Below are 1,153,433 nucleotides of genomic sequence, written 5' to 3'. Positions count from 1 at the left end.
GAACGGCACTTGATGGGTATCTGGCAATTGATTCATTCGGTACATTCACTACAGTACTATAATCTATTAACAAAACATCAGTTGCAGCTGAACAGACATCAACAACAGTTCCTCAACAAAACCAATTTGGTAAATCTATATTTGAATGGCTCACTGATAAAACTACATGCTAAAATGAAAATTGAATGATGTCAATGATTATTAATATACTATATCTCAGTAAAAGGTTCTATATAATTATTTATTTATATGGTTAATCTTAGGTAAGTACGTCAAGGTTATCTTTTTTTAGGAAAAAGATTTTTATATCTTCTCTAATAAATGATTTAATATATTTTTTTTCTAAGCATCTTCTACTGCATCAAGAACTCATAAAATATGGACTCAAGATGTAAATCCAACTCTGGGTGATCTTTGAAATGTAAACACATAATCTAATCCTCCATCATAGGCAATTAATATATATTTACTAATTACTCCTTGCAGACTGAGTTTTCCATGAAGCAAATGAAGCTTTACTATTGTTCATCCCTGCAATTATCAGATTATGAGTGCCTTCATAATTGTTGTATTCATCCTTGATGAACATCTCTTACAGAACACCTTCTATCATGAAAGATTTATTCAATATATCGATCTATCTTGATAATGAACTAATGTCTTACCTGATTAATTGGAATACATTCCTTCAAATATATACTAATTTTAGAAAACAGTAGGAATCAGTTTTCATCATTTTTATTTCAGTCTACCTGTAAAGGAAAATTCTAAACAAATAATCTGATCAACCAACTAATGTGATTAAATAAACTTGAATAAAAAAGTATACATATTTGATTGTAAAAAAGAGGTTGTATTTACTAAAACAACTACGGTTTTCCCATTTTCCAATGATTTAATAAATAATCTTCTTAATTTCGACTTGTTGCCGGCCAGCTCTTCAGAGACCGATTGCAGCTCGTTGCTGCCAACAGATCACCGATCACCACTTACGGCCGCCGCATGCTCACGGTCTCCCTGGGCCTCCAGCGCGAATTTCGATGGACCTTCGTCATCGCTGATGTTCCCACGCTGATTTTAGGTGCCGACTTTGTGGATAGCACGGGCCTCCTGGTGGACGTGCGCCGTCGACGTTTTGTCGACCCTTCCACCTCCAAGGAATTGGTTACGCAGCTGCTTAAGGCCCTTATCCACGGCGTTGCCGCCGTAACTGACTCCGCCAACTTGCGGTACCGCGTGGCCTACGACCAGCTGCTCGCAGAGTTCGCGGATCTAGGTGAACCTTCAAAGAAGGGAGCCTCCCTTCAAGGTAAATCATCGCAACAGGCGCACCGGTGTTCGAGCAACCGCGTCGCCTGTCGGGTGAATGTCTTGCAGCAGCGAAGGACACCATCGATCGATTACTAAGGCAGCGAGTTATACACCCTTCTTCGAGTCCCTGGACAAGTCCCCTACACCTAGTGACGAAAGCTTCAGGAGGGTTTAGGGCTACAGGCGACTTCCGTCGGCTCAACTCCATCACGCTGCTAGATCGCTACCCGCTGTCCGTCATCGAGGATCTTCTTGAGAATTGCAGCGGCTGCACGGTATTTTCCGTAATTGATCTCCGGGAAGCTTACTTTCAGCTTCCCATGGCTGACGAGGACATACCAAAGACGGCGGTGACTACCTCCTTCGGCCTTTTCGAATTCCTCCGCATGCCTCTTGGACTTCGCAACGCCTCGCAAACATTCCAGCACTTCATGGACTGTCTAATGCGAGATCTGCCTTTTGTGCGCGTATATCTAGACGACCTTTTTATTCGCTCGTCTTCGCATGAGGAAAACCTTCGTCATCTACGCATCCTCTTCACTTGGCTGCGAGAGGCCGGCCTATCATACAGATTGGCAAAGTGCCAGCTAGGCCAACTCAGTGTTATAATTCTGGGCTACGAAGTCTCCTCGCATGGCATCAAACCTCCAGAGCGCAAGGTGACAGCTATTCGAGAATTCGCGAGGCCAATCTTGGCGAAGGGAGTGCGACGGTTCTTGGGCGTTTGAAACTTCTATCGACGCAGTCTACTGCACGCTGAGCACGTTCAGGCTCTGCTTAACGAGCTTCTTCGCGGACTACCTAAGAACAGCCACCGCCCGTTAATCTGGAACGACAGGACCGAACAAGCTTTCGAGGAAGCCCGACGTAGTCTTGCCAACGCAGTGGAGACAACCTGTTTGTCACCGACTGCGCCTATACAACTGGCCACGGATGCATCCAGCTCGGCGCTCGGGGCCGTGCTACAGCAATTCGTCGAGGGACGGTGTCAGCCTATCGGCTTGTTCTCCCAGACATTATCGCCGACAGAGTCTCGGTACAGTACCTACGATCGAGAGCTGCTGGCAATTTTTAGGGCGGTTCAACACTTCCGGCGAGTCCGGGAGGGGCGTCTCTTCACCGTGCTAACAGATCACCGGCCGCTGATTTCTGCAGCGAATCAGCCTTCGGAGAAGGACTCTCCATGGCAGCAGAGACAACTGGACTATCTGTTGCAATTTGACATCAAATTTCTGCACGTTACCGGTACCGATAACATTGTCGCCGACGCCTTATCCAGAACACACGAAGATAATTCTACGCCCGAGGTGACTGCCGACACGCCCCCATTGTCGGTGCCTTCTTTTGAGTGCCAACGAGGCCTGCGCCACCATCAACATGCCCACCCAGTTAAACCCGCAAACCATCGTTAAGGCTCAAACTGATGACGATGAATTACCGCTTCTCGACGAGCACAGCTCTCTTAAGTTGCAGCGCCTCAACATCGAGGGCGCCGATCTGGCGTGCAATATCCATGCCGACAGAGTCCGTCCTTTCCTGCCAAAGTCATATCGCATAGCGGCCTTCGATGCTATACATGATCTCGCTCACCCCGGAGTACGTGCGACAGTGCGTGTAGTCTCGGAGCGATTCATCTGGCCTGGTATTCGCAGAGACGTGACTCACTGGGCACGAGAATGTCAACGTTGTCAGCGCGCCAAAGTCTCAAGGCACAACCGTGCCAAACTCACTTCGTTCCAGGATCGGGATGACAGTTTTAGCCATGTGCATGTGGATCTAATAATGCTACCGCAGGTGGGAAAATTTCGATATTGTTTAACGATAGTTGATCGTTTCACTAGATGGCCCGAGGCTGTTCCCCCTGAGGACATAAAAACAGAGACCATAGCCAAGGCCTTTGTCGCAAATTGGATTGCGAGTAAAGGCTGCCCCACTACCATTACTTCGGACCAGGGAATACAATTTAAGTCCGCACTGTTCTCGGCACTCACGCAAATCTCAGGCTCGTCACGAATTCGCACCACACCCTTTCATCCGCAGGCCAATGGGATGGTCGAAAGATTTCACCGAACCCCCAAAGCGGCGTTGATATGCTCCTGTGCACCTTGACCCGACGCATTGCCTTTAGTGCTTCTTGACCTATGCAATGCCTTCAAAAAGGACCTGCAGGCCTAACCAGCGGAGATGGTCTTTGATCGAACCCTCCGTCTACCAGAAGACTTCTTTATTTCGAGCAGCCCACCGGCGGACCCAACGATCTTCATCGGACAGCTGCGCGCAACAATGAGGGACCTAGCTCCCGTACCAGCAGCGGATCACTCTGTGCACCGGCCTTTCACCTTCAAGGACCTGTGTACCTGCTCTCACGTATTCCAGCGCAACGATGCCGTCAGGAAACCGCTGCAGCCTCCGTATACAAGTCCGCACAGTGTCGTTTGCCGTATTTGTGATAAGGTATACGTCATCGACGTAAACGGTACCGAAAGATCCGTCTCTACTGACGCGCTTAAGCCGGTGTACTTGAGTGACACTGACATCGCTCCACCTAAGCCAGCTGCAGCAACGCTCGTTCCTGCGCCCGTTCAGACGCCCCCTCAGCCACCTGCACCTACGCCTCCACCAGCACCGCACTCTTCGCTACCAGGGCAAGATGAGGAAACACTGCCACCGCCCTTAGTTACGCCGCAAGACACCTGACCCCTGCCGATACCAGAAGCCTCAAGGACCAGACATCGGCCCAACATCCTCTGTAAAATCGTTAGATTCCGCTCGCCTCCCGCGTTCGGTCCAGAGGAGGGAGTGGCTGTGGCATCTCGCACGAGGTCGATGCTGACACCACTCGGGTGACAACGACGGCAAGAGGCGAGCCAACTTCCCGCTTGAGCGCTGATGCTCGCTAACGACCGTTGAAGTCACCTTCTGCGGCAAAAGGGGGTAGCTCCGAATCTTTCGACGAATAGTGGAACCATCTCTCTTGCCCGCTCTCTCACCTGCCGGGCGCCATCGACTCCGGAACGTTCTCCGACTATCGTGCTCGGGAAGTTTTACCACGTGGCGTTACGTAATTTTGTACACGCGCTCACTTCTTTTCCTTTCGCCACCGAGTTATATTTTTCTGTTACGGATAATAAAGTTTGTCAAGTTCATTTGGAACTGCATTTTATTTATCTCCTGCATTTTCGTATTGGAGCATTTGACCGTCCCGCGCAAAGGGCCGCCTCGGTCTGACGTGTTCAAAAACCAAATCAAACGATGGTCACAGGTACAAACAAAATCTAGAAACGCCACAACTATATTGCCTTTGGGAGAGAAAGATCGGATTTTCAGCACCAGCAATGAGCATTCGGTCACCCATCCGAAACTTCTTTTTTTCCTATTCGTAACGCATCTAGGTCTGTTGTACACTTGTTGACGCGGTATAATTCGAATCTTTTCTCTCTCTCTTTCTCACCGAATATAACTAATTGTAAAATCCTATTCGCGCGCGTTAGATCGAGCCGATCCTGGCAGGAAAATAAATGATTTTCCAATTAAACTACACATGGTTGACTTTATTTTAATTTGTACCACCCGCAAATAAGATTTTAATAATTTGTACCCCTCTAGAAAACAAAGAAAATACGAAAATAATAGGATGTTGGAAAATCTATGCTCCTAGCAGGAAAAAAATTGATTTTCTTAAATAAAAAAATATAGGCAGTTTTCTTTTAATTTGTACCATTCGAAAATATCAATTTGGCCATTTGTACCCGTCGCAAAATTAGGTAATAATTAAATTTTCACAGACCAACTCAGTCGTTTATACTTTCGTACCTTCTGCGCATGTGTGATGGAAAATCTTGATTCTGGCACGAAAATGTTAGATTTTCACGGAAAAAATCAAGTGAATGGCTTCTATTTAATTTGTACCATTCGAAAATTACAAATTTTTCATTTGTACCCCCTGTCGAAACCGAAAAATAGCAGTTTTCTTTATCAGCTATATTGCTATTTTCAAATCTGGCGAGCGAAAGTTGGCAGCCATTCAGAGAGAGAGAGAGAGAGAGAGAGAGAGAGCCCGACAGTGGGTTGAGCTGGTCCAGTTCAGATTGTCAGAGAGAGAACGGCAATTGATTATTGATCATAATAATCAAAATAAAAAACTGAATGTTCTCGAAAAAATAATTCTATTCAATTAAGTAGATACGTAGTAGTTCCAGCGTGAATGTGAAAACTTTGAAATGGCAAGAGACGTGGGAGTGAGCAAAAAATCTAACCAACAAATCAGATAAGTTTTTTTCATGTTTCTTTGGAAAATTATTACTGGTACTGATTTGATGCATTAAAGTTCAGATACTTTGTTTAAGATTTCTGCTCATTTCAGATTGATGAAAATTTTCTTGAAACGTTTGAGAAGCTAATCAATTTGAAACGGTATTGTTTGATTTCACTGAACTCTATGCTTTATGAGTTACAATGGGTACAAGTACAAGACAGTAGGAGCAACAAGAAAAGGAATCAAAGATGTATATACTACCAGATCTGAATATTCAAGAGATGTCGAATCATGGCCATCTTCCAGAAAATCAAATTCAATAAGTTGTGGTATCAATCGACAGATTTTGATAGCTTTTTCAGAATTTACCCAACATTAGTGAAGTTAATTTGGCAGTTTGGACAAATAGAGCAAAAGAAAAGGTTTGCTATTTCTATTCTAGTAGGTGGGTATTATAAAATAGTTGATAAAGTTCACTAGTTTCTTTATTATTTTTTCTAAACAAGTACAAAGCATTGCAATAATCTGGCTCAATAGTTTGTTTGGATAAATCAGTGTAAATCCATTTCCCATCTTACATATGACCGGATCCATTTCAGATCGGGCAGGCCTACGGCAATGATATCTCCGATTGACTCGGCTGTGGAGTATGTTATTCTACTTCAAAAATAAGCCGACACGTATTTTTTTTTTTTTTTTTCGATTAGACCTCTACATCATTTTTTACGAGTATTTTAAAAAAGTGGTTAAAAAATAAATTTTCTAAAAATCAAATATTAAAATTAAAAAAAATGCTCTATATTTTCTAATTTTTTTACTTAATATGTTATTTATAGCTTATTTTACTGTATTTCTTATACTCTTTCGAATGCGCCATGCAGAATAAAAAAATATTGAAAATTGGCGGGAAAAACTCAATTTTTCGAAAAAATTTCAAACTCAATTTTCTCCAAAAAGCCATCGTTTTTTTTTCAAATTTTTATGATAGATTAAGCATTACAAGACCTTTAAATTGGTATAGGAATGATCGCGTACTTTTACGTTTTAGTGATAAAATATCGATTTTTCGTTTTTTTTTGCTCAAAACATTGATAATTATAGTTTTGACATGTAAAACTTATTTTCATATATGTTTTATGTGTATTATATAGATATGAAATACATTGTGAATGTTCAAAAAAATCATTACAACAAAATTGAAAAAATAAACACTTTATTTTTATGAAAAGTTTCAAAATAAACTCATTTATTTAAGTAATAAAAATTATATTTTTTATTTTCTAGACTTTTTAGTCTTTCTGTTTTTAGTTTTTTTTATTTTTTTGCTTACTAAAACTGAAGCCTTCTTCTTCTTTTGTTTCTTCACACACATTATCAAACGGTTCAAATTTTTTTCTGCCAAACTTCAATTTCAATTTATTAGCTAAGTCACCAAGGCTTTTAAATCGCTTGTTTTTAGTTTTATATACACATGATTTATGCCTTTTTAAAAAGTCACAACACTTAACTCTCTTATCTGAATATGTACTATGTGGAGTCATAATTATAAACACAGAAATAAAACACTCAGTTATGATCTAAAGTGATTTTTGTTATAACGTACACTTGCTTTAATATATAATATCCACCTAGAAAGCATGCATGCTTCTCTGTGTGTACACAATTTACGACTGATAGAAACTGAACTATGTGCTATCAGCAATGCGAGCACGTGTATATTTATAAGCTATTTATAGAAGAAGGAATGTAATTCTATCAAAATCGCAAGACTACTATCAAACGTACAATTCTTGTATATGTATATATGGATGTATATATATATATATATATACACGTTTCACATGTTAAAACTATAATTATCAATGTTTTGGGCGAAAAAAAAAACGAAAAATCGATATTTTATCACTAAAACGTAAAAGTACGCGATCACTCCGATACCAATTTAAAGGTCTTGTAATGCTTAATCTATCATAAAAATTTGAAAAAAAACGATGGCTTTTTGGAGAAAATTGAGTTTGAAATTTTTTCGAAAAATTGAGTTTTTCCCGCCAATTTTCAATATTTTTTTATTCTGCATGGCGCATTCGAAAGAGTATAAGAAATACAGTAAAGTAAGCTATAAATAACATATTAAGTAAAAAAATTAGAAAATATAGAGCATTTTTTTAAATTTTAATATTTGATTTTTAGAAAATTTATTTTTTAACCACTTTTTTAAAATGCTCGTAAAAAATGATGTAGAGGTCTAATCGAAAAAAAAAAAAAAAAAAATACGTGTCGGCTTATTTTTGAAGTAGAATAACATACTCCACAGCCGAGTCAATCGGAGATATCATTGCCGTAGGCCTGCCCGATCAGAAATGGATCCGCTCATATAGTATACTGCTGATCATTATTCTTTGTAAATTTTTATAATGCCTTATCGAACAATCTTGCAAATCATTTTTTCTTGCCAATATTTAAATTGGGTATTGTAGCAATGCGCCACATAATGACCTGGCCTCCCCTCTACTACGCCACCCAAAACAAACTTTTGATTTAAAATTTGTAAATAAATTGGTAAATCAGCTAAATTGCTTTTAATAATGCAATCATTTCCTCCTATATTTTTGTATGCATCCTCGACATCCAGCCATAAGTACAATCCCATATTGTAAGTACATACTAGTTCCAGGTTCTTGCATACTGAACAATGAAACCGGTGTTCGGCAAAATAATTGTTTAGCTCTTCCTCCAAATTCTAATAATTATTCAGCCTAACAATTGATGTGTTTGGAAGTGGCGTTATTGGTCTTTTTATTTTTTGATGACGACAACATACTTGACAACTTTGAACTTCTTCTGTACAGTCATATTAAATCTTTAAATTTTTCATCAAATCATTAACATTACACGAACAATCAACCATATTCGATCCATCTATTTGTTCGAGTTGTTCAGCAATAATTAGCATTTGATATGCTCGACTTGTATAAATGCAATTGCTATTTGTCAGGCGCGTATTAATATAGTTAAATATTGTACTGAGGTCGCATTTGTATTTTACAGCTAAATCAATATTTCTGCTATTAATGATGAAATTTCTGAATAAAGTTGAATTGTTACTTGCATAATTAATTAGTTCTGTGATAGAATCCCATGGGCACGTATTGATGAATCTAAATAAGATTCTACGGATGGATTTTTTTCCACCTTTTCTCAAGCCGTTTTGGATGACATGAACCTCCTTTCTACTTCTTTTTGGAATTTGAAGGTCTAAATCAATATCCGGATTAGGACTAACGAAAAATCCACGTTTTTTTGTTCTATTTTAAGGTATGGTCATATCAGTTTTAATATAATCTGCTTTTTTTGTATGTTCTATTAATTTAGCTTTCTTTTTTTCAGGAGGAAGTATAGCTTGTTGTTGAAGGAAAGGAATTTCGTTGAACAATGGCTCAACAAATTTGCAATGATCATGATCTTGATCAACAAGTTTACAATAATCATGATCAACTTTTTCTTGACTATTATTGTCAACAACTTCACTACTATTATCAATCACAGAAACATTTGAATTTACAGGTGGAGGTGTATCGTGCAGTGGTGTCAAAAAAGCATCATTATTAAGCAGTTCGTTCGTTATAGTCAACTGGCCAATAGATTCAGGGAAACTATTATCGCTGAAAAAAAAATCGCCAACAGTGGGTGAAATTTTACTTGAATTTTCTTCGGTAGTGAACTGTTCAATATGAGACTGTGGTTCAGTTTGATTAGGTCCATGTTTTTTCGACCTATCATTTTCTAAAAGATATGTAGTAGATCTGTTCTGAAAATCAATTGTCATTCGTTTGTTCTTTTTTTTCATAATTAAGTTGTTCAATTCGCTTCTCCTTAACTTTAAATCTAATTGTAAGTTGCTGCAGTACTGCACAACCAATTTGTCTTGCCTCATTGGAATACGATTATTTAAAACATTGTCCTTAACATCTTTGAATGTATTTTCACTTCTAGATGATGTAGCGACCTTTTCCTCTATGCCAAATATTTTCCGCGCAACATTTGTACAACATGGAAACTCATAACAAAGTTTTATGAATTTTTCACTAAACTCAGGGTAATAATAATCATTGTCAACAAGAAATTCATTATCAGTTAAGTTTGGCAAATCTATGCTATCAACTAGTCCATTTATATATTGTTTCACTCTGCTTCCAGCATTCTCTTCACAATAGTTTTCTTCTACATTTACTTCCTCGATTGAATCTAGATTTTCTTCACTCTCTTCTATTTTTTTATCCATTTTTGACGCCAGATCTTCATCGAACTCAAATGTCTTAATCAATTTTATAAGAAATCGAGAAGCTTCAGTGCATTTACTGTTGCATTTTTCACTTGATGCCAGTGAGACAACAGATTTGAAAAAAATCTCAAAATTAGGCAAATCCTCTATAGTAGAAAGTAAACCTACGCAAAGTCTGTAGAGTAATTGTACTTTTGGAGACATTTTATTAAACTTTGGCCAACGTACTAGCAAATTAACTAAATGAGAAATGTCTGTTGCCATTTGAGTTTGTAAATCATGAAGTTTTATCTCATTTTGTAGAATTAACAAGCACAAGTCGTTATAATGCCCAAAAGTAATATTATTCAGTGCTAAGCACAAGCCGTTTCTCAATGCTTGGCGATGATCTGTTACCATTCGACGAGGTTTTTCAGCTCCTGATCTGAGAAATTCTCGAAACCAATAAGCAATAATATTGGCATCATTCCGCTCAGAGAGCATTTGGCACGTTGATATGATTTTATTTTCCACGTGAGTCGTTACGACTGTTAAAAAATTATGTCTAACTTTTTGCCCTGGTCTTATAATTGACTTGCAAACTGATCCTGTGGAATCCGCTGAACTAGAATTCTTCAAGTGTTTCAAAATGTCATTGTGAATATCTACTTGGTCTTGAGACCAAAAAAACACAAAAAAAGAGTCATATCCAATTTCTCGTATATAATACCCATATTTATTATTAGCTTTTAAGTGGGCAAAAGACTCAAATAAATTGAGGTCTTTTAGGATCCTAAGTGCGTTATCTTTAGCTTGGGATCTAGCTTTTTGCAGTGTTCCTAAATTGTACAAATTTGGGCAATGAGGATCGTTAATGTCCATTATTTTTTCAGCCTCTTGCCTCTGCCACTTTCTGGGTTTTACATTTAATAATTCTTCTTTCACTTTTTCTTGTTTTGGACCAGCTAAACGTCTACAGCTGCTGTGTGGTACTTTAAATTTAACTTTTTTCACTGTAATTTCAAAATAAACAGGTGCAATGTCAGGTTCATTTATCAACTTAACTGATAAAGTAGATTTGCATTCACTACAAAATCCTTCCGCAGAGAAAAAGCATAATTTTCCAATCTGGTGATTACTGAAATTGAAAGCGCATGAGATTTTTGTTAATAACCAAACTTTGTCCATAACAATATCATCCCAGCCTTCTTGCATCGATTTCTTTTCAATGTCATCTTTGGCTATTGGTTTGACAGATTTCCACTTGTGGCGGTCACGCCAAGCTTACAACAGCTGCCACAAGAGGTCAGCACTCCGCAGTCGTCGGCAACAAGGCGGCGCAAGCAAGCGCTCGTCCCCCGCAGCGAATACACGTAGCGGCAGTCCGTCTCTCACCGGCGCTCGAGGCAGTTGGCGACGCCTTTGCCAACTTCTCGTGGCAACTACTTGGTTGCTGTAGCGCTAAAAGAGTAGCTCAGTTAATTCACATTTGAATTCCTCTAGCTCAGGGAATCAAACAAATAAGTAAACAGTGTAAATAGAGATTACATCAGTCTACTGTAATCAAAATCGAAATAAAGTTCAATCTTAAATTAAATCAATCAAAGTGTCAAATTATTTCTCAGCGTGCGAAGCAACCTTCTACACACTCCTCTGCGTCTAGGGTTATCTGAAATTCTATTTTTCCATCCTGGATCAGCACTCTATTTAACATTTCTTCATTATTTTCATGAAACTTTGATGAATTGGCTTGATCTGATAATGGTTCTGGATCATTCTTTTCGAATTCTTTTTCTTTTTTTTGTTCGTCAAATTCTTCAATATCTACAGTCACTTTTGCACAAAAATTTCCTATGTAATCACTATTTTTACATTTAAAAACTATATTTTTTGTTTTTTCATAATAACTTTTTATGTCATATCTGTTTTGATGGACAATCAAGTAAACGCTTGTAGGCTTAATTTTATTATTCAAAGCGTTACTAATGTCTTTCCACACTTGTTGATTTTTGCCTTTCAACTTACGAAAATCATCATAAATAATATAATTAATTATTTCTTTTTTCAAGATGTCTGGTGAAATTAGCGCTTTTCTTCCACCCATTTTCTTTAAGATCAAATGATTAAAGTAAACGTTTTAACTAATGAACGATTGGAATCTCATGTATTAAATTGTGTAAAGAAAACATCGCGTTTTATTGTTTTTCGTGTTCATTTGTTTTGCATCGTTTGAAATGTAGGCGCCAATTATGAAAAGTTGCTCTGTATTGATCATTTTGAGTTATTTATAAATATTTGAGTCATCTAACACTTTAATTCAATTAAAATTTAGGCAATAATTCTGATATTTATAAGAAATTGAACATTCAATAAAAATAACTCAATGTATAAAAATGTCGGTAACTAAGTTTTCTACGTGAACTTTTCGCTTCCTGCATTGTTTAAAAAAAAATTATTTTTTTGTTAAATTTTTTAATGATATCCACACTGTTGAACACTGTGCAAATGAAAGCAGGAAAGAAAGCAGAGAAAAAAGTAAAGAAGGAAAAGAGAAAGGAGAACTTGAAACGAACAGAAGAGAACCAGAAAAAGAGTGAAATTGTACAAGTTGTAAGTATAGTTCCTTGTAATCGAACAAATATTTTTCATGTCACTAGAACTCCTGGATTATACATTTCTATTTTTTATTTTCAAATAAAAAATATAACAAAAATCAAGCGAATGAAGAAACAATTACAAATGATTGAAAAGAGGGACATTGTGAAAAAGCATGAGTTTTTCTTTTTCAACAAAGATATTGGAGTTTATTCAAATGAGGGTAATGTTTACATCATAAAAATAGCTACATAAAAATTGTACAATAAAGTTTCAATACTTTTACGGAATACATATACAGTCAAGGTATAAATCGTTATGCAATAAATTAACTCATCACGTTTTTAACACAGCAAAAAATTTATCCCATTATGATACCTATAGGTGTCCAAAAAACGGAACAGAACATCAAACAAACATTAAGCTAGACTACATCTGCGGGCCTTGTCATAAAATTCTTCCCCCATTCAGTTTTCCAGTATGCTGTGCGCACGAAACTCTAAGCGCAAATTTTCTTTTTCAAAACAAATTTCCAGTTTAAAAGTTAAAAAAACGAAAAATATTATCATTATTTTGTATAGATCTTATCATTTGAAAGAATAAATTGATTAATAGATGCCGATTATTTTTCGTAAAATTAAGCAAGTTATAATAAATTGCAGATGTTTTTCATTAAAATTTTTTAACGTTTCAAATGTATTTTTGCGATTATAGATTAACAATGATATTTTTTAGGTGTAAGGTTATACATGACACTGATGATCTAAAGCATGCTAAATAACACTTCGTTTCATTTTTAATTAAATTTGAAATTTTTTTATTCATTCAAAAAAGACCTTACCATATAACATATATCATGAAAAAATATTGAAAAAATTATTCGAGTACATAAATGTTTATAAAATAATGTGTACACTTATTCATAAGTTTTTGACTATATCTGTAGCTAAATGTGCGCGATTGATAACCAAACAAAAAAATTACGTTAAAAATGGCAATACTGTACATATCGATTAAAAAAATTAATCCTTGCGTATAACGTTTCGAGTATAAATTACTCTTTAATACAAAAAACTCAGTACATGAAACAAATATGATTTTATATGTGGAAAAAAAAACTCATAACGTTGTCTAAAAGATACTATGCATGCGAAAATAAAAGAATCCATGTGAACTCCTCGTCCTATCATAACAATATTTCTGAAATATTCTACAAATTGCATCGTGTCCTTTCATAACAGCAAGATAACGTGAGGTGAATTGATGACAAGTACTCGCGCAACAATCAGCACCATACTGCAGTAAGTTTCAAACAACCTCATAATTGGATCCAAATTCAGCGGCAAAATGTAATGGAGTGTAACCCGAATAACTACCAAGTTTGTTCATTTGGGTCGATATAATAGATCTTGAGGTGAAGTTGATGTTCCAGAACAAGTTTTCTCGATGTAGTCGATGACAGCGTCGAGATTGCTGCTGACACACGATACCATGAAGTGAAATAAGCGAAATCTGAAAAAAATATATATTATATAAAAATTAGAAAAATATATTAAATTTATCGATTTCAAGACTCTTTAGGAATAAATAAATTTGATACGTACTTGTTGACAGCATTCTCTCTACGTTGATCGTAGGCCAAAATCAAGTCAATCATCTGTACATCGCACTACCACAAAGCCCAGTATAATGGCGTTGATCCTTTAGCATCCCATTTGTCAGTATCAGCACCATAATCCAGAAGAACTTTAACTACATAATGTTGTCGTCGATTATTTACAGCATAATGCAGAGGTGTAAGCATCGAACCAACCATCTGAAATAAAAAAAAAAACAATTCAATTAGTAAGTAAAAATACAAAATATTTTGATGCAAATAAAATTTAATTACAGCCTGATCGATAAGACTATCATCAGCTTCAATCAACTTCTCGACAATATCGGCATTCGGTCTTGTACACGCAATATAAAGAGTGCTAAATCCATCCTTACTAACGATATTAGCAAAACTCTTTTTCAGATAATTCTGCAACAAAAAATCAATTTCCGCACCTATGGCATTAACTTTGAAAGACACATGAACAACAATCTTATCCGAATCATTTGCACCGCTAACGCGACATCATTTATCTAATAATCGTTCAATCACGTCGGTCCAATCGTCATGACGAACTGCATAATGCAATTAATTCCCGAGCCAAGGAATACACTACAATCCTCCACAAGAAAATTAAAGCCTCGTAGTCGGAACATGATGTTGGTCAGCCTAGGAATTGTGAGGATTGAATTGGTGACATTAAGGTTGTCTGATTGAATGGCTTCTAAGAAAATTCTCCATTGTAAGCTTACTGCCACTGCTTGGATGTGAAGTGATTTGTACCTGTAAATAAGTATAAGGTACGTTAGATGTGGATATTAATCGCAATATTAAAAATAATCTGTTTCGAATTTGGAAAAAATATCGTTAGTGTGGAAGACAAACTGAATGCTGTGTGATTAAAAAATCATATATTGTTTATTCATAAATTATGCTACATAGAAATCATAACACAGAGTAAAATAAAAATTTATCTATCGTATTTAATAAAAATATGATAAAAATCGTATAAAGAATTTGTACACTTTGAACTCATAGTGTAAAAAAATATCATGTAAAATGTAATTTTCATAGGCAAAAGAGGTGTAGTTAAGTCTGCAGCTCTTTTTATGACAAAGTTTTGTTGTTTGGTTAAAAAGCTTTCAATTCTTCTTTCAAGTTGTACCTATCTCCATCTCGCTTATAGAATTGAGTGTCAAACGGCAATTATAAAATTATACCGTGCAAAATTCATTTAAACACTAAACATTTCTCTTATCCATTTAGGCAGGTAATCGACAGAATAAGGCTACATCTTTCTAAAAAAATAACATTAAACTATTCATAATGAAGTTCAAAGCGAAAAATAATTAGTGAATAATCGGAGCTTTCGTCTACAAGTAAAACTGCTCCCCAATCGTTCCATGCCTGATGCATCGCCCAAGTGCTTGATTGAGTACTTTTTACGCCTGCACAGAATACCATTCGCTACCAAGTAGTAAGCCTGTGAATCGATTCCGGACATTACACTCGCGCTTCAGTCTTATTTGCGCCTTATTTTAGTCTTTGGACTGCTTATGGAATGCCAATCTGCAAATAATTAAAATTGTAGGATGCATTGACTTAGACTAAAAAAATATCGTTCATTTGAAACAAACAACAAAAATAGGAATTGTCGCTGAAATCAATACCCTCAGCGACTTTGCCACGAAAAACAGCAAATAATAATGCTCCAGTAATTCCACAAGCAGCTGGTTTCTCGGCAGTGTCTTGAATGATCGAACGGAAATCATACATGATTCCATCGAAGTCAACGTTCTTTGTGGCTCGGTGACAATATGCTCATTCCAGGTGCTCACCTCCTTCCAGCGTTGTATTTGGCTATCCATCATTGTGAAAGACAAGAAGAAACAGAATACACCATGTGGTACAGCTTGACTTCATACTTCCAGTACCAGTTGTCCTAGATCATCCTGTTAAAATTCGTTCAAAAATATGATAACGTATTCAACTAAACTATCTAGTTTAGCTCTGCTTATTAAATTACCTTGAAGAGCAATGACTGCACGTTGTTGTAAGTAGCTTTGAGTATGGTGTTTGTAGATCCACGAAGTAGTATACCTCTCCCATATAATTGTTCCGTGGGTACTACGTGATTGCCCCAGAGCTTGTGAATGAAGTTGGCGCCAAGTTCATTGTCGAAAGTAGACGTTGGCAAGAGAGTACCGGAAGCGAGGATAACACAACGTGTAATTTTTGTTTTTTGCTTGAAAATGATAGCCGGATTCAAACACATAAATTTAAGAGGATGTATTCTCCTGCCACCTTGGGTATTTATCCAGACGATATTCTCCACCTGATAGTTTTATTCAAATTTAAGTGAGAAATACATAAAAGAGCAAGAATATATTCCTTTAAAAGGAAAAAATCGAAAGATACCTTTTGTTTTGGCATCCGAATGGAAGTTTTGTGAAATGGTGCAAAGATAATCCAATAATCCAATAATCCGTACAATATTCCAAAGTTTGAATACATTCCAGAGTCATTAGCAGTTTTTACAATAGTTTTTTAGTTACGAAAGTGATATCAGTCTTCTTTTTCTCCTCATTTTCACCGGACATTTCATTTTATCCCTCAAATCGTCTTCATTAACTGAATCAACTCCAGTTTGCTGTGTATTATTATTAATTACACTGAGTGATTTATACAAAAATTATAAAAATTTGTACAAAATTAATTCACTCAGTAGAATTTTTATCACCATTGTTTTGATCTTCCTTTTCCAAGTACTGTTTGTTCATTTTATGAATCTTTTCTGTACATTGTTGTGGAACATTAACTTATTTTAAATTGTCTAATCTCATTTCATCTTCAGTTCTGAAATAACTGATGTACGATAAGTTAGTAACTTTATTTTTTTCAAATTAATTGTAATTAGTTATTCTTACTTTATCGGAATATCTACAACGTTTTCAAACGCTAAAAACACACCCTTTCCTTTTTCCCATTTGTATAGTTCTCTATGAATAATAAAAGCATTATTATCTCTAAGATATTCTCGTCCTTATTTTTTAGCGCATTACTGACCTAAAGCTTCCAGCAGCATTATTCTGCAAAAGAAAAGAAAATTTCAAATTATTTTCAATACGCATCTGCTATTACAAATATTCAATTTTGTAATATTTGTTAATCACAAACCTTGTAATGGGATCCCTTTTTTTTGTTTCAGTTTCAGGTAAGTATTGCTAGTCTAAAGGTAATTTATTATTTTCTTCATCATTAAATTCTGCTGGTCCAGACAGAAGTAAAAGCTAATATGGTAAAATATGTAAATCTGAGCTCATAAACCAATCATGATTTTCAATATCAAAACAACAATTCCTCAATGTTCCTACAATTCCTCCTCTTTGGCACATTACTATTTTCATATTGAACAAAAGGTAGTAGCCGTTGAAACACAAACTGATCTTTGTCAAGTAAATAACTGAAAACATTACAAATCTGTAATAGTCAGTTATATTGATACACATATAGTTCTAGTTTGAATCTCACCTGCGCTTTTTTTTTTGGCTGACTAAAATAACTAAAAACTGGTCCCAAATAATGAGGTCTTGCTCTAAAAGTATTGTAGTTATTTGTCGTAAATGGATTCAATGATTTGCTCACACAAAGTATTCAGCCAGATTATTGCGATGCTTTGGTGTACTTGGATAGAACAAATAATAAAGAAACTAGTGAACTTTATCAACTATTTTATAATACCCACCTACTAGAATAGAAATAGCAAACCTTTTCTTTTGCTCTATTTGTCCAAACTGCCAAATTAACTTCACTAATGTTGGGTAAATTCTGAAAAAGCTATCAAAATCTGTCGATTGATACCACAACTTATTGAATTTGATTTTCTGGAAGATGGCCATGATTCGACATCTCTTGAATATTCAGATCTGGTAGTATATACATCTTTGATTCCTTTTCTTGTTGCTCCTACTGTCTTGTACTTGTACCCATTGTAACTCATAAAGCATAGAGTTCAGTGAAATCAAACAATACCGTTTCAAATTGATTAGCTTCTCAAACGTTTCAAGAAAATTTTCATCAATCTGAAATGAGCAGAAATCTTAAACAAAGTATCTGAACTTTAATGCATCAAATCAGTACCAGTAATAATTTTCCAAAGAAACATGAAAAAAACTTATCTGATTTGTTGGTTAGATTTTTTGCTCACTCCCACGTCTCTTGCCATTTCAAAGTTTTCACATTCACGCTGGAACTACTACGTATCTACTTAATTGAATAGAATTATTTTTTCGAGAACATTCAGTTTTTTATTTTAATTATTATGATCAATAATCAATTGCCGTTCTCTCTCTGACAATCTGAACTGGACCAGCTCAACCTACTGTCGGGCTCTCTCTCTCTCTCTCTCTCTCTGGTACGTATTACACCTACTTTTTTCGCTCTGCTGATTATCTGCTTTACTCACCTCATTTTCCTCCTTGGAGTGAAAACTAAACTTTGCAGGGTAATCGTCATCTGCGGCTCTCATGCGTGGGCAATAAATCGCAATTTTTATTGCCTTTTTCGAGCCGCAGATGCGATTTAATACCTGGCTACACAACAACATAACCTAAAAACGCTACACCGTCTTACACACCAACGCAAGCAACGCCTCACACACCTACGCCTCAGCACACCTGCGCTTCTACACGCCACGACTTCTGCTCTACCTACTACATCGGCTGCACCTTGATGCTGCCACATCACCACAACGCATTCTACTAGGCTCCTAGCCATCGTAGACGTCGTCACCTGCACCTTGCCTACATGTTGGTGAGAGAGAGAGAGAGTGAAATTTCAAATTATAACCTGTGCATGTGTATCAGGACTCCCTATGTGTCGCCTTCATTAATTCGCTCGACCATACTCAGAGCATCGTGCATATTTAATAAAAAAAAACACCCTATTGCATATAATATTATTGCTGAGTCATGCACATATAAGGTTATGTTCGCGTTCTGTTTACCTGTCTGTCCGTCTATTCAGTCGGAAAATGCTACTCCCGCCAGAGGCCGCTAGGCACAAAAATCCACGCGCGACTTTCAAAACTTGAAATCCGACTGTAGCGTCTCCGCTCTTCCTTGACTTCGTCAAGCTCTCTACAGTCGAAAATTTCCTGTCGTTCGCTTACGCGCAGTTATCTATGTCCGCCGCGTGTGCTAGGTGTCATCACCTGCTTCGTCGTGCCGATAACACGCTACTCTGCACCGATTGTAACGCGCTTTATCACGTTGATTGCGTCTCGCCGTCTCTTCGCCCAAAGAAGTCCGAGTCATTCATCTGTCGCCGACACGTGCTGGTCAGCAGCACTGACTCTTCCCCGGACTCTGTCGTAGCGGCCCCTCCCCTGTCGTTGACCGCGCCCCTGTTGGCCACGCCCACCATCAGTAAACCCACGCCCATATCGCTATTGCTCGCCTCCAAAAAACGCTTAGCATCACCAAACTTCGCTGCCTCGCGCGCTGCTAAACTCAGTTACAACTCGTCACCTGTGCCTCTCTCTGCACACACCTTTACCTCTCACACTGGGCACTATTCAGAGCTGTCAGCATTGTCGCACCATGTCCGATCAACCCCCTACTTGGTTCAGTGACTATATCAAAGATGGTAAAAAAGAGAGGGACCATGAACGTGCCACTGCACATGAGCACTACGTCTCGCTCGCGGGCTACATGCAGCGCCACACACAGCGCTCAGAGACTATTGAAAGGCTCGCTGCGCACACCGATAACCCCGAGATCATGGTCCGCGGCCTACCTCATCAATTCAACGGCTCACTTTACGACGCTGCTCGTTTTCTGCTCAGCGCCCTCGGCTTCGGCCATGGCCATGACATGCCCACCATCGAAGCTACGCGTCAATGGAACTTAGCTGCCCACCCCCGAAACTCCGAACCTCTAGCTGATGCCGCAAATGGCCCCCCTCCTTCAGCCTACGGCTCCTCCATCACTTTCTCCTTCTACCTCTCCTCCACGGCTCCCCGTGACAACGTCATCGCTGCCTCTGGTCGCCTCCGTGAGCTCTCTGCTCAGTCTATCTTTGGGTGCGGTGGAGATGCGCCTGTCTACGTACGCCCTATCTATCCGAAACCTATCTTCGAGCTGTTTACCAAAGCTCGTCTCACTTGTACTGCACTTGGCTATCTTCGCCCAGTCGTTCGGAACCTCCGCGTCTTCGTCCGCCAAAAATTGGACTCGGAGCTCATCCCCATCATCACCGAAGAAGACTTGCAGTACCTTCAGCCAAACCCTAACCACCACGGAACTGGTACCCTAAATGCTGTCACCCCCACACGTGGCTCTAGGCCGCGAATACCCCGCCAACCCCCGCGCGCTCATAATCAATCCAAATCTCAGCAATCTCGCGGGCAACTACCTCTCTCACAGCTGCACCCCCAACCATTGCAAACTCAACAACCCTACCCCCAGCAACAGTACTCGCTTCCACCATCCTACCCCCAACAACAGCAGCAACAACAACAGCAACACCAAAGCCAACAGCAACAACAACAGACAAATCAACAACAGTATCGGCACCAACAACAACAATTTCAACAGCAACAGCAGCAAATTCAACAACAACCACACCTACAACTTCAACAATTTCAGTATCAACAGCCGCAACCCCTCCAACAATCGCTCTTAAATCCGCCATACCTCCAGTAAGCTCGCGCCAACCCACCCACTCAAAAACAACACAAAAATCCTCCCTTTCAAAATCCAGTCAAGCAACGGCGCCCACCACTGCAACAACCGAATCTTGCCCCTCAACAAACTAACGAGCAACAACAGAAAGCACGCGGCCGCCAACAAACCCCCTTTGCACCACCCATAGCCCCCCTGCTCCAACCAGCCCTTTTCCCACCACCACCCCCGTTCTTACAATCATCAACGAGCTCACACCAGTCACAATTACCCCTCGTTGGGAAATCGCCAACACAAACCACCTCGCTACACTCCTCGTCTATACTGAGCGTTAATGCTGCTGGGCAAAATCAGCCCTCTGCTATGGACACCGTTGATCCCTCAGCATCTCGTCTTGATGTCGTCATCGGCCACTCACCAGCACTTATCACTTCGCGGCTACAACCTTTATCGTCACGATAGAACGCTGAAAGAAGGCGGAGGCGTCACTCTGTATGTACGTGATGTATTCAATGTTAAAATCCTTACGAAATCGCAAGCGTGTGATTACAATCTTTGTGAATTCGTTGCGGCCGAAATAAATCAAAATAACTACTCACTCCTCGTTGTAGTCGCTTACCGTCGCCCATCTGCCCTTGCCCCCCATAACCTTTTCCAGATTATCCCCCCTTTGCTCATGAACTACCATGATGTGATAATCACTGGAGATCTAAATGCGAATCTGCTGTCTGACACGCTACACTACGCTGCAGTACTCCAGGATCACATTGACCTTCTCGGCCTCAAGGTAGTGTCGCGCCTGCCTACCTGCCACCGTTTTCAGGAAGACCGCTCGTCGCACACACTCCTCGACCTCTTCCTAGTAAAGTACACCACGGACATTCACTCGTTCTCAAAAACTGAGGCCCCCTTCATCGACTGTCATGATCTCATCGAGCTCGTGATCTACGCCACTGTTCCCCCTGACGGTGACAAACTCATCCTCTCTAGGAACCTTCGAGCCGTTGACCTTGCACGCCTGAACTCGCTTGTTGCAGGCTGCCTAGCCTCCACCTGCCTCAGCGCTGCCCCCTCAAACTTAGTGAGCTCGGAGATTTCTCAAGTCTCCATCGATGCTTTCGAACGCTCTCTATCTTCTTCTGTCCTTTATGCGTTCGACACCCTGGCACCTCTACGCACACTGAAGCTATCTGAAAAAGCTAAACCCTGGGTTTCTGCGGATATCCGCATCCTTATGCGTGCCAGAAACGCTGCCTTTAAGCGCGCAAAAATCTCGCCATGCCTTGGGAACATCCAGAGATATCGTGGTCTCCGAAACCGAGTCTCCAATAATTTGGATACGGCCAAGAACACGTATCTCTCAGCTAGGCTCGCCACTGCTACTGACCCCAAGGCAAAATGGCGTGAGCTTTGCTCTATTGGTATCGCTCAAAAGCAAACGCCCTCACCGCTACTGTTCTTCTCCTCTCAGAGCTTAAACAAACATTTTGCCCGCGTAGTAAACCTGTTACCGCCTATTGATGCCAGCACCCTTGAGACCATCCTCTCAACCCCACGTACTCGGCAGTTCGATTTCCCCCAGTTTGCTCTCTATCCTGTCACTGCAAAAGACGTTCATGACGCACTCAGTGCAGCAAACTCAAAATCCAAAGGAGAGGATGTGATCTCGCTTCGTATGTTCTCTATGGTTGCTGACTCGGTCGCTCAATACTACGCTGCGCTCTTTAATCAGTCCATCACCAGTTCGCTCTACCCGTCACTGTGGAAGCAGACTCAAATTGTCCCGGTCTCAAAGGTCAAATCGCCCTCTTCTCTCTCTGACACACGACCCATTGCGAAGCTCTGTGAATCGTCAAAAATTTTTGAGCGCTTGGTTCACCGGCAGCTCCCAGGCTATGTCGAGTCTCACAGGCTACTCGACGCGCGTCAGGCTGGCTTTCGGAAGGGTCACTCAACGGAGACTGCGCTTCTTAGCCTCCTGGATGACGTGCGCCACCGAAAAGAGGCAAGTCTCCATCCTTATCCTCTTTGACTTCTCCAAGGCTTTCGATCGCATCTCCCACTCTCGCCTAATTCGGAAGCTCCGTGACCTGAACGTCTCTGATAAAGCTCTGAGGTGGTTCTTCAACTACTTGGCTGATCGCATACAAGCGGTAGTTGACGGGGGAGGAGCCGTTTCGGAGTGGCTTCGTGCGGCTACTGGCGTCCCGCAAGGCAGTGTTCTAGGTCCCCTGTTGTTCGCCGTGTATATTAATGACCTTCCATCCGTGCTGATTTTCGCCAATTATATGATATACGCGGACGATACACAGATGTACCTCCACTGCTCACCGCACGAAATTGAGCGTGGCCTTGCCCAGATCCAGCGGGATGCTCAGGCTGTCGCCGACTGGGCTGCTGAAAACGACCTCGATCTGAACCTGGCCAAGACGAAGGCTATGATTCTAGGGAGCGAGTTTTTTATCTCCTCCCTAGATTTCACCATCTTGCCTCATATCAACATCAATTCTACCTTCATCCCCTTCGTGGCAGCAGCAAAGAGTCTCGGTGTCACCCTCTCCCCGACCTTCCAATGGAAAGGCCACACTACCGAGATAGTGAAGAAGGTCTACGGCTCACTCAGCTCGCTGAAATTCTACCGCAAGTCCATGTCGCTCTCCCTCCGCAAGTCGCTAGTTAAAGCTCTCGTCTTCTCACTTCTGAATTTTTCCTCCACGGTCTTTATGGACCTCGACAAAACGCGGACTCATGACCTGCAAGTAGCACAAAATGCCTGCGTGCGTTTTGTCACGGGTTTCATACCCTTCATCTCAACCAGCGATGTGACCACCCACGTCACTTATCACAGACTCCGCCTTCACTGGCTTACTTTGTCTTCTTCGCGTCATCTTGCGTTAGCCAGACTCCTCTACAAAGTTGTCTGTAATAACGGTCCTGCCTACCTGACCCCCCATATCGCTAAACTAAATCACGTTACCTGCGCCCGGTGCTCTCTCTGCAACATTCCAGCAGCCTTTCAATTCCGAACTCCACGCACTGAAGCCTGGAAACGGTTGTTCGCAATTCGTGGTATGGACCTTTTGAACCAACTTGCGGTCACCGACTTTGACCTTGACCGACTCGCTGAATTCAAACGCTGGCTGTCTGAGCTTCTCTTTCTCCTGGAGCTTGACGAGTTCACCCAACGTGCTACTCATGAGAACATGTGTAACATGAATGCCCTCACTCTTCTCCCACAAGTCCAGCGACCCTACAATGTATCGGCTTTCGCCCCAAACCCCTCCTACCTACTTGTACCAGCTCGCTACCTTCAGTACAACCTCTTACCTCATCAACCCCAACCCACCCTCGCATCTAAACTCTAACCTCCGCGTACCTTCAAGCTCTTACCCATGCGTACTCAGCGTCGTCTAACAAAGCTCTAGCCTAAGTTTCCATCCCCCAACCGCCGCGCCTCCCGCTGCGTACCCTCGTCGTATTGCGCCTACTCTAAACTTAGTAATTTTAAGATAGTCTTAAGTATTAAATGTATTTTCAATGAGGTGCCTCTCATTGCTATCTGCGCGCTCGCCTCAACTAGAAATGTAACGCTCTATACACACAAATTGCATTGCTTATCCACCACATACTCACCTGCCTACATTATGTAACGATATTATATTACCTGCGTGCACTGTATCCTTTCTTAAGCCAACGGGGTCATACCCCATGGCTCAATAAATGTTTAATCAATCAATCAATCTCTCTCTCTGAATGGCTGCCAACTTTCGCTCGCCAGATTTGAAAATATCAATATAGCTGATAAGAAAACTGCTATTTTCCGGTTTCGACAGGGGGTACAAATGAAAAATTTGTAATTTTCGAATGGTACAAATTAAATAGAAGCTATTCACTTGATTTTTTCCGTGAAAATCTAACATTTTTTTGCCAGAATCAAGATTTTCCATCACACATGCGCAGAAGGTACGAAAGTATGAACGACTGAGTTGGTCTGTGAAAATTTAATTATTACCTAATTTTGCGACGGGTACAAATGGCCAAATTGATATTTTCGAATGGTACATATTAAAAGAAAACTGCCTATATTTTTTTATTTAAGAAAATCAATTTTTTTCCTGCTAGGAGCATAGATTTTCCAACATCCTATTATTTTCGCATTTTCTTTGTTTTCTAGAGGGGTACAAATTATTAAAATCTTATTTGCGGGTGGTACAAATTAAAATAAAGTCAACCATATGTAGTTTAATTGGAAAATCATTAATTTTCCTACCAGGATCGGCTCGATGTTCAGGCTGTTCTCCAAGCTCAGTCACTTACATTCGCGGTCACTGACGGTACCAAGTTCAGTTCAAATCGAACAAATAGCATCACAGTCAAATTTCAATTTCTTGATAGAAAATTTCAGACATCGTAATACATAGCATAATGAAATATTCTTGACGAATTTGAGCACTCATCTTACGAATACTGTGATCGAAAAATGTAAAAAAAAAATAATGTACTCTAAAGGCTAGAGCGCTGTTACTTCAAAAACTGCAAAATTTGATTTTTTTAATAAAATGTTTTTTCATTTATCTATCGATTTATTGGCATAAAAATTTTTTTTACGGATTAGGGTTTAATTTTTCTCGTTCTAAAATGCACATAGAATACATTTATATTTAAAAAAAAAATTGAATTTTCCCTCCAAAATCACTAGAAACCCACCTTAACAAAAATGCCAATGTTACATACTTGTATATTACAGGGTTATTATATAGTAGTTTTCAGTACTCTAGTATGCTTTTAACCGTATAAAGTAAATTTTAGGCAATTACATGCGATAAAATTTGAATTTTTGCATCCACATATTACTCATTACAATAAATTATTATGATTCATGTGTACATTTATATGTTAGGCTGCTTATAGATTTGCAAGTGATTTTACTTATCGATAACTATTTCAATTAATTGAAATAACCAAACAAATATTTTTTTTACGTTCACTCATTATCACAATCACATTCTACTCATTATTAAAATTAATCTAATATTGTCTAAAAATATTCTGTATATACGTTTGTCAAATAGCCAAAAACGGCGTCATCATATACCGAAGTATTTGATGCGAGGAAAACTGAAAAAGCTTCAAGTACCTTGAAGAGAACAAAGGTCAGTATCAGTGAACATTTTATCAGTTTTCAGCTCTTTTTTCGAAACACGACTCTGTGCAAGTCTCACAATTCAGTCATTGATAATTTCCAAAAGGTTTAGAGAATTCAATTATGTTTTTAATAAAAAATCTAAAATGATAACTAAATTAAGATGTCATTTGTTTTTTTACTTTATCAAGCATGTAAAATTTCATGGTGAATTACATTAGTTATAAGTGACTATTCGAAATTATTAAATAAATGATTAAGAATGATGAAAAATGATTGGAGTTTGATTAAAAATTATTCAAAGTTATTTCTTTCAATAATTTTTACGCGTGCGGTGTTATCAGTTAGAAAACGGCTACAATAACTCACATAATATATTTATATGTAAAAATTTATGTAAACGTGTATTTATAAAAATTTTAGAGTGACTCAGAAAATGAAAGCGATAATGATGTTTTGAGAAAACCTAAATCGCGTTGTTGTACTACTGATGATAAAAACGATGGAAAGAGCAAAATTTCTGAGATTGATAACATGACTGAAGTGGATGATGGAAATGATTTATCATTTGCTAATCGGGCTTCTCCTACCCATACAGTAACCAATAATTCTAAATTTGCAATGTCAAATGTTCAAGAAAGATCTCAAGATAACGAGAACTCTGTCGAGGTAATCAATACATTGTATTCAATTCATATTATTATTTTTTCAATGATTAAAATTTTTAATTCTGCAATGGTTTGTTAGACTGACGAAAAGAAAATTGAAAGAAAATCGCAACCAAGAATTAAAGTAAGTTCCAGTAGAGAACAATTATTCTAATTTTTTCGAATATTATCGCTGTTCTGTGTTATCCAATGTGCAATATAATTTTTTTTTATGCGATTCTTGGATGGTTGATGAAAATATTTTTTGACGCACAGGAGAGTCAGGATTTCACACCCACTGATGTTTTAAAGTTAAAAGATAGGCAAATCTCTTCCTTGAAAAAAGATAACAAGACATTACAAAAGAAATATAAAACTTTGAAAGAGGATTATGCTCAATTGAATTCTAAGTATGAAGATTTGCATACTAGCCACCTCAAATTTGTGGTGCCCCACGCGAGGTCGCTACTGATACCACTCGGACGCCTGTGCCTTCAGCAGTGCTGACATCCACGCAGCGGGGAAATGGCTGTGGTGGCGCTCAGGTGCTGGAGGAGAAGACAGCAGCTCATGAGGCTGATCGGAGCAAACCTTCTCTTCTCCTTCCGGGCGCTGACCAGCGAACTCTCGCTATCGCGCACGCAGTCGGGTTGATTATTACAATTGCCTCTTGGCAGTTCAGTTTTGTAATTCCGCTCGTTTTCGACTTTGATTTTGTGCTCCGTCCTGTTGGAAATCTCTAATAATAAATATTGTAATTCTACCCAGTTCACGCCTATCTTCATTTCTGTTCCAACCGCTTGAAGAATTACTAAAAATTAGTAAACAATGTTGCACAAGACATTAAAGATATAAAAGGTCCGTATATCCAAAACACCCCTTAAAAATGTTTCCTCCAAAATTTTTGCATATATAAAATATTGCTATTATTTCCGTTAGAAATTTTTTTTAATATTGCGTTAGTATTTTTTCAAATTAGTGGCTACATTTTAACGTTAAATATACGTTGTGACGGTAAACGTCAAATTAGCGCTGATATTCTAACTTAATTGCTGCCTGTGAGGGCAGCACCTGCCGGGGGGACGAAATACGTAACGAAGGAATTCGGTACGCAGGCAGACGGAATGCGCGCGATTGAAACCGAACTAGTGAAGCATTGACTATCATTGAGTTCGCCCGCTTTCGTTCCGCTATCGACGATCTACGTGTCGTTAACGCCAGCGTATCAAAAGAAGGACGTGCAGATAAGTACCGGTTAGCTGTGATCGCTGTCGTCAAGGTGCCCTTCAGCAGCCCAGAGGAGAGACCTGAGCCAGCGAGGAAGCGCAGACCTCCAGGAGACCGGCAGAGTATGGGTGGTTTCGCCATCGAGGGCGAAACCGTGTGTGCGCGCATTCGCGACCGGCAAAGACAAATAAAAACAATTCCGCGCAGTGTGTGACTGTCGTTTTCTCCGTACGCCTGCAATAATAAGGTAAGCTGGCCAGCTTAATCTCGCGATCACGGTTGCATGGTTAACAAATAAATTATCGTTTCCGAAGCGTGCATGTAATAGCGCTGTCAACAAAGCACAGCGAGCGTCCCGACACTGTGCGTTGTCGATGAGCGAGCGTCGATGTAAACAAATGCGCGGGCCGACCTTATGTAGTATTCGAATAATAATAAAAGATTCAGTTCGTGTTACTAACAAGTGTTTTTCGACTCGCTTACTCCTTATAGCTTCCACTCATTTTATTATAGGTTAATTGGAATTACTGGTTGACTGACGCCTGTCTTCACATGCTCTGCGGACTGTATTTTGAGCACAGATAATTACTTTCGCCCTTTGGTTTAATTGCGCGAGTAAAATATAATTAAACGGTATTACCCCGTTACATGGCACCCAACGTTAAAGAACCTACGGTGATTTTGATTGTTCAAAACACCGGTTCTCAATATTGACCTCGCGCCCAGTCAACCAGCAACTTAGATGGCAATCAAGTGTTGTTGTGCACACTTGATACCGAAGGCCACGATAGTAAACAGAGCCTGTTAGCTAGCTTGCGAAGGCCCGCCGCGGCGAAAAATTGTAAATAATAGCTGTGAACGCGTGCGAGTGCGACCGAAAGATTCTTAAGCGTAAACACCAACGAATTTTGAAAGTTGCCGCAAATAATATTATTATACCCGCTGGCCCGGGGAAAACTAACACCGGCAATTTCCAAACGAAATTAATTCAATTTAGTAATTTTAATTGATGTCGTGTTACCTTAAAGTAAACATCTTTTTTAAATACTATTAGCTGCGGTTATTGGTGATCACTCGCAACGCTCGTCAGAATATCTTAGATACTAACCAACACAGCCGCGCTAACAAACAGTTAGTGCGCCTGATAGGCAGGATCATTATATTGCGGATTAACGAGCGAAGAACCTTTCGGCAAATAAATCGTAAAACGCCCTTGATCAAGCCCAGTGTTGGCTAATAAAATTTTTTATTTTTTTTTCCTTTTCATTTAGCGTACGAATTTTAATACAACACTCGCACTCGCGTAACATACCTGTAAATTTTACAAAGAAATTAGACGCAAGTAAACTAACAAAGAATTATGGACCGCACTCAGACAGAGATAGAAAATTGGGCATGGACGCTCCAGGAGGAGGAAATCGAAGAATACCTCGTGCAACTGGAGCTCAAAACAAGCGGGACCAAGCTCTCGAGAGCTGCGCGACTACACAACTGGTTACTCGGCGACTATTCCGCAGCAGATTTCGCGGAAGTCAACAACCAGCACAGCAGTCCAGCCAAAAGAGCCGCCCTACGCTCGGAGCTAATTGTATCCCTATGCCAGGAACACACAGCATCCGAGCAGGAGGGAGAACATCCGCTAGCCCAACTAATGCAAAGTGCGGACGTAATATCGCGAGTACAGAAAACCGCGATAAACATCGCGAATGCCCTGGACAGCGGAGAGAACACAAATAGTAATAAGGAAATTACCATAACGGCTGACGATGGCAGCCAGTTCAAACTCCCGCCGGCATTCGCGGTGATGATTCAAGACCTCAGTTTTCGGTCCAGAGAAAATGAGAAGAAATTGGAATTACAAGAATTACGAAGTTCGAATATATCCGGTCTAGCAAAAATGGTAGACCAGATCCTCAGGAACAGCATCGACTTGATGGAACAACTGAACGACCAATCCGCCAGGATCAGCGCATTAGAAAACTCCGTACACAGAGATATGCGGCAAGACGAGGCGAGCAGTTCCAACGAAGCGCAGCAAACGGAAAACACGCGTAGGAGCGTTGCATTCCAGAACACGTTCACATGCCACTACGACGCCAGGCTACCCCAGAGCACTCCAGCTGGACCCGGACTAAGGCCCACGGGGGCCGCCGGCAGGACCCCCCGCAGGACGCCCCCTTTCGAAGAGGGTGGACAGCATCAACTCGGTGGAGTTAATGCTGAAGTGGACAACCACCCGCCGAGCATGTGGTCATCCCAACAGACGTCAAACCCGTGGTCGACAACAAGAGACGTCGGCCGCATCGTCCGGGGATGGAAACTCAGGTTCTCCGGAGAAGGCAACGCGAGCATTGACACCTTCTTATCAAGGCTGGACAACTCGAGGAGCAGCGCCGGACTCACAGAAGACGAGATGCTCATAGCTGTATCCGAGCTACTCGTCGGTCCTGCCCTCGACTGGTACGAGGCAATGAGAAACGAATGGTTCTCCTACGTGGACTTCGAAGCAGACGCAAGAGCATGGTTTGGAACCAGCAGGCAATAACAGCAGCGTCTAACGAAAGAGGTTCAAGGCCGATATCAGGGCCCAGACGAACCCGCGAACGTCTACATCGCAAACATGACGGGCCTGATGAATCGACTGAACCCCAAAATGTCGCACGAGAGTCAGCTGGACCTGCTGCACGCCAACCTTCTCCCGGACATCCAGGGTCAAATACGGAGGTCGGAAATAGATTCCATACGGACCCTGAACGATCTGGCCACGGCGGCCCAGAATAGCCTGCATCAGCGAAGGATGGAGCGGATGGTACCGGACCCTCAGTCGACTATATATCCTGAATTAGCGTACCACCCCCGCACCGACGCGAGCAAGGGTCGTAAGGGCAAGGTGGCAGCCCCGTCCGGCGACAAACCGGAGGTCAACGACAGGCTGGAACGCATGGAGAAGGTACTCGAGAAGGTGACGCACCAGGTCGTCTACACGCCGACGCCCTCGGGGGCGACACCTAATCCGAGCCTGGAATCGGTCGATGGCGAGAAGAAGGTTCTACCCACCGACGTATTCAACCAAATGCTGTTGTCCCTTAAGGAAATATCGGCGGATATAAAGGGTAATCGCGCCGACAAAAGTCTGACTTCCGAGGACCGAGCCAGGAGGCCGGAGACTCCCCGCAGACGAGGAAGAGAGTTCTCAGGGCCGATCAAATGTGCCGATCGTCCGAACCAAGGGGGCTCGGACGACAAGTGACGTCACTCGACCACGCGACAGCACAATGGCTAGCGCTATGATGTATAAGGAGCAAAGCTGTGGAGCCGCCGCAACTGTTTCCCGATATTCCCCGGAACAGGAGACGCGTTGATGGCTACCGGTGAAAATAGGGGACTTCCAAATACGGGCCCTCTATGATCCGAGAGCTTCCACCACAGCCATGGGTAGTAATGCTCTACAAATAGCGTCTGTGCTGGGCGTCAGATTGGACACCACCCACGCGGGTACAGCAGGATTACCGGACGGTCGTAAGTTAACGACCATCCGGTCGTTGGTCACGCCCTGCTACCATTCACCGTGGGAGGATTGACGATGCCGACGAGAGTAGCCATCATCCCTACCCTCGTCGAAGAATGTATTTTAGGAGTGAACTTCATCAGGTTGTTCAGAGCGGTACTTGACCCCGACGATAACACGTTGCTGTTCAAGGGATCACAAACCAAAATGGAGCTAGAAGTAGCTAGCTTGGAGGCTGGTCCGAGATTAGCTACAATCGGACTAGCCGAGGTAACGGCAACCCAACAGGCGATACTGCAGAAGACCATCGATGAGGTCCTATCGCAAGCCCCTGCGGGCTTGGGATGTGCGGCAGGCATTGAGCACGAGATTCGGGTCGGCGATACGAAGCCAATCAAACAGCGTTACTACCCGGTATCGCACAAGGTCGAGCAGGAGATGCATAGACTGGTAAGGGAAATGTTAACCCAAGGGGTAAACGAACCAGCGGACAGTGGCTGATCGAGCCCAGTGGTTATGATACGCAAGAAGGACGGTTCGTACAGATTTTGTATTGACTTCAGAAAGGTCAACAAAGTCACCGAGCCGAATGCGTATCCCTTACCGTTTATGCAAGATATATTAAGGCGTTCGCGAAACGCACGCTATATATCGACGCTCGACCTCAGCAGCGCGTATCATCAGATTCCACTCAAGACCGAATCTCGGCCAATTACGGCCTTTACCGTACCCGGACTGGGACATTACCAGTTCGTACGAATGCCGTTCGGCCTCTCGTACGCCGGCGCCACCTTCCAACGGTTAATCGATAGCGTAATCGGTCCCGAACTAGGCGAATTCGCTTTCGCCTATTTGGACGATATCATAATGGTATCGTCCAATTTCGAGGATCACCTACGACATTTAAAAACCGTACTGGACAGGTTGTGCAAAGCTGACCTCTCGATTAATCGAGAGAAGAGTATCTTCTGCAAGTCTGAAGCCAAGTACCTGGGCCTGTTGATCAACCGTGAGGGAATCAGGCCAGACCCTGAAAAGGTGCGCTCTATCGTGGAGTACCCACGACCAGGAAACGTGCGACAGCTGCGCACCTTCCTGGGGGTTGCTTCATGGTACCGCAGATTCTTAACCGACTTCGCCACGCACGCTCAACCGTTAACGAGGTTAACAGGAAAAAAGAGCGAATATGTGTGGGGAGAGGAACAAGAACAAGCCTTTGCCAAACTTAAGGCACTCATGCTGTCCGCACCATGCCTGGGATTACCGGAACCCAATGGGCAGTACGTGCTGGAGACAGATGCTAGCGCTACGGGAATCGGTGCAGTCCTGATACAAAATGTAGGAGACGGAGACCGAATCATAGAGTACGCTAGCAGAGTCCTTAATCCGGCTGAGCAAAACTACTCAGCTACGGAGCGCGAGTGCTTGGCGGTCGTGTGGGCCATCCAAAAATTCCGCCCATACATAGAGGCATACCCGTTCAAGGTGGTAACTGACCACAATAGCCTGAAATGGCTATACAACCTGAAGAACCCAATTGGACGTCTCGCCCGATGGGCCTTACAACTTCAAGGCCATACTTTCGAGATCGAATACCGAAAGGGGGCAGACAATGTGTTGCCCGACGCCTTATCACGCGCTTTTGAGCCCACGTAGGCAGAGGTTGGCGCAATGGACCAGCCGAAGTCAAGGGACAGCGCCTGGTACACGGATCAATTCCGGCATGTCGAGAGCCACCCAGAGAGATACCCGAATTGGAAGGTTGTTGGCCGGGTGATGTTTCACCGAAAGCCGAACTACGACCACCAAGAAGAAGACGGATACGGCGACGAATGGAAACTCGTCGTGCCCCCGGAGGAACGCAAAGCGGTGTTGTTCGAGAATCATGACATAGAGACGGCAGGACACTTGGGACGCGAGAAGACCCTCGCCCGCGTCGCCTAATCCTATTACTGCGCGGGAATGTACACGGATGTTAAGGGATACGTCCAAAAGTGCCAGGTCTGCCAACAGTGCAAGGTCGAGCAGCGACCGCCGCGCGGGCTCATGCAGGACCGAACGTGGTCTATGCCTTGGCAAGTGGTCGCGGGCGACATCGCTGGTCCCTTTCCGAAGAGCCCTCGAGGGCACGAATACGTCCTAGTATTCATCGACGTATTCACACGATCGGTCGAATGTATACCCATATTTTTACCCATGTTAACGGCAAGACGATAGTGAAGGAACTCCGGGAATGGGTAATCCTACGCCAAAGATCTTCTTGTCCGACAATGGCACCGAGTTCCGCAACCAGTTGGTAGACGGGTACCTAAGAGATCAGGGGGTAAAGCGGACCTTCACCCCAACCTATACCCCGCAGGCTAACCCTACGGAAAGGGTTAACCGTACCTTGAAAACGATGATAACATCGTATCTGCAAGGGAACCACAGGGAATGGGACCGAGCGCTACCCGAACTCATGTTCGCATTGAACACGGCCGTCCATAGTTCCACCGGAGTCAGCCCTGCCATGCTCAACTACGGCAGACAACCGGGAGCTCCGAATACTCTCCGGAAACGGATGGACGAGCTCGCCGCACAAGAGGAAAGTTTGCTTCGAATCGGGCAATGGAACGAGCACATGCAGAATAGCCGTTCCGCCGTCCAGCAAGCTCACGAGAGCGCCTCGGATGAGTCCCTGAGGCAATCAAAGTATTACAACGCCAAGCACAGGGACCACAGATTTAAAGAAGAGGATTGGGTGTGGAAAAGGAATCGCGTACTGTCCTGCGCGGCGCAGGGCATTCTCGCGAAACTAGCACCCAAGTCCATAGGCCCCTTTATCGTCACGAAGGTACTCGGCGCCAACTCATATCGCCTCGCCAACCAACAGGAGGAGGTCACGGAGCTAATACACGCTAAGGACATCAAACCCTATTATGGGCGAGATGACGATATACCGGAAGATGGAACCCGACCGCGAGATGACGACGAGACCTCTACCACCGAGGGAACCGAGGCGATAAGCGTCCCGCCCAATGCGAGCGATACAATAATACACGGAAACGGGAGCGCCGACACTGCGGACAGTACACTCCGAAATGACGACGCGACAACTCCGAGGTCACCTCGCCGTACTCGTCGTGGTCCCCCAGCCGGGTCCCACTAAATACCTCTCCTACTAACACGATGAAGCGCCCACGAGGAAGACCTCGTAAGTGCGCACGAACCACACACACTACACAACACCGACAGATTACTCGAGCCCCTCCTCCCATCATCGGAAAGAGGAAGAGGGGCAGACCACCGAAAACGACAACCGTGAATGCATGAGACACGGCGAACGAAGGACCTGGGAGACCGACGCCAAGGACCCCACCTTCGACTCCGGCGACGAAGGCCCTGGGCAGCCGAACAGGCGCCCACCTTCGATATCCAAAACTTTTCAGGATACTAACTTGCTGGATTATTACAGGATGCAGATCACTCTCGAAAAATTCGAGCAAGCGGCAGCCGCTCACATCGGCTTGGACTTAGGTCCCGCCGTTGAAGGGGTGGTGCATGCCGCCCTGCACCTTATCGGTGCCAAGAAGGAGGAGGAGGAGCAAGCACGGGTGCGAGCTCACGAGAGCTCGTCATCCGTGCTCATCGAGGAGCTCCCAACGGAAGACCCTACCGCGATGCCGTCGACGACTCCCGGCATCGCACGCAGTGATGCCACACCGCTGCCCGGACCCCCAGCGGGATCAATCCCGCTGAAGGCCCCAACATCATCCATCGGCACCCAGACGGAGGAGGGTGCCACCGACGCGACCTGGCGCCCCAGGTTCACTAGCCAGACACCCTCGTCTGGCGAACGGACCTGGGAGGAAATAGTTGAGGGGTTGAGGGAAGTCGAGCAATGCTGGGCGACCCTCAACGCCCTCCAACGGGCTGTGTACGCCGAGTACGACGCATACACGGCTGCGGGGCACCACCCAGACGATCTGGACCACTGGGATAAGATGGTGTCCCGCCGTCGCCAGTTCGCGTCGGCAATTAGGGAGGTGCAGCAGCGTCACCGCCAGGCCCTCGAGGGCCCGGCGAGTGGCAATTCCACGATCCTCCCCCAGCCTCCGATCATCGGAGCCAGAACAGCGGCTCCGGAGGTCAGGTCGGAGGTCGCACCGTGCCAGGGCCCGCAAACGTGCGGGGTAAACCTGGTGGTGAATGTGGACGGCAGCCAGGTTGGTCATGCAACGGGGCCCATCCACATCAACGTGGTATTAGGGCCCGCGGGTGAGGACCCCACGGTTGAAAGGCCGTTGTGGTCCGCCCCGAACCGTAGGGAGGGGTTGCCACTGACCCCCCGGGAACGAAGCCTACCACGGGGCACCCAATCCCGCGCACAATGGGAAGGGGTGGAATGGGTAATGTGCCATTACCCCGGAGTGACCCGCACGGACCGCTGCCCCCGCGTGCGACGGCACGCCGACCTGGTCCAAGAGAGGCTGGGGTGGGAGGCGTGCGGCCGCCCTCCATTGGATGACCAGGGCGAAGAACTACCCGGGAGACCAGCCAGGTGATCTTCCCCTGCCCCCGTGGGCAGGGCCACCGTTATACCACCCGGCGAATAAAAGTTGACTTAGACACCACATGGACTATAATCCTTTATTAGCCTTTCTCTTCTCCTCCTCGGAAGGGGCAGCGCTAATAGAATTATCGTCGAGGACTCCGTAGGTCCAGACTGGAAACGGGCTGTGACGGTAAACGTCAAATTAGCGCTTATATTCTAACTTAATTGCTGCCTGTAAGGGCAGCACCTGCCGGGGGGACGAAATACGTAACGAAGGAATTCGGTACGCAGGCAGACGGAATGCGCGCGATTGAAACCGAACTAGTGAAGCATTGACTATTGTTATAACCACTACTAATTAATGAAATAAAAATACAACGATATGTAAAAGAAACTAAAACTTGTATTAGAATCGTTGAAAATAGCGTGTGTATAAAATATCAGCTCATGAACACAACTAACTAACTAATAATAATACAGATTACTTAGCAACCAAACAATCACTTAGTAACCAACAAATTGGAACGTATCGAATATACTACATTGCTCCTCCTTCATTCAAATTGTCGCCCCGACAATCTAAATAAAACAAAATACTCAGAAATCTTGACTCTTGAACCTTGAACCTTGAATCGTAAACCTTGAACCAAGATGTCAACTTTGTCAAGCGAGTTTATTCTTCCGTTAAAGAACAGAAGCCCGTGTCTTGAAAAGCTTCAATCTTAAACCTTGAATCTTCAATCTTAAACCTTGAGTCTGTTGTGTAATGTTGTAGTGTATAACGTGTTGGATTTTTACAAGGGTGGGGAATTATCATGCTGTGGACCTCACCTTGTATATTACCTTGACATTCGTCTTATATCTCACGGGAAAAACCACAGCTCAAAATAACCGTAAGAAAGGTAAGTGTGTTACCTATCGTGGTATGTAGCTAACCTATCAATATGTATAATCTTCTTTTTGTGTTTTGGTGATTGCTGGATGCAGAAAACCACGTCGTTAATCTTGTTGACGATTCTGTAAGGTCCTACCCAAGTACTCTGAAGTTTTGGTGTTTTTCCTTTGACTTTGCGAGGGTTAAAGAACCATACTTTTTGGTTTACTGGAAAATGAACATGTCTAGCTGTCTTATCATAAGTTTTCTTTGTTCTTTGAGAAGCAATAGCGATGTTTTGTCGTGCCGAATTGTGTATAGTGTTAAGTGTTGATTTTAACTGTTGTACGTAATCAGTAATTAACAATTCTTCTCGGTTGGGAGGTGATCCTCGTAATAAATCCAACGGAAGTCGTAGATCGGCACCAGTGTACATTTCAGCTGGTGTAACGCCGGTGGTAGCATGAGTCGAGGATCTGTAAGCCAAAAGATATAAGGCAACCCACCAATCCCAATCTTTTTGATTGTCTGCGATGTATTTAGATAAATAGTCTAAAATTGTTTTGTTCTGTCTTTCTACTTGTCCATTTGATTGCGGGTGTAGGGGTGTTGTTCGTGTTTTCTTAATACCTAACAGATCAGATAACTCTTTTATTAAAATAGCATCAAAATTAGTGCCTTGATCAGTATGGATTTCTAAAGGAACTCCATATCGACATACAATTTCTCGAACAAGAACTTCAGCAATAGTTTTTGTTCGCATATTAGGAAGAGGAAAAGCTTCTACCCATTTCGTAAAACAATCAGTTATAACTAACAGATACTTATTTTCTAAAGAAGAAATTGGAAAACGGCTTAAAATATCCATTTGAAGTCTTTCAAATGGTAATCCTACATTATAAATCTTCATCTGATTATGACCTTTATCAGATGGACCTTTTCTAGCAACACAAGTGGAACAAGACTTACACCAATTTTCAACATCTCTTTTATAAGAAACCCAATAAAATCTTTTACGAATCTTATCTAAGGTTTTATTTACACCAAAATGACCTCCTGACGGAGAATCGTGAACTTCTTTCAAAACGATATTGGTAAAGTCTTTCGGTACAATCAATTGAAGAATTTTGAACTTCAAATTTGGGCTAATCCATTCTTTATATAAGATATCATCTACAACTAACAACGAATCCCATTGAGACAAGTATAATTTTATAGATTCATCCTCCGAAGAAACATCTTGCCATAAAAGTTTGATGTTATTCTTTTTACAATTTAAAATGGTCTTAGTGACATTGTCCTGATGTTGACGTTTTCGCCAATCAGTTAATGAAGACTCTTCAAAACAAATACGACCTACAGTACAACTGTTATTTAAGAATTTAAATTCTAATTTCGAACAATAAGTACAAGATGAACTGTTACAGGGTCTTCTCGAGAGTCCATCTGCATTACCATGCGAAATACCTTTACGATGTAAAACTTGAAAGTCATATTGATCAAGTTTTCCTATCCATCTTGCTAATTGACCACCTAAGTCCTTAAACGAAAGTAGCCATGTTAAAGCAGAATGATTAGTTCTTATGAAGAAAGGTCGACCGCATAAATAATGATGAAAGTTTTTTACAGAATCTATAACTGCTAGTAATTCGCGACAAGTTACACAATAATTTCTTTCTGCCTTAGACAAGACGCGACTATAATAACCTATAACGACTTCTCTATTATCCTGATTTTGAGAAAGGACAGAACCTAAACCATGATTAGAAGCATCAGTATCCAACAGAAAAGGTGAATTTAACCGAGGAAAAGCTAAGATAGGTGGCGAAGACAGAGCCTTTTTCAGATTTAAAAATGCAGTTTGACATTCATCCGTCCAAACAAAAATATCTTTTCGATCTGCCAAATTGTACAAAGGTTTAGCTATAGAAGAGAAACCTTTAATGAAACGCCTATAATAAGAACACAATCCAGTAAAACTTTTAATTTGATCTTTATTTACCGGAATCGGCCATTGAGTTATCGTTTCAATTTTCTTAGGATCTGTTTTCTTGCCGAATTTGGACACTATATGACCAAGATATTCTACTTCACGTTGGAAAAAATTACATTTCTTTTTATTTAATCTCAAATTTGCTTGCCGAATTCTTGAAAAAACAGTCCTAAGGTTGTCTATCATGTCATCAAATGATTTAGCCATAACCATGACATCATCTAGATAGATTAAGCAAATATCATCAAGAATATCTCGAAGAATTTTCTCCATTAGTCGCTCGAAAGTAGCGGGAGCATTGCACAACCCGAAAGCCATAACAATAAATTGCCATAAACCGTTACCAATTGAAAAAGCAGTTTTTTCTCTATCTTCTTCACGGATTTTTACCTGCCAATAACCGCTTTTTAAGTCTAAAGTGGAAAACCAAGAATTTCCAGCCAGTTTGTCTAGAGTGTGATCTATTCTAGGTAAAGGATAAGAATCTTTAACTGTTTTTGAATTTAATTTACGAAAATCAACGCAAAATCTTCACGCACCATCTTTTTTCTTTTTTAACACTATCGGAGAACACCAAGAACTGGAAGATTCTTCAATAACACCTTGGTCTCGCATGTCTGAAATCATTTTATTGACTTCAGCTTTCAGATGAAATGGTATAGGACGAACCGATTGTTTAATAGGAACTGAATCTGTTAATTGAATTGTATGCTCAATAAGGTTACATTTACCTGTTACATCGTTATCTTCAAAAATATCTTGAAAATCAGTAAGAAGTTGTGAAAATTTATTCTTTTGAGAAAAATTCAACTCTTTTGAATTTTTCTCAAGTAGATCTTGTAGTTGAACAGGAAATTCAGTACTTAATTGTATAATTCTAGAACAAATTTTTTGGTTAACGTTAGTCCTAACAGAGTTTGAAACATCAGAAAAAATGTCATTAATAGAATCTGCAATTCCGGAGTTACTCAAAAAATCGCAGCCAAGTATACAATCATCGATTATATCGGCAAAAAAAACTATCATACGAACAGAATATTTACCTAAACAAATCTGAACAATAGTCTTAAATTTAATAGGAACACTTTCACCTGTAGGGTATTTCAAAGAATCCTGAATGAGAGGAATGCAAAGGCAATTTTCGTCAACAAATTTTGAATTCAAAATAGAAACATCTGAACCTGAATCAATTTTGAGTATGCAAGTCTTATTATCTACCGTGCCTTCGAATTCAAAAGTTTTAAAATTTCTAAGAACTCTACATACCCGAGGAAAAGGAGTAAATTGAGGAGCTCTTACATCAGTAGTTAAACTCGCTCCCGAAAGTCTAACAATATTCAGTTTTCCTGTTGAGAGTTCGGGCAGTGTGTACGAACGTGGCCTTTTTGTTTACAAGCAAAACATTCAACGTTTTTAAGCCAATCCTTAACGTTGAAATCCTTAGCTTTTCCATTCGGAGCTTTGAAGTCAGTTTGTTTGTCTGATATATTTTGCGGTGAAGTTTGAGATGTTTTAATCTCATTCTTTTGTGAAAATGAAGTCCTATTCTGTTCCCTGATAGTTTTAATTTCTTGTGCTCGAGATAAGGCAATCTTTAATGACGTAATTTTTTCTAACTGAAGTATTTCTTTAATCCCTTTATTAAAAATACCAGTGATGAATTGAGAACAAGCTATTTTATCCTGAACTTCACTAGAACATTCCGAATAAGCTAAAGTAGCTAATCTTTCAATATCAGCAGCCAAAGTCGGAAAATCTTCTCCTAGTTTTTGACATCTGGTGTGAAAGAGTGAATAACTAATAGATTCTAAATGTTTGTCCCCGAATCTTTCTTCTAATTTCTGTATCAGTGAATGAAAAGTTATTGTTTCAGATGTCGGATAATTTCTAAGAATAGATCGAGCATCGCCACGTAAGCACGAACCTAAAACTACCATCTTTTTATCATCTGTCCAACGATTAGCTTTTGAAATAAGCTCAAACTGACACAAAAATTCGCAAAGTGGTGCTGAACCATCGTATGTATCGACTTTTAGAGTGTAACCTATCCCTAGATCTGTGAGTGGAATCGATGTATTCGTTGCTGGATATGCTTGCGCGAGGTTGGGTTGAGCATGTGACAAAATACGTGTGTTTGTGAGGTTAGAAGGATAGCGACTTAGCTGGTTGACTTCCTGTCGAAGTCGGTTGAATTCTCGACGAAGCTCAGAGAAGTCTGTATTACGCGCGCGCAGCTCTGTTACGAGACTCTGCTCTTGGCTGGCCTGTAGCTGTAGCGCCTTTTCAAGTTCACAGCGTTGAGCTTTTTCAGCATCCAGCTGAGCGCGCAATGTTGTCACTTCTTGAAGATGATCATCGGACATTGCTCGCGACTCGCTCAACGACAGCAATGCCTCTTGCAGAGCCGAATTAGCGGTCGATGCAACAGCAGGAAGTACAGGGTGCAGTGCAGGAGTATCTGAAGGGCCACTTAAATTCGGAAAAAATAAATTAGTACCTGTATGTTGGGTTATGTCTGTGACATCCGATTGTTGTTCGAAATGTCCTTGTGTATTAGTGGCGATATCAGAGGCAGCAGCTATTGCAGCAGCAACCGAAGCGGCATCAGCAATATTCGTCGTAATTGTATTAGTGCTTGCCGCTGCCTGCGCTCTTGTCCTCGGTGGTGTCCGGTGTGTAGACATAGTTGAGATTCAAACTTAATAGAAGAAACAAATGTCGGATCCCGGCTGAGCCCCCAAAATGTTATAACCACTACTAATTAATGAAATAAAAATACAACGATATGTAAAAGAAACTAAAACTTGTATTAGAATCGTTGAAAATAGCGTGTGTATAAAATATCAGCTCATGAACACAACTAACTAACTAATAATAATACAGATTACTTAGCAACCAAACAATCACTTAGTAACCAACAAATTGGAACGTATCGAATATACTACACTATCATTGAGTTCGCCCGCTTTCGTTCCGCTATCGACGATCTACGTGTCGTTAATGCCAGCGTATCAAAAGAAGGACGTGCAGATAAGTACCGGTTAGCTGTGACCGCTGTCGTCAAGGTGCCCTTCAGCAGCCCAGGGGAGAGACCTGAGCCAGCGAGGAAGCGCAGACCTCTAGGAGACCGGCAGAGTGTGGGTGGTTTCGCCATCGAGGGCGAAACCGTGTGTGCGCGCATTCGCGACCGGCAAAGACAAATAAAAACAATTCCGCGCAGTGTGTGACTGTCGTTTTCTCCGTACGCCTGCAATAATAAGGTAAGCTGGCCAGCTTAATCTCGCGATCGCGGTTGCATGGTTAACAAATAAATTATCGTTTCCGAAGCGTGCATGTAATAGCGCTGTCAACAAAGCGCAGCGAGCGTCCCGACACTGTGCGTTGTCGATGAGCGAGCGTCGATGTAAACAAACGCGCGGGCCGACCTTATGTAGTATTCGAATAATAATAAAAGATTCAGTTCGTGTTACTAACAAGTGTTTTTCGACTCGCTTACTCCTTATAGCTTCCACTCATTTTATTATAGGTTAATTGGAATTACTGGTTGACTGACGCCTGTCTTCACATGCTCTCCGGACTGTATTTTGAGCACAGATAATTACTTTCGCCCTTTGGTTTAATTGCGCGAGTAAAATATAATTAAACGGTATTACCCCGTTACAACGTTTATGGACTATTTCCTGCATATAATGATGTACAAATTTCAGTGTCAGGTTTTTCGTGAATTGGATGTCCCCTTGCTGTTTTATTTGACGCAGTTCAGTAAGATTGAACCCTTTGTTAAGTAGGTGACGACTATTATGTTTTTTTGTTGGGTTTTGGTAATTATACATTTGCATGGGTTTGTGAACCTTGATTCTTTTTTCAATCGTGTTCATTTTATTTTCATATAGTAACTCTATTGCACATGTATGACTTAGTCGGCCGAGCGCTCGGCTCTCACACCACGATTTGAACCCCGCTTTCCTCAATTTGCTCGCGACAGTCTGTATCGTGTTCCTGTGGCTTGATTCGCTAATAGTTACGGTAATACAGGAAGGTGTAGAACTTACCACCCTTCCCTGAAGATCTACTGGTAAAGAAACACAACTTGGGCAAATAGTTAATATGCTTAGCGTAGTTGATTGCGATGCTCTTAGCAAATTTTTTTTCATAGTCACTCTTTTAACTTTTAAGAGGATGACGGAGCCCGGCGAAACCCATATGAAATACACAGGAACAAATCGTTACCGACATTTTCGTAGATTTCGTTGTTCTTATTCAATTCCAATTTTTTTGTAAATATCTGACCCAGCCCCTTCTTGAAGTTATTCTGAAGGGGGGCTGGGTCAGATATTTAGAAAAAAATTCAAAAAGTTGATGAAAATAACGAAACCTACGAGGTAGAGTTCTGTAATGTGCTAATCCATTCTCTGAAATACTGCCATGAAACAACTTCTACAATTGTCAAATATAATGTATTGTATTATAATTTCTCATTTTATTTCTTTATTTGTATTTTTCATTTCTTTTTTCTCTCCAAGACTATCTTTGCATGTTGCTAATTTCCATTTTATTATTGTGGAGTTTTTTTCTTAATTTGGAACATTAGAAAGTATATTCTATTTGGATTACTTGGTGAGCGAATAAACTAAGTCATAATTATTTGATGAACTATACGACTGATCAGTGAAATAAAATTTTAATTTCTGAGACGATTATTTTCTTTTAACTAGTATTTTTGCAAATAAGTAGATCAGATTTATTTGATAGTAAAATCTGCGAATATGTATCGTATATAAATTAAGATGAAGCATTCCAAATTATTGAAAAGTATAAAACGTTATTAAAACTTATTAAAAAAGAACAAAAATGATTAAAATAATTATTTTTTATACATGTCAGTTAAGTGGTTTATCATTGCACAGTTGAATATTAGTGCCCGAGTGCAATGCTGAACCACTTGATCAGAAATATCAAACATTATTTTATAGCATTGACGATTTAAAATCAGCATTTTCGGTTCGTTTATCAGTGACGCAAATCCAGTTACAGTTGAAAAGTCGTATTTACAGCGCCTAAATACCATTGGGGATGTTACACGGTGCAATAATAAGCTGCGCAAGTCACAGATAGACGATACTTTCATGATAATACAAATCATCCTGTGCTATAAACTGTTTCAAGGACCTGGATGAATTATGTTAAAGGAGGTTCAGGACAGTCAGCTGCGGAAACTTCTCGCGCATTTTCTCGCATAACTAATAACCTCGAGTTTTCGTTTACATTTTAATTGACTACTTATAACTCCCCATTGCGACCTTAGCTTAAACTTCGAAATAATAACGTTCCTCAATATTTTTTCTACGTGGTACTTGATTTTTTTATAATGTTCTGTGGATTTTTCCTGAGTTAGGATTCCAATTGTATTACCTCTTTGACGCCGTCTCTCCCATAAGAGCTAGTGTATGAAAATGAAGTTGGTGATTCATTTTCTTTATGATTTTAGGGATGATAAATATTGAACAAAAAAATTCAGCAGCCCTCCGAACACTCTAACAGTTTTAAATTGTATCACGATCTATGACATTTTGCTGTGACTACTAAACCTCCTTAAGTATAAAATATATTATTCACAACAAATTGCATGATAACTGTGTGTCATAAAAATAGTGTGCATTAACAGTATAATAGTTATTTATGGCCCTGTAATGGAGAGGCCCTTTTGGCGAAAGGAGGCTCGGCCTGAAAACCGCTTGCCTTGCCAAAAAGTCTCTCCGCTGGGCCTTAAAAATTTTCTTTAGGTGCATATTTTCGGTCAGGAAGGCGTAAATTAATGTAGTATGCAATTAAACAAGTGACTCTTTTTCCGATCGGGTGTGCAGTAAGAGTCTATTTGTTATAGTACTGTAATTATCTGCGCCGAAAAGATATACTTTATTTGTAGTATTAGTTATTCATTTTCGATATTAGAAACCATATATTTTTAACGCAATAACATAAAATTTCTAATTGAACAACTTGATATTTTTTCTTATTTTCACATATTCGATATTTTATTTTCCAGTTCTTTTTGATCAGAAAAATAAAATTGAAAACTCAACGGGTAAAGGTATAAACCCTCAATTGAACGATTATCCGATAGGGTATTTCGTTGAAGGCAAAGGCGTATGTATATTCACCTGCAATTGATTGAATTAAATTTTAATATGAGATTTCTAAGATGAACATTATATATTTGCTATAGATACATTTAGGCCTAGGTGAATACATGGACGAGGTAACCCATGCTAATTTAATAGCTGACTCTACAAATCCAAGTATGTTTGTTGGGAATATTCTTCTAGCCGTTTTCAAGAAAAGTGTTTTTTATTAGTCAGTACACTAACTGGCCGTACGACCAACCGTAAAGGAAGCAAAGATAAGAAACAGCTACTTGCTAAAAATCGTGATCTCCATGGCGATGCCCAAGAGCTTGATGACGATGAGGATCTTGAAGAAATGAATAACAAGGAAAATGAAAATAATAAATTGGATGCAGGTAAGTGAAACCAATGACGAAATTAGTATCAATCTAATTTTTATAAATAAATCTAATGACATTATATCAAATTAATATTGGAAAATTGAATTCAATTGGTGAATACTATTACGCTTGTTTTCTTTATCTATTGTCGATAAAAAATTCCAAAATTGGATCATTGAAAATTATTGAAATGGAACTGTAATTCATATTGATCATTATTCGATTAAATAAGATTAAATAGTGTGCTATATTAGAAAATATTGAATGGCATAAACACGATTAAATGAAGAGTTATTAAGTTCGTTTTTATTGAAAATCTAAATTTATCAAAAAGCATAAGACTAGTACTAAATTTCCGTATTAATAGTTTTTAGGATTTAATTGTATTAAAAAAAGATCCAACTTTGATTAACGTCTTGATTAAGGATCAACAATTTTATTAGAAACGATTCAACATTGGTTCATTGTATTTTCCAATAAGTGATTAGAACTTATTGAAATAGATTATCAGGATCGAATATAATCCTAAATTGTCGTACTAATTGTGATTAGGATTCAATTATATTAAAAGAGATTGAACCTCAATTAACGTCTTGATTAGAGAACAATCATTACATTAAAAATGATTCAAGATTATTAAAATTCATCCTATTTTTCAATAAATGATTAGAAATTATTGAAATGGAATATCAGGATCGAATATATTAAAACTTATTGAATGGAATACATTCAATGCGAATATTTTTCATTGAAAAGTATTCGATATTATTGGATTCAATCCATTTGAATCCTAATTAATACAATCAATTTTGATCATTTTCAATCATTGTGCTTTAAAGTATAAGATCTCAATACATTTCAATCGACTTTTTAAGGATTCAGATATAGGATTAAAAATGATTAGTCTATTTTTAATCATTTTTAATCCTTTATTTTAGGATTACATTAAAATTTATTAAATGTGATACTTTTATTGCGTTCCATACGAGGAGGGGAACGGAGAAGAGAAAACACCGGACGTGGATTAACAAATATTTATTTAATATGTACAGGCAAAGCTAATTATACGCGAACAAACGGGAGCACAGACTCAGCCGCGTGCGTACTGTCGCTATCTTCGCCCCTCGGTCGGTCGTCGCGCAGATGCGCGACTCGAGTGCCTGTTTCCGCCGGCGAGGCTGGTGCTGCCGGCTAGCGGCCGATGGAGCAGTCGGTCGAGTCCCCACAGGTACTCCCCCCTTAGAGACTTCCGTGGGGCACGGAAGGACGCAAAAGGCACACCCTTTTGCGCAGGATGTTCGGCGTGGCTCGAGGCGGTGAAGAAACCTGTGGCTGCGTGCTGGAAGGTTCTCGTGGCCGAGCCGGAAACGGCGTCGGAAGCGCAAGTTCCTGCGCCTGGAGCTCTTCCCGCTGAGGCGCGGCGGCTGCTGGCGAAGGCGACGTCGAGAGCGCAGGTCCCTGCGGGCGAAGTTCGTCGTGCAGAGGCGGCGTCGAGGACGAAGGTGAATGGGACAGCGGCGATTGATGATGCGGTAGCGAATGGGACGGCGGCGTAAGTTGCTGCGATGGCGCAGGTGCTGGCGGGACGTCCCTCGGAGCCGGTTTCTGGGACTCTTGACTGTCGTCATCGAGGTAGGCGGGCTTCAGCGCGTCCGTGGATACCGCCTTTTCCTGTCCGTTTACCCTGATGATGTAGACTTTGTCGTCTACGCGGCGGCAGACCTCGTGAGGGCCCGAGTACGGTGGCTGCAGTGGCTTGCGCACCGCATCGATGCGCTGGAAAACGTGAGTGGAGCTATTCAGGTCCTTGTTGATGAAAGGACGGTACGTTGAGTGCCTGGATGCTGGCACTGCTCGCAGCTGACGCATCGTGTCCCTCAGCCGGGCGACGAAACCCGGTTGGCTCGCCGGAACGCTCTGCTTCACGAAGAATTCCCCCGGGAGGCGCAGGGTGGTCCCGAACAGAAGCTCTGCTGGTGATGCCTCGAGGTCCTCCTTGTAAGCTGAGCGGAGGCCCAGCAGGACTACGGGCAGACGATCGGGCCACGGTGTGGCCGTGTCGCACATCAAGGCGGCCTTCAAGGTGCGGTGGAAACGCTCGACCAGGCCGTTGCTTTGTGGATGGTACGGCGTTGTATGGATCCTTTTGAATTCGGTGAGCTGAGCCAGGGCCTTGAAGAGAGCAGACTCGAACTGCGTTCCCTGGTCCGAGGTGATCGTCAACGGGCATCCGAAATTCGCGATCCACTCTTTCAGAAAGGCGGCGGCGACGGTCTCGGCGGCGATATCCGGAAGCGGAACTGCGACAGGCCACCTGGTGAAGCGGTCGATGATCGTTAGGCAGTAGCGCAGCTCGCCGATGTGTGGCAGCGTGATGAGGTCGACGTGGACGTGCTCAAATCGATTGTCTGGAACGTCAAACGACTTGAGCGCAGCCCGGTTGTGCCGACCGACCTTGGCACGCTGGCAGACAAGGCAAGCGCGGGCCCAACGGGCGACGTTTCTTCGGGCGTGAGGCCAAATGAATTTAGCCGTCAGAAGCCGTGCGGTTGCTCTCAGACTCGGATGAGCTGGCGAGTGCAGGACGTCGAATGCCTTGCGGCGCAGCGTGTGCGGGAGATAAGGCCTGACCACACCGTCGTGGACGTTGCAGGCGATGCTGACGCCATCGATCTCCAGCTGCTGCAAGGTAAGAAGGCCCTTGTCGCGAAGATGTCACAACTCTTCGTCTGTCTCCTGGGCCGCTGCGATGTCGCGCGCCAGAAGTGCAGATGGCATGCCGATGGTGCACGCTCGGGAGAATGTGTCCGCGACGACGTTGTCCGTGCCCTTGATGTGACGAAGGATCACGTTCTGCTGTAACAGGTAGTCCAGGTGCCTCTGCTGTCGAGGGGTAGCCTTGGCTGCCGGCTGATTGGCGGCGTAGATGAGTGGCTTATGGTCCGTGCGTAGCTCGAAGGTACGTCCCTCCAGGAAGCGCTGGAAGAATTTTACAGCCGCGTACGCTGCAAGGAGCTCCCTGTCGTAGGTGCTGTAGCGTCTCTCGGTGTCCGTGAGCTTCCTGGAAAAGAATCCCACTGGATACTGTTTACATCGATGGACTGTTCCAGGACGGCACCGAGAGCCGTGTCGGAGGCATCCGTATAGAGTATGAGCTGTGAGTCGGGGGCAAGGAACGAGTTCGTCGTTGCCTTGCGTAAAGCTTCCTTGCAGGCGAGGAAAGCTTGCTCGTGTTCCTCGGTCCAGGGTGGAAGCTTGGCCTTCTTGCGCTTCGGAGCTCCGCGAAGAAGGTTCAAAGGCACTTGGATGTGCGCGGCCTTTGGAATACAGCGTCGATAGTAGTCGACCGTTCCCAGGAAGCTGCGCAGCTCTTGGTTGTTCGTCGGCCTCGGAATTCTCTCGATGGCGTCGATCTTCCGAAGTGGTGGCCTGTAGCCGTGTCGCGAGAACTGGTAGCCCAAGAAATCCACCGAATCCTGGCCGATCTGGCACTTCTTAAGGTTGACGGTGAGGCCAGCGTCACGCAGTGCCTGGAACACGATACGCAGGTGCTGCAGGTGTTCCCGATGGTCCTTGGAGCGGATGATGGCATCGTCCAAATACCAACGGACAAACGGCATGTCACGGAAGAGCGAGTTCAAGAAACGCTGCAGCGTTTTCGGGGCGTTTCGGAGACCCAGTGGCATCATCATGAACTCTACGAGGCCGAATGGTGTTGTAACGGCTGTCTTGGCGATGTCCTCCTGCGCCATTGGGATCTGGTAAAATGCTTTTTCCAGATCGATCACCGAGAACACGACGCCGCCGTGGCAATCGTGGAGTAGGTCTTCGATGATCGGGAGCGGGTAGCGGTCTACCTCGGTGACAGCGTTGAGGCCTCGGTAGTCGCCGGTGACGCGGTAGACACCGGGGCTCTTCAGCACCAGGTTGAGCGGGCTGGCCCACTGGCTCAAGGAAGGCCTGACGATGCCTCGGTCGGTCAGCTCCTTGATGGCGTCCTTGGCGCCCTTGAGGCGCTCGCTATGCAACGGGCGTGGGCAGTCGAAGACAGGAGGTCCGCTGGTGACGATGCGGTGTCGAACAACCGCTCCGTCGATGTTGGCACGCCGGGAGTTCGGCTTCATGAGGTGGGCGAACTCAACCAGCAGCTCGTCGTACTGGCGGCGAGCATCCAGGTCGCCTCCAGGGTCGTGTAGGATGGCCACCGAGTGCTCCACCGCTGCGAGCTGCAGTCCCTGCGAGCGGAGGCCGGTCGTCGAGTCGACAAGGCGCATGTTCTGCAGGTCCGGGAGTAGCCCAGCGTGGCCCAGAAAGTCGGCACCGATGATGGCGCTGTGGATGTCAGCGATAACGAAGGGCCAGGTGTACTCCCTGCGCAGCCCGAGGTTGAGCGCGAGCACGACGCGACCGTAGGTAGCGATGGGTGACATGTTCGCCGCGGTAAGGCTAAGCTCCTGCTTAGCCAGGCGTCCGGCTGTCGGTCCCGGCACTGCCGAACGGGGCAGCAGGGAGACGACGGAGCCGGAATCGACGAGGAAGGTCAGGCCTGAATTCCTGTCCTTTACATGCAGGCGATTTTCCGTGGCTGTGGCGCTGCCGTGAAACGCCTGAACGGACGGCAGCGTCATTAGTTTTTTGGCGCCGAGCTGGCGACGAAAGTGCAGGGCTGACGGCAGTGCTCTGCTGAAGCACCGAAACGATAGTGGTAGTAGCAGTGGCCGTTGGGTGCTGGTGAGGCCGAGCGGCTTCCTGAGCCACGGCTTCGGCTGCGGTCACGTCCGGACTGCTGCGAACCAGGACGCGAGAACTGCGTCAAGGCGGTGACAGCCTCGAGGATCAGCTTCGTGGCTGACAGCAGCTGTGCCATCCCGGCACGCAGATCAGCGATGTCCCCACTGATGGAAGAGCCGGTGGAGGCAGTGCGAGCCGGCGATGTGCCACGTGAGCCCTGCCTCACTGCTGACACGGAGGCGCCTGGCAGCTTGTAAAGCTCGTCTGCGGCTTCAGCTAGCTCCTGAAGCGAGGCGTTGCGCATGACGCAGAGAACCTGCTGCGACATGGGCGGCAGCACGTCGAGCCAGCGAACCTTCAGCCCAGCGTCGTCGATACTGGTGCCTGCGAGACGCCTCATCTCGTGGAGGATGCTCGACGGCTTGCGTCTGGATGCCGCTGTACAGTGTGCGAAGCCGCTGCTCGGCGGACAGGCCAAAACGCGCTAAAACTTGCGCCTTCAGGCGCTCGTACTTGCCTTCGGCCGGTGGGTCCTGCAGCACGTCCAGAAGGTCCCTCGTCATAGCAGCGTCCAGAGCGGTCACGATGAGGTTGTAGCGCATCTCATCAGCGGTGACGCCATGGCATGCCATCATGGACTCGGCGTGCGCGAACCAGCCCTCCAGCGATTCCTTCCAGACGGGGGGAAGCTTGCAGGAGCGTGCAGGTCCTACATTTTGCATGGCCAATTGCTGCTGTAGCCGAGTGAGCTCCTGCCCTTGAGTTTCCAGGGCGGCAGCGAGGTCGGCGACAGGAACTTGGTTCTGATTGTCGCCGTTATCCCCCATCACGATACTGGCCTTTTTCGTCTCTTGAGACACACACTCGCGAACCCTACGTTTTCTCGTTGATTCGGGTTCCGGTGGCAGCGGAGGCCCGAAGTCCCGTGCGAAAGAGCGCGTGTAGGGTCGCGCCGTGAGCACTGGCTTTCGCGATGGCCCTGAAGTCGACTGGGCCCTGTTCGTTACCTTCCGCGGCGGCACCGAAAGAGATCGCGAAGAGCTGGTCGCGAGTCTGTGTGGCGGCAGGGAAAACTGCGAGTCATTCGCGGATTTTCTCGACGGCGCCAAAGGTGCAACAGGTGCCGGTATGCGCGAAGGCAAGTCCTGCAATGGCGGCGGCGTGGGTTTCGAGCCGGCCACGATGTCACTTACGAATCCGTCCGGATCACGTCGGGGTCACCACTATTGCGTTCCATACGAGGAGGGGAACGGAGAAGAGAAAACACCGGACGTGGAGTAACAAATATTTATTTAATATGTACAGGCAAAGCTAATTACACGCGAACAAACGGGAGCACAGACTCAGCCGCGTGCGTACTGTCGCTATCTTCGCCCCTCGGTCGGTCGTCGCGCAGATGCGCGACTCGAGCGCCTGTTTCCGCCGGCGAGGCTGGTGCTGCCGGCTAGCGGCCGATGGAGCAGTCGGTCGAGTCCCCACACTTTCAATGCAAATATTTGTCATTAAAAAGTATTCGATATTATTCAATTTAATACATTTGAATCCTAATTAATCCAATCAATATTAATCAGTTTCAATCCTTTGGTTTTGTAATGTAAGATCTCGATGCAATTCAATCGACTTTTTAAGGATTCAGATATAGGATTAAAAATGATTGGTCAATTTTTAATCATTTTTAATCCTACATTTTTAGCAGGGTTTTTTCATGCTGAGTTTTTCTCTGAGGTCCGTACTCGATCTCTGCGAAAATTCTATGGGTACGTTCGACTATAGACTATAGTCCGACCATTCATCCGCCATCCGTTTGACACGTATGATGACCGTTGAGTGACCGCAGCACTCGCAGCAGCAAAAGCTACCTCCGCACGGAAAGCCTGTGCCATTATAAATAGTAGGGACGAAATCAGCGCGCCACCTATGATCGCATATGCACCACTCTCACGAGAACATACCGTCACCTACTTTTTACGTGACAGTCAGTCACTTCCGGATAAGGTGGCAAGCCATGTGTTTTTTTCAGTCATGGCGCTAAGAGGTTAGGTACTGCCCGCCAATTCGCTAGATTTACCGCGTATATTTCTCTGCATGTGATAAAATATTTTTGCATCTCTTGTGAGCGAAAGTCAGATTTTGGCAGCGTTCAGAGTTCTATTTAGCATTTGGGTTATATGGATTGTTGTTGATAAATGTGTCATAATGTGTGAAGTGCTGATATAAATAAGAATTGGCGACATATAAAGATGGGTGATAAATACGTCGAAGATCTTCTAAAACTGTGGGGATATCCTCAATTAGCCAGATCATTTGCTTGTAAGTAAACGTAGTAGAATTTATTTTTTTTATCTTGACTTTTTGTGTGAAAGTAGTAAAAGACATTCCCATAATATTATTTCAGATTATGGTTACAATCAAGAAAAATTCTTAAATTTGACAGAAGAAAATATTGATAAAATAATAGATAGTAAATCAGAATTGAATCAAGCATTCAAAAAAAAATTTTATCTTGCATTTATTGCTCCAGTAGTAAATGAAGTTAGTTTAGATATTAATTCAAAATCTCAATTGCTTGACGAAAAACAAAGAACTGTGGCAGATAGTAGTTATAACAATCAGTCTATTGCTGCAGATGCCAAATTTATATCTAACCTTATAACGAATCGTTTGTATCTTCGTTATGTCTCTCTCTCTCCAAGAAGCCAGTAACTAATATATTTAATAATCATTATAAATTACCTTATTGTTTGAATAGTTACAGCATTACGGACGTCAGCGAACTGGTAAGCGACGCGACTTGCGTACGATAATCGATATCGACTCGCGGCGCGGACCTCGCGGAGAGACGCTTCCTTGCGAGGAGGGAGAGAGAGTTTCGAATATTGATATAGTCCGTTTTCGGCGATCGACGGGTTAACGTCCCTCGCGCGAGTCGTCAGGAGTATCCTTCAATTTCCTTCTGGCGAGCCGAGGCCTACCGCGGACATTCAGCCTACGTACGCTGCCTACACGATAAGAGAGGCGTTGTTGAGAGTCAGCCGACCAGCGGAAGCGAGTGCGCGGCAGAAGCGAGCCCGCTATTGTGTGCCCTCGGTTTGCGGATTAGAGTAGGCGTACAAGCGACCATACTGTAAGTACCAGATCTAGTACCTGGCTTCTCTCTCTATACCGCTCTCTCCCTTTTTGCGTTGACTAAGCCGCGCGTTTACGCTCGCCTTTTCTTTTGTCGCTTCCACGTTCGAACGGTGCGCGCCGGTTCGCTGTCGCCATTGTGCACAGCTCACAACAGAGCGAGTGCTTGCGCGACCTTAACCGCGTAGCGCGTGCGCAGTTCCGTTCGCTTCACTGTTAAACTATTGCGAGTTCGTTGCGTTGCGATTAATATTGTTTATATCGACGCGTTTCGATACTATGTATTCCTTTGTTGCTAATTAAAATTTATACGCCTTTACTTTTAATTATATTTGAGTGCTTATTGTCCGCCGACTCCCTGTTCCTTGAATTGCAATTGTGTATGCGACTGTACACGCGCGAATCTCTCTCTTTGGACGTCGCGCATCTTCACGCGTAGCCTACGACACTCTCCGCGGGCCAAGCTTTCTGACCGAAAAGGAGGCAACTGAGCTGCTGGACCCAGGACATCCGGTGCAGGAGCACCGTGCTGCTCTGGAGAGCAACCTAATTTATTTCCCGATTTTCGACTTATAAATTATATAACTGTTCCTGTCCAGGCGAAGCTGAGCAGAAACCCCGTTATAACCTTGAAAGTGATTTTGATAATATCAATTTAGATAATCCCTTTGATTCGAATAATTCATTTCAAAACGATAGTAACTATTGTATTTCATCAAAAGAATGTGATAAGAAAGAATCATCCAAGATGACAATCAAAGACTAGTTTGATATGTATTGTGGATCTTATTCTGATTGTAATTATCAATCTATTTCATTATTTTATTTTAATTATTCAAAAATAATTACAAGTTTAAAGACAATGAATGTATATTGTGATTGTAATGGCATCTTGTTTTTAGTGATAAAACAGAAACCACTGTATAAATTACTTATGTCCACTTTAAATGGACGAATGATTTTATATTATTATGCCAAGTACAAAGAAATTGATGAATTGATGGAAGATTTATCATGCATTATAATTCAAGATGAAATGATGAAATTATTAGATGCTAATGATACTACACCTTATACGTAAGAAAAAAATTCTGAACAATTTACATATAGGCCAGTTAGTTATAGTATGGAAAACAATTTTCAAAACATAAATAATTTTTTTTTTGCTGTTAAAACATAAATAATCATTTGTGAAAAATTTAAATTACTACTGTTTGCACAAAAAGTCGAAAAAAAATACAACAACTGCATTTTTACAATTATTTTGTATAGTAATAATGTGAATTCTTACATTATTTTTACATGTGTTACAGTCTCTCTAGTAGTGGATACATTGATATAACAGAGCAAATCTTGGAAATTTTCCCAGATGAAAAGCATAATATTGAATTGTACTATCGCCCTTATGAAAAATTTGAAATCTCTGGTAAAGTAAAAAAAAAGAATACTTCTGGAACTCTTCACAAGGCTCGTGATTATTATAAAAATAAATTTAACACACTGGGAATTGCTACTATAAAGCTGTCAGCAGCTGAAACTGAAAAAGTAACACCAGGTATGAATATTATTTTATATACTTATATACACCTTATATCTATTAGATTATGGATTATACTGATATCTACAAATAATTTTCAGCTCAGTCATCAGCAATAAGGGTAGATACGAGTTTATTAAACTCAAAAGAATATTTGAATAAAGAGGAAATATTGCAAACATGGTCTAATTCATATCACCTGCGATTCCAAGATTATGCCAATCAAAGTATAGCACAAATTCTTTCTCATTATCAAATACTGTTGAGCGATCTCGGTCCTGAACTGGTAATAATTTATTTCATAAATATATAAGAAAAAACACAATAACAAATATTAAAGGACTAAAACTAATTGCTATTTATAATTTACAGATTTTATCAGATTTCGAACAAAAATTTGATAAGGATCGTTCAAATAGTTTGATAAACGAATGGCCATCTTTTGCTTTAAAAACTATAAACGTTTTGAAAAAGTTATTGAGTGAGCCTAGTGATGAACCTGAAGCTAAAAAATTAAAACTGTCACTAAAAAAAACGAAGACTAAACTGTTTATCACAAAAAAAAATTTTGATCAAAATAATAAATTAGTATTGCCTTTCGTTGAGAATAGTACTAGTTATTCGCAATCTCAACAAGCCAAACAATTTGAACACTCACAGCCAGGAGAAGATAATGAATTAGAGCACTCACTATTAAGAGAAGATGAAGAATTAAAGCGAATTGACACTGACTACTTGAATACGGAAGAAGTATTAATGAAAAATAACGAAGCACTTTCCAATCAAAGTAAGAGCAATGAATTTAGTACATACATCAAAATATCTATGTTCATTTGATAAAACTATCAGTTTATTTTTCATTGTAGATTACATCAGTGCATTAGCTTTTCTCTTATTGCCATCTGCAATACCTCATAAATATGTAAAAAAAGAAGGCGATTGGAAAATATCTGCATTGGATAGCGTTCACTCATTCGTAGAACACGTTGAGGTATATATAATCGATTTTATAATTCGGTACAAGTTGGACTTGTGAATATTTATGATTATACGTTGTAATTATTGACAGGTTCCAAAAAATTACGCACAATTGGAAGATTTTATTAACAAGAAATATGAGTATTATTCTGAGCGCACTGACAAGCCACAGCCTTACATTATTTTTTGCGGGGCTCTAGATGATATAAAATCTTTTTATGTTGTAATTGGTCGACATAGTTACAGTTGTGACGGGCCAACTCAAGCAGTAGACTTATGCTTTAAATTGTTTTATGCATTAAATTTAGAATATCCGAAAGCTAGTTGTCACTTATGGAGCTTTTTTCATAAGTACTTTTACAAAATTCACGGACACAAATCAACAAGCAGTACAAAGAGCATCACAACTTTTTACAGTAGAATACAAAAACAGATAGCGTAAATTTTTGAAGGCGTAAAGTCAATTTCAGTTGAATATAAAATTGCATTTGTAGTTCTTAGTTTATAGTTGAATTTTGTCAAATAGCGGTAGTAAATTTTTTAATATAGGTAGAAACATCACAATTCACTGAAAAAATCTTTATAATTTTTTTTATAAATAATAACAATGGAGACTGACTTGAATAAGCAAATTGAATATAGTATATCGCCGCTGTGCTATATAAAAAGTATAAATTCGCTGACAAAGATATTGAATTCATCGTTAATCTTATAAGAAATTTTATAACAAAAACGTACAATCCTGTGTTATTAGACGCACTGAAATCAGGAGTTCTGAAAATTATTGATGATGATATTTCAAATGACATCAAGCGCACTTTTACTAAATATTTGGATCCGTTCAAGGATGTTTCAACGAATAAAAAACGTCTAGCGTTATTTAAAAAAAAAGGACTTTACGTTGAACCAACTGTTCATGCTATCAAATGCCAAAAAACTTTTAAGATAAGAGGTAGTTTAGTTACCGTTAAAAACGATCCGATTCAAGTTGTTCATTTACCACTCCGTCACTCGTTAACTAAAATATTAGAGATCCCAGGATTATTTAAAGCTATGCTTAATTATATGAAAGACGTGAGATCTCAAACAAAATTGTTGATTAATTTTGTCCAAGGCCGATTATGGCAAAAAATATTATTTAACTTTAAAGAAGACGGTATAGCTATACCTATAAGCGCTTCGTTTGACGATCTCGAGACTGGCAATGGCATGGGAGCACATGCTGGTGTAAACGCAGTTGGTTGCGTTTACGTCACATCACTTGCATTTCCTCCTAGTTTTACCTCGAAACTTGAAAGTATTGTACTTAGCGATATTTTTTATACAAAGGACCGATCAAAATATCGCGCGAGTAATAGCGAAATTTTTTGTAAGTTGAAAGAAAATCTATTAGAATTAAGAAATACTGGTTTAACAATTACTGTTGAAAATGAAGTATATAAAGTATATTCCATTGCGTGTATTTTCACAGGTGATCATAAAGGTCTCAATTCAATGTTAGGGTTTGTTAGCTCGTTTACAAATACTCGTTGTTGTCGTATGTGCTATGCTAGTCCTGCCGAAATCAAATTAATGATAGAAGAGTGCACAGCTTTATTACGTAGTAAAGAAAAGTATGAAAACGATATTAAAAGACTTCAAACTGATAATGAAAAGATAAAAAAAATTGTTTGTCAAGAGACTGGTGTGAAAGAAGAGTGTTGTTTCGACCAGTTACCGGATTTTCATGTTATTGAAAATCAGTCAACTGATCCAATGCATGACTTGCCTGAAGGCGTCGGAAACTACGATACGACTGAAATTTTATCTGCTTTAATTGATAATGGTTACTTTACAATTGATTATGTTAATTATGTTTTGAAAAACATTGATTTTGGCTATGAAAATAGTAATGTACCTTGTGACATAAGTGTTGAATATGAGAGACAATGGAAAATTAAAAATGTCAGCTGCAGAAATGATGTTTTTCATCAGATATTTTGGATTGATGGTTGGCCAACATGTTGATAAAAAGGATAATGTTTGGAAATTATATATTATTCTTAGAGAAATAATTGATATAGCGACTGCGCCTCAACACACTAGATCCGATTTACTTTGTTTGCTAAAACTAATAAAAAGTCATAATCGATTGTATATACTATTATTTGGCAAATTGAAATTTAAATTTCATGCGTTAATTCATTATATTCGTTTAATGTTACAAAATGGGCCCGTCATTAAATTATCCACAATGAGATTCGAATCTAAGCACGTTGAAATTAAAGAAATAATCCAAGCAACCACTTCTCGAAGAAATATATTAATAACAGTTGGCAAACGCCATCAGTTAACTTTAATGTCTTTAAAAAACGACAAATATGATGAGTTATACTTAACTTTTGGGGCTGTACTGAAAGATGAATCTTATAATTTATATTTTCCGAAAAGTAGTCATATGTGCACTGTATCACAAGTAACTTCTAATGACATTAGTTATTCTAAAAATACAGTTTTTCTGGTAGATATTAACGAAGATAATCCAAAATTTGGTATTATCGATAATATTTATGTAATCGAAAATGTTGTTTATTTTTGTTACATACCATTGTATGTTATTGCTTTTGATTGTCATTATTATGCGTATAATGTAAAGAAACATAGCGAGCTTAGAGGAATGATTAAACTCGAATCATTAATATCGAGATTGCCGTGTGTTATTAGGCAAATAAAAAAAAATTTGTATGTTGCTACCAGGCATAAATTGTAATTAAAAACCATACGAATAAAGTATTACTTTATTTAATGCAAATCTCTCTCTCTCCTTCTATATATATATATATATATATATATATATATATATATATTATTTTCTCTTATTTTACAATTTCTTACTAATAAAATAAGTCATTCGCCAAATGAATAATTGATTTTAATTTGTGATTTAAAATCTAGTTATATATCTAAATATAAAATTAACTGTTTATTTATATTTCTAAAACGCTTTCAAGACTCAACTGTAAGAATAAATTTACAGTAGATATAAAGTGATAAATAATGAGCGTCTCAACCAATCACAGTGACAAGCACTCAGAAATCACATGTCCCCCCTGTCACCAAGAATTCAGGTGACAAGCCAGCAGTTTAGCAAGTGCTTGTCGCATAATATGTACGAGGTGTGATCAAAAAGTAAGGTGAATTTTTATTTTTCTCAAAAAATATTTATTTATTCATCAATTTTTATTTTATCTCCTTCAAAGTAATCCCCCTCGGATATAATGCACTTGTGCCAACGCTTTTTCCAATCCTCAAAGCATTTCAAAAAATCATTTTTTGTGATCTTGTATAGTTCATCCTTCGATGCCGTCTTTATCTCCTCAATCGTGGCAAAACGCCGTCCTTTCATGGGCCTCTTCAGTTTTGGGAACAAGAAGAAGTCACAGGGGGCCAGATCTGGGGAATACGGTGCCTGTGGCATCGTTACTGTGTTGGTTTTAGCCAAAAATTCGCGCACAAGCAACGATGTGTGAGCAGGGGCGTTATCATGGTGCAAAAGCCAATTTTTATTTTTCCACAAATTCGGACGTTTCTGGCAGATTGCTTCGCGCAAATTGCGCATAACTTGCAGGTAATATTCCTTATTTACTGTTCTACCCTGTGGCAAGAACTCAGGATGCACCACGCCCCTGCAGTCAAAGAAAACTGTAAGCAAAACCTTTACATTTGATCGAACTTGGCGTGCTTTTTTTGGTCTTGGTGATCCAGAATGCCTCCACTGGGACGATTAAGTCTTAGTCTCGACGTCATAACCGTATACCCATGTTTCTTCACCTGTTATAACCCTGTTGAGTAAATCTGGATCATCGTTGACGTCATTCAGTAGCTCTTGGGCGATGCTCATACGACGTTTCTTTTGGTCGAAATTGAGCAATTTCGGAACAAACTTCGCTGACACACGTCTCATGTCTAAAACACTCGTCAAAATTGATTGGCACGAACCAAGTGAGATGCCAATATCATCAGCAATTTCTCTAATGGTAATTCGACGATTTCCCAACACTATTTTCTTCACTTCTTCAACATTCTCATCAGTTGTTGATGTGCTGGGGCGTCCAGAACGAGGTTCGTCGTCGGTGTCTTCTCGGCCTTCTTGGAAGAGTTTATACCACTTGTAAACATTTTTTTGGCTTAAAGTAGACTCACCGTATGCCACTTTCAGCATTTCAAATGTTTTGGAACATTTGATTCCATTTTTCACACAAAATTTAATGCAAACTCTTTGATTCATGTTTTTAGACAGCAGCAAATCGTGGAGCACACAAAACACTTCTAACCTTGATGCCTCTCACAAACAAACCAAACATACTACAAAGCTGAAATTTGGAACGTATGTTCTAGACGAGTGTACCGACATAACCAAATAAAAAAGTCGAAGATCAAACGGACGTAGCCCGCTAAATTTCAAAATTCACCTTACTTTTTGATCACACCTCGTATGTGGCATTTTCGCTAGTTTCATAGGTGGCGCTTTGTCACCAACATAGGTTATGGCTCAGGCTTTCCGTGCGCAACAGATTATTCTCGTATTAACACCTATAAGTACTTGGTGGTAACGATTGCATTTCAAATAGAAAACGAAGTATATACATACAGTAACAGTATATACATACCGACCTTAATGGATAAAAATTTTTGTTTTGTATTATTATAATCAGTATTATTAGTAACGTTACAATTGTTATAGAGCATTATATTAATTTAGAAAACGGAGTCATTTTGCAGTATATAAGTAAGTATTTGAATCTATTGAAATTTTTGTAAATTAAAAGTATCTTAAAAACTGAAAATTCATCGTATGATTCAAGGTTAATTTTTTTCAAATACCTCCATTATTTTTAAATGTCGTGTACTAAAATTGCAGGAAAATGCATTTTCTATTCATTTTACACTAATTTGTTTTGAAAGAAAAAAAGGGATATTCCAAGATCTTTTTCAACATTTTCATAATATTTTTACAATCTTTGGGTATCAAGAAGGGCAAACGTCATTTTTTATGAAGTTTATTGAAGGAAATATAATATTACATTTGTGGTTATCATTTATAACTGGCCCATTCTCGCTTACGGCGAATGCCTCCAGACCTATATGTCATCGATTTTCATGAAACTTGGTAGGATGATTGTTTATATGAAGAACAATATCCGTACAAATTTTTAGGTCAATATATTAATTATTTAAAAAGTTATTAACAATTAAAAAATTTCAACGAATTTTTTTTTTCTATTCATATCTCGCTAACCGCAAAAGCTATCGACACGAATGTTTTTTTAAAATACGCACAAAACTACATACTTTTAAGATAATAATATAGAAAACCCTTTTTTTTATTTTTTCAAATGTTATTAACTTTTGAATATAAAAAGTAAATTTTTTTCGATGACGGTAGTCTTGGATTTCAAAAACTCTTTTTCCATTGTATTCCTTGGCCCTTTTTCTATGAAAAACTGTTTTAACATTTTTGTAATCGGCACTTCCAGCCTCGTAATAAACAATAAACTAGTGACGGCGCCGACGCGCCGTTCGGACGGCCGCAGACGCTCGAGGGGCACACTAACCGATTGTAGCTTTCTTGTTGTATTTGTATTTTTTTTTACTACAATTTGGTCTTTATTACCTCTATTTTATTATACTATTGTTAACCTAATATCAAATTCAGCTTTTATATTAATAATGAAAATGGGGAAAGCTCTAAATAACATATTCACTTTAATTTTTGTTTTATTTTGAATAAATACATTTGTACGTTTATTATAGATATAACAATGGAATTATAATTAAATAACTACAACACGTTCTGTACAATGAATTCATTAGAATATGATACTTTCTTAATTTTTATCTGTTTTTTATTAAGCGGAATAGCATGAGACATTTGTGTTCCACTAATAGTCTTAGCTTTTGCGAAATCTAGTTTTAGTTCTTCTGTTATTTTTGCGTGCTCTTCGTTTGTGCAATACGCAAAAGTCATATTCGGTAATGGTGACACTACCCACTCATACAATTCTACAGCATAGTTTATATATTTTCCTCTTAAACTAGCTCGGCTGGCTAATCTTTTCACAGTTCCGCCTACTCCATCACACGGACTTTTTCCGTGGTAACTTGCAAAAAAGTGCCACTCTGCATGGATACAATACTTTTGATGATGATGGGCTAAATTAAAAAAATTGTATCGATTTTTGTACTGACTCGCAGCTCTATCAGATACATAAAAAATTTTGTGTACATTGTAGTTCTTACTTTTGATATAATTAATAAGTTTTTCTTGAAACAACGACACTGCTTGTACGTTGTGTTGAAGGTTTTCGGAAATTATCACAAATGATTCCTTCTCTACCTTACCATTTACTTTTCTATAAATAAAAAATGGATGTACCGTTACTTGAGTGTAACGCCAGTGAGCAGCTTGGACTTCATCTTGATGGGTGCAAACATAATTTTCTGCAAAGTCTGACATCACAACTATTTCATCTTCACTCAAATTTTCTATTGTTTTTCTTACAAAGTCACCCTGACTTTTAGCGATATAATTATGCAGTCTAAACTCTTTCATAAATTTTTGTCTGAAATGTTAAATGAATTCATTTTTTGTATACTGCACATCAATTAATTGACATCTATTGTCAGTAGTAGCCCATTGCTTAAATTCAAGTGTCTCTATTGAATGTGATTGAAGTACATCGAGGATCTTACTTAGTATATTATTTACACCAGGACAGTCAAAACATTCATCATAGTGACATGCTTCCGTTGTCTCTGAACATAATGCTTCATCTAAAATTTATGGATAATTGAAAGGAATGTGGTCTTGCAATTTGAATTTTCTACATATTTTAAGTATAGGTTCTAGTAGCAGTTTAATATTTTGATGACTGATACAAACACAAACATTATGAAAACGTTTTGATTCGTCTACTAAAATACATTGCGGAGGGCGATATCGACAAAATGTAGAAAACCCAAGGAACTTACCGTGTTCCTCAGTAAAAAGAGCAAAAATTTCTTTCATACTGTGTAGCAGTAAACGTTTTTGGAGCTTTTCTGATGACTGTCCTAGTTTTACAGTTTTGGTATCCCTCATACCAGGACATTCTCTACTTATTTCAAAATTGAAGAAAAAATCTATTACCATCTTGATTTGAACATCTGTTAGAGCTGATGACCTATTGCGTTGCACGGGCTGATAAAATATAGTTTCAGTTTCACGAATTTTTTTTGACTCACGAGCAGCATACATTGTACAACCTATTTTTTTCTGCATTTCAGATAGATTCCAAGTAGAAGGTGCAAATAACAAAATGTTAATTTTTTCTGAATAATTTTCAGCTTTATGGTACTTTAATTTTAAATCCTGCGTAAATTTTGTTTCAAAATCACTTTGATTATCTGTAATGGCATTTTTGGAGTCTTTGAGGAATAACTTACTGAGACTTAATGTGACTGTATGTAGCTTTTTCTGTATAACTTCAGAATTTTTCTTATCGGCTGTGCTTATAATATCTATGTTCAATTGTTTGCACAATTTATTCACTGTTTTAAGCACTTCATTTTGTTGCTGACACAAACTTAAACTAAAATCTTCGTCTCTAGTGTCATCAGAATCAATGAATGGATTTTGAAATGATTCCGAATCGCACGAGTCTATTTCCATCGGCTCACCTTCCTGGCCTACTGAAGAAAGAGATCTATTAATTTCTGATTCAATTTTGCTCTGCTTTTCTTGCTGTATATTTCTCACATAATCTTCTATCGAACGTGGAGTCTGATTATTATTGATCAGATTTTTTCGTTCTTTCATGATCCGATAACATACTACTCGGCAACTTTCACACAAAAATTCACCACTTTGCAAAAATGAAGAAAAGGCAGCATAGATCCCATCTGACAATTTTTTGAAATTCCCTCTACGGGCTTTTTCATGTTTATTAAAAATATTTTTGCAATATTTAATACTTATGGGGCTCTTTCTTACCATTTTGAAAGCACAAAACTTCACTGGAATGGCAGACACAACCTTCTACGTGAACGTTCACGAGAAAACTAAATTTGGAGGACGAACCTCAGAGACTTATATTTCGGCCAGCCTACCTCACACCTACAAATTTTCTTAATAATAAATATTGTCACTCTCACCTACACTATCTATGAGGCCATAAATTAGAACTGTCATTAGTGCGGCATCAGCTAATTGCCAGGTGCTTAAGCCTGACGCCAATAAGCTGTCCAAGCGGCGCGTCTTAGGGCTCTTAATTATTATAGATTTGTATTGCTAATACAAAAGCTGAATTTATTTGATATTAGGTTAACAATAGTATAATAAAATAGAGGTAATAAAGACCAAATTGTAGTAAAAAAAAATACAAATACAACAAGAAAGCTACAATCGGTTAGTGTGCCGCTCGAGCGTCTGCGGCCGTCCGAACGGCGCGTCGGCGCCGTCACTAGTTTATTGTTTATTACGAGGCTGGAAGTGCCGATTACAAAAATGTTAAAACAGTTTTTTATAGAAAAAGGGCCAAGGAATACAATGGAAAAAGAATTTTTGAAATCCAAGACTACCGTCATCGAAAAAAATTTACTTTTTATATTCAAAAGTTAATAACATTTGAAAAAATAAAAAAAATGGTTTTTTATATTATTATCTTAAAAGTATGTAGTTTTGTGCATATTTAAAAAAAACATTCGTGTCGATAGCTTTTGCGGTTAGCGAGATATGAATAGAAAAAAAAGATTCGTTGAAATTTTTTAATTGTTAATAACTTTTAAAATAATTAATATATTGACCTAAAAATTTGTACGGATATTGTTCTTCATATAAACAATCATCCTACCAAGTTTCATAAAAATCGATGACATATAGGTCTGGAGGCATTCGCCGTAAGCGAGAATGGGCCAACTATATAATGATATGATAATTTACTTTTTTCGATGGAAGCATGTAGTTTACCATAATATTGATATATTTATCATTATTCATTGTACCTTCTATAAAATGCAGGTCATCTGTTTATTTTCCCGACACACAACCCCAAATTATTACTGATCCACCACCTTTCTATACTTTTACGGACTGACAATTACTCTTGAATTTTTCACCAAACGTCTCACTCGTTTGAGTCATAAAAATGTAAAAGAAATCTTGGAATATCCCAAATATTTTTGTTTTTAAAACAAATTAGTTTAAAACTGATAGAAAACGTATTTTTCTGCAATGTATGTATTTAAAAATAATAGAGGTATTTGAAAAAATTGACCTTAAATGCAGTAAATGAAAGATTTTCGAATAATAAAAATTAAACGGTATTTGTGTGCGGTTTGAACAATTTTATAGCTATTTGAAATTTTTGTCAATTGAACTTGAAAGTTGAAAAAATATAAGGAAGAAAGAATTATGCCATGATATATTGATACAACATTTGTAGAGTGTTTCTAGTATAACGAAATCAACGATATTACGTGGTTACAAAAAATATTACTTTTTAAATTCAAATCAGCAAAAAAATTCTGTAGTGAATCAAACCTACATCGGATTGAGGTTTTTTTGTTTATAAAGACATTAATTTTGAATAAAAAAAATATTGGGAACGACTACTAAAAAATTCGAAACTCCAAGGCTCTGTAAAGCTTAAAAATCGTAAATAAAATGAAGCGGAATTGGAGGTGCCTCATAATTTTGAGTAGCTTGTCTGACTACATTAAAATTTTTTTCTTTTTATGTGGTAAATCCACTCGTCCATTTTTTTACAATAACATCTATGTCAATTTTGTGATTTTTTTTGTAGACATAGATCTTATATAAATGCTTAAAATATTTACCAAGGATGACTCTTTAATAGATTTTTTCACCTATTTCTTTAAAAATTAGCAATGAATTTTTTAATAATATGCATAATCCCATAATAAATTTTACAATTTTTTCATTTCAGTTTTTTCATAAAATATGGATAATTTTGACGCAACTGACCAATGTTGCAATTGCTCCAAAAAAAATCTAAGTAAGACAGCCACACAATTAAAGATTATTAATTTAGAAAGTGAAGTTGAAGCTGTTCTTCAACAATTAAATATAGATAATGTCAGTGTTGGATCTAAACTTTGTGATAAATGTAGAAGACTTGTTTTTTTTGGTACAAAAAAATCTAAAGTTGATGAGCAACCATCAAGTAGTGATCAAAGTCAGCCAACGAGTTCTCAGAAAGTACCTAGCTCACAGAGTTCGGGAAGTGTCTTCGAGGTAAAATTAAATAATCCTAAAGAAATAAAACCTACTGTTGAGCTACCCCTTAAAAGAACTTTTGCCTCTCATAGCATGTGTTGTGTCTGTAAAGATACAAATAAATTGATTCTTGTGTCATTGAATGCAAGATTAGAATGTTTCAATGAATTGAAAATTTTTATTCCAGATGCCAATCGCGTTTGTTCTAAACATTTAATCAAAAAACGATTTTTCCAAGATGAATTAAAATTAATACAAGTATACTGTAACACAAGTTTTTTAACTGCAGATGAAATATGTTTATTTCTGTATGAAATATCAGACTTAACGTCGCAAATATTCTTAGATAAAATTAAATCATCAGAGCTTAGCGAGAAACAATTATTTTCTTTTACAAGTCTCTCTGATAATCAATTACAAGAGTTAAGTAAATTGTTAGTTTCCATAAGATCATCACATTCTAGGGACGTTACACAAGCTTTGGTCATATTTTTATTCAAACTATGGACTGGATCATCGAATAATTTTATTTCGTCTATTTTTGGAATAGATAATGAAATAAAAGTCTCAGGGTTTTGCGAATCGGTAATTAATTTATTTGAAAAAGATATCTTGCCCATATTCTTTGGAATAAAAAGTATCTCAAGGGAAGAATTAATTCGTGATCATACTTCTATTTTTCTGAAAAAACTTTTTAGTTTAACGAACGTGCTTGCTTTGGTATTTGACGGTACTTATTTACGTCATCAAAAAAGTAAAAATAATGACTATCAACGGAAATCATATTCAGGTCATAAGAAATATCCTTTGATTAAGCCATTTACTATTTGCACTACAAACGGGTTCGTCGTAGATGTTCCTGGTCCGTTCTTAGCTACGGAAAACGATGCAAGTATTATAGAACATCCGAATGGTGTAAGAACTATCATGAGAGAAGGTGGTGTTTGTATTGTGGATAGAGGTTTTAGGGATGTGGTACCTTATTTAGAAAGTCTTGGATATAGGGTTCTTATGCCTGTCTTGAAAGGGAAAAGGCCCAACTTGACAACATCTGAATCAAATGAATCTCGTTATGTTCCAAAATTGAGATGGGTAGTAGAGGCCGTTCACGGTATTTTCGGGAAAAAATATAAACTTCTCCACCAGCAGTCGGATAACAAGCTTCTAACAAAAGCTGGCGCATATTGTAGAATCGCTTGTTTTCTCAACAACCGTTTTGGAAAGCGTTTGAACAGCGATAAAGATGAAGATGGATTGCAAGACATAATTATTGAAAGAATGCTGAAATGTAATCAAGATGAAAATACTTTGGCATCAGAAGTTGCGACAGCCAGATGGTCTAGACGATCTACTACTATGACTAAACTAACGTCAAATGAAATAACTGACTTTCCGGAGATGACTGAACGGGATCTTAAGATTTTTTTTTCAGGTACCTATCAAATAGGTCAAGCCGTCTGTTATCTGGCTGAATTAATGGATGATAATCAAAATATCAATTTGGAGTATGTTAAATTGAAACCAAATATTATTAAAGTATTAGTAAGATCCAGGCATATAAATAGTAAGACCTATAAGTGCTACGTTGAATACAAGCCTAATTCAATCGGCTATAGCGGTATTCTACGACACGCATGCGACTGTGCGAACGGATTACGAACTGTAGGCTCTTTCTCACATATCGCAGCAGTTATATACTATCTCAGTAATGCTAGATATCAATCGAAAATTATTAGACCAGCAAAAATTCTTTCTGATTTGTTTTCCTCCATAGATATTGATCTAATTATAAATGAAGATAGTGATGAAGATTAAGAATAATATTGTAATTAAAATTGATAATGTTAAAGTTCTTGTAAATTTTAATTGATATCGATTTATCACATTTACATTGACAATACATTTCATGAACAAATTGAATGCACATATTTATATTTTTTATAAACATTATTCCAATTTCTACTATAATTATATAATTACTTACTCAAGGATATTATTTCATTATAATAATTAATAATTTCAAAATGATACGAAGTTTTTCTGTACTTGAAGTTGGCTGAATAGGCCCTTTGTAGTTCCAGGGAAGTAATATTTGACTTTATGAATTTTTAGGAGTTGGAAAATTTTTCTAAACTACTTTTTGGTATTCTTGCATTTTTAGGTGTTTTAGTACCTAGTGTAGTATCTAATTTTGAGGTTATGTGCTAAAACCATGGGAAAAAAACGGAAAATAACGGTTTTTTCAGTTTTTGAGCATGTTCCGATCAAAATATGATAATTTGAATAAATGTATTCGGAAGTACGGGAAAAAATACATAAAAAATGATTATGTAGATGTTAGCCAAATATAACCTTCATAACCTAAAAAATCATTGAAATTTCAATAATTTTTTCTGACTCCGATTTTTATCCAAAAAATCTGAAAAAAATTAGGCTATTTTGTAGTAAAAAATTTAATATCCATGAATTTTTTCAGAATTTTTTGAGCAAACGGTAAAGCAGGAGAAATTATTTTCACAAAAACACGTTTTTTACGATTGTGGCACTCTATTGCCACCTAGGGGTCTGAAAATTTAGGTGAGAGAGCCTCCAAATATGCTCGTTCGAATGACTGATCCCCGATAACGATTCATTCTTAGGCAATTTTAACATTGTTAACCCGCTATAGCCTTTATTGCAGTTCTATCAAGTGATGATTCACTAGTCTTACTAAATTCGTCTTCATCAGCAGCATCAGCAATAAACATAGTGGATTCAAATGTAGAATCAAGCGGATGTAATGTAGAATTTAAGTCATTAACAGTACTATTGGAATATCGAGATTTATAGGGAGTGTCAGCTGTTGTTTTTGACTTGAAAACTTTATCGAACGTAATTTTCTTCTCCTTGTTCGTTTCCTGTTCAGTATTATCGTTAGCTTTACCAATAGCTACTTCCACAAGTTTCTTCAATGGATCAACCATAGGTTTAAAAGTTCCATTCAATGTATTTTCTAAATCAGCTTTGTCACGTTTTATGAGTTGATACTTACGTCTGATAGTATCACGAGCCTCAGATAATTGCTCGAGCATCTTCTTTTTTTTTTTAAATTAGCCATGTTGACGCTTGTAATTTCTAAAGTTAAATAGTCTTCATTCGTTCACTCCGCTATATTTATAGCAAAAGAATCGAATCCTTTTCTATACCGTCTATGATTGATTGGTCTATCTCTATCAATAACTATAAATCCATGATTATTGTCTCTCCAACATTTTAAACAAAGTGCTTTAAACTTCTCAAAAGTCATATCTGAGTTAACATGATCGTTGTAAATATGTTTAATATTCACGTCATCTTGTCGAAACAAAACTAATAAATTCACATTATCTCGAACGAGATGCTTCGGTAAGCGAGCGTATGACTGACAGAGATAGAAACTATCTACTTTTTTATAACTTCCCATACAGAAGAATGGTTTCACGTTGTTCTGCTTTTCAGTGGATATATTGTCAAAAATCATGATGGAATTTGGATTAGCTTTATCCGGTAAAACAACTGCTTCATGCTCGCTGAATGCATAATACTGTATAGCATCAATCGGTTCCAATAAATCTTTTAAAATCTTATACTTTGGTTGATTGAGGGACTTTGAATAAACATAAACGTTTTCGAATCTAAGTCCATTAGGATGTGTGATTATTGTTAGTAAACAGTTAGTTTTCCCACAGTTACTAGGACCACAGAAAACTGCTCGTATACTGTCAGGTACTAGTTCACCATGTCTTTTTTCTCGTTTTTCCGTCTCAACCACATTATCAAAATTTATGACTTGCAACTTAAGTGGTTGCTCTTTGAAGTCCATATTATTTTCTAGTCACCGATCGAACGAAGAATGGGACTACTATATATAAAAAGACTGTTTATATATTTTTTAGTTCCATTAAGACTTTGCCTTCTGATAAGGTATGATGATTTGTCACAAAAGAAAGACTGGTGGTGCTGGCTTAGTGATTAAGATCATTAATAACTTACCATTCGAAGCTCATTAACCTGGTTATCAGTATTGCGGGCCGGGAACTAAATTGAAAAAACGACTTGCTCGTGGTGATCCAGGAAAAAATCCGCTAGAAGCTGCTTGTAAAGATCACGATATTGCTTATTCTCAGAATCAAGAGAACATTGAGGCGAGAAACGAAGTCGACAAAATTCTAGCTAAACAGGCCTGGGATAGAGTGCAAACGAAAGATAGTAGTTTTGGTGAGAAAGTTGCTGCGTTTGCTGTAGCCAACATAATGAAAGTTAAAAGTAAACTTGGTATGGGTGTTAAAATTTTAAAACGAGGAAAGAAACGAGGTAAAGGATTAAAAAATCGTCAACAACAACGACAGCAACGAAAGACACATGTAAAAAGTAAAAATCTATCAATTACATTGAAAAAAATTATAAACGCTGCCTCAAGAAGTGTTATACCTAGTAATAAATCACTCTTTGTCTTTCGTTCGGCTATAAAAGGCGCTAGAAGCTGTGAAGAAGATTGGAGGAAGAAGAAAAATAAATATGCCTCGTATTCTACCAATTCCTAATAAAGTGGGTGCAGCTCTTCCTTTATTAATTCCATTATTTGCCGCTTTGAGCGCCACTGGAGCTTTAGCTGGAGGAGCTGCTTCAATAGCAAAAGCCGTTAACAGTGCTAAGGCCGCTCAAAATTAATTGAAAGAAGCTCATAGATTATGGAAGCTATTGCTATTGGTAAAGGACTTTATTTGTAACCACATCGTAAAGGTTATGGTCTTCATCTGAAACTATTTTCAAGTGGAGAAGGTTTAAAAAAAATCTCGAAGTAACTTTACCTAATCGAGCACTGACAGATCACGATATAAGAAAATATGCTAAAATACTAAAAATTGCAAATTTTCGAGGTGTTTTCATGCGTGATGCTCTACCGACCGATGGACCTCGATATCAAGAGACAGCTATTGTAAATTTAGATAATAAACGTGGACCAGGTACTCATTGGGTAGCATATAAAAAGAAAGGTGATGAGGTTATGTATTTTGATAGTTTTGGTAATCTACAGCCGCCTATAGATCTATTGCTTTATCTCAAAGTTAATAGAATCATGTGTAATTATATTAGATATCAAGATTTTAATACATACAATTGCGGCCATCTTTGTTTCAAATTTCTTTTAAACAAGCTATAGAGAAGAAAACTAGTATACAAAATACTCATTCAACGAATTTTATTTGATATGAATCTGTCATGGAGAATACACTGACATTGAGTCTCTCGGGAACATCATCCGTACTCGAATCATATTATTTTCCACCGATCGAATTGATACCAAACAAAAAATACGTTTTTGGTCTAGTTGAGCTATTAACATTTAATTCAATACCAAACATTGATGTTGGTTATAATAAATTTTACAATAAAGGTCAAGAAGCTATCACTTTACCGACTGCTAGCTACGAAATAGAAGATATTGAAAGCTTTCCCAAAGAAGCATTAGCACCTAAAGGTATATCGTTTAGCTTGAAGCCAAATAATAATACTTTACGTAGTGTCATTCAGTGCAGTCAAAAAATATATTTTGAACCAGAAGATTCTATTGGATCAATTTTAGGCTTCACTAAACGCACGCTCGTTGAAAACAAAACACATAGTTCTGACTTACCCGTCACTATACTCAAAGTCAACGCTTTACGTGTAGAGTGTAATATTACTACAGGCTCTTACATAAACGATCGCAAAGTACATACTATATATGAATTTTTTCCAGCAGTCCCACTTGGATATAAGATTATAGAAGTTCCCTCTCACATCATTTACCTTCCAGTCACCGTGAAAAGCATGGATCATTTTCAAATTCGTATAGTTGATCAAGACGGAAACCTAGTTAACTTTCGAGGAGAAGTCATCACAGTGCGAGTACATATAAAGACCATATCTTAGTAATGAGTCTCATTTATAATATAAAGAGCGGTTGAGGCTATATTAAAAGACAAAAATGTCAAACAGCAGCCAGTCAGCAGCGAGCTATCAGATCGCTCACACCTCAGAACATTCAATTCCTGAAAAGCTTGAAACTAAAAGTCGTCGAAAATCGTGGAAGAAAATATTGTGCATATTAGTGTGTTGTATAAAACAACAACAAAAACAACAATATGGAGGGAATTCTAGACATTCATTCAACTGTCGCTTTCGATGAGTTTATAGCTCATTATGAAGTTCATGCGCATCAGCCTTATTCATTATCATATTTCAATAATAGCGATGAAATCCATATAGCAATTCAACATCAAGATTTCTCTGCTTCCATCACGCAGTATGATTCATATTTGTGGTAGGTTGACCAAGCCGGACGGTACTACGCCAGTGGAGAACACTTTATTAAATGCCCTCTGTCATTTGTTCGAGGAAATACGATATAAAATAAATGCTATTGAAATTGATAAAGTCAAAAATGTAGGCTTAACGAGCCTCATGAAAAAATGGCTTTCACTCAATCCATGTCAGAGCTCTATCGCTGAAAATGCCGGATGGAATGATGATAACAATGAAGTTTTAATATGTAATGCTCTAGGTTATTTTGATGTTACTATGCCTCGCAGTATGTTGATGGGCTTTCCTGAAGATTATCGGAAAATTCTAATCAATGTCAAGCATGAACTTATTCTCACAAGATCAAGAGATGATTTGAATGCTATTTTAAGTATTCCAAAAAGGAATCCTGATGCTTCAGAAAAATAAAAAATTACTTTAACTAAGGTTGAATGGTTGATGCCATATGTGATGGTTGCAGACAAAGAAAAAATCAGATTACTCAATCAGATTGGACGAGATCGTGCAATTGCAATGGGAAATGTACGAGTATCCAAAATCACCACGTACATCAAAGCATGTTTGGAGTGTTAAGACTTCCAATCAATTGGAAAAGCCTCGCTTTATTATTTTATCTTTTCAAACTAAACGTAAAAGTTCAGCGAGTGTCAATTCTAGTAATTTTGATCATTGTAATATTAGTAATGTGAAGCTATTCCTCAATTCACAATGCTATCCGTATGGAAATCTCAATTTGAATATCAATCAAAATCAGTATGCTGTTCTCTACGATATGTATATTAATTTTCAAAATGCTTATTATGGTAAAGAAAACGAGCCGTTACTCAATAAAAAACATTTCATTAATAATGTGCCGTTAATAGTTATAGACTGCTCCAAACAAAATGAAACATTAAAAAGTGCGCCAGTCGATGTTCACCTAGAATTTGAAACTCGGACTGATTTTCCTGAAGATACTGTAGCCTACTGCTTAATATTACACGATCGTATTGTACAATATAATCCAATTAGTGGTGATGTTAAAAAATTAGTTTGAAATTAACAAGACATTATATAATCAATGTATACAATGCTTTTCAATAAAAAATAAAATAAAATATATATATATATATATATATATATATATATATATATATTGTTGGAATTTAATAAAAACTACCTATAATCATACTATACAGTGACTATGACGCCCTATACTTTCGAATGGTGAGGTATGGTGACTATGACGCCCTCTACTTTCGAATAGTGAGGTATAGGCTTTATATAGTACAAACACGTGCCTCTACTCTCATAATAGTTTTAGAAACTAGTAGAGTTCACATTAACTTCAGCATCTTTTCAAATGGATTTTGTAATAGATTTTCAAGGCTTTCAAAGTTTAAACGAGACTTTTGTTTGTAAAGAACTCGCATATCTACCATTAGATGTAGATACTGTTCCAACTGTGTTTTTCTTCGAGCCACCATATCATTGGTTTCAACTTCCTTTCAAGTGTCGAAAAGTGAATCATTTCTTAGAAACGTGTCATCATGGTTTGTTATGGAGATCCGGTCTTATTCCATATAAAAATTTAGCACGTGTACCAAAAAATCATTTAAATAATTCTAGAAATATTTATGTAAAAGGATTAAAAAAGAAACAATGGTTACAAAAAATTGTACCTGAAAAGTAAGTATTTTTATTTTTTTGTTAAAAATTAAAATCATTATTAATTAAAAATTTTTTTCCTTTTTTAGAAAAATTTTAGAACTTGAAAGCGAGATGAGATGTCCACCAATGAGCGCATTATCTTACCTATTAGAAACAATATGTACATATCATTACAATAAACTGCTAACTTTGTATGTGCCGTTACAGATGCACAAAGATTGTTTTTATGGATAAAAGCTAGACGGAAGCAATCTGAAATGGAAGGTATTGACGAAGTTGACAATATTACATATAAAAATTCAACTCAATATTTCAATATAGCGATGTCAACTACTGAAAATAAAGATTATAGACAGACTGTATTATATTTAATGTATAGTTGAATAAATAATAAATTAATAATTAAACGAAAATTCTATAAGTTTTAATTAATATTCAAATAAAATTAAGTGTGAGGTTGAAAGGTTCCCGAAATCTAATGAAACTACTATAGCGCTTGCTTAGAGAAAGAGAGAGAGAGAGAGAGAGAGAGAGAGAGAAAGAGAGAGCAGCATATAGCTTACCAAGCTATATGCTACCCTCTCTCCAAGGGCCCACATGCTCTACTATCGAAGGAGAGCGAGAGAGAGAAAGCAGCATCCTCACTATACAGCGTATGCGTCTAGCAAGCTAGAGACTCTACCCCCTCGCCAAGGGCTATACGGCGCACGCTCCTAGCAAGCAGGTAGAGACGCTACCCCCTCTCCGTGAACCTAGACTCAGCCAGCATAAACTTACTAACGAAACGCCCTACTATCGGAGGAGAGAGAGAGAGAGAGAGAGAGAGAGACACTTTTTATTATATAATTTATTTATTTATTTATTTATTTACATAATGTTTTTTTATTTTTTTTTTACCGTATGGTTTGGAAGGTTGTGTTGGCTTTCGAACCATTCCTGGATACATCATATTCGCGGTTTCTATTTTCATAAGTTTTATTTTCCGCTTGTTGGTGGTGGTGGTAGTGGTGGTGGTAGTGGCGGTGGCGGTGGCAGTAGTAGTGGTGGTAGTTTTATCCTTTATCTGAAAAAAAAAATAATAATTTTTAAAATTTAATTTTATAATTAATGATATGATTATTAAAAAATTATACCTTAAAAAATTTTTTTTTGGTGGTAACGACGTAAACGGATTCCTCCTTTTCTTCGCTGTTTCCACCAACACTTTTTCGGATGCAGTCTTTTCAGCTACAGGCTTTTCGGCTGCAGGCTTTTCGGCTGCAGCCTTTTCGATTGCAGCCTGTCCGGCTGCAGCTTTCTTGACTGAAGCTCTTTCAGCTGCAGCTTTGTCGGCTGCAGCCCTTTCGACTGCAGCCCTTTGAACAGCAGCTCTTTGGGCATCAGCCCGCTGTCTTGCTGAGCACTCAGCAAACTCCAATATCTGCTGCAACTAAAAAAGAAACAAATATTTATATATTTATATGAAGCAAATTATAAAAAAGTAAAATTTTTTACCTCGATCACCCCCTGCAGTAGCTGGCCAATCCTCAGTGTTTGAATAGGATCGACCATAATTGAATGAAGCTGAAAAAAAAATATATAAGATTATAATAATTAAAAATAAATATATAATAAAATTACTTACGACTGATAAAATTTGTTAGTAGTAAATGGTAAAATAATGCTGTCGGAATGCCCGCCAGCAGGTTTGGAGAAGTCTAAAAAAAAAGATATATAAATTAAATTATAATATTAATACAAAGATTGTTTTTTTACTTACATTCGCCATTAATACGATCATGGCATTTATTGTTCTTATAATTTCGATTGGATTCGTGTTGCACTTTTTTTTTTAATCAATTTACACACTTTTTAAGAAGTCTTCTCTTGGAGACTTAGTCTACTAATTAAAGATTTTCTGAAAATGAAGACGTTTTTATTTCGTTCCTCCCAAAAGTTTCCTACTCTCGAAACTCCATTCAAAAATAGCGAACGTATTGTTTTTTAATGGAAGAGGTAATAAATTTAGTTTTCATTGCTCAGTATGCGATTCGTAATTAAGGTACAAGGTAACTTCAAAAGAAAAAGGTACAACGATTACGTCTTAAACCCTCAGCATGAGGTAAAACGCCATCAGAGAGTGCATTCTGAGAAAACACATAAGCATGCGACTCTGAAAAACAAAAAGAAGAAAGGGGGGGGCCTCTGTCAAAGGGGCCCACTGGCACGCCGGAGGTGTCAAACGAAAAACAAGTGCCTTTTAAACACTTAGAATGGGGTCTCACCTTAAATTGAAAGGTATCACTACCGCGACACCTTCATCGGGCGGCCTCTTTGTGTCTCAGAACATACACATATCCGTTATACATTGGAGGCATCCACTGGCACGCGGGAGGTGTCAAATGAACATCAAATGCCCTCTAAACACTCAGCATGGGGCCCACTGGCACGTGGGTGGTGTCAAAGGTACATCAAATACCTTGTAGACACTCAGCATGGGGTCTGACTATAAATTAAAAGGTCTCACTACCGTGATACCTTCATCGGGCGGCTCCTTTATGTCCCAGAAAATACACATATCCCTTATACATACGGGCGGCTCCTTTGTGTCCCATACATTGCTTATTTACTCTTGCTCGATTCTGAGAGTGGAATCTGCCAAATGGCTGACTTCAAATCTATTTTGGAGAGATAAACCGCACCGCGCAAGCTATCTAAGAAAGAGTCGATGCTTGGCATTGGATACGCATCAATCTTTGTCACTTTATTGACCGGCCTAAAATCGAGACAAAAACGATACCGTCCGTCTTGTTTCCGTACAACTACCGGCGCACTACTCCATTAACTGTTCGACGGCCTGATTATCTTTGCTTTTTCCTAGAAGACAACTGATGTTGTTGTGCTAAAACTTTCTCATAACCTCACAGAAGTAAATTCAATGTTTTTTTAATCATTAATGTGTAATATAATGTGTTATTATATTAATGTGTAACCCAAGTATGCAATCTCACAAGTTTTATTCAATGAAACTATGAATAAAGGGTTGTACCAAATACGTATGACTAAGTACGATAACTATATCTTGTGGATCACAAGATTGTCAATATAATAAGAGGCTCGTTAAAAAAATGTCTAGCTTATATTGTTCAAACTATTTTAATTCAAAATGTTTGCTTAAGGTTTGAATGCTTTAAGGTTTGAATTAATTTTAAGCAACAAAAATGTCTCAATCATAAATGATTGGTCTTGCTCTTTGCAGTTACAGGGAAGTAATACTTGACTGTATGAACTTTTAGGAGTTGGAAAATTTTTCTAAACTACATTTTGGTGTTCTTGCATACAGGCAAAGAGTCCTAGAGTATTTATAGGTATTTTAGTACATAGTGAAGTATCTAATTTTGAGGTTATGTGCTAAAAACATGGGAAAAACGCGAAAAATAACGGTTTTTCAGTTTTTGAGCATGTTCCGGTCAAAATATGATAATTTGAATAAATGCATTCGAAAGTACGGGAAAAAATACATGAAAAATGATTATGTAGATGTTAGCCAAATATGATCTTCATAACCTAAAAAATCATTGAAAATTTCAATAATTTTTTCTGACTCCGATTTTTATCCAAAAAAACTGAAAAAAATTGGGCTCTTTTGTAGTAAGAAATTTAATATCCATGAATTTTTTCAGAATTTTTTGAGCAAACAGTAAAGAAGGATAAATTATTTTCACAAAAACCAGTTTTTTACGATTGTGGCACTCTATTGCCACCTAGGGGTCTGAAAATTTAGGTGAGAGAGCCTCCAAATATGCTCTTTCGGATGGCTGATCCCCGATAACGATTCATTCTTAGGCAATTTTAACATTGTTAACCCGCTATAGCCTTTAGACAATGTTAGTTCAAATGTAACTACAAAACAACAAAAACAGCTATTGGATGACTCGATTGTAGGAAATTATATTCGACTATTGCATGAACTGCAACAGAAAAGTAATTTAGACAAGACATTTGGCGTTCGCTTGCATGAAATACATATGTCATAGGCAATTCTCCAATTTCTTTCCAAAACGATAAAGTTACTGTGAATGATAAAGCATTCAGCAAGATGCTTGGATTAATGGAACTTCTCTTTCGTAAAGAACCTAATTCTAAATTAATCAGTTCATCGGACATTGAAAATTATATAAAAATTCTTGAAATCACTAACGCTCATCGTAAGAGATATGAAACAAATGGAGAATATCGCAATAAGCATCTAAATAAATTCAAAAAGTATATTGGTCCAAATTTATCTTTAAGTGGTAGTGCTAAGAAGCGAAAATTGACTATTGATGGAAGAGGTCTTTTTCTTAACTATAAAATAGCAAGAAAAGAAACATTATTTGATTATGTATATTGGGAAGATCCAAACGAGCTCGTTAATCAATTGAGATTGCTTATCGCCGAACAAACCGCTGGTAATCCTAGTCATATTAATGAAATTCATTCAATCATTGAAGAATTACGTGAAGCTGGCTATATATATATTAAGAGAATCCTAAATATTCCTTAGTAATAAAATGAGTGTTGATATGTTTGGACATATATTGAATAAAAAGGAGGGTAATCGAGGTCCTACTGGTGAAGGGTATAAAATTACTAAAGACGGACAATACGACGTGGATAACAAAAGAATTTCTAACATAACTGATCCTCAGGAGAGTAACGATGCTGTAAACTTACGAACGTTGCAAAAAACTAGTGAAGCTAACGTCGATACGCTTACGACTACAATAAATAATCTTGAGAAATCTTTAAATATAATAAGAATACAATTACGATCGTATGGAGAACTGATACAATATTTACAAACAAATAATAATGATCATAATAAGGAGAAAGAAATAAAGATTACACCGTCTGACTTTTTATTCAATTATAACAAATAGATTGAAAAAATGAAACGTCAAAGAGTGGTGGATGAGTTACATAAACCAGCACGTCGAAACTATCCTCGTTGAAAAGTCGATAAACGTGGAATAGACGAGACGTGGCAGGCTGATCTTGTTGAGATGCAAAGCTATTCTAGAGAGAATAAAGTTTTTCGCTATCTATTAACTATTATAGATACGTTCTCTAAATATGTTTGGGGAGTTCCAGTAAAACAGAAAAGTGCTACAGATGTCACTAACGCAATAGAGTCTGTATTACAAAAGGGACGCATTCCTAAAAATATCCAAGTGGATAGGTGCATAGAGTTTTACAATACAAATTTTTAAAGTCTAATGAAAAAATATAAAATAAATCTTTATTTTACTTATAGCAATCTTAAAACATCAATTTGTGAACGTTTCAATCGAACACTAAAAAATATTATGTAGAAAAAATTCAGTTTAATAGGAAATTATAAGTGGATTGACTTTCTCCCCAGTTTAATAGAATCTTATAATAATCGAAAACATCGCACAATAAATATGAAGCTTAAAGACGTGACTAAAGAAAATGAAATGCAGGTCTTAACACGATTCTCTTACGATCATCGTCTTTTCAAAAAACCGAAATTCCAGGTAGCAGATAAAGTGCGAGTGAGCAAGTCTAAACACGTTTTTGAAAAAGGATATACGCCTAATTGGTCTACAGAAATTTTTACTATTCATCGTATTTCGAGAACTAATCCTGTAACATATCACCTACTAGATTATCAAGGAAATCCCATTGTTGGAGGTTTTTATGAGCAAAACTACAGAAAGCTATGTATACCTGATATCTATCTTGTAGAAAAAATTCTCAGAAGACGGAGTAATGAAGTCTTCGTAAAATGATTTGGCTTTGATAATACTCATAATTCTTGGATAAATAAGGAGACTATACAACAATGAATTACAAATTCAAATTTATACGTATCTAGCTTGTATTTAAATAAATAGTGTTGTTTTCATTTATAAATATTACATTGTATTTTTTTTATTTTAAGGATAAGAGCCCCAACCTTCGCTCTTACCTGTGAGGTACTTCCATTTTTTATATTCGACACTAGTGAGTCCATTAAGACAAGTCGAAACCGGCTTTAATAGAAACACTAATGACTCATTTACCTCTCCAGAAAATAAATTAATATAATACAATCTTTATTGAGATATAATAAGATATACAAATACATTTACTCAATATTAAATTAAAATCGATCACATCCATGATATTGAATAAATAATGCATATTTTTGTACTCTATCAGAAAGATAAATAAAAAGATCCAAATGATGAATTATCGCTCTTGACATTTGGTCCGGTAGAACAATTTCGAACTCACAATCGAGTTCAAGAATAATTCGAGATTCATCTTGTCTCATGAATGTTATTAGATAATTCTCATTTTCATGCAATTCATAATGACTTTTTTCAGGAAGTATATCGAAAAGCTTCATTTCAGTTATTCAACATTTCAAAATTCATCTTGCTGTAGGTAAAGAGATCTAGAATGTTACGTATTCTTCTTCTAATACTACTTCTACTACTACTTCTACTACTGCTCTCACTGCTGTTGGTGCTGATGCTGCTGCTGCTGCTGTTGTTGCTGCTACTACTCGATTCTTGAGACAGAATGAAGCTCTTCGAGGCTCAAAGCTCTTTTAAAACCTCTCCTCACTACTTTAGTTTTCGAGCCGCCACAACCGCCTCCCTCTACTTTAAATTAGATTTCCATTTTATTTAACATATATATAGTGTGATGATTTTCTAATATAGGACCAAGCATTCGATTCATCATCAATATACGTTTCTTGAGTAATTCAGCAATACGTCTTTGGAAACGTTCGTGATCTCGTGCTATTTGCTTCCAAATATCTTTTCTAGAGTCTTTTTCTTCGTATGGAAGATGATGTATTTTAACTTTCTTCGCAAACCATACATGCTGAGAAGAGGAGTGAGATCTCCTGTTGTCTCTTATAGCTGGCAAGGCTAAGCTTCTACTACTTCTTCTTACCACCACCACTGCTTCGAACAGAATGGGCTTCCTATTAACATCTTATCGCTATTTTAGAATATAACACCACTACTTAGCATTTCAAGCCGCCGAAATCCCCTGCCCCCTTTTTTTTGTTAGGGAATGGTGAGAGCCCCAACCATCGCTCTCACCTGTGAGGTGCTTTCACTACTATCATTGCTTATGAGACCTTTAAACTAAGTCGAAACTCAGCAGAAAGAAGGCATAAGTAATTACTTCAACCTCTCCAAAAGAAAAAGGATTTGAAGGAATAATTAATTTAGGATTAAAGACATAATTAAAATTTCAAATATAAATTTATTTACTATGTATACATTTACACATTATACTAATTTAATTTTTAAATTCAAAATTCGAGCTTTCTCGATGATAAATAAACAACTCCTTTTTCTCCATAGTCTCGTATGTCGTAGAATGCTGATTTTGCTATTTTATTGATTGTTGAAAAATCCATTCTACAATAAAAAAATCAATCAATAATTAATACTACTAGGATATAGTTAGAGAGCTACTCGTATATAAGAAACTTACTTTTAAGAGAAAATCTAGAAATCGAATAGAAGAACTAGGAAGAGAGACTACTGCTGTTGCTTCAACCTACTGCTAAATAACTGCGACGGACTGAGGCGTGTTCTCCATTTTGTACCATGCGTCCCCTCTCTGAGAACTCGAGCCGCCATAATTTCCCTCTCCTTTCGCCTTATCCTCACTAGAGTAATTTTTCATATGATTCCATTGCCCATACTCCTCCAACATCAGTCGCCATGTCTGCCGTTGTCCTCCACTCTACCGTTGTCCCCACTCTCTCACTATTCTATCCTTAGTCTTGTCCTAACTAAGCCTTCTTCCTCCCCACTATTACCACTCTGTTCTGAGCGACTTTTATCGGAGGTTGGAGGAAGCTTACAATTTTCTTGAGGATTTTCTTCCATTTCTATGAGCTTTCTTTTCATTCGTTGTTCAGCACTATTGATTTTAAGCTTTGACGTTCCAATAGTTTTGTAATGACCCCATGGAAGTGTATCAGGATTTTTATCGAATATACATCGTTCATCATCATATAGACTAATTGCTACTTTCTACACTCTTTCTATTCTTACTTGGTGCAATAACTTCGTATATTGCATTGCTCACGCCTAATAATTTCTAAATCCAATAAACAGTTTCGAAAATCTTTATGATCTGTTGTTTTTATGACAGTATGTGTTTTTACGCCTTTTTCTTTCTTTATTGCTTGATGGTTTTCTATTAGTATACTATACATTCTACTTCGAAGTCCAATGAATTCTCTCATAATATTACCATTGCATTCATCTTTCATAATACCGAGAACTTTTTTATTAACTAACGGCATATTAAACTGATTATTTTCTAAGTAATCTGATGTATCAAATTTATTAATATCTTCTTTTATTATTTCATATATATCAACATCTTGAAATTCATATACAAGGCTATCTGTATCAGTATAAAGTAATTTTGCTTTATGAGGTAGTTTTTCTTTTATGTAGCCATAGTGGAAGTCATATACTAATGTTTTTGAGAGATCTAGCACACAAAGTCCAATATATATTGGTTTTTTAATACTAATAGACGTCCATGATAACTGTATTGCTACTAAAATTTCATCAAAGATTGAACTACTATGAAAGTTGCGTTGGGCAATCCGTGCTTCTGCTCCATATCTGCCACTCCATGCACTAATTAATTTAACGTCTTTTCGTTTCCTTTTATCCTCCATAGTCTTTCCGTATACTGCATTAATCATAAGTTTATAGAATAACTTTTTAAATTCATTTTTAGCTTGTTTTCTTTTTTCCGTATTCAAATCTACATAAGTTTTAAGCCACGGCTTTTGATTCAACTGAAGTGCTCTGTGTATTTGTTTTATTTTGAGTCCGTATTTTATAGCCTGCTTTAGCGCTCTATAATGAATGACATACCGTTCTTTATTATACAGTGTTGTTAAAATTTTTTTTTGTCTTGATCCGGGTGGTGTGTTATGTTCAGGACAAAGTGGAAGGTCCTTATGTTCATCGTGTAGTTCTTTTGCACACTCTAGATCAACTTCTAAAATATATCCAACCTCATTATTATCGGAAACATTGAAAAATGAGGCTCATCGATGTTAGAGACCCACTTGAAATTTTTATATGGTAATTATTGCGTCATCGCCCATCCATATAAATTGTTAACATCAAAGTACATCAAAGTCTTGCTAGGTTCTTTTTCATTATATTCTGAGCCCATATATCGATTATTAGCTTTTGAATATCTATTACAGCATTGACTAATACCCCCTCGAATACCTTTTTGGATGAATAAAATCATGTCTATATAGGTTAAAAGTTCTAGCTTAATTTTTGTACACTTTAACATAGCATCCCATGTTAATCCAGGAGTAGTATAATAGTGTGCTGGGTCGAGATGATACGCATCCATACAAGTTTTACGAAAATTTTCAAAAATATCGGCTAAGAGTAATACGTCAGTTTTTAAATATAAATCAGAATACTGTCCTAAATCAATGATGTCAAATGCATTCCACACTTTTTGTGCATGCTCATAGTCAGCTTCAGAGATGTTGCTATCTATCAATTAACTATGAAAATCTTCGATAGGTGGTAATTGAGTCTATTTTAATCTTTCAAAACTGTTAACATACTCATATAGAAAAACGCCTTTTCTCTTCAATAATTCTTATTGTGTTTTTGTATATTTATCTATCTTGAATTCATGCTCTACGATATTTAGTTTGGTTAAGTATGAAGCAAGTTTTTCGAGAGATGATGGCATAAAACGAAACGAATCAATAAATCGAAAATTTATAGTACTATCGTCCACGTGTTTTGTGAAAGCTATATATCTTTCCTTGTTTTCAGCTAAAACAGTCACATTTCCCTCAAGATCAGAGCTAGTAGCTATATTTTTTATTATAAAATGAGAATCATATCCAGTAAGGTTATGGAAGACGACTGGTATAAAATAAGGATTCCTATAATTTAAATTACAGGATGCGTGAGCAGCACCTCTAAATCGACCCGTCAAATGACAATGATCTCTAACTCTTGTTTCATCCCGTTGAAAATATTTTCTACAAATATGACACACTTCGCTCATCCATTTGATTACGCCATGAAAGATTCATTTCTATTGCATTCTTATATATTTGATCCATTTCATCATAACAAAATCTGAAATTGTTTGATAATCCATTGTGCGGGTGATTGTTCTTCATTCAGTTTTTTTCTATAAATCTTAAAGACTGATTTGTGATCATCATAACTACATTTTATATAAAGCCCCACACTAAAGGCTTCACGATCTTGGAAGGATCGTCCATTATTTACTGGTTTCAATAAGCACTCTAAATCAGCATATATTATAAATAGAACCATTTCTTTCCGATCATAATGATTAAATTTCAGAGGAGGAAAATTAGGTAGATTAAGTCTATATTTATTTAATTTTGAACAATCTATCTCATGAATATTCAATTTTTCTTTATTATTTAAATAGTGGAGACAGCGTTCACATAGATAAATTTGTGCAGTATGTTTCGATACCTGACTTCTAACAAGAGCAGATAAGTTTTTAATCCATACATAGTGGAATTTTAATTTGAAATTATCATTGTTATTTGATCTATTAGATTTTTCTGTTTCATTCTCATCAATATAATCGCTTTGTAGTAAGAAAAGGTTGACATGCTTATCTTGTTTTAAAGCTGATATATAATAGGGTGAGACTTCGAATTTAAAACCGTATTTTTTTTAGTATGTATAGATTTATTGAAATACTATTCAATTTTTCAAATTTAGGAATATTCTTTACCTCAACAGGAAAGTTTATATTATCGAATTTCAATTCATTCGTAAAGGGCATATAATTTTGAACTCTTTCGCTATGAAATCTAGCTGGATGAAGACAGGCAAGCACAACCTATTTAAAACATTCATTATCTGTATTTTGAACGTTGATAATTTCTTTTTATCTGCTATTTGTTTTGGTAATTGAATATATGAGCCAGGTTTGAAAGGATTAAATTTATTTATATTAACAGTAATACCGTTGATAGTTTTTAATGTCCAACCGGAATTTTTTTCTTGAAATTCTTCTAAATTTTTAAGTATAACATCTTCAATATTTTCTGTAACCATAATTTAAGATCTGTCGTTCTATAAATAGAAACATTTTCGGTGTTGAAATATTTTACTTGAATGTCCTCTACATTGTCTTTTATTACGGTAAATTAAGCTGACATTTCTATATTTATTTTTAGAGCATTATGAATTGAAAAATATTTTGGTATTTATAATTGTAATAGTTTATTTGCTGCTTTTACGAATGACTTTATATCTGTAGGTTCTTGATTGGCTATGAATGCAGTAATGATACGTTTTTCAAATACTGAATTTATTTCACGCCAAATAACTCCGTCCCCTTCAATTTTATTTGGAATGACTCCTAATGAATTAACATTTCCTCCGACTTTTATGGAATGATTTAAATTAATTTCGATTCAATTCAAATGAGTAGCGCAAGTTTGACATCTCTGTCGTATGAAAAACACTAATAATATAAGAGAATGGGATTCATGGTATGAACTGGGTACAATCCAATAAATTATGCTTGACTCGCTTAAATCATCATGAGATCAGTACTATAGTTCCAGATAGTTCTTGCACTCGTACATTTTTAAACGACGATGAAAAGTCAAAAGTATTTCCCTCCAAAATTGATTACAGTGTGCATAGTTCTAGTGCTAATCACGGAAATTTTATATCAAGTAACAATCCTAAAGCAATATGAAAATTTTTATAATTAGTCTTTAAAATACTAGAAATTAAAAGATAATATTTGAAAAGGAATTAGCAAAAAATTAATAAATAATTAAAATAAAAAAGTTTTAGGGATTATAATATGTAACAGGCTGCCGTTTAACCACTATTCCCTATCGAATATGATTATTCGTATGGTCAAACGACGTCTTGTTATCTATGTGCTATAAGCACACTAACTCACCTTGTCCTGGAGTGCGCCTGCGCAGAGTTCTCTTACCGTCCCAAGTTGAGTTCTCGATCTCTCCGCTAGGGGCGCTGGCGCGCTCGCTTCGCAGCGCTCCGTCGGCCACTGCCGACAACTCGGTTGGCGAGCAGCTTCGTATATTGCTTAGGTGTTTCGTGCTGAACTACTGGCGCGTAAGAATCAAACGTAAACAATAACACAGCTCTCGGACAAAGGGAAGACAAAACAATGAGATCGTTGCGTTTTAACCTCGGATCACTTTATTTATTCAAAACTTGTATAAGAGAGGGATTTGCCGAGAGACTTTCGCACGCAATTTCGAATGACAATACAAACGGGGAGAGAGAGTGAAACTCGCGATCGTCGCGGACTATTCGCTCGCACGCTTTTAATAATATCACCGCGCACGCTGCGCGGGATCGCACGCCAATTACAATTAATAAGGCTAGGCACCTACCGCGGAGTTGTCGGGGATATGGTGGCCAACCGTATCCAATTATACTCGTTGCTGTTACTGCCTCTGCGTCTGTTGCTCTTCTGTAGCTGTTAAGTGACTCGCTGTTGCTGATGCTCTCGTATCTGTCGAGGTCACGCACGTTGATCAGTGCTGGCACTCGGTACTCCACGCTCACTATCAATACACTTGACTCCCTGGATCTCACTCAGAAATTCGCACACGCAGTTGTCTCTCACTCGTAATCTATATGATGCAGCCGGACTGAATGTCACAGTCATACTGGCTAGCTAACTCTCCCCTCCCGGTCATTACCCCTGACGCGCCCTCTCTCTCTCTCTCTCTCTCTCTCTCTCTCTCTCAAACCGATCGCGGCTGTTACGCTCAGCCGCTTCGTAACCTACGCGAGTCAAAACGATTTTCGGCGATCGTTGCAAATAACACTTAGCATAACCTAAGCATTGAAAAAAAAATTAAATCAAAATTTAATATAATTCATGTAATAAAATAGACTATTTTTTTTCTATATGTTTCTATTCTACTTAAATTTAAAATACAATATGAAACAAAAAAACACAAGTGCACTAATCATATCTAAAATCAAACACCTTTCGGCGGTTGCCCTCCTGGCTCTTGTCAGGACCGTTGATATACTTACTGCCAAGTTTGGACGAAAAACAGAAAAATTAATATTGTGATTGACACTTTTGTCCATGTCAGATTATGTGATCTCAATAACATTAAGCCAACAAAAATCTCAGTATATATTCAGCTATTACAATAGGAGAAAGTTTTTATAAAACAATGCAAGATCCAAGTTGAGCACATCAATGCAGCATGTTTTGTCACAATTGTGACAAAGAACGTGTCAAAAATAGTCTTATCGGATAAGTGCTTCATCATACCATGCTATGATGACTTCCAAATGGTAGAAGCTGCTATAAAAAATTTCAAGATAGACATAAAACTCGCGAAACTGTCACCAGGCATGGCTCGCTGTTTGACCAAGGAAAATGTCAAGGCGTGCGTTTAGTAGTAGATAGTATTGAGTATGAGGACACATAGAAGTAATTAGATTTCGCAATCACAGTACACGATTTTCTTGGGAGTACGAAGAAAGAAAAGAACGAAATACATCTTCCTCTTGACACACAATATCCGTGTACAGTTAGCCACTGTTTTATTAATGATGAGTACTATGCTTTTTGAATTGTAAATTCAGAACCTCCGTATGATTATTATAAATATGAAGCACTGTACCAATGACATGGCGTCAAAATTTCCGCAAACTTCATATATAATTCAGAAGTGTATTTTTTCCATTTCTACCGGCAATATACAATTCCAATCAGCTACTGACGATTCATTCGATCTATGTGGATACTGTATTATCCCTCCCTTCGAAGCATAGGATCGATATTGAAGAAGGTCTTTTATCGACATATTATTTATTTAGTACGACATATATATATCCAAGTATACAAAGACATAAAAAAACACAGATGCAACATTGCACACATCGTATAGAAACAACCCATCGAATACCGCTTCCTAGTTACTAAAACTGTTTTTACAAATTACCAGTTCTTTATAATAACAAAAAATTCGTTATAAAATCGAAAACGCACATATTACAATCATGAGACACCGTAAAAGATTGTAATTCAATACTATCTGCAGCATTAGAGTTCAATAACAAGTGGTATTTTCTGTCACAAACTCACTCATTTCTCACTAACTTAGATATAGTTCAATCAATTTAAAAGCTAAATCGTAATAAAAAATATAAAATATTTTATCAATGATTGAATTTGCTTTCCGGAAGATCTCAATCCATAATTTATTGTTATACAATATTGTTACAGTATTGTTATACAATGTCTTAAGAACACTTAAGACTGACTATGAGTCAATTGATCAACTTCTTAAAATATACTTTTTCTTTAAAGTTGGTAGAATTGGGCTAATTGATAATTTAATTAGCACCTGAAAAACAGTAGTTTCCTATACTGGTGCATAATCATGTAAATCAGTAGAACGTATTCTCTTTCAATGAATTGTTATTGAAATTACTTTGTTGAAATGATAATAACATTATACTGATTGAAATATGAAATATCAGGTAAAGAACCATTTCTTCTTTACTTATTCATATTCTGGTTAATTCATAAGTATCATTCTCTTGGAACCAGCAACGCCTCCTAAAATATATTGTTTTTTTAAACAACTTTAGATTAATAGAAAATTGAATACAAGGTAACAACCATATTTTCTTTAAACCTCATTTTGCGCTCATGTCGTCTTTTTCATTTTTGATGTCAACTAACGGGCTATTCATAAACCAACAGTTTTGTAAACGAAGTTAAATACTCCAATACACTATGATACATATATGATTATGTAATATAAAAAATTCACAATTGTCAACTTTGATTGTTATATAAATAAATAATCAACTGGAGTTTGAGAGAAGTAAGAAAATTACTTGATAGTTTTAAATATATAAATTAGAAAAAATTGTGAAAATATATTACTTCCTAAAATATTTATTCATATGTAATCTTATTTATAACTTAATATTATAAACAGTAAAGTTCAGTTGACCTTTTACGTTGAAGAAGAAATAAATAAACCTACAGTAGTATAGGCTATAAGAGTTCTAAGCCACTTTTACCATACGAGCATTTATTCCTTCCTTACCAGCAGTCGGTAACATTATCAATCCTGCGTTATCAACCAATGGAATGTTTTACCGGCAGATTTTTTATCGACAGTTTGCATTGTAGCCGACCGTTGTGTGTGTGTGTGTGTGTGTGTGTGTGTGTGTGTGTGTGTGTGTGTGTATGCCGATATGCGCAGGCCCCCGCGCCCGGTCGGTCGGTAGTTATCGACGTGGATGGATGATGCCCCCCACAGACCCCCAGTCCCCGGCCCCATACCCCCTCCCGATGATCGATCGATGATGAATCAGATTGAAAAAAAGATATGATTAATGGGGTATATCGACGGCGGCGTACAGGCATGATGCCCAGTCGATATATCTCATGTGCATCACCCCCCACCCAGTGAGATAAGGTTTATTATTATTATTGGAAAATCAACAATAAAAATTATTAAAATATTAAATAAGATTAAAATTTTTAAAACACATTTATTTGATAAAAAAGTATACATGGTTATTATGTTATAATACTTATACAAGTTTTGTAATATTACCGCTTATTGGATTATACTTAACTATACGATCGTGTAAAATTAAACAATATGCAGTAAAAGTATATAAGTATAAGTAATAGTTCACTTGAAAATTAGCATACATGTCATATAACATAGAATATTGATTATTACTTATATCAAGATTTAAATTTCCATAAGGATATTGCTGAGAATTGTGAAAAAGTTTAACATTGGTTACACTGCAATGATCAAATCTGCCGGGATTTTTAATTTGATCAGACTTGCGTTTTGTTTGAAAACCTAATATAATATATCTTGATTTTTCTAATTGATTGGATGTTTTTACTGTCCAAAGATGTTTTGACGTTTGTGGTAATACTGGATGGAATAAATGGATTCCCACGATCGAAAACTCATAGAAATAAGAATCTTTTTGAATGAAATTAAAAAACTGTATTTTACACTTATCTGACGTAATTACATAAGGCATCAACCATTCAATTCGTATGAGTTCTATTTTAAAAGGTTCATACTGCTCAGTATCATCAATTCTCACCAAGTTTTGTATGACTGAGTTTAAATTATCTCTTGATCGAGTAAGAATAAGTTCATACTTTACATTCACAACAATTTTGTGATAGTCTTCAGTGAATCCTAAAATCATGGAAAGTGGTATCGACTCATCAAAGTAACCATTGTTGTCAATTATTGTCTTAGTTTCTTCAATATCAAGCCATCCGCCATTTTTGAGAAATGCACTTTGATTTTGATTCAATGAAATCAAACCTTTCCTAGTACTAGTCAATCTAACATTTTTACACCTGTCTATCTCAATGGCATTAATTTCATAGCGGATATCTTCGAATAGGTGGCATATAGTATTATTTACGAACTTTGTCTCAGTAACAGCATTACCATCACGTCTTCTTATTTTTCCTACAATGTGTAGAGAACTTTTCGATGGTGAGAGACATAAATCTTGATGTTTTATTAATATACGAAATTCATCGCTATTGTTAAATGTTTGTGAATTGTAAGGTTGATGTGTATGAACTTCATAGTGAGCTATAGATTCATCAAAGATGATAGATGCTTGCACACTAATTATTTCTTCCATCTTTGAAATGATAACAACATACAAACATACACGTTAATTTTTTAAACTGTTGACGTTTCTTTTTCTTTTTTTTGTTGCGACGTCTCGAACGATCTTTAGCCGGAGACTTTTCAGGAACTGAATGTTTCGACGTGTTAGACCTCTCACTATCCATCGATGACTGACTTTTTGAGCGCATAACGGTGTTGTTATGTAGCCACTCCCTACTTTAGCATTATAAACTATTCCCATTATACTCTCTTTATATGTAAACGAATCGTTATTACTTCTCCACGAAAGTTGATTAAATTACCGTCTTGGTCAATTAGTCGTAGCTGTAAATGATCAATAACTCTGATAGTAAGAGGTAAATATATAATCTGTTTAGGAACTTCAATGATCTTATATCCTGGTGGTACAGCTGGAAAGTATTCAAGAATTATATGACCTCTATTTTGATTAATATAAGCTCCAGATGTTATATTACATTCAACGCGTAGAGCGTTTACTTTGAGAATGGTTACAGGCACTTCGGAGACACTATTTATATTGGTTGGCAACAATCGTTTGGTGAAACCTAATAAACGTCCTATAGAGTTAGTTGGTCAAAAATCGACAAGTCCATCGCAAATTATTTCACTGCACAAAGTATTGTTATTAGGCTTTATTTTAATTTTTATATCTGTTGACTTCAACTTTTCTTTCAAATATAAATATACGTCACTAAATTTATAACTACCTGTATTTGATTTCAATGTCACGAACTTTGAATTTATTGTATGCGACATCAATATTTGGTATTGAATTAAATGTAAGTAATTCTACCATACTAAGAGTATAAGTTTTATCCTTATACAGTTCTATAGGTGGAAAATAGTATGTTTCTAAAACAGATGATGTACCAGACAAACTGAGGGTCAATGATTTAACCATGTCAAGTGATTGTACAAAACTGAATTCTTTATTCGCAATTCTTACTATTTATACAAATGATAATTATCATGATGTTCTAACAAATTATATAAAAATTTTAAACATAAATGGCCACAGGTCTAAGTATTATAATTTTGATATTTGTTATAATTGTACTTGAGTTGATCAATTTTGAAATATTTCAAGAGGTCTAGAGGTGGTCATAAATCACCAAAACTATCAAAGTAGAAGACATTTTTACCATTTTTTCGGTATGCCACCCAATGTTTGCCTGGTCCAGAATTATCATCAAGGTTTACAACTGCACATTCGTTGACGCGTAATCGCGTGGGTAGAGAGTTTCTCATAAAAACACCACGAAAGTTTAGAATTCGTAATTCATGAGCATACTTTTTTATATCGTAATCTGTTAAAGGACGACGTGGCAGTTTTAAATAAAAGTTTGTTTTTTTAATGTCTTTGTAATTTTTTTTTTTAATAACTTTATTTTTAGGCTTCTTGACTTTACTATTTGTACTGAAGGCTAAACCAAAATCTTTTTGATATGGTCTCAAATATAAACCTTTACCAAGAGCTAAAGCTTCAACACGTTTGTTATGTCTCGACTGTTCTTCTAATTGTTTTTAGCAGCGTGTTTTTTACAGCTTGTGCTATCCCTGCTGCACCATCTGCCAAAGATCCAAGTGCGTTAGGACGAGAGAGAACGAGTGCTGGTAGGAAACCTCCAACTTTAGGGATTGGAAGTATTCTTGGTAAATTAATATTTTTCTTTCCACCAACATATTTTATGGTTTTTCGAGCTGCGTGTAAAGCACTCTTGATAACTATTTTCGAATCATTGCTAGGAGTTATACATTTTTTTGTCATGCTGATTTTTTTCATTGTTAAAGTCTTTCTTTTTTTAGAACTTTTTTTCGACGAAGTCTTCCTCTTCTTAGAACGCTTCTTGCTAAGTCCCATTCCGAACATTGATTTTGCTTTCATGATATTTGTAACGGCATATGCTACAGATCTTTCATTTAAGTTAGCGTTAGAACTATGTACACGTTACCAAGCTTTTTTAGCCAATACTTTGTCTGCAATGTTTCGTGCTTGAATATGCTTATTTTTACAGTAAGCAATGTCTTGATCTTTACATACAGCGTCCAGAGGATTAATGCCAGGGTCTCCTCGAGCTAATCGCTTGTATAGTTTTGTACCAGGTGCGCAATATTGATAACCTTGTATGCGAGTCTCAAAGGGTAGATTATTTATCAAGTTATTTACTAAACCTCTACCAGTATTTGTTTTCTTTTTTCTCTCGTGGGCGATCATGGTCGAATGTTTAGTAGTGAATGCGTAAAAACTTATAAATACACTCTTTTATAGCATCGATTATCAGTTGTGATTCGGACTTTAGAGTGAAATCGATGTAGAGCAACAGTTTCTCAAGCTTCCTGTGATAAATTTTGATGCATTGACAGACAAAAGTGAAAAGAAAAGTAAAAGACATGGGGTTCTATTGCCAGACAGCATACGTGCAGTATGCTGTGGTGCATCTAATTGTGGTAAGACGAATGCGCTCTTAGCTCTTTTAACCCATCCTCATGGTGTAAAGTTTGAAAATATTTACATATATTCTAAGTCGCTCAATCAACCAAAATACAAAAAAACCCGCAAGACACCTATGGTAAAAGAGGTTTCAGTTAATTTGGCTACATTTTTGATATGTTACTCATTTTAGCGTCCTGAACAAATGTCACAATGGGCATAAAGCTCAAATCTCAATAGGTCCCAAGATAGGGCCCGCTGAAGTCAGTATAACAGGGTACCAGTGCTATACACTTTTTGTTCTACTCAGTACTGTGATTTCCATTAATATGGCCCGATTTTCGGTTTAACACGTCTCAAATAAATACTTTAATGGGCCCGAACCCTACAACTCAATGGGCTCCAAGATTACCTCGGAGTCAAGGTCAGATCAAGGTCAAATCAAGGTTATCGCATTAATCTTGGGCTAGGGACCGTTTTTATATGTTTTTGAGGTCGATGAATCAGAATCCGGGGTCCGTTTCATTATTTCTATGCCCGGCATCTAGAATGTATCTAAGGAGCATCGTACTAGGATACTGTATGTTCTGTTCATATCGAACCCACCCAAGAAACCATAGAATACAACCTAAAGTCCTTGCCCCAGCCTTACACGTTCAATAATATCCTAATATAACATCACCTTCATCTTCATCTACATTCGATCATCTTCAATATCTACTCGAAAAGTTCTCCATAATTGATAGCTAGTAGCATTTCTAAACCGAGAGTAGATTCTAATTTTTAAGAAGCCTGGTACATCTCTATTTAGATCAAGTTCGAAGACATCAGAACTTTCATGTTCGTATTTGTCTTGCACATACGATGGAGCTAATTCGAGTTGATATGGACCTAGGGTCAATCGGCGTAAATATTGTAAATCCAATCGAGGAAATTCAGGAACGTGTTTCTGATTTAAACGTTCCCACATGGTATTTCTTCTAGCAAGATTATGCTCCTCAACTAACGCTTGAACTACGTTTACATCATTTAATCGAGTTCTAATCTCTCGTGCTAGGGCAACAGTCTTATCTATCATTAGAAACGGTACTCGATATTTATTTATCAACGCTTTAGTAATTAAGTAAAAATCTCTTAAATGTAAAACATGAGCTCTTGGAATAAGTCCGTCTAGAAACTTGTAAATGGATTTTACATGACCGTTTCGGGCTTCAACTACCCATCGTTGCATGGTCACCATGCGGGCGCGATTAGTCATTTCAGTGGGAAGTTGACGATTGCCTTCAGTAACAGGTGGCATGTAGACGTTGTATCGTTGATTCTGCAAGAACTCGACTGCATCCCGATAACCTCGATCCACAATAAAAATGTTTCCATCTTGAAACCACTCATTAATGTTACTGACATCATTTTGAAACTGATCAATTAATATCGAGGCATCATTGTTTCTACCATCTGCAAAATACGATCCTTGAATATCGAGAATGTAACCGTCAGGTGCAGTGACCATAACAGGCTCTACTAAATGACGTCCCTTGTGTACCGAGTAACTTTGTATTAACGTTCGGTAGTTTCCTGATTTTTCGATGAACGAGGTGTGTTCAAAAAATACCCGGAATTTTTAAATTTCGCAGGTCTGGAGAGTCCGATTGTCAAAATTTTTTTTTATTGTGTTGATATACGTGCCCCTGAAGTATGATAAAATTTTCAGCTATATTCACTGTTTACTTTGTCTGCGGTAGTCGCTAAGGTTTGACGTGGTTTTATGAGCTCGGCGATTTTCGTTTTTTAAAAGAAATGGATCAAAGAATATGTATTAAATTTTGTGTAAAAAATGAAATAAAGTGTAACAAAGTGTGTGAAATGTTACAAAAAGCCGATGGTGAGATGGTAAGATAACGAACGCTCCGGTCGACCCAGCACGTCAACAATCGATGAAAATGTGAAAAAAGTGAAAAAAATGGTTCTGAATGATCGCCGAATCACAATTAGAGAAGTTGCTGATGAAGTTGGCATATCAATTGGTTCATGTCATAACATTTTTTCAAATGTTTTGGGCATGAAACGGGTGGCAGCAAAATTCATTCCAAAACTGCTGAACTTTGTCCAAAAAAACAATCGCATGAACATCGCTCAGGAGCTGTTAAACGACGTCAACGACGATCCAAGTTTGCTTGAAAGGGTCATAACTGGTGATGAAACAAGGGTGTACGGTTATGATGTCGAAACCAAAGCACCTATCGTCCATCTGCAAGCATTTAACGTCACCTAGAGCGAAAAAAGAACGTCAAGTTCGATCAAATGTGAAAGTTTTGCTTACAGTTTTCTTTGACTGCAGGGGCGTGGTGCATCATGAGTTCTTATCACAAGATTGTACAGTTAATAAGGAGTATTACCTTGAAGTTATGAGACGTTTGCGTGAAGCAATCCGAAGAAAACGCCCCGATTTATGGAAATACAATTCATGGCTTTTGCATCACGATAACGCACCTGCTCACTCGAAATTAACACCTCCAGGTACAGGAAGACAAGATTCGTGTAAATTATCAAGTTGAGCTTTCGATAAGGATGTTACATAAGTATAGTTTCTGTCGGTTAAAGAGTCAGGATCAAGGTAGTTCTCACGACCTCTTACAGCCGCTTCTCTTAATAGCGTAAAAAATCTACTAACTTCTATTCCAGGTAAAATTATAGGACGATTTAAATGTTGCAAGCGAGCATACTATTCACTTAAAAGAAAACCATTTTCATCAAGCTGATGCAAGCAGATTCGAGTTGCTAGTGGAATATAAATGCTTCTATCCAAATATATTTCTACGCGTGCCTCAATACTAAGCCGCTGCATATTATTATTTAAGTCATTACAAATCATACATGTTTCGGTAGATTTTTGTCTAAGAACCTGCAACCGAAGATTCTCAGGGTTTTGTAAGGCCTCTTGATCACGTGTAAGTAATAAGTCACAATTGAAACATACACGCGAAAGATAATCATTTATATCTAGAGCTGGATGGTTAAGCTCCTCACGGTACGTTATAGCGATCCGCCTTTTTTCTTGATTGAAGTTTCGCATAAATCGCGTGGTGCGAGGAGGAAAAGCTTCACCACATACATAACATACTACACGTCCCGCCATGTTTTATATAGAGGTAGGATGGACAATTTTTTCCTGGTAACTTTAACTAATACAGTATTATTTGTGGTAAAATGGACATTGGGATCAGAAGTGAAATAATATTTGAAATTAATTTAAAATGTTTATTATGAAAAAATATAAAATATACAGGTGTAAGATCATGAAATATTTAAGTAAATACATTAAAACTAGCGTAAAATTAAGTAATCGGACTACTATATTTTGATATTAGAAATATATTTATTAAATCATTAAAAAAATATACTTCTAGATTTTAGAATCGTACAAAATCAGAGTGGTTTGATATATAATGAAAACGATGACTAAAAAGCCTATTGTTTAACAGCTTATTGTTTAAATAAATTATTAATTGTTTATTTACTAATAACAGTTATTATTCAGCTGTTATTAATGAAACCAATTCTTACTCATGTTCTATACTTATTCATTTTGCATATGGATTATTTACATTTTTCTAATAATTCATATTTTTAGCGTAATAAATTAATCAACTTTGCATATTGAAATTCATTATTATTCAATAATTAAATATAATTTGTGTTATTATATTCTGAATCTCTGTACTAAAATCTATATAATAAATGCTTTGTTATATTAAAATTATCTCTAATTAACATATTTTTCTTAATATCAAAAATCATTATATCTATATCTATTACTTTGTGACGTCACGCTATTTATTTTGATTTTACTCTTATATGAATACAATCGAGTAAATAGTGAGGTAGCGCCGCTTAATATATTAATTTGAATAAACAGATAGATGCGTTAGACTAGTTGCAGTAATTCAGTGTGTTAATAAATAGCTCATAAATAGGACCGTTACAAGGGCTACAATGGTCGGCCCCCGTTGCGCGTTTTTTTTTCTTTCTGCTCGTCTTCACAAGTACTTTTTCGTTTGTGCGAATGTTTAAACGTTTGTGCTAGTTTGCGCGTATGTTTTTTCGTTTATGCTCGCTTGTTCGTTAGTTATTTTGTTTGTGCGTGTTTGTGCAAGTGTGTTTTTATTTATGTTCGTTTGCGCGAGTGCCTAAGAGTTTTGTGTTACTTGATGAGTATGTATGACTACGTGTTGTTGTATGTATGCTTGAGTTTGCTTCTTTCGTTTGTTCAATTATTTTACCGATTTATCTCACTCGTATACCTCCTGATCAACCTCACCCCCTGATTAACCCAACTAGCATACTCCACTCGTATAGCCCCTGATAAACCCCACTAGTATACCCAACCCTGATCAGCCTCACCCCCTAATAAACCCCACTAGTATACTCCTTGATCAACCCCAATTGTGGGGTTTATGAGGGGGTTGATCCAGGGGTATACGAGTGAGGTTAATCAGGGGGTAGGTAAATCAAGGGGTATGCAGTTGGGGTTAATCAGGAGGTATGAGTAAATATAGTTTGTTTCTGCGATCCAAAAAATATACATCTGATTTTTTTCAGATTCTTTTGTGGATTCACTGTAATTTGACCTTGACATGACCTTAAACAACTCTTTCGGGTCAAATGTACCACAGATTCGGATTTGACGACCCAAAAAACATGTAAATGTACTTTTTCACTTTGTTTGCAATGAATTTTATGGATTTGACCTTGACCTGACCTTGAACCTGACCTGCTCGAGTGAAACGGACCCCGGATTCTAATTCATCGACCTCAAAAACATATAGAAACGGTCCCTAGCCCGAGATTAATGCGATAACCTTGATTTGACCTTGACCCCGAGGTAATCTTGGAGCCCATTGAGTTGTAGGGTTCGAGCCCATTAAAGTATTTATTTGAGACATGTTAAACCGAAAATCGGGCCATATTTATGGAAACCACAGTACTGAGTAGAACAAAAAGTGTATAGCATTGGTACCCTGTTATACTGACTTCAGCGGGCCCTATCTTGGGACCTATTGAGATTTGAGCTTTATGCCCATTGGGACATTTGTTCAGGACGCCAAAATGAGTAACATATCAAAAATACAGCCAAATTAACCGAAACCACTTTTCCTATAGGCGTCTTGCGGGGTTTTTTCTTGAGTAACTTCTTGAACCCATCAAAGGTGTTGACTACTGACCTATTAACGAGCACGATCTCATTGTATCACTAGATGAAGCACGTCCAAACTCTATTATGATTTTTGATGACATTGCTTGTGAGAAGCAAGATAATGTGAAAGCTTTTTATTGTATAGGAAGACATAGAAATGTTGATTGCTTTTACTTATGTCAATCATATGCTCAAGTACCCATACACTTAGTGAGAGATAATATGAATTTTTTAATAACTTTCCGCCAAAATGATATGAATTTAAAACATATCTATAATGATCATGTGAATACTGATATATTATACCAATGTAAAGAAATCTGTTCTCCGTGCTGGAAAGATGATTACAACTTTCTTGTAATTGACAAGCATCGAAAAATAGATGCTGACAGATTCAGAAAAGGTTTTGAAAAATTCATTATAAATGCGAATCATTCAACATAAAACCGACAATAGGTAACAAGATTGTAGATAGACAACATGACTGAGTTAAGTTAACAGATTGGTATTCTTCGTCAAGTGGAAAAAGCTTGCGAAGTAATAAAACATAAATATAATTTGTTAAAGCCTGACAAATTAGCTACTGAAAAATATGTCAAAGAGACTTTCAAGCCTGTGATTGAACCACTTGAAAAGTTGATTGAAAAGTTGGTTGATGAAACAACACTTAGTCACGTAAAAAATTATTGCAACCTAAAAAAGAAGAAAAAGATAGCTATGACATACGAGAATTATCTAAAAAAGAGGAAAAACCATTTAAAAAATTATATGATAGTGGATTGGAAGAACCATTGAATGATAATGAACAAGTTAAAAATAATGATGTTGATATAATTCATATTCCTGAAAGTGATTAACTTAATAAGTATTTATCAATGTTGCGGAAAAATCAAGTAGTAACATTAGATACTATCCGTGGAGTACGTCAAATTAAAGATGGTACTCTTAATATTCGTGATAAGTCATTGAATTTTGAAAATAATAAAATTATTATAGGTAAAGATACTTATGAAAAAAGCCCTGGATTGATTGAACTGTTATTCAAGAAAAAGGTTGATAGCTCCATTGTAACTCAAGATGATTTAGGTACCTACGGTCGTATTATAAATAAAACGAATGCATATAAAAAGCATTACAAACATGACGAGGAAATACGCTATTAATCAAGTGAAAAATTTCGAGATATTATATCTCAGTTGATCAGAGTTACACCTTATAATTCACCAAGTGGCAGAGGGTTTTCTTTGAAGTTACCTTATTAAATTGCACGACCTAATAAACTTACTGATTATATATATTGGAATGATCCCAATGAGCTTGTAGAACGTCTTAGATTATTAATTGCAGAGACATCGGCAGGCAATCAAAATCATGTGAATGAAATTCAGTCTATAATCGAAGAATTAAGAGAAGTTGAAATTATATATTAATAGTTAGCTTTCAAGTTCATTCTCATCATGAGCAATGATCTCTTTGGACGTCAATTAAAATCACTTTCCACAGTTACCACTCAGGGTCCACCACGCTTGGGATTTACGAGGGTGGTCCGGTAAGTACTTAGCCTACAAAAGAAAAACGAAAATTTTGGAAAAGTGGCGTTTTATTTTTCAACATAGTCTCCTTTTAGTTGGATACACTTGGCCCAGCGATGCTCTAACTTCTTTAAGCTGTCTGAAAAATACGTTTCCTCGAGGTCTGAAAAGTAGGCTTCCGTGGCAGCGATTACCTCCTCATTCGACTCAAATTTCTGCCCGGCGAGTGACTTTTTCAAGTTTGGAAACAAAAAGAAGTCGCACGGGGCTAAATCTGGAGAATACAGTGGATGGGGCAGCAGTTCGTAGCCTAATTCGACCAATTTGGCCATGGCGACGGCGGAGGTCTGAGCCGGTGCATTGATATGGTGGAAGAGCACTTTTTCTTCGCCAAATTGTGCCGTTTTTTCTGCAATTTGACGTCGAATCGACTCAATAAATCGGCATAGTACAGCCCTGTGACCGTTTTGTCCCTCTCCAGGTAGTCGATGTAGATCACACCTTGTGAATTCCAGAAAACGGTGGCCATCACCTTTCCGGCCTATGGGGCAGTCTTCGCCTTCTTCGGAGCACTTTCGCCGGGTAAAGTCCACTGTTTCGCCTGTTCCTTGGTCTCTGGTGTATATCAGTGGATCCATGTTTCGTCGACTATCATGAAACGACGCAGAAACTCCTTCGGAATACGCTTAAACAGCGTCAGACATTGCTCTGAAGTTGTCTCACGGTTGCGCTTTTTGTCCGGAGTGAGCAAACGCGGCACCCATCGCGCCGATAGCTTTCTCGTGCCCAAAATTTCATGCAGGACATGACCCACGCGGTCTTTTGAGATGCCTACGATCTTAGCTATCTCGCGCACCTTCAATCGTCGATCTGCCAATACGAAATCGTGAATTTTTGTCACGTTATCCTCCGTGGTAGCCGTTTTCGGAGCACCTGGACGTGGCTCTTCAAAAATCGACATGCGACAACGTTGAAACTCGTTAAACCAATTTTTGATGGTCGACATCGAAGGAGAAGAGTCACCGTACATAGCATCCAAGCGCTTGTTGATTTCGCTGCGCTATTTCCCTTCCAAAAACAAAAATCGAATCACCGACCGATACTGCTCTTTTTCCATTTTTCAAAAATCAACGGACACGCTTGTTTTCACACGCTCTCAAAAATAAACTAGAACTGCGATCCGGTTGAAATCTTGACAGTAACCATCGAGAAGGTTGTACTATATAGAATATTTCTTTTGCGAGAGTGGCGCCATCGGGCGGTGAGGCTAAGTACTTATCGGACCACCCTCGTAAATTGACCGATCAGTTTGATATTGAAAATAAGAGACTCTGCATAGTTACCGATGCTGCAGACATTCAAGACGTTGTCAACCTTAAAGTTTTACGAAAAGTTATGAGTGACAAGTTGTAAAAAAATTTTATTAATGCTCAGAAGCGAGAAGTGAATGAAATAAGTTCAAATAATCAGTTGATATACACTGATATCGAAAAAAATTGTTAATTATTAACAAAAATATCTCTAAATTTAAAATTAGATACTATTGAAGAAAAACTTTTGCGTTTGAAAATAAATGAAGAACAAGTATAAAACAGTTGTAGATGAGCTTCATAAGCCAGCTCGTCGCAATTATTTAAGCAGATCATTTGACATTCGTGATATTGACGAGACATGGCAAATCGATCTTGTTAAAAATGATACCATATCAACGAGAAAATAAAAATTACAAGTATACGAAGTCTGTCCGGAAAGTATCGGGCCTACCTTTATATTTTCGTGCTAGCCTTATTCTTTATCATCTGGTGGATGGCATCCTTCAAAGTAATCCCCACTTGATTGAATAACACGGTTCCATCGATGTTTCCACTTTTCATACCAGTCCTGGAACTCACTTTTAGGGATAGCCTTAAGTACATTCGTCGCATTGTTTTCAACCATTCTTTTGTCATCGAATCGGTGTCCTTTGAGTGGTTTTTTTAGTTTTGGAAACAGCCAAAAGTCACAAGGGGCTATGTCGGGACTGTATGGAGGTTGTCGAAGCAATGCGATATTGTGTTTGCTCAAAAACTGTTGCACAAGATTGGATGAATGCGCTGGCGCATTATCGTGATGGAGAAGCCAGTCACCACTTTCCCAAAAGTGCGGCCGTTTTCTTCTTACTGCATCACGCAAACGTTTCAAAATTTGAACGTAGTATTCTTTATTGATTGTCTGACCTATTGGTGCATATTCGTGATGTACAACACTTTCATAATCGAAAAAAACAATCAACATTGACTTAACATTGCTCCGACTTTGACGTGTTTTTTTTGGTCTTGACGATTCAGAATGCTTCCACTGTGACGATTGTTGTTTTGTTTGAGGATCATAATCATAAACCTATGATTCATCACCTGTAATAACTTTTTTAAGCACATTCTCATCATTATTGACCATTTCCAGATTGTCCAGAGTGATTTCTAAGCGAATGTTCTTCTACTCTGCTGTGAACAATTTTGGGATAAATTTCGCACACACGCGTTTCATTCCTAAATTTTTGGTTAAAATTTCTGAAATGATAGTTTTTGGTATCCCAAGGTCTTCTTCTAGTTATCGCACAGTCATACGACGATCTTGTTCGATTGCAAATCGCACCCGCTCAATATTATCTGCGGTTTTTGTCGTCGAAGGTCGGCCGGAACGAGAATCACTATCCACAGAAGTGCGACCATCCTTGAACCGCTTATACCACTCTTTTATTCGTGTTTTGCTCATACACTCGCTTCCGAAGGCCTTTTGCATCACTTCAATAATTTCTGAACTCGTTTTACCGAGTTAAAAGCAAAATTTGATGCAAATTCGTTGATCTTGTTTTTCAGTCATTTTTGACAATATCAAAATCCGACGAATGCGAAAATGGCACTGTAAACAAAGACACGCTGCGCATGAACTATACGTCCGGCAGGTGACAGTAAGTAACCAATAGATTCGTGAGGCTTTACTGTTGACGTTTCTGTCTGGTAGAGGTCGCTCGAACACTATGGCGCGAAGATATAAACGTAGGCCCGATACTTTCCGGACAGACCTCGTATCTCGTGCACTATTGATTGCCTTTTCAAGTACGCTTGATGTGAGGCAGTCAAATAAAAAACTGGTAAAGATGTTGCAAAGTCTATGAAAACGATACTTGAAAAAGGACGTGTGCCAAGAAAGATATGTCTTGACAGAGGTCGTGAATTTTATAATAAAATTTTGAAAGTTTCATGACTAAATATAAAATTCATATGTATTCTACATATAGTAAATTGAAAGCATCGATTTGTGAACGATTTAATAGAACTTTGAAAAATAAGATGTGGAAAAAGTTCTCGCTGAATGGTGATCGAAAATGGTTGGATATACTACCTGATCTAGTTTCACAATACAATAACTTCAAACATCGAACAATTGGAATGAAACCTATCGAAGTAACTGCTGCTAGAGTTTTAAAAATGTTGAAACGACTGTCTACGAAAAAAACTCTACCTCTAACGAAACGTGCAAAATTCAAAATTGGTGACAAAACACGAGTAAACAAAAGTAAACAGATTTTTGAGAATGGCTATACACGGAATTGGTCAACAGAAATTTTCACAGATTATAAAGTTATGAAAACAATTCCACTTACTTATCATTTGAAAGATTATCAAGACAAACCTATCGCTGGTGGCTTTTACGAAGAAGAATTACTCAAAACAAAATATCCTGATATTTATTTGATAGAAAAAGTTGTAGAAAAACATGGTGATTATTATTATGTAAAATGGTTAGGATTTGACGAATCACATAATAGTTCTGTTTATAAAGATGATATGTAAACGGTATTAAATAAAGAAAATGATAAAATATATTTTATGCTTTTTTATTTTTTCATTTCTATACATTTTTTTATGAGTACAGGTATAATAATTTCACTCAAACGATTGATTCTCATTTTAAACCTTTCTCTATCACGAGCCATATGCATCCATTCTCCATGACGAGCAGTTCGATGTGCGTATGCCCATGTAATCATCTTATGTATTTGAATTTTTTATTGAAAACGTACAGACTTGTATGGTTTCTTTTTCTGGTTCAATCTGAAATTAAACAACACTGATTAACGCATCTGTTCTATGATTATATTTAAAAAAATATTAATATGTTTTTTGACTTACCTAATTTTGTAATGTCCTTATGCTAAAGTGTCAGCACTGTTAGGTAATAGATATCTCTTGTCATCATAAGGATTCATTGCAATTTTTCCTTGTTGAATAGTTTCAGCATTGTGCAATTTAGTTCTGATCGTACATTGCTGTCTTTTACGAAATATAAATTATATAAACACTCTAAATAATGATCAAATTCATTAGTTTTCTTAACAACAGAAGCCTTCGCACCTTTAATTTTTTTCATAGGACCAATACCATTGACACGAGAACAGTACATTTTACTCCTCAAACCAATAAATTCTGTTAGTGTATTTCCATTGCACTCGTCCTTCATTAAACCAACTACCTTCTTATTTACCCTTGGCATTTCGAATACGTTGTCAGCAGGATAGTCAGAAGTGTCAAAATAATTTATGTTAGCTTTCATATCAGCATAAATGTCTTGATACTTTATAGAGTATATGAAACTATTAGTATCCGTATAGAGAAGCTTACAGTTTTTTCTATACATTCTTTTCACGTAATCATAATGAAAGCTGTACATTAATGTTTTGGATACGTCTAATACTGTAAGACCGATATAAATAGGTTTATTCAAATATACCTGAGTTTTACGCAACTGAACAGCGACCAAGTTTTCATCAAAAATAACTTTACTATGAAAGTTAGGTTTTGAAACGAAAACTTCCACACCATATCGTCCATCCCACTTTGTTAAAAGTTTTACATCAATATGTTTGCGAACGTTTTCCATAGTTTTACCATATATATTATTATTCATGAGTATGAAAAGATTTTTTTGAAACTCATTTTTAGCTTTCGCTCTCATTGAATTGTTCAGGTCGATGTATGGTTTTAGCCATGCAGATTGCTCGAATTTCAATACTCTATGAATTTTTACAAGCTTGAGTCCATGTCCAACAGCTTGTTTGAGAGCTCGAAAATGTATCACATAATTTCTCTTATTCATGAGAGTAGCACATAATTTTTCATGCTTAGAACTATGAAGCTTGATGTGCTCTGGGCAAAATGGAAAATCATTATGCTGATCGTGAATCGATTGCGGATAATCTAAGTCGACTTCTAAAATATAACCTGTTGGAACATCATTTGCAACTTGTAGAAAGTCAATTTTATCAAAATTTTCTTCCCACTCAATTTTATCTCGTGGCAAATATTCTGTCATCGCATATCCATACAAGTTATTAGCGTCTAAATAAACAAGATACTCTTCTTCTACATTCAAATCAAATTTTTTCTTTCGTATATCTGTTGTTAGCTGCACTGTATCGATCTGAGCATTGTCTCAAACCACCACGAATACCTGATTCTATAAATAAATGTATATCTATATTCGTCAAAAGTCTTAATGATATCTTTGTAAATTTGAGCATAGCATCCCATGAAAAACCTGGACTTGTGTAATAGTGGGCTGGAACTAAACCATACGCTGTTAGACATTGCTCGCAAAATTGTTCAAAAACTTCTGCGAGTAATAGAATATCGATTTTCATGTATAAATCGCAATATTTACTTAAATTTTTTATGTTGACTGCTTTGTGACGGGCGAATCGATCGTTGAGTTCGACCGCCCTGTTCGCCTCTCTCTCTCTCTCTCTTCCGCGTGCCTTCCCCTGAGCCGCTGCCACATCGGTCTCGGTTGATGAAAACCAAGTATCGACGCATGATGTGGCTTTGTTGCAGGTTTGATTCCTGATCGGCGGAGATGCCTGGCGTTGGAGGGATGGAGCGAGAGCGGGGAACGGAGGAGAGAGAGAGAAGTAGTGTCGCCGGCATGAGTCGTACGTGTGTGCGTAGCCGACGGCGCTCGGCCGTTTTGGGTGCCGATAGGGAGGGGCGCGTAAGACGTCGCGGGAGGCGCGAGATCGCAGGCAGTGTGGCTTTGACCAGCAATTAATTTGAAAGTTGAGCCTCGCGACCGAGAAGTGCGTGTGATAAGTTAATCGTCATCTAGTGAACAGAATCGAAAAGGAGGACAGGATCATCTGCATCCACCCAGAATTCCACCTTTCGAGGACGACATTGTTGGCCCAGTGGACGCGGACTTCCGCAGCAGCGCTCCCTCCTAAGGTCAGGTACCCTTTTCGTTTCTCGGTGCGCGCCTCGATTTCTCTCTCTCCGAGCATCGTATAGGCCGGACGCGGACGAGCGGCTGCATACGTGAATTCGTATCGCCCTCGCGGAATTCGCGGGACAAGTTGTAAGATGATGTTCTGTCTCCTGTGCGTTAATTCGTACGGAACGGACTTAGCCCGGACTCGGTCGACGCACACGTCAAACGCCGTATGTAAATTGTTGTTGTAATAAAGTGTAAAATATCTGAACTGATGAGTTTATTTGGGTAACCTGTCTCTCTCTTGTAACTGGTTAAACTGCGATTATCGAGATTGTTGGACGACATAGCCCTCGTTAATTTTTTGCGACGAAGCGAGTACGCCTTCCGAGCCTTCCCCCTTATATAATTTGTGACGCAACGCTGTTCGGGCTTAAATTATTAACGTACGTGTTACAGCTTTTCAAACTTGGAGGGCGTGCTCGTAATCAGCATCCGATACTTCTCAATCAGTGAGACAACTGTATAAGTATTTTTTTTCAATCAAGCTAATTTCTTCAAGATTTTCCCAGCAACCGATATATTCATATGGAAGCACTCCTTATCGCATCAACAAATTTATTTTTTCTTCTTTAGTATCTTGAACTCAGTATCTGAATTCACAATTTCATAACTATCCAAATAAGAAGCCAATTTGTAAAGTGACGAAGCCATAAACTTGAATGAATCAATGAATCGTAATTTGATTCCAGTGTCATGAACTTTCATTGATTCGTTAATTAATTTTTCACAAATATGACATACATTTGTTGCCTCGAATTGAGCGATTTCCTCTGGCGTAAGATCATTCATAGATTTTGGATCATCATAAATATTTTTTATGCAATAAGAAATATTTTCTAACTTTTTTGCGAACCATTTTGATGGCTCACGCCCGCGATAAGAATTATATCTCGATAAACTGTCATCATAACTACATTTCAAGTAGTAGCCTATACTAAACACTTCGTGGTGTTGAATAGTAATGGTATTTTTATGAATATCTTGCTCATCAACTTTTGGTTTTTCCAATAAACATTCACAGTCTTTATAGATAATGAATGGTGATTTTAATTTGAATCCATAGTTCTTGAATTCAATCATATCTTGACCTTTTCTTGGCATCTGTACACTACACTTATTTATTTGTTTACAGTTCCTTTCATGTGCAACGAGTTTCTCGGAGGTATTAAAATAATGCAAACATTGATCACAAATAAATTTTTTAATTTTGTACCGCGATAAACTGCTTCCTACTAATCTTGCAAGATCTTTTATATAAATATAATGATAATTATTTGATATTTCAACAATTATCAATAACAGATTGACATAATTTAATTTTTTATCATCTGTATGATAAAGAGGAACGATTTTTTTACCCTCTAAACCAAACACATTGATTGATATGCTGTTTTATTTTTCAAATTTTGAAATTTGATTCAAAGAGACTGGATATGATATACCATTCAAATGGAGTTTATTGTCGTGTGATATATAATGACTAACTCTTTGAGGATGATTTGTATATTCAATTTTACATAAAGCTGCTAAAATTACCCATATAAAACATTTCTTATCATTATTTTCTACATTGATACAAGTATGCTTGTTTTTTTAAAATGTTGGTAGAAGTATATAAGAACTTCCACTTCGCATTGGATTCAATTTACTAATATTGATTTGAAGATTAATAATAGAATCCAAAGACCAACCTGCCTCGTTACTTTCAAATTTCTCCACGTCGTTTAATAATGGACTTTTAATATTATCATCAAACCATTTCTTGAGAGAGTTTGAAGGATATACTTCAATATTTCGTGTAGTAAAATGCTTTGTGTCAAAAGACTTTTTCAATTTATCTTGATTACTTGAAAATGTCCAAAATTTGCATGATAGTACAGCATTAATTTAACAAGCATTATTCACTCTTAAAATATTTTTGGCATGTTTTGAAAACAAATCGCAAGCATCTTTTAAGAATGATTCAATATCAATGTGTTAAATATCGACTATAATACTAGTTTTCAAACGGTTTTCGAATGCGCTTTCCAAGTCCACCCATTGTACACGATTTTTTATACTATGAGGGAGGTCAATAATTTCTTACAAAAAGAAGGAAAAAACAGTTTTGCGTAAGTAATTTTTTTTTAGTTTTTAACATAATCTTCTTGAAGGTCCATACATTTTATTAAACGGCCTATCAGTTTTTTTAAGCCATCAGAAAAATATGATTTCTGAAAACCCTCAAAATAGGCATTTGTTTCGGTGATGATTACTTCATTCGACGTGAATCGTTGTCCGGCAAGCCATTTTTTGAGGTTAGGAAATAAGAAAAAGTCACTGGGAGCGAAATCAGGCGAATATGGTGGATGGTCAACTAATTCGAACTTTAAATCGTTAATTTTTGCTATCGAAACTGCATACGTGTGAACTCGAGCATTGTCTTGAAGAAAGAGGCATTTTTTTTTGTTCAAGTGAGGACGTTTTTCTCTGATTTTTCCTTTCAGCTAACCTAATAATGACGCATAATATTGTCTAGTGATCGTCTGGCCCTTTTCCAAGTAGTCGATGTAGATGGTTCCATACGCATTCCAGAAAACCGTGGCCATAATCTTGCCAGCTGACTTTACTGTCTTTTCCTTCTTTGGGGCTGGTTCTCTTACGGTAATCCATTGTTTGGACTGTTCTTTGGTTTCAGGAGTGTAGTGGTGTACCCATATTTTGTCTACAGTTACGAATCGATGCCAACAGTCCTCCGGATTACGACATATGCGTGCCAAAAGAGCCTCGGAGGTGACCATGCGGGTTCGTTTGTTTTCAACACTGAGCAAACGCGGCACCCATCTTGCTGATATTTTTTTCATTCCCAATTCTTCATGCAAAATTGAAATGATTGTACCCTTTGATACCCCTGTAGCCTCAACTAATTCTCGCAATTTTAATCTTCTATCACTCAACACCATATCGTGGATTTTGTTGACCATTTCGGGCATACTCACTTCTACGGGGCATCCTGAACGAGGTTCATATTTTGTTGTTGTACGGCCGCGTTTAAATTTATTTACCCAGTTATAATAGTTTTAAACACAGGGACAGACTTGCCATGAATGGTTTTCCACTCAACTGTGATTTCTTTTAGTGTAAGGCCTGTAAAATGAAGATGTTTTACCACTGATCGAAACTCTGTTTTTCCATTTTTCAAATAAACCAATAACTTTTTATTCAACCAACGCTCACAAAAAAACGACTTAATGAATCGAGCTGAAACTTTGTATGATATCTAGTAAGTAGTATTAAATTGCCAAAAACATCATAATTTAAGCGTGACGAGCGCCATCTCTTGGATTTTGTAAAGTCTTATTGACCCCCCTCGTATCATCCAAACCTCATTCATGAACTCTACAATTTTCTAGTCTTAAATAAATACATTCAAGTTTACCAATGGTGCTGAGCAATGATTGTTTTTGTGGCACACTAAGCGATACTGACTGTCTCAATACTTTTTTCAAAGTTCGCAAAGATAAGACACATTGTTTTTTTCCATCGTTCTATAATTATTTCATCAAGTAGGTTTTTAGAAATAATAAGATTTATAGCTTCTTTAATCAGATGGAAGTGTTCCAAACAGTTTTGTAAAATTTCCATTTTTGTTTTTTAGCATAGACGTTGACTATTGCAGGTATCAATCACGAATGAATTGAGATCGACGTCAACTATTTTATATATAATGTTATTAATCTTCTTCACGACATGTACTATAGGTATCTGAAGTTCTTATCTCAGACTCTTCATCTTGAATATAATCATCATTATCATTATCATCGCTAAGTATTTCTATGTCGGATTGAAGTTCTTCTTCTTCCATCTCCATAAGCAACTCTGCTAATGTTCTTCAGTTGGAAAGCAGAATTTATTGATGTCTTGAGCGTATTTTGGATAACACATTTTGAGCTTCTATATTTCTTGATAGATGACAAGAGAATGATCACATTCGCAAAGGAAATCTCATTTATATGCACATTTAAAAAAGGAAGGCGATACAACTTTAAATTTGTGTGCAAGTGCTTTTTTAATTTAGATGTATGAATACTCGCATTGAAGTATCATGTCAGACTATAGGTAATTATTTTAAAGTATTCTTTGTAATTTTTTTCTTACAAATTATTTTTTTCCAGATCTGAACAAGTTAGGCTGCAAAGCTTTGACTTATATGTGCAGCCTAAGGATTTAGCAGCTGTCGGATTTTACTTTGTGAATGAAATTGACCAAGTCCGATGGTTCGAGTGTAACATAGAGATTTGTCGATGGGAAGAGGGTGACGATCCTGAGATGGAACACCAGCCATGAGGTGGCCGCTGTCGATTCATTCGCAACGTGCCTTGTGATAATATTCCGATCGGAGTTGATCCGAGTACCGTACCTCTACTAAGTCCACCAAGTTTTGATGTATATGGTATATACGAGTAAAAGTATAAAAGTATAAAAATTACAATCGTATATAATCGTACATCAAAAATATTTACATTTTAAAATGTAAAAAATTATTCAGTCGCTTATGTATCGAGGAACACGAACTCGATCGTTTTCGAGAATATTGAACTGGTTTTGGTCGAGAGGTGTTAGTCTGGAGGAGTACATCTCTCATTAAAGTCTTGTCTTCATGGGGATTTTTCAGAAGAGGAGCTGCTGAAAGAACTAGAGGAACTTGAACTTGAGGAACTCGAAGAGCTTATTGCAATTTTTTTTGAAGAAATTTTTGGAGAACTTTTGGGGGGGGGATTTCTTTTTTTTCGGAGGAGGTGATTTATCAGAACTCGTGGTACTGATAGTTGATTTTGAACGAGGAGCGTGTTTTCGCTGTCTGAATTCCGGTCGCGATTTACAAGTAGTCATCGCGTCCGTATTTTATTCTGTTCGTTTTACATTTTTTTTAAAGATTGTATTGTGGAACGAGGAAGGAGTTTCTGTTCTTTGGTTTTCGCGCTCGATTGATCGTTTTTGTCTATTTTTGTCACTTCAGTCTTATTTTTTATATTGTTGGGTATAACGCGCGTTTTAACGTCACTTATTATTTTTGGCAATTCTTTTTTAGTATTTGTTTGTCATCAGTCTTCTGTTTTTGTCTGTTTGTTTTTGGTATCGTCACGTGTATGTTTTTTTAAAGAGTTTTTAAATTCTACATACTTATATGAGTTATCCTTTTTTTTTTCTCATTCATCTTTTTAGGTACGCGTGGTAAGGACTCGATTTTGTTGTTTGGACAGTAAATATCTAAATGGTCCACCATGTCCGGCTGCTGTATCTGAAAATAGTATTTTTTCATTATAGATTCATTTAAATTACGTTAATAAGAGAATATACGTGAATAAACATAAGTACCTCTGCACTTTGATCTGTAAGTTTATTAGGTTTTTTTTCATTTTGCCTTTTCCATTACAAGTATTGTATCTTCTGATTATACTATAAAAAATAAATAAGTAAAAATGATTAACGTTAGAAATTAAAAAAAATATTTTACCTCTGAAGAGGGAACATATTCTTCGTATGACTGCGTATTATCTTGATTTTTTTATTCAATTCATTTTTCGTTGAACTGTGGCTGTTTGATGGATTCTGAAAAATTTATGATAATAAATGAGCGTGCAAAAAATTTTTTTAATAAAATGTGATTTTAAAAATAAAAACTTACGATTGGTATTGGATAATATTCAGTTACAGCCACTTTACTTTTTTCTTCAATATACTTTTTTTCAAAATCCTCCTGCAATCAGAATAATAAGTCGTTATGTAAATAATTTTTTTATAAAAATAAAATAGTGCTTCAACATACCTTTTCATAAACTGTGATATTGCCAATATCCAAAAGTGTCTAAAATTAGAAAAAATTAATTTAACTTTAAATTTGTGTAAAAACAAATTTAAAAATAGTATGCTGTAGAGGCTAAGTGTCGATAGCGGAGAGAGAGAAATGAAACTTAGCCGTGTGCGCATTGGAAAGAAAGGCTATAGTATAAGTCATCTAGCGTCAGCTCGTTTAAAGGGACTTAACTATATTTACTTGGAGCTAGAGTTCTTGTAGCATATAAAAAGAACTTAGCCGCATTCATAAAGACTCTTGATTGGACATAGACGTGTGACTAAATTTTGATTATCACGCTGTTACTAACATAGGTAATGATGGAAGTTGCAACGGTAGTCGATTCAATTAATCGATCCGTTCGCGATTCTGCTTCTCGCGCGTTAGTTCGAACAATTAAGAGAGAGAGGGGGCGCGCGATCATTTGAATAAGCAGTTAAGCCTCAGCTGTTTACGCGAGTTTACCGCCGATATTGTTTTGCATCGTGTTTCGCCGTTATTGAAGGTTTTCTGGGACAATTACGTGCGTGAGGGCAACAACGGTATTGCAGCAGCAAGTAGCAGCAGTGCAGGAACAGTATTACAGCAGATTAAAGGTAGACTGAGGCAGCGCAGCTGATAAATAGGAGGGCAGCGGCAGTTGATATATTTCATCAACAATTAGGGCTGATCACCGTAATTGCACCGCAGGGTAGATGCACCTCCCGTCATTATTGCCTGACAAAATACATTCGGTATTATGTCAATCGTGATGGCGATTGTTTTGTATTCGCGCCGAGCGTTAGTTCGCGGTAAATTTCGAATCTTCTCTCTCTCTTTCTCTCACCGAACAGTATTCATTGTAAAATTTTGTTCCCTAGCGTTAGTCTTTCGGCCCAATAAAAACTGTAGTTTCTTTTTATTAATTAAAGTTAATTAATTACATTCGCCGATTACGTCATTTAATTTTTCCATTAGCTTAAGTAATTTGTAAAAGGCTTAGATTTTAATCCGATTACATCTAGGGGATTAAGCGGATTAGGCGTAAAGTCGCCCACACATAAGATTCATCGAGTGTCACAAGGCACGTGACTTAAGGTGAGTTCAACGGCGTTCGATAGAAGACAATCAAGCGAAATCATCTGACGTAAAGGCGAATACACGTATAGTCATACGTGTTTAACGGAGCGGCGGTTAGCTCTGCATCGTGGGAGTTTGTTCTTAAATAAATTTCTCATTTTTCAGTTAACCTCCCCCGTTACAAAGTATAAAAAGCAAGATTTTCAAAATGCAACACTCACACTCTAACAAGGAAACCCCCCCCAACCCGACCTCACCGATTTCAATAATCTTTTGATATGTTATAGTTCATCAAAAAATAAGACATACGTATTTTTTTTTATCGGCGGAAAAACACTTTGAGGGGGTGAAAACAACCCTCAAAGTTCACCCCCAAAAATAGATTTTCCAATGTATCTCAGCATCTAATTGATATTTTACGACCAAACAAATTTCATATCACTTCTCATGTGAAAAGCAAACTAGCACATGCAATTCCGACCACAAGGGATGCAACCCTTATTTTTTTTATTTAAAATACTATCTATTTCATGGCTGTTTTTATGAAAAAAATTAAAATAACCCGAAAAAAATTGGAAAAAATATTACCCTACATAAAATACAAAAATAAAGTTAATCTATTCAAGCTTTTTTTCCAACTACTCCCTTAAAGTTGAAAAACCACCCCTAAAAAATTGTTTTCAATACATTACAGGTGGTGTTGATAATTTAGTGTAAAATACGTTAAGCATCATTTATACTGTACAAACACAACTATTTCGTGCAGTTTCGACCACAAGGGTTGCAACCCCTAATTTCTGTCATCGAAATTTTTACCTTCTTTGTATCTATTTTTGAAGAAAAGTTCATAATGAGCTTAAAAAAATTAGAAAAAATATTACCATGGATAGAATAAGAAAAAAAAATTTACTTCTCATTTTTAAAACCACTCCTAATTTCGAAAAACCACCCCCAAAAAATTGTTTCCAATACATTACAGGTCCTGTTGATAATTTACTGTAAAATACGTTGCTCATCACTTATAATGCACAAACACATTTATCTCGTGCAGTTTCGACCACGAGGGTTGCAACCCCTAATTTATGTCATCGAAATTTTTACCTTCTCCATTTCTATTTTTGAAAAAAGGTTCATAATGAGCTTAAAAAATTGGAAAAATTATTATCGTGGATAGAATACGAAAAATATGTACCAATTCAAGATTATATCACCCAACAAGACCCAGAACTGGGACAACGTTTTTCCAAAGTATTTTGTTGCGCCGATTCCGAATCTGTCCGGAAAAATGATCCATCACCCAGTAGCAATTTCTAAAACTCCCCTTATATCCCAATGGCAATTTCCCGCACTAACCCGCACTATCAGAATGCTTACAACCCCCCCTAATAACCCCCTAAAAACCTCCAATGAAAATGCCGTTAGCCCCCCACTAATAGCCTGAAGACATAGCTGAGCCTGCAACCTTATGGCAATGCTTGCAACCCACCGAATAACATAATGGCAATGTTATCAACCCTGCTAACTACTGGGGTTATTAAGGGGTTATTAGGGGAAGGGTCTTATTGGGGGGGGGGGGGGAGTTATTAGGAGGTTAATGGGGGGTTGTAAGCAATGCCATTGGGGGATATTAGGAGGGTTATTAGGGGGAGGTTTATTACCATCGCCATTCGGTGATTAGGAGGGTTGATAGCATTGCCATTGTTTTTGTTGGTTGAGTTTTTCTCCTTTCTTGTGACTAAAATTGTAAACTGCCCAGTAATATATATTTAATTGATTTTTATATGCGTTACTATAATTCATTCAGTTACCAATTAAAAACAATCAAAAAATTTAGGACGGATTTATTGTTCATACTTCTTACAATAATGATATTCTTCATAGAAGTGCTCGAAACATAATGATTTTTTGCACCAACCGCAACGTATAATAGCCACATTTTTGCATCCTTCTATGTCACAATGTGTATTGCAGGAATCTCCAAAACTGTAAGCAACAGGATTGTCAAAATTTTCTGGTTTTTTAGTGAGGTAACCACTCTTGAACCAGGAATATTTAAAAAGATTAGTATATCTTGGTGAAGATAATTGATTGTGGACTAACGACTGAAGTTTAATGATGTTGTTTCTTTTATGTAAATCCAAATCATAATTCATCAAAATTACGGTATTTGAAAATTGGCGGACAAAGTTCTTCCATATGCGAAATCCAAAAACATCAAGTGGCTGAATTTTTCCCGTTGTGCCAGTCGGTATTTTTTTAAAATTTATAATTTTATCACGTGGAGTTACAGTTTCTATGGCACTGTCACAATGACCGCTCCAGGAGTCAAGCAACAGCATCGTATTGGAACCTACATTAGGGAAATATACTTTTTGCAGCCATATTTTAAAGAGATCTAAAATCAAAAATCTTATTTGTAAAATCATTTATAATGACATTAATTATAACTAGATGGGATTATGTATACCTGTAGTCAACTTTCCAGATTTAGATGCTTCTACGTAAACATTTTTGGGTCTAAATAAAGTGGTTTCAACAATGGGTCCAAACTCACCGCTAGATTCCTTCAAAACTAAAAAGAGTGGTGACAGTAATTCTCCTGCGGCTGATATGAGTGGCTGTATAGTATAACTGTGGGTTGTTGAAGAAACTGACTGTACTAAACACTGTACCTGCTTTTCTCCTTCAACCGCTAGCGTTCTTCCGGAGTGCATTTCCAGTTGGAATCCGCTCTGATCAGAATTAAACACATGAATTCCAATTATTCTTATGACTGCTTTAACATCAGCAATAAAAGTATTTGCTTTAATCGTTAGTTCTGAATTACTTTCTAGTGTTTTCTTGGTTATAAACTTATTTATTTTCCGGGATACTATTCTATGAGCTTTCTTGAATTTACAAAGCCAGTTATCCAAAGCTTTGAATCTTACATCTTCTGATCCTATAATCTTTTGAGCTTGCAATGCCCATCGACGTATGTCACGATCATGAATGATGTAACCAGCGTCTACTGCTGCTTTAAAATTATCAAAAGTGTACTGACAAATTCTTGCAATTTTTTCTCTATAAGTACCACCTTTGTTGACTGTATGAGCCCAACGTTTCAACTGACTCACAGATGAAACTTTCTTAAATTTTTGACATACACTTTCAACACTTAAATTATTTTTTTTGCCACTTCTCCAGTATTCTACGGCTCTTTGCTTATATTCAAAACTGACATCTTCATTGTCTTTGGTACAATGGTCGGTGGGTGCTTCGAAATCGTCAGGAAAATGGTGTTGAACTTCATCTTCTACTATTTTTGCAGCATGATCTTTGTAATCTTCTTGAAAATCTAATGTATCTTCAACGATCATATCTACTTCATTGAAATCATTCACGGAATCAATTAAAATGCTTTTAATTCTTTCCGACAATTGAATCTCTTTATAATTTGTCTCACTTTCAGGTATTTGTAGAGTTTGAAAGTAAGCTAATGATAAATTTAAAACGTTCAGAGCGTTAATTTTCATTTTTTAATCTGAAATAAAAAAAAATATATATATATATATCTTATATATCTTCTATTATATTAAACAGAAGGCGCGAAATTCTCCATGCGTCCGTCCATCCATCCGTCCCCCTTTTTTCCTTATTTTTCCTCTGTATAGGTCTCTCCTGATATCGCTGGGGAATAAGAAATAAACTGAATAACAAATAAACAAATTAGGATAAAAACAAATAAATAAACAAATTGATAAGTAAACAATAATGATAAACAAACTTATAGAAAACATTCATGAAAAAAATTAATTAATAAATTAAAAAGTAAACATATTAATTAATAAACAATAATAATAAACAAATCAATAAGTAAACAATAATTATAAACATCATTAATTAATAAATCCTCATAATCAGTGTAATTTCAATTTTTTTAATAACAAATATTAAAAAGCCGTAAAATTATTTGCATATAAAAAATAATTTTATAGTTATACTTACGTAGCAGGTACTACGAAATACGAATTAACGAAATAGTATCTTATTATTATTTGTACTTATAATCCTATATTCTTATTACTATTTATTATGCTGTTAGTTCAATAGTCGATACAATACGTCCAACAACAAGAAAGTTGTGTTGGCTACTGATGAAGAATTACTTACTCATATTTATCAATCATGAAAATAACAGACAATCGTCAGAGACGCTGATAGTAGGACGTAAATAAAATTCTGATAATACTATCATTCATATACCAAAATTTTTGCGCATCCGAGAAACTATACTTATCTTCTAGGTATACTTATAATATTATATTATTCTTGACTTGTTTTTTTATATAATAAAAGTTATTTATTTTTTGATAGAATTAATAAACTATAGAACGTAAAAAATTTAAAAGAGAGCAACAAAATAGCTATGGAATCATAGCTTATTTGATTTAGAAGAGATTGCATAGATATGTCAGAAACTTTTTTTAGGATGAACTTTTTTTTAACATAAGTCGTCTAGCATCAGCTCGTTTAAAAGGACTTAACTATATTCGCTCGGAGCTAGAGTTCTTGTAGCATATAAAAAGAACTTAGCCGCATCTATAAAGACTCTTGATTGGACATAGATGTGTGAGCGAATTTTGATTATCGCGCTCTTACTAACATATATGAACAAGTGAAAAGGGGTAAATGTATAAAAAGCATGTCAAAATCGATGCTTCATCATATTCCGTCGAGCACTCATCGGTTCGAGCAATTATAGCACGTTGCAATCCTTTAACAAGGTATTGAAAAAATTTCAATCAATGAACTAACTTTTGATGTAAACTATGTTTCTGTCTAATATTTTTTTCATTGTAGATTTGGCATGGAAATCATCGTTGATATACAAGCCTTTAAGTACGATGATCAACCAGTTTTTAAAGGATTTGCTATGATAAATCTCAATGACGGTAATGAACCCGCCCATTGGATTTTCAAGCCATCATGTCCTTGGGAAGAACTTCCCAGTCATTCATAACGTGAAAATACAGAGCTTACAGTTAACTTCCATGGGCTTGATTGAAATACAGGAAACTTACCATATGATTGCCATCCGCTTATTATACAAGACCTAGGTCACTTAGGAGCTGACACTGACAAAGTTCTTAATTATGTACAGGGACGTCAAAAAGTGGAGTGGCTCACTAGATTTATTGATCGTGTCTTCGATATCGAAGATCTGGGTTGTCCTTTCTTACATCAGCCAGGATTTTGCGAATCTATAGTTTGCAATTATCATCCTCCAGGCTGGACAGAAAACAATGCGCTTCATAATGTCGTGGCTCTTAAAAACTGGTTGAAAAACCGCTCTAGTCATCAATTAAGTCAGACTTGCGACCTCCCTGATAGTGATTCTTCAATGTCAGAGTTGAATAGTGATGATGATGATGATGATGATGATGATGATTAGGATGTGATCAGCAAATAAAAATGTTAGATTTAGAAGATGAGCAATATGAAGTGGAAGTAGGGGATTGGCACAACACTTTCAATTAAAATGACCGGTTTCCCTATACAGTGCCGGTCAGCCACTTTTACCCCCCCACGGGCAAAATCAGTCTAACTTCAAAGTTTTATATCTCTGGTAGAAATTATCGTACAGAGACGCGCGTGGGTGCGTTTGAAAGGTCTTTCGGAGAGCTTTCAAATGATATGACTTACGGTTGCCATCGATTGTTTTTTTAAATTTTGCAACAATTATGCAAAATTGAAAATTCTGAAATTTTTTTATTATTTTTGACAATTAGCCAATTTTGGAAAAAAAAAATCGTACGAAAATTTGAAGTACACCATTTTTTAGCTATTACCAAGCCCTATCTGAATCACTCATCAAAAATTTATTTTCGTCAAATATGACGCGCGCACGGGCATTTTTTCCTGGAAGTGACAGTTTTTTTCAACATTTTTTATCTCCGTCAAATTGTAACAATCGAAAAAAATTTATAGGAGAAAAAATGTTTGTTTTTTCACGTAGAATACTGCAATAATTTCTTTTTCGGTTTAAATTACACAGGCCGACAAAATTTGACCAAACTCCAGAACCTGAGACCGGACCTAGTGTACCCGAAGTATTTTGTTGCGCTGAAAACGAATCCGAGCTTAGAATTTAGCCTATACGTCTGAGTTCCGAGATATTCTAACCTAAAAGTGCAAAAAATACCGTTTTTTGCTCATTTTGAGGTTACATAGCAATTGGAATAAATTTTTTTTTCCAAAACGAGGAAAAGCATCACAAAGGAGCACTCTTGTCCTTTGAAATCCATTTTTTAGATTCAAGATGGCTTTTTTTTTCATCGAGATATCATTGATTGAAGTTAAATATTTTCGCAGTTTTGTAACAACGTTGAAACAGCCTATGTAGCATATGTGAGGCTATAAGCCCAATTTATAAGTGATCGTATTCGATCGAAAAAATCTATATATGGATTTTTGAGGTTGCTGTTAAAGAATATAAGGACAGATTTTGAAAATTCAAAATGGCGGATCCAATATAGCGCACGTTTTGAATTTTCAAAATCTGTCCTTATATTCTTTAACAGCAACCTCAAAAACCCATATATAGATTTTTTCGATCGAATACGATCACTTATAAATTGGGCTTATAGCCTCACATATGCTACATAGGCTGTTTTAACGTTGTTACAAAACTCCGAATATATTTAACTTCAATCAATGATATCTCGACGAAAAAAAAAGCCATCTTGAATCTGAAAAATGGATTTCAAAGGACAAGAGTGCTCCTTTGTGATGCTTCTACTCGTTTTGGAAAAAAAAATTTATTCAAGATGCTATGTAACCTCAAAAATAGCAAAAAACGGTGTTTTTTGCACTTTTAGGTTAGGATATCTCGCAACTCAGACGTATAGGCTAAATTCTGAGCTCGGATTCGTTTTCAGCGCACCAAAATACTTCGGATACACTAGGTCCGGTCTCAGGTTCTGAGATTTGTCGGCCTGTGTTATTTTTCAAGGTCGAAAAAAAAAGATTTTTTTTTATGTAATTTACGATACTTGTTATGTAGTATTATTGAATGGGTGGAAAAAAATTTTTTTTTATGGTTTCTCATCTTTTTAGCGTACCGACTGTGAGAAAAAAAAATTGAAAAAAACCGAAAAAAAAAATTTTTCGAAAAACCGAAAAAAAAATTATTGCAGTATTCTACGTGAAAAAACAAACATTTTTTCTCCTATAAAATTTTTTTCGATTGTTACAATTTGACGGAGATAAAAAATGTTGAAAAAAACTGTCACTTCCAGGAAAAAATGCCCGTGCGCGCGTCATATTTGACGAAAATAAATTTTTGATGAGTGATTCAGATAGGGCTTGGTAATAGCTAAAAAATGGTGTACTTCAAATTTTCGTACGATTTTTTTTTTCCAAAATTGGCTAATTGTCAAAAATAATAAAAAAATTTCAGAATTTTCAATTTTGCATAATTGTTGCAAAATTTAAAAAAACAATCGATGGCAACCGTAAGTCATATCATTTGAAAGCTCTCCGAAAGACCTTTCAAACGCACCCACGCGCGTCTCTGTACGTTAATTTCTACCAGAGATATAAAACTTTGAAGTTAGACTGATTTTGCCCGTGGGGGGGGTAAAAGTGGCTGACCGGCACTGTATATGCGATAGCATCAAGGTTCGGATTCATTAGCTCGTCTACACTCACAGTATATACTTCATATAGCTTGAATACTCTTTTTAATAAAAAATTGTATGTCAACTGTTACTCATAGAATTTTTTCATTTTCTATATTTGGAATTTTACATGTCGCAGGTATCAATCTTCATCATGAAAGCTATCAACGCTGTAGCTTGTACCCCATCCTACTTGCCAACGAAGAAATTAAAAGTATTGAATCCTTCAATCCTTTACAGTCACTAGCATGAAAAGAATTCAAACAAAATTCGGAACAAGAGTCGTCGTCGAACTGGAAGCTGAGTTTGACGTTTTCCTTCCCAACAAACTAAGCCAACATTTCATTGTGAACCCAGAAATGTACAATACTCTGCTGAGTCAACTTGAAAAAAGAATTGTTAAGTTTAAGTATCTTGGCGGCAGCTTATTAGACTTTATATAAGTTACAATAATTCAATAAATATAAAAAAACTTAAAGAAATTAACCATTTTCAATTTACTATTTATCATCCATTCATTTTCTTTTTTTATTCATTTTACCAATGAGCATTGATGTGTTTGGACGCAAGCTCAGAGGAGCTGACGAACTGAAAACTTCACATGAGATTCTTTTAACAGAGATTAAAAATTTGAAAGATTCTATTTTAAAATTGAAAGCTGAATTAAAAGAAACTTATACATTGATTGATCTTCATCGAGAAGAACTTGATATGAAAATCATAGAAATTTATCTGACATTCATAAGTTGAATGAGTCATTTACCCTCTCCATGATGCCGTTACTGTTACAAAAGGAGCGCGATTCATTCGCTGCAATTCATTTGCTATCTGCAGCAGCATCAGACACATTATGAATTCATTAAGTAACAACATTCGAAGTCGGGTTATAGCCTGCTTGCATGAATATCTTAGTAAACTGTATACTGTAGATGCTTCTACGGTTCAAAGAACGATGAATTATGTACAGTCACTCATTGACGAAGGTGCGGACCTGATACATTTTTCTAACATTTTCAACCTATCAACGGATGATCTCATAATAATTGAATATTCTATAGACTTATTGAAAGGTATCTCGTACAGAACAAAGGATAAGAAAACGAACATATGAATATTCAATGGGCCTTTGTCATAAATTTACTCAGGAAGATATTCCTATTTCTAGAACTAATAGGTTAGCTACAAAAGTAGTAATCAATGTTAGTCATTCCATACTAAACGTATTTATACAATATATTGCTGAATGTGTTCGCATCACCATTAACAATTATCTCCGAAAATAATTGGTTATGGATATACATTTTATATTCACAGTTTTATATCTACATCGTGAATATACCGATGCCAATCCAAAATTCAAAGTTAAACTTTTCAAAGTGAAATATATTCCGGTTTACTCGGCTTACACATATCGAAGATGGTTCTGCGTAAAAGTGCTACAACCTCTGAAAACCAAGATTGAAAATTATCAAGCAGATAATCCAGATTACTCTCTTGGCTGTGTAACTAACGTAATTGTCAGCTATTATAAATAAGACAACGCGAGGATCAGATTATTCATCAGCCAGCATTCGAATAAAATGTACCGCTACCCTTCAATCAAGTATTCGCGTCTTCCGCAAGAAGACCCAGATTAAAACAAAAAACAATTTTTAAAACAAAAAAAAATTTTCAACCAACACTAGTCATTTTCCAAAACAAAAAGGCTACCAACAGTTCGACAATAAAAAGAAGAAATACAAATAATCAGGTTACAAAACTTATATAAGTATTATAATATAATAGCCATGTATACTTTTTTATCAAATAAATGTATTCAAAATTTTGATGATTTTTTTGTTGATTTTCCAATAATAATAAACCTTATCCCCCACGGGGCATGCGCACGAGTAGTAGTACGCCGGTAAATCCAGAACTTTCTACGAGATATACTGACTGGGCATCATACCTGTACGATCATCCATCCACGTCGATGACTACCGACCGACGGGGCGCGGGGGCCTACGCATATCGGCACACACACAACGGTCGGCTACAATGCAAACCGTCGATAAAAAATCTGCAGGTAAAACATCCCACTAGTCGATAACGCAGGATTGATAATATTACCGACTGCTGGTAAGGAAGGAATAAATGCTCGTATAGTAAAGGTGACTAAGAACCCTTATAGCCTATTCTACTCCTACTTCAAATTGATTTTTTGCTAAGATTTTTGTGTTGAAAATTCAAATTAATTTATCATTTTCGTAAAAATTAATTATTTGATATTTTGCTTAATATTAATGCATATATTTACATCATTAGTCAGTTACAATTAACAATCGAAAAGTTAGTTTATTTACAAAACATTTTTATTTCATATATTTGAACTTCACAATTTATCACACTGAAATCTATTATTTCAACGATCTTTCCAACTAATATTTTTTAGGATGATTATTATACATTACTGTATATTACTATTGCTATATTAACAGAGATTTTGAAATTTTTAGAAATTACAAAATCAAATTGTTAGTTTGTAATAATAAATAGTTAGCATAATCCTGAAACGCAATATATTATTTTTTCAAAAAGACTTATTTCGTGCGCTTAATTAAATCAGTGACATATAGTCATTATGCGTGTACGTGATACGTAACTTCACATGATCTTCTCTCTGCCAATCACATCACGAATAAAATCGACATTTTCAAGTCCATCTTCTTTTTCATATAGGATTGTTGGTAGCACTAGGCAAATTGAGAATTTACTGACCATCAGATAAACAGTACTATCCAAAGCTTGTAAATAATAGCATGATTTGAATAGCTTCTAAAATAATTTGCTGTTTGAAACTGTTGATAGCATTGGACTGATTGAGAATTGTATTTATTAAATTGCTAGTCGATTTCCCATATCAACTTGATGCCTGTAGAATGGCGATTGATTAGAGCACTAAGCAGTATGTGGTGTTAACATATACTTCGTAGGCAATTTCTACGTGATGCCATTATACAGGTTAGAAGAACATTTTTGTTTTTAAGAAGATATTATATTATACCTTAAACTATTCGGTAGAAACCATTTTACCTTAACAGTTTCAAATTTCTGTAAAAAATAATAGTTCTCTATTATTCTTTAGATTATTTTAGATCGGACAACTTCATTAATTAATTAGAAGTGAATAGTAAATAAGCATCAGTGATTGCAAAATTACGCACTGTAAAAACCTCTAAATTGAAAAAAAATACGCGTCGCTGATTTCGTTATTTTTGCTAAATATTTATATTTTGACAATAATGGAAGTCATCTCACCTTAAAAAACAAATGAACAAGATAGGTTAACTGATATATTTCATCGAAATCAAAAGTTACTTGAGTAGAATTATTTCTCCCTGATGCGCTCACTTACTATAAGATATTTTTAACTCTCTGTCAATATCAATTGTTTCATGGAATAATAAATTGGAAGTAAAATTTATCATTGTTAATTATACAAAATGAACAGACTGACAAAAAATATTATACAATTATTAAAAAAATAAAATTAAAATTCATTAATAATATTTTGTACATAATATTGGGAGTACAAATAGAAAATCGCCGTTTTTTCTAATAATTTGAGGTTTTATTGTAAAAAACTCGTTACAATCTCATTCTTCAAAATAATTTCCATCCTTAATCACAACTTTTTCCCATCTTTCTGGCAGCTTCTGAATTCCTCGTCGAAAAAACTGTTCGTCTTTTGACGCGATCCACGAATCGATCCAATTTTTGGTTTCATCGTAAGAACGAAAGTGCTGTTCGGCCAGGTCATGCGTCATTAATCGGAACAAGTAGAAATCAGAAGGGGCGATGTCAGGAGAGTACGGCGAGTGCGATAGGATGTCCCATTTCAAAGTTTCCAGGTATGTTTTCACGACCTTGGAAACATGTGGCCGAGCGTTGTCATGCAGAAATATGACCTTGTCGTGCCTTTCCGCGTACTTTGGGCGTTTTTCCTTTAACGCTCGACTCTAACGAATCAATTGCGTCCGATAGAGGGCTCCTGTGATGGTTTCACGTGGTTGCAGGAGTTCATAGTAAATTATGCCAAGCTGGTCCCACCAAATACACAGCATCAGCTTCGAGCCATGAATGTTTGGTTTCGCTGTCGAAGTTGATGCATGGCCGGGAAGACCCCACGATTTTCTCCGCTTTAGGTTGTCATAGTGTATCCACTTTTCATCGCCGGTCACAATGCGATGCAAAAAACCCTTCCTTTTTTGCCGTTGGAGGAGTTGTTCGCACCTGACAAGACGCCGTTCGATGTCCCTCGGCTTCAGCTCGTACGGCACCTAACATCCCACTTTCTGGATCATTCCTAAGCATTTCAAACGATGGGAAACGGCTTGCTGAGTTACGCCCAATAAATCCGCAAGTTCCTGTTGCGTTCTGCAAGAATCTTCATCCAGCAAAGCCTCCAATTTCGCATCCTCGAACTTTTTTACGGGTCCGGGACGATCCTTGTCATCTACGTCATACTCGCCATTTTTAAACTTTTGGAAACATTCCCGACACGTTCTTTCACTAATACAGTTGTTACCATAAGTTTCTATAATCATTCGACGCGCCTCAGCTGCATTTTTTCCCGAATGAAATGCCAAAAGCAACACTTCCCGCAAAGGTCTCCTGTTCGGCTCGAATTTTGCCATTTTTGCGCACGAACAAAACAAAGCACAGTAAAAATAGACAAGCGAGGTGATGAAGAGTTGTTGTCAAATACCTCAGCTGGCTATGTAACGTTCCTGTTAACAATTTTTTACCGACGTGCAATACTGACGCCACCTATGGGAAAACGGCGGTTTTCTATTTGTACTCCCAATATATACTAAGGCAGCAACACACTTACATTAGTAGCAATAGAAGAAACCATTGCACTCTTTTCCATTACAAATAACATAAAAACTAGATGCAGGTATGACAGTGGACTATATTATCTCTACGAATGTCTAAATAAAAAAACAAAGATTAATATTAAGAAAATCTTTTAGAACCTCTTGTATTATATTTAACTGTGCTCCGCTGTCTATTAATAGCATTAGTTTTTTGTTTAAAACATTGTCTATTTCTATGTATTGTAATACATTTTCGATTTTCAGTACGTAGGTTAATGAACTATCGACTCTAGTTATTGCTTTGTTAGTTGTTCTTCTAAAGTTTTTGGAATTTTTTTTCGTGGCATCCATAATTTTAATATTTTCTATTTAAAAATTTTTTTATTCGTTATTTTCGTGTATATGTAATCTTTCAAGGTAGTTTTGATTGTTTTGTGATCGTTTTACAGTAGTATTTAAATGTGTATTAGATTAATATGGGAACGTTATTACCTTTTATTCTCTTTCTAGGCATTCCCTCCGGAAAGAGTTTCATAGTTTCCCAACTTATTTCTAAAACATTTGTTTGTCTTATGTCTTACTGCTTTACAAGATTCGCAGAAATTTTCTATTTCTCTTTATTTTTCGAGTAATTTACTGCAACTGGTGATTGAGTGTCCCTGATCGTTGCAGAATTTGCAAATTTTCCTTGTGTTTCCTGATGTGTAGTTAATTATTACTTCTAATTTTCTACAGTTGTCTACTGTATGACCGGAATTTTTACAATATGCACAAAATTTTCTTTGGAATCTATTGTAAATTGTATTATTCAGGCTTGATTGTATCCTTGTTTTTTTCTTCAATGTTGGATTGCTGTGTGATCGGATTTTTTGTATAATTAGTATTTATATTGTTGTATTGTTTTATATTCTGCTACCAATATTTTAGCTTGTCCACAATCTTTCTCCTATACCCTCGATTTTTATAAATGGAGCAAACTTTGACTGTTACGAGCTTTTCATCAATTCTGCAGTTTTTTACCATATGTCATTTATTATTGTATTTACCACAGATTGCATTTGGACAATTTTGACATGTATGTCCTAGATTATCATAAAATTCGCATATAACTTCTTTTGATTTTGGTTTTTTAGAGAACGTATTTGGGACATGACCTACTCCGTCACATTTCTAACATGCTTCATAATCTTTAATGTAAGGGCACTAATCTACTTCATGCCCTGAGTCTTGATAATATTGGCAGTGTATTTTGCCTCTTATTTAATCTGCATGTGCTAATTGAATGGCTTGGTATTTCTGCAGTTGTCTAAAGATGATCTTGTCCTTTGCAGTATACGCAATCCGCTTTTTAACAAAAAAGTGCTTCATGCTGAAAATCTCTCCAAATTTAGCAAATTATTATTTTCATCGATTCTTCGTGTCTGTTTCCATTACACATATTAATAACTGCTTTGTCCATTGCTTTTCTTCTTTTGATGTCATTTTCGGTTTCTATGGCTCTTAGTGAAATGGTGTTTACCGTCTTTTCTTGGCCTAATTCATATTTAATTTCGGATTAAATCTCTTTTTATAACTTTCGTAGCATCATTATTCAAAGTGTTGTTAAAGATTCGTTTATTTTCTACTAAGTCGTGTTCTAATCTTTTATCTTTGTTACCAGTTTCCCTAGTCTGTTAGTCTCCTTGAATTATTCTGCGTAGGTTTGCATATAATTTATGAATGTCTTCTATTATTAGGTATAGCGATCTTATTCTAGCTATTAAATCGTCTATGTTATTTATATGGGTGCAACCAAGTGCCTCACCGACTTCATTTTTCATTCTTACTTTCAGCAAATTTGTGAGATTTGCTTCATATATATCAATAAGGCTTTTCACCTGTTTTAATTTCTTTATGTATTCTGTCGTTGTCATATTTTTTCCATTATATTCGCGGACATAATTAACAACATCTTTCAAATGTAATTTTATTGCTCTCGATGAATTTCGTCCTTCCGGCATGTTAGTAAGATTTTCTTCCCTTGGTTTCTTTCCGTTAATTGTAATTAGAAGTAATATTTTATTTTCGCTTGGAATGATGTCTATTAAGTTGTCTTTTGAATTGAAACAGATATCTTAAGGAGTCCCTAGAATTTAGCTTTGTACTGCTAAATATCTTCTGATACCCGAGAATTAAGAGGTAGGCACTATTAGCTTCCTTTTCTAGTTTTGGTTTTAAATTACTCTTTCTTTCTGTTAGTGGTTTTTCAAAGTTTCTGAGATGGCACCGCTATTTCCTTGTTCTGTTGAATGAATATTAGTTGTTGGATGTTTACACTGGGTTGTTGTTGGTGACCTTATAATTTTTGAATGCACTTTCTTTTAGTGCGTCACTAACGCGAAATGTTGAAAAATTGACATGAATTTTCGCAGTGGAAAAATAGTTTAGTTTTGAGCAGATGTTTATGTTTTCAAAGAAAATAGAAAAATAGAATCTTTCAATTTCTGAATTACCAATAACAAATAATTAGAAAGCGTAAAGCTACTCTTATTAATAAAAATTAGTATCAAATAAGCAGATAATGCGAAAGTTTTAAATAAATTTTCAAATTTTCAATACTCGATGGCTGTCGCCATACTAAAAATGTTAGAAAGAGGTGAATAATTTAATTATTATTATAATATTATTTTAACTTTTTCAAACGCGAATGGTCAAATATTTAATTTTAAATAATTATAATAATAATGGAATAATAATGAAGGAGTAATAATAATAACGAAGGAAATAACATTCGTTTGTTTATTAGTAATGTAGAATATTATAGTGTAATAAAAGGTACGAAAGAGTGAAAAAGTACATACATGTCTTTCAACTATCAAATTTAATTTAACATATGGAAAATAAATATCAAAACTGAATCAAATGAATTGATGTTATTAAATTCTTTAATTTTATTCATACGTTGAAAATGAGAGTTGAGAATACTTACAATCAAGAAAACAAGATGAAAATAGTATCAAATGAAATCTGATATCTGTCCTATATATATATCGTGTTTGTAAACATAAGATATCAGTTTGAATTCCAAGTCTTTACTGGACGGACGTGATTCAAGGAGTTAAATAATTTCTTCAATATTTTCAAATTTAAATTTATAAAATAATTTATTCTTAATTTCTGTTTTATCGAAAAGGTAAGAAATTTCGAATGTTTATTTTTCATTCTATTAACACAGTCTATTCACAAAAGTAATTAATGCAATTGCCAGTATTCACGATGAGAGTCAATCCTTAAACGTAATCAATTTATTGCTTGCATACTTCCAAACATTGGAATTACCGATTAATAGCCCAATTACTTATCAAGAAAATCAGTTAGCGGAAAACATAAAAAATATTTTAATAGATTCGATGGACAAATTTCACGATGTAGAAATAATTTCAGAACAAACGTTAGATTTCCAGGAGGAATACAAGGATCTTGATGTATCGAGGACGGTATAATGCATCATTTTCCTCCTATAGAATTTCCAACAAATTAGTGTGAAGAACATAGAGAAAATTTATCTTTTGATTATAAAGAAAGAGCAGTGAATTTTTGGCGAAGTGAGAAAAAAAAAATTTTAGAGTGTGAAAAGTAAATTCAAAAAGGTATCTTCTATCAGTCAGCTTCGGCGTTGGACTCACACAGGCTCACAGAATTGTATTAAGAAAAATTAACAAATTCGTTATCCGAAAAACTTTCGAAAGTAGTGCAGAACTAGAGAAACAAGCTCTTACATTTATTACCAATGTGAAGAAAGCTATTCAAGAAACACACCAGAGTTTGTTTTACTTTTTACAAGGATTATTAGATTTACTAAAAAATATTGACTAGAAGAAAAGTTATTTGAAAAAAATGTTCTTAGGGGTGAACTTTAAGGGTGGATTTCACCCCTTAAAAATGTTTTTCTGCTGATAAAAAAATCCTAATATCTTGCTATTTTAATGTACTACAACATATACAAGAATTATCAAAATCGGTGAGTTAGGGTTGGGGTACCTTCCTTGTCAGTAAAGTGATCTGTGGCAATGTGTATCCATCAACTTGCTGAAAATTTCGCTCTAGAATATCGTGTTTTTCCAAGTACTACGATAGTTTGTCGAGAGAAGACGCCATAAATCGAAATGAATCGACGAAACGCAGATTTATATCGGTACCTTCCACGTACTTGGTAAAAGATATGTACTACATCATATAGAAGAATTATCAAAATCGGTGAGTTCGGATTGGGGTACCTTCCTTGTAAGTTTATTTCTAATTTTTGGATTTTGGCTTACTTGTTGACGTGTAAGTTTGATTTGACCGACTGGTTTGTTATCTGTATTATTTATATTATTTAAATTTCCCCTGTTGTACAATGTTGGAATTATAAAGCAATGGTATGAGGAATATCCCAGAAACTAACTAAATCAAAACTTCAACACTTTAAACTAATTCAACATTTCGCTATTTTATTCATGGCCCCTTCAAGAATACTTTATTATAAAAATATATAAAATTATTAATACTTGAAGATTATTAAATATCAAATAGAGGTTAACAATAGTTGCACTCACAATTTCAAAATACGTTTTAAACATTGTCCAATGAATTTCCTTTCTGTGAACTAAAATAGTCAACTGTGAAAATTATGGTCAATTATGTGTATCACGATGCATGATTTAGAAAGGACTGAAATATAAATATTTATACCGTCAAAATTTCAAGTTAATCCTATTATGAACAGGCTAATATTGAGACATTCAGTCTCCAAGTCATCTATCACTAAATCCGTAAATAGATAGGAAATTGGAGATCACATGGATGTACCAAAAATCTGTATATATATAATAATAATTTATTTTTGTCAAATATACATAATTTTCTTATTTTACCCTTCTTTATATAATACTTCCCCTTTACTTAAATTGTCCTAGTATCGTATATTAATTTTTCCGCGGTCTAGGAATAATGACATTCTTTGGTCCTCGATTCTTCTTAATTAGATTCTTCATCCTCTTCTTCCTTCTCGTTTCTTCTATTGCCCCAAATTTTCCTTTCCTTCTATCTTATTCCATTTTCACTTTTTCCCTGACTTTCGAGCCTATGATCGCTGCTAACCTCCTAAATTCTCCCCTCGGCCTCTCCTCTCCTAGTTTTCTTGGCTTCATTTTTCTTGTTTCTTTCTACTATTTTTTTGAATGCCTTTGCATACTGGTATATTCCTTCACCGATCTTCCCTTCCAACACTTTTTCCAGTTTTCTGATTAATTCCTCTCTGCTGCTCTTGTCTCTCCAGTCATCCACTGCCTTTATCCATTCTTTTTTAATAATATTCCTCGCTGCTTCGCATATCCAGATGTGCTGTAGATCCTCTTTCTCTTCTCCATAAATTCTGCATTCTTGATTGTTGTAGTCTTTGTTCCCTTCTTTCCTATGCTCCCGCACCTTTTTCTTGCCCATTCCTCTTTCAGATAACTCTCACCACCTCTTTTATTCCGGTATTTCTCCCTACCTAAACCTGTTTTCCATTTCCTGTAATGCTTCCAGTATTTTAACTCATCTATCCTGCCCCATCTTGCTTGAATATCTTGTTATGTTCTTATTTTCAAGGTTCTTCCAGTAGTTTTCAGTAATTTTTCTTTTTCTAATTCATTTTCTATGAGTAACTTTAACTCACCGTTTCCTGCTTTCTTAGCCGATTCTAGCCACTCCTTCCCCCATTTTGTTCGATTAGTATGCAGTAGCCTTCTAATTTCCTCTTATAAGCATATTTTTGGTAATTTTTTGTTCTCCATTTCGATTATTTTTCCTATATAATAATAATAAACTAGCCTCACACCTCCGACTCATATAGACACCCCGCCCTCCCTATTGCATTTAGTACTAACAGTCTTCTTTTCAACACGTTCAGTTTTACTCTCTTCATTAAAATTTACGTGTTGTTCACTGTCCTCTGCGCCTTCTGTTCATTTTTCTGATACGTGTTCCAAATCCACCCATCGTAGCAAACCAGAACCCTAGATATTTATATTCCTTCACTACCTCCAGTCTTTCCCCTTTATAAGTCCATTCTGTATTTCTCTTTAATCTTCCTTCTCTTCCTATCACCATCACCTTTGTCTTCTTCACGTTTAGTTCCATGCCATTCCTCTCATTATAACTTTGCATACTGTTTAGCATTTCCTGCAGTCCCTCCTGGGTGTCCGCTAGCAGTACTATGTCATCAGCGATTTTCCAGCTGTACATTTTTTGATTGTCTATGACTGAGCCCCTTTCCTTTTTCGAGATCCACATCTTGTCTAAGTTGCTTAAATATAGGTTGAAAATGGTTGGACCTAGCGGACAGCCTTGCTTTACCCCACTCGTGGTTTTAAATTTCTCTGAGATTCCTTTATCCATTATCATTTCGCATGTTGTCTCTCTGTAGATTTCTCTTATTATCCTTAGCATTCTTCCTGAGACTCCCTCCTCTTCTAGTTTTCTAGATAGAATTTTTCTATCCACCGTATCGAAAGCTCTCTTGAAGTCAATGAAGGCTAAGTGTATGCTTCCTCCTTCTCTCTTAATTTTGTTTCCTATTATACTGTTTGGCGTTAAAATATGATCTCTCGTTCCCCTTCCTTTCCTAAACCCCGCCTAACTCTCCTCTATTATACCTTCCTCTTCTATCCATGATCAAAATCTGTCGTTCAAAATTCCCGCTAGTATCTTGTATCCCACGTCCAGCAGTGACACTCCTCTATAGTTCTCAGCCTTATTTTCTTTCCCCGCTTTGAAAATTGGAAAGATGCGAGTTTCTTCCAATCCTCTGGTAATTTTCCTTTAATCTAAATCTTATTTATCGTCTCCGTTAATTCTATCAACCAGTCTTCTGTCATATTTTTGAAGAACTCTCCAGGTATTCTATCTTATCCTGCCGCTTATTCTTTCTTTATTCCTTTGATTGCCCTCTCCTCCTCCCCTTTATTATTATTACTCTGTTCATGACACACCGCTCTCTCCATTTGATCCTCTCATCACCCACCTTCATTAATTCTCTTCTTTCTTCCTTTCCTTCCTTATCCATTTCCAGTCCATTTCTTTATCTACCTGATTCATCCTTCCTACTCCATCAGGCTGAAACTGCTTCAACTACTCTTTCTCTATGATTCTTGAACCCTTCTTGCTTCTTTTTTCCTAAAACTTTTCAAAATTTCCCAGAAGTCTGTCCATCTCTTGCTGTTTTCAAGTCTTGTCCACTTTTCTTCCGCTATCTCCTTCTTCTTCTTGTTCTTCATCTCTCAATTTTCTTCTTCCCTCGTTTTACTCCTCCGTTTTTTCCAAACTCGGCTAATCAAATCTTTATATTCATTCTCTTTCCTCTTCTGCTCTTTCTGTCTTGTCTTTTATCCCTCTTTGTAGTCCTATTTTTTCCCTTACTTCCAATAGTTTCCTTTTTATTCTTTTCTATCTTCTTTCTGTTGTTTTTGTATTTCAGTGCACTTTTCTTCTCTTCAGCTCCTCTCTGTACTCATTTTTCTTTTTTTCCTCCCATACTATCCTCGTAATTTTCCTTTCGTAGTTCTCCATCATCTTCTTTCAGCTCCTCTTTTACATCTATGTTTCCCTCCTTCTCTGTTTCTAGCTCGAAATTAATAGGTAGGTGATTAGATGTTAGACTTCTCTCCACTAACATCCTTCTCACTATGTCTCCTATTTCATCCCGCCTCTGAATAATATAGTTAAGAGTGGAGTTACAGCCCATACCAATGTACGTTATCTCGCCTTTCCATCCCCATTTTTCTTATCCTGTGATTTTCTTCTCCTACCGTTAGCCTCTTCTTCACTCCCTTCCCCCACTCTTGCGTTGAAGTCTCCAATTATGAGCAGACAGTTTCCTCTTACTGTTCTTTCTTCTATCACTTTTTCCAGGTCACTCTTCACGTTGTTTATTCCTTCGTTATTATATATTACTGGTTCGTTACATCTTCTTTCTTCAGAGACTTTTATCCCTTCAGCAGTTACCTCGTATTTCCATTCTTTCATCTTCACTCCTGATACTATCCGTTTTTTTACTGCGATTAGAACCCCTCCGCTTGCTCTTCCTTTTTTTTTTATCTTACTGCTGTCTTCCTTCCCCACATGTGCTCCTCTTCTATTTTCTATAGAAAACTTTCCATCTTTTCCTACTTCAGCCATGTTTCCTGTAAAATTATAATGTCATTTTTTTTTATATAACTTCATTCTTTCCATATATTTCAAATTCTCGCTATGTTCCAGTCCAATTACCGTGATCCTCGTATCATTCCCCCCACTTACCCCGCCCCGAGTGTTGGATACCCTCTTCTTTCTGTTGTTCTGTTTTCTGTTATGTTTTCTCTTCTTTTCTCATCATATCCCCTCTCTTTCTCTCCATTCATACTATGTCCCCTCCACTACTATTTTCTGGCATCCTGCTACTGCTCTTCTTTCTGTTAACCTTTTTTTCCCGCTCTGCTGTTCCTATCTAATCTTGTATCACTTTCTCTCTTGTCATCAGGTCATCGTCAATCCATATTGCCTTCCCTTTTAGCTTATATTTGTTTTTAATTATTTCCATTTTATTCTGTAGTATGCACATTGTTAAGATGGTCCTATCTCTTGTAGTTTCCATTCTGTAGATTTTAATTGGGATTTTTAATAGGGATTCCAGTTTTTCCTTGTACCAACTCATCATCCCTGTCATAAGTATGTCATTCTTTCTTGCTAGTCTTGCCTTCCTTTTGTATTCTTGCTCTGCTTCTGTCATCTTGTCTGGTTTGATTTTAAAGCTTTCCATCTCCTTCTCTTCCCATATTGGAGTCATAAATCTTTCTTTTATCAGCTTCCTTTTATTCCTGTTTTCCTCTAAGTAAACTCCTCTTATTCCCTCCTCAAAATCCTTCTGTGTGGTTTCCATTGCTTTAATTGTTTCTCTTGTCCTTTCATTACCGGATTCTTATCTCCTTTTCACTGCTTCTCTTTCTCCTGGTGACCCATCTCTTCTATTCTAATATCGCGGTTTCTCTCTCTCTAATTCATTAATCCTCTCTTTATTTATTATTTATTCTTTATTTAAATTTATTTATTTTAGAATCGTTTTTATTAATATTTCCTTATGTTTCATCTAATTTAATTTACCAGTTTCGTTTCATTATGCTTATTTCCTCTCTATGCTTTCTTTCACTGCTTTCTATTATACCCTCTAATAGTCTTATTTTTCTTTCAATATCTCTCTTAAATTTTTTTAGATCACCTCTTCAGTTCTTCTTTTTCTTTGACTTTTTTCTTCATTACCTGGTACATTCCTTCTGCCCATTTTCTTTAACCTCTCCTCGTCCCATTGTTTTCCTGCTATTTCCCCATCTATGAAACTTTCTTCCTGATCCGCCTCGCTGATGTTAATGCGTACTCTCAATTCATCCCTTCCATTTTTTCCGCTAGGTGTCTCCATTATCTTCTCCTTTTCTTTACCGGCCTCGTCGTTCGTTTTAACTCTTCTTCTTTGTTCCCTTCTTCCTCTACGCTTTCTAACTTTTATTTGTCCTTCCCCCTGTCGTCTCCCCCTCCCTCACCTTTACCATGAATTTTTTAATTCCATTTTCCTGATTATTTCCACCATTTGTCTGCCCTCTTTTCTTCTTGATATCCTGTTCGTCGCACATTCTTTTTCTTGTTATCCTTTTTCTTCTGTATCTTTCGCCTGCACTCCTCGTTTCGGCGTCAAACCGGAAGTCCTGTTTATATATTATATTATTAAATTGAAAATATGTGTTTAGGAATAAAAATTTTGTTATTTCTATAATTTTATGGAATGGAATTTTTGAATTCGAATGTATTATATTAAAACGCTTGTCCAAACTTCTAATGACCAAATCACATGGGATATTTGTAAATAAACCACTCACGTCTAACGATAATAGATCATCAGGTCTATTAAGTTAAAACTGTTTTTTAAGCAGAAATTAGGTGCTTTTATGCAATGTTTCAAATTTTTGTCCAACACTTTAGAAAAAAAAAATGTAGAGTTGTTAATCAACGAAATAACTGGTCTAAAAGGATTCCTTATTTTATGTGTTTTTGGTAACCTATAAGCTTTTGCTAACCTTGTGTTTGTTTGTCTAAGACAATTTTTATAAAATTTTCGTTCCAATAGTTCCTCGTCATTCGTTATTTTTATCTGCTGTTGTTCGGTATGTTATCTGCTTTTCCGTTATTGCTCATTTAGCCACTTCTTTAATGAATAAGGATAGGCTAAATGATCGACCTACTTATTATATGTTGTTTTGAAACCTAATACTATTTTTTCTTTTTTTCTGTAGACGTTGCGGTTTTTTCTTTTTAGCCACGACTTTTCGGTTTACGCAAATTAATAATGTGAATCTACGACTATGTGATTTATGCTTATTTATTGTAAAGCTACGACTTTGCGGTTTATACTTATTTATTTGTGAAGCTACGAGTTTGCGGTTTATGCGTATTTATTCTTTATTCTTTCATATTGCAAACGAAAGAGAAGAGATAAAAAATGATAGCGTACTTAAATAATTCGGTACCGGAACCAATTCTTACGAACTAATTATTAAATTAATAGTCAGCGCGTACCAATATGTATCTAATGGGTAACACGTATACATGTTGTATACATAAATTTGGTCTTCTTTTGAATTGCGGAATTGCGTGTGAAATGGGAAAAATTTCAAAACTTCTGCACAAATTACTTTGTGAGATGTAACACCTCGGGCCCTAAGGTATCGCGATTAATGTTATTAATTGGCGATAATTGACACATTTTTTTATATTCAAGCTCTTAGGTATGCATGATTTATCGGTACTTGAGTTTGTTATACTTTTTTGCAAATGTTTCAGTTTTGATTTTTACTTATTGTTAGTGAATATTTTATGTAGTATATAAGTAGTGTGTCGGATTTTTTGTTTTCCACGAAAACGTTATTCAATAGCTTGTATAAATATAGGTTTTGCATTTATTATAGCAAGGGTATTGTCTTTTGATTACTTATTGTTATAGTTCGACAATTGATAGCATACACGTGCTATCAAACGTGCCAAACGGTGTGATCTGCCTGTGCCCGTTCCACGCAGGCCGGGCACTAGGAAGTATTTACGGACATGTGTGAGTATTAACTTTTGTTTTTCTACTTTTGTTTCTGAGTAATTTCTTTATCTTATTTTCTTAGTTCCAGGATTGGGTAACACTGCAAACGCTGATAAAATGCGACCGTTTGACACATGCCTCCTATTATTTAGGAGAATATGGACCGGATGAGGATACTTGGAATCTTCGCGACTTTTTTTTATAAATTACGAGTATATTGTAACGGCTTTCGTCGTATCTATAAGGAGGTTTTTAACAATTTTTATAATGTATTTGTAGGTTTAAGCATTCGTCATAAGTACACCTGTAATTGTATTTAAGATTAAATAAAATATTTATGAAATATATATTGCGTATCGGATGTGATCCCTCTGGGCTCAGATGAGTGTCCTACATGGTGCGAGAAAGGGAAATAAAGGTAAAAAAATACATTTAGTATAAAATAGACAGTAACCTTATTCTAGGCTAAATAAGGTTATTCTTGAAATTGAAAGATCTGATTTGGAGAGGGTGGTTGGTGGTCTTTTTGGTATGGGAGGGAGTATTTTTTGTGTGGATATTTAACTTCTTTGAGTTCAATTAGAATTTTTCTATTTTATGTTAGTTCTTGGTATATTTTAAATTGTCATTAGAAAGTGAAGAGAGCTTCCAATAGATTTATTGACCACCCGTAAATTCTATGTAGTGTATATTCTTTGTTTATTATGTCTATAGTCATTTTTCTGATGTGGAGGATAATTAGTATAATGAAGATTGCAGAGGCGAGCGACACCATGTCGTTAGTCTGTTCCATGTTAGGTGCCACGTATTGTTGGCAATATTTTCCAATGCATTTTCTGTGAATCCTCCTCCTGAAGTTGTGCCTCCGTTGATTTATTTTGCTATTATATTAAGCAAAGAAGCTTTTTCTATAGGGAATATTAATTGTTCTTGCATTTTGTCTAATTCGGTTTGGTAGTAGACTCCACTTGTTGCTAAGCCTTCGATTAATTCGAATGTTCATCCTATTTTTGTGTTAGCTTTCAGCTGATTTGGTGGTAAGGATTTTGTAGGTGTTGGCGTGAACTTTATCCACTTATTTTCGATTGTGTAGTAAGGACGTATTATGGAGTTGCAATTAATTTTCCTTTCTTTTTTTATTAGAATATGCGTTTCTGGTGTCAAAAACCATTTCTCCTTTCCATGTTGTACTGTTAAGTCTTTGTATCAATCGTTCGTATGTATAATTTTTACTGTTGTAGGTATACATTTTATAACGTGCGCTACTTCACTAGCTATTTGTCATAAAGCCTGGTTATTTCTTGATGTTGTACGCAAATTCATCTGGTAAAAGTGATGCAATGGATAAGAACTTTTGGAATATTTTTCTTTCAATTTCGCATCTTTCTGTTATTAAGTTAATGGGTAAATTATTTGTTTGGTTTTTTAATTGCCTTTCAACAAACATGAATTTGGAGTTTATGTACGTATATAGGTCAAGATTTACTGCGTTTTCCTTTCTGATTATATCATTGTCATAGAAATATTTGTTTAGGTTGCTCTGTTTTTCCGCAATGAGTAATTTTGGGTGTTCTGTTTTAATGAATTCTCGACTACATTATACTATTGTGTTTTTCGTCGATAGTGCGAATGTTACATTTTTGGGCTGTAGCGCGTGAACTATTTCGTGGTTGTCGTTACTAAAATAGTTAAATGCCATACCTTTAAATAGAATGTCATATGTATTTGTGAAGCATTCTCCCTTTGATAAAGTTTCCCAAACGGTATGGCCATTTTCCATATCCATACAATTTTTTTCGGAGAATTTACAAAGAACGCCCAAGTTTAGTCTAATTTTGTCGCTATTTAGACTTACTTTTACTTTATTTTGTATGAGTGAGATTTTTATTGTACTTAGAACAAGTACGTTGATTCAGGAGTTAAAATTATCGGTGTAGGTTGTACCTGAACAGGATCGTCCTTGTGCACTGCCTGCGAAGTCTATGCCTTAAGTCGTTGTGGCGTTCATTTTTAGATTAGCTGTGATGTGTGTGTTATCGTAATTGAATATTCCTGTGTCGTGAATATTTTTTACAACGTTCGTGACTTATGTCTTCGATGTATTGTTGTTCTGCGTTTGGTACTGAAATGAGATGACCGAAGTAGCCGCAGTCGAAGATGGAGCGGTGAATTTCAATTTTACATTGAAAAATTTGTATTTCTCTGAAGTCTGCTATTAAATTAGTTCTATGGCTACTGCCGAACGGTTTACTTGAGTGATATGAAAATCGCATTCTCCAGAGTTAAGAAACGAAATGGTTGTGGTGTTGTGTGTGGTGGTTCCACAGTCATAGCCAATGATTGCATTACTTAGTTTGAGAAGTAAAATGTTTTTGATTATGTTAGTAATATAGTTGTTGAATGTGGGTAATTGTTCATAGGTCTTAATAGGTTCGTATGAGGGTAATCTTGGAGTGTAAATAAAAACTAGCTTGTGTAGCGTGAATTTATCTGTACTGTGTAAACTAGTGTAATGGAATTGTGCTAATTCCATTCTATTTTCTATGAAGGTAAATTTCTTAGGTATTCACATAAGAGATGATAGGCTCTTTATTATAAACCATTTGATTAGGGTGAAAATGCTGTTGTTTCAATTTTTTAGAATTTAAATCTTTTTGCAATCGATTTTGGTAATTTGCTTGTAAAGTTTGTATCTCAATCTGTTAAGACTATTTTTGAAGAGCTTAATGTGCATATAAATTTTTTTATAAGAATACCTCAGCTACTGACTCAGCTGTTTGGTGAGATAATGGGCTTACGACTAGATATTTTCAAAGTTAATCATGTATTGTTTATATGTACTTATTATTATTTTTTGTTGTTTAGTGGTTCTACTATGTCCATAGCTGTTTTGTCAAATGTTTTGAAAGGTGTGTCTGTGATAATCATGAGTTGTCTAGTTTTTAATCTTTTTAATTTATTTCTTTGGTAATCCTCGTAGTTTTTTATTCGATTTTCAATATCCGTTTTCATATTTTTCCAGAAGTATTCATTTTTAATGCGATTTAATGTTCTATTTATGTCCAAATGGCCACCTATATACGGATGTGTGGTGTAGGTTGAATATGTTGTTGCGATCATTTGTTTTTACATATTTCACGTAGTTTCAACATACGGATTTCCACAAACGAAAATATCTCTCCTCTCCTTCCGAGAAGAAACCCTGTAAATAGTCAACATGCAAATTCGGATATTGGTAGCACCTTCTAAATATCCTCGTCATCTAGATCCCTATTAAGTCGGTAAGCATTAATTAATGTGAAGGGCTTATCTCTAAACTAATCTAATTTTCTATGTATTCATCTATTAATTTAATCAGTAAGTGACGTCAGTGATGCAATTGAAGAACTGCACAGAATAAGGATTTAAGCGTGCGAATCTATCAGACTGACTCCTAAAAGTAGGCAATCGCCGGTATGCATTGAATAAAAGATTCCGATTAAAAAATATTGATAAATATTATTCTCATGACAAACTTCCAGCGAGTTATATTAATGTATCTGTATAATTTGACTACTGCGCATGTGCTCTACTAACGCAGTATTGTCAGAAAAACGATAAAATATCTTTCATGCTTTTGTGACGAGAGCAAGCAGTACGCTTGCTCCTCGTCTGCCCTCCTTCTCTCTCTCCCTCTTATCGCTCGGCATGGCGACGTGGTCAGCGTTCGGCGCATATATTTATTGCGCCTAACTACTGGCCTTTATGTTTTTCCAGCCGCCGAAGATTGCCGAGCAAGGTTGAGAGCATCCGAAGAAGCAAGAGCGCAGCGACTATCAGACAGAGACAGAGAGAGAGAGAGAGAAAGTTAGCGAGCATGCTAGAGTGCGCGTCTATGCACGCACTATGCAGGTTTGGGCCGGCGTGTGACGCGCGACCAATTAGAGCTTTTGTCGCACGCCGCCTAATGAGTGGGCTTGGTGGGAGAGCCCGGCGAGAGCGCGAACGCTGACCATGCGTCAAGTCGCGTGAGCCAGTTCCCGGAAGAAAGTTAAGGAGAGAAGTTGGAAGTAGCAGCGCAAAGAGAGAAGAAGAAGTACACGTGCAGGAGTGACCAGACCAGGGCGAGACGAGGCAACGTGTGGCGACAATACCTGCAGCAGGGCACTCAGTGTCGCCCTCGCCACCGTGCATGGCATGACTTCCAGTGGGTTCACCACGGGCTACGCCGAGGAAGACGTCCAGCCAGCGGCCAGGTCAACTCCCCGTTACCGGCTCATCGCCAAGGACAAAGGTCAGGTTATCTCTCTCTCCCGGTATTTCTCTCTCTCATGGTGATGCGCGGCCGCGTAGGAACGATAGGTAGCCAGGCGATCACTTGCCGGCTACGCTCATAGTAATGCGGTAGAGAGGTTTCGACGTTTTCTTTCCTTTGTAAGGAGGCAAATGGTTAAGGCGATTTAGTCGCCGGGCCATTCATCCTCCCGCGTTGGTTTAAGTTGTTCTGTACATGTGCGCATCATGCAAACTTTATTATAACCGATTTTGTATTTGTTTGTCTGAATAGATTTAAGTTATATGTTCCAAGTAAGGAAAATTACACAGGCCGACAAAAAATTTTACCAAGAACCCGAGTATAGTTTTCCAAAGGTTTTTTGCGCGCTGAATCCGAATCCGAGGTCAGAATTACTCTGGTGGCTCCGGTTTTCGAGATATCCTAACCTTAAAGTGCAAAAAACGCGATTTTTGCCTATATTTGAGGTTATGTAGCAAAGAAAAGAAATTTTTTTTCAAAAAACTGTATACATCAAATTAAAGTATGAGTTTTCTTCTTTCAAATGCCGTTGAGTATGCTCGGATATCTTTTTTTTCACGAAGTTACACAAATTTGAAAATTTCAAATTTTATGAATTTAAAAAGCACCACACCATTCAGCCCAAGCTATCTAACAAGTAACCATATTAAAGAGCCACTCACCAATTTAAACCAAACTTGGAAATATGACAAAACACTAAAAAATATTGTGAGCATCGTGCTTCTATTTACAAAATGCTGTCTTACGGGTAGAAACCACCCCTGTCAACCCCTAAACAGGCTCACCCACATAACCCTGGGTAGAGCAAGTTTAACTAACTGCTTTTTGATAAAAAAACTCATTTTCTAATCACAGGTATGCGTACTAATATGATCTAGATAGGCCTCATCCCCAAATAGCTCCTCAACCCTTTAAAACCAGCCCTCCCAACCCCTAAGCAGGCACACCCACATGACGCTGGGTAGAGCAAGTTAGCCAAGTGCTTTTTAATAAAAAAATTTAATTTTTCATTCAAAAATGGGCGCACACATCTTTACCTAGATATGCCTCATCCTACTTTTATTTTCGACCCTTAAAACCACCTTTACCTTCTCCTAAGCAGGCTAACCCACGTAAACTTGGGTAGAGCATGTTTAATTAAGTACTTTTTGATAAACAAAGTAAATTTTTAACCACATATCGGCTTACTAATTACATTCTTGATATGTCTAATCATTATACGTACACCATTACAACCCTTAAACTACCTCTTTAAACGCCCAAGCAAGGTACCCTACCACTGTTCACCTGTATCATGGTGAAAAGGAGATCAGTTGTGCTACCGCGCAGCCTCTTTCATCCGACCAATCACGTTCTCATCCAATTCGCCGCCATATTAATTTCTTAAACTAAGCCTGTACACCCTAAAATCTAATACTCTAAGCCAACTTTCTTAAATATTCACCATCTCAAATCCACTCACCCCGAAATTCATACACACAAAGAATCGATCAGTGACTTGTTTTTTCTTTTAGGGCCGGGTGTGTAAGCGTGAGTTTCGTTGGCTCGGGATGTGTAGGTTTGAAGTGGTGAGTTTTGCTTGTGTGAGAAAGTTGAGGATCTGTGAATTTAGATGAGGTGTATTAGTTTGTGGATTTTATGATGTTTTGGACTTGGATGTGTACGTGCATATGTGTATGGGCAGCCTCTTGCTACGTGAGTTTAGGAGTATGTGTGGACTAAATACGATACTGTTTTGTAAGAATTTTTATTTGAATTTTTAAAAATTAAAAATGGTTTATTACCGCTCTCAGCCGAACCCAGAGTCACGAAACGTGGACGTGGCGGTATTGACTCCTTTCGTTTTTTTTTCATTTTTTATATTTTTTTTTATTTTTTTGAGAATTTTAATTTTTTTTGTAATTTTTTATTTTCTTTTTGTTTTATATATGCTTATTTTTTCTTATGGAAGCGTTCACTTGACCAATCAAACGCTCGTTTAAGAGACTTGCGTCTATGATTAGGCGAGTTGTCGTTTCTTTTAAGAGACCAGGCATAATCTGCCATCATTCGCACAGTTAATTTACCTTGATAACGTCACTCTTGTTGTTTAATGTCTTGATGAAAGCGTTCACCCATCTCTTCACTGAATGCCCCTACATTTTTAGGAAAGTTGTCCAAGTGAGAAAATAAAAAATGCAATTTCATGCTCATTAAACAGCCTAATTTCTGAAAATCCTTTAACATTTTTGTAACTATAGTTGAGTATTGAGGAACTCGATAGTTTCCCAAAAAGTTTTCTATAACTTTTTTGAAACTTAACCAAGCATTTTTTTCATCAGTTTTCATACACTTCACAAATTCTTCATCATTCATTAGAGCTCTAATATCAGGACCAACAAAAACACCTTCTTTTATTTTAGCATCCGATAAATGTGAAAATTTAGATTTAATATATTGAAAACAATCACCATCAGTATCTAGAGCTTTCACAAATTGCTTTATTAGTCCCAATTTTATGTGAAGAGGTGGTAGTAAGATCTTGCTTCTGTTAACAAGGCTCTCATGCACAACATTTTCAGATCCTACTTCCCATTTCAATCTATTTTCCCACTTCTTTTTGATGTAATGTTTATCTCGATCCCGGCTATCCCAAAGACAGATATAACAAGGGTATTTAATATTTCCAGATTGTAAACCAACTAAAATATTAATCATTTTGAAGTCACCGCATATCAACCATTGGTGCAAATTGTAATTAATTTTCTCCAGGAGAAGTTGAAATGTTTCATATGATTCTTTAAGCGTACTAGAATGAGCAATAGGAATTGCCGCATATTCATTTCCGTTATGAAGCAATACTGCTTTGAGGCTCTCTGTAGAAGAATCGATGAACAGACGCCAGTCATCTGGCTTATAAGAATAAGATGCTTCTTTATATTCATTAATAAGTCCTTTAATATCATGGCAATATACTAAAGTATCTTCACTCGTAAAGTACTTTATAAAGTTCTGTTCTCTTTTTCTGTAAACAGTTATTTTTGTACCAGGCAATAGCAAATTTCTCTCCTTCAACCTAGAAGCTAACAGCTCAGCTGAATCTTTGTCAAGACCTAAATCACGGATAAGATCGTCTAAGTCAGCTTGATTATAAAGTATTGGTTTTTCATCATCAGAAAAATATTCTTTTTCACTGCTATGCTCACTTTCAACAGCATCAATTTGCTCAACACTACGTGGTTCTAAGACTGTTTGTTGTGATCTATCAATTTTTCCTCTTTTAGAAGGTGTTACGCTTTCTACAGAAGGAGTCTTAACTTTTTTCCCTTTTTTTTTATTTAATCCTGTTATATCATAAGCGCAAAAGTAGCAGTCTTTATCATGATTTAATGGCTCGCGCCAAATGACTGGCTGAACGATGACATCATTTTTAATATCACTCTATCTATTTAATGTGTTTCGACAAGAAGTACAAATGATTGTGGGTACCCACGTTTTATCTAAATTTGTTATAGCTATTCCATAACATTCTTTAAATTTTCGTTTAACAGTTTCATTAATAGATCTGCGGTTACTCTCTGTCTCAAAATTTCCGCAAACGTAACAAATTTTATCTTTTTTACTTGTACAAGGGCATCTTAAAGACATGTTGACAGAATAAATTATATGTTTCAAATTAAATTAAAGAGTAAAATGTAATTTTATATGTTGGTTTTAGATTTTTTTCATTAAAGTTACAAAAGATAAAAACTTTAACAGCTAAGCATTTGTTCTGAATGAGATGTAAAGATGCCTTTACAGAGTTATAAGAAAGTGATGTTCGATTTCAAGCTATCTCAATGTGATGTTCAAATTAATTAGAGTAATTAAGTGATATTAAAATTAAGTAGACAAATTAAGTGATGTTAAAATTAAGTGAAGTAAAAATAAAGTGATCATAAAATTATGGTGATATTGATCATATCATTAACACAAACTATTTTATCTTTAAAACTTAATCTTTGGACTCTAAATTAAAAAATTAATGCGTAAGTAATATTAAATTAAATTAGACCTGATTTAGTGAAGATGATAAACTGATATCTTTTTCTTTCTAAACAATTAGATTGACAATCATGCAGAAAATATAAAAAGTAATAATCGCATTTACCGGAATATTCACAAAAAAAAAAATTTTAAAAAAGGAAACGTTTCAAGTTGTTACAATGAGTTTTTATTAAATGAATGTTTTAAAATATATAAAATTAACCTTGTTAACATTTAAATATAGTTTTAATATCCTAAAAGTACAATTTAGCCAAATCTGTATTAAAATTAACCTTAACGTTTATTCTAAATTTGTTGAAAAACAAACTATTTCATTTCAGTTTCCGACATTCGTAAAATTCAGGTTTATCTATCCTTAAAAAAAACGTGAGGTCAAAGTTGAAGCCTATAAAGGCTTATAGAGCTGTTATAATTCGTTGAGACAAAGGACAGATAGCACACGTGCGAAAGAGGGGAAAGAAACAATCAGCGTGGAGACCCGAAAGAGGCGAAACGGCGAGACAGAATGAGATAGACAGAGTGCGCGCGAGGCGCACTGGTAGATCGCTATATGTTCAAAAAATGAATTTAGAGGATGGATCTGGCGCACCGAATTTAACAATATTAATACTTAATACTTAATAAATTATACGGAATTATGGTTCGCATATATGTTGAATATAAGATCGAATCAAGGCTGGCTGGCTTGAGCTTTCAGAGTTTTGGTTGTAACAATTTACGTTGATTGGATTTGCAGAATGTCCAAGTAATATAATAAAATTTAAATATGTATGCCAGCTGGGTAAGATTAAAGGGGTAGCTTTTAATGGTTGTAGCGGTATGTGGCGATAACGCGTACAAAAAATAAGCTGCGTATGTCTATCTGTGATTAATTCCTTCATCGAATTTCACATGATTAAAATAGCTTACCCAGGGTTCTATGATTAGCCTGCCCAAGGGTTTTTAAGGGTTGTACATGTATACAGGGATAAGGCATATCCAGGTTAAGATGTGTATGTCTATTTGTGATTAAAAAATTAATTTTTTCATCAAAAAGGATTTAATTAAACTTGGTGTAACTTTGGTGTTTCTACCCGTAAGAGAGCATTTTGTAAATAGAAGCACGATGCTCACAATATTTTTTAGTATTTTGACAATTTTCCAAGTTTGGTTTAAATTGGTGAGTGGCTCTTTAATATGGTTACTTGTTAGATAGCTTGGGCTGAATGGTGTGGTGCTTTTTAAATTCCTAAAATTTGAAATTTTCAAATTTATGTAACTTCGTGAAAAAAAAAAAGATATCCGAGCATACTCAACGGCATTTGAAAGAAGAAAACTCATACTTTAATTTGATGTATACAGTTTTTTGAAAAAAAATTTCTTTTCTTTGCTACATAACCTCAAATACAGGCAAAAATCGCGTTTTTTGCACTTTAAGGTTAGGATATCTCGAAAACCGGAGCCACCAGAGTAATTCTGACCTCGGATTCGGATTCAGCGCGCAAAAAACCTTCGGAAAACTATACTCGGGTTCTTGGTAAGATATTTTTGTCAAATTCTGTCGGCCTGTGTTATTTATTCGTTCGACCTATCCTCTCGTTCCCCGATTGTTAAAGAGCGAAAGTGCCTCTCTTACTCTCCCCTTAATAAATTGGTGATGTCAGTGCCGAATAAGGCGCTGCCCCCGTTACACTTTGAATAAAACTCTTTAATATAATAAGTATCAATTTTCTAATTATTTATTAATTGCAAACAAGTGAAGGTTATAAAACTCTTCAAAGAATTCGAATTTTCTTTTTTATAATTGGAATGGAACTCTTAAAAATAGTAAATATCAATTTCTTTTCTTATTTATTGACAATTGCCAGCAGGTAAATCTTATTACACTCTTTGAAAAGTCGAAAATTGTAATTACAATTGTGACGCCACCGTTGAGATCGCTCGTCCTGTTCATCTCTTTCTCTCTTCCGCGTGCCTTCCCCTTCGCCGCTGCCATATAGATGTCTTGGTAGTTCGAATCAAGTAGCTTGATGTGGCTTTGTTTCAGGTTTAATTCCTAATCAGCGTCAGTAGTCGGAGCGGTGGAAGGAAATGGAAGAAAAGAGGAGAAAAGAAAAGAGAAGAAAAGAAAAGGAGAGAGAGAGAGAAAGAGAGAGAGAGAGAAAGAGAGAGAGAGAGAGAGAGAGAAAGAGAGAGAGAGAGAGAGAAAGAGAGAGAGAGAGAGAGAGAGAGAGAGAGAGAGAGAGAGAGAGAGAGAGAGAGAGAGAGAGAAATAAAATTTCGATATTCAAGCTCAAAGCAAGACTCCATAGTTAAATACCATATATCCAGACTAGTTGAAGTACAGCTTTATACAGGAGCATCTTCTTTTCAATTCACAGTTCCGATTTTGCTCAGATGAGTCGGTACATTTTTCTCCATTTTAGACCGAACTGTTTATGTTTAGAGAATATATGTTCTTTCCATGTAAGTGTTAGGTCTAGGTGAATATCTATATATTTTACTTGATTGCTTTGAAAAATAAATTTCTCCTTTAATCTAATAGGAGAGCAGGTATTTTTTCGAAGTGTGAAAATCATATGTATCGATTTGTTTACTATTATTCTTCAGGAGTTAAACCAATTTTGAAGGTGATTTTTTATGTAGTTTTGTAATATTTTGGTTGCTATTGTTGTCTCTGGGTGTACTGTTAAAATTGCTGTTTATTAATATCTTGATAGCAACATCTGCATATATTGCTGTCAATATATTAATAGACTTTGGTAGGTCCGAGGTATATATAACAGATAGCAGTATAGTGTTGGACTTAGATCACTGCCCTACGGTACTCCTGCTCTTATTAACTAATTTTTTGATACATATTTATTTATTTTAACTTTATAGGCTGTATTATTGTGTAGATAAGACTGTAACAATTCATAGTGGAGCTGGGGAAAAAATCTCTTGAGCATGTTCAGTAACCCTTTATGCCAAATTTTGTCAAAAGCCTGGGCAACATCCAAGAATAGACCAGTGCAGTATTTTTTATCTTCGATGGCTTTCTTAGTAATAGATATTATTCTATTTACTTGTGATAGGTGACAATTCGCGCGAGGCGAGTTTGTCCCGTACGAAGGCCTTTTTAACAGCCGAGCGGCCTTAGACCGCTATAAGGTCCGGTAGGATCTATAAGGTCCGGGTGTATCTTGCCCCTTTTCAGCGCATCAATAATTTCAAGAAGTTTTTCCGAGCTTTTGATAAGATGATCTAATTTTGCCTCTAGCATTCTTCCAAGTGAATGTATTGTAAAACATGTACTCCAGTCGGGCATTTTCATTTTCTAATTTCCTGAATTTTTGTCGCATTTGGAGGTTTAAATTATAAATTCTGTCCCCGTGGACGTCCATCATTTTATATAGTTTATCCATTCCTGTGGTAATTATATGGGTCCTATCATTAAAGAGTTTAATGATATCTTTTTGGTCTGCATATAATTGATATATGTTGGCTTCTATTTTATCAGTTTCGTCAATGGTTACTAATCCAAATAAACTATGACTCAGTCTTCCTATGCCTCCAAAAGGTACCAGTCTTTTCGGCCTGATATTTTTTTTTAGGTCCTTGGACATCGGGTGGCTGAATATGTCCCATGTTTTCAATAGCTCCTTGAATCTTCATTCGTATTTGTTCACGAGCGATTGTCTTCAGATCAACGTGATCCATGCCGATTATATTACCGCAAGTTTCCTCATTGAGATGCCCAGTACAATTTTGCAGTGATGTAGGTCAATTATAGCAGTGGTCTTCGCCAAGAATAAATTGAAGTTGATAGTTATGTATATTTTCCAATCCGCTCTCTTTATTCTCATTGGATCTATTCTTTCGTAGTTAATTCCCGGTTTGTTGTCTAACTTCTCTATAGAATAAGCTTGAGGGTCTATAATAGACGGGGCAAATACGGAGAGAAAGGAAAGTAAGATTAGATACATACTAAATGAAAGGAAGTATATTAAAAGAAATAGTACCGGAAAAAACAGGACAAAGTAAATAGTATAGACGAAGAATATAGAACAGATAAGATAAGTGAGTAATTGTACTTATATAGCTACCCCTGAAGTTTGAGTTTATCTATATACTTCCGTATTGTTTTCCCGTTGGGTAATTCTAATAAAACGTTCTTATGATTCAAAATTTCAACGATTTTTAGAGGTTTTTTATAATAACTATCGGCTTTTCCTACCCGAGGTTCGTTTAGTATCCAGGCGTAATCACCGACTTTCCCTTTAAAGGGTCTAGCGTGTTTATCATACTGGTCTTTAGATTTTTCCTTTTCACGACTTTGATTATCACCCGCCGCTATCTTTAGTTCTGTCAAACGTAAGACTAGATCGCGTAGGTATTGGTTATAGGTCCCTAATTTTTCCTCCCTAGGTATCTTCATGGGGAAACGAGCGATTCGTCCATAAACTAGTTCAAAGGGAGTGTAACCAGTTCCATTATGTATACTTGTATTATACGTAAAAACCGCGAAGGGGGTTAATCGATCCCAATCGTCAAAACGTTCCGAGTATATTCGTAAGAAATCGATTAATGGTGCATGGCTTCTTTCAAGAGACCCATTGGTCTGAGGTCTATATCCGGAAGTTGTTAAATGATGGATTTTGAATAAGTGTAATAATGATTCTACATCTTCTGAAAGAAAGCTTGTCCCGCGATCTGACAATATTGCTTAGGGGCGCCGAATTGGCATATTAAGTGTCTGGCTAACGCATCAGCGATAGTGGTTGCTCTAAGGTCCTTTATCGGCACTACAATTAAGTATTTGGTCAGATTGCATTGCATGGTCAGCAGGTGAGAGTTTCCACCAGGAGTGGTTCGTAATTTTCCTACGGTGTCTATTGATACCTTGTCGAACGCCTCGATTGGTGTGTCCGTAATCAGCATCGGTTCCTTAGTCTTGTGGCGATCAATTTTCTTCTTAAGACAACTTGGATATTTCCGTACATAATTTAATATGTCCTTTCGTAGTCCTGGCCAATAATATCTTGCTCGAATTTTTTGGTATGTCTGGTTAATGCCCTTATGGCCACCTACTAGGCTGTCATGTAGTGTTTTAATTATTTCCATCCGCTGGTTTGCCGGTGGGAGAACCATGTTCCCATAGCAAACAATTACTTTTATAGGACTCTTTTCAAAAATTCTTATTAATATTTCCGTTAGTAATCCAAAGTCCAAGGTCATCAGTATAGTCCCCTCGTCTAGCAATCGGAAAACTTACTATATTTCTTTTAATCAGTACCTTCTTCAAATTTGTAAGTCCAACTTTCATAGCCTCTATAGTAATGGAGTCATTATATCTGTCTTTTATAACTACAGAGAAAATATTATGGTTTTTATATTTGGTCGTTAATATTTGTCCGACCTTAGGTTTCAAAGATTTTATATTGCGTAGGTCTATGGCTCCAATTTCACTTAATAATTTCGAGATAGCAGTTTGGTTATTACAGTCTCGTGACATAAAATGTAAAATGTTATCTCGTCGATAGGTTAGACATTGTTGGCTCGTGCTTACATTATTTTGTAAGATATATTTTGCAGGTCCTATTGAAGAATTTCCGCTCCCGATTTCACTGCTTGAACTCGGGTTCTTATAGTCTTCCGGTCTTCGATATTGGTTAATTGGTCCTGTCGGCGGCAACGGGAAGAATAATTCATCATCTACGGGTATTTTCGAGAAATGTAACTCCACAGGGCTCTTGTTTCTAGGGTCTGACTCTTCGGGTATACCCTCAAGCCCTCCGAATTTTTCCATGAGTCGAGATCTTTTAACCATAGGAGTACTTCTGGTTCCCGGTATTCCTGTCTTAAAGTCGGGGTAACTGATATCTCTCGATATCGTGGCTGCCTTAAGGTTTCTTCAGCTTTCTTAATTCTCTCGGGACTTTCTTCCTTAGTCCTATCCGAGAGACGTTGATTTCCACCTTCATCCGGGCGATCTGTGTCCGAGCCACTGTCATGTTCTAGATGAGTTTCCATTAATTTTTGCGAATCTTCCACTAGCTTCGTTATCCTATTCGCCATTACCTCATCAGAATCATTTATTTCATCATATGGGTCAAGCCTCCATAATGTCTCTTGTAGTTCTTGGGGGGGCTCGTCTCCATCTGAGAAATGAGAAGGCATTTCTATGTTTCGGTTGTCTCGCGCAAGGCCCATATCGTTCCAATAGTACGATTCATTATCTAAACTTTTATGTCTTTGCAAACTGGCTTCGAATTATTCTGCCGATTCCCACACTTCGTTTGCCGACAAACTAATCTTCTGTGCCGGGGCCCGTTCTTCACATCTTTTAGTAGAACTTTCATTTTCTGATAATTCATCGTCTTCTCCAGAGTTTCCGCTGGTTTGAGGTCCACTAACTTCTAGCTCTATTCGTTCAGTGAATTCTGATTTATCACTCTGACCTTCATCGCTTGAGTCGTCCCCTTCCATTTCGGTTTCTCTTCTCAGCCCACTATGCCGCGGATCTTCTATCGGGGGTCTGTCATCCGTACTGTCTTGCACATTTTTCGGACCTTTATCCTCCATCCTAGTTGAGGATAACAAGGGTCCCTGAGAGGAGCTTGTTTGTTTCATTCCGATTTCGCTGTCGGAGTCTGAAACACTGGCACTAATGTTTTCCTTCTCCAGTCGATCTAAAATATTCTGTACCCGTTTGTGTCGTCCACTCGGCAGATATTGTCCAAAAGACGAATCTTTAAAGAACTCGCTGCTATCGATCTCCTTCACGGCAACTTCGATGGCAGATTCATCAGTCGACGTTACTCCTTCCCGCTTTATAACTTTAGCCGAGGTTTCCTTGTCCGATTCACCGGTTTTCAATCCGGGATCATCTATTGCCGCATTCGATGTAGTTTTTCGTAACGCCTTTAGCCTCTTGGGTAAGGGTTTATCCTTGTCTAATTTAGTCCCTTTTTCAACTCCCAATTTGAGTTTAGAAGTGCCGGGTCTGAGCTTATTCGGTAATCGCAGAGTTTTTTTCTGTGGATTTCACAGGCTTCTTGCTTCGGGTTCTTTCAGCAATGGTACTATGATCTAAATTTGGTTTTTCGTTATTCGTCTTGGCCCCAACAGGTCTTCCTCTTGTTCTTGGCTCATTCGAAATCGTATGAGCCCTCTTATGTTTACCAATCGATTCCTGTGGCTCTCCTGTCTCTTGTTCGTCAATTTCTTTTCCTCCGATCTTACGTTTTAGTATCATTACCTGAATCTTCGGAATATTTTCATTCAGCTCTTTCTCTTTCCGAGCCTTCTCGTCCAAATACTCCTGTAAGTTAATCGGATTCCTTGAAAGTGCGTCTGCATTGCAGTTTAATTTTCTAGGTTTATACTTGAATGTATATTGGTAATCTGTGAATTTAAACATCCATCTCATAAGCCTTTGTCCTGGGTCCTTGCGATTATGCATAAAGTTTAGAGGTTCGTGATCAGCAATCAGGGTAAATTTCTTGCATAAGAGATAAGGTCTAAACTGATTCATTGCGTATAAAACTGCAACACACTCCTTTTCCGTGGTAGTATAGTTTCTTTCTGCTTTATTTAACAACCTAGAAAGATATGGTACAGGCCTTTCATGACCATCCACTTCTTGTGATAAAACCGCTCCTATTGCGTAATCCGAAGCATCTGTGGTTAAGGTAAAGGTCTTCTCAAAATCAAGAAAAGCTAGGATAGTGGCCTCACAAAGCATCCACTTCAGCCTTTCAAAAGCCTCTTCCTGTGGCGGTCCCCAGTTATATGCTTGATTTTTTTTTGTTAAGTCACTGAGAGGCTTGGCTATCTTCGAGTAGTCCTGGATAAATCGACGGTAATATCCGGAGAGTCCAAGAAAAGATCTGACACTTTTCACTCCATTGGGCGTTGGAAATTTCTTTACGGCTTCAATCAATTTAGGGTCCGGCTGAACTCCTTGCGCACTAACAATGTGTCCCAAAAATTTTACTTCTTGACGTAGGAAATGTACCTTGTCCGGTTGTAAGACTAATCCTGCGTCGGTAAGTCTCTCAAACAACTTCCCTACCTTAACTTCATGTTCGTGTAAATTCTTAGCGTAAACTATCACATCATCCAAGTACACTAACATTTCTACATTCAGCAGTCCTCGCAGCAACGCATTCATAATTCATTGAAACATCGCTGGCGCGTTCATTAGTCCTTCCGGCATTCCGATATAATGAAAATGTCCATCAAAAGTTGAAAATGCCGTCTTCTCCCTGTCCTTAAGGGAATTTGTTGAAATCCATTGATTAAGTCAAACGTCGAGAAATACATCGAACCTCCCAAATGATCTATAATATCAGCAATATTAGGTAAAGGGTAGGCATCACCAATAGTCTTTTTATTTAATTCTCTAAAGTCGATGACCATCCTTCACCTTGGTGTGCCATCACTTGCCGGGCTTTTAGGAACAATCCAGAGCGGCGAGTTATAAGGTGTATTAGATTCTTCGATTATTCCTTCTCTTAAGCGTTTTTTTATTTGTTCCGATATAAATTCCTACCTATGGTCGGAACGGTGTGTGCCGTAATACCGCTCAAGGTAGTAACCTCCCTCGGATCAAACCTCGTAGTCCAATTTATTGCATTAAACTTAATTAAGTTCACGGCCGATCCATTATCAACCATGAACACGGTCCACTTTTTACAGGTCTCTGGTATACGAAACCTTACTCTTGTTGGCGCATAGATCTGATTATTTCCTGTGCCAAGTCCCCAATTTAAGGAAACTGCGATGACTGGTTCGTTAACGATTGTGGATTCTTTAGTATTGTCATTACTTTTGCTGGGGGTACTCCCGGTTTTTCGGACGTTGATACTTCCTGAACTTTCTCTTGATTCTGGCGGCACGTCTGACAGGGGCCCGTTCCATTTGCCGCTGGGCGAGCCCCATCTGAGTTTAAATTACTTGCATAATTGTGTTGCTGGTACTTTGGATTAGGTCTAAGCTCGCCTCTTTGCTGCTGGTCGTAAGCTATCGTTCCATAGCGTTTTTCAGACGGATGATGATAAGAGTCTATATCTGGGTTATATAGCCGTCCTGCGTGTGGTCCACTGTCCTGAGAATTTTTGTAACGAGGCCTCCAATTCCTATTTTGGTTCGGTTTCTGCCCTTGAGATCGACTCTGTTGCTGTCCTTGATTTCTCTGTACAAATAACACAGGTTTACAAAAAAAAAAGATGTCCGGATCTTGGGTCAGACCATATTTTTCTTATGTATTTTTTGACGCTGAATTCAAAGAAATTTTTGGTTTTGCTCTATCACGTCAGAATTTTTGGCAAAATCAAAAAATATGTCGAAAAAGTCGATTATTTTGTAAGAAATACGACAAACCTTGGACAATATTCAACATAAAGAAAACGAATATGTAATACCACTCAATACATCCAAAATGTTAAAGCACTAACCGTTTAATCAAAAACGTCAACTTCAACGCCGACCCTTAACCCTCTTACCTCCTAACACTACCCCTAACAAACCACAAGCACGCTCACCCACGTAATCCAGAAAACAGTGAATTTAATCGCTAGTTTTTTAGCCATCAATCTGGTATAATACAGTGAGAAGATTAAACTATCAACTTTCTGGTTAAGCAGATGTATCTCACCATTCAGGCCTTATCCTATGAACCCCTAAAACTACCCCTAACAAACCACAAGCAGGCTTACTCACATACCCCAGAGAGTAGCAAGTTAAATCGCCAGTTTTCTATAAAATAATCAAGTTTAATACAAATAGAATGTTGAACCATCTACTCTTTGATTAACTAAATCTACCTGAATACCTTTTTCTAACCCTTCAACTCCCTCACACTACTTCTAACAAACCACTAGCTACCTCATCCATATTAATAAGGTAAAAAGTTGTTTAATTGCCAGTTATCTTGGGAACAATCCATTTCATCCAATTAAATCTACCTTCTGATCAATAAAATTAACCTGAATACCTACCCTTAGCGCTCGGATCCTATAACACCATCTCTAACATACTTGAAACAGGCTATCTCTCAAACAGCAAGTTTAATCTGTAGTTTTAAATAAAAAAATGAGTTCAATACTATCAGAAGGGCCCTGTGTGCTGGTCTGCTTTTAGTTTGTTACGTGTATGAGTAGCCTACCATCTTATTCTATTTTTAAGCTTACGAAATATCATGTCATTTTAATCAATAAAAATATATCTAGCATTTTATAGAATATATCTCTACACTTTTAACCCACAAACCCAAACGTACGAAGCTCAAATTAATAAATTCGAAGCCTTTAAACTCTCGTTCCCCTGATTTCAAGCTCATAAAACTGTAATGTAATAAAATCGAAGTTATTTAAACTTCAAGCTCACAAATTCAAAGTTTACGATTTCAAAACCCACCGCATTTAAGCCCACAAATCCAAAGCTGCTTAAAATCAGAACCCCCAATTGAATGCATATAAATTGGAAGCTTATGAAACCTAAGACAAAAAATTATAAACTTCAAATCTACTTTTCTAAAGCCCAAGTTTCAAAACCGCAAACCTCAAATCCCAAATTCTAACACAGACCAAAAAATTCAAGTTCTCTCTAAACCCACAAAACTGAATTCTGTATACATACTTGCAAATATGCGTAATTAATGAAAAGTTCTATATCGAGAATGGTCTGATAGTGATTGTAGTTTTCAATTTCTTTATTTATGATTATTTTGTAAATTCATATTTTTTCGTCGTTAACATTTTAGGATAAAAATGGAAAAAATGAATCAGTGTAGTAACGATCCCAATCACTTCTGTATTATGTGTGGTGAATACCTTACAAGTAAAGAACGAAAAAAATTCACGGATTTATTGCAATCTTGGTATATTGAATGTTATGAGAAATCTTCAAATGAAATCCAAAAGCCATGGATTCCACAGACTATCTGTGTAAAGTGCATTCACAGACTAAGACGGTGGAAGAACGGTGACGATAGCACAAGACATTTTTTATCTCCAATGATATGGAGAAAACCTCAAAATCATAGGAATGATTGTTACTTTTGTTTGTGTAACACTACGGTTTATAACATTAAAAATAAATACAACATTACATATCCAAAAGTATCTTTAGTGACTTTTCCAATCATCAATGATGAAACTAGTACCATAAGGAGAAAATCTAATGAACAACTTACAGAAGAGATTACAGATTCTGATTTCTGATAATACTGAATCTGACCATGAAGATTCTCATTGCCATGACAGTTTTTTTTTTTTTTTTTTTCGAAGAGAAGACTCCAATTTTATTTAACCAATTGACATTAAACGATCTTGTACGAGAGTTAGATCTTTCTAAAGGACGTTCAGAACTACTTGCTTCTAGGCTGCAAGAAAAAAACTTGTTAGAAAAAAGAACTAAGGTTACTCATTACCGCAATAGAGATGAGCCTTTCAGAAAATATTTTTTGGAAGAAAACTTTTTGGTATATTGTTGTAATATCAAAGGACTTATAAACGAGTTAAATGCAGATTACTTAGCTGAGGATTGGAGTCTTTTCTTGGATTCTTCAAAAAGAAGTTTTAAAGCTTTACTACTGCATAATGGTAATAAATATGCTTCCGTGCCAGTTGCTCATTCTGTAGTGCTTACTGAAGAATATGAATCCATCAGTTTTGTATTAAAGAAACTTAATTACGAAAAGCACCAATGGCTCATTTGCACAGATTTAAAGATTGTCACTATAATTCTAGGACAGCAAAGTGGTTTCACTAAGTATCCTTGTTTTATTTGCAAATGGGACAGTCGTGATCGTGAACAGCACTATATAGAAAAAAATTGGCCAATAAGAGAAGAGTTAAAACCTGGAGATAAAAATATTATTTTAAAGAAATTAGTTGATCCTTCTAAAATACTATTACCACTATTACACATCAAGTTAGGTTTAATAAAACAATTTATAAAAGCTTTAAAAGCTCAAAATAGTAATGCCTTCATCTACTTACGTACTAAATTTCCCAAGTTGTCAGAAGCCAAAATTAAGGAAGGTATGTTTGATGGTCCACAAATAAGAGAATTGTTAAAAGATCAAACTTTTGAAGAAAAAATGACAGATTTAGAAAGAAAAGCTTGGAAAGGTTTTAGAGAAGTAGTCATTAAATTTTTAGGAAATAATAAAGATCCTCAGTATAAACAAATTGTTGAAAATATGCTTGACAACTTCAAAAACTTGGGATGTTTAATGAGCTTAAAAGTACATTTCTTACATTCTCATTTAGAAAGATTCCCGGAAAATCTTGGAGCTGTAAGTGAAGAACAAGGAGAACGTGCTCATCAAGATTTAAAAGAAATTGAAAGACGTTACCAAGGTTTCTGGGACAAAATTATGTTATCAGATTACTGTTGGACCCTTAAGAGAGATACAAAATCAACTTATAAACGAAAATCAAAGAGAAGATCTTTTTTTTGTTATTCTTGACACTCTCCATTTTGTTAAGCAAAATTCTTTTAAACCAATTTTAGAGCCAACCCGTTGTGAAAAAAATAATAATCAAACAATCATCTCAGGTTACAACACGTGTGTTTCGTTGGTAAATATCCAACCTCATCAGATCTTTATTAAAAAAACAAAACGAGAAAATGGTTACAATAACAGATATAAACCAAAAACAAACAAAAATCACGCTAACAAAACATTTACCTCAATTCGCAAGTCACAATCAAATTAAATATCACAATAAAGTCAAAAATACACTGTCAAACATAATATTCGCTCAACTACACAAAATTCAAATCGGACAACGACTATGAAATAATGCAAATCAAAACAGTGTCTGTTGCCTTTTATACCAAAACAAACCACCGGTAGACACAATCAGATGTATCCCCTCTCCTATGCATGAAAACGGTACATTAAGCATCATTGTACATCAAAACAAAATAATAAAAAATATATTGTAAATAAATATGAGATCAGTCAGCTAAGATATCAAATAAACCTTTATATTGTTTACTCAGTAAATTAGTGTCTTCTTGTCTATTTATATTTTAATAAAGATCTGATGAGGTTGGATATTTACCAACGAAACACACGTGTTGTAACCTAAGATGATTGTTTGATTATTATTTTTTTCACAAGGGGTTGGCTCTAAAATTGGTTTAAAAGAATTTTGCTTAAAGAGAAGATCTTTCGAGCAGAAAAAATAGATATAGAATATGACATTGTGAGAGGCGAGGGGACTCACGTTAATCAAGCACCCCGATCGTGAGAGGCAAGGGGACTCACGTTAAACAAACACCCCGGTGAGAGGCAAGGGGAACTCACGGTAATAAAAAGAAAACAAAGGAAACATAATCCTATTACGTCCACGTCGTTGTTTCTGGGTAGTGCTAAAAATAGGAAGTTAATGGGTTTAAGGTAGTGAAGGGCACTCACGTTAAACAAGCACCCCGGTGAGAGGCAAGGGGACTCACGTTAATCCATTTACTACGTCCACGGCGTTGTTCACGGCTAAAGCAAAAAGTAAAAAAAAACAATTGTGACCAGCAAAGGGGCTTAGTGCATAATTTATTACTTTCTGGGTTCGGGGGTGGGAGGAGAAGTGGCAGGGTAGGGTCTAAAAATCAAAAATCGTCAACTACGTTGAAGACGGGGACTCCAAAACCTATGGGAATTTACTGAAAGCGACGCCTTATGGCAAAGATTTTATCGTTCAAAAAAAGAGTGCATTGGGTATGTTAAAAAAAGAATGGGTTCCCGTCTCCGAGAGTTAGTTAAAAATACCGTAGACGATAAAGTCGTAAAATCAGGGAAAAGTTTGCCCAAAAACGAAGAAGTAAAGTGCTAGGTGGAAAAGGTGAATTGAGTGGGAAAATGATTGACAACTTGAGTTGGTATTACGGATCTACAATTCGACACAATTGCGAGTCTATAGAAAAAATGAAAACTGCCATCTGGGGGACATTATATCACCAACAATCGACCGATGAAAAACCGCAGCACGACAAATGTATGAGCAGCAAAACTCATGGTGTTTGTTGTACCAAAAGGCTCTAGCAGCAGAAACGATTGAAGATTTCACACACAGCTATAATCCTCTACCAGATTATATTATACAAGCAATCAAGCCTATATATGAGGATTTGAGTAAAGATGAACTTGTAGAAAGGTGTGTTGGAGGATATACGCAGAACACCAACGAAGGTTTAAATCAATCGATCTGTTTATCTCATCAAAAAAGTTATCAGAAAGCAAGAATTTAGTTCAGTTTGCAGCCAATGTTGCTGACAGTATCTTCAACGAAGGTTGTGGTGCTTTATTAATGTTTATGCATGATATGAGAATCGGCGTTGGGATGAGCGCTCATGTCTACGCTGTAGCGCAAAATGCGGATCGCATTGCGAGGGCTAATAGAGACTCTGAACAGCAAAGCAAATGATCCCGAATTCAACGTAGATTAATACACTTTATTTAAAAAATCAAACTTTTTTGATTTCAGACGATTCTACGATGAATGCTGATGGACACCGCAGAGCACCTTCTGAAAAAGACGTTTTCCGAAATACTCTCACATGGGCTTATTTTGCAATATTTTCTTATGAAAATTTTTTTAAAGATTGTCGAAATGATGTACGACAATATTCCTTTATTTTTAATAAAATATTTTAAGCCATATCTCTGTAAAAAGTTCATAAAAAAAGCGTTTTTTGGTCGCTACTCCTCCCTTAAGTGAGCGAGCTAGCTTCTGGTTTGTTAGAAATACTGTTATGGGTGTTGTTAGGGATTTGAAAGGGTAGAGATAGATATTAATTTTATAGATTTCGTTGAGTATAATTCAACGATCACCATCTAACTGAATTGAACCAGATTGTTTCGGCGATTAAACTTGCTGCTCCCTGGGTTATGTGGGTGAGCCTACTTGTGGTTTGTTAGGGGTAGTTTTAGGGGTTCATAGGATAAGGCCTGAATGGTGAGATACATCTGCTTAACCAGAAAGTTGATAGTTTAATCTTCTCACTGTATTATACCAGATTGATGGCTAAAAAACTAGCGATTAAATTCACTGTTTTCTGGATTACGTGGGTGAGCGTGCTTGTGGTTTGTTAGGGATAGTGTTAGGAGGTAAGAGGGTTAAGGGTCGGCGTTGAAGTTGACGTTTTTGATTAAACGGTTAGTGCTTTAACATTTTGGATGTATTGAGTGGTATTACATATTCGTTTTCTTTATGTTGAATATTGTCCAAGGTTTGTCGTATTTCTTACAAAATAATCGACTTTTTCGACATATTTTTTGATTTTGCCAAAAATTCTGACGTGATAGAGCAAAACCAAAAATTTCTTTGAATTCAGCGTCAAAAAATACATAAGAAAAATATGGTCTGACCCAAGATCCGGACATCTTTTTTTTTTTGTAAACCTGTGTTATTTAACATTTATGTATAAATAATCTTTGGTTGCCACACACATAAATAGTTTAAATAAATAGTACATAGACTACGATAGTTGGAAAGGTGGCCCGAACGCCTTAGATAAAGACTCCTGCGCACGTCTTGGGAATCCCCACCTCGATCAATTCTTAGAAGACTCTCGGCATTTTCCAGTCAATTAGACTTGAAAAAGATGAATTGGCTCTTCCCAGTATGCCTAAAATTTTAGAGTGGGAAACTCTCTCGCCAAGGGTTTAAAAAGGGAGGTCCCGCTTGTTAACAAGCCGTCCAACAGATAATTTTATATTTATTTGTTTTCTTTTTCTTCATCCTTCGTCGCTTAGTTCAATTTAAGTAATTAGTGTATATGAGAACCAGAAGTTAACGAAATACATTGAGCGTTACAAATAAAAATTAGTGAAAGAAAACAGGATATAACTCAATTTCTCTATTCTTTGTTATCCTACTTCAGCTTTCGCATTCGGGAATTTAGAATAGTTACACTCGATTGTCAAACGTGTGGTCAAGTGCATATTTAGCTAGTTCCCTTGTGTTATTTTATTGCTTGCTGTGTGGTAGAATAACACGAAGCCAAACTATATTGCGTGTGAAATGGTAAAGCTTCAATCCCACGACGCCGATAAAAAATTTTCCGTGATAGTGGTAACGTACGTTTCGGTTATTATCCGAAAAGACTTTTTTAGATCAAAAAGTGCGCCTAGGACTACGACTAGTCTAGGTCATACCTTAGAATTATGTTGCGCCAACCGACATAACATTTGTTTAAAGTCTTTGATAACTTGTTAAAAATATTATTAAATTTTTGTTCAATGCATTGTCTAAATTTTTGTTTTGTAGTATATTATCATCAATATTGTAAAATTTACTATACTAAATTAAAGCATTAAAACGTGTTCAAATGTAATTAATGTGAATATATAAATCATTGATTTCCAGTTTTAACCAGTTGTTCGTTAGGTTATTCATGATTAAATAATGCCTTATACTATATTTCTTGCTGTTAAAATTAAATTTGCGTTTATAACTATTAAAAATATGTACTGGAAAAATTTCTTCTCGTTTATGTTGATTTTTGAAAATCAATCTAGCATTAGCCTCTGCCAAATCGTATCTAAATGACGACCACTTTTTCAACAATTTCACTGTTTCATTTTATTTGTTGCTCTATCGGCCGTGTCGGCGAAGAGATCTATAACGATGACGAATAGTACCAGCGTGAGTAGAACCGACTCGACCAAGCCTTTTAAATGCTGAAAGAAATGGAAGATTTCGAAGTCAGAACCACTTAGACGGCGCCATCTATAAGGGCAACCATCCTAACTAAAAGAAAAGAACAACTTGAATAAATGCCAGGACACAGTTCTGGCCGTGATTATTTGCTGACCTTGGTCATCTGTTCTCTATTGCCTTCTGCGACATGCCACTAACGGTAAGAAACTGACCTCAGTCAAAGTCACTTGTTGACAAGACGACCTTGCGGAACCAATAACAACTACTATAGGACAGCCCAAACGACAAAGGAATGGAGAAGCGGTCAGGACTTGGTAAGTTTAACCTTTAAATCAGCTCTATGGCACATCGTGAGTTTTGGTAGCCATGACAAACCGGCCAGCAGTACACATGGTGGTGTACTGGCTTAGTGGGGGGTTCTGTGATAATATGCATCACCCTTCTTCCCGCCACGTAATAGTATAAATAATTTAGACTCTTAAATCGAATTCGGAGTACTCTGGTTCAAGAAAATCGGCCTATACACGCTCAAGATTTTTGTAAATCGTTGCAAGTCGGCGGCGTGATCCGAGCAAGCAAGAAGGAAGCAGCCAATAAGAACGAAAATTAAGGAGCGCAAGCCCGCTACCACGACCTGACACCGCCACGAAGCGAATAAAATGTGATAATACGCAACCGACCAATGACACGCGCTGAGCAATGAAAAACTAGCAAGATTGTCACTCGCAAATCGACCATGGAACCTCGGAAAAATGGAAACCTAAGCAAAAACAATAGAAAACACGACGAAAATATGAGACGGTTGAGTCCGTACACATATGAACACACATGTCAACACTCGCGAAAAACGAACGAAAAACAAAGGAAAATGATCAAGAAAACCAACGCACCGGATTCTTACGAGGCATATACATGTAACAGAGAGGCACATATTCACGCTTAACCATCAATTCTTTATAGGAAAATAAGATAGGCACTTTCTTTCTCAGCAAGAGGAGAGAAAAAAACATATCAACAGAATAATTAACACACGGTTTGTATTCAGAACTTATAATCTTATTTTTAATCCATAACAAAATCAACGAATGAACATATACACATTTTAGACTAATTATGAAAAAAACAGAAACGATTGCACAACTTCTTACAAACTACAATACCGTCAACCGAAATAAATTAAATGTGAACTGCTCAGCGGGTGATCTTGGGAGCCCACTACGTGTGGCCGCACTTAGTCTATCAAGTCGCTGCTCAGAACACAAAAGAAATCTCAAGTAGCCGATGAGTGAACGCCTGGCTATCGAGCCTTACCGGAATTAAGTCTAGCGTGACCGCAAGTTTGCCATGGCGACTGAGAGACCTTAGACAGAGAATGAGAACCTGACCTTCTTTAGCTGGTTAACGTGGTGAAGTAGGCGATCAAGCGAAACTGCGTTGGCGGTCTCTCTTCTTTATCAGGTATCCAGCGCGAGCTTTAAATACGTATCTCACAGCAATGGGCAGCTTCCCTTGTACACACGAATAGCCTGGCAAGGATTCTCTGTGTGTGTGCGATTCCGCACTGTTAATTGTTTTAAACCGATACAGGTTATTTCTCAAAAAAAGTTTTTGTATAAACTGTTCGTGAATTAGATTATAAACAATACAAGTTAGATGCAAATAAGTTAAATAAAAAGGAGCATGATTCTTCTGCTATTGCTGCTTTAAGGCGATTATTAGTGTGTGCAATTCGCAAATGGTCTAAATTCAACCATGTGACAAAAACATTCAACAATAAACTGTATGAAATAAAAAAATAATCCTAAAATTATAGAGTATTTTTCGACATTTTTTGCTATAGCAATTAAATAAAATCAAGACAATGAAAATAATGTGAAAACTGCTTTGCAAAATATCCCACATGCTTATAGCAATCATCAGAATTGTGGCAGTTTTTGTAAAAAAACGAAGAATATTCAACATAAGTATAAAAATTTACCAGATAAGCAATGCTTATCAGACATGAATTTGAAAGAAATGTTGCAAAAAATCTTACAACCTTTTATTAATAATGCAATTCAAATAGCTCAATGTACATCTAGTCAGTTGAACGAATCATTTAATAATACCTATTGCAGAAAGCATTCACAATTTTTTAGTAGATCTGATTCGCACAGTTTTCGTGTTGCACTTTAAGTGTGCCAAAAGAATATTGGCTATGATTATGTTGTAAAGTTCAATAATCGCATGAATTTATTACCAGATAAACATACAAAAAATTTTTGAAAGAATAAAAACAACAACGTTTTTAAGTTTATTTGAACAGACGAGAAAAAATTACTTTAAAAAACAGACGTTTATCTTAAAAAAGCACTCATCATTTAGATACGTCTCCAGTTAATCGCGAAGATACTTCTTATCAATCAGAAGCTAGGATTTTAAATACATTTGATTTAACTGATGAAGTCATACCTGGTAACACACATTGATGAAAAAAATATTTTTTTACTGTATAAAAATATTTATATAAACTTCATATCTAATTTCAGATAATGTCAGTTTTGAGGATTGCTTAGTAATAAGATTTGATATAGAGAAAATTGGCTTAAGTACCATCATATGATTGATGATAATTAAGCATCATATGAAATAGTTCAGGTATAAATTAACATTTAACAGTTTTACTTTAAGCTAAATAATTTTTACCCATCAACCTCTTTATTAGATTGATGCGGTTTATGCAGATGATATATTACGTATATATATATAGTGCATACAAAAAATATTTTGCTCCAAAAGCTTCTTATATTACTTGGATGACAATAAAGAATAATGATTGGTATATCCGTGGACAAAAAGTTCAGACAAAATGAAAAATCTTAAAATTCATTACAGGATTAAATGATTTCTAACATTATGAAATCTAAGGTTTCTAAAGCTGATATAGATATACTTATACTTTGAAAAGCTTATGAGACTGGAGGTATGGAAGCATTGACTATTTTGCTAGCAGAAAATGTGTATAGGAAGCCACGTGTAAAGAAAAATAGAAGTCATTAAAAATTTATTTCTAGAATTAAGCAAAATATAATTCATTTAATATTAATAACTATAAGTAACAGTTTTTATATTATAATTCTTTGACTAACTATAGCGTAACGAAATTTATGAACTGTAATTAAGATTATATATTCAATATTTTCGAAATAAATTGCCTAACATTACAGAAATCAGGGATAATTTTTTACTCGCGAAAGATAATCTTACTCACTTTGTAACACTCAAAAATCAACCTATAGATTCTGGAGCCATTGCACTTCAAAATGAAGATGGACTTCCATTTGACCAAGAATTAAAACTTGGTAAGGTAAAAGCCATAAAAATAAAAACAAATATCTAATAGCATTGCCGGTACAAGAAAACATTAGAACCACAATAGACCCAGAAATTTTGAAAAGCACGATAGAATCCCTTCTAGATATATGCCTTTTACTTACAAGTAACACTACCCAAGTGTTAATCGCCGATCATCCTATAACTTTCAGATTACTTTTATCACATGTATACAAGATACTTCAAACCATTTTTAGCGGCCCGTTTCACCTTGATTAATTCTAATTATCTGCTTACGCATGATGCCTTGTACCCTATAAATATTTTTTTGTATAAAGCCGATGTTATTTCCATTTGTTCCGTCTTTCTCAATTACCTGAATCTTTACCCAATTCCCAGCGGTTCAACTGCGCTCGTGTATACATATTTAGCGCTTTTAGTTACGCCAATCTACGACGCTCAACGCGGGCCACAAGGCGAATATATTATAAGTTCGAGTTATGAGGCTTGGCCACATACATGACATTGCACTTGTCTTGTGCGTTCAACTGATAATTTTTAACGAGCAGTCAACCAAATAATCCTCTCGATTAGAAGGGCGAAGGAATATAAAACCCATTATAACTTTAAATATTAAAGTTCGTCTTATTATTATTATATTATTATATATTATTATTATATATTATATATTATATTATATTATAATATTATTATTGTATGACATTCTAAACTAAAACCAGACTGATCGGTATTATAAGTATTTTAATTACCAAATTTTAAGATTTCCGACCTAATTTTATTAATAAAATTATTTGCTTGTTGAATAAGCTCTCTTATAATAGATAGTTATGCTTGCGTTACAAATTTATTGATTTTTCTGGATACAATACCATACGTCGTTTTAAAGTTATGTATATATTTTTGAGAAGTTTCAAACAGTTTTCCAGACAGTAGCACATTGTCTCTTGCTTCGATCGCCCACCTTTCAATAACTAAATCATGAACACATATTGATTTTTCAATTGCAATTGAAAGTTTTCCAATATTGTTTTGAAATCTCAAGCAGTTCTTCGAGCCTACTTCCTCCTTCGCTCATCTGCTTTTCCCATCTGTACATTTACTGGATACGTTTCACTGATTTAAATGTATGTTGCACTCTATTAAAATTAACAGATCTATTTTTGCTACTACGCCAAAAATTAACTGCATTTGTTTTATATTCTAGATCTATGCATACGAGGGTCGTTTGAAAAGTCCGTGCAAAGTCAGAGAAATGGCGCTACTAGGGCATATCAAGGTTATTTTTAGTTAGTGGCATATCTTGGAAGAGCACACACCAAGTTTCAGCCAGATCGGCCAATTACTTTGCGTTTTACATTCGTTTCAATCAAAGAAATCGAGTGGTTGTAAAAAAATTGATGAAAAAGAATTTCGTGTATTGATTAAACATTACTTTTTCAAAGGCAAAACGCCTCAGGAGATTAAACAGAAGCTTGATAAACATTGTGGTGATAGTGCACCTTCGATTAGAATGGTTTATAAGTGGTTTCCAAATTTTCGCAGTGACCATATGAGCATAAAAGACGCTGAACGTTCTGGACGCCCTGTTGAGGTTACCACTTTAGAAATCATTGATAAAATCCATGATATGGTGATGGCTGACAGAAGAGTGAAGGTGCGTGAGATTGCTAGTACTGTAGGCAGTTCGAACGAACGGGTACATAATATTTTGCACCAACATTTGAACATAAAAAAGCTATCCGCTAGATGGGTGCCACGATTGCTCACGATTGACCAAAAACGAGATCGTGTGAAGTGTTGCAAGAATGGTTTGCAGCTGTTCCAGCAAAATCCGCAAAACTTTAAGCGTCGTTTCATCACTGTAGATGAAATATGGATACATCATTACAATCTTGAGACCAAAGAATAGTCTACACAATGGGTTACCAAGAGGGAATCTGCTCCGAAAAAGGCGAAGACAATTTATTCGGCCGGGAAGGTTATGGCGACTGTCTTTTGGGATTCGCAAGGAATAATCTTCATCGGTTATCTGGAAAAGGGTAAAACCATTACAGACGAATATTATTCATCGTTATTGGATTGTTTGAAAACCGAGTTGCTAGAGAAACGTCCAAGATTGGCCCACAAAAAAGTCCTCTTCCACCACGACAATGCGCCAGCTCACGTCTCAGCAGTTGTGGCCGCAAAACTGATGGAGATAGACTTCCAACTCGTATTACATCCCCCCTATTATCCAGACTTAGCTCCGTCGGACTACTATTTATTCCCTAATATGGAAAAATGGCTGGCGGGGAAAAGATTTTATTCAAACGAGGAGGTGATTGCAGAAACGAATGCCTATTTTACAGACTTGAACAAATCCTATTATTTGGAAGGAATTAACAAACTAGAGCAGCGTTGGATGAAGTGTATAAGCCTAAAAGGAGACTATTTTGAAAAATAAAAAAGATTTATTAAAAAAAATCAAGCAGTTTTTATTTTTGCACGGACTTTTCAAACGACCCTCGTATTTTTCTAGATTTGTTACAAAATTTTATATCAATATAATCATCTTCAAACTCTTCTTCAACCACTAAAGGCTCAGGAACTTCATTTTCATTCGAAAATATTAAAGTATTGTAACTTTCTACAAACAGATCGGCGTCAATAGTTTCTTTTATTAAATTTACTAAATTATTTACAAATTTGTTTTCATCAACTGTAATAATACTATCTATATTATTATCAGGACTAACAAATCTTTGATATAATAGACGTAAAATATTTTTTGGGTTCATTCTTATTACGTATTTTTAAAGAACGACATCCTGGCACGAAAAAAATTAATTAAGAACAAAGTACCTTTCTACAAATCTACAATATAATTAATACAAAGAAATCTACAAATAACATACTTACAAGAAACTTCAAATACCGTGAACTTCTTTAAAGCTTTCAAAATTATTTTTTTTCGACCCAAGGTTAAAAGTTGATGCAAATAACAGTTTACTCTCAATTTATTGAACTAATTTAATAAAAATGAATATAAAATCTATTAAACAAACATAAATTATTACTCAATATTAATTAATATTATTTTTTAGATTAAATTATGGGAAAGGCGTTTTAACCAGCGGAGTAAATTGCACAAATGTTCATTATTTGTGAATAAATGAACCTACCGCATCGCGGCTAATATCGATTATCTGTAATAGATTGATTAATATTTGTTTCGATTCCCAATCTAAAAATATCATTAGTCGCGAAGCGAAATCAATGTAATTATGTATGTTAGGTAATGGTAAAGCTTTTTTAATTAATAATAAAGTAATATATTCAGTATTGTAAGAAGAATTTTCCGGAATAAGTTCCCCCTTATACTAAATAATTTTTATTACCGGATTTCAGAAAAATATAAATATATTTAAATAAAATATATGTAAATAATAATTTATAAAAATATATTTAATGTAACAGGCTGCCGTTTAGTCAATATATCGTTGAATCCACCTAAAAGTGACTATACGACGCCTTGTTATCTGTGTGCTCTAAGCACAGTAACCTACCTTGCCTCGGAGTGCGCCTGCGCAGAGTCGCTTCGATGTTCCGAGTTGGGTTCCCCCAACTCGCCACTTGGCGGCGCTGTCGCTCTAACTAGTAGCGCTCGTGCGGCCGCTTTCGGAACCTAGATTGAGGATTCCCGTCTAACGTCTCACACACTTCGTGCTGCGTTACCGGCGAATTCGAATATAACGTAAACAAAGCTAGGCGCGACCTCCGGACAAAGGATTAAACACAATAACGGAAACTCGTTTAAATGAAACCACGGAACGATTTATTCAATTAGATAAATTACACGGGGAATTGGCCGAGAGGCTTACGCACGCACGCGTGATTGACAAAACACGCTGACCGAGAGAGAGAGAAAAAGACCGCGATTAACGCGAACTACCTGCTCGCACGCAATATATAAACTCTTCGCGCTCGCTGCGCGGATTCGCACGCCAAATTGTAACAACGGTCAAGAAAAGGGAAGGTGCACCTACCGCAAGGACGATGTGGATACGGTGGCCAACCGTATCCGACTCGCGAATTGTTAAACTGCCGCTTCGCTGCTTGCCGCACCACCGGAACTATTGCTGTTGCTGTTGTTGCTGTGGTTGCTTCTGTTGCTGCTATTGCTGCTGTTGCTGCTGTCGCTGCTAACGCAGTTATCGCGGCTGCTCCTGCTGCTGCTGCTAACGCACCCACGCACTCACGCTCGCAATGTCACCAGGGAAAACAAACGAGAAAACTCGAACGGATGGAGGTTAGGCGCACGGGTTGACTGAGTCTCACAGTCGTACTGCCGGTTGCTACCTCCCCTCCCGGTCATTGCCCCTTACGCGCTCTCTCTCTCGCGAACCGAGCGCGGCTACTTTCGTTTAGCCGCTCGTTAACCTCGCGCGAGTCCTACGATTTTCGGCAATCGTTGCATTAAATATAAATAAGTTTTTTTTCGTCCAGAATATGATGAACTACCAAATTATTGTACTACTTATGTAAAAGATAAAAACAAGATAATGTTAAAAACTAAAGATAATGTTAAAAATAAGATAGTGTTAAAAATTAATTAAACAAAAATTAACTGGATACGAAGATTTTACTTGTTCATTGCGTATGAGTGAAATATGAAATTTTCAAAAAAAATTTCTTTAAATATAAAAATTTTCAAGCGAGTTCAATGACGAATTATAAGACATCTTTGCGTTTGGAACTTTTTGCTCATCTTTACAGTTTTTGAGAAACAGAACAATAATGAGAAAACAAAAACAGGTTTTTGGGAGATTTTTTATAAACAAACCGACATATTTAATTTTGTATTTAACAGTTTTGAATTTTGAGTCCGGATTCATATTTAGAACGCCTAAAAACATAAGATATGGTATCTTCGATCTATGCATGAATTTCGTTGTTGATAACATGGCGTAAGATCGATGGTTGTGAGCGTTAATGAATCCAAGGTGAAACGGGCCGCTAAAAATGTTATTTATTGTTAGTGGATTTACTTTTCTGTTCAGATAAAATCTGTAAATTATTATAAAATGTTCCTAGATTAATAAAATTTAACGTTTTGCTTTTATGGACATTACTGTGTTTATAAAATAAAATGAATCCATTAATTAACAAATAAAATATTTTCAAATAAAATGTATATTACTTTAGCATAATTATTTTTATTAATGTGTATTAGACCATAAATTGTCACCTGAATCTTAATCTAAGCTTACTATCTTTATGGTAATATCCAAATATATTATTTAATATATATATATTGTAACGGGGGAGATAAATCTGAAAATGGAAAATTTATTTAAGAACAAACTCCCACGATGCAGAGCAAACCGCCGCTTCGTTAAACACGTATGATAATACGTGTATTCGCCTTAACGTCAGATGATTTATCCTAGTTGCCTTCTATCGATTGGAGTTGAACTCACCTTAAGTGACGTGTCTTGTTACACTTGATGAGTTTTAAGTGTGAGCGACTTTACTCCTAATCTTCTTAATCCCCTAGATGTAATTGGATTAAAACCTAAGCCTGTTTCAAATATTTAAGCTACCAGGAAAATCAAATGACGAAAACGGCGAATAAATTTAAGAGACCGAGTACGATGCCCCACAGGTTTCCCTGAGTTCTGGGCACTGGCTCGCACTGTCCGACGTCTGGGATACGCCGGACTTGAGGGTCTGCACCCCCTGGTCCACTGTGGACTTGGGACGCTCGACACTGTCCTTGTCCTCCGTCTGTGTCGAAGCGTCCCGGGAAGTCTTCTTCGGGGCGACCCACGATGAGTCCCGGAGAACGTCTGCTACCGAAGCATTCTGTCGCTCCCTTCGGGTGGTCCCCTCCAACTGGACCCTGGCGAAGCTCTGCAGATCTTCAATTAACTGCGTAGCATCAGAGCCCAGTTGCAAATCCAATAGCATCTGCGTGACCACTTCGAAGGTCTCCTCTTCGACGACGATTCTCCGGTCCATCTGAAACATACAAAACAAAAAATCTCAGATAAATCTCCCTGCTTGAAGAAAAACCCTAATATACGCCGCATCCCACTGAGTTATACGTTCCCTCGCGATTCTTTGCGGGAACGGCCTGGCCCTCGTCGGTTACCGTTCGGGTTTATCGGCCCAACCGACCATTGCACGACGGGCACGGTCTTTCGAGGCCTACCTCTCCCTCTTGTTTCCTTCATGGGAGAGTTGATGCCTCTTACTGGATCGGTGACCGTCTCTGGGACCTTTCTAGATCGACCTCGACCTCTCTTGGTTGGGGCAGATACCGGTAAATCCGACGTCTCGGTGGGATCCTTATCTACGGCCGTGGGGGCTGCTAATTCGATCCGCTCGCTTGGTAAATCCCTTCCCGGATCTTCGCACGCATTCGCGGAATCGTTCGCCTCCTCCGACTGTTCAACTTGCGGCTCGCGAGGATTGATGACCTCCTCGCTTTCCTCATCCTCACCCGGACCGTAGTACGGTTTAAGATCTTTGGCATGGAAGAGCTCGGACAGGATCTCCAGCTGATTACCTAGTCTGTACATGTTGGATCCACAAACCTCTTCAATCATATACGGACCGGCATATTTCGGCGTCATTTTGGCTGAAATGCCTTGGGTAGCCGAGGTGAGAATCCTGTTCCTCTTCCAAACCCAATCTCCGACCCTAAACTCGGGTTGCCGTCTCTTCCGCTCATAATAAGCCACCTGACGCGCAGCTTAGCTCCTATGACTTGGAGTTGGCCCTCTCCGATAATTTAGGGAGCTTCTCCATATGTTCAGCCCATTCCACCACAGCTTGACCCTCCGAACATTCAAGGGCCTGCTGATCTTGGGCTCTTCTGAACGTCAAAGGAGGTACCGGCTGACGTCCAAACATGAGCATCGCAGGACTATATCCCATGGCGCTATGAGTTGCCGAGTTCAACGCAAAGTTGAACTCAGACAGATGTTCATCCCAGCTCTTATTATCACGGCTTACGTAAGACGTGATCATGGTTTTGAGTGTCCTGTTTACTTGCTCTGTGGCATTCGCTTGGGGACGATACACGGGAGTCAAGGCGCGCTGGATGCCGTTCGTCTGGAGGTATGAATCGACTTCCTGATTCTTGAATTCGGTTCCATTATCCGACAATACCTCGGGCGCGCCAAACCTAGTGACAATTCTCTCGTGTAATTCCTTTGCGATTGTCTTCCCATTGGCTTTGCTTATTGCAACACACTCTACCCAGCGAGTAAACAAGTCTACAAAGACTATGATGTACTCAAAACCTCGAGAGCTTTTGGGAAATGGACCAGTGATATCACCGGCTACCACCTGTCAGGGTCGTGACACTTGTCTACGACCCATCAGCCCGCAAGGTGCTCTTTGTTCCACCTTGCATTGCTGACACACCGGGCAACTCTTTACGTACTCCTTGACCTGATCATACATCTTAGGCCAATAGTACAAGCGCCTAGCCCTGGAGAACGTACGCTCTCGTTCCTGATGCCCTGCTGTAGGAGCATTATGGACCTCCTGGAGCACCTGGTGTCTTTTCTCCCTAGGCACCGCAAGCTTCCATGCTTCATCGTTGTCGATGGACCCTTCACTGTCCTCATCAGGCTGATAATGATACAGCCTCCCTCCCACTACCTTCCAAGTAGGGTGAGAGTGTGGGTCTTGGCCTACTTCCTGGTATTATTGGAAATACCAGGCGTCAGTGGTCTCTGGCCGACTATTTATGTCACTCACTTCAATCCCCTCCTCCTCATAGGCCCTAGACAATGCGTCAGTCACCACATTGAGATCCCCTTTTCGATATTCAATACCGAAGACATTGCCTTGCAATGCTAGCGCCCGTCGCGCTAGTCGTCCCGTGGGATTTCTCATATTGTGGAGCCATTTCAGGCAACTATGATCAGTGATGACCCTGAAGCGATGCCCTTCAATGTACGGCCGGAACTTTCCAATAGCCCATACCACTGCCAAGCACTCTTTTTCGGAGACCGTATAATTTCTCTCAGCGCTGTTGAGTGATCGGCTAGCGTATTCTATCACACGCTCCTCTCCATCGACATCTTGCGTGAGGACTGCCCCGATCCCACTGTCACTAGCATCAGTTTGTAGTATAAACTGACCGTTGGGATCGGTAGATTGCAGTATTGGGGCGGAAGTCATCGCCTCCTGCAACCTCGTGAAAGCTCGCTCTTGCTCCTCCCCCCAAGAGAAACGTACATTCTTCTTTGTCAGGCGGTTTATAGGTTCAGCGATCATGGCAAAGTCGGGTAGCGCTCGTAGTTTTCCTAGGCCTTCCTGAAATTTTTTTGTTTTTGATATTTCTTTGAGTTATGAATTTTTTAATGTTATAATCAACTGTTCTTCTTGGAATATTCAAAATTTTGGAAATTTCATTATTACTTTTATTCACTTTATGCAAGGCTACTATCTCAGATCGCTCTTCAATCCTTAAGTTTCTTTTTTTCGTCATTTTTAATGAACAAAAAATACATGCATAATTTAATGACTACATTGGACACATTGATATTTCACTCATTAAAGCTGATAAGAGACTGAATTTCCATACGTATTCTCTGCTATATGTATACATTCATAAAAGTCACGTAAATCAAACCACGTAAACACTCAGTGATTATCACAGTGATTATTGGTGAGCACAATACTGTAGAAAGTCATTAAAAATGAAAACAATGCAAATTCCTCTGTTACAAACGTCGAATACAATAAATGTATCTTGTTATCATTGTTTGTAAGCCCATTCAGTTATAAATACTAGTTACTTACTAATTTTATTAAATATATGCAATTTCAGTTTTTTTTCTAGAAAAATTTCAATTCTAAAAAACGTGAAAAAAAAAATTTTTTTTTTTAAATTCTGAGTGGCGCATTTGATAGCTTTTGCAAAATACTACATTTTTTCTTTTGAGAGTTTTTTTCTTTAGAGTTGAAAATAAAAAAAATACAGCCCATTTTTTGAAAATCTTTGTTTTTGTATAAAACACCATATAGCTCATAAAAAATAAAGGTAAAAAAATTTTCCGGATATGGATTTTGTAGCTTTTTGAAAGCTCTATCGAATGGCTTATACAGTTTTTCCATCGTAGAATCCGTTATATAAATAAATCGGGGTCGAAGATGATGTGAAAAAATTAAAAAAAAACAATTTGTTTATGACGTCACAAGTTGTACAAAAAACAAATAAAATCAATTATGTTTTACAACATTTGAAAGGTCTTGGCAAGTCCTTACAAATGAGACCCCGCAGGATTTTCTAGCTCTCATAGAAACTGAGCCATAAAACTTTAAAGTTTTGATGATTTCAGCAAGGGGATGGCAAATCTTTATGGACGGTAGTGTATATATGTGGAGGACCATTCCTTGCTATATTAATAAATATTCTCAGTCTAAAATTGATTTCACTCTCTGTTTTCCAAATAAGTAATAAAAAAATCAATTATGAGAGTAATCTCTTAGGTATTTTTGTATTATTACTCAAGGAATTGCTCTCATTATTGATTTTTAATTACTTATTCAAATATGTTCAGCAATTCATATTATCTAAATACACTTTGCTTACAATAGGTTTGGTAACCTCTTGACACCATGCGATGTGAATCACATTCTTTTATTACTAATTATGTGAGCCATAACTCTGCTGTCAACTCAAGATTTGCAATATTACATTGATGATAAAGCTATAGCTTTCATAATAAAAGATAAAAAGTTATATAGATTGCACAATATGAAGTGGCTGACAAAGCTACTGTAGTTAGACAAAATAAATTGCTAAATTTACTTATTGATAGTATAATGGATAGCCCTACACATCTTTTCCGTATACTAAATCTATAATGGTAGGTGTAATCAGTAGATTAACAAAAACGTAATTTTGATTTAAGATATTTTCAATATGAAGGCATCAATTATTGAGTCAAGTATCTAAGAGATGAGATTAAAATGCAAAAGTTTGACCACTTGATTAGCCAGTCATGGTTTCATGTCTTGCTTATTGGGTGATAACTTAAGTTCCTGTATAACTGGTTGCTGAGTTCCATAAGAGGACTGCATTATAATTTGAAAGAATGACGTCTGCTGAACTCGATTAAGCTTCTCATCACAGCGAGCAAACGGAAATTACGTTTTTTTTTTCAATGGCGATTCTGTAGGTTTCGGGAGGGTATGCGTAATTATCGAGATAAATGCGACTCGACGCGCTCGATGTTTATCGAATCACGACTACGATTGTTTCGAACAAAAATCGACTCCCGGAAGTTTGGCGAGTAATCAATTTTTTGTCCCGTGTAATTATATAGGGAAAACACATTTTGACGTAGCAGGAGAGCTCTGATATAAAAAAGGAACAATTTTAAAATCTGAAACAAGCATTAGTTTTGCGTTATTAGACATTTTATTTGGAAAAGGTTGATTGAGATGACGGTTAGCTGGGAATTTTCGATGACACAATCGGATAAAAAAGAAATAGCGAGAACTCCGATCAATTAAATAATCTGGTGTACGTCGACAGGCTTGGCATATAAAGGATTAGAAAAGAGAGAGAGAAAGATAGAGAGAGAGAGAGAGAGACGCGGTAGAACGGAACGCGAAACTAGAAGCGAGCAAAACTTCATTAGGTCACACAGATCGTTCATGCTCGATAGAGTTCTCTCTTTCTCTCTCTCTCTCTCACTCTCTCTCGCTGTCTCTCTCTCTCTCTCAGTCTAATTCCATAACCGTTCACCACTGTAAAGTCACAGACAAGCGGAGTCTCGACTATGAACGAACGTGTGTGTATGTGTGTGCACAGACAATCAATTATTACCGATGGCCCTGGGTAATCGGTACACGTAGCTGACGGTGATCAGTCGATGTTTATTGCTGCTGCAGCTTCCACGAGTTCGAGCGCCACTGCCAGTGGCTCTCAATGGCTTATGCCGGAGCAATGGTAGCGGAGGTGAGTGGTCGCTCTCTCCTTGGAATGTTCTGCGTTGTGTTCGCTCTCGGTACGCGCGGCTCTCCTTCCATGTGTGCATGCGTTATATGCGTGAGATATCTTCGCTCTGTTGATCTCCTCTTCTTCTTTTCTCTATCAGCTAATCCTCTTTTGACCAGTCGTCGATGTTCTTTTTACACCTCGAGCGAGCCAATTGTTTCTGACTGACAAGCAATAGATATTCTGACGAGTGTATATTGTTCTCTTCGGCGACACTCTATCGGAAAGCGAATACTATACAGATCTCAAGGATGCGGCCGATCATTTTTTGTTCCCAAGTGACGACCAAGTCAATTAATTTTTATTTAGTAGCAGAATAATATTGCGATTGCGTATCGTTCTTCTTTTCCTCCACACATCCGCGTGCTAGGACATTTTTGTCGTAGTTTTTTGTTTCGTTTTGCAATGTTTTGTATTTTTCGATCGTTATGTACAGTCCAATACGATACAACTCTACAAAATGCCCAATAGGTATCGTAAAAGATAGAGCGAAAAATCGTGCCTTCTTAGGATGCTCCGATAGTAATACACTATCCTCTGACCTCTCTTGTACGAAATAAAGCCATGACTGAGCATTACAGTGGTGGTTACATAACCACGGGGAAAGCGTTAGCGTCATAAGTTTCCAATCCTTGCGCTGGCTTCTAAAACATGAAAAACAAATTAAAGCCTACACAGAGCTACACCTACTTCGTTTCATAAAGCAGGCGGATCCCTGCAGAGAAAAGGCAAAAAATAATCGGCAACCACCTGCCTGAGCGTGAGTTATACAAGCTCCCATTATCCGCAATTACAAAACTTGCGATTCCCTCTGTCGTCGCGCTGCGCGCAACCGATTATTGCCTCTAAATGTTGGTGGTCCATGCTGATCCTTGTGCACACGTGCCATTAGCTATAGTCTGCTCGCGAGCTTTTGTACTTTTGCTTTCGTTTCCACGACGCTAAACGACAGATGTGTGCTGCGTCACTGCCACCACAAGTATTTATCTGCCGATAAAAGAGGAAAAAGAAAAAGAGAAAACGAAGGCTCAAAGTCGCACATAATCGCTCGAAGAAGCGAAGTGAACCGGCGGTCGGGGCGGGAAAAAAAAACAAACTCGGCGCGCGTACTCTCGTGCATTATGAATATAAATTGAGGCGAATTAATGCAGCGCGGCTAATTTTAGCGCTTTGCGTGCGCTAACTAACGAGCTCCTGCCGTGCGAGCTACATTGTACACACGAGAATGCGGCTGCGATTACAGATTATCCTTAGCGGGGGCGGTTCGAAACTAAACTAAGTGCAAAATTTGCTAAAAGGGCATCTAGATTATTGAACAAGTAACTCGAAAGTGTTGCGAGCGAGGCTATTGGCTTGTTTCACATAAGAATCTTATCGGCCTCGAATGATTACACAAGCTTTGGCACTGTTTGAGCATCAATGGTGTACCTACCGCGAAGTGTCTTGGATGTCCTTGTCGAAATGTATATTGCGTTACATGGACAATACGAAGTGTTGCAATGAAAGTTGAAGAGCTCAAAATAGTTACGGAAGTAAGGTACTTTACGAAGAACATCAGACAAATATTTGATGAAGGAACGCTTTGTGACGGGTTTTATTTTATTAAGATAGGGAATATCTGAGCAACGCACACAAGATAAGGGAGAGACGAGCGATGATACGCCCACCCTTTGAACGGAAATAAAGCGGGAATTTTTTACGACTTTTTCCACGGCGTTTGCCCAAATATAGAGACTTCATAAGCGAAGCCGACCGCTTGAGAAACATCGTTTGGCGCAAGTGTGCACGAGCGAATGCAAAGGCGTCAGCATGGGAAGGCCGCTCATCGTACTTGCCGCGCGACAGGTACAAATCAGGTCTCACTCTCCTTGTCATTACCTAATGAAACTAATAAAAATTGGATCGATATCCGCGAGAACTCGTTCAATTACGCTCCAACGGAAAAAACAGCCTCGGTCGAGATCGTGATGCTGGCTATTGCTTGATCCATGGGAAAATGACCAGGGCAGATACATTCTTCCTTCATTGCCATTTCTACGCATTCGCTTCCGTAGCTGGGAATCTCGTATGAGTTCACGTAGTCTCTCTGTCTTCTGTCTATACAGTGAGTCGACTCGAACAAATAAATAAACAAAAGAGCCTCGTCGTTGCTGCTCACTACCTACCGGTGATAAAGGCCTGCCGCCGTCGACGCTGATAAGCCGCGACGAGCGTCATCGACGCCTATAAATAAAAGGGGAAGCATATGCTGGCTATCGACTACACGCGTTTATCATGTGCTCGTTTGTTCGTGTAGTCTGCTGCGTGAAACACAATTCTATGGGTAATTATTGTTTAATTATCGCTTGCCGTACTTTTATGTTAAATTTTAGTACTCAATGAATTTTATCGTGCAGAATCGAAGAGCTTCAAAAGTGAATTTATTCACGTTTACATACGCATAGTTGCACTATACTTGCTCGCTAATAAAGTAGCTGGGTGATTAAAATTATTAACCGTATACATTCTTGTAAGGATATTTAGCAAAAGTTACATGAATCTTACTGTTTCACGAAAGTTGTAGTAATACTAAGGTTTTTGAAGCAATACAAAGTAGTGTAATAGAGTAGATATAATAATAAATTTCTAGGGATGAGGAAAATATGAAAAAATTGGAATGCCTTGTTGACTTTGTTTGTAAATCAACGTTTCATTTGAAAAACAAATATTCAAAGATTAATATTAATTTGTTGGCAACGAATTCGAAACGACATATTTAATAACGCGATTTCTAAGTAGCAAAAAAGTTTAATACTACGCCTTGAATATTCACTTTGCCACGAGGATGAGTTCACATTACGATAGATGTCTACTCGTGAAAAATGTACGATCCCGTCTCGACTTGAAAACTTGCGATGCTCGCTACTTGTGCATCGAAAGAACATAAACTTTCTGATCAATGGATGCAGTGCAATTAATAAATTGCCACGCCACATACCAAATTGAACTCTCTCCAGCGTGACATTCTCACGTATCAAACAGACGATGGCGACGAAACGATACCGAAGTGTTATCAGTCGCATTGCGATTGCGAACCTTCGCGAAGCACCGGTTTCGCAAAAAGAACACGGAGACGGAGCGCCGCAACGACCATTCCTAAAAGAGATATCGACGACCTCTGGGAAAGAATTTGTGTGACGTCGTGGTTAGGAATAACCATCAAGAAGAAATGGAAAAAGTCGTCCGCTATAGAAGAATCGATGAAGACCTGATTCTGAGTCAGAGAAACGAGACTCGAGCGCTACGGAGCGCTACGGCGCGCTACGGAGCGCTCGGGCGGCAGGGGGGCTTTTTACTTGTCTGCCGCGCCAGTCATCGAAAGCATGTGTTGCGCTGCGCGGCGCACACATCAGTAGCCTCTAGGCAGTACTCACACGCGCAGCGTTCGCGCAAAAATTGGCTGGTAGCTCGGCTGGCGAAAGCGACGATATTCGCCGATCGGTTGGCGAGGCGCGAACAGCCTACGTGTACAGCTCCGACCGACCTGCCTATCGCTGGACAGTTTGTGCGCTTGTGCTCGTGGCCAATTACTTGCAATTAGAGTGAATCGTTACCGACACTTTCTCCTTTTCCTGGAATAAGCAGGAGCGAGGCGCGAGCGCTGATGCAATTCACTGACTCATTACTTACTTAGCGCTTTATAGAGCGTAGCGAAAGCTATCGATCACCTAGCAAAATAAAGAGCCGCAAACGCTCGCTGCTATTTAAAAAAATATGACAACCAAGCGGATTCCTGATGGGGCAATTTTTCTTCGTTGCCGGACGTCATCGCGTTGAGCGACAGCTCGACGGTGTAGAGTGGCGGGAGGGAGAATGTAATCGCTGGCAACGCTCTGCGATCTGGCAGTGAGTGTGTGCCGCTACTGTTCGTGCGTAGGAAGAAAGGGAGGAGGTCGCATGTACAGTTCAGCGGAAACGATGAAAGAGTATACACACATGCGGAAAAAAGAGAGTGAAAAGTGAGAGGTTCGCGCCTCGCCTCGAATATCCCCCGCGCAGTTGCATCCGACGTTGCTTTTTTACATGGTGCTGTAAGCATTCAAGGCCACGTATACGCGTATATACCATCGTCCACAACTACAGCGCACGCCGTCAGTACCAAGGGGACAACAAAGAGACGCTCGGCTTGTGTAATGTTTTACGAGCACGGGATCGTGATGCGAGTTTCGACGTCTGTGCGTCCGCGTCCGCGTGTGAAGTGATTCGATTTTAGTGCCTCGCTCATGATGCGACTACCAAGGATGATCTTATCGACGACAACTACTTCCACGGCTCGAGGCGCAATTTCAGTTTCGACGACGCAGCAGCAGCGCGCGCGCGCCATTTCAAAGCAGCTCCGAAAATAAACGGCGACGAGCAGCGAAGGTGGCGATCCGTCGAGAGACGCTAATCCTGCGACGACAACGGGGAATAGAAACACAGCAGATATCTCCAACCAATTCGTCGGGCTGTCCGCGCGCGAGCGGCAATGTGGGGGCCGTAGGTCGCCCGTGGACGCGCCAAGTAGTTGTGAAAAAGAGGACCATGCCGCTGGCCAAGTGCTGCGGAGTCGCGGATGCCTGCGCAGGTAATAAGCCTGAAGCGGCTTATCAGCCGTTGCACCAGCAACTAACGCTACCGCCGCCGACCAGGACCATGGCTTACTACGGTTCCAACAGTTTTCGAATGTCGAGGGAGGGTCATCCTCGAACGCCGCGCAACCACGTGCGATAATTGAGTACCAAATACGATGTCGTCAGACCGGCTAGCAGGGAAAGGTGCTTGCGACTTGCTTATTTTATTTTATTTTGGTTTGTTTTTTTTCCACGATGGATAGCTTCTTCTTTATTTCTTTTTTCTTTTTTTTTTTTGAGCAGAGAAACCTTGTTGTTGGAAAAGTATACGGACTACCTTTCGAGATTGCTTACGCGATTTTTTCATAAAATATTTTACGGTTGTTGATCTTTGGAATAGCTATTTTTAACAATAAAGATTTTTTTGTTATGGAAGCAATTTTTCGTTTTTATTTTGATTTCATTTCACCCGTCGCTACTTAAAAAAGTTTTTTTTCTAGCTTATGTATAGCAATTTGCACAATGAATACGCGTATAAGTTTTTCTTAATTCACTCGTCACCGTTTTCATTGAGCAATCACTCAGGGCTTCAACATTCCTTTAATTGTTCAAACTTTTGCTATTTACTTTTTTAAGGCATTCTACGGCTGTAAATCTCTCAAAGGCAGTCAACTATATCAGTGTGCCATATTTCTTTGTGATATTTTACGTTTATTGAATGATGACATACATTTCAAAATAGATTCGAGACGTACAGATGCATCATCTTTTAGTTGCAATTTGACCTTATTCGCTTTACATGTATATTTTATAGCGTTTAAAGTAAGAAGCAATCGATTTCCGATGTAAAGGTTACGGAAATATAACTCGAGTGTAGGATTTACTGTAGTGTAGTAGTTTATGCAAAGACTACATGAAATGTACCAAACGATTGCACATGAATATTCAGGAAATTTTCATGGAAACATTGTTTTTCTTTTTTTCAGGTGAGTTGTCGGATCGACGAATTGAATCATCATTATTTTGTCGGCGTAAAAAGTAGCAGATAGATGGTAAGAATTTCAATGAGCTTACGGTTAAACGTCCGCGAGATACGTTAACAGGCTGACAAAAGAATAGAATAAGTAGAAATGACTAAAACCACAGGTACACATGTACTCGCGAGCGCTTGCGCGCGGCCACAGCAAAGAAACACCAAATGGGAATGCAGTTTTCGTGCAAGTGCACCTGTAACCCACAACTCGTTAATCGAACTAAGCGCCCTTCTGCCCTGTTTCTCCTTGTAATTACCATTTCTGATGCCTGGGAAGCTTTAATCGCATTCGGGCAGCGGGAAAATTACGGTTGCTGTCACTATATTCGAGGAAGGCGAGCTGAACCGGGCCAACAGAAAGAAGAAAAGGAAACGTTCGAGAACAGCAAGCAGTCTGTTTGACCAGCTGCCACTCGCGGTCTTTGTTTTTTCTTTTTTCATTCGATGGGCTATTTATTCAGAACTCTGCGTCCGCTCAATTACGTCTTCAAAGTTGAGGCGTAAACTATTACGGTCAATGGAGCTTTTTCACTCTCCGCACGTGAGGTGTATAGTCTCAAAGGGTAACTCGGTACATTGGCGAAACTGTTTTTCACCTACGCGCTTTCATTGCAAACTCAGCTTCTAAATCAGCTTCCAAGTGGCTATTCCGGCCTTTTAATTAATTGGAAATTTGACGCGTACATACAGAAGCCTTCACTAGTACGCACTTTGTCGTGCGTTTTTACTTTTTAGCGGTTTTAGTTGACAGATCAAAGGAAGCTTCAATACATTAATTCACCGTTGAACGTTATACGCCGAGACAGTGTTGAGCAACTTGCCCAATAAATAACTAACGTGACGTTCGTTCTGACTCGATCAAAACTTTACCACGCATATTTCTCAAATAATGCAATCATCCGCACGAGAAACTCCGCGTGACTTTCTCTTCGGCGATTCCTCCATTAATGAGCCTCGTGCGCGCACTGCTCATCTTGAATTAACAAGCAATCGGTATAATCGCACGCTAATTATTATTCAAATCGCAAATGCATAATCCATTTTCATTACTCATTGCGACTCCGTCGTAAGCTTAACCTTTGTCGCGCAGGTTAAATCCTCGCCAGCATAGTTTGACCCGCATATAAAACGTCACTGCGGAATCGGAAACCAACGGCAATATAACTAATAGTCGTGTGAAGCACAAGGAAAAGTTGGGAAATGATTAGCTAGTATTTAACGAGCGGAGCTTGATCGATAGGATCTTCGACGTGATTTCCAACAGCCACATCCTGCTGTTAAAAAGACAAGAGCGAAGAGAAAGGTGAAAAATGTCGCTAGTTCGGTGAACTTGCAAAAGAGAGAGAGAGAGAAAGTGGAGAATCTGGCCGCTCTTAAAATTCCGTGTTCCTTAGCGTTAAAAGCGAAATTGAATTTTCCGCACATTAGCAAGCTCGTACGCGTTGGCTTCGTACTTGCTCCCAATTGATTCGTTAGAATCCACAATTGGAATTGAACCTTATCATCGCATTGCCAGAGTCGTCAGTCCAATTACCGCGTTCACTCTGATAATCGTCCATCATTAATTCACATTGACTGTTTAAAGTATCTTGCATATATGTGATAAAAGTAATCTGAAAGTTATAGGATGATCGGCGATTAACACTTGGGTAGTGTGACTTGTAAGTAAAAGGCATATGTCTAGAAGGGATTCTATCGCGCTTTTCAAAATTTCTGGGTCTATTGTGGTTCTAATGTTTTCTTGTACCGGCAATGCTATTAGATATTTGTTTTTATTTTGATGGCTTTTACCTTATCAAGTGTTAATTTTTGGTCAAATGGTAGTCCATCTTCATTTTGAAGTGCAATGGCTCCAGAATCTATATAGTAGGTTAATTTTTGAGTGTTACAAAGTAAGTAAGATTATCTTTCGCGAGTAAAAAATTATCTCTGATTTCTGTAATGTTAGGCACTGGCCTCGATCTGTTTACTTCACTATGGCCCAATTTATATTCTACTTCGGATAGATTATTATCATCAGATCCATGTTCAGAGTCATTTTCCGTTTTATCTTGGCTTTGATTGCTTTCTGTTTTGAAACTTGGATTATTTATTGAAGGTTTAGTGTGATTCTGAAGCTCATTTCCCATCATAGAGTCGTCTTCTGCATTTGTCAAATTATCGGAGCGAATAAGTGTTTCTTTGTTTACGAAGATATTCATAAAGTCGGTCAAGTGTATGTCATCTCGATTTAGTTCTAGGTCGGCAGGAAGGTCTATTAATGGGGTCTACTATGTCCGTTAATGTTTTGTTTCATTTTGTAGAGAATTAATATCGTTAGATTTCTTGTGTAATTATATATTAACGGAGTCCTTCAGAATTTGTTCTATTTTCCTTTGTTGTTGATTTGAAAGTCGGTATGTCATTACTGGAACTTTTTGGAGATACACGTTTTTCAAAATACAACAAAAATCGATTTTATCTTCATAGTTTGTATTGAAAAGCGTCTTGTCGTTTTTTTTTTGCATGGCTTTGCATTCAGAACATATATTTCATATCAGAACATATATAATATTCATTCATTTGAACGTATCACTAATCGTCCTTACGTCAATGAATTCGGCTTTTTCATATATTAATTCGTATCTTTATTTATCATTTTTCAGATGCTTTGTTGGTAACTGTGCGTTCGTTGCTGTTGATTCCATTTTATCTCGTTTCCTGGTCGCAAATACATCTTGAGGTAACGATGAATATCTAGATAATGGATCGGCGATATGATTGTTCTTACCAGGGCTATAGATAATAGTAAAATTGTATTCTAATAACTTATACTCCAACCTTTTTAAAATGAGAGTTTGGATTTTTCAGAATTCGTAGCCAAACTATTGGCTGGTGATCCGTGATTACGGTGAATTCTCAATCAAAAATGCAGTATTTGAATTGCTCTATGCAATATACTATCGCGAGTGGCTCTTTCTCTATTGTACTACAATTTACTTCAGCTTTAGTGAGTATTCTAGAGGCAAAACAAACTGATAACTGTAAATGTTCCCGTCTCTGGCTCATAAATTCTCCTATAGCGTATTGCACGGCATCAGTGGTTACGAAAAATCGTTCTTCAAGATTTGGATGTATCAGGATTAGTGCAGCCGTCAAATAATGTTTTCGATAATCGAAGGAATTATGTTGGTGCTTACCCCAGATAAATGGGACGTCCTTCTCGAGTAGATCTGTTAAAGGTTTTGCAATTTTGGAAAAATTTGGAATAAATCGACGGTAGTGTCCGGCTAATCCGTGAAACGATTTCACAGCAGTTGGATTTTCTGGTAATAGAAACTTTTTTATTGCTTCTGTTTTCTTGGGACCTGGTTTTATTCCTTCGGGGGTCAGTACATGCCCAATATAGTTTGCTTCCTTACGATAGGGCCTGCACTATTTAGGGTTGAATTTTAAGTTTGTCTTTATGAATATTTCAGCTGTTAAAAGAAATTTCTGATCATGCTCATCAATGTTTCTGGCAAAGATGTTAAGATCGCCGATATATGGAAATATAATTTTCTCTTGGTACATTATCTATCATGCGTTCGAATGTACTTGGCACATTTTTCAATCCAAAGGGCATTCGGACGAACTGATAGCGACCAAAAGGAGTGAAAAATGCAGTATTATGGTGGTCACGGAAGTCTAATTCGATTTTGCATCCAGTTTGCATATCAAGAATCGAGAGTATGTTAGAACCATTCAATCGTGTTAGGTTCTTGATTAAGTTCGGGATTGGGTAAGAATCAGATTTGTTATTTTGTTTATCTCTTGGAAGTTGACTACAACTTTCGATTCATTTTCTTATTTGGGTACGATAATTATAATTTCTGATGCTAAAAGTTTAACAATTTTATTTTCAACTATTCCTTGCATTTTCTGAAGAATCGGATATTGGCGTACATGTATAGGGACGTAATCTGTCGTTACTATTCTATGTCTTGCCGCGTTCGTGAACATTAAATTTTCATTAGATAAATCAAATGCTTTGTCTGTTTTTCCGACTGAGTTCTGAAATCTTTGTATTTTATCGTCGGTAACTCATCGAAGTTAATCAAATCAATAATCTGATCGACTCGACTGCGATTTGAACCCGAATTATTTTGGGGGATTGAAAGTCTGAAGGCTAATGAAAATCTTTTTATAACTAGGTAGCCTGAGGTTTGGTCAAACATACTGTATGAGTTGCATTCTGAGTCAAACTTTAATGTAGCAAGCATATGGATTTGATTAATTTCTGCTTCGTTGTTTCTATTTAATATTCCTTTCGTAGTTTCAACATATTCCTGAACTGAACTGTCTAAATACTGTATCACATTATTTACTGTGATAGAAACGTTTACTTTGACGTAACTCTGAACCAATAAATGAGGTCTGTTCTGTGCCTCTTCGGCTTATGGTACCTCCTTTATAGATAATCTATTTCTGTCTATGTTATAATTTTGCTAGGTTTTAGTTTAAGATCAATAAATTCGTTTAATATTCTCGTAAAATCGTTTACTTCATGAGAGGTTTTTATCGATCCGTTCTTATTATTGCTTACGTCTTGCAGGTCACTTATGTCGTCAGTGAATATGTGTGTCGGAAAAGAGGAAACCGATTCGTGTTCGTGATCGCAATCCGAATCGTGACCTTCTGGATCTTTCAAGAAGTCTGGTAATATGTTTATATGGTAATATATTGGTGACTGGAAAATCCATTAAACCATCTAAGTTAACGACCAGTTCATTTCCTGCTTTTATATTTGTCTCACTGAACTTTAACACAAGTATGTAGCTTCTTGAAAAAGAAATCGGATTCATAAGGGATAGTCTAAGGAATTAAATTTGTATGTGCTAGAATTTCGTTTATCAATTTGTTTAGGAAAGGATACTCTTTTGCGAGAGTGAACATTGTTTCTAACGTGACATCAACGCATGCTCTATTACTTTAAAAAAAATGGACTTCTAACAAAGCGGTTGTAGCTATGGGAAAATCATCGGTTACAACGACAAACGTTACTCCACGAATTAAAGGTGCATTTTGTACGTTTATATAGTGGTCGCGTGATAAAGCAGAGATTTTTATAATACGAGGTGTGTTCAAAAAATACCCGGAATTTTTAAATTTCACGGGTCTGGAGAGTCCGATTATCAAAAATTTTTTTTATTGTGTTGGTATACATGCCCCTGAAGTATGATAAAATTTTCAGCTATATTCACTGTTTACTTTGTCTGCAGTAGTCGCTAAGGTTTGACGTGTTTTTATGAGCTCGGCGATTTTCGTTTTTTAAAAGAAACGGATTAAAGAATTTGTATTAAATTTTGCGTAAAAAATGAAATAAAGTGTAACAAAGTGTGTGAAATATTACAAAAAACCTATGGTAAGTCTGCTATGAAAAAAATAAGTGTTTACGAGTGGTATAAGAGTTTCCAAGATGGCCGCGAAGACGTTGAAGATGACGAACGCTCCGGTCGACCCAGCACGTCAACAATCGATGAAAATGTGAAAAAAGTGGTAAAAATGGTTCTGAATGATCGCCGAATCACAATTAGAGAAGTTGCTGATGAAGTTGGCATATCAATCATAACATTTTTTCAAATGTTTTGGGCATGAAACGGGTGGCAGCCAAATTCATTCCAAAACTGCTGAACTTTGACCAAAAAAACAATCGCATGAACATCGCTCAGGTGCTGTTAAACGACGTCAACGACGATCCAAGTTTGCTTGAAAGGGTCATAACTGGTGATGAAACATGGGTGTATGGTTATGATGTCAAAACCAAAAAAAAAGCACAATCGTCCACCTGGAAGCATTCAACGTCACCAAGAGCGAAAAAAGCACGTCAAGTTCGATCAAATCAAGGTTTTGCTTACAGTTTTCTTTGACTGCAGGGCCGTGGTGCAACATGAGCTCTTATCACAAGGTCGTACGGTTAATAAGGAGTATTACCTTGAAGGTATGCGACGTTTGCGTGAAGCAATCCGAAAAAACGCCCCGATTTATGGAAAAACAATTCATGGCTTTTGCATCACGATAACGCACCTGCTCACTCGTCGTTGCTTGTTCGTAATTTTTTGGCCAAAAACAATACCGTAGTCGTGCCTCAACCTCCATATTCACCAGATATAGCTCCGTGTGACTTTTTCCTGTTCCCAAAGTTGAAGAGACCCATGAAAGGACGGCGTTTTTCCTCGATTGAAGAAATAAAGGCCGAATCTCTGAGAGTGCCCAAGGACATACCAAAAAGTGAATATCAAGAGTGCTTCGAAGATTGGAAAAAACGCTGGTATAAGTGTATTTTATTTGGGGGGAATTACTTTGAAGGGGACCACATTGATGAAAACGAATAAATAAATATTTTTTTGGAAAAACGATAATTCCGGGTACTTTTTGAACACACCTCGTATCTAGCTCTGCACCTGACTCTACCATATCGTTGACTTGTTTTGTATGAATATCGTTCAACGTAAGTTCAACACCTGGTATTACCTCTGAGAATCCTAGAATTACGTGGTAGAGTGGTTTTTTTCTATTACCGTAAGAATTCCATTCACCGGGCGCTGGTTCTTGTCAGGCCCTGGCGCGCCCTAGGTTTGCAGGGCTGCCTGTACGTTTTCCGCTAGTTTCTTTTCTTGTTCTTCACACCATGCTTTGTACTTGAGAATTAGGCAGTCGTTTACATAGTGTCCGGTTCTTTTGCAGTGCGTGCTATTGACTTGTGCATCATATGGTTTTTTTTATCGAATTTAGGTGGTAATGGCAAGTTTGGATTTCTAGGTCTCTTTTGTGGACTAGAATACGCCGGTGTAGACGTTAATTGGATGTATGTTCGTTGGGCTGGCTGTTGGTTTATGGGCTGCAGTTCGTTGTCCTGCTTGAGATAACCTACCACTTGTTGGTAACGATTTTCGTGACTCGTTTGCGCCATGTTTTTACCTGATCCGCTGAATTAGTTTTTCTACTTTTATTGCGTCGTTCAAGACTTCTTGCAGCATCGTCTCTTTCCGGTTTTCTAGTCGGTAGCGAAAACCAAAATGAAGACCGTCGTGAAACTCTTCTATGGTTTCGTTATCTTATTTTGCTTTTTTCATCAAGGACAATTGTGATTTTGTTTCATTTCTAATTGTATCCTATATACAATCTGATGTTAGTTATTCTATTAATGTAATATAGTATAGTCTCGCCACGTTCTTTTACTATCCCCGCGAGCTTGTCGCGAGAAGTGTCCACGCTGGTGCTAGCTGAAAACACTTGTCTTAACTGTGTCGAAAAATCTTCGAAGTTAGAGTTATCTAACTTGTTCATCGGGAGCTTGATTAATTCTGTTTGAGCCTCTGACAGTACCAGTCTCTGAAGACGGCGACAGCGCGTAAGAATTGTGTCAAGTTTGTCCGATCGAAAGAAGGCACTTTTGTAACAGTTTCTTTAATTGTAACTGAGATCAGTATTATTGAGCTTTGTTCGACAGTAATCTGGTTGGGCGTTATGTCCTGTCTTTCATAATCTACTAATGCTGCTTTAATATCAGCGAAGGGATCGGAGATTTTCGGTCTTTTCTATTCGGCTAATGGAGTACTTGGAGGAACCTGGAGAGGGAGAGTCTCTTGGATTTGAATTTGTACTTGTTGAAAAGTAATTTTTAATTTCTATATCTGAAGCAATGGTTTTTTTTTTATTTTCTTTCGAAAGAGCAGTGGATACCTGTTCTGCAATTTTCTTAGCTTATATCTTAATCTGTTATTCTTCGACTAGACGAACTGATTCTCGTTCTTCAAGTTCACGTTGTTTTTTAGACAGTCGAAATTACAGTTCCTCCAGTTGTTGCTTATTTATATCACTACTTTTATTCCTTTCAAATAAGCTTCTATTTATTTCTTTCCTATTTTTTTCTGAGAGTGACGATCTTCCATTACCGTTTTCTGATATTGCTACTTTCCTAAAACTGTTTCTGTGCGGATAAAAATCACTCTGTTGCAAAATTATATTTTTGTTTACTTGTAATCAATGAAATAAAATTTTCATTATTTACTATAATATAATTATAATTATAATAATATAATATAATATAACTATAATATAATTATAATTATAATATACTATAATTATAAATTATATTATAATATAATTATAATAATTATAAAGTAAATAAATAAAATCGAGAGCTGAAAGATACAGACAAAGCGTTAAAGTAAAATGAAAGAGAAATAAAGCCAATGTCACAAAAGACAGATTTTTAATTTTTTCCCAACAAGAGGTAAAATTTTATCGGACACTATAATAAGCATTAGTTTCTATTAGTTCCGTAGAATATTTAAAATTTTATTAGATCCATAAAATAATTAATTATCAATTAATTAATGAGTGTCCAGAACAACGGAGTGTGTCCAGTCCTCTCCGCAATCGAAAAAAAGCCAGCAATGGCCGCCCACTGGCGTGATAACTAATGTCACCGGCCAATGAGCTAATTACTCATTCAACTTAGCGAGTCTTTCCTTATCCTATTCAGCAACTCTCGCAAGAGCTTGAGAGAGGAAGACTATCTCTCTCCCACTCTCGCGATGTATTTTTGTCAAAAGCGCATATTATGTGAAAGACGTGTCTCTCACTCTCCGCGGGAAATGATATCGACGTACATGCACATTTTATCTGGAGGTTGATCCGTACTGAAGCTACCGAGAGCGAGGAATCGCGTAATTAACCGTTTGCATTAGAAAGACTGAAAGTCACACATAAACTGTTATTTCGGCATCACTTCAGCGTCCGATATCTAGCTTGCTTGGGACGTAACATATATTGTTAATTACTAATTAAATACTGATTTTTGAGCAATCCATCATCGCATTTAGTACTCTGTAGCTCAAAATATGTAAAAAGTACTTTCGTGAAGACCTTCATCAGCCAGGAAACCCCCTTGGACCTTAGACTAAACCGTGTTCTCTTTCACCAACGGTCAATGACTTATGTGCGTACGTGGCATTATAAAAAATCCGGTGATCTCGTTCTGCAATAGTATAAGAAACATAGCTTCTATCAGCGGTTCAACGACCGCTGCCCTTTTATATCAATTTTATTTATTTTTCCACATAGTATATTATACGTGAAGTGTATAATAACATTGATAAAATAATGGTATTATTGGAAAAACATAAGTTTCGTCACAGACAAAAACTTTTTATAAGGAAGCTGAGAATTTATCACCGGTGTAGAAAGTTATATTTTGATATGTCGAATTCAAATTCAAAGTTTACAGAAAGATCATTCTACGGTCAAATCTAAAATATTTCTCGCTGAACTTGACTTACATAATTTTATTATAAAAAAATGTGTAGGCGGTATAACAGGCTCTCAAAAATTGATAAGTAAAAACACAGTAAATTACTTTGAATCGTATATTATTCTTCATACAAATATTAATTCTAAAGAATGATAAAATTCAACGGAAGTTTGATGGCACCTTCGGAAGATAATATTTTTAATGAATGTGGTGGTATTACAATACAATAATATAATATTTTCTATCAGTTGATAATTTTTTGAGTATTTGACAATTAATTTTTTTAAATCATTAAGCTTATAATATATGTTTGCTCTGTCTTTCAATTACCGGATTCTACTATATTTAAAATTGAATCTATGGTATTTTCCATAATGATACAAGCTTAAATACTGTCAAAACAACTTTGTAAAATGATTAATCCTTGAGTGACTATTCTGTGCGCTGATTATCTGCTTACACAATCCATTCAAAATTTTGCATACTATTTGATCAAATATATCATTCATTTCTTTTATCGGATTTACATGTAAGCAAGTATTTTTTTTTAATAATCTTTGGTGTTATGTTATACATGATAAGACGATTATAACAAATATATTTACTTTATAATAATTCTTACTCTACAAAAAATTCAGGAAATTGATTGAGATAATTGCTTAAAAATGAATTGAATAGTAACTTTATATTACAAGATTGTATGGTTTATTTATTGATTTTATTTGATAATTATACTTGCTTCGATGAATAGTTGAATGATTTTATATTCGAGAATGTATATACCTATACAGGCAGACAATCAAATTACAAAACTGTTATTAAATTTAATAATTATTAAACAATGACGGTAGTATACTTAACCTAGAAATAAATAAATTCATGATATAATCTTTCTAATTATGACGTATGTGATAATTAGTAAGATATTTTATTACTATTATTTATTTCTGAATTAAATTTAGTATACTCTTGTTTAATAATTATTACTAGAGAATTTATATTATTAATTTGTTACAATATTCGGATTCGTGAAATAACTTCCTCTTTACCTCATTATCATTTATCTTCAACAGTAACTTACTTTTTAAAAAGTAATATATGAATAAAAATATAAAGATATTTCATTTACAAATACATGATTCTATTGATAAAAAATTGTTAATTTTACATTTTTTCAATTTTCTACCACATACTGCGAAATTTATGATGCAATAAAAATAAAAATAATGAGTTTAAGATTATTGCATGAGTAAGTCAAATAATGTTATTTCTATTACATAAGATCAGTAATTTCGCATAAGAATGGCTAATTTTAAAAAGAGCTCATTATTTAAAATGTTGTTGTTATCTTAGATTTGAGTTAGGCTTACATTTATTATTATTATTATGATCGACTACAGATCAATATCGAAAAAGTTTCGAAAATGAAATCAACCTCATTTTTTAAATGTCGTGTGAATTTTCTCCATTGTCAGTCCATCGATTCGTTAAATTACAGTTATTTTTCTGTCATGGCTCAATGTCATTAGCTTATGATTTTTGTCATGGAGCAAAAGTATAAGCTACAAAAAATGTTATTTGCAACAGTTATCAGTAAACAATAAATACTTCAGTGGTTGTAAAAAGTTTTAAGATAAATTTTTGTTGTCGATATGATTATGCAGATTTATCGTGTGTTTCTTGTACAGGCATCAAAAATTGGTAAATACGGTGAGTTCGTATTTTCATCATTATCTTCAATATACTTTAGATTTTAATATGGCGTAAACCTACTATATCCACCTCTATAGACAGTTGCCTGAAACAAACAATATTTTATTTATAATGAGAAATATATTTTGAATTTTTTGATATTAGCGATTTTAGTTGTTAGGTAATATTAAACACATACACATACACACACACACACACACTTACGCACATACACATACACAATATATCGTACTGATCATGAATTTCCGAAAATTTTGTGAAAAAGAAGCCATTCTTTAAACAAGAATATCTCCGATTCTATTGATCATAGAATAAAAATAAAGCAGGCAAATCAAGTAGAGGCTAAATATGAATTTTCTATAAAGTGCAAAAATTTTAGAAAAATTTTTGCAATTTTTAATCGCTTATATTTTTACAATATCGGTGATAAATAAAAAATTTTGATAGAGAACAAAATATCTTGATAAAATCTAAAGTTTATTACTTATGAACTTTTTCGCTACGATGGTTTTTATAAAAGTTACAAGCCATTGAATAACACCACTAACGGAAATTTAAATGTAGATGTATCCATTTTAAATGCACATACTCTCATTTGAATAACTCCTCTGGAACTGCAGAAATCGGAGAATAGTCATTACAAAAGTTCTAGGGTTTAGAGGAATGTGTTATATGGTGACCTTGGATTTGTCATTGAAATTAATTTTCAAGATCATGAAGATCAACTTTTTTACTATTAACAAGTGTGAAAAAATATAGTTAAAAGTTCCGGAATAAATTTGTATTACTAAATTTTGAATTTCACCTTTCATCAATTTTATTATAATTATTTTTTTATTGTATACGTCACTACTTTTTCACGATAAAACAATTATAATTCTTGTTTTTGCTGTTGTTTTTGTTGTTGTTGTTGAAATCTAATAAGTCTTATATTGGCCATTTTTTTTCTATTTTAGTTTAATGGAGGTGAATCTATTTAAATATCAGTCGGCATTTGATCCTTGAGGAGAACAGACGTGTTTGTGTTGCACTCTACTCGAAAAGTTAAAGTATTAGTCAATCAATCCTTGTTTGAGTTTTGTTATTACCGCACTGAATTAAATCAGTTGTTGTGCTGCATTTTGTGTTGTTTTTCCACTTAATCTGTTGTAGACTTGTTTTGTTGTGACTTTTGTGAGTGACAGTTGACAGTCTTATTGTTTGGTGCGTCAGTTATATCTGACAATAGATGTTTTTCGTGCCCGTCTAAGGGCCCTATCAACGTTAGTGATGCCGTACAGTGTCCGGGTTGCCGATCACTCTATCACAGGAGTTGTGCGAGCAAGACAGCCAAACTTTCTAATGGGTCATTTAAAAAGTGTTGTGGAGGACTTGAGATATCTTCGAGAGCATCATTGTTGTCTCCAGTGTTGTCTCCGATCATGGGTGCCGCGCAAGCCGGATTAGTGTCTAATCCGTCTCCGCCTAAGCCCCTCAATGACTCGCATTGCGAATCATGGGACGATGTTGTGAAATATTTCGATTCGAAATTGAACAGCATCGTCTCATTGATTTCTGGAAGGTGTGACGAGCTTCAGCGCGTGACGGATGGCCTTGTCGCGCGCTCTGATGCTATGGGTGCCAGGATGGGCGTCATTCAGCATGAGCTTTCGGTGGTCACTGGCTCCATTGCCTCACAATTTCAGGCGGTCAACCATTCTATCTCGGAGCAGGTCACTCGAGTTGACGACCACGAGGTTAGGCTGGCAAGGGTGGAAAGTTGTGTCGGCGAGTTCTCCACAAAGATTGATACGGTTACTCTCGCGAAGATGAACGAGCAGCGGAGAAGGGAATGTAATTGTATTATATACAATTTCCCCGAACATGTCTCGTCGGCCGAGGACACAGCGGCGGTGTCGGCGCTACTTGTGGGGGCGAGTATTGATGCTTTATTGCTCACCATTTTGCGCCTTGGAAAGAGGACTGAGGACAGGACTCGTCCATTGAAACTCATGCTTCGGTCTGCTGTTGAGGCGCGGTGGTTCTTGCGTCACTCACCGGATTTGCTTAAATCGGTGCCGAACGCGAAGTGTGGCCCGGACCGATCCGCTTTTCAGCGGCAGTTGTTACGTGAGACCATTGCCGACATCAATTCTAGAATGCAGGCCAGTGAGAAGAATCTCAAAATTAAATTTTTCAATGGCGTACCCTCCATCACCTCAACAAAAAACATATAAGTACAGCCGAGATACCCAATCTTCTTTCTATTTACTACCAGAACGTTGGTAGCATTAAATCATCTATCACTACTTTTATTAATAATGTATCAACATGTGCGCAAAAGTTTAATATAATTGCCCTCACTGAATCCTGGTTGGATGACACGGTGGATGATGCTATGCTGAGGATTCCCGGCTACTCGCTCGTGAGATTGGATCGCTGTAAAGTTCGGAGTGGCAGATCTAGGGGAGGTGGTATCCTCGTTTGGATTGAGAACACATGCTCCTTTGTAACAGTACATACCCTCAATTATGATTTGGAGCATGTGACTCTGAAGCTTGACTATGGAGCACCGCTACTTCTCTCCGTTGCTTATCTGCCGCCAGTTACGTCTCTCTCACCGGTGATATTCGAGTCATCTTTGGATTCCTTTTGCTGTTCTCTGGAGGATTCAGCTGCCAGATATCCTGAGTGTGCCGTTCTCATTGTGGGTGACTTCAACCTTCCCCGCTGCACGTGGTCGGCTTTTGATGGTGTGCTTTCATCTGATGCACTAGCAAGTAGGACTATTCGCGATTTGGCATCTAGATTGGAGAGTTGTACGAGCTCTCTTAAGTACGCTCAGTTGATTCGTTCAACAAATTGCTCTGGAAACACGCTTGATCTGGCATTTTGTAGTATTCCGGCGTCTCTCTGCACGGCTTTGGATCCTCTGGCACCATCGGACAGACATCACGAACCTGTCATTATTAATTTGAACTGTGTTGCAGTGGCTTCACCGAGCTCTCTACCATTTGATACTTCTGCTTCCTTCAACTTTAAAAAGGCAAATTATAGCAGTATTAATGCTGCTCTGGCGTCGACAAATTGGAATGATCTCCTTGGTGGTCATGAGTGGGACGTTGACTTGGCGCTTGATTGTTTTTACCGGAAATTATTCGAAATTATTAGCTGCAACGTTCCGCTTACTGGCTCTTTCACTGCTAGATTCCCGAGTTGGATGACAGACGAATTGAGAGCTGCGATTTCTCAGAAGAAGTTGGCCCACCGGATATTTAAGGCTTCTGGAGATGGTCAGGCATTGCATGACTTCAGGAGCTTCCGGACAATTTGCAAGCGTCTGATGTTGCGCGACTACAGTCAATTTATTAGTGATTCTAATACGCTGTCGGACATTTCTCTTGATATTGAAGAGGTAACTCAGGGCCTTGCTGGCCTGAAACCGTCATCTGTGGCCGGACCTGATGGAATCCCGTCAACTTTTTTTGTAAATTGTACCAATTGTTTAGCTCAACCGATTATGTATATTATGAATTTATCTTTACGATCTGGTACCTTTCCTACTGCTTGGAAACAAGCTTTTATCATTCCGGTGTATAAGAAGCGTGGTGACAGGAGAAATGTTTATAATTACCGTCCAATTGCCAAGCTCAGCGTGCTTTCTAAGCTGTGTGATCATCTGGTGTCCATACGACTTTCTCGTTTCCTTCTTCGTGTCATTAATGTCTCCCAGCATGGCTTTGTTCCGCGCCGTTCAACGGTTACTAATCTTGCGGAGTTCATTGAATTTCTTACGGACGCATTCGATGACGATCGGCAGGTTGATGCGATTTACACTGATCTTACCAGTGCGTTTGATTGTGTTAATCATCAACTTCTGGCTGCTAAGTTGTCGTTCTATGGTATTCATGGCCCTCTTCTATCCTGGTGCTCTTCATACCTATCACATAGAACCTACTCCGTTAAGCTCCTGAAATTCATCTCCTCATCTTATCTGGCTACCTCTGGGGTACCGCAGGGCTCGCACCTTGGTCCACTATTTTTCATTACCTTTGTAAATGATGCATTTTCCGTTATTCGTTCCTCCTGCATCTCTTTCTATGCTGACGACGCTAAAATTTTTAAAGTTATTACATCTAGGAATGATGCCGATGAGTTACAGCTGGATCTGCTGAGGTTTTCTGATTGGTGCTCAGTTAATGGGCTCTTGTTAAATACTGATAAATGTGCAGTCCTTTCATTTTCTCGATGTAAAGCGTCTTATATATTCGACTATTTTTGTATGGATCTTGCAATTGGTAGGGTGACGGAGTTTAAAGATCTGGGTGTATTGTTCGATCGGAGTTTATCGTTCACCGCTCACATTAATCAGTCCTGCTGTACGGCATCCCGGTCACTTTTTCTACTGTTTAGGCAATGTCGTGCCTTTAAGCGACCAGCCTCCCTCATTGCACTTTATAATTGTAACATTCGCTCTCGTCTCACGTATGCGTCAGTTATTTGGGCTCCACATTTTGACCAGCAATCAAAGTTGCTAGAGACTGTTCAGCATCGTTTTCTGCGTTTTTTAGCTAATAAATTTGGTCCACGTATGGATCCCTTCTCTCATGACTACTCTGCCATTGCAAACTCATTTCATATTAGTACCGTCACTTCCTTCATTAATTACCAGTCTGCTTTTTTCATTTATAAATTATGTCATAATTTCATCGATTCGATTTCACTCTCTAACCGTATCCTCTATATTGTCCCAGCACGCACTCTTCGTGCCCGTAATCATACCTTTTTCATCCGTTCACGTAGGTGGAATCTTAACCATTTATTAATTATTGATCGATCATGCCTCATTATTAATAATTTGTCAAATCCGCTGGATGTTCACTCAGTTTGCTTGGGCGCTTTTAAACGGCTTGTTCGTGCGAATACTGCGGTGTTTCGCTAGTGTCTTATTTTTTTTTTGTCTTTTCTTCTGTCACGTGACACCTCATCTATTTCTTCCCTTTTACCCACCTATCTTGGCTGCTTCTCCCTATCTACTTGTTAATTTTTGTTATTATTATTTTGTTTTATTATTATTTTTTATTATTCTTTTATTATTTTTTATATTAGTTATTATTTATTAGTTATTAGTTATTATTCTTTTTTATATTTCGTTTTTCTCTTTTTCTTTTCTTTTATTGTGTTACTTTTTTATTTTTTATTTTACTGTTTTTCTATTATATTGTTTTGTCGACTTTTGGATATAGTTTATAGCTATTCCGTTTATTTTTTTCTTCTCACTATTGTCGTTTTATTAATTATTTATACTTCTTTTTGTTTATATTATATATTTTATTATTATATTTATATGTATCTTGATATGGGTTTATGCCCGTTTAATAAATTAAAAAAAAAAAAAAAAAATATTTTTTACCTATCACGAATATTTCCATCAAGTGATTGAAAAAATTAAAAAAGCTTTGTAAAAGTGATACTTTTCAAAGTGGTATAAAAAGTAGAAAAAATGACTTCAAAAATGTTCACACCTCATAATAGTTAGTATTTCGCCTTTATTTAAATTAGCTTTTTTTATTTTTATTCTACGATCAATAGAATCAGAGATATTCTTGTTTGAAGAATTTATATTCTTCCATAAAATTTTCCGAAATTTATGACTAGTACTACTGTACAAGGGTATCAAAAGTCCCAGAACAATCCGAAAACTACAATAGAATGCATTATCAGGAAAAAAATCTTAAGATAAAGTACGAGGTTTTGTCATTGACAAATGTGGTCATGACCTTTTGATCTCGAAGTTATTTCCAGTCATTCCAAGGTCAACTTTCATTTTTTCAATTAAAATCCCTACTCTTGACCTCAAATTTGGAATCAGTGGAAAATTTTAGGTTCAGATAATCTATCATGTGTAAGGCTCGAGAGACCCGCCAAGATAATTGCCAAGTTCATAGGAATTTCACTGTTGCTTTTTTAATCTGTCTACCCGAATGATTCTATATAATATGGCTTAACGAAAAATGTTTCAAACGAAATTTACTGGACTCCGAAGGTTACATTTTCTCGTAATCTCGACTTTGACGTTCGAATTTATGTTCTAGATCATTTCAAGGTCATTTTATTTTATATTGTAAAAATCTTATTTTTTTATCTCGGATTCCGAAAGAGCAAAAAAATTGTAGATCTAGGTATGTAACTATAATCGAAGGCCATACGATCTTGAAATAACCTAAAAAGTGAACTTCACGGTCAAAGTTAAGTTCACCATAAAATGTTTCCTTCAGAGTGAAGTACCTTTCGTCTGAAACATTTTTCTCTAAATTGTATTATTTATGGTAGGATTGATTGAGTAGGTAGATGATAAAAATAATAACATTGGATTCGCATCACTTTAACAATTGAGGGTCCTGCAATAAAAAAGGGATGAAACGAAAATCGTAAGTATCGTCCAATCAAGTAAATTATCAACTTATTTAAAACTTAATTTTAAAAATATGGTTACATAGAAAATGTAATTGCACATCTTTTGGTTAAATAAAATTTTTTGATAATTTTTATTGTTTATGAATTATTTGAACAAAAAGCTACAAACTTTGATGTATTGCGCATCTATTAAGCCCACGTAGAATCTTTAATAATAAATACAAGTAAAATGGTATTTCGAAAAAATGTGTTTATAAATTCTTTTACAAATATTTAATTGAAAATGTTGTGCGAAGAAAATTTGAATTTCTAGTTTATAATTATAATAAAATGTTCGTTATGCTATCTAAAAGTTTTGTTGAAAATTCCAACTCATTATCTGTTATTATTTAGGAGTCATAACAATTTTTTTACAAGCACGTGACGCGTATATATGTACGTGTACGATCCAACTGACAGATTCCGCAGAAATATACTAGAAAATACGTATGTTTTACTAAGTTATATCGTTTACAATCGTAATATTTATTATTATTTTATAGTATTTTATTGTTGTTGAATTAATTTAGTAAAGAAGATTAACTGTAATCCACAACATTTCGCCCGTCTTGATGCGATAGCAACAACAATCCAGAGCCAGTTATGGGATCATTCATCATCCGTTGATATAATGATATAATATGTTCTTTCCATCTGTAGGATGAAATTTGACTTGATGCTTATGCCTGATAGAAAGCTTCGGCGGGAAAGCAATACGCATGGATTTCTACCAACATTCAATCCCATAATCGGTTATCAGAAGACACGGAAAGGGGGACAGAAAATGAAATTATGGAGTCATTACAGCCTTTTTCGAGAACTTTCCGGGCGAAAGGTACCTAAGACGAAAATTGGAATTTCACAAAATTCAGTGAGTTACAGGCCATTATAGGGTCGGGCTACGCCAACGCGTGGGTCCATGACGAGACTTCACCAAACAGCTTCTCAGCATTGAAATCTCTGGTCCTATCTTGTCCTCATGTTCTAAAATAGTTACCACAAGTATTTTCATCTGCCATGATCGCTAGTAACCTTCGCCGATTACCTGATCAAGAGAAAGGCGGACAAGCTTTGCATAGGTCGGGTCAGAATAGTAGTTACAGTCTTTAACTGTGCCATCCGAGCCAGTCTATCGAGTCCCCGGTGTAGCTGGATCACTTGGCCCAGGGGCTACCAAGTAGGGGACTTTACTTAGTAACTCAGCGATCTGTCGGCGGAAGGAACTTAATGTAGAAGGAGTTCTTTTGGACCTCTCAGAGCAGGTAGGAAGTTATCGCAGCTATCTCCTCGGCATTTAACTTGGCATCTGGATAGCTGTTTCCTATTTTACAAAGATGAGCAGATCATTACAATACATATGCAAAGGTACGGATGAGTCAAGTCAGCGACGAGAACCTTGACAGGTCCACATCTTCATCCCACCGAATGCCGTGGAGGTGTACTTGTCGAATTGCTCTTGCGCTCTAAGTCGTAAGTAAAGTCAGACTCCTGAGGGATCCAGATTGTCTAATCGCATAAAAGTCATTGTAGACCGTTCCATCAGAGAGGCAGATGCTGTAGTTCGTATGATGAGAGTCCTCAGGAGGTTGTATCTGTCGAGTTTTTCTCAGATTTGACATGACTCCAAGGGATTAGAGGTATCAGTGTATTGATCTCACTCGTTCGGTTCACCACGAAGGTTTTCCATTGAGAGGGATGTTCCTACAATCAGGCCAGGGTGACTATGGAATCCAACTAACAGAAAGTCCGTGCTGTGGTTGATCCCAGATTTAGGTCATTTAGGCGATGAGTCTTACCAAAATTCAGTAGCATGCAGTTCCAGACGAGGTATATTAACTATCTTGATTAGAGATACCGTTTTGATCGTGATTTGGATTTCCAGTTATTGTCTATGTCTTCTAAGACGAAGTAGTTTACGTCTGAGTACGCTTATTGCGATGCATTTGCGAACCCATGCAGGAACCTGTGAGGTTAGGAGCAACATCCAAAGAACTGAGTAACAGTGATGATAGGGATGTCCTGCAACTGCACATAAAATCTCTTGCAATCTATCAGCGAAGCTGCGTCCAACATGGTATCCCAGTCGCATTCTGGATCCGCAGGAGCTAGAACATGATCTTGGCCTGAATTAATACCAGGCTCAAGCAATCCATTGGGTCAAAGAGGTGAGCAACCACTGAGGTTCTCCCTTTGTAGTTGGCATTTCTTGATCCTTGTTCTTTATCCGGAAACAGAAGACATCGAGGACGGGTTTGCATCTCAACCCAAGGGTGGAAATGATTTTATCTTTTATTAGAATCAGATCTCTGGTATGAATAACCGATGTAAGAGGTTCGGAGAATTGGCTGTTCATTTATCCAACTGCATTTCAGCTGACTGCAGAAATTCGATGAGCTGATTGCGGACGTTTAAAGTGAATTCCAGTCAGCTAAATCCTCCGAGAGTCATCCACGTAAGTGTGCCTTCCTAATACTCTGGATCCTAACGGAAATCGTATCAGCTTGTCCACAGTTAGTTGTTGGAGTGTCCTGATGGCTTGGAACGCAGCACAAGCAGTGCCGTAAGTGACGGTGGTGAGGCGGTAATGCCTGATAGCTTGGTCTGAAATGTCTCGCCAGAGAATGCGCAGCTAGTCGAAGTCCTCTAGATGAATTTTGAACAACAGAGGGATCTTGGTCACTGCGAGTTCCTACACTATTGGAAGAGCCCTGATATAGGAGGGCGTGATGTGGACGGCCATACTAAGCAGATCTGCAGCGATGTTGAGAAGAATAGGACTTTGTTCCATGTCCAGGACGGAGACAATTGAAGTAGACTCCTATCTGTTTGACGAGCTTCCAGCGTTGTTCAGGATTGCTGGCTTTAAATTTTGTTTACCATGAGACTGGGAATCAACTCTGGCATAGAGAATAGGTAAGCTTATCCTTGGATTCATTCTGATTAGGGCCTCCAGAAATCTACTCCGAGTGCACCCGGTTCGTCTTGGCGGAGGTTTTAAGTTCAGATTTATTATGGCTGAGTCTGTTCTCCATCGTGCTCGAGGTTAGAAGAGTCCGAGAACGATGCTCCAGAAATTTTTTAAGGTTCTAGTAATGTGGAAAGGTGTTTAAGGTCTCGATAGACTTTTCCCAGTCCTCTCGTGTCTGAACCTCTAGCCACATCTCAACCAGTTAGACCAATCAGTCATCCTATTGGTCGCTTTAGATGATCCGGCAGCTTTACTCTTTTGTTGTACGTATAGAGAAGGGTATTACATACGACCTTGAAGTTGGAGCCAACTTATGAGAGATTCTTCAGACGGGCTGTGGCATTTCTTTATAAGCATGACAAGAGCCTCTGTAACTTCTGAACATTAGCAATGTGAGAGACGTCCTTCACCATGAAACAGAACAGTCCCTTGAAGGAGCCCAGTTGGGCTGTTCTCCGTTGAAGGTTGGGAGTTTCAGAGCTGGGAGCGTTGAGGGTTAAAGCAACACTTGCACTATTGCAGCACTCGCTGGATTGAAGGGAGATCTTCCATCAGTTGAAGAGTCCAAACGAGCTATGCGGATCATAAATTCTGTCTTGACGCTGTTATAAGCGTCTTCATATGCATAGCAGAGACCTTCTGCGAAGTACTCATAAGACTCCATCAGGCTAGGGTTGTCTCGGCAGATCCTGTGGTGATTTTGAGTGAACATCTTCCTCCAGTAGGTCTCTAGCACTTGAAGATGGTTATTCAGAGATTCGAAAGACTTAGAAAACTTATCTCACTTATCAGTGTTGAGGATTACATTAAGAATGTGCTTCTTCGTTTCCAACTGCTCCAGCAGCGATTTTAAAGAATCACTCATCTCAGTTGTTCAACACTGGCAACTAACACTCACTATGCACTTGGAAAACTCACTTTCCACTTAAAAATTCATGTATTCGACTACTAAAGCAAAAATGATCACGACTGCATCTTCCCGACAGCCTGTTAACCGGGATAAAGTGGTGGTTGAATTAATGAATGCCGGAAATGTGAATTAAATGATTGAAAGTGCACAGGTTCAGGTTGCAGACAAGTTTATAAAGCAAAATTAAAAACCTTGTAATTTTGAAAACACAAAGACTGGCTTCGCGAAGATTGCTTACAAATAGTGTTATTTTCGTGCAAACAGGAGACGGTGTCGTCAGGCCTGACGTTAATCCTTTATTCCGATAAAGTTTCAAATGATGTGGCTTGATCGATGATTGCTGATAACATAAGCAGATCCATATCGGAATTGTATCTTTATTGGCTATCGTGATTCCCTTTTTTCCGCAATTCTCTTTTTTATAGATGATGAGGGCCGCCCACTCCAAAGTTCCCTCTAGAACCAGCATGCGGGGGTTCAGTTTGTTGTCTCACGTCGAATGTTTTGTTGCCAATATTGTAAGAGTACAAAACAACACTTGCTCGTATTTTGCCAAAAAGTAAAAGATTTCTTCGTTTTTGAAACAAATCATCGCAAAAACGAAAAGAAATAAAAGCAAGAGTATAAACAAGAGTATAAAAAACAAGTAAACAAGATAGGACTTGAGGCTTGATATTGTCACAACAGAGTTTTTGCAACAAAACTGAAAAGGACAACATTGGAGATCCATTTGTCATGACAACAATCAATCAACAAACATCGCAATTCAATTTGCGATCTTTGCGATGAATCACACTTCATCGCAGATTAACTGTAATTCGAAACAGTTTATTTAAAGTATTTTATTATACACTTAAAAAGTGATATCCTTAAACTTTAATACTATAGAAGATTAAAAGGGTTTTTACGCTCAACAGGATTAAGACTCATCACGCTGACAGTCATGCATCAGTGCATGAAGTCGACATTACTTGTTTGTTTTTTTTAAATAGTATAGAATATTAACTTACGGTTATATAATTTTAACTAGCGTTACGATCGGAGCATTTAAAAATTTTTTGTTAATTTCCTTCGCTTTCTTTCATATACATCTTTACTATTATACATAGTTTCTAAATTTTTTAATTTCTGCTTCTCACTAGTACAGATCCTATATCGTTCCTATAACGTACAAATATCTTTTCCGTGAACTGTAAAATAACTATAACAGTTTACATCAACTCCAAAATCCTACTTATCATGCATGAGAATATAAGGTTTATGTGTATGAAATTTATAATGAGCTATTGACTTGTCGAAGACGACACCTAAATAAATGTTCAGAATTCCGTCCATTTTACTGTAAAGAACATACGAATATGTATGATACTTTACACTACTAGGACGATTTTCGATAACTTTCAGTTTTAAGGGAGTACCGTCGCTACGTAACTAGTCAGTTGAGAGGGCGCTCAGATTCGTCTTTGACTCACGTTGTTACAGTTGAAAGTTTGGCAACGACGCGCTTCTGCTACGCTTTGTATTCATAACGATAACCTCAATATCGACACCACACATATCAGCGGTTACTGTTCGTCAATATTTATTCTATTTAATTAAGTTTGTTAGTTAAATCTCACGCCCGAGGTCATGGAAATGTGTATGATCTGTAAAATATGAGTGAGAAAAGCAATTTGTTTTTTCTCAATTCAATTTCTATCTTAACAAATATATCAATGACGAGCGGTGTGAATATTTTGAAACATGCGCGCACGAGAGAGCACGTGGCGAAAATGCGACGTTGCCATATCTCCAACTCGCTGTTCTCAGTTTCATATTTTGGACAGAAATTATTTATTTATTATTCTCACAGCTTCTGAATGATATTTTTTCGAACGGATATCGTTTTGAGATTATTTTTTGCATACCTCAGAATTTTTTTATAACATTCTCATTTTTGAAAGCTTAAATATTTAGTAAAAAGTGCATTTTCCCATAAGACTACATGTTATTTTTAATCGTTAATTTCTCGTCTCACAGCTTCTGAAGGCTCACGAAATTTGAATCACAGTTTCTTAGCACTATAATACACCTACCATCCAAGTTTCAAACGATTCTCATTTTTAAATCACTTTCCGACGGTACTCCCTTAAACCTCTTAGAAACTGAATGTTGCGAGGTCTGAGCGTTAGGATAGCTCACTCTTGACTGATCACTGTCTGACATTTCGGTCTATTAATATACCCTCATCCAATCTTAACATTCTTGTTGTTGTATACAATACCCATTATATTATAGCTTTTATAAGTAATCGTACAGTGATAATTTCTCCACGAAAATTTACTAGATTCCCATGTTAATCAACAATATGTATCTATAAATAATAAATGCTTCTCACGGTGACTGGAAGGTAAATGACGTGTGAAGAAACTTCTATAATCTTATATCTAGGTGGTGCGGTTGGAAAAAATTCATATATAGTGTGCACTTTAGATTCGTTTAGGTATATAAGCACCCATAGTAATATTACACTCTATATATAAAGCGTTCAATTTTAGTATAGTCACTGGTAAATCAGAACTATGCGTTTCGTTTCGGAAAATTTACGTGGAGTAAAGCTTAAAATCAATCCACTAGAATCTATTCAATACAATCTATTCACTAAAATTTATTCAGGCCAAATGATTCTTCGATATAGAGACTTCATTAAGAAAACTTTCTATATCTTCTATCTCATAACTATTAGTCAGTAAAATGATTTTTTCATAACCTACAAAATGAGTTGTATTATTACCAACGCTAATGTTTGATATCAAGTTCAATATCAGTAACTCTACTAGACCAAGTACATAGTTTTTATTTGGTATTAGTTCAATTGGTGGAAAATAATTTGCTTTTAGGACGGATAATGTTCGTGAGAGACTCGATGTCAGCATATTTTACACGACGGTCGTACAGCAAATGACTTTCATTCTTAACTATACGTGTTATACTATCGTGTATTCAAAAGAAATTTAAGGCAAAGATCCTCTAACCTCATCTCCTCTTTTTTTAGGCTACTCAATGAGTAGCTGAACCATTTTTATCATCTACATTGACAATAGCTGACTCTTGATAGCGAGGTCAATCAGTTGGCAAGTGATTACGCATGTAAACTCCCTAAAAATCTTCATTTTACATTAATTTAACATATTTTTTTATATCTAGATCTATCAATGCACGATTAGCTAAAGCTACTTCGAGCTTTTCTTTTTAGATCTCTCCTATTGATATACGGCTTGAAATGCATACCGTAACCTTTAGTATGTGGGTTTAACTAACGATCTTTACCTATAGTTATTGCTTCTATACTTTTATTATGTATAAGAGCTTCTTAGATTTCATTTTGAACGGCTTTAGCACTGTTTATAGCTTTTTCTACTAAAGCAGCGCCTTGGAATTGGTCAAATACGAGGTATATATATTTTACTTCTACTTCCGAACTTTTTACCGCTTCTTTAGCACCTTTTATAGCAGAACGAATAACTAAAAGAGAAAAATTGCTAGATACAGTACTTTTCGAAACAGCTTTTACGTTTTCTTTCAATGATGTCATTGGTTTTTTACCTTTTCTATATTTCTTTCATGATTGCCGTTCTTTGATACCTTCACCTCGATTATTTTCACGTTGTTGATGCTATCACTTTTATTTAGACATTTTGATTCCCATACCAAATTCACTTTTCACTTTCATAATGTTCGTTACAGTAAAAGCAGCTGCTTTCTCATCAAAAATACTTTGTTTAGCACTCACTCTATCCTAAGTCTTTTGAACTAAAATATTATCAACTTCGTTTCTCGCTGCAATATTCTATTTATTGAAAGAATATACAATATCGCGATCTTTACAAGTAACGTCTAGTTGATTTTTATAAGAATCACCTCGAGCCAATCATTTCTTCAATTTAGTTCCTGGTCCATAGCACTGATAACCAGGTAAACGAACTTTGAAAGGTAAGTTGTTGTCGATCTTGTTCACTAGGATACTACTAGTCTTTCTTTGATGATGATGAATGATCATACTACTTTGAAAGACAACGTCTTTATAAAATCTGGAATATACAAACAGTCTTTTTAGAGTGTTCGATTCATTTGTCAGTGACTCAGTGACGAGCAAACAACTTAAGCTTAACTTAAGGATTTTAAGGAGCAACCCCTCAAACTTCAGGTTATAAATTTCGATAGGATGCTGGAGAAGAACAAATGAAAAAAAAGACATGGCGATCTACTGTCAGATATTATACGAACAGTTTTCCGTGAATTCAGTAACTGTGGGAAAACTAACTGTTTGGTAACGTTAATTACACATCCAAATAGTTTTAGATTATAATCTATTTTATTTTCCTTCGAAATATTACTAATCTCATATACAAAAATGGTTAACAACAATGAGGGATTTTCCTTAACCATTGTTGTATATGAGATTACAAATAGTTTTAAATTTGAAAATGGGTATGTCTACTCAAAATTACTAAACTAACTCAAGTATCAGTTTCTAAGGAATTTCTTGAAGCCGATAGATGGCATATGATAAACAAGATAATATAAAAAAAGGAAGACGTAAAAAAATAGAAAGCTTTTACCTGTGTCAATCATAGCACACATTCCAAGACATCATATCAGGGTGTGAATTTACAGTTTTATTTCGATAATAAGATGTTAATATCAAACAAATTTACAATCATCACGTTAACTCAAAAATACCTTTCGAATAGTTTAAGGAGAGTTGTTCAAAATACTGGAGATAATAATTACGGATTTTTAGTTATCAATAGAGATTAATCTATAAATCATGGAAGACATAGAAAAGGAAAGTACTTCAACAATTAATTGAGACTCGTAATACAATCAGCCGTAAATATCAGCTATTAAAACGTGGAAAAGCAGATTTAGAAAAACTTTGCATGAAACACTTAAACCATTGAAATTCATTGTAATCCATTGTTGATCTATTGAAAAAGCTTGTAGAGACAGCTGCTGAGAAAACTAATACGGATGTTACTGCTATTAACGAATTGTTGTAAATAATTATAAATTATAATTATAATAAAAATAGAATCACCTTTGAAAAATATTCAAATCAAAAGCAAACATTTCTAAGAAACATCCATACTTCAATAGTAGTATAGTACTACAAACGAGATGGCTACTACTCTACAACCGTTTGATACTACATTTGAATCTGTTATATAAAAATTGGCTTTTGCACCATGATAACGCCCCTGCTCACACATCGTTGCTTGTGCACGAATTTTTGGCTAAAACCAACACAGTAACGATGCCACAGGCACCGTATTCCCCAGAACTGGCCCCCTGTGACTTCTTCTTGTTCCCAAAACTGAAGAGGCCCATGAAAGGACGGCGTTTTGCCACGATTGAGGAGATAAAGACGGCATCGAAGGATGAATTAAACAAGATCACAAAAAATGATTTTTTGAAATGCTTTGAGGATTGGAAAAAGCGTTGGCACAAGTGCATTATATCCGAGGGGGATTACTTTGAAGGAGATAAAATAAAAATTGATGAATAAATAAATATTTTTTGAGAAAAATAAAAATTCACCTTACTTTTTGATCACACCTCGTATGGTTATGATCCTGAAACAAAACAACAATCTTCACAGTGGAAGCATTCTGAATCGCCAAGACCAAAAAAAGCACGTCAAAGTCGGAGCAATGTGAAGTCAATGTTGATTGTTTTTTTCGATTATGAAAGTGTTGTACATTACGAATATGCACCAACAGGTCAGACAATCAATAAAGAATACTACGTTCAAATTTTGAAACGTTTGCGTAATGCAGTAAGAAAAAAACAGCCGCACTTTTGGGAAAGGCTTCTCCATCACGATAATGCGCCAGCGCATTCATCCAATTTTGTGCAGCAGTTTTTGAGCAAACATAATATCGCATTGATTCGACAACCTCCATACAGTCCCGGCATAGCCCCTTGTGACTTTTGGCTGTTTCCAAAACTAAAAAAACCACTCAAAGGACACCGATTCGATGACAAAACAACGCTTGAAAACAATGCGACGAGTGTACTTAAGGCTATCCCTAAAAGTGAGTTCCAGGACTGTTTTGAAAAGTGAAAACATCGATGGAACCGTGTTATTGAACCAAGTGGGGATTACTTTGAAGGATGCCACCCACCAGATGATAAAGAATAACGCTAGCACTAAAATATAAAGGTACGCCCGATACTTTCCGGATAGACCTCGTATACATCTGAAACGTATTTTTGTAATGCTGCTCAGCACAATGATTGGCGTGAATAATTTTCCTTGCATTAATCTACAATATTTTAATTATTGGGATTATGTACTCTTGAAACCTATAGACAGTTTCCGCTGTATGGGTTCTGCTTTCAGACAATGCTATCAAACTTTGATGCTCAATTCTATTCGTATTTCTATAATAAAAAATATCAACATTTACTTTGGATTGGTTAATATTAAAGCGAATTTTAAAAAGTCAGTATCATCTAATACTTCTTTTGATTTTAGCTGATCTTTTAACACAGACAGATATGTTGATTGGTTCTTTGAAATAAAATAAAGAGGAAAGAATTTCTTTATTAGATACATATTTCAGAGATGAAGTCTTTTATAGGTAAGCAATGTTTTATTAATGTACACCTATCTTTCCATTGCCATATGCTGAAAATGACTTTCGCAATATATCTTTCTTTTATAATTTTCCACACGTAAATATAAAACTGTTCAGTACCTAGATAAACTATATATTTTTTATACGTAATAATTGAAAAGTAAACATTATAATTTTTTATTGACTTTTTAAGTCCGTGGGTAATTTGATCTAAATTAGCAGCCTCAATCAAATTTTTTAAATTCTGATAAATGAAACAAACATATATACATACATGTAAGTGTTTTTGGTCGAAGCCATTTGAATGTTTTAATATATTAGGGACGAAGCTCAGAAAAGTTGGTTAGTCCAATGGAGTTATTTGGACACAACTTCTATATAAATATCCTATATGATAAAAGAATATTCATTTTGTGTCAACTTTTAAGATCCGTCTTCAAAAATTACAACAAATAATATTTATTTAGACTTGGGATCTATTCAAATCATTTTTATAAAAATTTATTCTCCATTTCTTTGTATCATTTGATAGAGATTTCCCTTCCTTGAATGCAGGTTGTACTAATACTCCTTCTAATTTATTTTATTGTTAAGTTATGAATACCATTTATCTAGTCTTTCCGAATTTCAAGTGTTTCATGAATACTCTAATTCTAGAGGAAAGTTGTTAAAATTGATAAGCAAATAAAATTTATTTTTTCTAGTGAATTGAATTTATCTGTTAGCCTATTTAGCATATAGTCTGGTTAAATGTCCCTTTCTGACTTAACATTTTTACCAACTACTAAGTTTTCGTTTGTGAACGTATTTACATTAATTGTTAAACCTGATTCATCCTCTCTTGTAAAACAAAATTTTTTCGCATACAGCTCTCGCATAAATTTTGATGTGTAGGTACGGAAGAAGTAATTTCATTGTGATAATTTAGTCCCTATAATGTATAAAATCTGTCTCCAAGTTCTGCAAGCTTTTGCTTTATCAGTTAGATATGGATATTCTTGGGTAATTACCTTTGGTACCTGACGTAGATTGATTATAACATGACCTGCTTGTTCGAATGGATTATCCCATCTATCTATTTCGATAATTGAAATTGTTAGAGAATAAGATGAAAAAAAAGTATTTAGTTCCTAGATAGCTACGAAGGTCGTTCAGTAAGTCCGTGACTTCTGGGAAGATGGTGGCGTTATCGTAACGTATTTTACACTGTAAAGGAGTATAAGTTTAAAGAGATCTAGTATAAACGCGTATACAAAGTTTCAAGTAAGTACGTTGATTTACTACTGTGGGCAAAAAGTAAGGTGAATTTTCAATTTAAACTTCGCGGACTTAACATTTCGGGCTAGTTCTTTTTTTCTTGAGTTGGTAGGACTGCGAATGACATCTGGGACAAATTTCATGTCAATGTCATCATCAGTAATATATTTACGCTTGTGTTTACCAAACGACCAAGAGTGCATGTTTCGATTTTTACAATGTCTGATTTAATTGAGCAAAGAAGTGCCATCAAATTTTGTTTGCGGAATGAAATTTCGGCTGCGGAAACGTTGAGGATGTTGCGGAAGGCCTTTGGTGATTCTACCATGTCGCAGAAAAATGTTTATAAGTGGTACAAAGACTTCAAAGAGGGTCGAGAACGTGTTGATGACTTGGAGCGCTCCGGACGATCATCGACGTCAACAGATGACCAACACGTCAATAAAGTGAAGGAATTAGTGCTCGAAAATCGTCGGTTGACTGTTAGAGATCTTACTGATATGATCGGAATATCAGAAGGATCTGTGAAAATAATTTTGAAAGACCATTTGGGCCTACGAAAAGTCAAATCTCGTTTGGTACCAAAAACGCTCAATTTCTTGCAAAAAAGTCGCCGCGTTGATGTGTGTGAAACAATGCTTTCTGACTATCAGGACAAGCTCAAATGCATGATTACGGGAGATGAGACTTGGATTTATGCTTACGACCCTGAAACAACCGACCAATCAAGCGAATATCGTGCTAAAGGCGAGGCCAGACCGAAAAGAGCACGTCAAAGTCGTTCAAAAATCAAGGTCATGATGACAGTTTTCTTCGATTTTCGTGGTGTGGTGCACTATGAATTCCTTCCACCCGGCCAAACTGTTAATAAGGAATATTATTTGAGCGTTATGCGTCGTTTGCGTGAAGCAATTCGTCTAAAAAGACCAGAATTATGGGCCAACAACTCTTGGTTTTTGCATCACGATAATGCACCATCTCACACTGCACTCGTTCTTCGTGACCATTTCGCCAAAAATTCGACGCATATCGTTCCGCAACCACCGTATTCGCCTGATTTGGCTCCATGTGACTTCTGGCTATTCCCAAAACTCAAGAGACCACTCCGGGGAACGCGTTTCGAGTCGATTGAGGAGATAAGAGCTGAATCGAAGAAGGCGCTGATGGCTATACCGGAAAGGGACTATTGGGCATGTTTCGAGGATTGGAAAAAACGTTGGCATAAGTGTATTTTATCGGGAGGGGATTACTTCGAAGGGGATGACATTGATGTAGAAGAATAAATAAAGATTTTTCATTTTACAAACAAATTCACCTTACTTTTTGCCCACAGTAGTAGTCATTTAAAGTTTTAGTTTTTAATTGTGTTCACAATATCATGGAAAGTAATGAGTTTTATGTGCTTATTAAATATTATTTCGAGCAAAATTAACCAAAGAACTGGAGAAAAGCTCGGGAAAGATTATAGAGACTCTGCTCCATCACATGGCACGGTTTCAATATGGTTTACTGAACTTAGTTGTGGCCGTAAAAGCTCATGTGGTGCTAAGCGTTCTGGCTATCCAAAAAAGGTGACTATTCAAGATATGATCGATAAAGTTCATCATATTGTACTCGGTGATCGTCGACTGAAAGTGCGTGAGATTAACGAGATACATAACATTTCAGTAGAATGCACATGGAACATTTTACATGAATGTTTGAGTATTGTAAAAAACACCAATTAAAAGATCTTATTTTCGGGAACAGTTCAGATCGACGAGTGTGAGACCGTGCAAGAGACGCGAACGAGAAGTATCGGTTTAGTAAAATGGGCTCGTTAAAGTAAATAAGGACGCGAGGTAGGAAATAACGAGAATTCGAATAGCTGATAGGTACTCCAAATAGCACTAGGCATTAAAAGTAAGGAAGAATAGAGGAAATAGATCGTGTGAGAAAAGACATGAGAAGCGTGAATCATGGTCACCGTACATACTGTTCGACTTTGAACTTTCGGTCGAAATTCGAAGACGCGTAATAAAAAATCAACTGCTTCTGTCGGGCCTGGGCACCATCACGCGGCACGATAAAATTATGAGTATGAATCCACAGCTGAGTAACTGATTAGTTTTAGCTTGCGGTTAGAGGATAGGTTTGTAACAAATCTAGGATCGAGCGGTTTATGACAAATTCATTATGGTAGATTGCGAGAGCGGAGTGGCCGTATGAGTGTGATCTTCGGTGTAGCGGGTAAGAGGATGGATGACAAACGAATGTTCCGATGATGTACTCTGGGGCGGCTTATCGCGGACCCACGATTGAGTCAGCGATATTGCTCTCGGAGCTCAAACTCGACCCATGGACGTGCACGAGCGTGGGATGCGTTACGTGGCCGTGAAGCAGAAATTTTCAGATTCGCGGAGTTTGCTCCCCGAAGGCTGCAGACTCCGCGTGGCATTTACTCTTGGTCGTATGAATCATCTCATCTCACTTGATGAGTTCCGGATATGGCAATAATAAGATTGTTCCTAGGACCGGTAGGCTGGCGAGCGAGAGCGAGCGAGAGAATCGGAGGGCCAGAGAGGGAGAATGCGATAAGCGTGCCAGCGTGTCTGCAAGGCCCAAAAGAAAACATGTGTATGAAGCGGGACGGCGTTGGCGGCGAGGCTGGCAAGAAAATGCGGCAGCATGTGACATGAGGCTGAGAAGAAATGCATTTTACGTTCAGACTCCGACGAGGCGAGTTGTGCCTCCTTTTACATTTGTGCGCGCAACCTTGATTTTAAATTAGGCCCTTTTTGTAAAATAGCAACTTTTTCCTAACACGGTGAGATTTTTTATTTCGGCTATTTAGTTTTAATTTCTAATTTGTTGTGACGAGAGCAGGCCGTGCGCCGTCTTCTCGTCTAGGTTTCTCCCTCCTTCTCCACTCGGCAAGGCGCGGTGACCAACGTTGGGCGCATTAAAGTATCCGCCTAACACTCGGCCTTTTTCTTTTAGCGCCAAGGACGGGCCAGCGGAGTTGAGCGCAGAAAAAGTTGAGGAGCGCGGAGAGAGTGAGAAAGAGAGAGAGAGAGAGAGAGTGAGCATTAGGCCTATGCAGGGATAGGCAGGCACGCGACGCGTGACCGATAAGCGACGCGTCGTGTGCAGCCTAACTAATAGGTCAGGAAGGGATAGGAGCGAGCGCCGCTGAGCGGCCGCGAGACGATCAGCGTGAGAAAAATGCGTGCGCGAGTCCATTCCAGTTTCGAGCAGTGAGAAAGGAAGAGAGAGCCAGGAAAGAGTGTATTGGAAGTCAACACCCTTGATTGGCAGAGTAGCAGTGACCAACTTATCGTCGTTCCTGTTAGACAACTCTAGGGCAGCAGCCTTGTCAGCCAACACAGTCTTCCGGAACAGCAGCCTCCATAGCTTCTACTGCTTCCCAGGACAGAGATCTCGCCGTGGTTGCAGCTCTCCTCAGAAAGCGACCCCGCCATCTACAGAAGCTCTTCCGGGATTACAACCTCACCGATTGCAGTTCTCGACCGAGTAGGCAGCAACACAACGAGGTCAAGGTTCTTTGTTCTTTTCTGATTCTCTCTTTCTCTCTACACTCTCTCTCCGGTGATGCGACGACCGGTGCGCATTGAATAAGATAGCCAGGCATTCACATGCCGGCTATCTAGAGGTTTGCGCTTAATTTTAATTTGTATTGGTGGTAGTTGCGACCGGTGAATTTTCAAGGCGCTCACGAGCCGGGCAATGCATCCGGTACTGATTTTTGCGTAATTTGTAAGTAAATTTATAAGTAGGATAAGTGCGTGATTAATAATTGTTTAGTTAGGAAAGACCGTGATACGTTTATTTGCGATGATACTAAGTAGTTTCTTTTGTTCTATTTCTTCGTTAGTTAGTCAATAATTTTAGATTATATTATGCGCGCGTATGTTTAATGTGAATAGTTATTAATAAGAATAGCTTATAAGTTTAATTTTATTTCTGTCTTTGTATAATTTATTTATTGACCTTCCCTCTCTTTTCTCTTTCAATTTCCGTCAGCGAAAGTGCCACACTTACCTCGCAAAAGAATTGGTGACAACGAGAAAATTTTGTCACATTGTAAACCGATTTTTATTAGAAGAAAATATTAAAATTCAGTCTACTTATCTTGATCATCCCTTCCCTTGCTCACCTCTAACAAGCATAAAAAAGTTGTCTGCAAGATGGGTGCTGCGTTTGGACACATCTTATAACAAGCGAGCGTGTGATTACATCTGAACAATGTTTTAGCTTGTTTCAACATAATTCAAAGGAGTTTTTGCAATTTTACGTTATTGTTGATGAAACATGGATTCATTATTATACAGAAATGAAAAATCAGTAGAAAATTTGAAGCCGGCCAGGTTAATCTGCGCCAAAAAAAGTGAAAGCGGTACAATCAGCCAAAAAAGTCATGGCTACAATTTTGTGGGACTAAAGTCGTATAATATTAATCGATTACCTACAGAGTGGAAGTACTATTATAGTTGAATATTATGCCTCATTATTTGACCGATTTGATGATATACTGAAGGAAAAGCGGACCTATCTGCCGAAAAACAAGTTCTTTTTCACCATGACAATGCACCAGCTCACACGAGTTCCATTGCAACGGTCAAATGATTTGATTTACGCTACGAAATAATTCCTCTTTCACCTTATTTTCCAGATTTGTTTTCTAACATGACAATTTGGCTTGCGCATAAAAGATTTTCATTCAACGAAGATGTGATTGCCGCGACAAATGAGCATTTTAAGCAGTTCGATAAAAATTACTTTTCAGAGGGCATAAAAATACTTAAGCACTACTATAATAAATGTTAAAAGGGGAGTTATAATAAGAGTTATTACTATAATAAGAGTTAAAAGGGGACTATGTTAAAAAATAAATTAAAATTATTTAAATAAATAGTGTTTTTTTATTTAGAATCGCGAACTTATTAAACAACCTTCGTATTTTACGATTATCTTTCATTATTATATTAACTATTTTCATCACCGCTTTAATTAATTATCTCATGTATTTTTTTGTACGAGGTGTATTCAAAAAGTACCCGGAATTATCGTTTTTCCAAAAAAATATTTATTTATTCGTTTACATCAATGTGGTCCCCTTCAAAGTAATTCCCCCTAGATATAATACACTTATGCCAGAGTTTTTTCCAATCTTCGAAGCACTCTTGATATTCACTTTTTGGTATGTCCTTGAGCACTCTCAGCGATTCGGCCTTTATTTCTTCAATCGAGGAAAAACGCCGTCCTTTCATGGGTCTCTTCAACTTTGGGAACAGGAAAAAGTCACACGGAGCCATATCTGGTGAATATGGAGGTTGGGGCACGACTACGGTATTGTTTTTGACCAAAAAATTACGAACAAGCAACGACGAGTGAGCAGGTGTTATCGTGATGCAAAAGCCATGAATTATATTTCCATAAATCGGGGCGTTTTTTTCGGATTGCTTCACGCAAACGTCTCATAACTTCAAGGTAATACTCCTTATTAACCGTACGACCTTGTGATAAGAACTCATGATGTACCACGCCCCTGCAGTCAAAGAAAACTGTAAGCAAAACTTTCACACTTGATCGAACTTGACGTGCTTTTTTCGCTCTTGGTGACGTTAAATGCTTCCAGGTGGACGATTGTGCTTTGGTTTCGACATCATAATCGTACACCCATGTTTCATCACCAGTTATGACCCTTTCAAGCAAACTTTGGATCGTCGTTGACGTCGTTTAACAGCTCCTGAGCGATGTTCATGCGATTGTTTTTTTGGACAAAGTTCAGTAGTTTTAGAATGAATTTTGCTGCCACCCGTTTCATGCCCAAAACATTTGAAAAAATGTTATGACATGAGCCAATTGATATGCCAACTTCATCAGCAACTTCTCTAATTGTGATTCGGCGATCATTCAGAACCATTTTTTTTCACTTTTTTCACATTTTCATCGATTGTTGACGTGCTGGGTCGACCGGAGCGTTCGTTATCTTCAACGTCTTCGCGGCCATCTTGGAAACGCTTATACCACTCGTAAACACTTGTTTTTTTCATAGCAGACTCACCATAGGCTTTTTGTAACATTTCACACACTTTGTTACACTTTATTTCATTTTTTACGCAAAATTTAATACAAATTCTTTGATCCATTTCTTTTAAAAAACGAAAATCGCCGAGCTCATAAAAACACGTCAAACCTTAGCGACTACCGCAGACAAACTAAACAGTGAATATAGCTGAAAATTTTATCATACTTCAGGGGCATGTATATCAACACAATAAAAAAAATTTTTGACAATCGGACTCTCCAGACCCGCGAAATTTAAAAATTCCGGGTATTTTTTGAACACACCTCGTAATTTATTATTTATTATATTTCATTATACTAACTAAATTTCAATCTACGAAGTCTGTCCGGAAAATATCGGGCTTGGTCATCACATCCTAATGTGAGTAGTCTAAAACTACTTTCACGTAAACTATCTGGAAAGCGAATGGCCTTATGTAGAAACTCATTGAATTAAAAGTATTTTTAATCTATTAAAATATAAATATCACATTAATATCAGGATCACACTTTACAAAAAAACTATCTTATTATACCAAACGACCCTATACATAAAACTAATCACCCGCTTAATAAAGCACACGGAGGTACTGCGATTATAATCAAAACAAAAATAAATCAATACATCCACACTTAGACTAGTAAAAGCTATTTACAAGTTACTAGTGTAATCATCAAAGATAAAGACGGACCGATAACAATATAAGCTGTTTACTGTTCTTTAAACAAAACAATTACAAAAGAAAACTAGATCGATGTTTTCACCACACTAGGAAATCTCTTTAAAGTAGAAGGCGATTATAATGCGAAACATTCGTGGTGAGAATCAGAATCATCAACTCCAGCATACAGAGGCTATGTGAAATACTCTATGAAATGCGACAAAAAAATAACTACATTTCGATATCCACTGGAGAACCAACATACTGGCCTACAGATATACGAGATATACGTAAACAAGCTTCCGGATTTGATTGACTTTACTATAGTAAAAGGTATAAACAAAAATTATTTTGAAGTGTCATCATGCTTATATTTATCATCAGATCGTTCACCGGTACTAATTACTCTACACCACCAAGTATTTAATGAAGTAAAAAATAACATAAAAGTCGACTGGAAAAAATATGCTCTTTACATAGAGGAACGAATAACGCGCAACGTTCCTCTTAAAACAGCTAATAATGTAGAAAGCAGTATTAACTCACTCAACGTAATTTCTACTGAAACTATTAAGAAATGCTCTACTACAATAAATAGAAATAAAACACAGCAAATCACGTTTACTAAAATAATGCAAAAAATCAAAGAAAATAAACCATTAAGAAAAAGGTATTAGATAACTAGACTGAGTCAAGAGAAAACTAAAGTAAATAGAGCATCCAAAGATCTCAAGAAAATGCTGTATAAAGAAAAAAACTCAAACAGAATTATCTCAAATCTTAATTTCTATAGAACAGCAGATTATTTATTATGGAAAACTACTAAACGAGTTAGATGACTAACTACATCTATACCGCCTATCAGAAAACGTGGTGGTAACTAGATAAGATCGGATGAGAAAAAAGCTGAAACGTTCGCAAATCATCTCAGTACAATATTCAAGCCGCACCAAGGAATAATCTTATAAGAAGAAGAAATCTTATTAAACGGCTCTAACATCTAAGACAGTACACCAATCAAAACGATTAAAATAAAGGAAGTATTACAAATTATTAATAATAATTAGAATAGAAAAGCTTTCGATTCTTAACGTATCACAGGAAAAATTATCAAACTGTTACCCTTAATTACAATAAGATACCTGACAATTGTTTTCAATGCATACTTGCGTCTCTGCCATTTTCCTTCCCAGTGGAAAGTTAGCAAAGATTATTTTAATACATAAACTCAGTAAAGAACTAGAACTGGTAACGTCATATAGTTTAGCCTTTCATCAAAACTTTTCAACATCTTGGAAAAAATAATTCTAGCTAGAATTAACTCAAGAATATTAAATAAAAAACTTTACCCTGACCATCAATTCGATTTTAGGTGTATCAATTTCACAATTGAGCAAGTAAATAGAATAGTATCTGTTATAAGGAAAACCATCAAAGATAAACAACTTTGCACTGATATATTTCTAGATATTGACCAGGCTTTTAACAAGGTTTGGCATAAAGGGCTACTACACAATCTCAAGGAATTTTTTCCTCAGCCCCACTACGGATGATTACAGTCTTATCTACACAATAGAGCCTATCGAGTCAAAATAAATAAAAACGTATCAAAACGTCAGTTAATAAAGGCAGGAGTACCACAGGGCAGTGTTCTAGGTTCAATACTATATCTATTATATATCTCGGACATACTAAAATCTATTAATATCTTGACAGCAATATTTGTAGATGATATAGCAATTTCAATAATACATTAAGAGGTAACAAGAGCCAACAAAATATTAAAAAGCTACATAAAAATACACCTTCATAATTATTTCAACTCCTGGACAATAATAGTAAATGAAACCAAATTAATACATACGACATTCACACTTCGAACAGATACCTGTCCTCCTATGAAATTAAACGATAAATATATTCCGTAAAACAATTAAGTAATAAATTTGGGTATTCACTTAGAATGAAGACTTACATAAAAAAAACATATTTTTACTAAATGTAAATAGTATTTAAAATGTAGGAAAATATACTGACTCATCGGAACAAAATTGGAGCTGTCAATTGAAAACAAACTGCTCCTATATAAAGCTGTACTCAAACCAATCTGCATATATGTTATTCAACTATGGAGTACTGCTTGTAACTCGAATACCGAGATCCTGGAAAAAATTCATTCGAAAGTCCTACGCAATATAATACGGGCCCCACGATTTGTACCAAATGAAATTATCCAAATCGAATTACAGATATTTAAAGTCATAAGTCTATTGTTTACTGTTGTTTAGTGTATATATATATATGGGACGTTTCACGTTAACCGAATCACCTGCGTACCCAAAATTTGTGTTGATGGATCTTGACGTTTGAGGTATCAAAATGTATGTTTGGACAAGAATTTTCATAATTTTACCGGCGAAATTCAAAATTCAATATGGCGGCTACAATATAGCGGCCGGAAGCTGGAAAAAAACCGCGTGTAAGGCATAAAAAGCTTGCAAAAAGAAAAATGCGAAACCTATCGGGTCATTTTTTGGCTCAAATTGTAGCTTAGGGATACCCTTTATTAGCTGTTGGGGTTGGATGAAAAAATCCAACATGGCGGTTCCAATATGGCGGTCGAAATTCACTATGGCGGACAAATTTTTAAAAATCAACAAATTTATACCAAATTCGATATATGGGGGGTTTTTAGGGTCGCTGTTCACAAATCCGGGGTCAGATTTACAAAATTCAAGATGGCGGAACTAATATGGCAGACAAGATTTTAAAAATTAACCGACTTTTTTTAAATTCGTTATAGGGAGATTTTTGGGATCGCTGTTCATAAATCTGTGGTCGGATGTACAAAATTGAAGATGTTAGATACAGGATGATGGACCTAATTTAAAAAAATCAATCGATGCACCCAAATTCGGTAAATTAGGATTTTCGGGGTTGCAAAATTCAATGTGGCGGATGTAAGTGTATAGACCACTATTTTTAGTGAAAATTGCTACTCTTAGCACTACCCAGGAACAACGACGTGGACGTAGTAGTTTTCTGCTCCCTTTGGGGTGCTTGTTTTTAGTGAGTCCCCTTGCCTCTCACTATCAGGATGCTTATTAATTTTTAAAAATCAACTTATTTGTAATTATAATCAATTTTTGCAAGTAGTTTTTTTGCATGAGAGTATTCTAGTACAGATAGAGTTTTATCTGTATTCGGAACGAATCCATGCGATGATTGGATTTTTGTAACTTTTGGACATTTATCAAATCTCTCTTTCAGAACTGAAAGGACTTTTTCATGATCCTTCTTAGAATTAAGAAAAATTGTATGCCAAATTCTCGTTTATTAGCCCAATTAAAGAGGCTCTTAACATTCAAAATTGCTTCATTTTCTGAAACTTGCAAGCTCGCTCTTGTAGCTTCTCTTTTTACAATGGCTCCGACGCCATCTGGAGCTCCTTTTCCGTGAGCAGTGGCGGAAGTATGCCATTCAGCATCCACTCCAAAATCCATCTTGTGGTTCATTAGATTAACCATCTGATAACGATTTTTGAAGTGCTGTTTGGCACCGTCACTGATATATATGATCTTTTTAACATTCGGTATGACTTTGTAGATTTCAGGTACAAGTTTTTTTTGCATCAAGTATACAGCAGCAGCATCGTGCTTAGTACACTCCGACATCGATAAACAGCTAAAATGTTTTAATTCACCTTCCGATTTATAGTAAACAACAGCTGGAAATATTGTAGATTGATCATTATTATAATGAAATTGCTGGGCGGCATTTTGAGCAACGTAAGCATAATTTTCTGAAAAATCTAATTGTACGAGCACTTCACCAGCTGAAAGATTATTCTTTTTTTCTTCAATAAACTTAGACTATTGCTTAGCAATAAAGTGATGAGGTATCAACTTTTTCAATGCAGAAGAAAGAACTTCAATGAAATCTTGCGTTGATAGACACTGCTTTATCAGTGTATATCTGTCGGTTGCCTGCCAGGTACTGAAGATTACTTGACTAATATTATTCTCTTCCATAACATTTTCAACGTAGTCTATGAATTTTTGAATTTTCGGACAAAGATCACACTGCTCCAAATAATAGTTTTCTGTCGGATTCTTACAAAGAACATAATTTATACAGTCTTTATAATCTTTGAGAGTACCATTAGAGATATTTTCTAGATTAATAGCGTCAATCATCGCTTTGAAGTTTTCATGTATAATACACACGCATACATTATGCGTACTAGCGGATCCTGCGAGTACACACCACCTTGGTCTGAGCTCGGCAAATTTGGTAAGACCAATCGGATATTCAGGAAAATTCTTTTTAAACTCTATGTGAAGATTTTTAATATCATTTAGTAATAATCTTTTTTGTTTTTTTGTCTTTTTATCATCAATACGAACAGTTACAGTATCTTTTTTATTGGACATGATTCTGCTGTTAATATCGTTTTCATAATAATCTATAACTGCTTTTATGGTTTCTGGCGGTAAAGTTTTTCTAGATTTTGCAACTGGAGACGCCAAAATCCCAGCTGATTTTTTTAACTGTTTGGATATACGTGCTTTCCTATAAGATGTATCAAATTCCTCGACAATTCTACGTATATATATATATATATATATATATATCTTTCAGACAAAATAGTGAGTATACTCGTACGTAATGGAAGAGAATTAAATTTGTTTTTAAGTCCAGTTAAAATGTCTTTAAGATCATCAGCAGTATTTGAATCCTCCTCTGCCTCATGTGAGTCAGAAGGAGGCTTACTATCTTGTAATTTGTAACGGGGGCAGCGCCTTATTCGGCACTGACGTCACTAATTTATTAAGGGGAGAGTAAGAGAGGCACTTTCGCTCTTTAACAATCGGGGAACGAGAGGATAGGTCGAACGAATAAATAATTTTCTTTACTTGGAACATACAACTTAAATCTATTCAGACAAACAAATACAAAATCGGTTACAATAAAGTTTACATCACGCGCACATATACAGAACAACTTAAACTAAGGCGAGAGGACGAATGACCCGGCGACTAAATCGCCTTGGCCATTTACCTCCTTACAAAGGAAAGAATACGTCGAAACCTCTCTACCGCATTACGATGAGCGTAGCCGGCAAGTGATCGTCTGGCTATATTAAATACCCCATGAGTCAGTTACGTATATTGGAACCAACAGTGCCAATTACGGGATAATTCCAAATTTGACATTCAATTTATGAATAGCAACTTTAACAATCCCATATACCGAATTTTAGGGCAATCAGTTGATTTTTGAAAATTTCGTCCGCCATATTGGATCCGCCATCTTGAATTTTGTAAATCTGACCCCGGATTTGTGAACATCGACCCTAAAAACCCCCATATATCGAATTTGGTATAAATTTGTTGATTTTTAAAAATTTGTCCGCCATAGTGAATTTCGACCGCCATATTGGAACCGCCATGTTGGATTTTTTCATCCAACTCCAACAGCTAATAAAGGGTATCCCTAAGCTACAATTTGAGCCAAAAAATGACACGATAGGTTTCGCATTTTTCTTTCTGCAAGCTTTTTATGCCTTACACGCGGTTTTTTTCCAGCTTTCGGCCGCCATATTGTAGCCGCCATATTGAATTTTGAATTTCACCGGTAAAATTGTGAAAATTCTTGTCCAAACATACATTTTGATACCTCAAACGTCAAGATCCATAAACACAAATTTTGGGTACGCAGGTGATTCGGTTAACGTGAAACGTCCCATATATATATATATATATATATATATGTTTAATAGCAACAACATTTGCTTGTTATCTCAATACGTGAGGCAGATTGCAAATAAACTTGGAGTAATAAAAAAATTTCTTTAAATAAATAAAAAAACTTCGAAAAACGAGTTTAGAAGCTGATGCAGAAGGTCTTTGCAAATGAGTGTATGAGTAAAATACGAATAAAAGAGTGGTGTAATCGTTTCAAAGGAGTCCGCATTTCTTTTGATAGTGATTCTCGTTCTGGCCATTGAATAATATTGAGCGGGAGCGATTTGCGATCGAACAAGATTGTCGTATGACTGTGTGGGAATAAGAAGATACAAAAATCTATAATTTAGTAACTTTTAACCTCAAATTTACAAATGACACGCGTATGTGCGAAGTTCATTTCGAAATTGCTCAGAACAGAGCAAAAAAAAATTTCGCTTAGAAATCTCTCATGACAACTTAGTAATGGTCGATAATAATGATACTATGCTTAAAAAGGCTATTACTTGTGATAAATCACGGATTTATGAGTATTGAAAAAAAATTAACAGTTTTCATACGAAAAGCACTCTCGATTGCCAAAACAAAAAAAAAGAACGTCAAAGTCGGAGCAATGTTAAGTCAATGATGACTGTTTTTTTAATTGTAAAGATGTTATGTATAACGGAACATGTATCAACAAATCAAACAATCAAGAAAAAATATTACTTTCAAATTTTGAAACGTTTACGTGAAACCATGAGAAGAATATGTACACTCGCACATTTGACCAAGTGATGACTGACTTCTTAGTTACGGTAATGTGCCTGCGCATTTATCAAATCTTGTACGGCAGTTTCTGAGTAAACACAGTATCGCATTGCTTCGGCAACCACCGTACAGTCCCTCCCGACATAGCCTCCTGTTACGAGGGGGGTCAATAAGTCTTTACAAAATTTAAGAGATGTCACTCGTCACGCTTAAATTATGATGTTTTTGGCAAGCAATACTACTAACTGAATATCATACAAAGTTTCAGCTCGATTCATAAAGTCGTTTATTTGTGAGCGTTGGCTGAAAAAAAAGTTATAGGTTTATTTGAAAAATGGAAAAGACAGAGTTTCGAGCGGTGATAAAACATTTTCATTTCAAAGGCCTTACATCAAAAGAAATCACAGTTGAGTTGAACGCCGTTCATGGCAAGTCCGCCCCTGTGTTTAAGACTGTTTATAACTGGGTAAATGAATTTCAACGCGGCCGTACAAGAACAAAATATGAACCTCGTTCAGGACGCCCCGTAGAAGTGAGTACGCCCGAAATGGTCAACAAAATCTACGATATGGCGTTGAGTGATAGAAGATTAAAATTGCGAGAATTAGTCGAGGCCACAGGGGTATCAAAGGGTACAATCATTTCAATTTTGCATGAAAAATTGGGGATGAAAAAAATATGAGCAAGATGGGTGCCGCGTTTGCTCACTGATGAAAACAAATGAACCCACGTGGTCACCTCTGAGGCTCTTTTAGCACGTATACGTCGTAATCCGGAAGATTTTTGGCGTCGACTCGTAACTATAGATGAAACATGGGTACACCACTACACTCCTGAAACCAAAGAACAGTCCAAATAAAGGATTACCGCAGGAGAACCAGCCCCAAAGAAGACAAAGACAGTAAAGTCAGCTGGCAAGATTATGGCCACGGTTTTCTGGGATGCGTATGGAATCATCTACATCAACTACTTGAAAAAGGGCCAGACGATCACTGGACAATATTATGCATCATAATTAGGTCAGCTAAAAGAAAAAAATCAGAGAAAAACGTCCTCACTTGAACAAAAAAAAAGCCTCTTTCTTCAAGGCAATGCTCGAGTTCACACGTCTGCAGTTTCGATGGCAAAAATTAACGATGTAAAATTCGAATTAATTGACCATCCACCATTTTCGCCTGATTCGGCTCCCAATGACTTTTTCTTATATCCTAACCTCAAAAAATGGCTTGCCGGACGATTCACGTCGAATGAAGAAGTCATCGCCGAAACAAATGCCTATTTTGAGGGTTTTCAGAAATCATATTTTCCTGATGGCTTAAAAAAACTGGAAGGCCGTTTAATAAAATGTATCGACCTTAAACGAGATTATGTTGAAAAATAAAAAAAATTACATACGCAAAACTTTTTTTTCCGTCATTTTTTAAAGACTTATTAACCTCCCCTCGTACTTTTGGCTGTTTCTAAATCTCAAAAAACCACTCAAAAAAAAAGTGATTCCATGACAAAACGACGGTTGAAAATAATGCAACGAGCATACTCAAGGCCAAAATCCTAAAAGTTAGTTCCAGGACTGTTTCGAGAAGTAAAAACATATCTGGACCATGTTATTCAATCAAGTGGGAATTATTTTGAAGGATTCCATTCGTCCGATAATGAAGAATAATGTTATCGTAGAGATATAAATGTAGACCCGATACTTTCCGAACAGACCTCGTAAACAAGTAAACAAGACCCTTCTACTCCAATTATTTTAACTTCTGATCCATGTCATCTGTGATGATATAACCCCAGACCGCTGAACCCTAATTGCCTTAACTTTCAACTACTGTAACCTGTGTCCATATAACCCAAGACCCTTGAATCCCAATTACCTTAACCCCCGATCCTTGTAACCTGTAATTTTAATTTTGGTGCGAAACTGTGTGTGCTAAAATAACATTTACATTTACATTAACGTCAATAAATGATATCTCTATTTAAAAAAAAAACCTTTAATTCAAAAAAATAATGTTTAAAGGGGAAGAGTGCTATTTTTTGATAGCCTGACTAATTTTTGAGAAAAAAAAATTTATTCACAATATTAGGTAACCTCGAATATATTAAATAATATATACTTTAGACATCTATACAGAATATCTCGAGAACTTTGACAGATGGATAAATGCTAAAACCAGATTCAGATTCAACGTATTGAATATCTTCGAAAATATATTATTGCGTTTTTTGGTTTTTTTTTTTAATGTCAGTCTGTTATTTTAGAATAATGTGATATGGTTTGTCACGAACTTTTTTGAGTTCAGATCAAACTAAAGCTTTCAAAATATATAAATTTTTATTTCGCTTCAAGCATATTTGAAATATGTTGATTTTACGAAATATTTTGAAGATCAATAAAATTTGTACAAATTATAAATGTTTTATACATCATATGTAGATTATACTATAAAGAACGTAGGATGTATAAGTACAATTTTTCGTGCCTAATGGAGAACATCAATATAGTGAATTTGTTTAAAATTGTAAAAAGTCTTACCCCATATCCAGTGACAGGACCAATTCCATGGCTCAGGTAAGGATCAGCATACTCTCGACCGTAACTACAAATTTAATTTATTTATATTACATTTTTAATATACAATAATATATACTTATAATTTATTGATAGCCTTGAAAAAACTAGATTATAAAATCTAGTGAAGCAAGAAATATATTTTTGTATATTTTATTCTCTTATATTTGAAGGATAAACAATGGTGTCTTGTGAAGGGGTAAAGGGGTACCTTATACTTTAATATACGACAGAGTGTTTATTGTCAACTTAAGATAATAAAATAATCTGATACTTAAATATTTTTTTTCAATATCTATAAATTAAATATCGTAATATAAGTTTTGAAAAAATCAATTTTTTACCGAATGAAATGTTTTTGGTGAATTATGACAGCATCACTTTCGCTTGAGTTTTCCGTTTGTCTAGTTGTCAACCTTTCTATTGAGTACGAGGTGTGTTCAAAAAATAACGAGAATTTTCGTTTTATGAAAAAAATATTTATTTATTCATTTACATTAATGTTGTCGCCTTCAAACTAGTCTCCTTCGGATACAATACACTTATGCCAACGCTTTTTCCAATCGTCGAAACACTTTTGAAACTCGATCTTTGTAATAGCTTTCAGCTCTTTTAGCGATTCGCTTTTAATGTCATCTATGCTTGTAAAACGACGGCCTTTTAATGTTCTCTTTATTTTTGGAAATAGAAAAAAGTCACATTGAGCCATATCTGGCGAATATGGAGGCTGAGGCGTCGTTACAGTTTCGTTTTTGGCCAAAAATTCACGAACAAGCAATGAAGTGTGAGCAGGCGAATTATCGTGGTGCAAAAGCCATGAATTGTTTTGCCACAAATCCGGGCGTTTTTTTCGGATTGCTTCACGCAAACGACGTTGAACTTGTAGGTAGTACTGCTTATTGATTGTTTGACCTTGTGGCAAGAATTCATAATGCACTATGCCATTAAAATCGAAGAACACAGTGAGCATAACCTTCACATTCGACCGCACTTGTCGAGCCTTTTTCGGTCTTGGCGATCCAGAATGCCGCCACTGGGACGATTGAGCCTTAGTTTCGACATCATATCCGTAAACCCATGTTTCGTCACCTGTCATAACACGTTTTAGTAGTTCTGCATCGTTATTGACTTCATTTAGCGACTCCTGAGCAACTTCCATTCGCCGCTGTTTTTGTTCGAAATTCAACAATTTTGGAACGAATTTTGCTGCCACACGTTTCATACCCAAAACATTCGAAAAAATTTGATGGCATAAGCCAACTGATATGCCAACATCATCAGCGACTTCTCTGATTGTGATTCGGCGATCGTTCATAATCATTTCTTTCACTTTTTTCACGTTTTCATCGGTTGTTGATGTGCTTGGGCGTCCAGGTCGTTCGTCATCTTCAACGTTTTCGTGGCCATCTTGGAAACGCTTATACCACTCATAAATCCTTGCTTTACTCATAGCAGACTCACTATATGCCTTTGTTAACATTTGACAAACTTTACTACACTTTATTTCATTTTTTACGCAAAATTTAATACAAATTCTTTGATCCATTTTTTTTCACAAACGAAAATCGCCGAGCTCGAAAAACACGTCTAACGTTAGCGGCTGCCACTTAAAAAGTAAGCAATGAATATTGCTGAAAATTTTATCGTACTTCAGGGGCATGTTTACCAACATAATAAAAAAAATTTTATACAAGCGGACTCTCCAAACCCGCGAAATTTAAAAATTCTCGTTACTTTTTGAACACACCTCGTATAGACGAGCCAAGCGGAAAACTCAACGTTTTTTAAAACTTCTATGCTATAATTCAACACGAATACGTTATAGGCTATTATTATTTTTTAAATGAAAATACCAAAAAGGAAAGTAAGCAAATGGAAAGAACGATTTATGAAAAAGATGGTTGCTGCGTTGAATAAACGATCAGAAAATGCTAAAAATCGATGAATCAAATTAAAGAGAAGAAAAGAAGCAACAAAAACAATTATAAATCATTTAAAGTAATAGAATTATTCATATAAATTATGACTGAACAAAAACCAGGCACTATCAATTTGGTAAAAAAGGTTTGAAGATAAACAGTTCAAAGGACTTATTTCAACTTTTTTGTATAAGAAACTATCAATGTCTGTACCATTAAATCTTGACGGGGATATGGTGATTCCTTGAGTGGGAAAGAGGTTTCTTTTAATAATACAAAAATCGCTTCAAGTACAAATATTTATCAGTGAACTTTCTCATAATTTATATTATTATTATTGACTAGAGTACATATACATAATTACAAAGAATAATCGTATATATTGTAACAGGCTACCGTTTAGTCGCAAATCCCGGGTAATTGTAGTTACGAATACGGCCAAACGGTGCTCTGTTAGTTGTATGCTTCAAGCACACTTACTCACCCTGCTCCGGTGTACGCAAGCGCCGTGTCTTCTCAGCGATCCAACTCAGGTGTGCGAACTCTCCGCAAGGGGCGCTGGTGCGCTAGCTTACTAGCGCTCTGTCGGCCACTGCAGGCACCTCGGTCGATGAACAGCTCTTCTATGCTTTCGTGATCCGTGTTGGATTATCGGCGAGTTCGAATCAAATGTAAACAATAACACAGACACCGGACAAAGGGTAGACGAAATAATAAGAACGTCTCTTATTGATCTCTAACTACTTTATTGAACCAAAACTAAACCTGTACAAGGGACGATTTGCCGAGAGTCTGAACGCACGCTATTTCGACACAGTTAGTGTATGTGTGTCGTCCACACTTTTCCGCTTTGAGGGTGGCGCGGCGTAATCAAACATTACCACCCCTCTCTCTGGGCGCCAATAGGTTGGCATGGCCCACTGTCTTTCACCCCTTCGCTTTCAAATATATTGGGGATCCGGAAGTCAAGTTTGCTGCGACATCCCTGACGCACTCAGCGAGTCGGAACCTTTTTGATCTAAGGCGGCGACCTCCTCGAAAGGAGTACCGATCTTTTCACGGTTCAACGCTCAGGGAGAGCGGAACTAAAGGCTTGACCCTCGGTTTGGGCGCGACGGGACTCTAGTTGCCCCAACGTCTACTGCGTCGGAAGCACGCAGCGTACAAATCTTACGAGATTTGCTTGACCTGGTACCACTACCCCGCAGAGGCCAACCCAAATTGGGATGCCAGAAGGGAGACTCAGCCAGGACAGCCAGAGGAAGATTCCTAAGACGATCGACCAACTAAGTCCCCCCTCCTGGGCTCGCGTTCGAAAAACATCCCACCCTGCGTACCTGTATTAAGGGATTTCTCCCACGACTCACAGGTCCATCGCTTCGACATACCGAGGTATGTCTCCCCATTGCGTTTCGGTCATCCCCGCTCACGCTGGTGGGTATCCGTCATTCGATAGGTTGTTGTTACTCCATTTTGACTCAAGGTCAGATCTCGCTTTCTAATGAATGGTATTATGGCTTGGCTGATACTGTTGTTTGCTCTTTCAATTTGGTTTTTGACTGTTGTGTCAGGGCGGGGTCTCGTCTAGCCGACAAGGCGACTCCCCAGGCAGTTTTCAGTATTCTTGCCTATTATGCCATGCATTCGGTTTAACATTCTGTCGTTAGGTCAAAACGGGGTTTATCGCGTTCAAGTATTCCAATTTCAGAAATTAATTCTGAAGTTGGTGTTCAAAAATTATCTTTCAAAAGTTTCAAGCTCTGTAAGCTTGTCCTCGTTCGAGATTTCAAAAATTAGTTTATTGTGGGAGTTTTTGTCCTTTGGTTAGGGACCTTGTAAGAGGCGGCGTCTTTCTGCCATAGTTCTTGACTATTTTTCTACGCTTTCTCTTTGTTATAGGTGCTCCCTCTCTGGGCTCTATGACTTTTCTAGCAAAGTCTTCAAAGGCTTTGTAGATTTTCCTGCTAGATACTAGGACTGTTTCCGGGCATGGCCATGTATGGCCCTCCTCTTCAACAGCTTCTGTTAATGGCTTCCTTAGTTCCCTTATATCTTCGCAGTTAAAGAGAATGTGACTTTCGCTTTCTATTTCCCCACAGCTACACAGTTGGTCTTCGCATAATCCTCTTTTATGGAGGTATGACTTAAAAGCACCGTGTCCAGTCATAAACTGGACTGTGTAGTGGTTGGGGTTTAGCCACCTCTTCTTTAATCTGTCTTTGATTACTGGGAAATAGCAGTACGTTCTCCTGCCATTTGTTGCTGACTGCCATCTCTCCTGCCATACCCTTTCGATTTCATCGTTGATGAAATGTATGGCTTTCGAGAGTTTTAGTCTGCCAGATCGAAGTTCTTCCGAATTAATTCGGATGCCGTGCATATTAATCGATTTCCCTTTCTTGACGCAGTACTTTGCAACTCTCGCGTCGAGCTCGAGAGCTATTGGTCGGGAGGCTGCTAGCACATGCGCCGCCTCATGAGAGATCGATTTGTAGGCTTTAAGTGTCCTGCAAAGAACTGATCGCTGCAATCTTTCTAACGCAGATTGTTGTTTGCTGTTGGTTCTTTGCCACCAGCCCGCAGCGGCATATGTAACTTTCGATACTAAGAAGCCATTATAAATCTTTTTCAAAGAATTGAATTTTAGGCCCCAGTTTGCTTTTGCAACTTTACTTAGCTCGAAATAGGTGTTATTACAGTCATGAATCACATTTCTAATATGTTCTTCTAGTTGGAAGCCCTTCGAGATTGTGATTCCTAGGTACTTGACTGTTTTATGCGTTCTAATGTTGTCTTTCCCAATTTTGACTGTAGGATTTCTATTCTCGCTTAGTTGGCCTTTTAGCCATATTAGTGCTGACTTTTCTACTGCTAATTTCATTTTGTCAGACTTGCACCAGTCCATCATTATATTAATAATTTCTTGGGCTTGTCTTTCAAAATCAGTGCGTGTCTTTGCCTTAATGATGGGAAGTACATCGTCTGCGTAGGCTAGTACCTCATATCCTGCTTCCCTGATTGCCCGGAGTGGTTTGTCAAAGACGACGTTCCAGCCTACCGGTCCAAATACTGAACCCTGAGGGCATCCCTTCGTTACTGTTTTCAGTGTTTCTTCGAAGTGAGCATATATGCCCACTTCTCGATCGCTGAAGTAACTCTGAAGGAGTTTGTAGATGTTCCTCGGGCAGTTTCTTTCTTTCAATTGGGAGAGCAGGCTTGGCCACCATAAGGCATCAAATGCTCCTGAGACGTCCAGTGGAATAGCGGCTACGTACTTTGTCGACGGGTCAGATTCTGCCTCTTTTACTATTTCATATAGTCTTCTAATGGCATCCTCTGTGGATCTGTTTGCCTTGAAGCCAAATTGATCCTCCGACGACCAGTCCGAGCAGTTAAGAATGTTGGATATTCTCTGAATCACAAGCCTCTCGAGTGTCTTCCCGGCTATGGGGAGTAGACATACGGGTCTATATGATTTAATCTCGTTCTCGGGTTTTTCAACCCCTTTGAGCAACGTGATTAGCATTCCACTTTTCCATCTTCTGGGGAACACTCCGCATTCAAGGCAGGCGTTGAAAAGTCGTGTCAGTTCCTGATGTAATGGTTTTGCGTTAGCAAGCATTTCTGACTCTATTTTATCTTTGCCTGGTGATTTCCCTGCCTTGTTCGCTATAAGGGCCATTTCGACTTCCCTTTTTAGGAAAGGCGTTGCGTCGTCGGTTTCTGGAACCTCTCGCATGTCTCTGCGAATCGTTGCGTGTACATCGTTTTCGCAGCTTGGGTCGTCATCAGGCATTAGTCCTTCTAGTAGAGCCATGCTTGTTTCCTTCCAGTCTTTTGTGACTGATCCATTACAGTTAACCGTGCACATAGCTTTTGAGATTCTGACCTTTTTGGATGCTCGTTTGTACGGGTACGCCCAAGCATTCTTTTCGCTTTCAATGGTACAGAAAACTCGCCAGCTGTTATTTTTGGCTCTTTTAATAGCCCTTGCATAGTCGGAATTCATTTGTCTCAATTTTTTAAGTAATCTCTGGAGGGTTTTCCTTTGTTTTCTATTCGGTCCTTCCTTGTCTTTCAGAGCGGCGATTCTTCGATGTCCTTGTATCGCCCGCTTCTTACTTCGCAAGTCAGGATTCCACCAGGGTTGAGAGCGCGTTCTTCTCGTTTTTGGTGGAATAGAGTCCTTTGCTGCCCTTATCAGAACCTCTTCGAATTTTGAAACATAAGTTTCAATGTCTTCAGCGGTTCTTAAAGGGAGTTTAGCTAGGTTCTCTTTCTCGAATTTACAAAGTCTCCCGAATTTCTCCCAATCAGCTTTTCTCATGTTGAACCTTGGTTCTAATGTTTCTCCGGTTCGTATGAGTCTGGCTGGTTGTGAGGCAAAATCCAGTTCGATCACTATGGGCCTGTGGTCACTGGTGGTCCACTCTTTCACCGCCCAGCTAGCCAAGAGGTTTGACAGGTTCGACGTGTGTAAGGTTACATCGATATCCGTCTCGCCCCTTGTGCTACGGCACGTTGGAAGTTGGTCCCTTCTATTGGCCACTATTAGCCCAAATTGGTCTATGAATTCTTCAATGACTGTTCCATTTTTGTCCTGTGTGTTAGACCAGATCTTTGACTTGGCATTTGCATCCATTCCAACTAAGACTCTTTTGCCTTTCAATTGCTTCAGAGTCTCAGCTAGTTTGTCAAGATAGGTCTTCCTGCTGTGGCTGAACTGGCAGTAGATGCTTACGAGGTATATTTCGCCAAAGGCTTCGACCACTTGTGCGCAAACACAATGGGAGTCGCACAGATTAGAGATCCTGACAGCGGTGACCTTGTGCGGATTGTAAAGTATCGCAGCTTGAATCTTTTCACCCTTTTTGGATCCATGAATAGCTGCGATGCTGCCCATACCTGAAATCGCGTTATTCCAGTGATATGGTTCTTGCACCAGTGCCACCTGTATGTCAAGATTTCTGTCCGTCATGATGTCTCCCAGCTCATCGTTGGCTACTTGCCTTTTGTTGAGGTTCAATTGTATGATCCTCAACTTCTGGCCCAGTTCGGGGTTTTGGTGTGCGTTCAAACAAACCCTCTTAACTGGTGGGCAATCGTCTTTGCTTTCTTCTGTTTCGATTGGTTGCGAAGGAAACTGAGTTGATACCGGAGTGTTAGAGCAGTGCTCTGGTTTCTCGACGGTCATCTCCTGCTTACGTTTCCTCGCCTTGTTATACCTAGAATGGTTGACCATGTCGCTTTCAAGGTACAACGCAATTTCTAGTTATATTTTTCCTCCTTTGGGATCGCTGCTGGCGATCTGGAGGGTGGCTTTCAACTTTAGTCCTGGCGTTAACTTTCGCGTTCAACTAAGCAAGTGGCGTTCAAGTGGCGTTCAAGTGCGAGCAGTGAGTACTTGTGCGTGTGCGTGTTTACTTTGGCTTGAGCTTGGTTACCTTATCGGGTTTCTCCATGGGTTCGGGGTCCCATGGCTCTTTTATTTACATTTTGATTTATTAGCTAGTTATTTTTCTAGCTTTTGATCTGTTTTTAGTTTTGATTTTGATTTTGATTTTTGTTTTGATTTTCTTTTATTTGATTTTTGATTTTTGATTTGATTTTGATTTTTGATTTTTGATTTTTGATTTATGATTCATCTTTAATTTTTAATCTTTAATTTTTTTTTTTTAATCGGTAACTTCCTTTAGCGCATCTTAATACTAATTTTCTACTTACTGTACTACTGCTTACTCTATTGCTTAAATTTTAGTTAATTGCTTAGGACTAATCTTATTATAATATAACTTAAAACTAATTACGAGTGTACCAGCGTGTTTTTATTTCACGCTGGGTTTGATTTTCAATCAAACCTCGTTTGGTCAATTCCGGGTTAGGTTAGGTGTTAGACGAGTTGCAACCAAAGTAGCATTTGACTGAGCATGTCGGGTTTTCGCCTTTACTATCATCTTAGCCTGTGTTCGCCATTAGCAGCACTGGATCTGATGGACTTTCAGTGCATGGTTTTCGCTTTCAAAAGGAGCTGACAGCCACTAATTTCGCTTTCAATTGCAAAATTGCTTTAGTTATTAGGGCTCAAAAACAATTCCTTAGCAGGAAGGATGCTGCCCTTCTGTGGAAGCATTTTTCCTAAGGGTTTGGCATCCGTAGTGCGTTCTAGTCATCGAGAGTTACTCGGCCCAGTGGACTGTTCTCTCGCACAACTGGTGTCGGGCCTTACTCCGGGAGCTCGAGGCAAAGAACTTTGGGTGGCTGCTATGACCACGGCCGCGACTCTTTACCCACAGTAGTGGCACCTACCAATTGCCAGTCGGTAGGGGGAAATTTGTTATCTACCCGAGTTAAATTCGGATTGCCGGGACCATTGGCCCTCTGCAACTAGCTCCCGGAGCGGTCTCCCGTCCTCTAAGAGGGCGCGCGGTATCACAATCCCAAGAGATTTCCCCTCAAGTGACTCCCGGATTTTGGCTTTTCTGGGCTCGAGTTGAGCTCTTGAGGTGTGGTAGACTCCGCGATGAATGTTTGGGCGTTTGCAGGCCGCACCTCACCACGTATTGTTATGGTCCGTGTTGTTATATCTTGTTTGGCCGGTTGGCCTGTAGCCCTGAGGGCAAGCGTTGTGTGTTTTGCCTACTGTTTCTTTGCAGAGACAGCGTTTTCAGCCCCACCACGTGAAGGTACACACATCCGCACTTGTGATTGCAAGTCTTCGTTCAAATATACATTGCATTCACTTCGGGTCGACTAGCATTAGTTGCTTGTCGAGGGCAATCGGTGACGCATGTTGTACTTCAGCATTTGTATATGCCCGTACGCAAAAGAGAGAAGTTTCGACAACCTCGCCCGAAACAACGAGTTGTTTGTTTGAGGAGTCTCCGTTCTCTGCTAAGGAAGACAATTGTCGTCCGCCGCTTTGACAAAAGATTTTGCACAAAGTGACCTGGCCAGCCGCGAGGCTGGCCATATGGTGCACTATATGCATCATCCATGTTTTTGCTAAGCGGATTATAATCGAGCTTCCTGAGAGCGTCGTGATTGCAACCGCCGCTATTTCGACACAATAATCCGAATGGGGAGAGAGAGAGTAGATTTCGCGGACGTCGCGGACTATTCGCACGCACGCTGCCTAAAACTCACCGCGCACGCTGCCTAAAACTCACCGCGCACGCTGCGCGGGATCGCACGCTAAACGCTATACAAAGTGCAGCGCACTTACCGCTGAATCGATGAGGATACGGTGGCCAAACGTATCCGACTATACTAAAAGGATGAACTGCCTCTGCAACTGCCTCTCGTAGCCGAAGTACGTTGCTGTGGATGCTGCCGAGGTTGAGCTCGCTGCTGCCGAGGCCGCACACGTTAAGCAGTGTGCGCACTCGTCACTTCACTCACAATTATCTGCACAAACTCCCTGGATCTCACTTGGAAGGAAAAACACGTCGTTGCTTCTAACACGATAAGCTACGATGTAGGCGAACTGAAGGACACAGTCATACTGGCTCGCTACCTCTCCTCTCCCGGTCATTGCCCCTAATGCGCCCTCTCTCTCCCTCTAACCCAAGCCGATCACGGCTATTACACTTAGACCCGCTCGACAGTCTACGTGAGTCCTAACGATTATCGGCAATCGTTGCAGCCCCCTCCTAGATTCGGACTACCGGGCCGAACTATTACATTGACTCGCGATCCAAAGGACAGGAGAAGGACAGGGAGAAATCACCACAAATCACTCTTACAAAAGACACCTTTATTATGCCACCTGGGCCACCATACATCCGGAGTCACCGGTCGGCGCCCCCTGGTCCCTTGTGGCGGGAATAGCGCCAATGTGCCCTCTTATTCGGGCACTTGGAGGTGGTGGTGATCCCCGGATGGCCGCAAATGTAACAGCCCCTTCGCTGCGACCTGGAGGAACCGGGCGTTGACCCTTGCCCGTGGTTCCCCGCAGACGGAGGTGGCTGTGGGGTCGAGGTTCCCGGGGCGGCGGTAATCGTCACGCCGCCCACCGTGGCGGAGGTGCGTCCACCATGTGTCCGCACCACCACAGTAGGGTCGGAAACCTTCGACCCGTCCACGTGGACCGTGAACTTCTGTCCGGCGCCGGGGGCCCCCGAGGCTCTCTTCAGTTGAGCCTGTACCGGGGGCTTGGCAGGAGTCTTGGCCGCGGTCTTGCCTCCAGGCACCGTCGGCTGTGCAGCCGCCGGCGGGTCTGCGACCTCTGGGGACTCCTGCCCCCGGTCCACCCGCAGCAGGGCCTCTCCATAGGCTCTCTGCCGCCGGACCACCGAAGCCCACTCCCCGAGCAACTCCCGGGCTCCCTGGAAGTCGAGGAACTGGTCCAGGTGCGTATACACCTGGCGCTGGAGTTCCCCGACGAAATCCCAGGCGTTTTCCCGCTCCTGGAGGCCCAACCTCACATGCCTCCAGGAGTTCTCGAGCCCCTGTTGCTCGGGAATGCGGGGGTGGTTGCAGACCCACTGTTCCTGGCCACAGGCCTCCCTTGGCCCGGGGCACTGGGTCGAGCCGTCAGCCACCTCGGTTTTGCTCGACCCCAGGGTCTGTACCCCCTGGTCCACGGTGGATGAAGACCGACGGCCCTCTTCAAACGGACCGTCGGTCTGGATGGACGCCTCCCGGGTTGGCGCCTTCCTTGGCGGCGGCCTCAACCCCTCTCGGAGAAAGTCGTCCTCCCGCTGGCGTGGGCGATTATCTCGGGTTGCCACCTCTACCTGGGCCCGGACGAAACTCCGGACTTCGCCGATCGGCCGATCGGCGTCCGGACCCAGCTTCAAGTCGAGGAGCATTCGGGTGGCCACCTCGAAAGCCTCTTCACCTATAACCAGCTTCCTCTCCATCTGTAAAAGAGAAGAGTGCGATCAGGGGATGTCTCAGGTTTGCCCTTAACCTAACCGGCGTTATGTCACGCTTGACGCTACGCTTTACGAGGACGTCCCGGTCCCCTGTGCTTCACTCGCGCATTTGGCTTATTAGCGAGAGGAATTGGCAGGACAGTCTGCCGCACGTGCTTGGTGGTTTTACAGGGCCTGCCCCTTCCCTTTGGTTTCTCGCCATCCGGGTCACTGCTACCCGATGCCTGGGGCTCACTCACGGGGTTCTTGCGTGGTCTACCGCGGCCTCGCTTGGCCGGCGCCTCGGTCATCGTCTTTGGAGCCACTACGGACTCATCGCACGCATTCGCGGGGGCTGCTGCCGCGGCGCGCTCACATAGAGGATCCCCGCTGGGACCCTCGACCTTCGTGAGCGGGTCGCCTGCGCCCTCCTCTTCACCACATGTCAATCAATCATCATCATCCGAGCGGCGTTGAATCCCCTCGTTCCGGCTCCTCGTCGTCTTGGTCCGAGAATGGGCCGAAATAGGGCTTGAGGTCCTTGGCGTGGACCAGCTCGGGTAATACCTCCTGCTGGTTACCGAGAAGGTAGGTATTGGTCCCACATACCTCCTCGATGATATACGGACCAGCATACTTCGGCGCCAACTTCGCCGACACGCCCTGAGCTGCGGAAGACAGGATACAGTTCCGTTTCCACACCCAGTCCCCAACCCTAAAGTCGGCCTGACGTCTCCTCTTGTTGTAATAGGCCGCCTGATGATCCGCTTCCTCCCTGGACTTGTAGCCAGCGCGTTCCCAAAAGTTGGGCAACAGGCACATGTGCTCACCCCATTCGTTTAGTTGTTGGCCTTCAGAAGCTTCTCGGGCGAGATGATCCTGGGTCCTTCTAAAGATCGAGGAAGGAGTGGGTTGTCGTCCGAAAACGAGCATAGCCGGGCTATAGCCTGTCGTGCTGAGTTGCCGAGTTCAACGCGAAGTTGAACTCTGGCAGGTGCTCATCCCAGCTCTTATGATCACGCTCCACGTATGACATGAGTATGGTCTTGAGGGTTTTGTTCACTCGCTCCGTAGGGTTGGCCTGTGGGTGGTAGACTGGAGTGAGGGCGCGCCGGATGCCGTTCCTCAGCAAGTAGGCATCGACATCCTGATTCTTATATTCGGTTCCATTGTCCGAAAGGAATATCTCGGGCGCGCCGAACCTGGTTACCACTCTCTCGTGCAATTCCCGCACGATGGTCCTTCCATTGGCCTTGCGTATGGGTACGCACTCAACCCACCGAGTGAACAGGTCTAAGAAGACCAAGATGTACTCAAACCCTCTTGAGCTCTTTGGGAATGGGCCCGTAATATCGCTGGCCACCACCTGCCAGGGTCGCGAGACCTCTCGACGACCCATTACCCTGCAAGGCGGCCTTTGTTCCGCCTTGTATTGTTGACAAACCGGGCAACTCCTCACGTACTCTCTGACCTGCTCATACATCTTAGGCCAGAAATACAGGCGTCTAGCCCTGGAGAACGTCCGTTATCTCCCCTGATGTCCCGCTGCTGGCGCATCGTGTACCTCTTCGAGCACTTGGTGCCTTTTCTCAGCAGGAACCGCAAGCTTCCAGGCTTCCTCGTTATCGATGGATCCTTCGCTATCTTCCGTCGAATTATAATGGTACAGCCTCCTTCCGACTACTTTCCAGGTAGGCTGAGAATGCGGATCCTGGCATACTTCTCGGTACTTCTGCAGATACCAGGCATCGGCAGTTTCCGGTTGATGAGTCATGGCACCCCCTCCTCATAGGCCCTAGACAAAGCGTCTGGCACCACGTTGAGGTCTCCCTTTCGATACTCTATATCAAAAACATGTCCCTGCAGTGCTAGCGCCCAACGCGCTAGCCTTCCCGTAGGATTCCTCATACTGTGGAGCCACCTAAGGCAACTATGGTCGGTAATGACTTTGAAGTGGTGCCCCTCGACATAAGGCCGGAACTTCTCGATAGCCCATACCACAGCCAGGCACTCTCGCTCGGAGACTGTGTAATTCCTTTCCGCACTATTTAAGGAGCGACTAGCGTACTCTATGACGCGCTCCTGTCCATCAATTTCTTGCGTCAGTACTACGCCGATCCCACTATCACTCGCATCAGTTTGTAATACAAACTGTCGGCTGGGATCCGGCGACTGCAGGATTGGTGCAGAGACCATTGCATCTCGTAGCCTTTCGAAAGCTTACTCTTGTTCCTGCTGCCAAGCGAACGGAACGCTCTTCTTCGTCAGGCGGTTTATCGGTTCAGCGATTGTCGCGAAGTCGGGTTTAAAGCGACGATACCACGACATCGTCCCCATGAATCGCTTCACCTGCTTGATAGTCCGTGGTGTTGGATATTCCACAAGCGGCTTGATCTTCTCCGGATCCGGCCTTACTCACTCACGGTTCACAAGGACTCCTAGGTACTTGACTTCCGACTTACAGAAATGGCTTTTGGTCCTGTTTGCAGTGAGGCCCGTCCCCAGAATTCGTTGTAAAACCAACTCCAGGTGTCGCTTATGCTCCTCAAAGGACGACGAAATAATGATCACGTCATCGAGGTAAGCAAAAGCGAAAGGATCTAAGTCCGGGCCAATCACTTTGTCCATCAACCTCTGGAAGGTCGCGCCTGCGTAGGACAATCCGAAGGGCATTCTCTTAAACTGAAAATGCCCCAGGCCGGGGACAGTAAACGCAGTGATGGGGTGCGGCTCCTTTTTTAGAGGGATCTGGTGGTACGCGCTACTCAAATCCAGTGTAGACATGAACTTGGCATCCCTGATCCTTCGGAGGATGTCGTTCATGAAGGGCAATGGATAGGCGTCAGGCTTGGTTACTGCGTTCACCTTCTGGTAATTTACGCAGAACCAATACTTGCCATCTACCTTCTTCACCATCACCACTGGGCTTGACCACCCGCTGGTTGCTGGTTCAATGACGTCGTTGTCCAGCATGGCCTTGACCAGCGCGTGCATTTCGTCTCGCAACCTGTCGGAGACCGGATAGTATTTTTGTTTACAGGGTCGAGCGTCTCCGATATCTATCTCATGCTCGACCCCTACAGCACAGTCTAAACTCTCACCTGCGTCTGGAATCAATCCATCGACGAGGCTAGCCACTTCTTGGCGCTGTGCTTCCGTGGCTTCTATCAGGCTCACAGGTGCGAGGTACGACGTATCAGTGACACTTGCCACCTCCAACGGCACCGCCACTTTGGCTTTCACCAAGTACAGCTGGTCCGTGTCAGGGTTCAGGTTGGCGCTGAAATCTCTTACAAAATTCGCGCCCACATAGCAATCGTCAGACAGCAGTGGCGTTATGGCGACTCTTACATCCCGAGTGATTCCCCCTACAGTAAAGGGGAAGATCACATGACCCAGTATGGGGCATGGACGACCGTCGGCGAGCTTAGCTTCGCCCGCACGCGTCACATCGAGGCCCAGCCCCATGTCCGATGCCAGCCTTAGCCCGAGCTGACCCATTACCGTCGATGAGGCTCCGGTATCATAGAGTGCCCTCAATTTGTAGGCACCTATGTCTACCTGAAGCCACCAGCTGGTCTTATCCTCGGGTGCATAATTACGGGGAGTTTTCTCAGTACCACTCTTCTCTGTGGTCTGAAGGCTTTCGCGGCACCTCTTACCCTGAGTAGCCGCTACTCGCGTCAACATGCTCTCACCCGCCCCTTCTTGGGTTCTAGACGTATCTTCGAGAGCGTCGGCCGGTCTCCTGGAGCTTCTGGGGCCGTCGATCTCTTCCTCGACCCATTCGTACCCCTGCTCCATCACTTGAGTCCGACCTCCATACCCTTCGAGGATACAGAACGCCTTGTTACCCAGGTTAGGCATCGGCACAGTCGTTGTCGCCTCGTCCGCCACCTCGCTGCTAGGTCCCCTAGGATTCATTGGCCTTTCCGGGACCTGCCTGAACCCTGGGGTCGCCGACGAGCCACTGGCTCGTCTGAGCGACCCGTGGCGAGAGGTCACCTCTATTGGGAACGCGGAGGAGACCTCCTGCCTCCGTTTCCCTGCCCGTTTCCCTTGTTGCAATCAGGGCAGTATCTCCTAGTAAAGCCCAGCTTGCCACAGGTCGAGCACTTGATAGGTTGGGAGAAATCAATATTTCTCCGCTGACACTCTCGCCGCTGGCCAGGAGACCCAGGGGGGGTTTTACTCCTCCCCTTATCTTACGATCGACCCCTTGGCCGCTTGGGAGAGTTGGCTTTCCTCTCCCTGAAGTACCGGTCTATGTCGCGTCGCAGGGTCGCTACCTGTGACGACAGATCTTCAATACGGTCTGTCGCCTAAGTCGCGGAAATCGAAGACCGGTCTTCAGGTTTCCTGGCCTGACTCTTCACCGGTGACTCGGCTTGCAGCTGCTCTGTACCCGGATGTTTGTTCGCCATGGCCGGTGTTCGGGCTCCTGCCCTGGATGGTGGTGCCTTCGCTGATACACCCATGTGCTCGGGGTATAGTGTGGACGTGAGCTCCAGCCTGGTCCTCGGGCGTTCATCGTCCCGCATAGCGGTCTCGATTTCGGTTGCCCGGGCGTGAAACTCGTCCACATTGGAGAACGCGTTGCTCCGCAGCTGCATTCGGATGGCGGGTAGAAGATTTGCATAAAGCAAATCTAGTTGTCGCTGCTCAGGCAACGGCGGGCGTAATTGGGCAAGCATGAAGAGGAGGTGGCGGACGTATTCTCTTACCAACTCTCCCCAGATTTTCGGCAATCGTTGCAATATACATTACAAACATTTCTCATAAAATTTGTATTTCAGCAGAGAAAAATTTCCTGTTCGCCGGTCTGGAAGCACTTATTACTAACTTAAAAATAACATAGTAATTTAAAGAAAATTTTTATTAAATAATTGCACTTTTTTGGTATTTTTCTTCACCAGAATCTATCAAGTTTTGATCTAGCTGCGGTATAATTTCCTGTTATGGCATTGTGGTCCATAATGTATCTTATTCTTTCGCTGTGGTTGAAGCTTGTTGGGCAAGTAAGTCTCATTTCACAAGTTACTCTATAGTGGGGACAAATTTTCTGGTGTTGTGTTATAGAGATACGAGGTGTGTTCAAAAGTAAGGTGACTTTTCAAATTTCACGGGCAACGTACTTTCGATTATCGATTTTTTTGTTTTGTTATGTTGGTACACTCTTCCCGAACATCTGTACCAAGTTTCAAGTGTATAGCATTTTTTGTTTGGTTGTGAGAGGCGTAAAGGTTATAAGTATTTTGCGTGCTCGGCGATTTCTTGCTATCGAAAAATATGGATCAAAGGATTTGCATCAAATTTTGTATAAAAAATAAAATAAAATGCTCCGAAACACTTGAAATGTTGACGGTGGCATACGGTGAAACTGCTCTGAGTAAAAAAAATGTTTACAAGTGGTACAAACTCTTCCAAGATGGCCGGGAAGATGCCAATGACGAGCCTCGATCTGGACGCCCAAGCACGTTAACAACTGAAAACGTTCAAGCAATGAAGAAAATTGTTCTGGAAAATCGTCGAATCACTATCAGAGAAGTTGCTGAGGATGTTGGTATATCGCTTGGCTCATGCCATGAAATTTTTTCTAACGTTTTGGGCATGAGACGTGTGTCAGCGAAGTTTGTTCCAAAATTGCTAAATTTTGACCAAAAGAACCGTCGCATGAGCATCGCTCAAGAACTGTTGAATGACGTCAACGACGACCCAGATTTACTCAAAAGGATCATAACTGGTGACGAATCATGGGTTATGATATCGAAACCAAAGTTCAATCGTCCCAATGGAAGAGCCCAGATGAGCCAAGACCGAAAAAAGCACGCCAAGTTCGATCAAATGTCAAAGTTTTGCTCACTGTTTTCTTCGATTACCATGGCGTGGTGCATCAGGAGTTCTTACCATATGGACGTACGGTCAATCAACAGTATTATCCTGAAGTTATGCGCCGTTTGCGAGAAGCAATACGAAGAAAACGCCCAGAATTCTGGAAAAACAATTCATGGCTTTTGCATCACGATAATGCCCCTGCTCACTCGTCGTTGCTTGTTCGTAATTTTTTGGCCAAAAACAACACCACAATCATGCCTCAGCCACCATATTCACCGGATTTGGCCCCATGTGACTTTTTCTTGTTCCCAAAACTAAAGAGACCTATGAAAGGACGGAGATTTGCAACGATTGAAGAGATAAAGACTGCATCGCTGGAAGAGCTCAAGGCTATACCGAAAAGTGCTTATGAGAAGTGCTTTGAGGATTGGAAAAACCGTTGGCATAAGTGTATTGTATCTGAGGGGGATTACTTTGAAGGGGACAACATAAATATTGATAAATAAATAAATATTTTTTCTTAAAAATACAAAGTCACCTTACTTTTTGAACACACCTCGTATATTGGCAGGTCGAGGTGAATACGATGTCATCAAGTACTATGAGGTCTTTGTGTTTAAGTTGAAGTTCACGTGAGTAAACAGAGTTTACAAAAGTTTGTATATCTTGTCAACCTATATTAAAATAGAGTAGGGTTTTGTTATTTTCTATGTAAGTGATGTCTCCGTAAGTCATCCTATAGCAATTTGGTTGTTGAATGGATTACTAGGAGCTGATACTGGTTTATTTGAAATTGTTTTGTCGCTATTATCTTCAGCTATTTTATCTATTACGTTGAAGACAGTTTCAATTGGTTTGTATTTTATTTTGTCATTTGCTATTGTAGATTTAGATGTATGAAGCTTTTACTCATTTTATTGGTATGAAGCCCTTGTGGAAGGGCATATTAGAGACGTCTTTTTTCTGGTTATGTGAGTCTTAATATTGTTTATAGCAGTCTTGGAATTCATTTGCCATTTTAATGATTTTGTTGAAGTTTTCGGTGTACATTGTATTTATTATAATTAAAGCTTGTTAATCTATTGTGAGATCTATTGTAATATAAGGTATATTTGTCTTGTGAACATATATAGGTCCTACTAACGTCTAGTAGTGTCTTGTATTGGAAATTTGTATCCTCATGGACTTCCGATGCAGGATACATTTTTCCTTTGTATCTGTTACGTGACTGCCTATTATATTACAATTATATACTATCGAATAATATTTTGCTTTCGGAATTTCCGTTCGGACACAGTATAGCTAGCAGTATTCGTATGCGCGACTCGGTGGGAATGAGCGGCAGAGGCTGATTCACGCTGCGTCAGCATGCTGGGACAGCATGCTGCAGTCGGCGTGCTTAGCTAGGTAAGACGAGCCGCTACGAGAAGCGTAAACATCTAAAGCATATGCGCGAGAGAGAGACGGTATGCTAGGGACAAAAGCTATATAATAAACCAGCGAAAGCAGAGCGACAGAGAATTAGTCAGTCAGGAGTGAGCGCTCGACTAAGAAGCCTGCAATTTTCTTACTAAAGTTAAATCTATAATTTAAGAGTTTGAGAATATAAGAGTTAGAGTTATAATTAAATATTCGAAATACCGAGTACCATTATTTCTAACAATTTTGTGTAAACGAAAATCATAGCAATATTCACTTTATTGCGTATTGGAATATTATTGGATAAAAGAAATATATATTGGACCAGTTAATTTGACCGAATTCAAAAGGAGTGATTGCCCACATAACGAACCAAACAATATTTCGGACCAAAACGACAGAGTGAGTACTTCCGGCCTCTGTTCTCGATAAACCGAAATCTCTTCCTTGTATTTTTTTTTCTCTCTCTACTACTTACCATATTCAAGGTTCCCCTTTCGGTGAATCCATTTGTTTGCGTACCGGGACCAGGTGTGTAAGGACGACCGACCGCGCATTTTAGAACATTTATTTAATAAATCGTGAACTAGATAGTAGCGCGATATCATTACTAAACGTGTTATCTTATGTATCAAAATATCTATAAATCTATCCTACGTACCCGTGTAAGTTCATTTTAATAAACCAGCGAGCCCTCCCTTTTTCCCATTACTCTCGCTTACCGCTCGTGTGGACGAATTTCGGATATTATCGGCAAAAACGCGATCCATTCGCTGACACGGTCGGGGTACCGTACTGAAGGTTCAATTCGCCCGAGTCAGGACCATTCGGAGCTAAAAACGGTCTAACACGTGGCCGTTTTGAAAAGACATCAAAACTGTCACGTAACAGTATCATATAAGGAGTAGTTGTTTCAAGTGATTACAATTTAGTTTATCTTTGGTCTTCTCCATTATTATGGATTTTTTTATCCATCTTTTTAATTTATTTTTTTTGTACTCGTATTGTTAATTGATTTAAGCTCATTTAGTTATTTGTTGAATAGTGTTATCACTCTTATATAACTATTTTAGATACTGATTTGTTTAAATCTTTTTGGTAGGTTTAAGCAATCATACCTAGTTTTCTTGCTTTTACTTTTGTATATTTGTGATAGGTTTTTATAGTTATATACTAAAGGTTCCAAGGAAAAGGTTCGATCAATATTTAAAGAAATTTTGTCTAATATAAAATGATTTTTGTTGATTATTTTTATTAATCTAGTCTGGAGGTTTTGAAGTTCTTTTATTATACCAGAATATGCTCCGCCCCACGCAACTATTCCATAGGTAATTACACTGTGAAATAGTAAAAAATAGAGTACCTTTAAGGTATCTGTAGTCATAATTCTTTATAACTTGTAAAATATGAAGGTAAAATATTTGGTTTTTTTGTATAGCTTTTGCAAATGAATGTCCCATTTCATATTACTATCGAAAGCTTTATACTATCTACTCTGTTTACTGTCTTACCATGAATTGATATTTTTAGGTTTTTAGGAGTGCTATTACAGTTGTTGCCGAATTTCATGTAAGCTGTTTTGTCTATATTGAGTGATATTTGTTTATTGTAAGCTAATTACCAATTTCTTTCAACTATTAATTCATATTTGTTTCTACTTTTTGCCAAGTTTTACTAGTAGTGATTATAGCTGTGTCATCTACGAAAGAGATGTTGTGTTTTGTGGCATTGTTAGCAAAATATTATTTATATATAATATGAAAAGCAGTAGTCCAAGGATAGTGCGTTGTAGTACTCCTATTCTTACTGTTTTCATTTAATTCTATGTATTGTGTGTTTTAACTCTTTGTTTTCTGTCTATTAAATAATTTTTTATTATATTATAAACTTTGCCTGCGATATCATAATTAAATAATTTGTCAAGTCAAATTATATGGTCTACTGTGTCAAAACCTTTGGCAAGATCGAGAAAAGAGATAGCAATCGGATAAATGATCGAGTTGTTTGTATATATAATCTTTAGTGCTTTTCTTCTTTTGGAAGCCAAATTATTTACTTTATATTAAGTTGCCATCTTCTATAAAAGTTCAAAATCTTTTGTGGATAATTTTTTTGAACATTTTTGCTATGTTAAAGATGAGAGATATTGGCCTATAATTATTAGGTAACGATTTTTCTTTGGTTTTGTGTATGGGTATCATTTCTGCTTCTTTTAGTGCATCTGGTCAAATTTCTTTTTCAATGCTTAAATTTATTATATGTAGGAGATGTTATAAATTCAGTTAATGTTTTTATTAATTTCGTATAAATGGCAAGGCAATTTTGGCAGGTATCTCCTATATTTCATGTGTATATGTAGATTTCAAAAATATGCTTTTTGAATTCATTTCTGTCATTTTTATGTTACGGTTTAGTGGTGCGTTTATTTTGCTACTAAGGTCTATTCCTACATTACAAAAAAATTCATTCATTTTGTCTGCTATGGTTGTTGATTCTGTAATTATGGTGTTATTATCAATAAGTAAGTCAATGTAATTATTTTTCTTTCTGTTTTTTCCTAATTTTTTATTAATTATTGACCATAGGCTTCTAGGATCGTGAGCTGTGGCTTGGATAAGATTTTTCTCAAAAGTTTCTTTTGCTTTATTAATAACTATGTCAAGTGTTTTAAGATAATTTTTGTAATTTTCTTTTTTTATTGTATTAATTTGGTCGGTTTTCCAGATGTTATACAGTTTTTCTTTAGTTTTACATGATATTAATATTGCTTTAGTTATCCATGCCTTTTTAGGTTCCATGTTATTGTTATTACTTTTGTTGTAAATCATTTGAGCTTTTTGTATGCATTGTTTAATGTTGTTCATAAGAGTCGAGATAGCTTTGTTTGAATCTGTTTGTATTTCTATTTCACCCCAATTTATAGTTCTAGTTAATTTTTTCTGCTTAATTTTTGGAAATTTATTTTAATAATATTTGTATGTTGTCGTATTTTCTTTTTTATACTCTTCAATAATATTATCAGTGGAAAATGATCATTAAATAGCGTGCTTAATAGGTACGAGGTGTGATCAAAAAGTAAGGTGAATTTTTATTTTTCTCAAAAAATATTTATTTATTCATCAATTTTTATTTTATCTCCTTCAAAGTAATCCCCCTCGGATATAATGCACTTGTGCCAACACTTTTTCCAATCCTCAAAGCATTTCAAAAAATCATTTTTTGTGATCAGTTTAGTTCATCCTCCGATGCCGTCTTTATCTCCTCAATCGTGGCAAAACGCCGTCCTTTCATGGGCCTCTGCAGTTTTGGGAACAAGAAGAAGTCACAGGGGTCCAGATCTGGGAAATACGGTGCCTGTGGCATCGTTACTGTGTTGGTTTTAGCCAAAAATTCGCGCACAAGCAACGATGTGTGAGCAGGGGCGTTATCATGGTGCAAAAGCCAATTTTCATTTTTCCACAAATTCGGACGTTTCTGGCGGATTGCTTCGCGCAAATTGCGCATAACTTGCAGGTAATATTCCTTATTTACTGCTCTACCCTGTGGCAAGAACTCATAATGCACCACGCCCCTGCAGTCAAAGAAAACTGTAAGCAAAACCTTTACATTTGATCGAACTTGGCGTGCTTTTTTTGGTCTTGGTGATCCAGAATGCCTCCAATGAGACGATTGAGTCTTAGTCTCGACGTCATAACCGTATACCCATGTTTCGTCACCTGTTATAACCCTGTTGAGTAAATCTGGATCATCGTTGACGTCATTCAGTAGCTCTTGGGCGATGCTTATGCGACGTTCCTTTTGGTCGAAATTGAGCAATTTCGGAACAAACTTCGCTGACACACGTCTCATGTCTAAAACACTCGTCAAAATTGATTGGCACGAACCAAATGAGATGCCAATATCATCAGCAATTTCTCTAATGGTAATTCGACGATTTCCCAACACTATTTTCTTCACTTCTTCAACATTCTCATCAGTTGTTGATGTGCTAGGGCGTCCAGAACGAGGTTCGTCGTCGGTGTCTTCTCGGCCTTCTTGGAAGAGTTTATACCACTTTTAAATATTTTTTTGGCTTAAAGTAGACTCACCGTATGCCACTTTCAGCATTTCAAGTGTTTTGGAACATTTGATTCCATTTTTCACACAAAATTTAATGCAAACTCTTTGATCCATGTTTTTAGACAGCAGCAAATCGTGGAGCACGCAAAACTCTTCTAACCTTGATGCCTCTCACAAACAAACCAAACATACTACAAAGCTGAAATTTGGAACGTATGTTCTAGACGAGTGTACCAACATAACCAAATAAAAAAGTCGAAGATCGAACGGACGTAGCCCGCTAAATTTCAAAATTCACCTTACTTTTTGATCACACCTCGTATGTATTATAATTTATCTGGTCAAGCTTAATGGGGAAATTATCAATGCACGAACCTTTATTGTTGTTATTAGTGGATGGCTTGGTTATTATACTATAAAAACCTGGACAATAGCCATTTTCTAAGAATACTTGCAGAAATTCTTAGTCCATTATTTCTTGGCTAAAGATATCACAGTTAAAATCACTAACGATTATATTATTTTTATAATTTTTGATGAGTTTTAAAAGGTTTTTAATAATAATCAAAAATACAGTTTTATGCATATCGTGAGATCTGTAACAACAGAACAAATTGATCTCTTTATTGTTAAGTAATGTTATTTTCGAATTAATTATTTTCAAGTTATTGATTTGTGTTATTTCTGTGTTTTCTTTGATGTTATTCCCTGTTAAAAGAGAGAATGATGAAGAGTGAAGCTTCTATTGATTTTGATTGGTTAGTTTGAGTTCTGACGTATTGATTTTGATTGGTTAGTTTAGCTCTGGCGCTGATTTTAAATTGTAATATGTTCATAGCTATAAATTTATAATAATTTATATTTAAAATTTTAATAAATTTTTGATTTTTGATTTTTGATGGTGATTTTTGATTTTTGATAGTGATTTTTTATTTTTGATTTTTAATTTGAGATTGAAATGAGAATCCCTGTTTTAGACAAAAAAAGTCAAAGTAATGTACGCTTGTGGTGCCACTTGTATCATTTGCCAGAGGGTCTGACAATTCGGTCATTCAGACATTCGGCTTCCGGCATGTAACATTGATTAATTATATAGTGCAGGTGCTTCTAATTGTATTGTACGTACGTCATTTGAATATTTTTGGTAAGTATTTTCAATCAGTAGTAAGTAGTCAAAAAGATAATATAGTGATAGTCAGTAGTAATTTGTCCTAACCCTCATTTCGTACATTTCGTGCAACAGTAATTTTTCTTATTTGAATATTTGTTTTTCTTATTTGAACATTTGTAACCAAAAAAGAAGTTTTTTTTATTAGTTGCGAGTATTTTGAATCATTTGTTAGTTTTTATTAAACGTTTTAGAAACACTTTTTACAATGCGACACGTGGGTAGTCCATGATGTTACTGTTGAAACCCCCGTTTCGTTTTTCACTTTTAGAATCATTTGTTACTTTTATTGAGCGTTTGTAATATTTTTGATTGATTTTTTATTGAAAAAACTCATTACAGGTTCGATCTTTATTGACGGTAATAATGGCTAATGAAGAAAATGATGTTGAATTTACTTCTGACGACGAAGTTCAATATTTGATGGAAGCACAAGGCGTTGATTATTTTGTGTTAGTATTTATTTGTAGGTAAATTTGAATGTTATAAACAGTTAATTAATATGTGAGGTTTTGGGCATTCAACAGGTGGGAAATTATAATAAAAATTTGTTCAAAGCAATAATAAGTAATGGCACTCAGAGATTCAATTTATTAATTTTGGACCAAACTTTAGTTGATAAATATTGCGACAGTCTTATTTCAGGCATGGTATGGAGTAAAAAATTTTATATAGTTTTTAGATTAAATATATAATTAAACATGTATGTATTTTTTCAGATTATGTCTATGGATGGAGCACAAGGGCGAGTAGTTCAAGAAAGAAAATTTCATAGAGAAATGAAATGCTTAAACTACGAGCTAATAATTCAGAAGAAGACTAAAGTGAATTTTTTCGGTATATGTAAAGCTGAGAAAAAACCAGAGCCTCCAGTAACAACTATTCCGTTTCTTGACCTCGCTAATGCTGAAGGAGAAATAAGTGAGTGGTATCTATAATTCTTCATTTCATTCTTTTTATTTTGTTGATAAAATAATAACTTTATTCTTTTCTTTTTGCAGTTGTTCAAGCATACATCAAAACTGTGCCTTCTGCTGTCTTAGGTAAGAATGGACCTATGTCATTTGCATCTGGTACAATAACCGAAGGAATGCACAAAGTGGATTTGCATATTAGTAATTTTGTTGAGGCCGATGCTAATATATTGACAAAGGATGATTGTGCACTAATCAGAGGCCATATCAACAACTCTGGTATGTATCAATGTGCACATAAATATATATATATTTTGTGTATCATTATTTATATCGTATTTATTCTAATTACCACTTGCGAATTAAATATTTAATTTAATAACATCATCAATATCATCAATTAATGGTCTTTTGTATTTTTCAGGTCCTAAAATCATATTATCATGTAATCATATCTCTTGTATGACAGTTTTGGAGAAAAATGATCCATTACCAGAGAAACTTGTTAAGAAAGCTAACAAGCCATTGAAACGCTCTGCTTCCATAGAGGAAGGCAATGATGACCAGAAAAAAAAGAAAGAGATGAGAACGAGTCTAACGAGGTGGAAAATGGATCTGAATCTATTTCAAATTCATATTCCACAGCTGTGTAAATATTACACACTTTAACATTTTTATGCTATTTTATTCAAATTTGAACTTCTATATTTCAAAGGACTTTTTTTAATGCATGTCATGCATGTATATATTATCCACAAAGTGGACCACTTACAAGTTATAATTTTGATTTTTACTATTTTTTTTCCTAAAAATGCCAAAAAAAAGCCCTTTTTTTCAACTTTTCACATTTTATTAAGTAAAATCCACAAAATTAGCCCAAACTCAATAATTATGGTCTAATCTGTAGTTATTATCATACCAAATCTAAAACACTTTGATTTTTTTGTTTCAGATAAGCCATTGCTGAGAAATCATGTTGCGACTAAGCTGTCTTGAAATTACCGCTCAATATTCAACTACGTATTTCGTACAATAAACTTGAAAAAAATGAATAAAAAAAATTCCAAAAAATAGCAATTTTTTTACCCCGCCGACTAGGCAACACCCTTAATGAAAGCCTACCTTATTTATTTGAAATAAGTGTTAGTTCTTATAGTTTATATTTATATAAATTTAATAATTTATTGTAGACGTAAATATTTTCGTCTTATCGCAAAAATAAGGTAAGAAGTTTCAGCATCATTCAGTGTGATCAATTTGAGACCGTATTTATCGGGTTTCGATTTTATACATATACGAAAAACACATCGCCCACGAAAACCCAACAACTGTTTGTCAACTGTTGTTTTTGAGCTAGCATTATAGCAATTCGTACAGTTAGTAATAAAAATAGTCCAAATTTCCCTAATAGCTCCTAATCTGTTATTTTTATCTCGCATTTCCTTATCATCAAAACGAAGGCACATGCAAAGAAATGTAAATCTCATTCGCGACATTGTACACCGATATACGCTAATACCATGCCTTTTGTCCCACATCTTATGAACATCAACGTTTGAGTCTTTTCGCGAACCGGCATAATACAACAAACCTATCAGCGCTTTGATTTCTACAATATTCGTGAGATAATGATAAGACTATAACAACTGATTGCTGGCCATCATCGAAGCGTATACGTGCTCAATTTGGTTATTTGTATGCAAGGCAATTTTTTCAAAAATTTCACTTGCCATCAGCACCTCCCAAAAATCTTCTAATGCAGTCAAATTAGCCACTGGTCCAATAGGACCCGGGATTCGGCCTCCTTCTGCCGGAGATACACGATCTGCAATCAGAAATTTTGAAATCGAAATAATTTTTGGAAAGTGAAAGTTGACGACTCCGAACTACGCCGTGCTCCGAATTACCCCAGATCTCTTTCTTTCCTTTATTTTCTCTTTCTTTCCTTTATTCTCTCTTTCTTTCCTTTATTCTCTCTCTCTCTCTCTCTCCTCTCTCTCTCCTCTCTCTCTCTCTCTCTCTCTCTCTCTCTCTTTCTCTCTCTCTCTCTCTCTCTCTCTCTCTCTCTCTCTCTCTCTCTCTCTCTCTCTTTCTCTCTCTCTCTCTCTCTTTCTCTCTCTCTCTCTCTCTCTCTCTCTCTTTCTCTCTCTCTCTCTCTCTTTCTCTCTCTCTATGCGTGCCCCTCTGTTGGCTCATCTTTACCGCTCCTCCATACTCGCCCAAGAGAGACGACGCGCACAGTACGTATATACCTGAGCTCCGCTTGTAAATAGATGAATAAAACTGACCTGAAGTCCTGTCGGGAGCCTTTGTATTCCACTTGTAGCCATTTTTCCCTCTCAAAACCGTCGTTGGTTTGCCCGTACAGCCATTGCTGTTTCTTGATTCTCGACGATTTTGAGCGTCTAACAGACGCTGATCCAAACTAGCATTTTCCAAGTCATCTTCATCTACACCCATCATCTCTGCAGCACTTTCCGATGAATTTTCACGAGAAGGCTCATATTCTTCCTCAGAAGAACTTTGCTCTGATACATGATCACCATCGTTTGATGTCATCTCGTCGATGGCTGACGTCTCATCAACAAGGCAATCGGTACAAGTAACGCTCGACTCCGCAAATTACGCCATATCTAAAATATTGCAAAACATTGAAAAAACGGCTCAAAAAATATATAATAGCTTATAGTGTAGTACTTACGCCTCGAATTTGAAAATTACTTCCAAGAAAAACGAAAAAAAAATCACAGTTCACCACGGTCAAATATACGTAAATGACACAGCGGGGAACTTTGAACCCCACCCTCTTTTTCGTTCGCTCTCTTCGGCAGCTGTCAAGAGACTGACCCGCCAAAACTGCATGAACAGGTAGTCTAACATCACAACTAACGATAGATGGAGCCAAAACTATAATTTGGGACAGGGCCACGGAAGTATAGATCGCTGAAAAAGGGCTGGGGTAAATTTTACCCCGTGTGGCATTTAAGGGTTAAAATGATTTACTTTTTCGTGATAGTTATATATTGCAAATTTGTAATTTAAACATTATGCCTAGAAAAAATATTCGGTCACAAGAAGAAGAGAAGGCTTTTCAGCAAAATCGACGACAAGAAAGAGCAGAACGTCAGCGGTTTAGACGGCAACAAAGTCGACATTTGATTCATGAAAACAATAGGACTACACGGGATTCGACACCAATAAATATACAGAATAATACTAGACCAGATTATTTAGGAAAATTGGAAAATTCATGTCAGCATTGTCATGCATTACATTTTAAAGATGAGATGGTAAGTGGTAAAGTATTGTCATTTAATGACTGTTGTGGCCATGGATCAGTTTTTTTAGATCCATTAATGGAATTTCCTGAAGAACTTAAGTTATTACTAAAAGGAGAACACCGCCAATCTGTTCTATTTTTTGAACGCATAAAAGCGTACAATAATTCATTATCTTTTGCGTCCTTCAATGCTAACTTGGTTAATTTTTAATCACGTCGACCAGGTCCAAATTGTTTTAAAATTCAAGGACAAGTATATTATCAAATCAATACATCATTATATCCGTGTAATGATGAAAATCCATCCTATGGTCAGCTTTTTATTATTGATCAAGAGGAAGCAATAAATTATCGAATGAACATATTTTCAAATTTAAATCAAGATCTTAACATAATCTTAGATACAATAATTCGGGAAAATAATGCTTTCGCACAATCGTATCATATGACGAGACAAGAAATTGTATATCAGCAAGAATTGTTTAATGAAACTGATCAGCCTCAACTGGAATTACAATTACTTTTTTCTTTGAAACCAGGGCAAGACAGAAGAAGATATAACTTTCAAAGAATTAATAAAGTAGCTGCTATATTTGCTACGACAGTTGATGGAGAGATTCCAGAATCGTATGTAACTATTAGAAATAAAAATACGAAATCATTACAATGTGTTAGTACAATGGATCCAAATGTTGAGCCGTGGATATATCCATTATTTTATCCGTATGGTTCACCCGGGTGGCATAGACATTTACAACGAAAAGATGATGTCAACAAACGTGTAACTCGTATGGCTTATTATAAATTTCGAATGGCAATAAGGCTCAATTAATTTAATCCATTCATTTTAGGTCGAAGATTGTTCCAACAATGGGTTGTTGATAGTTACGTGTAAACTGAAAAATACCGTATTCAATATTGTAAAGATCACCAACAAGAATTGCAATCAGATACATATAAAGGTTTGAGTGATTATATGCAAAACTCTGCTAATAACGTGAATGGTCGAGTTGGTAAATCTGTCATTCTTCCATCTACTTTTATAGGTTCACCATGTTATATGCAACAATGTTATCAAGACTCAATGGCTTTGGTAAATGAAAAAGGAAAACCTGATATTTTTCTGACTATGACGTGTAATCCTAATTGGGTTGAAATACAAGAAAACCTTTTACCTGGTCAACAAGCATGTGACCGGCCTGATATTATTGCACGAGTATTTCATTTGAAATAAAAACGTCTACTTGATTTAGTTATAAAGAAAAAATTATTTGGTGAAGTGACAGCTTATGTATATGTCATTGAATTTCAAAAACGAGGTTTACCGCACATGTATTTACTAATAACGTTATCAAGAGGATATAAATGGACTACTGCTGAAATTATAGACAAATTTATTTCTGCAGAAATTCCTAATAAAACAGACAATTCGCATCTGCACGATCTTGTAATAAATCACATGACATACGGACCCTGTGGTGACTGGTGCATGAAAGATGGAGAATGCTCAAAACATTTTCCAAAACAATTTCAAAACGAAACAACCATGGATGAAAATGGTTATCCGCACTAGCAAAGACGAAACGATGGCATTACTGTTGATAAAACAAATAATCACGTAGTAGATAATCGTTGGGTAGTACCGTACTGTCCAATATTATTCAAATTATTTGATTGCCATATTAATGTCGAAGCGGTATCAAGCATTTGTGCCGTAAAATATTTGTACAAGTACATTTATAAAGGTCATGATGCAGCAACAATTATAATCCAAAATTCTGAAAATGGTAATATGGTTATACATAATGAAATCTATCAATATCTTGATGCACGTTACGTTGGACCTGTTGAAGCGTGTTGGCGCATACTTAGCAAACCTTTACAAGACAAAAGTCATTCTATTATTAGATTACCGATACATTTACCGAATGAACAAAATATAATATTTTCTGAATCAGTTAATGAGATAAATTTAGAATTTTTGCAAAATAAAAGCAGTTTGCTATTAGACTACTTTAAATTAAATAGAGATGATGAATCAGCAAGACAGTATTATTATTATCATCAAATTCCATCTCACTTTACACATAAAAAAAATAAAGTTAATGATGTCACTGTTACAAAGTGGCAGCCTAGAAAAAAACATTTTAATACAATTAGTAGGATGTATTCTGTAAGTCCAGCCCAGTTAGAACTATTTCATTTAAGATTATTGCTATTACATGTAAAAGGTGCTGTAAATTTTGAGCATTTAAGAACAGTTGATAACGTCATACATCCAACTTTCATTGCAGCTTGCTTAGATTTAGGTTTAATTGAAAACGACGATGAATGGAATAGAGCTATGAATGAAGGAGTGCAATGGATGATGCCGCAAAGACTTCGTTTCTTATTCGTTCGAATTTTAATACATTGTCAGCCTGTTAAACCAGAAGAATTATGGACAAATTTTCAAGATGCATTATCAAAAGATTTTTCTAGAACATGGGAAAAAGATATCGCTTATCAAATGGCATATCAAGATATTAATAGTATATTAAACAATAAAGGTAAAAGTTTAAACGATTTTCCTTCAATGCCACCACTATTGCCAATTAATATTCTTCACGTTCAAGAGAATATCTCATTACAAGAAATGGCTGATAGAGGCAATCAGAAATATAATAATTGAAATCCTTCGCAAAAAGAGATAGTTGATTTAGTTATCAATGCTGTAGATAATGAAAATTATAGTGGACCTACTTGTATTTTTATGGAGGGACCAGGAGGATCAGGAAAAACATATGTATATGAAACAATGTACGATTTACTAACATCAAAAAATATAGAAGTATGTACAATGGCTTATACAGGTATTGCTGCCACTCTACTTCCTAACGGTAAAACAGTGCATAAAATTTTTGGTTTACCAGTTCCCATGTTTAATGATTCAACTTCTAATATCAAAGTTTAATCTAAAGAAGCTGAAAAACTCAAAAAAACTACGGTTTTTATTTGGGATGAAGCTCCAATGGCTCCAAGATATGCATTAGATATTGCAAACAAAGTTTTGAAAGATATTATGGGAAATAATTTACCATTTGGTGGAAAAATCATGATTCTGGGTGGAGATTTCAAACAGTTATTACCAATAAAAGTGAGAGGAACACGAAATAAAATACTGAATCTCTCTATAAAATACAGCCCATCGTGGAAAAATTTCACAAAATATATACTAACGACTAATATAAGGGTTCTGCCAAATGAAATTGAATTTTCTAATTTTTTGTTAAATGTTGGAAATGGTTCACTAAATGATACAGATGATTACATAGATATTCCTCATCATTGTATACTTCCCAAAACAGTAAGCATAATAGATGATATTTTTGGTCAACTAATTAAAGACAAAAAATTTGATGAAATGAGTAGTTGTGCAATTTTGTCTGCTAGGAATGAAGACGTAGATAAGATCAATAGACAAATAACGGATTTATTAGATGACACAGATCAACGCTTTTATACTGCTATTGATACTATCATAAACAATAATAATGATGAATTCGATGATGTTATTATGCCGGAACATTTGAATGCTTTAAACCCATCATGCTTGCCACCTTACAAATTACATTACAAAAAAATGTATCGTAATGTTAATAAGAAATATCAGCATTAATGAAGGTCTATGCAATGGTACAAGGTTGCAAGTAATAGATTTATGAAATCATTTAATACAATGTAAAATTTTAACGGGTGATAAAACAGGACAAGTAGTTTTCTTGAACCGCATTACTTTATATTGTGAAAACGAATATCCGTTTGCCTTTAAAAGGAGACAGTTCCCAGTTAAATTAGCATTTGCTATGACTATTAATAAAGCTCAAGGGAAAACCTTCTGAAAAGTTGTCGTTGATTTACGAAAAGATGTTTTTAGTCATGGGCAATTGTATGTAGCATTCTCTCGTGTTAGATCGTGGAATTTTATAAAACTCTATTTTGGAAGCCAAATACATTCGAATAAAGTAAAAAATTACGTTTACAAGGAATTATTTCAAGATTAATTAAATTTTGAAAATACATACTGTTAATTATATTGTATGGCCTTACTTACAATTTGTTTAATATTTACATGAATACTTAATTAATGAAATATTATGAAATTTTTATATAACAATGTATAATTGAAATATCGATTTACAACGCGCGTAGCGCGCGATAAACTTCTAGTTGTTTATATAGATCACTACACTATCTGATCTATTTAGTTTACTATTATCGTAATACATATTATATTCATCTATATTGAAAATTTGTTTATGTTACAGATTCTAAGTTTCTGTACATATTATAATGCTAGGTTTTATTAGGAGCCTGTTTATGAAAACTATTAACTTATTGTAATTTCCATTCAAGCTCCTAATGTTTATGCATACTATTATTTTTTTTCTATTTTTAAATATTTATTTAAGTTGTATACGTTGTTAATTGTTTTTTCTTCAGTAAATAGATTACTTTCACTATCATTATTCATGTTTCTTGTTACTGTTTGCTTATTTATCTGTTGGACTTGGCGTCGATAGGGAAGCGAGTGATGCATTGCTTGATATTCTAAGTCTTAAATTGATTATCCTTTGTTGTGCTGTAGCGCGTTCTGTTTTACCAAAGTACCGTTGATAAGTCGGTTGAATAGGATAATCTATCATTTCAATGTATCTTTTTATTTTATTTTTGAGTATTTCACAATTGTGGCTATCATTTGTAGAATGTTTATCGTTATAGTTTGTCTTGAATCTTTTGTGATGATAAGTGCAATTTGGATATTAGTATTGGTCTTTTTGACAATCAGTCTGGGCACTTTTTACTTTTCGATTTGGATGCTGTTGTTACTTCAGCAAAAGTTTTTTTGAACGTATTTGTTGGTTTGTTTTATCTCGCTTTTATTAGTAATTCGTTCAAAAGTGCATTTTTTTCTTTGCTTTCTTTAAGTAATTCTTTAAGCAAATTATTTTCTATTTTTAGTGTATGAAACTCTTCATACTCTTCATAAGTAATGGTTTCCATTTCTTGTCCATTTTCAAGGTTTTTTTCATAAACTATTTCATTTAGTATTTCTTTTTTAATTTCCTCTCTATTCACGAGTTTTAGTTGGGCGATGAATTTCCTTGCATCGTCACTGAGCTCTCCATGTGGTAGATTGAAGGTGAGGGCAAAGTCCGGATGTTCATGGAAAATTACAAAAGATTTATTCACTATTTTTATTAGGTGGCCTTGATTGAATTTAGATACAATTTTATTAGTATTGTAAAAATTTTCGCACACTAGACATACAACCACACCCACTTTGACAGTATTTATAATATTTTATTAGCGAGGTAGCTGCGTCGGGCGGCTCCGTTCCGCTCGACAGCATGGTGACGACTGATTGATGAATTTTCATTGTTAATTCACAAATTATAAGACTTTAAAGTCATAAATTTGTATCAGAAGCGATACATACTGGTACTGACCAAAGTCAACTCAATAAACTCTACAGTAATAAATCTGTCTACAGTCAATTCTCAGTTTTTCAAAGCATATGAAATAATTACTAAACCTGTCATAGAAAATAATACAAAGAAAAACTGTTCAGACAGTACTGCTATGAAACGTGTTTAGATTTAAAAAGCATGAATGAGATAAAAAAATTGTTGTGAGTGTAAACGACTAGAATGATTATTTTTATATTACAATCAATACGCATATGCAGCGTAGTTACCACGATTGATTATGTAGGTTTGACTTTTGAAATAATTTTCTAAAAATGGCTGTAAATATTTTTACCAATTTCAATGAATTTTTTTCTTTAGATTTTTACTTGTAATGTTACTGTATTTACTGCAGTGATTTTTATTCATAATTCAATCATGCAACTTAAAGAAATTGAATTACAAATAAATAAAATTTTGTAAAAAAAATGAACACGACGATTCAAATCTACTATAATACGTTTATTTCATTTTTGTTTTTTATCAGGCTGGTTGACATGCAAGAAGAATTTTTTATAGTAAACGTTAGTCTAATAAAGAAACTATTATTAGAGATTTTAAATCATATAACATTCTTCATATTCAATTGATTTTTAATCCATTGACAGTTGTTCTATCATAGAAGCTACCTCAATTAAATGGCCCAACGTGCTCATAAAATACGGAGTCATACAGTTTATCTGCTTCTTTTAACAATTTCCTACAAGAATTGCCTTCAAATATTTCGCTGTACTAGTATTTAGGGACTAATTTCAACTTTGTAAGCCAAAGTAAGGCTTTTTCGCTTCCAACTTCAATAATTATTCTATTCTAAAAAATATGATTTACGAATCCTTGTAGGAGATAGACTTTAGGAAGTACATATTTTTCTATAACATACAGATAATCGTCTTCGCCATCTTCTTCTTTAACAAAAAAAGAGTGATTTATCACACCATGACTCTCTTTGGTAAGTTTTGGTAAGTTTAATTTTATATATATATTTAAACTTAATAAAATCTTTTTGTAAATTTTTGTAAGATTTCAAAATGATATTATCATTATCAGTGCCCATGCTTGTCTAAGCTATGATATACACCCAGAGGAATTAAACAGCAAGGGCAAAAGGATGCTGATGATACAGTTTACTATCCATTAACAATTTGTATAATCTTAAAGACTAAAGTAAATTTAAATGGTATTTCATTCAGCTTTGTTAATTCCAACAAAATTCTCATGTTATCATACCTCTCTTTAATGCATGGAACTATACATAGTAAAATAAATCTGTAAACACTGTTCAAGTTACGTTTCTTTATATCATGCCCAACAGCAGAGTATGAATTTTTTATTTTCATGTTCATTTGACTGACATACTTCTTCATTCGATAAAACTGTGATAGAAATTTCAAAGAATCCTTGCTCTCTATTTGCCATTACCATCGATTTTCTTTTTTATTTCTGTCAGTTTTAAACTGATAAATACCATCTTTATAAACATGTTCCATTGCGTTGGATTTTTTCCAGCCATACTTCAAATAAAATTGGCCATTTTAAGTATGTGATTTCTGGATACACCAGTAGTCGATTGGAAATTATCTAAGCTCTCAGTATCAAAGACTATTTTTCGTTTCTTATGTTTTATTTAATGTAAATTTTGCTTTAGAACCTAAGTTATTCAATATCATCTTTTAGATTGTTATCGTACCAAGGTGTATTTATCTCGCGCCACGAACTACGGTCTCGTAATTAATTTTTGGATTCATTTCTCGGTTAAGAGAGTCGGCGTTGACTCCCATAGATCCCGATTTCTGTGATGGCTAGTAGAGTAGAGGAACAGAAGAACAAGAGCATAAACACTAATTTACAAATGGCAATCTGAATTTTATTACGTCGTACTAGAAAATCCGTTAGCGACGATACAAAGATGCGAGCGAAATCGCTCAACGTTAGCTCGGTAAACAAAGAAACGTGCGCGTCGTGTTCGAGTGAGAGTTGCTGCGAGAAACAGAGAGGGATATAACTATCAGCGAGCGACCCACCGAGGTTCCACACAAGGCTCGGGGTCCGGAAAGCGTTGATGGTAAAAATACCGGCGTGCTGTCGTTGCCACTCTTTGCCACTCTTGTCCTGCAGTCGATGACTGGATCCTGACAACGGCTCTATGATCGTAACGCTTCAGCTTCATGATGTTGCTTGTCGACCGGATCGACTCGTCCCGCTGATGGTAGGCTGCCTCGATAATGATTGGAAGCTGAGCACGGGTAACAACCACCGGATAGACGTTGGGTCGAGATGATTAGTGGCACCCAGAGGATCTCACAATGCTCTGAGTGCTTGAGTGCTGCGTGGAATACTTGCACGCATGATTTTTAATCTATACCGGCCTTATAGCGTTACTTGCGCCTAACTAACTTTTTTTTTTCTTCTTTCGCATGCGCCACATTTTGGCAATCGGCGGTTCGTATCGCACTTTCCCCTTCCTCAGCGACACATTTCTTCGCTCTTACTACATTCTTACTACATTCGTGATCTGGCACACGTATCCTAAACAGACCTATAGGTTGTATAAAAATGTCAACGAAAACTGGAAGTTCTTTTGTATATGCGGCTGAATAAAGATTCAAAATTAGCTTGAATTAAAATCGTATCTGATCCGCTTTAGAAATATGATTTTTTTTTCACTTTTTACTTCTTTATTGTTGTTTCGGATAAATGCAATCAAGATATACTTTTTATTTAAGTTTTTATTCTTTTCTTTACTTCTTGCTCTTCGCGCTCTCACTTACGTCCCCGAACTGCTTTTCAATTATTGGTGACATCCCTTTCCAGTCTTGCAAACAAGTATGAGCATATGATTGCTATGTCACATAGTCACGTTTAGCCGTCATATCCGTACGAGGAAAATATCAAGCACAGGGTCAGTGAATCTCGCTGTCGGCCCTGTCACAATCAATACACTTTCTTTTTAAGAGAGATGTTGTATGATTGTGTTGCTTCTCAGGTAATTTCTCTACAAAATCGAACGCGTTGTCACGAGCACTAGTTGAAGTAGTTTATGTAAAGTGTCACATCAGGGTCAAGAAGTAGGATACTACAATATTTGCTTCTTCTTCTAGTTTTAGTTTTAAGCTACTCTTTCTTTTTATTAATGGTTTTCTCAAATTTTTTAGGATGGCACCGCTATTTCCTTGTTCTGATGAATGAATATCAGTTAAATTGTATGTTCACACTGGATTTTTGTTGGTGACTTTTTTATTTTTGACCTTCTTTTGAATGTACTTTCTTTTAGTGCGTCACTAAGATGATTTCTAAGTTTTGGATTTTGGCTGACTTGTTGACGTGTAGGCTTAATTTTATCTGTTGATTTATTGTCTGATTTTTCGTTATTGCTCATTTGAACATTTCTTATATAAAAATTGCTCTTTAAATGTTGAGCTGATAATTCTAGTGACCTAGTTATTGTCTTTCTCCGGAGTGCAGCATTGTATCTTTTTCTGCTAGCGTTGTTTTATGTAGGTTATTTACCTCAACAGCTGTTGCTTGGAAACATTATCACTACTGTTGAGTGTGTAACTCATATGTCGTGTATGCGATCTAGTAATCTTTTAGTTTATTGAATTTGCTGCATTAGTTGTAGATATTATCTTCTGTATAGAATAATGAAGCTACGATATTTCGGTTTATGCTTATTTTGATTTTAGAAGCTACGTTATGCGTTTCATGTTCATTTATTTTAGAAGCTACGATTTACAGTTTATGCTTGTATTTCAGGAGCTACGATACTTTAGTTTATACTCATTTATTTATTTATTTGATGTTGCAATCTTCATTTCATTTCGATCTGAATGATTTGTTTAAAAGTTTGTTTTAGATAATTTAGATAAACGTACCAATATATAATCTGGTAAGCAAGGCTCACTTATTATTTCCCATGTAGAAATATGAGCAAAGAAAAAACAGAGAAATGAATGAATGAGTGTTATGGTATCTGGACTCTTATTTTGTTGAGACGTCTCATAGATCCGATTTAAAGAAAGATGCAGAAATAGGCTGGTTTTAATATTTTCTGACCATGTAGAGTTTATTTAAAGGTTTTAATAAAATCTGTTAGGTAGGCTTGCAACTATCAAATACAACAATTTTACGTATAGGTGTGAAAAGAGAGATCTAAGATGTAGTCTTTGACTTGGACTCTTACGAACTGCTCGCTGTGGAGCTTTGCGGGCTTTCATAGCTGCCAAATTTGTTAAATTATCGATACTTGCAATCATAAATAGGTTTTGTTTGCTTCATCGCAATTTGCAGAGTAAGACTTTTTAATTTGCCGCTTGTCTGAGAGTTCATGAAAGTGCAATGACTTTTGCTGACGCATACAGATATTGAGAATCTTTAAGAGCTTGAATTTTGGAATTTTATAAAGGAATTTAGGAAGCATCGTAAAACGTAAGTGTAACTTTGATAGATTCAACGGTGTTATTGGTATAATTTTTCATATCAAAACTCACTCATTCCATATAAGTCCACTGCTTTCTGATATCATGCCAATTTTTATTGAAATTATGCACAAACATTTCTGGTACCTTACTATAAAACTCATCATAAAGTTATACTGTTCTACACTACAGCTTTTTATCATTCGATCTGAATAACTCAAAGTTATCAGTTATTAATTTTTTTAAGCTTATTCCTGTGGTACTGATTGGCCGAGAATAAACTCTTAATACATAAAACTCATGCAGTAGCATCTATATCTTAGAAAATAGTTATTTATTTACACCGTTTTCGGTAAGATCCTTATCCGACATGAACAAATTGATTTTAGAACATATATCCTCATAATTATGTATAAAACACACAAGTTCTTTTGTTGTCTGCAAAGACCACTCAAATCTGGCGTTAATCTCTATGTACCATGAGCATACTCTGAGCTTAAAAAACTGCATGCCAATTTATTGTACAATTAAAAATAGAAACAAATGAAAAATGAAATAGTACATGAAAAAAATAAGGAGGATACTGGCATGGATATAATATTATACAAGGAACACAGTAAAATTGAAGCATTAAAAATAATCTTCTGAAACAATTATACAAATAATCTGCTGAACAAAATTAATTATAAAATTAACCAGTAATAAAAGAAAAACAAAAGAACAGTAATAATGATAATAATAAACAAATAAACACGTATGATTAAATCATTACAAAGCTAAAAGGGAAAGGTAAAAAAGAGCACGAACTAATAATTAAAAAAATAAAAAAAAATAATTCAACTAATTTAGAAAATACAGTTATCCGCTACTTAACTAAAGGTACAAACATTTAAACAAAAAACTTACACTTTAATAAAGACATGATAATAATAAATTGTATGAATAAAGAAAGAATTAACACAATATAAAAGATACTAAGCAAAAATTAACCAATATTATTAAAATAAAAAAAACAAATACGTAAATTAATCATAAAATTTATAGGCATTGATAAATATACAACTAGTATTGAAGAAGATATAGAAAATGATTTTAAGCAGAAGAACTTTAAATTATAGAGTGTGTAACGAAGCATCTCGGCTAGGCCGATTTCATCCGTTTAGCTCTCGCAAATGTCCGCGCGTTGCGCCAAGTTGAAAGTGTGTGTATGTGACACACTCATGCTTAGATTTAGTTTTCGAAGTGCTGTGTATGGGCAGAGCTGACGGCTGAAACGATCGAAATTGCGCGGAGAGAGAGCGCTCTAGTTGCGGATCACCGCGAAAATTTGTAACGCGCATGGATTTAACCGAAGTCAACGGTTTTTCGGAGTTGTCCCCGCGACCTCATCAACGTTCGTTTTCGGAGACACGCCCGGTGCGCGAAAGAGAATTAGAATGTTGTGGCTAGATCGCGCCCAGCCGTATCCCGAAGGATACGCGGTACCGGTGCGTGTGGGTAACCGGCGAGGTGCACGGGTGCGCGCGTGAGCGGACTTCATCGATGCTGCAGACACCGAGCGACCAAAGGGCACCGGGACCAACGGCAACCGCAGCGGAAGTAACAACAACAACAATAACGAGCGTAACAACAGGTTGAGGTAGCAATCTTGGTAAAGCGAACGAGAGGACGAGCGAGAGAACAAACACCAGCGAGGCGGTCAGCGAGAAGGAGCGCACCAGTGACGTCAGACAGCGAAGCGTTCTAGCCGTCAGAGACTGAAGGTCGAAATCGATACCGTGTTCTCTTTTGTCTCTCTCTCTCTCTCTCTTGCATGTTTAAGTGCCAACTTATGGGTGGATATCGCTGTCTTGTAGTCGATTGTTGACAAGTAAAGAATTAGTGAGTTAATCCCATGTTGTGTTTATTCGCCGCTGTATCACTCCTCATCCCGACTTCGAAATCGTGCGTTTAGCGTGGTTTTGCTCGACGCATTATTCAGTCGTGGGAATGTCTTTTGCTTCCTGAATCCCCAAATAAATAATTTGTGCGGACGGCCACGAGTTACCCAGACGGGAACGGCTGCTTATCACTGTTACAAGTGTTTGATACGATAAGTATTAATACATGTTTGAAATATGCAAGATTTAATTACAGTAGTACAAAATGTATCAACTAGTTTACGCGTATGAAAATGAGAGGAAAGCATAAAGCTGATCGATGATTGAATGAAAAGTTGAACTATTGTATCAGTAAATTTCATAACATTAAATAGAGAATAAATTATAACACAAATCATAGTGCAAATGACATTGATAATTATGAACTACTAAAACATAAAATTAAAAAGTTTATAGAAATAACCGACTATCCAACTCAAGCTACGTATCAACAGTATTTTGGTAAGGTAGAACGCACAAATAAACCACAAAAGGTAAATCAGAAAATTTCAAGAATTATGAGCAGTTCATCAATCACTTTATTACGAGGGGGGGGGGGGGGTTAATAAGTCTTTACAAAATCCAAGAGATGGCGCTCGTCACGCTTAAGTCGTTTTTTTGTGAGCGTTGGTTAACCAAAAAGTTATTGGTTTATTTGAAAAATGGATAAAACAGAGTTTCGAGCGGTGATAAAACATTTTCATTTGAAAGGCCTTACACCAAAAGAAATTACAGTTGAGTTGAAAGCCGTTCATGGCAAGTCTGCCCCTGTGTTTAAGACTGCTTATAACTGGGTAAATGAATTTAAACGCGGTCGTACAACAACAAAAGATGAACCTCGTTCAGGACGCCCCGTAGAAGTGAGTACGCCCGAAATGGTCAACAAAATCTACGATATGGCGTTGAGTGATAGAAGATTAAAATTGCGAGAATTAGTCGAGGCCACAGGGGTATCAAAGGGTACAATCATTTCAATTTTGCATGAAAAATTGGGGATGAAAAAAATATGAGCAAGATGGGTGCCGCGTTTACTCACTGTTGAAAACAAATGAACCCACGAAGTCACCTCTGAGGCTCTTTTAGCACGCATACGTCGTAATCCGGAAGACTTTTGGCGTCGACTCGTAACTATAGATGAAACATGGGTACACCACTACACTCCTGAAACCAAAGAACAGTCCAAATAAAGGATTACCGCAGGAGAACCAGCCCCAAAGAAGGCAAAGACAGTAAAGTCAGCTGGCAAGATTATGGCCACGGTTTTCTGGGATGCGTATGGAATCATCTACATCGACTACTTGAAAAAGGGCCAGACGATCACTGGACAATATTATGCGTCATAATTAGGTCAGCTAAAAGAAAAAAATCAAAGAAAAACGTCCTCACTTGAACAAAAAAAAATGCCTCTTTCTTCAAGACAATGCTCGAGTTCACACGTGTGCTGTTTCGATGGCAAAAATTAATGATGTAAAGTTCGAATTAATTGACCATCCACCATTTTCACCTGATTCGGCTCCCAATGACTTTTTCTTATATCCTAACCTCAAAAAATGGCTTGCCGGACAAATGCCTATTTTGAAGGTTTTAAGAAATCATATTTTCCTGATGGCTTAAAAAAACTGGAAGGCCGTTTAATAAAATGTATCGACCTTAAACGAGATTATGTTGAAAAATAAAAAAAAAATTACATACGCAAAACTTTTTTTTCCGTTTTTTTGGAAAGATTTATTGACCTGCCCTCGTATCATCATTAAGTCCAACAACAGAACTTCCTACTAATAAGAAATAATATGAAAGATTATGTTATTCTCTTTGATTAACAAATTTTTGATCGTATAAAAAGATTCAATGATTACACTACACAAGATAATGAAATAATACTATTTAAAAATGTAAGAATTTTAAAAGCTAATTATAATAAATAATTGCTCTTCATAACACATATAAACGTTCGTCCATGTATAGGTACAGAATCTTGTAATTTGAATATCCAGATTTCTTTAACATTCAAGGTTATGAACTATATTATAATAATAGTAAAATAAATAGATTGAATGGTATAGTAGTCTACATAAATACTCATATAATGGAAAAAACTAAAAGAATAGACACAAAAAATGCAAAAATTATTAATATTATTATTTCACTTCAAAATAAAATAGAAATAGTTAAATCAGCAGTCCATACATTACACCATATACATAAAACGGAATTCTTCATTTATTTAAAGAAGCTAATTGACAGTAATAAAAAATATAAAAATACAATAATAATTCATTGCCATTGTGAGACATTAAGTGACGAAGTACTAGATTTAGAATTCCTGCAAATATTACTTGAATATGGTTATGGACCAGGTATTAGTAATATAACCAGACCATCTATTTATAATCAGAGTAAAGGTTCGTGCATTGATATTGATAATTTTCCTAAAACTCAATAAAATTTAATATAAAATAAACTCACTCAAAACATTTTTCCATGATCATTATCCAGTAATGTTAATATTGAATAGTATCAAATAATCAATTGACCAGCAACAGAATAAAAAAATTGATTTTATAAAACTATATAATATTTCTAAAAAGGTGTACTAGTCTAAAGGTAAAAGCATAAACTATCCAAATAAGTCAATAAATAAATTAATTGAGACAATAAAAAAGTACATATAGAAAGCAGTACACAAAAATCAAAGATCGCAACCATAGATGCGATTATTTCACCATGAAAAAATCGGATAACTAATACTTGCAACGATTACCGAAAATCGTAAGACTCGCGCGAGGTTAACGAGCGGCTAAGCGAGAGGAGCCGCGTTCGGTTCGCGAGAGAGAGAGAGCGCGTAAGGGGCAATGACCGGGAGGGGAGGCTCCGACCGGCAGTATGACTGTGCTACTCAGTCCGTTCATATCGTGCGCCTAACCTATCACCGAGCCCTTCGAAGTTTTCGCGTGTTTTGCCGTTGACATTGCGAACCTGAGTGCGTGGGTGGGTGTGCTAGCAGCAGTAGCAGAAGTAGCAGTAGCAGCGACTGCAGTAGCAGCAACAGCAGCAGCAGCAATAGCAGCAACATCAGTGGCAACAACAACAACAGCAGCAACAGCAATTGAAGCGGTGCAGCAAGCAGCGGATCGGTCTATTAACGGCGTGTTAGTCGGATACGGTTGGCCACCGTATCCTCATCGATATTGCGGTAGGTGCACCTTCTCCCCCCTTTCAATTGTTAATATAATTTGCGTGCGAATCCGCGCAGCGAGCGCGAAGTATTCATTTGTTGCGTGCGAGCAGGTAGTTCGCGGTAATCGCGGTTTTTTTCTCTCTCTCTCAATTTGCGTGTGTTGTCATTCACGCGTGCGTGCGTTAGACTCTCGGCAGATTCCCCGTGTCATTGATTTAATTGAATAAATCAATCATTATTTTCATTTAAACGAGTTTCCGTTATTGTGTTTTTTCCTTTGTCCGGAGGTCGCGTCAGTGTTTACGTTCGATTCGAATTCGCCGGTTGCGTAGCACGAACCGTGCGAATTCCGATAGACGCGAGTCGACTACTTAGGTTCCGGCGGCGGCCGCACGAGCGCTACTAGCAAGGGGCGACAGCGCCGCCAAGCGGTGAGTTGGGAGAACCCAACTCGGAACAGTGAAGAGACTCTGCGCAGGCGCACTCCGAGGCAAGGTAGGTTACTGTGCTTTGAGCACATAGATAACAAGGCTTCGTCTAGTTATAATAAGGGCAATTTCAGAGATTATCGACTGAACGACAGCCTGTTACATACTCTCCTATTCTTATGTAAGAAAACGAATAGTTATACAACATATGAAGAAATGATTCTGTTGACAGAATAAAGCAAGATAATTACAAGAATTAAGTTACATTACTTAATAAAAAAAGAAATAACCCCAAGAAAGAATATAATAAAAATGTAATAAAAAAAAAGACACAATATTAGAAATTTATGGAGATTGATAAATAGCAAACTCGGCAAATAAAATAAGAATTCAAGTTATATAATATACAATAAGAACAAGATCGCACACCTTATTGTAACAGATGAATGAACAACAAATTTTTTTGTAATATTGGTAAAAAGTTAAGTGAAAAAATAGTTCAACCACAACATGAAATTATAAAAACGCCTTCAATGCATAAAAAAGAATTTTTCTATATCCTACAAATAAACAAGAAATACTAAAAATAATAATACTAGAAATACTAGAAAGAAATAAATAAAATGAATAATAAAAATGGAGTATTGATGAAAATAATACAAATGTACTACAAACATTAAAAAGTACACGACTAATAAAAATTATAAATGATTGCATTGAAAAGGAAGTATGCGAGATGTGTTAGAAAAAACTGAAATTATACCAATATAGAAAGGAAAAGAAAAATATATGCCTTCCAACTATAGATCGATATCTTTAATTTTTAACATATCAGAAATATTTGAAAAATTAATGCACAAAAGAATGTTACATTTCATAAATGACTGCAATCAGATCTTGCATATACTAAAGATGCGCTATATTAGATGATTAACATAATATATAAACAACTTAATGCTAGCAAACCAATAGCAATCACTTTTATTGTTCTAGTTAAGGCGTTTGACACAGTCGACCATGAATTATTAAGTAAAATATACAATTATGGTATTAGACGATATACATATAATTTCATACTAGTTATTTAAATAACAAGAAATAGTGTGTAAAAACTAATAATGTTTACAGTCTATTTAAAACAAAGATCATGAGTGTTCCTCAAGAAACCATCTTTGGTCTACTATTATTCATTATATATATAAATAATGTCCTAATCAATATGCCAGATAATACATATTATCTTATGCCGATGATATTGCTGTTATTACAATAGGAGAGATATGGTAAAAGGTTGAAATAAAAATGACTAACCACCTAAAGGAAATAGACATGTAGCTTGCACTTAATAAATTGTCGCTTAACAAAGACAAAACTGTATGCATTTATAGAATTCGGTAAAATAGTCACTATATAAATATACAAGATATCTAGAAATCATTTTTCATAGCCACATAAGATAGATTTATAACATAGGCTAACTTTAGACATAGTATTTAACTTCTATTTTCTAAAAGATATCACTATCTATGTCCCCTGAGACTTTTAGAATGATTTAATATACACTTTTCCACAGTGTTACTTCTTACAGTATCGTTGCATCGAGCTTATGCTAGTAGAATTGAAATAATTCATTTTAGTTACAGATGATTGAACTGATTGGTTTATAAATATTAAAAATATGTTGACGACATTCCATGCTTATGTTGTAACGGGGTAAGACCGTTTAATTATTTAAATCGCGCAATTATACAAAGGGACGCGCGTAATTAATTATGCTCAGTATACGAAACGGAGAGCATGCGAGGACAGGCGTCAGTCAACCAGTAAATTGTCTAATCTAAGGAAGGTGTAAATAACCTATAATCAGTCGGGAGTGAGTGGAAGCTACGAGATATAAGCGAATCAAAAGAAAACACTTGTTAGTAAAATGAACTAGATCTTTTATTATTCCTTATACTCTACAGAAGGTCGGCCCGCGCGTTTGTTTACATGAACGCTCGCTCGTCGGCAACACGCTTTGCCGGTACGCTCGCTGTTCTTTGTTAATAGAAACGCTATTACATGCACGCATCGAAACTAATGATTTATTTGTTAATCGGGTAACCGCGCTCGCGAGATTAAGCTGGCCAGCTTACCTTATATTTGCAGACGATCGGAGAAAACGGCGACAACTCGCACAGCACGTAACAGTTTTTATATTGTTTTGCTCGCGGGTCGCGAATGCGCGCACACACTGGTTTCGCCCTCCATTATAAAACAAGACTGTCAATTAAGTCCGTCTCTCTTTCATATTTATTTAAACGACTTAGATAAAATGTGGTCTGATAAAAAGGAAGGGGAACAGTAATTGGAAACCAAAAAGTTTATGGATTAAAGTTCGCTGACGACATAGTACTGACGGTCGATATCAAGGAGGGATTGCAAGAAATGCTCAATAGTATGCAAGGATATAATGAGAGAAATGGAATAGAGCTAAACGTAAACAAGACAAAGATAATGGTGATAAGACGGGGAGGAAGGTTAAGGAGAGATGCAAAATGGAGTTATAAAGGAGAAAGACTAGAAGTAGTAAAAGAATATAAGTATTTAGGGTTTTGGTTTACTACAAAGGGTAGATACGGAGCACATATAAAGAAAATGAAGCAAAAAGCGCAGAGGCCGATGCATAGCACATGGGGTTTAATGAAGAGAGCAAGACTTAACACACTGGAAAGGAGACTACTAATACTGAATTCAATGGGGAGAGCGGGATGTTTATATGGATCGGAGTTATGGGGCTGGACACAGCAAAAAGATATGGAAAAAATTTAAGCAAAGGTAGTCAAGATGGCACTAGGAATCAACAAGAATACACCAAATTAGATATGAAAAATGGAGGCAGGAGTAGAAGGCTTATATTTGGAAACGATAAAGAGGGCGATAAATTACATAGGGAAGATCGCTGAAATGGATGACAGAAGAGTTCCGAAAATATGTTTAAAGGAGGAAATGAGAGGGATAAGGAATAATAATCCTACAAGATGGGGAAGGGAATGGTTGGAATCAGCCAAGAAAGGAGGAAATAGTGAACTAAAAATACTAATGGAAAAGGGGTTAGAGAAAGAAAAACTTATGGAAATCACAGAAAGAAACTTAAAAATACGGGCAGAATAAGACATTTAAGTGAGATGGAACAAGATAGACGATTCTAAATATTGGAAATACTACAAGGAATGGAAAAAATCATTAGGGAGGGAGAATTACTGGAGAGAAGGTGGAAGTGAGGGCTATCTGAAAGAGGAATAGGCAAGAATAAGGTGCGGAAGCATAGGGAAGGAAGGGAACAAAGGTTACACCAACCAAATATGCAGAGTATGTGGAAACGAGGAAGAGGATCTACAACACATCTGGATATGCGAGGCAGCGATTATAAGAAACGAATGGGTAAAGGCTGTGGATGTCCGGAGAAGGGAGGCAGGGAAGAAGAATTAATAAGAAAATCGGAAAAAGTACTAGAGGGAAGGATAGACCATGGCAAGTGTCAATATGCAAGGGCTTTCGAGAAGGTAATAGAAAGAAACAAGAAATTGGAGAATAAGAAATAAATGAGAGAGGATAGGAGGTTGGAGTTGAGAGACGAACAGTCTACACGCAAGGCAGAAAATGAGAAAAATTCGAGGTGAGAAGAAAGTTAAGAAAGAAGAGGATGAGGACAGTTTAAATGAAGTATTGCGGACCAAAGAATAATATTAATTAGCTCGCGCAAATTTATGTACGGAAGTAGGATAGTTGATATAATGAGATTGTATTGTTAAGATGTGTGAAGTAAGCTATCAGTATATACTTATCTGGAATAAAATTATTATTATTATCATTATACTTATTGAATGATGTATTCCCTTATATTTAATTTTCAGAAATAAAGGGACGATTGAACCATAAAAAAAAAAATTTTTTTACGTATACGTTTATGATGTTGGTCAAAAGAGGTTAAACTGAATTTGATTATTTATACATTGATGTATTATTATGACTGCCAGTAAATATTAAGAAACGTCGAATTATTGTATTATAATTTGTAGGCTACTTCACGTATTAAGAATTTTCTAAAACATTAATAACAGCATAAAACATAATAGTTGTAGAATTCCATTTTCCAATTTCTCGATCTTTTCAAAAATACCGATAACGCTTTTATGAACAAATATATTAACATTTTCAACCAATACAGATCTATTGAGTTTTTGCTGTTCGACGATACCGCCATAAAAATATTTGTAATGAATTAGTTTGCAATCTATACTATTCAAATTAACATTTTTATACAGTGGAATCAGATAGTGGATAGGAATAGTGGTAAAAATATATTGAGTATGATCTGAATGCTTGTAAAATAAAGATGTTAAATTTGAATTTGAAAAATAATGATTATTGTTTCTATAACAAAACAATTAGTGTACATTTTAAATAGCATTTACTGAAAATTATGATATTTATACATTTCAATCGCTTACATTTTTTTGCAAAAACGCAAAAAATAGAGCTGAAATGATCAACTGTTGGAGACTATATGGAATCCACCATATTGGGAATCCAAAATCGCCTGATTTTATGAATTACTCATTAAGCTGAATATTTTGAGCAGTTGCATGACTTATTTGAATGCTCTCAATTTTTGTCGAAATTCGATGGTCTAGTTGTTGCGAAATAGGTCACATATCGTATATGTTGTTATTGTTATTGTAACATCTAGAACTACGTCCACGTGAAAAGCTGCAGAGGTACACTAATTTAGTAATGGTCAGTAACCATGATACTGTGCTTAAAAAATTGTTAGTGGTGATGAATCATGGGTTTATTGTTATAATCTTAAAACAAAACAATAGTGTTCACAGTGGAAGCACTCTGGATCGTCAAGACCAAAAAAAAGCACGTTGAAGTCGGAGCAATGTTAAGTCAATGTTGATTGTTCTTTTGACTGTGATGGTGTCGTGTACCACGAATATGCATCGACACGTCAGATAGTCAATAAAAAATATAACGTTCAAATTTTAAAACGTTTGCGTGAAGCGGTGAAAAAAAAACATCCGTACGTTTGCTTAAATAGTGCGCGGTAACTGGCTTCTTCATGAGGATAATAAGCCTATGCATTCATTGAATTTTGTACAGCATTTGCTGAGTAAACATAGTATCGCACTGCTTCAACTACCTTCGTACAATTCCGACATAATTCACTGTGACTTGTGGCTGTTTCCAAAAACTCAAAAAATCATTGAAAAATAGCTATTCAATGACGAATCGACCGTTGAAAATATGGTAATGCGAACTCAAGGCCATCCCTAAAAGTGAGTTCTAAGACTGTTTCGAGAAGGGGAAACATCGTCGTAACCATGCTATTTAATCAAGTTGAGATTACTTTGAAGGCTGCCATCCGCCCGATGATGAAGATTAACGCCAGTGCGGAAATATAAAGGTGGGCCCGATTCTTTCTCAACAGACTTTGTATACGAGGGATGTTCCAAAAGAAGGTGACTATAGTTTTTTCAAAAAATATTTATTTATTGGTTTTTCTATCCTCAATCGTTGAAAATCGATGTCTTTTTATGGGTTTATTAAGTTTTAGGAAAATAAAAAAGTAACTGGGAGCCATATCCGGTGAATATAGAGGCTGAGGTATGACTGCGGTGTTCGTTTTGGCTAAAAAATCTCTCACAAACAACGATAAATAATTAGGCGCATTATCGTGATGCGAAATCAACGAATTATTTTTCCAAAGTTCCGGATGTTTTTTGCGTATTACCTCTTGAAAACGACGTTTAACTTCAAGGTAATACTCCTTGTTAATCGAAAGACCTTGTAATATAAATTCCTGATAAACTATGCCATGGTAATCAAAGAAGGCAGTGAGCATCTTGACATTTGATCGAACTTGGCGTAGTTTTTTGGGTGTTGGCTCTTCTGGGGTCGTCCATTGGGATGATTGGACTTTAGTTTTGACATCATAACCATATACCCAAGATTCATCATGAGTTATAACACTTTTGAAAAAATCAGGATTTTCATTGACTTCATTCAACATCTCCTAAGCGATCGTCATGCGACGGTTCTTTTGATCAAAATTAAGCAATTTTAGAACGACTTTCGCTGACACACGTCTCATGCCTAAAACATCCGAAAGAATATCATGGCATAAGCCAAACGATTTGCCAATATCTTCTGCAACTTCTCTGATGATGATTCGACGATTTTTTAACACAATTTCTTTCACTACTTCAAAGTTTTTATCAGTTGTTGATGTGCTGGGACGTCCATGGCGAGGTTCGTCTTCAACATTCTCTCGGCCTTCTTGGAACAACTTATACCACTTATATACACTTTTCTTACTCAAAGTAAACTCACCGTAGCAGTTGTCAACATTTCAAGAGCTTTAGAGCACTAGATTCCATTTTTCACAAAAAACTGAATGAAAACTCTTTGCTCTATTCTTTTCGATAGAAGAAAATCGCCGAGTGCGTCAAACACTTCTAACCTTTGACGTCTCTGCCAGAAAAATAACACGTGCTATATAGTCAAAACTATGAATATATGATCATGGCGAGTGTATCAACACAACAACAAAAATTTAAAACTTGAATGTACGTAGCCCGCAAAAACTGAAAAGTTATCATACTTTTTAAACTACATTATGTTTGTAATACAGCCACAGTTCATTAAAAATTATAGGAATTTTTCAATAATACCGAAGTTTCAGTTTTGAGTGCTATTAATTTGTCGAAATACGTGTAACGCATACATTATAAAGTGAACATCTATATATATATATTTTAAATGAAAATTTTATATTGAAAATTTCTCCATATTTTCTGAGCTTACATTTGATGTGAATCTGTTGATTGACCTATCCCATAAAAGCCCATGTATAAGAGGAGAATTTCTCAAGTTATTTTCTTTTCATTTTTTATGGTAATAAATATTTAAAACATTTAGGCACTTTTCTGATAATGTAATTAATTATAGTTTTCAATATTATCGCAATTTGAACATTTTCGTATAACTTCTATTCCCCTCGAAATATTATAAAATATTTTCATGATAATTTTCTTTTTAAATAATTTGGTCAAACAATAAAATAAGATATTAAAAATGATGTAACTCTAATAAAAATATTATAATTTACCACAAAGCTATGACTTGTGATTAGTTTTATTGGAGTAGATGTGGCGCTTTAACTCTCTTCTATTTTTAGAAATAACTGCACTACGGTGACGAATACTTCTGTAATATTTAAATATTTCTAGTTAATTTATTGAAAGTTAAAGTAAAAATATAATCCCTGATTTTGAGTTCAATATGAATACGACAAAAAAAAAACATTATTAGTAACGAATATGTATTGTCTTTGTATCTGACTTCTAAATAAAAAATTTTATAATAACAAGGAGGGGAAATAGTAATTTAGATAAAAAAATATGTATGATGAGACTACTTTCAATGAAATGGTAATGGTTTCTTGGGAAAGTTAATAGATACTATGACGTACCAATCAATTTATCTAAACACAAGTTATGAACGAATATACAAAATTAAAAAAAATGTTGCAAACATTAATTGTTTTTTTAACCGGGTAACAAAGTTAAATTTGTTCCTAGGCAATTTAATATAAGTAGGTATGTCATCTTATCAATGTAAAAAATGGTACTGCTCTACCAATTTTTAGCCCCCAAGAACCACGCGCATGCGTAAAATTTTAACTTTTCATTTTTTCGGTTTTTTGATTATATCTTCTTAAATTTTTATCTTAGAATAAATTTTTTATTCAAGTTGTAGGATTTTGAACACCTACAAAATTGTCAGACTCAAAAAATTTTTTGGCGTGAAATTGAAGGTGATCTGAAAATTTAAAATTAAATATCTTAAAAACAAAGAGAGGCTAACCTTTGGAAAAAATATATTGTATGTATTTTTGCGCCACAAGTACGTATGTATACATTTTTTGAGATTATTAAAATTGGTGGAAAGCGATCAAAAAAATTAAAAACCGCATTTTTATTTATTTTTGCGTATACCTCAGCACTACATATTTGATCTATACTTATCTTAAACAAGCCATTTGAACTTATTTGCACTTACTCAATCTTTTTTCTGTACTGAAATTATGATACGAGTTACATACAACAAGGTAGGCCAATATTCTGAAGCTCTGGTTGGGATAAGTATCTTGTGATTCAAACTAATAATGAAGGTCGTTTGCGTAAATAAATATTTATAAAAAATAATTTTTGTTCAATCTTTATTAAAATTAGAGTTTACAATAAATTATGTGATGATGCGTCATCACACGAAAATATTCACTCCCGGCACTATGCGGCAGAACAGCCACGACCGCATACACCCGCCCACGCACGTCCGGATCTCGCGAAAAATGGCATCCAGAAGTCTTCCTGACCAATTCGCACGACCCTTACGCTCGCGTACAACCCCTCGCGCACTCACGACCCGATCCGACACTCCCCCGGGAAGCTGGAAGCCCTTAAAGTTTCCAGCCGCGATCAGCTGATCGCAAGCCCCCGTTAACTAACAAGGAAACCCCCCAACCCGACCTCACCGATTTCAATAATCTTTTGATATGTTATAGTTCATCAAAAAATAAGACATACGTATTTTTTTTTTATCGGCGGAAAAACACTTTGAGGGGGTGAAAACAACCCTCAAAGTTCACCCCCAAAAATAGATTTTCCAATGTATCTCAGCATCTAATTGATATTTTACGACCAAACAAATTTCATATCACTTCTCATGTGAAAAGCAAACTAGCACATGCAATTCCGACCACAAAGGATGCAACCCTTACTTTTTTTTATTTAAAATACTATCTATTTCATAGCTATTTTTATGAAAAAAATTAAAATAACCCGAAAAAAATTGGAAAAAATATTACCCTACATAAAATACAAAAATAAAGTTAATCTAGTCAAGGTTTTTTTTGAAACTACCCCCTTAAAGTTGAAAAACCACCCCTAAAAAATTGTTTTCAATACATTACAGGTGGTGTTGATAATTTAGTGTAAAATACGTTAAGCATCATTTATACTGTACAAACACAACTATCTCGTGCAGTTTCGACCACAAGGGTTGCAACCCCTAATTTCTGTCATCGAAATTTTTACCTTCTTTGTACCTATTTTTGAAAAAAAGTTCATAATGAGCTTGAAAAAATTAGTAAAAATATTACCGTGGATAGAATAAGAAAAAAAATTTACCTTTTATTTTTAAAACCACCCCTTATGTTGAAAAACCACCCCCAAAAAATTGTTTCCAATACATTACAGGTGGTGTTGATAATTTACTGTAAAATACGTTGCTCATCACTTATAATGTACAAACACATTTATCTCGTGCAGTTTCGACCACGAGGGTTGCAACCCCTAATTTATGTCATCGAAATTTTTACCTTCTCCATTCCTATTTTTGAAAAAAAGTTCATAATGAGCTTAAAAAAATTGGAAAAATTATTATCGTGGATAGAATACGAAAAATATGTACCAATTCAAGATTATATCACCTAACAAGACCCAGAACTGGGACAACGTTTTTCCAAAGTATTTTGTTGCGCTGATTCCGAATCTGTCCGGAAAAATGATCCATCACCCAGTAGCAATTTCTAAAACTCCCCTTATATCCCAATGGCAATTTCCCGCACTAACCCGCACTATCAGAATGCTTACAACCCCCCCTAATAACCCCCTAAAAACCTCCAATGAAAATGCCGTTAGCCCCCCACTAATAGCCCGAAGACATAGCTGAGCCCCCTTGCAACCTTATGGCAATGCTTGCAACCCACCGAATAACATAATGGCAACGTTATCAACCCTGCTAACTACTGGGGTTATTAGGGGGTTATTAGGGGGAGGGTCTTATTGGGGGGGAGTTATTAGGAGGTTAATGGGGGGTTGTAAGCAATGCCATTGGGGGATATTAGGAGGGTTATTAGGGGGAGGTTTATTACCATCGCCATTCGGTGATTAGGAGGGTTGATAGCATTGCCATTGTTTTTGTTGGTTGAGTTTTTCTCCTTTCTTGTGACTAAAATTGTAAACTGCAAAGTAATATATATTCAATTGATTTTTATATGCGTTACTATAATTCATTCAGTTACCAATTAAAAACAATCAAAAAAATTAGGACGGATTTATTGTTCATACTTCTTACAATAATGATATTCTTCATAGAAGTGCTCGAAACATAATGATTTTTTGCACCAACCGCAACGTATAATAGCCACATTTTTGCATCCTTCTATGTCACAATGTGTATTGCAGGAATCTCCAAAACTGTAAGCAACAGGATTGTCAAAATTTTCTGGTTTTATAGTGACGTAACCACTCTTGAACCAGGAATATTTAAAAAGATTAGTATATCTTGGTGAAGATAATTGATTGTGGACTAACGACTGAAGTTTAATGATGTTGTTTCTTTTATGTAAATCCAAATCATAATTCATCAAAATTACGGTATCTGAAAATTGGCGGACAAAGTTCTTCCTTATGCGAAATCCAAAAACATCAAGTGGCTGAATTTTTCCCGTTGTGCCAGTCGGTATTTTTTTAAAATTTATAATTTTATCACGTGGAGTTACAGTTTCTATGGCACTGTCACAATGACCGCTCCAGGAGTCAAGCAACAGCATCGTATTGGAACCTACATTAGGGAAATATACTTTTTGCAGCCATATTTTAAAGAGATCTAAAATCAAAAATCTTATTTGTAAAATCATTTATAATGACATTAATTGTAACTAGATGGGATTATGTATACCTGTAGTCAACTTTCCAGATTTAGATGCTTCTACGTAAACATTTTCGGGTCTAAATAAAGTGGTTTCAACAATGGGTCCAAATTCACCGCTAGATTCCTTCAAAACTAAAAAGAGTGGTGACAGTAATTCTCCTGTGGCTGATATGAGTGGCTGTATAGTATAACTGTGGGTTGTTGAAGAAACTGACTGTACTAAACACTGTACCTGCTTTTCTCCTTCAACCGCTAGCGTTCTTCCGGAGTGCATTTCCAGTTGGAATCCGCTCTGATCAGAATTAAACACATTATGAATTCCAATTATTCTTATGCCTGCTTTAACAACAGCAATAAAAGTATTTGCTTTAATCGTTAGTTCTGAATTACTTTCTAGTGTTTTCTTGGTTATAACTTATTTATTTTCCGGGATACTATTCTATGAGCTTTCTTGAATTTACAAAGCCAGTTATCCGAAGCTTTGAATCTTACATCTTCTGATCCTATAATCTTTTGAGCTTGCAATGCCCATCGACGTATGTCACGATCATGAATGATGTAACCAGCGTCTACTGCTGCTTTAAAATTATCAAAAGTGTACTGACAAATTCTTGCAATTTTTTCTCTATAAGTACCACCTTTGTTGACTGTATGAGCCCAACGTTTCAACTGACTCACAGATGAAACTTTCTTAAATTTTTGACGTACACTTTCAACACTTAAATTTTTTTTTTGCCACTTCTCCAGTATTCTACGGCTCTTTGCTTATATTCAAAACTGACATCTTCATTGTCTTTGGTACAATGGTCGGTGGGTGCTTCGAAATCGTCAGGAAAATGGTGATGAACTTCATCTTCTACTATTTTTGCAGCATGATCTTTGTAATCTTCTTGAAAATCTAATGTATCTTCAACGATCATATCTACTTCATTGAAATCATTCACGGAATCTATTAAAATGCTTTTAATTCTTTCCGACAATTGAATCTCTTTATAATATGTCTCACTTTCAGGTATTTGTAGAGTTTGAAAGTAAGCTAATAATAAATTTAAAACGTTCAGAGCGTTAATTTTCATTATTTATTTTGAAATAAAAAAATATATATATATATATATCTTATATATCTTCTATCATATTAAACAGAAGGCGCGAAATTCTCCGTGCGTCCGTCCATCCATCCGTCCCCTTTTTTTCCTTATTTTTCCTCTGTATAGGTCTCTCCTGATATCGCTGGGGAATAAGAAATAAACTGAATAACAAATAAACAAATTAGGTTAAAAACAAATAAATAAACAAAATGATAAGTAAACAATAATGATAAACAAACTTATAGAAAACATTCATGAAAAAAATTAATTAATAAATTAAAAAGTAAACATATTAATTAATAAACAATAATAATAAACAAATCAATAAGTAAACAATAATTATAAACATCATTAATTAATAAATCCTTATAATCAGTGTAATTTCAATTTTTTTAATAACAAATATTAAAAAGTCGTAAAATTATTTGCATATAAAAAATAATTTTATAGTTATACTTACGTAGCAGGTACTACGAAATACGAATTAACGGAATAGTATCTTATTATTATTTGTACTTATAATCTTATATTCTTATTACTATTTATTATGCTGTTAGTTCAATAGTCGATACAATACGTCCAACAACAAGAAAGTTGTGTTGGCTACTGATGAAGAATTACTTACTCATATTTATCAATCATGAAAATAACAGACAATCGTCTGAGACGCTGATAGTAGGACGTAAATAAAATTCTGATAATACTATCATTCATATACCAAAATTTTTGCGCATCCGAGAAACTATACTTATCTTCTAGGTATACTTATAATATTATATTATTCTTAACTTGTTTTTTTATATAATAAATATTATTTATTTTTTGATAGAATTAATAAACGATAGAACGTAAAAAATTTAAAAGAGAGCAACAAAATAGCTATGGAATCATAGCTTATTTGATTTAGAAGAGATTGCAACGATATGTCAGAAACTTTTTTTAGGATGGTTTTTCAACATTGAGGGTGGTTTTGAAAATAAGTTTGAACAGGTAAATTTTTTATTCTTATTCTATCCACGGTAATATTTTTTCCAATTTTTTTAAGCTCATTATGAACTTTTTTTCAAAAATAGGAATAAAGAAGGTACAAATTTCGATGACAGAAATTAGGGGTTGCAACCCTTGTGGTTGGTACTGCACGAGATAGTTGTGTTTGTACATTATAAATGATACGCAACGTATTTTACAGTAAATTATCAACACCACCTGTAATGTATTGGAAACAATTTTTTGGGGGTGGTTTTTCAACATAAGGGGTGGTTTTAAAAATAAAAGGTAAATTTTTTTTCTTATCCTATCCACGGTAATATTTTTACTAATTTTTTCAAGCTCATTATGAACTTTTTTTCAAAAATAGGTACAAAGAAGGTAAAAATTTCGATGACAGAAATTAGGGGTTGCAACCCTTGTGGTCGAAACTGCACGAGATAGTTGTTTTTGTACAGTATAAATGATACTTAACAAATTTTACACTAAATTATCAACAACACCTGTAATGTATTGAAAACAATTTTTTAGGGGTGGTTTTTCAACTTTAAGGGGGTAGTTTCAAAAAAAACCTTGACTAGATTAACTTTATTTTTGTATTTTATGTAGGGTAATATTTTTTCCAATTTTTTTCGGGTTATTTTAATTTTTTTCATAAAAATAGCCATGAAATATATAGTATTTTAAATAAAAAAATAAGGGTTGCATCCCTTGTGGTCGGAATTGCATGTGCTAGTTTGCTTTTCACATGAGAAGTGATATGAAATTTGTTTGGTCGTAAAATATCAATTAGATGCTGAGATACATTGGAAAATCCATTTTTGGGGGTGAACTTTGAGGGTTGTTTTCACCCCCTCAAAGTGTTTTTCCGCCGATAAAAAAAAATACGTATGTCTTATTTTTTGATGAACTATAACATATCAAAAGATTATTGAAATCGGTGAGGTCGGGTTGGGGGGGTTTCCTTGTAAGGCAGACCTAGTTAGACTAGAAGTAAGGGCAACCGAGCGCGTGAGAGCGAGCGAGACCGCCGATACTAGACCGATCGGACGCGAGGGAGGGGAATCGGTTAGACTAGCGAGCAATGGATAGAAAAGGATAGACAAGCGACGCTAGTTGACCGGCCAATCGTTATCGGCTTAGGGGTGGTTAGGCTAATGAGACGAAACCGACGCTATCTCCGCGACCAATAGGCAAATTAGGCGCGAAGAACCGACCAATGAATAAATTACGCGGGCTAGGAAGATCGGTATAGACGGCGCTGAGACCCGGCTTAGCAACAAGCCGACCAATCAACAAATAGTTAAGAAGAGGTAAGCTAGGAGAAGCGGCGCGTCGCCGAAAAACGGCGCGCCAGTACCCGTTGGACCCTGCTGACGAGCGGTATTCGTTGAATCGCTGACCAGCAGTACCCGCTGAACTCCGGTGCCGACCGGTGTGCCGCTGAGCCCCGGAGCCATAAGAGGAATTTCCGCGCGAGTGCTCGAAAGAAGCAGAGAGAAACAGGATATAGAAGCAGAAAGAAGCAGAATACAGAGCAGAAAGAAGCAGAATACAGAGCAGAAAGAAGCAGAATAAAGAAGCAGAAAGAAGCAGAAAGAAGCAGAAAGAAGCAGAGAAAGAAGCAGAAAATAGAAGCAGAAAAAGCATAGCGAAGCAGAAAAGCAGTGAAAGTAGTGAGAGGTAGTGAAAAATAGTGGAAAGTATTAGCAAGAGCAGTGATAAAAACAGTGATAGCAGCAGCGAAAGATAGCGATAGAGATAGTGATAGAGGAGTGGAGCAACAGGGCAGCGGCGACAGTACCCGCAACCGTAGCAACAACGGCAACGCCAACGACAATTTTAGCGACCGCTACAGCGGCCTTGGCGGCGGTGGCCGCAATCGCAATCGTCCTCAAATCTTATCGGAGTAAGTACGCTTTCCTCCCTTAATTCTTATACGACCGACAAACGCGAGATTGCCGCGTAATTGTTGACCGCCGCGTTTCGGGAGTGCCGCACGACCTTCGCGCGTTCGATGATGCGACATTCGTGCTTACTTATTGCCTTATTGCCGACCTTTGAAAATCTCTTTGTCGAACCGTGGTGTTGCCTATTGTCCGGAAGACAAGTTGCCGTGTGATTGCCGAACGTTCGCGGCACGGGAGTGTCGTACGACCTTCGCGCGCCTTACGCTTCACGATCCTACATTTGCCGTTGATTTCCCGAGTTTTCCTTTGTTGCGTCGTCTTTGTTCTACTTATGTCCGGAAGGCGAAATCGCCGCATGATTGCCGAATGTCCGTGCGCGGGTATGTCGTATGACCTTCGCGCGCCTGTCGTCGTTGCTGTGCGTGTTTTCGCCACCGACCTTCCGAGCATCGTTTTGTGCGTCGTTATACTGTTGTCATCCGAGGAACGAGTCTCCTAAGTGTGCGCGTCTACGAATTTCTTTTCCGAGCCGATCGAAAATATTACGCGAGTCGTGCTAGACCTTCGCTTGACCGGCAGAGTTCGGATATACATTGTCGTCTTGTTTCGTTCGCGATCATCGCTACAAAGTGCCAACAACACCGCGAGCAGTGACTAACCTTCGCGCGACCGACCGAATTCCTACGCGTGTTTACCTCGAACAAACTAGAACTTTCGCCGCGAGTAAACAACTCAAAATTGCGTAATCGTATCCGAAACCCGAAGTAATCATTCGAGCTATTGTCTGCCTAGATTGATTTCGCGTCGTAGTGCGCCACTCGCGTCCCCCAGTAACCTAGACTAGGCTGACCATCGCGAGGGATAGATCACTGGGGTTGACCTGGGAAGTTTTGGCCTAATAAACCTGAGTTACCCTTAAATTTGATTTTTTATTGACTACACCCACTTGATCGCCTCATCCCCCGTAGCTTTCGCGATCGGTTTGAGATCGGTAAGCGCGTGCGCGAATAACCTGATTGTTACCTAGCCGATAGCCGCCGTCGCGGGAACCACGCTACCAGTCCAAGGAAGGAGCTATCCCCTGGACTACTAGTCCGTCAGTCGGAGCGCCTCTGTGACGCCCCCCCTCGATGTACCCGCTTCTGAATTAAGAACCGCCATGCCCCGAATTACACCTAGCTAGCCGAACGAGCCGCAGCCGTGGGTGGCCTTGTAAACCACCCGTTGCCCCCTTTCCCCTCTCGCTCGACGTGTCTCCCCGCTTCAGACTCGAACGAATTCTTAGCCTAGGACTTCGCGCTCCCACTTCATCCTTCACAGGTGATCGCACGCGCGCAAGACCGACGGCGACGAGGAAGGAGGCAACGGGGAAACCACCCGACCATCACAGCGACCAGCAGGACCACGCCGAACCAACTAACGTTGCAGCGCTACCTGCTCTCCTAACGCGAGAGCACGGTAGCTGGCGCCCAACAAAATAAATAAAGCTGCACGCGTTATTCGGCTCCCTGTGCCGCTGGCGACAGTGCGAGACCGGAAAAATTGGTGTCATTTATTTTTCCTCTCCCTCTCCCCCGTCGCAATTATTACATTAAATCCGGTATCGATAATACTGTATACATTCAAAATCAATTATAACCCAAATCTTATCAATAGTAATCATCAGTTTTTATAGCTATCTTCTTCAATAACTGGCATTATTTCCTCTCTTACCTAAATTTTAGTGAATTTTTTTGCATGTCTTACGATTTTCGATCTGGTATGTCAATAATATATTATTGCAGCAACGTGAAAGCAACATTTAATTGTTCTTTATCCATTAGGATACTCGCAGTAATACCTTTTTATACCACTATTTTACTCTTGTTCAAACAACTAAAAATGTAGGCTGCAAGCAAGGTACCTTTCTTATCAGTCTTTTTAGACAAATATAATTTTAGATACTGTCAAAGGCCATAAAAAGTGACATAAGCTGCCTAATACATAAAAATGGTGAAATATAACTCTGCTTCTACTCGAAACCAATGGGTGCGGACCCAAGAGCTCGTCACTTCTCCTGTAGTTTATGACTCCAAACCACCCCGTAGTTTGTCTTTACTCCTGCACCAACTCATATTTTGGATATAGTGAATTTTCTCACTTTTTTTTCTTATACACAGAATTCCCGAACAGCTTTTGCACATGTGTATATTGAACTTTTTACATAATTGTCTTGTTCTCATTGCACAATTTTCGATTTGACAATAATGTTGAGTATCTATGGATTCAATTTCATATTTTCCAATAACTGTTTAAGAACCTTTACGCAAATATTTTTCACTGATGTTCAAAACAAATTCTTTTGTTCTTTTTTTTCTATGTTTGGAAGTGCTTCATTATATAAGACAGTGGCATTTATAACCGTAGCTTAGAGCAATCATATCATGATTATCCGTGTCTATTTCTTCGAATGTATGCTTGACCGTACTTGATTTGTCTGTTGATCATGCAAATTAACACCTCTCATGGACTTGTAAATGCAAAAAAGTATTTGGAAATGGTATTGTAATTTTACTTCTCGATTCTTTATCATAGCGGCTTCTATTAAACATTAGAGTGACTCCTGAAATAGTCGAAAGAATAGATACAGGCTTAGAATCCATTACAGTAATGAAATTTTTTTTCTCAAGTTATCGTGCTTTGCTAATTAGGAGCCCCGTTTCGCTTTCTTATTGATATCGTTTGACGTTTTTATTCTATTACTTCTCAGTGTACTAATGGCTCGAAGATCAATTTTTTTTAATGAAGTAATAGATCTGGACAGTAAAATAAATTGTCAAAATTTATTTAGTTTCTTTGGAGTTTAATCATGTAACAGGTGCTATAGCATTTGTAAAACGACACGTGAACCAAGAGCAACATTTGGCAGTAGATTATCCTTGTCTCGAAGTGAAATAAAAAACCACTGTAGGAATTAAAGCTCATAATTTGATACCGAATCATATCGGTGTCCCTTTGACGAACTGTTTGAGAATGCATCTACCATAGTATTTAGCCGTCATTTCATTTATGGACAGTGCAGTCGAGAAAAAGTTAAATCTTTTGATGTTATTATTGAAAATATCAACTATTCTTCGAACTCTCCAGATTCTATTATCTTTATTTTTCTCCTCTGGCTTAGAATACTTCAAGTTAGATTTTATTTCCTCAAACTCAGTTCTTCCCATTGCAGATACAACCGGATCAGCGCGTAAAAGAGGATCAGTAGACCAATAGTCTCTTTGAAAATGCCTCGTATTATAAGATGAAAATAACAAAATATCTAGATCACATCAAATCGATCGCGAGTAAGTTGATAACTATTATATTCGGTACATTCTATGATGACTTTCTTCAAATCATCAGAAAAGAAATACTCAAATAGTTCAGTTGGCGAGCTAAATAAAATTTTATTAGTTTCCTCGTCTGAATAGTGCTTTACTCCATCAACCTAATTGTAATGATGATCGTCTTCCAATTTTTTTAGACGAATCGTATTGATTCCAAATTTTTGTATATGATATTTTGGAAGACGAAAAATTGCAATCAATGATGCTATTGTCAGAACTCTCATCATCCGATTATGCTACATCATTATCACCACTATCCTCATCACCATCATAGGGTAGGGTAGACTTACCCGAATTTTCAGTATTGGGAAGATAAATACGAGTAGCTTCATTGTACTGATTATTTTCAGTAGTCTACCATAACCTTCCTTCGACTTTCTAGATCGATTACTTATTCTAGGCATATTTATTCTATCTCAAGAATTATAAAGAACTATGGAATAAAAATATCGAAATAATAGAGAGAAACTACCACCCTAAATTTGACATTCGAAAACAAAAAAAAATGTTAAGGGAACACAATGAGAATAAAAAGTGAGGAATTTCAACTATAGATTTATCAGGTATGGAAATGTAGTGCAATTAGAAATACATAATTCTTAATTGAAAGATATTATGTATTTATGCAAACGTTTGCCAATGTATAACAGGACATGGTATTAGTTGATTAAAATTATTGGCTTGACGAAAAAGATTCATACAACAAAAAGTGCTAAGAATCATTCAAAGAGTACGTGTGAATTATCTAAAGATCTTTTAAGATACTTTATTTTTTATTCTGGCTATTTTCCGGAAAAAATTAGAAGATTTTTCAAAATGTCCTGGAAAAAGTTACACGTATTGTATGAATAATTCTAAACACTTTTTGTTCACAGAAATTTTTTTATAAAACGATTCCTTACTTGAGTAAAAAATCAGTCATTAGTTTATTATTTTTTCTGACTTTCGAACGCCATTTTGGATATGCCAAGTTGATTTTTGTTGTTCTTAGAGATACAGTTTTGAAGGAAAAATGGTTTATGCACGGTTTCTGGAGGTTTTAGACCTCTAGCTCAACGGATTCCCTGTGAAAATTTTGAATTTTTGAAAAAAAGATGAGACTTAAAAAAGCTCATTTTTCGGAATGTTTACCTCGAAATCTGAAAGTTCATTAAAAAGTCATTCAGAAAACATGATTTGTATGATATTTTTGTGATATATTTTATTCTTACATACAGCGTTGAAAGTGGACATAAGCAGACATGCACATTTGACGTTAATAGGTTAATACTCGATATTTTTTTTCTTTTAATTTACTCATGACGTCGCGAAATCCTTTATCTGGGATAAAGACATCACCTTCTCGAAACAAATTGTAGAAGTTATTATTTTCATTCAATAATCTATTTAAAATAGTTGCATCATAATTTTTATTTGCATAGTACAAGACATCAACAACAAACCCATCCATTGTACATATCGTGAAAGACGCACAGGTAACAAAGAGGCTTTTTTTTAACCGGAATAACATTTTTTTTTATATTTGTTATCGGCATTTTTTTGAAGACAAATGTACCTACCATCACCAATCAGCAAAAAGCGTACCTACCATACTGGTAGTATGATCTCTTATCAGATCCTTTCTTTTACTGCTCCTAATCCAAAACGAGTTGATAGTACATCACGTTCAAAGGAATCAAAAATTGATTGCTGAAAATTCAGATACTTACTGTGAACGGGAAAGACCAAGTAAGAAACAAATTAATTCGAATTTCCAGTTCGTATTTTGAAAAGAAAGATAATAAGTGCTTGAGTAACGCTTCAGGTCTCTGTATTTCGTAAAGTCATCATTTCCCGCAGTTTAATTGAATTTCCCCAATTTAATCCAGTAAAAGCTAAGAGTCGATCTTCTAGAAGACTGAAATCAGCAATTTGATCTATAATTTCCTTGCCAGCATCTAAACTTGAACGATCGAGCAGCTTTTCTAAATCTGATTCTTTAATAGAAATTAAATGAGATTGTATTTTCATATTTTTTATTTTATCTTCATATAATTTACCATTTATCAAATGTTCTCAACAACAGCGATTGCCTTCAGGAATGAAAATACGATGTAATGAAAAATCTTGCTTACGGGGATTAAATGGAATGTTTTTAATTTCAGATATACGCAAAAATAAGTTAAAATACGGTTTTTAATTTTTTTGACCGCTTTCCACCAATTTTAAAAATCTGAAAAAATTTACACATACTTCTGGAGCGAAAATAAATATTATATATTTCTTCTAATATTACATCTCTTTCTGTTTTAGAGATATTCAACTTGAAAATTTTCAAACCGCTTGAAAACTTTGATTTCACGCCAAAAAATTTTTCGAGTCTGACAATTTTGTAGGTCTTAAAAAGTCCTACAATCTGAATAAAAAAAAATTTATTTCAAGACAAAAATTTAAGAAGTTATGATCAAAAAACCGAAAAAACGAAAAATTGAGATTCTGCGCATGTGCGTGAGTTTTGGGAACAGAAAATTGGTAGAGCAGTACCATTTTTCAAATTGAATAAGATGATATACCTACTTATACCACATTGCCAAATTAAATTATGTTACCCGGCTAGAGACTTTATTACTCCAATTCAGTAAATAAGATTCTTTATATATATGCAATATGAAGGAATTATTTAACGGTAAAATTTAAATTATATCAGAAAATTTAGAACAAATCTTTTTAGTTTTTAAACATAAAACTTCCATAAATATTATTAATAATTGTTATGAAACATTAATTTGATTGGAGATTTCGTCTTATCGTCTTAGAGTCATATATGTTGAATAATAATAACGAGGCGTTCTGCTGAACAATGTAATGAGACAGCAGTAGCACCGCCTCATTTTGGTCCTTCTTTTAACCCATTTCTTCCCAATCAACCATGAGATTACCGATTGGTTTATCGTCTTGTAAAATGGGTAGAATCGCTTGAAATCGACATGCAAAATACCATTTCCGAAGGAAAAAGACTTGCTCTTTCCGACTCTGCAAACAGATTTTCAAAATTTTACGATCCAAAAACAATATGGCTGCTCAAACTTAGTGAAAATTTCATTTTTTATTTTAACTGAATTTCCTTTTTTTTCGAGTAAAGTATGTAACGTATACCTACTAAACAATTTTATTTCACTATCAGTATGGTTGTAGGACTTCTGTTATCGATTATTGATATTTTTGAAAATCCAAAATTTAAAATAGCGGACGAAAAATTGAAAAATTCTGAAAAATGAAGGAAAATGAGAAAATATATATTTCTTGTGTTTTTAGGGTGCTGATTTGATATCTGGTGTTGATTTTTGAAAATTCTTGCATCGAAAATCAATATCGAGCATCCGAAGTGGCTGATAAACTTAATTTATTTTATAAATATATTTTTTCTAGCGAAAATCCACAGGTTTAGCATTCATTAATTTTCTAAATAATAAAAGTTCCAATAAAACGTTACACCACGATCTGAAGTGGAAAGAACTGATAGAAGTACGAGGTGTGATCAAAAAGTAAGGTGAATTTTGAAATTTAGCGGGCTACGTCCGTTCGATCTTTGACTTTTTTATTTGGTTATGTCGGTACACTCGTCTAGAACATACGTTCCAAATTTCAGCTTTGTAGTATGTTTGGTTTCTTTGTGAGAGGCATCAAGATTAGAAGTATTTTGCGTGCTCCACGATTTGCTGCTGTCTAAAAACATGGATCAAAGAGTTTTCATTCAGTTTTTTGTGAAAAATGGAATCTAGTGCTCTAAAGCTCTTGAAATGTTGACAACTGCTACGGTGAGTTTACTTTAAGCCAAAAAAATGTTTACAAGTGGTATAAACTCTTCCAAGAAGGCCGAGAAGACACCGACGACGAACCTTGTTCTGGACGCCCCAGCACATCAACAACTGATGAGAATGTTGAAGAAGTGAAGAAAATAGTGTTGGGAAATCGTCGAATTACCATTAGAGAAATTGCTGATGATATTGGCATCTCATTTGGTTCGTGTCAATCAATTTTGACGAGTGTTTTAGACATGAGACGTGTGTCAGCGAAGTTTGTTCCGAAATTGCTCAATTTCGACCAAAAGAAACGTCGCATGAGCATCGCCCAAGAGCTACTGAATGACGTCAACGATGATCCAGATTTACCCAACAGGGTTATAACAGGTGACGAAACATGGGTATACGGTTATGACGTCGAGACTAAGACTCAATCGTCCCAGTGGAGGCATTCTGGATCACCAAGACCAAAAAAAGCACGCCAAGTTCGATCAAATGTAAAGGTTTTGCTTACAGTTTTCTTTGACTGCAGGGGCGTGGTGCATCATGAATTCTTGCCACAGGGTAGAACAGTAAATAAGGAATATTACCTGCAAGTTATGCGCAATTTGCGCGAAGCAATCCGCCAGAAACGTCCGAAAGTAAGTCCTGCGGGTAGTACGCAGTTCGATTTATTTCGTTGGCGTATTAACCCAAACGGTAGATAGTATTAAAAAATTGCGTATAACAATGGCATAAGTAAATAATTAGGTTTTTTACTATTTATATTTTAAAAGTAAAAATTTTTTAGCGTGTTAAAAAAATTAAAGTCTATAATTTTACTCAATCGTTCGATAGCACTCGCTCCGAACAGACGTGCAACGAAACACTCTAAGCTAACTCAAGTACCTACAGCAAACGCGACAAATAAGCATAAAAATTGAAACCAGCCAATATGGCTGCAAAGAAGAGTGTGACGGTAAACGTCAAATTAGCGCTGATTATTTAACTTAATTGCTACCTGTGAGGGCAGCACCTGCCGGGGGGACAAAATACGTAACGAAGAAATTCGGCACGCGAGCAGACGGAACGCGCGCGATTGAAATTGAACTAGTGAAGCTTAGACCATCGTTGTGTCCGCCCGCTTTCGCTATCGTTATCGCCGATTCACGAGCCATCAACGTCAACGCATCAAAACAATAGCAACCAGTTACCCGAGACTGTAGCCGCCAAGGTGCCATCCAGCATACCAGTTTGGGACCAGGACGAGTGTGTGTGTGTGAGGTTTCGCCATCGAGGACGAAACCCGAACGTGCGCGAACTCGTGACTCACGAAATAGACAACAGAAACTGTTCCGCTCTGTGTGAGTTATTTGTGCTTCCTCCGATCGCCTGCAATAAAAAGGTAAGCTGGCCAGCTTAATTTCGCGATCGCGGTTGCGTGATTAATAATCAATTTCTAATATTTGATGCGTGCATGTAACGGCTCTAACAACAAAGAGCAGCGAGCGTCCCGGCAATACGTGTTGCCGACGAGCGAGCGTCAACGTAAACAAACGCGCGGGCCGACCTTCTGTAGATTATAAGGAATAATAAAAGATCTAGTTCATATTACTAACAAATGTTTTTCTTTTGATTCACTTATATCTCATAGCTTCCACTCACTTTCCCTTCGATAAGAGAACTTACTGGTTGACTGACGCCTGTCTTTGCATGCTCTCCGATTTACGTACTGAGCATAATTAACTGCGCGCGTCCTTTTAGTGTATTTGCGCGCATAAAATAATTAAACGGTTTTACCCCGTTACAAGAGACAAACCATTATTGAAGACTATTATCTGGGAAACTCTAAAGACAACACAAAACTACATAAACAATTATTACAATTATTACAAGAAAAAGGATTCAACAGCATAGAAACCATCAACAAAAACGAAAACACAACACATTCGACCCAGGAAAGTACTAAGAAAACTCCAAAACCTCCGCCGATATTCGTAGGTGGTGTACAAAATATTAGTCCATTGAAAACCCTATTACATTAAATAGCAAGAAATAAATTTTCCTTAAAAGTTTTATATAACAACGAAATAAAAATACAACTAGAAAACCCTGAAACTTTTAATCTAACTAACACCGAATTAGTAAAAAAAAACAGCAATTTTTATACCTTTCAAAAAAAAAAATGAACCTACAAAGCGATACTAAAAAATATGCATCCGTCGGTTAACTTAAATGAACTTAAAATAAAATAGAATCATATAATTATTCAGTTATCCGTATATCAAATATTAAACGCAGGATAACAAAAAAGCCGCTACCAATATTCTTTGTTAAACTAAAAACAAATCTCAACAACAAAGAAATATATGAAATAAATAAATTAATGAACTAAAAAATAAGTTTTGAACTCAGCATAAAAAACGAGATATTATTCAATGCATGCATTGCCATGAGTACGGTCACCCAAAAAATTGTTGCCGTATAATACCTGTCTGTGTTCAATGCGCAAAAAATCATTTAACAGATTGCCCAATACATACAAAAATAAAAGATGTAAAATACGCTTACTACGGTAAAAATCACATAGTAAATTCCAAAGGATGGCAGTGCAAGAAAATTATTGCAACAGAAATTATATCCAGCGGTAAGACCAAAATAAATAATAATCACAGAAAACCACATTAGAACAAATGTTTCATATGTACAAACCACACGCGGTAATGTAAACACAATAGAAGAAGAACCAAATCAAACGCAGTCATCTCAACTAGTAAATAACAACAATAATAATTGTCAACTAGTAAACATGATGACACAGCTAATGAACCGAATGGCGCAATGCTAAATCTACTCACGGCGCTTGAAAACAAAACTAAATGAACATAGAAATAAAAATTGCAACTTGGAACGTTAATGGTTTAGCAGGGCCGGCTTAACGTATAGGCAAACTGGGGCACAGCATATAGGCCCCCACCAGAAAAAGCCCTTTTTTTTGTGATGAAAAAATACATTTTTTTAATAAAAAACATGCACTCCCAGCGTGTAGATCTTGTAAAAAATTATTCGATCGTCCGTACTCTGTATTATTACAATAATTATATTTTAGTTTTCTTGTTTATGTCAGTATGATCAAACTAATATATTGTATTAAAAAAAATTATAATTTTGAAAACTTAAAAACACGCGCGTTGACATCTTGCGTAACTGACTGCTTTATCGATCGAACATAACTTATCGATGTATTCTGCAAGTAACCTGAAATGTGTGTTAGGGAATGACGATTCCTGCAATGACAAGTTTCACAAGTTGACATATATTCTTTTTATTCTGTATTAACAACAGATGTATATATAGTCAAAGTGGCTTAAGTTCAAAATACAAAACTTTAATTGAAAATATATTAACATTTTTGACTGCTGTGCATATATTTGTGATAAAAATGCAATAAAATTAACCTCTTCAAAGAATAGTAAACAAGTGAGTATTCATTTTTTTGTAGAATGCGATATCGCGCAATCATAGAATTTGCTTATTAATTTAGTACTGTTCAATAGTTACATTGTTTGTAGATGGTTTAATGAGCATGGCCCGAATAAATAATAATATTTTCTACAGCAATTAACGTTTTAACAATATGAGTGACAGATCAGTTGACCGACACAAGTCAAAGTGTGCATATAAGTCTGGCTACGATAAATTAGTAGAAAAGAAGGAAAAATAAAAGAAAGAACATAGTTTATTATCAAAAACTCATCGTATGACTGATTTTTTTCGTTCAGATCATGTCACCACGAAAGATGACGCATTGAACATTGCAAGCTACACTGCTGTACCACCGTCGAATTCTAAAAATGTATCTAAAGTGCGTGGAAATAATGAAGAGGACTTGCACAATGTAAGTTTAATACGTTGGAAAATGTACATTAAATAAAATTGTATTTATGAAAAAACCATTTTAGGTTGCGATTGGTTTATCGACCAAAGAAATAGATACAGATAGTGAACAGAAAATAAAAAATAATGATGATTCAGGTTTAAGTATTGGTTTACAAAAGGTAATTTTTACTCAAATATCAGATTCTGCCGTTGACTTGATAAACGATGGCTTACAAACAGTATTTAGTATTATTTCTCAATGGCCTGAGCAAATGGCTAAGCATTTAGATTATTGGGTGAAAGAAAACAGCGTACAAATTCAGTATAACGATCTCAAGGTATTAGATTCAAAATCGTTCATACAAAAAGATGGAAACACTACGGAAAAATGTAAAGTATCAATGTTTGAAAAGAAAATTAAAAATGGCGACATGGTAGAGCGTTCATGGTTATGATTTTCACCAATCACTGGAAAACTTTACTGCTTTCATTGTAAACTGTTTAGTGGTACAAACACATAATTCACACGTGGATTTTGTGGTAGGAAAAATGCTCACAATCGTTTGCAAGAGCATGAAAAATCTCTGTCACATTTAGGAGCTGTTTATAAATTTACAACGCGTTCATCAAAAATTTCCATGATAGATCGTAAACTAAGAAAGCAGATTGAAGAGTGTGACGGCGGACAATTTTGAAATTTTAATCTTTATAAGAATTTTTTTATGTAGCATCTAAGCCAAGCACGGAACGAGAACAGTTGCTCAATAACGAGAGGGACCGAGATGAGTGTCGCGATAAGAATTTCTCTCGAAAAGCAATAAAATCCGTACTGCATCCGAACCAGCGTTCTTTCACGCATGCAAAGAGCGCGTAGCTCCCTTGCACGTGTTTAACAGGCGTCAACATGTCGATGAGAGGAGAGAGTCATAAAATCGCGACTGCATCCTGTATGCTACTTTTCCCAACGGATTTTTCCTCCTTTTAAGATGCTCAAAAATTTACCATTGAAATAAAATTTCAATATTGTCCAAATGTAATTATTTAACTTTTGCAGTACATTCCGGATAATTATGCCCCCTCAAACCTCTCATCGAGTTCTCACTCCGAAACACTGATTTGCTAGAAAATAAGAAAAACAGGGAAAATCAAAAAGAATTATATATGAACACTATGTTATTAAACGAATTTTTATCGTAAGAAATTAGGAAATAATCCTCTTGTTAAATTACATAATTTTTTTGTATTAATTCCCCGATTATAACTTAAAATAAATAAAATTGCATGATTAGAGAATAATTTACTAAACCACCCATAAATCTGTACAATACAGCGTGCGAAATAATAAGACTATACTTTATTACTTATTTTCAATACAAATTATATACTTATAATTATTTGTAATACTTATTTTCAATACAAATTATATACTTATAATTATTTGTAATACTTATTTTCAATACAAATTATATACTTATAATTATTTGTAATACTTATTTTCAATACAAATTATATACTTATAATTATTTGTAATACTTATTTTCAATACAAATTATAATCAACTGTAATTGCGAAAAATCCTACGATATTATCCCTAGCATTAAGTAACTTGTAAATTATCGAATTTATATAAAAAAAAATTAATTTTTAAGTTATTGTAAACCTGCTTACTGGATAAACCTTGGTTGAGAACGGAACTCGAGGAGCCATCTCGCGAGCCAAAGCCTGTACCTTTGCGTCCGCTCCTCCGATTTTCTCCACGTCCCCGCTCCAATTAGGGCCCGAAAACCCAGCAAGGAAAATGAGAAGAGACAAACGAGCTAATAAATGCATCATCGCTTGCTTCACTCCTCCCGAAACCAAGAACTGAGAGAGGGACTTACCACCCAGACACCCCCGGTGTATAAAAAGAGCTGTACGAACCTCGAGAGGGATTCGAGAAAAAAAATCAAGATGAAGAAAATCCTACTCGTGCTACCAGTGAAGAGCAGAAAGTCAAGCATCCAAGCAAAAAGGAAGAAGGTCAAGCAGTCAAGCAAACGAAGAGAAATCAGCGAGTGTCAAACTCGCAATTCCAGAATAAAAAAAAGCAGTAAGTAAACGAAATAATTTTTTTTTATTTCTTTTATCATTCTTTCCTCTATTTTTAGTAGCAGCCCATACTTCCCTTTTTTTTTATTATTATCTGGAGACTACTTTCGATAGGCTCCAGGTATAAATTTTGTTAGGAAAACCCGGGTACTACTATTGATAGGACCCGTGGTGCTTCTCGCCCAAGGATTACGACTTTCGATTGGAATTTAAAGACAGAAGTATAGGCTCTGTGGCACTATCCCCCTCGATTAAGTATAATTCTTAACAAGTGATCCACGCCAGTTTAGGCAAGAAATCGCAGTTCTGGCGACATCGAAACCCTGAGACTGCGCTAAGTCTCAGGCGCACCTGAGCTGTGTCGTTGCCACGACGTCACAAGAGAAAAAAAATTATTGGAAAAACTTATTGAAAAGAATTATCAACATTATTATTTTTTTAAGTGAAAGAAATTTACCATTCATGGGTGACATTGAAAATATAGGAGTACCTAATAATGGGAATTTTTTGGGATTGGTTAAGCTTCTAACCTTATATGATGATTTTATGAAAGCTCATTTACTTAAATATGCTAAGGGAGATCAAGGTAGTGTAAGTTATCTTTCATCAACAGTTTATGAAGAGCTAATTAAAATAATAAACGAACATCTGTTGAACAAAATAATTGAAAATATTAAAATAGCAAAATATTTCTCTATATCTATGGTAGTTCACGTTGATCAATTAAGTTTGGCTATACGATATCTTGAAAATGATGAACCCGTTGAACGATTTTTAGTATTTTTATGCAGTAAAGGCCACAAAGCACGAAATATATTTGATGCAATATTGTCATTTTTTCAAGAATATGAGGTTCGACTCAAAGATTGCGGAGGCCAATCATACGACAATGCTTCAGTTATGAGCGGTTATTTTAATGGTTTGCAAGCTCTTATTATAACGAGCGGCCAGACCCTCGTTATGTCTCTCTCTCCCCATACATAATGATAATTATTCTTATGTATATAATTGTCTTATAATTATCCCACATGTCCCCGTCCCGACCTCTTCGGTAAGCGGGCTTGCTCCACTTGCGGCCTCACGGGAGTACCTCGAACCTCCGACTGCCCGAATTGGTCGAGGCACGAGCTTTGGAGGAGTGGCGGACAGCAGCCGTACTCGTACAGCACGGTCGAAACGCGTCAACGCAGGGAAGCCTTCCTTCGAGATCGAGAAGAGTCGTCGGTCACCCACGCGGACGACGGCGACAGACGAGGTGTATCCGAGCACTAGGCCTGAACCTAAGCGCTACGACCATCCTCGCGACCTCGCCTTCGAGGTTTTTCCCCCCAAGAATCAGGCATTGACGCCCATGTTTTTTTTTCTTTTCTCTTCTCGTTTTCTTTTGTCACGCGTTATTATTAGATTTGCGATCCGCGCGAGTAGAGAGAGTCGCGGTAAGCTACATTCCACCTAGAGCTTCTAGAGTATAAGATGTCGAAAGAAATAAATGAATAAAACATATTTTTTTACCACTACGATGTCTTGATTTTTCTTTATCAATTAATTTTCCTTGCTTGGTGGAGAGAGACAGGTTTTTCGACCTGGTACGCCCTGCTACCCAGCTCTGGGGAAGGGGCATATAACGAGCGGCCAGACCCTCGTTATGTCTCTCTCTCCCCATACATAATTATAATTATTCTTATGTATATAATTGTCTTATAATTATCCCACATGTATGGCAGCCAAAGGTAAGTCAGAGAGAGCGCTAATAGAGGGCGAGCTAGAGAGAGAGAATTCGGGAGGCCGGGGCGACGCGTGCGAGTAGGAGAGTAGGGCAGAGGCGCGCGATAAGCACTCGCTCTTGTACCGGCGACTTCGAAGCACGTGGACGTGTGACGAGCGGCTATACTCGTGCTTGCGATCTTTTGGTATCCGACTTTTCGCGACTAACTTTTGTGACTGACATTTCGGTTGCCTGCGAATACGCGAGTGTCCCTTAGTGACTTCGGTGGGCTAGTTCCTGCGACCACGCGTGCGAGCCTTTAAGGCCGCCCGCTTCTTGACTGCACCCGAGCTGCACACTGCGCGTCATAGCGAGCCACGTGCGAGGCAGAGGACATCGCCTGCAGGGCTAACGCCGAGATATTATTGTAAGTACCTTCTCGAATACATGTCTCTCTCGCTAGCTTTTCGCCACTCTCTCTCCCGCTGACGCTGCGTATTAATTTTGTATTATTCTCCGTAGTAAACTCGATGTTATTCGTATATCTGTTTTCTTCTTTTGCGCTTCCTTTTTACCTATCGTAAGCAATCCCGTTCCGTCCGGCTTTCGCGCCTGAATTTCGTGATCGCTCCAAAGCGCCCATAGGACTACACGACGCTCTCCGCGGGCCAAGGTAACAGACGCTGCACCACGACGTTCCTGTTGCTGCTGGGCTAGGCTTTGCGCAGTCTATTACGAGGCCCCCACCGAGCTGTTTTAATCCTCTCGTAATTTATATAACGAGTGACCCGCGCTGGGTCAAAACCCCGATATATTATAAAGGAGAAAAATTATCTAGCACTATGGATAGCGTGTTTTGGGCATTTGTTGAATCTGGTTGGTACGGCAACAATGAAGTGTTGCTTAGCAGCAAAATCATTTTTCGATTTTTTAGAAAGACTCTATGTATTTTTTACTAGTTTAACTGAAAGATTTGACATGTTGGTTCAAGTATTGAAGCAAGCTGCAACTAATAACAAAGATCGTCCTATTTTAACCAAGAAAATTGATTTAACTAGGTGGTCGGCTCGATCAGGGGCTGTTAAATCTGTTAAGAAAGGAATAAAAGAATACACTTCTATGTTATTGGAATTATCAGCAACTAATGATGAAGCACAGGGATTATATAACACGATAGTAAAATTAGAAACTAGTATATATCTTGTGTTTTGGAAAAATGTATTAGAGAGGATGAATGCAACAAGCATTAAATCACAAAGCTCCAGTGCAGACTTAACCACTTCCACTGAGCTTTTGCAATCATTTGTGACGAGAGCAAGCGTTGCGCTTGTTCTCGTCGGAATTTTCCCAAGTCCCCTCTCTCTCGGCAAGGCACGATGACCAGCGTTAGGCGCATTTAAGAATGCGTCTAATGCATGGTCTCTGTTTCAGCTGACGGAGATTGCTGAGCGGGGCCGAGCAGGCCCGAAGCGGCTACGCTGACGACAGAGAGAGTATAGAAATGTTAGAAAGAGAGAGAGAGAAATAGTCGGGGGCGTGCGTGCCCTACGCAAGATTAGGCAGGCGCGCGTTTAGAACCAATTAGCGCGTTGGTCGCGCGCCGCCTAATAAATAGGTCAAGTGAGGAACGAACGGTCATACTGAACGCACATACCGCCAAGGTAGAGGAGGACCGAGAGGACAGAGGACGACTTGCTCCAGCAAGTTCTACTCAAGACACTACTGGGAAGCAGTAAAACAGTGGGAACTGTAAAACTTCAATCAAACATACCAAAAATGTTATCAAAATGGTTAATGTATAATTATTAATAATAGTTTTATGAAAATAAATGTAATTCTTTTAGCATATCTCAATCATTTGTAACTTTAATTTCGATGTCAATTTTCATAATTAATTAGCTCAAAATCAATTTCTTAAGTAGGCCCCCACAACGTTTGCGTATGTTTTTGAAATTGCTTAATCCGGCACTGTGGTTTAGCGCAAACAAGCATAGAATTAAAACCGTTTCTCATCGAAAATAATGTAGATGTTATGTTAATATCTGAAACACATTTTAGCCATAAAAATTTTCCTAAAATTTCACAATATACATTTTATAATACTAACCATTTTGACGGTAAGGCACATGGAGGTACGACTATAGTAATTAAAAACACTATAAATCATCACGAAATACAAGCATACAAATACCATTACCTGCAAGCAACAAACGTAGCATTATCAGATAACAGCGGTCAAACAGTATTATCTGCATTATACTGCCGTTTAAGACACTCAATAATAAAAGATCAATACAAAAAATATTTTGATAGCTTGGAAAATCGCTTCCTTGCAGGTGGTACCTAACATTATAGTCTCTACCATGAGTGTAGTAAGCACATGGTGAGGATCCAGATTGCTAACTCCAAATCCAAAAGGAACAATGCTATATGTAGTAATAAAAAATGAAAATGTAACACCAATATCAACAGGAGAACCCACCTAATGACCTTCAGATATAAATAAATTACCGGATTTAATAGATTTTGCAATTATAAAAGGATTATGTTCTAAGTATTTAACAGTCAAGTCAAGCTTTGATTTGACATCAGATTACTCCCTAATCATTATTAATTTTGAATAAACAATTAAAACAAATTTAAAAAACATTGCATTGTATAAAAAAAACAAATTAGGAACTTTAGAAGGAAATAATAGATGAAGAACTATCATGTAACATACCACGATTCGATGTTACGGGCTATACGGAAAAGCTAAGAATAATTCCGTTGTTTGTTATAAGCACAATTACGATACAGCTGAAGAAGAGAGAGCTAAGTGTAGGACGCGAAGAGAAGAATAAGTAAGAAAGAAATAGAAAGAGAGAGAGAGGATTATCAGGGTGATCTAAAAGTGAATGGAGGGGCGCACTGAGAAGATTATATGCCAGTCACGGTTGCTTAAGTAAAAAAATACCATACGCGCACTACCAAGTGTTCGGACATAAAGATAAGTTGAAATTGTCATCTTTGTTTTTGAAAAGAAAGGCCTCGGTTTCCGGAACAGGTAGGTTCGGCTAAGAGATGTCTGAAACTTGTGAAATTAAGAGAGGACGATCGTTCAGCAACCAACACCGTTGCTTTCTAATTGAGGTGGTTGCTTACCGGGTCGCTCTCCAATTCCTCCAGTTTTCTACCTTTATGGACAGTGATAAATATTCAGTCAGTCAATTATATTCTCTCTCTCTACCAACTAGATTTATCTGCCTCCTTGAGGTCATTCATTGAAGCCCACCTATCCTTTTTGCTCACACGATTTTCTCCCCTCGTTCTTTTATGCGACTTATTTTCTCCTGTACCCTGCGACCTGCGTATCTCCAGTTTTGTATTGTTATTCTTATTCTTATACCAGTGTGATATTATTGTCTCACACTCCTTCATTTTTTATTGCCTTTCTTATTGCGTTTTTATCCTGTTATGTTTCTTGTTATAATGCCAATGTATTGCGTATGTTATATAGTGTCACTTATATTTACTTATCTTATAATTGATACATGCACATGAATACTCTTAATTGTTAATTGTTAACGCTCATTCGATATTCATATTATTGTTTTCTTATTGTAATAGTACTTTATTGTTCTTGAAGCCTACGGGGTTATACCTCATGGCTAAATAAAAATTGTTTAATCTAATCTAATCTCTCTCACTATCTAACGCAGACCATGAAGACTAAATTATCTACGTTTTTCTTACTACATTTGTAATGATATAGGCTATTCGATGCCTGTACTGTGTGGCTCTCTCCTATTTCCACCCAGATGAAGATTCGCGGTTAGTGTTAGATGCATATGTTATTTACGTGTCTGACGCTTGACCTTATTTTTCAACAATCGGGAAGCTAGGAAACAAGCCACAGCGGAAGGAAAAACTACTGCGGTGCGTGAAAGGAGAGAGAGAATGAGGAATGTTAGACCAGGCATGTGGTCAACAGTCGTGTTTTGGTGATGTTGCGCGCTGCCGAGAACGGTATGGTACGAGGAGAGAAGGAAGCAATCAATTAATAAAGTGGCGGTAGAAAATAAGATTACTTAGCAGCCAGACGTATTCCTCTGCGCACCTTTGCCAGAAACGAGAGGCCAGATAGTAATAAGAAGGTGCAAGAAGATTGCACGGTTGGTGAAGCGAGGTAGTCAGACGCTCACGTGGCGGCTGAGTCTAACACTGAGTATTTGGTTAAGTTACAGCTGTTCTAAATTCAACTTATAAGACAAGTTTTTTGTTTTTTCTAGGCACTTTATAAGATGTGCCTTTTGTATTAAAGTGTAGTAAAAGTGCATGCTTGCGTTGTTATTTAAAGTCTTTCCTTCCTGCCTTCACGTGGAGCGGTCCACTGCGTCTCTTATTCTCTTTTCTAAAGAATTGGTAATAGCGAGAGGGAAATCGGCCTTCGAAGGCCGACGCTGTTACACAATTACTATACACAATATTAAGAAAACCTTTACTACGAATACATCAACTGGCCAAGATTTAGATAGAATATCGTCAAAAATAATAAAGCTAGTCTCTCATGAAGTTGTCCCTTGTCTGACATCTTTGTAATGTTTCGATTAATTCAGGTACTTTTCCTGTTTTCAGCTAAAACGAAAATATACCTACTATTAAATGTCCATAACTCCTCCTCGCCATCTAACACTCGCCTGCTAACCAATAGCCGCTAAACTTCTCTGTAACGGTCCTATTTATGAGCTATTTATTAAATCACTGAATTACTGCAACTAGTCTAACGTATCTATCTGTTTATTCAAATCTATACATCAAGCGGCGCTACCTCACGGTTTACTCGATTGTATACAAATAAGAATCGAATCAAAATAAATAGCGTGACGTCACAAAGTAATAGATATAGATATAATGATTTTGGATATTAAGAAAAATATGTTAATTAGAGATAATTTTAATATAACAAAGTATTTATTATATAAATTTAAGTACGTAGATTCAGAATATAATAACACAAATTGCATTTAATTATGAAATAATAATAAATTTTAATATGCAAAATTGATTTATTTATTACGCTAACAATATGAATTATTAGAAAAATATAAATATGCAAAATGAATAAGTATAGAACATGAGTAAAAATTGGTTTCATTAATAACAGTTGAATAATAACTGTTATTAGTAAATAAACAATTAATAATTTATTTAAACAATAAGCTGTATATAGAACGAAAGTATTAATTTTATACTTGATAATGATAGCTTTATAATTCAGGAATCTTAAATTATTAATCTAATAATTGCATTATAAGATTAGGAAAAACCGTTACTAATATGAAAAATTAGTTATAATTCAAATGTTATTAACTAATTTAAATATTCATTTTTAGAAAATACTTCTAAATTGAATCAACTATAAAGTTATATAAAAATTTATTAATTTTCTATTGTAAATATTATAATATCACGTTAATTAACTTTATTAGTTAGTAACTTTTGACGACACTACTTGCGATAATTGTATATTATATAAAATCAACGAATAACAAATTTTGTAAAGCTTACATATGTAAAAAGCTTAATATTAATGATTATTTACTTGTAAATTAAGAAAACTCATTACTCAAAATTCGCGAATGTATCTCGAATGTTCGATGACATCTCTCCTGCAAAAATAAGCGGGAAAATCTGTGTATAAATAGGCCCACCTTTGCACAGGCTAGCATTCACTTCTAGCCTTGCAAGGTGAGCGCATGAGTCTGAATAAACTTGGCTAATACCTAAGTTCTTTCTCTCATTGTGATTAACTGAGCAAGACTGTTCCTTCCTTATAACTCGAGCTCGACTTATAGAACATCTCGCGCTATAAGAAACTTGGGCCGAATTATATCCTATCCAAGGAAGACTTTAGCTCTGCTTATGGGACAATTCGCACCATAAGAAACTAGGGCATTGTCTGACTTTCCTTGAAACATTGTACTTACTTATATATATTTTATTTATTTATCATTATTAGAATTCATTTGATTTATCTATTTATTTTATTGACAAGTAGAGTAAAATTATTGGAAACAAATTCTTACTCATTAGCTAGATACGAGAGTTCGAATTATTATTATTTATAAGTGATACGAACATCACATCTCTAATATTACTTCACAATAGTAACGTTATTACAATGTTACGTTATCAAAATTTTAAATTCGAAATTAAGGAACAAATACACAACCTAATTTTCGAGAGCAAACAAAAATTTGGCAAAAAGGAAAAAAATATGTAATTGGAAAAATGGTAAAAAGAATAGATATTGTAAGATATACAGATATATATATTGACGCGTTCTTACGTGAACATCAACGATCTATACTAAAATCTTTGAACATTCGTTACCCAAAGTCGAGGCTACGAGAATAATATTACTTAGTAACTGCGAGACGAAGAGTAAATGACTTTCAGTAGTAACATAAATGCTGACCATCGAGTCATATACTTAGTCTGTCTTAGTATGTGCCGTTTGACTAATTTCCGTCATATCTGTTTGGGATAAATCACACAGTGGCAACAAAAACTTAGCCGGATTTCTAGGCTGTAATGATATGATTGTGAAATGAGATAGTCTAAGGCTACTTTTTTCTCATAAGAGAAAGAGTCTTATGAGTCGAGCTCTTAGATTATCATGTAGGAGAGAAGAATAACAAGGCTAACCACTCAATACTGAAAACAAATCTGAAGAAATGGCTGAGACTGTATTTCACTTGTATAGTGCTCGCACTTATTAGGCAAGGTATGTTCCGTCCATCTGCCGTATCAACGAGCGAACTTATACCCATGATAGAGGGCCTCCTTTTACGCTGGGTTGCCCTTACAACGCTATTTTCGATAATTTTTACAAATTTTAAGCAAGCTTAAACTTAAAATCGTGCACGAGAAGTGAAAAGGTTGTAATGTAAAATATTAAATTTAAATTAGCTTGTTGTATCAATTGAAACATTTTGGTAAATATTTTTACCAAACATCATACTAAAATTTGAGACGCTATAACTCTGGTTCCAGTAAACTAAATTTCATGAGATTTATACTAGGAGTGGTTAATAGATATATTATTTAAACGTTTACAGTCACATATAGAGGGCGCCATAAAAAATTTCCCTACTGATAAAGTCATATTCACTTTGAAACAGACTTACAATTACATTTTTAATTTATCATTTTTATTTTACTTCAGATATGAAAAGAGTGGGAACACTTACGTCCAGATCAATTAAAACTTTGGAGTCTGGGAAACCCTCCAAAGTCATTTTAAGTTTTATTTTGTCCTGGAAATGGCTTGAATAAAGTAAATCAATCACAAATAGCTGAAAAAAATGCGTTTTTCCTAGAAGAAATAATAATAATCTTAGCATATAATCTCGAAGGATCTTATGGAACCACAAAAAAAATGCACCATTTGAACGTAGAGTTATTCTCTCTTTTCAGATCTGAAGTAAAAATAAAGTTTTTAGTAAGAACAATAATGATAATCTTCAGGGATGACCACGGCGGTTTTTCCGATTTCATGTGAGATAAATCATCTATACGTAGAATTTTGTGCTTATTTCGAATCGGAAGTCAAAAATACGGGTTCCTTTTTCAAAAACGATTGGTTTAAAAAAAAATTGACCTTGAAATTACATTGAAAATGTCCTTCAAAATCAAAGTCATTATTAATGTCCTCCTCAAAGTTTAGCAACTTTTATCTGAAATATTTTTAGCTAACCGCAATTACTATTGCGAAATTTGTATGGGAAAGTTAAAATGGGAGAGTTAAAATGTACCCTGTATAATAAAAAAAGAGAATATGTAATTGCAATTTCTAAATATCTACTTCATTATAAATGAGTTTATAAGTATTTTTTATGTTGTGAGTACTTTTGTATCCAACTCTACTTAAAAGAATATAAATAAACATTGTCCTCAATCGTGAAGGCAAAGTCATGAAAGAAAAAGAAAAAAACACAAGTTAACGTTTCATTGGCGGATCTGTTAAACTCTTCAGAGCTTTAATAAAACACAGAACAATGAAACAATTATTTAATTTGGCGCACTATACAATGATTTATTAATTATAATTTACACAACACCAATGATGGAAAACCGTTCTGTCAGAAAAATAGCAGATTATCTACTGAACATACAAAGTAACTTTGGCTTACACGTTAAATTAACCATTTTTGGGAAAATGTAGTAATAAGATTTTATATCTGACTTAAATTTCGAATATCCTTTTGTTTGTTAATACTATTACTTTCACTTTTAATATGGATCATTTCGGATATTAGCCGTTTTTCCTATGAAATTGTACTTGTTTGCAGCTTATTCGGTACATTTCGTTTCAACTAGATCTACTGCAAATGCAATTTTATCATTACTTCGTGAAGTCAAATTAATTTTCACAACATAAAAAAAGGGGAAATTTGTAATTTTGATTTTGTATGATTATTGTAAGACAAAAAAGGACATCTTATGTTTAGGATAATTTTTTGATCTTTAGGTAAAAACAACGTTGAAAAATTATTTCGACTGAAAAATTATTGATCGAAGTCAAAAAATTTGGGAGGACTCCTTATAACATCTAGTTTTTCATAGTCGATGCTTGAATTCGATATCTATTTTTCTTTGTCTACATAAAATTGAAACCTGAAAATTTCCAAAATTCGTTTTTTTGATCAATAAAAGTATGCTTTGAATTTCCGAAAATTAAAAATTTGCTCATGCTATATTATTTGATAAAGTTTCGAGTTTATGTATATGAATTATAGGTTATAACGAATTTAATTCATTCGTTATGTCTCTCTCTTCCCACGCATGCTTGTACACAATTTATATACTTGTACTATACTTGAATTTATATTATAATGTACAGCAGCCTGCAGCAGCCGACAACGCCGAAGTGTAAGGTAAGAGAGAGAGCCCGGCATGTCTACTCATGTGCGTACGAGCAGAGAGAGTCGCGCTCGCATGTATGCGTGTATGCGTGCGGTCGCGCTGCCGAAAAGTGCGATAAAAGAGTGGGGACGCCTCTCGTGGCAATTGACTGGCAGACGTAACGCGGGCGACACGTGTCTGGACGCGCAAGGGCTTTTCTTTTCTTTCTCTTGCAATCGCCGCGATTTAGCGTTGGTCGACTTCGTCCTCTTTACTGAAGAGTTTGGGACTTTCGGCCTGGCATTGCCTAGAAGTGTTTTGCGAGTGCGTACTGTAGTGCGGCGACTTGATTGAGTGGCGTGCGCGTGCTGGGACCTAGCGCTAGACGGACCCGCGCTTCTTCACCACTGCAAACGGCGCCCGGGAACGCCGTCCGGCGAGCGGATACCCTTTGCACAGAGGACCTGGCCATTGCCATTGTATTGTGAGTACCTACTCGTTTGGCTCTCTCTTGCTAGCTTGCCGCTTCTCTCTCTCTCTCTTTGCCGACTTACTGCTCTGTGTACTTTCCCTTGGATGCTTTGTATAAATTATTATTTTATCCTTATTCTCCGTGTTTCTCTAATTTTGCGTCCAACTCTCACTCCCTATTCTTAGCGAATTCTCTGCGCTCGTCGCTACTTTTCGCGCTTTTCAGCCACTGCTATCTGCGACGCTCTACGCGGGCCACGAGGCTGCTTGATGTCGTGGCTGGTTAAAAAGGCTTGGCCACACAGGTGCCAGTGCACCAGCCTCGTGACATTAGCTGTTTATTAAGCCGAGCTGTCAACTAATCCATCCTCTCGATTGTAACGGCGGGTTAGCCAAAACCCCGTTATAGGCTAAAAAAAAGTGTACGAATTTCAATATTGTACAAGATTTGTACAGATTTTGTATATATTTTTGTACATACTTCGTATATATTCTATTACAAAATTTGAATATTTATTTCGAATGAAAATATCACTTGTTTACAAAATACATTTATTTAATTGATCTGGAATTTATGCATATCTCATGCCAATTGATATCTACTGCGTGGCTCATTTTAATCGATGCATCCAAAAATCTAAAAACGTTAGCGCCGTACAGGAAAATTGTTCATACAAAAATTGTTCAGGATAATGGGATCCACCTCTCTGTAGGACTTCAGGTAGATTTTCAAAATTATTTGAAGGTCAAAGCAAGTTTTTTAAATGAGAACTCCTATTTTAGCCACCGGATTCTAAAAGAGCGGGAAATTTTACAACAAAAATGATATGAAGTGAATTTCGGGAAGTTATATCAGGATAGATCAAGGTTAAACGCTGAAAAAATTGCAAAAAAAACCGATTCAAACTTTCAAGAACTGTACGTGAGTAATGTTTAAACGAGCTTATAAACCAATGGTCCTGAGCACATTAATCTGAAGGTCAGTTTTCAAAGTCATTTGAAGGTCAAACTAAGTTTTTTAATGAAAATCCCTACTTTTGACACCGAATTCTGAAAGAGCGGGAAATATTTTATAATTGTCCCTTATCTTACTTTTAGCGTTACCCAGAAACAATGGCATGGACGTAGTAAGAACTGTTTCCTTCGGGTTTCTTATTTAATGCGAGTCCTCTTGAGATGTTCAAAATTACCTCCATTTACTTCAAGACATGAATGTAAACGTATTTCAAAGTGAGGAACCGTTCTTAGCAAAGTCTCTCTTGGAATTCCTGGGCAAGTTTGATTGACACGACTAAAATATTCGTCCGAGTAATTGATCGTTCCCTGAAAATAGAATTTTTTACGAAACTTAATAAATAAAAATCTGGAGATGTCATGTCTGGTGAATGTGGAGGCCAGTTAACTGGACCTCACTTTCCGATTCATTTCTCGTTATAATTCTTATTTGACAATTAACGTATTATCCGTAGAAAGTGTGCTGGTGCACTATCTTCCTAGACCCATATTTTTCATCTTTTCGTTAAATCAACATTTTCTAATATTCCACGGAAATGATCTTTTAGTAACTTCAACATTTCTGTCAAAGAAATAGGGATCAATCAAATATCCATTTTTTATGCCATATCACACCATCAGGCTTTATTCGTATTGGTGATCCACCGTTCTATACCAGTGTGGGCTTTGATCAGACCAATAATGACAATTGTGCCTGTCAAGTATTTCATCACTTTAAATCTTTACAACATCAGAACACATCACATATCTAAAAAATTCTAGATCTTCTTCTATCATTCTTAAAGCCCATTTACAGAATTCAATACTATTCAGAATTCAAGATAAATTAATACTAAATAATAGCACAAAGATTTCTATAATTAAAGATTTCACTTGCTCACTTGTCAGTAAATACTTGGTAATCATGTTCCAAGCTTTAGTTTTAAAATAAAATAAAATAGACTACTCGCAGTTCTTCTGAATAAAAATATAATTTCTGTATCACATACTTTTTTCAACAACCTAAATTGAACAAAATCAAAAGTCAATATTATTTTACAATCTGATCTAGAAGAATACACAACAATTGGTTAAAAGTTCAATAAATTTATTTAAATTATAATTACGAAACTGTATGTTTAAATTAATTTTTTTAAAGTACAACCATAACCACTCGTCAATCTTTGTCGTCATACTAAATTTTTCTTTATTTATAACCAATGATGATATTTTTATAACATCTACACAAATCAATTTTCTATGATGGTGATCCGATAAGTACTTAGCCTCACCGCCCGATGGCCCCACTCTCGCAAAAGAAAAATTCTATCACGTAATACAACCTTCTCGATGGTTACTGTCAAGATTTCAGCCGGATCGGAGTTGTAGTTTACTTTTGAGAGCGTGTGAAAGCAAGTGTGTCCGTTGCTTTTTAAAAAATGGAAAAAGAGCAGTATCGGTTGGTGATTCGATTGTTGTTTTTGGAAGGGAAATCGTGCAGCGAAATCAAAAAGCGCTTGGATGCTGTGTACGGTGACTCTTCTCCTTCGATGACGACCGTCAAAAATTAGTTTAACGAGTTTCAACGTGGTCGCACGTCGATTTTTGAAGAGCCACGTCCAGGTGCTCCGAAAACGACTACTACGGAGGATAACGTGACAAAAATTCACGATTTCGTATTGGTAGATCGACGATTGAAGGTATGCGAGATAGCTAAGGTTGTAGGCATCTCAAAAGACCGCGTGGGTCATGTCCTGCATGAAATTTTAGGCATGAGAAAGCTGTCGGCGCGATGGGTGTCGCGTTTGCTTACTCCGGACAACAAGCGCAACCGTGAGACAACTTCAGAGCAATGTCTGACACTGTTTAAGCGCAATCCGAAGGAGTTTCTGCGTCGTTTCGTGACAGTCGACGAAATATGGATCCACTGGTATACACCAGAGACCAAGGAACAGTCGAAACAGTGGACTTTACCCAGCGAAAGTGCTCCGAAGAAGGCGAAGACTGCCCCATCAGCCGGAAAAGTGATGGCCACCGTTTTCTGGGATTCACAAGATGTGATTAACATCGACAACCTGGAGAGGGGCAAAACGGTCACAGGGTTGTACTATGCCGAATTATTGGGCCGATTCGACGTCGAATTGCAGAAAAAACGGCCCCATTTGGCGAAAAAAAAAGTGCTTTTCCACCATGACAACGCACCGGCTCACACCTCCGTCGTCCCATCCACCTTATTCTCCAGATTTAGCCCCGTGCGACTTCTTTTTGTTTCCAAACTTGAAAAAGTCACTCGCCGGGCAGAAATTTGAGTCGAATGAGGAGGTAATCGCTGCCACGGAAGTCTACTTTCAGACCTCGAGGAAACGTATTTTCCAGACGAGTTAAAGAAGTTGGAGCATCGCTGGGCCAAGTGTATCGAACTAAAAGGAGACTATGTTGAAAAATAAAAGGCCACTTTTCCAAAATTTTCGTTTTTCTTTTGTAGGCTAAGTACTTATCGGACCACCCTCGTATCAATAAAGGACTACAACGGTACCTCCGAAATCAATCAAAACATTAATGTAGCAGGTAATACACTTCTTTCTTATAATTTTTTCAATTATTTCTTCAATTATTTTTTGAACTCCTCACTAGTCGAAATGATTATTGAAGAAACTATTCGTTATCAATTTCAAAATCCTGGAATTCAAAGTGGCCTTATGAAGCCTTGAAATCCCCTCACAAAAGAAGACTTCGAAATTTTTCTTGGCCTTTCATTTCTTATGGGATACGTTCGAATTAAATAAAATAGTTTCATAGGTGAATTGCATAGTTATTGATCGACTGATCAATTAGTAAAAACTCTGATTTTTCGTCAGATGATGTCTTGCGACAGATACTTGCAGATTTTGTGTTACATTCATTTTCACGACAATAACAATACAACATCGGATATTGCAGGCCATACTTTAGGGAAAATTAAGTCAGTAATAGATTTTCTTCAATCTAAATTTTCAACAGCTCTTATTCCAAGGAAAACAGTCTGTACTGAAGAAAGTCTATTAGTTTTAAAAAGGCGACTTAGATTCAAACAGTATATACCTTTGAAGCAACATCGGTTTGGCATCATGCTGTTTGACCTAGTTGATTGTGAAATGGGATTCATTTTAAACTTTATTGTGTATACAGGAGCAGACACTGACTATAGAAAGTTCAGATTAGGTGTTACTGGAAATATTGTCGCCCACTTCTTAGAATCGTACCATCGTCAGGGTCGCGATATATATATTGACAATTGGTACACATCTCTTGTCTTGGCAGGATTTTTGCACGACCGAGATACTGGTCTATGTGGGACAGTAAATAGAAAGCAAATAGAAAGGGAATGCCGAAACTGGAAAATAAGTTAACACGAGGACAAATACAAGTTGCTCACATTGACGTCTGGATGGCAACGAAATGGGAAGACAAAAGAAGTGTGCGTATGTTGTCAACTGTGCACGAGGTTGATTTTTGTCCAACTGGTAAAAAACGTCGTGGCACAGATGAGGATATCATGAAACCAATATATCCACGACTATAACCAAAATATAAGAGGTGTAGAAAATGTAGACTATCCATAACAGAAATTATACGAAAAACAACTATTTTTTCACCTAGTGGATTTGAGCCTCTCGAACGCACATACCATGTATAAAATGAAAAAGGCAGGACCTTCTCCATTTCCAGTTCTCCATCTCTATTTCTGAGAGCATCTCACGAAACGTAAGTCACCCTAATCGATTGATTGGACGTCATTTTCCGAAGGACAGTATACGATGAAGATGCCGCTTATGCAGTTTGTGAAAGATGACGCGAAAAACCTCGTACATGTGTTCCACGTGTGATATTCCTTTGTGTGCAACTCCATGATTTAAAGAGTATCAAACACAAAAGATACTAACATAATGTCTAATAGTGTGAAGTGAGAGGCAAGAGGACTCACAATAAACAAGTACCTCAAGTGAGAGGTAAGGAGACTTACAATAAGCAAGCACCCCAAGTGAGAGGCAAGGGTATTCACAATAAACAAGTACCCCAAAGGAATCATATTTTTGCAACGTTCACGTCGTTGATTCTGAATAACTCTAACAGCGAAAGCCTTTTGTAGAATTATAAAATTCTAAGATGTATGGAGCTAACGAAGGAACTTATATCCACTCTCACTGACTTAAGGACTCTGAAGTTTTTTAAATAGTTCACCTCTTTCTATATGTTGTTAAACCCTACCGTTTTCCAGTTCACCCTTGTAACTATTACTTAATCCTCACTCCTTTCTATTGTACAATTGTCCCTACTATTCTTTGTGTTTTTATCATATCACCTCCACTTTCTCTCAATTCAGACCATATTCCTTGTACATTGATCTTTTGGTATCCTGTTATAGCCGTTCTTCCTCTCTCCTTCTCATCCCTCTCGACTTTACATAACCATTCGTGTATTTCCTTCTCCTTTGTAGTTAGTTCATCTTTAAGCCAAACGGTCATCTTTCTTAACCTACCCTTCACCTTAAATATGTCCTTCTTATCTTAAAGCACACAAAGGGTTATAACTGTCCCTTCCCTCGTTGATTCCATCTTAAAGACGTTTACCGGAGTCAGAAGTAGCCCTTCCAGCCCTTCCTTACATTTAACCAGAGCCTCTCTTCCTCTTCAGCTCCCCATTCCTCACATCAATATGTTGTTTTATTCTCACTATTCTTTCCTTCTTTTTGCATTTCCTTTCCATGGGTATCATTCTGTCTAATTGCTCTTCAAGCCTCTCTTCTTCCAATCTTAGCTCCTTATCTTTCTGTAATTGATATCATGTATATTCCTCTATCTCTCCTCTTCATTTCTGCTTTCTAAACTATCTTTGTCCTGATTTTTTCTTGTCGATACATGTAGCTTAGGTGCTGCCCTCCTGAGGCTCCTAACAGCTCTCTTTTCTTCTCTAGAGCATATACCTTTTCCTGTAATTTATTTATTAATGAATCTTTATTACTTATCTCCTCATACATATATCTAAATCTATTTTTCTGATTCGTTTCACGTTTTTTAAGTCAATCCTACTTCTTACCTCGTTTTTTTTCGATGTTTTCGAGCAGTCTAACCTTCCTGTCTGTCTGCCTTCTATAATTGAACTATTCTTCGGTTACCTCTCTATTGCTCCATTGCTCCGTTGGTACTCCAACGTCTAAGAAGGATTCACCATTACCGGCCTTCTTTTCTTGCACTGCCTCTCTTTCCTCTTCGTCTTGAACTTTTCCTTACTTTTCTGCCTCTCTTTCTTTCGACTTACTGTCCCTTCTTGCCTCTAACATTCCTTTGTCTAACCTGCTTTCCTCACCTCCTTCTTTCCCCGCTCTTATCATAAATTTCTGGATACTGTTTTCTGGTTCTATATCGTCACTTTCTTATATCTTCTTAACTATTCTCTCTTTTTTTCACTTTACCTCTAATTTATTGCTCCTCTCGTTAACCTTCTCATACTTCCTGCACTCACTGTCACGCCTTTCCTAACTTTTTTCTGCTATCCGCTTATTCATCACACAAAATCTGGGTTGATAACACAGGGCAACAAAATTTGAAAAGTGAACTGACCTAGAACCGTGACTAGGTACTCCCGAAGGCTTTTGAGTAGCTGAATCCGAATCCTCAAGCAGATTTTGTCCATCACGTTAGGTTCCTGAGATATGTCAACCTAAAAGTGCAAAAAACACTGTTTTTGGCTAACTTTGAGGTTACGTAAAATCTCTACTGAAATTTTTTTTTTAAACAGCCGACGGCATCTTGAAGAAGAACTTTAACCCTTCAAACCCTTTCTTTAAAATTTGAAAAATCATTTTTTCGTTGTGATATCGATGTTTGAAGTTTCATATTTTCACGATTTCGCTAGTAGGTAGAAACGGCAGGATTCTTTTCACAAGACATTTCCAGGCTGAAAGACTACAGTTTGGTCCATGTCAACTGTATGTATGTATATATCCATGACTTTGGGGAAGGGGTGGGGGTCATTCGGACCCCCCCCCCCACATATTACATAATTTAAACGTACAATTTCCCGCTTTATCCGAATCCGGGATAAAAAAATAGAGGTTTCCATTTAAAAAAACAAAATTGACCTTCAAATAACTTTGAAAATCATTCTCAAGGTGAACACTGACAAGTAGATGACCTCCACCGTCCTAAACAATTTTTGTATGAACAATTTTTTCGTACAACGTGAACTTTTCGACATATTCAGGTCCGTCATTTAAAATTGGACATCCTGTATATATATATATATATAGACATATATACAGGGTGTCCCATTTAAACTCGAACCGTAGAATAACTAAAAACATTGCCAAGTAAACGAAAAATGTTTCAGGTAAAAATTGTATAGTTCAGAGGGGGTCAACTGACGAGGACATTAAATTTGACCTTCAATGTGATTTTCAAGGTTATTTGAAGGTCAACTTTATTTTCTCAAATATCGTCAAAATGCAAAACTTTAAACATCGATATCTCAAGGAAAAAAAATAATTTTTTAATTTGAAAGAAGGATTTTGAAGGGTTAGAGTTTTTCTTTGAGATGCCGTCGGCCATTTTAAAATAAAACTTTTAGTAGAGATCTGACATAACCTCAAAGTTAGCCAAACACAGTGTTTTTTGTACTTTTAGGTTAGGATATCTCGGGAACCTGACGGGTTGGATAAAATCTGCCGCCGGATTTGGATTCAGTGACTCAAAAACCTTTGGGAGTACCTAGTCACGGTTCTAGGTCTTTTTGGCTGTTGCCCTGTGTAATTAAATTTTTCGTTCCGGGGATTTTTCTTTTTATATTGACCTCACATTTTAGCTGAATTTCTTGATTTAAGTGAATGAATTTCATATGATAAGTCGCCATATTAAGAAACTATGATAATTTTGCAATAAACTTGGGTGAAAATGTTTAACGTAGTGATTTACCAACAATTATTTACTACCACGCTACTTTTGATCTTACAACGAAATAAATGATTATAGTTAACATGATTACTAAGGGAAATCGATCTAACAAGGGAACCACCCCAACCCGCCGCCTCCGATTTTGCTGCAATTGAGTTGCTTAAACAAAAGTTTTCGTCATTAATAATGTTAGATAAGAGTAAGATCAATAAATTAGAATACAATATTACTATATAGCAGATAGATCATACAAAATATTAACTTTCATACATTTGTTAGATCAGGAAAAAATCTTATAAAATATTGTTTCATGTTTTGATCTAATATTTGCATAAAATTTTTTATTTCAACGTCATTATCTAAAGGCGCGAAGCTTTTATATAAATCAGATTTATATGTTTCCTCATTCCCGAACAGTTACATGATGCTGGAAAATAAGGTTATAACATAATTGAAGCCATCAATTAAATCATTCTTATTCATTTTCAAGAATATGATTCGTTAGAAAATAAAGATTATGTTGACTTTGGTAAAGATTCCGCCAAAAATTGCGCAGTATTTGCTTTCGATAAATTAATTACTCTATTTTTAAGTACCAATTTTACTTCGTTCATGTTACTACCGTGAATTTCAGTAACCGATGTAACCTCAACTTTAATAGCATCGTAGTTATTAAGGAAGAATCACCTTTCATGCCGATGCTTATTGACCAAGCAGCATTATCGCCTTTTTTAAATGGATCGTGAATTTTCAACCATTTATAAAATTTCCGAATCACCTTGCAACTATCGAGAAATTACAGCTTGCGAATCTCCTTGTCTATGAACCAATCCTCTAGCGCTAAGCATAGTTTTTATAAGTGTTAGTCAGTGAAATTTTTAAAAACTTTTGTAAATGATTTTTCCTCTAGCTTAGCACTGATATCTGATTTACCAACTTCATTTAATAATTCGTTACAGTTTTAAATAATACTGCATAAGTCATCGTGTGTGGTCGAGCTGCTCTTGCATAAAAATAAACATTTAACATTTTATCTTTTGATGCCATTGCGTAGCTAATACAAAACATTTCTTTCAAATCATTTCCTTCTATAATATAACCGGTACTGGTGATAAAAGATAAAAGCAAATGAAATCCTCCCAACCGTATTACAATATTAACGTTTGCAATGTTAGAATTGTTCAATGATCACATTATTATTTCTTGAGCTTTCTAATATAAAGACTGATCAAACGTTATAAAATAATATTTTTGATAAGCTTTGCAACATTTTTTGTACGAAACATGATCAAACATCAAACTAAATTACCACATTACCGATAGACAAACCACAACAGTACCAATTTTGGTTACAATTAATGAGACCTTAACAAATGTGCCTTCTTTCAACGGCATGAACTTACCACAGTTCTTATGCGCGTTCATTAAAATTTCTATTAAATAAAATTAAAATTTGTACGAATTGATCCTCCAAATTTTATTGCCTTCAAGCCATCAGTAACTGTTCTAAACCTGCAGAAAATCCTCAACAAAAGAATTCGCTTCATTGCTGTATGCTGCATATTTCCATGAAGAAATCCCCGTTAAATTCATAATTAAAAAAATCAAAATTTTTAAATTTTATGAAAGAAACATATATCGATATCTCTAATTCTTAATAATTATAATTTAAATATTCATATACCTATATCACGTAGACCACATCCATTCACGGATAGTAATAAACTAGCTAGAAAAAGATGGTTCAATAAATAGATAAGGACAGCGCATCACACTTACTGTGCCTAGACGAAACGATAGATAGAGTACAGAGTAGAGAGATGAAAAAGAAAGATAGCATTCCGTGCCGAATTCAAATAGAATTGATACTGTTTGATTAAGAATGTTCGTGGCTAAAAGGGAGTAGAGGGAGGAAGAAATGTCGGAGTTGTCCTACGGATTTTGTAGAGTATAGAGGCATAATTCCACTCACAAAATTTTGTAATTGTACTGCTTTACAAATTTTCTCATTTTTTAATGAACATAGCTGTGTGCATGTGTGCGATAACTTTATAGATTGCTTCTGTTCACCATGCCTATAATTTCTGCTTAATTGTAATCGAGATTATACAAGTAGCTTGATTACCGTTACTTTATTACTTATGCTTGACCTGGCACAAGGAATTGTTTTGGACGGTTCCAGCGTTTTACGTGAGTACTGCACGAATTGCTAATAACCAGCTTTGTTCACTTATTCAATTAATAAACTCATTGATTTCGTGAAAGTATGAGGTGCCGGCATATAATTCATTTATTTTGTACTCTTCCTCTTTTCATATTTAATTTAATAGGACAATGCGGAGTATGATGTAGCGTAGCTGCGAAACTTCAAATTGCCTTATTTGTTTAATTAATTTTAAATAGTTTGTAAAGAGAGCCTGCACACTCAGACAGACACGTACATAAAACACAATTTTGATTTTGTAAATTATTACACATTACATTTAAACATTCGCTTTTATTTAATAAAACGGCTCAAATTTTCTTTGAACTATTCCTTTGAAATTTATACAATAACCTTACCTAATCCCTGTTTAAAATTGAATTAGAATTTCCTTATGTCCAGCATCATTTTGAGCAAGGTGACTGTAATTACAACATTCGGATCCGACTACATGCTATCGTGATAATCCAAGATCCAGAATAAGATAGCTAAGGTTAGCTGAACTTTTGATCTCGGACACACAAATATCAATCCAATTTATCCTATGCAATATTATCAACTGTAGATTTAGTTGGCTCATTTTCTTTTGGAGTGGCACTCCTCCGATTCAATTTGTTAAAAAACAAAAATTTAACAGCACCTGACGTCCATAATTCGGCATCTCGTATCTAGGTCGGTACTTCGACTTTATATTAAAGATCTTGAATGACGAATTCTGGATCAAAATCAAAAACATCATCCAGGAAACATAAGTTCTCACTTGTCTCACATTCAATACCTGAATTCGTTTCAATGCTTTTTCTCAATATATTTTCAACATAATCGTGTAGCTGCTTCTCTGCATCGTTTAATATAGGTATGCTATATACAACCGCACTTATGTGGAATGTTTTCAGTAATTTTTGAATGACGTTGTGAATTTCAATTGCTATTCTAACACAATTTTGATATTCAAAAACGTAGATGTAAAGCAAAGTTCTATTACTAATATACTGAAGTATGCTGATCGAATATGATTATATATACTGCAAGTGAACAAAATATGTTTTGAAGTTGGCACCGCACAAACCGATATCAAATTAAGGTGCGATAACATTTTCGTAATAACATAATAATCGAATTTCCTCAGGGATAGTAGTAATATTTGTTGAACACAATGGTTTAAAAATGAAATTCCCGTAGCTATTTTGAACATCAAAAATTTGCATGATTTCGTAGTTGCATTTGCTATTTCCTACCCATACATAAATATACGTAATTAATTAAACGTTATCTTCTACAAAAAATGTGCTTATGTAATTTTATTTGAAGATACTATAAATATTTCGAAATCGGGATTATAAATAACAGAGAACCGGGATTATAAATGACTAGAAAATTGGAAAAGGCAGGGAACCAGCTCGAGAGTTGATGAAATTGGGGTGTAGAGGTTACGGGTTACAGCGTGGCAGGGTAACCAGCTCGAGGATTGATGAAATTCGGGTGTAGGAGTTCGGGGATAGAGCGTTTAGGTAACCAGCTCGAGGATTAAGGAAATTATGATTAAGAGTTCGGGGTTACAGTGTGGCAGGATAACCAGATCGAGTGTTGATGAAATTGGGGTGCAGTAGTTACAGGTTACAGCGTGGCAGGGTTACCAGATCGAGGGTTGATGAAATTGGGGTGCAGAAGTTACGGGTTACAGCGTGGCAGGGTAACCAGCTCGAGGGTTGTTGAAATTGGGGTGTAGGAGTTACGTGTTACAGCGTGGCAGGGTAACCAACTCGAGGGTTGATGAAATTCGAGTGTAGGAGTTCGGAGTTAGAGCATGGCAGGGTGACCAACTCGAGGGTTGATGAAATTGGGGTGCAGGAGTTACGGGTTACAGCGTGGCAGGGTAACCAGCTCGAGGGTTGATGAAATTGGAGTGCAGGAGTTACGGATTACAGCGTGGTAGGGTAACCAACTCGAGGGTTGATGAAATTCGGGTGTAGGTGTTCGGAATTAGAGCGTGGCAGGGTAACCAGCTCGAGGATTAAGAAAATTGGGTTCAAAGTGGTAGGGGATCAGGGTAACAAAAGAATGCTCTGTTCACTCTCCAATGAAGGGGTAACAGTCCCTGGTGACGGATACTGTATAGTTTTGTGTTAGATTTTAGACGGAATTTTATAAACTTCATTTCTTCTGAAAAAATTTTGCAAGAAAATATTTGAAAACATAGCTTTTCTTTCAGGCGACTTAGGGGGTTGCAACCCCTGTAGACGAAATCCATATATTTAGCTGAAATTTTTTAAAAGAATTGTTTAGAGTATGTTTCATAGAAGACTGAGCATAAAATACGAAAATTTCGCTATAAAATGATGTGTAGGAGTACCTTTCGGGGGTAGCTTTCACCCTCTAAATAGTTTATTCGGCAGAACAAAACTATACATGTGTTTGGCGTTTTTGAGCGCCATAGAACATGAAATAACCAGCATAATCTGCGATTAACAACTGCTTATATTGTATTAATAACATTAAGGGGCAGTTCACCCTCGATATAATAGATAATAGGAAAACGCCGGAACACGTCAATATGGTTTTATCATTTTCTACTAGACTATCAGTTTTTTAATTTTTTTAACAAAATTTTTTGATTTTGTAAGGTAAAAATACACTTAAAAATACAGTTTTTCCTCTATACAATGTAGGGGTTGCAACCTTCGGGGACCAAATTGATGTGTGTCTGTTACTTTTTTTATAAGTATCTTGTGTTTTTTTGTTTCATAAAAAAATATTCATTATAACTAAAGATATTGTTGTAGAACTGCTTTTGGGACTGTTTTTTGGGGGTGGGTTTCATCCCTTAGATAGCTTTTTCCACCGATAAAAAAAATATGGGTGTTTTATTTTTTTACGAACTATAAAATATCTCAATTGCAGAAAAATCGGAGGCGGAGGGTTGGGGTGGTTCTACGGGGCATCCTGAACGAGGTTCATCTTTTGTTATTGTACGGCCGCGTTTAAATTCATTTACCCAGGTATAAACAGTCTTAAACACAGGGGCAGACTTGCCATGAACGGCTTTCAACTCAACTGTAATTTCTTTTGGTGTAAGGCCTTTCAAATGAAAATGTTTTATCACGGCTCGAAACTCTGTTTTTTCCATTTTTCAAATAAACCAATAACTTTTTGTTCAACCAACGCTCACAAAAAAACGACTTAATGAATCGAGCTGAAACTTTGTACGATATCTAGTTAGTAGTATTGCTTGCCAAAAACATCATAATTTAAGCGTGATGAACGCCATCTCGTGGATTTTGTAAAGACTTATTGACCCCCCTCGTATCATCACAGAGACTCACATATTTCCATTGAATGGTAGTCCTTGTCAATGATATATTCTTGCACTTTTTATAATTTCAAGTGAATAACATCTTAAAGATTAAAGAGCTCTCGGGAAATTTAACTTTCGAGAGTTACAGAGAAATAAAAAATGTCACCGTAAATATGACAGGTTAAGTTATGGATCAATAGTCGGCGAACACGATGATGAGTGAGAGAGAAGATATTTATGGAAGTGTCACAGTAACGAAAAAATATAAGCTAGATAAAGTAAATACTTCTAACAATTTATACGGTGGCAAATAAAGCATGAATTTTGGGAGTCTCTAAAGCTAATGAAAAATTTTTCTAATAAAATGCGGAATTTAGTTTGCCAGAGTATTTAACTTTTATTATAACGTTGTTGGAAGAATTATTTCATATTATTTCTTTTGTAAAGATGAAAACTCGGACACATTTATCTTTCTGTCAAATCACATTGTACTGCACATGAAAAGTTTAGACTATCCAAACTAAGAAAATTGCTAGTCGATTTGTCTCTTAACTTACCCCGCCACAGCTGCATATCCAGCTACTGGTTGAGAAGCTGCTGCTGCTCCATATGCACGCGCTGCTACAGCTGTATATGTAGCTGCAGCTGCATAAGTTGCTTGTTGAGCATTTGAAAGTGGTGTCTTTAATAGTGGTGAAGATGCTGCTGCGGCAGCTGCTGCTGCTGCCTAAAATTGATATATTACTGTCACAAAGATGATTTATTTAAAAAAAATTTTTTTTTGATATTATGAAGACGTTTTATGGTTCGAACGTAATAATTTGTTATTACTAAAAAAAATTTGTTTTCAAATCTTGAAGTGGAAAACTGTGGATTTGACGATCAATTCACCTATAGAATTACGGTATGTAAAAGATATTTGAATATGATTCTTGGAAAAATGTCTAAAAGATTTTCTACTATACCGCAATAATAATTCAAAAGAAAATAGTATATTATATATGAAGGACTTTTGGGGGTCTTTTGTAATTAATGGTGTATTTACAGTAGAATTTGAGATAAGTTAATACCGGCGGAAAGCAAGTCCATTTGTGAGCCGAAAATAAGTACTAAAAGACATAAGATTCAAAGAATCAGAAGCTTTCTTTACATCCTGTTTGTGCTACCGTCTCGATCGCGTGGCTGCCTGCGAGGGCAGCATTTACCGCCACAGGGAAGTAGAAAACGGGAACTCGATCTGAAATGGGAAGGAACGCGCGCGAAGAGAAAAGGACCAGTGGGAGAGAGCCTTTGATACCGGCAACGGCGTCGAGGAATACCGCAGACTTTATCAACAACATACAACGTGTAAGAGTCTAGGAGTGCCTCTAGTATCGGCAACGGCATGCGTGCGTGTGAACATCGCAAGAAGCGTGAACATTGAGCGGCCAATAGTTTTTGTTGTTGCTGTTATCGTGCCAGCCCAAGGAACACGCTATCGTAGGCCGGCGGCGAATTCAACGAGCTGATCCGACGAAAGCAGCAAGGCGATTAAAGAGGCCTCATCTTTAATTTGAAAAAGTGGTAACCTGAGCCACGTGCTAGAAGACGACGTTGAACTGCTCCCCTTGACGGCGCGACTAATCGCATAAGGTAAGCTGGCCAGCTTCGCGTTATGATTTCGATAAGCGACCGCGCGTAATATCTTAGCTCTCCCATCACATCTGCGAACACAAAGAAATTGGTAGCGAGCATGCAAACGAGTAACATGAACGAGCGACTGTAAACGAAATGGCAGCGCGTAAGATTGTCACGCACATCGAATAAGCGTAAATGCGCGGGCCAGATGCGTTGTAGATTACATAATAAATAAACTAGTCTGTGCATGATTGAAACATTAATTTACTGTTGTCTTTTGCTATCAGTAAATTAATCGACTGATACCTGTCCTTCCCCACTCTTCGGTTAGTAAACAAAAATTGATTATTTCGATTTCGTCGCGCGCATTCCGGTACAACTGCGCATCGGGCGAGACAAACAAATTAAAACGGAATTCACACCCCGTTATCGTCAATTAAACTTAAATATTTTAGTGGTATTTTAACATCGTACAGGTCATTGTTTTATCGAATTTCTAGATTATAATTATATATTTAGGAGAGGAAATTGTCTAAGGCTACTCTTTTCTCGTAAAATGAGTTAAGCTTTCAGACAATCATACAGGAAAGGTAAATAGCAAGGCTAACGACTGAATAATGCAACATACGAGTATCTAAAGAAATGACTGCAGTTGACCTGACCGCCTAACGCGCTGTTAGGCAAGATTCGATCAGAGTGTATCCCTTTACCGCAGCGATGAGTAAATTTATACTCATAGTACAGGCTCTTTTTTACAGTGGATTGCTACACTTTCAACGCTGTTTTCGTATATTTGTACAAAATTTGAACAAGCTTTAACGCGAAATCGCGTACTCGACATGAAAAGTTTGTGTTTTAAAAAAACAAACTTAAGACATAGAATTTTACAATGTCAATTTCTTAATAGAATAAAATCTTTGTTTGAAATTATAAATAAAGTCAAATAAATAAGAGAAAATTTACAATGAAATTATATTAGTTTTTATACTCAAAAATACCCTAAGCATATTCAAGATAAAGTTTATCAATTTAACAAATAGAAATTTAATATAATTAATTTTTGAATTTGCACATTTGCTCTTTTACAAATATAAAATCAACGTACGGATAATAACACAGGTTAGAATGGTTTTGTTATAAACTAGGTAATAGCCATTTCAAAGTAATTTTCAGCGTAACGCTCAAATCCAGGCTCAGAATTATTCCATCAGCTCAGGTTTATGAATAATCCTAACCTAAAAGTGCAGAAAATACGGTTATTCGCCATATTTGATCATCCATAACTTCGCCATTTTTCATTATTTTAAAAATCTGAAATAACTATCAGAAAGGGCTACTCTCCAGCTTTCCATATCACTATTTATATGTATGATTATCATTTTTGAAACTGGAGATATCATCGATTCAAAAAAACTAAATTACAGGTTTCGTAATGACCTATAGATGGGGTTTGAAACAGCAACCCTAGCAGAGCCTAAACTGTCATGGATTTGATGTTATTGTCTTTTAAAGTTACAACTTATTTCTGGTTACAATAGCAGAGCCTTACATGTCGTGAGCTTGATGTTATTGTGTTTGAGGTTATAGCTTATTAAGGTTTTATAAACTAAACGCTTCCAGCTGTTTAAGATTTTCTGTTAATATCTAATCCTCGTTCTAAAAGATTCATCAAAAGAATTTATATGACCTGTCATTTTTACGTTCATATATCGGTCATTGCGAAATCTGTAATTTAGTTCTTTTTAATCGACGATATCTCCAGTTTAAAAAATGACAATCACATATACGAGGTCTGTCCGGAAAGTATCGCGCCTACGTTTACAAGGTCTGTCTGGAAAGTATCGGGCCTACCTTTATATTTTCATGCTAGCGTTGTTCATTATCATCTGGTGGGTGGCATCCTTCAAAGTAATCCCCACTTAATTAAATAACACGGTTTCATCGATGTTTCCACTTTTCATAACAGTCCTGGAACTTACTTTTAGGGATAGCCTTAAGTACACTCGTCGCATTGTTTTCAACCGTTGTTTTGTCATCGGATCGATGTCCTTTGAGTGGTTTTTTTAGATTTGGAAACAGCCAAAAGTCACAAAGGGCTATGTCGGGACTGTATGGAAGTTGTCGAAGCAATGTGATATTGTGTTTGCTCAAAAACTGCTGCACAAGATTGGATGAATGCGCTGGCGCATTATCGTGTTGCAGAAGCCAGTCACCACTTTCCCAAAAGTGCGGCCGTTTTCTTCTTACTGCATCACGCAAACGTTTCAAAATTTGAACGTAGTATTCTTTATTGATTATCTGAGCTGTTAGTGCATATTCATGATGTACAACACCTTCACAATCGAAAAAAACAATCAACATTGACTTAACATTGCTCGGACTTTGACGTGCTATTTTGGTCTTGGCGATTCAGAATGCTTCCGCTGTGAAGATTGTTGTTTTGTTTCGGGATCATAACCATAAACCCATGATTCATCACCTGTAATAACTTTTCTAAGCACATTATCATCATTATTGACTATTTCCAGATTGTCCAGAGCGATTTCTAAGCGAATGTTCTTCTGCTCTGCTGTGAGCAATTTTGGGATGAATTTCGCACACACGCGTTTCATTCCTAAATTTTCGGTTAAAATTTCTGAAATGATAGTTTTTGGTATCCCAAGGTCTTCTTCTAGTTCTCGCACACTCATACGACGATCTTGTTCGATTGCAAGTCGCACCCGCTCAATATTATCTGCGGTTTTTGTCGTCGAAGGTCACCCCACGGTTCGCTGGAAGTGCCTTTGAATCGAAGGTGAAGAGCACATCCAATTTTATTGCATAAATAGATTCTACGGTACTTACTGAGTAACTCTCTGCAAAAATTAAAATAATCCCCAGGGGCGTTTTTATTTTTTTTTAGTTTTATGCTTAGAAAATCAAATATTAAGACGTACAAAAAAATTTGACGGAACGGGGCCGGTAAATTTATTTAACAAAATAATATTGACTTACTAGCGACATCTCGTAAAAGTATAGAAACATATACAATGATAATATGACAGTTTTCATAGCTTTTAAAACTGACTTTGCGAGTTTATACAATGTGTATACGTAACCAATACATCGAAATGCTAGGAGTCTAGGTCTGTTTACAAATATATAAAGTGAACGAAAAATGTATTCAGTATCTAATTGTATGTTGAAGACGCTACATGAATCAAGTTTGAGTCGCAAGTATTTAATATTTTCGCGAATGTAATTGTTTAAAATAAAATTCCATTTATTTACACGATGTCTAGAAAGACTAAAGACCACATACTGACTCACTCTGAAAATCGAGAAAGGATTTGTTTATTGTGTCTAAAGAAAAAGTCTGATTTACAAATAATTTCTGGAAAACTACTATTAAAAATTTGTGATACATTTGATAGCTATGACAGTGTAGATATTCCACTTCCAAATGTTATTTGTACCAATTGTCGAATTCGTGTTTATCGTCAAAAGGAAAGTGGACAATCAAATATAAAATTACAGTTACCTGACTATTCAAAGTGGACTCTACCAAAACAAATCACTAGATTTAGTGCAGAAAAGAAATGTGTATGTACTTTGTGTGAAAAAGTAAGGAACCTTGGTCAGTATAACTTTTCCAAACCTGGAAACGGTCGTCAAAAAAGAAAAAAATGTGCAGCCAATGTTTGTGCTAAATGTTTGAATAAGCTGTCAAAAGGTCATACTCATAAATGTAATGCGTCAAGTAGTTATAATAATCTAAAAGACTATGCCTGTGATAACTTAACATTAAGACAGAAAGAACAGTTAACAAGTTCATTGTTGAAAAATATATCTTCAAATAAAAATGAATCTAATAGTGAAGTGAATTTATCTCAGAAGCATGGGCCACCTGTCACAGTTGCTATTATTAATAGTATTACTAAGAAAAGTAAACACACTGAACAGATATCTGTCGAAGATATGGCTAGTATAGCAACAGAGAATAATTTGTCAACACGGAAAACTCTAAAAATAGCTTCAAGGATTCGAAGTGCAGCAAAGAATAGAAATATTATTGAACCAAATTTGATAGAAAAATTGAAGTACAACAACCATAGACTCGATAATTTATTTGAAATCCAGAAAGTAAATTTGTTAACATCAAAAAAAGGAAATCAAATTATTAATGTAGATAATATAATTATCTGTAATGATGTAGGTAAACTGATTCAGCAAATCAAGTCGTACAGAAAAATTGATGATGAAGTTCATTTGAAGTTCGGAATCGACGGTGGAGGAGGGTTCCTCAAGGTTTGTTTATCATTGCAATTAGTCAATCATAGTACAAGCGAACTTACAATCAAAAAAAGAAAGCCTTTTACTAAAGATGTACGATACAATAAAATGAAAGACTCAGGAGTAAAGAAATTATTTTTAATTGGGTTGACTGATGTTTCTCAAGAAAATTATGAGAATGTTGAAACTTTATGGTCATTACTAAAAATTCCAAATTTTCCAGATTGTACAATTTCAACTGATTTAAAATTGGCTAATATTCTCGTTGGGTTAATGAGTCATGCCAGTACATTCCCATGTACGTGGTGTACAGAAAAAAAGGACACTTTGAATTTATGTGGACAGTATAGAACAATTGGCCATTGCATGAACAAATACAAAAAGTGGGTTAAAAGTGGAAGCCAGTCAAAAGATGCAAAAAATTACGAATGTTGTGTTCATTCTCCGATTTGTTCAACAAAAAAGGAATTAGAAATTATAGATTTAATACCACCACCAGAACTGCATCTCATGTTAGGTGTTGTGAATCATTTATTCAAAAAAATGTCAGTAGAATTTGAAAAGAATAGCTTAGATTGGGCTAAAAAATGCAATGTTTCACAAGATTTCTACAATGGAGTTTCTAGTTTTGCTGGAAATGCATGTCACAGTCTATTAAAGAAGGTAGACATTTTGCGCTCGATTGCAGACATTGGTTGTTTGAAATTTGTTAAGTGCTTCAAAGATTTTTGCAAAGTAGTCGATTCTTGTTTTACAGTTGAACTTGATCCAAATTTCAGTTTATACATCGATAATTTTAAAAAAAGTTACGAAGATTTAAATATAAGTATCATGCCAAAAGTACACGCAGTGTTCTTTCATGTCAAATATTTTTGTGATAAAGCTCAAAGAGGACTCGGTTATTTCAGTAAACAAGCAGTGGAGTCTGTTCACTCTGATTTTGAAAACACTTGGAAGAAATATAAGTTGAATAAATCCCACGAAAATTATGCTGCATATTTACTCAAAGCGGTGCAAGAATATAATAGTCAACATATATAGTTCGTTATTCTTTGTTTGTTATAGTTTGTTATTGGATATTTAATGTATATATTTCAAATATACATACATATGTATATATGTATAGATTTAATATAGATGTGCACATACAGTCCGCAGATGTTAATTATTCAGTTAATAAAATGTTATACGATTTTTTCTACATCATCGAATTATTTCACCGACCACGCTCCGTCAAATTTTTGTGTACGTCTCAATATTTGATTTTCTAAGCTTAAAACTAAAAAAAAATAAAAACGGCCCTGGGGATTATTTTAATTTTTGCAGAGAGTTACTCAGTAAGTACCGTAGAATCTATTTATGCAATAAAATTGGATGTGCTCTTCACCTTCGATTCAAAGGCACTTCCAGCGCACCGTGACCCGGAACGAGAATCACTATCGACAGAAGTGCGACCATCCTTGAACCATTTATACAACTCTTTTATTCGTGTTTTGCTCATACACTCGCTTCCGAAGGCCTTTTGCATGATTTCAATAGTTTCCGAACTCGTTTTTCCGAGTTGAAAGCAAAATTTGATGCAAATTCGTTGATCTTGTTTTTCAGTCATTTTTGACAATATCAAAATCCGACGAACGCGAAAAAGGCACTGTAAACAAAGACACGCTGCGCATGAACTATACTTCCGGCAGGTGTCAGTAAGTAACCAATAGATTCATGAGGCTTTACTGTTCACGTTTCTGTCCGGTAGAGGTCGCTCGAACACTATGGCGCGAAGATATAAACGTAGGCCCGATACTTTCCGGACAGAACTGGTATCTTGTGCACTATTGATTGCCTTTTTAAGTACGCTTGGTGTGAGGCAGTCAAATAAAAATTGGTAAAGATTTTGCAAAGGCTATGAAAACGATACTTTAAAAAGGACGTGTGCCAAAAAAGATATGTCTTGACAGAGGTCGTGAATTTTATAATAAAGATTTTGAAAGTTTAATGACTAAATATAAAATTCATATGTATTCTACATATAGTATTGGCCAATCGTCAAATCACTGTTAGAAAAGTTTCTGAGGATCTAAATATATCCATTGGCTCATGTCCTTCGATTTTAACCAATTATATGGGCATGAGTCGGGTCGCCGCGAAATGCGTGCCAAAACTGCTCAATTTCCATCAAAAACAGCATCGCGTTAACATTGCTCAGGAGATGTTGGACTCGGTTCGTGACGATCCAAATGTGCCCCAGAGGATTATAACTGGTAATGAATCATGGGTTTATGGTTATGATGTGGAAACCAAAGCTCAATTATCTCAATGGAAGCTGTCGCATGAGCCAAGACCGAAAGAAGGTTTTGCTCACAGTTTTCTTCGATTACAGGGGCGTGGTGTATCATGAGTTCTTGCCACAGGGTAGTACGGTCAATAAGGAATATTACTTGCAAGTTATGCCTAATTTGTGCAAAGCAATCCGTGAGAAACGTCCTAATTTGTGGAAGAACAAAAACCGGCTTTTGCACCATGACAACACTCCTGCTCACACATCGTTGCTTATGCGCGAATATTTGGGCATAAACAACGCAGTAATGGTGCCGCAGCCACCATATTCCCCAGATCTGGCCCCCTGTGACTTTTTCCTGTTCCCAAAACTGAAGAGGCCCATGAAAGGACGACGCTATGCCACGACTGAGGAGATGGCATCGAAGGAGGAGCTGAACAAGATCACAAAAATAATTTTTTTAAATGCTTCGAGGATTGGAAAAAACGTTGGCACAAGTGCATTATATCCGAAGGAGATTACTTTGAAGGAGATAAAATAGATTCATGAATAAATAAATAATTTTTAAAAACATACAAAATTCGCGATATTTTTTAAACAGATCTACATCTCCACCATGTATATTTGGCATTATAATGACTACCTGCTACGAAACGATTTCATCAACTTTAAAAAAATTTTGAAAACGTCTCTTCTGTTACTTTATGATTCGGAGGACAATAGACCGCTGCTATGCACATTGAGCCTCGGCGGTTATTATATGCTTGTTACTTGTATGTGGTCTTTGCAGGTGTTTATGTTAGTGTAGTGGTTTATTTTCATTTTTATGATGATAGCATTGCCACCGAGTACCTTGTTTTGAATGATTTGTTAAATGTATTGAATAGTTTGGAATGAAAAGAAAATTTGTTGTTGTGAACTGTGTTTTTGAAACGAGCATGATGTCTATATGTTCGTTTGTCAAGAATGTTTTTAGTTCTAAATCTCTTTTCATTAGTCCATTTGCGTTCCAGATAACAATTTTTAATTTGTTCATTGTACTAGTTTATTTACTAGAGAAGTTAGGAGGTTTAACACAGTTTCAATTCTTGACATCAGTTCCATCATGCTTTCTAGTATGTGAGTATACGCAAAAGTATTTTTTTGTATAAGTATTTGTTTTGGTGTTGGCGATTTAAATTCTTTTCCTTGAGTGCTGGGTACAGTTTCAGTTGCAGCTGTTTACCTAAAGGTCAACTTTTGTAGCTTGCGGTATGGTTTCCGCGACAGTTTGCATAAATGATATTAATCTTTTCTACTTTTCCTTTAATCGTACAATCATTAGTTGAACGCCCTTTTGCACACTTTACACATTTTGCACCCTTATAAAAATAATTTTTAGTGTGGCCGTACTCTTGGCATTTTGAACACTGGAATTTCTCTTTTTATGTGTGGAGGTTTGAATTTTATTACTATGTTTAGAAGACGGTTCAGGCTGTACATTTCAAAATTATTTGCTATTAATTCAATTTCTACTGCAAAAAGTGGTCGCGGACTATTGTAATGCGATGGCGGATGTTAAAAACACTAATAATATTGTGATCGTGTTCTTTAATTGCACTTTTTATATCGTTGATGTCAATCGATGGGTACATGCTTCTTAAGATAACTTTAAGACCCTTATTTTGTTTGCGTTGGTACGTGTGAAATTGTCTGTTTTTTAGTTTTAATTTCATAACTGTTGGAAGATATTTATCCAATTCGTTTAGTTAGATTTTGACTTTGTCTCTACCTATTTTTATGATGTATCCATTTTTAGCTATTTTATCTAAGAGTCCTTCTAGTCGGCGAATATTTCCCACGTTATTCATAAAAATTGGCGGAGGTTTATTGGCCAGTGAAACCGCTTCTCCGGTAATACTGCAGGAACTTTCTTCTTGTAAAGGAGTAAATTTGTGGCTTATAATCGTTGGCGGAGCATTGAGCCAATAATCACTTAGGTGAGTTTGTTTGTTCTCTTTGTTGCTGGAGTTGACTAGCTCTGAGCTATTGTCTTTTGCCACTAATAGTAGTTCACTTTTCTGTGGGGTTTCGCACCGAGTTGGAATTAACGTCCTTTTTTGGCGATACCGTTTCAGGTACTTTTAGCACTTTCGATCGTTCTTTATTTGTGAGTATTGTTATTTTGATACACTGTACGTCAAAGCCGACGCTACGCGTTTGTAAACACGTCTAGTCTCGCTGAGCGTTCGGACTCAATTCAGATCGCAGTTAAAGCAAATTCTAGTGTCATTTTGAATATTTTGGAGAGGTAGATTAAAACAATTGCGCCTATTACTTGCAATCTTACGCTTATTCACTTCCTGTCCTAAAAGGCGCAATTGACACACATTACTATTTAGATTGCAAATGTAACATCTTTGCCATGATGTCTCAATAAATATCGTAGAAAAAAATTATTACTGCGTACACCCGTATGTTATGAAATAACTCAAGACCTTAAAAATGTCTATCCTTAAAAGGACTGTCGCTCTGAAAATGTCAGTGAAAACTTTGTGTTACATTTCACCGGAATTGTTAATAAAATACCTGTTGTAAATATCCTGAAAAGGATAGTTGAAGATTAAGCACTGAAGTTCTTTACGAATTTAATAAGATCTCAATAGCTATCCTAAAAAGAACAGTTATTAAGCATACCCCGATGCTGTGGAATCACATAATATCTCAGATAATAACAATTTGAAAAAGACAGTAGCTCTACAAATATCGGGGAAAAACTTTCGATGAACTTCAATTAGCCTGAAAAAGATTTACCTGAAAAAGACGAGGATAAGGCGATTGTATTTAATTGAAATTCTACTTGTCGTCTCATTAATTATATTTTAAGACCGTCCCATGCCCCACCTTACCTCAACAAGCCGCGTATCACACACTACCTTGTTAAACTGGTTAGATATCATATACCATCTTCTCTTAACTACCTTTAGAATTTGGGGAGGGGCGGCTTGGGAGGTCTGGGGTTAACTTTGGGAAGTTGCTCTCGTGGACCTTTTTTCAATATGTTGAAAGTTACCTTTGTGCGCATTTTCAGATAAATATATCCCTTATACAATGATTCTCATAGTTATGTGTTTTAGGGTGTATTTTGAGTTTGAGGGAGGGGGGATGAGGGTCTGGGATTGATTTGGGAGGGATACACCCATTGGAATTTTCGATTAGTATACTGAGAGCTATATTTATGCAAAATTTCAACGAATTTAACCAAGGGTACAAATTTATAAGGTTTGTGATGGTTCTTTTTTATTTTCTGTCTTTTATACTAATAAAGATTTTTTTCAAAATCTAAATTTGTACATGACTTATCGAATCGAGTATTTGATTTGTTTTTTATTTTTTATAATTTTGAAACTTTTATTTCCATTTTATTTCAAGAGATTTTTTTACGTTTATTATAAAAATTTTTTTTATAAGGATCGTTCAAAAAGTCTGTGCAAAAATAAAAACTGCTTGATTTTTTTTAATAAATCTTTTTTATTTTTCAACATAGTCTCCTTTTAGGGTTATACACTTCATCCAACGCTACTCTAGTTTGTTAATCCCTTCCAAAAATAGAATTTGTCCAAGTCCGTAAAATAGGAATTCGATCCTGCAATCACTTCGTTTAAATAAAATCTTTTTCTCGCCAACCATTTTTTCATATAGGAGAACAAATAACAGTCCAATGGATTCAAGTTTAGAAAATAGAGAGATGTGAAATGAGTTGGAACCCTATTTCCATCAGTTTTGCGGCCACAATTGCTGAGGTGTGAGCTGGTACATGTCGTGACGGAAAAGAACTTTTTTGTGATCTAATCGTGGATGTTTTTCTTGCAACTTGGTTTTTAAATCATCAAGTAACGAAGAATAATATTCTCCTGTAATGGTATCACTCATATCTTTTGGGTCTATAACTTAATTTGCGTTTATTTTTCAAAATTTAAACATTTATTTAAGAATAACAGATACAAAAGTATTATTCATAGCATTGCCCATCTGAAGCTATGACTTTTTCCCATCTTTCTGGCAATTTGTGGATTCCATCCAACTGCGCCGGCTTAGCAGTCAAGAATGAATCAAGCCAATTTTTGACACTCTGCTTAATGTGAACCGTATTCCAGTGAGGGCGTTCTACATCGACTGGAACAAATGGTAGTCAGAAGGGGCAAGGTTTGGGCTATGAGGCGGGTGGGGTAAAACTTCCCATCCACTGTTTTCTAAATAGTTCTTAACCGGAATAGCAATATGGGGCCGAACGTTGTCATGATGGAAAATTATTGCCTTGTATCTAGTCGAATATTCTGGGCATTTTTCGGCTATTGCTCGCTTCAAACGGATTAATTGTTTTCGGTCGAGCTAGAGCATGTTCACCATAAACTTCCACCAAAATACGATGACTTTCGGCAGCAGTTTTCTTCATATTAAAGTAATGAAGAAGATCTCCCCGCAAAAAGACTTTTTCAGGCACAATATTCGACATATTTAAGTGAAAAAAAATTATTGTTGTTTACGCTTCAAATGAATGACATACTGAAAAAATGCACAATGGCAGTAGCTTTCCAACGCATGTTCGGAATATTGGAACGATGGAATAATACAAGTTACGCCATCTCTCAGCAAACTGTACGAATTAAGGTATAAACACAATAGATAGTCGATGAAGATTATTTCTTACGAATTCCAAAAGAGTGCCGCCATAATCTTCCCGGTCAAAGAAATGGTCTTTGCTTTTTTAGTGTAGATTGCTTCATCGAAACCCATTGTTTAGACTGCTCTTTGGTTTCAGGATTGTAATGATGTATTGATGTTTCATCCACAGTGACGAAACGATGCTCAAAGTCCTGCGTATTTCGCTGGACCAGCTACAAATCGTTCTTGCAACACTCCACACGATCACGTTTTTGGTTAATCGTGAGAAATCACAGCATCCACCTAGCAGATAGCTTTTTCGTATTCAAATATTGGTAAAAAATAGTATGAACTCATTCGCTCGAAATACTTACAGTACTAGCAATCTCACGTACCTTCACACTTTTGTCAGCCATCACCATATCATGAATTTTATTGATGATATCTGGAGTTGTGACGTCAAAAGGGCATCCAGAATGGTCAGTACTTATTGTGCTTATATAGCTACTCCAATAATTTTGAAACCATTTATAAACTATTCTAATCGAAAGTGCACAATCAACATAATATTTATCAAGCATCTGTTTAGTTTTGAAATTCTTATTCATCAATTTTTTACAATCATTCGATTCAAACGAATGTTAATCACAAAGTAATAGACTGATGTAGCTGAAATTTAGTTTGTGCTTTTTCAATACGCACCAGTAGCTCTATCTCTCTGACTTGGCAGGGACTTTTCAAACAACTCTTATACTACCCGATAAAATTTCTAGAGTATCAACCGACCTCTGATTCGTGACCAGTGCCCCAAAACAATAATAAATAAATTTTTTCAGATTTTTCTGGAAGGTTTTTCAAAATTGACCTTGAATTAATTCTTGAATGACTTAAAATTAACGTCTATATGAACTTTTACAATTTGTGGAAAATATGAAGTAATCACATGACATATACAGATTTAGCGATCCAAAAAATGAATCCGAGTTCCATTGGACCCCAGCACATTCGGCTCAAGGCCATTTGAAGATGAAATAAGGAAAAAATCATTTGAACGTATATAGTTACCAGGTTTTAAGTCTTTTCTCGTTCGCTGATTCCGAGTCCAGGTTCTATTTATCCCCGACGGATTAAGGTCAAGGTCAAAGTCAAGGTCAGATGTGTTTATTGCGCAAAAAATGAATTTTTGACTCCTGATTTTGAAAGAACGGTAAATTCTAGGTCCAGATATCTATTTCATTTTTTTGTATTATAACTACCAAGCTTAGGTATTTGAAGATCACTTCATGTTAGTATATAGAGGATTCATATGATAATTGCAAATAAAAATGTGGCGTTTATGGGACTAGAATACTATATAAATATTTTTTGGTGGTCATCGAATCCGAATACAAGGTACATTTGACACAATAGGGTCAAGCTTAAGATCAACGTCAAATCGGATGTTGAAGGTCTAACTTATCCAAAATTTGGCTCTAAAATATTTTGGTGATCGCTGAATCCGAAATTCGTTTGACCCGACAACTAGTATTTATTGATGAATAGTGTTTATTAGTTTCTTGGTTCATAACGTTCTCTTTCATTGCCAAAGAATCCAGGCAGTGGATTTCTAGTTTTTTTCGAACTACCATCATTATTATCGCCTCGTACTTGATCTCTCTTTAGTAGCCAACAATAGTCTGCCGACACATTCACATCCCATTTCCCTTAACATTTAAATTTAATTTCTTTCAGATCTTGATGGAAGCACTCCCCTTGCTCTTTGCTCTAATCACCTAAGTTCTCAGAACAATAGTTAATATAGGAATCCATGAAACGGAGTTTGAGATTCATCAAACATCCCAATCGTTGATAGTTTCTCGCCATGTTTGTAACGATAGCTTCGTAGTTATTACTTTTGTGATTTTCCAAAAAGTTTGCCTAGGTATGTTGGTGCTCTGGTTTTCGACACACGATCATTTCAATGTATAAGCATATTAAAACAACTACAGAGCGTGTGTTCGAACCCAGGGCACCTCCACGTGGTGACGGCGGAAAAAGAAATTTTTTTTTGCTTTTTATTTTCCGGTAAAGCTCTGGAGTGAAGCCATGATACCGTCATTGTCAGCACACAAAAGCGTACGATACAGGGTTTTGTATACCTAATATCGGCGGTTAGTCAGGGTGAACAAGCAGGTCTGCAATTGACATCATCATGCGACTGCAGCCCCTTATCAGTTGGCAATTTGGCTGATAAGGAGTATGAAAATACAAGAAGTGATCACGGTTTTGATAGCCATGATGGTACCGGCGATAAAAACTATTATGTTAAGTTTGTAGAAAATATGAAGTAATCACATTACGTAGATCAATTAATGAGAAATGTAGAAATATATATCGTGAATGTAATAAGAAAAAATTTTCTGTTCAAAATGGTACATTTGGTTCAGACAGCATTTACTGTGCTTGTTTTAATATGCTCATATGTTGCAACGATACGAAAAAAAATAAAAACATTTTAAAATACTCCTTATCAATAATTTGGTTAATACCTCAATTACAAAAAGACTGTTATTTTTACTACACAAAGATTAACGAATTTAACGCTAAAAATAAATAAAAAAATATGTTATGCAGCAGTGTCTTTTGTTGAGGCCTGCAATGGCTCGGTCGGTAGGACGACGGACGAGCACCCGGTAGCCTCGGGTTCGATTCCCAGTTCCTGCTGATTGATACAAGCACTACTGAAAAAAGTTTCATGTGCTTTGTTCTCAAACACATTGCAAGCCTCCGTCGCTGATTACCACTGATGTAGCATACATAGAGACGTTAAATAAAAAAAAGTATCTTCTGTTATGCCTGAAAACATATTATAGAGTCTGATATCGAAAATATGGATATGAGGCGCATCGATATACGAAGCTTCAATGAGTAAATGTGATGCTAGATAGTGAAAAAGAATCTGACGACTATTCGCACGAAGATGATGAATATGAAAAATATGTACCAAAAATATAAAAAGAGAAATCAAATTAATCTTTAACTTTGTTCTATAATTATAAATGATAAATTTTGTAATAATGGAAAGGAGGGAAATAGTGAGAGCTGGAAATTCACTTAATTTTAATTATGTTCAGCAACGTTTCGACAGCACATTTGCTGAGCTCTTCAGGCTTTCTTAACAGAAAAATAACAAATTATTAACAATAAAGTTACAAATATAATTTTCATGGCACATAATTATATGTACATGTGTGTACCTGATTTCTCTCGTAGTCAAATTATTATAGGCTAAAACGAATAGCTCGTAGCCAGTCAAGTTACAATACAGTAAGAAATCAAGTATTTCAACACATATAAATATATTCTTCGTCTATCATCCCTCCCTCATCTATCTTAATAAAGGCTTATAAATATAACTAAGATATTGTATATCCTCTTTTCTATTTAAAGTGTTTTTATGTAAGCCGATGTGTAATATTTCGAATATTCTGCGTTTCTTATAATTCTTTTCATAATCTAATACTTAACTTTGTCCTAGTCAAATTCGTGTGAAAGAGTTCTTCTATGTGTAGCTACTACTGTATCTGAGTTAATGTTTTTTTTTGTTTTTATATAATCTAATTTTTAAGGATCGCTTACTTTCACCTATATAGACCGCTGAACATTGTTTGCAGTTAAAACTGTAGACAATACCAGTGTTGTCTAATAAATCAGATTTGTCTTTTCCTAAATGAATGAACTATTGTAATGGTTTTTATAATAAAGGAATTGGAGTAATGTCATGTTTTTTTAATCCAGAAGAACAAGTTTTTAAGATGTTGCAATTATTTGGAATAGCGACTATAGGTAGTTTTTGATTTTTTTATTTTTTATAATTATTCTTCCCTTTTTTATATTTCCTAATCCGTTTGTGTATGTGTTTTTTGATAAATTCAGATGGATAATTATTCTTTTTCAGGATATTAGTAACTATTTTTAAATTGCGTTAACGAAATTTTTTATCGGCAAGTACAAACACCCGATCAATTAAATTTGAAACTATATTAATTTTTTGATGAATTGTATATTCTGAATTAAAATTCAAAATTCTGTCAGTTTGTGTTATTTTTCTAAAGTAGTCAAATTTTAATTTATTATTACGAGGGTGGTCCGATAAGTACTTAGCCTCACCGTCCGATGGCGCCGCTCTCGCAAAAGAAATATTCTATCACGTAGTACAACCTTCTCGATGGCTACTATCAAGATTTCAGCTGGATCGGAGTTGTAGTTTATTTTTAAGAGCGTGTGAAAGCAAGTGTGTCCGTTGATTTTTGAAAAATGGAAAAAGAGCAGTATCGGTCGGTGATTGGATTCTGGTTTTTGGAAGGGAAATCGCGCAGCGAAATCAAAAAGCGCTTGGATGCTATGTACGGTGACTCTTCTCCTTCGATGGCAACCGCCAAAAATTGGTTTAACGAGTTTCAACGTAGTCGCACGTCAATTTTTGAAGAGCCACATCCAGGTGCTCCGAAAACGACTACCACGGAGGATAACGTGACAAAAATTCACGATCTCGTATTGGCAGATCGATGATTGAAGGTGCGCGAGATAGCTAAGATCGTAGGCATCTGAAAACACCGCGTGGGTCATGTCCTGCATGAAATTTTGGGCATGAGAAAGCTGTCGGCGCGATGGGTGCCGCGTTTGCTCACTCCGGACAACAAGCGCGACCGTGAGACAACTTCAGAGCAATGTCTGACGCTGTTTAAGCGCAATCCGAAGGAGTTTCTGCGTCGTTTCGTGACAGTCGACGAAACATGGATCCACTGATATACATCAGAGACCAAGGAACAGTTAAAACAGTGGACTTTACCCGGCGAAAGTGCTCCGAAGAAGGCGAAGACTGCCCCATCGGCCGGAAAGGTGATGGCCACCGTTTTCTGGGATTCACAAAGTGTGATCTACATCGACTACCTGGAGAGGGGCAAAACGGTCACAGGGCTGTACTATGCCGAATTATTGGGCCGATTCGACGTCAAATTGCAGAAAAAACGGTCCCATTTGGCGAAGAAAAAAGTGCTCTTCCACCATGACAACGCACCGGCTCACACCTCCGCCGTCGCCATGGCCAAATTAGTCGAATTAGGCTACGAACTGCTGCCCCATCCACCGTATTCTCCAGATTTAGCCCCGTGCGACTTCTTTTTGTTTCCAAACTTGAAAAAGTCACTCGCCGGGCAGAAATTTGAGTCGAATGAGGAGGTAATCGCTGCCACGGAAGCCTACTTTTCAGACCTCGAGGAAACGTATTTTTCAGACGGGTTAATGAAGTTGGAGCATCGCTGGGCCAAGTGTATCGAACTAAAAGGAGACTATGTTGCAAAATAAAACGCCACTTTTCCAAAATTTTCGTTGTTCTTTTGTAGGCTAAGTACTTATCGGACCACCCTCGTATTTCTGATCAATTTTAAGTCGAGAAATGGAATAAAATTATTAATTTCAATTTCAAACGCAAATTGTAATCTATTATGATAAGAATTGAACGTCTCGATAACTAAATCAACTTTATCTTTCGGAACGCACATACAAGTATCAACATACCTATAGTAGAAAACAGGATTAATTTGATATTTATTCCACAATACTTTCAGGCAGTGTTTCTCTAAGTCTTCCATTACAATATCGGCCAATAAAGATAGGGGAGCCTATTGGGCTTCCAAATATTTGTTTATAATAAATTTTGTTGAACACAAAATATGTGTTATTAAATAAAAATGTTATACCTCTCCAAATCTCTTCCATTGGAATCTCACAATTTTTAATTTGTTCATGACGTTTTTCCAATTTCTCCAAGACTAAATCACAAGATATGTTCAGGAATAAAAATATCTTTTAATTTCTGTTTGAAGCGTCCTCTGTTTAAAATGTAAAAGTTGGGTTTATTTATAACTACTATATAAGAATTTTACTAATTTGTGAGTAGGGCTATTAATTGATGAAATTATTGGTTGTAGTGGTACATTTTTTTTATGTATTTTTTTTGTTTTTAGTAATTCATAACATTTTGCTAAAGATGTGTCTGTTGAGTCAAATCATTATTATGCCAATATTTATTCAGAAAACAATTATTATTTCAATCTTTTAAAATCATTTTTACGTCTCCTAGTAATTTTTCCAGAGGGTTTGATTTAACTTTGATATAAGTGATATCATCATCTAATAAAGTATTAATTTTTTTTTTAATATTCTTTTTTCGACATGACACTGTGATATTACATTTATCTGCGTTTGTAAACATAATGTCTGGATACATTTTCAGAAAGGTTTTTGTTTTATTTTTTTTTGTTGAATTCTTTTTGTTCATAGATATATGTTTTACGTTTTTATTAGCTGTTTCTAATATTATCGTTATTTTACTGCGGATATTTTGTTTATCATAAGTCGTTTTTATATAGTCTGTTTCTAATAGCTCTTCTAGATTTTTTATAGTAGTTAATATTTGTGCTTTATAAACCTCAATCGAGTAACAAAATTTTGGACCAAGTGAAATTATATGAGCAATCTCATTAGGAAGATCGATGTTTGTTAAATTTTTTCATCTTCATCTTCGAAAAGATCACAGTCCTCGCCTAATGCTGCCATAGCTTCGTCCAGCGCGTCTTGACACGGCCTATCGTCCAACGAAAACAATTGTTCTAACACTTCCTCTCTCACTGCACCATCGTCTTCGCGCTGCATCTTACTACATTAAACTTAACTTCTCAACAAAAAAAAGCACATTGCGAGGCGATCGAATTTTTATTAATTTTCGGAAACACTTGCCGTGCTTCTGTCATTGGTTGAAGAATTGGGAGTAGGAGTGGGAGACTACGCGACAGCACTGATTTTGTCACGCGCATAAGACGATCATAATTAGTGGTGGGAGTAGCTAAAGAAATAGCGATTAGTGCGGAGAAAAGACGCCGATGTGTATTAATATTAGGATAACGATAGCGCGATTGGCCCTTTTCTGGGCCACCTTTTTTTCAAGTTGGTGAAGCTATACCATCTCGACAGTTAATTGATATCATCGATTAATATAAATTTAAAACAGCACTATTCAGTGCTAAATTTCAATTATAGACAAACTATTTGATCAATAAAAAACTTATATTATTTTTATAAATCAGCACTTTTAAGTGCTATTCAAACGTATGTGCAAATATATCGTAGCCGCAAAGGTAAGTACTAAAAAACAAACATTTCAACAAAACAAACAATAACAATTCCAAATTACGAATAAATTCAACCTTGTGTTTTTCTTTATTCTTACCCCTACATTTTCAGCGAAACAAGCACGCAAATATTTTTTAATTAGTTAAAAAATATACTAAATTAAAATAGTTCGCTTAATTCAGTGTAGAAAATAATACTTAAAAAAATGATAATTTTTTCCTAACAACAATAAAAAAATGTTTCTAAAATCAGTGCGTATATGCGACAGTTTTAAATGACGTCACTCGTATAGACCGTTGAGTCAATTCCCCACGAGTTGTATGCTTTACATACGTATACATACGCGTACACGCGCGCGCTCATGTATGTATAACTTATAATAAATTAAATGAATTTTTTATGGAAATGTATGGCATGTATGGAATTTTTTTTAATGGAGGATGGAGGGGCAAAATCCCGTCACGTACACGCGCACGTGTATGTAGAACTCATAACAAATTAAATGAATTTATTTATGAAATGTATGGCATGTATGAAATGAATGGAATGTATGGCACGTATGGCATGTATGGATTAATGGAGGATGGAGGAGGGAAATATCAATCGTCCGCTATAAAAAAAAGCTGAATCTCATCAGAAGTCGCATTCGCATCGAGCGTGAACTAGTGTAAAGTGTGAAAGAAAAAAGATGATACGAGCATTCTACAATGAGCTCTAACAAGATTGACTATAGGTAATTATTTGTTTTATTGTTTATAGGACATACTCTATATATTTTTTCAATATTTTTTTTATTTGTGCAGATTTGAGCAAGCGAGGCTGGATAGCTTCACGTCTCTATGGACACGCGTACACGTAAGACCAGCAGATCTTGCTGTGGCCGGCTTTTATTATACGGGGCAACTCGATCGAGTGCGCTGTTTTAAATGTGGTCTGAAAGTTAGTTGTTGGGAAGAAGATGATGACCCTATGACGAAACATCAGCGCTGAGATGGCGGCTGCCTTTTCATTCGTAACAGAAGTTGCGGCAATGTGCCGATCGGATCGAGCCCCGTTTGAAAAAGTAGAGATTTTTGTGGACGGTATAAGCTCGAGTATCGGGCAGCAACAACGTGTAAAGAGCCAGCGTGCGCAACGACTAGCCCACCTACTGTCAACCCACATTCGAGTACAGACGAGCCTGTGTTATCATCAATAAAGAGCCTTGTTACAAAGCTTTTTATGATTTACATTTGACGGAGAAATGTGCTTCGAAAACCATATCAAATGCAACTGTTGGTATGATATCTGTTTGCGAAAAATTTGTACTCGGTTATAAGAAAAGTATTGATAAATAAAATGAAAAAATGAATAAAATTCGCGAAAAGGTTAAACAGTCGCAACGAGATATAGGCAATATTTTGCGTAAAATGGAAATTACCAGATGTAAGATATGTTTGGATGCTAGAATCGCTGTACTATTCTTACCTTGCGGACATATCGCTGTATGCATGGAATATGCATCAAGAATTGACGATTGTCCAATATGCCTTCAAACTATTACCAAACGTGTTCATGCTTTTATTGCGTAAATTTGTTCTTGTTTTGCTTTAATAAAGTTCCTATTATTTAAAAAAAATGTTTGTATACTTTTTTTCTCTTTTAATCTACTAGTTTGTATTTTAATGTTAAATTTTATTTTGATACAAAAAAAATCTGTTCAAGTTAATTGAAAATTTTGGAAATAAGATTTTTTTTGTTTCTTATATATATATATATATAGAATATATAATAATACGATTATTATATATTATATATTATATTATATATATAATATTATTATATATTATAATAATATTATATATATAATATATAATATATAATATATAATAATATATTATTTCCGGTGGTTCGGATTCCACCTTAAACTGTAGGTCCAGTCATGATTGTGTTCAACTTTATCCTCCTACATCATTTAAAAAAATGATAGAGAAGGTGAGTCTGCATATTCATGACTATAGGGAACCAAGACTAATGCGTACAGGTACTTAGTTTACCTCTGCAGCGTTCCACGTGGACGTAGTTCTTGAAGTAATAACAATAACAATAACAATAACAATATATTATATAATATATAATATATAATAATAGAACATTTCTAAAAATTATATATAATAGGTGAGTAAAAAACAAAGATTGATCGATACGTTAATTTTTTTATATATTTTCAAACTTAGATATAAAAATCAAATTACAGTACCGTCCATTAATTTTGGATGGGGAATCCATTTTTTGCTCTGACTTCTCACGCGCATATCTTCTTCAATATTTGTCGGAAATTTTTTTTAAAAATATTATTGGAAAGTACTCCTTAAAAGCTTCCTTTTTGTGTTATTAATTATTTTTTATGCCGTTTTTGAGACTGTGAGACCCTTAAGCAATTTTACAATTTTTACAATTTTTTGATTTTTGTTCAACCAGCTACAGTTTTTTTAGTAATAAAGTTGGAAAAAAACGGAAAGCAGATATGAAAAGTACTTGCGAAATGCCATATGCAAGTATTTTTCAAAAAAATTTTAAGTCTTTTTGTTGTTAAATTTTTACTACGACAAGTCAATCGCTGCCTTTTTTTTATTACGGAGTATTAAATAAAAAAAAACATTTTTGTTTCAAGCATATTTATTAAAATTATAATTTTAGCATTATAACATTTGGATTAACGTAATCAATGTCGTATGGTACGTATATAATTACATTTTAAATATAGTTTGCACAACAAAATATACAATGAAATCACAACTCTTAGAAATCTTTGAACATTCAACAAAAATATGAAACTAGACTCAATAATAGAACAATAAATTATATATTTACAAGCAAACAAAAAAAAATATTAAACTTTTGATTCGTCGAAAAATTCTCCTTTGGCTTTAATCACAGCTTTACAGATTCTTGGCATTCTTAACACTAATTTTTCAAGCACAGTACGGTCAAGAGAGTTCCAGCTGCTTTCAAGGGCATTCCATAATTCGGAAAGGTTTTGTTTTGCTTTCTGCTTTTTCCGTATTCGTCTATCTAGCTCGTCCCACAATAATTCAATTGGATTTAAGTCTGGCGACTGAGGAGGCCATATCATTCTTTTTAATACTCCATTCTCTTCTTTTTTACTTAAATAATTTCTACACAGTTTTGAAGAGTGTTTGGGATCGTTATCTTCTTGAAAATGGAACCCATCACCAATTAAACATAATGCAGACGGGATAGCGTGTCGCTGCAAGATGCTGTGATACATTTTCTTATCCATAATACCTTCTATTTTCTTCAAATCTCCCACTTGATTACACGCAAAACAACCCCACACCATAATACTTCCTCCACCGTGCTTGACTGTCGGTATAAGACACTGTTTAGAAAACCGTTCGCCAGGTCTACGCCGTACGTACTGTTGACGTTTGCTGCCAAATAACTCGAATTTTGATTCGTCTGTCCACAAAACTTTTTTCCAATCTTCGATTGTCCAATCTACATGTTCTTTTGCCCATGCAAGACGTTTTTTACGATTAATCGGTCGAAGGAGAGGCTTCTTAGCAGCAATGCGTCCGTTTAAGTTTGCTTCGTGTAAGCGGCGTTTCACTGTTGTTAAACTAACTGGTTTATTCTTCGATGCATTAATATTTGCTGTTATTTCAGGAGCAGTTACTCTTCTATCACGTTTACTCGATACAACAATGAACTCGTCTTCTTTGCTTGACGTTTTTCGAGGCTGTCCTTTGCGTGGGCGATCAGCATTATTTTTGAAATCTCGGTATCTTTGACATGCTCTGTATACTGAGCCATATGACATCCCAAGTTTTTTTGAAATTTCAGAATATGATAAATCTTCATTTCGTAAAGCTACAGCTTGTGCACGCTTTTCTTTTTTCGATAAAGCACTAGTTTTGAGTTTGTCTTGTTTGGTTTCACGTTTTCTTGATCTTTTCGACAACACTTTGCACACTCGATAGTAAGGGACGCGTAATTTTTTTGCAATTGCATGGAAAGAAACACCTAATTTTCGTAAATTTCGAATTTGAGATTGCTCTTCTCTCAATGTCCTCACCCGCTGGAAACCCATTTTCAACTGATGTGTGATATAAACATATCGAGCATTTTCACCTTTAGTACCTCGAAACCAAAGACAGGAGTTGAAAACGTAAACAAACATTACGTGTACTCAAGCGTCGGAGTTCTCATGATCGATTGTTATGTTAGAGAAATAAACCTATAGCTTTCTCTAATTATAACTTAAAACAAAATGACTTAAAATTTTTTTGAAAAATACTTGCATATGGCATTTCGCAAGTACTTTCCATATCTGCTTTCCGTTTTTTTCCAACTTTATTACTAAAAAAACTGTAGCTGGTTGAACAAAAATCAAAAAATTGTAAAAATTGTAAAATTGCTTAAGGGTCTCACAGTCTCAAAAACGGCATAAAAAAATATTTAATAACACAAAAAGGAAGCTTTTAAGGAGTACTTTCCAATAATATTTTAAAAAAAAATTTCCGACAAATATTGAAGAAGATATGCGCGTGAGAAGTCAGAGCAAAAAATGGATTCCCCATCCAAAATTAATGGCCGGTACTGTATATATCACGATTTTTGCGAGCGAGCATTCGTCTACTGATAGCCAGCGCGTTTTTAAAAGCACACGGTAGATTTGATAGATACGCGTTGTGGTTACTGCATACGAAAATTCTATCGTATGAAAGATTCTTGAGTGATGGACAACCCAAATCTTTAACGTTAACCACAGTAATTCTGTAAAAATAAATAAAAGAAGCAAAAAAAATTTCAAAATGTCATTAGATATCATATTTTTCTCTTTACGATGATATGTGATAAAAAGAAACTTACTGTGCATTGGTCAACAAATTTCTCAGCCATTTTGTTTTTCCAAGACCTTTAACAAAAATAGTTGCTCCAAAAAGTATTTTTTTCATTATTTTTCCAAGGTCGTCGTGCGGTAAATCGCCAGATTCCCACGGAATATCATGAAAATTTCTCGCTAACCACCGGTTTTCGCACTGATTTTTCTTTAATAACTACTCCCACGGGTAAGGTGGTTTAAACATAAGCATCGATGGAGTTGGATCTTCTTCCAGGAGACAAACAGCAATCTCCTTGAATACGCATTTGTTCAAGGGAGTTTTGAAGCCCTGTACGTCTACAACAAAATCCATCGTAGTAATTGAGGAATCAACGTCGACGACTGCGTCAGTACGGTCGAATGAAAGCTTTTTTATACTGAGCTTGAACTTGTTGATGCCCCACTATAATTTTTCGATCAATCATAATCGCCCCCCCCCCCCCCATACATTTTCCAACCAATCAGCAGACGAGTAGTGAAAATAACGCAATAGATTTGTCAAATCTGCTTAGTTGCATAATTAGCATCATGGCTGTGTATTTCAAGAATACAGCTTTGTTGCTTTTGCGCGCACATCGTCTGGCGAATGCTGGTTGTGCTAGTGTCGAAAACATCGAAAGATGGTTGACAATGGGTGCAAAGCGGATGAGCTTTCTCGTTCGCCTGACTTGATCGTGGGTGGCAAACAGAAGTGCAGACTTAGATTTGAATGATTAGAAGCGTATTAGATCTGCTAAACGAATACCATAGTAGGGCGTTGGCACAGCCCGCCGTTGACACTTCATCGATTACTGAACCTGTTGTGAAAAAGCATAGCGAACAATCGATATACGAACCACTCGTTATTTTGGATGTAGTTGGTGAAGGTCTCGAACCGGCTAGTACTACACTGTCTATTGTCAATTCAGCTCAAAACTCTATAGATTTCTGGAATGACATCAATAGTGCGTTCAGAGACAGAATAAAGACTAGTGTAATAACCAATCTGAAACATCTGGATTTAAATACGTTTTTGAGGCATGCTAAACCATTATTCTATGCTCAAATTAAGAAGACTTTGAAGAAATGTAGTTCTATAAAAGTGAATGCTGTATTAGATGCCGAGTATACAAGAATAATTACGATGAAACGTTCGATGTGAAGCATTGCAACACTAAGATGGCACCGATATACCTAACCACAGACATAGACGAGTGGTTCGTCGAAAACGTTTTAGAACTAATTAGTAAGAGCACGGAAGAATTTCAAGAGCAAGACTCAGGCTGGTCTCTTCGCGTTATATTAAACTTAACCGTAAATATTAGCAAGTACAATCCTATAAGGGCTGGTTCTTACATTGAATTGCCCAAGCCTATTAAAAGAAAGAGAGCCTGTGTGAACGTGCGGAACAACGACAACGAATGCTTCAAATAGGCCATTATTTCGACGTTACATCCAGTCGCAAGGAATGCATGTTGTGTCACTGCCTATGCTGCTCATCAAGATAAATATAATTTCAAAGATCTATTATTTCCGGTACACCCGAAAGAAGTCGTGAAATTTGATACGTAAAACAACGTTTCAGTGAATGTGTACTTTTTAAATTTGAATAATGGGTTCCACGATGTGTTGCCGCAATATTTGACCGATGAGAAAAAAGACAGACATGTGAATCTTCTACTAGTGGAAAATTATTATATCGACGTTAATGCCGATGTGAACGAAGAGCAGCAGCAAATGGAACGTCCCGATATATCTTACAAAGTGCACTATGTTTGGATAAAAGACTCGATTGATGTATCGATTTGTCATATCGAGTTGTCATTTCGCAGATGTAAGTCGTACATATGCGATCGTTACTTGCACTATTTTCTAACTGAACAGAGATTGAAAACGCACGAGATTGACTGTAAAAATGTGAATATGTGTAAACTTGTGCTTCCCAGTGGTAAGGATAAATTTTTACAATTTGAAAACTTTAAACATGAGTGCGCCGTACTGTTCGTTGTGTACGCCGATTTTGAGATTCTCTTGGAAGCGGTGTTCAACGACGAACGGATCTGTCAACGTCACAAACCGTACAGCGTTGGCTTTTTCGTCAAGTATAGCTACGATGACTCTTTTTCACGTTATCGAAGCTACAGACAGAAAACCGTCGATGACGTTGGTCCGGCCAAGTGGTTCGTTCACAATCTTCACAATTTGGCCAAGTATCTGGACGAGTTGTACAGAAGCACGCAGACTATGGAAAATTTAACGTTCCAAGAGACATTTAACTTTCTTCGTGCTACGCTATGTCATAGGACTTTTGTCATGAAAAAAGACACAAAAGTTCGCGATCATTGTCACTTTACGGGAAAGTATCGTGGAGCTGCTCAGAGCACGTGTAACATTGCTTATCAAGAATCGAGAATTAAACCTGTTTTTTTCACAATCTCAGTGGATACGATGCGCATCTATTTATCCGGGAAATCGCGAACGAATTTCTCGGTCGAGTGATTCTCATTCCTCAAGCCAAGGATAAATAAATATCTTTTACCAAGTATGTGGAAGGTACCGATATAAATCTGCGTTTCGTCAATTTGTTTCGATTTATGGCGTCTTCGCTCGACAAACTATCGTCGTACTGGTAAAACACGATATTCTAAAGCGAAATTTTCAGCAAGATGAGGGATACACACTACCGCAGATTGCCCTACTTAAGAGAAAAGGTGTATTCCGTATGACTATGTGTCGTCGTTTACAAAACTCGAGGAGAAGACGACGCTTCCACGAAAGCAAGATTTTTACAGCAGGCTGCACGATTCGGATATCAGTGATGAGGAGAACAGTCACATGAACGTTTGGAGAACGTTCGACATCACCGATCTCGGCAACTATTCGGATTTGTATCTCAAGACGGACGTTCTCTTGTTGGCCGAAGTTTTTGAAAACTTCAGAACAAAGTGTCGAACGGCGTATCGTTTAGATGCGGCCCACTACTATACGACGCCCGGATTGAGTTGGGACGCCATGTTGAAGTATACGGGTGTAAAGTTGGATCTCTTGACGGATATCGACATGCTCATGTTTAGCGCAGCATTCGCGGTGGAATCAGGCAGTGTTGTAACAGGTACGCTGCCGCAAACAATCCATACATGGGCGACGACTACGATCCACAGACAGATGAGAAATATTTGATGTATTTCGACGTCAATAACCTTTGCGGATGGAGTATGACCGAGCCTTTCCCACTCGGTGATCCTCGAGGTGGATTTGGAGTATCCAAAAGAAATTCACGATGCGCACAGAGATATGCCATTTTGTCCGGAGCACAAAGCCGCTCCAGAATCTAAACAAAAAAAGCTCATGACGACTCTCGATGATAAGGAGCGTTACATAATCCAACCTACTGCAGAGCTCTGAAACAAGCAATAAGGCATGGCTTGCACCTCGCGAAGATATATCGGGCTTTAAAGTTAAACAGAGCCCATGGCTCAAGACATACGTCTATTTGAATAGCGAGTTGCGTAAACAAGCGGCAAACGAATTCGAAAAAATGGTGTAGAAACTGTTCAACAATGCGGTGTACGGCAAGACCATGAAAAACGAGAAGAAACGCATTGATGTTAAGTTGGTGAACAAGTGAAAGGGGCGATACGGTGCCGAAGCTCTGATATAGCTCGACCAAATTTCCACAGTAGCGACATTTTCGACGACGAACTGGTGGCGATTCAACTGTTGCGGACGGAAATCACAGTGAGAAAACCCATTTACATAGGTCTCGCTGTTCTTGACTTGTCCAAGACTCTCGTGTATCGATTCCACTACGACTACATGAGCGGTGCCGTTGGTGAGAAGCGTTACAAGCTTCTGTACACCGATACGGACAGTCTGGTATATAGTACAAGATCGCCAATGTAGACATGTACAAGATCATGCGTCGAGATATTCGCAAATTCGATACATCGGATTTTCCAGATCCAAAATCGCTTCAATATTCCCAGAGCCAATAAGAAGGTGGTTGGCAAGACGAAGGAAGAGAACGCCGGAATGTTCATGCTCGAGTTCATAGGACTCAGAAGCAAAATGCACGGCGTGAGAGTTCAGAATAGAAATCCAATAAAGAAGGCAAAGGGGATCAAGAATTCGGTGTTGAATACCACGATTACGTTCGCGGACTACGTCAAATATCTCCAAAAAAATGTGATTCTGAGCCGACAGCCAAACTCTTGCGAATGGAAATAACAGTGAAAAAACCCATATACATCGGTCTTGCTGTCCTTGACTTGTCGAAAACTCTTGTGTATCGCTTCCAATATGAGAATATGGCCAATGCTGTGACTGAGCTTTACAAATTGTTATACACTGACACGGATAGTCTGGTATATGAAATCACTAATACAAACATATATGACGTCATTCGTCGAGATATTCATGAAATCGATATCTCAGACTTTGACGAACAAAATCAGTTCAATATTCCGAGAGCCAATAAGAAAGTGGTTAGACTGATGAAAGATGAGAACAATGGTGAAATCATGTTGGAGTTTCTCGAACTCAGGAGTAAAATGTATAGCGTTAGAGTTCAGAATAGAAATCCAATAAAAAAGGCGAAAGGACTAAAGAGTTCCATATTGAAAGCTACGATCGTATTTGACGACTATGTCAAGTATCTTCATGAGAATGCGATTTTAAGCCGAGAGCAGAAGATCATCAGATCGCGTCATCATCAGTTGTACAGCGAGAGACAAACAAAGTTCGCGCTCAGCGCGTACGACGATAAACTCTTCTTGCTGTCCGGAACCACCAATACACTTCCTTGGGGCCATTACGGCATTCCATTGGTGGAAAGGGCGGCGGGGTACAAGCGCTGGAAATGGTCGCAGTCAAGCCGCCGACCGCCGCCGAGAATTGAGGTACAGTTTTACATTCGTGATGTTACAATGATCAAAGATACTAACGTCAGAGTTTCGTTCATTTTTTCGTTGGGTTTGGACGGCTAAGATGACGTAGCGTGGTTTCTCCAACTCATTTGTCGTTTTAACTGTCCAGACGTCATTTGTGTTTGCAGGCAGCGCTGGATATTCGTACAGTTCCCAACTACGAAAACTCAATGAAATACTTTGTTTACTTTTTAGAAAGTCGAGTAAATGTATTTTCTTTGCATTCGATACAGTCACTAGGGCATAAGCCATTCGAGACGTGTTACATTAATCTTGATTTCTTCGTAAGCTTCAACGTCGGCCACGGTCTTCTTTGTTTGATAAACTGCATTTAAATCGGTACTCTATCTTATGATAATTAATTAATGTTTTATATTCACTAGCACTTTGCGATAGTCCTCAGCGAATCCAAATATGAAGCTCAGAGGAATCAAGATGTCAAAGTCGCCATTCGCATTAGTTATTTTACGGTCCTCTCGTTCTAAGGTATTTATCCATCCGGCATTTTCGGAAATCAAGGTTTAACTTGGAGTGAGAGATAACCAGTTCTTCATAACTATTATGAGACCAATATTCTTACATTTATCTATTTCTATAGCGTTCAGCTCATACCTAATTTCTTCAAACGTGTGACGAATGGCATTATTAACAAAATTAGTATTCGTTAACAAAGTGTTATTGTTGCTACATAATCGTCCACAAATGTGTAACGAGCTGCGAGATGGTAAAAGGCACAAGTCTTGATGTTGAATTGATATCCGAATCTCGTCACTATTTTTGAACGATGAGTTGTTGTAGGGTTGATGAGCGTGGATCTTGTAATCAGCCAAACATTCATCGAAGATGACAGGTGACTGTATTTATAGAACGTTCTCTATTATTTCGTTGAAAGCAGCAAAAAATAATGCAAGCTACTTCCCACTAGAAATTACTTTTAAGCCGAGACTTTTTAGAAACTTTATGCTTTGATGTGTTGATCCTTTCCCTTTTCGATGACGATTGATACTCGGAATTCCCCGTGTTGTTGATTTTACTTTCAATCGATGACTGATGGTTGGTTTGTATATTTTACTGCTTATATAGCCACCACTACTGTTTAAATCGTAAGCAATTCCCATTATACGCTTTTGAGGTGTAATCTGATGGTTATGATTTCACCACGAAAAATATAAAAATTTCCGTCTTGATCGACGATGCAGAAATGTAAATAATCTACAGACTTTTTCGTAACTGGAAGATAAATCACGTGAGACAGAATTCCGATAATTTTATATCCAGGCGGTACTGCTGGAAAAAATTCGTGAATATCGTGAATGGTGTTTCCGTTCAAGTAAGCTCCAGCTGTTATGTTACACTTGACTCTCATAGCGTTCACTCTGAGGATACTGACGGGCAGATCAGAGTTGTGAGAAACGTTTGCCTGTAATGTACGTTGTGAAAAACCCAACAATCGTCGAATAGAATTCTGCAGACGAAAATCGATAGTTTCGGAACACTTGATTGTACAATGCAAGGTGTTGTTGTTTGGTTTTGAACTTAATATTATATTATTATTATTATCAATGCGGAGACGCTGCACATCTTTGCGAAGAAATTTATCAATGTCGTCGATCTCGTAGGTCCTGACATGTATGTCGATAAATTGATTTGCGATGTAATATTTATTATTATGTACGTCGATATTACGTATCGAGTTGAACGTTAGGAACTCGACTAACCCTAACTTGTAATGTTTATGTTATGATAGTTCGATTGGTGGGAAATAGTGCGCTTCCAACAGTGAAAAACTACCGAGTGAGTTAGAGTTATCGAATCCTCCAGGACTCTCCGAACATGACTACTGATATTTTCACGTTGCCTTTTATACCCTCGCACAACAACTGTAAGCAAAGATGACAGCATACGTGAGAATTGAAATCTTTATATCTTTTCGTATTATATTTGATCTCGATATCACCAAGATACATCATTAAATCAATAGATGGCCTAAGATCTCTAAAGCTATCGAAATATGTGACGTTTTTTCCGATTTTGCGATAAGCCACTCAGTGCGTTCCTGTTCCTTCAACATCATCAAGATTGACTATATCTGATTCGTGATAATATGGTCCAGAACTCGGTAAGTCATTTCTCACGAAGACTCCGCGAAAATTTGGTATATTCAAAATTTTTGCATACTTAATCAAGTCGGTGTTTGTAAGGCCTCTATCCGGTAGATTTATTTCACAAACTTTTTTTTTCAATTCTGATCCCAAATAAGGTTTAAGATAAAGTCCATAGCCTTTTTTATAAGGTTTGAGATACAAGCCTTTTCCCAGATCAATGGCCTCCATCGTTTTGTTGTGTCTCTTGTTCTCTTCCAATTGCTGTTTTACAGAGTTTGTATCGCTCACGGTTTTTGTGATTCCCGCGGCGCGACCAGCTAGAATGCTAGTTGCACTCAAGCCGGCAAATAGTGATGTGAGGAAGGGCAAAGCTCCACCCACCTTAGTTGATATTGGTGGAATTCGTGAAACATTGATGTTTGCTTTTCCACCAGCTTTTTAAACGGTTGTACGAGCTTTTTTCAAAGCAAAACCGACGACTTTGTGCACACATTATCCTTGGACCATTTAAATTTGGCCAATTTAATCACGCTTTTCAAAGTAACTAACTTTTTAGTTTTCTTGCATTCTTTCGGCTTGGTCTTTTTTCCCTTCTTGAGACCCATACCAAACTTTGATTTATATTTTATGGCGTTAGATACAGCGTAAGCATCTGCTTTCTCACTAAAACTAGAATCCTTAGCGAAAGCTTTATTGAACGCTTTTTCAACTATAACCTTGTCTGCGATATTTTTAGCCTGTGTATTATATCGATTTTTCGAGTACGCTTTATCGTGCTGCCAGCAAGCTGCGACGAGAGCATTGGTTCGTTGATTACCGCGAGCTAAACGTGTTTGTAACTTAGTTCCTGGTCCGCAATATTGATAGCCTGAAATATGTAGTTCAATAGGAAGTTTATTGATGATATCATTGACGAATCCTCGTCCTTTCTTTGCTCTTTGACGTTTGCATATGATCATCACTCGATGAAATCCAACATATGACTAACGTTTGAAACTATAAGAGCAGGTATATATATACATGTGGCCAGTTATCGTTCGAACTTTGTTTCGTAAGTATGTATTTCAAAGTATAAACTGTAAAACTTCCCGTAGAAAATTTTGACGTCATCGTGCGGGAAGAGAAGCAACCAAAGCGTCATGGAGATTTACTGCCACATAGCATCAGAGCTATTTTTTGTGGTCCATCCAACTGCGGTAAGACCAACAGTTTTTTGGCGCTTATGGCTCATCCCAATGTTGTTAGATTCGAAAATATTTACGTGTACTCGAAATCTTTCAATCAGCCAAAGTATAAATCATTGCAAGAGGTGTTAAAACCGATAGATGGAGTAAAGTATTTTCCCTACAAAGAGCATGAGTGAGTGATTACTCCCGAACATGCATTACCCAATTCGATAATGGTATGAAACCTATCCAAGTTACAGCAGCGAATCAAGTTCAAGTATGAAAAAATTTTGTAAAAGACGTTGAAAGAAAAAAAAAGAAGAAAATCAAAGTTCAAAGTTGGTGACAAAGTCAGAGCAAGCAAAGCGAAGCAAATATTTGAAAAAGGATATACACCAAATTAGTCAACGGAAATAATTGCAACTGTGCGCATGGCATCAACACATCCAACTACCTATCATTTGAAAGATTATCAAAATCGTAACATACTGTCTTGATTCCCTTATGATTTTTTAAATGATAAATTTTGTAATGATGGAAAGAAGGGAAATAGTGAGAGATGGAAAATCACTTAATTTTAATTATATTTAGCAACGTTTCGTCAGCACATTTGCTGACCTCTTCAGGATTTATAAATAGAAAAACAATAAATTATTAACAATAGAGTTTACAGAAGTAATTTTAATAGTATATAATTATATGTATATGTATATACCTGATTCCTCTCGTAGTTAAATTATTATAGGATAAAACGAATAGATCGTAGCACAGTCAAGTTACAATTGCAAAATTTTTACGAATTGATCCTCCAAATTTTATTGCCTTCAAGCCATCAGTAACTGTTTTAAACCTACAGAAAATCCTCAACAAAAGAATTCGCTTCATTGCTGTATGCTGCATATTTCCATGAAGAAATCCTCGTTAAATTCAGAATTAAAAAAATCAAAATTATTAAATTTTACGCAAGAAACATATATCGATATCTCTAATTCTTAATAATTATAATATGCGAAATATTGCGTCCTAATTAAAATATTCATATACCTATATCACGTAGACCACATCCATTCACGGATAGTAATAAACTAGCTAGAAAAAGATAGTTCAATAAATAGATAAGGACAGTGCATCACACTTACTGTGCCTAGACGAAACGATAGATAGAGTACAGAGTAGAGAGATGAAAAAGAAAGATAGCATTCCGTGCCGAATTCAAATAAAATTGATACTGTTTGTTACGTCTCGTGCATAAACTACGAATAGCGAATGTGCGAAACGTACCAATATAGTACTGGTGGCTGATTGAGGCTCACAAGTAATGAATAATATACGATGTATGAATAAGAATGAATGTGTTTTATTATTTTGTTGTACTTACAGTTTCTAGAGTACTTTCAGTATCGTAGATCTCGGTATTTGGATAGGTTCAATAATGAAGTCGCACGTTCTCACTTTTAATGGATCGCGTATTTATTGAGATCAAATAATATAGTTTGACAGATAATAATTGAATAGTTAGCCAAATTGTCGAACAGGCTTGCACGCGACTGTAGTGTCGATACGTAGAGTTTATTCGTCAATTGTCGAACTGACGTGTACGGAGTAACGATAATTGCTGATCACCTTTCGGGTGGTTCATCTTATATACATAAATTTGTGCTCAATTAATCGCTGATGTTTCTGTGTAGTTGAGTAATTTTCCTTTTGAGTTCATTGTGTGTTGTGTAATGCTGAGTACGGTCTTTGTGTTTTGCTGCCGTATCGTATTCTGGCGGACGTGTATATAGTTTTGATTTTACGAAATTCGGGATTGCACTTTTAAAGAATGTAAATGAGTAAAGATGCGCCTTGAGACGTAACAGTTTGATTATGAATGTTCGTGGCTAAAAGGGAGTAGAGGGAGGAACAAATGTCGGAGTTTGCCTACGGATTTTGTAGAGTATAGAGGCATAATTCCACTCACAAAATTTTGTAATTGTACTGCTTTACAAATTTTCTCATTTTTTAATGAACATGGCTGTGTGCATGTGTGCGATAACATTATAGATTGCTTCTGTTCACCATACTTATAGTTGCTGCTTAATTGTAATCGAGATTATACGAGTAGATTGATTAGCGTTACTTTATTACTTATGCTTGAACTGGCACAAGGAATTGTTTTGGACAGTTCCAGCGTTTTACGTGAGTACTGCACGAATTGCTAATAACCAGCTTTGTTCACTTATTCAATTAATAAATTCATTGATTTCGTGAAAGTATGACGTGCCGGCATATAATTCATTTATCTTATACTCTTCCTCCTTTCATATTTAATTTAATAGGACAATGAGGAGTATGATGTAGCGTAGCTGCGAAACTTCAAATTGCCTTATTTGTTTAATTAATTTTAAATAGTTTGTAAAGAGAGCCTACACACTCAGACAGATACGTACATAAAACACAATTTGGATTTTGTAAATTATTACACATTACATTTAAACATTCGCTTTTATTTAATAAAACGGCTCAAATTTTCTTTGAACTATTCCTTTGAAATTTATACGATATATAGTACTCTTCATCTATCATCCCTTCCTCATCGATCTTAATAAAGGCTTATAGATGTGACTAAGATATTGTATATCCTCTTTTCTATTTAACGTGTTTTTATGTATGCCAATATGTAACATTTCGGATATTTTTCGTTTCTTATAATTCTTTTCATAATCCAATATCTTTTTTCCAGTCAAATTCGTGTGAGAACGTTCTTCTATGCGTAGCTATTACTGTATCTGAATCAATGGTTTTTTTTTGTTCGTTTAATCTAATTTTTAAGGAACGCTTACATTCACCTATATATACCGCTGAACATTGTTTGTATTTAAAACTGTAGACAATACCAGTGTTGTCTAATAATTTAGATTTGTCTTTTCCTAAACGGATAAACTCTTGTAATAGTTTTTGTAATAAAGGGATAGGCATAATGTTATGTTTTTTTAAAAAAGATGAACATTTTTTGAAGATGTTGCAATTATTAGGAAAAGCGACTGTATGTAATTTTTGATTTTCGAATGTTTTAAAATTATTATTCCCTTTTTTGTATTTATTGATACGTTTTTGTACCAATAAATACAAAAAAGGGAATAATGTTCTGTTTTTTTAACACAGATGAACATTTTTTGAAAATGTTGCAATTATTAGGAATAGCGACTGTAGGTAATTTTTGATCTTCTAATTTTTTATAATTATTATTCTCTTTTTTGTATTTATTGATACATTTTTGTATATGTTTTTTCAGAAATAAAGATGGATAATTATTCTTTTTCAGAATCGACGTCGAATTTTGTGTGAAGCGTCTTCAATAAATTACTGTTCTACAACAAAATTAAGATATATACCATGGACAGGCTAACCCAACTTCAACCTATATTACGTCATCCCCACGAACCCTTACAGCCCTTATAAACCACTCCTACCTGAGGATGGGTATATCAGAGACAATGTCAATGAGATATTCATTTTTTTACAGAAAAGCAGTTGATTAAAGTCCCTCTACCAAGGGTTAGGTGGGTTAGTTTGCTTGGGGGTTGTTAGAGGGGGTTTCTGAGGGTTGTAGGGTTTTCTGAGGATAGAGTACATCAAGGAGACAACAGGTAAGCCTATCTGGTTGAGATTTTACGTTCCTCATAGAAAAGCAATTGATTAAACTCGTTCTAACCAGCGTTAGGTAGGTTAGCCTGCTTGGGGGTTGGTAGGCCGGTTTATGAGGGTTGTAAGGGTATCTGGCGATAGAGTACTACAAGTAGAAAACAGATAAGCCTATCTGTGGTTGAGATCTTAGGTTCCTCATAGAAACGCAGTCGATTAAACTTGCTCTACCCAGATTTATCGTAGGTAGGTTAGCCTGTTTGAGGGTTGGCAGGGGTGGTTTTTAAGGGTTGTAAGGATTTGTGGGAACGATATAATTTAGGTTAAAGGTAGGTTAGCTTGTCTATAGTATATATCTTAATTTTCTTGCAGAACAGTAGTTGATTGAAGTCGTTTGACATAAAATTGGACGTCGAAACTTTCAAAGCTGTACGAGTATGTTCTGAGAGGTACAATATTTATGAAATCGAAAAACTTTAAAATACAATATCTCAAAGAAAAAATAAGCTATTTGAGCAAATTCAACGGAATTTGAAAGGACTAGTCTGCTACTTTAAGACTTCGTTTATAGTTTTTTGTGTATAGAGAATGTCGTAGTGCTACATAACCTCAAATATAGGATATTTTCGCACTTTTAGGTTAGGATATCTCAAAATCCTGACGTGTTGGAGAAATTCTGAAGCCGGATTCGGTTTCAGCGCCAAAAATTCTTCGGGGAACCATGTATGGTTTGCTTGTGCAAAAATCTTTTCGGAATGTGTAATAGATGAAGAGTGGTATGATATGATATGGGTTGAGATACTTGATTTCTCACTTTATTGTAACTTGACTGTGCTACGATCTATTCGTTTTATCCTATAATAATTTAACTACGAGAGGAATCAGGTATATACATATACATATAATTATATACTATTAAAATTACTTCTGTAAACTCTATTGTTAATAATTTATTGTTTTTCTATTTATAAATCCTGAAGAGGTCAGCAAATGTGCTGACGAAACGATGCTGAATATAATTAAAATTAAGTGATTTTCCAACTCTCACTATTTCCCTTCTTTCCATCATTACAAAATTTATCATTTAGATTATCAAAATCATTTATCCTAGGTGGCTTCTACGAGCAGGAACTTCAGGGAATTAAGTGTCTCGATATCTATCTCGTAGAAAAAGTGATTAAGAGGCGTGGTGTTCGCGCCGTCTGCGCTCGCGATGTGGTCCGCGTGTTCTTGCTGTCACACGTGTTTCGTAATATTCTTCTCTCTTCGTTAATGTGAATATTGAGGAAAACTCAGACAGTTCCCGCAACTGAAACGAGTGGCATGTGCCACTTAAACTGTCAACCGTCATAATTCACCGACACCTAAAAAAAAAGGAGACCCAATCTCGCTGTTCGGTGTGCGTGCTCAAAACAAAAGGGTTCCAACACACCTTAGCCAGATGTCATCGGTCCAAGGAGAGTCCGCAGGGTCACTCTCCCCTTGCTCACTAATGGGACCCCTGCAAGGGGCCAAAAGGCCCAAAGAGACGCCCACTTGGCAGACTTTTCAAAATAAGACGTCAGACTCAAAGACTTTCACTAACGTGCGAGAGTCCGACGCGTGCGGTAGCAACCCGAGCTCGGCAATATTGTAGCGATCCGCGAATCTTCGTGTTGTTTGTTATTGCGATACCGTGTCGGGTTCTAGGGTGTGGTTGTCATCATTATTGATCCGGGCGAAGCAATTGCAGCTTCGTGGAGTGCGTTCGTTGTGCGCCACAGCGCGAAACAGCAGCGGCTCCAAGGTCCCATCTTTGCGACAGCGCTGCTTGCACGCAGTAAGCAGTCCAACGCGGTCCTGGTGCAAAGGCTGTACCTGTCTCCAAGACGTTGGAGTACCAGGATGCGTAAGTGTGGGCCACCTTCTGCGTCAACGTTTTTCTTGTTTTTCATTTGGTATACCAGCGTAGGTAAGAGAGCTCTATATGCGCGCGATTTCGGATGCATCCGCTAATATATGTGTTTTCCGCTGTCTCAACTTTAGTCGGCAAAATTTTATATTAACGCCATTGTAATTTTTACTAGTTATAATTTATTTACGGCTTATGTATTTTCACATGTAATTGGGTTTCTTTTTTAGGCTACTTTAAAAAATCACTTTGAATTTTATTAATAAATGTACCGATACTTGTTTTTTCTTCTTCTTGATTACTGTAGTTGTGATTTCAGGACCTTGCCCAGCTTTATCCAGTCAATCCCCCTTTTTTATTGAACTCCCGCATTTTATTTTATCAATTTCTTTAAAATATTAGTTTCATTATAAACACGTGGTAATCAAGTTTTGTTAAAGTGGTTAGGATTTGATAATTTGCATAGAAGTAGGATAAATAGAACCAAATTGTAAAAAGGAAACTATGTAGATTGAAGAATTAATAAATAAAAACGCATTTAATTTAAAAAAGATAAAAATAGTGTATTTCTTTTCTTGTATGTACATTGATGTATATTTATGTAGTAGTAAATTCTATACAGCCATCATATTTATAGGTGATAAATAATTTATGTAAATTAGCGTAATCTGCTATATCGTTCAGTAGCTTTTCATTCACGATGAATGCAGTCGATACCTTGTTTGGTAGAAACAGCTGAAACTCGTTCACTTCAACTAAGACTTTTGTACCGAATCGTGTTTCAACTCGTTTCAGTATCGTGATCATATACTTGGATTCTGTCTCCAATTTATGAATTTTCTGAGTGGATTTAAAACGATGATAAGCTATATTATTCAGCTGCGCAAGATCCATCTGTAGAAAAAATGATATTTAAACTCAGTTGACTTAAACCAAAAAAAAAATTCACCAAATCATAACTACCTCGAGTCACTTCAATCACGGAACTTTTTTTTTTAATTTTATCGACAAAACGAGCTTCGAATAACTTTCTTTTCCTTTAAGCAAATCGACTAAGAATTAGAAGACCACTACTACTCATACTGATCGTTGTAGGTAACTTTTTCTCGATAAGAATAAGCTCTGCAGCCTCGGGTTCTAATTGATATAATCCGTTCTCCACTCCAGTCATTTTCGGTAGTTCGACGGCGCCGGTTGGTGGCTCGACGATACTTCGCGGCTCGACTGCGACCCATCCCAACACTTCTATTCTCTCCCTTTCCACCAATGGGATGCCGCAATGACTCTAAGGAAGTGTATCGGTGGTTGCAGATAGCAAGAAGCGTTTACCATCATGCACACTGACTGCGATCTTTGTTTGTCTCTCGCTGTACAACTGAATTGACGAAACGCAGATTTATATCGGTACCTTCCACGTACTTGGTAAAAGATATTTATTTTTCCTTGGCTTGAGGAATGAGGCTCACTCGACCAGAAAATTCGTTCGCGATTTCTTTGATAAATAGATGCACATCGTATCCACTGAGTTTATGAAAAAACACTCGATTCTTGATTGTTCGCGAGATGATTTTAGTCGAGTTGCTTCTTCTAAGGAAATCACGCTCGCTAAGAAGGGCCGGTTTGATGGAGGGGTGATAGGGTCGTTGATGTGAGGAATACCGCCGTTGTTCCAAATAACTATTTTATTCACCTTTACGGTTACATAGTAAGGAGAGATAAGTCACCGCACTGTATAATCAAATTAAAGAACGTTTTATAAACTCACGAGACCGCACGGAGGTATAGGCGAGAGCCGGAAGTGAAGATGACCGATCCGCCGGTGAGCAGGAAAAGAACTGACCCGCCAACTCGCTTGTCTCTCGTATCAACTCTAGTGAGCGCCTCGAATCCGTCTCCCACTCCACCATCATGCTTGCCAAGGAATGCCTACCCCCTTGAAGCCTGCAGAGAACGTAGTGGCCTGTTTGCTGACGTCACCAAGCAAGTTGTAATAGGTAGCAAAAATAAGAATACAAAAGAAGAAAACAAAAGTGTTGTTAATTCATTCAAAAAACAGGGAGCAAAACAGAAAACAAGTTAATGGACAATCGTTGACCCTTAGGTGAAACCGGTGTAAACCTTCTTCGAGTGACGTCACGACTTCCTGTTATGCAGTGAGTCAAAATAAATTTGGCCAAAACTGGCCTTGCGACGTTCATTCCGGCCGGAACATTGATAAACAATTTTACACGTGCTATGAGCAGCTCCACGATACTTTCCAGTAGAATAACAATGATAGCGAACTTCTGTGTCTTTTTTTTGTCGAAAGGCTTATTACATATATAAGATATCGTAGCATGAAGAAAGCTAAATGTCTCTTGGAACGTTAAATTCTCCATAGGCGGTAGGCTTTTCTACAATTCACGCAGATACTTGGTTAAATCATGAAGATTGTGAACAAACCACTTACTTAGATCAATATCATCAACGGTATTCTGTCTGTAGCTTCGATAACATGAAAGAGAGTCATTATAGCTACACTTGACTAAAAAAACCAACACTGTACGGTTTGTGACGTTGATAGATCCGTTCATCGTTAGACATCGCTTCCAAGAGTCTCTCAAAATCAGCGTACACAACAAACGATACTGGCCACTCATTTTTAACATTTTCAAATTGTAAAAATTTATCTTTCTCACTGGAAAGTACAATTTTACACATATTCACATTTTTACAGTCGATCTCATGCCTTTTCAATCTCTGTTCAGTTCAAAAATAGTGTAAGCAACGATCGCATATGTACGACTTACATCTGCGAAATGATAACTGTCGATATATCAATCGAGATAAGTCGTTTATCCAAACATAATGTACATTGTAAGGTATACTAGAGCGTTCCATTTGCTCTTCGTTCACATCGACATTAAGGTCGATATAATAATTTTCCACTAGAAGAAGGTTCATGTGCTTTGATTTTTTCTCATCAGTCAAATGTTGCGGTAAAATCTCGTAGGACCCATTTTTCAAATTAAAAAAGTACACGTTTACTGAAACGTCGTTTTGTTTTTCAAATTTCACGACGTCTTTCGGGTATACCGAAAATGATAGATTTTTGAAATTATATTATAACGGGGAGGGGAATCGGTTGGTGCATGACTCTGCTATAATTAATTTAAGTTAAGTGTCCAATGGATGATGAAGTAGCATGGAGCGGGGCGCTGGAATTAAGCGAAATCTGACTTGGTAGTTGCAGAAATGCCTCTTACACGGCCTTCTTGCCGATGGGCCCGCGGAGGCGTCGTGCGTCGATTCGTCGCGTCTGAAAACGCGGAATATACAAACGGCTACACAATAAAAAAGCACTAGGTGTGCGGAGGATCGGGTACAAGTAAGTGAAGCACAAAATTATAATATAATAGCTTTATATATTAAGAACGAAAGAAAGATTATCCGCAGCATAGGTGCGAGAGAGAAGGTGCGCAAGCAGAAGAAGAGAGAGAGAGATAAGTCGGCTGGCACTTACATATAAGAGGCGTTTTCGCTGGGGCTGTCGTAGCCGTCGCTCTCTATAGGTATAGCGCGGACGCGTCGTCGCAGGTGCAGGTGCAAGAGAAGGCTGGCGGCAACAATGACGGCTCGCCCGAACGCACCTTAAGTCACTCTTTCCACACGTGGGCACTGTCAAAGTCACCGAACTGCACACGGGATCGCAAGGACCCCGTCGCAATGCACACGATGCGAAGATAACCAAATCGTAATAATTGGTAAAAGAACAAGAACGCATAGCAAAACGAGACAAAAAAAAGAAACGTGCTGCAAGCTCAGACGTGTCGCTCTGAATTTCGTCAGTAGTACGCTAAAGGGCTCTCCTCCCCTCTTTTCATTATGCCGCGTTCGTAGCTAAGCGGCGCTTGGGAGTTGGGTAAATACGTTGTCGTGCTCTCTCTCTCTTTCTAATTGAACTGTGATTGGCGCGTGCATTCTAGCGCTCTCTCGCACTTACCTCTTGGCAATGCTGAAAGAAACATCATATATTTGTGTATGATATACGTATATATTGTATATAAATGTGTATGGGTCTGAGAAGAGAGAGACATAACGAGGAAAATATTCACTCGTTATAATATTTCTCTTGATGAGCAGTATATGCAGTGACGCGACATGCATTCTCTGCGACTGGATGTAACGCCGAAAGGATGGCCCATTCAAACATTCGTTATCATTCTTCTGCATATTCACACAGACTCTCTTTCTTCCAATAGGGTTAAGCAATTCAAAGTAAGAACCAGCCCAAATAGGATTCTTGCTGATATTTACGGTTAAATTTAATATAACACGAAGAGACCAGCCCGAATCTTGCTCTTGAAATTATTCTGTGCTCTTACTGATAGGATCTAAAATATTTTCAATGAACCACTCGTCCATGTCTGTAGTTAGGTATATCGGTGCCATCTTAGTGTTGTAATGCTTCACATCGAACGTTTCATCGTAACTATTCTTGCATACCCGGCATCTAATACAGCATTCACTTTTATAGAACTACATTTCTTCAAAGTCTTCTTAATTTGAGCATAGAATAATGGTTTAGTATGCCTCAATTACGTATTCAAATCCAGATGGTTCAGATTGGTTATTACACTAGTCTTTATTCTGTCTTTGAACGCACTATTGATGTTGTTCCAGGAAACTGTAGAGTTTTGAGCTGAATTGACAATAGCCAGTGTAGTACTAGCCGGTTCGAGACCTTCACCAACTACATCCAAAATAATGAGTGGTTCGTATATCAATTGTTCGCTATGCTTTTTCACAACAGGTTCAGTAATCGATGAAGTGTCAATGGCGGGCTGTGCCAACGCCCTACTATTGTATTCGTTTAGCAGATTTAATACGCTTCTAATCATTCAAATCTAAGTCTGCAGCTTCTGTCTGCCACCCACGATCAAGTCAGGCGAACGAGAAAGCTCATCCGCTTTGCACCCATTGTCAACCATCTTTCGATGTCTTCGACACTAGCACAACCAGCATTCGCCAGACGATGTCCGCGCAAAAGCAACAAAGCTGTATTCTTGAAATACACAGCCATGATGCTAATTACTTAACTGAATAAATTTGATAATTCCATTGCTTTATATTCACTACTCGTCAATACTAATTGTTTGGCAAAAGTGTGGAGGGGCTGAACAATTGCGATTGATCGAAAAATTATAGTTATGGTAAAAAAATGCTATTTCAAGCAGAAGAGAATCTATTTGGTTAGAAAAAAAAACTGATGGGGAATCAACAAGTGCAAGCGTAGCATAAAAAGGCATTTATTCGACTGTATTAATGTAGTCGGCGATTTCTCAGTTATTACGATGGATTTTGTTGTAGACGTATAGCGCTTCAAAACTTCCTTTAACGAATTTATACTCAAAGAGATTGCTATCCTCAGGAGGAAGATCCAACTCCATCGGTACTTCTTTTTAAACCACTTTACTTATGGGAGTGGTTATTGAAGAAATATCAGTGCGAAAACCGGGGATTAGCGAGAAATTTCGATGGTATTCCGTGGGGATCTGGTAATTTACCGTACGATGACCTTGGAAAAATAATGAAAAAAAAAAACACTTTTCGGAGCAACCATTTTTGTCAAGGGTTTTGAAAAAAATGGTTGAAAAATTTATTGATCAATGTACAGTAAGTTTCTTTTTGTCGTGTATCATCGTAAAAAAATTATACATATATATATACATATGGGTCATTCTAATACTTTTTTAAAAAAACGTGGGCACATATGTCACCGATTCTGACGCCAATTTTTTTTCAGGTTTGGTTTGTTGAAATATGACTTCCTGAATTTTTTTAGATTTTTTAGGACCATTCTGGGGACCCTAGAATTTTTTAAAGTCTGAAAATCAAACCAAAATCGAGGACAAAATGGCCATTTTCATAGGGCAGTAGAATCGTCAAGTTTTGAGCTACAACACCGTGCGACATCTCATTCTTTTCGTCTTTTTGTGTACTTTCTGATGGATTATTTTGAATTTATTCAATGCACCCCTAAAGTCACTGAACGGCCAGTAATATGAAGCATGTTTTATTTGATTTTTACTTATCTTCAAAGCCCTGTAAAATAATCATTTTTTGAGATTTTTTACCGTACAAAAATTCATTCTTTTTGTCTTTTCAAGACGAAAAAAACGAGCCGTTGTTTGTTTGAAAATATTCAAAATTCACAGAGATACGGCGCTTCAAAGAGTGCAATTTTACGAAAAATCACGTTTTTTGCGATTTTCAAGTGACTATAAAGGTGCGTACCCCGATTTCTTTCGGACTGAAAATTTTACGAAAAACTAAAAAAATGTTAAATAATAAGATGAAAGTGGTTTGGTGGTGGATATCGAACTCTATCATGTGATTTTAGATCACCACTATTAACGATTTTTTTAATGTATTTTGCCTATTTTCCGAAATTATAGATATTTCAGTCAACCCTCATTCTACGTAAACTTGTTCTATTTAATACTTTTATTCATAAAACTTGAAATGCCATATTATTTCCATGTGGTGATCCGTATAAAATGTACAGGATTTGTTATTTATGACTAATATATCCTTATATAGCCCTCAATCGACCCTTCTAAGACTCAATAGAAAACGATTAGGACACGGAAGATACGCAGTATGACCTATGACATACATAATCCCAATCCCTATCTAATCCCTACGCAGCTACTTCCATGCACGGTCTACCTAGAGAGTATCTAGTAAGTTTTTTAATAGTAAAACTATTGGGGTATATAATATTTGTATTTATTAATATAAATAATTTTTAATTGTTAAAAATTAGTTTGCTATCTTACTCATTTGTTATATCGTTGAATATGAATTTTAAAAATAGGTTAAGCGCGTATGTTGCTATGTAGGAATTAGAACAACAAACAGTCAACATATCATATCTCACAAAGCATGTCACAATTTTTGTGTCCTAATCTTTCTGTATTCAACCTAATAACGCGTTGCTGATCCATAGAGTGACTTCATTCATTTATCCTAACCGGTACCAATTCTACATAAAATTACATTATAAACATGAAATCGAAATAATCACGCACAAAAAAAATTCTCTAATTTTTTTGATGAATTAATTGACGTGCTAATCAACATCCTGGATTATTTGTCTCCTTTTGATAATTCTTAATTACCAGTTATACCTCTTTATACTATTGAACTAGTAATCCCTAATTATCGCACTCTAAGCAGTTTTTGTATATGCTTATATGTATTGTATTGCCATTTTTTAGTTAAATTGAACGGTAAATATTACAAGTCCACTAGGACTCGTTGAGATAAAGTGACGTTAAATAATAAACAAATTTTTTTTAAAATAATAGCACCAAAAGATGACAGATGCAAATAGTTGCTGCGTGAAAGATTTTGTGGAAGACGAGTGTCACGCAAATAGATTCAGAGCGAAGAAAATTATTTACAATAATGAATCTTTAGCTAAAGAAGATTGCGACCTCCTGTGTTGGCGAATAGTTGGTTTAAAAGATATAGAAAACAAAAGTATTTGTGATTATCATTATAAGAGATATACGAGGTGTGATCAAAAAGTAAGGTGAATTTTGAAATTTAGCGGGCTACGTCCGTTGGATCTTCGACTTTTTTATTTGGTTATGTCGGTACACTCGTCTAGAACATACGTTCCAAATTTCAGCTTTGTAGTATGTTTGGTTTGTTTGTGAGAGGCATCAAGGTTAGAAGTGTTTTGCGTGCTCCACGATTTGCTGCTGTCTAAAAACATGGATCAAAGAGTTTGCATTAAATTTTGTGTGAAAAATGGAATCAAATGTTCCAAAACACTTGAAATGTTGAAAGTGGCATACGGTGAGTCTACTTTAAGCCAAAAAAATGTTTACAAGTGGTATAAACTCTTTCAAGAAGGCCGAGAAGACACCGACGACGAACCTCGTTCTGGACGCCCTAGCACATCAACAACTGATGAGAATGTTGAAGAAGTGAAGAAAATAGTGTTGGAAAATCGTCGAATTACCATTAGAGAAATTGCTGATGATATTGGCATCTCATTTGGTTCGTGCCAATCAATTTTGACGAGTGTTTTAGACATGAGACGTGTGTCAGCGAAGTTTGTTCCGAAATTGCTCAATTTCGACCAAAAGAAACGTCGCATGAGCATCGCCCAAGAGCTACTGAATGACGTCAACGATGATCCAGATTTACTCAACAGGGTTATAACAGGTGACGAAACATGGGTATACGGTTATGACGTCGAGACTAAGACTCAATCATCCCAGTGGAGGCATTCTGGATCACCAAGACCAAAAAAAGCACGCCAAGTTCGATCAAATGTAAAGGTTTTGCTTACAGTTTTCTTTGACTGCAGGGGCGTGGTGCATCATGAGTTCTTGCCACAGGGTAGAACAGTAAATAAGGAATATTACCTGCAAGTTATGCGCAATTTGCGCGAAGCAATCCGCCAGAAACGTCCGAATTTGTGGAAAAATAAAAATTGGCTTTTGCACCATGATAACGCCCCTGCTCACACATCGTTGCTTGTGCGCGAATTTTTGGCTAAAACCAACACAGTAACGATGCCACCGGCACCGTATTCCCCAGATCTGGCCCCCTGTGACTTCTTCTTGTTCCCAAAACTGAAGAGGCCCATGAAAGGACGGCGTTTTGCCACGATTGAGGAGATAAAGACGGCATCGAAGGATGAACTAAACAAGATCACAAAAAATGATTTTTTGAAATGCTTTGAGGATTGGAAAAAGCGTTGGCACAAGTGCATTATATCCGAGGGTGATTACTTTGAAGGAGATAAAATAAAAATTGATGAATAAATAAATATTTTTTGAGAAAAATAAAAATTCACCTTACTTTTTGATCACACCTGGTATAAGTAATTACAGCTGCCTTGAACTATTTTGCTGTGATCCTTGGAATGAACATGGAAAGAAAATAGAAAATAATCTCAAAATTATTCAGCTGGAATTTGCACGAAAAGTGATAAAAGCATCAGACATAAAGACTATACCAGGAAAAAAATTGTGTAAAAATTGCAAGTGTAAACTTTCAAAATTAATTGAAACTTATGAAGATAGTTTGAAATATCGTGTAGATTCTTTCAACAGGCATAGGAACAAAGTTGAATCTAATTTAGCATGTGTAAAGCCAGAATCAAAACAATTCTTGTTGGAAGTGCACCAAATAAGTATTTCTAATGATAAAAAATTAAGCAATACTTGCAGTATTAATTTGGACTCTGAAATTTTGAAATACAAGCAATCATCAGAAAATTCACTTACTCCGACTTCTTCATTAGATACAAACAATATTAATGAAAGTACACCGACTGACAGCTTGTCGACTCCTGAATTTCAGTCAGACAGCCAAAAGAAAAGAAAGGTCAATGAAGTGCTTCATGCTTTTGGTATGCCTCCGTTAAAATACCAAAAGTTAGACAATGACCGTATGGTTACAAAAGGTGTAGAATTAGTTCAAAATATCGTGAATGAATTTTCCTTAATGTTTGAAAGTGCGCATGAAGTTCCATTGCCTTAGTTTAACAACATAAAACAAATATCCGATGAAAGTAGCTGGTTCAAGAGCATGATTGGAAATGTCAAAAAAAAATCGAGTCTCCATTAACGAAAAAGTTGCTATATTGACTGTATTGCCACAGGATTGGAAATATAGATATGTTCAAAAGCATACATGTTGTAGCCGCTATATGTTTCAGAAAGCAAAAAGATTCAGAGAAATTGAAGGTAAGCTTAACATACCAGTCTAAAATTTGCATTTTAATTAATATTTAACTTTCTAAGAAGTTCCCCAAATGAATAGTAAATTACTTATTCAATCCTGATTTTATGGAGTTTCAATTATATTGTTTTTTTTTCTTATTCTATTATATAGATAAAACTTGGAAAGGTATTTTGAATCTCTATAATTGAAATGTCAGTTTATTTCCCATTAAAATGGCATAACAGTTCATTTTCTATTAAAATGGTTTCACACATGATGTCATTGTAATTTATCATTGCTCGTATAATTATTAGGACAGTGCATTTTTACTTGAAAATAAAAATTGTATTCTCAACATTAATTTTTTATAATGATGTTAACGCTGGTCTATCTCTGAGATCAAGTTCGGCAAGTATAATTATAATAAGAAAAAAATTGTCCTGTTAGTGATATGCTTACAGAAAAGTGGAAATATAGAATGGATACTCATTTTTTTCTTACTTGATCTTAAGGTGGCTTTCTACCATAATTTCTAATTTTTTTATTATGACAGTTTCATTCATGGAATTTTGACCACATATTCTGTGTCACAAGAGAAAATTTTTGTCACCAACCCCATATTTTCTAATCAGATTTTATAAGGATATTTATATTAAAATGATCAAAAAATCTTCTCTTTTCAAAATTAGCTTTGCGTTACAATTTTTCATCAATCTGACTCTATGGGATCTCATTTTCTTTGTTATTTCCCACCGATTCAACGATACCTAATATAAAATTTTTCAATATAATTCCAATCAAATTAAAGTATAAAATATCAAATTTAAATAGGTAACAATTATTCAGCGAGTATAGAAAAATTGAACAAGCCCACCAGGTACTCACAAAAAATTAATCCCTGATGCAAAGCTCATGTACAACATACAAAAACAAAATGCTGAGAAAATAGCATTGAAAGTAAAAAAAAGAGATGAAATGATTCCACTCTATAATTTTTACTCTTCATTTGAGTAATCATAAGTTTTTATAAGTGAAAACTTGAATTGAATATTTAAAGCTGTTTGACAGTTAATTATACTTTTGATTGAATTTATAAAGCTACAAATATATCAATTATTTAAAAAAATAAGGTAAAAGAACGTTTGGAACTAAAATTTGATTGAATTATTTGATATATTAGCCTACCCACAGACTCATAAACATGGCTTCATTGTGATGAAATTATCATATATCTATTATTTAATCTGTCTACATTATTTTTCTAATAGTGTGAATAAAATATATATTGCTGCAATTGACTGTTTCAAATAAAAAAAATTCATTTATTCCATTCTGATTGATATAGATAAAGGACGAAAATGTTCGCTGTGAAATGACTGTGACTAATTGTAGCCTGATGAAAGCCGGAGAATTGAAATAATAAAATTTGATAGATGGAAAGTCATTAAATGTTTTTATTTTTCGGCTAAAAAAATCAAATCACAGCGAAGAAATTAATGAAATATAACCTTCATTCTACCAATGTTTTATTAAAAAAATCTCAGGAATTTATAAATTTAATATAAAAAAAATAGATCGCATTTTTTTAATAAACTGTCAATCTAATCAAATGAATAAATACTTATGTTCCGGATTTTTTTAATAGTTTGCATTTCAGTTATTGAAAAAAAAATGTTTGTGAAGGCAATCCCGCAGATTTGCTTCCAGTTTGAAATTGAAAATATCATATCTTATATTAAAATCATCTTTCCTTCATTTTTCTGCACCTCGAGACTGTAAATCAAGTAACACTTTATACTATTTGTAGGTATATTGGGCAAACGAAAAAGGAAATCTTACTTAAAATATTTTCCTGCAATTAGAAAAGAAATCGAAGATTATTATTTGGATGATGAAAATAGTTCGGAGTGTAGCGGTGCCAAAGAGAAAATAACAGTCAACGTTTCAGGTACACGTCAAACATTCCAAAAGCGATTGATGTTATATGATCTGAAAGACTTGTACAATAATTAGAAGGAGATAACCTCGCAACCATTAATCCCATGTTTGGCATTTTTTTGTAACTTACAGCCAAAACATTGTTTTTTCGCCGGAGAGCCTGGTACCCATAACGTTTGCGTTTGTAGCGAACACCAGAATCTTAAACTGAAAATGGCCGTTGTGAATCCCAATATTACTTACGAAGAAGCAATTGCTGCTTCAGTCTGTTCAGTAGACAATAAAAATTGTATGTTGCGCAAGTGCACGCATTGCCCATCGAAAAATCAATTGTATGAACTTTTAAGTGATGGTATTGATGTTGATGCAAAAGGAGAAGTTAAATACACCATTTGGGATAATCTTGATATTTCTAATAAAAATTCTGAAAACTCGTCCTTCAAAAGAATGACTCTTGTCGAGTATAGAGAAGCGTACAAAGACATTTTAAGTAGTACATCTGAAGATTTATATAATTTCACTGAACATCACTTTCTTTCTTCCAACCAGAAAAAATATTATTCTCACTGCCAAAAAGAGTTGGACCTTGATACAGGGTTATTGATCATGGACTTTGCAGAAAATTATTCGTTCATTGCGCAGGACTCGGCTCAAGCTCTGTATTTTAATAATGTACAGGCTACGTTATTCACTGCAGTTTTATACTACAAAGATATTACTACCAATGATATTTCACGTCAAAGTTTTTGCGTTATCTCTGACACTAAAGTTCATCAAGCCTACTCAGTGCATGCTTTCCAAGAAGCTATTTTGAATGAAATCAAAAAAGAATTTCCATGGATTAGAAACAGTGATGGGGCTCCAACGCAGTTCGAAAACAAGTATGATATAATAGAATCCTAATAAGTCACATTTCCATTTTTTTTAGATAACTAGTTATTGCTAATTATATTTTTGATTTGCAATTTGTGAAATTATGAAGCATCTTTCTCTATAACGACTAGTTCTCAATTAGGATAGTATAAAATCTTTTTTAGAAATCATTTGATAAATATCTGCTGCCACGAAAAGGATTTCGGCATAAAAGTAGTATCCTACAACTTTTTCGTAACCTCTCATGGTAAAAGCGCAGCTGATGGCGTAAGAGCTGCTGCAAAACGAAAGGCTAGAAAAGCATCTATACAAGGCGCACGTATTTTAAATGCTGAGCAGATGTATGATTATTTGAGTCAAACTAATTCTGATATAAAGTATGACGAATTCATGAACAAATTCATTTTCAGCAGCATCAACAATCACTTTTATAATAGAATTTTTTAATAATATTCTAGGTACCTTTACGTCTCTAATAAGGACAAGGAATTGCGAGATAAAAGGCTCAAAAGTAGATTTGATTCAGCCAAAACGATTAAAAATACTAGAAAGTATCACTCTTTCCAACCTATCGATATGAATACCATGAAAGCCAGATTGTACACAGTCGATACTGAATCAGTTATAGTCACTGTTGAGTAAAAATAAAGATTTTATGTTTGACATTTGTATATTTTGCCTTTTAAAGTAGTTTTTTCAACTTCATTGACCAATTATTAATATTTTAACGAGTATTTGCATCTTAAACGCATGTACACACGAATGAAAGGTTAACAAAAATATTTATAATTTGGAAAAATAGGTAAAATAAATTAAAAAAATTGATAAAAGTGGTGATCTAAAATCTCATGATAGAGTTCGATATCCACCACCAAACCACTTTCATCTTATTATATAACATTTTTTTAGTTTCTCGTGAAATTTTCAGTCCGAAAGAAATCGGGGTACGCACCTTTATAGTCACTTGAAAATCGCAAAAAACGTGATTTTTCGTAAAATTGCACTCTTTGAAGCGCCGTATCTCTGTGAATTTTGAATATTTTCAAACGAACAACGGCTCGTTTTTTTCGTCTTGAAAAGACAAAAAGAATGAATTTTTGTACGGTAAAAAATCTCAAAAAATGATTATTTTGCAGGGCTTTGAAGATAAGTAAAAATCAAATAAAACATGCTTCACATTACTGGCCGTTCAGTGACTTTAGGGGTACATTGAATGAATTCGAAATAATCCATTGGAAAGTACACAAAAAGACGAAAAGAATGAGATGTCGCACGGTGTTGTAGCTCAAATCTTGACGATTCTACAGCCCTATGAAAATGGCTATTTTTTCCTCGGTTTTGGCTTGATTTTCAGACTTTAAAAAATTCTAGGGTCCCTAGAATGGTCCTAAAAAATCTGGAAAAATTCAGAAAGTCATATTTCAACAAACCAAACCTGAAAAAAAATCGGCCTCAGAATCGGTGACATATGTGCCCACGTTTTTTTAAAAAAGTATTAGAATGATCCATATATATATATATATATATATATATATATATATATATATATATTGAAAATATGTATTAGTAATTTTTTTGTTTCATATATATATTGCAACGGTAGTCGATTCAATTAATCGAACCGTTCGCGATTCTGATTTTCGCGCGTCAGTTCTAAGTATTGAGAGAGAGAGGGGGCGCGCGATCTTTTGGATTAGCAGTTAAGTTTCAGCTGTTACTTGTGTAGTACCGCCAAAATAGTTTAGCACAGTGTTTCACCGATTTGCCAATAAAAAGTTTACTTGGATTTTGGATACGTGTGCAAGGGTGAGCGAGGAAGCAGCGACAGTAGCAGCATCACGGAAGCAGCAGTAAAAGCAACAGCTATTATACAGCAGATTTGCGATCGAGGCAGCACAGCTGATTCTGATCTGAGGAGCACCTTTAATTTGCTTCAACAATTACGGCTGATCACCGTAATTGCAATGCAGGGTAGGTGCACCTCCCTTAATTATCGCGTGACAAAATACATTTGGTATTTTGTCCAACCGTGTTAGCGTTAATTTTTTGTATTCGCGTCGAGCGTTAGATCGCGCCAATATTCGTATCTTCTCTCTCTCTCTTTTTCACCGAAAGTTATTTAATTGTAAATCCTATTCGCGTGCGTCAGTCTTTCGGCCCGACAAAGACTGTAGAGATTTTTTATTAATAAAATCTATTAAACTTATTCGCCGATTTCGTCATATAATTTTTCCTAATAGTTTAAACAATTGAAAAAGGCTTAGGTTTTAATCCGATTATAGCTAGGGGATTAAGTGGATTAGGAGCAAAGTCGATTACACTTAAAACTCATCGAGTATCACAAGGCACGTGACTTAAGGTGAGTTCAACTCTGCTTGATCGAAGACAACTAAGTTAAGTGAGCTGACGTTAAGGCGAATACACGTATTAACATACATGTTAACGGAGCGGCGGTTTGCTCTGCATCGTGGGAGTTTGTTCTTAAATAAATTTCTCATTTTGTAGATTTACCCCCCCGTTACAATATATAATAAACATTAAAAAAAACACATTTTCAAAATTTTCAATTAACTTGAACAGATTGTTTTTTATTAAAATAAAATTTAACATTAAATACAAAATAGTAGATTAAAAGAGAAAAAATGTGGACAAACATGTTTGAAAAATAATAGCACTTTATTAAAAAAAGAAAATAACAAATCTAGGCAAAATAAGCATGAATACGCTTGGTAATACTTTAACGACATAATGGACAATCATGAATTCTTGATGCACATTCCATGCATACAGTGATATGTCCACAAGGTAAAAAGAGTACAGCAATCCTAGCATCCAAACATATCTTACATCTAGTAATTTCAACTTGACGCAAAATATTAACTATATCTCGCTGCGACTGCTTAACCCTTTCGCTAATTTTATTCGTTTTTTCATTCTGTTTGTCAATACTCTTCTTATGATCACGAAAAAGTTCTTCATAAACAGATACCATCCTAATGGCTGCATTTGATGCGTTTTCTGATGCACATTTCTCCGTTAAATGTAAGTCAGAAAAAAGCTTTGTAATAAGACTCGTCATCAATGATAACGCAGGCTTGTCTTTATATGCATGCGGATCAGTAATAGGTATGTTAGCAGTAGCGCGCGTTAGCTCTTCCCACATTGTTGCGAAGGAAAAGGCAGCAGCCAGCCCAACGCTGATATTCCATCAAAGGGTCGTCACTTTCTTCCCAACGATAGACTTCCAAATCATATTCAAAACAACACATTCGATCAATCTGCCCAGTATAGTAAAAGCCGGCTACAGCAAGATCTGCTGTAAGCTATTCAGTTTGTTCAAATCTGCTCAAATAAAAATTACAAAAATATATTGAAAAAAATATATATAATACAAAATATGCTCTATAAACAATAAAAAAAATAATTGCCTATAGTCAATCTTGTTGCCATACATGCCAAACATGCCATAAATTCCATATATTCCATTGAAATATTACAACTCTTGCATACATTACAGAAAAAAAATCGATAATTGTAACAATTTTTAAAATGAATTTTCAAAATTTATATAAAACCTATCATTAGGATTCAATAAAAAAAAAAAAAAAATTTTATATTACGGAGAATATAATCTGCGTTCCCGGAATCCGCACGTCAATGCTCTACCGCTTGACTTATGATAACTCTTATAGATAGAGTATATGCTGACTATATTATTTTTTGATTTAGCAAATAAGAAAAAAATTATTATTACTTGTCTTTAATATAATGAATATAACTTAAAACCTTATACTTACCTCCTGCTTCCGCTGAAAAAAATATAATAAAGATAAAAAAAACGCAAGGTTACAATTTATCAATAATTATTTTTATTTTGTTTGTTCATATGTGTAGCACTGAAATGTGCTGTTTTTTTTTATTTATTATTGATAAAAAAACGAGGCTCCGAAATGTTGTAATTTTGATTGTTGTTTTGTTGAAACATTTGTGCTTTCATTGTTTAATACGTACCTTTGTGGCTATAATATACTTGCTCATACATTTATATATAGCACTGAAAAGTGCTGTTTTAAATAAATAATAATCGATAGTATCAATGAAATGTGCTGATGCAGGTTGCCACTATCAACAGCATGATGTCGCCTATGGTTTGTCCGTTGCCATTGACCAATTTAAATACTTTACAGGTTGAGTGAAAAAAAGCGTAAGTACGATCGCGATCGCGTATTAATACACTTTCGCGCCTCCGATCCGCACTAATTACTATTATTTCAGTTACTCCCACCACTATGTTTTGAATACTCCCACCGCTGATTATGATCGTTTTATGTGCGCGACAAAAATTACAGCAGTTGCGTGTTCTCCCACCTACAATTTTTAATCCAATTTGCACTTTTTTATTAAACCATCTTCGGTAGGTAACACACACACAAACACACGCGCGCGCGTACGCACACGCACGTACGCACACACACACACACACACACAGTGTAGTACTTGGGTTAGTGCTTGGGGACCTATACCAATCGTTAGCCAATATACATAATATGTATTGTCCGTGGTACTAGTGGCAGTGGCTCTAGCGGTAAAGCATCAGCCTGCAGATCCCAAGGACGCGGGTTCGATTCTCCGACCTGTCCGTTCGTTTTTTTTAAATAAAATTTACTTTATTAGGTCTAAAAATTCAACACACACACACACACACACACACACACACACACACACACACACACACACACACACACACACACACACACACACACACACACACGCGCGCGCGCGCAACGGAATGACAGCATGGAACACAGACGCACGGGCATCAAGCAGTACATCAGCTTAGTAGGGGAGAGGGAAGGGGAACACAATGAACCGAAAGTGTGGAACATAGACCATACAAGCATCAGCTCAGGAAGGGGAGGGGAGGTAAGTCGACAGTGCTAAAGTCAAAATGTACGGGCATCATCTCAGTAAGAGGAGGGGAGGAGGTGAAGGCAATGGCATCATCTCTCGATATCTACGGGATACCTCCGGTGTCCCGCAAGGCAGTGTATCTGTCTCATGTCCTGAGATTGTTGCATTATATGTTGTATCCCGATGACTTCCAAGTAAATCATCATTGTTCACCACATGACATCTTGGAAGGTATTTTGCTCATTCAGCAGGATAGTGAATCTGTTGCTAGCTGGGCGCGAAATGCTGGGCTTTCCCTTAACATTCGTAAAATTCAAGTAACAATCCTTGACAGAGTTCTTGATCTTTCTTTACTTGATTTTCCTTCGCTTCCTCTTCTCGCAATAAATAATATTCCTATTTCGTACGCAAATTCAGATGAATGTATGATGGGTGACAACTCGGGCGAGGCGAGTTTGGCCCCTACGAAGGCCTTTTTAACAGCCGAGCGGCCTTAGACTCGGGCGGCAGTCAGGCTTTCGGGCACCCCAGCCCGTTCGCGCATCAATAATGAAATCCCTATTAATTGTAATCCGACACTCGATATCGGATTTGTAAAATAATTAATCGAATGTTTATAACAATTTTCGCTTGTTTATAAAAAAAGAAAAATGTAATAGAGTTTTTCTTTAATATAATGGGGAAGCATATGGATACACTTATAGGCGTTTATATTTATAATATTTATTTTAGTCAGTTTCACAACATAAATAAGTTAAGCAAGATAGAGAGATATATATATAAATTCTCAGACCCGTAATTTTCACTTCGCGATGTCTATTATTTTTTGGTTACATAAAAAGTGTTACTCACTTCGTATTAATATTGTAAATATAAATTGGTCCGAAATATTGTTTGCTTCGTTATGTGGGTAATCATTTCTTTTTTGAATCTGGTCAGATTAACTGGTCCAATATATTTTTTTATCGAATAATGTGGCAACACACAATAAAATGATAATTCTTATGACTCTCGTTTACACAAAATTATTGAAATGAATGTACTCGACACTTCTAATACTTAATTATAACTCGAACTCTTTTATTCCCAAACTCTTATCTTAAATTATAGATTTAACTTCAGTTGGAAAAATGCAGGCTTCTTAGTTGAGCGCTCACTGCTAACTGACTAATCTCTGGTCGTTGTTTTCGCCGGTTCATTCTATATCCCTTGTCCCTCGCATTCCGTCTCTCTCTCACACATATGCTTTAGACGTTTACGCTTCTCGTATCGGCTCGTCTTACCTAGCTAAGCACGCTGACTGCAGCATGCTGTTGCAGCATGCTGCCGCAGCGTGAATCAGCCTCTGCCGCTCATTCCCACCGAGTCGCGCACACGAATACTGCTAGCTATACTATGTCCGAACGGAAATCTCGAGAGCGAAATATTATTCGATAAAATACAAATATAACACAATGGAACGTCACGTAACATCCCTCCCCCCTTAGAATCGTTGCCGTCCTCGGCAATGTTTTGGGTCCAACTAGGATAGTACAAGAAGAAAATAATAATATACATAATAATGATAAATATTAATAGTAAAATAATATAAATGGTCCTCTTTATTGACATACAAGCAAAATAATTAATAGAAGGAGGCAAAAGCTCGTTAATTCGGTCCAATCGTTATTTGCGCAACGCAAGTTGGCGGTCATCCTGTCTGCTTGTTAGATCTAGCCCCTGTAAGACTTGCAGACAGGAAATTTGGTCCTGGAGTAACAAAATTTGGTCCTTTGGTTTGGCTGAGGGAGTTTGCAAAAACAAGGTCAGCTTGTTTATACTATCAAAGGGGGACCCGTTGTAATCGTAGGTCTCTAGATTACAGTCTCGCAAATGTTGGTACCAATCGGAAAGGTACACTGCCCTTCCACAGAACCAATGCGTTCTCAGCAGATTCCTGTTTTGGTATTGGCAAATGGTCCTATGTGCTTCTCATTCTGTCTTGGTAACGTAGTGTTTGCAGGCACCATGATAAACGTACATGGACCTGTTCCGGAGTTTGGCTGTGAGATGTCGAGGTGGCGAATGTTTCGCCTTATAGCGTTTATTCAAGTTACTTAATGCTGAAGTGACACTCCAACTAAATATGTATTTGATTACTCCCATAGGCCCGCAAGAGCTTTGCCATATCTTAATATAATCTACTGGTCCAAATTGTATGAAGTCGTCATGGACTCGCTGTTCTGGCCGTGGTTTGCCCTGTTCATCGCGGTGCGGTATGAGGAAATGTAATCGTCGATCGGCGTCATCCTCCTTCGCATAGGCTGGTGTAGTCGATCGTGGCGTGAACCCAATTGGGTTCGTTGTTTCCTCACATCTTCGTCTACCGAAGAGTGCTCATTCGAAGTATAAGATGACCATTCCCCTACGGTACACGGGAAGAATCTTAATACTGCCGCAAGGTAATCATCCTCAAGAAGAAATTCAATAATGATTTCTCCATAACGTGAGGAGGATGGGTCTGCTATCGTTGTGGCAGAGCGTATGGTCCCCACAGAACTGAATAATTTGATGACCGCAGCTTCTTGTTGCGGGTCATCAAATTTGACTCGAATTGCAGTGGAGGAGTCATCTACTGGTGCCATAGCTCGGAGGCGAATTCCGTTAATTTCTTCCATCCTAAGGTAAGAATATGGTCCAGTTAGTTGCGTGGTCGAGAGGAGAGAAAAAGTACAAGGATTTAAGACTAGACATAAACAAGAGTAAAGAAATAGGTCAAAGATTAAAGAGTTATGGGTCCGTTTAATAAAATAAAAATATAATTAAATGATTCAATAAATTTTTCTATCCTATGACTTATAATTTATACAGCTGATTCGAAGTATCTTCTATCTTCAGGGTCAATTCCTGTTATTACGTCTTCTTCTGTTAGGTCAATTCATCGGGCTTTTCGTAAGGTTGCCCGTGGATTAGGAGTAGGGTCCATTAATTTAATTCCTGTGAGCGTAACAAGATCTGTAGAGGGTCCATTTTTGTCTAATCCTATGTTAGGTCGGCTTGTTTCGGTAGAATTCACATTATACACTCTTCCACTTCTGATTTAGGGTATTGTTTTTTTATTTTTCCTTCCCTGAGTTTATTTTGGTGCTGCCATTTGCATGTGGTATCGTGTTCCTCATAGATTGATGCGTCTATCCATTCGTCGCAAAGCCAGTGGTGCCTAGTTTCATCACTGTGGTTCCATCTTCTTTTCCTTATATCAGCATATCTAGCGCCGTAAATAGGGTCGCATTCTTTTGAGGCTGTTGCGGCATCAGCAGCTTTGTAATACTGAGCGTAGCCTATAGCAAGGGTTTCTTTGTTATCTCGCACCACTTTATGATACACTAAGGGTCCAAATTGTACAAAGTGTTGGAAAAATGAGATTTCCCTTTAACTCTCTTCAATTGTCCAGGGAAGTCGACAAAATAGTCGTGTTTTCTTCGTAGGCCTAGAATCGTTTGTTCGTAACGATTTCAGTTTTCCAATACGGGCACGATTTATCTCGCTTATGTTCCAGTTTTTTATTTTTCTTGTTTCAACTGCATATTTAACTCTAGTAAATTTGCAGAGAATAATTCTTGTACTATTGTTTGTGAGATTTTTTTGTGAATGAAACTCCTCTATGGGTCTGATACTCTCTAATCGTGTCAAGAGTTCGCTCAGCGGGTTATGCTTTAAGTACCGTATCTTGATGCAAGTCGGGTCTATTATCAAGTGGTCGGACATGTCACTCATGACGATATTGGGTACTGAAACAAATGATCAATAATTTATTGATTAAAAAAACATTCATACAGACTCTGCTGTCTGGATTTGTAAACCCGAAGAATTTTCAGATTTTGTCAACGGTCACTAATCCAAACAAACTATGACTCAGTCTTCCTATGCCTCCAAAAGGTACCAGTCTTTTCGGCCTGATATTTTTAGGTCCTTGGATATCGGGTGGCTGAATATGTCCTATGTTTTCAATAGCTCCTTGAGTCTTTATTCGTATTTGTTCAAGAGCCATTGTCTTCAGATAATGTGATCCTTGCCGATTATATTACCGCAAGTTTCCTCGTTGAGATGCCCAGTACAATTTTGTAGTAGTGACTGTAGGTCAATTATAGCGGTGGTCTTTGCCAGGAACAAATTGAAGTCGACGGATATGTATATTTTCCAATCTGCCCTCTTTATTCTCATTGGATCTATTCTTTCGTAGTAAATTCCTGGATTGTTGTCTAACTTTTCTATAGAATAAGCTTGAGGGTCCATAATAGACGGGGCGAATACGGGGAGAAAAGAAAGTAAGATTAGATACATATTAAATGGAAAGGAAGTATATTAAAAGAAATAGTACCTGAAAGAATAGAGCAAAGTAAATAATATAGACGAAGAATATAGAACAGATAAGATAAGTGAGTAATTGAATTTATAAAACTACGCCTGAAGTTTAAGTTTACCCATATGCTTCCGTATTGTTTTTCCACTGGGTAATTTCAATAAAACGTTTTTATGATTTAAAATTTCGACGATTTTTAGGGTTTTTTTATAATAACTATCAGCTTTTCCTACCCGAGGTTCGTTTAATATCCAGGCGTAATCGCCGACTTTCCCTTTAAAGGGTCTAGCGTGTTTATCATATTGGTTTTTAGATTTTTCCTTTTCACGAATTTGATTATCACCCGCCGCTATCTTTAATTCGGTAAGACGTAAAACAAGGTCTTTCAAATATTGATTGTATGTTCGTAATTTTTCTTCTCGCGGTATGTTCATCGGGAACCGAGCAATTCGTCCATGTACTAATTCGAACGGGGTATAGCCAGTCGCCTTATGAATACTAGTATTATATGTGAAAACCGCGAACGGCGTCAAACGGTCCCAATCGTCAAATCGCTCTGAATATATACGTATAAAGTCTATCAAGGGTGCATGGCTCCTTTCGAGTGACCCATTGGTCTGGGGCCTATAACCGGAAGTGGTTAAATGATGGATTTTGAATAAGTGTAGAAGCGATTCTACAATTTCCGACAGGAAACTGATACCTCGATCCGAAAGTATCGCTCTCGGAGCACGAAATTGGCAGACTAAATGCCTGGCTAACGCATCGGCTATAGTCGTGGCCTTCAAGTCTTTTATTGGTATTACTAGTAGATATTTAGTTAAATTACATTGCATCGTCAATACGTGGCAATTTCCACTAGGGGTGGTCCGGAGTTTTCCTACAGTATCAATTGATACTTTATCAAACGCCTCTGTCGGCGTATCTGTGATCAACATTGGCTCTTTTGTTTTATGCCGGTCAATTTTTTTTTCGAGATACCTCGGACATCTTCTGACGTAATCCAGCACATCATTGCGTAGTCCAGTTCAATGATACCGAGTCCTTCTCTTTTGATAAGTTTGATTGACTCTCTTATGTCCTCCCACAAGACTATCATGTAAAGTTCGGACAATCTCTTTTCTTTCGTCCTCTGTGGGTATAATGGATTTACCATAGCAAATTGTAACCTTTACAGGACTATTTTTGAATATTCTTATCAAGATTTAGGTTAATAGTCCGGGCCCTAAGTCATCAGAATAATCTCCTCTCCAAGCTATACGAAAACTGCACAGTTTTTTCTGCAGGAGCAATTTTTTTAAGTTTATTAACCCTATTTTAATGGCTTCCATGCTAGTGGAGTCGTGGTACTTGTCCTTAAGAACAATTGAGAAGACATATTTGTTTTTGTACTCGGTTGTTAAAATCTGTCCAATTTTAGGCTTTTGATTCTTCATGTTCCGTAAATCTATCGCTCTGATTTCCTCTAATAGCTTGGAGATTGAGGTCTGATTGTCGCAATTCCGTGAAATAAAATGAACAATGTTATCCCTCTTATAAGTCAAACACTGCTGGCTCGTGCTGACATTATTTTGAAGGATATAATTCGCAGGTCCCAACGTTTGATCACCGCTAGTACCTTCGCTGTTAGAAGTCGGATTTCGATAATTTTCGGGTCTTTTATATTGATTTAATGGTCCCAAGGGTGGGGGTACCATGAGAAACATTTCATCCTCTACAGGTGCTTGTGAAAAATGTAATTCTACCGGAGTTTCGTCTTTCGTAGCTGATTCCTCAGTAATAGCGTTTAGTCCCTTGAATTTTACTACAGGACGTCGCCCCTGAACCATGGGCGTACATTTGGAAGTTGGTGCTCCTAACTTTATGCTCGGATTCACTGAAATTTCTCTATGACGCGGCACTTCCGCCTCGTCGTCACGGTTCTCTTTATTAATTTCGTTTGAATGCTCCGTGTACTGGCTCTGGTTTTCACGTGACGCGTCGTTTTCATTGCTATCACTACTCTGTTCAATTTGAGAGGCAATGAATTTCGACTATTATAACTCAAATCCCTGATCTTGGAGCATTGTAACCTGCGGGGCAAAAAACCTTGCCCACTTAACCGTAAATCCCTTAACCCCCGAGCCCTGTGACCTTTGAGGCAATAATCTCCGTCCCCTTAACCCCAAATATTTTAACCCAAGAAGGTTATAACAAGCGCGGCAATAAAACCTGCCAACTTAACCCCAAATATCTTCACCTTGGAATCCTGTAACCTGCGATACAATAGCCCTATATTCCTTGTGGCGCAAATTACTGGGCTCAGGCATTAAGGGATTTGCGTAACGGCAATCAGGGTTATAACATCTCAGGTTTCAGGGCTACAGGGTTAACGGATTTAAGGTTAAGGGGGCAGTTAAAGGTTAAGTGGTCGGGGGTTTTTGGGTTAACGGATTTACGGTTATGGCCACGCAGATTATAGCCTTCTAGAATATCTCGGAATACTGACATGCTGGCGCAATTCTAAGCTGGGATTTGGATTTAGCGCATCGAAATTCTTCGGGTGCGTTATGATTAGTTTTTGGTTCTGAAGTTTGTCGGCCTGTGACAGACATACAAATATTAGAATTAAAAATTTAAATAATTTGTTTAAATAAATTTGAATGTACAAATCTGACATCAAACTCGTGATTAGTAACCCCCAAAACCATGGAAATGTGGTGCAGCTTGCAAAAATATTCTATTATACAGGAATTTGTTTAAAGAAATTTTTTAAATAAAATACATTTTGCAAATCTGACATCAGATTCATAACCAGAGACCTCAAAAATCAGCAAAACTACGTGCAACTTGCAAAACATTGAGTCTTGCAATATTTGTTTAAATAAATTGTTTAAATAAATCTAAATTCACAAATCTAACATCATACTCGTAATCAGTGACCCCTAAAACAATGGAAATGAGGTGCAAATTGCAAAAATATTCAATTTTCAGAAATTTGTTTAAACAAGTGGCTTAAATAAAACACATTTTGTAAATCTGATGTCAGATTCATAACCAGCGACCTCAAAATTCAGCAAAAGTATGTGTAACTTGCAAAAACATTGAGTCTTGCAATAGTTGTTTAAATAAATTGTTTAAATAAATCTAAATTCACAAATCTAACATCAAACTCGCAATCAGTGACCCCTAAAACCATGGAAATGAGGTGCAACTTGCAAAAATATTCAATTGTGCGAAAATTTGTTTAAACAAATTGCTTGAATAAAATAAGTTTCGAAAATCTGATATCCTATACACGATCAGCGTAATCAAAAATCGTGAAATCTATCATTCGTTTTTTAAATTCTGTAGATAGATGATGTAAAATATTACGTAACTTGAAATGTATGATTGTATGCTGAAGCTGAGATAGGTGACAGCTGAGATAACTGATTTTGTGACATGCTAATCCTTCCATGTTAGAGATCACGTTTGACTGGCGGGCTAACGGTTGAATTTCCTGTCAATGGTATTACCAAATTTTCTTCTACTTTATTTATTATAAGAATATTTATCATAAGAACATTTTATATCTTCTTTGTTATTTATTATAAGAAAAATGAGTTCCAGAAGCCCTTGTGCAAGAAAAATTGATACATTTTGTTATGTTTGTGGGAAGTTTGAAACAACTTTTTATCGACGGTCGATTAATGATTCAATCAAAACTCTATATATCAAATGTTATAAGGTTCCGATCGACAATTTAGATAAGACATGGGTACCATCTTCAATTTGTAATTCTTGCAGACTTGCTATATTGAAGTGGGATGATAATAGCAGCAATATGACTGTTATTGAACCGACCATCTGGCGTGAGCCCAAGGACCATGAAACTGATTGTTACTTCTGCTTATGTAATACAACGGGTTTCAATAAACAAAATTCAAATAAAATCATCTACCCTGCGGTAGATGAGCTCAATCTTCCAAAGGATAAAGCTGAACTCTGTGCTTCAAGACTCCAAGAAAGGAAGCTATTATTACCTGGAACAAAAGTGTCAATTTACAGAAACCGAGAAGAGGCGTTCATAAAGTACTTTACAATGGAGGATGTGATGATGTACTGTACTAAAATCGAAGAATTGGTTAACTTGTATATCCAAGATTTGTACAAGCCAGAAAACTGGCGTCTCTTCATTGATTTTTCCACACAAAGCTGTGTTACTACACAACGGAAATAAATATGCGGCATTTCCTATAGGTCACTCAACTGCACTAAAAGAATCATACAATAGTTTTCAATTTCTACTGGAAAAAATAAATTACAAGACTCACAATTGGCTTGTTTGTGGTGACTTTAAGATGATAAATCTTATAGTTGGCTTGCAGTCGGGAAATACCAAATTTCCGTGTTTCCTCTGTCTTTGGGACAGCCGTGCAAGAGATAAGCATTGGATAACAAAAAAATGGCCCACAAGATCAGAATGGAAAATAGGTTCTCATATTGTCGCCTACGTAGGTCTTGTTGATAGAGAGTATTACTGCCACCACTTCACATCAAATTAGGTTTAATGAAACAGTTTGTGAAAGCCTTGAATAAAGAAGGTAAATGTTTCAATCATTTGAAAGCCACATTTCCGAAATTGAGTGATGCAAAAGTTAAGGAAGGCATTTTCGTTGGGCCTGATATACGAAAACTCATGAAAGATGATACATTTATCAAAACCATGACTCTCGTTGAAAAGAATGCTTGGCTGGGCTTCAAAGATGTTACAGAAAAATTTTTAGGCAATAATCGAGACCCGCAGTTTGAAACTATTGTATCCAACATGTTACAGAATTTCCGAAAAATGGGTTGTCTAATGAGCCTTAAAATACACTTCTTTCATTCTCATTTCGACTATTTCCCAGAAAATCTTGGAGCATATAGTGAGGAGATGGGTGAAGGATTTCACCAAGACTTTAAACAAAAGGAACAACAATACCAAGGAAGGTGGGACGAAAAAATGATGGCCGACTACTGCTGGTCATTGAAAAGGGATGATAATAACCCTACTAGTCACAAACGTAAATCTCTTCAACGATCGTTTGAAATGAAACGCCAACGTTTTCACAAAAAGAAAGCATAACATCACAGAATTGGCGGTTATAGGTTTAAGAATATACATTCTAAAGATTGTCAGCTTCTTAGTGTAACCTCTCTAACTACATTGGAGCTTAGGTTGAAATGCTATGGATTACAGTCCACTTAAATTAATTTGTCCTGTGCTTGACCCTCACTGTTCACTGCATTTAGTTTAACCTGTTGTGAGTTTAGCGCTCGCTGATCATAGCGAACGTAAGTTCACCTGTAGTGGTCTAAAGCTCGAAGGTTACTGTGCATATAGGTTATACTGTCGTGGATTCTAGTTTGCAAGTTATATCGTACTCAATATACCTGTTGCGGATTATAGCGCGCTTAAATTAACCTGTAGCAGGTTATAGCGAATTTAGGTTAAATTGCCGTGATTTTGAGCTGAGTGTAGATTATAGCGCACTTAGGCAATCCTGTCATGGTTTTGAGCTTGCAGGTTATAGCGCACTTAAGTTAATCTGTCGCTGGTTCTAGAGTTATAGGATTTTCAGTGCATTTAGGTCATAACCATCTGCCTTAGCCTGCCCTAAATTTATAGCTGCCATTTTAGAATGCATCTAATAAATTCAGCTAGATTCGCCGTAAATTAGTACAATGGTAGACCTTTATATGCCAGTGTAAGTTTTTCCTATTACTGAAGACTGCAAAAAAAGATATTTCATACTCCAGTATAAATCAATTGATAAATGGCACATTTCAATTGACGGTATCTCTGCTAGAAAAAGACATAAAAAAATCGGTAATGCATTTTGTCGGCCAAGAGTTGCTCTTTCAGATGCCGTTGTCAGTTTTGTATGAAAAAATTTATTCACAATGTTATAAGGTACCGAATATAGCCAAAAAAACGTGATTTTCGCACTTTTAGGTTAGGATATCTCAAAATCCTAATGTGCTGGCGCAATTCTGAACTAGGATTTGGATTCATCGCACTAAAATCCTTCAGGTGTACTATGTCTCGTCACTCGTTCTGTAGTGTCGCAGTATAAACAAATTCATAGGTGTTAAATTTAAAACGATGATATCTCCATTACCAAAAGACATAAAAACAAAAATCGGTAGTACATTTTGTAGACCAAGAGTTGGCCTTTCAGATGCCGTTGTCAGTTTTGCATGAAAAAATGTATTCACAATGATATAAGTTACCGAATATAGCCAAAAAACGTGATTTTCGCACATTTAGGTTAGGATATCTTAAAATCCTGACGTGCTGGCGCAATTCTGAGCTCGGATTTGGATCCAGCGCACCAAAATCCTTCGGATGTACTATGTCTGGTCTCTGGTTCTGAAACCTTGTTGGCCTGTGTAATTTATTAATTAATAAATTAATTTATTAACCAAAAATATATATATTTTATTAACTAATATATACCTATCGTTTAGTAATAAAAGTAAAAGTAAAAATAATTAAGGGAAATTTTAATAGCCGAATGGTACGGGATAATGCCAAGTGTAATTAAAAAAATAAATTCGTCTATTTCACAGAAGAAAATATTTCGCAAACGCGCACATCAAATTTTAAACGATCGTTCATAAAATAATACCCCAAAGGAATTTTGCTAACCCGCGTTTCGACTTTCAAATATTTTTAAGCAACAGAATCACGTTGCCAATCCTATTCCGTCAACTAAACACGAAATGTGGGAATGGAAGAAGGATCGTATCGCGTTTCGTACAGCACAGGAAAGAAATTATATTTTTGTAAACGCAATTATAATTAAATATAACGTAAATATTACACAAAATTAAGGTAAAATTATATATGAGATATGAGAAAAAAAAGTAAAGAGAAAAAGAAAAAAAAATAATATTAATAATAATGATAAAGACGGCAGATTAATTAATATGTATTAATATTAATTAATACGCATCAATATATATTAACACTATGTAATACTATATATTACACACTAATCAACACGTATAGTGTATTAGTACCAATTACATTAATACTCGTGCTAATCAATATATACGAGGTGTGATCAAAAAGTAAGGTGAATTTTTATTTTTCTCAAAAAATATTTATTTATTCATCAATTTTTATTTTATCTCCTTCAAAGTAATCCCCCTCGGATATAATGCACTTGTACCAACGCTTTTTCCAATCCTCAAAGCATTTCAAAAAATCATTTTTTGTGATCTTGTTTAGTTCATCCTTCGATGCCGTCTTTCTCTCCTCAATCGTGGCAAAAAACCGTCCTTTCATGGGCCTCTTCAGTTTTGGGAACAAGAAGAAGTCACAGGGGGCCAGATCTGGGGAATACGGTGCCTGTGGCATCGTTACTATGTTGGTTTTAGCCAAAAATTCGCGCACAAGCAACGATGTGTGAGCAGGGGCGTTATCATGGTGCAAAAGCCAATTTTTATTTTTCCACAAATGCGGACGTTTCTGGCGGATTGCTTCGCGCAAATTGCGCATAACTTGCAGGTAATATTCCTTATTTACTGTTCTACCCTGTGGCAAGAACTCATGATGCACCACGCCCCTGCAGTCAAAGAAAACTGTAAGCAAAACCTTTACATTTGATCGAACTTGGCGTGCTTTTCTTGGTCTTGGTGATCCAGAATGCCTCCACTGGGACGATTGAGTCTTAGTCTCGACGTCATAACCGTATACCATGTTTCGTCACCTGTTATAACCCTGTTGAGTAAATCTGGATCATCGTTGACGTCATTCAGTAGCTCTTGGGCGATGCTCATGCGACGTTTCTTTTGGTCGAAATTGAGCAATTTCGGAACAAACTTCGCTGACACACGTCTCATGTCTAAAACACTCGTCAAAATTGATTGGCACGAACCAAATGAGATGCCAATATTATCAGCAATTTCTCTAATGGTAATTCGACGATTTCCCAACACTATTTTCTTCACTTCTTCAACATTCTCATCAGTTGTTGATGTGCTGGGGCGTCCAGAACGAGGTTCGTCGTCGGTGTCTTCTCGGCCTTCTTGGAAGAGTTTATACCACTTGTAAACATTTTTTTGGCTTAAAGTAGACTCACCGTATGCCACTTTCAGCATTTCAAGTGTTTTGGAACATTTGATTCCATTTTTCACACAAAATTTAATGCAAACTCTTTGATCCATGTTTTTAGACAGCAGCAAATCGTGGAGCACGCAAAACACTTCTAACCTTGATGCCTCTCACAAACAAACCAAACATACTACAAAGCTGAAATTTGGAACGTATGTTCTAGACGAGTGTACCGACATAACCAAATAAAAAAGTCGAAGATCGAACGGACGTAGCCCGCTAAATTTCAAAATTCACCTTATTTTTTGATCACACCTAGTATATTAATCAATGTGTATTAATTTTATGAAGTTATTCACTAAATTATTAAAATTTTATCAACACGAGAAAAAGCGAAAAGATAAAACCTGAGAAACCACGCTCTGCTACCAGTTGATGGGTGACAACTCGGGCGAGGCGAATTTGTCCCGTACGAAGGCCTTTTTAACAGCCGAGCGGCCTTAGACTCGGGCGGCAGTCAGGCTTTCGGGCACCCCGGCCCGTTCGCGCGTCAATAATGAAATCCCTATTATTTGTAATCCGACACTCGATATCGGATTTTTAAAATAATTAATCGAACGTTTATAACAATTTTCGCTTGTTTATAAAAAAAGAAAAATGTAATAGAGTTTTTCTTTAATATAATGGGGAAGCATATGGATACACTTATAGGCGTTTATATTTATAATATTTATTCTAGTCAGTTTCACAACATAAATAAGTTAAGCAAGATAGAGATATATATATATATAAATTCTCAGACCCGTAATTTTCACTTCGCGATGTCTATTATTTTTTGGTTACATAAAAAGTGTTACTCACTTCGTATTAATATTGTAAATATAAATTGGTCCGAAATATTGTTTGCTTCGTTATGTGGGTAATCACTTCTTTTTTGAATCTGGTCAGATTAACTGGTCCAATATATTTTTTTATCCAATAATGTGGCAACACACAATAAAATGATAATTCTTATGATTCTCGTTTACACAAAATTATTGAAATGAATGTACTCGACACTTCTAATACTTAATTATAACTCGAACTCTTTTATTCCCAAACTCTTATCTTAAATTATAGATTTAACTTCAGTAGGAAAAATGCAGGCTTCTTAGTTGAGCGTTCACTGCTAACTGACTAATCTCTGGTCGTTGTTTTCGCCGGTTCATTATATATCCCTTGTCCCTCGCATTCCGTCTCTCTCTCGCACATATGCTTTAGACGTTTACGCTTCTCGTATCGGCTCGTCTTACCTAGCTAAGCACGCTGACTGCAGCATGCTGTCGCAGCATGCTGCCGCAGCGTGAATCAGCCTCTGCCGCTCATTCCCACCGAGTCGCGCACACGAATACTGCTAGCTATACTATGTCCGAACGAAAATCTCGAGAGCGAAATATTATTCGACAAAATACAATTATAACACAATTAAACGTCATGTAACAATGTAATAATACAGTAAACAATCTTGGTGTATTCACATCTTCTGCCCTCGTCTAAAATGTACAAGTTAAATTACTCATCAGCAAAATAAATTCATCCTGTAATATTTGTTTACAGTCAACGTTTGGTTCTTCAAGTGAGCAGACGTGTTAGAACAGTGCTCTACCTGAAAAGCTATAGTATTAGAAAATCAAGCGAAGTGACAGTTAAGTTTAAAATTTATTAACGGTACCTCAAATTAAAAGAAAATAACGGACGAAATTATCACTCAAATAGGAGATGAAATATCTATTCCTAATAAAAACCAAACTGAAAACTAAAAAACTGTAAAATAATAAAAGGCAGAGAAGCAGCCCAGAAGTTCAAACTCAATTTCCAAAACGACAAGCACAATTATCAGATTACTGGCTAATAATACTCGTATAAGCAACAGGTATGAAATACTTTGAGAAAATAAAGAAAATCATAGCGAGGAAGGAAACAACGAAGCAAATAAGTTGAAAAATAAATTTCCTCCGATCGTCGTTTCCAACATAGAGAATATCAAACTGTTAGAAAATCTACTGAACATAAGTTTTAAAGAAAATTAGACTTTAAGTGATAGGACAAGATAAAATTAAAACAGTCGACAACTTCGGAAAATTACTTGCCAATTATTACTGCATTGAAAGAAAAAAACACGCCATTTTACACTTACCAGAGCAAAGAAGAAAACTATTTCAAAGCTATATTAAGAAGTATTCACCCGTCAGTGGATAGATGAATTAAAAATGGCCAAAAAAGAGCATAGACACAAAGTAATAAATATTTGTAATTTAAGGCATTGTATCAGAAAACTACCATTACCGCTTTTCACAGTTGAAATTAACCATGATTATAAAAGCTAACAAATTTATAAAGTAATCTGAGTATTAAACATGGTAATCAAATTCGGATCACCGTGCGTTAAAAGAGAAATTTCTCAATGTTAAAACTGCTAAGAATACGGGCATATAAAAAACTATTGTTATAAAAGTGCTGTGTGTGAAATGTGCTGAACGCCAAACTAAAGAATGTCCAATTAAACATAAAATAAAAGAAGTAACAAGTGCAAATTGTAAAGGAAATCACACCGCATGCTATAAAGGATGCTTAGTTTGTAAGCAATTACAGTAAAAACTATTTTCTAGACTAAGAGAAAAAACGTTAAATCAAAAAAGTATTCAAGCTCATCAAAATTCAAATTTAAATGCTAACATCAATAGAGTTAAACCAAATATAATATTTGCACAGATAATATCAAAACAAAACGATCAGAGTGAGATAGAAATATATATATAAACTATTATGTAAAATAAACAGCCATTCAAGCAGAGCTAAGTATGTCTACTTAGCTTTGTTAAGTAAACACAAATAATAAACTCGGACATATGATGGAGCAGCTGATGCAAAGAATGGATACTTGTTAAATCTGTTAAATCTTTTAACTGCGCTAGTAAACAAAATGATATAATCAGCAGTCTAAAACTCACTATCTGGAACGCAAACGATCTTATACAGAGGCATATTAACTTAAAAGCATTTTTAATCTATGAAAATATAGATATCATGTTGATATCAAAAACACAATTTACATGTAAAATCTATATGAATTACCAAACTACACTGTACATAAAACCAATCTGCGGTACTGCGATTAGAATCAAAACAAATACTCTATGAAATACTGCAAAAAAATAACTACATTCTGGTATCCTCTGGAGAACCAGAATATTGGCCTACAGATATAAACAGTTTCCGGATTTGGTTGACTTTGCTATAGGGAACGGTATAAACAAAAATTATTTTAAAGTGTCATCAAGCTTAAATTTATCATGAGATCATTCACCGGTACTAATTACTCTACCCCATCAAGTATTTAAAAAAGTAAACAATAACATAAAAGTCAACTGGAAAAAATATGCTCTTTACATAGAGGAACGCATAACGTGTAACGTTCTTCTTAAAACAGCTAATAATATAGAAAGTAGCATCAACTCACTCAACATAATTCTAGATGAAACTATTAACAATTACTCTACTACAATAAATAGAAATATAATATAGCAAATCATGTCCACCAGAATAACCTAACAAATAAAAGAAAAGAAATATTAAGAAAAAGGTAAATAAAAAGAGATTATTAAGAAAAAGGTCAAATAACTAGATCGAGTCAAAACAAAGCTAAAGTAGATAAAGCAACCAATGATCTAAATAAAATGTTATATGAAGAAAAAAACACACAAACGCAGAATTATCTTAGATTACTGATTCCTACAGAAGCAACAAATAGTGATAAGAATATTATGGAGCTACCAAATGACTTAATAGACTAATTACATTTATAGCGCCTATTAGAAAACCTGGTGGTAACTGAACAAGATCGGACGGAACAAAAATTGAAACATTCGTAAATCATCTTAGTACAGTATTCAAGCCCAATAATATTAAATAGAAAACTTATTCCTGACTATCAATCCGGTTCTCGGTGTATCAATTCCACGATTGAGCAAATAAATAGAATAGTATCTGTTGCGAGGAAAGCCATCGAAGGAAAGCCATCGAAGATAAACAATACTGCACAGATATATTTCTAGATATTGCCCAGGCTTTTGACAAAGTTTGGCATAAAGGGCTATTGCACAATCTCAAGGAATTTTTTTCTTAGCCGCACTACGAATGGTTATAGTCTTATCTACACAATAGAGCCTATCAAGTTAAAATAAATAAAAACGTATCAAAAAGTTAGTTAATAAAAGCAGGAGTACCATAGGATAGTGTTCCAAGTTCAACACTATATCTGTTATATACCTCGGATCTACCAAAATCTATTAATATCTTGATAGCAAAATATGCAGATGATATAGCAATTTTAATAGTAAATCTAGAGGTAACAAGAGCAACCAAAACATTAAAAAACTACATAAAATATCATAATCAAAATTAGCTTAACTCCTGGAGAATAATAGTAAATGAAAGCAAATCGACATTATACACATATGACACTTCGAAGAGATACCTGTCTTCCTATCAGATTAAACGAGAAATGTATTTCACAAAGCAATCGAGTAAAATATCTAGGTATTCACCTAGACCGAATACTTACATGGAAAGAACATATATTCATTAAACGTAACCGGTTGGGTCTAAAATGGAGGAAAATGTACTAGCTCAATGGAACAAAATCGGAGCTGTCAATTGAAAGTAAACTACTGCTATATAAATCTGTACTTAAAACAGTCTAGATATACGGCACTCAACTATGGGGTGAAAAACTATAGTGCTGCTTCTAACTCGAATATCGAAATCCTGAAAAAATTTCAAACAGAAGTCCTACGCAATATAACCGAATGAAATTATCCGAATAAAAATAAAGTACAGATAACTACAGTCAAAGAAGAAATTCAAAAATTTTATGCAAAATATAATTCGAGACTTCAAAACCACCTAAACAAACTTGTCAACTAATTTCTCAAGACATTCATTGTTAACACCAGACTAAAAAACATAAATTAATGAATGCGCAAATAAATTAAGATTATTTCAGTCATACTGTAAAACAAAGACAGTATACTTATTGGAGTAAACTGCTGTTTATTATATAGATATATGTCTAACAGCAACAATATTTGTATTTGTTATAATATTAATATAAGCAAGAAATCTTGTTATCGTGCGGAGAGCTGCGCCAAATTAGTGATTTATTGCTGTTGGTCCTGCTGAATTTTCCAGTTAGCCATCAGAGAGCATCAACTGTCTGCCTGCAAGCTACTTCAACACCGATAATCAAGTCACCGCTTCTTTTCTCTCTCTCTCTCTCTCTCTCTCTCTCGCAATCATTTTTCCTTTCTTTCTGGCATCCGCGACTTGCGTGCTGTGTCAGGCTTTCACGGGCCGACACAGATAGTTTATAATTATCTTTGTTAATGAGTCGGTAAATAGGATGGCAAGGCGCTCACGTGCCGGTCATCCTATTTAATAATAGTGTTAATTAGATTAAGATGTGTGTGTGTGTGTGTGTGTGATTTTCGCCGGTACTTAAGGTAGTGCCTTTGTAATAAAGTGTGTTATTTAGAACTTCGTAAAGTTATTGTGTTCACCTTTCCTTTTATGCTTTGCTGAGATCGATACACTGCCTCCCTTGCCTTCCCTCTCTAAACAATTGGTAATAATATTAAAATTGTCGGCTATCAGCGACTGACGCTATTACACATCTCATGTGTACCATGTGCTCTTTCATTTAATAAACATTAACGGTTACATTTTTTCTTCTAATACCCTCATTAAGTTACGGCACATTTGGGAAATACCCAATACTTTTACCAAAGCCGCATCACGACACGTGTAATAAATAAAACGATCTTAATGCTACCCATGCATATTACACTCTTGAATTTGGGACCGTGGACTACACTTGGTGACCAAGACAAAGGCCGTTATAGCTTCGTGGATTATTGTCGTTATTCGCCCTGTATGCGACAACTAATATTCCGAGACCACAGTTCTAAGCATCAGCAGTTCAGTAACATTTACCTGTTCTTAATTATAGGCAATCGATTGCATTTCGCGCTTTCATTCATTGTATTCGTATAAGCCGATGACACAGTGAAAAAGATATTTTTTTTTGCTTGATGGGACCGCTTTTCCTTCAGTACGACATTTAATCGATCTAATAATCAGATATAATATTCATCAGTTTTTCCATCTATTATCTACAAATTAATATCATACCTGTTTACGTCGTAAAAAATAGGAGCCATGACTTTTCTGACTGATCGTATCGTCTTTATACTTTTCGCCAGGCTCGGTCCACGTTTTCTACTGATTTTTCGTTTCTAGTATACATCTAGCATACATCTTTCTTATGCACAAACATTTATTTAAAATTTTCCATGTACGAGGGTCGTTTGAAAAGTCCGTGCAAAGTCAGAGAGATGGCGCTACTAGTGCGTATCAAAGTTATTTTCAGTTAGTGGCATATCTTGGAAGAGCACACACCAAGTTTCAGCCAGATTGGCCAATTACTTTGTGTTTTACATTCGTTTCAATCAAAGAAATCGAATGGTTGTAAAAAAGTGGACGAAAACGAATTTCATGTATTGATTAAACATTACTTTTTCAAAGGCAAAACGCCTCAGGAGATTAAACAGAAGCTTGATAAACATTATGGTGATTGTGCACCTTCGATTAGAATGGTTTATAAGTGGTTTCAAAATTTTCAGAGTGGCCATATGAGCACAAAAGACGCTGAACGTTCTGGACGCCCTGTTGAGGTTACCAGTTCAGAAATCATTGATAAAATCCATAATATGGTGATGGCTGACAGAAGAGTGAAGGTGCGTGAGATTGCTAGTACTGTAGGCATCTTGAGCGAATGGGTACATAATATTTTGCACCAACATTTGGACATGAAAAAACTATCCGCTAGATGGGTGCCGCGATTGCTCACGATTGACCAAAAACGAGATCGTGTGAAGTGTTGCAAGAATGGTTTGCAACTGTTCCAGCAAAATCCGCAAGACTTTAAGCGTCGTTTCATCACTGTAGATGAAACATGGATACATCACTACACTCCTGAGACCAAAGAATAGTCTAAACAATGGGTTACCAAGGGGAAATCTGCTCCGAAAAAGGCAAAGACAATTCCTTCGGCCGGGAAGGTTATAGCGACTGTTTTTTGGGATTCGCAAGGAATAATCTAAAATAATAATAATAATAAAAATGGGTAAAACTATTACAGGCGAATATTATTCATCGTTATTGGATCGTTTGAAAACCGAGTTGCTAGAGAAACGTCCACGATTGGCCCACAAAAAAGTCCTCTTCCACCACGACAATGCGCCAGCTCACGCCTCAGCAGTTGTGGCCGCAAAACTGATGGAGATAGGGTTCCAACTCGTTTCACATCCTCCCTATTCTCCAGACTTGGCTCTGTCGGACTACTATTTGTTCCCTAATATGAAAAAATGGCTGGCGGGGAAAAGATTTTAGTCAAACGAGGAGGTGATTGCAGAAACGAATGCCTATTTTACAGACTTGGACAAATCCTATTATTTGGAAGGGATTAATAAACTAGAGTAGCGTTGGATGATGTGTATAAGCCTAAAAGGAGACTATGTTGAAAAAAAAAAAGATTTATTAAAAAAAACCAAGCAGTTTTTATTTTTGTACAGACTTTTCAAACGAACCTCGTATATATTACTAAAATTTTTAGAGCTTCAATAATTTCACGCAATTTCAAACAACAATTGAAAAATTATAAATTTTATGGATCATTATCTGAGTAGTCAATTTTTTGAATGCTGAGGATTACTTCTGCTCTTATGGTCGCAATAAAATTCAGTAAAACAAATATATACCATGCAATGCCATGAAGCAAAATCTCCATAAATTTTCTAACATTTTCAGTAATTTCTTTGATTGAGATTTCTCGTAGAAAATAATGTTTAACAAGTTGCCGAATCTCGCTTTTCTCCATCATTTTGTATATGCAATGAACAACTAAATTCAAATAGCTATAAAAATTTTTCAAACCAACGTGCTTACTAAAAACTTTGTAAACACACTCATACAAGATAAAACTTTGTTTGAGAATAAAATACATTACAATAACCGCGCTATCTTCAGAGAAATTACGAAATGATTGAATGACCTTCGTATAATGTTAACTTTATGCATTAATCAAATGTATACTGCAAATCATTAACGAGACACTCATTAATATATTTACTTTTATTGAACTTTATATAATTAGTGCTGATCGTTAATTAGTATGCGTGGAGTCAATATTAAAGATTAATAAAAAATTTAAAATAATGTATAAACTCGTAATGACGAAATCGATCAAATATTTCATTACTTGTATGTAGTTCTATGTAGTTCTATAAAGTTCATATAATTACAAAAATAACATAAAAGCAACACATTCGTAATAACATGAGTGGCGATAGGACACATATCCCTCGATTTTTCGTAAAAAAATTATAGAAGTACATATTGGTATACAAAGAATAGGGAATAATAATATTGCCGAGGATGTTAATGATACAATATGAAAATAAAGTTTGCGAAATAGGAAAATTGTAACATATTTGTAAATAAATTCTTTTACCTGTAATCTATAATTTGAATCCTGTGTTGCTGCATGTGCTGCTAAAAATGGATCATAGTAGACACTGAAATCAGATTTTAAATTGGTCAGTATTTAATTCTTAAAATTATTAGAAAATTTTTAAATATAACGAAATTTATTATGTACATCATACTGTATCGGGGTGTAAATTCCATTTTATTTCTTTGTCTCACCCGATGCGCAGTCATATTGGAATGCGCGCGGCGAGATCGAAACAATCATATTCTGTTAACTAACCGAAGATCAGGAGAGGACGGGTGCCAATCAACGAACTTATTACTAGCAAAGATAACAATAAATTAACGTTTCAATCAAACGTGAGCTAGTTTATTTTCTATGTAATCTATAATACGCTAGGCCCGCGCATTTAGCTTATGCGGCGCGTGCGACAATCTTACTCACCAGCATTTCATTTAGTCTCTCGTTCGCGATATTCGTTTGCATGCTCGCTATCGATTTTCTCATAATCGCCGATGTGAGGGGACAGTAATCAAGCGCGATTGTTTAACAAAAATCACGACGCGAAGCTGGCCAGCTTACCTTGCGTGAACAATCACACTATCAGGGGGAGCAGATCAGTATCGCCTCTGGTAGCTCAGGTTGCCGTCTCTCATAATTGGAAAAGAGATCTTCTCTTGCTGATGCTATCGGGTAGATGGATTCCACGACCTCGTGGTTGGCCTACGATGGCGATTTTGCCGAACACTCGGGAAAACAACAATAGCCACACTTATTATTATCGGCGGACTAACTCACACACTCTCTTCTACGCACGTTGCTGATTTTAACTCGTTGATCCTACGATGGCATTCCTCGACTAGTTCTTCTACCTTCGCGCGCATTCCATCCCATATCGGACCGAGTTCCCGTTTTCCGCTTTCCCCGGCCGGTAGGTGCTGTCCTCGTAGGCAGCCGCGTGATCGAGATAGTAGCGCAAACAAGACGTTTACCGTCACAATACATACAATTATAAATATAAAAAATCAATAAACTACGTAATTAAAAAAAAAGTAACTTGTAGGACTTTATTAAAAAATCAAGTTTCTCTTCAATTTAAAATAAATCTCAAGAAATTCTTCTAGTGCAGTTAAAAGATCATCAATAAAATACATACAAAAGTTAAATCAAATATCCTGTATATTACTATAAGAAATGTACAGCTTTAGATGAACCAGACGATAGCCTCTTACTGAAATTGTTAGTGTTGGAGAAAGAGACAGATAATTAATTATGTTATTATTATTATTAATAATGACCACACAATAGAAGATATAGATACCGGCAGCACTTTACAGTTATTTCATTACGCAATGAGTTGCGTAATCTTCCCGAACATCTGTACCAAGTTTCAAGTGTATAGCATTTTTTGTTTGGTTGTGAGAGGCGTAAAGGATATAAATGTTTTACGTGCTCGGCGATTTCTTGCTATCGAAAAATATGGATCAAAGGATTTGCATCAAATTTTGTGTAAAAAATAAAATAAAGTGCTCCGAAACACTTGAAATGTTGACGGTGGCATACGGTGAAACTGTTCTGAGTAAAAAAAATGTTTACAAGTGGTACAAACTCTTCCAAGATGGCCGGGAAGATGCCAATGACGAGCCTCGCTCTGGACGCCCAAGCACGTCAACAACTGATGAAAACGTTAAAGCAGTGAAGAATATTGTTCTGGAAAATCGTCCAATCACGATCAGAGAAGTTGCTGAGGATGTTGGTTTATTGCTTGGCTCGTGACATGAAATTTTTTCTAACGTTTTGGGCATGAGACGTGTGTCAGCGAAGTTTGTCCCAAAATTGCTAAATTTTGACCAAAAGAACCGTCGCATGAGCATCGCTCAAGAACTATTGAATGACGTCAACGACGATCCAGATTTACTCAAAAGGGTCATAACTGGTGACGAATCATGGGTATGTGGTTATGATATCGAAACCAAAGTCCAATCGTCCCAATGGGAGAGCCCAGATGAGCCAAGACCGAAAAAAGCACGCCAAGATCGATCAAATGTCAAAGTTTTGCTCACTGTTTTCTTCGATTACTATGGCGTGGTTCATCAGGAGTTTTTACCATATGGACGTACGGTCAATAAACAGTATTATCTTGAAGTTATGCGCCGTTTGCGAGAAGCGATATGAAGAAAACGCCCAGAATTGTGGAAAAACAATTCATGGCTTTTGCATCACGATAATGCCCCTGCTCACTTATCTTTGCTTGTGAGAGATTTTTTGGCCAAAAATAACACCACAATCATGCCTCAGCCACCATATTTATCGGATTTGGCCCCATGTGACTTTTTCTTGTTCCCAAAACTAAAGAGACCTATGAAAGGACGGAGATTTGCAACGATTGAAGAGATAAAGACTGCATCGCTGGAAGAGCTCAAGGCTATACCGAAAAGTGCTTATGAGAAGTGCCTTGAGGATTGGAAAAACCGTTGGCATAAGTGTATTGTATCTGAGGGGGATTACTTTGAAGGGGACAACATAAATATTGATAAATAAATATATTTTCTTAAAAATACAAAGTCACCTTACTTTTTGAACACACCTCGTAAACTAGAGGGGCCACAGATCACGCGTTATTGTGTGTGTGTGTGTGTGTTTGAATGCATATATTCATATATATTGTTTTGATATATATTATTTTCATATATATATCGAGCGAGCGAGAACGTGAAAGACAATAGAGATTTCGAAAATTTTTTCGAATCCGTTTAATTAATAATAAATTAATTAATTTATTATTAATTTATTATTAATTTATTATTGTTGTATAACAATATATATAATTTATTATTATATCTTTAAGCCAGTTTTTTATGTCCTTCTGACTTTGGTATAGATTTGGTGTTGGTTGAATAATTTTCAGTATAAGATTTCCATTGCAAAGATAGTTTCATTTTCTTATCATTTGCATTGTAACTTTTAGTAATTTCGGGAAGACACGTATAAGGTACACTATTTTTCTGCCCCATTCTGATGAAAAAATGATTACAACAAGCCAAGAACGTTATATTAATAGTTTAATCTTTAAACCAGCGATAATTTTTTAAATACTTGTAGTGTCATTAAATTCTAATAATGGACAAAAGCGTTTATTAAGAATCTGTTGCCTTATATAGTCGATTATCTTGAATGGATAAAAAATTAGGGAAGTGGGAGGAGGGAAGAGGACAGGTGGGGATAATTTTCATCTAGTTCATCTGCTTCTCATGGTATAAAAATGGACTGAAACTCAGTGACAGTCGCATTTGACTATTCGCATCCAGCGTGTTAGTATTGAAAAAGAAGTGTTAAGAGCTTTCTGTAACACGTTTTCGTGTGAAAAAGTGATATTCTGTAACGATTATGAGCGAGAAGGTGATACAGGTAACTATTTTTATTCGAACAACTACGAACAATTGCGCGAAAATTTTTTTGGGCCTCTTTTAGTGCTACATATGCCCGTACCTGGCGCAGCGCTGTGATTGGCTACCGCCAGCGTGCAGTGCCTTGGGTTCGACTGTATACAATTAGAAGTGTTTTAAATCTACTTAATGTTTATAAAATTAAACTTGTACCGCAGCCCATTATTACGCAACTTAATGCTGTAATATCGCGTGAAGAAGCTAGGGCCTCGGAATCACCATCATCATCATCATCATCATCATCATCATAATCATCATCATTATCATCGGTACACGAACCTTTGAGTGTAGTTGATACTGGTGTGGAAGCATCCAATGCTCCACGTACAACGATAAATGTAGCCCAAGATGCAACAGTTTGATGGAGTGACATTAACAGTGCTTTCAAAGATAGAATCAAGACTGGTATAATTACCAATCTGAAACATTTAGATTTGGATACGTTTTTGAAAGATGCCAAACAACTGTTTCATGCTAAAATCAATGAAGCTTTGAAACGATATAATTGTATAAAAGTGAATATTGTATTAGATGCTGAGTATGCAATTACGAAGAATGACGAGGAAACACTCGATGTAAAGCTTTTTAATATTAAGATGATGCCGACATACATAACTACGAATATAAACGAATGGTATATTGAGAAAGTACTCGAGCCTATCAGCACTAGAATGGAAAATTTCCAAGAGCAAGTTTCAGGGTGGTCTCTTTGCATTATACTAAATTGAACTGTCAATATCAGTAAATACAATCCTATGAGGGCTGGTTCTTACATTAAATTGCCAGAACCTATCAGAAAAAGGAGGGACTGTCTAAATGTGCAAAACTATGATGATGATGTGTTTCAAATGGGCTATCCTCTCAGCATACATCCGGGTGCAATGAATCCAAATCGTGTCAGCGCATATACTATGCATCAGCATTAGTATAATTTTAGAAATCTTACATTTCCCGTGGATCCGAGGCAAGTCGTTAAATTTGAAAAAGAAAATGATGTTTCAATAAATGTGTATTTTCTAAATTTGAAAAATGACATCTACGAAGTTTTACCTTGACATTTGACTGCTGAGAAGAAGTAAAAGCACCTGAACATTCTTCTAATGGAGAATTATTACGTTGATGTAAAGAGAATAAAAATCAAATACAACGTCCTTATATGCCTTATAAAGTACATTATGTATGGATAGAGGACTTATCTCGACTGATGTAAGTTAGTCGAGATATAAGTCTAGGAGATGTAAGTCATATATTTGTGATCGTTATCTGCACTAATTCCGAACTGAAGACAAATTGAAAATACACGATATTGATTGTAAAAATGTGAATATGTGTACAAAAATTGTGCTTCATGATGAGAAAGATAAATTTTTACAATTTGACAATTTGAAAAATGAGTGTCCCGTGCCGTACTTTATGAATGCCGCTTTCGAGAGTTTCTTGAAACCGGTATCTAATTATGAACGCGTCTATCAGCATCATAAATAGTATAGTGTTGGTTTTTTCGTGATGTGTAGCTATGATAACTCTAACTCACATTACCGAAGGTACAGACAGAAAACTATCGATAACATTAGTCCAGCCAAATGGTTCGTACATAATCTCTATGACTTAGCTATGTACCTGCACAATTTATACAAAAATCCACAGCCTATGACAAATTTAACTTTTCATGAGACATTCACCTTTCTTCATGCTACAGAATGCTACATATGTAAGAAGCCCTTCGACACCGACAAGAAGGATAAAGAAGTTCGCGATCATTGTCACTTTACGAGAAAGTATCGAGGACCTGCTCATTGCACATATAACATTGCTTATCAAGAATCAAGAACTATACCCATATTTTTTATAATCTCAGCGGATCCGATGCACACCTATTCATTAAAGAAATTACGAATGAGTTCCCTGGTCGAGTGAGCCTTCTTCCTCAAACGAAGGAAAAAAATATATCTTTTACTAAATATGTCGAAGGTAGTGACAGTAATCTACGATTCGTTGATTCATTCCCATTTATGGCTTCGTCTTTCGACAAACTGTCATCGTAGTTGGAAAAACATGATATTCTAGAGCGCCACTTTCAACAAGAAGATAGATACATCATACAGCAGATCGCTTTATTGAAGAGAAAAGATGTTTTTCCCTATGACTATGTATCGTCATTAATGAAACTCGAGGAGATATCTCTTCCACAAAAACAAGACTTTTACAGCAGTTTTTATGATTCGAATATCAGCGACGAGGAGTACGATCACGCGGAAGAGGTTTGGAGAACGTTCGATATCACCGATCTCGGCTGCTATTCGGATCTATATCTCAAGACTGATATTCTCTTATTAGCTGAAGTATTTCAAAACTTCAGGAACAAATGTCGAATTACGTATCGTTTGGATCCTACTCACTATTAAACAACACCCGGATTAAGTTAGGATGCTATGTTATTAAAATATACAGGCGTAAAATTGGAGCTTCTGACGGATATTGATATACTCATGTTTATCGAACGCGGTACTCGTGGGGTGATCAACCAGAGCTGCAACGGGTATGCCGTCGCCAACAATCCGTACGTGGATACTGATTATAATTCACAAAAAGATGACAAATACCTTATGTATTACGACATAAATATTCTCTACCGGAGGAGTATGACTGAACCTTTTCCACAAGGCGGTTTTAATGGTGTGACATTGACACAAACTTTTTATCGATGTTCCCGATACGATAATTTACCCATTAGATACTAGTGCGGTCATTCTGGTACGAAAAAAAAAAATAGATCTATATTTTTTGCGAACAGCGAGATATTTTTTTATTTCGACGCGGAATAACAGGTAGATAATGGGAAAAATAGTTTTGATTTCTAAAAGTTTCCGGAACATTATTTTATTAACGATTTATTGCAAGAAAAAGGTACTTTTTTTATTTATTCGCTTATATCTTTTTTCCTAATAATCCTATCGATAGAACGGAATTCGATTCCTCAGATAATTCTACATAAGGATAAGCGTGTTCGAAAATTATATTTTTTTTATTAATAACAATATGTTGGGTTGTTTCCAAGATAGCAAAAAAAAAAAAAAGCTTATATCTTCTTTAATTTACAATAATTTTGTCCAAACTTTCAGGGCCGATACATCTTTAAAAAATGTATAATAGGAAGCCGGTCCGATTTTTCGAAAGTTAATTGTTTACGAGCTTGAACGCGACAAAGTTTCAACTTTGACGGTGTACCGCGGCCGTCCTGACCAGATTTCGAGAAAAAGACCAAATGTAACCTAAGAAGGACGATGAAATCTATCAGTAGAAAAAAACTTGATTTTTCGATAATTAGTTTCCGAGAAAAAGACGAAACACTGAAATTGTTTAGTTGTAAAATAGAATTTAACAATGAAGCAATAAACATATTCAAATCTAATAAAATTTATTCGATTGGTAATTGAAAGACCTTTCATTTTAAAAAAAGTATCTTTCTACGATAATTACGAGCCGAGATATTATTATTTTGGTTTTTAATTCATAACTCGTCTTCTTTATAACTTTATTCAAATTTAATTGCTGATTTCGATTTGAGAAGAATTTACCTATACGCTGAATTTTTTTAAGCTATACAAGATTTTACTATTAAAATATTATTATAGATTCAAGTAGTATACAAAAATAACTTTGAGATAGAAAAGATTTTTTTTTAATATAAATTTAAGTGGAAATTGTGATTTTTTTCGTCTTATAAACTAATTTTTTTTTTATAAATTACGTGAAATGGGTGTAAAATTGTATGGGATTCATACTAAAAAATACGAAATTTCAATAAGTATTAATTTTCATATTTTATTATGCAAATTGGACACGATAGGCGATATTCAATGAAATTCTTATAAAAAAATCAGAATGTAGAGAAAAAATACTTAAAAAAAAAAGTTCTACCATATTTAGAAGTGGTGTAAATTAATTATGCAACTAAGGTAGCTTGAAAGCCTCGAAGCTGTGAGGAGAGGATCATTCCCCTGACCCCCACCACCGCCGCGCGGCACGCTCCAATTGTTACAATTAACTTTGCTTATAGAAATGAAAATCCGGAATAGCTTAAAAAAATTGAGCGTATAGGTAAATTCTTCTTAAATCGAAATCAGCAATTAAATTTGAAAAAAGTTATAAAGAAGACGAGTTATGAATTAAAAACCAAAATAATAATGTCTCGGCTCGTAATTATCGTAGAAAGATACTTTTTTTTTTTAATGAAAGGTCTTTCAATTGTTAATCGAATGAATTTTATTAGATTCCAATATGTTTATTGCTTCAGTGTTAAATTCTATTTTACAACTAAACAATTTCAGTGTTTCGTCTTTTTCTCGAAAACTAATTATCGTGTAACGGAGAATCTCGGCTAGGCCGATTTCGTCCGTTTGGCTCTCGCAAATGTCCGTGCGCCGCACCAAGCTGAGAGTGTATGTGTTTGGTACACACACTCATGCTTGGAAATTTTGTTTACGAGGTGCTGAATACGGGCTGAGCTGACGACTGGAGCGATGCAGATGGCGCAGAAGAAAAGAGAGAGAGAGAGCGCTCGAACTCGAGAGCTACTCCCTGCTAGGTAGTAGGGAGAGGAAGTCGCGTGCGCGGATATAACCGAAAGTCACGGTTTTCCAAAGTTGGCCACGCGATCTCGTCGACGATCGTTCGTTTTCGGAGACACGCCCGGTGCGCGAACGAGTAATAGAGCATGAGGCTGGGTCGCGCCCAACCGTGTCCCAAAGGATACCCGGCACCGGTGCGTGTGGGTAACCGGCGAGGTGCACGGGTGCGCGCGCGTGGAATTTGACGTGCTGCAGCATGGCAGTGCTGCTGGCTACCCGTTGATAGTTTAACGGCGGAAAGTGTTGCTCGGGCATTTATTGTAATATTTAATTTTAACAAAGGAATCGGCAGGCTGACCAGCCACCGATCACCTTCGCGTTCGCGTTTGTTATTGTGCCGCTCGTAGTGTATAAGTACGAGGTCGCCATATTGTAATCGATTGTTGACAAGTAAAAGACTAGTGTGTTAATCCGCTCTTGTGTTTATTCAACGCTGTATCACTCCTCATCCCGATTTCGAATCTGTGCGTTTAAGGTGTTTATGGTCGACGCGTTATTCAACCGTGGGAACGTCTTTTGCTTCCCGAATACCCGAATAAATAATTTGTGCGGACAGCCGCGAGCAACCCAAACGGGTACGGCCGCAATTCACCGTTACAATCGAAAAATCAAATTTTTTTCTACCGATAGATTTCATCGTCCTTCTTAGGTTACATTTGGTCTTTTTCTCGAAATCTGGTCAGGACGGCCGCGGTACACCGTCAAAGTTGAAACATTGTCGCGCTCAAGCTCGTAAACAATTAACTTTCGAAAAATCGGATCGGCTTTCTATTATACATTTTTTAAAGATGTATCGGCCCGGTGAATTTAAGCTCACCAAAAAAGTTAGTGAATTTACGAAAGGATGGAAATATATAATCACCAAAGTAGAGCCAGTTGCAACATGATTTGGTGACATAATAATTGTTGAGATTGACGAGGAAATTCAACCGTTTCTGTCATTCAAGCAGCCGAATGCAATTATACAAAATCAAAAATTGATGGACAATTTGATGGACAACGCCAATAAACTTAATTTATTTATAAATTATCAAGGAGGAAACTGTATAGAATTTAGTAGCGCGTAGATACAATATTATTATTAATAAATAAATACTCCAATCATATTTTTACATCAAATATTTATTTATCTATCCATAAATCTACATACATAAATTTAGATTAACTCTCTTTTTTCCTACAGTTCACTTTTATCTATGCAACTATTATGCGAATTATCGAATCCTAAATATTTCACAAATACTCGATTATCACGCTAATCAATTTTTTCAACCAGATATATATCGGGATGTTTCGTTTTTTGTAGTTCCTGCTCGTAAAAACCACCAAGAATGGGCTGATCTTGATAATCTTTCAGGTTATAAATAGTTGGATTTGATGAAACTACACATACAATAGTAAATATTTCCGTAGACCAATCCGATGTATATCCTTTTTCAAACATTTGCTTTGCATTACTCACTCTCACTTTATCACCAACTTTGAACTTTGGCCTCCTTCTTGTACATTCTTGAGAAAAATTGCGTAATACTTGAGCTTGGTTCACCGTTGTCGCTTGAATAGGTTTCATACCAATCGTTCTGTGTTTACGATTGATGTAAGCAGCAGTGAGCTTTGATAGTATATCTACCCATTTGTGATTACCGCGTCGACTAAATTTTATCCACATAGCATTTTTCAACGTACGATTGAATCGCTCACATATTGAAGCTTTGCGTGAACTATAAGTCGAGTAGAGATTAATGGTATATTTTTTCATGAGAGCTTCAAAAGTTGCATTGTAAAATTCTTTGCCTCTGTCCATGTGAAAATTATTTGGTACTCGACCTTTCACTAAACCAGATTTCAGTGCTGCTGCCACATCACTATCGGATTTCTTTTTCACTGGCACGGTCCACGCATGCTTTGAAAAATTATCGATTATCGTAAGAAGCTAATTGTAGCCGCGATTTTCTCTAGAATAATAAGATATCGATTTCCGTCCACAAGATTCCATTGGTCGAGTATTGTATTTGCACGGCGTAAACTAGAAAAAAACAACTCTCACCATTCGGATCTTCGCATATCAATCCAACATCAAGACCTCTGTCTTTTACCATCTCGTAGCGAATAGCGTATTTGTGGTATATTGTGCGATGATAAGAATGCAGTCTTAACGAATACTCCATTTGTGAACAATGCCATCTGTCACTTGTTTGAGAAAATTAAGTATGAGCTAAATGTGATAAAAATCTATAAATGCAAAAACGTTGGTCTAACAACTATTATGAAAAATTAGCTATCACTTAATCCAAGACAAAATTGGATTGCTGAAAATGCCGGATGGATAACAGAAAATGATCAGAAAATAATCAACGACGAAAGATATTTCGATGTCACTATTCCTTTAAACTTCATTCTCGGATTTGCTGAAGATTATCGCAAAGTATTGGTAAGCATGAAACATGAACTAATTCTTACACGATCGAATAGTGATTTAAATGCCGTTATCCAAACAATAAAATTAATGGAACTAGAAACAATCATCGAAAAGTTCAAGATCGATATAACACGCATCGAATGGCTTATGCCATACGTTACTCATCGAATACTCAAAAAATTCGTCTACTTGATTTTCTGAAAAGATAAAGAAGTATTTCAATGAGATTTCGTAGTTGGGAATTATATGAGTATCCAATGTTATCTATGAATACAAGTCATGTATGGACAGTCAAAACTGCAAATCAACTAAAAAAACCACGTTATATCATTTTAGCTTTTCAAACTAAACGAAAAAATATTTCAATAGTTAATGCAGGCGTATTCGATCATTGAAACATTAGTAACGAGAAACTTATCCTCAACTCTCAGTCTTATCCGTATGGTAATCTTAATATTGACATAAATAAACATCAGTTTGCAATATTATATGATAATTTCAAGAAGGCATATTACGGTAAAGACTCTGAACTGATAATAAAAAAATCTACCTTCATAAAACAAGTACCACTCATTATCATTGATTGCTCTAAACAAAATGAAACATTGAAGAACTCTGCAGTGGATGTACGCTTGGAGCTGGAAACAAGGGAAAATCTTCCTGAAGGAACTTCAGCGTATTGTCTCATTTTACATGATCGCATCGTTTAATACAATCCAATAAGTGGGGATGTGAAGAAACTTATTTAGGGAGTGAAGATCGATGTATTAAACATATGACTCTTCCCTCAAGCAGCTCAGTAGCAGCCAGAATGGAGTACGTAGTGGATATGTAAGGTTTCATGATGCCTGGCAAAACGTATGCCTTAAAGGAGGTAGGGATACTTCCGCTTAACTGCGAGGAAGAACCACTCGTACGATTATTCAAACCTCCGTTTCCATGGCGAAGACTAACTGAAAAATGTAACCGTCATAATCTTTGGATGGAAATCTACTACCATGGATTACAATGGGACTTTGATGATTTCAAGTACGAAGAGCATAAATTCATCATCACAGACACGCTGAAAGATGCTACGAAAATTTTTGTTTCCGGAGATTCGAAAAAAAGAGTGGTTAGAACGATATGGCCTTAATGAATGATTGGGGATATTCCCATTTTGAAAATATGAAATCAGTTACTGCGTGTCCTAATCACAACGGTAAATACGATGTGCGCACATCAAAATGTCAAATTTATGAAAAAGTTTTACTTAAGTAGTTGCTGCATGGATTGGGAAAAGAGCAATGAAATTAATGAAGGATTTTTATAAGTATTCTTTTAATGTAAATAACTTTTAGAATAAGATTTATTTTTTATTAATAAAAAAAATTTTATTTAAGAAAAAACAATGTGTATATTTACTATGATCCAACCCCCCTACTCCACTATTTCATAAATTAATAAACAGTATATAAATGCAATTATCAAAACAATATATATGAATATATGCATTCAAACACAAACACACACACACGCGCACGCACACACACACGCGCGCGCGATAACGCGTAATCTTAAGACACGTGCACATATACGGATGAACTCGCGGCGGGGGGTGGGGGGGGGGGGGGTAGTCTAGTCGCTTTTTGGTTGTGTACCTAATATACGCAATAAGAGCTAGCAAGAGCTAAAAGCAGCTGTGGTTCACTTGCTAGAGGCTACGGTCTGTCGATCCATAGGACGCGAGATCGATTTCCCGTGGTGTCTGCTCATTTTTTTCACTGAGCTAAATCTGTGCATTACACTATATACACGTAATAAATTTGGTCAAATTAATTAAATTCAATTAAACATAAATTAATTGTAATATTTAAAACGCATTTCACATTGGGCAGGCGGGGGGAGGGGCCCGGATTCTTACGCATGATCTAACAATGCTGATCTGATAGCTCATACGCTTCAGATCACTGATCTCAGAAGGAGGAGAGGGGGCGCACATTGGTCTGATTTCAAGCGTTGGGAAAAAAATTTTGCTCGAGCTGCTGTTGCAAGCTAGGGACTTGGGGTTGGGCTTAAATTGAAGCTTACGACAAAACGAAGAGATTAGGCTACCGCTTTTTTGTTTATACGTACTAAGGGCAAGTCGGCAAGTACCTGAAGTCAGGCGGTTTTGCACAAAATACAAAAAAATCGAACGATTTGACTGGTTATCACGAACGGATAATTAGATGGAAAACGAAAAGTATATAATACTTCCTGGTATCATTTCTTACGTATTTTTGTCCGTAGAACACGATTCCATCGTTTAATTGCAGTTTTGACACCAAGAAATACTTTATTTTTAGCTTTTTGAAAAAAAAATCCATTAAATCGATAAAAAATTTAAAAAAAATACTTTTATTTTACTCTTTCTACTTGGGAAAACTCCGAGAAAAATACATCTTGCACCCCGAAATTAATGTATTTTTGTCCGCTGAACACGAATTTGTACTTTATTTGAGGCTAGGAGGTGAGTAACTGCTTCATTTCTAGATTTTTTCGAAAAAAAGGGAAAAAAAACGCGAAACATGATGATAAAAACTTTCGTTTTCCTCGATTTGCAACAAGAAACTCTGGGAAAAATACATCTCGCACCTCAAAATTAGTGTATTTTTGTGCGCTGAACACGAATCTGTACTTTATTTGAGGCTAGGAGGTGAGTAACTGCCTCATTTTGAGCTTTTACTTGAATTTAACGAAAATATTGTTAAAAAGTTTAAAATAAATCTACGTAAATTTGTTATATTTCTATGAATTCAAGTTATTATTTTAATAAGTTTCTTCATCCACTGCATCTTTTTTCAAAGTAGGAATACAGCTCGAACTGCGCAATTAGTATCAACTCGAGCTTGGATTCAAAAAGAAAAGTAATATTTTATCTCGAAAGAAAAAAGAAATTTGCGATACACTCGAGTGGCTTTACAATTTTGAAAGGGGTAACTTCCGAAACGTTTTCTTTCACGTATATTTGAACTTACTTAGAACGTTTTTGAACTTTGATACAAACTATAACGGCGAAAATCTATTCTAAATTTTTGTGTGAAAACAAAAATAAAAATGAAAGTTTGATAATGTAAAGACATTAATTAATTAAATAGGAATAACCATGAAACTTGGAATCTTATTTATTTAAATATGAATGAATCGAATCAAACTATAGTTATATTGCTGAACTCTTATTACTGCATTAGACATTACTGAAAAATGTTCAGTAATATAGGAAATCATATTTGGTTTATTTTGGGAATTATAATATATTTCTTATCATTCTATTGCATAAAAAATATTGTTTGATGTTGCATTTTAAATTTAGTTCTTTTACTGCATGTATCCGAATTGTTCTTGAGAGATGTCTTTTTTTGAGCATAGCATTTCAAAAAAAATGTTTTCTACTTTTCGATAATTTTATTGATTGCTTAAACATCAAATAGGACCATCAAGTAATATTTTAATTTGCGCAAAATTCATTTTAAAATTAACATATTTTGAAGCCATTTCTTCAAAAAAATCGTTTTTCTTTTTTTTCTAGTGTATAAAATCTAGATATGTTATTTTAAAGTCAAACATTTTTATTTTAAATATCTAAGGAGTAAATTATAATGTCATGAGTAAATTTTAAGTCTCCAACAATAAGTATAGATCAAGAGTAATGAGCCAACATATCGGGTAGGGGCATTTTTCAATTACGACTCATGTATAATTTACGATTCATATGAAATAAGTATCAGCATTCATAAAAGATTCGTTTACTTATTATGAGTTTATTTATAACACTTTTGAAATATTAAAGAAAAAAATATTATTTTAAAAAAAGTTTTACAGAATGATTGACTATAAACATACTTTCCACCCACTCACTCTACTTTGTTTACATGCGTGATATAATGTAAACAAAGCGTGGAAGGGCAGTTAATATTGATAACAATAACAAAGATATAATAAATAGAGATAATTTCTAAGTATTTTTTTAAGTTTAGAAGCTGAAAACAATAACACAAATCATTCGCTTTTTTTTATTTATTAGTTTATAATATTTCAGTAGCTTCCTAGCTTCTGAACGTAGCACTTCGCGTAACACGGCAGAATGTTTACTGTAAAGTTTAAAGTTAACGATTTGTACAGTGTAATTAAAGATAAAAGTCATCTTGATTTTAGTGAAAGGAAAAGGCTGGTACTGCAACATGTGTCAAAAAAGTTTGTTAAGTGGAGGAAATCTGTGAGATTTCAAATTAGTGAAAGATTGAGGAAAGGGTTTTTCAATCATTATAGCAACAAAATGAATGCAGTAAGAAAGCTAAATAAGAGCAAACAGCATTTTGAAAAAACATATGAAAATTGGCTACAAAGTAATTTTATTGTTACTTGCAATAAAAAGGAATCTAACCGTAAACCAAGTAAGTATTAATAAAAATATTAATATGAGAAACTTTAATTTATCATTGAATAATTCTTAAAAACGTAAAAATATTTATTTTAATTCCTGTAATTAAAAAAATACATGTTATATTTTTAAATATAAATACTTTATTTTATCGTATAAAATTGAGGAAATTTATAAAAAATTATTAACTATTGAAAAAAATGAAATGTTTGATCTTACGAACACACTTATTTGAAATTTATTTAATTAATTTTTTTCTAAGAGTGAAGACGTGTATTACATATCTTGATTGCTTAAATTTCTATTTTTCTAAATAAAATATAATATGATAAGGTATTTTATAATAAAACCACGATATATTTTATAAAATTAAATTTACAAAAATAATTATTAATTTTTTAGAAGCTGCGAAAAGAGGTCGACCAAGTGCTGATATGTCGAAGTACAACGAAGTTTCTAAACCAACTCAGAAAAAACTTAGGCGAAAAGTCGAGAATGAAACTTCTGAAAATTTTTTCGTTGCTGGGTGTAAGGATAAATTAATTGAAGACGGTAACATCAATGGTGCCAAGCTCTTGGACATAATACTTGATCCAGAGAGATCAAGTCAGTTACTGGAAAAAATCAAAGGGACCAAATTCGACCAATCATTGTCAACTGAAGAAACTGTGAGTCTGATATCGAACGCAAAGTTGACAAAAAATGGATTTAAGACTTTACAATCAAAATTAAAGTCTGTCGATTCAAAAACTGTACCCGGCTACCACAAGGTAAATATCTTATATATAGATGGTTTTCTATCTTAACTCTTATCATTCGATTACAATCAGATAATTTATGTTTCGTCAAAGCACTCAGTGACTTTTACTGAGAACCTTTAGGTTACAAACTTCTTTGAAATTTGAAAATTATTCATACATTTTTTTGTGATATTAAATAGTATATTTCTTTAAGAAGCTCGACGAAATCTAAGAATTTTTCACAAAGTATATATTCTTTGTATGTATATCTACTGATATTCCTACTGTATGCTCATTAAAGAAAGAGAGAGATAACGCGTGCTAACGGGAGGTAAAAAATACAGTGCGTATATAATGCAAGTCGGGGCGTAAAATTTTCTTGTATATTGTTTATTACGTCATACTGTTCATGTGTTAGCCTTTGTATCTCTACAGACGTATTACGCGCGCGTTCACACTTGTTCCCCTCTCTTTCGCTATAGTAGCATAGATATTTTTTTTATTGAAATATATTTTTATGATATAAATATCAATTATTACTACGATTTATTCAAAACTTGTTTTCTTTTATTTTTAAATCAAAAATTCTTTGAAAATACATATGTATTAACTAACATTTTTTATTACTGCTTCATAAACACTGTCATTTAGAAAGTTAAGCCTTTTTAAATAATTTTTTGAACATTTAAGTTTATTCATGCGTAAAAACTCATTGATTCGTACAACTATTTTAGGCATCAATTTATTATTTTATTTAATCATTCGTTTAAGTAATCTCTTTTCAAGTAAATACAAATGTATGATAGCTACTACTGTGGGCAAAAAGTAAGGTGAATTTGTTTGTAAAATGAAAAATCTTTATTTATTCTTCTACATCAATGTCATCCCCTTCGAAGTAATCCCCTCCCGATAAAATACACTTATGCCAACGTTTTTTCCAATCCTCGAAACATGCCAAATAGTCCCTTTCCGGTATAGCCATCAGCGCCTTCTTCGATTCAGCTCTTATCTCCTCAATCGACTCGAAACGCGTTCCCCGGAGTGGTTTCTTGAGTTTTGGGAATAGCCAGAAGTCACACGGAGCCAAATCAGGCGAATACGGTGGTTGCGGAACGATATGCGTCGAATTTTTGGCGAAATGGTCACGAAGAACGAGTGCAGTGTGAGATGGTGCATTATCGTGATGCAAAAACCAAGAGTTGTTGGCCCATAATTCTGGTCTTTTTAGACGAATTGCTTCACGTAAACGACGCATAACGCTCAAATAATATTCCTTATTAACAGTTTGGCCGGGTGGAAGGAATTCATAGTGCACCACACCACGAAAATCGAAGAAAACTGTCATCATGACCTTGATTTTTGAACGACTTTGACGTGCTCTTTTCGGTCTGGCCTCGCCTTTAGCACGATATTCGCTTGATTGGTCGGTTGTTTCAGGGTCGTAAGCATAAATCCAAGTCTCATCTCCCGTAATCATGTATTTGAGCTTGTCCTGATAGTCAGAAAGCATTGTTTCACACACATCAACGCGGCGACTTTTTTGCAAGAAATTGAGCGTTTTGGGTACCAAACGAGATTTGACTTTTCGTAGGCCCAAATGGTCTTTCAAAATTGTTTTCACAGATCCTTCTGATATTCCGATCATATCAGTAAGGTCTCTAACAGTCAACCGACGATTTTCGAGCACTAATTCCTTCACTTTATTGACGTGTTGGTCATCTGTTGACGTCGATGGTCGTCCGGAGCGCTCCAAGTCATCAACACGTTCTCGACCCTCTTTGAAGTCTTTGTACCACTTATAAACATTTTTCTGCGATATGGTAGAATCACCAAAGGCCTTCCGCAACATCCTCAACGTTTCCGCAGCCGAAATTTCATTCCGCAAACAAAATTTGATGGCACTTCTTTGCTCAATTAAATCAGACATTGTAAAAATCGAAACATGCACTCTTGGTCGTTTGGTAAACACAAGCGTAAATATATTACTGATGATGACATTGACATGAAATTTGTCCCAGATGTCATTCGCAGTCCTACCAACTCAAGAAAAAAAGAACTAGCCCGAAATGTTAAGCCCGCGAAGTTTAAATTGAAAATTCACCTTACTTTTTGCCCACAGTAGTACTATGATAGTATGTGCAAGATATTCTAACATAAAATATTTTAATTTTGCCATTCAAAAACTTTGTTACTCGAGCTTTCTTTTCTAAAAGTATTTTGGACACAATAATATCTTAAACTCAATTGTGCTAATGTATTTTAAATTTAAAATTCTGTCCGATTTTAAAGAAGAAAGCTACTGCTAAATTGATATTTTCCTTATTACTAAATCAATCACTTTTATAATTAATTTTAATAGGTGTTGCAAGAAAAACAAAATTTTTATCCCCAAAACATTTTTGCAACTGAGAAAAAGTGTGAAGTCCCACTACAAGATTTGCTAAACCATACCACCATACGACTGCTACGCACTTTAAGTATTGATATGCCGAATCGCGCAGAGTTTGATGCGCTTGATAATGTTAAATTGGAGCTCATACTAAAAGCTGGCTATGATGGAACAAGAGTTGAGCCACATCGGCAAAAGTGGGTTGATGAAAATCATTGTGATGACCACGTATTATTTACATCAATTGTTCCATTGGCTTTAGGCGAAGTGAAAGGTGAGCAAGTATGGATAAACCAAACACCAAACAGCACTCGTTTGTGTAGACCGGTGAAACTTGAATTTGTTAAAGAAACACGAGAAACTACACTTTGTGAAAAACAGTATTTGGATGAACAGATCCGCAACTTACAGAATTTAGTTTTACCGGGATACACAGTTTCGTACAAAATTGTAATATCTATGATTGATGGAAAGGTGAGTAAGGAAGATAAAATTGATACATTAAAAATAAATTATTGCGTGCGTTTGTCATATAAAAATTGAGGCATATTATTGCAGTTTAAACGATTTATATATCTATAATTTCAAGGATATTAATTTATAATAACAAATTTTAGGTTCGTAATTATATTACAGGCACATCTAGTATGGCTTGCAACATTTGTGGATTAACCATCTCATTTTTAAATAATTTGGACAAATGTGGGACTCAACATGTAGACGATGAGTCTTTACAATTGGGTTTACCTATTTTACACGCCTGGATAAGATTGCTTGATTGTGTTTTACACATCTCATATCGTTTAATCATAAAAAAGTGGCAAGTGCGTTAAACAATTATTGTTGTTTAAAATAATAATAATAATCTTGATTATAAATTTAAGTATTAATATGTATGTAGGTTAAAAGCGAAGATCAAGAAAAAGTTCGACTACGCCAAAAAGCTATACAAAAAGTTAAAACGTTCACTCAATCTTGATGTGGATCAACCCAAGCAAGGTTGTGGTAGCTCGAATGACGGCAATACTGCCAGAATTTTCTTTAGAAACCATAAAGAAGTTGCTCGTATAACAGGTATGGGAAAAATTTATCAGATTAATTTATTTTCTATTAATATTAATTATTCTTGTTGTAAAATTTTAAATACATATTCATTATTCTGACCAAAAAATATATATATATTGTAGCAATATAATAAGTTAGTATCTGTAGTATAGTATAGCTATATTCAAAACTTTAGTACACATTTTACTTTCATGTCAAATGTGCTCAAAATTAAATGTATATCATTTTAATTGTTTGTTTAGGATTTGATGCACAATTGCTGAAAATGTTCTATGTTATCTTGGGAGTTCTTAATTCAAAAAAAAGAGTCCGTATTACTGCTTACAAAAATTACTGTGATACAGCAGCCAATATCTACAAGGAAAAGTACAGCTGGTATTACATACCACCCGCCTTGCACGCTATTCTAATACACAGTCACTGTATAATTGATCAATTTGATCTGCCAATCGGTATGTACTCTGAAGAAGCCCAGGAGAGTTGCAACAAACTGATCAAAGAATACAGAGCCCACTTCAGTCGCAGATCATCAAGGTACTTAAGTGTGCATGGTTTTTTTATCGAAAGAAATAGATTGATTCTAGAGAAGTAGAATTTTTTACAAAAAGAAATAGATTATTTTTTAAACGGTTCTGTTTGAAAATCGAATAATTAATTCAAGAACATAAATGCAAAAAAATATTACGTTAGGGAAAAATATACTACAACATTATTTTTATACTGATTTAAATCGTTTTAAATAAAAATTAAATTAATTTTATAGGACTGAAAACAACAGAGATATTTTTAATAGACTCTTAATCGCATCCGATCCAGTGACACTGTCTGAAGCCGAAATTTGCGAAGAATCAAGAGAAGAACTGACTGTAGACATGAAACGTTTACTTTATTTAAATAAATAATATTACGGCTAAAAGTGCAAGGCAACCAAAACTTGTTTTTTTGTTTTATGAATACAAAGTGTATTTTCTTTTTATGATTAAAATGCCAGTATTATTAAGATTCTATTTAGTTAAAAATGTGATTATTCAGTTATAGAGAAAACATATATTATGATTTATGAATTTTACAAATTTTGTAAAATATGTTATAAAAATTCTAAATATTGGTTTATTATAAATAAAGTTAATCAATTAAGCAATTAAACAAATAAATTATATTATAATAACTAGACTAAGTAAATGAGATAATTTTTCCGAACAACCATTCTCATGATTTCATTGAAACTTTGTTTGCTTGTATTTATTTATGTATTTATATGGATATTCGCTTATTTTCGTATAAAACGCTAGAATCAATTATATACTATATCACCGTTATAGTTTGTATCAAAGTTCAAAAACGTTCTAAGTAAGCTCAAATATACGTGAAAGAAAACGTTTCGGAAGTTACCCCTTTCAAAATTGTAAAGCCACTCGAGTGTATCGCAAATTTCTTTTTTCTTTCGAGATAAAATATTACATTTCTTTTTGAATCCAAGCTCGAGTTGATACTAATTTCGCAGTTCGAGCTTTATTCCTACTTTGAAAAAAGATGCAGTGGATGAAGAAACTTATTAAAATAATAACTTGAATTCATAGAAATATAACAAATTTACGTAGATTTATTTTAAACTTTTTAACAATATTTTCGTTAAATTCAAGTAAAAGCTCAAAATGAGGCAGTTACTCACCTCCTAGCCTCAAATAAAGTACAGATTCGTGTTCAGTGCACAAAAATACACTAATTTTGAGGTGCGAGATGTATTTTTCCCAGAGTTTCTTGTTGCAAATCGAGGAAAACGAAAGTTTTTATCATCATGTTTCGCGTTTTTTTCCCTTTTTTTCGAAAAAATCTAGAAATGAAGCAGTTACTCACCTCCTAGCCTCAAATAAAGTACAAATTCGTGTTCAGCGGACAAAAATACATTAATTTCGGGGTGCAAGATGTATTTTTCTCGGAGTTTTCCCAAGTAGAAAGAGTAAAATAAAAGTATTTTTTTTAAATTTTTTATCGATTTTTTGGATTTTTTTTTCAAAAAGCTAAAAATAAAGTATTTCTTGGTGTCAAAACTGCAATTAAACGATGGAATCGTGTTCTACGGACAAAAATACGTAAGAAATGATACCAGGAAGTATTATATACTTTTCGTTTTCCATCTAATTATCCGTTCGTGATAACCAGTCAAATCGTTCGATTTTTTTGTATTTTGTGCAAAACCGCCTGACTTCAGGTACTTGCCGACTTGCCCTTAGTACGTATAAACAAAAAAGCGGTAGCCTAATCTCTTCGTTTTGTCGTAAGCTTCAATTTAAGCCCAACCCCAAGTCCCTAGCTTGCAACAGCAGCTCGAGCAAAATTTTTTTCCCAACGCTTGAAATCAGACCAATGTGGGGCGGCGGCATAGGGCTCTTGCGCCCGATCTAAGAGTGCTGATCTCATAAATCATGCACTTCGATCACTGATCGAAGGCCCCCTCTGATCTGAAGCCCCCTGATCTGTGGCCTCTCTAGTTTACCTACTGATTTTCTTAAGGCAGTCATTGCAGTGATGCATACCGCAAGAAACGCGAGTTACGACACCATGGAGTAGAGTTAATATACGCGCACGGAAATTATAATCGCGGATCCAGATAAAGGCTGAACCTTAGTCGTTATATGTTTTGATGAAAAGAAAGTGTTGCTTATTTCACTCCCTGTACCTCTTGCGAACCCGCACAATTCCATTACCCAACAGAATTTCAACAGCTAGAACGCATTTTGAACTCCGAGCTCACAACTAAAATAATTTTGTTAATATTTAACCTAAACAATGGAGCTGATAATAGTTCTATGAGAGGAATAATATGATTTAATGAAACTATGAAAGTATTTATTGACAAAGAGCTAGTATATCGACGACACATAGCATAACGATTTGCAGCGTACAATGTCATTAATCGCTTCGTCTTTTATTTAGTGTTTTTGTTGATTTATAATTAAATAACTCAGCATCTGTCGTATAGTGCATCGTACTGCTGTACTTTTTCATTTATTTGACATAAATTTAGTTATTTGTCAAATATATTCCGCAACTGCTATAATTAAAATATCTGCGATTATTCAAATAAGAACAACAATTCTCTATGAGTAAATATACGAGTATGTTATCTCTCCTTCCCAGTCGCCTTCAGTGTTTCCATTTCTTATAAAACCCTCTAGCTCCTCACAAAGTTCTAACATTCTCTCTCCTTCTTGTTTGTTATCTTGTCCTGTGATCTTCTCTTGTCGTTGCTTTCTTCTTCCTGCCCCTCCCCCACTCTTGCGTTGAAGTCCCCAATTATCAGTAGACCGTTTGCTTTATCTTCTCTTTCCTCTAGTATTTTTACCAGCTCTCTTCTCATTTTATTAATTTCTTCGTTGATATAGACTGCTACTACGTCACATCTTCTTCCATCCAAGATTCTTATTCCTTCATCAATCACTCCAAATTTTAATTCCTTCATCTTAACCCCTGCTGCTATCCATTTTTTAATTCCAATTAGAACTCCGCTTGCTCTCCCTCTTCTTTTAGATTTTACTACCGCTTTTCCTCCCCATTTATGCTCCTCTCCTGTATTTTTCATGAAACTTTGCATTTTTTCCTCTTCTAGCCATATCTCTTGTAATATAATGATGTCATATTCCTTGATAATGCTCGATTCTTTCCATATGTTTTTGGATCCAGCGCTATTCCAGTCAATTCCTGTAATCTTCCTTTTCTTCCCTCCTTTGTTCCCTCTATTGCATTTGTTACCCTCTTTTTTCCACTCTCACCATACCCCCCTCTCTCTATCCATTCATACCAGGTCCTCTCCACTATTATTTTTTGATGGCCAGCTACCGCATTTCTTCCTCTTACCCTTTTCTTCTTCTCAACTGTGCCTATCCACTCCTAAATTACTCTTTCCCTTGCTGTCAGGTCGTCTTCTATCCTAATGGCCATCCCCTTCAATTTGTATCTATTTTTAATTATATCTAACTTGTCTTGTAGCGTACACAATGTTAGAACCGTCCCTTCTCTAGTGGTTTCTGATTTGTAAATCTTGATTGGGGTTTTTAAGAGCATCTGCAGTTCTTCTTTATATATAGCTAACGCTTTCTTTTTCTCCAGCTCATCATTCCTCTCACTAATATGTTGTTTTTCCTCGCTACTTTTCCTTCCTTTCGTATTCTCGTTCCGTCTCCGACATCTTATCCGGCTTGGTCTTGAAACTTTCCATCTTCTGTTCTTCCCATATTGGTGCTACCACACTTCTTTCGGGTTTATTATTCTTTTCTCTACTTTTTTTCTAGGTGCAGTCTACGTATTCCCTCCTCGAAATCCCTCTGAGTGTATTCCCTTTCGTTACATACTTTCCTTGCTCTTGAATCTTCATCATCTTCATTCCTTTTCCTTAGTTCCCTTTTTTCTGTTAACTCCTCTCTTCCACACTGGTTTCTCTGTCCCTCTCTTTCCAGTTCATCAATCCTCTCCTGTAAATTATTTATTTTAGAATCTTTCTTAATTACTTCCCCCAAATTTTCTCAAATCTAATTTCCCAATTTCTTTCAATAATTCTCATTTCCTTCCTGCTTTTTTTGATTATTTTCTATCATCCCCTCTAGCATTTTATTTTTCTTTCCATTTCATTTTTAAATTTGTCTATGTCAGCACTTATTTCGTTTCTTCTTCTTTTTCTTGTAATCCTCTCCTCTTTATCTGCCTCACTCGTTCCGTCTTTTTCCCGTAATCTCTCCTCGTCCCAGCGTTTAACTGTAGTTTCTCTATCCATAAAGGTTTCTTCCTTATCTGCCTCGCTGCAATTGACGGGTTCTCTCTCTTCCTTCTCACTCTTATCCACGTTCGGTATCTTCATCGATTCCTCCTCTTCCTTATCGACTTCTTCTCTCCTTTGTGTTTTTTCTTCTCCTTTGTTCTCTCCCTCCTCTATGCTTCCTTCTTTAACTTGCTTTTCTTTGTCTTTCCCCCCTGTTTCCTCCCTCTCACCTGTTTTTAACATAAATTTCTTTATTCCTGTTTCTTGTGACTGCGAAGGCACCTGAGACTACGTTAGCCTCGACATACCTGAGAGCTATCCGGATGTAGCAACCCAAAATTGACAATTTGTAAAATCAAAAAAGTTTATTGTAACTTCTCGAAAACATTCAGATGTATTCTTTGGCCAATTCTAAGCAATTTGTCCTTTTAGAAATTCTTTTTTAAAGTGCTTCGCTTTCGAGAAAAAAATTCATGAATGTTTCGACAAAAATTTTGTACTTCGGGCATCATTTTTAAATCTTTAATTTGGTCATACTGAATTCTACATCTTTTATCCTTCAGATTCAGACATAGCGTTCACGATCTCGACCGGTTCAAAGTTAACTCCCAGCCGGCAACTCTTTGAAAACTCCATTTGAAAAAAAATTTTTCTTTGGTAATAGTGATGTTTTTGAATGGTATCACCAAGAAAAGCATACCTTAAACTATATGAATACACCTATTGCAATTTTTTTCGCCTCGAAATGCAATAACTGTGAGCGCTGGAAGAGAGGTGTACAAAATGTGTTTGGCTGGACGTTAATGGATTAAGTATTCGTTGAGTTATATAAAAACAAGCATTAGTACTCAGTTTTGGATATATTATTGCATATTTAATATCAAGCTTTGCCATGGATTTTTCAAAAAACTACAATTATATCACACAAAATGCTGTCCATGCATTTCATTATAATAATGATCAATGCATTGGCTGTGTTGGTATATTTTACTATAGACATAAAAGTACAATTAAGTATGAAAGTTGAATCGTACTATTCGATTTATGAGTTAACATATGATACAGCATATGTTCATTTCATGCAAAAATCTACGATGTCTGAAATTGAATTCTACACAAAAGTGAAAAATAAATTTATTTTAGTAACGGTGAAAAATTGCATTATAAAAAAAGTTTCAAATGTGTGATCTAGTCCATCATTGCACCATAAAGAGAAATATGATATAAAAGTTGAATGGCACTGTTATCTAACAGCTCACAGGAAGAGAGTTTATAACGAAGTCAGTGTAATTTAAAAAAATGAAGCGATTCGGACAATTCTCTAAGTTGAACGTCCAGTCTCATATTCAACTCAATAGACTTTTATTGGGTAAAAAAGAATTTTCTAAGGATAATTTTTTTTTATTATGTGAAACCGTTAAAATGACAACTGAGATGTGTTTTTCTTTTATTTTTATTATTTTACGTATCACGTTTTCTAATATGATGAATATACATTGCGTTGTATGCAAACGAACGCTCCACTCATAACGAAGAATCAACCACGCACGTGACACAGACCTCATTATCGAGCGACTGGAACTGACGATAGTCACTTGACCAAATACGGTGATATGCTGCCGAAAAATCTCTTTGCAGAAGCATATCGCAGAAGAAAGCTTTCCTCTTCCGCCTTCTAGGGGACGATTTTATATATTAGCTTGCCCAAAACAGGTCGAAGGGGAAACACGTGCGAGGTTGTTATCGAGGCTCAGCTGAAAAGTGAATATTCCTAACTTTACAACCACACAAACCTAACCGCTTACCTTAAAAATTTTCTACCTTAACATACTAAATTTTATTATTTCGAAAACTACGCGAGTTGTTGCTGAAGATTTCAGGTGCATGTGAGACGTAGATTTATGAAAATCTGCGTCACAAAATTCTAATAAGAAAAAAATAAGATAAAGTTTTGAACGTGTTTTGAACTCAGAAATTACGGAAGTTACAGCACATATTAAATATAAAAATTAACTATTTAACGTAAACCTATAGTACATCTTATCAGTAACTAAAAAATCCAAAATAGACAAAAAATAAAAAATGTAATGAAAAGAATACAACCTTCGTAAATTGATCCTGAAGCTTTCCTTAGGCTGTTGAATGCAAACAGCTTTTTATTCATAAAAGAAGAACAATATCAGGAATATCACCTTCAACTTGCTTCTATCGACTATGAAATTTTTAGAATTAACAGATCTGCTCCTTGTGAATTTCAACGAATTTTATTATCTATCTTATGAAATAAATAAAAAAAAAGAAAACTATTTCAACACAACGATGATTTTCTCGAAAGCCGTTTGGTTAAAATAAATTCTTAAATATAAACTATTTGGCCGTGATCAGTCATCTAGAATTTTAGAAATCTGAAAACGGATATATGTTCAATGATCTCAAAAATCTCTAAAAATAGATTACCAACCGATATCGATTCTTTTCCCTAGAATTAATTACGTTTGTAAGTTTCTCAGCGCTATACCATATACGCCATATTGAATTCTAAAAATGTGATCAAAATATATCTTAACATATTTGACTCGTTCCTACTTGAGTTATTATATTCAACTGATTTCATAGAAAAAGATCTTTCGTTTAATTATTACAAATATGTTGCAACGGTAGTCTATTCGATTAATTAATCCGTTCGCGATTCGGTACACTAGCGATGCTAGAGCGAACGATTAAGAGAGAGGGCGCGCGAGAGTTTAAAAGTTTTCAGTTAATTCTCAGCTGTTACTGGAATAGTACCGCCAAATTAGTTTTTGCACAATGTTTCGCCAATTCGCTATTAAAAAGTTTACTGGGATTTTTCCGTGCGAGTGATTAGAAGCAGCAGTATCACAGCAGCATCAAAACAGCAGCAAATTTGGAAGTAAGCGAGGCAGCGCAGCTGATTTAAGGAGCACCGTTTATTCTCTTCGACAATTACGGCTGATCACCGTAATTGCACCGCAGGGTAGCTGCACTTCTCTTATATTACGCGACAAAATACGATTGAGAGTATTTTGTCTATCGCGATCGTTATTTTTTGTATTCGCGCCGAGCGTTAGTTTTCGGGGCAAAAGTTTGAATTCTCTCTCTCTCTCTCTCTCTCTCTCTCACCGTATTATTATTAATCATTGTAAATTCTATTCGCGTGTGTTAGTCTTTCAGCCCGTAAAAGACTATAGTTTATTTGAATTAACCCTTAACTTGCACACCTCATTTTGGCCACGTAACTTCTCGGTGGGGTAAATCTACCCCACATAACAGTTAAGGATTAAACATTATTAATTTTATTCGCCGTATTACGTCATTTCGTTTCCTAATAGTTTAACAGATCTATCACGGATTAAATTTTAATCCGATTTTATCTAGGGGATTAGTCGGATTAAGGATTAGGTCACTCACACCTGAGATAGATCGAGTGTCACAAGTCAGGCGACTTAAGGTGAGTTCAACTCGGTTGGAAAGAAGACACTGAAACGAAAGTATGAAACGTAAAGGTGAATACACGTGTAACTATACGTATTTAACGAAGCGGCGGTTAACTCTGCCATCGTGGTAGTTTGTTCGTCAATAAATCCCTTTGTATTAGTTAACCCACCCCGTTACAATGTTTATAAGAAGAATTAAGCGAATAATAATAAATCTTACGTTGGTGTAAAAGGATGTAAAGAGGTAGCGGCTGCTGCTGCTGTAATGGAGTTTGGATTCCGAGTTAAAGCCAAAGCTGCAGCAGTTGTAGGAAAGGCTGTTCTTGTTGTACCTATTCGTCCCCTTTGAATTGCAACTCCCCTCAAAGCAGCAGCTGAAATATATATTACACATGTAGTAATATCAATATCAAAATAAATTAGAGAATAAAATTGATTGAGTTCAATCTACATAATTTAAATGTACAAATAAGTATTATTGTTATTCCTATTCGTGGAAATATACGAATAATAATAATTATATTATTTGTATATTTGGTCTATATTTTTATATATAAAAAGTAATGGTAGACTTTACTATTTTTTTCCATTATAATAAATCCTCAATAATACGCGTACGTAATTTATGTGATAAAACCGAAAATTTATTTAAAACTTTTTATTCAAGCAAGCTACACTCATAAAGTAACACCTGATGCGAATGTATTGTTGTCATGTGTCATTAAAATCAATATATGATTAATTTCATCGAACCTTTAAATTTTTAGGAAATACAGTGAGATAAGTTAAAAATTCTACGTTTCTAGTTAACAAAAAATACTTCAAACGAAAATTGCTTGATGCCAAGAGGGATATGTCCTGATTTATGCACCTATAAATCTAACTTCAAAATCATGCCACGAATTGCAGAGTGAAAAAACAAAGCTACTCATAGCATAAATAAAATTAAAAAAAGTAGAAGTAATAAAAAGCAAAATTATTATTGATGAAATTGCAGAGGTAAGCAAGGAGATAATAGAAATGAACAAACTTTTTATCATCATAAATCTGAATTTAAAATTATAAAAATTGAAAACAATTTATTAAAAAATTTGAACACCGTATTAATGGAAAAAAATGATCTAGTACGTAAGAAAACTGAACTATGAATAGAGAAAATGGAACTAGAAAAAAAAATTTAATGTCAATAACAAAGACAAATAAACTAACCTATGCTTGTGTCGTGGCAAGTAATCAGACAAAAATCAGTAAGAGAATACCTAAAATTATCATAAAGAAGAAAAATAATAATGACAACATCATGGCGGGGAATTTTGGGGGGTCTAAGCCGCGCCCATGAAATATTTTCGCCACAATGCCTGTTTGGATCGTTTCCTCCGACCGATGATAAGGGCGCCAGACCGCCGTTTCTTGGTTACGGCGATCATCGGGGATAAAGTTGGAAATCGGCGCGTAGGTTTATCTGCCCACTGTGCGACTGCGCACAGTCATACCGATAACTTTTTTTCAGCCCGCTCCAACAATCAATGGTTAGTGCTCTCTGTTCTCTCCACGTCCTCGAAATACCGGCAGCTCAGGAAACAACTCCTCGTCTCCGGTCGAGGGTTCGATAGTTAGCGCATGTCACCTAACGTTTGGAACTAATAAATAAAAAATCCTCGCTACAAACCTTCCGCGGCTGAAAATAAAATCAGCATGCAAGGAGGAATAAGTCAACGAGGCATAAATAACAGATATCGGTTACACTTCACTTTCCTTTATTCCCTTATTAGTGTACATGTCGGTCAAAATGGCGAATGGTCAGCGCGGTTCATTACGACAGTTGATAAACGGCGGCAATGGATTCACACGTCCAGGCGAATCACATCTGCAACGAACTATGGGTTCAATCACCTACTTCTCAATGGCGAGCAGCACTTCACCGAGTTATCCAAAGTCCTAAATTAACTTACGCTTGAGTCGTAAAATAATACAAAGAATCACTGCATTGTTGGAGATTTTAATATAGATATTTTTAATAAAGTCAATAAGATAAATTTCGATACAATTGTAGAGCAAGAACACATGAAAAACTTACTCGAATATGAGTACATTCCTTGCTTTTTGGGAATAACAAGACCTGCTAATGATAGTATTGGAAGAAGTTATAGATAACTTTTTTATTAAAAACACATGTATTAAATATACTGCACATAAAGTCAAGAACATTTTTAATGATCATTACCCAATTTTCATCACAATACATAAAATAGAATCTAAAATGGTGAAAGAAACAAATAATCTATCAATAAAGTACAATAAGTTAAAAAGAAATGCCCAAAAATATCACACAAACACTGTCCTGAAAAAATTATTAGCTTTGATAAAAACATGTGCAGACAATGCAGTAATAAAGAATACAAACAGCAATAAAAATGACAAAAATCTAAATAGAAAAAAATTGGATAACTAAGACTACCATGACATATAAAAAAAATAACTAAAAATAACTTAGGGAAAAAAATCCAAAAAGCACGATACTTAAGGGCAAATATAAAAATATACTAAAACTCTAGATAAAGTAATAAAAGATGCCAAAATGAAAATAGAAAAACAAAAAGTTTAATGTAATATTCACAACCTAAAAAAATCTAATAAACTTAATAAATACTAAATTAGAAAAAAACAGTAAAAAGGAAACGACTGCATAATAATAAAACATAATAATATAGAGATGAAAACCGAATCAGAAATAGCACATCATATGAATAACTATTTTTGTAAAATGAGACTAGAGCTTAGCTCGAAAATCTAAAAACAAAATAATAAAAACCTACACGTACCAAAAAGAAATATGGCATCTATATATTTATCTAATACAAATAGTGAGAAAATTGAAAAAATTTTTATGAAAATGAGAAACAAGGCAGGTGGAGTTGATGAAATAAATATAAGTACATTGAAAAGTATTATACATTATATAAAAGAATCTTTAAAATCCATATTTAAATTATGCATAGAAAAAGCAATCTGGCCAGATCAACTTAAAACCACAGAAGTGGTTCCGATTTATAAAGCAGGAGTGAAATTTGACGTATCAAAATGTAGGTCTATATCGCTAATATCGAACATTGCAATAATACTAGAAAAAATTACTTACAAAAGAATTTTTTCTTTTGTTGCAAAACATATCGAACACAAAATAATATCAAATAAACAATTTAAATTTGTAAAAAATAGGGGTACAAATGATGCATTGCATTACAAGTCTGATATTATATACAGGGACCTAGACAAAAGTAGACCTATTATTGCTACTTTTCTAGATCTATCTAAACCAATCCTGCTGGATAAATTGTTGAGACATGGAATAAAAGGACATGCTCTGGAACTAATGAAAAGCTACTTTTTCAAATAGATATCAACTTGTTAAAATTAATAATCACATGAGCCATATGAAAATAATTACCACTGGAGTTCTACAAGGAACAATATTAGGACCACTATTTTTCATTTTATATGATAATGATCTATTGGAAGACATGCTGGACATAGAAATAATATCATATGTCGATGACATTGTAATCATCACAAGTAATAATACATGGACTAAATCAGCTGATCCAGTAAATAATAATTTACAAAAGCTAGCTGATTAATTAGCATTAAAAAAATTATCACTAAAAATAAACAAAACCGTATATATGATTTTTGGAAACTACTGTGATAGCGTGCCTAAAATAATAGACTTTAAAATAAATAATAATACATTAAATAGAGTAACATAGAACAAGTATCAAGGTATTATATTTGATTACGATATGAAATGGGATAAATATATTAAATATTTAATAAATAAAACAAAGCATTTGATTTTAAATTTGTAAAATTGAAAAATATTATGTATTCAAAGACACTTATGATAATATATTATGCTTTCTTTCATAATACTGTCAAATATGGAATAATTACTTGAAGTAGAGTATATGCAAATAATCTAATTCTGATACAACGAATACAGAACGAAATATTAAAAGTTATAAAGAAATATAGTTTTTCAAATGCAGAAAATATTCTTATAATCAATCAAATTGTTCCAACTAGAAGCAATAAATTACCATTACGATAGCCTACATAATACTTACATGAAAACGAAAAATATAATAATAAATAAACCCATACATCTACCTAAATTCAGCAAAAGAATTAGCGATAAAAATAGTTATCTAGAAGCAACCAAAATTTTTAATAAATTATCAACAGAGCTAAAGGATATAAAGGGGAGCAAAAAGAAAATATAAAAAACAAATTGAAAAAGTACATACTAGTATAGAAAAAATTATTGAAGCAAAAATTAAGTGCAAAGATTTGAATCGAATACTGAAAACGCGGTATCTAAATCGGTATCCTACATCGAAAGTCCACGAGGATACAGATATCCAAAAAAAAATCTTATATGTAAGAAATTGTATTTGTGTGCAAGGAAACTGTAATCTGAGTAACAAAAGATGGCATCCTAGAACAACAAAATACAATTACAAAAAAATTCAATCAAAAACTAAAAAAGAATTCGAAATCATAGTGAATTTGCCAAATGACTTTATAAAATCATGAATAAATGAAATAGAACCACTACAGCAAGTATACCAACACACACAACAAATGGACAAGAGTCTCAAGACATATGTACGAGCCTTACATGTTCAAATAGATACAGAACCTGCATCTAATAGTCCGGCATACAAATCTATTGAAACAGTATTTGACAGAATAGACAAAATAGCCGAAAAAAATAACATCAAGGCTCTAACCAGGATAGCACAACCAGCACCAGGTATGCCGATCACACAAATTAACGATATGAGAATGACGTACAGGGATATAAATTACATTGGCAATAACCAAGCAGGTTATAACTAAATTAAGTTTGCTTATAACAGCAGTACAATACTGCTGAATATAAGTAAGCGAGATAATATCTGATTAGTAGATAACAATATTATAAAACTGTTAAAAATTTAAATATATGTATTCTATATATGTTGTCCGTAGTATGTAAGTTTTGTTTATGTATCCAGCCTATGTACAGGTAACTTGTTTACCTCTTTAGGCAATTACAAATGTACATGGAATAATCCATGAACTTTTTATTTTTGTGTTCAATTAGTGTTAAAATTTTAATAAATAAATATGAAGTATTTTCCGAGATCGTTATTTGATAATACGAGTTGTGTTCAAAAAGTAAGGAGAATTTTTTATTTTTATGAAACAATATTTATTTATTCATCAATATTTATGTTATTCCATTCAAAGTAATCCCCTTCAGATATAATACACTTGTACCAACGTTTTTTCCAATCCTCGAAGCACTTCTGGTGAGCACTTTCTGGTATAGCCTTGAGTTCTTCCAGCGATTTTTTCTTTATCTCCTCAATCGTTCCCAACCTTCATTCTTTCATGTATTTCTTCAGTTTTAGGAACAGGAAAAAGTCGCAGGGAGCCATATCCGGTGAATACGGTGCCTGAGGCGTGATCGTGGTTTTGTTTTTGGCCAAAAAGTTCGACATAAGCAACGATGAGTGAGCAGGTGCATTATCGTGATGCAAAATCCATGAATTGTTTTCCCACGATTCCGAACGTTTTTCTTGACATTTGGTCGAACTTGACGTATTTTTTCCGGTCTTGGCTGTTCTGAAGTCTTTCATTGGGACGATTGGGCTTTAGTTTCGACTTTGTAACAATAAGCCCATGATTCGTCACCAGCTATGACTCTAGTATGGTGCGTCTTTAATCCAAAATAAACCATGAAAATATGATACTCCTCTGCCGTGATATTTTCTGACATAAAAATAATTTGTAGTTGAACTTATTGGAGTAGCTAAAGATTAAATATATTGCAACATCACTTAAAATTTCTTCTTAATAAATCTTGAGGTAGAAGTTGAATCCCGAGAAACTAAAGTACGTATATCACTTTGAATATTTATATCATTTATTTTGCGTATGTATTTTCCTAGATCTGGCCACATTCACTCAGCAGGACTGAAAGTATTAAAAGATATTGCTGATCCGTACTCTCTTATCATAACATTTAATCATTTAATTTATTTCTTGGTTGTTTCTAGTATGTTTCAGTGTTTTATAAACGAGTAAAAATACTATTGATATTAGATTCAAGTTTATCATATTTATATGTTGTAATAAATCCGCAGCTTCCCATTTAAAATATGGATTCACTATGATCAATTTATGAAATATTTCAGCATTAATTTCTCAGCAGTTATGATTATGTAACAAATTTAATAGGTATTGATTATTAAATCGAAATCGTGAATATATTGAAGTTAATTTACTTTTAGTAAAATCAGATTCTCTTAGTTTAAGATATCGTTCTTTATATTTCCTATATTTTTTATATGGGTATAATTTAGAAAAACACATTGAGTCTAATTCTTTAGAACATGATTCTAAAGCAGTAGCATAAAAGTTCAACGTTTGGTATAATTTTGTTTCAGAGATTTCTTCTATAAGTTAAGCAAAATAATAAAAAGTTACAAAAATTACCTGATTTATCTGGGTTCTTATGTGTTCATACAAGGTTTAAAAGCAATATGCAACAATATAATTGTACAGTATGCAAAATAGTAGCTCGAAGTCAACCAGTAAATATTATTAAATTCATTACTCAGGTAAAAATCAATAATTTCGAAAATAATATAGAAATTTAATAAAATTTATATGTATATATGTATATTTTTTACATTTACATGTTTATATTTCAAAAGTTTTATAACTATTATTGTTTAATATTTTTCGTTAATTTTTTTAAAATAATTGATACAGTGATTTATACTGTGATTTATTATATAAAACAAACAAGATTTGCAAATTTTAAAAAATATATTTAGTTTATTTTAATCATGTAACTTTAAATTTATTTTTTATTATAGATGTGTCAAAGTCAAAAGTCTGTTGAGAAGCGTTGCAGTTTATGTTTCTCTTTGTGACGAGAGCAGGCCATGTGCCGGTCTCTCGTCTGCGTTCTCCCTCCTCCACTCGGCAAGGCGTGTTGGCCAACGTTAAGCGCATTAAAGTATGCGCCTAACACTTAGCCTTTTTGTTTCAGCGCCAAGGACGAGGCAGCGCAGTTCAGCGCAAGAAAAGATGAAAAGCGCGGAGAGAGAGTGAGAAAGAGAGAGAGAGAGAGTATTAGGCCCATGCAGGGATTGGCAGGCGCGCAACACATGACCGATAAGCGGCGCGTCGCGTGTCGCCTAACTAATAGGTCAAGGTAGGGAGAGGAGCGAGCGCCGCTGAGCGGCTGCAAGACGAGCGCAAGAATTAGTGCGTGTGGGAGTCGAAGCCTAGTCCTACTAGAGTGCAGTAGTCCTGCTAGAGAGTGCAGTTTGGGATAGCTGGAAGGAAGGTCAACCCTACCGGCAACAGCTTTGGCTGCGACCGCAGCCAGCTCACCCCTGCAAGGAGAGTCAACGTCGCCTGTGAATACCTGGTCAGCGATAGCAGCCAGCAGCTAGCAACGATCTGACCAGCGACGACGACCGGTACTTCCTGCGGCAGCACATCGCCCGGGATCCACGACGTTGCTAGAAGCGGTGAACGAAGGTCAAGCCTTCTTTTCTTCTTTCTCTCTACACTCTCTCTCTCTCTCTCTCTCTCTCTGGTGATACGACGGCCGGTGCGCGTTGAATAGGATAGCCAGGCATCCACGTGCCGGCTATCTAAAGGTTCGCGCTTAAGTTTAATTCGTAGTAGTGTAAATTGCGACCGGTGAATTGTCCAGGCGCCCACGTGCCGGGCAATTCATCCGGTATAGGTTCGCGTAATTTTTAAGTAAGTTTGTAATAGGTTAAGTGCGCGATTAGGTATTAGGATGAAATGCGAAATATTTATTTGTGATTATTTTAAGTAGTTTACTGTTCTATATTGTAGTTAGTTGGTCAATAATTTAGATTATGTTATGCGCGCGTATGTTTAGTGTGAATAATTATTAATAATAATGGGTTAAGTTTAATATGATTTCTGTCATTGCATAATTTATTTATTGACCTCCTCTCTCTTTCCTCCCTCAATTACCTTGAGCGAAAGTGCCTCACTTACCCCGCAAAAGAATTGGTGATAAAAGGGGAAAATTTTGTCACATCTTTAATAGGAAGAGGAATACCGTATATCTGCAATGATACTTTAAAAGTGAAAACATTAACAAATTCTTTGCGAGATACATTACAAATAAACCAAAGCCAAAATATTTCATCTATTTTAAAGGATAAAGTATCTGAATCAGGTAGCTTAGAAATAAGTTTGACTCAGTGCAATGGATAAGAACGAATGCAAGTTATAATTGGTAAAAAGAATGAAAAAAAATCTTTACCTTTAGTTTCAGTCAACGATTTGCAAAACATGAAGGTAGATTTCAGTTTCAGTGATAAATCAGTTATTAGTATTGCTTCAAATCTACGTGCAGCTTCAAATAGTAGAAAAATTGGAAAAGAGGGTTTGAAGTCAAAGCTAGCTGAAGCGTCACATTCTGTAGATTTATTCTTCGATTAAAAACAATTTTCATTTATTACTACTAAAGCTAACATTTCCTCAGATGTTATAAAATGTGCTATGTTTTGCAATAATGTTCTTGATTTTATTTCTTTTATAAATGATCAACCAAAACAGTCACTTACAAGGGAACCACCCCAACCCTCCGTCTCCGATTTTTCTGCAATTGAGATATGTTATAGTTCGTAAAAAAATAAAAGACCAGTATTTTTTTTTATCGGCGGAAAAAGCTATCTAAGGGATGAAATCCACCCCCAAAAAACAGCCCCAAAAACAGTTCTATAGCAATATCTGCAGTTGTAACGAATATTTTTTTGTGAAACAAAAAAACACAAGATACTTATAAAAAAAGTACCAGACACACATCAATTTGATCCCCAGATATTGCAACCCCTACGTTGTATAAAAGAAAAGCTGTATTTTAAGTGTATTTTTACCTTACAAAATTAAAAAGTTATGTTAAAAAAATTTTAAAAATGATAGTCTAGTAGAAAATGATAAAACCATATTGACGTGTTCCGGGGTTTTCCTATTATCTATTATATCGAGGGTGAACTTAATGTTATTAATACAATATAAGCAGCTGTTAATCGCAGATTATGCTGGTTATTTCATGTTCTATGACGCTCAAAAAAGCGAAACACATGTATACTTTTGTTCTGCCGAATAAACTACTTAGAGGGTGAAAGATACCACCGCAAGTTACCCCTCAACTCCATTTTAAAACGAAATTTTCGTATTTTATGCACAGTTTTCGACGAAACATTATTTTTTGGATAATGATTCTAGAATCATTATAAAAAAAAAACTAAGAAATATATCGTATTCTTCCAGGACAATTGGCCGAATTTTTAAGCTCATGGTGAAACCTCAAAAATGGCAAATTTCCATTGATGATATCTTGATGAAAAAAAATGATATCTTAAATTTGAAAAATGGGTTTTGAAGGGTAAGAGTGCTTCTTTAAGATGCCGTCAACCGTTTTTGAAAAGAATATAAACTCACGATGTAATCAAGCCTTGACTATGGCCAAAAAACGTGTTTTTTCGACCTTTAGGGGACGATTACTCAAAAACCTGACGTGATGAAGCAATTATGACGACGGATTCTAATTCTACGCCAAAAATTGCTTCGGAAATGACCGTAAGTTGTAAAAGAACAGTGACGACTCTCTATTTTGCAGTCCTGTGTAATGATACAGGGTGGCACTCCCCAAGGTATTAATTATCAATAATTAATAATTAGTAGTGCCTGGCGTCCAACCATAAGAAAAATAATTATTCCAATGGCTAATTCATTGAAACGTGTTATGTATCCCATAATTGAATTTCTAAGTGAGACTGAAAACGTGTTGGTAGTTATGGTCTTAACGATAATTATTTATTTATTAATATTCTGCCAAGTAGCACGGTAATCATTTAGTCGGTGAAAGTACTATGTTACACAACTACTCTAATACATTATTGAAGAAAGTGGTTAGAATAATCAATATACGGTTCGCGATATTGCTTTTAACGTAAAATAGTATTATTTTATCTGTAATCAATAAATCGGCTAACCGTACAACTTTGCAGATTTTTAAATATCCTATAATCAGGTTCTGTCGGAACAATATCTGTACGAAGACGTAAATAGTTGTTTACAATAGTTTAAAAAATTCGTTTAGCTCAAACGCCGTTGTCAAGTGTAAGCAGACGGTCTATTATATTGTAATGATTGACCGTACTCGCAAACGCTCCCTTGACACCGGCTTAGCTGAGCATCTAGCAATGATCAAAGAAGTTAGCATAGCGCATATTAGTTCAAAATATCTTTTGGTTATATAATATTTAAAAATTAAAAAATTATAGGTTGTGACGGTAAACGTCCTATTAGCGCTACCACCCCAACCATGCGGCTACCTGCGAGGGCAGCACCTACTGGTTGGGGAAAATGGAATAAGGGAATTCGGTACGAGACGGGACGGAACGCGCGCGAATATAAATGAACTAGTCGAGGATTAGCTATCCGATCATTCAGCCGTTTAACAGCAAGTCAGAGTTCTTCACAAAAAATCTTCAAGGGAAATAAGCAGTGAGCCCGCCGATCTTTCGAACAATAGATGTGACATTTTCGCGCTCGCGATAACTGAGTGTGTGTGAGTGAGCGTGAGTGGGTGTTTTCGCCATCGAGAGCGAAAATCGAGAGCAGACTGTGCTCACGAAGGACGGGCGCTAACGAATTTGCCTCCTTTCTCATTGCTAATACCTCGTACTCGGTAAGAATCGGTAGCGTGCATGTGCTAACCCGGCGAACAAAGAGCTACGATTACTCCAACGCTGCATGTTATTGACGCGATACTGATGATGTTATTGATGTGATACTGATTATAATTTCGCTGTTATTATTTTCAACGAATAGCAAGTTGGTTGACTGACTCTCGTCCCCTCCTGCTCTCTGACTATTAAATTTTAGCATTTCGATAATACCGCGCGCATCTCGACACGCCAGCGTACCGAACGAATAATCGGATTGAAACGGAGCAATCACCCCGTTACAAGGTATTGATTAAAAAATGTATAAAAAATAATTTCATGTTGGTATTTAAGTTACTAGATTGCCAATCATTTTAAAAATATTCAATACCTGCTTTTACAATCGTCGAGCAATCGGGCGACTCATCCGCTCTGTTTTGATCGTCTGAGTCGTCTTTTTAACTCAGGTTTATTTGATTATATGGACGCTTGACGATAACTGTCCAGCCACTATTTTGGACTAGCGCGTAATTTATTCCTTACCATATCCCCATTGTGAAGTTTACCTGCGAGCCCACGGACAAGCATGTCATTGCCTAGGTGGCTTAGGTTTGCAGATCCTAATAACGCGCTGTTATAGAGCCTCCAAGAAGTATTATAGTGCTGGCTTTAATCATGCCATTATTGTACTCGACGTCATTCATTTACCTATCATTTTTTGGGTTTTAGACTCAATCACATATTCATTTACACTACTTTGAGTTTATAATTTCTAATTGATTATCTTTATCATTTCTAGTTATTTTCTCGGGCTTTTATTAAGTCTTCATCATGATCTTAATATCGATTCAGTGTGACAAGCCTCGGATTTAGTATCGTTCTAAGATATAAATATATCTCTCCTAGTAACTTTTCCGTCTCGGTATCGTTTGTTTCGTTATTTTGATGGTTTCAGTTACAGTATATATCCACTAAACATTTTGATGTTTGTGACGAGAGCAAGCAGTACGCTTGCTCCTCGTCTGTCCTCCTTATTTCTCTCCCTCTTATCGCTCGGCATGGCGACGTGGTCAGCGTTGGGCGCATATATTTATTGCGCCTAACCACTGGCCTTTATGTTTTCCAGCCGCCGAAGATTGCCGAGCAAGGTTGAGAGCGCCCGAAGAAGCAAGAGCGCAGCGACTATGAGACAGAGAGAGACAGAGAGAGAGAGAGAGAGAGAGAGAGAAAGTTAGCGAGCATGCTAGAGTGCGCGTCTATGCACGCACTATGCAGGTTTGGGCCGACGTGTGACGCGCGACCAATTAGTGCTTTTGTCGCACGTCGCCTAATGAGTGGGCTTGGTGGGAGAGCCCGGCGAGAGCGCGAACGCTGACCATGCGTCAAGTCGCGTGAGACAGTTCCCGGAAGATAGTTAAGGAGAGAAGTTGGAAGTAGCAGCGCAAAGAGAGAAAAAGAAGTACACGTGCAGCAGTGACCAGACCAGGGCGAGACGAGGCAACGTGTGGCGACAACACCTGCAGCAGGGCATTCAGTGTCGCCCTCGCCACCGTGCACGGCATGACTTCCAGTGGGTTCACCACGGGCTACGCCGAGGAAGACGTCCAGCCAGCGGCCAGGTCAACTCCCCGTTGCCGGCTCATCGCCAAGGACAAAGGTCAGGTTATCTCTCTCTCCCGGTATTTCTCTCTCTCATGGTGATGCGCGGCCGCGTAGAAACGATAGGTAGCCAGGCGATCACTTGCCGGCTACGCTCATCGTAATGCGGTAGAGAGGTTTCGACGTATTCTTTCCTTTGTAAGGAGGCAAATGGTCAAGGCGATTTAGTCGCCGGGCCATTCATCCTCCCGCGTTAGTTTAAGTTGTTCTGTACATGTGCGCGTGATGTAAACTTTATTATAACCGATTTTGTATTTGTTTGTCTGAATAGATTTAAGTTGTATGTTCTAATTAAGGAAAATTATTTATTCGTTCGACCTATCCTCTCGTTCCCCGATTGTTAAAGAGCGAAAGTGCCTCTCTTACTCTCCCCTTAATAAATTAGTGACGTCAGTGCCGAATAAGGCGCTGCCCCCGTTACATGTTTAGTGGATTTGGCATCAGGTTGGTGTTGGTGTTGGTGTTGAAAAAAATATTCTAAAATTTTTTCTTAAAAAGGAAAACAAGGTCAAGATCAATTCACAGTAGTTGAAAAAAATATATATATAGTTGTTTCTCCAAATAAAGTTCAAAACACAAAAAGAAAAATTTTTTTAAAATGTTTCAGATATAAAATTTTATAATTTTATTACGTAAAGATTAATCAATTCTATTAGAAAGAGAGTATTACTTTTGGTTACGCTTGAATAATATTTTTTCTATTTTTTTACTACAAAACAAAAACAGATTGTTTCAGGTTTACAAAGGGGATATTTCATTAAGGATAAAATCATTGATAAAATTAAGGATGAAATTCAATTCACTTACAAATTTATCATTAATACTGTAATTGAAAGAAAGAATTATGGTTTTTCATAGTATTCAATATATTACAGTGTCGACGGAGTTATAAATTCATTTAAAAAAATCAGTAAAAACTCAGTATTAAAACAAAATAAATATTATCTCATAGTTTTATAATAATAAACATAACGTTCCACACAGTTTATAACCATGAAACTAAAAAATTATTGCTATTTTATTCTAAAAATATTTCATACTTTTTTTACTAGATGCATATAAATTGCTAATACATAAGTTTTTAAATTGAAAGTACTAAATAAACAGAATCTTTTAAACTCGAAAGAAAAATCTAAAATTTATTAAACCTTAATTTCTTTTAACGAAATAAATTTTTTTCATAACTTCGTCGACAAAATTATTATACGGAGGAACGAAATTTACATTTTCGTACTGAAGATATGGGTTTAACTTTAACCAAATTACACGTTAATTGAAAATTAATTGACTTATACCAAAAGTAAAGATTTTTTAGTAATAAGCTTTGGAATAGATATTGAAATGATCAAAAAACAAATACTTCATATTTTTGTAATTGACTAAAAGATATCGACGGAGTTACATATGGAGTTGTTTTAACGTATTTTTTTTAGAGGCCTGCAATGGCTCGGTTAGTAGGGCAACGGACTCACACCCGGTAGGTCCGGGTTCGATTCCTAGTCTCTGCTGATTGATACAAGCACCACTGAGAAAAGTTTTATGTGCTATGTTCTCAAACAGATTGCAAGACTCCTTCGCAGATTAGCAGTGATGGTGTATACGTAAACAAAGCGACGTTAAACAAAATTTAAAAAAATAAAAACCTATTTTTTAGCATAAATTGCTTATTTATGTTTAATATTGCTTTTGATCATTTTTGAACTAACTATAAACTACTATTTAATGCCTTGGTTTTTTTTACTTATTATATTTTGAAGTATAATATTGGATAAAGAACGAACTTGGTGCTTACGATAGATAAAGAATCATATACAATATCATTCTTTTTAAGAATCTTATATGGGAGTCCGTATAGAATCACTTATAGGATCCCATATGGGAATTGTTAAATGGTAATAACAACTGAATATCACATACATGAGGTCTGCTCCACAAGTATCCTACGCCGATTTCTCAGAGCTTGATTTAATCTTTGTCATCCGAAAGGTGGCATCCTTCAAAGTGATTCCCATTTGATTGAATAAGATGTTCATATCAATGATTCTATTTATTAAAGTACTCTTTAAATTCAGATTTCGGTATCACCTGTAGTGCACACGTCGTATTAGTTCCAACAGTCTCTTTATCGTCAAATTGATATCTTTCAGCGACATTTTCAATCAACAAAACAGCCAAAAGTCACAGGTGGCTACATCGGGACTGTATAGAAGCTGACGGAGCTGTGCAACACTGTGTTTCATTAAATACTGCTACACGAGGTTTATTGCGTGCGCTGGAGCATTGTCGTGATGAAAAGCCAGTCACCGGTTTTCCAAAGTTGGTCGTTTTCTCTTGATTGCATTACGAAATCTTTTCAAACCTTTAATGTAGTACTCTTCGTTGATTGCCTGGCTTGTAGGAGTATTTTCGCGGTGTATAACGCCTTTATAATTGAAAAAAACAGACCAGAAAGAAGATCAGTGTGAACAGATGAGCGGCCACTTTTGAACCACCTATACCACTCTTTTATTTATGTTTTGCACATACACTCATATTTAAAGACCTTTTGCAACATTTCAATAATGTCCACACAATTTTTACCGATATTAAATCAAAATTTTATGCAAATTTCCTGTTCAGTTTGTTCTGCCATTTTTAGCAATAAACGAATTACGACGAATGCAAAAAATGTCGTTGAAAACAAATACACATTGCGCGGGGACTAAGGCCTCTCATCGGTATCTTAAGCTACTGACGAGAAGGTTAGGAGTTACAGGTGACGTTTGCATCCTCGAGAGGTCGCCTGAGTCTCTCCGCGCGAAGATATTGTTGTGTGGCTCATCTGAAGAGCAAAAGAACGTTTGCGTTGCTAAGCGACCTCGTCGGTGTTATGATTTTTTCAGTTGTTGTGTTAATAGCTCGATTCTGATAATACCTGCTGTTAACCTATTTCTGAGTTTCGAAACTAAAACTCGTTATCATTCTTTTATAATAAAGTTGTTATTATCTTTTATGAGTGTGTGAGCTTAACAATTTTGGGGGCTCAGCCGGGATTTTCTTGAAGACTACTATGTTCGGAAAAACGCTACGAACACCGCCTCGAGTACCATTTCAAATAAAAACGAGATCTCAAACTGCTGCTGACGCTACTCCTGCTAATATCGAGGGAGCTACCACTGTTACTGCTACCAATGCTACGGACACCGAATTGCCACTGCTAATAACCAACAACATCAAACAGCTGATAACTCGTGCTCCGATGATTTGCGCGATGATGCGCGCTCGATGGGTGGCGCAGCGCCGCCGGCAGTTGGTGCCTCGCTGGCAGCCACTGACGGCGCGTCAATGGTGCCCAACATCTTATCGACGGCGGCCGATGCCTCTCCGCTCGTACGTGACGTCCCACCACCGGTGCCTGAACCCCAACCACCTCTCCTTCGCGAAGCGCTCTTAGAGCTCAACGAAGCTAGGACGCAATGGGATGCATACCGACGACGGCTTGAAACGTGGGAGTCTATTCGGGAAACCGAACGTCAAAATCGTCAGCAACTTGAGGCGACATTACAACAACGCATTGAGAAAGAACAGAGTCTTGCGACAGAACTACGTGTGCGTGACGACGAGGTCATCGAGGGTCGACACGTTATCGAAGGACTGCAGTCGGAACAACTATCCCTCAAACAACAGTTTGTCCAGCTTCAACAACGATTGAACCAGATGAGTCGAAACACGATTTCTCTATCACACACAGAACCAAATACTACAATGACACCAAACAATACCAACAACACTACTATATATAGTACGTTACAAGTGAACGATACAAGAGATGGTTATGATCCGAGCACACAATTACACACACCAAATCCAGTTACGACTGTCGATTTAGGGTTAGGTTACAGTCTGAAGCCCGACATTTATGATGGCTCAACCCCTTTGTCTGAATATCTCAATCAATTTAACTTGGTTGTTAGAGCTAATAATTGGAGTGATGAAAAACAGGTAGTCGCTTTAGCCGCTTCTCTGTGAAACCGGCATTCTTCATAGAAAGAAAAATTCTCTCAGCTTTTAATAGATTTTCAAGACATTTTTCAAGATAATGATGTTACCGGAAAATGTAATTTGGTCGAGCATAAAATTGAATTAAATGATTCCAATCCTGTGAAACAGCCGGTTCGTCCTCTTCCTTTTCATATACGAGTAGAAATTGATAAAATGATTAATGATATGCACAAACAAGGGGTTATCGAGGAATCATCAAGTTCTTGGTGTTCTCCAGTAGTGTTAAAACAAAAGAACGATGGCACTTGGAGATTTTGTGTTGATTTCAGAAAGTTGAACGATAAGACAATCAAAGATTCATATCCTTTACCTAGAATCGATCAAACTTTAGATAAGTTAGCTGGTAATTCTTGGTTTTCGACTTTGGATCTTAAGAGCGGATATTGGCAGGTTAAGATCCGTCCAGAGGATAGAGAAAAGACAGCTTTTTCGATAGGTAATGGTTTATGGCAGTTTATCGTTATGGCTTTTGGACTAGCAATGCTCCAGCTACATTCGAACGTTTAATGGAAAAATTACTCCGCGATCTTTTAAATGAAATTTGCTTGATCTACTTAGATGATATCATGGTAATGGCAAAATCGTTCGATGATATGCTTGTTAATTTACGTACAATCTTTACAAGGATTCGAGATGCTAATTTGAAGCTGAATAGAAAAAAATGTGTTTTCATCCAGCGTGAAGTCGAGTATTCAGAGCATATTGTTTCGGAAAAAGGAAAAAGGACCGATCCTAAAAAGATAGAGGCTATGATATCTTGGCCAGAACCCGTCTGTAAAAAACAAGTAAAAGCTTTTGCAGGTTTATGTTCTTATTATAGACGTTTCATTAAGGGATTTTCGTCGATTGCGAAACCCCTTTATCGGTTAACCGAAAAGAAGACTAAATTTGAATGGACAGATGATTGTAAGAAATCATTCTCAAATTTAAAGAAAGTTTTATCAACTCCACCCATTCTAGCATTTCCTTGTACCGATTTACCTATCATTTTGGATACAGATGCTTCTGATCATGGTATAGGCGCGGTTTTATCACAAATTCAGGATGGGGTAGAAAGGGTGATCAGTTTTTACAGTCGTATTTTGTCTAAAGCTGAAAGAAATTATTGTATTACTCGTCGTGAACTACTAGCTGTAGTAGACTCAGTCTAAAACTTTCACTATTATTTATGTGGTAGACCTTTTTTTGTCAGAACAGATCACTCTGCATTGACATGGCTTTTGTCTTTCAAAAATTTAGATGGCCAATTAGCACGCTGGATAGCAAGATTAGACCAGTATGATTTCAAAATTTTATATCGCAAAGGCGTTTCTCATGGCAATGCAGGTGGACTCTCTAGACGACCTTGTCCTAATAAATCTTGCAAATATTGCTTCAATGTAGAGTCAAAATATGAGAAAGATAATTCTGTAAGACGTATTATTTTTGAGGAAATATCTCAAACTATTTGGAGAGATCGTCAATATCAGGACGATGTTATTCGGGATATTTTAGAAAGTAAAAAGAATGCGGTAAAATTATTATGGCAAGATGTTTCTTCTAAAGATGAATATATAAAAGTTTATATATCTTAATGGGATTTTCTAAAAGATGATGTTTTATATAGAGAATGGATTTCTTCTTATTTAAAAACCAAAATTCTTCAATTAATTGTACCCAGAAACTACATCGACGTGATTTTGGAAGAAGCTCACGATTCTCCTTCTGGTGGTCATTTTGGAGTTAATAAAACACTAAAAAAAATTTGTAAAAGATTCTATTGGGCTTCTTATAAAAATGATGTTGAAAAGTGGTGTAGATCTTGTTCCATCTGTACGCAAAAAAAGGTTCTTCTAACAAAGGCCACAGTCAAATGAAAATTTACGATGTAGGTTTATCTTTTGAAAGAATTGAAATGGATATTTTAGGACGTTTTCCAATTTCTTCTTCAGGAAATAAATATCTTTTAGTTTTGATAGATTGTTTTACTAAATGGGTAGGAGTTTTCCCTTTTTCCAATATGAGAACGAAAACTATTGCGGATGTATTTGTTCGAGAATTCGTAAGTAGATATGGAGTTCCTCTTGAAATTCATACAGATCAAGGTCGTAATTTCGACTCTAAATTAATCAAAGAATTATCTCACTTACTTGGTATCCGAAAAACAAGAACAACATCGTTACATCCACAATCGAATGATCAAGTTGAAAGACAAAACAAAACAATACTTGAATACTTGTCTAAATACATCACAAATAATCAGAAAGATTGGGATCGTTGGGTTTCATTATACCTTTTAGCTTACAGATCTTCGATACATGCAACAACAGGAGTTACTCCAGCCGAGATGGTTACTGGATTTGACTTACGACTTCCATTGGACCTCATGCGTGGATCTCCACCCACTGATGATCTATTCATCCCCGAAACCTACATACACAAACTCAAGACCACACTCAACAAAATCCACGATTTTGCAAGACTCAACATTAGAATTTCTTCTCAAAGAACAAAGAAAGCCTACCACAGAACAACTCGAAAAGTTGATTTTCAAGATGGTCAAAAAGTTTGGTTTTACAATCCTCGTCGCATCAAGGGTAAAACACCAAAACTCCAAAGTAACTGGGAGGGACCATTCAAGATCATAAAGAAAATCAACGACGTAGTGTTTTGCATCCAAAAGACTCCAAAACACAAGACTAAGATAGTCCACATTGACCGACTGGAAATTTATCACGATAGAGGCGGGTCCTTTAACCGGATGAGTTGAGGATCAACCCGCTTGACAAGTGGATGATTCCTGATGATTCTATCGAAATTTCAAATTGGATCGATTTAAGAGATGGACCCTTTGGCCATGAGCGAAGGAACAGCTCGCTTGATGAGGATGCCATTTTCGAGAAGTAAAAGATTTTGAGAAGACTGTGCTGATTTTCAAGAGACGGGCTTTTGGTTAGGAAAACCAAGACTCAACCCGCTTGCTCATCGGTCTTTTCTTCCCTTTATTTTTGAGATTGTCGGGACGACAATCTGAAAGACGGGGAGATAATGTTATGTGTGGCTCATCTGAAGAGCAAAAGAACGTTTGCGTTGCTAAGCAACCTCTCTCTCGTCGGTATTATGATTTTTTCAGTTGTTGTGTTAATAGCTCGATTCTGATAATACCTGCTGTTAACCTATTTCTGAGTTTCAAAAATAAAACTCGTTGTCATTCTTTTATAATAAAGTTGTTATTATCTTTTGTGAGTGTGTGAGCTTAACAATATTAATGTAGATCGAAGACTTTTAGGACGGACCTCGTATATGTATATGCGGAAAAACTATTTCCTCTTTATAAAATAAAAAATATAACTTTTTTTCCAACTGCTGTAAATTAATTTCCACCTTTTTTTTGAAAAATTTGAGAATATTTTTCTCAACACCAACACCAATCCCGACACTAAACCAACACCAACTCCAATATCAACAACAATCCCGATATCAACACCAATAAATACCAACAACAACCCCGATATCAAAACCAACAAAAACTCTGCCACCAACACCAACATTAATACTAACAATAATTCCGATACCAACATCAACAACAACCCTGCCACCAACACCAATACTAACACCAATCTGATACCAAGTCCACTGAACTTCAATTTTGTAACTAAAACTAGCAAAATAACGAAACAAACGAATATCGAGATGAAAAAGTTACTAGGAGAGATATATTTATATCTTGGAACGATACTAAATCGGAGGCTGATCACATTGAATCGATATTAAGATAAAGATAAAGACTTAGTAAAAGACCGAAAAAATGACTAGAAATGATAAAAATAATTAATTAGAGATTATGAACTCAAAATAGTGAGAATGAATATGTGATTGAGTCTAAAACCCAAAAAATGATAGGTAAATGAATGACGTCGAGTACAATGATGGGCACGACAGTTAAAGCCAGTACGACAATACGTCTTGAAGGCTCTATAGAAGCGTGTAATTAGGATCCGCAAATCTAAGCTACTCAGACAATGACATACTTGCTTGTGGGCACGTGCGCAAACTTGAAAATGGGGATATGGCAAGGAATAAATTCACGCGCTAGCCCAAAATTGTGGCTGAGCAGTTTTTGTCAAGTGTTCATCTGTTCAAACTAAACTAAGTGAAAGAGTTGACTCAGACGATCGAAAGAGAAGAGCGGACGGCTTGCGCGATTGCTCAACGATTGTGAAACAGGTATCAGTAGATATACTATGTTCATTCTGGCAGACGTCACTGTGTCTGGATGTGAGCTGGCAAGAGACGTCACGTTACGATGAGAGCTGACAGAAGATATCATGTGTCTATGGAAGCTGCAGAGAAGTCATGGGACCGATGGGAGATGGAGGATGATAATGATAAAATAATTCATAAATTTATTAATTAGATTGATCAGTCTCGCGATCTGTTATGATAGTTCTATAATAATGTGATTGTAGGAGCATACCTATCGTGAGGGCTAGAGGGTGTAGCAGTCGAAGAGTATACCTATAGTGAGAGCTATAGTATGCAGCAGTCAAGGTACTCTAACATTAGTATGGTCCTGCTGGAAGGGATAGTTGGGCAATAGTTGTGCGCGTTGTCGCGTTCCGAGAAAATAAGTAAGAGAGCGAGAACTAGAGAGCACAGTTATTCGATTGCCACAGCTCTGTGAGCAGGCTGCTCTCCCAAGCCTACTCAGCAGTAATATTTCTACTTCATCTATCTTACTCTCTATAATAAATGATTAATTAACCCGTTAAGGACCAGGCCCAAACTGGCTGAGGTAGAGCCAAACTAAGTACTGGAAACGGGGCATAAGCAAAAAAAAAGTACCCGTGTTTTTTCTTTTGTCATTGTAGTTGCTATTTTCCCGTAAATCGATAGGCTCAAACATATTACCTGTACAGGCGATAGTTTATTGCCGTTTTACACTAACAAAATGCAATCTGGCAAGAAAATGTTACAGAGGTTTTCGCCGTTATTCTTCTCATAAAATCAATTAGCGAATGCAGATTTAAAAAATAATCACTTTAAAAAATTTTTAAAATATTAGTAATTTGTTTGTGATTTCATAAATGATGATAATTTGTTTAAATAACTTTTTATACACAATTTCAAATAACGAAAGAAAAAACCCGGATACTTTTTTTTTTGCTTATGCCCCGTTTGCAATGGTTAGTTGGGCTCTACCTAAACCAGTTTGGGCCTGGGCCTTAACGGGTTAAATTGATAAATAATGTTTTACTTAATAGTATGTAGAGAATGATGATGAATAAAATAATATAATGCTATATTTTATATAATTATTTTCAAATTTTTTTTATGCGTCCAATCAACTAATTATTATAAGCGGATTTTTGAAAGAGTGTTCTATATAACTATTCGTTAGGTTTACCTCCACTATTTTTATAGTTTCAACATCCGTCTCAGTAATTAATTGAATTGATATATATTGTTTTGTATAATAGTAAAATTATAATTATGCTGTAAAACAGTAGTTATTTCAATTTTCAATTTCGATTTTGATTTCGAAAGACAGAGAAAGAGAGATAAAGGAGAGAGAGAGAGAGAGAGGGAAAAAGCTCCGGCATCTGTAGCTCAAAGTTGATGGAGGGGAGTATGGTAAGGCACCTGTATCTGCCTATAGAACGATTGCTAGATTTCTTACTAAACTATATCTTGACTCAGTTTGAAAATAATAAAAGATAATCAATTTTTTCAGTTTCACTTTCATTTATCAATAATTTCATACATATTGTGATTTCATTATTAATTTTGTTTCATATAATTTTTTTACATAGATATATTTTCCATCAGTAATATACTAAACTAATTTTCTCACATTATCGCTGATTGGATTGTACTCTAGGATTTGGTCATGAAGAATTAAACAGTAGGCAGCAGAATTGTAAGGAAAATTATCTTTTGCTTCAAATTCAAGACGTAAATCTACACTTGCAGTTTTGATTGATTCATTTTGTTTCGAGTAATCAATAACAATTAGAGGAATATTATTGATAAAATCATTCTTCTTAAGCAATGGCTCATTTTCTTTTTCATAGTAAGCGTTTTGAAAATTAGTATACATATCATAAAGTACTACGCACTGATTTTTTTCAATATTCAGATTGAGATTTCCATTTAGGTAGCATTGAGAATTGAGAAATAGTTTTACATTACTGATACTACAGTGATCGAATTTACTAGCATCAGCACAAACATTATTTTTTCAATTTCTCTGAAAGGCTAAGATGTCCAAGCGAGGCTTTTCCAATGGATTTGACGTTTTCAAAATCCAAATATGCTTTGATCTCATAGGTAATTTTGATACTCATGCACGCTCCCAAGTACGATAGTTATTGCTTTATCGCGACCGATATGATTGAGTAGCTAGATTTTTTCCCTATCAGACACTATTACATAAAGCATCAGACATTCTACTTAAGTCAAATTAATTCTAAATCTTTCAAGAGTAGCTGGAGTGCCTGCTGTTGAAGTAACTTTAACAACATTCATGTTATTTCTTGATCTTGTAAGAATAAGTTCATGTTTGACGTTTACAACGATTGTTTGATATTCTTCAGCTAATCCTAGTGATATGATGAGGGGAATAGTAACGTCAAAATCAACATAATTATTTGTCGTTTTAATGGTATTATTGTCAAACCATCCTATATTTTCAGGAATTGAACTCCGACTAGGATTGAGTAAAAGCCAATTCTTGATAAGACTTGTCAAACGAACAATTATTGCTTCATCTCTCTTAATTGAATTAGTTTTGTAACGTATTTCTTAAAATAAATAGTAAAGAACATTATTGAAGAGCTTGATACTTGCTACTGTTGTAGCTCCATCGTCTTGCGTTAATCAACCACATATATGAATTATACTACGAGATGGTAATAAACATAAATCCAGATATTGAATTGCTATACGAATTTCATCGCTATCTACGAATTCTTAAGCCTTAATTCAAGCCTTAAGGTGGCCCTATCACCGTAGTCTAGGGGGAGCATTGAAAGGAAACCCGGACGACCAATGAATCGCTTCTCGTCGCCCGCAAAGCTAAGTACTTCGCATACGGAGCGTGCCACTCTCTAATTTCGTTGTCATAAAAACCTTTTTCCGTTGAACCCGGTAAATATACGTGCGATCTAATAATTCATATTGAATTTATGTGTTTGTAAATAATTTTAGGCGTAATTGTATTTGATATATATATATATATATAAACCGCTACATTGCCGCCAAACTGGCATTTAAGATTATTATTGAATATAATATATTATTTTACTTTGTATAAATTCGAGATCTGATAAACAAATTTTTTTGTTTACAAATATTTTATGGAAAGAGAAATGCGTACGTGACGCGGTGAAGTAGAGAATTGACAAAAATTAATTATAATACGTACTTAAGGACGAAAAAAATTTCAGACAAAATGGCAGACCAAGCGAACCTCCAAGAACAATTGGCCGTGCAAAAAGCCGAGATCCAACAAATACGTAATGCCTTAGCTACACAGAGTGTGAAGTTGGAGAAACTGCGCGCAGAAGTGGCCACGCAGTAGTAAAACAAAGCTCATCTCAACGCACAAATTCAGGCTACGCAGCAGGCTAACAACGCAGCGCAAAGTAAAAATCAAGGTTTGGTCGAAGTTTTGCGAGTTGTGAGAAAACTGGCTATTCTTCACAAAAATACCTATAACTTGATGAAAAATGGACTTAAAAGAACGTTCTTTGGCTCATTTTGAAGCTTTTGCATCCCACTTTATGATAGAATTAGTTTTTTTAAAGATAAAATATCTGCCGGCTAACATACAAGAAGTTGAAGTGGAATAAAATTTGTTCGAAATTTCGACTTTTTCATACATGCGCAGAATGAACTGAGTGGATCATACAAAAAATCTGTAAACATGACTTTTGAAATACTCTGCAAGAGCTTAAAAATGAGCTAAGGCAAAGTCTTTACGATGTGTTGTTCCTGCGATATCGAATTTTCAAGATTTCCCTTTTCTTTTCTAGGTGAGCTCAAACTTTCGGACGGTAATGTATATTATTATTTATCAATACCCATTTTATGTACGACAACAAGCGCTCATATCAGTTAATGCGTTAGATGGAAATATAATCGTTCGAATACTGTTAGGATCAGATACAGTGTATGCAGAGAGGGTACGTATCGCGTCTCGGTTTCAAAATTTTATCAGTGATATACGAGGTGTGTTCAAAAAATAACGAGAATTTTCGTTTTATGAAAAAAATATTTATTTATTCATCTACATTAATGTTGTCGCCTTCAAAGTAGTCCCCTTCGGATACAATACACTTATGCCAACGCTTTTTCCAATCCTCGAAACACTTTTGAAACTCGATCTTTGTAATAGCTTTTAGCTCTTTCAGCGATTCGCTTTTAATGTCATCTATACTTGTAAAACGACGGCCTTTTAATGTTCTCTTTATTTTTGGAAATAGAAAAAAGTCACATGGAGCCATATCTGGCGAATATGGAGGCTGAGGCATCGTTATAGTTTCGTTTTTGGCCAAAAATTCATGAACAAGCAATGAAGTGTAAGCAGGCGCATTATCGTGGTGCAAAAGCCATGAATTGTTTTGCCACAAATCCGGGCGTTTTTTTCGGATTGCTTCACGCAAACGACGTTGAACTTGTAGGTAGTACTGCTTATTGATTGTTTGACCTTGTGGCAAGAATTCATAATGCACTATGCCATTAAAATCGAAGAACACAGTGAGCATAACCTTCACATTCGACCGCACTTGTCGAGCCTTTTTCGGTCTTGGCGATCCAGAATGCCTCCACTGAGACGATTGAGCCTTAGTTTCGACATCATATCCGTAAACCCATGTTTCGTCACCTGTTATAACACGTTTTAGTAGTTCAGCATCGTTATTGACTTCATTTAGCGACTCCTGAGCAACTTCCATTTGCCGCTGTTTTTGTTCGAAATTCAACAATTTTGGAACGAATTTTGCTGCCACACGTTTCATACCCAAAACATTCGAAAAAATTTGATGGCATGAGCCAACTGATATGCCAACATCATCAGCGACTTCTCTGATTGTGATTCGGCGATCATTCATAACCATTTCTTTCACTTTTTTCACGTTTTCATCGGTTGTTGATGTGCTTGGGCGTCCGGGTCGTACGTCATCTTCAACGTTTTCGTGGCCATCTTGGAAACGTTTATACCACTCATAAATCCTTGCTTTACTCATAGCAGACTCACTATATGCCTTTGTTAACATTTGACAAACTTTACTACACTTTATTTCATTTTTTACGCAAAATTTAATACAAATTCTTTGATCCATTTTTTTTCACAAACGAAAATCGCCGAGCTCGAAAAACACGTCTAACGTTAGCGGCTGCCACTTAAAAAGTAAGCAATGAATATTGCTGAAAATTTTATCGTACTTCAGGGGCATGTGTACCAACATAATAAAAAAAAATTTTATACAAGCGGACTCTCCAAACCCGCGAAATTTAAAAATTCTCGTTACTTTTTGAACACACCTCGTACAACAAACCATTCAAATAAATTAACTATCCAAAATGTAAACACAACGAGAGGTCGAGCTAGCGGTTGCGAAAGAAGACGATTTAACTATGGCAGTCGAGATAATGGATATACTGATCACCATAACAATAACATTTTTCAAAATTCTTCATTGATAAATACAAACAGTCAAAAATGGCAAATGGCCTAGCCGGATAAGATGGTCGAAACTGCCCCCAACGGTTAAGCCAAGCGGAATATGGCATCTTGTAGGGCTTGATTAGAAACTCTTCTGACCAAATTTTCAGACCCCTAGGTGGCCAGGGGCACCCTGTAGGTCCAAAAAAGGATCAAACCTTTTTTTGAGATAACTCGGCTTCTATAATAGCCAACGGAACCAGCCGAACGGCAAAAAATTTGTTTTAGAAAGATCTATATACTAGAATTTTTCCAGATTTTTTGGCGCCAAATTCAAATTTTTAGAATGGTTTCTAATTTTTAAAAATTGAAAAAAAAAAAAAAAAACAAAAAATAACTCCGAGCTTGAAAAAATTTATTTTGTTTATTTTATATTCCTCTATATACTCAAATTTTTTCAGATTTTTTCAAGTGGTGGAACATCGATAAAAAAATTAATAATCATTTTTCGATCATTTTTCCTACGTTTCCGACGTTTCACTCAATTCCATCGATCGAAAATCATTCATTTTTCTATATTTTGTCAATTCTATAGTTACTGCGGTTATATATGATGTCTTTATACCATCTAAATGTAGATTGAAATTGAGTTACAGAATGTAGGTCCTTATTTTGGAGTCTTTGTCTTGAAAACGCGTAGAGATTATTTTTTTGCAAATAATTGTATTTCTGATATCAATGAGGCATTTTGCCTTGTGATGTCTCCGGGTAAGATGGCGAATACCTGGGGACAAAAATGTACAGGATTCATATGGGAGTCGGATATACTATCTGGTTCAGCATTTTTTCTGTCTTGGGAGGCCGAAATTAGCGGGTTATCGACCGAGCATTTCGGCACGCAAGACATAAAATGTCTTATGGAGCTGGAGATTCCTTCAAGTTGAGCTGCTGCATCTATTGAATGTGAAGTATTTACTAGTATCGTTATATTATACATATTCCAAAGTGAATGGTTGATTCTAATATTCATAATTTTATATACAAATGATTTCACTCTTGATTGCTGTGTTTACATACTGTAATTCAGTATAAATGTATCAATTTGTAATAACAACATGATCTGAAGGAAAGTGGAATGCGGACTCGGCCTGAAAAAACGGACCGGTCGAATTTATTAAACAAACTCTTGACAGCCTTAGACCTAGGTCAAACGTACATACTTCCTGCATCAAATCAAATAACAACCGGCCTTTGCAAAAAAAAAATGTTTTGTAACTGAAGGTTTCCTTTTATGTAATTAAATCCATTTTATTTAATATACAGTGAATCAGTGGAATTTATTTTCAAGAAGAAAATAATCTATAACAATAATAATAGATTCAGGATTTGAGCATAGGTGTGTAGTTTTTAATTATTTATGTGACTATTTTTCAATAAAGTTTATGAATCATATTAAGAAATTATCATTGAAATCAATATGTACAGAAAAGATGGAATATATTTATTTATTTTACAGTAAATAAAAACTCCAAGTTTCTTCTCTATTAATAGTATTCTACCTTTAATACGTTTATATTCATTCAGTAAATTATTGAATACATTTACTGAAACCATGTATCTTTGTTTGTTTATTATAATTTCACTACTCTTTGGTATTTGTAAGACTTCAAATCGGGTGTTCTTTTAGTTGAGCTATAACAAAAATAAAATATCCAATTTTTTTATTAAGCCTTACATGTTGATATGAACTGCGTGCAATGATGACATCACTACGTAATTCAGATTCTCGAAATGTCACTCAAGCCATCGTCGTATTTTTATTCAAACTGCGAACAGGCAACTCTAATAACGTTATTTCGTCTGTGCTCGGTTTGGAGCGTCCTCAACAAGTGTCTGATTTTTCAGCTTCAGTATTAGAATCATTTGAAAAAGATGTGCTACCATCTCGTTTTGGTATAAAAGCAGCGAACCGACAGTACTTGATAGAAAATCACACTGCTCCAGTCGCAAAATTATTACACGATTTGAACGATAGTCAACTGGGTTTAGTATGTGACGGTACATATCTTAGGCATGAAAAAAGTACAAATAACGAATATCAACGTAAATCGTATTCAGGTCAAAAAAAAGCTCCGTTGTGCAAACCCTTTACAATTTGCACAACTAATGGTTATATAGTAGACATGTTGGGCCCGTATTATGCGAATGTTAACGATGCAAAAATACTTGAAGATATTTTTAATGATCCTGAAGGTTTAGTCACTCTTTTAAGGCCTGGTGATAAATTTTTTTTGGACAGAGGTTTTAGAGATGTTATTTGCAAGTTAACTGACATGGGGTATGAAGGACTCATGCCAGCATTAAAAGGTCAACGAAAACAGCTAACAGCCACTGAGGCAAATAATTCACGCATGGTTACAATTGTACGTTGGGTCGTTGAAGCAGTCCACGGTGTTATCAGCCAAAAATACAAACTTTTACATAATCAATTTGACAATAAAATGATTCCGCACGCAGGAACATACTGTCGCATAGCTTGCTTTCTTATCAATCTATTTGGGAAAAGATTCGTCTCCAGCATTTCTAGTAGTGAAGAAGTGGTTAACATTATGAAAAGGAAAAAAGACACGGGCAATAGCTTGGTGGAAGAAGCGGAAAGTGGAAGATGGAGTAGGCGAAAAACGAAATTCATGAAACTAACTTCAAACGATATTTTAGATTTTCCAGAAATGACAGAAGAAGATTTGAAAATTTTTTTCACAGGAACGTATCAGCTGAGCCAAGCAATTTCGTATTTAGCTGAATTAATTGATGAAGGGGGTCGAGTAAATATTGATTATCTGAAGGAATCATCAAGTGTACTCAAAATTCAAGTTCGTTCTCGCCACATATCTGCCAAAACATATAATTGCTACATAGAATATACTCCTAATTCGATTGGATATGGTGGAGTCAAAAGATACTATTGTGAATGTGCAAATGGAATGAGAACCGTTGGTTGCTGTTCACATATAGCTTCAGTAATTTACTTTTTATCGCATGCTCGATACTTGTCTAAAATTATAAGGCCGGCTGAAAAATTGACAAAAATCTACCAAGAAAAAGAAATAGTTCCTGTCATAAATGATGACAGCGATGAAGATTAAATAAATATTAGAATAAACGCCTCTTCAAAACGATCTACTTTGGTAATTTATTTTTATCCTCTTATTTGCTGTTGGTACTGTTAAGCTTTTGTGATTTTATTATGAAAAAAAAAGATAACATTCGTATCAATCATATGGAATTCCAACAGTGTGGAACTTGCTCATAAAAAATATAGAAATATATTCAATCGTAATATTTTATTGATGCATCTTATATCAATCTAGTTTGGAGAATATTAATCGGAAGTTACAAATCCTTTGCGATATGTAGAATAGAGTAATTTTCCGGTAACCGTTACCATATTTCTTCTCTGTGTACAATAACTGATAAATATCATTCACTATATTACACGGAATGTTGTAGAAAAATTCTCAAAAAATTATCCGCTGATTTATTCATCTCACTGAATATATAATCGAATAAGAGGTTCAGCCAATGATCAATCTACATTTAGATGGTATAAAGACATCATATATAACCGCAGTAACTATAGAATGGACAAAATATAGAAAAATGAATGATTTTCGATCGATGGAATTGAGTGAAACGTCGGAAACGTAGGAAAAATGATCGAAAAATGATTATTAATTTTTTTATCGATGTTCCACCACTTGAAAAAATCTGAAAAAATTTGAGTATATAGAGGAATATAAAATAAACAAAATAAATTTTTTCAAGCTCGGAGTTATTTTTTTTTTTTTTTTTTTTTTCAATTTTTAAAAATTAGAAACCGTTCTAAAAATTTGAATTTGGCGCCAAAAAATCTGGAAAAATTCTAGTATATAGATCTTTCTAAAACAAATTTTTTGCCGTTCGGCTGGTTCCGTTGGCTATTATAGAAGCCGAGTTATCTCAAAAAAACGGTTTGATCCTTTTTTGGACCTACAGGGTGCCCCTGGCCACCTAGGGGTCTGAAAATTTGGTCAGAAGAGTTTCTAATCAAGCCCTACAAGATGCCATATTCCGCTTGGCTTAACCGTTGGGGGCAGTTTCGACCATCTTATCCGGCTAGGCCCTTTATCCGATGGTAGTAAATCTCCACCAAATCATAATAATGATCAAATGAATCATTCCTGTATTTCTAATCATAATTTAAACAAGTGAATGACACGTTGAATTTTGATCCGTCAGTATGACAATTAACAATTAACTTTATTTCGAATATGGAAAAGAATATAATAGAAATATTGGACCAATTTATTGACCATAATGAAAATAGAATACCGCAGGCCCCGCATTTATTTATCCAAGTAATAAATCAAAATTTTTAATTGACACTAGCAGTCAAGCTACTGCAACTTCAGAATATTTTTTGAAAGAATAAGAAATAATAGTCATTTTCGAACTGCCTGTATCGAATATAACTGTGGCTACGGTTATTGGAAAAAAGCACGACAATGAAAAAAGAAGGTTTTACTTGACTTTTTGATCGGTAATTATAAAAGCTCTTACATTTTTCTGGTTATTCCTTATTTAACGAATGACTTGATATTGGAGAATGATTGGAATTTGCAAAATTGTAACAATAATCGATTACTTTAACAGAGAAATCAGAATTAAACATTTAGATGTTCCTGGGGATTTGGTCCTGTTTGAGTCGGTCCTGTTTGGTCGATGTTTGTTGAACAGACTTGTGCGTAAAGAATGATGACCAAACTATTATATATGTAATATAAATCGATAAAATTGAGTTAATAGGTAATACATTTGATAAAAAACTTACTAATGAAAATAAAATTGAAAAGAATAATGTAATAAATATGGAAATATCAAAGAATGATATAAAAAAATAAACGATAAAAATGAAAAAAAACTTAAATAAAATGATGTATGAAAATTTAAAGATCGATAAACAATTTATTAACGATATTTATGATAATCCATTGTATGTACAAAAAATGAATTTACAACCAATAAATAAAGCTGAAATAGGTCTGTCTGATGAACTTCGTCCAGTCGCATTTGATAATTCAGGGCTAAATGATTGTCAGAAGCAACAATTTTATGAATTAATATCAGATAAAAAATAATTATTTTCTTTGAAATCAGGATGTGCAAAAGGTTACCAACACAAAATAAAATTAACTAATCAAAATCCGAAAATTAAAATGTATTATTAAGTTCCATTGAGATTGAGAGATAAGGTCCGAAAAATAATAAACGATATATTTAATGCTGGGATTATCTAGCGCGCTATTAGTCCGTATTGTATCTCACTAAGAGTTGTATATAACAACAACAGTGACATTAGACATTAAAAATTAGAGACTAAATAAAAGGTGCGAAGGAAAAGCAGGGCAATAAGGCGTGAGCTAATTATTAAGAAGGCCACTTCATAGACAAAAAGTGCTGATCGTTGAAAGAAGTTTCGACGAGCTGAGCAACAGCGCTCGAGAGGGATCAATCGATAACTACAGGGCAGAGACCATCACAACCTGTAGTCACCACATCGACGCCAACATTTGGGGCTGCTTGATAAGATTAAAGCCGACGAAAGAAGACAGCTATTTTATGTTCAAGGAGTACGGGCCACGCTGCGGCTGACCCCAGTCTAATGTAGGTCACCGTGCGGATGCCCTTGCCGGCCGGACTTCGTTTTCGTCGCCGCCTCTCGACTAAAGAGTCGACGGTACCTGGTGAGTCGCTCTCTTAAGCATTTATATTTCCTTTCGCGCCAGCTCTCACTCGTTACACGACCGCTAATAATTTTATGTTTGAAATAATGCACATACTAAGCGAATTCGCTCGCATGCTTCACTGAGATTTGTCGCGGTTAGGGCTGAGCGAGTGCGCTTGCCCACGTGTCGCTATATTTAGGTTCAAGTATATTTGTGTACAAAGGCGTAATAAAGCGATCGCCTATTGTAACTTAACTATCTTAGATTTCTTTAATTCACCTTCACCTAGCCAGAGCAATCGGTTGGCCTGTGAGAGTCAGCATCAGCTCTCTTTACTGCGACAGAACACGTAAATAATTTTGGCAGTTTCAGTACAGGCGCACGGAGGATGTCAAATCTTGCAATTAGAACAAAATATTATACCTGACTACCAATTCAGTTTTCGTATAACCACACACAAATAGAACAAACTAATAGTCACCCCTGAAACCGAAAATACTTTCGAAAAAAACGAATATTGTAATGCCGTATTTCTTGATGCAGCTTGAAGATTTTGATAAAGTATGTCCCATAGACTTATTGTATAAACTTAATAAAATCGTACTAAAAAATCTCTATCTATTCTTTGAATCATACCTAAATCAAAGAACTTTTAAGGTAAAAATGAATAATGATACCACAAAACTTAACCCAATAAAAGCCAGCATTCCCCTAGGTAAAGGTCTTGGCGCCATATTATATTTAACCTACATCTATGATATTCCAACCATGGAAAACATTAATATCACCACTTACACAGACCATACAGCTATATTAAAAACTCACTTAAATGCAGCAACCATTTCTAATAATATAAAATATCTAAACACAACCAAACTTTGGTTTAATAAATGGAAAAAAAAATCAATGAAATAAAATCAATTGAAGTAACTTACACTGTAACAGGCTACCGTTTAGTCGCAAATCCCGGGCAATTGTAATTATCGATACGGCCAAACGGTGCTCTGTTAGCTGTGTACTTCGAGCACACTAACTCACCTTGCTCCGGTGTACGCATGCGCCGAGTCCTCTCAGCGATCCAACTTTGATGTGCGAACTCTCCGCAAGAGGCGCTGATGCGCTTGCTTACCAGCGCTCCATCGGCCACTGCAGACAACTCGGTTGACGAACAGCTCTTTCTATAGCATTCACGATCTGTGTTGGACTACCGGCGCGTTCGAATGAAAATGTAAACATAAACACCGACACCGGACAAGGTGAGACAAAATAATAAGATCGTCTCTTATTAATATTTAACCACTTTATTGGACGAGATAAATCCTATACAAAGGACGATTTGCCGAGAGTCGGAACGCACGCTGTATCAACAAAATACATCGAATGAGGAGAGAGAGAGTTGATTTCGCGGACGTCGCGGTCTAGTCGCACGCACACTCTACCTATAAAACTCACCGCGCACGCTGCGCGGGATCGCACGCAAGACAAATTCCAAAGTGCAGCGCACTTACCGTTGATTTGATGAGGATACGGTGGCCAACCGTATCCGCTTACGCAAGCAACGAGCTGCCTCCGCAACCGCCCTTCGTTGCTGTTGTTACGTTGCGCAGTGGGTGTTACTGAGGTTGTGGTCGCTGCTACCGATGCTGCACACGTTACGCAGTATGTGCACTCGCCTCTCCACTCACAGCACAGATTATCTAATTAATCGCTTCGTATGTTACTCGGCACGGCTTTACACATTGTTGCTTCAAAGGAAAAAACTACGATGATGCCAGACTGAAGAACACGTTCATACTAGCTCGTTAGCTCTCCCCTCCCGGTCGTTGCCCCTAACGCGCCCTCTCTCTCTCTCTCTCTCTAACCTAAGCCGATCACGGCTATTACACTTAGCCACGCTTAACAGTCCACGCGAGACATAACGATTTTCGGCAATCGTTGCAACACCTTAAAAAAAGAAACTTACCCTCCAGTACATATAAACAATCACTAATACCTCAACCAGACAAAGCCATGAAATATATCTAGATTATCGTTTAACGTTGAGAGACCAAATATGAATCAAACGCAAACAATTAAATTTACAAATTCAGAAAATATTACCGGCTATTGAACAGAAAATCTAAAATATCAATTGTAAATAAACTATGAATATACAAAAGCACACTTAAACCAGTATGGACATATGATATTCAACTTTGGGAAATAGCTACAAAATCAGAAGTTGCTTGTAAAAAGTAAACTATACGACTAACAAAACATTCACCATTTATACATGTATAATTTTGCTCTGTAAAATAAAAGTATCGGTAGGGATCAATGGCAAAGTATATTCAGTTAATGTTGTTTTTGTAGTCAGAAAATAGTAGTAATATTATTTATTTATTGTTAAAAAACAGATTATAAATAAAACTGGAAATAAAAAAAATATTTACTAATATGGTTTATCCTGATTCACAGAATTTTAACAATTCTATTACAATAATTTTTAAGGACTTTTTGTTTTAAAAATAAATTTTTTTAAATACATTGAAATTAAAATGTATTAAAGTAAAAAAATTTTTCCATTTGGATAAAAAAGCAGAAAAATTTTTCTTTTCAAGAACTCACTCTAAAGTTATTTTCATATATTTTGTATAAAATTCATAATCATGAAAAAAATAATCATGAAAAATCATTAAAATCAACATTTTTTCCGTAAGTATTTTTGTAGGATATACATTTTTTAAGATTTTAGCTGCTGAAAAAATGCATTTTTTTTCATAAAAACACTCATAGCCATGGTAAAAATTACAATATAGAAAATCTCAAGGTAAAATTTTCATGAATATATGTTCAGCTTTCAATTCTGATAAGATTTTTTAAGATCTGATGTTCGGAACTAAAATAGGAACTGATTATGTGCGACCAAAAATAAATGGAAATTTTATATTTCGTTTTTTAAATCTGAAAATATCATTTTTCTAATTTTTTTTTCATCAGACTCAGCTTATTTTATCCCTTTGAAGCATGGTGTTAATTCACGTTACTACCTCAATTTTTTCTCCCTTTAGCTATTTATATAGTTTTAAAAATATTTAGACATGGTTTTTTGCATTTTTTAGTTTCTTTCATCATGAAAAATCATTAAAATAGTCAAATAAGCAAAATTATTTATAGTATAAAATTGTAAATATATAAATTTAAAAAAATGACTCTTTTTGATGAAAAAATTCATTTTTTCGAAATACAAGGTGTGTTAAAAAAGTAAGATGAATTTTTATTTTTATGAAAAAATATTTATTTATTCATCAATATTCATGTTATTCCTTCAAAGAAATCCCCCTCAAATAAAATACACTTGTACCAACGTTTTTTCCAATCCCCGAAGCATTTCTGGTAAGCACTTTCTGGTATAACCTTGAGTTCTTCCAGCGATTTTTCTTTATCTCCTCAACCGTTCCAAACCTCCGTCCTTTCATGGGAGTGATGTTAATATCACTTTTTATTTATAATATTGTTCATACTCTCGTGGTCTGTTTCATTAATAAGTAAGAATTGGTTTTAACTTTATAAAATGTTTAAGAATATTAAGTTTGAAATAAAATGATAAATGAATATCTATAATTATTTGAATTGAATTTAAGGAAAGATAGAATTAACCCTAGTTTCTTATGGTGCGAAATGTCCCATAAGCAGAGCTTAAATCTTTCTTGTAAAAAGGATGCAATTTAGCCCAAATTTCTCATAGCGCGGAATGTTCTATAAGTCGAGCGTAAATTACAATAGGAAAGAAAGGATTTGCTCAGTTAATCACTTGAGAGAAAGAACTGAGGTATAAGCCAAGTTTATTCGATCTTGAGCGCATTTGCATGGCTAGGAGTGAATGCTAGCCTGTGCAAAAATCAGCGTATTTATACACAGATTTTCCCGTCTATTTTCACAGAACAGCCCTCTTCCAGTTGTTTACGCAATTGTGCGAAATCATTTTTTCTTATTCAATATAACTTAATAGTTAAAAGCAATTCAAATTATTATAATTTAAATCTATGCCCTAAAATCTATATAAAAATGCTTTGTTACACTGAAATTACTCTTAATTAACGTATTTTAATTAAATAACAAAAACTATTATATCTATATCTATAAGTAGGTGATGTCACAACTTAAATGGTCATGAAATGTGACTGGTACTAAGACAATCATATATGAAGTGGCGCCGTTTAATATACTAATTAATGTAAGTAGATTAACGAATTTAGCGGGTTGCGGTAATCCAGTGAAAATAAGAGAATAGCTCATAGATAGGACCGATGCATGAGTTTCTTGAGTTTTGGGAACAGGAAAAAGTCTCAGGGAGCTATATACGGTGAATATGGTGCCCGAAGCATGATTGTGGTTTTGTTTTTGGCCAAGAAGTTCGATACAAGCAACGACGAGTGCACAGAAATATTATCGTGATCCAAAATTCATGAATTATTTTCCCATAATTCCGGAGGTTTTTTTCGTATTGCTTCTCATAAACGGCACATAACTCCAAGGTAATACTCTTTATTGACCGTACGATCTTGTGGTAAGAACTCTTTATGTACTACGCCGCGATAATCAAAGAAAACAGTGAGCAAAACCTTGACATTTGATAGAACTTGGCGAGCTTTTTTGGAAGTTGGCTCTTCTGGAGTGTTCCATTGGAAAGATTAGGCTTTAGTTTCGACGTCATAACCATAAACCCATGATTCATCTCCAGTTATGACTCTTTTGAGCATATCAGGATCATCATTGTCGTCGTTTAACAGCTCTTGAGTGATGCTCCTTCGACGGTCCTTTTGTTCAAAATTAAGCAGTTTCGGAACAAATTTTGCTACTAGACGTTTTATGTCAAAAACTTCGAAAAAAATTGCATGGCACAAGCCAACAGAGATGCCGACGTCTTCAACCACTTGTCTAATAATGATTCGATGATTTTTTAACACCATTTGTTTCGCTTCAACACTTTCATCAGTTATTGGAGTGCTGGGATGTCCAGTGCGAGGTTCGTCGTCGGTGTCTTCTCGGCCATCTTGAAAGAGCTTATATCACGTAAATATTTCTTCGACTTAAAGTAGATTTACCGTTTGCCACTGTCAATATTTCAAGTGTTTTGGAGCACTTAATTCTATTTTTCACACAAAATTCTATGCAAACTCTTTGATCCATTGTTTTCGACAGCAGAAAATCGCCAAGCACAAAAAACACGTCTAATATTTCTATCTCTCAAAAAAAAATAAACATACAAACTGGCTGAAACTGTGAGCATATGTGAGGGACATGTATACCAACATAATAAAAAAAAATATCGATGATCGAATATACGTAACCCGGCCAATTTAAAAATTCACCTTACTTTTAGAACACATCTCATATATATAAGGTAATAACTTAAAATTTTGTAAGGGTATGTTTTCATGGTCACTGATGACAAATCCAATGTCAGATTATCAAAATTTAAGATGGCGGACCCAATATGGCGGAAGCCAAAATGTTACTTTATGAACACTTTGAAAAGAAAAATATTCAGTAGCGAGTTTTCGGGTTTGCAGATTGCAAATCTAACGTTAGGTTGTCAAAACTCAAAATGGCGGATCCAAGATAGTAAAAGTCAACGTGTTATTCTTTGAAAATACTGATGCAAATTTCTAGTAAACGATTAGAAGAAAAGAGGTTTTCAAGGTCAACGATTACAGATCCGATGTCAGATTTAACAAATTTAACGAATAAACGATGGCGAAAAATTAAAATATTATTATACTAGAGTGTTGACAGACATAAAACTCAAAATTTTCAAATCTGTTCAAATTCTATGTAACAGATCAACTGAACCACTATTTAAAATATGTAATGGAGAATCTCGGCTAGGCCGATTTTGTCTGTTTGGCTCTCGCAAATGGCCGTGCGCCGTACCAAGCTGAGAGTGTGTGCGTGTGGCACGCACACTCATGCTTGATTTTGGTTTACGAGGTGCTGTATGCGGAGTGAGCTGACGACTGGAGCGATCGAGATGACGCAGGAGAGAGAGAAAGAGAGCGAGAGAGCGCTTTAGTTGCGGATCATCGTGGAAAATTTAGACAGTCTCTGCTAGGCTTTGGACAGAGAAAGTCGCGTGCGCGGATTAAGTCGAAGTCAACGGTTTTCCGAAGTTGGCTCCGCGACCTCGTCAACGTTTTCATTTTCGGAGACACGCCTGGTGCGTGGACGAGTATTAGAGTGTATGGCTGGGTCGCGTCCACCCGTGTACAGAAGGATATCCGGCACCGTTGCGTGTGGGTAACCGGCGAGGTGCAGGGGTGCGCGCGTGAACGGACTTTGACGTTGCTACAGTACCGAGCAACCGAAAAGCAGCAGAAGCGACAACGACAACAGCAACGAGCGAACCAATAGTTAAGGTAGCAAGATTGATAGCGCGAACGAGAGGACGAGCAAGAGAACAAATAATGACGACAATAACACCAGCGAGGCGCTCAGCGAGAAGAAGCGCACCAGTGACGTCATACTGCAAAGCGTTCTAGTCGTCAGAGAAGCTGAAGGACGAGGTCGGTGCCGTGTTTTCTCTTGTTTCTCTCTCTTGCATATTTGGGCGCCAGCTGATGGGCGGTAGCGTGGCTGATCTGCTTGCTACCCCGTTGATGGAATAACGGCGGAAAGTGTTTATAGGGTATTATTGTAATAATTGGTTTTAAAATGGGAATCGGCAGGCTGACCAGACACCGATTGACTTTCGTGTTCGCGTTTGTTATTGTGCCGTTTGTGGCATATAGGCGTGAGATCACCGTCTTGTAGTCGATTGTTGACAATTAAAGGATTAGTGTGTTAATCCGCTGTTGTGTTTATTCTCCGCTGTATCACTCCTTATCCCGACTTCGAATCTGTGCGTTTAACGTGGTTGTGCTCGACGCGTTATTCAGTCGTGAGAAAGTCTTTTGCTTCCCGAATCCCAAATAAATAATTTGTGCGGATGGCCGCGAGCTACCCAGACGGGAATGGTCGCTATTCTCCGTTACAAATAATTAAAATGATTTTAACTTTGACTTGATTTTTTATAAGTAATCTCAAAAATCTATCAGTAAATATCTCTTCAATATTCTTTTGAAATAATGTTACAGCATCCACAATCTTAAATCCAACATTTTAAATTTAAAAAATCTGACGTTAGATTCGTAATTAACAATCCCAAAAATTCTCGAGTTAAAATTTTCATGATAATAGAGTGTATGTTTCAAAGGGTTAATGCTTTTTCTGACAAGTTTTTGAACTCTATTGAGTTCTTTGAGCTACGACCGTTTTTCGGCTCGAGGTAAAATTTTGAACAACAATTCGCTTTAAGATTTCATGCTGGTAGCAATAATATATTGTTTACGTATGGTAGAATTTCACTTTTAGTCTCAATTTTTTTTATTCATATCTCATTTTCTTAAACTTGGTTACATAAAGTGATTTCAAAAACTATATTAAAATGTTACTAATAGTCGTAATAATAATAATCACTTGAAATTTCGAAGTGACAAATCATTTTTATTTAGACTTACTTTACGAGCATCGTGACAAGTCAAAATACGAGTATAATAATACAGTTGTTGATACCAGTAATAATATATTTCAACCCAGACAGACGTATGTGATTTTGTTCAGAATAGTTAAAGTTTTTTATTTTATTTATAAAGAGTAGTTAAAGTAGATAAATTACATTTAATGAATTTGGATCCTTATTCCATTAAGACAAAATATTTGTCCAATTTAGAATATAATAGACTAAAAAAATATATTACCTAGATATTCAATATCTGATAAATGTAGTTAAAAAAAACATGTTTGATAATGTGTATGTTGGAATGTTCGACAAATGTTTATACAAAAATCACTTTACAATCCGTATCAAGATGTAATACGAGAGAAATCACGTGAAAACAAAATGGCATAGTGTGGAGTAGAGTATAGACAAAAGGTATATTACTCATTCTAGTTTTGACTGTATGATCAGATTAAGCTGAGCGGACTTAGAGTGCAGACGTGCCTTCTTTGCGCTCTCATTTTTAATCAAGTTAATACACAGTCAATTAAATAATAATTATGTAATATTTTATCCTAGTAATCCTATAGTATAAAATATTCGATGATAAATAGGTTTACCTTTTCTAAGGTATTAGAAATTTGAAGTAATTATGGAGTTACTATTAATTGTAACGGGGGAGATAAATCTGAAAATGGGAAATTTATTTAAGAACAAACTCCGACGATGCAGAGCAAACCGCCGCTCCGTTAAACACGTATGATAATACGTGTATTCGCCTTAACGTCAGATGATTTATCCTAGTTGTCTTCTATCGATCGGAATTGAACTCACCTTAAGTCACGTGTCTTGTTATACTTGATGAGTTTTAAGTGTGAGCGACTTTACTCCTAATCTTCTTAATCCCCTAGATTAATTGGATTAAAACCTAAGTCTGTTTCAAATACTTAAGCTACCAGGAAAATCAAATGACGAAAACGGCGAATAAATTTAACAGACTTTAATTAATAAAAAATCACTACAGTCTTTGTTGGGCCGAAAGACTGACGCACGAAAATAGGATTTTACAATTTAATTATGTTAGTTTATTTATTTACAACTTATATGTTACATTTGGTTTACATTTCTTAAATTTCTATTTGTGCCTCGTATCCAGTTTTTGTAGTTGATTACACAGGCCGACAGAATTTGACAAAAATATTTTACCAAGAACCCGAGTATAGTTTTCCGAAGGTTTTTTGCGCGCTGAATCCGAATCCAAGGTCAGAATTACTCTGGTGGCTCCGGTTTTCGAGATATCCTAACCTTAAAGTGCAAAAAACGCGATTTTTGCCTATATTTGAGGTTATGTAGCAAAGAAAAGAAATTTTTTTTCAAAAAACTGTATACATCAAATTAAAGTATGAGTTTTCTTCTTTCAAATGCCGTTGAGTATGCTCGGATATCTTTTTTTTTCACGAAGTTACACAAATTTGAAAATTTCAAATTTTATGAATTTAAAAAGCACTACATCATTCAACCCAAGCTATCTAACAAGTAACCATATTAAAGAGCCACTCACCAATTTAAACCAAACTTGGAAATATGACAAAACACTAAAAAATATTGTGAGCATCGTGCTTCTATTTACAAAATGCTTTCTTACGGGTAGAAACCACCCCTGCCAACCCCTAAACAGGCTCACCCACATAACCCTGGGTAGAGCAAGTTTAATTAACTGCTTTTTGATAAAAAAAACTCATTTTCTAATCACAGGTATGCGTACTAATATGATCTAGATAGGCCTCATCCCCAAATACCTCCTCAACCCTTTAAAACCAGCCCTCCCAACCCCTAAGCAGGGACACCCACATGACGCTGGGTAGAGCAAGTTAGCCAAGTGCTTTTTATTTCAAATTTGTGTAACTTCGTGAAAAAAAAAGATATCCGAGCATACTCAACGGCATTTGAAAGAAGAAAACTCATACTTTAATTTGATGTATACAGTTTTTTGAAAAAAAATTTCTTTTCTTTGCTACATAACCTCAAATATAGGCAAAAATCGCGTTTTTTGCACTTTAAGGTTAGGATATCTCGAAAACCGAAGCTACCAGAGTAATTCTGACCTCGGATTCGGATTCAGCGCGCAAAAAACCTTCGGAAAACTATACTCGGGTTCTTGGTAAAATTTTTTGTCGGCCTGTGTTATGTATGTGTTTTCTGTGTGAGTGCGCGGGTGCGTGTGTGTATGTGTATGTGTTGTGTAAATATGTGCCTTTGTAGGTGTGTCTGCAACTCTTGTGTCCCTGTCTTCTGCGCCTGCCTGTTCCTCTTTTCTTCTCATTTTTCTTATGATTAATCATCTCTTCCTCTTTCTCTCTCCAAGATCTGCCTTTTCCGGTCTTCTATTTTTTCTTTTCAGCTTTTCCTTTATTACTTTCTTTTGCCTTTTCACCTTTGCCTTTCCTTTGCTTTTGCTCTCCTTCTTGCTAATCATTTCATCTATCTTTCTTCTTGTTAAGGCTTCGACACCTTTTTCTTGTTTCCTATTGCTCCCTCTGCCTTTCCTTTCCTCAACCTCACTTATTTTTCCTTAGTATCTTATGATTTGCCTTCTAGTTTACCTTTATCTTTCTCTTCTTCGATTCTTCTTCTTTTCCATTTTGCTCCATCCTCCAATACCTGCTTCCTCTCGCTTGTGTAGTTGGTTTTACTTGTGTCTTGTGTGTGTGTGTGCATGTGTATGTTTATGTTTGCGCGTATATTTGGGTTTTGTGTATATGTGTGTGTATGTATGTGTGTGTAGATGTGTCTGCGAGTCTTGCTTCTCTGTCTTCTGTTTCCGTCTCTCCTTAGGGTCTTGTAGCTTCGTCTTCTTGCTTTTCTTTTTCTTTCTTCTCTTCATTTCTTCTTCTTTTCCATTTTATCTCCATCATCCACGCTATCTTTTCTTTGCTTCCTATTATTACTTTTTCCCATTCTTCCCCTTCCTTTCTGGTTTTTTCACACTTTTCTACCATGTGCTTCCAATTTTCTTCCTCTTTCATACACATTCTGCATCTCTTATTTTCTTCTTTTTCCCAATACCTGCTTCCTCTCGTTTCATTACCTAACCTAAACCTTTCCCTTATTTGCAGACCTTTTATTCTTCCCTCTCCTTGAATTTCCTTTAACATATACCTTTTCATTTCTTCTTTCAGCTCTTTCCACTCGTTTATGTATCTTGATTTTTCTAGCTTTTCATCTAATTCTTTTTCATCTTTTTTCTTCAGCTCATCTCTTATTTCTTCCCAAAACTCTTCCCTCATTTCATCTCCCTCTTCTCTCTCTCTCTGTATATTTTACTTTTTTCCAGCCTTTCCTCTCTCTCCTCCTTCTTACGCTTTTTATCTTTTTCATTTCTTTCCCTTTTCTTTAATGCTCTCCATGCTTCTTTTCTTATTAAGCCATCTCTTTGTTCTCTTATTTTGTTTTCATACTTCATTGCTCTTTCTAATACTGTTTCTTTCATTTGTTGTCTTCCTGTTTCCCATCGTATTATGTAACTTGACGTGTTTCTATCTAATCCTAATACCCACTTTATGTATTTTAGTAGTAGTCTCTCTATTTCCTCATATCTCTTCCATCCCCAGATTTCTGCTACATACATAATCACGCTTTTCGCCAGAGCATCGAACAGGTTCATCCTTAGCTCCCAGTTTTCTCTAAATAACTTTTCTCCTAGCCCCCATAACTTTCCGAGTCCCATATTTATTTTCCCTTCTACCTTCTTTATCTGCTTTTTATTTCCGTTATTTCTGCTTATCACATATCCTAAGTAGTTGTACTCTTTTACCATCTCTATCTTCTCATCTTCCCATTCGAATTCTTCTTCCTTCCCTACATTTAACTCTAGCCCTCTTTCTTCCACTTTCACTTTTTGCCATCATCACTATATCATCTGCGTATCCTAATATCCATATTTTCTTCCTTCCTATCACTACCCCTCCTTCCTACACCTGCTTGATCTTCACTTCCAGGTCGGTGAAGGCAAGATTAAATAGCGTGGTGCTCAAAGGGTACCCTTGCCTTACGCCTTTGTAAGTCTCAAACTCCCCAATTATTTCTCCTCCAACTTTTACCTTACTCCCTGTTTTGTTGTATATTTCTTCTATTCTTTTCCTAATTTTTCTATTTATCCCTTTCTCTTTCATTGTTTCCCATATTTTCTTCCTCTTTATTTTATCAAAAGCGGCCTTCATGTCTGCAAAGAATACGAACAGTTTTCCTCCTTTTTTCCTTATTTCCTTTTCTATTATTGTTTTTAATATAAATATCGCGTCCTTTGTTCCTCTTTTCTTCCTAAATCCCATCTGCGTATCACTTAGCGTTTCTTTAGTTTCTAGTTCTCTTTCCAACTTTTTTCTCAATATTTCCGCATATATTTTATATCAGGTATCCATCAGCGTTATTCCTCGATAGTTTCCTACTTCTTCTTTCCTCCCTTTCTTATATATTGGTACTATTATTCCCTTCCTCCACTCTTCCGGGTATCCTTCTCCGTTCCATATTCCATTTAAGCATTTTGTCATATCTTTTATCAAGCCTTCCGTACCTTCCACCCACGCTTCATTTGCTATACCATCTTCTCCTGTCGCTTTTTTCTTTTTCATTTTTCTTATTACCTCTTTTACTTCTCTTTCTTTGATTTCTTCACCTTCCTCTCCTTCGCTGTCTTCGGTTTCTTCCCCTTTAATTTCTTCCTGTTCATTCTCTCCCAATTGTTCCTTGAAATGCTTTATCCATTCTTCTTTTCCTATATTTTCATCTAATCCAATTCTTTTCTTCCTATTGCCATTCACTTTATCCCAGAATTTTCTTCTCGTCTTATCTATTCTTATTTCTTCTGCCACTCTTTTCCCTTCATCTTCTTTTGCTTTTCTTATTTCCTCTCTGTATTCTCTCTTTGCTTCTAGGTATTTACCTCTGTCTCCTTCCCCTTTTCTTACCTTATTTAACTCTGCCATCACCCTATCCCTTTATGCCTTACATTCTTTTCTCCACCAGCTTTTTTTTGATCCTTTTTTTTCCTTATCTTCTTTTTTACAACTGCGTTCTTCACTCTATTTTTTATATCTTTCCATTTATCTGTTCCCTCTATTGCGTCTAACCATCTCTGATACTCCCTTATACCTTCTTCACTCCAGTCGTCTATCATTCTTTCTTCCTCTTCTTTTCTTTCTTCCGCTATTTTGTCTCCCAGTTCCACCTCTATTGGTAAGTGGTCCGACTTTACCCTCTCCTTTATTTAAACCTTTTTTATCGCCTATCACCTTCCTCGTTACCTACTACATAGTCTATCGTTGACATTCCTCTCGCTCCTATATATGTTATTTCTCCCTCTTCATCTCCTTCTTTTCTCCCATTCGTTATCACTAAGCTCATTTCTCCTAGCCATTTTATCATTTTTTCTCCCTCTGCATTTAACACTTTATCCTTGGCCTTAATTTCCTCTAGGTTTTCTTCTGTCTCCCATTCCCTTCCTTCGTTTCCTGTTCTTGCGTTGAAGTCTCCTCCTATAATTATTGTTTTTCCTCTGATCTCCTCTATCTCTTCACTTAGGTATTCATAGTTTTCTTTCTTCTCATGTTGCATATACACCGATGCTATCATGTATTTCCTCCCTCCGATCTTTATTTCTCCTACTATTACCTCACTTGTCCTTTCTTTCTTCCATTCTACCTTATTCATCCCTTTCCTCTCTCTTACCGCCATTATTCCTCCCCCTATTTCTCTCCCCCTTCTTCCTTCTCTTCTTGAGTCCCTCCACTCTATGCTGTACCCTTTCAGTTGTTTCTCCACACCAGTTCTTGCCCCTTGCCTCTTGACCCAGGTTTCCGTTAGCCCTATTATGTCGAATTCCCTAACATATTCCCAGTCGTCTTCCTCCATGCTCCTCACCCCTGCCACGTTCCAGAATAGTATTTTTACTGCCTTTCTCCCTTCTCTCTCCCTTCTCTTCTCTCTCTCTCTCTTTTATCCCTATTGTTTTCGAAACCCTTCCACCCCCTTTCCTACCATTTTTCCCTCTCTCTCGCTCCACCACCATTCTTCTTCCTCTGATTTCACCCCGTTATGCCACATCTTTACCTCTTTACCTTTACTTCTTATTTCTTTCGCTTTCCTTCTTACTTCCTCTCTTATCTCTCTCTGCTTCCACGTCCAGTCCTGATCTATGTATCTCTTTTTCTGTGCCAGATTCTTTTTCTTCTTCATAATTCCTTCTTTTTGTTCCCATGACGCGCATCTAATTTGCCACATGTTTTTTCTTCTTTCTCTCCGATCATCTCTCTCCGCTGTTCCTCCTATTCTTCTCAGATTCACTATCTCTCCTTTCATTTCTAATACCTCCCTTAACCAGTTCTCTGCCTCTCCCTTCTTTTCCCATCTTAACTCACCCTCTAAGTCTGTTACTATTATATTGTTTATCCTACTTTCTCTATCCATTTTTTCTCTCATATGCTCTAATTCTTCCTTATTGCCTACTTCTGTTCCTCTTTGCTTCTTGTTTCCTCCTTCTATGCTTTCTTTTAGTTTCACGCACTCCTCTTCCAACTGGTCCATCCTCTCTCCCCATTTTTCCTGCAGTTTCTTTTCTCTACATTCTGCTTTTTCCCTTTCTTCTTTCGTCTCTTTCTTTCTTTCTTCTCTCTCTCTCTCTCTTGTTCTTTCCTAACTTTTCCTATTTGCTTCTCCCACCTTACTTCTCTTCTTTTCCTCTCTACCTCCATTCTTTCCATTTTTCCCATTATTTCTTTAAAAATTTCTGTCCATTCTTTCCTTTCCTCCTCCCATACCTCTCTTAATTCCCTTATGTCTGTCCGTATCTTTTCCATTATTTCTTCTGCACCACTACTTTTTCCCGCTTCTCTTAACGTGTTGTCCAATCCTTCTCCCCCCTCCCCATCCATCTCGCTTCCCTCGCTCTCACTTTTGCATCTCTTTGCCTCTCTCATTTCTGCTCCTATTATTCTCCCTCAGCCCCTCCCCGCTTTCTGTCCCCCTCGCCACCTTTACTCTTTTCTTCTGTTCCTCCTCTGGGCCTTTCTTATCCAACCTTCCACCTTTATCTCTTAATTTTTCTGTTGTCACAAATCTTTCCATCCTATCCCGTACGCCTTAATTCGACTCTATAACTACCCGTGATCCCACCTTTATTCCCTGTCTTACCTTTTCTGTCTCTGCCTTTACTTCTTACCGCCCCTCCTCTCTGCCTGCCTTTCCCGCTTTCTGATTTTCTTTCTTAACCTCAACTTTTATTTTTTTCTTTATTCCGTTCTCTCTGTTTTTTCCTGCTCTTCTCCAGGCCTCTCTCTCTCTTCTCCACTCCACCTCCACCTCCACGCTCTTTTCACCTCTATTTCTCTCCTCAAACACTTTTCCTCTTTGACTTTATCACCAAAACTCGCACTCACATCCAAGATATGTCCACACTCCCCTCGAATGAAATCTAACCTCCTCACAATTTAATTATGTTCGGTGAGAAAGAGAGAGAGAGAGAGTAGATTTGAATTCTACCGCGAACTAACGCACGACGCGAATACAAAAAATATAACGCTATCACGGATAGACAAAATACCGAGTGTATTTTGTTTCGCTTAATATGACGGAAGGTGCACCTACCATGCGGTGCAATTATGGTGATCAGCCGTAATTGTTGTTGCAAAATTATCAACTGCCGCTGCACCTCGCTTAATCAGCTGCACTGCCTCAATTCGCCTTTATATGCTGCAAATTTGCTGCTTCTGCACCGCTGCTTGCTGCTGCAATACTACTGTTGCACCCACGCACGTATTTGTTCGGAAAACTAATTATTTTTGCGAATCAAAGTGCAAAACACAAATCGGCGGTAAACTCGCGTAAACAGCTGAGGCGTAACTGCTTATTCAAAAGATCGCGCGCCCCCTCTCTCTCTCTCAATAGTTCAAACTAACGCGCGAGAAGCAGAATCGCGAACGAGTCGATTAATTAAATCGACTACCGTTGCACAATACAGATTAATTTAAATGCTTTTTCGATGAAAAGTATTAATAATTGTATGATCATGATGCCGCACAATTTTTGTTGAATATTTATACTAAGTCTCCGATAATACTAACAATTGATGTACAAGAATTAAGAAGTTTCATTAGGTGCCCATAGCACGGTCAACAAAAAAATTATCCACTCATTGTTTGTAATCGTACATTAAACATAACCGTACCTCATTCAGAATTGATGTATACTCTACAAGAATTAATTGAAGCTAATATCGGAATTTAGAAAGTCTTCGAAAAGCCCTGTATTAATAAATGCAAAATGTAACAAACAAAAAAGTTAACTTATTTGTTAGTCTAGCAAAAATGCTAATTGTAAAATTATTGTTTTCCGCCGAGAAAGGTACAAATGATGATTAAGGTAAAATTTTTACTAAAATAAATAAGATTGCGCAAACTAAAATATCTTTAAAACATCGCAGACACGGCGAATTACCTATAAAATTCATAGTCATAAGTGCTATAATTTATACTGATAAAAATAATTATAACATGATACGTGATGACGTAGCTAATAGTTGTGAGATTACGTATCACATTCAAATTTGAACAATACGAAAGCATCTCCGAAAGGGGTGAAAGATTTTACATAGTATTTTAGAGCTGTGAAGACTGATTTCCAGGACCAACTTTCGGGACAAGTGTATCAGCTTCCAGTTAGGTATATTACACCAATGAATGAAGAAAAAAATGAAAGTTTCCCACCTCATCAAGGCTATCATCAGAATCTACAGAATAACAATTGATTGATTTTTTAATGTATTAGGTAAATTTTCTCCTATTTATAAATAAATACATATCCAAAGGGATACCTCTTTGCTCCATGAATATTCTTTGATAGACTAAAATTAGACAGATTTATGACAAATATTTTTTGTTGCATATTTTGTCACAAAATAGTTTAGGATAACTTTGTGTAGTCATTTTATCAGGAAAAATAAAAAAATAATATTGTCAAGATTGAAATCAATTATAAACAAAAAAGCGGGTTAACATTCCTTTTGCTTACTTAGGTGATAACTGGATTAATTAGATTAGTTATTTGATAAACAAAAGTATTTTTCATCAAAGAATCAGCATGTGGTAAAGAGTCTCTCACTTTCGCCTCTATACGAAAAGTATTTGTATATCCGAAAAGTATTTGGAATACCTTCATACGAGGGTCGTTTAATAAATCCAAGACTTCTCAAAGATGGTGGTATTATCGTAACGTATTTCACACTGTAAGAGAGTCCCATCTAGTATAAGTGCGCATACAAAGTTTTAAGCCAATACGTTGGATTGGATATTTTTTATAGCAATTTGAATTTAGTTTTTAACTGTGCAAAACAAAATTATAGAAAAAAATAAGTTTCATGTGCTTATTAAACATTATTTTCTACGGGGAAAATCAATTAAAGGAACTCAAAAAAAGCTCAGGAAATATTATAGAGATTGTGCTCCATTTCATGGCACAGTTCAAAATTGGTTTACTGAATTTCATTGTGGTTGTAAGAGCACAAGTGATGCTGAGCATCTTGGCCGTTCAAAAGAGGTTATTACTGAAAACATGATCGATAAAGTTCATGATATTGTACTCACCGATCATCGATTGAAAGTGTGTGAAATTAGTGAGGTTTTTAATATTTCAGTAGGATGCATATGGAACATTTTACATGAATGTTTGGGTAAGAAAAAGTTGTCTGTAAGATGGGTGCCGCGTTTGTTCACGGCTGATAACAAGCAAGCTCGTGCGGTTGCGCCTGAGTAATGTTTGAGTATGTTTCAACGTAATCCAAATCCGCTTCGTTACTATTGATAAAATATGGTTTCATTATTATACGCCAGGGATGGAAACTTAGTCGAAAATGTGGACTGGTCCAGATGAATATGCGCAGAAAAAAGCAAAGTCGGTACGATTAACCAGAAAAGCTATGACTAGAATTTGTTGGAACTCAATTGGTATAATGTTAATCGATTGTCTACAGAATGGAAGAAATACAGGAGAATATTATTCCTCATTATTACACCGATTTGATGCCATAATGAAGGAAAGACGGCCACATTTGGCAACAAAAAATTATTTTCCACCACAAAAATGCACCAGTTTACACGAGTTCCATTGCATCGGTCAAATTTGATTTACGCAACGAAATACTTTCTCATCCATCTTATTCTTCAGTTTTGGCGCCTTCCAATTATTTTTTAGTTTGTGACATGAAAATATGGCTTGTGGATAAAAGATTTTCATACAACGAAGAGAACTGCTACTACAAATAAGCATTTTGAGTAGTCTGATAAAAATTACTCTTCAGAAGGCACAAATAAACTTGAGCACCACTATAATATATATATATATATATATATATTTGAAAGTGAACTATGTTGAAAAATAAATTGGAATTATTAAAATAAATAGTGTTTTTTTATTTAAAGTCACGAAATTATTGAACGACCCTTGTACACACAGATATTGGAACTTATGCATACCATAATGCAAAGGTTTCATGTGTAAAAAATTATTTTAAAAAATCTGTTCAAATGAAAAGGTAAAAAATGAAAAATGATCGTATTTTCAAATCAAAATTATTTATAGGAGAGATACTAGGATACCCAAGATACTAGGATCTTCAAACTTGTATACAACTTCGTCATCGAACCAGCCAAATCCTTCAAAGTAGTTCCCATTTGATTGAATAGCGTACTTCTAGCAGCGGCTTTTCCACTTCTTGAAGCAGTCCTGGAAGTCAATTTTCAGAATAGCCATCAGTGCACTCGTCACATTTGCTTTAATTATCTCTACATCGTTAAACCAATGTCATTTAAGCAGCAATTTCAATTTCGTAAATATACAAAAGTGACAAAAAGTTATGTGAGGATTGTACAAAGGTTGGTGAAACTGTACGATTCAATCCTTTTTCAAATATTGCTGCACAAGGTTCAATGAAGACGCTGGCGCATTGTCGTGGTGATGAGGCTAGATGCCGTTTGATCAAAGTTGATGCCGTTTTATTCTTATTTAATCACGCAATCATTTCAGAACTTCACGATAACATTCTTTATTGATTGTTTGACGTTTAAAAGCATATTCATAGTGCACAACACCTTCATAATAAAAAAAACAATCAGTATCGACTTTTCGTTGCTTATATTTTGCCGTACCTTTTTCGGTCTTGGCGATTCAATATACTTCTACTGTAAAGACTGCTATTTGTTTTCAAGATTATAACCATAAACCCATGACTCATCATCAGTAACGATCTTTCTGAGTACATTTGTTTCATCAGAAATCATTTGCAAGTTGTTATGAGTGATTTTAAAGCGAAGTTTTCTCTGCACTTCTGTAAGCAATTTTGGAATGACTTTTGCAAACACATGAGTCGCTCTCAGTTTTTCAATTAAAATTTACGAAACTGTAGTTTTAGGGGAATCAAGATCATATTGTAGTTTCAGCACAGTCAAACGGCGACCTTCTTCACTCGCGAGTCGCACAAGATAGGATTCTTGGTATTTTTGTACAATCAGAATGTTTAAAATACGAATCACTGGTGACGGAAAATTACGGCGCAGACGGTATTCTGCTGTCGAGTTCTTGTCAATGTTCGTGAGTACCAAGCTGCGAGTGTGTGCATGCTGTGCACAGACTGATGTCCGCTTGTTTATTTTTGAGGTGTGGCTCGAGGAGTGAAGTGGCAGAGGGGAGCACAGGGTGTAGAGAAGAAGAGCGGTGAAAAGTGAAGAGAAGTGAGAGAGAGAGAGAGAGAGAGAGAGAGAGAGAAATATAGAAAGAATCGCGAGTTGCGTGCGCAGTCTTTCGCCGATTTTTCGACAATTTCTGCAGAGCTTTGTAGAGAGCCGTCACGCGCACCGATATCTTTTCGTTTTTCGTGCCGTTTTCTCATGACCTCGCCGACGATCACCAAGGAGATCCAACCCCCGGTGCGCGAGAAAGAAGTTAGTGTTAATGGCTGGATCGCTCCCACCCATTTCATCGTGGTTTACCCGATACCGGTGCATATGAGGTATCGGCGAGGTAATGCGGATGCGCGTGCGAGTGACTATTTTCCGTTAGCAGAGCAGCGAGAGCAGCAAAAGCAGCGAGCGACAGCAACAGAAACAACAGCTGCATTAACGACAACGACAACAACAACCAAAATAGCACAACGGCGACAGTAACAATAATCACAAGAACGAGAACAATTACCGAGGACGAGTAGACGACGCGAGGAAGCAGTGACATTAACGAAGGTTTTTCCTTCCTCACGCCCTCTCTCTCTCTCTCTCTTTCCCGCTCTCTTTCTCCCGCTCTCTCTCTCTCTTACGCTTTCTCCCTCTCTCTCGTATGTTTGAGGTGCTAGCTAACAGTGGATACCGTGGCAGATATGCCAGCTATACCATCGATCGCGGTTGTAAGCGTGGTGCACGGAAGAGTTGTACATTATGTGACAGGGCTATAGCGATGCTCGCTGGCCCTGTGTGCGGCACTCTCCTCGCGTGAACGCAGCGACCAAGTGTACGCTATATAGCGACTACATACTTGTGTCGTTGCAGGATCTGGAGAGAGGAGCGCAACGATCGGCGAGGTGTCGCCGTGAGTGCGAGTGAGAGCGAGAAGAGCGAGAGAGAGAGAGCGATTTTGACTGATTTTTGACGGCGAGAGAAGTGGGAGCGCGGCGGCGCGAGGCTTGGAAAATTAAGAGAGAAGAAGGGCAGTTAGGCGCGAGCTCTCGAGTAATTAGGGCCGCCTAAGGAGAGTCTGAACGAGAGGACATTTCGGCCTGAGAGGAACGACTGCCGGAAGTACGATTGCCATTTGCCGGGAGAGCCAGGAGGTCCAAGCCGAGCCCGGACAAGCAGCGACCATTCGCCGTCCCCGGGGCAAAGGCCGTGCTGCGGCCTCTCCTGCAGCAGTCCCAGCCATCGCCAGGGCGCCGTTTCCAGCGGGCCTGCGCTTTCGCCGGCGTCGTCTCTCTGCCGACGGACCGTCGGCATCCGGTGGGTCGAAAGCCTGTTTATCTCTCTCGCGCCAGCTCTCGCTCGATTACGGACATTTGCGTATTTCGATTTTATCGCGCACGCTGAGCGATCTCGCTCGCGTGATCCCGCGAACTCTTGTCGCTGAAAGGCTGAGCGAGCGCGCTCGCCGCGGCGAAGTTAATATTGTAGCGATATTTGTGAAAAGGCGTCAATAAATGAGATCGCCATATGTAATATCATTGAATTAGAGTGTCCGTTTCTTTGTATCAACCTTTCCCAGCCAGCGCGAACTTCGGCCTGTGAAAGTCAGCGCCGGCTTTCTTTAGCGAGATAGAACCCAGAAAAATTAGCAAAGACCAGCCCATGGCGCACGGAGGCTTACCACTCTTGCAATTAGAATTAAGGTTAGCGGGGATCGCCAGGTAGATCTGCTATTGATCCATCCCCGCGATCGCGTTTGTTCTTCCGTGCGTAGCTAAAATTATCATATGAGTGTCACCTTGTATACATTTTTATTCCCGAGTAAAGATCTTGATATTAAGTCGCTGATACATTCATTTGTCACTGTCACTTCTCAACTTGAATCCTATTAATGCATTTTTGCTTGGCGTGTTATTTAGTTGTGGAAGCAGTCATGAATCATGAATCTCACTCTTAACTTTTCCATAGCGAGATCCCTTTCTCAGACGAATAGTGACTTTTTTTCATATTTTATTTGTAAAGGCTTTCAGAAAAATCAATCCACCATTTTTTAAGTCGATAAGTACTATATTTGAAGTGGGTCTTGGAATAAATATTTTTATATTTAAACAAATTATATATTTTAAATAGAAATTTGTACATTATATTATTATAAATTTATATTATAAATTATAATATAATACCGCATTAATATAGAAAATCGTTATACCAGCGCGAGGTGTTTGAGTATACCAGTATAAAGAATTGTTTTGATCGACTGGGTACTATAGGACCTATTACCTTTAAGTAAGATGCCTCGTCATTACCATTATGATTTTGAACTTGTAAACTGATAAATTTTTAGTACTTCGTCTCATTAACAAGATCCACCCATTAGAATAAAGAAAAATCCCTATTAGCATTTATTCTTTATTCTTTATTCAAAAATAAATCATTAGAGATACGGATTTTTCTGAAATCTCAATTTTCATCACCGAGCAGTTTTTTAACCTACTAAGCGAAACAGAAAAAAATCAAAAAAGTTTAATTTAAATGACGAGAGGGATTTTTCTTGGATGCAAGAATACGACTAAATGAGTATATTCAAGAAATTATGTAATTTCAGTTTTCTACAGCATCTAAAACAAAGTAAATCCTACAGGACCCATATGGTCGGGAAGGGTTTAATAATTTTTGTGTGGACGGCCGCGAGCTACCTTAAGCGGATACGGCCGTAATACTCCGTCATATAATGTCAACTGATTGACGGCTATCTTTACACCATTTGTACTACTCATACATCTGACTTTTACCGAAACAGTTATCTCCAAAGGCCTTCTGCAACATTGTAACCGTTTCCACACAAGTCTTATCAAGTTTAAAGCAAAGCTTGATCCATATTCGCTATTAAACTTTTTCGGTCATTCTTAACAATAAACAAATGCGACATTGACAAAAAGACTCCGTAAAAAGGTCACGCTGCATACGATCAAAGACGTTTTAACATAAACTACGTCATCGAGCGAGTTTCTGAAGAGTTGTAGTCGACCGTGATACCTGAGAGGAGGTGCTCAGACGTTCTAACGCAAAGGTTCAAAGGTATTCCCAATACTTTTCGGACACACCTATTAACAAAAGAAAAAATTACATTTATAATTAAATTAATATTAGAATTTATCTATTTAAAGGGTAAAATTCAATTATTATTAACGTCTAACAATCGAAATACACTTAAATTATTATTATTAGTTATAAGTGAATTAAACTTAATATTATGAATATCATTATTTTCGCAACTTCAAGATTATTGGTGATCAACAAATTGAAATCTCTACAAAAATAAAAAATCCACTAAGCTAGAAATGCCCCGTCCCGATTCCCTGTTGTCGTTCTGTATAAGTAATTACTCGAATTATATCACATTAATATTTTGAAACGCCTACGATCTCAGCGTGAAATTTATACTCTTTTTCCTCAGATTATATTGTAAACCTATACACGAGCGAAAGTCTTTCGACTCGTATAAAGGCTGTAGATTAAATCGATTAAAAGGATGTAGATTAATTCGCCGCTTACGTTCGTTCGTTCCTTGTTCAACGATAAACAAATTCCTAGAATTTGAACCGATTTCGTCTGGGAGATTTTGGGAAGTAAATATTGGAGCAAAATGACAATCCTAAAGGTGAACCCACATATTCTTATACGTATTTAACAGGGCGGTGGTTAGCTCTGCATTGAGGGATTTCGCATACTTATTTTCCCGGTTTGTATGATATATTCCCCCTGTTACATGGCAGATACATGGGAGACATAAGTTCTCCGTGAATTACCAAAAGGTGAACGTAGTGACTAAACTAGACGGCCACCATCTATCGTTTATAAACGACATCCTCAGGATGATCAGGTATGACAAGTTCATATCAACACTGGACTTAAGCAGCGCGTACTATCAAATTCCCTTAAAGAAAGAGTCATGCTCAATCTAAGCGTTTACAGTCCTGGGACTAGGGCATTTCCAATTTAAAAGAATACCCATTGGACTGTCATATGCAGGAGCGACCTTCCAAAGATTGATGGACAGAGTGATAGGCCCGGAAATGGATCTATTCGCCTTCACATACCTCGATGATGTGATTGTTGCGTCATCATCTTTCGAGGAACATAAGTGGCACCTTGAGAAGGTGTTGAACTGAATTTTGAGGGTGGGCCGCACTATCAACAAAACTAAGAACCACTTCTGTAAAAAGAAAATAAGGTACTAGGGTGTCCTCGTAAATCAGGTTGGAGAAAGACCAGATCCGGAAAAGGTAAGACCGATATTGAAATATCCAACACCACGGACAGTGAGATAGACGAAGCGATTCATGGGCACGACGTCGTGGTATAGACGTTTTATACCCGACTACGCCACTATTGCAATAAACCGCCTGACGAAGAAAATCATCTGTTTCTCCTGGGAGGAGAAACAAGAACGAGCTTTCGCAAGGTTGCAGGAAGTGATGACTTCCGCCCCAATACCGATTCTTGCGGTCAGTTTGTTCTGCAGACTGATGCCAGCGATAGCGAGATCAAGACGGTCCTTACGCAGGACATTGATAAAGAAGAGCGTGTGATTGAGTACGTCAGTCGATCACTAAATAGCGCTGAAAGGAATAATACGGTCTGCGAGAGGGTGCCTGGCAGTGGTATGGGCCATTGGAAAGTTCCGACCTTACATTGAAGGGCATCATTTTAAGGTCATCACTGATCATAGCTGCCTTAAATGACTCCGTAGTATGAGAAATCCTACAGGAAGGCTAGCGCGTTGGGCGCTAGCATTGCAAGGCTATGTTTTCGATATTCGAAAGGCAGATCTTAATGTGAGGCCAGACGATTTATCTAGGACCTATGACCAGAAAGGTACTGAAATGAGTGCCATAACTAGTCAGCTGAAAACTAAGCATAAATGGTACTTGCAATAATCCCGGGAGATCTGCTAGGATCCGCACTCCTATCCTACATGGAAGAAAGTTGGAGGAAGACTGTATCATTATCAGCCTGATGAGGACGGCGCAGGATCCATCGATAATAATGAGGTGTGGAAACTCGCGGTGCCTAGGGAGAAAAGGCACCAAGTGTTCGAGGAAGTCCACGATGTCCCGACGGCAAGACATCAAGGACGACAGCGTACGTTTTCCAGGGCTAGGCGCTTGTACTACTAGCCAAAAATGTATGATCAGGTCAAGGAGTACGTTAAGAGTTATCTAATATGTCAGCAATGTAAGGTGGAGCAAAGAGCATATTGCGGGCTGATGGGTCGTTGACCCTGGTAGGTGGTGGCCAGTGATATCTCTGGACCATTCTCGGATAGCTCAAAAGATTTTGGGTATGTTCTTGTTTTTGTGAATCTTTTTACTCGCTGAGTGAAGTGCGTAGCACTTAGTGGAGCACTAACCACTTAGTAACACTAAACACTTAGTAACGCGAGGGAGTTACACGAGCGGATCGTCACAAGATTTGGCGTGTCAGAGGTATTTTTGTTGGATAACGGGACCGAATTTAAGAAGCAGGAAATTGATGCATACCTCCAAAGAAGTGGCACCCAGCATACCTTGACTGCTGTGTATCATCCCCAACCGAACCCAACGGTGCGAGTAAATAGCACGTTCAAAACTATGATTACATCGTATGTGAATAGTGATTATAAGAGCTGACATGAGCACCTGACAGAGTTCAACTTTGCGTTGAACTCGACAACTCATAGCGTCATCGAATATAATCATGCAATGCTTCTATTCGGGCGACAGCCGGTACCTCCTTTGACGTTCCAAAGATCCCAGGATCAGAACGCCCTAGAGTGTTCGGAGGGTCAAGCTATGTTAGAGTGGGTGGAGCACATGGACAAGCTTTCCAATTTATGAAAGCGTGCCAGATCTAAGTCAAGGGAGGAAGCGGCACGTCAGGCGAATTATTATGACCGAAAAAGATGGTAACCAGAGCTTAGGATGGGAGACTAGAAAGGGAAACTACTAGCACCGAAGTATACAGGTCCTTATATGATAGAGGAGGTATGTGGCACCAACACATATCGACGAAGTAACCAGCTAAGATACTGCCCAAGCTTTTTCATGCTAAGGATCTCAAATCCTATTATGGTCCAGGTGAAGGAATGGATGAGGAACAAATAGATGGTAAATGTGCGGAGCCGCGTGAAGAAGAATCGGTGGAGGCAGACGATTTCGTTAAGGCTTGCGTACATCTTAATGAAGATTTATCGAGCGAGTGGAGTGAATTAGCAGCCCCCATGTTCGTACGTAAAGTTCCCACCGAGGCGTTAGATATACCAATAACCGCACCACTTAAGAGAGATTGAGGTAGACCTCAGCAGGTTCCCGAGTTAGGAAACGGTCAAACAGGAGGTGGCGACTCTCCCGCGAAGGAATCAAGAGGGAGAGGTAGATCACGCAAGACCGTGTATATGGTGCAAAGGAAAGTCGGGCCGATCACTCCGAACAAGCGACGGGAAGTGAGTGGGTGCGAACGAGAACTAGGACGTCCGCGTAAGGATAAGCGAGGGAATGCGTAAATCGATGGGGTGCGGCGTAGGGTAATCTTTGTCTTAGGATGTTTCTCAGTACTTTCTTTTACCCTTGCAGATGGACCGGAGAATAGTCATCAATGAGGAGACCTTCGAGGTGGTTGCCCAAATGCTGATCGATCTGCAGCTAGGACCCGACGCGACGAGGCTGGTTGAAGATCTGTGCAGCTTTGCCCGGGTCCAGCTGGACAGGGCCACTCAAAGGGAGCGCCACCGAGGGACGGTGGTGGACATTCTTTGGGATGCAATATGGGTCATCCTACTGAAAACCACCAAAGACACGTCGATCCAGACCGATGCCACGGAAAATATTGAGCATCCTAAGTCCATAGTGGACCAGGGAGTGCAAACCCTTGAGTCTGGCGCAACTCAAATGGTGAACAGTGTTACCTAGTATCCCGGGCCTAGAGAGCCCGGTGGGACACAGCACTCGGTCTGTAACCACTCCCGTATCCATCAGCGGCTAAGTCTCCGGCATGAGTATAGGCATATCCACTTAGACCTCCTCGAGCTGGACAGCGCCTGGGTCTTCACTAGCGAGCTACAGACTCGGATCCATGGAAATGTGCAGCAGTTTAGGGAGCAACAGGATGCAGACGACCTGCTGGCGGATTGGGCAGCGGTCGTCCGGCGTCAAAGGGCTTAAGAGCTCTCCGTAACGTTCCCGGAGCGGGCTCAGCCGAAGAGAGACCCGGGAACATCTGGCGCCGAATCTACGCTTATGGTTCATGTGGATGGGGGCGTGGCTCCTAATACCACGATTGTGGTACGGTCGCATGAGGAATGTGCGAACGTCACATTGGGAAGCGTGAGAATCACCGCCTCCCCGGGAGCCAACGTCCACCAGCCTCCTTAGTCTGTAGGGCGGACCGCTCAGGATCCAGGAGCTGGTCCATCTCGCTCGCAGCTGAGGGGCTGCTATATACGCGACGAGCCTTGGATGACCAACTCGCAGCTCTGTCCCAGAAAGGCTAGATACTGGCGCTAAAAATGAAGTGCCTCATGAAAGGAAAAGGCTCAAAATATTTCATTTTTTTTCCTTTTATATTTCAGGGTCCTGAAGGTGACAAATCGCGGTTATTTGTCCTTTTCGGCTGATCAGGACTTAGAGGGGACTGCAACGGTAATCGAATATAAATATCGATACGTCTGAGATTCGGCGGCATTCGAGGTGCGAAAGCGAACAATTAGGAGAGCGAGGGGTCCGCGTGAGGGCTTATAAGAGAAGCGCGCCTTTAGTAGGATCTGATCCGTTAGCTAGTGAGACCGTGTTTTTGTAAAAAAGATTTTGCTTTGCGAACTGCAAAGGCATCTGTAGCAGCAACACCAACATAGGACAGGAGTGACAAGCAACTCAAATCAGCACACACGGTTCCGGCTAATCACTGTAACCATAACCCAGAGTAGGAGCACTTATCAATATTCGCGACTTCCGTACTAAAAATACCGCGCGATAGTTTAATGCATGCGACGAATAACCCTTGATATAATCGCGCCGAGCGCTAGTCCGTACGAAAGTTTATACTCTCTTTCTTCCCGGATTATATTGTAAACCTATACGCGAGCAAAAGTCTTTCAGCTCGTATAAAGACTGTAGAGTTTAAATCGAATAAAGGGATGTAGATTAATTCGCCGCTTACGTTCGTTCGTTCCTTGTTCAACGATAAACACATTCCCAGAATATGAACCAATTTTGTCTAGGGTATTGTGGAAGGTAAATATTAGCCCCGCCTACAATACGGAAGACACGAATTACTAGTCAGGTGACTTAGGTGAGTTTAACTTAAGGAATTACTGGAAGTTGATAATTCTAAAGGCGAACACACGTATACATATACGTACTTAACAGGACGGAGGTTAGTTCCGTATGGAGAGATTTCGTAGTCATACTTTCCCCGTTTGCACGATATATCCCCCGTATTACAATAGTGTATATGTCATCTAGTCATAAATCTACCTATCCCTTTTGGTAAATATGTTATAAAAGATACCGTATTGATCTACAAATATTTATTGTTTATATTAATTAATTATTTAAATAGTAATAATTAGTTACCGTCTTTAGTTTTAATCATGGCGCAGAAAATTCTAAGCATATCGTTAAGAAGCTTGTTTAGTGTCACTTCTGCAATATTCTTTCATACTTGCTGCAATATATTTCCTAGATCTATTTGTGATGAAAGGTATACCTTCTCAACAGCACGATCAAGTTATTCCCATAATAATTCAATAGGACATAAATTCGAAGATTGAGGAGCTTAAACCATAATTTTAAGATTTTTCTTGTCTTTAAAACTCTTCAAGTAATTCTGACAAAGGTTAGAAGTGTATTTTCGCTTTTGATCTTATTACAATATAAAGTTAGATCTAATTATTCTACTTCCTGAAGAAACTATATGCCATTGTATAATATTATGATAACCTTCTTTCTTAAAAATGCTATCTATATTTACAAGATCGCCAACACAAGAACCTTCAAAACATCTCCATACTATTACTAACTCATCATCATATTTAACTACAAACACAATAAAATATTCTGAAAATTTTTCATTCATTCGTTCGACGTACATAAGTTTTTCTTTTGTTTACAAAGATTTTCAATTTAGATTTGTCACTCTACAGAACGTCTTTCCAATTAGCTGTAGTCCAATTTATATGCTCTCTGGCCCATAGTAAAGTTTATTTTACTTGCTTCTCTAAATAAAGCTTTCTTCACTACACTCGACCAAAAAGTGCGCGTTCTGGAAGATTTATTTTAATATTTACTTTATTTATTAACTTCTTGAAATGAGCTTGAATGTAAGACTTGATTTCAGCAGCAGCTAAACGATTACTACGTCAAATATTTAGATACTTATTATTTTGTTGCACCTATCATGTCACTTTTTATTTACATTCTCGATATCTATTTTCAGTAGTACATTGCTTGAGAAATTTGTTTCTATAGTAATTCACGTACGTTTAGGATTTGCAGATCTTCTGTAATATGGAGATGGTTTTTTCCAAGTCTACGAAGGCCTACAACTATTCCACATTTCTCAATAATTAAAATTTTTTACTTTGCCAAAGTCAAAGCTATAATCTTAGAAAATTATAATTCCATTCTAATATTAATTTATGTAATAAGAAATATCAGACGGACATTTGATATTAATGAAAGTCATATCGGTTAGTAGTAAACGTTGAATAGATGTAAATGATACGACGATATATCGTAAACTATAAACGCTCAAATGAGCTGCAATGTATCGTAATTGTAAATTCTAAATTAATGTCCGGTCAACAGGGTATTTACACACGATATGAAAGAGATTGGCTCGAACAAACAAGTTAGCAAAAGGCAAATCGAGATACGTAACCAATTGGAAGGTTCACTAAAATAAGAAACATTTATCTTTATTCATTGCCATGTATTATAATAAAAGTCATCTACGTGATCACGTCTTCACTCAATCGCAGACACACACACGCACACCATATAATAGTTCGTTATGTCGACATCCCCATTAATTATCTTTACGTCAAAGAATAAATTCAAATAATTGTTATTCTCGTTCATTTCATGTTACGCTCGAACAATGTCGTGATTTAAATTATACGAATGCTTACAATCTCGTTTGGATGACAAACGTCAGCACGCCCCTTTGCTGCCACTTGTGTACCACCGTTATTTCTTGATGTACGCCAAAATGACTAATTCTTCTTCTAACGCTCCGGCCGCAGAATAAGATAGCACGTAAGCTCGGAAACGTCAGATATTCTATTTCAATTCAAGAGTTAATGGCTGAGATCTCCTTTGGTATAGCAATGCCTTGATCAGCGAAGTCACGGGTCTCAGTTGACCATCGCTGTTTGGTAACCGGTGGTACGGCAGGACGGGAAAGAGCGCGAGCTCGGCGTGCGTTCCGATTTTTATTGGATCCTTGATCGTGCGCAGATACTCGCAATTCACACGCGCAAAACGAGCGCCTCGAGCGCTTAATTCAAAACTCCAAAGCAATCGTTACATAATTTATAGAAATAAAAATTATATCATTGTGCATAAATTCTACTACAATGCGTCCAAACTTTTATTTCACTTTATAAATTAGTTGCACATAATCTAAGGACATTAAAATATATTATATTGACATAAATTATGCTTTATTTGTTGACTGAAGGAAGTTTTTGTAAAAATTGGGTTCATATTTTCAGAATGAATGAGAAAATTTAAATTAACTACAAACTTTCAAAAAAAAATTTGAAACAATCTAAGCGTATTCTATCGAGACTAGCAATCATTTTTTTCAGATAAATATTCTTCTATCTCTTGTATTTATCCAAATATTTAAATGACATTTAAATTTATTGACGATAACACAGATCTGCATGGTTTTGTTGTTAGCCAACGGAAGGTCATTTCCGAAGTAATTTTTGTGTAGATTTCGGATCTAGAGTCAGAATTAGTCCATCACGTCAGGTTGTTTAGATATCCTAACCTAAAAGGGCAAAACAGGCAATTTTTTTAGTATTTGAGGTCCCATAACAACGCTGAAAAATTTTTTTTCTGAAAACGGGAAAACCATCTAAAAGGTAAACTTTTACTCTTTAAAACCTATATTTAAGATTTGAGATATCTTTTTTTTCATCGAGATATTGTTGATTTAAATTTAGTATTTTAGCAGTCCCGATACTGCTATTTTCCTGGATGCGCACATATGGCATATGCAAGGCTATAACCTCACGCCTTTATACCCTAACTTCCATAACCTTCGAGCACTGTAGACTACGACGTCATAGCCCCAAACCATTAAATCTTATATTCCTTAACCCTCGAATCCTGTAACCTCTAATGCTATAACCCGAGACCCTTATACCCTAATTGCTTTAATTCTTGAGCCCTGTAACCTGCGATGCTATAATCCTAAACTCTTGTGCCATAATATCCTCAACCCTTGAATCTTGTAAGCTACGACGCTATCACTTAAACTCTACGTTCCATTTTCTGCTGCGGTGGAGGGGTAAGTACTGAGATAGTCTGACGAAGCTTCAATGATGAGGCGGCCTGAGGAAAGGAAAAGCATACTGTAGGATTTCAAAAAATGCTTTACTGGTGGTCGCAGCCGTAATCCTCTTAGATTTTCTAACTTGCCAACATAATAAGATATACAAGAGATACAGGAACGAAAATAGGGTATGGTTAGTTAGGGTGGAAAGCGATGAGACGATTGATGCTAGGCAGGAGGGATAGATGATGGAGAGCGATTGGATCTCCATACTGCGTACTCTGTGTACAGCTTAGGGCGCACCGTCCTTGAGTACCCAATTTTAAAATGAGGATAGACACAGCATCTAGAAAAATTTATAGGCATATACATTACGGTCAATCATGTCACGAAAATGATGGTTAGAATTAAGGAAGATTGGGTTTAGATACTAGATACGTAGAAAGTAACCACATATGTTACCCTTGAAACAATATTTTTTATCCTGAAGCACTAAATTTCAAGCGTACGACTGTTGTTAAGCATATCTAATTTTCTTGACTTTTGTGAAATCTCTTTTGCTTATGTTCGAGAGATCTTGTGCCAGATTACCTTTTATATTGTTTATGTGACTCATAGCGTTGAAATGACCAGTAATAGTCAGCTAGCATAGCTGTAGACCATGTTCCTTGATAACGTGTTTCCATTTGTGCTATGTCTTGATGAAAACGCTCACCCTGCTCTTCGCTAACATCATCCAAATTTTCAGGAAATCAATCCAAATGAGAATGCAAATAGTGGACCTTTATGCTCATATTACAACCTAAATTTTTGAAGCTTGTTAGCATTCCACTTATCAATTCTTGATAATTAAGAGCATTTTTGTTACCCAAAAATCCATTCACAAATTTTGAAATTTATGCGGGCTTCTTTTTCCTTTACACTCATAACCTTTTCGAAATCAGTTGTTTTCATTCAATCACGAATCTGAGGACCCTACAAATATACCTTCCTTTATCTTTGCATTACTCAGGTTATATTTTTCAATAAAGTACTTGAAAAAAGCATTATTTTTATCAAGAGCTTTCACAAATTGCTTCATCAGTCTCAATTTAATATGTAGTGGCTGTAGTAGTATTTTTTTGCAACAATCAATGGATTTTTGATATAGTGCTGCTCCTTTTTTCTGCTATCCTATAAACATATGAAACATGGGTGCTTTGAAAGCCCTAACTGTTGTCCAAGAAGTATACCAGCGATTTTTAAATCTCCACATACATCCCATTTATAATTTTCATATTCAATAGCTTGGAGAATAATATCTACATTTTCATATAACTCTTTCAAGTGAGTGGAATGAGCAATTGGCAAACGAGCATATTTATTAGAGTTATGTAACAAAACTCATTTCAAACTCCTTTTAGAAGAGTCGATAAACAACCTCCAATCAGCAGGATCTTATGTGTCAGTCCACATTTTTGCATTAAACCATGAACATTATTGCAATAAACATAGTTCTCACCTTGAGAAAAAAACGGAGTAAATAACTTTTCTCGATGTCTGAACCAAGAAAATGAAGTTTCAGGGGCAAGAAGATTTTCTCTTTTAGCCGTGAACCCAATAGTTAAGATTTGTCTTTGGACAAGCCTAAGTCTCGGACTAACAAGGGAAGGCAGGGAGGTGTCAGTCACCGATTTTCTTCAAACTTTGCATACGATTAGAGTATCGAAAAATATTGTACACGTATTTTTTTGTAGCGGCCCATACGGTAATTTAGGTGGTAAAAACAGGGTTGCCAATTATAATTATCTACACACGCTTGAAGTGCATAAGTTGGCGAGACGCTAAATTCAAATTATCATATCTCGGTAAAAGAAAAAGATATCTGAACGATTCAAAATACATTTTGAAGGGAAAGACTCATACTTTAAGATATATTAATTAGTTTGACCGAAAAAAATTATCTTATGATCTTACATAACCTCAAATATGTGTAAAAGTCGTGATTTTTGCACTTGAAAAGATTTATAGTGTTTCTTTTGTAATGTTTTTCGTTCTTTCAAATGGGAAACTCAGTTTTTTGGGTCCAATTCCAAAAATTGGCCCAAATCTGGCTCAACTTGAAAATTTCAAATGGAAACTACTGTTGCTTATGGTAGATTCGAATTATGGGGGAAATTACACGTTCAAACGTGATATCAAATTTTACCGAAAAAATTTGTATTTTGAGTCCAAAAGCGGCAATAAAAAAACATTTTATTATATATTTTGTTTATTATAAATATTATTTATTTATTTTTTTTAATAATTACATTCATATACATATTAACATATATAAAATACAACTTTCTATTTATCCCGTACATATGTTTGATATTTTTGAGAATTATTTTATATAATTATAGTATATAATTCTTACAATAATGATACTCTGTAAAAAAATGATTGAAGTATAACTTTTTTTTACACCAACTACAAATTATAATTGCAATATTATCTTCGTAGGTACATACAGGTTCTTCTTTTATGGCAAAGCAAAATTCAACAGGATTATCAAATTTTGGAGGTCTATCAATATAACCACTTTTGAACCATGCATACTTAAAAGTATTATGATACCTCGGAGAAGATAACTGATTATGTACGAGGGATTGCATTTTTATGATAAAATTTCTTTCGTGTAAATTGATATTGTATTGCATTAAAATAATAAAATCAGATAGCTTTCTTACAAAATTCTTCCAGAATCGAAAACCATAAACATCCAAAGGGTGAAATTTACCTGTAGTGCCAGGCGGTATTGTCATTACCATTAAACTTATTTGTTCCGGTACAACTTCTTGTACGGTATTATTACATTGCCCACTCCAAGAGTCTAAAAGTAAGACCGATGAATTCCCAGTATTTTTTAAAAATACTTCTTGCATCCACGTCTGAAGCAGTTGCTTAGAAAGCTTTTCAGATGTAGAAGCTTGGATTAATACATTTTCTGGTGTAAATAATGTCTGTCTAACTCGAGGCCCAAAGTCTCCACTTGTTTCTTTCAATACTAAAAATAAAGGTGAAAGCAAATTACCCTCTGCTGATATAACAGGTTGAATAGTGTAGCTGTGTGTTAAGGAAGACAGTGATTGTGCTATGCTTTGAATTTCTTTCAGTCCTCTATAATTTAATGTTCTACCACTGTGAATCTTCAAAGTAACTGAATCTGATCAGAATTATATACATTGTTTGCACCGTATCTTGTAAGCAATTGTTTAATTTCAACTCTAAAAGTTTCACATTGATTTTCAAGTTCATCAATATTTTTCAATGAATCTGTTGTAACAATTTTAGTGATTTTTCGAGATACTATATTATGTTTTTTTTTAAATTGCCAGATCCACCAATTCGATGCTTTGAACAAAGGCATAGCTATTTCAGCTTTTTTTTTGTAAAGCCCATCTTTTCAAATCAATATCATGTACAGTCATCTTCGATATCATAGCTTCATTAAAATTATTAAAAACATATTCTGATATCTTGAATAATTTATCATATCTACTGTCTCCTGCTTCAACTTGCTGTTTCCATCGTCGTAATTATCGCTCGCTAGTTACTTGTTTGTATTTGTGCTTTACAGTATTAAATGAATAAGGCTTACCTTTTCCACTCAACCAAAACTTTACTGCTTCTTCTTTATATTTAAAGTCAATTTTGTCTTGCTCACATGGATTATTTAATTCTTCTAAAAAATCCTCAGATTCTTCGTTTTCCATGTACTCAATAGCTTCTGGATAAATTTCATTTTCATCGCAAAAATACAATGTCGTTTCTTCTTGAACATCAACATCAGAATTTTCTGCATGCTGTCTTATTATTTTCTCCAGTATGTTGTGCATTTGCATTTCTTCGTCACTGATTAAAAACTTTGGTTCGTCATTATTGCTCCGATCAAATGTCATTGAAAGTAAGGTTGTTACAACTTTTGCATCAACAGGCATTTTTTAAATATATATAGTATCCAATATGTACGAATAGTGAAAAGCCTGATTTGACAAGTCACGCAATCAAATTCTGAGCTCAGAAATTTCGATGATAGTAAAACTAATTATTTTCAAGTAGTCTTAACAGATTTATGAACAATCTTTTATATGAATTGTGTATCTAAATGCATTGGCACTTACTGAATATATACAGTTGTTATGTGATATAAGTACTATTTTAAACTAAACTCGACCTTTCATAAAACGTGTTTTTATATTTTTCCTTATGAGCAAAATAAAATAATATTATAAAGATAACAAAAACCGAACAACATTGTCAAAAATATTCAGTGGTTAACTATTGCGGCACTGCTTCCGCATATTAGTATCAATATGATTAATCAATCGCGGTTTCCGCATTTGCAGTGGTCAATAAAAGAATAACAATAAAGTGCCTGCAATATTTTTATTACTATTATTGTTATATATATAATTAATGCTGTCAAAATACAAAATTACTTATTTGGTGATAAGATTTTATATTCATATGCACATCAATGTAATACATGGATTATAGGTAAACAATACGATGAGGAATATAAGAAAATCAATAACAATTCATAATAATACATCTCCTAATAATAACAATATATTAATAATAATAACAGAAATCATAATAAACTGTCAATTGATTGATAATAGTTTTTTCAGAAAAATTTTTAACTAAAATAAAATTATTTTTGAGCCAGAAAAACTGCGTAAAAATCATTTTTCAAAAAAATTGGCATAATATTTATAATAAACGATAGAAAAAAATTAAGAAACAAAAACAAGCGAAGTTTCTGAAATTCACAAAGTCCTAAAAACCACAGGTTTTTGGTGCCACTTTGGGACTCAAAATACAAATTATTTCGGTAAAATTTGATATCACGTTTGAAAGTGTAATTTCCCCCATAATTCGAATCTGCCATAAGCAACAGTAGTTTCCATTTGAAATTTTCAAGTTGAGCCAGATTTGAGCCAGTTCTTGGAATTGGACCCAAAAAACTGAGTTTCCCATTTGAAAGAACGAAAAACATTACAAAAGAAACACTGTAAATCTTTTCAAGTGCAAAAAACATGACTTTTACACATATTTGAGGTTATGTAAGATCATAAGATAATTTTTTTCGGTCAAACTAATTAATATATCTTAAAGTATGAGTCTTTCCTTTCAAAATGAATTTTGAATCGTTCAGATATCTTTTTTTTCACCGAGATATGATAATTTGAATTTAGCGCCTCGCCAACTTACGCAAAAAAACACGACTTTACACATATTTGAGGTTATGTAAGATCATAAGATAATTTTTTTCGGTCAAAATAATTAATATATCTTAAAGTATGAGTTTTTCCCTTCAAAATGAATTTTGAATGGTTCAGATATCTTTTTCTTTCACCGAGATATGATAATTTGAATTTAGCGTCACGCCAACTTATGCACTTCAAGCGTATGTAGATAATTATAATTGGCAACCCTGTTTTTACCACCGAAATTACCGTATGGGCCGCTAAAAAAAATACGTGTCTAATATTTTTTGATACTCTAATCGTATGCAAAGTTTAAAGAAAATCGGTGACGGATATCTCCCTGCCTTCCCTTGTAAGTCATTTAGTGCAGCTTGAAAAAAAAGAATCGGTAGAGATTTAGAATCTTGACAATCATAAGAATCACTATCTGCAGACTCTTGGAGATCTCTTTTCTCACCACCCATATTAATATCAGCATTTTTCTTCCAACTTGGAGAGTTAGGAGGGATATCATCAGGTTTCATCATCACAGGTTTCATGACACTTGATACATTTGGATACACTAGTTTATGAGAATTTTTAGAATTGAAGCCAGTAGTTTTAGTTAAACAAAAATAGCAGTCATCGTGACTAAAAGGCTCCCGCTATAACATTGGTGTTTTGAAAGACATGAGTGTAACTATACTGCGACATTATTCCAACGTCTTATAGTTTCAACACAGGATTTACAAGCTTTATGTAGAACCCAAGGTTTATCTTGACTTGAAATCAATATATTGAAATATCTCTTTTAAAACTGTTTGATACTTTTATTATGTCAATTTTTTGCTTCGAAAACATAAAACTACCGTGGATTTAACAAAAATTGTCTGAGTCATTTGAACACCTATGAACATCCATTATAAAGAAAACGAAAATGTGAAAACGGCTGATAGAATATACTATAAACAATTCAAGGTAAATATGAGAACGTCTGATGAAGACTTCAAAGAAGAACTCACCAAGAGCAGAGTCGTGAAAACGACTGATGAAAACTGTTCGTCGATAAATCCTTCCTGGGAAGGTAGCCGTGATAATGGTGTTTGAAAACTGTTTAGAAAAACTCTCCGTGAATGACGTCACAAAAAAGAAAGCGGCTTACCAAATAATTTTATCGTATGTACGGGGTTATGATACTGACCCAATAAGGAAATTAAAGTTCAAGGGTCTCGGGTACTAGCGTTGCAGGTTACAGGAATTGAGGGTTAAAGCAAGTAGGATATAAGAATTTGGGGTTATAGCGTTGTAGGTTACAGGGCTCAAAGTTTAATGAAATAGGGATTTAAGGGTCTGGGGCTATGACGTCGTAATTTACAGTGCTCGGGGGTTATGGAAGTTAGGGTATAAAGACGTGAGGTTATAGACTTGCATATGTCACATGTACGCATCCGGGAAAATAGCAGTATCGGGACTGCTAAAATACTAGATTTAAATCGACAATATCTCGATGAAAAAAAAAGATATCTCAAATCTTAAATATAGGTTTTAAAGAGTAAAAGTATACCCTTTAGATGGTATTCCCGTTTTCATAAAAAAAATTTTTCCGCGTTGTTATGGAACCTCAAATATAATAAAAAAACTGCCTGTTTTGCCCTTTTAGGTTAGGATATCTAAAATACTTGACGTGATGGACAAATTCTCACTCGAGATTCAAATTCTACGCAAAAAGTTACTTCGGAAATGGCCTTCCGTTGGCCAACAATAATCACAACCCCTTATTTTGCAGATCTGTGTAATTAATAACTGTTTCGGGTAGGCCATAAAAAAGCTACAATATGATGTAAATCAAATTTTTTACGATACAGGCATAAATCAAACGTTGGCAGAAAAGTTTTTAATTTTCAAAGTTGAATTCTCGTTAGAAAATATTAGAAAATGGCATCAAAGTCCTTTCAAGTGCATCATGGGTGTAATTTCAATACTGATATAATTGTATTCAACAAAATAATATTGGAATCTGACATTTCATTACTTATTTTTTTGGTAAAGAAAAAATTTACCTACCTTCTGGCCACTGCATACAAACTGAAACAAAAATCGAATTTAGTACGTTTGATTGCATTTCTTGCATAATAAATATAATATATACAGATAATAAATGATTTTTATTTAAAATGCATATAAATGGTATTTTTCTTTAATATCACAGGATCAACATCATTATATCTTTACTAGTTGTTGGAAATATTAATTATTTAATAATATTTATTCAATTTGTTTGCACAGAATATTGGACCGGCTGATTTCATTTCAATTGTTATTTTTGACACACGGGAACTATTTTATTTTATTTTGAAAAATTTTAGCCAAAATGAAAAATACGCGTATAATCCTATAAAAAATAATGTTTTAGAAGTTAAAATATAACGAATAAATATTTGTTAAGCGGTGCGCGAGTAATAAGGAGTAACCGTAACGGAAAATAGCAAGTGCGAAAGTGAGAGACCGACTAAAATCTTTCTACGATATTTAGTCACAACACTCACACCTATATCTCCGTCAAAAGATGATTATTAGTTAATTTTTTGCGTATCTGAGATGGTATAACCGAATCACACAAGAAAGCAACAATAGTAAATGGAAACATGTATAATCTGCTTAAAAAATTATCGTAAAATATACTTATGATCGTTAACGAAGAAAACAACTTTGGAAATTTTGAGCAATAACTCTCAAAAACTGTAATTCTTTCCACGATTATTTTAAACTTTTATATATTATTCTTTAAATATTATTTTTTCTTTCTAGTCAATCAAATCTCTAGACTAAAGATGAATTATTAATAATTGTTAAACAATGACAAAATAATGGAAAGAGTTCAACTATTCACAGGTACAATTGTATGCAACTGTCCGGCCAAAGATAATTTTATGTTTTAATAATGTATAATGTAATGTTAATATCACCTATTATTCATAATATTGCTCGTACTCTCGTGATCTGTCGAGTTAATGAGTAAGAATTTGTTTCAATTTTGAAAATGCTTATGAATATTAACTTTCAAATAAAATTATAAATAAATATGTATAATTATATGAATCGACTTTTAAGGAAAGATAGACTTTACCCTAGTTTCTTATCGTGCTAAGTACCACATAAGCAGAGCTTAAGTATTTCTTATAAAAGGATGCAATTGAGCACAAATTTCTAGCGCGAAGTATTCCATAAGTCGAGCGTAAATTACAATAGGAAAGAAAGGATTTGCTCAGTTAATCACTTGAGAGAAAGAACTTAGGTATTAGCCAAGTTTATTCGATCTCGAGCGCTCATTTTACAAGGCTAGGAGTAAATACTGCCTGTGCAAAAATCAGCGTATTATTACACAGATTTTCCCGCCTATTTTCGCAGGACAGCTCTCTTCAAGTTGTCTACACAATTATGCGAAATCATTTTTTCTAATTTACAAGAGAATAAACATTAATAAAGAAATTCTAAAACATTTAAACTTTACAGAAGTAGATATAGATAATTTAAATGTAATTTACAATTATCGCAAAAGGTATAGTCAAAAGGTATTAACTAATAAATTTAGTTGCTGTGATAGTGCAATATTTACAATAAAATAATGATAAAATTTTACATATATCAATAGCTTATTACTAGTAGAAGTAAAACCTAAAAAGAATTACTTAAATTAGTTAAAACATTTGAATAATAATAATCAATTTTCGTATTCGTAACGGTTTTTTGTAAAATCTTATAATGCTAATACTAGATTAGTTAATTAAGATCAATAAATTATAAAGTTGTCGTTGTTATGTACAAAATTAACGCTTTCGATCTATATACAGTTATTTATTTAAATAAATTATTAATTGTTTATTTCTTGATAACAGTACTAACTAAGCTGTTATCAATGAATCGAATTCTTGCTCATGTTTCTTAGATAATCATCTCGAATTATCGAAGAGTATCCGCTTCATTCTAATAATTAATATTTATAATGTAATAAACAAATTAACTTTGCATATTAAAATTTAATATATCTTAGTAGATAAAAGCAATTAAAACTATTATAATCTAAATCTATGCCTTAAAATCTATATAAAAAATGTTTTGTTTCATTGAAATTACTCTTATATAATATATTTTAATGAAACATCAAAAACTATTATATCCATATCTATAAGTAGGTAACGTCACGCTCCTTATATAACCATGAAATTTGACTAACAAGGAAACCCCCCAACCCGACCTCACCGATTTCAATAATCTTTTGATATGTTATAGTTCATCAAAAAATAAGACATACGTATTTTTTTTTATCGGCGGAAAAACACTTTGAGGGGGTGAAAACAACCCTCAAAGTTCACCCCCAAAAATAGATTTTCCAATGTATCTCAGCATCTAATTGATATTTTACGACCAAACAAATTTCATATCACTTCTCATGTGAAAAGCAAACTAGCACATGCAATTCCGACCAACAGGGATGCAACCCTTATTTTTTTTATTTAAAATACTATCTATTTCATGGCTATTTTTATGAAAAAAATTAAAATAACCCGAAAAAAATTAGAAAAAATATTACCCTACATAAAATACAAAAATAAAGTTAATCTAGTCAAGCTTTTTTTCAAACTACCCCCTTAAAGTTGAAAAACCACCCCTAAAAAATTGTTTTCAATACATTACAGGTGGTGTTGATAATTTAGTGTAAAATACGTTAAGCATCATTTATACTGTACAAACACAACTATCTCGTGCAGTTTCGACCACAAGGGTTGCAACCCCTAATTTCTGTCATCGAAATTTTTACCTTCTTTGTACCTATTTTTTAAGAAAAGTTCATAATGAGCTTAAAAAATTGGAAAAATTATTATCGTGGATAGAATACGAAAAATATGTACCAATTCAAGATTATATCACCCAACAAGACCCAGAACTGGGACAACGTTTTTCCAAAGTATTTTGTTGCGCTGATTCCGAATCTGTCCGGAAAAATGATCCATCACCCAGTAGCAATTTCTAAAACTCCCCTTATATCCCAATGGCAATTTCCCGCACTAACCCGCACTATCAGAATGCTTACAACCCCCCCTAATAACCCCCTAAAAACCTCCAATGAAAATGCCGTTAGCCCCCCACTAATAGCCCGAAGACATAGCTGAGCCCCCTTGCAACCTTATGGCAATGCTTGCAACCCACCGAATAACATAATGGCAACGTTATCAACCCTGCTAACTACTGGGGTTATTAGGGGGTTATTAGGGGGAGGGTCTTATTGGGGGGGGGGGGAGTTATTAGGAGGTTAATTGGGGGTTGTAAGCAATGCCATTAGGGGATATTAGGAGGGTTATTAGGGGGAGGTTTATTACCATCGCCATTCGGTGATTAGGAGGGTTGATAGCATTCCCATTGTTTTTGTTGGTTGAGTTTTTCTCCTTTCTTGTGACTAAAATTGTAAACTGCCAAGTAATATATATTTAATTGATTTTTATATGCGTTACTATAATTCATTCAGTTACCAATTAAAAACAATCAAAAAAATTAGGACGGATTTATTGTTCATACTTCTTACAATAATGATATTCTTCATAGAAGTACTCGAAACATAATGATTTGTTGCACCAACCGCAACGTATAATAGCCACATTCTTGCATCCTTCTATGTCACAATGTGTATTGCAGGAATCTCCAAAACTGTAAGCAACAGGATTGTCAAAATTTTCTGGTTTTTTAGTGAGGTAACCACTCTTGAACCAGGAATATTTAAAAAGATTAGTATATCTTGGTGAAGATAATTGATTGTGGACTAACGACTGAAGTTTAATGATGTTGTTTCTTTTATGTAAATCCAAATCATAATTCATCAAAATTACGGTATCTGAAAATTGGCGGACAAAGTTCTTCCATATGCGAAATCCAAAAACATCAAGTGGCTGAATTTTTCCCGTTGTGCCAGTCGGTATTTTTTAAAATTTATAATTTTATCACGTGGAGTTCCAGGTTCTATGGCACTGTCACAATGACCGCTCCAGGAGTCAAGCAACAGCATCGTATTGGAACTTACATTAGGGAAATATACTTTTTGCAGCCATATTTTAAAGAGATCTAAAATCAAAAATCTTATTTGTAAAATCATTTATAATGACATTAATTGTAACTAGATGGGATTATGTATACCTGTAGTCAACTTTCCAGATTTAGATGCTTCTACGTAAACATTTTCGGGTCTAAATAAAGTGGTTTCAACAATGGGTCCAAATTCACCGCTAGATTCCTTCAAAACTAAAAAGAGTGGTGACAGTAATTCTCCTGCGGCTGATATGAGTGGCTGTATAGTATAACTGTGGGTTGTTGAAGAAACTGACTGTACTAAACACTGTACCTGCTTTTCTACTTCAACCGCTAGCGTTCTTCCGGAGTGCATTTCCAGTTGGAATCCGCTCTGATCAGAATTAAACACATTATGAATTCCAATTATTCTTATGCCTGCTTTAACATCAGCAATAAAAGTATTTGCTTTAATCGTTAGTTCTGAATTACTTTCTAGTGTTTTCTTGGTTATAAACTTATTTATTTTCCGGGATACTATTCTATGAGCTTTCTTGAATTTACAAAGCCAGTTATCCGAAGCTTTGAATCTTACATCTTCTGATCCTGTAATCTTTTGAGCTTGCAATGCCCATCGACGTATGTCACGATCGTGAATGATGTAACCAGCGTCTACTGCTGCTTTAAAATTATCAAAAGTGTACTGACAAATTCTTGCAATTTTTTCTCTATAAGTACCACCTTTGTTGACTGTATGAGCCCAACGTTTCAACTGACTCACAGATGAAACTTTCTTAAATATTTGACGTACACTTTCAACACTTAAATTTTTTTTTGCCACTTCTCCAGTATTCTATGGCTCTTTGCTTATATTCAAAACTGACATCTTCATTGTCTTTGGTACAATGGTCGGTGGGTGCTTCGAAATCGTCAGGAAAATGGTGTTGAACTTCATCTTCTACTATTTTTGCAGCATGATCTTTGTAATCTTCTTGAAAATCTAATGTATCTTCAACGATCATATCTACTTCATTAAAATCATTCACAGAATCTATTAAAATGCTTTTAATTCTTTCCGACAATTGAATCTCTTTATAATTTGTCTCACTTTCAGGTATTTGTAGAGTTTGAAAGTAAGCTAATAATAAATTTAAAACGTTCAGAGCGTTAATTTTCATTTTTTAATCTGAAATAAAAAAAAATATATATATATATATCTTATATATCTTCTATTATATTAAACAGAAGGCGCGAAATTCTCCGTGCGTCCGTCCATCCATCCGTCCCCTTTTTTTCCTTATTTTTCCTTTGTATAGGTCTCTCCTGATATCGCTGGGGAATAAGAAATAAACTGAATAACAAATAAACAAATTAGGATAAAAACAAATAAATAAACAAATTCATAAGTAAACAATAATGATAAACAAACTTATAGAAAACATTCATGAAAAAAATTAATTAATAAATTAAAAAGTAAACATATTAATTAATAAACAATAATAATAAACAAATCAATAAGTAAACAATAATTATAAACATTCGCTTTATGCACAAACAGCATTATGCTGTTAGTTCAATAGTCGATACAATACGTCCAACAACAAGAAAGTTGTGTTGGCTACTGATGAAGAATTACTTACTCATATTTATCAATTATGAAAATAACAGACAATCGTCAGAGACGCTGATAGTAGGACGTAAATAAAATTCAGATAATACTATCATTCATATACCAAAATTTTTGCGCATCCGAGAAACTATACTTATCTTCTAGGTATACTTATAATATTATATTATTCTTGACTTGTTTTTTTATATAATAAAAGTTATTTATTTTTTGATAGAATTAATAAACGATAGATCGTAAAAAATTTAAAAGAGAGCAACAAAATAGCTATGGAATCATAGCTTATTTGATTTAAAAGAGATTGCAACGATATGTCAGAAACTTTTTTTAGGATGGTTTTTCAACATTGAGGGTGGTTTTGAAAATAAGTTTGAACAGGTAAATTTTTTATTCTTATTCTATCCACGGTAATATTTTTTCCAATTTTTTTAAGCTCATTATGAACTTTTCTTAAAAAATAGGTACAAAGAAGGTAAAAATTTCGATGACAGAAATTAGGGGTTGCAACCCTTGTGGTCGAAACTGCACGAGATAGTTGTGTTTGTACAGTATAAATGATGCTTAACGTATTTTACACTAAATTATCAACACCACCTGTAATGTATTGAAAACAATTTTTTAGGGGTGGTTTTTCAACTTTAAGGGGGTAGTTTGAAAAAAAGCTTGACTAGATTAACTTTATTTTTGTATTTTATGTAGGGTAATATTTTTTCTAATTTTTTTCGGGTTATTTTAATTTTTTTCATAAAAATAGCCATGAAATAGATAGTATTTTAAATAAAAAAAATAAGGGTTGCATCCCTGTTGGTCGGAATTGCATGTGCTAGTTTGCTTTTCACATGAGAAGTGATATGAAATTTGTTTGGTCGTAAAATATCAATTAGATGCTGAGATACATTGGAAAATCTATTTTTGGGGGTGAACTTTGAGGGTTGTTTTCACCCCCTCAAAGTGTTTTTCCGCCGATAAAAAAAAATACGTATGTCTTATTTTTTGATGAACTATAACATATCAAAAGATTATTGAAATCGGTGAGGTCGGGTTGGGGGCTTTCCTTGTAAGACAATCATATAATGTATGAAGTGGCGCCGTTTAATATGCTAACTGATGTAAGTAAATTGACGAGTTTAGCGGGTTGCAGTAATCCAGTGAAAATAAGAAAAGAGCTCATAGGTAGGACCGTTACAATAACGAATGTAATGTGGGAAAACAAATACGTTCATTATACTATTAAACTAGGCGATTCAAATATTTATTTTAAATATTAAAAAGATTTTAAAACTAAAATAATACGAGGTCTGTATTATTTTACCAAAAGTATTTGACCTACGTTCATATCTTCGCACGGAAAGACTCAAGCCCTATGGAGGGTACGAATGTTACCAGCAACTCCTTCTAACGTTACTATTAACGTTATCAGTTACAAAGATATGTAATTTTTTTTCAAGACAGTGAAAGAAAGAGCTATCTCTGATACACTGCATCATTACGAAGTCAAAAGAAAGATTTTCTAGTCAGCTCGAGGAATCATAAAAATTAATATTTTCAAAAATATCGATAGAAAATTGATTTTGATATAATTCTTTTTTAATTAAAAATATATATTTTTAAATAAGCGTTATTTTGGACATTTTATACATCAATAAGCGAAATTTCTAGGTCGTTTTTTTGAATATTTATGTGCATTTTTTCTAATAATAGAGTTTATTTCGGTTGACGATCCTACAATACCGAAATAGTATTGTTCAAACATGTACAAATGACTAAAAGTAATTAGTTATAGAAATATGACAAACTATTTTTAGTGATTTATTAACGTCGTACGAGCATATCAGTCGCACATTAATGATTGATCTACGTTGAGCGCGTATCAGACCACACCTTCAGGGATTGGTACGGATTCATACGCGTATGTACGCATTTGTACACGCATGGAACCGCATCTTTGTTTATTGAAATGCATTCCTACGCGTATGTACGAAATTTCCCGCATATTTGAGGTGCCAGCTTTCCGATAGAAAATTGCACTTAGGGACACTAAATATTCCAATACTAGATTTGGCTAGTCAGAGCACTGTCGGCCCGAATCTTGCCAAATTTAGTGCCGGAATCGTTTGGATCCCTGAGATCATTTTTTCCAGCGGCAACGCCGAACCGAATCATTAAGAAAACTAATCGCTGAAATGTATGTCACATACGCAAAAAGTCACTATTTTCCTATCATATTAAATGCAATAAGTACGTTTGGATTATTCTAAGTAACCGACAATTTGTGACTTTTGTACGTAGATGGTATTATAAAATATAATTATTCATTTTTAGTGATTGGTCGGCGTTTATACACGTGTGTAAGGGTTTGCACGAATATAAGACCATAACTTCACTGATTAGTAGGCCTCTGTAAGCGTGTGGATGCGTTTGTCCGCACATTTGAAGAAGCACCAGGGACCCTAAGCATTCCGATACTAATTTGGCTAGTTGGAGCTCTGTCGGGTAGAACCTGGTCAAATTTAGTGCCAGAAATTTCTGACTAGAAAAATTGCTCTCAAGCACCCTAGTACATATTACGACACTAGATTTGGATAATTGGAACTCTTTTGGCTAGAACCTGGTACAATGTTCTCGACTCTATACTGTCGATAGACATTGATAGCTACATGATAGACATTGATGTAACCTAGGGCAAGCTCATTTTTATATAGATTACAGATGAAATTTTTCGTATCGCCGAAATCCGATCCTACTGGTGGTTCTGTGTTCTAAAAAATATTTTTCTAGAAATTAAAGAGTTGAGGATACTCTTATTCTATGTATGTCACCTTGTGATAAAGTTTTTGGTTAGGCTAACAATGACGTTTCTCATCTCGCCGAAATCCGGTACTTTTAGATTGCATTACCCACAAAGCTACAAGATCACATTCTTGACGTTGGAGAACTTTGATTGATCATAGGCTACCGACAAACCTTTCGTGTTGCCAAAATTCGGTGCTACTGTTTGATCTGAGTTTCCACTTTATACAACAATTTTTAGATATGTCAGATATGAAATTTCATGTCATTTCAGATATGAAATTTCATATCAAATTTCATAGTCGCGATGTCGCCGTCGAGCGGTGCGGAGGTGCAACCGCCTGACGCATCATCGCTACATAAGCATTTCAAGTGTCATCCAAATACAAAAGTTGGAGCAGTTGTGTGTTTAGTATGTGGTAATTTCTATCATACGAGTGAAATAGTAGCAAAAATCAATGCAGGAAATGCAATCCAACTAATAAACAGCTCATTCATAATATGCCAGGAGCATCCAAATTTTGCACTAACATCAAACTTGCCATATGGGGACTTAAGTGAACAAGCTAGTGCTTTTATAACACAATTCAAACTTGTAAGTAGAGAACAATTAAAACAGGAAATATTAAATGAGCTTGTGCATGAAAAGCAAATTTTAAATGAAAACGATGATAATATGGACGTAACACAGATCAGTGATTTGGATGAATTACAACAATTAAAAGCTGAAAATAACTTATTGAAAGAACTGTACAAAGAAACAAAAGAAAAAAATGAATTGCTCAATGAACTACTAATTAAAGAAAAACAAAATAAAAATGCAAATACTAACATTATGAGAAAAACATATGCTGAAACAATTGCACTACCAAAACCTAAACCCAAAAGAATACCAAGATTAATAATAAAGAAAAAGAGTAATGATAACATAAACTTAGAAAATCAAGTAGCACATTACTTAATTAAAGACAAAAACATACAAACAAAAAGTGTACAAGTTAAAAATACTGACACAATAATTGTCAACTGCATGACCGAAGAAAATGTCACAGTATTAGAAAAAACTTTACAAAAAAAACTACCGGCACTTACTGTTCTAAAAGAAGAAATACGTAAACCGATAATTAAAGTAGTAGGAATTTCTAAAGCTTTCACAACAAATGTAAAAGATATAGAAATTGATATTAATGCAAGAAATTTTAGTCAATACGAAGAAAAATGCAAAGTAAATCATGTATTTACAAATGAAAAAAATAAAACAGTAACTGCAATAGTAGAAGTTCCATCTATTTTATATAAACATATAAAAAACAATAGTAACAAATTATTTATTGGTTGTCAAAACTGCAGAGTCTTCGACGTCATCAATACATATCCGTGTTACAACTGCTCTGGTTTTGGCCACGACGGCGGAAAGTGTGAAAAAGCAAAAAAAGAGCCAACGTGTTATAAATGTGCAGGCAAGCACCAAGCAAAAATGTGTAGTAGCAGCATACTCCAATGTCCAAACTGCATTTTCCACAATGAAACATATAGTAAAAACTACAACGTAAACCATAGTGCAATCGACAGCGAAATGTGTGAAGTTTTAAAAATGAAAATAAAAAGGTATATTGAAATGACAGATTATCCAATTCAACCAACTCATCAAAGATATTTTGGTAGAATAACCTTTGAAACAAACACCCACAAGATATATAACCGTCCGAGAATAAATAACAGTTTATCGTTATCATCGTTATCTACACCAAGTCCAACAGGTAATAAAACCAGGAGTACTAAATAGTTTTCTGCAATATTACAATATGGATAACAATTTATATGATATTATATTTGAAAATGAACATAAAACAGATAATATTGATGATCTAAATAAATATATATGTAAAGAAAATAATATCATTCTATGTATAAACATCAGAAGCCTAAAAAAAAATACAATAAATTGCTAGTATTTCTGAAGAACCTCGATAAAAAACCATGTATAATAGTATGCACAGAAACATGGTATTTAGAAAATCATGAAATGTTCAATATTCCAGACTATAAAATATATTATAATGAAAGTAAAATAAACAAATCAGATGGAGTTGTTTTGTACATGAAAGAAGAAATCATCGAAATTACAGAAATTCTTGAAATAGATAAATTAAAAATAATTAACTCTAATATTACACTAGAAAACAACAAAAATTTGATGCTGTCTGCAATTTACAGATCCCATGATTTATCTAAATCTGAATTCCTTTTGAATCTCAAAGAATTATTGAAAATAAACAAAAAATATAAAAACAATATTTTAATGGGAGACTTTAATTTTGATATATTGAGAGAAGAAATACTAGATCAAGATTTTCTACAAGTACTGCTAGAAAATGGATATTGCCCAGGTCTACATACCATAACAAGACCATCCAATATTGATATTAACAAAGGTATTAACATGTATAGATAATTTTTTTGTTAGGCTAGAAAAAGTCAAATATAAAACTTACGTCCTCAACGTACCCTTCAATGATCACTACCCAATAATGATAAGTCTAAGGAATAATTATAAATGTACACAAAAAACCAATTTCAAAATAATAAACTATTTTAAACTAAAAAATAAAGCCAAAAGAACTGTTTGGGCTGACATACAAATAATAAAAGACCCTAACCTAGCTACGAACAAATTAATAGAAAAAATACAAACATGTATCAAGGCATCATCTAATAACAATAAACACAATAAGAATAAAATGAATCCAAGCAGTAATTGGATAACTAAAGCAATAATGATATCATGTACACACAAAAAAAAACTTTATAATAATTGGAAAAAAGATCCCAATAATACAATAAAAAGACAAAAATATAAAAACTATGTAGAAACTTTAAAAAAAACCATAGATCTAGCTAAAGAAAAATATGAAAAAAATCAAATCAAAACAAATCAACACAATCCACGAAAATTATGGAAAATAATCAACAACAAAATTGGGAAGAAAACCAAAAAAAACAATAACATAAATCATCTATTAATAGGTAATAATAAAATTACAAACTCAAACGACATTGCAGAACAAATGAATACATTTTTCAGTACAGTAGGCAAACAGATATGTGATAATATTAGACAACCAATAAATAGTAACATTACTCTACCATCTATGAACAACAACAGTATTTTTCTACATTTAACAAATAGAATAGAAGTTCAACAAACAATAAGAAAAATGGGCAACAAAAATGGAGGATCTGACGGCATCAACACTCAGGTACTAAAGATGATAATAAATCACATAAGTGATCCGTTGACCTATATCTTTAATTTATGCTTACAAAAAGAAATATGGCCTGATGAATTAAAAAGTGCTGAAATTATTCCTATCCATAAAACTAAAGAGAAGTATCTACCAACAAATTATAGACCTATATCTTTAATATCAAATATTGCCAAAATTTTTGAAAAATTAATACAAATCAGGATTACAAGTTTTTTCAACAAACATAATTTATTTTCTAATAAACAATTTGGTTTTAGAAAAGGTCTTAGCACCAAAAATGCCCTATACTACCTAACTAACTCAATATACAATCAACTAGACAAAAGTAAATCAATAGTAGCAACTTTCTTGGATCTAGCGAAAGCTTTTGACACTGTGGACCACAAAATTCTACTCAAAAAACTTTACAGATATGGAATTAGAGGAAGTGCGTATGAACTTATCAAAAGCTATCTAAGTAATAGGAAACAAAGAGTTAAAATCAATGGTGAATATAGTCAATATCAACAAGTCAACATTGGCGTACCACAAGGTACAATATTGGGACCTTTATTTTTCATAATCTATATAAATGATATGTTACAATTGCTACCAAATGATAGTGTGTCGGCTTTTGCTGATGACACGGTAATTATCGTGAAAGGCGAAACATGGCATGAAGTCGAAAGAAATATGAATTTCTACTTAAACAAAATATCCATTTGGCTAGCATTGAATAAACTGTCACTAAACATTGACAAAACAGTTTATATGGCTTTTGGAAATAACTGCAATAGCAACTCAACATATCTACATATAAATATAAAGGGTGCACCTATTCGAAAAGTTGATAACACTAAGTACCTTGGAGTGCATTTCGATAGCCATATGAGATGGGACCTGCATACAAACATGCTATACAATAGACTAAAATATCTAACTTATATTTTCCACAAATTATCTAGGATAATGAGCACAGATAATCTACGTATGATTTACTATGCACTTTTCCATAGCATAACAACCTATGGTATTATAGCATGGGGTGGAGCATACATTGGAAGACTCAAATATATACAAACTCTACAAACGCGACTATTACAAATAATAAATAAAAACAAGTTTATAAATGAAAAAAATCCACTAAACATAGATCAAACATTCACCATGGAATCTCTAGTGTATCACTATGTCAACCTGCAAGATATGTTCCTAAAGAAAAATTCCGTAACAAGGAAAAAAACTATACAGCCCCTTAAAAGAAAATTAACAATCAGCATTAAAGATAGCTATACAAGAGCTTTAGCCACCTTCAATCAACTACCTTCTCACCTCAAAACTTTAAATAGCAATATAAAAACAATAAAGGACAAAATAAAAAAATGGATCAAAGGCCATCCATACTAGATACTAGATACAGGAATACAATGAACCACAAAATACACTGCAACAATTTACAACAAATCTATTACAAACTAAAGCAACAAGGGAACTTTGATAGTCTAAATTCAGCATTGGAAGTCCATTTGGATGAGGATAAGGATAAGTTTCTCTTGGATGTAAGGACATATTTATGTTCACAAGGCACTTGTACACTTCATCAAAATCGTTCTCATCGTCGAATGTCTGAATATAACATGAAAAAAATGAAAGTATCAGATAACTACAGAAAAATAATTGAAACAATTGCAAATGTGATTGATATAGCATGGAACTCACAACGGATAACTATTAATACCAAAACAAAAAACGGATTCAAAGAGGGAAAAAGAAACGAAACTTACATTCTAACAAAAACAGATACAACCAACATAAATTTTATTAATGAAATACTGTATTAAGTGAATACTGCACATACAAACAATTAATTGATAAAAAACATATACATTTCATAAAAGAAGAAAGCAAAGAAGATCACAAAGAACCAAATATAGATAAAGTAAGATATAAACCCATAGAAACAGTATTTAAACAAATAAATGACATTGCAGACAACAATAGTATGCAAATAGAAACAAGTAAACCAAAAAATACATAAGGAAAACCGATTCTACAAACAAATAATATTCGAATGACCTATGGAGACATGAATTATCTTAAAATTATCGTAATTATCGTAAAAACGGTCACAGGGCTGTACTATGCCGAATTATTGGGCCGATTTGACGTCGAATTGCAGAAAAAACGGCCCCATTTGGCGAAAAAAAAAGAAATGTCCACCATGACAACGCACAGGCTCACACCTCCGCCGTCGCCATAGCCAAATTGGTCGAATTAGGCTACGAACTGCTGCCCCATCCACCGTATTCTCCAGATTTAGCCTCGTGCGACTTCTTTTTGTTTCCAAACTTGAAAAAGTCACTCGTATCGGCCAAGTGTATCGAACTAAAAGGAGACTATGTTGAAAAATAAAACGCCACTTTTCCAAAATTTTCGTTATTCTTTTGTAGACTATATTTCCTTAGAAGAAGAACAGAATGAAAAATGAAAATAAATGGAAAAGAGGTAGGAGAATTTAAATCATATAAAGGAGTAAGGCAAGGGTGCTGTTTGAGCACATCACTTTTCAAGCTTTCCTTTGAGGGACTGGAAGACAAAATAAAACAAGTGCAAGAGGTTGGAGTGATGCAAGGAAGGAAAAAAATATAGAGAATAGGGTACGCGGATCATATAATACTGATGTCAAAAAAGGAGAAAGGAATGAGGCAAATGTTAGTAAAATTGAAAAAATTTCTAGTAGAGGGGAATGAAGAGGGGAAATTATCAAGGCAGCGGACAAAATCAGTGAAGTAAGGGAGGAGCTAGGGATAAGGATCGAAATCGAAGTTGAAAATAGAAAAATAGTAATAAAACGTGGGAGCTACGTGAGAGAAAATAGAAAATTTAAGAGGGTGATGACAGAAGAATAGACAGGAAAATATCAGAGGAACGAAATAGGAAGGAGCAACACAAACAAAACAGAGTGCTAAGCTGAGAGAGGCGAACAGAAAGGAAAATAAAAGCGCCAGACATATAGTATGTCGAAAAAATACTGGTAAGAAAAAGGGAAAAAATGTAACAAAAAATTGTGAAATAAACACACTACTACTACTTCGACATCTGGGTTGACTCCTGTATGAAAATCAAATGCTATGACTAAACACACGTTATTTTTATATATTATATAGCGTTGAATCCGAATTTACAACTAGATTTTGCAAAGATTATAAAATAATTTGTTTAAAAGGCCATTATTTAAATAAACCATCAAACAATGGTTTTTTCACAAAGAACCGCTTATTCATTTAGTCTTTGTCTACAGGCTGATATAATTAAACATTAAGGAGGCCAGCCTGAGTAAAACGGATAAAATTCATAGCCTAGTTCATTACCTCGTATCGTTCTAATAAAAATATTGATATGTAACAAAGATAGGCGCGTCATGGCCGCATTTTTGCTACTAATTCTTTATGGGAGGATAAGAGAAGTACTTTCGCTCTCGACGATCGAGAAGGAAGAGAGGAAGGATGATAAGTCAGTAAATAATTTCGCGCACAAATCTTTTAACCTCTAGAGGACGGGGATTTGGAATTTTTAATTGCTCAGTATTTTCTGTAGAAAACGCATAATATGTATGTCTAATATCGGAGAATACTCATACGTGAAGTGGCGATCGATGGTCAATCCACTATAGTGGCTTTCCCGGCCTAAGTGTTAATGCCAATTTTGACACTTTGAACAATTATTTTATTTGATACAGGGAGTTAGTACCTGATTTAGTTATGTTTTTTACTTAATTTTGATTGTGGAATTCGATTCAGCGTTGAAAAATACCTCAGAAAACTATATTCACACTTCCTTACTATAGAAAGTTTATTTTCGCGACTAAAAGGATAGTTTACCCTTATTTTAGGATTCCAGGGTTAGTTTATGATTGTTTCATAATTTTTGACTTATGACATCAAATTCATAATCTGTATGCCTAAAAACCTCAGAATTAACTTATTTTACAGACGAACTTGAGAAATTATTTTGTGCCAGCATAGAGGTTTTCTAAAGGTTAAATTCAACGCAAAACTTATTATTATTATAAACCATGTGAACAAAGTTAACTCACAAAACTTACTATAAATACAAACAATATCAACATACTAACTTGCAAAATGTACTGCTACTATAAATACGATAACACAACGAACGCGCAGATCTTATCACTAATACCAACGGCGAACAAGTCGCGAATTGCCTGGTAACCGAATCATCTTGATAATCCGTGTTTAAGAAGAGCCGTTGCACGTATAAAGAATCTCAGGTAGCCAGCGAGTAAATCGTACTTAGCCTAACCAGTGGAATTCGAGAGAGAGAGAGAGAGAGAATATCGAAGAAGAGAGAGGAGATAACCTGATCTTTTTGTGTTCCTCACTTGTCGGGTGATACAGATCTCCATGGTTAGGAGCACGATGCTGGGCAGAAACACAATAAAAATGTCGCCGTCCTTGTTGGCCGTCTGTGCGGGATCAACGTAAACGTACCGTCCGTGACTTCCCAGAAGTAATCCTCCAGATGAAGGGCCTTCCGTCAAATAAGCCAGTACACCTTCTTGTGGCGAACAAACTAAATACTGCTTCTTCTTTTTTGATTGAATAGAAGTTGCTCGATCTTCATTCTCACGTCAAGGACCTTACGAGAGAACAACTTAAAAACTGCTGGCCACGACCTAGTCGCGGTCACGTCACCGACGGGCTCTCTTGCTCTCATCTCGTCTTGACCTAATTTTTTTTTTTGGCAGGCATGCGACGTAATGCTTATCGGTCATGCGTCACACGGCTGCTTATATCTGCATAATAGGCGCGCGCCTTTTCTCTCTCTCTCTCTCTCTCTCCCGCTTTCTCCTTCACTACTTCTTTACGGCGCTCTTCTTCGGGGTTGCTCGACCTTGTTTGGCAATCATTGGTGGCTGAAACAAAAGTCACTAGTGTAAATATTGAATTTAAATATTGTGGTATTTATTCAAATGATCACATAACTTAAAGCTTAGGAATGCACAAAACAATAAAGCCAATGTCAAAATCTCGACAATGAACAATTCGGTGTTTATTCACTGATAGAGCACAGAAACATAAGTTAATTTCATTCTTCTACACGATTATCATACAATCCTCTATCTCTAATCTCGCGATCTCAGTAACTTAATCCAATCATTATGCCATTCATACACTATAAAATTACATACGTCACACACTTCATCTCTCCATATATTCGTTACATTTCTCATTTACATTATTAAATCATTCTCACGAACTCATTCATTCCAAATTCATACGACTCACTCCATTACCTATTATAAACTAAGTCAAATACGCAAGTTACACTATAGAATTCGATCGCTCGTTATGCTAATTATGTGTTATAAAAGAAGATCGGTCACTCCGATTATTTTATAGTTTGTTTTTTATAAAACTAAGTCAAATACGCGATTTACACTATATAATTCGATCACTCGTTACGTTATTTATGTTACAAAATAAAATTGATCACTTGTTGATTTTAAATTCATTTTATTTCCGCGCGAACGGCCCTTTCGTTTCTCATTCGATATTTTAAATTCAAATAGTTCGATTTCAACGGTCTGCAGATTTTAGGTGACTCACGCTATATCCGGTTAGTTTGGTGGCCGAACTCGTCATCCCAAAAACGATGATGGTTGAGAAATTCTTCTTCCCATGCTGCACCGGTCTCACCGTCCAATCATTCTCACTGATTCCATGATTACGACGAACGCCATCTCAGCACTGCCCGTCTTCATCCACTAGGCAAACAGAACGGAGCCCTTTCAGGTGTTGTCGTGTCGACGGCAGAAAACGGAGTCCTCCGCGCTCCGCGGTCCGAGCAACTCGCTAGCGAGCCTCGGCCTGAAGTTGTTCGCGAGACAGTGTCGAGCGAGCCATCGATCGCACTTCTAGCCAGATCATTCAAATGATCTTATCCATTCGTCACATACTCCCCCTTTTTTGGTGGAGAAGAATTCTGCGCCAAAAACACAATCCGTTCCAACTATTCACGAGCTTACAACAAAACCCGAAACGAAAGCGCCGTCGCACCCCCAACTCTTACTTCATACCGCTTAAATTCTTTAAATCCTTTATTTACATTATCTTACACACAACCGGTTACTTTCTCTATTAATTCGAATCGATTCTTTCGGTGTACCTCTGTACATTCATTAATTTTCGAGTTACAAATTATCTTAAATTTCACACATAATTACAATTCTCTTTTATTCGCAAAGCTTCTCGTCAATCATTCATTAACGCTATTATAAATACAAACTTATTCTAAACTCATACATTCATACTTTCACTCTCACACAATCACCTCTCTCATGCTCTTTATCTCCTTTAGACATTCGTCTTCATCTTTGTCATTGTTCAACGCATCTTTCTTCACTTTTCTCGTTTCATTCATACACTGAACACAACTTCATAACACCTCTCATACATTCTGTCTAGAATATTAATATCATCATACTCAAGTTCTCATCCTTGTTACACATTATATTTACGCAAATTTGTACGATTATAAGCACCAATCACTATATTATCGTCATTCGGATCAACCAATACAAATGCATTCTGTCCTAAGTCCTTGGAGATTCTAAAAGGTCCCTCGAATAAATGGAAGAATTTTTTGGTTACCTTGTCTAGTGCGTTAGATAAATGCTTCACTCTCAATAACACTAAATCTCCCTCCTTAATCATGACCTTTGAAGGCTTTTGACCCCTAATACGAGTTGCAAAACTTCTTTCAATATTTTTTCTAGCAAAAATTATCAAAAATTCTTTATCCATTATTTTTGATTCAGGAAATTTCAAAATCCTCATTATCTCGTCTTTAATAGGTTTTCCAAAATGAAGCTCGTTAGGTACACAACCCGTACTATAATGTGTCGTGATATTTAACATTTCTTAAATTTTTTCTAAGTACAATGGCCATGCTGTATGTTTCTTTTCGCAGTAAGTTCTAAATAATCGACCAATTTCCCTCATTACCCGCTCGGTAGGATTAGATTGTGGATGTCTAACCGAACTATACACTACTTTTATGCCCAACTTTTCCAATTCGACTTTCCATTTATGAGAAGTAAACTGACTACCATTATCACTCAATATTCTTTTAAACATTCCGCAATCAGGAATATAGCCATCGATAATTCTTTTTAATGCAGCGTTCGTAGTAGCCCTTCTCATCGGATAAAGACGAACCAACTTAGAAAATGCATCCAAAATCACAAACACATACTCCACTCCCTCTCGACCGCGAGGGAGGCGATCCAGGCGATTCTCAACCGCTCCGCACGCATCCCGCAACTGTATCAAGTCTGTATCTTGCGCTGTGAGTCGTTGCCGCAGCCCCTGAAGCCGATTGCCCTCATCTTTTTGGTTGGCGTTTTCTGGCCGCTGCGCGGCCTGCAGACGTTGGATTTGTTGTTCCCTTTCGACGAGTTGTCTTTGAAGATCTTCAATCTTCGGTTGATTTCCCAGCTCCAAACGTAATCTCTCCAATTCGCCTTGTACGAGTATATTAGTTAGTTACTGCTTTATTATAGTAGCCAAGTAATTAACATCTAGACTGAATTTAAAAATGTTTTTCCTTTAAATTTGATAATCTTGTCATACAAAAATCTAGATATCTTCTTTTCTATCATAAAAATTTTATTGTTTTTCAGAATAAGAAAATTTCACGAAAATTGAGTCATGAAGAAAATTTCAATATATCTAATATTTCAAATAACATGAATAACTCAAAGGAAATATTGAATCTCAATTCGGATATCACCAATTCATGATCATGTTTCAATACACCAGATCTTAATTAATCATTCATAAGTTACAGAGATGGAAGTATAGAACAAAAAATTGTAAGTATACTATTTAGTATATCATCTTTTTTACATTATTTTTATATATGCTTGTTTTCTATAGACTATCTTATAAAATACTATATTTCAAGAAATATAATTTTATTAATTTTATTTTAAATATGTATGGACTTATATTTAAATGAATTTTCATATGGATTCCTATGATTCATTGCTACCTAAATCATGTTTATCCATATAATTAAATTAATTACAGATTAACTGATATTATCTACAAATTTTGGAAATATTTAATCAATATACTTTTTTGCTTTTTAGCGCTGGATACAATGTGAATTTCACCAGATTTCCATAAAGATTTTATATAATATCTTCTGTAACGGGGTGGGTGCTCCGTCTTTTTATTTATGCGCGCGGTCGCATCGGAGAGCGCGTGGGATTGTCGTAATGTTCAAACTCGTCAACCGGTGAGCAGGGGGGAAAGGGAGTCAGTCAACCAACCTTCTATCGGCGAGAAATAATAACATCAAAATTACAATCAGTATCACATGCGAGATCGTTTATTTTCCTTTTTCTCTACAATATACTCGGCCCGCGTGATTATGTTTACAAAGCGCGCGCGCGTCAATAACATGCAGTGTCGGAGCATTCGCGGCTCTTTGTTCGTCGAGTTAATACATGCACGCTTCTTACTGAGTACGAGAGGTTAGTTATTATCAATCTTACAAGAAATCACGATACTAAGCTGGCCAGCTTACCTTATCAACGGTCGCACAGTCAACAATAGAGGTAGAAAGCACCCGCACAGCGCACGCTAGTCTCGGAAATTGTTTGTCTGCGGGCGAGGTGACTCGCGCTTTTTGATTTTGCTCTCGATGGCGAAACCATCCACTCACGCACGTTCGCACACAATCGCTCTCGTCGGACCAAGGCGCAGCTCCTCTCGATGAATCCGTCAACTCGTCTTAGTACTCGTCAAAACTCGGAAAACTTCCTTTTATCGCTCACTGCAGCCATACACTCAGATTGCTGATCCTCCACTGGTTCATTTATATTCGCGTGCGTTCCGTCCCGTCGCGTACCGAATTCCCTCATTACATTTTCCTCAACCAGTAGGTGCTGCCCTCGCAGGCAGCCGCATGGTTGGGCTGTTAGCGCTAATAGGATGTTTACCGTCACACTTCTGAATATATAATTGTAGGCGAGAAAAAAATTATCGAGATTATTAACTTTGTGATAGTGGACCGTATAATTCCAAAAAGGAATACATTTTTTTTCTTAGCATTATAACCGAGGACGGAGTGAAAACCTTTGCCCACTAGCGAGGGGAACCGAGTTGAGCATCACAGGAAAATTTTCCTTGATAGTCTCCAAACGGCGATAAAATCTGTACTCTGCATTGATGTAAGCAATCACACATGCTACGCATAGTGGTATATCTCTATGCAGTATGTAGTGCGCATGTTACAAATCACATAAAGCCTCCAGGCTGCCAGCTCATCTTCTTGTAGCTGCTCCGCTAATCAGCCTCCCCAAGTGTCCTAATAAAAAACACATATACAAGCATCAGAGCATATTCACACACATACATACACACATTATAGCGTCTTCAATTGGAGGTTCTATCTGACAGGCTCTTGACTTCTGGGCCAACACCATATACCTCCAACTAATACTTGTATTAAAAAAATGCATACTTTTAGGAATTACTCAAACAAACTACTCGAAAAAAGTACACCAGAGTTTTTACTTTAATTCAAAATAGAGACAACTATTGAATTTTTATAACAATTATTATTCGCTTAGAGAAATAATATTAACTTATTTGCTTATAGCATACTGTTTTAATACAAATATTGAAGATTATTTTGATGACAGTAGTGACGAGAAGAATTTTACCAATCTATTACTTGATAAAAATAAAACCGTTACAAGTAGATTTAAAAATTTGAATAATATCATGTACTATAAAGAATATACAGAGTGCCTCAATTCAAATATAAGAATTAGTAAGCTTGAAACAATTTTAACTATAATGAAATTTTCTTTGAAATATCATATACCAGTTAAAGGAATAATAGATATATTTAAGATGTAGAATATGTTCTTAAATAGGAAAATTTTTCGTAAAAATTTTTATCAACTTGATAAGTTATTTAATCTAGTTGGAGGTAAAGAATATCACACTATGTGCTCAGAATGCAAAGTCTATCTTGGAACATTTGGAAAGAAACAGAGGACTCAACATCTCCATGCCATGTAAGCATCAAATCGCCTTTCCGATACGGGGTTTTGATAATGTCTGTAAATTAGTAATGTTTGCGAATTAATGCGCCGCGGAAATCCGAATATGATGATAAAGATTCGACTCCAAGATTAATATAATTGTCACGCGATTTTAATGAAAACGAAAACGAAATGATTTGTTTGCCAAAATAAAATTCAAGTTGGAAAAGAAAAGTGCTCGCTGATTATCTTTTATAATTGACTTTAAATCCCGTCACCGCACACTCTCTGGCGTCGACTTGCTTTGTGATCATCGAGTCTAATAGCAAATAAAATTTACAGATTGCAAAGACGTAAAATCATCAAAGCGCTGATCGGGTTTGATCTCATACACATCTGAGTTATAAAGTATGTAACGGGGTATGCTCGCTCACGAGCTTGCCCAGATTCTCGCTCCACCGTGCCTGTCCGTCGCCACAAGGTCATGAGCAAGGAGAATTCTTGCTGATGCGTTGTGTTTTCATTTAGGAGATGCGACGTAGCAATGTGGTGACGGACCAACGGCAACGATAACGGCGACGAGGAGGGCAGAGCCAAGACGTGAGAGAAAAAGAGAAAAGCATGTGTGGTGCACGCGCACACAGTGGGGTCCGCACGTTGGGGGCAACTTTACGCGTGTCCGCGCCGCGAGCGGAGATGTTCTTCTCCATCCGGCGTTAGTGGCAAGCAGATGCATCCTGCAGCAACAAGCGAACAACACAAGATTTGTGTACGACGACGACGAAGTATCGTGGGCGATACATCTGAGAGGGTAACTAGACCTGAGTGCCGCAGATCAGCAACAAAAACTCAGCAACAGCTTAGCAACAACAGTATTAACAGCCTCAACTACGGTGAGCCCCTTCGGTCGATCGCTCTCTCTCTCTCTCTCTCTCTCGCTCGCTCGCGCACGAACACTAGCAGTCGCCGGATCGCGCCATTATTGCGACATGGTGTGCAGTTCTTACGGCCACGCGCAGTATTTAACGTTTTCGTCACAGGCTTTCCTCGGGGCAGCCGTTGCAGCGGTACATTAGAGCGGGCTGCGATTCGGTATTCTCGGGTAAATCGCGACAGCGAAGCAATTGTCGGGTCATCTGCTAGTTCGTAGGGCAGAGTGAATATTTTTACACGGATAATGTCACCAAATAATAATATAATTGTTATTTTTTATACGATGCAGAAGATACCATATTAAACCAAGTAACTTGTACATACTGCGCCGCAAAAAGCATAAAGCTCGAGTTTCAGCATAATTTTATTTAATAAAATAATAACTTTAATTACTCACTACTACTTTCTATTATTTCCGCTTCAAACCATTTCTTCCCAAATTTTACTTTAATTCTATTCCTATTCTGTCTCACGTTTTTGCTTTGCACAACACTATACGAGGTGTGTTCAAAAAGTACCCGGAATTATCGTTTTTCCAAAAAAATATTTATTTATTCGTTTACATCAACGTGGTCCCCTTCAAAGTAATCCCCCCAGATATAATACACTTATGCCAGCGTTTTTTCCAATCTTCGAAGCACTCTTGATATTCACTTTTTGTTATGTCCTTGATTCGGCCTTTATTTCTTCAATCGAGGAAAAATTCCGTCCTTTCATGGGTCTCTTCAACTTTGGGAACAGGAAAAAGTCACACGGAGCCATATCTGGTGAATATGGAGGTTGGGGCACGACTACGGTATTGTTTTTGGCCAAAAAATTACGAACAAGCAATGACGAGTGAGCAGGTGCGTTATCGTGATGCAAAAGCCGTGAATTGTTTTTCCATAAATCGGGGCGTTTTTTTCGGATTGCTTCACGCAAACGTCGCATAACTTCAAGGCAATACTCCTTATTAACCGTACGACTTTGTGATAAGAACTCCTGATGCACCACGCCATGGTAATCAAAGAAAACAGTGAGCAAAACCTTCACATTTGATCGAACTTGACATGGTTTTTTTGCTCTTGGTAACGTTGAATGCTTCTAGGTGGACGATTGTGTTTGGTTTCGATATCATAACCGTACACCCATGTTTCATCACCAGTTATGACCCTTTCAAGCAAGCTTGGATCGTCGTTGACGTCGTTTAACAGCTCCTGAGCGATGTTCATGAGATTGTTTTTTTGGTCAAAGTTCAGTAGTTTTGGAATGAATTTTGCTGCCACCCGTTTCATGCCCAAAACATTTAAAAAAATGTTACGACATGAGCCAATTGATTTGCCAACTTCATCAGCAACTTCTCTAATTATGATTCGGTGATCATTCAGAACCATTTTTTCCACTTTTTTCACATTTTCATCGATCGTTGACGTGCTGGGTCGACCGGAGCGTTTGTCATCTTCAACGTCTTCGCGGCCATCTTGGAAACGCTTATACCACTCGTAAACACCTGTTTTTTTCATAGCAGACTCACCATAGGCTTTTTGTAACATTTCATACACTTTGTTACACTATATTTTATTTTTTACCCAAAATTTAATACAAATTCTTTAATCCATTTCTTTTAAAAAACGAAAATCGCCGATTCCAAAACAAATTAGTTTAGCGAGATAAAAATCTTTATTCTCAAAACATAATAGATTTCGTTGCAGTAGAAACATTTGTTTATAATAACATAAATAATGATAATTTGTTTTGGAATTTCATTTCCCCTAATTTCTTAAAAGTACCCTATGTAAATACATAGATTAATAATAACAAAAATAAATGAAAAAACGACGAGATTCATATTTTTGTAATATTAAGGCTAAAATTTTAAAAGTATTTCATTCTTGATAAATCTAATATTTTTTTTTGTTTTACCTCTAAATGACCTTGAATTGACCTCAAAATGACCTGATAAGATCAAACTCACCTTCGATTCGGATCAGCGACCCCGAAAACCTTTTAGAGGAGCCACATTATCCTATTCCATTGTTAAAACGTGCATATTCGTAGCTTGAGTACGAACTGGTGGATTACAGACTTCAGACGTCAATTAGAGGTCAAATATCAACTTTTTTCAAAATATTCTTCTTATGCAATTTTCGTATTTTTTACCGTAGAATCTGAATCTGAAAAAAAAAGTATGCATGTTCCATTTAAAAAAATGGATTTTCATGCACTTCCGGTCTAAATAAGCCATTTCCGGTTGGAACCGGAAGTTGATTTTACGTCCAATCGATAGAGCGTACTCGATTTATATATAATTGCGTTATTAATTTTTGAAAAAAAAAACTTTTTCGGCATACTTTGGGGGGTGGACGGGTGGTCTGAGACACCCTGTATTTCAATATGATATTTTTCAATATGATTAAATTAAATAGCATAGTATATTTAACGCTATGTAGCATAAATTTTCAATTTAATGATCATTCGAATGAAAAAAGTTTCATTCCGATAGAAATGGCAAAGAATTGCCTAAATCGATATCGAAGTCGCGTTCTTTCGTACACTTGTCCGCGCGCCATTCACCCTCTCCTCTGTAGCTAATGTCGAAGGCTTTTCCGAGCGTCGGAAAAGATTGGCGGACACATCTTATCATGACCTTTCGAATGAAAGGGTTTCATTCGAATAAAAGTGGCAAAATATTGCCAAGATCGACATCGAAGTCGCGTACTTTCGTACGCTTGTCCGCGCGTATTTTCCCTCTGCTCTGTAGCTACCGTAAGAGGCTTTTCCGAGTGTCGACAAAAGTGTCTGCAAAAGTTTCACGACTAGTAATGTCAACGTCAGTAATACCGAATGGTGAGCGAGAAACAATTAATCTCACTCAATAAAAAGTCTTAGTATTAAAAAACTAAAAGAGTCACTTTTCTATTGATTAGAAAAATTACTTTAAATTTATATGTTTATTGTAAAGTTATAAAAAAAATAAATTATAAGACATTGTTAGACGGTTTATTCTAAAAAAATAGCGTCTTTACAAGGCGGTTCTTCGATGCGTTGTTAAGCAACCAATGATATTTTGCAATATCAATATCAATATCAATAGTTACCGCGTCGTCTCAATCACCGCTTCGGTTGCTATGGCCAAGTGGAGGGGAAAACAGCAAAAGAGGAGATATTTGGTCGTCGACCGAAACGGCGCTCTGATTGGTTGAAATTATTAATTTTTGAAATTAATTTTCTCGAAGAGTAATAAAATAATAAAAATTTTTTGAAAACGGCAATCGATTGAGAAAATTTTCTATAGCCCATTTTCTCTATAAGGAACTATAACCCTTCTGAATCACCCTGTAAACAGCAGACGCTATGACGTACAACGTTCATGAATTATTACATTTAACACAGTGGCTATGTATTCGAGTCAGGTAATGGAAGGATAAAAAAACTATATATGCACCCAAAGGTGTTCTGAACCAAGTAGGTCGATATCTCTCTTTTGAGCAAAGTATCATAAAATTGTAAAAACATCTGGAAACGAGAGGAGACTCACCAATTACAAAATTTATAAAATAATTAGAACATAATTTCATTGAATAAAGTGTTAAGTTTGCATATAGATATTTTGGAAGAACAGTTATTTTAGAACAGTTCCAACTCCCAATTAGAAAAGTAAGAGCCTATAAAAAACTCGTTAAAGATGGATGTATCTTCGAAATCGTGTGAAAAAGTATTGTATAGATCAGATAACTCGTTTGCAACTTTACAAAATTGAGATTATGTACAGAACCAACAATTTCTTGTGAATATTGAAACTATGAATGAATATACAACGTATAAAAAAGTTGCAGTGATCGATGATGATCATTTAATCTCTGATGCGTTACAGTGCATACAAGAAGTCATGGAAATAAATCAGAATATTGACATAACGTATACTAAAAATATTGATAAAACTTGTGTTTATTGCAACATTGATTCTCTCAATTATATTTCACGTCTTTCTAATATGTATGAAAAAATTTTACCTTATAGGTATTTAAATTTTCCAATTACATTTCCTGTTTTACGTAAGTAATTGTTTTATGTAAGAACGCTAATAATGTGTTTCCTTGTGTCTTATCAGAAATTTATACATATCTTCATACAGGGCGTAACAAAAATACCGAAACGGTCTTGTATTTTTTCAGGTAAGGTATTTTTGAAAAAGGTTTTAGAGTCAGGTCTTTCGTAACTTTTTGCAAGGAGTTCATTGGTGACCTTGGATTTGACCTTGAACCTCACCTTTAAGGTTATTTCAAGGTCAACTTTTTTTTCAAATGGAAACCCATCTTTTTCATAACGGTAATTGAAAGAGCGGAAAATTTTGTGTTCAAATATGTATCAAGGTCCAAGGTCAAGGACAACTCTAGAAGTCAAATAAAGGTCAAACTTGTGTTGTTAGGGAAACATCTGGAAATGTTGCAGGATTAGTAAAGGACATAAATAACAAATTTTTTACAAGCTTTATTTCCAACGATACTGATACCATGGGGATGTGACCTTTATAATCTACAAATTACCACAGCGTAAAATTTTTCATTGCCGATATCAAAAATAGATGTTTTCGTTTGAAAAATTTTTTTACCTGGATTTTGTCCCAATTCTATATGGGTCAATCAACAAATTCACTTGAAAATCCATCTAGATTTTAACTGAAATCCACCTTGATATTTGGCGTATTCTACCTGTATTTTTGACAAAATTCATATGGATTTTACATGGAAATTCATAGAAAATCGATATTGAATCCATAAGAATCCAGCTGGATATCTATGTGGAAATCTAGTCTGGATTTTTTTAATAGGGAAGATTTCATTATCGATTGCTATAAGTAAACAAAAAATTTATTCTAAATCTGTTAAATATGTTACGTCCCGAGACGTAACTATTTCTTCATTTTGATTTCATCAGCAATCAATTGAAAAACGAAATAATGTATAAACAACGAACGGCATTTTTACAAAATACAAACTCAGCGAAATTAAAAGATGAGTAGTCCGAAAATCTGGGGCGCCCGACATTTTGATTTTTTGATTACTCAACACATTAATATGGGCCGAAGAGTCAATATAAAAACAGAAGACTCGACTATTCGGCAGTTGATTCGCGACGCGCGACTACTCAATAACATTAAAATTTGTTAAAGTTCTTACGGACTGATTCGCGACGCGCGACAGCCGAACAACGTATAATTCACCTACTGTTATTTTTGAGAAACCACTTCTGTCATTGAATAAATAAATAATTACTTAAATCGAGTGTTCGTGCATCATTACCGACCGACCTCATATATACTTTATCAAGATAAAGCTAAACAGCCAACTTAACTCGAGATAATAACCCAGGTAAGTTCCTGTCACTATAATATTTACTAATAAATGAATGATCATATATATTTTAAAAATACACGTCACGGCTACGTAGTCGCGACATAACAAATTGGTTCCGGTATTAAATGGGTGTTTGTTTTATATAAAATAACATTCTAAATGAAATCACATTTTAATGAGTAACAAAAACCTCTCTAGCCCTATTGAAGCAAAATGACTGACGCGGCTTCAGGTAAAAAATAAACCAGAGTTGGAAAGTGATATAGTGCAACCGAGCACATCCGTTATAGATCCTTTTAAACGATCAAGGAAATTAGTACACTCTCCTCCTAAAGGAATTAGTAGGGAAAATACGGAAAAAGCATTAAATAATATAGTAACACCTAACGAAAACACGGTACAAGAAGTACAAGTATTTAATATATTGGACGTAAACAACTCTGTAGAAAATCCACTTAAACGATTAACATAAAATTTTGAACACTCAAATTCATTATTAGATTTGGACTTTACTCTTGATCAGAATTACGAATTTTCATTTAATAATAACGAATACACAGACATTGGTGGTATTTGTAACGAAGAGAGTATTTGCAAAGACGCGAAACGTACAATAGATACGAACGGAACGACCAGACAAATAGCACTCTATAATCCAATCATCCAAACAAATAACTTTGAACAAGTCGATAACGACGGTATAAAAACAGGCAACAAAATGACGCAACCGTTACGTTTACCACTTAAATACGTTGCAGATTTAGTTCCAAAGTTCGATGGAAAAAATATGACAACTAATGAATATATTGAAAAATTGAAACACGTAAAAACAATTGTTTCTGAGTTAGATGAACCAAGTTTAATATCAATTCTGAAAATTAAATTCGGCGGAGAAGTTTATAAAGCATTAGTAAACATCAAAATAGATAAGATAAATGATTATATCAAAGTGATAAGGCAGCTATTTCCCTCCTTTGACAATATTCATAGTTTATATGGGAAATTTACGGAAATCATCCAAAAACCAAATGAACCCGTCTTAGCATATGCAAATCGATTACAGGAAATAGTTTTGCAAATTAAAGAAATGAAAAAGTTAGAAGCAGATGTAACTGACGAAGATTTCAAAACGTATGAAACAGTATTAAATGCTGACGCGTTAAAAATTTTTAAACAAGGTTTACAACAAGACATTCGCCTGGAATTAGGAAATCACATTAATTTGGGCACTGCTTTACAAGACGCTATTGAAATTGAAACAAATTTAAAAAAACAAAGATTATTGAGGGGTGATATCGCTAGTCCCTTTCATAGTAATGTAGACTCGGTTACTGCTTCAACAAATGTTACTCACATATATAATTGTGAAATTTGTCAGGACTATAACCATGAAGCTTTATTTTGTTATAAAGGAGCTTGTGTATATTGTAAGAACAAAGATCACCTGTCAAACAATTGTAAAATTGTAAATAAAAAGATCGAATTGATATGTAAATTCTGTAATGCTCAGGGGCATTCGATAGACGGTTGTAAATTTAACAGAGTTAAAGGAAATCATTGTCAATATTGTCAGGTGATGGGTCATACAGTTACACAATGCCCATTTATTATAGAATTTGAAGTATGTTGGAAATGTAAGGAAAACGGACACGCCCCGCACAGCTGTTCAAAATCTTTCAAATCAACGAACTTTTGCGCTGTTTGCGACAGCAGCGACCATACGATACGCAATTGCCCAAATGTGACATGCAGACGTTGCAATGAAATCGGTCACTCAGTAAAATATTGCCCAAACGCGGACGAAACGAAAGAACGTAGATTTGCAATATGTACAATCTGTCAAGAAAAAGATCATGAAGCAAATAATTGTGAATTGGCAAGAATCCTGGTTAGCTATAGTAAGAACAATAGAAGTAACGATAATAAAATCAGTTCAAATACAAATTCTAGTGACAATAAACGCAGAAATGGAAATTTTAATCACGATAACGGACCTTCACGATTCAATAATTTTGGGAAAAGAAACAATGACACTAAGTGTGATTATTGCCACATGAATAATCATGTAATTGACAATTGTTTGAAATTGAGAGCTTTAAAAAGAAACGCAAAAACCACTAGTATTTGTACTTATTGCAAGGAATCAGGTCATAAAGTCGAATCATGTCCAATTATAAAATCACTAGAAAATAACCAAGAAAAATTTTGTACAATTTGTAAACGTACCGATCATACAGAGTCGACTTGTTTTAGACGTAATAATCAGGGAAACGAATAGATTCTTCCGAACATGAGTGCACGGAGGAAACAAATAAAAAGTCACTCGCTGCAGAATTAAGAGACGAAATAACGACAACACGGAAAATGGACATTGATGATCAAAATGAAACTCACGCATTAAATTTAACAAGACAATATGAGTCGCAAACCAAAACGGAAAAAAATAATAAAGTATGCCTCCGAAATGACAAACAAAAGAAACTCTATAATGAATGTAATGGCAATATAGAACTTACAAGTATCATTGAAACTAAAATGCCAGTGTATTTCCTAAAGTTAAAAAATTTGTTACAATACATACAGGTACCGAATCCGTTTTCGGGTGTTAATTTTAATTTACTTATAGATAGCGGAGCTCAAATCAATATCATAAAAAGCGATTGTATACCATCAAACGCTATTTTGGACTCAGAAAAAATTTAATTATCCGGTATTACTGATAAAACAATTCAAACATTAGGTTTGATAAAAATAACAATTAATGGGTTGTTAATTGATTTTCATATTGTACCAAGAGAATTTTTAATCCCTTATGATGGCATTCTCGGCATACCTGTTCTGAAAGAAAATAAGTTAAGATTAGATGAAGGTTATTTGGAAATAAATAGTAGGAAAATAAAACTTGTATCAATACCGTTAACTCAAATGAACTCAATCGTTTTTACCGAAAACAAAAAGAAAGAGGAATCAAAAATAACAGAAGAACAAAAGGGATTTTTAAGTAAAATTTTACATGGCATTAATAAGGAAAATAAAACAAAAAACGAAAAAGAAAAACACTACGAAGAATCGAAAATCTTTGAGGAAAATAACAAATTTCATCCACTAGAAAGAGAAAATATACTAGAGGACCCCGAATCTGTTACATTTCCTTGCACAACAACAACGGATAAAATAAATAATGAAATAATGACTGCCAAAGATTTAAAAGTAGAACGCGAGATCGAAAATTGTAAAAACTCATTACTAATACCTTTTTCTTCCAACGGAATAACGAACTTGGAAGCTGAATTAGAGAAAGACCCTTCCAAAATAGAACACATGATTACCGATATAAATGTAGCAATGAGTACTGATGAAATGACTAACGCAAAGGATGATTATGCAGACAATTACGATTATAAACAATTTATATCGGTTATAAAAGAAAATATAGGAATAGAATTCCCTTCGGAAAATACTGTTTCAGAAGAAATCCAAACATATCAATATTTATCTTTCGACTTAGAAAACTTTCCAAACAGTATTGAACTAACGGAAAATATAGATTTCAACGTCAATGAAAATGAAATTGTATACGCGGGGAGCATAAATTTTTTAGGAGAGGAACAAGAAAAAATTGAAGGAAATCAATTAAACCACAAGGAAAAAGTATTAGAAAAAATAAATTTGAGAGATTTAGTCGGAAACAACTATATGATAATGAAAGAACTTATTGAGGATAACGAAGATGTATTTTGGGCCGATGGCGACAGATTAGGTACATGTAATATAGAACAACATGAAATTAATTTAACAGACAACAAACCAGTTTACGTCAAACAATTTCCCTTGCCACACAAATTACAGGACATTGCTATTGAAGAAGTAAAATCATTGATATCTAATAATTTAATAAGGAAATCGAAAAGTGCTTTCAATGCACCAACATGGGTAGTGAAGAAAAAGAGCTTAGCAGACGGGAAAGCTAGATGGCGATTAGTAATTGACTACAGGAAATTTGAATGAAAAAACTGTTCCTGACCCATATCTAATTCCAAACATAACAGAAATATTTGATCAACTCGGGAAAGCCAAATTTTATCATGTTGTCGATCTAAAATCCGGTTTCCATCAGGTAGCAATGCACCCGAAAGATATCTTCAAAACAGCTTTTAGCATACATCCATTAGGAAGATTTGAATTTCTCGTTTTACCATTCGGATTAGTAAACTCGCCTAGAACATTTCAAAGAATTCTTAATACAATTTTGGGGGATTTAATCGCCAATACATGCTTTGTTTTTATTGACGATATAATCATCTCTGGAGAAACAGTGGATGAGGTCAATAAACGTTTTTCCGAAATAGCTCAAAAACTAAGAGAAGCTAACCTAAAACTTGAACCTCAACAATGCGATTGGCTCAAAACAGAAGTATCCTTTTTAGGACATATTATCAGTGAATATGGGATTAAACTAGATAAAAAAAAAGTACAAGCTGTTGAAGCTTTTCCAACACCGACAATTACGAAAAACGTTAGAGAGTTCTTAGGGCTATGCAATTATTATAGACGTTTTATTCCAAATTTTGCAGAAGTAACAAAACCATTAACTATACTCTTACATAAAAACACAAAATTTTTCTGGAACAACGAACAACAGGAAGCTTTAAATAAATTAAAAAAACAACTATGCGAAGCACCTATCCTACAATATCCACAATTTAACAAACCTTACATTTGTTAGAACGGACGCGTCGAATCATAGTTTGGGCGCGGTCCTTTCCCAGGGAGAATTAGGGTACGATAGACCCATCGCATACGCTTCAAGGGTTTTGAACAAAACAGAACAAAATTATATGACTTATGAAAGAGAGGCTCTTGCAATAATTTTCGCTATTAAAACATTTAGAACATACTTATTCGGAAATAAATTTACGGTAGTAACAGACCACAAACCTTTACTTTCATTAAAGTCGGCTGATAATAATAGTAGGGTACAAAAATGGTGATTAAAACTAGTTGATTACGACTTTGACATAATTTATCGTCCAGGCAAAGAAAACGGTCCAGCTGACTGTTTATCGCGGATTGCGGTAGAACCAAAAATTTGTGTTATGACACGAGCACAAAGAAAAAGAACCGAGAACTTAGAGGAGGTAGTACAGACAAAATCATTAAATGTTGACAAAAAGGAACAAATTACAAATCACGCATGCATTCAAAAAAAGAGCAAACAGAAACATACATACAAATCCAACAATATAGATAAAAAATGTATAAAAAATAGTAGCATTAATAATGATTATAATAGAGGTCATGTCATTTATAGCAAAAGTTCCATACAACTTCGTAATGATAACATTATCCATTTAATCTCTGAAAAACATGAAGGGCTAGACAAATACGAGTAACATACTTGCAGAGAAAAATTTAAAAATAAACAAAAATTTATCTAGTAATAATTTAGAAACATTAAACTACGGTAAACGAAAAATATTTATTTTGTGCCTGAACACTGCCGCAGCAACGGAAACAGTAAAACAAGATTTAGCCGAAATGTTCAAAAATTTGAAAAGACTTCGATTACAAAATAAAATCTCTATGCTGAGTATTTCAAAAAATATTGACATAAGAAACATACAATGGTCAGAAATAGAAGAAATCATAAATGATACTTTCATAGGAACTAACATCAAGACTATTGTTTGTATGAATCATGTTGAATATATATGTGAGTTAGACCAGAGAAATAAAATTTTTGAAATATATCATTCTTCGAGATTAGGAGGTCATTCGGGAGTGAATCGAACTTACAATAGAATTAAGGAAAAATACTGTTGGGAAAACCTAAAGAACGACATACAAAAAAGAATTTCCATGTGTATAGAATGTCAAAGAAACAAATTAAAACGTAAACCTACACGACAACCAATGATTATAACAGATACACCTTTCAAAACTTTTGATAAAGTTGCCATGGATATAATGGGGCCATTCGATATTACAAAAAGTAATAATCGGTACATACTTTCAATTCAAGACCAACTTTTAAAATTTATCACATTAGTAGCATTAAAAGACCAAACAGCGGAAGCTGTAAGCGAAGCTTTTATAAAAAGGTTTATTTGTACTTTCGGAACTCCAAAAATAGTACTAACGGACAGAGCACAAAACTTCAGAAGCAAAATGTTAAAGCAAATTGCCAAAAGATTTCATTTCGAAAAAATTGAAACAACGCCATTTTCACCTCAATCTAATGGATCTGTCTAAAGGGCTAAACATCCGCTTTGCGAATACATCAAACAATTTACATCAAAAAAATGTGATTGGGACGAACTCCTAGAGTTGGCCCAATTCAATTACAACACCAGCATACACACTAGTCACAATTTCACACCACATGAATTAGTTTTTGCTTTTCCAGCCAAATTACCATCTAGCGTACCATTAAAAAAATCCGAACAATTACCAACTTTTAATGGATACCTAGAAAATTTAATAAAAAACATGAATATAATATCACACATGGCTAGAGAAAATCTAATAATCTCAAAACAAAAATCAAAAAATTATTATGACCGATTTACAAATCCAGTAAATTTTAAAATTGGAGATAAAGTATGGTTCATGAAAGAACTAAAACCGGGGAAATTAGAGAAAAATAAATATTTAGGACCTTTTGAAGTATTAAAAATAACTGAAAAAGGCAGTGTTGTAATCGATTACAATGGAAAACCAAAAACAATTCATGCCAATAAATTAAGCGTAGCAAAACAAGCATAGTAATCTTATTCTATTTCCAGGAAACACAATGGCGCAACAATCAATGACTATCTTAATCATAATCACCTTCTTTTCAACAAGCAAAGGACTTATTGGTTTCAATTGCGGCTCAACGAACCCTACCATTACAACATACTCACTCTTGGATGCAGGGGAATGCAATTTTCAAGAAATTCAAGTAAATAACACACAAGCCACTATCGAACTATTACAAAAAACAGAATTCAAATCAATGAAAATTATACAATGTAAAATAGAAATAAGGCGAACAATTTTTCATTGCGGTATGTTTAGTCATTTAGGCCCAACCGAAAATGCAATCCAAGAATACATTTACGAAATATCACACGACAACTGTAAAGCTATACATGATACGGGTATTTTTAAATATGATAACGCACACACAATAGCCGACCTAAGGATTAACTCGACAAAAAGTGTAGGTTTAGATCTAGCAGGAAACGTTAAGGGTAAAACTTATTCAGGGGCAGCCTACGCCGACCGATTTGGTACGTGGAGCGATGTTCTCGTACAAGGACTTATAAAAATAACCTTGTTAGAAAGCTATGCAGCAGTCGAATTAAATAATGATAGATTAAGATTAAATTCGGGTACAGTATGTAAGTTTTCGGACCAACAGTGTATCGATATGGAAGGAGGTTACACCTTTTGGTCATTACTACCGCACGAAGACTGTTTCAAAAATCAATACGATATACTGTATAGGGGAACGGTCACTAAAATAAGCTCACCCGATCATGAAACCATTTTTAGCATAAGTACGAACGAAGTATCCTTTCCATTGTCAACTAGAGGGAACATGAGTTTTTGCAACAGAATCTTAATAACAACTGAACATCCAAAACTTTTTATATATGAACGAACCCAATTCAATATTTTGTACGACAATGATATTCAAACGAAGCAAGGGATACTTAGCTATGATCTATTCACGTACTTCAATAGCAAATTTGTGTATGTAGAAAAGCATTTCAGGGTCGAAATAAAAAACCTCTATATAGATATATTGCAACAAAAATGTGAATTGGAAAGGAAAGTCCTATATAACTCCTTATCCCTGGCATCCCTCTCACCAGATGAATTTGCGTACAACATCATGGAGAAGCCCGGGTACATATCTCGCCTGGCAAGGGAAGCTGTACATATTATACAATGTACGCCTACAGAAGTTCAACTACTTCATACAGACAAATGTTTCTCGCAACTTCCAGTCATTTCAAGAAACGAAACATTTTACCTCACACCAAAAACACACATCTTAATGAAAACAGGAACAGAAATAAACTGCAACACAATCATTCCCCAATACTACAAAATAGGAAACGAATGGATAAATTTGACACCAACTCCGAGAAGAACAACCAACGCAGTTCTAACCTTGAAACCGACCACCAAAATAACATGGAAACCGACGGAACTAGAATCATTGGCAACCAGTGGGATCTACTCCCAAGAAGACCTACAAAAACTACAAAATCACATCCTCTTTCCCATGGAGAAAGCATCACTCCTCAACGTAATCGCGAGAAGTATGCGAGGCGACGAAAGTGTAGAGGGAGGATTAGTATCAAATCTAATACTGACAGAACAAACATTAACCAACATCGCTGGAAGCAAATGGAATAAGTTCATCACCAAACTAACTAAATTTGGTTCTATAAGTTCTGCCATCATAATGACCGCCATTATATTTCAATGCGGTAAAAGTCTAATCAATGTAATAATCAGAGGCTATACTCTACACTCTATATATGGAATTTCTGCATACTTGCTAGGAGCCATATTTAGTTCAATAACACAATTACTGGTGGCACTGAACAAACCGCTGCTCAAACAGAGAAACCAAACTCCGTCAAAAGAGGAAGAATATGCATTGGATGAAATAGTAATAGACAAACAAAAAAATGAGAACCCACAAGCAATAACTCCATTCACGAATGAGACCTTAAATACCACATCCCCCGTCCCTACTCCTAAAGAAATTTCCACCAGAAAGAAGCAACATATCCCAATTTTCACATTAGAATCACATTAGTTAAAAACACAAATCTGTTATATATATACATATCGAATCCTGAAATGAAGCTCTACTATACCGTGATACGGAGTATTATTGTCCGCGTAACATTAAAAGTACTATTAAGGTAAAATTAAAGCGTATTCAATCGATTGCCGAATAACTAAGAGTAACGCACATTTATTTACTTATTTATTTATTTATTTATTTCTCTCTCTCATTTCTCTCTGTTTATTTTGCGTTGATATCACACCGATATACAACGATCTAGCCACGGAGGTGTTACGTCCCGAGACGTAACTATTTCTTCATTTTGATTTCATCAGCAATCAATTGAAAAACGAAATAATGTATAAACAACGAACGGCATTTTTACAAAATACAAACTCAGCGAAATTAAAAGATGAGTAGTCCGAAAATCTGGGGCGCCCGACATTTTGATTTTTTGATTACTCAACACATTAATATGGGCCGAAGAGTCAATATAAAAACAGAAGACTCGACTATTCGGCAGTTGATTCGCGACGCGCGACTACTCAATAACATTAAAATTTGTTAAAGTTCTTACGGACTGATTCGCGACGCGCGACAGCCGAACAACGTATAATTCACCTACTGTTATTTTTGAGAAACCACTTCTGTCATTGAATAAATAAATAATTACTTAAATCGAGTGTTCGTGCATCATTACCGACCGACCTCATATATACTTTATCAAGATAAAGCTAAACAGCCAACTTAACTCGAGATAATAACCCAGGTAAGTTCCTGTCACTATAATATTTACTAATAATTGAATGATCATATATATTTTAAAAATACACGTCACGGCTACGTAGTCGCGACATAACAAATAAAATAAACAATACAGTCAAGTTACTAGTCATAATATAAAACATAGTAATCAGAAAATGCAACACAAAATACGCGCGAGAAGTTATACAACACAAGTCATTAAGTATTCAGGTCTTACTCTCGTATTTATTTGCTTTATAATTTCACAAAATTTAATGATTTAGAGTAATAATATGGTTAATTATATTTTAAACAAGTTCACTGTCAGTAACATAACTGACATCTTTCATCGATTCAGCCATGATAATATTGATATTATTTTTCCATGTATAAGTTTACATAAAATATTGTTTTTTAATAAATTACTGGACCGAATGACGTTAGTTAAATAATATATCCTGTAGAATTTCGATAAGCTGTCACGTCATACTTTCGAGATATCTTAACTTCAGAGTGCAAAAAACACATTTTTTGGCTATATTTGAGCTTTTACTATATCCCGAAACAATTTTTATTCTAAAATCGACTCATACCATCTGAAAGTAAAACTTTTACTCTTCAAATCTATTCTTCAGATTTGGAATATTTTTTTTTTCATCAAGATATCCGCAATTGAATTTAAGTATTTTAGTGGTATCTCAGCATCGCACAGGTCATTGTTTTATCTAAGCCGATGAACCAGACATTGCAGATGACATTATAAAAATATATAAAGATTTTCTGGATCGCTGATCACGAATACAAAGTCGTTTTACCACGTTAAACATCATTTGAAGGTTAAATTGCGTTTAATTGAGAAAAATATCTGAAAAAAATTTGATTTATATTTTTTGGATTGATGAATTTGAATATATCATTTGTAACTGTACAAGGTCATATAGAGGTTAATTAAAGGTCATCCAAAGGTTGGTTCGAAGTTAATTTTGAAAAAATTAATGTTAAGGTACTTGGGGTCTTTAATCTGGAGTCTGAGGTCGGTTAAACTCCATGACATCAGGTTTAAGGTTGTTTAACAGTCAAATCACTATTTAATTACTCTCGCATACCCTCTCCATAACTATACTCGAATTCCCCCTGATTCACTCCACTCTCATTTCTCCTGATATACTCACTCACTTATCTCCTAATTATCCTTTGATTAATTTCACTTGCACACCCCCTGGACAACGCTACTTGCACATACTCTCTGGACAACTGCATTCCTATTTCCCCTGATTAAATCCACTCGCACACTCCTTGGACAATTCCACTCGAATATCCCGTGCGAATCTTCTGATTAACTCCGCTAAACTTTCCTACGCCGTTTTCCATTACCCTAAAATTTTATACTCTGCAAGGTGATTTTATTGCTTTGTTTTCTCATCAATTACTCAATTTCTTTTCTTTTCATCTCTAGGGTTCTGCTTCTTGATTTTTAATGCTGTATTCCATCATCTGTGCGTATCAAATTCCAGCAGTAATCTGCCAACGTGCTCTTGATCTATTTTCCTTGATACCTTCTTTCCATTTCCTGGATGTCTTGATGAAATTTATCTCCTTACTCTTCGCTCAGGCCTCCAACATTTCAAGGAAAACATCTAAGTGAGACTTCAAGAAGGGTATCTTCAAGATCATATTGTACCCAAATTGTTTGTAACTGGTATGCATATTCTTATGTTTGATACATTTATTATCTACTTTTCTATTAGCTTAAAGTCATTCTGCAAACGCCTTAAAATTGATCCATGCGGTACGCTCTTTTTTCTTCAATGTAGGTTCAAAATATTTCGATTACATTGATTTTCTTATGTCAGGGCCAGTGAAAATTCTTTTCTTTATCTTTGCATCAAACAAACCTGGAAATTGATCCAGTAGATACATGAAGCATTTTTCACTTTATTAATTCTAATTTAATGTACAGAAGAGGTAAAAGTATGTTTTTTGGATCACAAAGCGGATTCTTTAGAGAGATACTGGATCAAAAGACTCGCGTAAAGGTCAATAAGACTCGCTAATGATCTCCAGTAGCTCTACTATCCCACAAGCCAATATAACAGGGAAGTTTTGTGTACTCTGACTGCTGTCCAATAAGTATATTTATTACTTTGAAATCATTGCATAAAAGCTACTTATGTTGGTCATATTTGATTTTTCTTAAGCCTACTTGTATTGAGTTTTTCGGAAAGTAATTTCGTTTTTTCCCGACAGAGGATTTCATTGTATTCTTTTGCACCCAACTTCACACTTAGGCCGTATAATTTTTATACGAGGGTGATCCGATAAGTACTTAGCCTCACCGCCCGATGGCGCAACTCTCGCAGAAAAAAAATTCTATCACGTTGTACAACCTTCTCGATGGTTACTGTCAAGATATCAGCCGGATCGGAGTTGTAGTTTATTTTTGAGAGCGTATGAAAGCAAGTGTGTCCGTTGATTTTTGAAAAATGGAAAAAGAGCAGTATCGGTCGGTGATTCGATTTTTGTTTTTGGAAGGGAAATAGCGCAGCGAAATCAACAAGCGCTTGGATGCTATGTACGGTGACTCTTCTCCTTCGATGTCGACCATCAAAAATTGGTTTAACGAGTTTCAACGTTGTCGCATGTCGATTTTTGAAGAGCCACGTCCAGGTGCTCCGAAAACGGCTACCACGGAGGATAACGTGACAAAAATTCACGATTTCGTATTGGCAGATCGACGATTGAAGGTGCGCGAGATAGCTAAGACCGTAGGCATCTCAAAAGACCACGTGGGCCATGTTTTGCATGAAATTTTGGGCATGAGAAAGCTGTCGGCGCGACGGGTGCCGCGTTTGCTCACTCCGGACAACAAGCGCAACCGTAAGACAACTTCAGAGCAATGTCTGACGCTGTTTAAGCGCAATCCGAAGGAGTTTCTGCGTCGTTTCGTGACAGTCGATGAAACATGGATCCACTGGTATACACCAGAGACCAAGGAACAGTCGAAACAGTGGACTTTACCCGGCGAAAGTGCTCCGAAGAAGGCGAAGACTGCCCCATCGGCCGGAAAGGTGATGGCCACCGTTTTCTGGGATTCACAAGGTGTGATCTACATCGACTACCTGGAGAGGGGCAAAACGGTCACAGGGCCGATTCGACGTCGAATTACAGAAAAAACGGCCCCATTTGGCGAAAAAAAAGTGCTCTTCCACCATGACAACGCACTGGCTCACACCTCTGCCGTCGCCATAGCCAAATTAGTCGAATTAGGCTAAAACTTGAAAAAGTCACTCGCTAGGCAGAAATTTGAGTCGAATGAGGAGGTAATCGCTGCCACGGAAGCCTACTTTTCAGACCTCGAGGAAACGTATTTTTCAGACGGGTTAAAGAAGTTGGAACATCACTGGGCCAAGTGTATCGAACTAAAAGGAGACTATGTTGAAAAATAAAACGCCACTTTTCCAAAATTTTCGTTTTTCTTTTGTAGGCTAAGTACTTATCGGACCACCCTCGTATGCTTTAAGAGCTCATATTGCAAGGCTAGTGTGTGAAAAATTTTAATTAATTCTACGCAGTAGTTTTTAGTTGGTGCTCTTTTAAATATGGAGAGTGATAAGCAGTATTTTCGACATATCTGTTTTACTACAGAAAGGGTAAAAATGCTGTTCAAGCCAGAAAGAAATTCATTAATGTGTATGGAGAAGGTGTGATTACAGTACGCCAGTACCAGAACTGGTTCGCTAAATTTTGATCCGGCAATTTTGATGTCGAAGATGCACCATGTTGAAGGCTGACTGAAGCTCATAAAGACGTGATAAAGGTATTATTGATGTGAACCGGCGAATAAAAACACGTGAGATCGGATCAAGGTTAAATTTATCAAATTCAACAGTTTATGACTATTTGAAAGGCCTTGGATTATCCTCGAAGTTCGATGTATGGGTTCTCCATATTCTCACAGAGAGATATCTGTATTGCCGCATTGACATCTGCGATTCGCTTCTCAAATATCATGAAAATAATCCATTTTTGAAACGCATTGTCACTGGGGACGAAAAATGGGTTGTATACAACAACGTCTAACGCAAGAGTTCATGGAGAAAAAAAGATGAACCGGCTCAAACCTTGTCCAAAGCCGATATTCACCAAAAAAGGCGATGCTGTCTGTTTGGTGAGATTTTAAAGGAATCGTTTCTTTTGAGGTTTCAACGGATAACACAACGATTAATTCGGAAGTCTACTATCATCAGCTGGACAAACTGAATGATGCACTTCAACAGAAAAGGCCAGAACTAATCAACAGGAAATGTGTAGTGTTTCACTGTAAGACAACGCGAGACCTCACATAAGTTTGGTCACTCGCTAAAAGCTTTTACAGCTTGAATGGGATACAATGCCATACCAACCATATTCTCCAGACTTGGCACCATCAGATTATTATTTGTTTCGGTAACTCCAAAATTTTTTGTACGGCAAAACCTTCACCTCAAATGAGGAGGTCAAAAACCACCTCGATCAGTTTTTTGCCAGCAAAGAATAAAAATATGAGCGTGGAATTATGCTACTACCAAAAAGATGGCAAAAAGTGTTGAACCAGAACGGCCAATATATAATTCAATAAAGTATTTATTTATTATACGAAAACTGTCTTTCATTTCCACAAAAGAAAAAACAAAATTACTTTTTAAACAACCCAATATATCCTTATAAAACTCTTTTAAATACACTAAATGGACAACAGGAATTGGAGCATGATCGTTACCATCGTTAAGGAGAACTGCTTTCAAACCTTTTTTAGAAGAATCGATGAAGAGACGTTATTCAAAAGGGTTATAGATTAAGCATAACTCCATCATCAAGCCATTAGCGTTATGACAGTAGGTCAATTGATCTTCTCTTGCTATGAATTCAATATATTCTTCCTCACTGTTTTTGTACTAAGAAAAAATTGTTTCTGGAGAAAACAGATTCATCCGTTTCAACCTGAAACCTCGAAGTTCTCATCTATTCTTGGGCAGATCTAAATCTTTGACCTAAGATAAAAATCTAAATCTTTCAGAAAAGTTTGTGTGAAAAATTGAGGAGATTCATCTTTATTGAAATGTACACTTCCATCTGCTTGTTCATCTTCTTCCTCCTTGATGTTTCTCATTTGCTCCGAGTTCTTAGAAAATTTAGGAGTAAATACGAGGGGGGGGGGGGGGGGGTCAATAAGTCTTTACAAATAGAAGGAAAAAAAAGTTTTGCGTATGTAATTTTTTTTTTTTCAACATAATCTCCTTGAAGGTCGATACATTTTATTAAACGGCCTTCCAATTTTTTTAAGCCACCAGAAAAATATGATTTCTGAAAACCCTCAAAATAGGCATTTGTTTCGGCGATGACTTATTCATTCGATGTGAATCGTTGTCCGGCAAGCCATTTTTTGAGGATAGGAAAAAAGAAAAAGTCACTGGGAGCCAAATCAGGCGAATATGGTGGATGGTCAATTAATTCGAACTTTAAATCATTAATTTTTGCCATCGAAACTGCACACGTATGAACTCGAGCATTGTCTTGAAGAAAAAGGCATTTTATTTTGTTCAAGTGAGGACGTTTTTCTCTGATTTTTTCTTTCAGCTGATCTAATAATGACGCATAATATTGTACAGTGATCGTTTGGCCCTTTTCCAAGTAATCGATGTAGATGATTCCATACGCATCCCAGAAAACCGTGGTCATAAACTTCCCAGCTGACTTTACTGTCATTGCCTTCTCTGGGGCTGGTTCTCCTGCGGTAATCCATTGTTTGAACTGTTCTTAGTTTCAGAAGTGTAGTGGTGTACCGATGTTTCGTCTACAGTTACGAGTCGACGCCAAAAGTCTTCCGGATTATGACGTATGCGTGCCAAAAGAGCCTCAGAGATGATCACGCGGGTTCGTTTGTTTTCAACAGTGAGCAAACGCGGAACCCATCTTGCCGATATTTTTTTCATCTTCAATTTTTCGTGCAAAATTGAAATGATTGTACCCTTTGATACCCCTGTGACCTCGACTAATTCTCGCAATTGTAATCTTTTATCACTCAACACCATATCGTGGATTTTGTTGACCATTTCGGGCGTACTCACTTTACGGGGCGTCCTGAACGAGGTTCATCTTTTGTTATTGTACGGCAGTGTTTAAATTCATTTACCCAGTTATAAACAGTCTTAAACAAAGGGGCAGACTTGCCATGAACGGCGTTCAACTCAATTGTGATTTCTTTTGGTGTAAGGCTTTTTAAATGAAAATGTTTTATTACCGCTCGAAACTTTATCTTTTCCATTTTTCAAATAAACCAATAACTTTTTGTTCAACTAACGCTCACAAAAAAACGACTTGATAATTCGAGCTGAAACTTTGTACGATATCTAATTAGTAGTATTGCTTGCCAAAAACATCATAATTTAACCATGACGAGCGCCATCTCTTGGATTTTGTAAAGACCCCCCCCCCCTTGTATTACCGAGAATCATCTCGATTTGTCTAATCATGATCCAGAAAGATCTATTGTAATCATAATGCTTCCTATTTTTAATTCTAGAAAATGTCTTTATGATTATTGGTCAATAAATCGAATCCTAGGGTCTCCAGTCATTTCCGAACTTGACGAGAAATAAATTCGTTACCATCAAGAAGAACATTCGATTTTACAAATATCAAGATCAAAATTCATCTGAAATTTGGAAAGTAAGAACGTTGTATAGAATGTTCCGTGGGAATTGCATGCAATTCGGTTTCTTCGACTACAACCTATCGGTAGATAAGGTAATGGTAAAATATTTTGGTAAATTTGGTATCAAACAGTGTATCAGGAATAAACCTATTAAGTTGGAATAAAGATATGGGCACTTTGTTCTTCTGATGGCTACATTGATGACCTCGATATTTACACAGGTAAATGAGGGAATAACAGAAAATGTTTTAGCTTCTGTTGGATTGACTTCAAGAGTAGTACTACAATTATTTTCTACTTTGTTAGAAGAAATCGAAAAAGAAGAATTATGTAAGTACCATGTATACTTTGACAACTTTTTCTCTAATCCAGACCTAATGATACATTTGAAGAAGAATGGTTTATCATCAACAGGCCCTGTCGGGCAGAATCGCGTGAAAGAGAAGGTCGAAATGCCAAAAAAAGCTCCAAGAGGAACCACTATTTCTAAGCATGAAGCAAATTCAGTGTTAAATTTCATTAAGATAATGGATTACAAACCAGTATCGACTCTCTCAACTACACATGGGGATAAATTAAAAGTGGCTATGCAAAGATGGCAGGAATCGTCGAAAAATTCCATTCTTTTTCCTCATTCTTTTTTCATGTACAATCAAGATATCAATGGTGTCGATATCTACGATCAACACTGTAATGCTCTGATGCCTTCGATTTGAAGTAAAAAATGGACACGGTGTCTTTTCATACGACTTATCCAAACATCTTTAGCAAATGCTACGGTGATTTACAATAAACTCCATCCGGATTCTAAGAAAAGTTCCAAAGATATTGTTCTGTGAAGTTATTACATTGCGAAGTTATCAGTACGTAACCCCAGAGGAAAAAAAGGAAGCATGAAAATTCTTCAGAACACATGATGAAACAGGGAAGTCTGAAAAATGCGGGATAAGTACGTGTTCGACAAAAACTGAATGGTTCTGTACGAAATGTTGTAAACCTATTTGCAGAAAACGAAAAGGAAATGATGGCAATGAGCCATTATTGGGTTGATAACTCGGAAATTTATTGAAACTTTTACTACTTTGCTTACGATTGTTCATCCTTATTTTACAATAATAAATTTCACTCTAACAAACAAACGTTAAATAGGTTTTTGTCGTTTGTTTGCCCGTAGAATCGATATTTGCATTCAGTTTTGCAAAATTCCGAAAATTTTGGTAGTTTGTTTAAATACTTTTTTATAAACAATTGTAATCGACAAAAAAAACACGGGTACTTTTTTTTTGGTTGTACAAAGGACAGCCCATTTCATTTCTCAATATCTGTGCAAGGTTTTGTATGGTTTTTAATGGGTTAACTTTATAGAACTCATGAGGAAACCAAACATGAAATTAATGCAAAATATGTCAAGATGAATTGAAAATACAATGCAAAATTTGAGTTAGCTGGAATACAATTAAAAATTCACATTGGTAGAAATCAGAAATCCTTACCTACCTTCGCAGTTAAGTTGTAAACTGATGTAGACTTGAAGGAGTGAATATATAGAGGATGAGTCAATTGAAACAAGAAAGACCACGGAATACCGATATAGTTAGTTGAACTTGTATGATATAAAACAAACGCAACAGCGTACGACTCTATAGTATAAGACCGTCACCACAATTTGTTACATGCAAGGAAGGGTAAACAGAACATATAATCCTTTGAAATACTGATGACATTTACTGATCTACGATGAGATAATCCTCTTATAAAAAGTTATATGAAGCATTTTATTCGTCGTGTAGTTGGCTGAAATATGTCGGTCACGTGAGGACATGTCGGTATCTGTGAATGTTAAATCGTATTAATTGAGTATGATTAAATTATGTTATCATTAGCCACATGTCAATTTGTTTTTGCTATGAAACAATTTTATTTCCTTGTTAAAGTATTTAATCTATAACTGTGAATATTCAGATTATTTATAATAAAAAATACTACATTTTATTAGGTTAATTTTACTACTTTATAACAAACGGCTTATAGTTCATTATGTTTCATTCCCTCCACGAAGCCAGTAATAAATATATTAGTGATATCGCTATGTATTTATTTGTATAAGATGTTTGCAGCGCAGACGTCGCCGAACCGGTAAGAGATACGCCAATCATTCGATAGTCGATAGTAAACGCGCGACGTGGACCTCACGGAGATGCGACTATCTCAAGGAGAAAGAAAGAGAGTAGACGTGATTAACACAATCGGCTTTCAACCGGCAACAAGGATACACCTCGTGAGAAGGACGGACATTATAAGTACGACGCTGAGGATTGAAGCGAGGACAGGGGAAAGACAGCCTAGCGCGCGACTAGCAGCATCGACAACGATAAACAAAGACCTGAGCGTAAACAAAAAGGCGATCGCCTACAAGAGGAGGAGCGTATACGCAAGCTAGTTTCGCAAAGCGAGTGCGCTACCGGATCCGAGTGAATTTAGCGAGCGACCAGTATTGTAAGTACTGGCTTGTCTCTTGGCTTTCTCTCTCTCTCTCTCTCTCTTACGATCTCTCTCCTCACGCTTGCTTTGTATAACTCTTATTTGATCCACTTGCTATTGCATCTAGTGTGTCGGGAGCATACTATCATTTCTTTGTGTCACGTATCGATGCTTTTCCACACTGACAGATGATCGCCTGTGAATGCAACTGAGTAAGTATATCAGCTTACCCGTTTGTATATGGCGCTCCGGTTCACTTTCTATCGGTGGTAGTTTACAACGTGGCGTGAGCCTGCATTCTGTTTGCCTACGCGGCGTGCACGCTATACTCATTTCTCTTGAGTACAAGTTTACGAGTGTTCGTGTTGCGCTAACCTGTGAGATTCATGCGCGTCGTTCGATTTGCGCTGAGTTTTGCGCTCTACATTTTCTTAATTTTGTATTAACTTTCCTCTTGTCAATATAAGCTACTGTTTTCCTGAAGCTAGTGCCGAGTTATTAATCCAACTCAAACTAAATACTCCTGCTTCTGTTATAATATTCGGTCGTATTATTGATTCTCGTTTTGAGGGTTTTGATCGCACGCTCACAAAAGTTCCCCTGTTGACGGTGTGGCGAGCAAAAGACGTGCTTGATTCCGTATTCCTTTAATACCTGGGTGAATTCTACTCCATAGTAAATCTTTCCATTGTCACTCACCTGGTAATCTGGAACTTATCACAGAAACCGGATGAACTGCTCCAATGCCCATGCCATCATCAACCCAGTCGCTCAAACCAGAGGTTTCAATTCTACTCACTTCGTGAACAAGTCTTGGAATACAATGACATACTTAAATCGGATTTACTGCGTGGTAGTTAGGTTATGTATGTCGCAATAATTACTCGCGGTCGCTCAACCGAGGATTAATTCATCAAACCCTGTAGCGCACGCTGCTCCAGGTTATACTGCATTATGGACACGACCGTACAAATTCCTGCACGTCGTACCACATTTCATGCTAAAAGTACTCACGTGCCATCCGACCACATGTCTTTTCCCGAGCGTAATGTCCACTTGAGGGTTCTACGTGTGCATCACGCATCACGCGCTCGCGATACACCAGTGGAACTACCAAGCGTCAACATTCCTCTGGGTACATCACCGGATTCAGAAGTTTGTTGCGACAATAACGGGACAGCATCCCATCTTCAATCTTCCAATTCTAGAATTTCGACGGATGCTGTTCGACCTCATGCAGTCGCAGTAAATACCAGCGACTTCCACCATTCTCTCAAATCCCTATGATAAAGCATAGGGGACGTGATGTAATACACCCTTCCGGTATACAAGTTCAAAGTTCCATTGTTGCAATTCGAGCACGCAAGGTTTGAGGCACCCGTTGGTTCCCTCTGGCTGAGAAGTCAAATCAGCGTGGTATGATCAGTAACTGCTATGAAATAAGCGCCTTCAATATATATTTAGAATAATGAATAATAATTTCAAATCAGTGAGAAACTTCATAAAGACAAAAGAACTTCAAATTAAAACGTTTTATTTTCAACAGGTCTGATCAATAGTAGTAAAGTCAAACCTCGATAATTCGAACATGGATAATTCAAATTCTTCGATAATTCGAACTCATGCATCACTCCCTTGACATTACTATACTTATGTATGGAAAAAAAACCTTTGGTAATTCGAACACGGACCTCGACAATTCAACCTTTTTTTAGTTCAAATCGTCCAAAAATTCGATATTTCGTTGTTAGATTTATGAAATTTTCTGGTATTTTAATGGATGAGATTTGAATATACTATAATTCGAAAATTTAGCAGCAATGATTCCAAAGTAATAATTTAATGATAATTCGAATGAATAGAGATTAAGAACTTATTCTGTTAGCGCCATCTACGAAAAAAACTTATATTATTACGTGTCCGAAAAAATCAAAGCCTTGCGTACTTATTTAACTGACGGATTTTCCGGTTAAAAGAACTGTTTATTTTCTTTAAAAAACTCCCTACAATTTCGGTGATCGTTTGAAAGTTCTTGTACATTAATGAGGCATTAACTGCTGTGCAGTCATGAAATGCGAGAAAAATTTAAGCTGCCGATTTTTCTTGGGATTCACTCAAAAACCGGCACCAACATTTCATTGACATGTGTATAGTATCTGTCGTTGCGCGCAAGACGACGCATTCTTAGACGAGACTACATACATACAATAAAATAGCGGCACGTGCCCTGCTAGAGAGACAAACAGGTGGCTTATTAAAAAAGTCAGTTCTTTGCTGCATCCCCTTTCTAGATATGAATCTTCATAGCTACGAGGCATCTTTAAAAGAAAATTAAAAGAAAAGTACAAAAACAACAATCTTAACTGGTTTTCCGTAAAGTGCGTTTTCAATTTTTACTCAGCACTTCCTGTGTGCTCCTCAAGTGTCTGAAATGTTTAGTTCACGTAAAGCCTACCAAACTCTTACTTAAGAGTAGAAATTTGCTGCAATTAGCGAAGATTGAAAATAGTCCAATCAATAGAGACAAAAAAGGCCTGTTTCATACAAAAATTCGATAATGGATTTTGACAACTTAGATCCACCCCAGGACAACGTAAATAGTAAACGTATATACCTTCCAACTCGAGACTCTAGCTGGAAAATTTGTTATATGTTTTTGATTCCTGTAAGCCAGGGTATGCAAAAGAGTGTTGTATAATAGTTCTAGAGATATTAAAAGCTACTATTTGAGCCGTCGCGCAATTATTTTCGTCTAGTAGTTATTGCGCAAAGTACAAATAACCCTCGAAAGTGGCACTTTGTAACATATCGAATATTTTTACAAAAATGACTTTTCTCAATATATATTGCTTTTAGTTGGAAGCTCTTGTGATTCTATAAAAAATGACTTGTCGCACGATTTCATATTTTTATTCATTATCGATTTATTTTTATTAGTTTATTAAAAAACGTACAAACAGAACCTGGAATTTTTTTTAGTAACTTAATGAACAAGATTTTCATCTACCCATATAATTTTGCCAATGAATGCTTCGAAAAGTCCAGAATGACGAGAATTTTTTAAACGGAGTAATATTTACAGACGAAGTCATCTTTAGCAGAGATGGAATATTAACCACGCATAACAACTACTATTATGCAGAGTAAAATCCAAATTTGGTAGTAGTTAACAGGCATCAAAACAGGTTTTCTAGAAAGAATGATATGGTATACAAAATATAAATAGGCTTCTATATTTACATCGGTCCAGCAGAAATTCCCAGGAATTCGAATGACCTAAACTATGACGATTTGTTGCAAACTAATCAGCTATGAATTTTAAATGAAAATATTTGGTACCAACAAGATGGGGCTCCTCGCTACAGAACTGTCGCTATGACAGCTTTACTCGATCGCATTCGTCCAAATGGGTGGATCGGTAACGAAGATACAATTTTATGACCTATCTCGATCACCAGATCCTTAATTTTTTTGAATTCTTCCATTAGGGTGCTATAAAAGATTACATTTAAAGTATGCAGATAGACAATCTAGAGGATCTTGAAGCTAGGATGGCAATAGATTTTGAGTCGATCATGTTCGAAATGTTGAAAGCAATGAAAAGAAATTTCGTGCGTCGACTGTATTATTGCATTAGAATATGACAGCGGACATTTCGAACATGTTCTTTAAACTATAAATATGAACTAATGTTAATCAAGCTATTAATACGAACAACATTGTATTTTATCTTTGATTTTTCAGGTCCGAATGATAGAGGGTTTTTATATATTTATTCCTCTGAAAATTGTATTCAACATGAAAAAAGAAGTCTATATTTTGTAAATAGTTTGTAATATAATTATTTGTTTAATGTTCACTGTTTATTTTATAAATAACTACTTTATTTTAATTGTTGTTCTAATTTAAATTTATTTGTTCTTGAATGATATGTTTCAAAAATTAATTAACTTTAAAAATTAAATATATAAAATATAAAACCAAAATACTTTCACACTTTTAAAAATGAAATAAAAAACTGTTAATATGTTATTAAAATATAAAACCACAAATACTTTCACACTTTTAAAAATGAAATAAAAAACTGTTAATATGTTATTAAAATAGTCTACTGAAATTGTTGTAAAAAGAAAAAACAAAAAATCGGATGAAGTATACGGAAAACACAATAAAAAGTATATAATAAAAGGACTTTTTCGAGGAGTTTTAGGGACGTGTTTAAAGGATTAGTGAATGAAGAAGACAAGGTGCAATAAATAATAAGAATATTTATTCCGTAAACCTTATCGTCCAATACAACGTAAGTAATACTGTGCGGTAAGAGAGAGCTGTTCTAGCGCGTTTGCCATGTTGCCGTGTTCTGACTGAGTACATAAAGTTGCACGGCGTCAATGGCTGCTTTCGCCAGTACTACCGCGCTGGGAAGCCAGAGTGCATTGGTTCTGTTCCCACAGGTACTTCCCCTTTAAAGACCTTCGTAGGGTACGAAGGGAACGATACCCTTTTACGTAGTATCAATGGTACAGCCTTGGACGACGGGGGAGCCTGTGTTTCGGATGAAGCTGGAAGTGTAGGACTCTGACTCTGTGGCAACGTGATATCTGACGGAAGAGCGACGCAAACTGCTGCAACCCTTTCTCTAAGAACAGTCGAGTCTCTGGGCCGGCAGCAACAGACAGTGGCGTAGGTGTGGCTGGCGTCGATGGTGATGCGGCCGGAGGGCGTGCTGCTTGGGTCGGTATTGTTGTTAAGGCCGGCAAAGGTGGTATGACCGATGGCGTCACTGGTAGGTTGCTGTCGGTCTGAAGCTCAGAAACAGGAGAAAGGGCAGCAGGGGGCTGCGTCAAAGGCTCGTCGTCTCGAACATCGAAATAAGCCGACTTGAGGGCATCGGTTGAAACGGATTTTTCCTTCCATTTACCTCGATAATGTAAACTTTGTTGTTTGCTCTGCGACGAACTTCGTGTGGTCTTGTGTAAGGCTGCTGCAACCGCTTGCATACAGAGTCGACCCCATGTAGACATACGAGCAGATCTGGAGATCCTTGAAAGTAAAGATCCTAAGCTTGGAATGATGTATGGCTGAAACTGTTCGGATGGCGTCCATGAGGTTCCTGAGTTTGGCGATGAACGCAGCCTGGTTCGTCGGTGGACTCTACGCGATAAAGAACTTGTCTGGCAAGCGAAGAGTTGTGCCGCAGAGCATCTCTGTCGGTGAAGCTTCGAGGTCATTCTTGAAGCAGGCTCGTAGGTCGAGGAGTACGATTAACAGACGTTGAGGCTAAGGTGTCTCTCCGTCGTACATGAGCGCGGCCTTGATGGTGCAGTGGCTGCGCTTCACCATGCCGTTCGACTGCGAATAGTAGAACGTCGTCTTTACGTGCTACGTTCCTAAAAAGCGAGCCAGAGCTTCGAAGAACGACGACTCAAATTGTTCACCTTGTTCCAAGGTGATGGTAATGGAGCAGCCGAATTCCGAGATTCAGTGTTTGACAAGAGCGGTGGCGACTGTCTCAGCAGTCATATCAGACAGCGGTACAGTGATTGACCATAGCATGAATCTGTCTAAAACAGTGAAGCAGTACCTAAAGTTCTGTACCAAGTGCAATATGATGAGCTCCAGGTGAATGTACTCGAAACGGTTTTCCGGCAGATCAAACGCCTGAAGCGCAGTACGGTTATATTGGCTGAACATGGAACTTTTAGCACGGAATGCATGCACGAACCCAGGAATAGCCGTCTTTCCTGATGTGCGGCCACGGGAACTAGGCTGCGAGCGCACACGCCATAGCACGAGGACTGGGGTGCGTTGGCGTATGCAGTACATGAAAAGCTCGGCGTCGAAGCCAAGCTGGCAGATAGGATTGAGTTTGATAATGCTGTTCTCGACGCTGCAGGCCACCTCGGCACCGTTAATGTGCAGCAGCTGAAGATCAAGAGCGCAGCTGTTCAAGAAGTGAGGCAGCTCTTCATCCTGCTGTTGAGCCGCTTCCAGCGAGGGGCCGAGGTCCAGCGCTTGAGCTCGGCCTTTTTGCTCTTCGGTGCACTTTACAGTAGATCATCTAATGGTACCTGGAGCTGAGCTGCGTTAGGAATGCAGTACCGATAGTAATTTAGCGAGCTCAAGAATCGTCGCAATTCCTGGAGTTGGGGTCGGAATGAGGTCGATGGCTTCAATCTTGTGTGGAAGAGGCCTCAACTCATGTTGCTGACCGTAAAACCAAGGAACAACACCTCGAGCTGTGCAATCTAGCACTTGTCCAAATTGATGCGTGCCAGCTTGCGTCGCAAGAAATTAGTGAACGAGAGAGACAAGGTGCAATAAATAATAAGAATATTTATTCCCAAAATCTTATTGACTAATTATCGACTAATTTGAGTAATACTGTGCGGCAAGAGAGAACTGTGCTAGCGCGTATGCCATGTTGCCGTGATTGACTGAGCATAGAAAGTTACCCGGCGTCAGTGCTTGTTTTTGCCGGTGCTGCCAGAGTGTGTTGATTCTGTCCCCACAGATTTTTTTGAGAATGGTTTCGAGGACTTTATCTAAGGCTTTTTCGAAGTTTTTTTCTACGATGAACAGTTCATACAAATGTTTATAAGGAAGACCTTAATACAATCTCGACAAATATTTATAAAAAATTAAAAATATTTTTTTGGGTTAAAAATTTGAAACTTTTCTGAGAACTTTTGCGTGTATTTCTTTTAAGACATTAGCGTCATTAAATTATTGGGAAGATTGGGTCATTGGATTAAGATTTCATTTCTTTTGTTGATATTTTAATAGTGTATTTTCTTAACTTTTCTAACAATTGTTATATAGACTTCAATGTTTAATTTTTTTTTTTATTAACTATTGAACATTTATTATTAACTAGTTAATTTATTATCAACTAATTGGACATTTCTAAGCTTTATCTATATTTTTTGTTCCTTGTCGACTGCGTTGTTGACAAATTTAAAAAATAGATAAAATATGTAGATTTTAAAATTTAATACAATAAAAATATCTAAATGACATCAGTGCGTACCAATAATGCCTTCACAAATGGATGTTGGAATTGCTTGAGATTTGCCTTTTCTGGATGGTATCATCTTTATCAATTCTTCTTTTCTCACTAACAATGTCAGTAGTTTTGTTACTATTCGATGGCTATTTTCTAAAAAAATTTTCTCTAATCTCTCTATATCCACCTTTAAGATCTATGCTATCCACTAATCGTATCTGAAAATATTGTTAGAAAAGTCTATTAGAACTATTAACACATGGATCAATAAGTCCTGAGACTAACAATGAAAACAACATTTTTTTTGCAAAATTTTTTTTTATTCATCAACATAATCCCCTTTTAGGGTGATACAATGGTTCCAACGCTTTTCCAATTTTTCAATACCATGTTTATAAAAAAATTTATCTTTCGCTTTAAAATAAGCTTCAGTTTCAGCGATGACCTCCTCATTTAAGCCAAATCTTTTTCCCTGTAGCATTTTTTTAAGATCAGCAAAGAGCCAGTAGTCACTGGGGGCTAAATCTGGCGAGTATGGGGGGTGGGGAAGCAGATCAAAGCTCAATTCGTTCAATTTTGCCATTGTTTTCATCGACTTGTGGCAGGGTGAAAAAGGATTTTTTTTCTCTGCATGTGCGGTCGTTTTTTTGCGATTTCCTCCTTCAAATGCACCAGTAAGTCAATATAATAATCACTGTTGATTGATTTACCTTTTTCGAGGTAGTCAATGAAAATCACGCCTTGCGTATCCCAAAAAACTGACGCCATGACTTTGCCAGCTGACTGCTGCGTTCTCGGACGTTTCGGACGGCTTTCGCCAGCTGTGCGCCACTCAGATGACTGCCGCTTCGACTCTGGAGTGTAGTGATGTATCCATGTTTCGTCCATGGTCACGTAACGACGCAAGAAATCTTTTTTGTTGCGAGTAAATAGCGATAAACAGCTTTCTGAATCATCGACTCGTTGCTGTTTTTGTTCCATCGAAAGCAATCACGGCACCCACTTGGAAAAAATCTTTTTCATGCTCAATTTTTCATGAAGGATAGTAAATACACTTCCATATGATATCTGTGTCATCTCAGCAATCTCACGGAGCTTCACTTTACGATCTTTCATTATAATTTTTGTCACTTCACTCACATTTTCCGGTGTAACGGCTTTCCACAGGTCTACCCGAGCGTTCCGCGTCATTTGTGTCGGTACGACCACGTTTAAACTCGGCAAACCACCGACAAATCGTTGCTTTTGATGGACAAGAGTCCGGGTAACATTTTTCAATCCATTGTTTCGCTTGCACGGTGTTTTTACCCATTAAAAAACAATGTTTTATCAGAATACGAAACTCGGTTTTTTCCATTTTTTAAACAAACTACAAAACGACTTTACTCCAACCTCGATAACTCAGCTGTTTCTGTTCCGATCGACTTACAATTCTGACATGTTTCAAGTAAAGGTTAGTACTCTAGAAAGACGTGGTTACTGGTTTACTACGAGCGCCATCTCTGGGTTAGTCTCGGGACTTATTGATCCATGTGTTAACGTATGTATGATGGCGCCAGTTTCCTTGAAGTGTATGCGTGTGTACGTGTAAACTTATGTGCATATTTACGTATTTGTCCTTCAGTTGACAACTTGCAAGCTCTCGTTTAAATTTCTCTTTCGAAATATCCCTTTTGTCATTACAAAATTCTGATTCTTTTCTTAATTTCTTCTCTATATTTCTTCTTCCTTCCCTTTTACTTTCACTATTTCTTCTCTTTCTTTTTCGTCTTCTTCTTTTTCTTCTTCTCCTACTACTACTTTACCTACTTTTAAAAATCCAGATTTCATTTTATTTGGTTTTGTTTAATTTTATAAATTTTATTGTATATTTTTATCATTTAGGAGTGATAAAGGGTCCTTATCGTACCGCATTAAAGTGTGGATAAGTAGCTAATATAAGTAATTTAAGTAGCTATAATATCGTATAATAAGTAGTTAATAGAAAATAATAAAATGATTAAATAATTTTTTTATTTTTATGTTAGTTTTACTATTATTTTAATATTTACAGATCATATTTTGTGGGAGGTTCCGCCCCTAGCCCCTCAACGTCTCAGACATCGCAACAAAACGCATACCCACCTAGGCAAATCACGCATTCGCGATAAAAAATAGTATGTGAAACTCGTATCTAATAAGTTGACAATAGCAATTACAATTACAATGCTCTCATGCGCTATTGGCAATTAATCAACACTAGTTGCACAATGTACTATTACGAGCCTTGGTATCCTGATTGTGTAGTCACATCGCTGAACACCTCGAGAATCTCTAAACATTTCTTATTATATATGTAAAAATTACATAGGCCGACAAAATTTAAAAAATTGAAAAACCCAGAAACTAGACAGTACGTTCCCAAAAGTTTTTGGTGCGCTGAAACCGAATCTGACCTCAGACTTGCTCCATCACCCTAGGTTTTCGAGAAATCCTAACCTAAAAGTTCAAAAAACACGATTTTTCACTATATTTCGCGTAGTATTACGTCGTAAGCCAATTTTATTTTAAAAAACGAGTAATGCTATCTCAAAGTACTACTCTTACCCTTCAAAACCCTTTTTTCAGATTTCAAAAATCTTTTTTTTCCATCGAGATATCGTAGATTGAATTTGAGTGATTTAGCGATTTCGTTTGCAGACTTGCAGGGCTCGGGGATTGAATATAATTTGGAGGCTTGAGGTATTCTGCGTAGCGAATTTCGGTATGAGGGTAGGGGGTTATAGCGTTGTGGTAATAGGGCTCGAGGGTTAAGGAAATTGGGGTGTGAGGGTCGGGGGTTATACCACAGCAGGTTAAAGGGTTCGAGAGTTAAGGACTTTGGAGTAAGTCGGTCAGGGGTTACAGCGTCGCAGGTTATGGGGCTCTAGGGTTAAGGGAATTGAGATTATAGAGTCATTCTGACGTTAAATTTGGATTCAGTAACCCAAAAAACATATAATTACACTATAACTCCTTATTCGGAAATTCGCCACTATTTCGTGCTGTAACGAAATAGCTAAATCACTCAAATTTAATCTACGATATCTCGATGGAAAAACAAGATTTTTTAAATCTGAAAAAAGGGTTTTGAAGGGTAAGAGTAGTACTTTCAGATAGCATTACTCGTTTTTTAAAATAAAATTGGCTTACGACGTAATACTACGCGAAATAAAGTGAAAAATCGTGTTTTTTTAACTTTTAGGTTAGGATTTCTCGAAAATCTAGGGTGATGGAGCAATTCTCAGGTTAGATTCGGTTTCAGCGCACCAAAAACCTTTGGGAACGTACTGTCTGGTTTCTGTGTTTTTTTCCTTGTCGGCTTGTGTTATAATCAAATTACTTAAACACGTTAATTTAATCTAATGGTATTAAAAGCTTATTTTGCATTGCATTAAATCTATCTTATTTTTCGTGAAAAAATTGTTGTTTAATTACTACTAGTTTCTATTAGATCTGCCTCGAAACATTTCTTTCCAAAGGGTACCCCGGGATAAGATGGACGATTTGGCAACCTACCTGGATTTAAAAACTAATTATATGGATGCATTATACATAAAAAAAGATTAAGTTTGCCGCCGACCGAATCTTTCTAGACCCCTTCCCACCCTATATATATGTACAAAAAATGAACCCATTTACATTTTATTTTTTTCTCCAGATCTAAAAAAGCTATTGACATCGAATTTCAGACATTCTCTTCTTCCAGTAACTTACTATATTTGTGATTTTTTTTCAAGGTCACACAACTTAAGGATCTATCCTAAAAAAATTTTCTAAAATTGTAATCTGCTCTATAATAATAAATATAATTATAATAAACAGTTGAATTATACAATAAGATGGTCCAATTATTTTTGTAATACTGAATAATCAAAGTTATTTGTTAAGTATAGGTTTTGATAATATTGATTAGGACAGGACACCTTTGTCAGAGCAAACTCCAAAGTGTAAAACGCTCATTGAAAAGATATGCGAATGTATTTTTACTTCTCGGAGAGCCCCTGCCGTGTACTAACTTGATCGAACACGAAATACATCGGAGAAAGAGTTCCATTGAATACAAAGCAATATAGACACCCACCGGAGCACAGAGAGTTCATATCAGACAAAATCAAGAAACGATTAAAAGATGGAATAATCGAAGAGAGTAACTCGCCTTATAACTCGCTGCTCTGGATTGTTCACAAAAGCTCAGCGAGCGAAAGTAGGCCGAGATAGACCATAGTTATTAATTTCAGAGAGTTTAATAATAAGACCATCGGCGACGCTTACCTCTTACCTAATATTGCCGATATTTGAAATCAGTTGGGAGGCTCGATGTACTTCTCGACGTTTAATTTAATTTCAACAAATTCCCTTAAGGACGGAGAGAAAACGGCTTTCTTTACTTTTGATGGATACGTTTATTATATCAGAATGCCGGAAGGCTTAATGAATGCACCAGCAACTTTTCAACAAATGATGAATGCGTTGCTACGGGGACTATTAAATGTAGAAATGTTAATGTACTTGGATGATATAATAGTTTACGCTAAAAATTTACACGACTATGAAGTTAAGGTAGGAAAATTATTTGAACGACTTTCTTACGCAGGGTTAGTTCTGCAACCGGACAAAGTGAATTTCCTTCACAGAGAGGTCAAACTCTTAGGATATATTGTCAGTGTTCGAGTAGTGGAACCGGATACTAAATTGGTTGAGGCTGTCATGAAGTTTCCAACGTCCCAATAAGTAAAAAGCGTCAGATTTTTTCTCGGATTCTCTAGATACTACCGACGTATTATTCAGGACTATTTGAAGTTAACCAAACCTCTTAGTGACTCAACAAAGAAAGACCAGGCCTATAACTGGGGATCGGCACAAGAGAAGGCTTTCGAAAAGCTTAAACAGATGCTTTGTGAAGCACCTATTCTAGCTTTTCCCGATTTTAAGAAAACCTTTATCTTGACCACGGACGCTTCGGACTAAGCAATAGGAGCAGTTGTATCACAAGAGGTAGATGGTGTTGAAAGGCCAGTAGCTTATCTTTCAAGGTTACAGATCAAAGAAGAAAGAAATTATACTACAAAGGAAAAGGAGTGTGTCGCAGTTTTATATGCGATGAATCAGTTTAGGCCTTATCTTTTGTGAAAAAGGTTTATTCTGATTGCTGATCATGAGCTTTGAATTTCATACATAATTGTAAGGATCCAGGGCAAAGGCTCATGAGATGGATGTTTAAATTTACGGATTCAATGCATTAAATACACATTTAAATATAAACCGAGAAAATTAAACTACAACGCAAATGCGCTATCCAGGAACCTGATTAATTTACAGGAATATTTCGATGAGAAGGCTCAGAAAGAGAAAAAGCTGTATCAAAATATTCCGAAAATTTAAATAATGATGTTATAATACAAAATTGAAAGAAGGAAAGCAGATGAAAAACCAACAGCAGAGGACCAAGAAGATACACAGACAAGTGTAAGAGAGCTCACACGATCTTGAATGAGCCGAGACCGAAAGGAAGACCTGTTGGGGCTAAGACGGCAAGGAGAAGCCGAAGTTAGATCACAGCACTATCACTAAAAGGACAAGAAGCAAGAAACCTGTGACGACAAAAGATAAAACATTTAAACTACCAAACGAACCCAGACCAAGGATTTCTGAACTTAGAATGGAAGTCGTCGAACGGACAGCGAACAAGGATAAGCTTTTACCCGAGTGACTGAAGGCATTATGAATAACTGCACCGAACATTACGACAGATAGCTTCGGATCGGAAACTAGTGAACCGCGGGAAGAAGGCCCACCGTAAGCTTCAAACCGGGAGAAAAGAACAGTGACTGTAACGAAGTTAGTACGAAACAGGCAATTTTATTATCTTCAACTGCAGTGGAAGACAAAGACCCGGAAAACGCCCAAGACAGCACAGACAATAAACCTCCAAAAGAGGGCCCGCGGCGTAGTAGCTTCAGGAAAGAAGTTGAAGAGGAATCGAAAGAGAAATTTAGTGAAGGAATTCAGAGTGATGAATCGGGCTCTGATAGTATACCGGAGGATCTTAGTACGGAAAAAATAGCGAGTGAAACTGATACCAAACCTATAGAACTAATAGATAGTGGGCCTTCAACTAGTGGGATTTCAGAAGAACCCAAAGATGGTGCGTTTAAAGGAAATGAAAGGGCGACCAAAAAATGAGAGGAACGAGCTCTGAAACAGGGAAACAGTTTATCATCAAATAAAGTTTAAAAATCGGCAGAAAGATTTGAAGCTATTCTACGGCGGCATAAGAGCTTGACAAATATGTCATATTATTGGGATGACATGGGGGTCGCTTGAGACAACCAAACTATAGAAATACCCTCTCACTTCTCAGATAGGGATGATCCCCCACAAGAACTACAGGAAACACTGTGGGACCTGGATCTATACGATGAAGTAAATGACTCCGATGAAGTAATGGCGAACAGAATAACAAAACTAGTGGAAGAATTGCAAAAATCGTAGGGACCCACCTAGAGCATAGCAGTTAGCCGGACATAGACTACTTGAAACACGAAAGCGAATGTCACCGGGACATTATTAAAGAAATAAGTCCTAAGAAAGGTATAGAGACCGAAGAAACTTTAGAGCAAGCATAATGTCGTGAGATATAGGTAACCCCGATGACTAAAACAGGGACACCGGCGACCGGAAGTACCTCTATGGTTAAAGGTACTCAATCTACGGTGAGGTTCAAAGGTCTTGATAGTATATCCGAGGAATCAGACCTCAAGAAAGAGAGTCCTGTGAAGTTACAACGACGCCAGTGGACGATGAAATATTTTTCACGTTGTCACCACCTGGACCGATCAACCAATACCGAAGACCAGAAAATTACGAGAATCCAAGTTCGAGCAGTGATACCGCCGGTGGTAATCTATTATTCGGACCTGCCAGATATATCTTGCAAAATAATATAAGCACGAGTCAACAGTTCTTGACATATAAACAGGATAATACTATGCATTTCATATCTCGAGATTGCAATAATTAAATCTCTTTCGAAATTCCTAAGCGAAATTGGAGCTATATATCTGTGAAATATGAAAACCTTGAAACCGCAAATTGGACAAATTCTAACGACTAAATACAAAAATGATAGTATTTTCTCTATTAAGTAAAATTAATTCCAATTTTGAGAGCCAACCCGTTGATTTTACCTCGTTGGTTTTTTTTTTACCTCGGGTTGGCTCTCAAAATTGGAATTAATTTTACTTAATAAATGGAGAGTGCTACATATAATACATATTTTCTCTATAGTTATTAAAGATAAGTATCATGACTCTATTAGTGTAGAAACTATGAAAGTAGGACTAATGAATCGAAGGAAGTTATTGCTTGAGAAAAATGTAACAAGCTTCCGAATTGCTAGACGAGGAGATTACACTGATAATCTAGGACCTGGACTATTGACAGGAATACTGATAAGAACCTTCGAAAATTACCCTATAAAAGTAACTGTATGCTACGGGAAGACAATTTTCCCGCCGACAGAACAGCGACCTGACAGCTTAGTAAGCGGTCACAAGGGTGTTAATCAGACATATCAAAAGATCAGAGCACGTTATTATTGGTCGGGGTTGCGGAAAGATGTATTAAATCATTTTCAAAATTGCCCAAATTGTCTTGAAAAGAAAATTGACCGGTGTAGAACTAAGGAATTGATGTTGATTACGGACAGCTGATTGAGGCATTCGTCAAAGTATCGATAGAACACCGTAGGGAAATTACGGACCACGATTAGTAGGAATTGTCATCTGCTGACCATGCCATGTAATTTAACCAAATACCTTGTTGTATCAATAAAAGATCTTAGGGCGAACGCTATTATTGATGTGTTGGCTAGACATTTAATATACCGATTCGGCGTCCCGAAAGCAATACTGTCAGATCGCAAAACATCTTTTCTTTCGGAGATTGTGGAGTCATTACAACACTTGTTTATAGTTCACCATTAAACGATTTTCGGATGTAGGCCTCAAACTAATGGCTCTCTTGAGAGAAGCTATGCACCTTTAGTTGACTTTTTACAAATGTACTCGGAACGATTGAATGACTGGGATCGGTTAACGCCCTTTGTTGCTCTCACCTATAATATAAGCATACATAACGGAACCGGTTACATCCCCTTTGAGATAGTTTATTTTTCAATCATTTTTCATTTTCTCGATTCGTAAATATGATCAGGTATGCCTGGTACAAAAGTGCTTACATGTTACAAAAACCATTGAAATATGACACATCAGTTGATTACTCCTTCAATAACTATTCAACTATTTAGGACATTTGTAGAAAGAATGCACTCATGCGATGTCCTTGATGTACAAAATCCATCTGTGTAAATCATTTTTTTCGTCCAGAATATGATGAACTACCATATTATTGTATTACCTGAGTAGAATAACTAAAAAAAATGTATATGTATATTATACTCAATAACCTTATCACATTTACTAAACTAAACTTGAAAACCAACAAAGGGTACCCCCTAATAAGATGGTCGAAATGTCACCCTTAATGGATTTTCAAAATTCCTTTCTTGTTTGTTTAGACATGTCAAATGAAGACCTCTGTCGGTATTTTTACTACCCCCGCCCCTCTCCCCATATATATATTATCAAAAAACCAGCTTATTCACGTTTCATTATTTTTTACAAAATCGGCTTTATCTTGGAATCTGAAAAAATTTGTACATATTCTATATGACGAAACAAATAGGCTCAATTTTTTTCATGATGATCGACCGACCGAACTGAACCTAAAAAAAATAAAAAAATTTTCAAATCGCTCTAAAATCGAGCGATAATATGGTTCAGTCGCGAAATTTAGTATAAAGTATAGTTTTTGCATATACTATATGCATGAATTTTTTCAGGTTTTTAGCAGTGGTGCGCCATCTTTGTTTTTGCGAAAAACAGGTTTTTTCTCGGTTTTTCATCAATTTTTGCCCACTGACGCGTGACCATTTATAATTACGGTCAAATAAATTACGCCATTGTATTCTACGGGAAAAAATACAAAAGAAAACATGTATAACTTATCCCATCAACTTCCCCCGACTATTTCATAAACCAATCAGTAGAAAAATCGAGTGCCGCAGACGTGTCAAAAGCTCTATTTTTCACCACATATCTCATTATAAACATGTAAAAGTTTTTGCAACACATGTTGCACATGTTCTCTATGTATTTTTTCCCGTAGAATACGATGCTGCTATTAGTAATTACGTAGCTATCTCTGGTAATATGATAAACGTAAACAAAATCTTATAAAAAACGAATTTTGGAAATTTTTAACTTTACATCAACATTGAAATTCATCTTTGCTATATTATCTGACTTCGAAACTCTGTATTTCCATTTTAAAATCCAAGTTATATTACAATTAAGCCACTCAAGTGCAATGTGCAATGTTTTTTACAAAAAAATATAACTAGCACTGGCTTTGTTATTACATATTCTAGAACTGAAATTCATAATAGATATTAATTGATGAAGGTATCGAATTATAAAATATAAAAACTTCTTTATTATAAAAATAAGCTTAATATACTAAAATAAATCAAATATATACAAATATTCACGATTTACCATAAATGAAAGTAATTAATCTTCATCATCACTGTTTTCTTCAATCACTGGCTGTACTTGTTCAAAATCAAACAGTTTACTCAATGCTGTAGCTGGGTTGATTATCCGAGATAAATATCGGCTATGGCTCAAATAATATATTATAGCTATTACGTGAGAGCAACAACCAACTGTACGGTTGCCGTTTGCACAATTGCAGCAATAACGTTTGACACCATTGATACCAACTGTTTTAGAACAGTACTGTACGTAAGATTTATACGTTTTACTATTAATGTGTCTAGAACGTACCTCGAATCTTATAATATTTGGTTGCTCTTTCGAATAATTTAGCGTCAGCGAATTATTGTCTTGAAGTAATTCAGCTAAATAGGAAACAGACTGTGATAACTGGTAGGTTCCTGTGAAAAATATTTTCAAATTCTTAAGTGTCATTCCGGAAAATCGGGCAAGTTATTTGATGATATTTTCTGAAATGGAACTTGTTTTTGGTTCCAGTTTTTATCCTTGACTTCAATAGCTAAAGTGTTTTTTAGATTTTTGGTGAGATTAATTCTAGAAATGATTTCGTCTAATATTCCTTTATCCGAATTGAGTCTTTTTCCAAATAAATTTTGCAAGAAGCAGGAGATTCTGCAATATAATCCAGCTTTAGGCAATGTAACGTTGTAGAACTGGTTGTGCAAAATCTTGAATTTTTGGCCTGTGATGCCATGTATTGCTTCAACCACCCACCTAAGTTTAGTTACTAATCTAGACCAATTTGATTGTTCATCGGAAAGCTGAGATTGTTTACCTTTTAAAGCTGGCATTAAAACTATAAAGCCTTTCTCAGTTAAATAATCGACTTTATCTCTAAAACCTCTATCCAGAACGAAAATATCCCCCTTTTTCAAAATACTATTCAAACCTTTAGATTCATTAAGCAAATGTTTCAAGATTTGAGCATCTTGAATTTTGCCCAGAATATGCTTTACGCTGGTAAACGTTATTGCTACTTTTCTGGTGACGTAGATAAGTGCCATCACCGATTATGACTAATTGTCCATCTTTTAAATTATATAACTTTTTTGCAGCTTTAGCTGTTTGGGTCAGAAAAAATTCTGTAGTGTGAGCATCTAATCCAAAATGTTTCGGTAACACATCGTCTTCAAAACATTTTAGAACAGAACCTACAAACTTCGTAACTTGCTTTTCTTTAATACCAAAGATAGCAGAAATGCAACTGTCTGAATTACCAGTTCTCATCTTGAATAAAAAAATTACTAATGCTTGTGATATTTTTCGGTTTTCGGACGTTCTCATTGATGTCATCATATCTTGAAGTTGAAGAATATTTTGCCATGTATAGCCGGTAAGAGCTTTGATACGTTCTTCTGTAATAATGCAAGATCCGATTTGATCATGCAGTGGCGAATCTGCTTTATCAGCCAATTTATCTATGAATTTTGAAAGCTCTGTGTTTACTATGCTACATTCATTTGAAAAAATTTCTATTTTTGATATTTCATCTTCGTAAAATCTATTATTCAATAAATGGATACTGCAGCATCTGTTTCTTTGAGGTATGAAAATTTTTCTTGCAATAAATACATGCATTCTAGCTTCAAAAGGTACATCTTTAAGATCATCTTCGCAATTGCATAGAAAACAAAATCTATGACTTACGCTTACTCGCGGAAAAGGCATGCAGACATATTCTACTTCAACTTTAGTAGGTGGAGCATACACTGAAACATCGCTAGAATTTTGACTGCTTGGTGTACTATATGATTCAGAAACTGAAAGACTTTGACTACCTGTTGACATGACATTATTTTGAAGAGTGTGACTTTGACTAATTGCTGGTGATCCACTAGAGGTTGAAGAAGATTGTCTATTATCAGCTGCTTCATTCATTGCATGTAGAACTTCCTCGGGTTGATAAAATAATGCATCATTGATGCGATTTCTTTTACTAGCGAGAACTCTAAGCCGACTACAACATTTGGAGCATAGATAGTCACCTTCTTGCACATAAAAATTGTATGCATCATAAAATGTACGAGCCTTTTCTCGATCATCAAAATATTTAGGACCAACAGTTTTATGAATGTATTGTTCGCACTTGACGCATTTCGCTTCGTTGGTTTTAGTTAGTTTCTTTGGCGGCTCATAATCATCGCCTGCACATTTCATTTTCTCTGGGCTTCCCGTTTTTTCTGACCCTTCTATCTATTTTATCTATTCTCTGAAACTTCTATCTTTTCTAAATTTTTCATCTTTTCTAAATCTTCCGTCTTCTCGAAATCGTGTGTCTCCTCTAAATCTTTCATTTTCTCTGATACTTCTATCCTGCTTTATATTTGTTCTCTGAAAAATAAATACATTAGTAATATTAGCTAAATCTACTTTTGATGACAAACTGAAATTTTAAATCTTAACTAATTATTTGTATCTATATAAATTTTCTGGTTGACATTTATAAAACAACTTTGCTGCTATAGAACAAACTCGTACTTTTATGGGACGGAAAAATATTAGAAAAACATTTCTTTATTAGATAAATAATCGGTCATTGTAAATGCTCAGGACATGAATTATAAAAATCAAACCATGTCATATACCGTACTGTCATGGATTTAGCTAACCATGACAGACTTATTCCATTCTTAAATCGAAAATATTAATTTTTTACATATTAACAATTTCATAAAATTTTCAAGAGATAAAGTTTGGTCCAAATATTTATAATTTATTCAAAAAATCTTTAAAAAATAGAATTTATAGCACTGTGTACAAATTAAATTCAAGAATATAACGACATTTTTTAATATCTTTCTGAAAAGTTTTCATTTGATTTACTTGTAACACAAATAAATATTATTGGAAAGTAGTGTAAAAACATCATATTAATGCCTAGCAACCTTTTTTATTAGAACTTTTTTTTTTATGTCAGATAATATAGCAAAATACAAGCATATTATTTTATTTCTTGAATAATAATTGCACTTAATGATTGAGTGTATTGGTTGAATAATTTAAAAGTATAAATAATTGATAAAAATAGTTAGTTTACACGTAACATGGTATAGAGTTTTCATATGTAATTCCTTTGAACTAGAAATTATCATTTTGAAGTTAGATATGATTACCATGAAAAAATCTTTGTCATTGTCATTTATTACAACTATTTTGTATATTGAAATAATAATTTTTTAAAGAGTTTGAAATAAATAATCAGGTATATCTTAGGTTAGAAACTTTTCTTTAAGGGTATAAAAAAATTCTGTCTGGTTCGATAAGAAAAGGTTTTTTTAATTAATAAACAAAAATGATCATCATGAGGGATTTTTATGACTGAACATCTGAATTTGATTCATCAAATCACCCTAAACTGTCAATAATTTCATCTTAAACTTCATTTAGAAAAGTCCAATTAGATTCATCAGCCATTTTATTATGTACTGTAACAGGCTGCCGTTTAGTCTAAAACCACGCAAATATACCTTTAGATGCAACTAAAGGACGCCTTGTTATCTATGTGCTTAAAGCACAGTAACCTACCTTGCCCCGAAGTGCGCCTGCGCAGAATCTCTTCGATGTTCCGAGTTGGGTTCCCCCAACTCGCCACTTGGCGGCGCTGTCGCTCCTTGCTAGTAGCGCTCGGGCGTCCGCCGATGGAAACGCTATTACCGATTCGCCTCTATTAATCTCAGCGAGCTCCGTGCTACGCTACCGGCGAATTCGAATGAAACGTAAACAAATATAGGCGCGACCTCCGGACAAAGGAAAAACACAATAACGGAAACTCGTTTAAACGAAACCAAGGGATGATTTATTTAATAAAATCAATTACACGGGGATTTGGCCGAGAGACTGACGCGCGCACGCGTGAATGACAACACACGCTATTTGAGAGAGAGAGAAAAAAACGCGATTACCGCGAACTACCTGCTCGCACGCAATAGATAAATTCTTCGCGCTCGCTGCGCGGATTCGCACGCCAAATTAACAACAATTAACAACGGGAATTAAGGTGCACCTACCGCGATATCGGTGAGGATACGGTGGCCAACCGTATCCGACTAACACGTTGTTGATCGACTGTTCGATGCTCGCTGTGCTGCCTCTCAACTGTTGCCGCTGCTGTTGTTGCTGCCACTAATGCTGTTACTGCTGCTGCTACTGTAATTGCTGCTGCTGCTGCTGCTGCTGCTGCTGCTGCTAGCACACCCACGCAAGTTCGCAATCTCACCAGGAACCAAACGAACTCACGAGAAAACTCGAACGGCTCGGGAAAATGGAGGTTAGGCGCACGAACTGACTGAGTGGCACAGTCATATTAGCGCTTGGAGCCTCCCCTCCCGGTCATTGCCCCTTACGCGCTCTCTCTCTCTCGCGAACCGAATGCGGCTCACCTCGCTTAGCCGCTCATTACCTCGCGCGAGTCCTACGATTTTCGGCAATCGTTGCAGCCCCCTCCTAGCTTCGAACTACCGGATCGAACTACCCTATTGACTCGCGACCCCAAGGACAGGATTGGGAAAGGAGAGAAATCAGCACAATCCATCCTCTTCAAAACTCGGCTTTATTTGCCCATCCCGGGCCACCACCCCCCCACGTCATCTGCCGGAGCCCCCTGGCGCCTTATGTCTTGGGTAGCGCCAGTGCTCCGACTTGTTGGGGCATTTAGATGTGGTCGTGATCCCGGGATGGCCGCAGATGTAGCAGCCTCTTCCCGGTCGTCTGATGAGGCCGGCCTCCGCCCCATGGCCCTGGCCTCCAGCTGGTGGTTGGGGCGGCGTGGCTGCTGCCGCCGGGGCGGCGATAAATGTTACGCCGCCCACCGTGGCGGATGTGCGTCCCCCCTCGGTTCGCACCACCACGGTAGGGTCGGAAACCGACCCGTCCACGCGGACCACGAATTCCTGTCCGGCTCCGGGGGCCCCCGAGACTCTCTTGTGTTGAGTCTTGGTCGGGGGCTTGGCTGGAGTCCTGGCCGCTTCTCTACCCGTCGGGGCCGCTGGCGGGCCCGCGGCCTCTGGGGACTCCAGCCCTCGGTCAACGCGCATGAGGGCCTCTCCGTAGGCCCTCTGCCGCCGGACTACCGGAGCCCACTCCCCCAGCATTTCCTGGGCGCCGCGGAAGTCGAGGAACTCCCCCAGCTGTGCGTGCACCCGGCGCTGGAGTTCCCCGACGAATTCCCAGGCGTTCTCGAGCTCCTGGAGGCCCAACCTCACGTGCCTCCAGGAGTTTTCGAGGCCTACCTGCTGGGGGACTCGTGGGTGGGTGCAGACCCAGTGCTGTTGGCCGCAGGCCTCCCTTGGCCCGGGGCACTGGGTCGAGCTCTCCACCGTGGACGCGCTCGACCCTTGGGTCTGCGTACCCTGGTCCCGCGTGGACTGAGACCGGCGACCCTCTTCGGATGGGCCGTCGGTCTGGGTGGATACTTCCCGGGTCGAGAGCTTGGATGTTTGAGCCCTCTTACCTTCCCGGAGGAAGTCATCCACCCGCTGGCGAGAACGGCCCTCGCGAGCGGCCGTCTCGACCTGGGCCCGGACGAATCTTCGTAAATCGCCGATCAGCCGATCGGCGCCCGGACCCAATCCCAGGTCGAGCAGCAGCTGGGTGGCCGTCTCGAGGGCCTCCTCACTGATGACCAGCTTCCTCTCCATCTGTAAAAGAGAAGAAGTGGGGTCAAGGGATTTCTCAGGCTCAGCCCTTAACCTACCCGTCGCCGTGTAACGCTCGACGCTATTGTTTACGAGGACGTCCCGGTCCCCGGCGCTTTCCTCGCGAACATGGCCCATTTGCGGGGGCAGCTGGCAGCACCACCTTCCGCACGTGCTGAGCGGTTCTACGTGGTCTGCCCCTTCCCCTTACCGCATTGCCATTCAGGTCGTCTCCACCTGGTTCCCGAGGTTCGCACGCGGGGTTCTTGCGCGGCCTACCTCGACCTCGCTTAACCGGCGCCTCGATCGGTACCTCCGGAGCCGCCGCGGGTTTCTCTCGCTCGTTCGAGGGGGCTGCATTCGCGACGCGCTCGCATATCGGATCCTCGCTGGATTCCTCGATCTTCGCTGGCGGGTCGCCTACGCCCTCCTCTTCGTCCAACGGTGCTGAGCCCCCGCCTCCTGGTTCCTCGTCGTCCTCATTAGAGTATGGGCCGAAATAGGGCTTGAGGTCCTTGATGTGGATCAGCTCGGGCAACTCTTCCTGCTGGTTACCTAGGCGGTAGGTATTCGTCCCGCATACCTCCAGAATCACGTAGGGACCAGCATACTTCGGTGCCAACTTCGCCGAAACGCCCTGAGCTGCGGAAGACAAGATGCGGTTCCGCTTCCACACCCAGTCCCCAACCCTAAAATCGGCCTGACGTCTCCTCCGGTTGTAATAGACCGCCTGACGAGCCGCCTCCTCCCTGGACTTAGAGCCAGCGCGTTCCCACAAGTTTGGTAACTGGCGCATGTGCTCGCCCCATTCGGTCAGTTCTTGGCCCTCGGAAGCTTCCCGAGCCAACTGATCCTGGGCCCTCCTAAAGGTCGAGGGGGGAGTGGGCTGTCTGCCGAATACCAGCATGGCCGGGCTGTAACCTGTCGCGCTGTGAGTTGCCGAGTTCAACGCAAAGTTGAACTCAGGCAGGTGCTCGTCCCAGCTCTTATGGTCCCGCTCTACATATGATATGAGCATGGCCTTGAGGGTTTTGTTCACTCGCTCCGTGGGGTTTGCCTGCGGGTGGTAAACTGGGGTAAGGGCGCGCCGGATGCCGTTCCTCGACAGGTAGGCATCGACCTCTTGATTTTTAAATTCGGTCCCGTTGTCCGAAAGAAAAATCTCTGGCGCCCCAAACCTGGTGACCACCCTCTCGTGCAATTCCCGTACGATGGTCCTTCCGTTGGCCTTACGTACGGGCACGCACTCCACCCACCGAGTGAACAGGTCTAAAAAGACCAAAATATACTCGAACCCTCTCGAGCTCTTTGGGAAGGGGCCAGTGATGTCATTGGCCACCACCTGCCAGGGTCGCGAGACCTCTCGACAACCCATCAGCCCGCAAGGCGGCCTTTGCTCCGCCTTGCATTGCTGACATACCGGGCAACTCCTCACGTACTCTCTGACCTGCTCGTACATCTTGGGCCAGAAATACAGGTGCCTAGCCCGGGAGAACGTTCGTTCTCTCCCCTGGTGTCCCGCTGCTGGCGCATCGTGTACCTCCTCGAGTACTTGATGCCTCTTCTCGGCAGGAACCACTAGCTTCCAGGCTTCCTCGTTGTCGATGGACCCTTCGCTCTCCTCAGTCGGATTGTAGTGATACAATCTCCCTCCGACCACCTTCCAGGTAGGTTGAGAATGTGGATCCTGGCATACCTCTTTATACCTCTGAAGGTACCAGGCATCGGCAGTTTCCGGCTGATGAGTCATGGCACCCAAGTGGTGCCCCTCAACATAAGGCCGGAACTTCCCGATGGCCCATACAACTGCCAGGCATTCTCGTTCGGAGACTGTATAATTCCTCTCCGCACTGTTTAAGGAGCGACTGGCGTACTCAATTACGCGCTCCTGTCCATCGACTTCTTGCGTCAATACCGCGCCTATCCCGCTATCGCTCGCGTCCGTTTGTAACACGAACTGCGCGTTGGGATCTGGCGACTGCAAGATCGGTGCCGAGACCATTGCGTCTCGTAACCGTTCGAAAGCCTGCTCCTGTTCCTGCTGCCACGCAAACGGGATGCTCTTCTTCGTCAGGCGGTTTATCGGCTCAGCGATTGTTGCGAAGTCGGGTAAGAAGCGACGATACCACGACATCATCCCCATGAATCGCTTCACCTGTCTGATCGTCCGTGGTACTGGGTACTCCATGATGGGCTTGATCTTCTCTGGATCTGGCCTTACCCCTTCACGGTTCACTAGGACCCCCAGGTACTTGACTTCCGACGTACAGAAGTGGCTTTTGGTCTTATTCACAGTGAGGCCCGCACCCAGGATTCGTTGTAAAACCAATCCCAGGTGTCGCTTATGCTCCTCAAAAGACGGCGAGATAATAATCACGTCGTCAAGGTACGCAAAAGTGAAAGGATCTAAATCCGGGCCAATCACTCTGTCCATCAACCTCTGGAAGGTCGCGCCGGCGTAGGACAATCCGAAAGGCATTCTCTTAAACTGAAAATGCCCCAGGCCAGGGACTGTGAACGCCGTAATGGGGCGCGACTCCTTTTTAAGAGGTATCTGGTGGTACGCGCTACTCAAGTCCAGTGTCGAGATGAACTTAGCATCCTTGATCCTTCGCAGGATGTCGCTCATGAAGGGTAATGGGTAGGCGTCCGGCTTGGTTACTGCGTTTACCTTCTGGTAATTCACGCAGAACCGATATTTGCCGTCTGCCTTCTTAACCATCACCACTGGACTTGACCACCCGCTGGTTGCTGGTTCAATGACGTCGTTGTCCAGCATGGCCTTGACCAGCGCGTGCATTTCGTCTCGCACCCTATCGGAGACCGGGTAGTATTTCTGTTTACAGGGTCGAGCGTCTCCGATGTCTATCTCATGCTCGACCCCCACAGCACAGCCTAAACACTCGCCTCCGTCAGGAATTAATCCATCGACGAGGCTAGCCACTTCTTGACGCTGTGCTTCCGTGGCTTCTACCAGGCCTACGGGTGCGAGGCACGACGTACCAGTGACGCTTGCCACTTCCAACGGTACCGCCACTTTGGCTTTCGCCAAGTACAGCTGGTCCGTGTCAGGGTTCAGGTTGGCGCTGAATTCCCTCACGAAATTCGCGCCGACGTAGCAGTCATCAGACAGCAGTGGCGTTATAGCGACCCTTACATCTTTCGTGATTCCCCCTACTGTGAAGGGGAAAATCACATGACCCAAGATGGGACATGGGCGACCGTCAGCGAGCTTCGCTTCTCCCGCTCGCGTGACCTCCAGGCCCAGTCCCATGTCTGATGCCAATCTAAGCCCGAGTTGACCCATTACCGTCGATGAGGCCCCGGTGTCGTAGAGTGCCCTTAACTTATAGGCACCTATCCCCACCTGAAGCCACCATCTGGTCTCATCCTCGGGTCTGTACCTGCGGGGAGCTTTCGCCGTCTCTCTCCCCTCTGTGGACGGGAGGCTTTCACGGCTCTTCTTGCCCTGGGCAGCCGCTACTCGCATCGACGTGCTCTCACCCGCAGGTGTCTGGGTCGACGGTGTATCCTCCGGAGTGTCAGGTGGTCTCCTGGAGCTTTTGGGTCTGATGGTCTCCTCTCCGACCCATTCAAACCCCTGCTCCACCACCTGAATCCGGCCTCCGTACCCTTCGAGGATACAAAATGCCCGGTTACCCAGATCAGGCATCTGTTCGGTCGCTGTCGCTTCTAACGCCGCTGCACTGCTGGGTCTCGTGGGGTCCGATATCCCTGACGAGACCTTCCTGAACCCTGGGGTCGCTGACAGGCCTTTGCCACGTTCCAGCGACCCGCGACGAGAGGTCACCTTTACTGGGGACGCGGAGGTGACCTCCGTCCTCCGCTTCCCTGCCCGTTTCCCTTGTTGCAATCCGGGCAGTACCTTCTGGTAAAGCCTAGTTTGCCACAAGACGAGCACTTGATCGGTTGGGAGTAATCTATTTTCCTCCGCTGACCCTCTCGTCGCTGGCCAGGAGACCCTGGGGGGGTTTTAGTCCTCCCCTTTTCTTGCGGCCGACCCCTCGGCCGCCTGGGAGAGTTAGCCTTCCTCTCCTTAAAGTACCGGTCCATATCGCGTCGCAGGGTCGCGATCTGCGACGACAGATCCTCAATGGGGTCTGTGGCCTGCGTTGCAGCGATTGTGGGCCGGTCCTCGGGTCTCTTGGCCGGGGTTTTAACCGGCGACTCGGGTTGCCGCTGATCCCTACCCCGAGGCTTGTTGGACATGGCCGCCGTACGGGGTCCTGCCCGGGGCGGTGGTGCCTTAACTGACACCCCCATGTGCTCAGGGTACAACGTGGACGTTGGCTCCAACCTGGTCCTCGGGCGCTCGTCGTCCCGCAAAGCGGTCTCGATTTCGGTCGCCCGGGCATGGAATTCGTCCACGTTGGAGAACGCATTCCTCCGCAGCTGCATCCGGATGGCGGGTAGGAGATTTGCATACAGCAAATCTAACTGCCTCTGCTCTGGTAACGGCGGACGTAGCTGGGCCAACATGAAGAGGAGGTGGCAGGCGTATTCTCGTACCAGCTCTCCCTTCTCCTGGTACCGGGCTTGGGCCTCTTGCAGCAATCTTTGTTGCTGAAGCTCACTCGTCCCAAACCAACGTCGAGCGCCTGCCACGAAGTCGGCGTAATTCCTCCACTTAAGCTTGTTAAGCTCGTACCAGGTCCTCGCAACGCCTTCGAGGAGCTCTGATACCGAGCACAAGATTTCGCCGTCTGTTAGCCCAGAACCCGCGCGTAGATCTTCTAGTCTCGACAAGAAGGTGTCTACGCACTCTGAAGCCGTGCCAGAGTATCGCAACTTCCATCCTCTCACGATCCTACCCGCGTCCCGAGTCGCGTAGTACCCCGACGCCGCATTGGCGTCGTATCAGGCGGATCCTTCAGGGGTCGCCGCCCCTTCATCCATATCGGCGTCTCTTGGTCCTCTTCTCGGTGGCTGTTCCGTCCTTGAAGGCACCTGCCTTTGGGGAGCCTCTCGAGGTTCGCCAGGGGTCGGTCGCTGGGGTTCCGGTGTACTACCTGGTACCCTTGGGTCGTAGTGGCACGTATACGTGGATTGGAAATCTACGGTCCTCCGGGGCCGCTCTGGTACGACCGTTCGTCGATTGGTGGGGTCCCTGTTTCTCAACTGCTGGACCTCTACCTGCAGAGCGGTCACCTGGTCGCTCCACCGCGCGCATACCTGGTCGTGCCTTTCCAGCATCTCAAGTATGCGGTTGATCCCGACACGGTTGCGCTCGATCTCTTCTTTTAATCGTTCTGTCATGCACCGTTCCTCTTCTTCTTCTTGAGGTTGTAGCTCCTCATTTTCGAAGCGTCGAGCTCTTCGCCTTTCCGGCGATCCGGTGGAGCCCTTGTGCTCACTACCGACCCCCTCCGTGGGCCCCTTGACCTCGTCGGTCCCCCCTTCCTCTGCGGGCTCTCGCTCCCCTGTCTCGCTCTGGCTCTCCTCTTCGAAGTTGTCGTAGACCGCGAGAGTCCGCGTCAGGTTCGCCTCCACCGCCTCATCCCTGTATAACAGCATGAGTGGGTGGGCGACAAGATCCTCCGCATCAGCTGCTTCTAGCTCTTGTCGCCTTGACTCCAGCCACCTCTCTCGACTCCGTCGCCTGCGTTGTGTGGCCTCCCTATCCAACGCCGCTCCTTGGAAGTCTAGGTCGATATACTCGCCTAGCAACCAATATGCCAATCGGACCGCCTGCATCAGCTTGGGACCATCTGTGCGCAACTCCAGTTGCGTCAGGTACCTGTCCAGCTGTGTCGAAGGCAGTTCCGAAGCCCACCGGGTTATCGCGTCGGCGGTTTCCTCCATGACGCTTACGTTGGGGCGTAGGTGACGGTTGAGGTTAGATTTCCTATTCGACCACTACCGCCTCCTATCGCCCAAGGCGCGAGCGGGGTGTTGCGATTTTTATCGCCAACTACCCAATTACGCCTTTATTTACCAGGCAACAATACGCGTGGCTTGTGGGTGTGTGCAGGTATCGCGTAGTCTAAGGAAGTACGAACTTCCGCTTCGCAACTACCTGCCTATAGGTGGGGACTAACTGTTTGTTAACTCCACCGGGTTAGTTAATCTAACCCTACACACACCCCAATTGCGCGCTCTGCTGGTACTGTCGCTCGGTGACTAACCCCCACTTAATTACCTTAATGTGTAATAAAACACTTAAAAAGCAAAAAGTTAACCGAAATACAATTAGTCACCTCTTTTAGTCGAGTTGGAGCGACTACGGACGTCTCTTCGACCCCTGGGGTTAGTATGCTCTCGGCTCACAAAAGCAGTTATTATTGGGTCGGAGAGGCGTCTTTCCCCTACCGCAGAGCACGTACCGGACGAGCCACGCGTTACTTTACCCGCTCGCACCTTATTACGCACGCGCGCAAACGTCTCTCTCTCGCGCGCGTTGCTCTCTTTTTTTGTGCAATTTCCCTCGTGTGTGAGTCCTAATTTAGTTGGGCGCCATGTAACAGGCTGCCGTTTAGTCTAAAACCACGCAAATATACCTTTAGATGCGACTAAAGGACGCCTTGTTATCTATGTGCTTAAAGCACAGTAACCTACCTTGCCCCGAAGTGCGCCTGCGCAGAGTCTCTTCGATGTTCCGAGTTGGGTTCCCCCAACTCGCCACTTGGCGGCGCTGTCGCTCCTTGCTAGTAGCGCTCGGGCGTCCGCCGATGGAAACGCTATTACCGATTCGCCTCTATTAATCTCAGCGAGCTCCGTGCTACGCTACCGGCGAATTCGAATGAAACGTAAACAAATATAGGCGCGACCTCCGGACAAAGGAAAAACACAATAACGGAAACTCGTTTAAACGAAACCAAGGGATGATTTATTTAATAAAATCAATTACACGGGGATTTGGCCGAGAGACTGACGCGCGCACGCGTGAATGACAACACACGCTATTTGAGAGAGAGAGAAAAAAACGCGATTACCGCGAACTACCTGCTCGCACGCAATAGATAAATTCTTCGCGCTCGCTGCGCGGATTCGCACGCCAAATTAACAACAATTAACAACGGGAATTAAGGTGCACCTACCGCGATATCGGTGAGGATACGGTGGCCAACCGTATCCGACTAACACGTTGTTGATCGACTGTTCGATGCTCGCTGTGCTGCCTCTCAACTGTTGCCGCTGCTGTTGTTGCTGCCACTAATGCTGTTACTGCTGCTGCTACTGTAATTGCTGCTGCTGCTGCTGCTGCTGCTGCTGCTGCTGCTGCTGCTGCTGCTGCTGCTGCTGCTGCTGCTGCTGCTGCTGCTGCTGCTGCTGCTGCTGCTGCTGCTGCTGCTGCTGCTGCTGCTGCTGCTGCTGCTGCTGCTGCTGCTGCTGCTGCTGCTGCTGCTGCTGCTGCTGCTGCTGCTGCTGCTGCTGCTGCTAGCACACCCACGCAAGTTCGCAATCTCACCAGGAACCAAACGAACTCACGAGAAAACTCGAACGGCTCGGGAAAATGGAGGTTAGGCGCACGAACTGACTGAGTGGCACAGTCATACTAGCGCTTGGAGCCTCCCCTCCCGGTCATTGCCCCTTACGCGCTCTCTCTCTCTCGCGAACCGAGCGCGGCTCACCTCGCTTAGCCGCTCATTACCTCGCGCGAGTCTTACGATTTTCGGCAATCGTTGCAGTACAGAAAAAGTACCCTAAAATATTTTGAACAAAATATTACCCTAAAATTTTCAACAAAATTTAACATTTTTCGAACGAGCATATTCGTGATGAAATTTAGAACAAACGTACGAGCCCGATTAGTAAATTATTTATTCACAATAAACTAACAAAAAACCCAGTTTCAGGTAGAACGCATGTATTGATAAATTAGTTAAGTGAATTTATATATATGTATATATGTAAATATATGCATACATATGTATATATATATATAAATATTTATATATAGATATACGAGGTGTAATCAAAAAGTAAGGTGAATTTTGAAATTTAGCGGGCTACGTCCGTTCGACCTTCGACTTTTTTATTTGGTTATGTCGGTATACTCGTCTAGAACATACGTTCCAAATTTCAGCTTTGTAGTATGTTTGGTTTGTTTGTGAGAGGCATCAAGGTTAGAAGTGTTTTGCGCGCTCCACGATTTGCTGCTGTCTAAAAACATGGATCAAAGAGTTTGCATTAAATTTTGTGTGAAAAATGGAATCAAATGTTCCAAAACACTTGAAATGCTGAAAGTGGGATATGGTGAGTCTACTTTAAGCCAAAAAAATGTTTACAAGTGGTATAAACTCTTCCAAGAAGACCGAGAAGACACCGACGACGAACCTCGTTCTAGACGCCCCAGCACATCAACAACTGTTGAGAATGTTGAAGAAGTGAAGAAAATAGTGTTGGAAAATCGTCGAATTACCATTAGAGAAATTGCTGATGATATTGGCATCTCATTTGGTTCGTGCCAATCAATTTTGACGAGTGTTTTAGACATGAGACGTGTGTCAGCGAAGTTTGTTCGGAAATTGCTCAATTTTGACCAAAAGAAACGTCGCATGAGCATCGCCCAAGAGCTACTGAATGACGTCAACAATGATCCAGATTTACCCAACAGGGTTATAACAGGTGACGAAACATGGGTATACGGTTATGACGTCGAGACTAAGACTCAATCGTCCCAGTGGAGGCATTCTGGATCACCAAGACCAAAAAAAGCACGCCAAGTTCGATCAAATGTAAAGGTTTTGCTTACAGTTTTCTTTGACTGCAGGGGCGTGATCAATCATGAGTTCTTGCCACAGGGTAGAACAGTAAATAAGGAATATTACCTGCAAGTTATGCGCAATTTGCGCGAAGCAATCCGCCAGAAACGTCCGAATTTGTGGAAAAATAAAAATTGGCTTTTGCACCATGATAACGCCCCTGCTCACACATCGTTGCTTGTGCGCGAATTTTTGGCTAAAACCAACACAGTAACGATGCCACAGGCACCGTATTCCCCAGATCTGGCCCCCTGTGACTTCTTCTTGTTCCTAAAACTGAAGAGGCCCATGAAAGGACGGCGTTTTGCCACGATTGAGGAGATAAAGACGGCATCGAAGGATGAACTAAACAAGATCACAAAAAATGATTTTTTGAAATGCTTTGAGGATTGGAAAAAGCGTTGGCACAAGTGCATTATATCCGAGGAGGATTACTTTGAAGGAGATAAAATAAAAATTGATGAATAAATAAATATTTTTTGAGAAAAATAAAAATTCACCTTACTTTTTGATCACACCTCGTATTTTTATTTATTTTTATTTATTAATTTATTTATTTACTTACTGTTAATGTAACGGGGTATTTCTTTCGGGACGCGAATAGAAATCTTACCCGTTAGAGAAAAGATATTCCTTCTGTTGCGAGGCTGACCGCCACCTCGATCAGCTCATTCGGATCAGCCCGATCTTCTGACCTCTCGCCCCAGAGCCCGAGAAAGCCCACACGTGGAGCACACGTGGAGGACACGTGCAGCGATTTCGGGTTGCCCAGTGACTCAAGGTCGGGCAGGTTCTGTTATGGGCGATAGGAGAGGAAAACCAAAGGGAGTTCGAAAGGAAAAGTCTCAGCCAGTTGTCGCAAGATTTATAAATTTATTCTCCTTTGCCGCGTTAGGTCATACAAAGGTAACGCCGTGGCTGAGAGATTTATCGCGCTCGCGATGAGAGAGAGAAAGACGCGCACTGTCTAGTTTCGCTTTCTGGCCGCGCGCACTTACAATTAATGTCGGGAACTTACGCTGCGGGATCGAGTTACTGCTGCCAAGGGTATCCTCGACGGTATTCGCGAGTTGCGTCGGCTTCCGGCCCTTCTTCGCGGTACGCCTCCCAGTCAAGGTTTTCCCCGCCCGGGTTCGTAGTTGCCCGCGATCCTCGACTGTTGCCTCAGATCGCTCTGGGCAACTGACAGTAATGGGCAGCGAATGACCTTTCCCTGGGGCGTGATTCTCAGCGACCTTAAAACCACCGAGCCTTCGCCTAATATCGGTCGAGACGTTCCTTCAATTTCCAGTGCACTCACTCGTCACTCTGGTTTTTCTTGCCCGCAGATCCGGACTTGACTAATCGTACGCATTCCTCACTCCTTTGTCGCGCATGACGGCCGGCGGCCTAATCGCTCTCTTTCCCCTTCCCCTTATTCCTACTGTCCCGTGCTACGCTCGCCTAACACGCGCTGGTCGGCGCCCTAATCTCTCTCCTCTCTCCCACTTTTTCGCTCGTTCGTCTCGCGGGCGCTTCTCCTTCTCTGGTTTGTTTTCACGACTTTTACGTCGCCCCACCTTTCACCTTTAACGAGTGACACTCGTTACATTAGTTTATTGTAAATAAATAATTTGTTATTCAACATTTTTTAAATCGGGCTCTGTACGTTTGTTCTAAATTTTATCACGAACATGCTTGTTCAAGAAATTTCAAATTTCGTTGAAAATTGAGAACCGTGGATGGTTTTGAACAAAACAATTCCTATAGCCATAGTGTGCAACGGGGGATTTTAGTCAAAAAAACACTTTTTTTTTAAAATAAAATTGAAGTGTGGACGATAGAATTTCGAATAAGAAAAATAGTTTATAGCTCCTACAAATGCTGAACTCGAAAAATCCGTCATTAGCAATTCATTTTCCGCGTAGAAATATGAAAAAAAATTTTAAAATAAGACTCATTGACCCTGTTTTTCCCTATGTTTTACTTTGAACTTTTGGTAAAAACAGTTGTTGTAATAAAAAAGGTTGCTAGGCATTAATATGATGTTTTTACAGTACTTTCCAATAATATTTATTTGTGTTACAAGTAAACCAAGTTAAAACTTTTAAGAAAGATATTAAAAAATGTCGTTATATTTTTGAATTTAATTTGTACACCGTGCTGTAAATTCTATTTTTTAAAGATTTTTTGAATAAATTAAAAATATTTGGACCATACTTTATCTCTTGAAAATTTTATGTCCTAACATTTATGTCCTAACAATACGGTAAATATTTTTGTTTTTATTTTATCATTAATGAATTAGTTGTCGATGTAAATTAGATGTTTTTGAAATCAAAAGTTACATTTAAAATGATAAATTAGCTTTGTTTTATATTAAGATTAGATATTTTGGATTATGCTTGCAAAAAAATTTTGTTACAGTTGCGGCTCATCAGAAACTGAAAAATATCAAGATTCTATGAATATTAAACTTTATGTCAAGCTTCCTGTTTTCAAGTGTGATTAAATAAATTTCGACGACATGAAGTTGTTTGGTAAAGTCATCGCACGATGAGAAACTCAAACCGCACTCCTTTCTTCAATTATCAATCGGTATATTTTAAAACAATTTCATTCTAACAATATTTATTTTTCATGCAAAACAAACAAATAATATAATCTCACAATTAATAAAATTGAAAACAAATACTTAGTATTATTACTCTACTTATAAAATATGGCACTACAATTAAATAAATAAGCAAATATTTTGTTTTGTTTCTTACCTTTTCATCAATATGAATCTGCAATCAATTTTTTTTAAAGACTTATAAACGGAGACCAAAATTGTCTAATTACATCACTATTATTATTTATTGTTTAATGTGATCATCTACATCCATTATACTCATAACAATCCAGATATAAATACTTTTCAACTTTGTACATGGATTTTATTTGTACACTATGTAAATCTGGAAAAAATAGGATATACATTAATTTCAACTCAATTATAAAAATCATTATTTAATGACTTACCTTTTATTGGAAATTCACTCAAGTTAGAATTAGCAAATCTAAAATTTATGACATTTCCATGCTGTGATTTTGTAATTCTTGGGTATTAACAGAAATTACTGATATTATATTTTATAAAACTATCCACCTACTGTTACCTGATCTTACACTTGGTGCTTAAACAATATTATACAACAAATTACAAGTGTGCTTTCAAGTTTGCTCCTGGAAATATTATTCTCAAACACAATAGTATACAAAGAACGAGAGGAAGAGAGAGAGAGAGAAAGATTTTCACGTATTAAGGTACGTACACGTCTACAAGCGTGAGGAATTAGTCGCGATCACGGTCGTGTATACGTCATAGTAGGACGATCCTCCGTTTGGTGGCGCTAATGAAAGTGGGAGAATGTATCTATTAACTATCCGCATTCAGATACATACATGTATACTAAAATATAAGAAGCCCTTTACGAAAATAACTATGTAAGAAATATATTATTTTGATTAACCCAGCTTAGACCCAGTATAAACGTCGATGTCATGAACTTGAGAAATACTACATACACATCTTTGTCAAAAAAACATTGCACTTGAGTGACTTAATTGTAATATAACTTGGATTTTAAAATGGAAATACAGAGTTTCGAAGTCAGATAATATAGCAAAGATGAATTTCAATGTTGATGTAAAGTTAAAAATTTCCAAAATTCGTTTTTTATAAGATTTTGTTTACGTTTATCATATTACCAGAGATAGCTACGTAAGTACTAATAGCAGCATCGTATTCTACGAGAAAAAATACATGGAGAACATGTGCAACACTTGCTGCAAAAACTTTTACATGTTTATAATGGGATATGTGGTGAAAAATAAAGCTTTTGACACGTCTGCGGCACTCGATTTTTCTACTGATTGGTTTATGAAATAGTCGGGGGAAGTTGATGGGATAAGTTATACATGTTTTCTTTTGTATTTTTTCCCGTAGAATACAATGGCGTAATTTATTTGACCGTAATTATAAATGGTCACGCGTCAGTGGGCAAAAACCGATGAAAAACCGAGAAAAAACCTGTTTTTCGCAAAAACAAAGATGGCGCACCACTGCTAAAAACCTGAAAAAATTCATGCATATAGTATATGCAAAAACTATACTTTATACTAAATTTCGCGACTGAACCATATTATCGCTCGATTTTAGAGCGATTTGAAAATTTTTTTATTTTTTTTAGGTTCAGTTCGGTCGGTCGATCATCATGAAAAAAATTGAGCCTATTTGCTTCGTCATATAGAATATGTACAAATTTTTTCGGATTCCAAGAAAAAGCCGATTTTGTAAAAAATAATGAAACGTGAAAAAGCTGGTTTTTTGATAATATATATATATATATATGAGGAGAGGGGCGGGGGTGGTAAAAATACCGGCAGAGGTCTTCATTTGACATGTCTAAATCAACAAGAAAGGAATTTTGAAAATCCATTAAGGGTGACATTTCGACTATCTTATTAGGGGATACCCTTTGGTTTTTTCCCATTTTTGAGCGGTTTCTCGCCATTAGCGCTAGACTAAACTGAGATACGATAAAACTAACATTACCGTCGAATTCTACTGGAAAAAATACAATAAGATATAGATGATAAACGTCATAATTATTGATTATTAATGATACAGAAAGCCACATATGAAAAAGGAAGTGTATTTGGCAAGCCTGCTGCATCCTACACTTAGGTTTTTGTGTGTATTGCTTAGTCCGAATGATTGACAGGTAAAGTTATACATTTTTTCCATGTATTTTTTCCTGTATACGATGGTGACATTAGTTTTGTTCTAGCCGTTCTAATTCAAGCGCTATCATCGAAAAACTATTAAAAAACGAGTTCATTGAATTTTTGACTATGGTCCACCCTTTTTAAAAATTTGAAAACAATTTAGATGGGTAGATTATATAATTCTAGACCTCCTTACAAAAATTTGAGCCTGAAACGCACACTGGGCCTTTCATAGAGCAGTTTAAAAATTGAAAAATTTTTTTAGGGTAGATCCTTAAGTTGTATGACTGAAAAAAATCCCAAATAAAGGAAATTACTAAAAAAAGAGAATACCTCAAAACCGGATGTCGAAAGCTTTCTTAGGTCCGGAGAAAAAAATAAAATGTGAAAACATTGGTTTTTTTGTATATACGAGGATGGTCCGATAAGTACTTAGCCTCACTGCTCGATGGCGCCACTCTCGCAAAAGAAATATTCTATCACGTAGTACAAACTTCTCGATGGTTACTGTCAAGATTTCAGCCGGATCGGAGTTGTAGTTTATTTTGAGAGCGTGTGAAAGCAAGTGTATCCGTTGATTTTTGAAAAATGGAAAAAGAGCAGTATCGGTCGGTGATTCGATTCTTGTTTTTGGAAGGGAAATCGCGCAGCGAAATCAAAAAGCGCTTGGATGCTGTGTACGGTGACTCTTCTCCTTCGATGGCGACCGTCAAAAGTTGGTTTAACGAGTTTCAACGTGATGGCACGTCGATTTTTGAAGAGCCACGTCCAGGTGCTCCGAAAACGGCTACCACGGAGGATAACGTGACAAAAATTCACGATCTCGTATTGGCAGATAGACGATTGAAGGTGCGCGAGATAGCTAAGATCATAGGTACGAGGGTTGCTACTTATATTTTGAGCCTTGGCAATACTAAGTGTTTAGAGGCACCATCTGACGTTTCCAGTGGAAAGTTTGACATTTTTAATCATAACCTTCTTCAGAACATTTTTTTATTTGAGTGCAATTTGTGTTGTTCACAGTAACTTGAAAAATTTATCTCGGGCAAAAAATGGAATTAACTCGTGAGCATTTTCGTGCGATGATTTTCTACGACTTTCGACGTGGGCTATCAAGACAGGAGTGCATCGATCAACTTACTTCGACTTTTGGCGATGAAGCCCCATCCCTTGCCACTGTGAAACGCTGGTATAACGAATTTAATCGTGGCCGCAGTTCGCTCGGGGATGAAAGTCGTGAAGGTCGTCCAAAATCAGTTGTTGTGCCAGAAAACATTGATGCTGTGCACGAACTAATAAAGCAAGATCGGCATGTAATATATCGTGAGATTGAGGCATCCTTGGGCATTAGTATGACGAGCATCAATAAGATATTGCATGAACATTTAGCTGTAAAAAAGATTTGTTCGCGTTGGATCCCCCATAATTTGACAAAAGCTCAAAAAGATGCTCGCATCAATTGGTGCAAAGAAATGCTCAAAAAATACAATCGCGGTGCATGAAACGCTGTGTATAACATTTACACAGGTGACGAATCTTGGATCTATGCATATGAGCCCGAAACAAAACAGCAATCCACTGTATGGGTCTTCCAAGACGAGCCGAATCCAACAAAAGTGATTCGTGCGCGAAGCACTTCGAAGCACATGATCGCCTGTTTCTTTGGAATAACTGGACATGTGGCAACTGTACCGTTAGAGCATCGTAGAACAGTGAATTCTGAATGGTACACAACCATTTGTTTGCCAGAAGTGCTTGGTGAAATACGAAAAAAGAAGCGACAACGAAGGATCATTCTTCATCATGACAATGCAAGCCCTCACACATCAGCTAAAACAACCTCCTATTTGGAGGTTGACTGGCCAAAACGTTGAATTGATGGGTCATCCTCCATACAGCCCTGATTTAGCACCAAATGATTTCTTTTTATTCCCGCATTTCAAGAATAAATTGCGTGGACAACGTTTTTCGGCGCCTGAAGAAGCCGTTGATGCATTCAAAAACCATGTTTTGGAGGTACCTCAATCAGAGTGGAAAAAGTGTTACGAAAATTGGTTCGAGCGCATGCAAAAGTGCATTTATCATCATGGAGAATACTTCGAAAAACAATAAAGCCATTTTAGATAATAAATTACTGTCTTTTCATTATTAGGCTCAAAATATAAGTAGCAACCCTCGTATCTCAAAAAACCGCGTGGGTCATGTCCTGCATGAAATTTTGGGCATGAGAAAGCTGTCGGCGCGATGGGTGCCGCGTTTGCTCACTCCAGACAACAAGCGCAACCGTGAGACAACTTCAGAGCAATGTCTGACGCTGTTCAAGCGCAATCCGAAGGAGTTTCTGCGTTGTTTCGTGACAGTCGTCGAAACATGGATCCACTGGTATACACCAGAGACCAAGGAACAGTCGAAACAGTGGACTTTACCCGGCGAAAGTGCTCCGAAGAAGGCGAAGACTGCCCCACCGGCCGAAAAGGTGATGGCCACCGTTTCCTGGGATTCACAAGGTGTGATCTACATCGACTACCTGGAGAGGGACAAAACGGTCACAGGGCTGTACTATGCCGATTTATTGAGTCGATTCGACGTCAAATTGCAGAAAAAACGGCACAATTTGGCGAAGAAAAAGTGCTCTTCCACCATATCAATGCACCGGCTCAGACCTCCGCCGTCGCCATGGCCAAATTGGTCGAATTAGGCTACGAACTGCTGCCCCATCCACTGTATTCTCCAGATTTAGCCCCGTGCGACTTCTTTTTGTTTCCAAACTTGAAAAAGTCACTCGCCGGGCAGAAATTTGAGTCGAATGGGAAAGTAATCGCTGCCACGGAAGCCTACTTTTCAGACCTCGAGGAAACGTATTTTTCAGACGGGTTAAAGAAGTTGGAGCATCGCTGGGTCAAGTGTATCGAACTAAAAGGAGACTATGTTGAAAAATAAAACGCCATTTTTCCAAAATTTTCGTTTTTCTTTTGTAGGCTAAGTACTTATCGGACCACCCTCGTATATAGAGTGGGAAGGCGTCTATTATTTTTATGTAGAATACATCCATATAATTAGTTTTTAAATCCAGATTGGATGCCAAATCGTCCATTTTATCCCGGGGTACCCTTTCGCTTCCACTTTCATTCCATTACATGTAACTTTTGTTGTTGGTACTACATATACTCTCGAAACACCTTTCCTAACAGCAAACTAAACTTATTTTCTGCCATGGTCACCAAAAGTACTACTGTCAACCGACGACTTTGATATCAATAACTTAGTTATAAACGAAAAAAAGTTGCTAACCCATCGATTTGTTTGAATAATATGTCATAGAACGATTTTCTTAGAATAGCAGAGTAAATTATTTTTGTAGTAAATTTGTACATTTACTTAATTTTTTTTTAATTTTGAGATCGTGAATTTTTGTCAAGTTATACTCTGTGGTATCCGTTTTCGGAGCATCTGGGCATTGCTCATCAAAAACCGACGTGCGACCACGTTGAAACTCGTTAAACCAATTTTTGACGGTCGTCATCGAAGGAGAAAAGTCATCGTATACAGTATCCAAGCGCTTTTTGATTTCACTGCGCGATTTCTCTTCCAAAAACAATAATCGAATCTCCGACCGATGCTGCTCTTTTTCCATTTTTCTAACACGTCCGTTTCTACACGCGGTCACAAGAGAACTATGAGTCCGATTCGGCTAAAATTTTGACAGTAACCATCGACAAGGTTGTGCTATATGGTAATATATTTCTGTTGCGAGAGTGGTGCCATCGGGCGGTGAAGCTAAATACTTATCGAACCCCCTCGTAATAATTAATATTCATATCATATCATTCGTATCATGTAATGTTCATATCTTACGAATCTCCTATGTATTCATAGTACATTAAAATATGTACACAGTAATTGTAAAAAATTAATTATTTCTTTCATATATTGTTTAATTCAGTGATAATTAAAATACATCATCGATAAATTTTTATACCTAACAATTGATCAGCCTACGATTTTGTGTGGACATTAAAAAAAAATAGATAAAGATAGTTTGTTATTTTAATAGTTCTTTGTGAACAATTTTTTATCTCAACCTTTGCCATTTTATACGTAGATGATATTTATCATGAATGATCATAATATGATCAGAATTTTTTTTTCTGTAGCCTATTTTCGGGAAATATTATTCTTCTGAATCACCTTGTATACATATTCTTATATACACAATATATATTGTTTACATAATCAGAGTGAATCTCCGTTACATTATTAATCCTCGAAATACTATTTCTGGCAGTAATAACAAATATTCCAAAATATAATATAAAACTAATTTCAAAGTACTGTAAAGTTTCTCAATTTTTTTGTAAATATTCCAATGTTACGTTCAATCCGGCTTTCACAAAATCTTGCATGAATAGATGAGGAAGTATTGCTGAAAAAAAAAGCAGAAAGTGCAACGGTAATCGATTATAAGTATCGATTAGTTCGCGATTCGCTAGTGATCGAAGCTCGCGAGCTAACTATTTGGGGGAGAGAGGGGTACGCGCGGGAAATAAGTTTTAGTTTAGTCTCAGCTAGTGATTGAAACGCTACTATTTTTATCTGTGCAAAAAGTTCTCGAGCCGTGATACAAGTGTTCTGCTAGGTGAGACAGCAGTATTATCTGCAACAGTGACTGCAGTAACTGCAGTCCAAGCTAGCAACGAAAGCAGCAGCAGCGGCATCCGCAGTGGCTGGGAGCACACGTAATATTATTGAAATGAACTGATACTGTTGATCACTGGAACCACAACAAAGGGTAGGTGCACCTACTACATGCGCGTTACAATTTTATATTTGTATTGCGTGAGAGGTAGGATAAGCGCCGAGTTGTGAAGTACGAGTAGATTGTCGTACCGAGCGTTAGTTCACGCCGATTTTGTATTTTCTCTTTCTCTGTCTCTCCACGACATTGTTTGTGAACTTATATGCCGGCGAAAGAATTTCGGCCTGCACTAAATGTTGTTATGTTAATCTGAGTAAAAATATAATAGTTTTGTCCGCCGAATTACGTTCTTTCTTCACCTTTACCTATAGTAAACTCATTTCCCGGAAATATTCGAACCGATTTGTCAAGGGAAGTGTGGGAAGTAAATATCAGCATCTACACACCACATGGAAGACAAGAATCGTAAGTCACGTGACTTAAGGTGAGTTCAACTGAAGGACTTACGTGAAGTTGGAGCTTGAATCAAGCGTAAAGGCGGAATCACGTACATATATTCAATACTCAATACGTAGTTAACAGAGTGGCGGTTAGCTCTGAACCGAGGGATATTGCACAAATATTTTCCCCATTTGCACGGCTCATTCCCCCTGTTACAAAAGATTAAAAAAATATTACAGAATAATTTTTTAAAATCATTCGAAGATATTTAATATAATATCGTGAAAGCTTTCAGCCAGGCTTCCAAAAATATTTTTGAAAAAATTTCTGAAATATCCTTCAAAAGCCTTTGTTACGTGACGCTTCATTGTATTATAATTGTATTTTGTCAAATAATATCTCGGACCCAAGATTTCCGTTTGGACATAGTATAATCAGCAGTATTCGTGTGCGCGACTCGGTGGGAACGTGCGGCAGAGGCTGATTCACGCTGCGCCAGCATGCTGCGATGGCATGCTTCGGTCAGCGTGCTTAGCTAGGTAAGACGAGCCGATACGAGAAGCGTAAACGTTTAAAGTATATGTGCGAGAGAGAGACGGAATGCGAGGGACAAAAAATATATAATGAACCGGCGAAAACAACGAAGCAATCCTCAGTTAGTTAGAAGCGAGCGCTCGACTAAGAAGGCCGCATATTTTCCTACTGAAGTTAAATCCGTAATAAGAGTTTGAAAATATAAGAATTATAACCAAATATTCGAAGTACAGAGTACACTATTTCTAAAAATTCTGTGTAAACAAAAAGCGTAGCAATATTCACTGATTGCCTATTGGAATATTATTGGACAAAAAGAAAAGAAATATATATATATATATATATATATATATAGGACCAGTTAAACAAACCGAATTCAAAAGGAGTGATTGCCCACATAACGAACCAAACAATATTTCGGACCAGAACAACAGAGTGAGTACTTCCGGCCTTTATTCTCAATAAACCGAAATCTTTTCCTTATTGTTTTTTTTATCTCTCTCTCTTCGCTTCAATACTACTTACCGTATTCAAGGTTCCCCTTTTGGTGAATCCATTTGTTTGCGTACCGGGACCAGGTGTGTGAGCACGACCGACCGCGCATTTTAGAATATTTATTTAATAAATAGCGAACTAGATAGTAGCGCGATATTGTTACTAGACGTGTTATCTGATGTATCGAAATATATATAAATCTATCCAACGTACCCGTGTAAGTTCATTTTAATAAACAAGGGAGCCCCCCCCCCTTTCTTTCCCATTACTCTCGCTTACCGCTCGTGCGGACGAACCTCGCATATTATCAGCAAAAACGCGATTCATTCGCTGACACGGTCGGGGTACCGTACTGAAGGTTTAATTCGCCCGAGTCAGGACCACTCGGAGCTAAAAACGGTCTAACACGTGGTCGTTTTGAAAAGTTATCAAAACTGTCACGTAACAAATGGTAGCAGAGCGTGGTTTGTGCCTTCGATTAGTTGCCGATGAATCATTGTGTTTTTTTTTTAATTCTATTGATTTTTTTTTATATATATACATTAACATGTTGGCTCTGGAATTTTTTTTTGGAACGGGACGTGGAGTTAACTTGAGCTCTAGCGAGGAAGAAATTTTCGTTCTTTCTTACGCGTTTGATTTCGGTGAAGTCAGCGGGAAATTAGAACACCCTCAAATTTCTTTTGCTGACTGAGTTTTTTTTTCCTTTCTTTTCTTTTATCCTCTTCGAGTGAATTCTTCGTGCTTTTTAATTATCTTGCAAATATTAACAAAATTAACTTAGAGGTTTTGTGGTCACCTATATATATTGTTCAATTTTAATTAAAATAATTACTTTTGCTAAGTTCTTTTGTTTCAATACTTTTATGAAGGTGGAGTTTTTCTTTCTATTTTTCTCTTTTTGTCGATAAGTGGTTTGGACTAATTAATTTCATCCTTCTCTTATTTCTTTTAAATGATAAGGATTAGCGAAAAATTTAGATGGGATTAGTAAGTAAGTAATTATTAATAATATAAGTATATTAATTAAACTTAATTATTACTTATAATATTATAAGTAATTAGTAATCCGACACTTTTAACTAATGGGGAGCGACCGATAGAATTTTATTTGCAACTTTAGTCCGCTTTGTTGTCTTATACTTTGCTAGAAAATTTATATTATTCTCTCCTGTTAGGGAGGTTAGATTTAAAATAACGATTCAAATTACGGTAATTTTTCAACTTGTGAATTTGAGTTTACTCCTTTTTTTTTATTATTATAGTAAATATAATTTGAGTATTATTATCATTATTAATCGAATTTTGTTTTTCCCTTAGTTATATTAATTATTATTTACTCTTATATTATATAATCATTTTTGCTTGTAATTTAGTGATCGCGTCTTATATTATTTTTTTTTCTTTCTCTCTCTCTCCTTCCTTCGTATATTTTTGTCTCTTACCACCTGACAACAGAAAAAAAAAAAAAAAACAACAGAGATGGCGACTGAACAAGCGACCTTAAATCTTCTGACTAGTATGTCAGCAAGTTTTACTTTGCAAAATATTGTGCAAGGTATCACGGAATTCGATGGAAAAAATGTTCCCCTAAAAGACTTTATTCAGGATATCCGTAACGGAAAGACACTTATAGCTGATACACAAGAAGCAAATTTTATTCGCTTGATTATAGCGAAATTAAAGGGACCAGCGAGTGATTGCATTTACGGTAAAACCGTAAATACTGCCGAGGGACTAGTTAAAATACTCAAGGAGCGCTTTGCCCCGTGTAAGGACTTCTCTTATTATGATTCAAAGATTCATAGTTTGCGAATGAAAAATGGGGACACGGTCGGAGATTTTCACGACCGTATCAATATCCTACTAAACTGCGCACAGAATGCGCTGAAAGAAGAACTTGGAGTTGAATATAGTGATGTTATGATGACCCCGATAAAGAATTCCACACTTAAAACCTTTATTGACGGGCTCCCGAAAGAAATCGGGGACTTAGTCGATATTAAGCAGCCGAAGTCTCTTGAGGAGGCTTACAAGGAAGCCCTTCGCATAGAAACTAGAAATAAGAACAAGCCGAAAAATGAGGACCTTAATTTGAGTAGGTGGCTGTCGATTAACCGTGGATTTAACGTTGGCTATATTCAGGATCAGCAAGTTGAAGCTGAGGAACCATATTACGAAGAATGGGAAGAGTTACCCGCGGAAATTCAACAATTTTTTATCCAACGCCAGAATGGACGATTTTATCAGAATAATCAACGACAGCAATACCAGAATCAGAACCAGGAAAGCCAGCCTCAACAACAGGAAAGTCAGTCCCAGGGGCAGAGGCAGTTTATGTTTAGAAATTGGAGGGGACGCCAGCGGAATAAGAATTTTCAAGATAATGGCTGTCACCCAGGACGATTGTATAATCCTGACACGGTCGGGGTACCGTACTGAAGGTTTAATTCGCCCGAGTCAGGACCACTCGGAGCTAAAAACGGTCTAACACGTGGCCGTTTTGAAAAGACATCAAAACTGTCACGTAACAGCCTTCAACAATATTTGTAAAATATTTCGTAAAAGCAAGACGTCACATTTCAAGGTAACATTAGTTTTTAAATAATATGTCATGAAATATTTCCATGAGTTTGTAAAAATATTACACAAAATATTTTCATAATAATTCATGAATATTTTTTAAAAATATTTTAAATCTATTTTAGAAACTATTCTTCGAAATATGTTGTAGAAATATTTTGAATTTATGGAAATTAATTATCTGCAGTAGTTCTCGAATAATCAGCAAAAAACTGTTTCATCGTTTCAGAATGAATATCGGTTTCTTGTTTATTGCTTAAATAATTTTTTATGCATTTATGATTTTCTTTATACGTAATAATACTAAGACTTAGTGATAATAAGTTGAGACTTTTTTTGTTTATCGAATAATACCTCCTACGTTAATTAATCAAGTTTTCCGATAAATAATAAATTTATTAGCAATTCATCTAACTTAAAAGCTTTAGCTATTTTTTCCACATGTTTCTTAATAAGTGTAATCTTTTCATCGAGATTTTTCCTTCGAGATTAATTGAATTTAATTTTGCGTTACCTAATAAGAAGATCTGGAAAAAATGTTGACCGTTAAGTTCATGATGATTGACTTGAATTTTCACCTAATGATTAATAATTTTTAATAATTAATTTATGTTAAAAAGGGAATAAAACTTGTTTTTATAAGAAATGAATATAACTTTGAGCTTTTGTTCATTAATTTAGTTTATTATTATTTATTTAACATTTATGTATAAATAAACTTCGGTTACCACATACACAAATAGCTTAAATAAATAAAACACAAATAAGATCAAAATAGTATGTGGACTGCCATCTCTAGAGAGGTGACCCGAACCTTTGAATAAAGCCGCCCCCGCACAACTCGGAAATCCCCGCCTCGACCAATTAGGGTCCAAATCGTAGCTACGTCTAGAAGACTTTTGGCATTTTCCAGCTAATTAGGCTTGAATAAGGTGAACTGATTCTTCCCGGGATGCCCAAAATTTTAGAGTGGAAAATTCTCTCGTCAACGGCTTAAAAAGGAAGGGCCCGCTTGTTAGCAAGCAGTCCATTCCATTCGTTTCGTTCGTTCGTTTTCTTCTTCTTCGTGCTTCGTCGCCTCGTCCAATTTAAGTAATTAGTGCATGTGGGAACCAGAGGTTAGCTAAAACACATTGAGCTTTACAATAAAAGCTTTACTTTAAAAGTAAGTAAAAGAAAATATGATATAACTCAAGTTCTCTGTTACTTTTTATTCCTACTTCAGCTTTGGCGTTCGAAAATTTAGAATAGTTACACTTAATTGCCAAGTTTGTGGTCAAGTGCATATTTCGTTAGGTCCCTTACGTTATTTTATTGCCTAGTGTGTAGTAGAATAATGCAAAGCCAAACTATATTGCCTAGCGTGTGGTGTGGTAAAACTTCGATCCCACGACGCCGAAAAAGAATTTCCCGCAATAGTAGTAACACACGTCCTCGTTATTATCCGAAAGAATAGAACAAACAGTGCGCCTGGGGGAATTACTACTACTCTAAGTCGTACCTGATAATCATGTTATGTCAATCGACGTAACATAACTATTTTCAATTTGTGTCCAATGCTTGATAAGTAATAGAAGTAATGATTTAATAAAATAACCCTTTGCGGCATACATTTTTCAGAGAAACCAGTTTTCGTATAAATTGGTATACAAGGGTTTTTGGGATCGCTGATTACGATTCTGAACTAAGAATTTCAAAATTTAAAATGGCGGATCCAAAATGGCGGCAAAAATTTGGTGTATATTTTATTTTATTGAAAGTTGGTATAAAAGGGTTTTTGGGATCGCTGATCACGATTCTGAACACAGAATTCCGAAATTCAAAATGGCGGTCAAAATGACGGATCCAAGATGGCGGCGTAAATTCAATGTATATTTTTTATTTCATTTAAAATTGTATACAAGGGTTTTTGGAATCGCTGATCACGGTTCTGAACTTAGAATTTTGAAATTTAAAATGGTGGATCCAAGATGGCGGTAAAAATTTGGTGTATATTTTTTATTTTATTGAAAGTTGGTATACAAGGGTTTTTCCGGTCGCTAATTATGAATCTAAACTCAAATTTCCGAAATTCGTAATAACGAATCCAAGACGACAGCAAATATTGATATTTCAGAATTTCTTCTGAAAATGTGCATGTAGAGGTTTTCGGGATGGGTGATCATATTTCTTCGAAAATTTCCTTTCTTTCTGCGGAAAGTTCTGAAATTCCATATTTTTAAATTCAACTCCTTCCATCAATAGAGGCTGTAACAAACCATCATCTGTTCAAATGTTGTAATTTCTGTATGCTGGTACTCCATTAGATCCAATGCCAATTCAGTAAATCAGAGGATAAATCATTACCAAACTTACTTGACTTCAATAATCGTGAAATTATATACGTATACATAAGAGTAAAAATATAGCGAGTGTTAAAAATTCTTTCAGTTATATAGCACATCGAACATTTCAAGTTATCTATTGGAGACCGATGGAAAAACAATTTTAGAGCGATAAAATAGATTCGTACGGATCATTGTAGTATAATACACTAAAATCTGTTGTGAGTTGCAATTTTCGTAAGAGCTTGTACCGATCCTGTAGCATTAAAAATTTTAATTATCAAGTAGTCGAGTTTTTTTATAATTACAAATATTAACGTATCTCATACGAAATGGAAATCGCTGATATTCCTAGCGACACGGAGTCAGTAGATGGACTTGTTGATTCAGACCAAAAGGAGGATGATATAAATGTAGAAACCGAAGATCAGCTTGAAGAGAATGAAGGTGACAGCGATTCAGATGAAGATCAAGGAGAACGCTCTGGCAATGAAGTATGGAAGAAAAAAGGAAAAAATAGAGATGATGATCAATTCACTGCTGATTTCGGACCAAATATCCCCGAAAACGTAAAATTTCCACTAGATATTTTTTGTGCCTTTTTCCTGAAGACATGCTGGATTTACTAGCTCAGCAAACAAATAAATATACACAGGAGAAAACTTAGGAAAAGCAATTGATCAAAAAAGAAGAGTTACTGATTTTTCTAGGAATTAATATTCTGATGGGAATAAAAAAACTGCCTTCTTATCGCGACTATTGGTCGAGTGACCCAAAGTTGAAGGATTCATATATAAGCTCGCTAATGCCGGTTGTTCGTTTCGGATTCATATTAGGTAATTTGCATATATCTGACAACAGCACAGAACCTAAAAAAGATGAGCCTAATTATGATAAATTGTATAAATTGAGACCATTGCTGGATAGACTTCAAGAAACATTCAAAACTTGCTGGAAACCAAGCAAATATCAATCTATCGATGAATCCATGATAAAATTCAAAGGTCGAAGTAGCCTGAAGCAATACTTGCCAGCAAAACCAATAAAACGAGGATATAAATGTTGGGTTCGTGCGGATGAGTCCAGTTACGTATGTGAATTTCAAGTTTATACTGGTAAAATCGAAAGTTCTGAGAAACAGTTAGGAGCACGAGTTGTCAAAAATTTGACGCGTGAACTTGTTGGTAAAAATCACCATGTGTACCTTGACAATTTCTTCACTGGTGTCGATCTATTAATTTCGCTGAAAGAAGACAAAATATTTGCTTACGGAACTGTACGTTCCAATCGTACTGGGTTACCTAAATCTGTAATGCTTGACAAACAAATGAAACATGGACAATACGATTTTCGAACGTCTGATACTGGTATTACTTGGATAAAATGGATGGATAAGAAAGGTGTTTGTTTCCTGTCAAATTACCATGATCCATCCGAAGTGACAACAGTAAATCGAAAACAGAAAGATGGCACAGGAGTGCAGGTAGGTTGTCCAGTCATATGCTCTGATTACAGCAAATACATGGGATTTGTCGATAACGCTGATCGTTTGTTATCTACATATAAAATAGATCGAAAGTCCAAAAAGTGGTGGCACAGATTATTCTGGCATTTCATTGATCTAACTATTACAAATTCATTCATCATATTTTCAAAAATAAACGCTGATAATCCTATAACATTGAAGAAGTTCAGACTACTTTTAGTGGATCGATTGGTTTCTCACAAAATTCTAACTAAAAAAGGAAGAAAGCGACAACCTACACAAACCAATCTTCACAAACCACAAGTTTCTGTTGAAAAAAGACGCTCTCTATCTGCTCATATGCCAACACCCATTGATAATTATAGGAGATGCGCTCACTGCAGTACAAAAACAAAAGATGTGCGAACTAAATGGTCATGTAGTACGTGCAACGTACCATTATGTTTACAAGTAGACAGAAATTGCTTTTTGAAGTATCATTCATGAAAGATTGAAATGAATTAGAAAGCTAAGATAATCAAAAAATTGAAGGTGAGAAGATAAAAATATAAAAGTGAAAAAAAACAAAACAAAACAAAAATACAAAAAAAAATCAATGTGATCTTGGATTCACCATTTTAAAATTCAAAATTCTGGATTCAGAATCGAGATTAGCGATCCCAAAAACCCTTGTATACTAATGTTCAATAAATTAAAAAATATAAACCAAATTTTTGCCGCCATCTTGGATCTGCCATTTTAAATTTCGGAATTCTGAGTTCAGAATCGTGATCAGCGATCCCAAAAACCCTTGTATACAAATTTTCAATGAAATAAAAAATATACACTGAATTTATGCCGCCATCTTGGATCCGCCATTTTAAATTTCAAAATTCTAAGTTCAGAATCGTGATTAGCGATCCCAAAAACTCCTTTGTATAAATTTTTGTAAAATTATAACTGAAAGTTTCTTCAATAATGAATTTTGTTTATAAATAGGGCTGTTTTTTCGTCTTTGTTTAACAATATTAACAAATTAATAAAAGTTGTGGCACCAATTGACGTAAATTTCAATTGTATATCATCCTATAATCGTAAAACAAAAAAAAACTCAGGGTAAATTCATCAAAAACTATTCTAAATTTGCAAAAAATGCTATGAAAAAAGGTGGGAATACGTATTCCCACTGTGCCGCAAAGGGATAAAGAAATTTTAACAATAATAGTTCTATCAAGATGCATCGATAAAACTTACCATTTGGTAAAGAGGGTGGCTTCTTTGTTTGTACTCGAGCAGTAGCATTATTTACCTGCAATTAATTATTAAATTCAATAAATACATATATTTAAATAGATTATAATACGTCACTATTTAATAAATAAAGTAAGATTAAGTTGGCGATGTTGAATTAAGAATCTAAGATAAAGTTGCTATCTCATACAGTTGAAAAGAATTATTATGAACAAAACACACGCAGGTTAGTCAAAAATTTGTTTTCAATTTTGTAAAGTGTATTTGCAGATAACTTTACTTTGAATTATACATAACTTAAACTTATTTTAGTTCTTTATTAATGTTATTGCATTCTAAAGCTTTCAGAAAAGTCCATTAGTGTTGTCGATCTACGGAGACAGTGATCCGCAACTCGCCTGGAAGCTCCAATGACATGAAGAAGCACAAAACGACATAAGCGATCGAACAATTTCTATCAAATTGCGCAATTACCAATCTGCATATTTTATAGTATATATATGATAATTAATAAATATCGATATACATCTATGACATTTAACAAAAATTAAATTAAAATAATATTTTTTTACCATGCAATGTAAAAGATTATCAGTTTGACGTTATTTAATCCCACTTTTACTTAGGGTTTTTGATGGAAAATTTTAGGGGGTATAACCGTAACACAACGATGTCACAACAGCTTACTCTGAGATAACTCTTTACTTCGATTTTATTTCACGGGACGAAGACTGAATCCTTTTGGGTACAGTAGTCATAAAAAATTCGAGTTGGAAATACGAAAACTTAATGGCTCGTTTTTAAAACATGGGATATCCGAAAAGACTTGAAAGGTAAATTTAATTTGTATATTCAATCAGTGTCTATGTTAAATACCTTTACGAATTGTTCACGAATTTTCGGTTAATCGTGGATATTTTGATAATTAATTTGCTAATTTTATCTTTAAATACGACATCATTGTAGCTAGGAAATTTGCTAAAAATCTTCAAGCTGAAATAACAAACTGAAGATAGTTGGAACAACATAAGCTCTTTTCTTATGATTATTTTTATTTTTTAATAACGCTATTTATGATTTTATTTCAAATAAACCATGTATTGATTACCGAAATGCGTGCAACTTGATGAATTGCGATAAACTTTTTAAGGGTCTATCGATCAAAAATGTTATATTATATAATCGTGAATATCTATTTTAAATCCTTCAAAGTAATACTCCTCGAATATAATGCACTCGTGCCAACGTTTTTTCCAATCCTCGAAGTACTTATATAATCAGTTTTTGTGATCTTGTTCAGCTCCTCCTTCGATGCCATCTTTATCTCCTCAATCGTGGCGAAACGTCGTTCTTTCATGGGCCTCTTCAGTTTTGAGAACAGAAAAAAGTCAGAGATGGCCAGGTCTGGGGAATACGGTGGCTGCGGCACCATTACTGTGTTGTTTTTGGCCAAATATTCGCGCACAAGCAACGATGTGTGAGCAGGGGCGTTATCATGGTGTAAAAGCCAGTTTTTGTTCTTTCACAAATCCGAAAGTTTCTGGCGGATCACTTCGCGCAAATTGCGCATAACTTACAGGTAATATTTCTTATTGACCGTACTACTCTATGGCAAGAACTCAGGATACACCACGACCCTGTAATCGAAGAAAACTGTGAGCAAAACCTTCACATTTGACCGAACTTGGCCCGTTTTTTTCGGTTTTGGTTCATGCAGCAGCTTCCATTGGGATGATTGAGCTTTGGTTTCCACATCATAACCATAAACCCATGATTCATTACCAGTATATTTTGGAGCACATTTGAGTCATAACGGTCCGATTCCAACATCTCCTGAGCAATGTTAACGCGATGCTATTTTTGGTCGAAATTGAGCAGTTTTGGCACGAATTTCGCGGCGACCCGACTCATGCCCAAATTATTGGTTAAAATCGAATGGCATGAGCCGATCAATATGTTTAGATCCCACAGAAACTTCTGTAACAGTGATTTGACGATTAGCCAATACTATTTTCTTCACTTTATCAATGTTTTCGTCTGTTGTTGACGTGCTCGGGCGTCTGGTACGTTTTTCATCGTTCACAATCCTCTCGGCCCTCTGAGAGCATTTGTACCACCAATAAACGTTGTTTTGGTCCAAGGTAGCTTTACCATATACCACAGTCAGCATTTGGAATGCGTCCGCAAACTTTATTTTGTTTTTCAGGCAAAATTTGATACAGATTCTTTGATCCATATTTTAGAATAGGCAAAAATCGAAGACGAGCGAAAACACATCCAAGCAAAACAGCTGTCAAAAATTAACTAAACATTCAAAATGGCCGATCTAGTCAGCATAAGTAAGGGACATGAGTACCAACATAACGCTAACCAAAATCGTGATACTTTTTGAACAGACCTCGTATGAATTAAAGAACGACTTCGATAAAAAAAGGGGTCTGAAACGTAACAGAGAAGCTGGCCGAAGAATTCAAAAAAATACATTGTGAGAGGTAAGCGTGGAATGAAAGGGGTAGAGTAGCACGCGACAAAAAATAATTAGTACAATTCGGACCGGCGTGGGGAGAATCTGTGAAATAGTAGTGCTATTCATAGTAGTATAATTATCACGGACAAGTACAGGTATAAATAAGCGACATTTACACCAGTTTTTTATTTTACTGGCACTGTTTAAGTATTTTTTAAAAATATATCAATGATAGTAAATAGGAATCGAAGGCTTTTGTTATCTCACGATTAGTCTTACATCTTTGCAAGATCAGTTTTCCACGTATGATCTATTCCATGTACATGAACTTTTCGATACAATAAGTAGTAATGTATCTGTTTATGTAGCTCATCAACTACTCTAGGATGTTCTACGTTTTATTGTTTTGATGAGTATTCCATTGCTGATTCTATCACAATAGATGTTGATATTTCAATATTATTTACAGGTTATTATCTCTAATATAATTTTAACTTTTGCGACCTTAACGTTATGATTACTGTGTAGTTTAGCGATTATATTCTTAATGTTTGTAACGGTCGAGTCAGATTTTTCTTTGTTGAGTCAAAGTATTCCAACATACACCTGTAAAAAAGGAAAAGCGCTATCAAATCTAAGACGCTACCTCACATATACTCGTAAATTTAGTTGTATTAGAGAACTCGATCAAATTTATTACCATGTAAGGAGCGTGACTCACATATACCTGAAATCTATTCTTTACTATGCGAAATTATGGAGAAGTCTATCCGATTTTCCTTTGTTATTGTTTTGTTTAGAGGAGATGAAATAGCTTATACTGCTATCGAATTTGTGCTATCGTTTATAATTTCATCAACATTGTAAATAAATTTCACTAGTGTATGCGTGAACGTAATGATTAATTTTTATTTTGATGATGATCGCAGTATGTCAGTGTGTTTTGTCGAGTAGGTGATTTATTTTGTTTACTGTGTAGCTAGGAATACTAAAAAAGTTTTGATTGTATTTCTAAAATTAGCATATAATCGATATCACCCTAAGTTAAAATGCGTTTATTTAGAAATTTCTCATCAATCTTCATAAGGCTATTTGTGGTTCAGAATAAAATTTTCAATTTATTCATTATGCAATGTTATACGAGGGTGGTCCGATAAGTACTTAGCCAACAAAAGAAAAACGAAAATTTTGGAAAAGTGGGCGTTTTATATTTCAACATAGTCTCATTTTAGTTCGATACACTTGGCCCAGCGATGCTCCAACTTCTTTAACCCGTCTGAAAAATACGTTTCCTCGAGGTCTGAAAAGTAGGCTTCTGTGGCAGCGATTACCTCCCCATTCGACTCAAATTTCTGCCCGGCGAGTGACTTTTTCAAGTTTGGAAACAAAAAGAAGTCGCACGGGATTAAATCTAGAGAATACGGTGGATGGGGCAGCAGTTCGTAGCCTAATTCGACCAATTTGGCAATGGCGACGGCGGAGGTGTGAGCCGGTGCGTTGTCATGGTGGAAAAGCACTTTTTATTTCGCCAAATGGGGCCGTTTTTTCTGCAATTCAACGTCGAATCAGCCCAATAATTCGGCATAGTACAGCCCTGTGACCGTTTTGCCCCTCTCCAGGTAGTCGATGTAGATCACACCTTGTGAATCCCAGAAAACGGTGGCCATCACCTTTCCGGCCGGTGGGGCAGTCTTCGCCTTCTTCGGAGCACTTTCGCCGGGTAAAGTCCACTGTTTCGACTGTTCCTTGGTCCCTGGTGTATACCAGTGGATCCATGTTTCATCGACTGTCACGAAACGACGCAGAAATTCATTCGGATTGCGCTTAAACAGCATCAGACATTGCTCTGAAGTTGTCTCACGGTTGCGCTTGTTGTCCGGAGTGAGCAAACGCGGCACCCATCGCGCCGACAGCTTGCTCATGCCCAAAATTTCATACAGGACATGACCCACGCGGTCTTTTAAGATGCCTACGATCTTAGCTATCTCGCACACCTTCAGTCGTCGATCTGCCAATACGAGATTGCGAATTTTTGCCACGTTATCCTCCGTAGTAGCCGTTTTCAGAGCACCTGGACGTGGCTCTTCAAAAATCGACGTGCGACTATGTTGAAACTCGTTAAACCAATTTTTGACGGTCGCCATCGAAGGAGAAGAGTCACCCTACACAACATCCAAGCGCTTATTGATTTCGCTGCGCGATTTCCCTTCCAAAAACAAGAATTGAATCACCGACCGATACTGCTCTTTTCCATTTTTCAAAAATCAACGGACACACTTGCTTTCACACGCTCTCAAAAATAAACTACAAGTCCGATCCAGCTGAAATCTTGACGGTAACCATCGAGAAGTTTTTACTACGTGATAAAATATTTCTTTTGCGAGAGTGGCGCCATCGGGCGGTGAGGCTAAGTACTTATCGGACCACCCTCGTAAACTATAACGATTCATAACTTTAACATTGTGTCCATTCTTTGCATTAATTATACCATTATATGTTCGAGTTTGTTGATATTTTTGTCGCTAGTATGTTTACTTGGATCAATCTGAACAGTTACTTGTTACGATATTTCTGTCTCGCTATGGTAATTTTGTTTTGATGTTACCTGGACATACAGTATGTCTCATAACTGTAGAAAAACCTACGTGTTATGTGGAATAAGTAGATAACATAATCATGTTTATAAAATTCTATGAACATTCGCTAAAACTTTTTCTTCGTCTTATATATCCTTAACTCTAAGGAAATTCATAGGTTCATGGTATCAGCATTAACATAAATAATTTTTTGAATCATTTATTTAAAAAAATCAAAAATTATTATAAATTTTGTTGTCTTATAACTACAGAAACACTCTAAGCATTTCAATTTTTTGAAGGAAGTAACGAATTTTTTGCTTTTTCATTTAGTAGTTTTTCTAATAAGACGAATATCTTCTAGGTTTTGAACAAAAATCAGAGGGGATTAGTTTTTAAACGTATTTATTTCATTTTTCGCTATATTTTCTGTCTTACTTTGTTTTTTTTTGTTTTTTTTATTATCTTGCAGTATCTCGTACTTATTTCTTGATTTGTTAGCCAAGAAACGGGTAATTGGACTTTTCGGTTATTGTATAGATTTCGGTTGTTTGAACTGCTTCGCGTATTTCTATCGCTTACAGCTATCCCGTTTTCGTCAGTGTTTTTATTAAAATCATACATATGTTCTCCTATTAGAGTGGCCATTCCGGTCTTTTTTGCCTTTTTTTTAGTATTTGGGTTTTATTAGGTCATATTTCAAGAATACTAATAGCAACATATATATAGCAATATATATATAACTATATATAACTGATAGTGCGACTGATCAATTTATCGATAAATGCTAGTGGGACAGATGAATCTACATATAATTTATAATAAGACTAGTAGTAGGGGATATGGGGATATGGGGATCTTGGCCCACATTTACCATCAAAGTAACTACTTTCTTTTATGTCAGCAGTAGATAAAGAAATCACCCTAGTGTACCGGTATTATTTTCATTGGCCTTGGGTGTACTGACGTTATCTTTATCGGCATGCGATGGTGGTATCTCGACTGATCGCATACAGATATCGGCGTATATGTCGCGACCCGATCAGAGTCTCCATGTTGCTTTACCGATCGTCCCCAGCCTCAATGCGTGCGAGTGATGAATAAAGGGTAAAAAGAAAAAAATACCGTCTGACAAGGATCTGCATAACTCGTTGCTATATGTATGTATGACGTTTCAAAGTTTTATGTTACATTCTAACTTCTGACAACATTAATTTTATACAATACCATTGGTTTAAGAGAAGCTCGTGATGAAAACATAAAAGTTTCATATATGTTTGAAATATTTTATTAGTTAGTATTTATATTATATAATTTTTATAAATAAATCATACAAATTTGAAAAAAGATCCCCCTAAATATTTTACTTTTATTTACTCTTCTCAATCCAAGCGCGGAATTTTTCATACTCTTCAGGATTCTGGATAAGTAGGTGAATGACTTATGGGCTGAAATATATCGAACTTTGCTTCGAATTTGAGGGCAACTTTCTCACTAAACTTAGTCTTCGCTTTCTTAATTCCAGTTATGATGTAAAGTACATGCATGTCAAAGACTTTTACTCTCTTAGTAGGCAGATAGTTGGTTGTGTTTGCTGCTGCAGTGATATCCTCCGTGATTATGGAAAGATACTCTAATAGAACATTTAAATCTAATTAGAATTATGACAATTTCGTCCTAATTTCTTATAATTATTACAGAACTTTTTTTCTAATGAATAATGTTTATGTTAATAATTAAAAAGCCTATTCTGTGTGAATGCAGAAAAATGAATGATGCTTCACCTCGCGGATGGGTTGTTTATAGAGTCAGCATCCACATCCCCCTCCTCACCCTCATCGAAATTTAATGGGTCAATCATATCTACCTACATCTTCTTATTACTGTTAGATATTAAAGTCCATTGGCTTTAACGTCAAATGAACAACTTTTTGAAGTATTATAATATGGATGATGGACTAAATCGCTGCTTGAAATGACCTCTCCTTCATCAGCATCATGAATGATGTATTTTTCACTCACTTTTGTAGTGCCTTTACGTTTTGCAAGGCGCAATTTTCATTTCAGCCAGATCGATGATAGTTGCGCACGAACGGTCTCGAAAGCCTGAATTATGCAGAGAAAAACACATAAAATCTTCGAGTATGAAGACGAGATCTATGTATCAAGTTAACTACTCAATCTTGTGTTTCTCTTTAACACAAATCATTGAAGAATCTGTTTCTATTACCAAACAACCAAAATCTCTGATTATGTGTTGATGACAATCATATGGAGTTGTACCTGCATTCTAGTTAATACCATGGAAATTGGCAGTCAACTTAAAGTTTTCTCTCTTGGAATGACTAGACAGCTCTTTCCACGGAAACCTAGGAGAAAAAATTCATTATGTCAGCTCAATATTATCATTTAACTTGATAAAACCAGCTCTTTGAAAATTGGTTCATCGTTGAACTTAAGCGCTTGCACGTCAACTATAATTTCCATACCGAAACTGTAATTAAAGAGAAATCATGAAAGTGATTTAAAATAATAAATAAGTAAGACAAAATTTTTGCTTACCGTGTAAAGAGTTGAGCACGTACCATGGTTGCTTTGCACAATTTAATGCATAGCAGCATTGTAATAACGTCACATATATAACATTGTCCGCTCTCCACCGTCAGACGTGATCTAGCCTATCCTTCATATTGAATGTGATGTGAAAAAATGTCTGGAAGATCATTTATTAATCGTTTATTAGTTATTTAATAATCATCTATTATTTAATTAATAATTTTTATTAGTTTTTGATTATTGTTATGTTATAGGTTATTTATAAGTTGTTCATTACTTATTCTTAGAGTTTATTTATTGTTTTTTTATCTATTTTTTATTATTTTGTAAAGCGAGGTATGAAATAAATATAAATGACTGTGATAGATATTGTTCATTTATTATATATATATATATATAATTTGTTTACAACCTATGTTATATTTGGTTTACAATTCTTCTTTACTATGTGTGTCTCGTGTCTAATTTGTGTAGTTGTTAAGGTATGTGTTTTGTGTGTGTGTGTGTGTGTGTGTGTGTGTGTGTGTGTGTGTGTGCGTGCGCGCGCGCGCGCGCGTTTTGTGTATATGTTTACGTATATAGGTGTGTCTGCAACTCTTGAGTCTCTGTCTTCTGCGCCTATCTGTTCAGCTTTTCTTCTCATTTTTCTGTTGCTTAATCTTCTCTTCCTCTCTCTCTTTCTCTCAGAGATCTGCCTTTTCCGCTCTTCTGTTTTTCTCTTTCTTACTTATTTTCTTTTTTTCGACTTCTTCCTTTACTATTTTCTTTTGCCTTTAGACCTTTGCCTTTCGTTATCTTTACCTCTCCATCTTGCTAATCATTTCTATTTCTCTGGTCTTTCTCCTTATTAGGACTTTGACACCTTTTTTTCATTTCTTATTGCTCCCTCTGCCTTTCATTTTCTCAACCTCACTTATTTTCCTTAGTGTCATAATTTTATCTTCTTGTTTTCCTTTTTCCTTCTCATCTTCGTTTCTTCTTCTTTTCCATTCTTGCACCTGCATCCAATACCTCCTTCCTCTCGCTTGTGTAATTGCTAGTACTTGTGTTTTGTGTGTATGTTTGCGTATGTATATGTGTCTGCGAGTCTTGCGACTCTGTCTTCTGTTTCCTTCTGTCCTTAGGATCTTGGAATTTCGTCTTCTTGATTTTCGTTTTCTTTTTCCTCTTCGTTTCTTCTTCTTTTCCATTTTAGCTCCATCATCCTCGCTATCTTTTCTTTGCTTCCTATTATTATTTTTTCCCATTCTTCCCCATCCTTTTCGCTTTTTTCACATTTTTCTACTATGTGCTTCCAATTTTCTTCCTCTTTCAAACACATTCTGCATCTCTTATTTTCTTCTTTTTCCTAATACCTGCCCAATAATCTAGCTTTTCTTCTAGTTCTTTTTCTTCTTTTCTCTTTAGCTCTTCTCTAATTTCTTCCTAAAACTCTTCTCTCATTTCGTCTCCCTTCTCCCTTTCTCTATATATTTTACTTTTTTCTAGCCTTTCCTGTCTCTCCTCCTTACCCTTTTTATCTTTTTCATTTCTTTCCCTTTTCTTTAATTCTCTCCATGCTCCTTTTTTTATTGACCCATCTCTTTCTTCTCTTATTTTGTTTTCATACCTCATTGCTCTTTCTAATGCTGTTTCATTCATTTTTTGTCTTCCCTCTCTCTTGCGCCCCCCCCCCCTCTCTCTCTCTCTCTTAGACGTTCGCTCTAGCATCGCGAGTGCTACCGAATCGCGAACGGATTGATTAATCAAATCGACTACCGTTGCAATGGATTTTTATATGTATTACTATCAACTTTATCAATGTCTTCGAATTCAGATTGCGTTTGTCTATCTTTAATCCAAGCAAACAATCTTTGTACATTTATAACGGCACATACAAAGTTAGCTCGATTACCGTAATGATATATACATAACGATTTTAATGACAAAGGTAATTCTCTCAATGGTGGACATCTCATGTCTCTTTAAAGATCCAAAATTTTTCTGTAAAAGGAAAAAAAGTGTTTAATTAATAATGATTTTAATATCTGACTATGACAGAAAAAAATTTTTTTTTCATACTTACTTTTCAGGCAGTATTTTTGGAAGCCATCGTTTCTTTTGCATTCCTTGTACATAAATATTTATAAAATTATGTAAATAATTGCTTGAAACACATGGTAAAATTTTGTATAGCACTCCGTGTCTTAAATGCGCACGCGTTTGCGAGTCTTAAATGGCTGATTCTAGCATGTTATATGAGTCTAACTTCACTCCGGTTCTCTACGCATTGACCGTTTAGGTATGCATACACACACACACGCACACGCACACGCACACGCACACGCACACACACACACACACACACACACACACACACACACACACACACACACACACACACACACACACACACACACACACACACACACACAATGCAGATACAAATACACGTGCAATACGAGGTGTGATCAAAAAGTAAGGTGAATTTTGAAATTTAGCGGGCTACGTCCGTTCGATCTTCTGTAACGTTTGAGTGTTTCTCGCGTTATGAAAATAAAAGTTCGGACTCTTTACAGTAAATTCGCGATAACGTTTCCGAAAAAAGCAAGAATTTGACACGCGCGCAATCTAAATGATCAAAAGAAAGTCTTTCGAGCGGCAAACCACGAGGCTTCCCAACTCGATGAGTTGTTTTCGAGATGCGATTGAGAGCAATTGCATCTATCGGGGAAAGGCCCGACAGCGCCGCAATTACTGCTCAATCTGATCTCTCAACAGCAAGGATATTTCAGAAGGGAAGATCTCTAAGGCTGCTTTTTTCTCATGAGAGAGATGGTCTCATGAGTTGAGCGCTTAGAGATCTGTAGGATGGGAGTTTAACAGGCTAACCACTGATCAAGAAATTCGTCTCAGGAGATAGCTGAGGCTTTATTTCAACAACAGTGCTCGCGCTGCTAAGCGAGGTAGGAAAGTGAGTCCTTTTGCCGCAGCGACGAGCGAATTTATACATGCGAAATGGGCTCCTTTCTACGCTTGGTAGCCCCTACAACGCTATTTTTGTCTTTGACGCAAATTTTGTACACGTTTTATCGCAAAATGGCTCGAACGAATTTACAATTATGCGATTTAAAAAATTAAACTGGAAAAGATGAATTTTTTAATATAAATTGCATCTCTAGGAAAAATCGCCTCTTAAAGTTATAAGCTATACAATTTAATAATCAAATTACGCCATTTTTACAATAAAATTATGGAAAATTTTTACATGGAAAAATCGCTTGTGGTTAGAAGATTGTTATCTATATAAAAGATGATTAATGTTGCTCTCTAATTTTGAATAATAATTAAAAAACAGATTTGCAATTTTCTTTTTTAGCGGTTTAAAAATCAGCAAATTAGTGACAATCATAATCATCAATTTTACAGATACAGTCGAACCTAACGCACTGCCTGCTCTCGGGAGTAGCCGACCCGTGCACTGCACGCCGCGCGTCAGCCAATCAGAGCGTTGGACCAGGTGTGCGTATACTCCCGCTGGTGAGCGGAGATCTGAGGGGCCCGAATAAATTTGACACCGGAAAATATTATACGCGCTATACTTTCTAGAGAAAAACAGTAAATTTGATGGTTAAAAATTTATTCCTTACTAAATAAAAGTAAATATTAATGCATATTTTCCACGTGGCTTGGGTAATTAAAAAAATGCTTCATTGATGAAAATAAATAATGTTTTTTGAGTATTGCTTTATCGTGGTATTTAAATTTTAATGAAATATTAAGGTTAAAAATGTTTCTCATTGACAAATAAATATTTCAATAATGCTTATTATTCAATCCCGGAAATGCTTATTTTTCAATGAAATTACATATAGAGAAAAATAGGAAACTTGTATTTTTCCAAACCTAAATTCTAAAAGTTGTTTATAAATATTACATATTTACAGTGCACAATTTTGAAAAAATTGAGTTTTCAATTTCTAAAAAATATTTAATAGATCAAAAATTATTAACAGTTAAACTTGCAAAAAAAGTTAATTTTTCAATTATTAACTTTTTAAAAATGTATTTAAAAAAAAAAACTACAAGAGACGTTTTCATCTTAAAATGACCCAAATTATCTATAAAAAATTATTTTATTGAAAAAGAATTATTTGTACACGATTATTTAAACAACTGAGTTTTAAACAAAGCCTAGGGGTTTGTCGTAAAAATTATTAGTACCATTGGATTCAGCAGGTAAAAATACATAAGATTACATGGTTTTTACTTTCTGCCGTCTTAGAGTATACGGGATGATACCTGGTTCGCGGATTAGCAGTATACGGCAGTGTTTGCCGCGCAGTGCTTAGGGAGAGAGAGCGCGCAGTGCACGGGAAAAGGCAGTGCGGTAGGAGGTAGTGCGTCAGGTTCGACTGTACTTATAATCGATTTTCTATCTAACCATGTTATTTTAATTCTTTAAAAAAATTATAAATTGTTTATTTATTGATAACTCAGTTAATAATGGGTTTTCAAAATGTCAAATTCTTGCTTTTCTGTTTTAATATGTCGAGATTGTAATCGCATACTTGAAATAACAATATCGTTGTTTATTGCAAAATAACTAATAATGTTAACTTGTAAATTAGATTTGACTAACAAATATCGATTTGAGAGTTAAATTAACATGAAATTCAGGATCAGCACATCAAATTTAACTAAGGAATACTTTTGTTCGTTTTAAAAAACTTTATAATTAACGATTTTCTGTTGTAAACAATAAATTTTCCCATGGTCGTGACGTCACGCTCCTTATATGGTAATGTTTTCGCAGAGTTGCCCTAACACATTTGCATATACGTGTGAAAAGCGCCTACGCTCAATTACCGATTTTCTTTAATTGTCTCGTGTGTGACGGGTTGCCGTTTTGCAGAGGAAAATAGGAGACAAATCAGACAGGACCGTTACACTTCGACTTTTTTATTTGGTTATGTCGGTACACTCGTCTAGAACATACGTTCCAAATTTCAGCTTTGTAGTATGTTTGGTTTGTTTGTGAGAGGCATCAAGGTTAGAAGTGTTTTGCGTGCTCCACGATTTGCTGCTGTCTAAAAACATGGATCAAAGAGTTTGCATTAAATTTTGTGTGAAAAATGGAATCAAATGTTCCAAAACACTTGAAATGCTGAAAGTGGCATACGGTGAGTCTACTTTAAGCCAAAAAAATGTTTACAAGTGGTATAAACTCTTCCAAGAAGGCCGAGAAGACACCGACGACGAACCTCGTTCTGGACGCCCCAGCACATCAACAACTGATGAGAATGTTGAAGAAGTGAAGAAAATAGTGTTGGGAAATCGTCGAATTACCATTAGAGAAATTGCTGATGATATTGGCATCTCATTTGGTTCGTGCCAATCAATTTTGACGAGTGCTTTAGACATGAGACGTGTGTCAGCGAAGTTTGTTCCGAAATTGCTCAATTTCGACCAAAAGAAACGTCGCATGAGCATCGCCCAAGAGCTACTGAATGACGTCAACGATGATCCAGATTTACTCAACAGGGTTATAACAGGTGACGAAACATGGGTATACGGTTATGACGTCGAGACTAAGACTCAATCGTCCCAGTGGAGGCATTCTGGATCACCAAGACCAAAAAAAGCACGCCAAGTTCGATCAAATGTAAAGGTTTTGCTTACAGTTTTCTTTGACTGCAGGGGCGTGGTGCATCATGAGTTCTTGCCACAGGGTAGAACAGTAAATAAGGAATATTACCTGCAAGTTATGCGCAATTTGCGCGAAGCAATCCGCCAGAAACGTCCAAATTTGTGGAAAAATAAAAATTGGCTTTTGCACCATGATAACGCCCCTGCTCACACATCGTTGCTTGTGCGCGAATTTTTGGCTAAAACCAACACAGTAACGATGCCACAGGCACCGTATTCCCCAGATCTGACCCCCTGTGACTTCTTCTTGTTCCCAAAACTGAAGAGGCCCATGAAAGGACGGCGTTTTGCCACGATTGAGGAGATAAAGACGGCATCGAAGGATGAACTAAACAAGATCACAAAAAATGATTTTTTGAAATGCTTTGAGGATTGGAAAAAGCGTTGGCACAAGTGCATTATATCCGAGGGGGATTACTTTGAAGGAGATAAAATAAAAATTGATGAATAAATAAATATTTTTTGAGAAAAATAAAAATTCACCTTACTTTTTGATCACACCTCGTAAACATGGAATCATTTGGTTAGAAAATATGTTATGTTGTAAATTGAAAATAGAAATGGGTTGATTTCGATTATTAGTGAAAAGAACAAAACTAAAATATTTCCATAAATTGCTATAATTATTTTATTTTATAGTGACCTGTATTTGATAAAATGATACTTTGTAAACAAATTTTGAACATTTAAATTAACCTTAACTAAAAACATAAACACTGAAAACTTCTGATAAACATAAAAATCTACATAAAAAACATTATTTAAACTATACAAAACTATCATATATGGGAATATTAAATATCCTAGTGTAATCTTGTCAAAACTTTTTTACTAATGAATTTTTAAAACTAAATAATTTTAATTAAAACTTCTGAATAATAATTTGGCTATATGAATTTTATTTTTTGAAGTGTTACTAATATCTTACGTCTTATTTACAGCTTTAATCAGATATAAACAATAGTTTTATTAAATGAGTCGTTTTTTTTAATTTGAGCTTTATCAGTCTTTTTCCAGATAATATGCTATATCTTCAGATATTTGATAAAACTATTATTTAATAAAACATTTAATAAAACTATTGTTTTTATGTGATTGAAGCTGTGAATAATAATGAAACATATCAGTAACACGTCAACAAAATAAAATTGATATAGCTATGTTAGTTTTTAAAAATTTTGATAAAAATTATTGCATTTAAAACAATATTTATCTTGAACACTCGTAGAATTATCAGATGATGGAAGTTCTTTAATTACTTTTCATAAGTAATTAAAGTTATTCATTATTTTATCGTTCGTAGTACCTTGGTATTGTCACACTGCAATTATTAAGTATAATTGTTTTTTGTTGATAAACAACGCCTTGTAAATACAAAGCAACATCAGGATCATAAAAAACAGACAATTTTGATTCTTATTGTCCATTGTTTGAACAATTATTTGTAGCTTGAACAGTAGTATTTTCATAAACTATTCCGCTATTTATCTGTTGACTTGCAGATGGCACAGAGCATTGACTTTTAGACAGTAGCGACTGTTGACTTGTAGATGGTACAGCCTATTAATTTGTAGATTAGATAGAGCATTGATGTATGGATGATGAAGAATGTTGACTTGTAGATGGTAGAAGATGATGACTTGTAGATGATTCATAGTGGACTTGTAATTCTTTGCTTGACTGACGGACTGCTAATTAGCATGAGATCTAAACTTTTCAATTCTCTGCACCTTTTATGGACCAGCTGACATAGTAATTTAAGAAAGACAACTTGTTTTATTCATTGAAATCCCCATAGTAATTTATTGGAATGCCTTCCTTTTATTCGTGTAAGAATCTGCAATGTAGCCTTCTGCTACTGCATTTGATTTTCATAGCTGTAATATTAGCTCTTGAATCAACTAATAAAGTTCTAGATGATCTTCTGAAAGCGTGACCAGTGTATTTTTCAGCATTAGGTAATGACAAATAGTTTGCTATGTTCTTCGGCATAACGCCAAAAGTGTTAATTCCTATCTGCTAGTTTACACACTTTCCTTTTGTATATTTCAAAAAAAAATTATCAGTGGAACAGTTCGTAGGTTTAATTTCAATGTTCTTTTTACAAATTGAATACATTTCTCCTTCAATTGTAAATAATCTTGGAACTTTGTTTTTTCTCACATTAATCTTCACAAGCATGTAATTTTCACTTTCTCTGATGTCACTGACATGTAAATCTACAAATTCACACCTTCTGGAGTGCATCTGCAATGCCCATGATTAATACTACCTATAGAAAACAATAAATTGTTTTAAATAAACTAAAGCGTAATGTAAAATAGAAATTATATCCAAACTAATTTTACTCATACCTTTGTTAACAAATATATTTTATTAGGTGCATTTAGTAAAAATTTAACGCTGTTTTCTTTAGTAAAAACTGAAGACTTCTGAGGAATATACGAGTATCCAGCACTCATCTTTTTCAAGAGTGCTAATAAACGTAATTACCAATATTTATTTTATCGTAGCAGTTTATGGTGCTTTTTAACTTAGAGTATGTTGTCCGTAACGAAGATGGTGCATACATCTTCGGAAGATCAGAAAAATAATTAAGAAAAACTACTTCGTCGTTTTTTTACTTTTTCGCCACCTCTTCAATTCGTTGTAAGAAACCGTATAATTTTGCTTGGATTTCGTAGGCAGTAACTCCAGGGAAATCATTTCTGTAGATTTTCACATTTCTGCAGGAATGATTGCCTCGTATTCTTCTTTATTGCTAGAACTTGAAGACATGATTTTAAAAATACAAATTTCAACGAGTTCGTACTTAACGAATAAACGTTCGCAACAAATCATCATTGCGCACTGATAGCGCTAACTTCTTACCGTGCCAGAATACATTGTTTAAGACACTTGTATCGTAATGTACTAATATGGTATAATGCCAGATCTTCATAATATACCATGGTAAAACATTTTTAATCATTTATTTACTTTACGACACATGATAGGAAGTTTAAGCCAATGATGCGGCGGTTCAAAGAAAAGCACAGTTGGAAAAGTATCAATATCTAATGATAAATAGGCGAGTTCGTTATATACAAAAGACTCATTTAAGCCTTGAAAGCCTTGAATATTGAGAGGTGACAACTCGCGCGAGGCGAGTTTGTTCCGTACGAAGGTCTTTTTAACAGCGGAGCGGCCTTAGACTCGGGCGGCAGTCAGGCTTTCGGGCACCCCGGCCCGTTCGCGCGTCAATAATGAAATCCCTGTTAATTATAATCCGACACTCGATATCGCAATTGTAAAATAAATAATTGAACGTTTATAACGTTTTTCGTTTGTTCATTAAAAGGAAAAATGTAATAGCGATTTTCTTTAATATAATGGGGAAGCATATGGATACACTTATCGGCATTTATATTTATAATATTTATTCTAGTCTCTTTCACAACATAAATAAGTTAAGCAGAATAGAGAGATATATATATAAATTCTCAGACGCGTAATTTTCGCCTCGCGATGTCTATTATTTTTTTTGGTTACATAAAAAGTATTACTCACTTTGTATTAATATTGTAAATATAAATTGGTCCAAAATATTATTTGCTTCGTGATGTGGCCAATCACTTTTTCTTTGAATCTGATCAGATCAACTGGTCCACTATATTTTTTATCCAATAGTGTAGCAACACACAAGAAAATGATAATTCCTATGATTTTCGTTTACACAAAATTATTAAAACAATTGTACTCGACACTTCTAATACTTAATTGCAACTCGAACAATTATATTCTCAAACTCTTATTATGGATTTAACTTCAGTAGGAAAAATGCAGGCTTCTTAGTTGAGCGCTCACTCCTAACTGGCTAATCTCTCTCGCTCTGCAAGCGGCTATGTTATCGGCTCGTCTTACTTAGCTAAGCACGCTGACCGAAGCATGCTGTCGCAGCATGCTGCCGCAGCGTGAATCAGCCTCTGTCGCTCATTCTTACCGAGTCGCGCACACGAATACTGCTAGCTATACTATGTCCAAACGGAAATCTCGAGAGCGAAATATTATTCGACATAATACAATTATAACACAATGAAGTGTCACGTAACAAATATCTAATACGTAATCCATTTGAAAAGATAAAGAAGTTAATGTGACCTCTATGAGATACCAAATCAATTACGAGATACATGTAAGATATTGTTTAATATAAAGTCCATACCTTACCACCATTCCAAAGTAGAGGGCGTCACAGTCGCCAACCCCCCCCCCCTCCTACAACTTTTCCATTTTGTTATTTCCACCATAGGCTACAGCGCCGAAACCGCTGCCTACAACGTCATCATCTTCCTTAAAAGTTGGCGGAAATATGCACAAATTAGGATAAAGTCCAAATCAAATTCAAGGAGATAGAGTTGTATGGCGAGAAATTAATTCTACCTTTGGAACACGTATTATTACTGTAGTCATCATAAATCAAGAACATACAAACATAAAATCATTTTTAAAAGCAGTAAATAAACTTTTGCAAACTCAAATACCGAAATATCTTACTATGCATAATGCTCGAAAGATAAATACAGAAATGTCAGCTCATTTTATTATTAAAACAGACAATCCAGAGGATATTCAATTCAAGTATTTCAATACAAAGAATGTTTCCATTCATAAAATGTCTAATCTAAAAGTATGGTTTGCGAACCATACCGAAGACGTTATACTCAAGAATATAGAAGAATTTCAAGATAGAGATTTAGATTGGTCATTCAAAAATATTATTCAAATTAATATTATTATAAATAACTATAATCCTCTCCAAGTTGGCTCATTTATTCCATTACCAAGACAAATAGCTGATAAAAGAGCATTTGTTCAGAATACTGACAATAAATGTTTCAAATGTTTAGTGCTTGCCTGTCTTCATCCAGTTAAATATCATTGTGAAAGAGTTAGCAATTATTAATCCTATGCAGATGAATTGAAATTCGATGGCATAAGCTTTCATGCATAGACTAAAAATATTCCTAAATTTGGTCGATTGAATTGTATTTCTATAAATTTATATAGACTTAAGAAACATAAATCAAAATTCGAAATCTCACCTTATGATACAACAAAGGCAAAGCAAACTAAGCATGTAAATCTTTTTTTACTACAAAGTGATTATATTGATGAAAATGAAGTGCAAAATTCTCCAAAGCCAATTGACAATGAAGATTTGAAATTGACATTCCACTATGTGTGAATACAAGATTTATCTGCTCTAGTTCAAAGTCAATTAACAAAACATACCAAAAAAATTTATTTTTGTGAACGTTGCCTCCACTATTTCAACGATGAGAAAAAGCTGAAAGTTTCTAACGTAGCCTGCTTGAATACAAATAAATATAGGTTAATCTACCTGATCATTCTATTCTTAAATTTACACATAACAATCGACAAGAAATGGTACCTTCAGAATGGTACATTCAGAAATTGATGTCAAAGAATCATAACAAAAAGCAACAAAAATTCACTTGTTGCCAAAGTTGGATAAAAAATTTAACAAGCATTGATCTTCCTAAAGAAGTGGCTGAAACAATTTCACTCGGTCCAAAATTTTGTTACTCCACTGAGGTTTAGAAACTACAAATTTTAACTACTATAAAAAATGTGGAAAGTCTATTAGAAACAGACTATATAAATACAATTAATGAAAAACAAGATATCCGTAGTAAAATAACGAGAATATTAGAAACAGGTAATAAAAATAAAAAACATATATCTATTGATCAAAAAGAATTTAACAAAAAAATAAAATAAACAAAACAATTTTTGAAATTATATCTAGACATCAAAACCTATTTCTAGCCTTTCAAAACCCAACCCATAACGGCATTTCTAACCAACCAGGAGCTAGCTCCCTCACTTAACCGAGAAACTAATTTCAAGTGTCTTGCCTCTGACAATCGACTAAACAATGTGGTAAGCCCCCTTGCTGGTTACAATTGTTTTTATATTATCTTTATTTAGCTTTACCTAGGAACAACGCTGTGGATGTAGTAAAAATATGTTCTCTTCGGGGTGTTGAATTAACTTAAGTGCCCGCGCCTCCCACGATCGCGTTGCTAAATTAACGTGAGTTCCCTCACCTCTCACGAGCGGAATGCTGGAATAATGTGATTTCCTTGCCTCTCACAATGTCATAGACTATATCTATTGTTTCTCTTCGAAAATCTTCTCATTGATTTTCGTTTATTATAAGTTGATTCTGTATCTCTCATAAGGATCCAACAGTAATCTGATAACATAGTTTGTTCCAGAAACTTTGGTAACGCCTTGCAATTTCTTTTAAATTTTGATGATCACATTATCCTTGATCTTCACTTACGGCTCCAAGATTTTGCAGAAATCTTTCTAAATGAAAATGTAAGAAGTGAACTTTTCAGCTCATTAGATATTCAAAGTTTTTGAAGTTGTCAAGCATATTTTCAACAATTTGTTTATACTGAGGATATTTATTATTTCTCAAAAATTTAGTGACTACTTATCTAAAAATTTTCCGAGTTTTTCGTTATAAATCTGTCATTTTTTTTCAAAAGCTTGATCTTTTAACAATTCTCTTATTTGTAGACCATAAAATATACCTTCCTTAATTTTGGCTTCTGACAACTTAGGAAACTTAGTACGTACGAGGTCTGTCCGGAATGTATTGGGCCTACCTTTATATTTTCGTGTTAGCGTTATTCTTTATCATCTGGTGGGTGGCATTCTTCAAAGAAATCCCCACTTGATTGAATAACATGGTTCCATCGATGTTTCCACTTTTCAAAACATTCCTGGAACTCACTTTTAGGGATAGCCTTAAGTACACTCGTCGCATTGTTTTCAACCGTTGTTTTGTCATCGAATCGGTGTCCTTTGAGTGGTTTTTTTAGTTTTGGAAACAGCCAAAAGTCACAAGGGGCTATGTCGAGATTGTATGGAGGTCGTCGAAGCAATGCGATATTGTGTTTGCTCAAAAACTGCTGCACAAGATTGGATGAATGCGCTGGCGCATTATCGTGATGGAGAAGCCAGTTACCACTTTCCCAAAAGTGCAGCCGTTTTCTTCTTACTGCATCACGCAAACGTTTCAAAATTTGAATATAGTATTCTTTATTGATTGTTTGACCTGTTGGTGCATATTCGTGATATACAATACCTTCACAATCGAAAAAAACAATCAACATTGACTTAACATTGCTCCGACTTTGACGTGTTTTTTTTGGTCTTGGCGATTCAGAATGCTTCCACTGTGAAAATTATTGTTTTGTTTCAGGATCATATCCATAAACCCATGATTCATCACCTGTAATAACTTTTCTAAGCAAATTATCATCATTATCAGAATCTTCATGCTCAGATTCAGTATAAACAGAATCTGTAATCTCTTCTTCATTTGCAACCGCAACATTAGTTTCAAGTTGTTTATTAGATTTCCTTCTTATGGTACTAGTTTTTTCATGATTGGAAAAGTGACTAAAGATACTTTTGGATATATAATGCTATGTTTATTTTTAATGTTACAACCCATAGTATTACACAAACAAAAGTAACAATCATTTCTATGATAATGAGGTTTTTTCCATATCATAGGAGATAAAAAATGTCTTGTGTTATCGTCACCATTCTTCTACCGTCTTAATTTATGAATACACTTTACATAGATGGCCTATGGAATCCATGGCTTCTGGATTTCATCTGAAGATTTTTTGTAACATTCAATATACCAAGATTGCAATAAATCCGTGAATTTTTTTCGTTCTTTACTTATAAGGTATTCACCACACATAATACAGAAATAATTAGGATCGTTACTACACTGATTCATTTTTTCAATTTTTAGCCCAAAACGTTAACAACGAAAAAATGAATTTACAAAATGATCATGAATAAAGAAAATTAAAACTACAATCACTATCAGACCATTCTCGATACAGAAATTGGCATTAATTGCGCATGTTTGCAAGTATGTTTACCGAGTTCAGGTTTGTGGATTTGGAGTTGGAGACCTTGAAATTTTTTGGTTTTTGTTAGATAAATATGGAATTTGTGGGTTATGGTTTTGAAAACTTGGGCTTTAGAAAAGTATATTTGGAGCTTACAATTTGTTTTCTCAGGGTTCATAAGCTTCAAATTTATGTACATTAAATTGGGGGTCCTGATATCAAGCGGTTTTAGATTTGTGGACTTAAATGTGGGGGATTTTGAAATTGTAAACTTAGAATTTTTGAGCTTGAAGTATAAATAATTTCGATTTTATTTAATTGGAGATTTATGAGCTTGCCATTATGAGAACGAGAGTTTAAAAGCTTCGCATTTATTACTTTGAGCTTAGTGGGTTTGAGTTTGTGGGTAAAAGTTTAGACATATACTTTATAAAATGCTAGATATATTTTTATTGAAGAAATAAAATGATAAAATGTTTCTTAAGCTTAAAAATAGGATAAGATGGCAAGCTATTCATAACAAACTAACAGCAGACTATCACACAGAACCCTACTGATAGTATTAAACTTATTTTTTAAAAGTAGAGATTAAACTTGCTGTTTCAGAGTTAGCCTGCTTAAAGTATGTTAGAGGTAGTGTACTAGGATTCGAGCGTTAAGGATAGGTATTGAGGTTGGTTTTATTGATCAGAGGGTAGGTTAAGTATGGATTAAACTTAATTGTTACAAAGGCAAATGGCGATTAAATACGTTTTTACCTTTTTAACTTGGGTAAACCAGCTTGTGGTTTGTTTCGAGTAGAGTTAAGGGGTTGAAGGGTTAGAAAAAGGTATTGAGGTAGATTTAGTTAATCAAAAATTATTTAATTTTTAAATTTTGTTAAAAGGTAGATGGTTCAACATTCTACCTAAATTAAACTTCATTATTTCATTAAAAACTGATGAGTTAACTGTGGTAAGTAAATAAGACTGCTTGTAGTTTGTCCAGGGTAGGGTATCCAGGGTTTAGGGGTATTCAGGGTTAGAAGTAGATAATAAGGTGCATTTGGTTAATCAGAAAAACGATAGTTTAACCTTCTCACAGTATTATACGAGGGTCATTTGAAAAATCCGTGCAAAAATAAAAACTGCTTGATTTTTTTTAATAAATCTTTTTTATTTTTCAACATAGTCTCCTTTTAGGCTTATACACTTCATCCAACGCTGCTCTAGTTTGTGAATCCCTTCCAAATAATAGGATTTGTCCAAGTCTGTAAAATAAGCATTCGTTTCTGCAATCACCTCCTCGTTTGAATAAAATCTTTTCCCCGCCAGCCATTTTTTCATATTAGGGAACAAATAGTAGTCCGACGAAGCCAAGTCTGGAGAATAGGGGGGATGTGAAACAAGTTGGCACCCTATCTCCATCAGTTTTGCGGCCATAACTGCTGAGGCGTGAGCTGGCGCATTGTCGTGGTGAAAGAGGACTTTTTTGTGGGCCAATCGTGGACGTTTCTCTAGCAACTCGGTTTTCAAACGATCCAATAACGATGAATAATATTCGCCTGTAATGGTTTTACCCTTTTCCAGATAGTCAATGAAGATTATTCCTTGTGAATCCCAAAAGGCAGTCGCCATAACCTTTCCGGCCGAAGGAATTGTCTTCGCCTTTTTCGGAGCAATTCCCCCTTGATAACCCATTGTTTAGACTGTTCTTCGGTCTCAGGAGTGTAGTAATGTATCTATGTTTCATCTACAGTGATGAAACGACGCTTAAAGTCTTGCGGATTTTGCTGGAACAGCTGCAAACCATTCTTGCAACACTTCACACGATCTCGTTTTTGTCAATGGTGAGCAATCGCGGCACCCATCTAGCGGGTAGCCTTTTCATGTCCAAAGGTTGGTGCAAAATACTATGTACCCATTCACTCGAGATGCCTACAGTACTAGCAATCTCACGCACCTTCACTCTTCTGTCAGCCATCACCATATAATGGATTTTATCAATGATTTCTGAAGTGGTAACCTGAACAGGGCGTCCAGAACGTTCAGCGTCTTTTGTGCTCATATGGCCACTCCGAAAATTTTGAAACCACTTATAAACCATTCTAATCGAAGGTGCACAACCACCATAATGTTTATCAAGCTTCTGTTTAATCCCCTGAGGCGTTTTGCCTTTGAAAAAGTAATGTTTAATCAATACACGAAATTCTTTTTCGTCCATTTTTTTTACAACCACTCGATTTCTTTGATTGAAACGAATGAACGCAAAGTAATTGGCCGATCTGGCTGAAACTTGGTGTGTGCTCTTCCAAGATATGCCACTAACTGAAAATAACCTTGATACGCATTAGTAGCGCCATCTCTCTGACTTTGCATGAACTTTTCAAACGACCCTCGTACTTGATTGTTGGCTAAGAAATTAGCGATTAAATTCGCTGTTTTCTGGATTATGTGGGTAAATCAACTTGTCATTTATTAGGGGTAGTGTTAGGGGGTTCAGGTATACAGATAAATGTTGAGATCAATTTAATAAATAAGAGATTAAATGGTTTCACTATCTTACTATATTAAACTAGAATTTTTCATAAAAAATTGGCGATTAAATACATACTTTTCTGGGTTATGTCAGCAAGCTAACTCCTGGTTTATTAGTAATGCTGTTGGGGCTGTTGTTAGGATTTTGAAAGGCTAGGGATGGGTTTTAATTTATAGATAGAGGGTAAATGATTGTTTATGCGATTAAACTTGCTGCTCCCTGGGTTACATGGGTGAGTCTGCTTGTGGTTTGTTAGGGATAGTGTTATGAGGTAATAAGGTTAAGAGTCAGCGTTGAAGTTGAAGTTTTTGAATAAAAAGTTAGTGCTTTAACATTCTGGATGTATTGAGTGGTGTTCATCTTAAATATTGTCCTAGGTTTGTCGTTTTCATGAAAAATAATCGACTTTTTCGACATATATTTGATTTTGGCAAAAATCCTGATGTGATAAGCAAAACTAAAAATTACTTTGAATTCGTAAAAGAAAATCTCTGATTTTGGCAAATACAGAGAACACGTTATTCATGAATTTTCAATTTTTATCATGGAAATATTGATCAGAATATGAATTCCAAATTCAATCGTAATATATTTATTTATTTAAAAAAGATTTACAAAGAGATCTGTCTACTTTTTTTGAATATATTAAATGAGTCTCTTTTTAAAAACAACAGTCTAATTTATTCACATACCAAATTCGTCTATGTCTTTTTTCAAAGTCTTTGAAGATTTAGTATAGTCTTTTATCCTGCTCCTAATGTAGATTTTCAGAAAATTAATGTTTCTGCAGGAAATAACTCTTCAAATTCATTTCAAATCGGATCTTCCTTTTCTATTTCTAGTTTTTTATAATAATTTCTTTGTGACAACTCTAACCTATTATCTTAGTTGTCTTAATTATTTCCAATTCAGCATCTTTCATCGGTTCCTTTTTTTGAGAATCTTCAGTACACTTGAATTAATTTTTTATTAAAAAATATCGCATCATTTATCTCATATATACATTAAAACATCACTCTCAAATGGTTTTATTGTTTGAAAAGCTATTTCAATAAGTCGGGTTTGATATATAAAAGCGTAAGGATGGTAGTAGGGTGTTGACGAGAGTTTTACTCTCAGTTCACACGTATCACTAGTGGGTTTAGCGTTTCTCCGACTTCGTTATAGATTCCAGACTGTCGGCCTGAAAGTTGTCGGAGAGACGGCTGAAAAAGCAGGGAACCTGCTAATAACGCTAAGCGCAAAGATTAAGAATTATCGCTTAGGGTTAATACTGACGTTGCTCGTTATGCCCAGGTCATTACTGGCGTTACTGACGGTTGACACTCTTTCTCGTTGTTGACTAATATTGACGAATCACTCTCTCTCTCTCTCTCTCTCTCTCTTTCTCTCTCTCTCTCTCTCTCTCTCTCTCTCTCTCTCTCGTATTATGCTACTAACGTGACCGTGGTAGCTCAATTGGTGGCCTGTCTTCTCAGGTGAGGATCAACTTAATGTCGTTAAATCTATTAAGTGACTATTATTCGGTAGAATTCTTGGAAGAATCAAACGACTTCGATAAGAGATAAGAGTCTGCGTAAGTGGTGGCGTGATTAATAGCCATCCTGTATGAGACTGATTTGGTCAATCAGGTAGGAACCTCTCAAGATGGCTTCTGGGCTACGAGTCGGGGGAAGTCCTGCCCTGTCAGTAATTTAATCTCTTTTAGCTTAGGGTGGACCAGAGTCAGTTTTTTACGGTCGTGTCTTCTCAGTCTCGATGCTCCGTACTGGGTGCAAGTACTGTTCTCATCCAGGTTTGGTCTGTATGACCCCGACCACCTGTTTCCGGTTCCCTAGTACTGTGACAAGGGCTAGCTCCCGTAAGTTTTCTACCGGCTTTTCCCTAGTGTGCTCTTAAATCGATTGTTGTTCTGATAGTGGTTAATCTAGGGGTTTTGATTATTGACCTCTGCTGGGTCTTAACCAAGATTAGTCGTGGGGTCATTTTCTGTAACATTTGTTCGTTAAAACTTTGTTTGTTCTTCCGCGATGACGCAAAGGACAAAACACATTGCTACCGCTATGTACTGAGTGCGTTCATCCCAGGTCTTCCACCCATACGAAGTCTTTTTTTTAGTCTGTTATTTACTTCATTTCGGCGTTTTAAATACCAGGAGTCTTGGACTGGCTTGCAGGCTGAGATTGTATTAATTTCATTATTCATGCAAGATAGTGCGTCAGGAACTTAATGTAGCATGTCTTTTCGATGCTTCCCGTTTATCGGTTGTTCCGTATGGTCGGTTATTCATGAAATGCCTTTAGGTTCCTTGATATTAAATAAACATGATGCCATTTGCCTTCAAGCACCTACAAATTTTTCTCTCGGAATAGTATTAGCATGTCACATTATTCAAAGAAGTCTAAGCCCAATATCACAGGACTATCTGGTAGATTTTCAAATGCCTTGAAGTTAAACTTGTCCGTATGTCCATCAGAGTCTATCTGTAGGACCAGCTCGCCTATGGTTCTTTCGGCTTTATCCCTGATTCCAAGGATCATTGTACGGTTTCACAGCAGTCTGTCGCTGAATCTGTTTACGATCTATAATCCTGTCAGTGACTGTTCTGCTCTGGAGTCAACAAGGGCATTGTAAGTTACATCGCTAATTAATACTGGTATAAAACACCTCGTGTCGATGCTCACTCCTCCTATAGATTTTGTTGGTAGTATCTTTTTATCAGATTTTTGATTATTTATAGGTCGGTTATCTGATAATTCGTACTCAGATTCCTTATTCTTCGTTGTTTGTCTGGTTTTCGGAAAACCGATTGGGTGATTTGGTTCTGTTATTAAATTGTGACAGCAGTCGTTCTCCGTCGTCGGTAAATTGGACTGATGTGTTGAGCTGCTTTTCGTTGAACTTTACTGCTTGTTTTTCTTGGTCTGATGGTGATTCTGATCCCTCTAAATTCTTCAGGATTCCCTGTTTTAACTTTAGGTCTTTGAATATTTCTGTTGTCAGAGGAGTCGGTTTGTCGTAAAGCCTGACTGAATGTGACTGAATTTTGTAAATCCTATATGATGACTTAATGATGTCACCTCAAAAATTTTCTGAGATTCGACGACATTTCGTTTTTAGAATCACTTGTTTTTTGAGACGGGCAATAGATTCAGTGTAAAATTTTATATTGATGTAAGCTATTGCACCCAAGGACACGGTCATACTCTACAGATAATTTGAAGTTCAAACAATCATATCACTTTAGCAAATATTTATTTTTTTAATCTCCAAGTAACAAAAAATATTTGTAGTTTTTTTATAGTATAAAAAATATGTTTGAACTTCAAATGACTTTGGGAACATGATCGTGACCTTGGGTGCAATATTACATTTCAATGTAAAATGTGACACTGAATCTATTGCCGGTCTCAAAAAAACAAGAAATTTTTCAGGATCAGCCTATGTTTGAGTCGCCATCTTAAAGTTGCTATATTTTATGTTCAAAATAACCACATTGCATCGTAAAGTAAATATGCAGAGGAGAAATGATTTTTTTAATTTCATAGAGTTTTGAAGAAAAAGAGTTATCAGTTTGAGATAGAAACTTAGATCGAGGTATATTACACAAGGGATATTGATAGAGTATGTGTATTAGATCTTCCGAGTTAGAACTGCATTTATAGATAGCTTTAGTGATGTTAAATTTATTAAGAGAGGCATTAAAGGTTGTAGTGACCCGAACCGCATCTCCTTAACGTAATGATAATTCTTCTTGGAACACTCAGGCCGGCGAACTATAGCTTTGATTGCAGTTTGAAGTATTTAATAAAGTAATTAATGACTTTTGATTAGGCTTGATGTTTTAAAACAGTGTTGGTGTCGGAAGTGTTCATTTTTTTTGTATTTTTCTCGGAAATTTCGAAAAAATCTTGAAAATCTAACAGCGACGCTTCTTTAGCTACTACGTCGACACTTTTATTGTCTCGAATTCGAGCATGAAAAGGAATCTAAAAGAAGTCGATGCAGTTTGAGTTGAGCCTAGAGACTTTGAGGTTATTTATTTTTATGTCATAAACATAGGGGTTGGTTGGAGCTTAAAATCTAGCATTCTTTAAAGCAAGTAGGACGCTTAAAGAGTTAGAGAAGATTGAATAGCTGTGAGATGAATGGCTTAAGGCAACATTTATAATTTTTTTGTTTCCGAAGTGTAGTGGTGTATCCATATTTCGTCTACAGTTATGAATTAACGCAGAGAGACATCTGGATTACGGTGGATATGCGTTAAGAGGGCCCAGCGGCTACTACATGACTGCGTCTTTCCTTAGCTGAAAGCAAACGCGTATTTATCTTGACGAAATTTTTCTTCTGTCCAATTTATCATTCAAAATTAAAATAACAGTACCTTTTGATACTTCAGTTATTTCAACTATTTCACGAAATTTTATTCTCCGATCACTCAACACCATGTCGTGGATTTTGTCGATCATTTGGAGGGTATTCACTTATAAAGGAGGTCCTGAACGATGTTCATCGTTTGTCGATATACGGTTACGTTTAAATTCATTTATCCAATTGTAAACAGTTGCAAATACAGGGATAAATAAGCCGTGAACTGCATCTAACTTAGCTTCGATTTCTTTCAGTATAAGGTCTTTTAAACAGAAATGTTTTATCACCACTCGGAACTCACATTTTCTATTATTGAAAGATATGCAAAAATTGTTTACTTTGATCGGCGATATAATACTAGATGGATCTGATTGAAATTTCAACGGTACTCTAGTTAGAAGTGACACTTATTGTAGCAATATAAATTATGTGTCGTGCGAGCTATCTTTTAGATTTTCTAAGGACTTATTGACCCACCATCGTAGTATTTAAATAGTTTCAAGCCCGATCGAAGTTTCACCTTATTTTGCTTGAATGCATTGCTTAGTGCGGTTAGTTGCTCTTTTGAGCTGGGACCTTTCTCAGCTGGCTCTATAGAGAATCTTAAATTCCTTTCTTAGGAGGGTTTTGACGATGATTACTTAATTTCCGGCACCAGGTGCAAGCACCTTGTTGTTGTCTTGCAGAGTTGATTCTAAAAAAGTTCTTGATATAGATGGAAGTCTTTTCGTTGGAGAGATTTTACTTCGAGGAAATCAGAAGACTGTTCATTAATGTTTGGCATATTATTAATGACACTCTTAGTTAGAGTGATAGGTAACGTAGGAATTGCTAATTTACTCTAACATAATTGAGCAGTGTGGCCAGGTTGTTAGAAACATAGCAGCTCATAGAATCTGAGCTAAAATATAACCAATAGGTGTTGTAGTAAAATTGTATTAAGCTAGAGAGCTACTTTTCGACCTCTCTTTCATTTATATTATCTCCAATCTCCTAAATAGTGAGATCTGCTGGTTTAAATCTACTTTTCCGTGACTGACAGCAGAAATGGCGAATACACCGATATTTTAAGCTTTCAAATGCACTATTGGAAAAAGTTAAAAGAACAAAACAAATTCCCAAAATTTTCGGCTATTTTTGAAAGGCTGTATTTTTAGGTCACATAGAGATGAAAAAAAAGCATTGTAAAATTTGAAGATTCCGGTTTTAGGATTCTTTAGTCAAAAATTTTCATCTACTACGGTTACTGTATAATTCTAAATAAAAGAACGTGAAAAAAATTTTTTTCTTTGAGTCTACGCACTTCCAAAATTCGTTTTTGTTAAACAAACTTGAATTTCAAGTAGTTTAACTATTGTGCTTCAATTTCGTTTATTGCTTATCTCTAGGTCCATTTGTCACTAAGTTATTGAACTCTGAATGAAAAGTGGTCCTTTTTTTTTAAATGCCAATATCTCAGTAAACAATAATGATCGTATAGCAAATAAAGGGGCAGTTCTAAAAAATAAAATAATTTTGTTACAAACCTTATTTATTTGTTATTGACAAAAATTTTGTTTTAATCTGTCATATTAATTTTAAAAAAGTGCGAAAATATCGCTTATAGGTTATTTTAGAAAACCTGCCTAAAGCAGCAAACGTTGCGAAAAGTACTAATATTTGTAGATTCTTTTAAATATAATTTAAATTCTTTCAAATAAGTATTTAAAACCTCTACTAATTTTGTAAGTAGTCGGTAAAGCCGTTTTTCCGGGCCAAAATTTTGAAAAGAATTATAGGAACGGGTTTTTGTTTCTTATATGTCAATAAATGACAATAATGATTAAAAATATTTGTTTTCTTCAAATATTATTTACAAAATTTGATAAATATTGCGTTTTGTTTATTACGTACCTATCTCGGGTTACCTTAATTTCACTATTTGAAAAAAATTTAAATAATTACAAAAATTAATAACCCAGAGCTGTACCCATTACTCGACTTACGGTGTAAATGCGGTTTATTTATGCGAATGATATTATTACTTTCTGCCAAACAATTCGAATTTACATAAACAGTTTTTCTTTCAAACTAACTTTTTTCATTTTTATATAATTTAGTGAAGAAGGATAGGTTACACTCACCTCAGTCGATAACATTTTAGGCATCGGCGCATCAGTTGTGTGACATCCCTATACACGTTACCAAGAATCAAGTAGGTATCCTCATTGACCGCGACAAGGTTGATAGCGAGAAATAAATTCTCGTGATGATAGAGCAATTATTCGTCGTGCTCATTGAGAACTGTTCATTCATGCAAATGTTGTCGGCTAAAATTTTCTAAACCATCAACAGCAACAAAAGCAAGAACAACAACAATAATACCGACGACAATGACAAACACCAACGACAAAACAAAAGAACAACCGCAACAACAACAATAAAAAAGTATTTCTTACCGGACAGTTATTAACCGTCTTCGAGAATCTGGATTATGAGCCAGCCATTTGGTTCATATACCAATGATAACAGTAAGACATCGTCGAAATCTTCTAGCTTATGTCTACCGACACATTTAGTAGAATGTGAAACAATGGAGTAATATTTTATTTACTAACAAGACTTGTTTTAGCTTATACAGCAACGATAAGGGGCCCCTAATTTGACGTCGTTGGGGAGAGCGATTTCAACAAAAGTATAATGTTAAAAATATCCGCTTTTTAATGAATCTGAGCCACGAACAAAACCCTATAGAAATAATTGTTTATGATTAGTAGAAGTTGTAACAGGCTGCCTCTTAATCCGGTACGCGGATCTAAACGATTTTCGATAATCGTTGCAAAGTCAATAATATTCATAAAAAATCTTAAAAATCCGAGGAAAACTAGTGCGCTATCTATAGAGTATAGCATCTCAATCGACTGATAGTCTATAAGACAGTTATAATAAAAATAAAAAGTTTTCAATTCCAAATATCAGACCATATAACTTTTATAATTTTTAGGTCGTTAAATCCAAAGCTGAGGTTCGTCTAGCTCTATCAATTCAAGATTTTTTTTGAAGCTCATCTGAAGGTTATATATGGCTCATATTATGTAATTATAAAGTCGAATATAGAAAACATATTCCAATAACTTGTTCTATAGATTTTTTAAATCAACCAATCTGAATCTGAAATTCATTTGATTATACTGTTAAGGTTGAAGGCCATTTAAAGGTCAAAAGAAGGTCACTGAGTTATTGTAAAATAAAATAATAAAAATACATCTACTATGTGAGGATCATTTGGCCATAAAAAGTGTTTCTCCAAAGTCACCACGAGGAGGCGATTCTTTCCAGCGTTCCTTCCATTTTTTTTATATTTATCGTTTTTGATATTTTTTTGTTTTTTATTTTTTACTTTTTTACATTTTTTTTATATCTTATAAAGTATTTTTAAATGTTTTCCTAGTATTTTATTTATTTTTCATTTTCAAAACTTTATTTGAATTGTTATCGATATATAGTAATACCAATATTTCATTATTCATAATCGCTTCCAATTTCGCTCTCATTCATCATCGCTTTCAAAATAATTAACTTGTGAATAATCTGGAGCACAAGAAACTTTTTTCAGATTTATTGCGTATCCAAAACATCACAATATCATAATTATGTGCGAAGAGCAACGTATTGTTATTTTACCTACCTTACATCCGTAAGTATGCCTAATAATAGCCTTTTCATTTTTCTTGTCTTTATCAATTAATACATAAACAAAGTATTTTGTGGAAAAAGAATATCTTGAATTAACTTTCATCTTTATAAGTAAGTAGTCGTTGCAATCTATATTAATATTAAATATATTATAATCTGTCAATATTATCTTTAGAGATAAGGAACTCAAAATCACCATCTTTCTTTATATAGTCAGCAAAATTAAAAGGAGTCAATTTTATTTGATACGTATCACATGAATACAATTGTAGATCCTTTTTCTGCCGATTTGGAAAACTTTTTACTTATATCAATTCTACAGCATAAAATAATGCTGTTAGTGAATTCAAGTTTAAAGAGCTTACTAAATGTGAAAGCTTATTATCCTTATTGATTAAAGTAAGCATACGTTTGACTATTTAAATATTTAAAGAGGAATTTTCTCTGAAAAAAGGTTAGATTATATATCGCACGAAGTCATCGTGAGCTGATTCTACTATCTTGTTGCGTATTGTTTGGGTTAAATATTGATTTTTGCGGTTGATTATTCCATTAACGATTTCTGTTATATAACGTTCTTTGTTACTATGCTCGACATACCAGCTTGTTCAACTGTTAACTGTTTTTTATCTGTAAAAGATAGTGTAAAAGATGTGACGGTTGAGGCGATCGTTGAGATCGCTCGCCCTGTTCGCCTCTCTCTTCCGCGTGTCTTCTCCTTCGCCGCTGTCACATCGATGTCTTATTCATTCGAACATGTAGGCGCGGCTGGGAACTATAGGCGAGAAGAAGAGACAGAGAGAGATATAGTGTTACCAGCGAGATCCGTACATGTGTGAGTAGCCAGCGGTGCTCAGCTAATTTTGAGTATTGAGAGGAGAGGCAAGAATATACCGCGGAAAGAGAGAGAACGCGAGCTGCATTGGCCTAACCAGCGCTTCGACAATAAGTTAAGTGAGAAAATCTAATCACGAGTAGTGTCGAGATACAAAAGATGCGAACGGGCATCTACCTTCTCTTGCGGTAGCGTGGAAACGACGAGGAAATCCACAGCGAACAATGGCCCGCCCCTTCGCTGCTAGGAATCAAGGACAGCAATCAAAAGGGCAGGCAACGATCGCTAATAAGGTGCTAACGAGCGATAGAGCAATAGTAGCAGCTCACCAGGTCTTCGGCGACGCCCTTCCCTCAGGTCAGGTACTCATGATATTTTTGGTGTGCTCTTCGTTCTCACTCTCAGCGGAAAATCATCGGGACGGGGATGGGTGGATGCGGGTGCGTTTGCTGTATTGGAACATTGTAAATAACAAAGCAAATGTAAATAAAGAATGTTAGTAATATACAATCCTAGATAATTCCTATCCTCTTTCTTTGTCTAATAATTGCAGTGATCGAGATTGCCGGGGGATGAGAGCCCATCAACGCCTTCCCCGGCGAAGCGAACGCGTTTTCCATATCTTCCCCTTTTAAAAATAATTAGTGACTTGACATTGTATGAGCTGATTCTTGATGCGTCGCGAGATCGCTCAAAAAGTAAAACGCTAATTGTGTATCACATGGCATCCCTTGTGGGAAAACTACGGAAAGTGCAGTCCGAATAACTGCAAAAAAAAAGAGAGAGACAGGACGCGATTTTATTGTTGGAAGTATTTCAGCATAAAGAAAGATAAAGATCAAGGTGACGGGTAAAGGAATTTGAAATAGTCAAGGGCAAGTAAAGTAAACAAGGTGACGGAGCGATTATTCGAGCGTCGTTAAGCCGCAGCTCCAGCGGTGTTTACTTTCTCAGCTAGGATTTGAAGTGAGAGAGAGTCGCGCGCCCGAGCGAGAGACAAAAGCTGGTGTACATCGGACATAATTGTTGTTGTTGTCGCTACGCTTAGGCATGGGTGAAAGAGTCATCGACCTAACGTGTCGAAGGCCGCTAAATACCGTATCTACAGCATATAGTCGGTGAAGACGCGAACAAGCGTTGATTTGTTGAAAGGCTGTAATGTTGTGTTATTGAGATGCTTGACTTGCCCAGACGTTTAAAGTAATAATCTTTTGTTGCGAAGTAGATTAAGCTAGACACACCTTAGCCTCAGAACCATAACGAGTTTATTGTAGTTTTAATATTATTGTGTTGTGATTTCAAAGTACGGACTCAGGGCAGTGCGTGTGATCCACACTAAAAAAACGGACAGAAATAAGTTACTCTTGGTATTGAGGGAAACGAGAAACGAATGCGTAACAGTTGCATTCGTGGACAAAGTTTTATGTAGATTCAGATTACTATTCAGTTAATTAGTTTGAGATAGTAGGAATTTTTTTATATAAGATAGCTGTGTGACGCGGTCGTCGGTGATTCCCATAACGCGAGAGTGACGACGGTAATTAGGTGCTCGAGGAGGCGCGGAAAGTAAACAGACTGTCGAGATGCCACCAGGTATGGCGACGAGCACGATTATGCGCTTAAATTATGAAGGATAGAGCTTTGTGGGCTCTTAAGCGACGGAATAATGAGACGCAGCCTGCGGAATTGCTAGGTGTTTTAAAAAGGTACCAGCTGAGTATAGCAGATCGCTTCGGTGAGCTTCAGGAGCGCATATTCATGATTTCACGCGAGCGCCCAGAATTAAATCTGCCTCTAAGTTCTACCGATTTTGAAACCGGTTTTATACCAGACCCACCTGAAGATATTTTACGCGAGGAGTCGCGTGAGGTCAATATAGACCCACACTCCAGTGGAGCCGAGAGGGCTAACGGACGAGCAGAGCATCGGACTGAGCTTGCTTTAATACGCAGGCGAGGGAGCGCTGTGCCCACAAACGAACAGTCGCAACCGATTGCAGCGCAATGGAATGGGACGGAACTCGACATATTCAACAGACAGAAAGATGCTCAGGACGCCAGGGATGATGGGGCAACGGCTATCGCTGAGGCAAAGTAAGAATTGGCACCCCACGCGAGGGAAACGTTTCGTGATATTGAAAGTGAGCCAAACGTTTTCGATCAGGTATGGAACGTTTTCACGAGTCTGCCCGGATTGGTAATACACAGGGAAGTGCGACCGGCATTAATGGAAAGAGCGAATAATTTATATCGCGCGGAAGAGGCCGCGCTGGAAATGCAGGCGGGCGGACGGATCGAGCCATGAAGACATGACGGCAAATCGAACACCGTATAGACAAGTGCAGGGAGAGCGATTGTCTCATTCGACATGGCGTCGCTGGCCGGAATACAATCCTCCCACACTAATCTCTGAGAACGAATTTTTCTTGAATGATGTGGTGCCACCGCGATAGGGGCTTCTAGATTGTTAGATCGGAGGACGAGTATCCCGACTATATTACGCGAGGTTGGAGAAGTAATAAATACTTGGAAGGAATTAGTTAGGAATGTAGTGAGTATTTACACTCGAGAGAATCACGGCGTGAAAATTGAGAAGATAGAACTACGTGTCAGGCCGCAGCCAGATCGTCCAGAGGAATCAAAGGTGAAAAATAGGCTGAAAAATCCGTCGACAAGTGAGTGGAATGATAGCCGCATCGAATCGTCGGAGTCAGAGGGCTATGAATCGAATGAAGCTAGGCTGACAAGTCACAGACCGAGGCGCCCACCGAGGAACCCACGGACGCCCAGGCCTGCGTACACAAGGATGTTATATCGGCAATAAATTGGTAGACGTGGTGAAGGCTGTTCGCGCGTGGCTGCTGAAGTTTTCGGGGGAAGGGGGAGCGGATGTGGACGGTTTTATTAATAATATAGGGAAGTGTCGGTGGGTATCATGCTTACGAAAAAGGCTGCGCTCTGGTATAGGAATAATGAATATAGTAGACGAACTTTCGAAGAATTTTTCTTGGATTTATAGGAAAAATTCGGGAGGCATTGTAAAAGAGAGGACCTATACCAGGAACTGTAGTTGCGGACACAAGCTCAGGGAGAAATACTGAGCGACTACCTGACCGTGGTTCAGTGCATCGTATGCTGTTTTTATAGGCCCCCTTTGGAAAAAAGACAGATGGCAATTTGTAAAGAGATCTTACATCCCATCTTCGCTCGGTATTTATACGAGAAGTCATTCACCACCCTGTGAGAGTTGAAGTGGATGGGCTGCAAGTTCTAGCACCAGCATGCAAGGGAAAAGAGATGACGACCGCCCCCGGCGGCCGATAGCATGCTCATTCCGGACGCGGCTTATAGGAATTCGACGAGACCCATTAAAAGATCGGCAAGAATCGCAGTGATAGAGACGGAACAATCGCGGAGGTAGCAACAGTAGAGACAGTCGAAAAGAAAGAGCAGCAACGCGTCGGAGAATGCTACAAATAATACTACATCTGTGGCTGCCCCAGCAGACTCGACTTCAGAGCAGCCGTGAGCTCCGGTTCCGCCGAGTTTTATTTTCCAGCACAGAGGACTGCAGTAGAACGCTGAAAGTGCGGGCGTGAGCTCGCGCGTATTTAGAGGAAATTGTTTTTCGTGCGGAGGATGAGGACATACTAGCTCGCAATGTCCGAGCCGCGTGAATCGCGAGTCAGATAAGTCGCCTCCCACGTGTTACAGATGCAAGCAGTCCGGCCTCTTCGCGAATGCGTGTCGAAGTACGGCGGTTAGCTGCCAAGTTTGCGGAACGATAGGATTTGTATTCCAGAATTGTCTGACTTTCGCGAGCAATATTGTGCAGCAGGAAATTGCGCAGGCGGGGGCCGAAGCTTGCTCGTCCACCCCTGCTGAAATTTGCTCGTGTGATGTCGGCTGGATCGGGAGAAAGAAACGACTGTAAAGAAGCCGAGCCCAGCGAGGCTGCGTTGATACTCGCAATCAAGCCGCGCAACCCGAACAGTAAAAGTGTCGTAAACAGACAAAAGAGCGTAATCGGAGGCGCGTATTCGGAGGTATCTGATGTTAGAGCAGAAGAGTTTTGGGATAATTTGTTGCGTCGCTACAAAAGATTGAAGAAGTCGGATATCGATAACGTTCAATTTTTGAAGGCAGTACCAGGATGAGACATGAATCAATTGTTAGAGCCCGTCAGAGAAAAAGAGAATAACGCAGTCATGAATGAAAAGTCCGAAGTAGTAGGTCGGCGATCTGATCAAGTGCAGGTTGAGCCCAAGAAGTCACCACGAAGCTCCTGGCTGCTCTCGGATACGCAGGTGAGAATGAGCAATCCGATCGAGCGCCGGTCGAGCACGTAGCCAAGGAGTCACCAAGTAGCTCGCGGCTGCTCTCGGATACGCGTCTAGGAAGTCAGCAATTCGATCGAGCGCAGGTTGAGCGCGTGGTCAAGGTATCGTCACAAGGCTCCCGGCTACTTTCGAACGAACAAATGGAAAAAGAGATATCCAATAGAGCGCAGATGAGCGCATGGCGATCTCATCGCCGCAACGCTCACTGCAGCTCTCGGATAGTTGAAGTTGAGGGAATGAGAGTGTGTGAGAGGGATCGGTGTTGAATAATCCGCTAGGCCTCGTGATGATACAGAAACATCCTCCGTTTAGAAACGGAAAACACACCAAAGTGAAGACGATAACGTATATCAGCTGGCAGTAGTAGAGAATAGATTTTCTCTCACCCTTAATATAAAGAGGAAGAACTACCTGGCGTCATTAGATTCGGGTGTGCATTATGGTAATGGACCCGGGATTAGCGAGTAGGTTTGCGTCGCAATTGAGGCCGCCGACAATCTTTGTAAGAGGAGTCTCAGGTGAGGAACCGGATTCTTTAGGCGATCTAAAGCTGTACCTTGAAATAAGAGGAAAGAACGGGACATTGATCGCATGTGTGGTAGCGCAGTGCGCCCACGGCTTGATTCTTGGCATGAATTTCTGGAACGCGTGGATGCAGGATATTAGTATCGAGAGATGGAAATGGCGACCCAAAGGCTCAGGAGAATGGATCCCCTTCGCGAGTAATACGGAAAGCTCGGCGCACGCTTTCGCCGAGTCCGCGGGACTCGCGAGATATAAGAACACTCAGTATGAGCAGGTGATGACATTGGTGCACAGCATAATATCCGAATCTGGAATCACTGGGTGACGAAGTTGACGCATGTAATAGACGTATGGAACGCGAGACCGATTAAAAAGTTTACGCAGATGAGACAACGCAAATGTGGCGCGCGAGTATAATTAGGCCGGCGGACAATCAATGGAGCAGCGCACGAATGGTAGAGAAAAAGGCAGACGGGAAGTATCGATTTTGTTTAGACTTTCGACCGGTAAACAATGTAACAAAGATTTATGCATATCCGATTCCTAGTCTGGATTCAATTTTGAGTATACTTCTCGGTGCTGTATTTTTCTCAAAGGTTGATCTCAGAGTGGCATTTTGGTAAATTCCCTTGCACGAAAGAAGCAAACAGTATACCACATTTGCGATTCTAGGGTTGGGTTAGCACTGTGAGAATTCGAAAGAATGCCATTCGGCCTGGTAAACGCGCCCGCGACATTCAGGTGCTTTATGGATGCGCTTTCTGGACCAGAGTTCGCGCAGAACGTATTCTGGTAAATGAACGATTTATTAGTGGTGAGAACGAATTTCGAGGACTATATGCGGTGTCTAGAGAAAGTATTGAGACGGCTGGTTGAGGTAGGCTTGGAGATTATCCTTGAAAAAGAGCGCTCACTGAAGCCCCATTGCTGGCGAAGCCGGACTTCTGACAGACATTTTATTTGCATTGCGACGGTTCATCGTACGCGGTGGGAGCATGTTCAGTGCAGATATTCGAGGACGGGGAGCATCAGATTTACTATGCGAGTCGTATGTGAAACGCGGATGAGAGACGATACAAGGTGAGCGAAATTGAATTCGTAGCGGTCCGATTCACGGTTAAAAAGTTTAGGCAGTATATCGAAGGATTCCACTTCGTAGTAGTGACGGATCATAGCGCGTTGACTAGACTGCTAAACAAACGAGATTTAACAGGACGACTCGAGCGGTGGGTGTTGGATTTCCAACAGCTTGTCTGCGAGATAGTGCATAGGAAAGGTGCTCTGCACCATGTCTCGGATGCACTCTCGCGCGTTAGAGAACGAGGCAGAAGTCAGTGAATTCGAGACGATTAAGGAGTTTTGTAACCTGCAAAGGCGCCAACAAGTCCGCGACCAGTCAAAAAAATATATTAATTAAAAGGTAGAGGACAATATGTTATATTAGTATATGATATATCATCTACTCGATCCAGTCACAAACCGTGAAGAGTGTTGGCGGTTAGTTGTTCCGCTCGAGTATAGAAAAAGGGTTCTGTTGGACGCTCATTGTGCACCAACGGCAGGACACTTCAGAAAGGACAAGACTTGCGATAGGATAATAAGAGAGTATTATCGGCCAGGCGTGCGATATGACGTGCAAAGTTTTGTTAATCAGTGTCAGGTTTGCCAAAAGTATAAAATCGAGCAGAGAGCCCCGAAAGGGTTTATAGGAAAACGTGTGACTGAGCATCTCTGAATAGTAGTAGCAATGGACGTAGTGGAGTTGCCGCGAAGCAAGAATCGATTTAGATACATGATAGTGTTCCAGGACCTCTTTACAAAATGGGTGGAGCTTAAACCATTGAGCTTTACGGACAGAAAGTCACTTTCGCGCGCTTTCGAGGAATTGATCCTGTTCCCATGGAAAACGCTCGAGTAACTAGTTAGTGATAACGCAAAAGCTTATCAAAGATACGCTTCGAGAGTATGGCGCGGAGCACGTGTTCTACCCTCCTCATGAACAACAGAGTGATTCAATAGAGAGGGTCAATGAAATACTGAAAACGATGATTGCTATGTTTATGGACAACGACCGTCGGAGCTGGGATCACTACCTTCATGAGTTTACGCACGCGATTAATATCGCGAACCACACCTCTACGAAAATTTCCCCGGCGTTTTTGAATTTTGGCCGGAATTCCCGGCTGGTGAAAACTCTACGGAGGGATGTAGAACGATGCTTCCCTGTAATAAAAAACAAACCGGAAATTTGGCAAGACCTACTGCAAAGGCTTAATGCGTTGCTGGACTTAATAAGCCGTCACATCGAGCAAACGCAGAAAAAGCAGAAAAGAGAGTACTATAAGAAACGAAGGCATGTAGTGTTTGATTTAGGTGATTTAGTTTAGCGGAGGAAATATTCGTTGTTTAGTGCGGTAGCGGGTAGGAATGTGAAGCTCGCTACGCTGATCCGTATAAGATAATACGGGAAGTCTTTAACGTGGTATCCGAATTCGAGACTGATAATAATCATCAGATACCAATGGTCCACGTGAAGGATTTAAAGTGTTATAATGCCACCGCGCGGTTCGGACAAAGATCAACAACTGACGGCTAGTTTGAAATAGAGCTGAATGAGCTTTACAGTTTTAATTAATGGACTTGTAAGTGCAGCAGCGTTTTTGACTTGTTTCTTTGTCTAAGATGTCTTTTATTTTAGTGACAAAATACATAGGACAATAATACTAATAGGAGTTGGCGGTTCTGACTGCCGAAATAGGTACCAGTAGCATACCTCGCCGAACCCAGACAGATCAACGATCCCGACACCCATGGGGACAAAGGCAAGGGTGGTCGGACTTCTACATCTGAAGCTCAACCCGAGCAATCGCTTGCCGGTACCACGGAGGGTGTCGATGAGAGAGCACTTCCAGAGCGGTACGACGTAGAGCACATCTGGAGGAGCGATTCCACCCCGTACCCAGGAGATGTGAGGCACTCGGGTGCTTAGACAGGCGTCATTAGTGTAAGCCCGGAACTCCCCGAAGAGAAGACCAACACCGAGGAAAGCGAGACCGCCGGTCTGGTACAATGGAGATGGAGTTGGACGAACTCCTGCTAGGGAGCTCATCAAAATAGCCGCAAGAGCTCGGAGGTGAAGCGACTACGCGTGAATCCGCACTCGCGTGAGCCTTCAAAAGCTCTGCTGAGCAGCTAGACTCCCACCGTCCGCCACTATAGAAGAATCATCGGACCTGGGTTTGACGAATGGACACTTGAAGGTGGCTAAGGAGGCACTTCTGAGAATTGACATAAGTCCGACAAAGACATTAACGGTGGTGTGGCGGAAGGAGCACGTCCACGAAACTATGGAGTGGGTGCTCCTGGAATTGCAGAAGCTGGACCCTCGGTACAGCTTTCGACGGGGTACGCCGACGTGCAATATCACACCTACCGGCTATCTTGAGGACGAACGTCGAAGTATGGCCGAGGAATAGCGAAGTACCAGCAAAAAAAGGAAAAGGAAGAACAGAGACCCTGACGTTGCAACAAGTTATTGGGTCTCACTCCTGAGCGATACGGACGGGAATGAGCGTGAGCGATTGCCGACTAGCGGGGCAGAAGCCAGTAGTCTTCGCCGAGAAATGATTGAGCTGGGAATGAGAGCATAAATTTTCATTGTTCGCTTGGCTTTGTTCGTCTCGGGGTCTGATTGTTCTTCCGCGTAGTCATCGTAAATTGACTCACCGTGGTTAGTGCTCCGGGACGAAAAGTGGATCCGGGAGACTGACAGAGCCCAGCCGGTTTTTCCAACCACCGGTAGCTGATGTGGAAGAGGAGCATGAAGAAGCCGTCTCCACCGGCGACCCCGTCTCAAACGAGTTGGCGTCGGACCGAAGCCGGACGACAGACTTAGTGGGAGAGAACTTGAAACACTCGCTACAGCATATCTTTCCCGCAAGGTCTCCGGTCACACGAACCGCGGAAATGGACGCCGCGAATCGGTGTGCGATGTGTGCGCCAGTTCACGCAAAGTTCTTGTAAACTCAGGCAGGGATTGTTCGGCTCGTGGGAGTGCCTCCGGTGTGGACAACGAACATTACGGTGGGGCCTCGGCTGCAGATTGTGGCAGTCTAGGAGCGCGGAAAGGACACGGCTAAGGACGAAATAGTAATAAAGCCGCGCAAGAAGAGGCAGAGGCGTGGCGTCTGCCTACGAAGAGAGAAGATCGAGGCGAGAAAAGCTTTGGAGACACGGAAGTCTGGCCAGAACGGCGCGGGTGAGAAACCGAGGGAGGAAATTAGATAGAAACATCAAGAGGCCAGCTGTCCCCAACGAGATGCGGAACTGGCCTTGCGCTGTACTCCGCCAGGTCGAAGTGGTGACGCTGGCACAGTAGACGTGATTTTCGGCCCTTCCTTTGAGCCTCCTCACCTTCGTCCCGGACTTTTGGGTTTAGCCGACGATGACTTTTGGACGGAAGAGCATGCCGAGGAGTTGGGCAGGCTGGCTGGGATAGTCGATACTAGCCACCCGACTCCAGTCAAATACATCAATATGGTACGGCTGCGGCGCTTCGCACTGCAAAGTTGCACTCCTAATGCCCCGGACGTAGATTAATAGCCCAGTGACTATAAGTAGTACGTAAGTTTAGAAAACTCTGGTAATGAGTGAATGTTTATTTGTGTGTATGGATGTTGCCCTTTCTTTTTCCTCTTTATCCCTATGAGTGCCCAGAACATCTAGCGGTGGTGCTAGGGGGCAAGACCGACGTGGTCGTACACTGATGGATTTGAGGGTATCATTGTACTTGGAAAAGGGCAGGCAACGACAACTACCAAGGCATCAGCGAGTTGCAGAACAACAGCAGCAACTCACCAGGTCTCCGGTGACGCCCCTTCCTCAGGTCAGGTACTCTTGATATTTTTGGTGCGCCCTTTGTTCTCTCTCTCCGCGGAAAACTATCGAGATGCGGACGGGTGGATGCGGGTGTATTTGGACCGCACCGCGTCCGCTAGGACGGTTTAACCAGAGTATGTGAGGTGATGCCTTGTCTCCGGTGTATTTATTTGCAGAAAGACTAGCTCGAACGCCCTTTTTCCTCCAATAGGTAAAGCCGCACCGGAGCATTGTAAATAAGAAAGCAAGTGTGAATAAAGAACGCTAGAAATATACACTTTTAAATAGTTCATGTTTTCTCCTTGTCTACTAATTACAGTGATCGAGATTGCCAGGCGACGAGAGCCCATCGGTGCCTTCCGCGACGAAGCTAACGCGTCTTCCGTATCTTTCTCTTTTAAAAATAACACAGGCCGACAAAATTTGACGAAAGTCCAAATCCAGAGACCGGAACTAGTATAACAGAAGAAATTTTATGCGTTGAATCCGAATCTGGCCTCAGAATTAATCCATCGCCTCCAGTTTCTGAGATATCCTAACCTAAAAGTAAAAAAAAACTGTTTTTCGCTGTTTTTGAACTCTTCTTACATCGCTAATTTCCATTTTAATCAAAAACTGAAAAGAGCATTCCAAAGGGCAAGTTGTCTACTTTAAAAAGCACTACCTAATTTTATCAATTGAAATTTTGAAACCGGAGATATTCTTTGAGATATATAAAAAAGTGTAGAATTCTTTGAGTTTGTCTTGGGGGTTAGCCTGTCATGGATGTAAGGAATCTAGCGTTCCTGAGGTTTGGGTTTGACGTTAACCTGTTAGAATGTAAAGAGTTTATATTATTTGTGACTGAATGTTCGCAATTCTTGTTTCATGCATGTTTTACGTTATTGGATAACTCAGCAATTGGTGATCGTGATTATTAATTGAAATTTGCAGATTATATGTGAATTATTAATCTAATTTACACACCTTATATCATTTTTCATGTATTTATAGTACCATTGAAAACTCAAATTTTCTCTTCTTCAAGGAACGATATCTCCACTTCAAAAATTTCAATTAAAAAAATTAAGTAGTATTTTTTAAAGTAGACAATTTGCCCTTTCGAATGCTCTGTCTAGTTTTCGACTAAAATAGAAATGAGCGACGAGAGAAGAGTTCAGAAACAGCAAAAAACAGTCTGTTTTGCACGTTTAGGGTAGGATATCTTAGAAACTGAAGGTAATGGATCAATTCTGAGGCCAGACTCGGATTCAGCGCTTCAAATTACTTCGGGTGCACTATGTCTGATCTTTGGGTCTAAAAACTGTCGGCCTGTGTAATTAGTGACGCAACGTTGTATGGGCTGATTCTTGATGTACCGTGAGATCGCTCAATAAGTAGAATTGTGTGTCACAAAGCAGGGATTCTGGAAACAAAACCTTTTTCTTCTTTATATTTTACAGAGTTTCTATCTACAATAAAAACGTCGTCTTTTTCAAAATGGCACTATAAAGGTTTTTCAATAATTGATTAGGTAATAGTTGCACCATTTATTTTACTAGGACATGGTCCATATACTCCTGCAATTCGCCCATTGGGATAAACAACTATTATAAGAGATTGTAGTGTTCATGAATAAACCATGTTTTACGTTAGAATTCAAAGTCAAAACTTTTGTTAATTTTCAAATACGTACCATCCTACATGATTGATCCTTTTTCCCGAGAACCAGAGTTTGAAGAATTGTACTTACTTTAGTTTAATGAAAAAATTAATTCTAGATTCTAAAACGAAATAATTTTTAAAAAAATTTTGGTGCAAATTCTCGCATATTTTACTACAATCGGTACCAATAGTCTGTCTGATTATATTGTATTTTCGTTCAAGTTCTTTAAAAGTTCATCCCTTTCGATTCCTCGATGGATACATAACCAAAGCTAAATCTTTATTCTAAATTTTTAGATTTCCCGTAAATTCTAGTATTATTTTAAATGAATGATTAAAACCAGTTTTAAAATAGAGATCATCGCGTTATATATCTAAAAAGCTTTTTTTTAATTTGTTTTAACTTTATCTGGCGTCAATGATATATTAGCTTTCATACTTTTAAATACTTCAGGAATATATATGTCTTCGCTAGAATCATGCACTTTAAAGACTTTATTACCACGTAGGACATAAATATTAGTTTGAATATAAATATCAAGACATTCCTCTCTACTAAGGTTTCTCAGGGTATGATCAGAGGGGTAACTAATAAGCAAAATCTGTGAACAATTTTACTAACTTCAACGTCTACAATTACTTTGTTGTCATTAACTGAATGTATACCGACAGCATCTACTTCTACATGCTCAGCTGTAATATCTTATAATTCACTTTCATTTATTTCCATATTTTTATTTTATTTATATTTTTTTTGTAACATTTAATGCATTCATATATGTCTGTATGAATTTCAAGAGAATCATTATTACGCCTTTTTTTCAAAAGATTTTTATTACATGTACGATACTGCATTTTGATAATAATAAATATATGTTAAAAATCTAGTATAGAAAGTAGTAAAACTTATTAATTATTAATTATAAAAGTATTTACATCAAAAATGAAAATAGTTTCAACTTTGCTATATGCACATTAATGAGCAGCTCTCGCAAAACTTACTTCAAGTCACATGCTTATAAAGGAGTAATAGTAATACTTTACATAATATTGAAATAACAAGTCAAAAAATGATTTAAAACATACAAAAGAATTTACAATAAAATACTAAATAATTATAGTAAACAATGACGTTATAATTGAAAATGCAATTAAATTATTCATTTAAAATTATGAAAACTTAAAAAAAGAAAAAAAAGGAGTACTTCTGATTGAATATATTGGTATCTTAACGAAAAATGAAAAGGAGGGTACATAATTTTTTTAGAGTAATATTTTTTTAGTCAAAAAATTTTTTATATATTTATATCTCTATGTATAATAATTAATAAATCCTTATATTATTAGTTTCTTACAAGTGAAAGTTTTTCAGAAGTTGTATTAATTTATGAATATATGTCGCCATAACCTTCCCGACCGAAGGAATTCTCTTCGCCTTTTTCGGAGCAGATTCTCGCTTGGTAACCCATTGTTTAGACTATTCTTTGGCCTCAGGAGTGTAGTGATGTATCCATGTTTCATCTACAGTGATGAAACGACGCTTAAAGTCTTGCGGATTTTGCTGGAACAACTGCAAACCATTTTTGCAACACTTCACACGATCTCGTTTTTGGTCAATCGTGAGCAATCGCGGCACCCATCTAGCGGATAGCTTTTTCATGTCCAAATGATGGTACAAAATATTATGTACCCGTTCGCTCGAGATGCCTACAGTACTAGCAATCTCACGCACCTTCACTCTTCTGTCAGCCATCACCGTATCATGGATTTTATCAATGATTTCTGAAGTGGTAACCTCAACAGGGCGTCCAGAACGTTCAGCGTCTTTTGTGCTCATATGGCCACTCCGAAAATTTTGAAACCACTTATAAACTATTCTAATCGAAGGTGTACAATCACCATACTGTTTATCAAGCTTCTGTTTAATCTCCTGAGGCGTTTTGCCTTTGAAAAAGTAATGTTTAATCAATACACGAAATTCTTTTTCGTCCATTTTTTTACAACCACTCGATTTCTTTCATTGAAACGAATGTAAAACGCAAAGTAATTGGCTGATCTGCCTGAAACTTGGTGTGTGCTCTTCCAAGATATGCCACGAACTGAAAATAACCTTGATACGCATTAGTAGCGCCACCTCTCTGACTTTGCACAGACTTTTCAAACGACCCTCGTAGAACAAGTTATTGGAATATACGAGGTGTGATCAAAAAGTAAGGTGAATTTTTATTTTTCTCAAAAAATATTTATCTATTCATCAATTTTTATTTTATCTCTTTCAAAGTAATCCCCCTCGGATATAATGCACTTATGCCAACGCTTTTTCCAATCCTCAAAGCATTTCAAAAAATCATTTTTTGTGATCTTGTTTAGTTCATCCTTCGATGCCGTCTTTATCTCCTCAATCGTGGCAAACCGCCGTCCTTTCATGGGCCTCTTCAGTTTTGGGATCAAGAAGAAGTCACAGGGGGCCAGATCTGGGGAATACGGTGCCTGTGGCATCGTTACTGTGTTGGTTTTAGCCAAAAATTCGCGCACAAGCAACGATGTGTGAGCAGGGGCGTTATCATGGTGCAAAAGCCAATTTTTATTTTTCCACAAATTCGGACGTTTCTGGCGGATTGCTTCGCGCAAATTGTGCATAACTTGCAGGTAATATTCCTTATTTACTGTTCTACCCTGTGGCAAGAACTCATGATGCACCACGCCCCTGCAGTCAAAGAAAACTGTAAGCAAAACCTTTACATTTGATCGAACTTGGCGTGCTTTTTTTGGTCTTGGTGATCCAGAATGCCTCCACTGGGACGATTGAGTCTTAGTCTCGACGTCATAACCGTATACCCATGTATCGTCACCTATTATAACCCTGTTGAGTAAATCTGGATCATCGTTGACGTCATTCAGTAGATCTTGGACGATGCTCATGCGACGTTTCTTTTGGTCGAAATTGAGCAATTTCGGAACAAACTTCGCTGACACACGTCTCATGTCTAAAACACTCGTCAAAATTGATTGGCACGAACCAAATGAGATGCCAATATCATCAGCAATTTCTCTAATGGTAATTCGACGATTTCCCAACACTATTTTCTTCACTTCTTCAACATTCTCATCAGTTGTTGATGTGCTGGGGCGTCCAGAACGAGGTTCGTCGTCGGTGTCTTCTCGGCCTTCTTGGAAGAGTTTATACCACTTGTAAACATTTTTTTGGCTTAAAGTAGACTCACCGTATGCCACTTTCAGCATTTCAAGTGTTTTGGAACATTTGATTCCATTTTTCACATAAAATTTAATGCAAACTCTTTGATCCATGTTTTTAGACAGCAGCAAATCGTGGAGCACGCAAAACACTTCTAACCTTGATGCCTCTCACAAACAAACCAAACATACTACAAAGCTGAAATTTGGAACGTATGTTCTAAACGAGTGTACCGACATAACCAATTAAAAAAGTCGAAGATCGAACGGACGTAGCCCGCTAAATTTCAAAATTCACCTTACTTTTTGATCACACCTCGTATTTTCTGTATTCAACCATATAATTACATAATATGAGCCTGATATACTAACCTTCAAATGAGCTTTAAAAAATCTTGAACTGATATAGCTAAACGATCGTCAAATTTGGATTTAGCGACCCAAAAAACAAAAAGTATATGATCTGGTATTTGGATTTGGAAACTTTTTATGTTTCTTGTAACTATCTTGTACACTAGCAGTCGATTGTGATGATGTACTCTATAGATAGCGTACTAGTTTTTCTCGGACTTTTCTATGAATATTATTGAGTTCTACTAATCATAAACGATCATTTTTGTAAGGTTTTGTTCGTATCCCGGAAGGGTTGAAAAACGACTATTTTTAGCATTGACCTTTCACTTACCCCTTAGCTACTTATAATGGTGAATCGGTAATGGTTTAGGCTAGAATTTACAGAACATTGCGGACCTCTTTGGTCACTGTCTTTAAGGCCAATCATGTTTCTAATACTGCGATCGTGACTAGACAATTTTTTGCGAGGAACATCACGTTTCTAAGACATTTTGCAATGAGTCCCGACCTTAATTTTATTGAACACGTCCGGGATAATTAAGCCGTCGAACCCCAGAATTGTTAAATTTGTTAAATTGAGCAGTGTTAGAATGCGCGTTTATACGAATTTAGTGGACCATTCCTCAATTGGCGATTTCACTGTCCATCAATATACCGAACCGACTAAATACAGTGATTCGGAAAAGAAGCGGCAATACAAGGTGGTAAAAAGATACGGACGTACTTAACTTAGAGAATGCATTTGAAGTCGTTAATACTGTGGAAATAACGAGGACTTAGTTAGGTGACGCGAGTGTGAGTGCTCACATGTGAGGGAGCTCCGTGGTATTTGTTTTTGTAATTGGATATTTCAGTGTTTGGTGTAACAATTTTCGTGTTTTATTATAAAGCTGCGAGCGTTGATTGTAAACCGTGACCGTATGTGCCATCGCGCATGGCGTGGATGTGATCTTTAGTGAAAAAAAAAGTTATACGTGCGTAGAGGTTAGGACAGTTGGTTAGGTAGGCAGTTTAAGGTTAAACATAAGAGAATTGGAAGAATTTATGAAGAAGGAGAGGGAGGCGCTTATTGTAGAAAGGGCAAGTATAAAAGAAAGGATGGACACAGAACTTAAAAAAATTAGGCAAGAAAACATTACAGAAGAAAAAAATAAAGTATAGATTAAAGCATTGGAAATAGATTTAAATGAGAAAATGGAGAGACTGAAAAACAAATTTAGGTTAAAAATGTGCATTAGATTAGATGAGTTCGAAAAGTTAGTCGGTAATACAGTTTCCTCGCGCGAAACAAATAATTTAAGAAATGAAGGCAGTATAGCTAGTAGTATAGGGACGATAGAAGTACAAGGGTCAGTAAATGGGAATACGAAATCGGTGGCCGGTACAAGTTGTTTCTCGAAATTTGAGATATGCGCAATGAGAAGGTTAAATGGCAGGATGAGATGGATAGGCAAGATAACGTTGTTTTTAGAGGTCTGTTTCTAACCGCTGAATGGCCTATTGGTTTAAATAGGTTTATTAAAGAAATGCTAGGCGTTGAGGTGAAGATATTACAGGTAAGGAAAAGCGGTAGTGTATATATAGCTAGATGTGGAAATAAGGAAGGCAGAGATTTGATTTGAAAGAACAAATACAAACTGAAGGGTTCCAAGATTTTCATCGAAAATGACCTCAGCTATGAGGATAGGAAAAGGAAAGAAAGTGTAGCAAGATGGGTAAAAAGTAAGAAAGTGACTGGTGCGCAAATAAGCTGCGGTCTTGGAGATTTCTGGATTAACAATAGATGGTATAAGTGGCTTGGTGAGGTGGCGGCGGAGAGAATATACGATAAGATCTTCGCCAGCGGTGCACTTCCAAGGGATGGCAGTATTCGGACGAATGAACTGAGGACTAGGTATGTAAATGAAGAGGAAGGCCAAGAAACCGAGCATAGGAAAAAGGTGAATATGCAACAAGGAGTCAACAGGAACATATAAAAATCTTTCCAATAGGGCCTAGAAGAAGGTTATAGACTTCAGGTGAACAGATGGTAGGTAATAGAAGCGTTTATAATGATAGTAATGTAAATAGAAAGCTAATTTTTTGGAATTGCCCAGGCGTTTTAAATAAAGACACAGACTTCTAGAACTATATATATAGGTATGATTATATTAGCTTATGTGAAACATGGTTAGAAGAAAAGAATTAGGAAAGCTTCCACCACAACCTGTTAAACAAATTTATATGGAAATGTATAGCCGCAGACAGAGAGAATAAAAAAGGCAGAGTAAAAGGCGGTTTTCTGCTAGGTGTAACTAAGAATTGGCTGGATGAGGAAGGTGTATGGAATGAAAATAATATTGTAATTAGTAGTTTCAGGATAAAAGGCGGTAGTTGTAATAATTATAATGATAATATTGTAAATGTATGGGCGGTGTACAATTCCGGTAATATAAAAAAGGTTTTAGAATTTATAGAGAAGTATGAGTTCGTTGAAGGAGTGAAGGTTCTAATAGGTCGAGATTTTAATATCAGAACGGGTAATCTAGGTAGTTTTGTAGGGAGGGATCATGGTGAGTTGATTGAAAGAAAAAGTAAGGATACGGTAATTGGAAACGAAGGAAGACAATTCCTGAAGGTAATAGAAAATAAGGGTCTATATATGCTTAATGGATGGTTTGAGGGAGAAGAGGGTGGGGAATTTATATATATAGGGGGTTAGTTAATATTTATGTTTTAGATTGGGTTAAAATTTTTGAAGTAGGGGGTAAAGAGGACTCGGACCACATGCCCCTTTGCCTGGAGCTGAATGAAGTTTCTACAACCTCGGAGTTGGGGAGTGAAATAAATTCTAAGAAATTAATAACAACTTGGCCAGTAGAAGATATTGTGTGTTTTCAACAGGCGGCTGAGGATTTATGCGTAAAATTTAAGGCTGCGGCCTCGGACTCGGTTGAGGAAATCTGGTACGGTATTAGACATATTGTAGAAAACGCTGTAGTTGAAAAGGAATCAAGTGCAAAAAATATAGGTTAAGGGAAAGAAAGTGGTGGGACAAGGAATGTAAAAAGAAGAAAAGAAGAGTTAAAAAAATATATCTTAAAATGAGAAAAATCTGGTGGATAGAAACACTTATTTAAAAGAAAGAGCTGAATGGAGGGTGCTGTATAAAGCGAAAGAGAGTTTCGAGGAAATGTAAGCGGCACAATTACGAAGCATTAAACATGAGAAAGATGTATGGAAGTTTTTAGGATGTGGTATACAATTGAAAATGACATCAAATTAGATGAGTGGAAGAATCATTTTAGAAAGCTGTATGCAGGCAGTAAGGAAAGATTAGTTGATATAAAAAGGAAAGTTAAAGACTCGAAATCGGAAAATTTAACGGAGAGACATACTACGGGCTGTTAAATCGCTAAAAAAGAAGAAAGCCGCCGGTTTTGATGAAATCCCAAATGAAGTGTGAAAATATTACAGACAACAGTTGTTTAACAGACTGGTTTCCTTGATTAGAAAGATATGGGCAGGTCAAGGTATACCAAAAGATTGGAAGGTTGCAGTTATCGTACCACTGCATAAAAAAAGATTTTATGGATGTAAAGAATTGTAGAGGGATATCCTTACTACCGACAGCATATAAAGTTTATACAGAAATTTTAAGAGATAAACTAGTGAAGGAGGTGGAAGAGAAAGGAATCCTCCCAGAAAGACAAGCTAGATTTAGAAAAGGCCGATCGACAACGGACAATATTAATATTTTGAACCACATAGTGCAAGTAGCTAAGACGAGGGAAAGAATGATTTAAACGTGCTTCGTGGATCTCTCGCCTGTATTTAATACTGTAAATAGAGTGAAACTATGGAAGATGCTAGAGGAAGAAGGAGTTAGCGAATACCTGATTGAAAGGATAAAGAAAATCTATGAAGAAACGGTTACGGTGAAGGTTGACAATAATTACTCGAGTCGGTTCTGGAGTGCGCATGGCGTGAAGCAGGGATTTGTTTTGAGTCCAATCCTATTTTGTTTATATATCACAGCATTGGAGAAAGCTTTTGGAAACAGAAATGTAGGAGGTGTAGTTATTGGAAGGAAGAGAATATGGTCGTTGGCATATGCTGATGACCTTTTTCTATTAGGACTAAACAAGGAAGCAATAATAGATAATTTGTGAACTTTAAAAAAGTTTTTGAAAGGAAGAGATCTAATCTTGAGCGTAGGGAAGTTGAAAATGGTAGTTTTCAATAAAGTTAGAAATAGCAAAAAAGAAAATTTGTCGTATAAAGGAGAGGAGATAGAAGAGCTAAATTCTTTTAAATATTTAGGGTTTACTTATGACAGCGATACTAGTTACAAAACGCATATGGAGGAAATAAAGAAAAAGGCGATTGTGGCAGCAAAGAGAGTCTGGGTATTGGGGAAGAGAAGATGTAAAATGACTTTAAAAGAAGGAAAATGTTATTTGATTACCTAGTCAAAAGTGTTATGGGTTATGGTGTTGAAATATGGAGGTGGGATGAACGGAAAAAACTAAAAAAAATACAGTTGTATACTACAGCACCTGTACGAGTATATTAGTGAAACGAGAAAAATATGGCTATCTGAAAGAAATTAGTAAAAACTAGAAGAACGGTAACACATGGTAGGAAGAAAGGTAACCATAAAGAGTTGGTGGAAATGTATAAAAAAACCTGTCTTAAACTTGTTAATTCTTGTTATCAAAAACAGCAATAAACAAGGATGGAAGGAACTTATAGATGAGATTAATGAGGATCCGTGGGAAAGATCTTACAAAGTAGTTATGACGCACCTGAAAAGTCAGACAACGCCTCCAGCAATATGCAGTGTTCCTTAATAGGGTAGTGGAAACATATTTCCCATTGTGACCTAGCTACGAGTTTCACATCGAACAAATAACGGACGAATCGATTCCTTCAGTAACGAAATCAAAAGTACTGAAGGCAACCAGCAAGATGGAAAACTCAAAGGCCCCAGAGCTAGACGATATTCCTAATATGGCACTTGAAGAAGCCGTAAAAGCAGCACCGGAAATATTCACCACAATGTAAAACAGATACCTGCAGGAAGAGAGCATCCCCGATAAATGGAAACAGCAGAGATTGGTTCTTCTGCCCAAAGGTAATAAGCCACCAGACGTACCTTCATCTTATTAACCACTCTGCATGCTGGACACAGCAGAAAATATTCTGGAATGCATAATCTATGGAAGACTGGAACCAATCTCAGAGAGACACTTCTCTAATAGGCAATATGGCTTCCTTAAGGGTGATTTAACCCTAAATGCTATTGTTCTACTCACGAGTATCGCCAAAGAATCTATCTCCGGTGAGAGGTAGAAAGATGGGGACAAGAAATATTGTTTGGTTGTAGCTCTGGATATCAAAAATGCGTTAAACTCAGCGAGATCGGATCGCATGATGGAAGTGCTCACAAAGATGGGTGTTCCAGCCTACATGAGGAAAATGTTAGCTAATTACTTCAACAACTGAGTCGTGAAATATGACACCGAAAATAGGCCAAGGGGGTATCAAGTGACCGGAGGGGTCCCGCAAGGCTCCGTACTAAAGCCACTTCTATGGAACATCTTGTACGACGGTTTATTCCAACTGAAACTACCACGAGCAGTAACACCCCAATAACCCAGGGGCCTTCGCTGACGGCATCGTTCTTTTTTTTTTTTTTTTTTTTTTTCATGACGGCAAACATTTCGAAGATCTGAGAAACCTCTTCAATGTCTCATTCAAGAGATATTAGGAGTACCTTGAGCATGTTGGTTAGGAACTAGCAGAACATAAAACAGAAACGACACGAATAACTAGCAGGAAGGAACTCGAGACGATCACGTTGGGTGTGGGAAAGCACACCATTACATCTAAGCCATTAATCCAATAATTAGGTGTAATAATTGGCGCTCGGATTAGCTTAAAGAAGTAGGTGGAGCACGTTGCTACCAAAGCATTGGCAGTCAGAGCGATATTATTAAGATTGATGCCCAATAAATGAGGACCCAAGCAACACAGGAGAGCGCTTCTAACGACAATTGTCACCTCGGTCATTGTGTAAGGTATCGCCCTATTGTTCGATGCCCTGAAAACTTAGGAAACACGCAAGAAGTTGATATCGATATACCGGTTGAGTACACTCCGTGTAATAAGCGCTTTTCAAACAATATTGAAAAAGGTCGCTGAAGTAATTGCGGGAATGCTGCCTATTGAAAAACTGGCTGAGAAAATGAAGTGCATCTATCACCAAACAAGAAACGACAATGAGGGTGCACATCATATGAAAACTAAGGAGAGATAGGCAAGTATTTAACTATGGCAAAAGACGTGGGAGGAATCTTCCAAAGAAAACTGTACCTACCGTTTAACCCCCAATGTAAATAAGTGGATACAACGCAAACATGATAGTGTTAAGTGCTACCTGGCGCAGATGTTGCCTAGACATAGGTGCTTTTGAACATACCTATACAAAAACATATATGAGGGGTCCCCGAAGTGCGCAGTATGTAGAGAAGTAGACGAAGACACGGAGCACATCTGTTTTGAATGTCTAAATTTCGAGACACATTGACACCAGTTGGAAATCACGCTGGAGCAAGGTATCACACATGAGTCCTTGTTTAAGGCAATGCTTATTCCAGAAAACAAATGGAATACAACGACAATCTTCGCTATAAAAGTTCTCCAGGACCTGGGACCCGAAGAGCGAAGTAGGATGTGTCACAATTGACAGATAGCGCATGGCGCCAGGCTATGGAACAGAAAGCTCTGTACATTGATGCAGAGGAATGTAGGTAACTGGGTTGAATCCAGTCTCTCTTATTCGATGTAGAGAAACATAAAATCTGAGGCTGAGACTATCTGTAGGATAACAAGGTGTCAACCTATCCAAATTCTCATCTGCCTTGACAGAATAGCAAAGGATAGTAGGTGGGGTTGAGCTAAGACTTCCTCATCCGATATGGCAGAACGTAGGTGTCGAGGTCCAGCCTCTGCAGAAGATGATCGGACGATGCCGAAAAAAAAATACGGTTGGACGATGCCGCACAGTGTAGGAAAATGAACAAAAGTCGTGCCGCAGCTCAATTTTCAACCGATTTCAGTAAAAAAAATTTCAAAATACTCGAGAGGATGTCTGCTATTACATAAGACTGCGATATGTACGATTTCTTACTCCTACATACCCCTACGACCCCCCGAGTAGGCTAACCTACCTAACCCTGGGTAGAGCGAGTTTAATTTACAGGGTTCGGTGGGTGAGCCTTCTTGATAGTGATTTATCGTGGATATGAGAGTATCTGGGTATGCAGTTTATCAGACAGGTCGTACCAACAACTTGGCGAGTTCCGCACACGAGAATTCTCGATGACTTCTGACATGATGTGTAAAAAGCATTCTTGGCCTTTTCGGGAAAAAAACATTCACACACACACATGTATTACCGATAAGGGTGAAGAAAGGAAAGTACGGATAAAAATTCGATTACTAGAAAATAAAATTTAATACACTACAGTTTCCCCACTTGACAATAGTTGTTCCACCTTATTGAGGTGTTTTCGTGAATCGTTTGAGCTTAACGAGGCACTTTTGGCTTGATTTCCAACCTGGTCGGATCACTCTGATTTTACTGAGGTCGACTTTGTGCGAATATCAAGTGGTAAAAAGTGATCCGATTTCCTCTTATTCCCCTTGTTATCGGCTTCAAGGCTAGAGGTGGAATTCGCTCCACCGTGTTGTCTTGTATCGATATCATGAACAAGCTCTTTCCAAAATAATTAATATTTCCCAATCCAATAATCACGACTAAGTATATCCCTAGGTTGTTGTGACAAGGCTGTCAGCGTTATTAACGAGAGAACCAATAGTGTGATACCTTTTTTACATATATTTCTTATAAGTTATTAGAATCAAAAATTCAAAAGAACTAGACATGAGCGTTAGTAAAGGTGTACGAGGTCTGTCCGGAAAGTATCGGGCCTACCTTTATATTTTCGTGCTAGCGTTATTCTTTATCATCTGGGGGTGGCATCCTTCAAAGTAATCCCCACTTGGTTGAATAACAGGGGTTCCATAAATGTTTCCAATTTTCAAAACAGTCCTGGAACTCACTTTCAGGGATAGCCTTAAGTACACTCGTTGCATTGTTTTCAACCGATGTTTTGTCATCGAATCGGTGTCCTTTGGTGGTTTTTTTAGTTTTGGAAACAGCTAAAAGTTACAAGGGGCTATTCGGGACTGTATGGAGGTTGTCGAAGCAATGCGATATTGTGTTTGCCCAAAAACTGCTGCACAGGATTGGATAAATGCGCTGGCGCATTATCGTGATGGAGAAGCCAGTCATCACTTTCCCAAAAGTGCGGCCGTTTTCTTCTTACTGCATCACGCAAACGTTTCAAAATTTGAACGTAGTATTCTTTATTGATTGTCTGACCTGTTGGTGCATATTCGTGATGTACAACACCTTCACAATCGAAAAAAACAATCAACGTTGACTTAACATTGCTCCGACTTTGACGTGCTTTTTTTGGTCTTAGCGATTCAGTGCTTCCACTGTGAAGATTGTTGTTTTGTTTGAGGATCATAACCATAAACCCATGATTCATCACCTGTAATAACTTTTTTAAGCACATTATCATCATTATTGACCATTTCCAGATTGTCCAGAACGATTTCTAAGCGAATGTTTTTCTGCTCTGCTGTGAGCAATTTTGGTATGAATTTCGCACACACGCGTTTCATTCCTAAATTTTCGGTTAAAATTTCTGAAATGATAGTTTTTGGTATCCCAAGGTCTTCTTCTAGTTCTCGCAAAGCTATACGACGATCTTGTTCGATTGCAAGTCGTACCCGCTCAATATTATCTGCCGTTTTTGTCGTCGAAGGTCGGCCGGAACGAGAATCACTATCGACAGATATGCGACCATCCTTGAACAGTTTATACCACTCTTTTATTCGTGTTTTGCTCATACACTCGCTTCCGAAGGCCTTTTGCATCATTTCAATAGTTTCCGAACTCGTTTTTCCGATCTTGTTTTTCAGTCATTTTTGACAATATCAAAATCCGACGAACGCGAAAAAGGCACTGTAAACAAAAACACGCTGCGCATGAACTATACGTCCAGCAGGTGTCAGTAAGTAACCAATAGATTCGTGAGGCTTTACTGTTGACGTTTCTGCCCGGTAGAGGTCACTCGAACACTATGGCGCGAAGATATAAACGTAGGCCCGATACTTTCCGGACAGACCTCATATGTCACATTATTCAGTGATTAGACTTACTATCTTTCTTTCCTGTATGAAGACTTTTATTTATGAGAAAAAAGCATCCTCAAGCAATCTTCTTTCTCAAACATATTACTAAAGCCTATCGATTCGGCTAAGTTTTTGTTGCTACTGTTCTTGTCACTGTTTGGCCTTTCCTACAAAGATGCGACAATACTTAGCAGAATTTCAAACGGTACATCGACATGACGAATCGTGTAAACTTAGTTATTAAAATTTGTTTAATTTATGTCATGTAGTCATCGAGTATTATTACGACTTTGACATTGAGTAGTGAATTTTCAAAGGTTTCAGTAGAGTTATTAACGTTTGCATAAAAACACATCAATCTCTTCCAGTAAACCATTTAACAACTACTAATTTTATTATTTTCAATTATATATTTCTTGGTTAAATTCTTGCTTACTGTCGGAAATATAATTTGAAACTCTATCTTAGAGATAGACCTTAATTTTTATTACATTCTTCTAATATCGTTACATATGGCGTTCTGACAGGGGCTCTGAATTTTGTAATTAGTATTCGAGTTTAAGTAGATTACTTTTCTTATTTTACGTGCGTATTGAAATTTTGTATTGTGTCAAATAGTAATAAGTCGAAGTTTGTTAAACGTAAAAACGTGACGTTGCGCAAAGAAGTTCAAGAATGAAGATCTAAAATTAGCGAATAAAAGTCACGATTCGCAATAGAAATGCATATCACCACAACACATGTTCGTACCTTGCACGAAGATTTGTGATTTGTGCATAAATTGTGTATATTGATGGTAGATTGTTTCCACGTAGCTTACTCTATACATATACTGGTCTTATATATTTCGCTAATAATCGTTACATTTCAATAATTTACAATGTGTCCGGACATAAATGTTATTCAATTTTGATGTCGACTGAAGTAACTTCAGAATCGATTTTTTTTCAAATGAATAATATTGCTCTCGACAGCAAATTAAACAATCACGATATAAAACCTAGTAAATGAGAAGGCCGTGGAAGGGAACTGAAACAGTTAGATTCCGAGCAAACTGAATTATTTCATGATTTTTCCATAATTTCTGGAATTTATAAGTGAACGTTATAATAAAATTGCAAGATTAACAAGCAAAGTAATGAAGTAAAAAGAAACAATTTCCTCTTTTAAATCTGACTTGGATAGCTCTCATACGACTATAGAACAATTAAATAAACGTTGTAACGAAAATCTTAATGATATTATTCGTTCTAAAGATAACTTTATAATTTTATATTTTAATTATTATATAATAATATTATTGATGAAATGAAAGATAATATTTCCTTGCTCCGCAAAAAAATAGAAAAATCTAAAGGCAATGTTAATAATCAATATACTGTTAATAAAACGATTGTTGGCCGGGCTGGTCCAGTGAGTGGTAACACCTCACTGGGCAAATGCTAGCTTCCAACGTCCACGATGTGCCCGGTGGAAACGTTGTCCGTCGCGTCAATGCTCTGAGCAGCAACGTTATAACGGACACGGCCAAGAGGAAGATATGGCTCACAAATGACGCAAAAGATAATGGTATTCTGCCGATGTGTCCAACCATTAAACACTTATACACATACACACACACACACTACGCAAACACTCACACACACACGCCTTCTGGCAAACCGGAGAAGTGAATGCTCGGTGACCCTATAAACGGGTCTTACCGAAAAGCGAATGGTCGGGGACTCCTATAAACGAAGCCGCCCGAAAGCGAGAGAAGGGGATATCTCTAAACGGACTCTCCCCGTGAATGAAGCCCGGTTTCGCCTATGGGCACTCACATACACGCACACACCACAGGGGGAACACTGAACACACAGGGTATACATACAGGGGGGGGACCTCAGGGGCCGTGCGTTGTCCCAGCGCGGTTCGTGGAGTCGCGACCACGAGGGACCTTCAGCACAACGGGACAAAACGAACAACATGAATATGCACAATGAAAACATTGATGTACCTCAAGTGGTAACTCCTTCTCAGGAGGAATCCACTCCGGGTTCCGATCGGGTGAAAGCCCCGGTGGCCACGGGCAGCGGCACGGATTTTGAGGGCCGCACTTTGTGCACGGGAATGGGGAGAAAGACAGGAAAAAACGACACGAACCTACTGAACATACCGAGACGACAGAGGACGGACAGTGGGTCAAGCGGCGGCAGCGGGGTGAGCTACGTCTCTGCCGCTGAGGGCCAAGAACCGACGACAGGACGAACACCGACAGGAACTAATGATACACGAGACGTGACGGTACCGTTGCGGCGCATACAAGTGCCACCTGCGCGGAAAAACGAGGGCTCCGAAAAGTAGACCTCCAACACTGACGTCGACATGAAAGACGTGGACAATGACAACGGACATATGACAGAAAACCTCCAGCTGTTTCGCACGCAGCTCAGGCGCATTGATGCCGCGCTCGGAAAGATGGAGGCACGGACTAAGATACAGAGAAATATTAGTACGGACATAACGACTGGTATGGCTGTAATAAGGGAAGCGGTGGAGATTGCATGGAGTGAATGCGACCGCCTAAATCCCCTCCTGGAGTCCGTAAACGATAGGAGGACAGAAAGACAGAAAAGAAAGAGGGAGGACACGGGGGCCAGCCCTGAGCAAGCCGTGGCCTATCAAAGGGTTGCGGACGAGTCGGGCTGGACCACGGTGAACTCCGCGAACAGAAAAAAGAGGAAGTCTAAACAGAAGACTAATGACCAAACGACGGAGACGACTTCTCTCAAACAGAAGACTCAAAAGACTACCCCTGTGGTGGCGCTGGGCGCGCGGAGGGAGAGGCCACTAGCTTCGACATCCGCAGCGGCGACGCCTACCCACGGGAACAAACGGTCCGAACTAGACAAGAACCGGCCAGGGCGGCTGGTCCTCGCCGGAAGGGGGGGACCAACGTTATACTGGTACGGCCAAACGACGGACGAACGTACGCGGATACCTTGCGCCGACTAAAGATGGAGATTAATCCCGAGGGCTCTAAAGTGAGTATCTCGGGATATCGAAAGACTAAGGACGGAGGACTCCTCATGCGTTTTCGCTGTAACGCAGACGCAAGACGGAAGTTCCAGGAGAAACTCCAGGTTACTCTTGGAAATGAGGGTAATGTACGAGACATGACACACGGACAGACGCTAAAGATACTAGACCTCGACTGTGTTACAGACACGAATGATGTACAGAACGCATTGAAACGAGAAACAGGACAAGATGCGGACTATAAGATCCACATTTTCGGACCGAATAAACACGACGTTTGTATGGCAGTGTTCGAAGCAGACAGAGACACGGCCCACAAACTGCTCAAGAAGGGCAGAATCAAGATCGGCTGGGTCAACTGTCGGCTGAGAGAAAGATTGACGGTCCCGAGGTGCTACCGGTGCCTCGGATACGGACATAGATGAACGGACTGCACAGGACCTGACAGAGGACAGTGCTGTTGGAGGTTCGGGGGGACCGGCCATGTCGGGAGAGCCTGCCCCACTAAACAGCCGACGTGCTTCCTATGTTCCAAGGCGCGTGCAACGGAGAGGGCGCACGTCCCGGGAACGGGAGCGTGCGCGGCCTACCGGGCAGCGCTGGAGGAGTGCCGGAAGCAGACACGACAATGACAGGAATCTTACAAGGAAACCTGCGTAGGTGTGAGGCAGCCCAGCTGCTTGTATCACAGACAGCGAAGGAACGAAACGTAGACATACTGATACTGAGCGAGCAACTGTGGGACTTACGAGAGCAGAACGGCTGGTTCTCGAATACCCTCGGTACGTCGGCCATATGGGTCAAAGGCAAACCGGCTAGGAGAATACAAGCGTCTGGCAGGGGGGAAGATTACGCGTGGGTGAGGGTTGATTCCGTCACCTACGTCAGCGTATATTTGACCCCAAACTGCACGATGGCAGTGTACGAGGAAAAAGTCGGTAAGCTGGAAGACGCCCTCACAGGTCTCCCGGGTGACTTTGTCGTCGTGGGAGACATGAACGCGAGAGCGGTCGAGTGGGGTATGACAACGACGGACAAACGAGGAAGGCTGCTTCTGGAGATGGCCGCAAGGCTTGATCTGGTAGTGGTCAACCAAGGGACGACAATGACCTATAGACGACCGGGCTTCGGATACTCAATACCCGATGTGACGATGACGTCAGACAGGATCTCGTCGCGGATAAGAGGATGGCGGGTGACCGAGGACTATACAGCCAGCGATCATCAGCACATCGTCTTTGAGGTGACAGATCAATCGACGAACGTACGAAACGGACAAACTAGAGACAGGACTTCAACGTATTGGAACCTACGACGACAAGATAGAGAGCTGTTTGACAAACTGCTAAGGGAGGCACCGTTACCCGCCGAGTCTGTCCCGGCAGAGCTTGGTCTGCGGAAGCGTGCCGAATGGATAACGGACAAGACAATGGAACTGATAACGGAACTGTGCGACGCCACGATGACTCGACGCAAGGACCGAACATACAAACGAACAATGTACTGGTGGACGGACGAGATTGGCCTCCTCCGTGGGGAATGCATTGCCTGCCGCCGGAGGATGAACCGCGCACGGAAAAAGAGCAGACCAGACGCGGACGAACTATCGACAGCGTACAAGATGGCACGTAAGAGACTGACTACTAAAATAAAGGACAGTAAAAACCGATGCGCTAGACAGTTGTGTGAAGAAGTGGAGCGGGACCCTTGGGGACTTGGCTACAAGATTGTGACCAAGAAACTGGGGGCCCTTGGCCCTTCTGAACCAAAAGACAAAGACACCATAAAAGCAATAGTAGATGGACTTTTCCCAGACCAACCAGAGACGGAAGAAATGACGAACGAACAAGAGACGACAGTGCCAGAGTTTGTCGGGGCAGAGCTCACTAAGGCTGTGTCCACGATCAAGCCTGGTAAGGCACCCGGACCAGACGGTATCCCGGGAGAGATCCTCCAGCAGATCGTGGGCGTACGTCCAGGACTCCTCCTGGATAAGTATAACGCGGTCTTACGTGCGGGCATCTTTCCCAGACGATGGAAGACTGCTAGACTGGTTCTCCTGCATAAAGGAAAAGGAGAGCCGAATAGTCCGTCTTCCTATAGGCCTCTGAGTCTTCTAGACACAGCGGGTAAACGAAGCGTTATTGAAACCAAGACTGACGAACGCGGTAACTGCAAGCGCAGGACTTGCAGGAAACCAGCACGGATTCAGACGGGGCTGCTCAACTATAGGGGCGATTCGACAAGTGACCGACGCCTTTCGGCGGACGGGGCGCGTGTGCTACGGAGCGAGGCCAATAGTACTTCTCGCGACTCTCGATGTCAGGAATGCCTTCAACTCCGCTCGGTGGGGGGATATTCTGGAGGCCCTACAAACTTTCAGGGTTCCCGAATACCTGATGCGGGTGATGAGGGAGTACCTACACGACAGATGGATTCGATACGAGACGACCGACAGAACAGTGACCAGACGAATCACAGCAGGAGTCGCCCAAGGTTCAATCCTTGGACCCGACTTCTGGAACATACTGTACGACGCACTACTAAGACTACCGATGCCACCGGGGGTGGAGCTGGTTGCCTACGCCGATGATGTGGCTGTGGTGATAATAGCCCGTACCCCGGAGCTGGCGCAAATGCTTCTGAACCGCGCGATGTTACGAATCAATAGATGGATGACTGAACACGGACTTAGCCTTGCCCTGGCCAAGACAGAACTCATCCTTCTGACGGGAAGCAGGATTAATACCCTGATTCCCATGACAGTCGGAGAGGTATCGCTGCGGACCAGTAGGGCGGTGACCCTAGATACCTGGGGGTGACCCTAGATACGAAGATGACCTTCTGGCCGCACATACAACAGACAGCGAGGAAGGCGGCAGAGAGGACTTCCGCTCTCAGTCGTCTTATGGCAAATACATTTGGACCGAGACAATGGAAGAGACGACTACTGATGACAACGACCCACTCGATCATGCTCTACGGGGCGGAGGTGTGGGCCGACGCGTTGGGGGTCAAGAAATACTGCAAACGACTGACAAACGTACAAAGACAGGGAGCACTGAGGATAGCCTGCGCCTACAGGACAGTCTCGGCTGAGGTTGTCCTGGTGGTGGCGGGGGTTATCCCGATAAACATGCTCGTCAGAGAGCGGAAACGCGTGTACGAACGAAACAGTGACATGACCAGAACGGAAGCCGCCCAGGACGAAAGAACTAGGACGATGACGGACTGGAACAAACAATGGAGGATGAGCACGAACGGAGCATGGACTAGACGACTCATCGACGACCTGAGACCGTGGACGGAGAGGCAATTTGGGGAAGTGAATTTTTACCTGACCCAGTTTCTTACCGGCCACGGGTACTTCAGGAAATATCTGTTTGACAGAGACAAAGTTAACAGCGCCGACTGTAAATACTGTGGACACAAATGTGATGACGCAGAGCATACATTTTTCAAATGCTCACACTGGAACGACGAAAGGCAAAGACTGGAGACGACACTTGGAAACATCACGCCCAACAACATTGTGGCAAAGATGCTACAAGACAAAGACTACTGGACGGTAACGGCAACGTACGTTGAGACTATCCTACGAGGGAAAAAGGCGGACGGTTGCCTGGAAGTCGAGTGTTAGACGAGAAGAATGCGAGAGTAAATGGTATGAACAAATGGATGAATATGAATAAACGGACGTAACGAAACGATACAGGACCCGTGGACAACGAGAGGACTTGACGCGGTTCTCCAGCGGGAAGTAATGCTTACGCGGTTCCCCGCTGGAGAATGGTGTAGGTGGACTTTACTACTCTTCCCCGGACGGTTTACCCTCCGGTTGAAGAGAAGCGGGATTTGGGCGGTCAGCTGGTCTTCGACGACCCGGAGGCTCCTTGCGCTCGATTGATAGATCGCTTGAAACAGCCCGGTCTGAGAGGATCAGCGAGTCACGTCACACGGCGGGTGGGAGAGTGTAGGTGGGTAGCTTCGGTGAACTGCCGTCACACTCCAACCGTTATGGTCCATGAGGATTTATCCTGTTTTTTTACCACCATAAAAAAAAAAAAAAAAAAAAAAAAAAAAATAAAACGATTGTTGAAATTTTCAAACAGTCGGCATTAACTTGTCTAAAGTTTAATGAAAGTTACAAATATGGTCCCGTTAAGTATTTAAATGATTTTAAACGCTATTTACAAGCCAGTAATGGTAATATGGTTCAATTGCTTTGCTTGATATCTCAATCAAATGGCCGATGTAAACTTTTTGAGGTAAGATGTCGAGCAGCGAGCAACCAGTAGTTTTGACGATTTGGAATGTTTGTTTAACACAAATTCTGGAATTCTGAAATCCGCCGAAATATTATACACGAAATAGAATTTGGCAAATAATTTTCTAACAATAAAACAACTTGGTACAATTATGCCATTCGTAGAATAAATTTAGCTCACGATATTTACGAAAGTTAAGATATGAAAGAACTCATCGACAAGCTGTACGGCATTTCTATAAGGATATGCACTTACTTGAAGAAGCTAAAGGTGTACATAAAATTATAGAGTTCATTAAAGTTTCTTTATCTCGGGAGTGTAATGGTGTATCCATGATTCGTTTACAATTATGAATCGATGCAGAAAATCATTCAGATTACGGTAGATGTGCGCCAAGAAGGCCTCAGCGGCCACCACACAATTGTGACTATTCTCATCTAAGAGCAAATGCGGCACACACCTTGCTGAAATTTTTCTTATGTCCAATTTGTTATGCAAAACCTTATATCTTTCCACAAAGTTTCTTTGATGTATTCTCCAGTCTCATCAGAACTTTATTAAAAATTAAAGTACAAATAAATTAATATAATTCTCACATATAGTGTGTCAAACAGCAAAAATATATTTTATAAACCTAAATTAATACCACAGAGTACAAGATCATATTATTTGTCCAAATTATTATTTATCAAATTATGAGAAAATATCCTCGTGTGAATATACAATAACTTTCTAATGGTCTATCATTTCTTTAGTACATCATGGTATAATGTAAAATTTTCAACTGTTAATAAAAACTCAAGATTAAATTGATTTCAGAAATCAAGAAGAGTAATTTTATAATATGTTACATTTAGAGCAAATTAAAGCGTATTAAAAGAGTATATAAATAAAAACCTTTATAATCATATTAAAGAATTATCTATATTCATAGATGTTTCAAAATTTTAACATTCTATTTACTCGAAAACTATGTATCCTATTGTATATTGTTAAGCTCACACACTCACAAAAGATTATAAAAGAATGATAACGAGTTTTATTTTCAAAACTCAGAAATAGGTTAACAGCAGGTATTATCAGAATCGAGCTATTAACACAACAACTGAAAAAATCATAACACCGACGAGAGAGAGGTTGCTTAGCAACGCAAACGTTCTTTTACTCTTCAGATGAGCCACACATAATAATATTAATAGTATTATTATCTGTCTCAATGTGAATTATATACAGGTGGGCTGGCCTCGAGCGTGGTAACACCACTTCTGGTAGACGTTAACTTTCAAGGTCTACGCACTGCCCACTGGAAATGTTTTGTGTCACAGCAATGCTCCTTGCAGTAACGCTACAACGAAAACGGCTAAACAAAAGCTCTGACTCGCGAATCATGTAGATATAGTGATAATTTGCTGACATTAGAATCCGTTCATCAATATTTATACGAACTCATACTGACGACCATCCCGGAAGAAGATTGAAGCGCATAATGGATTGAGCATTCCAAAAAACGGATTTCGCTCATGAATCTTGGACAAGAGTCCCTATAAACGGGTAAATCCACGACGGATTATGAGGGCTCAATAAATTGATTACTCCCACACACGTGTGCATAGAATCGCTAAAATCCACTTTGGGGAAAACCTACGATGTAGCAGTGCCCCTTGATTGTGAGCACATCACGTTCAAGAGGGGGCTCTCACAATAACAAAGCTAATTTCACATACTCTACAGTACTGCCGTTAAAACCACATATGCACTCCTAGGCCACCAATAGTAGGAAGGTCAGAAATCAGATTGGCTAGCATGAAAAACTGCCCTGCATGTTGCGTGCATAATCTTGCCCTTTGTTGTAGTGCCGGTTGTCGATTAGACGGGACCTTGCTTCGGGGGGTGGGGGCATGGTCAATGACATTAGACTGTAGGGTTGGTGGTTGGTTAGGGGAACTCAGGACGAAATGACTGGTTCACTATACGAGAGGTCTTCAAAAAGTAATGTGACTTTATGGTTTTCTCAAAAAATATTTATTTTTCTTCCTACCTCGGTCGAAAATTCGAGTTTCATCCACGCGTCCTTCTACCTAAAATCATAGTTCCGTTCCGCTCCGCGTGCCACGTTATCGGCCGAAACCATCTACTCCCTGCTGATATCAACTAAAGTCACCGACGCTCGACGCTTATTTCTAGCTTTTGCTTTGCAATTGTCGTAAAACTTATTGTCATCTACATTTGTATAATTTATAATTTCATTCATAAAAATGAATTCAAAAGTTTTATCATCTGATGAAAATAGTGACGAAGACGAGATGGTCAGAGATTTTGACGCGGAGACTCAAGTTATTATCAATACAGATATTGTACCTTCCAAGTCTGCTGATCGCTACAAATGAATGAAACTTATCTCAAATGGAGAGATGTCAACAAAACCAACTCTTTTGATGAAAGGGTGCTTATCTGTTATTTTCAAGAATTACAGAAAAAAATAAAACCAAATACGTTATGGGGTGTTTGGTCTATGCTAAAAAAATGTTAAATTTGAAATATAACTTAAATATCAACAAGTATCTGAATTAGAAAGCAAGCCTGAAAAATTTCTCAAAAGGTTGTAGACCTAAGAAGTCACTAGCGTTTAAATGGGATAATATCATGAAATTCATGAATGACATGCATGATGACATTTACTTAGTTGCAAAGGTAATTGTGGATGCCAAGCATATGTTATGTAATTGGATTATGTATTTGATCTAATTTATATTTTTATTGAATATTTCAGGTTTTACTGATATTTGGTACATGTAACGCATTAAGATGTATTGAATTGACTAATCTGCAATATAGACATGTTGAAGATACATCTGGCAAATTCATAGTGTCAGTACTAGATACCAAAACATGCATTGATAGAAGTTATGTTATTCTAAATTGATTGATAGATGCATTGATAGATGTTATTCTAAAATTAAGAAATATATCTCATTAAGGCCTAAGGAGAAGTTTACCAACAAATTTTTCATTAATTATTCCAAGGGAAAGTGTACCAAACAAGTAATGGGAAAAAATAAAATTGGCTCGACCCCCGCCTCCATTGCTACATTCTTTGAATTAGAAAATCCAACAAAATATACTAGGCTTTGCTTTTGCAGAACATCTGCAACATTACTTTCAAATTCAGGTGCGAATATGATCATGCTTAAGCAATTAGGAGGTTGGAAATTTGACAAAGTAGCTGATGGATATGCAGCTGATTCTACAAGAAGCAAACAGTTGATTTTTGAAGGAATCACTCATGAAAATAAAACTAATAAGACTGATGGAAGAGAATCTGCAAAACTTAATGTCAACAATGTCTCTCGTACACACTTCACTGAAAAATCCCCAGTTATAGTATATTTCATTCAACCTAAAAAGAGACTCAGATATTATAAGGAAAACGCTAACTTTGTTGATTGTGAAACTTAAAATAACAACTCTTCAATAAACAACAAAGATACTAAAGTTCTATTCGATAATTGTAATATTAATAGTAATGTGATTAATAATTATTATTACTACAAAGCTGATGTAACAGACTAAGAAAATAAATAAATAAGAATTTGCAATCTAAATTTCCATTAATGTATTTCATCTCTACTTTTTTTCTTTTTCGCTCCGAGTTTTTCAGCATTCGCTAATCAACAACCCTCGCTTCGCTGGGATCGTAAATGTTGGCGGATGCTGAACTGCTCTTCGCTCTTCAGTAAAAATTCGTAGGTATGTGGAAATCGTTGATGCAACGAACCAAATTGAGATGGCGATGCATGCGTAAATGACTAGAAGGTTAGGCCGTATCTCTCACATTTTTAAATGCTATAATTATTATTGATGGGACACGAATTTTCGACCGGATAGAACGAAAAATAGTATATATCACTCGGGACGAATGTCAAAGGCCCTTTTTGGAGAATAGCCACTCTCGGCTTCGCCTTGGACGGTAATTTCTCCGCCAGGAGGGAACTTCGACTTTCGTCCCTCGTAATGTAATATACTATATTGGTCAATATTTATGTTGTCCCCTTCAAAGTAATCCCCGTTAGATATAATACACTTCTCTGTGCAGAGCAAGCCAACCAAGATCTAGATTATGTGCCTGGTACGGCTTCATGCGCAACATTTAAAGCGGCACTAACCGACAAAGAAAACGAAACAATAAATGGACTTGACAATACTTCAATGCAATATGAATGGGAGCAGCGTAGCATAAACTTTGCTTCCGCCAATTGCGGCCGGAAACGAACGTGGATGTGCTCGTGATAAGCGGGCAGTACAGAAACCTTTCCAAAACATCGGGGATAGTAAGTAGCAGCTCGAACATGGCTGCGGTATAGGTTCAAGACGCAAATGGAATGAGACTTATAGATAGCGGATTCGAAGATGAATACGTTTGAACGAAGGCTGGCACTGTCACTATCGTCAGTCTCTATCTTGTCTCGGATAACGGGGTCTACGAATATGCCGAAAATCTGGAAGTCCTAAAAGATGTCGTCAGATATATCTCTGGCAACGTGATTATGGCAGAGCGACTTCAACGTGCAAGTGATTGAATGGGGAATGACAGCAACGGAAGATGAGGATGACTAATATTATAAATGGCCGCCCGATTAAAACTAGAAATAATAGAAGAAACGTGCCTACTTACAGACGACCTGCTTTGATATTTCTATATTGGACAGTATCTTGGCTACGGACAGATTGCTAATACAACTGAGGAGATGGAAAATGACCAAGGATTACACGGCCAGTGATCATTAGTACATTGACTTCAGCTTGATCGAGAACAACGCAGTAAGGCAAGAAAAGAACAGACGAACTAACAGATAGGACGTTGAACGTTTAAATATAAACGAGTTTGAGAGACAACTGTAGAATGTTACGATACATCCGGCGATACTATTTCAAGGACGGACAAACTGAGACAAATGATCTTAAAAAGCTTCTGCAATACCTTTGCGAAACGATAATGCCATGGAAATGATACAGAACGGACAAACGACATATTTACTGGTGGATGCAAGAGATTGCTGAAATCAGAAAGGAATGCGACCAACCACGTAGACAAACAATGAGACAAAAGGGCAGACCGGATAGAGAAGCCTACTCGCGCGAATACAAATTTGCGAAACCGACTCAAACGGACGATTATCGAATTTAAACGATGCTGTTAGAGACGATTGAAGGACGACGTAGATAACAACCTTTGGGGAAAGGGATACAAGATTATGACATGCAAACTTGGCTCCTGGAATCCTTCGGAGAAGAAAGATGAAGATTTGATGTAGAGGATCGTTGACAGCCTCTCTCCGACTCAGATATGAATGAAATGGTCGAGAACGCTCAACTATCAGAATAATAATGGATATAATACAGATAGTGAAAAATACTAAAGCAGAAAAGCTAAACCAGGCAATGAAACACGTAATTACATGGATGACGTATCATGGACTGCAACTATCTCTACAAAAGACTAAGTTGTTATTGCTCACAAAAAAACGGATCGAGACTATCATACCAGCGACTGTTGTCACGATATGAATAACGAGCAGAAGTGAAGACAAGTATCAAGGGATAACCCTCGATACGAAAATGACATTCTAAACGCATACAGTCACATGACGTCTAATGCAGCGCGGATGCCCAAAGCTCTGAGTAGACTCATGGCCAATACACGAGGACCAAGACCGAATATACGAAGATTACTCATGAGTGTTATCCACTCGATCATGTTCTACAGAAACGAAGTGTGAAGAGAAGTATTGAGAGTAAAAAAACGGACAATAGCCTTGACGAGCATACAATAAATGAGAGCGTTAAAAGTTATGTGCGCGTACCAGACAGGTATCCGAAAACGCTATCTGTGTGTTCGCGGGCATGATTCCAATCGATCTTCTTGCATTCGAGAAAAAACGGATATATACACGAAGCACAGACGTTTAGAAGACTGACGCTGTGATCGAAGAATAGACGACAACAATACAAGAATGGCAGACTAGGTAGACAACTAACGGATGAGGACGTTGAAAACACAGACTGATATCGAAAATTTGACATCGGAAAAACAGGAAGCACCGCGAGGTATACTTTTATATTACATAATTCTAGTTTCGACATACGAGGTCTGTTCAAAAAGTATCGCGAATTTTGTATGTTTTCAAAAATTATTTATTTATTCACAAATATCTATTTTATCTCCTTCAAAGTAATCATCCTCGAATATAATGCACTTGTGCCAACGTTTTTCCCAATCCTCGAAGCACTTAAAAAAATAATTTTTTGTGATCTTGTTCAGTTCCTCCTCCGATGCCATCTTTATCTCCCCAATCGTGGCGTAGCGTCGGCCTTTCATGGGCCTCTTCAGTTTCGGGAACAGAAAAAAGTCACAGGGGGCCAGGTCTGGGGAATACGGTGGCTACGGCACCATTACTGTGTTGTTTTTGGCCAAATATTCGCGCACAAGCAAGGAAGTATGAGCAGGGGCCTTATTATGGTGCAAAAGCCAGTTTTTGTTCTTCCACAAATCCGGACGATTCTGACGGATGGCTTTGCGCAAATTGCGCATAACTTGCAGATAATATTTCTTATTGACCGTACTACCCTGTGGCAAGAACTCATGTTACACCATGCTCCTGTAATCGAAGAAAACTGTGAGCAGAACCTTCACATTCGACCGAACTTGGCGCGCTTTTTTTGGTCTTGGCTCATGCGGCAGCTTCCATTGGGATTTGAGCTTTAGTTTCCACATCATATTCATAAACTCATGATTCATCACCAGTTATGATCCTCTGGAGGACATTTAGGTCGTCACCGACCGAGTCCAACATCTCCTGAGTAATGTTAACACTATTTTTGGTCTGTTTTTGGTCGAAATTGAGCAATTTTTGCACGAATTTCGTAGCGACACGACTCATGCACAAATCATTGGTTAAAATCGAATGGCATGAGCCAATCGATATGTTTAGATCCTCAGAAACTTCTCTAACGGTGATTCGACGATTGGCCAATACTATTATCTTCATTTTATCAATGTTTTCATCTGTTGTTGACATGCTCGGGTCCAAGATAGCTTCACCATATGCCACAGTCAACATTAGTAATGCGTCCGCGCACTTTATTTTGTTTTTCACACAAAATTTGATACAGATTCTTTGATCCATATTTTAGAATAAGTAAAAATCGAAGACGAGCCACAACACATCCAAGCAAAACAGCTGTCAAAAATTAACTAAACATTCAAAATGACCGACCTTGTTAGCATAAGTAAGGGACATGAGTACCAACATAACGCTACTAAAAAATCAAAAATCAAATTTACGTAGCCCGCGGAAATTTAAAATTCGCGATACTTTTTGAGTAGACCTCGTAGGTACTTCCGAAAGTATCTCTACAGAATGAACAGGGTGACGACATCGGATTATACTCGTACAAGTTTTTCTTATGTAACCACTGGACTGATCAGCGACTAAAACTCGAGACTCTACTGGACTTGACGATCACACTGGACAGAGATATTGAAGTTTAGACGAATATGGTAGCATACTTTGGAAGTGCGAGGGTGGGTCAACAAGTTCTTAGAAAAAAAAGAAAAACAATTTTTTCTTTATCCAAATGACGAAGTTTTTTCTTTATTTTCTCGCTTAACCTGTCCAATAACGACGCACGATATGTTCCGGTGATTGTTTGTCTCTTTTCTAAATAGTCTACGAAGACAATTCCACGTGTATCTCAAAAAACAGTGACTATAACCTTGCCAGCCAATTTCATTGTCTTCGCATTCTTTAGTGCTGGTTGACCTTTCACAATCCACTGTTTTGACTGATTCTTTATCTTAGGAGTGATGTATCCACGTTTCATATACAATTATGAATCGACACAGAAAGTCGTCCGAATTACGGTGGATGCACATCAAGAGGGCCTCAGCAGCCACCACTCGACTGCGTTTGTTCTCGACTGAAAGCAAACGTGGCACGCAGTTTGATAAAATTTTTCTCATGTTCAATTTCTCATGCAAAATCGAAATGACTGTACCTTTTGAAACCCCTGTGGCCTCAAGTGTTTCGAGCAATTTTATTCTTCGGTCACTTAACACCATGTCGTGGATTTTATTGATCATTTCTGGAGTGCTTACGTCTACAGAACGGTCTGAACGATGTTCATCTGCAGTCGATGTACGGCCACGTTTAAATTCATTTACTTAATTGTAAATAGTTGCAAACACAGGGGCAGATACACCATGAACTGCATCTAACTCAGCTTTGATTTTTTTGGTGTAAGGCCTTTCAAAAAGAAATGTTTTACTACCACTCGGAACTGACTTTTTTCCATTATTAACAAGAAACAAAAGTTGTTCACTTTGATCGACGATAAAAACGGAAATACTCGATGGATCTAGCTGAAAAATCTGTAGCACTCTATTTAATAGCGACGCTTGTTGATGTAACATAAGTTGGAATACTTTGAGCGTCATCTTTTGGATTGTCTAAGGACTTACTGACCCACCCTCGTATCTTGCTAGGTAAAAAAAGGATGGATATCTGGACAACTGAGTAATTGAAAGAATGAATGAATAATAGGAAATAAGAAATGAATATATAGAGGATGTGCAAAGGATAGCTGCCTAGACCGAAGTAACATGATAAACGATACCAAGCTAGTTCCGGACCTACAAGAAGATATGTGTTTAGCAAGTAAGGGAAACCACCGCTACTAATTCCCACATTTGGTGCTCCCGCAAGAGGAAACACCAGTCAGTCTGTAAAAAGGATTCACAGCCTATTACAAAAAGGATGTAAATTACTTCTGAATTCAATATTTGATATCTATTATTTTCTCTGTCTAAAATATGTGTTATCAAAATCTATAGTATGCAAAAGGTTCTCTTTTAAATGTAGTGGGGTACGTAATTGTTTTTCTATAGGCGTATTTTTATGTTTTTGTATTCTTTCTTGCAAGTTTTTTTGTTTGGCCAAAATAGGTAACTGGACACTGGCCGATTGGTAATCGACATAATAATACTATTAATAGACAAAAGGATTCATAGCTTTTCAATAAATAATACATTAAAATTTTTAAACATCTATAAATGTGTGATGATGCGTCATCACACAAAATATTTCCGGCACTGCGACAGAACAGCCACGACCGCATACACCCGCCCACGCACTCCCGGATCTCGCAAACTATGACCTCTAGAAACCTTCCTGACCGATTCGCACGACCCTTACGCTCGCGTACAACCCCTCGCGCACTCACGACCCGATCCGACCCTCCCCCGGGGAGCTAGAAGCCCCTAAAGTTTCCAGCCGCGATCAGCTGATCGCAAGCCCCCGTTAGTTAAGGCAGGCCTAGCTAGACTAGAAGTAGGAGCGACCGAGCGCGTGAGAGCGAGCGAGACCGCCGATGCTAGACCGATCGGAAGCGAGCGAGGGGAATCGGTAAGACCAACGAGCGGTGGATAGAAGAGGATAGACAAGCGACGCTATCTGACCGGCCAATCGTTATCAGTTTAGGGGTGGTTGGACTTATGAGAGAAAACCGACGCTACCTTCGCGACCAGTAGGCAAATTAGGCGCGAAGAACGGACCAATAAACAAATTGCGCGGGCAAAGAATATTAATATAGACGGCGCTGAGACCCGACATAGCAACAAATCAGCCAATCGACAATAACGAAGGGGAAGTAAGCTAGGAGAAGCGGCGCGTCGCCGAAAAACGGCGCGCCAGTAGTAACCGTTAAGCCTCGACGGTGAGTAGTCCGCCGAGCCTCGCTGTTGCGCGGTACATAAGCAGAAGATAGACAAAGGACAGAAGATAGATAAAGTGAAAGAAATAAGCATAGACGAGAAAGTAGTGAAAAGAATAAGTATAGCAGAGAAAATAGTGAAAAGAAATAAGTATAGCAGAGAAAATAGTGAAAAGAAATAAGCATAGAAAGAGAATAGTGAAAGTGAGAATAGCGGAGAAATAGTGAAAGTGAGAATAGCGGAGAGAATAGTGAAAGCGAAAATAGCGGAGAAAATAGTGAAGTAGCAAGTATAGAGAAAAGTGTCTGAGAATAGCGATAACGAATAGCGATAACGAATAGCGATAACGAATAGCGATAACGAATAGCGATAACAAATAGCGATAACAAATAACGATATCAACAAGCAGCGATAACAAACAAAATAGCGAAGCAACGACCACATCAATAACGGCGACGCAAACGATTATAATAGCGGTCGCTACAACGGCCTTAACGGCCGTAGTCGCAATAGTGATCAGCCGGAAAATTAACAAGAGTGAGTACTTTTCTTCCTTTTATTAATGATTTTCTTTGTGTCACCGCTTATTGCGAGATTGCCGCGCATTGCCGACCGTCGCGTTTCGGGAGTGCCGTACGACCTTCGCGCGTTCGAGATAATAACGTTAGCGCGCCTCCATTGCCGACCTCTGAAAACCCGCTATCAAGCCGTTGTACTATTGCTGGCCGCAAACGAAGTTGTCGCGTAATTACCGAACGGGAGTGCCGCATGACCTTCGCGCACATTACACCTTGTGATCGAGCCTACTTGTCGTTATTTCCGAGCTTTTCTTGTTACGTCGTTTCTTTGTCCCGCATCTGGAATCGTCGCATGACCGCCGAATGTCCGCGCGCGGGTATGCCGTATGACCTTCGCGCGCCCGTTGCCGTTGCCGCGTATGTTTTTGCTACCGACCTTTCGAGCATAGCTTTGCGCGTCGCCGTACTGTTGTCATCCGAAGAACGAGCCTTCCTTAGAGTGCGTGCCTATGAATTCCTCTTTTGAGCCGACCTAAACATTACGCGAGTCGTGTTAGACCTTTGTTCGACCGGTAGAATTCGGATACATATTCGCCTTTATTTTGTTCGCGATCGTCGCTACAAGTACCGTCAACACCGCGAACAGTAGTTAACCTTCGCGCGACCGACCGAATTCCTGAGCGCATTTGTTTCGAACGAGCTGGACTTCCCGCCGCGAATAAATAAACCGACGTTGTATATCCGAATCGTATCCGAAGCCCGAAACATTCAACCGAATTATTGTTTGTCTAAGCCGACTTCGCGCCGTAGTACGCCACTCGCGTCCCCCAGTAACCTAGACCAGGCTGACCATCGCTAGGGGTAGACCACTGGGGTTGACCTGGGAGTTTCTTTTGCGTAATAAATCTGAATTGCCTTTACATCCGACTTATTATTGACTGTACCCGCTTAATTGCCTCTTCCCCTGTAGCTTTCGTGATCGGTTTGAGATCGGTAAGAGCGTGCGCGAATTCCCCGACTGCCCTGATTATCACCCAACCGATAGCCGCCGTCGCAGCCACTACGCCACCAGTCCAGGGAAGGAGCTATCCCCCCTGAACCACTAGCCCGTCAACCGGGGCGCCCCTGCGACGCCCCCCTCGATGTACCCGCTTCTGGGTTAATAGCCGCCATGCCCCGAATCTTCTAGCTAGCCGAACGAGCCACAGCCGTGGGTGGCCTTGAAAACCACCCGTTGCCCCCCTTCTTTCCCCTTTCGCTCGATACGTCTCCCCGCTTTAGACTCGACCGAATCGTCGCCTAGGACTTCGCGCTCCCGCTTCATTCTTTACGGGTGATAGCCGGCCACGCGCGCAAAAACACCGACGGCGACGAGGAGGGAGGCAACGGGGAACCACCCGACCTCACAGCGACCAGCAGGACCACCGAGCCGAGAACCAGCCAACGTTGCAGCGCTACCACGCTCTCCTAACGCGAGAGCACGGTAGCTGGCGCCCAACATAATAAATAAAAGCTGTACACGTTGTCTCGGCTGACTGCGCGCCGCTGGCGACAGTGCGAGACCGGAGAAATACCGTCTGTTATTTTTCCCCTCCCTCTCCCCCGTCGCAAATGTAGATAATTTTTAAATACAACTCTAAAGGTTTTTATTTTTCTACTCTAGTAATCTGCTTTAATATGCTTTGAATGTTATGTATTACATAGTTATTCTTCTTGTATTCTGAAATCAATTCAATCTTTAGGTTCTGTTAACAGCTGAATGTTTCCTGTTATACTGTGATGTACTAAAAGTAAGATTAGACTATTATAAATTCTTTGCATATCGACACGAGGATGCATCCTATTAATTTGTCAAATAATAGTTAGGACAAATAATGTGATCTTGTATTCTGTGTTAGTAATTAAGATTTATAATATTTATTATCGCTGTCTGACACACTATATGTAGCAAATTTATGGATTTATTTGTATTTTAATTTTCGCTAAACATCTGAAGAGGTTGGAAAATACACTTGCGAAGCGATGTACAAAGATATAAAAGAGAAAAAGTGCAGAAATTAACTGAAGTTGTCTTTTGTGGGTTGGGTTGACTTTTAAATATTTGTAAACTAATATTCTTTATCGTACACGAAGGTAAAAAAATATTGTATAATTATATATTAGATTGTTTTACGCTTACATTTCGTCAGAAAATAGTTGGGAAATTATTATCAATGCTAAGAAAATTAGTTTAGCATGTAAACCTTAAATTCTCTCAAATTCTACAAAAAATACATGCATGGTAAATTGAGGACCCTAAAATAATGATCAGTTTGAATCACCAATAATTAGTTGATAATAAAAAAATAAAAAATTTTTTTTAAGTCGACAAATGTGTTTATTTGCAATATATTATCTCTCATAGGAATTGAAAGTCATTTTTTTGATTTCTTGCATTATTATAAATCTGTATAACATGTATCAAGATGAAGTCTAAATAACTAGATTCTTATGAGAATCTGAAAAGATTCTCTGAAAAAAGAAATTTCGAGCAAGGTTAGTTTTGGAATATAGAATCTTATTCAGATGGATGATTTAAAATTCTTGTATTTTGGAGTTCAAATAGAGTAAATTATAATTTTTTGGATGGCGATTTCTTTTGTAAACATTTGATATATTAATATGTCTAGATGGCTAAACATTCTATAAAATTCACTTCAATTACGGGGATCATTTAAAAAGTCCGTGAAAAATGAAAAAAACGAATTAATTTTTTTAATAAATCTTTTTTATTTTTTAGTCTCCTTTTAGACTTAGACATTTTATCCAACGCTGCTTTAGTTTATTGATTCCTTACAAATAATAAAATCGATCCAAGTCTGTAAAAACGGTATTTGTTCCTGCAATCACCTCCTCGTTTGAATAAAATCTTTTCCCCGACGGCCATTTTTTCGTATTAAAGAACAAATAATAATCTGACGAATCCGAGAATATATCAGAGAATAGGGAGATATGCAACAAGTTGAAACCATATTTTCCGTCAGGTTTGTGACCACAACTATTGAGCGGTGAACTGGTGCGTTGTCGTGATGGAACAGGACTTTTTTGTAGGCCAATCGTGGACGTTTTTCTTGCAATCCCGTTTTCAAACGATCCAATAACGATGGATAATGTTTACCTGTAATGGTTTTGTTGAAATAAAGTATGTGTAAAAGGAATTATTAATTCTTATAGGTATTTAATATATTTGACTAGTGGCATTTACAGACATACACACTAAAATTAGACGCTAGACTTCGGAGCTTTTGTATCCGATAATTGCTGAGTTGTAATTACACAATTCAGCAAAATTTCAAAGAGTGCATCGTACTGCTAAGCAATACATTCTATACAGTGCATTGTCCTGTTGAGCCTAACATAAATTTATTTCATATTCTGCAACGATTGCCGAAAATCGTAGGACTCGCGCGAGGTAATAAGCGGCTAAGCGAGGTGAGCCACGTTCGGTTCGCGAGAGAGAGAGAGCGCGTAAGGGGCAATGACCGGGAGGGGAGGCTCCGAGCGCTAGTATGACTGTGCTACTCAGTCAGTTCGTGCGCCTAACCTCCGTATTTTTCCGAGCCGTTCAGTTTTTCGTGCGCTGTTTGATCCTGGTGAGAGTGCGGGCTTCGGTGAGGTGCAGCAGCAGCAGCAGCAGCAGTAATAGCAGTAGCAGCAACTGCAATAGCAGCTATAGCAGCAGCATCAACAGCAACAACATCAGTGGCGACAGCAGCAACAGCAATAACAGCATAGAGGCGGTGCAGCGAGCAGCGTAGCGGCGTTTTAACGATTCGTCGTCCGGATACGGTTGGCCACCGTATCCACATCATCCTCGCGGTAGGTGCACCTTCCCCTTTTTGATTGTTATAACGATTTGGCGTGCGAATCCGCGCAGCGAGCGCGAGGAATTTGTTACTGCGTGCGAGCAGGTAGTTCGCGGTAATCGCGGTTTTTTCTCTCTCTCTCAAATAGCGTGTCTTGTCATTCACGCGTGCGTGCGTAAGACTCTCGGCCAATTCCCCGTGTAATTTGCTTGATTTAATAAATCATCCCTTGGTTTTGTTTAAACGAGTTTCCGTTATTGTGTTCTTTCCTTTGTCCGGAGGTCGCGCCTATATTTGTTTACATTTCGTTCGAATTCGCCGGTAGTGTAGCACGGAGCTCGCTGAGATCGGTAGAGGCGAATCGGTAACAGCGTTTCCATCGGCGGCCGCACGAGCGCTACTAGCAAGGAGCGACAGCGCCGCCAAGTGGCGAGTTGGGGGAACCCAACTCGGAACAGTGAAGAGACTCTGCGCAGGCGCACTCCGAGGCAAGGTAGGTTCTGTGCTCTAAGCACATAGATAACAAGGCGTCGTTTAGTCACATTTAAAGGTACGTTTGCGTGATTTTAGACTAAATGGCAGCCTGTTACAATTCTAACAAGTTTTACCCTTTTGTACGTACGAAGTCTGTCCGGAAAGTATCGGGTCTACGTTTATATCTTCGCGCCATAGTGTTCGAGCGACCTCTACCGGGAAGAAATGTCAACAGTAAAGCCTCACAAATCTATTGATTACTTACTAACACCTGCTGGACGTATAGTTTATGCGCAGAGTGTCTTTGTTTACAGTGCCTTTTTCGTGTTCGTCGGATTTTGATATTGTCAAAAATAACTAAAAAACAAGATCAACGAATTTGCATCAAATTTTGCTTTCAACTCGGAAAAACGAGTTCGGAAACTATTGAAATGATGCAAAAGCCTTCAGAAGCGAGTGTATGAGCAAAACACGAATAAAAGAGTGGTATAAACGGTTCAAGGATGGTCGCACTTCTGTCGATAGTGATTCTCGTTCCGGCCGACCTTCGACGACAAAAACCGCAGATAATATTGAGCGGGTGCGACTTGCAATCGAACAAGATCATCGTATGACTGTGCGAGATCTAGAAGAAGACCTTGGGATACTAAAAATTATCATTTCAGAAATTTTAACCGAAAATTTAGGAATGAAACGCGTGTGTGCGAAATTCATACCAAAATTGCTCACAGCAGAGCAGAAGAACATTCGCTTAGAAATCGCTCTTGACAATCTGGAAATGGTCAATAATGATGATAATGATGATAATGTGCTTAGAAAAGTTATTATAGGTGATGAATCATTTTTTCGATTGTGAAGGTGTTGTACATCACGAATATGCACCAACAGGTCAGACAATCAATAAAGAATACTACGTTCAAATTTTGAAACGTTTACGTGATGCAGTAAAAAGATAACGGCCGCACTTTTGGGAAAGTGGTGACTGGCTTCTCCATCACGATAATGCGCCAGCGCATTCATCCAATCTTGTGCAGCAGTTTTTGAGCAAACACAATATCGCATTGCTTCGACGACCTCCATACATACTAAAAACCTCCATACTCCATACTAAAAAAACCACTCAAAAGACACCGATTCGATGATAAAACAACGGTTGAAAACAATGCAAAGACTGTACTTAAGGCTATCCCTGAAAATGAGTTCCAGGACTGTTTTGAAAAGTGGAAACATCGATGGAACCGTGTTATTCAATCAAGTGGGGATTACTTTGAAGGATGGCACCCACCAGATGATAAAGAATAACGCTAGCACAAAAACATAAAGGTATGCCCGATACTTTCCGGATAGACCTCGTAGTAGATGAAGATTATTCCTTGCAAATCCCAAAAGACAGTCGTCATAACCTTTCCGGCCAAAGAAATGCTCTTTGCCTTTTTTGGTGCAGATTCTCCCTTGACAACCTATTGTTTAGATTATTCTTTGGTCTCAGAAGTGTAGTGATGAATCCATGTTTCATCCGCAATGATGACTTGGTCAATCCTGAACCATTGTAGCACTCACCTAACGGATAGCTTTTTGTATCTAAATGTTGGTGAAAACTATTATGTATCTTCGCTCGAGATACTTACAGCACTAGCAATCTCACGCATCTTCACTCTTCTGTCAACCATCACCATATCATGGATTTTATTAATGATTTCTGGACTGATAACATCAACAGGACGTCCAGAAAGTTCAGTGTCTTTTGTGCTTATGTGGCTACTTCAAAAATTTTGAAACCACTTATAAACCATTATAATCGAAGGTGTACAATTCTCAAAATGTTTATCGATCTTCTAAATTACATTGCCCTTAATAAAGTAATGTTTAATCAATAGACGAAATTTTGTTTCATACATTTTTTTACAACCACTCAATTTTTTTTATTCAAACGAATGTTAAACGCAAAGTAATAGACTAATCTGGTTGAAATTTGGTGTGTCCTTCCAAGTTATGCTATTAACTGAAAATAACCTCGATACGTACCAGTAGCGTCATCTCTCTGAGATTGCACGGAATTTTCAAATAACCCTCGTAAAATAAAATCCTTTCTACGTTTTTATTTGTATTTATACAAAGAAATACAAGCAGTTTTATTATCATTTTACGCTAGAAGAGATCGGAGCATATTTATGTATGATAAAACTTTATAATTATTCAAAGTATTTTCTGAAATTACATATAATCAATTTGAATGTATTACCTATAGTACAATGAACTGAATATCAACAAAATAGAATTGATTCTTCATACCAATACACATGCCAGAAGTTCGTAGTTTTATGATTTTTTCAATTTTTTAATATCCTTTCAAACAACAAACAAATCAGAAGTTCACTTTTTTTTAGAGCCCACGTATCTTTTTTTCTTCAAAAATGTGTTTAATAATATTTTGTATTCAATAAATCATCATCAAATAGATAAAATTCTATAAAGCATCCAAAAATTGTGAAAACTGTCAAAGTTACAAAACTTCAAAGATGACCGTGAAAGTTACCCTGATAATACTCAACCCGCTAAGATGAAACGACAGAAGAAGGCGCATAGAAATGATGGAAAGACAGTCCTCATCAATCTGAACAATGGAAAGATGTACACTGTCAAACTACGATAGGTAAAGACGAAGGTTAACCTTGATGCCTACAAAGTAGAGGTGCAAGACTTCCGAAAGACAAAGGACAGATGCTTAATAAAAGAATGTATTAGATACCGATGAATGAAGCATAGCGTGCGAAAAAGAGGAAATAATGATATGGAGACTTACTCAGCTATTTATTAGCAGGCACGGCAGACGTTGATAAACAAAAGAAAGGACAGCAAAAAACAGTACTGGAGACAATTATGCGGGCAAGTGGACCTGGACCTCTGGGGTCTAAATTATAAATTAGTGACCCAGAGGTTGGGGGTCTCTGGTAGACCAGAACTATAAGACAAGACGACGATGACGAGGATAATATAATTGACGGTCTTTTCTATCCATACGGTGACTAAGAAGGACAGATTATTATAAACTATCCACAAGAGCCACCTTTTCATTGAAACCCGGAAAGTCCTTATAATCACACGGAATTACAGATGAAGTTTTTTGGCTTGTGGGTTACCTTAAGATTCTCCTGGAGACGTATAACGCGAATTTGAGGTCGGGACACTTAGATAAACGTTGGAAGACGGGTTGCTTAGTTTTTCTGTCTAGAGGTAATAGAGATACGGAATTGCCGTCTTCCTACAGACCCTGAGCTTATTGGATACCGCGGGTAAAGCTTTCAAACTGTTGTTAAGATCACGCCTGACGGACACTATAATGGCTAGCGGGAGGTTAACGGATAATCATCATGGAGGTCGATCGACAATAGGACCAATACAGGAGGTTTTTAAGGCGGTCCCGACCACGCGAATGATCTGCCAATGTGCTAGATCTCTAATATTGCTAGAGACGTCAGATGTGAGAAATTCCTTTAACTTGGCCAGGTGGGGGGATATCAAGAAATCTTTACAGACTTTTAAGGTGCCTTCCTATTTGGCACGCGTGATAGGGGATTAACTTCGAGACAGAAATATAACGTATGAGACGCCCGAAGAATAGGTAACTAAATAGATAACCACGGGGGTTGCGTAGGGATTTATACTGGGACCAGACTTGTGAAACATGGTTTATGACGACTTGCTAAGACTGGAGATGTTAAAGTGTATATCCCTAGTTACATAGACGCCATAGCATTAATAATAACACAAGCCGACAAGGAAAAAAAACCCAGAAACCAGACAATATGTTCCCAAAGGTTTTTGGTGCGTTGAAACCGAATCTGACATCAGAATTGCTCCATCACCCTAGGTTTTCGAGAAATCCTAACCTAAAAGTTCAAAAAATACGATTGTTCACTATATTTCGCGTAGTATTACGTCGTAAGCCAATTTTATTTTAAAAAACGAGTAATGCTATCTCAAAGTACTACTCTTATCCTTCAAAACCCTTTTTTCAGATTTAAAAAATCTTTTTTTTCCATCGAGATATCGTAGATTGAATTTGAGTGATTTAGCGATTTCGTTACAGCACGAAATAGTGGCGAATTTCCGAATAAGGAGTTATAGTATAATTATATGTTTTTTGGTTCACTGAATCCAAATTTAACGTCAGAATGACTCTATAATCTCAATTCCCTTAACCCTAGAGCACCATAACCTGCGACGCTGTAACCCCTGACCGACATACTCCAAAGTCCTTAACTCTCGAGCCCTTTAACCTGCTGCTGTATAACCCCCGACCCTCACACCCCAATTTCCTTAACCCTCGAGCATTTAACCTGCTGCGGTATAACCCCAACCCTCATACCGAAATTCGCTACGCAGAATACCTCAAGCCTCCAAATTATATATTCAACCCCCGAGCCCTGCAAGTCTGCAACCTCAGACTCCTTTGCCAGAATTTCCTCAATCAGCACTTCAAGCTGCTATCGTATAACCGTATGTCTCTACATTTCAATCCCTTCAATATCCAAGCCTTGTATTCAACGCAGCTTTCAATTACGCGTTTTAAATCTCATTTATTCAGTTTGTGAGTGTTGCATCTGAATATCTGCAACCCTACAGTTTTTCACTTCTTTTTTTTATGAAAACGCTGTCGTTTATCTTGAAATGAACGTTTAAGAGATTTGCGTCTATGATTATCTGTCAATGTATCGTGTCGGTGTAGAGCCCAGCAATAGTCAGCCATCATGCTCTTATTCCATCTACCTTGATAATGCTCCTCTTTGTTTCTGAAATCTTGATGAAATCTTTCACCCGTTTCTTCACTGAACGACCCAACATTGTCCGGAAAGTATTCCAAATGTGAAAACAAACAGTGTATTTTCAGGCTCATCGAATACCCTAATTTTTGAAAATTCTGTAGCATTGTCGACACAATAGTTTTGTATTTAGGGTCCCGGTGGTTTCCGAGAAAATTCTCGGTGACACTTTTGAAACTTATGCAAGCATTTCTCTCATTAGTCGTCATTGTCAAGAGGAATTCATCATCTTTCATAAGTGCTCGAATGTCTGGCCCTACAAATATATGCATTCCTTAATTTTCGCTTCAGACAATTTAGGAAATTTGCCCTGAAGATACTTGTAACATTCGCCTTCCTTATCTAGTGCCTTGACGAATTGCTTCATCAAGCCCAGTTTTATATGGAGTGGAGGTAACAAGATATGTTTAGTATCAACAAGGTTCTCATGGACGACATTGTGTGATCCAACAACCATTCCGATTCTTTTCGTCCATTCTTTCCGAACCCAATGTTCTTCTCGTGCACGACTGTCCCAGAGACATAAAAAACAGGGGTGCTTCGTATTTCCAGATTGCAAGCCAACTAATATATTGATCATCTTGAAATCGCCACAAACGAGCCATTTGTATTCATTGTAATTGATTTTCTCAAGAAGGAATCGAAAGTTATCGTGAGACTCTTTTATCATAGTGGAATGAGCAATGGGAATAGCTGCATACTCATTCCCATTGTGCAGAAGTACTGCCTTGAGACTTTGTACAGATGCATCCATGAAGAGTCGCCAGTTCTCTGGATTATAACCTCCTTGAACTCCATATAAACTGATGAGATGCTTTGTATCATTGCAGTAAACAAGGTTATCCACGCAAGTAAAATATGACCGAAATTTAATATCTCTCTTCCTGTAAATAGAAACTTTTGTCTCAGGTAATAAAAAATTTCTTTCTTTTAGTCTTGAAGCTTAGAGTTCTGAAGAATCTTTAGGAATATTCAAATCACGGATCAGATCATCCAAAGAATTTTGGTCGAAAAGTTTGGGCTTTTCTGAGTCAGAAAAATCTTCTTCATCACTACTGCTGCTTTTGTCTGTTACCGGAATTTCTATTGGTTGAAGTTTTTTTTGGCTCAGAATCAGAATTTTTTTTTCTTTCTATTTTTCCATACTGAGCTGCTGTTACACTAGAAACGTTCGGATAAAGGAGAGAAGCTTTGTTATTATGATTAAAACCTAAAGTATCACATTTACAAAAGTAACAGTCATCATGGTGATTTTTAGGTTCACACCATATTGTTGGTTAGAGAACAACTTCGGTTTTAGTTTTATTCCAGTTTTTCAAACTTCGGCGACAGTCTTCACAAATATATTTAGGAACCCATGGTTTGTCTAAATTCTTCATAGGTGTCTCGTAACATTCTTCAAACTGATCTTTAATGATATCAGTGATTGACCGACGAAGTCGAGCTACCTCAAATTTACCGCAGATATTACAAAAGGAATCGATTTTTCCTTTGCATGGAATTCTACATGCCGACATCTTTAATAACTTATAAGTTAATTGGAAATCACGAGTACTGCACGCAGTGTTATATGAGAAATAATAGAAAGTATTTAATTCCAGTGACTTCTCCGTTAGCCTACCGCTCAAATACGATCCCTAACACGGATGAAGAACGAAGCACAAAAATTTGTAGTTTTTGAGCAATGTCATACACGGTTATCCTCAAGTAAGGAAATGTAGGCCCTAAGTGAATCCGATATCTGCTAACGCAGATACTTTCTTCATCGTTAGTAGACCAGAAAAATGTAAGATTAAAAATCCTAGTTGATCGATTTCGCAAGTTATAGACACTTGTATGTAAACGTAAATTGTACTTGTATACGTAAGTTGGATATGAATTTTCCTATCACAGACACAAATTCTTCTACCTTCTTTTACCGCAGAAATGACGTCTATCGTTGTTCCATTGACCCAGCGGAATTCCCCGTCCACCAAACCCGAATTTCTTTAACCCTCGATAGGGCCGGGGGTTATAGCTTCGCAGGTTAAAGGCTCGAGGATTAAGGAAATTGGGGTGTGAGGGTCGGGGGTTATACCGCAGTAGGTTAAAGGGCTCAAGAGTTAAGGACTTTGGAGTATGTCGGTCAGGGGTTATATTCAGATGCAACACTCACAAACTGAATAAATGAGATTTAAAACGCGTAATTGAAAGCTGCGTTGAATACAAGGCATGGATATTGAAGGGATTGAAATGTAGAGACATACGGTTATACGATAGCAGCTTGAAGTGCTGATTGAGGAAATTCTGGCAAAGGAGTCTGAGGTTGCAGACTTGCAGGGCTCGGGGGTTGAATATATAATTTGGAGGCTTGAGGTATTCTGCGTAGCGAATTTCGGTATGAGGGTTGGGGTTATACCGCAGCAGGTTAAATGCTCGAGGGTTAAGGAAATTGGGGTGTGAGGGTCGGGGGTTATACAGCAGCAGGTTAAAGGGCTCGAGAGTTAAGGACTTTGGAGTATGTCGGTCAGGGGTTACAGCGTCGCAGGTTATGGTGCTCTAGGGTTAAGGGAATTGAGATTATAGAGTCATTCTGACGTTAAATTTGGATTCAGTGACCCAAAAAAAATATAATTACACTATAACTCTTTATTCGGAAATTCGCCACTATTTCGTGCTGTAACGAAATCGCTAAATCACTCAAATTCAATCTACGATATCTCGATGGAAAAAAACGATTTTTTAAATCTGAGAAAAGGATTTTGAAGGGTAAAGAGTAGTACTTTGAGATAGCATTACTCGTTTTTTAAAATAAAATTGGCTTACGACGTAATACTATGCGAAATATAGTGAAAAATCGTGTTTTTTGAACTTTTAGGTTAGGATTTCTCGAAAACCTAGGGTGATGGAGCAATTCTGAGGTCAGATTCGGTTTCAGCGCACCAAAAACGTTTGGGAACGTACTGTCTGGTTTCTGGGTTTTTCCATTTTTTAAATTTTGTCGGCCTGTGTAATTGTTCGCCCTCCAGAGCTGGTACGGTTGGCGTTGAGCATAGCCATAATAATGATTGCTAATGGATGGGGCAGCCTGGCGCTAGATAAGACAAAATTACTGTTATTAATGAGATAAAGAAATCAGCGATCATATCAATAAAAGTTAGTGCGGTATCGATGAATACCGAAAATACGGTCAAGCAGCTAAGGGTCACACTAGATGTGAAACTAACTTTCTTTTCCCATATTCAGAAGACGGCGGCAAGGGTTGCCACGAACTTTACTGTCTAATGGCAAATATGTGCTGACTGAGACCGAAAAAATGGCAATTTTTAATGTTAACGAACCACTCCATCCTGTTATACGGTGCGAAAAATTGGGATCGACGCTATCGAAACCAAGAAATATCAGAAACGGTTACTAAATGTACAGAGACAGGGGATGTTGAGGATTACGTGCATATACTGAACGGTCTCGCAAGAGGTTATCTTGATTACCACGTACGTGATCCCTATAAATCGTCTAACTAAGGAGCGAACGAGGATCTATCAAAAGAGCGTGGACATACGATGAGTAGGCGCGACAGAAATTGAAAAGAAGGGGACTCTGACGGAATGAGAAGAACACTAGACGAAATACTCCACTGATAAACGGACTTGACAATTAATAAGCGCCCTACAACCTTGGTAGGAGAGGGCATTTGGAGTGGTGAATTTTACATCATCCAGTTCCTTTTTAGTTATGGATAATTTAAAAGTTACTTGATGAAAATCAACAAAAACAGGACACTAGACTGCAAATCTTGCAGGTACAATAATGACGACGCGGAACATATGTTCTTTGGGTACCCGCACTTGACTATTGACAGACAACAAGTAAAGAGCATAACCGGATACAGTATCGCATCTGACTATTGTTGGAAAAATACTGCAAAGCGAGGCTAACTGAGATGTAGTGTTAGGCTTTGTGGAGGCTGTTCTCAGAAATAAGAAAGAATGAGGATGTTTGAATTATTAAGTAAATGTGTGAATGAATGCAGAAGAGCTGCGGAATGTAGAACGGACTAATAGACGACACGTATAATATGAGCAGACCCTCCACTGGAGGAGTAATGCTAATGCGAAGAAACAATGCTCAAACTTACGAATCCGAGATTCTGGAATCAGAGTACTGATTTTGAAATCACGGAGTTGAGGGGGAGTTGAGTTAGTCAATCAATCTGGATTTACGATATTTTAATGGGGGTCTACCACGATTCAAACTAACGATAAAGGTAGTCCGACAGGAGTAGGTACAGTCCAATCAGTATTTGCCTTTTCTTACCGCTATATAAAAAATGATCGATTAACTTGAGAGAACGTATAGTAAATAATAGCATTATTTGATTCCGAGGAACATGCACTTCGAAACTACAAGTATAGGTATATGGGAGATACTGTCACATGTAAAAAAGTTTTAAAAACTCATAAAGATATGTAAAAGTAGTCTCAAATAGTCAGAAAAAACTGTTTTTTCCGGGAAATAAAAATAAATAAAATGAATTAAATTAATTAATTAATTAAATAAATAAATAAAATATCTTGAGTAAAAATATTTTCAGTTCAGGAAAAACTGTTTTTAAATGGCATATCACTTAACTTTTTCATATCATATTATGCTTTAAAACTGAAAGTACGTAAAGATAAAATTTATGTACCTACCGAGAAAATGTCTTGAAAAGTTCAACGATTATAAAATCCTAAATATGAAACTTTTCTTATTTTCAATGTAGAAAATGTAATAACTATATGAAGACCCACAAATCATGATAAATTGTGCAGTTATTTTAAGTATTCGTTCACATACATAGTTATTTTTCTAAATATTAATATTTATTACATATTAAAAGGTAAAAAATAAAAAAAACTAATGGCTATTCTACTAATTCTTTTTTGATTTAATAAAAACTGAATATTACAACAGTTTCGACGGTTTTCAGAACTGATGTTCATATTTTCTGGTCTTCTTCAGTCGAACACTGGCAAAGTATATCGAACAAGATTCAGTATAAGTCTGACTGTTATCCTGTTCGGTAAGCCTTGCCAGTGTTCGCCTAAACAAGACCGGAGAATATCAACATCAGTTCTCAAAACATTCTGCTGTAATATTTAGTTTTATTTATATAAAAAAAGAATTGATAGAATAACCTCTAGTATTTTTATTTTTTTTTTTCTTATTTTCGTTCTATCATTAGAATTTTCTTACAATTCATTACATATTGTTGCATATTTTAGAGAAAGAACGATATTATTTGGGATGGCATTTGAAAAATTCTAAATCACTAAGTTTATTTTTTCTACATCAGAACTACAAAGAAGATTAAATTCTTTTTATATAAATTTTATTTTTTAAGTTTATTGTCAGTTGTGAATAATTTCTAGAACGATATTTTATTTTGAAATACTCTCTATTATTTTTATGAGCTAGACTAATTCAATACACTTCAAAATTTTTCTGTTTTATAACAAAATTCACTTTTAAAATCGGTTTTCCCTAAGTATGTATCATTTAGTCAATTAGTTATTTATTTGACTGCTTTGTAATCGGTTTCATTAACACAAAATGTATTCTATTCAAAAAATACAAATCACAGATTACAAACCGACAAGAATCAATACAAGCGACATCTTGCCCATGCTTGACTGTATTCTACACCATGATTAACTCTACTTAAAACTACTTAAAATTTCATATTAGTGCTGAAAAAATGCGTATATTACTTAAGCATTGTATATATATCTAAGAAATAAATGTTAATTCTAAAGGCGTGATGAATCAAATGTGAAATTCCAAATACACTTTTGAAATTACACTTGTTTTTAGTGCCCGAAAAAGTGAAAGTTGAGAAACACATTTTAGTAAATTTTATATATATAGATACGCATTAATGAAGATCTATAAACTTTGATTATTAGTGTATAGTAGCCTGGTTAAGCAACTTATATACATACCATTATACCTGTATAAGGCAGTATACATTTATGCATATATGTACAAAAACGTATAAATATAGGAATGAATTGAAAATAATATTCATGTATATATATATATATATATGTATAATAATGTGATATAAATATAAGAAAATCATGCACACCTCAATCTTCCTGCCCTCAACCACGGTGCCATGTAGCCTCTCACGTGCTCGGTCCGCGTCAGCACTATTTGCGAATGTTACAAAACCGAATCCCTGCATGCAAGGACAGACAAAACAACATGCATTAAACTCAACTTACAAATTTTTGCGCTTCGCAAGCATTAGCATATCAACATAATATTTTAGTTTATTATTATTATTATTATTATTATTATTATAATATTTTTTCAATAGGAATATGGATATATCCGTATTCTACATTCTTTGTAATGATTAAAGGATAATGCCAAGCACATAACATTTTTTTTAAATACGATGAAACTTATGCTACAACTGATTGTTAGTTCACTAAAACATTGGTATCAAACATTATTCATAAATTCTACTAGGATTTCTCTATCATAAATGATTAAGATGTATATAAAATGTAAAACTTTAATGTGATATGCAATTTGACAGAACATATATGGTTGCAAATGCGTGAATTTGCTTGCGAAGACGCTTCAAACAACGTGCAACAAATAAGTAATATAAATTTATAGATTAAATAATGGGCATTATTACATAGATAATTTTATGATATAAGACAATATTATATTATATATCTTGTTATATAAAATTATGTCATATTATACTGCGTATGATATTTCAATTTTAACCAAGTAACTGTATCAATAAATATCAATATAATTAAAACCTTTTGTAGAAATTTATCTGGTATAATGAATACATGTATCAAAATTATATATACATGTGTATTTATTAGTTTAAGTATCAAAATATGTACATGTACACATAAAATAGATGCACGAATTATCAATCACTGGTGAAAAAAACTACCATAAGACAATAGTTCAATGTCATTGAATAATGTCCAAAAATTTTTTTGATGTAAATTAAAAGTAATTAATTTTGGGTTTAACTGCATTACGGTAAATTGTTATAGACACTTATAAATGATTTTTTTATTTTAGACAGACTGTTTTCACTGAATTATGAAAATAAGCCATGAAGTCATTGTACAGAATAGTACGTTTTTAAAATTATTTATTTACTAATTTGAACGGAAATATATATTTTTCCGTTTTAAAAATACTTATATTGGACAGTAGAATGAAACTAATTAATTAACAAGAAATCCATTCTTCGGTAGAGCTGGTAAATAGTATCGGAAGTAGAAATCAAATTCAGGCTACGCTACGCAACATGCGTTTTATCCTGCAAAAAGATTTTTGCAAAATACAGAACTACTTAGCTGATCTTGCTTTATCTAAATATGCTCAAATATATATTTTTTCTACTATTCTTTCCTTACAAAATATTGCACATCTCTTATCGGACGCACACAGTACTATATAATGTATATTCATTTACTTAACAAAATGATATATGTGAATCAAGTGATTCTTTCAGATCCTCTTGACATGGCTTCACCCTCAATTTCTATGATAATTACTCGTTGATAAATAGTTGATAAAAATCAAAAGACGCTTCATTAAAACGATCTAGCGCATGCTTATTGCTGACGTTGGTTTATGCTTAGTCACCCCGTTATAGTTAGTATTTCATATGCTCCATCAAATTAAAAAACTATTTTGTCAAAATTAATATTACGATTAAATCTTTATATAAATAATAAAAGCTGTTTGTTGGACTGTATCAGGAAAAAATCAAAATATACCAGTGCATTGAAAACCAATTAATGTTTATTCTATTTATTTTTTGTAATAAGATACGTCTGTATTGAAGATTCAAATAAATAGTTTGCATTTATATTAAAACATAATTCTATAATTGATGAAGATGTGTCAGGATTGAAGATTCAAACAAACAATTTGTATTAATATTTTAAACACGATTGAACAAACTCTATTATTTGATCTGTAAAATAGCTTTTTACTAATGATAAGAGATTGCAGATATTTGCTTATAAAGTCATTCATGTGATGTAAATCATGATAAAAAGCGAGTGATTATGCTGTTGATTTATCTTCTTTCTTTGTAGACTGTCCTACGCCAAATTACGGTATCAATCTGTAACAAGATTCCACACAGAATTATGGCAAAAAAAGAATGTATATACGTAAGTATATATCATGCAACGAGTATGCAGAAATTTATACGTAAATACTTTTAAACTTGAGAGCATAAGCGATGTAAATTGGTAACTTCGAAAATTAGTAATAATTTGTTAGAAATATTCAATAACCGAAAAAATTGCATTAAGGCCATAGAAAAATAGAAAATTGAATTCTTATAGGTCATTGTTCTTATAGCAGGCTCATTGTTGTCAAATAAGCAATTGTACGTTAACTTCTATTGTTACGAATTACATAGAGCCTCAACACCGAAAAAGTTTGCCAAAAATGACAATACGAAGTAAGAAGTGGGTTTCATTATTACAAGAGGTATGAAAATTTACTCAAATGAAAATTTTTTTCATTCATTTATACAAACCTAACGTATATTCGTATAAAGAATTTCAATGTTTCAGTTTATAATATAGTACTGTTTATATTACTACAATGCTTCTTGTAATTTCTGTATCGTAATGTAAACTATAACTTAAAACTTATCGTAATGTTAATATACCTGTATCGTAATGTTAATATAACTCAAATCGCAATGGAAATATGGAAGTTTTAAAGAAATCCATGTTCTTCAGGAAAAGTGTGAGTAGAGAATTGAATAAAACGATCAACTTCGTACTTAAAGTACTTAAATACTAATGGGCGTAAAAAAAGATCATTCTCAATAGTGAAGAAATAAAATGTTTCTTTTGGTAAAATAGTTAGATAATTAGATAATCTTAAAAATACAAGCTGTTTTTTATCGAGACAACTGAAAAATGTTACAAATTTCATACGTTGTACTGTTGGCAAAAAATCTGTGCCCAAAAATCACCGTGAGCATATTACTAAGAAGCTGCATTTAAAAATAATGTATACAAATTTCATAGTTTTAAATTTGATGTTAAAAAAGGTAACGCAAAAGAAGAAATAACTCTTATATGGACAGACACAGAAGAAACAATAGATGTTATATTAAGTGAACTTCATTTTATCGAATATTATGTTGTAAAAATAATAGTCAACAGCGAACAAGGATTTTTCAAAGTATACACGTTGATTATACCATAATATTTCATAAAAGACAATATAAATTGCACTACTTCAAAATAATTATCAAACTTTTTGTTTTACCAGAAAAGATAAAAAGGTAGCCAAGAATTGCCACAGTGTTCTTTTCGATGAAAAAGTAAAACGCAAGTACTTCATCCATGGCTTCCAGAGCATTTACAAAGCATAGTAATGACAGTTTTTTAATTTCGTTGAAAATTTCGTGGCCAAATAAATTTGTGATTCTTCTAAAAATTTTTGACATGCGTTGTCCTTTAATTCTTTAAATATTTCTCAGTGGTAATTTTTGGAAATTACGTTCAATTTTTTTCGTCTAATGACAACATATTTACGACCTTATATAGGTACTAATCCATTTTGGATAATATAATTCACGTATCCTTGAAACACGTATAATTCAAGAATCATAATCTGTTTTAGGGCGGTTAAGAAGACTGTGGCCTTTTTTCGTTTACCTTTTCATCTTTTCCAGTAAAACAAAAAGTTTCTATTGTTTTATTAAATTTTTATTGTTTTCTATGAAATATTCTGGTATTATCGACATGCACACTTTGAAAAAAGCTTGCCCGCTGTCAGCCATTATTTTTGCAACATAATATTCGATGAAATAACATTTATTTAATATAATGTTTATTATTTCTTCTGTGTCTGTCTCTATAAGATTTCTAGCTTCTTTTTCATTACCTTATTAAACATCAATTTCAAAGTTATGAGATTTGTATACATTATTTTAAAATGCAGCTTCTTAGTAATATGCTCACGGTGATTTTTGGGCACAGATTTTTTGTCAACAGTACAACGTTATATATATATATATATATAACGTATATATATAACGTATATATATATATAACGTATATATATATATATAACGTATATATATATATATATATATGGATATGTTCACGTACATTTTCTTTATTGTTGATGAAATTGAGAAGAATCGACAATATTTTGAAAAATTGGAATGACCAGTTACATAACTAAACTCGACAATTATCGATACGACTTTTAGTACAAACCATGATTTTTTAATAATTAATAAATTATTTTCAACACGTTATGCGGCAGGTACAACTTGACACAAGGCGAAATATGTGCATTTAAGTTGTGCTTTCCACATGTTTTGATGTATTGAAAAACACCTTATCTACGTAAACATGTTCGAAAAAGAATATGTTAAGTACTCGCTTTGTTGGGCGTAAACCTTACACGAGATGACAATCTACTTTCTTGCACTAGTTAGGTAATGTACTATTTCTTTTAAGATTTGATCTGAAGAATTTTTTACTTGAAAGATTTTCATAAAATTTTTTTAAATGTTCTTTTGATCATGCCTGGAAGAGATAAAAAGACGATACAAATAGTTACATTTGATCGATCTTGAATATAAATTTTTGGAGAGGTTAGTATAACTTTTAACGCGTAATTTTTAGAATATCCATACATTCAAAAAAAAATCTAAAAAATTTTCAACAAGATAAATTTTTATGAAACCAGTTTTCAGTATCCTTTAACCATTTCCAGAGAAAGTAAATAAATTTAGTAAAGATTCCTAGCGCAGGACCACCATATAATTTACTAAATGTTTACTCATTATATTTCCGCCATTTTTATTTCTATTTATATCTATGTACTGCAACAATTGCCGAAAATCGTTTAGACTCGCGTGGGTTACTAAGCGGCTGAGCGTAACAGCCGCGATCGGTTTGAGAGAGAGAGAGAGAGGGCGCGTTAGGGGCAATGACCGGGAGGGGAGAGTTAGCTAGCCAGTATGACTGAGTCCTTCAGTCCGGCTACATCGTGATCGACGAGTCAGAGGCAACAACGAGTCCTATTGTTTTACGAGTGAGATCCAGGGAGTTGTGCATATTGTTAGCGAGTTGTGAGGTAGGAGTGCACACTGCGCAACGTGTGCATCAGCGACCGACAACAACGATCGGTACGGTGGGACGAGTGCACACACTGCACAACGTGTGTGACACCGTCGCCGATAATAACAACTGTGAGTGGAGTGCCGAATGCGCACATTGCTGAACGTGTGCGACCTCGGCTTCAGCGAGCTCAACCTCTGCAACTCCTGCAACCACGCAACAACAACAGCGGAGCAGCAGCCGCAGAGGCAGTTCATCAGCAACGGGTTAATCGGATACGGTTAGCCACCGTATCCCCGTCAACTTAGCGGTAGGTGCCCAGCACTTTTGTCGATTTGTTTTTAGCGTACGATCCCGCGCAGCGTGCGTGGCGAATTTGTTAAAAGCGTGCGAGCGAATAGTCCGCGAGAATTACTCTCTCTCTCCCCGTTCGATTTGTTATACCGAAACAGCGTGCGAAAGTCTCTCGGCAAATCCCTCCCTTATATATATTTTGAGTTAATAAATCGGTTAGAGATCAATACGAGATTATCTCTTTATTTTGTCTTCCCTTTGTTCGACATCGGTATTGTTGGTTACGTTTGATTCGAACGCGCCGGTAGTACAGCACGGATCACGTAAGCAACGAGAAAAGCTGCCCGCCAACCGAGTTGTCAGCAGTGGCCGACGGAGCGCTGTAAAGCAAGCGTACCAGCGCCCCTGGCGGAGAGATCGTGAACCCAGATTAGATCGGTAAGAGAACTCGGCGCAGGCGCACACCGGGACAAGGTGAGCAAGTGTGCTAGGAGCACACAGTTAACAGTGCACCGTCTGGCTGTATTTAGGATTATTATTATTACCCGAGGTTTGCGGCTAGGCGGCAGCCTGTTACAGTACTTATGTCAAAATACACGAGCAGAAAAAAATTAATTCATTTACTATACGTGACTGAAACCGTCATAATTATCTATAGAAACGTTAACAAAACACGAAATTTTCATAAAATTTATACTTTTCGAAAAAAGATTCAAGCCAACCAGCAAAATTTCAGAAAAAAATATTGTGGATATATCTCGTTCAGATCCGCCAATTCGATGACTATTATTTATTTTGAAGATTTTCGTAATGTTTATTTCAATCATAAGATTAAAATTATCCTTTTTTTCAAAGATGATACACTTGTTATCCATATTGAGATCAACTATGTATGCATAGTTTTAGAACTAAAAGTTAATAATCATTTATCACGTTATCAGTTGCTGAAAAATTTTTAAGATTTTTAAACACTTATTTTTTTTTGTTTACATTGAGTTAGTAAGCCTAATAAGATTCTAGTATTAAGAAACAAAATTTTAAGTTACAAGGTCAACATATAACTATTTAAATAATTCTGTAAAAAATCCGCTGCGACGTGTGAATAAGGCTATGCTATTTTCATCGAATATAGTAGTGTATTTAACCCCTTTACCTGGGCTTCGGCAAAAGGTTAATTGTAGTAAAAGCTGTCGCAGGAAAGCAGGAAATAAATTAAAATTATTTTACAATAGACTATGATTAAAAACGTTTTAAAAATTCTCAACTTAGTAGACACAAACTTCATTATGACTATTGCATAAGCTTATTAAAATCAGTATTTATCAAACATTCATCTGTGCCATTTCGCATTGCCTCTAACAAGCTTATTTTTTGAAAATTCTATTGTAAAAGTTATTCACATTTATGATTAATGTGCTTCACGCTATTTAAAAAAATTTGGTTATTTTTTATTAACAATGATTGTTATTGATTATCCAACTAAAAAAACATTTTTCATATCCATAATGCCATTTGTAAAGTTTATTTACAAATTATCTTCAGATATTATTTACCTGACATTCTACTCGTTTATAAAAAAATGTAGTTTTCGTGTCCAATGCGTGTACAGATGTCATAAAGTTATTGCAAAACGGAGGGTTAGAGGTATTTAAAAATATCAATTAAAGATGAAGTGGCCGATAATATTAAAGTGAGTTTCAAGAAACGTGACGTATTATTTCATAAAGCTATTAAGGAACCAGTGAATCTTTAGAAAATAATTAAGAAATGGAGTGCATAAATATCAAGACAAAACATTCTGTGTCAGTAGAAAGATGAAGATCTATCGAATAATAACTGTATGATACACGAAAGCGATTACTTTGTCAAACTTAAAGGAGAAAAATAACATTGTTACGTGCTAGGAGAACTAAATGAGTAGCAATATAAATTACAACTACATAATTTTAGGTCACATGATTTGACAAACTCTAGTTTAGTTGAAAAAAAAATTAATGCTCCTGCTGCTCTTTTGCAAAGAATGATGATAAGAGTCTATAAAAACTGTTTGAAAAACATAAAGTTAAGGGCGTAAGCCGAATTGATTCAAATTCCATGATTAATAAACTCGTGAATCAAAAATAGAGTATGAAAATTTTCCAGATCAGTTCGAACAATTTTATATTTTAACTTTACTTTCACTATGATAGAATATTCGTAAAATTCAACAAAAAAGGGTGTCCATTTTATACAGCTTCACAAGCAGAAAAATTTCATGAAAGGCTTTTATCCTTGTCGGTACCTCAAATAAAAAAAAGAAAATACGAGGTGTGATCAAAAAGTAAGGTGAATTTTTATTTTTCTCAAAAAATATTTATTTAATTCATCAATTTTTATTTTATCTCTTTCAAAGTAATCCCCCTCGGATATAATGCACTTGTGCCAACGCTTTTTCCAATCCTCAAAGCATTTCAAAAAATCATTTTTTGTGATCTTGTTTAGTTCATCCTTCGATGCCGTCTTTATCTCCTCAATCGTGGCAAAACGCCGTCCTTTCATGGGCCTCTTCAGTTTTGGAAACAAGAAGAAGTCACAGGGGGCCAGATCTGGGGAATACGGTGCCTGTGGCATCGTTACTGAGTTGGTTTTAGCCAAAAATTCGCGCACAAGCAACGATGTGTGAGCAGGGCCGTTATCATGGTGCAAAAGCCAATTTTTATTTTTCCACAAATTCGGACGTTTCTGGCGGATTGCTTCGCGCAAATTGCGCATAACTTGCAGGTAATATTCCTTATTTACTGTTCTACCCTGTGGCAAGAACTCATGATGCACCACGCCCCTGCAGTCAAAGAAAACTGTAAGCAAAACCTTTACATTTGATCGAACTTGGCGTGCTTTTTTTGGTCTTGGTGATCCAGAATGCCTCCACTGGGACGATTGAGTCTTAGTCTCGACGTCATAACCGTATACCCATGTTTCGTCACCTGTTATAACCCTGTTGAGTAAATCTGGATCATCGTTGACGTCATTCAGTAGCTCTTGGGCGATGCTCATGCGACGTTTCTTTTGGTCGAAATTGAGCAATTTCGGAACAAACTTCGCTGACACACGTCTCATGTCTAAAACACTCGTCAAAATTGATTGGCACGAACCAAATGAGATGCCAATATCATCAGCAATTTCTCTAATGGTAATTCGACGATTTCCCAACACTATTTTCTTCACTTCTTCAACATTCTCATCAGTTGTTGATGTGCTGGGGCGTCCAGAACGAGGTTCGTCGTCGGTGTCTTCTCGGCCTTCTTGGAAGAGTTTATACCACTTGTAAACATTTTTTTGGCTTCAAGTAGACTCTCCGTATGCCACTTTCAGCATTTCAAGTGTTTTGGAACATTTGATTCCATTTTTCACACAAAATTTAATGCAAACTCTTTGATCCATGTTTTTAGACAGCAGCAAATCGTGGAGCACGCAAAACACTTCTAACCTTGATGCCTCTCACAAACAAACCAAACATACTACAAAGCTGAAATTTGGAACGTATGTTCTAGACGAGTGTACCGGCATAACCAAATAAAAAAGTCGAAGATCGAACGTACGTAGCCCGCTAAATTTCAAAATTCACCTTACTTTTTGATCACACCTCGTACGATGTCAAGAGTGAAGAAATTAATTTAATGGAATTAATGATATTAAATAGATTTATATGATTTTGAATAATATCTAATCACTATTAATCGATGTGAATCGGATTCAGTACCATATGTTCATTTAAAATAGAAATTTTGTCAGTGTAATAATGTAGTTGACTAGAAATTATTTCAAAGTTAGACATACAAATATGTATATTTTATGCAACAGATGAAGTGTTTAATAACTATTAACTGTTTCTTTTAGAAATTTGAAAATGAATCAGAAAAATATATTTCAATAGAATTTAGCGGTAGTCAATAAATTTGTATTACTTTGAATGCTATCGGAATGTTCTTAATGGTTATAAATTAGTATTAACAATTATATTGATATTTTCGATACTTAAAAAATAGTCAATGTAATTAAGATGGATAATAATTTATTTTTGAAAAGAATTTATTTCTGATTTTTAACATTGGAATGGAAAAATTATGTTCGTATAGCTATAATTTTAATTTACATAATCAAAAAAACCTACAGCAAATTAAATTTTATAGATATTTTTCAATTTGTATTGTAATGAATAAGTCGAATGTAACTGTATATTATTTTTATTACAGGTAGAGAATCGATTCCTTCAAGTTCTACTATCAGAAATACTCTAATAATCGATAAAACAGTAGAACACGTTTGCAATGAAGGATCGGAGAATTCACAGTTGAATAATGATAGTGAGAGTAACGAAGTGGGTTCAGATACTATTTCTGACAAGGAAAGTTATAGTTTAGGAAGTAAAAATGATGAAGATCCACATTCTCGTGACGTGCATATTGGTCAAAATATAATGCCTCAAGACGAACGTAATTCTTCAGACGAATATTCAGAAAATCTTGGCAGTGATTACAAATCTGAAACAGATCCCAGTGACGATGAAGATGAAGTTCGGCCAGAAAAAAATCAAGTACTTTTTGATCGCATAATGTTCGCGGAATCTCAATTGCAAGTTCGTGATGTTATAATAATGATTACTGCATTAGCCGTAGACTTGAAGTTACCAGACCAAGGCAGAGTAAAGTTGGGACATTTTGCCAAAGTTCTTGCTGGTGACAGATTCAGTAATGTTAGCTTATCTAAACATATGATGGACCAATGTTTACCACCTCCAAATGATCGCATGGCGCATCATTTCTACTGTACCAAATGTGATATTTTGATTTACAAGGTACAATCATCTAAAAAACCTAGGTTTCAACAAGTTACATGTGATAAATGTAAAGCTAAACAAAAAATTATTGCCACTTCTTCAAATTATTTTTTATCGCTCGAACTAAAATATCAGATACAACTATTGTTATCGGATGAATTTCTTTTAAATGATATTTTAAACAACGTAAAGAATAGAGATACTTGCGTCGGAGATGTGAATGCTGGTTCAATACATAAAAATTTGGTAGTTCAGTCTACGAATACATCAGAAATAATTCTTACGGTTAATGTAAACACAGATGGAGCTCCACTTACAAAAAGTGGTAAAAGAGGATTCTGGCCTGTGCAAGTATGGATAAACGATTTAAGTCCTAAATTACGTTTCAAAAATTTGTTACTATGTGGGTTATTACTAACAGAAAAATTTAATGCAAACTCTTTGATCCATGTTTTTAGACAGCAGCAAATTGTGGAGCACGCAAAACACTTCTAACCTTGATGCCTCTCACAAACCAACCAAACATACTACAAAGCTGAAATTTGGAACGTATGTTCTAGACGAGTGTACCGACATAACTAAATAAAAAAGTCGAAGATCGAACGGACGTAGCCCGCTAAATTTCAAAATTCACCTTACTTTTTGATCACACCTCGTATAGCTGAAAATATGAATCATTATTTTGATCATTATGCAAAACGATATAATAGCGTTTATTTAGAAATAAAAGATTTTTAAATTATAGAAAATGTATATTACTTTATAATCTTATATAAGTGGATGTATTTTTTTAAACTTTAGGCTGCGGAGAATTTCAGTAGAAATTGTGATGACAACTGTTGATGGGACCGGCTCTAAAGTGATACGGAGTCGTAGAAAACGAATAGTACGTACACGGAATTTGTACAACATACGAGAATGGCGTAAAACCAGCATTTATCAACAACAAATAAACCAATCAAAGTATGTAACCAACATGATAGAATTGATTCACCAATTAAGCCCATCTATGGCATACGAAAAGTAGCTCGATCTATTGCATGTTAAGCTGCTGGTGAAAATTCAGTTAATGCAGTTCAGAAGTTGACATGACGTGGACTTTGATTTTATTGATGACAGTTACCCAAAGTATCTTAAACCAAATAAATAGAGTAGATGATGTCGGATCTGCAATTCACATTGTATCCTGTATTTATCTACCGTCGGTAACTAATGATGATAAGGACAAATGGACAAAGAACTTAGCCTCCGATAATTCAGAGTTAGAAGATCGCTTGTATAGAATTGAGAAATCCGTTAAAAAGATGTTGCATAAGACCACTAACATTTAGCAGGCTAATATTGACATCGGTCCAAGGCTCCATAGCTTAGTGTTCGTATATCTTCATAATATAATAGTAATATCATCTTAGTTCGACGGATTTTTGAAGCATCCGTACATAGTATTGAAGAGACTCAACGAGGTTAAACTCACGATTAATAGAGAAAAGAGATCTTTGTACGTCCGAAGCCAGGTATCTAGAGCTTGATGATAAAGTAGAATGTAGTGAGGTACAATCCAGAAAAGGTACGTTTAATCACGGAGTATTTCTTATCGAAGAATGTAAAACAGCTGCGTTTGGAGTTACCTCATGGTACCTTCTCTTCTTGGTCGACTTTACTACCTGCACCTTTGACAAAATGCACGGAACAGAATCGTGAATACGTGTGGAGCGTATAACAAAACAGGCATTCACATACATCAAGGCTCTAATGATCACTGCATCATATCTTCAATCATCAGAAACTAAGAGGAGATGGTATTGCAGAGAGACGCTAGTGCTACCGGAATGGGGGCCGTGTTACTCTAATCGTAGACGAAGAGATTCGAATCATAGAATATGCCAGTAAAATCCTAAACCCGACCAAACCAAATTATTCTGCGGTAGAAGGTGAATGTTTAGCAATAGTTTGGACTATTCAAAAGTTTCTACTATATATATGGTAGTATTATTTCTAGGTCATAATAAATCAAAGCAGCTTTAACCCATTTTTTCCCAAGCTATTTTATTATCAATTTGTTTTTTACCGAGGAAAAGATTAAAATAATCGAAAATGTATAACGAAAGTATCTTTTCTATTGTAAAATTTTCGGCTCTTTACGAATCTCCTGTCAGAATAGGGATATTTTCCACGGAAAATTACAAGATCGCGTCTTAAATATTGATGAAAATCTAATATTACAATAGAATTTTTGCCTCAGAAACTTGTTGTCGAAATTTATAGAACCAGGATGAAAATCTAGATTTATATTGAAAATGTATTTTTTTGATAAAACTAGACATTATAAATTTTTCAGGAAAATTTTTCCAAGATGGTGGCCATGGCAATATTGACGAGTCGGAAAATTCTAAATTTTCAAAATAATAGCCGAATAATGAGTGTATTCACATTACCTATATTTCCGACGTCACTGAGTACAAAGGTAGAGTTCATTTTCAATTTTACAAAATGGAGGATCCAATATGGCGTCAGTAATACCAAAATTAGTTAGTGTTGATAAAATGGTGAATATAAATACTAAATTTTTTCTTGAATTTTTAGAACTTTTTGAAATATTTTCCAAAATAATTGATACAATAGTAGAAGAAATTATTCATTTGTTTTTTCAAGATGGTAAGGTGTAAAAGAACTTGCATATATATAGATACTCCTGAAATTTATTTATTTATTTATTGCCAGAGTATATACACATTAATTACATAATCGTAATAAACATACTTACATTACACAATTAATAAATTGTGTAATCCAGCAGAAGAAATAGTATTCCTGTTTGCCGGTCTGGACATACTTAAACTTAAAACTAATAAAATAAAAATAAAAGTAATGAAACAAAAAAATATATTTGTATAGTCCGCTTGAAATTTGATAATCAAAGACTATCAAGTCAAGCAAACTATTATAATTCAGTTTATGTACTTCACAATATTACACACTTATCACCAAAATTGAATGAGCAGTGTTCTGGCTAAGGTTCTATTGCTGTAAGTTGCTTTTCTGTCACTTGCGTAGCAAATTTTCTCTATGTGATTAAGTCTGGCCGGGCATGTAAGTCCTATTGCACACGTGAACCTATTATTGTATGTTATAGAAAGTTTATCGTAATATAATGGGGGAACATGCTTTGATGTTGTCAAGAAGAGTAGCACTTATAGTTTGATATGAAGACTATGTTATCAGTAACTATTGTATCTTCATGCTTAGGTTGGAATTTTAGTCCGTAAACGGAATGGGTATAAATTTGAGTACCTTGTACTCCTCTGCAGACGTAAAGAATAGCTTTATTATTACCTAGATAGTTGATGTCACCATAAGTCATTCTAGTGCAATGTGGTTGTGCTACTGCCTTGCCTGGGACTGAGTCAACTTTGTTTGTTATTACTTTAATGTTGTTAACTTCAGCAATTTGGTCTATTATATGAGCAATTCCACAGAAATGGGCCTCCCCTTGTCGCCAATCATTTTCTTTAAATTGTACATAGTATAAAAATTCTTGCACCTATCTTTTGAAGTAACATACTACATAGAAGCTGTACAAAAAATTCTGAACCCATTAATTTTATTTTTCATACCCTATGCAACGGAAATGCACAAAAAAGTTACAAAATTATCGAAAAATTACGATGTCGCCGCCAATTTTTTTTTTCTTTTCGATTGTATTTAGACATCGTTCCCTATAAAATAATGTATGGAAATAGTCGTTTCTATTTCATTTTACAACGCTGAATACGAATATCAATATCCCGAATATGTGCCACGAATATCGAAGGCGTGGGAGGCACTTGAAGTTGTGTCGCCAACTTTTTCAAAAATTTTCTTTTTTTGGTTTTTCGACTTTTTGAGGTCTGTTCCATCAATTTTATGGTTCACTGATGCGTGCATCGTATTCTACAGTGAAAAACGAAGAGAAGAAGCTATATTGGAGATGTGTGCTCATACACTAGCAGACGTGAGGATCGTTAGAGTAGGCGAAGAAGTCGCGTAACTCGAAAAAAAAAAGTGGTTTTTACAATGGCACACTTCAAATATTGAAAATTTATTTATAGAACATAGCGTTATCGCCTCTAGGAACATCAAGACATCAAAAAAACATTGGCACATAAACAATTGATATAATAAAAGCGTATTAATTGATAAACAAAATAGTTGAGGCAAAATGAAATTTTATAGAATTTGTGATTTACACACTATTTGCGTTTGTCTATACTCTAGTGTAATGAAAGTAATGTTGTGATATAAAAGTAATGTGTCTCTAAGCTTCTGTTTATTATATGAGCGTAAGTTCCATGTATAACACAGAGCGTAACTAATGTTATCAGTCTAGACGTGTCAATCAAACACGTTACGTCGCCAAAATGTGTTTCTTTTCTTTGAAGTAATTTTTGTTTTTCTTTTGTATTAAAGTAAACTTTTTTGAATAATCATGAGTAAGCCCACATCAAACTCTACCAGCCTTAGGCTACAACAAAAAAGAGATCAAATGAGAGAAAAAAGACTGAATAAAAAAATTCTCCGAGAAAATAAAAGGAAAAAATTACAGGAGCGTCGATTAGCAAATAAAATTACTAATTCATCCACACAACACAAGTAAGCATCATAATAATATGATATATTTTTATTAATTCCACTGCTTTTAAGATATTTCATGTTGTTATATATAATCTTCAGCAGTACTGTAATTTATCAAGAAGACAACACTCGACGCACACGTTCGCAAGTTGGTTGCCAGACCGTAGCTGAAAGTCAAAATATCAAATCACCAACAGCTGTGTCAAGTAAACGTAAGTGTACAACTGAATTGAGGACTTCAAATTCAAAAAGACAAACAACTGAGAATTCAAGTTCAAATTCATTATTGTTAGATAATTCCGGAAAAAAAGCAAAACAAAAAGAAACCATAACCCATATAAATGATAGTATTGATTTAATTGAAAACGAATCTCCAAATGAAAATGATGCTATTGATTCTTCATTATCTTTTGATGCTACAGTAAGCACGAACAATGAAAATTTAATTAATGATCCGACAAAAGTAAGTGACGAATATCCAAAATTATTGAAAAAGAATGCGAGACTTAATAGATCATTAAGGGCTGTTGGAGCTAGAGAAGCTAAATTGAGAAGGATTATTTCGAATTTACACGCTAATATTGATGAATTAAAAATAAAAATAAAATCTTTGCAAAAAAAAAATCAAAGAGCAAATGCAAAATTAAATCCTGTAATAATTGATCCTGTTCTGGAAAAAGTTTTAGAAACTGAAAAATTAGGAGAAGCTGCTATTAGAAATAAATTAATTACAGGTGAAGTTTTAGAACAACAACTAATTGCAAATAAAAAATTATTAAAAAGTGATCAAGAAAAAGCTATTTTTTCGCGAATTGTTTCTGGGAAAATTATTAAAAAATATAAATTGTCATCTGCATTATCTCACTTAGTTTCTGTTAAGCGTCAAAGACAAAATTTATCTCAAGGTTGTATTGACCTGTTACGGAATAGGAGAAAGAAAAATATCAGAATAGATTTGTTAAAGAAAAGTGCGCAATTGTTTTTTGAAAATGATGATAATTCAGTTACAGCACCAGGTGTTAGAGATACAATCACAAGATTTGGAGTAAAAAAGCGGAAAAGATTTATGCTCGACACAGTTGCTAATTTGTACTTGAAGTACTTGAGTGAAGGACATCTGCGAATGTCGCGAGCTTTGTTTTACAAACTAAAACCATACTGCGTAGTGTCGAAAAAGTTAACCGGGCGAGATACATGTCTTTGTAAGAAACATAGTAATTTTCAATATCTCTTAAACAAACTATCAAGTTTGAAAATATTAGCTTCTAATAGCTCAACAAGTTTCATTCAGTCATTAGTGTGTAATATGAAGAATAAAGAATGTATGTATAGGACATGTGTGAAATGTAAAAATAAGGAAGTTAATTTGAGAGATAATACGCAAATTATAACTTGGTACTATAAATGGGTCACGCAAAAAGAGAGCAGGCCTGGAGCTAAGGGATTAATGTACAATGTTATGATCACGAGTAAAACCAAAGTTCACTGTACTGTTGATGATCTTATAACTGAATTGAATTCAGAGACTAAAAGTTACTTAATGCACATTTATGACACAACCCACCAATATAATGTTCTTTCTAGCATGTGCAACAATTTATCTGCGAATGAAGCTATGATTCTAGGTGATTTTTCCCAAAACTATAATTCGAAATATTCCGAGGAAGTGCATAGTGTCCACTTTGGAGCCTCGGCAAAACAGATAAGTATGCATACGGGTGCTTTCTTTTACAAAGCGTCAAATGGCAAAATAAAATGTCGTTCATTTTGTACCTCTTCCGATAATCTTCGTCACGACGCACCAGCTGTTTGGGCACACCTACAGCCAGTTTTAAACGAAGTAAAAAAAGAAGTACCTAATCTGACTACTTTACATTATAAGACTGATGGCCCTACCTCTCAATATCGCAATAAAACAAATTTTTATCTTTTCAAAGAGCATAATAAAATATTGAAGTTGAAAAAGGCAACGTGGAATTTAACAACTCCTGGTCATGGCAAGAGTACTGCAGACGCTATTGGTGGTTGTGTCAAAGGTTTGTGCGATCGCGCCGTGTTACACGGGAGTGATGTTATTTCAGCTAATGATGTTCTTAAGGTCGTTGAAAATTCAAAAGAAAGACAAACCAAAGTGTTCGTTATTACGACAGAAGACATTGCAAAAATGGATGCGATGGTACCCAAAGATTTAAAACCAATTCCAAATACTATGAAAATTTATCAGGTGCAATGGTTCGAAGGTCAAAAAGATTGTCTTTTTACAAACTCACTTTCGTGTCCATCTTGTTTAGATAAGCAATGCGTACATTATCCTCTATCAAGTGAAGCATTTCAATTCAACAAAATGAAAAAAGCAACAAAAGTATCAAAAACAACGATAAACAAAAAACCAAAAGTCAATAATAAAGTTTCAAATAGGATTAAGACACAAAAACGATTGAAGAAGATTCCAACTGAAGAGAAACAAAAAAGTGATAAATCTAAAACAAAAGACAAGGGAAAAAAGTCAATCCGTGTATCAAAACGTAAAAAAAATGTATAATCACAAATAGACTGATGATTACCTGATTGTTAATTGTGATAATTAATTTAGTAATGTAAATGTTATTGTGCTCAAAGTAACTTTATTATGTAAAATGTAGTGTTATTGAATAAGGTATTGATTTGTTGATAAAATTACTGTGTGTATGCACAATGAACTAGTTAATATTTAAATATGTATAAACTGTTCTTATATTGTACGAAATATATTTATATTGTTAAAAAATTTATATTTACATATGAGACTCTGCTAAAATATTAGCAATATGACTTTGTAATTGTTACTCAGATGTTTAAAACATTTATCAATAAACTTGCAGTCAAAATATGTTACAAATTTTTTTTTTTTAATGAAATTTTTTTTTTACGCAAAAAAAACACCTGTGCCTCAACAAAAAGTGAGTAACGCGAATATATTCTTATTCTACATGTCAAAACATATCCTAGAACAAATTTTTGGAGATGTGCTTTCAAAAATGAAAATCAAAAAAAAAAAAAAATCAAATACTCCCATTTCTGTGGAATTGCTCATATCAAAAACATTTTATATAGGATTATATTTTGTAATGTTTTCATCAGGTGATGAATCCAGTTCTCAGTATAGTGCTTTTAAAAAAGTTATTGGTTTAAAACCCTTAATTTAGGGTTTATAAGAGTCGTCATTATTTGTATCTAGTATAATTTTATTGATTTTTATATTATGTGATTCAGAGAATTTGTTGGTTAGCTTAATTATGTTTTCTATTTCTTCAGTTGGTCTGTTTAGCATTTTTTTATAATTGTAAATGGTCATTCTAGAGTATGATCTATTATTATGTAGCTTACAATTACTTTGAGTACATATGTATGTTCTAATATCTAGTAGTATTTTGTTTGGGAAAATTGTATTCTCATGGACTTCTGATGTCAGATACTCAATTACATTTTGCCATTTTTCCAATGATATGAGTAAATTCTTGCAGTTGTATTTATCTTTCTTAGTTTTCTTACTCGGTATAATAAGTTTTATGGATTCTGTTGTATCTATAGCTTGAGTTTTGTTTTCCTATTATGTAAATTTTCTATTGATTTAAGTTTTGTAGGTAATTTATTAAATAATGTAATATCCCTAATATAACTATTTTTGATACTGATTTGTCTCAATCTTTTTGGTACTTGTAGGCTGTTGTTTCTTGTTTTTTTTGTTGTATGTTACAGAAAGTTTATCGTAATCGTACAGTAGTGATTCTAATGAGAATGATTTTCCTACATCAAGAGGTTGTTTCTCAATGATGAATTTATTTTTATTAACTATTTTAAGTAGTCTATTTTGTAAATTTTGTAGTCCTTTAATTCTGAAAGAATGAGTTCCTCCTCATGCAATAATTCCGTATAATGCAATGCTGTGGAATAGGGCGTAATAGATCATCCTGAGCACTTCCGTGCTCATTATTTTCGATAATTTGTAAAAGATAAAGGTTAAATACTAAGTAGTAGTAATTTCGAATTTTAAAACATAGATGATTAGTTATCTAATGCTTCTTTAGAAGCTATACTACTTTGTTAGGCTATCATGTGAAAATGAATGAAATCATTAAGACATCTAGAGTTACAAGTATAATTAAATATAACTTTTTTTTCAGTCATTCTCATATTATCCTTACTATGAAAAGTGATGTGAAGTCATTTTATTCGCGATGTGATTGGCTGAGAGATGGTCACGTGAGAATATGACAGCAAATGTCTTTGGTAAACATGTATTGCCTTAATAATAATAATTGGATATAAGATGGTCACGTGCGATGTGACTCAGTCTTTTTGCTGTATTATCGAATTGATCGAGCTCCGGCTTGAATTCGCTGATTTGTATCTTTTTCCATCAGTGATATATCATGAACATGTTTTAAATCTCACCAAATTAATTTTTTTAACAACTACATCTTTTTTATTCTACAAACTTCCTATTTTTAGTTGTTCAAGAATAACATTATTGTCATTATTCAAACACATACACACACACACACTAATGGATATATCATGTTAAAATCTTTATAATAGAGGCAAAGTTAGATAAAAACGTGGTTCTTAATTTACAGAAATTATATGAAACATTCAATTTGTCAGAGAGATATTGCAGTTGTTTTATTAACAATAAACATTACCATTAACATTAACATAAACATTAACATTTAGCAAGTGTGCCACTAATGAATTTTCTATGTACAAGTTTGTTTTTAATTAAGACAATCTATTATTGAAGTACTCAAATCAAAATTAGTTTTGTATTAATAACGTAATGTTCATTAAATGAATTCAGTTTTTTTTCCATAATTTGTTATTGCAGAATGAATTGCATTTTAAACAATATTTTATTACAGGTTCAAAACATTATAGACGAAAGACAGATTCAAAATATTATGGACGAAGACAAGGAGAATGCAGTCAATAACATAGTCTTCAATCAAGATGAGGATTTCGATTAATTGCAGGACAAAGATGAATTAACGTAATCTCTTTTCTATTTGATGAAATGTTATTTTGATTGATTTCATTTTAATTCACTTCAATATCTATAGTGAACTTACTGGATATGTTGACCAAATTCATGCAACGGCTGTTGTTGGCAAAAATAGACTGTATTTATTTAAATTTTATATAAATAATGGAGGGACAAAAAGGATTGTTTGTCTGGTCTGGGGAAAAACGTTAATTAAAAAATATTAGACTAAAATTACTGTTGGACAGGTACGTTTAAAATTTCTGTTTTCTAATAAACTAATCAGTAAATATATATATTATTATATTATAAATTTTGACTATTTTATAGATTGTGTATGTAGAGAAAGCATATACAAAAGCAGTTAATCCAAACTATTACAATGAAATTAACAATTTTGTCCCATTCGAGCTCCTGATCAATGACAAAACTACATTTGATTATCTTGGTAAAACTGATACCTCTAATCCAACAGGTCATCAAGAAAATGCGAAGGGCACCACTTTTGAAGACCTTGGAAAAACTGGAGGTTTAATAGGTAAGTTAATCTTCCGCTTATTGGATGATTCTTCGAATCTAATCATATTTATAATTTACAATATACGTAATTACATTTAATATTACAATTTTCACAGCCATAAAAGGTTATTTGAAGTCGGAATTTTTTAAGAATGAAAATTAGTTCAAGAATGAGATTTATGGCCTTGGGAGCATCAGTGATGGTAACTACAGAGCTAATATCCACGTTAAAAATTATACCGACATTAACATTAAAAAAAGAAAACGGATTAAAGTGATTCGAGAAGTTGATTAATCTGGTATGTAGTTTTTAAAATATTTAAAAAAATGTAATTCTTCTCATAAACTTTTTATTTCCTACTTGAACACATGTATAAAGTAGTCATTTATTTCATTTTTCAGCTGCAGGATCAATGATTGTCATAGTTTGCAGAGATTCAGTGTGCATTATAGAAATTCAAAGTGCAGAATCAATATCAACCTAGCAGTTAACTCGAGGAGTAAAAACTCCTAAACGAGGACGAGAATAATTTTCTTTATTATCTGATTATATCGCTATCAATCCATTTCGTTCTTTTCAAATAATTCATTGTTTATTCTTTTTTAAAAATTTTTTTTACAATAGACGTGAATAGTTACTCTCTTATCAGTTGCTTTTTTTCTTTTGTCAACAGCACATTTGTTTTCACATTTTATTTAAAAATAACTTACTTGCTTAAAATTTTAGCAAAGAGTATTTTTATATCATAATTGAAAGTTTCCAAAGATTCGTGAAACATGTGATGAGTATGATTAAATAATATAATAATAATAATGAATAATATGACGTACATGGTGACTGACAGATTTAACACGAAAATGCAAAAACACTTATAAGTGGTTATTTTATATATAATTTAACGTCTCTAATAGTTCGTAAAACGAGTCATGAGTATTATTAAATGATACGAGCCATCTTATTATGGTTAATAAAAACGTAAAGTGATCAAAATGACTGGTGGGTTCAACGCAAAAAATTGTAATATTTGTGATCATTAGATATTTAACATATTTATGATAGTTTGCAACGAGTACCGAAAATCGTTCGACTCGCGTAGGTTAACAAGCGGCTGAGCGGAATAGCCGCGATCGGTTCGAGAGAGAGAGAGGGCGCGTAGGGACAATGACCGGGAGGGGAGAGTTCGGTAAGCAGTACGACTGTGTCCTTCAGTCAGATAGCATCCAAGTGCGTGAGCGTGGTATAGACGTTGTTTCTGTGTTTTGCGAGCGAGAGCCAAGGGTGCAGCAAACAATTGGCGAGTGGTGCGTGCACTGGTGAACGTGCGCGCCTATAGCAGCAACACCAACAGCAACAGCAATAGCAGCAGCAACGCCAACAGCAACAGCAGCAGCAGCACCAACAACAACAACAGTAATAGCGGCAGTGCAGCGAGCGGCGAAGCAGCTTATCAGCGGCTTGTAAATCGGATACGGTTGGCCACCGTATCCTCTACTATCTCGCGGTAGGTGCACCTTCCCTTTATTGTTGTTAGCGTGCGATCCCGCGCAGCGTGCGCGAAGAGATAATTTGCTGCGTTCGAGCGGTTAGTTCGCGTCGGTCGCGATTTTCTCTCTCTCTCCTACCCAAGCGTATTGTCAATTGTAGTTGCATGCGCAAGACTCTCGGCAAATTCCCCGTGTATCAGATTTTATTTGAATAAAGCGATCGATAGTTGTCACTAAATCGAATCATCATTTTGTCTTTCTTTTGTCCGGAGTTCGCGTTTGTTTACTTTCGATTCGAATAAGCCGGTAGCGTAGCACGGATCACGCGGAGATCGGTAGAAACGAATCGCCAACCAAGTTTCCAGCAGCGGCCGTAGGAGCGCTGCTAGGCAAGAGCGACAGCGCCGCCAAGTAGCGAGTTGGGGAACCTAACTCGGATTAGCGAGGAGACTCTGCGCAGGCGCACTCCCGGACAAGGTAGGTTGACGTGCTTTCGGCACGTAGATAACAAGGCGCCGTTGACCGAGGTAATAAATAGGTTTAATAGGTTAAACGGCAGCCTGTTACAAGTTCAATAATTTTAGAAAAATTGCGCCTTATATAAAGTTAATATTTAATAATTTATTATTTGTGAATAATAGAATGATATCATAAATCAGCATTTATTAAAAATGTATTAATGTATGAAAAGGTACTATAAAATATGATACGTTATGTAACTTATTGTTTAAGTTAAAAATATGTATTTTGTAACTGTAACAAATGTGCATTTTGTATTAAGTATAAAATGTAAAAAGTTGTGATTGCGTCAGAAAAATTTAATTTTAAGTTGAACTAGCCACTGTTACCAATCGTAAACTATTTCGTCAATGTAAAAGAAAAGTGCTTTGTGTCAATAATTAGTACTCAATATTCTGGTTTATAAACAGCGGAAAATCTATTTTGAAAATATAACTTGAAATAACTTATAAGTAATAATCATGGATATTATTATTACGCCATCTATAATGCACAAATTGTAATTACTAGGCGCTCATGCATGCAGTTTTATGTTTTATCATTTAACCTTAAATTGTGAGAAAAGTGGCAGGAGTTAATTGAAAGTAAATTTTCAGTTTTCGTTTTCAATTAAACTGAAACAAATACATTGCGTGTTGTGCTGATTGAACGAGACAAAAATGGCTTTGGTATATTATTTCACGTAAATAGACAAAGCACGCCGTACAATCAAAACTTTTCCAAAAAACAAAAAAAAATTTTCTTAATAAATTCAGGTATTTAAAAGAGTCAATTTAATATCTGTTAACTTTTTTGATGATATTTGACAGCTGTTTTAATAATTAGAAATTAAATCTTATTTATAAAATTGATAATGATTTTAGATTATTTGCATACTCCAGTGCATTGGGACTTTGGCATACATTACTCCAAAAACTTAACTGTTTCTTTATTTTAACAGTTCAATCTATAGTGAGTAGATTTTTTATATTATATTATAATGACTATTATCAATTAGTACAATCTTATATATAGTGAGAATAACAGTAGCGCCAATATAATTGCCAAAAGTTGTAATCTGTCACTAATTCCTGTTTTTTTTATCAAATAACTTATAAACTAAAAAAGTAAGTTTAATTAGTTCTGTGTGCAAGTAAACTAGCAATCGAATAATGACTAAGCTAAATAATTCTATGGTTTCAATTATGCCAACTTATATAAATAGCAAATAAATTAATACAGTAATAATACAATTCATAATATCATGGTTTATTGAGTAGAGAGATTAATACTTTTATTCACTTATGTATGTTCTTATAATACCATATCAAATTTATCCTCGTATCTTATTGGAATGATACACTTGAGTGCAAACAAATTTTTTGATAACTTCTGGTGAAATTATTACTTTTTATTTCTATTTTTTGAGATATGGTATATTTATTGTAGTAAAGCAATAGTTTTAGTATGTATGACTTATTGATGTTTTTTAACGGCAAGTAGGCTATGAAAAAATATATTCAATAGAAATAGATCTTAAAAGTAGTATAATAATTCAGATTACAATTGAATAGAATAATAATAGTTACTAAAAGATGATTACTTTGTAATAAAATAAAGTACTTGATCACTTGGCACTTTTAATGAGAACAAATTTTTCTATATCGGGATCGGATTCACTATTATTCTATAGGATATATAGATTGGTACATTTCTATCAAAGTTTATGACAGCTATGATAAATATATTTTACATAATTGTATTTTTTTATTGCAGGTTAACTTTTTGCAAAGCTTAACAATTTAAAGTTATCAAAATAATAAATTAATAAAAATCTATATTGACAAACTACTGTGTAAATGTAATTGATATTAACTGTAAATATACTTTTCTATTGTTCATTTATATACATATGTATTTGTCTATTTTTATTAGTAAACCAAACCAAACCAAATTAAACCAAACCAAATCAAACCAAAACACACCAAATCAAATCAAACCAAACCAAACCAGACCAAAAAGAAAATTCGAAATCAAACACTAAAACAAATAAAGCCAAAAGAAAATCAAAAACCAAATTACAAACAAAATTAAGTAACAATTTATAGGAAGTCATTAACTTTTAATATTTTGAATTTAAACGATTTTGTAAACAATTTTTTATTGTTGTTTAATAATAAATTAATTGAAAAGTGAAAACTGTTCAAACTTACAAATCTGAAGTATTAAATTAATATATTCTGCAGAAACATACAAAGACTTGACTTATTAATAGAATTATAATTTTCACAACTTTTCATCATAGAAACTTACATTACTTTCTTTTTTATTAATCATTTCCCGGCTAATTTGAAAATTATGGGTCGACGAAAACTTACGAACGTAGAAGTCGAGGTTTCACAGCAAAACAGACGAGCGAGGGAAAGAGAAAATCAACGTCAAAGGCGGCAAATAGCTCGACAAGGTATAACTGATTATTATTGTATTTTAGGAAATCTTATAGTTGAAAAAGATTATTTAGGATTGATGAATATTTTATGTAAACATTGTCAAGCCAAACATTTTAAAGATGAAAAAGTTTCGAATAAAGAGTCATCGTTTAATGATTGTTGCGGCCATGGAACAGTAAAATTGGATCCCTTTCCAGATTTTCCACTTGAACTTCTGACTTTATTCAATGAAGAGCACGATAAATCATCCAGTTTTTTTGACCACATACGTAATTACAACAGCTCTTTGTCATTTGCTTCGTTTAATGCTAATTTAGTTCTTTTTCAAACGCGTCGATCACCTCCATACTGCTCTAAAATCCAAGGGCAAATCTATTATCAAATAAATACGGCTTTATACGCTAGCGATGATGAAAATCCTTCATACGGACCACTTTTCATTATCGATCAAAACGAAGCTATAGATTATCGAATTCAACAAAATCTCCTTATAGATTATGAATTAATGTCGATTTTAGATATCATTATTCGTAATCATAATAGTTATGCTAAATCTTATGAAATGATGAAAGAAGAAATTAGAATCCAACAGCTTTTAAAAGAAATGAGAAATGATTCTTCTTCTATAGAACTTCAATTACTGTTTTCATTAAAACCTGGCCAAGATAGTCGTAGGTACAATTTTCAATGAGTCAATGAAGTTGCTGCAATATTTTCAACCACTGCTGATGGAGAAATACCTGAATCATACATTACTATAAGAAATAAAAAAACAAAAAATTTAGAAATTGTTAACTCTTTGGATCTTAATGTAGAACCATGGATTTACCCATTGTTTTACCCATATGGTACACGTGGTTGGCACACAACCATGTATCGTTCAAATTCCAATCGTAAAATTACACGTCTAGATTATACTAAATATAAAATATCTGTTAGAGAAAGTGAGTTCAATCCAATTATACGAGGCCGAAGACTATTCCAATAATGGGTCGTAGATAGCTATGTAAAAATCGAAAGAGATAGAATTCAGTATTGCAAAAGTCATCAAAAAGAATTAAGAGCTGATACGTACAAAGGATTACATAATCACATGAGCAATTGTGCAAATGATATTAATGACACTGTAGGCAAGACTGTAATTCTTCCTTCATCGTTTACTGGCTCACCTCGGTATATGCAACAATGTTATCAAGATGCTATGGCTATTGTTAATTAAACAGGATAACCAGATATTTTCCTAACAATGACATGCAATCCAAATTGGCCAGAAATAACAGAAAATTTGTTACCAGGTCAACAAGCTGCTGACAGACACGTTTAGTAGCCAAAGTTTTCGATTTAAAAGTTTCGATCAATAATGAAAAAAGGTTATTTACTTGATATTGTTGTAAAGAAAGGTTTTTTTTTGGAAAAGTTGCATCTTACGTGTACGTCATTGAATTCCAGAAAAGAGGATTACCGCATATGCATTTATTGATTATATTAGAACAAGGTTACAAAATTACTACTGCTGACATAGTTGAATTCATATCAGCTGAAATACCTGGAAATCTAAGCGATCAACGTTTATATAACATTGTTATGAAAAATATGATTCATGGGCCTTGTGGTGATTGGTGCTTGAGGGATGGTAAATGTTTAAAAAAATTTCCAAAAGATTTTAATCAATATACTACACTGGATGGAAATGGTTATCCTGATTATCGTAGAACAGATACTAGCATTACTCACGATTGCCGTAATGGGCATATACAGTAGATAACAGATGGGTGGTTCCATATTGCGCCAAATTATTATTAATTTTCGACTGCCATATAAACGTTGAAATATGCGATGCTTCTACAGTTGTGATTGGACAAGCAGAAAATGGTAGCACTTTTGAACACGATGAATGTCAGATTTTCATTGAAACACGTTATGTTAGTCCTATGGAGGCATGTTACCGAATTTTCAGTAAAACTATGCAAAATAAAAGTCATACTGTTACAAGATTACCAGTGCATCTACTTAATGAACAAGCAATAATAATTACGTAGTACGAAGATGAAATTTTATTATTAGCTACTTTGAATAATTCAAATAGTATGCTACTTGATTACTTTAAATTGAATTTAACTAACGAAATAGCAAAGCAATATTATTTTCATGAAATCCCCAAACACTTTCCTTATAAAAAACAAAATTTAATGGTCAAGTTGCTTCTTCATGGGCGACAAGAAAAAATCATTTCAAATGCATAGGTCGAATGTATTCCATAAGTCCAACGCAAATTGAAATTTTCATTTAAGATTATTATTGCTGCATGTTAAAGGTGCTACAAGTTTTAATGATTTGAAAACAGTAGACATTCTTCTTTCACAGCAGCCTGTTTAGCATTAGGAATTATTGAAGATGACGATGAATGGAAAAAAGCTATGACTGAAGCAGTGAGTTGGATGATGCCTAAGCGCTTAAGGCATTTATTTGTTGTTGTCCTGATACATTGTCAACCTATTTACCCTGAAAAATTGAGGGAAAAATTTAAAGGCCTTATGTCTGACGATTTTTCACGGAACAGTGATTTGGATATAAGTTAACAAATGGCTTATTCTGAAATTAATGATATTTTGATTAAGGAAGGAAAAAGTTTGACTGATTTCCCAACAATGGATCAAAACGTTGCGATTAATAGAGTCGACACTGATAACATGAACGACAGAGATCGTAGATTACAAATTGGTAATGAACAATATCAAAAATTAAATGCCGAACAAAAAGAAATAGTTAATAAAATAATTCAAACCTCGCATTCAAATAATTATACTGGCTCAACTTGCTTTTACATAGATGGACAAGGAGGATCTGGTAAAACTTCCGTTTACACTACTATTTATAATCTTTTAATGGCAGATAATATCCAATGTTCTTCAATGGCATACACTGGTATTGCAGAAACATTACTGCCCAATGGAAAAACAGTGCATAAAACGTTTGGTTTACCAGTTCCTATGTTTCATGATTCGTCATCAATTATAAAAAAACAATCTAATGAAGGTATTCTTTTAAAAAATACTAAAGTATTTATTTGGGACGAAGCACCGATAGCCCCCAGTCATGCTTTGGAAATAGTAAATAGAATCCTTAAGTATTTAATGAATAATAACCGGCCAGTTGGTGGAAAAATTATGGTTTTAGGTGGTGATTTCAGACAATTACTTCCTATAAAAGTTAATCGAACGCGTAATGAAATATTAAATTTATCTATCAAAAACTATGAATTATGGCCACTTTTTTCAAAATTTCATTTTAAAATTAAGATGAGAGTGTTACCACATGAAATTGAATTTGCTACTTATTTGTTGGATATTGGTAATGGTACGTTAAATGATCAAGATAATAATCTACAGCTTCCGCAACAATGCATACTACCAGTTAATGAATGTATCGTTCAGCACATTTTTGGAAAGTTAATAAAAGACAAAAAATTTGATGAAATTAGTCAGTGTGCTATTTTATCGGCCAGAAACGTTGATGTAGATGATATGAATAATAAAATTACCGATTTATTAGATAAAAATACTTAACGTATATACACCGGAATAGATAGTACAGAAAACTGTGATAATGGTGGTATGAATAATGACGTTCTTTTGCCAGAATATCTCAATTTATTAAAACCATCAATTTTCCACCACATATATTACGCTTAAGAAAATTTTGTATAGTTATCTTAATCAGAAATATTAATCTCAGTGAAGGTTTATGTAATGATACAAGGTTACAGATTATTGATTTTTCTAATCATTTACTAAAATGTAAAATATTAACTGGAGACAAACGCAATAACATAATATTTCTTAATCGAATCACATTATATTATGATAATAAATATCCATTTACTTTTAAAAGACGACAGTTTCCGATTCGATTAGCTTTTGCCATGACTATGAACAAATCTCAAGGACAAACTTTGCATAAAATTGGTATAGACCTTCGCAGAGATGTTTTCAATCACGATCAACTTTATGTGGCAATGTCTAGAGTGAGGTCGTGCGATTCATTAAAAATTTATCTAGGGAATCAAAGACAAACTTCGTTACTTAAAAACTATGTTTATACAGAACTATATCAGTAACAATACTTCAATGTCCCTTCCTTATATAAAAAGTGATATGAAGTACTTTTATTTTTTGCTGCAGCTAAGATCATCGGATTATTATAAATCTATATGAGCAATCAAAGACAACATTTTGAGGGACACAAATTATGTTTACACTAAATTATAAAATAATTGAGATTAATTTAATCAATAGGACAAATTAAATTTTAATTCACCTACCATTATTATTTTTTTTCAAGTTACGTTTTTTAACTTCGAAATTCATTCAATTTGGGCGCGTGAGGCGCGCTGATATGCGCTAGTAACAACTAAAAAGTGAATTATGATGATAAAAACGTGTACCCGTACGAAAAAATTTTAAACATGAATTTAGATGATTTCGTGTACAAAAATGAGTATAGTTTTGTATACAATTATCTACATAATACTATGCACGCATTTCAATACAAAATCATGCATGGGTGTTTAATCACTTATATAATACACCTTTCCATATAACCAGTTCTGCATGAATTTGGTCAAGCTTAGAAATATATACAAATTCATATACAAATTTCAAGGAATAATTTTATTAGACTAAAAAAACTTTTGGTCCAAACGACATAAATTTTTGAAATACAATATTTTATAGTTATACATAAATCCATATCTTATTGCTCTATAAAGATTCGTGAATAGTTTTTCGTAGTAAAATCAATAAGCCTTGTAAAATGATATACATATTTACGCATATTAGCTGACATCATTTGTATACAAACTTGTGTAGAATGCTAATCGCGATCATAGTGTAGTTCATTCTTATATAGCGTTTTCAATCATATACAATGCTCTACATATCAAAGTACAGATTTGTTTATAGAATATGATGTATAACTCTTTCTGTATGTTGTGTGTGTGTGCCCGCGCGCGCGTGTGTGTGCGCGAGCATGTACGTGTGTACAATACTCTATATAGCGTTATGTATATACGTGTGTATATATATATATATACATACAATATATATATATATACATTTACATTGCCCTATACAGGGTGTCAATTAAGTCCGGAGACAGCTAAATAATTTCTAAAGTACTTCATTTCTGAAAAAGGTCAAGGTCATTCCTTTAGTAACTTTAAACAAGGAATCCGATGGTGACCTTAGATTTGACTTTGAACCTCATTATCAAGGTTCTTCGGAAGTCAATCTCATTTTTTCAAATGGGAACTCCTATTTTTCAAGCTAGCAATTAACAGAGTGGGAAATTTACGTTTAAATACATGCTTAGGTTGAAGAAAAAATTTGAGCTGCAGGGTTACTCCAAGGTTATTTACCCCAAACAAGGTATCGCGATACCTTTGAATATTTTTTCAATCGTTAAAGTTTTTATTTTTGTAGTTTTTAATGAAGAATCCGGTAGTCACGTTAACTTGACCTCCAACACGACTTTCACTTGATCTTCAAAGTCTTTTCAAGGTCAACTGGTTTTTTAACCGGAAATCCCAAGTTTTTTAATACCGGAAATTGATAGAGTGGGAAACTTTACATTCACACAGTATTTTTGAAAATGATCACCTGACCATCGTCCTTATTCTTACTTTTAGCGTTACTCAGAAACAACGATGTGGACGTAGTAAGATCTGTTTCCTTTGGGGTGCTTGATTAGCGACAGTCTCATTGCATTTCACGATTGAGGTGTTTAATTAGTGAGTCCCCTTGCCTCTCACTTAAAGCTTCACAGTTTAATGGCTATATTATCTAGGATTTAGAATAATCAGAATTTTGTAGATTCGAACTCAGCGATCCCAAAAACCCCCGAGTGAGAAATTTCAAGGCAGAATAGTCAGTTAAAATGAATGTTTATAAAAGAAAATGATTGTTAAATAAAATAAACGTTTGTTCAAAATGTTTTCGAACTCATTTCAAATTTGTAAATATGTAAATACAAAGATTGGTGTCAGGAATTTTTCATTACAGTGTATGAGTTAGAGGTTCCTGAATTTAAGAACTCTTGTTATTTAAGCATTTAAATTAAAAAAACAGAACTTGTTAGATCTTTTCCGTTTTCCTGGATCTTTTTCCTGAATTGTACTTCCAGCTAATAGTTTTCGATCAGAATAAGTTCCAGAGTTTAAATTGGAAGTATAAATTCGTAGGTATTAAAGTACACAAAATTTATTTTATATAAACATTCCTTTTCGAACAATTCGTTTTCTTTTGCAACCGATAAGTTTTTCTTTTGGTTTTAGTTCTTATCTAATTTAAAAAAATGGTGTATGCTAAACTTTCAGAGCGAGAACAGATAAGTTTGTTGATGATGCGTGGTTGCGAAGATCGAGTTTGATATTGCGTACACTGTTCAATAAAAATTTCCATAATCAAGATGGACAAACGCGGATTTCAAAATCTACAGTTGAAAGGTCTGGTCGGCGCTTGGTAGGATTTGGGACTATTAGTGATCTTCAGAGAACTGATCGCCCAACATATGTTACAACTGAGGAGAAGTAGATTGAAATTGCTGAAGCGTTCATTGACAATCTACATCTTAGTTTACGTAGAGCTAGGCATGAGCATGCCGTGTCTCATGAATGCGTACGAAAAATTCTGAAAAGCATTCATGTTCATCCTTAGAAAATCTATTTAGTACAGGAGTTTAATGAAGATGATCCGGATCGTCGGCTCGATTTTTACGAAAGGATGATGAATAGAATAGACGCAGAGCCTAATTTTTTATACACAATAGTTTTTTCGGATGAAGCTACTTTCACTTTAAATGGGAAGGTTAATAGACATAATTACAGATATTGGTCTGACTCAAATCCTGCATGGATGTTGGAAAACCATACACAATATCCACAAAAGGTGAATAAGTGAGCTAGTATCTTTAACGATACTCTTGTAGGCCCCTTCTTTATCGACGGTAATCTCACTGCAGCTTTATACGAACAGTTACTTAGGAATCAAATAATACCACGAATTAGAGAGACAGCAGGTGATGATTACGATGTAACTTGGTTTCAGCAAGATAAACCAGTTGCTCATTTGGTCGAGACGTTCGAGTATATTTGAATGCTTAATTTCCTCGTAGATGGATTGGAAGAAGGGATGAAATCAAGTGGCTAGCTAGATCTCCGGATCTGATACAACTCGATTACTTTCTCATGATTTATGCCATTAAACCAAACAACTTAAAAGAGCTGCGCAATCGAATTAGGTAAAAGGCTGCTAGAATTGATAAAGTAATGATCGATTCATGATGCTGTTACTTATTTTTACAATTATTTAGCTTTTTGTCAAGAAGTTCACGGTTTTCAATTTGAGCATTGCCATTAAACTTTAAACCTTCAAGTGAAAGGTAAGGGGACTCACTGATCAAGCACCCCAATCGTAAGAGTCAAGGGGGCTCACGCTAATCAAGCATCCCAAAGGAAACAGATCTTACTACGTCCACGTCATTGTTTCTGGGTAAGGCTAAAAGTAAGTAGAAGAACGATAGACAGGTCATCATTTAAAAAAATACTCTCTGAATGCAAAGTTTCCCGTTCTATCGGTTCCCAGTATTAAAACAGATTTCCGATTAAAAAAAACAGTTGACCTTGAAATAGCCTTGAAGGTCGAGTGGAGGTCGAGTTGGAGGTCAAGTTGAATGTGGCTACTTAATTCCTGGTTAAAAACTAAAAAAATAAAAACTTTACCGTTTGAAAAAATATTCAAAGGTATTACAATACCTTGTTAGGGGTAAATGACTTTTGAGTAATCCTGAAAGTTAAATTTTCTCTCCGACCTAAGTACATATCTGAACGTAAAATTTTCCATTTTATTGATTGTCAGTGTCAAAAATAGGTGTTGCCATTTGAAAAAATGAGATTGACTTCGGTAGACCCTTGATAATGAGGTTCAAAGTCACATCCAAGGTCACCATCGGATTCCTTGTTCAAAGTTACTAAAGGAATGATCTTGACCTTTTTCAGAAATGAAGTACTCTATAAAATATTCCGTAGTCCAGGGACTCAATTGACGCCCTGTATAGATTCGTGCATAGTTTTTCGTAGTTAGATCAAAATGACTGCTATAATGGTACACAAATATGTGCATATCATCTAACATAATTTTTTATGCAAACTTGTGCAGAATTTTGTAGCAATTTTGGTGTATATTTTTGTCGACCTTTCACGTTATTTACTTTGAATAATTTTTCATCATCAATTAACTGTATGGAAATACCCATTTTTAAAAATCCTCTACCACAATCTATACCAAATGTCAAATGCACATCGTCACAAGCTCTTACTTTTTGTACAAAATCTATCAAATCTAATGTATCATTACAAAACATTATTGTTTCCATAATAACTTTATTTTTACTTTTTTACTTTACTTACTGGACAATCTTTATCACTGAAAAATGAATCAATGTAATGATTCGTAAATTGTAATTTGTGTTTTAAATTTGATTCGAAAATTTTTTATTAAATTGTTTATTTTATTTATTTTACGTGTGGAAACTCTGAAGGTTGTTGACAGTCTTGAAATATTTGTAGCAGAATTTAGTTCCAATTTACTTTACTTTGATGCATGATTATTCATATTTATCTGAAGTTTTAGTCCAAGCTTTTAAGATATGGAAAGTATATGACTTGCACTTTTTTCTTATTGTCAAGGATACATCGCTAGTAAAAATTTCTTTCAATAAATCATTTACTAAATGTTCTTTTTGTACCGATGATAAATCATTAACAATACTTTGTTTCAAATTTTTTACGTATTTCGACGACTTTAGACACAAATGTTTTTCTGTTACATTGACTTTAAATATGCTCGATATTTTTCTCAACAGCGTTTCTTCTTTCTACCTATTTCAAAGTTTACGTGGCTTTCTGCAAATTTGACAAAGGTTACATTGACATACTTATCCTTCATTAGATATACTATTGCGTTTCAAAGATTCAAATCTAGAACATTCTGGTAATCGGAGAATTCCTTTACTCTCTGGTAGTTTTACAGAATGATACACAAGAATTTTGCACGCATTGCAAACGGTTATCAGGAATTGATTGTCTTCTGCGCCATAAATCACTAACTTATCAATTTGTTGTTTTCGCGCATTTTGGTGAGAGTCATGGAATAAAATCAATATTTTCAAATTCCGAACTAACCTTTAATGACAAACGTTATTTGTTCTTTGAAATATCAATAGCAACTAAAATTCTCAATAGTAAATCAATGAAAAAGAAAGTTTCGTTACAATATTTATTTTTTCATCAATGATGTTATAAATATTTAGTTTATTACGAGTTATATATAATAAAGTAATGTAATTTATGATATTACCGATTCACGAAAGTTGTATTTTCAACCTTCAAAACAACTTTATTTGAAAAGAGTGGAGGGGGGGGGGATGAAATTTTTTACATACTATTGGAGTGATCCTCAAGCATATGCAAGAATAAAAATTGATGTGCTAATTTTTTTCATCAGCCACCTTCCAGGAACACCCTGTACACTAAAAAAAATTACGTAATATTACAACATCAAGAATAATAAACATATATATTGCAATTACTTACTTCGTTTTGATTGTTGTCTGCACTATCATTGGCTTTTTCGCAAGATTCTTGACAACCAACATCATTATAAATGTTTTCTATTATATTATTTCATAATTTTCTCTCTAATACTCTAGAAAGCTCATTCGAAGGACGTTTACTAGTACTACGAGTACTCCAGTTTGAATTTCCAAATTATTTTGATATTGAAAATCTGTTCTTGAATTATGTTCATTTTGATTAATTACTTTATTGTTCCATTAAATATAAGATTGATGTAGAAGTATTTAGTTGATCCAAAAAGTGGTACGATATATAAATAATATAAATAATAAATGAATTAATATACGTTTTATTACAATAAAGGTTATTTCTGTCATGAGGGTATCATCTATTTTAAATAATAAACAATAACTAGAATGATACAATACATTTCAAATAGATCAAGCTATAATATTTTCAATACTATAAATACGACAACATTTTTTCAACCAAATTAATTTTATCAAGTAAACCCATTATAAAAGATAATTGGTTAATTCTCAATATCAATCACATTTGAGCTAACTGTTACTGTCAGACATATACACTGTGGTACGTACAATCATGTCACCAGATCATAGTTATTACGTTATCATTATCTTGATTTTATTATTTGAAACTTGAATAATAATGGAAGCTATTCTGCAATTGAAAAATTCTCGAATAATTTATTGCCAAAATATCAGTGCATTATCAAGAAAAAGAGAGACACATTATTTTTTTAAGCAGAATAGCATGAATTGTCTTTACAATAAAAACTTATTAAGCTTATCATCCATCATAACGTATATTCAAAAACAAAATATTCTATATATTGCTAAGAACAGAAATTACATCGACAAGTTATTTTATTATAATATTCTTTAACCTTAACAAATGAAAGTACTATACAAATAAAATATTCAAAGTAATAACAATAAGGAAATAGCCAGGAATTTGCCTCTGGGCAATTTGATATAACTAAGTATATCATCTTACGAGGGTGGTCCGATAAGTACTTAGCCTACAAAAGAAAAACGAAAATTTTGGAAAAGTGGCGTTTTATTTTTCAACATAGTCTCCTTTTAGTTCGATACACTTGGCCAAGCGATGCTCCAACTTCTTTAACTCGTCTGAAAAATACGTTTCCTCGAGGTCTGAAAAGTAGGATTCCGTGGCAGCGATAACCTCCTCATTCGACTCAAATTTCTACGCAGCGAGTGACTTTTTCAAGTTTGGAAACAAAAAGAAGTCGCACAGGGCTAAATCTGGAGAATACGGTGGATGGGGCAACAGTTCGTAGCCTAATTCGACTAATTTGGCCATGGCGACGGCGGAGGTGTGAGCCGGTGCGTTGTCATGGTGGAAGAGCACTTTTATCTTCGTCAAATGGGGCCGTTTTTTCTGCAATTCGACGTCGAATCGGCCCAATAATTCGGCATAATATAGCCCTGTGACCGTTTTGCCCCTCTCCAGGTAGTCGATTTAGATCACACCTTGTGAATCCCAGAAAACGGTGGCCATCACCTTTCCGGCCGATGGGTCAGTCTTCGCCTTCTTCGGAGCACTTTCGCCGGGTAAAGTCCACTGTTTCGACTGTTCCTTGGTCTCTGGTGTACACCAGTGGAGTTTCGACGACTGTCACGAAACGACGCAGAAACTCCTTTGGATTGCGCTTAAACAGCGTCAGACATTGCTCTGAAGTTGTCTCACGGTTGCGCTTGTTGTCCGCAGTGAGCAAACGCGGCACCCATCGCGCCGACAGCTTTCTCATGCCCAAAATTTCATGCAGGACATGACCCACGCGGTCTTTTGAGATGTCTACGATCTTAGCTATCTCGCGCACCTTCAATCGTCGATCTGCCAATACGGGATCGCGAATTTTTGTCATGTTATCCTCCGTGGTAGCCGTTTTCAGAGCACCTGGACGTGGCTCTTCAAAAATCGACGTGCGACTACGTTGAAACTCGTTAAACCAATTTTTGACGGTCGCCAACGAAGGAAAAGAGTCACCGTACACAGCATCCAAGCGCTTTTTGATTTCGCTGCGCGATTTCCCTTCCAAAAACAAGAATCGAATCACCGACCGATACTGCTCTTTTTCCATTTTCCAAAAATCAACGGACACACTTGCTTTCACACGCTCTCAAAAATAAACTACAACTCCGATCCCGCTGAAATCTTGACAGTAAACATCGAGAAGATTGTACTACGTGATAGAATATTTCTTTTGCGAGAGTGGCGCCATCGGGCGGTGAGGCTAAGTACTTATCGGACCACCCTCGTATTCCATATGAAAAAAAAGAGTACTAATCTACCAATTTTCAGTCCCACGTGCATGCGCAGAATCTCAATTTATCGTGTTTACGGTTTTTTGATCATATTTTCATCCATTTTTGTCTTAAAATACTTTTTTTCTCCAATTGTAGGGATTTTTAAGACATACAAAATTGTCAGACTCAAACAAATGTTTGGCACGAAATTCTAATTTTTTAAGCGGTTTGAAAATTAAAAAATTAAATATTTAAGAAACGAAGAGAGACGTATCTCTGAAAAAAATATATTGCATGTATTTTTGCTCAAAAAATATGTATAAATTTTTTTATATTTTTAAAATTGGTGGTAAGCGGTCAAAAAAATCAAAAACCACAATTTTACTTATTTTAGCGTATTCCTCCGCACTATTTAATCTGTGCTTCTCACAAACAAGCCATTTGAACTTATTTTCACTTACTGAATCTTTTTTCTATACTGTAAGTAAGTTTTGAGCTGTATGCAACAAGGTAGCCTAATATTCTGAAGCTCTGGTTGGCAAAAGTAGCCTGTGATTCAAACTGCTATCAAAGGTAGTTTGAGTACACAAATATTTACAACTAAAAGTAATTTTTGTTCAATCTTTATTATAATATGAGCTTACGATGAATTAATGCAACAAATCAGGTATCGATAATGTACACATTCAATATCAATAGTAATGAAAATTTCAACCTATTGTGTATCACCTGCATGCATGAAATTGTTAAGACAATTAGTCTTTTTCGCTATTCTCTTCAATAATTGGCATCATGTAATCTTGCATAAATGTTAGTATATTTATTCGTGTCAGAGAGCAAATAGTGCAAGACCTATCCGTTCGCATCGCAGAACGAAAATCTAATACACACTACGGGACGTAAAATGGCAAGCCCACGGGATCTGCATCGTATGTCAATTTAACGAGTTATGGCTTTGTAAATTTTTACCACCCTAGATATGAATATACTCTTTTTACTGGTCCTATAATTATGGAAAGATATCTGATAATTGTTGCTAGCGCCACTACACGGATTAATAAACTTCATTTGAGAGTTTACGTACCTACAAAATATGTGGTCTGTGGGCCCGTATCCCTTGTCATTACGAATATATATTATTTAATGTAAATATTTTTGTTACATAAAAATAATAATAAGTAAATACACGATTGCTTTTGTTGGAGTGGAATAGCTTAATTATTACTGCGCAATATTTCAGTCTTAAATAAGCAGCAATGGATTCAACATAGCTTATGAAAAAACGACAGTTCTAGAAAATACAAGGTACCGGGAAAAAATGATCAATAAAAGTATTACGTAGAAATATAATAATATAATATAATATGTATTATTTGTAGAAATGAATTGTTTTGATTTCTGAAAATGTGAACATTGAAAAAGAGTACAATCTTAATTTAGATCAAATACAAAAAGATTTTGTATGATTATAATATATAGATAATAATCTTAAATAAGCTCTAAAATCTGATACGTTTGTAGCTTTAAAAATGAAATCCGTTTATTATTTAATGAATACTACATAAAATCTACATAAAGTATGCTGTACATAATCGTGTCTTTTCCTGAGTTAACTGCTGAAGGGATCAAAATGCGGTGTAAAATAAATAAAATCAGATAGTTGGCGAGGCAAAGGAATCGGTTGTAGGCAGGTTAAACTTTTTAAAATGGTTGTTCATTGCTACTCTCTGGAACATACACTAGGTGTTATCTCGTACTATCCTCTCGGTGCCTGCGTCTTGGTGTGCACTCACTGTATAAGGAAGCCTTGATATCGTCTTGACTGTGTTGACTTAACTAGACGATTAGGAGAGCTCAGCTGCTAGTCCGATCAACTGTTAGAATAGATTAAGACGAAAAGCAGCGATACATTTACTTTTATATAGAGGGCTGTGTTGTCAGAGCGTTCTCTGATTCTCCCTTTAGTCCGGAAGGAAGGAGGCAGAATTGATCCGTAAAGTGTCGTTCCTAAATTCTTAGTTGCAACAGAGAAAGGGTATGTGACGTGAGTACACAATTCGATGCTAGTTGAGATTTGTTCAAGAAACAGAAAGCAAGTATTATCAACAATCGTGTTGTGACTTGTCATCGAACTGCATTGTAAGGACAGGACAAATGATAAAACATTTATACTTAATGTTTGCCAAACAGTGACATCACACACTCTTCGCCTTCAACAAACTAGTTTAGCAAGAAAACGATCAAATTAAAAGTTCATGTTGAAAAAGGAAAAATAGAAAAATACCTTCGCAATCTAAACACATACTTTGAGTTAATATTCTTTTTCTGTGTATCAAACAAGTGAGCTTGAATATTTAGTAGTAGATACTAACTTAAATCAAATTAGCATTCTCTTTGACACGATAACCTACTACTGCTACATAAATAGAATATATATATATATATATATATATATATATATATATATATATATATATATATATATATATATATATATATATATATATTATAACGTATTTAGAAAAATAAAACTTCCAAAGAAAATTTCGTTTATACTGAATTTATACTGAATTTATGTGTTATGCAAATCTAACTATAGAAATTAAATAAGAAAAAGGCATTCTTTTAAACTATTTATATCAACTTTGTGACGGCCAGCCGTAACTTAGTTATTTTTCAATATTAATTAATAGAAATAAATATGAAGAACGGAGCGGGAATCTTCCTGATTTCCCACGATGAAAGCGCATTCGAGATAAAGAGTTTATATAAAACTTGATAGTGACCCGAGCTTGCGACGCTCTATCCTGCTTTGTCCCACGCGGATGTGTTGACAGGAGCCTACGATCATCGCGTATACATCGTAAAGCGTTATCGCGCCAATAATGGAAGGGGGCCATAAAAATGCAATTTACTTTTTTTTCCCACCGAATTTTAAGAAAATATCCGTAATATTTAATGAATTTTAATCAATTTTGAAAGTTACTATTGTACCATAATGCGCATCTTTTAAAAGTATATCATTTATCCAGTTCAACCCTTGCATTAACAAAATAACTAATAAATAATTTCATGTTTTAAGCGAAAATAACAATAGTACCGTAATGCATATTATAATAACCCTTGGAAGTTTTTGTATTTTTATAATAGTTAATTATTGAATTATTGTAATTTAAATAATCACTACGTATCGTTAAAATTAACTAAGTTTAGTACTATTTTGTATAAGTAATTATAAGCTATAGCGTCACTCTTGCTCTTAAAAGTGGCACTCCGAGAGCCATCTCTGGAGAATAGGGCCCAAGTTAAAAAGGGACCGCCCTTTCTCTCTCTGAAAATTTACGCCCACAGACCAATAAAGAAATCCTAGATACGATTAGAAAATTTCCCACCAATATAAAATTTGGCCGTTATCGCTTCATGGGCCTGAGGAAAGGGATTTCCACCCAACCACCCACTGCTTATAAAAAGCTCTGTACAAGACTAGAGGAGTGGAGTGAGTACCAGGAAGTGCCTAACAAGAAGTGACTACCAGTGAGTGAGTGCTGGAGGAAGCATAAGAGAAGAAAATTTTGAAGAAGTCAGCCAAAATTCAATCAAGAAGTTACCCCACTACATCCAGAATAGAGAGAAAGAGAGAGAAAGAGGTCAAAGAGCAGAAAGAGAGCGCAGCCTTAATAACAAATAATTAAATAAAATAAAAGTAAGTAAAAGGCTATCCTTTTCTTTCTTTGAGCAATCCGTTTTTTTGGAAATTCATTAAGAGTGAGTCTGGTGAATTTTCATTAAAGTCCCTTAAGAACACATTAAGCGTGAGTCTGGTGTGTTCGTAATAACATTTGGTTATTACATACCGCGCTAGCATACAGTTTTCTCCACGCAACAATATTGCTCGTCCCAGCTTATGTGTTACACGATAGCCAAATCAGAGCAACCCTGAGTTTACGCCTACTCCAAGCGTACCTGAGAGTGACCCCGATGTCACACCTTACAGATACAATACGCAATCAATGATTTTCGAATTTATACCACAAGAGGTCTCTCTAAAGCAAATATCGAACTTCAACTAATTCTTCAACTATAGTCACTAGTCACTAGTAACTAGACACATTGCTAAGCAGTATCTATAGTGTTTTGAATTTGAAAACAACTTCAAAATCTATTTAATACACCAAGTAATTCCCATTTCAATACATAATATGAACATGTATTAGATCATTACCAAAATTATAAAATAGTGTTAGTACATTAAAAAAAGTATTGACAACGTGGAAATAGCCATTAAACGTAAGTTTTTCAAAAACATCTGTAAAATATTATATATTATGTATATAAATACATACAAAAATTTAAACTAAAATAGTATTTTAATAAATAAATTATTAGAAAGTCTATACAACAATCAGTTATAGCTATACTTTAATTAGATTTCCTAAAGATTTTTCTAAAATTATAATAACGAGGTGTCTCAAAAATATCCGTCCTGCGTTCATATTTTGGCTGGAGAAACTCTGGTGACCTCTGGAGGGTACTAAAGTCACAAGCAACTCCTATTCTTCTCGTCAGTAGCCCCAGATACCGATGAAACGCTTTTTTTACAACGACTTTTTTGCGTTTGTCGCAATTCGTTTATTGCTAAAAATGGCAGAACGAACCGAACAGCGAATTTGCATAAAATTGTGCTTTAATCTCGGTAAAAGTTGTGTGGAAATTATTGAAATATTGCAAAAGACCTTTAAAGATGAGTTTATGAAAACGCAATTAAATAGTGGTATAGCCGGTTCAAAAGCGGCCGCACATCTGTTGACAGTTCTGTTCCACCTTTGACGAAAACATCGTCAGATAATGTCGAGCGTGTGCGTGTCGTAGTTGAACAAGATCGTCATTTGACCGTGAGAGAACAGGAAGATTTTAATCGAGAATTTGGGAATGTCTCGTGTCTGTGCAAAATTCATCATGAAACTGCTCTCAAACTACCAAAAAAATCTTCGATTAGAAATCGTTCGGGATAATTTGGAAATGATTAATAATAACAAAAACTTTCTCAAAAAGGTTATTAGTGGTGATGAATCATGGGTTTATTGACTTTTCCGGCTAATAGTACCGTCTTCGCTTATTTCAGCGCAGGTTCACCCTGCCCAATTCATATTTTTGACTGATATTTCGTTTCTGGCATATAATAATGAATCCATATTTTATCAATAGTAACATAGCATCGTAAAAACTTCTTTGAATCACGTTAAAACATGCTCAAACAATGCTCAGACGCAACCACACGAGTTCGCTTGTTACCAGCTGTGCGTAAACGCGGCACCTATCTTGCAGACAACTTACTCATGCCCAAACATTCATGTTATGAGTCTCACTAATCTCACGTACTTTCAATCGATGATAAGCGACTACAATATCATGAACTTTATCGATCATGTTTTGAGTAGTCACCTCTTTTAGACAGCCAGGACGCTTAGCATCACTTGAGCTATTACGGCCACAACGGAATTTAGTAAACTATTTTTGAACCGTGTCATGCGATGAAGTAGAGTTTCCATAATATATTCTAAGCTTTCCTTCAGTTTCTTTGATTGGTTTTTCTCGTAGAAAATAATATTTAACGCAAAATTTCGCTTTTCTCCATGATCTTGTACATAATGAAAAACTAAATCCAAATGACTCTACCAAATTTCTAAATCGACGTACTAACTTGAAACATTGTATATGAACTTATACTAGATGGAACTTTCTTACAGTATCAAAAAACGTCGCAGTAACACCACCATCTTTCGAGAAGTCACGGACTCATTAAACAGCCCTCGTATTATAAGGTCCATTTTTTAATTTTAATTTTATCACTGTTGTTAATAAGATATTCGAAGATTAGAATGATATTTTCAGTAACTTTTTATTCATTGAGAATACAATAATTATATCTGGAAATAAGAGGCAACATTAAAAAAAAAAATTACGCTTTGTTCTATTATGTTTTCTGTCTAAAATTCTAAATAAAACTCAATGAACATTCACTTCCATTATTTGAATACTCATTTACGACCTTCCGTTTTATAAACAATGCTCATAATTTTGAAAATCTACGTACTGTACTAATGATGAGTTATGGTTTAACATTATTTGTACAATTACGAAAGTATAAGTGTAGTGTAAGCACTAACCGTAATATTATTTATCAATTTAATTGTTAGAATAGTCAGTGCTAAAAAAATATTTATCTTACAAATAGAAAGATGCTCAAATAAAATAAGTGAAGATTCAAAGATAATAAAAATAAAGTCAGTGGTAACCTAATAGAAACATTTAAACCATCATTTTAATTAAGCAACTGTTATATCTAAGAGAGAGGGAACATACTCGTAAAAGAACAAGTAGTACTTTTTCAAAATTACCGCATATTATTCCTAGCGATAATGATCAAATTCTCACTGAACATAAAGACGTTAATTATTTTCCAAAAAATAAAAAAATTATTAAATTAATTTTTGAAAGATAAAATAGAATTATACAAAAATTTCGAATTTATAAAATAACGATTACTAAATTCTAAAGCTGGGTTCATGATGTGCCTGAACAATATTTAAATGGAAAATTCCAACATCTTGAATTTTATTTCGAAAAAATGTTATTTTTGAATAATAAAACTATAATTTTAAAAATAATCAATAGAGCCTTTTATGGATAAAATACGAGGTGTGTTCAAAAAATAACGAGAATTTTCGTTTTATGAAAAAAATATTTATTTATTCATCTACATTAATGTTGTCGCCTTCAAAGTAATCCTCTTCGGATACAATACACTTATGCCAACGCTTTTTCCAATCCTCGAAACACTTTTGAAACTCGATCTTTGTAATAGCTTTTAGCTCTTTCAGCGATTCGCTTTTAATGTCATCTATGCTTGTAAAACGACGGCCTTTTAATGTTCTCTTTATTTTTGGAAATAGAAAAAAGTCACATGGAGTCATCTGGCGAATATGGAGGCTGAGGCATCGTTACAGTTTCGTTTTTGGCCAAAAATTCATGAACAAGCAATGAAGTGTAAGCAGGCGCATTATCGTGGTGCAAAAGCCATGAATTGTTTTGCCACAAATCCGGGCGTTTTTTTCGGATTGCTTCACGCAAACGACGTTGAACTTGTAGGTAGTACTGCTTATTGATTGTTTGACCTTGTGGCAAGAATTCATAATGCACTATGCCATTAAAATCGAAGAACACAGTGAGCATAACCTTCACATTCGACCGCACTTGTCGAGCCTTTTTCGGTCTTGGCGATCCAGAATGCCTCCACTGGGACGATTGAGCCTTAGTTTCGACATCATATCCGTAAACCCATGTTTCGTCACCTGTTATAACACGTTTTAGTAGTTCTGCATCGTTATTGACTTCATTTAGCGACTCCTGAGCAACTTCCATTCGCCGCTGTTTTTGTTCGAAATTCAACAATTTTGGAACGAATTTTGCTGCCACACGTTTCATACCCAAAACATTCGAAAAAATTTGATGGCATGAGCCAACTGATATGCCAACATCATCAGCGACTTCTCTGATTGTGATTCGGCGACCGTTCATAACCATTTCTTTCACTTTTTTCACGTTTTCATCGGTTGTTGATGTGCTTGGGCGTCCGGGTCGTTCGTCATCTTCAACGTTTTCGTGGCCATCTTGGAAACGCTTATACCACTCATAAATTCTTGCTTTACTCATAGCAGACTCACTATATGCCTTTGTTAACATTTGACAAACTTGACTACACTTTATTTCATTTTTTACGCAAAATTTAATACAAATTCTTTGATCCATTTTTTTTCACAAACGAAAATCGCCGAGCTCGAAAAACACGTCTAACGTTAGCGGCTGCCACTTAAAAAGTAAGCAATGAATATTGCTGAAAATTTTATCATACTTCAGGGGCATGTGTACCAACATAATAAAAAAAAATTTTATATAAGCGGACTCTCCAAACCCGCGAAATTTAAAAATTCTCGTTACTTTTTGAACACACCTCGTACGTTTATAAATTTTAAGTGTAAAATAAAAATTAGTAAAATACTTTTTGACGATATTTATTGCTAAAAGATATTAGAGTATACAGAATGATAAAATGTATATTGTAAATATAAATAATATTCATCAGTTTTTTTTATAATTTATTTATATCTTTTTTGAATTTGTTGAAATGATTAAATCATCGTTGTTACATTTTTCCAAGAACATAATACGTTATAACTATATATATACAGGGTGGCCCATTTTAAGTGATCCACTCAGATATCTAGATTGGAGTGAGTTTTATCGAAAAAAGTTTCAGACAAAAGTTACTCAACTTTGAGGGGGCCATGTTTCTATGACCTTGGATTTGACCTTGGAGGTCATGTTCAAGGTTATTTCAAGGTCAACTTTATTTTTTTAAATAGGAACCCCCATTTTTGACCCCGGATTCGGAAAGAGCGGGAAATTTTACGTCCAAAACGGTATTTTTAAATTTTTTTTCATGGCCTTGAGAAGGTCGATTTAAGGTCAAATGCTTGAAAAACTGCATAAAAGCGTTTTTTTAATTTTTAAGATATCGAAAAATGACCTCTACAAAATTTGTTCAGAACAGAGTGGGCCACCCAATGCACCAAAAACCTTTGACTTTTAACCGCATTTTGAAGGTCATTTCAAGGTCGAAGTGTTTTTTGTAATGGAAATCCCTCTTTTTAACCCCGGATACGCACATAGCGCGAAATCCGACGTTTGGATAAGGTATTGTGTTGAGTTTCGCGCTATGTGCGAATCCGGGGTCAAAAAGAGGGGTTTCCATTACAAAAAACACTTCGACCTTGAAATGACCTTCAAAATGAGGTTAAAGGTCAAAGGTTTTTGGTGCATTGGGTCGCCCACTCTATTCTGAACAAATTTTGTAGAGGTCATTTTTCGATATCTTAAAAATTAAAAAAATGCTTTTAGGAAGTTTTTCAAGCATTTGACCTTAAATCGACCTTCTCAAGGCCATGAAAAAAAATTTAAAAATACCGTTTTGGACGTAAAATTTCCCGCTCTTTCCGAATCCAGGGTCAAAAATGGGGGTTCCAATTTAAAAAAACAAAGTTGACCTTGAAATGACCTTGAACATGACCTCCAAGGTCAAATCCAAGGTCATAGAAACATGGCCCCCTCAAAGTTGAGTAACTTTTGTCTGAAACTTTTTTCGATAAAACTCACTCCAATCTAGATATCTGAGTGGATCACTTAAAATGGGCCACCCTGTATATATATATATAAAGGGTGGTGAAAAAGTATGGAAACACCTGAAAATCTCAGAGGGTTGGTCATAAAAATAAAATTCTTAAGGTCAGGTCCTATATAACTTTCAACGAGGAATCCAGTGATGACCTTGAATTTGACCTTGGACCTTACCTTCAAGGTCATTTCAAGGTCAACCTCATTTTTTCAAATGAGAACCCCTATTTTTGTTGCCGGAATCAAAATGAGCGGGAAATTTTACGTCCGGATACGTGGTTAGGTATGAGGTTAAAGTAACCTCTGGAGGTCAAATAGAGGTCAATGTCGGAAAAAGTATGGAAACCCCTGAAAATCTGAGTGTTTGTCGTAAAAATAAAATTGTTAACGTCAGGTCTTATGTAACTTTCAACGATGAATCCAGTGATAACCTTGAATTTGACCTTGGACCTCACCTTCAAGGTCATTTCAAGGTCAAATTTCTTTTGTTAAATGGGAACCCACACTTTTGGCATCGGCAATTGAAAGAGAGTCAAATTTTACGTTAAAATATGCCTTGAGGTCCAAGGTCGACGTGACCTCTGGAGGTCAAATAAAGATTAACAGTATATTTATATCGAAACTCCAAAAATGTGTCTATTTTGATTATTAAACAAGAAAACTAGTTTCTCAATCCAGAATCCTTCTTTTAGCGCTATCCAGGAACAACGACGTGGACGTAGAAGGATTCTGTTCCCTTTAGGGTGCTGGATTATCGTGAGTTCCCCTTGCCTCTCACGTCGGGGTGCTGGATTATCGTGAGTTCCCCTTGCCTCTCACGTTGGGGTGCTGGATTATCGTGAGTTCCCCTTGCCTCTCACGTCGGGGTGCTGGATTATCGTGAGTTCCCCTTGCCTCTCACGTCGAGGTGCTGGATTATCGTGAGTTCCCCTTGCCTCTCACTTAGGGCGTTTTTATGAATTATTATAGTAGATGAGTAAATTTATAACAGATGCTCAAATTGTTCTCCATTTGTTTCTTGACAGTAACCAATCCTGATGTAAAATGACTGAACTGCATGTCGAATCATATTTCTTGTAATGAGAGCAGTTTCCTCAATAATTCTACGTCTTAATTCATCAAGATTTTCTGGATTTGTTCTGTAAACGCGATCTTTTAAATAACCCCATAAGAAAAAATTCAATGGTGTTAAGTCTGGAGATCTTGGAGGCCACTCTATGCTACCTCGTCTACCTATCCATCTTTCGAAGAATGTTTCATTCAAGAATCCTCTAACATTAACTGCACAATGTGGTGCTGCACCGTCTTGCTGGAACCATGTGTTTTCGAAATCGTCTCCTTTTACAGCTTGTATTGCTGGAACAATTTGGTTTCGCAATAGCTGTTCATAATTTTGTGCATTTAAATTTCCTTCGATAAAAAAGGGACCTATTATTGTGTCGTCTACAATTCCTGCCCACACATTTAGTTTTTGAGGATATTGAGTGTGAGTTGCGTCCATCCAGTGAGGATTTGTATCAGACCAATATCGAAAGTTATGTCGATTGACATTACCGTTTAACTGAAACGTTGCTTCATCTGAAAAGACAATATTTCCTAAAAATTGTGGATTGTCAGTTATCATTTCCATCATCGTCTCACAAAATTCAGTGCGACGATCAGGATCATCTTCATTTAATTCTTGCACGAGTTTAATTTTGAAGGGATGCAATTTGTTTCTGTTCAAAATTTGAAGAACAGATGTGTGATGGATGTCGTGTTGTAAAGCTGCAGATCGAAGAGTCTCATGAGGATTTTCTACAAAAGACTGTAAAACATGTAAAGATTTTTCTTCGTTTGTTGCTGTCGATGGTCTACCAGCAACAGGACGATTTCGAACAGGTCCCGTGTCATCAAAACGTCTTATTGTTTTTGAAACAGTTCCTCTTGATATAGGAGTACCATCGTTTCGAAATGTTGCATTAAACAGATTAGTTACCTGTGTATATGACCTATGCATATCACCCCAACCTCTCATCATCAAAAGTGATAGCCGTTCTCTTTCGGACAATCGAAACATTTTGGTTTCAAAATGACTTCTTCGTACAAAACTAATTTACAACAAAAATATTTGGTGATTTTGTCAAATTTTATCTCTTGCAACTACAGAGTGTTATTTATGCAGTAATACCAAAAATGTATTCGTCAAGCGAATTGAAATAAAAATTCATTCATAAATTTATTTTCTATCTAAAGAAAACCTTTTTTTAACAATATCATTTATGTAACTACGCGGACATGAAAAAGCCACACATAATATTGAATTTTCGACTTTTAATGAGACAGCTATTTTGTTAAAGATACATTTCGTCAGTTTGGCGGAATAATCGGACAAGTTCAGTTTTTATTTGTAAAAGCGGACACGTCGGATTTTCGTTTGAAAATGTGGATACGTTGTCTTTCTTTCTTTTCTATCTTTCTTGTAGAAGCGGGCGTAACGAAAATAATTTTTTCTTGTCTAATTTAAACTTAGCAATACTTTTTTAATGTAACGGTTTGAATGGTAAATGAATGTTAATGAAAATAGAAACGAATTTTTGCGGGATCCAACTTCGTTTTCGCTATTTGTTTGAAAGGCTACGATTTAGAAATTTTTTGCAAATGAAACGTTTTACCAAATTTATGCAAATGAATCATTTTAGCAAATTTTCGTAAATGAATAGTTTTTGCAAATTTCTGCAAGTGAATCGTTTTTGCAAATTATTACAAACTACATATCTGATTTTCTAAATTATTTTCTTATTTTAGCCAACTTATTCAGTAATTTTGGAAATCGCCGTGTTTCCGTGTAGCCGTGTATCCCGATTCAGGTTCAGGGTAGCGTGATCGAGATCAGTGATACTAAAACCTATTCAACAAAGCACCCCAAGTGAAAGGCAAGCGGAACTTACTCTAAAAAAGCCCCTCAAAGGGAACAGAATCCTTCTACGTCCACGTCGTTGTTCCTGGATAGCGCTAAAAGAAGGATTCTGGATTGAGAAACTAGTTTTCTTGTTTAATAATCAAAATAGACACATTTTTGGAGTTTCGATATAAATATACTGTTAATCTTTATTTGACCTCAAGAGGTCACGTCGACCTTGGACCTCAAGGCATATTTTAACGTAAAATTTGACTCTCTTTCAATTGCCGATGTCAAAAGTGTGGGTTCCCATTTAACAAAAGAAATTTGACCTTGAAATGACCTTGAAGGTAAGGTCCAAGGTCAAATTCAACGTCATCACTGGATTCATCGTTGAAAGTTACATAAGACCTGACTTTAATAATTTTATTTTTACGACCAACGCTCAGATTTTCAGGGGTTTCCATACTTTTTCCGACATTGACCTCTATTTGACATCCAGAGGTTACCTTAACCTCATACCTAACCACGTATCCGGACGTAAAATTTCCCGCTCATTTTGATTCCGGCATCAAAAATAGGGGTTCTCATTAGAAAAAATGAGGTTGACCTTGAAATGACCTTGAAGGTAAGGTCCAAGGTCATATTCAAGGTCATCACTGGATTCCTCGTTGAAAGTTATATAGGACCTGACCTTAAAAATTTTATTTTTATGACCAACCCTCTGAGATTTTCAGGTGTTTCCATACTTTTTCACCACCCTGTATATATATATATATATATAGGGTGTAATATATATATATATATATATATATATATATATATATATATATATATATTCGTAACATTTTTTAATTTTTTCTTTAACTGTTCGACACGGAATAACATGTCGGATAATGTCGTTTGGGATACACCATGGACCACTTATCGCGATCTTATGTAGCACTTTTGATTAAAATATTTTCAAGATTTCAATATTATAGTTTAAAATACCCTGCTTTCAATGGATATCTCCTATTTTCTTCTATTTTAGGTCTTAACTGATTGCTTTTTTTTAATATATATTTTATCCCTATCAACCTCTAATATAGATATACTTCTTGGAGTTTACACCTAAATATTTTACAAGGTTTTTTTGCGGAATGTATTTACCGGTAGGTTTAATAGAAGGTCCGGTTTACAAAAGTGAACGTCGTATATATTGATTTGCTTTCATTTGCTATAATTCTACATGAAATATAATCAATTTTGAAGAAAATTATTTATGTAATTTCGTAATATTTTGAATGTCATTGTTGCCTCTGAATATGATGTTAAAAAAGCTTTATCATATGTTACTGTCATGATATTAGGAAGTTTTCATAGATCCGAGGTAAATAACAGGGATAGTATAGGGCATAAATAGTAGGTAATTGTGATGCTGAGGAAATATCCGAATTCAATATCCGAATTAGTTTTATACGTTGGTTCATTCGTTTAATATAAACTGTTGCGCAGGATATATCTTTGGTTTTAACTTTGTTTTTAATTGAGTATTTTTTCGGTAGTTCATTTTGTTTCTCAAAAAAGGCAGCCTGATCAACTTGATTCTTTTTTCAGCAAATTTATCATCTATTAAAAACCCTTTATTATTTTTCACTGCATCTTTCGTACTTTCTAAGTGTTGTCAAATATTTGTTTGATTGAAATAGAATATTACACTACAAAGGCAAAAAGATTGAGATTCTTGCACTACTCGAGATGATGCCGGAGGCATTTTGAAGACTCTCAAGTTTCTGCCTGTATGGTGTATATTTGATTTTCTCAAAAAATATTTATTTATTGGTCAATATTTATGTTGTGCCCTTCCAAGTAATCCCCGTTAGATATAATACACTTGTGCCAACGTTTTTTCCAATCCTCGAAGCACTTCTGGTAAGCACTTTCTGGTATAGCCTTGAGTTCTTCCAGAGATTTTTTCTTTATCTCCTCAATAGTTCCAAACCTCCGTCCTTTCATGGGTTTCTTGAGTTTTGAGAACATGTAAATATTAAATTTAAATATTATTGTATTTATTCAAATTATGACATACTTGAGGTTTAGGAATGCACGAAACACGAAAGTCAATGTCAAATCTTAACAATGAACATCTTAGTATTTATTCACCGATAGAGCAATGAAACACAAATAATTCAATTCTGATATAAGATTAACATAAATCCAATTTCTCTGATCCGACAATACAATTAATCCAATTCGATCATAATTGTTCTTATCGTACACGATAATATTATATCTATCACACACTCACTTATACTACTGTGGGCAAAAAGTAAGGTGAATTTGTTTGTAAAATGAAAAATCTTTATTTATTCTTCTACATCAATGTCATCCCCTTCGAAGTAATCCCCTCCCGATAAAATACACTTATGCCAACGTTTTTTCCAATCCTCGAAACATGCCAAATAGTCCCTTTCCGGTATAGCCATCAGCGCCTTCTTCGATTCAGCTCTTATCTCCTCAATCGACTCGAAACGCGTTCTCCGGAGTGGTCTCTTGAGTTTTGGGAATAGCCAGAAGTCACACGGAGCCAACTCAGGCGAATACGGTGGTTGCGGAACGATATGCGTCGAATTTTTGGCGAAATGGTCACGAAGAACGAGTGCAGTGTGAGATGGTGCATTATCGTGATGCAAAAACCAAGAGTTGTTGGCCCATAATTCTGGTCTTTTTAGACGAATTGCTTCACGCAAACGACGCATAACGCTCAAATAATATTCCTTATTAACAGTTTGGCCGGGTGGAAAGAATTCATAGTGCACCACACCACGAAAATCGAAGAAAACTGTCATCATGACCTTGATTTTTGAACGACTTTGACGTGCTCTTTTCGGTCTGGCCTCGCCTTTAGCACGATATTCGCTTGATTGGTCGGTTGTTTCAGGGTCGTAAGCATAAATCCAAGTCTCATCTCCCGTAATCATGCATTTGAGCTTGTCCTGATAGTCAGAAAGCATTGTTTCACACACATCAACGCGGCGACTTTTTTGCAAGAAATTGAGCGTTTTCGGTACCAAACGAGATTTGACTTTTCGTAGGCCCAAATGGTCTTTCAAAATTGTTTTCACAGATCCTTCTGATATTCCGATCATATCAGTAAGGTCTCTAACAGTCAACCGACGATTTTCGAGCACTAATTCCTTCACTTTATTGACGTGTTGGTCATCTGTTGACGTCGATGGTCGTCCGGAGCGCTCCAAGTCATCAACACGTTCTCGACCCTCTTTGAAGTCTTTGTACCACTTATAAACATTTTTCTGCGACATGGTAGAATCACCAAAGGCCTTCCGCAACATCCTCAACGTTTCCGCAGCCGAAATTTCATTCCGCAAACAAAATTTGATGGCACTTCTTTGCTCAATTAAATCAGACATTGTAAAAATCGAAACATGCACTCTTGGTCGTTTGGTAAATACAAGCGTAAATTTATTACTGATGATGACATTGACATGAAATTTGTCCCAGATGTCATTCGCAGTCCTACCAACTCAAGAAAAAAAGAACTAGCCCGAAATGTTAAGCCCGCGAAGTTTAAATTGAAAATTCACCTTACTTTTTGCCCACAGTAGTATATGTTGTATTATATGATTAAATTCTAATATAATAGCAGATTTCTACGACACGGATGATATTCATACTACCTTTCTATATAACGGGAAAATAATAGAACGAGTGATTGTTACGATACGGCTTGTCCGATAAGCCTGCAACATATACCTGTAATATTGCTTCTTCTATGTAAGATTAAATAAACAGATAATTCACGTCGGAATAAAATAAAGAAAAGAATAAACTTCTTTCTCTTTTTCCAATCAAGGTTGAGATATGCTTCTTTTTTGCGGAGTATGCCAGATGACTTTCATAAATCAACCTGGTCTCTTATTGGACGAAAGATGTTTCTAACTGAATGACGGATTTCTAGGACACGGGTGAAACCTATATTACTTTTATATATAGGAGATACATATTTCGATAAATGTTGTATTTTATCGGACATATGACTACTTTTTAAGACAATGGCGGGTTTATACGACACTGATGATATTCATTTTGCCTTTCTGTATAACGGGACATAATTTTGATGAACGACTAACTGTTGCGATACGTTTGTCCAATAAGCCTACAACATATACAGTGTGTGTTCAAAAAGTAAGGTGGGCTTATTAATTCTTAAATTTGTGATGTTCGTATCACTTATAAATAAAATAATTCGAACTCTCGTAATATAGCTAATGAGTAAGAATTTGTTTCCAATGATTTTACTCTAATTGTTAATCAAATAAATAAGTAAATCAAATATAAGTAATTCGAATATACATAAATAGGTATAATGTTTCGAGGAAAGTCAGACAATGCCCTAGTTTCTTATGGTGCGAACTGTCTCATAAGCAGAGCTAAAGTCTTTCTTTGATAGCATATAATTCGGCCCAAGTTTCTTATAGCGCGAGATGTTCTATAAGTCGAGCTCAAATTATAAGGAAAGGACAGTCTTGCTTAGTTAATCACAATGAGAGAAAGAACTTAGGTATAATCCAAGTTTATTCAGACTCATGCTCACCTTGCAAGGCTAGAAGTGAATGCTAGCCTGTGCAAAGGTGGGCCTATTTATACACAGATTTTCCCGCTTATATTTGCAGGAGAGATTTCATCGAAAATTCGAGAGACATTCGCGAATTTTGAGAAATGAGTTTTATTAATTTACAAGTAAATAACCATTAATATTAAGTTTTTATGTCATTCGCAGTCCTACCAACTCAAGAAAAAAAGAACTAGCCCGAAATGTTAAGCCCGCGAAGTTTAAATTGAAAATTCACCTTACTTTTTGCCCACAGTAGTACGCCTATTCATTATTTTCTCATTTCAATCTTAAATATTTTCACAACTCATTCATTTCATACTCACACGCTCACTCAATTCCACACTCACACACTAAGTCTAATACGCATTATTCTTTATAAAATTCAAATGTTCGTTATACAAGTCACATTATAAAAAGAATATCGATTAGTTTGACTCTCGTATAGTTCATTTTTACAAAACTAACTGAAATACGCATTGCAGCTATAAAATCTTATCAATCGTTACATTTTTTATATTCCAAAAAATATCGGTTATTTTGTCATTTTGGTTTATTCTATTTCGCGCGAACGGCCCTTTCGTTTCTAACTCAATATTTTCCAATTTAAATAATTCGAAAGTCAACGGATCGTATTTACAGGCGGCTCACGCTAAATCAGATTACTTATCTCTGAATTCGTTGAATCCACGCCAATAGTGATCATGGAGAAATTCTTCTTCGATGGTGGAACATACTCCAACTATCCAATTGTCTCCTTGATCCGACAGAATGCAGCAAACACTATTTTAGGACTACCCGTCTTCTTCTACCATGGAATAGTACGGAGCCCTCTGCATCTGTTGTTGCTTCGGCGGCGGGAAACAGAGTCTGCCGCGCTCCGCGGCCCGAGCAGCTCCTTCAGCCAGCCTTGGCATGAAGTCGCTCGCGAGACCGCATCGAGCGAGCCATCGATCTTATCGATTCGTCACAAACAGGAAAACGTCGCAGGGGGCCATATCCGGTGAATATGGTGCCTGAAGCATGATTGTGCTTTTATTTTTTGCCAAAAGAGTTCGACACAAGCAACTATGTGTGAACAAGTGCATTATCGTGATGCAAAATCCATGAATTGTTTTCCCACAATTCCGGACCTTTTTTTGTATTGCTTTTCGCAAACGGCGCATAACTTCAAGGTATTACTCTTTATTGACCGTACGACCTTGTGGTAAGAACTCTTGATGTACTACGCCATGATAATCAAAGAAATCAGTGAGCAAAATCTTGACATTTGATCAAACTTGACGTGCTTTTTTCGGTAATGGTTCTTGGCTTTATCACGCTCGCCATAACCACAGCGAAGGAGCGAGTCGCGGGAGAGAGAGAGAGCGAGCCAGACAGAACCGGCTATATCAGCCAGGGCGCCGTCACAATTTCTGTTTCTCGCCTAACGCCTCTATTGGTCATTCGCGAAGCTCTGGATTTTCTCTCTCACAAGGAAGCGTACCTAACCCTCCACGTCCGATTTCACTGCAATTTGGATATGTTATAGTTTATTAAAAAATAAAAGATACGTAAATTTTTTTATTGGCAGAGAAAGTTTTCTATGGTGACAGCGAACCTCGAAAAGAACCCCTCAGAGCAGTTTTCTGTCAATATTTTTGGTTTCACTTAATATTTTTCAATGAAACAAAATGGAGAAAATTTGCTTAAGAAAAATTAACTGACTTTCATTTCGTTTCAATGAAAACTATTGTTTGAAATTAAAAATATTGATAGAAAACTGCTCTGAAGGCTGATTTTCGAGGGTGAAGTTGTTTTCTAACAAAGTGTTGAAACATTACATATTTTACAATGTTTATTTTTTATTACACGAATATAAAAATGTTTGGTTACTAAATAGTTTAGTTTTGCTTATTTTCTTCGCAACATCAATGGAAGAATGGTAAAAATTATTCACAACATCGGTCAGGTGGTCTTATATTTTCGTATTATAAATATGAAAACTCACGGAAATTAATAATTAATATAAAAATAGTAAATTCTAACCTTTGATGCCAAATGTATGAAGTTTGGTGCTTTATTTATAAACTCCAGATGTCATTCCATTTGAGTTCTAAAGATTTTTTAGGTTTGTAATCTTTGGCATTTTTTTTCAGTGTAGATTTTAATATTGACATTGTCTCTTGCATTCAATAATTTATTTAACATGAACCGAATACTCCACAAAGTTGATGGTTTCAACTTTTTACTTAATTCGATGAAATACACAACTAATTTTCTTTTTTATGAGTTTGACAAGGAATGCTTGTGATCACTTTTCCAATTCATACATGTTTCATAGACTAGGTTGTATCTATCTGCAGATTTCGTCGATAATGTTTCTATGTTTATTTTAAATTTGGCCTCTTCATCAAAATCTCTGAATATCAGTGACTTCTCTTCATCTACAGATTTGCTAGATGAATAAGAATGATCCATTTTGCATTTAACGCTTCTTGTAATTTACGCCTGCTGAAAAACTTACTAATCACTTTCACTGACATTTGACTGCTTCGAGGTTATAAGTATCAAATCAACAATCACTGCAGCGGCAAGCGGAAGCCATTATTTTTGCTTCCGCTTATTACAGAGATTGTGCTTATTGTTCACCAGTGCAAAATATTGAACTTTCTGCATTGAAACCTATGCAGAATATCGGCCATGGTAAGGAGAAAGTTAATTTATCTGATGCTCCTTTAAAAATATATAGATAATCTAATATCATATCACAGTGATGAAGACAATTGTACTCTGCATTTGATTGGGCTTAAGACCGATGCATATTTATAAAGCAGCCATATTAAAAATTTATATTAGAAAATACACTCTTGGTCTAAATTCTTTACCCATCAAAACACAGAATCACTAAAATTTCTAAGTTTTATATCTTAGTTGGAAATTAACTTACAGAATCCATCGGGGATTCATTTGAAAAGTCTTTCCAAATTATTTCAAAATATATGACGCAATTACTTAAATTAATTTTTCCTTAATCTTATCATTTTTTTTATATATGCTTTATTAACACTTATTTTACAAAGGTTATTTAGTTTATATACATGGAGAAAGAAAAAAAAACCAAGATATTATACATTACTCATAATAGTAATAATAATAAAAGGTGAGAAAAAGGGTACAGATGTAAATGAGCATTGTACATTGTATTTTTACAATTCTACGCACTGTCATTCTTTTATATTACATTTCATAAGAAATTTATAAACTATATACATAGATTTGCCATTAGATTGACAAAGTAAACATGTCATGTCTAATGGTAGGTACAGTTTCATTTTGAGCAGGACTGTATCATGCTTTTACACTCGTTGTTACGTAAAAGGCATTGCCATACAACGTGATTGTGATTCTATGCCTCTTGTCCGTATTCGTAGCTAGGGTCATTAATACCTTTAATTTTGGCTAGAGACTCTTTTAAACTATTGTGATTACTGCGACTACGACAGACCGTTACAATATAATCGCAGCTGTGTGCTTGTCTCGCAAATCAGGGTCGTACTGTTTCAGTATGATACAAGAGGGGGACAAAAAGAAGGAAAAAAAAGTTTTGCCAAAGTAATTTTTTTTTTATTTTTCAACATAATCTCCTTGAAGGTCGATACATTTTATTAAACGGCCTTCCAGTTTTTTTAAGCCATCAGAAAAATATGATTTCTGAAAACACTCAAAATAGGCATTTGTTTCGGCGATGACTTCTCCATTCGACGTGAATCGTTGTCCGGCAAGCCATTTTTTGAGGTTAGGAAATAAGAAAAAGTCACTGGGAGCCAAATCAGGCGAATATAGTGGATTGTCAATTAATTCGAACTTTAAATCGTTAATTTTTGCCATCGAAACTGCACACGTGTGAACTCGAGGATTGTCTTGAAGAAAGAGGCATTTTTTTTATTCAAGTTAGAACGTTTTTCTCTGATTTTTTCTTTCAGCTAACCTAATAATGACGCATAATATTGTCCGGTGATCATCTGGCCCTTTTCCAAGTAGTCGATGTAGATGATTCCATACGCATCCCAGAAAACCGTGGCCATAATCATCCCAGCTAACTTTACTGTCTTTGCCTTTTTGGGGGCTGGTTCTCCTGCGGTAATCCATTGTTTGGACAGTTCTTTGGTTTTAGGAGTGTAGTGGTGTACCGATGTTTCGTCTACAGTTACGAGTCGACGCCAAAAGTCTTCCGGATTACGACGTATGTAATGTATGCCAAAAGAGCCTCAGATGTGACCACGCGGGTTCGTTTGTTTTCAACAGTAAGCAAACGCGGCACCCATCTTGCTGATATTTTTTTCATCCCCAATTTTTCATGCAAAATTGAAATGATTGTACTCTTTGATACCCCTGTGCGCCTCAACTAATTCTCGCAATTTTAATCTTCTATCGCTCAATACCATATCGTGGATTTTGTTGACCATTTCGGGCGTACTTGCTTCTACGGAGTGTCTTAAACACAAGGGCAGACTTGCCATGAACGGCGTTCAACTCAACTGTGATTTCTTTTGGTTTAAGGCCTTTCAAATGAAAATGTTTTATCATCGCTCGAAACTCTGTTTTTTCCATTTTTCAAATAAACCAATAACTTTTTGTTCAACCAAAGCTTACAAAAAAACGACTTAATAAATCAAGCTGAAACTTTGTAAGTTATCTAGTTAGTAGTATTGCTTGCCAAAAACATCATAATTTAAGCGTGACGAGCACCACGAAATCAAAAAGCGCTTCGATGCTGTGTACGGTGACTCTTCTCCTTCGATGGCGACCGTTAAAAATTGGTTTAACGAGTTTCAACGTGATCGCACGTCGATTTTTGAAGAGCCACGTCCAGGTGCTCCGAAAACGGCTACCACGGAGGATAACGTGACAAAAATTCATGATCTCGTATTGGCAGGTCGACGATTGAAGGTGCGCGAGATAGCTAAGATCGTAGGCATCTCAAAAGATCGCGTGCGTCATGTCCTGCATGAAATTTTGAGCATGAGAAAGCTGTCGGCGCAATGCGTGCCACGTTTGCTCACTCCGGACAACAAACGCAACCGTGAGACAACTTCAGAGCAATGTCTGACGCTGTTTAAGCGCAATCCGAAGGAGTTTCTCCGTCGTTTTATGACAGTCGACGAAACATGGATCCACTGGTATACACCAGAGACCAAGGAACAGTCGAAACAGTGGACTTTACCCGGCGAAGGTGCTCCGAAGAAGGCGAAGACTGCTCCATCGGCCGGAAAGGTGATGGCCACCGTTTTCTGGGATTCACAAGGTGTGATCTACATTGACTACCTGGAGAGGGGCAAAACGGTTACAGGGCTGTACTATGTCGAATTATTGGGCCGATTCGACGTCGAATTGCAGAAAAAACGGCCCCATTTGGCGAAGAAAAAAGTACTCTTCCACCATGACAACGCACCGGCTCACACCTCCGCGGTCGCCATGGCCAAATTGGTCGAATTAGGCTACGAACTGCTGCCCCATCCACCGTATTCTCCAGATTTAGCCCCGTGCGACTTCTTTTTGTTTCCAAACTTGAAAAAGTCACTCGCCGGGCAGAAATTTGAGTCGAATGAGGAGGTAATCGCTGCCACGGAAGCCTACTTTTCAGACCTCGAGGAAACGTATTTTTCAAACGGGTTAAAGAAGTTGGAGCATCGCTGGGTCAAGTGTATCCAACAAAAAGGAGACTATATTGAAAAATAAAACGCCACTTTTCCAAAATTTTCGTTTTTCTTTTGTAGGCTAAGTACTTATCGGACCAACCTCGTAGTTAGTTTAATTTAGCAACGAAACGTTGCTGAATATAATTAAAATTAAGTGATTTTCCATCTATCGCTTTTCCCTTCTTTCCATCATTACAAAATTTATCATTTAAAAAAGTAAAGTGTTCGAGTTAGGATGGGTCATAGCGACCCATTCCAGAATGGTAGAAGAGCAACAATGATTTGTCAAGCATGCATTTATCACAACCGTTATCTTCATGATTCGCATAAGCACAAATGAAAGGAATTCTTTTGTTGATATATGAGATTCATTATCTGTAATTCTTCTTCCGTCTTACAATCTCCCCTTTATTAAATAGTTATACATAGTTTTGCATACAGTTATACTATCGAGTTAAAAGTACGAACCAGTCACAGTTATAGCCTTCACTACAGGTTTCCCGTCTACCTTCTTTAAGCTATAATGTCAATAAATATAATTAAATTACACTTCCGGTCAAAAGTTTAAGATCACCATTAAAAATCAATCCAAATCATTACTCGAGACTTTCCTGATAGTTGTCTCAAAATTTGATTTTTAAAATCTGTATATATTTTGTATCTTCTTATTATCTATTTTTTTTTCTTTATTTTAAGTAATAACTTTTTATGAATTTTTTATCCAAGAAATTTGTTTCTTGAAACATGATTCATAAAAATATTTATCGCTGTATTTCCTGCAAGATTTCGAATTTCTTACTTTACATTCTAAGCAATATGATCCTTTGGTTCCTTTTGCAAGTATATGCTTTGTCAATGAAACTCTTTGTAAATAACATAAGTTGATAAAATTCGAAAAAAGTCCGGAACCAAAGACCAGCCAAGGTATTCCCTAAAGGGTTTTGTACGCTATACTTGAATCTGAGCTCAGAAATACTCCATCACCCTCAATTTTCAAGATATTCTAAACTAAAAGCATCAAAAATACGTTTTTGTGTTGGTTTCAGACTCTGTAGCTTGGTAAAGATATTTTTTTTTGCAAACTTAATAACGATATCTTACAGATTTTCACTCTTCGAAACATACTCCTTATTCTTTTCAACGTTTTCGCAAATGTCATTTAAACAGAGGAAAGTTTCGCTGAAAGATAATAGTGGTAAATGCAGCGTGAAACAGGGTTAGTGGATTAAGGAACTCGGGATATAATAGTCGGGGGTTATTGCAGGGTACAGGGGTCTTAGGTTGAAGTAGTTGGGACGTAAACGGCTGAGATTTTTGCCAAGCAGGGTAAACTGTACTTTGGTTAAGGTACTTAGGATATTATTTTATTTTTCAGCGGAGATTATCTTTTAACGAAACTTTCCTTTGCTTAAATGACATTTACGAAAATACCAATTTATCATATTTCAATGTATCATAATAAATAATATTCGTAATAAATAATATTGAACTGTCGGAATAAATAATAATGAAAAATGATGCGTGCGTTTTGAAAAAAAAGTTATTTCACAAAGTAATAAGGGTTGAAAAACAACAAAAAAACATATTTTTGACGCTTTTAGGTTAGAATATCTCGAACTTAGGGTGATAGAACAATTCTGAACATACAAGGGAACCACCCCAACCCGACCTCACCGATTTAAATGATTTTGGGATATGTTGTAGTACTTGAAAAAAAATTAGATAAGTTTTTTTTTTATCGGCCCATAAGGGCTTTTAAGAGGTGAAATCCACCCTGAAAATCCACCCCTAAAATCAGTTTTTTCAATATTTCTCAGCATCAAATGAATATTTTTCAGTAAACTCAACGTTAAAAAATTTCTTATAAAAAGGCGCTTTTAAGGACATAACATTTATACTGAAGGGTTACAAACCCCTTTTTAATAGGGGTAAATACATTACTTTTTGTACTGTTTTACGACATGTAATATAGTAAATCAGCTCGAGTGATTTAAAAATCGCACTGATAATGAGAAAATACCAAAATCAAATTAACGTGTTGCCGGATTTCAAAAAAAATATATTTAAGGGGTGTTTCACCCCCTAGAAACCACCCCCGTCAAACTATCAGCAGGTTAATCCACCTAACCCTGGGATAAACAAGTTTAGTCGTTTGTTAGATCTTGAAATAATTTAATCCTATGCATGAGCGAGCTACCTCAACTAACCAACCTGCCTCTAACCCACCAAACCCCCATAAACTACCCTTACCCAACCAAATGTAGGCTAATAGGCCTTACTTTGGGAGAATTGAGTTTATCAGTTGCTTTTTCTTAAAATAATTGATTTCTACACCGTATGTGGGGTATCCCATTTTCTTTTTTATAAAATATATCTGTAGTTTAAACATAATTGATGACAAATAAAAATATGTTTTATACATTTTATTTTAATAGTACCAAAATGGCGAGAAATATCTCTTAAAAATAAACACGAGAATAACACGAGGTCTAATTATTATTTATAGATCTATACATATATATTTATATTCGTATATAGATACATAAATATATTAACGTAAGAGCCATCGTACGCGGTACTACATATATTTTGATTTTTCATAATAATTTTCATCTTTTTCTTTTTTTTATTTATGGGTAAATTAAAATGTATCCTTCAACGAATTCCTTACAGAAATGATAATCATCAAAAAAATGTTTGAGACATAATGTTCTTTTATACCAACCACACCGTATTATAGCAGCATTTTTACATGCGTCTACTTCGCAATGTATATTGCAAGAATCTCCAAAACTAAAATCAACAGGGTTATCTGTTTTAGCTGGTTTTTGAGCAATGTAGCCGCTTTTATACCAAGCGTATTTAAAAATATTTGTATATCTTGGTGAAGAAAGCTGGTTATGGACAAGAGACTGCATTTTTATGATGTTATTTCTTAAATGTAGATTGATTTCATAGTCCATCAAAATTACTTGATCTGATAAACGTCGAATGAAGTTTTTCCAGATACGAAATCCATAAACATCGAGTGGTTGGATGTTCCCTGTTGTTCCTGTGGGAATTTTTTTTATATTAACAATTTTGTTTGTCGGCATCGTTTCCTTTACAGCTTTATCGCAATGTCCACTCCAAGAGTCGAGTAAAAGTACAGATTGAGGTCCAACATTTGGGTAAAAAACTTCTTTCAACCAAATTTTAAAATGATCTAAAATAAAAAAATTTCAAAATTCTTTATGTCATTGCATTATAATAAACAAAAATATACTAACTTGTTAATTTTCCAGATTTAGATGCTTCCACATGCACATTTTCTGGTCTAAATAATGAAGATTCCACTATGGGACCGAATTGACCACTTTTTTCTTTTAATACTATAATAAAAAGTGGTGATAAAAGTTTGTCTGTTGCTGATGTAGTTGGCTAAATTGTATAACTGTGCGTTGTCGATGAAACCGACTGTACCAGACATTGCACTTGCTTTTCTCCTTCAACTGCTAATGTTCTTCTCGAGTGCATTTCTAATTTGAAACCACTCTGATCTGAAGTATAAAAGTTTGCAATGCCGATTTCTGGTGTACATGATTTAACATCAGCTACAAAAACATCAGCATTAGTTTGTAGTTCTTCTTTACTTTCTAATGTTTTTTTGGTGATAAATTTATTTATTTTTCTCGATAACTCGAGCTGATTTACTATATTACACGTCGTAAAACAGTACAAAAAATAGTGTATTTACCCCTATTAAAAAGGGGGTTGCAGCCCTTCGGTAGAAATGTTATGTCCTTAAAAGCGCCTCTTTAAAAGAAATTTTTTAACATTAAGTTTACTAAAAAATATTCATTTGATGCTGAGAAATATTGAAAAAACTGATTTTAGGGGTGGATTTTCAGGGTGGATTTCACCCCTTAAAAGCCCTTATAGGCCGATAAAAAAAAACACGTATCTAATTCTTTTTCAAGTACTACAACATATCCCAAAATCATTCAAATCGGTGAGGTTGGCTTGGGGTGGTTTCCTTGTTAGATCTGGAATCAGTGCACGAAATTCCCTCGGAAATACCATATCAGGTCTTGTTGAGAACGCGAAAGAAAAAGAGAAATCGGGAAACGCGCGCGCTTGTAAATCGATCAGAGAAAACCCGGTACCGAGGTTAGAGTCTGATGCCGAGATCAGAGCCGTAGCCTATTAAGAATGCCTACTTCGGAAAATCACGTGCGCGAAAGACTCGGGACATATGCGCAAAAGATGCGAAACATATGCGCTGAAGACGCGGCTGTTCTCGAGGACCACCCGTGGACCCATCCGTAATGCGAGCGAAAACATTTTTAAGGAACAAGAGAGGGTTGTTATGGTCGAACGAACGATAGTGCGAATATTCATGTAAATTGCATGCGTTTTAGAAATTTAAGTATTTTATGTCAATTAACCACTAAAATGTACGCGTTTGGCAAACCTCAAGAAAACGAGACGACGAGACTGAACGACGAATTGAGCGTGTGCTGACTCGGTTTTTACTCTCTCGTAACTCTACCTCTGCGTATGGACGTGCACGAGTGCATCATAGCGTCATCGTTACCGTGATACCCAACTTTAGCTTCGAGGAGTCGAATCTTCAAAGGCTATTGATCTGACGAGGGAGATAATCTCCCGGGCATTGCAGGTCACAAAAAACAGAAGGGATAGCATATGGCTAACCTGTGGACCGGTCGGGCAGCAGAGAGGGAGATAAATAGAGAGAGAGAGTGAGAATCAGTCATGGAGAAAAAGGAAAGCCAAGCGAAAAAAAATAGGGTAGTGCAAGAGTGCGTGTTCTCGGGGCCCGAAGCGAGGCGGGGCCTACTAAAGATCAGCGGCGGGGGTGGTCGAAAGACCCTTACGTACTTCGTGCATGAAGACTTTCAGTTAGTTCTGTTTCAGACTGCGACCTGACTGGAACAACAAAAAAGAAAGAAAGGTCCGTCTAGTTTGTTGCTCGAAGGTGGCGATTCAGTTTTTCTTGTTCTGTTTTAAAGTTTTATTCGGCGTCATTCTCTGTATAAAAGCTATCGTTCATTTTCATGTGCACGATATAAAAAAAAAAAAAAAAAAAAAAAAAAAGATTTATCTCGATTAAATTCATTTTGTCGTTTGAAATCTTATCCTGCTCAACCTCACCCTTAACAGGTCTCTAGGTCTGAAAAAAGTCTTTTATCACGCGATTTTTATTAAACTGTACAGTGTTCCATAAAACAATTGCATATGTCATAGAAGTTGTATTATGGATGGATTATTTGCATTATAATGTTCCATGTCAGAGACAGCATTTAATGCTAATGAATATGAATTTAAAATTATATTACCTATTGATTGATGCTCGCGGCCAAAAATGAATTAAGAAAAGAGGAAAAGTTAACGTTTTTCGATCATACAGGATATGGATGTATGATTCAGACTACTCTTGTCCTACTCAAGAAATTTTTCGGGCAATCACCTAATTTGTTGCACGTGTGTTAACCCTTTCAGGGGCTTAACCTTTTCAGAATACTAGCACCCTATTTTTACTCAGTTTTTTTTCTATAGCTTGAATAATCTGAGCTTTAGTCGCTTTAATCTTTTTTGTTTGAACACTGGATGCTTGGGGAACAGGTTTCTTACGTCAAAATTCAGTAGCATTATATATAATTCTTTATAAATAATTAACAAACAAAAAAAGGAGAGATTTTTAATGAAATTCGGTTTTGATCTCATTTTACGACTAAATTTGCTGATATTTGGTATACGCTGGTTTTCAAGATCACTGATTACGAATCCAGTATCAGATTTTGGAAATTTAAAATGGCGGATCCAATTTGGCGGCTTCGTCGCAAGAAAAGGTCACAAAATTCAATTATTTCAGCTAGTATTGCCTGCACATGGGTTTTCGAAGTCACTGATTACGAATCCAGTATCAGATTTTGAAAATTTAAAATGGCGGATCCAATATGGCTGCCTGATTGTAAGGAAAATCTAAAAAAATTCAATTATTTAAGCTGGTATCTATATAGAGATTTTTGAAGGTGCTGAATACAGCCTGATTGTAAGGAAAATTCACAAAATTATGTTATCTTAGCTGTTATCATTTGTTTTTGAGGTCGCTGATGATGAAATCAGTCTTGGGTGTAGAAAACTCAAAACGGTGGTTCAAAAATGGTGGTAAAGGTTTCATAAAATGTACTTATTATTATGTATTTCTTTACGGCTAGATATTTAATTGTATCTGAATTATTCCAATAGGATGGATACAATTTTTTTTATGATGATTTTTAGTATACTAGAAAAAGAATATCTGAGAAAGAAAAAACAAGCTTTAATGTATGTAAAATTTTGTCCGTGTTAGAGATCACGTTTGAGTGGCGGGCTAACGATCATAATAGTGTGATGATAGTTTTCAGTTTGTCATATATTCCTATTTTATTAATTGAATAAAAGAGGCAAGCAATTTCGATAAATCAAGAAATTTTGGCCGTGTTAGAGATCACGTTTGAGTGACAGGCTAACGGTCAAAATAGTGTGATCATCGTTTTCACTTTGTGATATATTCCTATTTTATTAGATGAATAAAAGAGGCAAGTAGTTTCGATAAATCAAGAAATTATGGCCGTGTTAGAGGTCACGTTTGAGTGGCAGGCTAACGGTCAAAATAATATGATTATAGTTTTTACTTTGTGATATATTCCTATTTTATTAGATGAATAAAAGAGGCAAGTAGTTTCGATAAATCAAGAAATTATGGCCGTGTTAGAGATCACGTTTGAATGGCAGGCTAACGGTCAAAATAGTGTGATCCTAGTTATAACTTTGTATTGAATTTTCTTATTGATTAGTTGAATAAAAAAAAATAAATAATTTTGAATAAAAAATGAGTGATTCTGAAGAAGAATATGAAGGAGATCAAATCCCATCAGACGATGAATCTATCGATGGAAATGACATAAGCAATGAAGAAGGTTGTGATCTGAATGTAGAACTCTGGAAAACATTATGAGAATGATTCTCGTAGGTTCGAAAACAGTAAAATTTCATAAGATGAAACTTGGTCAAACCAATCTTTATCTTTCAGTAACTTACCTTTCACACAGAACGTTGAGCCAAAGAATATTCCTGATACTGTCAGAACACCTGGGGATATTTTCTTGATGCTCTTATCGGTAGAAAATATCGAAGACATGGTTCAACAAACAAATCTATATTATCAACAGAATAAAATTAAGAATGACGTTCCCGTGACTGCAGATGAGATAAAGAAATTTATTGGAGTGAACATAATGATGGGTGTCAAACGTTTACCGTCTTATCGTGATTATTGGTCTTCAAATCCTCAGTTGAATGATGCTTACATAAGCTCGTCAATGCCGGTTAAAAGATTCTCTTTTCTGCTTAATAATTTGCATTTGAATGATCAAACTAAAGAACCTAAAAAAGGAGAAGCTAATTTCAACAAATTATACAAAATAAGGCCATTTATTGACAGAATTTCTGAAACTTATATGCAATATTATGATCGAACCAGAGAGCAATCTATAGATGAGAGCATGGTAAAGTTCAAAGGCAGAAATACTATGAAACAATACATGCCTTAGAAACCTATAACACGAGGATATAAGATATGGGTAAGATCAGATATGAGTGGCTACGTATGTGAGTTTCAAATTTACACGGGAAAAATTAATAATGTTACTGAGAAAAATTTAGAAAATTTTGTAGAAAATTTTCTAGAATGCTGAAAACAAAATTAGCGACTCCTCAGACTCTACTATAAAAAAAATTATTTTCTAATTTCAAATGTTTCACCAGCCATATTGCATCCGCCATTTTCAATTTTGAAAATAGGAATTCAGATTCGTAATCAACGACCCCAAAAACCTAAGTATACAAATTTTAATTTATATAAGCTAATGTTTGAAAATTATGTACGCCATATTGGATCCGCCATTTTAAATTTTGAAAATCAGACTTCAGATTCATAATCAGCGACCCCGAAAACTCTTATAGACACTTTCATGTCTAGGATAAGTGCAGCTGAAAAATGTGCCCCTGAATGGGTTAAAGCACCATAGCTCACTTGTGCTATCGAGCTTCTGCCACAATCATCAATTATTATTGAATTCTTCATTTATGATCGCCATATGATTGGTTCATTAAAATTAGAAAGTGAAAATGCATTCAGAATTTCCAAAACATATTCTGACTACTGCATGATTTATTTTCAACCAGTATTCTCATACGAGTATGTACATTTATTCGGCCGTATTCATAAATATTACGTGCCAGCACCTATTGAACTTTGATTTGTACATTTTCATTTTATTAATTTCCGATGAATTAGTATAATGAAAAAAATGAAATAGCATTTCCGTGACTCTTGTAAGTGTCTAATGCTGGTTGGGAGTTTATAGTTTAATATCTTCGATATAATTATTAATAGTTATAAGTGCCAAGCTTACACAGTCAAACAACACACACCTACACTTCACACAATTTTATTCTGTATTTGACGCATCTACATCTACACGTTATCTTTTATTTAATAAAAGGGCTCATTTTTCAATTAAAATATATCTATCTTTCCTTTACCTTGAATTTTCCCGCTAGAAATTTGTTGTCTACAATAATTCGAACGAGCCGAAGAAAGGAGGCATGAAAGACAGAGTAAATATCAACATTGTTCTAATCCTATTGAGGTAAGCCACGAGCCGACCTCAAACACCGTATCTGAGCCTAGGGAAATTTCACTTCGAGAAAGTAAATGCGTGTTCTGTTTATTCTGCGAGATTAATAAACTGCCTTATTCGAATAGTCACGGTAAAATTTGATCGACTTACAACGTTGTCTTACAAACCCAACCCAACCCAACCAAGAGTGGCTTACCCCAATCAAGAGTGGCTTACCTTTGGGATTTAATTATTTAATAATGTAGCAGCATTAATTAAAATATAGCAGTGCCTGGCGTTCAAAATTAAGTATGGCTTATCTGAGCTGCTTTTTTCATTTTATATTTCATGATTAACGACTCAAATCGGTTATTCTTGGTTCTGTTTTTGAGCACAATCATTCATTTCTCCCTGAGAAATACAGTAACGCGGTAGGTTATTGTTGAAACACCACCACAATACAGTATTTCTCGTGTCATTTTGAAATGATCTATTTCACTTTGCAGAATATGTTTGCCTTGATGTGCGATTGTTTTATGAGGACGTCCTACATGACTACGACTTCACACGCCAATTCCTTTCTTAAATCTTTTCACTGTTGCAAAGACTGCACTGTAAAAAACATTTACCTTATCATAAATAATCACATATGAAAGTTCATGCTATTGCAATACAATAATGATAGATTTTTTTTCCGTTTGTTCAATCTTTTGACCCATTATATTATTCAATTCGATCACTACAAATGCTAACAATATATGTATGTTTCAATTTACGAATATTTATAAAAAGTCAAGCAAAAAGTATTATGAAAATATTTTTTTCTTTTAGGAATCGAAATATTTTTTCTTCATTATTTTTATAAAATACAACATACTTTTTGTTTAACATTGTTTCTTAGATTCCATAGTATATTAAATAAGAAATAATTTTTGAAAAATATATTTTTTTAAACCTTAGAACTTAATCAACAATGGACTTAAACATTATTTGAATTGAAATAATTATTTTAAAGTACTTTGAGCATACTTTGCAATGGTATTTATCTCGTTAGGATAACATAATTGTTCGCAGAGACGCAAAATTCCAAAGAAGCAATGAAAAATAGTGGACATTTACGAAACTTAAATACAATGTAGTAACAACTCAGAGTATTGTACGAAAAAATATAAGAGACGCTTTTTAAAATATGTGAACAGTGATTTAAAATGAGCTGTGGATGAGCCGTCTACTATGTATCATCTTTAAGATATAAAATTAAAAAATTTATATTTATTTTTGTTAGTGATGTTAAATATATGACCAGTAGTATACATTTTCACACTTACACGTATTTTTCTTAGTTTATTTATTACTCAGATTTTTTGTTTTTCAACATATATACATTTCATAATACCACACTAGTATTGAACAATATCTACACATTATTTATTGTCAGATGTCTGATCATTTGCACATCTTGATCATATAGTCGCGACTACAATTATTTTATGAACATACTTTTGATAATTAAAAATCTTGGATTTTTTAATAAAAAACCTTCAAATATATAAAAATATTATTACTATCTTTTCAATCACTATTTATTTATTTATTCGCCATTTGACTCTTGAGGAAAGACAACATGTTTATATTACGTTCTACTCGAATAACCAAAGTATTAACCAATCAAGTGATGTGATGTTTAATTTAAATTTATTCTTGAATATCATAACAAAAATCAGTAAAATACAGCGAACTATGAAGTAAGGAGATGAAGAGAACAATGGAGGAAAGAAGAAGAATGAGAGATTTGATTGATTTGATTAATCTTTATTAAACCATGAGGTAGGACCCCGTGTGGTTGGAAGAAATACAAAGTTGACAAAATATAATAGTAATAGTAACAATAGTAATATTGTAAGCGTACAAATGGCATGTTTTTTGTTTAGCAAAGCGGTTGTTGCGCGACAGTAGGCAAATCTTGTTGATACATAGAAGTACAAGGCGGCGCAAATGTACGTGTATAGACTTAAGCTAATTGTATAATCTAGGAATTACAGCTAAGGGAACCTCAGAGAGGTGCGCGCGAGCTTAATCTAAGAAACTTAAATTTAACGCAGTGGGGAGGGTGTATTTACAGTTTTAATTGGAGGGAGAGATTTGGTCCATCAGTCAGGAATCCATAATGCAAATATCTGCCGCCCACCAGTAGATATGAGGGGTTAGGGGCGAACGCAGAGACATTATACGGCCGTGAGATATGGGGTAGGTAAGCAAGGGCGGCTGTATTTGTCATTTGCTCCTGGGCAACCCGGATAGAGAATCTGTCGATTTCAAGGAGTAAAAGGAGCTCAAATAACCAGTACTTGAATTCAGTGAGTCGTTCCGAGGAAAAAGAGGCAATGCAAGCTGGTTTAGGAGATCCATACCTCTGATTGCAAATGATCTCTTCCAGGACTCAGTGCGTGGAGCGCGAAAATGGAAGGCTGCGGGGACATTGCGGATAGAGCGGCGAGCGATAGTGAGTTGATTTAGTAGTGATAAGTGGCCGGTCAGATACGACAGACCATTGTTGCAAACGATCTTATAAAATAATTTTGCGAGGGCGAGTTGACGTGTCGATGATATTGTGTAGCAGGGCATTTTAATCGCCTCTGCGGCTCGAAAAAGGCAATAAAAATTGCGATTTATTGCCCAGGCATGAGAGCCACAGTCGGCGAATACCCTGCAATGTGAGTTTGCACTCCGAGAAGGAAAACAAGATGAGTAAGGCAGAGAATCAGCAGAGCGAAAAAAGTAGGTGTTATATGTACCAGAGAGAGAGAGAGAGAGAGAGAGAGAGAGAGAGTGAGAGAGAGAGAGAGAGAGAGCGAGAGAGAGAGAGAGAGAGAGCGAGAGAGAGAGAGAGAGAGAGAGCGAGAGAGAGAGAGAGAAAGAGAGAGAGAGAGAGCAGAGCGAGAGAGAGAGAGAGAGAGCGAGAGAGAGAGAGAGAGAGAGAGAGAGAGAGAGAGAGAATAAGCTTTATTAAGCCGTGGGGTATAACCCCGTAGGCTATGAGCAGAATACAATGCAGAGAGACAGAGAGAGAGAGAGAGAGAGAGAGTACGGGATAGTTGCTCGTCGGACTTGTCAGCTGAAACGAGAGAAAAAGAGAGAACGAGTAGGTTGGTGCAGAATGTGCACTCAACCATTGGCGAAGAAATTATGCAAGTTTGAGCCGGTCAGCAACAAGAGTGCACGGAGGCCGCGAGAGCTGTAATAAGCACTTTTACCAAATGTTTATGTGTTTGTCAGACGTCTTCATCGGAGACTCGATGCTCTAATCATGAAAGCTGAGAAACTAGGTCACGCCTGACTACGAGACAGAGAGAGAGAGAGAGAGTTTTATCTGAGACAAATAGGAAGTCGTTCCGACACTACATTCCAGAACATCACCTTCATACGCAACTCATGGGGCCTGCCAGCTATATCGCCATCAATCCAAGTAAGAGAAGAACGTTGTATAAAACCATAATCTCAGTACGCCTGAACACCAGAGATCATTGCCGCTTACTATTTGCAATGGACCATTATCCAGCGGCATCGGCAGCTGTGAGCTCTCTCTCTCTCTCTCTCTCTCTCTCTCTCTCTCTCTCTGTATATATATACGAGGTGTGATCAAAAAGTAAGGTGAATTTTGAAATTTAGCGGGCTACGTCCGTTCGATCTTCGACTTTTTTATTTCGTTATGTCGGTACACTCGTCTAGAACATACGTTCCAAATTTCAGCTTTGTAGTATGTTTGGTTTGTTTGTGAGAGGCATCAAGGTTAGAAGTGTTTTGCGTGCTCCACGATTTGCTGCTGTCTAAAAACATGGATCAAAGAGTTTGCATTAAATTTTGTGTGAAAAATGGAATCAAATGTTCCAAAACACTTGAAATGCTGAAAGTGGCATACGGAGAGTCTACTTGAAGCCAAAAAAATGTTTACAAGTGGTATAAACTCTTCCAAGAAGGCCGAGAAGACACCGACGACGAACCTCGTTCTGGACGCCCCAGCACATCAACAACTGATGAGAATGTTGAAGAAGTGAAGAAAATAGTGTTGGGAAATCGTCGAATTACCATTAGAGAAATTGCTGATGATATTGGCACCTTATTTGGTTCGTGCCAATCAATTTTGACGAGTGTTTTAGACATGAGACGTGTGTCAGCGAAGTTTGTTCCGAAATTGCTCAATTTCGACCAAAAGAAACGTCGCATGAGCATCGCCCAAGAGCTACTGAATGACGTCAACGATGATCCAGATTTACTCAACAGGGTTATAACAGGTGACGAAACATGGGTATACGGTTATGACGTCGAGACTAAGACTCAATCGTCCCAGTGGAGGCATTCTGGATCACAAAGACTAAAAAAAGCACGCCAAGTTCGATCAAATGTAAAGGTTTTGCTTACAGTTTTCTTTGACTGCAAGGGCGTGGTGCATCATGAGTTCTTGCCACAGGGTAGAACAGTAAATAAGGAATATTACCTGCAAGTTATGCGCAATTTGCGCGAAGCAATCCGCCAGAAACGTCCGAATTTGTGGAAAAATAAAAATTGGCTTTTGCACCATGATAACGCCCCTGCTCACACATCGTTGCTTGTGCGCGAATTTTTGGCTAAAACCAACACAGTAACGATGCCACAGGCACCGTATTCCCCAGATCTGGCCCCCTGTGACTTCTTCTTGTTCCCAAAACTGAAGAGGCCCATGAAAGAACGGCGTTTTGCCACGATTGAGGAGATAAAGACGGCATCGAAGGATGAACTAAACAAGATCACAAAAAATGATTTTTTGAAATGCTTTGAGGATTGGAAAAAGCGTTGGCACAAGTGCATTATATTCGAGGGGGATTACTTTGAAAGAGATAAAATAAAAATTGATGAATAAATAAATATTTTTTGAGAAAAATAAAAATTCACCTTACTTTTTGATCACACCTCGTATATCTTCCAACCTTACAAGATCCGTGACTAGTAGTTACGCGGTGGTGTAATGATCGATGAATATGAGTGCTGTCGAACCGCTTTGAAACACAAGCAGTCAGCCAGCAGCATAGAGAACGAGACAACCGTTTGGCAATTCAGTACACCGCTGGCTTTCATTTCATGTTAAATTTTGTGACGAAACAATGAAATAATTCGCCAATCAGCGTAGGTGAAATCAAGATTATCAGTAAATTTAAAAGCACTTTAAATTGTCTATACTATGTTATATTGTATATCTTACATGCCCTGCATATATGACATGATGCACTTATTAAATTTACGATGACCAAAACATTGACACTTCTTTACTTTTAAAAGAAAAAATCATAGGCTATTCTGACTATTTTTTAAAAAAAAGTTTAATAATATCTTCATTCAGACAATTTTTATGCTCAAATAAAGAAACTTCTTGTTTAATGAAAAAAACTTCAGTTGAATCTCTTAAAAAGAAAATTTTAAATATTAAAAACCAGATTTTGCAAATAGTCCATTCTGGTTTTTGCAAATGCAGAACTAATTGAACAAATCAATATTTGTAACACAGTTTTCTTATTTTTGTTTTAGTTATTATAAAATCAAAACGTTATAGAATTAATTCATTATTCACCTTGCTGCCACGTTCATTGAATATAATTTCAACATCAAGGATGGGTCCATATTGCTGAAACAGAAAAATACACGAATAATTAATATAACTATATGAAGAATTTGCATTTTATGCATAAAATATAAAACGTTATTACTAATAAATATATATTGCATAATATCTAATACAAAAAGTATTAATTAATAGAAAATGATGAGTAATCAAAATGTACGGAATATACAAGAGAGTCTTGAGAAAGTTTATGAAAAAGCGTTAAATTACGAAAGAGCGGCTTATGTATGGAGCTCAGATCAAGAAAATAACTTTAAATAAAATTAGAAACGTGTTATGATGTGTATGGATATTTCTATGTTAAGTGGAATCACTTGATTTTATACGTGTTGATGGTACTCAATTGGTAAATAGATCGCGTACTCGTAAGAAAGTTTCCCGGTTCTGTAGAAACCGATACAGTCGCGGAGACAGTACATAGAGGACGACTACTAAGCTGTATTTGTTGTTCATACTTTTTTATTTTTCATATTTGATGAGTGAAAATTGCTTCTATATGCTTAAAAATGATGCACGCATCCGACTAAATAATCCACAATAGATTTTTCACATGCCTTAAAGCTTCACTGCTCGTGCTATCTTACGTCTTTGTCATCTATGATCAAGTTAATAAAATTAAACATACAATTGATTGATTATTTAATTGATGTAGTAAAAAAGTTTGACAGTGAAAAATTTTACACTTAGAGAATAATTAATAGAATAAATTTGAAAAAATATCATAATTATAAATATAATTTTTAACACTTATATTTTCTCTTTGATAATTTCCAAGATAAATTATGAAGGGATCTAAGATCAAATCCCAGCAATGACTACATAAGGTTACTCAATAATTCGTAATATTATGCCATTGCATAAACCTTCATTTATATTAATATTTCTTATGAGCAGGACAATATAGTATTTTTTTGTAATAAGATATAAATAATATATATGGAGTTAGACAGGGAGGATTTAAAGTATTTAAATATTATTTTATCCACGTAATCACCATTAGTACAATTTTCAATGTTGTTAATATCAGTATATCTACATTTTGTAATTAGATAAAGTAAATTGGTAACTTATTTATTAATTTCATCTACAATACTTTTCCGTTACAAAATAGCACTTTTACTAATTTCTCTAAATTATTTTTCGATTATCAGTTTACCAAATACACTGATCACTCAATTACGGCTTTTTCCAAGTATACATGTTTCTGGAAGGTACAAATTATCATCTTTATTATTGAAGATTCCATTACCCACATCTAACAAGAGTTGCATATTCAATTTTATTTAATAGAACTCTTATATTTTGTGTAAGAGTATTTATTGAAATGCTTCCACTTTTCACTATACTCAAATAAAAAATTTAATACTTATACTTATTATACCTAATAAAATATTTAAAGTTGCCTATAATCTTCTTTTAAAATCATGATTTAACCATCGTAAGTAAAATCAATATTCATATCTTGTAATGTTCTATTAACTATTCTATGGAATGTCTTGGCACTATTGCAGTTTTATTCCAAATAAAAACAAAAGTTTTTTTAATTTTCTTTCATATATTTGAGTTTGAAACTTGAATAAAACTCGTGAAACCGTAGAAATGGTAAACCAAATGTTTTGTGCACTATTTTTCCATTAGATGACAAAGTTGCAACAATTCTAGTAAAGACCACTGAACAGACTTCTATATATTTCATCGACAAATTATATACTGTTATATCTATAAAAGTTCTTCCAGATCCTCCCAGACTATTAATATATTTACACTTATGTTGCTGATGAGAATCGGAATCATTTTTACGTGGAAGATAATCTATAATTTCTTTTTGCTGATTATATCATTGTTCGTATTGCTGCTCGCCGTTTTCTCCTACTTATACTATATTATTCTCTTCAAGTGAAACGACATAAATATCTATCTGAATGTTTCATTCTGAGGAAATTCGCTAAACTTCTACTTTTATTTATTAATAAAATATTTATATTAAAATATACCCTTTTATATGGTTCTTTCGTGAAAATCTTCTGACATAGCATACATATTTAAATTCATTACATAATTCTTCTGGATGCAACGGATGATAGTGTACAAGAAAACGAACAAATATCCGACATAGCTATTGCGGCATCTTTCACACTTTCACTTGTTTCATTACACGTTTCCTTTTGTTATCATTTTCTATGAGTCCTGCAGCTAAAAATACAGTAGAAAATGAAGATAGAAGAGTAGCATCTACTCATTTTAAAGAATCGAAACTTGTCACTCTTTTACTTATAACAATAACTACTATACGTGAAATAGTTCAAATTTAGTCGGTCTAAATAATATATCCTCCCGAAAACGTTGAATTGTTCTTTTTTTAAGGTACCGATTGTGTAGTTTTTGTTACATTATTTTTCATATAAGTATAGTGACACGAGGTATCCTTATATAATATTCTCTAGCATTTGTATTTTGGAATGTGACGGAGAATCTCGGCTAGGCCGATCTCGTCCGTTTGGCTCTCGCAAATGTCCGTGCGCCGCGCCAGGCTGAGAGTGTGTACGTTTGGCACACACACTCATGCTTGGACCTTTTGTTTGCGAGGTGCTGAACACGGGCTGAGCTAACGACTGGAGCGATGCAGATGGCGCAGAAGAAGAGAGAAAGAGAGAGAGAGCGCGCTCGAATTGCGGATCGCAGCGGAAAATTCGGAGAGTCTCTGCTAAGCGATAAGCAGAGGAAGTCGCGCGCGCGGATAAAACCGACGGCTACGGTTTTTCAAAGTTGGCCTCGTGACCTCGTCGACGATCGTTCGTTTTGGAGACACGCCCGGTGCGCGGACGAGCATTGGAGCGTGAGGCTGGGTCGCGCCCAGCCGTGCCCCGAAGTATACCCGGCACCGGTGCGTGTGAGTTACCGGTGAGGTGCGCGGGTGCGCGAGCGAGTAGTCAGGACGTGCTGTAGTCCAGAACGATAAAGAGGCGGCGAAGACAACAGCAACAACAATCAACGAGCGAGTTGCGGGTGAGGCAGCAGTATTGGGGAGCGAACGAGAGGACGAGAAGGAGGAAGATAGCGACGACAAAGGAAAATACCAGCGAGACGGTCAGCGAGGAGCACACCAGTGACGTCACGGTGCAGAGCGCTCCAGCCGTCGGAGAGGCTGAAGGTCGAGGTCGGTGCCGTATTTTTCTCTTGTCTCTCTCTCTTGCATGTTTGGACGTCAGTCTATGGCTGGTAGCACAGCAGACCTGCTGGCTACCCGTTGATAGTCTATCAGCGAAAAGTGTTTGTCGGGCGTTTGTTATAATATTTAGTTTTTATAAGGGAATCGACAGGCTGACCAGCCACTGATTCACCTTCGCGTTCGCGTTTGTTATTGTGCCGCTCGTAGTGTGTAACTCCGAGGTTGCCGTATTGTAATCGTTTGTTGACAATTAAAAGATTAGCGTATTAATCCGCTGTTGTGTTTATTCGCCGCTGTATCACTCCTCATCCCGACTTCGAATCTGTGCGTTTAACGTGTTTATGCTCGACGCGTTATTCAGTCGTGGGAACGTCTTTTGCTTCCCGAATCCCCGAATAAATAATTTGTGCGGACGGTCGCGAGCAACCCAGACGGGTACGGCCGGAATTCTCCGTTACAGGAAATATAATTTAAAGTAATCTAATAGCATACTGCTTGATTGATACAAATAAATTTCAATATCATCCACATCTTCAAGAATCACAATGTTTTATTTATGAGATAAATGTATGGAAAATTTCATGATAAAATGACTTACCATTGCAATGGTTTATTTGATATTTGGTAAGCAGCTTCTTTAGGGTCAATATATGGAGCTATTACGAAATTTATACTTTCAACATGATCAATAATTCTTTCTTTATTTTGTTCAGATGTATGGAATTCTGCGCTTTATAAATATATTTATATATGTACGAGGTCTGTCCGGTAAGTACAAGGCCAACCTTTATATTTCCATGCTGGCGTTATTCTTCATCATCGGACAAGTGGTATCCTTCAAATTAATCTACTTTTTGAAACAGTTCTAAAATTTACTTTTAGGGATGGCCTTCAGTACGCTCATTACTGATCATAGTTTTCATCGCTTATCAGGCCGAAGCAAGCTATTGAACTTCAGTAGCTGATGTCTACAGATTAGGGAGTTTGGGGTGTCACTGAATCTGAATTTGTGATCAGGTTTTTAAAATTCAAGATGACGATCTAAAGATGAATGCATTTTTGCTATCGAGTGGACAATAAAGTACTCACATTTTGAATCTCTCTAACTTTTTATCTAAAAGACGCACATTAAAAAATAAAACACATTTAGTTAAAGTTTCTTAAAGAGCAACGAAAAAAAATTACATTCGGTTATCGAAAAAGTTATTTTTTTACTTCGACTAAAACCGGGTTTTTTTAAATATTAAAAGATAAAGTTTCCTTTACATTTAAACTGATTTTTTCACCATGAGACTAGGCAGATTTTTTGAAAACGACTTATTTTTATAATGGCATTAAGAAAAAAAAATTATATGGCAGTTTTTTTTTAAAATTAACCAAAAATTAAAATATTCCATTTTTTCGCATAAGTTATATACATAGTACAGAAAAATAGTTCAGTCAACAGTTGCTCAATACGAAGGGGGCCATATTTTGGTGACGTTAAATTTTATCTTGAACATGATAGGTCAAGGTCATTCCAAGGTCAATGTTTTTTTTAAATAGGAAACCTTACTTTTATCTCGGATTCGGATTCTGCATTAAATTCTACTTTTAAATCATGTAATATGTGTGGGGTCCAAATGACCTCTACTCCACCCCCCAAAGATATTTCAAGGCTAACCTTACTTTTTGAATGAGAATCCTCATCTATCGTCGCAGGTTTCAATTCTACGTGAAATTGTACGTGCAGATGATGGGGTATTTATAGGGTCCAAATGATTCCCACCCCACCCCCATAGTATTTTCAAGGTCAACCTTACTTTTTTTAATGGAAATTCCTATTTCTCACACCGGATTGGGAAAATGCGGAAAATTTTTCGTCCGGAATAATATTTAAACGTTTATTTTCGTGACCTTCCGAAGGTCAATTTAAGGGCAAAATCATAAAAACTTGGATAATAATTCTTTCAAGTTCTCTGAAGAAGAAATCGCAGTAAAAGTAGCTTCCTAAGACATATTGAGGGGTTATTGAAGTATTATTGAGAGATTATTGAGAGATTATTGAGAAGCGTTATTAAAGGGTTGACTCACGTTTGGGGTGCTTGTTTAACCCATTTCTTGCCAAGGCGCCATTTTATAGTCGATTTGTTTTTGACCGAGGAAAACCTCAAAATAATCGAAAATGTATACTAGAAGTCACTTTTCTATTGTAAAATTTCCCGCTCTTTACGAATCTGCAGTCAGAATTAGGATATTTTTCACGGAAAATTACAAAATGGCGTCTTGAATGTTGATGAAAATTTAGTATTACATTAGAAATTTTCTTTCAGAAATTAGTTGCTGAAATTTATAGAATCAGGATGAAAATGTAGATTTACATTGAAAATGTTAGTTCTTTCATAAACCTAGGCATTACGAATTTTCCTGGAACATTTTTCCAAGATGGCGGCCAGCAACATGTTGACAAGCGGGGAAATCTAAAATTTTCTAAATAAAAGCCGATTTAGAGAATGAATATATACTACCTATACTTTCGATGTCGCTGAATACAATGCTAGTGTCAATTTCAATTTTACAAAATGGCGGATCCAATATGGCGTCGTTAATACCAAAATGATGAGCACCAGTGAGTGGGTACTCAATTCCTATGTTTTCGATATCGCTGAATACAATGCTAATGTACGTTTTCAATTTTCCAAAATAGCGGATCTAATATGGCGTCGGTAGTACCAAAATCAGGTAATGTTGATAAAATTGCGAATCTAATTACTATATTTTTTTCTGGATTCTTTGTCCCTACAGTTGGATAAATCCTTTGTCTTCTCGAGTATTGTAAAGTGTGTATTTCTCTAACGGTCTTTTTCAAGATAGTTGGAGCATATTCACTCTTTTTTTTCGGCTGCCTCTCCAATAGTCCTTTTCAGGATAATTGGCGAACTTTCCCATCTTGTGGAGGATTGAAAAGTGCGTATTTCTCTAACGGTCTTTTTCAAGATAGTTGGAGCATATTCACTCTTTTTTTTCGGCTGCCTCTCCAATAGTCCTTTTCAGGATAATTGGCGAACTTTCCCATCTTGTGGAGGATTGAAAAGTGCGTATTTCTCTAACGGTCTTTTTCAAGATAGTTGGAGCATATTCACTCTTTTTCTTCGGCTGCCTCTCCAATAATCCTTTTCAGGATAATTGGCGAACTTTCCTATCTTGTGGAGGATTGAAAAGTGCGTAGTTCTCTAACGGTCTTTTTCAAGATAGTTGGAGCATATTCACTCTTTTTCTTCGGCTGTCTCTCCAATAGTCCTTTTCAGGATAATTGGCGAACTTTCCCATCTTGTGGAGGATTGAAAAGTGCGTATTTCTCTAACGGTCTTTTTCAAGATAGTTGGAGCATATTCACTCTTTTTCTTCGGCTGTCTCTCCAATAGTCCTTTTCAGGATAATTGGGGAGATTTTCCATCTTGTGGAGGATTGAAAAGTGCGTATTTCTCTAACGGTCTTTTTCAAGATAGTTGGAGCATATTCACTCTTTTCTTCGGCTGTCTCTCCAATAGTCCTTTTCAGGATAATTGGCGAGCTTTACTATTCGCCGAGTATTTTTTCAAGATAAATATTTATCAGATTCGGACTCTAAAAGAAGTTTCATAAAACTAGCAAAATCATGCCGAAACGTAAGTTGATGAGGAATGCCAGTGTTGATAGCAGTGTTGTAGAAAACAATGATCATAGTGATGAAGATGAAAATGATCATGAAGTTATATGGGTACCCGATGATGATAATAGTGACGTAGAAGGTCTCGATAATGACGGAGAAGCTGATGGAACTTCTAGATTCACTGATGCAGTAGCCTTATCTTATGAAGAAGTGTATCAAAATTTTTCCGCGAACGAGAAAAAGTTAGAAGCCTCACATAAATACGAATGAATAGATCAAGAAAGACCATACGATGTTCAACTTGAATCAGATATATATAATTTTGAAGCAATAAAACAAAATGTACTAGGAAAGGAACCTCGAGAATTATGTGAAATGTTTTTTTGTGATAGAATGAGAGATTACATTATTGAAGCGATAACTGAAAATGGATTTGAATTAGATCCAGATCATTTTAACAAATTTTTAGGTATTATCATTTTTTCCACTTCCAATATGCGTAAAAGCTATAGAGATAGGTCGACTGATGAAATGTGGCATTCCGATGTTGTTTCAGAAACGATGAATAGAAATTCGTTTGAAAAAATTAAGTCTAATTTGAAAACTTCGAAAAATTCGGATAAGACTGATAATGACAAAGTTTGGAAAGTTCGTGTAATTTTAAACATTTTCAGAGAAAATGTAAAACAGTTTGGATTTTTTTGCTTTTCTTTATCAATAGATGAAATGATGATTAAATTTTTCGGTCGCACGCTTCTAAAACAATTCATCAAAGACAAACCAATACGTTTTGGAATAAAATTATGGGCCCTTTGTACTTTTAATGGATTTGTTTTAGAAATAGATATCTATTGTCAAAAAAAATGATTGTCAAAGTGACACGAAGTTCTCTAAATGCAGTTTAGGATCTCGGGCAGTGATGAATATGCTTCATGTTTTTCTAACATCGGTCCATAAGAATGATGTAGCTAAATATCATCTATATTTTAATTGATTTTTCACATCCCCTGATTTACTGGTACACTTGAAAAAACAAAACCTGCGTGCAACAGGTACGGTTAGAGATGATCGTGTTTTTACAAAGGAGATGTTTCCAAAAGTGTTGGATAAATCAAGTAAAAACTCGAAAACATTGATCAAAAATCCCGAACAGAAGACATTGATAGATAAACATAAACTAGATAAAAAGAAAGCTGTTAGAGGATCTTATGTTGTAAGTCATGATAAAACCAGTGGTATAAATTACATTACGGTAATGGACTCGAAACCAGTGTCCATATTATCTACAGCCGTTGGCGTTACACTTACTATTCCAATGGAACGATTTGATAAAACAGCTAAACGTAAAGTACCAATTGAATTTCCTGGAGCATTCAAGACATATAACAAATTTATGGGAGGAGTTGATCTTCATGATCAATACTGCAGTGATCTAAAAACGAATATTGGTTCAAAGAAATGGACATGGGTTATTTTATGTAGATTGATCGAGTCTTCACTGACAAATGCTTTGATTTTGTACAATATGGTGAACAAAAAGAGAATGTCTAGTAAAGATTTTGCAAAAAGTGTTGCAAAGTCTTATTTAGAGCAACCGATTGAAAAGTTATCAAAGCATTTGAAACTCACAATACCTGATCGTAGACGAATGTGTATAAAGTGTACCATAAGAACAATATTTTATTGCTATGAGTGCAAAACTTATTTCTGTGATACTTGTTTCAGAGAGTATCATCATGTCCATAATAAATCCACAAAATCTTCACAAAGAATATGAAAAGCTAGCAATGACTGCAAGAAACGTACGAATATTTATTGCGAACAATGTCAAGAGTATCTATGTGCAAATTGTTTTGACTCTTACCATCTTGAAAAAACAGGTACGCTTGATGAATAATTTCTTCCACTATTGCATCAATTATTTTGGAAAATACTAGAAAAAGTGCTAAAAATTCAAGACAAAATGTAGCACTTAGATTTGCGATTTTATCAAACCAAACTGATTTTGGTATTACCGACGCCATATTGGATCTGCCATTTTGTAAAATTGAAATAGACACTAGCATTGTATTCAGCGACATCGAAAGTATAGGTAGTATATATTCATTCTCTAAATCGGCTTTTATTTAGAAAATTTTAGATTTCCCCGCTTGTCAACATATTGCTGGCCGCCATCTTGGAAAAATGTTCCAGGAAAATTCGTAATGCCTAGGTTTATGAAAGAACTAACATTTTCAATGTAAATCTACATTTTCATCCTGATTCTATAAACTTCAGCAACTAATTTCTGAAAGAAAAATTCTAATGTAATACTAAATTTTCATCAACATTCAAGACGCCATTTTGTAATTTTCCGTGAAAAATATCCTAATTCTGACTGCAGATTCGTAAAGAGCGGGAAATTTTACAATAGAAAAGTGACTGCTAGTATACATTTTCGATTATTTTGAGGTTTTCCTCGGTCAAAAACAAATCGACTATAAAATGGCGCCTTGGGAAGAAATGGGTTAACGTGAGTACCCCTGCCTCTTACGTTTGCCACAATTGATTTCATTAGCCAGAGATAAACTGTTCAAAGTTTTCTCCGTTGTTTTCAATACACAATCGGATTCGTCTTTCAAAATTATCCAGTTTTAAGCAACACCGCTCGAGGGATGGCTTCACAAGCTAGTCGAATTCTGTGTCTCATATCATCTATGGTCGTGGGCTTTAGAGCATAAACAGCATTTTTCAAGTATCCCCACCAATAAAAATCAGCTAATTTTAGATTCAGAGAGCAAGCAGGCCATTCAACTAAGCCTTGTCATTCAATCCACCTGCCATTGTAGTTTTCATTTAAAAAATTATTTTTTTAATTAATTAATTAATTTTTTTAACGAGTGAAAAATGCGCTGAAGCACTATCATGTTGAAACCACATTCTTACTCGCGATGCTAAGTCAACGTCTTCTAACAGTCTCGGCAGGTGATCCCCATAGCAACTCTAAGTAACTATGTTTATCAACATTTCCGTCAAAAAAATAGGATCCAATTAAATAGCCATTTACTACTCCGCATCATACCATTAGACTTCATCGATTCTGATGGTCCAAAGCTCTAGGGAAAACCAGTAGGGATTTTCGTCCGACCAATAGTGACAGTTATGCCTATTGACCTGTCCATCGCTATGAAATATAGCTTCATTTGAGAAAAGTACATATCGGAAGAAATGATGATCATTATCTATCATTTGCAAAGCCCATTGACAGAAATCAACACGAGCCAAAAGATGATGTAGTCTCAAGGCTTGCGTCAGAGTAATATGATAAGCGTGAAAGCAATGGACTCTTAAAATTCTTAAAACTGTACGTTTTGGTATTCCTGTTTCGCTTTTAATCTGCCTGATACTAATGTGTAGATCAAGATGAACAACTGCTAGAACAACCAATACTCGCACATCATTGTCGTCCTACTGATGATGTCGGTGTTGGCGTACTAGCTGTCCGGTACGTGCCCTGTCAGATAAGCTTCTTATTGCCATATCGGTAGGATGTCTTCGGTCTCGGTACGGTTCAGCGCACAGTCTCGATGCAACGGCATAATTGTTATGACATTCTCCTAAAATTATTATCATATCGACAATTTCTGTAGGTGTATGATCTGCCATTTCTATTGAGTATGCATTAACAAAATAACTGAAGAACTTGGAACCTTAACTTACATACTACTGTGGGCAAAAAGTAAGGTGAATTTGTTTGTAAAATGAAAAATCTTTATTTATTCTTCTACATCAATGTCATCCCCTTCGAAGTAATCCCCTCCCGATAAAATACACTTATGCCAACGTTTTTTCCAATCCTCGAAACATGCCAAATAGTCCCTTTCCGGTATAGCCATCAGCGCCTTCTTCGATTCAGCTCTTATCTCCTCAATCGACTCGAAACGCGTTCCCCGGAGTGGTCTCTTGAGTTTTGGGAATAGCCAGAAGTCACACGGAGCCAAATCAGGCGAATACGGTGGTTGCCGAACGATATGCGTCGAATTTTTGGCGAATTTTTTGCAAGAAATTGAGCGTTTTCGGTACCAAACGAGATTTGACTTTTCGTAGGCCCAAATGGTCTTTCAAAATTATTTTCACAGATCCTTCTGATATTCCGATCATATCAGTAAGGTCTCTAACAGTCAGCCGACGATTTTCGAGCACTAATTCCTTCACTTTATTGACGTGTTGGTCATCTGTTGACGTCGATGGTCGTCCGGAGCGCTCCAAGTCATCAACGCGTTCTCGACCCTCTTTGAAGTCTTTGTACCACTTATAAACATTTTTCTGCGACATGGTAGAACACCAAAGGCCTTCCGCAACATCCTCAACGTTTCCGCAGCCGAAATTTCATTCCGCAAACAAAGTTTGATGGCATTTCTTTGCTCAATTAAATCAGACATAGTAAAAATCGAAACATGCACTCTTGGTCGTTTGGTAAACACAAGCGTAAATATATTACTGATGATGACATTGACATGAAATTTGTCCCAGATGTCATTCGCAGTCCTACCAACTCAAGAAAAAAAGAACTAGCCCGAAATGTTAAGCCCGCGAAGTTTAAATTGAAAATTCACCTTACTTTTTGCCCACAGTAGTATATGTTGTATTATATGATTAAATTCTAATATAATAGCAGATTTCTACGACACGGATGATATTCATACTACCTTTCTATATAACGGGAAAATAATAGAACGAGTGATTGTTACGATACGGCTTGTCCGATAAGCCTGCAACATATACCTGTAATATTGCTTCTTCTATGTAAGATTAAATAAACAGATAATTCACGTCGGAATAAAATAAAGAAAAGAATAAACTTCTTTCTCTTTTTCCAATCAAGGTTGAGATATGCTTCTTTTTTGCGGAGTATGCCAGATGACTTTCATAAATCAACCTGGTCTCTTATTGGACGAAAGATGTTTCTAACTGAATGACGGATTTCTAGGACACGGGTGAAACCTATATTACTTTTATATATAGGAGATACATATTTCGATAAATGTTGTATTTTATCGGACATATGACTACTTTTTAAGACAATGGCGGGTTTATACGACACTGATGATATTCATTTTGCCTTTCTGTATAACGGGACATAATTTTGATGAACGACTAACTGTTGCGATACGTTTGTCCAATAAGCCTACAACATATACAGTGTGTGTTCAAAAAGTAAGGTGGGCTTATTAATTCTTAAATTTGTGATGTTCGTATCACTTATAAATAAAATAATTCGAACTCTCGTAATATAGCTAATGAGTAAGAATTTGTTTCCAATGATTTTACTCTAATTGTTAATCAAATAAATAAGTAAATCAAATATAAGTGATTCGAATATACATAAATAGGTATAATGTTTCGAGGAAAGTCAGACAATGCCCTAGTTTCTTATGGTGCGAATTGTCTCATAAGCAGAGCTAAAGTCTTTCTTTGATAGGATATAATTCGGCCCAAGTTTCTTATAGCGCGAGATGTTCTATAAGTCGAGCTCAAATTATAAGGAAAGGACAGTAGTGCTTAGTTAATCACAATGAGAGAAAGAACTTAGGTATAATCCAAGTTTATTCAGACTCATGCTCACCTTGCAAGGCTAGAAGTGAATGCTAGCCTGTGCAAAGGTGGGCCTATTTATACACAGATTTTCCCGCTTATATTTGCAGGAGAGATTTCATCGAAAATTCGAGAGACATTCGCGAATTTTGAGAAATGAGTTTTCTTAATTTACAAGTAAATAACCATTAATATTAAGTTTTTAACACATGTAAACTTTACAGAATTTGTTATTTGTTGATTTTATACAATATACAATTATCGCCAATAGTGTCGTCAAAAGTTATTAACTAATAAAGTTAATTAACGTGATATTACAATATTTACAATAGAAAATTATTAAATTTTCATATAACTTTATAGTTGATTAATTTTGGAAGTATTCTCCAAAATTAATTATTTAAATTAATTAATAACATTTGAATTATGACTAATTTTTCATATTTGTAACGGTTTTTTCTAATCTTATTATGCAATTATTAGATTAATTATCTAAGATTTCTAAATCATAAAGTTATCATTATCAAGTATAAACTTAATATTTTCGTTCTATAAATAGCTTATTGCTTAAATAAATTATTAATTGTTTATTTACTAATAACAGTTATTATACAGCTGTTATTAATGAAACCAATTCTTACTCATGTTCTATGTTTATTCACTTTGCATATGACTTATTTATATTTTTCTAATATTTCATATGTTAACGTAATAAATAAATCAACTTTGCATATTGATATTCATTATTATTTCATAATTGAATGTGAATTTTGTTATAATATTATGAATCTACATGCTAAAATCTATATAATCAATACTTTGTTATATTAAAATTATCTTTAATTAACATATTTTTTTTAATATCCTAAATCATTATATCTATGTCTATTACTTTGTGACGTCACGCTGTTTATTTTGATTCGACTCTTATATGAATACAATTGAGTAAACAGTGAGGTAGCGTCGCTTAATGTATTGTTTGGAATAAATAGATAGATACGTTAGACTAGTTGCAGTCATTCAGTGATTTAATAAATAGCTCATAAATAGGACCGTTACAAATTGGACGGGCTACGTAGATTCGATCATAGATTTTTCTTTATTATATTGGTATATATGTCCCTCACATATGCTCCAGTTTCAACCATTTTGTATGTTTACTTTTTTTTGCGAGACAGAAACGTTAGACGTGTTTTTCGACGATTTTCTGCTGTCGAAAACAATGGATCAAAGAGTTTGCATAAAATTTTGTGTAAAAAATGGAATTAAGTGCTCCAAAATACCTGAAATGTTGAAAGAGAAAAATTTGTTCCGAAACTGCTTAATTTTGAACAAAAGGACCGTCGAAGGATCATCGCTCAAGAGCTGTTAAACGACGTCAATGATTATCCTGATATGCTCAAAAGAATCATAACTGGTGATGAATCATGGGTTTATAGTTATGACGTCGAAACTAAAGCCCAATCATCTCAATGGAAGACTTCAGAAGAACCAAGCCAAAAAAACCACGTCAAGTTTGATCATATGTCAAGGTTTTGCTCACTGTTTTCTTTGATTATCGCGGCGTAGTACATCAAGAGTTCTTACCACAAGGTCGTACGATCAATAAAGAGTATTACCTTGAAGTTATGCGTCGTTTGCGAGAAGCAATACGAAAAAATCCTCCGGAATTGTGGGAAAACAGTCCATGGACTTTGCATTACGATAATACACCTGCTCACTCATCGTTGCTTGTGTCGAAATTTCTGGCCAAAAACAAAATCATAATCATGCCTCGGGCACCATATTTACCGGATATGGCTCCCTGCGATTCTTTCCTGTTCTCAAAACTCAAGAAACCCATGAAAGAACGGAGGTTTGGAACAATTGAAGAGATAAAGAGAAAATCGCTGGAAGAACTATACCAGAAAGTACTTACCAGAAAGAACTTACCAGAAGTGTCCCGAGGATTGGAAAAACGTTGGCACAAGTATATTACATCTGAGAGGGATTACTTTAAAGGGGACAACATAAATATTGATGAATAAATATTGATGAATAAATTTTCATAAAAATAAAAATTCACCTTACTTTTTGAACACACCTCGTATCTGTAATATTGCTACTGTTATGTAGGCTTAAGTATACGGTTAATTTACATCGAAATAGGATATAGCAAAAATCTATGATTAATTAATTATTTATACGGTTGAGCAATGGAGGCATTCCTGTGCATTTAGACGGATTTGGACGACACGGATTGTACGTATATTCCTTCAAAATACAATTAACTAATTTTTTTATAGAATATAAATTTGTGCCTATGTGCAGCAAGAAAAATCTTCAATGGTACCACTGCTTTTACAGTTTTCTAAGTTATGTCAGAAAATGCTACTATGATTGAGGAGTTCGCTTTTGAATTTCCAAAGGTAAATGTTCTATTTTATCTGATAGACGCATCGTTCCTTATTTAATAATGGATTTCTACGATACTTGGTGTTTATATTATTTGTGAATTTAAATGTTAAATTTTCGTGACATGACTTATTTTTCATGTCATGGCTAAAAACAGTTGTCTGTTTTGTTTTTCTGAAACCCTAGTTTTTGAAGCGAACTCGATGGATGTTATTTTTAAACTGGAATTAGTCTAAGCGAATTTCCAAAGATTAATTTGTTTGTTATCAGTAAATGAGACGTCTGATTCCGAATGTCTTATTTACACGACACGGCCAATACCCATATTTCTTATAAATATTATTATATATTATGGAATTCTTTCTAAATAATAAGCGATTTTTATAAAATCAATAATAAACGTGATAAAAAAATATCTTAGTTTTTGCCTTGTTACAGTCGCGCATAAGTTTTTGCAGTAGATCCTATACACAAACATGCAAAACGTTGTACTGGATTATCATTTAAAAACAAACGTGTCGTTAAATCAAGGGGAAGAGCAACGAATCGTAACTATAACGAGACAGCTTCGGAAGAATAAAAAATTATTTCTGTCATGAGAAAAACAGCTGCAGTTGACCAGATCAGATTCGATGAAACCGTTTTTACATAGCTTAATGCGGAAGTAACACGATGCGAATTCCAAAAATATAATCATGGTAGAATCAGATCTAGCCAAAGACGATTATGTTCCTTTTTAATGGAAATTAAAAAGATAAATGAAATGATGTTTTCAATGAAACATATTATGAAGATTTTATTAGAGCAGTCAAGGTCATGGAAAAACCTGACTTTAATGCAAAATATATGCAATCTCCAGCCAGTTTTTTTTTGTTAATATCTAATTAATATAGTTCTAATTGGTATATCAGTCAAAAAATGTATCTTGCGTTTACTTTTATGAAAGGTAGTTAGAATACGCTTCATAACAATGTAGTTCAATGTAAAACTTTCTTAAGTTGAAAATAGTCTATACAAAAAAGTTAGATATTCATTAAATCTGAGCTAGCTTTGCTAGAATTAGCTATTTGATAACTATTAATTTGTGGTAAGGTTTTGTTACAGTAATATGAATGTAATATTTTGAATTTGTTTCTTATAGAAATACTGTTGATTATTTATATAATTACTCTAACAAACATTTATTAGAAATACTATATTAAGACTATGTAATACTCGATGATCTAGATTTAATAATAAAATTGAAGTCATGTACTAAATAACTTCTGTGTATGTAAAATATCTAATCATTATGATGATTCAAAAATTTCAAAGATTCTTGAGAAATAAATTAATATTGATTTTCAAAATATTCGTTATTTTTAAACAATCAAAGTAAAACATCGTTTTTCTTATTTATGTTAATGATATTTATCCTATAAAAAAACTAATTAGGTTGTTATAAGTACAATTTATTGAAAAATAAATTCACTTTATTTTGTACTTTTTTATTTTTAACAATTTAAATAAATCTTGAACATTACTACACTCAATTTGAAAATGTACTGCAATGGTAGTCGATTCGATTAAACGATCCGTTCGCGATTCGGTAGTACTCGCGATGCTAGAGCGAACGATTAAGAGAGAAAGGGGGCGCGCGAGAGTTCAAAGTTTCAGTTAAGTCTCAGCTGTTATTTGTAGAGTACCGCCAAATAGTTTTGCACAGTGTTTTGCCGTATTTGCTGATTACAAAGTTTTCCTGGGATTTTGGATACGTGTGAAAGTGATAGAAAGGAAGCTGATTAGAAGCAGCAGCATCACAGCAGCAGCAATTAAAGCAGCAGCAAAACAATAGCAAATCTTTCGAATGAGGCAGCGCAGTTTTTTCCCGCAGGAGCACATTTGATTTCACTGGAAAAACAATTACGGCTGATTACCGTAATTGCACGGCAGGGTAGGTGCACCTCCTTTTTTATGCGCGACAAAATACTAGCGAGGGTATTTTGTCTATCGCGACTGTTATTTTTGTATTCGCGACAAACGTTAGATTTCGCGGAAGAATTTCGAATTCTCTCTCTCTCGCTCTCTCCCCATATTATTGTTAATCATTGTAAAATCCTATTCGCGTGCGTTAGTCTTTCAACCCATCAAAGACTGTAATTTTCTGTCATAAACGATATTAATTTTATTCGCCGCATTACGTCATTTCGTTTCCTATTAGTTTAACGGATCTAGTACAGACTGTAAACCGATTTCATCTAGTGGATTAGTTGGAATAAGCATTAGGTCACTCACACACAAGATAGCTCGAGTGTCACAAGTCAGGTGACTTAAGATGAGTTTAACTCTATTGGAAAGAAGACACTGAAACGAAAGTATCAACCGTAAAGGCGAAACACGTATACTCATACGTGTTTAACGGAGCGACGGTTAGCTCTGCATCGTGGGAGTCTGTGCTTTAATAAATTCCCATTGTACTAGCTAATCTACCCCGTTACAGTTACTTATTGATTTACTTTTTTTTATTCACAACATTCCTCACCAATCACACACCACTTCACATTTCACACAAATTTTCACCTTCAGAAAAGTTTGTAAACAATCCCATTTTTACTCTTATAAACGTATATCACAATATGTATATTTTGATTTAATAATGAAACCAATTAAGTAGAAACGAGGGTCATAATTTACAGAATTATGCAATTATTATTCGGGGATAAATAAGCGTTGTCTATGATATTTCTAGGAGATATACAATAAAAATAAATAACTAAAAAAGAAACAATGCATAAATATCATCATGTCAAGAAGAAATAATTTTGGTATTTTCACTAATTAAGGCAATACACTGCCCACCTGTCACATTAGGACGCAGTCATCTAAAGGCATACATAGATAATACGATATCCATTTTTATGATTGAATAAGCGAATGATACATGTATTGAGTGTTAAGGCCAAACCGTCCGGATTTCAAACTTCGGATAGTAGCTGTAAGCCTTAAATATAATAGGTTTAAAAAATCAATACAATAAAAGTACAAATAATGTCCATGAAAAAATAATAGCAAATAATTGAATGGCTTGATTAGTTTATCGATTAAAATAAACGACTTTATAGTTCACGAAAAATAGACCTGAAATAATTTTCTTATAGAAATGGATGCATTTTGAATATATGATAAATCAAGGTCAAAAAACCGATCCTAAAATTTGGAGACCTCTAAGTCCAGGTGTTCTATGAGAAAACGACGTTTAATTAATAATAAATTAACTTGTTTTATTAATATCTCGCGAACGGTTGAACCTACGGCAAAATTGATTGCACCAATGGAAAGAGAATAAAATTTTACATACAAATAATTTTTTTCGTGGTTTCGATGAATGAAAAGTTCTCAGGAAAAAAATAATTCGCTTAATCTTCAGTTACTGACTCGGGAATAAAATTTTCTTCTTGCAAACTATCTTCTTCATTATCATATGAATACTCATTTATCATATGAATATCATACTTCATTATCATATGAATACTCATGACTCCTTCAGATTCAGGATATTCCCTTTGCTCTTCATCTTCGTTCTCTAATGTAATATCACTTGCAATTGAAGCATTTTCAAAAAGTTGAACATTACAGTTTTTACAGCTGTAGCTACATTTTATTCTAGCTTTTTTGCATGAGCAACGAGAAGACGGTGTCCCATTTTAAAGGAACCACCCTGAAAATTTCTACGGTTGGCTTTCTACAAAAAAATTATTCCAACAAAAGTTGTTTGGGACAATGAGGGACACCTTTCCCAGAAATCGGAATTGACCTTGAGATTTATTTTCAAGGACATTTGAAGGTCAAAGTCATTTTTTTAATAGGAACCTATACTCTTGATCTCGGATTCGGAAAGAGCGAGAAATTCTACGTTCAGATAAGGTAATATGTGTGGGGTGGATATTTTCTTTATCTATACACAGAGAATATAGGACAAGGGTAAGATTAATTGTTATAACCCAATAACTTGCTGGTAATATCTTGGCTCCACCCAACACAATAACAGAAAGGTATGTAACAAAACTTAATCCTTTGTTACCAATTCTTTTGCGGGGTAAGTGAGGCGCTTTCGCTCATGACAATTGAGAGGGAAGAATGAGGGGAGGTTGATAAATAAATTATGCACAGACAAGAATCAAATCTCATTTACAACCTATTATTATTATTAATTATCACACAGAACAATCGCGCGCATAACATAATCTAAATTACCGACTAACAAACTGCAAATAGAACAACAAACTACTTAAAATAATCACAGATGAACACTTCGCATTTTATCCTAATACCAAATCGCATACTTAACCTATTACAAACTCACTTAAAAACTACGCGGACTAATACCGGGTAAATTGCCCGGCACGTGGGCGCCTGGACAATTCACCGGTCGCAACTTACGTCACTACAAATTAATCTTAGCGCGAACCTTCAGATAGCCGGCACGTGAGTGCCAGGCTATCTCTTTCACGCGCACCGGCCGTCGCAACAACAGAGAGAGAGAGTGTAGAGAGAAAGAAGAAAAGGAAGGCTTGACCTTTGTTCTCCTGTTCCTCGCAACGTCGAGAATCCTGGGCGATGTGCTGCCGCAGGACGTACCGGGCGTCGTCGCTGGTCAGATCGTCGCTACCCGCTGTCGCTGACCAGGTCTCCGTCGGCGACGTTGACTCTCTTGGCAGGTGGGCTGGCTGCTGTTGCTGGCAAGGCCTTTGCCGGTAGGGTTGATCGTGTTTCCTTCCGGCTATCCCAAACTGCTCTCTCTCTGCTGGGCTCGGACTTCCGCACTGTAGTAGGACTAGGCTTCTACTCCCTCACTCTCGTAAGGCTCGGCTGCGACTCTCTCACGCACTAATTCTTGCGCGCATCTTGCAGTCGCTCTGCGGCGCTCGCTCCTCTCCCTACCTTGACCTATTTCTTAGGCGGCACGCGACGCGTCGCTTATCGGTCACGCGTTGCGCGCCTGCCAATCCCTGCATAGGCCTAATACTCTCTTTCTCTCTCTCTCTCTCTTTCTCTCACTCTCTCTCTCCGCGCTCTTCAACTTTTCTTGCGCTCAACTGCGCTGGCTCGTCCTTGGCGCTGAAACAAAAGACCAAGTGTTAGGCGCATACTTAAATGCGCCCAACGTTGGCCACCACGCTTAGCCGAGTGGGGGAGGGAGAAACGCGGACGAGAGACGGGCAAACGGCCTGCTCTCGTCACAGGTAATATCTTGCTACAGCACGACATTGGCCTTGACCGTAAAAATTACCCAGGGAGGCTTCGGTACCCAAACCACGTGAAAATCCGAATCTTGAACGAAGAGAGAGACGTCGACCATGAATACGCCCCGAGAGCTAACAGAATGTCAATAATTAGGCAGTTTACGCGGGGTCTAAGCTAAAAAATGGAAAATAAGCTTTCGTTAATAAATGAAATAGAATTGTACGTAATCTTCAATAAATCTTGAATGAATCCTTGAAAAATGGATAAAAAATGGAAAATAAGCTTCAAATTATTAACAAGTTTGCCTAACTTGGCTGGCTACCAAGTCGGCTACTCAAAGCACCTCATTTTTTTATTTCAGATTTGGAAAGAAAGTTAAACTGGTCACTCCCACATTGTCTTAATCCATTAAGGCCCTTGCCAAACCTGGGCAAGATAGCGCCTAATTAACTATGCCAATCGTAGGTAAATCGAAAAAAAAATACCCGTGTTTTTTCTTTTGCCATTTACAATTATTTATCAAAAGTTATTTAAACAAATTATCGAAAGGAAATCATTTGAAGTTTGACAAAAAAACGTTACATACGTTTATTTCATATTTTTTCCCGTAGTATAAATTTTTGAAAATAATTTTTAAGAAAACATTATTTTTTTCTCTTTTCTGGTGAGTTTCCGGACAAGCCTGCAGAGTTTCAACTAAATCAGACAATAACACTTCTTTAGTATTATTTATGAAAGAGGTGACTCGTGAACAGTCCTTTTCAGGATAGTTCACGTGGAAATTTCTTAGTGTCTAGCGACTCAAAAGGGCCAAATATGCCAGATTATTCGAGAAACGAAATTGTTGACATTCTGTTATCTCTCAGGGCATGTCAAGGCCGATATCGTGCTGCAGCAAGATATTACCGTCAAAATTACCCAGGGAGACTTCGGACCCAAACCACGTGAGAATCCGAAACATTGAACGAAGAGAGAGACGTCGACAATGAATACGCAGAAATCGTCGTCGCATTATGAGACAGAACAACGATGATCCACGAACTCTCGTTGTTTTGACAATGGTTGATTTGGATCATCTTTTTGCGTGAAATTCAGGGACGTACTGGAATCCCAAGAACAACAGCCGGTAGAATTTTGCGGCTTCATAGATTTCATTCATATCACATAACTTTGATTCAAGCTTTGATGCCAGATGATCTTCGCCGCAGACTCGAATTCTGTAATTGAGCACAAGCAAGGATTTGTGAAGATCCTAAATTTTTCAGATAAGTAATGTTTTCGTACGAAGCTACATTTCACAGTAATGGGCAACTCAATCGCCATAATAGTCATTATTGGTCTATCCAGAACCCTCATTGGGTACATCATGTTGATAATCAGCATAGATGGAGCCTCTTAGTTTGGTGCGGTATAATAAATGGATTTCTGATAGGACCTTATTTTTTCGATGGGAATGTCAACGGCGCAGCATATCTTAATTTCCTGCAAAATGAATTACCAGAATTATTAGAAGATGTGGACTTGGAAACAAGACAACAATTATGGCTTCAACAGGACGGGGCACCGTGTCATCGCTCACTAATAGTTCGTCACTTCTTGAACCAACGATACCGAAGACGATGGATAGGCATTGGTAGTGATATTACTGAGTAGTGTCCAAAATCACCAGATCTAACAAGTCCAGATTTCTTTTTATGGGGCTATTTGAAAAGTGTTGTTTATGCACAGCAACCAACAACATGGCAAGATATGATGCGACGCATCATACAAGCTTGTAGAGCTATTCCGCGTCAAGTTTTGTTGTACACAGTTGAAAACTTCGAACGTAGAATTCAACACTGCATTAATTTGAACGGCGGTATTTCTCACCATTTTATGAGATAAATGTTTGTGTTACGACCTTGACCATAACTTTATCTGTAGTCATCGTCTTGCATTCATTAGCTGGGGATTCCCACCTTGCCTTAATTGGCTGGGTAATCAATACCTCGCCTTCATTGGCTGGGCATTCCCACCTTGCCATAATTGGTTAGGTAATCAATACCTCTCCTTCATTGGCTGGGCATTCTCACCTTGCCTTAATTGGCTGGGTAATAAATACCTTGCCTTCATTGGCTGGGCATTCTCACCTTGCCTTAATTGGCTGGGTAATAAATACCTTGCCTTCATTGGCTGAGAAGCCAATGTCTTCTCTTGATCGGCTAAGCATTCTCACCTTTGCTAGATAGACTGGACACTCGCTCTTTGTACACGAGGGTGGTCCGATAAATACTTAGCCTCACCGCCCGAATGCGCCACTCTCGCAAAAGAAATATTCTATCACGTAGTACAACCTTCTCGATGGTTACTGTCGAGATTTCAGCCGGATCGGAGTTGTAGTTTATTTTTGAGAGCGTGTGAAAGCAAGTGTGTCCGTTAATTTTTGAAAAATGGAAAAAGAGCAGTATCGGTCGGTGATTCGATTCTTGTTTTTGGAAGGGAAATCGCGCAGCGAAATCAAAAAGCGCTTGGATGCTGTGTACGGTGACTCTTCTCCTTCGATGGCGACCGTCAAAAATTGGTTTAACGAGTTTCAACATAGTCGCACGTCAATTTTTGAAGAGCCACGTCCAGGTGCTCTAAAAACGGTTACCACGGAGGATAGCGTGGCAAAAATTCGCGATCTCGTATTGGCAGATCGACGATTGAAGGTGTGCGAGATAGTTAAGATCGTAGGCATCTCAAAAGATCGCGTGCGTCATGTCCTGCATGAAATTTGAGCATGAGAAAGCTGTCGGCGAAATGGGTGCCACGTTTGCTCACTCCGGACAACAAACGCAACCGTGAGACAACTTCAGAGCAATGTCTGACGCTATTTAAGCGCAATCCGAAGGAGTTTCTGCGTCGTTTCATGACAGTCGAAACAGTGGACTTTATCCGGCGAAAGTGATCCAAAGAAGGCGAAGACTGACCCATCGGCCGGAAAGGTGATGGCCACCGTTTTCTGGGATTCACAAGATGTGATCTACATCAACTATCTGGAGAAGGGCAAAACGGTCACAGGGCTGTACTATGCCGAATTATTGGGCTGATCTGACGTCGAATTGCAGAAAAAATGGCCATTTTTGGCGAAGAAAAAAGTGCTCTTCCACCATGACAACGCACCGGCTCACACCTCCGCCGTCGTCATGGCCAAATTGGTCGAATTAGGCTACGAACTGTTGCCCCATCCACAGTATTCTCCAGATTTAGCTCCGTGCGACTTCTTTTTGTTTCCAAACTTGAAAGTCGCTCGCTGGGCAGAAATTTGAGTCGAATGAGGAGGTAATCGCTGCCACGGAAACCTACTTTTCAGACCTCGAGGAAACGTATTTTTCAGATGGGTTAAAGAAGTTGGAACATTGCTGGGCCAAGTGTATCGAACTAAAAGGAGACTGTTGAAAAATAAAACGCCACTTTTCCAAAATTTTCGTTTTTCTTTTGTAGGCTAAGTACTTATCGGACCACCCTCGTATACATTGGTTAGATTGGTTCACGTTACTAAATGTGGCACGAACACACGTAATGATTAAATCAAAAACGACCTTGATAATCGAATTTTTATTTATCTTGGGTATTGGGTTATCATTATCATTATTATTATTATTATTATTATTATTATTATTATTATTATTTTTTCCCCTTAGTCTTGATCTAAGGAGGTATGTGGGACTCCCAATAAAAAAAAGACAGGCCTACCCACTAATTCGCCATCTCCTTGTTGTCCTTCCCCCAGCCAGGGACTATGTTGATATTACTTCTGACTGGCGGTTCTGTCTGTGTTCGTTCGTTCGTATCGTTTCACCGTGCGTCGTTACGTCGCGTCAATCCGTCTGCTCAGTCGTCCTTCAGACAGTCGTCCGCGTTCTTACGTCTTAGTATGGTTTCCGTATAAGTAGCGACTAAACGCCACCATTCGGGTTTATGCAGCATCACCTCTACAATGTTATCGGGGGTGATGTTGCCAACTGTTGTCTCTAGTTCTCGTCTGAGTCTTGTCCAGCGGTCGCACCTGAAAAACGTGTGTTCCGCGTCGTCTCGTTCGTGTCCACAATACTTGCAGTCGGGTGTTCGTACTCTGTTCATATTGTGGAGGTACCGTCGAAAGTACCCGTGGCCCGTCAAGAGCTGGGTGACGTGAAAATTCACATCACCAAAATTCCTTCCAAGCCACGGTCTCACGTCCCGTATCAGTCGTCTCGTCCATTTGCTACCTCGTTCTTCTCTCCATCGGTCTTGCCACATGTCGATCGTCCTTTCGCGTTCAACGATTGCCGCGTTCTTTCGTCCTATGTCTGTGCTGCTCCCATAGATCCTTTTACGTTCAGAGGCAAGAAGATCCACGGGTATTACGCTCGCCACCACCAGGACAGCCTGCGCAGAGACTGTTCGGTAGGAGCAAGCGATTCGCAGAGCGCCCTGTCTCTGTACCATCTTCATTGTCTTACAGTACTTCTTTGTCTTCAAGGAATCTGCCCATATTTCCGCGCCGTATAAGAGGATCGAGTGAGCTGTCGCCATTAGTAGTCGCCGCTTTCCTGGTCTCGGTCCTGTCGTGTTTGCCATCAGGCGGCTCAAGGATGTTAACCTCTCTGCCGCTTTTCGGGCTGTCTTCTGTATGTGAGGCCAGAAGATCATCTTCGTATCGAGGGTTACCCCAAGGTACTTGACTTCCCCCTTGGTCTCCGTTTCGTATGTACCCACTCTCATGGGTAGTATCGTCTGTATGCGTCTTCTCGTGAGAAGCATAAGTTCCGTCTTTTCTGTTGCGAGTTGCAGTCCGTGTTCTGTCATCCATCGTCCAACTCGTCTCATGGTCTGGTTCAACGTCAGCTGCGCCAGCTCGGGAGATCTCTCCGTGATCACCGCCGCCACGTCATCAGCGTAGGCGACGAGAGTCACTCCGAGTGGCATCCCAAGCCGAAGCAGACTATCGTATAGACCATTCCAAAAGTCGGGTCCCAGTATCGACCCCTGAGCCACACCAGCGGTGACCTGTCTCGTTACCTGTCCTTCGATCGTCTCGTACGTTATTCGTCTGTTTCTCAGATAATCCTCCACAACCCGAACCAGGTACGGTGGGATCCGAAAGTTGCTTTTCAGCGCCTTCAAGATATCCACCCACCTGGCCGAGTTATTATTATTATTATTATTATTATTATTATTATTATTATTATTATTATTATTTACCTCACCCTTATCCCGGTGGGATAGGAGGGGGGTTGACCGCACCCCACACATAGTACCTTATCTGAACGTAGTATTTCTCGCTCTTTCTGAATCCGGGATTAAAATTATAGGTTCCTATGTAAAAGATGACTTTGACCTTCAAATGACCTTGAAAATAAATCTTAAGATCAAATCCGATTTCTGGAAAAGGTGTCCCTCATTGTCACAAACTACTTTTGTCTGAACAATTTTTTTGTAGAATGCCAACCGTAGAAAATTTCGGGGTGGTTCCTTTAAATTTGGTCACCCTGTATACAAATTTGAATTGATACTGTAGTTTTATGATAAAAATTCGATATAAAATTTCGTGACCAAATCAAAATTACACTATTTTTTTTTTTACGTTGGACAGTGTTTAATATTACTTACTACTTCTATTAACTCTTTGGGTGCTACTGATTCTGGATTCATTATGGGTACCAGCATATTACATGTTTTCTTCCACTCCAAAGATTCTAGGTTCAATTCAAAACCAAACCAAACTTGCATCTGGTAATATATCCGTTTAGTGTGTTCTTTCAATACTGCAACTATAGGTGGTAACAATTTTAAAGAAAATTCTTTCTTTGCTGCCACTGCGGCGGTGGTAAAGCTGTTATATCTAAATTGTTGTAGAGATTGGCTTTCGTTATCTACACCATATAGTTTCATAATCAGTTTCTTAGCAACTTTGTACAAGTCATCAATATGTTGATCTGGTTTGTAAAAGATACATATTGATTTCTGTAAATCTTCATTTTTTTGTAAGATTGTGATAATACTTTATTTCCCTTTACCGAATATTGTACTTGTCGAATCGCACCCTGCAAAACCATGAGCAAATAAAATATACTTTTGAAATTTCGAATTGTCTTTAGTCGAATATAATGCTTTTATTTCATTTGTTTATCAAAATATATATCGTAGCCGTCGTATTGCATTATTAGTAGAATTAAGAAATCCACATCGTTACCAATAACTGTGACCAATTTCCCCGTCTAATATTTTATTTTTATTGCCGTGCGAACAATAATCGTATCCGCATCCTCATTTGAAATTTTTCTGGCAATATCATTTTGTCGCAGATACCTTTCAAGTAATTCGACAAAATTAAGTTTATATCGGATGTTCGAGAGAAACTTCGCTTGACTTATTGGTATGATTTTATCATTTTTTTCCCTTCTGCAATATCTTTTGTATGATTTAACTCCAATAAATAAGTTATTATAACCGTCAGAAACAACAGTTACGTTCTTTCCGAAACGTTGAAGAATGTAAAATAGGTACGTTTTATAAACTTTTTTATACGTTGCGTTCTGGAGCCTGGAGCATGTAAAAGCCACCCCCCATCAATAACATACGTCATATTCAAGTTCATCAATTGAATTTTATCGTTGCAAGATTGGAACAACTCATATAGTTTTGGTTTTGGCGATGTTCTCATGAAACATTTATCATGACACATGCTCAATGGATATGGCGTTAGCTCATATGCAAAAGCCTTGAGTGTTTTTTTGGGGTTCCCTTTAAAAGCAACAACAAAATTTTTTGAAATAATAAACGTGTATCTATCATCAATATTTCAGTATCATTATCAAGGTGTGTACTGACAGTAGCACTAGTTAAATTTTTTACTACGTAAATGCGTGACAGTGAAATATTACCTGCGTTTTTTCCAACCATAACTTCCATTCCCAACAATCCTTTTTTAAGCTCTGTGACAGTCTTCCTCTGATCCACCAATGAGCCCTGTAGATAACGATACTACCACATTTTGTTGTTGATTCAACAGATTATGGTTCTGTAGTAAAGTCACCAATTTATTTATGTCATTTGTATCTCTTTTTGTCCCAACATCGGACAGATCGACGTGCTGTTCGCTACTGTAAGATTTCAGTCCTCAATAATTTGACCTCAAACATGGCCCCGACCATGTTTGAGGTCGGTTCTAAATTATGTCTAAATCTGGAGCATTTGTAACATAGTACTGTGCTAATGATGTCAAAAACTTTGTAATTCTAATAGCCTATGAAAATTCAATTTTTACTTTCTCTTGTGTGTTTGTATAAGTTGACTGATACTTCAAGTATTACTGTACTAGTTTTTGTTCTTTCTTTTGTATAAATATGTAAAACTACATTTCTCCTCATAATTAGCAACATTTCTTTGGTTTATATCTATTTTAACATCTTTCTTATTAGTTGTAAATAATTTGTATATACCTGTGACTTTGACTGTTAATTTTTTGATTTGTTCTTTTTATACTTTGCATGATTTGGACAGTTTTTTCGTTTAAGTATCATCTAATTTATTAACATTTTCTTCATACATACAGTTAATTATTATAATATTTTTGTTTTTTAGAAATTACTTTTTTAGCTTGTATTGTTTTGTCTTTGATCAGATAATGAGCTATAGTATTTTCTAAATTCAAATTATCATCATTATTTATTTTTTTTATAACTAATCTAGTTACTCTTTTATTTTTAGGTTTGTTTTTTGCAATAATTTCTGCATATGTATTTGTTAAATTGTTACTCGTTTTATTTTGTCTTTCTTTAGTAAGCAAATCTTGTAGTAATTCCTTCTTTTCTTTAATTTCTTCGTAAAGTTCTTTTAATAAGTTATTTTTAAGTTTTAATGTATATAATTGCAATTTTCGAAAGTAGTTGTTTCCATTATTTGACCATTTGAATCTTGTTTTTCATGTCTTATTTCGTTTAGAATTTCTTGTCTGATTTGTTCTCTACTTATAGTTTTTATTTGTGCTATGAATTTTTCTGCTTCTCTGTTAGTGTGCCATACGGTAGCCAGGAGGTTAGTATTAGATCTGTATCGTCTTGACAAATCACAAGAGAGTTATTTATTATTTTATTTAAGCTGCTAGCATTTATTTTTTCCACTAATTCTGATGTGTGAAAGAAATTTCTACAAATTATGCAAACTACCGCACCTATTTTTATATTAGGATGACATTTTTAGTGCTTAAGGAGTGAACCGTCGGGCGGTTTCGTTCCGCTCGGCGTCATGATTTGTACTGTTTTAGAATTAAAATAAATGAGTTTCATATAGATTATCTTAATATATCTGTATGTTTGAGTTATTTCTAGTATTCAAAAGTTATTTATTCAGATAATTGATGACACAAACAAATATTTGATATCATAAGTAAAGGATGCCAGGGTTGGCATGATAGGTCATTGAGTGCAGAAGGGCAACTTCCAGTCCTGCTTTATGAGAGCCACCACCAGATTTAATTCATGTCTGTATCGTTCCAAATTTATTTATTATTTAAATTTTGCAGTTTGAGAATCAGTAAGATGCTTGATCAAGTGAATGAAGCAATAGAAATCAGAATCTATTTTTTTTCTTTCGTCAATATTTTTTTTTCTTTTTTTTATATTTGGGTAACCTTGGCCGCTTACGCACCATCTAGTGCCAAAATAGCCAGATTTCTATGCAGTTTCGAATTGGCGCGCTTTCCTTTGTTATTTTATCGCATTCTTTTTTGGGCGCTCTTCCGGCATCTCAGCAACGGCTCGGATCAGTTTCTTGATAAGTCTCCACGAGACCAGTGACCGTCATCCATCGGTACAAAGCGGCTTTACAGCATCCGTCGGCTAGACTGATGAGTCCGTCTCCATGAAAAAACCTATCAACTCCTTTATTAGTTTCTTGTTGGTGCTCGATAGGGCAGCCGTCAGTATGCAGGGCAGCTCGTTCAACTCCAGTATCTCGACAAGTTTCAGCCTCGCCACACTGTGTTAGTTGCAGTGCAACAAGATGTGGTGGATGTCAGCAGGAGCCTCCCCACAAACGCAGGTATCGTCATTTATCAAGCCGACCTTCTTTTTATAGGTTAGGTCGGCCGTCATCCGTGTTATTAATGTTAAATAGATCACCACTTCTCTTCTGCGCAAATTCCTGATACGACTCATTTCGTTTTTCACCTCTATCCATGGCCTAGCTCTCGTATAGAAGCTCCTGTTTCTAGGTAGTCTTTCCATCACTTTGTGTGTAGCTCATGGAATTCCACTTCAATATCTCTGTAGAAGTTGCTGTAGTGTGGCCGATACCCCTGCACTAAGCCTCCGGGTTCATCTCCACGAGCCAAAGTATCAGCAAGCACGTTATCCCTGATGCTACAGTGAAGCGTAATCCAGACCAATGCTATTTGAGAGCTGTGCCTCCTTTCCATCAGGTAAATTTTCTGCTTTATGACCAGTATGCTTTGCAGCTCTGTGCATCTGATCATTGTGGATGCAATTCTCCTGAGGGCTTCAATTGAATCTGTCACAGTAACTACGTTTTCTTCATCCATCATTCAGGTTTCCAAGAGGGCTCTGTCAATAGCATACGAGGTCTGTCCGGAAAGTATCAGGCCTACGTTTATATCTTCGCGCCATAGTGCTCGAGCGACCTCTACCGGACAGAAACGACAACAGTAAAGCCTCACGAATCTATTGCTTACTTACTGACACCTGCCGGACGTATAGTTCATGCGCAGCGTGTCTTTGTTTACAGTGCCTTTTTCGCGTTCGTCAAATTTTGATACTGTCAAAAATGACTCAAAAACCAGATCAACGAATTTGCATCAAATTTTGCTTTCAACTCGGAAAAACGAGTTCGGAAACTATTGAAATGATGCAAAAGGCCTTCGGAAGCGAGTGTATGAGAAAAACACGAATAAAAGAGTGGTATAAATCTGTCGATAGTGATTCTCGTTCCGGGTGACCTTCGACGACAAAAACCGCAGATAATATTGAGCGGGTGCGACTTGCAATCGAACAAGTTCGTCGTATGACTGTGCGAGAACTAGAAGAAGACCTTGGGATACCCAAAACTATCATTTCAGAAATTTTAACCGAAAATTGAGGAATGAAACGCGTGTGTGCGAAATTCATCCTAAAATTGCTCACTGCAGAGCAGAAGAACATTCGCTTAGAAATCGCTCTGGACAATTTGGAAATGGTCAATAATGATGATAATGTGCTTAGAAAAGTTATCACAGGCGATGAATCATGGATTTATGGTTATGATCCTGAAATAAAACAACAATCTTCACAGTGGAAGCATTCTGAATCGCCAAGACCAAAAATATCACGTCAAAGTCGGAGCAATGTTAAGTCAATGTTGATTGTTTTTTTCGATTGTGAAGGTGTTGTACATCACGAATATGCACCAATAGGTCAGACAATCAATAAAGAATACTAGGTTCAAATTTTGAAACGTTTGCGTGATGCAGTAAGAAGAAAACGGTCGCACTTTTGGGAAAGTGGTGACTGGCTTCTCCATCACGATAATGTGCCATCGCATTCATCCAATCTTGTGCAGCAGTTTTTGAGCAAACACAATATCGCATTGCTTCGACAACCTCCATACAGTCCCGACATAGACTTTTGTGACTTTTGGCTGTTTCCAAAATTAAAAAAACCACTCAAAGGACACCGATTCGATGACAAAACAACGGTTGAAAACAATGCGACGAGTGTACTTAAGGCTATCCCTAAAAGTGAGTTCCAGGACTGTTTTGAAAAGTGGAAACGTCGATGGAACCGTGTTATTCAATCAAGTGGGGATTACTTTGAAGGATGCCACCCATCAGATGATAAAGAATAACGCTAGCACGAAAATATAAAGGTAGGCCCGATACTCTTCGGACAGACCTCGTAAACCTCTGCTTCAAGTATGGTGAGGTCCTGGTGCATTCGCCACACCACCTGTAGCTCTACTATCATTGGCGACAGCCGCAGTCACAGTCTCAGAGACTCCACGCCTTGCCGATGCATCAGTATATAATTTCAGTGATCCTGGGTAAGTCAGGTCATCGAAGCACTATGTTGAGCCTTCTATATATGGGACGATCCATGTCAACCGGATCACTGCTGTGTCCAAAATTTGATGTGACCAAAAAAATCGTGCAATGACTCATTTTAAAGCTTAGGATATCTACTTTCTGATGCTGTGTGCGCCTTTGCAAAATCCAACATGGCGGCTCCAATATGGCGGCTACAAGAGACAAACTCGTAAACAAAAAATTTTATTTTTCAAATTTTTAGTAATAAATGTTAAAAAAATTAATATTTCATATTTTTTTATGAAAATCTGGCTCATTTCCTACAAAAAAGTAACAGAGACCATTTTCGCTAAAATGAAAAATAAAAAAGTTATAAATTTTGAAAATTATATTATGAAATGACTTTGGAAAAAAAATTTAAGGAACAAAATTGCTTGAAATTCATCAAAACATAAGTGTGAATTTTTTCGAAATCCTTTGAGCGATTTTTTGCTTTTTGGATTTATCGGATTGTTTGAAAAATTAAAAAACTTCACAAGATCTTTTACAAAAATTCAAAAAAATCGCTCAAAGGAATTCGAAAAAATTCACACTTGTGTTTTGATGAATTTCAAGCAATTTTGTTCCTTAAATTTTTTTTCCAAAGTCATTTCCTTCTGAGTAAAAAAATCGCAAAGTTTTTTATTTTTGAAAATTTTCAAAAAATTATAACTTTTTTATTTTTCATTTTAGCGAAGATGGTCTCTGTTACTTTTTTGTAGATTTTCATAAAAAAATATGAAATATTAATTTTTTTAACATTTATTACTAAAAATTTGAAAAATAAAATTTTTTGTTTACGAGTTTGTCTCTTGTAGCCGCCATATTGGAGCCGCCATGTTGGATTTTGCAAAGGCGCACACAGCATCAGAAAGTAGATATCCTAAGCTTTAAAATGAGTCGTTGCACGATTTTTTTGGTCACATCAAATTTTGGACACAGCAGTGATCCGGTTGACATGGATCGTCCCATATATATCTTTTTTACAGAACCTTCCCAGCTCGATGTCCACCCTTATTTTATGTCTTTGAGCCTCCAGATCTACATTGTAGCAAGCAGGCAGCTTCGTCCGGTGTAGGTTGCCAATATAAGGTTTCATATTCCTTTGTTTTGCTCTAGTAGAGCTCATAATCTTACTTCCTTTAATTTCCCTCTTTTTCAGCGTTGACTCGAGTAGTTTTAGTTTGGGGGATAACTAGTGAGTGGTATAGGCCTGAGTAAATATTTATCTGTCATGAAAAGGACAATGCTGTCCCCAAAAACCAGTTTGGCAGTTTGGGTTCAGGACAGCACCACCATCCTGTCCGCTGATATATACTAGTCGTTTGCGGAAAGTAAAGTTTTGGGAGCCTTATTCGTCTAGTAGAAGAAGCATTCGACAATGTAATTGACGAAATTATACTGGCAGATCTCAGAGAACTTAGACTGACCAGTGCGATGATCAATTTCATGGAAAACCTGATCACCAAGAAACAGATGATTTTCTATTCCGACAGTTGCATGGTAGGCTCTGCAGTTGCCCTTAAAGGACTACCATAAGGATTCGTTTTGAGCCCGTTTCTATTCAATATCTACATAAGGAACATCGAAAGGAACATAGGCAAATGTAAGAATCTGCAGTTCGCGGATGACTGTGTGATATACGAGGTGTGATCAAAAAGTAAGGTGAATTTTTATTTTTCTCAAAAAATATTTATTTATTCATCAATTTTTATTTTATCTCCTTCAAAGTAATCCCCCTCTGATATAATGCACTTGTGCCAACGCTTTTTCCAATCCTTAAAGCATTTCAAAAAATCATTTTTTGTGATCTTGTTTAGTTCATCCTTTGATGCCGTCTTTATCTCCTCAATCGTGGCAAAACGCCGTCCTTTCATGGGCCTCTTCAGTTTTGGGAACAAGAAGAAGTCACAGGGGGCCAGATCTGGGGACTACGGTGCCTGTGGCATCGTTACTGTGTTGGTTTTAGCCAAAAATTCGCGCACAAGCAACGATGTGTGAGCAGGGGCGTTATCATAGTGCAAAAGCCAATTTTTATTTTGCCACAAATTCGGACGTTTCTGGCGGATTGCTTCGCGCAAATTGCGCATAACTTGCAGGTAATATTCCTTATTTACTCTTCTACCCTGTGGCAAGAACTCATGATGCACCACGCCCTTGCAGTCAAAGAAAACTGTAAGCAAAACCTTTACATTTGATCGAACTTGGCGTGCTTTTTTTGGTCTTGGTGATCCAGAATGCCTCCACTGGGACGATTGAGTCTTAGTCTCGACGTCATAACCGTATACCCATGTTTCGTCACCTGTTATAACCCTGTTGAGTAAATCTGGATCATCGTTGACGTCATTCAGTAGCTCTTGGGCGATGCTCATGCGACGTTTCTTTTGGTCGAAATTGAGCAATTTCGGAACAAACTTCGCTGACACACGTCTCATGTCTAAAACACTCGTCAAAATTGATTGGCACGAACCAAATGAGATGCCAATATCATCAGCAATTTCTCTAATGGTAATTCGACGATTTCCCAACACTATTTTCTTCACTTCTTCAACATTCTCATCAGTTGTTGATGTGCTGGGGCGTCCAGAACGAGGTTCGTCGTCGGTGTCTTCTCGGCCTTCTTGGAAGAGTTTATACCACTTGTAAACATTTTTTTGGCTTAAAGTAGACTCGCCGTATGCTACTTTCAGCATTTCAAAAGTTTTGGAACATTTGATTCCATTTTTCACACAAAATTTAATGCAAACTCTTTGATCCATGTTTTTAGACAGCAGCAAATCGTGGAGCACGCAAAACACTTCTAACCTTGATGCCTCTCACAAACAAACCAAACATACTACAAAGCTGAAATTTGGAAGGTATGTTCTAGACGAGCGTACCGACATAACCAAATAAAAAAGTCGAAGATCGAACGGACGTAGCCTGCTAAATTTCAAAATTCACCTTACTTTTTATCACACCTCGTATATACGGTATTACATTTTAATCGGACTACGCCCATAACCTAGTAAAAATAAACGTTATCAAAAAATGAGCTCTACAAAAGTTGCAGGGCATAAAGGGGGCCACTAAATGCTACCATCAACTTTGACCCTTAATTCGATTTTCAAGGTCAACCAAAGGTCAAAGTGCCTTTTATAATTGGAACCCCTATTTTTGACCCCGGAATCGTGTAGACCGGAAAAAATTACATCCAAAATGATATTTCAAGTTTGTATTTATGACCTGAGAAGGTCAATTGAAGATCAAATGCTGAAAAAACCTCCTAATAACTAATTTTCTTAAATTTTTTGGTAGAATAAATTTTGGTAGAATAAATGCCATGCTATCTTTATATTGCTCCATGCTATTTCGCAAGGTCATTTGAAAGTCACAGTGCTTGTTGTAACAGAAAATTTTTTTTATCAGGGATCCGAAAATGGGAAAATATACAGTTTGAATATGACAATATCCTGGAACCTATTATATTCAAGGGCATTTAAAGGTGAAATTTTTAACCTACCATTAGCATTGCCTAGGAACAACGACGTAGACGTAATAGGATTGTGTTCCCACTTGTGTTTTACTTTTCTTCAGAATTCAATGTAAGTTTTCAAAGATCCCACCATTTTCTTGAATACAAAATTGTATTCGCTGCTAAAATTGTTCTACTGTTCTGAGTAATAAAGCCCTTGGGATGTTTTCACACGCGGTTCGAATTCTTTGCATCATGTCTTTTCTTGTTGTTGGTTCGTGTTCATAAACAATATCTTTTAAATATCCCCACAAATAAAAATCATGTGATGTTAAATCTAGAGATCTTGGTGGCCATCGAACACCAAAATCTCTACGCTCGGTGCGTCCAATCCACCTGTCACGATAATATTGATTAAGATATTGTCTAATTCGAGCGTAGTGTGCAGGAGTTTCATCTAATGACATCCACATTCGTAATCTTGCGTACAAATCTACTTCTTCGAGAAGTACTGGAAGACGGTCTCTCAGATACTGTAAAAAATTATGCATATTTCTATTTCCATCGAAAAAGTACAGGCCTATAAGGTATCCATTAACAATTCCACACCATACGTTAAGGCTCCATCGATTTTGATTATTTATCCGCCTATGCCAATGTGGATTAACAACCGACTAATAATGACAATTATGTCGATTAAGCTGGCAAATGCTTTGAAAATTTGCTTCGTCTGAAAACATTACGTATCCAAAAAAGGTTGGATCATTGGCAATGATTTGTTGTGCCCATTGGCAAAACTGTAGACCTAATCTCATATCAGCAGGAGTGATGGTTTGAGTCAGAGTGATAAGATATGGATGATAACGATGATTTCTTAGTATTCTCCAAACAGTAGCCATTGGTATACCAGTTTACCTTTGAATGTCACGGGTACTGATATTACGATTTAAATGAACCATTGCCAGAACCACTATTATACGAATATCTTCTTCATTGTAATTACGACGTTCTCTAACCCGTGTTAGTTGCCCTTATTGAGCTCTACGGTAAATTTTTAAATTTTACGAATTGTTGTATGAGTCGGATGTCTCCTGTCGGGATATCTATTTCGAAAAAGAGCAGCAGCTTATCGGTAATTACGCCTACATTCACCAAGAACTAATAGAATATCAACCCTTTCAGGCACTGGGTGAAACCCAATCAGCCATAGTGAAAATTTTGATTATAACAAAGTAAAAAAAAAACGAAATAATTTTTTTGCGACTATTAAATTTAAGAAGAAAACAATATTAAACAAATAAATTTAATTGGTTTAACTATTCAATAAATCATAATATATTAAATATAAACTGTATGTAACAATAAGCAGGGGTCAAAGTCAATATGAAAAATTATTTTTAATTGAAAAAATTATCTACTTAAATAATAAATAGCAGACAAATTTATAATGGAGAATCAGAGAATTAATTAATTTAATTAATAAATTGTAGAGACATCGGTATGACAAAAATACATTTTTTTGAGCATTTGACCATTAATTGACCTTCTCAGGTCACAAATTCAAACTTGAAATATCATTTTGGATGTAATTTTTCCCGTTCTACACGATTCCGGAGACAAAAATAGGGGTTCCCATAAAAAAAAGCACTTTGACCTTTGGCTGACCTTGAAAAACGTATTAAGAGTCAAAGTTGATGGTAGCATTTAGTGGCCCCCTTTATTCCCTGCAACTTTTGTAAAGCTCATTTTTTGATAACGTTTATTTTTACTAGGTTATGGGCGTAGTCGGATTAAAATGTAACACCGTATATACTATCACACAGTCATCTGCAAACTACAGATTCTTACATTTGCCTAAGTTCCGTTCGATGTTCCTTACGTATATATTGAATAGGAGCGGGCTTAATACGGATCCTTGTGGTGGTACTTTAAGGGCAACTGCAGAGTCCATCATGCAACTGTCGGAATAGAAAATCATCTGTCTCTTGGTGATCAGGATTTCCATGAAATTAATGATCGAACTAGGTAGTCTAAGTTCTCTGAGATCTTCCAGTATAATTCCGTGAATTACATTGTCGAATGTTCCTTCTATATCGACGAACAGGGCTTCCAAATCTTTACTTTCCGCAAACGACTGGTATATATCAGCGGACAGGATGGTGGTACTGACAACGCAAGCTCTTCCCCTCGTAAATCCAAACTAGCTGTTGGGGAGAGCATACTCCTTTTCTAGATAGAAGTCCAATCTTGTTTTAATTATATCTTCCAGCAGTTTCAGTAAGTTTTGTGCTAGTGATATTAGTCTGTAACCTCGATTATTAGGTTTAGGGATTAAGATGACCAGATATCCCTTCCACGCGTCAGGAATAACTCCTTCGTTCATTATTTCGTTAAATACTTGTAGAAGTATGTCGTATATGTCTTTGGGTAGTCCTTTAATAATCTCATAAATTGAAATAATAATCTCAATTTATGAGATTGATTTAATCAATCTCATTAATCAAATTGATTTAATAATCTCATTTGAGATATTGTCTTTTTCCGATACTGTTTTCTCTTTGATCCTACCTATGGTTTGTATTCTTCCATGGTTATTGGCCCTGCCATGCTTTTTTTCTCAGGAGCTTGCTTTCCAACGATGGCTGGTGAATTACTGGCTGTGCACTAAGCTTCTCAATGCATTCGCTTATTTTGTCATTTGTAGGACTGACCTGGGTAGTCTCCTTTGGAGTATCCTGATAGTTTCTAAGGGCTCTTAGAGATCTCCATATTTTATTAACGCTTCTCTGTGAGATATTCGTGTGCAAAACCCCGTTCTTCATTTTCTTAGTGATTCGCTTGACTTCAGCATCTTTTTTCTTATATTCTATTTGGCTTGGTAAATTCTTTTTTATTTTAAATTCCTTGTAAACTTCCCTACTTTTTTTCACCACGATGTCACATTCTTTCTTCCACCATACAAGGTATTTTTTGGTTATTGTCCGTCTTCCTGAGCTAAGCCTTGCTCCGCTGCTTATCAAGGCGGTCAGTATAATATCTGTAAAAGCATTGTACTTTTTGAGTGTACTGAGAATCAGATAGTCTATTTTAGCCGATTTTCTCTCTGTTTACTTCCTGAATTTTTTCCAATTTGACTAGTTCGTACTCAGCTTTGTGCTGTTGGTGTAGCCCACTGGATATTTTGTTGGTGAATAATATGGCTAGGGTGGTGGTTACCCCATGAAGGTCGTCCATCACACTACAGCTGCATTCTACTGCCATTTCAACGTTGGCCAGGGTTATATCCGGAGATCCTTCGACTCTATCGTGTCTCTGCACCATCGTAATACTATGAGGGTCATTTAGGACCATCAGTCTCAAACTCTTGAGTACATCTGCCAGATTTTTACTAGATTGATTTGAGTTAGCACTCCATAGGTTGTTTTGAGTGTTGAAGTCACCGCATACAAGAGTTTTGCTGTCCATTTCGTTCCATTGGCTAATTAAACTTTGCTAGCTATCCTTGGAGTAGTAGATATAAAGTTTCCTGTAAACTAAAATAATGTTAATTGGTAAATTTTTTTTATCTCTTATGATGCCTACGCTCTCTACCAAACTTCTCAGGACCATTTCTATCTTTTCGTACATTATACCTTCCTAACAGCAATCAACACTCCCCCTCCACCGGTTCCTGTCTCTCTGTCTTTCCTGACTATTTTGAAGTTAAGTGGCTCTATTTTTTCATTTGGTATGATCCAGATTTCCTGTATAACCAGTATATCTGCTTTAATATGGGAATGATATCGGTTTCTCTTCACTTTATGTTGGCTGAGTTCCATTGTATCAGTCCGCACGATAACTGTCAGTCCGCAAGCAGTATTGGGTGTCAGTTATCAGAGCTCGCGAAGAAGTTCCTTTACTCCTGTTGAACCTTTCTTTTATCTCTGTCTGTGTCTTGATAATTTTATTAATTTCTATTTTTTGATGGTAGTTTTGTTGAGGAATATGGTGTAGCGCTTTTCTCAACTTTTCCTATGATTTTTTTCCCTCTCCTTGATCCTCCCATTATTAGCTAGAATATTGTCCAAATTTTTTGCTGTTGAATCTAGTTGTTTTTGTTTGGGAGACGTTCCGACAGTTAGGATTTGTGGTTTCTGGTAGCTGTTATTTGATCGATTCTTACCTTTGACTCTTTGTTTCTCCACTGGTCCACCTTTTGGTATCCCTCTTCCGTCATCTCTATCTGCTCTAGTGATTGGGATTTTCGCGTGATTGCAGCTGAATAGCTTGGTTCTATATCCGGTGGCGCGTTCAGTGGAAGCATAGAAAAATTTGGATGACCGATCGTCTGTTATTGTTAGATTATCTGAACGTTCTCCATCATCAGTTTGCTCATCATATTCATCATCTCCTTAAGTTGTCGGTCGATTTTGTCCACTTTTTGTCGCAGTTGCTCTATCTCCCCATCATCTCCCTCGTCAGAATCGTCCTTGTTCACTACCCTCTTTCTTTTGGATAGATTGAGGTTTGTTTTCCTTTCTTCTTGCTGTTACAAGGATTGAGTTACGGTCAGAGATGTTGATGAGCTCAGGGAGATGTGTAGCTTAGGGAGTTTTACTTATACAGGTTGTGTGAACTATCATGAAGGTTGTCCCTGTCCTGCTATACCAAGATATGTTCTCTGGCCACAGTGATCCTAATTTATTTTTGTTGTATGAATTTAGGGCAGCATTTGTTGCTAGCTATGTGTGGTTGTCTACAGTTGACGCACTGTTCTCTCATTGAGCACGCACCTCCACCTTCCTAATACCTATGTTCTCCCCCGCAGTTGCAACATCTGGCTGGGCTCCTGAATTCAGAGCTGTGGTGGTTAACGTCCCAACAGATATGGCACTGGGGCACATTTGGTGAGAACGCCTCCACTCGGAATCGCACTCTAAACAGAAAGATTTCTCGCGGAAGAATCTTGACGGGAAAGGAAATCTTTAATGAGGTCGTAGACTCTCTTTTGGTTATATCATCTTTACAGGCCCTCGTCAACCTCTCCACCCTTGCCTCCAGGTAAAAAAAGATTGACGACTGATTTTCGACTTTATTAAAACCTGGACAATCAAAATACTCATCGTAACGATACACTTCGGTGGGATTTTCACATAAAATAATATTGAAAATTTCTTTATAATCAGTTGGAATCATTTCTTTTAATTTGACAATTAAAGAATATAGGGCATTTAGTAATAACTTTAAGCATTATAACCCTTCTTCTGGGTTGAAAATGTTCTAATAAATAAAAAAAAAAAAAAAGTAATAACTTTATATTTTGACGATAGATACAAATGCAATCATTATGAATTCCTTTAGAATCGTTAGCTAATATACACACTTCCGGTCGGTATTGATAAAAAGTAGAAAATCCAATTTTAATATCTTCTTTATAATTTTCATTATACCAATCTTTACAAAACACATAAGCTTCTTTTAAATTAAAACACATTAACCGTTTTTGAATTTTAACTTTTCCAGTATCTGTTTTAAAAATTTTATAATTTTTTGCAGCAGGTCGAGGACTACTTAAATCAATTTCCCGATAAAATTTTTAAATTTTTTGAATAACAACATCGGTTAAAATATGCATTTTCTATTACATGGTAAAGGTTTATCTAACATGCCTTCTGTTTCTCTCAACTTCTTTGATTCTTGAGCATCGTAAAATGAACAGCCTATGATTTTTTCTACTTTACGATAGACAATTTTTCTAAATGTTTGTAATAGTTAATTATTGAATTATTGTAATTTATAGCTATAATAATTCCCTTACTATTAAATAATCAACATGTATCGTTAAAACTAACTAAGTCCATTACGACTTTGTGTAAATAATTATAAATCATAGCGTCACTTTTACTATCGAAAATGGCACTTCAAGAGCTCTCGGGAAAAAAAGGCTCAAATTAAGAAAGGACCGCCCTATCTCTCTCTGAAAACTCACGCCCTCCGACCAATTACGAATACTAAATCGGATAAGGAAATTTTTCCCACCAATACAGAAAATTTTATCGTCATCATGTCATGGACCGGAAGAAGAGGATTTCCATCTAACCACCCACTGCTTAAAAAGCTCTGTACAAGACCACAGGACCAGTGTTTGAGCAATCACGGAAAAAAAAGAAAATTAAAGAAACACAGGTAGTGCAGAAGAGTCAGCTCAAAAAGTCAGCCTAAGAAAAGCCAACCCAAGCAAAGCCAGACCGAAAATATCCATAATTCAGAGAGAGGTAGAGATCAGAGAGAGGTAGAAGAATACAATAAAATAAAAAGTAAGTGAATTTTGTATGTGGATATCTTTTCTTTTTCTTTTCATTTTCTTTAATTTCTTCTTTTTCTGGAAATTCCTTAAGCGTGAGTCTGGCGAACTTCCCTTAGAGTTTCTTAAGGGGGTATTACCGGTTTTAATTTAAAAAAAATCATTTTTTTTTCCATTTTTCAACTAATTATGCCTTCAGAAATCACGTCCCAAATTTTTATTATGATACTCCAAAAAATGAAAAAGTTACAGCAGTTTGAGCGCGCGCGCTTTTTTCGGTCGGTAAAAGGTATTTTTGGTAGTTGGTACTGTATCGGCAGTTGTTCACCGTTTACTTTCAAATAATATATAGATGCGTATTGTGCAAAGGTAATTGACTGGACACTTAATGGACTACTTAGATGATTTTATTTCTTTATTTAACTATGACAAACAATAGAAATAAGTCGCACGCCCTTATCATCGCTGTCAGAGAGCGGGTGCAAAACCATATTGCTCTATCCGGTCCGGAAGTCCCCGAGGAGGGGCGCTCTTGACTTGAGCTGCAGCCCTCTGTAGACCCCAGTAGGCACTATCCGCCAATTTTCTTACCGTCAGTAAACGGGGGGAAAAGGGAACGTGGATCTGCGTCCAAACGTTCCGCCCGCCTCGTTCCGGGAACGGCATCAACCTCTCGGCAGCTTGATTCTGAGAAGACGTGGAGCTGAAGCTCTTGTTCAGGGGAGTGGTTGAGCCAGCGGTGAATGGTGAGCCCCGAAGCCTCGTGAACAGGTCTTGAATGATTAAATTTGCCGTGAGCATCAATGGCGTGAGCCAGCCGACTGGGTCAAAGATGCCTGCGTGCTTGGCCAGCGTGATCCTTTTGGTGAGTCGTTGGGGCACCTCAGCGGCTCCCGGGCTGAACTTAAAAGTATTCTCGATCGGGTCCCAGGTGACGCCCAGCTCTCGCACAGGGCCGTCAGCGGACAACTGAACCCAGCAGGGTCGGAGTCGATCGTCAGGAGAGATATCCTTGAGGAGGGCAGGGTCGTTGGCTACCCACTTGCGCAGGTCGAACCCTCCCGCTGCGAGGAGATCAATGAGTTGATCTCGGACATTCTTGGCCATTTCCAGATCGTGGCCCCCGCTCAGGAAGTCATCCACGTAAAGATCACTTTTCAGGACCTTCCGCGCTAGTGAAAACTTCTCGCCTTCGTCGTCGCTCAGCTGCTGCATCGTGCGCAAAGACAAGTAAGGAGCGCAGGCGGTGCCGTAAGTGACGGTTTTCAGAGCGTAGTGCTTCATCGGCAGACCGACGCGACGGCTGGACTCCAGACGACACGTTGAAAGCGGGTGTCCTTGTCGTCGATGAGCACTTGACGAAAAATCTTCTGCACGTCAGCGCAGAAGACGTATTTGTGTCTCCTCCAACGTGTCAAGATGGTCGAAATGTGGCCCTGTAGCTTGGGGCCGGCGTGAAGAGCGTCGTTGAGACTGATTCCTGACGAAGTGGCTCGAGAGGCGTTGAATACTATTCTCAGTTTGGACCCACCATCGCCACGCTGCCAAATGCCGTGGTGGGGCACGTAGTAGGTAACTCCTGGGTCTTTCCCGAGCTCGGTCTCCATAAGCTGCCTCATGTGGCCTAGCCTCGCATACTCTTCCATGAACTCCTGACAGCTTTTTCTCAGTGTAGGGTCAGCAAGCATTCTCCTCTGCATAGAAAGGAGAGCGGAGCGGGCGTAAGGTACACTGTCTCCGAGTAGAGCGACTCGTTCGGGCTTCATCGGTAGCCTAACGACATAACGCCCGCTCGAATCGCGGCGAACGCCTTGTGCATAGATGGCATCGCATTCTTGATTGGCGGCGGAGATCCTTCTCGAGACTAGCACTTCCTCGAGGGCCCAGAAGCGCTGCATAGTCTAGGCGCCAGGGGGGTCACAGTGGCCTTTTCTATTTAGATGGGGCCATCCAGGTTATTTTTATGTATTTTGACCCGCTAAACACGAATTTCGGGGAGGGGCTTTCGATCCGACGGTCGGATAATTTGTTATTAACAATTTAATTGTTTAAAGCGCTATATCTTTTGAACTAATAGAGATAGGAACGATTGGATGGATATGTTTTGTTTCTTATCAAATAACGAACAAATCCCATTTTTATTTATCTCGATAAAGTTATTAGAACCGAAGATATTGTTAATTAAGTGCAAAAGGTCGCTATACCACCGGGCGGCCTGGACAAATATAGCTATATCTTCGCTCCTAATCAATATTTTCCGTCGTATGTGGTATAATTTTAAAGGAAAAGGTATATCCTATCGTTATGGGAAATAAAAAAATATCTATAATTACTTATAAACAAACGGGAGAGCCGTAAAATATGTGAATTTTGTCTGGTTTTTCGTGAGTCTATTTGTTTATAAGCGTATACATGATGATTGAGCCGAGAAATCCCATTTGAAAATCACATGAATGGATGGAGGTTTATCTATAGATTAATAATCAATTTGGTTTTTCAAAAAATATCGAGTAGTACTCGAGTTATTGACGTTTTACCGCTCACCGCGCATAGCATCTACTACGCAACTATCCAGCTAAGAGAGATTTCGCGACCAAAGCGAATGAAATACGTCTCACAATGGTTTTTTTTTATACATATTGAGTTATCTAGTTATTTAGTTATGTTGATTTATTAATTGTCAATAGAATAATTTATTAAATGGTCATACAAAATATACATGCGGTCTTACAAAATTTAATAATAACACCAAATATATAATTTTTCAGGGGAAATTTTCTACTACTTTCAACAAAAATGACATCTCGTAGTATTTATTATGAAAAATAATTTTTTATTTGCTTTTGCATTTTATTTGTATACGATATAATTCAAAGTATTAAATATTCTCAATATAATATTTTTGAAAGGAACCTTTAAAAATTCGCGGGTCGAGTAAGCGTTTTTCAATTGTTTACTCTACAGGATGTTTTGTTGCGTTTTGCAAGTTACAACAGGCATTTGTTCTGTTCGCACTCTGCATTCTGTGTTAGACTTAGTTAGTGAAAAGTGATACAAATAGTGTTTAGTTGAAAATTATGGCGATGGAAATCGTAAATAGAAATGAATATATTATTTGATTTCAATTTGTGCTTGGTTTGTCAAAAAAATGTTAACGTTAAAACTACTAGTACTGAACCTAGTTGTGCACGTATACGAGACGCTGGTAATGTACGTAAAGACGATGTTTTTCTACGACTTCAAGTATTGAACAAAGAAGGTATGTCTTAATTATTCAATTTATGTATGAAAGATTTATTCGGACGAATGATTTAACAAACAAAAAATCTGCTAATTTCAATAGAACAGCAACTTATGTAGGTTATTTATTTTTTTAGCTGGTTTTCAATATCACTCGCAAACTTGTTATAAAAATTATACGCACGAAAAATCATTGAATCAAATAAGAAAAAAAGAACTGTTGATGGCGCTGATTCTCTTCGTAAACAAGATGATAGCTTTAAAGTTATTGATCTTATTGAAGAAACAGATAGCGTGCGCGAATCGAAAAGATTGAAATTAAAAGCAGAAATACGCGATGATTTATGTATTATTTGTGGTTGTAAGAGAAAAAATAATGATGAGACCTTACGTGAAATGCAGAAAGACGATTCCGCGGAATGCTTTTACAATGCAACTGTCGCTATTAAGGATGATGTATACTTCAAACTTGTCGATTGTAATAGTCCTAAAAAAATACTTGCAGCTAAGTTGAAGTATCATAAGAACTGCATGGTTTCGTATATGTATAAATATAAAAATAAACAATCGCAAACTCAAAGGCAAATTGATGGACAAGCTGATAAACTTGTAGATAATCAAAAAGACGTAAATAAAAATGTCAACGTGTTAGATGAGCATATATTGGACGTCATTAAATCAATTGAACCACGATTTCTTTTAGGTGAAATTTTTTCGTTAGATGATTTATCGAGACTTCTTTTCAGTAAACATGGAATCGATAATGTAAAATACTCGAAATTAAAATCTGCTTTAAGCAATCATTTTCAAAATAGAATTACTTTCATCCAGAGAAAACAAAAGTTTAAATCTGAGATTTTTCATTCAACAAATACAGAGAATGTTATATTAGCAGCTTATGAACATAACTGCATATCGAACTGTGCGTCGATGTTGAAAGAGTCTATTGAACTAGTTGATTTTGGATTAAGTGATAAATTTTGCGATGAAGTGGATTTGCGAAGTTCGTGGGAGTCAATGAATATGCCAAAGCCTTTTTCTACATTTTTTTCAAAATTGTTTGATATTGACGACGAGCTCTTATTAGATAAAAGTATGAATATGTTAAACAAGCCAAATTTCCTTGATTATATAACCGATGATTCTAATATAAAACACAGGTATAATTCAAAGTTATTAAAAGTTCTAAGCGTTTTCCAAATAATATATTCGATTCGTCACCCACTGACAAGAAGTCCACTACTCACCAATCTTGGTCTTTTTGTTTATACTACTACGAAAAGCAAAAACATTGTGACAGCATTGAATCGCCTAGATGTCTCAGTTTCATATGATGAGATTGCGAGAATTAAAACCCAGCTTGCATCTTACTGTGTAAAAAATTCTCTGAACATCGCACCGATTCCTAGTCAATTTGATCGGTCGAGTTATGTAACAGCCGCTTTCGATAATTTTGATTGGAATGAAGCTACAATTTCAGGCCTTAATGCGTCTCATGATTCAGTCATCGTCTTTTATCAGGATCAGACAGAAAATATTAATAAAAAACCAAACGTATCGGAATCAGGAATTGATAAACGTTTTAGGTCTTTTGATTCACTACTGGAATGTCAAAAAATTATAGACTACAATAAATCTAAAAAAGATATTATATTACCTTCTGATTTTGTAATGAAGCAAAGCGAGGAAAAACTATCTATCGATAGTTACAAAAACAGTCTTAATCCAAGCGATTTTTTGTGGTATCTAACTCAAATGGATGTTTCTACAGATAGGAGAAAATTATCAACAAGCCCAACCGATCAAACAGTTCCTACTTGGAGTTCTTTTAATTCAATACTTTTTACAGATGAACGCACAAAACAAAAAGTAGGTTATTTTCCGGTTATCCCAGCACCTATTACAGACGCAAGTACAGTTTACACATGTTTGAATAATTTTAATAATATTTTAAAGCAACTTGACCAAATACACTTAGTAGTTTATTGTGACGAAGGTGTGTATAAATTAGCTCGTAAAATAAAGTTTGAATGCGGATTAGAATTTGAAAATATTATTTTGGCTCTTGGTGATTTTCATATAATCAAAGTTGTATTGAGCTGTATCGGAAAATACTTAAAAAACAGTGGCGTTGAACAAATTTTTGTAGAAACTTATTTATTCGGTAGTAGAGTAATTGAACAAGTACCAGATGGAATTAATTACGCCCGCTGTTTGCAAGCATACATGTACTTGGCCGAAGTATTGAGAAGGCTTCAATTGATAGAATTTTGCACGCAGCGCAAGCTCGAGGAAAATGAAAATATTATTGAAACGATAATAATGTTACAAGAGTGAATTGATTTAAATGAAAATGATGAGTCTAAAAATATTTTTGATAATTTGAAAGTTAATGTAAAACAATTATTGGAGGAGTTCAATGAATTCGTTAAGGAATCATGTGAAAAATCAGAAATGTTTAAATATTGGAATAATGTCTTAATTCTGATAAATCTATTACTTGATTTGATTCGAGCCGATCGCACTGACGATTTTACTTTACACCTAAATGTTATAGAAAAACTTCAACCTATTTTTCACGTAATGGATAGAATAAATTATGCTCGCTGGTGTGCAGTTTACCTAACCAATATGCGTTCATTAATGGAAAAATATCCAGAGGCTTATGAACAGCCGATCAACAGAACGTCTAAAAGCCCTGGCGGCGTTAAAGGTTCAACGCAAAAGAAAGAGATCGTTGCAGTTTGGGATTTGACGTACCATGAGTTTTTAGCTACTAGTAATCTTTTCAAAGAAATAATTAATTTCTCTAACAACGATGAAGATTTGCAAATTCACCATGATTTTTCAAGATCATCAACTCGCAATTCTGAAAAAGCCGTTCAAACAATATTACAATATCTCGAATTTCATAAAGTAAATCCTTTTAAACAAGACAGCCAACCGCTCAGAAATTTAATATCGCAAGAAATCACGCACGAATCTGCGAAACAAGATATTTTAAATATTTTTGAAAATGGATTGAACTTGTACGAAAATTTTGTAAATGAAAGGTTCGTGGAAAAAATCAAGCCATTATCAGCTACGATAAAAAAGTTTAATTTGCCAAATTTCAAAACTGTACCTGCTCCAGAAGAATCTCCGAAGCAAAAAAAGATGAAAATTAGCGAAGCACATCGTATCATAGCTCTTGCAGAAGAAAGAAACTATCCGCTAGAAAAACTTTTTAAGTACGAATTATCTGATAAAAATCCATTATTCGATGAGAATGGTTTGATAAAAAAAGAGACTGCTAAAAGTAAATTGATATCATGGTTGGAATCTGAAGATTTCGATACAGATGAAATTTTGGATGTAGATATAAATACTTGTATGATAGTTGATTTTATGTTAGTTATGAGAAGAGTTACGTCGAAAAATTGTTCAACGTTTGGTGATTTAGCTGCTAAATTTTGTAAATGTATTGATTACTTGGCTACATTGCAAAATGTAATACAAATTGATTTCGTTTTCGATTCATACTTTGATTTATCGATAAAAATGTCAGAACATGAAAGAAGATTGAAATCATCTACTGTAATAAATTACAGCACTTTTAATGAAAAAACAGCTTTACTAAAAGATTCAGATACTTTTTGGGGATCTTCAACTAATAAAGTCTTATTGCAAATTTTCCTGCGTGATTATATTATAAAATACGAAAGCTTTTTATCATTTCATTTAATATTCAGTACAATTAATGATGAACCAAGTATTTCTAACTATGAAGGTATTATTGATTCCAAATTACAAAGAAAAGACATCGAAGAAGCAGATGTCAAGATTATATTGCACATAGACCATGCTGTAAATAAAGGATTCGAAAATATATTTGTTATATCATCTGATACAGATGTTATTGATCTGATCATGCACTTTTATAAATATTTCAAACGTCATGGCTTACAGGTAATAGCTTTAATCAGAGAAAAAGTACACTATTGGCTTATCAAATATACGTAATTAATTTTCTATTATTTTAGATTCTGTGGGTTCATGCAGGAATGGGTAAGAGATATACCTATTCATTCTTTCACTGAATTTCATGGGGATGAATTATGTAAAGTTTTACCAGTTCTGCATCACCTTACTGGTGCTGATTACACCAGTAAGGTTGGTACTAAATTAAAAGCTTTACAATCAGATCCTACAAAGTTTCTGCAAAATTTTGGTACAGGTAAATAACTATTAACATGCATTTTTCAATGTTCATGTAGCGATGTAATTAGAATACGTTTTCACATTCTTCAATATTTACAGATATCTCAGATGAATCTATTAGTGAAAGTTTCAGATTAGCTGAAGAATATTTAGCTCGCGTCGTAAACAACGGTGCAAATTGCATAAATTTTGATGAATACGACTATGGTCTTACCGTCATAAAATGTGTTCTATTGAAGATTTGCCACCGACATCAAACTCAATAAACTTACATATTCGTTGAGCATTTTACGTAGTTTACACTCAATTAACGTGCCTTGACATGACGCCCATTAAGCTTGATCCGACTATGTTCGGTTTTTCTATAGAAGATGGAAAATTAAAAATTCAAAAAGTTACCACTTTAGTACCTGCAATTGATGAAATAGTACCTCCTTGTAACTGCAAAGTTTGCAGCACAAAAGCATGTCCTTGTAATAAAAACGGTATAAAATGTTGTTCTTTCTGTGCGTGCATGAAAACTAAGTCTTGTAAAAACAAAAGAAACAATGACGAAAACATTTTAGATAGTACGTAAATGAACCCTTGTAAATATGTGTATATAATAAATATAATGACAAATAGACAATCAATTAAAAATATATTTATCTCAAATTTAACGGCGAGTATCATTATTTAACTGATATAAAACTGTAAAAGATTAGTTAAATATTCATTGCAGCGAATATTATTTTATTCTTGAAAAGTTGATATAGACAAATAAAATGATGTTATATTCATATGCAAAAGCAAATAAAAAATTATTTTTCATAATAAATACTACGAGATGTCATTTTTGTTGAAAGTAGTAGTAAATTTCCTTTAGAAAAATTATATATTTGGTGTTATTATTAAATTTTGTAAGACCGCATGTATATTTTGTATAATCATTTAATAAATTATTCTATTGACAATTAATAAATCAACATAATTAAATAACTAGATAACTCAACATGTATAAAAAAAAACATTGTGAGACGCATTTCATTCGCTTTGGTCGCGAAATCTCTCTTAGCTGGACAGTTGCGTAGTAGACGCTATGCGCGGTGAGCGGTAAAACGTCAATAACTCGAGTACTACTCGATATTTTTTGAAAAACCAAATTGATTATTAATCTATAGATAAACCCCAATCCATTCATGTGATTTTCAAATGGGATTTCTCTGCTCAATCATCATGTATACGCTTATAAACAAATAGACTCACGAAAAACCAGACAAAATTCACACATTTTACGGCTCTCCCGTTTGTTTATAAATAATTATTGATATTTTTTTATTTCGCATAACGATAGGATATACCTTTTCCTTTAAAATGATACCACATACGATGAAAAATATTGATTAGGAGCGAAGATATAGCTATATTTGTCCAGGCCGCCCGGTGGTATAGCGACCTTTTGCACTTAATTAACAATATCTTCGGTTCTAATAACTTTATCAAGATAAATAAAAATGGGATTTGTTCGTTATTTGATAAGAAACAAAACATAATCATCCAATCGTTCCTATCTCTATTAGTTCAAAAGATATAGCGCTTTAAACATTTAAATTGTTAATAACAAATTATCCGACCGTCGGATCGAAAGCCACCCCCGAAATTCGTGTTCAGCGGGTCAAAATACATAAAAATAACCTGGGTGACCCCATCTAAATAGAAAAGGCCACTGTGACCCCCCTGGCGCCTAGACTAGCACTAGGATGAGTGGTTCCTCATGTCTTAGCTTGCTGTTGGCTCGAGCTGAGACCGCATGAACTCGGAGATCGGGGTGGGCGTTGTTCGTAGTTGTAGAGTGTGTGGAGCCCATCATCGTCCAACCGAAGGCCGTGTTTTGAGCGATGAGTGGTCCAAAGCGTTTCGTGCCGGTGCGGATAATACGGTGGTAGACATTTGCGCCTATCACGACGTCGATGCAACTTGGTCAGTTGAAGGTCGGGTCAGCCAGCAGGAGCTTGCGCCTGAGTAAGGACAGCTCTGAGCTTAGCACGGCCGAAAGGGTGACGATACCGAGCGAACGCAGCGCTAACGCGTCCGCCTTGATCGGTCGGCTCTCGTTCCTGGAGGGTTCAATGATATAAATTGTTGCCTGGTGCCTGGCTGAGTCCATCGCCGGCCCAGTGACTCCAGTGATGCCCACGTTCGTCCGATGCAGTTGATATCCGAGCTTGCGGGCTAGCTTGAGGCTAATGAGGATAGCCTCCGAGCATGGATCTAGGAACGCTCTAGCGGTCTCCCTTCGGTCCCTGCCGCTGTTCAACGGGACGAAGGCGGTGGGGAGTACAGCTGGTCACGCTGCACCGTCGACTCTCGGTGGTGCCATGCTAGTGGCAGCTGTCTGAGACTACGGAGACGGTGCCGCCCGTGAAGTGGACGGATGAGGCTCCTCTTCTCCTTGTTTGGGCCTTCCGGCACCCTCGTGGATGAGGGTATGATGCGCACCGAAACAACTTCGGCTGGTGCCGCTGGAAGGACAGTTCCTGGCTGTGTGGCTCCCACTGAGACAATTATAGGAGAGTCCCCGTGCTGATATCAACTTCCTTCTCTCCTCTGAATCCAAATCCTTGAAGGTGAAGCAGTGGCCGATGTAATCTGCCTTCTTACAAGCTGGGCATCCTTCTTTCTCGCGCAATGCCCCTGTGGCATGAGTGCAGATGTTCTTTGTGCCTGCGCTCCTTGCGAGCTTTCCTTTCTCGCTCCTGGCGGGGGTAGAAGCGGCGATCGTCTAGCCCAAGGATCGCAGCGTGAAGTAACGTCGCTGAAGAAACTCCGCAAATTCCTCGAAAGTTGCCTCAACTGTGGCCGGCTTGGCCTTGCGTTCCTGCTGTTCGATATGCTCTTCCCAGGCCCTCTGAGTGACGGGGTCCAAGGCGCGGTTTCCCATGTAAACGAACCAGTCATCTCAGGTTCCAACGGGTCTGCCAAGTCACTCCAGCTGAGTGCGGCGTTTACTAAGCTCGTCGAGTAGGGTCTGCAGGCTCTCCGAGGACTCCGCGGCGATGGGTGCCAGCTCTATGAGGGCGGCGAGGTGGTCTCTCGCTTGCAAACGTGGCTGGTCGTAAGGCCGGCACAGCATCTCCCAAGCTTGCGCGTAATCGCTGTTGACGGTGCGAAAGACCGCCAGCGCTTCCTTGGCTAGTCCCCCAACGCTCGTCTTCAGATAGTTGATCTTCATGGCATCTCCCAGCGTGCGGTTGTTGTGCACCAGATCGAGAAATAGGTCCTTAAATGACTCCCAGTCCTCGGGCTCCCCAGAGAAAGTGGGTATCGAGAGGCGGGACAGCTTCGAGGATGGAATCGGTGACTCCGAGGTAGTCTCCTAAAGAGTTGCGGTCGACGATACGCGGTCCTCTGCAGTGAGACAGCGTAAGCGGTGGTCCAAGGGGGTGCTCCTGCTCTAGACATTAAGCTCCTCGGTGATCGCGTAGTCATCGCCCGTCAAGTAATGGAGCACCTTGGCCTCCGTCGAGGACAGCAGGTGACCGTGGTTACCATTGAAGTTACGCCAGTAGCCCTCGAGGAGATCCAGCCGCGTATCAATGGCGCCAAGAGTCCAGGAAGCTGCTGGCGTGTCGGCAACCTTTTCAGCAATCCGCCGGACGGCTCTTCCAAGTTTCCGCTGGATGGGTATGAGTTCCATCTAGAGAAAGGGAGTTGAATGAGAACAAGAGCGGATGGGCCGGCTCGCATGGACGGCCGACTGTCGCTCGAGGCCGACCTCTATATGGCTCGTTCTGCCGGTCACTGAGACGAGGAGCTATGCCACCGGACCCGCCTTGGTGCGCCACCAGCGGGAGGGGAGGCGAGAGAGCGAAAGAAAATGAGGCACGTGGTGCCGTGGCTGCAGAGGGAAAAGAGAGGGATACCGAAGGCAGATGTAGAGAGGATTTCCGTCGTCCGAGCATCCGGCGGCTCGCTTTCTCTTTGATATCCTTCCAAGATGGTGTCTTGGCTTCAGCCTTCCTTAATCCCTAATTCCCGACCTTCGTTGATGGTACTCACTCGCTTTGACGCCAACCACACAGCTCGATGTCCTCGCCGTCGGGCGTTGCCCGCCGCGATGCCCGCCTTTCTTGCCGACAGGTTCTCGCGCGATCCAGATATTCGTCACTGGCGGCCGCCCGCCGTTCGTCTTTGTTACCGTTTGTGGTGCAATGCCTCCGTCGTCGGCGACAGCCTTTCGTTTGCCCGCGGGTCTCGTTCGATCCCGGCGATCTTCCGACGAGGTGTAGAGGCTCAGCTTCGACAACGTTAATGACCAACGATGCTTCGCTGAACCTTACACGTAGGAGCGGCTAGCCTTTTCTCCGTCAGCACCAGAGAGGCTGTGACGTACGCGTTGCGTGTCCGCCATGACACACGTCTTACTTCATTGTACTCACCGCGGATTTTCCTCTCCTGGCTGGGAATCCAGCTCGAAGGACCAAATGTGTGCGAAGGTAATTGACTGAACACTTAATGGACTACTTAGATGATTTTGTTTCTTTATTTAACTATGACCAACAATAGAAATAAGTCGCACGCCCTTATCATCGCTGTCAGAGAGCGGGTGCAAAACCATATTGCTCTATCCGGCCCGGAAGTCCCCGGGGAGGGGCGCTCTTGATTTGAGCTGCAGCCCTCTGTAGACCCCAGTAAGCACTATCTGCCAACTTTCTTACCGTCGGTAAACGGGGGGAAAACGGAACGTGGATCTTCGTCCAAAAACGTATATATATATCACAATACGCAGCTGTTAGCTTCGAAAACGCGCCAAAGTGTATTAAAAGTTTTTCTTTAACGCTTGAAAATGGGTCCATATAGAAAAGGTTCTAAAAATCAAAAGCTAAAGAAAAAAGCCTCTGTAAGACGCTCACGCGAATTTCAGGGTAATCAACATACTTCTGAGCATGATAGTTCATTCACGATTGCATCTGCCAGAAAATTATCATCAAGTAGTGATTTCAATGTGACGTTGAACTAAACCAATACATATTGTATCCTGTCGTTTTCTTTCGTTTTTTCTGCATTAGCTGAAATGTTGAAGTGCATAACGTGTAATAGCGATGTTACTTTCACTAAAACCGCAATTCGTGGATTAGGTTTTAAATTAAATGTTGAATGTGCTTGTGGTAATAGGCAGATTAATTCATCGAAGTTGATAAATACCTCATTTGAAATCAATCGACGTATAGTATTTATTTTTCGATTGCTTGGCTTCGGACCCAATGGCATAAATCTTTTTTGTTCTCTCATGGACATAACAAGGAATTTTAGCACGACAACGTATTATAGAATATTAGAAAATATCAGAATTGCAGCAAATCAATGGCTGAAAGGGTACCCTCCGTTAAGATGGTCGAAATGCCCTTGTCCTCGGATCCGGAAACGAACTATATAGGTGCATTCTGGGTTTAAAAAGATTAAGTTTTCCGCCGACCGGAAGTCCCTAGACACATCTGGCGTCCCTAAGTACCCCAAAAACGACGTTTAGCTTTAGATGCGATTTTTTTTAAAGTTATTCAATCATAAAAACTAACCTAAAAATAGGAAAAAACACTTTAACTCGCTCTTACTTTTTTTCGAATGGGACTGCAAGTAATTTTCTTCTTTTAGCTACTAGCGCATCACCGTTGAATTGCACCGCGAAACTAACTGCACCGTTGTATTCTACGTAAAAAATACAACAAAAATATGTACCATACATGCAACGTTAGCTCACGTGCGACATTAAAAAACGACGATCAAACTCTCAAACTACCAATTCTGGGGTGTTACGCATGGGTACCCAGAGACTGAGAGATAATATACTAATTTTCAAGTACGTTGTAGCAATCAAAATAAAAGTATGATACATGTTTTCCATGTAATTTTTCCCGTAGAATGTAATGGTATCAATTTTTTAACCCTAGAAGCTTCATAGAAAATGCCAGACGCAAAACAAAAACTATCGAAAATCGCGATTTTTCACTTTTACAGCTTCCCCGGCGAGTTCTATGACAAAAGCAGTTGCGCTATTAGATTCTTCACATAGAAAATTGTTAAGTTCTACATAACGGGCGGCTTGTTCCACAGCGTATATTTCAAAGTACGACTTATATTTAATTATGACAATTTCTCCATTTTACAACAAATAACAAAAAGTTCGACAAAAAATCAATAATCATTTATCTATACCAATAAGAACAAATTTTTGAATCTCATTTCGGAGGAAATTGTAAATGCTCAAAAAAAATTGATTCACAGTTCTCGCTCGTCTCCTTATTCCAAAGTAGATGCTTCGATTATTTTTACGAGAAAGTTGTGGACGAACTAACGAACAATAACAATAAAATTAATAGAGTTTTCATAAGCAATAAAATGGAAAAGTTACTCTATCCATTCTCCGAATTCACTGAGTATGTATGCCAACCTTTCAGAAAGCGTCAGTCATTCGTGTTTGTAAGGGTGTTTACAATAAAACGGTTTTGAGTTGTGACACTAATGAAGTGGCATAAATTCTGACACAAGAGAAATACGATCGTGACATACACACAGATTGTAAACACGCTCTGTTTTTTATTCTTATAAAAAGAATATGTCCTCTGCAACGACTCATTGTTCTTAGTTAATTATTTATTCATGCAATAAAAGCAGCATTTTACTGTTGCTGTTAATGTTTAGAATGAGAAAACCAAAACTTATTTCGGTAAGTATTAAGTAATAACTTGCCTTTTGATAATTTTTGTATTGAATAGCAATGGTTATCTTATATAATCAATATGATTAATATTTAAGTTATTTCAGGTTGTTGGATTTTTGTAAGCTCAATAGCTAGTTTGAAAGCAAATCAAAATTGCGTCAATTTTATTTCTTTCAAAATAATATTATCACAATCTTGTAAAAATATTTAAATAAGATTTAAAGCTATAAGTTGTCAAGAATTTCCCAGTTGTCGTTAGTCGAATTATACAGGTAAAGATTTTTCACAAACAACTCATTATTCAATATTTATAAGTGTACTCCAATTAACACTCGAATATTATTTGTATTTGTGCACTGTATGTTATAGAAAAAATATTAATTAATTTGCATATCACGAGAATTTCATAAAACAGTTATCCGTTTGTTTTTTCATCTTATAAAATACTTTTGTTCACCACTAATGGTGTAACTGATTAAATACTTTAACTTGTTAAAAAGTTATTGATATTAAATTATTTAAAATGATCTTTATGAATACTTGTACATTTGAATAATTATATTGTGTATCCAAATAAAAATATAAATAAAAATTTTTTTTCTATCCATTGTCAATTTCATAATCTGTAACGGGTTAAAACCGCTTAATTATTATATTCGCGCGATTATATTAAAAGGACACGCGTAATTGTCAATGCTCACTACTTATCCGGGAGAGCACGAGAAAGTATGCGTCAGTCAACCACTAATCGTTAATAACCTATACAAAAATGGGAGTGAGTGGAAGCTATAAGATATGAGAGACTCAAAGAAAACACTTGTTAGTAATATAAATTGGATCTTTTATTATCCCTCAAAATCTACAAAAGGTCGGCCCGCGCGTTTGTTTACATGAACGCTCGCTCGTCGACAACACGCTTTGCCGGTACGCTCGCTGCTCTTTGTTATTAGAGCCGTTGCATGCACGCATCGAATGTTAGCATCAAATTATTATTCTACGCTCGCGATCGCGAAATTAAGCTGGCCAGCTTACCTTCTACTTGCAGGCGATCGGAGAAAACCACGACAAGTCGCACAGCACGGAACAGTTGTTTATTGTTTTTATTGTTCGCGGGTCGCGGATGCGCGCACGGAGTGGTTTCGCCCTCGATGGCGAAACCTCACACACACACACGCACACTGCTTGGCCTTAAGCTGGTGGCTGGATGGCTCCTTGGAGGCAGCTGTCACGGCTATCTGGCACTCAGGTTATTGCTGATCTGGCGTACGGTTGACAAGGGCACGTGAATCGGCAAATGCGGTAGCGTAAGCGGACGGACACTATGGTGGTCTAGGCTTCACTGGTTCAAATTCTGTCGCGCGCGTTCCGTCTGCTCGCGTGCCGAATTCCTTCGTTACCTATTTCGTCCCCCCGGGAGGTGCTGCCCGCACAGGCAGCAATTAAACTAAATAGTCAGCGCTAATTTGACGTTTACCGTCACAAATCACATTTCGAATAATAGTAAAAGTATCTCAAAAAATATGTTACACAATAAAAGAAGTTGCTAATTATCTTTTGTCAGTAATTTTGAATTTTTCTATCGCAATGTTCTAAGTTGTATAAAAAATCACTTATAAATGGGTGATTCCAGCAGTTTTTTTAAATTGGCTGCGCAGGGGGGTCAGCCGATCTTCTCGGCGATTTTTTCTATGATAGATTATGTCAAAAGAAGCCTCTTGGCTATCTCAGATTTTCGTTAAAATACATATATATCCATATTTTTTTTTTCAAAGTCTGAAAATCTGCCTGTTTTTGGCTATTTTTGAAAAATCGTTGCTCCGCGAGTTTTCAATATTTTTCAACGTGCGACGTCTCATTTGATTCGTCTACTTTTATACTTTCAAGAAAAAAATTGTTCATTTATAAAAAGTGACAGCTACCGGGTGTACTCTGACGATATTCGTACGCTTTTTAGGGTCAATTTGATGCTCATATTCCGAGTACTGTAACTTGGTCAATTTTTAATATTTTTGAACCAACCGCATGTCATTTTTTTTTGTCTTTTTAAGACCTTTCATTTAAGATTCAGCGCATCTCAATCGATGCATTAGAACCAGAGATATAGCCGATAAAAGTTGGCCGTTTTTTCAAAAATAGACATTTTCAAAGGCGAAAAAAAAAACGCATTCAATTTTTTTTCTACTTTGAGGCGGTTTTAGTTAGCTCAAATCGAGTAGAACATGCTCTGAAATTTTCACGATATGACCCTTTTTCATTATCAAATAAAACGATTTCAAAAATTGGCGATTTCGATTTTTTCAAAAAATGGTCATTTTCAAACGGCTATATCTCTAGTTTTAATGCGTCCATTGAGATGCGCCGGGTTTCAAATTACAAGTCTTAAAAAGACAAAAAAAATGACATGCGGTTGGTTCAAAAATATTGAAAATTGGCCAAGTTACAGTGCTCGGAATATGAGCATCAAAGTAACCCTAAAAGCGTACCAATATCGTCAGAGTACACCCGGTAGCTGTCACTTTTTATAAATGGACAATTTTTTTCTTGAAAGTAAATGAGACGTCGCACGTTGAAAAATATTGAAAACTCGCGATGCTACGATTTTTCAAAAATAGCCAAAAACAGGCAAATTTTCAGACTTTGAAAAAATATATATGGAGATATATATATTTTAACGAAAATCTGAGATAGCCAAAAGGCTTCTTTTGACATACTCTATCATAGAAAAAATCGCCGAGAAGATCGGCTGACCCCCCTGCGCAGCCAATTTTAAAAAACTGCTGAAATCACCCAAATATAATAATAAATATTAAAGTTTTATGCGAGGGATCCTGAAATTGATATATAACTATAAAGCAAGACCGTCATAGGATGTTCTTTTTAATGTTATGTTAGCAATAATTTTGTTGAACTATAGTATACTTTTAATTGGTTTTATTTTTAAAGCAGTTATAATACATTTTCGCAAATTACTACATGTTAAAATAAAAAAATTTAATGATTCTAAATCTATACATTATACATATGATTTTGTTCTATTAATTGTTAGTTACTTTATTGAAAACATTTTTCGAGAAAAATCATCGTTTTCATTCTCTCCGCATTCCTAATGATTTTCATGAAACAGAATAAACTTTTTTTTATTTGTAGGTTATAAATATGTCGTCTGACGATGCTCAACCCCCACTCAAAATACCTAAAAGAACTAGAGATCAATCAAAATGTATTAAGTGCAATAAATGCTTGTGACACATGAACGAATTTCATTTAAAAATCGAAACTCGCAAACAAGCTGAAGACGTATCGAAAGAGTATGGCCTATATGCGCAAAGTGAGGATAGTATTTGTTTCAAATATCGGTCAATATGTCGCTTAAATAAAAGTATTAATAAGAAAGAAGAATTGATTCAGAGTCATTAAGATTCATCAAAACTCGAAATCACTTCTTCAGTATCGACTTCAGGTGATTCTAAATCAGGCAAAAATCAGGATGAACGTGAAATCGAAGAGCAAATGTGGAGTATATCAGTGGAAAGTTCACAAAATGATGATGTCGACACATTTTCATCTAAAAAAACCTACAATGATCCTGGGACTTCTCAATTTATATCTAAGGATTCCAGCCAACAAACCACCGATTCATCTGTTAGCGTCTATGAACCAATCAGTGATGAGAATCCGATGACGCTATAAAAAATTTCATTTTCACGAAATCATATCACATCTATATCGTTTATACAGCTATGACCGAGATGCTATGGGAATTCCCGCTGTGAAACTTGATCATAGTTATATAAACAATATAGATATGATACAACTTCATGAAAATAAAATTTTTTGTACCATCATCGGATTCTCGTCACTGGAACCACTTGAGAAAATTGAAGTAGAAAAAATAGTTATGCCATTTCCAAGGACAATTGCTACTCATGATTATTGTTTTAAATGCAAGGGAAAGGAAGATCTGCAAGATGTACCTTTTAATGCCCGAATGCAACTCTTCATGAAACGTAAAATTTTTAAACCAAGAAGAAATCAGTGCTGTCGAATACATTTGATCAAAGATCGCTTCTACTCGTATGAAGATGAATTATCAGAAATAATTATTTGTGACAATCAGTGTATGATTGAGTCTTCAGAATTCAAAACATTTTTCAACGTACTGTCAGATTCAATTGACACTCTGTTACATGATAAAATTACCGACTGCTCTATATCTGAAGAGAGATTAAAAGTTTTCACAGGTTATAATTGGGACAATATTCTCATACTTCGTGATATGATGATAAATATGCGAGTTTCAGAAAATCATAATATACTTCAAGCTTTAGTGATGTTTGTAATGAAATTAAGAACCGGGAATCCTGATCTCTGCATATCTGCTATATTAGAAATAGATAAAAAAATAGTACAAAAATCCATTGTTTCTGTTCTTGAATATTTCAGAGAAGAGGTTCTACCAAAGTATTTCAGTTATTATTGTCATACTAGAGAATTTTTATTAAGTCAAACATCACCTGTTGCAAACAGACTTCACAATTAAGAAAATAGACTTGCTTTGATATGTGACGGTACATACTTACGTCATGAAAAAAGTAATAATAACATTTACCAACGAAAATCTTATTCTGGATAGAAAAAACAGCACTTTGTAAACTATTGACAATTACTACTACTAATGGTTTTGTGGTCAACGTGGAAGGACCATTCAATGCCACTGTTAATGATGCTCAAATTTTAAAAGAACTTATAGACTCTTCTGAAGGACTCAAATATATCCTTATATGTTGTTCCGTATTTGAAAGAGAAAGGTTATGCAGTACTGATGCCAGCTCTGAAAAGAAAAAGAAAACAACTGACTGGAAGAATCGAACGAATCTAGATTGGTAACTAAACTTAGATGGGTTGTTGAAGCCGTGCATGGGATACTTGATCAAAAGTTCAAACTGCTACACCATAAATTCCATAATTCTATGCTGCATAGTGCGGGTGTGTATTGCCAAATTGCTTGTCTTCTTAATAACGTATTTGGAAAACGTTTGAATTCCGATCAAGGAAAAGTAGATATGGTCATTGATAGGATTAACAACACAAAAAACTTGACGGAGAGCCTTGCAAAATTCGTCGAAGAAAGCAACTTACACCAAAAATTTAGACCATTCATTACAACAGAATCAAGTGATTTGAATGACTTCCTAAATCTAACTATCGATGAGCTAGAGATACTCTTTACTGGGACATATCAATTGTCGCAGGTTGTTTGTTATTTGGCGGAAATGCTAGGAGAAAATGATTCATTGAGTTTCTAATATGCTAAAGAACAAACTAGAGTAATTAGATTTGAAATACAATCAAGACATAGTAACAGCACAACGTACAAGTCTTATGTGGAATACCATTCAAAAATTAATGCCATCGAAGGTATCAAACGCTACTGTTGTAGCTGTGCTAACGGTCGAAGAACCATTGGCTGCTGTTCACATGTGGCAGCAATTATTTATTACTTGAGCTATGGAAGATATCTGTCGAGAATCCCTAGACCAGCCATGCAATTGTCAACTTTATTCGACTTTAAAAGTTTTGTACCTGTTATTGAGAAAGACAGCGATGAAGATTGAATAGACTTTATTCTTAAAAACAGACGAATGAATTCTTATTTGTGTAAATATTGTCATATACTGAAAATAGATGATGAATTTATGAAAACATCGAGTTAAATCATACTTTATTCCAATGTCCATATTGAACTAAAGCGAATATTTTAATTTTTTACATAAAAAGCTATATAGACTGTGACTATATAGACTTCAGCTATATAGCTAAATAAAGAATAGCAATAAATTACCTTGCTCGATAACACTTGCTCGGTACATCAATAATGGTTTGTCTCCAACTTTTGATTATTGCTTTTCAAAATATTACTCCTAATTTATTTGGGATTATGACTGTTGCTACCTAATTCAGAAATTATCATGATTAAATATAACTCGCCCTTTTGAATGCACGCATGGAGCAAGCCGCCCGTTATGTAGAACTGCTTTTTATTTGAAACTTTGAGGGCAACCACGATAAACAGGTAATACTTTATTTCAACGATTTTCTTTGTGTAAAAAGTAATAGCGCAATTGCTTTTGTCATAGAACTCGCTGGGGAAGCTGTAAAAGTGAAATATCGCGGTTTTCGATTATTTTTGTTTTGGGTCTAGTATTTTCTATGAAGCTTCTAGGGTTAAAAAATTGATACCATTACATTCTACGGGAAAAATTACATCGTAAACATGTATCATACTTTTATGTTGATTGATACAACGTACTTGAAAATTAGCATTTTATCTCTCAATCTCTGGGTACCCATGCGTAACACCCCAGAATTGGTAGTATGAGATTTTCATCGTCGCTTTTTAATGTCGCACGTGGGCTAATGTTGCATGTATGGTACATATTTTCCTTGTATTTTTTTATGTAGAATACAATGGTGCAGTTAGTTTCACTGTGCAATTTAGCGGCGAAGCGCTAGTAACGATAAATAACGAAAAATCACTAAAAAACCGAGTTTTCTCGATTTTTCTTATTGACCCCAGTTGAATTTACATTTTCTGATTAATGCTTAACATTTCTGAAGTTGAATGAGTGTAACTAAAAGAAGAAAATTACTTGCAGTCTCCTTTGAAAAAAAGTAAGAGTGAGTTAAAGTGTTTTTTCCAATTTTTCGGTTAGTTTTTATGATTGAATAACTTTAAAAAAAATTGCATCTAAACTGGACTGAACGTAGAGTAGAATGCCGCAAACTCGGTATCGATAGCATTTTTTGGCCCAGAGGAAAAAATTCTTAAAGCTAAACATCGTTTTTGGGGTACTTAGGGACGCCAGATGGGTCTAGGGACTTCCGGTCGGCGGAAAACTTAATCTTTTTAAACCCAGAATGCACCTATATAGTTCGTTTCCGGATCCGAGGACAAGGGCATTTTGACCATCTTAACGGAGGGTACCTTTCAGCCACTGATTTTGCTGCAATTCTGATATTATCTAATATTCTATAATACGTTGTCGTGCTAAAATTCCTCGTTATGTCCATGAGAGAACAAAAAAGATTTATGCCATTAGGTCCGAAGCCAAGCAATCGAAAAATAAATACTATACGAGGTGTGTTCATAAAGTAAGGTGACTTTGTATTTAAAAAAAAAATATCTATTTATTTATCAATATTTATGTTGTCCCCATTAAAGTAATCCCCCTCAGATACAATACACTTATGCCAACGGTTTTTCCAATCCTCAAAGCAATTCTCATAAGCACTTTTCGGTATAGCCTTGAGCTCTTCCAGCGATGCAGTCTTTATCTCTTCAATCGTTGCAAATCTCCGTCCTTTCATAGGTCTATTTAGTTTTGGGAACAAGAAAACGTCACATGGGACCAAATCCAGTGAATATGGTGGCTGAGGCATGATTGTGGTGTTATTTTTGGCCAAAAAATCTCTCACAAGCAAAGATGAGTGAGCAGGGGCATTATCGTGATGCAAAAGCCATGAATTGTTTTTCCACAATTCTAGGCGTTTTCTTCGTATTGCTTCTCGCAAACGGAGCATAACTTCAAGATAATACTGTTTATTGACCGTACGTTCATATGGTAAGAACTCCTGATGCACCACACCATGGTAATCGAAGAAAACAGTGAGCAAAACTTTGTCATTTGATCGAACTTGGCGTGCTTTTTTCGGTCTTGGCTCATCTGGGCTCTTCCATTGGGACGATTGGACTTTGGTTTCGATATCATAACCATATACCCATGATTCGTCACCAGTTATGACCCTTTTGAGTAAATTTGGGTCGTCGTTGACGTCATTCAACAGTTCTTGAGCGATGCTCATGCGACGGTTCTTTTGGTCAAAATTTAGCAATTTCGGAACAAACTTCGCTGACACACGTCTCATGCCCAAAACGTTAGAAAAAATTTCATGGCACGAGCCAAGCGATATACCAACATCCTCAGCAACTTCTCTGATAGTGATTCGACGATTTTCCAGAACAATTTTCTTCTCTGCTTGAACGTTTTCATCAGTTGTTGACGTGCTTGGGCGTCCAGAGCGAGGCTCGTCATTGGCATCTTCCCGGCCATCTTGGAAGAGTTTGTACCACTTGTAAACATTTTTTTTACTCAGAACAGTTTCACCGTATGTCACCGTCAACATTTCAAGTGTTTTGGAGCACTTTATTTTAATTTTTACACAAAATTTGATGCAAATCCTTTGATCCATATTTTTCGATAGCAAGAAATCGCCGAACACGCAAAACACTTATAGCCTTTACGCCTCTCACAACCAAACAAAAAATGCTATACACTTGAAACTTGGTACAGATGTTCAGGAAGAGTGTACCAACATAACAAAACAAAAAAAATCGATAATCGAAAGTACGTTGCCCGTGAAATTTGATTGAAAAGTCACCTTACTTTTTAAACACACCTCGTACGTCGATTGATTTCAAATGAGGTATTTATCAACTTCGATGAATTAATCTGCCGATTACCACAAGCACATTCAACATTTAATTTAAAACCTAATCTACGAATTACGGTTTTAGTGAAAGTAACATCGCTATTACACGTTTTGCACTTCAACATTTCAGCTAATGCAGAAAAAACGAAAGAAAACGACATCTGAACGGGGGGGGGGGGTACCCTATGTTTGAAAAAAGCCGACATTGAAGAGAAAAAATTTAATCAAGAGAACGGATTGCCCGAGGCCGATATGTCGGTTTCGGGAGATGACACATGGGCAAAGCGAGGATCTAGTTCATTACTAGGCTTTTCAACTGTGATATTCAGGCAAATGTTCAGGCAAGGTTTCCGATTACTTTGTATCGTCAAAAACTTGTAAAACTTGTGAAATAATGCGAACAAATTTAAGCAAAGTGGATTTTGCAATGTGGTATGAAAGCGAGCAGTGAAGAGTGCTCTGCTATATATACAGGCAGCTCGGGAGGCATGAAAGTTCAAGGAATAATTGAAATTTCTAAAAATTCTATGAACCTCCATAGTACTAAATATGCATATTATACAGGTGACGGTGACTCCAAGACTTTTACAAATCTTTTGGATGCCAAACCATATGAAGACTTAGTCGTACAAACTGGAGTGTGTACTGCATGTAGGCAAATGAATGTTTAGGCAGCTAAAAGAAGCAAAAAAACTTATTGTTCAAGTAAGGAAGCTTAAGAAAGCCGAAGAAAAAAAAAGAAGAGCTGGAGAAAAAAAACAGAGAAGGTAAAAAAGACACCGTCCAAAAGGAGAAAAATTGATAAGTCTGTGACGAAACCTCCTCCTCCTGTAAAAACACAGGATTTGACAGGCAAAGTGATGAAAATATGTCAACCTAGTATGCTTTAGCTATTCAACGCAACCCAGATTCTGTAGAAACAATGGAAAAAGAAATTTGGGCAGTTTATTACCACATGATTTCAACAGATGAAATGCCGCGCGACGAATACTGCAACTCGGACTGATGCAAGGGTTTAAAAGCTCAATCAGATGGAACCTCTTATAAATATAAACCAGCGTTCAGTGAAGAGGTACAGGAGTACGTCAAGCCTGTTTTTGAAAAGTTAACAGACAAGAAATTACTGACGCGATATTTGGCAAAAAATACGCAGAACAATAACGAGTCCTACAATAATATGTTGTGGATGATAATTCCAAAACACAGCTATGTTGGAAGGGAAGTAACGAAATTGGCAGTGCACATATCGTTATCCTTATTTAATGAAGGACGATTGACTCTTCTAAAAATGATGGAAGTAATGGGATGCGATATTGGGACCGCTGCATATAATTATTAGGCCCCGGTCCCACAGCTACGTATGAATGCGGACGGATACGGACGCGAATCGCAACTCTAGTAACATCACTAAAAATATCTAGTTCGATTATTTAGTACCAACACCACCGGTAGTGAGCAAAAGTAACTGTTGTTTAAAACTGTAGCGCCGAACATACCACATTTAATGAACGCTTATTTAACCTTTACCTTATTTAACGCTTTAACCTTTACATTATTACAGTCTATAAGATAGCAAATGATAAAGAATTGATAGACTTTCAACTACAATTAGTGGAATTAGGCCTTAATTTTATGGAAGTACTTGAATATATGAGAAGAAGAAGAAAATATATAAATGATATGTATTAATCATCCCAAAAACTTTTTTTACATTAGCATACTCATCAATGAGCAATATTCATGAGAATTTGAAAAGTAAATTGTAGACCTGATATTTGAACATTAAATGTGGTACGTTCGGCGCTACAGTTTTAAACAACAGTTACTTTTGTTCACTACCGGTAGTGTTGGTACTAAATAATCGAACTAGATATTTTTAGTGATGTTACTAGAGTTGCGATTCGCGTCCGTATCCTTCATACGTAGCTATGGGACCGGGGTCTTACGAGAAAAAGGATGAAGAGCGCATCGCACAGGCAGAGAAAGCGGCAACGGCAGCGTCCAAAGAAGCGTGTTTAGCAAAGAAAACTGTCAATTTAGAAACGCAGCTGCCATAAGAGGACGCAGGACTGCTTATGTATGGTCCAGGGATAGCAGACTGAGCAATATTAAGTAATAAATATTTCGTTTTTTATAAAAATATTGAATAAATTCATAATAAAGAACTTTAAACACGTTTTTCTCAAAATGACGTTCTTTTAAACGGTGGATACTTAATCTCAGGATTGGCTCGACCGATTTAAGCCAAATTTGGTGTGCTTCTTTATCCAAGTATCCTGTGCGGTAATTTATCATAATATAAGCAAAAAGTGAACCTGAAAAAAATGAGCAAGTGAAAAAGTGAAAAAAAAACGCGATTTTTAAAAAAATTTTTTCAAACTATTGCCATTGTTTTTCCTTGTGAGTTTTTTAAATATTGTGGTAAATTACCACGTAAGACTACTCCTTTTTAAAATGCCGTTTGGTTTTTTGTTTCAGATTCTTAGTTCCCGAGCTTATCTGTCCGCCATGGGACGCGGCATTTTTTAACCTACTGACTTCGACGCACACTATAAATTGTCACACGTACGTTCATAATTTTGAATTCCATATGGGAAATAAGCCCGAATAACGTCGCGTCACAAATTATTTTAAGGGGAAAGGCTCGTAAGGCACATTCGCTTTGTCGCGGAAAATTAACGAGGACTTATGTCGTCCGGTAGTGTCGATGACCGCGATTCACCTAGTTACGAGAGAGACAGGTTGCACAAAGAAACTCATCATTTCGGACATTTATTTACACTTTATAAAAAAAGCAATTTACATACGGCATTTGACGTGTGCGTCGGCCAAGTCCGGGCTAGTCCTTTCCGTGCGAATTAACGCACAGGAAACAGAATATCGCCTTACAACTGTTCCGCGAATTCCCGCGAGTGCGATGCGAATTTACGCATGCAGCCACTCGTCCGCGTCCGGCCGATACGATGCTCCGAGAGAGAGAAATCGAGGCGCGCACCGAGAAACGAAAAAGGGTACCTGACCTTAGGAGGGAGCGCTGCTGTGGAAGTCCGCGTCCACTGGGCCAACTATGTAGTCCTCGAAAGGTGGAACTCTAGGTGGATGCAGAGGAGGACCGTCTGCATCCACCTAGATATAGCCGATATGAGTATTTAAGTATTTTAATACTTAAATATTTTAATACTCATCTGGGCTCTATATATAAGTATTTTAAGTATTACACTCAGGCAAATATTTTTTATCATCGTCGTTGTATAAGCAAATTTCATTTGTATAGTCCAACAAATGTGAAAGGTAAACCGATAAGTGATGAAACATCTCATTTATTATCATATATTATTAATTTTTTATTAGAGATCAGTGATGAGTGTCAATTTTTGTTAAAATAAATTTTAAATCAATATATTAGCATTTACGGATCTAAAGTTTTACTCAATCGTATTGAAGATGCCCTTAAAAAACATTTTTAGTATGAGATAGTTACTTATTCAATAACTAATGATCGAATTATTTGTTTGAAAAGTTTGAGAGGATTAAATATCGAAAAAAATTTTTACGATAGTCGTACAAGTGACCCACGAGAAGAAAAACTACGTATAGTTACAGAGGCTGCAGAATTAATATTGCAAGATATTCGTTCAATGAAATACGATGTTGATAATAATTAATAGCCGACTACATTTTTAGATAATGTTACCGAAGAAATTCCAAAATCACTGCAAATATTTCTCAACATTTTATTGAAAACACATAATCCTGCTCCCAAAAAAGGATTAGAATTGAAATTGGATAATAAAATTACTACTTTAGGTCGTATTTTGATGTCTATCGTTTGATCATAGTTGTTTATTTCTTCAGTATTACTAGCACTTTCTTGTATGATTCATACTAAATATGCTGCTAAAAGTATTATAGATTGTTTTCATAATTTAGGTCTTTGTGCTTCATATTTTGAGACAACTCCATTTGAAATGTCGATTGCGAATTATCCAGAAACTATCGATTTTATCTCAGATTCGTATTTGCAATTTATATATGACAATGCATATCACAATACTCGCACCATCGATGGAAAAAATACCTTTTATTCTATGGGCGGTATAATGTATTTGACGCCTTCAGTGCCCGTACGCTCAAATACTTGTATTGCACCTATGAAAGGAGACTTATCGCTTAATTCAAGTAATAAATTTTGGTTTACTCCATTAACAACTTTTAACAATAAGAAGCCTTTTGATTCTGAGCCTTTTGAATTTGAGTTCTATAACTGTAGATAATTTAGCATTAGATAGTATCGATGTAATTAGTAGAATGAAACCTATCGATTTGTTATGGTTCTATAGAAAATTCAGTGCACTACAACAAACACCAAACTAGCATGGGTTATTGAATAATTCCATTTTTTGAATCATGAATTTGATACTTCAAAAATTATTCCTTTGCCGGTTATCGATGCTCCTCCAAGCGACCATAAAACGATTTTAACGTCTTTGATCGACGCTAAACAAAGAGCTAATATTAATAAACAATAACATTGTTTCGTTACCTTCGATTTACTTTTATTTATGAAAGCAATGGACATTATTGTTTCTATCGATCCTAATAATGATCTTTATAATCTCATATCAATTATTCCTGGTATAGGTGGTTTTCACCTACTAATTTCGTATATTTCATCTATCGAATATATAATGGGTCGAAGTGTCCTTAAAGAAGCGTGTAGCTCAATTTATTCCGTAATTTTCTTTTCTCTTTTCAGTGGATTAAGGAATCTATGACGGCCAGAATGATGGCACACCAAGTGGCGTATCAAATTGACAAGATTTTCAATGATCGCGTGAAGGCAAAGTTGGAACAACGTAAGCGTGCGGACGCTATGAGGAAGCAGCAAGAATCCGCACAATTGGAGCGGAAACGGAAAGCCGACTTAGCTAAAGCAGAGCAAGACGAACTAGCACACTAATATGAACAATATTTTCTTCCACGATTTTCGACGACTTTCAGTCTCAAGTTTTTCAGGAATTAACTGTTCTGAGGTGTGAGCGGCCTGATAGCTCGCTGTTGACTGGTTGTTGATTGACATTTTTGTCTCTTAATATAGCCTCGACCGGTCTTTATATTGTAAATGATACCCATTACTAAGATATGGTCTTTATATGTACTCGCACTGTGATGACTTCTCCTCGAAAGTTAACTAGGTTTCGGTCTTGATCAACTATACGAATTTGAAAATGATCAATGCTCCTTACAGCGACTGGAAAGTAAATGACTTGAGAGGGAACTTCTATAATCTTATATCCAGGTGGAACTGCTGGGAAAAATTCATATATAGTATGTACTTTGCTATCGTTTATGTAAGAGCCTGTAGTAATATTACACTCTATACGTAAAGCGTTCACTTTGAGAATAGTGATGGGTAAGTCAGAACTATGTGTTTCGTTTTCAACGAGCGTACGTCTAGTGAAACCTAAAATTGATCCAACAGAATCTTCTGGTTCAAAATGTATTTTTTGACTGCACTGAATGATACTACGTAAAGTATTATTATTCGCTTTCAGGCTAAACAATATAACTTTAGATGCCAATGCTTCTTTGAGAAAGGTTTCAGTATCTTCGATTTCGTAACTACCAGTCGGTAAAGTGACAGTTTCTTGATCTTCAATATAAAACTTATTATAGTCAACGTCAATGTTTGGTATTGAATTAAATGTTAATAGCTCAACTAGACCAAGAACGTATTTTTATGTTTGGTATCAATTCGATCGGTGGAAAATAATATGTTTCGAGTACGGATGATGTTCCCGAGAAACTCGATGTCAGTGTATTCTCCATGACAGATTCATGTCAAATGATAGTCATTCTTTGAATGAGTATTTTATATACTAGTCGTCTTTTCTATAGTTTGTTTGAAAGAAATTTGAGACAAAGATGGCCGCAATTATATGTATTAAAATCTTAATATCTAATATAATTATACATGATTCTCTTAACTTTGAGATAAAGCAATAGATCTATAGGCGGTTGTAGATTACCAAAACTGTAACAATGAGATTTTATGTCTCATTTGATCAGTATTAAGCGGTCTCTCGCCTATAGATGGACATCTTGCGCACCAAATTTCCACCTAAGATCGCTTATGAGCGCCCCTTAATCCCCTCCGAGAGGTTTTAAAAGCAATAGGAGCCCAGCGTGAGAGTTAGAAGGAATTGAGACTCGCTGTCTTTGACAAGGACGTAGTGTGTGACGACGATTGTTCGAGAAGATTCTCCAGCAAGAGTCGTGAGGAGATCTACCGGCTATATCAAGCATACACACGCGTACGCAGATATCTAACAATTATCAATGACGACAGAAACCTTGAATCTGCGAGTCCAACTGCAGATTTTGGGGAAAAATGAAGAGGAATTCAACTACTTTGCTTTGAATTTTGAAGGATTACTCTACCAACGGCGGATTATTGCACGATAAGATACAAAAATCATGTAAGACGCACTTTTCTAATAAAACCAATCGCAAATTAGAAAGAGTTTAGTAAAACCGAGTTGGACTTTGACGAAAGTAATAATTACGATTACCGTTTAAACTAGAATCATTAATTGTATCGAAGTATTAAAAAATTGTAAGCGTGATCACGTAAACTTTAAACCTATTAAATAAAATTGACAATTGCTAATAATAATCAATTTAATTTGATATTACCACGATCTTGTTTCTGGGCTCTTGGTCATTTGCCTTTTCATATAAGCTCTACCGACATTTAAATGTGATGTTTGCGCTGGCCATTTAATATAAGTCCAGCATAATATTTACGTTATGTCTTGATTCTATATATTAAATTTTACAAAACTATCAAAATACATCATCTCATCATCTTTCTTTTTGTATGCCTCCCAATGAGTACCTGGTTCACGTTTATCATCTAAATTTACAATAGCTATCTCTTTATATCGTGGTCCATCGGCTGGCAGAGCACTACGCATGAAAACACCTCGAAAATTTGCAATTTTTATATTTTAGCATATTTTCTTATATCATGATCTGTCAGTGCTCGATTAGGTAAAGTTACTTCGAGCTTTTTTTTAAACCTTTTCCACTTGAATATGGTTTCAAATGAAGACAATAACCTTTACGATATGGTATCAAATAAAGTCCTTTACCAATAGCAATAGCTTCTATAGTTTTATTATGTCTATGAGCTTCTTTCAATTAATTTTGAGCGGCCTTAGCACTGTTAACGGTTTTTGCTATTGAAGCAGCTCGTCCCACTAGAGCTCCAGTGGCGCTTAAAGCAGCAAATAATGGAATTAAAAAAGGAAACGCTCCACCAATTTTACTGGAAATAGGTAAAATACGTGGTATATTTATTTTACTTCTACCGCCAGCCTTTTTTACAGCTTCTTTGGCTCCTTTTATAGCCGAACGAATAACTACAAGAGCTCGATTGTTAGGTACACTACTTTCCGAGAGCGTCTTAATAATTGTATTCAATGTAACTGACGGCTTTTTGATTTTTCTACATTTCTTTCGTGCTTGGCGTTTTTTAAATCCTCTACCTCGTTTCTTACTACCTTTCTTCATATCAACACCCATACCAAGCTTACTTTTAACTTTCATAATGTTGGCTACAGTGAAGGCAGCAGCTTTCTCACCAAAACTGCTATCTTTAGCTTGCACTCTTTCCCAAGCTTTGTTAGCTAGAATTTCGTCAGCTTTATTTCTTGTCGCAATATCCTCCAGATTTTGCGCATAAGCAATATCATGTTCTTTACAAGCAACGTCTAGTGGATTTTTACCAGGATCTCCACGTGCCAATCGTTTGTTCAATTTTGTACCAGGACCACAATACTGATATCCGGGTAAGTGAGCTTCAATAGGCAAGTTATTTATAATCTTGTTCACTAGATCACCACCAGTCTTTCTTTTATAGTACGTGATCATACTTCTTCGAAAGACAGCATGTTAATGAAATAAAAGATATATAAGCAGACTTGTTATACTACTGTGGGCAAAAAGTAAGGTGAATTTTCAATTTAAACTTCGCGGGCTTAACATTTCGGGCTAGTTCTTTTTTTCTTGAGTTGGTAGGACTGCGAATGACATCTGGGACAAATTTCATGTCAATGTCATCATCAGTAATATATTTACGCTTGTGTTTACCAAACGACCAAGAGTGCATGTTTCGATTTTTACAATGTCTGATTTAATTGAGCAAAGAAGTGCCATCAAATTTTGTTTGCGGAATGAAATTTCGGCTGCGGAAACGTTGAGGATGTTGCGGAAGGCCTTTGGTGATTCTACCATGTCGCAGAAAAATGTTTATAAGTGGTACAAAGACTTCAAAGAGGGTCGAGAACGTGTTGATGACTTGGAGCGCTCCGGACGACCATCGACGTCAACAGATGACCAACACGTCAATAAAGTGAAGGAATTAGTGCTCGAAAATCGTCGGTTGACTGTTAGAGACCTTACTGATATGATCGGAATATCAGAAGGATCTGTGAAAATAATTTTGAAAGACCATTTGGGCCTACGAAAAGTCAAATCTCGTTTGGTACCGAAAACGCTCAATTTCTTGCAAAAAAGTCACCGCGTTGATGTGTGTGAAACAATGCTTTCTGACTATCAGGACAAGCTCAAATGCATGATTACGGGAGATGAGACTTGGATTTATGCTTACGACCCTGAAACAACCGACCAATCAAGCGAATATCGTGCTAAAGGCGAGGCCAGACCGAAAAGAGCACGTCAAAGTCGTTCAAAAATCAAGGTCATGATGACAGTTTTCTTCGATTTTCGTGGTGTGGTGCACTATGAATTCCTTCCACCCGGCCAAACTGTTAATAAGGAATATTATTTGAGCGTTATGCGTCGTTTGCGTGAAGCAATTCGTCTAAAAAGACCAGAATTATGGGCCAACAACTCTTGGTTTTTGCATCACGATAATGCACCATCTCACACTGCACTCGTTCTTCGTGACCATTTCGCCAAAAATTCGACGCATATCGTTCCGCAACCACCGTATTCGCCTGATTTGGCTCCGTGTGACTTCTGGCTATTCCCAAAACTCAAGAGACCACTCCGGGGAACGCGTTTCGAGTCGATTGAGGAGATAAGAGCTGAATCGAAGAAGGCGCTGATGGCTATACCAGAAAGGGACTATTTGGCATGTTTCGAGGGTTGGAAAAAACGTTGGCATAAGTGTATTTTATCGGGAGGGGATTACTTCGAAGGGGATGACATTGATGTAGAAGAATAAATAAAGATTTTTCATTTTACAAACAAATTCACCTTACTTTTTGCCCACAGTAGTACCTAACAAACTCATTCATTGAGGTGTCGATGATGAGTAAACAACATGGATTTCAAAGAAAAGCCTCTTAAGCTTCAAGTCATTAATTTCGATAGAGTGATGGAGACGGAAAAACAAGAAAAAAGACATGGCGAACTATTGTCTAATAGTATCCGTGCCGTTTTCTGCGGACCTAGTAATTGTAGAAAAACTAATTGTTTATTAACATTAATCACTCATCCCAATGGTCTTAGATTTAAAAACGTATATGTCTACTCAAAATCCGTTAATCAGCCTAATTATAAATTTTTGAAAGATTTATTAGAGTCTATTAATGGTATACGAGGTGTGATCAAAAAGTAAGGTGAATTTTGAAATTTAGCGAGCTACGTCCGTTCGATCTTCGACTTTTTTATTTGGTTATGTCGGTACACTCGTCTAGAACATACGTTCCAAATTTCAGCTTTGTAGTATGTTTGGTTTGTTTGTGAGAGGCATCAAGGTTAGAAGTGTTTTGCGTGCTCCACGATTTGCTGCTGTCTAAATACATGGATCAAAGAGTTTGTATTAAATTTTGTGTGAAAAATGGAATCAAATGTTCCAAAACACTTGAAATACTGAAAGTGGCATAAGGTGAGTCTACTTTAAGCCAAAAAAATGTTTACAAGAGGTATAAACTCTTCCAAGAAGGCCGAGAAGACACCGACGACGAACCTCGTTCTGGACGCCCCAGCACATCAACAATTGATGAGAATGTTGAAGAAGTGAAGAAAATAGTGTTGGGAATTCGTCGAATTACCATTAGAGAAATTGCTGATGATATTGGCATCTCATTTGGTTCGTGCCTATCAATTTTGACGAGTGTTTTAGACATGAGACGTGTGTCAGCGAAGTTTGTTCCGAAATTGCTCAATTTCGACCAAAAGAAACGTCGCATGAGCATCGCCCAAGAGCTACTGAATGACGTCAACGATGATCCAGATTTACTCAACAGGGTTATAACAGGTGACGAAACATGGGTATACGGTTATGACGTCGAGACTAAGACTCAATCGTCCTAGTGGAGGCATTCTGGATCACCAAGACCAAAAAAAGCACGCCAAGTTCGATCAAATGTAAAGGTTTTGCTTACAGTTTTCTTTGACTGCAGGGGCGTGGTGCATCATGAGTTCTTGCCACAGGGTAGAACAGTAAATAAGGAATATTACCTGCAAGTTATGCGCAATTTGCGCGAAGCAATCCGCCAGAAACGTCCGAATTTGTGGAAAAATAAAAATTGGCTTTTGCACCATGATAACGCCCCTGCTCACACATCGCTGCTTGTGCGCGAATTTTTGGCTAAAACCAACACAGTAACGATACCACAGGCACCGTATTCCCCAGATCTGGGACCCTTTGACTTCTTCTTTTTCCTAAAACTGAAGAGGCCCATGAAAGGACGGCGTTTTGCCACGATTGAGGAGATAAAGACGGCATCGAAGGATGAACTAAACAAGATCACAAAAAATGATTTTTTGAAATGCTTTGAGGATTGGAAAAAGCGTTGGCACAAGTGCATTATATCCGAGGGGGATTACTTTGAAGGAGATAAAATAAAAATTGATGAATAAATAAATATTTTTTGAGAAAAATAAAAATTCACCTTACTTTTTGGTCACACCTCGTAGAGTATCATGCTTTGAGCGAGTATGAGACAGTTGTTTCACCAGATAAAACACGACCAAATTCTATCATGATTTTTGCCGATATAGCCACTGAGAAGCAAGATAACGTAAGAGCATTCTTCTGTATGGGTAGACATAAAAAAGTAGATAGTTTCTATCTCTGTCAATCGTACGCTCGCATTCCGAAGCATCTCATTCGAGATAATGTGAATTTACTTGTTTTGTTTCGACAAGATGACGTGAGTATTAAGCATATTTACAACGATCATGTTAACTGAGATATGTCTTTTGAGAAGTTTAAAGCAATTTGTTCAAAATGTTGGAAAGAGAATAATCATGGGTTTTTGGTTATCGACAGAGGCAGACCAATAAATTATGGACGATATAGAAAGGGATTTGATTCTTTTGCTATAAATATAGAGGAGTGAGTGGATGAAGATTATTTAACTTCAGAAATTACAAGCGTAAACATAGCTGACTTTGAAAGAGAAAAGAAGGTGCTCGAGCTATTATTCATGGCTCGTGATGCCATAAGATGCAAGTATCAACTAATAAAACGCGGTAAAGCTGATTTAGAAAAGACAATGCATGAAACTTTTAAACCTATGGTTGATCCATTTAAGAAACTCGTAGAGGCTACTACTGATAAATGTAACGCTACTACTGCTGAACAGCCAACGAAAAAAAAAAGAAAATCGCGTTAGATAATGTTTTCAAGTCAGAAATAGCAACTGACACTCCCTACAAATCTACATATTTCAATAGTACTGCTGATGAATTAAATTCTACATTGCAACCGCTTGATACTACATTTGAGTCTGCTATTTCTATTGATGATGATGATGATGATCATGATGAATCATCACTTGATACAACTGCTATAAATTTGAACAAAAGTAGTTCAAATGTAACTACAGAACAGAGACAACAGCTATTGGATGATTCGATTGTAGGAAACTATGTTCGACTATTGCATGAACCTCAGCAATCGCCTTGGCCATTTACCTCCTTACAAAGGAAAGAATACGTCGGAACCTCTCTACCGCATTACGATGAGCGTAGCCGGCAAGTGATCGCCTGGCTACCTATTGTTCCTACGCGGCCGCGCATCACCATGAGAGAGAGAAATACCGGGAGAGAGAGATAACCTGACCTTTGTCCTTGGCGATGAGCCGGCAACGGTGAGTTGACCTGGCCGCTGGCTGGACGTCTTCCTCGGCGTAGCCCGTGGTGAACCCCCTGGAAGTCATGCCGTGCATGACGGCGAGGGCGACACTGAATGCCCTGCTGCAGGTGTTGCCGCCACACATTGCCTCGGCTCGCCCTGGTCTGGTCACTCCTGCACGTGTGTTTCTTCTTCTCTCATTGCGCTGCTACTTCCAACTTCTCTCCTCAATTTTCTTTCGGGAACTGCCTCACGCGACTTGACGCATGGTCAGCATTCGCGCTCTCGCCGGGCTCTCCCACCAAGCCTACTCATTAGGCGGCGTGCGACAAAAGCGCTAATTGGTCGCGCGTCACACGCCGGCCCAAACTTGCATAGTGCGTGCATAGACGCGCACTCTAGCATGCTCGCTAATTCTCTCTCTCTCTCGGCTTTGCTTTGGATCAAGTCATATCTGCAGGGTCGCACCCAACGGGTATCCTCTAAAGCGGGCGACTCGGGGTGGCTTGAAACCAATCTGGGTGTCCCGCAGGGGTCCGTTTTGGGACCTCTACTTTTCTGTCTTTTTGTCAACGACCTGCAGAATGTGATTGCTGATCGGGGCATTAGCCACATCTTGTATGCTGACGACTTGCAGATCTACATGAGTGTGAGCAAGGGTATGCTTCATGAAGGAATATCGCGGTTGTCGCGTGTGGCGCGTTTAGTGTCTGACTGGGCGGAGTGCTCCGGCCTGCGGCTCAATGCTGGTAAGACAAAAGCAATTATCTGTGGTTCGAGACCGAACATTAACACCCTAAACAGTGAGTGCTTGCCAGGCGTGGAGGTGCGGGACGGGGTCTTCGTTCCTTTTCGAGATGAGGTGGTCAGTCTGGGTGTGACGCTGGACAGCAAGCTGTCTTGGCGGCAGCATATAGACCAGGTGGCCAAAAAGGTAAATAGGGCGCTGTACAGCTTGCGCTTTATCAGGGCTTGCACAACTTCATCACTTAGACGGAGATTGGTCGAGTCCCTGGTTCAGCCGCATCTGGACTACTGCGCGGTCGTGTGCCTGGATGCGAGCAAGGAACAGCTACAAAGGCTGCAGAGGCTCAGTAACTCCTGCATCAGGTATATCTTTGGTGTCAGGAGGGATGAGCACATAACTTCTTACAGGAAACGGCTTGGCTGGTTCCTCTCCAATTCTCGCAGAAATTACTTTTTGGCGGTACTGTTGTACAAGGTTCTGCGAATGAGGGAGCCACAGTACTTATTCCATTTATTTGCCTTGCACGTGTCCAGGTACCCGGGGAGGGGCTGTAGCGAGAGGGCCGAGCTGAAGGTGCCATCGGTGAGCACTGAGGCTGCACTAAGATCATTCGGGGTCGCGAGGGCGCGATACTGGAACTCCCTTCCTCAGTCGCTCCGGCAGCTTCCGACGCTTGCCTCATTCAAGGTAGCGGTTCGGGGGTACACCCTGAGCTTAGACAGTGGTCCGGAGGGTCGAGGTGGAGTGGCCAACGGTGTGGCCGTACGGGCCGACTAGTGTTTTTGACTCGGCAAACTTAGCCTCGATTAATGTAACTCCTGACTGTGCAATCAGCACTTAAAACATCAAACACCGGAGTTTTAGATAGAAATCAGCAAATGAACAGCACGTCGTCTCATCTGTTGGCTGTTAATTAGTATGTTATATGACTGATTTTACTTTGTTTTATTTTATTTTATGTTGTATGACTAATCAATTTTTATGTTATACGACTGGTTTTGATTTTATGTGTATGACTCATTCTAATTTTTATGTATGTGACCTACCAAAACTTTATGATATGTGACTTACTGGAAATTTTATGTCATACGACTTTAATTGCTGACATGTTATAACTGTACTATTGTTATTAGTTACACTACATTTGTATTGTAACTAAATTTGTAATTTTTACCGTGGAGTAAATAAAGTTTGTTCTATCTATCTAACTATCTCTCTCTCTCTCTCTCTCTCTCTCTCTCTCTACCTCATAGTCGCTGCACTCTTGCTTCTTCGGGGGCTCTCAATCTTGCTCGGCAATCTTCGGCGGCTGGAAAAACATAAAGGCCAGTGGTTAGGCGCAATAAATATATGCGCCGAACGCTGACCACGTCGCCATGCCGAGCGATAAGAGGGAGAGAGAGAAGGAGGGCAGACGAGGAGCAAGCGTACTGCTTGCTCTCGTCACAGACAAGACATTTGGTGTTCGCTTGCATGAAAATACATATGTCATAGGCAATTCTCCAATTTCGTTTCAAAACGATAACGTGACTGTGAATGATAAAGTATACAGCAGGACGCCTGGTTTAATGGAACTTCTCTTTCGTAAAGAACATGATTCTAAATTAATCAGTTCATCGGATATTGAAAATTATATAAAAATTCTTGAAATCACTAACGCTCATCGAAAGAGATATAAAACAAATAGAGAATATCGCAATAAGCATGTAAATAAATTCATATTATATGTAAAGTATATTGGTCCAAATTTATCTTTGAGAAGTAGCGCTAAGAAGCGAAAATCGACTATTGATGGAAGAGGTCTTTTTCCTAATTATAAAATAGCTAGAAAAGGAACGTTATTTGATTATGTATATTGGAATGATCCAAACGAGCTCGTTGATCGATTGAGATTGCTTATTGCCGAACAAACCGCCGGTAATTCTAGTCATATTAATGAAATTCATTCAATTATTGAAGAATTACGTAAAGCTGGCTATATATATTAAGAGAATCCTAAATATTACTCAGTAACAAAATGAGTGTTGATGTGTTTGGACGTATATTGAATAAAAAAAGGAGGATAATCGAGGTCCTCCTGGTATATGGTATAATATCACTGAAGACGGACAATACGACGCGAATGACAAAAGAATTTGTTATATAGCCGATCCTCAGAAGAGTAACGATGCTGTAAACTTAGGAACGTTGCGAAAAACTAGTGAAGCTAACGTTACTACGCTTACGAGTATGATAAATGATCTCTCAAAATCATTGGATACAATAAGATTAGAATTAGTAAAGCATCGAGTAGTTATTGCTTAGTTAGAAAAAGATAATATTAGTAATCATAAAGAGAAAGAAAAAACTATTGGAACATTTGACATTTTAAAAACAACTTTAAAAATAGTTTAAAATGAAACATCAAAGAGTGGTGGATGAGTTACATAAACCAGCACGTCGAAACTATCCCCGTAGAAAAGTTGATGTACGCGGAATAGATGAGACATGGCAAACTGATCTTGTAGAGATGCAAGGAAACTCGAGAAAGAACAAAGGCTTTCGATATCTATTAACTATCATTGATATATTTTCAAAGTACGCTTGGGCAGTTCCTGTGAAACAAAAAACTGGTGTAGATGTTGCTTACGTAATGAAGTCTATATTAAAAAAAGGACGCACTCCTAGAAATCTACATGTGGACTGTGGTAAAGAATTCTACAATTAAAATTTTCAAAGACTAATGACAAAGTATTAAATAAATTTATATTCAACCTATAGCAATCTTAAGGCATCTATTTGTGAACGTTTCAATCGCACGCTAAAAAATGTCATCTGGAGAAAATTCAGTCTACAAGGAAATTACAAATGGATCAACATTCTAGCTGATTTATTGAAATCTTACAATAATCGAAAACATCCTACAATAGATATGAAGCCTAAAGACGTAACTAAAGAGAATGAAATGCAGGTGTTGAGACGATTCTCTTACGACCGACGTCTTTTCGTTAAGAGCCCTAAATCCCAAGTAGGCGATAAAATACGTGTGAGCAAGTCTAAACACGTTTACGAAAAAGGATTCACTCCTAACTGGTCTACTGAGATTTTTACTATTCAACGAGTTATGAAGACAAAGCCTATCACTTGTCATTTAAGAGATTATAAAGGCAATCCAATTGTTGGAGGTTTTTACGAGCAAGAACTACAGAAAGCTATGTATCCTGATGTTTATCTCATTGAAAAAGTTTGAAGGAAACGCGGTAATCAAGTATACGTAAAATGGTTGGGATTCGACAACTCGCACAATTCATGGACAGCTAAGAGTTTATACGTATGAATGAATAAAGACGTTTATGTAAAGTAACTTTTATTCAAATAAATATCATAATAATAATAAATAATTTTTGTTTTATTTTAATGGTAAGAGCCCCAACCTTTGCTCTCACCTGTGAGGTACTTCCATTTGAGCATCATCACTGGTGAGTTTATTAGTGCTCGCGATATTATACTACTTAGTTGCATAATACGTCGTTCGAAGTGTTCTCGATCTCCTGCAAGCTGCTCTCAAACTCCTTTCCTGGAGTCTTTGTCTTTAATAGAAAGATGATGAATTTGAATATTATCCCAGAACCATACATACTTCGAAGCACGAATGCTCTTCTTCTTTCTTCTAATAGGCGCCATGATGAATTACAAGTCTTGCTATAGCTATTTCTTCTCACTGAATGATGGTAAAGCAAACTACACATCCTTCTTATAAATATATTAGATCTCGAATGACTGCCCTCTATCGGAAGTTAAGGTTAATTATAGGAATAGTGAGAGCCCCAACCTTCGCTTTCACCTGTGAGGTACTTCCTTTCGAATCGTCGCTCATGAGTCACCTTTATATTGAGTAAAAATTCATTGGAAAGGGCTACATTATGAACTTTTTTTTTACCTCTCCACAAAAGGAAATAAGAGGATAGTTAAATAAAGGAAAAAAAGACTATTCAATTAGATATATTTTTTTTATTATTCATAGTGCATCTATTTACATTAGTATTATAATACATTTAATTATTATTCGTTGAAGATACAATTATGTTTAAATTCGAAGTTTGAACCGACAATATGGTAAATAAATAACTCCTCCTTCTCACTAGTCTGATGTAGGTTTTTCAACATTTCTTCATCTTTTTCGAGTACTATATTAATCCTTTCGGGCATGAACACATCAAATTCGTCATCTATTGTAATAACAACACTAAATCCATATTTCGTTGTTAATGATCTAACTTTAGTAACTTGATAATATGTATTCGATGTAAGTTGGGACATCGCCTTCCGAGGAAGGAAAGTCGTCTTGGAAATTTTATTTATTGCCGAGAAATCCATTCTTTAAAATAAAAAATCAAAGAATTAATTATTTATTTATTTATTACTAAGGTATTAATAAACTAAAATTATTTAAATTGAGGATAAGACTGTTGCTTGAGTGACAACTGAGCAACTGTTTCGAACAAGAGTGAGCTCTTAGTTTTATAAGTGACATCCCCACTCTTAAAGCTCAAGCCGCCGTCGCCGCTTCCCTCTCTTTCAGTCTTTCCTCTCTCATGATTCTTCATCTAAAACCATTCTCCCACTCTGTAGACTCAGGTATCCATTGTTTCTCCCTCTCCATTACTAGTCATCAGAGCCATCTAGTAACTGTCGAAGGAGTAGAATTCTTTCGCTAGTGCTGCCGTCTAGAATTATTTTCTTCAATTTTAGATCTTTTCATATTACTATTTTGTTCTATCACTTCGTCTTCTTCTCTATATCTGTTTCTTCGTAGCTGTTCAACTCTTTCTTTCATTTCAGCAATTTCGAGAGTTTTATAATGCCCCCATGGAAGTGTGTCCGGATTATTATCAAAAATACAACGTTTATCATCATGAGGGCTTAGTGCTGTCTTTTTCTCTCTCTCTCTGTTATTATTTGATATAATTTAGATCGAATATTACATTGGGTATGTTTAATAATTGCCATTTCGTTTAAACACTTTCGATAATCTGAGTGAGTTATTGCATTTTTTACTGTATGTATTTTCAATCCTTTTGCCTTTTTCAAGGGATCCTTATTTATTATTTCGATACTGTATAGTTTACTTCGTAACCCAATGTACTCTCTCATAATAGCAGCATTGCACTCATTCTTTTTAACACCAAGAACTTTTTTGTTAGCTAGAGGCATTCCAAATTGATTATCAGCAGGATAGTCCGATGTGTCAAATTTATCAATGTCTACTTTCATGATCTCATACATATCGACATCTTGAATTTCATAAATGAGGCTGTCAGTATCAGTATAAAGTAATTTACATTTTTCACCAACTCGTTACTTCATGTAACCATAATGAAAGTCATAGACTAATGTTTTTGAAAGATCTAATACACATTGACCGATGTATATAGGTTTTCTAATACTGAAGTTGTCCAGGATAATTGAATAGAAGCTAAATTTTTATAAAAGATGGAACTACTATGGAAATTTGGATAGGCAATTCGAGCTTCAGCACCATATCTACCATCGTTTTTCGATATACTGCATTAATTATAAGCTTATAAAATAATTTTTCAAACTCATTTTTAGCTTGCTTTATTTTTTCAGTATTTAAATCTACATATGGTTTCAGCCATTGTTTTTGATTGAATTCTAGCGCTCTACGAGGTGTGTTCAAAAAGTACCCAGAATTATCGTTTTTCCAAAAAAATATTTATTTATTCGTTTACATGAATGTGATCCCCTTCAAAGTGATCCCCCCCAGATATAATACACTTATGCCAGCGTTTTTTCAAATCTTCGAAGCACTCTTGATATTCACTTTTTGGTATGTCCTTGAGCACTCTCAGCGATTCGGCCTTTATTTCTTCAATCGAGGAAAAACGCCGTCCTTTCATGGGTCTCATGAACTTTGGGAACAGGAAAAAGTCACACGGAGCCATATCTGGTGAATATGGAGGTTGGGGCACGACTACGGTATTGTTTTTGGCCAAACAATTACGAACAAGCAACGACGAGTGAGCAGGTGCGTTATCGTGATGCAAAAGCCATGAATTGTTTTTCCATAAATCGGGGCGTTTTTTTCGGATTGCTTCAAGCAAATTTCGCATAACTTCAAGGTAATACTCCTTATTAACCGTACGACCTTGTGATAAGAACTCATGATGCACCACGTCCCTGCAGTCAAAGAAAACTGTAAGCAAAACCTTCACATTTGATCGAACTTGACGTGCTTTTTTCGCTCTTGATGACGTTGAAAGCACAATCGTCCAGGTGGACGATTGTGCTTTGGTTTCGATATCATAACCGTACACCCATGTTTCATCACCAGTTATGACCCTTTCAAGCAAACTTGGATCGTCGTTGACGTCGTTTAACAGCTCCTGAGCGATGTTCATGCGATTGTTTTTTTGGTCAAAGTTCAGCAATTTTGAAATGAATTTTGCTGCCACCCGTTTCATGTCCAAAACATTTGAAAAAATGTTATGACATGAGCCAATTGATATGCCAACTTCATCAGCAACTTCTCTAATTGTTATTCGGCGATCATTCAGAACCATTTTTTCCACTTTTTTCACATTTTCATCGATTGTTGACGTGTTGGGTCGACCGGAGCGTTCCTCATCTTCAACGTTTTCGCGGCCATCTTGGAAACGCTTATACCACTCGTAAACACTTGTTTTTTTCATAGCAGACTCACCATAGGCTTTTTGTAACATTTCACACACTTTGTTACACTTTATTTCATTTTTTACACAAAATTTAATACAAATTCTTTGATCCATTTCTTTTAAAAATCGAAAATCGCCGAGCTCATAAAAATACGTCAAACCTTAGCGACTACCGCAGACAAAGTAAACAGTGAATGTAGCTGAAAATTTGATCATACTTCAGGGGCATGTATACCAACACAATAAAAAAAAATTTTGACAATCGGACTCTCCAGACCCGCGAAATTTAAAAATTCCGAATATTTTTTTAACACACCTCGTATATGTCTTTTTGAGTTTTAGTCCATATTTGAGAGCTTGTTTTAACGCTCTATAATAAATAACGTATCATTCTTTATCATAAAGCATTGTCAAAAGTTTTTTCTGTTTTGATCCGGGTGGTTTAGTATGTTCGGGACAAAGAGGTATGTCTTTATAATCATCATGTAACTCTTGTGGATATTCTAGATCAACTTCTAAAATATAGCCTACGTCGCTATCCTCAGAGACATTGGAAAAATTTGACATATCCACATTTGAAACCCATTGGAAGCCCTCAAATAGTAGTGATTGAGTCATAGACCAACCATAAAGGTTGTTTACGTCATAATACATTAAAAGTTTGTTTGGCTCATCCTTATTGAATTCTTCACCCATATATTTATTGTTTGCTTTTGAAAATCTATTGCAGCATTGACTGATACCTCCACGAATACCTTTTTAAATGAATAAAACCATATCTATATGTGTTAATAGTTCAAGCTTCATATTTGTATATTTTAACATCGTGTCCCATGACAATCCAGGGGTAGCGTAATAATGAGCAGGATCGAGATCATATGCATTCTTACAGGTTGAACGACAATTTTCAAAAATTTCAGCTAGTGAAAGTACATCAGTTTTCAGATAGAGATCAGAATACATTCGTAAATCTATTTTCTTCCAAATACTTCCGAAAATATTCCATACGTTTTGAGCATACTTATATTCTTCAGTAAGAATGTCACTATCTGTCAATTCACTATGAAATTTTTCAATAGATGGTAACTCTGTCTCAGTTAGTAAATAATATGCTAATTTATCTAGAGATGTTGACATAAATCGAAAGGAATCAATGAAACGAAAGCTAATTCGACTGTTTGCAACTTCTTTTGTGAAGGATATGTATCGCTCCTTGTTTTCAGCGAGAACAGAGATCTTTCCTTCAAATTCTGAGTTAGTAGCAATTTCTGTTATAATAAAATGTGAGTCATAGCCTGTAAAGTTATGAAATACGACTGGTGTTAAAGCAGCATTTTTATAATTCAAATTGCAATGATTGTGAGCTGCACCTCTAAATTTTCCTGTTAAATTACAATGATCACGAACTCGTTTTTGGTTATCTTGAAAATATTGGTTGCAAATATGACATCTTCTTGCCGTTTTGAATGCCTGTTCATTAATAAATGATAAATCCATTTTTATTGCAATATTATACAAGGTGTCAAATAAGTAACGGAACAAGGCTGTAGCTTTTGAGGTACAGATTATTAGACCAAGGTCAAGGTCATTCCTTTAGTAACTTTCAACGCGGAATCCGATGGTGACCTTGGATTTGACCTTGAGATTGACCTTCAAGGTTATTTCAAGGTCAACTTTGTTTTTTTAAATGGGAACCCCTATTTTTGACAACGGCAATCGAAAGAGCGGAAAATTTTACGTCCAAAACGGTATTTTTAAATTTTTTTTCATGGCCTTGAGAAGGTCGATTTAAGGTCAAATGCTTGAAAAACTGCCTAAAAGCGTTTTTTTAATTTTTAAGAAATCGAAAAATGACCTCTACAAAATTTGTTCAGAACAGAGTGGGCCACCCAATGCACCAAAAACCTTTGACCTTTAACCTCATTTTGAAGGTCATTTCAAGGTCGAAGTGTTTTTTGTAATGGAAACCCCTCTTTTTGACCCCGGATTCGCATATAGCGCGAATTCAGATTGAAACATTCAAAACGCAGTGAGTGGAAAAAACTTATCCGGCAAAAAAACTGTACCTATGTCTCTGCTTGCTCCTCATTTAAAACAACTTGACTTTCGGTTTGGATAACCCGTTACTTTATTATTCAAACAATCAAAGGTCAAAGATAAGGTCACTGTAACATGCTCTCAGTAGAATTTAATAAATTTAGCCCGAAACATTTTGCAAATGTTTCGCAAATAATATTGGATCTAAATTTCACATGACCTTAGCGATGAACGTCGTGGATCAATCGAAACTCAACATAATACCTTATCCAAACGTCGGATTTCGCGCTATGTGCTAATCCGGGGTCAAAAAGAGGGGTTTCCATTACAAAAAACACTTCGACCTTGAAATGACCTTCAAAATGAGGTTAATGGTCAAAGGTTTTTGGTGCATTGGGTGGCCCACTCTGTTCTGTACAAATTTTGTAGAGGTCATTTTTCGATATCTTAAAAATTAAAAAAACGCTTTTAGGCAGTTTTTCAAGCATTTGACCTTAAATCGACCTTCTCAAGGCCATGAAAAAAAATTTTAAAATACCTTTTTGGACGTAAAATTTTCCGCTCTTTCGATTGCCGTTGTCAAAAATAGGGGTTCCCATTTAGAAAAACAAAGTTGACCTTGAAATAACCTTGAAGGTCAATCTCAAGGTCAAATCCAAGGTCACCATCGGATTCCGCGTTGAAAGTTACTAAAGGAATGACCTTGACCTTGGTCTAATAATCTGTACCTGAAAAGCTACAGCCTTGTTCCGTTACTTATTTGACACCTTGTATATCTGTTCTAACTCAATCACTAGGGACTTCAATTGCATTATAAACCATAATGCTGGTGATTCGTCTTCATTTAATTTTTTTCTATGACTTATATATCGATTTACTATCATTATAACGGCATTTTACATATAATTCAATGCTATAGGCTTCATGTTTTTGGAAATTAGGTCTCTTAACATTGAGATTTCTATTCGGATCTTCTATAGGTTTTAACAGACATTCAAAATCAGCGTATATAATAAATGGAACTTCCGCTTTATGCTTAAAATTTTTAAATTCTAAAGTAGCATCGTCAGGTAAATTAATCCGACACTTATTTATTTTGGAACAGTCAACTTCATGAGATTTCAAATTTTCCTCGTTAGTAAAATAATGAAGGCAACGTTCGCAAAGATAAATTTTTTCAGTATGTTGAGTAATTTTACTATGAAGAAAAGCAGATAAAGTTTCAATCCATACGTAGTGAGTTTCTAATTTGAATTTTTCATCATCTATTGATATTCGTAGTCTATTAGTATTATTTTCATCAATATATTCGTTTTGTATTAAGAGTAAGTTCACATGTTTAGTTTGTCTTAATTTCGTTATATAGCACGGTGAGACTTCATATTTCGATCCATATTTTTTAAGTATATATAAATTCACACTTATATTATTCAACTTTTCAAATTTAGGTCTACTTTTTATTTTTACAGGGAAGCTTATACCATCAAAATTCAGTTCATTCTCATAGGGCTTGTACTTAATTACTCTGTTTGGATTTCTTTCAATTAGATGAAGGCATGAAAGTATAGCCCATTTAAAACATTCATTGTCTTCATTTTTAACATTAACACAGGCTCTTTTATCGTCTATGCTTGACGGTAATGGTATATATGAGCATGGTTTAAATGGATTATACTTATTTATATTAATAGTGAGACCAACAATAGTTTTTAACGACCAGCCTGAGTCTCTTTTTTGAAATTCTTCGATTTGTTTAAGTATAATATCTTTAATGTTATTTTGAAACCATCTATTAAGATCAGTAGTCTTATAAATGCAAACATTTTCTGTATTGAAATACTTGATTTGAATATCTTCTTCTTGATTTTTCTTTATGATAAATTGTGATGCCATTTCTGTATTTATTTTTAAGTTATTATCGATAGCAAGAAATTGAGGTATGTTAATTTGTAAAAGTTGATTTGTGGCAACTAGAAATGTTTTTATATCTAAATGATGTTGATTAACTATAGACTGTACTAATTCGATTTTCAAAGGCTTAATGAATTGGCCTCCAAACAACTCCATCTCCTGGAATTTCATCCTGAATAGCTGTTAATGGATGTATACTTCCACCAACGTTTATAGTTTTACTTAAATTGACTTCAATAGAATTCAAATGACAAACACAAGTTTGACATCTTTGTCGAATTGCTCTACTTAAACCAGATCGTTTCATGAATTCATTAATTGAAATTATAGCATTAATTGTTAGATTTCTCCATCTAATACAATCGTCTATATCTAAATCGTTCGAAAGATTATAAACTTTCCACAAATTTTTAATTGTTTCTTCAAAATAGGCGATAGAAGTCATGTTGTTAGTTATCTAGTTTTTATTGTCTTGTAGAGTCACTTCTCTATAGATGTATAAAGGATTATTATTATGAAAGGATGGAAAAGGTAGTGAACAGCTCTAAAATGAACTTGTTCTCAGTTGGTAATTAATATTGATTTGTTTAACAAATCAATAAAAATTCAACTAACTACTGAGGAACTACTTGCAAATGGAGTAAGGTAAGGCAAGCTTTGCTCGCAGGCTGTCTCGAGAGACTGCGCTCTTTTGCTAGGCCGAAACGGTTTTAAAAGGTTAAGTGAGGGCGCTGCCAGCAAACTGAGGGCGCTGCCTATAAAGTGAGGGCGCTGTAGGCAGTATATGGAGGGGATAGCTCAAACGAAAGAGTGGAGGTGAACCGATTGTAGCACCATCTAACTTATTAATTTAGTATTAAAGGGTTTATATATAGATATTCAGAATAAAAATATAGTCATTATTGCTTTGAGATACGATTCAGCTCACGTATTATAGAGAATAATTGGATTTATACTCTACGATGGACTATATTTTAGATATTCAAGGCTTTCAGAGTCCTAATAATATTTTTAAATGTAAGGAGTTTGCCTATTTATGTTCTAATACTTCTATGTATTAGAATTATGTTCTAATACTTCACCTACAGTACTACTTTTTAAACCTCCATATCATTGGCTCAAACTGTCTATTGAATATCAAAGTGTTAATAAATGGTTGGAATTACATTATCATGGTATTTATTTTTTATTATCGTTAATTAACATTGATTTTATTTGAAATATTTAATATAATCAATTATATAAGTATATTATGGAGAAATGGTATTTTACCATGTAATTTTTTAAATTGTACTATTCGTAGTTATTTACATAATTGTAGAAATATTTATGTGAATGGATTACAAAAAAAGCAATGGCTCAAAAAAATTATTCATGAAACGTAGGTTCAAATAATATACAATAGTACAAAATTCTAAATTCGAATTTAATTAGTTTTTTTTTTTAATTACAGAAATATTTTAGATATCGAAACTGAAATGAGATGTCCGCGATTGGAAGATTTAAGTCTTAAATTTAAACCATCATGCATATATTATAGTCAAAATCGCGAGAATATAGTAAGTGCTGCGGTAAATACACAAAAGATACACGATTGGATGATGGAAAGACAAAAACAAGCAAAATCAAAAGGGATCGATACAGTCGAAAGGTTTACAGATGACTATAATTCATATAAAAATTCAACTTAATATTTAAAAATAGCTATGTCAGACACTGAACATAAAGATTATAGACAAAGTGTACTCTACTAAATGTATAATTAAAAATAATAAATATTAAATAAATAATAAATTGTGTACTTATTTAAATAATAAAATAATCATAACGATTTTAAGAAAGGGCGAACGGATGGGAATAAGGTTCTCTCCTAGCAGAGATGTTTAGGAGGAACATCTCAAGGAGGTGTCAGTCGAGCGACTGCACTCGTAGTCTCTAGCATTCTCACGAAAACAGTTCCCTTCGTGGAGAGAGCACGCATTGACTATAGACAGCATACGCTCCCCTCCGCGCACCGTGGTCCACGCTTAGCTAGAGCGTAGGAGAGAGAGAGAGAGAGAGAAAAAGAAAGAGAGCACACGTTTACTACTACTATAGTAGCGCATCACCATCAGGCCAGAACTATAGACAGCATGCGCTCCCCTCCTCCTCCACACGCTGTGGTTCACGCTGAGTCAGAGCTAAAGAGAGGGAGAGAGAGCACGCATCCTCGAGTTAGAACTATAGGCAGCATGCGCTCTCCCCTCCTCCGCACGCTCAGGCCCTATACCAAATGTATACGCGTCTAGCTAATATACACAATATGCATCCTCTAAGGTACATGTGGCATCGGTCTAGTGGTAGAGCGCTAGCCTGCCAACTCAGAGGACTCCGCTTCGTTTCTACGGTCTGTCTCTTCATTTTTTTCAAAAATCGTCGCTATTTTCTACTCGTTTCATTTTCAATATAGCAAGTAAATTGTCAATAATATATATTTATAACTTTAAAAAAAAATACATTTAAATTTAATTAGACTAAAAGCACTAGGTATACAGTCCCTAGGAACTAGGAGCCCTAGAAACTTTCCTCAAAAAATTAAAAACAATTATTAACATTAATAATAATTAACATAGGGTTAGTCCAGGGAATCAAAGGGTTAAACAAGGGACCCCCCACGAATAATGTTAATAATAATTGTTAACATTAACAATTATTATTAACATGAAAGGGTTAAGTCAGGGGGGCCAAAGGGTTACGGACCCCCCGCAGGTGTGCTGGAACATACATTGCTATACTACTTCCAATAATCATGCTTTTTTAAACTGATTTTTTTATAATTAATAATTTGTTAGATAAATTTTTTATTTACCATCGGAAAAAACACGTCCTAAACTTCAATATTATGTACTTCTCAGTGTTAAATTAAAAATTTTATTCGTTGTCATAAAAAAATCGTTCTAGTAACAATATCGTTATAAAACTTTTTTCAACTTAAAGTGCTCAGTCTGTGATTATATTTCTTTCTTATAAACTACAGAATCTTAACTAGGGACTTTAGAAAATTCCCTTAATCCTTAACTGCTATGTGGGGTAGATTTACCCCAGATGATTTTTAACAATAAATAAAAAATATTTATTTTTTTTTTAACAATTTTTTTCAGTGTGTGTAACATTAAAAATTGTTAATCTGAATATTTTTTTTGTAGTAAAAGGTTTGAAATATAATAGAAAAAATTTTTATAGCAAAATATCTAAAATTCTCTGATTTATTCGATGTTTTTCGGGCTGGGGTATATTTACAATTAGCTTTTTAACTATAAACATAATTTTTCATGAAAATAGCTGAAAAAAATTAAGCCATTGCATCATGTAATTTGGTGAATTATGAATTCAACCACTAATTTTGAGGTAATTGAACATTATTTTTCTATGAAAACATTTGCTTCTATTAATGTTCGTAGAAGATGTTGAGATGAGCCAACTTCATTGACGTAAATCAAAACATTATCGACACATTATCAGGTGCAAGTACTTGTAGATTTCTATTTGTAGCAAAAGTTCTAATCTAATAAACATTTTTAAGATGTTAAAACATAAATGACCATTGATACATGATTTTATAAATAGTGAACACAACTTTGCAATACGAGGTCTGTCCGGAAAATATCGGGCCAACCTTTATATTTTCGTGCTAGCGTTATTCTTTATCATCTGGCTGGTGGCATCCTTCAAAGTACTCGTAATCCCCACTTGATTGAATAACACGGTTCCATCGGTGTTTCCCCTTTTCAAAACAGTCCCGGAACTCACTTTTACGGATAGCCTTAAGTACACTCGTCGCATTGTTTTCAACCGTTGTTTTGTCATCGAATCAGTGTCCTTTGAGTGGTTTTTTCAGATTTGGAAACAGCCAAAAGTCACAAGGGGCTATGTCGGGACTGTATGGAGGTTGTCCAAGCAATGCGTATTGTGTTTGCTCAAAAACTGCTGCACAAGATTAGATGAATGCGCTGGCGCATTATCGTGATGGAGAAGCCAGTCACCACTTTCCCAAAAGTGCGGCCGTTTTCTTCTTACTGCATCACGCAAACGTTTCAAAATTTGAACGTAGTTTTCTTTATTGATTGTCTGACCTGTTGGTGCATATTCGTGATGTACAACAACTTCACAATCGAAAAAAACAATCAACATTGACTTAACATTGTCCGACTTTGACGTGCTTTTTTTGGTCTTGGCGATTCAGAATGCTTCCACTGTGAAGATTGTTGTTTTGTTTCAGGATCATAACCATAAACCCATGATTCATCACCTGTAATAACTTTTCTAAGCACATTATCATCATTGTTCACCATTTCGAGATTGTCCAGAGCGATTTCTAAGCGAATGTTCTTCTGCTCTGCTGTGAGCAATTTTGGGATGAATTTCGCACACACGCGTTTCATTCCTAAATTTTCGGTTAAAATTTCTGAAACGATAGTTTTTGGTATCCCAAGGTCTTCTTCTAGTTCTCGCATAGTCATACGATGATCTTGTTCGATTACAAGTCGCACCCGCTCAATATTATCTGCGGTTTTTGTCGTCGAAGGTCGGCCGGAACGAGAATCACTATCGACAGAAGTGCGACCATCCTTGAACCGTTTATACCACTCTTTTATTCGTGTTTTGCTCATACACTCGCTTCCGAAGGTCTTTTGCATCATTTCAATAGTTTCCGAACTCGTTTTTCCGAGTTGAAAGCAAAATTTGATGCAAATTCGTTGATCTGGTTTTTGAGTCATTTTTGACATTATCAAAATCCGACGAACGCGAAAAAGGCACTGTAAACAAAGACACACTGCGCATGAACTATACGGCCGGCAGGTGTCAGTAAGTAACCAATAGATTCGTGAGGCTTTACTGTTGACGTTTCTGTCCGGTAGAGGTCGCTCGAACACTATGGCGCGAAGATATAAACGTAGGTCCGATACTTTCCGGACAGACCTTGTATATTACATAAAAAGCTAGAATTTTCTGAACAATCGTTTTACCAAACGAGCCGCTAATAAGCTTGCGAATCGAAGACTATCATTAACAAGAATACACAAGCACAATGTCGCATTTCTGAAAGCAAACGATCACAAGGCGAACTTTTTCAAGATTAGATGACCACAAGGTGATAGTTATCTCCTTAGACAAATACAGGGCGAGCTTTTCCAAGGCGACTACAGGGTGATATTTTTTATCTTACACGCGCATAGGGCGTATCTTATAAAAGACAATAGAGCATGCTCTTTCTTTGCCGACAAGCACAAAAAAATTTTATTTCAGAAAAAGTGGTTTTAAAATATGAGGAAGCCCTCCTAATCCATAAAAAAATGAAAGCTTCTACAGAGCGCTTCAAAGAAACATTTGTCATATCGATGTAATTTATTAGAACGATGTCTACAAGATATTAAATAATATAGTAATATTTTCCGGTCATACTACGGCTCGTCCGTTTGAAACTAAATGTTTCCTAAAACAATTACATCTGTTCAAAAATTATTCTAATAAAATATTTGTATTAGAAAGTGAAAAATTTTAATTTGTAATACTAAGGATTAATTCCTCGTTATTCTCGTGTATATCGAATTGAATATTGAATTTTGTTATGCTTACGAAAACAGCAGTGGCAAATTAAGTAAAAGTAATAGAGCGAGCAAAGAAGGTAACGTGCAAACGCGTGCACCAAGCTATTTTTTAACAAATAAACTTTTCCAATAATTAAAGATTAAAAATAAGCAAATTGAGAGTTACTGCATTAAGGTGTTCTGTAATCATCCTTGCAGTATGTACGGGTGCGTCATCATGCATAAATTATAAAATGATTCTGTTCTTGATGCATTAAATGATTATCGGAAATATGAATGTCGTGAACAAAATATTATGAATGTAAGATTAAGACAAATGGTGCGATAGCTATTTTTGGTTGCGCTAATCTGCCGCCGGTGTCACGATCATTTCGAGCGCAAACTGTTTTTATTGTCGTGGCCGAGTGGAAGGGAGAGCGGCGATCGAAGAGAGAGCATCGTCATTCCTGGGAGAACGCCTCTGGTTGGACGAAATAATTAACTTTCAAAATTCATTATTTCGGTAACTATTAAAAATAAACATTTCTTGAAAATGCCATTCGATTCAGAAAATTTTTCGGGAACTACAATACTTCTGAATTACCCTGTATATCGCCGGAATTGATATTTCAAAAATTAGCTTTGAATAGCAAAATGCTAAACGGTATGAAGGAGTATATTAGTCAATTTAAATTACCTTCAGTCCATTATCACTATTCGACGAAAATGGTATGCCAAAAACCAAGAAATCTGCGTTTTATTCAAACTTTGAAAAAGTAGATATCGAAATTGTGGGGAAAACTACCCATGTAGTAGACGGCTATTTTTTTCTATATAAAGTGTCCGCTTTTGGAGTGCAGGTAAGTCGGACGGCCGCGTTTACGCGTAGAGCCGCCAGGTGTTGGGGCTGTTTCTAGCTCCGCCGCCTCTTCCCCCGATTCGTGATCTATGTCACTACCATCAGCGTCGACTTCCGAAGCGTGGGAACTCTCAGCTTCCATATTCTCGGCGTCATCCGTGTCACTGCCGTGATCTGTCTCATCTGAAATATCTTCATTTTCGTCATACAAATTTTCCAGATTCGTAGCATTCCGAGCTCCCCGACGCATCATCATCTTTATAAAAAGAATCAATTGCAACAAACATTAGATTTTCCTTTATAATTGTTGAACTTATTGAAATTCTGTACATTTACAAATCTTTAGGATTATTTTATTTTTAAAACACTGAATTTTGTAACGTTCCGTATGGTCTGGATGAAATACACCCGACAGCAAATTTTATAACCACACAGGTTAGCCGGTAGTGATCGACTGATGCTGCCAAGTGACTCTCGGACTCTCCCTAACTCAAACTCCCCCGCCGGTCCGGACCCCGTCCCATCGTTTATTCTGAATTGCCGTCACTTTCAAAATTCGCTCGGGTGTGGCTAACCCGGTCCGTACCCTGAGGGTTATAGTATAATATAGTGGATTCAAAATGGCGGACCAAAATTTTTGAAAATTAATATATTTTTGGCTAAAAATATTTACTTTAGGGTTTTTAGGCTCACTGATGACGAATATGCTGTTAGAATTTTGATTTCCCACGAACAAGATGGCGGATGGAAGTTAGCAGACCAAAAATCAATATATTTTTAGCTAAAAATGTTCACTCGGAGGTATTCCGGGTGACTGATATCGAATATGCTAGCAGAATTATAATTTCCCAAAATGGCGAATTTAAGATGGTTAACCATAAATTTCTTAATTCAATATACTGAATTAAAATGTTTATTTGGGGGGTTTTTGAGTTTCTGATAACGAATATTTTATCTGAATTTTGATTTTTCAGATCCAAAGTATGAGATTCAAAATTACAAAACAAAACTTAAAAAAATTGTATCTATTTTAGCCTAATAATTCTTCTGCGGGATAGACAAGAAAAAATATGTAATTAGATTTTTATTTTCTAAGTCTATATTTGCTACAAAACAGTAGACCATAAATTTTAACAATTCCATGTATTTTTATGTAAAAATGTATGAAAATATCTATGTAAAAACATTTGAGTAGCATAAATATCAAATGAGATAGTGTATAAATACCAACTTTTAATTTTTCTAAATCTGATAAAACAAAATGTTGATCGAAATTGAAAAATTTATACATTTTTATTTGAAATTTAATTTCGTACTTTGGGTGGTTAACGAGGGTAAATATAAAAAAAATTGTATTCATTATAATGCTCCATTCTCAAAATATTTTTTGTATCTCTATTTCTAAATTTGCTATAAAATTTATTTTACAATTGAATAGTTTGATTTTTTGTTGAATTTGTAATTTTTAAATTTTCAATCTAACTTTTCTCAGTGAGTAAAAAAATTTAATATTAGATATTTTTGAACAGAAATTAGTTTTAAAATAAAAAGAATATTTGTGTGGAATATATAATTTTGAAATTGTTTAATAAATTTTAATTCTACTTAACTTTTTATATTAAAAACAATAATACATTGATGAGACTTGATACTACAAAAGGATCATTTTCTAACATTTTGAGTTGAAAATCAGACTTTTTTCTAAAATAATGATTAGAGATATTGATCTAGCAGAAATTCTAAGTGATGGTGAATCTGAAGATGGTTTTTGCACTTCAGACACGAAGACTGCTTCAGATATTGAAAAAGTAGGTAATGTATCTGAAAATTTTTCAGTTTGTAGTCAGTCAAACGAAATGGAAGAAGATGACAGTATTGTCGAAAACGATGTCATATGGAATAAAAATAGTATACCAAGAACTGATGTTCCTTTTACGAAAGAGGTATTGGGCTAAATGTTCTTGATACAGCTACTACGCCGTTAAATATTTACTTTTTATTTTCTGATACGTTGGATATTGTCGTTGAGCAAAGTAATTTATACGTGCATCAAAAAAATGTGTAAGCAAGCTCCTATAATGAAGCTTTTCTATAATGAAAGCTGAATTGCTTGTTTTTCTTTATATAAATATTCTAATGGGTAGAATAAATTACCTTCATATCGTAACTACTGGTTCTCAAATCCCCAACTCCATACTTAACATATCTCTTCACTTATGACAGTAAATCATTTTGAATAATTTGCATCTCAATGATAATTCTAATGAGACTAAAAAAGGTGAACCAGGATATGATAAGCTATACAAAATAAGACCTATGTTAGACATCCTAAATAATACTTTCAAAAATTGCTGGAAACCAGAAAAATATCAGTCATAGATCAAAAATCAAAGGTCGCAGCAGTTTGAAGCATTATACGAGTATGCCAGCAAAGCCAATGAAATGTGGTTTTAAAAGTTGGATGAGAGCTGATTAATCTGGATATAATTGTCAAATTCAAATATATACTACGAAAGCTGATAATTCTGAAAAACAATTAGGTACTCGAGTATTTCACTACACAGTACTGAGTACTCACAGATCTAACAAGAGAAATTTGTCACCATGTAACCTAGGATAACTTTTTAATGAATCCTGAATTTCTGTTATCACTAAAGGAGGACACAATTATTTCTTTCAGTACAATTCGCAAAAATTAACGTGGTTTGCCAAGAAGTGAAGTATTTACTCGATAAAGACATGAACATCGGAGAGTATGGATTTAAAACTTCATATGAAGGATTTTGCTGAATAAAATGGATAAATAAAAGACCAGTGTATTTTCTGTCTAATTATCATGATCCCACAGAAATGAGTGTTACTATCCGCAGGCAAAAATATGGATCGCTGATAAGTATTAACTTCTTAGTTCTGTGTAAAGATTATAATCAACACATGGGATATGCCGATGAGGGAAACCATAAAATTGTAGATATTAAAATAGATAGAAGATTTAGAAGATGGTGGATGAGGCTATTTTGGTTTTTCCAAGATCTTGTGGTATGTAATAGTCACATTATACGAAGTGTGATCAAAAAGTAAGGTGAATTTTTATTTTTCTCAAAAAATATTTATTTATACATCAATTTTTATTTTATCTCCTTCAAAGTAATCCCCCTCGGATATAATGCACTTGTGCCAACGCTTTTTCCAATCCTCAAAGCATTTCAAAAAATCATTTTTTGTGATCTTGTTTAGTTCATCCTTCGATGCCGTCTTTATCTCCAATCAATCGTGGAAAAACGCCGTCCTTTCATGGGCCTCTTCAGTTTTAGGAAAAAGAAGAAGTCAAAGGGTCCCAGATCTGGGGAATACGGTGCCTGTGGTATCGTTACTGTGTTGGTTTTAGCCAAAAATTCGCGCACAAGCAGCGATGTGTGAGCAGGGGCGTTATCATGGTGCAAAAGCCAATTTTTATTTTTCCACAAATTCGGACGTTTCTGGCGGATTGCTTCGCGCAAATTGCGCATAACTTGCAGGTAATATTCCTTATTTACTGTTCTACCCTGTGGCAAGAACTCATGATGCACCACGCCCCTGCAGTCAAAGAAAACTGTAAGCAAAACCTTTACATTTGATCGAACTTGGCGTGCTTTTTTTGGTCTTGGTGATCCAGAATGCCTCCACTAGGACGATTGAGTCTTAGTCTCGACGTCATAACCATATACCCATGTTTCGTCACCTGTTATAACCCTGTTGAGTAAATCTGGATCATCGTTGACGTCATTCAGTAGCTCTTGGGCGATGCTCATGCGACGTTTCTTTTGGTCGAAATTGAGCAATTTCGGAACAAACTTCGCTGACACACGTCTCATGTCTAAAACACTCGTCAAAATTGATTGGCACGAACCAAATGAGATGCCAATATCATCAGCAATTTCTCTAATGGTAATTCGACGATTTCCCAACACTATTTTCTTCACTTCTTCAACATTCATATCAGTTGTTGATGTGCTGGGGCGTCCAGAACGAGGTTCGTCGTCGGTGTCTTCTCGGCCTTCTTGGAAGAATTTATACCACTTGTAAACATTTTTTTGGCTTAAAGTAGACTCACCGTATGCCACTTTCAGTATTTCAAGTGTTTTGGAACATTTGATTCCATTTTTCACACAAAATTTAATGCAAACTCTTTGATCCATGTTTTTAGACAGCAGCAAATCGCGAAGCACGCAAAACACTTCTAACCTTGATGCCTCTCACAAACAAACCAAACATACTACAAAGCTGGAACTCATCTAGAACGTATGTTCTAGATGAGTGTACCGACATAACCAAATAAAAAAGTCGAAGATCGAACGGACGTAGCCCGCTAAATTTCAAAATTCACCTTACTTTTTGATCACACCTCGTATATGCTGTAACGGGGTATGAATTCCGTTTTATTTTTATTGTTTCGCCCGATGCGCAGTCGCACCGGAATGCGCGCGGCGAGATCGAAATAATCAAGTTTTGCTAGCTAACCGAAGAGCAGGAGGACCGAAGAGAGGACGGGTGTCAGTCAACCAACTTATTACTAGAAAAGATAACAATAGATTAACGTTTCAATCATACACAGACTAATTTATTCATCAAGTAATCTACAACACACTTGGCCCGCGCATTTATGCTTATTCGGTGCGCGGGACAATCTTACGCATCGCCATTTCGTTTACAATCTCTCGTTTGCGATATTCGTTTGCATGCTCGCTACCGATTTTCTCGTAATCGCCGGTGTGAGGGGAGAATAATTAAGTGCGGTTGTTTAACAAAAATCGCGACGCGAAGCTGGCAAGCTTACCTTATGTGAACAGTCGCGCTATCAGGGGGAGCAGATCAGTGTCGCCTCTCAATGCGTAGCTCAGGTTGCCGTTTGTTTTCTAATTGTAAACGAGGTTTTCCCTGTTGTCCTGCTGATCTCGTTGGATAGACTCCGCGACCTCGTGGTTGGCCTACGATGGCGTTATAGCCGAGCACTCGGCACAACAACAATAATAACACTTATCGGCGGGCTAACTCCCATACTCTCTTCAATGCACGTTGCTGATCTAACTTGCGAGACTTCTGGATTCTGCGATGGCTATTCCTCGACTGCTCCTCTGCCTTCGTGCGCGTTCCGTCCCATATTGGACCGAGTTCCCGTTTTCCACTTCCCCGCCCGGTAGGTGCTGCGTACTGATCGAGACGCGTGATCGAGACGACAGCGCAAACAAGACGTTTACCGTCACAATGCAGAAAAAAAATTAAAACCAGAATACACTCTCAAAAAATTTTGACTGCGACTTGTAGAAACATTAGTAGCTATTAATTTGTCTACACTTAAAGGTAGAAAAAGAAAAGTACATTCAACGAATATGAATAAGCCTCATATAGTGCCTGAGAAAAAACGTACAACTCAGCTTATATGCCCATAGTCCTTGTTTCTAAAAGGCGTTGTGCTAAAAGTATAGTACGAAAAAGACTCCCGTAAGAACGAAATACATGTGTGAGATTTGATAAGTACCATTCTGTAATAACACTAAAAAAATTGTTTTAGAGAGAATCACAAATAAAATAATTATTTTAATAATAATAATAAATATAATAAGAAAAACATAAAAATTGAAAAAAAACAAAATAAAATACAAAAAAATACAAAAAATACATGAAACTAGAATCTTACTATGGCACCATCGTTAGCTCTGGGTAATGACAAAAGTGAGCATTTAAAACTACTTTTATTTCCCAACTTTTAAAAATTATCAAGTAAACCTCCAAGTAAACATTTATAGCCAAAAATATATTGATTTTCAAAAACTTTTCATCTAACATCTTGAATCTGCCATCTTGGACTGAAACAACCACAACTATGATATCACATTCGTTTTCACTAACCTCAAAAACCCCTTTGAGTAAATTTTTATGAAAATTCAATAGCGAATAAGTTAGAAAATGATTTTTTCTCAAAAACACGCATTTTTTAAACTTATTTATTTAAAACAATTTATAAACAAGTATAATAACAATTTATGTTCAGGGGCAAAGCCAACCATCTTGAATAAATGCAGATAAATGTAAATAAAATATGTAAATAAAAATAGTAAGCTATAGGGTCCCCTGTAAGCACCACCGTGCTTCAAAGGGATAAAATATTTGTAGAGATATTGTAATCCTTAAAAACAGACGTACACTTAAAAGAAATATTATTAATATGAGATATGGCAATAAAAAGCTGTTTAATCTGTTTAGAATTTTGGGAATTTGCAGTTTTTGAGGTATGTTTAAACAAATAATAAGAATCCTCTACAACAATATACATGGTTAGGAAAAGTGTGATGATGCGTCATTACAAGAAAAATCCGCACTTAAAAAATTCGCCCGACATATGGAAAATCCTCTCCTAACAAACGATCTGGACCCAAACGATCGTTCAGCTGATGCCACTATAGCTCACATATCCTCACCTAATTATCGACTCGAAACCTCGCGAAAATAGAACCTTTCAGGACTCGTCCGACCGATGCGGACCATCCTACACCCCAGCTCACACACTCTCACACACAGAAACCCGAGCTGATGCTTCTCCAGGAAACTAAGTGACGAGAAAGATTGCAGCCCAGATCAGCTAAGCCTGGTAGCAGGCTGCACAGGGAGGAACACTGCACTAACACTGAATACCACCTAATCGACGCACCTGAAAAGACAACTCAACACACATGTACGCACACACCAACCGACCTTGCGAGCACCGAGAGGTAATCACGAAGAGTGGCGACGGAACGCAACCTTGATACGAAAGCCGAGCAACGGCCGAATGTGACCAGACCGGGAAGAAACGTGACCTAGAGAGAGCGGGGGGAGCGAGAGCATGAGTGCGAGCGAGTTAACCAAGGAGGGATACGAGTAGACGCGAGTGAAAGGTAAGAAAGAGCGTGCGTGAGAGCGAGATAACCGATTAAGCAGGCGCGAGAAGGCATACCGATATGTTAGTGAAACAATCGATAAAACTAATGAGCATGAGAGGGCAAAGGATAGACGATAACAATACGGATAATGCTAGACCATCCAGCTCGCGCACTTTCGATCAGCCAATGATAACAGAAATAGTGGTAGACAAACAAATAAAACAAACAGACGCCATCTAAATAATCAGTAAGAAAATTACGCGAGATAAAATAGTAAAATAGACGGTGGTGACGATCGAGTTAACAACATCATTATCTAATGAAAGAAAAGTTCGCGTCCGAAAAGGAAAGGAAACGAAAGAGACACGACACAATACCGCGCTATTCGCGACCTATTCCCCTGGAAGCCGCAGCCGAGCCCTGATCGGACTTTGAAACCAGTGAAGCCATATTTTTTCCTTTGTGTGCCACGGTGAGGAAGAGAGCTAAAGAACAAGAGCCCCGACGGATCGGATGACAAAACATCACGAATTCGCATAAGCCTCGAGGACCCACGACCTAAACCGACTGACCAACGACTAACCGATGGTAGGTGATATATTGCCCGACTTTTTTTCTTAAGTGCTCTTAAACCGGCCGACCGACCTGCAGTTATCACAAGTTATCACAGTTATCATAAGTGCGGAGTGCGATCGCATCACGGTGCGCCTATGAAGGGAAATGGCTCATGTGCTGTGTGATGGAGAATGGCATCGACGCGGATAGTTGGACAGGCCACTTGGTTGACTTTTGCCTCGTCTGATTAAAATAGGAGTATAGCAACAGCGGAGAATATAAAGCAGCTAAGCGAACTGGAAATACAAGCATAGCAACAGAGAAGAATATAGAGTAGCTTGACTTTGGGCAGACAGATTGGACATAGGAGCATAACAACAGCAAAGAATATAAAGTAATTTGACTTTAGGCAGATATTGGGATTTTGGTTTGGGTAAATAAATTGATTATTTCCGATAACTAATATTCTTTTCTTTCTGCGTTACCATCTGCAATCTACCTATCTCCGTAGCTATCGCGATCGGGCGGAGTAGGGCAGGCTAGTGCGCATAGACATGCCGACGCCATCTTAATCGTGCGCCACTGCAGTTCCGTTGTAGAACCTATAACTGTTCACTAATGAGGCAACCTTAGAGAAGACACTTTGACTACCCAGTTCTGAGGAAGAGCCCGCTCACCGACACGTTTTGACTAGCCAACCGCCGCCCTTAGTCACGTTCCTGCGTTAGCCTTTTAGCCCCCCCCCCCCATTGACATTTACGAGTGGCCAAATAGGCCAGGGCAAACCAATGAGATAGCTGCTCAGGAACTCTGCAGGAACTCTCAGCAGAAGCAGCAGCAACCCTCTCCTTTCCCGCGTACGCACAACTCGAATCAGCCAACTTGCAGTGCTACTTGCCCTTCGAACGCGAGGACGGTAGCTGGCGCTCAACACAAATTAATAAATAAAGCTGCAACAAATGGTGACTGATTCCCCTCTCTGTGCGAGCGCGCGCCGGTACTAGTGTTGACAGCGGATGAGGCCAAGGAAATTCTTTCTATCCATTTTCTCATCACCTCGCCCCCTTCCGCCCCTGTCAAAAAGATAAATCGAAATTATTAGAATAAACTAGGATTATGTATAAGTTTCAGTATAAACAATGCGCATCTATACAGGGCGTAACAAAAGTACCGAAACGGTCCTGTATTTTTTCAGGTAAGGAAATGTCGCCGGATTAGTAAAAGACATAAATGATAAATTTTTATCAAACGAAAACATCTATTTTTAATATCGGCAATGAAAAATTTTACGCTGTGATAATTTATAGATTATAAAGGTCACATCCACGTGGTATCTATATCGTTGGAAATATAGCTTGTACAGTGATTTTTGGGATCACTAATCACGAACTTAATTTCCAGATGTTTCCCTAACAACACATGTTGGACCTTTATTTGACCTCTAGGGTTGTCCTTGACCTTGAACCTCGATACATATATAACGTAAAATTTTCTGCTCTTTTAATTGCCGCTATGAAAAAGAGGGATTTCCATCTGAAAAAAAGTTGACCTTGAAATAACCTTGAAGGTGAGGTTCATGGTCGAATCCAAGGTCACCTCTGAATTTCTTGCAAAAAGTTACGAAAGACCTGACCCTAACCTTTTTCAAAAATACCTTACCTAAAAAAATACAAGACCATTTCGGTACTTTTATTACGCCCAGTATATGTTGGCGAAAGCAAGAGATCGTTAGAACCTAGATTATAATAAAAATTGAAAGAACATTCGAGGTGATATTGTCGTTACCGCACATAAGAATTCCTTTTCGTATGACTGATTGGGACAATGCTAAGATTTTACATTACAAGAGTAATTATAAAATCGAAGAATTTCAGGGATACAACACATTAGTTTGAAAATCAATAGCTTGAATAAGGATATACAATTTCTCAATCATTCATGCAAACATCGGATGAGTTTCCTTAAATGAGATTATCGTTAAATGACTATTTAAAAAATGGAATGGATTATAACAACATAGTAAGTAGCACCTTCTTATAAATATTTTCACTGGCAAGGCAAAATATTCTCGCTTTCTTATTAAATATGTTTGCTCAATTGTCAGCACCTAAAATTTATGATAGTAGTTTACACAGCGTTGAAATTCAAGCTCGTCACTTTCTAAATCCTGCTTCTAAACATTCTCAATATCTTAAACCACTACTGATCCTGAGGTTAGATGTATTTGTATGCATATATATATTAAGTACGTGTGTTCGTCTGTAGGTTCCGTGCATATATGCGTCTATATATTCTCATAATAGATTCAACGCAAGTGATACCGGTAAGATTTTTATTGGTTACAATATTGTTTGCGAGGGTATGATTTTTTATTTGTATACGACAGCAGTCGGGTTGGGTGTACTTTAACATGTACGCACTAGGTGCACCGGCCGATAGGATCTTACAATTTGACGCTATTATAACTTAGATTCAATGAGTCGTGCACTCCTATATCTATATTACCTTTCAGTAAGTTCGAGCTTCAGTAATGTTAAGGGAGTATGGTGGATAAGACTATTAAAAATAAGAATTACTTGTAACTTTGACAGAGCGCGTATTATAGCTTACTTAAGCTATGGTTCAAGTTTCGTGACCCTTCAGAGCATCAAACCCGAGATATTAATGATTAAGAATAACATGTGATCTTATGGGAAAAGGAGGTTTTTGTAGATTATAAAGATATTTAAAATTAAGAAAATTCTGAAAAAATTTTGAGGTACGTAGAAAAAAATAAGAAACCTATAGGTGCCTTCAAAATTATCAATCAGAACCTGTATAAAAAGTTATTGAATAATTTGTATCGGAAATTTAGAAATAACAGCTGAGAATTGAACATGTGGCAACATCACATTACTTCCACATGCTACGTTGAAGCGCGGATTTTTCACTGGCTTTTCACTCAGCTTTTCAACTGCGCATCTCACTCAATTTTTCGTTTGAAAGTTGCAAGAATCATTTTATAACCTTCAAATTATTTTACTCGTGTAATATCTTTTAATTAATATAGTTTTAATCATTTTCATCACTATTAATCACAGAATCTAGTTATTTTATTCATGTAACAACTTTTGATTAATATAGTTCTTATTATTTTCATCACTATTAATCACAGAATCTAGGTAATCGCTTATCTTTCTAATGACTTTTTTATTTTTAGTAACTTGTCCTTTGGATAGTAGTTGATAAAGGCCATCGAATTTATTTTTATTGTAAGCTGCTTCAATCATTTCATAACTAATATTAGCAGATATAATCTTTTTTTTTAATTCTAATTGACAAGTTGTTATTCTTCAATTTTTCGAATGCCTTTAGTTTTTGCAAAACATTTTCTTTGTTAGCCTTTTCTTTTTTATTTCTCATCTTCCTTTTGATCTAACATGTCCCACGTAAGAACTGATTCTATCAGACTTTTATCATTTATTTCAAAGTGGAATAAAATACCTTGCAACATTCTAACATCTGCAATTGCATTGTGAGCATCTTCAGTTTCTATTTTGCAAGTAGCCGTCAGATTGACTAGTTTATTTGCACACTTGCCCTTCTCCTTATTACGCTTAGAAATAAGAGGTAACGAATTAGAAAGTCCTTCAACAACTGATTTGAAACGATCTATCATGAAGACTTTATTTATTGCAAGAATAAGTCTCGGATAATCGAATTTGCAATTATGTGCTGTTAAAATGCACTTTCTATTCATGTGGGAAAGAAACTCATAAAATCTAATTATACCTTCTGTAAGTGAAACTGTCTCGACCATTTTACCATTACATTCTAAATGATCATCTATGTAACGCAATCCATGAATCTGACTTGATTTTTCGTCAATAGCCTCACTTGGTCGTATATACGTTGAAAACTCGAATTCACCAAATTTAGCAGCTATTTGTAAAATGTCTGCAGTTTTGCGAAAGCCACTAGTTTCTAAATCAAATAGAACTATTATTGGTTGAATGTCTTCCGAAAAACTGGCTATGGGTACGTATATATCAAGACACTTCAAAAGTTGGCAGTCGGTTTCATAGGTACATACCTCAGTTAAAGCTGTTTTCTTTCTAAGCTCTATTGTCTTTTTTATCAAAAATAGTCGTCGCCTTTTGAACTCTGGCGTTTGTGCATAAATATATCTTTTACGGCTAGTGCGATCACGTTGGTTTGCGTATAATCTAGTATATCTACCTGGCGAACAGTTGACACTTGCACTCAATTCACATTTATATATCTGACCCTCATTTCTGTCTACCGACGAAACCGCCACTCTTTGATGTGCAGACATAGTCTTACAATATAGTCTTGACTTGGAAGCCCTACTTACAATTGAAGCATTCATGCTTTCATTTGGGTTGGTGGAAGCACCTGCAGAGTATTGTTGTACCTTATCAACTAAGTCGTCAAAAATTTCAAGTAAAGCATTATAAAGATTTGCCTCTTTGAACCCTTCGCCAATCACACTATGACGATAGGAAGTAGGATTTTCTTTAAATTTGCACCAGGGACCACATAGTGCGTGCAAGTTAAAACTATGATTTGGTATGTTTCGTACAGCATCGGCCATACGTTGAGAGTCACCAACGTTTTAAGAAACGCAATAATTGAAACATTTATCCAAATAATTTATGCTGTCACCATTTAGTTCTTTGAATTTAGGCTCGATTTTCCATAAAGCTTTAATAACGCCCTTACTCGTATGATTGTTCTCAGCCTGTTTTACTATCTCATAATTAAGAGAATTGCGCATAGCGGCAATCGCACTGCTATCATTGTCAGTAATTATAGTACCTACTTCAACATTACAACTAGACAGAATATCATTATCTTTGGTGAGTTTCACAGCACCATAAGGCTCCATAGCCTTGGCTGTATCATAAAAATTTAACCTACAATCGTGACTATCTTTGCTGAATCCCATTTCACATTTTCTGCATACGCGAGAGAGCGTAATCGTAGAGAGAACTTTTTTCGTGAATTTCCCCATAAGAGTTGCTGTACCGCCCAAGCTATCGTAAGTTCTACCCGAACCTTTTGTAAACCACCCCATATCTAATGATACAGCTATACGAACTTTATGCTTATCAGTAATTGAATATATAGGTATCGTAGCAGGAACATCAGGAAGAAGAAATGATCTATCAAGGTGAGGAGGCCTGAAAAAACATTCAATATTGACATCTTTCAATTTATTAATATGTGATGCATATTGAAAAAATTTACTTCAAGATAAAACCATACAAATCTACTTCAATGATAATATAATAAATATAAGTAACAAAAGAAATATCAACCAGTAATAAAAGAATTATGATTAATGTAAACTTATAAATAAATAGTATACTTGAGTGATGTAATTTTCCAAGTAGAAAGACTAGTTACATTGTTAGAATAAAAATCATTATAAATATTATAGAAAAATTAATCGGATGTAGTATAAAAAATCATCATCATCGAATTAGATACTTGATTCATGTGAAGTAGATTTGTACTACGCAAACATCGACATTCTGTGTATAAATCAACAGCATTTTTTCAATCTCATCTATATTTTCAAGTGTCAATCGCCTTTCTTCAGCAACTGCTCGAATACAACTTTCACGAGCTAACTTCTCTGCAGCTAACCCTGCTTCTTTTTCATGAATTTTATAGGATTACCAATTATACTGTGGAATATTCATCCCTGACAATAACTTGTTCACGTGTGTGCAACCCATTCCAGCATCCAAGCAACCTATCAAAATTTATAATTTGATGAATGATCGATGTCAAACTATATTCACTTGACATAAATTTATATTATACAAACCTATAGCAGTTTTTGTATTGACATCATAATGACTTTTCTTGCCAAGTACTTCATGTGTTTTGTCTGTATTTACTACAGTAATTACTTAACATGATCGACATTTTACGTAGAAAATAGAGGCTAAACTTATTTTTTTTTTTCTTTAACACAGCCAACTAAAGACAAAGTTGATCCACATTTAATACAGAGTAGTTGTTGCGTCAAAGTATCTACATGAATTATTCTGCGTCCTTTGATACTAGACTTTATTGTTGTTGTTGCTGCCAAGTCTGTCACTGTATCCGTTTGCATGTTCTCGCTCTGTCGTTTTCTTATACCTTTTCCTATCTCTGTTTGCTTGCATCGTTTCTTATAAACTGCTTGAGTAACTCTTTTGCCTTTCCAAACCATTTTCCACTATTTTCACTCATATTTATTCAATATATATATAATTAGGCTATCTTTTAGGTTAGAGAAAGAGCATGTAAACACGTCGCCGCGAATAGCTGTTGAGCGGAGTGTATGTGCGACGTTGCCAAACTTATGATTGCCACTACACGAGTCAATAGCTAGTCGAAGCGCTCTCTCGACTAACTAGCATCGTATCCACCATACTCCCTTAAATAATCCAATAACCTGGATAGACAGGAACCTCCAAGATCTACTTGGTAGATATATCTCAAGATTACTTTTCTTATTGCAATTATGAACTTGGGTTGTGGCAGGCCATGGCTTCATGAACGGTAAGTAGTTAATTTGAAGTCAGGTTATTAGATACTTTGATTAATGTAAACAAACTAAAAATCGACCACACACTACTTGATCAAGAAATTATTAATTTGGTCACAACATAAAACCCCATTTTCAGAATTTCCTACTCTTTACGAATCTGGGATAAAAAGAATAAAAATGTAGTTGAAGGAAAGCAAACTTAAATTTAAAATGACTTTTAAAATCAAGTTTGAGGTCATGTGTAATTACTAAAATTTGACTAAAGTCTTATCATATTATTCGTCAAAAAAACTAAGCTGCAACTGTACATGACCATGGTGATCTGTATAGGCTCATATGATCCCATAATAATAGAATTTTGCCGTTATTTCTGAATCTTAGATTAATAATAAGAGTCATTATTTGAAATAAAAAATGTACTGTGAAATGACTTGAAAGATTAAGCTTACGGTCTAGTTTAAGGTTATTATTAGTTGATCTATTTTATTAAAAAGTATAAAATAAAGGAATAAATTTAAAAAATTTGCAATATATTAACAATAAAAAGCGGAGTCATACCAATGTGAGCGGACGGAATTCATTAATGAACTGTACATGGTACGTATAATCCTTTCGGGGCGGTGGGAAGTATAATTTCCACATGAATTTTTTCCATGTTTTCGTTATATTTCAGGTTTATTGCATACTATCATCATGAAATAACTTCTCTTATACTAAATAATAATATACCTAAACACTACTGCATTAAATTGGCTAAAATTATGTATTTTGTAATAGTTATTAAATAAACAATTGCGAAAATATCTCTTTTTTCCCATTAAATTCGTTCCTGAATTCCCTGCGACGTAAAGAAACTTTTAAATCATGTTTGCACATTTTACAAATGATACCCAAAACTATGAATAGTGAAAATTGTAATAAATAAATTGTTATTATCTTTTATTCAATAAATTATTAATAAAATATAACGTAAGAATGTATGTTTCAGGCAAAATGTCATATTCTTTTATTACAGTTGATTATTGTAGTTAATTTACAAAATTATATTGTTATCAAAATTATAGTATTTCGGAATATCGGAACGTAGAAACGAAAAATTTGTGTGGTGTATCCACCAACAAAATGGTGGACACAAAATGGTGGATGAAAATATTCTGTTGAATGGTCAACATTTTATCTAAGCCGATACACAAAGTTTACAAGGTTACATTAGGGTTTTTAGGTCGTAGATAACGAATCCGAGGTCGGTTACCCTCTATCATATGAGGTTCAAGGTTATTCGAAGGTCAAGTCGCAGTAAATTAAGAAAAAAAATCTGAAAACATTAGATGTTAATTTTTTGGATCACTGCTTAACCGTAAAAGGTCACGTACAGGTCAACTGATATATTTAAGATATTGATATAGTGAAATATGGATTCTGCTTCATAATTAGATTGCCAATTTCTTTGATACTGCAACTTATAAAGCGTTCGACTTTTTTTTTATAGTATTATTTATTTTTACCCTAATCACATCGGTTTTGTCCGGACTTTGGACGCGAGATATTTGGACCCAAACCCTATTTAATTAAAAAAGGAAAGTAAATATCTTAAGTGAAGATGTTACAAGTAGCTGTGACGAACTATAATTATAAGAAAGCTGTTGTTCTAGAAACGGTCACCGAAAATCTGAAATTTAACTATCGCAGCAGACTCGACTGTAGTTCGCAGGGAGTATTTCAAATTTTTAAAAACAGATTGATTAAAATTTTCATTGGCTAAAGAGGAAGAAGGAAGGTCGTAAGCGCTTACAAAATAAGATGCATTCAAGGGAAAGGGGATCGTTAGTTTGGTAGTAGTGACAGTCCTAAAGACCCTTTTTACAAAGGTGTAATAAATTATCAAAGCTCGGAGCACGCACGAGCATAAAAACCAATTACGAGGGTGGTCCGATAAGTACTTAGCCTCACCGCCCGATGGCGCCACTCTCGCAAAAGAAATATTCTATCACGTAGTACAACCTTCTCGATGGTTACTGTCAAGATTTCAGCCGGATCGGAGTTATAGTTTATTTTTGAGAGCGTGTGAAAGCAAGTGTGTCCGTTGATTTTTGAAAAATGGAAAAAGAGCAGTATCGGTCGGTGATTCGATTCTTGTTTTTGGAAGGGAAATCGCGCAGCGAAATCAAAAAGCGCTTGGATGCTGTGTACGGTGACTCTTCTCCTTCGATTGGTTTAACGAGTTTCAAGTGATCGCACGTCGATTTTTGAAGAGCCACGTCCAGCTGCTCCGAAAACGGCTACTACGGAGGATAACGTGACAAAAATTCATGATCTCGTATAGGCAGATCAACGATTGAAGGTGCGCGAGATAGCTAAGATCGTAGGCATCTCAAAAGACCGCGTGGATCATGTCCTGCATGAAATTTTGGGCATGAGAAAGCTGTCGGCGCGATGGGTGCCGCGTTTGCTTACTCCGGACCACAAACGCAATCGTGAAACAACTTCAGAGCAATGTCTGACGCTGTTTAAGCGCAATCCGAAGGAGTTTCTGCGTCGTTTCGTGACAGTCGACGAAACATGGATCCACTGGTATACACCAGAGACCAAGGAAGAGTCGAAACAGTGGACTTTCCCCGGCGAAAGTGCTCTGAAGAAGGCGAAGACTGCGCCATTGGCCGGAAAGGGGATGGCCACCATTTTCTGGGATTCACAAGGTGTGATCTACATCGACTACCTGGAGAGGGGCAAAACGGTCACAGGGCTGTACTATGCTGAATTATTGGGCCGATTCGACGTCGAATTGCAGAAAAAACGGCCCCATTTGCCGAAGAAAAAAGTTCTCTTCCACCATGACAACGCACCGGCTCACACCTCCGCCGTCGCCATGGCCAAATTGGTCGAATTAGGCTACGAACTGCTGCCCCATGTACCGTATTCTCCAGATTTAGCCCCGTGCGACTTCTTTTTGTTTCCAAACTTGAAAAAGTCACTCGCCGGGCAGAAATTTGAGTCGAATGCGGAGGTAATCGCTGCCACGGAAGCCTACTTTTCAGACCTCGAGGAAACGTATTTTTCAGGCGGGTTGAAGAAGTTGGAGCATCGCTGGGCCAAGTGTATCGAACTAAAAGGAGACTATGTTGAAAAATAAAACGCCACTTTTCCAAAATTTTCGTTTTTCTCTTGTAGGCTAAGTACTTATCGGACCACCCTCGTGAGTGACATACAATGTACACGTGTTTTGTCTTAATATTCCTGATGAAAAACAAGTAAATTAGTTTACAAGAGTAAAAATAAGTAAATGAGTATATAAAGTTTTATTATTTTGGCGGAGAACGTAACTATTTTGAATTTCAGAAAAAGGTTTTCTTTACAAGTTTCAACTCGCTTCGAAGAGGAAATAGTATTATTACGTGCAATCATAAGTAAACTATCAGTAGGTTGTGAACTGACGTTTTTCTCGAATATATATTCATTTTATACATTATTTTGTGATTTGCGGATGGAAAAATCAATTAGTTTGCCAAGCTTGGCAAAAAAAATCATTGAAATATTTAGTGTTTTGCTCGGAAGGCTTTGAGAAATTATTGAATCTTCAAATTTAAAGAAGTATTACATGTATTCTACAAAAAAAAATAGATCGGAAACCTGCATCACATGTTTAAAAACAATTTTTGGTTACCCTTAAATCTAAAAAAAAATTACATTCCACCAAATGTACACGGTTACTACAATAAACGGCGTGGTTTCCGTTCTACCACCGTGTTATTTCAAATATTACCAGAAAACAAAATGAGGTTTTACAACATGTGATACATGTTTTTGATATGCTTTTTCTGTAGAATACAATAATTTTCTCAAAAAACTTAAACTCACAATGGTACGATCGAAATGAACAGGAGAAAATCGTGTAAAATATGAGATTATCTTTGCACAGCAATACATATTTCTGGATGAATAAAGCAAGATGGCATATTGTGGTTCGGTAGAGCGATAGCTTAAGTGACTCCAAATAACATATCAAGAATTTACGCAAATGAAAGATGGCTTTTGGAGAAAATTCATTTTGAAAAGAAATGATTTTTTTGAGATATTCCGATTTTTCTCAGCTATTTCCCAAGCAATCAGAGGAAACCACATAAAAGCTGGATGATTTGGATTTGGACTGAAATTACGGCCATTTGAAAAAAATGTCAATTTGTATTCTTGTAATATCGATTTTTCGATGAATAATTTCATGTGGCTATACAGGTGTAACGTCGGGGTCACTCTCAGGTACGCTTGGAGTAAGCGTAAACTCAGGGTTGCTCTGATTTGGCTATCGTGTAACACATTAGCCGGGACGAGCAATATTGTTGCGTTAAGAAAACTGTATGCTAGCGCGGAATGTAATAACCAAATGTTATTACGAACACACCAGACTCACGCTTAATGTGTTCTTAAGGGACTTTAATGAAAATTCACCAGACTCACGCTTAATGAATTTCCAAAAAAAAAAGGGCGGATTGCTTAAAGAAAGAAAAGGATAGCCAGATATAAGATTTTACTTACTTTTATTTTTTCTAATTACTTATTATTAAGGCTGCGCTCTCTCTGCTCTTTGGCCTCTTTCTCTCTCTATATATTCTGAATATACTTGGGTGGCTTCTTAATTGAATTTTGGCTGACTTTTTCTTCTTTGATGCTTCCTCCAGCACTCACTCACTGGTAATGACTTCTTGTTAGGTAATAATCACTTCCTGGTGCCCACTCCACACTGCCCTCCAGTCTTGTACAGAGCTTTTTATAAGCAGTGGGTGGTTGGGTGGAAATCCCTTTCCTCAGGCCCATGAAGCGATAACGGCCAAATTATGTATTGGTGGGAAATTTTCTAATCATATCTAGGATTTCTTTATTGATCTGTGGGCGTGAATTTACAGAGAGAGAAAGGGCGGTCCCCTTTTAACTTGAGCCCTTTTCTCCAGAGATGGCTCTCAGAGTGCCACTTTTAAGAGCAAGAGTAACGCTAAAGTTTATAATTACTTATACAAAATCGTACTAAACTTAATTAATTATAACGATACATAGTGATTATTATAAACATTCAGAAAAATCCAAACCTTTTACGATTTATTATAAAATACATTATTGTTCTATTTATTGGTTATTCGGTGACAAAAAGATGCGCATTATAATAACTTACAAAATTGATGAAAATCTATTTAATATTACGGATATTTTCTAAAATTCGGTGGGAAAAAAAAGATAGATTGCATTTTTATGGTCCCCTTCCATTATCAGCGTGATAGCACTTCACGACGTATACGCGATGATCGTAGGCTCCTGTCAACACATGCGCGTGGGACAAAGTAGGATAGAGCGTTGATTGTAAGGCCGAGTACGCAGGCTCGGACCACTATAAACACTTTATCTCGAACGCGTTTTCATCGTGGGAAATCAGGAAGGTTCCCACTCCGTTCGTCATATTTAATAATTAAATTTTAAAAAAACTAAGTTACGGCTAGCCGTCACACAGGGCTTCAAAAACGATTTTCGAAAAAAAGAAAAGTGTCTAATGAAATTTGAATAGACCACCGTAAGAAAATTCCAGAAAATTCAAAAACATTTTTTTTTCTTTGTTAAATCTATATGGAATGGGACATGACATGAGTTTATAGGTTTACTAGAAGATAAACAGAGAGACACAGCTCGCAGAAAGTATCTGATTGAAAAAACGCCAGAAGCATATAATAGTGTTATATGTCGAGAAAATGAGTTGACTTTTTAAAATACGAAAAAAATTTAATTTAGCAATAAGTTATAATTTAACGAAAATTAATATTAATTAGAAGTTCTCGGTCAATTAATTTGGTCATACAAAAGATTATATAAACAATTAGGTCCTCACAAAGAAACTACATTAAATATAGAGAAATCACAGCTAGATTTCGGTTACAGTTTGTAATTATATTAATATTTATTTTATTCAACGCATGGTAACATTTTTAGACTTGATCATTCTATAACATATTTTCCACTATCAAAATTTTTATAATTTATATTATAATAGAATTATAAATTTGTTACTTACGCCAAACATAGCTCTTAAATCGGGATCTCTGAACCGAAAAGGTATGTTACTAACGTGAAGACGTTTTGGTTGACCCTTGAAATCAGTAGTCTGTGTTGGAATTGCCGGCGTTCCTGTTCCAGAAGTGACTGATGTCAAGTTATTGTTATCTGTACTCCCTTCAGAATTAGGCTCATTAGAACTTGTTGTTACAGATATTGGCTGTTGACTGCTCCCAGTTGCAGCTACCACTGCTGCTGCCGCAACAGCTGCCTGGAATACATCCGACTATTGATAGTCGGGCAATAGATATTAAATTAAAATACGGAAGAAATCGTATATAATGAAACACGTAGAAAATGGAACAAACTTAATAAATTCGACGATTTTTTAATAATTATATTATGGTACCGCGATATTTATACAGGGTGACCCATTTCAATCTATTAAATGGAAAATCTCAAAATTGTGGTTGGATACAGAAAAATGTTTCAGACAAAAGTTGTTCAGGACAAAGGGGGCCATCTAATTATAAACTTAGATTTGACCTTGAAATTTAATTTCAAGGTAATTTAAAGGTGACAGTGTTGTTTTAAATGGGGATCCCTATTTTTGACACCGCAATCGAAAAAGCAGGAAATTTTACGTCCAAAACCATATTGAAATTATTTTCCTATGACTTTTGGATGGTCTTTTCAAGGTAAAATGCTAAAACGTCCTGTGGTTGCTATTTCCTAGTCTTTTCTGATGAATATCAACCCCAATGTTACAATGACCTTGAAAATGTAGACCACAAAAAAGTTGTCCTTAATTTTAGCGTGACCCAGAAACAACGATGTGGACGCAGTAAGGTTTGTTTCCTTTGGAGTGCTTAATTAGCGTGAGTCCTCTAGCTTTTCACTTTAAGTTTTTAAATTAACCATTGAGTATGTTGCAAGAGTGGTCAGCCTCCGTGCGCCTTGGGCTGGTCTCTGCTAATTTTTCTGGGTTCTTTCTCGGTAAAGAAAGCCGGCGCTGACTTTGACAGGCCGAAGTTCGCTCTGGCTGGGGGAGGTTGATACAAAGAATCGGACACTTTAATTCAATTATACTACATATGGCGATCTCATTTATTGACGCCCTTTCACAAATATCGCTACAAGATTAACTTCGCCGCGGCGAGCGCGCTCGCTCAACCTTTCCGCGACCAGAGTTCGCGGGATCACGCGAGCGAGATCGCTCAGCGTGCGCGATAAAATCAAAATACGCTAATGTCCGTAATCGAGCGAGAGCTGGCGCGAGAGAGATAAACTGGCTTTGGATCCACCGGATGCCGACGGTCCGTCGACAGAGAGGCGACGCCGGCGAAAGCGTAGACCCGCAGGAAACGGCACCGTGGCGACGATGGAAGCTGCTGCAGGAAGGGCCGCGGCACGGCCTTTGCCTCGTAGACGGCGAATGGTCGCTGCGTGTACTGGCTCGGCTTCGGACTATAAGTTTCATGGTAAGTGTGGCAGTCGCACCTATGGCAGACGTTCCTTTCCAACCAAATCTCGCTCCGTCCAGTCTCTCTCTAGGCGGCCCTAATTACTTGAGAGCTCGCGCCTAACTGCCTTCTTCTCTCTTAATTTCTAAGCCTCGCGCCGCCGCGCTCCCACTTCTCTCACCGTCAAAAATCAGTCAAAATCGCTCTCTCTCACTCTCTCGCTCTTCTCGCTCTCACTCGCACTCACGACGACACCTCGCCGATCGTCGCGCTCCTCTCTCCAGATCCTGCAACGACACAAGTATGTAGTCGTTATATAGCGTACACTTGGTTGCTGCGTTCACGCGAGGAGAGTGCCGCACACAGGGCTAGCGAATATCGCTATAACCCTGTCACAATGTGTTGAAACTAACGACCGATTGCCCCAATACACAACTAAATTCTTCTCAAAAGATGTGTTACAGTCGAAAGAACTTGTGGTTAGAATTTGCGAAAAAAAATACAGAGGAATAAGAAACTTGTATTGATGAGCCTATGAACTTTCGAGTTCATAGGCTGCTACGCAATAATAATAAAATAATAATAATAATAATAATAATAATAATAATAATAATAATAATAATAATGCCGGGCTGGTCCAGTGAGTGGTAACACCTCACTGGGCAAATGCTAGCTTCCAACGTCCACGACGTGCCCGGTGGAAACGTTGTCCGTCGCGTCAATGCTCTGAGCAGCAACGCTATAACGGATACGGCCAAGAGGAAGATATGGCTCACAAATGACGCAAAAGATAATGGTATTCTGCCGATGTGTCCAACCATTAATCACTCATACACATACACACACACACACTACGCAAACACTCACACACACACGCCTTCTGGCAAACCGGAGAAGTGAATGCTCGGTGACCCTATAAACGGGTCTTACCGAAAAGCGAATGGTCGGGGACTCCTATAAACGAAGTCGCCCGAAAGCGAGAGAAGGGGATATCTCTAAACGGACTCTCCCCGTGAATGAAGCCCGGTTTCGCCTATGGGCACTCACGTACACGCACACACCACAGGGGGGAACACTGAACACACAGGGTAAACATACAGGGGGGGGGACCTCAGGGGCCGTGCGCTGTCCCAGCGCGGTTCGTGGAGTCGCGACCACGAGGGACCTTCAGCACAACGGGACAAAACCAACAATATGAATATGCACAATGAAAACATTGATGTACCTCAAGTGGTAACTCCTTCTCAGGAGGAATCCACCCCGGATTCCGATCGGGTGAAAGCCCCGGTGGCCACGGGCAGCGGCACGGATTTTGAGGGCCGCACTTTGTGCACGGGAATGGGGGGAAAGACAGGAAAAAACGACAAGAAACTACTGAACATACCGAGACGACAGAGGACGGACAGTGGGTCAAGCGGCGGCAGCGGGGTGAGCTACGTCTCTGCCGCTGAGGGCCAAGAACCGACGACAGGACGAACACCGACAAGAACTAGTGATACACGAGACGTGACGGTACCGCTGCGGCGCATACAAGTGCCACCTGCGCGGAAAAACGAGGGCTCCGAAAAGCAGACCTCCAACACTGACGCCGACATGAAAGACGTGGACAATGACAACGGACATATGACAGAAAACCTCCAGCTGTTTCGCACGCAGCTCAGGCGCATTGATGCCGCGCTCGAAAAGATGGAGGCACGGACTAAGATACAGAGAAATATTAGTACGGACATAACGACTAGTATGGCTGTAATAAAGGAGGCGGTGGAGATTGCATGGAGTGAATGCGACCGCCTAAATCCCCTCCTGGAGTCCGTAAACGACAGGAGGACAGAAAGACAGAAAAGAAAGAGGGAGGACACGGGGGCCAGCCCTGAGCAAGCCGTGGCCTATCAAAGGGTTGCGGACGAGTCAGGCTGGACCACGGTGAACTCCGCGAACAGAAAAAAGAGGAAGTCTAAACAGAAGACTAATGACCAAACGACGGAGACGACTTCCCTCAAACAGAAGACGCAACAGACTACCCCTGTGGTGGCGCTGGGCGCGCGGAGGGAGAGGCCACTAGCTTCGACATCCGCAGCGGCGACGCCTATCCACGGGAACAAACGGCCCGAGCTGGACAAGAACCGGCCCAGTGCGGGTGGTTCCCGCCGGAAGGGGGGGACCAACGTTATACTGGTACGGCCAAACGACGGACGAACGTACGCGGATACCCTGCGCAGACTAAAGACGGAGATTAATCCCGAGGGCTCTAAAGTGAGTATCTCGGGATATCGGAAGACTAAGGACGGAGGACTCCTCATGCGCTTTCGCTGTAACGCAGACGCAAGACGGAAGTTCCAGGAGAAACTCCAGGTTACTCTTGGAAATGAGGGTAATGTACGAGACATGACACACGGACAGACACTAGAGATACTAGACCTCGACTGTGTTACAGACACGAATGATGTACAGAACGCATTGAAACGAGAAACAGGACAAGATGCGGACTTTAAGATCCACATTTTCGGACCGAATAAACACGACGTTTGTATGGCAGTGTTCGAAGCAGACAGAGACACGGCCCACAAACTGCTCAAGAAGGGCAGAATTAAGATCGGCTGGGTCAACTGTCGGCTGAGAGAAAGATTGACGGTCCCGAGGTGCTACCGGTGCCTCGGATACGGACATAGACGAACGGACTGCACAGGACCTGACAGAGGACAGTGCTGTTGGAGGTGCGGGGGGACCGGCCATGTCGGGAGAGCCTGCCCCACCAAACAGCCGACGTGCTTCCTATGTTCCGAGGCGCGTGCAACGGAGAGGGCGCACGTCCCGGGAACGGGAGCGTGCGCGGCCTACCGGGCAGCGCTGGAGGAGTGCCGGAAGCAGACACGACAATGACAGGAATCTTACAAGGAAACCTGCGTAGGTGCGAGGCAGCCCAGCTGCTTATATCACAGACAGCGAAGGAACGAAACGTAGACATACTGATACTGAGCGAGCAACTGTGGGACTTACGAGAACAGGACGGCTGGTTCTCGAATACCCTCGGTACGTCGGCCATATGGGTCAAAGGCAAACCGGCTAGGAGAATACAAGCGTCTGGCAGGGGGGAAGATTACGCGTGGGTGAGGGTAGATTCCGTCACCTACGTTAGCGTATATTTGACCCCAAACTGCACGATGGCAGTGTACGAGGAAAAAGTCGGTAAGCTGGAAGACGCCCTCACAGGTCTCCCGGGTGACTTTGTCGTCGCGGGAGACATGAACGCGAGAGCGGTCGAGTGGGGTATGACAACGACGGACAAACGAGGAAGACTGCTTCTGGAAATGGCCGCAAGGCTTGATCTGGTAGTGGTCAACCAAGGGACGACAACGACCTATAGACGACCGGGCTTCGGATACTCAATACCCGATGTGACGATGACGTCAGACAGGATCTCGTCGCGGATAAGAGGATGGCGGGTGACCGAGGACTATACAGCCAGCGATCATCAGCACATCGTCTTTGAGGTGACAAATCAATCGACGAACATACGAAACGGACAAACTAGAGACAGGACTTCAACGTATTGGAACTTACGACGACAAGATAGAGAGCTGTTTGACAAACTGCTAAGGGAGGCACCGTTACCCGCCGAGTCTGTCCCGGCAGAGCTTGGTCTGCGGGAGCGTGCCGAATGGATAACGGACAAGACAACGGAACTGATAACGGAACTGTGCGACGCCACGATGACTCGACGCAAGGGCCGAACACACAAACGAGCAATGTACTGGTGGACGGACGAGATTGGCCTCCTCCGTGGGGAATGCATTGCCTGCCGCCGGAGGATGAACCGCGCACGGAAAAAGAGCAGACCAGACGCGGACGAACTATCGACAGCGTACAAGATGGCACGTAAGAGACTGACCACTAAAATAAAGGACAGTAAAAACCGATGCGCTAGACAGTTGTGTGAAGAAGTGGAGCGGGACCCCTGGGGACTTGGCTACAAGATTGTGACCAAGAAATTGGGGGCCCTTGGCCCTTCTGAACCAAAAGACAAAGACACCATGAAAGCAATAGTAGATGGACTTTTCCCAAACCAACCAGAGACGGAAGAAATGACGAACGAACAAGAGACGACAGTGCCAGAGTTTGTCGGGGCAGAGCTTATTAAGGCTGTGTCCACGATCAAGCCTGGTAAGGCACCCGGACCAGACGGTATACCGGGAGAGATCCTCCAGCAGATCGTGAGCGTACGTCCAGGACTCCTCCTGGATAAGTATAAGGCGGTCTTACGTGCGGGCATCTTTCCCAGACGATGGAAGACTGCTAGACTGGTTCTCCTGCATAAAGGAAAAGGAGAGCCGAATAGTCCGTCTTCCTATAGACCCCTGAGTCTTCTAGACACAGCGGGTAAACTTTACGAAGCGTTATTGAAACCAAGACTGACGAACGCGGTAACTGCAAACGGAGGACTTGCAGGAAACCAGTACGGATTCAGACGGGGCTGCTCAACTATAGGGGCGATTCGACAAGTGACCGACGCCTTTCGGCGGACGAGGCTCGTGTGCTACGGAGCGAGGCCAATAGTACTTCTCGCGACTCTTGATGTCAGGAATGCCTTCAACTCCGCTCGGTGGGGGGATATTCTGGAGGCCCTACAAACTTTCAGGGTTCCCGAATACCTGATGCGGGTGATGAGGGAGTACCTACACGACAGATGGATTCGATACGAGACGACCGACAGAACAGTGACCAGACGAATCACAGCAGGAGTCGCCCAAGGCTCAATCCTTGGACCCGACTTCTGGAACATACTGTACGACGCACTACTAAGACTACCGATGCCACCGGGGGTGGAGCTGGTTGCCTACGCCGATGATGTGGCTGTGGTGATAATAGCCCGTACCCCGGAGCTGGCGCAAATGCTTCTGAACCGCGCGATGTTACGAATCAATAGATGGATGACTGAACGCGGACTTAGCCTTGCCCTGGCCAAGACAGAACTCATCCTTCTGACGGGAAGCAGGATTAATACCCTGATTCCCATGACAGTCGGAGAGGTATCGCTGCGGACCAGTGGGGCGGTCGAGTATCTGGGGGTGACCCTAGATACGAAGATGACCTTCTGGCCGCACATACAACAGACAGCGAGGAAGGCGGCAGAGAGGACTTCCGCTCTCAGTCGTCTTATGGCAAATACATTTGGACCGAGACAATGGAAGAGACGACTACTGATGACAACGACCCACTCGATCATGCTCTACGGGGCGGAGGTGTGGGCCGACGCGTTGGGGGTCAAGAAATACTGCAAACGACTGACAAACGTACAAAGACAGGGAGCACTGAGGATAGCCTGCGCCTACAGGACAGTCTCGGCTGAGGCTGTCCTGGTGGTGGCGGGGGTTATCCCGATAAACATGCTCGCCAGAGAGCGGAAACGCGTGTACGAACGAAACAGCGACTTGACCAGAACGGAAGCTGCCCAGGACGAAAGAACTAGGACGATGACGGACTGGAACAAACAATGGAGGATGAGCACGAACGGAGCATGGACTAGACGACTCATTGACGACCTGAGACCGTGGACGGAGAGGCAATTTGGGGAAGTGAATTTTTACCTGACCCAGTTTCTTACCGGCCACGGGTACTTCAGGAAATATCTGTTTGACAGAAACAAAGTTAACAGCGCCGACTGTAAATACTGTGGATACAAATGTGATGACGCAGAGCATACATTTTTCAAATGCTCACACTGGAACGACGAAAGGCAAAGACTGGAGACGACGCTTGGAAACATCACGCCCAACAACATTGTGGCAAAGATGCTACAAGACAAAGACTACTGGACGGTAACGGCAACGTACGTTGAGACTATCCTACGAGGGAAAAAGGCGGACGGTTGCCTGGAAGTCGAGTGTTAGACGAGAAGAATGCGGGAGTAAATGGTATGAACAAATGGATGAATGTGAATAAACGGACGTAACGAAACGATACAGGACCCGTGGACAACGAGAGGACTTGACGCGGTTCTCCAGCGGGAAGTAATGCTTACGCGGTTCCCCGCTGGAGAATGGTGTAGGTGGACTTTACTACTCTTCCCCGGATGGTTTACCCTCCGGTTGAAGAGAAGCGGGATTTGGGCGGTCAGCTGGTCTTCGACGACCCGGAGGCTCCTTGCGTTCGATTGATAGATCGCTTGAAACAGCCCGGTCTGAGAGGATCAGCGAGTCACGTCACACGGCGGGTGGGAGAGTGTAGGTGGGTAGCTTCGGTGAACTGCCGTCACACTCCAACCGTTATGGTCCATGAGGATTTATCCTGTTTTTTTACCACCATAAAAAAAAAAAAAAAAAAAAAAAAAAAAATAATAATAATAATAATAATAATAATAATAATAATAATGCCGGGCTGGTCCAGTAAGTGATTACACCTCACTGGGCAAATGCTAGCTTTCAACGTCCACGACCGTACCCGGTGGGAACGTCGTCCATCGCGTCAATGCCCTGAGCAGCAACGCTATAATGGACACGGCCGAGAGATTGATATGGCTCACAAATGACGCAAAAGATAATGGTATTCTGCCGATGTGCCCAACCATTAATCACTTACACACACACCTACACTCACACACTACACAAATACTTACACACACACACACACACACACTCCTTTTGGCAAAGCAGGATGAATGAATGCTCGGCGACCCTGTAAACGTGGCTTACCGAAAGAGCGAATGCCGGGGACCCCTATAAACGGAGCCGTCCGAAAGCGAATGAAGGGGGGGACCTTCTAATCGGGCTCTCCCCGTGAACGAAGCCCGGTTTTGCCACTATGGGCACTCACAATCACGCACACTCTACAGGAGGAACACTGAACACACAGGGTAGAGGAGGGGGACCTCAGGGGCCGTGCGTTGTTCTAGTGCGGTTCGTGCAGTCGCGACCACGAGGGACCTTTAGCACAACGGGACGACACAAAAATATGAACATGCACAAAATAAACATAAATTTACCTCAAAAAACTGAATTGTTAATTAATGTGAACAAAATAGAAAAACACTATATGATAAATGTGCGGATAGAGAGAGCGTGGTTGACGTGGGCTCATGCTGCTGATCTGTCTAGGACTGTCGCTGTGGATCTCTAGTCCGTAGCGCTTGGGTTCGCAGGGGGTGCAATAAAGTCCAAGTACAAAAAAAAAGGATGATGTACTTTCTAGCAGAACTAAGGTTGTAGTCGCTGAATACGCATATCGTTGTGTATTTCCAACACTTTATAAAATTCTTTGCATCTGTCTGTGTCAAGATTATTTGGCGCTTGACCTATCACTAAAATAGATTTCAGTGCCACTGTCAAATCACTGCCGGGTTTCTTTCTCACTGGCACGGTCCACGCATGCTAGAAGCGAATTGTAGCCGCGAATTTCTCTAAAATAATACATAGTGATGAGATCGCCCTACTATGTTTCATCTATACCTCGCATGTTGTACTTGGGTCGTCGATAATTACGTCTGGCTCGCTTGTAAAGCTCCTTCACTACTCTTTGATGCTTCATAGAATCCCTCTGCTCTCTTTGTATTTCCTATATCTGTTTTTATTTTTACTAATTCTGATTTATATATATGGACCAAGTCGTTGAGATTGCTTTTCAAATACGCTATGATAGTGTCTGCAAGATCTTGGCTTCCAACTGAACCACACAGTTTCTAAATTAATGGCATCGGCAAATCAATATTTTCTAACCTTTTATTTTGCAGATCGAAATGTGATAATGAATAGATGATAATAATTCTCTCAATATGTATATATATATATATATATATATATATACGCACACTCTCTTCCCCACGTAGTTCCTGAATTATTTAAATAAATTTCTTTGATATGACTCCTATCACTAGCTAACTTTTCAGCTAGAAGTAATTGAAAATCAGTTACAAGCTTATCTAAATTATCCCAATACACATAATCCATATTAATCTTGATTCGTACAACTTTATAACTAGGTAAAAATTCACCAATTTTTAACTCCTTCTGTCTTGAGTTAGGTTTTTTAGTCTTATTAAATAATGGACTAATAATATTATTAAATTGTGACTATTATGAGTTCGAATAAACTTATAAATAATAATTTATATAAACTAATATAAGTAAAAATTATATTTTTAGGTAAAAGAGCAAGAGGAGGAATAGGTAAAGAGAGGGAAGAAGGAGAACGAGTGAAGGAAAATCGATTAATATCAGCTGCTGAAAAAGAAAATACAATTCTCAACGGGATTTTAAGGCCACAGTTCGCTAGTTGCAAACTAAAAGCCGGGAGCGTAATTCTAATTACATATATTCATAGATCAAATATAAAATATGAGCATGTACGAGTGCATGTATATGCCCATGCGTATGTATATAGTCTATGTTCGGCTGTGACAGACACTTTTAAACCTTCAGATGATTGATTTTATCAAAACTTGGTGTACTTATTAAATACCTAAAGGTATTTATTAAATACTCATTAAAATTTTTAAAGTAAAATATTGATTACATAAAGAGTTATTAACAATTGAAAATTTTTTATGAAAATGCTTAAATATTCTTATTTCAGTCACGATTAAAGTTGTAGAAATTATACATTTTCAAAGTATTAATATAAAACATAATTTTATTGATTTTTCGAAAAGTTATTAACTTTAAAAATAAATGAAATTAATGTTATGTTCATCCACTGAAATGGCATTGTTTTGTGATTGTTATAAAAAGAGTTTCGTTTCAATAATTTCAATCGTCATTAAAAAACGTACAATTTTAAAACATTTAAATTTTTCATTTTTCAATAATTTTTTATGTAATCAAAATTCTCAATAAGATTTTGTAAAAGTATTATTCTCTAGCTATTCAATAATCACACCAAGTATGGAAAAAATCAGTCACTTGAAGGTTTTGAAGTGTGTGCCCTAGTAGGAAATAGGTCATATGTATTCAAATACCTATACACGCATGCACACCGGTACGTACGTATACTAACAATTCCTCGCGGACACGCTTATACGCACACACGCATATGCAAACGCATAGACAAGCAAAACATACGAGGTGTGTTCAAAAAGTAAGGTGATTTTGTATTTTTAAGAAAAAATATTTATTTATTTATCAATATTTATGTTGTCCCCTTCAAAGTAATCCCCCTCAGATACAATACACTTATGCCAACGGTTTTTCCAATCCTCAAAGCACTTCTCATAAGCACTTTTCGGTATAGCCCTGAGCTCTTCCAGCGATGCAGTCTTTATCTCTTCAATCGTTGCAAATCTCCGTCCTTTCATAGGTCTCTCTAGTTTTAGGAACAAGAAAAAGTCACATGGGGCCAAATCCGGTGAATATGGTGGCTGAGGCATGATTGTGGTGTTGTTTTTGGCCAAAAAATCTTTCACAAGCAAAGATGAGTGAGCAGGGGCATTATCGTGATACAAAAGCCATGAATTGTTTTTCCACAATTCTGGGTGTTTTCTTCGTATTGCTTCTCGCAAACGGCGCATAACTTCAAGATAATACTGTTTATTGACCGTACGTCCATATGGTAAGAACTTCTGATGCACCACGCCATGGTAATCGAAGAAAACAGTGAGCAAAACTTTGACAGTTGATCGAACTTGGCGTGCTTTTTTCGGTCTTGGCTCATCTGGGCTCTTCCATTGGGACGATTGGACTTTGGTTTCGATATTATAACCATATATCCATGATTCGTCACCAGTTATGAACCTTTTGAGTAAATCTGGGTCGTTGTTGACGTCATTCAACAGTTCTTGAGCGATGCTCATGCGACGGTTCTTTTGGTCAAAATTTAGCAATTTCGGAACAAACTGTGCTGACACACGTCTCATGCCCAAAACGTAAAAAAAAATTTCATGGCACGAGCCAAGCGATATACCAACATCCTCAGCAACTTCTCTGATAGTGATTCGACGATTTTCCAGAACAATTTTCTTCACTGCTTGAACGTTTTTATCAGTTGTAGACGTGCTTGGGTGTCCAGAACGAGGCTCGTCATTGGCATCTTCCCGGCCATCTTGGAAGAGTTTGTACCACTTGTAAACATTTTTTTTACTCAGAACAGTTTCACCGTATACCACCGTCAACATTTCAAGTGTTTCGGAGCACTTTATTTTATTTTTTACACAAAATTTGATGCAAATCCTTTGATCCATATTTTTCGATAGCAAGAAATCGCCGAGCACGCAAAACACTTATAACCTTTACGCCTCTCACAACCAAACAAAAATTTCTATACACTTGAAACTTGGTACAGATGTTCGGGAAGAGTGTACCAACATAACAAAATAAAAAACTCGATGATCGAAAATACGTTGCCCGTGAAATTTGAAAAGTCACCTTACTTTTTGAACACACCTCGTATATGCGCTTCATTGAGAATTCATCTCATTATACACAATCTACCTTACCATATTTTCAGGTTCTTTTAGCTGATGATGCAAATATATACATTCTGACAGTAGAACTTGGAATCATGCAAAATCATTTTTGACGGCAACTGGCAAAAAGAACACGCTGAGAATTCTAAAGACGATTTTTGATGGAGTACTTCATAAGACCACAAAACAATGTATATCTAAGAAATTAAATTTGTCAATTTTAATAGATATTTTTAATACCGTTTGCGACGGGCGGATCGACCGTTGAGTTCGCTCGCCCTGTTCGCCTCTCTCTCTCTTCCGCGTGCCTCCCCCTGGGCCGCTGCCACATCGGTCTGGGTTGATTAAAGCCGAGTATCGACGCACGATGTGGCTTTGTTGCAGGTTTGATTCCTGATCGGCGGAGATGCCTGGCGTAGGAGGGATGGAGCGAGAGCGGAGAGTAGAGAAGGAGAGAGAGAATAGTGCACATGTGTAGTAGCCGGAAGCGCTCGGCCGATTGGGTACCTATAGGGAGGGGCGCGTAAGACGTCGCGAAAAGTGCGAGATCGTGGCGTTAGTATGGCTTTAACCAGCAACGAATTTCGAGCTAGTTAAGCCTCCCAATGAAAAAGTGCGTGACTAGTTAATTGCCACCGAGTGAACAGTATCGAAGAGGAAGACCAGCTGCACCTACATAGATATCCACCTTTTGAGGACTACGTAGTCGGCCTAGTGGACGTGGACTTCCACAGCAGCGCTTCCTCCTACGGTCAGGTACCCTTTTTCGTTTCTCGGTGCGCGCCTCGATTTCTCTCTCTCTCTCTCTCTAAGCATCGTATCGGCCGGACGCGGATGAGTGGCTGCATGCGTGAATTCACATCGCACTCGCGGGAACTCGCGGGAAAGTTGTAAGGCGATATTCTGTCTCCTGTGCGTTAATCCGCACGGAACGGACTAGTCCGGATTTGGCCGACGCACACGTCGAACGCCGCATGTAAAAACAAGGAGTTATAATAAAATATAAATAAATATTCGAAAGGGTGAGTTTCTTTGTACAACCTGTTTCTCTCGTTATTAGGTAAATCGCGATTATTGACACTACCGGACGACATAAGCCATCGTTAATTTTCCGCGACGAAGCGAATACGCCTTCCGAGCCTTCCCCCTTAAAATAATAATTTGTGACGCGATGTTGTTCGGGCTTATTTTCCACGTGGAATTCAAACTTATTAACGTAGGTGTTACACGTTTTAGAATTTGATAAGAATGCAGTGCCTGAGAACGCGAAAATTTAGCGATAAAAATGCTGACAAAAATGTTAAACAACTTTTGAAATCACTAAAATTATCGTGAGATAAAAGAATATTCGAGAAAAGGTTCCGTTGGATGAGAAAATAGTTTTGCTGCTTTACCGCGGGAACTCTGATCTCGAATTAGGTAAAGACATATGTTTAGTTTTCTGGAAAGAGGGCTCGTTCGTTCAATCGGTCAAGAGACAACGGTGGAGCACTAATTCCCTCTCTAGCTTAGATCTAGCCGCAAGGATACAGTTGAGAAAGTATTGCATTTTCTCTTGATTAGCGACAAGTATTTTCGCACGCTAGCGGAGAGAACAACGACAAGCAGATAGGATGGCTAGAATCCAAGAGCACAGCCAAGCTCTCTCGCCCTTATATACCTAATCTCTAGTAGGCGTGTTCTAATATTTTAATATGCCTAAGCGGATTAATGGTCATGTCAATCGACCAGTTGTATCCTTCACGGTGTCTTCGGCTCTTTAATTACTTGTTTATTATTTATACATTTGCTTTTGTGTTTATATATGGTACAATGCACCTATTTCTTCGTCCTTTTACTATCTTAGTATTCGCGAGTTAGGAACTTTATAGTCAACCTCTATTGTGGCACAGAGCATATTAGGAAAACCTATAGTTAATATTTTGAAATTTATTACCAAGTTCTGTCAACTAATCCAAACCTATCGTTGTTGGTATATTGCAATTTATTTGCAAACTCTACCAACTTCTCTAATCTTTTAAATGGATCTGCATTAGTTTTGTCGAAAAGACACTTTTCTCGCGACTCGTTCATGGTACGCAAGTGCCAAATCAAAAAGAGAAGCTTGAGCTAGTCTTATTCCATTATCATGAAGCGATATCTTTCCCGATGTCACAATACGAAAAAGTGCTCAAAAAAGTCTTTAGAAAAGTCCTTAAATAAGTCTTCGAAAAAATCCTCAAAAATGTTCTTAGAAAAGTTCACAAATAAGTCCTCGAAAAATCCCCAAAAAGCTTCTCAAATAAATCCTCAGAAAATCCTAAAAAAGTCCTCAGAAAAATCTCAAAAAAAATTCCTCGAAAGAATCCTCAAAAAAGACCTCAAAGAAGTCCTTGAAAATGTTCTCGAAAAAGTACACGAAACAGTCCTAAGAAAAGTTTTCAGACAAGTCATCAAAAAAATCCTCGAAAAAGTTCAGAAAACAGTTCTCCAAAAAGTACATGAAAAAATTCTCGAAAAAGTTTACGAAAAAGTACTTTTCAGAGAACTTTTCCTAAGAATTTCTCATGTACTTTTTCGAGGACTTAATTGAAAACTTTTCTGTGGACTTTTTGGTGTACGTTTTCGAATTTTGAGGACTATTTTCTGTACTTCATTGAGGACTTTTCTGGGTACTTTTTTGAAGAACTCTTAGATGCTTTTCCGAGAACTTTTTTCAGCTATGTTATTAAGGACTATTTGGAGTATTTTTTTGGGTCCATCTTTAGATACTTTTTCCTGTACTTTTTTAAGGACGGTTTTGAGTACTGTTGTGATGAGAGCAAACGTTGCGCTTGTTCTCGTCGGTATTTTCCCCAATTCTCCCTCTCTCGGCAAGGCACGGTGACCAGCGTTAGGCGTATTTAAGAATGCGCCTAATGTATGGTCTTTGTTTCAGCCGACGGAGATTGCCGCGCAAGGCCGAGCCGGCCCGACGTCGTCAAGTAGACGACAAAGTATAGAGGTGTTAGAAAGAGAGAGAGAAGGAGTTAGGGGCGTCCGTGCCCCACGCAGGATTAGGCAGGTGCGCGGTGCGAACCAATTAGCGCATTAGTCGCGCGCCGCCTAATAAATAGGTCAAGTGGGGACAGAAAGAACGAGGAACAAGCTGTCAATTGCGGAAGCGAACGAGCGTACAGAAGGTTCTAAGTCGATCAGCGGTACAGACGGTTTTTAGTCGGTCAGCGGTGCAGAGTACAGTTGAGAGTGCAGAGGTCAGCCGAACGCACACGCCGCCAAGGAACTGAGAAGAAATCGAGGACTTTCCCAACATCTGCTTGGGACGCTACCTGGAGGAGTCGGCAAGAGTTGCCCAGCGACGGCCAGAAACACCACCCGCAGGGCGCAGCCAGTCCTCCCGTTCCTGCATCGATAAGGTCAAGGCTCGTTATCTAATTTCTCTCTCTTTCTCTCTCTTTCTCTCTCTAACGGTATGGCACAGCGAGTAATCGTAAGAGTCAGGCTACCTGCCTTAATTACGGTCGGCGTCATAAATTTGTTAAGGTAGAGTACCGTCAAAGTACCGGCGATCCCTCGCCGAGCGGCTTTCTCTTTTAGGATAAGTAGGCTAAGTCGGTTCGTCGTCATGGCGATCACCTACCGAGCGACACGTGCTGTATGTCGGTTAGATTAAAGTAATTATTAATTATTGTAAGCGAGATACATTAGTTAATTTATTCTTGTATTGTAGTAGGTATTAAGAACACCGTTGTGTTCGATAGTGTTAAGACGTGTTTATAAAACCGTTGTGTTCAGTAGGTTAAGAGTTTGTATAATTATACGGTTTCTTCATGTACCGTATTTAAAGTTTTAGTGTGATTTAGATTTGATTTGATTAGATTAGATTTTGATTTGATTGTGATTTGTGTGTAATTCTTAATTTCTTTCAATTCTTTATATCCCCCCCCCCCGCCTTAAGGGGGTATCCCTCAATAGATCGCAGAAAATCGACGAAAACTTTGGGAATTTTTTAAAAGAAAACTATTCAACATTTTTTCATGAAATTTAGACTGTGTTTTATTGAAATTTTAACAAATTAGAAAAAATTTTTTTTAGAGAAATATTGTAATAAACAAATGTGCAGTACTCGTTCAAAGTTATAAACTTTTTTTTTTTCCTGTTTGGCGGTTCAAATCCTGGCTTTCCAATTACTCTGAAACATACAGAAAACATTTTTTTAGTTTCATTAGACATATTTCTCGTCGATGAACCTAAATTTATTGCTCGGAAAAATTATTTAACAAAATGGCGGACTTTTAAAAAAAAAAATATATTTTTTTTTATTGTTCATGCAAAAAAGCTCTTAACAAACAATATTTGACAGAATTTTATAGGTACATCGACGAGATTATTTAATTTCCGTTCAAATGGTATTTTTTTTTTTTTTAAGTTGAAAATTCGCTGAGTAAGAGCGCCCGCCAAATCGACAAATCGAAAAAAAATGATTCAGAGATAAACGCGTTTAAAGTTTGCGGCAGGCGAAAACGGCATTTTTTTTCATACTCACATCGAATAAAATTGGTTTTCACTCAATCAGCAATACCAGCACCATAAAGGATACCTTCTTCTTCATCATACTGTTGATTTGACTTCGCAGCTTTCAGTTTTTTAGCAGTCCTAGCTGCTTTTGTGGATTCTTGGCTGCGGATTTCTTCACGCTTCACGCGCTCATCGTCAGCGCTCTTCGCGTAGTTGGCTGCGGATAGCCCGATATTGAACTGCAGCGATTTCATAATTCTTAGTACACCATAGAATCTGTCATTGAAGAGTACAGCAGCTGTATGAGCGGCAATTTCAACAGTTTAAATAAATTTATCCTCTTCATACCTATGCCTAGCAGTCTCATAACAAAGACTATTCGTCGATTCACTTCGTAACCGTTATTTATATACGGGCTTGTATCAATAGCCGTTGTGCCACACCTGCACGTGAGTACTAATTTCCATCCAAAGCCTGTTTGCCGCATTTGTTCTTCAAACTCCACATGCCCCTTACACTTTTGGCAGCAGAGAGTTTGTGAAAGTGTAAGAAACAGCGTCATAAACTCTATTATGCGATATCTATGACTAGCGTTTACCGGAACATCTTCAAGAGACGCCGATGCCAATTTTCGTGCACTTGCACTGATGCCTACTTACTCGCCTTCTTCAGTTGAGAATTGATTACCGCGGAAAGATCTTCGTCTCTTTGCGGCACGATAGCCTTCTTCTTTTTCGCCCTTAGGATAACTAGTACTCATTTTCAAATTGTAAAAACTAGAAATACGATTCTCACTACCCAAAAGCCGAAATAAAACTGAGCAAACTGTAGTAACGGTCTCCCAAACGAATCCCTACCTTTCCCCAGAAATCTTTGTACCTACTATGCTACACCTAGCCTGACCCTGTAAACGAACGTACAGTTTATACAAAGGAAGATCGAGAAACATCTAATCCATTGTATATTATAAGTAGGAAGCGAACTGCAGCGCACCGCACAGCGGGGCGCCTTGCCGCTCGAGCGCGCAGCTGCCTACCTGCTCTGCGCGCCAGAGTTTCTATACGAAAATAGCTATAGCGGCTGAACTGCTCTGAATTTCGGTCCAATATTTTAACAGCACATTCTTGAAATGATGTACTTTCGATCTATGAAAAAAAAAAACAGACTTTTTTCATCGATCTATTGAGGGATACCCCCCCCCTTAATTGATTTGAGCGAGTGCACCTTACTTACCCACGTTTAAAAATTGATAACGAAGGAACTTTCGTTACACCGTATTGAGAATTTTTCGGTCACTATAAGGACATTTTAAGAACATATGCTGTCCCTGAAAATATTTAAAAAGTACACAGAAATTTCTTCAGAAGTCTCTTGAAAATTTACAAATTCAAGTAGAATCTTTTAACCCATTCGGGGGCGGGTGCCAGTATTCTGGCACCGTATTTTTCGTCAGTTTTTTCTTTATAGCTTGAATAATCTGAACTCTAGATCATTTTAATCTTTTTTGTTTGAACATTGGATGCTTGGGAAACAGGTTTCTTAGGTCAAAATTCAGAATAGCACTATATATAATTCTTTATAAACAATTAACAAACAACAAAAGGAGAGATTTTTAATGAAATTCGGTTTTGAGCTCATTTTACGACTAAATTCGCTGATATTTGGTATACGGGGGTTTATAAGGTCGCTGATTACGAATTCATTATCAGATTTTGAAACTTTAAAATGGCGGATCCAATATGGCAGCCTGATTGTAAGGAAAATTCACAAAATTCTCTTATCTTAGCTGTTATCACTTGTTTTTGAGGTCGCTCATGATGAAATGAGACTTGGGTGTCGAAAACTCAAAACGGTGGTTTAAATATGGTGGTAAAGTTTACATAAAATGTACTAATTATTATGTATTTCTTTTCAGATAGATATTTGATTGCATCCGAATTATCCCAATAGGATGGATACAATTTTTTCTATGACGATTTTTAGTATACTAGAAAAAGAATATCTGAGAAAGAAAAAACAAGTTTTCATGTATGTGAAATTTTGTCCGTGTTAGAGATCACGTTTGAGTGGCAGGCTAACGGTCAAGATAGTGTGATCCTAGTTTTTACTTTGTATTAAATTTTCTTATTGATTAGTTGAATAAAAAAAACAAATAATTTTGAATAAAAAAAGAGTGATTATAAAGAAGAATATGAAGAAGATCAAATCCCATCAGACGATGAATCTGTCGATGGAAATGACATAAGCGATAAAGAAGGTTGTGACCTGAATGTAGACTCTGGAAAACATTATGAGAATGATTCTTGTAGGTTTGAAAACAGTAAAATTTCATCAGATGAAACTTGGTCAAACCAATCTTTACCTTTCTATAACTTACCTTTCACACAGAACGTAGGGCCAAAGAATATTCCAGATACTGTCAGACCACCTCGGGATATTTTCTTGATGCTCTCATCGGTAGAAAATATCGAAAACATGGTTCAGCAAACAAATCTTTATTATCAACAGAATAAAATTAAGAATGACGTTCCCGTAACTGAAGATGAGATAAAGAAATTTATGTGAGTGAACATAATGATGGGTGTCAAACGTTTACCGTCTTATCGTGATTATTGGTCTTCAAATCCTCAGTTGAATGATGCTTACATAAACTCGTCAATGTCGGTTCATAGATTCTCTTTTCTGCTTAGTAATTTGTATTTGAATGATCAAACTAAAGAACCTAAAAAAGGAGAAGCTAATTTCGACAAACTATACAAAATAAGGCCATTTATTGACAAAATTTCTGAAATTTATATGCAATATTATGATTCAACCAGAGAGCAATCTATAGACGAGAGCATGGTAAAGTTCAAAGGCAGAAATACTATGAAACAATATGAGGTCTGTCCGAAAAGTATCGGGCCTACCTTTATATTTTCGTGCTAGCGTTATGCTTCATCATCTGGTGGGTGGCATCCTTCACAGTAATCCCTACTTGATTGAACAACACGGTTCCATCGGTGTTTCCCCTTTTCAAAACAGTCCCGGAACTCACTTTTAGGGATAGCCTTAAGTACACTCGTCGCATTGTTTTCAACCGTTGTTTTGTCATCGAATCAGTGTCCTTTGAGTGGTTTTTTCAGTTTTGGAAACAGCCAAAAGTCACAAGGGGCTATGTCGGGACTATATGGAGGTTGTCGAAGCAATGTGATATTGTGTTTGCTCAAAAACTGCTGCACAAGATTAGATGAATGCGCTGGCGCATTATCTTGATGGAGAAGCCAGTCACCGCTTTCCCAAAAGTGCGGCCGTTTTCTTCTTACTGCATCACGCAAACGTTTCAAAATTTGAACGTAGTTTTCTTTATTGATTGTCTGACCTGTTGGTGCATATTCGTGATGTACAACACCTTCACAGTCGAAAAAAACAATCAACATTGACTTAACATTGCTCCGACTTTGAGATGCTTTTTTTGGTCTTGGCGATTCAGAATGCTTCCACTGTCAAGATTGTTGTTTTGTTTCAGGATCATAACCATAAACCCATGATTCATCACCTGTAATAACTTTTCTAAGCACATTATCATCATTGTTCACCATTTCGAGATTGTCCAAAGCGATTTCTAAGCGAATGTTCTTCTGCTCTGCTGTGAGCAATTTTGGGATGAATTTCGCACACACGCGTTTCATTCCTAAATTTTCGGTTAAAATTTCTGAAACGATAGTTTTTGGTATCCCAAGGTCTTCTTCTAGTTCTCGCACAGTCATACGATGATCTTGTTCGATTGCAAGTCGCACCCGCTCAATATTATCTGCGGTTTTTGTCGTCGAAGGTCGGCCGGAACGAGAATCACTATCGACAGAAGTGCGACCATCCTTGAACCGTTTATACCACTCTTTTATTCGTGTTTTGCTCATACACTCGCTTCCGAAGGCCATTTGCATCCTATCAATAGTTTCCGAACTCGTTTTTCCGAGTTGAAAGCAAAATTTAATGCAAATTCGTTGATCTTGTTTTTCAGTCATTTTGGACAATATCAAAATCCGACGAACGCGAAAAAGGCACTGTAAATAAAGACACGCTGCGCATGAACTATACGTCTGGCAGGTGTCAGTAAGTTACCAATAGAATTAAACCAAGAGGCTTTACTGTTGACGTTTCTGTCCGGTAGAGGTCGCTCGAACACTATGGCGCGAAGATATAAACGTAGGCCCGATAATTTGCGGACAGACCTCGTACATGCCTCGGAAACCTATAAAACGAGGGTATAAGATATAGGTAAGATCAGATATGAATGGCTACATATGTGAATTTCAAATTTACACGGGAAAAATTAATAATGTTACTGAGAAAAATTTAGGAGAAAGAGTTATCATGAGTTTATCTCAAACCCTGAAAAATAAAAATTACCATATCTATTTTGACAATTACTTTACAAGTACTAATTTGATGATAACATTATTGAAAGATGAAATTTCTGCCTGTGGGACAATTTGAAAGGACAGAAAAGGTCTTCCTAAAAATCAAGGAAAAGATAAAGACATGAAGATGGGTGACAACGAATACCGTACGTCAAATGTGAGCACCAGATATTTGAAATGGGTAGACAAAAAACCAGTTCACTTTTTATCAAATGTTCATGATCCATCTGATTTGTTTGAGGTAGAGAAGACAAAAAGATGGTTTATTGAAGACTATAGCTTGCCCTCAAATGGTGAAGAATTATAATGCTCATATGGGATGTGTTGACAAGTCAGATCAGATGAAATCATTCTATGAAATCACAAGAAAAAGTAGAAAATGGTGGCACCGCTTACTATTGCACTTCATAGATGTCACTCTTGTCAACCTTTTATAATTTTCAAATTACTTAATGCTGTTAAAGATTTGAAATTGAAAGAGTTTCGTTTATTAGTTGTAGATGAGTTGATAAGACTAAATTGCCAAAAGAAGCGAGGAAGACCATTTTCAAATAATCCCAAAACTACTGCTTCAAAAAAAATCAAAACACCTGAAAGTATCAGGACGTCAGTACAGAAACATTTGTCTGATGTTTACGAAGGACTCTACAAAAGTTGTGAGTTTTGTAGTACTAAAAACAATCGAGTTCGATCCCAATTCTAATGCACAACATGCAATGTAACTTTATGCATCAATGCGAAGAAAAATTGCTTTGCTGAATATCATAAATAAAAAATTACTGCAGCATGGTACTGAATATCAAATTCATATTGAGCAAAGCTACAATTAGATTCTGTTGGTAGAATTTTCCAATTATTTATTCACTACTTTAGATTCATAATCTTTATTTTGAAAATTCGGGACTACACCCGTGATCAGTTACTCTATGTTACATTGCAAAACTAAAAAATAATTACAAACATATGTAACTAGTAGAAAATTTTCTAGAATGCTGAAATCAGAATTAGCGACTCCTCAGACTCTCATATAAAAAAAATTATCTAGTTTCAAATGTTTCACCAGCCATATTGTATCCGCCATTTTCAATTTTGAAAATAGGAGTTCAGATTCGTAATCAACGACCCCAAAAACCTAAGTATACAAATTTTAATTTATATAAGCTAATGTTACAAAATTATGTACGCCATATTGGATCCGTCATTTTGAATTTTGAAAATGAGACTTCAGATTCGTAATCAGCGACCCCGAAAACCCTTATATACACTTTCATGTCTAGGATAAGTGCAGCAGAAAAATGTGCCCCTGAAAGGGTTAAGAACTTTTTGAGGAGTTTTCGAGAACTTTCTGAATATTTTAAACGACTTTTCGAGGATGTCTAAAGATTTTTTTTGAGGATTTGTGCATTTGCACAGGGTGTGTTAAAACCGGATGGACGAGCAAAAAACTGTGGGAAGAGTAAAGCATAAAAAGCAAGAAAACATTTTCGTCCACTAAAACTGTTATTTACATTGATATGTAATAATCTGATTATTATGGAAATAAATATTTTCAATTCCATTCTACACCAATCAACTTATTCCAAATTAAATTTCGTTGAACTAAAATCTAATAATATATAAAACATATCAACCATATTTACAATAATAAAAATTACATATGCCAGTCAGATTACCGCCATCGTCTTCATCGACTAAATTCATTCTTCATCATCTTCATCGACTTTATCCATATCTTCATCATCTCCATCACCTTCATTCATATCGTCAGCATCTCCTTCAACGTCCATTATCTTTATCGTTATCATTCTCTTCCGTCCCACCACCACCACCGCTGATCAAGCACTGTTCAAAATGATATTCTTATTGTTAAATGCATAGAAGAACTCTACGTCTTATCTGAAGTGTAATCCTTTATATTTTGACGGCTTCTAGGTGATCGGCGTAATCGGAAATCCTTTCGAGCATTTCATTGCCAATTTTTGGACTATCGCTATAATAAACTTCTTTCGATGCTCCAAAGTAGAAATAATCTAGTGAATTCAAGTCAAGCGACAGTACAGGTCAATGTATTGGTCCGTTGTTACTCATCCAACGATCGGTATATAGCTTAAAATATTCAAAAAAAACATTACATAATATATGATCAAAAAGCTCTAAAAATTACATTAGTTGGTATTATTTTTATGTGAAAATCCACATGATCGGTACAAAATAGAGTTAGATTCATTGATATATTTATCTTTACGTTTTATCACTGTATACTTTTTATTTGTGTAACATAGAATAGTAAAATATAGTTGCTTATAGAGCAAGAATAAATTACATACAAGATTAAGCAAAATCTTTATACAATAAAATACAATAAATTAAGTTATCAAAAATAATAAAAGATTTCTATGCATGGTTATAAGCAATTGAAAAAGAATAACAGCGTAATGTTATGATATAGGCTAAGTTTAGAACAATTATTATCAAAGAAATGGCTCCAGAAAATGCCGAAATAAAGTCAAAGTGATTATAAATATTTAATTTATAAAGCCATTTATTCCACTATATCATGATTCCTCGTGGAGATGGACCTTTAAGATTAAAATTAAGATAATTGATAGTTACCTCCTCACAGTGATCTTGAACAATCGCTGCAATATGTGGTGGTGCTTCGTTATGCATAAATATAAAGTTAGCCTATTATTCTTACGTTCAAAAATCATTTAATAAAATCTGGTAGATCGCCTAGCAGAAAATCGAGGTATGTGAATTCCTATAATTCGATTTTTGTATATGCTTGTCCAAATGTTATTGAGAACGATTCTAAAATTTATCTGGAGAATTTTGCTTAGATAATAGTGGTAATAAACTAATATAAGTAATGACATGTCTCTTTTGTTATCTTTCAACCAAATAATTGGATCCATAATTTTGTAGAAATTTAGTTCATTATACAAGATGATTCAAAAGGAAAACAGTCTTAGAAATTCATAATAGAAAGAAATTTCATAAATCTATCGTTTTCATCAAAAAATTTGTATCTATAATAGTTTCAGAGAAAATAATTTTCAAAGATTAATAATTTTGCCCAATCAGAGGGCCGTTCCTTGAAAATTGTGCTACTATCGAAGTTAATAAAAATTATTTTAAATCGTGATATATACCATACATATATATCTTATTTGCCGAATAATTTGGACTTGCATATTATGATACATAATACTATATAGCACTAATATAGGAGCCCTGGTTAAACAAACAACGGATACTGATTTGTAGGGAGTAATGATGGATTTTCACGCACGTGCATTTACGTCAAGGGTGTAGATGGCTTTCTGTTGCAGTAACTATGCTCTAAAGACTGCACGATTTGTTGAAAAGCCTTTGCAAATATAGAGGGAGCATTTAACAATATCACAAGAGATACCATCAATAAAGCACTATCACACCGCAAGGTATCTGCATCCGTCAGAAGATGAATCAAGGGAATGCTTAGCAACAGACAAATTTTTAGCGAACGAAAGAGATACACAGTAAGAAGAAAAACCAACGAAAGATGTTCACAGAGGGATGTATCATCTATCCTCTGGATTTTTGTCGTTGACGAGTTAATACGTACCCTAGATAAAAGTTAATTGCAGAAGGATGATTTTGTGATACTCGTCAAAGACAAATTTAAAGAAGTTCTAGAACTCTTCCAAAAAGTATTAGAGGTAATGGAGACATGATATCGGGTGAACTCTCTGGAAATCAACCCTCATAAAACAGAAATTGTTATCTTCACCAGGAAAGGCAAATGTAAAATTGAGAAAATACCTTCCAGCGGGAAAAAGGCAAGCAATAATACTCATTGTGCTGATTGAACATCCCAATCTGTTCATATATTGACTCGTCAGTCCATAGGAATCTGCCCATTATTCGTATGTAACGGGGGCAGCGCCTTATTCGGCACTGACGTCACTAATTTATTAAGGGGAGAGTAAGAGAGGCACTTTCGCTCTTTAACAATCGGGGAACGAGAGGATAGGTCGAACGAATAAATAATTTTCTTTGCTTGGAACGTACAACTTAAATCTATTCAGACAAACAAATACAAAATCGGTTACAATAACGTTTACATCACGCGCACATATACAGAACAACTTAAACTAACGCGGGAGGACGAATGGCCCGGCGACTAAATCGCCTTGGCCATTTACCTCCTTACAAAGGAAAGAATACGTTGAAACCTCTCTACCGCATTACGATGAGCGTAGCCGGCAAGTGATCGCCTGGCTACCTATCGTTCCTACGCGGCCGCGCATCACCATGAAAGAGAGAAACACCGGGGCAGAGAGATAACCTGACCTTTGTCCTTGGCGATGAGCCGGCAACGGGGAGTTGACCTGGCCGCTGGCTGGATGTCTTCCTCAGCATAGCCCGTGGTGAATCCCCTGGAAGTCATGCCGTGCATGGCGGCGAAGGCGACACTGAATGCCCTGCTGCAGGTGTTGCCTCCACACGTTGCCTCGGCTTGCCCTGGTCTGGTCACTGCTGCTCGTGTACTTCTTCTCTCATTGCGCTGCTACTTCCAACTTCTCTCCTCAACTTTCTTTCGGGAACTACCTCACTCTAGTAAGGCTCGGCTGCGACTCTCTCACGCACTAATTCTTGCGCGCATCTTGCAGTCGCTCAGCGACGCTCGCTCCTCTCCCTACCTTGACCTATTAGTTAGGCGGCACGCGACGCGTCGCTTATCGGTCACGCGTTGCGCGCCTGCCAATCCCTGCATAGGCCTAATACTCTCTTTCTCTCTCTCTTTCTCACTCTCTCTCTCTGTCTCTCTCTCTCTGTCTCTCTCTACCTCATAGTCGCTGCGCTCTTGTTTCTTCGGGCGCTCTCAATCTTGCTCGGCAATCTTCGGCGGCTGGAAAAACATAAAGGCCAGTGGTTAGGCGCAATAAATATATGCGCCGAACGCTGACCACGTCGCCATGCCGAGCGATAAGAGGGAGAGAGAGAAGAAGGGCAGACGAAGAGCAAGCGTACTGCTTGCTCTCGTCACACCCCCTCCCAAGGCCAAAGCTCACTGCGGCCTGACTCTCTTCCCCCTTCTCCTCTCTCGACCGGCAACTTGCAGCCAGCGCTAGACGCTAAACAAAATAATAACCTTAATTAATTTCTTAATCATAACTTATTCTATAACTTAAATTTATTCTGATAACACCCAGATAGAACCAAGGGCAAACTCTTCATCCCCAAAATCTAAACTTAAAACCCTTACAACAAAGTAAACAAACTTCTCTCACCGAAGAATCGACCAACCCCGCACGCCATCATAGCAATCCAACTCTAAAATAATAAATATTCGTAAAAAAAATTACGCGTTTACTTTCCGTGGCGGTATGTAACACTTAATCTCCGAAACATGTACTCTAGTGGTGCGATGTTTTTACTATTCGTGGTCAATTCATAAATCTCGGGCGAGATTACCAGAACGATTTTAAACGGATCGTCATTTTTCGGATCAAGTTTCGCGTTCTTGCCCGCCGCTGCATTCGAAAGCATATGCACTTCGCGCCAAACCAAATCACCCACTTGGAAAAGAGCTCGTCGCCTACCTTTATCGTAGTACTTCTTTTACTTTTCCTGTGCTTCGTCAATATGCTTGGCTACTAAGTCGCGCAACGCATTCAAACGTAATAACCTATCTTCCCATGCCTTTGTATCCAACTTAACTATCGGCTTTACCTTATCTCCGTCTTGTTTACGCACGATCACCGGCGCATTACACCATTGACTATTCGATGGCCTAATTATTTCCGCCTTCCATAGCCGTATGGTTTCTTCCTGCGTGAATGCTAATATAGGAGGCGACATTCGGCGCATCGGCGTCTTTATCGGGCGCGCATCGCCTACGTCGATAATGTGCTCGATAACTTTTGTAACCGCCGGAGATTCACCAGGCTCCGGGACAATCCGGCGAACGAGCGTCAAGATTGTCTCTCGTTGAGCCTCCTCGTACCTGCTTAAACCTGCGCATTCCGCAAAAACAACTATCTCGTTACTATTCTGCTCTGCTAACGGATACCAATCGCCTTGGTCACCTGCCCGCCAAGCGCGATTACCGTAGCTAATATTTATATTCCACGCTATCCAAAAGTCGGCTCCTAAAATCAAGTCGTGCTTCAGCGTAGATACTACCGTCGCAATTAACCAATTCATCCTACCGCCAATTTCAATACTTAACCTCAAGTCGCCCCACGTTTGCGGCTTCTCGCCTGAGATGCCCTGTACAAAAATCGTAGGCGGCCTTAACCGGTCCTTAAACCGTAAACCAAGATTCGGCCCTACTACCGATACCTGAGCACCTGAATCTAGTAGCGCTGTATAGACTTGCCCGCCTATGTCGACCTTAATAAAGAACCTATTCTCTACTACTGCGACTAACGCTGCATCTGATTCATCTGCCGATTTCTTCAGGATTTCTGAGTTCCACTCAGACCCTCCCCTCACTAAAACGGAAGGTGCGTCGGCACCGACGACCGAACGTCCAAACAACAAAACCCTAGTATCAACAAGCTCACTTCTATCGCGCGTGACCATGACCTTTGTCGCAGCCCGCTCCGACGGGAGCGCAGCGCCTGAGCTCGTTTCCTTATCAACAGATTCCTTCACAGGTTCACCCTGATTTCCTAAAGCAACGGCCTTTTCCGAAGCCTGCCCAACCGTGGACGAAATACTTGAACCTGTCTTTCTCGCGTTCATGCGCAGCGACGGCAACTCACTTTGCCTCGCTAGGCACTTCTCGAGCGAACTACCCGCCAAAGAATTTCTACCATGCTCGATCGCATCTCGCGCATTTGTGTCTGGTAAAACTTTCTGTCTTTTAGCATTTTGACTAATGCAGAAACCTTCTGCGCCTTCCTGTACCGAGTCGCGAGAATTTACCTGTTCGGGACCATTGCTGGTCTTACTGGGGAAATCCACGGCTACGCTACTCTGCGCCCGGTTCCTGTCTAAAGTCAAACTCGGCAGCTCACTCTCAAACGCAACTTTCCCTACTCTATTTCGCAAACCTCTCGAATCTACAATCTCATTTCTATCCTCTGCTAAACTCTTACCTTCTACTCTAGATACACACTTGACTTTCACATCCTCATTTTCACGCTTATCGAAAATGCTATCCGAGAAAAGATGCGAAGAACTAGCAATTTTTGTCTTGTTCTCGCCTTCCTTTCTCGCCTCAACCACGGTACCCTTGCCTCTTGCGTAAAGCACTCTCTCTACCTGAAGGGCAATCTCTAAAAACGAAACCAACCGTACCACAGACCTAACACGCGGGCGCGCGCTCAGTAGATCGAGTCGGGCAACTATTGGCATAATGTCCCTGTTGCCGACATTTGTAACAGACAACCAGTGGGTTGACTCGAGCCACCGGGCATTGCGCCCTTCTGTGTCCTATCGCGTTGCAATTAAAACATGCCCCTGTGAATGGTCTATCAGAAATATTCCTAAACGCGCCACTATTCCGATCGCGTTGTTGTGGAATCAAGCTAGGAGCTGCATTTGCAGTCGAGGCTAACGAAGCCTGCGCGCTCAATTGAGCCGGCGCGGCTTCTCTTGCAGGTTGGCTTGCCGCCGGTGACTGCTGCCCATCGGCCGCGGCCGCGGCAACTTCGCCTTCCCAATTTTCCACCCACGAATTTATCCTTGGCGCTTGGTACCTTGTGCTCACTGATTTGCTTAAATCAGTGCTCACAAGCGTACTACCTGCTCTATTAAACGATGCGCTCGCATGTGCCGATTGCTCAGTTCCAGCCGCGGGCACGTTTAGCACCGCACGGTTGCCGAACGGCCTGGCCTGAGACGGCATTGAAGCCTGCTGCTCGGCCTGGACCGACCTACTGTGCATCGCTTCTCTTTCGACCCTAAAAACTGCATTCGCACCATCCGTGATGCCCTGTCTAACCTCGCGCCTAAAAATCCAACGCGGAACAGCAGTTAAAGCTCCCCAGATTTAGCTTAGCGCCCCAGTGCTACATTCGCCCCGATCTCTGGCTTCTTGCTCGCGAGCGCGTCCGGTCGCGCTAACCGACGGCAGGCATGTCGCCGGTGGCAACGCGTTTTGTTAACCGGCGCGGCTGCGCTCTCGCCCGGCGACTGAACCCGCTCGCGAGGAGCTGCAACACAAGCAGTTACCTACGTCGCCTGCTTTCTCGCGCGCGTTAATTCAGTCGCCAAGGGCGTCACAGCCGTCGCGAGCTCATCGCCAAGATCTGCACTCTGTGCCCTGTCTGCCGCTACTTCTTACTGCTCGTCGCATAGCAAGTCCGGGACTTGGCCCGACGCGAAATTATTAGAATGCAACGGCGGCCGTAAATCTGGTCGTTCTTTCAACATAAATCGAAAATACCGGTCCCGTAATTCTTCTAAATCGCCGCGCAAAGTCAATCCGCGATAGCGCATCAACTCTAACAGAACAGCCGGCTCTGTTGAGTCAATTTTACGTTTTAACCTTTTTGCGTGCGCATCGCGTAATATTCTGCGTAAGACGATTCTGTCTCTACACGCTAATGACATTTTGCGTCTAAAAAAAAATTTTTTAAGAGACTGAAATGCGAGCTACAAGAACGAACGTGTCTCAACCACGATCCATGTAATTCGACACTACTGCCAAATAATAAGACCGATTCTTTCTAGGCTCTGAGCCGGCGAGGAATCGCCTTGCATAAGCCAAAGAAAGAAACCGTAAATATATACATGTGTCCACTTACCAGAAAATATCACAAAACAAAACAAAACAGCAAGGCAAAGTTTTACTTTCTAAGAAATAGGAAACTTAAAATGTGTCGAACTCTAGCGCTCGAACGGCTCAATGACGCACGCGCGGCTACCCGATTCCCCGATAAGAAAAGGTCGCCGGTAGGCCCAAAACAAAACAATCCGAGAGAACAACGACGAAATTCCTTCTACAAAAAAAATTTCATAGCACGCGCGTTTTGCCCTTAGCTAACAAATTATTTTTCCCTTCTTAAAAAAAAATACCATTACCGCTTGACCATCTCTCTCTATTATTACCCGATTGTTAATCTCCCCACAAGGGATGCCATGTAACGGGGGCAGCGCCTTATTCGGCACTGACGTCACTAATTTATTAAGGGGAGAGTAAGAGAGGCACTTTCGCTCTTTAACAATCGGGGAACGAGAGGATAGGTCGAACGAATAAATAATTTTCTTTGCTTGGAACGTACAACTTAAATCTATTCAGACAAACAAATACAAAATCGGTTACAATAACGTTTACATCACGCGCACATATACAGAACAACTTAAACTAACGCGGGAGGACGAATGGCCCGGCGACTAAATCGCCTTGGCCATTTACCTCCTTACAAAGGAAAGAATACGTTGAAACCTCTCTACCGCATTACGATGAGCGTAGCCGGCAAGTGATCGCCTGGCTACCTATCGTTCCTACGCGGCCGCGCATCACCATGAAAGAGAGAAACACCGGGGCAGAGAGATAACCTGACCTTTGTCCTTGGCGATGAGCCGGCAACGGGGAGTTGACCTGGCCGCTGGCTGGATGTCTTCCTCAGCATAGCCCGTGGTGAATCCCCTGGAAGTCATGCCGTGCATGGCGGCGAGGGCGACACTGAATGCCCTGCTGCAGGTGTTGCCGCCACACGTTGCCTCGGCTTGCCCTGGTCTGGTCACTGCTGCTCGTGTACTTCTTCTCTCATTGCGCTGCTACTTCCAACTTCTCTCCTCAACTTTCTTTCGGGAACTACCTCACTCTAGTAAGGCTCGGCTGCGACTCTCTCACGCACTAATTCTTGCGCGCATCTTGCAGTCGCTCAGCGGCGCTCGCTCCTCTCCCTACCTTGACCTATTAGTTAGGCGGCACGCGACGCGTCGCTTATCGGTCACGCGTTGCGCGCCTGCCAATCCCTGCATAGGCCTAATACTCTCTTTCTCTCTCTCTCTCTTTCTCACTCTCTCTCTCTCTCTCTGTCTCTCTCTCTCTCTCTCTCTCTGTCTCTCTCTACCTCATAGTCGCTGCGCTCTTGTTTCTTCGGGCGCTCTCAATCTTGCTCGGCAATCTTCGGCGGCTGGAAAAACATAAAGGCCAGTGGTTAGGCGCAATAAATATATGCGCCGAACGCTGACCACGTCGCCATGCCGAGCGATAAGAGGGAGAGAGAGAAGAAGGGCAGACAAAGAGCAAGCGTACTGCTTGCTCTCGTCACACGTAAATCGGCTTCAATGAAGCCCAGCAGGAATTGACAAAATCCCGGACGGTTCACATCATTTCCAGGATCTGCTCCAATCACGTAAATGAATAAACCTAGCTCTGGTTTAATTTTTGTTGAATTGTTTGATGGTCTTTAAGAGCGAAAAGGCTATGTGTGTATATGTGTGTTTATGTACCTATTGTCTGAAATTGAATTACTTACATCAATTGTGAAAGGCATTATCAAGATCCATTTGGCTAATACTGAATCCGTGATACCAATACGACGTGTAAGACCGCGGTTACTTTTCATGGAACGCATGAAAACTTACTCTATCGACATATCAAACCAAATTCCACTCCAAAATTAGCCTAAACTTGTTTTAATGAAAAATCCATTTTTGGTAAATTTAATATATTCCGTTGGATTCATTTTTTTTTCTAACTCGTATATATTTCGTAAATAAATCTGACAAGAATTAGCATACAAATAATGCCCACTTGCATGAAAAAATGGCAACATTTTCCGTACGCTCTCCGAATATAAATACCAATTACTCGCTCTTTATACTTGTATAATTACTTAATTATGATTACCATATCGTAATATTGTAGCCATAACTTTGCAGTTAATCCTTGCTGCTTTAACTGATCAATATGATGTAAAAATTTATTAGAAATATCAAGAAATCGTTGATCATTATTTATACAATCTAAACTACTACTCGTACTTTCTACAGTAATCGCATCGTAGAAAAATTTCTTGTCATTACTATTTATGAAAATGAAGCTAACATTATTTTTCCTAAGGCAAGAGTGTCCTCTCATAGCTCTGGAATAAACATGACCACTTAAAATTTTTTCAACAGAATTTTCAGCAAAAATCTGACAAAAAAGCTCTTTAAGACCACTACTTTCCATTATGAAGTCATTTGTACCTATAAATAACATAAAAGATGAAATTCCCTAACCTAATAATAACTGACGATAATTTAGTCTACTACTAAAGCTTTCTAATATAAGGGCTGATCGAAAGTGACGAAGCAATGCTTTTGCAAGTTATCGTTACATTTCATTCGAGCTTGGTATGAAACAGCTTTGTTTATATCTTCGTCAATAATATTTTCCATCCCTGAACAAGTTATTTATGAAGAACCTCTATATTCATTTTACCAAATATTTCAAGCATTTTCGAAGATGTTTACGAGGATAGTCTATTAACAATTTTATTTCAAAAACTAAAGAACCCGGAGTAACGATATTAATATCACCCATAGCGTGACAAGTATTATGTCTATTAATAGTATTAATATTGTGGTCTGCGTAATCAACGAATTGAGAGTATGCTTCATTATACCTCGTTTCTTGTTAGTTGCTTAAAAGACAAGCTTCAAATAATTATTTCTCTTTATAAGATCAACTAAATCCTAAGGTATTCAACATTCTTATAAAATTTTGAGAGCCATATTTCTTATTAAGCTTAGCATCTAACCAATTTGAGCAGAAGATAGAAAAGATCTAGAACGAGTAGCTGAAATTATACAATGAACTATAGAAGTAAATTTTATTTCATAGTTTGTTGTACAGAGCTTGTTTTTTTAATATGATTTCACTCAATAAAGCTTTCAAAGTATCAGGAATATCAGAATCTGCTTTTTTCAGAAAATAATCTGGAGCAGGGTAATTGGATACATCATGTACAGAAGGTAAACTAGAGAGGCCACAGATCAAGGGGGACCTCAGATCAAGGAGGGCCTCAGATCAGTGATATGAAGTGCATGATCTATCAGATCAGCACTCTTAGATCACGCGCGAGAGCCACCGCCGCCACTCCCGTCTACTCCTCAGATCTAAAGCGTATGAGCTATCAGATCAGCACTGTTAGATCATGCACAAGAGTCCATGCTCCTCCCTCCGCCCGTTCAAAACGGACGGCTGTAAATAAAAGAACATATAATTAATAATTACGGACCTTTTCTTTAATTTCTTTTTTCGTTCAGAAATCGAAAAAAAAACCCGTTTAATTCCTTTTTTAGTCTTATCTCAACGGCTCCTATATTCGTCACTTTTTGTTTTGTCCAGCGTATATCCGTTATTATTTTCTATTACAGACATCGACCATTTTCTTATTCGTTCATTTCTTACTCTTTCTCTTATACTATTTTTTCACTAAGAAATTTACAAGGCAAGTTGATGATAGCGCATATAACTATTTTATACATAAGCTATTGTATATAGTATAGTATGGTACAGTGTATCCATACATAAATTTTTACGTATGTTATTATACACAACAGTATACGTACATGCAGAAGTAATTATGTGCATGATTGTCAGGTGACCTCTTATAATGTTTTATTTCATTGAATAATAAATTTTTACCTCTCTCTTGCATATGAATTTTTTAATATTTTATTTTACATAATTTTAATAAAATATTATTAAATGGGGGTGAGAAGGTGATGGACTACAGGTAACTATTTTTATTCGAAATTAATTTATATAATTTCTTTTCGAAATAAGAATATTTAGGAAATAATAAAAAGTTACTGGAAGCCAAATCAGGCGAATATGGTGGATGGTCAATTAATTCGAACTTTAAATCGTTAATTTTTGCTATCGAAACTGCACACGTGTGAACTCGAGGATTGTCTTGAAGAAAGAGGCATTTTTTTTTGTTCAAGTTAGAACGTTTTTCTTTGATTTTTTCTTCTAGCTGACCTAATAATGACACATAATAAAGTCCAGTGATCGTCTGGCCCTTTTCCAAGTAGCCGATGTAGATGATTCCATACTCATCCCAGAAAACCGTGGCCATAATATTGCAAGCTGACTTTAACCCATTAACGCTCACAGAACGGTTTTTCGAGACCTGAGTTTGAACTATTCTCATGTCATGAATTCTCGTGGAAAAAATTCAGGAACCATTGTTTCTTATGTTTTCGAGTGTCCTCTTTCCAATGATGCTGGTTAAAATTGTCGCTGAAAAACTTTTACGGTCCAAAAATCAAAAATAAATAAAAAAAACATGATTTTCTGATTTAATTTTTTTTTAAATCGACTTTTCGTTCCCTAAGCATTTTTTTTAATGCCTAAAACCCTTATAGATCGCGGCCTCGAGGTTTTAACTACAAGTTACTATGGTTCTCCGGATATGAAAATTTTTCGTATAAACAAAATGGCGGCCGAAGTGAAAATATTTATCTAAAACTTTACAAATTTTTTTCTCGAATACTATAGATTTTCATGAAAATTTTTAAAGAACAAAAATGTCTTAGAATTAGTTATAAAATACTCTCAAATTTTTTCAGAATCATCCGAGAAAATTTTGGGATTTCGGAAAAGTCTCTGAATTGAAAATTTAAAAATTATGTCGGAAAATTTTGAAATAATTTGAGAGCGTTCTTTGTTTGTTTTTAAGACATTTCTATTCTCAGAAAAATGTTCCTAAAGAGTATACTTTTCGAGAAAAAAAGTGTTAAAGTTTGCTAAACAAATATTTTGTTTACCAAAAACCATGCACTTTACGAAAGTTTTTCTGAGAATAGAAATGTCTAGAGAATAGAATGGTATATTGAGAAAGTACTCGAGTCTATCAGCACTAGAATGGAAGATTTCTAAGAGCAAGATTCAAGGTGGTCTCTTCGCGTTATACTAAATTGAACTGTCAATATCAGTAAATACCATCCTATGAGGGCTGGTTCTTACATTCAATTGCTAGAACCTATCAGAAAAAGAAGGGACTATCTAAATGTGCAAAACTATGATGATGATGTATTTCAAATGGGCTATCCTCTTAGCATTACATCCGGTTGCAACGAATCCAAATCGTGTCAGCGCATATACTATGCATCAACATTAGTATAATTCTAGAAATCTTACATTTCCCGTGGATCCGAGGCAAGTCGTTAAATTTGAAAAAGAATATGATATTTCAATAAATGTGTATTTTCTAAATTTGAAAAATGACACCTACAAAGTTTTACCTTGGCATTTGACTGCTGAGAAGAAGTAAAAGCACGTGAACCTTCTTCTAATGGAGAATTATTACGTTGATGTAAAGAGAATAAAAATCAAATACAACATCCTTATATGCCTTATAAAGTACATTATGTATGGATAGAGGATTTGCCTCGACTGATGTATCGATAATTGTAATCTAGGAGATGTAAGTCATATATTTGTGATCGTTGTCTGCACTATTTCCAAACTGAAGAAAAAGTGAAAATACACGATATTAATTGTAAAAATGTGAATATGTGTAAAATTGTGCTTCATGATGAGAAAGACAAATTTTTACAATTTGACAATTTGAAAAATGAGTATCCCGTGCCGTACGTTGTGTATACCGATTTCGAGAGTCTCTTGAAACCGGTGTCTAATTATGAACGCGTCTATCAGCATCACAAATAGTATAGTGTTGGTTCTTTCGTGATGTGTAGCTATGATAACTCTAATTCACATTACTGAAGCTACAGACAGAAAACTATCGATGACATTAGTCCAGCCAAATGGTTCGTACATAATCTCTATGACTTAGCTATGTACCTGCACAATTTATACAAAAATCCATAGCCTATGTGAAATTTAACTTTTCATAAGACATTCTCCTTTCGTCATGCTACATAATGTCACATATGTAAGAAGCCCTTCGACACCGACAAGAAGAATAAAAAAGTTCGCGATCATTGTCACTTTACGGGAAAGTATCGAGGACCTGCTCATAGCACATGTAACATTGCTTATCAAGAATCAAGAACTATACCCATATTTTTTATAATCTCAGCGGATCCGATGTACACTTATTCATTAAAGAAATTACGAATGAGTTCCTTGGTCGAGTGAACCTTCTTTCTTAAACGAAGGAAAAATATATATCTTTTACCAAATATGTGGAAGGTAGTGACAGTAATCTACGATTCGTTGATTCATTCCCATTTATGGCTTCGTCTCTCGACAAACTGTCATCGTACTTGGAAAAACATGATATTCTAGAGCGCCACTTTCAGCAAGAAGATAGATACACCGTGCAGCAGATCGCTTTATTGAAAAGAAAAGATGTTTTTCCCTATGACTATGTATCTTCATTAATGAAACTCGAGGAGATATCTCTTCCACAAAAACAAGATTTTTACAGCAGTTTTTATGATTCGCATATCAGCGACGAGGAGTATGATTACGCGGAAGAGGTTTGGAGAACGTTCGATATCACCGATCTCGGCAGCTATTCAAATTTATATCTCAAGACTGATGTTCTCTTATTAGTTGAAGTATTTGAAAACTTTAGGAACAAATGTCGAATTCCGTATCGTTTGGATTCTGCTCACTATTATACAATAGCCGAATAAAGTTGGGATGCTATTCGTATGTTAAAATATATAGGCGTAAAATTGGAGCTTTTGACGGATATTGATATGCTCATGTTTGTCGAACGCGGTATTCATGGAGGGATCAGCCAGTGCTGCAACAGTATGCCGTATGCCGTCGCCAACAATCCGTACGTGGAGACTGATTATAATTCACAAAAAGATGACAAATACCTTATGTATTATGACATAAATAATCTCTACGGATGGAGTATGACTAAACTTCTTCTACAAGGTGGTTTTGAAAGATGCAACATTGACTCTAACTTTTCTTTCGATGTTTCCGATGATTCACCATTTGGATACATATTTGGCTATTCGAGATATTTGGGTATGTATGGGTGTGTACGAGGAGTCTCGAGTAAAAGGTTGGTCGCAGTGTGAGGTAGCCAGGCTCGTACTCGGGCGGTTGGTAAGGTAGGAAGCGTTTCGTCCCGATGCTACCGGCTGGACTCGTCAGTGAGGCTCGACGGCCGGTAACATCTGCCTCATACGCTCGAAGTGCTGCTCGTATCGCTATGCGGACTTATATATTTAGTGAGCGTATTTCTTGCCGCTCGTGGCTGGCCGATGCCATCTAGATATGGATGGTCGAATCACAAGACCGCCACACATACTCGAAGTTGATTTAGAGTATCCGATGGAAATTTACAAACGTACATAATGATCTACTATTTTGTTCGGAGCACAAGTTTGCTCCAGATTCCAAACAGAAAAAATTCATGACGACTCTGGATGATAAAGAACATGGTCTACCATAGAGCATTGAAGCAAATAATAATGCATGGTTTGCGTCTTAAGAAAATCCATCGGGCTTTGAAATTTGATCAGAGAGCCTCGTTGAAAAAATATATTGAATTAAACAGTGACATGCGTAAACAGACGAAAAATAAGTTTGAAAAAATGCTATTTAATCTATTCAACAATACCGTGTATGGGAAGACTATGGAAAATGAAAAGAAAAGCATCGATGTGAAATTGGTAAGCAAGTGGAAGGGGGGATATGGTGCTGAAGCTCTTATAGCTTAGCCAAAGTTACTGAGATTACTTTTCAAATATGCTATGATGGTGTCTGTAACAGTTTTGATTTCCGACTGAACGATACATTGAAGAGTTTGCAAATTAACAAAATCGTTGGAATTTAGTGATGGAGGAACATTCTCTAATCCTTTATTTTACAGATCGAAACGATCTTCTGACGTGAGCTTGAATACAAGACTTGGTGGACCACAACGGTCGTTAACTCGATGTCTAAGTATACGTCCGAATACGTCAAAGCTCATTTTGATAATTAATGGATGGTAGTAGTGCTCTTAATACATATATCCACCTTCGCGTAGTTCCTGAATTATCGACTGGATTTCGTTGATATGACTATTGTTACCTGCTGATTGTTCAGCTACAAGTAATTGAAGACGACCAACGAGCTCATTTGGGTCACCCCAATACATATAATCCATATTAATGTTGTTGTTTTAGTTGTTTTGTGCAACCTTATAACTAGGTAATGATGCACCGATTATCAATTCCTTCTCTTCTATCTTAGGTTTTCTAGTCTTATTAAATAATGGACCAAGGATGTTATTAAACTTGTGACTATCATGTGCTCATATAGACTCAGTTGGATTCATGCTTTTCTATGAACACTAGACTTTTCCAAAATTTCTCGATATCTCATGGAATCAACTTGCATTATTATACTTCTATCAGGCTGCTTTGTCACAAGTAACTCCATTAAACCATTTATTTTCGAATACTTGAAATCATCATCAACGCTTACGGTATTCTCATTAAAAGTCACTGTGGAGTTACCAAGCACATAAGTTCCATTTTTTTCTTTGCGCACACCATAAATCAAATCCAAAAAACTAGAGTCACCTTTATCCAAAGCATTTATGTACTTATCGACAGACAAGCTCTCATCCTCGCCTAGTTCACATAAACTATGATAAATTTGTGTATTGTTGTGCATAACTATAGCATCAGTATCTTTACTGCTAGACTGTAGGTTTTCATAATCATCACTAACAACACCAAAATAATTATAGTCATGTTGTGGTATTTTCTTGAAAATCTCTGTCATTTTAACTGAAAAAACTTCAGGAGGAGGAGGAGGATTTTTACTCGCCAAATTCTTGATTGGTTATACTAAATTTTTGATTGTTTCCACTTCACTTACTATAATATTTAGCGGATCAATTATTGGTTTGAACGTCTTATTTATCGGCGCAATCTCGAGCATGCCTCAGTATATTATACTTCTTTCTAATTGCTTCTTGCGCTTTCACAAGTTCAGAAAGCATATGTTTTTCTTTTTGATAATCCTCCATGTTGACGCTTCAACGGGTACTATTAGACTATGTATTATATTACTGCTGTAATATATTTATAACTAAGCAGTCAAAACCCTTTCGATATCGTCCATTATTTATTGCTCTATCCTTGTCAGTTAAAAAAAATTGATTGTAAGTAAATTTAAATTGATTGTAAGTAAATTTAAATTGATTGTAAGTCATGTCCGAATTCACGTGATCGTCAAACATACGTTTCATATTTGCTTCGTCTTGTTAAAAACCGTCAAAAAATTAACGTTATCTTTTACGATATGTTTAGGAATACGAGCATACGTTTGTGAAAGATAGAAGCAGTGGCTATGTCTAGCCATACAAAAGAAAGCACGCACGTTGCCTTGCTTCTGGCATGCGATGACATCGAATATCAATATCGAATTGGGTAATGCATGTTGGGGATCAATCACTGACTCATGCTTTTTGAAGGGAAAATATCTCTCCCAGTAATTTATATTTTGGTTGATTGAGAGATTTTGAGTAAACGTAAACGTTTTCGAATCTAACGCCATTGGGATGACTAATTAACGCCCAAAGTTTATTGGTTTTACCACAATTAGATGGACCACAAAAAATTACTCTAATGCTATGTAGAAGTAAATACCCATGACGCTTTGACAGTTCATCTTCCCGTACGATGAAGTCGAAATTTTTGACAGGAAGTTTTACAGTTTGCTCTTTAAAATCCATGCTCACAAGACAATGTTCAAACAGTAACTGACCCAATGGCTATATATATATTCACTTTTGTAGTTTTTAAAGTTAGTCGTGTGTTGGACTTCATAGAGTGATGATCACATACAAATATCAGAGAGTAAAGAAAGAACGAGGATTAGTTAACATAAATTGTGGTCCGGGAACTAAGTTGCAGGAAAGAATTGCTCGAGGTGATCCAGGCATCAATCCTCTTGACGCAGCTTGCAGAGAGCATGATATAGCTTAGTCTAAAAATCGAGAAAGTGTAGAGTATAGAAATATCGCAGACAAAATTTTAGCTGAGAAAACTTGGAAGCGAGTGTTCGATAAAAATTCTAGCATTGGTGAAAAAGTAGCTGCTTACTCTGTAGTTAATGCCATGAAATTAAAATCTAATTTCGGTATGGGACTCAAGAATAAAAAGAGACAAAAAAAACTCAAGTCAAAAGTTCGCAAAAAGAAATATCTAAAGGTAATAGACTTGAAAAACATAATCAAACCTGCCATTTTTAAATGGCCAAAAAAGAAATGTGCTCGAACGTTCATCGGCACTGCTCTAAAAAGAGCTCATGCAGCCGTTAAAAGATTGGTGGAAAAACTAACAACAAAAATCCACAAATTCTGAAACTTTCCAAGAAGATGGGTGGAGCTTTACCCTTTCTCATTCCTCTTTTTGCTGATCTAAGTGTAACTTGTACTCTAGTTGGGGTAGTTGCAGTAATCGCAAATGCTGTAAATGATGCAAAGTCTGTAAAACGACAATTAAAAGAAACTGTGATATGTTGTAGAGAACTAAAAAATAAGCGACACGTATTTTTTTTATATGCTAATAAACAGTTTAAAGGGACGAAAGCTACCCCCAAAGTTCGACCACAAAAAACGTTTTTTCAGTATATCTTCTCTTTAATACAAGATTTCTTTCAGAAATAAACTGGTTAATGTTTGTTACTGAATAACAATATCATAGAGCACACCAAGATCCGAATTTGAGTCGAATGAGGAGGTAATCGCTGCCACGGAAGCCTACTTTGCAGACCTGGAGGAAACGTAATTTTCAGACGGGTTAAAGAAGTTGGAGCATCGCTGGGCCAAGTGTATCGAATTAAAAGGAGACTATGTTGAAAAATAAAACGCCACTTTTCCAAAATTTTCGTTTTTCTTTTGTAGCCTAAGTGCATATCGGACCACCCTCGTATAAGCTATCCTTACTTTTCATTAAAACGAAATATCACAGATCACTGATTTTTGTGATACTAGAGTTATTTAGCGCGCTTCACGCGGTTTATTTTTTTAATGTTTTACTATTATTTATTACATTATTTAAACCTTTTACATATCAACTTCAAGATTTCAATGGACACGAATAAGTCATGCTGTTTAAAATAGACTACTTACATCAATATTTATTGCTAAATAAAAATAGAACATGTACCCATTTTTTCTTAAAAATCGATGAACTTTTACTCATTTCAAGATATATCGGAAAAATTATTCAAAAGATTAATTCGACCTAAGATCAATAATACTATTATACTATTATACTATTATACAACACTAAACTTACATATTTAATAGTAGTGATTATGGCTCCAATCTTATATTAGTATGAGTAATACATTTAACATTGTATACTTTTTGCTGCCACTATGAAAACACCCGTGAATATTCTTCTAATTTAACGGGTTTAATATTTTGATAATTAATTTCCTTTGTTCGCATACGTTTTAATTGAAAATATACAAAAGATAAATATGTAGACTCTATTTTATTTTTATTCATTCTCTTTTTCTTTCTACCAAATTTTAACACAACGATATTGATTGTAGTATCGGAGATCGTTATAAAATTAATAATTTCTACAAATAATTTCAAAACATAACGTATTATGTTCTTAAACCAATTTACTAACATATTTCCATTCTTGCAGTTTATTATCAATGTTAATTATTCATAAATTGAATTTATCACTAAAATAGAAATTTTATACTCTTTGATATATAATAATAATATTTCAAAGTATAGGAAAATTCAAAATTTCGCGTTCTATTTTTGCATCAACAAATCACAACGCTGGATGTCAGCGACTCATCTTTTTTTAAAGATAAGATAGAAATAAAATATGTAAAAAGTATAAAAATAATAAATAAAAATAAATATAAGGCAAGGATAAGGATAGGATAGAACCATCAGATGCACCTAACAATTTAATTTTGTTTCTTTTTTAATGTATTGATTCATGGTATCAAGCTTTCCATAGGATTTCTCCATATCAACAGATATATTATTTTAATTTAACTGTTTTTTCCATTGTTCATCTGAAACCATTTGGAGAGTTTGTTTACATTTATAAATTAAATTTCAAAATTTATTTAAAATAAATCAACGGTGCCGACTGCACCAAAATAAATTCGCAGAATTTCATATAAAATATCAATTTACTATTTTTCTCAATATTGATCATATTGATCCCAAGCTAAACTTTACAATAAAGATATATTCAATTAATTTATATGTCAATAAATAAATGCAATTGGAGTGCATTAATATCTCTTTATCGTATTTTTTTAAGGTTAGGCCATTGAGAGAATGTGGAAGTCATTTACAGTTTAATGCCTACAAATTATTATACTTATTTGTATTGATAAATGTAAAGTACTTCGATTTATTATTATGACCAATTTACTCATAATTGTGACACACGTGACGAAATTTCATCAATCAGATCATAAATAAAATTACTTCACTCAGAAAGCCCTTTGCATCATTTCAATAGTTTCCGAACTCGTTTTTTCGAGTTGAAAGCAAAATTTGATGCAAATTCGTTGATCTTGTTTTTCAGTCATTTTTGCCAATATTAAAATTCAACGAACGCAAAAAAGGCACTGTAAACAAAGACATGCTGCGCATGAACTATACGAGGTGTGTTCAAAAAGTAAGGTGACTTTTCAAATTTCACGGACAACGTACTTTCGATTAACGATTGTTTTGTTTTGTTATGTTGGTACACTCTTCCCGAACATCTGTACCAAGTTTCAAGTGTATAGCATTTTTTGTTTGGTTGTGAGAGGCGTAAAGGTTATAAGTGTTTTGCGTGCTCGGCGATTTCTTGCTATCGAAAAATATGGATCAAAGGATTTGCATCAAATTTTGTGTAAAAAATAAAATAAAGTGCTCCGAAACACTTGAAATGTTGACGGTGGTATACGGTGAAACTGTTCTGAGTAAAAAAAATGTATACAAGTGGTAAAAACTCTTCCAAGATGGCCGGGAAGATGCCAATGACGAGCCTCGCTCTGGACGCCCAAGCACGTCTACAACTGATGAAAACGTTCAAGCAGTGAGGAAAATTGTTCTGGAAAATCGTCGAATCACTATCAAAGAAGTTGCTGAGGATGTTGGTATATCGCTTGGCTCGTGCCATGAAATTTTTTCTAACGTTTTGGGCATGAGACGTGTGTCAGCACAGTTTGTTCCGAAATTGCTAGATTTTGACCAAAAGAACCGTCGCATGAGCATCGCTCAAGAACTGTTGAATGACGTCAACGACGACCCAAATTTACTCAAAAGGGTCATAACTGGTGACGAATCATGGGTATATGGTTATAATATCGAAACCAAAGTCCAATCGTCCCAATGGAAGAGCCCAGATGAGCCAAGACCGAAAAAAGCACGCCAAGTTCGATCAAATGTCAAATTTTTGCTCACTGTTTTCTTCGATTACCATGGCGTGGTGCATCAGAAGTTCTTACCATATGGACATAGGGTCAATAAACAGTATTATCTTGAAGTTATACGCCGTTTGCAAGAAGCAATACGAAGAAAACGCCCAGAATTGTGGAAAAACAATTCATGGCTTTTGCATCACGATAATGCCCCTGCTCACTCATCTTTGCTTGTGAAAGATTTTTTGGCCAAAAACAACACCACAATCATGCCTCAGCCACCATATTCACCGGATTTGGCCCCATGTGACTTTTTCTTGTTCCCAAAACTAAAGAGACCTATAAAAGGACGGAGATTTGCAACGATTGAAGAGATAAAGACTGCATCGCTGGAAGAGCTCAGGGCTATACCGAAAAGTGCTTATGAGAAGTGCTTTGAGGATTGGAAAAACCGTTGGCATATTATTGTATAGTGTATTGTATCTGAGGGGGATTACTTTGAAGGGGACAACATAAGTATTGATAAATAAATAAATATTTTTTCTTAAAAATACAAAGTCACCTTACTTTTTGAACACACCTCGTATAGTAAAGGAGATATTGAAAAAACGGTTTTAGGGTCAAACTTTGGGGGTAGTTTTCGTCCCTTTAAACAGTTTATTAGCACATAAAAAAAATACGTGTCGCTTATTGTTTAGTCCTCTACAATATATCACAGTTTCATTGGAATCGGTTCGACACTTCCGTTACGTTCCTTGTAAGTATAATTTGATCACTACATCGTATATCAAATGATTTAACAATAATGGCTTTGACGATAACTGAATTATAACAATGCCAAAGACGATAGAAATACGCAATTTTATGTTTACGATGATAGATAATTTATTAATATATATTTTTATAATGAAGATAAATTACACAGGTATACAAGATTTTATATCATAAGCGAGCTATAATATTCCCGAAGAATTTTGGTGCGCTGAATCCAAATCTGGCCTCAGAATCGTTCCACCACGTCAGATTTTTAAGATATCTTAACCCTAAAAATGTAAAAAACACTAAACGTAACATACTGTCTTGATTCCCTTATGATATGTTTAAATGATAAATTTTGTAATGATGGAACAAAGGGAAATAGTGATAAATGGAATTAGTTATCGAGGCGTTCAATTCTTATCATAATAGACTACCATTTCCGTTTGAAATTGAAAAGAATAATTTTATTCCATTTCTTGACTTAAAATTAATCAAAAATAATAATAAATTAGAATGTGACTGGTTTAACCCATTAACGTCAAAAATGTCAAAATTTCTTGCACGTTTTCAAAGTGATTTTTTCCTATGTAATTGGCGTTAAAAAAATTCTTGAACCACATATTCTGATGTAAAATTGCATGCTCTTTCAGAATCCGTTGCCAGAATCATGATAAAACTCACAGGAAAAGAGATATGCTCGATTGAAACATAAAAAACACCTAAATTTTCGAAAAACAAAATTTTTTAGAATTTTTTTTCGAAGTGTTACGGTGAAGATATCACCTTGCGACCGTGATCAAAGGTGATCATGGGATTTGAAGTTTAACAGGGAATTTTTTTGTTTACCTTGAACCATCGCTTCTTTACAAAATGGCGGAAAAAACGAATTTTTTTTTTTCAATCTTCATCAATTTTTTTCTCAAAATCTATGGACTTTAGAAAAAAATTCATAAGAACAAAAATTTTTTCAGAATTTTTTGAGACATTTTTGAAAATCCCATTTCCCAAGTTTCCCGGAAAATCAAAAATTGTCTCAAAAAATTCTGAAAAAATTTGAGAATGTTCCTCGAGTGATTCTGAGACATTTTTGTTTGTATGAATTTTTCTCTAAAGTCCATAGATTTCGAGAAAAAAATTGATAAAGTCGAAAAAATAAAAATTCGTTTCGGCCGATGTTTTGAAAACCTATTGGTAAAAAAACGTTCTGTCTACGAAAACTCGGAAAAAATTTTAATATTGCTCGAATGATTCTAACTTATTTTCATTCTTTTTTCAAAGACTTATAGATTCCGACAAAAATTTCATCCTTTATTTCCATTTCATTTCGGCAGATAAGCGTAATTTTTGGTCTCATGTATTCATGAATATTCGTCTTTTTTTGTTCTCTTCTTTCGTGTTTTTGTACATACGAATGAGTGATAAATAAACGAAATCATTAATTTCATACATTATGTCGCGGAAACGTGTAAAATCTTCTGAATATGAATCAGATTCTTCAGATAGTGATTCAGAACGCAACGTATTGATTCCGGATCCTGACTATTCAGGTTCCGATGATTCTGGTTCCGATTTTGATTCAGATTGCGAACATGAAATACCCAATATCACTTACAATAAAGCTCGTGCAAATTATTCTGAAAAACAAGATAAACTTGAAAAAGGTCATGAATTCACTTGGATTGAGGGTGAAAAGTTACACCCTGATTCTTGTGAAGATAAAGTATTATTGTCCGAATCGCAAAAAAAGAAAATACGTAGGAGCGAACCTTTTCAATTGTTTGAAACCTTTTTTTCTATTGAAATGAAAAAATATATTATTGATGCGTGTAAAGACAATGGTTATGATCTGAAATTGAAAGATCTTGATACTTTTATTGGAATAGTTATTTTTTCTACATTCAATCCCAGAAAATCACAGAGAGATTACTGGTCATCTGATCCGTATTTATCTAATGAAGTAGTTTCTTCTGCAATGTCTCGCCAACAATTTGAAATCACAAAATCTAAATTGAAGTTTTCAAAAAACAAAGACAAAGATTCAAATGATCGAGGATGGCGCGTTCGTTCTCTACTGAAACTTTTTCAAAATAACATCATGAAATTCGGAATATGGAGAACTGCTCTATCCGTTGATGAGATGATGGCCAAATCCTATTCAAAAACTGTTTGAGGAAAACCGATAAGTTAAAGAACACAAAGATTCAATAGGAAAAAATAAGTTACCAGTATCTTCTCACATAGAGAATTTTCCTAACCATGAATTTGATTGGGAAAACACAGTTATTTTGGATAGAGAATCAAATTACAAAAAAAGAATTACATCTGAGATGATTAATATTAATATTAGTGATAACACGATTAACAGAAAAGAAGAAGTGAAGCTTCTCAATAAACAATACTGTCGGATTGTAAATGTTGTAAAAGAGATGCGCTCTTGTCATTGAATTTTATTTGTGTGATTCGAATTGTTCGGGCATCTCCGTTTCGTGCTTGACTCTGATTGGTTGTTTAATTGCTTACTATATTGACATTTCTAGTATATAGACAGTTTTACCACTTTGAAATTCACAGTTCATTTTATATCTCTGACTTTTCGGTTTGTTTCTGAATAGTAAAAATATTTTATTAATTAACATTACTATGACTTAGGTTTTCTATAGTTGTGAGTACGAATGATTTTATTATTATTGTTAGATGTGTACTGTAGTGTTATGATCATGTCGATTTGTTTATAAAAAAGTTTTTAATTGTTCATAATTTTTTTTTTAACAAAGTTTTCCTGAAGAGGCCATGAATTTATGGCGAAACGTTGAAATTTTCAAGAGTGTTGTTTTAATTACATGAGGGATTTTCCTTAACCATTGTTTATATATGAGATTAGAAAACCGATAAGATTTGGTTTGAAATTTTGGGGCTTGTGTACTTCGGACGGCTATCTACTGAATTTGGATCTTTATTGCGGCAAGAATTCTCAAATTGGAGATAAGTTATCTAAATGTGCTTTAGGTTCACGAGTAGTATTATATTTATTACAACCATTTTTTCAAATAATAAGTTATAACAAAATTTCTCAATTTCAACTGTACTTTGACAACTTCTTCACGAATATGGATTTGGTATTACATTTGAAGAAATTGCGTTTGAAATGCACTGGTACTATCAGAGATAATCGAGTCAAAGAAAAAAATGTGCTTGATAAGAAAGCTCCAAGAGGGACATATGTGGTGAAGCACGACGTAAACAGTGGCATAAATTTCATTACTATCATGGATTCGAAGCCCGTCTCAATAGCTTCAACTGCAGCAGGTGTCAATCCTCTATCTATTTCAAAAAGATACAGCGCAGAGGCTAAATCTAAAATTGAAATACCTTTTCCGCAAGCTTTTCACCTATATAACAAATTCATGGGAGGTGTTGACCTGCATGACGGACATTGCAATGACATACTCCCAAGTATACGATCAAAAAAATGGACATGGGTAGTTTTTATGAGACTTATACAGGCGTCTATTACTAATTCTCTTGTAATTTTCAATGCTGCTAACGATGGAAAGAAAAAAGTTGGAATAAAAGAGTTCACTATTTCGATTGCCAAATACTACTTACAAAAAAGTAGTCGCAAAAGTAAAGCACATGAACGATCTAATAGTGACAAATTGAGGATTTGTTCGAATGGAAACTGTCCAATAAGAACAAAAATTTTCTGCAAAACATGTAATTTGAATATTTGCAATAAATGTTGGCTAAAAAAGCACAGCTAAAAGTATGAATAAGTGAGAGGCAAGGGGACTCACGAAAAACAAGCACCCCGAGACGTGAGAGGCAAGGGGACTCACGAAAAACAAGCACCCCGAGACGTGAGAGGCAAGGGGACTCACGGAAAACAAGCACCCCGAGACGTGAGAGGCAAGGGGACTCACGGGAAAAAAGCACCCCAAAGGAGACAGAATTTTACCACGTCCACGCCGTAGTCTCTGGGTAACGCTAAGAGTAAAAAAATGTTCCTAAAATTTGCACAGAAATCGTTTTTTACCAATAGGTTTTTAGAACATAGCGGCCGAAACGAATTTTTATTTTTTCAACTTTATCAATTTTTTTCTCGAAATCTATGGACTTTAGAAAAAATTCATAAGAACAAAAATGTCTTAGAATCACTCGAGAAACATCCTAAAATTTTTTCAGAATTTTTGGAGACATTTTTGAAAATTCCATTTCCCAAGTTTCCCGGAAAATCAAAAATTGTCTCAAAAAATTCTGAAAAAATTTGAGAATGTTCCTCGAGCGATTCTAAGGCATTTTTGTTTTTATGAATTTTTTTCGAAAGACCATAGATTTTGAGAAAAAAGTTGATGAAGATTGAAAAAAAAAAATTCGTTTTTTCCGCCATTTTGTAAAGAAGCGATGGTTCAAGGTAAACAAAAAAATTCCCTGTTAAACTTCAAATCCCATGATCACCTTTGATCACGGTCGCAAGGTGATATCTTCACCGTAACACTTCGAAAAAAAATCCTAAAAATTTTTTTTTTCGAAAATTTAGGTGTTTTTTATGTTTCAATCGAGCATATCTCTTTCCTGTAAGTTTTATCATGATTCTGGCAACGGATTCTGAAAGAGCATGCAATTTTACATCAGAATATGTGGTTCAAGAATTTTTTCAACGCCAATTACATAGGAAAAAATCACTTTGAAAACGTGCAAGAAATTTTGACATTTTGGACGTTAATGGGTTAAGAAAACAACACAAACTGACAGAAGTTTGAATATTAATTCAGAACATACAATTCATCAAAAAGTTAATATAGTTTCAAATATAGTTTACTCAGTGTGATTTTACTTACTGACAAAAAATTTCATTCCGACAATTTAAAAATTATTACTAATATTCTGAAAAAGAATAATTTTCCATCTTTATTTATCAAAAAACATATACAAAAACGTATCAATAGAAAAAAGGGAATAGATCTAAAAAATTAGAAAATCAAAAATTACCTACAGTCGCTATTCCTAATAATTGCAACATCTTCAAAAAATGTTCATCTGTGTTAAAAAAGCATAACATTATGCCTATCCCTTTATTACAAAAACCATTACAAGAGTTTATCCGTTTAGGAAAAGACAAATCTGATTTATTAGACAACACTGATATTGTCTACAGTTTAACTGCAAACAATGATCAGCAGTTTATATAGGTGAAAGTAAACGTTCATTAAAAATTAAATTAAACGAACACAAAAAAACATTGATTCAGATACAGTAGTAGCTACACATAGAAGAAATTTCTCACACGAATTTGACTGGAAATAAGCTAAGATATTGGATTATGAAAAGAATTATAAGAAAAGAAGAATATCCGAAATGTTACACATTGGCTTACATAAAAATACGTTAAATAGAAAATAGTATATACAATATCTTAGTCACACCTATAAGCCTTTATTAAGATCGATGAGGAAGGGACAATAGATGAAGAGTATATATATGAGTTGAAATACTTGATTTCTCACTTTAATTTTGACTGTGATACGATTTATTCGTTTTAGCCTATAATAATTTAACTACGAGAGAAATCGGGTATACACATATACTTATAATTATATACTTTTAAAATTACCTGTGAAAACTCTATTGTTAATAATTTGTTGTTTTTTTTATTAATAAAGCCTGAAGAGGTCAGCAGATGTGCTGACGAAACGTTGCTGAATATAATTAAAATTAACTGATTTTCCATCTATCACTATTTCCCTTCGTTCCATCATCACAAAATTTATCATGTAAAAAACACTGTTTATTAACATATTTGAGGTTATGTAGCACCGTAAATAAATTTTTAAACAAAAAACTATTTAAATTGTCTTGAAATACAAATTATCCTGTTTTAAATGCCGTTGCGTTTGTCTAAATATCTTTTTTTTATCGCCGAGATATCGCATTTTGAAATTTTTATAATTATGAATTTCTCAAAATTCGAAAATTCATTAACCCTTCATTACATGAATTTTTCTGTTCAGTGAATTTACTTGAACATTGTTACTCGGGAATTTTTGGGGTTGCTGATCACGAATCTGAAGTCAACGCAGACGAACTCGTATATACCCACACGCACGCATGTTTTCAAAATTCTATGAGCATAGATCGAAAGTTCAAACAAGTTTACTTTAGAAATGTCTATTCCTAATTTCTATTCCTGATAAAAGGTCAATTAAAAAGAGTAAAAAAATCGTCCACTTAGGACTTAATGAGTTAATGGATTTTCAAATTTTGAGAAATTTATAAATATGAAAATTTCAAAATGCGATATTTTGGCAACAAAAAAATATATTTAGGTAAACTCAATGGCATTTTGAAGGGAAAGATTTTTACTTTAAGATGCTTTAAGTAGTTTTCTGTGATAAAATTTATTAACAATGCTACATAACCTCAAATATGTCAAAAAACAGTGCTTTTGGCACTTTTAGGTCAGGATATCTCAAAAACCTGACGTGATGGAGCAATTCTGAGATCAGATTTGGATTCAGCGCTCCAAAATCCTTCGGAAATACCATAGCTTGTGATACAAAAAATAATCTATTATTTATATACCTGTGTTATTGTTAGAAAGTAAAAATAGTAACGACGACGGAGTAGAAATTCCTCGAAAAAATCAAAACATTAATTATAATGTAGTAATGTTCAATGAAGTTAAGTAATATAGCATTTAATATATTGGTTAATGTAATTAATACAGTAATATGTTGAATACATGTTTTAAATAATAAATGTTCATTCATGGATATATTTCTTAAGTATTTGAGGTATTACATGTAATATATTAACTTTAAAGTGCAAGTTAAAGGAATAACGAGTACTTCAACTCAATTATTATGCAAACTTATGCATAATCGTACTAAATAATTTTTACCTGCCATTAATATCTGAATTATCATGTATATTTATCAAAGCTTAAACAAGTGTAACTGTGAGTGCTTATAATAGTTTCTTAAGTATTCCCCTTATAAAAAAGAAACCCGACCAAAAATGAAGCCAGTTTATTCGTGATCTGATTGGTTGGGATATAGTTACATGATCTGTATTAGAGAGAGAGGGAGAAAAAGAGAGACAGAGAAAGAGAGACAAAGAGAGAGAAGAGAGAAAGTAAGGTGACAAGTAAGTCAGTGACCTTGTGATTGTACAGTACGTAGTTCGTCATTTCAGCAGTTAAGCATTATTTGTTCCAGTTTCACGCGGATAGATAGGTAAGTTGAGCAAGCGTTTAATCCATTTTAATCGCAGTAAATTAATAATTAACTGAGCTTACTTCATTACATTTTTTAAAAAATAAAAAAGAGAATCTAACAGAGTGAAGCCAGTTTCTTCATGATTTGATTGGCTGAAAGAGAGTCACGTGATTAGCTGTTATGTAACAGCATGTATATGTTGTATACACTAGTAAAAAATTACTACAGATTTTTGCAGATTAAATGTTCGAAAAGTATATCAGTATAATTTGCATGAATTTAATATCAGTGATCAATTTAATCATATTAACCTCAAAATAAAAACGAACTGATACCTCAATATATAGCAAAATTAATTAAATTTTACTTTATGAGAAAGTTTAGCTTTGAATAAATAAAGTAAGTTGTGACGGGACCCTGGCTAGAATACCCGGCCCTGTCTGGCTCTCTCTCTCTCTCTCTCTCTCTCTCTCGCAGCCTCGCTCCTTCGCTGTTGCCCTGGCGAGCGTTTAGAAATTACAAACCGATACCGATGCTCGCGCCGCTTTATTTCATGGCCAATACCTGAGCAGCGCATCGTCATTGGGAGCCAATCAAGAGCGAGAGCGGCTGCGGCAAGAAGAGGAGAGAGACATTGACGCGTCGCGAGTAGACAGTAAGCGAACGCGTGCGACCCGCGGCGATCCGCTCGCGAGAACGAAGCCGCCGGCGTTGCTCGAGCCGGCGCGCGAACGGTTGGGGAGAGAGTTCAAGCCGAGATCTTGAGATAGAAGAATCAATTTGACGGTCGAGCGTGGGCACGCGAGAGAAACCCGAATAGTCAAGCAGAGACAAAGGAGCTTGACGACACCGAGCAGAGTACAGCCCAGAGAGGATTTCCATCGACACCTGAGGCATCGTAGAATTCATTCGAGCCTGCCGCAAGCCTGCCAGCAGCTCCAGCAGCATTTCCTGCCAGCAGCACCAGCAGCGATTCCTGCCAACAGCCTTCATCAGTTAAGTCGTCTCTCTCTCTTTCTCTCTCCATTCACGAGTGTGCGACGCGTCGGCGAAGTGCTCGCGATCTTCCGCGAGCACGGCGAAATCGGCGAACAAAACGAGTCCCTCTTTTGTAATCCTCTCAAATTATTGTAACGTGCCCCCCTGCGATTGTCCGCACGAGCGCAGGCACGCGGCCGCAGAGGTAAACTCGCGTCGTCGCTCTTTGATTGTTAAACGTAGAGGAATAAATATTGTTAACTGTTATCGGGAGTGATTATTGTGTGCGCCCGTCATTCCTTTCCTCTCAATGCAAAGCTCAAAACGCCAATTTAGTGACGAGGCCCATCGTCACCGTTCAGAGGAGCAAAAGAGCCTCCCTTACCTTCCCCTTTCAAATAAATTGTGATACGGCGCTTGGGCATGGGCCCTTGCATGGCTCCTGGGAATTATATTTCCCCGAAACACGTTAAATTTAAAGAATAGTGTTACAAAACAATTAAACATATAAAACTATAGCTTACCATGATCAAATATTGTACAATAATTTCGGCTTTATTAAGTTACATAAAATGTTAAATAAATTTTTTGAAAATACACTGATTACATCTGTGAATGCCTACTGAAGTATGTTATTTACATCGTACATAATAAAATTGTAGAAAACTACAATGATTTTAAAACTTTTTAACTCATATTTTTATTGTATGTTTGAAACTTTTAAATAATGATTTTTCAACACATACCTTCGGATGATAAAAACTTAAAACTTTACTAATAACGTTTTTAAATCATTAATATCAAAGTAACTGCATATTTATCTATCGATAAATAATATCATCGAGTATATCTCATATAAAATCATAGGAATATTTGAATTTTCAATTCCGTCAGTAAAAGTTTTATGTATTAAACCGAATACGAAAAAATGAGCGCGCGAAGCACGCTATACATCACTAGTTGATAATTAAATAACGAGATGTTGAAATTCGTGTTTGTCATGTTTTGCTATAGCAAATTAAAACAAAATCATTGAAATCTATCAAATAGAAGCCAAGATATTGACAGATAAAGAGTAAAGTTCAAATAAAAGCACTGATTTTGAACGCGCTATTTCAATTTCCATAATCATCGTCCTTCCTTTTTTTTGTCGCTCCTGCCGCTCAGAACATCAATTTAACATTATTCAGTCAACTTTTCTGCAAAGAGCATATATGCTATATTCATTTTAAAAATGGCGATTGAATGTTTTTCGAAAAATCAACACGAATTAATTTTATTAATTTTTACGTCAGGCATAGTTTTGCAGATAAGGTTTTGCATCTTTGAAAGTTGATATTTCAAAACTTATACGACCGATTCGCATGATTTTTATTTCAATGTAAAGGGCTTTCCAAGAACTATTTAGTGATACTTGTTATTTTTTTCCTACCTAACAAACTGCTTCAAAATCGAAATTTTTAACAAAGCCAAAATTTTCTGCTGAAAAAATAGTCCATAAATAGGGTTGAAAAAGAAAAAATGGCAATTATAATAATGCAATATTGTAGGCGAAGCTACAGAGTATAAATAAAAAAATTCGCGCCAATCTATGTCTGGCACTTCAGACGCAGCATTGACGCTAACAAATCGTCTTGTTTCGAGAAAAAATTAATTAACAAAGCTTGTACGAAAAACCGGTTGAACTGATTTAATCGGGTTTTATGATTTTTGTTTATTATACCCTAAAGAACTTAAATCTAAATTCATAGTTGATTCCAATGATTTCTTACTTGTGTGCTGAGCTCGTAAAAAACACCTTGATTTGAGACATTTTTATCACAGTTGTCACTAATTTCCGAGGACACATTCAAACCTGCGATTTTCTCGATAACTTTATCTTATAGAGAATTTAATAAAACACAAATTTACTGGTATAAATTATTACTCTAAAATGCATATTTATCGAGTTATTTAGGAAAGAATGAAAAAAAACTGATTTTTTTCGAATTTTTTTCACTTGCGAATTTTTTCTGTAAATAGCTCACGATTTTCGACCGAAAGAACCTTCAATTCTTATTATTTACATTATTTCCGATTGATTCCTGCAAAAATCTCGTCTGCGTCACGCCGCACCAAAATTTGCTGGTTTTAGCTTACAATTAGTTTTGCTGGGCTATAATATCAGACCACGCTGCAAGTGCTGACTTATAAACGAATGGTTTTAGATCACGCATGATCTGAGAGTGCTGATTTAAAAACGCATCGACCTCAAATCATATAGTGATCTGATGCCGCCATGAGCTGAAGCCTCTCTAGTTTATCTACTGTTACCATTGAAACATGAACATGATAGCCTGCAGGAATTGTAACAGCATTAATTATAAAAGTAACGACATTCTCATGCAGGTTTTCTCAAATTTATTGTTTTAATAGAATTTTACCGAAAAATTCTAACAAAAATTTCAATCTAAATTTCAAAAAAATTTCACTAAAAATTTTTTTATACGTAAAAATATTTCCGAAAAATTAGAATCAAATTATTAACTAAAATTAATATTTATATGAAGTATTTAAGCAACTTACAATAGCTTGTTGCTCAACGCCATTTGGAGGAGAGGGGCTAAAACTTGTTTGAGGTGGTGCAGGTACGTTAGAATGTTGAGTAGTAGGCGTCTGCCCTCCGGTTGTGATTTGCTGAGTACTTGCATTTTCTTCCTTAGTAGGAACTGAAGACGATTTCATCTCTCCTGTTCCAGGAGGATTGATAACTCCTACTCCATTTACTGAAGGAAATACACCCCCACCATAGGGTGCAGCCATACCTGTCTGCACCATATGCTGAAAGAATTAATATTGAGACGATTTATGTCACAATTATTAAGCTTATTAAAATATGATACAGATCGTTATAAACATGAATGACAGAAATTTAAAAATAAGATGCATGCTTGGTAATTATTGAAAGATTTCCAGCAAATTTTTATATACCTATGCTATGAAAAAAAATATATATGTAGGATTAATAATATATATATATATATATATATATATATATATATATATATATATATATATATATATATATATATATATATATATATATATATATATATATTTATTTATTTATCAAAAACATTTATCAATGAAATTAAGAGATTTATAGTTATTTAATTTCGAATTTTACACTTGCATTACGTTTAGTTGATGGAATTTTGCATTGGAAGTTACTTTTTTGCTGTTTCATTCGGTGTGTGTTGTGTTGATTTTTTCCGTTTTTATCTAAATTCATGTTACTAGCTAATTTTTCGCATTTCAACTTTAGTAATTTTAATACATAGTATGATTTGTTACGATATTCAAAGTTATTTTAAGGTCCAACATCCAATTTAGAGTGATCCTTCTAAGTAACTACTCTTTAAAGGCCGTAATCGAAAATTACCAAAGCTATAGATTTTAGGGAAATAGTGGGATGGTAAATATGAATTTTACCCTAACAAAAATTATTTATTTTTTCCATTTGAAATTAGGTGTGTAAGATACTTTCAATAGCGTCCTTAAATAAGACAAAGTTTTCAACAAAAGCTGCAAGGTATCAAGGTACATCGGTTTCTGTAAATGGAATGTGTTTTTTTATTATTGTATGTGATTTTCCGCTGAATAATGAAGAGACTGTATAAGATTTGTCGCTAAGAAATGAAAAATTTCTGTCTAAATCATTTTTATGCTTTCTTCAAAATCAAAATGATCTATTTACTTTTGATCCTGATTATTAGGACAATTTAGAAAAATTATTTTAAAATGCTAGACTATATCAAACAGAATGGGTTGACATCATTCTGATCCTTGGCGAATGTCGAAGCAATGACTCTCGAGCAGCAAATTTATAGCGGGCGTTTCCTTGTAACTGCTTAACGCAAATGTTTCAAAATTTGAACGTAATATTCTTTATTAATTGTCTGACATGTCGGTGCATATTCATGATCTACAACACCTTCACTATTGGAAAAAAACAATTAACATTGACTTAATATTACTTCGACTTTGAAATGCTTTTTTCGGTCTTGGCAATCCAGAGTACTTCCACTGTAAAAACTGTTATTTTGTTTCAAGATTATAACTTTTTATTTATTATTATAACTATTAAGCACAGTATAATCATTATTGATTATTACTATCCAAGCGATTTCTCAGCGAAGCTTTTCTTGCTTTGCACTAAGCAATTTCGGATTGAATTTGTGTATGTGAGAAAACTGGCGGAAAAATTGAGAGCTGTTAAATAATAAATTGAAATAACGATCTATTTTACCATATAATTTTTTTTGGATATTTATATTAACCAACAATAAAATAAGTAAAAAAACTCACAAATTTTATATACATAACAATTTATAACTATTAAAATAACATTACGCATCCTTTTCACATTCAATCACAGTATTTATCTTTTCAATCTTCTTCCATTTTCCAATCAGAATCATCCAGATCATCTTGTATCACTTCATCTATTTCTTCTTTATCATTTTCTTCTTCCTCATTTTTTCTATTCATTACCACCTAGTATATCTTGTTCCTCTTCTTCTTTCTCTCCATTTCCTTCTTGATCTAGTTTATCTATATCAAGAGTTGTTTTTGAACACTGCTCGAAGTGTCCACCATTTATTCGAATGCAACAACGTACTCTGCGCTCAACATAACATGTAGCCCTGTAGATTTCTTCTGGACCCACATTCTTTGCCCACTCTTTAACATATTTCCAGCACTCTTAGCAATATCAGCTGCATAATTGTGATATATATATTCTTTACACAAGTAGATTCATGCTATGAGAACATGCTGGCAAAGTTACTGTCCCCATAGTGCGGAGGTGCAACCGCCTGACACATCATCACTACATAAGCATTTCAAGTGTCATCCAAATACAAAAGTAGGAGCAGTTGTGTGTTTAGTATGTGGAAATTTCTATCATACGAGTGAAATAGTAGCAAAAATCAATGCAGGAAATGCAATCAAACTAATAAACAGCTCATTCATAATATGCCAGGAGCATCCAAATTTTGCACTAACATCAAACTTGCCATATGGGGACTTAAGTGAACAAGCTAGTGCTTTCATAACACAATTCAAACTTGTAAGTAGAGAACAATTAAAACAGGAAATATTAAATGAGCTTGTGCATGAAAAGCAAATTTTAAATGAAAACGATGATCATATGGATGTAACACAGATCAGTGATTTGGATGAATTACAACAATTAAAAGCCCAAAATAACCTATTGAAAGAACTGTACAAAGAAACAAAAGAAAAAAATGAATTGCTCAATGAACTGCTAATTAAAGAAAAACAAAATAAAAATGTAAATACTAACATTATGAGAAAAACATATGTTGAAACAATTGCACTACCAAAACCTAAACCGAAAAGAATACCAAGATTAATAATAAAGAAAAAGAGTAATGATAACATAAACTTAGAAAATCAAGTAGCACATTACTTAATTAAAGACAAAAACATACAAACAAAAAGTGTACAAGTTAAAAATACTGACACAATAATTATCAACTTATAACGGTGCCGGTGGATTTTACCTGCACCGTGTGTCTCCTATCTCTCTCTACCATCGGCGTGGACTCATGGCAGACCTATAGCGCATAAAATCACGTGCCTGATGCCTGCCTTTATGTTTTCAGCATCGCCACCGCAACGAGTAAGGAGAAGGAAGATAGAGAGAGAGAGGCAGTGGCATTGGTCGACAAGAGCGCCTGTTACTATGCGCTCTTGTAAGAGAGAAAGAGAGAGAGATAAGAGAGAAAGAAAGAACACGATTAGTGCAGGCAGGCGCGTGACACTAGCCGCACTTGGCGGTGCCGCGTGCCGCCGATTAGGCAAGTGAGTGGGGAGAGCGTGAGAAGCAGTCTCTCACGCACTCGGAAGTATACTCGCGGCGGGCTGTAGAAAGTGGCCATTAGCAGAGAGAGGTGTGCTGACCCCCCTGCAGTCAACTACAAAGATAAGAGGAAACCGAGACGGCATCAGTATCGGCCCGGATCTAGCCTATCTTTCGCTGAGTTCTTCCGACCACGGACAGATTTGCCTGCAATTAGACGCCATTACCATCTTCGGCGAGGCCCTGCATCGAAGATCTTCAATCGTCAGGTCAATTTCTAATCTCTCTCTCTAATTCTCACTCTACGGCTACTCGCGACTTGTGCGCTGTGCCAGGATCTCACGGGCCGGCACGGCTGGTTCGGTTATTAGCATAAGTTGGATTGTATCGAGTCGGTATCGAGATGGCAAGGCGCTAACGTGCCGGCCATCTCTTTTAGCGATCGTAGATTGTAGTATAGATAAGTAAGGCGCGCGATTGAATGTCCGAACTGTATGCTCAGGGTAGCATGGTGTAATAAAGGGATTTATTAAGATAAGAGGAATGATTATTGTGTCCACCTTTCTCTTTACCTTGTCAGGAGCAATACACCGCCTCCCTTACCTTTCCCCTTCTAAATAATTGGTAATAACGATAGATTCATCGGCATTGTAAGTCGACTCTATTACAAACTGCATGACCGAAGAAAATGTCACAGTATTAGAAAAAACTTTACAAAAAAAACTACCGGCACTTACTGTTCTAAAAGAAGAAATATGTAAACCGATAGTTAAAGTAGTAGGAATTTCTAAAGCTTTCACAACAAATGTAAAAGATATAGAAACTGATATTAATGCAAGAAATTTTAGTCAATACGAAGAAAAATGTAAAGTAAATCATGTATTTACAAATGAAAAAAATAAAACAGTAACTGCAATAGTAGAAGTTCCATCTATTCTACATAAACATATAAAAACCAATAGTAACAAATTATTTATTGGTTGTCAAAACTGCAGAGTCTTTGACGTCATCAACACATATCCGTGTTACAACTGCTCAGGTTTTGGCCACGGCGGCGGAAAGTATGAAAAAGCAGAAAAAGAGCCAACGTGTTATAAATGTGCAGGCAAGCACCAAGCAAAAATGTGTAGTAGCAGCATACTCCAATGTCCAAACTGTATTTTCCACAATGAAACATATAGTAAAAACTACAACATAAACCATAGTGCAATCTACAGCGAATTGTGTGAAGTTTTAAAAATGAAAATAAAAAGGTATATTGAAATGACAGATTATCCAATTCAACCAATTCATCAAAGATATTTTGGTAGAATAAACTTTGAAACAAACACCCGCAAGATATATAACCGTCCAAGAATAAATAACAGTTTATCGTTATCATCGTTATCTACACCAAGTCCAACAGGTAATAAAACCAGGAGTACTAAATAGTTTTCTGCAATATTACAATATGGATAACAATTTATATGATATTATATTTGAAAATGAATATAAAACAGATAATATTGATGATCTAAATAAATATATATGTAAAGAAAATAATATCATTCTATGTATAAACATCAGAAGCCTAAAAAAAAATTACAATAAATTGCTAGTATTTCTGAAGAACCTCGAAAAAAAACCATGTACAATAGTATGCACTGAAACATGGAATTTAGAAAATCATGAAATGTTCAATATTCCAGACTATAAAATATATTACAATGAAAGTAAAATAAACAAATCAGATGGAGTTGTTTTGTATATGAAAGAAGAAATCACCGAAATTACAGAAGTTCTTGAAATAGATAAATTAAAAATAATTAACTCTAATATTACACTAGAAAACAACAAAAATTTGGTGCTGTCTGCTATTTACAGATCTCATGATTTATCTAAATCTGAATTCCTATTGAATCTCAAAGAATTATTGAAAATAATCAAAAAATATAAAAACAATATTTTAATGGGAGACTTTAATTTTGATATATTGAGTGAAGAAATACTAGATCAAGATTTTTTACAAGTACTGCTAGAAAATGGATATTGCCCTGGACTATATACCATAACAAGACCATCCAATATTGATATTAACAAAGGTACATGTATAGATAATTTCTATGTTAGGCTAGGAAAAGTCAACTATAAAACTTACGTCCTCAACGTACCCTTCAATGATCACTACCCCATAATGATGAGTTTAAGGAATAATTATAAATGTACACAAAAAACCAATTTTAAAATAATAAACTATTTTAAACTAAAAAATAAAGCCAAAAGAACTGTTTGGACTGACATACAAATTATAAAAGACCCTAATCTAGCTACGAACAAATTAATAGAAAAAATTCAAACATGTATTACGGCATCATTTAAAAACAATAAACACAATAAGAATAAAATGAACCCAAGGAGTAATTGGATAACTAAAGCAATAATGATATCATGTGCACACAAAGAAAAACTTTATAATAATTGGAAAAAAGATCCCAATAATGCAACAAAAAGAGAAAAATATAAAAACTATGTAGAAACCTTAAAAAAGACCATAGATCTAGCTAAAGAAAAATATGAAAAAAATCAAATCAAAACAAATCAACACAATCCACGAAAATTATGGAAAATAATCAACAACGAAATTGGGAAAAAAACCAAAAAAAACAATAACATAAATCATCTATTAATAGGTAATAATAAAATTACAAACTCAAACGACATTGCAGAACAAATGAATACATTTTTCAGTACAGTAGGCAAACAGATATGTGCTAATATTAGACAACCAATAAATAGTAACATTACTCTACCACCTATGAACAACAACAGTATTTTTCTACATTTAACAAATAGAATAGAAGTTCCACAAACAATAAGAAAAATGGGCAACAAAAATGGAGGATCTGACGGCATCAACACTCAGGTACTAAAGATGATAATAAATCACATAAGTGATCCGTTGACCTATATCTTTAATCTATACGTACAAAAAGAAATATGGTCTGACGAATTAAAAAGTGCTGAAATTATTCCTATCCATAAAACTAAAGAGAAGTATCTACCAACAAATTATAGATCTATATCTTTAATATCAAATATCGCCAAAATTTTTGAAAAATTAATACAAATCAGGATTACAAGTTTTTTCAACAAACATAATTTATTTTCTAATAAACAATTTGGTTTTAGAAAAGGTCTTAGCACCAAAAATGCCCTATACTACCTAACCAACTCAATATACAATCAACTAGACAAAAGTAAACCAATAGCAGCAACTTTCTTGGATCTAGCGAAAGCTTTTGACACTGTGGACCACAAAATTCTACTCAAAAAACTCTACAGATATGGAATTAGAGGAAGTGCGTATGAACTTATCAAAAGCTATCTAAGTAATAGGAAACAAAGAGTTAAAATCAATGGTGAATATAGTCAATATCAACAAGTCAACATTGGCGTACCACAAGGTACAATATTGGGACCTTTATTTTTCATAATCTATATAAATGATATGTTACAATTGCTACCAAATGATAGTGTGTCGGCTTTTGCTGATGATACGGTAATTATTGTGAAAGGTGAAACATGGCATGAAGTCGAAAGAAATATGAACTTCTATTAAAACAAAATATCCATTTGGCTAGCTTTGAATAAACTGTCACTAAACATTGACAAAACAGTATATATGGCTTTTGGAAATAACTGCAATAGCAACTCAACATATCTACATATAAATATAAAGGGTGCATCCATTCGAAAAGTTGATAACACTAAGTACCTTGGAGTGCATTTCGATAGCCATATGAGATGGGACCTGCATACAAACATGCTATACAATAGACTAAAATATCTAACTTATATTTTCCACAAATTATCTATGATAATCAGCACAGATAATCTACGTATGATTTACTATGCACTTTTCCATAGCGTAACAACCTACGGTATTATAGCATGGGGTGGAGCATACATTGGAAGACTCAAATATATACAAACTCTACAAACACGACTATTACAAATAATAAATAAAAACAAGTTTATAAATGAAAAAAATCCACTAAACATAGATCAAACATTCACCATGGAATCACTAGTGTATCACTATGTCAACCTGCAAGATATGTTCCTGAAGAAAAATTCCGTAACAAGGAAAAAAACTATACAGCCCCTTAAAAGAAAATTAACAATCAGCATTAAAGATAGCTATACAAGAGCTTTAGCCACCTTCAATCAACTACCTTCTCACCTCAAAACTTTAAATCGCAATATAAAAACAATAAAGGACAAAATAAAAAAATGAATCAAAGGACATCCATTCTAGATACAGGAATACAATGAACCACAAAATACACTGCAACAATTTACAACAAATCTATTACAAACTAAAGCAACAAGGGAACTTTGATAATAGTCTAAATTCAGCATTGGAAGTCCATGTGGATGTGGATAATGAAAAGTTTCTCTTGGATGTGAGGTCATATTTGTGTTCACAAGGCACTTGTACACTTCATCGAAATCGTTCTCATCGTCGAATGTCTGAATATAACATGAAAAAAATGAAAGTATCAGATAACTACAGAAAAATAATAGAAACAATTGCAAATGTGATTGACATAGCATGGAACTCACAACGGATAACTATTAATACCAAAACAAAAAACGGACTTAAAGAGGGAAAAAGAAACGAAACTTACATTCTAACAAAAACAGATACAACCAACATAAATTTTATTAATAAATGTGAATACTGCACATACAAACAATTAATTGGTAAAAAACATATACATTTCATAAAAGAAGAAAACAAAGAAGATCACAAAGAATCAAATACAGATAAAGTAAGATATAAACCCATAGAAACAGTATTTAAACAAATAGACGACATTGCAGATAACAATAGTATGCAAATAGAAACAAGTAAACCAAAAAATACACCAGGAAAACCGATTCTACAAACAAATAATATTCGAATGACCTATGGAGACATCAATTATCTTGGAAACAATAAAGCATTATTATACTTTTATAGAGGTATCAGAGGATATCAAACTTTCACTAATTCATTGTACTCACTGGAACAACAACCCAAATATAAAGATTTGATAGTCTTAGATGACATAGTATTCACAGCAACATGTAAATGCGATTCACATAGACAGCATACTGAAATGTTCCCTCACTATAGAGTCACGTGTGCTACAGGACTTACTTGTCCTGTTAGACTAAATACATACGAAAGAATATCATACGCAAGAAAAATGAAAGCATCAATGACGACAATCGTAACGGCCAGACAAATGTTAATCAGATATTGGAGATAGAAGAACAAAATCGTAGATATTAGTGAAGTAAGCTTTTATAGGAAGCATTCTTGCTACCAATATTAAGCCATACCTCATCTGTGAAATATTAATATCTATTATACAAACTGACTCTTACTACTGTGGGCAAAAAGTAAGGTGAATTTTCAATTTAAACTTCGCGGGCTTAACATTTCGGGCTAGTTCTTTTTTTCTTGAGTTGGTAGGACTGCGAATGACATCTGGGACAAATTTCATGTCAATGTCATCATCAGTAATATATTTACGCTTGTGTTTACCAAACGACCAAGAGTGCATGTTTCGATTTTTACAATGTCTGATTTAATTGAGCAAAGAAGTGCCATCAAATTTTGTTTGCGGAATGAAATTTCGACTGCGGAAACGTTGAGGATGTTGCAGAAGGCCTTTGGTGATTCTACCATGTCGCAGAAAAATGTTTATAAGTGGTACAAAGACTTCAAAGAGGGTCGAGAACGTGTTGATGACTTGGAGCGCTCCGGACGACCATCGACGTCAACAGATGACCAACACGTCAATAAAGTGAAGGAATTAGTGCTCGAAAATCGTCGGTTGACTGTTAGAGACCTTACTGATATGATCGGAATATAAGAAGGATCTGTGAAAACAATTTTGAAAGACCATTTGGGCCTACGAAAAGTCAAATCTCGTTGCACCATCTCACACTGCACTCGTTCTTCGTGACCATTTCGCCAAAAATTCGACGCATATCGTTCCGCAACCACCGTATTCGCCTGATTTGGCTCCGTGTGACTTCTGGCTATTCCCAAAACTCAAGAGACCACTCCGGGGAACGCGTTTCGAGTCGATTGAGGAGATAGGAGCTGAATCGAAGAAGGCGCTGATGGCTATACCGGAAAGGGACTATTTGGCATGTTTCGAGGATTGGAAAAAACGTTGGCATAAGTGTATTTTATCGGGAGGGGATTACTTCGAAGGGGATGACATTGATGTAGAAGAATAAATAAAGATTTTTCATTTTACAAACAAATTCACCTTACTTTTTGCCCACAGTAGTAGTTTTAATTTTTTTTTTTGAATTTCTTTAAGTGTTTAGTAGTTTTAATACCAGACCAGCGAACAGTTTTATCCTCTGCCGGGTTACAATTTTGTAATGTATAATTGTATAATTATTACTACTTGTTGTAATATTTTGTACTATACTCTGGTTAATAATAATAATAATAATGATAATGCTGATCCACAGTAGATACATCTACAAGAAACAAAACAGACCACAATTAAGCTCGATTTATTTTCACTTTGATGTGCATTCCAGACGTGCGTGCTTGCGTGTTTGTAGGTGTGTGTGCTTTCGCGTGTGTTTGTCCTACCTCATTCAGGTGATCGCGCACTTGTAGAACAGTATGGAGAGGAGCGCCATCATACATGTATATGATGTTAGCTTGCTGTTCTGGTATTAGAAAGTTATAGAAGATCTGGAAGATCATGCTGTAGAAAGTTTAAGTAAGTATCACCATTTAGATTGTAAAGGGAGACTCGGATTTTACAATAAATGTTTGCTCGCGACTCTATTTACTCAATTATTTACGTAGAGATTTGGAAGTCAAAATGCTTCGGCTACTGAGCAACCTGCCGGGCATGCAAGTTGCGACGTTTGTATGCGAGTGAGCCTGGAATGGGAAAAAGAATTAAATCAAACTATATTTTGTAAATTACAAATCCTAAAGCCAACTATTTATTTAATTACAAACAGTGAAATTACAAACTTAAATAAAAAAGAAATCAAACGAAGAAAAATCATAATAACAAAAACAGTCTTTCGCCGACGTGTCTTGTCTGGATAAACGCTCAAACCGAAACGGTGTTCACAGAGAGGTGCTCAACTATTGCAAACTAGCATTGCAAATTAGCATACGGTAGTAATTCTCTCCGGCAGACTCGGACAATCAAAGGTCGCTCAGCGGTTGCAATCCTGCTCACCGCGGAACACTAGGTCATCCGGAGTCCGTGACACTGCGGCTGTCATGCGCACACCGATAAAAATGGGGAGAAAAAGAGACAGCTCACAGTGGGTTGATCGACTTGAACTCCCACATCTTCTCTATGGACTCGGACGTTTGTGGTGATGGAGCAAACGCCGACGAATCTGTTGCATAGACGTGTACAACCCGGCTTTTCAGACAAAATCAAAGTGCAGAGTCCTGCAGCGATCCGCATTGCTGAGAAATAATTGTTCTTGTCGTACAACCGGCATCTCTACGAACAGAATCCAGCGATACCACTCCTGCCACTACCACCGATGATCCACCAAGCCGAAACTCTGTATCAAAACTGTCAAAAACTGTCCTGGTTCCTTTTCTTCCGCTGTTTTTTATTCTCTCTTTCTTTTCCCCTCTCAGTATGCCTCCTTACCCTCAGTGATGCAGCTCATCCATCCTCAGCTCCCTAAGCCGGTATTCCACTCCTCAAATCATATAAACCGGACATTAATAATGCGCTAAAGCAATTACATCGATGTCTAACTCAACGACAGCGCGCGCAGACAGTAAGAGGCCAAAAATGACAGGGAAATCAGTACTAAGCGATTTTCCCCGACACAAGATTTTGAAGCAATTTGTACTAGTCCCACAAATTGACTACCAATCATTCTTGCCCATATATTAACAGAATAATGATGCTGTGTTCGATCTGTAATTGATATAGAACATATTCATAACCGGTCAAACATGAAATCATTGAGTAAATAACCGTCTATTTTCCTGAGTTAAAATTATTCACTTGTGTTTTGTTAATAATATTTTTCACATTCAAAAATATGTAACGAGAATTTCAAATATCAATATTTATTTGTTATAAAAAGCGATGATTCGTTAATGGTATAACTGTTAAAAGTCTTTTAAATGGTTTCTCAAATTATATGATATGCATAAAAATAGCTTTACGTTCTCAGACCAAGTGCAAATTTTCATGAATCCAGGAGTGTTCATTGCGGTGATTAAACATTCCAACACGTCCAAATCTCGACTCAAAATTCTGTCAAGTATTCCTTCATTCTATTCAATCTTATCCAATAGCCAGTCACTGTATTGTAGTCACGCTGACGCAACTCCAGGTTCTGTTAAAAATATTTCTGGAATATAATCTTGATTCCTTAACTGAATGTCATCCATATGTGCGAAAACAGTAACCTCGACACATGCAAGCAAGTCCTTCCATGTTGCATCCTTTTTCTTTGCCGTTCCGCTCATCGTGATGGTATAATTGTGGTATGTTACAACACCGTATGTTAAACAGCTCGGGAATGTGTTTAGTTCAGTCCAGGTAACGGTCACATTGTTCGGATATCGCACATGAGGGAAATAAAAAACCTATGAGTGAGTTGCGAGGGAAGAGTGGCAAAATGCGGCCGCTGATTATCGAACTTCGACGGTGATGAAAAATGTAATGAAAGGGTTGCGTGCATTTCACGCCAGTTCACGTTTTGACCTCTATAAAGTTGCACTTGAAATTATAAGCGTGCGATTGTTTATAGCTAAGTAAGCTTAAGGGATAAAAGAACTGTAATAGTTGAATTCGCTCATCAATAAAGTGCTAAAAAAATAATAAAAGACTAAAATAAAAAAAATATAAAACTCCGTATCAGTGCATGTTAATATACGTCCTGATAAATCCCTGCTCTTTCGTACAGAACAAGCACAACATTGTAAATGTCGGTACGGTACGCGAAAAACCATTCGATTAAATTAAGTTGCCCATTTCGATTGATTGTTTACCGCATGAATATTAACAGCTATGATGCTAGGTCGTTACCACGAAAACTAAAAAACTTCTAACCCGTACAGGCTAGCTGATCTTATTTTTTTTTCCACTGTAAATTTTTTTCCTACATGAAAATTATGGTGTTTTTTGAAAAAGCATACTACTAATGAAATTAGTAGCAACCTACAATGTTTAATATTCATAAGATTAAACGTAAGTAATTTCACTTACGACACGTCGCGAATGACATCACGCACATGCCGGAATTGGCTAACATTGTGATTCCTGATTATCACCGAAACAGTTTCGCGTAATCTGCGCTCAATGGCTACCATGGTTCAATAATCAGGATGTGGCTGATCCGGATAACAGATCGCGTATTGCCGAACAGCTTCATAGCGAACACTAAGTTCTGACACCATACCGGTGAATTCCTAGAAATGTGTGGATGATGATCGTCTGCATTTATAGAACCACAAACGGCCATGTTTATTTGAACTATCGCGATGTAAATTACAACAAGCATGCACGAGAATGACTCCGTCAGTAGTCGCAAACAAATGAGCATTTTGCAGACCTACAGTTTAGTCAATTTTCAACTTTTTTTCTTAATTTCGAATACTATTTCGAATCAAAACTTCTTCAAAACTTTTTTGGAGGGTAATGATAGGTAGTTTTTGCTGATCGAGGAAGTTATCGTTGTGCATTCTCATCACGATTCACTCCACCGCAGAATAATATAGGTATGGCTGGTTGTCACGAAATAGTTGTATCCATAATTCCCAATAATATGCTGATATGGAATCATATATAGAGAACTAGCTATGGCTGATTCCACCTCAAATCATGCAGGGCACCGGGTGACCGGTAACGAAACAACATCAAAATACTTGGATAATGTTCTAGGCCCAAAATAAGACGACCCCTATTTTTTCTTTTCCCCCCAAGATGCATAGGTGCATCAATAACGTACTTGAAAGATGCACTTTCAGAAAACAGACTAACAAAAAAAAATATCGTATTCAATTTCAATCGATTTGCGCATGCTTATTTATCATCGGAATCGAATAAATCTTTTTTTATACGATAGAGAAATACAGAGCCTTCAAATCTATGCATTAAAATAAATGCACTAATGCATTTCCGAGAAGATTAGGCACTTTTTCCAAAAAAATGCATCTCATAAAAAACTCGATTTATTTAAAAAATCCCACTTTTTTTTGCGCTCATAATTTTTATGGAGATTCTCTGATACGCTACCTTCAATCCAGTATAGGTCCCATTTTCGGTTTCTACTTCGTTACTGAGAAAAAAAAATTTTTCAACTAGAAAATTTTTTATGTTGACTATCTTGCATTCACACTCACGAGCATTTAAATAACATGATAATCGGCGAGTATTGACTTGTTATGATGTCAGCTGTTGTCATAGACCTTTATGTGTGTAGTCCTGTTTGTGTATACAAATTCCATGATACTTATAAATAGTCTTATCATTTATTCAGTAAGTAGCGACAGTGCGTGTTTGAATTTCTGCTTGACAACATGTCAGCTATGTTAACGTATTCTACGCAAAGATTAAAATGCCCCAATTATTTCAAAGTACATACTAAAGTGGTGTATAATAGCAACAAAGTGAATTTTCAAAAAATTGGTGACTATGCTGTATTTTTACAAGGAAAATTTACAAATCCTGATATAAAAGCTAGTGACAGTGTGTGTAGTAACTGCTATAAACGTATCGTTAAAGCTTGCGATGCAATACAAGCAGAAAAAGAAGAAGAAACAATGTCAGATGACAATATTTCAATGGAAGGGAATGACGAAGAAGACAAGTTTATAGACACCTCAATTTTCATGGATGAATTTAATGATAAAATAATTGCTAATTTAGAAAATCCAGTATCTCCTTTGCGTAAGAAAGGAAACATAAAAAATACAAGTGTTGAAAAATATGTTATGAAAAAAAAGAGAGAGCTTGTATCATCATTCTCTGAAGCTACAAATTGTAAATTACAAAAGATTTATGATGTACCTATTGAGGAGCCTGTAAAAAAGTTAAATGATTATTTCCCTCAAGAATTGAGAGAAAATTTCTCTAAGGCCTTCAGTAATTGCTCATGTTTTTCAGAGGTGATCAAACTCTTAACAATTATCGTTCCTTTGTTAACAAAGTTCGAAATTTTGACGTTATTTCCTGAAGTTACTATTTACATGATTGATAAGGCAAGAAAAATTGTTTCAAATCAAGGTAAAAATATAAATTTTTTGTTATGTAATAACAATCAATGCACAATTTTTTTGCGTGTTTTATTTTTATAGCTATTGTTATATTATCTCTAATCCAGGTATTTATACTAAACCAGAGCAGTACAATGGTCATCCACTGGATAAAAAAACAGGCGATATTGTCATGCAATATTATTTGAATGATGACTTCAATTGTTCGAGACAAAGTCCTAATAAAGCAGATGTTATAACAGTAAGAGAAAATGGCACGAAAGTTAAAAAAGTCAAGCGTTTTTTAACCCGAAGTTTAAAGGAAGTATATCACACATTGAAAGAAGAGAATCCGGGTATAAAAATTAGCAAATCTAAGTTCTATTCCTTGCGTCCAAAGCATGTTCTAATCGAACCAATGAATGACGTATGCTTATGTATTTATTGTGCCAACTTTGAGCTGTACTTAATTGCATTGAAAAACTTTATTGGTAAAAGTAGTGTTGACGTTTGCCGTTTACTTTCGACAGTTTTATCTTCTGTAGTATGTCCAGCACCTCAAGAAACGTGTTACTATCAAGAATGCGAGTTGTGTCCAGGTGCTGCGAGTGTCACATTTGACGTTTTGCATATAGATGAAACAGAGAATGATAATAATATAACGTTTGCGCTGTGGAATAAAGGAAACTTAGAAACTAGAACAGTATCCGTCGCTACGTTCAAAGAAGAATTTACTAATCATGTAATTACAGTAACATCACATTTACGAATCAAAGAAGTACAGCGGTTAGCAATTAAAAATGAAAAAGAAAGAGTAAAATTATATCCCCAACATTTGCTAATACATATAGATTTTGCTGAGAACTGGTCAGTGATTTCAAAAAATCCAGTTCAAGGCAATCACTAGGTAAATAAACAAGTCTCTCTCTTCACTGCTGTCTGCTATGTAGGCAATGTCACAAAAAGTTTTGTGGTAGTAAGCGATGACTTAAAGCACGATTATTCCCACGCTTTACTAGCGATGCAAAAAATTATCGAAATTATTAGCGAAATGGAGGAAATTAATGGTGGTTTAATCAATTCTATTAGTATAGTATCTGATGGAGCTGCGAGTCATTTTAAAAACCGCTTTCAAATGCACGAATTCAAAAATTCAAAAATATTTAAGAAATGGTTATTTTCTGCGACTGGACAGGGTAAAAGTGCTGTTGATGGTATAGGAGGTTTGGTGAAGCACTATGCCACAGTGCATAATTTACGTAGTTCTGAATTTGAAGCCATTCAAGATGCGAAGTGCTTCGTTGAACATGTTCAAAAGTACACTACGTCGATTAAATTGATTTATATGGAAGCATTTGAGGTTCAAAACTTTCGTAATCAGAAAATGGCAGAACGAATGGTGTCAAACAAATTCGAAGGCATTCAACGATGTCATATGTGGAAGTCAGTGATATCTGAAGGTAAATCGACATCGTTCATAGCTCGCACTGCTGTTCACTCTTGGGTAAAAATAGAAGAAAATAAAAAGAAAAAAAATCAAAGGAAACGTAAAACAAAGAAAGTTTCGGTTAAAGCTGGAAAAATGTCTAAGAAACCTAAGAATGTCAAGAAGGCTAAAAAGAAAAAGAATGTAAAAAGAAACAAGACAAACAATAAAAAAATGTGATATAATCAATAAAAAGCTGTTGTACTTCTTTATTCATAAGCTTGCGAGTATAAGTGCATGATTGTCAACACAAAAATTTTTCTAGTTGAAAAATTTTTTTTTTCTCAGTAACGACGTTGAAACCGAAAATGAGACCTATACTGGATTGAAGGTAGCGTATCAGAGAATCTTCATAAAAACTATGAGCGCAAAAAAAGTGGGATTTTTTAAATAAATCGAGTTTTTTATGAGATGCATTTTTTTGGAAAAAGTGCATAATCTTCTCGGAAATGCATTAGTGCATTTATTTTAATGCATAGATTTGAAGGCTCTGTATTTCTCTATCGTATAAGAAAAGATTTATTCGATTCCGATGATAAATAAGCATGCGCAAATCGATTGAAATTGAATACGATATTTTTTTTTTGTTAGTCTGTTTTCTGAAAGTGCATCTTTCAAGTACGTTATTGATGCACCTATGCATCTTGGGGGGAAAAGAAAAAATAGGGGTCGTCTTATTTTGGGCCTAGAACATTATCCAAGTATTTTGATGTTGTTTCGTTAACGGTCACCCGGTGCCCTGCATGATTTGAGGTGGAATCAGCCCTATGTAGTATATAAGCAATGTATGTTTCAAGCCACTTCGTGGGGGAACCAGGAAGCTTGAAACATACATAAGGGTTTGCGTATGCGCGCGCGCATGCTACCACACGTCGTGGGTGGTTAGAGAGTGGGTGGTGGCTCCCGACGACCCCCCCGAGGACGTTCCTCGACCTAGTCGCGACCCCCAGAGCTCCTCCCCTATTAGTAAATAAGAAAATAATAAATTTTATTATATCCTAAGTAGATTCCTCCTACAGAGGTTTATCAGGTAGAACGCTGTAGAAGTAGTGTTAAAACGCTTGGTAAGCTATATGCTGACTAGGTGTGGGCCCTCGGAGAGGGAGTAGAGTCTCTAGCTTGTTAAGCTAGATGCTAGATAGACACACATAGACAGATAGTATAGCGTAGATGCTGCTCTGTTTCTCTTTCTCGCCCTTCTTCAATAGGCTACAGCTATGTATAATAGAATTATCCGTTGCGCAGTGGGTAGTTGAAGAGTGGATGGTGTCAATGACGCATCGCATTTTGAGAGACTAAAGTAAATCTATGTACATCATCCCTTAGTTATCTTAAAGCTTTTTTTACTTAGAGATAAGGTTTTTAAGTCGGTCTCTTGTTGTGTTGCGTTAACAATCTGCTATATGCTGAGCGTCTAAAACGAAATCAATGTTCCTTTGCCTTTAAAGATTTTTTTGCATTTTGACTAGTTTCTTTTGGGGAGTAGGAAAAATTCTGTGACTGTTTTTTTGGTGAATTTTTTTTGAAGGATGAATTAAATTTGTAAAAATTAAGAAAAATAAAAGAAAAAGAATATAAATTGTAAGATGTTACTTATCACCTATTATTTGTATTTAGTTCGTACTCTCGTGGTCTGTCACGTTATTGAGTAAGAATTCGTTTGAAATTGAAGTAATGATATTAATATTAAATTTAAAAATTAAGCTTACGTAATGAAATATATAAGATTGCTTGAAATGAAATTAAGGATAGATAGACTTTACCCTAGTTTCGTATGGTCCGATGTGTCTCATAAGCGGAGCATAAATCTTACTTATGTGATTCAACCCAAGTTTGTCATAGTGCGAAGTGTTCTATGAAGCGAGCATAAATCACAATAGGAGAGGGAAGGCTAGCTTAGCTAATCACATGAGAGAAACAACTTAGGTATACGAGGGTGGTCCGATAAGTACTTAGCCTACAAAAGAAAAAAAAAATTTTGGAAAAGTGGCGTTTTATTTTTCAACAGGGTCTCCTTTTAGTTCAAAAAGTTTCACTTGGCCCAGCGATGCTCCAACTTCTTTAACCCGTCTGAAAAATACGTTTCCTCGAGGTCTGAAAAGTAGGCTTCCGTGGCAGCAATTACCTCCTCATTCGTCTCAAATTTCTGCCCGGCGAGTGACTTTTTCAAGTTTGGAAACAAAAAGAAGTTGCACGGGGCTAAATCTGGAGAATACGGTGGATGGGGCAGCAGTTCGTAGTCTAATTCGACCAATTTGGCCATGGCGACGGCGGAGGTGTGAGCCGATGCGTTGTCATGGTGGAAGAGCACTTTTCTCTTCGCCAAATGGGGCCATTTTTTCTGCAATTCGACGTCGAATCGGCCCAATAATTCGGCATAGTACAGCCCTGTGACCGTTTTGCCCCTCTCCAGGTAGTCGATGTAAATTACACCTTGTGAATCCCAGAAAACGGTGGCCATCACCTTTCCGGCCGATGGGGCAGTTTTCGCCTTCTTCGGAGCACTTTCGCCGGGTAAAGTCCACTGTTTCGACTGTTCCTTGGTCTCTGGTGTATACCAGTGAATCCATGTTTCGTCGACTGTCACGAAACGACACAGAAACTCCTTCGGATTGCGCTTAAACAGCGTCAGACATTGCTCTGAAGTTGTCCCACGGTTGCGCTTATTGTCTGGAGTGAGCAAACGCGGCACCCATCGCGCCGACAACTTTTTCATGCCCAAAATTTCATGCAGAACATGACCCACGCGGTCTTTTGAGATGCCTACGATCTTAGCTATCTCGCGCACCTTCAATCGTTGATCTGCCAATACGAGATCGTGAATTTTTGTCACGTTTTCGGAACACCTGGACGTGGCTCTTCAAAAATCGACGTGCGACCACGTTGAAACTCGTTAAACCAATTTTTGACGGTCGCCATCGAAGGAGAAGAGTCACCGTATACAGCATCCAAGCGCTTTTTGATTTCGCTGCGCGATTTCCCTTCCAAAAACAAGATCGAATCACCGACCGATACTGCTCTTTTTCCATTTTTCAAAAATCAACGGATACACTTGCTTTCACACGCTCTCAAAAATAAAGTACAACTTCGATCCGGTTGAAATCTCGACAGTAACCATCGAGAAGGTGAAAGAATATTTCTTTTGAGTGGCGCCATCGGGCGGTGAGGCTAAGTACTTATCGGACCACCCTGGTAAGCCAAGTTTATTCAATCTCAAGCGCTCACTTTGCAAGGCTAGGAGAGAATACCAGTCTGTGTAAAATTCAGTGTATTTATACAAAAATTTTTTCGCTCATTTCCGCAAGATAGCCCTCTTCATGCTGTTTTCGCAAGTGTGTAAAATCATTTTCTATTATTTTATAAATAGACAGCGCTAAAGAAAATTTAACTTGTGAAAAAATACAGAAAGTGATATAGATAATTTAAGTATAATTTACATTCATCACAAAAATCATAGTTAAAAGGTATTAACTAACAAAGTAAGTTAATTTAATAGCGCAAATTTTACAATAAAATAATTGAAATTTTTTATATAGAAAAAAAACTTATCGCTTAAAGACATCATTACCAATAAGAAATACTTAAATTATTTAATAATATTTGAATAATAATTAATTTATGTTTCTGGCCAAATCTTATAATGTGAATATAAAATCGGTTGATTAAAATTTATCAATTCTAACAATTCTGTTAGTAAATACAAAATCCCACTTTCATTTGTTTAAATAAATTATTGATTTTTTATTTATTGACAACAATAGTAACTAAGTTGCTTTCAATAAAATGAATTCTTACTCATGTTCCTTGGATTGTCATCTCGAGCTTAGAGTATTTGCTGTATTAACATAATTAATATTTGTAAAGTTATAAATAAAGGAAATTTGTACATTAAAATTCAATAATATTCAATAACTAAAAGTACTTGAAAATTTAATAATCTTAATCTATACCCTAAAATCTATATACCTTGGTTCATTGAGATTACTCTTAATAACGCATTTTAATTGAACAATAAAAATTGGCATATCTATATCTAAAAGTAGAGTGACGTCATGCTCCTTATATGATCATGAAATTTGACTCTTGCTCTAATACAATCATATAATACGTGAGTTGGCGTCATTTAATATAAGAATTGACAGGTTAGATATGTAAGTTTAGCGGGTTGCCGTAATACAGTGAAAATGAGAAAATAGTCTAGGAGCTCATATATAAGACCGCTACAAATGAACAATTTGAACATTATCGCTACCATCAACGCTATGATTAGGTTTATAGTAAATGTAAGTACTGATATACACATACATACATATATATACAAGGTGTCAAATAAGTAACGGAACAAGGCTGTAGCTTTTTAGGTACAGATTATTAGACCAAGGTCAAGGTCATTCCTTTAGTAACTTTCAACGCGGAATCCGATGGTGACCTTGGATTTGACCTTGAGATTGACCTTCAAGGTTATTTCAAGGTCAACTTGGTTTTTTTAAATGGGCACCCCTATTTTTGACAACGGCAATCGAAAGAGCGGAAAATTTTACGTCCAAAACGGTATTTTTAAATTTTTTTCATGGCCTTGAGAAGGTCGATTTAAGGTCAAATGCTTGAAAAACTGCCTAAAAGCGTTTTTTTAATCTTTAAGATATCGAAAAATGACCTCTACAAAATTTGTCATCCGGGGTCAAAAAGAGGGGTTTCCATTACAAAAAACACTTCGACCTTGAAATGACCTTCAAAATGAGGTTAAAGGTCAAAGGTTTTTGGTGCATTGGGTGGCCCACTCTGTTCTGAACAAATTTTGTAGAGGTCATTTTTCGATATCTTAAAAATTAAAAAAACGCTTTTAGGCAGTTTTTCAAGCATTTGACCTTAAATCAACCTTCTCAAGGCCATGAAAAAAAATTTAAAAATACCGTTTTGGACGTAAAATTTTCCGCTCTTTCGATGGCCGTTGTCAAAAATAGGGGTTCCCATTTAAAAAAACAAAGTTGACCTTGAAATAACCTTGAAGGTCAATCTCAAGGTCAAATCCAAGGTCACCATCGGATTCCGCGTTGAAAGTTACTAAAGGAATGACCTTGACCTTGGTCTAATAATCTGTACCTAAAAAGCTACAGCCTTGTTCCGTTACTTATTTGACACCTTGTATATATATATTGTAATGGGGTCTGAATTCCGTTTTAATTTCCTTGTTTCGCCCGATGCGCAGTCGTACCGGAATGCGCGCGACAAGATTGAAATAATCAATTTTGTTAAATAACCGAAGTACAGGAGAAGACGGGTATCAGTCAACCAACTTACTAATAACAAAGACAACGATAGATTCACTGTCGTCTTTCAGCGCGTGGCTCAGGTTACCACTTTTCCGAATTAAAGACGAGGCTCTCTCTGTCGTCGTGCTGCTTCCGTCAGACGGATTCAGCAACCTCGTGGCTAGCCTCCGATGGCGTCTCGGCTAGCCACTCGACCTCGCTGCAACAACAAAGAACTATAGGCCGTCTAACGTTCACGCTCCTTGTGATGTTCACATGCACGCACGTCGTTGCCGGTGCTAGAGGCCCTCCAGGATTCGGACACGCTATTCGCGAATTTCGGGTAACTGCTCAACTCTCGCGGTAGTGCTCCCGGACTTCTGCACGTTGTTACCAGTGTCAAAGGCGCTCTTTCACTGGTCCTTTTCTCTTCTCGCGCGTTCCTTCCCCATTTCGGACCGAGTTCCCGTTTTCGACTTATCCAGGCAGGTAGGTGCAACCCTCGCAGGCAGTCACGCGATCGAGACAATAGCGCAAACCGGACTTTTACCGTCACTATATATATATATAAATTAGAGATGTGGACTTCGACTCGTGGAAGGGAGTAGTGTCTTGACTGTGAGTGCGAGTTTTGGTGAGAAAGTTTGAGAGGAAGTGTTTTAGGAGAGAGATAGAGGTGAAAAGAGCGTAGAGGCGGAAGAGATGTGGAGTAGAGAGAGAGAGGGGGGGGGGGGGGCTTGGAGAAGAGCAGGAAAAAGCAGAGAGAGAGGAATAAAGAAAAAAGAAAAGTTGAGGTTAAGAGAGAAAATTAAGAAGCGGGAAAGGCAAGCGGTAAGAAGTAAAGGCGGAAACAGAAAAGATAAGACAGGGAATAAAGGTGAGATCACGAGTAGAATTAGAGAAACGAATTAAGGCGTACGGGATAGCGATGGAAAAATTTGTGACAATAGAAAGATTAAGAGATAAAGGTGGAAGGATGGATAAGCCTCCCAGAGGAGGCAAAAAAGAAAAAAGTAAAGGTGGTAAGGGAGAGAGAGAGCAGAGAGGGCTGACGGAGAATATTAGAGGAGAAATGAGAGAGACAAAAAGATGCAAGAGTGAAAGTGAGAAGAGCGAGATGGAAGCGGATGGGGGAGAAGGATTGGACAACACGATAAGAGAAGTGGGAAAAAGTAGTGGTGCAGAAGATATAATGGAAAAGATACGGGCAGATATAAGGGATTTAACAGAGGTATGGGAGGAAGAAAGGAGAGAATTGTCAGAAATGTTTAAAGAAATGATGGAAAAAATGGAAAGAATGGAGACAGAGGGGAAAAGAAGAGAAGAAAGATAGGAAAAAGAAATAGGAAAAGTTAGGAGAGAATAAGAGAGAGAGAGAAGAAAGAAGGAGAGAGACGAAAGAAGAAAGGGATAAAGCAGAACTTAGAGAAAAGAAACTGCAGGAAAAATGGGGTGTAACGGTCCTGTCTGATTTGTCTCCTATTTTCCTCTGCAAAACGGCAACCCGTCACACACGAGACAATTAGAGAAAATCGGTAATTAAGCGTAGGCGCTTCTCAGACGTATATGCAAATGTGTTAGGGCAACTCTGCGAAAACATTACCATATAAGGAGCGTGACGTCACGACCGTGGGAAAATTTATTGTTTACAACAGAAAATCGTTAATTATAAAGTTTTTTAAACGAACAAAAGTATTTCTTAGTTAAATTTGAGGTGCTGATCCTGAATTTCATGTTAATTTAACTCTCAAATCGATATTTGTTAGTCAAATCTAATTTACAAGTTAACATTGTTAGTTATTTTGCAATAAACAACGATATTGTTATTTCAAGTATGCGATTACAATCTCGACGTATTAAAACAGAAAAGCAAGAATTTGACACTTTGATAACCCATTATTAATTAGTTATCAATAAATAAACAATTTATAATTGTTTTAAACAATTAAAATGACACGGTTAGATAGAAAATCGGTCATAAGTATCTGTAAAATTGATGATTATGATTGTTACTAATTTGCTGATTTTTAAACCGCTAAAAAAGAAAATTGCAAATCTGTTTTTTAATTATTATTCAAAATTAGAGAGCAACATTAATCATCTTTTATATGGATAACGATCTTCTAACCACAAGCGATTTTTCCATGTAAAAATTTTCCATAATTTTATTGTAAAAATGGCGTAATTTGATTATTAAATTGTATAGCTTATAACTTTAAGAGGCGATTTTTCCTAGAGATGCAATTTATATTAAAAAATTCATCTTTTCCAGTTTAATTTTTTAAATCGCATAATTGTAAATTCGTTCGAGCCATTTTGCGATAAAACGTGTACAAAATTTGCGACAAAGACAAAAATAGCGTTGTAGGGGCTACCAAGCGTAGAAAGGAGCCTATTTCACATGTTGTGATGTTCGTATCACTTATAAATAAAATAATTCGAACTCTCGTAATCTAGCTAATGAGTAAGAATTTGTTTCCAATGATTTTACTCTAATTGTCACTCAATACTCAAATTGAAAATAGATAAATGAATCAAATATAATAAATAAGTAAATCAAATATACATAAGTAAGTGCAATATATCGAGGAAAGTCAGACAATGCCCTACTTTCTTATGGTGCGAATTGTCCCATAAGCAGAGCTAAAGTCTTTCTTTGATAGGATATAATTCGGCCCAAGTTTGTTATAGCGCGAGATGTTCTATAAGTCGAGCTCAAATTATAAGGAAAGGGTAGTCTTGCTTAGTTAATCACAATGAGAGAAAGAACTTAGGTGTTAATCCAAGTTTATTCAGACTCATGCGCTCACCTTGCAAGGCTAGAAGTGAATGAATGCTAGCCTGTGCAAAGGTGGGCCTATTTATACACAGATTTTCCCGCTTATTATTGCAGGAGAGATTTCATCGAAAATTCGAGAGACATTCGCGAATTTTGAGAAATGATTTTTCTTAATTTACAAGTAAATAACCATTAATATTAAGTTTTTAACACATGTAAATTTTACAGAATTAGTTATTTGTTGATTTTATACAATATACAATTATCGCCAATAGTGTCGTCAAAAGTTATTAACTAATAAAGTTAATTAACGTGATATTACATTATTTACAATAGAAAATTATTAAAATTTCATATAACTTTATAGTTGATTAATTTTGGAAGTGTTTTCCAAAATTAATTATTTAAATTAATTAATAACATTTGAATTATGACTAATTTTTCATATTTGTAACGGTTTTTTCTAATCTTAATATGCGATTATTAGATTAATTATCTAAGATTTCTAAATCATAAAGTTATCATTATCAAGTATTAACTTAATATTTTTGTTCTATATATGGCTTATTGTTTAAATAAATTAATAATTGTTTATTTATTAATAACAGTTATTATACAGCTGTTATTAATGAAACCAATTCTTACTCATGTTCTATGTTTATTCATTTTGCATATAAATTATTTATATTTTTCTAATATTTCATATGTTAATAAATAAATTGACTTTGCATATTGATATTCATTATTAATTTATAATTGAATGAGATATTATGAATCTACATGTTAAAATCTATATAATCGATACTTTGTTATATTCAAATTATCTATAATTAACATATTTTTCTTAATATCATGAATCATTATATCTATGTCTATTATTTTGTGACGTCACGCTGTTTATTTTGATTCGACTCTTATTTGTATACAGTCGGGTAAACAGTGAGGTAGCGCCGCTTAATGTATTGTTTTGACTAAACAGATAAATACGTTAGACTAGTTGCAGTCATTTAATAAATAGCTCATAAATAGGACCGTTACATTAATATTTTGAATAAAATAATTTTGAATAATACATAATTATTATTCAAAATTAGAGAGCAACATTAATCATCTTTTATATGGATAACAATCTTCTAACCACAAGCGATTTTTCCATGTAAAAATTTTCCATAATTTTATTGTAAAAATGGCGTAATTTGATTATTAAATTGTATAGCTTATAACTTTAAGAGGCGATTTTTCCTAGAGATGCAATTTATATTAAAAAATTCATCTTTTCCAGTTTAATTTTTTAAATCGCATAATTGTAAATTCGTTCGAGCCATTTTGCGATAAAACGTGTACAAAATTTGCGTCAAAGACAAAAATAGCGTTGTAGGGGCTACCAAGCGTAGAAAGGAGCCCATTTCGCATGTATAAATTCGCTCGTCGCTGCGGCAAAAGGACTCACTTTCCTACCTTGCTTAGCAGCGCGAGCACTGTGTTGAAATAAAGCCTCAGCTATTTCCTGAGACGAATTTCTTTTCAGTGGTTAGCCTGCTGAACTCCTTTCCTAACGATCTCTAAGAGCTCAACTCATGAGACTATTTCTCTGATGAGAAAAAAGCAGCCTTAGAGATCTTCCCTCCTCAAACTTATCGATTGTTAAGAAGTCAAATTGAGTAGTAATCGCGGCGCTGTCGGGCCTCTCCCCGATAGATGCGATTGCTATCAATTGCACTTCGAAGCAGCTCATCGAGTTGGCAAGCCTCGTGGTTTGCCACTCGAAAGATTTTCTTTTGATTATTTAGATTGCGCGCGTGTCAACTTCTTGCTTTTCTCGGAGACGTTATTGCGAATTTAATGTAAAGAGTCCGAACTAGTATTTTAATAACGCAAGATATATTCAAACGTTACAGGGGAGAGAGGATAAATTAGTTGGAAGAAGCGTGCGTGAAATTAAAAGAAAGTATACGAGGGTCGTTTGAAAAGTCCGAGCAAAAATAAAAACTGCTTGATTTTTTTTAATAAATCTTTTTTATTTTTCAACATAGTTTCCTTTTAGGCTTATACACTTCATCCAACGCTGCTCTAGTTTGTTAATCCCTTCCAAATAATAGGATTTGTCCAAGTCTGCAAAATAGGCATTCGTTTCTGCAATCACCTCCTCGTTTGAATAAAATCTTTTCCCCGCCAGCCATTTTTTCATATTAGGGAACAAATAGTAGTCCGACTGAGCCAAGTCTGGAGAATAGGGAGGATGTGAAACGAGTTGGAACCCTATCTCCATCAGTTTTGCGGACACAACTGCTGAGGCGTGAGCTCGTGCATTGTCGTGGTGGAAGAGGACTTTTTTGTCGGCCAATCGTAGACGTTTCTCTAGCAACTCGGTTTTCAAACGATCCAATAACGATGAATAATATTCGCCTGTACTGGTTTTACCCTTTTCCAGATAGTCGATGAAGATTATTCCTTGCGAATCCCAAAAGACAGTCGCCATAACCTTCCCGGCCGAAGGAATTGTCTTCGCCTTTTTCGGAGCAGATTCCCCCTTGGTAACCCAATGTTTAGACTATTTGATCTACAGTGATGAAACGACGCTTAAAGTCTTGCGGATTTTGCTGGAACAGCTGCAAACCATTCTTGCAACACTTCACACGATCTCGTTTTTGGTCAATCGTGAGCAATCGCGGCACCCATCTAGCGGATAGCTTTTTCATGTCCAAATGTTGATGCAAAATATTATGTACCCGTTCGCTCGAGATGCCTACGTACTAGCAATCTCACGTACCTTCACTCTTCTGTCAGCCATCACCATATCATGAATTTTATCAATGATTTCTGAAGTGGTAACCTCAACAGGGTGTCCAGAACGTTCAGCGTCTTTTGTGCTCATATGGCCACTCCGAAAATTTTGAAACCATTTATAAACCATTCTAATCGAAGGTGCACAATCATCATAATGTTTATCAAGCTTCTGTTTAATCTCCTGAGGCGTTTTGCCTTTGAAAAAGTAATCGAATACACGAAATAATGTATCAATGTATCAATACACGAAATTGTTTTTCGTCCATTTTTTTACAACCACTCGATTTCTTTGATTGAAACGAATGTAAAACGCAAAGTAATTAGCCGATCTGGCTGAAACTTGGTGTATGCTCTTCCAAGATATGCCACTAACTGAAAATAACCTTGATACGCACTAGTAGGGCCATCTCTCTGACTTTGCACGGACTTTTCAAACGACCCTCATAGAACGAGGAACCGAGAAGCAAAGAGGAACAGAAGTAGGCTATAAGGAAGAAATAGAGAATATGAGAGAAAAAATGGATAGAGAAAGTAGGATATAGAAGAAGAATGATGGTGGAGCGAGAAAGAGGGAAAAATGGTAGGAAAAAGGGCGAAAGGATTTCGAAAACAATAGGGAAATAAGCGTGAGAGAGGAGGGAAGGGTAAGGGAGGGAAGAGAGGCAGTAAAGATACTATTCTGGAACGTGGTGGGGATTAGAAGCATGGAGGAAGACAACTGGGAATATCTTTGGGATTTGATATAATAGGGCTAACCGAGTCCTGGGTGCAGAGGAAAGGGGCATAAACTGGGGTGGAGAAGCAACTGAAAGGGTATAACATAGAGTGGAGAGACTCAAGGAGGGAAGGAAGAAGGGGGAGCGAAATAGGGGGAGGAATAATGGCGGTAAGAGAGAGGAAAGGGATCAGTAAGGTTGAATGGAAGAAAGAAAGAACAAGTGAGGTAATAGCAGGAGAAATAAAGATTGGAGGGAGGAAATACATGATAGCAACGGTGTATATGCAACATGAGAAAAAGGAAAACTATGAATACCTAAGAGATAGAGGAGAACAGAGGAAAAACAATAATTATAGGAGGAGACTTTAACGCAAGAACAGGAAATGAAGGGAGAGAATGGGAGACAGAAGAAAACCTAGAAGAAATAAAGGCCAAGGATAAAGTGTTAAACGAAGAGGGAAAAGAAATGATAAAATGGCTAGGAGAAATGGGCTTAGTGATAATGAATGTGAGAAAAGAAGGAGATGAGGAGGGAGAAATAACATATATAGGAACGAGAGGAATGTCAACGATAGACTATGTAGTAGGTAGCGAGGAAGGTGATGAAGCAATAAAAAGGGTTTAAATAAAAGAGAGGGACAACTGGGAGAGAAAGAAAAGGAAGAAAGCAAAGGGGAAGAAACCGAAGACAGGGAAAAAGAGGAAGGTGAAGAGATCATAGTAAGAGAAGTAAAAGAGGTAATAAGAAAAACGAAAAAGAAAAAGGCGACAGGAGAAGATGGTATAGCGAATGAAGCGTGGATGGATGGCACGGAAGGCTTGTTAAAAGATATGACAAAATGCTTAAACGGAATATGGAACGGAGAAGGATATCCGGAAGAATGGAGGAAGGGAATAATAGTACCAATATACGAAGTGTGTTCAAAAAATAACGAGAATTTTCGTTTTATGAAAAAAATATTTATTTATTCATCTACATTAATGTTGTCGCCTTCAAAGTAGTCCCCTTCGGATACAATACACTTATGCCAACGCTTTTTCCAATCCTCGAAACACTTTTGAAACTCGATCTTTGTAATAGCTTTTAGCTCTTTCAGCGATTCGCTTTTAATGTCATCTATGCTTGTAAAACGACGGCCTTTTAATGTTCTCTTTATTTTTGGAAATAGAAAAAAGTCACATGGAGCCATATCTGGCGAATATGGAGGCTGAGGCATCGTTACAGTTTCGTTTTTGGCCAAAAATTCACGAACAAGCAATGAAGTGTGAGCAGGCGCATTATCGTGGTGCAAAAGCCATGAATTGTTTTGCCACAAATCCGGGCGTTTTTTTTGGATTGCTTCACGCAAACGACGTTGAACTTGTAGGTAGTACTGCTTATTGATTGTTTGACCTTGTGGCAAGAATTCATAATGCACTATGCCATTAAAATCGAAGAACACAGTGAGCATAACCTTCACATTCGACCGCACTTGTCGAGCCTTTTTCGGTCTTGGCGATCCAGAATGCCTCCACTGGGACGATTGAGCCTTAGTTTCGACATCATATCCGTAAACCCATGTTTCGTCACCTGTTATAACACGTTTTAGTAGTTCTGCATCGTTATTGACTTCATTTAGCGACTCCTGAGCAACTTCCATTCGCCGCTATTTTTGTTCGAAATTCAACAATTTTGGAACGAATTTTGCTGCCACACGTTTCATACCCAAAACATTCGAAAAAATTTGATGGCATGAGCCAACTGATATGCCAACATCATCAGCGACTTCTCTGATTGTGATTCGGCGATCGTTCATAACCATTTCTTTCACTTTTTTCACGTTTTCATCGGTTGTTGATGTGCTTGGGCGTCCGGGTCGTTCGTCATCTTCAACGTTTTCGTGGCCATCTTGGAAACGCTTATACCACTCATAAATCCTTGCTTTACTCATAGCAGACTCACTATATGCCTTTGTTAACATTTGACAAACTTTACTACACTTTATTTCATTTTTTACGCAAAATTTAATACAAATTCTTTGATCCATTTTTTTTCACAAACGAAAATCGCCGAGCTCGAAAAACACGTCTAACGTTAGCGGCTGCCACTTCAAAAGTAAGCAATGAATATTGCTGAAAATTTTATCGTACTTCAGGGGCATGTGTACCAACATAATAAAAAAAAATTTTATACAAGCGGACTCTCCAAACCCGCGAAATTTAAAAATTCTCGTTACTTTTTGAACACACCTTGTATAAGAAAGGGAGGAAAGAAGAAGTAGGAAACTATAGAGGAATAACGCTGATGGATACGGGATACAAAATATATGCGGAAATACTGAGAAAAAAGCTGGAAAGAGAACTAGAAGCTAAAGAAACGCTAAGTGATACGCAGATGGGATTTAGGAAGAAAAGAGGAACAATGGACGCGATATTTATATAAAAAACAATAATAGGGAAGGAAATAAGGGGAAAAGCAGGAAAACTCTTCGTATTCTTTGCAGACATGAAGGCCGCTTTTGATAAAATAAAGAGGAAGAAAATATGGGAAACAATGAAAGAGAAAGGGATAAATAGAAAAATTAGGAAAAGAATAGAAGAAATATATAAGAAAACAGGGAGTAAGGTAAAAGTTGAAGGAGAAATAATTGGGGAGTTCGAGACTTACAAAGGCGTAAGGCAAGGGTACCCTTTGAGCACCACGCTATTTAATCTTACCTTCGGCGATCTGGAAGTCAAGATCAAACAGGTGCAACAAGGAGGGGTAGTGATAGGAAGGAAGAAAATATGGACATTAGGATATGCAGATGATATAGTGATGATGACAAAGAGTGAAAGTGGAATGAAAGCAATGCTGAAAAAATTAAAAGGGTACCTGGGATTAAAGCTAAATGTAAGAAAATCAAAGATGATGAAATGCAGGAGAGGAGGAAGGGGAAAGGAAGAAGAATTCGAATGGGATGGTGAGAAGATAGAGATGGTTAAAGAGTACAATAACTTGGGATATGTGATAAGCAGAAATAACGGAAATAAAAAGCAGATAAACAAGGTAGAAGGGAAAATAAATATGGGACTCGGAAGACTATGGGGGCTAGGAGAAAAACTATTTAGAGAAAATTGGAAGCTAAAGATGAACCTGTTCGACGTACTGGCGAAAAGTGTGATTATGTCTGGAGCAGAAATCTAGGGATGGAAGAGATATGAAGAAATAGAGAGATTATAACTAAAATACATAAAGTGGATATTGGGATTACATAGAAACATGCCAAGTTACTTAATACGATGGGAAACAGGGAGACAAGAAATGAAAGAAACAGCATTAGAAAGAGCAATGAGGCATGAAAACAAAATAAGAGAAGAAAGAGATGGCTCAATAAAAAAAGAAGCATGGAGAGATTTAAGAGCACAATTGTAATGTAAGAAATGAAAACCAAATGTAACATAAGTTGTAAATAAACAAACTATATTAATTAGAAAAGATAGCTTTATATGAATTAATTTTTATACTTTTTATAGACTCCTCCAGTCCTGTTAGCAATTATACCAACAGCTGTATTTTACCACTAGTTATACTCGATTTTAATGGTGGTAAGTAAATAAAATGATTATATATATATAATTCAATCATATATATATATATATATATATATATATATATATATATATATATATATATATATATATATATATATAATGATTTAATTTTTGTATTTTCAGCTGCATATAATTGTGGTGGATTCACTACAGCAGCGGCACATTCACCACATTTTACAAGTCGTAATGCAGGTAAACTTTACCCATACATAGACACACAGACACACACACTCGCGCGCAAACGCACACAAATATACAAATAAATATACATTCATACATAACCTTTTCTGTTCTAGTTACAGTGCGATTTAGAAAACGCAGAAAGACTGACGAGACAGCGGGCGATGGAGGAAAGAGCTGCAGCTGAAAGGATCGCGGCCGAACAGATTGCGGCCGAACGGATTGCGGCCGAGAAGGCAAGAACTGAAAGGTCTGTGGCTAAACGGTTACGGCTGAAAAAGCGACAGTCGAAATAGCAAAAAAAAATATGCAAACGCTATACAATTAGAAGCATTTAAAAATTTGTCACCAAAATAGAAATTCATTAAGGTAAAGTTATTTATTATTATTATATACGCATAAATTTTTAATTTATAATTTAATGAAACTAATATTATTTTTAGATAAATCATACTAAGGCTGATGCTAGACAAGCAATGAGCAACATTGTAAATGCTCTTCTAAGAACAAACACCGCTACCACTGCCACCGCTACCATCACCAGCACAATTACCACCGCCACCGATACCACCAGCACGTAGAAAGTGGCGCCAAAGGTGAAGAAAATGGAAAACATAAGTGACACCAGTATTTACTCATGTTTCATGCGAAGACCTACAGGACCTACTAAACCATGTGGTAAAAAATGTATTTTAATTGTGAAATAAAATAAATTAAAAATTAAAAAATAATTTATTTAAAGATGAAAAAATATCTCTCTCTCTCTCCCTCCTTCCTTCAAAATATAGAAGTTGGTAGGGCGCTTAATAAGCTATACGAGGAGTGTTTAAAAAGTAAGGTGACTTTCCAATTTTTGTGGGCTACATACATGCAAATTTTGAATTTTTGTTGTGTTGGTACACTCACCACGATAATATATTCATAGTTTTGACTATATAAGAAATGTTGTTTTTCTGGCAGAGGCGTCAGAGGTTAGAAATTTTTAGTGTGCTCGGCGATTTTCTTCTATCAAAAAGAATGGAGCAGAGTTTGTTTTAAATTTTGTATGAAAAATGGAATCTAGTGCTTTAAAGATCTTGAAAGGTTGACTATTGCATACGGTGAATCTACTTTAAGTCAAAAAAATGTTTACAAATGGTATAAACTCTTTCACGATGGTCGAGAAGACACCGGCGACGAACCACACTCTGGACGTCGCAGCACATCAACAACAAATGAAAATGTTGAAGCAGTGAAAGAAATTGTGTTAGAAAATCGTCGAATCACCATCAGAGAAGTTGCAAAAGATATTGGCATATCGGTCGGGTCATGCCATGATATTCTTTCGGATTTTTTAGGCATGAGACACGCGTCAGCGAAATTCGTTCCAAAATTGCTTAATTTTGATCAAAAGAACCGTCGCATGACCATTCCTCAGGAGATGTTGAATAAAGTCAATTAACATCCTGATTTTCTCAAAAGGATTATAACTGGTGATGAATCGTGGGTATAAGGTTATGATGTCGAAACTACAGTCAAATCGTCCCAATGGAGGACCCCAGAAGAGCCAATACCCAGAAAAGCACGCCAAGTTCGATCAAATTTCAAGGTTTTGCTCACTGTCTTCTTTGATTACCGTGGCGTAGTTCATCAGAAATTCTGACCATAAGGTCGTACTGTCAATAAGGAGTATTATCTTGAAGTTATGTGTTGTTTGCAAGATGCAATACGCAAAAATCATCCGAAACTCTGGAAAAATAATTCGTGGATTTTGCATCACGATAATGAACCTGCTCATTTATCATTGTTTGTGAGAGATTTTTTAGTCAAAACCAATACCATAGTCATGCCTCAGCCTCCACATTCATCGGATTTAGCTCCTAGTGACTTTTTTCTTTTCCTAAAACTTAAGAAACCTGTGAAACGGCATCGATTTTCAACGATTGAGGAGATAAAAACTGCATTGTTGAAAGATCTCAAGGCTATACCTCAAAATGATTATCAAAAGTGCTTCAATGATTGGAAAAAGCGCTGGCACAAGTGTATTATATCTAACGGGGATTACTTTGGATTACATAAATATTGACCAATAAATAAATATTTTTTAAAAAAACCATAAAGTCACCTTACTTTTTGAACACCCCTTGAATGCTGGTTCGGAGTAGTGGGCCCTCGGAGAGAAAGTAACGTCTCTAGCACTTGACGGCATTCGCTACGGAGAGGGGCTAGCATCTCTAGCTTGCTAAGCTATATGCTGGCTAGGCGCGTTCTCAATGTAGATGCTTCTCTCTCTCTCTCTCGTTATTATTCAGCGATCTTGCCGTCAATGCCTATGAATCGCTACTGCTGCCCTAGTTGAGAACTGGGCACTGGTATCTCAGTCTCAAATAAAATTATAATAAAAAATTTTTAAATATATTTATTAAGAAATAATTTGATTGAAAAAAGACTATGTTTTCACAATGTCATTTTCTTTTTATTCAGAAAAGCATTGTATACGAGGTGTGATCAAAAAGTAAGGTGAATTTTTATTTTTCTCAAAAAATTTTATTTATTCATCAATTTTTATTTTATCTCCTTCAAAGTAATCCCCCTCGGATATAACGCACTTGTGCCAACGCTTTTTCCAATCCTCAAAGCATTTCACAAAATCATTTTTTGTGATCTTGTTTAGTTCATCCTTCGATGCCGTCTTTATCTCCTCAATCGTGGCAAAACGCCGTCCTTTCATGGGCCTCTTCAGTTTTGGGAACAAGAAGAAGTCACAGGGGGCCAGATCTGGGGAATACGGTGCCTGTGGCATCGTTACTGTGTTGGTTTTAGCCAAAAATTCGCGCACAAGCAACGATGTGTGAGCAGGGGCGTTATCATGGTGCAAAAGCCAATTTTTATTTTGCCACAAATTCGGACGTTTCTGGCGGATTGCTTCGCGCAAATTGCGCATAACTTGCAGGTAATATTCCTTATTTACTGTTCTACCCTGTGGCAAGAACTCATGATGCACCACGCCCCTGCAGTCAAAGAAAACTGTAAGCAAAACCTTTACATTTGATCGAACTTGGCGTGCTTTTTTTGGTCTTGGTGATCCAGAATGCCTCCACTGGAACGATTGAGTCTTAGTCTCGACGTCATAACCGTATACCCATGTTTCGTCACCTGTTATAACCCTGTTGAGTAAATCTGGATCATCGTTGACGTCATTCAGTAGCTCTTGGGCGATGCTCATGCGACGTTTCTTTTGGTCGAAATTGAGCAATTTCGGGACAAACTTCGCTGACACACGTCTCATGTCTAAAACACTCGTCAAAATTGATTGGCACGAACCAAATGAGATGCCAATATCATCAGCAATTTCTCTAATGGTAATTCGACGATTTCCCAACACTATTTTCTTCACTTCTTCAACATTCTCATCAGTTGTTGATGTGCTGGGGCGTCCAAAACGAGGTTCGTCGTCGGTGTCTTCTCGGCCTTCTTGAAAGAGTTTATACCACTTGTAAACATTTTTTTAGCTTAAAGTAGACTCACCGTATGCCACTTTCAGCATTTCAAGTGTTTTGGAACATTTGATTCCATTTTTCACACAAAATTTAATGCAAACTCTTTGATCCATGTTTTTAGACAGCAGCAAATCGTGGAGCACGCAAAACACTTCTAACCTTGATGCCTCTCACAAACAAACCAAACATACTACAAAGCTGAAATTTGGAACGTATGTTCTAGACGAGTGTACCGACATAACCAAATAAAAAAGTCGAAGATCGAACGGACGTAGCCCGCTAAATTTCAAAATTCACCTTACTTTTTGATCACACCTCGTACATTGATTACATGATGTCTCGTTAATTTGTGACGGGAGAAGGCAGGGGAAAAACAATTTATTCAATTTTTCACGGCCTCAGCTGCCACCAGCGCCGCAGTCAGCCAATCGTTGCAGCTTTAATTTCGTAATTGGGGGCCAGCTACCGTCCTAGCGTTAGGAGTGCGGATAGCGCTGCAGATCGGCTAGTTCTGGTCGCTGAAGAGTCGGATGCTTCGCTATTTTCTCCGCACGCTGGCCTCACTGGCTATCTATAAGTGCATAAAAGGGAGTGCGAAAACCTATCCGACGTGCAGACGAAAATGCGAAACGGCGGCTACTTAAAATGTCGAGGTAGGGACTCTTCTCAGCAGCGAGTCTTTGGAGCGGCGTCTTCGGGGACCAAGTCAGCAATCCAGGGCGTCGAGATCGTAGATGAACCGGTCGTACGCACAAGATGGCGTCGAAGCGCCGACGTGCACTTGCCGGCTCCACGCGGACTATTATTGATAAATAATAGTCCGTTCTATATACCCGGATCAGCACAAGATCGGTCATGTTATAGGTCGAGGGGAAAAAAGGAGGGAGGAAGCACGATAGCGACTGGTCATCGCGTCCCCAACGCAATTTGGCTTACTTTCTTTTCGGCGCAATGAATTTATCCACAGTGGTCTACACCGTCCGAATTCCCTTACAAGGCTCGCGGATGACACACCGCGACGCGATCGCGATCTGCTTTCGCAGCCATCACGCGAAGGTCGGGTGGCGCTCCCGTTAATGTGCGAACAACCTCGACGAACGCGCGATGGTCTGGCGGCACTGGTCGGTTAATGGCGGTCAAGTTTGCGGACGAGCGTGAAACAAAGGAAGAAGAGGTACTCACCCTTGAAAATCTCCTCACGCATTGGTTAGTTTCGCGTCGTTGTCGTGTATCCGTTGCGCGCATACGCTCGTTAGGCCTACCAAATATCGGTATCGTCTGTCTGGCTTACACGCACGCTATATGCGATCCCCCGTTCGCGCCCGATTGTTCTCCTATCGGTCATCTCACTCGCACTCATATGCTCGGTTGCCCTTCTATCGGTCTAGCTCAAGCGCATCACAACATGGCCGCCGCTCAGCTAACACTTTAACATCGCGTCGCATTGCCGCTGTTCCTGTTATTTCCCTGGCGTGTTGGTCAATCATGCGTGTGTGTGTGTGTGTTTCCGACAGTCCTTCGGGGTGCTAAATGGTAGGCCAGTGGTGTTAGTGTGTATGTGCGGTGTTCCCCTTATGCTTTAATTAGCAGGATCAGCTGATCTCAGCTGCGACCTTTTTTGTCATCTGACTTCCTGGGGGAGTGTCGGTCCGGGTTACTGTATGTGATAGTGTGTCCGGGAGTGTAAGGATCGTGCGCATCGATTTGGGCGGGTCCCGAGAGGTGTTTTTTCGCGAGGTCTCGGGGCTAATCATACGAGAGTCGATTGATAAATTTCCGGCCTGACCAAGAGATGGCGCCACTCGGCCTACCTTGAGGTGGCGTTCTATAGTACCATCCTTAGATAGCTTGTAGCTATAGTTTCAGCCCGATCGCCATGTTAGTTTAGGTTTGAGAGCACACTGAACAAGACGCCTCTGTGTTTTTCTTAAAAATGGAAAAGCTGGAAAATCGTGTTGTCATCAAATACTTCTATTTGAAGGGGTTAAAGCCGAAGGAAATCAAAGAAGAGATGGACTCAACACTGGGGACATCCTCCCCATCATATTCAACAATTAAGCAGTAGGTTTCCGAGTTTAAAAAGGGTCGTGTGAGCACCTCTGATGAGCCTCGCTCAGGACGCCCTGTTGAGGTCACAACTCTAGATATGATCGAAAAAATCCATCAAATAGTGCTGGAAGACCGCAGATTAAAAGTGCGTGAGCTAGCTGAGACCTGTAAGATGTCATATGGACGTGTGCAAAATATTTTGCACCAACATTTGCATATGGAAAAGCTCTGTGCAAGATGGGTGCCGCGTTGACTAACAGTCGACCAAAAATTGATTCGAAAAAACATTTCTACCGCCAATTTGGCGTTGTATAAGGGTAATCCAAGCAAATTTTTGCGTCGATTCGTAACCGTTGACGAAACTTGGGTCCACCACTACACTCCTGAAACCAAAGAATAGTCTAAACAGTGGATTGGACCAGGGGAACCAACTCTAAAGAAGGCAAAAACAATTTTTTCGGCGAACAAGGTTATGGCTACTGTTTTTTGGGATGCAAGAGGTATTATATACATTGATTACCTTGAAAAGGGTAAAACTATCACTGGTCCATACTATGCAGACTTATTTCAACGTTTGAGCCACAAGGTGAAAATTAAACGATCTCATCTGGCGAAGAAAAGAATCTTCTTTCATCACGATAGCGCACCAGCGCATAACTCAATCGTTGCGATGGCTAAAATCAACGATCTGAAGTTTGAATTGATGCCGCACCCTCCCTACTCTCCAAACTTAGCCCCGAGTGACTATAATCTGTTTCCTAATTTCAAAAAATGGCTTGGCGTTAAGAGATTTGCGGACAATAAAGAAGTAATCGAAGATGTAAATGGGTATTTTGAGGAGCTAGACGAATCAGTCTATAGATATGGCATTACTAGACTAGAACACCGCTATGAGAAATGTATCAGCCTTGGAGGAGATTATGTTGAGAAATAAAAAAAAAATTCTTAAAAACGTTGTTTTTCTTGGTCAGGCCGGAAACTTATCAATCCACTCTCGTATGCTCTTAGTGAACTAATAGGATCAGCTAATCGGCATCCGCGTCCTCTTGTCGGAAGAGGATTTTTCGTCAGACCTGTAGGTCAGGCTTTTTGTGTAATGACGCATCATCACAAATTTTAAACCAATTTTTTAAGGGGGTATCCCTCAATAGATCGCAGAAAATCGACGAAAACTTTGGGAATTTTTTAAAAGAAAACTATTCCATATTTTTTCATGAAATTTAGACTGTGTTTTATTGAAATTTTAACAAATTAGAAAAAATTTTTTTTAGAGAAATATTGTAATAAATAAATGTGCAGTACTCGTTCAAAGTTATAAACTTTTTTTTTTTTCCTTTTTGGCGGTTCAAATCCTGGCTTTCCAATCACTCTGAAACATACAGAAAACATTTTTTTAGTTTCATTAGACATATTTCTCGTCGATGAACCTAAATTTATTGCTCGGAAAAATTATTTAACAAAATGGCGGACTTTAAAAAAAAAAAAATATATTTTTTTTTTTATTGTTCATGCAAAAAAGCTGTTAACAAACAATATTTGACAGAATTTTATAGGTACATCGACGAGATTATTTAATTTCCGTTCAAATGGTATTTTTTTTTTTTAAGTTGAAAATTCGCTGAGTAAGAGCGCCCGCCAAATCGACAAATCGAAAAAAAATGATTCGGAGATAAACGCGTTTAAAGTTTGCGGCAGGCGAAAACGGCATTTTTTTTCATACTCACATCGAATAAAATTGGTTTTCACTCAATCAGCAATACCAGCACCATAAAGGATACCTTCTTCTTCATCATACTGTTGATTTGACTTCGCAGCTTTTAGTTTTTTAGCAGTCCTAGCTGCTTTTGTGGATTCTTGGCTGCGGATTTCTTGACGCTTCACGCGCTCATCGTCAGCGCTCTTCGCGTAGTTGGCTGCGGATAGCCCGATCTTGAACTGCAGCGATTTCATAATTCTTAGTACACCATAGAATCCGTCATTGAAGAGTACAGCAGCTGTATGAGCGGCAATTTCAACAGTTTTTGGCCCACAGTGTAAATGCTTCGGAGCTAATCGCCAAATGACTGAGTTGAAACTTTCGTTTGCATTTTGCGTGTAGCCACCTAAGCATCTTTTCAATAAATCATCTTAAAATCTTTTCAATAAATCGGGATTAAATGTTTTTGTACATTTGGGTGTAGTGGAGCTGGATGCTCATAAACATCCTACTTGCTCGCCTTCTTCAGTTGAGAATTGATTACTGCGGAAAGATCTTCGTCTCTTTGCGGCATGATAGCCTTCTTCTTTTTCGCCCTTAGAATAACTAGTACTCATTTTCAAATTGTGAAAACTAGAAACACGATGCTCACTACCCAAAAGCCGAAATAAAACTGAGCAAACTGTAGTAACGGTCTCCCAAACGAATCCCTACCTTTCCCCAGAAATCTTTGTACCTACTATGCTACACCTAGCCTGACCCTGTAAACGAACCTACAGTTTATACAAAGGAAGATCGAGAAACATCTAATCCATTGTATATTATAAGTAGGAAGCGAACTGCAGCGCACCGCCCAGCGGGGCGCCTTGCCGCTCGAGCGCGCAGCTGCCTACCTGCTCTGCGCGCCAAAGTTTCTATACGAAAATAGCTATAGCGGCTGAACTGCTCTGAATTTCGGTCCAATATTTTAACAGCACATTCTTGAAATGAAGTACTTTCGATCTATGAAAAAAAAAAAAGACTTTTTTCATCGATCTATTGAGGGATACCCCCTTAACACCATTACTAATGGGATTATATTGTACAATGCGATCGTATAATATTAAGCAGTACGCAGCAGTATCTTCAGGAATCTCAGTCCAAGTTTTAAATTCTAGGAATACATGGACTGGCGTTCATTTTAATGTTTTATTTTGTTTGGAGCAGTCTATAACTTTATTAATGAAATTATTTTTATTGAGTAACGGCTCGTTTTCTTTACTATCGTAGGCGTTTTTCAAAATTAGTATACATATTGTAGAGAACAGCATACTAATTTTGATTGATTAAATTGAGATTTCGATATGGATAGCATTATGAATTGAGAAATAGCTTCACATTACTAATGTCACAATGATCAAAATTACTAGAATTAACACTCGCTAAACTTTTATGTTTAGTTTGAAAAGCTAAAATAACAAAGCAAGGTTATTCCAATTGATTGGAAGTCTTAACACTCTAAACATGCTTTGATGTACAAGGTAATTTTGGATACTTACACATTTCCTAAGTACGATAAATTATTATAATTGCACGATCTCGTCCAATCTGATTAAGTAATTTGATTTTTTTTCTTTCTCGATAATCATCACATATGGCATCAACCTTAGTTAAAGTAATTTTTTATTTTTCTGAAACAGTAGGCTTCCTTATTGGAATACTTAAAATAGCATTCTAATCATTTGTTGGTCTTGTGAAAATAAATTTATGATTGACATTGACTACAATTTTTCGATAATCTTCAGCAAAGCCAAGTAACATATTGAGAGGGATAGTCACATCAAAATAACATAGAACCATTACATCCGGCATTTTCAGCGATAAAGCTTTGACTTGGATTGAGTGAAAGCCAATTTTTCATGAGGCTCGTTGAGCCGATATTTTTTATTTTATCAATTTCAAAAACATTTACTTCATATCGTATTTCCTCGAACAAATGACAGAGGGCGTTGTTGACTAATAAAGTGTTCTCCACTGGCGTAGAAGTTTTTCCGGGATCACCCCGACAAGTCATTTTTTAAATTTAGTTCACGATCCGCAATAGTGATAACTAGGCAAATGAGCTACGAATGGTAAATTATTGACGATCTTACCCACTAACCTACCACCAGTCTTTCTTTCACAACGAATGATCATACCTCTTCAGAAGACAAAGTCTTAATGAAACTAAAAATATATAAGCAGTCTTTTTATAGTCAGTAGACTCATTCGTTGTTCGATCGGTGACTTGTTTTAGTTTCAGTCATGTCAAATCTAACTACCAAATTATTAGATCGCTCCACTAAGCCATCAAATTTTGCATCGAAATATTTACGCATATTATCCCAAGTAATTGATAATGAAGAAATCTGTACGGAGTGAGAAATCGAATCAGTCGTTGAAACACTGATGGGATTAAGTCGATTTTGCTTAATCGGGCTTACTTAATACTGCATTAGGCATAACGAGAGGGGTGCCAGTTCAAGATGATAAAACCGATCTCGCGTTTTCAGCATTCCTATAAACTTTTTGATGGATCCATTGGACAATTGAAATGTTTTATTTGCACAACTACGATGAAAATATGATTTACATCCTAGACACTGAGAACTGAGAGAATAGCTCATAGATAGGACCGTTACAAAGAAAATAAAGATTATCGACAAAGTATTCTCTACTCTATGTATAATTAAAAAAGTAAATAAATAAATGCTAATAATTACGTTGTCTACTAACTACAAATAAATATATCTAAGGGAGATGGGAGAGTGTAAAGTAGGAGAGTGGGTGGGTAGGTGGAGAAGCGAAAGAAAAGACTACTTCCCGAGCTGAGTGCAGTTGAGGCACTGAGCTCTGTCTTTCAATATAAGCTTGACGCTAGCCCGAGTAAGCATACCTCCTTCATATAAATCTCAAGCTAGAGAGAGACACCGAGTCAATACAGCTTAACCAGCGCACCTCAAGCTAGAAACGCTACCCCTTCTTTGAAGGTCCATACCTAGCCAGCATATGCTTACCGAGCGCCCTATTAATGAAGGAGAAAGAAAGAGAGAGAGAGAGAGAGCAGCATCCACGTTATACGGTGTACGCGCCTAGCCAGCATATAGCTTAGCAAGCTAGAGACGCTAGCCCCTCTCCGAGGGCTCACACCTAACCAGCATATAGCTTATCAAGGGGGCTGGGGGGGGGGGGGGGTCGCGACTAGATCAAAGAACGATTCTGAGGGTCGTCCGGAGGCACCACTCACTCCCTGACCGCCCACAATGCGTGCGCAGATCCCTATGTATGTTTCAAGCCACCTGGACCCTCTACAAAGTGGGGTTAAAACATACATTGCTTATTTACTCTACTAAAATGAGTACCAATCGGGTACACAATTAGCAAGCGGCAAGAAAACAAGAAAAATGATAATTTGAAAAAGCGTTTTCGTCGTAACAAAATTGTTTTTCTTATTTTAATCACGTTTAGTAGTTTATAATAATAATTAAATAAAAATATATTAATTTTATCGTCATTTGCGATCAAAACGAATACACATTCAACATTATCGCCGAAACATGTAGATAACATTTTCTCGTGTAAAAAAAAATATAAGTAATACTTTTACGAGTTTGTATTAAATTAATTATTTCAGGCTAACAGCCAAAAAAACCCAGATACGTGACTAGGTGTACCCAAAGGCTTTTGATGCGCTGAATCCAAATCCGGCTTTAGAATTCATCCATCACTTCTGGTTCTCGAGATATCCTAACCTAAAAATGTCAAAAATACTGTTTTTGGCTATCTTTGAGGTTACATCACACCTTGGATAAATTTTTTTTCTTCAAACCGGAAATACCACTTTAAAGTATAACTCTTACTCTTTAAAATCCTGACTATAAAAGTGTTACAATGTTCCCTGTGACATTTGCAAGTACTCTTCTGGCAATACTTCTGAATGCTTGCCTTATTTTCTGTTTCATATCCTCCAACGTAATTGGTGGATATTTATAAACGATATTTTTGACTTACCTCCTCAGAAACGTGTACATTAGTATTAAATCGGGCGATTATGGAGGCCTCATGTATGGTCCACATACACCAAATCAACACTCATCTATTCCAATTTATATAAAAAGAAAACTATTTTATCCTCACTCAAAAAAGTCTTTAACTTAACAATATCCAGTGTTGATTTAACATTTTGAAAAAAAATAACAATGCATGTCACAAGGCTTTTAGAAAAATAAACCTACCAAAAGTATTATTCAAAAATTTTGTGACTCGGGCAGCGTAATGCAACATCTTGCTGCCACCACACATCATTCATTGCTAGCCCAGATCATTCAACCATTGCACGCAAATTATTATTTAAAAATAAATAATACGTGGCTGTAGTAAGATTTCCTTCAAGGAAATATGGCTCAATTAATCGGTTGTTAATGATTCCGGCACATAGCGTGACTGACCACCTAAGGTTAATTAATAAATATAATACTGTAGGATAATCTATAGTTTGTCTAGCAAAGTATTTATTTCAAATAAAATTCTATTATAAAGATTAGAGCTATTATGGCATTACGTAATCGATTATTCATTCAAGTAAATTAAAACATTGAAACATTAAATAAAAAAATTTTCAATTAAACTGACAGACTAAAGTTTATTTTAATAAGTGTTATAAATAAATAATTTTTATTAAATAAATTCAAAATTCTGTTGAGTGTGACGTCCGGGTCACTATCTCGGGTACGTCTGAGGCGGACGTTATCTCAGGTGCTCTTTTTTGGTCTGCGTGTGTACGCTTAAACCGGGACGAGCAATTGGAGAATTAGAGCTTCCTATTTCGCGTTTCGCGCTAACAGAGAAAAAAAAAGTTTGGACTGCAAGTCTTCCATCAAACACCAGGATCCAATGGAATCGGGACTTACATGTGAATATCCCAGACCTTGCTAGAATTGTCACACAAAAAGAATTTAATTTATTTTCTACCGGCGCGATTGTCTTATAGAAAAGTATCCCAATTCCTGCTGAAATACTTTTCGAAGACTTATTCTCACGAGTTTCGATTGGCTACTCTAATAAGAAGAGGAAAAGGAGAGATAATGATAAAAATTATTTGTTTCAACTTACTTTTTCTTTTTATTCCTCGTAATTTTTGGTACTTGGAAAATTGAATCTGGACCTGGCACTTGATCGAACTTTGTGGAACAAGATAAAAAAAACTGGAAAGCTGGAAAAGCGAGAGTGAGCGAGTTTTTCGTTCGCGCACGCCTTTTAAAGCCTGGGGGTGGTTGGGAGGATAATCCCTCTTTCAGTCCCTCAAAATTTGGGAAGAGTAGAAATGGCAGCAAATTTTAATTGGCTGACTGAGATTTTCCCACCATTCTCTTTTAGTTTTCGGGCCCTAATTGGTTCAGGGGCGTGGTGAGAATCGAGGGCGTGCGTTCAAGGGTATGGGCCCTATCTCGTTAGATGGCTCTCCAAGTACCATTTTCGTCACAAATTTTCCTATAATTATTAATTTATTCCTTCATATAAATTGTTATAATTAATTCTTAATAATAACGCAGTTTTATTAATATCTAAACATATTTTATGCGAAAATCTTTAATCCTACGCGTTTACAATGAATAACTTAAATAATTAACTAAATTTGTTGTTTAAATAATATGGAATGAGAAAGGAGAGATTTTGCATTATTTAGGAACCGCATTCGTTTACATGAAGCTTAATATATATAGTTGATTGTGGACTATCTAATTGATTTATTGTAACAAAAAAAATGTCTTGTCTTTTTCTTTTGTTTATTTGAGTTGTGTTGGCTCTTTGATTAACTTAATTTCTGCACAATTAATTTAAATATTTGAACGTAAAAGGAAAATTGTTAAAAACTTGTATTTATTATTTTATCTAATGAAATTCAATTTTATTTATTACAAACATAATTTTTATTTATGTCGCATGTTTGACTAATGTACTATAGTTCATTTATGTAATTGTTTTCTGAATAGTTATTAAATTTTCCAACTTATAGCTTCAAAACTTTTTGTGACGTCGGGGTCACTCTCAGGTACGCTTGGAGTAAGCGTAAACTCAGGGATGCTCTGATTTGGCTATCGTGTAACACATAAGCCGGGACGAGCAATATTGTTGCGTTGAGAAAGCTGTATGCTAGCGCGGAATGTAATAACCAAATGTTATTATGAACACACCAGACTCACGCTTAATGTATTCTTAAAGGACTTTAATAAAAATTCACCAGACTCACGCTTAATGAATTTCCAAAAAAAAAAACGGATTGCTTAAAGAAAGAAAAGGATAGCCAGATATAAGGTTTTACTTACTTTTATTTTATTTATTTGTTATTATGGCTGCGCTTTCTCTGCTCGTTGACCTCTTTCTCTCTCTTTCTCTCTATTCTGGATGTAGTTGGGTGACTTCTTGATTGAATTTTGGCTGACTTCTTCGAAATTTTCTTCTCTGATGCTTCCTCCAGCACTCACTCACTGGTAGTCACTTCTTATTAGGCACTTCCTGGTACTCACTCCACTACTCTGCTCCAGTCTTGTACAGAGCTTTTTATAAGCAGTGGGTGGTTGGGTGGAAATCCCTTTCCTCAGGCCCATGAAGCGATAACGGCCAAATTTTGTATTGGTGGGAAATTTTCTAATCATATCTAGGATTTCTTTATTGGTCTGTGGGTGTGAATTTTCAGAGAGAGAAAGGGCGGGCCACTACCAAAGTTTAAACATTTTATTTCGAACGCGTTTTCATCGTAGGAAATCAGGAAGGTTCCCACTCCGTTCGTCATATTTAATTATTGAATTAATCAAAAAAAAACTAAGTTACGGCTAGCCGTCACATTTTGGATATTGTCGTTAATTGTGCGGAAACTATGTCTTTAATCAAAAAGTGTGCGGGAGGTTTGAAGAAGCTGCGAAATTCTCCTATCATGCTGTTATTTTCTTAATTCATTTATACAAAAATAATTATTAGATTTTTTTCTCTATGGTAAAAGTTTTAGCTTCTAAAAGTGGAAACTTTTGGGAGTTGTCGTGTAACAGGATGCAGGCAGAATTTCGCGGCTCCTTTACTCTATATCTAAATCTACTCAAAAAAAACTTTACGATCTTTCGAAGTAAAATTCGGAAAGTGCATGACAAAGGGATGGGTGTTTTCATGTGTTCTTTTGCCGCTTCAGCTGAATGCTCTCCTTTTTCTCACTCACAGAGTTAAAATCTAAGTCACGTATTAAATGCGCATACACGCAAAAGTACTCAAAAATTTTGTTGATAATAAACGGCCCGACGTTACATTAGTATGAATTCATTTTTATCTGTGTTTCAGATTAAACTCGAAGACGATAGTAAAAACAAAATGTGATCTTGTAACGTGTACGGTAATAACAAAAAGTATTTCAAACGGTAAAAGTTACACTTTAAAGTGGTATTTCCGGTTTTCGAAAAAAAAATTTATTCAAGGTGTGACGTAACCTAAAATTAGCGAAAAACAGCGTTTTCTACACATTTAGATTAGAATACCTCGAGATTCAGAGATCATGGACGAATTATGACGCCAGATTTGGATTCAGCGTATCAAAGGCCATCGGGTCTACCTAGTCACGTATCTGGATTTTTCCAATTTGAAATGTTGTAGACCTGTGTAATCAACGCATACCAGGATGTATATAATGAAGTACGGCTCACTTATTTCTGAATATAATGGCGAATAAATTGATTGAAATGCAGGTAAATTAAATAAATGTGATAGATAATTGTCTAATACTATACCTCGGAGATCGTTTATTGAATACGTCAGCCAACCAGGTCTAGTAATATTGGAATAGTTAAGTCTCATTTTATAACCACTATTACGTGACGTACCATTTGTTATATTTTACGATTCTAATTTCGCTTTCGAGAGTCCCGTTCGTGTTGCGCTAAGGCCAACGATATAGCGATAAAACACCATAGCTAGCAGTATTCGAGTGCACGGCTTGGTGGGAATGAGCGTGAGAAGCTGATTCACGCTGCTGCAGCATGCTGCGACAGCATGTTGCAGTCAGCGTGCTTGGCTAAGTAATACGAGCTGATTAGAAACGCGTAAACGTCTGAAGCGTATGCACTAGAGAGAGACGGAATGCGAGGGACAAAGGATATATAACGAACTGGTGAAAACGACGACAGAGATTAGTCAGTCAAGACTGAGCGCCAGAGCAAGAAGGCCGCAATATTTCCGAATTCAGAGTTTATCTCGCCAATTGAAATATAAATTTCGTTTGGTTTAATTTGTCCGAGTTATCCGGTATTATTCTTTTACCTAATTAAAAGTTTAGTTCAGTTTACTTCATCAAAGCTTGAGTGTTAATAAAAGCCAAAGAAAGACAGCAACCATACAGGCAATTTGTTCACGCCGTTAGGACCAAGGAAACATATTAATCCACTGTATCAATTGGACACATATATACGAGGTGTGTTCAAAAAGTAACGAAAATTTTCAAATTTCGCGGGTTTGGAGAGTCCGCTTGTATAAAATTTTTTTTTATTATGTTGGTACACATGCCCCTGAAGTACGATAAAATTTTCAGCAATATTCATTGCTTACTTTTTAAGTGGCAGCCGCTAACGTTAGACGTGTTTTTCGAGCTCGGCGATTTTCGTTTGTGAAAAAAAATGGATCAAAGAATTTGTATTAAATTTTGCGTAAAAAATGAAATAAAGTGTAGTAAAGTTTGTCAAATGTTAACAAAGGCATATAGTGAGTCTGCTATGAGTAAAGCAAGGATTTATGAGTGGTATAAGCGTTTCCAAGATGGCCACGAAAACGTTGAAGATAACGAACGACCCGGACGCCCAAGCACATCAACAACCGATGAAAACGTGAAAAAAGTGAAAGAAATGGTTATGAACGATCGCCGAATCACAATCAGAGAAGTCGCTGATGATGTTGGCATATCAGTTGGCTCATGCCATCAAATTTTTTCGAATGTTTTGGGTATGAAACGTGTGGCAGCAAAATTCGTTCCAAAATTGTTGAATTTCGAACAAAAACAGCGGCGAATGGAAGTTGCTCAGGAGTCGCTAAATGAAGTCAATAACGATGCAGAACTACTAAAACGTGTTATAACAGGTGACGAAACATGGGTTTACGGATATGATGTCGAAACTAAGGCTCAATCGTCCCAGTGGAGGCATTCTGGATCGCCAAGACCGAAAAAGGCTCGACAAGTGCGGTCGAATGTGAAGGTTATGCTCACTGTGTTCTTCGATTTTAATGGCATAGTGCATTATGAATTCTTGCCACAAGGTCAAACAATCAATAAGCAGTACTACCTACAAGTTCAACGTCGTTTGCGTGAAGCAATCCAAAAAAAACGCCCGGATTTGTGGCAAAACAATTCATGGCTTTTGCACCACGATAATGCGCCTGCTCACACTTCATTGCTTGTTCGTGAATTTTTGGCCAAAAACGAAACTGTAACGATGCCTCAGCCTCCATATTCGCCAGATATGGCTCCATGTGACTTTTTTCTATTTCCAAAAATAAAGAGAACATTAAAAGGCCGTCGTTTTACAAGCATAGATGACATTAAAAGCGAATCGCTGAAAGAGCTAAAAGCTATTACAAAGATCGAGTTTCAAAAGTGTTTCGAGGATTGGAAAAAGCGTTGGCATAAGTGTATTGTATCCGAAGGGGACTACTTAGAAGGCGACAACATTAATGTAGATGAATAAATAAATATTTTTTCATAAAACGAAAATTCTCGTTATTTTATGAACACACCTCGTATATACGCGTACGTTTGACGGACCATACAATCCGTTTAAAAACAAAAGGAAGGAAGACCATATAAATAAAAAAAAATAATAGCAATACATAAAGGACTGAACGCCAATAACTCTATTAAGAAAATAAGTGAGTACTATTTGTTTATAAATAATAGACAACGCGAGGCGAAGTTACTAAGTGATTGTTTGGTTGCTAAGTAATCTGTATTATTATTAGTTAGTTAGTTGTGTTCATGAGCTGATATTATATACACACGCTATTTTCAACGATTCTAATACAAGTTTTAGTTTCTTTTACATATCGTTGTATTTTATTTCACTAATTAGTAGTGGTTATAACATTTTGGGGGCTCAGCCGGGATCCGACATTTGTTTCTTCTATTAAGTTTGAATCTCAACTATGTCTACACACCGGACACCACCGAGGACAAGAGCGCAGGCAGCGGCAAGCGCTAATACAATTACGACGAATATTGCTGATGCCGCTTCGGTTGCTGCTGCAATAGCTGCTGCCTCTGATATCGCCACTAATACACAAGGACATTTCGAACAACAATCGGATGTCACAGACATAACCCAACATACAGGTACTAATTTATTTTTTCCGAATTTAAGTGGCCCTTCAGATACTCCTGCACTGCACCCTGTACTTCCTGCTGTTGCATCGACCGCTAATTCGGCTCTGCAAGAGGCATTGCTGTCGTTGAGCGAGTCGCGAGCAATGTCCGATGATCTTCTTCAAGAAGTGACAACATTGCGCGCTCAGCTGGATGCTGAAAAAGCTCAACGCTGTGAACTTGAAAAGGCGCTACAGCTACAGGCCAGCCAAGAGCAGAGTCTCGTAACAGAGCTGCGCGCGCGTAATACAGACTTCTCTGAGCTTCGTCGAGAGTTCAACCGACTTCGTCAGGAAGTCAACCAGCTAAGTCGCTATCCTTCTAACCTCACAAACACACGTATTTTGTCACATGCTCAACCCAACCTCGCGCAAGCATATCCAGCAACGAATACACCGATTCCACTCACAGATCTAGGGATAGGTTACACTCTAAAAGTCGATACATACGATGGTTCAGCACCACTTTGCGAATTTTTGTGTCAGTTTGAGCTTATTTCAAAAGCTAATCGTTGGACAGATGATAAAAAGATGGTAGTTTTAGGTTCGTGCTTACGTGGTGATGCTCGATCTATTCTTAGAAGTTATCCGACATCTGAAACAATAACTTTTCATTCACTGATACAGAAATTAGAAGAAAGATTCGGGGACAAACATTTAGAATCTATTAGTTATTCACTCTTTCACACCAGATGTCAAAAACTAGGAGAAGATTTTCCGACTTTGGCTGCTGATATTGAAAGATTAGCTACTTTAGCTTATTCGGAATGTTCTAGTGAAGTTCAGGATAAAATAGCTTGTTCTCAATTCATCACTGGTATTTTTAATAAAGGGATTAAAGAAATACTTCAGTTAGAAAAAATTACGTTATTAAAGATTGCCTTATCTCGAGCACAAGAAATTAAAACTATCCGGGAACAGAATAGGACTTCATTTTCACATAAGAATGAGATTAAAACATCTCAAACTTCACCGCAAAACATATCAGACAAACAAACTGACTTCAAAGCTCCGAATGGAAAAGCTAAGGATTTCAACGGTAAGGATTGGCTTAAAAACGTTGAATGTTTTGCTTGTAAACAAAAAGGCCACGTTCGTACACACTGCCCGAACTCTCAACAGGAAAACTGAATATTGTTAGACTTTCGGGAGCGAGTTTAACTACTGATGTAAGAGCTCCTCAATTTACTCCTTTTCCTCGGGTATGTAGAGTTCTTAGAAATTTTAAAACTTTTTAATTCGAAGGCACGGTAGATAATAAGACTTGCATACTCAAAATTGATTCAGGTTCAGATGTTTCTATTTTGAATTCAAAATTTGTTGACAAAAATTGCCTTTGCATTCCTCTCATTCAGGATTCTTTGAAATACCCTACAGGTGAAAGTGTTCCTATTAAATTTAAGACTATTGTTCAGATTTGTTTAGGTAAATATTCTGTTCGTATGATAGTTTTTGTTGCCGATATAATCGATGATTGTATACTTGGCTGCGATTTTTTGAATAACTTCGGAATTGCAGATTCTATTAATGACATTTTTTCTGATGTTCTAAACTCTGTTAGGACTAACGTTAACCAAAAAATTTGTTCTAGAATTATACAATTAAGTAGTGAATTTCCTGCTCAACTACAAGATTTACTTGAGAAAAATTCAAAAGAGTTGAATTTTTCTCAAAAGAATAAATTTTCACAACTTCTTACTGATTTTCAAGATATTTTTGAAGATAACGATGTAACAGGTAAATGTAACCTTATTGAGCATACAATTCAATTAACAGATTCAGTTCCTATTAAACAATCGGTTCGTCCTATACCATTTCATCTGAAAGCTGAAGTCAATAAAATGATTTCAGACATGCGAGACCAAGGTGTTATTGAAGAATCTTCCAGTTCTTGGTGTTCTCCGATAGTGTTAAAAAAGAAAAAAGATGGTGCGTGGAGATTTTGCGTTGATTTTCGTAAATTAAATTCAAAAACAGTTAAAGATTCTTATCCTTTACCTAGAATAGATCACACTCTAGACAAACTGGCTGGAAATTCTTGGTTTTCCACTTTAGACTTAAAAAGCGGTTATTGGCAGGTAAAAATCCGTGAAGAAGATAGAAAAAAAACTGCTTTTTCAATTGCTAACGGTTTATGGCAATTTATTGTTATGGCTTTCGGGTTGTGCAATGCTCCCGCTACTTTCGAGCGACTAATGGAGAAAATTCTTCGAGATATTCTTGATGATATTTGCTTAATCTATCTAGATGATGTCATGGTTATGGCTAAATCATTTGATGACATGATAGACAACCTTAGGACTGTTTTTTCAAGGATTCCGCAAGCAAATTTGAGATTAAATAAAAAGAAATGTAATTTTTTCCAACGTGAAGTAGAATATCTTGGTCATATAGTGTCCGAATTCGGCAAGAAAACAGATCCTAAGAAAATTGAAACGATAACTCAATGGCCGATTCCAGTAAATAAAGATCAAATTAAAAGTTTTACTGGATTGTGTTCTTATTATAGGCGTTTCATTAAAGGTTTCTCTTCTATAGCTAAACCTTTGTACAATTTGGCAGATCGAAAAGATATTTTTGTTTGGACGGATGAATGTCAAACTGCATTTTTAAATCTGAAAAAGGCTCTGTCTTCGCCACCTATCTTAGCTTTTCCTCGGTTAAATTCACCTTTTCTGTTGGATACTGATGCTTCTAATCATGGTTCAGGTTCTGTCCTTTCTCAAAATCAGGATAATAGAGAAGTCGTTATAGGTTATTATAGTCGCGTCTTGTCTAAGGCAGAAAGAAATTATTGTGTAACTCGTCGCGAATTACTAGCAGTTATAGATTCTGTAAAAAACTTTCATCATTATTTATGCGGTCGACCTTTCTTCATCAGAACTGATCATTCTGCTTTAACATGGCTACTTTCGTTTAAGGACTTAGATGGTCAATTAGCAAGATGGATAGGAAAACTTGATCAATATGACTTTCAAGTTTTACATCGTAAAGGTATTTCGCATGGTAATGCAGATGGACTCTCGAGAAGACCCTGTAACAGTTCATCTTGTACTTATTGTTCGAAATTAGAATTTAAATTCTTAAATAACAGTTGTACTGTAGGTCGTATTTGTTTTGAAGAGTCTTCATTAACTGATTGGCGAAAACGTCAACATCAGAACAATGTCATTAAGACCATTTTAAATTGTAAAAAGAATAACATCAAACTTTTATGGCAAGATGTTTCTTCGGAGGATGAATCTATAAAATTATACTTGTCTCAATGGGATTCGTTGTTAGTTGTAGATGATATCTTATATAAAGAATGGATTAGCCCAAATTTGAAGTTCAAAATTCTTCAATTGATTGTACCGAAAGACTTTACCAATATCGTTTTGAAAGAAGCTCACGATTCTCCGTCAGGAGGTCATTTTGGTGTAAATAAAACCTTAGATAAAATTCGTAAAAGATTTTATTGGGTTTCTTATAAAAGAGATGTTGAAAATTGGTGTAAGTCTTGTTCCACTTGTGTTGCTAGAAAAGGTCCATCTGATAAAGGTCATAATCAGATGAAGATTTATAATGTAGGATTACCATTTGAAAGACTTCAAATGGATATTTTAGGCCGTTTTCCAATTTCTTCTTTAGGAAATAAGTATCTGTTAGTTATAACTGATTGTTTTACGAAATGGGTAGAAGCTTTTCCTCTTCCTAATATGCGAACAAAAACTATTGCTGAAGTGCTTGTTCGAGAAATTGTATGTCGATATGGAGTTCCTTTAGAAATCCATACTGATCAAGGCACTAATTTTGATGCTATTTTAATAAAAGAGTTATCTGATATGTTAGGTATTAAGAAAACACCCCTACACCCGCAATCAAATGGACAAGTAGAAAGACAGAACAAAACAATTTTAGACTATTTATCTAAATACATCGCAGACAATCAAAAAGATTGGGATCGGTGGGTTGCCTTATATCTTTTGGCTTACAGATCCTCGACTCATGCTACCACCGGCGTTACACCAGCTGAAATGTACACTGGTGCCGATCTACGACTTCCGTTGGATTTATTACGAGGATCACCTCCCAACCGAGAAGAATTGTTAACTACTGATTACGTACAACAGTTAAAATCAACACTTAACACTATAAACAATTCGGCACGACAAAACATCGCTATTGCTTCTCAAAGAACAAAGAAAACTTATGATAAGACAGCTAGACATGTTCATTTTCCAGTAAACCAAAAAGTATGGTTCTTTAACCCTCGCAAAGTCAAAGGAAAAACACCAAAACTTCAGAGTACTTGGGTAGGACCTTACAGAATCGTCAAAAAGATTAACGACGTGGTTTTCTGCATCCAGCAATCACCAAAACACAAAAAGAAGATTGTACATATTGATAGGTTAGCTACATACCACGATAGGTAACACACTTACCTTTCTCACGGTTATTTTGAGCTGTGGTTTTTCCCGTGAGATATAAGACGAATGTCAAGGTAATATACAAGGTGAGGTCCACAGCATGATAATCCCCCACCCTTGTAAAAATCCAACACGTTATACACTACAACATTACACAACAGACTCAAGATTTAAGATTGAAGATTCAAGGTTTAAGATTGAAGATTCAAGGTTTAAGATTGAAGCTTTTCAAGACACGGGCTTCTGTTCTTTAACGGAAGAATAAACTCGCTTGACAAAGTTGACATCTTGGTTCAAGGTTTACGATTCAAGGCTCAAGGTTCAAGAGTCAAGATTTCTGAGTATTTTGTTTTATTTAGATTGTCGGGGCGACAATTTGAATGATGGAGGAGCAATGTAGTATATTCGATACGTTCCAATTTGTTGGTTACTAAGTGATTGTTTGGTTGCTAAGTAATCTGTATTATTATTAGTTAGTTAGTTGTGTTCATGAGCTGATATTATATACACACGCTATTTTCAACGAAACAATATATATCTTTCTATTTTCGCTCGATGATTTATTCATGTACTTGAGCTTTATAAAATAAATTTTATAAATCCTATTAAACGTGCTTGAGTATATCCATATGCTTCCCCGTTATTATTTATTTTATATATATGACCGATTACGGATAGGTATACGTATACAAATACGTCCGATCGAATATCTCACGATCGCGGTATCGGGAGCCCGGATTCAAAACTACGAAAATTTCGTTATTGACGCGCGAACAGGACGGGATGCCCGAGAGCCTGACTGCCGCCCGAGTCAAAGGTCGCTCGGCTGTTGAAAGGCCTACGCACGGGACAAATTCGCCTCGCGCGAATTGTCACCTATCAACCACTAAGTAATATTAATTGAAAAATAACAACAGTTCAAACACGTTTACAGTGAAAATTAACGAGACTAGTGAAAGTAATATATAACTCAGCAAATTGACAAACGAGTGAGTGTACGGAGTTCTAATTCTGAACTGCTTGCAAAAGCGTATGCATGGTTTTTTATATCGTCTTTATTACACCAATCATCTTCGATTATTATCATTGGGATTAGTATCACGCTGAAGTAGCAATTGCTTGCTACATCCGAAAAGAGTTCGTTTAATACAGATTATATGCAAATTTGACGATTCTTGCAAACATTCGCGTAAATTTGGTCTCTTTTAAAAGCTTGAATTTCGGAATTGTATATACCATGTTTAAAATAAAACTTTCACGAAAAATACGTTGCAAAACGCAACAACTCAATGATATAATATTTTTCGAAATCGGTACGATGTACATTCGAGAAATATGAGTTTGTTCAGAATAAATGTTAATATTGTTCATAACGACAGAGCAATAATTTAAATCATCCAAAATTCTACCATACCGATTAAATGATTCGGACTAAGCGACGTTTTCACGTTGCGCAAGCTCGCTTGAAAAGTCGATTGAGGTAACAGAATCAATCTGTTCCCACTATACATATTGTAATATATTCGATATCATATCTCCCGAATGTTTGGTTACTAAATACTTTTATTTATTAGATTTAGTTATTTATTATTTTTCCAGTCACTCGATACGACAAACTGATTCTATATACACTGTTTCTGATTTAACAAATATAGGCTAGTTTCTTTTTATAAGTTTGTATTTCGTTGTAAACACTTAATAGTGACCAACAATTGTTTAATCTATTTGGATATCATGGTTATGGCTAAATCATTCAATAATATGATAGTTAACCTAAAGACCAACTCCGGTAAATAAAGACCAACTTAAAAGTTTTACTGGATAGTGCTCCTATTATAGATGCTTTATAAACGGATCTTCTATAAATAAACCTTTGTATAATTCAGCAGATCATAAATATGCTTTTGTTTGAAAGAACGAATGCCAAACTGCATTTTTAAATTTGAAAAGGGCTCTATCTTCGCCATCTTTTTTTAGCTTTTCCTCGTTTAGACTCTCCTTTTTTCTTAGATACCGATGCTTCTAGTCATGGCTTAGGCTCCATCCTCTCCCAAACACAGAATAATAAGTAGTTATAGGTTAGTAGTTATAGTTATTTATAGGTTAGTATAGTAGCTATAGATTAGTAGTTAGTAGTTATAGGTTATATAGTCGTATTCTATCTAAAGAAGAAAGAAATTATTGTGTTACTCGTCGCGAATTGTTAGCAATTATAGACTCCGTAGAAAAATTTCATCACTATCTATGTGGTCGACCTTTCTTCATCAGAACTGATCATTCTGATTTAACATGGTAACTTTCGACATTTATATATTTAGATGGTCAATTAGCGAAATGGATAGGAAATCTCGACCAACACGATTTTCAAATTTTTACATCGTAAGGCGTTTCTCATACTAATGCAGATGGACTTTCCAGGAGACCCTGTAGTAATTTATTTTGTACTTCTTGCTCTAAAGTAGAAACTAAATTCTCGTACAACAATTGTACTGTACCTCGTATTCTTTTCGTAGAAACTCATTGAGTATTTAGCGAAATTGTCAACATCAAGATGACATAATTAGAACTATTTTAGATTACAAAAAGAATGAGATCAAACCCTTGTGGAAAGATATCTCTTCAAAAAATGAGTATATAAAATCATACTTGTCGCAATGGGATTCATTGTTGATTATAGATGATATCTTATATAAGGAATGGATTTCTTAGAATTAAAAATTTAAAATTCTTCACTTAATTGAACCCAAAGATTTTGTTAATTTCTTTTTAAAAGAAGCTCATAATTCTCCTGAAGGTGGTCATTTTGGTATAAATAAAATCTAAGATAAAATTCTTAAAAGATTCTATTGGATATCCTTCAAAAAAGATGTTGAAAATTAGTATAAATCTTGCTTCATTTGTATTGCCAGAAAAGGTCCATCTGATAAAGGTCACCATCAGATGAAAATTTATTATGTAAGATCACCGTTTGAACGACTTGAAATGGATATTTTAGGCCCTTTCCTAATTTCTTCTTTAGGATATAGGTACCTCTTAGTTATAACTGATTGTTTTACATATTTTACAAAATAGGTAGAAGCTTTCCATCTTTCTAATATGCGAACAAAAACTATTACAGAAGTATATGTTCATTAAGTTGAACTGAAGGTACTAATTTTGACGTTAAATTAGTGAAAGAATTATCCGATTTTTTATTACAAAAAAAAAGAACAGCACCCCTTCACCCGCAATCAAACGGACAAGTAGAAAGACAGAACAGAACAATACTCGATTGCTTATCCAAATACATCGCAAACAACCCAAAACATTAGGATCGTTGGGTTTCCCTATATCTTTTGGCTTACAGATCTTCTACCCACTCTACGACTGGACTTACACCAGCCGAAATGTACACTGGTACCGATCTACGACTTTAATTAGATCTGTTACGTGGGTCTCCTCATACTTCAGAAGAATTATCCAATAAAGCTATACAAGAACTAAAATCAAAACTAAATACTATACATGATTCGGCTCGATACAACATCGCTATTGTTTCTTCAGCGAATTAAGAAAACCTACGTATGACAAGACAGTTAGACACGTTCATTTCCAAGAAAACCAAAAAGTATGGTTTTTCAACCCTCGTCAAGTGAAAGGGAAGACACCAAAACTTCAGACAAGTTGGGAAGGAGCATAAAAAATCGTTAAGAAGATCAACAATGTAGTTTTCTGCGTCCAACAAACACCAAAACACAGGAAGAAGATTGTACACATTGACAGATTAGCAACATACCACGATAGGTAATTCAATTTAGTAAATAGGTAATTCGTTTACTCTTCTCACGGTTTTTTTGAGCTGTGGTTTCTTTCCTGTGAGATCTAGGGCAAATGCCAGAGTAATAGACAAGGTGAAGTCCACAGCATGTCAATTCTCTACCCTTGTAACAATCCAATACATTATACACAAGATTACACAACAAACTAAAGGTTCAAGATGTAAGGTTAAAGATGTATCTTGAAGTTTTTCAAGATGTAAGATTCAAGATTGAAACTTCTCAAGATACGAGTTTCTACGGAAGAATAAACTCGCTTAGAATAACCGATATATTAGTTCAAGATTCGAATGTCTACATTTAAGTTTTCTGAATATCTTTATAGATTGTCGGGACGACAATCGAAACAAACCCGAAGATAATGTAATATATTCTATATAATCTCTCCCGAATGTTTTGTTGCTAAGTACTTTTGTTTATTAGACTTATTTATTATTTTTCCAGTCAGTTGATACAACGAATTGATTCTTTATACACTGCTTCTGATTTAATAAATATAGTTATTATTATATTCTTTTTATAAGTTTGTATTTCATTGTAATTGTGACGGCGGGCCGTATAATTTCAAAAAGGAATACATTTTTTTTTCTTAGTATTATAACCGAGGACGGAGTAAGAACCGTTGCCCACTAGCGAGGGGAACCGAGTTGAGCATCACAGGAAAAATGTTCCTTGATAGTCTCCAAACGGCGATAAAATCTGTACTCCGCAGTGATGTAAGCGTGCGTTCTTTTTTTAGTGCGTTCTTCCGCCCAACGCGCCCTCGCGCTTGCATGCAAAGGGCAGGCAGCCTCCGAATACGTGTTTAGAGAGCGCCAACACGTCGATAAGAGGAGAGGGCCATAAAACTGCGACTACATTCTGTTCTAATCATGACCAACGAATTCTTTTCTTTGAGTTGGAAATTAAGCATTGGAATTGATAATATAATTTTTTCCCTAATTTGAATATTTAACTCCCGCAATATGTTTATATATGGCTTCTCCAAACCTCTTACCGAGTTTTCGCTCCGGAGCTTAGTTTAAGCAGAAATTAGAAAAAATGAAAAAAAATACGTTAATTTTAATAAGTCCTTTGTTATTTGGCGAACCTTTATTTTAAGAAATTAGGAAAAATTAGCTAGCAAGCGGTTAGTTAAGTTATATAAGAATTCTTGTTCCTCGATAAAATTTCAAGTAAATAAAACTGCATAATTAGCAATTAATTAAAATTTTTGGAATGATAATAGACAGTCCACGAATTTATTCAACATAGCGTGCGAGATAACAAGTGTTGCCTAATTTTTATTATTTTTTATTACAACACAATCAATAATTAACTGTACCTTACGGCGGATTTAATTGTAATATTGTTCTTAGTATTAAGTAGTATATAAATTATGTACGACCAATTAGGTTTGTTCTGAAATTAACTATTAAACAATTACAAACTTTTTGAACAAATCTTGGCTGTGAACGGTACTCGAAGAGCCATCTTACGAGCCAAGGCCTGTACCCCAAAGTCCGCGCCCCCGATTTACCCCACGCCACCACTCCAACCAGGGCCCGAAAACCAAACAAGAAAAAATCGAAAGAGACAAACAAGCCAATTAGCGCGCCATCGCCTGCACCACTCCTCCCGAAATGAAGAGGCTGAGAGAGGGACTCGCCTCCTCGAGTATAAAAAGGGCAGTACAAGACCTAAAATCAGATTTGTCTCGTGCCACCAGCAAGGTGTAAGTCAAACAGCCAAACAGTCAAGAAGTAGAGCAAGTCAAACAGCCTAGTACTCAAGAATTCGAGCAGCCAAATAGCCAGTCAGCCAGTACAAAATAAGGTGTGCATATCCAGGAAAAATAAAAACTGTAATAAAAAAAGTAAACAATCAAACAAAACCTTTGAATTACCCTTTTCTCCACTATTTGAGTAATTCTTCCTTTTTCCGTATCTAGAGACTACTACTGATAAGCTCCGGGTACGACTTTGATAGGAAAAATCGGGTACTACTATTGATAGGACCCAGAGTACTTCTCGTTCTTGGATTGCTACAATTGATTAGAATCGAAGGGTAGGAGTATAGGTACAGTGGCACTATTCCCCCTCGGCTAAAAGAATTTTCGATATGCGACCCTAGTTAATTTTCGATAAGAGATCGCTAGTTTAGGCGAGAAATCGCACTTCTAGCGACAATGGAACCCTGAGACTATGCCAAGCTTCAGGTGCACCTGAGATGTGTCGTTGCCACGACGTCACATAATCATTTAAGTGACTACAACAATATAAAGCGTTTTGTTTAACAAAAAATTTTTTGTCATAAAATTATCTTCTGTGAAAATGAGGTGCCTTTCATTTATAAACAGATATTAATATATGGATCTCATTTTTCTAAAAATTAATTTTTTTGCACAGGAGGATTAGATAACCTTATCAACAACTTTTATGATAGCTTACTGCAAAAAAAGTTTTTAGCTATTTTGGATCAAAAATATGTATTTCATAGGCAAAACACCTTTTGCTTAATTATCATTTCTAATCATTAAGCAGAATACAGCCAGGTATTGATCTATTCACCTGATGATATAAATCATTTTGATTAATGCTTGTATGATGCATTACAATAAATTTAATCTCAACAAATAGAAAAATGTATTGTCCGAAAATCAAACACAATATAAAAATAAAGTATAAAAAATGAAGAAAGCATTGGGGTGGGTCTATCATGAACCATTTACTAACAGGTAAATGATTACTTAATTACATTTTATTGAATCAATTTTTTTGATAATCATAAAAATTAATTAAATTAAATTGAGTAGAGAATTTTACCTGTTTAAAACTTGAATATGAAATAAAGTACACTATCAAAAAAATAAAATTGAACAATTCTTTCATCTATTATGTGTTGAATAAAAATACTCCTTAAATACTCCTAAAAGCCCTGAATACATCTTCACAAAATGTTCCCATCATCTTTTTAATAACATTTCGCCAATAATTTTTAACGTTTTCAGATCTTTATGGAACAATATATACAGCAATATAAATTTCTACAATTTATTATTTTTCTTCTTTTATTTTATTTTTATATTATTTTTTATTTTTAATAAATTATTGTATAAGAATTTTGACAAATTACAAGTTATTGTTAAAATCTATAAATAGTTATTAACAAAATTAAAATTGGTTAATTACATTACTATAAAACCATCAGAATTCATAATAGCATGGAATTATTGGTTTTTCACTAAAATTTATTTAAAATCATTCAATAAAATATGAACAAGTAATTCATTTAATTTCATTAAAAACAATTCAATAAAATACGATCTAGCACTTCCACTATTCGCTATTTGTTTAAATTTTACAAACAATAAGTAGACAGTTTCACAGTATTTAAAACAAATAAAGAAATATCCAATAAAATTCAATATATTCTTTCTCGCAAAAATGATTCAAATGTATAAAAATCATTTAATAAAATTTCCATGTTCATGAAAATATATGAAATTTCAATTTTAAATAGTATTTATTAATATTCATTTGCAATGTAATAGGTTTGTATAATTTTAAATAGAAAAATATAAAAAATATAAAAAATAATATTAGATTAAGAATTTTTTTTTATTAAAACGATGGATGTATTATTTGGTTTCCCTTTAGATATTATTGAAATCTATTTATTATATTATAGTCAATGGATAATTGTGTGTGTATGTCAGAGCTTATACTACTCTTCTGTGTATAACTATGTATGTACCTTTGCTACAAGTCAAGTTAGTTGAGAACGTGCTATAATGTAATAAAAACGTATACTTGATCTCTCTCTGTATTATAAACTTAACTCCTGTCATTCTCAAATATTCTTAACTACATTATTAAAATCAGTTAATCAAAATGAGTGTTGTTCCTTTTAATAAATTCCATTAATTACTATTGAAAATGGTTAATAACAATTATAATTGAATAAAATTTAATAATAATATATTCAATAGATTTTAATCAGACAATGGTTTATTTGTTTGGAAAAGAAATGGGTTTTAATGGTCATTCCAAGTGTTCAGATAAAAAACTGATCTTTATTTGTTTATTTTTTAATGTTTTTCAATTTATATTATTATAAATTAATCATTTAACACAAAAAAGAAAATTTGAAGATTGGTATGCATTTCTATAGCCTATAATAAAGTAGATGTTAACTAATTAATTAATTTGGTTGATAATATTATAATTAAATAAATAAATAAACATTTTAATTCATTTACAGTATCATTTATACTTCACAGACTTTATTAAGCTGAACTTTACATTGGTATGAAAAGCAAATCGATTTCTATGTCTTGCTACTACTTATTACATCCATTTATATGCAACAGTAGGTCAATTTTGTCCTGTTTGTAGCTTATGATTATTCTAGATAATTTTCACTAGTCTAACTTACCATTCTTATTTTTTTAGGGCAGTCATTATTTGAACTAATATTTTTACATAAATAAATTTATAATATATTTTACATAAATATTGTTAGATAAATATTTCACTTTACTACTGAGATATATATGCACCATAGGTTCAATTATAACATTGATATGCAACAATATAAATAATAGTTATAAACATTATTGATATTAATAATGATATTAATAATTGAAGTAATTATTCACGTCTATCTAAATTTATTGTTAAACATTTATAAAAGATATACCACATATTGTTTTAAATAATTACATATTTTGTTACATATATATTTCTACTAGATCTGTAACAGCAGAGTTAATCAAAGAATTAAAATGTTAATGAAAAATTAAGAACTTATCATTATTTGATTTATAAAATGTCAATATTTTTATTCTTTGCTTGATAATAACCTGAAAAATATAAAAAACTATTAGATTAAATAAGTAATACATTTAATAGCTGAAGATTCATTAAAAATGTTGACTAGTACATAGAACGTTAATCTATAGATAACAGTATGCGTACTATAGTAAATTTCTTGTGGATTTGTCAAATGCCTTTCATTGTATAGATCACATCTTATTTCATACCTGTATATCTTATTAGAAAAATTATACACTATGAAATCAGAGGAATTATCTAATTGTACATAGTATAAACAACTTAAGATAGTAAAGACTATGAAATGATAATGCAATTTACTTCAGCAAAGTATCATATTAAGTCTGCTTGTCTTTCAAATATTATGACATATTTCTTTTTTTATAAATATTTGATATTAAATCTAGATAGACATAAATAATTTCTTGAGTTTGAATTTAACCATATTTCACCTTTAATATTAAAGCTATTTTAAAGTTTGAAAACAGTTGAAATTAATGCAAAATAAAAACACAAATAAAGAATAAAAATTCATACTTCATTAACTCAACTTGATTTTATTTAGAAAACTAATCAATAGTAGCATGATGAAGCAAATGCAGAATTATATTTATTTAATAAAAGCTGTTAAATTCTAGTTCACATTGTATTAGATGTATTAATATTACAAAAAATAACTTTGAGAATTTTAAAAGAAATATTGATAATGAAAAATATTTATAATGAAAAATATTATTTGAATAAACCCAACAAATTTTTTGAAGCATCGGTTATTTATACATATATTATTTGTCAGCTATGATAAAATAATTGCAAATTTATTCAGAATTTTTTTTATTTCTTCCTTTTGCCCGAAGTACTGTCGTGTTTCGTTTTACATTTTTATATTTTGTACTGTAAACCATTTTTTCCGATACATAAACATGCACACGCGCGCGCGCATACATATATATATATAATGTGCCTATGCTTGCGCAGACGCAATTTAATACATTTCTTATTTCAGAAGGCTGGCCATATTTGTAATATTATTTATACATTATATTTCTCAGTCTATGTATATTCCTTCTATTTCTTATACTGCATTTTATTTATTAACACTAACTTGTGACAACGCAGAAAAATCTGTTATCATTTTATGTATTAAATACATATTTTACAAGAATGGCTGCCCAATCCCTTCCCTACCTATATATAAATGTAAATATCGTATTTAGGTACCTTTTCTATAAAATAAAAAAATTCTTCTGTTACCAGACAAATGAAGGATAAAAGATAAGGAATAATTTAAATAATAAATAATAGAATCTGATATAATCGAGAAAAATTAATTATCGTGACCAAAACATAATAGAAAAATAACTTACAGGGTAGTACATTCCTTGTGCAGGAAGAAAAAAGGCTCCAGAACCCCACAGTTTGAGGCCGTTTTTCTCGACAACAAAAATAAATTTTTTGCTCAGGAACTATCTCGCTGTACGACCTTTTTCCTAAAGGGTTACTGATTTCTTACACTTTTTAATATAAAAAAATTTTTTTTACGTGTACGCATTAACTAATTTTGTCCTTTCAATAGTATTTTAATACTGTAACATTTAAGACACGCCGTTATTTAAACCTAATAGTATGCGTTTTAACTAGTGATACACGTGTTTCTCACCGAATGTTTACATTAGCAAGTAGCAAAAAAAAAACTTAGTCGATTAATAATAAGTAATAATATATGTTACTTTTACTAGTAAAGTTTTCTAAAGAATAACAAAAGGCATGGACTTATATTTTGAATTCATTCGTAATAATTTAGACAATTCTTCTAAACTTAATTTTTAATTTTTCATGTTAGAAAGACAAAACAAGCAAAATACGTATTGGTTATCGCAACTATATATATAAGTATAAAGCAACACTGTGCGTATTCTGAAAGCGACTGAATACTGTTAGCTATTAACTATTATTCTGCAAACATTAAGTTTAGTATGATCTGACTTGATCTGACCATCTTCAAGCCGGCCCTATACATGCGCCACCATCGGTAAATAGTGTAACCTCGTTCCTAGTTCAAAAAAAAAACTCTGATCACTTACAAGGGAACCACACCAACCCGACGTCACCGATTTGAATGATTTTGGGATATGTTGTAGTACTTGAAAAAAATTTAGACATCTGTTTTTTTTATCGGCCCATAAGGGCTTTTAAGGGGTGAAATCCACCCAGAAAATCAACCCCTAAAATCAGTTTTTTAAATATTTCTCAGCATAAAATGAATATTTTTTAGTAAACTCATCGTTGAAAAATTTCTTATAAAAAGGCTCTTTTAAAGACATAACATTTATACCGAAGGGTTGTAATCTCCTTTTTAATAAGGGTAAATACACTATTTTTTGTACTGTTTTACGACATTTAATATAGTGAATCGGCTCGAGTGATTTAAAAATCGCACTGATGATGAGAAAATACCAAAATTAAATTGACGTGTTTCCGGATTTAAAAAAAATATATTTAAGGGGTGTTTCACCCCCTAGAAAACACCCCCGTCAAACTTTCAGCAGGTTAATCCACCTGACCCTGGGAAACACGAGTTAAGTCGTTTGTTATTTCCTGAAATAATTTAATCCTACACCTGAGCGAGCTACCTCAACTAACCAACCTGCCTCTAACCCACCAAACCCCCATAAACCACCCTTACCCAACCAAATGTAGGCTAATAGACCTAACTTTGGGAGAATTGAGTTTATCAGTTGCTTTTTCTTAAAATAATTGATTTCTACACCGTATGTGGGGTATCCCATTTTTTTTTGATAAAATATATCTGTAGCTCAAACATAATTTATGAGAAATAATACATTTTATTTTAATAGTACCAAAATGGCGAGAAATATCTCTTAAAAATAAACACGAGAATAACACGAGGTCTAATTATCATTTATAGATCTATACATATATATTTATATTCGTATGTAGATACATAAATATATTTACGTAAGAGCCATCGTACGCGATACTACATATACTATATTTTGATTTTTCATAATAATTTTCATCTGTTTCTTTTTTTTATTTATTGGTAAATTAAAATGTATCATTAAACGAATTCCTTACAGACATGATAATCATCGAAAAAGTGTTTGAAACATAATGATCTTTTACACCAACCACACCGTATTATAGCAACATTTTTACACGCTTCTACTTCGCTATGTATATTGCAAGAATCTCCAAAACTAAAATCTACAGGGTTATCTGTTTTAGCTGGTTTTTCAGCAATGTAGCCGGTTTTATACCAAGCGTATTTAAAAATATTTGTATATCTTGGTGAAGAAAGCTGGTTATGGACAAGAGACTGCATTTTTATTATGTTATTTCTTAAATGTAGATTCATTTCATAGTCCATCAAAATTACTTGATCTGATAAACGTCGAAAGAAGTTTTTCCAGATACGAAATCCATAAACATCGAGTAGTTGGATGTTCCCTGTTGTTCCTGTGGGAATTTTTTTTTATATTAACAATTTTTTTTGTCGGCATTGTTTCCCTTACAGCTTTATCGCAATGTCCACTCCAAGAGTCGAGTAAAAGTACAGATTGAGGTCCAACATTTGGGTAAAAAACTTCTTTCAACCAAATTTAAAAATAATCTAAAATAAAAAAATTTCAAAATTCTTTATGTCATTGCATTATAATAAACAAAAATATACTAACTTGTCGTTAATTTTCCAGATTTAGATGCTTCCACATGCACATTTTCTGGTCTAAATAATGAAGATTCCACTATGGGACCGAATTGACCACTTTTTTCTTTTAATACTATAATAAAAAGTGGTGATAAAAGTTTCTCGGTTGCTGATGTAGTTGGCTAAATTGTATAACTGTGCGTTGTCGATGAAACCGACTGTACCAGACATTGCACCTGCTTTTCTCCTTCAATTACTAATGTTCTTCCCGAATGTATTTCTAATTGGAAACCACTCTGATCTGAATTATAAAAGTTTGCAATGCCGATTTCTGGTATACGAGTACATGATTTAACATCAGCTACAAAAGCATCAACATTAGTTTGTAGTTCTTCTTTACATTCTAATGTTTTTTTGGTGATAAATTTATTTTTTTTTTACCATTCTATGAGCTTTTTTAAATTTTAGAAACCAATTTTTAGAAGCCTTAAATCTTATATCTTCATGGCCAACAATTTTTTGAGCTTGCAATGCCCATTTCCATATATCTCGATCATGCACTATCGTACCACCTGCATTAGCGGCTTTTAAATTATCAAACGTGTATTGGTAAATTTGCGCAATTTTTTCTCGGTAAGTTCCATTTTTATTAACTATTTTCGCCCAACGTTTAAGTTGACTTATAGATGAAACTTTTTTGAATCTATGTTGTACAGTATCCACTTTAAAGTTTTTGTTTTTTCCGTTTCTCCAAAATTCTTCGGCTCTTTGTTTATAATCAAATGTGATTTCTTCATCATCATTTGTGCACTGATTTGTTGGTGCAAAATCAGGATCAGGAAAGTGATGTTGAACTTCATCTTCGATTATTTTAGCATCAGTACCTTTATAATCTTCATGAAAATCTAACGTCTCTTCAACAATCATATCAATATCATTAAACTCATACATGGCATCTATTAATATTTCTTTCAACTTTTCTGACAATTTAATTTCTTTGAAATTAATCTCGCTATCTGGTATTTGTAAACTTTGAAAATATGCTAATAATAAATTGACTACGTTTAAAGGATTGATCTTCATGTTTTAACCTAAAATAAAATCAAGATATAAATACTCTTTTTTGCAGTTGAATAATTTTACAAAAGACAAAAGAAAACCTAGTCTATAGATAGAATTCGATCATACGTTTTTAACAGTTATATTTCACATGTTTACAAATCAAAATATTTGAATAAAATTATATATGATAAGTGACATAAATACTTACGTAGTAGACAAAAACTTGTCTTCTTGTTACGTACTATATTTTCGTGTTCGGGAAATTTGTATGTAAATATAGAAATAAGTTTATTTATAAATTCAGCGCTATAAAAAAACTTTAACTTTTTAAATACTTGACTTTTCTTCAACTACTATGAATAATGAAATATGTATCGGATGTCTTATTATCGTAAGGGACGTAAATTTGATAAAACTTATCTTTTTCGAGCCATTGATAAGATAAAATTGTAAATAAGATAAAGTGTACAGCAAAGTAAAGTACCAACAAAAAGTAAACTAAACCACAAGTGAAAATTGAAAAAAGTTAACAGTTTATAAGTGTAGGAATTGAAACTATAATAACTATTTATAACTATTAATATAATCAATTATTTGTTATAATTTCTTTTCTCATTGACAAATTGTAAATGATTAAAAAAGAAATAATAACTATATTAAACTTCCACTTTTGAAATTAATAATTTTTAACTGTTATTACTTGTTATTTTTCTTTATTACGAATTCACTTTACGTTTAAAAAATAATAAATATTATTATTACTCTTTTATAGACAGCTATATGTAATACAATGCAAATAATATTAAAAAAAAACTGATACTATAGCAGTTTGCAACGATTGCCGAAAATCGTAGGACTCGCGCGAGGTAATGAGCGGCTAAGCGAGGTGAGCCGCGTTCGGTTCGCGAGAGAGAGAGCGCGTAAGGGGCAATGACCGGGAGGGGAGGCTCCGAGCGCTAGTATGACTGTGCCACTCAGTCAGTTCGTGCGCCTAACCTCCGTATTTCCGTGCCGTCCGAGTTTTGTTTTGGTTTGCCACTGACACTGTGACTTGCGCGGGTGAGTGCTTGCGACAGCAGCATCAGCAGCAGCAGCAGCAATAGCAGCCGCAACAACTGCAGTAGCAACAGCAGCAACAGCAATAACAGCAGCATCAGTAGCGGCAACAACAGCAGCGGCAACAGCATTAGAGGCAGCACAGCGGAGCAGCTTAGTACAGCGAGTTATTCGGATACGGTTGGCCACCGTATCCACGCCGTCGTTGCGGTAGGTGCACCTTCTTTCCCCTTTTTGACTGTTGTAACGATTTGGCGTGCGAATCCGCGCAGCGAGCGCGAAGAATTTGTTTATCGCGTGCGAGCAGGTAGTTCGCGACAATCGTGGTTTTTCCTCTCTCTCTCGATTAGCGTGTGTTGTCATTCACGCGTGCGTGCGTGAGTCTCTCGGCCAATTCCCCGTGTAATATAATTAGCTGAATAAAGAGCATCTTAATCGTTATATTCGAGTTGAACAGTCGTTATTTTGTCATTCCTTTATCCGGAGGTCGCGCCAGTGTTTATTTTCAGGAGATTCGAATTCGCCGGTTGCGAAGCACGAATCGTGCGAGTATCACTAGACGCGAGTCACTAACCTAGGTTCCAGTGGCGGCCGCACGAGCGCTACTAGTAAGAGCGACAGCGCCGCCAAGTGGCGAGTTGGGGGAACCCAACTCGGAAAAGTAAAAGACTCTGCGCAGGCGCACTTCGGGGCAAGGTAGGTCACTGTGCTTCGAGCACATAGATAACAAGGCGTCGTTTAGTCGCATTTAAGGGTACGTTTGCGGGATTTCAGACTAAATGGCAGCCTGTTACAAGTTATTATTAATTTCGAAAAAACGAAATAGTTAATAATTATTTATAATTTATTTCAGTCTCAAATCTTATATTTATAAGCCGCTATTAATTATTTTTATCTTTTTTGTATTTATAATGAAACGAAAATAATAATTATTACATAAAATTTGTAATACTTGGGAAATATTGTTACGCAACATAAATGTTATTCAAGAAATACATTTATTTTTCGCTATTTATATAAGGTTAGCCCGTATGTTGTTCGGTAAGGGTGGTTTATAAGGGTGGGAGTTAGATAGGTTAGGGGTAGGTGGATAAGAGATGTGTTATACAGCTGGGATAACTCGCTTATGGTGTAAAATTTAATTATTTCAAGAAACAACAAACGACTAAAGTTGCTTTTCACAGGATTAGGTGGGTTAACCTGCATGTGGTTCGGTAAGACGTGATCATGGGTTTGAGCGTCCTGTTTATTCGCTCTGCGGGATTCGCTTGGGGATGATACAAGAGAGTCAAGGCGCGCTGGATGCCGTTCATCTGGAGGTATGAATCGACTTCCTGATTCTTGAACTCGATTCCGTTATCCGAAAAGAATACCTCTGGCGCGCTAATCCTAGTGACAATCCTCTTGTGTAATTCCTTTGTGACTGTCCTTCCATTGGCCTTGCGTATAGTAACGCATTCTACCCAGCGAGTAAACAGGTTTACAAAGACTAGGACGTACTTAAAACCTCGAGAGCATTTGGGGAATGGACCAGTGATATCATCGGCTACCACCTGCCAGGGTCGGGACACTTGTCTACAACCCATCAGCCCGCAAGGTGTCCTTTGTTCCACCTTGCACTGCTGACATACCGGGCAACTATTTACGTACTCCCTGACCTGATCGTACATCTTAGGCCAGTAATACAAGCACCTAGCCTAGGAGAACGTACGCTGTCGTCCTTGATACCCTACCGTAGGATCATCATGGACCTTCTGGAGCACGTGGTACCTTTTCTCCCTAGGCACCGCAAGCTTCCACGCTTCATCGTTGTCGATGGACCCTTCACTGTCCGCATCAGGCTGATAGTGATATAGTCTACTCCCAACTACCTTCCATGTGAGGTGTGAGTGTGGGTCTTGACATATTTCCTGGTATTGTTGCGAATACCAGACGTCAGTGATGCCCGGCAGACTATTTATGGCACTCATTTTAATCCCCTCCTCCTCATAGGCCCTAAACAATGCGTCCAGCATCACATTGAGATCTCCCCTTCGATATTCAATATCGAAGACATTGCCTTGCAATGCTAGCGCCTACCACGCTAGTCTTTCCGTGGGTTTTCTCATACTGTGGAGCCATTTCAGGCAACTATGATCAGTGATGACCGTGAAGTGATGCCCTTCAATGTACGGCCGGAACTTTCCAATGGCCCATACCACTGCTAAGCACTCTTTCTCGGAGACCGTGTAATTCCTCTCAGCACTGTTGAGAGATCAGCTGGCGTATTCTACCATACGCTCCTCTTCATCGACATCCTGCGTGAGGACTGCCCCGATCCCACTGTCACTGGCATCAGTTTGCAGTATAAACTGACCGTTCGGATCGGGCGATTGCAGTATTGGGGCGAAAGTAATCGCCTCCGGCAACCTCGTGAAAGCTCGCTCTTGCTCCTCCTCCCAAGAGAAACGTACATTCTTCTTTGTCAGGCGGTTTATAGGTTCAGCGATCATGGCAAAGTCGGGTATAAAACGTCTATACCACGAGGTCATTCCCATGAGACGCTTCACCTGTTTGAAAGTCCGGGGTGTTGGATATTCTAATATCGGTCGTATTTTCTCGGAATCTGGTCTTACTCCGTCCTGGTTCACAAGACCTCCCAAGTACCTGACTTCCGTCTTGCAGAAGTGACTTTTGGCTTTGTTGATGGTTAGGCCCACCCCTAGAATTCTCTTTAATACCATTTCTAGGTGCCGCTTATGTTCCTCGAATGACGACGAAACCACAAATACGTCGTCGAGATAAGCAAAAGAGAATGGATCCATATCCGGGCCTATCACCTTATCCATCAACTTCTGGAAGATTGCTCCTGCGTATGACAGTCCGAAGGGCATTCTCTTGAATTGAAAGTGCCCCAATCCAGGTACTGTAAACGCTGATATCGGACGCGATTCTTCCTTTAGAGGAATCTGATGGTATGCACTACTCAAGTCCAGCGTGGATATGAACTTTGGCATCCCTTATCCGTCTTAGGATGTCGTTAATATATGGTAAAGAATAGGTATCTGGTTTGGTTATTGCGTTTACCTTTTGGTAATTCACGCAAAACCTATACTTTCCATCAGCCTTCTTCACCATTACCACTGGACTTGACCATCCGCTGATCGCTCGTTCGATTACATCTTTTTCCAACATATCCTTGACCAGAGCGCGTGCATTTCCTCTCGAACCCTATCAGAAACTGGGTAGTATTTCTCTTCGACGGGACCCATGTCCGTGGATAAGGTATCATAGAGTGCTCTAATTTTAAAGTCACCTACGTCTACCCGCAACCACCACCTGGTCTCATCCTCTGGGCCATATCCACGAGTCACATCTTTTCCTCCATTCGTCGCGCTTCTCAACGGTTTCTTTTCTTTCGCTGCTGCTGCGACGATGGGCTTGCTTCCACTCGTGGATTCTTTTGGCAGGGGAGCTTTTAGCGTGGAGAGGCTAAAAGCTTTCAGGTCTTCCGGTTGCTCGATTCTGAGATCTACCGAGTCTTTCCCCTCCTCCTCAACTTGTATGTGGTCACCTGATCCTTCCAGGATGACCACTCCCCTATTCTGCCGAGGGCTGGCATCGTGCTCGATCGCCTTCTGCTCCAATGTACCGCTAGGTCCTGGGCTCCCTTGATACCCTACCAGGATCTATTTGGATCCCTAGATCGCCGACAACTTGCTGTTTCCTATCGACGACCCGGAGCGAGAGGTCGAATCTACTGGAGACGTGAAAATGACCTCTTCTCTTTGCTTTCCTTGACGTTTCCCTTGTTGCAGTCTGGGCAGAATTTACGGTTAAATCCCAGTTTGCCACAAGCGGAACACTGGACAGGATTGGTGAAGTCGATCTTCTGCCTCTGTCCTTCTTGCCGCTCGCGAGGAGACCTAGGAGAAGAAGAATTTTTCCTTCCCCCACGCCATCCGCTTTTACGCTGTTCTGAAGGGCTGTCCTGCCTTTCTTTGAGCAACTTGCGCAGGATCCGCTCAATGCCTTCCAGACGCTCCTCCATCTTCTTATCAGAAGTGGAAGTTTGTGTGACCGATACCGTCGCTTGCTCAGTAGGCCTCCTGGCAGGGTTCTCCACGCCCTGTCCGCGCTGCGGAACTCCCTCCTTCTTTGCACGCGTGTTCCCTTCGCTGGCCACTGCAACTATTTGTGATTTACTACCAGCCATTCTCTTGCTCGACTGATAGGTGTGCTGAGGGAAGATCATCGAGTTGGGATCCGCAAATACGCGTGGACGACGACTATAAGACGAAGTGTTTTGTACTTCGGTCGCTCTCGTGTTAAATCCGCGTATCGACGTCAACTTATTCCGACGCAGCTGAATCTGGATGTTTGGAAGTAGGTTTGCATGGAGCAGGTCTAATAACCTCTCCAAGGGCATTGATGGTTCCATTCTATTGACAAGAGCCACCAGGTTGGACACGTAGTCTCGTACCGATTGGTCTTCGCCCTGGAATCGGTTTTGAGCTTCCTGCAACAGCCTCTGTTGCTGTTGCGTACTTGTGCCGAACCATTCTCGGGTGTCGACGACGGATTCGGCATAACTCAACCACTGGTACTTATAGTTATCGTACCAGGTCCTCGCATTACCTTCGAGGATCTCTGATATGGAACAAAGTACTTCGTCGTTCGTTAGCCCTGCGCCCATGCGTAGATCTTCCAACCTCGACGGAAACGTATCTACACTCTGTGCTCTACTGCCCGCAAACCTCAATTTCCATCCGCGGACAATTTTTTCAACATCTCGGGTTGCGGAGAGCCCTGAGGATAGCTGAGGACCGGTGTCAAACGATCCGCTTCGACTCCTCTGTTGAACAGGTGCGGATATCCCATACTCTTCCGGATCCTCTTCATCTCCTCTTTTTTAGAGGGCTTCCGGTGGGGTGACGTCCCTTCTCCTGGGTAGTGATCTTAAAGGAGCCGGTGTGCTTCCCGAAATCTCAGAATCGTAGTGACAGGTGAATGTGTCCTGAAAGTCCACATTACGTCTGGAGCGCGGTTGAACCGAGTCACGCTGAGAAGAACGTCTAGTATTGGCCATTTCATGTATTCCATCATCCAGCTCTCGTATTCTTTGGCGCATGTCCTGTGCCTCGCGCTCCGCACACACCTGTATTCCCTGCAGAGTCTGAAGGGTTTCTAGAATTCGACCTACCAGTTTGCGATTGAGGTCGACTCCCTCCTTTAGATACTCTATTTCCCGGAAGGCTTCACTCAAGGATAATTCTTCATGAGGTTCCCTCCGGGTGCTGTATTTCTGCGACCTGAGATCCGGATTGCTCCGTCTCCTTTCCCCCTCCTGCTGTTCCTGGGTGTGGAGAACCTTTTGGATGATCTCATCCTCTTCTTGACGGTTAGCTTCACCCTCCGAGTCCTCATTCGGGTCGGCGAATGTCCTTGATATACTTGTCAAGGATATTCACTCCCTGTTGATGAGTCTCAGGGGATGGTCGCTGTTCTCTTCTGCGCTGAAGTTTTTCAACTCGTCACAGATTGTATCGAGTCACGCTTGTTGGATGCGCCTCTTGCGCCCGCCACCTCTTTACTGCAAGTGGTCTCTTCAAAATCTGTAACGGTGTACTCACCCAGCAACCATCTCCCAAGCCTAGCTACCTGCTGGATGAAACTTACATCCTTGCGCAGCTCTAGATCCGCCACTAGCATTCGCGCTGTGCGGAGGTCACCTCTAAAGCCCAAGTGTCGATCTAGGCTGACAACAGAGCCATCTTGCCTCCGCACGGGTGTAGGATGCGGTCGAGGCTAAAAATTATCGGCCTAATCGATCACTACCGCTTCCTATCACCCAAGGTATGAGCGGGGTATACACTAATTAGTGTAACTACTCTTAATGCCTTCTTTTTAAAGGCACAAACTCGCGAGATTATGAGCGCGTGCAGTCTCCGCAAACTATCTAATTATAAGATAAAAATATCCCACCTAAGGTCGGAGCCTGCTGTTTGCTTGCTCCGCCTGAATAATATTTCCTGGACTGCACGTTTGGGTCGCGCTCTCTGCTAATATTGTCACTTAGGTACTTCCGGAGCCCCTTTATTCACCAAACTATGGTTCAAACGGGTTAACACCTGATTACTTATAACGACCTGAAATTACTTTGACCTACTAATTATTACCACTTTCGGCCCTTTTTACAAATTCAATTTTTTTTATAAATTCAACAATTTATAAAAAAAGTTGAAGCGATTCCCTTTTTTCCGGCAAAGGGCGCACCGCTCACCATCTCACGCTCACATCCGCTCAAACCTATCTAAGCGCTCGCGCAATCGTCTCTCTTTCTCGTGCATCGATCACCTTCGACGCACAATCCTATTCGCACGATGCGTGTCTTAATACCAGTTGGGCGCCATATAACGGAGTGGTTATCCTACAAAATGAGAAATTTATTATCGAACAAACTCCCACGATACAAAGCTAACCGCCGCTCCGTTAAACACGTATAATTATACGTGTATTCGCCTTTATGTTTAATACTTTTGTTTCAGTGTCTTCTTTCCAACGGAGTTGAACTCACCTTAAGTCACTTGACTTGAGACACTCGATCTATCCTAGGTGTGAGTGACCTAATGCTTAATCCGCCTAATCCCCTAGGCGAAATCGGATTAAAACTTAAGCCTTTATGGATATATTAAGCTAATAGAAAACGAAATGGCGTAAGCGGCGATAAAATTAATAATGTTTAATTATTAAAAACTACATGCGAAATAAGATGTATAATTATTGTTAATAATTCGGTGAGAGAGAGAGAGAGAGAGAATTCGAAAATTGCGGTGAAATCTAACACTCGGGGCGAATACAAAAATTACGCTCGCGATAGGCAAAATACTGTCGGAAGTATTTTGTTGCGCATTAATAGGGAGGTGCACCTACCCTGCGGTGCAATTACGCGTAATTTATGAAGAATCAACGGTGCTCCTCAAGTAGATCAGTTGCGCTGCCTCGCTCTCAAATCTGTTGCTGCTTTTGTTGCTGCTGTTGTAAATGCTATTGCTGCTGCTTCCTCGCTACACTCACGCACGTATCAAAATCCCAGGAAAACTTTGTATTTAAAAAACGGCAAATAACTGTGTAAACTAATTGGCGGTACTCTCACGAAAACAGCTAAGGCTTAACTGCCTATTTTCAAACTCTCGCGCGCCCTCTCTCTCTCTCTCTCTCTTAGTCGTTCGAACTCTCTTCGAATCGTTTCCAATTGCATCAACTTGAAAACCAGTTGACTCGATATGCTGCAATCCTTGAAGAATTATTGAATCTAATTCTATTGGCTTGAAAGTAATTTTTTAAACAATCGTACTTATTCAAATAAATTCATACTTAAAAACAAGGTTAAAAACAAGCATAGTTCTCTGTACCCAATGTCCTCGAAAAGGATAGAAAAGCAATACAAGCGCTATATCGGCTTGTTCATTTTCAACTTTGGCACGCATATAAAAACCAAGATTAGTAAATCCTTGTATCATCCAATTTCTATCCAGACCTATCGAATTTACTACCTTTTAAAAAAAAGATGAAAAATTTTAATTAAAAAAATAATGAAAAAGCAAAGCATTAACATTATACGAAATAAATAAATTATATTTCGAACTAACCTTGTCTTGAATCGTTTTACAAGCCGGCAGCTTTGATTTTCATGCTATCAAACACTGCTTCTTGAAATCCATACGCTGCTTGCATATTTCCAACAGCAGTTTTCAAATTAGTTGAACTACACACTAGAAGAAGTCCTCGTTCTCTGATATTTTCATAAAGTGATGTGCTTTTTGTATGCATTCTAAAGCATTCGCAAATCCAGTTTGAAGAGTACCGATAGCAATTAGGATTGATATTTTTAAACTTGGTAAACATCTCAACAATCTCTCGGTGGACATCGGGAAGTCCTTCCAAAAGATCTTTCGTTCTGTTGGACTTCAAATTATCAAATTGCTGTTCTAAAGTCGCAACTTGCTTTCTGAGTAAGTATAATAGCTCGATAATACATAATTATTGCTAAATGAATATAAGTTAAAATATCATAATACTTTTATTGATTATTACCTGCACTTGTTTGTAATAGCATTTTTTTCAATAATAATTCTAACTCTATACTTTCCAGCGGCTTATTGTTCCTTTTATTTAGCCGATATGTACTTTTTCTCTTTTATTGATCTGATTTAAGCCTTAATCGCTCTTTTGCACAATTGAAGCAGCTGTTGAAAGGTGCGTTTGCGATTCCAGTACATGTAACGGTCCTATTTATGAGCTATTTATTAAATCACTGAATTACTGCAACTAGTCTAACGTATCTATCTGTTTATTCAAAACAATACATTAAGCGGCGCTACCTCACTGTTTACGCGATTGTATACAAATAAGAGTTGAATCAAAATAAACAGCGTGACGTCACAAAGTAATAGACATAGATATAATGATTTAGGATATTAAGAAAAATATGTTAATTAGAGATAATTTTAATATAACAAAGTATTGATTATATAGATTTTAGCATGTAGATTCATAATAATATAACAAAAATCACATTCAATTATGAAATAATAATGAATATCAATATGCAAAGTTGATTTATTTATTACGTTAACATATGAAATATTAGAAAAATGTAAATAATTCATATGCAAAGTGAATAAGCATAGAACATGAGTAAGAATTGGTTTCATTAATAACAGCTGAATAATAACTGTTATTAGTAAATAAACAATTAATAATTTATTTAAATAATAAGCTATATATAGAACGAAAATATTAAGTTTATACTTGATAATGATAACTTTATGATTTAGAAATTTTAGATAATTAATCTAATAATTGCATATTAAGATTAGAAAAAACCGTTACAAATATGAAAAATTAGTCATAATTCAAATGTTATTAATTAATTTAAATAATTAATTTTGGAGAATACTTCCAAAATTAATCAACTATAAAGTTATATGAAAATTTAATAATTTTCTATTGTAAATATGGTAATATCACGTTAATTAACTTTATTAGTTAATAACTTTTGACGACACTATTGGCGATAATTGTATATTGTATAAAATCAACAAATAACTAATTCTGTAAAATTTACATGTGTTAAAAACTTAATATTAATGGTTATTTACTTGTAAATTAAGAAAACTCATTTCTCAAAATTCGCGAATGTCTCTCGAATTTTCAATGACATCTTTCCTGCAAAAATAAGCGGGAAAATCTGTGTATAAATAGGCCCACCTCTGCACAGACTAGCATTCACTTCTAGCCTTGCAAGGTGAGCGCATGAGTCTGAATAAACTTGGATTAATACCTAAGTTCTTTCTCTCATTGTGATTAACTAAGCAAGACTATCCTTTCCTTATAATTTGAGCTCGACTTATAGAACATCTCGCGCTATAAGAAACTTGGGCCGAATTATATCCTATCAAAGAAAGACTTTAGCTCTTCTTATGGGACAATTCGCACCATAAGAAACTAGGACATTGTCTGACTTTCCTCGATATATTGCACTTATTTATGTATATTTGATTTACTTATTTATTACATTTGATTTATTTATCTATTTTCTTGACAATTAGAGTAAAATCATTGGAAACAAATTCTTACTCATTAGCTAGATTACGAGAGTTCGAATTATTTTATTTATAAGTGATACGAACATCACATACACTTTGCTGAATAACTAAAAATTAATGTAAAAATGTGAAAATTTTTTATTATATTCAACCCGTTACAATCAATTAATCAAACTAAGCTCACACGTAACTTTTCTCAAACATACGAACAATAAAACACCATTTTTAAGTCTCCAATTATTCTTGAATTTTCATTAAATCTTGAATATTATTAATAAATTTCGCGTGTCTCAACCCGGTTAGTTTTTTTCTACTGCACGAAAGAACTGCCACCGTTATCTTATGTTTATCTGCACGTATTTTTATGTACCAGCAAATTTGGTATGATTTAAAATCCACGAAAACACATAGTATACAGTTCTCCTTTGTTGTCCAGGTCCAACCTATGTTAGCATGGATTTCTGTAATATCCTTTGCCAACGTTTCTAGGCTCGAGGGTGTTTTAGAGACGAGTTCCATGGATTCTAGTTAACTACCTACGTTGTCAACATCCATCACTGCCTCTTCACGTCTGTCATTTTCTTTCTCTCGCATTTTTTTGAAATGTAATTCTTTCGCGTGGAATATAAACACTTTCTTCATTGATCTCAATAATTTTATCGTTAAAGTGGAGATCCTTGTATTTAAAGTACACATCACATACAACATTAGTTTTCTTGAGCGGTTGATCAAGTAATTTGCTTCATGCCGTAAGAGCAGCATCATTCTGAATAAAAAGAAATACGTTAAAAGTCTACTTGACAGAAAAATACGTATATATATATATTTTTTCATTAATTTTCATCGGAATCGAATAATTTTTTTTATTTGATATAGCTTACGAAAAAATGCAGAAAAGATTATTGATTTTATACGTCGCGTACAACTTATACAATAATAAATCGGATTTTGCCATAGCCCGGATAAAAAAGTTTCATGTAGGTGCATGTAAAATCATGTATGATAATAAATGATCATGCTTGAAATTTTGAATTATGACATTCGATAGCAAATATCTTTAATTGAATTGATATTTCACGAGGAAAACAACATAAAGTGCAGAGAAAACAGCCAATTATCGTATTTTTCAGCTACAAACATTTACAGAATGCTTAGACTATGATATTTTTTAGCAATTTCAATATGTTCTTTTCCACTCTTATATTCACTTTCAATTTTAATTTCACCGGACTAATAATTGTTCACACAAACTTACCTTCGGTCCTTTAAATAAAGTAGCTTGCCAAATATCGCCTTGTTGTGTTTGTCTGATATTTTTTTGTGTTCCACTATCACAATTTTTCACAGCACAAACTCCTCCAATGATATATGAAACGTACACTACACACTTTAAAATAGTTACTAAACGTAACACAATAGTTATTAAACTTATTAATTATTTAATTAAACAGCCCTTGAAGCTAACGAAAAAAGAACGTCCAAACATTGAAAAATGAAAAATAAACTGCAAGATTTATTTCAAATAGTTACTAAACTTATCATATTATTTAAATAAAGAGCCTGTAAAGCTAACGTAAAAAGATCGCTTGAACTTTGACACGGAAGTGAAAATGTAGTACTATTCACAACGCAGTCAAAATGCGAATGACTGACAATGAGACCTGCATTTTCAAAAGACGAGAGAGTTGGTAACGTAAAAGTCGTAAAGTCATAAATCTAAGTCAGCATGGAGACAAAACTCGTTAGTCTAGACTCTATTATGAATCGAAACTGCAAACAATGCCGAGGGATGATAACAAGGTTTTAATACTTTGAATGATAAATTGGTGCTTATAATAATCATAAATTATTTGCAAGACTAGCATAGCATTCGGCTACAACGTGTCATTGAAAAAATTATTTCATTGTCGTTGTCATGTTTCACTATTTAACAAGTACACCACATATGATTAATTCAATTAAAATTTTTTTGTTTGTCGTTTGACACGTTAACTACTTGGCTAATACACTGTCGTGGAAGCAGGGGCTTAACTTACCATTTATTTTAATGCTTGTGATATGATAAATTTGCTACTGAAAATAGCTATCGGTTTCTCAAAGAAAATAATCAAAAGAATGTTTATTCGCTCATGTGTATTATTTGAGGGTTACCAATAGTTTCACCGATGCTCTCACTAGTACCGAAACCTCCACTAGGAGCCCTATCTAACAAATCCAGCTGGAAATCCAGCTGGATTTCCAGCCACATGGGTTTCCATGTTCCATGTGGATTTTTGTGGATTCTATATAGATTTGTATGGATTTCCGTGTACTTTTTCCTTGCGGATATTTTGTGAAATACATTTTTAAAAAACCTAGATGGATTATAATGAACTCCAGATGGATATTTTTATAAATTCCACATGTATATAATTATTTTCCATGTGGATTTACTAACATATCCACATGGAATTTTTATAAATTCCAGATGCGTATACTCATTTTCCATGTGGATTTTTTAGTAAATCCACAAGCAATTTTTAGAAATTCTATATGCATTTATTTATTGCCATGAAGGGTTTATAAAGAAATAGTGGAATTGCAGTTAATAATATTTTTATTAATTATAAAATAAAATAAAATCGAAATTTATAAGAAATTTTTATGGAATACTTATGAATTCAAGGTGGATAATTTACTAGGGGATGCCTTGTAATTTTCAGTATTTATATAACATTACAGGTGGATTTGGTAGGAAGTATACATGCTTAGCCTTCAAATTGCCGGTGAGTATTATATCGAAAAGCATTTGGTTTATTAATTTTTTTTTTGCTGAACGTAGGTACACTTTTTTATTCCTATATAGCATAATTAAAATAAATTTAACATTCATTTCTTCGTATATGAAAAAAATTTTATACATAACTCTGTAGCAATAGAAAAAAGTATATTATCATATGGAAATTAATTATAATTCATTAAAAAAATGTTAACATGACTTGACAAGTCACCATATCTCCAATACATATTAGGTACACTGGAAATATAATCGTTGCAATCAATGCTCAAATAAATACTGTAACGGGGGGATAAACCTGCAAAATGAGAAATTTATTTAAGAGCAAACTCCCACGATGCAGAGCAAACCGCCGCTCCGTTAACACGTATGTTAATACGTGTATTCGCCTTAACGTCAGCTGACTTATCTTAGTTGTCTTCGATCAAGCAGAGTTGAACTCACCTTAAGTCACGTGCCTTGTGATACTCGATGAGTTTTAAGTGTAATCGACTTTGCTCCTAATACACTTAATCCCCTAGCTATAATCGGATTAAAACCTAAGCATTTTCAATTGTTTAAACTATCAGGAAAAATTATGTGACGAAATCGGCGAATAAATTTAATAGATTTTATTAATAAAAATCACTACAGTCTTTGTCGGGCCGAAAGACTGACGCACGCGAATAGGATTTACAATTAAACAACTTTCGGTGAGAAAGAGAGAGAGAGAAGATACGAATATTGGCGCGATCTAACGCTCGGCGCGAATACAAAAAATCAACAATAACACCGTTGGACAAAATATCAAATATATTATGTCACGCGATAATTAAGGGAGGTGCACCTACCCTGCGGTGCAATTACGGTGATCAGCCGTAATTGTTGAAGCAAATTAAAGGTGCTCCTCCGATCCAAATCAGCTGTGCTGCCTCGATCGCAAATCTGCTGTTTAATAGCTGTCACTTTTGCTGCTGCTTCCGTGATGCTGCTACTGTTGCTGCTTCCTCGCTCACCCTTGCACACGTATCCAAAATCCAAATAAACTATTTATTGGCAAATCGGTGAAACACTGTGCTAAACTATTTTGGCGGTACTACACACGTAACAGCTGAGATGTCACTGCTAATTCAAAAGATCGCGCGCTCCTCCTCTCTCTCAATACTTAGAACTAACGCGCGAAAATCAGAATCGCGAACGGTTCGATTAATTGAATCGACTACCGTTGCAATACATATCTTATCGATATTTTGTGTATCTGTGATTTCAATATTATGATTAATTTCTATTACTTATTTCCTGCAGTGTAACTCATCACTAATGAAATCATTTCTTGATACTAAAACCTTTTTGTATATTACATATTCTTTCCCGTCATCCATATTGACTAAAAATTGTTAAATCTGTATGTAATTTCCATTTTTTAAAGATGCAAATGAATTATCTGATCTGTATAATAATTTATTACATGTCTTAAATGGACATCCCTCTTTAACAATTTTTTTATAAACTCTTACTGTTTGTATTGGAAGTTCGAATTGCCTTAAAATATCTTCATTAGCTACAGTTCTGCCAAAATATCTATACGAAAATTTTACACTTTTTTCAACAACATTATTTTCTAAATACATGATGTATTTCATATACGGTGATTCTTCTTTACACTCCACATGTCTTTGTAATTTCCTTGTGCTCTCGTCGTAAGATACATAGCGACACACTTAGCTCAAAACTCCATTAGCTGCATAAATAGATTTCTTAATTCTTCCATTGCCTGATTCAAATGTATATCCGGTATGTGCATATAATGGACCCCAGTCAGCAACACTCTGTACTATGTGTAGTAATTGATGAACGTTGTACGTCATCGCATCAACACCATACAAAAGTTCCATTTCAGAAACGAACTTTTTCATAAGATAATCAGCTCTTCGTAAATCCATCACAGTTATTTCAGTTTGCAGTAATATATAATAGGCTTCTACGATAAACGACCAATGATTTATATATATTTCAAACTCTGGAAATTCTTGAGATACTAATTTTAATGCTGGTATATTATAAAAAAGGATCCAATTTGACCATTCAACTACTTTCCAATAAGCACGATCACTCAAACAACGTGACAATCGTGTTAATTGAGTAGGCGCTTTGATATTTTTTAAATACTCATCGATAATCTTTATTTTAGTCTTAGGAATCGTATAAGACTCATTTGACGAACCAACCCAATAATTACAAAGCTGTTTGCCTGTGCTGGAATCAATACAATGTAGTGAACATGGAACAAATCCATCAATAATATCGAATTTGTTCAATAGTAACAGGGGACTTACGTTCTTTATACCATAAACCGGAACATCAGCTTGACCTAATGCAAAGATTCAGCTAATCTTTGCATTAGGTCAAATGTGTCATTTGCCGTACGTCTTTCCGGTTTTTCATTCAATAAAGGATACTTTATAGAATAACCAGTATTATGACGGACCCGCACACCTGGATGTAAACACCAGTTACAACCATAATATCCATTAAACTGAATAGTGCCTTGCATAGGAGCACGTGCGACAGAATCTACACAACAGCACAACGCATAGACATGAAAACATTTTATTTCATTTTTAATTCTACAATAAATTCCATTCTCTGAAAGTTTATTCATCTGATCGACAAAAGGACGCAGAAAGTATGTCATGTTTAGTTTATTACGTCCAAACCACAGTGCACAAGTAATTGTTTTTTTATAGCGAATATTAATAGGAATCTCATTGACAACAATTTGTATGGGCTATATTGAAAATTTTGAACTTTTAAAAGTTGGACTGCCATCGCTATTGAACATAATAGTTAAATAAGACTCTTTGAGATCAACTGGCAATGACGCTACAAATTTCTTATATTTTTGCCCATAGTAAATATCTCGTAAATGATCATTGGATTCTTTATTTCTTTTACAAACGACATCAGTATAGAAGTTTTAATTTGTTTCAATAAGATTTTGCAGTTCGCTTGTTACATCGATCAAGACAAAGTAATCAGTATACAAGATATGTACATATCTATATATATGTATATATCTCGTATGTCAGATCCTTTAAGTTGATATCATCATCACATTGCTCGCAAAATAACATTCGTTGTTTTTTATTAAATGTGCCAAGATATACCTTACATACTGGACATGTAGCGTGATACTCCTTATTTCCATCTGAATCGAATAGTTTATCAACCTGATAAGTATTCTCGGGAAGAATTTTGTTATTCATAAACATATTTTGCATTTTAAACATATCTACTAATCTTGCGTTTGGTACATGATATTTTTTACAAAATTTCATTATAGCTAATAGCATTCCTATTTTACTAACACATATCTGTGCATTGAGACATTCATGAGCTATTTGATTTTCCAGGAGTTCATCTAATTTATAAAATTGACTTTTAGGAATCTCATATTGATTTAAATCTTCCTCGTCACTACTACTATCAGAGTAGTCATCAGCAACAAGTGGAATATGGTCGTAGCCCTATAATAAATAAATAGATTACTATAGGATTTTATACAAATGATAATAAAGTTATCTGAAAAATAAATGCTTATTTTGATAAAAATGATGGATAATAATTAATTAATAAATAATATAGACTTAAATGACATTTGCATATCAATCCATTCATGTCATTTATAGCACATTACTTAGTAAGGGAGTGAGTAAAGAAGCTCTATCGAATAAAATCCAACTGGAAATCCAACTTGGGTTTCCAGGTAGATTTCCAGTTCGATAGACGTGGATTCCACTTGGATTCCAGCTGGATTTTGAGCTGATTTCTAGGTGGATTATTTAGGTAAATCCATATGGATTTTGTACGTTCTTTTGTACTAAAAATATTTATAAAAACTTTCTCTTCTGTAAAATTATAATATATTACTGCTGCATCAAAAATATTAAAACAAAAAGAAAAAAATGTATTGATCTGAACGTAGCTTGAACCAGAGACCTCTTGATTAATGATCAGACTCTATACCGTCTGAGCTGTTTTCTCAGCTTGGTTAATTTCTTAAGATTCTCATAAGTTTTCTTAAGATCATTAAATACAAATATCGAAATATTTTTCAATTAGGCAAATTGAACATAACAAGAGGCTAAGTGATGGATATAGTATGCTTGACGCATTGGCAACATACTATAGTGTTAATAGTGCTTAGATTTATGAGCTATGTAGATATAAAATGCTATTGAACCTGTGTAGATGTAAGATAGAACCGAAACCAAGATCAGTAAACCGCTCAGGCAGTAGCGAATGTGATTAGTGAGTAAGAGATCCCTGGTTTTTGATTGATTGATTCGTATTGATGCTTATATTACAGTTACAAAAATAAAATGTAATATTTTTATATGAATTAGTTATATTTAATAAATTAATTTAATTTGCAAATTCCTCGTCGATGCTGGAGCAGATATTACAACATTCAAGAGATATGGATGATGAAAATCAAGCACATTGGCAGACGGCTACATTGAAATGTAATTTTAAATAAAAAAGAATTAGGTAATGCAGACGAAAATGTAATTATATTTCATTTTTATAACTGCAATTCAATCATCAATGTGACAAAAAAATAACACTTACTTTATTTTAATACGAGACTGGGTATAGGGTCACTATATATTTGCTTCTTAACGGTGTATACCGAATTTAAAAAATAAATAAAATAAAAACAATAAATAACATTTTTAATTCTTTCATATAATGAAACTTAAAAGAAACCAGATTTTGTATTTCGACAGTTTTATTTTTTTTTTTTTTTTATAGTTTACTTTTAAAATTCTGATAGCATTTTATGTATGAATCCATTACTCTACTACAAATCAATATAAATCCGAAAGAAAATCCATTTGGAAATCTATGTGGATTTTTCATAGATAACAGATTCTATATATGGTATCCATGTGGATCTACAACAAATCAAAAGATATCCGTAAGAAAATCCACATGTAAATTTTGAAATTTATGCAGATTTCTTTTTGAAATTTATGCAGAGTTTCATAGAACAATTAAACTTGGATTAATTAACAACAACAATTATTAATTAATAACTTCACTCGACAAAATAGATCACTGTAAAAAAAAGTAGTTTCAATGCTATATTTCTAATAAGTAAAATCATTGATTTTCATTTGTCGTTAGTGATAATTATCAAGAATTGACTCAGATATTTATATGATATACATTTTGCAACGATTACCGAAAATCGTTAGACTCGCGCGAGGTTAACGAGCGGCTAAGCGAGAGGAGCCGCGTTCGGTTCGCGAGAGAGAGAGAGCGCGTAGGGGCAATGACCGGGAGGGGAGGCTCCGACCGACAGTATGACTGTGTTACTCAGTCTGTCAGCGTCGCGCTAACCTCCAATTTTCCCGAGTTTCTCGTTTTGCCAGTGACATTGCGAACTTGAGTGCGTGGGTGGGTGAGCAGCAGCAATAGCAGCAGCAGCAGCGGTAGCAGCAGCTATACCGGCGGCAGCCCTAGCAGCAACAACAGTAGCAGCGATAGCGGCAACAACAACAGTAGCAACAGCAAACGAGGCGGTGCAGCAAGCAGCGGATCAGCTTATTAACAACGTGTTAGTTGGATACGGTTGGCCACCGTATCCTCGTCGTTCTTGCGGTAGGTGCACCTTTTCCCCCTTTCTATTGTTATTACAATTTGCGTGCGAATCCACGCAGCGAGCGCGAAGAATTTGTTTGTTGCGCGCGAGCGGTTAGTTCGCGGTAATCGGTTTTCTCTCTCTCTCAATCTGCGTGTCTTGTCATTCACGCGAGCGTGCGTAAGTCTCTCGGCCAAACCCTCGTGTAAATAAGTTGCATGAATAAAGTGCATATTAATCGTTACTTTCGAATCAAATAGTCGTTATTTAGTCTCTCCTTTGTCCGGAGGTCGCGTCAGTGTTTATTTGCAGTGGATTCGAATTCGCCGGTTGCGTAGCACGAATCGTGCGAATACCGATAGACGCGAATCGACAACTTAGGTTCCAGCGGCGGCCGCTCGAGCGCTAATAGCAAGGGGTGACAGCGCCGCCAAGCGGTGAGTTGGGGGAACCCAACTCGGAATCGTGAAGAGACTCTGCGCAGGCGCACTCCGAGGCAAGGTAGGTTACTGTGCTTTGAGCACAGAGATAACAAGGCTTCGTCTAGTCGTAATAAAGGCACTTTCTAGAGATTATCGACTAAGTGACAGCCTGTTACAATTTATGTAATTTCATGATATAAACTGAATTTTTAATTTACCGTAAATAGGAATACCATATTCTATTTTTAACTTAAAAAAGTGATACATAAAAAAAAACTTATGTTTAAAGATTAACTTACAATATTTTCTGCAATACTTTTACTTCTAGTTATGTTTAATTGATATAAGTTATCTGAAAATATAAACAATAGATTTAATAACAAATGAAAGGATAAGAGCATCCTTTTGATCTAGTACATTAAGTTACCTTCAGAATTTATTTTCAAATTCTTATCAGAATTTGAGGTTGAATCCGATCTATTAAATTCATTTGAATTTTCTGACAATTCTGAAATTGACCGATGCAATCTTCTTATCAAACTATCAGTTTGATCTGAATTTGATGAATAAATGTTACTTGCACTTGTACTTGAATTAAGTATACGCATTTCAGATTATTTGACTACTATAACTACTAGTATTTTCCGGATCCTGTAATTAAAATAATTTTAGACTTATAAGTCAATTTATATACAGTTTTGTTAATTATTTGAAAGATTTAATGTATTACTTTTCTTACCATTATAAATTTTGTAGGTAAAATTGTTTATATTTTATTTATAATACAATGTTGTATATAGCTATATAAGCGTGTGAATGCAAAAAAATATATAACTGCACCAGACATTATACTTAGGGTGATTACAGAACGGTTCTGACAAAAAGACACATTTTATGTTTTCTGACTGCACAGTCGTCGTGTCATGTCAGAACACCGCGTCTTTTTGGTTGTGTCCACCTTAATTACCGGCTTAGTAATACTGTCCAGTTCGTTTAAAAACTTTTGGATTGAATCGTCTCTTTCTCTAACGCATGCAAAGACCGTGTAGCCCCCTTGCACGTGTTTAACAAGCGTCAACATGTCGATGAGAGGAGAGAGTCGTAAAACCGCGACTGCATCCGGTATGCTACTTTTTCCAACAGATTTTTCCTTCTTTTAAGATACTCAAAAATTTACCATTGAAATGAAATAAAATTTAAAATTATCCAAACGTAATTATTTAACTATCGCAATACATCCCGGATAATTATGACTTTTCAAACCTCTCATCGAGTTCTCATTTCAAAGCTTGGATTAGCTAGAAAACGAGAAAACAGGGAAAATAAAAACGAATATTATATGCGCGCGCTATGATATTAAACAAATTATTGTAAAGAATTAGGAAATAAACACCTTGTTAAGTTGCATAAGTTTCTCCGATTAAAAATAGAATTGTATGATCAATGTAATTTAGTAAACCGCCCGTGAGTCTGTACGATACAGCGTGAGATATAATAAATTACATTTTATTTCCTATTTGAATACGATTTATATACTGATAATTATTTATAATCCTTTAAAATTATAATTACCTCGATACAAATTATAATCAATTATAATTGGAAAAAAGCTTATAATATTAATCCCTAGTACTAGGTAATTTGTAAGTTATCAAGTTATTATAAACCCACTTATTAGATAAATCTTGGTTGAGAACGGTACTCAGGGAGTCATCTAGCGAGCCAAGGCCTGTACCTTTGCGTCCGCTCCCCCGATTTTCTCCACGCCCTGGCTCCAATTAGGGCCCCGAAAACCCAGCGAGGAAAATAGAAGAGACAATCTAGCCAATGAACACATCATCGTTTGCTCCACTCCTCTCAAAACCAAGACGCTAGGAGAGGGACTTACCACCCAGCCACTCCCAGTATATAAAAAGAGATGTACGAGCCTCGAGCGACAGTAGTGGAGAAGAAAAAAAATCAGAGAGTATAAAAAAAGGATCACGGAACAGAAAATCCTACATGTGCTATCAGTGAAGGAGCAAAGAGCCAAGCAGCCAAGCAACAGAAAAAAACCAGGAATAGGACAAGGAAAAATCGACCGGCACCAAACTCGCCAATACTTTTTAATAAAAAAAGACAGTAAGCAAATAAAGAAAAATCTTTTTTTTCTTTTCTTTTATCTATCTTTCCTCTAGTGAAGAAATAGCTCGTACTTCCCTTTCCATTTATTTCATATCTGGAGACTACTTTTGATAGGCTCCAGGTGTTAATATTGTTAGGAAAACCCGGGTACTACTATTAATAGGACCCGTGGTGCTTCTCGCCCAAAGATTACGACTTTCGGTCGGAATCTGAGAGCAGAAGTGTAGGCTCTGTGGCACTATCCCCCTTGGCTTAGAAAATTTCTTGACGAGTGATTCACGCCAGTTTAGGCGAGAAATCGCAGTTCTGGCGACAACAAAACCTGGGACTGCGCTAAGCCTAAGGCGCACCTGAGCTGTGTAGTTGCCACGATGTCACAGAGGAATCAAAATTGTACGCCAAAATCAAGTATATAGATGACAATATGTACCAAGTTGTTCCCGTTCAAGATATATTAGAATTTAAAAATAAGACGGATGAGGAAGCTATTTCTTCATTCGAGAAAAATGCAGTTTATACTATAATGTGGGAGGATGGTAAAAATGTTGAACCAGTTGCGACTGCAATACAAATTGCCTCAATGAAAGGTAATTTATATTATTATTATTATTGTAATTAAGTATTTTATATTTTTTAGTGATTTATATATATTTTTCCATTTGCATAGTAAATATCCCGTTATATATATATATATATATATATATATATATATATATATATATATATATATATATATATGTGCCGTTTATTTTGAAAGTGACCTAACTCCGTTTTTCAATTTTCTGCAGCTTACAGTGGTTACATGTACAACTTCATGTTATTTATCAGTGACGCACTATTATCATTATATTATATTATCATTATATTATATTATTATTATATTCAGAGAAAATACGATATATTTTTTATACATAAGTTTTCTGAATTAATTGAACGTATATTTTTAAATTCATTCTAACGCAAAACTTTCAATATCTCGATTTGAAGATGAATGGAGTTAGGCCACTTTCAAAATAAGCGGCTCATATATATATCTATGTGTGTGTGTATATACAGGGTGATTCAAAAACATTAAAGGAAATTGGTATTGCCGGATTCGTCTCCAAAAGTTATTTAAGAATCAATTATTATTTTTTTTTTGACAATCGAGTAATTAGATATAGTGTCAAAGATCAGTCAATCAGCGCGCGGCTTTGGAAGTATAGGTGCTCGGCGGCCAGCGGGGAGCAGTGAGACGGACTGCTATGAGCGCGCCACAGCTAAACAAAAACGGTGCTCAACCTTCATGCGTGGCATAATATTTCGATGCTAACGAATTGAAATACGTTTTCATAATATTAGAAATATGATAATAATGATAATAGTAATGCCAAATTAATTAATCTATATTTATTTTTTGTCATTGAGAATCTAGATTTTTTCAAAAAATGCCTTGTTCATAATGTATTTTCCAACATTGAAAACCCCTATGAACAAAAAATGCTATCTTTGTACATTTTTGATATTCAGCAACGTGTCAAGTTTACAAGGATAAAATAATTGAAATGAAACATCAAAAATGATAAATTTAAATATGATTTTTATATCTTTTTTTTTAAATAACTCGCTCTAGCTTCCTGAAGTATTATTAGAATTGATTCATTATTTTTTTCAAATGCGTATAATGGTTTTGCAAATACGTTAAACATATACAAAAATAGTAGGTAAACGGGAGGGGCCTCAACTCAGAGGGGTATCAGCTCACTAAGTTGAAGCGTGTGCATGTTCACCTCCCCCCCCCATCCCGATCGGCCCGTGCGCTGGCGACTCCCCCCCCCCTCCTGCTAAGTTATACCGGTGCGTTCTACGCACTCCCCCCTCCCGTACTGAGTTGATCTGATGTGGCGTGCGTTCTTCCCCCTCTCCTACTGATTTGATTCCTATGCGCGCGTCACCTCCCCCTCCTCCTACTAAGTTATATCGGTGCGTTCTACGCACTCCTCCTCCCCTACTGAGTTGATCTGATGTGGCTTGATTTGATGTAGCGTGCGTTTTCTGCAGCACTTCCCCTTCTCCCACTGATTTGATTCCTGTGCGCGCATCACCTCCCCCTCCTCCTACTGAGTTATACCGGTGCGTTCTACGCACTCCCCCTCCCCTACTGAGTTGATCTGATGTGGCTTGATCTGATGTGGCGTGCGTTCTCTGCAGCACTTCCCCCTCTCCCACTGATTTGATTCCTATGCACTGCACGCGCGTTCTGTGTTACGCGTTTTGATTTTTTTTTATTGTGTGTGTGTGCGCGCGCATGTGTGCGCGTGTGTTAAAAATTTTTAGATTTATCTGAAAAAAAAAACGTACGGATCGGGGGATCGAACGCGCGTCCTCCGGATCCGCAGGCCGACGCTCTACCTCTAGAGCTACAGCCACTGTAATACACCGCGGGCAATACCGTATTGTGTATACTAGCTACACACGCGATTGATATGTGGGGGCGGCGGCGGCGGCGGCGGCGCCGACGGCTGCTGCTGCTGCTGCTGCTGGGGAGGGCCCAAGCGCTAATACATACAAATGATAATAAATTTTAATAAATATACTAATTATAATAAATAATATACATAAATATTTATTATAATTAGTATATAACGAATAATAATTTTTTTTATGTTCGATGTGCGCGCGTGTGTGTGTGTGTGTGTGTCTGATCGATGAAATAAAAAAGACATATTATTAATAATTATTTATTATATAAAAAATACAAGAAAATATAAAAAAAATGTACATAAAAATACAAAAAAATATAAAAAATATACAAAAATTTATAAAAAAAACCGACGCTTAGTTATCGTCACTATCGTCGTCGTCGTCGTCGTCGTCGTCGTCATCGTCATCAGACCTGCAAAAAAAAAATTCTTTAATTGAAAAAAAATCAATTCATATATCGATCTTGCAACGATTACCAAAAATCGTTCGACTCGCGTGGGTTAATAAGCGGCTGAGCGGAATAGCCGCGATCGGTTCGAGAGAGAGAGAGGGCGCGTAGGGACAATGACCGGGAGGGGAGAGTTCGGTAGGCAGTATGACTGTGCCACTCAATCCGGCTAGATCTTCGCTACGGTTTTATGTGCTAGAACATTAACATTTCATCGAGTGAGACCTGGAGAAACAAGGATTTTTCGCGTGAGAGTGCTGCAGTGGGTGTGCTCATAGTTAGCGTGTGCAGTGACTACAACCTTAGCGGTTTCAGCGATCCAGGCAGAAACGCACAGCAGCAACACCAGCAACAACAACAACAACAGAAGCGGCAGAGTAGCGAGCAGGGGAGCAGCGAATCTGCGACTTGCGTATCGGATACGGTTGGCCACCGTATCCTCAACTATCTCGCGGTAGGTGTACAACCTTCTACATTGTTGTTAGCGTGCGATCCCGCGCAGCGTGCGCGAAGAAATTATTTATTGCGTGCGAGCGGTTAGTTCGCGGCGATCGCGATTTTCTCTCTCTCTCTCCATTCGTTTACATTGTCATCTGAGTTAGCGTGCGAAAGTCTCTCGGCAAACCCCCTGTGTATTCAATTTATTGGAATAAAGCGATTAATAGTTATCACTAAATCGAGTCATCGTTTTGTCTTTCCTTTGTCCGGAGTTCGCGTTTGTTGACGTTCGATTCGAATAAGCCGGTAGCGTAGCACGGATCACGCGGATATCGGTAGAAGTGAATCGCCAACCAAGTTTCCAGCAGCAGCCGCAGGAGCGCTGCTAAGCAAGAGCGACAGCGCCGCCAAGTGGCGAGTTGGGGAACCCAACTCGGATTGGCGAGGGAACTCTGCGCAGGCGCACTCCCGGACAAGGCAGGTTAACGTGCTTACGGCATGTAGATAACAAGGCGTCGTTTGACCGAAATAACAAACAGGTTTAATAGGTTAACGGTTAAACGGCAGCCTGTTACAATCTATATATATAACAATATTCAACTTACACATTCACCGTTGGTAGTAATCGCAAGCTTGAAGACGGTGGCAGTAATTGTAGTGGCGACCGTTGCCTGCTGTAATAGGAAACTCATGTATAATAAAATCTATGAGAGTAACAGCGATAACGACTACGACGACGAAAACCAGACATCGTAAAAAAAAGAACGCGATCCAAAAACAAAACAAGAAATTCTAACTATGTGAGAGAAAGGTACATTAAATTTAAAATTGGAAATACTCTCTCTCTCATATACACACGTACATACATATTATATAATGAATAATACAATATTATTCAATGAAAAAAAAGAACAGAACCTCTTTTTTAATGTAAAGAACATATGCTCTTATTATTATAAAAAATTTATGTATAACTAATACCATTATATTGATAAATTAATAAAATTTAAATATAATTGTGTTATTAGTATAATGGTATTAATTATATATAAAATTTTATAATAATAAGAACATTAAATAATTAATTAATTAATTAATTAATTAATTAATTACATTTTAATAATTTTGTTATTATATTATAAAAACAGAATGAGAGAGAGAGAGTAAAAGAGAATGAAAAAAATGATACTTACAATAATAATATCGTTGGTGGAGGTGTCAGCGGCATCCGTATTGTTGCCGCTTCGTGGATGTCGTCGCCGTTCCTCCTCGGCGAAGGTGTTCGCGGCTCCTCGACGACTTCGTCCACCGCTGCTTCACATGCTGGTAAATTATTTATTCCAAAGATTTCGTCATCTTCGTGAAGATCGACGTCCTCACCAAGTGCTTCTATGGCTTGCATACTTGCCTCTTGCCACGGCACATCGTCCAGCGAAAACAATTGTTCCAACAATTCATCACTCACTGCACTATCGTTTTCACGCGGCATTTTTCTTCACTGAACTTAACTTCACGACAAAAAAAATCACAATGACGTATCGTTGCAAGGCGTTCGAATTTTATTCATTTTTGAAACACTTGCCGCGTTTCGGTCATTGGTTGAAGATTTGGGAGTAGGGACGCGAGACTACGCGATAGCACTGATTTTGTCGCGCGCATAAGAAGATCATAATTAGTGGTGGGAGTAGCTAAAGAAAATGTGATTAGTGCGGAGAAAAGACGCCAATGTGTATTAATATAGGATCGCGATAGCGCGTACGCTCTTTTTTTCTCACGCAACAGACGAAGAGTAGGTGGTGGCAAGCCGTTGGTCGTGACAAGTTGCAGTGAACGAACGATCCCGACAGTTAATCGATATCATGATCAGATCAGATAAATTTAAAAACAACACTTTTCAGTGCTAAATTTTCAATAAAAAAACTTATATTATTTTTCTATAAATCAGCACTTTTAAGTGCTATTAAAACGTATGGTTAAATATAACATAGACTAACTATTTGTTTAATAAAAAACTTATATAATTTTTTAATAAATCAGCACTTTTAAGTGCTATTCAAACGTATGTGCAAATATATCGTAGCCGCAAAGGTCAGTACTAAAAACAATAACAATTTGAAATTACGAATAAATTTAACCTTGTGTGTTTCTTTATTCTTACCCCCTCCATTTTCAGCAAACGAGCAGGTAAGTATAAGGTAAGTATTTTTTTAATTAGTTAAAAGTATTTTTTTGAATTAGTTAATCAATATAATATTTAAAATATACAAAATTAAAAAATAGTTCGTTTAATTCAGCGTACAAAATAATATTAAAAAAATGATAATTTTTTTCCTAAATCATAAAGTAATATACAGTTAGTATGCACTATCTTTAGAAAGAGCGACAATGACTCAGACGGTAGAGCACTGTCATATAGATGCAAAGGAGGCTAGGTTCGATTCTCCTGTATGTCTATTACCGAAAGATTATTACGAGAAAAAAAATTCGATAAATAATGTTACTAATTTTTTCTTATAGAGTATTAGATGTAGACAATTAATTATTTATATGTAAATTGTCAACAATTAAATTTAACAGAAAGGACAGGTAATTTCTTCTTAATTAAAAATAATTGAAATATCGTCATTAAAAACAACAACAACAAATGTCTAAAAAATCAGTGCGTATATGCGACAGTTTTAAATGACGTCACTCGCATAGGCCGTTGAGTCAATTCCCCACAAGTTATATGCTTTACATACGCATACGCGCACACGCGAGCGCGCACGTGTATGTATAACTCATAAAAATTAAATGAACTTTTTTTTTTATGGAATGTATGGTATGTATGGAATGAATGGAATGTATAGCATGTATGGAATTTTTTTAATGGGGAATGGAGGGGGGAAATCTTAATCGTCCGTTATAAAAATGAGCTGCATCTCATCAGCAATCGCATTCGCATCCAGAGTGAACTAGTGTAAAGTGTGAAAGAGAAAAGGTTATACAAACATTCTACAATGAGCTTCAACGAGATTGACTATAGGTAATTATTTGTTTTATTGTTTATAGAACATACTTTATATATTTTTTAATATTTTTTTTATTTGTGCAGATTTGAGCAAGCGAGGCTGGATAGCTTCACGTCTCAATGGACATGCGCACACGTACGACCAGCAGATCTTGCTGCGGCCGGCTTTTATTATACGGGGCAGATCGATCAAGTGCGTTGTTTTGAATGTGGTATCGAAGTTCGTCATTGGGAAGAAGGTGACGACCCTATGACGGAACATAAGCGCTGGGATGGTGGCTGCCTTTTCATTCGTAACAGAAGTTGCGGCAATGTGCCGATCGGATCGAGCCCCGTACCGATACTTCCTCCTCCTCGAAGAAAAAGTAAAGATGTTTGTGGACAGTATAAGCTCGAGTATCGGGCAGCAACAGCGTGCGCAACAACTAGCCCACCTTCGAGTACAGACGAGCCTGCGTTATCGTTATCGATTGAGAGTCTTATTACAAAGCTTTTTTCCGATTTACATTTGACGGAGAAATGTGCTTCGAAAACCATAGCAAATGCAACTGTTGGTATGGTATCTGTTTGCGAAGAATTTGTACGCGGTTATAAGAAGAGTATCGATAAACGAAATGCAAAAATGAATAAAATTCGCGAAAGGGTTGAAAAGTCACAACGAGATATAGGCAATATTTTGCGTCAACTTGAAATTACCAGATGTAAGATATGTTTGGATGCTAGGGTCGCTGTACTTTTTTTACCTTGTGGACATATCACTGTATGCATGGAATGTGCATAAAGAATTGACGATTGTCCAATATGTCGTCAAACTATTACCAAACGCGTTCGTGCTTATTTTGCGTAAATTTGTTCTTGTTTGGTTTTAATAAAGTTACTATTATTTTTAAAAAATGTTTGTGTACTTTTTTTCTCTTTTAATCTAATATTTTTTTTGTATTTTAATGTTAAATTTTTTTTGTTTCTTATATATATAATAATACACATTTCTAAAATTTATATATTATAAGTGAGTAAAAAACAAGGAATGATCAATACGTTTTTTAAATTTTTTAACTTTATTTTCAAACTTAGATATAAAAAAATCAAATTACATATCATGACTTTTGCGAGCGAGCATCCATCTACTGATAGCCAGCGCGTTTTTAAAGGCACACGGTGGATTTGATAGATACGCGTTGTGGTTACTGCATACGGAAATGCTATCGTTTGAAAGATTCTTGAGTGATGGACAACCCAAATCTTCAACGTTAACCACAGTCGTTCTGTAAAAAATCATTAGATATCATTTTTTTCTCTTTAAGATGATACGCGACGAAAAGACACTTACTGTGCATTGGTCAACAAATTTCTCAACCATTATGTTTTTTCAAGACCTTTGACAAAAATAGTTGCTTCAAAAAGTGTTTTTTTCATTATTTTTCCAAGATCGTCGTACGGTAAATCGCCAGATTCCCACGGAATACCATGAAAATTTCTCGCTAACCACCGGTTTTCACACTGATTTTTCTTTAATAACCACTCCCATGGGTAAGGTGGTTTAAACAGAAGCATCGATGGAGTTGGATCTTCTTCCAGAGGACAAACAGCAATCTCCTTGAATACGAATTCGTTTAAGGTAGTTTTGAAGCCCTGTACGTCTACAACAAAATCTATCGTAGTAACTGAGGTATCGACGTCGACGACTGCGTCAATACAGACGAATGAATGTCTTTTTATACTGAGCTTGCACTTGTTGATGTCCCACTATAATTTTTCGATCAATCACAATCGTTCACCCCCCACCCCCTCCCCTCTATACTTTTTCCAACCAATCAGCATTGACGAGTAATGAATATAACGCGATGGATTTGTCAAATCTGCTCAGTTGAGTAACTAGCATCATGGCTGAGTATTTCAAGAACACAGCTTTGTTGCTCTTGCGCGCACATCGTCTGGCGAATGCAGGTTATGCTAGTGACGAAGACATCGAAAGATGGTTGACACTGGGTTCATTGGCTTTGCGCAAAGCCGATGAGCTTTCTCGTTCGCCTAGCTTGATCGTGTCTGGCAGACAGAAGCTGCAGGCAGCTATGTGCATGATTAGAAGCATTTACATCTGCTAAACGAATACAAGAGTAGGCTGTTGGCACAGCCCCCTATTGCCACCTCATCGATTGCCGAACCTGTGGTGAGCAAGCATAGCGAACAATCCATATACGAACCTCTCGTTATTTTGGATGTAGTTGGTGAAGGTCTCGAACCGGCTAGTACTACTACTACTACTTCTACTACTACTACCACTACACCGGCTGTTGTTAATCCAGCTCAAGACTCAACAGTTCACTGGAACGATATCAATAGTGCGTTCAAAGCTAGAATAAAGACTGGTGTGATAACCAATCTGAAACATCTGGATTTGAATAAGTTTTTGAGGCATGCCAAACCATTATTCCATGCTCAAATTAAGGAGATCTTGAAGAAACATAGTTCTTTAAAAGTTAATGCCGTACTGGATGCCGAGTATGGAGTCGAAAAGAATGATTGCGATGAAAAGCTCGATGTGAAGCATTTCAATACGAAGATGGCGCCGATATACCTAACCACAGACATAGACGAGTGGTTCGTCGAAAACGTTTTACAACCAATCAGTAAGAACACGGAAGAATTTCAAGAGCAAGACTCAGGCTGGTCACTTCGCGTTATATTAAACTTAACCGTAAATATCAGCAAGTACAATCCTATGAGAGCTGGTGCTTACGTTGAATTGCCCAAGCCTATTAAAAGAAAGAGAGCCTGTGTGAACGTGCGGAACAACGACAACGAATGCTTCAAATGGGCCATCCTTTCGGCGTTACATCCAGTCGCAAGGAATGCATGCCGTGTCACTGCCTATACTGCTCATCAAGATAAATATAATTTCAAAGATCTATCATTTCCGGTACACCCGAAAGAAGTCGTGAAATTTGAAAAGCAAAACAACGTTTCAGTGAACGTGTACTTTTTAAATTTGAATAATGGGTCCTACGATGTGTTACCGCAACATTTGACCGATGAGAAAAAAGACAGGCACGTGAATCTTCTTCTAGTGGAAAATTATTATATCGATGTGAACGAAAAGCAGCAGCAGCAGCAGCAACAGCAGCAGCAAATGGAACGTTCCGGTATACCATACAAAGTGCACTACGTTTGGATAAAAGACTTATCTCGATTGATGTATCGACAGTTGTGATTTCGCAAATGTAAGTCGTACATATGCGATCGTTGCTTGCACTATTTTCTAACTGAAGAGAGATTGAAAACGCACGAGATCGACTGTAAAAATGTGGATATTTGTAAAATTGTGCTTCCCAGTGTCAAGGATAAATATTTACAATTTGAAAACTTTAAAAATGAGTGCGCGGTACCGTTCGTCGTGTACGCCGATTTTGAGAGTCTCCTGGAAGCGGTGCCCAATGACGAGCGGATCTATCAACGTCACAAACCGTACAGCGTTGGCTTTTTCGTCAAGTGTAGCTACGATGACTCTCTTTTGCGTTATCGAAGCTACAGACAGAAAACCGTCGATGACGTTGGTCCGGCCAAGTGGTTCGTTCGCAATCTTCACGATTTGGCCAAGTATCTGCAAGAGTTGTACAGAAGCCCGCAGCCTATGGAAAATTTAACGTTCCAAGAGACATTTAGCTTTCTTCGTGCTACGCTATGTCATATATGTAATAGGCCTTTTGTCGAGAATGAAAAAAAAAAGACAGAAAAGTTCGCGATCATTGTCACTTTACTGGAAAGTATCGTGGAGCTGCTCACAGCACGTGTAACATTGCTTATCAAGAATCGCGAACTATACCCGTTTTTTTCACAATCTCAGCAGATACGATGCGCATCTATTTATCCGGGAAATCGCAAACGAATTTCCCGGTCGAGTGAGCCTCATTCCTCAAACCAAGGAAAAATACATATCTTTTACGAAGTACGTGGAAGGTACCGATATAAAGCTGCGTTTCGTCGATTCGTTTCGATTTATGACGTCTTCGCTCGACAAACTATCGTCGTACTTGGAAAAACACGATATTCTAGAGCGACATTTTCAGCAAGATGACGGATATACACTGCCGCAGATTGCCCTACTCAAGAGAAAACGTGTATTTCCGTATGACTATGTGTCGTCGTTTACAAAACTCGAGGAGACGACGACGCTTCCACGAAAGCAAGATTTTTACAGCAGTTTGTACGATTCGGATATCAGTGACGAGGAGTACAGTCACTCGGAGAACGTTTGGAGAACGTTCGACATCGCCGATCTCGGCAACTATTCGGATTTGTATCTCAAGACGGACGTTCTCTTGTTGGCAGAAGTTTTTGAAAATTTCAGAGCCAAGTGTCGTACGGCGTATCGTTTGGATCCGGCCCACTACTATACGACGCCCGGATTGAGTTGGGACGCCATGTTGAAGTATACGGGTGTAAGGTTGGAGCTCTTGACGGATATCGACATGCTCATGTTTGTCGAGCGCGGCATTCGCGGTGGAGTTAGCCAGTGTTGTAATAGGTACGCTGTCGCGAACAATCCATACATGGACGACGACGACGACGACGACAACTACGATCCACAGAAAGATGACAAATATTTGATGTATTTTGACGTCAATAACCTTTACGGTTGAAGTATGACCGAGCCACTTCCACTCGGCGATTTCGAATGGTGCGACATTGACGCCGCCGCCAACTTTTCCTTCGATATTCCCGATGATTCAGCCTTCGGTTACATACTCGAGGTGGATTTGGAGTATCCAGAAGAAATTCACGATGCGCACAGAGATATGCCATTTTGTCCGGAGCACAAAGCTGCTCCGGGATCCAAACAGAAAAAGCTCATGACGACTCTCCATAATAAGGAGCGCTACGTAATCCACTACAGAGCTCTAAAACAAGCAATAGGGCATGGCTTGCACCTCGCGAAGATACATCGGGTTTTAAAGTTTAAACAGAGTCCATAGCTCAAGACGTACATCGATTTGAATAGCGAGTTGCGTAAGCGAGCGACAAACGAATTCGAAAAAATGCTGTACAAACTGTTCAACAATGCGGTGTACGGCAAGACCATGGAAAACGAGAAGAAACGCATCGACGTGAAGTTGGTGAACAAGTGGGAGGGGCGATACGGTGCCGAGGCTCTGATAGCTCGACCAAATTTCCACAGTAGCGACATTTTCGACGACGAACTGGTGGCGATTCAACTGTTGCGTACGGTAATCACCGTGAGAAAACCCATTTACATAGATCTCGCTGTTCTCGACTTGTCCAAGACGCTCGTGTATCGATTCCACTACGACTACATGCGCGGTGCCGCCGTTGGCGAGGAGCGTTGCAAGCTTCTGTACACCGACACGGACAGTCTCGTGTACGAGATCACCAATGTAGACATGTACGAGGTCATGCGTCGTGATATTCGCGAATTCGATACGTCGGATTTTCCAGAGCCGAATCGCTTCGCGATTCCCAGAGTCAATAAGAGGGTGGTCGGCAAGATGAAGGACGAGAACGCCGGAATGATCATGCTCGAGTTCGTGGGACTCAGAAGCAAAATGTATAGCGTGAGAGTTCGGAATAGAGATGCGATAAAGAAGGCAAAGGGGATCAAGAATTGGGTGCTGAATACCACGATTACGTTCGCTGACTACGTCAAATGTCTCCGAGAAAATGTGATTTTGAGCCGACAGCAAAAGTCCATCAGATCGCGTCATCATCAGTTGTACAGCGAGAGACAAACAAAGATCAGGCTCAGCGCGCACGACGATAAACGCTTCTTGCTGCCCGGAACCACCGATACGCTTCCTTGGGGCCATTACGGCATTCCATTGGTGGAGAGGGAGGGGCGGATAGAGGCGTTGGGAATGATCGCAGTCCAGCCAACGGTCGCTGCTGCCGCCGCCAACACCGCGGCCGCCATCGCCGCCGCCGCCGCCACCACCACCACCACCACCACCATCGAGACGCCAGCCGACGCCGTCGAGCCGCCGGCCGACACCGTCGAGCTGCCAACCACCGCCGTCGAGCCGCCGGCCGACGCCGCCGAGCTGCCGGCCGCCGCCGCCGCCGCGGCTGCCGAGTCGCCGTCGCCGAAAAAGAGCGGAGTGGGGGACGGGTTATATCAATCGACACCCGAGGCTTCGCAGCTCATTCTCATCAAGACAAAGTTACCAGCAACGTTGACGATGAGTAGCGAGCAGCAGCAGCAGCAGCAGCAGCAGCAGCAACAGCAGCAGTCTTCGAATTTCATTCTTAGTCAACTTGCACCGAGGAAAAGAAAGTTACTGGAAGCTCGGTTTGTCGATAAAATTAGAAAAAAATAAACAAATTACACGAGGTAATTGTGATTTTGTGTGTGTTTTGTTTCAAGTCAACTGAGTTTAAATATCATTGTTTTTTTTCTACAGATGGATCTCGCGCAGCTGAATAATTTAGCTTGTAATCAATTCAAACCCACTATGAAGATTCGTGAATTGGACACAGAATCCAAGTATATGATCACCAGACTCAAACAAGTCGAAATACGATACGGTGCAAAAATCGTAGCCGAAGTGAACGAGGAGTTTCAGCTGTTTCTACCAAACAAAGTATCGAGTGCACTGATCGTGAATGAAAAGCTGTTCAACGATATGTCGGATTACGCTAATAAACTTAAATTATTTCTCAGCCATAAGGGTAATGGTTGTATAGAATTTATAACTGCATAAATATATGTATATCAATGTACGCATAACAAGAAAAAAAAGAAGAGAATAAACTTCCTTTATATTTTTTCAAATCAAAATATGTGTGTGTGTTTATTTATTAATTCTTCAATCTACATAGTTTTTTTTTTTTTTTCTCTACAATACGGTTCTATTTATCCAACTATTGTGCGAATCATCAAATCCTAACCACTTTACGAAAACTCGATTACCACGCCTCTTAATATTTTCCACTAGATAGATGTCGGGATATTTGGTTTTCTGAAGTTCCTGTTCGTAGAAGCCACCTAGGATAGGCTTATTTTGATAATCTTTCAAATGATAAGTAGTTGAATTTGTTGGTGCCACGCGCACAATTGTAAATATTTCCGTTGACCAATTTGGTGTATATCCCTTTTCAAATATTTGCTTCGCTTTGCTCACTCTGACTTTGTCGCCAACTTTGAACTTTGGCTTTCTTCTTTCTCTTCTTCTTCCCACGTATTGTATAAATTTTTTTAAAATTTGAGCTTGATTCGCCGTTGTAACTTGGATAGGTTTTATACCAATAGTTTTGTGTTTGCGATTATTGTAAGCAGCTGTGAGCTCCGGTAGTACGTCGAACCATTTGTAGTTCCCACGGAGACTAAACTTTTTCCACATAGCGTTCTTCAACGTGCGATTAAATCGTTCGTATATCGAAGCTTTGAGAGAACTATTGGTAGAATACAGATTGATATTATATTTTTTCACGAGAGCTTGAAAATCTGCATTGTAGAATTCCTTGCCTCTATCCGTATGAAGATTCTTTGGCCGTCTACCTTTCGCTAAAATAGATTTCATGGCCGCTGTCACATCGCGACCGGTTTTCCTTTTCACTGGCACAGTCCACGCGTGCTTGGAAAAATTATCAATTATCGTGAGAAGCCAATTATAGCCGCGATTTTGTCTAGAATAGGCCTACATATCGACGAGATCGGCTTGCCACGTCTCATCGATACCTCGAACGTCGTACTTTCGTCTTGGATATTTACGTCTCGTTGGTTTGTGCAACTCCTCCACCACCGCTTCCATCTAATCGACTGTTTTCTAAATTTTCAACACTTGACTTTATTCGTGGTAATTCCTCTTTGATAATTGCATCCAAATTCTCAAGATCACTCCTTAATGGTGCGATCACGTCTCTCGTAGATTTGATTGCCATCTGAACGATGTTTTCCGCAGTTTCCCAATTTATAGCATCTTTAGCCTTCCGCGGAGGAGCAAGATTTTCCAATCGCTTATTCTCTAGATCGTAATGGTACTCGCTCGTGAGCTTGAACCCAATACCGGGCGGACCGCGAAGACCGGGAACTCCTTGCTCTTTATATTTACGTCCGAATACGTCAATGTTCATTTTGATAATGCTCGAACGATAGGTGTGCTCTTAGTATATATATCCACCCTCGCGTAATTCTTCGATTATCGAATGAATTTCGTTGATGTGATTATTGTTACCAGCTGATTCCTCAGCCAATAACAATCGAAGACGATCAACGAGCTCATTCGGATCATCCCAGTATACGTAATCCATAGAAGTACTGTTTCGAGCAATCTTATAGGTAGGCAAAGACGTATCAGTCGTCTGTAGCAGCCCCTCGCCTCCTTTTGTATTTTTTTTAGTCAAACCAAATAACGGACCAATTATGTTATTGAATTTATTACTATTGTGCGCTCGTATAGCCTCGTTTGGATTATTTTTCTTCCTATGAATGTTAGAAATCTCCAAGATTTCTTTATAGCTCTTGAGATCATTGGAAGTGATCAAACTTTGATCAGGTTGCTTTGCAACCAGTAACTCCATCAAACCCTGTGTTTTTGGATACTTGAAATCATCGACGTCTACGTTATCTTTGTCAAAAATCACCGTAGATTTACCAAGCGTGTATGATCCATTTCGTTCTTTACGTACTCCATAAATCAAGTCCACAAAATTCGAATCACTTTTATCCAATGCATTCGTGTACTTGTCGCCAGCTAAATGCTCATCCTCGCTCGGTTCGTCGGATAAACTGTTATAAAACTGTGTAGTATTGTGCGTGACAGTAGCATCGCTATCTCCGCCACTAGACTGAGCGGTTTCGTACTTGTCGACATTATCAGCCGAATTAATTTCGTATTTTAATTTTTTTTTGTTTAGAAATTTCGGCTTTTTAATAACTGTAACGGCAGTTTCGGGGGAAAGATTTTTTTTTGTTCCTTCTCACTTATTATGACTTTAAGAGGATCGACTATTGGTTTGAATGTCTTATTCAAGACTTCGTCGGTATACTCTCGGTTATGCTTCAATAAACTATATTTTCGTCTTATCGCGTCTTGCGCTTTTACGAGTTGAGAAAGCACATGTTTTTCCCTTTGATGATCAGCCATGTTAACGCTTCGACGATCATCAAAAGACTGTGTACCGCATTACTATCGTGATATATTTATAACAAAACAATCAAAGCCCTTTCGATATCTTCCACAGTTTATAGCTCTGTCTTTGTCGATCACTAAAAACCCATATTTATCATCCAACCAGCATTTGGCACAAAGTTCTTTAAATTGATTGTAAGTCATATCTGAATTCACATGATCGTCGTATATATGTTTCATATTTGCTTCGTCTTGTCGAAAAATTGCCAATAAATTGACGTTATCTCTCACGAGCTGCTTAGGAATACGCGCGTACGTTTGCGAGAGATAGAAACAGTCGACGCTCCTATGTCTGCCCATACAAAAGAAAGCGCGTACATTGTCCTGTTTCTCACAGGCGATGTCGTCGAATATCATAATTGAATTAGGCAATGCATGCTCGGGATCGATCACGGATTCATGCTCCTTGAACGGAAAATACTTCACTCCGTCTATCGGCTTTAACATCTCTTCCAATAATTTATACTTTGGCTGATCGAGCGATTTCGAGTACACGTAAACATTTTCGAATCTAACGCCATTGGGGTGAGTGATAAGCGCCAAAAGACTGTTGGTCTTGCCACAGTTAGACGGACCGCAAAAAATAGTTCTGATGCTATTCGGCAGTAAATCTCCGTGACGCTTTGGTTGCTTATCCTCCCGCACGATGACGTCAAAATTTTCTACGGGAAGTTTCACAGTTTGTTTCTTGAAATTCATACTCACGAGACAGAGTTCGAACGATAACTGACCACATGGCTATATATATACCTGTTTTTATAGTTTAAAACGTTAGTCGTGTGTTGGACTTGGTCAAGGGATGATCATATGCAAACGTCAGGACGCAAGAAAACGAAAAAGTTAGTTAATTTGAAAAGCGTGATCAAAGCGGCCACATTCAAATGGTCCAAGGGTAAATGTGCGCGCAAAGTCATCGGTTCTGCTTTGAAAAAAGCTCGTACAACCGTTAAAAAAGCTGGTGGAAAAGCAAACATCAATGTTCCACGAATTCTACCAATATCAACTAAGATGGGTGGAGCTTTGCCCTTCCTCATACCACTTTTTGCAGGCTTGAGTGCAACTGGCGCTCTAGCTGGTGGCGCCGCGGGAATCGCAAAAGCCGTGAACGATGCAAAGTCTGCAAAACAGCAATTGGAAGAGAACAAGAGACACAACAAAACGATGGAGGCCATTACTCTGGGAAAAGGCCTGTATCTCAAACCTTATAAAAAAGGCTATGGACTTTATTTCAAACCTTATCTGGGATCAGGTTTGAAAAAAAAAAAAGTTCGAAATAAATTTACCGGATAGAGCCCTCACAAATGCCGACTTGATGAAGTATGCAAAAGTTTTGAGTATACCAAATTTTCGCGGAGTCTTCATGAGAAATGACTTACCGAGTTCTGGACCATATTATCACGAATCAGCTATAGTCAATTTTGACGGCGTCGAAGGAACAGGAGCGCACTGGGTGGCTTATCGCAAAATCGGAAAAAACGTCACATATTTCGGTAGCTTTGGAGATCTTAGACCACCTATTGATTTAATGATGTATCTTGGCGATATCGAGATCAAATATAATACGAAAAGATATCAAGATTTCAATTCTCACGTATGCGGTCATCTTTGCTTACAGTTTTTGTGCGAGGGTATAAAAGTAAAGGCAACGTGAAAATATCGGTAGTCATGTTCACATAGTCATGGAGGATTCGTTAACTCTGACGCTCTCGGGTAATTCTTCACTGTTGGAAGCGCACTATTTCCCACCAATCGAACTATCACAGCATAAACATTACAAGTTGGGCTTAGTCGAGTTTCTAACGTTCAACTCGATACCTAATATCGACGTACATAATAATAAATTTTACGTCGCAAATGAAATTATCGACATACCTGTCGGGACCTACGAGATCGACGACATTGATAAATTTCTTCGCAATGCTGTGCAGCCTCTCCGTACTGATAATAATAATAATATAATATTTAGTTTGAAACCAAACAACAACACCTTGCATTGTACAATCAAGTGTTCCAAACCTATCGATTTTCGTCCGCAGAATTCTATCGGACGATTGTTGGGTTTTTCACAACGTACATTAGAGGCAAACGTTTCTCACAACTCTGATCTTCCCGTCAGTATCCTCAGAGTGAACGCTGTGAAAGTCGAGTGTAATATAACCGCTGGAGCTTACTTGAACGGAAACACCGTTCACGATATTCACGAATTTTTTCCAGCAGTACCTCCTGGATAGAAAATTATTGAAATTCCCTCTCGCGTGATTTATCTTCCAGTTACGAAAAAGTCTATAGATTATTTACAATTACGCATCGTCGATCAAGACGGAAATTTAATTAATTTTCGCGGTGAAGTTAGAACCATCAGGTTACACCTCAAAAGCGTATAATGGGAATTGTTTACGATTCAAAGAGTGGTAGGGACTATATAAGCATTGAAAAATGCAAAACCATCATCAGTCGTCGACTGAAATTGAAAACGTCAACACGACGAACTCCAGTCATCAATCGTCATCGGAAAGCGAAAGCTTTAACACGTCAAAGCATAAAGTTCCTAAAAAGTCTTGGGTTAAGAGTAGTTCCAGGTGGAAAATAAATTACCTAATTTTTTCTTTTTGCTGCTGCTTTCAACGAAACAATGGAGAACATTCTAGAAATACAGTCACCTGTCGTCTTCGATGAATCTTTGGCTCATTACGAGATCCACGATCATCAACCTTACACCAATTCATCGTTCAAAAATAGTGACGAGATTCGTATATCAATTCAACATCAAGACTTGTGCCTTTTACCATCTCGCAGCTTGTTACACATTTGTGGACGATTACGCAGCAACAATAACACTTTGTTAACGAATACTGATTTTGTTAATAATGCCATTTGTCACATGTTTGAAGAAATTAGGTATGAGCTGAATGCTATAGAAATAGATAAATGTATGAACGTTGGTCTCATAACCGTTATGAAGAACTGGTTATCTCTCACTCCAAGTCAAACCTTGATTGCCGAAAATGCCGGATGGATAAATACCTTAGAACAAGAGGAGCGTAATATAACTAATGCGAATGGCGACTTTGACATTTTGATTCCTCTGAGCTTCATACTTGGATTCGCTGAGGACTATCACAAAGTGCTAGTGAATATGACATATGAATTAATTCTCGTAAGATCGAGTACTGCTTTAAATGCAGTTTATCAAACGAAGAAGACCGTGGCCAACGTTGAAGCTTACGAAGAATTCAAGATTAATGTAACACGTCTCGAATGGCTTATGCCCAATGTGACTGCATCGAATGCAAAGAAAATACGTCTACTCGACTTTCTAAAAAGCGAACGAAGTATTTCAATGAGTTTTCGTAGTTGGGAACTGTACGAATATCCAGCGCTGCCTGCAAACACAAATCACGTCTGGACAGTTGAAACGACAAATCAGTTGGAGAAACCACGCTACGTCATCTTAGCCTTCCAAATCAATCGAAAAAATGAACCAAACTCTAACGCTAGTATATTTGATCATTGTAACATCAGAAATGTAAAACTGTACCTCAACTCTCAGTGCTATCCATACGGTAATCTCAACATTGATTTCAGTAAAAATCAGTACGCAATGTTGTACGATATGTATGCCAATTTGAATGATTGGGGCTATTTGCCTTTCGAAAAACTAAAATCAGTTACCGTGTACCCTAATCATAACGGCAAATACGTAACGACATGTGCACATCAAAACGTTAAAATAATGAAAAAGTTTTATATTGATGGCTGTTGTATGGATTGGGAAGAGAGCGACGAAGTCGTTGAAGGATTTCTATAGTGATTTTGTTTTTAAGTAAATACTTTGTAGAATAATATGTATTTTTTTAAGAACATGTAGAATAAGATATATTTTTTATCAATAAAAAAATTTTTTTTCAATTGATACAAAAAAATATTCTTTTATTTTTTATTAAACCATCCAAAAAAAGCGAAATTCTTCGCTGACTCTGACGATGACAGCAACAGCAGCAGCAGTTCATCTTTTTATAATAAATTTTGTATTTTTTTTTTATCAACAAAAAAAATTCATACAACATAGAATTTAGACAAAAAAATGTTTATTTATTAGTTGAGGTGGTATACAATGATGACATGTATAAATATGATTATTTCTTCTTTTCGTTATTGAACTGCTGATAGCCTTTTTGTTCAGGAAAATTTTTAGTATTGCTCGAAAATTTGGAAATACTTTGTTTCCATGTCGATGATTCTTTGTTCTTCTTTTCGTCCGGGTCTTCCTGTGGAAGACGAGAGTACTTTACTTTAGAGTAGCGATCCATTTTATGTGAATGCTGGTTGATGAAAGATTCGATAATTCTTACGCTGTGCTATTTATAGTAGCTTACAACCACGAAGTCTACAAATAAAAGAAAGTAAGCAAGTACTTGCACGTTTTTTATATTAAACCATCTTCGGTAGATGAGACACGCATGCACGCACACACACGCGCGCCCGCGTGTGTGTGCGTTTATAGAACATAAAAAAATTATTATTCGTTATATACTAATTATAATTAGTATATTTATTAAAATTTATTGTCATTTGTATGTATTAGCGCTTGGGCCCTCCCCAGCAGCAGCAGCAGCAGCAGCCGTCGGCGCCGCCGCGGCCGCCCCCACATATCAATCGCGTGTGTAGCTAGTATACACAATACGGTATTGCCTGCGGTAACAGTGGCTGTAGCTCTAGCGGTAGAGCGTCGGCCTGCGGATCCGGAGGACGCGCGTTCGATCCCCCGATTCGTCCGTTTTTTTCAGATAAATCTAAAAATTTTTAACACACGCGCACACATGCGCGCGCACACACACACACACAATAAAAAAAAATCAAAACGCGTAACACAGAACGCGCGCGCAGTGCATAGGAATCAAATCAGTGGGAGAGGGGGAAGTGCTGCAGAGAACGCACGCCACATCAGATCAACTCAGTAGGGGAGGGGGAGTGCGCAGAACGCACCGGTATAACTCAGTAGAAGGAGGGAGAGGTGACGCGCGCATAGGAATCAAATCAGTAGGAGAGGGGGAAGAACGCACGCCACATCAGATCAACTCAGTACGGGAGGGGGGAGTGCGTAGAACGCATCGGTATAACTTAGTAGGAGGGGGGGGGGGAGTCGCCAGCGCATGGGCCGATCGGGAGGGGGGGGGGGGGGGAGGTGAACATGCACACGCTTCAACTCAGTGAGCTGATACCCCTCTGAGTTGAGGCCCCTCCCGTTTACCTACTAAAAATAATTGTGAAATAATATTATTTATTTGTTTAATTTTAAGTAAACGATTTCGAGTGACATGTTTTTAGTGTACATTCAACGATGATATGTATGCAAAGAAGTTGGAGACTGGAATAACTCTCAGTCAGACATTTATTTAATAATAATCAAGGAAGATTTCTGTAAAGTTTCAGATCGATTCTTTGAATAATCACTGAAATAAAGCATTTTTAACACAAACGCGCGATCTTGCTCGCGGTATCGTTGTATGCTGCTGTCATGTAAGCATCATTTCGTTGTTACCGCCAGGGCGCGGATTTGGTATAAAAGCTCTATTTCAGTGATTATTTGTTGAATTGATCTGAAACTTTGCAAAAATCTTCCTTGATTATCAATGAACAAATGTCTCGCTTAAACTATTTTAGTCTAAATTATTCAAGTATGATATTTATAATAAATGACAAAGACGTTATAATCAGTTCATTGCTTTCTTTGCGATAATGCAAATAATTGAGGTATTTTTTCAAATTTAGAGTCAGTGGTATTGGTATTTTGTATTTTCAAGTGACTGTGAAAGCTTAACAGTTGTAATAATGATTTTTGCTTAAAATATACATTGGTTAGAAATTAGATGGTGCACGATAGATTTTAATTATCGATAATATAATTTATTGGTTTTTGGCAATATTAATGTTACATATTTTGCTGAATAAAATGGAGGTAAGTAGTCGCATTTTTATAATATTTATCAAATTTTGTGTTAATTGGCATACGGTAATTTTGAATATTTATAAAAAGTCTTGTATTATAATTTTTTAATGCATTATATTGAAGCAAAATAAAGTAAGTACGACTTAATATATTTAAGATTATGAAATAATAATGATTATTTAGCTAAAACAAATACTATTGAATTGAATAAAATTTTTCAATAATAATGTTATGATTATTAATGTGTCAAGGACTTCGTATTTCCGTTTAAAATGTTGTTATTATAAAGTTATTCAAATTTATTCGGCTTCGAACTGAAATTTCTTAAAGCGCTCTTTTTTTTCGTTATTAATTTTGTTTCAAATGCCGTCAATATCGTTCAATCGTTGTTTTGTTTACATCAACGCGCATCTAAAATGCCTCGTATTAATTATACTGCTGAAGAGTATACAGACATGGTATTGTGTCTTGGTTGGGCTGAAGGAAATCGAGAAGAGGCTGCTCGTGAATATCGTCGCCGTTTTGGACACTTTCGGGAGAACATGCCAACAGCCGAGACTATCGGCAGAACCGAGCAAAGGTTTTTATAAGACAAAATTGCAAATATTCAATTAAAAAAGCGAAGCCGTTTTTTAGTTGTATACTTTTATTTTGTTGCTTTATAGATAGAATATTGTCATAGTAATCAGTAGCGACGATGAATTTAACCTCTTTTTGTTGCTATTTATAAAAAGGTTACGGGAGACCGGGAGTGTTATCGTGATCAACCATGATGGTGGGCGACCGAGGGAGCTTCGAAATCAGTTGCATGAACCAATAGTTGAAGCGTTTGAGAGGGACCCGACCACCAGCTTACGTCGAGTCGCTACAATAATAACGGAAATTACAGGAATCATTTGCACGTACAGTATGGCACAACGGGTAATGAAGGACGATGGACAGCACGCCTATCATTATAGACGCGTTCAAGCACTTCGTAAGTAAAAAATTAAGACTTGCACAAATGAGAGATAGATAGATAAATACGTAGATGTCTCATTATTAACTGATTAATAAAATATAACAATACTTTGAAACTACAACATTTAAATATCTCATTTTTGCATTCCGTTTTAGTCGATGTATCAATTAAATATATTAAAACAGTATCACATACAAGCATAATAAGAAGGCACGCACACAAAGCCACTCTCAAACGGCATACACAATGATTTCCTGTTTATTTAAAAAATGTTATCATTTATATTTTTATCTAAAGTCAAAACTGTATAAACTTATAAATTATGACAAATATTAATTAATTTCACTAGATAATAGACTCATGTTTCAGACTATAGTTAAAGACTAATACAATGATACATATAATCAGCAATAATTTTACTTGTTACTGCTTTTTAAAAAGTTTTGTTATCATTGTACAAAGTTAAATTACGTACACGCGTCTCGATTTCGGCCGGAGGTAGCAGAAATTGCAGCGATGGAGCTTTGATTGTATTAATATCGACACATCCAGTCATGACTTAATTTATTAATTAATTTCTACGCTTTTATTAATAATAGAAATACGTATTTTTTACTATTTATGTTTTTTTTCTATTTGGCAATAGTTTGATACTGATCTATCAAATCTCGATACTTCAAGGGTTACAATAAATGTTTGTAAAATTAAAAAAATTTTGTAATTCAACGTTTTTACTATTCTTATGTTGCTTTGTTTATATTTTTTAAATATCTCTATAACTAGAATAAATTTGAAGTAATTTTTCTATTTAAATGAAAAGTAATTCTTTTAGTTATTTATAGTAGTTCAAAAAATACTACTGAATTTAGTATCTTATTATTTACTTCAAAGATGGTTTTATTATTACTGCGAGTTTCGAGTTTAATAGTAAAGAGTAGAGTTTCCTTCTTTGAAATTCTGCTATGAATGTTAATGATATTCATAGCTTTATATCCGATATCACCAAGTTCTTTCTTTAGCTCATATCTGTTGATTAAAGAGTAAATACCTCTCAATAACACTTAGTTACACTTACACTACATTTACATTTAGATGCTAAATAATATTTAATCTGATTTATGATCGGCGCATAATCCACTTATTTACTCGTGCAACTTTCACTTTCTCTAATCTATTAGTTTTCAATGCTAAAGCGAATACGAATACGTCAGATCAGCATGGACACTGACTAGAGACTCATAAAAAAATCATGAATTAATAAGTTACACATTTTGTGACATATTTATGCGATTATTGTCATTATCACTAGTTAAAAGTTAAGATTCCGAAACAACAAGCTCTTCAAAATCATTTTCTACGTTTGCCAATGACTCCTTATAATCATCTTAACTCGTCATTTATTTCTTTATTTCTTTTATATTTCATGTTGCTGATATTAATTACAGAATAATTTTGCCAATATGTGGCCAATCCAATAATTAATCGATAAATTTTAAGGTGAAAGACAAAAATAATTAGTCGGTTATTCCTCGTGCTATTACAATCGTTTAACGAATACAATATTATGAATAGAAAAATATGTCAATCGCCTCAACGCTAAGATTACGTTCAGCTCAAACGTTCGGAAATTTATACTCCATGGAATCCTATCACGGAGATAAAATTCGATGATTATAACATGCCCATTTTTCATAACATAGTTGCCAGATTGCAAATCTGGCTCTACTTCCTTCCATAAAAAAAATTTAGATAAACTTACTGCTAGCACTTTATACATGAATAATTGTAGGTATACCGAATAATTTATTAAATATATTGTATTCTAAATTCTCTATTGCAAGATTACGTTGACAAAATTTTTGCAATGGTTAAAAGAGAGACAAAACTTGAATAATCTCATTGTTAAGACTCATACCACCATGGCATGGACTTCACGCTATTAACGATCAACAACAAAACCATGCTATAATAATCTGATTTTTCTCTCCGTGCAAATACCTCTTTTATATCTAACCAAATAATCAAAATTTTTATTATAAAAAATGTAACAATTTTAAATATAACTCTTAACATTTTTCAAACATTTTTTCACCGATATTTCGGCAAATACCTACATAAACACGCACAAATATACAGCTTTTTGGCTATAAGAAACCGCCAAACAATTCAACAAAAATTAAATTGGAGCTAGATTAATTAAGTTAGGTGATTGTGCTACAGATCCCGGAGACGCTGAGAATGGCATGCGGTTCTCTTAGTTTATTTTAGAATAGATTGGAGAAGATCCAGAATACATGGACCGAATTCTGTGGACAGACGAGTCGAGTTATGGTCGGGTAGGGCTGTTCAATCATCATAACGAACATTATTGGGATTATGAAATTCCCTTCGTTATCCGAGAAGGTGAATGAAATACTAAATAAATGATTTTTCTAAAATTTAAAATATATGGTAATTGTGCTATTGAAAAATATGAAAAATTTCGACACAAACATACATTTTGATAATTTAGGTTATTGGGTTATTTAGATTTCGAGGTCATACGATATTGATGAATATAAATAAATCGACACAATTGCCAATATTTTTAAAATTGTAGTTATAAGATTGAGATGATATCTGTTGTGATCTTTAGGGCAAATTAACGAAAATGGTGTTAATTATTTTCAGATAATTTCCAGCATCGTTTTTCGGCGAATCTTTGGACATGCCTGTACCACGACAGGATCATTGGGCCATTTGAGTTACCGGTACCGTTAACTGCTCAAGCGTACCTCGATTTTTTGCAAAACGATTTGCCAGGAATGTTGGAAGATTACTTAACACGGCAAGAACTGAACGACAGGATTTTCATGCACGATGGGGCACCTATACAAACTGCCGCGATAGTTAGAAACTATCTAAACGAGGTAATTTTTTATTTATTTAATTTTAATCTTTCATGGTTAAAAATAATTAAACAATTTCTTAAGTGTCACTTATTAATTAAAAAAAAAATTATATATTTCAAGGCATATCCTGGTCGTTGGATCGGCAACAATGGGCCAATACAATGGCCAGCAAGATCGCCAGATTTGAATCCGTTGGATTATTATTACTTCGGAGCATCTAAGGAACATGTTTATCATGGCGACGGCCCTCAAGATCTAGATGAGATGCTCCGAAGTATACAAGAATTCGCGGATGATGTACAGCCTGAAGTGATCCATCGGGCTACACATCAAATTGAACGGAGAGCTAGGTTGTGTATTGAACAGAGGGGAGGGCACTTTGAACAATGTTTGAATGGTGATAATGGTGATGAAGCTATCAACGAGGATGGAATGGATGAAGATGATGAAGAAGATGAAGAAAATAGAGAAGAAGACGAAGAGATGGATGAAGAAGATGACGATGATCCAGACTGGGAGATGTGATTTGTTTGATGTGTGGGTTGTGTAATTATGTTTTTGATTTGTTTGTTGTATGATTGTGTGTATTATATGCGTGTAATTGTGTTTAACAAATTGTAACTTCATCTATGTAAATATTGTTAATTTCGATTATAATTCTTATGGTTTATATTTGTTTCTCCACTATGTTTTTGTTGTTTCGTTCTTTTATTAAATTTCATGATTACAATTGTTGATACAAATTTAGTTCACTGAAAATTTCTCTTGTTCATTATCTTTTTTTCCCATCATAATACTCCAGCCATAAAACAATCTTTAAAAAACACATAATAAAACGCGACTGTAACCGAAAAAGTTACCGAAAAAGTTACCGAAAAAGTTACCGTAAAAGTAAACGAAAAAGTAACCGAATAAGTAACCGAAAAAGTAACCGAAAAAGTAACCGAGAAAGTAGCCTGGAGAGCAAACGGAAAAGGCAATAATAGTGATCTATTTTATAAACAAATAACTATTCCAGAAAGTATCCGTGAGAGCAAACGAAAACTAGACCTAAAATGTAATGAAAACATAGTTAAAAAAGTAATCGAGAAAGTAACCGAAAAAGTAACCGAAAAAGTAACCGACAAAGTAGACGAAAAAGTAACCGAAAAAGTAACCGAGAAAGTAGCCTGGAGAGCAAACGGAAAAGGCAATAATAGTGATCTATTTTATAAACAAATAACTATTCCAGAAAGTATCCGTGAGAGCAAACGAAAACAAGACCTAAAATGTAATGAAAACATAGTTAAAAAAGTAATCGAGAAAGTAACCGAAAAAGTAACCGAAAAAGTAACCGACAAAGTAGACGAAAAAGTAACCGAAAAAGTAACCGAATGAATAACCGAAAAGGTAACCGAAAAAGAAACTATAATAGCATTCTTGAGAGCAAACGGAAAGGCAATAATAGTAATCTATTCGAGAATGTTTCCGTGAGAGCAAACGAAAACAAGACCTATAATGTAATAAAAACATAGTCAAAAGAGTAATCGAGAAAGTAACCGAAAAAGTAACCGGGGAACTAACCGAAAAAGTAAAAGAAAAAGTAACTATAAAAGCAGTCTTGAGAGGAAACGGAAAAAGCAATAATAGTAATCTATTTTATAAACGAATAACTATTCCAGAAAGTATCCGTGAGAGTAATCGAAAACAAGACCTAAAATGTAATGAAAACATAGTTAAAAAAGTAATCGAGAAAGTAACCGAAAAAGTAACCGAAAAAGTAACCGACAAAGTAGACGAAAAAGTAACCGAATGAATAACCGAAAAGGTAACCGAAAAAGTAACTATAATAGCATTCTTGAGAGCAAACGGAAAGGCAATAATAGTAATCTATTCGAGAATGTTTCCGTGAGAGCAAACGAAAACAAGACCTATAATGTAATAAAAACATAGTCAAAAGAGTAATCGAGAAAGTAACCGAAAAAGTAACCGGGGAACTAACCGAAAAAGTAAAAGAAAAAGTAACTATAAAAGCAGTCTTGAGAGGAAACGGAAAAAGCAATAATAGTAATCTATTTTATAAACGAATAACTATTCCAGAAAGTATCTGTGAGAGTAATCGAAAACAAGACCTGAAAAGTAATAATAACATAGTCAAAAAAGTAACTGAAAAAGTAACAGTTAAAGTAACTTTCGGTTACTTTTACGGTTACTTTTTCGGTTACTTTTTCGGTTACTTTTTCGTTTACTTTTTCGGTTACTTTTTCGGTTATTTTTTCGGTTACTTTTTCGGTTACTTTTTCGGTTACTGTTTCGGTTACTTTTACGGTTACTTTTTCGGTTACTTTTTCGGTTACTTTTTCGGTTACTTTTTCGGTTACTTTTTCGGTTACTTTTTCGGTTACTTTTTCGGTTACCTTTTCGGTTACTTTTTCGGTTACTTTTTCGGTTACTTTTACGGTTACTTTTTCGGTTAATTTTGTGGCTTCTTTTTGTAATTTTGCGTTCGTTTTTTCGGCTACATTTATTTTACTTTGTCTAATTTTATGTTATTTATACAGCTTATTGTCATAATATACGGATACATTTTTTTGTATTTATTTTTTAACTTTTGGAGAACTTTATTTAACTTTTTCGGCTCTGTATAATTTTTTGTACGTCTGTATATTTTTTGGAATAATTGGTGATGTAATACTCTATGTTGTTTGTCTAATTAAAAAATATGTTTTCGATAGTCTTAACTCTTATATTTAAATCAAGACACGAAAAGGTTTTTATATTTTCAAGAACTATTTCTTAACAATAACTCAATAAAAAGTAACGATATAAATAAAAATATACAAAACTTCGTTATCGGTTCCTCATATGATTCAACATCCTTGTTAATATTATCCTGTACCTTTTTTTAGAAATGTTCTGTTTCTCACTCACTGCATTATTAACAAATTCTACAACAATAATAAACTCATGTATTTAAATATACGTATATATTTTCCAATTACACATTGTTTTTTTACTTACGTGGTACTCCCTCGAATATCTCCTTTGGAATTTCAGGTGTTTTTCCCTTGCCAGTAGCGGTCATGGCTATGAGTTCCTCTTTTTTAATCAAGGAACTCATCAATTTTGTAACCATTCTGGTACTGTTGTGAGCGTACGTTTCTATGATGCTGTCAAGCTCAACTTTTGAAACGTATAAATCAACATCATCCACTAAACGTACCTGAAAATATTTTTAAGATTAAGTATGTATGATTTCTAAATGAAACCGATTTATATTTGCTTGCGTTATAGTTTTGGCGAGCTTACGTATGCGTGTGTATAATTTATATACAAACGTTCCGAGGTTACGCGTACACACCCAAGCTCATATTTTATATTTTATAAATGAAAAGATATAATTATATATACGCTTCTGTCATTTGGCACACAACTTGCAAAATCTGTCCTTAAAATTCGGACGAGTTTTGCCATCTGAGCTTCAGCATCTTTACCATCTTCATTCCTTTCATTTTCTCGCTCTTCCCCTGTTACCATTTCTTTAACCTCTCTCACTCGTCCATCTAAAAATATAAGATTCATTTATTTTATTTTATTTTATAATTTGAGAAATTAAAAATGAAATATAATACTATACCTTCTTCCTGATATTGTTCTTCTTCTCATTCCCCTTCTTCTCTTCTTCCTTCAGCTATCTCTCCTTCAGTTGGTCCTCTTTCTTCTTCCAATCCTACTCCATTTTATCCTCCTTGACCTTCGTTCATCCCTTGCTCCTCTTGTCTTCCTTCTTCCATTTCTTTTTCTGCCATTTTTTCTCCCTCGTCTTCTTCTACTTCTTCCATACCATCACTCTTCTTTTCTCCTTCTCCTGCTCCTCCTCATAAAAATAAAAGAATAATCAATTAATATTATTAGATTTTATAATGCTAGAAATTAGAAGTTTAATATAAAAAATGGGAGTATAATAGAGTGTTAGTAAAGGAATAAATACTAACCTCGATTTTTTGGTAGCACTGTTGCATCCGTAAAAACATCAAAACTCAATAGGTATTCTTTATCATCTATAAAATAATTAATAAAGTGAGTATCTGCATGTGTATGTATGTGGAGTATATGTGTATTATTGGGAAACCTCGATCGCCGAAAATTGTGTGTTCCAATGGGCTGGTGTAGACTGTCCGCACTCTTATACAGGACGTTGCGAATGCATAAATAAAATTCTATATTGACAATTCTATTGCGGAAATTAAATGGTGAAATACAAGAAAAAATGCATTATTTTTTGCATTATTGAAAGAATTCCTCGAAACAAACAAACTTGAACTAGATAAACTTAATCTAGAACATAATAGCGATAATATAATAAGTCTGATCCCTTAATAACTAACTTTCCATCCTTTGCAGAAATTACGAAGTCTAAAACATTTAAAATAAATCATAAGCCTGCACTAATTATCAAGCAAAAAAATTTATAGCATAAGGATCAAATACTAAAAACGGTAGCGGACAAACTTCTAAATAATATCATAGTACCGACAGATAAATTAGTTGAAACTAAAAACGATAGTCGTTAACTGTACGAACAAAGAGGATATTAATATTGTTGAACATCATTTGAATGTTGAATTTGGTAAGGATTATAATATACTACAGGATAAATTAACGGAACCAAGACTGAAAATTTTAAATGTCAATAACCCAATAACTAGTGTACTTCTGTAAGATGTATATAATTACTTTAATCTAATGTGTTGTGGGGTCGCAGACTTTTCCAAAATCTGCACCGCACATGTTCCTCAACCCTTCTCTTAGTTTTTCTGATAAATCGTAAATCAATATCTCAGTTGATTTACGATTTATTTTTTATGATGTCCGACAAGCGATCAGTTCATGGAGCACGTAGTGCAAACAGCCGAACCTTTTCGGCTGGGCCTTTTTTGTAGCAGGCCCGCGCGTGCACTTTTTCCTCCATCAGATTTCCGCTTTCTCTTTTCCCTCTCCGACGAGTAAAAGCATTGAGTGTTCTCAGAGAGAGTGAGAAGCAAAAACCTGACTAGGTGGTGCACCCAGGCACCCCCGCGAATGACCAGAAGGACGCGACGTCTCGACGAGTGAGCATCGCCAACTCCTCGCCTCGCTACACTCACTCTGTACGCGCGCGCATATCTCGCGATATTATCCTGTAGTGCTCGCCTGCGCATAGCATACTCAATTCCAACCCAACAATACAGTAATATTTATACAGTACCAGTGTGTTTTAATACTTATTTTCAACGATCGCACCTAACATCCATTATCTCTCCTTACGCCAAACCCCGATCCTAAAGTGTTTCTAATGGCAAAATAAATACAAAGATTTTTTTGTAATTGTGTGGTTCGAGTTTATAAAGTGTTTATTGTTAAATATAATATTCAAAGAGTTCATAATTAACATTAAAAATACTCACCGCTATTTTTTATAACGTCCGCCGTAAACCACTTTTTCCCAAATTGAACTTTAAATCTCTCCCTCATACGCTTCACATTCGTCGAACGCACCACACTAAACTCCCTCACAATACCCTTCCACAAAACCAAACAGTACTTCTTCATCTTACAGTTGATCACTACTGTAACAGCAACTAACGACTTTTGCAACTTGGTTATAATATGAGAAAAAAAATAGTAGCTGACAGATTTATTTGTTTTATATTTTCGTTCTGAATTCGATAAATGATCAAAATCGAACGATTTTTTAATGCGCGTCACTATCAAACGTGCACATCGAATGTGCAAAAAAGATAATAGGGAATAATATTAATTACAATTTATTTTTAACAATATCGAGTCATATTGGTTCATTAAATTCAATAAAAGAAATATACGAAGAGAAATATTGTAGACTGAAATAAGTCCTAGCGAGACATTTGTTCATTGATAATCAAGGAAGATTTTTGCAAAGTTTCAGATCAATTCAACAAATAATCACTGAAATAGAGCTTTTATACCAAATCCGCGCCCTGGCGGTAACAACGAAATGATGCTTACGTGACAGCAGCATACAACGATGCCGCGAGCAAGATCGCGCGTTTGTGTTAAAAATGCTTTATTTCAGTGATTATTCAATGAATCGATCTGAAACTTTACAGAAATCTTCCTTGATTATTATTAAATAAATGTCTCACTGAAAGTTATTCTAGTCTCCAACTTCTTTGCATACATATCATCGTTGAATGTACACTAAAAACATGTCACTCGAAATCGTTTACTTAAAATTAAACAAATAAATAATATTATTTCACAATTATTTTTGTATATGTTTAACGTATTTGCAAAACCATTATACGCATTTGAAAAAAATAATGAATCAATTCTAATAATACTTCAGGAAGCTAGAGCGAGTTATTTAAGAAAAAAGATATAAAAATCATATTTAAATTTATCATTTTTGATGTTTCATTCAATTATTTTATCCTTGTAAACTTGACACGTTGCTGAATATCAAAAATGTACAAAGATAGCATTTTTTGTTCATAGGGGTTTTCAATGTTGGAAAATACATTATGAACAAGGCATTTTTTGAAAAAATCTAGCTTCTCAATGACAAAAAATAAATATAGATTAATTAATTTGGCATTACTATTATCATTATTATCATATTTCTAATATTATGAAAACGTATTTCAATTCGTTAGCATCGAAATATTATGCCACGCATGAAGGTTGAGCACCGTTTTTGTTTAGCTGTGGTGCGCTCATAGCAGTCCGTCTCACTGCTCCCCGCTGGCCGCCGAGCGCCTATACTTCCAAAGCCGCGCGCTGATTGGCCGATCTTTGACACTAATTATCTAATTACTCGATTGTCAAAAAAAAAATAATAATTGATTCTTAAATAACTTTTGGAGACGAATTCGGCAATATCAATTTCCTTTAATGTTTTTGAATCGCCCTGTATATATACATAGATTTGTTTTACTGCATGAAGGTCAAGCTAGTACTTGAAATATTGAAGTTTTTAATTTTCTTTTTGAAGACTAATTCTGAGCCTAAATGTACATTGAAGTTTTATCAAAAGTACATTAAAATCAAAAAGTATATGTAATAACTCAAAAGAGCTCATGCAAATTGGCAGCAGTATTCTGCATACCTTCTAAGCTGTAATTCATCGGTAACTAACTCTAATTACTAACTCTAATTCTTAGACTACGAATGAATTTTTACAATGTTAGTAATCGAACAATCTACTTTCTATACAGAACTTTAAATTTCTGTCATTATCAAATTTAATAGTCTAACTCTTGATAACAGTTCTACAGGCTGATAGTACTCTTAGCATATCTTATAATTATTTCTGACTTTAGTCCAAATTCTGAAGTTACAGAATTAACAGCAAAAACTAATTCTATGTTAAAAGTGTTGCAAGAAGCTATTTATAATATCACTAACGAGAACTCAGCACTCGGCAGTGAGATATTACAGTTGCTATACACTTTCAAATATAACGTCAAGTCTTTACTTTACCAATGGATAACAGAGTTATTTTATATAAAAATGAGAGATATTGCATATAAAAATTCCAAACTGGAGCTTGCGCTGACTCAATCAATTTCATTCATAGTCTAACTGTACTGTTAAGTATTCTGCTTTGCATGATAAGCTTATGAAAATAAGAAATAAAATTTAAAGGTACTATTGAAAGGTACCATTGAAAGGTACGATTGAAGGTACATTGCAAAGTAGAGATATTGAACTAGATAAAACTTTACAGACATCATCTGTTCTAATGGACAAATTAAATGATCTGACATTAATTGAACAAAGCACTGGAACAATACGAGGTGTATTCAAAAAGTAAGGTGACTTTTCAAATTTCACGGGCAACGTACTTTCGATTATCGATTTTTTTGTTCTCTTATGATGGTACACTCTTCCCGAACATCTGTACCAAGTTTCAAGTGTATAGCATTTTTTGTTTGGTTGTGAGAGGCGTAAAGGTTATAAGTGCTTTGCGTGATCGGTGATTTCTTGCTATCGAAAAATATGGATCAAAGGATTTGTATCAAATTTTGTGTAAAAAATAAAATAAAGTGCTCCGAAACACTTGAAATGTTGACGGTGGCATACGGTGAAACTGTTCTGAGTAAAAAAATTGTTTACAAGTGGTACAAACTCTTCCAAGATGGCCGGGAAGATACCAATGACGAGCCTCGCTCTGGACGCCCAAGCACGCCAACAACTGATGAAAACGTTCAAGCAGTGAAGCAAATTGTTCTGGAAAATCGTCGAATCATGATCAGAGAAGTTGCTGAGGATGTTGGTATATCGCTTGGCTCGTGCCATGAAATTTTTTCTAACGTTTTGGGCATGAGACGTGTGTCAGCGAAGTTTGTTCCAAAATTGCTAAATTTTGACCAAAAGAACCGTCGCATGAGCATCGCTCAAGAATTATTGAATGACGTCAACGACGATCCAGATTTACTCAAAAGGGTCATAACTGGTGACGAATCATGGGTATGTGGTTATGATATCGAAACCAAAGTCCAATCGTCCCAATGGAAGAGCCAAGATGAGCCAAGACCGAAAAAAGCACGCCAAGTTCGATCAAATGTCAAAGTTTTGCTCACTGTTTTCTTCGATTACCATGGCGTGGTGCATCAGAAGTTCTTACCATATGGACGTACGGTCAATAAACAGTATTATCTTGAAGTTATGCGCCGTTTGCGAGAAGCAATACGAAGAAAACGCCCAGAATTGTGTAAAAACAATTCATGGCTTTTGCATCACGATAATCACCCTGCTCACTCATTTTTGCTTGTGAAAGATTTTTTGGCCAAAAACAACACCACAATCATGCCTCAGCCACCATATTCACCGGATTTGGCCCCATGTGACTTTTTCTTGTTCCCAAAACTAAAGAGACCTATGAAAGGACGGAGAATTGCAACGATTGAAGGGGTAAAAACTGCATCGCTGGAAGAGCTCAAGGCTGTTGGATAGAGGAGACTCGGGGGAATTTCTTCAGCTTCCGGGCTCCTCGGCCAACGAGTGAGAGCGTTTCCCCGACTTTGTGAAGGGCGCCAGACAGCCGAAAATCGGTAGTCGTCGGGGAAAACGTCGGCAAGGCGAGCTTTTCGCAGCTCAAGCCAACCGGCGTGAGTGGTACGCTCCACTCTTCCACCACAGCCTAAAATTCACCACAAACCCTTATCCTTGGTCCACGGCTAGCTCCACGCATGTACCTCAATCCAGGGGTAGGTATCGGCCTCGGCTATAAATCGCGAAAAATGATGTTGGAATACTTAGCGCACGCACACAAGATGTCCGCCGGTCGTCCGTGGTTTAGGCTCCTTCCTAGTCCCGCTAAAGTCGGAAAAAGGGGAAAGTTGGCAACAAAATCACGGCACTTTTGTCAGAAAACTCTTTATTTAACTTGCGTTCCTTTCAAACCGGCGCAACGGTTAACGCCTAAATACGCGAGGGGTGATGGCGGCCCAGCGTTCGCGCGAATTTACAACGGTCGCGACGACGGAATTCGCACGCCTCGCGAACCGATAATTAACGCGCACAACGCACCAAAACCACACTCGCGTTACCCAATTAGGCGGCACTCGTCACCGCAAAGTCAGCCCTGCAAAAAAAAATGTGTCGGCAACTTACAAGATCTCTTATTTCTCGGCGGATTGATAGAGAGAGAGAGAGAGAGCTCTGTCGTGCTGTTGCTGCTGCTACGGCGGGTGACAAAATGGACGAGTCTCTTTGCTACTCGTCCTTCCCGGAAATCTCTTCCAAAATCGCTGATTTTCCCCCGCTATCGTCTGTTACTCATAAGAGGCTATGCAAATTAGCCTACCCCTACCGCGGGTCCTTTATCAGAGAGAGCGGAACAAACAAGTTTCAACGCCCTCTCGTCATGTACAAATTTTCACTTAAGTCAGCGGCGCTCGATCTAAGTATAATATTTCGCATAGTCTGAATCATTTGTCTAATAATTGTACGTTTCGCTATACATCATTATTTTGCAGTTCGTAATTTATTATATTTTTCGCATGTCAGTTACAATGTTTTTGTCCAATTGTCCATTTATTTTGCCTGAATTAACAATAAATTCGCTCGCAATAATTTATTCAAGTTGTCAGCTCATTCAAATTTTCGTCAGTAGCGCCCCTGTAATTGATTTGCATGTATGAGTCAGTGTGTCTGTTCTATCGGTATTCTCGGTAGTGCGCATGGTCAGTAATTTGAATAGTCGTCGGAAACTTCGCGCCGCTAGCGCCTTTAATTAGTATTATCCTTTATCTCTCTCTATCTCTCTCTCGCTCCCTCTCTCTAGTGCTATCTCGCGCGCTCCCCTCCTTGTCGGTCTCGCATACGCGCGCTCTCTCCTACTCTATCTCTCGCTCTCATACACGCTATCGCGGCACATGTGCGGCGTCCAAAATGGCCGCGTCCGCTCGCACACGTGCTCGTCGCGCCTCGCGTCCGTCGTTCTCGGCGTCTCCTGGAGCGCTCGCTCGCCGTCCAGGTCCGCGTGTGTGTGTGCGGTTGTCCTTCGTTGGCGACACCTGTGGCCACAGGTGTCGTCATCCTCAGCCGTCAGTGTGTGTGCGCGCCACCGGTAGTAGCCGGCCGATCAGCTGATCGCCGGCTCCCGGTGGACTGTCTTCGTCGGCGGTCTCAGCCTCGTCCTGGCCAAGGGCGAGCTACGTCGGCGTGTGTGTGTGGCTGGAAGGCCACGTGTGGCAGCTTCTCGGGTACGTGCCTCGGGAAGCTGTACGTTTTGCATGTTTTTTGGTGCGGCCTCCTCGCGTCTGCCGTCGGACGCCGTCTGTGTCCTTGCAACGCCCGTATCTCCGGTCGTGGGCGTTGCAGGGAGAAGAAAAGGGGCGCGCATTAGAGGGTGGGTCTTGCCGCAATTTATGCGGCCGGTCGCGAGACGGGTGAGCATAGGGCAAGGGCGTGCACGGGCAGCAGAATGTGCAAGCTTCTGCTGCGCGCCTCATTACAAGGCTATACCGAAAAGTACTTATGAGAAGTGCTTTGAGGATTGGAAAAACCGTTGGCATAAGTGTATTGTATCTGAGGGGGATTACTTTGAAGGGGACAACATAAATATTGATAAATAAATAAATATTTTTTCTTAAAAATACAAAGTCACCTTACTTTTTGAACACACCTCGTATGTGGGTTTGCCTCCCAATTTGTTACAAGCAAGGTATATAAAAAACAAGAATTGGAAGAAACTGAAAAACTTCTTTGTGATAAATTGAATAATTCAAATATGAATTTATTGTTTTTATAACTTTTACTATGAAAATAATATCGTACTTTTAGGCTCAAAAGTCTTCAAAAAGACAATTAAACAATTTATTATTTTAAGTACTAGCTAGACAGTATTACTTGATGTTTTAATGTTTTGAACAAAGTGATATTTACTAATTATTTTTATAATGTACAAAATATTTTTAATAAATTACAACTATTGAAAAGAACCATTCTTTTTATTTTGTTTATTTATGTAATTCTCATATATTCATGGACCTTCATGCGGTTCGGTAGATGAATGCAATCGTCTTTTTTGTTTTTTTAAATTTTTTTATAATATTTTTTTAATAAAAAACAAACGAAAAAAAATTAATTCCATATGGATTATTCATGGATATCCATGACGGATTTCCATGTGGATCCTTATAGATTTCATCCATATTCCAGGTAATTTCCTGATAGATCCATATACCACTGTGGGCAAAAAGTAAGGTGAATTTTCAATTTAAACTTCGCGGGCTTAACATTTCGGGCTAGTTCTTTTTTTCTTGAGTTGGTAGGACTGCGAATGACATCTGGGACAAATTTCATGTCAATGTCATCATCAGTAATATATTTACGCTTGTGTTTACCAAACGACCAAGAGTGCATGTTTCGATTTTTACAATGTCTGATTTAATTGAGCAAAGAAGTGCCATCAAATTTTGTTTGCGGAATGAAATTTCGGCTGCGGAAACGTTGAGGATGTTGCGGAAGGCCTTTGGTGATTCTACCACGTCGCAGAAAAATGTTTATAAGTGGTACAAAGACTTCAAAGAGGGTCGAGAACGTGTTGATGACTTGGAGCGCTCCGGACGACCATCGACGTCAACAGATGACCAACACGTCAATAAAGTGAAGGAATTAGTGCTCGAAAATCGTCGGTTGACTGTTAGAGACCTTACTGATATGATCGGAATATCAGAAGGATCTGTGAAAACAATTTTGAAAGACCATTTGGGCCTACGAAAAGTCAAATATCGTTTGGTACCGAAAACGCTCAATTTCTTGCAAAAAAGTCGCCGCGTTGATGTGTGTGAAACAATGCTTTCTGACTATCAGGACAAGCTCAAATACATGATTACGGGAGATGAGACTTGGATTTATGCTTACGACCCTGAAACAACCGACCAATCAAGCGAATATCGTGCTAAAGGCGAGGCCAGACCGAAAAGAGCACGTCAAAGTCGTTCAAAAATCAAGGTCATGATGACAGTTTTCTTCGATTTTCGTGGTGTGGTGCACTATGAATTCCTTCCACCCGGCCAAACTGTTAATAAGGAATATTATTTGAGCGTTATGCGTCGTTTACGTGAAGCAATTCGTCTAAAAAGACCAGAATTATGGGCCAACAACTCTTGGTTTTTGCATCACGATAATGCACCATCTCACACTGCACTCGTTCTTCGTGACCATTTCGCCAAAAATTCGACGCATATCGTTCCGCAACCACCGTATTCGCCTGATTTGGCTCCGTGTCACTTCTGGCTATTCCCAAAACTCAAGAGACCACTCCGGGGAACGCGTTTCGAGTCGATTGAGGAGATAAGAGCTGAATCGAAGAAGGCGCTGATGGCTATACCGGAAAGGGACTATTTGGCATGTTTCGAGGATTGGAAAAAACGTTGGCATAAGTGTATTTTATCGGGAGGGGATTACTTCGAAGGGGATGACATTGATGTAGAAGAATAAATAAAGATTTTTCATTTTACAAACAAATTCACCTTACTTTTTGCCCACAGTAGTAGATATAACTTAAATATAGGTGGATTTCGAGGTAGATTTCAGGTGAATTTTTTCGATAAAACTACAGATGGATTCACTACGTTGTTTTGTACTAAAAAATGTTAATAAAACCGTCTCTTATGTAAATTATCATATTTGATACCTTATTGCTATATCAAAAATTTTATTAGACAAAAATCATCATCTTGGTTTTAATAGCATCTTGCAACTACATAGATTATTAATCCGTGCACTTGTTATTCTAGAGAATACTTTATCGTTTATCCTGTTATTATTTTAATTTTTTCTAAATAAAAAAATTCTTGAATTTAACTATTCGGATCCAAACATAATGAGCTTAAAAAACAATATTTATCATTGTTTATTGTTAAAATTTGGTAAATAAATAAATAGGGTTTATGTCAAAGCAGATTTATTGGTACATTATCGGTCTCGACCAACCATGTGTCCGGTTCTCAGTGAGGCGGTTGTCGTACTGAAAACTATGTCTCCCACCATACATAGTCGTCAATCAAATGCAATTACTATAGAGTATACATAGGCAGAGGATCGGTATAACGTGTATATTTAACATTTATTCATTAACTTGTATTTATATACACTTTTAACAAAGTAAAAACTTGCATGAATCCCTTTTAAATCCTCTTTTAGCAAGTTATTTAATTTGTGACAAACTGTTCAAGTTACTGTGTTATCAATTTATTTAGTCGAATAGGTTGGTATATTAATCAAAGATATTGATACACCTCTCATACCATGGTTATATCGGAAAATAATGTATAGATTTTAGTTATATCCATATGGATCTACCAAGAAATCCACCTGGATTGTGCTGAAATCTACGTGGATCCTATCCCATTATTATTAATATTAAAGTAGTATCATCATTTCAATTTTGTATAAAATTTGACCTGTAGACAATTTTTTGAATGTGTTTTTGAGTATCATTTCATTTTCAGTTTTGAAAGATACGAAAGACCTCTTGGAATTCGAAAAAAAGAGAGGCCTTTTTACAACTTTGCACGACAGTGTAATTGAGGAGTATTACAACGCGCAAAGCGATAATGATGAGGAGAGAGAGGAGAAAAAGTCATCATCTCTTCTTAAATTAAGGGGGAAAACAAATATAAAAAAGGCTCATGTGAGTATTTTTAATACAATTCTCAATTAGGCCAAGCTTAACTACAGATAGCCGATGGTACTACTGTACTCTACACGATAGTACCATCGGCTACCTATAAAGATTTATGTCACAAATCCTTATTTTTGTTTGCTATGATGTTTGGTCTAAATATGGTTGATAACTACAAAAATGACTTGCAACTAAAATTATACAATAAACCTTTTTACCCAGAAACAAGATGTGCAATGTCAAAAAAGTATTATTGAAGCGAAACAAAAAAAGTTGGTCGAGGCCAAAACTTTATCACTCGACCAACAATGTTCGACCTCACAATCACAAAAAATTTCGCCTCAACCGAACTTTGCCAAAGACGAAATTGCTAAGTTAAAAAAAAAATACTCGTCATAGATACCGAGCGTATCGATTTGCAAAAAGAAAACAGAAAATTAAAAAACATGCTCGACCTTGCTAATGAAAGATTCGAAACTTTTAAAATTTTGAACGAAAGAATACAAATCAAACTACATAGAAAAAATAAAGAGAAGGATGAGGAAAAGGCACAGAATTTAAAACGTCTTGAAGTAGAAGTGAGTATGTTTATAATTATAATTTAAGTTTTATAAATTGGAAAATATATATTTAATTATATGTCCGTTCGAAAAATATTGACACCACGCTCGTTCATACTGTGATATAGGCTTGGCACTCTTGAGCAACACGTACGCGAACGCGTAGATTCAACATTCTAAATTCATTGAAATGTAATATCATTAAAAAGTCCAATTGAAACCCCAGTCAAATAACGATATATGTTACATATGGAATTCTTATGAAATCCATATGGAATCCATATTCCATATTAAAAGTATATTTTTAATACAACGATTAATAAGGAAAAAAGTTTATTATTTATTATTGTAATAAGTGGAAATCACAATTTTATTTTATAATTAATAAAAATATTAATAACTGCAATCCCACTATTCCTTTATAAACCCTTCATGGCATTAAATAAATGCATATAGAATTTCTAAAAATTGCATGTGGATTTACTAAAAAATCCACATCGAAAATGAGTACACGCATCTGGAATTTAGAAAAATTCCAAGTGGAATTACTAAATAATCCAGATGGTAAATGAGTATACGCATCTGTAATTTCTAAAAATTCCATGTGGAATTACTAAAAAATCCACATGGAAAATGAGTATACGCCATATTCCATATGGTATTCCATAAGAATTTCATATGAATTTCATATGGTATTCCATAGAAAACCATACCCCATATGAATTTCATATGGTGTTCCATAGGAATCCATATTCCATATGGATTCCATATTCTATATGGATTCCATATGGGCAATTCTTGGCTATTTCAAACAGTTTAAAACTTCAAATCACTAATTTTGTTCAAAGTTGGTAGACTTGTTAGCTATACAGAGGTCAACATCTGTGCAGAGTTTTAGATCAAAATATTGATAAGGGGCCGACTTGTCAACTGTTGAAAAAATATTGGACTTTTCTTTATTAATTCGGTTTCTCGGAGACTAATAAAGATATGGACATAATTCTTTTTTTAAAAGACGCGGATAGAGTTTCACTTTTAAAATGTAAATCATAAAAATACCAAATTATTTATTTATGCTATTGTTATAAACAATTTTTTCAAAAAATCAACGATATCTCAAAAAACGTTTTTTTTTTTTTAATTTTTGTACCATCGTGTTCCTTGTCATTTTTTACATAAGAAACCGTTGAGAAAATCGAGTGCCTGCTATTAGGATTAAGATAGCACTAAAATGAATCGAACCGCGCGCTAGCCGCTCGGCCGCTCGGCCGTCTGCTACTCGTGCGGTTCCAACGTTGCTTGCTGCAGTTGCCTTCTTTAAAGAATAAATAATTTCATATTCCAACAGTCTATATCTATTTATTTAAATAATATATAAATGTATTAATTAAGTAAGTAATGTAAATGAACTATTTTTTTATACAATCTGATATAATTGTTACGTACGTCTTATTATGTAACAATTATACACTATCGAATAATATTTTGCTCCCGGGATTTCCGTTCGGACATAGTATAGCTAGCAGTATTCGTGTGCGCGACTCGGTGGGAATGAGCGGCAGAGACTGATTCACGCTGCGTTAGCATACTGGGACAGCATGCTGCAGTCGGCGTGCTTAGCTAGGTAAGACGAGCCGCTACGAGAAACGTAAACGTCTAAAGCATATGCGCGAGAGAGAGAGACGGTATGCTAGGGACAAAGGCTATATAATAAACCAGCGAAAGCAGAGCGATAGAGAATTAGTCAGTTAGGAGTGAGCGCTCAACTAAGAAGCCTGCATTTTTCCTACTGAAGTTAAATCCATAATAAGAGTTTGAGAATATAATTGTTCGAGTTGCGATTAAGTATTAGAAGTGTCGAATACGATTGTTTTAATAATTTTGTGCAAACGAAAATCATAGGAATTATCATTTTCTTGCGTGTTTCTACACTATTGGATAAAGAATATATTAGACAACTAAAATCATAGGAACTAGCATTGGCTCGCGTGCTACTACAGTATTGTATAAAAAATATATTGGACCAGTTGATCTGATCAGATTCAAAGAAAAGTGATTGGCCACATCACGAAGCGAATAATATTTTGGACCAATTTATATTTACAATAATAATACGAAGTGAGTAATACTTTTTATGTAACCAAAAAATACTAGACATCGCGACGCGAAAATTACGCGTCTGAGAATATATATATATATCTCTATTCTGTTTAACTTATTTATGTTGTGAAAGAGACTAGAATAAATATTATAATTGTAAACATCCATAAGTGTATCCATATGCTTCCCCACTATATTAAAGAGAATCGCTATTACATTTTTGCTTTTAATAAATAAGCGAAGAACGTTATAAACGTTCAATTATTTATTTTACAAAAACGATATCAAGTATCGAATTATAATTAACAGAGATTTGATTATTGTCGCGCGAACGGGCCGGGGTGCCCGAAAGTCTGACTACCGCCCGAGTCTAAGGCCGCTCGGCTGTTAAAAGAGCCTTCGTACGGGACAAACTCGACTCGCGCGAGTTGTCACCTATCAATAATATTGAAATTGAACATTTGCTCTCTGCGTTTGAGCGGGCTTGAGACCGACGCATATTTAGGATGCGGCCGCATTAAAAATATTTTTTTATCGGACCTACACCATAATACTCTTAATAAGTTATTTACAAGTAATTCTACAAAAAAAAAAACCTTTAAATTATGCGTCTTATTTCAAATTCAGAAGAGAATGAAGTTTTTTTTACTTTAATTTCCGTTGTATACAAAAATAAGTTGCATCAAAAATACATTTCAAAATACTGTAAAAAAAATTATTTATGTTAGTGACGGTGCCGGAAGCCAATATAAAAATAGAATGAATTTTCTAAACTTAGTTCGACATTACAACATTTATTCTATTAGAGCAGAGTGGCATTTTTTTGCAAGTTGTCATGGTAAAAGTCCGTGTGATGGAATTGGTGGAGGTATAAAAAGATTAGCTCGACGAGAAAGCTTGCTCGGTAAAATCATAAATAATTCTGCAGAATTTTACAACTGGGCGAAGCAAGCTATGCCTAAAATAACGTTTATTTACTGTAGTCAAGAAGAATATGAAGTTGTACCATGATGATTAACACTTTGAAATTCACAGTTTATTTTATATCTCTGAATTTTCAGGTTGTTTTGAATAGTAAATATTTTATAAATTGACATTACTATGACTTAAGTTTTCTATAATTGTGAGTACGAATGATTTTGTTATTATTGTTTGATGTATACTGTAGTGTTATGATCATGTCGATTGTTTAAAAAAGTTTTTAATTGTTTATAATTTTTAATAAAATTTTCCTGAAGAGGCCATGAATTTATGACGAAACGTTGAAATTTCAAGATTGTTGTTTTAATTACATGAGGGATTAACCATTATTGTATATGAGATTAGTGAAATTTTTGAAAGTACCATGTATAGTCAATTAAAAGATGCTCTTACTATACAAGGAACACAATCACTGCATGCATTCATTCCAGTTAGTGATGACAATACAACGAAAATTAAAGTAAGAAATACTTCATACTCTTCTGAATTTGAAATAAGACGCATAATTTAAAGGGTTTTTTTTTGTAAAATTACTTGTAAATAACTTATTAAGAGTATTATGGTGTAGGTCCGATAAAAAAACATTTTTACTGCGGCCGAGCGGCTAGCGCGCGGTTCATTTCATTTTAGTGCTATCTTAATCCTAATAGCGGGCAATCGATTTTCTCAACGGTTTCTTATGTAAAAAATGACAAGGAACACGATGGTACAAAAATTTTAAAAAAAAATATCGTTTTTTGAGATATCGTCGATTTTTTGAAAAATTGCTTATAACAATGGCATAAATAAATAATTTGGTATTTTATTATTTACATTTTAAAAGTGAAACTCTTTCCGCATCTTTTAAAAAAAGAATCATGTCCATATCTTTATTAATCTCCGAGAAACCGAATTAATAAAAAAAAGTCCAATATTTTTTCAACAGTTGATAAGTCGACCCCTTATCAATATTTTGATCTAAAACTTTGCACAGATGTTGATCTCTGTATAGGTAACAAGTCTACCAACTTTGAACAAAATTAGTGAGGTGAAGTTTTAAACTATTTGAAATAGCCAAGAATTGTCCATATTCTATATGGATTCTATATGGAATATTGTTATTGTTATTGTTATTGTTATTACTTCAAGAACTACGTCCACGTGGAACGCTGCAGAGGTAAACTAAGTACCTGTACGCATTAGTCTTGGTTTCCTATAGTCATGAATATGCAGACTCACCTTCTCTATTATTTTTTTAAATGATGTAGGAGGATAAAGTTGAACACAATCATGACTGGACCTACAGTTTAAGTTGTTTAATATAGATTCCATATCCAATATGGACTTTCATGTACAATTCTTATGGATTCAAATCCATGGTTGATATTTAAATAAATATGAGCGTTATCAATTTAAAATTCATATGATATTGTTTTTATATGTTTATATTAAATAGCCATAATCTACACAAATATATTAATATTTATATATATTAATCGCATCTGTATATAAATATTAATTGTTTTTTAAGAGAGAAATGGATGCCATATTTGGCACATCGACTCCGGAGAAACCAGGAATTTCATCTGTGCCAGTTGTCTCGCCTCAGTCCTCAGAACTATTTGAATTTAATCATATAACCTCAACAGTCAATAATTCGGCAGTAACAACGGAGGAGGAGGATTGTTTTAAAAGATTCAAACGACACGTTTAACAATTAGTACTGTTTCAAGTGTAAAAAGTGAGTACATTTACAGTAATTGTGATAAGAAAAGTTCGCATCAGCGCCTCTCGTGGTTAAGGCTCAAACCCTGGGACTAGGCTCGTCTGCTACATTTCTCATGTAAACAGATAGAGCTGTAACATTTGTAGTTATTTAAAACAAATAAAAATTTTTACTGGTAAATTAGTGTCGCAATCGATTCAAATTTGATGAAACTATCTAAGTATAAAGCTTTGTAATGGATCTACTATAAAAATCCTGTAAAAAAATTTTAAAAAATTCATGATTTTTATAGTAGATCTATTACAAAACTTTATGTTTATATACTTTAATCAAATTTGATACGATTGCGACTCTAATTTACCAGTAAAAATGGTTATTTGTTTTAAATACACTAAATATTTTACAGCTCTCCTATCTGTTTACATGAGAAATGTAGCAGACGAGCCTAGTCCCAGGGTTTGAGCCTCAGACCACGAGAGGCGCTGATGCGAACTTATCCGATACCAACCACGGGCATGATCTTGTCACATTTTGAACGTTGTTTTGTTTAGGGAAACTGTTTGTGCAAATTGATCTGGACGATTCTCCCAATTCTAAATTTAAAAAGGCACGGTCAGAGGAATCCGACACTACAGAGGACTTTGGCATTGGTTCCAAATTGTCTAAAACAAAATCTGCAAAAGTGGGAGAATCATGTACTGAAACAGAATATACGAGGTCTGTCCGGAAAGTATCTGGCCTACGTTTATATCTTCGCGCCATAGTGTTCGAGCGACCTCTATCGGACAGAAACGTCAACAGTAAAGCCTCACGAATCTATTGGTTACTTACTGACACCTGCCGGATGTATAGTTCATGCGCAGCGTGTCTTTGTAAACAGTGCCTTTTTCGCGTTCGTCGGATTTTGATATTGTCAAAAATGACTGAAAAACAAGATCAACGAATTTGCATCAAACTTTGCTTTCAACTCTGAAAAACGAGTTCGGAAACTATTGAAATGATGCAAAAGGCCTTCGGAAGCGAGTGTATGAGCAAAACACGAATAAAAGAGTGATATAAACGGTTCAAAGATGGTCGCAATTCTGTCGATAGTGATTCTCGTTCCGGCCGACCTTCGACGACAAAAACCGCAGATAATATTGAGCGGGTGCGACTTGCAATCGAACAAGATCGTCGTATGACTGTACGAGAACTAGACGAAGACCTTGGGATATCAAAAACTATCATTTCAGAAATTTTAACTGAAAATTTAGGAATGAAACGCGTATGTGCGTAATTCATCCCAAAATTGCTCACAGCAGAGCAGAAGAACATTCGCTTAGAAATCGCTCTGGACAATCTGGAAATGGTCAATAATGATGATAATGTGCTTAGAAAAGTTGTTACAGGTGATGAATCATGGGTTTATGGTTATGATCCTGAAGCTAAACAACAATCTTCACAGTGGAAGTATTCTGAATCGCCAAGACCAAAAAAAGCACGACAAAGTCGGAGCAATGTTAAGTCAATGTTGATTATTTTTTTCAATTATGAAGGTGTTGTACATCACGAATATGCACCAGCAGGTCAGACAATCAATAAAGAATACTACGTTCAAATTTTGAAACGTTTGCGTGATGCAGTAAAAAGAAAACGGCCGCACTTTTGGGAAAGTGGTGACTGGCTTCTCCATCACGATAATGCGCCAGCGCATTCATTCAATCTTGTGCAGCAGTTTCTGAGCAAACACAATATCGCATTGCTTCGACGACCTTCATACAGTCCCAACATAGCCCCCTATGACTTTTGGCTGTTTCCAAAACTAAAAAAACCACTCAAAGGACACTGATTCGATGACAAAACAACGGTTGAAAACAATGCGACGAGTGTACTTAAGGCAATCCCTAAAAGTGAGTTCCAGGACTGTTTTGAAAAGTGGAAACATCGATAGAACCATGTTATTCAATCAAGTAGGGATTACTTTGAAGGATGCCACCCACCAGATGATAAAGAATAACGCTAGCACGAAAATATAATCGATAACTGATTCAGAAAATGTTACTGTAAGTATTTTTCACAAAATAAAAAATATATATATACAATTATCGTTTCATTATCGAATACACCATTTCAAATTATCAAAATCTGAGTTTATATATATATATATATATATATATATCCACACGCACACACACACATGTATATTTTTTTTCTTTTAGACTACATTTATTTGGCTGAACAATGATAAAAAAATACTATACGACGACTGGAAGAATTTGTTAAAATTGAAAACAGCCAGAAAATTTGTAAAAGGAGTATTAAGAATTTTATATACAGATGAAGATGGAATGTATTCGAAGAATCTGACTCGTAGATGTATCTCGACGGACAGATTATCATACAAATCTAGCGGTAGGACTCAACGTATTCCACTCAATCGGATAGAGCATGCGACTATAGAAAGTAAGTATTTTTGTTGATAATTAGAGTGCGTATTAAAAATATTGTAAACATTTATTGTAATTTAGTGAAATATTTGATTTCAGAATGTTTAAGATTTTATTGCAAAAAAATTCAGAAGATCAGTGACAGCGAAATGAACAAAGTGTTTGCCTCGAAAAACCTGTATTTTACCGAAGAAATTAACGTTTGCATTAAGGCACACAAAAATAATGTAAAATAAATATCTAATGTCTTACGAGGGTCGTTTGAAAAGTCCGTGCAAAAATAAAAACTGCTTGATTTTTTTAATAAATCTTTTTTATTTTTCAACATAGTCACCTTTTAGGCTTATACACTTCATCCAACGCTGCTCTAGTTTGTTAATCCCTTCCAAATAATGGGATTTGTCCAAGTCTGTAAAATAGACATTCGTTTCTGCAATCACCTCCTCGTTTGAATAAAATCTTTTCCCCGCCAGCCATTTTTTCATATTAGGGAACAAATAGTAGTCCGACGGAGCTAAGTCTGGAGAATAGGGAGGATGTGAAACGAGTTGGAACCCTATCTCCATCAGTTTTGCGGCCATAACTGCTGAGGCGTGAGCTCGTGCATTGTCGTGGTGGAAGAGGACTTTTTTGTGGGCCAATCGTGGACGTTTCTCTAGCAACTCGGTTTTCAAACAATCCAATAACGATGAATAATATTCGCCTGTACTGGTTTTACCCTTTTCCAGATAGTCGATGAAGATTATTCCTTGCGAATCCCAAAAGACAGTCGCCATAACCTTCCCGGCCGAAGGAATTGTCTTCGCCTTTTTTGGAACAGATTCCCCCTTGGTAACCCAATGTTTAGACTGTTTGATCTACAGTGATGAAACGACGCTTAAAGTCTTGCGGATTTTACTGGAACAGCTGCAAACCATTCTTGCAACTGTAACGGTCCTGTCTGATTTGTCTCCGATTTTCCTCTGCAAAACGGCAACCCGTCATACTCGAGACAATTAGAGAAAATCGGTAATTGAGCGTAGGCGCTTTTCACACGTATATGCAAATGTGTTAGGGTAACTCTGCGAAAACATTACCATATAAGGAGCGTGACGTCACGACCGTGGGAAAATTTATTGTTTACAACAGAAAATCGTTAATTATAAGCTTTTTTAAACGAACAAAAGTATTGCTTAGTTAAATTTGAGGTGCTGATCCTGAATTTCATGTTATTTAACTCTCAAATCGATATTTGTTAGTCAAATCTAATTTACAAGTTAACATTGTTAGTTATTTTGCAATAAACAACGATATTGTTATTTCAAGTACGCGATTACAATCTCGACATATTAAAACAGAAAAGCAAGAATTTGACACTTTGATAACCCATTATTAACTGAGTTATCAATAAATAAACAATTTATAATTTTTTTACACAATTAAAATGACACGGTTAGATAGAAAATCGATCATAAGTATCTGTAAAATTGATGATTGTGATTGTTACTAATTTGCTGATTTTTAAACCGCTAAAAAAAAAAATTGCAAATCTGTTTTTTAATTATCATTCAAAATTGGAGAGCAACATTAATCATCTTTTATATGGATAATAATCTTCTAACCACAAGCGATTTTTCCATGTAAAAATTTTCCATAATTTTATTGTAAAAATGGCGTAAATTGATTATTAAATTGTATAGCTTATAACTTTAAGACGCAATTTTTCCTAGAGATGCAATTTATACTAAAAAATTCATCTTTTCCAGATTAATTTTTTAAATCGCATAATTGTAAATTCGTTCGAGCCATTTTGCGATAAAACGAGTATAAAATTTGCGTCAAGAACAAAAATAGCGTTGTAGGGGCTACCAAGCGTAGAAAGGAGCCCATTTCGCATGTATAAATTCGCTCGTCGCTGCGGCAAAAGGACTCACTTTCCTACCTTGCTTAGCAGCGCGAGCACTGTTATTGAAATAAAGCCTCAGCTATTTCCTGAGACGAATTTCTTTTCAGTGGTTAGTCTGTTAAACTCCTTCCTTAACGATCTCTAAGAGCTCAACTCATGAGACTGTTTCTCTCATGAGAAAAAAGCAGCCTTAGAGATCTTCCCTTTCGAAATACACTTGCTGTTAAGAGATCGGATTGAGCAGTAATTGCGGCGCTGTCGGGCCTTTCCCCGATAGATGCAATTGCTCTCAATCGCATCTCGAAAACAACTCATCGAGTTGGAAAGCCTCGTGGTTTTCCACTCGAAAGATTTCTTTTTTTTTTGATCATTTAGATTGCGCGCGTGTCAAATTCTTGCTTTTTTCGGAAACGTCATTGCGAATTCACTGTAAAGAATCCGAACTTTTATTAACGCGAGAAATACTCAAACGTTACACAACACTTCACACGATCTCATTTTTGGTCAATCGTGAGCAATCGCGGCACCCATCTAGCGGATAGCTTTTTCATGTCCAAATGTTGATGCAAAATATTATGTACCCGTTCGCTCGAGATGCCTACAGTACTAGCAATTTCACGCACCTTCACTCTTCTGTCAGCCATCACCATATCATGGATTTTATCAATGATTTCTGAAGTGGTAACCTCAACAGAGCGTCCAGAACGTTCAGCGTCTTTTGTGCTCATATGGCCACTCCGAAAATTTTGAAACCACTTATAAACCATTCTAATCGAAGGTGCACAATCACCATAATCTTTGTTAAGCTTCTGTTTAATCTCCTGAGGCGTTTTGCCTTTGAAAAAGTAATGTTTAATCAATACACGAAATTCTTTTTCGTCCCTTTTTTTACAACCACTCGATTTCTTTGATTGAAACGAATGTAAAACGCAAAGTAATTGGCCGATCTAGCTGAAACTTGGTGTGTGCTCTTCCAAGATATGCCACTAACTAAAAATAACCTTGATACGCACTAGTAGCGCCATCTCTCTGACTTTGCACGGACTTTTCAAACGACCCTCGTAAGTTATTATTATTTATTAAAAGTATATTTTTTATACAACGATTAATAAGGAAAAACGTTTATTTATTTACTATTGTAATTAGTGTAAATCATAATTTTATTTTATAATTAATAAAAATATTAATAACTGCAATCCCACTATTCCTTTATAAACCCTTGATGGCAATAAATAAATGCATATAGAATTTTTAAAAATTGCATGTGGATTTACTAAAAAATCCACATGGAAAATGAGTATACGCATCTGGAATTTCTAAAAATGTCAAGTGGAATTACTAAAAATCCAGAAGGTAAATGAGTATACGCATCTGTAATTTCTAAAAATTCCATGTGGAATTACTAAAAAATCCAGATGGAAAATGAGTACACGCATCTGGAATTTATAAAAATTCCATGTGGATTTACTAACATATCCACATGGAATTTAATTATATACGTGTGGAATTTATAAAAATATCCATCTGGATTTCGCCAAAATCCATCTGGATTTTGTAAAAATGAATTTCACAAAATATCCACACGGAAAAACTTCATGGAAATCCATACAAATCTATATAGAATTCACAAAAATCCACATGGATTTCCAGCTGGATTTTTTAGATAGGGGAGCCCAGCGGTGCTAGTGTACTAGCTGATCTTGCCAAGTACGCCGTGCCGGAAAATTCTTATGCATGGCCCTTGACCTCCTTTAGTATAGTCTCCATGATTCTTATCTAAAACCTTTCTGTGGGTTTTCAACGTAAAAACTTGTGTAAGAAATTGCGTAAAAACTTGACTTATACTATTTAATTCAAAAAATCATTTTGATTACTATTTGATAATAATTGACTATTTTATTTATAGTTTTAATGTTCTACGCTTGTGCCAATAATCAAGCATAATCGCTATATACATAGTATAATATTTAACAAAAATTATTTGCCAGCCCAAAACTTATGTGACTGGGCATATTAACGCAATGGCTTATTTTTCTCTTATAGAATTACCAGTCCCAATTTTGCTTGCGTATTAGAATCAGCTATCGGAAATCAATATACTATTTTCGAATACGCTATCTGTCTAAACATTAATGAACTAATAAAGTCAAATATATTTCTAGGACTAGTTTATAGACTTATAAGTAGATGGTTTAAAAATACTACATTGAATTTGTACACAGTGAATGTAAACGCGATTTCTTACATAAGTTCTTATGTTCAAAATCCACCGAAAAGTCTTAGATAAGAACTTACATAAGTTTTCATGGTATTCTTTATGCAATTTCTTTCACAAGTTCTTATCTAAGATCTTATGCACTATTTTCAGAAGGGATAACGTAGATCTACACTACTATGGAATAATACCTTCGCAATTAAAAACTTCGCCCTAACAAGGTTTTTACCGATTGAGTCTAATATTATTTTTCTCTAGAACCATCAATGTTCACTATCCCTTAGTAAATTTTTTTGTCCAGGTAAGTCTTAGGTTACTTAGTATCACTGGCTATTTGATAAAATATCTCATTTCTATCAGCACAGGTCTTGCACGTGCAATTTTGGGAGGGTATTGTCTATTATAAAATAGTTAATATTGCTGGTTATTTGAAAGACAACCTATCCTGATAGGTATAGTCTTTTCGAAAGCGCTGTCCTTCTCAAGTCCTACTGACTTTATGACAGGGCGAACAGCGATAATTGCTTGCCCTGGGGCGACACTCTCCTCGCACAGAAGCAGCGACCAGGCATGGCTGTGGCAACATGGCATTCACGCTTGGTTTGTTGCAGAGCCTGGAAAATTTAAGTGCGACTGGAGGCGGGGGGCTCGAGATGAGGGCGAGAGCGAGAAGAGCAGAGAGAGATAGAGAGAGAAAGAGAGCGTCGAATTAGCGGAGAGGCGGTTGATCAGCGGATTTATAAGTGAGGGAATTCGCGAGAATCCTGGGAAAGAGAAGTCAGAGGGAGAGTCGATTCGAGCTACCCAGATACTCTCTGGAGGGGCAGTGCCGAGAGACTCCAGGACACGAGTCTGGCACACGTCCATCGCTGCCGCGGCAAAGGTTGCCAGGAGGTCCTGGCAAGGTATCCTTTCTAAATCTTCAAGGCTGGACAGCGGCGCAGATGTCATCGTCCCTCGACGGAACCTGGTGGGTCGCTCTCCAGAGTATTTGAATTTCTTTTTTCCCTGCACCAGCTCTCGCTCAGAATTTTACGGCCGTAATTCCTACCGTTTGCGTCGAGGACACTAAGGGAATTCGCTCGTGTTCTCTTCGCTTCAATTACGTTTGATTGCCATGCTTCTGCGAGTGAGTGAATACGCTCACTTTTTGTAATTTCCTTTATTAATTCGAGTTTTGGTTTATTTGTTAATCGCGTTTTAGTGTGTGAGCAAGTTCGCTCACTCACCCTAGAGATAATTAGTTAATTTTGTAATTATAATCTATTTTATTTTCCTTCGAAAGATTACTAATCTCATATATAAACATAAGGGATTTTCCTTAACCATTGTTTATATATGAGATTAGTAATTTTGTAATTGATGTTATAAAGGCGTAATAAAGAAATCGCCGTTTATATGTACGAGGAGTGTTTAAAAAGTAAGGTGACTTTCCAAGAAAAATAGAATCTAGTGCTCTAAAGCTCTTGAAATGTTGATAATTTCATACGGTGAATCTACTCTGATTAAGAAATACGTGTATAAGTGGTATAAACTGCTCCGAAAAGGCCGAGAGAATGTCGAAGACAAACCTCGCCTTGGACATCGCAGCACATCAAAAACAGATGAAAACGTTGAAGCAGTGAAAGAAACTGTGTTAAAAAATCATCGAATCACCATCAGAGAAGTTGGAAAAGATGTTGGCATATTGGTTGGCTCATGCCATGATATTCTTTCGAATATTTTAGACATGAGACATGTGTCAGCGAAATTTGTTCCAAAATTGCTTAATTTTGATCAAAAGAACCGTCGCATGTCCATCGCTCAGGAGATGTTGAATGAAGTCAATGAAGATCCTGATTTTCTTGAAAGGATTATAACTGGTGATGAATCGTAAGTATATGGTTATGATATTGAAACTAAAGTCCAATCGTCCCAATAGAAGACCCCAGAAGAGCCAACACCCAGAAAAGCACACCAAGTTCGATCAAATGTCAAGGTTTTGCGCACTGACTTCTTTAATTACCGTGGCGTAGTTAATCAGGAATTCTTATCACAAGGTGGTTTGGTCAATAAGGAGTATTACCTTGAAGTTATACGTCGTATGCGAGAGGCAATACGCAAAAAGCGTCCGGAACTTTGGAAAAACAATTTATGGATTTTGCATTATGATAATACACCTGATCATTCATCATTGCTTGTCAGAGATTTTTTGTCTAAAACCAAAACCAATCCTGCCTCTGCCTCTATATTCACCGGATTTGGTTCTCAGTAACTTTCTTCTTTCCCTAAAATTTAAGAAACACATGAAAGGACATCGATTTTCAACGATTGAGGAGATAAAAACAGCATCGCTGAAAGAACTCAAGGCTATACCGGAAAATGATTATCACAAGTGCTTTGATGATTGGAAAAAGCACTGGCATAAGTGTAATATATCTAACGAGGATTATTTTGAAGGGGACGACCTAAATATTGACTGAATAGTCAAATTTAAGTGAAATGGAGTAATTTTACATTTAAAATGGATTCATTAACGAAATTACGAGGAGGGGGGGGGGTCAATAAGTCTTTACAAAATCCAAGAGATGGCGCTTGTGACACTTAAATTATGATGTTTTTGGCAAGCAATACTACTAACTAGATATCGTACAAAGCTTCAGCTCGATTCATTAAGTCGTTTTTTTGTGAGCGTTGGTTGAACAAGTTATTGGTTTATTTGAAAAATGGAAAAACAGAGTTTTGAGCGGTGATAAAACATTTTCATTTGAAAGGCCTTACACCAAAAGAAATCACAATTGAATTAAACGCCGTTTATGGCAAGTCTGACCCTGTATTTAATACTGTTTGTAACTGGGTAAATGAATTTGAACGCGACCGTACAACAACAAAAGATGAACCTCGTTCAGGACGCCCCATAGAAGTGAGTACGCCCGAAATGGTCAACAAAATCTACGACATGGTGTTGAGTGATAGAAGATTAAAATTACGAGAATTAGTTGAGGACACAGGGGTACCAAAGGGTACAATCGTTTCAATTTTGCATGAAAAATTGTGGATAAAAAAAATATCACCAAGATGGGTGCCGCGTTTGCTCACTGTTGAAAACAAACGAACCCGCGTGGTCATTTCTGAGGCTCTTTTGGCACATATACGTCGTAATCCGGAAGACTTTTGGCGTCGACTCGTAACTGTAGACGAAACATGGGTACACCACTACACTCCTGAAACCAAAGAACAGTCCAAACAATGGATCACCGTAGGAGAACCAGTCCTAAAGAAGGTAAATACAGTAAAGTTAGCTGACAAGATTATGGCCACGGATTTCTGGGATGCGTATGGAATCATCTACATCGACTACTTGGAAAAGGACCAGACGATCACTGGACAATATTATGCGTCATTATTAGATCAGCTGGAAGAAAAAATCAGAGAAAAACATCCTCACTTAAACAAAAAAAATGCCTCTTTCTTCAAGACAATTCTCGAATTCACACGTGTGCAGTTTCGATGGTAAAAATTAACGATTGAAAGTTCGAATTAATTAACCATCCACCATATTCGCCTGATTTTGCTCCGAGTGACTTTTTCTTATTTCCTAACCTCAAAAAATGGCTTGCCGGACAACGATTCACGTCGAATGGAGAAGTCATCGCCTAAAAAAATGCCTATTTTGAGGGCTTTCAGAAATCATATTTTTCTGATGGCTTAAAAAACTGGAAGGCCGTTTGAAAAAATGTATCGACCTTCAAGGAGACTATGTTGAAAAATAAAAAAAATTATATACGACCGGATCCATTTCAGATCGGGCAGGCCTACGGCAATGATATCTCCGATTGACTCGGCTGTGGAGTATGTTATTCTACTTCAAAAATAAGCCGACACGTATTTTTTTTTTTTTTTTTCGATTAGACCTCTACATCATTTTTACGAGCATTTTAAAAAAGTGGTTAAAAAATAAATTTTCTAAAAATCAAATATTAAAATTAAAAAAAATGCTCTATATTTTCTAATTTTTTTACTTAATATGTTATTTATAGCTTATTTTACTGTATTTCTTATACTCTTTCGAATGCGCCATGCAGAATAAAAAAATATTGAAAATTGGCGAGAAAAACTCAATTTTTCGAAAAAATTTCAAACTCAATTTTCTCCAAAAAGCAATCGTTTTTTTTTTCAAATTTTTATGATAGATTAAGCATTACAAGACCTTTAAATTGGTATAGGAGTGATCGCGTACTTTTACGTTTTAGTGATAAAATATCGATTTTTCGTTTTTTTTTGCTCAAAACATTGATAATTATAGTTTTGACATGTAAAACTTATTTACATATATGTTTTATGTGTATTATATAGATATGAAATACATTGTGAATATTCAAAAAAATCATTACAACAAAATTAAAAAAATAAACACTTTATTTTTATGAAAAGTTTCAAAATAAACTCATTTATTTAAGTAATAAAAATTATATTTTTTATTTGCTAGACTTTTTAGTTTTTCTGTTTTTAGTTTTTTTTATTTTTTTGCTTACTAAAACTGAAGCCTTCTTCTTCTTTTGTTTCTTCACACACATTATCAAACGGTTCAAATTTTTTTCTGCCAAACTTCAATTTCAATTTATTAGCTAAGTCACCAAAGCTTTTAAATCGCTTGTTTTTAGTTTTATATACACATGATTTATGCCTTTTTAAAAAGTCACAACACTTAACTCTCTTATCTGAATATGTACTATGTGGAGTCATAATTATAAACACAGAAATAAAACACTCAGTTATGATCTAAAGTGATTTTTGTTATAACGTACACTTGCTTTAATATATAATATACACCTAGAAAGCATGCATGCTTCTCTGTGTGTACACAATTTACGACTGATAGAAACTGAACTATGTGCTATCAGCAATGCGAGCACGTGTATATTTATAAGCTATTTATAGAAGAAGAAATGTAATTCTATCAAAATCGCAAGACTACTATCAAACGTACAATTCTTGTATATGTATATATGGATGTATATATATATATATATATATATCTAACTATATATATATAGTCGTAAGGGGGCCTGGGAATCTGATCCCTCCCCCCCTCCCCATAATTTTGTCCCCTCCCCGTCCCCTCCCCAATTGATATTTTTAAGTTTGCATAAAAATCAGAGAAATTCACCGTGTTTTCACTGTGTTTTTGAATGATTTGATGAAATTTTTAATTTTTCATGGACCCTCCCCACATCAAAAAATAAAAAATGACCCCCCCGCCCTCCCCACAATTTTGCCCCCCCCCCCCTCCCCATTTGTTCATTTACATGTTTTTATGCGAATTTTAACAAAATATATTTATGTTTGCATTTTTTTTAATGAATGCCATGTATTTACTTCTAATATTGATAGCATATCAATAGTAGAAGTTCAAAGAAAGCTTTAGCTCACGTATTGAAACCTCGCCATGCATACAGAAAGGATGAGTAAACTAAAAGTTAATCTAAAAATTTTCAAGAAGTAAAGTTTTATATAAAAATGGCTTTGCCTCCCGATATGCTCAGCTTGATCGACCGAACCGTTCAATCGAATGTAAACTGACTGGGATTTTATTAAGCAGTTGCATTTTTTTTTATTAGTAAAAGTTCAAAATAGAGAGCACGGTCATACTGAACGGAAAATTAAATTTACATGAAAAATATGATTTATTTGAAAAAATAATATAATTTTATAATTGTGTGAAGTAAGGGAAGTGTGGAAAATTCAAATTTGCTGACAGTTGTTCGTAAACAACGATATCCAACGATTGGCAGAATAGGGATCGTACATCCTAAAGATATTGAAAGATATCATTTGAAACTAATATTAAATAGAAGTAAAGGGGCAACTTCTTTCGAGGATTTATGAACTTATAAGAAAAAAATTTATAAAACTTATAAAGAAGTTGCTATTGCAATGGAGTTAGTAGATAACGATAAAATGATTTATAATACATTTGATGAAGCATGTACAATTATGATGCCATATCAATTGAGGAATTATTTTGTAAATCTTTTATTAACTGAAAATTTCGAAGCCAATTTGATTTGGGAAAAATATAAAAATTATTTTAGTGAAGATTTTCACGACAACAAAGAAAACCGAGCTTTATTTGAAATTGAAAAATTACTATCGAAAGAAGGTTTTTCTTGTGAAAATTGAGGTTTGCCGAAACCACAAAATGTATGTAATGTTGAACAAGAGAAAGATCAATGTTTAAGATCAGAAAGTAAGAAATTATTTGAAAAAATATTTAAAGATCTCAATGAAGATAAAAAAAAATCTATCACGAAATTTTTACGAGTAAAAATAAATTATTTTTCATTGATGGACCTGGGGGATCTGGTAAAACTCATTTATATAAAACAATTATATATAAGTATTTATCAATGGGACGGAAAACGTTATCAATGGCTTGGACCGGAATAGCTTCTATATTATTGCCTAAAGGTATGACGAGTCATAGAACGTTTCGATTACCTTTTGATTTAACTGACATAAAATCAGTATTTTTGAAATATGATAGTGATAAAAGAAAATTACGAGAAGCTGAATTAATAATTTGGGATGAAGCTTCTATGATACCGAAAAATGCTTTAGAAATCGTTAATAAGACTTTGTGTGATGTATGTGATAATGAAGAACCATTTGGAGGAAAATTAGTTTTGTTAGGCGGAGATTTCAGACAAATTTTACCAGTTATGAAATATTCATTCAAAAACACCATAATAATTAATACTATAAAACATTCTTCTTTATGGCCTTTGTTTACCATATTAAAATTACACAAAAATATGCGTTGCAGTAATGAAAAATTTACTAAGTTTCTATTGGATATTGGGGAAGGAAAAATTGAAAATTTTATAATACCTAAAGAAATGAAAACTGATAATGTTTGTTCAAAAATATATAGAAATTCTAATATTTCTCATTGGTATGACCGAGTGATTTTAGCGGCTCATAATGATGATATCAATAAGTTGAATACTAAAATTTTAAAATATTTGAATGGTAAAATGGAAAGTTATTATAGTATTGATTATGCTACACATAAAGGGGTTGATCAAACAGATCATAATATATATCTCAAATATCCTATAGAAACATTAAATAAAGTAAGAGAAGGTCTCCCACCACATAAATTAGATTTGAAAATAAATGCAACAGTAATGTTGATTAGAAATTTAAATATACATGAAGGATTATGTCATGGGACTAGATTAAAAATTATACAGTTATATAAGTATAATATTGAAGTTCAAATATTTACAGGTGAAAATATGGGGAAGAAAGTTTTTATACCAAAAATAACATTGAACACTGGAGAAAATTCTACGTTACCATTTATTTTATACCGTAAACAGTTCCCTATCGTTTTAGCATTTTGTATGACAATTAATAAGGCACAAGGACAAAGTTTTGACTCAGTAGGATTGTATATTGATAAACCATTGTTTTCACATGGTCAATTATATGTTGCATTAAGTAGATGTCGAAACCGTGAAAAAATTCATATTCAAAATAATTCAAATGATGATAACTGTATTCAAAACGTTGTATGGGAAGAAATATTTTTTGATATTTGAAATTATCAAATGATGAAATGTTAATATAATTAATTAATTAATCCACAAGTAGTACTGTATCGATACTATATGATAAAAGAAAATATGTCAAAATATTGACACTATATGACAAATAAAAAAATTATATTATCATATTATGTATACGCAATAAGCAAATATAGTGAGTTATCGACTTAAAAAAAGGTTTTATAAATCGAGGTATTCAATATAGAACAGTTTATATATTGAAAAATATTTTCAGTGGATTAGGCCTACGGGGGATACCACTATAAAAATAAACGCGCCATGAGATTTACCTCCATGGTGGTGTGGAAATAATATCATAATAATAATATAATATTATCAGTTCCTATTTTTTAAATTGCAACATGTAACTTAATCTTACTCAACTCTCCTTTGGGGGGTTGACGAGCGGAGCGAGTAGGGGGGCGAAGCCCCACTAGTATATATATATATATATATATATATATATAAACACGTTTCACATGTTAAAACTATAATTATCAATGTTTTGAGCAAAAAAAAACGAAAAATCGATATTTTATCACTAAAACGAAAAAGTACGCGATCACTCCTATACCAATTTAAAGGTCTTGTAATGCTTAATCTATCATAAAAATTTGAAAAAAAAACGATGGCTTTTTGGAGAAAATTGAGTTTGAAATTTTTTCGAAACATTGAGTTTTTCCCGCCAATTTTCAATATTTTTTTATTCTGCATGGCGCATTCGAAAGAGTATAAGAAATACAGTAAAATAAGCTATAAATAACATATTAAGTAAAAAAATTAGAAAATATAGAGCATTTTTTAAAATTTTAATATTTGATTTTTAGAAAATTTATTTTTTAACCACTTTTTTAAAATGCTCGTAAAAAATGATGTAGAGGTCTAATCGAAAAAAAAAAAAAAATACGTGTCGGCTTATTTTTGAAGTAGAATAACATACTCCACAGCCGAGTCAATCGGAGATATCATTGCCGTAGGCCTGCCCGATCTGAGATGGATCCGGTCATACGCAAAACTTTTTTTTCCTTCTTTTTGTAAAGGCTTATTTACCCCCCCCCCGTATCTAATTCATCATTAAGAATATTCTTTTAGAACTCAAGAAGTTACAACGAAAGACAAGATATTGAAATCAGAAGAAATCGTCTACGACATAATTATCTTCATTGAATTTTGGCTCAAACCGTCAATTTACATTTGCTTTCCTACATTCATAATATTAACAAAGGATCGTATTCGCTGCAAAGGATGATTAGGTTAATTCACTAATTTAAATTGGGAGAGACTACTTGAAGCATCAGATACTCAAAGCTTACCTATTCATTACGTAGATTCAATTTTATATAATGACAAACAGTCAAACTTCCTATCCAGACTTGGTTCTCTCCTTTTCAACTGTTGCCAATAAAATCAATTATCAAGTACCTGAGACTTGAGGATCCGATTATTTTTCTATCAACGTGAGCGTAAACACTCAAAAGGTTTATTTTAAAAAGAAACTTTTAAACAAAAAAGTGTGCAGATGGACTGGCTTAATTTCGAAAAATATATCGATGAACACTTTTTAATTTTTTTTATTCAATTTCAATTTTTTGTTCCATATCGGAATTATCGGCAATGAAATAGCTAATTAACTTGCAAAAAATGTCTCTGATTTGACTTGAAAAATGCACTCAATGTAAAAGCTATAACTTACTCTGACATGTATCAACTCTGTAAATGATGCTTAAACATCAACTAAAAGTAATAACTGAAATGAGGAATATAACTGATAAAAATTATTCTGATATTCATGCTAAAGCTAAGAAAGTCAGGTTTGCTGTAAAAAAACTAGACAGGGATGATATAGTCAGCATCAACAGCGCACGTGCTAATCACTACTATCATCAGAATCTCTCCATCGATTAAATTATATTTGATAGCCGTATATGTCAATGTAACAAATAAAATGAAAACTTAAATCACGTGTTCACAATGTGAATTATATGATGATCAAAGAAATATCTTATCAAATTATTTAATTCAGTAAAAATAAAACATCCAATCAATGCAGAATCATTCCTATGTAGTACACTCCAAGCAAAACATGTAAGTATATTGTTTTATTTTTCAAAAAATGTAATCTTAAAATTTAAGTTAAATACTCACGGTATCAATAGTTTAATTTATAATATCAAATTGTATATCAGTGTATTAAAATCAAATGAATTTCCAACTGAAGCAGCAATAAACTGCCAATTAAAAAAAAATTAAAAAACAAATGAAAATCAAAATGTCAAAGATTTTGTTTCCCACACATGTTTGTGACAAGTAATACACGATGACTAAAGCGAAGTAAAAATTTATGTTTGCGATATAAATAAAATGGATTGATTATAAGATGGTGATTGCACTGAACTCTCTCTCTCTCTCTCCATTTGTCATCATTATTGACAAACCATACCTTGGCTCGTTCGGTGAACGCAGTTTCCAACGTCATAAAGACTTCCTCCTCACGAAAGTCGTAGAAATGTACGCACTTCCGCATCTTTTCCAGAAATCATTCGGCAACTGATCCGGATGCTCCCGAAAATTTCAGGCTCCAAGCACGAAACGCCGCTATAGCGTCCGCTGGTTTATCGTTCAGCTGGTGTCGGTAGTCGCTTCATGAATTATCGCGCGGACTCTGACGGTGTTTGGCCATGGGTATTTTATCCCGCATAGGCCGCTCATCTGGCTAGGAAGTATCCGAGTCTGAGGACTCGGAACCACTGGCTAGCTCCCTCGCTCACCAGCTTCGTTCCGCCGCGCCGCAGGGGAATCCGCAGCCTTTCGTTTCACGCGCGGTTTTCTCGCCCTCATTCTTCGAACGGCTCCCATGGCCTTCAATCTAACAACCCTCGGTTCGGGAATGTAATCTATTCCTGCGTTCTACAGCGTACCTGCTGACTCACGCTCCCATCCATAAGCTAGCCAGTTATGATGCTCGCGATATCGCGGTGCATTAATTCCAGCTGGTGCCAATGGCGTCGCGGTATGGAATGGTTAAAAATCTGCAGTCGCATCATGAGGTTTCCCATTTGAACCGGATTCTTCGTGGGCACATGTCTTAATGGATCCAATGGCACCGCCCGACCATTCAGGAAACCCATCAGCGCCCTCATTGCGCTAATTATAGTCCGCGTCAAGAATACATCAGACCGCGCACGACTGAGATCTCGGTTCACAGACGTCACCTCAGGATCGCGTGTTATTGATCCTACAAGATCTGTACCTGCGCACGCCATCGCGCCGGATAATCCCGAATCTCGAGTACGCATCGTGACTGGTATCCTGATCACATTCAACTGTTCACTGAGATCTCTCTGGGCAATGGGTTTTTCCATTTCCCTGCTTATTATACCGGAGACAACTTTACCGCCCTTCTTTCAGCCGTTTGTTGCAATACAGGATCCATCCACCGGCTGCATTGAAAAAAACTGAATTTTTTTTCAATGCAATTGATAGATTTTTACTTTTTACATGTGTCTTTCGTCACTGTCGTAGTTGTTGCGATTTTTTAATGACTTGCTTCGTATCTATCCTCGTTTTACATTGCACGGACATTTGAAACGACCCTCGTATGTACATACTATAGTAATAGTAATAATGTGTGTGTGTGTGTGTGTCAGCTTATGTTAATAGTATAATATATAAAGCAGAATAGTATTAAAAATGTTTACTGTGCAAAATAACTATAATATATTGGTTCAGACTATTTTTATCATCGTATCTTATCTTGAGAATTGATAATGTAGTCAGTATGTACATAAAGTTTATCTTATGTTTCTCTCTGTTGTATTTTTCATGCTTATCGTTTCGTCGTATAATATTATCAAATAAATTACTTCGATGACATTTTTAATATTTTATTCGTCTTAAAAACGTTTAGTCTACTTTTTGTGTTTGGTAGATTTAAATGTTTTAATCATTTTTAATATTTCTTTTAAATACATTTTTTGAAAATCTTATTTTGTGTTGTTATTAGAACATAATTGTCGTATATAAATTTAAACTGGTGATTTCATTTTTATTTTTGCTATAAAAGTAACTCTAATAAATATACATATAAATTTAATAATTTAATTATAAAATTTTTTTTGAATGTAATTCTTATTTGATTATATATATTATATTTGAATACTTATAGTTACTTATTTAAAATTAGATTTTAATTTTAATTTTAATAGAAGTAGTTAATTAATTTTATAGGATTCAATATGAAAATAAATACAATAAACGTGATCAATGTTGTTCTTATGGCTTTTCAATCTTTAAATATTCCCGGAAGTCAAGTTAACTTTAAAGAAATTGAGGTCGCAAATAAAATTGAAACGATTTTATTAGATGCAATGAATGATTTTAGTGAAGTGGAAATAATAACAGATGAAACATTAGATTTCCAAGAACCATTTAAAGATATCAGAAAACAGTAGCTATTGGCTAAATCTTTAGTCAATAAAATTTTTTTTTTGATATCTTTATATAAAAAATAGAAATAAATAAATAAATTATTATTAGAGTGAATTTATATTGCAATTTTCCGGCAAGGCTCCTCCAAAAACAGTTGACAAAGAATACGCTAAACTCGACACTTGGTGCTCGAATAAATTAAGTATTATCTAGCAGTAGGAAAGAAGTAAAATTAGAATTTTATGACTAGATTAGTGATTAAGCTCTCGGTTTGAAGGGTATAACGGGGTTTTGACCCAGCGCGGGTCAATCGTTATATAAATTACGAGGGAATTGGAAACAGCTCGGTGTGGGCCTCGTAATAGGCTGCGTAAAGCCTAACCCAGCAGCAACAGGAACGTCGTGGTGCAGCGTCTGTTACCTTGGCCCGCGGAGAGCGTCGTGTAGTCCTATGGGCGCTTTGGAGCGATCACGAAATTCAGATACGAAAGCCGGACGGAACGGGATTGTTTACGATAGGTAAAAAGGAAGCGCAGAGGAAGAAAACAGATATACGAGCAGCATTGAGTTTACTACAGAGAATAGTACAAAGTTAATGCGCAGCGTAAGCGGGAGAGAGAGCGGCGAAAAGCTAGCGAGAGAGACACGTATTCGAGGTGGTACTTACAATGACGTCTCGGAGTCAGCCCTGGAGACGGTATTCTCGGCCTCGCACGTGGTCTGCGAGGACGCGCAGTGCGCAACTCGAATGCGGTCAAAAGGCGGGCGGCTTTGAAGGCTCGCACGCGTAGTCGCTGGAATTAGCTCGCCAAAAACACTGGGGCACTCTCGACACCAAACCTCGCACCGAGTGGTCACTCGCGTACTCGCCAGAAACACCACGGAAAAAGTCGCTGATCACAAAAGGTCGCAAGCGCGTATATCTGCTCGTCACACGTCCACGTGCTTCGAAGTCGCCGGTACAAGAGAGAGTTCTTATCGCGGGGCTTTTTCCTGCCCCACTCTCCTACTCGCGCGCGTCGTGCCGGCCTCCCGAATTCTCTCTCTCTAGCTCGCCCTCTATTAGCGCTCTCTCTGACTTACCTCTGGCTGCCATACAAGTGAGATAATTATGTGACAAATATATTTATATAAAAATAATTATAATTATGTGTGGGGAGAGAGAGACATAACGAGGGTCTGGCCGCTCGTTATAAGGGTAAAGCAGAATAAAACGGACTTAGTTGTCAGTAGTGAGACATCATTGTGTCAATTAGTCTTGTGTCCGTGGCTCTACAAGTGATAGTGCAACATGTTCGCGAGTAAAGTTTTGGAAAAGTTGGAGGAGGCCTATGGAGAAGGTCACGGATTTGTCATCACTGAAGAAGGGATCATAAGTGATCCCTTGAATTTATTTAACAGCCGGGAACCATACGACAATGTAATCTTACCGGAAATGTATCGACGTGGAATCGTCATGTGGTTGAATAGTGAAGCGGTGAAAATGGGGCAACCATCCAGAGCAGGTAACCCTACTAATCAAGCCCAAGTACTGGGTCAGATATGCTACAAAAATTGCGAGGACTACAGAAAAGCATCGGAGACTTGCGCTTGCATGATGGGATACGACGTACTCCTACCGTTAGCACCTGGAACAGATGTGACTAACGAGCAGCTACAGATCATCATGAAAAGGTGGGAGTTAAGATATGAAAATGATCCACAACAGTATGTAGAATATATTTCTCGACCACCTGAAGAATCTACTAGAGAGGAGATGCAAATCTGGATAGATTATTTGGTTGCATATTTCCATGGAGAACGAATCGAACACGGGAGAACATATGCGGAACTTGTCCATTTGCCTTATGGAGGTAGAGGTTTTGCGGATTTGTTAACTTTCGATAACTGTCCAATGCTCTCGACCTTTACCTGTGTAGCGTTTTTGTATGCTATATATTTTAAAATACTTAAGCCATGGACCGAAGAATATTTTTCTCATCTGTTGGGAGTGCTGGTCAACTGCTCATCAGTACGCCCTTCAACCTGGAGAAAAGTGCCGTATGTGTAAACGAGGCATCATAGGAGAAACAATTTTTTTAAGAAGATTAAATGTAGTGTGGAGAGGTAGATTTTTGCCTTTCAAAATTAGAGACTTTATGTTAAATAGTGCTTCGAAGTATTTCTCGTTTAAACGTATATATGTGTAAAATCACTTTGTGTTTAGTACGTAGTATTTGTTGTAACTTCGTTATGTGCAAGGTATAAGTATAAGTATAATATTTTCATGTACGAAATTTCAAATAGGCAGGTGCAACTTGCGAGCGCCCTGCATCGCTAATCTTCAGGGGCGGGCGTGTTACGTCGAGGACGAGTCACACTATTTTATAACGGTAAAATTTGAATTTTTTATGAAAGGGGAGTTCCCGTAATTAAAAGTAATAGTCATCTTTAATCTCAGTGATGCACTTACCCCTTCTGGGATTAACCCTTTATTGATTAGTTTTTATGTATTTTGTACTATAAAAGAGGTCGCAAAGCAATTGTAATACACACTCTGTATTCGACTCTGTAAAACTGCAGACCTTCTGTAATTTAATCAATAAATATTTTAACTCTATTTCTACAATAATTTATTTAAGAGTTATACCTAATTCTTCCATCTATGTTACATCTCTGGCTTCTGGGGTACGAGTTTCTGGACCAATCAAACTACAGGTAAAATTATTTAAATTGTTACTTTTTCACTCAGTGCTTTAGATACGTTGCCGGCGTGCTCTCGTTTTAGTCTCGCACACGCGTTGACCGAAAAGAGACAGTCGCGTTTGAGTAACTCTTGTCAATTCGCGACCGTTACGTGAAACGTAACAGCTAATCCCCGTTTAATTGACTGCTGTTTTCTTCCCCAATGTAATTATTATACTAGTTTAATGTTATTTTTGTATTTTGTACTTTTATATCTCATTAAATTTTATCACTATGTTATTAATCTGTTAATTTTGTACGTCTAGTTAAATTGTTACTATTTTTTTTGTATTTGCTTTGTATTTTTTCTAATATATTATTATGTATCATTATTTATATTTAGAAGGAATTATATCCTGTATAATAAATAAATAAAAAAATTAATTAACCAGATCAACGCGGCAAAACGAACACATACGCAGTAGCAATTTTAGAAGATGTGTGGTGCAATTACAAAACAATATTTTAGAAAGAAAAATTTACAAAAGGAGATTAAAAAAATTGTATACGCAATTCGCGAGCCTATTGCAACGCTCGGTTATGGCTGGCAAATAGAACGCAAAAGTAATATGAAAAAATTAGTTAATCGCTGTATTCGGCGTAGTGACAATTGACGATGTGCAGCAAAAGTAACTAAACCAATCGTAATTTTACCGACAGAATAAAGTCAAAGCTGTGTAGTGAATTCGCAACCTAAAGCGGGACAATCAACAGATCCAAAGTACATGAATGATGAGCAACAGATATAATCGCTTCATACTAACTTCCGTCATCACTTTTTTGGGCGCGTGTACAAAAAATGGCTGGACCGTTCAACAATCAACCTTGGACTAAATATTGGCTTTCAACAATCTGAAATTAGCTCAAAATCCAGGATCAGTGAAATTAGTGAGGTACTTCTACCGAAGGAGCTAGATCTCTATTCGTTCGCTCAGCCTGCTCTCTCCTTCCCTCCGACCGTTTTTGTTAATGATTTATAACTAAAGATTTTTTTAAACATTCTAACATAATTATATCCCGCTACTTTATTTGAACACCCTACCTTCTCGCGCCGATAACCGCTGTCGAATTTCTGACTTTCACGCTCCTTAGCCAACAAGAAGAATCTGTGCTGAACCGGCGTCCTGTCGCCGACGTGACGAACACCGGACCTGGGAGGACGACTAAGTCCAGGAATTTCAGACTTCGCTTACTCGATCATTCCCTATTTATTACTTTATATATTCACAGGGTAAATTGAGCTCAATCCCCGTCATATATATATATATATATATATATATATATATATATATATATATATATATATATATATATATATATATATTAGTGCAAGAAAAACTACAAAATCATTTTGAGAAAAGTTTCTGTAATGTTTCTTGTAATGTTTTGGAAAAATTTCATTGAAAACGTTAGAAATAATTTTATGTCCATGTCATTACTACAGAGCATGAAATATTTTCAAAATATTTCTAAAATATTTCATGCTTTGTAAAACAAATTCTTGGAAGATTATCGGACACCACTAATATTATTTTGTTTTAACATTGAATTTCCCGCTCTTTCCGAATCCGGGGTAAAAAATACGTATACCTATTTGAAAAGCAAAGTTGATTTTGAAAATGGAGTTTACGGTCAAATTCCAGGTTAGGAAAATGCGTCCCTTACAAAGTTGAGCAACTTTTGTCTGAAATAGATTTTATCCTCTATAGCTTTAGAGAAATAGTGCTAGAGAGATAAAAATGGTCCACCCGGTATAGTTAATTAAGAATTTTTATACTTTTGTATTGATGCCACTAATAACTTCATTTTAATTTCTCAGTTTACCAATAATATTCTAGATTTCTAGGGTAGGATATTTGTTGGATTCAAAAATATACTTTTATTATTCATATTGGATATTGTAGTATTTGTGTTAAGAGGTGGAACGATTTTACTACTTCCATTATTTACTACTTGTTTAAATTACAGAAAAATTTGTTTGTTCTCTCTGTAATCTCTATTGATCCTGTAATTTCAGTATTATTTTCTATTATTTAATTAATATTAATGTTTATCTTTGAGTTTTCACCTAATATATAGTTAATAACTGACCATAGACTTCTCGGATTGTTCATTGAAACCTCAATTATATCTTTGTCAAATCTTTCGTTTGCTTTATTAATGATTTTTAAGCTCCCCAAGAGATAACTTATACTTTTCTTTTTTAAGATGCTATTTTTACAGCGGGGGCTACGAAAGGGGCATTTTCCACCGTCACCACGTGCAGGTACCTTGGATTCGGGTCCACGAAAGATTTAGTTGAGATAACAAATCTGTTACGTGACGTTCCATTATGTTATAATTATATTTTACGATTAAGATTTCGCTCTCGAGAATTCCGTTCGGACATAGTAATAAAACACTATAGCTAGCAGTATTCGTGTGGGCAAGTCGGTGGGAATGAGTGGCAGAGGCTGATTCACGCTGCGGCATATGTGCGAGAGAGAGAGAGACGGAATGCGAGGGACAAAGGATATATAATAAACCGGCGAAAACAACGACCAAAGATTAGTCAGTCAGGACTGAGCGCCAGAGCAACTAGGCCGCATTCTAGAGTTTATCTCGCCGACTAAAATATAAATTGAGTTTGATTTGTCCGTGTTATTCGGCATCATTATTTTAGTTAATTGAAAGTTTAATTGAAAGCTTCAGTTCAGATCACGTCAGCAGAGTACTAGTGTTAATAAAAACCCCAGGAAACACAACAGGGACATAGGACAGGAAATTTGTTCACGCTATTAGGATCGAAGAAAATATCTTAATCCACTGGACACAATTATAATATACATACATATAACGAACCATACGATCCGCTTGAAAACAGAAAGGAGAGAGGACCAATAAATAGCAAATAATATTAATATATAAAGGACCGATTGTCAGTAACACTATTTAAAAAAATAAGTGAGTACCATATAGATTATAAATTATAGACAACGCGAGGCGAAGGACACGCGCCTATATTTACTTATATCTTTTTCTATTCTCGCTCTATCATTTATTCATGTACTCGAACTTTAAAAAATAAATTTTATAAGTATTATTAAACGCACTCGAGGGTATCCATATGCTTCCCCATTATTTATTTTATATATAATTGATTACGGATAAATATATACGTCCGATCGAATATCCCATTGACGCACGAACGGGACGGGGTGCCCGAGAGCCTGATTGCCGTCCGAGTCAAAGGCCGCTCGGCTGTTGAAAGGCCTTCGCACGGGACAAACTCGCCTCGAGCGAGTAGTCACCCATCAAAATCTGACGATTTATTTTATCTTTATAGTAAATTTTTAACAGTAAAAAACGTAAGAAGTCACCTGCCATGCTAATGACAAATTACGAAAAATATTTGATTCACAAGTAATAAATCGAAATATGTACTGGGTGTCTCGCATATTTATGGTTAATGCATAACAAACTAAAGTATAAAAAAAATGGATTCACGCAACTAACATAGTTGGAACCATTTTACCAAGATAATTATTATTTCTCTAAGACCGATCCATTTGGCTTTGACATAACTAATAAATTTGAAATCATATATGCTAAGAAACTTTCAGTAAAACAAAAATGAAAACCCAGAAGAGGAAGCTACTGGCTGAGATCCTATAGAAGTTGACAATTCATTTGCACCAGTAGAAATAGAAGTTAGAGAATGCTCAGATGAGAAATACGACAGTGATAGTGAAAAAGATGAATATTTACCAGGCATTATCAATAATGAAACAACAGAAACTTTTGATCAAAAGGAGTTGAATGATCTCATAAAAGATTTGTGATTGCCTGAAGATGGAGCTGATTATCTAGCTGTTTTCCTTCCTGAAAGATATTTTTCTTCTGAACCTTCTAATGCCCTCGAATCTATCGAGTTATGGTTAAAGAGATCGCACCGTTGCCTGATATCACGAAGGCATACTTTTGTATTTTTGGAATCGTCATACTGATTCTCAAGATATCAAAATTCAATGACTTTGAAACGTCATACAAAGTTGCGATAAAAAATATAAAAATTATACCTGAACGTAAAATTTTCTGTACTTTAAGAATCTGCAGTCAAAATGGTCTAGTCGGGTAATATATTCGAATTCGCTCCTATCAATAAGTAGATATATTATTATTTCATATGAAAAATAGTTCTGCTCCACCAATTTTCAGCCCCCAAGATTCATGCGCATGCGCAGAATCTCAATTTTTCGTGTTTCCGGGTTTTTGACAATATCTGCGTAAATTTACGACTTATAAAAGATTCTTCTTTTACAAACTGTAGAATGTTTTAAGCTCTACAAAATGGATTTATTAAAAAAAATTTACCGCGAAATTTAACTTTTTTAAGATGTTTGAAAATTTTTAAATATATATTTTAAAAACAAAGACAGGCGTATCTTTGAAAATAATATATTGTATGTATTTTTGCTTTAGAAGTATGTGTGGATTTTTTTAGATTTTTAAAATTGGTGAAAAGCGGTCAGAAAAATAATAAACTGCATTTTTACTTATTTTTGCGTATACCTCAGTTCTATTTGAACTGTAGCTCTCTCAAACAAGCTATTTTAACTTATTTCTACTTACTTAAGCTTTTTTCTATATTGCAAGTACGATACAAGCTACATACAATAAGGTAGATAAAAATTTTAAAGCTTTGGTTGGCAAAAATAGCTATTAATTCAAACTACTAATGAAGGTAGTTTACGTACAGAATTATTTACAACGAGAGGTAATCTTTGTCAATCTTTACTAAAATCATTATGATTTAATTATCTCTACTAATCAGGTACTTATTAATAATACTGTACACATATAATATACGTAGTAATCAAAATTTTATAAATAGTAATCAGTCACTCTTCATTGCTATCCTCTTCAATAACTAGCATTATTTCTTCTCGTGCATAAATTTTACCGAGGTTTCCTGTAGGTCTTACTATTTTCGAAAGGTATCAAGCATATGACAAGTAATATACGAGGGTGGTCAGATAAGTACTTAGCCTACAAAAGAAAAACGACAATTTTGGAAAAGTGGCGTTTTATTGCGATGCTCCAACTTCTTCAACCCGTTTGAAAAATACGTTTCCTCGACGTCTGAAAAGTAGGCTTCCGTGGCAGCGATTACCTCCTCATTCGACTCAAATTTCTGCTCGGTGAGTGACTTTTTCAAGTTTGGAAACAAAAAGAAGTCGCACGGGGCTAAATCTGGAGAATACGGTAGATGGGGCAGCAGTTCGTAGCCTAATTCGACCAATTTGGCCATGGCGACGGCGGAGGTGTGAGCCGGTGTGTTGTCATGGTGGAAGAGCACTTTTTTCTTCGCCAAATGGGGCCGTTTTTTCTGCAATTCGACGTCGAATCGGCCCAATAATTCGGCATAGTACAGCCCTGTGACCGTTTTGCCCCTCTCCAGGTAGTCGATGTAGATCACACCTAATGAATCCCAGAAAACGGTGGCCATCACCTTTCCGGCCGATGGGGCAGTCTTCGCCTTCTTCGGAGCACTTTCGCCGGGTAAAGTCCACTGTTTCGACTGTTCTTTGGTCTCTGGTGTATACCAGTGGATCCATGTTTCGTCGACTGTCACGAAACGACGCAAAAACTCCTTCGGATTGCGCCTAAACAGCGTCAGACATTGCTCTGAAGTTGTCTCACGGTTGCGCTTGTTGCCCGGAGTAAGCAAACGCGGCACCCATCTCGCCGACAGCTTTCTTATGCCCAAAATTTCATGCAGGACATGACCCACGCGGTCTTTTGAGATGCCTATGATCTTAGCTATCTCGCGCACCTTCAATCGTCGATCTGCGAATACGAGATCGTGAATTTTTGTCACGTTATCCTCCGTGGTAGCCGTTTTCGGAGCATCTGGATGTGGCTCTTCAAAAATCGACGTGCGACCACGTTGAAACTCGTTAAACCAATTTTTGACGGTCGCCATCGAAGGAGAAGAGTCACCATACACAGCATCCAAGCGCTTTTTGATTTCGCTGCGCGATTTCCCTTCCAAAAACAAGAATCGAATCACCGACCGATACTGCTCTTTTTCCATTTTTCAAAAATTAACGTACACACTTGCTTTCACACGCTCTCAAAAATAAACTACAACTCTGATCCGGCTGAAATCTTGATAGTAACCATCGAGAAGGTTGTACTACGTGATAGAATTTTTCTTTTGCGAGAGTGGCGCCATCGGGCGGTGAGGCTAAGTAGTTATCGAACCACTCTCGTATAATTGCAGCAACATGGCAGCAATATTTCATGGTTCTAATATATAAGCAATAACTTTTTATATCACTGTAACCTATAGCATTAGGTTTATATTCTACGAAATAATTGTTCGTCTTCCTAGAAATACAGTGCCGGTCAGCCACTTTTACCCCCCCACGGGCAAAATCAGTCTAACTTCAAAGTTTTATATCTCTGGTAGAATTTAACGTACAGAGACGCGCGTCGGTGCGTTTGAAAGGTCTTTCGGAGAGCTTTCAAATGATATGACTCACGGTTGCCATCGATTGTTTTTTTAAATTTTGCAACAATTATGCAAAATTGAAAATTCTGAAATTTTTTTATTATTTTTGACAATTAGCCAATTTTGGAAAAAAAATCGTACGAAAATTTGAAGTACACCAGTTTTTAGCTATTACCAAGCCCTATCTGAATCACTCATCAAAAATTTATTTTCGTCAAATATGACGCGCGCACGGGCATTTTTTCCTGGAAGTGACAGTTTTTTTCAACATTTTCTATCTCCGTCAAATTGTAACAATCGAAAAAAATTTTATAGGAGAAAAAATGTTTGTTTTTTCACGTAGAATACTGCAATAATTTTTTTTTCGGTTTTTCGAAAAATTTTTTTTTTCGGTTTTTTTCAATTTTTTTTTCTCACAGTCGGTACGCTAAAAAGATGAGAAACCACAAAAAAAAATTTTTTTCCACCCATTCAATAATACTACATAACAAGTATCGTAAATTACATAAAAAAAAAAATCTTTTTTTTTTCGACCTTGAAAAATAATTTAAACCGAAAAAAAAAATTTTTCGAAAAACCGAAAAAAAAATTATTGCAGTATTCTACGTGAAAAAACAAACATTTTTTCTCCTATAAATTTTTTTCGATTGTTACAATTTGACGGAGATAAAAAATGTTGAAAAAAACTGTCACTTCCAGGAAAAAATGCCCGTGCGCGCGTCATATTTGACGAAAATAAATTTTTGATGAGAGATTCAGATAGGGCTTGGTAATAGCTGAAAAATGGTGTACTTCAAATTTTCGTACGATTTTTTTTCCAAAATTGGCTAATTATCAAAAATAATAAAAAAATTTCAGAATTTTCAATTTTGCATAATTGTTGCAAAATTTAAAAAAACAATCGATGGCAACCGTGAGTCATATCATTTGAAAGCTCTTCGAAAGACCTTTCAAACGCACCCACGCGCGTCTCTGTACGTTAGATTCTACCAGAGATATAAAACTTTGAAGTTAGACTGATTTTGCCCGTGGGGGGGTAAAAGTGGCTGACCGGCACTGTATGTCGAGATCGAACCTGAAGTTTTATTATTTCTTCACATCGGTCTTCTTATTTGTGCAGCAGAATTCGTATCATCTCTTGATTTTAAATATTGCCCATTGATTTGATTACACAGGCCGACAAAAAATTTTACCAAGAACCCGAGTATAGTTTTCCGAAGGTTTTTTGCGCGCTGAATCCGAATCCGAGGTCAGAATTACTCTGGTGGCTCCGGTTTTCGAGATATCCTAACCTTAAAGTGCAAAAAACGCGATTTTTGCCTATATTTGAGGTTATGTAGCAAAGAAAAGAAATTTTTTTTCAAAAAACTGTATACATCAAATTAAAGTATGAGTTTTCTTCTTTCAAATGCCGTTGAGTATGCTCGGATATCTTTTTTTTTCACGAAGTTACACAAATTTGAAATAAAAAGCACTTGGCTAACTTGCTCTACCCAGCGTCATGTGGGTGTGCCTGCTTAGGGGTTGGGAGGGCTGGTTTTAAAGGGTTGAGGAGGTATTTGGGGATGAGGCCTATCTAGATCATATTAGTACGCATACCTGTGATTAGAAAATGAGTTTTTTTATCAAAAAGCAGTTAATTAAACTTGCTCTACCCAGGGTTATGTGGGTGAGCCTGTTTAGGGGTTGGCAGGGGTGGTTTCTACCCGTAAGAGAGCATTTTGTAAATAGAAGCACGATGCTCACAATATTTTTTAGTGTTTTGTCATATTTCCAAGTTCGGTTTAAATTGGTGAGTGGCTCTTTAATATGGTTACTTGTTAGATAGCTTGGGCTGAATGATGTGGTGCTTTTTAAATTCATAAAATTTGAAATTTTCAAATTTGTGTAACTTCGTGAAAAAAAAAGATATCCGAGCATACTCAACGGCATTTGAAAGAAGAAAACTCATACTTTAATTTGATGTATACAGTTTTTTGAAAAAAAATTTCTTTTTTTTGCTACATAACCTCAAATATAGGCAAAAATCGCGTTTTTTGCACTTTAAGGTTAGGATATCTCGAAAACCGGAGCCACCAGAGTAATTCTGACCTCGGATTGGGATTCAGCGCGCAAAAAACCTTCGGAAAACTATACTCGGGTTCTTGGTAAAATATTTTTGTCAAATTCTGTCGGCCTGTGTTATCATCTGTCATAATTTCAGTTAGATATGAAAAAGCTTGTTGTATCTGATGTGTATCTGTAAAAAAAGTAATCATATCCTGCTCAGTCATTTCAGGGAAGTCATAAGCTTATTTCACGTTAATTTTGTGAATATTGTTTTCTTTCGACTCCATCCTTCATTTTTCGCTTTCTTAGCCAAGCTGCTGATACATCTCCCTAAATACGAAACGGAGAATTTTCGTCTGCTTGGAGCTGTAATTTTTCATTTAACCCGAGAAAGGAAACAATTGTTCTCAGTTAAGAAATACTTAAGTTAAAAGTAGGGCGCGTTTGTTTAGCTAAATCCTGAATATAAAATTAATTTTCTATCGCTAATCTTTTCAGAAGGTACAGAGAAAACAATTTAACATTCTGCTCAAATCTATAAAAATCCTTTAATGATCCAAGTTCTGAGCGTTAAACTGAGTACTAATTCTATTCAACTCGTTTTGCAATAGGAGGACCGAGTGATACGGTATTGGGATAGATAAAAGAATAAGAGTTACTAAATGGAAAAAAAATAATAATTTTCTTGATCAATAAAATTAAACTTACTTTCATTCGAAGCGAAATCTTTCTTCAAAAATTCGAAAGAAATAAAATTTTACAAAATTACAAAGGAGTCTTTTACGCTCGCAATTCAAAAATGTGCCTAAGTTCTTATGTTTATCGAAGGCGAAAGAGGAACTCAAGTAAGCGTGGGTGTCCTGGCTGCGGTTGGGGTAGCAGTTTCAGGCAGTTTGCACCATACTCAGCATATTTAGTCAACGCCCCCAAAAGTTTGCGTTCAACACAAGAAACTTAAATGTTAAGGTTTCTCAAAGTAAGAACTTAATCGTGATCGGCTTATAACTGTCTATTTTTATTATAATTTTAATTGGTTGTTAACTAATGTTTTCTCGAATTCATTTTACATTTATTACTATTACTTTTATCAATAGCACAGAATTATTTATTTTAATAAATCTGAACTGCTGATTGTAAAATAATGGATTTAGAAAAGTGAAATTTCGAAAGGAAAAGACGCTGAAAAGGTTTTATGACCACCTCTCGTTATCTCGCTGCGTTCTCGGGTTGGGTTCGGACGTTGGCGGACAATGCTGTTAGTGCTAAGACGTACTAAAATAAACAGACGCGCACAGCAGTTTACGGTTCGCAGATGTATACAAATTTTATTAATGGCTGTATGTCAATATTCCAGACTGTTTCATTAGCTTGTTCCTCTCAAGAGTTTTAGTTGACCTAGAGAAGAACAACTTTTCTTTTTCTCTTCAATGATACATTTAGGACTAGATTCTTAATAGAATAAATGTCAATAACATACAAGGTGAGTTATTTTAATCTATGGACCCCCATATCTCAAATTCTATGCATAGTACAGAAAAATAGTTCAGACAAAAGTTACTCAATACCAAGGGGGCCATATTTTGGTGACCTTAAATTTGACCTTGAACATGATGAGTCAATGTCATTCTGAGATCGATGTTTTTTTTTAAATAGGAACCCTTGCTTTTTATCTCGGATTCGGATTCTGCGTTAAATTCTACGTTGTAAGCATGTAATATTTATGGGGTCCAAATGAGCCTCACCCCAGGTCTAAAGTTATTTCGAGGTCAATCTTACTTTTTAAATGGGACCCCTCATTTTTCGTCGCAGGTTTGAATTCTACCTGAAATCGTACGTTCACATGATGTGATATGTTCGGGGTCTGAATGACCCCCACCCCATCCCCTATTTTTCACACTGGATTTGGAAAACGCGGGAAATTATTCATCCGGAATAATATTTAAAGGTCTATTTTCGTGATCTTCCGAGAGTCAATTCAAGGGCAAAATTTTAAAAAGTTAGATAATAATTTTTTCAAGTTTTCTGACGAAGGTAAAAGTTCTGACGAACAGTAAAAGTAGCTTTCTAAGACATATTGAGAAGTTATTGAGAGGTTATTGAGGTATTTGTAATAGTGCAATTCATATTTGCCGCCATTGATAGATTGCGCTCAGTGCGTATGGCTTGATATCACTCTGCCGGCCCATTATCAAGGTAGAGACGGCGCCACATGATTTGGGGAGACACTTTCTCGATGGCTCTCTCGCCTGGGGACCTTCGAACAGACTATACCTCCTCGCTCGTGCTATTATTTTCCAACGTCTACCTTCGTTACCATGTGCCTCAAGAAAAGTCTCACTAGCATTGTCTCTCATATCTTCCAACCTGCATTGATCGAGTGCTTGCCATCAATAATCCCAAGAAATCCTACTATAAGGATAGGCTCTTTCTTAGGAACTCAGAACAACGACAAGGGGAGGAGGAGAGGACTATTACCCTAGGAGAACAGCCAACAATTATCTACGTACAGAATCATAACATGAGTAGCCACTGCGTAGGCCACGGCTTTGTCGCTTATTCAAAATTAATAACCGTTAGATAAATCGTTATCATGTGCTCATCGTTCATTTATAAGCGAGTATGTCTGAGCGAGAAATTAGATAAAGATTGTATTAATTACTACATAAAATATTGACATGAGCCATTTATACTGTAATTAACGTTTGATTTTCTCTTTTATGTACCAAGTAAGAATACATGTTAGAATGGCGTCCAACGGGTATTTTCATTATATGTAATCCACGTGCTCTTTTATTTTAATTATTAACTCTTCGCTAGATTTTAAATTAATTTGTTGAAAAATTTTGTGTGGAAAGAAAGACCGGTTATGTCACGCGAGTAGGTAGGAAATCGATGTGTACCTTTCCTAATTCGAAACCATATAGTAGGAGAAACCGCTCGAGAAAAGACGAGATGTCCGACCAAACACAAATGGCTGCGCAAGCTGCTGCTCATGCTGCTGCCCAAGAGCAGATTAGACAACAACTAGCCGAGATTCAGCGATTACGCAACACAGTAGCGGAGATTCAACGAGCCCCGGCCGACGCAAATCAACAGAACGCCGAGCTTCAACAGCTACGTGCACAGCTCGTTCAACAACAGCAGACCAACGCGCAACTAAATGCGCAAATACAAGCAGTAGCACAACAAACAAATGTAGTAGCGCAACCAGCACAACAACAATATCAGAACGGCGATAACGCGCAAGGTATGATCGAAGTATTGAAAGTTATAGGTGGTCTCCAAAATGTAAATATAGAGTATAAATTACCAAAATTCTCTGACGAGAAAACATTGAATCCGTTAGAATATTTAGATGATTTAGAACAATTTTTTCGTTTGAGAAATACTAGCAATGATAGAAAACTTTCAGTTGCACAAATCTCTTTAGAAGGTCGAGCAGGATTATGGTTTGACCTTCAACCTCAATTTACAGATTATGACGCGTTTAAAACAGCATTCATTACGGAGTTTTACTCCATTCCAATACAGGTGCAAAAGAAAAGTGAGTGGTCTATTAGGAGGTTTACTTCAAATGACGGTAATTTACAGACGTACTTTTACAAGAAACTAAAAACGGCTACGTATATCCGCCCAGCTTTGATTGCCTATGAACGGAACTTCATTATAATACAGCAATTTCCAGATTCCGTTAGGCAAGCACTTGCTTCAGTCGATCCTTCCAATACCAACGCAATTGTACGCACTCTCGCTGGGCTAGACGCAGTTCACGCGGAAAAAATGCGTAACTATAAGCGTCGACAAAATTTTGCAAATTATACGCAACAACCTCTTGAGGTTAATCAGATGTCGACACATTCAATGAACTCATACATGTACAGAAGTCGAGGTCGCGGTAGAGGACGCACGTGCTTCGCAAATTCTGACAAAAACAGTAGTTATAATGGGACTGGAAACTATGGTAGCCACTATCAATCAAACCTCTCCCATACTAATTCTCAAAGGGCGAGCTCTGGCGTAAACTTACCTGACGTTTCAAGACCCCCGCCAATTTTCAACAATAATAACCTTTCAAATAACTCTCAATCTTTAAACAAATAAATGGCATGCTGAAAATTGGTCCGTCAGCATGTCAGTTGATCACTGACTTTATTCCAGACATGGAAAGGAATATATTGAAAAATCGGATCATAATGTAAATCACGAGATTAACAAGATTCCACTTGCACCACACGTGAAAATAGACATTCTTAATAAAACTTTCTGGGGTTTGATTGATACGGGCAGTCAGGTTACGGCGGTCTCAGAAATATTTTACGATAGATTAAAAAGTAACAATAATATAGCGGAATTACCCGTATAAAATGTAACAGTCACAACAGCAATAGGGAAGATAACCACGCCGGTAAAAAAGCAAATCTTACTTGAGTTCTCCGTAGGTAGTTACAAAAATTCACATACATTTTTAGTTGTACCCTTCTTGACAAATGATATTATACTCAGAAATGATTGGAATATAAACAATGGTATAGTAATTGATTATTTTTTAACAGAGATTAGAATAAAACAAAACAAAATTCCAAAAAGTTTAGTGTTGTTCGAACAAAGTTCGTCGGATAGATTACTTTCAGCAAAGAAAAGTGATGAGACTATAATATATGTAATTAGGATTGATAAGATGGACTTATTGTATAATGATGTATTAATTAATGAAAAAAGTGAAATGAAACAAATTGAAAAAATGAAAGACATAAATTATCAAAATATTGAGTATAAAAATATAAATGTAAATGATCAGACTAAGCAAAATAATAATTGTGATGTTATATTAATGAATGAAATGAGAGCGGATCGGGAGGAATCGGAGAAAGATCTGACCGACGAACTACGTTCAATCGCGAATAATCTTGCAACACTGAACGATGTTCAAAAGAAAAAATTTTTAGATTTATTAATAAGGAAAAAGCAGCTGTTTTCTCCAAAGATTGGATGTGCGAAAGGATATGAGCACAGCATAAAATTAATAAGAAATAATCCCAATATTAGAATGAACTACTCGGTACCGGTTAAGCTTCGCGACAAGGTTCGCACAACGATAAAAAAAATGTTGGATACGGGGGTGATTGAACGCGCCGTGAGCCCTTATTGTAACCCGCTGAGAGTCGTTATAAAGGATAATAATGATATTCGCCTTTGTCTCGATGCTCGAAAATTAAACGAAAATATCGAAGATGACTGTGAATCACCTCCAGTAATTGGCGAGTTGCTTCAAGATTTCGAAAATGTTTCAGTATATTCAAAAATGGACCTCACAAATTCTTTTTTGGCAAATTTTGTTACACCCAGATTCACGCCCAATTACAGCATTTATGTTTGAATCAATAGTCTACCAATGGATCCGCGTACCTTACGGCTTAAAGACTGCTAGTTGTGCATTGATTCGAGCTCTACAGTTGGCCGTACAGCATTGCTCCGAGAGATTAGAAAAAGCTCTCCGGAAATATGTGGACGACCTGCTAATTGGGAGTTCGAGTTTCGGCGAGCAACTATTGGTCCTTGAAGAATTATTTGACAAACTCATAGCGTACAATTTCACAATTAATTTAAATAAATGCGAATTCTTCCAAACAACAATAGTATTCTTGGGCTATCAAATATCAATTAAAGGTATTACTCCCGATCCAAACAAATTAGCAAAAATCCAAAACTTCGAATGACCGCGATGTTTAACACATTTGCAATCGTTCCTAGGAGTGTGCAATTTTTATAGGCGTTTCTGCGTGCAATATAGTGATTTTATTGATCCGTTTAGAGATTTGTTGAGAAAAGATTCGCCGTGAAATTGGACAGAATCGCACGAAAAAGTGTTCGTGAAGCTAAAGGAAAATTTCATGAAGACAATATGTCTTAGCTACATATTGCCTCATAAAGAATTCATAGTACAATGCGACGCTTTCGATGAAGGAATTTCGGGCGTAATGTTCCAGATTGACGACGATAATAATCATAGAATCATATCATTAGTAAGCCGTTGCTTATCTGCTACGGAATCACGTTTTACAACAACTGAACGCGAACTCTTGGCAATAATTTATACTGTCTACAAAAATCGTTACTACTTAATTGGCGTAAAGTTTAAAATTATTACAGACCATAAAAGCTTAATTTTCTTGTCGGATACAAAATATCATAATAGTAGGCTAATTCATTGGATGCTCTTATTACAACAATTTTCTTTCTCGATTGATCACTGCAAAGGAAGTGACAATACGGTTGCAGATTTTTTTAGTCGAAACCCCGAATCGAAATTTCTGGAAAATATCGAAAGCTCTTTGAAAATTGCAACTCTTCACAACCTGACGCCCGTTGACAATTTTGAAAAGTTAGCTTCGTTATTGATTCTTGCACTGAACGATAACACGGATAAATTGAAAACTATCTTTAAAAATCTAAGTGAACAGTAAAGGTTAGATGATAAAAATGCAGAATTGATAAAAGAAATAACGGGTAAAAATAAAGAAATTCCTGGCTATATTATTTACAAAAATGTATTATTTAAGAAAAATAAAAATGACATTAATTGGCGAATAGTAATACCTCACACTATACAAAAAGAATTAATCACTGCAACGCACCAAAAATTGGGACATCCGGGAGTATTTAAAACCGAATCATACCTGAAAAAATTTTATTTCTGGAGATCACTCCATCGAGACGTGAAAAGATGCGTGCTGTCCTGCGACCTTTGTCAACGCGTCAAGTATCTTTCAAAAGCGATGGAAGGGGATTTCGAATTCGTATCGTCCGACAAGCCGAACGACCTAGTTACAGCGGATTTTTTCAGCCCCCTTCTGCGCTCTCGCGGGGGTGTGCAATACCTGTTGGTTATGATGGACGCGTTCTCTAAGCTCGTGAGACTATACCCTATGAAGGCCGCAACGACAGCTGCATCTTTGAAACGGGTGTTTGACGATTACATTCCGGATTGTGGAAAATTTCAGCGAATACTAACGGACAATGGCACACAGTTTACTTCTCCGGTATGGAAAAACAAGTTTGAACGTGAGGAGATTTGCGTGTTATATAGCTCGATTCGCCACCCTCAAAGTAACCCCACAGAGAGAGTGATGCGGGTGATTGGTCGTTTGTTTAGAACATATTGTCGCCAAAAGCACACAAGTTGGGCAAACCACGTGAACAAAATACAAACGATTCTTAACATAACGACCCATTTCAGTACGAACTTTACTCCGCATGAACTACATTTTGGTGTTCCCATTAAAAACGAGATAGAAAAGGTAGTACACTTTCCCAAGAGACAACTCATCGATAGAGAAATACTGATTCGACTAGCAAAAGATAACTTGAAGCGTAATTTCGAAAGGCGTAAAAAAGGTCACAAACCATCGAAGGTCGTGCTCGACCCCGGAGATAAGGTCATGCTGAGAGTTAGGCATTTATCGAATGCTCTAGATAAAGTCACAAAAAAATTCTTCGATCTGTATGAAGGCCCTTACGTCATTACCGAGAGAATTGGTCAAAACGCTTTTAGACTTAGCGATCCGAATAATCAGGATCAATCCATTGGCACCTATAACCGTATCAATCTACGAAAATACCACGAGGAATAAGCGACGTTCCTTTGACGACTAAGACGAACAATTAGTGATAAATATGGCAATGTACATATATAGCTGTAAGTAAATCATTAGGTGATAAAGCGAAATTTTAGCAATTGGCTTGATTGAAATAAAGATGTGAAACGAATTATTTCCGTTCTCTGGACATTGTCGATGCAACTCGAATTACGATAAATATGTTTACGTGTAGTAATGACAACAAATTGTGTGATGGTATGAGTGGGTGAGTGAGTTGGGTCGACCCATGTAATAATTGCGCTGTTTGGATTAGGGCCCTTACTAGCTGTAAGCTGCGTTAGATGTTGCATGTTCTTGCGTTTGTTGTTGTTGCGTTAGGCGACACGACAAATGGAAGTAATAGATATATTATAGGTATAATGATGTGTGAGCGAAATAGAGACATTGAGCTCCCTCTCTCGATGATTGAATAAAGAATTGCTTGATGAATGATATGGCAGGCGAGTGGGATGTTTGGACGATGAGCGATCGGCATCGGTTTATCATAATGACGGATTCGCTCGTAGAGTTTTATATATGACGCTGTGCGCTCGTGCTGGGGAGCTTTTCCTCGAAGCCACATACGCCCTTACGTGCAATAAGGGGGGAATGTAACAGTGCAATTCATATTTGCCGCCATTGATAGATTGCGCTCAGTGCGTATGGCTTGATATCACTCTGCCGGCCCATTGTCAAGGTAGAGACGGCGCCACATGATTTGAGGAGACACTTTCTCGATGGCTCTCTCGCCTGGGGACCTTCGAACAGACTATACCTCCTCGCTCGTGCTATTATTTTCCAACGTCTACCTTCGTTACCATGTGCCTCAAGAAAAGTCTCACTAGCATCGTCTCTCATATCTTCCAACCTGCATTGATCGAGTGCTTGCCATCAATAATCCCAAGAAATCCTACTATAAGGATAGGCTCTTTCTAAGGGACTTAGAACAACGACAAGGGGAGGAGGAGAGGACTATTACCCTAGGAGAACAGCCAACAATTATCTACGTACAGAATCATAAGATGAGTAGCCACTGCGTAGGCCACGGCTTTGTCGCTTATTCAAAATTAATAACCGTTAGATAAATCGTTATCATGTGCTCATCGTTCATTTATAAGCGAGTATGTCTGAGCGAGAAATTAGATAAAGATTGTATTAATTACTACATAAAATATTGACATGAGCCATTTATACTGTAATTAACGTTTGATTTTCTCTTTTATGTACCAAGTAAGAATAAATGTTAGATATTATTGAGAGATTAAATTATTAACATTCAACTGAGCCTTGTCGTCCAATCCACCTGCTATTGTAGTTTGCAGTCAAAAACTGACGCACAACGAGTGAAAAATGCTCTGAAGCACAAAGTTATTGAGGGGTTATTGAGGTATTATTGAGAGATTATTGAGAATCGTTATTACAGGATTGACTCTCACGTTCGGGGTGCTTGTTTAACGTGAGTCCCCTTGCCTCTCTCGTTTGTCACAATTGATTTCATTAGCCACGGATAAACTGTTCAAAGTTTCCTCCGTTATTTTCAATACACAAGCGTATTTATCTTTCAAAACTATCCACAGTTTTAAGCAACATCGCTTGAGGGATGGCTTTACAAGCTATTTGAATTCTGTGCCTCATATCGTCTAGGGTCGTGGGCTTTAAAGCATAAGCAACATTCTTTAAGTGTCCTCACAAATAAAAATCAGACAATGTCAGATCTGGAGAGCAAGTAGGCCATTTAACTGGGCCTTGTCGTCCAATCCATCTGCCATTGTAGTTTTCATTCAAAATCTGACGCATAATGAGTGAAAATTGCGCTAGAGCACCATCATATTGAAACCACATTCTTACTCGCGTTGCTAAGTCAACGTCTTTTAACAGTTTCAGCAGGTAATTCTGTAGCAACTCTAAGTAAGTATCTCTATCAACGTTTCCGTCAAAAAAATAGGGTCCAATCAAATAGCCATGTACTACTCTGCATCATATCATTAGACTCCATCGATTCTGATAGTCCAAAGCTCTATATCAGTAAGGATTTTCGTCCGACCAATAGTGAAAGTTATATACCTATTGAAATTGTCCATCGCTGTGAAATATAGCTTCATCTGAGAAAAGTACATATCGAAAGAAAGAAGGATCATTGTCTATCATTTGCAAACCCATTGACAGAAATTAACACGAGCTAAAAGATGATGTGGTCTCATGGCTTGCGTCAGAGTAATATGATAAGCGTGAAAGCGATGGACTCTTAAAATTCTTGAGACTGTACGTTGTGGTATTCCTGTTTTTCTTTCGATCTGCCTGGTACTGATGTGTGGATCAAGATGAACAGATGCTAGAACAACCAATACTTGCACGTCATTGTCGTCATACTGATGATGTCGGCGTTGGCGCACCAGCTGTCTGGTACGTGCTCTTTCAGACAAGTTTCTCATTGCCATATCCATAGGATGACTGAGGTCTCGGTACCTGTTTGGAACAAACGCGCACGCAGCGCCCTGACGCTACCGGCGTGCGGCAGGGCCGATCGCTGACGCCTTAGAGAGAGGCCGACAGGGAGCGCTCGACAGTGACCTCTCCCGACAGGAGCCTGTTTTCCGAGCTTTTCTTTTGTCCTGAACGCCTTCAACGGACTGACTATTAAGTGCTCTCCAGAACGTGTCACATTTGTTCAGAGTGTAATCCGATTTCAGTTAAGCAGAATAAATCGAATCGAAACACCCCCGCCTTTTCTTTCACCTTCTGCGCATCATTGGTCCTTCGAGCCGGATTCCAGCCAAAAGAGGAAATTCACGGTGAGTAAACTCAAACTATCCGAGTGCAATAGCGGACGCCCATCACGTCCTCAAGCCTCTCTGGTGCGGGCAGAGAGGAAGCCACCTGCGCAGCATTGCGCAAGGCTCAGCAGAGAACCGGATCACGGGTCATTCGTTAATGAATATGGGCGTCACGGCGGGCGGCTGCCGTCGACGGACTCCTGGGTTACGCGACGGCCCAGCGACTCACAAATATGGCGTCTGGGCGAGTGGCGCGCGACGGCGACTACCGACTCGGCACAACAAGCGCCACGGCTGTGAACACTTGAGTCGCGTGAGGAACCGCCGGTATACAAAGCGGGCGTCGCAGCGGGCGACGTTCGACGATGATAGCATCAATTTGGCACGGCGGGCGCCGGGCGAGCGGTCGCCCACACGAGGTCTTCGTGCATGCGGGGTCCTACCTGGGCGCGCGCACACACTGGGGGCAACTGGGGGGTGGACCATCGGATGCGAGGACGACGCAACGGCCGACACCTCTGCCGCGCCTGCCGATGCAGCCGATGAATCTCCCCCCCTTTTGTCTCTCTTTCGACGACAGCGCGCCTGGGCGAACCCAGCGGCGCGGGGAAGAGCCCACCATATTTCACGCTCAGAACGACGCATTGGCGAGGCGCTGCGGCGCGGCAGCCAACGAAACTACAGGCCCTCGAGCACACGTCGGCAGGCGGACTGCCGAGCGCGCGACGAGCCATCGGGCTGGCCGATCCAGGCATCGTGACGTCTGCCAACTGCGGGCCGGGTGAGCCGGTACGACACGCGGCCCCGAGTGCTGAAAGGTCAGCCTCGGGTGACAGTTTGGCCGTCCGCGCGAGCCTGCCCGAATCATCCTGATTCTCACACGACTCCCTCTCATGAATCTCACAGATGGAGCTCATCCCAGTCCAGCGGGAGCTTGGAAAGGCCATCCGTCGGATCGCCGAACAGGTAGCTAACACGCCGACAGCCTCTTGGACTCTCGGCGCCATCGAGATACAGTTAGATCTACTCGAGGGCTACTGGAACAATCTGAACGGCAACCATGGCCGACTATTGACTTCATCGGAGGCCGCCGTCTTGGAATACTTGGCAGGCAATGACTACGCGGTCGCCGAGGAGCTTTTCATGGAGAGCAAGAGCACTCTCCTGGACCACCACGTCCGTTGCATCGCGTCTGAAGACCGCTCATCGTTGACTGCTACTTCCTCGGAGGCCGCCTCGGATCCAACAGTCCCGGCCGTGAAGCTGCCGCGCCTCTCCATACCCACCTTCTCAGGTAAGCCTGAGGACTGGGAGTCGTTCAGGGATCTGTTCCTCGACCTCGTGCACAACAACAGCACGCTGGGGATCGCCATGAAGATGAACTACCTCAAGACGCACGTCGAGGGAGTGGCCAAGGATGCACTGACGCCCTTCCGCTCGGTCAACGGCGACTATGCTCAGGCCTGGGAGGCATTGTGTCGACGCTATGACCAGCCGCGCCTGCAGGTGAAGGACCACCTCGCCGCCTTGGTGAAGCTGACGTCCATCGCCGAGGAATCGCCGGAGAGCCTTCAGACTTTGCTGGACGAGCTAAACAAGCGCCGCACGCAACTCGAGCGGCTCGGTCGGCCAGTCGGAGCCTGGGGTGACTGGTTCGTCTACATGGGGTGCCGCGCCCTGGACTCAGTAACCATGCGAGCCTGGGAGGAACACATAGAGCAGCGGGCACGTAGCGCGGAGCTATCAAAAGTTGAAGCGACTTTTGAAGAGTTCGCCGAGTTTCTTCAGCGGCGCTACTGCACACTGAGGGCTCTGGGTCAAACCCTCAGCACTTCCTCTCACCGCCCGGCCGAGAAACGGAAGTTTTCGAGACCCGCAGACACCCTGACTATACGCGCCCACGCTACTGGAGCGTCTCGAGTGAAGGGAGGATGCCCAGCCTGCAAGGAGGCCTACTACATCGGCCATTGTTTCACCTTCCGAGGCCTCGACCCTGAGGAGCGACGGAAACTTGTGGCCGCTCGGGATCTTTGTTATAATTGCCTCAGCGGGAGTCACACCGCCGGGAACTGCCCCTCCAGCGGCACTTGCCAAAGCTGCTCCGGAGCGCATCATAGCCTCATCCACGAGGGCACTGGAAGATCTAGACGAGGAGAAGAAGAGCCTCGCCCATCGACCTCGGGGGAGACACCGACTACGCAGCTCCAGACGGCTGCCACCGGCGCACCATCCCCAAGAGACGACGGTTCCGCATGACTAGCCGTCCTCCCCACCGCCCTCGTCCCTATGAGCAGCGGCGGGGAAAACAGAGAGCTTGCCCGAGCGCTCTTAGATCCATGCTCAGAGGCCATTCTCATAAGCCTCGACCTCGTCCGCAGACTCGGCTGTCAACTCCGCCGCACGAACACCAGCATTACCGGGGTTACCGGTTCAGCTATGGACTCAGCCAGACATCAGGCGACTGTTTACATCATCGAGCCTTCCGGCGGCCCTCCGATCAAGACGGGGGCCTTCGTTCTGCGCTCGCTCGGCATCATTACTCCTTCGGCAATGCCGGGCCCAAAACTGTCTCTGCTCAAGCGTAAGCTCCTGCTCGCAGACCCGACCTTCCACCGACCAGGCCGGATCGACGTCGTGATAGGGGCAGACATCTACCACCGCATCATCAGAACCGGCATGAGGAGATTCGGACAGCTTGTCGCCCAGAACACATCGTTCGGCTGGACCGTGATGGGCTCCGCTCACTCCAAACAGGCAAGTGACGTCCGTTAAAGCATCCAGACCCACGCCGTCTCCGCTCGCGCCACGAGCGATCTAAGTCACGAAGAACTGCTCACACTGGTCCAGCGCTTTTGGGCTCTCGAGGAAGTACCGGTCGCGAGGAGGATCTCCACAGCTGACCAAGAGTGCGAAGCGATCTACGCGCGAGGCGTTCGTCGCGAGACAAGCGGACGATACGTCGTTCGGCTGCCGCTGAAGCCCGAACACGCAGCCTTGCTCGGTGACAGCCTACTCCACGCCCGCTCCGCCCTCTTCTCTATGCAGAGACGAATGCTCGCCGACCAAACGCTACGCGAGAGTTACCAGTAGTTCATGGAAGAGTACGTTCGACTGGACCACATGAGATTACTCTGGGAGTCGGAACTTCAGGAGAACAGAAGCACCGTCTACTACGTGCCGCACCACGGCATCTGGCAGCGCAGCGACAGCGGCCCTAAGCTCAGGGTCGTCTTCAACGCCTCTCGAGCCACCTCTTCCGGAATCAGCCTCAACGACACCCTCCATGCCGGCCCAAAACTGCAAGGGCACATCTCCACCATACTAACCCGCTGGAGGAGGCACCGATACGTCTTCTGCGCAGACGTGCAGAAGATGTTCCGTCAAGTACTCATAGACGACCGAGACATCCACCTTCAGTGCATCGTCTGGAGTCCCACCGCCGGCCTGCCGCTGCAGCACTACGCCCTACGCACGGTCACCTACGGCACCGCTTGCGCACCCTACTTGGCCTTGCGCACGATGAAACAGCTAAGCGACGACGAGGGCGAAAAGTTCCCGCTCGCACGAGAGGTTTTACAGCAAGACCTTTACATGGACGACTTCGTGAGCGGCGGCCATGATCTAGATACCACCGGTAATATCAGAGACCAACTCATCGGCCTCTTCGCTGCGGGCGGGTTCCACCTGCCCAAATGGGTAGCCAACGACCCTGCTCTCCTCGAGGAGATCACCCCCGACGATCGACTCCAGCCTAGCTGGGTACAGCTGTCTGCCGAGGGGCCGGTCTGAGAGCTCGGCGTGGCCTGGGACCCGGTCGAGGACAATTTCAAATTCGGCCCCGGTAACCCCGAGACATCTCCCCGGCTCACCAAAAGGACAGCGCTGGCAGAACTTGCCGGGATCTTTGACCCCGTCGGCTGGCTCACACCGCTTACTCTCGTGGCCAAGCTCCTTATCCAGGACATGTGGCAAGCCAAGCTAGATTGGGACGAGGATCTGCCCAAGGTTTGGACCGACAAGTGGCTCACATTCCGAACGAGCATCCACGAAACGACGGGATTTGCCATCAGCCGCTGGATTAGCCATTTCCCCGGCCAGGAGCTCCAGCTCCACGCATTCTCAGATGCAAGTCGCCGAGCCTTAGCGACCGTGGTCTACTCTCGAGCGGCCGAGGACGGCGGGCGGGGATTCACGACCATCATCGGCGCCAAGTCCAAGCTGGCTTCGATCAAGAGCCTTATGCCGGCTTCTGAAAAGCGCGCCAGAATGACAATCCCACACCTGGAGCTGAGAGCCACGCTCATCGCGGCGCAGCTCTTAAGGAACGCCGCAGCCGCTCTCTCCGTTCCACTGACGAGCTGCCATCTATGGAGCGACTCCCAGGTGGCTCTTCACTGGCTTCGCTCGGACAGCCCAGTCGGTCATGACCTCATTGACAACTACGTGGCACACATTCAGGAACTCGCCGAGGGAGTTGCCTTCCATCACATGCCAACCGATTGCAATCCCGCTGACGTCGCCACCCGCGGGACAGACGCCACTCAGCTGGCTCACCACCCTCTCTGGTGGAAAGGTCCCGCCTGGCTCCCTCGTCCGACGAGCGAGTGGCCCAAGGAGGAGGAAACAGTCCCTCTTGCGACCACGTCGCAATGCCTCATCGCAGCTTGTACGAAGATCACTACCGAAACGGACTACATTGAGAGGTTCTCGTCGCTGGGCGCTCTCCTGAGAGGCACGGCCCGGGCCATTCGCATCCTGAGATGCCAAGAAGGCCTTCTCGCACCGGTTACCGCCAATGAGCTCCGGCATGCCTTCGTCGTCTGCGCCAAGATCTCGCAGCGTAGACATTTCGCCGAAGAGTTAACTCGTCTCAGCAAAGACGGCTCTCTGCAAGGATGCCACCAACTCAAGTCGCTGGAGCCTTTCATGGATGGCGACGGGGCAGTTCGAGTCGGGGGACGGCTCGCTCGGTCGCCTCTGTCTTTCGACGAGAGACACCCAATACTACTCCACGGGATGTCCGCCTTCGCTCAGCTCGTTATCCACTGGGCCCACGAGCGCTGCCTCCACGGGGGCTTCCGAGCGACCTACTCTCTCGCCCTCCAACGAGCTTGGATCACCGGAGCCCGGGTCCGCATCAAGAGGTTCATACACCACTGCACACTGTGTGCTCGACTGACTGCACGCCCTGCCTCCCAACAAATGGCCGCTCTACCACCGGTCAGAGTCACCCCCGCTCGACCATTCTCTAAGTGCGGGGTTGACTACGCCGGGCCGCTCTCCATGTGCCGCAACAAGGAGAGAGGCGCTGCCACGTTGAAAGGTTACGTTGCGCTATTTGTGTGCCTCTGCACAAAGGCAGTGCACCTGGAGCTCGTCAGCGACCTCACCACAGCCAGTTTTCTAGGAGCCTTCACTCGGTTTGTCGGGAAGTGTGGGAGACCAGCTGAAGTTTGGAGCGTCAATGGCACCAACTTTCGAGGAGCTGCATTGGAGCTGAGACGTCTGCTCCGAGAGGCCGAAATCGACTGGGGCGTCGTCGAGAGCGAACTCACCAAGGATGGAACTTCGTGGAAATTCATTCCGCCCTCGGCACCGGACTTCGGGGGCCTGTGGGAGGCCGGCGTCAAGTCAATGAAGAGACACTTGATGCGGGTGGCCTCTCCTCACCGCCTCACTTACGAGGAGCTCACTACTCTTCTAGTTTCCATCGAAGCTACTCTGAACAGCCGCCCGCTCATTCCGCCTGCTGGTGACCTCGATGACATCGAGGCCCTCACTCCTAGTCACTTCCTCATCGGGACTTCAGCCACCTCTTATCCTCAGACTAGCAGTGCCGGCCAGCCCCTATATAGAGCTAGTCATTGGGAGCTCGTCCAGGCCATGAGGAGTCACTTCTGGGCCCGCTGGAGTCGGGAGTACCTGAATACACTCCTCCAGAGGTCAAAGTGGAAATCTTCTCAGCCTAACCTCGAAGTCGGAGATTTTGTCATCCTCCTCGACCCCACTCTGCTTCGACCGGACGGCCGATGGCCTCTTGGCCGCGTGACGGCCACCATGCCTGGATCAAATGGCCTCGTGAGAGCGGTCAACGTTAAAACCGCCACTGTCGAGTATACTCGACCCATCGTCAAGGTCGCTCGGCTACCTATCCAAGACACTTCCAGCTCGTCGACAGCAGCAGCCCCATCAAATGAAGTCGTTCCCGGAACGAGGCGGGCGGGATGTTTGGAACAAGCGCGCACCCAGCGCCCTGCCGCTACCGGCGTGCGGCAGGGACGATCGCTGACGCCTTAGAGAGAGGCCGACAGGGAGCGCTCGACAGTGACCTCTCCCGACAGGAGCCTGTTTTCCGAGCTTTTCTTTTGTCCTGAACGCCTTCGACGGACTGACGATCAAGTGCTCTCCAGAACGTGTCACATTTGTTCAGAGTGTAATCCGATTTCAGTTAAGCAGAATAAATCGAATCGAAACACCCCCGCCTTTTCTTTCACCTTCTGCGCATCAGTACCATTTAGCGAACAGTCTCGATGCAGTGGCATAATTGTTATGACATTCTCCTAAAATCATTATCATACCGACAATATCAGTAGGCGTATAATCTGCCATCTCTATTGAGTATGCATCCACAAAATAACTCAAGGATTTGGAACTTTAACTTACATATGTAATAATCTAATAAAGTTTTAATAATAAATACAAGATTTAAAAAAAAAGTGATACCAATCAGAAACTTTCAAATTTATAATCATGATGCATGACTTTGCGTATTACTGGAAAAATTTTTATTCTTCGGAATTTATTATTTTGCAATGCATAACTGGAAGGTATTTACATTTATACTTTTTTAAAATTAAATAAATTTAATTAAATCTTAAGTTTCTTAAGATGAAACCAATAATTTTCAATTTATTCATCTTTCAAATCGAACACAGTTAAACAGCTTTATATGACTAATCTCATGAAGTGAGACGGATAGGAAAAGAGAAGCGAGATAACACGAGAGGTAAGGTAGGGGGAGGGATGAGTAATAAAGGAACTGGAAAAAAGAGGGTGGGAAAAGGAAAGAGGGTAGGGACAGGTCGATATGTTCTTATTTGAGTTACTTTCGAGGTCAGCAGTGTCACACTTGAGTTAACATATTGCAAATAAATACTTTCACAACGACTGCTTCGTTATAGAAATTAAAAAAATTACTATCCAACTTTTTAAAATTTTGCTCTTAAATGAACCCTCTGAAGGTCACGAAAATAAACCTTTGAATAATATTCCGGACGAATAATTTCCAGCTTTTTCCAAATCTGGTGTGAGAAATAGGGGCTTCCATTAAAAAAGTAAGGTTAACCTTGTGACGAGAGCGAGCATTGCGCTTGTTACCGTCAGTATTTTTCCCCATTTCCTCCTGTCTCGGCAAGGCACGGTGAACAGCGTTGGGCACATTTAAGAAGGCACCTAATGAATGGTCTTTGTTTTCAGCCGACGGAGATTGCCGAGCGAGGCCGAGCTCGCCCGAAGCCGTTGAAGTGGACAACATAAAGGTGTTAGAAAAAGAGAGAGAGAGAGAGAGAGAGGCACACGTGCCCCACGTAGATTTAGGCAGGCATGCGACGCGTAACCAATTAGTGCTTGACTCACGCGTCGCTTAATGAGTAGGCCAAGTATGGAAGAAAAAAGGGAAAGTGAAGGGTCGCTACCGATTGCGGTCGAGCGCAGAGCGGCAGTTCGACAATTTAGCTAGAGAGAGTAACAGTTTTCGTGACGAGTACAACAGCCGATCGACGAGAGTCAAGGAAAAGAGAAAGCTACACCGATCATCAGAATATTGTCGCTATCACCTTAGCCACACAAAACTGTTTTTGATATCCATCTGAGTGACAACCATCCGCACGGCAGCCTATTTCCATCGAAGTTTGGCCTGCAACAATCAAGGTTAAGGACCCCTTTGTATTTTCTCTCTTTCTTTGGCGGCACAGCGAAGATGTGTGAAAGTCAAGTAGATGGCAAGGCGTTAGTGCGCTGGCTATTTGCTTGTAATTACATGGCCGGTGTATTATTGTTAAGTTAGCAGACCGTCAAGGCGATCCTTCACCAGGCGGTTTTACTTAGTATCAGTAGAATAAGTCGGTTTTTCGCCAATGCGGTCACCTGCCGGGCGACACTTTCCGTGTATCGCTAATGCTTTGTAAGAGCATTAACAATTTTAACTTATTTGTTCTTCCGTTTCTTTTGTGTGTAGTATATGTTAATAACTCCATTGTGTTCGTTAGCATGTAAAGTTTGTAAAGTTTGTGTTAATAATAATTCGATAAAATTATTTAATGGTTTTTGAAGAGTGATTTCAACTTAATTTCTTGACCCTTCTTTTCCCCTTCCCGATTGCTATGAGCAAGTACGCCTCACTTGTCCACCTTTAAACAATTGGTAACGTGCAGTTTCGTTACAGCCTTGAATGACTTTGGGGGTGGGGTGGGGGTCATTCGGATTCTATAATTATCCCATTATCAATTTCACGTAGAATTTAAACCTGCGACGAAAAATGAGGGGTCCCATTTAAAAAGTAAAGTTGACCTTGAAATAACTTTAGAGATGGGGTGAGGCTCATTTGGACTCCACACATATTACATGATTTGAACGTAGAATTTAACGCAGAATCCGAATCCGAGATATAAAGTAAAGGTTCCTATTTAAAAAAACATTGACCTCGGAATGACCTTGACTCATCATGTTCAAGGTCAAATTTAAGGTCACCAAAATATGGTCCCCTTGGTATTGAGCAACTTTTGTTTAAACAATTTTTCTGTATTATGCATAGAATTTGAGATATGGGGGTCCATAGATTAAAATGACTCACCCTGTATAACATTACTATAATTTATTATCCAACGTTATATTGCTTTTCTGAATTTTTTGTGATTGAAATCGGATTATTAGTTGGTGATGTAATATCTTAATCTTTTGACCTGGAAGTCCATGAATAACTTCAATAACAAACCGATAGACAGTAACTATTCGACACTAATTTGCTTCTTAGTAAGGCAACTATTTACGTTGACTTTTCAATGAAGACATTACTTTTCTATCTTTTTTTTGTAATCTCACGACGTCGTGAAATACTGTAATTTGAATAAAAATGTCACCATCTCGAATCAAATTGCACAAGTTCTCATTTTCATTCAATAACCAATCCATAATATTTGTAGCATTTTTATTTACATAGTATGACCCCGAGATATCAACAACAAACCCATTCGTTGTACACATTGTAAACGACTTCTATAGAAAAACCTTTTTCTGACCGGAATAAGATTTTTTTTGATACTGGTTATTGAAACTTTTTTGATGACATATATACGAGTACATACCATCACCAACTAGAAAAAGCGTATTAGCTTTTATACCATGCAACTTTTGAACTATACTGGTAGTATGATCTCTTATGAGATCCGTTCGTTTTATCACTCCTAATTTGAAATGAGAAGTGAGTACATCACGTTTAAAGGAATCTAAAATTGAAGCTGAAAAATCCGATACGTGCAGTAAAAGACCTTGCTGTGGATAAGACCAAGTAAAGAATAAATTAATTTGTTAGTATTTTCAGTTCATATTTTGAAAAGAAAGACAACTAGCGCTTAGCTAATGCTTTGAGTCTCCCTATTTCATAATAAAGTCATCATTTTTTGTAATTTGATGAATTTTTTCCAATTTAATATAATAAAAGTTAAGAGTCGACCTTCCGGAAAACTGAGAGCAGTAATCCTATTTGTAATTTCTTTGTTAGAATTGGAGGGGTTTTCAAAAAGAAAGATTACGTTTGGTTTTCTCAAAAAATATTTATTTATTAGTCAATATTTATGTTGTCCCCTTCAAAGTAATCCCCAATAGCTATATTACACTTATGCCAGTGCTTTCTCTAATCATCGAAGCACTTTTGATAATCATTTTGAGGTATAGCCTTGAGTTCTTTCAACGAAACAGTTTTTATCTCCTTAATCGTTGAAAATCGATGTCCTATCTTGGGTTTCTTAAGTTTTAGGAAAAGAAAAAGTCACTGGGAGCCAAATCCGGTGAATATGGAGGCTAAGGCTTGACTGTGGAGTCGGTTTTGGTCAAAAAATCTCTCACAAGCAACGATGAATAACCTGGTGCATTATCGTGATTTAAAATCCACGAATAATTTTTCCAAAGTTCCGGAGGTTTTTTGCGTATTGCATTTTGCAAACAACGCATAACCTCAAGATAATACTCCTTATTGACCGTACGACCTTATGATTAGAATTTCGGATGAACTACGCCACGGGAATCAAAGAAGACATTGAGCAAAACCTTGACATTTGACCGAACTTGGCGTGCTTTTTAGGGTGTTGGCTCTTCTGGGGTCTTCTATTGGGACGATTGGACTTTAGTTTTGAAATCATAACCATATACCCACGATTCATCATCAGTTATAACCCTTTTGAGAAAATCAGGATCTTCATTGACTTCATTCAATATCTCCTGAGTCATGGTCGTGCTACGGTTCTTTTGATCAAAATGAAGCAATATTGGAACGAATTTCGCTCATACACATCTCATGTCTAAAACATCCGAAAAAATATCATGGCATGAGCTAACCGATATGCCAACATCTTCTGCAACTTCTCTGATGGTGATTCAACAATTTTTTACCACAATTTCTTTCACTGCTTCAACCTGTTCATCTCCAGGGCGAGGTTCGTCTTCGACATTCTCTCGGCCTTCTTGGAACAGATTATATCACTTACAAACATTTTTCTTACCTAGAGTAGACTCTCTCTATGCAATTGTCAATATTTCAAGAGCTTTAGAGCACTGGATTCCATTTTTCAGTCAAAATTTAATGCAAACTCTTTACTTCTATCTTTTCGATAGAAGAAAATCGCCAAGCACACCAAACACTTCTAACCTTTGACGCCTCTGCCAGAAAAACAACACGTGCGATAAAGTCAAAATTAGGAGTATATGATCGTGGCGAGTGTATCAACACAATAACAATAAAAATTCAAAACTTAAATGTACATAGCCCGCAAAATTGAAAAGTCATCTTACTTTTTGAACATCCCTCGTATAAGCTCAAATTGTCAAGAAGCTTTTCTTTTCTTTTCAGTAAGAAAGTCCAGCAATCAGTAATGGTTTAGCTGAACAAGGAAATGAAGGAACTATTCTAAAAATAGCTGCGGAAAGAAAAATTAACTTGTAACTTTAATCAACGGTAAATGCTAGTAGTGCTCCACCTTCCGATTATAATTATAATGTGTAACGGGCTGCCGTTTAGTCTATAATCTCTTGAAAGTACTTTTATAATGACTAGACGACGCCTAGTTATCTATGTGCTCAAAGCACATCAACCTACCTTATCTCGGAGTGCGCCTGCGCAGAGTCTCTTCACTATTCCGAGTTGGGTTCCCCCAACTCACCGCTTGGCGGCGCTGTCGCCCTTGCTTAGTAGCGCTCGTGTGGCCGCCGCTGGAACCTAAGTTGACGATTCCCGTCTACCGATACCCGCGTGATCCGTGCTACGCTACCGGCGAATTCGAATCAAAACAAACAAATATAGACGCGACCTCCGGACAAAGGAAAGACACAATAACGATTACTTGATTTAATAAAGGTTAACGTTCACTTTATTAATGCAATTTAATTACACGGGGGTTTTGCCGAGAGTCTTGCGCACGCTTGCGCGAATGACAATATACGCAGATTGAGAGAGAGAGAGAAAAAACCGCGATCACCGCGAACTAACCGCTCGCACGCAACAATTGATTTCCTCGCGCACGCTGCGCGGGATCGCACGCTATTAACAACAATAAAAAGGGGAAGGTGCACCTACCGCGAGAACGATGAGGATACGGTGGCCAACCGTATCCGAACAACACTGCTGAAACGCCGCACAGTGGGAGATTTGGAAATTTTTTTGGACAAAATTGAATATCTTTTGATTGGAAAAAGATATCGACATCAATCCAAGGGCATTTTGAAGCTTAATTGGTGCTGAATAAAGGAAAACTATCAGCATTATCATTATATATATCTTTGACCTTTAAAAATAAGGTCAAAGTTGGCATTTTATGAAAAAATTTCATTCTTTCCAATTTTTAGCCTTCAAACGGATGATAATTTAATATAAATATATCGCATTTTTTTAGGATTTTGAACGAGAATTCCGAATCCGTTATCAGAATTTCGATTAAGTATAGTAGTCATTGAGAAAAACGCGTCCGAAGCCAAGGAAAGCCCAGTTTTCCTTGTTATTTCTTGTTTATCTCCCTGCAAACGGTGGATATCGTCTTATTCCATAAACGGAATATACATTTTTACAGGATTTTGAACGAGGATTCCGAATCCGTTATCAGAATTTCGATTAAGTATAGTAGTCATTGAGAAAGACGAATATATATTTCATTAGGAACGAGAAACCCGAATTTATTGTCAGAATTTCATTTATCTATATTGTTAATTGGTAAAAGCACTTGCAAAGTCGAGGAAACCCCGGTTTTCCATGACTCTTGTTCTCTAACTAATTGACTATACTAAATAAAAAATTCTATTACCTAAAATGACAACTATAATGTACGCCATAATAATTAAATATAATTATATTATTACAACAATACATTATCAAGAGAAATTATTTTCAAAGTTCTTTATTCTACTTTCACATTTGTAGTGCTCTTCTAGATTTTACTTTTTTATAGTAGATTTCAATTCTATTATCCCATCCAGAGTGCTTTTCGGGATTCCCATTTTGATAGACGCTTAGAAAAGTTATATATTTACTTCAATAAGTAGACCTTTAGATTTACTAAACTTACAACAATACTGGTGAGTTATTTTCGTTATGAATGTTGTTAGCTGTAGTTTTTCATATGATATTCATGATATTATGTGTTTCTATGTTTATTCTTCTTGTTGATGTGCATTTCATATTGAATTTCATATTGAATTTCTCCGTACCCATTCATGGGGAAATTCAATCATACATAAAACAACAACATATGTTTGTCATGAAAAAGACGATATCCACAGTTTGCAGGGAGATAAACCACAAATAACAAGGAAAACCGGGCTTTCCTTGGCTTCGGACGCGTTTTTCTCAATGACTACTATACTTAATCGAAATTCTGATAACGGATTCGGAATTCTCGTTCAAAATCCTAAAAAAATGCGATAAATTTATATTAAATTATCATCCGTTTGAAGGCTAAAAATTGGAAAGAATGAAATTTTTTCATAAAATGCCAACTTTGACCTTATTTTTAAAGGTCAAAGATATATATAATGATAATGCTGATAGTTTTCCTTTATTCAGCACCAATTAAGCTTCAAAATGCCCTTGGATTGATGTCGATATCTTTTTCCAATCAAAAGATATTCAATTTTGTCCAAAAAAATTTCCAAATCTCCCACTGTGCGCCGCTTCGCCGCTCGCCGCACCGCCGCGATTACTGTTGCTGCTGTTGTTGTTGCTGCTGTCGCTGCTACTGCTGTTGTTGCTGTTGCTGCTGCTGCTGCTGCTATAGCTACTGCTGCTGCTGTTGCACCCAACGCACCACACCAAAGTTCGCTATGCTCTCGCACCACCAAAAGAAAACGCACGAAAACTTCGAACGGCTCGGGAACGAAGGTTAGTTCGACACAGGCGGACTGAGTGACACAGTCATACTGCCTGTTGAACTCTCCCCTCCCGGTCATTGCCCCTACGCGCCGTCTCTCTCTCGCGAACCGATCGCGGCTTTTCTCGATCAGCCGCTCATTAACCTCGCGCGAGTCGAACGATTTACGCTAATCGTTGCAAATGATATTTGTTCTGCCTCAGAAGAAAATTTAATAGATATCACATCAAATGAAGAAAAATCATTACTTCTAAGTACAATTAGTGAAGGAAAATCGACAGAAGAAATTGTGTATATACTTGGAAACAATCTGAATAACAGCAGCAATACGTAACATACTGTCTTAATTTCCTTATAATTTTCTTAAATAATAAATTTTGTAATAATAAAAAGAAGGAAAATGGTGGGAGATAGAAATTCACTTAATTTGAATTATATTCAGCAACGTTTCGTCAGCACATTTGCTGACCTCTTCAGGCAGATTTCTCTCGTAGTCAAATTATTATAGGCTAAAACGAATAGCTCATAGCCAGTCATGTTACAATATTATAACCAGTCTAATTACATTATTTAAAAAGTTTAAAAATAAAGCCTCCCATTATATTTTTACTATTAAATAAAAATTATCGTTATTTCCATGAAGTTCGAATCATTCTACAGGAAGATTATTGTTAGTCCAAGTGGTCCATGACTGTAGAGGTTGCTTCGCGCATGGGGACACGCTGCATTAATTGCAAGTTTAACGAGGAGTTCTTGCCTTTAATGTTACACACTGTAAAAAATCCAATAAAGAAAGGTATAATAACGGCTTTCACCAGGGCTCAGAAAGCAAGGGGAGTTGAAAATCAACAAATAAAGAAAACCCCAACGGTAATACAAAAGTTAAACAGATCAATCGATCAACAATCAATCAATAATTAATTAAACAATCAACAAACAAGAAATTAAATTAAGCAAGAATTAAGAAAAGACAATATCATTTCGAGGCAAGAAAAATCGCAACACATGCATTCTTATACCTTGAAATATGCATGCTCTTTCCGATAGTACTATTCAAATGACCGGAAAATTCCATTTTCTATCGAAGAATGTTGTTTGAAATAAAAAAATTACGAATTTTGAATATAATTTTTTAATTTAAAATCGAGTTTTAGTTATTAATACTTCGCCGCAATCTAATGCTACCTTTAGTTGAAACTATAGTTGAGTGTGAAAATTTAACCTCTCGTATTTCAGCTAAATCTTAATAAAATTTTGAAATATATATTCATATTGCTCGTGATGAGAGCTATTCAAAAACATCCTTAGTTTTTGAAAAATATTTGGTTAAAAAGTTTAAAAATGCGAAAAACCATTTTTTTTTTCAAAAATATCGAGATTTGACCTTGAATATGACGGTCAAACGTGTGATTTGCATTAACCGGACTATTTTTCTGCTATTTCAAATTACATAAGCTTCAAAATAACTCTAGATTTGTGTCGTTATCCTTTTTGGATCTCGAAATACTTCATTTTATCCATTTTTTAAAAGTTTGGAATACAATGAAGCGTTTCCGCCACCTTCGCATGTATGCATGCAATTTCTACACATTTTCACGTTATGCTTATAAAGAAAATTTTAAGTTTTAATTTATATGCACATTTAGCTTTTCAAAAATAGTTTTAGCAGATGAAAGTACAAGTAATTTACTAAAACCGATTGCAAAAATATTTAAATTCTCGAAAATTTAAACAACAGCGTTTTCTTCTCAATCAAACAGCTTGTCTTCATCCATCTGTAACCGGAAGCAGTCGCTACAAGAGCGAGCCTGGATTTCAACCGAATGAGTCAGCGGTAAGCAACATGGCGAACGAGTTTACAGACATCACCACGCTATCACGTTAGCTCGTTGCATAGTTTCCGCTTCCCAAGTATTGTCACTAATAAATATTTGTTCCTTTTCAATGATCGACGCTTCCACTCATTCACACCCGCCGACAAACCTCCCAAAGAATCATAGGAAAGAGCTCAATACCTATTATGCAAATATCAAAACAATTAGGCTTCAAAGAAAATAGAATGGGATGAACTATTAGAAATAGCACAATTTCATTACAACACAAGTATATACAATGCACATAAGTTGATGCCGCATGAATTGGTTTTTGCTTATCCTCCAATGTTACCCTCAAGTGAATGCATTAAAGCCTACGAAGAGCTACCAAAATTCAATAATAATATTGAAAATTTAGATAAAAACATGAAAGATATTGTAGATTTAAAACAAGGTAATATACTTACAATTATACTCACAAAAGAAAAATCAAAGATACGAGGTCTGTTCAAAAAGTATCGCGAATTTTGAATTTCCGCGGGCTACGTAAATTTGATTTTTGATTTTTTTTTGTAGCATTATGTTGGTACTCATGTCCTTTACTTATGCTGACAAGGTCAGCCATTTTGAATATTTAGTTAATTTTTGACAGCTGTTTTGCTTGAATGTGTTTTGGCTCCTCTACAATTTTTGCCTATTCTAAAAAATGGATCAAAGAATCTGTATCAAATTTTCTATAAAAAACAAAATAAAGTGCGTGGACGCATTCCGAATGTTGATTGTGGTATATCGTGAAGCTACCTTGAACCAAAGCAACGTTTATCGGTGGTACAAAATATTTTCAGAGGGCCGAGAAGATGTGACTGACGAACAACGTGCTGGACGCCCGAGCACGTCCACAAGTGACAAAAACATTGATAAAGTGAAGAAAATAGCATTGGCCAATAGTTGAATCTCCGTTAGAGAAGTTTCTGAGGATCTAAACATATCGATTGGCTCATGCCATTCGATTTTAACCAATGATTTAGGCATGAGTCGAGTCGCCGCGAAATTCGTGCCAAAACTGCTCAATTTCGACCAAAAACAGCACCGCGTTAAAATTGCTCAGGAAATGTTGGACTCAGTCCGTGACGACACAAATGTGCTCCAGAGGGTTATAACTGGTGATGAATCATGGATTTATGGTTATGATATGGAAACATAAGCTCAATCATCCCAATGGAAGCTGCCGCATGAGCCAAGATCGAAAAAAGCGCGCTAAGTTCGGTCGAATGTGAAGGTTTTGCTGAGTTTTCTTCGATTGCAGAGGCGTGGTGTATCATGAGTTCTTGCTACAGGGTAGTATGGTCAATAAAGAATATTACCTACAAGTTATGCACAATTTGCGCGAAGGAATGCGTCAGAAACGTCCGGATTTGTGGAAGAACAAAAACTGGCTTTTGCACCATGATAACGCCCCTGCTCATACATCGTTGCTTGTGCGCGAGTATTTGTCCAAAAACAACACAGTAATGGTGCCACAATCACCGTATTCCCCAGACTTGGCCCCCTGTGATCTTTTCCTGTTCCCAAAACTGAAAGGACGACGCTACACTATAATTGAGGAGATAAAGAGGCATCGAAAGAGGAGCTTAACAAGATCACAAAAAATGAGTTTTTCAAGTGCTTCAAGGATTGGAAAAAACGTTGGCATAAGTGTATTGTGTCTGAGGGGGATTACTTTGAAGGGGACAACATAAATATTGATAAATAAATAAATATTTTTTCTTAAAAATACAGTCACCTTACTTTTTGAACACACCTCGTATTCATTGTTGACAATCTTGATATGTACGCAAACTGTTTCAATGTTTTCTGTTGCAGTAAAATCTGAAAATTCTACTATACGCTGTATTTTTTTATAGAAATGAATTCCTCTATAATTAACAATTCTTTAACGTATAATATTTTTAAATAGTATACTCTTTTTTAGTAATTGGATCGACCAAAAATTTTTCTATATAAATGAAAGTTTAATCTGCTAAAATTATAAATGTATTATGAGAATTACAATTTACAATTGTTTTAAAAACATATTATTTTTAACCATTTCTTCAACAGCTTGGAATTGAATTTTTTGCCAATTGAAATGTGTGAAATACAAGGTCTGTCTCAAAAGTAGCTGACCTATATTGATTTCTTGGCGTTTGATTTAGTCTTTGACATCCGAGAGGAGGGGAGGGGAGGCATCGTTCATAGTAGTCCCCATGCAATTCAACAAGACGCTCATATTGATGTTTACACTTATTAAAGCACTCTTGAAAGTCAGACTTCGGAATCGCATTGGTCACATTAGTTTCAATAGTCTCTTTATCGTCGAATCAATGTCCCTTACGCCGCACTTTCAATCGAGGAAACAGCCAAAAGTCGTAGGGAGATACGAGGGGGGGTCAATAAGTCTTTACAAAATCACCAAAAGAAATCACAGTTGAATTGATCGCCGTTCATGGGAAGTCTGCCCTTGTGTTTAAGACTGTTTATAACTGGGTAAATGAATTTAAACGTGACCGTACAACAACAAAAGATGAACCTCGTGATAACCTCGTTCAGGACGCCCTGTAAAAGTGAATACGCCCGAAATGGTCAACAAAATCCACGATATGGTGTTGAGTGATAGAAGATTAAAATTGCGAAAATTAGTTGAGGCCACAGGGTATCAAAGGGTATAATCATTTCAATTTTACATGAAAAATTGGGGATGAAAAAAATATCAGCAAGATGGGTGCCGCGTTTGCTCACTGTCTGAAATAAACGAACCCGCGTGGTCACCTCTGAGGCTCTTTAGGCACGTATACGTCGTAATCCGGAAGACTTTTGGCGTCGACTCGTAACTGTAGGCGAAACATGGGTATACCACTACACTTCTGAAACCAAAGAACAGTCCAAACAATGGATTATCGCACGAGAACCAGCCCCAAAGAAAGCAAAGATAGAAAAGTCAGCTGGCAAGATTATGGCCATGGTTTTCTGGGATGCGTATGGAATCATCTACATCGACTACTTGGAAAAGGGCTAGACGATCACTGAACAATATTATGCTTCATTATTAGGTTAGCTGAAAGAAAAAATCAGAGAAAAACGACCTCACTGGAACAAAAAAAAACCTCTTTCTTCAAGACTCGAGTTCACACGTGTGCAGTTTGGATGGCAAAAATTAACGATTTAAAGTTCAAATTAATTGACCATCCACCATATTCGCCTGATTTGGCTCCCAGTGACTTTTTTTTATTTCCTAACCTCAAAAAATGGCTTGCCGGACAATGATTCACGTCGAATGAAGAAGTCATCGCCGAAACAAATGCCTATTTTGAGGGTTTTCTGAAATCATATTTTTTTGGTGGCTTAAAAAAACTGGATGGGCATTTAATAAAATGTATCGAAGAGGCCTGCAATGGCTCGGTCAGTATACGGACTCGCACCCGGTAGGCCCTGGTTCAATTTCCAGTGCCTGCTGATTGATACAAGCACCACTGAAAAAAGTTTCACGTGCTTTGTGCTCAAACACATTGCAAGCCTCCGTCGCTGATTAGCACTAATGGAGCATAAATAAAGCGACGTTAAATAAAAAAAAAATGTATCGACCTTCAAGGAGATTATGTTGAAAAATAAAAAAAAAATTACATACGCAAAACTTTTTTTTCCTTTTTTTTTAAAGACTTATTGATCCCTCCTCGTATATCGGAATTTTATGGAGGCTAGCAGAGCTGTGCAACACTGTGTCAATGAATACTGCTGTACAAGGGTTGATGTGTGTGCTGGAGCATTGTCGTGATCAAGAAGCCAGTCTCCGGTTTTCCAAAGTTTCAGTCGTTTCCTCCTGATTACATCAAGCAAACTTTTCAAATCTTCAAAGTCGTACTCTTTGTTAATTTTCTGGCCTATAGGAGCATATTCATGGTGAACAACACCCTTATAATCGTAAAAAACAGATAAGAACGTGGATCATTGTGAACAGATGTGCGGCCACTTTTGAACCGCCTATACGACTCTTTTATTTATATTTTGCCCATACACTAATTTTTAAAGACTTTATGCAACATTCCAATAGTTTCTGCACAACTTTTACCGAGATAAAAGCAACATTTTATGCAAATTCGCTGTTAGGTTCATTATGCCATTTTTAGCAATAAACGACTACAGCAATAAACTGTTCTATTTCATAAAAGGCAAAATAATTTTCCAATTAAAATTTTCAACAGATAAATTACTTTAACTTTTTTTATGGGTTCGATCGACTTCAAAATAACGTAAACGGTACAGCGGTGATATACCCAATCGCACTGTTACCACATGTTTATATATTGGAAAGCTAGACCATATTTCCCTCTTTATTCATATGCACTCTGTCACGTGTCCTTCTACTTCTGATATAAACTAAATTGATCTATAATATCTATAACAAAGACTTCATTTAAAAGAATTTTATGATACCAGTGTAGAGTTTTATTTAAATCAGTATATGTTTTACAAACAGGATAATCGCGGCAAGTAGAACAGAATTTTTTATATATTTACACACGTAAGAAATACCCAGGCAAAATGATCTTTTTTTTAAATGTCTAAAAAGTTCTACTTACTGTCATAAAATTTCAAAACTGTTTTTTTCAGTTGTTGTTAGTTGTTACAGTGTAGAATAATTTTTTTTGTATTTAATAATAGTTGTCAAAATAATAACAGGTACAAGCTATTTTCAATGGTCTTACACTCTTATACATGGCTTAAATCTTATTTCCCGGCATGACAGCCGAACTACATTTCAACTTAGCAGCATATAAATGTAAGGCCCAAATTTTCATTCATCAAGCCTTCTCCCGTCTTATCACGCCTCCTCACCACTCCTCATTTTAAGAACTAGCTCATCCTCAAATACGGTACAAATTCTTTCAAAGGGTCTAGCCGGATAAGATAGTCAAAACTGCCTTTGAGCCATCGGATAAAGTATCTCAGCCATTATGGTTGGTAAGAATAGAATCTCCTTTTCCAAAATCTTCAGACCTCTAGACTAAGGTGGGGCATAGTAGGAACCCATTTTGTGTTTTGTGGTTTTTTAACGATATCTCAGTCAACTTTTGAGCTAGAAAAAAATTTCTTTTTGGTTTTGTAGGGTTTTTTAAGTTCTTGAAAACTGTCTAGTCGACAAAATTTTTGGCGCTAAATTCAAATTTTTATAACGTTTTAAAAGTTTTGCAACGGTAGTCGATTCAATTAATCGAACCGTTCGCGATTCTGATTTTCGCGCGTTAGTTCTAAGTATTGAGAGAGAGAGAGGGGGCGCGCGATCTTTTGAATTAGCAGGTACGTCTCAGCTGTTACTTGTGTAGTACCGCCAAAATAGTTTAGCACAGTGTTTCACCGATTTGCCAATAAAAAAGTTTACTGGGATTTTGAATACGTGTGCAAGAGTGAGCGAGGAAGCAGCAACAGTAGCAGCATCACGGAAGCAGCAGCAAAAGCAACAGCTATTATACAGCAGATTTGCGATCGAGGCAGCACAGCTGATTCTGATCGGAGGAGCACCTTTAATTTGCTTCAACAATTACGGCTGATCACCGTAATTGCACCGCAGGGTAGGTGCACCTCCCTTAATTATCGCGTGACAAAATACATTTGGTATTTTGTCCAACAGTGTTAGCGTTAATTTTTTGTATTCGCGTCGAGCGTTAGATCGCGCCAATATTCGTATCTTCTCTCTCTCTCTTTCTCACCGAAAGTTATTTAATTGTAAATCCTATTCGCGTGCGTCAGTCTTTCGGCCCGACAAAGACTGTAGAGATTTTATTAATAAAATCTATTAAACTTATTCGCCGATTTCGTCATATAATCTTTCCTAATAGTTTAAACAATTGAAAAAGGCTTAGGTTTTAATCCGATTATAGCTAGGGGATTAAGTGGATTAAGAGCAAAGTCGATTACACTTAAAACTCATCGAGTATCACAAGGCACGTGACTTAAGGTGAGTTCAACTCTGCTTGATCGAAGACAACTAAGTTAAGTCAGCTGACGTTAAGGCGAATACACGTATTCGCATACGTGTTAACGGAGCGGCGGTTTGCTCTGCATCGTGGGAGTTTGTTCTTAAATAAATTTCTCATTTTGCAGATTTATCCCCCCGTTACAGTTTCAAAAATTTTTTTTTCGGAAATTAAGAGAAACACTTTTCTAGAAAAAATATATTTTGTGTATTTTTACTCCAAAAATATGCCTATTTTTTTTAGATTTTTAAACTTGGTGGAACGACCTTGAAAAAAATAAAAACATCCTACACACACCATTTTTCGCTTGTAGCGCCTTTCAGCTAAATCTTACGATAAAATAAATAGCATCATCGGATTCTACATCAGAAAATACATCGAAAAAATGTACCAAGCTTTTTTAAATAACGTGATGCCTTCATTAATTTTAACAAATAGAATAATTTTTTACGCCGGCCGATCTGGCTAACTGCGAAGACACTTAATTCGTTTAAATTCAATGGTATTTTGTCATAAATCCTAGTCAAAAACCGCTAGCAGCAAAAAACCTTTAGAAAATCTAGATTAATCATTGTAGCGCTTTTTTTGTTGGACCCCAGAATGAAATCTATCGTATTTCTATATGAAATATACTTCGAAAACATTATACAAACATTTTCATCATCTTTACACCATGAAGAATTAACAATTGAACTTTGATGTCTCTAGTTCCTAAGTTTCGTAAACAAATAAGTCAACTTAAGCAAAACAATTGTCGATTTCTTGAAATTTAACGGCAGGAGTAGATGATATATATGATCGATGATATTCATTTAATCTTAGAGTAGTTTTAAAAGCACAGAAAAACTTCTTATCGAAATCGAACGCGAAAGTTTTTTATTCATAATATAAAATAATGTTGGATAAGTTAATTTATTTTGATGATATAGCATTTTCAAAAAGCATTATCTGAAGAAACAGTGATACCAAATCGCTTTTTTATTCGATTTATTAAAAAACAAACTATTTGGCAGTACAACCCAGTTGTAGACAGACAGCGGTTGTCCAAATGAAAAGATTTGTATTTTTGATCTACATTACCATGTATAGCTTTAACTACCTAACAAAATATTGTAACAAGCTGAGATTTGTTTGCATCTTCCGCTGATAACTGTTTCTTATTTTTGCCTTTCAAAGTTGGCATAAGAACGTGATATCCATCATTTTCTAATTGCGATTTTATATCGCGAAACACGGTCAAGTATGAAAACACCACCTTCTTTGCACATGAACTTCTTTACATTACTATCATTAGAATTCAAAATCTTTTGCAAAATTGTCGCGTCATTTTCTTTAGCATAATATGGCCCCAATACATCAACAACAAGACCATTTGTAGTACGTACATATAGTGAACGGCTTACAAAGAGGAAGTTTTTTATACCCTGAATAATATCTTCGTTGATATTCGTTATTAGAGCTTTTCTGATGTTTCAAATAAGTGCCGTCAGCAAACAAGTGCAAGATTATTATCACTTATACCGTTCAGTATTTCGAGAAGAATGGTTGAATGATTACGAAATAAGTCTTATTTATTGACGGCCTTTAATCCAAAGCACGACGGTAAGACATCATTATCAAATGATTTCTAAATAGACTTTCTACATTCAGAAACTTACTGATGACGTTCAAGTCCAAGAATAGAGCAGATCATCTCATTTGAATTTTTTGTTCACATTCTGAATAGAAACACAACAATAGCTTATGTAACAGTTCGATTATCTGTATTTCTCAAAGAAACTATCATATTTTTTAATTGTATTAGCTGTTCCCAGCATAATCTTGTAAATGCGCAAATTCTGTCTTCAGATATAGAAAAGTCACCGATTCTGTCGTGTAATTCTCTATTTGAAGTGATACTTATAGATTTGAGTAACTTACAAGTAACACTACCCAAGTGCCACTCACTGATTTCAACTAAACTTAGCACATCGTTAAAACACTAAAAAATATTGAACCCGTGTTTTTTTATTTTTGCGGAATCCACTTTTTAGGGGTAGAAACCACCCCTACCAACCCCTATGCGGGATAACCCACTTTACCCTGGGTAGAGCGAGTTGAATCGACTGTTTTTTGAAAGAATTTAACATCTCAACCAAATATTTTCTGCCAATTTCCAAGCAGGCTAACCTATCTAATCCTACATTTAGCGTTACCCAGGAACAACGACGAGGACGTAGTAGGTTATTGTTCCCTTTGGGGTGCTAGATTAACGTGAGTCCCCTCGCCTCTCACGATCGGGGTGCTAGATTAACATGAGTCCCCTCGCCTCTCACGAATAATAGATTTCCGTGAATTCCCTAGCTTTTCACACATTTCTTGCAATAATGAGGACAATTCTCGTCAGTGATAGAGAAAAAATGCTGTATGCACAGAGGATTAGTACACCAGGCGCATTTTATTATTGCAATAGTATTACATACTTTACAGTAAGCATCAACATTTTTAAAACAAAACTCAACAGGAGTTTGAACCTTTTCTGGTTTTTCTGTAATGTACCCACTTTTCCACCATGCATACTTAAACATATTTACAAATCGCGGTGATGAAAATTGGTTGTGGATTAACGATTGAATTTTAAGGATATTATTTCTTAAATGTAAGTTTATGTCATATCTATTTAAAAGAACTAGATCTGAAAAGTGTTTTAAGAAGTTTTTCCATGGTCTGAATCCATACACGTCTAGTGGTTGTGAAAATCCTGTGGCTCCAGCTGGTATCGTACACACTTTTACTTTTTCAGTTCCTTTGTTAGAATTAGTGAATATTTTTTCTTTCTGTCCAGTCCATGAATCTAGGCACAGCGTACTTTCGTTTCCTGCAATACGTAAAAAAATATCTTCAAACCATTTGATAGTTAAATTTGATGTTGATTTTCCTGAATTGAAGCATATGCAACAATATTTTCAGCTTTATATATTATTTTTTCTATCATTGGACCAAATTGGCCGTCTTTTTCTTGCAAAATTATTAGTAAAGGTGATTTTAGAGTACCATCGGCAGAAATGATTGGCTGTATTGTATAGCTATGAGTCAATGAATTCAGAGATTGAGCAAGACATTCAATTTTCAAAGTACCTGTAATAGCGAGTGTACGACCAGCGTGGCATTCAAGATTGAATCCTGACTGATCCGAATTATAAACGTTGCTTGGTCCTATTCGAGAAATTTCTAATTTGACTTGTTCAACAAAACTTGATGTTGTTTGTAATACTTCTGCTTTATTTGATATTTGCGCTTGAGTAACAAAGGGTCTAGCCGGATAAGATGGTCGAATGTGCCCTTGACGATTTCGGAAAAGTGATTACACCATCTTGTTCGTCTTGAAAAATGATGAAGATCCCTAGATTTTCAGACCCCAAAATGCCCTAGGGACCCCAAAAAGTCGCATATAGTGACTTTCAGTTTTTTGACGATATCTCGGTCAATTTTTGAGCTAGGAAATTTTTTTTTTGCATTTTGTAGGGTTTTTGAAGCCCGACAAAATGATGCTATTCAAAAAAATTTTGGCGCGAAATTCAAAATTTTACAGCCGTTTGAAAATTTTGAAATTGAATAAAAAAAAAACAAAGACAGACGCATCGCTGAAAAAAATATATATTGTGTATTTTCAACTCAAAAATGCCTGTGATTTTTTTCAGATTTTTAAAAGTGGTGGAACGATCTTCAAAAAAATCGAAACCACAAAAAAACTCAGTTTTTTACTCCTAGCCCTTTTAGGTTATGTTCTATCACATAATCGACTACATTTTTGAATTCTACGGGAAAAAATACATCGAAAACATGTATCCTACATTCAGAAATAATTTTTTTTTACCCGTCGATCGGGAAGGAATGAAGGTCTATACAGTGAACAGGGCGAACCTGCGTAGGAAATCTTTTGTTTCGCTGAATTTTTGGTGGGCTTTGATGATTTCACAACATTTCAAGCTCATTTTCCATCCATTTTTTCCCCTGGAATACGATAGTGCTATCAGTTTCATAATACTACACAACTTCAAAGTGGTACAAACGAAATACCAATATCAATTTAATAAATGAGCCATTTTTCTACGCTGATCGACCTCTTTGTTCTATTGTTTAGTAATAAAATATTTCTCTATTATAAACAACCAAGATGGAAGCTTTTCTATTTTCATTCTTATTCAAAATTATGAAGCGTTATATGAAACTTATGAGATGTAGCACATGCGCAATAGGGCGTTGCCCAGTGCGATATGCGCCGATTTTGACCATCAAAATTGATTACAGAGTAATGAAAATCAGTACACAATGTATGATATGGCACATGCGCACTGGGCATTGCGCATATGCCATATCTCAATTGTCAATAAGACCCTACATATGAATATAAATATTCATCGGTGCGTCAAATACCGAAGCATGAGTTGTAATTGTTGTATTGTATAATTGCGTGATGAGTTGGTATTAAAATTGAGAATAGTTGATAAATTGTGCTGAGCTACATTTGTGAAGTGAGCAAACCGTTTTTCTGAAGGAGCATTTCAAGAATTCAAGAGCAATCTTCCAAGCTGTCAAACGTCAGTTTGCAAGTATTTATGAAAAACGTGTATGCGCCCTTATGTTGATTCATCCTGAACAATTACATGGTGACCGGCTGTTTAAAAAGTTTTTACACCTCGGCTGTTTCTTTCTAATAACGGTATCTGATGTTATTGTTGACGTTTCATCCTTAAAATTATTGTATTTACATATTTTTAAAGCAGAGCATTGAGAAGCATATTGAGTGGGTTGTATTATTCTTTACTGTGAGTATAATAGAAAGGTTTCTTTCTACTTGATTATATTAACTTGGTTATACTGCTTACCAGTATTCATGTATAAATGTAAAATGTAATGTTTCATTGTAAATGTAATGTTCATGTATAAATACTTAATATAAATAAATAAATAAGATATTTACTCTTGGTATACAAATATTGGAGATTAATTGATAAAATAAGTTCAATGAGTCTAACCAACCATGTATTCTCTTGGATGTATGTAGAAAAAAGTAAGTTTTTTTCTAACAGTAGTTGATTGAATTTTTAGCTAGCATTTGAAAGTTATAATACTATTTGGGTACTGTTCAACTAAACCTAGATTGGAAAAGAAATGTTTGAATACACGCATTGATTTTGTTGATGCAAAGCTGGCTTGTAACATTTTCAGTTGGATAATAGTTTTATAATAAAAGGTCCATGAAATATATTTTGTACAATATGTACTTGCTGATACGACTAAAAACTACATCACCTCTGCTCAGCTCTTGCGGCTTGCTGAAAACTGAATGATTTGTAATGACACTTAATAGATATAATTTGCAGTCAGAAATAAATGTCATTTAGAAAATTTTAATTTAATGCAAACTTATTTTGCTACATACTCATATTGCCTATTCAAAACTGATATTGATTAACAGCTGGTTTTGAAATTTAATCTTACTAGTAAATCAATTTACCGGATAACTATAATCGCAATAAGTTTTCTGAACAACTGCACACTCTCAAGTAGGGTATTCTGTGCTTCACTTGACACACATCAGTCTATAACTATCGAATGATAAATTATTTTATTATTTTTATCAACATTTATTCTCAAGTAAACACTTTGCGTTCACTATTTTTACGATTGCAAATCAAAATATTCAATAAGTCACTTATCTGTTAACTAATATTGGTTCAAGGGTCAAACTCTTTATAGTTTGATGATTTTAAACACACTTATTATAATAACTTTTTTTTGACATGTTAACTGATAGGTGATACAGACACTCAAGGGTATAGGCAGGTCGAGATACCAACTTCAAACTTAAATAATTTTCAACATTACTTTTATCATCATTGTATTTCTGGTACAAAAGCAATCCAAAAATATGGTCCAAAAATTATTTAAGTTGAGTTAAACAACTCAAATGTCTACATGTATGTCATATAATGACGATCATTGAAATAGGTTTGTAATGAATAACTTGACCAAGATTCTTCCTTTAAAGATTTTCTAAAAGAGTAATACTTAAGCTAAAAATCTGTCATATGATTTTTATTCGTATTCAAAATATCAAAAGTTGGAGCATTAGTCATCGAAAAACTCCAGAAAACCATCAAATTTTACTGATTTTCAATGTTTTTCATACTTTTAAAATATAACAACCCATTCTTATGCCAAACCGTATGACAGTTTTCAAGAATAACTATTTCTGAACCCAATTCTAGATTTGAGTTTTTCACTCTACAACTATTTAGCGACAACACAATAGCATTCGGACCAACTTTTACTGCCCATTATGGCATTCGAAAAGCTTACTTGGTCCTCTTATTTTGATAACATTCGATAATTATTTCCTACCAGCTACATGAATCTCTTCAACTTGAATGTAAAAAACGAATTATACGTGTATTATAGTCGAGTATATTTACAGAATTGAAGAACTTTTGAAATGTTAAGATTATTTTTTATACTCACAATGTAATATAAAAAGTACTCTAATACTAATCTGTTGTATTTCATCCTATAATCGTTCAAATAAGATAAAATTAGTGAAATATGGAAAATTGACATTTTCAAAAACACTTCTTGTGTCGATTAATTGCGGTACCTAAAATAATCATTTGGGCTACCGATTTTTTTTTCCTTTAAGTTTAGTAGTTGAGGAATGAAAATACGTAATGAAAAAAATTTTGATAATTTTCAAAATTTTTCAACAAATCTCGACACGCCTATACTCTTAACCTTAATAAGAATCATCAAAACTTACATCAACATGTTTATATCATTCTCTTTTTTTAAATTCTCAGTATTATATCCGCAATGAATGACAAATGTATAGAATGTTCTATTTCAACAAAGAAAATGGTTGGACTCAAGTACACAGTGGGTACAGTCGATGATGCTGATAAAATAAAGGATATTCTTGATATCCCCATTGATGTTGGAAATGTTTTGTGTAGTAAATGTTGGTCCGGGGTTCGTTTCTCATTGTCAAAAATGCGCAACGAAACGACAACAGTTTCTCCGCCAGATAGTCAAGTGCTGTCTTCTGAATCTCCAACTGTAGTAGAAAAGAAAGATCCAGTTTATGTAGTTACAGAAGTACAAGTTTTTCCATCAACAGCTGGATAATCGATACTTACCCAAAGCTGGACTGTATTGTAAAATTGTTTGCTTTCTAATCAATGAATTCGGAAAACGATTAGTGTCAAGGGCTTCTCTTGATGAAGAATTAGTTAATTATGTTCTTTCGAAAAGTTCAAATGAAAATAGTTTGGCAGTTCAAGCTCATACAGCACATTGGGGCCAAAGATAGAGTCAGTTCATACAATTGAAATCTTCTGAAGTCCTTGATTTCCCTGAAATGACAGAACAGGATCTCATCAAGTTTTTCACAGGCACGTACCAACTTCAGCAAACAATTTCTTACCTAGCCGAAATGATGAACGATCAAAACGAGTTGAATTTGAGTTATTGCAAAGCAACTATTAATATCATCAAGGTACAAATGAGATCTAGGCATATTTCTCGACGAAACTACAATTGTTACATTGACTACAAGCCAGATTCAATCGGCTACGCTGAAATTTCACGTCATTATTGTGAATGTTCCAACGGCATGCGAACCATCGGCTGCTGCTCTCACGTGGCTGCAGTCATCTACTACCTGTCGCACGGTAGATACCTGTTCAAAATTTTGAGACCTGCCGAAATTCTCACCAAGATTTTTGAACGCGAACAGGATGAAGAACCTGTCATTGAAGGCGACAGTGATGAAGAGTAGGATTGACACTTTACTTACCCGTGATGAAGGTGATAGCCAACTCAGGTAAGCCTTCAAAGTTCAAAAAAATCTTTTGCCAAAAAATTGAGTACCATTGATTTTTCATCGTCGTTTAATTAATTACAGCCTGCACAGTGAATAGAATGCAGACGCACATGAAAGGTTCAAGTATGCAGCAGTTACTCCATTGCAATTTTAGTATCTTTATAAGAAATGCAACCAGTTATGATTAGGATAATTATCGCGCAATGTAAGATAATTTTGTTTAATATACTGTCGAACAGCACGAACTGTGAATTTTCGTTGATCTCAAGTTTATTGATATTAAATTGATGATTCTATAAAAATCATAAATTACAGCATACACATTTTGTGTGTACTTACATTTTTTCCCAATCTCAGTAAGAATCTCATGCTTTACAATAAATGACGGTATAAAAAGCTTACAAGATTTTGTGGAACGAATAAGTCTCTCGCCGGCTGATTGCCCCTATATATTTCTTGGGTGTTCATGATCGGTTCAAAATTATTTTACAGCTTGGTATATGTTTTTGATATATGTTTTCGATGTATTTTTTCACGTAGATTGAGACAGTGCTATCGGTCATATTATAAAACCTACTCAAGTTCTGTTGGAATGAAAAATTCACTGTTACATACGGTTTTCGGCTTGTACCACTCAAAGGTTATGTAGTATTATGAAACTGATAGCACTATCGTATTCCAGGGGAAAAAATGGATGGAAAATGAGCTTGAAATGTTGTGAAATCATCAAAGCCCACCAAAAATTCAGCGAAACAAAAGATTTCCTACGCAGGTTCGCCGTGTTCACTGTATAGACCTTCATTCCTTCCCGATCGACGGGTAAAAAAAAATTATTTCTGAATGTAGGATACATGTTTTCGATGTATTTTTTCCCGTAGAATTCAAAAATGTTGTCGATTATGTGATAGAACATAACCTAAAAGGGCTAGGAGTAAAAAACTGAGTTTTTTTGTGGTTTCGATTTTTTTGAAGATCGTTCCACCACTTTTAAAAATCTGAAAAAATTCACAGGCATTTTTGAGTTGAAAATACATAATATATATTTTTTTCAGCGATGCGTCTGTCTTTGTTTTTTTTTTATTCAATTTCAAAATTTTCAAACGGCTGTAAAATTTTGAATTTCGCGCCAAAATTTTTTTGAATAGCATCATTTTGTCGGGCTTCAAAAACCCTACAAAATGCAAAAAAAAAATTTCCTAGCTCAAAAATTGACTGAGATATCGTCAAAAAACTGAAAGTCACTATATGCGACTTTTTGGGGTCCCTAGGGCATTTTGGGGTCTGAAAATCTAGGGATCTTCATCATTTTTCAAGACGAACAAGATGGTGTAATCACTTTTCCGAAATCGTCAAGGGCACATTCGACTCTTATCCGGCTAGACCCTTTATTTATTTTTCTCGAAACTATACCATTCTTTTTTTTTTTTAATTATGAATCCATTTAACCGAACCTGTAAATAATTTAGCGGATAATCCTATTTCTTCTCTAGCTTCCAAAGCCCATCTTTTCAAATCTATATCATGAATAGGAAGACATTGATCTGTTGCTCTTTGAAAATATTGAAAAACCTTTTTAGAAATAAACTGTAACTTCTCTATTCTTTCGCCATTATTACTTATTTGTTGTTCCCATCTGTACAATTGTTTTAAATCTTTCACTTTCCTGTATTTGCTCTGAACACTGCCTAAACTTCTCCGCGCCTTGGTTAACGAACGCCAAAAGTTAACAGCATTCATTTTGTACTCTATATCAATATTTTCAGTAACTTCATTCTCTTCTTCAAATGTCTCATCAGATTCATCTTCCACTTCGTCATTTCTGATCATTAAAGCCTCATCAGCAATTACACTATTTTCATTTAAACATAAGGTATCATAAGTCTCTAAAAATACATCATTATCAATAGCATCTTTTATAATATCAACTATATTTGCTGCAAAAGTGGTATCTTCATCAGTAATTTTTGACTCTATGTTGTACATTGGATGTTGAAAAGCAAAGTTTAATAGTTTCAAAATATTTTTTGGATTCATAGTAATCCTTATTAACAGCCAAAAACTTACTCAAAATTTTTTAAATAAATTAAAACAATATAAGCTTCAATTCTCTATACGACTAGTAAATTAAAAAAACAATAGGTGTAAATAATTTCATAAACGCTTACATATTATCACAAAATTAATGAATAGAATACAAATTTAAGAAAAAAATTTTAATATTTCCGTATATATTACATCGTTTAAAAGAAAAAAAATTATAGGGCACACTAAAGCAAAATATTATTTTAGACACTGTTAGTTTTCTATGTAATGCGACACTTTCATATTACTTACAAAGAATAATGTTACATATTACTACGACAACGAAATCTAAAGTTGTTCAAGAACGCTAAGTATAATATTGATTTCTCTGCTGACAAAATTATGAAAAATATAAATTTCATAATAATTGGCAAATCATTAAATAATCTTTCTTTATGATTCAACGGTTACAAGGAAATCAAAAATATTTAGCCTTATATGACAACTCTTACAAACGAACTCAATATGTGAACAAAAATCTATTACGTCCTCGTCGTTGTCCTGGATAACACTAACAATAGCTTGAAAAAGATGGGTTTTGAGGATTGTATATAGCTTTGGGAGATAAAGTAATTATAAGATGATGGTGCAAGCAGATTAAGCTATTTAGAGCCAACGAACTCATTTTCTAATACAAAAATAACACAGGACCACAAATGGGAACCGGAAAAAGTCCTTCGGCAAAATTGATACCCTATATGTATTTCGACGCGCTGATTCCAAATCCGAGGTCCACATAACCCCAGCACGTCGTGTTCAATTACATTTGAAGGTCAAACGCATTTACTACGGGAAAACAAAATCTGACCACGGATTCGGAAAGAGCGGGAAATTTTACGTCCAAATATGTATTTTCTATTTTTTCCAACATGACCCTCCAAGGTCATCTGAGGGTCAAATGACTCACCGATAGATCAAATTCGTATTTCCCACATACATCATCACAACTAAAGACATGCGTACAAATGAGTCAGGTATCTTTAGGTTTCTCGATGCGCTGAATCCAAATCCGAGGTCCACATAACCCCAGCACGTCGTGTTCAAGGACATTTGAAGGTCAAACGCATTTACTACGGAAAAACATAAAATCTGACCACGGATTCGGAAAGAGCGGGAAATTTTACGTCCAAATATGTATTTTCTATTTTTTCCAACATGACCCTCCAAGGTCATCTGAGGGTCAAATGACTCACCGATCGATAAAATTCATGAATTCCATATACATCATTACACTACAGATTTTTAACTATAATTTGGTCACGTATCTTTAGGTATTTCGACGCGCTAAATCAAAATCTGAGGATCCTCGGTCTCAAATTCAAATATGAGTTACGGTGAGAACTTAGTTCATGGTTGTGTTAGCTCTCTTTATGGTTTTCTCGCGCGGATATTGCCAATCGATTCCAGCAATTAAAATTCACCTAGTTTGATATATAGACATGATTTCAGATAGTGATGTCGATCAAAAAGATTTACGAATGACGCGTTCTTTTATTAGCAAACGATCTGCGGAGCGCTTTTCTTTTGTGTGGAGTAGTAGTGTCTCTTTTAAGAGACCAACAATAGTCTGACATCATGTTCACATCTCAATAGCCTTGATATCTTCTTTCGATGTCTTTGAAGTCTTGGTGGAATCTCTCTCCTTGCTCCTCGCTAAAGTCTCCTAAATTTTCAGGAAAGTAATCAAGATGAGAATGAAGAAAATGAATTTTCAAATTCATCAAGCAACCCATTATTTTGTAATTACCCAACATCTCATTTACTATATCTTCGTAATCGTCGTCTTTATTATTTCCTAAAAATTTATGCTGAACTTCTCTAAAGCTTTGCCACGCGTTGCGTTCCTTTATCGTCATTCTTCTTTCAAATTCTTCATCTCGTAATAGTTCTCTTATTTGTGGACCATCAAAGACTCCTTCGTTGATCTTTGCTTCCGAAAGTTTTGGAAATTTCTCGAAGAGATACATAAAAGCGTTGCTTTCGTCTTGTGAATTTTTCATTGCTTTAATGAACTGTTTGACCAAACCAAGCTTAATATGCAAGGGTGGGAGGATGACTTTATTTGCAGGTATAAGACTTTCGTGTAAAACATTTTTATTACCTGGGGTCAAATTTTGTCGAAGTGGCCATTCTTTTCTCACATAGTGTTGATCTCGGGCACGGCTATCCCATTCACAAATGAAACATGGATATTTCGTGAAGCCACTTTGTTGACCCAACAAAATTGTTGTTATTTTCAAATCTCCAACCAACTGCCACCCGTGAGTATCATAATGCAATTTCTGTAGCAGTAAATCGAGATTACTATATTCCTCTTTCAAAACAATGGAATGACCAATTGGTATAGGGGCGTATATGTTACCGTTATGGAGTAAAACTGCTTTCAAGCTTCTCGTAGAAGAATCAATAAACAGACGCCAATCAATAGCTTCATACTCTACGTTTCCAAATTCATTTATCAGTCCTGCAACGTCGTTGCAATAAACTAAATCGCATTCTTTCGAAAAAAATTTTCTAAATTGTTGATCACGATATCGGTAAAATGTGATGGAAGTACCAGGAGCCAGACAATTTTTTTCTTTCAATCTAGATGCTAATAGTTCCGAAAGTTCTTTTGAAAGTCCTGTGTCTCGAACTAAGAATGATTAAACCCATGAAATGTCTGGTCTTGCTCATCATCTTCTATATCTTCCATTCCATCAGTGCAACCTCTTCTACTTGGCCCCTCTCTCGTTGATTCTTCTGTTTGCATTTCTATATTCTCAGCACCTACATCGGACACATTTCTACTGAATCTCAGGTTCTTTAGCATCCAAGGTGGCAAGGACATTGTATTCGTGTGCCGAAACCCAGGGCACCTCCTCGTGGTGGCGGCGGGTAACGGCTTTTTTTGTCTTTTTTGTTTTCCGGCAAAGCCCTGGGGTGAAGGCATTATGCCGTCATGGTCGGCACACGAAAGAGTACGATGCAGGGTTTCGGATGCCCAGTATCGGCGGTTGGTCGGGGTGAGCAAGCGGGCCCGCAATCGTCGTTATCATGCGACCGCAGTTCCAGTTCTACACTGGTGGATAACTTGGCCTGTGTAGGATCTACTGCTACAAGAATAGAATTGGCACCATGCAAAGAGCGTATTGACAACTTTTGTGTTGTTTGTGGTAAATTTTGTTTTAAAACTCAAAGAGAATCTTTCACTGATAAACTGCTAGAAAATTATAAAATAGTTTTCCCTTTAATCACTGAACAAATAAACAACTGTTGGACTCCAAAAACTATATGTTTAAAACGTAAGATACAACTGCACCAGAAAATATCGCAATACATCTCGCCAATGATTTGGCGTAATCCGACAGATCATAATACAGACTGTTACTTCTGTTTGACTGATACACGTGGATATAATCGTAAAAATGTATCCCAATTACGTTATCCATTCGTTACGTCTGTAACTCTTCCTGTTCTCGCCACCTTGGATGCTGAAGAACCTGAGATTTTAGAAATGCAAACAGAAGAATCAATGGGAGAGGGTTCAAGTAGAAGAGGTTGCACTGATAAAATGGAAGATACAGAAGATGATGAGCAAGACCAGACATTTAATGGGTTTAATCAAGAAGAGCTGAGTGATTTAGTTCGAGACACGGGACTTTCAAAAGAACTTTCGGAACTATTAGCAACTAGATTGAAAGAAAAAAATTGTCTGGCTCCTGGTACTTCCATCACATTTTACCGAAATCGTGATCAACAATTTAGAAAATTTTTTTCGAAAGAATGCGATTTAGTTTATTGCAACGACGTTGCAGGACTGATAAATGAATTTGGAAACGTAGAGTATGAAGCTATTGATTGGCGTCTGTTTATTGATTCTTCTACGAGAAGCTTGAAAGCAGTTTTACTCCATAACGGTAACATATACGCCCCTATACCAATTGGTCATTCCATTGTTTTGAAAGAGGAATATAGTAATCTCGATTTACTGCTACAGAAATTGCATTATGATACTCACGGGTGGCAGTTGGTTGGAGATTTGAAAATAACAACAATTTTGTTGGGTCAACAAAGTGGCTTCACGAAATATCCATGTTTCATTTGTGAATGGGATAGCCGTGCCCGAGATCAACACTATGTGAGAAAAGAATGGCCACTTCGACAAAATTTGACCCCAGGTAATAAAAATGTTTTACACGAAAGTCTTATACCTGCAAATAAAGTCATCCTCCCACCCTTGCATATTAAGCTTGGTTTGGTCAAACAGTTCATTAAAGCAATGAAAAATTCACAAGACGAAAGCAACGCTTTTATGTATCTCTTCGAGAAATTTCCAAAACTTTCGGAAGCAAAGATCAACGAAGGAGTCTTTGATGGTCCACAAATAAGAGAACTATTACGAGATGAAGAATTTGAAAGAAGAATGACGATAAAGGAACGCAACGCGTGGCAAAGCTTTAGAGAAGTTCAGCATAAATTTTTAGGAAATAATAAAGACGACGATTACGAAGATATAATAATGAGATGTTGGGTAATTACAAAATAATGGGTTGCTTGATGAATTTGAAAATTCATTTTCTTCATTCTCATCTTGATTACTTTCCTGAAAATTTTGGAGACTTTAGCGAGGAGCAAGGAGAGAGATTCCACCAAGACTTCAAAGACATCGAAAGAAGATATCAAGGCTATTGGGATGTGAACATGATGTCAGACTATTGTTGGTCTCTTAAAAGAGACACTACTACTCCACACAAAAGAAAAGCGCTCCGCAGATCGTTTGCTAATAAAAGAACGCGTCATTCGTAAATCTTTTTGATCGACATCACTATCTGAAATCAAGTCTATATATCAAGCTAGGTGAATTTTAATTGCTGGAATCGATTGGCAATATCCGCGCGAGAAAACCATAAAGAGAGCTAACACAACCATGAACTAAGTTCTCACCGTAACTCATATTTGAATTTGAGACCGAGGATCCTCAGATTTTGATTTAGCGCGTCGAAATACCTAAAGATACGTGACCAAATTATAGTTAAAAATCTGTAGTGTAATGATGTATATGGAATTCATGAATTTTATCGATCGGTGAGTCATTTGACCCTCAGATGACCTTGGAGGGTCATGTTGGAAAAAATAGAAAATACATATTTGGACGTAAAATTTCCCGCTCTTTCCGAATCCGTGGTCAGATTTTATGTTTTTCCGTAGTAAATGCGTTTGACCTTCAAATGTCCTTGAACACGACGTGCTGGGGTTATGTGGACCTCGGATTTGGATTCAGCGCATCGAGAAACCTAAAGATACCTGACTCATTTGTACGCATGTCTTTAGTTGTGATGATGTATGTGGGAAATACGAATTTGATCTATCGGTGAGTCATTTGACCCTCAGATGACCTTGGAGGGTCATGTTGGAAAAAATAGAAAATACATATTTGGACGTAAAATTTCCCGCTCTTTCCGAATCCGTGGTCAGATTTTATGTTTTCCCGTAGTAAATGCGTTTGACCTTCAAATGTCCTTGAACACGACGTGCTGGGGTTATGTGGACCTCGGATTTGGAATCAGCGCGTCGAAATACATATAGGGTATCAATTTTGCCGAAGGACTTTTTCCGGTTCCCATTTGTGGTCCTGTGTAATTGATTAAACTTACTCCACCTAGAGTTAAGTGGGTTAGCCTGCTTAGGGGTTCGTAGAGATGGTTTATTACGGTTGTGAGGGTTTGTTGAGGTAAAGTATATCAGGGTTAAGATGGATTCGCCTATTTATGGTTAAGATCTTAAATTCTTTCAAAAAACAGTCGATTGAACTCGCTCTACCCAGGGTTAGGTGGGTTAGCCTGCTTAGTGGTTCGTAAGGATGGTTTATAAGGGGTTGTAAGGGCTTATGGGGATGAGGTAGTCAATGTTACGGTGGGTTAACTTCTCCATGGTTGAGATCTTAAGTTTTTTATAGAAAGCAGTCGATTAAACTCGCTCTACCCAGGGTAAGGTGGGTTATCCCGCATAGGGGTTGGTAGGGGTGGTTTCTACCCCTAAAAAGTGGATTCCGCAAAAATAAAAAAACACGGGTTCAATATTTTTTAGTGTTCTAACGATGTGCCAAGTTTGGTTGAAATCGGTGAGTGGCACTTGGGTAGTGTTACTTGTTAGTAATATCTTCAGCTGTTGCTATACATGTATTCGATTGTATTTTTGACTACTCAAATCTTCTACGTAAAACCGTCTCTTTATTAAATGTTTATTACATCATAGGTTATCTTCCAGGATATATATTTTCCTTTCAACGAAAGCTTGACGTCGCACTTCAAAAGAAACATTGATAATTCCTGATTTGTATTGACACAGGCAACAATAATTACGTGTAGATACCATTCTTCTAAAAGGTAATTCAATAGCTTATTTGACAGTAACGTTTTTTTTTGCAATGGACTATAACCTGGAGAAGGCTGTGATGGTGAATCTGAAGATGAAGCGGAATCTTTACTGTGGAAGTGTAAAATACTTACCACGATTTTCGGTTCCTCAAGTTTACATTGTTTTGACTTTGCTGAATGTACGAAACCGCTACACTTGCCACACATAATATTTTCAATTGCAACATCTGTAGCAAAATAGTCGGCCAAAACAACAGCTTTTTCATCTATGTCAACTTATTTTTTGTTTTCGACTATCTTCTTTTCTGATAAACCGTAACCGAGACATTCGTTCTGAGCCATACTTACTCGTATTCACACCTGAAAGAGAAAGAATCTATTACTTGCATCAAGAATGTAGATGAAGAAAAAAGTTTGATCCAATATCACCCAATATGACAATTTCATATATTTTCGGCCCATAAATTACAGATGAACGAACAACATTTCTCTTTGCAATAAAAATATCTATTCTAGCGATGTGAAATATTCATAAAAAAGTATTAATTACGAACTGAATGAATCAATTTATCTTGTAAATAATTAAAGAATAGATTCTTGTGGGATTATTGTGAAAAAAATCAATAAAATCTGCATTATAACACATACGTTATTTTTTATAACTTTTTTATTTCTTAATATTCACATTGTCATTTATTGGCATAGAGATATTTTGAAAAAAAACTGAAATAGATTTATTCAAAGTTCAGATAACACAGCCCCACGGGAAAAAAAAAGTGGCCTGTGCGAAAGACAAGACCATGATACCTTTGCGTTTTCGAGGTCGCTGAATCTGATTCCGAGGTCCGCTTGACCAGGTTGGCTCTCGTTCAAGATCAAATGAAGGTCAAATTCAGAGAATGCATTGCAAATAATATATACCAGTATATTTACATGTTTTTGAGGTCGCTGAATTCAAATCCGAGGTCAGTTTAACCCGGTCAGGTCAAGGTCAATGTCAGGTCAAAGTCAAAATGATAAAATGCATCACATTCAAAGTACATGAATGATAAAGAAAAAGCTGCATGGAATAGTTTCAAAGAAACTGTAACAAATTTTCTGGGTAATAAAAAAAGTGAAAACTATAAAGAAATAGTAGCCGAAATGGTTACAAATTTTGGGGTATTAGGTTGCAATATGAATTTGAAATTACATTTTCTTGACTCTCACATTGACTACTTCCCGATCAACTTAGGTGCTTACAGTGAAGAACAAGGAGAGAGATTCCATCAAGACATCAAAGAGATGGAAAGACGGTATCAAGGACGATGGAATGTCAATATGATGGCAGATTTCTGTTGGAACTTAAAAAGAGAAACAGAGAAAAGGGGCGCCAAACGCAAAAGAAAACCACTCTTGAGATCGTTTCTTAATAAACGAGTGCGGTATAGCAAAGGAAAATAAATTAGAAAGATATTTTATGAGAGTATGCATCGAGAAACATGTAAATATATCTTTTACTTTATTTGAAATGCATTCTCTAAATTTCACATTGATTCGACTTTCAACGAGGGCCAATGGGATCAAACGGACCCCGGAATCAGATTCAGGGACCTCGAAAACATGTAAAGATACCTTGTTCACTTTGAATGTGATGCATTTTATCATTTTGACTTTGACCTGACATTGACCCTGACCTGACCGGGTTAAACTGACCTCGGATTCGAATTCAGCGACCTCAAAAACATGTAAATATACTGGTATATTTTATTTGCAATGCATTCTCTGAATTTGACCTTCATTTGACCTTGAACGAGAGCTAACCTGGTCAAGCGGACCCCGGAATCAGATTCAGCGACCTCGAAAACGTAAAGGTATCATGGTCTTGTCTTTCGCACAGGCCACTTTTTTTTTCCCATGGGGCTGTGTAATTTATATAATGGAAAGTATTTTTCAAAATTAATTGAGTATGTTTTCCTACATACTTTCAATTAAGATCATACTACAATATTTTTGAAAGATTTGTAAAAGATTTTTTTAATTCGTTATAAAATAAAAAATCTGTCATCCTTAATTAACTCAAGGTATTATCTGATTGATAATTTCTATCAAAATCTTGAATTTTTAAAGTAAGTTAAATTGTGATGTCAAATCAAATGATAAAAGAGTAATATTGTAGGTATAGCCAAGAAACTTACTAACTTATTATTAAAATACTTGAATAATTTTATATATTTTATTATCATGAACAATTGAACAACTGTTTTACTGTGAAAATTAAAATGACTCATCCTAAAAAAGAATCATTAAATCTGATATGAATTTATAACTAAGACAAAAAGAATTTATGAATATTCTAAACATATCATCAATAATATCAGCCTAAGAATTTACATCTATATAAACTTTTACAATGAATTTTGGTATTTCAATTATAAAAAAATATATATTTATTATCTAATTACCTAATCGAGGTAGGTTGAAATTCCATCAATTTATTAATTTTCCCATTAGCTTGTTCAAAAAAAATTGTTTGTACTGAATTATGTATGGCTTTTCGTGTAGTTCGTTACTCTATGTATATATGTATATGTTGGACATAGTTGTGCTATACGCTCATTGGGCTCGGTTGACTGTGCAAGGTTCTCTCCCACTATTCTCTACTATCCTCCTACTATCTCTCTTACTGAGATAGTGGATCCGGTAAGCGCAGAGGTCCAAAGCTGCAACTGCGCAATGTACAGTTTCTAATGCGTAGAAGACCACATTCAGACGAGTTAGCCGGCATGGAATTATTTTAAATAATATTATATATATTTTCAATGTATTTTTCTGCATAGAATACAATAGTGCAAGTACTTGTATGATAGAGCATGTCATGGGACCGCTACAAGCAAACAACCATGAATATTTACAAAAAAATCCGGTTTTTATCTTCCAGTGCACTTGCTATAGGCTTTAGAATAAAAATGATTGCAACATTAACATACAAAAGAAACATGATTTAAATTTTGAAAAAAGGTTTACTAATCCTGGAATATCGAAAAATAAAAATTTTGAATATTAATCGGAAGAGGAATAGAGAACTAGTTTGTTTCTTGAATTTTTTAAGGGTGTCCCCAGATTGTTCTTAAACATATAATATATTTTTCGATGTATTTTCTGATGTAGAATCCGATGATGCTATTTATTTTATCGTAAGATTTAGCTGAAAGGCGCTACAAGCGAAAAATGGTGTGTGTAGGATGTTTTTATTTTTTTCAAGGTCGTTCCACCAAGTTTAAAAATCTAAAAAAAATAGGCATATTTTTGGAGTAAAAATACACAAAATATATTTTTTCTAGAAAAGTGTTTCTCTTAATTTCCGAAAAAAAAATTTTTGAAACTTTTAAAACGCTATAAAAATTTGAATTTAGCGCCAAAAATTTTGTCGACTAGACAGTTTTCAAGAACTTAAAAAACCCTACAAAACCAAAAAGAAATTATTTTCTAGCTCAAAAGCTGACTGAGATATCGTTAAAAAACTACAAAACACAAAGTGGGTTCCCATTGTGCCCCACCTTAGTCTAGGGGTCTGAAGATTTTGGAAAAGGAGATTCTATTCTTACCAACCATAATGGCCGAGATATTTTGTCCGATGGCTCAATGGCAGTTTTGACTATCTTATCCGGCTAGACCCTTTAATGTTATTTTTTATTCAGGTAGCCATCTCCTCACGTCTTCTCACGTCAGTTTACTTTATTATAACGTTAATCTCATAACCATCTCGATAGCCTAACATAGCGATGTGTATGTATGTATATCCAAGTACCGACTATTTTTGACTTTACGTCAGAAATGGCCTATTTTCACACCTTTTGAAAAATGTACCTAAAAATGTAAAAATAAAAAATGTATCTTTATCAAAACGTACCTTTTGATAAAGAAAAATAAATGTACATTTTAAAAAAGTTTGATCTAGCCAAAAGGCTTCTTTTGATATTTACTACGCGCTCTGCTCGCTAATCCCCCATAATTACAAATGAACAATTAAATTATGTTTACTCGAATATGCTCAATGTTTTTATTTATTTATACATTTTGAATTTCGATGCCTATGATATTTATTCTTGAAGTTTTTTTAAAGTTAGATGTGTACTCTATCAAAGAGTTGTATATATTTTTGGAACAAATAAATCGTAGCTTAATTTTAAGCCTCTATATAAATGTAAGATCCAAATTTTTATTCATCAATCCATTTTTAAAAAAATTTGAAATAGCCAAAAGGCTTGTTTTTATATGTTGTAACGGGGTGTGAATTCCGCTTTAATTTTCCTGTCTCGCCCGATGCGCAGTCGTACCGGAATGCGCGCGACGAGACCGAAATAATCAATTTTTGTTAACTAACCGAGAAGTGGGGAAAGGACAGGTATCAGTCAACCAACTTACTGATAACAAAAGACAACAGTAAATTAATGTTTCAATCATGCACAGACTAGTTTATTTATTATGTAATCTACAACGCATTTGGCCCGCGAATTTACGCTTATACGATGTGCAGGACAATCGAACGCGCCGCCATATATTCATTTCGTTAACAATCGTTCATTTGTGTTACTCGTTTGCATGCTCGCTACTGATTTCTTTACGTTCGCAGACGTGAGGGGAGAGCTAAAATATTATGCGCGGTCGCTTATCGAAAACAATAACGCGAAGCTGGCCAGCTTACCTTATGCGATTAGCCGCTCTGTCAGGGGGAGCAATCCAACGTCGTCTCTTAGCACGTGGCTTAGGTTGCCAGTTTTCCAAATTGAAGACGAGGCCTCTTTAAACGCCTTGCTGCTTTCGTCGAATCAGCTCGTTGAATTTGCCGCTGGTCTGCGATGGCGTGTTCGTTGGGCTAACACGATAACAGCAACAACAAAAACTATCGACAGTCTAGTAGTCGCATTCTTTGCGACGTACACACTCACGCACGCTACTCCATCCTCGATTTTCGCGCGCTGTTGACCAAGACAGGGGTGTTTCTCGACTCTCGCACGCGGTTGCTGATTCTAGCGTTGCCCCTGGACTCCTACGCGTTGTTACCCGTGTCAAAGGCGTTCTCTCACTGATCCTTTTCTCTTCGTGCGCGTTCCTTCCTATTTCGGACTGAGTTCCCGATTTCAACTTCCCCGGACCGGTAGGTACTGCCCTCGAAGGCAGGCACGCGATCGAGACGGTAGCGCAAACTGGACGTTTACCGTCACAATGTACTATCATATAAAAAATCACTGGCAAAATATAGGAATAGGCCTATTAGGGATACCACAAAAAAAAACGCGCTGGGATAAAGATGAGTAATTCAAACTTTGACGATTAAGAAGTGAAAACTTGTATTTTCAAGTTCAAAAATATATCAGAAATTTATAGATCATGAAAGTGTGTCTGAAAAAAAAAAACTCTTTTAGAATATTTCAACTATGCTTATAATAACATTCACCAATATTCGAAGAAAAGGTAAATAAATAATTTCAATTTAATAAATCAACATAGTTATTAAACACAAATAACTTTTCTAAAGAATGATGAAATAAACAGAATTTTTTTGTTATACCATGCAACGGTAGTCGATTCGAACAATCAATACGTTCGCGATTCGACATACTTGAAGTGCGAGAGTGAACGTTTAGAAGAGAGAGGGGGCGCGCTCGAGATTAATTTTCAGTATAGCCTCAGCTGTTGTCTAGAAAACTGCCAAATTTTCTTTTGTGTTTTTTTGCCGTTCGCCTAGTTAAAGTTTTATGTTTTGTTTTGGGACGTGAGTGGTGTGAGAGCGAAGAATTAAAAACAACCACAACAGAAATTAACAGTGAGGAGTTGGACGAGCAGCAACTGATCCGGTAGCAAGGGCAGCGTCGTCGCAGCATCACTAGTGAACAAAAGTTGTTTGCAGATATCAATTACGGCTGATCACCATAATTGAACCGCAGGGTTGGTGCACCACCTTTTTTTCCGCGTGACGGTATCATTCCTCACTTAAATTCACAAGCGACCGTTATCACATTCGCGCCGAGCGTTGTAGTTCGCGGTAAAATTTCGAATTCTCTCTCTCTCTCTCTCTCTCTCTCCCCGGATAAATGTAAATCTTATAGGCGTGCGTAAGTCTTTCGATTCACAAAAGACTGTAACTTTTATTCTTACAAAAGACTTGATTTTTATTCGCCGCATTACGTTCTTTCGTTTCCCTTTAATTTAACGGATCCGTATCCTGAAATCTTTTTAAACCAATTTTATCTAGAGAATAGTGGAAATCAACGTTAATCTACGCACACGTAAAATAAAGCAAGTATCACAAGTCAGGTGACTTAAGGTGAGTTCAACTCTATTGGAAAGGAGACATTGGAGCGAAAGTATCAATCGTAAAGGCGAATACACGTATGCTCATACGTGATTAACGGAACGGCGGTTAGCTCTGCATCGTGGAAGATTGTTCTTAGACAAACCCTAATTGCATCAGTTAATCAATCCCGTTACAACCATTCGATATACTTGAATATTATGGAAAATTTTAATAACCAAAATGTTGACAATTATTATATTATATTGTACAAATATTGACAATTGCATAGAGAGAGTCTACTCTAGGTAAGAAAAATGTTTATAAGTGATATAAGGTGTTCCAAGAAGGCCGAGAGAATGTCGAAGACGACCCTCGCCCTGGACGTTCCAGCACATCAACAAGAGATGAACAGGTTGAAGCAGTGAAAGAGATTGTGGTAAAAAATTGTTGAATCATCATCAGAGAAGTTGCAGAAGATGTTGGCATATCGGTTAGCCCATGCCATGATATTTTTTCGGATGTTTTAGGCATGAGATGTGTATCAGCGAAATTCGGTCCAATATTGCTTAATTTTGATCAAAAGAACCGTCGCACGACCATCACTCAGGAGATATTGAATGAAGTCGATGAAGATCCTGATTTTCTCAAAAGGGTTATAACTGATGATGAATCGTGGGTATATGGTTATGGTTTCAAAACTAAAGTCCAATCGTCTCAATGGAAGAGCCCAGATGAGCCAAGACCGAAAAAAGCATGCCAAGTTCGATCAAATGTCAAAGTTTTCTCACTGATTTCTTCGATCACCATGGCGTGGTGCATCAGGAGTTCTTACCATATGGACGTACGGTCAATAAACAGTATTATCTTGAAGTTATGCGCCGTTTGCGAGAAGCAATACGAAGAAAACGCCCAGAATTGTGGAAAAACAATTCATGGCTTTTGCATCACGATAATGTTCCTGCTTACTCATCTTTGCTTGTGAGAGATTTTTTGGCCAAAAATAACACCACAATCATGCCTCAGCCACCATATTCACCGGATTTGGCCCCATGTGACTTTTTCTTGTTCCCAAAACTAAAGCGACCTATGAAAGGACGGAGATTTGCAACGATTGAAGAGATAAAGACTGCATCGCTGGAAGAGCTCAAGGCTATACCGAAAAGTGCTTATGAGAAGTGCTTTGAGGATTGGAAAAACCGTTAGCAAGTATACAATAAGTGTATTGTATCTGAGGGGGATTACTTTGAAGGGTACAACATGAATATTGATAAATACATAAAAATTTTTTCTTAAAAATACAAAGTCACCTTACTTTTGGAACACACCTCGTATATCACATTTACCTAAATTTTTTATTGAATGACATAAATAAGCTATGTAACAATATCAGATATATTGTTATAATAAGAATGACCTCACTTTTGCCGAAAGATGAAGCACAACGTGATCTACAAGGATCTGAAGGTACGAGGAGCATTCTATGACGTTTCCTCTTTATACTACCCAAGAATTGCAAAAATTTTATAAAAATGTAAAGAAAATTTTAGAATATCTATAATATTTTTGTTTCAAAACCAATCGATTTAAAACGAATAGAAAATGTATTTTCCTGCAATTAGTGTACAGTAAATTTAAAAATGACTAGGATATTTAAAAAAATGGCCTTAAATGCAATAAAATTAGCGATTTTCAAATATGAAAATTAGACATTATTTTTATGTGATTTGAACAATTTTATACATAGCCATTTGAAATTTTTATCAGTCGAAGCTGAAAGTTGAAAAAATATGAGGAAAAAAGAATCATGCCGTCATATACTAATACAACATTTGTAGTGTTTTAAGTGCAACGAAATCGACGATATTTCATTTTTCGTCCTCCGGATCCGCAGGCCGATGCTTTACCGCTAGAACTACTGCCACTGGTACTACGGGCAATTAACTTAAAAAACAAAATCACTATAGAAATCCTTCAACGACTTCATCGTTCTTTTCCCAATCCATACAACAGCCATCGATCTAAAACTTTTTCATTAATTTAACGTTTTGATGTGCACATGTCATTACGTATTTGCCGTTATGATTAGGGCACACGGTAACTGATTTTAATCTTTCAAAAGGTGAATAGCCCCAATCATTCAAATCGAAAACATTGAGGTCATATCGTTCTAACCACTCTTTTTTCAAATCTCCGGAAACGAAGATGTTTGTGGCATCTTTGAGTGTATCTGTGATGATGAATTTATGCTCTTCGTAATCATAATCGCCAGAGTTCCATGTTAATCTATGATAGTAGAGTTTTAACCAGAGATTTTCTCGCTTATATTTCTCCGTTAGTCTCCGTGGAAAGGGAGGTTTGAACAAGCGTACGAGCGGTTCTTCGTTGTAGTTAAGTGGAAGTATCGCTAACTCTTTCACAGCATAAGTTTTGCCAGGCATCATGAAGCTTTGTATATCCACTACGTACTCCATTGCGATAGAAAGCTACTACTGAACTGTTTAAGGAAAGAGTCAATTCTTTAATACCCTTCCCCCCTCTCCTAAATAAGTTTTTTCACATCTCCATTTATCGGATTATACTGAACGATGCGATCGTGTAAAATAAGACAATACGCTGTAGTTCCTTCGGGAATATTTTCTCTGGTTTCGAACTCCAAGCACACATCTACTGGAGCAGTCTTTAATGATTCGTTTTGTTTCGAACAGTCAATCACTACGAGTGGCATGTAATTTTTATATTCGAGTTTTATGAGCATCGGTTCAGCATCCTTACCGTAGAATACGTTTTGAAAATTGGCATACGTATCGTACAACATTTCGTACTGGCTTTTACTGAAATCAATGTTGAGATTATCGTATGGATAGCACTGAGAGTTGAGGTACAGTTTTACATTTCTGATGTTACAATGATCAAATATACTAACGTTAGAGTTCGGTTCATTTTTTCGTTTGGTTTGGAAAGCTAAGATGACGTAGCGTGGTTTCTCCAACTGATTTGTCGCTTTAACTGTCCAAACGTGATTTGTGTTTGCAGGCAGCGCTGGATATTTGTACAGTTTCCAACTATGAAAACTCATTGAATTACTTCGTTCGCTATTTAGAAAGTCGAGTAGATGTATTTTCTTTGCATTGGATGCAGTCACATAGGGCATAAGCCGTTTGAGACGTGTTACATTAATCTTGATTTCTTCGTAAGCTTCAACGTCGGCCACGATCTTCTTCGTTTGATAAAATGCATTTAAATCGGTACTCGATCTTATGAGAATTAATTCATGTTTCATATTCACTAGCATTTTACGATAGTCCTCAACGAATCCAAGTATGAAGCTCAGAGGAATCAAAATGTCAAAGTCGCCATTCGCATTAGTTATTTTACGAGGGTGGTCCGATAAGTACTTAGCCTCACCGCCCGATGGCGCCACTCTCGCAAAAGAAATAATCTATCACGTAGTACAACCTTCTCGATGGTTACTGTCAAGATTTCAGCCGGATCGGAGTTGTAGTTTATTTTTTAGAGCGTGTGAAAGCAAGTGTGTCCGTTGATTTTTGAAAAATGGAAAAAGAGCAGTATCGGTCGGTGATTCGATTCTTGTTTTTGGAAGGGAAATCGCGCAGCGAAATCAAAAAGCGCTTGGATGCTGTGTACGGTGACTCTTCTCCTTCGATGGCGACCGTCAAAAATTGTTTTAACGAGTTTCAACGTGGTCGCACGTTGATTTGTGAAGAGCCACGTCCAGGTTCTCCGAAAACGGCTACCACGGAGGATAACGTGACAAAAATTCACGATCTCGTATTGGCAGATCGACGATTGAAGGTGCGCGAGATAGCTAAGATCGTAGGCATCTCAAAAGACCGCGTGGATCATGTTCTGCATGAAATTTTGGGCATGAAAAAGCTGTCGGCGCGTAGGGTGCCGCGTTTGCTCACTCGAGACAACAAGCGCAACCGTGAGACAACTTCAGAGCAATGTCTGACGCTGTTTAAGCGCAATCCGAAGGAGTTTCTGCGTCGTTTCGTGACAGTCGACGAAACATGGATCCACTGGTATACACCAGAGATCACGGAACAGTCGAAACAGTGGACTTTACCCGACGAAAGTGCTCCGAAGAAGGCGAAGACTGCCCCATCGGCCGGATGTGATGGCCACCGTTTTCTGGGATTCACTAGGTGTGATCTACATCGACTACCTGGAGAGGGGCAAAACGGTCACAGGGCTGTAATATGCCGAATTATTGGGCCAATTCGACGTCGAATTGCAGAAAAAACGGCCCCATTTGGCGAAGAAAAAAGTGCTCTTCCACCATGACAACGCACCGGCTCATTCCTCTGCCGTCGCCATGGCCAAATTGGTTGAATTAGGCTACGAACTGCTGCCCTATTCACCGTGTTCTCCAGATTTAGCCCCGTGCGACTTCTTTTTGTTGCCAAACTTGAAAAAGGCACTCGCTGGGCAGAAATTTGAGTCGAATGAGGAGGTAATCGCTGCCACGGAAGCCTACTTTTCAGACCTCGAGGAAACGTATTTTTTCAGACGGGTTAAAGAAGTCAGAGCATCGCTGGGCCAAGTGTATCGAACTAAAAGGAGACTATGTTGAAGAATAAAACGCCACTTTTCCAAAATTTTCGTTTTTCTTTTGTAGGCTAAGTACTTATCGGACCACCCTCGTACGGTTCTCTTGTTCTAAGGTATTTATCCATCCGGCATTTTCGGCAATCAAGGTTTGACTTGGAGGGAGAGATTATCAGTTCTTCATATCGGTTGTGAGACAAACGTTCTTACATTTATCTATTCCTATAGCGTTCAGCTCATACCTAATTTCTTCAAACATGTGACAAATGGCATTATTAACAAAATTAGTATTCGTTAACAAAGTGTTATTATTGCTACGTAATCGTCCACAAATGTGTAACGAGCTGCGAGATGGTAAAAGGCACAAGTCTTGATGTTGAATTGATATACGAATCTCGTCACTATTTTTAAACGATGAATTGGTGTAGGGTTGATGAGCGTAGATCTTGTAATCATCCAAAGATTCATCGAAGACGACAGGCGACTGTATTTCTAGAATGTTCTCCATTGTTTCGTTGAAAGCAGCAGCAAAAAAAAATTAGGCAATTTATTTTCCACCAGGAACTACTCTTAACCCAAGACTTCTAGGAACTTTATGCTTTGACGTGTTAAAGCTTTCGCTTTCCGATGACGATTGATGACTGGAGTTCGTCGTGTTGACGTTTTCAATTTCAGTCGACGACTGATGGTGGGTTTGCATTTTTCAATGCTTATATAACCTACCCCTATCACTCTTTAAATCGTAAATAATTCCTATTACACGCTTTTCTGGTGTAATCTGATGGTTATGACTTCACCGCGAAAATTAATTAAATTTCCGTCTTGATCGACGATGGGTAATTGTGAATAATCTATAGACTTTGTCGTAACTGGAAGATAAATCACGTGAGAGGGAAATTCAATAATTTTATATCCAGGCGGTACTGCTGGAAAAAATTCGTGAATATCGTGAACGGTGTTTTCGATCAAGTAAGCTCAAGCGGTTATGTTACACTCGACTCTCACAGCGTTCACCCTGAGAATACTGACGAGCAGATTAAAGTTGTGAGAAACGTTTGCCTCTAATGTACGTTGTGAAAAACCCAACAATCGTCCGATGGAATTCTGCGGACAAAAATCGATAGGTTCGGAACACTTGATTGTACAATGCAAGGTGTTGTTTAGTTTCAAATTTAATATTATATTATTATTATTATTATCAGTGCGGAGAGGCTGAACAGCTTTGTAAAGAAATTTATCAATGTCGTCGATCTCGTAGGTCCCAACAGGTATGTCGATAATTTGATTTGCGACGTGAAATTTATTATTATGTACGTCGATATTGGTATCGAGTTGAACGTTAGGAACTCGACTAAACCCAACTTGTAATGTTTATGCTGTGAAAGTTCGATTGGTTGGGAAATAGTGCGCTTCCAACAGTGAAGAATTACCCGAGAGAGTCAGAGTTAACGAATCCTCCATGATTGTCCGAACATGACTAGCGATATTTTCACGTTGCCTTTACTTTTATACCCTCACACAAAAACTGTAAGCAAAGATGACTGCATACGTTAGAATTGAAATCTTGATATCTTTTCATATTATATTTGATCTCGATATTGTCAAGATACATCATTAAATCAATAGGTGGCCTAAGATCTTCAAAGCTATCGAAATATGTGACGTTTTTTGCGATTTTGCGATAAGCCACCCAGTGCGTTCCTGTTCCTTCAACGTCATCAAGATTGAGTCTAGCTAATTCGTGATAATATGGTCCAGAACTCAGAAAGTCATTTCTCATGAAGACTCCGCGAAAATTTGGTATATTCAAAATTTTTGCATACTTCATCAAGTAAGCGTTTGTGAGGGCTCTATCCGGTAGATTTATTTCGAACTTTTTTTTTCAAACCTGATCGCAGATAAGGTATGAAATAAAGTACATAGCCTTTTTTATAAGGTTTGAGATACAAGCCTTTTCCCAGAGTAATGGCCTCCATCGTTTTGTTGTGTCTCTTGTTCTCTTCCAATTGCTGTTTTGCAGACTTTGCATCGTTCACGGCTTTTGCGATACCCGCGGCGCCACCAGCAAGAGCGCCAGTTGCACTCAAGCCTGCAAAAAGTAGTATGAGGAAGGGCAAAGCTCAACCCATCTTAGTTGATATTGGCAGAATTCGTGGAACATTGATATTTGCTTTTCCACCAGCTTTTTTAACGGTTGTACGAGCTTTTTTCGAAGCAGAACCGATGATTTTGCGCGCACATTTAACCTTGGACCGTTTGAATGTGGCCGCTTTGATTACACTTTTCAAATTAACTAACTTTTTCGTTTTCTTGCGTCCTTTCGTCTTAGTTTTCTTCTCTTCGCGAGATCCATACCAAACTTTGATTTTAATTTCATGGCATTAGATATAGCGTAAGACACTCGCTATATCTAACGCCATGACATGAGATATAGACATTCGCCAGCCGATGTGCGCGCAAAAGTAAGAAAGCTGTGTTCTTGAAATACTCAGCCATGATACTAATTACTCAACTGAGCAGATTTGACAAATCCATCGCGTTATATTCACTACTCGTCAATGATGATTGGTTATAAAAAGTATGGAGGGGGTGAACGATTGTGATTGATCGAAAAATTATAGTGGGGCATCAACAAGTGCAAGCTCAGTATAAAAAGGCATTCATTCGACTGTATTGACGCAGTCATCGACGTCGATTCCTTAGTTACTATGATGAATTTTGTTGTAGACGTACAGGGCTTCAAAACTACCTTGAACGAATTCATATTCAAGGAGATTGCTGTTTGTCCTCTGGAAGAAGATCCAACTCCATCGGTGATTTTGTTTAAACCACATTACCCATGGGAGTGGTTATTACAGAAAAATCAGTGCGAAAACTGGTGGTTAGCGAGAAATTTTTATAGTATTCCGTGAGAATCTGGCGATTTACCGTACGACGATCTTGGAAAAATAATAAAAAAACACTTTTTGGATCAACTATTTTTGTCAAAGGACTTGAAAAAACAAAATGGCTGAAAAATTTGTTGACCAATGCACAGTAAGATTCTTTTTGTTGCGTATCATCGTAAAGAGAAAAAAAATGATATCTAATGATTATTTTTTTTTTACAGAACGACTGTGGTTAACGTTGAGGATTTGGGTTGTCCATCACTCAAGAATCTTTCAAACGATAGCATTTCCGTATGCAGTTACCACAACGCGTATCTATCAAATCCACCGTGTGCCTTTAAAAACGCGCTGGCTATCAGTAGATGGATGCTTGCTCGCAAAAGTCGTGATATGTAATTTGATTTTTTATATCTAACAAGGAAAGGTACTCACCCGAACTCGACGAACCCGATTTTGATGATTTTGATACATATTGTAAAACATAAAAAAATAAGAGACGCGTATTTTTTTTATCGGCTAATTTTCAATTTTAAGGGGTAAAAACCTCCCCTAAAGTTAACCCGCAAAAAGCGTTTTTTTTAATATCTTGGCTTAAAATTAATATTTTTCAGTGAAACAAATTGGAGATTATTTCTTACAAAAGGAGCAAATATTTCATGATGATTTGAAGAGTAAGGTTAGCATCCCCTATTTTTTAAGGGTTGAAAACATATGATTTTTGGTATCTTTTTATAATAAAAATGTATAAACCGACTAAAAAAAATTGGAAAAAATGTTTAAACATCCATAATAACAAAATTTAGTTGACGTCTTTCGGTGTTTTAATAAATATTACCCTTAAAGGGGGTAAACCACCCCTAACACAAAATAACTGTAAATATGTAATTCAATACATAATATTTTGTAGAAAGTTTGAATATAGAGGTTTTCAAGGTCGCTGATTACAAATCTGTTATCAGATTTTGAAAATTTAAAATGGCGGAACCAATGTGGTGAACGAAAATGTCGAAAAAAAATTTTAACTTTCATAAAAACTTATTTACAAATGTGTGATCTTTGTAGCTTGTACAGGTGAACCAAAGAGCCTTAAACCCTAATCCCCTAAGCAGCAAATAGGCTAAATGGTTGTGCTTTTTAATCAAACGACTCCAAACCACTACCTCCAGACAGGCCGAAGGCCTATACTTTACCGTAAACACGAGTACAGACATATTGCCGATGTTTTATTCAATCATTTTGTATGTAACAAATAACGTCTCCTTTTATGTTTCAATCAAAGATTATTTATTTATCTGCTTTTATAAATTAGCATAATTTCAAAAGTAAGTTCATAAATTATAAAGTATTTAATAAATTTCATAATTATATAATTTTATAAATTCAAAAACTCCACACTTTTTTGCAAATGAAAAAACATAGGTTAATAAAATTAGTTTATCAACCTGTTTTGCGTTTTGTAATAAATTTTAATGTGTCAAACTTAGGAGTTTTTCATTGTTACAATTATTTGGTAAGCCAAAAGTTTTTTAGATGAATTCTCGAAGTAATGATTATTCTATGTATAGTAAAATATTTACAGTCTGGAATTCCATAATAATACTATTTGATACGATTTAATGAATTTATCAAAAAATCTAAATTCCATAATAAATATTATTCTCTGTAACGGGGGAGGTTATTTAATAAAATGGAAAATTTATTTAAGCATAAACTCCCACGATGCAGAGCTAACCGCCGCTTTATTTAACCGCTTGATTTGAACTCACCTTGAGTCACTTGACTTGTAACACTCGATGTATCTTAGGTGTGAGTGGCTTCATGTCTAATTCGCTTAATCCCCTAGATGAAATCGGATTAAAACCTAAGCCTTTATAAATCGCTTAAGATAATAGGAAATGAAATGACGTAATCGGCGAATAAAATTAACTAACTTTAATCAATAAAAGCTACAGTCATTTATGGGCCGAGAGACTAACGCACGCGAATAGGATTGACAATGAATTATTAATATTCGGTGAGAGAGAGAAAAAGAGAGAGAGAAAAAATTCGGAAACTACCGCGATACTAATGCTCGGCGCGATTATAAAAAGATTCAATATCGCGGTTCACAAACTACTTCCGAACGTATTTTGTCACGCAATAATAAAGGGAGGTGCACCTACCCTGCGGTGCAATTACGGTGATCAGCCGTAATTGTTGATGAAAAAATCAACTGCCGATGCTCCTCCAATTGATCAGCTGCGCTGTCTTGCTCTCCAATCTGTCACAATTTGCTGCTGCTGTATTGTTGCTGCTTGCTGTCGCGATAATGTTGTTGCACTCACGGACGTAAAAAAAATCGTCCCAGAAAACTTTGTAAAATGACTAAACATAGTGCAAAAACAATTTGGCTAAATTATCGCGAAACCAGCTGAGGCATAACTGTCTATTTCAAACGCTCGCGCGCCCTCTCTCTCTCTCTCTCTCTCTCTCTCTCTCAATCGTTCGAACTTACACGCGAGTAATGGAATCGCGAACGGATCGATTAATTGAATCGACTACCGTTGTATATTATTATTATTATTATTGTTATTATTATTTTTGTTATTGGTAAAAATACATAAAAGAATATTAATACTCGTCAATAGAAATAATTGTTTAAATTGGCCACACAAGTTAAATAGTTGAAGTGTTGTACTAAAAGTACCTTTGAGGAGTCAAAGACTAGTTGAATCTTTGCAAGTGGGTTGCAAAAACTCGCAACCTGACGATTATACTACAGGTGTGACACCAGAAATTGTCGAAAAACATAGGATATCTTTATTAGATTTCCAAAATTTTCCTGAAGACGACAAAAATCACACGAAGAAAACAATTGAATTATTTCGGGACTGCTTGCCTTTGGAGAGGTTATTTTTGAATAATATAGATAAGCCACCTACTACTTTCGAGATTAAAAACACTTGGCCGTGTTTACTGAATTGCTATTATCTGTCACTTCATTTTTGATTATTAACGAATTGTCAAGTAATCAAATTACCCGAACTTATAGCAGCCGATATATCAAAGCTTATTGCCTTTGCTACACTGCATGCTTTCGATGGTTTGGATGAATATGTAACAGAAGAAGAAAAGTATATCATAGCAATCAAAATAATTTTCATGTATTTCAAGAAAAATTTTGAAAATTTATTTGCAACTGGACCTGTAAGTACAGTATTTTATTTCAAGAGTTCTAAGTTATATGATAAGTTGCTATATATTCAATGTTTTAGGACAATGCCCAGTTCGAACAATTAGAACTTTCAGAACAGCATCCGACAATAGTGATGAAACGTATGTATAACTTTGATTTATGTGTATTTAATATGAAAATCATAGTTTTCATGAATTCTTATAGCACTTTTCAGCTCCTTCAGATGAAACTACGAAGTGTGTTCAAAAAGTAAGTAAGATACAATACACTTATGCCAACGGTTTTTCCAATCCTCAAAGCACTTCTCATAAGCACTTTTCGGTATAGCCTTGAGCTCTTCCAGCGATGCAGTCTTTATCTCTTCAATCGTTGCAAATCTCCGTCCTTTCATAGGTCTCTTTAGTTTTGGGAACAAGAAAAAGTCACATGGGGCCAAATCCGGTGAATATGGTGGCTGAGGCACGATTGTGGTGTTGTTTTTGGCCAAAAAATCTCTCACAAGCAAAGATGAGTGAGCAGGGGCATTATCGAGATGCAAAAGCCATGAATTGTTTTTCCACAATTCTGGGCGTTTTCTTCGTATTGCTTCTCGCAAACGCGCATAAATTCAAGATAATACTGTTTATTGACCGTACGTCCATATGGTAAGAACTCCTGATGCACCACGCCATGGTAATCGAAGAAAACAGTGAGCAAAACTTTGACATTTGATCGAACTTGGCGTGCTTTTTTCGGTCTTGGCTCATCTGGGCTCTTCCATTGAGACGATTGGACTTTGGTTTCGATATCATAACCATATACCCATGATTCGTCACCACTTGTGACCCTTTTGAGTAAATCTGGGTCGTCGTTGACGTCATTCAACAGTTCTTGAGCGATGCTCATGCGACGGTTCTTTTGGTCAAAATTTAGCAATTTCGGAACAAACTTCGCTGCCACACGTCTCATGCCCAAAACGTTAGAAAAAATTTCATGACACTAGCCAAGCGATATACCAACATCCTCAGCAACTTCTCTGACAGTGATTCGACGATTTTCCAGAACAATTTTCTTCACTGCTTGAACGTTTTCATCAGTTGTTGACGTGCTTGGGCGTCCAGAGCGAGGCTCGTCATTGGCATCTTCCCGGCCATCTTGGAAGAGTTTGTACCACTTGTAAACATTTTTTTTACTCAGAACAGTTTCACCGTATGCCACCGTCAACATTTCAAGTGTTTCGGAGCACTTTATTTTATTTTTTACACAAAATTTGATGCAAATCCTTTGATCCATATTTTTCGATAGCAAGAAATCGCCGAGCACGCAAAACACTTATAACTTTTACGCCTCTCACAACCAAATAAAAAATGCTATACACTTGAAACTTGGTGAAAAGAGTCTACCAACATATCAAAACAAAAAAATCGGTAGTCAAAAGTACGTTGCCCGTGAAATTTGAAAAGTCACCTTACTTTTTGAACACACCTCGTACATTGACGAATTTGGCAGCAACATTGGATATAAATTCTCTAACTGAAAATCAATATGAACTTTTCTTAGATGGCAAATTTTCCGATATCGTAGAAACCTTTATACAAGCAGTAATTATGGTGCTTCAGTCTAACTTCGTCTTCAATCGTCTATGGCCAAATGAAGTTTCTTGTTCGTTAGAATTTTTACAAATACATTATTTAAACATTATGGAAGATACAACTAGAAGTCATTCAAAAAAGTAACAAGCAAGGTATTAACATTCCTTAAACAATTGGCACTTATAAAACGAGCTGAAATATTATATTATTATTATTTCCAAGGATTTTTTTAACAATATAAAATATTTTTTTAACTACGCAATAAGTTATATTCATGATTGAGCATTCGAGTATATAAATATGTCGTATTGAAAAGGATTTTATACTGAGTATGTAATAATCGTGTTATGTCTAGGCAAGGAGATGTTACGGCTATACGTAATAATATTTAAAATACTATCGCGTTGGTAAAAGTTGGATCTTAGTTAGGAGTTAAGCAGAGGTTGGTTAAAGGGATAGCACCTTTATTATTTGTAGCGTGCTTAGGTAGATAACTTAGTTTCTTACCTTGTTAGGACTGTGTTTCAGAAGAGGTTTTTATAAACAGTCTCAGGTGTTTGCGCTTGATTTAAGATTTATTGTTTAAAGACAAGTTTATAACGCTTAGCAGAGTATAATTCCCGTTCTGAGTAGCCGGATAGCGAAACTTAGAAATAACTAAAGCAGTATAAGTACGAGTACTAGAGTATGAGTGTTAATCTGAGCAGCTAATATAAGCGCTAATGTAAACTGTAATAGGAAACTGTGTAGTGAGTTGCGCGGATCCCGATCCAGCCTTTTTATACCATAGGCTAATGTGCCCCTTCCAG

General features: G+C 36.8%; 5 protein-coding genes across 6 annotated transcripts; 3 read left to right on the top strand and 2 right to left on the bottom strand.

Annotated features, from left to right (window-relative positions):
- Positions 1–49,760: 49,760 nt before the first annotated feature.
- Positions 49,761–50,691, bottom strand: LOC131667779 (uncharacterized). Its single transcript, XM_058941477.1, has 2 exons — positions 50,378–50,691; positions 49,761–50,322 (listed from the first exon to the last, which is right to left on the bottom strand). The coding sequence occupies exons 1-2, from the start codon at positions 50,689–50,691 to the stop codon at positions 49,761–49,763; spliced, it is 876 nt and encodes a 291-aa protein (XP_058797460.1).
- Positions 50,692–190,801: 140,110 nt separating this feature from the next.
- LOC131667681 (RNA binding protein fox-1 homolog 2) lies at positions 190,802–986,963 on the bottom strand. Of its 2 annotated transcripts, XM_058941279.1 has the most exons (12): positions 986,418–986,963; positions 923,052–923,306; positions 868,526–868,792; positions 755,097–755,150; positions 681,792–681,884; positions 592,147–592,201; positions 495,855–495,875; positions 426,132–426,285; positions 398,630–398,693; positions 322,162–322,331; positions 226,340–226,403; positions 190,802–192,470 (listed from the first exon to the last, which is right to left on the bottom strand). In XM_058941279.1, exons 1-12 carry the CDS (start codon positions 986,427–986,429, stop codon positions 192,426–192,428), a joined length of 1,254 nt encoding a protein of 417 aa, XP_058797262.1. In that variant the 5' UTR covers positions 986,430–986,963; the 3' UTR covers positions 190,802–192,425. The 2 variants fall into 2 exon arrangements, with proteins under 2 accessions (XP_058797262.1, XP_058797271.1); XM_058941288.1 differs by lacking the exon at positions 681,792–681,884.
- Positions 872,602–873,877, top strand: LOC131667695 (uncharacterized). Its single transcript, XM_058941301.1, has 2 exons — positions 872,602–873,460; positions 873,544–873,877. The coding sequence occupies exons 1-2, from the start codon at positions 872,744–872,746 to the stop codon at positions 873,553–873,555; spliced, it is 729 nt and encodes a 242-aa protein (XP_058797284.1). The 5' UTR covers positions 872,602–872,743; the 3' UTR covers positions 873,556–873,877.
- Positions 986,964–1,097,295: 110,332 nt separating the features above from the next.
- On the top strand, positions 1,097,296–1,098,645 carry LOC131667771 (uncharacterized). Its single transcript, XM_058941452.1, has one exon. The coding sequence runs from the start codon at positions 1,097,296–1,097,298 to the stop codon at positions 1,098,643–1,098,645; it is 1,350 nt and encodes a 449-aa protein (XP_058797435.1).
- Positions 1,098,646–1,100,352: 1,707 nt separating this feature from the next.
- LOC131667764 (uncharacterized) lies at positions 1,100,353–1,102,686 on the top strand. Its single transcript, XM_058941438.1, has one exon. It carries the CDS (start codon positions 1,100,353–1,100,355, stop codon positions 1,102,684–1,102,686), a length of 2,334 nt encoding a protein of 777 aa, XP_058797421.1.
- Positions 1,102,687–1,153,433: the final 50,747 nt, after the last annotated feature.

This window comes from Phymastichus coffea, unplaced genomic scaffold (genome assembly GCF_024137745.1).
Source record: "Phymastichus coffea isolate CEN01 unplaced genomic scaffold, Cenicafe_Pcof_1.1 PCOF00005, whole genome shotgun sequence".
Classification (NCBI taxonomy): Eukaryota; Metazoa; Arthropoda; class Insecta; order Hymenoptera; family Eulophidae; genus Phymastichus; species Phymastichus coffea.
The sequence above is the reverse complement of the archived record's forward strand: the minus strand, read 5'-3'. Positions and strand labels throughout refer to the sequence as shown.

Bases quoted from the DNA above. Each gene is read 5' to 3' on its own strand.
- LOC131667681 (XM_058941279.1), bottom strand. The intron at 755,151-868,525 runs GTAAGTAACAAA...TTTCTGTTTCAG, and splicing joins ATTTAAGAGCTATGTTTGGC to CAATATGGACCCATCCTTGA. The intron at 192,471-226,339 runs GTAAGACTTTTT...TGTTTGTTTCAG, and splicing joins GTCCTGTCACTGGATATGGG to GCAACTGTCTATAGAGGTGG.
- LOC131667695 (XM_058941301.1), top strand. From the start codon at position 872,744: ATGTTCCGAGGCGCGTGCAACGGAGAGGGCGCACGTCCCGGGAACGGG.
- LOC131667771 (XM_058941452.1), top strand. From the start codon at position 1,097,296: ATGGAGCTCATCCCAGTCCAGCGGGAGCTTGGAAAGGCCATCCGTCGG.
- LOC131667764 (XM_058941438.1), top strand. From the start codon at position 1,100,353: ATGTGGCAAGCCAAGCTAGATTGGGACGAGGATCTGCCCAAGGTTTGG.
- LOC131667779 (XM_058941477.1), bottom strand. From the start codon at position 50,691: ATGGGGGATAACGGCGACAATCAGAACCAAGTTCCTGTCGCCGACCTC. The intron at 50,323-50,377 runs GTACGAGCGCCT...TCCGCCGAGCAG, and splicing joins GACCCACCGGCCGAAGGCAA to CGGCTTCGCACACTGTACAG.